The sequence below is a fragment of the Peromyscus eremicus genome, chromosome 8b, assembly GCF_949786415.1.
Source record: "Peromyscus eremicus chromosome 8b, PerEre_H2_v1, whole genome shotgun sequence".
Classification (NCBI taxonomy): domain Eukaryota; kingdom Metazoa; phylum Chordata; class Mammalia; order Rodentia; family Cricetidae; genus Peromyscus; species Peromyscus eremicus.
The window spans coordinates 2,093,026-3,246,458 of NC_081424.1; the positions used below are offsets into that span (position 1 = coordinate 2,093,026).

The window sequence follows — 1,153,433 nt, forward strand, 5'->3', positions numbered from 1 at the left end:
CAGTGCTTCTGTGCCCCGTTGGAAGGCAGTCCCATTTTTGCCACATTCTGAACAAGCCACTCCTTTTCCTGTCAGGTTGGAATTTACTATGTGTAAAATGGATATGATGATTCAAAATACACCTAAGATTTCTGCATTCAAGTTAACTGAGCCAGGTTGAAACAAAACAAGCAAACAACAACAAAGTAAATCCCAATAGTGAGCTCCTTGAGTAGTCAAAAAGGGTTTAGGGGGGTTTCCTGTAGCCAACTCAGGGACTGGTTGATCTTTTCAAATGTGGAAGATGCCCTTGGGGTGACTGAGGATATAGATTTTTATGGTTTCCAGAATGAAAGTAGACTCTAAATCCTTAGATGTTTAACTCATGTATTATGGAATATTAGTTAAGGATGTGTTACATTCTTTTACATTGTGAAATATTTGTTTAATGATACAAAGATGTGTTGCATTCTTTTATGTTGCATTTGTTACTCTGTGAAGCTGTGTTACTTTGCCTGTCTGAAACACAGGATTGATCCAATAAAGAGCTGAATGGCCAATAACTAGACAGGAGTGATAAATGGGTAGGGGTAGCATGCAGAGAGACTAAATAGAAGAGAAGAAAGAAGAGAGAGGAAGAAAAGATATACAGAAATGAAGAAGGGTAAAAGCCAGAGGCAAAAGGTAGACAGGATAATTAGTTAAGAAAAGCTGGGGGGCTGGAGAGATGGCTCAGAGGTTAAGAGCACTGACTGCTCTTCCAGAGGTCCTGAGTTCAATTCCCAGCAACCACATGGTGGCTCACAACCATCCGTAATGAGATCTGCTGCCCTCTTCTGGCCTACAGACATAACACTGTATACATAATAAATAAATAAATCTTTAAAAAAAAAAAAAAAACTTTGGAGTTTTATAAAAAAAAAAAAAGAAAAGCTGGATAGAAATAAACCAAGCTAAGGCTGGGCATTCATAAGAAAGAATAAGTCTCCATGTATTTATTTGGGAGCTGGGTGGCAGGTCCCCAAAGAGCAAAGAATAAAAAAAAAAACAAAACCTCAACTACACTCATAGATTTTAAAATAAATTCTAAGAAATGTCTCTGTAGTATTAGATAGGGTTTAGAAGGCTTCAATGAATGTGTGCACTATAATGTTCTTTTGTCATTCTCCATTTTCTTTAGAATCTAGACATTTTGCTTTTGAGGAAATAAAATTGTCACATGCATAATTTTGATTTGTTCTGTTCTTCTCTAAGCTCTTTCCCCTTCTCCCTGGCCATAGCCTGTTGTATAGTTCTTTGGAAGTGTGAACTGTTTGTCCTGGAAAAGAAATCCATAACTGGATTCTAAGTTTACACATCCACTAAAAGAGATTATTCCATAAGCCTTCCCTCCCCAAACATAATATGGACCAGAGGACATCAGTGGGGCAAGTTCTTCCCAGAACTTTCATGCCAGCCTGTCTGTTGAACACTTAAAGCAAAATAAGACACAGCCCCTGCTCCACAGGCTCAGAACTACCACCAAGCAAGCAGCTGGATGCCTTTCACCTAGTGATTTCCATTGGATCTACTGGCAGGTGTTTTGCCTCCCTCCCTGAAAGGGGGTTTGTGGGTATTAAGATGACATGGAGAGTGTCTTTGGCTAGTAGACAAGTTGTCTTCATTACTCTCATCAGGCAATAAGACTGAATGGAGCATTTTTTTCCTGAGCCTGGCCCAAACTGTGCTGTGCTTGGAGGGCCTATTAGGCTGCAGGTCACAGCAGCTGGAGCCCAGGCGCCTGGAGCCGGTCACGCGTCTGTGCTGTCCGGTCCAGGATGCACAATGGAGTCATTGACTATTTATTTTCTTCATACAACAAGGCTGCTGTTGCCTTAATTACAGGAACCTTCTACCCATCCCCTGGATCTTTAAACCACAAATGGACTCTCCATGACACTAACTCATCTCTCTCTGTCTAACTTAAGCCCTAGTCTCCTACAGGCAGCTAAGCACAGTAGGTGTGTGTGTGTGTGTGTGTGTGTGTGTGTGTGTGTGTGTGTGTGCGCGCGCGCGCGCGCATGTGTGTGGGGGCTAGAGAGCCTGGGATGTTGAACAAAGTAGGAAGCAGAGACTTAGGATTTTGGTAGGACTGAGTCATCTGCTAGCCCACGGTGTGAGGGGTGACAATAAGGACACAGGTCAGGAAATGGTTCTACTCAGTTTGATTTTCAGGAGTTGCAATGACTGCAGGTCAAAAAACACAGCAAAAGGACAAATGCTCCTCTGCAGCCTGTTGGACTGCTCTAGGGTGAACCTGAGCTGCTCTGCTTCCAGACCTTCAGAATTAGACTGGAGTGCCACAGGGACTACAGCTGCCTCCAGGCTCCCTCCGCAGAGCCTAGGAATTCCACCTGGCCTCCTTCCTAGAACAGTCGCTTTGAAATCTGTCTCCTGGGCCAGTGTGCAGAGCCTGTTCAAGCTTGGCCTCGCTTAAACCTCCTGGAGACTAGTCGCTCACCAATGTACTCTGGGGGAACTACTAAGTCTCCACTCTAGTTAATATTGTAAGGCTGAGGATAAAGTAGCAACGGTATTGAATAGATGTTGACTTTTCTGACCCAGAGGAGAGCAAATCCCGGATTGTTTGCAGAAGCTAATCGCTCCCCGGGAGAAGCAGCAGGAGACTGGTGTGCTCCTTGCTTCCTGCCCCCACCCCTGACTCCTGGAAGCAAGCATAGGAAAGACCCCAGCACTCAGGCATCCCTTCCCACTGCCCTTTAAAAACCTCTCTCAATATCTTGTATGTAAATACTTATATATGCTCATTTCCCCAATAGTGGAGAAGAGGACCCCAGGTTCTGTGTCTGCCAAGTCTCAAATTCCCTCAGCATTCAAGGATCTACTGGGGAGAGCAGCAGCAGGTATTAAGGGGTTAGACCTGTGCAGAGATGGCCTGCCAGCTCCTTCATACTGGAAGTCCCTTTCCGTGCTAACAGCAACCAGGAGCCCCGAAAACTCATTTACCCTGAGAACCGGGACAGGAGTAGGAACGTAGATTAAGATGATCCCCACAAACCTCAAAGGGAAATGCAGTAGTTGAACCAAAAGGGTCACTTTGGAGACAATCAGCTGCTCTCCAGATGCTGGCAACGGAGAAGTCTTTTTGCCGTTGCCATGGTTTCGGAGCAGTATAAAAGCCGCCACCTAGAAGCAGACAGGTTAAGATTCCTTATACCCGATGTAGCTTCTCAGAGCCAAGCAATTTTCTTGGCTGTTTTGCCTTACCCACTATCTTTCAGAGCATCTCGGTGCCAGTTCCCCTATCCTTGGATGTGAATGTACTGGCAGGGGACGATATCTGGGCTGAGTGTTCGGGAAGCACTAGATGGTCAGCACCCGGAATTCTCTCACAGGAGGTCTTGAAATACGGAGTGTGCGTTGCTCCGGGGTGGGCTTGCGAGCCCTGGAGCTAGTACCAGCTGGGGGAAAGAAGCGCGGCTCCTTTAAAGCAGGAGGCGAGGAACCCCCGCCAGGAGGCGTGTCTGTCTCCAGCGCCACCGCTGCGGCTCCGCGGTCGCGGTCTCCTCCGCCGCCGTCACTCGCGCTCGCGCTGGCGGCTGCGTGGCTGAGGCTCGGAGCCGAGGACTTCCCGCTGGACCTCCTCCCGCCGTGGCTCCGCGGGGACTGCTCCAGTCCCTCCCCGCCCTCTTCACCCCAGCTCCAGGTAAGCACTCGCTGGCGGTGGACCCTAACCCGGAGTTCATTCCCAAGGTGTTGGCTCTGGGTATGGAGGAGCCGAGGACCGCGGAGGAGCGCTGGCAGCCGCGAGGAAAGGAAGAAGCCAAAGGCAGCTCGGCGGAGTCGGTGCGCTCCAGGCACCTGCTGGATGCAGTCGCTTGGAGGGCTTTGTCCCACTCGCTGCAGCCAGTCTCCGGCAAGGATGCAAGTGGCTCATTTGACTGCAGGCGCGCTTGTATTCTCCACATAAAATATTTTAATAAGTGTATGTGTCAGGAAGTGGCCTCAACTACTGGGACTCATGCTCAAGGCGAAGAGAAGCACAGGCAAGAAGCTGTGTATCTTTGTGTCATAGCAACTCTCATCCTTCTTTCGTTCACCAATCCTTGGATCGCCCTGATCCATATCTCTGGACTGAGAAAGTAGAGATTATTTTAACTGAGGACAGTATTAAAAGCTTCTGAAAAAAAAAAAAAAGAAAAGAAAGAAAAAGAAAAAAAAAATAACCGAAACTCTCAGGGCATCCCGTAGGGGTTAGGACTGGCTGCATCACCAAGGCGGATCATAAATGTTCAGAACTTTTAACCAACCACATTCCTTCGTATTTTTATCTTCAGGTGCATAGGAAGGAGTTGGGGGGGGGGGTGGGAGAGACAGAGAGAGAGAGAGAGAGAGAGAGAGAGAGAGAGAGAGAATATCAAATAGGACTGGAGCTACTAAGATAAAGATTTGGATTTAGAGGTTGGAGAGTATTAGAAACTACCTTCTGATAAGGAAAGGAACAGATTACCTTATCATTTCTCCATCTTCACACTGTAAGTATTCCGTCATCAAAATTACCTATGGATTGATTCTTTTCATCTCATGAGATATGAGTACTTCATTTGAATAAGTCTGCAGTTTAGTTGCTAGAAGATGTGCAATTATATTTCAATTTGTACTTGTTTTAGTTCCTTGCTTTATAACTTTGTAGAACACATTCCCTCAGCAATCAAGTCAGCTAATCAAATCCCAGTGACCTTAGAAACTTACATGTTAAAGAAATTGAAGTATACAGGGGAAGGTAAGACAGAAATAATGAAAGGCTGAACACATATGTCTTTCCTTTTAAATTTAAATCCACTGAAGATTGTACATGCTGAATTTTAAAAAAGATCTTGACAGACATAAATTGATTTGCTTCATTTCCTAATCAAGATACATTTTCAGCATCTAAATATTAATTAAAAGTATAAGTATCATTAGCTACCAACATAGCAGAATGCTAGCAGAACAGTTGATAATGGGTTTAGAATCCCAAAGAATAGCATAGTGATCATAGTTAGGATAGACTGCTGATGTGCAACAGTGTGGTTTCAACTGATCTCTGTCTCAGACTTTATTCTGTGGCCCCTTTAATGTCATGATTGAGCAAGCTGTTTATTTTAACTAAAACTGAACACAATAGGCCACTTGCATGGAAAAATGCCTTGGGTGTTACTAGAAGATGTGGTTTCTCAAATGTCCCATAACAACCAGCCGGCAATGTGAGGTCCAGTAGAAGCCTGTCACTTGTGTGAGAAAATTTAAAAGCACTACACATATGACATGGAAGAGCCTTTGAGATAGCTTTGAAATTTAGATTGTTCTAGAATATACATTCGCTGTTTCTAGCCAAAGGTATAGGAATTGTCTTTTAAAGGTTCTGCTATAAGGATTATTACACATTTGCTCATGCCCCAGCAGGTGGCAGCTAACTAGAATATGATTCATTTTCACCAGGAGACTAGGAAACTAAAATTGCTTCTCAAGTAATAGTGCCCAAGAATAAGAGGTCATTAGTGTCAGGTAATACCAAACGCAGTGAAAGATGAAGCTAGTGCCTTTTGTCATTCTCTTGTGGTTGTTGTAGGAACAAGCTTTGCACGAACGTGATATACATTTTCTACCTTTATTATTCACCATAGGCTTGGTAGTTTTTCATGACAGCCTTCGTTGGTATTTTAAGGCTTTCTTCTAGACACAGCTTCTCTCTGTGTGAGCATATATGTGTGTGCTGGCAGTTTTTCCTCTCTGTTTTGACCTTGGAACCCTCACAGCTTTAGCTCCTAGCAATAAAGATTGCCATGTGGTTGAAATAACTGCACAGCAAGTGAATCTATAGGACAAAGCACACAATTTTCACTACTTTTAAATATAAATGTTCACTGGAACCCTAAATAAAGTATTTCTTTTTCATTTTCTATTAAGAAATAAGCAAATATAGAACCGGCACAAATTTAAGCTAATTAAATGTGATCAGTAAAATACTTAATAACCATTAACACTCAGAACTTTAATTATAGTGTCAGTATTAGGGAGTTCTTGCAATAACTTCAAAATATTGATATAACAAATCATCATTTTATTGTGTTTGAAAGGTAAATTACTGATTTGTTGCTCTTGGTCTGAAGAGTGAAGCTTAATAAGGGAAGGATGGAATTAATCTGTTTTCCCTCCTAACAGATGGAAATCTGGAAGTGGGCAATTAAATGTGATAACTAATTGTACATTTCAGAAATGTCTTACGCCACTGAATATTGACAGCATGTTTCAGCATTCAAAATTTTTCCATGCTAATTTTTTGTATGAGGAAACAAATTCTTTAGTCCTCTGGAGGGGCCTCACAGTGAGTTTTAGTGGCTTTTGTAGTAGCACTGGAAAGCAATCACTGTTTGTATATCTCAGGTATGTTAAACAACCCATTACTCACATTGAAAAATACACTCAACACAGTTCACAAAATTGATCTCTTGACTGTGTGTTCTTCAATGATTCAAACTACTCGTCTCTGTAATAGAAATGTGCATACTGTCATTTTATATGGCATATGTTATCCATTCATTTTACCATTTTCAGTATCAGACTAAATCCATGTCCAAAGCGCTGTCCGAGGTCCTGAAAAAGGGTTGTCCCTGGTATTCAAGAAGTCCAGTTGGACAGGTGGAATTGCTGTTATGTTAAAGCTTTTCAACTTAGTTGTTGGATGTAAATGAAACAATTAAAGATGTGTGCAAAGCTGGTTCTTTGGAGACCACTTAGTAGTAAAGAAAATTTGTTAGATCTTACTTTTTTTTTTCACAGTTTATTTTGTGTGAATTTTTATGAACCCAAAGCTTTTCTTTCGCTTTCCCATTAGACATCCAACAATGATGCCACATAAGCAGTTGAGAATGCTAGGTGTAAGTAGAAAGATGACAAATGCTATGAAAAATACTGTTATGCTAAAGGAATTTGTGAACAAGAAATTGTGGTACAGTGTGTTTACTCTGGTTCCACGAAACGCCAGCTACATTGCAAAAATTGCAGAAATTTGATTAGTCACAACAGAACATGCTATTTTCAGGTAGTTGATATCAATTATATTGGGAAATGAAAACAACCAAGAATATGTGTTTTTCCCTGGCTCTCATTATTTTCTCTACGAGGGTGAAGAAGAAGAAAAATGAACAAATAGAATGGAATAAATGAGACAGCAATACAAGACAGGACATGTTGGTCTTTAACATATTTTATAAGTGATGTTTCAAACATGGACTGAAGGAGTCGCTAGATACCCTTGGTTTCAGCACTAGATGTTCCTTTTAAAGTGCTCAAATAGTGGAATTGTTTGACGGGATTGCCTGCTAGATTGCCGAACTAGCTATTCATGATACTTATTTTTATCACTGCAGTTATGCCTCCATCTTAAAAAAAATCAATGTCTCTTAGTACATTTGAAAATGTAGAGTTTTTCAATCAGCATTTTATAATAATATCTTAAGAAAATATAGATAGTAAAAAATCACTATGATGTAATGACTATATTGTGGTATCTTCTTGCTACTTAGAAACAGCATAACCATAGTAATTTAAGAACTTAAACAGTACTCATACCACTCCATTAAAATTAGGTAGCCTTCAATATGATGCAATAATGTAACTTTTATAAGGTCTAACTTATGCCCTATTTGTTGATAATGAATAGAGATTAATAGTAAAACACGAGTTCAACAATTTGCCCTTTGCACTTCTTAATAAGGTGTCAATGTCATGGATGGTGTCATTATTGCTTTTCTTATTATCTTTTCCTACTAATGTAAACGGCAGTAGTGGATCTGGGGATAACCATATTCCTTGTGAAGTATATTGCCCATTTCAACAAAATTTTTATATTAACAGTGTACATTTCTGTACTTTTAACTTGAATAAATTTCTACTTGTGAAAGTCCAAAGAAAAGATGAGTTTAAATATTGCCATCAGAAAAATAGCTGGTGACAAGATTTTTTAGACAAAACTATGATCCGTATTACATTTTAGAAGGAAAAATAATTTTCAAAAAAGATAAAATGTGGACATAAAGCCTCTGGAATCTGTTGCTGCAGCTCAAAGACCGTTGTCTTTGTGTAGGATTATTTCAGGTGTGATAAATGAGTTGGAAAAATGATTCCTTCATTTCCCCCGAAAATCCACCTGAAGAAATATCTCTTTACTAATCAAAGAGTATGTCACTCCAGTTTTTAAAGAGTACATCCAGCTCTCCAATTGCATCGCACTGTGTATTTATTCTTTTCTACTCAGATTTAAAGCTATAAGACTCCCTCAGCTTACCATAAATTAGATTGACACCACAGTTCGCTGTTTTAGAGCATTTCCTTTTTAAAAATACAACTCCTAGACAAAGTGACTTTGACTTAGCTAGTCAATTATTAAAATTCATCAGCTGATTGTAAGAGGTGTGCTTGCATACACCAGGCTCTTTCTGCAGCTTCTTACTGAAAATCAAAGCAATTTTCATCGCATCACGTAAATAAATCTTCCTTTTTTGCTACTCAAGGCGAGCTATCAGAACGGTTGCATAATATATATTGGGAAGCTCAGTGGCAGGAAGCAGCTATCTCAATTTTTCTCACTTTATCTTGGCTTAGCGTCAGAAGCTGCGCAGCAGTGCAGTGGAATAAGGGCCTGGCCAAACCCTTGCCAGCAAAGCGCCCTTTGTGTTGGGACTGTGGCTGGCTTTCGACACCTAGTCGTTGCAGGGCTGGACTTCCTATTGATTTTCCTCTTCTTGTACTCTCCCAGGCTCGCGTGGCCGGACATTGTGCTTGCTGGATTTCTCCCGGATGCTCCCAGACTAACATGGATGTCCCACCATCCCTTGCAGTGGAAGCTTGCTCCTTGGTGCAGTGAGTGAAGAACATGCAGCGACTGCTAATGGGTTTGGGAAGCGGAGACTCCTTCCTCTTTCTGTGACCATGCCGTGATTGTGTCTGCGGCCACTACTCACACATCCTCCTTCTCGTGCAAGCCCGGAGCCTAACGCTAGATCGGGGAAGTGGGTGCCGCGCGCGCAGGCACAGAAACATCATGAAGATTATTTCCCCGCTTCTAAGTAATCTAGTCATCAGTCGCTCCATTAAAGTCCTGCTCTGCTTACTGTGGATCGGATATTCGCAAGGAACCACACATGTGTTAAGATTCGGTAAGATTCCCGGCATCTCACCACCGCCAGTGTGGGCTCCGAGGCGCCGGATGTAAACAGGCAGTTGCTCTGCTTGGCGTGGGCTTGCCGCTTCCAGACCTGCTCCCTCCCGGGTTTTAAAGACCGCCCCCTGCTTTCATTTATCCTCTCTATTTATCTTCATTTTATTTTGGGCCCCGAGAGGGTGAAGGAGGTGCTAGTTCCTGGTACTACTGGCCGATATACCGTCTCACTGTAGCCCGCCCCGGGGACAGCGGAGATGGGGGCATGGCAAGCCTAGGATGCTTTGGTCTCCCCAGGAACCTTCCAGCTGTCTGGGTGGCTCGGTCTGAGCCAAAGTGAGCGCTAGGGCGGGCAAAACTGCCGCTAGTGTTACTGATGAGTTAATGTCTAGTAACTCTTTCATGAGTTGCATCTGTCCGCTTCTGCCCAGACCTGCCTAGGTCCTCACTTGCAAACCTAAGGCACCAGCCCTTCTGATTTCTTCTGTAAGAGAAGCTTATTGGTCAATTTAATCTTTTTTTCTTTCCTTGGTGCTCTTTCTCATATGCAGAGCTTTAGGAAATAGTGCTGTATAATTGAAAGCTTCATTTACTAGTAGGAAGATGTCACTCAGTGCAGCGAAACAGCGATCCTGCCAGGCTAATTGTTTTGTTTTTTAACTTGCTGAATTTTTTTACAGCTTTACCCCTCTGTCCCCTTGCACAGAACCCCATCCTAATAAATAAGGCATGGTGGTAACTGGAAGCAAGGGCGGAGGGAGGAGGGAAGTTGAATGTGGGGTTCTGAGTGCATCTTTGTTTCACTCTGACATGGATAAAAGATCCTAGGTAGTTACACTTGAGAAGGATTTATAGTTTTCCCAAGAATCTAGGCTTCTTTCTTGAAGGAAAAATCTAAATGTGGGCTTCCAGTACAGTCACTAGTCAGGAAGTCTGCTTGAAGGAAATGAAGTGTAGGAAATGCCCAGCTGCTCTGGATGACCAACGGGGATGTTTTAGTGAGCTCAGAACTCATCAAGGAAAGTTCCCTGAAGAAGGACATTGCAAAAGAGGAAAAAGTGAACAGGGCTTGAGCGCCCACTCTCTGTCAGCTCAAAGGGGATTTTAACCAGAGAGGGTAGGGAACATAAATACAGGACATGTATCTTTGAAATAAAAGTAGACACATTAGGTTTTCTGTCTGATATACAGCAGAGGTTGCCTGTCTCTTCTGTAGCACTAGCAGCATTTCATTTTTTTTCCCAAGTGATCTTTCTCTAGTGCTAAAATTCACTGTCTTCCCCAAGCTTTTTTGAAATAAAGTAGAAATGCTTTTAAATATATTTGAAAAGGTAGCCCCCTCCCCATATACCATTTAGAGTCAAGAAGACTGGTAATAAATAGCATGAGACAATAGAGTATAGCTAGATCTGGCTTGAGTATTTTCCTGCTTTCTTCAGTCTTTAGATGGTACTTAAGCATGTTGCTCTTAGCAACAAGCATCACCGGTATGCCTGCTTCTTTAGACAGGATTAAAGAAGTCCCTATATTCCTGGGAACTGTGTGTGAAAATATGCATGATATGTGTGTCATAACAATTTGTTCACTAGCATGGGAAGTGCTATACTATGGAATCCCCCCCCAATTTTTTTTTTTTAATTCCAAGTACTTAAACGGTCTTGTACATCTTCTCATGTGTTTGTGAATGAGTATGCTTTGGTAAGAATGTACATGACTGGGGGAAGGATGAATTGGGGCCTGAAAACTGCCACTAATACTCTCAAGACTTAATTATTGCTGCTCTGGTCTTGCAGCACAATATTTGCTGAATCATTAGATTGTTACATTTGCTGATCATTTCATATCTTCATATTAAAAATCTTGATGTCTGTGGCAGTGTAGCAGCTTTCCAAAAGAGCACAAACACAAGAGCCTAGATTCTTGTGAAAGCTATTAATCCTTCTAAAATGTAACACACACACACACACACACACACACACACACACACACACAGTTTTCCTAGACAAACTCTAAAACTGTCCTTAAGAAATAGGGCACTAGGTGAAGATCTCCAAACCTGTCCCTTCACACCCTAGACCAACATCCTACTTTGTAGATAATCTGTGTTTTTCTTCTACATTAGCATCAAATGTCTTCTACCTGGAGACACATGTTCTCTAAATCTGACCTCACCCACCAGGAAGGATTAGGTATAGTTGTAATCATTGGAACATTTCCCTGTTGAGACTATTTTGATGCAGTGGTGGGAGTTTTATTTTCTTTCGGGGCAAAAAGTACTGAGTGGATTGGATGGTTAGTTAAGTACTTATGCATACCTCTTGAAAATGTTTATTTTAAACTTTGGCTCTAAAGTTAAATCATCGCTGGCCTCCTGCCCTGGGAGGAAAGGGTTGGAATTGTTGTTGGGCAGCTGTCCTTGGGCAGTGGCAGACAGTTAGGTGTGGGTGAAAGCCACCTCCTTGCCTCAGGTCTATTGCAGGAGGCAGCTTAGAGTGAGGCTACACAGTGTGTCCTGGAGAATGGCTTCTGGCTGCTCGCTTCTGCTTGGAGCTATGACAACCTTGAAGCTGGCTTGAGGCCACCCTAGATCCTCTTTCCCCAATTGATGATGAAAATTCACCCTAATAAGCTCTGTGCTGTTCTCCCTGCTCCCAATAGATTTGACCCTTCCTCTTCCTATCACCTCCTAGAAAGTCAGGCTTCCCCACAGCTCAAGGTGTCTTGACCCTGGAGCAACTTCCTTTCCCTGCCTATCAATTTCTGCCCTCTTTATGCCAACATCTCCCTCATGCTTTTCTCTCCCCGCCCCCAAACCATAGAGCTGCAATGGCGTGCTAGGGCTTGGGGTGGGGGTTGCGCTGTTGCTATCTCCAACTTTGCCACAGCGACTTTCTAGAACCGAAGAAAACTTTGCAGCTGCACCCAGGAGCACCCCTATATTCCAGGCCAGGCCGGGCTTTGGGCACTTTGCACTGTGTTAGTAGCTGCTAGGCAAATCACTCTGCAGCGCTGATCCCTAGGCACTTTCCCAAAACTGTAAGGCCATATGAGGTAGTGAGGGAGGGGACCCAAGTGTTGGCTAGGTGTTACCTATTGGCCAGTGGGGCTGAGAGACCCGGCCATAGCGGTCTTTTATCTTGTGTCCTGGCTGTTTCATTACCTCGGGAGCCTGAGACGCAACTTGGCTTCTTTAGAGAGTGTTCCCCCCGCCCCTCGAGGGGGCGTGTTTTCAGGGGTAAATTGTGTTACTGAAAGTTGGACCCAGGGCCCAGGTCAGGTCAGATATCTGCAGCTTGCTGGTTTGGACAGAAAGCCCACCACTACCCCCAGACTTTTCCCCAGACCTTGCAACAGCGGCTACCCTTTAGTGCCCAGCCATATGGAAATGAGATACCTTTGTTCTTAAGCATCTGCATCTGAGAGTGGGCCATCCGGATGCTCAAGTGGGTGTGGTCCTCGGAGTGAGGTGCTGGAGCTACATACAGTCCTGCTTAAGATGTTTCTTCCATTACTTAAGTGGGTCCTTCTCTTCGGGCTGCTTCTGATCTGCTCTGTCCCCAGTGCCCAGAGAGGCAGCTGTGAACTGGCTTCATTTCTGCCCTGGTTGACCTCTCTGGGTTCTGGCTTGTTTACGTATACTTTTTATCGTCACCACATCCCAAACTGCTACTCTCTCTCTGAACTTGGGGTCCCATTATTCATTCTTGACCCGAATTGCCATTTAGGACGCTGAGAGCACAGACATCAACCAAAACTTTGAAACACAGCCCTTTCCAATAAGCTGAGCAAATGGTCTGTCACTTCTTACTACGTGACTCTTTTGACTAAATTTTTCTTTCTTTCTTAAGCCAGTTCGCGAAGCGTTTTTGTTCAAAAGTTTCCGAGTTTAGGTCTTCCTTCCTAGATGCGCTGTGTTTTTTCTTGGCACTACATGTCAGCCAGCCGCCATCCACTGCCCCAGTTTCGCATACCTGGTGCCTAAGCCCTAGGTGAAGGCACAGCCAGGAGCAGGCCACTAGATAAAAATCCACACCTTGGAGGGAATGAAACTGGTTCTTGTGGAAATTTTCCTGTACTCCCAGAGACAAGGCTTCCTGGCAGATGCACTACACCATCCAGGAACTGAGTGCAGTGACTGAGAGCTGGGAGGCTGCCACTCTCCACAAGTTCTTTGAAAGAAATTTTTCTTCCTTTGGGAGGTAAAGTGGGAGGGAAGGAGGAGTGGCCTTATGTCTAGGAGCTTGAAAACTGACTCTTGAGAGAGGGGATGGGAGTGATTGCAGCCAGTATCTCTGAAAAAGATAAAACTTGCTCACCTGAGCTCTGGATGGCAGGAGAGGGAAATCTGCTACAATCGCCAAGTAGGGTGCATTTTATAAAGATCCGTTTTTCTGATAAGTCCTAGCTTAGTTTTAAAGCGTCAAAGAATAACTTGATGTGATCCATCAAGGGAGGCACAATCATTTCAGAAAATGACTTTGAAAAATGATCTTTCTGTCCTCTGGAAATAGTTCTCCACCCAGTCACATGGAACTCAATGGTGTTTTCTGTCTTTGCAAAGTTGTCTTTCAGAAGTGAACAGGGTTTATACATCAATGGACATTTCTTCAGCAAAGTTTGGCTTCTGGTTCAATTTAAGTGATCAGTAAAGTGTGTTCATTCCCCGATTCTGTAATGACACTTTTTCAACATTTACTTTGCAAGGGAAGTTAATGTAAATTGCTTTCACACAAAGGGTAAAAATACTATAGATTGGTGGCTCTCAAACTTCGACCCTTTAATATAGTTCCTCATGCTGTGATGACCCCCAACCATAAAATTATTTTTGTTGCTACTTCATAAGTGTAATTTTGCTACTGTTATGAAATAATATTTTGCTACTGTTATGAAATAATATTTTTGGAGATAGAGGTTTGCCAAAGGGGTCATGACCCACAGGGTGAGAACTACTACTATAGATGAATGCTGATACAGTATTGATTATCAGAACTTTTCAAATCTATTCCCCAGATTATAAAATGTTGTCTGTGATAAAAATGACATAATCTCTTGTGGTATTTAGTTATCATAATTTCTGATAAACAAAATGCTTTTCTCGTTTGTGGTACAATTTAATATTTATGTGGATAAGTGAATTCCTGTGTTTAGGATTTTACTCTACTACTGTAGCCTCAATTCTACATATTTCTTGAAAATCTTAACACCCATTTTTTACACATACAGTCAAATATAGTCTAGTGTCTTTCAAATGTATAGTCCTATAAATTATTATATGCTGCATGCATAGTACTTGGGGTGTACAGATCTTTTTCCTAAAGTGGCGCCATGTGTTGGGAGGCAGGTATTGCATGATTGTTTTGAGTGGTCAAGATTTATCTTCTAAGGACTTTCATTTTGTAGTCCACTTATCGAAGTATTAAAAGTGCTCTGAATGAATCTTAAATTCTAAATCTTAGCATGAAAGGGAAAGTCAAAAGTCCCCCTGAAAGGAAGGCAGTAGGTGCAAACCGTCATTATTGATGAGTTTAGATTCAACACTGGAGAGGTAGACTTCCATCTGATAACGTCATAGGGCTTCCTGTTTTTCTTTGCTGCTTCTGCTGACAATTGTGTAAGGTAATTAAATTGGCTGATTGAAGTCACAGTGGTCATGGGGCGATAAAGACCATTTGGATTTAATGGAATTTAAAACAACAGAGCACTGAACACAACTCTTACCGAACAAGAATTTTAATGGCCCATTCAGGGTGCTGACTAAATAGAAAACCCTTAACAAGTTTAATTGAAAGGGCAAGGCAGATTAGCACTATATAGTCTTTATGGTTGAAGATTGGGGAATTAAAATTATCCCTTTAAAAGACTCATTAATGCATTATCAAGATTTAATGTAGGTTAAATAAGTCTTCCTTAGACCTTCATCATGTACTGTGAACCTAGGTTTAGGACCAAGTTTCAATAAAGAAATATTTTTAAGATGACTTAATAAATGGAATTACAGGTCTCTCTCATCTCAAAAGCTAAGAACATTTTAATATTTTGGAGTATATAGAGCATGTAAAGACTAAGTTTCTAGAATAAATCTTTCATTTGTTGTAACTGTAAAACAAAACAAAGCAAGCAAACCAGAGTGATTTCTCCTTGTAAGTTTTGATGTGGTCATTTTTTTCCCCTTAGAAACAAAGCTAGAGCTAGCAAAGGAAGCTTTTCTTTCTGCGGTTTCTCCACAGTGACAATAACAGATAATGGTTCCTCTTGTTTTGTCTTTGAAATACTGACATTTGTCTTAAGGAAGCATTTGCACTATGTTTAACACTTTAGTCACTAAAGTGTTTAGTTTAGTGTCTTTGTATGCTTCCTCCTACCCCAGTTCCAAAGGAACAGTTTCTCACTTTGGAAAATTTCAGGTGTGGTCAGATTCAAGATTAAATCAAGATTCTGTCTTTGGGCCTCTTGTGGGCTTATTCATTCCTCTTGTCTTATGTTACCTAGAATTGCCTACTCAAGGTTGCCAATCCCTTTGATATTTCCAGAGAAACGTAAAAATCTCAAATTTCATGTGAAAGGATCCAAAATTTTAATTGTACACGTTTGGAAATTGTTTTGAAAATCTGAATTGGACAAATCCCAACCATGTAGCAGATAGGATAGGTCCCCAAAGTCACCTGCTTTCATTCCCAGCCTATCCCATATTATTCAGGTTCTCTAAGGCTCACCTGATTTTCTCAATGATATATAAGTAGAGAATCGTATCTACCTTTTGGCTTACATCTGTAACAGCAAACAATAGCTACTCTGATGAAAAAAAATCAATCTTAGTAATGTGAGTAGGTGGTGAAAGAAGACCTACTGAACCTTCCTCCCAGATTTTTATTTTTTAAATTTTGCACTTGAGTACTGAAGATTTTGTTCAATGATGGTAGTGCTCAAACTTAATTTTGTTCTTAGGCTTATTTTTATTGATCGATTTAAGCCATTTATTCTTCAATTAAAAATTGAACAGTTGCTCTATATTTTATAGAGAGCCAGGTTACTCTAGCCAGCAAGACCATGTGTGAAAATCTGAAAAAACTATCCGAGAAGATTTTATCTTTCACACAGTTTCCCTCCTGATACATATAATTTGATTAGTCCTTTTTGACTAAGCATTTGCTGTCTCATATGGCCTCATTTTAACAGAAGTATATTCTGGAAGAGAAGGTACATAGTCCCAAGACTGTGGCGTTAGGGTGAGTTTATTAGATCAACTGATCCAGTGTGTGGCAGAGATGCTCAGACACCAGGAATCCTGGGTGCCTAGGGGAGGAGCACTAACAGGAATTGGAGGCTGAGAAAGGACAGCACTAAATTACATGATTTCTGGATTCACTAAATGACATCATTTCTGGATTCACTACCACATACCTTAGAGTTTTGCAAATTTATTTTTTTAGTTTTTTTAGTCCAAATCTTTGAGCATATGTAATTATCTTAAATACGGTGTCAATGATACACATATTTTCTTCAAATCATGAAAAAAAAAAAACCTTTAATGCTTTCCACCTTTAAAAAAATCAGCCAGTTTAGCTTCCACCATTGAATTAAGTGAGTATTTGGAAGGTATTGCTTCTAGTTTTCATTTCTTTTTTTTTTCTTTTTTTTATTTTCTGAGCTTTTATTTTATTTTATTTTTTTAATTTTATAATTTGATTTAATTTTACATATCAGCAATGGATTCCCCTGTCCTTGCTCCTCCCGCCCCCCCCCCCTGCTCTCCCTAGTTTTCATTTCTAACTTTAGCTCACTTTTCTTCTATGCTCTGGGGACAAAACTTATTTTAAATGTTAAACTAAACAAAGCAGATATTAAAGAAAGCTTCTACTGTTGAAGTTCCAGCATATTCATAGATATTTGGTTTCTGGGATGTTGGCTTTTTTGATCTTTCTTTTTAGTTACTAAAGTCTCTGCACCTGTACGAACGATGTAGCAGCTCCTCATATGTTCAAGCCCTTCCTTCTCTAGAGTGAAGAAATGAAAGGTGAACTCTCAAGATGAATGAAAGCTATAGGACCCCAAGTTATCTGAAGCAAGCAGACTTTAGAGATCAAATCTAGTGTTCTAAGTTTAGAGATGAATCCACAGAACAGTTAAGCAGCCTGTTCATGGTCTGTCAGGCTTTTGAGCAGGCTGGTGATGCTTTCCCTGAATTGTGCCATTTTCCTAGTGTAATTAATCTCTGTCTCCCCCTGATTTGCACCAGTTGGAGGGAAATCATCGGATTGCATTAGCTCCCTAGACATTTGTATACCTAGTTGCCCACCGTTTTCTCACAGAACATTCTAATAGGTTATTAACTATAATTTTGTAGCTTTTTGCATATCTGCTTTTGTCCTCCTTTTCCCAGTGTTTAAAGCTTTTGTCACATCTATTCATTCAACAAACAGTGTTAGGCGATTAAGAAATAGGATTTGAAGAATGGGGTTCTAACTTCAAGGATTTGTTACTGTACAATTAAAAAGTATGTGAATATGATATACCATTACCACAATGCATATATTAGAATATCCTTATAAGGAAGTTATTATGTACTTGAATTTTTATAGTAGTTGAGACTTCTGTTGGGGCCTAACAGACATATATAGAAAAGAGGATTGGAAAAGTGAGGAAGAATTCCCATGAGAGACAGAACTTAAGTATGAATTAAAAGGTAAGCTGTATGAGTTAATGGACAGGCTCTATGGTGACATAAATATGATACTGATTTGTGGAGCTTTAGTGTCTGGGTTAAAGGATTTGAGCACATGTGTAGGGCCTGGAAAGCCACTATAACTGAGGCAACAAGCTGTCAAGTGATTTCTTTTGTATTTCGGCCTGTTCCTAGCCAAGATAAAAAACTAGTGGGTTTCCTTTGACTATATGGCTGAAATGGATGCAAGGACCAACACTTGTCCTTTATTGTTGGAATCTTTAAGAAACTATGTGATTGGGGTATGTTTCAGTGGTAGATTGCCTACCTAGCGTATGCAAGGGAATGAAACTCCAGTACTGGTGGAAAAAGTTCTTGATCTGAAATTGCAGATTTCGTTAGTCATGATCTCCAGATAAGCAGGAGCCACTTAGGGAGGGTGATCTGTTTTCCCTATTAGTCAAATGTGAACTTCATCACAAGGCATCTTAAGAGTCACACCCAGAATGTTTGACCAAATGCCTGGTAAGCTGCAGTCCAATCAAATGAGGACATAAAAGAACCCAACAGGATAGGAAGTAAGGGCCGTTTCATTAGCAGGTGACCGGAACAGGTGGGATAGCCAGGAAGTGTATCAGTTAATCTGGAGGAAAGTGCATCAAAAGACAATTTAAAAGTATTATTTACTTCTTTGAAAGATGTAATAAATTGTCTGCAGGGAATCTCAGTATTTTATACCTTGTTCTAAGACAGCTCTACTACTTTAAATATTCAAGTTATGTCTGTGTATATAATTATATGCATCATTATGTGCATAGTTTGTGCTAATCCACAGTATTTTAGGTGAGAATTTAAGATAATATTAAAATATTTCAGTGGAATAGGTTATTAATATATTATACTTATACATGAACTCAAGAACCTGGACTATGAGTTTAGTAGTCTAAGTTTTACTCTTATGGCAGTCATAAATTAGGAAAGATAATTAAATCTCCTTTCTGGAGAATGCTTATTACTTTCCATCTGTTAAACTTCAAGTGTGTATGAATTAATAGGGAAATGCATAGAGCTTCACATTTCTTGTCTGTAAAGGTTTTACTTTAATTGAAATTATATTAGTGATTTAGTATATACATGTGAAATAAAGTACTATTTGTTATCACTCATGAAGTTTTTGCTCAATTTCTTAAAACTGTGATTAAACCTTTAGGGTAATATAATTTTCTAAATTAATCTTGGTAATCCTTCTTTAAATGCACTAGAATCTATTACAAACAACCAGAAAATGCTTTCTTGAGCAACAGAATACATTTCTTTCTGGTTGATTAGTTTTATGGAAGGGAAGGTCCATAGCTCCTCTTCCATTTTTTTCGTATCAGCACTTTAACTGCTCTTCTCAAATATTCAGAAAGTAAGTATGAAGCAAAGCAAACTAATAATCAAAGAGATTATGCTGAGTCAGGTAGCTCAAGGCTTTTTACTTCTTTGCAAGAGTATGCACATACAAACCATTTTGGAAAGGCCATGCTTGCTTTAACCCATGCTTTATTTTTCACTTTGGTATGTAACAAAGTAGTTTTACTTAGTGTTCAAAAGTGTGCTAGTGACTGTGTTTGGGCTGTTTATGATGATTCAGTAAGGTTTCAAACATTCTGATGTGCTACAATTGTTTGCGTAAGATGACCTGTTCTATGGTTACACTGACTGATTCAAGAAGGAGCTGTCCTGGGCAATATTTCAGGACTCCACCTTTTTTTTTTTTTTTTTTTTTTTTTGGTGAACAGAGTGTGGTGTTGCCCTACACAACTAGCCTCTCCATTGTTTCCTAGGACTATTCTGAGACACTATATTTTATCTTTTAAAAGATCTATTCTGAGACACTATATTTTTTATCTTTTAAAAGATCTAATCTAGAGTTGAGGAATGAGCATGGAAGAGGATAGGGACAAATGAGTGATGAGCAATCCAAGTCCCCTCGACAAATGTTACATTATCAAGAATCATTAAACCGTTTGGAAAATAAAATGCAAATGAATTACTTATGATATATATAGAAAATTTTATTTTTATTTAAAGCATTTATAACATGATTTTGATTAGAAAAACTTCTAGCTGTTAAGGATATTGAGATTTTATTTTTTAATTTATTTGTTTTATGTTTGTCTGTGGGCTTGCTTTCTTTTGTCCTTTCTTTCTTTCTTTCTTTCTTTCTTTCTTTTTTTTTTTTTTTTTTTGAGACATGGTCTCACTAAATCTCCAGACTGGCTGACTTGGATCAGGCTGATCTCTAACTCTTGGAGATCCATCAGCCTCTGCCTCCTTAGGATTAAAGGCACATGCCACCATGATACAGCAAACATTGAGTTTTTAAATGATTAGTTTGCAAAAATGTTAGAGGCAGTCTTGAGTGTTTTTTTTTTTAAGTTAAAGTGGAAATAGACTGGTTTAGTATTATAAAATACAATTAATTTTAAGCGTACATCTAGGTTTTCTTTTTAAGTTGTTTCATTAATCTTTGGATCTTCTAGATTTATGTGTCTTTCTTTAATTCCACATATCAACTACATGTAAAGATTTGAGCTAAGTTTTATTTTCTTCAAAAGGTAGATTTTTAAACAGGTGTTGTGCCATGTAAACTCAAGCATCGATTAGACAGTTCTTTGGCTGAATAGTTCTCAAACTTTTTTTTTTCAACATTACAAGTGAAGAGGCTTTAAATAATTTAAATTCTCAATTCCCAAAGTTGAAGATTCTGTGGTTGAAAATGATTCACTTTTTCATGGACTTGGGACATTTTTCTATTTTTTCTTTAGTTTCTTTCAATAGTATTTTATAGTTTGCAGTGTTAAAATTCTTTACATTTTTGGTTATATTTATTTCTCATTATTTTATGAGAATTTCATGGTTTTATGATGTAGGTCATTCCTTCTTTCTTTCCTCGCTTCCTCTATGTAACAGAACAAAATAAAACTTCTCCAGGAAGGTTGAGAATAATTTTCTGAATTGGATGGTCCTGGGTTTTATAATGTTTAACTTACTTCCTCTGCATTTATAGTGGACAGGATTTGGATTGACAGTTGATAGTTATATCTAAATTATGCAAAATAATGAGTCAGCTTGGTAGATAACGGCTGGGGATTGGATATTATTTCACTCACAGAAGACAGTGCTGTGCTGTCAGCAGGCTTCTGAAGGGACGACTCATTCTTTAAATCTGAGCACATGGAATATTCATACATACTAACATCACAGCCCACAGGGATATTAAACAGGTGTTGTTTTATAAATATTGTCTAAGATGATGTATGGTTGTGGGACCTTTTTCTTTTCAATTTTCCACTAAAGAAGCCTGTAATAAGTACTTGCTAACTTTTACCTTAGAAAACTTACTTTGGGTTTAGGCTAGTTGAACAATATGTATTTATATTTGGAGATGTTTATTCTTTAATATTTAGAAATTATACCATTATATATTTATACCTATGATTTCATGTCTGAGTTTGTTCAAGCAATCACTATTCCAACTTAGGTTTTATTTTTTTTAATTTGCAATTATTCATTTAAAAACATTTGGTTAATTTTGCAGTGCCAGACACCACACAGGGGCAGCCCCCTGCTTGTCATGTTGACTTTTGCCTTCCCCCCACACCTCACCCCTCCACCTCTCCTTGACAGAAGTTTGGTGTCTCCAGCATCCATTGCATATTCAGCTTTACTCCAATAGCTCTGTCCGTTGCCCTCCTAGAAGGTGCATATTTTATGAACTGACCCTGCTACCCCCCCAGGGCTTTTCCTTGCAGTCTGAATGGAAACCTTCATGATCTCTTAACTCTTACACTCTATATGTTTCCAAAGTCAGCATTACATAGATAATTATAAGGTCTCCATTGCTAGTTCTCAAGATGACTGCCCCCATTTGCACAAATGACTACAGTAACTGTGGGAGCCCACAGTGGCTCCAGCTTGTGGCTTGATTCCATGTTGACTTAAGATCAGAGAGTTCAAGCTTGTTATTGCTCCTCAAGGCCAAATAACAGGATGTTTGGTCAAAGGCCCAGTTACTAGATGTTTTGAGAATTAAGGAGGTATTTACACTTGTTTGTTCCTTGAACCATGGTAAGGAAGTCTTTTGCCCCCCTTGCACTGAGTATAAAAAGGCTATGAGAAATAAATTCGGGCCTGCTGCAGTATTCACTGAGAGTCCTCCCAAATCTATCCTATGTCTCTGTCTTTTATGTCTCTGTCTTTTCTTTCTTTCTTTTTCTTTTTCTTTTTTTTTTTCAAGACAGGGTTTCTCTGTATAGCTTTGAGCCTTTCCTGGAACTCACTTGGTAGCCCAGGCTGGCCTTGAACTCACTGAGATCCACCTGGCTCTGCCTCCCGAGTACTGGGATTAAAGGCGTGCACCACCACCACCCAGTGTCTCTGTCTTTTCTTAATCCTCACTCTCCTATTCAGGTACTGTTTGACAGGTCAGCAGGTCCCTGACAAGAAACTCTGGCCAGCTGAGCATGGTGAATTAATCCTGCGGGAGGTTACTCCAGTGACCTCTTCTAAGAGTTTTTCAAATGTGCCTACACTTTCACACAATTGGTGTTGTGATGGGTTGATCCTTGATTCTTGGGGTGTTACCAGACCATCTTTACTATTTTCCCACAACAAAGTATTCCAGTGCTTGGCTATTTGCAGTTGCTCTATTTCTTGATCAATGGTATTGTCCTTTGTCACAACTTTACACTGGGCAATTTAATCACACTGGGAAATTTAATCACACTGCCAGGTTTTGTCTTTCTGATATGCTTTTGGCTCTCTGTTCTCACCGAGCCTGATAAAAGTAGCTTGTAATAACTATGTAACAACCCGAATGATGGATTTCCATGAAATTTTCTTTGCCAAATTAATTAATCCATTACCTTCTAGTTTATTCTCTCATTAAGTCTTAGGAGATAAACAAAGTGTAGATAGCTTATTTGACAGGTTATTACATACATGGTCTCTAGTACAAAGGTCCTATACTGTCTTCATTCCTCTCTGAAACTTCATGAGCACAGTGCTCACCATCTGTGACAGGTACCAAAATTGTCAACTTGGCAAGATCTAGAATCACTTAGGAGATGAGCCTGTGAACATGCCTGTGGAGGCTTGTCTTGATTACATTAACTGAGGTGGAAGAACCCTCCATTCCCCAGCTGACATCATAGAGTATATAAGTGGAGATGGGGAGCTGTGCTGCGTTCACATATTCATTGCTCTCTATTCCTTATTGTGGATTTGGTGTTATGTTTCTCAAGCTCCTGCCACTGTGAGTTCCCGTCTGTGATGAACTGTAACAGAGAACTGTGAGCCAAGAGTAAATCCTTGCTCCCTTAAGTAACTTTTGTTGGGTATCTTTTTTTTTTTTTATCATAGCAACAGGAAGAAAAACTAAAAAACTATCCATATCCTTGGTTTCCTCTCCCCACTTCTCCAAACTTTCCCTAATCTATCCCACAAGCTGTTTCTAAATGCTTTGGAATCATATTGACAGGAATAGTAACTTTGTTGCCACACTCCTGGTATACTTTCTCTGTGTTAGTCTATTCTTTATTGCTGTGAGAAATACCTGAGAGAAACAATTTAAAGAAATTTTAAGAAGTTATTTGGCTTGTAGTTGCAGAAGTTTTGGTCCAAGGTCATCTGGCCCCATTTCTTTGTGCCTGTAGAGAGGAAAGATATCATGGCAAACTGGCCATAGTAAAGCAAATGCTCACATTATGGCTTCAGAGTAAAGCTGCAGGAGAGAGAGAGAGAGAGAGAGAGAGAGAGAGAGAGAGAGAGAGAGAGAGAGAGAGAGAGAGAGAGAGAGAGAGAGAGAGAGAGAGAGAGAGCGAGCACAAAGACCCACATCTTCCGGATAAATCTCACTTTCTTATCTTCACATCTCAGTGATGTCACAAAGTCATGAAACTCCCAAGAGATTAATCCAATGATACACCTGAGCTGTCAGGATACAGCCACTTTCCAAAAGCCCCTGTGGTGACAATCAAACCCTAAACTAATGAATCATGCGGTCATCTCAGATATCAAGAGACAAGGCTTTATTTACATGAGGACATAAAGAGTGACATATAGGCATCTGAGTCTCTCCACCACTGTAGGAGAGATAGGACTTTTTGAGGCAGAAAGGACAATGTCTGTAATTACGAAGTGTATGCCAGGCTGGCCCTTTGAAGTATAGCCTCCTTGTCCATGTTGCTCAGTGTTGGCTTTCACATGATGGGACAAGGAATGGTATAGTGCTGTGAACACGATTTGCGCAGCAAATTCCACATCTCACTTGCTAATCACACTGTTATCTTTGATGCTTAATTATTTTCTGTAGGGAAATAGAGTTGTTTGAGGCTTTCAGGAAATTAAATTGAACTTCAAAAGCCAGCTCCATACAACAATTAACATTTTGAAATAGATAATTCCTCAGGGTTTCTTGCTAGGTGAGTTTACTCAGTTCTTTTTCCTCCCTCCTGTAGGAATTCTTTTAAATAGTGAATTTATTTGTTCAATTAAATTGAGATTATATTTTTAAAAGTTGGAAATATTATAGCTTCACAGGTATCTAGTTAAAATTTTATAAAATGTATGGCAAGAACTTTTGATATAGACCAGTACTGTCCATTGTGGATAGGAAATTGAAATTGATTTCCTTGTGTCCCCTGTTTAGAAGAAGACTGCAGCTAAGCTCTCAGTTTACTCAGAAAAGTGGGTTCAGTGTTAATATAGTAGAGCTGCCCAAGGGCGATCTGCTCATGTGTAAGAAGGTGACTTTCCATGTGGCTCCTGTAGAATCAACCTCAACACAAATGCCTTTTTTCCCATTTCAATAAGCCAGGAGTTCTAGTGATTCTGTGTGTTCCCACACACACTGTGCCCTTCTAAATGGCCCTCCTTTTTAAAATTAGGAATTCTTAATCCTTTCAGTTTTTTCTCAAGCTTAGTATTTCCTGATGTGCTTGCACAAAGATAGAGGCAATTTAAACACTGCATCTTCCTCTAAATCATAGGATCACAAAATTCTCCTTTGAATATTGCCGTGTTTTAGCTGTTGAAAAGCATGTTTAAATTATGAAAACCATAACTGTTAATAATATACTTTTGTCAGAAGTTATTAGACTATTCTAGAAGAGCCATGGAAAATGTAAATAGAAAACATTTTGATTCTAGGACCACTTCTGAGACAAGTTACTCAAACTTTGAGCTTCAGTTCTTTCTTGAGAAATAAGATTTTTCACTTCTGGCTTGTGTGTTTGTTCTAGGATGATATGAAATAAAGTCTGCTTTTTGGAAAAAATCCAACCCACCCCTCTTTTTGCCCTCCTGAAAATTTGGGGTTGGAAGAGCTTTTGAACAGTAAGTAGCTCTGTATTCTGCAAGAGCTTGCCTGTCAGGTTCTGTTCTCTGTGTTTATTGACTACTAGCTGCAGCTTCTGTGAAGCCGAGATACAAATTCAGCCTTGGGCTTTTATCCACAGATCTGAAAGGATGAAGGCAGGCAGGCACCTGTAATTATAGTGGCAGTGATGAGCTGCAGCTGAATTGCATAGTGTGTTAGGAATTTTCTGTCACTTGGCTTGGGTATTGCTGTAGTAATTCTGAAGGTAATAGGCAATATTTTATAACGTGTTTGTCTTTCTATTATTGTCCTAACATAAGCCTAGAATCTCCACAGATATGCAGGGGTGCTTCTGTTGTAGATAAAATGATCCATTTATACAAACTGATATGTGCAGAGTATAACAGCCTTTTTATGTATGCTACTAGATTGTACATGGAGGGGTGGGGTGAGGGTTTCATTTTCCACTAACATTGGCAAAGTCTTAGATTCAAATTTTCATGATTAAAAACATTACTCTGTAGAATCCCAAGACTCTACGCTTTGCAAATGGTTGTCTCCTTTCTTCAGTTCCTGTCTTCAGGTTTGACCATGATGGTATCTGTCCACTTGGTCTATCTGAGAGATTCTTTGGGGATGGTTGGACTTTCTTTGAGATTGATAATTGTACAGGTGAAGGAAACTAGGTACAAGGACCAGTTTGTTCCCAATGAGAATCCATTTTCATCAATTGATCTGTTTGTTCCTGCTTCCCTAACCAAAAAAAAACCAAAAAACAAAAAACAAAAAAAACCCCAAAATACTTTCCAGAACTTTTTAAGAATGCTGTTTATTTGTTTGCTTTAACATTATCATGCCCACATGACTTCCCTAAAGTTTAGGTTCAAAGGTGAATATGAGGTAGTCATATACAGGACAGGAAAGATGAGATTGTGTATTTTACACTGTTTCTATTTAGTTTGCCTTTTCTGATTCATTCTGGTGGACACATGTTGCCTTGTTTTTTTCTTCTTTCTCAAGGTAGGCACTTGACCTATCTGCATCTCTTCCTAGCATCCCTTCACCTTTTGGCAACCTGCTTCTCACCTACTTGTGTTCATCATTATCCTTTCTCAGGGTTGCTCTTTCTATCTTTGCATAGTCACTAGCTTAATTCTTCCATGGTATACAGGCTAGTGCAGATGCCAGGGAGGATACTTCGACACTGATCATATACAAGTATGGCTGAGGCAGCTACAGTGACCATATTTTAGGCTCTAAATCAACACACAGATATGACTGGTTAGGTGGATTCGTGGGACAATAGAATAGTGTTATTGCCTCATATGCTGCCTTATTGTATAATTAAATAATATTTGTGTAGTTGTACACACAGTATTTATTTTCTCTATTATAACTGTGCAAAATAGTTTCTATTACCTTTGTTTTACATGAAAGGAAATAGAAGTTGAGAAAGGATAAGTAACTTTCTCCAAATGTCCAAAATATTGAGGCCTTGGAAGTTGGTTTAGACTTTTAATATTGTCCTATGCTCTTTTCATTTCAACAGGTTTTATTTGAACTTAGTTGCATTTCACTACTGTTTGGTTGTGAGATTCCCCTAGCTTCTGTGCTTAATCAGAGTGGACGTTGTCTACAGTAGCAATAATATTTTCCTTAGTATGAAGAGCCAAGGTCCTTTTAAAGCAACTCTCAAGAAAATATGGTTTCTTGCCAAATATACTTTGCTTCTTATATGCAGAAAACACATATCTGGTCTCTAGAGAGTAGCTCAGTATCAACATGATACTAACGATAAATGTAATGATAGTGATAGTTTTACTCTCTCAAGTATCTCATATGCCAGATACTGTGGAGGAGTTTTAAAATACTATTTCATCTAACATTCTAAGTGATTGCTTCTTTTCCAATTTAGAGAATGGGGAAACTAAGGATCTAGGAAGGTAAGTGAATCACCTTAGTCTTCAACTCCTAAACTCAGAATTTCAGTAGTTTTCTCTGGCTACAGAGCCACTGTTTTTTGGTCTTCTCTATGAACTTATTCTAGCTTTTGGGTGAAATAAAGTGCTAAGGGGTTAGTGACATCAAATACAGACTTGTTTTTCCCTCCTTTCTGGTTCCTCATTCTATTTCTGTTGGGTGCTCTGTTCACATTGTGGACATGCTGGAATAGCAAAGGGGAAATAAGTCCATGTCTAAGAACACAAGAATTAGGTAAGGCTTGGTCAGCGTCTACCACATGGTTGGACCAGCTACTCAATTGCTGCTACTTTCTGCACCAATGAACTCCATTTGTTTGGCATATGACAAGGATTCAGAAGCGATTTCAATCTAGGACTTTCTTCATTTGGTCATTTGTTCAGTATGGATTGGATGCTGATGCTGCTTTTTCAGAGCCCAGAGGTTAGAGTTGAGTTTAGTGTCCTTGATAGAAGATGCAGCAACAGGGGTCTATGGTTAAGAAGGTCAGGGTGCAGTATTCTCTTTGCTGAGGTTTTGTGCCCTTTAACACATGTTCATTACTCCTTTATCACTCCCAAAGGGAGAAAATGAGATATTCCTAATCCTCTTCCATTCACCAAAGCATATAATTCTTGAAGATTTAAAGAACTCTAAGTATCATTTTGAAGTCATAATTATCTTTGGTTAATGTTTTTAAATTCTCACTAGACAATCTTTCTAGTGCTTAAACATTTAAGCACAAGTCCTGTAGCTTGAACAAAGCCTAGCTTTTCTGAAATTATCACTGAATCACTGTCTCCAAAAGGAAAAAAATCTTTTGTTAAATGGCCTCTTGAAAACAGAAATAAAAAAATTCAAGTAAATGAGTACTGAATCTGGTTTGAATATCCTCCCTTCTACTGGGTAGCAAGATAGGAAACCAACAGACTATTTATGGCGGCATCAAACTTGGAACATGTAACAATTTATGTTTTAAGTACAGATGTCACTTTTTATGACATTAAAAATATTACCCATATTATTAATAGTTAATTTGAATTACAATCCCAAGTGTAATTCTGGCCTTGCTTCAGGAGAAGTGACTCTCACATACAAATAGCAGCAGTTGTATACTTAGTAAAAGGCAACTCAAATGCATATCAGGGATTAGGAGTGGATGCCTCACTTCTGAGAATTCAGTAGAGTGTTCAAATAATCAGCACAGGCTCATATTCCAGTGATTGAATTAGAGTTTCCCTGCTTTAATGTGGAGGGGAATTTCTAAAGGTTATGAAATCAATGCAGGCTGCCCTTGGATGGTATTATTCGCTTGAATTCAGGATCTAGATTCTTCTCATCATCTGAAAGACAAATCATATTTTTTTTTCTCCTGGAGTCCTTCAGAAATTCCCAGAGTATGCTCAAGTATTACATGAATAATTCATTTTACTCAGTACACATTACAGCACTTAACAAAGGCTGAGGCCAGAATCCCCTCCTTAGGGAAGCTAATTTGAGCATCATTACAGCTGTGATTCTACAATGTTGAGCAGTTTTATGACCCACCTGATGAAGTCCTCCCTTCTTGTTCAGACCTTTTAGAAAAATACTTCAAGTTAAAAATTTCACTGAGTATATTCTTGGAAGGAGACTCTTGTAGACTTTCCTGTTTACTCCATTCCCACACTTGAGTAAAAGAAGTCATTTTTTAAATACAAATTTAATCCCCTCCTCACTAATATTTTCTTAATATTAAAAATCAAATGGTGTCATTTTGATGCCATATAAATATTTTTCCCAAGTTACTTAATATTTTAAGTCATACTCAACCAGGAACAGCAATTATGAGAAAATATGTGTAGATACCACTTAGAATTCTCTATGGAGTCTTTTGTGCATGTTTTTTAGTGTGAAGTTTTTTGTGCATTTCTCATAGTAATTCACATGGACTTTCACATTACCATATACCTTAGTGTTCTCTCATTTACAAGTTGTTGCCATGTGAGATTGTGGAGTGTGTCTTACCACAGACTGGACTGGTCTGTGCACTCTAGCATGCTAATGCATGGACATTTTAATGTGATCCTGATTTCCACCATCTTCTCCAGTGAACTCCAGTCTGAGTTTTATTCCTTCTTTGTCAGTTCAGAACACATAAAACAATCTATTCAATAGATTGTGCACTCTTCTCTGTGTGTAAAATACTCTTGTATTCTCTAGTTTTGACTTCTGTTTTTCAATGACTACTACACAGCTGAATATATATTTTTTTAATCATTTGGATTTGAGTACCCAAATGAACCCCTTTTTACTCAGATGGGTTAAGTGGATATAAGGTTATTCTTATAGCACTTGTTTTAGATTTTGATGGGCTATCCATACATTTCCCTTCCTAGACGTGCCATTTTACAAGGCAGCAATAGTATATAATCATTCCAATTATGATTTAAAAACACTTTAAAATAATAATCTGCCATGTGTGAGGTAGCATCTCATTGTAGTTTTAATTTGCATTTCCTTATTGATAGATAATGTTGATTATGTTTCCATGTGTCTGTTGGCCATTTGTATGTATTCTTTGGAGAACTGTTTGTTCGTTGGCTATGTTAGAATGTTAAAATAAGATTATTATTATTCCTGTTGTGTTGTAGGAGTTCCTTATATATGTTGGATCTTAACGTAATAGCCAATCTTGTCTCTGCTATATCGAAATCAGAATGTCTAAGGGCTATTTACATTCTCATGTTCATTGCAGTATTGTTTCAAATAGCCAAAAATTGGAAATAAACGGGTGATAAAGAAAATATAGTATGTATACACAGTAGAATATTGTTCAGTTTAAAAACTGGAAAGTCCTGTTGGTCAGACTTTATGTGTGTAGCTTCTGATATTACTAGGAGATACAACCTCAAAGCACATGCCCTGATTCTCTGGCTCTTGCAATCTTTCTGCCTCCTCTTCCACAATGTTACCTGAGCCTTAGGTACAGCAGTGTTTTATAGACATATCTATTAGGACTGGCCTCCACAACTCTCCATTTTGATTGGTTGGGGTTTTCTGTATTTGTCTCTGTATGTTACAAAGAGAAGTTTCCTTGATGAAGGCTTCAGACTGCACTTATCTGTGGATATAAGGCCAAATTTTTACAGATTTTTGTTAGGTGTGATTTTGGTTTAGTACATTAGTGGTTGTAAATTCCCTTCCAGTAACCATGACTATACTAGCACTGATTAGTTTTGATAAGTTTCCAGTACCAGGCACGAGCATCCTCTTATTTTTTAAATTTAATTTTTTTTTTCATTTTACATACCATCACCTTTTCCATCTCCCTCCCCTTCTCCCATTCCCCCCAATCTCTCTCTACCCACCCCCATCCCCTCCTCATAGGGGGTAAGGTCTCCCTTGGGTAGTCAACACAGGCTGGCATATCAAGCTGGGGCAGGACCAAGCCCATTCCCCTTGCATCATGGCTGAGTTAGGCATCACACCATAGGGAATAGGCCCTACAAAGCCAGTTCATGTACCTGGGATAGGTCCTGGTCCCATTGCCAGGGGCCCCACAAACAGATCAAGCCACATAACTATTACCCATGTTCAGAGGGCCTTAGTGCAGTCCCGTGGAGGCTCCTCAGCTGTCAGTCCAGAGTCTGTGAGCTCTCACTAGCTTGGGTCAGCTATCTCTGTGGTTTCTCCTATCATAATCCTGACCCTTCTTGCTCCTATAATCCCTCTTCAACTGAACTCCAGGAAGTTGGCCAAGTACTTGGCTGTGGGTCTTTGAATCTGCTTCCATCAGTCATTGGATGTAGGTTCTATGTTGACACTAATTAGGATAGACACTAATCTGAGCACAGGGGAAGGCTAGTTCAAGCACTCTTTCCACCATTGCTATGAGACTTAGCTGGGGATATCCTTGTGAGTTCCTGTGGATTTCCCTAGCTCCAGATTTCTCCCTAACTCCTTCCTTGATGGTTCACTCTGTCAAGATATCTCTTTCATTGCTCTTCTCTTGGTTCTTCCCTCAACTCAGCCATCTTGAATGCACATGTTTTCACCACTCTCTACATCCCCTCCCCTCTACTCCCTGCTCCCAGTTTACCCAGGATGTCTTAACCCTTTCCCCTCCCTGGGGCAATCCATGGGTGTCTCTCTTAGAGTCCTCCTCTTTACCTAGCTTCTCTGGGTTTGTGGATTGTAGTCTGGAACAAAATGGCAAACTACAGAATGGGAAAAGACCTTTACCAACCCCACATTTGACAGAGGGCTGATCTCCAAAATATATAAGGAACTCAAGAATCTAGACATCAAAATATCAAATAATCCAATTAAAAAAATGGGGTGAAGATCTAAACAGAGAATTCTCAACAGAAGAATCTAAAATGTCTGAAAGATATTTAAGGAAGTATTCAACATCCTTAGCCATCAGGGAAATGCAAATTAAAATGACTCTAAGATACCATCTTATGCCTGTCAGAATGTCCAAGATTAAAAACACTGATGACAGCTTATGTTGGACAGGATATGGAGCAAGGGGAACACTCCTACACTGTTGGTGGGAATGCAATCTTGTACAGCCACTCTGGAAGTCAGTATGGCGGTATCTCAGAAAACTGGGACTCAACCTACCTCAAGACCCATCCATGCTACTCTTGGGTGTATACCCAAAAGGTGATCTTCCTCTTATTGAGCAGGTCTTAAGTCCAATTAGCTGATGGTTACCACCAAGGTATGTATACCACTACAGTACCCTTAGGGTTATCATGCCATGCTGTTCAAAATTGAGCTGAACAAGGATGACACCAATGAACACTCTGAACTGGACAGAGAAAAGCCCACAAGGCCACAACCCTACATAAAGAACGATAGGCAACTAAGGAAGCTTGGAAAGGTGTGCTTTCTCAGGGAAGAACACAGCAATTAGTTGCCTAGTGCCAAACAGTCAACCTGAAAAAACATACATGCATGTAGTATTATATAGAGTGAACAAGTTGTATTTAAGAAATATATGTATACACATATATGTATGCAATAACATTTAATGAAAAAAAAGGCCATGAAGTTAAAGGAGAGTGGGGAATGGTATATAGTAGGATTTGGAGGGAGTAAAGGGAAGGGAGAAATGTACTTATTATAGTCTCAAAAAAAGTGGACACATTTAAATGTGACAACTTGGATGGTCTTGAGGAAATTATGTTAAATCATAGGATATATGCTGCATAATTACATTTACATAAGCAACCTAGAAGAGTATAACTCATAGAGCTGAGAATAAAACAAGTCTGGAGACTTGAATGAAAAGAAATAGTTTCTGTTTAACAGCTACACCCTCTTGCTGAATGACTTCATTCTAGAGATCTACTGTATAAATACTATAGTCAAAGTTAACAATGTTCTAGTGTTTACTTGCTTAAGAATTTGACTAGAAGGTAAACAGTGAGTTAAAAGTTGTTATTAATGCCATTAAGAAAAGGAAAAAAAAATGAATAAACCTTAGGAGGGCATTCTCTAAAGACAGAAAAGAAATGAATTTTCTTCATTTCACAGCACTTGGTCAATGTGCATATGAAAAGATCTGTAGAATTTCCTAGCAGCCAGAGAAATGCAATTGAAAACAAGTGATATATCATTTCACACTCATTAGCCTGGATGAAATAGAAGAGAGCGATTGCATCCATTACTGTCTGCAGACTGGGGTGAAAGAGTGCTTTCAGATACCATGGGTGGAAATATGAAGCAACATAGGCTCTTTGGGAAGCAATCTGGCAGTATCTATCAAAATTAATTATAGACACACAAGCAATATACTTACTAGGTCCTATCTCATGGAAATAGAAGTACTATCTGTGAAAATGTAAGTGAATGTATATTTGTTTCCATGTTGTTTGTTGTGGCAAAAAATAAACTTTTGTTAAGAAGATATAGAATGAATAAATTATGATAAATTTACAAAATATATCATATTAAAATGAAAATATTAGAATTACACCAAATAGGTTGAAAGAATTTCCAAAGCAATTATCCATTGAGATAAGTGGGAAATAAAATATAAATAATATAATCTTTCTTCAATTTTCTTTTGTTCAACAGTCATAAAACCCCTTGTGTTCTATGTTCTTGTATAATGTGTGCTATGGTGTTTTATATCTAAGCATTAGTAAATATAAATGTGTATAAGATTATCCAGACATAGATAACAACCCCACTGACTGGATATTTGGGGGGAAGAGGACATAGATACATGTAGAAAATACCGATGTCAGGAAAAAAAAGAGAAGAGTGAAATAGAAAAGAAAAAAGGAGGGAGCAAAGAATCAGCACGATCATTCTTATGCACATATGTGGCTTAATGTATATGCTATGAATATTATGTATATACATATCTACATGTGTCATATGTATGTATGAGAAATATATACAATTACAAGCATGAGTGAATATGTGCAAAGAGAGAGAAAATAGAAATGCAAATATTGCTAGGATTCTTTATTGGTCACTACTTAGTTATTTAAGCCAATTACTTTTTTCTATATTGACAGAGGTCAGAGGAATGGTAAGAGGGATGCTTAGGCACAGGGCATTGGGAGACAATGAGAGCAGGTCAGTGGGTGTGGAGTGATGAGCTTGTACAGCCCAAAGAGACTGTGCTGTTGGAAAGCAAACCCCTTTGCAGTTTCTGACATTCAGCTGAGATGTGTCCCAGTAGGAGCAGAGGTGAGCTAGGGCCAAACTGAACTGAACAAATTCTACTGATACAGCTCATTATCCATATTTCTGTAGAGTAGATCACAAGCCTATGGGTGCAATGGTTCTTGGCATACGTTGAGAATTAGGTTCTTTCTTACAAACTGGGGCAGCTTTTTCATTTTTAATGAAGTATTCATTAAAACGCTGACATTTTGGACAGTGTAGATCCCTTCCTCTGCAAAGTTTTCCCAAATCTGGAGAGCAGGGAGCTGAGGAAGGAGAAATGTCCAGAGTCACAGGAAGGAGCATAATGGCAGCTTGCTTCCTCCTGTGAAAACTGTGTGTAGCATGTGTGGTTACTACTTTTGAAAAGAAATGGGAAGTCAGTCTTCAATAGAATGTCTTTTGTAGACAGAAAGCACTGCAGATCTTACTGTCATCCAAACTTTTGGGACAAAATAAAAATTAGTGGAAATGTTTAGTACAATTAAGACTGTAGAAAAGTTAGTTATATTAATATTGTGCAGTTCTATTGTGTGCCCATTCAAAGGTTTTTTATTAGGTCTTTGAGAATTTCATTTAATATGTAATATATTTTGATAATATTCATCTTACATCCATCAACTCTTTCTAGATCCTTACCCACTTTCCTCCTCACGTGTGTGTGTGTGTGTGTGTGTGTGTGTGTGTGTGTGTGTGTGTGTGTGTGTTTGAGTGTGTGTGTATCCCCTTACAATTTCAACACAATTCTTAACAGATCTTGAAAGGACAGTTTTCAGCTTTATGTGGAAACACAAAAAAACAAGGATAGCTGAAACAATCCTGGAGGTGTCATCATCCCTGATTTCAAGCCATACTACAAAGCTATAGTAATAAAAGCAGCATGGTTTAGAATAAAACAGACACATTGATCAATGGAATCAAATTGAAGACCCAGACATAAGTCCATACACCTATGGACACACACACACACACACACACACACACACACACACACTCATCAATTCACTTTTTGCTTCCCACATACTTATAGATGGATGTGTGTCCTTCCACTGGCATCTGACTGACATGCTACGGGCTACACCCTTAAAGAAAACTGACTCTCTCTCTCCCAGAAGCTATTAATTGGCATTAGCTGCTTGGGTCGATGGCAGGACTTCATGCCCATCTCTCCTCTCTGTGTTAGGGATTAGTCTAACATGGTCTTGCACAGGTCTTGTGCAAGATATCCTCACTGCTGTGAATTCATATATGCAGTGCTCTTCTGTGTCAAGAAGACACTGTTTTCTTGTAGTTGTCCACAGCTTCTGCCTCTTACACTCTTCCTGCTCTGCTTCTTCACACTTCCACTTGCCTCGTTCGGTCCTTCTCTGAACCTTAAGTAAATGATTCCGGTAACTGCAGCCATGCTCTCTGCATGGCCAGCACGCCTCCAATACCTGGTAACATCCTTCTGATCAATCTTGAAGATGCCAGCTCCATCTTCTCATTATTTGGACCTTCTCCAGAATCTGAGGAACATATGAATAGCCGGTTTCCTTGGCCCTGAGGTCATCACCATTCCCAAATTAGCTTACCCTGTGAACTTTAGTGTTTGTTCTTGCTCTTGCATTCTCCCTTCTTCCAGACTTGAAAGCTGGGAAGTGCTTTGATTTTTCCATGCTCTGCGTCTCTGTGTCCATTTAGGGATGCCACACTATGAACTCTTTCCTCCAGTGTTCCAATTCCTAAGTCTAATTTTCTTTATTTTCCTCACTGAGGTTATGGTGTTTGCTCTCCTGGGGGAGCATCCCCTCTGGCATGTGCTGGCTGTGTGATCTTGAACAAGTCTCTGATCTATAGAACGGAGAATACAACTGCTCACAGTATCAAATACATAGTAGAAAATCAAAATGTGACTGTCATATTTGATTCCTTTCTTTCCTTCTGTAATCTATCCTGTGTACTGACAAACTGATTTTCTTAAAATGGAATTTTGCTGGTATGCATGCATTCCTTGAATTTTGTTTCTTATCAGCTTCCAACTTGTCATCACTAAATGAAACCCAGACTCCTCAGATTGGCATGTCAAGTACTGTGTAATCAGATTTCAGGACCTGTTTCCAGTATTTGCCTGTTGTGCAGACAATGGCATGCTGTTTTTCTTAAAACTCCCAGTTTAAAGGTAAATTGTAATGCATATAGTATCTTGTCACAGGCGCAGACCTGGATCAGAGTCTTAGGAAAGTAGGCACCAAAATTTTAGCTCCTTTGTTGTGGCAAGCCCCATGAAAGAGGCTTATACAGCTGAGATAGGGGGTCACCCTGTGGAACACTAGGGCAGATGCCAGTTACTGCCTGGTATATGTGAAAGTATCTCAGTGTCCTTTAACATCTTATATGGATGAACTGAGGCATACTGACTAAAAATCAGGCCAGAGAAGATACCCATCTCACGGCATTTTTGTTCATAGAACACTCTTTGTAATATCCACATATTTACGAACACTCTTTGTAATATCCACATATTTACGAAGAGCTAGATGAATGTGGCTTCCCTGTTCATTGCTCTAACTTTCTGAAATTCCAAAGCCTTTTAAACAGTTCTTCTTTAGTAGTTACATATTTGCCTCTCTGTTGTTACTTTGTTCTACATGAACACACATGATTGACAGATAATTGGGAACCTGGCTAAAGGCAGGAGTTGTACATATCTCCTCTGTGTACTTGCGGTCTGGAGCTCTTCAAATGGTCAGCCGGGCAGTCTTTGCTGAGGGAATCACTGAACTAGCACAGTTCTATACTACCTTTGTATTTGTTGCCGTTGAATGTTCTTGGGCTTACTGGTGTTTTTGAACATGGAATAACAATGACCAGATTTGGATTGTGATGATATTTTGCATCTGAACATTTTCAATGGATATTCAAATCTGAATTAAATGACTCATTCAGGTGAACAGGTCATTCACCCATTCCATCACTGGGTCATTCTGTCCTTGGTCAGGCTGTTGCTCACTTTGTATACTGTTAATCCATTCACTTTCTCCTTTCTTTAATGAGTGCTAATGATTCACAACTAAAGGGTGGTTATTGTTTCTGTGCTATTAAGAAGTCCCTGAAGTGATCTGGTTGGCTCAGAGACAACTTTATTAAGGCAAAGTTGCAATTGGTTTTCTTACTTCTAACTTAGAAGGTAGTTCTAGAGACATACATGTCTTGCTTACCATACTTTACAACTAGGCACTACTGTCTGTGTTGAGGCAACAGTCCATATTTTATCATCTATATAAAAACATCAGCGATTTCTTTCATATGAACCAGGCTAACAGTGTCTTCAGATTCTTCAACACAACTCTGATTTGTTAACACATAGCTTTTATTTTTACTGCCATTCACATCAGAATTAGAGAAATGCATTTCTGCTAATGGTAGCTATATTTTGTAGCATTAAGTAAAAAGAACAAAAATGAGCATGTTGTCCACATAGAAGAAAAAGCTGAAAGCTTCCAGCATTTAAAAAAAATCTAAACTTTGTGATATAATTTAAAAAAATCTCTGTAGGATATTTCTCATTTGATGTTTAAAAGACTCGTGTAAACTATGATAAACCATGAGGAAAACAATACTGAAATCATGAAAGAAATTATGTAAGGGGATTGTCAATATTTTGAAGATGTCTGTTTTAATAAACAAATAAGCATAAATGAAAATCTGTGCTGTTATAAACAACCCCTTCCCATCAATGCAAATATAGTGGTCTATGAAGAAATCTGAAGACTGGCATCAGGGAATAAGAATTTGAAAGGAATTTAAAAGACTAACAGTGCATTGAAGCTTCAGTGAAGAAGCTCAGGCCAGGGAGCAGGAAGAGCACAGAGCTGGAAAGTGAAGAAACATTGGATTGGGCACTGGGAGACAATTGACAGTAAGTTAATCCCCTCTCTTCTTGTCCATGTTCCCTTTGTCCATTTTCTTTCCTTCTGTTCTTCCTTCTCTTCTTTTCCTCTCCTGACTTCCTCCTTTCCTCTCTTGGTTCCCATTTCCTTCACTTCTCTGTGCTAGGAATTAAACTTGGCCCATCCCACATACTAGGCACTTAGGTTTCTTTAAAAATTTGAAAAATAACTTGTTTTTATTTTTAATTGTGTGTGTGTGTGTGTGTGTGTGTGTGTGTGTGTGTGTGTGTGTGTCTGTCTGTCTGTCTGTCTGTCTCTGTGTGTGGATCTCTGCACATGAGTGCAGGTGCCTGTGGAGGACAGAGGTATCTGATCCCCTGGAACTGGATTTACTGGGGGTTGTGTTATGGGTGCTAGTAATGGAACTTGAGTCCTTGAAAGAGCAGTAAGTTCTTTTAATTGCTGAGTGCCCCTCTCTTTAGGATAATTTCTTAAAAACTACTAAATGGAATTCTAAAGCAAAACCTTCCTGAGAAAATTAATGGCTTCTAATTTAATTTATATTATTATTGTTTTTCTTATTAATCAATTAATATTTTTTCTTAAGCACCACTTTTAAGCACTGATGATTAAATCTCAACCCTAGTGAAAACTATAGTGCTAGTGGTACATGCTTTTAATCCCAGCACTCAGGGATCTAATGCAGGAAGATAAAAAACTGTTGGCCATCCTGGGCTAAATACTGAGTTCCAGGACACCTTAGGACATGCAGCACAGCCTCATCTCAAAACATCAAAACAAAAACAGAAATATAAAACCCAACAAGTAAATACAGACTATTAATTGTTTTTGTGTAGCCATTTTATTGTAAGTTCCCCTGAGAATGACAAGAGTCCATGGCTTAGTCTCCAGCATCTACTGGGAGGGCACCTGTGAATGGGGCTAGATCATGAGGCAGATGACTCCACGAGTAGCAGTTTTGCTTGCATTTCTAATTGAAGCACCACAAGAACTGTGACTTTTCAGTGTTTTAAGAGGAGCATCACTAGCAGATGAATTAAAACCTTCACAAAGGAAGAGAGAGACCCTTATCACTCATCTGTTTCATTAACTCATAGTTAGAGAAGTGGTAGTTTTGCATTGTCCTTCTTTTGAATTTTGAGCAGAATAATTTATAGCTGTGAGTCACAATTATAGCATAAGGGCTTCAGAGCCTTGGATAACAGACCAAGAAATAAGTTGGCAAAGAAATGAAGAGCAGTTAGTACTGAGAGCCTGAAAAGAAAGTGCTAACTAGCTAATTAACATCGCACTCAGTGACAACCTGGAAAAGTTCTTGGTCTGGAGCCATACAGAAGTCTCAAGCCTTATAAATTGGGAGAAACAGCGACAACAACAACAACAAAAAGAACAACAACAACAATAAAACAGACCTGTTCAAGAGAGAGGTTTTAATTTAGATATGAGTGTGTGCTGTGAGTATGTTCAAAGGGAGGGGAGGAAGATCAAAGCAGAGCTAGCTGTTCTCACTTCAGATATCAGTTTGACCATTTGAAAACAGAGAGTTTAGTAGAGTAGGTGTGGTGATACAGGCTTGCAATCCCAGCTACATGAATACCTTATAACTGTTGAATGAATATTCTTTGCGGAAGGAGCATTTTTAAACCCTGGATAATTAATTTAAAGGCAAAAACTTCCTGCACAGTACATCACTGTTTAGTGTAGTCATGAGTAATTTTCTTCAGATGTGAATGAATGACAAGGAGAATCACATAATTCTCAGTGAGTTCTTTTCCACAAGAAAACCCCTCATTGGAAAGTTGTGTCTTCATTTTCTTCTACCATCCATAGAGCAGATTTTGAGGAAATTAAAACCCCTACACATAATTAGGAATCCTGGGGCTGTTTAACAGGTGTTCTCCTCTCATTAGATCTCATCTCTCGCTTCCCCAGATAGCAAGTTTTTGTCAGCTTGACGTAAATCTAGATGTACCTGGTGTCATAGTTAGGTTACTTTTACTGTGATGAATACGTTATTAAAAGTAATTGGAGGCAGCCGGGCGGTGGTGGCGCACACCTTTAATCCCAGAACTCGGGAGGCAGAGCCAGGCGAAGCTCTGTGAGTTTGAGGCCAGCCTGGGCTACCAAGTGAGTTCCAGGAAAGGGGAAAAGCTACACAGAGAAACCCTGTCTCGAAAAACCAAAAAAACAAACAAACAAAAAAAGTAATTGGAGGAGAAAACAGTTTATCTGACTTGCACATCCTGGATCACCGTCCACTGAGTAAAGCTAAAGCAAAACTTGCACCTGGCAGGAATCTGGAGGCAGGAGCTGATGCAGAGCCATGGAGGAGTGCTGCTTACTGGCTTTCTCACCCTGCTTTCCTAATTGGGTTGTTGTAGTTTCCCATTGACATTAAGCACAGGACTTGGTAACATCGAGCCCTAAAGGATCTTCTGCATTCCAGACATGATCTTCCTTTAGAACCCAGGAGTACCATCCTTGGTTGGTACCACTAACAATGGGCTAGACCCTTTCATATCAATCACTAATTAAGAAAATGTCCTTCAAGCTTGCTTAGATCCTAATCTTATAGAGGTATTTTCTCAATTGAAGTTTCCTTCTCTCGGAATTGGTCTCTTCTCATATTTTACTGTATGTTAGATTTTTCTTTCTGCTTCTCCTTGAAGAGTCCTTTACTAAGTTATTCATTCAACTCATATTTAGTAGAGACTGTGCTGCTCCTGACCCTGCCTTGTGCGCTTACTAGAAAGACATGTCTTTTTTTTGTTTTTGTTTTTTGTTTCAGATTCTTATTTATTTATATTATTAAGACATTTTCTATTCATTTTACATACCAACCACAGATTTTCCCCCTCCTCCCTCTTCCCACCGCCAACCTCCCCCACCAACCTACCTTCCATTCCCACCTCCTCCAAGTCAAGGTCTCCTATTGGGAGTCAGCAGAGACTGGTACATTCAGTTGAGGCAGGTCCAAGCCCCTCCCCACTGCACCAAGGCTGTGTAAGATGTCACACCTTAGGCACTGGGCTCCAAAAAGCCCACTCATGTACCAGGGACAGATCCCGATTCCTCTGCCTAGGGGCCCCCAAATAGTTCAAGCTAAACAACTGTCTCATGTATCCAAAGGGCTTAGTCCAGTCCCATGGAGGCTCCACAGGTATGGATCCACAGTTCATGGGTTCCACTTGTTTGGCTGGTTGGAAAGACATGTCTTTACTCTTCTAAATTTTATACTTTGGGAACCTAATATTTTGAACTGGTTTTGAAATAGTTGTTCTAATAAGTGAATTTGTCTGTGGTTTGTCTATGGTATCAGTCTCTGAAATGTTATATATGAAAATGATATATATATTTTACTGATAACAGTTAACAAAAGTCTACACAGTAAACATTTCTTGAGCATCTGACTTAAGGCATTTGTGAAGCAGCCTGTGAGATTCTAGCAGGTTGGGGTGACCTGTGGCAGAAGCTTCAGGCCTGGGGGATCCCACATGAGCTTTCCTGTAAATTGGAGGAAACAATAATCACACTTGTGAGCGCCGTGACAAACCTACACTATACAAAGTGCCCAATAGTGATTCTGGGAAGGCTTGTGAAGTACAGGTAAACTCCATGAGTCTTCTGGTTGGTGTATAGTGTGTCTGAATGAATTCTTCAAGCTTGAAAAGACTGTCTGCCTTGCTGCTTTTATAGTTATGTGACCTTGAACAAATTGCTTAACTCCTTTGATCCTTAAAGTCTTCATCTATTAAATGAAGATAATATTAGTACCCACTTTGTATGATGCTTGTGAGGACATAACACAAGTAATGGTTATGTAATATAAGTCTAGTACCTTATACTTGGTAGAAATTCAATACATTCTTATTATTGTATTTGAGGATAGAAGTTTATATTTTTCCTTTTTTTCTGTGTTATTTGTCCAAAAATTGCCTATGATTTTTCTTCATTAAAAGGCACCCATCTTGGATAATTGACTTTCTCCTATTGATCCAATTTTATCTTCTGTATTTTGAAAAGCAAGGTATATTTTAAAATTTCACAATAGAGTAATTGGCCAAGGAATGCAAGAACACCTTACTGTGTCTAGAAGTGAGCAGTTTGATTAAAAGAGAAAAGTCTACCTTTATTTATTCCCTATTTACTTGCATTTGCAGTCACCCAAATTAATAGTCACCAGTTACCTATGCAAATTACTCCTAGGAGTGTTTTAATGAACACTTTATGAGTCTTACAGACATGGAATAGGTCTTAAAATAGCTACTAGTGATGTGAAGTCTTTCCTTAGAACCTTAGAATAAACAGTGCATGACCAGCCACAGAAACTCAGTAGCCCTGAATTTCTCTGTAGCCCTCTGACGTAGAGTAATAGAGAGGAATTGAAGGTTGCTATTGAATATATAAAAACATCTGGCCATGGCTTATTTTACATGCTGGAAAGAAACAGTCCAGAGACTGGCTTCTGTACTTGCTTTTACTCCTATGGTGGGACAGGGTCCCTTGAGTAGCTTTGACTGGAAGAAAGGAAGAGATGAGCAATGGAGCACAAGTCCTGGCACCATTTATGAGTAAGGACCCCTTAAATAAAATATCAGGCAGAGTCTAGCTCACCACTTCAGGGAAGGTTCTCCTAAATGTCTCTTTATCTTTGGATAAACTTCACAAAATCTGGGCAGGATCTTGAATAATGAACCTCCAGCTAAATGTTACTGTGCTTTGTAGGTTTCCAATTCAGTGAGAAGAACCTGCGGCATGTGGACATTTCTTATTAATTTAAATTTTTTGGTTTTTTTTATTAGAGGCGATAAGAATAAGACCAGTCATTTGTACATTTTCCCTATGAGAACTATATGACAAAACTATTTATACTTATTGCATTTAAAGGTTTAAATAAGAATTCTCTCATCCTACCACTTTCTGGAAGGAGATAAAAACTTTTAAAGGGGAGGGTGTTTTACTCAGCTTTTTCATGACTGTCTACTCTAATGCACTCCGTTCCTTGTGGTGAGCTGCTCTTTCATCTCAAGATCAGGAATGTCAGCAGAGGCACACTATAAATAGGACACTTCTCTCCTCAATGGGCAACTGGTATTCCTGGATAAGAAACAAGAATTGGCACTGACATTCTTTTATTGTCTTGGATTTTGTTTCTGACTTTCTTCTTTCTTTCTTGTGCATTGTTTTTAAACTTGGAAGTACTTCCCACTGCCAAGGTTCCTGGATCTAGAATGCCTTCAGACAGAAAGCAGACATGCATAGCTTTTGAGATGGATGATTGTAGTTGCCTCCAAATTGTCTCTTTATCTTCATTTTTATTTTAAAAACTGTTTATTAAAATGTTGAAATTTGTACATATATACTTTCTGGTGACCTGCTTATTAATTACAAAATTAGATCTAAGGGTCTCTAAACACAATCTTCCCCATTGAATTTTTTCCCCATTGAATTTTTAAGACTATTTTGTTAATAAACCTCTTACCTAGTCAAAGTAAAATTTCAGAAATAACACTTCATGAAATATTAATATAGTAATGTTTTATTAATTTCTGTCATAAGTAGCCAATGAGTTTAAGCAGTTTTAGAAGTTTGTATGCATTGTATTCCTGGAGTATTCTTTTTTGAGTATCTCGGAACAGTACAAAACAGAACACTTCACTCAAATGTTCATGATTTGTTTGGAACAGTACAAAACAGAAAGCTTCACTCACATGCTGATGATTTGTTTTTCTAACTGAACTCTTGATAACATTGTTAAATTTTTTTCAGCTACAAGGCTATGTACTGAGGCATTTAGCATTTGCCCCATGAGCAAAATGTTCTGTGGCCAAACTTGAATATAGGGGTGTGTGTGATAGATAATTTTTCTATATTTAGATACTTTAATTCATGTTACACTTGCTTTTACTGTAGCAAGATTTTTATGTGGGAGCAAGTACTATTGTGGATGAAAATGAAGTAATTTGGGAAGTTTGTATCTTCTGCAGAATTTTAGATTCCTTTCAGCTGATTTTATGTATATGTTTTCCTAGAATCAAATAACCAGATTTTTGATCTTAGGGCTGTCCTTTGTTCTTTCATAATTAGAAGTTGTTTGGGTCCTTAAAAATTATTAATAATTGATTGAAGAAACTCTTAGGTGTTTAAAATTAGTAGTACATACCTCATAAAGATTAGAAATGACTTTCATTAGTGTTTTAAATGGATTTTGACAAGGTTATAATTATTTAATACACTGTATAAATTGTTAAACAAATTTAGATTTACATGAACATATATATCAACATATATGTTGTATTTTGTAAGTGAGTTAACATAAAAAAACAGAGACAACTTTATCCTTATGATAAATAACAACAAAAGACCCAAATTTACCAAGGGTTAAGGGGGAGAACTAAAATTCCTGTCACTTGGTGATGACAGGCAACCAAACAAGGCACATTTCTGGCTTATTTTTGTATTTGGAAAAATACATTCAGTTTTCTGTTTTCTCAAATGAAAAGATATGAACAGAAGTGTCCGTTGCATTGCCTTCATGAGAACTATTTATTCAATGGAAATCTTAGTGTGTCCTTTTTCATTTTATTGGTAATGATCTGGCTGCATCATAGACACTAACGTTGTGAGTGTCTGATGTACCTCATACCTGCCAACAGCAGTGCTGATTATTTCCAGTTGTTTCAAAGACCTCACTAATATTTTCAGTTGCCATAGTGTAAATATTATTATTTAAATCTTCCTACCCTATTTCTCCATTATTATGTTTGGCAAACCATATAAGTTCATAGGATTTATAGACAATGTTATAAATAAATGTGGGCATGTTCACAACATTTTAGGGAGTGGGAAGGAGAGTAGCATATTGATTTTCCTGTAGTCCATAGCTTACAATACTATTTCTTTTTCCATAGTGACCAAACTGTCTGATTTGTCATCTAAGTGGCCTTGAGCACTGAACATAATCTCCCAGGCTCTGCTCCTCACTGTAAAATAGGGGTATACAGGATTAATATGGTAAGTGGAAGAAATGGAGTATAAAAGACATCTTTAGTCGAGTACCTTATTCTTTCCCTTGTGGACATTTTCCAGATCACCTCTAATATTCCATTCTTCTCTTAATCAGCTAGTGGAATTATTGTGAGAAACAAACATATTCATAAAAGAACAAGGAAATAAAATATAAAGCAATAAATAAAGAGTGCAATAAAAAAAACTGGAAAGAAGTCCACATCTCCATATACACTATATTTCTAACAAGTCTGATTTTATCATGAACAGCCATAAGATCTTTGTTTGATCACAAGGTCATTCTGTGTCTCCATTTTATTCTTCAGCTAAAGGATTAGCTGGGCATTTCTTGATTAAGTGCCAAATGTGTTATACAGAGAGGAAGGCTTGCTACCATTTTCAGGAACTCTGAGTGATCCTTGTGGATTGAAATAAGTTATTACAGAAGACGTGGAAGATGTGGGTACATAGAGTAGATTTGAGAAGATGATTAGGATTTTTCTTGCTGAAGGACTGACTTTTAAAAAAATGTTTGATCTGAGTCAAGCAATGCTTTAATTTTTCACAGAATGACATAATTGACCAGAACAATTTGTTATGAAGTGATACTGCCCATTAATTTAATTGCCTTAATTCTTTAGATAAATTTTATTTGGGAGATTTAAATTACAAAGGACAATGCATCTTGTGAATAGCTTCAGTATGCACTTATCAGTAAGTGTTTATGTGGAATTTCTGAGTGGCTCATAGATCATGTCTGGTTTCTGGAAACAGGGTCCACATGATATCCTAATCAACAAGTATCTTCTTCTTCTCTCTTTTTCCCTTTTATTGAAATGGATTCTTTTCTCACATAATATGTCCTAATTATAGTTCCCCTCCCTCTACTTCTCCTAGTTCCTCCTCTCTCCTCCAGATCCACTCCCTGATGTCTGTCATTAGGAAAGAACGGGCTTCTAAGAGGGAGTACTAAAATATAACAAATAAAATAAAACATCGAAGTAGGACAAGACAAATAGAAGAAGAAGAGCCCAAGAGAAGGGACATGAATCAGAGACCCGCTGTTTTCACATTAACACACTAAACTGGAAGCCATAATATGTACTCAGAAGGTCTGGTGCAGACCCGTGCAGGCCCTGTGCTTGCTGCCTCAGTCTCTGTGAGTTCCTATGAGATCTGCTCATGTTGATTTAGAGGATCTTGTTTTCTTGGTGTCCTCCAGCCCCTCTAGCTCTTACACGTTTTCTGCCTGGGGTTCCTTAAGCTCTGAGGAGAGGGATTTGATGGAGATCTACCATTTAGGGCTGAGTGTTCCAAGGCCTCTCATTCTCAGCATAGTGTGTGGCTGTAGATCTCTGTATTTGTTCACATCTACTGCAGGAGGAAGCATCTCTGATGAGATGATAGCAAACAAGGCACTGATCTGAATATAGCAGAATACCATTAGGGGTAGTTTTATCACTACCTTTTTGATTGTTTTTTATTTTTTATTTTTTATTTTATACCAGTAGTATTTACCCTAGGTCCCTGGGCTATCTAGCTTCAAGAACATGTAAAAGTGACATGTCAAATGTGGTTAGTATTTTCTGAGTAAACTAATAAGGAACAATTTGCATTAAAAGAAAGTTACAAACAAGGGAATTTTGAGAATCATCAGCATGCAAATAGCAGTTTAATTTCTGGAGCAGATTCTCTTGACTAGGGAGGACAGATCTATATTGACAAGACAGCATATGCTTCCCTGCATTGTAGTGATTAAAACAAAAATTATAACCTTTTCTATTTTATTTTATTTTATTTTATTTTATTTTATTTTATTTTATTTTATTTTATTTTATTTTATTTTATTTTATTTTATTTTATTTTATTTTATTTTATAGCATGCCTACATGTATATCTGTGCACCACTTGAATGCCTGGTGCCAATTGAGCCTAGAAGAGGGCATTGGACTTCCTGGGAATGGAGTTAGATGGTTGTGAGCTACAACATGAGTGCTGAGAATCTAATATGTGTTCTCTGAAAGAGCAGTCAGTTCTTTTAACCACTGAACCATCTCTCCAGCCCTTGTAATGATTTTTTATAAAAAATAAAATAAAGGTATAGAATGAATGAGTTCAATATATTTAGTTGATCTTGGTTTCAGAGACCTGAATCCCAATTTTCTTTTAGATTTTCTAAGCCTGAGGAATTAAACAGGTTACACAGATAAGGAGTTAATGGCTCAGTTAATTTCAGCTGATAGCTAGAGCTTATTAAGTACCCGTCTGGTGCACTCAGAATTCTTGACCCTAAAAATTGGCTTCATTGTACATATGCATTTCTATCATGTGGATTACCACTATTGTTCATTTTTCGTGGAATCCATCTCAGAGATAAGTTGACTTAGCTGTGTCTGTTAGTTGGGCATCGATCTCTTGTCTAGTTAACACTGTCCTAGGAAGCAAGAATGGTTTGGAGGCTGCCTCAAACTTTTGGCAGAAAGTGTTTTGGTGTCTTAGCCACTGAACACAGACATAATTTTGGTAGCTCTGTAGTACCTCGTGGGCCCTAGTCTTTCAATGTCATATCACAGAAATTTATAAAAAAATTATGGAATTAGGCATTGAAGCCAGTGTTTTTAGACTCTAAATATATGAAGTTTTATATGATATTGACTCCAATAAATAATCTTTTCAACCGTCTTGAGTAAAGTTGATTTTATACTGGAATATGTATAATGAACATTAACTTTAAAATATATATGCCATGTGCTGAAATAACAAAAGCAAGAGAAAAACCTTTATATTTTACAGTGAACCCAGGCAGTTAGTTTACCTAATAGATCATAAAATTTAGATGGAATTCTGGTTTTTGCTCTGTGCCACAGAGATGGACTTAGGTAAAGACCTTGAAGAGACCCTGAAGAGAATTCATCTTGGTGAAAATCTGAGTTTAAATCCTGCCACTATGAAACAATGTTTTTATTGACAGATGACCACTTTAATGTTATGAAAATACTTATAAGCAAATGTTAAAAGTACTAGTAGAAAAAATAATTTAATTTCCAAGAAGCATACTTAAGATCATACATATGCAGTTATAGAAAAATGATAAATAAAAATCATTTTCATGGAAAAGTATTTGAAAGGGAATTTATAAAATAATGTAATATCAAGAAATCTAATCTCCAATTATATAGACAAACTTTCAAGAAGATTAGGTTTGAGACACAGCAAGAGCCAATATTATGTGACAAGAGTCAATTGATGTCAATAAAAACTGGAGAGAAATACTGGATTTGATAAAGAAATGAACAAAGTTGTAATTTAGCTCAGTTGTTTAACTTAATCAGTAATTATTATAATCCTGCTGAGGCACTTGAATCTCTATTTCTTTACCCAATGGGTTGGAACCACAAAAACCTTAGGACAAATGCATGCACAGTCGATCTGGTTAATCAGTCAATTCTAAGACCAGTCAACTTGGAAGGAAAATCATTTGAGGAAGAGTATTAAGCACAGCTGGAAGTAACTAGACTAAGGAACCAGAAGCTACAAACTACTGGAACCTGTACCCATGAAAACAGGCTAAGAACATACTATATTTCCCTAGTTTTTCCAGTTAATAATTGAAACTGATGTTCAGATTCTAATTGAGATCCACCTCATCCTTGGAACATACTCAGACTTTTTTTTTTTTTTTTTTTAACTTTGAGTTTAGGACCTAGAATGGATCAAAGCCTTTTGTACATGTATACAACATGGCATTTAATTACCTAATAGATCATAAAATTTAGATGCAATTCTGGTTTTTGCTCTATGTCGCAGAGATGAACTTAGTTAAAGACCTTGAAGAAGCCCTGAAGAGTATTCATCTTGGTGAAAATCTGAGTTTAAATCCTGCCACTATGAAACAATGTTTTTATTGACAGATGACCACTTTAATATTATGAAAATACTTATAAGCAAATGTTAAAAGTACTAGTAGAAAAAATAATTTAATTTCCAAGGAGCATACTTAAGATCATACATATGCAGTTGTAGAAAAATGATAAATAAAAATCATTTTCATGGAAAAGTCTGGAGAGTCTAGAAAGAAGAAAAAGCACCACTGTGAGACCAAATTTGCTGGTCGTCTAACTTTATAAATGAAGCTATATTGTTGGTATACACAAAACACATTTCTGGCATGTCTTTTAAGAGATTTGGAAGCAAACTGAGTAAGAACCAGGTTTCAGGACTCCTGAAACTTCAAATTTGGTCTCACAGTCATGCTTGTCTCACTGCCCTCCACAAATTTAGAGACCTAAAGACTATTATCCTCTTTGCCAAATTCCACAAGAAAGAAATGGTTTACAAAAATAAAATGCATTGAAGAATCATTGATAGAGAATGTTAGATTTCAGACTGGGGATTCTCTACTGGTATGTCTTTCATGTCCTTTCTGTGCTCAATCCTTTAAAAAGTCACCATCTGTTCCCTACTATGTGATACATTCTCAATAGTCTACTGTTGGTCTCCTAGTGTCCCTGCTTTTGAAGAGCTGGACCTTGCCAGACCAGGAGTAGATATTTGTGTATTCTAGTGAATAAAGTTCTATTTTCATACCACAGTGATAGAAAAAGAAAGAGTCATAGTTTCCTATTTTCCTAGAATAGATATCTATAAGTTGTTTTTCATGACTCTAGTGAGGGAACACATTTTTTCTGTGCTTATTTGGTTTAGTTTTACCACTGAGTATGTTTGTATGACCCAGAACATGGTGATGCCTACTTTAAGAGATGATTTATCTACTTGAGAGAATGAAAATCAACAATTTTGCCTTTCCTGGGCCTGAGAAATCCTAAGAAGTGTGGTATTTGTTTGGCCTTTTGTGTTGTTGGAGCAAAAAAAAAATTCCTTGTAGTAAAGTTTAGCTACCTGTCTTTTGACTAAAGAAAGTTATGGGCAGAGAGAATTTTTCCTACTCTTAGGATAGAGAATTTAGAGATAAGGCTGAGTGGAAGGTAGTTTTAAGAAGGAAGAAAGGTTCACTGAAATTCTAAGGTCTGCTGGCAAATGGTCAGTGTACACTCTTGGCTTTGGCTATAGAGGAGTCCTGAAACCTGGTTCTTACTCAGTTTGCTTCCAAATCTCTTGAAAGACATGCCAGAAATGTGTTTTGTGTATACCAACAATATAGCCTCATTTCTAAAATTAGATGACCAGCAAATTTGGTCTCACAGTGGTGCTTTTTCTTCTTTCTAGACTCTCCAGATACATAAATCAACATTTTTGCTTTGTCTTCTGTTATCAATACATGCTTTTAGCAATACATAGACAAGATAATTACTGTGCTTCATAACCAGCACAGGAAGCAGAAGACATACTCCCTGAGTTATTCCTTCTTTTCTTAAACTGCTCCCAATAGAATTCAGCATGAATAGTTTTGGTTTTATTGTTCCCCTTGTTTGCTTTCTATGATTGTATTTTCATCAGACTTCTCAAGGTAATAGAAGACACCCCAGAATGATCACCATGAAAGTGACTCATTCCTATTTGTAAATACCCAAAGTATAAAAGGGGTCTTCAAGAAACAGTGCCCAAGCTAAGAGTAACATGCAGTTTAGGAACAAGGGACACTAAAAGTATTCTATGTGCTGGTGAAAGAGTAAACAGCAGCATACTGCTTTTCTTTCCAAGAACAAAACAGCTCATATGTGATAGAATAAATGCCTTGGAAAATGCCTCCAAGTATTTATCATAAACTAAATCATTTAATTCCAATTTAACCCTGAAATACTATCATGTAGAAAAGCACTGTAAGATAACTGACAGAAAAAGCAGAATACATTAAACATCAAAAAAAGTATACGATGATACTATAATTATTCATTAGGGCAAAGAAATGGATATGTGTTTTTCAATTTTAGTCAGGGAATTCAATTTTGTTTGGCCATATGTTCTGAGGGAATAGGAAAGCTGATATAGGGCAAGTTTTAGATGCAAGGAAACATCATTAAAAATTGTTTTACATGTGCTTGTAATTGTTACATATAAATAGTAACCATTACTATGATTTCAGTTTGTATTATTACTTACAGTAATATAAGTATTTATATCTAAATATATATTACATATAGGTGTAGTGGGCTAGATATTTTGAATATGAGCATATGTGTAAACATTCCAAACCAAAGCCAAGTACTAGTTTTCTCTTCTTCTTGATTATGTACTCCTGAAATATGATTCTATATGAAACATTTATACAATTGCAGATATAATTAGCTGTATTTCATCTGAAATTGTATTCATTGTTAAATTATTTTCTGTCCTCTTAAGGAAGGACATTTCCATTTGCTGAAGTAAAGTCTTGAAGCTATATTTGCATTTATTCATATAATTGTTACTTTAATTATTTTAGAAATATTTTTATATTTATATTAACATAATGAGCTTGTTCAAATGTTTCAGCTCTAAGACTTTGCTATGTAACATTGTGATTTTTAAATGATATGATTTGGTAAATATATAAAGGATTTTGAATCAACAGAGGAAATATCCTTTTTTTCTAACATCTTTTGGTTACTATTGGAATATAATTTTCTTTTAAATGCCATAATGATCCAGATTCACAAAATCCCTTTAATTTAGATGAAAAGTTCATCTTGATTACATTTTGTTATAGGACCATAAGATTTATCCATTAGGTAATAATTTCCAATATGGCATAGTGGGTTTTTGCACTAATTCAGTATTTGTCCTTTGTTAGGATAAAAGACCAGGTGCTTACAGGCCCTGCAGGGTGGATGTACTAAAAGCTTCTCCATTAATTCTTTCGATCCACTCAGCTCTCTGGTTCTCTATTGAACCATGGGCATTACTCTGTGCATTAATGAAAAGCTCTTCTTTTTCCCTACCATATCATCTTGTTTTCTCATGCTTTGCCAACTCTGGCCTGCAGGCCCACAGAGCCACTCTGCCCCATGTGCCCCACTTTACTGCATGAATGTCTCATTCTATTGGGAGCAAGTTAATCATATGATTGAACATTTTCTTGGGTGTGTTTCTCTTTTCTTTTAAAATTACATTTATCTATTTGTTTTGGGTGGGTGGGCCTATGGGCACAGCCTACATATCCAATCAGAGGACAATTCGCAGGAGCTGGGCCTCTCCTTCCACCATGTGGGTCCTGGGATTAATGTCAAAGTTTTAGGCTTGATTGCAAGTACTTTTACTTTTTGCACCACTCAGTGGCGTGTCTTCTGCCTTCTTATGTCACCCAAGCTGTGACAACATCCTTGGAATTCCTGTCCGTGCCGGGCTGTTTCTCTATCGGTTTCCTGATAGCTTTGCATCTGTGAGAGTCCCCACTCATTCCCTTCTCTGTTTCCAGTAGCTGAGCTGTTTCAGTGGCGTTGTCTGCCATTGCATTTGGAGAGCCAGCATTCATACCTTTTGCTTCTCACTGTTTGTCCTCCAAAGGCCAATTTGCCTCATTCAGTCTCAGCCTGACTGAGCTCCCCATCACTGTGATGGTACTTTTGTAAGTTGCACGTATTCCATGTCTAAGGTTCTGACTCCTCCCAGTTTCTATGAACACTACATCCTACTCTCATAAAGAGCTTCTCGTTTATATCCTCCCCTGAGTCCTGTGTCCTTCTCATATGCCCTCTACATCTTATTCCTCTGGTTCATCTGCTTAAATGCTCAGCTTGTACCCTTGGGAAAGTCGTTTCAAAAGTACACTTGCATCCTCTTTAGAGTCTATTTATCCCTTTGATCTTCTCCCAATTTCTTTCATCTTTCCATGGCCCAGTGTATTCTCCTGTGCCATTTTCTTTTGAAAGGTGCCAACAAATTTTATTATCGTGGATTATAGAGCCAAATTAGTACTTCATGAAGATTTCTAGTGTAAATTCTTGAATCTAACAGGAACTGGGTCATAGCCCCATTTCCCATCTTCCATGGACAACAGTCCCTTCAGTTTTCAGAACTGGTGAGATATTTCCTCTTACCAACACCCTTAGAAACTGTTTCTGTATAACTGTTGACTGAGGTCCATGTACTGACTTTATTTATATTAGTGAGCATTTTAAGGACCTTGAAAGATGACATGTGTGAAAATGCAGGTTACAGTAATGCTGTATGTACAGTGTAACTGTCATTCCATTGGCTCATCTTACTCGCAGACGCTTTTGTGTTTTATTCATCTGGTATCTGCCCATGATAGCTTTGCCCAAACTTCAAGAGAGACCTTAAATACTATATTCTTCTTTCTTACTTCTTCAGACTCACCACTAACACATTCTTATTGATTTTGATGAATGTCTATCTTTGATAATCCTGCTCTAAAAGTCCTCATTCCTAGAACATTACCAGTTCAGTGTTCTGTTGAAGCTAGCTGAATGAACTTTTGCTGAACTAAATTAAATTGATTGATATCTTTTGTAAATTTAAAGACATGCTAGCAAATGTGTGACTGAGTGTGGATTATAGGACCTTGTGAATTCTCCTTCCTTTTATTTATACAGTTCATGGTTATGCTTAATTACAAAGAACAAATTTAACACCTAAAATGAAACCACAGAGATTTTGGTTATAACAAGTTTTCTGAATTCTTTTCTCCAGTGGTAATATCTCTTTCTTTTATATGATATTGATCTTATGGTCTTAATAGTATAAAATAGTCACCCTGTGAGAGAGCTTAGTCATGTCAGATCCTTAGGCTCATACATATAAGTCATACTTCTGAACAAGGTCTGAGGAAGGAAAGCAGATTGATAGATTACTTTTATTGTCTTCTTTTGAGGAAGAATAACTTCATTCAGCTGAACCATATATTTTCAAAATTGCCCTTAAAAATTCTGAACCTTGAAGGACAACTGGATTAAATGTCAAAACAATTTTACAAACAGTCTATACATATGGTGTTATTAGTATATTTGTGAGAAAATTTATGGAAACACCAGCATTGCTTCAGCAGAGTCATTTCTGTCATCATTTATCTTTGCTTTTGACTATGACACACTGACAGTGGAAAGGAATTTATGCATGCACTACAGATACACAAAGTTGTTCTTGACTGTTTGCTTTGCTAACGCATCCTTCAAGAAGAGCATCTCCCACAGATATTGCTTTGCCATCACAGTAGAAGGGTCATGGGGTGGTGGTGGTTCAGAACCTGGGAGACCTGTAGCGAATTGTTTGTGAAAGACCTCTACAGTTTGTAAACATGTCGTCAAAAAGGTGTCCGCTTTATACAAGTTTCAATGTGGATTTTGCATTGAATTTCCCTAGATATTTGAACAAAAATGACCTGATATTTCCTACAGAATATATGTTTTATCTTTTAACAATATATATTTCAAAACACAAGTTTATTAAATAACTCTGTACTTTCTTTCTTCATATTCTTGAAATAACTGGTTCCTCCAGCTTTTGATTATAAATCATTTAAGTGGATAATTGGGGAGCTATATTCATATGCTTGTTCATTTAGTCCAGTGATTGGTTATACAACGTACAAGATCTCTTTGAAGCACACATGGAAAATGGAAGTTATATAGATTTCTGTGGTTGTTCAGGAAAATGTCATGTGGTTCAGTTGTGCCATCTTTACAAATCTTCTCACAGTTAACTTTACTTCTAATACCATCTTGGTCACCTCTGTTGATAACATTGCTAACTTTGGAGCCTGATCCTTTGGGAGAAACTTACATTGTTGAAAAATCCCTTTTTAATCCCTGAATTTACATTTTGTCTAAATATTACCCAAGCCATTTATATTTGAACAACCATAGTTGCGATTTTTAAATTAAAATCATCGATAGCATCATTTCCAGATCTTTTTTGGCCATACTATTTTGTTTTTAAATATTTATCATTGTTCAGGTAAAGGAATAGATTTTAGATATGAACCCAATTATGGCATAGTCATGATATCCTACTTGGTGTTATAGTTTAGGCTTGAATTAATCTAAGGTAGTCAAAGCAAGAGTTTAAAGGTTAAAGGCTCATTTAATTTTGGTCAAATAAAGGTATGGATCATCCCAATATATGCTGTTCAAGAGTCTATCTAGTCCCAAGGATTTCACTCAAAGTAGAATGCTTGCCTTAGTACATGAGAGGCCTTGGATGCTATCTTAAGAAAAAAAAAGTGTATGTGTAGCTATTGTTAATCTATGTTGCTACTGTAATATTTTTCATAGGTTTGTTAAAAATTAACATGAATTTCTATACCACTCCTTTATTTTCAAATTCCATACTGTATACTTCATGTTGAACCATCCATGATATGTATATGAGCATAAATAGAATACCACCTATCTGTCATTAAACCTGAGATCTGAAGGACTTGGTGGAAAAGGAATTGAGTGGGTTCCACTTGCAGTTAATCAATATGTATGAACTAATCCATTTGCTGAATTTGTGCTAAAAATTAATAACCATAAAGTGATTGTGAAAACAATCAGTTCAATTATAAAATGCCTTGTAACTTACTCAAATGAATACATTCCATAAAATGTTCTTCAAATGTAAAAAGGTATCAATATATCTATCCTTGGCTATTATGAGGTGTGTAGTTTCTATGTGTTTTTGCCATAATGATTGCCTACTTTATGGGAAGTCCATAAACAGTGGATCCAGGGACTAAAACCTCTAATAACATGAGCCAAAGTAAATAATTCCTCCCTACAAGTTTTTTTTTGCATCAGGTGTTTTTTGTTATTTTGGGTTTTTTTATTTTTATTATTTTTTTTTTGTCAGAACAATCAAATTCTGACTAAATAAATTGGTGTCAGAGAATTAGGCTTATGCTCTCAGTGAACATGATAATGTAGTTCTTAAGCCTTTGGAACTGTTTAATGGGAGGAATTTGGAAAAGAAGTCTTGGGAAAGCCTAAAAGGTCATAGGCACAGGTCAGTGGATGCTTCTCATGGGATCGCAGGATGAAGATGAAATTGGAATGGAATGTTAGATTGCTCATGGAATTTCAGATGGAACTGTGCAACAGGCCATTTCTGTTATATGCTAACAAGGAATTTACTACATTTGTCCATGTCCTGATGATCTCAGGGAGGCTGAGTTAAATGGCAATGGACAAATTAACCTGTTAGAGACTATTTCAAAGAAGTTCAGGATTCAGACTGTGGCATGGTTGCAGTTAGCTGCTTTTAGGAAGGTTTGTACTGATAACTGGATACAAAAAGTGGAGTAGACTTTAAAAATATTGCAGTTAAGTCAGAGAAGCTGGTGTGAAGTTGGATTAAGGAAGGCATGATTGCTGAGGAGATTAGGACCTTTAAAATTATGCCACGTACTTTTCATTGGAACAGTAGGAAAGATCCTTTTAGAGCATGCATGCCAAGAATTGATCAAAACACCTGGAGTATGAAAGACTATGATCACTTAAAAGACTTTAAGAATAGATTGTGCATCTATAGAACCCTGCAAACACAGGTCTGCCTTGAAGTTGTTTCTGTGGATCCTTTACCTCCTTAGCTACCTCGCCACTTACAAGCCCTAGAGCCTGTGGTCTCACGGGTGTCTGTAGTGACTGAGGTGCTAGCAAACCTTGGCATAATTCAGGTGATGCTGGATTTAAAGACATGCATAAAACAGAGTTATGGGTCACTTGTGCTTCCAGTGATATTTAAAAGAAAAGCTTGAAAGACTAGGCAATACATGAGAGAGCCAGAGTTCTCGTAGGCCGCTACGGAGAAAGTGATGCATGAAACTCTTAGGGTGAATATTCAGTTGCAGGGGAAACCTGAGGGAGTTAAAGGTGTAAGGAATAAGGACCATCTGGCACAGGAAGCCATAGGAAATAAGTGTGCCTGCTTCGTGGGTGCGGGCTCCAACCAGTAAGGCTGGAGGAATGAACTGCTGACCTTTGGAGCTCACATCGTAACACCATTTCTCCCAAATGCTGGGGACAGAGGTACAGGATTTAGTGCTTGCTCTGTTAGATTTTGGTCTTGCTTTGGTCATACCCTTTCTTTCTAATCTTTTATATTTCCCATTTGCAATGGGAGTTCTTACTCTGTGATATGATATCCTAAAAGTAAGTCACTTTTATTTTGATTTTACAGAGCCTCATTCTAAACACCGAGTTTTCCTTGGACTTCAGAATAGACTTTTTCTTGAAAATTTAAACAATATTAAGATTTTTAAGAGTTTGGGGGTTCCTAGAAATGAACTAAGTGAATTTTGCATTGTGAGATGACTATAAGCCTTTAAGGCCTGGGATGAAATATTATGATTTGAATCTAAAATGTCCCCTACAGGCTCTTGTTTTGAAGGTTTGGTTCCAAATTGATGGTATTCTTTAGGAAGCTGGTACAACTTTAGGAAAGAGTGGTCTTGCTCGAAAGTTACACCCTGCCCTGGTTCTTTCACTACCCTATTTCCCTGCTGTCCGACTGTTGTGAAGTAAGCTGTTCTGCCCCCACATGCCCACCACACTAGGCAAACTTACACCAAGAGCAATATATCCTCCATCTTTTAAGCCATTTATAGCAGGTATTTGTTTTCTAACAAGAAAACAAGAGAAAAGTCATAAAGATTTATTTAATGTAAGGTTTATCTGATATAGGAAACTTTAAAAAAGAAGAAAGAAATGTGAAAATTTCTGTTTTTATGTTGATCTTTGATAAAAAGTAGGGAGTCATAGAAAAGCAAAATTAGACAAAAGTGTATGAACAAGGATAACAGGGGAATTTAGCAAGACATGTTTGCTTGCGTCCTTCACTGTGTCACAGCTTCAGAAATACAGAAGTTCCTTTTCACCAGGCTCAGAATGGCCTCTTCCCATTGTATGCGCTCCAGGGGAAGGTCAGGAAATTTCCCCTAGGTTTTATGATCTGCTCTGAGGAGGAAGAATAGTCCAGAGGCATCTTCCTGCTTCAGTAGTTTTCTAAAAGTAGAGGCCATGTTTTGTGCCTGCAAAATAGTAACAGCATAAATGAAGATTCATTCTTATATGACTATAATGGCCTTGCATAAGAACAGCACCAACAGGAGGGATATGGTCTTAGAAATGTCTTTATTGGGACAACTTTTGGTTTTTTTTTTAGATCTTTCATTGTAATAATTTAAGGAGTTAATAGTAGAATGTAATTCAGTTAGGCTTTTGTGGAGCAAAACTACTTACCTGACAAAATTATGCTAATTAATGAAAATGTGGCTGCCCTGTCCCTTTCACACATCAGTGGTGGGATCTGGATCTTGGACAAAGCCTGGGTAACAGTTAGTTTAAGAGAAAATCTGGTGAGGGTCTTGCATGCAGGTGTTCTGATACTGTGAGACCAATTTGCTTGAGTAGGAAGGAGAGGATTTAATTGTTATGATTATGAAAATGTTGAAATATTTGGTCTGATTTTACAGGATAAATTTGTATTCAATCTTACAGTGTATTTTCTAAGATAAAGTAAAAAGCTTATGTATATAGTAGATTTTACTTATAAAATACTCAAAGTTTATTAATATTTATTGCAAGATTAATGCCATAAAAGGTTTATTACACTTCTAAATATTTTATCATGATTTGTCGTAGTTAAATATTCTGATCTTATTGTTTATCTGATTGATGTTTAGTTTGCTCACTTTCAATACCAAAATTATGACATTTAATAATTATGTTATTGCTTGGTATTGATTGTAATATTTTTTTAATTTAGATTACATTTTAATCAATATTTTATAACTCTAAAAACTGTTCTCTTCAAAACACAATTAACCTATGAAATAACATCTTTTTCATTTAAAAACATTTTAAGTTTTATTCTTTGAGAATTTCACATAAGTAAACAATGTCTATATGCCCCCACCCCCTTGCTACCCCTGTCCTCCTCCCTACTTCTTGTCCTTTTTTATGAATTCACTGACTCTCACTGGTGCTGTCCATATCTGCATGAGTGTGGTGCCATGGAACAAGGGTGACCTATGAGGCACCATATTGCTGAAGAAAACTGACTTCATTTCCTCAGAAGCCACTAAATGCCAATAGCTCCTCAACAAAGGGTGGGGCTTTGTGAGCTCTTCCCAGTGTGGATCACACACTGAAATTTTAACTGTTTTGCTCTTGTGCAGGCAGCTGCAGTTGAATCTTGACTGCAATGACCCAGCCATGTCCAGAAGATACTGTTTTACAGCGTTCAGTCGCTGGCTCATGATTCTTTGTCTGTGATGTTCTCTGAGCTTTAGGAGGAGGGAATCCTCCTAAAAAAGTACATGTCCCATTTATTGTTGAGTACTCTATAGTCATTTATTATACGTATTTTGACCAGTTATGAGTCTCCATATTAACTATTGTTCATTGTAAAGAGAAGAGAAACTTTTCTGATTACAAGCTGAGAGCTGCACTAATCATGAGTATATGGCTAACATTCAGAACACAGTGTTCATTTAACACAACAACAGTAGTGTGTTCTCTCTAGGGCCTATGATCTCCCTAGCAATGGGTTTTGGGGACTGATTGATATTAGATGTGAGTTCTTTCCTGTGGCAGGGGCCTTAAATAGAAGCAAATAGTGGTTGGATTTTCCATGTTGCCAGTCTGGTCAACTTTTTTAGTTATTACGTGAAGTTATAATTATTTACATGAAGAGGCTTTTATAGTATTTCAGTCTAAACATTATATTGTTTATTGTCAATGGTAGATTAGTTTGAATATATCTATATATTTTTTTTTGTTTCTTTTTTTCATTTTTGATACTGGGATATTGATGTATTTAGGCCTTTGTACTTGCTAAGCAAATGCTCTAACAAATACTGCTCCAGACTTTGAAATTATGTGCTAATCAAATGATCCTTTCTTTCTTCAATAAATACATCAGCATATTACAAGAGAAATACACGAATTGTGTTGAAGTACAGAGCCTAACAAAATAAAGCTGTTGGTGGGGCTGGGAAATGGGAATATTTTCCAATTCATAAAAGTTGAAAAACAAAGAACATTCTGATTTATTTCTCCTCTGTAATACTTTTAGTTTCTATGCTTAACAAATAGTTTTTATAAATTGCTGTTTTGCCATTGAGAATAGCTTTCAGAATACCGCAAAGTCTATTGAAAGCCGTCCTGAAATTCAGGAAAACCAACAGTCCTGAAGACCATCAGTTGCCATCATCTAGTTACACAGCCAGAGTTGTTTAGGAAATCACTGATCACAGCATAATAGCTTGAAATGTAGCCTTAGTAATAAGACATCTAAGGAGTGATTAATAAATGAAAAAACCCGTCATAGGTTTTAGCTTAAGCAAATTTGCAGTAAGTTAGGAAATGAATTTTCTTAAAATATGGGATGTGTTATTGAAACACTGATTTCTTTGTTGCTAAATTGTTGATTCCCTAGGGTTTCAGTGATGTGGCAGATGGAAAGCCAGTAATGTACCAGAGATGTTGGAGTCTAAAGTCCTCATCAAGGATGTGGTTCTTAGCCAGGATCATTTTAGGACTAGCTTCAGATGTTCTGGTCCATAACCCAGCTGGCGTAGTATTTGGTAGACTCAACATAAAACGCTTATTTCCCTATTAATGAATGGCCCTTGTGAGTATGATCTAAACTGCTTCAGGGTTTCTCACGGCATGAGTAATTTAATTCAACTTCTTCCCATGCTATTTAACCTTCTTTGTCTACATTGCGGAAAAAATACCCTCCCAAAGGAAGAAAGCAAAGTGAAAGACAAAGGACAAAAATAAAACAAAAGTACAAAGAAGGGAAAAAACAAGGGAATAAGGAGGAGAAGAACAGTAGAAGAAAGAGCAGAGAGCCATTTTGAGCTTTGCTTCTGTTTGTCTCCCTCTGCTTAGCACTACAGTGTTGGTGATGGGCAAGGATGTCGGTCCACTTTCTCCTGGGCAAAATCAGATGTCCTGATGTGTTTGAGTGTGTCCTCATGGTTCTTTGATGTTGCTTCTTTGATGAGACCTAAACCTTTTTCTCACACTATTTTTTCACATATCCTGTGCTTTAACCTGATTAGACAACTTGTCCATCTCAACCACTCTCCCTCCTTTCTGACTAATTAATACACAGTCTTTGCATAGCTTGCAGCCTGCTAAAATTCCACTTACTTTCATAGCTGAATTCACTTTGTTTCATCACCAAAGCCTTCCTGATTCCTAATATTAAAAATAAGTTTTCCTGTAATCACCATAATATTCTTCTTATATTTTCAGCATTTAATGTTTTTGTAATTGTTCAACACGTTGTGCAACACTATTTTTAATGGTAGTTACCATTTGGTTATTATTCTTTTATTTAATGGAAAAATCTTTAGGATTTAGTAAATCAAAAAGGTATGATACAGTACACATTTTTAATAGAGTGTATCTGTAATAAATGTATGTTTTTCATTTGTAATACATATTTTAAAAGTTGTCTTCTTCCATATCTATTATAAGTCATTGACTCTAAAAGGCAGCCAGCCAATGGACTGAGCAGAGCTGAGTTGACTCTGGGATCTCTTTAAGATATTTGTCTCTGCTGTCATCTGACCCTGAGCTGTGCAAAGGCTCTCAATGGAGACATCGTGATAAGGTGGGAGAAGTAAAACAAAATCAGGATTTGCACTCCTTTAAACCTAAGCACTGTATTATTGTTTGAAACTTAAAATTACAGTGTCTTTATTTTTGAGCTGTGGTAAGGAAAGGGTTCCAGATTCTCAGTTTTATTTTAAGAATGTAAAATGATATGCATAATGTAACCGTTCTATAGGTCATGAACTTCAAATATCAGTTTTCTTTCCATTACTCTTTTAGTGAAAGTTAGAATCTTTGTCTTTTGTTTTGTCTTATGCTATTTCCTCCTTACCCTGAAGAGGCTCTTGATGTTTGATGTTGAGGCCATGACTCCTACTAATGTATAAACAAAGTATTTACTAATATCAAAACTAATATTCTATATTTTGTTCCAGTAAGTAGGTTGCTATAAAATTTAGCTTTATAATGTATTATCTTAGTTTTAAATTATAGCATCAGTGTATTAATCAATGCACAAAAGGGTGATATGCTTCTTATGAATAAAATACAAGACCAAAATCATATTTTGAATGACATACATAGACACAGACCGGATAGGTATTCAATAGAAGCATACTGATCTCCAAGTATTGTGTACTGTTTTCATGAAGCATCATTATAGTATTGATTGTCATCATAGTATAGTACTGTGACTTAAATCTAGCAACAGTGAAAGACCTAGTAGTATTTTAGGAAAGCATTACTTTTAAAACAATGTTTCTTAAGGTGGACTACTTGCCAAAATTACTGGAAGGAACTTTAAACTTTAGATACCTGATATTTCACTTAAAGATTTGCCACTTAGTTGATCTTAGTGTCAGCTCAGTTAGGATTTCCCCTTTTTTCAGTTTGCCCTCATGTAGCCAGAATTCTGAGCTACTATCAAGTAAGACACCTCTTTTAAGTTCCTCCAAAATGACTTGACACTGCATTTTTTCCCTAAAAGGTGGTGATGATAGTGTGAAAGATGTTTGCTTAACATTTAAGGCAGTTTTCAGCATCAAAAATTGAGGTGCCTTCAAGCAAATCCTAAATAATGCAAACTTCGGTTTTATTGGAGAGCAAGTTAAGATTCCATTTCAGTATGCTGTTTTATTCCTTTCTCATCTTAAGGAATAAAAAGCACTGGTTGCAATATAAACCCAAATGCAGTGAGGATGGTAGGTGAAGTGCTGACAGTGCTATTTGAATGCGATTCACGGGCATATCAACATCCGTTAGTCCCCACACCACAAGTGATCAATATTCTAGCTTTGTAATTAATGATCATAAATTGCAGTTTTGTTTTGGTTATAAGTTTGTCTCTTTCAGTTACTATAAAAATGTAGTGTCTGTAATGTGACCATGCTTAGAATGTTGCTTGTGAGTAGTGTCCATTCTACTCATTCATATTTCAAAATGGATATCACTTTGTACATTACAGTGACCTCCAAAAATAATGTTAATATTTAGAAATAAGAATAGAATAAGAAAGAGCAGCTTTAGATTTCTCACTCACCCTCTATATGTTTTTATTCTCGACCAAGTAATTTCCTTTAAAAAAATTGTATTCATATTTATCCATCCTTGGCAATTCCTAGCTAGAAGAAACAAATTAAGAAAAAAATTAATTGACTTTATTTGCTTTAATGCTGCCAGACCATATTATCTGCTTTCTTAAATGAGTTTGGAATTGCCAGCTTTGAGGGTATTATACTACATTCTGGGTTGCTGCCAGCATATCCTGAGCAAATATATTTAAATCAAAGCAAAGCTGCTTAAATATTCATGTTAAGCTCTTATTATGGTTTAGAGAAATATGAAAACATTTAAGATTACATGGCCAAAAATGTATTTGAACTGTCAGAAGTACAGTTTAAATTGATAGTTAACTTAGTTTAATATGGAAAAATTTCCTGTCTCATTAATTGTGATGCATCGCAATATATCACTTGTTTATGCTTTTCCAACCACAAGGACAATACAACTCTATTCTTTTCTTTTAAAATATGTTAGAATTGATACCTAGTATGGTTTAAGTGTTGTAGACAGTTTGATACCAAGTGCTGTGGGTCTGTTCTTTGATTGTGTAAGCCCCCTTTGTCTTAATATGCATTACATTTTATTATGATGTGAATTTTCGTTCCTTGCTTTACTCATTTGCTTCTTCAAAAATATAGGTATTTGGACCAAGAACATGAGTTGGGGGATATGGCCCCACCCTTCATCTACCATATGGCAGGAAGGACAGGGGAGTGATGCCATCCCTCTCACCCCTCTAAACCTGAGGCAGGTGAGAGAGCTGGCCCTGAGGTCCTAAGAGCAGGAGAGCTGCCCCTGCCCCTCACCAGTTGCAGCACTCAGGAGAGTGGCCCCTACACCTCACCTGGGCAGTACGGTAGAGCTGGTCCCATGTTGTATGGGAGAATAGAAGCTGAGGGTGTGAAAGCAGGAGAACTGGCCCCGCCCCTTGCTCATCCCTGCAAGGGTGAACTAGCAGGGGAATGCTGGAGAGCTCACCCTGGTGGTGAGGACTGGGGAGAGCTGGTGGCTGACTAACCTTGCAGGTACTCAGGCCCAGAGCCAGGGATATGCATTAGCCCACCCCAATATCCTCCCCATCCACGATGGGGCATGCGAATGGGCTGGTCCTGCAGATCTGAAGCTGCAGGATCTCCATGGCATAGGGCAACAACAGGCTATCCAAAAAGGGTCCCAGTGAGGGCCCACCACTGATAACGTAGCAGAAACCAGAGGCCTCAGACCAGACCCATGACTCTGCAATAAAATTTACTTTGCTTGCAAGTAAAGATATATGGATAAAAGGGTTTACTGCGTGACTCACTGCGTGTCACACTACAGTGTCCATGGGGGGATTTTCCCTATTATTTTCTTTTAAATTTTGTTTTATTTTATTTTGGCTGGGAAAGGGGGTGTGGTTGCAAGGGCAGAGGGTGGATACAAACGGACCGGAAATGAATGGGATCTAGATACACGAGGTGAAAGACACAAAGATAAATAGAAAGAAACTTTAAACAATATATAAGTATTGTTTGAGCATAGCTTAGGAGATATAAGCACTTGCTACTCAAGCATGAGGTCCTGAATTCAAATTCTCAGAACGCATGTAAAAAGCTAGGCACGATCATGCATGTACTGGCAACTCCACTACTGTTAGAGGGAGAGGCTTCCTGGCTGCCAGTCTTGCTCTGGGTTCATTGGGAGATTCTGTGAAAGGCTCATGTCCTTTGGCCTCTATGCCTATGTATGGATATACAAACCTGCACACAAACATACATATACATCGTGTAAATAAACCACACACACACACAATGTATGTTTTAAATTTCATGTAAAACATTCACTTACATTCCAACAACATGTTTTGGAGATTTTCATTCATTTAAGCAAAACATGACATGTAAGAAGAGCCAATCGATTAATACTAAAATGTAAAAAATCATTACATGACCTAGAATAAGCAAAGGAGAGGGTGGACTCATGTATGTGGGAGATTTCATTATCCTAACGTAGACTCAGGCCAGATGGTCTTTCTGTTGACTCCATACTCCTGGTTCCATTGTTTTTCCCTGTCTGTAGGCTTTTTTTTTTTTTTTCATGCAGCATAAATGGTTACGTACACAAAGCATCTGATTTGGTATAAAACGTTTATTCCTTCTACTTACTTTCTAGACAAAGAAAGTGTTCACAATATATAAGTCCCAGAATACCATGTTATATGTTTATAATTATAGCTTCTAATGATAATAGAATGAACAATGATTTATGAGTTGGAGCATTTTTAAAGCATTCTGAGAAACTTGATATAAATTCATGAGACACCAGTGAAAACCCCCATTGTCCCTTCTGTGGTTGTCACAGATGGGGTCAAATATGCTGGACTTTCTCAGCTGGGCAGTACCAGAGCTGTTTCAGGCCTTCTGGTTAAATGCTCTGATTTCAACCTAAGAGACTAACAGTGGTAGGATGTGACACCGTACCGAACTCTTTTTAAAATTCTTAAAACGAAGCATTTGAATGATATAATCCAACCAGTACTTCATACTGACTTCTACTTTATCTGTCATCATGTTAAAGACAAATTTGAATAAGTTTCTCTGTGTAGAAATTTACGTTTTGTGCCCGTGTGTGTGTCTGTAGGCCTGTGTGCGTGTGTTAGCTAGGCATAAACCCTTCTGGGGCAGGATATGGAAGGAAATCATAAGCAGTTTTAGCTAAGAAAAACTTATGACTATTTTAAGTTAATTTGATAATTTCTTGAGATACCAGGTTGAAAGTGGACATTAACCATAACAATGTTCAACATTTGCATGTATAAGTATGCTCATTTTAATAATACTATTTCTTTACTGCTATTTTTCATGAATTTCTGAATTTTACCAGGTGTTTGAAGTATGTTTTAAGATTCCATAATTCAGAAGAGTTTTCATAGTTAATTGTTTTCCCACTGGATTCAATGATTAAAAAAATAAAAATTACTATTTTGGGGAGTCTGTGCATGCTGGCCAATCAGGCACTTTGGATGCAATATGGCAGAGTACGCTACAGAGGAGAGCGGAGGTTGTCAATGACAACCGGAGATAATTTGCTTGGTTCTTTCAACTTATCTTGTTTTAAATATTTAAAATAAAATAAAAAAATGAAAATACACGGTGCATGTTGGAATATGTTTTCCTCTTTGGAAGTGATTTTTGTTGTAATGATTTTTAGTAGTACATTATATATGCTGATTCTGCTTTCCAAGAAAAATCTCACAATTCAAGATAATATCGATTACATGTCCAGAACAGGAGAAAGAAAATTTTTCTTAGTTTGGGGTTGGTAGTAGGATGCCATATTGTTTCAAAAACTTGTTTTTTAATTGCCTCTATGTTCTCTCCAGTTGTTCCCATATCACTCTTTCCAGAATACCATGGGCCAAGGAAGATGAATGTAGCACTGTTATGTTGTGTTATGCTACATAATAATTATACCTCTGCTGTATTTATGCTTAAGTTAATCTTAATAAAATGTGGATATTTGGGGGGATATATAAATTGAAAGTACAGCATTTTTTTTTTAGAATTTTTGTTCAGTGGTACATTACATTACCCAAAGAGATAATTTATTATGAAATCATCAAAAATAAAATCACATTGATCATAGACTTCTACTTAAATATTCCAAGCATTAACCAATGGGGACAGGAGAGAAATGAGTGCTGTTTGTTACTTGATGGATACCTTGTTTTCTGTGCCCATGTGATCTGATGTACTCTTGTACCTCTGAGGGCAACTGCCATCAGAAACTGTATCTTTACCAGCAGGTCTGCTCAACATAGAACTGAGTGGACAGCTCACACCGTATTCTGAATCAAGATAAAAAGTCACAAAGTGAGCATGAAATTAAACCAGAACTTAAAAGGGACTAGATATAAGGTCTTAAGGAGATTAAGAAACAGTTTTGGCCTAAATTGCAGGTATGTAAATGAAGGAATTTGGCTTCATGGTTTTGAAATTCACTCAAGATATAAATGGCCTTTAAATACAGGCTTGTCTTAGGGCCTGAAATTTCAACTATTGCAATGATCATGCAGTTTAAAGCATTGACTCCAGATTGTCCCCATTAACATGTAGTATATTACTGTGAAAAATAATCCATTATCCCAGTAGGACATGTTAACACATTACCTCAGCTTATCAGATAAACCTGCTATGTTCATTAGAGAAGATAACTCACAAGGGGACCCGATGATCCTGGGCCTGACCAAGACCAGGCTCCGTAAATACTCAAGTTATTTCCAAGGCACAATAACATGGCATATTTGATTAAAGAACTTGATTTGGAATGTGAGGTGTTTCTAATGGAGTGCCAGACTTAGAGGCCTTGGATACTTTAAGTGGCTGGAAAGTTGTAAGAATTGGTATACTTTTATATAGAAAAAGATACATGAAAATGATAATATACAAAACAAAATGCTAAAATTAAGATTATTTTTATTATACAAACATACTGTAATATAATATAGAAATAGCCACTGATTCATTTTAAGTTTGAGTCTGAATGTTTACTTTGTGATAATTTATACTTACTGTTGTTTAGGCTAGGTATTGTTTGTCACGGAAGCTTCTTAGGGGTAGGGAGTGGATGGTATAGAAACATAAAGTCTTTGTAGTTATAGTCCTCAAAATAAAATTTTGAGAAATAAAGTTTTGAGCCGGGCGGTGGTGGCCCAGCACTCAGGAGGGAGAGGCAGCCAGATCTCTGTGAGTTTGAGGCCAGCCTGGCCTACAGAGCAAGATCCAGGAAAGGCGCAAAGCTACACAGAGAAACCCTGTCTTGAAAAACAAAACAAAACAAACAAACAAAAAAGTACAAGTTTTGTCAAATATCAAGTAATTTTATGAAATAAATATTCTCCATGTCTACTGCAGTTGTGGAACGATTTATAGAACAGAAGAAATGGCTCATAAGTTTTGTTGAATGGAAATAATATTTTAATTGAGTTTAAAATATGTGCTTGTTACATGTATATACATACATTTATGTGAAAATGCAACCATAATTTAAAAAATATGATAGTTATGGAATATCGGCTATTTCCTATAGTACTTGATTTAATGAAAACTGAGCTCTTGAACTACTGTGTGGAAATTTTCATTTATACTTATCTATATCTTTAAATATGTTTTATTTACATACATTGTATTTTTAAATTTTATATGTATGAGTGTTTGCCTGCATGTGTGTATATACCGTATGTGTGCCTGAGGTCAGAAGACAGGTCCGAACCCCTGGAAATGGAGTTACAGATGGTTGTGAGCCTTCTTTCTAGCCCCCAATATTTTTATTTTTTAATCAAGAAAGAAAAAGTAAATTTCTTTCTTAGTTTAAAATGTATGTGGATAAAAATTGATACAGAATAAATCCAGGGTAGAGGTAATTTCCAAATTCTTTAAAAATTTCCCAAATGGAAAAATTTGTTGCCTGATTGAAGTAAACAGTGACAAAATGTGCCGTTTGATGCATTTGAGTTTTGACCTGATTACAAAACAGTCTGTAGGGAAGAAATGCAGCCTTTTGCATATTTTCTTTATATTATGTACACCAGGAAAAGTGGCATTCTTACTAATCTGAAGACAGGTAACAGTCAGTAATCAAGACATCATATAGGAGCTTTTGAGCAAACTCTGTGTCTGCTTCCCTTGCATACAATTTAAATATAAAACATTAATGTCATAAGCTAGGTAATTGAATAGAGTATTCTACACTTGATGATGTATAAGCATGTGGCAATTAACTAACACTTCTTGAGGTCACTTACTGATTACAAACAAAGCTTGTTACCTTTGATGTGTATTTTTAATAGAGTAAATGCTTGTAGAAATTGTAGCAGAGTGCACCAAATGGAGATTAACAGCACGGCAGTATGGCACTTAGCATAAGTGAGATGTCAACAACTCTCTGCATATCTGTATGCAATCTTATCAGTCACAATAGTCTGCTCATGTTTTGCTCTCATGAAATAATTTTTTCATTGCTAATCCTGCCTTAATCATCTATGAAGTTTAATGGGTCACTTGAAACTTCTTTTTCTATTTGAAGTAGAGTCTGACTCTATGTCCCAGGCTTCCCTAGTACTTACACTCTAGCCGAGGTTGTTCTCAGTCTTACCATCTTCCTGCCTCATTCTCCTGTATCGTTATTACAAGCATGTGTGAATGTTCAGCCTCATCTTCTTTTATTGAATTAGGAATTATAACTCCATTAAGATTTATGGCTTTGATACTTTAAAACATTATTTATTTAAATATTTTTGTGCATTTCATTGTAGTTGGAAGATTTCCTGTGTCCCGCCTGGTCCACAGCCACTCAGATCCAAATAAACACACAGAGGCTTATATTAATTATGAACTGTCTGACCATTAGCTCAGGCTTATTACTGACTAGCTCTAACACTTAAATTAACCCATAATTCTTATCTATGTTTAGCCATGTGGCTTGGTACCTTTTCTCAGTTCTGCCTTGTGATCTTGCTTCCTCTGTGTCTGGCTAGTGACTCCTGACTCTGCCCTTCCTCTTCCCAGAATTCTCCTTGTCTGTTTATCCCGCCTATACTTCCTGCCTGGCTACTGGCCAATCAGCATTTTATTTATCAACCAATTAGAGGAACACATATTCACAGCACACAGAACAACACTCCACAGCATTTCATATTTGATCTAGAATTATAATTTATAATAGCACCACGTTCCATTTAACAGCTCTGTGGATGACGTGGAGTCCTATGGCTCCATCCTGAAGACAAAGGCAAGGAACTATCCATAGGTTAGAAAAATCATTTCACAGAAATTTAAAACTGATAATTTTTCTATAATACTTTTATTTAAAATGGTGAAATACTTTTTAGACTTGAAACTAAATTACTTTGAAAAGCAAAAACATACTCAGACATTACTCTCTAAACATTCTTCTGAGGACAATTACATGCACTTGTGAAAAATATTCTGCTTCCTTAGAATATGGTAAAACACAGATTTCTGTCATTTAGATTGTCATTATGGTTATGCTTTCATATTACAATATTTTATTTTTGCATCACACACATACATATTAGATAAATCATATTGAAGCACAAAATGCATATTTAATGCATAATATATATGTATATATATGATATATGCAGTGTGTGTGTGTATGTGTGTGTATGTGTGTGTGTGTGTGTGTGTGTGTATGTGTGTGTGTTTAACCTCTTCAGAGAGGGCACCTAATATTTTCATAGAAAATTTCTGGAAGTCTTGACATCAATGAAAGAACTTTTACCACTGATGATCCTGTCATAACAAGGCTATAAGAAACTGCAAAATGTCTTTCTAGCTAGTTTGTTACACACTTTGTTGTTAATGATATTTAGTTCCTAAATTTAGTACTCTAGGTGTCCTTCATACATCAGCACATAGATTTTTATGCAATCAATGGAAGAATGCTAACAGATGGAAACTGCTGGCCTAGGTCTTTGGCTGCCAGCTTCATATGGTAGACCCCCAACGCTGTACCTGCTGAGATTCACTGATGTATCTGAGGCTATTGCTATTGGCTCAGTCTCTTTGAAGCACTAGTAGTACACAGCTCCATCAGGTACAGTCATCATCTGTGTCTTTCTAAATGTTCACAGGAAATCCCAGCTGCCTCTGGTCATAGAGCCTATAGTTCTGGGGTGTGGTTTCCTTAGCAGAAGGGGACACCTCCCAAAAAGGCTTATTTATTCCACCCAAAGTATTTATTACTATGCTCAATTTTAAAGCACAATATTTCTCTGTTTTGGAGGTCAGAGATTTGTCTTTTGAAGTGAGAATATGATTGGTATCAGCTAAAGATTCTAAACTTTAAAAAATCCTTTGTGTTTATGATCACAAAATTTTATGACTTTGTTGTTTAGAAAATTACAAAAGGTCAAAGCATCATTTTTTTTTGTCAAAGCAGGAACTGTAATGATGGGATATCCACTAGGGAGTGGATCAGCATCCCTGCCCCCATAGAAATGTGGTAGTCCCTTCCCCAGCAACCATCAATGGCACCATACTCCAATGCTGGAATTTTAACTGTTTTCATCTTGTTCAGATTTTGTGTAGGTGACCACAGCTGCTGTGAATTCATGTGTATGACACCTATGTCATGTTCAGAAGACAGCATTCCACATTACTACTCCACATTTTCTGGCTCTTACACTCTTGCCACCTCCTTTATCAGCCATGCTTCCTGAGACTTGGAATATGAGGATTAGTATATGTGGTCCTTCTGTGGCTGCTCACTCACTGTTGCTTATTCTCAGCACTTTGGATAATTATAAGACCTTGGATTAACCATAGCCTAGTGCTATGAGAAACTTCTCTGACTAATGTTAAGAAAGCACAAACCTATGTCTATAAACATACATATTTAGAATGTAGATTAAAAACATGACTATTAAGTAAAACAACATCAATATGTTCTCTCCTTGGATCTGTTACTTCCCTATCCATGAATTTTGACCGTGTTTATGTTATTAGGCATGAATTTTTACAATGGAGCAAGTTTACAATCAATCAAGAGAGCTATTGGTTAATTCCATGAAAAGACTTGCCACCACTGCAGCAGTGCGCACGTCTTGCCTGGGAGGTTTTTATTGTAGAATGCAGAGTCCAGCCCTGGGTAAGATTGTTGATGCCATTTCTTCTGCAGCAGCTTTCATAGCACCTTCCAGCCGACGAAAACTAAACATCAGGGAGAGTTTCCTGGTCTGTTCAAGACTGATTTCTCTGTGTCCTGAAACCAACAGACATGGTGTAATTAGTAACAAGGACTTCTAGTTACAACATCTAGTTATAGTGGGCAACCAAAGCAATAGCCATAGCCTGTATTGTTTTGTCTGCCTCTGAGGCCTCCCTGGCTAGAAGGAAGTAGCATGTACCTGGCATTAACATTTTTATGTAATAACCCTTGACATCTGGAAGCAGCATTGTTCATCCATGTGGGTATCTCTGTTGAAAATTTCTTTAAAATTATATGTTTTAATATAATTTAGCTTACAAACCAATGATGTTTCATAAGCCTTTTTCATATATCCTTAGTTTTGGTTATTTCATTTCTCCTATCCCTTCTGCCCTACCTCATTTAATCCATTACCAGCTAGTATTATCCCCTGTTCTTTCTTATCATGTGTATTCTACTATTCCCACTAATTGTATTTTTTGACCTGGGTTTGTTAGATTATGGATTTTATGTAGCTTTTTTCATGCTTACTTCCTTTTGGTTAACCCTTCCTCCACTCTCTTATTTCATTCTTTAAAGAAAGAATATGCATCTTGCCTGGACATAGTATTGATGATTCTTGGCAGTATAGGTGGATCATTCAAAGTGGCCAGTGAGCTAGTTCCCATAGTGAAAAATCCTTGGTGAAAGCGTTGTACATCCTTCTAATCTAATCTCTGGCTCTTTAATGTGGGCCATAGGAACTCTGTATCTTTGTTCTTACTCATACTATATCTTCAAAAGTCTTTCTCTACTTGTTTTTGTGTCTCCCTCATCTTATATCTTCAATTTTCCAGATGTGTCACGACAACCACAGCCACAGTTGACTGTCACCTCTTCTCTGAAGTGTTTGCTGGCTTCTGTCCAGCTTCATGTCCCTTGAGTCCCTCAAATTTTGTTGCACTGTATTTTCTCTGAGGCCATTTAGGCACATTTATACTCGCACAAATATTGAAAAGAATAAAATCATCCCTGTAGAGGAGCGGTTCTCAACCTTCCTAAAGCTGTGACCCTTTAACACAGTTCCTCATTTTGTGTGACTGCCATCATAAAATTATTTTGATTGCTACTTCATAACTGTGATTTTGCTACTGTTATGAATTATAATGCAAATATCTGGTATGCAGGATGGTCTTAGGTGCCCTGTATGAAGGTGTCATTCAACTCCCAAAGGGTTGCAACCCACAGGTTGAGAACTGCTGCTCTAGAGTATCAACTTTATTTACTGTAGCATGCAGAAAAGCCTTTACAGAACACTCTGATGAAATGATGGGGGTGTTGATTCTTGACTGGCAGCTTGTTCCTACTTAAATAGAAGGGTAGTTCTTAAAATAAACTTACTACATTAGTGTATAATGTAAGTTTATAATCTAATTTGTATAAGTATGCATTCTTAACAATGATAGGAACTGTTGCAAATAAGCTAGAATAGTGTTTGGAGTTTGGATTACTTTCCAATATAGTAAGACTGATACAGCACATTATCACATTACAAGTTGGTTCATTTTGTGTAGATAGAGAGGATATTTGCAGCTTCATCCTGGAGAAATTTGCATTTATTTTTTGAACAGCAGAGGCTTATCTCCATGTACAGATTCTTCAATTTTCACTATGCAGTTTCTTAATTTTCTCTGGAAGGATACCTGGAGAACTAGACACAAGATTACTAACATCAAATTTTGTCCTTAGATGCCTGAGGGAAGGCGGAAGGGCACTAGGGACAGTCATTTTTTTCCTTTGATGAAAAGTCATCTGTCTTTTTTATTTTGGCTTAAATACAAATTGACTCCTTGTAATGAAATTTATGTAGGTACTCATTCTATGATGAGTGTTAGAGGTGACACAGAACTATTTTAAACAACAAAACTGTTTGTAGCAGTGTGTGTACCCAATATATATGACATTCTATACATCACCAGAGAGAAGAAGGTAATAAGAAGAGGTTCTGTGGAGATAAAGTGAGAGTTCCTTTCTATTCTTTGGCAAATAAAAGAATGAGCTAGCTTCCCATTTCCCAGTGATCAGGGATAAAGCCATATTAGACATTTAGAAAACTGATCGTAGTTTCTTATATTAGATTTGTTTATTGCTGATATGGCAAATTACTACCAACATAGTGGATTAAAATAACACAAATTTGTTATGTCATTGTTCTATATGTGCAAGTCAACTGCAGTTCTTACGGGAATAAACCCATAGTTTAGATATAGCTATTTTCTGTCTCAATGATCCAGGATAAACAATATTTCCTGTTTGTACTAGTTTCTACTAATATACTGTTCCCTGTGATTGTAGTACTGAAATTCTGTTTTATTTATTACCTGCTCTCTTGCATTTGTCCTAGATGACAGCACATTCCCTGTCTCATGGATCTTCAAAAACCATAGATGAACTTGGAGAGCTCTATGTTAAGTGAAATAAACTAGACAATAGGCACATGCAATGTGACCTGACCTATATATGGAATCTAAAATTGTTACATATTTAAATAGACCAGAGAGTAGCAAACACCAGAGACATGAGTGGTTGGAGGAAAGAGGGACAATTAATGCAATGGTGAGCAAAATCTATGCAATTATAGTTTCTTCAAAAAAATGTACAGTATAGGCAAATAAATACAGTAAGAAAATGGATAAGAGTCTGCTATGACAGAGAGTAAGTAGTGTATGTGAGACTAGGGAAGGGCAGAGTGAAACTGGGAGTAACTACTGATGGACTTTTTTGGACAATGGTAAAAATATTCTGAAATTGGTTGATGATTGCCATTCTGAACAAATTAAGAAACACATACTTTCAGTGGGGGAATTTTATGATAATTTCATATTAATAAAACTTTAAAAATCCTCCAAAACAGTAAGAGCCAGTCGAGTTCTCATACAATTTTTATGACCCACACAGACATTTTCTGTTTTTAATGACTCCTATGATAAGACCGGACCCTCCTGGATATCATGTGATAATAACATTTCAGGCTTGTATACATGCTAAAAGGTAACTTTTTTTGTACCACAAACAAAAGAAAGTAATTTTATCCTTCTCAGTTCTATTAAGCATTTAGAATCTGGATTTACTATGAGATTATCAGTTTGGGGCAAGTTGTGCCAAAAAAGAAAACATTTACGTACACTTAGTTTTTTTAAATTTCAAGCCCCCATACTTCTGGCATTTAATAATTTAGCCATGGAATCAGCATGTTAGAATGCAATATCCCCTGACATTATTAGCTATTCTTACAACACATAAAGCTGAGCACTGCTTCAGAGGATGTCTGATGTTGACCTCAGGACTGAGTTACGTGGTTTTAAACTTCAGAATCATCTTTGGTGTTTATGTCATTCATCTGTGCTTAACTTTGCCCAGGAAAAGCAGAGGAACAACTGAATTCTTTTTCAGGATGGTAGCTGTTGTTAGATTAAAGCGTGTTCAGTTAGAAAAGCCAGGTCACACGACTGTAAAGCAGTTATACATGGTTATTATAGAGCCAAATATAGCTATTACATACCTCCATTGCCCCCAATTTACATTTTTTTTTCTGATATAGTAGTGTGTGTCATCTGATATTGGAGCCAAATATTTTTAAAAGTTGTGACTGATTGAAGAATGGATGGTATCAGAAACTATTGTTTCAAAGCTGGACAAAGAGTTCATGTTTCCTAGACAAGGTTGAATTTACCTTTGAGTTCTCTTTATTTTTTAAAAAAGGTCACCATACATTTTCCTTTCAGAAAAAAATAAAATCAGGGTATAGTTCTAAATTAGGGATTTTTCAATATCTTGAAGATTTTTTTCTTTACGGTAAAATCTGTTTTAAAATATATTTATTTGATCTTCTTGGAAAATGGCTATTCAGTGGAACAGCTGCAAACCTTGCCTGTAGTCATGGGTCATTGCATTGTACTTCATTGAAATTTTTACCACATCTCCTTATAAAAAGGCTTCAGTAAAGTCTTCAAGGTAGAATAACACAGGCTTTTGAAAGGATTTATACCTAGCAGAGATGGAATCTATCAGGGAATTAGATCAATAGATTTTATAAGCCAGTTGACAACCGAGCTCCTATATTCTTCCTCCACTATCCTTTTGGTAGTCTAGAAATGCAGTGTGGCCAAGTAGGTCATTGATTTGAGAACAAGTCAATCTTGACTTTCCTTGGAGAACTCATTATAAAAGTGTATTGTCAGACCCTAGATTTAGAGAAGCTGACTTAGTAGATCTACAGTGGGATTCAGGGATCTCTATTTTTGATGAGTTTCCCAGTTGGGGTCTAGGGTATGAGGCCCAGGGACCACTGTGATGAAAACTTATGTCCTGAAAATTTATGGCTGCAAAAAATTGCTCTGTGTCTAGAGAACATCAAACAGGATATTCATGTTATTTAAATTAAGAAAATTCACATATATTAAAATGCCAGTCATGTCATGTGTTTAGCAACATTTTCAGAAAGAAAATTATCCCTAATTTGGAGAATAAGATTAAATTAGTTCAAGTCATGTCAGGGTTGAGCGCTGTTTTGACTAGAGAGTGGCTATATAAAAAGCATGAGGTAATGTGATCTTCCAAAATAAGCTAAAAAAACAAGAACATCAGTAAATCAAAAACGGGTTTATTTAAATTCTGGCCTCCAGTCAATGCTGTGGTCATTCACACTTAATGCTGTTATGATCCTTATGTACTCAGTTCTTTATAAAATATTTCATGTTGTCATTACCAGTGTTCTTAATTTGTCAAAGTGGTTCTTTCTAGGCCATGGTACCATCATCTTGAAACTTAAAATTCATCCACCATTAAAGCTAAACTGTTGTGTTATTGATTCTGTTAGCTTCAAAAAAGTACAGTTGTACTTTATGTGTTGTGTTTTTAATATAATTTTCATGAACTGATTCTATTTTATTTTTTACTTAATATATAACTTATAGATGCCAATGTGTGATTTGTGGTCTTTATCCCTAAACTTGTATAAAATACTACTATCAGCAGTGCTTCAATGCATTAAACAGCCAGGAAGCAGAACAATGAGCAGAGTGCTGCAGTTTGTGGCACTCATGTGGCCAGGAAAGCGGGTTCTGCATGACTTTGAGATGCTAGTTGCAAAGTCTGGCACTCACTGAAAAACTGATTCTGTCCTCTAGCCTGTGACGTGGCATTTGTTTTCTTTCATTAATGCTTTCTCTAAGACATAAGTAATTTTCTTGAGATGTTGATTTTTGCTCAGTGGACAGTGCACAGTGCACAATAATTTCTATTTAAAAGCTCTGTTGTAACTAAAAAAATTAATATCTTATTTTAGGAAGTTTACCAAGAAATTCTTGTGGGAATAAAGGTAGAATCTAGAAATGTTTGTTGTTGTCTATAAAATAGGGAACTAGAAACAGTTTAGTTGATTTTCAAAGGATGGATGAGTTTTGAAGGTGTTTATTCATTGCCTTCAAATAACATAAAAATAGTTTCTTTTGATATTTGACCTACATACCTGCTATTAACACAGGCAGAAGGAAGTGGAAACATCTATTCTTTTCATTTCTGGTTTGGCAAGTTGCATGTCACAAAAACACATTTTAAATTTATCTTTTCACCATTGCATATATGACTGCTGTTGTTATATAATTTTCTCTCTTCTCCCTCCAATTCCTCTCAAGCCACTCTCCCAACTCTTTCTCAAATCTATGGCCTCTTGTTCTTTAATGATTATTAGAGGTATCAGGCTAGAATTGACAAGAAAGAATCTTTTCTGAAGACTAGTTCACACACACACACACACACACACACACACACACACACACACACACACACCTGGCATGAATCCCCTCTTATTGAGCATGGCTGACATGCGGACAGCTGTGGGTTACCCCCAGGATGTGCCGCTACTGTGCCTTTCGGACATCTTGCCATTCTGGTCATTCTTGAGGTCCACGGACGTTACAGCAGAGTAGGACTATCGTTTGCACTACTCCCTTGCCTATTTCCATCGCTCATTCCAGTGCTATGAGAGCTAGTCTCCACAGAAGAGCCTTCCTGGTCAATTCGAGCGTGAATCCTCCAAGTTCTTTGTCTGAAGTGATGCATAACAATACACATTATATAGCCTTTTCTAGCTCTAGAAATATAATTTTATAGTATAGTTTAAAACCATTTTCTTTGTAAAATTCTTTAAAAATAGGATATTTTAAAACTACATTGTTTCTGTACATAAGAAGCCATATGAATGGGAAATACATATAAATAATTGAAACGTGAATAAGAGAAAAAGCCAAGAACTCATTTGCAGTTTTGAATAAAGCCAAATTTCATTTAATTATACAGTAGAGGGCTTCAAACACATATTTTTAGTCAAGTCTGTAAAACTGCCAGGTGCTAAAGTAACATTGATAGTCCAATTATGGACCATGCTTCGTAGTCAGATTTTATACAAGATAAAAAGCTTTCAAGATTTGGATCTGAGACAAGGATTTCAATGCCTCTGTTTAGTTTGGTAAAAAATGTACAATGATTCAAACATAGAATAGGGAAAGTTAAGAATTATTCAGGTAATAAATGTGGGGCTCTTGCTCCCATTATTCAATACTGTTCTTACTTGCTAGAATGAGGAGCAAAGGAGGTAAGACCCTAGGAGGGCACTTCTCAGGACATGTTAACACCGTGACTTTTATTAGTTAAAAATTCCTGAGTATCCTTCCTTCATTCAGTTACCGTACATGTCTCTTTACTGTGGGCTTTCTCTTTTGTGTGCATTCCAAAATTTAGCTACTAGCCAGGGGAATTACATTGGAAATTTGAAGGAAATCCTGGAAAAATTTTATTTTGATTTAAAAAGTTGAAAATGCTGTTTTAGGAGAGACTTGAAAAGTTCAGATGATAACTACTTGTAGTTTTGGTTTGAAGTAAGTTCAAATAGCCTTCCCCTGGGCACTGGGTAAGATGCATGTGTTTTACTTACTCCAGCTTGCTTTACGGAACTTTGTATAACTGAACTATAGGTGGGTAAGGTAGTCATATTTTGTAAGTAGAATCTTGGGACCTTTCCTGGCATCATGATGCACATCAAACCATGGAATTAGTTAATATACTTTTCTAAATGTGATTGAGATGTAGAAGAAATCTGTTGTATTTTCCACATCCCTTCATACAAGCTCCTCTTCCTGCCCTCTCCCCCAACAAAAGTCAATTGTGCTTATTTTGTTAGGTGGTAGTGAGTTCAGATTCATGGGCTGGGGGGTAAGTAAGACAGGTCTGGGGTGCTGCTCCCACTTCAGCAGCTCAGTGGTCATCAGAGTTTGAGTGTCCATCTTTCAGAAATCTAAAGGGAAGATTCTTACTATGTGTTCTATGACAATCCCTCAACTAGATGATCCCCTGACTACAACTCCATAATTGAGAAAATGAGGTGATTTGTTCAAAGTTATTGGAATTTTATGTTTTCAGATTAACTTATCTGCATCAATGATCTACAGTATTATAATCTATGGAATGTGATTTATTGTTTTAATGCTGTTGAAAGATCATGCCGACGAAAAAAGGAGAAAAAATTACTGACATGCAAAATAAGAAACTACATTTTTCATAGTCTTTAGTTGAAGACCCAACTACTACTCAGAGAAATCCTGTCTAGAAAAAAACAAAACAAAACAAAAAGCAAGCAAATCAGAAGACCCATACTAATTGAAACACATATTTAAAGTGTTTTCTTCTCTTATTTCTGGGAGACGTTACTGCACAGGGACTGTTAGGTTAACAGAATTTCCAAATGGAATTTTAGTTACTATTTATGAAAAACTATATTGTTGGCCTCATTGAGTAAAGACACTGTCGCCAGACCTGAACAGTTGACTTCAAGAGAACCCACACTGTTGAGGGGTCCTCTGAACTCACACACGCACATGCACACACACACACACACACACACACACACACACACACATGCACACACGCACATGTACACGCATATGCACACACACGTGCATACACATGCACATACACAAATATAAAATTTAAACATGAATATGATTATTAAATAACATTTATAGGCTATTAAATGTTTACCATCAACAATGAACTAAACATTTGCAAGGGAAGGTTTTTTTTTTTTAACTCTGAATTCAGTTGATAGTGGGATACAAGATATTTAGTGGGCTTGTTGAACAATGAATATGTTAACCACACTCTCTTGAGTATTTCTTTTCCATTCTTTAGCACTAACTTGAAAAAAGTCCATTATTTTATAATTGTTTTAATTCTGAAGAGGTGGACCAGTTTTGTAGCTGACTTTCATTTAATTTTGTGCAGGCCAGAGTGAGGAATGGGTTCTTGGAGTGACACTTGTATTCTGCATGTATTCTACACCCAGACAGTCCTCTTCCTCACTCCACCCCCACTCCTGCCTGACCCTCTGCTAATGGCTGTTCCAGTACACAGAGGGACCAATGCCAGAGGAAGAAGCACTCTTCCCTCCTGTAGCTACTGCTTTCATTCCTACCACCAAGAATAAGAGGTTTGCTGCATAACATAATCTCATATGGCCAGCACAGGGGTACATTCGCATTCATCAGTGGCTCTGAGGCACCTTCCCACTTAGCCATTTGACAAAGGAGATCTGTTTTTATTTCACTTTATCTCTGTCTCAAACAGCTTTTCAGTTCCTGTGATTGACATGTCTTTAATGGTCCCTCTTGGGTGGAGTCCTAGGAGGAGTACTTAAAAAAGACCCCTTCTGTTGACCAATTGGGTAAACTTTTGTCCCTGCTCTCACACTGAGTGGGGATGAAACCTACTTTATTGTATCCATTTTTTATTTATAATTTTTTATTTAAAATTTTTTCTTTCCTTTTACATACCAACCCCTGTTCCCTCTCCCTCCTTTTCTCCCACCTCCCCACACTTATCCCTACACCATCCTCATCCCTCCTCATAGAGGGTAAAGCCTTCCCTGAGGAGTCAACAAAGGCTAGCATACCAAGCTGGGCCCAGACCTAGCCCCTACTCCCTGCATCAAGGCTGAGTGAGGCATAGCACCATAGCGAAGGGACTCTTAAAAGACAGTCCTGGTTCCACTTCCAGGGGACCCACAAACACATCAAGCCACGTAATTTTAACCCACATTCAGAGGTCCTAGTTTGGCCCCATGCAGACTCCCCAGCTGTCAGTCCAGAATCCATAAACTCCCATTAGCTTGGGTCAGCTAGTTCTTTGTTTTTTTCCCATCATGATTCTGACGCCCCTTGTTCTTATAATCCTTCCTCCCTCTCTTCAACTGAACTCCAGGATCTTGGCCAAGTGCTTTGCTGTGGGTCTCTGCATCTGCTTCCATCAGGCACTGGACGTAAGATTTATGATGACAATTAGGGTAGACACCAATCTGAGTGCAGGGAAGGTTAGTTCAAGCACCCTCTCCACCATTGCTATGAGTCTTAGCTGGGGCAATCTTGTGAGTTCCTGGAGTTTTCTCTAGCTGCAGATTTCTCCCCATTCTTGTATCCCTTTTCTTAATCATTTAATAGGGACAAAAATTTAAAGAGACAACCAGGGAACTTATCATTGAAGTAGATCTTTAAAAGAGGAGAATAATGACAATTTTCCATTTTTGGTGAAGTCTCCAATTTTTAAGGGTCATTCTTTCCAAAGCATCTGGCACACATAGGGAAGCACTGCATGTTTGGGGCATTCATATTCTGGAGACGGGGGAAGGGTAGGTGATGTTGTCTTGGAACAGTGACTTCATTGCTTACCAGAGGATCATTTTCTTCAGATTTAGTGAGCCTTTGCCCCTAGTCTGAAAGCTTACTCACCAGTTTCTGAGAAACAGGAAATAGCCTGTCACTGTCCTCCCACACATGAATATTAAGCTGTATAAGGGAAGTATGAAGAAAACAACTGACAAAAGATTCTTAGTTAATGTTTTAGAGTGGAGTAGCAAGTGTTCCTCATCTCTGCCTGTCATTGTGTATTGTGCTTATGAAAGCATGTAGTTGACCAATACCACAGAGTTATAAATAGCAGTATGGATTTGGGAACAAGTTTTAAAGTGAATCCAGTAGTGTCAATAAGAAGTTGACCTCATTATCCTTTTCATGCCATTATAAGCAATAATAGTTGTGGTTTTATCAATTCTATATTTTCATGTTGCCTTCTGAATATGTAACCAGCATTTTCAACTCCTGAATGTACCACCTTGTGACTATGTTCAAATCTAGATTCTTTGTGACCATGTTGCTAGGTGATAGTAAACAGTTCTCAAACCTTCCATGGTTTTTCTCTACAGCTTCATGTTAACACTTCAGAAATTTATTCAGTCTCTTGCCTCATTCTGAAAATGAATGCCCATCTTAAGGAAATTATATTAAATTAATAATTTAATGTGTTTGGTCAATGTAGCTGGAGAAGGTCAATGTATGTCATTTGATATTTCTCAGTTTCCAACAGCCTGATTGATAACTTTAGAGCAACCTTTTCAAAGTAGACCATCAAATGTCTTTGAGTTAAGCTAATGATTTTGGTTACTGCCATCTAGCAATTTAGAAACAATGTTATGGGCATACCTTATAGGTAAATACTAGAAGTAAAAAAGATTTCGAAAATATTAGTAGAAGGCAACATCAAACTGAGTTGATTTGATTAGAATGAATTATTTTTTCATAATTTTATGCCTTATAGAAGTCATTACTTAGAAAGTATATACATATGATATATTCCACTAAAATATTTAAATTCCAAATTCTTTAAATAGATGGATTAAACTTCTGAAAATTTTGTGATGCATCTATGCAAAGGATCAGTATCTATTAATTACCAATAATCTGGAAGAATCCTTTCTCTTTAGCATGCTTCTTTCATTAGTAGCAATGGCTCAGTTCACCCTTGAATGGAAGGGAGGGAGGTCAGCACGTGCTCAATATGGACTCTGCATCCCATGTACGTTATTATGTTAAGGGAGTTTTCTTCAGTAAGGCATTCTTTCTGCCTACCATACCATATTTAATAAAATATTTTCCTCAGAAGGATGCCATTGTTGGATTTGTACTGCTAAGCATTTTGTGGCTATTTAGCCAAGATCATTTAATCACAGTGTTTGTTTGTCATAAAGCAATCACCTTTTCTAAAGAAAATGAAGCCTCCTACATTGATTGTCTCTTTTTTTCCTTCTGATGCTGTTTTTGTTTGTAGGTATTTGAATTTCTTTAAAGCTTCTCTCTTGGGATTGCTTTCCTTATGGAAATTTTAATACCAAAAGTCTGCTTTGGAAGTATATTCTTTCCTTTACACATTAGCTTTTGTTTGAATTTATTTTTACTTAGAGATATAATACTATTTAGAAATGGTGATATTGAAGATTACGTTTTGTTCTGGCATTTTTCGAAATACCCAGGGTTATTATTTTGACTACAGCATTCAATGGGGAATCCAAGGAGATACATTATGGATTCCTCACACTGTATATATGCATTTAAAACAAATAATCTAAAACATATTTATAGAAACAGAAATGTACCACCATTTTCTTTTAAAAATCAGTAGTCTCTATGTCTTGACAGTGGTAATAAGCAGCCCAAGGACTACTCAAAATTCATGAAGTGTGTACAAACCAAAATTTATTTTTAAGTGTTTGAATAAGAAACAATTTCCATTTCAGGTTCTTTTTGAGTCTGCACAATGCATAATTATAATTAGCTGATTGGCAGTGATTCCTTCTAGTGATTTAAAGTCATTATGCACTTTGTTTCACTGTCCGCTTTCAAAGTTCTTTGATTGCTAATTTTAAAGACTTATACTCATTTCAAAATGAGAAATGTTATATATTCAGAATTTGGAGATGAAAATTGTATTCATTTTCAATTTTTTACTTTAATAGAAACTTTAGAATAGATGAGAGGAGACAAGGAAAGGCAGCTTGATAACTAAAATCTAGACTTTTTAACAGAGCATATCTCCTTGTGTTGAGTCAGCGCATTTCAAAGAAATTCTTTCATTTCCTGAGTTTTAAAAAAATGTGTATAAGGAAACATTCACAACATAAGAAAACGGATACCAGTTTTCCTAAATTTCTGTGTGTAAATTAATCAATTTATTTCAGACGTCAGGATCCATTTAACTTATTTTCCTTTTAAGAATTTTAGGGTTGTACCATCTCAATATTTATTTGTGTTTAACCATTTAACATGTAGATTTGGTAAATATTAAAGTGCTATTGTTTGTTTGAATCACATAAATAATAACCATGCAAATCTCCTGTTGGACTGAAATTCTCATGCTTGCACTTTGTGCTTTATTGTCCTGACATCCTCAACACAGAAAAAAAAAACATAATCGAGAACCAAAGATTTCCAGCGACTGATTTTGATGGACTGCAACTACCCAGTATTGAGATAACTTGTGTAGTTTTTGTTCTGGAACGAAATAACAACCAATTGGTTCCATTACTAGTTAGTTATTTGTCTACATTTTCAACATACTAAATGCCTTGGGGCTTATAATGTATTTTACTTATGTGCTGTGTCACAAAGAAAACAGTCATGCTCTTTGAGGAAGAGATCTGGTGACAGATCACAGAAAGGAAAGCACGCGCGCGCGCACACACACACACACACACACACACACACACACACACACACACGAGTAGCAACTGCTACCTTTTCTTGCTTTGTTTTACATGTCACAAATTAAAATGCAAAATTAGGTTTAAATATTGGTCAGTGCATGCTCTCCCTAATCTATGGCTAAAGAGTCTTAGTACCTAATTGTCTTCTTAGCCACCTGGCTAATTGTCAAGTCCATGGCTAACCTCTCTGACATAGCATACATCTATGGCACATACTGTGCTGGTGCTCTAAAGACAGTGACTGGTGTGGTGTAAGGTAAGGAACCAGCAAAGCAGTAAGACTTTCCCTTCTGGGCTGATGACCATTGGGATAAAAGCAAATGTTACCATTAGTTTTTCTAACGAAAACACTTTAGTTTTGGCAAAGCAATGCTTAAAATACACACAATACAGACCTTAAAATGCCCTAATTAACTGAATTAAAGACTTAAGTGGCAGAACTTGATTTCTTTTTTTTTTTTTTTAATTTTTATTTTGCAATACAATTCAGTTCTACATATCAGCCACAGATTCCCTTGTTCTCCCCCCTCCCCCCCTCACCTTCCCCCCAGCCTGCCCCCCATTCCAATCTCCTCCAGGGCAAAGCCTTCCCCACAGACTGAGATCAACCTGGTGGACTCAGTCCAGGTAGGTCCAGTCCCCTCCTCCCAGGCCGAGCCAAGGGACCCTGCATAGGCCCCAGGTTTCAAACAGCCGACTCATGCAGTGAGCACAGGACCCGGTGCCACTGCCTGGATGCCTCCCAAACAGATCAGGCCAATCAACTGTCTCACCCACTCAGAGGGCCTGATCCAGTTGGTGACCCCTCAGCCATTGGTTCATATTTCATGTGTTTCCGTTTGTTTGGCTATTTGTCTCTGTGCTTTATCCGACCTTGGTCTCAACAATTCTCGCTCATATAAACCCTCCTCATTCTCGTTAATTGGACTCCCAGAGATCCACCTGGGGCCTAGTCATGGATCTCTGCATCCAGATCCCTCAGTAGTTGGATGAGGTTTCTAGCACGACAATTAGGGTGTTTGGCCATCCCATCACCAGAGTAGGTCAGTTCGGACTGTCTCTCGACCATTGCCAGCAGTCTGTTGTGGGGGTATCTTTGTGGATTTCTGTGGGCCTCTCTAGCACTTTGTTTCTTCCTATTCTCATGTGGTCTTCATTTACCATGGTCTCCTATTCCTTGCAGAACTTGATTTCTTAAGCCACAGATAGTATTAAAGATTGTGCTTGTCTGCAGGTGGCAGAGATGGTCAGAATCTGAGGAAAAGTTTTAATGCTTATTTCTTTCTTAATAGTGGCATTATTTGCTTTTAATGTCATGAATTTCCATAAATAATGTAAAAACTTGACTATATTATGGTTATTAAAAAAGAAGACAAAACAAAACACCCCCCAATCAGCTGCCTCTCACATGTGTAGTCTAATGGTGAAAATCCCATGTGAACACCTTTACATCAGTAGTTCCCTTTTCACTCTTGCAGCTGACAGATTTTTCTTCTTCCCACTGTCCCATGAAAGCAAACACTTGAGTGCTTCATTACATGGATCATTTGTGCTTCCTAGATAACCAGAAGGTGTGACTCTTGTGTTGATCAATTATAGGAGACTTCCCCTGAGGCCTTAGAAAATGAATTCTTGAACGACATTTCTATCTGCTTCCCCTGACTCTCTGTCTGATGACTGATAACATGTCTACAGGCTAATATGTGTTAGGAGCAGACACAAGTTTGGGAGAGGGTAGTGTACCCGGGAGAGCTGATGTTTTCCTTCACTGACTAGAATTCTATTGCCTTCAGTATCTAGTCAATTTAGCAATGTAAACCTGGTAAGCAAACACATCACAAAATTGGTATTTTTCACATCACAAATTATGCATATGTCAGAGTTCATCAGAATGATGGGAAAGAACATATATTAACATTATGTATGAAATGTGTTACAGAGAATGTAGTTAAGAAGCATTAGGATAAGAAAAATTGTATGGTAGAGTCTAAAGTTAAGTTTAAAGTTTGGATTTAATTTAAGAAGTGGTTAGTTTTTATAACTTCAAATTTTTCTAATTTAAATGCTTTTTCAGTTTTCGTTTTATCTATCAGGTTTTGTGCTATACTTTTTGAAGAGTTCAGTTCAGTGCTCTGGCCTGTCATAAGCAAGGGAGGAAAAGACTTCCTCCACCTCACTGTGGTTAGAAGCACTTTTTGATAGCTTATGAAAGATATTAATGATGCAAAATGTGTCTAGTTCTAGAATTTAAACACAAAAATGGCAGTGGCTATGACGTTCACTATAGTAAGGATATAGAACAAAAATTAGTATTTGTTCAATACAGGCTAGAAATGTGGGTGAGTGGTTCAGGGCTTGCCAAGCATATGCAAGGCCTTGGGTTTGATCCTCAACAGTATAAACAAACCTGTAGCTAGAGAGTTTCTCTCCAGGGCCGCCAAACCCCCACAGTCCTTCAGCCCACTTATAAAATAATAACTCAGAAGCTTATATTACTTATAAACTGTATGCCCATGGCAGGCTTCTTGCTATCTAGTGTTTATATCTTAAATTAACCCATTTCTATTAATCTATATGTTGCCACGTGGCTTGTGGCTTACTGGTATCTTAACATCTTCTCATCATGGTTGCTGGCAGCATCTCCTGACTCAGCCTTCCTTCTCTCAGAATTCTCCTCTCTCTGTCACGCCTATACTTCCTGCCTGGCTACTGGCCAATCAGCACTTTATTTGTTAACCAATCAAAGCAATACATTCACAGCGTAGAGAACATCCCACAGCACAAACTACCTAGTCAAATGAACTAGACTCTTACAATTTACACACATTAAATACAGATGAGTAGTTGTATATTAAAATTGCATATCAAAGAACATAAACTTTTAGATGTATAATGAATACATCAAAAAGAATTATGTACATATCACAGTAGTTGATTGGCTTAAAGGAGGCATATATATATATATATATATATATATATATATATATGCATGTTAAAAACAAACAATTTACTTTGTTTCAATCTTCATTTTTTTTTTGTTTTTGTTAACTATTGAAAATAAATTTAACTTGGTTATGCCATCTTTTCCTTTCGGTGGTTAAAAAACCAAACCAAAAAATACACCACTTGATTAATTTAGAATATAACTGATAATGGGCTCAATCAACTACATGTTGACTTATGAAGAAAATTGAACTATTGGAGAATTAGTTGCTTGTGTTATGGAGTTGTCTTAGTCCACCCTCCATAAAAATATTTATTTCAGGAATTTGTGGTCGTTTGCTCACAAATCTGTTATTTTTAGTTTTATTGTTGTTCCTTTTAGGTAAATATGAAGTAGAAAAATAAAAATACTCTTAGGAGAAGGATCCGGCTCTTAGAGAGTTAACTACAAGAATCCTCTTTTCTTGACCACTGCTTGAACAAGTTGGTAGACAATATACTGTGGTAACTAAAGGGAAAGACTCCAGGGCCCAGAAGACTGACTGCATACTGTGCCTCCTTAACTTTTGATGTAGAAAGTGGGATGCTTATTTTAGTGAATTGTTTGGAAACCATGTACATGACGAGCTTAAAACATAGAATATTTACTGACTAATGTTGCCTTTTTGGTAATTATATAGTGGTTGGGAAAAAAGGATGGAGATTATAGTTTGCTCTTAAACTTCTCTCATGGGAATGTTTACTAATTAAAGAATCTCATTTTGAAAACCTAGAAAATGCTGTTCTCCCTCATCTGGTGAAAGATCTGGTCATTTTCTGTGGTCACCTTATGTTTATACCATGTTCAAACTAAGCACCATTAGGTAAACTTTATGAATGATAATTTTCTGCAGTATTCTAGGAAGCTATGGTCATAAGTTCTTAAAATACCACACCAGTAATATGGTCAATGTAAAAGAACATACCATATTCAAATATCAAACAATAATTTGCCACAAGAATCTGGACTCATTTAAAGGTCATTGTATAGAATTAAAATATCCATAGCCTAAAGAACTTATAAGATTCTACACAGTTATCATTGTGTACATATATTTAAAGACATTATAAATTATTTTAAAACTACAGTTTCACAAGTCTGTATTCTTTAAAGGGACTGCATATAATATTTAAAATTATACCATATGTCAAGAGTGAGGAACACGAACAGAGGAGCAGTTTAGGGGAAAGAAAGGAAAAGAAAGCATGATCCTACTTTGTGGTGTTTGTTGAGGAGAAAGAGGATGAGAAGGTTGATACTGGAGAGAAAAGGGTAATTTATCACAAGAATGTTGGGAAACTTTGAAAAGTAAATGTTTCATTATTTTAGAAATTATCCATGTTTGTAAAACTTAGTTTACTGAACAGTTCATTAAATTATGTTTTTCTTTCATTACAATCTTGCTTCCTCTGTAGCTGTTATTAAACTTTGTAGCTATGATGAGGCATGGGATTTGAGGCAAGACTTAAGCAGGTTGGCTACATTTCAGGCCATTCTATTGAAAATATGTGGACTTTGACCATATGGTAAATCAGGGCATTTACACTCATTCTAGAGGTTTATTCATATTTGCCTGCTGCAAGAAATTAGCACTGTTCACACTTGTTTAGCCTTAATCAAAATCTTCTTAGCTGAAGTGAGGGGTAAGGTCACCATCTGCCACACAGGAATGCCAATATCAAATGAAATGCCAATATCAAATGAGCACCAGGACTGAGTTGTGCTTCATTCTTCTAGACTTTCAAGAAGAACTTCTTATGAATTAAGTATAAATCAGTTTCCAGTCTCATCAGTTTAGATCACAATTTACGTTTTGTATTGCCAGCTTCATAATAACAGCTGTGAAATCAAGTGTATACTGCTTTGGTATCTCTAGAGAGAGCACTGTGGTAGCTTTTAGACATTCACATTTCTTTAAGATCCAACATGCTGTTTGGGCCAGATACCACTAGATACTTCAGCTGAGAACCTGAGAAGGCACCTATGAATTTTTTAGGAAATATCTCAGATTGTGAATTCTCTTGACTAAAAAGTGAATTTTTTACTGCAGCTTTAATGTAAATGGAATTTTATATGGAATAGATTCATTGACAACTAGTAAAAGCTACTAAATGCATGTATAAATGCCATATTTTTATATGAATGAGTCCTTGGGAATTACTAAGTACTTATAAAATCTAAGCTTACAATTTCTCTTGTGAGGTGGCATATAAAATACTCACATTTTGGCTACATCTTTGAATGTTGTATATTATAGTGACTTTAATTTGTTTATTTTATCTGTAAAAATTCACAGTTGTCAATAGACATATATGTATAATGATTATGCTTTTTACATTTATGTACTTATGCTCATATGTGTGTGTATATGTGGGAGCTCATGTGCCACTGTGCACAGGAGTGGATTATGGTCATCTGAATCAAACTCTGATCCTTCAGTTTGTCAAGAGCTTTACCACACTGAACTACCTTGTAAAACCAGGTAATGAAGTTTTTAAAGATATGAGAATGCAAACTAATGAGCTTATTCTTTGATTAAACATTTTATAACACCTTTTTTTTAAAGTAATGCTAAAATTGAAGTCTGTATCTAATGTTAATATATATTTTTGTTTTGATCCACCATGTTTGGTCATATTTCCAAGTTGGTGTAATATTTATATCAATGCATTTTAAAATTTCAAACACATATCAGTGTGTCTTCACTGAAATAGATTTTTCAGATAAGATGAAAATGCAGTGAGCAACAGAAAAAAAAATGAACCAGATAATTGGTGAAATATTTTTATTTTATTTTTATTTTAAAGCCAATCTTACAAAATGATACAAATAAGACACGAAATGTCTAGACAGGTCCAACTCTCCTTTCCATTGTGACAGCTACTAATCTCATTTCTTTGACCTCATTTTTCTCGGTAACCTTTACATCTTCACAGTCTGTACCATTTATACTAACTTCGTTAGCAATGATCATGGGAATGCCTGTTTTAAAGATGCTGGGAGATGCTTTTTTTCTGGACTTTCTATTGTTTTGGATGGTTACATCATATATATAATCCCTTCTCAGTAAGGGAGAATTTTTTCTTATATAAAATGTGAAAGTGATTTGTTCACCTTCTAATATTAAAAAAAAGTCCAGGACGTCATCATTGTGTCTATTTTCTTTGTGTGTTCATTTATAAAATTTCATGTGGATGAGGAGACAAAAATGTGTATGAGAGGAGGTAGAGGAGGTATTTGGAGACATTTAATCTAAATACATTATATACATGTATGAATTTACCAAAGACTACATTTTATTAATTTAAAATAAATTCTTTTCTCATACAATATATCCTGATTATAGTTATGTCTCTCAGTCCTCTCGGTTCCTTCCTACTTTCCCTTCCCTCTGGGTCCACTCTCTTTCTGTCTCTCGTTGGAAAATAACAGGATTCTAAGAGATAACAACCAAAATGACAAAATAAAATATAATAACGATGAAGCAAAAACTGTCATGTCCAAGTCAGACATGACAAGCCACAAGAAGGAGAGTCCCACGAGCAGACAGAAGAGTCAGAGACCCACTCATTCTCAAAGTCAGGAGTCCATGAAATACTAAACCAATAACTACAATATATACATAAAGACCCTGGTGTAGACTCATGCAGGCCCTGTGCATGCTGCTTCAATCTCTGAGCTCATATGTGCAATGCTTAGTTGATTTAGTGGGCCATCCCTAAGTCCCTGGTGTCCTCCCTCCCCTCTGGCTCTTACAGTCTTCTCAACCCCTCCTCCATGGGATTCCCTGAGCTCTGAGGGGAGGGATTTGGTGGAGACCTCCAATTTAGACTTTCTCTCTACATAATGTCTGGCTGGGGGGTGGGGTGTCTCTGCACCTCTTCCCATATGCTGACAGAAGCCTCTCGGTTGATAACTAGATTAAACACTGACTGATCTATGAGTACAGCAGAATATCATCAAGGGTTGTTTTATTGATTTCTTTTTTTTTTTAGACCAGTAGTGTTTGGTTTTACCTTAGTTCTTTGAGCATCTAGTCTCTGGGCTTTGGTTACCAAAGCAGTACTAGACATGGGTTACTTCTTGTGGAGTGGACTTTAAGTCAAATTAAAAATTGGTTGGTTACTCCCGTAAGTTCTGTGCCACCATTGCCTTGGCGTATTTGCAGGCAGGACAGATTATAGGTCTGGCTATTATGAATAAAGCCTTAATGAACATTGCTGAGTGAGAGTACTAATGGTAGGATTGAGTGTCATTTGGGTATATGCTCAAGAGTGGTGTAGCTGGGTTTTCAGGTAAATCAATTCCCAACTATCTGAGGAATCACCATATTGATTTCTATAGTGGCTGTACATGTCTGCACTCCCACCAGCAATGAGGGAGTATTTCCCTTGCTTCACATCCTCACTTGCATGAGCTGTCACTTGTGTTATTGATCTTAGTCATTACGAAACGTGTAAGATAGAATCTCAAAGTAGTTTCAATTTGTATTTCCCTGATAGTTAAGGATGTTGAACACTTCTTTGTTTTTCAGCCAGTTGAGAATCCTCTATTGAGAACTCTGCTTAGATCTGTGCCCCATTTTAAAATTGGATTATTTTGGTTTTTTTTGGTATCTAGTTTCTTGAGTTCTTTGTAATTTTGGATACTAGTCCTTTGTCAGATGTGGAGTTGGTAAAACTTTTTCCTTTATCTAGGCTGCCACTTTGTCCAATTGACAGTATCTGTTGCCCTACAGAAGCTTTTCTGTTTCATGAGGTATTATTATTATTATTATTATTATTATTATTATTATTTTGATCTAGTGCTTGTGCTATAGCTATTATGTTCAGAAAATATGTCCTGTGCCTATTAATTCAAAGCTAATCCCCAGTTTCTCTTTTATCAGGTTCAATATGTCTGGTTTTTGTTGAGTTCTTTGATCTACTTTTACTTGAGTATTGTGCAGAGTGATGAATATGGATCTATTTGCATTCTTCTACATGGAATGATCCAATTTGACCAAGTCCATTTGTTGCTGTCTTTTTTCAAGTGTGTATTTTTGGGATCTTTAACAAAACTCAGTTGTCTATAAGTATATGGATTTATGTCTGGGTCTTCAACTTAATTCGGTTGATCAATGTGTCTGTTTTTATGGCAATACGATGCAGTTTTTATTAAATAGCTCTGTAGTACATCTTAAATTGAGAAATCCAGAAGTTCTTTTATTGTTCAGGATTGTTTTAGTTATCCTGAGCTTTTTAATTGTTTCATATGAAGCTTATAATTGTCTTTTCATGGTCTGTAAAGAATTGGGCTGGAATTTTGATGAGGATTGCACTTAATGTGTAGATTGCTTTCGGTAGGATGGCCATTTTTACTTTGTTAATCCTACTGATTTATGAACATGAGAGAGCTTTTCCTCTTCTGACATATTCTTCAATTTCAAAGACTATATTTTTAAAAAAATATGATTTGAAGCCTACAAAACAATTTAAATTAAAAAATTAGTTGTGAAAATTAGCATAATAATTTGAGTTATTAATAACTTTTCATGATAGAATTATTGTTTGTTAAAATTCCATCATGTTTCTTCATTGGCTTATTACTTATTGAAGCAAGTTACTAACATGATCATGCAATTACTTATGTGATGGAACAGGTTTTGCTGTTGGTAGTTTATACACACAGTTACATGTTAGTATTTGTATGTCTTTCAAATTTATACTTTCAGAAACCATCATGCATTGCTTTTGTAAATTAAACTCAACACTGGTCAATGGGTATTTATCTGTTAGATGATTATATATAGTCAATAGTTTTAATTGTATATTCTGACATTGATTGTGAATATTCTCATTCTGATGTGCAGACATCATATGATATTTAATAGGGAGAAGGTAGAAGCTGTCAACTCCGATGTCCTTATAAAACAACTCAGATGTCAGTAGAAGATATAAATAACATTGGCTTTAATCTCACTAACCAACCTGTATACAGTCATATCCTTTCCAGAGACTTCTGAAAATTTACAAAAGGACTTTTAAAGACATTCTGCCAAAGAATTTTTACTGGCTCTAGATATGTTTCTATAATACATTGCATAAACTCAGGGTCGAAACCAAACCTCTTCATCAATGCCCACAAAACAGATTTATACCACTTGATGTCAAGAGCAATAAACTGCTGATGATTTTTGAAGAAAACTGAAGGGCCTTATCATATCAATTCTAATTACTTTAAACTAGAACTTACTCAACTCTGCTATTTTGTTATCTGTGGAGTTTAGTTGACTCCCACATCAATGCTTCCCAGTTTTCCTTCTTGGCCTTTCTCCTGTTTAATTCTTCTTCTCTCTCTGTAGGATAAAAACAAATCCAATTGTACTCTACTGAAATCTTCATTTTCCTGGTTCCTATAAGCCTTATTGTGGCTGTGATTGGCACCTTGACCAAAACATTTCCTTCTATGGGTTCATAAGACATTTACCTACATAAAGAAGTTTCCTGATATAGTGTCTTAAAGCAACATTGGAATAGAAATATATTGAGATTGTTACCAAGGTTTACTTTGTAGAATACCTAAGTATTAGGTGCTTTAAAACTGTGATAAATGCAAATTTTACTTCCTTTACTTTTAAATTTTCTTTTAGTTTTGAAAATATTATTAGCTTATTTAGAAAGAGAATAAATCTTTTAAAATCATATATATTGACAGAAAATAGAACAAACTGTTTATATTATGAAATAATGAAGATCTGAGCAAGAAGTACTCATATAATATAAGAAAAGAGGCCTGAATAGTGGGGCTGCCAAACAGGAATGGTGTGCGTACAGAAACATGTATATTATGCATTTTTCTTATCAATGTGGCAAAATGCCTTACAGAAACAACTTGAAAGAAGAAATAATTATTTTGGCTCATGGTTCCAAAAGGTTTAGTCAGTGGTTTCTTAATTTCATGTATTCCTACAGAACAGCCCCAGATAGCAATACTGTGTGGTGACAGAGAGCTGTTCACTTCCTAGTTGACCAGGCAGCAGCAAGTGAAGCCTGTACTCTGTTAGAGTTTTCTTTATTTTTCCCATCCAGGCCTGAAGCACAAATGGTCTTTCTCTCTCAGTTAATCTACTCTGAAAACACCAGCATGGGCAAACCTAGAAATGTGCTCTCTACTCTCCCTGGTAGATCCAGTCAGCATCACAGTGACGAACAATCATTAAAAGTCATCTTTTGCTGTTCTATAGAAGTTCTCCTGTGAACACAGGGATTATTTTGAGTTTCAAATAACTCTGCACATGGTTGATCTTATTCTGAATTTCATGTAATTAAATGGCATCATTAATGACAGATTGGAATTGATAATCTTTTGCATAAATGAGGAAATATGTGGTTCTGATATCTCTTGGGGCATGTGAAAAATAGGTTTAGAATACTATTATTCTGAAACTTGTTTTTATAAATGACATTTATTAACTTGTTTTTTGAATTTAGAATTAATGCAAGTTATTTTATTCTAGTGGATGCATTGTAAATACAAAAGGAATACTCATATTTTATTCCTGATGAAATGGTAGTTATTAGCTAATAATAAATTAATTCTTACCACACAATAGATCCCTGGAGAATAAGACACTTAAGAAACAGCAAGAATTACTAACAGGACAGTATTTGTAAAACATGCATGTTTATATTTTTAAAATATTCTGGTCACTTAGTGTTTGTACTTATTTGTATCAATCTATAAGGAAAATCCAGGTTATTTTTCAGTATTAATTGTGTTAAATTGAAACATTTTCAAGGAAAACAATTTTCTTTCTTTAAATTACAAATAACGAAGGTTAACCTAAAAATACAGTTTGTCATGTGGAAGTCCTTGGTTCTGAATTTAGTCAGTGAACAAATTTAGTTGTCAAACTTTTTTTTTTTTGAGATAGGGTTTCTCAGTGTAGCTTTGGAGCCTTTCCTGGAACTCACTCTGTAGCCCAGGCTGGCCTCGAACTCAACAGAGATCCACCTGCCTCTGCCTCCAGTATGCTGGGATTAAAGGTGTGCACCACCACCGCCCGGCTAGTTTTTACACGTTTGTGAAATGAAAATCTAACACTTGTATTCTTTTGAATTCAGATAATGTTTCCTATATATTAATGAATTCAATATACCTTTATTTGGACACTAGCATTTTTAGACCTCCATTCACAGTGGAAAAGACCAATGAATCGTGCTCTGTATAGAATCAAATGATACCCATTTCATCAGTAGTCAAGACACTGATTACCAGTGATAGCTGCTTCTGTAAGTGAAATTGTTACAGAAGGTGGAGACCCAAAATAGTCTGAGAGGATCCAAACATCTGGTGATGATAAATGAGCATTAGAGGCTATGTTATCATATAATGGTTCTAGGGATTTTTTTTTTACACTTCAAAGAAAAGGCTGCATATGAGACACTACCCTGTGGTGTTAAGCCACACCAAGTAATTCCTTCTGCTACAGAGAAGAGGATGCATGAAGTCAGAGCTGCAGATGTTACAGAGATAGGCATGCATGAGACAAGAAAAATGTTGTGATTCAAGATAAAGCCTGTGAACCATAGCTTTTGAAACAAGAAATAGCATCAGATCTATACTTTAGGGATATCACTCCAGGAACTAGGGTTTTTAGATAGATTTGAGGCAGAGACAGAGATATATAGAGAGATGCATTATTAAATAAGGCAGGTAAGAAATAGAAGGCCTAGATTAAGGTGGCAGGAATGAGAGCAGAGAAGTAAAGTAATGTATGGGTGAATGGCATGAAGGACCCAGACTAACTTAGGATCTACTAGAAATAAACAATTGAAAGCAGGATTTGTAAAAGATCTTGTCCATCATCCACCTCTTAAATACAGCTAACTTTCAATGTGTATGAAGTGTGGTTCTACTTTTATTTTAATTATTTTATGGTTCATAATTTTAATAAGAATTTTATTTGTGTCTAATGTGTAACTCATGCATTAGCTGTGTGTTGTTCAGATATTTAAGTAAAATTAGTTACAAGTGTATTGCACAGTTCATAGGTTATCTCTCTAATCTTTCAAAAGCAGAAGTCATATTTTAAAAATAATTCTTTGTAGTTTTGAAATGATGCAGATACTCTTACTTGTTCATATTGTTTTGTTTTGTGACATGTAGGGAGGAGGGGTTTGATGGCATGGGAGGGATATAAGAGAAGGCAGAGGTAAGAGTAACTATAATGCTTTCTATACATGTATGGAATTAGCAAAGCAAAAGTTCATTTAATAAAAATGCTACAGAGCTTATAGTAAGACAGCCAACCATTTATGAAGGTTTTTAATTTTTATTTTACATTTATTATTATTTTCAGAGTTTTATAAAATATGGTTTGTTCATTTACCCCCTACCCAAACTCTTCCCAGTTTCATTCACCTTGCCTATCCACACAACTTTGTGTCCTCTTAAAACCTTCGAGACTAATTTTGCTACTAAAGTATTCTTGGATGTGCGGTCTTCCACTGGTGAGTGGTCCATTTATCAGGCCTACACTCCTAGAAAAACTGTACCTTCCTCTTGTAGCAGCTAACAATTGCTAGTAGCTCCACAGCTAGGGGTGAGATTGAGTGCCTAGCTCCCCTCTCCAGGATGGATTTTGTCGGGCTTTGGCTTTTGCAGGTTTTTTCATGCTTTCCTAACTCCTGTGAGTTCATGTATGCAGCTGCCCTGCTGTGTCTAGAGGTTACCTTGTAGTCATCCACTGCCTCTGGCTCTACATTCTTTCCACCCCCTTTTCATTATGGCATGCTATGCTGGGCAATAGACTATTGTTGAAATTATTAAGGCCACTCCACATAGTTAATAGGGAGGTTTATTTTGTGGGGTAACTTACAAGTGAAGGGACTGGTTACAGGGTCTGAGAAAGGTGTAGCACAGTCCTGCGGTGTTCTCTGGAGAACTCTGCTCGGTCTACCCTCCAACGTCCAGGGTCCAGGAACCAAGAGAGCCAGCGCATCCGGATCTCTGGTCTTCAGGGTCCTCTCTCAGCCCTGCCTTGTAGGTGTGACAGTTACCAGAGCCTCAATGGAGGTTGGAACTTCCAGATCAAAGCTGGAATGGCTACCCACTACAATAGACAATGATGCTCTCACAATGATGTTTTACTATTAAAGAGCACTTATTGAGTAAGTCCCTTTCTTCCACTCCATTTGAATCATTTTCAGTATTATAATTGTGCTAACAAAATGCTACATCTTAATTTCTTGAATTTATGATTGTATAGATGTTTATCTATGCTTGTCTTTTTTAAGTAGAATGTGTAATATCCTTCCATTCCTATATACTTTAGATTGTATACACATTGGAAACATTCCTATAACTATTCTTCTGGTTCTCTGTAGCAATTTTTTTGATTTACTTTCCCTTTCTCCTCAAAGAGTTAAACTATAATTTAGTATAGATAAGTTACCAACACATGACAAGAGATTGGACACCTGTCATCATGCTTTACAGATATTTATTATATGTAGAGAAATGTGTCAGCACTGGCTTGTGACTTTGCTTTATGTTTTATTTTTAGAATGTTTTAGTCAATCCTGTTTTCATTTACCCTAAATATTAATTTCACTGATTGCAATAGACACCAAGAACAAAGTGAGAATTTTAGTAGAGAAGAGTCTCAGTTGTTCAGCTCCTTTGATAGCACACATAAATTATTCACCATTCATATCTAATAACATGTGTTTTATTTCTTAGTACATCTATAACAATCTCATTCCAGAGGGAAAACTACCCTGCTGCTTGTGATTTGTTTATTTAGTTTCTCAATGAAAGTTGAAGAGAGCTTTGGGTATTTCCTCCAAGGAATGCTACAGCCTGTATACTAAATTTCATTACATTACTGCCTTTCTAAAAAGATTTCTTGGAATTTCTACTGATTTAAGAAATATATTAGAGTTTGAAATAATTTTAATTGACTCATACTGTATTTCTGTAATACTTAAAATATCTATACACAATTATACATTTATATATCTATGCTGTATTCTAAATTGGTATTGATGTTTGTCATGAGGAAAAATCTGCTTTTAAAGTGTTAAGATGAGATGTAAATAACTGTCCCAAAGAATAGGGAGAATTTTAAGCATATTATTACTATTGTGTATTTATTATTGTGTTTTATTAGACTGTTCTGAACATTAGAGAAACTATAATAAATATATACGTATTTCTTTAATCTGTAAAATATACTATTGTTTTTTCTCGACAATTCCTGTTTTATCTCAATGTGTATGTAGATAATCTATTTTTTTAGGAAAGTGTAAAATTATTGGTTTAGAATTTATGAGGTCAAAATGCTCCTTCTATCATTGACAAATAAGTTAATCACTGGAAACATTTATCACTTTTATTGGCATGGCTGACAGACGGCAGACTGCTCTTGTCTTGAAGGAATAAGGCTGCAGAAACCCGTCATAACTCAACTGAAAGACATTTGTCCTATCAGGAAAATGAAAGAGCTTGACTTTTCCTAGTTTGGCAACATCTACTTTGACTAAACACAGAAAGTTTGCTTCAGCAAAGGGATAGGCTTAAATATCAATACAATAAACTCTCGATGTCAATCCAAATTATATAAACTGCTTTCATTGGTTACTTTTCTGCTTTATGTGACCAAACACTCTTCAGAAACAACATGCTGGGAACAGGCTCATTTTGGCCCCTGGTTTTGAGAGATTCTGGTCATAGTCACTTGACCCCATGTGCTTGGGTTGGACACATGGTGTAAGGTCGATTTCTTCATTAATGAGGATAGGAGAGGGGAATAGACTGCTTTCCTAGTGTGACCTTCAAGGCACAATCTCAGCCATCTACCTCCTACAGTTAGGCCATACCTTCTGAAGTTTTTACAACTTCCTCAAACAGTGCTAGGTTCTGGAGATCAAGCATTCAAAACATGAGTCTATGGAGAACTTTTCATATTCAAACATGACACTAGTTATAGATTTGGAATCACATATTGTGAAGGGACTTGTGCAAAGACTTATTCAATTTCTTAATTTTATAGATGAGGACATCTAAGTTCCATAGAGGTTAAACAGTCTTTGTAAGATTAAGCAGCTTAGTGGCTGAGTATAGATGTAGTATGTGACTCATGACTCTAGTCCAATCCAATATTCTTTGTGCATGAATTAAACTTAATTATCTTTAGAAGTAATAAGCTAATTTGAATGATTAATACTTTTATCTTTATGAGAATTTTGTGTTTTTTAAGTAACAAAAATTAATCAGTAGATAGAAATATACTTGTAACATTTTTGGGGGAACTTACTCTGTGATGTCTATATAAAACAGTGATAAACTTGTATGTTCATAATTTGTTTTAGTCATTAATTCTGGAAAGTAATTCTCACAGAATTTAGAGAAGGATTTAGCCCGTAAATATTAGTGATTTGATTACACCAGTCAGGGAGGCTTTATAGGGAAAAGGGCAATTACATTGAAATATACTTGGATGATAAAACATGAATATAAAATGAAAGTCTTTAATATCAATATTTGTTTAAGAAAAATAACATAATTAAAGCTACATTTCTGCACAATAGTCAAAGAGAAGCCATAGTTCTTTTGAGCTATAATGTGTGATTCAAGGGAGTTTTTTATTTCTCATTTATGCTGGCATTTTTCTGGTTGGTAGAAAATGTAATTAGCTGGTACTGTTGTTTAATTCTATATTTAATAAAATAAATTTACTTGTCTTTAAGGGACATCTGGAAGTATACATTTATTTATTTTAATGTGATATGGCACCTATGGATTTTAGATATTCTGTTTTACGACCATGTAAACTTTCTTCTGTCAACTTTTTAGGAATGAGATTGGTAAAAATTGCTGAGTTTATTCTCAAATTAGATTTTTTTTTGCTGGGAAATGTATAGCACTTGAGGGAATCTGCACCCTAATGATTTTAGTCTCTTTTGGTCTAGATTTTTTCTTTAACCTTTTTTTTTTTTTCCCAGTAGTGGTGATTGAACCCACAGCTTTGCCCATGTAAAACAGATGCACTAACCACTGCAGAGGAGCTACATCCACAGTTCCTTCCTTCCTTCCTCCCTCCTTTCATCTTTCTTTCTTTCCTTCCTTCCTCACTTCTTTCCTCTTTCTCTCCTTTCTTCCTTCCTCCTTCCTATTTTTTCTTTTTCTTTTTCTTTTTTTATTTTTTCTGAGACAGAATCTTACTGTGTATACTCCGTGTATACCCCTGGCTGACTTCAAATTTGAAATCTTTCTGCCTTAGCTCAAGTGCTCAGATTACAAATTGGCACCATGCTGAGATTGTCTAGAAATTTTGTCAAGTAAAACGTATGAGGATTTGTCAGAGAGCTTTCTTGGTAAAGCACTTGTCTTGCAGTCAGAATCCCCAGAATACATGTCACAGCCAGGGGTACAGCCAACCTTTGACCCAAGGGCATGGTATGAATGAGGAGATAAAGATGGGTCCCTTTTGTTTGTTGACAGCTAGTATAGTCAATTATTAGTGAGAAACATATTACAAAAAAAAAAAAAAAGTGGAGAGCTATGGGAAAAGGCATCTGTTGACCTCTGGCTTCAAGTGGTCACACATGAAACATGTACACATGTTTTGGTAAATTCATATAATATGAACATACTAATAACTATAATGTAAAGTTTAATATTTACTACTATTTTGTTCCAGTGGAGCTAAAATCCTCTAAGTCATCATTTTCATAACAACATGGGGAGGGGACCTATAATGTTTTATGGGAATAAACACAGGATTAAAATGTCATGACCATTTTAGGACCAACATTCTAAGTGTACACAAATCCCCCTACCTGATAAACCTCTGTTCTTCATTTAGAGCCTGGAGGTAGTGGCTTCAACACTACAATTTACCCATAAGAACTAACACAATGCGATTTGACTTACCTGCAAAAAAAATTACAATGTAACTTGTAATCAGGAATCATTTCATAAGTCATATATATATTAGCCCTTCTGTTGTTTTTTATCAATCACATAATCACTTGATATTTATTAATTTGTTAAGATCATCAATACTTTTAATATTTTATAGTTTCATTTCACTTTCTGTTAAAAATCATCCTGCCTTGTATTTATCCATGCTATTCTGGATTATTTAATTGTTGATATAGAATAGAGAGTATTTCTGAGATTTAATTACCCTATCCAATAGCAGAAGTATAGACTCAATAGGACATGACATTCAAAGCTATATGCTACTGTAGGTATTGAAGTTATAGAATTTAAGTAGAACAGAAGAAAGAGCTTGTTATCACAGGTCCTTATTTGTGGTGTGAGAATATCAGAATTAGAAGTATATTTTATTTCCCCCAGAATCTCAAAGAAAATGACACACAAATCCTAAATAAATCTAATGATTTTACTTATTTATTTATTTATTTATTTATTTATTTATTTATTTATTTATTTATTTATATTTAGTGAAAACACTACCTATTAAAGAAAGGTGTGTACTTTATTTTAATTAACAAGAGATATGTGGTCACTCCAGTTTCATCAAAGTTAAAAAATGAGACCTCTATTCTTTCTGATTTGGTGATAAAATTGTGTTCAGATGAATGTCTCATAATGGTTTGAGTCATCATTTTGTCTTCTATTTAGACTGCACTCAGGAAAAAAAATATGTGGAATCTCTAAATAGACATGAGCTGGTCTGAAAATATTTCAGACATCATCAATACTTTTAATATTTTATAGTTTCATCTGTCTTCCTGTTAAAAATCATCTTACCCTGTATTTATCCATGTTATTCTGGATTATTTAATTGTTCATATATAATATAGAGTGTTTCTGAGAAGACTTAAATACTCTGCCCAATAGCAGAGGTATAAATTCACTAGGACATGGCATTCAAAGCAGGCCACAAAAGAAAACCATGTGAGGGAAGTCGGGGGTTGTGACTTTTTCATTTCATAATGTGGTAAATATCAGAAGAAAATATTTCTTAAAGCATGAACTTTTTGTGTGAAGATTGTCAAACAAGAGGCAGAGATGAATTTGATGTAAGGTCATCTGAGAGGTTATTGGAGAGAAATAACATTTTCACTTTGGAGACTGTTTCCTGTTAATTTACCAATGGAAGGATGAATGAATGAATGAATGAATGAATGAATGAATAGATGCATGGACGGATGAATTGTTGGATATATGTGTTCAATGTTATCCCATTAATCTTCAGGGAACTTGTGTCTTAACACATGTGAGGAGCTATTTTTATTCTCTGTGTTTATCTAAAAAGTAACTAGGTTAAACAATGTCCAATTATTTTATTTATGATTTTAAATTTACAAATGCAAATATATTATTTTTTGATACATGCACACATATAAATATAAATATAAATATAAATATAAATATAATATGCTGACACCTTTAGTGTTACTCATTTTATATATATACATATATATGTATATGAATGACCACTTGGTATTGGATAACTGTCCTAGTTAGGGTTATTATTGCTATGATGAAACACCATGACCAAAAGCAAGTTGGGGAGGAAAGGGTCTATGTGACTTCCACATTGTAATTTATCACTGAAGGAAGTCAGGGTAGGATCTCAAGGATCCTAGAGTCAGGAGCTGATGAAGAGGCCATGGAGGGGTGCTGTTTACTGACTTGCTCATTGTGGTTTTCTCAGCCTGCTTTTTTTATAGAACCCAGGAGAACCCAAGACCACCAGCCCAGGGATGGCACCACCCACAACAGGCTGGTCCCTCCCCATCAATCACTAATTAAATAAATGCTCTACAGCCAGATCTTATGGAGGTATTTTCTCAACTGAGGGTCTTTCCTTTCAGATGACTCTAACTTGTGTTAAGTTGACATAAAACTAGCCAGCAATATAGCCAATTACGGGTGTAATCCATATTGAAGACTGATTCTCCCTTTCTCCACAGTCATTAATTGCCTGTAGCCCTTCACCTAGACAAGGGGCTTTGTGAGATTTCCCACATTCTCGTTGGCACATGTGGTGGTTTGAATATGAATAGCTCCCTATACTCGTATGTTTGAATGGTTGATCATGAGGGGGCAGCACTATTGGAAAGGATCAAAAGGCATAGCCTTTTTGGAGGAAGTGTGTCATCTGGGTTGTAGTTGGTTGTTTTTTACTCTTTGGTTCTTTGGGGGACCCACCACCCAGCTCCCAGCTCCCCAGCTCCCAAATAAATCACATGGAGTCTTTCTCCTTTTTTTTTTCCTTTGAAGTTTTTTTGAGACAGGGTTTCTCCACGTAGTTTTGGTGCCTGTCCTAGATCTGACTCTGTAGACCAGGCTGGCTTCTAACTCACAGATATCCACCTGGCTCTGCCTCCCAAAATCTGGGATTAAAGGTGTGTGCCACCGCTGCCCAGCTAGTCTTTTTTATTTATTTATTTATTTATTTATTTTTATGAATGCCTGGCCTTAGCTTGGCTTGTTTCTAGTGAGCTTTTCTTAAATTAGTCCATCTGCCTTCTGCCTCTGGAGTTTTACCCTTATTTCTGTATATCTTTTATTTACTTCTTACTCTCCTTCTGGTTGTGTGGCTGGGTGGCTGGTCCTCGTACTCTCTCCTTCTTTCTCATTCCTTGATCTTCTCTTTCCAGATTTCTCCTCCTATTTATTCTCTCTGCCTACCAGCCCCACCTATCCTTTCTCCTGCCTGCTTTTTGACTGTTCAGCTCTTTTTGGACCAGTCAAGTATTTCAGACAGGCAAAGTAACACAGCTTCACAGAGTTAAACAAATGCAACATAAAAGAATGAAACATATCTCTGTATGATTAAACACATGTTCCACAGTATAAACAAATGCAGTACATATTCAAATAATATTCCACAACAGGGGGGCTTTGAGGTTCCAGAGGCCCAGTCTCTCTCTCCCTGTTGCTTGTGGATCCAGATATAGAACTTCCAGATGCTTCTCTTGCACCATGTCTGTCTGTGTGCCATCATGCTTCCTGCCATAACAATAATGGACTGAAGCTCTGAAACTGCTTCATTTCCTAAGAGTTGCCTTGACCATGGTGTCTCTTCACAGCAATAGCACAGTGACTATGACAGCACACCATCTGTTGTCATTATTTGAAACTTGTTTCAGTTACAACATTGTAAATTTCATGGGTGCAGCCTCCCTGTGCTATATGGAAGACAAGCTCAGCAATATCCTGATCCTCTGACTCCTCAAATATTCCTGCCCCCTCTTCTCTTAGCCTTAGAGAAAGGCGCTGGTGGGTCGGCTGAAGAGTCATGGCCACGGTAGAACCCAATATTAGTTTTTAGAGCTTTAATGGAGGGGAGGGGAGGAGCCAGGCCTGGTGGAGAGGAAACACAGGAAGAGAGGTGCAGAGAGAAAGCGTGGGGGTCCGTGTGTGGCCTTTTAAGGCACAGATTGTGTGACGCCCTGATGACATAAGATAGGAGTAGATGTTGTGTTATAGGTGTTTCAGTTTGGGCTGAGCACCCCACAGTTATGGGCATTTTACCAGTTGTGACTTTCTGTAATGCTCTCCATCTACTGCAGTGGTTCTCAACTTTTCTACTTCTATGACCCTATAATACAACTCTACACGTTATGGTGACCCACAATCATAAAATTGCTATCATTACTACTTCATAACTATACTTGTGCTATTGTTATGAATCATAATGTAAATATCTGCTATGCAGGATGGTTTTAGGCAACCCCTGCTAAAGAGACATTCAATACCCAATAAACAAAAGGTGACCCACAGGTTGAGAACCACTGATCTACTGTGAAATGAAATTTATATGATGAGGGCTGAGAGCTATCTTTGTCTGTGGATACTTAAGGATAAGTATTTAGAATGCAGTTAGGAACGTTAGTGGCTAAGGAAAGTGATAAATGCAGGTTCTCCTCTATGTTCCACGCCTTCACCAGCTATGGGCAGTTGACTAGGTTTACAAAACCAGGCACGAATTACCTCCTACACAGGGGCCTTAAGTCCAATTAGAAAACTGTTGATTACTGCCAAGAGATAAATGCCACTAGAACCTTTGGGGATATCTTACCTTGTTTATCATTATTGTGTGGCACACCTGGGTGGGACTATTGGTTATTTTTCTCTCCTGGCAGCTTGCATAGCACCTTCAGATCCTACTAGAGCTAGTCCTTAGTGGCAAAGCTTCCAGGTTGATTTGAACTTGCTTCCTCCAAGTCCTGTGTCTAAAGTGTGTGATCTCTTCAGTAATAGGGACTTACCTTCAAATTCTGGGAGGCAGCCAAGGGCAATGGCAATAGCCTTTGTTCCTTGAGAGGTCTCTTGGATTCACCTGACCAGCAACATGAAAGGAAGTTTCTCATGCCTTACCCTATTTTTCTTTTTTAAATTAAATATAGATACAAATTCACTATAATGCTTTGTTGAAGCAGTATCACTTGAAGTAGCATAACTTTGTTTAATTTTATACACAATACTAACACATGTATTTTGTATATTATATATAATTTTAGGTGAATATAAAATAAAATAAAATAAACTGATTCCTTACATTTTTTTCTACCATGCTTTGCATTATTTATCCTTCCTCCCACCCTCTTTGTCTGCATTTCTCTTCCTTCCCTCTCCTTAGTGAAAGACCCCCCACACCTTGTTTTTCCAATATTATCTTCATAGCTCCTATATCATGCTATATCATAATAAGCCCTCTAAAGCTCCCTTTCCTCTGCCATTACTTTTTGCATTCCTGATTTCTGTGCTCACTCCTGGTGACAAACTCACATCTAAAGATTCAGAACTAGTGTCCACAATAAGAACAAACCTCACATAATACATTTTCTAATTCTATCAGTTCATCTTCAAATTTCACAGTTTCTTTTTCTTTACAAGCTGAATAGAATTCCATTATCACATGGATCATATTTTCATTACGCACTCATCAGTTGAAGGTCATTTAGGTTGTTTCCATTTCCTGGACACTAAATAGAGTGACAATGATCACAGCTGAAGATGAATCTGTAGGGCAGGATACAGACTTCTTTGGGCACATGCCAGTGCGTGATACAACTGGGGCACATGGTAGATACAATTTTAGTTTTTAATAATTCTACACAGATGTGGGTCTCCCTCCTCCTCAAGGAATGTTGGCCATTGGTCTGCAAGGAAAGAGGGAGCAGAAGCCAGGAAATAGTGTTCAGATGGTTTGTGAGTAAGACGGAAATAGCTGTCCAAGAGACTGCTTCAGTGTTACAGATCAGCTTTATTCTACAGTAAGGGAGATATATAGGATGGGAACAGCAGCTGGAGCATCACACAATTTGCATTTGGCAGCACCATATACCATATACCTGGGAGCATCAAACCTAATTGTCATATGGACCGCAAGGGAGAACATCAGCAGGGATCTGTGTCAGTGGTTACTCTTGAGATAGGTCAGGCATTCAGGACAGTTCCCAGATAAGATCAGGCCCCAGAGTCTAGAGACACTATTCAGGTAGTGAGGGAGCCCTGCTGGAAAGGAACTCCCCTTTTGTGTGCTGAGATCAGAGAGCTGTCTAGACATGGTGGACTGCAACTTTAAGTGCAGGGTAGTCCAACTCGCAGATTTCCAGAATCCTACCAATAGTGAAGGGTAGTTCCCTTTCCCCAAACGCTGACGAGCGTTGGTTGTCAGTTTCCTCTTGATCTTAGCCCTTCTGATTGGAACAAGGGGAAATATCAAAGTAGTTTTAATTTGCATGTCCTTAGTTGCTAAAGATGTTGAACAGTATATAACTTTTGTTAATCCTTCTGTTTATTTTTCAAAAGGATATGCTTGATGGCTCATTCCTGATAATAAGTAAATTTTTTCTTATGGATGGGATGTTTATAAATTTATGTTTATAGAAAGCTTGCCCATATGGTCATTGGTGTTTGTTTTATGACGTGAAGAGTTTGAGAAATATTTGGTGAGATAAAAGAAAGAGAACCTGAATAATCTTTCTAGAGGAAATTCATTTTTTTTTTGAAAACAAGTTCAGTTTTGGTTAAGCTACATCTCTCTGAAATACAGTAAACTATCTGTATTTTAGTGTAAAAATTGAAATGTTTTTCAAACACTATATCACTATATTTAAAATTTCAAGAACATAAACCTACTTGTATAATGCCCCTGTTGTTCAAATGACAGATCTTAACATGCCACAGAAAATCAGGGAAGACTTTTTTCCTTTTGCATAAGGAGATGGTACGTGGTTTGCTTAGTTTCAGAGTAAAAATCAAATCATCTCAGGCAGACAGTTCTATTAAGTGACTTGGTAGTACTCATTTGAAGTGAAAATGAGGCCATGTTTTCCATGAGAACTCTCTAAAAAGAGCCGTGGAAGTGCCTGTACGGTGTATATAATGTTACTGTGAAAACTTACTCAACACCAGGGAGTCCTTGGTACTTTTCCCCCTCAACACTCATCCTTGAGAATGGTCATACTTTTACGTTCATCTTCCAAAGCTAGATTATGAAAGACATAGCTTGCCAACATGATGACAATGTTTGATGTTCTTTGCAAACTTACCAGTTTATTCTGTTTTATAAGCAATTTGTGAAGTCAAACAAGTGTGAGACACTGTATGAAGGACTAGTCATATTTCTCCCAGGAGGAATGGTCTGTAATCTTTTCATTCACTGAGGACATGGTATGATTTAAGAAATGGCAAATAAGCTCATGCATCTGGCAGTTCTCCAGCAGATGATTATAATTATGAATCCCATCATTTGAGTGTTTGTTCTCAAGGTTACGCAAGTACTTGCTTAGCTTGCTTTAAAATAAATAAAATACATTTACTAAAATATATTTTGTCAATTCTCAATTGTAATAGTTTGAATGACAATGGCCCCCATAGGATCATATATGTGAACACTAGGTCCCTAGTTGGTGGAACTGTTTGGGAAGGGTTAGGATGTATGGCCTTGTTGGAGGAAGTGAATCCCTGGTTGTATGCTTTGAGGTTTCAAATGCCCATACTGGGCCAAGTGTCTCTCTTTGCTTCTAACTTGTGAGTCAGAATATAAACTCTTATCTATGACTCCAGTGTTATGACTGCCTGTCTGCTGCTGTGCTACCTATCATTATGATCACTGACTCACTCTCTGAAACTATAAGCAAGCCCCCAATTAAGTGCCTTCCTTAATAAATTACATTGGTCATGGTATGTCTTCACAATGATAGAAAAATAACTAAGACATAAATATCATATTTTCTATTGGAATGACAAGACCTCATGTCTGACATTATAATATTATTAGAGAAATGAAAGTGTCAAAAGGGGTGAAATTCTTAAATATCTTTGTATGTTATACGAATATAAAAACTTCTTTAAGTTCTAGAAATACTATAGTCCCATCTGAAGTATGACACAGCATGCATCATAATCATTATTTTCCAGACCCTTCTACTATACATGGGAGGATGAAGCACAGACATAATAGAAGCTAGTACTGAATAACAAGGTATTTAAATCATGCTATATGCTACCCAAAAGACCGTTTTGGGCCTAACTTGGGAATTAATAAAGTCATATACAGTGGGATTGTTAACATCAATTTGTGTATGAGACAGACAACTTAGAAAACCTTTCCAAAGCCAAAGGACACACATACATTGATGAGACTGTCACATCTTGGCTACAGTTGAGTCTCTTAACTAACCTCCATGCAAGCCCGCACCTACCAAGAGGCACAGTCCTGACAATATTTACTCTTTGTTTTCATAAGAAGCATGGGTGTTAAAAGATGGAGTCATCTATGATGATATTTGAAATATATATTTTAAGGACAATGAAGGCAAGGATTGTTTTGGAGAGACCATTACTGTAAGACTGATTTTGATAAAGGAGATTCTCGTTATTTGTATAAGACATTTTGCTTATTGGATGACTAGATGTGTCCCTTTTTGTTGATTTGGCTTCCTCTATTATATAGTTCTCTCAACAAGGAGAAAAATGAATATAGTACAGTAACCTTACAGAAGTAATGATAATAGCAACAGCCAAAATACAACACAATCTGCATGTTAAGGTCCTTCTAGTATACATTGCACAACTTCTTCTTGAATCTTTATTTTTATTTATGAGATAAATGATGGAAGAAGTATACACATACACACACACACACATACACACATACACACACACACACACACACACAGAGAGAGAGAGAGAGAGAGAGAGAGAGAGAGAGAGAGAGAGAGAGAGAGAGAGATGCATTCGTCCTAAATTTACATCAGTTTAAAAGCAAAACTGATATTCTGAGAACTAAGATGAGTCTTCAAAGATCAGAAACAGGGTGAGTGATGATGCTGAAGATGTTTATACAGTGACCCTAAGATTCCAGAAGACATACATATCATGCACAGAACATGTTGTTTTGGCAAAAAACAGTTGGATAGAAAATATCTTCTATAAATCTGGAACCTCCAACAGGCTAAATTCTTAGTAAATCTACAAGAAAAAATAGAAAAACAACAAAAAGCCCTGTTGGCTTGAATACAGATATGTACCTCTTTGTCATTCTAAATCTTGTTTCCAGATAAAGAAGAAAAATAAAGTAATTGTAGTAATTAAAAACCCTCAAATCCATTTGATGATGACATTAATTTGTGTGAGGAGTATGAGTAGTTTTCTAATACTTCAAGTCAAAAATATGGTCATATCATCTTGAATTGCAATCTAGGTACTTGAAAAGAAATGAATAGAGTCCTGCTTTATATAGAGAATTTTAACTAGTATTATAGTTATGAAAGATAAAATGTAAGTACCAAAATAATAATATCATGAACCACCATAACCCATAAAACTTAGTCTTAAAACTTGTGTTGTTTCTGTCTCATCTCCATCTCTGTATTTTTATATTATTATTTATGCATGAAAAGTTCCAAATCCATAACATCTCACACACAAATATTTCAGAATATATCGCCAGAGAAATCTTAATGTATACCATACTTTTAAACAACTCATTTTAAACTTTATTATAAAAACATTTCAGCCGGGCAGTGGTGGCGCACGCCTTTAATCCCAGCACTCGGGAGGCAGAGCCAGGCGGATCTCTGTGAGTTCGAGGCCAGCCTGGGCTACCAAGTGAGTCCCAGGAAAGGCGCAAAGCTACACAGAGAAACCCTGTCTCGGAAAGAAAAAAAAAAATAAAAATAAAAATAAAAAAAATAAAAACATTTCAAATTTTAAAAATCACACACTGAAATTAATCAGACCTAAAGACCTAAAGAATTAAATGAAATTCTGTATAGTTCTAACAGCCATTTGAAATGGAAACTTTGAAACTTCACAGTGGATTATATGTTTTCACTATTGAACATATTTTATGCATGTATCCACCACCAAAACTGAAAAATCCATGACAGTGTTAGAATTAGAAAAAGAATTAGTTACATATCCTCTTTCATAACTCATGTTCATTGTCTCCATTTTGTCCTTTCTCATCCCCTAATGTTTAGCCTTTCTTGTTCTCTTCCTACATGTTACACTGTACTGACATGTATGTTTTCTTACATGTAAACATACTGTATGTGCTAGGAATATATAAAACATAACTTACATTAATTATATGTAGGATAATTCACAACAGTACTGTCTATATTTGGATTTCTACAACTTGTGCTACCACCATTCATAGTAATTGCTTCCCTAACTGTTCTAGTCTAGTTTACCCTTATATTCACATATGTAACAAACATATGTACATATTAAAGTCAGTTCTAAAAATGTATTTGGTATAATTTGAAATTTTGGCATTAATTGATTCTTTATGAATTTCACTTTGCATCTAACTTGCAGTACATAGACTATGACACCACTGTGTTAGTAATCCTAAGGTTAGTCAGTTAAAGTAGTTACCCTGACCTGATTCTTTTGTAAACATCTTATTTTGCTTTTGTTACTAGACATGTTTCATTATTTCTAGTTGAATAATTATTATCAAAAGCCACTCATTATTTATAACATTGTATGTGTATTCATTATCTTATTGAGAGTTGATATATGCTAAATGATATTTAACAACTGTTCAGTGGTATTTATCTACAGTGATAACTTTTGTTCATCTTCTGGGAGTGGACTGTTCCCCTTCCACTAAGGAAAACTGATGTTTTCCTAAGTTGTCAGTTTTCAGAGAAGGTTATTAACACACAGTCCATTCCCAGGAAACACAAATAAATGACTCCTCCCACTGCTCCTTGTTGTTGAGCATGACTGTGGAGTCTCTTTTCAGAAACTTATTCTGTGAGTTTTAGTAAGTTACTACTATTATCACTTCAGAGGCCAAACCACACTGTTAACAATCAGATTTGGTATGTCTTTATTTGATACTGAAATATTCCTTTCGTGTAGCATGTGTTATGGAATAAACCTGTTCCTTCCCTGCTCCAGGCCTGGAATATTTTACATAACCAGGCAGTCAAACTCAATTATTTTTTGAAGATGAATATTCTTATGGATAGCTTTACTAGTAAAATGTGATCATAACAAAAATTCAAAAGAAAAGTTTTATGATTATCACCGGAGACAACAGAAACAGTTTCTCAAATCAGACGTTTAAATATTTAATATAAAAACTACATTCAGAAACAAACATTTGTTATGTTCCTGGATTTGTTAATATTGATATATTAGTAAAGTAACAAGAAAAAGATAATACAAATAACCTTGTAGATTAGAACTTCTTGAAAGAAAAACAAGACAAAACAACAACAGCAACATAAAACCACAAGAGACAAACTTCTTGATTTGGCCTTGATAATGGCTTCTTATCTAGCAAACAAAATGATCAGGCTGCAAAAGCAAAGATAAATCAGTAGGACTAGACCTAGCCAGAATACTTTTGTACAGTGACAAAAGCAGCCAGCAAACTGAAAGGGTCATTTTTAATTTGGAAAAAGCATTTGCAAACTACGATCAGATAAGTTGATAGTGTCTGTGATTGACAAGGAACCCACACAGCACAACAGAAAGCAAATTTATAGCCCAATTAAAAATGGTTCGAGACTTCAATAAACATTTCTTCAATGATGACACGAAATATGTCATGTGAATGAAAGGAGGCTCAACATCAGTGATTACCAAATTACCAAGGCAAAACAAATCACACACACACTCCTATAAAATTCTCCTTCACAAATATTAGGGTAACTGTTACAAAAAAGATAAGATACAGATGTTGCTTAGTGAGGGAGTAGAGAAAATAATACTACTATACCCTTTTGGGAGGAATGTAGACCAGAACAGCCATTATGCAAAATAGAATTAAGTAAACAAATTAAAAACAGAATCAATTTATGCTGTGTAAAAATATATCTCAGTACTTAATTTTGTAAATCCATAGCAATAAAGACAAAAAAGAGAAGACTCAAACAAGTAATGAGAAGGCTCCTAGAAATACAGCAAGCATGAATTCTAATGTTTATGAAATCCAACAAGAGAGTACACACCAGATACATTACCGTGAAAGTGCAGAAAAACAAGGACAAAAATCACAGTGGTAACTGGGTAAAGTCCAGCCCAGGCCGAGCTCCAGGAGTCCAAACGGGAGAGAGAAGAGGGATTCTATGAGCCAGGGGCATCAAGATCATAATGGGGAAAACTAGAGACAACCAAACCAAACTAGTGGGAACTCATGAAATTTAGACCAACACCTGACTGGACTAGGCACTCTGCATAAACAAAAAAGTTGTGTAGCTTGATCTGCTTAAGAGGCCCCTGGCAGTAGGATCAGGATCCATCCCTGGTGCATGAGTGGGCTTTTTGGAGCCCATTACCTATGGTGGGACACCTCGCACAGCCTTGATGCAAGAGGAGGGGCTTGGACCTGCCTCTACTGAATGTACCAGGCTCTGCTGACTCCCCATGGGAAGCCTTACCTTCTTGTGGGAGAGAATGTGTAGTGGGTTGTGGGGAGCGAAGGCTGGAGTGGTGGGAGAAGTGAAGAGGGGGATCTGTGATTGGTATGTAAAATGAATTTAAAAATTTCTTCTTAATTATAAAAAAAGAAAGTACGGCTTATCACTAATGGCTGTCTCCTGGATAAAAACAGTGAGACCCAGAAGTTAATAAAATATTATCTTCATATTCCTGAGATGCAGAAAGTGGCAGGGCAGAAGTATATGTTCACAATAAAGAAAATGTGGTACATTTACACAACAGAATACTACTCCACCATTTAAAAACTGAAATAATGAAATTCACAGGTAAATGACTATACAAAAATCACTCTGAGTTAGGCAACCCAGGCTCAGAAAAACAATATAGTATGTATTTGCTTATATGTGGATATTAGCTGTTAAGTCAATGATAACCAGGCTACAGTCTGTAGAATCAGAGAGGTTAGGTGTAGAGTAAGAAACTAGATGGATCTTCCTAGGAAGGGGGATATAATAGACAGTTGTGAGTAGACTGGGGGTTGGAGATGGAATGGGAGGATCAAATGAGGAGAGGGAAGAAAGAGGGGGAAAGGGAGGTAATACAGGAAGACACAGATAAAATTCAGGATCATTTCTAGGGTTGCACGGGAATCTAATACAGTAGGTGATCTAAATAAAATTGCCAAAAACAAAACAAAACAAAACAAAACAAAACAAAACAAAACAAAACAAAACAGGGGAGACAAAGCCCCAGCTGGACATCTCTCATCACCAAATAAAGCTTTAATACTGGGAATGGGTTACATCTAATACAGCTGTTGGCCAAGAAGTCCCAAACAATGCAGGCTATTGCCAAGACTACAGCTTGCTCTCTGAAAACTGTTGATAAGACCCTGTTGCTGAAAATAAAACCTACACAACTCATTGAATATGAATGTTGAGTTGGTGCCTACGTAGAACCTTCACCCCTACTGGCTTTTTTCATGGTACTGCACACTACCAAAAGAGAAAGGTAAACACCAACCTTCAATCTAAAATGGTGTCCTGTCAGCAAGATATGCTCGTGCAATGGTGACATAAAGCTTGTGGGAGGAACCAACCAATATCAGATTTGATTTAAGGCTCACTCCATGAGATGAAAACCGTATTTTATACTGCTTGGCTGACTGAATTTGAGACTAGGTTGTCCAGTGGTCTAGTAGAAAATCATGTACTAGTGATCTATATTAAAAAAATAGCAATAAAATAGCTCCTAATGATATTCTGCTATACTATATCAGTGTAACGCTCAGCATCATCAGAAAAGCCCCCTCCTGCATCAGATGGGAACAAGTCCAGAGACCCACAACTAGATATTATGCAGAGAGTTAAGCAACATCAGAACACTCAAACCTAAATGGGATGTCTCCATCAAATCCCTCCCCTCAGGCTCAGGGAACTCTACAGAGAGGAGGCAGAAAGAGTATAAAAGTTGGAGGTGGATATAGGACACCAAGGAAACAAGGCCTTTAAACACAGAAGGACCGAACGAAGCTCCTATAAGTCAGAGACTGGGGCAGCATATACACAGGTTGAACAGGTGTCCCATGTTGTGTCCCACAGCTGAAAAGACAGGTGAACACATGCTTAACCCAGCAGCAACCTTCAACTGAATTGATAACTACTTGCTAATGAAAAATTAGTTTTTTTCCTAATGGAGTCTCACTGGGAAGTAAACCACTCTTTTCAAGGGTAGGCTGAATGGTAGATGGCCAGAAGAAAACAAACTCAATAGCATATTTGGATGTTGACTCATAATGGCAAATCAGGGCTTTAATTTAATTTAATTTTTATTTTTACATTTATTTATTTTAATCCAACAGGTTTAACATATGTATTATGACTCTGGTTTGGGATTTTTATGGGATTCTTGAGTATGTGAATGAGTGTGTCTCTGTATCTATATCTGTTTCTTGTTCTTTTTCTTGGATCTTTTCTTCTGTTTGTTTTTATTGTCTTATTCCGATTTGTTTTTTATTTTTGTTTTATCTTATTAAATTTCATTTTATTATTATCCCTTTAGAAATCTGTTTATTTATCAACCAGAGACAGGAAGGAGGTGGATCTAGGTGGAAGGGTGGAAAATTGCTTTGAGGACTAAAGGGAATGGAAAGTGTAATCAGAATATAGTACACGAAAAAAATCTATTTTCAATAAAAAAAAATAACATTTCAAAACCCACCCTGTAAGCTGTCAGGACTCTTCTCTTTCTTTTTATGGGTTGAAACTACAGGTACTGGGTGGATGAGTGTCCCATTCCAAGAAAATTGTGGTGTGTTAAGAAATAAAAGCCTTTTATGCAAAAAGTATGTATTTAGCAGAGTAAATTTCTTAAACTGGATAAAATAAAAACCTTCTCAGACCACAAAATTTGGGAAATGTATACTAGGCTACAAATCATCATTGAGTCAAAGTTTAATGAATATAATTTAGAAAAAAGAAAGAACAGCCTTGATACCAGGTCAGGAAACCTAAAGAAACCACCAAAGAAAATATTAGCAAGTATACATACAAAACTTCTTGAGTACATAAACCAATAAGGATGTCTTGTCTGCAAAGCTGCAACCATTCAGCCCAAATTGGAAAGTCTTTACCAAGCCTCTCCCTTTAAGGCTCTGGGATCTACTTGGAAGAGGAGGCAGAAATAAGAGCAAGAGGTGGTGAATGACTCTAAGGAAACAGTGACACAATAAGGCCTATGCACACTTTAACAGTCTGTAACAGCACACGAGAGAAGGACAAGTTCAAATCAGAAGGGGAAGTGACAACAAGTCCCATTCCTCACAAAGAAACTGTTTGTGATTGATAGCTGCTCTGAAAGGGAAAAGCAGGTTTTGCCAATGGTTAATACTGGGTGTATTAACCATACCACACAGAGCAAGCCACATGGCCAGAAGTAATTGGCCAACACAAAATGAACTCCATGTTTTTTTTTTGGTATTTTTTGCCTTATTGGTGTTTTTGTTTGTTTTTATTTCTTTTTGCAACTTGAGAGTGTAGATGTAACCAACCGTCTTATTAAATAAGAAACACAGAACCAATGCAAAGAAGAAAGCCAAGAGATCAGAGCTAAGAGCCTTACCCATCTGCTGCAGCTAGCCTCTTCAGCCAAGAGAGACCTACTTCCTGAGTGTTTGTCTTTATATAGACTTTCTGTTCTGCCTTCTCATTGGTTGTAAACCCAACCACATGACCACCTCATCACTGCCTGTTTGTACAGACCTCCAGATCTTCTATGGTTAGTATTGAGATTAAAGGCATGTTTCTCCAATGCTGGCTGTATCCTTGACCACACAGAGATCTACCTAGCTCTGCCTACCAGGTGCTGGGATTAAAGGCGTGCACCATGAACATCCAGCTTTGCTACGGCTTGCTATTAGCTCTGACCCCCAGGCAACTTTATTTATTAACATACAAATAAAATCACATTTCAGTACAAATAAAATATCACCATATGAGAAAAAGAAAGAGAAAGAAAGAACATGAAGTCAGGTGGGGAGGGAGGGACAAGGACCTAAAAAAACTGCGGTGGGGGAAAGAACATGATTAAAATTAAATAGATATTTATGTTTCATGCTGACACAATAAGAACAAATACCATCTGTAGAACATATACTTACAAGGACAGTTAGAGGAATTAGAATGATTATTATCTCTGTATCCTTGATTCTTTGAACTGAATTTTGCTAACCTGTATGATATAATTTGTAGGGCAACATCAACAATAACAAAAATAAGTATACAGTTTCCATACCTATAGAGGGCAATCTACAGATAGAGGGAAATGTAGTGGTCCTGTCTAGGAGCTTGGGTAGATTATAAGTTCTTGTCTATATAGAAATGTGAATTTAAAAGCAATATAGAATAGAAACAACCTTTGAAATTTAAAGGTGAAAATTAATGATTGACCTGATTTTTGTATAACCAATAAATATTCATCATAAATTTGATCTATATAATTATATAGTTTATAATAAGAATCATACAAGTTCATAGATTTAAAAATACATACACAAAAAATAAAATTATGATTTATTCACATAAAGATTATCTTTATTTTGAAGTATATTAAATCTTTTTCTGCTGTTATTTATGGTATTTTGCTTTTTAAATGTATTTGTATTATTCATGTATTGATTGATTGTCTACTCCACTGCATATTGACTTAAGGCCCCATCTAAGCTTGGTTTCCATTTGCTGAGAGTCCATAGGCTTTTCAGAAATGATTGGGAGTTCTTGGTTCTCCGTGCACAGCTGGTTATCTTCTGTTGTTGTTGTTGTTGTTGTTGTTGTTTTAATTAGAAACTGTTTGGCCCATGCCTTAGGCTCAATACTAACTAGCTTCTACAACTTAATTCAACCCATTCCTATTAATACTTGTTTTGCCATGTGGCTTTGTGGCCTTACCTGTTCTTTCACATCTTGCTTCTCCTGGCAGCGGGTCACAGCATCTCCCCTGACTCTGCCTTCTTCTTCTCTCTCTGCTTGGGTTCCCTGCCTGGCTCTATTCTGCCTTATCATAGGCCATAGCAGCTTCTTTATTAACCAATGGTGGCAACACATATTTACAGCATACAGAAAGACCATCCCACAGCACTTCGTCTGTTCTGTCTAATCAAAAAAGAAGGTTTTCATTTTAATATAGTAAAATTACATGTAACAAAACAGTTATCAAGCAAGAATTATAGTTACAATATCTAGTCTATTTGTATTTAGCAAAATTTAAGAAAATACCCTATCATCTATCCTATTTTTGTGAGTGTAGTTTCATATCTAATTTACCTTTTATCATGACTAAGGAAAACTATAATTGTAACTATCTAGTCTTCAACTCCATGAAAGACCCAGAAGGATGTAATATTACCTAAGTAAACATGAAGTTCATTGTAAGCAAATTACAAAATTCTAGAAAAAAACCAAGACATCTGGCTGCCTGGACAGTTACCCAAAGTTCCTCTGCAATGTTAGGGCATCCATCTTCAGTCTACAAGCCTAGAATCTCTGGCAGGTTATCTTACTAGAAATACAGTGTGAAATGATTGCATAAATGGTTAGGTGTTTTAAAACTTAAAATAGTTCAGCTATTCAAATTGCATACTGTTTTGTACATACATACCTTTTCTCATGAGATTTTTCTACATGAACATTTAATTAATTTTCCTTTCCTTACCATAAAAAGACAGAGTGAATAAAACAGAAAGTGTGCTGGTATTTTCCTGATGTTGTACATTTCTGGCATTTTTTTAAAAAAAGAAAAATAAACTAGCATAGTGTCTTCATACTTAAAAATATCCAACCTGAAAATAAAGCCTTTTATGGAGCAGTGGTGTGACACAATGGCTGTGATTTACTTTGGAGTTATGCCCATAACTCCCATTAGTAATAATGAAAGCTAATGACATGTCTTATGGGATCAGACAATGTCTTCAATATTTGGAAGTGCTTTCTGGGGTAGAAGCTATTTAATGTTGTCAGTGGGTATCAGTTTGTAATTACAAATTGTACAAACACTATGCACGGTACGTATTTTGCCAACAAGGATTAACTTGGCATCTGAAAAATGCTTCATTTTTAGCATCCACAGAAAGCAGAATCTGTGCCTTTTAAAGTAACAAGGTTTGTAGAGCAGCTAGGCAGCCATGAAATAAGATTTATTGCTTTCACCTTTAATGGATAAGAATGTGTCCATGGATGTTTTAAAGTTTAAATAATCATTTACTAAGATCAGACTCAAATAAGGAGATAATGTGGACTCAGTTAAAAGATCTGTAGTTACTTTGAGCTTGAAATGTCACTAACTTTAGATTTTTGTACAGCTCACTTAATTTAGCAATTAATTCTATAGCTCAAAAATTTAGGGATTAAATAAAGCTGTGAAATGTGTCCAACATGGTTTGAGAAATGACTTTGTTTTTTAATGGATTCCTGTTTCCTATTAAAAAGAAGTAAATCAGGTGCAGAGTAATTTAATGAAAAGTATGTCTTCAAGAACCTAAACAGAAATTCACCTGGCCTCCCCTTCTCTTCCTGGTCATTATTCTCGGCTACTCTCAACCCTCACTGCATTTCTTCTAACTTCAGATCTTCTTATTGGTGTTCCTTTTCATTTTATAATAATCAACAATCAACAAGCCAGTTTAAGAAAGTATACTCTTTATCTTCACACATAGTTTTAACACCACCTAGAATTCTGTATTCATTTTTCCGTTTCATTATTCATCCTATGTCCGGTGCATTTGGATGAAAAAAAAACAAAACAAAACCCTGTTTCTGTAGACCTTCTCAACCTTCAGTCATCTTTTTCCCACATGAGTGATGATGCTAAGCATATAGAAGCTGCTCAATAAATACTTTGTTGCCTTAATGTTAAAAAAAAGCCATCAAATAATTAAACCAGGAACTTGTACCTTTTAAAAAAAATCTCTATTTGGGGGATTAACAATTTTCATGTGTTATTGCACTTTGTTTAAATATGATGTTTTCTATTTTTGACTTCTAAATTTTTTAAATAAAGTAATATCATTTTATTCCACCACATTGAAGTATAAAGCTGAAAAACTGATCAACAACCTGTGTATTTTATTGTTTTTTATATCTAATATAACAAAATTTCATACTAGGCACCAGTGATTTACTCCTTATCTAAAAAAATACCATATGCTCACCCCACAACAAATTTAAAGTTAACTTCCTATTATGCATTTTGATAGTGTTATCACATTTTACTTTAAAAGAAGTAGATTTATTTTTAAATTGTTTTAAAATATGCTGATTTAATATTCTGATTTAAATGTTAAGCATTTAAAATCTTATTAATAAATAGTGCCAAAATATCATAGGAATGGAATACTTTTAAAGATACCTTGCTATATGGTGATGAAGTTTCACTGAAGAAAAGTTGATAGTATTTAAATTAGTAATACTGTTTAATTTCCTTACCAAGTACATGTCTTTGTTTATCTAAAAGAAAACACTGGTCAAATTTCAACTTTTTTTGACAGTCAGCCAAAAGTTTTGGTGGTTGAAAGGGTGGGTAGGAACCTTACACCTTTTCTACATTTTTGTCTTAACCCAAATTTCTTATGTTCTCTGATACTCTTCCTTGTTTGTAGTTAGTGAAAGTTTGGCTTTCCTACTGTCTGTTCTTTCAACAAAGCTCTATCCCTCCTTCAGGTATACTCAACGAGCAGGGAAACATCAGGAAAGTCTGTACAGAGAGTATGGGCTGATCTAGAAACAGCGAGTGGAGGACAGCTGGATCAAAGCAGGAATACCACAAAGCAAGGAGGTTTAGTCTGCACACTTACCTGCACAGTTTACAAAACTAAGTACTTCTAAATAACATTCCCTTAATTATATATATATATATATATATATAGTAATGTTATGTGCATATATAATATATACATATAAATTAAAAAGATCATTTTCTAAATTGTACATATCCATGGTTATATTTAAGTTATTGTATTGAAACAAGCAAACAGTATTTTGTACTTTTTCTTGAGACCGAGATAAAGCATATTTGAAAGTGTTCATAGGTCTTCCAATAATATTGTACTAAATTTATAGCTATAAATCATGTTGCCAGATCAGTGAACTATATTTCTACATTATTAGTTTTTAATTTATTACATGACTATAGAAAATTTTGACATAAGAAAAATACATATTATATTCCAGATGTGATCATGATAAATTTTTTAGTAATTTTCCCTTTAATATTTCTTTCCATTTGAAGTAACTTAAAAATAGAATGGCTACTTGGTAAAATACTTGCAATAAAACTATAAGAACCTGAGTTTAGAACCCTGACATCCAATAAAAATTTGGGCATGATGTGCACCTATAATCCCACTGCTGATGAGGCAGAGGCAGGAGGATATCTGTGGCTTGCTGGTCAACTAGGCTTGCTAAATCAGCGAGTTCCAAGTTGAGTGAGAAGTTTTGTCTCAAGAAGTAACATGGAGAAGCAATTGAGGAAGACACTCAGTATGGACTTACGACCTCGACACACATGCACATCAACATCTACACACACCCATAAACATGTGCTCACATATACAACCCCCTACAAAAGTTAAAAGAAAAATTATCTAACCTATGTTAGGTTACTTATGGACAAGAAATAAACACAAATTATGCTAGGATAATAATATATACATTGTATATATTACAAGCCTCATATGCTACCTGAACTATATTACATGCCATATATGTGTCAGCACAGCAAAGTACAGATGGCTGCATTTAATAATGGAATGTTTAAACACATATTAAAGGAAAAGTAATGTTTTATTGTATATTCCCTACCATGTTCTTTATAATCCACTGTGGAGTTTGTGAGTTCATACATGAAGAAATAAAGGTAAAATTTTATTCATGAAAGAAATTGCCTACAAACTTTATACTTGAGGATAGCTCCACGTGATTGTGTTGTGTGCTCCATGTGATTGTGTTGTGTGTAGAGATGATGTTTCCTTGACTCAATCCTAGTTAGTTGCAGAGATGATGAGAAAGTTTTAGATTAGTTGATTAGTTTTAGAAATCCAAATATCATACTTACTGTTCATTTGGTATTGTATGAAATGGCTATACTAAAAATATCATCTTTGTGTTTTTGTTTAAAGAATAGCCTTATTTGATAAAGTATGTCTGAGGTACTTGGCATTATCCTTTAAAAATATTGTTTATTTAGGATTTGGTGAATTTAATGCCTTAAATAACTGAGGATTGACATTTTATCACTCACACATCTCAATTAACATATATTTGTATGTTTTATTTCATGTATTTCCATGCTTTATTTCCTCTATGAGTTTTCTATTGTTCTGCTTTCATGCCTTATATGATTTGGGAGTTCTTTTGTTGCTGTGTTTGAAACATTGCTCATGCTGATGCCCTTTGCTAAGAACCTTATGAAGTGGACCCACATTAAAGTTGGGTTGGTATTTCTACAGAAGAGTATTTTATATCCTAACTCTGCTTACCCACTCCTCTTTCATGCTTCAGTTATCTGTGATTTCTCTAATATTCTGCAGTTAAGTGAAAATGTGATTGGCTGTTGTAGCATACATTAGAGAATAACATAAGGAGAAACATAGAGTTCCCTACAATGTTAGTTGAGCATCACAGGGTACAAAGTATTGGTGGTAGTTCTCTACAATGTTAGTTGAGCATCACAGAGTACAAAGTATTGGTGGTAGTTCCCTACAATGTTAGTTGAGCATCACAGGGTACAAAGTATTGGTGGTAGTCCCCTACAATGTTAGCTTAGTGTCACAGAGTACAAAAAGTATTTGTGGTTAAGAACTCAAATGAATGTGAGAAGAAATAAAGAGGAGTGAGATCTATCAAGTCACTTACCTATAAGATAAGATTCCAAGGATGAGACAGTGTCCTGCATACCTAACAACTTCTTGGAAAAGAATCAGAAGACACTCACTTTTTCATTTGAAAGGAACAGAATGAAAGGGTAGCAGTCCATAATTATTTCCTCGAAAAGTACATTTGATAATACCAAATTATACTAAAAATCAAATTCTAGAATGTAAAATGATTTCAAATTAGGATGGAATATATTATTAGACATCTGAGCACACATGGAAAAGTAATAATGAAAATATAAATCTTAACTAAGTACTCACTGATTTGCATACTAGATTATAGATTGTAGTTACTTGTAGTTACTTTCATTTTATAGAGAAGGAATTCATGCATCCTATAATCCACTTCTTGTCCATAGTCATACAATTGGGAAGTGACAGAGATGCAAACCCAGGGAGAGTGGCTTTAACTCCCACAGCCTGCACCCTTCCCTGTACAGTCAGTCAGTCAGGACTTGTTAAAGTGTTCTATGCATTTAAAATATCAATTATATTTCAAAAGGTTTTCAATTAAATATATGAATGTTTCTAAATGTTTGGTTTTCCAAGGTTGAAGTTTTCCACTTCAACTCAGGCTTTGAACTCTGACTATACCTAGTGAATATGCACACTCTGAAATACCAGCGTTTTCATGAAATGGTTATTAAAATTGTTACTTGCAGGTGCTTGCTTTCTCTTTTGACTGTGTAGCCTAGTAAATGATAGGATCAATAGAGCTTTCCTTTCTAATATTGGAAACAGCTGCTGATATTGGAAGCCCATAATCCATTTTAAATGACTGATAGCTTTATATTTTCAAAGACTTCAAACCATAACCTTAAGTGCATATTTTGTAAATAACATGTATGGGACAAAGAGTTAAGGTGGAATTTGCAGAAACAAAGTCTAACATCAAGTATGATTTAGATTTTCATATAATATAAACCATTCAATATTTGAAATTTATCTAAATCAAGTTACAATTACTCACCAATGGATAAGGTAGGCTTATTTAAATGTAAGTGTTAGATATTTTAATTTTTATGGACTTGTAAACTTTGTAATTGATTTGAGTGCTTTAGATATCTTGTTGTGTTATACTCGCAGTCTTATTCAGTCTAGTTTGCAGAAAACATTATTTTTGGATTGGAGAATCTGTCTTTGCAAGGTGTGTTTATATAAAAATACATACATCTACTTTAATATAGATAATCGGTAATTCTGGTACAAAAAAAACCAGAAAATTTAATTTGCTTCAAAGAGATGATTTGTGTTTGAAAATGCCCATAGGTAAATCTATTTGTTGTTTCTATGGCCAAACACATACTATTATTGTTTTCTTATGTTATATATTTTTCAACCATTGGGTTTTATCTTTAAAATATTTCCTTTGGGATTAAGACCAAGTTTCTCCTGAAATGTCCAAAATTGAAAATTTGCATTTATAAATCCCCCAAATTACAAGAGGTAAAATTATATTATAAATTTATATAATAGAATATTATTTATTAGGCATTGATATGATATCATTGCGACTTAAAGAAAGATGTATTGCAGAACCAAAAGTGGAAAGAAAAACACAAATCATAGAAACAGCACAGGACACCATTCCAATATAATAAAGCTCACTTAGACTTAAACTCTAACTTTGTCTTGTTCATCAATATTCAAATATATGATGAATCTAGTTCTAAAAAGACAGAAAGGTAAACACAAACCTCAAGATGATGCCCTTATGAGGAGGTAAGCTATGTGGGGTGAGTGGGTGATAGGGAGCTCTAGGATTAAGTCAATAATTAGGTGGTAAGAGTTTTATTATGATGTACCATGGCTTACATCAACATTTATTATTTTTGATCATATAGCACAGGGAGGTAGAAGACAGCAGTAATTTTCTGCATGTTTTTCTTTGTATATGCTTTAGAAGAAGTGAAACATTTAGGTGATTAGGTGGTGCACATTAACAATACCGACCTTTCTAATAATTTTGAAGGACTGAATAACAGTGTTTCAAAGGTATTATGTTTTAGTTTTCACTTCAAGGGTGAGACCACTTTAGAACCAATTGTATAAAAGAAAATTAAATGTAACAAATGCTTATTGATTACACTGGTTGCCTGTCAGGTCAGGTGTTGGCTGCTGCTGACTCAGTGAGTGAGATAAATTACTGCTCTTTTGGACCTTGGAATTCAGTGGGAAAAAGAGGATAAATGTTTCTACCATTCAAATTCCTACAGATTCTAAAAGCACAAAGTGTTAGGTAAATTTAAATGAAGGAAGTTTTGAGAGTATGTTTTCTTTTAATATATTATAAGAAAGCATAAATAAAGCAAAGCTTTATATAGCACCTTATGTAAACACAATTATAATTGTTATTAATTTGATCAACTGTTTTCTTTGCTTCATTCATAAAATTATATATCATCATACCTTTAGGTATTTTTTTCAGGATTAATAATTAAAGTAAATGTATCAATTACATAAAATAATAGCAGTATTTGTTTTTTCTAAAAACATGTTTAAGATGATGCTAGAATCCTTTTCCATGGTTTGTATTATGACTTATTCAAACTTAATAAGTCCTTCTCCTTAGGTGGAAATGAGTTTAGTATATTAACATGTTCATTCCAACTTTATAGTTTTAAATATATTGTTTACTTGAATTTCTCCCGTCCACAAAATGGAGTTAGTTCATAGTATTATTTCCTAGACAAAGCTGTGACTATCAAATTCTACTGAGTGTCTAAATTACCCTGACCATGGAACTCTGTCGGATAGAATTTAAACCACTAAAAAAATAATTCTTCTGTATGTACAAATTTGATGTGTTTTAATCCACTAACTCCTGGAACATTGAATTCACTTTGGCTGAACTTGTAAATAAATCATTTATGACGAGCTGAAGGTCAAAGATTTTGGAAGATACCTTTCTAGTTTAATTATTAGGATATGTATAGTATATGCTGAAGAAAATGGCCAGTTATCTCTCTGTCCTGAACTAAAAGTTTAGGAGGAAATTATTGAGATAATCAGAAAATGTTTTCTTTCTGTAGACTTGGAGAAGGACACACAGACAGTAAATGATCCAAAGAGAAGATGAAAAATGCAGGGAAGTTCCCGTCTGTTTCCCAGTTTGGTATTAATGTTGGCTTTGTTAGTCAGATCAGTGTCCTGGCTGTAAGTTCTCAAATACCAATGGAAATTATACTCAAATAGGAGGCAGCACATGCATTCCAAATGCATTCCAAATGATATCTAGATTATTTGCAATTTGGTATTTTCTACATCATGCCTTAGCTCTCTTAGACAAACTGTGGAACTGACTATAGAAATGCCATCATTGTGTGCAGAACATAGTGCAAAGTGTGTAGTTTACATTTCAGTCTCCCCCTTCTCTCTGTTCTGTTCAGTCCTTTCTAAAAAGAAAACCAAACAGAGAGTCACTTTCAATTTATATAGTTTTGTGTTTTGTTATTTATTTAAGAAATATGTATGGATTTTTGAAGTACATTTTTTCATTATAATCTGTTTGCTACATTTTCTGTCATTGCTTAATATTTAGAAATATAGATGTAATTCATCTAAAACAGTGGTTCTCAACATGTGGCTCTCAATCCTTTTGCCAAAGCTCTATTTTTTTTAAAATATTACATTAAAATTCATAACAGTAGCAAAATTATAGTTATAAAGTAGCAATGAAATCAATTTTATGGTTGGGGTCACCACAACATAAGGAACAGTTGTAGCATTAGGAAGGTGGAGAAGCACTGATCACAGTTTAAGAGAATTATAGATAAATACTTCAATGAAATTAAAGTGAACATCAGTTTATAATTTCATAAATAATCTACATCCATGCTCTAGAAATTCAAACCATGTAAATCTACTTTGAATCTATTATAGTAGATAGAGATGTTTATAGTAAATTTACCTTTCAAAAGCACTTTGAAATCATAGAGTCTTCACCCCTACTGGATAGCATCTTTGGTACATGCTACAGAAGGGACAGGTAAACACCAATCTACCCAAAAACCATTGATGTAAAATAGTGTCCTATTTTCAAGATGTGTTAGTGCAATGGTGGTACAGAATGTGTGAGAGTAACCAACCAATATCTCATTTGACTTAAGGCTACTCCATGAGACCAACACCCAACACTGCTTGGGTGATCAAGACCATGAGACTCGATAGCCTAGGGACCTAGGTGAAAACAAAATAGTAATGTTCTACAAAAGAAACACAGCAATAAAATGACTTCTAATGACATTCTGCTATATTCAAAGATTAGTGCCTTGCTCAGCTGTAATCAGAGAAGTTTCCTCCTGCACCAGATAGGAACAAATACAAAGACCCATGGTTAGACCATATGCACAGAGTGAGAGAAATCAGGATACCAAGGAAACAAGGCCTTCTGTTAATGACAGATATATGAAGTCACATAGTCTGAGGCAGCCTGCACACGATCTGCATGGGTCTGTATTGGGTGGGTCCTAGAATTGAGAGAAATGAATGCAAGCCTCTATCCCTAACCCAGAAGTTACCTCCAATTGGTAACCATTTACAAATGAAAAATTAGTTCCACTCAAAGGAGTCCCCCTGAGGAAACAAACTACTCTAAGGGTGGGCTGCATGCCCGACAGTTAGTAGATCACCAACAGAAAATGAACTCAAGGGCATCTTGGAGATTTCATGTCTTACAGTCTTGTCAGAGCTTTTTTTTGTTTGTCTTTTTTTTTTTTTTTTTTACCTTACAGCACCTTTACATATACATTATGGCCTTCAGTTTAGTATTTTTATGGGATTTCTGAGTGTACATATGAGTACGTCTCTAATCAATGAAGTGCACTAAACTCTCCTGCAATAACCAACTCTATTCAGAGCCTCAGATAATTTATACTTTGAGTTAAGAGTTACATGAGTAAGGTGTACAATCAATCACAGGAACAAGCCACACATGAAAAAAAAACCTTGTTTTTCCATAGAGGTATATAAACAAGTAACAACAGCCAGTTTTAATGAATAATCTGAAGTAAATCCACTCCTACCTGCTACACCTGGGAGGGACACAAAGCACATTCCAAGATCAATTCCTTGTTTTGAAGAAACTAAGGTCATCAAGACCCTTGTCTTGTTTTCTTGGAGTTTTCTCATAAGCATTCTCCTCATAGGACTCCATTCTTGGACTGTTGTCTGACATGTTAATTTTGATTTTACCTAATTTCATATTTTTAGTATCCCTTAGAAGTTTCTTTGCTTTCTAATGAGACATGGAAGGAGGGTGATTACTGAGGGGAGAGAAGGTGGGAGAAACTAGGTGGAGTAGAGGGAAGGGAAACTGTAATCAGGATATATTATGTGAAGGAAAAAAATAAAAGGAGAAGAATTAACATTTAAAAAATACAATAAAAATAAAAAATACATAGAGATAGCATTATATGGATTATACAGGTTATATTCAGAAATATATATATATGTGTGTGTGTGTGTGTGTGTGTGTATACATATATGCATGTGGTAACAATTATCAAAAATAGAGGCCATGGATTTGAAGAACAGGGAGGGGATATATGGAGGGATTTGGAAGGAGGAGAGGGAAGGGAGGAAAGGGAGACATGTAACAAAATTATGATTTATTTATCTATTTATTTATTTACTTTTTGTTTTTTGTTTTTCGAGACAGGGTTTCTCTGTGTAGCTTTGTGCCTTTCCTGGAACTCGCTTTGGAGACCAGGATGGCCTCAAACTCACAGAGACCCGCCTGGCTCTGCCTCCCGAGTGCTGGGATCAAAGGCGTGTGCCACCACCGCCCGGTCAATAACTTAAAAAAGAAAATAAACAGGCAGGTTATAGAGAGAAGTAATGTTAAGTACAGTTCATAACTGGCACATCTTGTTTGTGGCAGTGCAGTGCTTTGCTTCCCTGACAGCGGAAGTATCCCAAAGATGTTTAGTCAAATCCAAGCATCACAAAGCAGGCCATCTGGAAAGAAAGACCTCAACACATTATAGGAACACTGATGGAAGACAAGATTTAAATGAAAGGAAATGATTCTGAAGCTCCCCAGAACTGAACCACATGAGCAACAATAAACTCTCAAGCTATGTTACTTTATCTTTACACTTTTAACATATTTTATGGAAGCAAGGAATGAGTTGGTTTATGATTAAGTTATAGAACACAGGATTGTTTCTATGTTCTTGTATACTTTAGTTTAATTTCAGAAATTTTCATAAATCTTATTTCTCCATAAAGACAATATAGCAATATAGTACAGATTTATGTGGCTCCTTTGAGAGTCACAGTTTGAATTTATTTTTCTCTTGTACCTTTTGTAGGTTATTTAAATTGTCTTTAGAAGATTACATTTAGATATCAAAAAGAGATCCAAGTCTATAGATTTATGCAAGTGGGGAAGAAAATATTTCTTGGAGATTAGTTTTCAAAGTATTTCTGAGATCAATGTATGTATTAATAAACTGATATTTATTATAAAGTATTCTTTTTCAAGAAGATCTAGGCTTTTGTAATTAGGAGGAAGGAAATAGTTTAACTTTAGATACTAAATACAATTTTGACAGTGAAGTTCCTTGAAGCATAATTATTACAAATATTAAACAATTATATACATATAAATTATATTAATCACATATAAACCATTACTATGTGCTGTGTACATTTTTAAATGACAGATTGTATAATAAAACATACTAATTTATTTAAAATTGCAGATTGTTAAATTTTAAAAACAGAAAATAAACTAGATAAAAAAGCAACAGTAATTCCACAAATATCATTCGAGATTTAAAACTATAGTTGGGCACTTATTTGTATTGGGCTCTTTTATTCTAATTAAAGTGAAAGTATATTTAGATTTATTGATGAAACAGTGCGTACAGAGAATGGAAGGTTGATGCAGGTGGTGTAAGCATTGGGACTCTTCCATATTTTGCTCAATTTTGTCATTAAGGAGAAAGATAGTGTCATAATATATGGAAGAAAGAAAAATCTTGCCTTTAAGTAGAGATGTGGAAATGATTAACATACATGGCATGCTAAAGCTGCTATGATTTCATGTGACTCACAAGACAGAAACCTCAAGAGGAAAGGTGCTGTCCAGGATTCTGACTTAGGTGGAGATAGGGGGTGGGTAGACATTAGAATATAGTAGGGTGGGTGTGAAAAACAGTCACCTAAGGCCACTGGAGGTCATTGTTTGGATATATGCTGCTACACTTCCAGTCTTTACATCTTAAGATATTCTTCAGCTGTGTTTTCACATTATCATCCTAAGTACCAAAGCATCTTACTATCCTTCATTATGTCCTGAGTGTTGAGAAGGAGACTTTAAAAAACAATGATTGCTTTTACCAAAAGAAAGTACAGTGAATGACAGGCAGGCAACAGATGATATGCATCTACTAGAGTAAGCTTTATTTAAAAAAGAGACTCAAAAGAACTTTCTGTAAGTCACAAGGAGGATTTATCAAATCAAGTATTACACTAATTAGAAACATTACAGGAAACATACACTTTCATAAACATTCAGTTACCTGGGTGTTGAGGTTATCACCTGGGACTGGGAATATTCCTTACAATTGTATTACCACTAAGGAAGTTCTGTAAGAATTTACCAGAAACTTTCTGTCCCAATAGCAAGTAGTTGTAATTTTGTTTGTTGGCAAGTCTCAGCCATTTGCACAGAGCAGTGGGGGAGTACTAGATGGTGATTGTGTTACTTTTTAAACACACATTTATTCTTATAAAATATCTAATAAAAATTTCTTTAATAGTTAAAAATAAAAATCAAAGTGATAACATATATTTACTATTTGAGACATGTTAGAGATACAGGTGTTTAGAGGTAGATGTTTGGAAAGCTCTAACAGAGAAATAGCAGGAGTTTACAATGGATCGAGATGAGAGTGCAATGTTAAATCATGCCTCCAACAAAGACATGAAATTGTGCAAAACTTATGCTTTTTATGTGTTTTTTCCTCGAGAATAGAGTGAGGCATCTTTTTATATAGATTATAAAAATATTGACATTATGAAATGACCTGTGTGACTTTTGGAGATATCTTTATATCTTTAGTTGTCAAGAATTGTAGATTAGGGAATATTGTGTTAATAGTGCAGCAACCCTTACAGGTTAAATAACCTGAAAGAAAAGTGCCTACATTTTATACAGTATTCATTTACATGCACATAGCACATTAAAATATACACTTAGATTCAGCTGGAAATTTGGCTGCCTTCCCAGTAAATGACAACTATATAAAAACTGAACGTATTCCAATGTGAAACAAGTTGGCCTATTTGTGTGTGTGTGTGTGTGTGTGTGTGTGTGTGTGTGTGTGTGTGTGTGTGCATGTGTGTGTTTGTGTGTGTGTGTGTGTGTGTGTGTGTGTGTGTGTGAGAGAGAGAGAGAGAGAGAGAGAGAGAGAGAGAGAGAGAGAGAGAGAGAGAGAATATCTCTTCTTCGATTGTGGCTATTTTCATTATGTAAGTTTACATTTGAAGTAAATTGGATAAATTCTCATGTCAGTATATAATTAATAGTCCATTGTCTCTTTTCTAGAGTACATATCAAGTCTCCTATACCTTCTTTTTTGGGGGGGAGGGTGGCAGTTTTGAGACAGGGTTTCTCTGTGTAGCTTTGGAGCCCTTCCTGGAACTCACTCTGTAGCCCAGGCTGGCCTTGAACTCACAGAGATCCACCTGCCTCTGCCCCCCAAGTGCTGGGATTAAAGGTGTGTGCCACCACTGCCTGGCTTCTCCTAGATCTTCTTATTGGATACATTAAATTAATATACTCATTGGATGATTTTTGTTAAAATGTGCATATCTAGGCCAGGCGGTGGTGGCGCACGCCTTTAATCCCAGCACTCGGGAGGCAGAGCCAGGTGGATCTCTGTGAGTTCGAGGCCAGCTTGGACTACCAAGTGAGTTCCAGGAAAGGCGCAAAACTACACAGAGAAACCCTGTCTCGAAAAACAAAACAAAACAAAAAAAACATGCATATCTAATAGGATTGTTGCAGTATTAAACGGGAAAGTTTTAAGAGCTTATGCATTTGTGGAAGATAGCCAGTATGCTGTAGAAGGCAGACAGCCTTTTAACTACACACAGCTTGGAATCAAACCTGTGAACTTCAGTTACATTGCTTGCTTTTTACAGGTCTCAGTGCTTACATCTCAGAAGGGAGGTCAATTGCAGATGGTGATAGTGCAAAGGATCCTCAACAGTAAAGGATCACTAGGTTTTATGTTCATCTTTTTGTTACAGAATGTAGAATTTGAACCGCTTTATTTGTAATTTGGTTTTTGTTGGTTTGTTTTTTACTTTTAACATTGCTAACAAGTTTTCCACCTCTGAATGTACTTTAAAACCAGCAGTTATCGTGGATATTTATACGTGAGACATAAGATTAAGTGGTAAAACATAGTTTTGACTTGTAAGCCTCTGGTTTAATTGTTGGATATATATACTTTTTTAAGCAGATATTGGATATGCTTAATGTCTTTCTCAAAAACATTACATATCATACTTGTGACTTTGTCCAATATGTTTCTGATACTCAAACAATTGTTCAAATTATTTTTATCTGTTAACATATTTTATTAACAGATTAAAGGTACTTTAAAAAGTTTGAGTATGGAGACAGTAAATGTTCTTGTTAGTACTAGTACATACAAGCTGTCTTTTTTAAAAAGAATTTTATTTTATAGAAAAAGATATAAATATATTGTTTCTTTCATTCCCTTTCCTCTCTCCAACCCTTCCCTTGTTTCCTCTCCTCACCCTGCATCCCTCTCAATTCATGGCCGTTCTTGTCATTCTTACATATATAAATGCATAAATAAATAAACACAAACCTTTGGATCCATTTAGTGTTGCTTGTATGGATATGATTTCAGGGATATCTACTTGTTATTGTATAATCAGTTAAGGGACTCATCTCTGGAGAGGAATATTTCTCTATGACCGTCTTTAGTTGCCTTTAGTTCTTTATCTAGTGGTGGGGTCTTCCGAGACTTCTTCCTTAAACCTTAGTATGTCTATTAGTGTTATCCTAGCTTGGTTTGGTAGCCATATTGCTAACGTGTACTGTGTTTTCTTTACATTTCTCCTACTTAGGAACTGACTCTGCTGTTTCTGTTATTCACTACGAAGTTATGTGACTATTTTAGGCTATAGCCCTTCATCTTGCAGTTAATCTTTTTCAAATGTGAAAAAATAATTTTACTTTTTATAAATAGGGCCATTATGAATGTTTCAAGCCCCTAAGTGTTTTGAGTTATTAAAATTGTAAAATAAAGCATTTATTGGAATGTGCCTTGTTGTTAAGACAAATATGTTGGCCATACACTTAAAATGTGCTATTGCAAGTGTTTGCTTAATTGTAGTGGCAAGAAAACTGTCACTGTTAATGTACAACAGCTTTTAATGGCACTTCTATGTGTGATAAAAGCAAAAAGTACTTTCATTAGTGAAAAAGATGGGTCTAGATTTGGTAATGCTTATATAGTAACATCACATGCTCACACACTGAATTTTTAGCATATGTACTCTTCTCTTCTTAAACATTTTTTATATAGCCAGCAAGGAAGGACTGACTGTGTACCTTTGTTGCAGTATATTGTGCTAGTTCAGAACACAAAGATTTTAAGACAAGCTAAGTTGCACTGCACCACCACATTGGAAGGACAATAAATTTTCTGCATTAAACAGCAAAGCCAGCTGATGTGTGAATAAGTGAGGAATCTAGAGTCACTGAGCAGCTTTTTCTGAAACATTACATGAAACACTACTTCCGAGAAATGTGCCAGGGGAAGATTGTGTGGCAAAATGAGCTTGGAAGATGTGGCTCAATGTATATTCCTTGGAGATATTTGCAGCAAACTCTTACAAATTAGAGAGTCTTAAAATGCCTGCCATAAAGAAGCCTATAAAAAATTTTTGACTACCAACATACTAAGTTGGTTTGTCCATGACTTGAATCTCTTTTTTTTATCTACAGAACAGCATAAGGAATATTGCTAGATTAAGAATTCAGCTAAATACATTATCAGTTTATTTTATATATATATGTGAACACACATACATATGCATACACACTATATATGTATACACACACACACACACACACACACACACACACACACATATATATATATAATGAAAAAAAAGGCCATGAATTTGAAAGATTACAAGAAGGAGTATTTGGTTGGAGAGTTTGGTTGGAGGAATGAGAAGGGAGGAAATGATATAATAATCCCAAAATAAAAGAAGAAAATTAAAGAATCAATTTAATTTAACAGAACATGCTCCTTAAGATATAATTAAATACTTTTTAATAGTAAATATTGATTTTAAAACAATTTTTCTTTGAAAGATGCATTATTGAGGCCATTAGAAATTGTTATGATTTGGGGAGAACTTATAAAGATGTAAATGGGCTTTGGCTTCAAATTCAGGCTCGTAGAAATTTACACATGTTAATGTATAAGCCTGCCTTCTGAACCTAGAGCAATTTCATCAGCATGCTACTTGATAACTTACAGATGTCTCTAATATCCCTAGCAATGCCAACTCACACAGTACATGCTACCAACATTAAGAGCATAGACACATTTACAGAGGCGGCCATGGTTACGGAAAAATTAATAGAACAAGCAGAAACCTTATTAGGTGTGGTTTGTGAGCAATATTTTGATGCATGACATCAGTATGAACTTTATTTTAAATTCCAAGTCCAAAGCAACCAATTAAAACATTATGGAATTAATAAGGGGTTTGTCAAATTGTAGTGGTTGCACTAATATAAGTGCTACCATATCTAGGTTCATAGGAAGCCAAGGATCATATTGCTTCAGTCCACACACTGAGGTTTCATGTAACCTCCCTGCAGCCATGCTGCTTATTACTACTGGAGATTGGTTTCGCCCTTTGAAACCTGAATAACCTTGCTTATTAGTATGTGAGTGTCAGGTAGGTCCCAGAATACAAAGTATGTTATTGTTACTGTAAATATTCTCAAGGAAAAATGGGCTTTCTTTCCAACTGTACTGAGATTCTTTCTCTGTTATTGGGTTACTAATGGGTTACTAATTTTTGGTTCAAAAATCCTCAAAACTATTAAAAGCAGCAAATAGGCCAGAACCTTCTTGTTTAAGTAGTACCGACATTTATTTGTCACCTTTTATAACTCCTTCCTGATAATAATGAAAATTATCTTTTACATTCAACAGTCTGAAAAACAATTTTTATGATGCAAACAAAAGTGAAATAATTCGAATAAAATGTAGTATTCCAAAATATTATCTACAATTCAATACCATGCAATGCGAAATCACATCATTCCCTGAAATAAGGCAAAGCAGTGTCTGGAGAACTAAAAAAAAAAACCAAAAACCAAAAACCAAAAAACGCTCAATTTTGCATATGATTATTTTCTGAGAAAACACATAGAACATTATTTGGAGAATTCTAGATACTATTGCATATATGCCATGGGATGACAAATCTATATACACAAGAAGTTTAATTTCTAGTAAAGCACTTCCCTAAACTCAACTGGAAGTTAATCAAGTAAAAGGAGCAAATAAGTAGTGTTTGACTTGTTTTGTTTCTTTACATACTTACATATATGGCTTTTTAGGAAAATGGGGCTTTCAGTTTAAAATGATTACAATGATTTTCTATAATTAGTTTCTCTAAATAAATAAAAATATAAAAATACAATTCTAAAGATTAATGTTAATTTTAATTCCTAGTAACTAGAGTTTTCATGTCTATTCTTGTTGTAAAACAAAATTACTTTATAAGTTAATTTCACCCAGCTTTAAAAGAATTTCTACTGTTTTAATATTAGATTAGAAATTTATTAAAAATAAGACTATTGAGACAACATCTATAAGATTTTCCTATATATTTTAATAGGTATTATTTCCTGGAATGTTAGTCCCAGAGGTTAGCCATGCAAAAATTCTTTGACACTTATTTATAATTTATTTGATATTTCTATTTTCAAATCTTGTTATTTGGAAACATAAAGCTATATTTCATCATGGTTAAGTGTATAAATTACTGTTTTTCTAGATTTTAAAAATTCCAAAAGGAAAAAATAATCTTTCTTTTGCCAAATCTGGTGGCACAAGCCTGTAGTGTCTCTGTGGAGGCCGGAACACAACTCGTGGGAGTCATTTTCCCCCTTCCAAAATGTAGGTTCTGAAAACAGAACTGAGATCATCATGTTTGGTTTCAGGTTCCCTTACCATCTTGCCAAGTCTGGGTTTACTGTGAACAAGTCATGTCAGCTTAGTTTTAAAAAGTATGCCGTCACTCATTCAGCATCATGTGGACTAGAAATACTCAGACTGGTGAGGTGGATATTTTATTCTGCCTTTAGAAACCTGCTGCTCTTAGGACATAGACTCTCTCTTGGGGCTGGAGAGATGTCTCAGAGGTTAAGAGCACTGGCTTTTCTTCCAGAGGACCTGAGTTCAATTCCCAGCACCCACATGGTGGCTCACAACCATCTATAATGAGATCTGATGCCTTCTTCTGGCCTGCAGACATATGTGCAGGCAGACCACTGTATACATAATAAATAAACAAATTAAAAAAAAGACATAGACTCATTGGAGGAATAATAAATTTATATAATAGTGTGTTACAAAAAGAACAGCAGATCACCTGAAATTGGATTACAGAGAATTTTAATCTGTCATGTGGGTGCTGGGAACTGAATCTGGGTCCTCCACAAGAGCAACAAGTGCTTTTGACTATGTGCTGAGCATTCTCTCCATCCCCAGAAAGAAGTGATTGATTGGTCCTTTTCTATGTGTTCCTTCATGGAAGTGACTGTCTCCATTAATGTTGGATGTACATTATAAGTAGGGTAAACATTAACACTGGAAGCTAATGTTTATTATCAGCTCTGGAGACTGAGGTAGCCAAATAAGCTATAAATTCTGAGCTTTCAATATCCTGTTCTTATGGTGAACATGTGAAACTTCTTGGAGACAACAACAATTTAAAATATTTTAACTTTCTATAATGTCAAAAATCCATTTTCAGTGAATGCCAGCAGTAAATATAGAGAAAAATGTGTCTGATACAGAAACATAAAAGATCCAAGTCAAAGTTCTTTCCTTATTTTTCAAACATCTAATAGATTTACTGATTTATTTTCTTGCTTATTGACTCATATTTATTTGCAATGTCTCAGTATGTAGGGTAGAGTAGCCTCAAATTTGTGATCCTCTTGAGTTTTAAGATTTATAGGCTTTCTCTGACAGTGGCTTAAATTTTCTACATTTATGATGTCTTTTTGTTTGATAAAATTTACACCACCCCAGTGTTTTGGCACATAAAATAGCATGTAAATCAAACATTTCTTGACAATTAAATAATAATTTATTTAAAAACAATTCTTTTTATATGTGTAGTTTTACTAATTTTTAAAGATCAAGGTGGATTGCTTAGTTCTTGTTATATAAAGAATTAAATCTTAGACAAATATATGATAGTGCAGGATACGTAGTCAACACTTTTTTTCAAAATTGGTTGGCATTTGATAATTTCAATACAGAGAACACAATTTTATATAAATATAATAGTAAAAAATGGCAGATGTATGTTTAGGGCCATTTCAACTATTGGAATTGCCTTCCTAATCCCAAGTAGCAACTCGTTTAATGATTTTTTATGAAACTTGAGTCACTAACTTTTAAAATTAAACATTGTAACACAATACAAGCTAACTATATACTAATTTGGTGCATGCTGTGGAAAGTGGTAGGAAAAATTTTAAAAGACTTGTTTGGTAATCTTTATTTTCCCATAAAAGCAGAAACTTTGTATGTACGGTAAAAACATTACACTTCATAGCAACCTGCCATCTTGAATCTGAGACAAGATGTGTCAGGAGTGTCAGTTGGCCTTATGCGGCATGATGACAGGTGCAGAGTATGCTCAGCACCTGCAGAGAAATAGCAGAATGCCTCATGCAAATGTGGGTAAGCACTGCTTAGAACCCCACCATGTTTATTACACGTTGGATTCCGAATTGATTTCCAGAAACCTTTACTGTTGACATTTGTATGTGTATGTCCCTCCCACAAGCCACAGTTTCTGAAACTAGGATTCAAAGAACCAACTCTGAAATCAAACTGTTGAAATAACTTATGTACCTTCACACTCCCTTTTTAATAGCTTTATCTTTTAGGATGAGCCATGCTTTCCTGTGTTTAGAACCACTTTATAAAATATGAGAAGTACATTGTCAGATTCAAATAAAAGCCATGTTAATAACTTTATGAAAATACTCTGTGTTGGATAATTACTGTCATGTGAAGGAGGACTATCAAATTTTCATATTAACCCAGCACACAATTTCCACTCTCCTCCTCTATTACTGCTACAATTTCAAGGACTATATAGTATGGTGAATAAAAAGGAAGAAAACAAAACAACAGTGAACAAGAACAGCAACAACAAAAACTGCCTGTATTGTAGGAAATAGGATGTGATGAAGAAAGAAGGAGGAAAAAAAAGTACAGCAAGGTACATTAAGACTACAAAGGTTAGTGTGGAGAACCAGAACAGGTGGTAGCTGTACTAAGGATGTGTGCTGGGGAGCTGTGTGTCTAACAGGCTGATCACTAAATGTGTGTGCTGGGGAACTGTGTGTCTAACAGCCTGATCACAAAATGTGTGTGCTGGAAAACTGTGTGTCTAAAAGCCTGATTATTAAATGTGTGTGTTGGGGAACTGTTCATAGGAGACATCACCTTTCTTAGAAGAATTTAATTGTATTTTCTGGTGTTCTTATCTAAAACCTGACTCTACCACACATGATACATATGTTTCTGAGAATGGGAACACACCCATGAAAAAGTTTCTTATGGATACCTCTCTAATTCTTAGAATACACTCTCATAAGGTAGTCTTATTGTGCTGTATGAGAGACATTATTTGTAAAAGATATCTATATGTATCAAGCCGGGCGGCAGTGGCGCACGCCTTTAATCCCAGCACTTGGGAGGCAGAGCCAGGCGGATCTCTGTGAGTTCGAGGCCAGCCTGGTCTCCAAAGCGAGTTCCAGGAAAGGCGCAAAGCTACACAGAGAAACCCTGTCTCGAAAAACCAAAAAAAAAAAAAAAAAAAAAAAGATATCTATATGTATCAAATCATAGAGGTGCCTTGTTTTTGCCCATTATATATTCTGAAGGGTTTCAGGGATGATCTCATGCCCAGAGTCAGGGATCACCTACAAAGTTTCTGTGTTTAGTTTTCAGGTCCCATGTCTGTGCACTTACTGCCATCAGGTAGTAATAATACCTGTGTGCAATATGGGGTTTTGTGAAGTTTGATTTCAAGGTTCTAAGTAAAAGAAATACTAAATCATCACTTAACTATCTGTGTTGAAAAATCCCAGCTCATTTTTGTCTCCTCCCTTGACTCTCTGTATTTATTGGTACTTCAAACTCGTAGTATTCTTCTGCTTATTGGATTATTTCATTTCATTTTATTATTAGTTTTTAGATGTCTGCTTGTATTTTAAGTAGAAAAAGAAAGAAGGATTGTGAATTTGGGTGAGTGGAGACATAAGGAGGATCTGGGAAGAGTTGAAGGATGGGGACATTGTAATCAGAATATATTGTATGAAAAAAAACGTTTTCAATTAAAAAAATTTTTAAAAGAGAAATTTAGACAAAGTGAGAAATAGATAATTTGGGTGAGAAAAGCAAATTTACTAAAGTATAAAGTCAAGTGATATTGTGGCTTAGTCTGAAAATATCGTCTCTTAAGGGCAAAATCCATGGCTTACCTTCTGTCTGGTTATTGGTCCAGAAGGAGTATTTGGCTCCTTCTGAATACTGATGAGTATTCTTTTTTCATCAGTGAAAAGCAGTGCCTAAGAGCCCCAAGCTGGCTAATATTAAACATTCATTATTATTCGTTTACATTATGTCTTTCTAATCTCAAGTTTCTTCTGTGGGGTCTGCTGATGACAGCAAAACTCAAAGTACAGTCCATTTTCTACTCGTGTGTCTCCTGTTTCAGCTACCCTTTAAACAGCTGAGCACAATCAGTAAACTAACTTGGTAGGATTTTGCTTGACATTTATAGAAATGATGGCTAAATGAATGTATTCATACCCAATAATTCCATTTAATCTCCAGGGCTCTCCACTCATTAATTGCTTTTCTAATTGCTCCGTGAGAAATTACTGTTTGATAGTTTTTTCTCCTTTTTCCCTGTACTGTCATTGACAGTTACTAATTTACTGACTAGATAATTTAGAATAAGTTACATAATTTCTTTGAGCATTTACAAATAATTTCAAAATGCTGAATTCTGAAATGCCCTTGTGATATAATGTTCTCTTCTGATCTATTTTTTGACATTCATTAATTCAACAATTTATTCCACAAGCAAACAAGTTTTGAATGTTTATAATGTGCAAAACATTGATCCAACTACTGTGGAAATTTTTTTTTTTTTTTTTTTTTGGTTTTTCGAGACAGGGTTTCTCTGTGTAGCTTTGCTCCTTTCCTGGAACTCACTTGGTAGCCCAGGCTGGCCTCGAACTCACAGAGATCCGCCTGGCTTTGCCTCCCGAGTGCTGGGATTAAAGGCGTGCGCCACCACCGCCCGGCTACTGTGGAAATTTTTAAAAGAAGTATACACTTTATTTTGAAAAGAAAGAATAAAACAATCAGAGTTCCGTGTTAAAGTTTTCAAAGTGCTGACTATAGCAGCCTGAATAAGGATCTTTTGGGGATTCGGGGAAAAGCTGGAGAGCACCTGTGGCTGAAACTTTTGAAAATGATTGTATGGAGTACATTTCCCGTAGCAGTATAATGAAAGAAAAGTCTGTGGTTAAGTATGCTTCGTGCTGTTCTGGAGGACCTGAGTTCAATTTCTACCATTCACGTTAAGTGGCTTATAAGTGTCTATAGCTCCAGCTTCTAGGGAGTCACTCCCTTCTTCTGATTTGCTCTGGCACTGTGTGTATGCACACACACACACACACACACACACACACACACACACACAAGTACATCACACATATAAACAAACAAACAAATAAATAATTATGCCAAAAATAATTGAGAAATATTTTGATTGCTAGTGGTTAGTTATGAGAAATAATAAGCCAGAATTATAGCACTATTTGTGCATGTATTAAAATGTTGTAGTTTATAGGACCAGAAATGGAATGAAAATAAAATGGATGAGTATAATAAAAGGTATTTCTAAAATCAGTTGTTGAAACATCCCAGAAAACAATTAGGGGCATAAATTTGGCTTTATATATGTGCAGATGTGAAGAAGATATTTGTAGTTTTGGAGCAAGATGATCACTAACAATGCCCGGTGTGCAAAGCACTCTTTAAGAAGGGTTTTGCTACTGAGACTGCAATTACAAAAGCTGTTAAAATTATCAGCAATATTAGACAAGGAGGCATCAAGGGTATGGTGTTTAGTTAGTGGCAAGAGAAATATAACAAAACATAGATGTCAAAAGTGTAATGGACAGAATTTATAGTCCAGCAAGTAATGAAGAAAAATCACACAGAAAAACCACTGACACAGACATTCAGAAGAACAACAGATTCATGAAAAATGTTTGGATAAATTAGATAATGCTAGGCCTATCTGGGATTGGGAATACATAAAGAAATAAAAAACAGAGAGAGTGACTTACCAAACTTTGTGTAAAGTTTCACTTGGCTATGTAAATACTAAGTTTTAAGTGTCATAGAGTATTTTAGGATACTTCATAAGTCCACTAGGAACATATGTCAAAAAATCTGTAGCCCAATATTTTCTCCTAACCAAAGTATATGATACCTTTATGATCCCACATAATTATATACACTCCCAATATAGCATTTATTGAACTTTAGCTCATCAATTTGTATTATTAGATTCCTATATAAAATATATAAAAAATATGAAATATATAATATATATAGAAGGATACAGGGAATGTTATATCTATATATTTCTATTTTATATGTATATATTTTATAAACACATTCTACAAACTATATGTAATATACACGAATAAAAGAAAAAGTGATAAGGAACATATACATGAGAAACATCTTGGAAATTTTAATAGAAGCTTTTAGGTTTATAGTCCCCAAGGGAGTATACATATTTTCAAAAGAGCTTCCTCTCTGTTCTTGATCCCATCTACCCATCAGTTTGTGTGTATGAATCTACTCTTGGTTTACTGAAAACTCTAATTGTATATGTACAACTCTGATGTCTTTCCTGCATTGCAGTTAAATCAACATTCTGTAAAACTCCCTTAACATCTAGAAGATGGTACTGAAGGTGTATCACCATGCCTATTCTGGTCCAGCCTGCTTGTTCTAAGCTTGATCTTAATCAATAGCCCCACTATCCAGTGTATCAAGAACATGGAAGTTGACATTTCTTTGTATCTCAAATTTAATTATTGTTTTATGAGATGTACTTTCTGAGTATCTCAAATTATACACTTTCTCTTCCAACATCATTCTGCTGCTACTGATCAACTGGAACACTGTAATAATCTCTTGATTTGTTTCTTTGTGCCCAGATTTACCCAGAGCCCATTAGAGAACAAGATCACCTTTAAAATATAGCTATAATTTTTACTTTTCCGAAAATAATCCAATAGATTTCAGTTACTTAGAGTACAAACCACACTATTAGGTGTGATGGGTGGCATCTATGTTTTAGTCTGTCTACCATTGATTACATTTCTGTTACATATTTGCTGCTTCAACAATCTAGACCGTACCATAGCTCCTAAAATTCCACATGGTTTTTAAAAATATTTTGTTAATTCTTTACTCTGAAGTGCTTTTTCCTCTGTTGTGAAGAACCTCTGTTCATCTTTAGATTGAGTTCAATTACCAGCTCATTAGAGTAGTACTTGAGAAGTCCTTCTCTTAAGTCCTGAGTGTGTCTTTTGCAATACTCAACTTCTGTATCTGGAGTTTTCTCCAGTCCTGACTGGCCCACAGTCAGGACAAATCTCTCTCACCCACCAGTCCCACAGCTGCTCAGACCCAACCAAGTAAACACATAGATACTTATATTGCTTATAAACTGCATGGCCATGGCAGGCTTCTTGCTATCTAGTTCTTATATCTTAAATTAACCCATATCTATTAGTCTATAAGTTACCACGTGGCTCATGGCTTACCGGTACCTTACATCTTGCTTGTCATGGCAGTGGCTGGCAGCGTCTCTCTGACTCAGCCTTCCTATTCCCAGATTTCTCTTCTCTGCTTGTCCGGCCTATACTTCCTGCCTGGCTACTTGCCAATCAGCATTTTATTTATACAGAGAGATATCCACAGAAAACTTCTATTTTGTATTATTGCATTCTTACGCCTATGAAGTGTGGTGTTATACTGTAAATTCCAAGAGACTTTATGTTTACTCTGGCACTATTGTCAGATATAAAATATTCAATCATTGTCTACCAACCTTCATCAAACATAAGTAAAAATACTCTTTGCTGTCGAAGTAATTTTAGGAAATAGTAGGGATAGGAACAAGTTCACAACATGAAGGTATAATAGAATGATGGGTCAGATTCAGTCACTGGATATCTGTATATGAAAGCCAACATTTTCAGAACTCTAAGGGATTTTTACATAGGAAGACCTAAAACAAATTCTGGGGTGCTAGAAAAGAGCCAGCACAGCAAGACACATGTGTGTAAGGGAGGTGCTCCAGTGTCACGGCAACTAAAGGTGAGGGTGAAGAGATAAATTTTCCCGTGAGTCTTTTGTGTTTGTTTCTTTGCGTGTATTTCCTTTTATTTACATGGAGCTGTGGGGAAAGAGTTAAGTATCAATGTAAATGTGAGGAAAAGAACAATGGAAAGGAAAAGCGAAGAAAGGTTAATGCCTAAGAAAGACTAAGTAATTAGGCAGATGCATATAGCCTCCTTTACCATGAAAATTTTAACATAGTCTGCCCTCACCCTTATCTTGTAGCAATGTTCATTGGTAACCATATTGGAAAATTAACTTGAGGCCACATTAAAGAGGACTTTGTATATTATACTGAGCATTTTACTGAGGTGTTTTTTTAAGGTAGGTCCTTCTCAGAAAATAAAATTTCCTTTTGAAAGGGATGCTTTACTTGGATTATGTGTGCCTGGCTATAAAAAGTGAGAACATCTCCAAGAAAATAATTATGACATAATAAAAATATTAGAACACAAGCAACAGTGTAGGAACCAACCTTTCCGTGAGTCCAGAAAGAAGTATTCAGGCTCTATCTATCAGAAGGCAGCAATTGGAAATCAGTTACATGGAGGCCATAAGAGAAGGGTCATTCAAATTGGAAAGAAAGACTATTTCTCTTTCTTAGAATGCTATCTATGCTACTACTCAAGGTAGTATAAAGCATATGAAATGATTTTTGATTCCCATAACTGTTCAGAGAAGGTAAGCCTTCTTGAAGTTTATAAATGGTTTTCTTAAATATCTGAGGAGTACAGTGAGACTATCCTACCTTGTATCCTGATTGTGCTGATAGGCATTCGTGTTGGTAGGTCACTATAAAGACAATTTTGGAGATGCTCTGGATTTGAGGGTGATTACATAACTGTAAGAGTTTAGTGATTTTACTACATGACAGCTATGGCACCATTTATTTTCATTATGAAGAAGTTAAAATTTGCCTGCATGGTAAATTCAGTCTCTGAATCTCCAATTGTCTGTTCCACTGGAATTTACCATTGCTTTCTGGTATTTCTGGGTTTATTTTGCATTTCTCCTCCCTTTCTCCTTTGAAGATCTCATTTTTACTCTTTGTCCTCTTTCCTTTCATACTTTCTTTTCTTATGGCCATGAAGAGAAAAGAATTTCCAGATAAAAGATTCAGTTCTTACTAAAATACTACATCTTGGCCCAAGATGGCTCCCTCATTTTCTAAAAGGGTGATGGTGAGCTAGTAATAGAAGCTGTTGGAGAAAACTGATTTCCCCGTTCCAACCAGGTATGAATTACAAGTAGTTTCTTGGTTAGTGGTAGGACTTTGTGACTACTTCCCCTTCTCAATACTGAGATTTTGTCTGGTTTGAACTTGCACAGGTCTTATGCATGCTGTCTACTCTCTGTACATGCCGTCACAGTCTCTATGAATTCACATGTTCATGAGCCCTGCTGTGTCTAGAAGATGCTGTCTCCTTGGAGTCATCCACCATCTTTGGTTCTTACAAACTTTCCGCATAGATCTCTAAGCCTTGGGGTGGGAGTGGGATTGATAAAAACATCCCATTTAGGGCTGAATGCTCCAGTTTCTCACTCTGCATGTCATATAGCTGTGGGTCTCTTTGTTGGTCAGTTTTTTTTTTCCAATGGAAAATCACTAACTCTATCAACCACACTCCAGGGCAGACCAGGAGTGGTTGGCCAATACAAATCAGACTACATGCTTTATAGGGAACTTTTTGTTTTGGAATTTACTGTCAACATATTTGTGATTTTTTTGGCTTGGCTATTTTCATTTTTTTTTATTGTTTTGTCTTTATTTTTAAAGAGGGCTATAACATGAAGTTGGGGGTAGTTAAGGAGGTAGAGATGATCTAGGAGTCGTTGGGAAAGGCGAAAGGGGAAAGGATAAGATCAAAATATATGATAAAGTTTAAGTAAAAATTTGAAAATGTTCTTAGACTAAAACAATTGATGCTGTGATGGCCATAGAGTTTGAAGTTTTTACTGAGGTACTTTTCAAAATTTAGCAATATTTCTGGTATTGGAAAACAATCTGAATAACAAGGTTTTCAGTTTTGTATTTCTTACTATTTATGATTTATATTGTTTATATTCAGGAGCTCTATTGAATATAATCTGTGTATGCTTCTAAAAGAGAAATTCTTTGGCTAATTTGTAGCCTGATGTCTGAGGATGCAATTTGTATCATAAAGCAGCCTGTTTCTCTTGTACAGTAGTTTTTTTTTAACTTTCCTTAAGATAATAAATTACTTTTTTGATATGGTGTTAAGTGGTTTTGAAGTCAACCCAGATGAGCCTATCCATGTGTGCAAGAAATGTTATTTTATTTTATTTTTTGCCATCTTTGTTGTAAGTAAGATGCACTCCTACTACGATGTCGTTAAGTGTTGACACAGACACAGACTTTATGTGCAGAGACTTCCATTTACTGGCTTTACTTGGAAGGATTTTTGTTTTTTAATAAAGTCTGAGAAAGCCTGTCTCTATTTGTGTATAAATCTTTTGAAACAAATTATTATATGAACCGTAGAATATGGTTGTGTATCTTTGAGCTACTAAACAATTACTCTAAATGCATTAAGAACAAAACAAAACAATTCACCAACTAAAAATCATCAACAGAATCTCAGTATTTTCCTCTGAGGAAGAACAAAAGATCACTACCATATTGATTCTTTCCAAGGCTTTTGATGAAAATTTCTTTTTATTCTTACTTCAAACCAGCACATAGATTTATAAGCCATGTACTCGAACAGCAAAATCATTTGCCATTTGGTGAAATTGGCTGACATTTCATTTTTTCTGGGCAGATTGCAGATTACTTTGACATTATTTTGCTGGGCTCTGAGCTGCATCATTAACATATTGCTTATTACTAAAAGCAAAGTAGTTTCATTTTGTGGCATAACACCCCACATTTTCTACAAGTAGTAAAGAGTATGATTTCTCTGAAAATAACTAGGTATTGCTTCAGCCTTGCAGAAAAAGAAATTCGTAGAAGTCTATTAATGTAACAAAATGCATCACTAAAATGGTGTGTCAGAGGGGAAGGAAACCTCCATAAAAGCATGATGTGTTTACTGTTGATATCTCTAAATCTTGGCTAGAAATGAGAAACATTCATGAAATATTGGGCTTAAGCTGAGATTACATCAGTATGGAAGCAATATCATACTTGTCAACAAGCAGAATAGAACTGCCTGGTTGTACCACATGAAAATAAAAATTCACTTTTCAATCTAAGATATAATTCTTATTCTGTCCATGTCATACAATTTTTGTTTTTAATGTAAAGAGAATGAGGACCCTGCAATTGTACTACAAGTTTCCTTGTTTGGTAAGTAAGGAGGTAAACAAATGGCTGATCATTTTTTAATTAAAATGCTGATCAAATTGTAAGTAGTACTCACCTTGTTGTCCTTGTTCCTTTTTCTTACATCCTGTCCTTCCTACATTAAATGAAGTCCAGTGCATACTGTAAGCATGGCCACGTTATACAATCATGGGATTCTTTTTTTCTAACGAGGCAGTTGTTATAATTATATCCAATATGAATGAGCTATAGTGAACAATTCACATACTGTGTTTTCCCTTCCTCTCACCATGTTGACATATTTTATGAAGACAGACTATCTCATTGCAGAGAGCTACTTTTACCGATAGTAAGCACCTAAATGAAGTATTATGACAATGTTTTGGTCACACACACTTTAGTGCTTAAGCAAAATATAATACTAATTAGCAACCCAGGATTGAGAGATAAAAATATATAATTAGCTAGCAGATCTAAATGTACTTTTTCCCCAAGTTTTTTCACCTTCTTCCTAGCATGTGGCAGCAAAGGTAAAATTATAATTTAATGTTCATCTTAAATAAATATTATACTAATTACCTATATTAACTCCATTTACCATTTTCACTAACATTTCAAAAGGCAAAACAGTTTGTTTACTGTGAAGTTGCTTTTAAACCTTCCATTGTTTCTTTCACAATAATAAGTGGTCAGAATGATAAACGTTTCTTCAGCTTACTCCATTCATATTGTGCATCAGAAATGACATGGTTTCTATAATTCCTTAGAAAGAATGCTATTAAGCTAGAGAAAAAAAGATATTCAATTTCTAAGAGTCATCTCCAGTCTATAAGGCATATTTTCTCTTTGTTCTGACATGCCCATCTTCTTCTAATTCAGGCTATATATTAGGTTCAATGAGAAGGAAACCTGTATATTCAGTTCTCCTTAAATATAAAAATCCATCACATATGGAGTGGAGAGAGGAATAGCACACAAAGAAACAAGGGAAAAGATTTACAAATGGTATGCATAAACATTACAGTCCTTTGATTCTGCCTTCTCACTACTAGGCTTTCTTCATTTGTTTTCATTTTCCTTTAGTAGAGGGACATGGCTTAAGTTGTTATAAGATTTCCATGAACCATCACAAGCTTGTTTTTCTTCTGGTGTCAGATTTATGTTTGATAGTGTTAAATAGTTATTTACCATCTGTTTTAGATTATAACCACATTATTATAGTCATAAAATTTTTCTTTGGGTGAATTTGTTCACATGTACTTTCGATTATTCCAATGAGTATTTATTGATAATTAAAGGTAATTTCTTCTAGATTAGTAATTGATATATAATTTTAAAATTTTATTTTGAATACATTTTTAATTGAAAAAGTATATTACTTTCAATCAGTTCCTTCTTCCATTACCTCCCAGTTAGCCTCTCTCTATATTAGTGCAATATTAATGAACTTCCCATTATCATAAATTAGCATTTTCATTTTCATATTAAGAGAACAAAAAAATCTAAATATATTGGTTTTGAAGTGAGTGGTATGCTGTTGATCTGTTTTGGAAAGGGTTTGAAATACACTTGTCTCAACATGCTGACTCATTGGGGTCTCTGTGGCTATGCCTTGGTATATTCTTCTAAACAGCCAGGATTATATTCAATAGGCCGAGGAGTCAATGTATTTCTGAAGTGATCCATTCATTGCCGTGTAACACTTTTGGTTCTCCACAATGGCTCCTTGTTATTTGTAATTCATATTTTCAATATGAATGAAAAAGAAATGTATTTTAATTGAATATTATTGAGACAGCGACTGGGATAGCTTCATTTTGTTTACTGAAAATTGTTACCCTCCATAGTTCTTCCATTACTATTTCTTCAGGAGCTAATTTATGTGTAAGTAGTATTTCAATAAATTATTTTATATCCACAAATATTAAAAGAAGGAGACAGAGCCAGGATGGGAGGAAGGAAGAAGGGAGAGAGAGAGAAGAAGGAATATGAATGGATATATTTCAGGGGCTCATGAGATGATGGAAATGTAAACCATGAGCCTGAGCTGTGGCTTTACCTGTGTTCCAGTCTTTACCAGAAGCTCCTGTGTTCTACAAAGGTAGGATTACAGTGTTGCCAAAGTGGAATGGAATGAGAAGGTTTAAGACTTTCTGTGCATTCCCAGGTGGTAGTGATCCATGCCTTTAATCCCAGCACTGGGGAGAAAGAGGGGGGCAAATCTTTGAGTTCCATGCTAGCCTAGTGTACAGAGTGAGTTCCAGGACAGTCATGGCTGTACAGAGAAATGCTGTCTGAAAACAACAAAAATAAATAAATAAAATAAAAGACTTTCTGTGCGCTCATAAGAACCATCAATGGTTCTATAGTTTGCTACTTAATTAAAGAAACATGACTGGAAATAATAGTATGTGACTCTCACAAGATAAGGATACAGCTGGGAGGAAATCTAAGATGCTTATTTTCAGGCATATTGATTTACATAGGCTATCAAACAAAAATACTCAACAGTGCTTGAGGGAATGCCTTATTGTAAGCAGGCATTTTTTAACATATGCCTATCACAATATTTTCCTAACTGATTTGCATAGTGTTATTTGCATAAAACACTCTGAAATATAAAAGATATGAAATATTCAGGTTTAGATTGACTGCAATAAAACTTCAATAAAGGAGCTATGCATTACCATAGAAATAAGAATACATACACAGTGACAACTGAAACAAAAAGAGCCTTGGTAACAATACATCACAAGGTAACATCTTTTGCCTGCAGGGTAATTTTGATTCTGCTCTTTTGTCAAGTACACTTGTGACTTATGCTTACAGGACAAAGAGTCTTAATATGGTTTTAAGACTCAAGATACAATGTAACTTAATTAAGTTGTTCAGCATATGAAATCCCTCAGTATAAGAATAGTGATGACAACTGATCTTGATGGTATTCAGCTAATTTTAAAGTGATGCATAAGTCATAAAACTTATACTGGTATATTTTCTTGTGGTTTTGCATATAACCAACATTGCTAGGAAACATGTTCTTTAGCATAATTTCACATGTAACCAGAATTACCCTTTAAAAACTAGTAATTTTAAACATTTTAATTATTCATGTAAAAGTTTTATTTTTGGTAGTATATTCTCACTTCACTTTATGTATGTTACATATTTAATTAAAATATTAAATAAAATGCATTAGACATTTAATTTTTCTCAGATTTTGGGTTCATAATTAGCCTATTGATGATGTTTTTCTGTGGCCCACAAATGTTTCCAGGACCATTTGTGTGTGTGTGTGTGTGTGTGTGTGTGTGTGTGTGTGTGTGTGTCTGTGTCTGTGTCTGTGTATTTTGTGCCTACGGGGTCCTGCCCCACCAGGAACTTAGGTCACCTCTGAAGAGGTGGCCTGGAACCAAAGAAAGGTAAGTGGGCCTCTTGCCTGCCCATTTCCCAGCTTCCCTCTTACCTGGAGACAATCAGACGCAGTGGGGAGTCAAGTCAAGCAAGAACTCGTTTATTGTTAGGCAGTAAACCTCTTTTATAGCAAAAAACCTCAGAACCCTAGGAGGGGGTGGAAGGAAGCAACCAATCGTTTTAAAGGTCACCCTATACTCATTTCCTTGCTTACCAGCTATTTATACACTGACATCATCTCCTGATCTTTGTAAACAACTTGAGCTAACTTCCTCTCAGCACCATTTGTATCTAATCTCTGTGTAGACAGCTTAGGCTAACTTCCTCTCAGCGCCATCTTTGTAGCTCATGTATGCCCTACATGTGCCCTTACTGTATTTGCTACAAATGGAACTGTTCTGTCTCAGTGTGCCCTTCCTGTGAACAGCAGTCAGTGCTATCCATGCACCCTCTCCATATAGCATGTTTAATTATCATTTCATGGCTCTATAAATGGGTGAGAAGTCAGTTTTTCAGAACAAACAGGTTCTGAAAAATTCACACAAAATATTTTGTATGAATAATTATATGTGTCATAAAGAAAATTTAAAAAGTTTATTGGTAGAACTCCCTTATAAGTTCCATGTGGTTGAAAATATTAGAAGGCTAAATCATTGACAAGCAGGGTCATTATTATTCTCTTAAAGTACGAGAAGCATTATTGTCCGAAGAAAAAAGCGGGCAAGCAGGAAAATAAAGAGAATTCATGGTTCACCTAGAAAGTCAATTAAACAATATTGAATCAATCAACAATTAATCATTACTTAGAGGCAAAGAAATTGAACTGTCACTTTGTGCCATAGGTTATATAATGATTAACAGGCTTTTGAAATTAAAAATACTAGAGCAGCTGAAGGGCAATTCACTTTTGTTCTAGACAGTATATTGGATTTACTGGTCCTATTGCTCTGAAAAAATCATAGCTACCAAATCGTAGTGGTGACCATACATAGCAAGAAGACAAATATTTTGTGAAAAAAAAAAAGCCTGCCTAGTAGGGTCATACAGTAAATTATTATGTAAACCTCAACCTCAAGTCACAGATCGTTAAATTCTTGGAAGTGAAAGAAAGGAGCCAGACTGAGTATTAAAATCTTTTAAAAATCTTAAATTTTAAAAAATCTTAAATGATAAAAATCATAAAATTGAATTTTTAAAATGACTGTACCTTATCTTCTCAGATTAACTGCCTCTAATTTTAAGTTAATTTTGGGAATTTTGCAATAGTTATCAGCTTATGAGGGGCATAATGAGCAACAAATGATCTTCATCTCTCAATGTGAGTTCCTGGTGGACATCCCATTTATTTTTCTGGTATGATAACTGTAAAAGACAGACTCATTAAAATGTTTTCATTTATTTTTTGATAATTTCATACAACATATTTTGATGAGATCCTTTTCTGTCTTCTAGCTTCTGCCTGGTACTCTCCATCTTCCTAATTACCCAACTTCATGTTCTCTTTCTTAAAGAATTCTAAGCCAAACCAAAAAAACTGATTTATATTGGCTAGCTGCTCCTGAGCTTAAAGTCTGTGCTGGAGTGCTGCTGATATACTCAGTGTTACCTCACTGAAGTCAACTGATTTTCCCTATTAATTGCAAATACCCTCCTGCTAGGGATGCAAATTTAGGCCACAACTCAGTGCTGGGATTTTGTCGGATTGATTTTGTGCTGGTTTTGTGGCTGTTGTCACAATCTCTGTGAGTTCCTCTTTGTGTCCACACTGTTGTGCCTAGAAAATATGAGAACACTAAACTTTTTATCCTATATTCTCATTATAGGTGACTGAGTCCTAAGAAACCCTGTTCTCAGAGTCCTAAGTCTTGTTAGTACAAGTAATGTTTTACTTTATTTATTAGCTTAAAGTTTTGTCATGTGTTAAAGTATCAGACATTTTATCTTGGGAGCTCTGAGTTTTCAACGCAGTTGACAATTTTGTTTTGAAATTCGCAGTTAATTCCTATGTGTAGGTCTCTATGTAGGAAAAATGTTAAGGTTTTTGCCAGCATTAGCTGAAAGTTCATCTTGGTGCTAAGATTTACTGAATTAAATTTAAAAATCGAGAATGAGTGTGCATCTTTGATATTTGGCTTTTAAGTCTGGTTACCTGCCAAGAAATATTCATGTAGGTGGCAGCTTGTCATGGATGGTCAGCAATTCCTGGTATTGTTTTCACTTTATCTTTGATGGCCACTCAAGCATGGCCATTTTCCTTTGGACAAGGTTGTGTTGGGCGAAGATGCATATTCTATTGCCAATCCACTTTTTAAGAGATGGAATTTATTCTGACCGCATAAGAAGACTAGTTATTAGTGTAGCTGTGAAATTACATTTAGACTTTTGTAGAAAATGACCAACAACGTATTTTGTTCATTGAACAGTTAGAAGATAAAGATGTATGAGGTAACAAACCTTCATTAAGTGCCAGTTCTTTCTGGCAACTAGAAGCATCATCGACAGACTTTCTCCTGTGGTGTGAACTCCCTATAAGCCTATTAAAAGGATTTACACAAACAGTGATATGGTTCGGAATAAAGGAGAGACTTCACTAATGCAGCTTGTCCTAGGACTTGGACTTCTGATGGCTGCACTCAGTTGTCACTCTGGCACAGGGATGTTAGATTAATCCAACAAGAAATGTCCCTCATGGAGTCATATTGATTTTTTGCCTGCATTAGTATCTTCCGAGTACTTACAGCATTGATCTCCAGGTGAGCAGAAAATCTATAATTTTCCGAGTTTCTCCCTTTTTTTTTGTTTGCTTATTTTTTTAATGGTGTTGAAATTACCAATTTTAAACATGCATTTAAAAAGTAAAGTTAGGAAAGAATCCAGCTTTTGTTTTGTTTTGTTTTTTTATAAAGTTCAGTGGTTGCCTGAGTGGCTTAACACAGAGAAAATTCTCCATCAATAGAATAATAATTTCAATGACTCTTTGTACTTGCCCTCTCTGACAATAAATGCTTGGGGCAAATCTAAAAATGTCCTCAAGTCCAATAGCCACTGATGGCATCCTAAATACATAACAGGATCATAGTTATGCAGTATTTTTGACATAAATGGATTTTTATTTTATGAACAGACACCAGTTTTTCATAGTTTAGTTAATTTTTTATTTTAGCTGTGAATCATTTACACTGTCACAGTAACTATGTAATAACAGAGCTACAAAAATGCCATAAATGCTTAATGGTTTTGCCATACAGCTATTTGTATGTAGAGTTTAAAAGCTGCTGACTTGTGAATATTTTAACTTACATATAGTACTTGAAATAGTGCAACACATTATCTTTTATGTATATTTGCTAACATAAAAAACATTTTAAAGGAAAATGCTACTACTAGATTTTGTGCATCAGCCATATTCTTGCTGTAGTGACCATTTTTAGATGTGTATGTTATTGAAAACATTTTATACATTACGTGCTGGAAAAATGCAAAGAGGCCTGAGGTACTGATGATCTTTATTTAAATGTAGGTCCAATGAATATGATATGCATGCCATTTGTTTTTAAGTTAGTCATTTAAGAATTTATCCAGGCTGCAATGGCACAAATCTTTAATCCCAGCACTCCAGAGGTAAAGGCAGTCAGATTTCTATGAGTTCAAGGACAGCCTGGTCTACAGATCTAGCTCCAGGACAGCCAGGGATATTACACAGAGAAAGCCTGTCTGGAAAAACCAAATTAGATAGATAGATAGATAGATAGATAGATAGATAGATGATAGATAGATAGATAAAAATTTAACAATTTCAATCTCATTAAAAATTTAAAAGTCTTGGAATCCTCTTATGAGCCTGCATTTTTTTCTTTGAATTTATAAGAAAAAAATCTTTCAAATCTGATTATAAACTATGATTGCATCTACTTTTGAAGTAGATTTTATCAAAGAAAGAATCAGTGGAGAGACTTCATTATTACTTTTCTTAAAAATAATGAAAACAGTAGACTCCACGACATTTTGGCAGCCAAAGTTAAGGCCTGTTTGCAGTGTGTTTGTGTCAGGTGATTATAGGAACACAAACAGAATGACTCATCAACTACGCTTTGTTAATCAAAGAAATACGTTTTATTGTCTTATGGCTTATAAGCACATAGCATATATTAAAATAAGAATAAGCAGGTCAAGGGAAGGATGGGAAGGAGAAGTGAGAGAGGAAGAAGGAAGAAAGAGGCAGAAGCGTGAAGATTCAAAGACGAAGTTTGTTTCCCCTCAGTATACACTGTCTGGTGTGGGTTGTAAAAGGCTCTGGAGGTCAAGGGCCAATAGCTTGATTACAATCATCCTTCATTTGTATTGAAGTATTTTGGCCAGTAAACTTCCAACCTATGTTACTTAAATTCATTTAATGCTTATTCAGTTGAGATTTTCTTTAAGTATTTACTGCACAGATCTAATAAGTACCAAAGACTGCAGGAAACAGTGAAGATTTCACAGTGAGCAACATATAATCCTTGATATCAAGGAATTTAGAGGACTCTGAGGAGACAGAAATAGATTATAAAATAGCCAGGTTGTGGTAGTGCACACCTTTAATCTGAGCACTTGGAAGGCAGAGGTGAGTGGATCTCTGTGAGTTGGAGGCCAGTCTGGTCTACAGAGTGAGTTCCAGGACAGCCAGGACTACATGGAGAAACCCAGTCTCAAAAAACAAAACAAAACAACAACAACAAAACCCACAGAAAACAAAACAAAACCAAAATGAAAAAGTACTGATAATGTTATATGACTTGCAATCTTTTCCACCTCCTTCCTATGATTTTGGTAAGAGCTTTATTTTTTTTTTTTTCCATGAAATTCCCAATCAATCCCTGCTTCAAGCCTTGCCTCCTCAGCCGTTACTCTTGGCAGTCCTTGATTCTGATAGGCTGTAGAATCAGCACCAAAGTTTTCTTATTCAACCAATTTCCTTTTCCACCTCCTGGTTGGCCAAACCAGTAAGAAGACTTCCTTCCCATCTGTTTTCCTTGAAATACGGAAACTGAATATGTATACAAGTTTTAGAAAGTTTTAATACTGAACCATTAACTGAGTCTACATATTCTAAGCTGAGATTCAAAGCTGCCAGTGACTGTACTCTGCTATGAGGCCCAATGCCCTATTTTTTTTTTCAATTGTGAAATTATATGTGGCTGCCCAAGTGATCTGTTTGTTTGTTTGTTTGTTTTTGCTTAACTGCTAAAATTGGTGTTGAAAGCCTTGCTGATTTATGGTTATAAGCTATCACTGTGAAGCAGGAGACTTAGTCCATTCATTAGTCCAGAGACACAAGGCATATGAGGCCAATTCTTCAAGTAAACCTTACTGAATGAAGCAACATTCCAAGTGTCATATATTTATGCTTTATATTTGGAACTCATAGAAACTGGAAGTTACGAGGAATTTTATGGCAAGATTACCATCGGGTCTCTCACCCACTATTACCTATGCTTATGAATAAAAACCTTCCAATTCTAAAGCAACAAACTAGCAATAAGTTTGACCAGTAACACATATCAAATAAGCCGTAGGAAAGTGAACACTCATTGTATTTCTGTATAATATTAAATCACTAGATCCATCCTGAAGGACTATGTAAAGGCACAAACTCCTCTGACTGGGTTCCAACTCCTGTGACTGGGTTCCAACTCCTGTGACTGGGTTCCAGCTCCAGCTGCTCTTTAGCTGTGTGGCTTTAACAAAGTGTTGACACCTGTCAGCCTGGATTTTCCCATTGGAACATGGAAATAGTCATCCTTTGCTCTTAGAATAATGAGGATTAATAGTTGTTTACAAAGTGTTTAAATAATGACTGGTATGTGTACAATGTTTCATACTATAAGAAATAAAAATACAATTTAAACAATAAATTAACCAATTGCAAAATAATGCGTAGCCAAAATTCTGGTTTTCATTTGCAACATAAAATGATGTCCAGTAATTAAGAATAATTGAGCAAGCATAGTAAAATGTAACACAAAAAGTGCTGTGATCTCGGTAGGACACTAGTTGAACATATGTCAAGAATGCAGGGTTGTAATTATATAAAATAAACAGGCACTGGGTTTTCCTGATAGAAGAATATCAAAACAGTGCTATTCTTTTGTCTCAGTATTTTTATCCCTTTTACCATATGTTTCTTTTGTACCCTCCTACTACTCTGTCTTTACTACTTTTATTTAAAAAAAAAAAACAAAAAAAAAAAAAACCAAAGAAAATGATTATCCAGGGGAACAGAGCCACAGCATTTGTCAATATTGAAATACACTCAAAAATTTATTTAAGAAAAAATATACTGAAAAAACTTAATAGAAGTTGTATTGGTAAGTTTACTGTGTAAGCCATTTCATGCTCTGGATGGAATTTCCTGTGATACTATTCCATGCTGTCATTTAACACACAACAGGGTATTCTCTCTCTTCTGGGCTCATTAAATCCACATGGGGGTTATTTTCTACTGCAGTATTTGTATTCCAGAGTCTGAAAACTGGGCTTTGGCTCTGTGTGACAAACTGATTAGGTCTATAAGTTTCTGCCCCCTATAAGACACGTCATGTTGACTAAGCCATCAGGGGGATGCTTATCTCTACTGCTTCTCCTCTTTTTATTATATCTGGGCTCCTATGACTTTAATATACTTTTTTTATGCTATAGGTGAGTTTTGTTTTTAATTTAACTTCTCTTCTTTCTGTGTCTCTTTGGTACTCTTCTGTATTTCAGATGTGATCCTCACCACAACTCTTGGATACAGGAAGCACTCAGTTTATCATATATTTGTGTAAATAGATTTAGAAAAATACATTAACTTTCCCAAGCCCATAAATCAAATACTGCACCTCTTACTACTAATATCAGAAATTTCTTCTAACCTTGAGTTGAGTTGTGCTCAAGAAATAAATACGGAGAAGCATCTTCCAGCATAGAATTTTCTTTGACGACGCAGCCTCAGAAGTTTTCTGTTTTCCCATGTAGTATATTTAAACAGAGCAAACATTGATCTCTGTCTGGCTTTCTAGCTTTTGGTTCATGTTTCCCATCCCTTGTGCTTTTTAAGACAATCCTCAAATTGCTTCTCATTTTGGGTTATCCTTATATTTTCTTAATATTTCTATAGAGGTATTTATGAGAATCACTGGGGAGAAGCCCACAGAGGGTCAGGCATTTTCCTGCCTGCCTCAGAGGGTAAGTGCCTCTCTGATATTCAACTTGACATGGTGCAGGAAACTAATGTCTATTCCAAATGACAAAACCAAGAAGTTCCTGGGTTTTCTCTTCTAAAAGTCACTGAAGGTGTAGGACTAGGTTTTTATTATTTGTTTGTTTGTTTATCTGTTTATTTGTTTATTTTACGTGCATTGGTATTTCGCTATCAGTGTCAGGTCCCCTGGAACTGGAATTACAGGCGTGTGGGTGCTGGGAATTGAACTTGTGTCCTCTGGAAGAGCATTCAGTGCTGCTAACCACAGAGCCATGCACTCACTCATACGTGGATATTAGCTGTAAAGGATAACCAGAATACAATCCCCAGACCCAGAGAGGCTAGGCAATAAGGAGGGCCGGAAGAGGGACACATGGATTTCCCTGGGAAGGGGAAATAGAAGAGATCTCCTAGGCAAACTGGGGGTGGGGGAGTGGGGATGGGGGGAAACGAAGGGGAGCGTGGAGGGTGGGGGTGTAGGTGTGGGGGTGGGGGTTGGGATGGGGGGAAACGAAGGGAGAGGTGGAGGGGGGTGGAGGGGTGGGGGGTGGGGGCGGTTTGGGAACGAGAAACCTGGTGCCAGGGAAACTCCCAGGAATGCACAAGGATGACCCCAGCTAAGACTCGGCAATAATGGAAAGGGTGCCCGAACTGACTTTCTCCTACAGATTGATGGCTGCCCTAATTGTCATCAGAGAGCATTCATCCAGTTACTGATGGAAGAAGCAGATTCAGAGATCCACAGCCAAGCACTGAGCACAGCTCCTGGAGTCCTGTTGAAGAGAGGGAGGAGGGAGTGTACCAGTCAGAGGGATCAAGGTCAAGACAGCAGAACCCACAGAGCCAGCTCACTGAGCTCATGGCAGTCCACGGACTTTGGACAACAGTTAGGGAGTGGCATGGGATCGACCTAAGCCCTTTGCAGTTGTGTAGATTGGTCTGTTTGTGGGGCTCCTAGCAATGGGATCAGGGCTTTTCCCTGACACTTGAGCTGGCTTTTAGGAACCTATTCCCTATGGTTGGTTTTCCTGCCTAGCCTTGATGCAGGGGAAGAAGCTTGGTTCTGCCTCAACTTAATGTGCCATGCTTTGTTAACTCCCATGGGAGGTCTTACCCTTTCTGAATGGAGACAGAAGAGGAGTGGACGGGGTGTGGGGGGCGATGTAGATGGGAGATGGGGGAAGGAAATGAGGTTAGAGGAGGAAGGGAAACTGTGGTAGATATGTAAAATAAATGAAAATTTTTAATTAAAAAAAGTCTAGGACTAGGACCACATGCAGCTTTTCCACTTGAGTAGCCCCAAAATGGCTTATTCTCGGGGAATGTTTTTGTAGTTTTCTCCTCTAACTTATGCATTTTCTTCTGTGATAGATTTGTTGAAATACAAATCAAAAAATATTTTTCAGATTTTCAGGAAATCTAGCCAGAGTCTCCTTCTTTGTTTACCTTGGGGAGTTATGCACAGCATAGAACTGCACTTCCTTGACAAAACATGCGAGAAAAACAAGAAAGGAAGAAAGCATCTACTTCGGGTCATGGTTACAGCGGTTTGTTCTCTGGCCAGCTGGATCCACTTACCTAGTCTTGTGATGAGGGAAGAAGAGAGTGGAGGAAGCTGCCCACACGATGCAGCAGAAGTGGAATCTGAGACAGGAAGGGGCTGGAGATTTAGCACACCCCAAGTGCAAGTGCTCCATCTTCCCAAGCTAGGCCACACCTCCAGTTACTGCCTGATAATGCTTTCATATGGTTTCATCAAGGGATTAATTCATGATTAGGTTAGCTCTCAGGATCCAAGCTCTCCCCATCCAGTGCCCAGCATTGTATATGTGAGCTTAACTTCAGGGACCATTTCAGAGTGAAATCATAACACTCTACAGAGGACTCCAAGCTGAAGAAAATTGTTTTTTGTAGGACCCATCAAAACTGAATTATAGAAATATTTCTGAGACTACATTACACTGTATAGCAATAGAACAGAGAAGTGAATGTATGTTCTTTCACTGACACAACTTGATTTTGGAGAACATGAAATATATACCATGACCAGAGTAGTAAACAAATATAATGCAGATATAGATGCCTCCTTTCATCATGAACAGGTCTCAACTTAGTGAAGCTTTTCATTTGAGTTAATGTAACATGTTAGATGTGTAAACATATCATCCAGGTCTTAAACTACAAACTTGAAAGTCTTTCTTACAGCAATTTCCTAAAACTCTTTGGATAAACATACAAATTATTGGATTAATCAGGCTTCCCTTTCATAATTGGTATTATTCCACATCTTATTTTTTATTCTTTCATTTAACTTTACTTTTAGAATTTTTATGAAATCTACATTTTTTTTCCTATTTGCACAACCTATTAGTTCTCAGTACTTTTCTTGAGCAATTTTTTCTGTTGTTTCCTTTTTTCTGACCCAGTGTCCTGCCTGTTTCTCCCATTCCAGAGGCCAATAAAGTCTTTACTCCACTTCTAACTACGCTGCACAAACTTTTCATGGTTGTTGTGCTTACTATCACAAACACAAAAGTAACATTGAAATGTGAAAGCAAACAATAAACTTGAGAGAACACTTTTTCTAGACTTAACATCTTTAGTGTTGAAAGAGAAATTGATTATTTACAGTTCTCCTAAAAGTGATTTCAGCCAAATTGATGAAAGCTTCTGTCCTGGGTCTGAATCTTTTCACTTAAACATTGCACAGTAGCATTCTGGAGTGAATAGCCTGATGCCCTGATGCTGGTTCTGTGAATGTGCTCCACAGTTCTTCTCAACTTTGTCTACTAAGTGTTAAAGTTGTCAGGGTGTGTCTTCTGCTTCACATTATGAAGACACTGCAATGGAGCAGATAAAAGGGAAGACTAGACACAAATTCTAGGTGTGAAATTCCTTTCTATTTTTTCTATTTTTCTATTTCTTTCCCTTTTTTTAAAAGCCACATTACAACAATGAGATTTTGAGCAAAGTACCTCTTAGTGTTTCTGTATTCTAGTTCAGAGCATAATAAGAGATCTTATCACACAGAATTGTTTGAGTACTGTGTGAATTAAATTAGTAAAATATATTAGGCTATTTTTATTATCATGTTAATTATATAAGTAATGACATTTCATATGTTTTAATAAATACAAATGACCTATATGCTGTGATTATTGTGTAAGTATTCATTACTATTTCTTGAAATTGCTCAATAATTACATAGATTTTGGGCCTCTTACATTCTGCTTTTCTATTTTCCTGTAACTCTCATCGGTTTTAGCTTCTTTATCTCAGTATCATTCTGAAGTGGATTACTTCTGTGTACACTACTGTATTTGACTATTTTTCTACAACATATAAAACTGGTAAAAGCAGAGAAATTTTCTAAAGATCCTTCTCTAAATTATAAACATGGTAGTTGCAGCATGGTATCAGCTGTGTTGTCTATTGCTTTCACCATAGTCATCTGAGTCATATCCAGGATTATCCTTTGAGCATGTCCAACAGTTAGGGACTATTTAGGACTTGTCAGAAACTCATTTAAGCACTTTACATTTACTAAACCAATTACTCTTCCTAAAAGTCATATAAAGTATGTCACATCATTATCCTGTTATAGACAAAGAAATGCAAGAATGTCAATGTTATCACTCCTCTCAGTTCATCATGACCTTTTCATTGTCTCAGAAAAGCCTTGTGGCTGCACTGTTTCCTTAAACAATTCACCATTCCTTCCTTAATTTGATCCACATTTGAAAACGGTCAATGAGTAGATGATAAACCTAATGTCCATCACTTCCTTCGGGACAGCTCTGAGGATGGAGTTTGGGGAATATTAAATATGCTCAATGCTTGAATCCATGGATCAGTCTGTGGTTTTGGCAAGTGCTGAATGAGGCAGAAGCACGTACAGCATCCATTGTGGCAGGAAATGAGAGTGAGTTTCTGTGCGGGGACTCACTGAATACCTCCTGGGACAATCAAATGTAGGAGGCCCAGCTACAATGAATCACAAAGATGATGGCCTTTAGAACTGCTCTGTGTGGAAGGGGCCAGCTGGGTGGTGTGGGGGAGGAGGCTTGGCACTTCCAAGAGACAGATGCTAGAATGGATTTTGCAGGTGGTTTTATGCTCCTCCATGGTGGGCTCATTGGCAGATCTTTCCCTTGGCTCTTTTAGTTCAAACCAAGCTGGAGGTGACACTATCTCTCTGCTGGTAATGACCTTGCTCACCTCGCCAAGACTTTCCCAGTACACATTAGAAAAAATACTTTTATTTGATTTTCATTTGATTTCAGTGGAACAATGTCTTTCCTTTTACATTTTAGTAAGTCATTTTATGGGTGGGACTTCTAAGTCTGCTATTATGATTTTCAATCATGTAAATGCTAAGACAATGATGTGTATTTAGATCGTTGTTCTTGTTTGCATCTATGTGAAACACTTGCAAATGTGTAATATTTTAAACCAAATAGTAAGAGCTAGAACTTACTGGGTGGTCTCCATGTGTCAGTGTTTCAGACACTTTGCATAGATCCTTATGTTTAATTCTGTTAATGGTCCAATGAATGAGGGAACTATAGTTACTTCCAATTTACCAAAAAAATTTTTTTTTAAAAGACAGAATGATTAGCTTACCCAAGACTACAGAAATTGTAGCCAAGTAAGGACTTGTACCAAGGCCTCTATTTCCAGAACTCCTTCTCTTAATCACGACACCACCTCCTTTTGTGGGTGAGAGTTGTCTCTCCCCCAATGCTTTATTGCACATACTATTTTTTTCTGTAGTTGTCAACAAAAAATGCATAAAAAGCTCTTTTGACAAGACATAAAATTATAGCTGGCCGTGTGTGTGTGTGTGTGTGTGTGTGTGTGTGTGTGTGTCCACCGTGTGCGCGCATGCACGCGCGCTCTGCTTTTTTACTGGCTTGAGGGTAGGAGACCTGAGGTTTGTTTTAATTAGGAACATTGAAGTACATGAAATAGAATCCTTGGCAGCAGCTGTGTGTTCTCACTCTGACTTGAAAACTACATCCATTGATATCTTTTTAGTCTTTGGAAAGAACTCTATTGTCCTTTATAGCTGCTGCTGCTCTGAACCCTTTCGATAATTGTTCGTGCAAGAGCCTGTTCTGTTTTCTCTGGGAAATAATAACGGCATATTGTACATCACAGGTGCAAAAATGAAATGATTTGCTCTATCATTTTGCTTGCTTAATTTACATCTTTCTGTGTTTAATTATGCCTATTGTTCATAGATTGGATATTGAGGATCCAACAAAGATGGTATTTTGAATCAGCTTTGTAATGTCATTGAGTAGGTCTTACATTGCAGGATACTTAAATCTTTTCTTCAATTGTGACAGTTTGGATATCCTCAGGGGTTCCAAGCTGTCTTCAATTATGCCAGCTGTCTGAATGTGGAATATAAAAGTACTATTACAGTGGAAAATTAAATATTATTTGGCCCAATTTTACTTTTTCAGTCAACAGTGACTAGTTTCTGTATAGTCCATATATATATGAATATGGACAATTTTATATATATATATATATATATATATATATATATATATATATATATATGGAGAGAGAGAGAGAGAGAGAGAGAGAGAGAGAGAGAGAGAGAGAGAGAGGATAATAACAGTAAGTGCAAAAGTGAAGGCATGCTGTGGGTATAGTTTTCTGTCACTAGTAGGTTGAGTACCATGGATGTGTGTCTCTACATCTCTGGTTTTCATTTTCTTAATTATAAAACTAAATGGTTATTATATGTGTTTTGGAAGGTGAGCTAGAATCATGTAAGTTTTATGATCTTTTTGTGTTATTTCTCCATTCCTCTTTTTCTGATGGGTGTTGAAAATCTTGGGTCTGCACAAATATGGCTCATTTCATGGTACTACACTGTCCCCATGGATGGAAAGCTTTATCTGACTTGCTGTGGTCTCAAATTCTCCCTGCCACAGCATTCTGTAAGATGTGTCTGATACATTATCCAAAATCCATTCAGAATGAAATTTAAAAGGAGAGGATTTCTCTTTTAAGAAATGGTTTTGGCTATTTTAAGTATGATACTTATTTGGAAGTGCTTTCAATGACATTTGAAAATTGGTGACTTGGGTGATATCTTTGCTCTAGATGACTGGAGGTGATCACTTTTTGAGCCCATAAGAAGTAGTTCATTTTTGAATGCCACTACTTTGAAAGTACTAGTTTACAGTTGCATGCCAGATTAAGGATATGTCATAATATAAAATATGCTTAACCATTATATACAAACATGTAGTTAGTTTTTTGATTCATTTAACAAACAAGAGTTTATGTTTTCAGAAAGTATCAGACATTGGTTTTAGGTCCTAGAACAGAGGTGAAGAAAACCAACTTGGCCTCTGGCTCCATTAGACTTGATGCTGTAGGTGTATATAGACTTTCTGCCTATTCATGCTGTGCTCCTATTAGCTTTGCTCTATTCTTTGTTGGAATACTATCTTCCCACAAAAGCCAAATAGATACTACTAGGAAATAGCAATGTATTATAATAGCTGACACAATGTGATTATAATTAACTCTCACTTTCTAATAATATGGCAAGGTTTGTAAGTTGGGAAGGTTAGTATGAAACTCTGACATCAAACACAATGCTGACCTGAGGTAATAAGCTAAGAAACGAAAAGTACTGGATTTTAATTGGTTCTGTGAGAAGACTTAGCTGTACAGGGAGTGGCTGGGAGGGGCCAGGCTTGTGTGTCTGTTCATATACTGTAGGTAGAAGATAGAAAATGACCATCTTTAATATTGTAGAAAAGAGGACACCATGCAAGTGTAGCTCATATGTACATTGCCAAAATTAACTCATACATTCTTGTCATTTGGCAGTTGAGGAAATTTGAGTTGAAAGATCTCAAATGACATGTTAGAATTATACAGGAAATTCCTGAACAGTTTATTGGTGCTAGAAGAATGAAATGGTGGGTTTTTCATCTTATAACTCTTAAGCTGTCAATCCTAAACTTTAACCAGAGGATCTCCATTCCTTGTTTTCTTTCCCTCTGGCAGTATTTTATGGGGCTTATTGATTAATTTACTGCTTATGCTTTCCTTGGAGGGGTGTGTGTGTGTGTGTGTGTGTGTGTGTGTGTGTGTGTGTGTGTGTGTGTTTATTCAAGTGTTTATACACATGTGTGCATATAGAGGCCAGAGGTCAATGACACATGTCTCTCTTCAACTTGTTTTTGGAGGCAGGGTATATCACCTGGACCTGAAGGTCATTGATTCACCTAGACTGGCTGGCCAGCAAGGTGTAGGGATTCTTCTGTCTCTGCTCCATCAACACAAGAATTACAGGCATATGCTAGCATACTTGTCTTTATATGAATGCACTAAGGATCGACCTCAACAAGTGCTTGCCTAACAAGCACTTTTCTGAGTCATCTCTCCCTGTCTTCTCTTGGGAGTTATTTAGGATGAATCTTATACATTCCTTCTTACCCATGCATTGTCTTATAAAGGCAACAATTCTGTGGTTAGAGAAAATAATCATCAGAGCTTTTTGAAGGTTGATTTTTCCTTAATCAAGTTTTCACCCTGCCTATCATGGTATTATGTATGGGAAGGAAATTTTTATGTGAAGTGAGCTTTTTAGATTTTGTGATGCTTTGCTGTACACAATGTTCTGCTTAGCACAGATGTGTCTAAACCAATGCTCCTATGCCTGTTGTTTGAAGCTCCATAGTTCAGCAAATTGTGGTGATATTATTTCTCTAGATGCTTCAAAAGCAGCCAATGAGGATATCTCAATCACCTGAGGCTCATGATGTTCATGGCTGATCAATAGTAAGTAATCTCAAATACTGTACCTGAAGTTAAATTACTAGACTCTCATAAGTTTGGCTAGTTCTCCACAAGAAAGTGCTTCTAAACTTTAAATTATAATAGTTTTGAAAATGAGCATAAGTACATTATTTTGTATCAAAGCTATATGATTGACTATTTCACTCTCACTTACTCAAGCATCAAGACCAGTATGGGTTATGTAAAAAAATCCTCAAGAAATCCAATTTGGGAAAGGAGTCAGATAAAAGAAGCAATTGAAATACAGCACCTTAAACACTCTAAGAACTTTATGAAGTGAGTGTTATAGATGTAATGAGACAAAAAATGATGTTCATATGATTATAGTTTTATCATGAAGTACCTAAATCATTCCAGCATTCTTGTTAGGTTTTGAATATGAAATGGTTAATTAGTTCATGTGCTGAATGCTTGGTTCTCTGCTGGTCCTACTTTTGTGGGATGTGGATAGAAATTTTCAGAGGTGGTACCTAATTAGAGAGAGTATATGAGTAGGAACATGACCATGAAGACTCTTCATTATTCTGAGACTCTTCTTTCCTCTCTGCTCTCTGTCCCTCAGGATGTGAGCAGTCTCACCTTCCTTCTCTTCTTACTGACCTGGTGTATAGAAGTCTTCTGAATAGGGTAAATTGCCAGCTGATGTGCTTTGGAAAGTGATTGACTTCTGAGAGTTATGATCTAATCAATAGATAAATCCTTTGATAGATTTGAAATATGATGGTGTTATTGGTAGGTGTTGAATTGTAGAATGTAGGATCTAGCTGGTGAAAGTATCACTGGGGTCTTCACCTTGTGCTGGGTCATGCCCTGTCCCTTTGATGTATGCCCTTTCTCTGATTTCTGTCTGCTAATGATAAAGAATTGTCTCTTAAATACACTCCCACTATCACAAGATTCTGCATCTGCTGATGACATCAAACAATCATGGACTACCCTCTGAAACCTTGAGTTAAAGTTAAAATTTTTCCCTTAACTTTTTTTTTTTAATGTCAGAAATTCTGTCTCAGTGACAAGAAAGCTGACTATGGACTGAGCCCTCTGAAACCATGAGTCATACTCAACCTTTCTCCCTTAAAGAGTTCATTTCAGGGATTTGAGTCACAATAATGAGAAAAGTGAAGAACAAAATTTTCAAAGGTTTAATTATGTCTAGTTCACCATAGAAATAGTTATTTAAATTATATAATGCAAAGGGTGTATTTTAGTTTCTGGCATCATCTTATTTTAAGTACCCTATTTTTCCAGAATTTCTAGTTACTAGAGAACTGCTTTGTTTGTTCTCTGCTATAACTTCACAATCCACAACAGCTTCTGTAAGACTGTGTTAATATATAATAACAAATAAATTGTCCCTTATATTAAACAGTACAATCAAAGTTGGGCATGACTTTTTCTCTAGTCTGTGTATGCATGTCCTGTTCTCCTTTCCAGAACTGTGAGACATGCTTAATGTTCAAATGTTGTTTTCTCATATGTACCTAACTATCTCCACTGAGTCAGAAAGGTTCCCAGGGTTGGGAGTTGTAGTTAGTTAGTTAAATTTCTCAGATAAGAGATTTAAGAAACATTACCACCTGCTGAATCGTAGGGCAAAATATTGAAAAGGAACAGAATTTCTAGGGAAAATTACAACTGTTGCATGTGTGACTGACAAAGTAAAACTAAAAATCACTCAAAGAATCACCAATATAATGAAAGAGAATAGAGTCTGCGAGCTGCATGAATTTTGCAAAATCCTACAATGTCCCATATACTGGTCCTTGCCAAGTGAGAGTCCATTTTCACAGGTACCTTGCCCTGAGGAAACCCACTGGACAGGTAGTCGTACGCTGATCAGACACTAGGCTTCATCGCTCCTAATATCTACCAAAACTCTATCTGATGAGATCTCCTTTCAAACAAAGCAAATAAAACAAAAAGTATTGTCATAAGAATTTGATTGAAGTGATGGGTACACACCTGAAATACCAGAGTTCAGTAGGCTGAGGCAAGAGGCTTACAGCAAGTTTAATGCCAGTCCTAGGCTACATAGTGGGTTTCAGAACATCTTGGGCCACAAAATGAGACTAAATCAAAATCAATGAACAAAACCAAAGAATTTGATTGTAAAGTCACACAGAAATAATCACAAAGAGTTTAAACACAGCTGTATTTTGTCAACTAGACATGGGAACTGACTTATGTTGTATGCTTACTGAACTGAAAGGCCAAGGTTAAAATTTCATTCCTTCCATGAGCAATTTAAAAATTTTGTTATGAAAAGAATCAGGGAAACAATATTTATGTGCCCATTGTAGTGCCAAAAATGTCTGATTCTAAGTACATACCTGATGCTTACAGGTAAAATAATTGTATCTATACACAGAAAGGGAGCTCTTACTAGATATACTTACTTAAATATTGAAAAATTTCCCAAGCAGAATCTGCTGGACATAGATCAAATTTTAGAGAAGTAAAAGGAGCTTTATAGTTCTAGAAATTAAATAAAAACAAAGGCCAACTCAGGAAAGAGCAAGAGGTAACTTAAGTCTTGTCAGGGAAACCTGACATGTCTTGTTAGCTCATGCTTGCCTGCTCAAATGAAACTGTCCAAAGGAACTGTCTTTACTGACAGGCGTGGCATCTTCCAGGAGTGGGTATTGTTGGGACCACTTCTTTGTCTGCATATGGACAAATCCTGGTGGATTCAGAACCCAAGGACAGTCAGCCCATTCTTCTGTGACTCATCTGGCATTAGAATTTGAGCGGTGTCTGCAGGTAAACAGAAAAATTATAAACTGGAGAGGTTCATTAAGAAACTTCAGACTGAAGGCATGAAAGTAGATCAATCAGAAGAAAATGAGTAGATTGCTATGCAGGAACAATGGAGATCCATCACAAAGGACAACAGTGCCCACAAGATGGACACAGGTTTGCTGATACTTCTGAAATCTGTCTTAGTGCGTAGGTCCTTGGAATTGTCCTTACTTTCCCCCTACTTTTTTTTTTTAACATAAAGAAGACTTTTGTTAATACTTTTAGAGATAATTCATGTGAATTTTTCTTCTTTCTAACATAAAGAGCCAGTTAAAATGTTTACAAGTAGTAGCTTGATGTTATTATAGATTTATTTGGAATCAATTAAGGGGTCCTAGCAGTAAGAAGGGGAAGTAGACTGGGGACCCAATCCCTAACCAAGAAGTTATCTGCTACTGCTACCCACTGGCAAAGGGAAACTTACTTTTCTCCAGTAGAGTCTCACTAGGCATATTAACCACATAGGCCCCATGCCCAGGAGCAGTTGACCAATACAACACGAACTCAATATATTTTTAATAGACTTTGTCTCATTATGCTTTGTTTGGGTGCTTTTTGTCTTATTGGTCTTTTGCTTTTTTGGTTCCATTTTTGTGTTTTGTGGAAAATTTTTTGTGTGTCTTTCTTGTCTTATGTTTGTTTGTTTCTAAAGAGGAAAAGAGAAAAAAAGAACATTAAGTTGAGAGAGTAGGGAAGTAGAGAGGATTGGGGAAGAATGGTGGGAGGAGAAAACATGATCAAAATATATTGTATTAAAATAAGTTTTTCAATAAGGATTTTTAAAAACTTAAAAAAGCTCAAATGACCAAATCATAGTCATCAATAATAATACTATATTTAATAATGAAGAAAATTTTCATTATAATATACAAGAAAATTTTACAAGAGACTCTTGGGCCACAATAATTTCACAATAATATTTGGAAGAAATCAATTTAAGTTGCTTTTCCCATCTCTCCTATGCCCGGCTAACTCAGTCAGTATAGCATGAGATTCTTAATCTCAGGGTTATGAGTTCAAGCCCCATGTTGAGTGCCATTTGTAGTTGAGGATTTTTCCAGTTCTGCCCTGCCAAACGCACCCTGCAGCCGCTTATAAAATAATCACTCGGAAGCTTATATTAATTATAACTGCATGGCCATGGATCAACCTTTTGCTAGCTAGCTCTTTTATCTTAAATTAGCCCATAACTATTCATCTCTGCATCACCACATGTTCCATGGCTTTACCTGTTTGTCATTACATGCTGCTCCCTGGATGGTGGGCTGTCGCTGCCTATACTTCCTGCCTGGCTACTAGCCAATCAGTGTTTTATTTATCAACCAATCAGAGCAACACACATTCATAGCATACAGACCATCCCACAGCACCCATATCCTCTTGGTTCTGTGTCCAGTATCATTACAGCGCTGTCTCTCAGACTGTCATGGGAACCTGCAGGGCTTTGAAATTTGCTCTTTGTGAGATTCTAGTCTGCATCTCTTCTAGAGGGAGTCTTCTAACAGGGAGGCTGTACATTTTTTATTCTTCCTTTTATATTGTCCAGAATAGTGCCCCCTAAAGGCTGGCATTGAGGTCATTCCTCATGATTATTTATTGAGGAAGTAATTAGAATTGTACATGGAAAGGATATTCTTTGTTATTAAATGTCCTGTTTTAAATGCTGTTCCCTGCACATCAGCCATATTTATTCTTAACCATTCAGAAACAAGCAAGTGATATTTAAAGGCTACGGAATAGCTAAATGATAGCTTATAGTTTGTTAGAAAAGACAAGCAAAACTGTAATAATGTGTTGGGACTAAATTCAATTTCCATGTGATTTCCTGTCCACCTTTTAGTATTTCTAGTTGAAATCAGGATTGGGAGAAATTTCAACAAAGCCGAAAGTAAGTTGATTGTTCAAACTCCTTTTTCCAATCGCTCATTGTTTTTTTTTCAGTTTCCCTCCACAACAAGCCTTGAGATTAAGGTTTTACTGCTGCAGTCTTAGTAAAGTAACCCTTCTCTTTTTATGCTAGTGACTGGAAATAACAGTCCTATTAGACCTCTAAGTAAGGGAGTGTTTCCCACAGTGGTTTGGCTTGTAGCATCCCACTTCCCCACCACTAATCTGCTATCTTTCCAGGTGCCTATAGAAGATGTGTAAAGAGCACCCCCTTCTGACACACAGTGCACCCCTGATTCCTCCCTTGACTTTGAGAAAACATCTGGCTCAGTGCTCTTGGCTCTTCTTTTCAATGTCAAGTTTGACATATTTGCATATGAGACAGTAGATATTTTAGAATAACTCGTACATCCAAAAGGATAGGCACCTCAAGGTTAGTCAGGACAAAGGAAGATCCAGAATGATAACTTTTTATTTTAAATATTACACAATAGTCCTTCTTCTGGGAAAGCTCTTCCCCTGACAAAGAGCAGGGAATGTTTTTGTTTGTTTGTTTTTGGGGGTGGGGAAGGTGAAAGCACTGGCCTTGTAAACTGTAACCACTGCCTTTCTTCCTGAACTATGAACTTCAGTCTCAGAAACATCATTTTAAACTCATGGATTTACTTGGAGGCATTTTTCTTTAAATCATTATATATGAATTCTTTCACTAAATGTTGCTGTTTCAATTACATTTTCACAATTCAATAATCTGTATGTTAAAAACAAATGCTATATACTTGGTCATTATGATTTCATTACTTAGTGCAATTTTTATCAGTTCTTATTGAGGCAAATCTGAATAAAGGCATTAAAAATGAAAGAATTTTGGACAAAATATCCCGTGTGTAAGGTAAAATCTAACTAACCTTGAAACACTGTATATAATATGAAAAAGAAAATCAAAATAATGAGTAATGAAGTTGAAGAAGAACAAGGAAATCCAGTTTATGGATGGAGCATTTCATACTGAAGTTCAGTAATTGATTGCAATCTTCCACATTAGCATTTCATCAGTAAGGATTTGAATAAAGACATTGTTATTTTTAATGATATGTATATTCCATATATATCTCCAAGTTGCAAATATTGATAGATCTTTGTAAACACTGATCATAAAGACATGACACTTTTGGAAATATTCAAAAGATATTTTGTGAAAAATATTTTAGTAAAAAATGTATCATTTCTCATTCAATTTTCCCTCTTGTAGTAGAAGATTTAGCAATGCATCATAGGTATTCTCATCTGTTTTGTCAGGAAATACCATATAGATATGTAACATGTTGGTAATGTTTTTTTAAATGTTTCAAAAATTAGCAAGTACCTTTTTATATTGCAGTTGTTCATTAAAACTTTTTTCGGTTATTGAAAAAACCTGTAGATATAAAATCATGAGTTATAGAAGATCATCATTGAAATTAACAGCCACCGTTTCCTAAAATTTTATTTTATCCTCCGTGTATTATTGATTTTTTACTCAGTAGGCAATTTTACTCTCACAAAAACTCTTGAGCTATTGATGTTCATTTTTTTCTCCACTTCACAAAAGAGGTAGCAGGTGTGGACATTGAAGTTTTATTGCCAAGATCACTTAGCTAGTAAGTGGCAGATTGAGTATTCAAACAGACTTGCTCTATGCCAACACTCAGGCTCTTAACCACTTTACTGTATTTTAGTAAACTGCTTGATTATGATAGTTTGAGGAAAATAAATGATACGATTAACTTGAGGTGTTTTACAGTGGGTTAAAATAACAAAAATATTTATGTCACTCAAATTGTAAACTATTTCTGTATGTTATCTAAATTATTTTTGGCTTTATATAAGTGTTTATATTTTAAACTATTCTGTAATCTGTACTTTAATCAAGAAAGACAGTTTTAGGAGTTTAAAAAGTTTTCTCTGTTAATATATTCTAATGTTTTAAAACAAATTGATTCTGATTGTAATGTTATCAGCTTAGACTTAATAAGACTGTATTTTAAGGTTATAAAATTGTAAACTTACATTCATACTGTAACACCATTAATTATTATCATCTGGATTGTTGCTGACTTGAATATCTTGATTTATATTTAGACTGCTTAGTGCTGTGAAATCCTGGTAATCCCTAATCTAAAACAGATCAAGGTCCTAAAGGTTTATACATTACAAATTTAAAATTTCTTTACCCTTGTTGTTGGGAACAGATTAAAATAGTTCTGTGGTGATTACATCAGTTCCTGACTTACATAATTCCTCATTAATTCTGGCATTTTAAAGTAATTTTTCTTATGTAAAATGGAGATGTTAATATTTGTTATTTTGCTACTTAGCTACAGGACTTTTATATGTTTATTTTTCAGTTTTATTATATGAGGAGTTGATTTGTTTTCCTAATTTTTTAGTCATGTAGTCTTCCTTTTTCCTCCATTCCAGTTTTTTGGTTTTTATTACTAACATCCTATGATAATTCAACAAAACAATAGAAACTTAGTTACAGGAGTCACTCAGCCAATGTAAAGGTATCTTAGATTTTCCATCTGTTGTTGTTTGAAAGAAAATGACCCCCAAAGAGAGTGGCGCTGTTAGGAGCCATGGCCTCGTTGGAAGAAGTGTGTCTGTGTGGGGTGGTCTTTGAGGTCTCTCTTGCTCAAGCTTCCCTCAGTGTGATGGTCGGTTTTCTTCCTGTTGCCTGCAAGATGTAGACTTTCAGGTCCTCCAGCATCACATCTTCCTGCATGCTACCGTGCTCCCTGTCAGATGATAATGAACTGAACCTCTTAAACTGTAAGCAAGCCCCAATTAAATATTTTCTTTATAAGAGTTGTGGTGGTCATTGTGTCTTTTCACAGCAATAAAAACCCCAAATAAGATGCCACCTAAGTACATGTTTCTGTCCTAATACCTCCTACTCTTTGCCTTTCCATCTCTGAAAACACTGTCCTCTGTCCTTTTAGTTTGCCTTTCCTATAACTTTCTGGGTCACACAATTGTACCTACTATTTCATATCCTCAGTGTTTTCTCTCAGCTGATGAATTTTCTCAACATTTACTTTACCTTTAATTTTACCTTGTACTTTGGTTGTGTTTTCTTAAAGTCCCTGTCTCATCTCTCAGCTGTTCTTCAGTAGCTAACTGTGCACAGAAAATCTGCAGATTTTCTGTCTAATTACCACCCACTCCTCTCTTAATCCTTTATTTTTTTGGCTACTGCCCACAGCACCACAATAAAATTGTTCTTGCAAAGGTCATCACTTCATTCTAAATAGCCAAACCAGGCGTCATATTCTCTGTGCTCATAATTCAGCACAAGGAACACATTGTAGAGCAGAGAGTGGAGGAGATTCCACAGAAGAAATGGTATTGAGAGAATTCATGGTATTTGCAATAATTAGGACAGATTAAACAGTACCAGAGGACAGAGAATTGGGAACAAGTGCATAATGGTTTCAAAATAGGAAGTATGGTTTAACCTTGCAGCCCCTCTTAAGGGGTGTGTGTGATGGCAGGAAGTTGGAAAGAGTTCAGGGCTGGATTGTACATTTTAAGAACTTTTCTCTATTACCTCTTGTGCTTGCTTGTCTTTGTTGCCATTTCTAGTGCCAATTCCCAGTTTTTTTTTTAATCTGTCCTCAGAATGAAGTCTTTTCTCAAATGACATAGTTCTGTGGTTTGTCCTGTGTCTCATTGTATACTTCATGTCTTCAGCCATTGCTCTGCATATGGTGCTTTACAGAGGTTTATAACATGTTGTTTCTGACTTCTGAATGTGAATTTTCATCTCCTGGTCTATTTAAGTTCATCTCAAATCATAATATATTAAATTTTAACAATTTTTATTTCTGAATTCTTTGCTTTATTCAGTGATTGCCATCATCTTAAGAGTTTCCAAGGGTAGGTGAGACCATTAATGTTAATTGTCAACTTGAAAGAATCTAAAAATCATATAGGTGATAGGACTCTGAGGTTTCCTGTGAGAGATTATCTTGATTATATTAACTGAAATGGGAAGGTGAGTTCCTGTGTGTGACACACTTCCTTACACAAGGTTTTCCAGACTATGTGAGAGTGGAGACAGTGACCTGAACAGTAGCATGCATTCATTCACAACTTTCTTCTTCTAAGTGGGTGTGTTAAGTGATGAGAGCCTCAGGTCCCAGATGCCTTCACTATTCTGTTGTGGTGGACTATAACTTATAACTGTAAGCAAAAATAAACACATTCATCCTTTAGTTGTTTTGACAGGATATTTAATCACAACTACAAACCACTTAAAATAACAAGTATTGTTTGATTTTTGTTTCTTCTATATAATCCCCAACCTCCAAACAGATATTCTTGTAGTTGATTGGGCTCTTGGCTCTTTGGGGGCCCACTACCCCACTCTCCAATAAATACACAGAGGCTTATGCTTACTTATAAATGTCTGGACTTAGCTTGGTTATTTTTAACTATCTTTTCTTTACTTAAATTATCCTGTCTACCTTTTGCCTCTAGGCTTCTATCTTTCTCAATTGGATATACTTTTCTTTACTTCTTACTCAGTGGCTTGCTGTGTAGTTGGGTAGCTGGCTCCCAGAGTCCTCTTTTCCTTCTCCTTTCACTCCCCAATATTCTCTTCCCAGATTTCTCCTCCTATTTATTCTCTCTTCCTGACATCTCCGCCTATTCTTTTTCATGCTTTGCTATTGGTTATTCAGCTCTTTATTAGACCAATCATGTGTTTTAGACAGGCAAAGTAGCACAGCTTCATGGAGTTAAATAAATGCAACAGAAAAGAATACAATACATCTTTGCATCATTAAACAGTATTCCACCACATAAACACATGTAACACATCTTAAAATAATATTCTACAACATACTCTACTAAAATATTTACCATCTTCTAAACACTTTTCCTCATGCCTTCTAATTCTAAGTCCAATTCAGAAACTGCATCAAGATACAAGGTAGAGAGCAATTAACCTGTGGTTTAATTAACCTGTGGTTTCCAAACCACCTTCACAGATATGCATGCATATCTGCACATATTCCTGTGCCCACACTCAAATGAATTTGCATACATGCTGACAAACCATATACAAACACTTAAGGGAAAAATCAAAGAGCACATATATTGTTTTCAGTGTAGATGCCATATTTTCTTGGTTTTGGCAACTTTTATTCAAATCTTGCATCTTATGGCTCAGCTTAATTATTATTTGGATACACATTGTAGATAAATATGAACTGATTATGTCAGAATGTACTTGGTGAGAAATAATCCAATAAACTTTTATAAATTAAACAGACTGTTGGCAATTAACTTAGATATCATTTAACTGTAATATAAATAATTTAGACATCTGTGAATTCTGTGAAATAACTTGATGCCTTTTGAAAGAGTAAAATGTTACTTTTCTCAAAGCAATAGAAAAATATTCATATGCTATAAATAGAAAATTACCTTATGAAATATTTCTATTTATAAAAATTTATTTTAATCAATATTGTTTTGCTAAGATCTTTAATTCATTTTTATTTATTACTTTCATCATTATACAAGTAATTTGGAAACAGAATTAATTTGAAGGAGAAACAGAGACAAATGTCTGTATTCAGCGGATTTTTTAAAAGCAAGTCATATCTTTATTTATTTATTTTTAATTTTATTTCACAATATAATTTAGTTCTACATATCAGCCACGGATTCCCTTTTCTCCCCCCTCCCGCACCCCTCACCTTCCCCCCCAGCGTACCCTCCATTCCCACTTCCTCCAGGGCAAAGCATCCCCCGAAGATTGATATCAACCTGCTAGACTCAGTCCAGGCAGGTCCAGTTCCCTCCTCCCAGGCTGAGCCAATCATCCCTGCATAAGTCCCAGGTTTCAAACAGCCATCTCATGCACTGAGCACAGGACCCGGTCCCACTGCCTGGATGCCTCCCAAACAGATCAAGCCAATCAACTGTCTCACCTATTCAGAGAGCCTGATCCAGTTGGGGGCCTCTCAGCCATTGGTTCATACTTCATGTGTTTCCATTCGTTTGGCTATTTGTCCCTGTGCTTTATCCAACCTTGGTCTCAACAATTCTCACTCATATAAACCCTCCTCTTTCTCGCTAATTGGACTCCCGGAGCTCTACCCGGGGCCTAGCCGTGGATCTCTGCATCCAGTTCCCTCAGTCATTTGATGGGGTTTCTAGCACGACAACTAGGGTGTTTGACCATCCTATCACCAGAGTAGGTCAGTTTGGGCTGTCTCTCGACTATTGCCAGCAGTCTATTGTGGGGGTATCTTTGTGGATTTCTGTGGACCTCTCTAGCACTTTGCTTCTTCCTATTCTGAAGTGGTCTTCATTTACCATGGTCTCCTATTCCTTGTTCTCCCTCTCTGTTATTGATCCAGCTGGGATCTCCCGCTCCCCCAAGCTCTCTTTCCCTCGACCCTCGCCCTTCATTACCCCCACTCATGTCCAGGCTGTTCATGTAGATCTCTTCCATTTCTCCGTCATTGGACGATCCCCATGTCTTTCTTGGGGTCCTTTTTTCCAGATAGCCTCCCTGGTGATGTGAGTAGCAGTCCAGTCATCCTTGTTCCACATCTAGTATCCTCCTATGAGTGAGTACATACCATGTTTGTCTTTCTGAGTCTGGGTTACCTCACTCAGGATGATTTTTTTCTAGATCCATCCATTTGCCTGCAAACCTCATGATGTCATTGTTTTTTCTTTGCTGAGTAGTATTCCATTGTGTATATGTACCACATTTATTTATCCATTCTTCAGTTGAAAGGCATCTAGGTTGTTTCCAGGTTCTGGCTATTACAAACAATGCTGATACGAACATAGCTGAACAAGTGCCCTTGTGGTATGATTGAGCATTCCTTGGGTATATGCCCAAGAGTGGTATAGCTGGATCTTGGGGGAGATTGATTCCCAATTTTCTAAGAAAGCGCCATATTGATTTCCAAAGTGGTTGTACAAGCTTGCATTCCCACCAGCAGTGGAGGAGAGTTCCCCTAGCTCCACATCCTCTCCAGCATAAGGTGTCTTCAGTGTTTTTGATCTTAGCCACTCTGACAGGCGTAAGGTAGTATCTCAGAGTTGTTTTGATTTGCATTTCCCTGATAATTAGGGATGTTGAGCAATCCCTTAAGTTTCTTTCAGCCATTTGAGTTTCCTCTGTTGAGAATTCTCTGTTTAGTTCTATAGCCCATTTCTTAATTGGACTGTTGGGCATTTTGATGTCTAATTTCTTGAGTTCCTTATATATTCTGGATATCAGTCCTCTGTCAGATGTGAGGTTGGTGAAGACCTTTTCCCATTCTGGAGGCTGTCGCTTTGCCTTGTTGACAGTATCCTTTGCTCTACAAAAGCTTCTCAGTTTCAAGAGGTCCCATTGATTGATTGTTTCTCTCAGTGTCTGTGCTACTGGTGTTCTATTTAGGAAGTGGTCTCCTATGCCAATGCGTTCAAGACTACTTCCTACTTTCTCTTCTAGCACGTTCAGAGTAGCTGGATTTATGTTGAGGTCTTTGATCCACTTGGACTTAAGTTTTGTGCACGGTGATAGATATGGATCTATTTGCAGCCTTCTGCATATTGATATCCAGTTATGCCAGCACCATTTGTTGAAGATGCTTTCTTTTTTCCATTGTGCACTTTTGGCTTCTTTGTCAAAAATTATATGTTCATAGGTGTGTGGATTAATGTCAGGGTCTTCAATTCGATTCCATTGGTCCACATGTCAGTTTTTATGCCAGTACCAAGCTGTTTTTATTACTGTAGCTCTATAGTAGAGCTTGAGTTCAGGGATCATGATGCCTCCAGAGGTTGTTTTATTGTACAGGATTCTTTTGGCTATCCTCGGTTTTTTGTTTTTCCATATGAAGTTGAGTATTATTCTTTCCAGGTCTGTGAAGAATTGTGTTGGTATTTTGATGGGGATTGCATTGAATCTGTAGATTGCATTTGGTGAAATTGCCATTTTTACTATGTTAGTCCTGCCTATCCATGAGCATGGCAGATCTTTCCATTTTCTGACATCTTCAATTCTTTTTTTCAGGGACTTAAAGTTCTTGTCATATAGGTCCTTCACTTGCTTGGTTAGTGTTACCCCAAGGTATTTTATGTCATTTGTGGCTATAGTAAAGGGTGATGTAGCTCTGATTTCCTTCTCCGCTTCTTTATCCATTGTATATAGGAAGGCTACTGATTTTTTTTGAGTTGATCTTGTATCCTGCTATGTTGCTGAAGGTGTTTATAAGTTGTATCAGTTACTTGGTTGAATCTTTGGGGTCACTCAAGTATACTATCATGTCATCTGCAAATAGGGAAAGCTTGACTTCTTCCTTTCCAATTTGTATCCCCTTAATTTCCTTATGTTGTCTTATTGCTCTGGCTAGAACTTCAAGTACTATATTGAATAAGTATGGGGAGAGCAGATAGCTTTGCCTCGTTCCTAATTTTAGTGGAATCGCTTTGAGTTTCTCTCCATTTAATTTGATGTTGGCTGTTGGCTTGCTGTAAATTGCCTTTATTATGTTTAGGTATGTTCCCTGTATTCCTGATCACTCCAAGACCTTTATCATGAAGGGGTGTTGGATTTTGTCAAATGCCTTTTCTGCATCTAGTGAGATGATCATGTGGTTTTTTTTCTTTGAGTTTGTTTATATGGTGTATTACATTGATGGACTTTCGTATGTTGAACCACCCTTGCATCCTTGGGATGAAGCCTACTTTATCATGGTGGATAATTTTTATTGAGTATTTTTGCATCAATGTTCATGAGGGAGATCGGTCTGTAGTTCTCTTTCTTTGTTGTATCCTTGTTTGGTTTAGGAATCAGGGTAATTGTAGCCTCATAGAAGGAGTTTGGAAATGTTCCTTCTGTTTCTATTGTGTGGAACAATTTAGAGAATATTGGTATTAACTCTTCTTTGAAGATCTGGTAGAATTCTATGCTGAAACAATCTGGTCCTGGGCTTTTTTGGTTGGGAGACTTTTAATGACTGATTCTATTTCTTTAGGGGTTATTGGACTATTTAAATAGTTTATCTGGTCTTGATTTAACTTAGATATGTGGTACCTATCCAGAAAATTATCCATTTCTTTTAGATTTTCCAGTTTTGTGGAGTAGAGGTTTTGAAGTATAACCTGATGATTCTCTGGATTTCCTCAATGTCTGCTGTTATGTCCCCCTTTTCATTTCTGATTTTGTTAATTTGGATGTTCTCGCTCTGTCTTTTGGTTAGTTTGGATAAAGGCTTGTCTATCTTGTTGATTTTCTCAAAGAACTAACTCTTTGTTTCATTAATTTTTTGTATTGTTCTCTTTGTTTCTATTTTATTGATTTCAGCTCTCACTTTGATAATTTCCTGTCATCTATTCTTCCTGGGAGACTTTGCTTCTTCTTGTTCTAGAGCTTTCAGGTGTGCTGTTAAGTCACTAGTGTGAGATTTCTCCAACTTCTTTATGTGGGTATTTAGTGCTATGAATTTCCCTCTTAGCACTGCTTTCATAGTGTCCCATAAGTTTGGGTATGTGGTGTCTTCATTTTCATTGTTCTCTAGGAAGTCTTTAATTTCTTTCTTTATTTCTTCCTTAACCCATTGGTGATTCAGTTGAGCATTGTTCAGTTTCCATGAGATTGTAGGTTTTCTGTAGTTTTTGTTGTTGTTGAAATCTAACTTTAAACCATGGTGGTCTGATAGAACACAGGAGGTTATTCCAATTGTTTTGTATCTGTTGAGATTTGCTTTGTGGCCAAGTATGTGGTTGATTTTAGAGAAGGTTCCATGGGGTGCATGAAGAAGGTATATTTTTTTTTGTTAAGATGGAATGTTCTGTAGATATTGATTAAGTCCATTTGAGTCATGACATCAATTAAGTCCTTTATTTCTCTGTTAAGTTTCGATTTGGGAGATCTGTCCAGTGGTGAAAGTGGGATGTTGACATCTCCTACTATTAATGTGTGGGGTTTTATATGTGATTTAAGCTTTAGTAATGTTTATTTTACATATGTGGGTGCCCTTGTGTTTGGGGCATAAATGTTCCGAATTGAAACTTCATCTTGGTGGATCTTTCCTGTGATGAGTATGTAATACCCTTCTTGATCTCTTTTGATTGATTTTAGTTTGAAGTCTATTTTGCTGGATATCAGGATGGCTACACCCACTTGTTTCTTAAGACCATTTGATTGAAAAGTCTTTTCCCAGCCTTTTATTCTTAGGTAGTGTCTATCTTTGAATTTGAGATGTGTTTCTTGTACGCAGCAGAAAGATGGGTCCTGCTTTCATATCCATTCTGTAAGCCTATGACTTTTTATAGGTAAATTAATTCCATTGATATTAAGGGATATTAATGACCAGTGATTGTTCATTCCTGTTATTTTTTGGTGGTAGTGTGTGTGTACTTCTCTTCTTTGGGGTTTACTGCTGTGACATTATCTATTGCCTGTGTTTTCGTGGGTGAATCTGACTTCCTTAGGTTGGAATTTTCCTTCTAGTGCTTTCTGTAGGGCTGGGTTTGTGGATTTAAGTATTGTTTAAATCTGGCTTTGTCTTGGAATGTCTTGTTCACTCTCTCTATGACGATTGAAAGTTTTGCTGGTTATATTAGTCTAGGCTGGCATCCATGGTCTCTTAGTGTCTGCATTACATCTGTCCAGGGCCTTCTGGCTTTCAAAGTCTCCATTGAGAAATCGGGTGTTATTCTGATGGGTTTGCCTTTATAAGTCACTTGGCCTTTTTCCTTAGCTGCTCTTAATATTCTTTCTTTATTCTGTACATTTAGTTGTTTAATTATTATGTGGCAAAGGGATTTTTTGGGGGTCTAATCTGTTTGGCTTCTTGTATCTTCATAGGCATTTCCTTCTTTAAGTTGGGAAAGTTTTCTTCTATGATCTTGTTGAATATATTTTCTGTGCCTTTGAGTTGGTATTCTCCTTCTTCTATCCCTATTATTCATAGGTTTGGTCTTTTCATGGTGTCCCAAATTTCTTGGACATTTTGGGTAATGACTTTGTTGGCTTTAGTGTTTTCTTTGACTGATGAATCTATTTCTTCTACTGTATCTTCAACGCCAGAGATCCTCTCTTCCATCTTTTGCATTCTGTTGGTTATACTTGCATCTGAAGTTCCTGATCCTCGTTTACTCAGATTTTCTATTTCCAGCATTCCCTCTGTTTGTGTCTTCTTCATTTTTTCTATTTCCCTTTTCAGGTCTTGGACTGTTTCCTTCATTTGTTTCATTGCTTTTTCATGATTTTCTTTGAGGGCTTTATTGTTTTCTTCTACTTTATTTGTCCTTTCCTCTAGTTTTTTTTATAGTGTTCTTCCCATTTTTTGTTTGTCTTTTCCTGTATATAAGCCTCTACCTTCTTTGTGATGTTATTCATAAGGCTGTTTTCTTCTGCTTCTTCCAATTTTTGATGTTCAGGTCTAGATGTTGGAGGAGGGCTATGTTCTAGTGATGCTGTATTGCTCTTCATTTTGTTGTATGTACTTCTGCCTTGACGTCTGCTCATCTCCTTGTGGTTCATTCTTGGTCTTATCAGCACACTTGGTCCAGACAGAGCTGACAGATTCAGGAAGTCTCTCTCTCTTGTCCAGATGGGAGCTCTCTTGTCCAGATGGGAAGTCCGGGGCAGGATGGGAGCTCTTGTCCAGATGGGGAGTCCGGGGCAGGATGGGAGCTCTTGTCCAGAAGGGAAGTCCGGGGCAGGATCCAATTTATTTTTTATTCCCATCTCACTTTCCATTGCGGCGGCTGCCAGCATTGCAAATCATATCTTAAGAAAGTACTTTTTTGTAAAATTATTAAAGATGTTTGCAAAAATAGTCATCATAGTGTATGTTATAAAGAATGTCGTCTCGGGGAAGAAAATATTAATGCCAATATATACTTCTATTACATATGCCTTTATTTTTTATTCACTGATGTCTATAACTATGTACCAGGCACTGAGGTAACTGATCAACAAAAATGTGTTGAACATGGAATATGAAACCATATTATTCTTATTCAATTTTTGTAAAGTTTAGGATATTCTTTTGCTGATGAATATGAAGTCCTTCAGAATGTAGTTGGGAGGATATTCATGGTATCTTTTCCCTGGAAGAAAGTAGTTTGCAAGAGGTATTCATCCTCCTGGTCTTGATATATGAATAGAACTTGTGATAGAATCAAAAAGATTTTAGTCCAAGAGAAATTATGAAGACATTCCCAGGATCATGAGTGATTGGCATTTTAGAAGACTTCAAGGTCATTAGTATGGCCGGGACTAAGCATGTACACAAAGTGAAGGAGAAAAGAATGGAGACCTTGACAAAGGAAAGATGGAGTGTGGTCTCTGTGCTTTTTGTTGAATAATTAAGGTCTCATTTGAAATACCAATAGAAAGACATTAAATACTGTAAAACTGAATGCCAAGGTAAATTTATGAAATATCACTCTGATAAGCATAGAGAAGATAAAAAACAATGATAACATGGTTCAGAAAAATTGTTTGGGAAGCCCAGATTGTTGTATAGACAAGTAATATTTATGAAAATTATCAGAGTAAAGGTTATGATAATACAAGAGGAATGGCAGGTGTGCTGGCATCATCTCATAGCTCAGGTTTCTCAGGAGGAGAAGGCAAGAGGAGGACAAGTTCATGTCCTGCATGGGTCACAAAGTAAGTTCAATAAAATTCAGTATAACTTAATGTGTCTTTGTGTCAAAATAATGATTGGACTGTGAATATGGATCAGTGACAGAGCACTTCCCTGATATGTGTTTGTTCCTGGATTCAATCCCCAGTGCTGGGTCAAATAAAAGTAGGAAATAATGTGTCTTCAAATATATCAGAAGAAAAATACATTGAGCATTGGGAATGTTTGGGTCTTGGGTAATAATCATTGTCATGTTTTACAATATAAGAAATTCCTAGAATGTTTTTGGATGAAAGCAACAGATGAATCTTTGAGGTTCCATGTTTCCACTTTGCCACTGGGGTAGTAGATGGAAATTTAAAGTAGCCTGGTAGACAGTAAAAGATAATGTGTGCTAGAATTGCCTCTGGGGAAGAGAAATATTTGTGAGCCATAATCGTATTCGAATAGTGTGGTTATTTGAAAGAAAATGGCCCCCAAAGTGGCAATATTAAGAGTTGTTACGTCGTTGGAGGAAGTGTGTCACTGTGGGGGTGTGCTTTGAGTTCTCTTATGCCCAAACTCCTCCCAGTGTCACAGTCAACTTCCTGTTGCCTGCATATTAACATGTAGCAGCTACCTCTCCAGCACCATGTCTGCCTGCATACCACCGTGCCCACCATGATGATAATGAACTGAACCTCTGAACTGTAAGAGAGCCACCCCAATTAAGTATCCGTTATAAGTGTTGTTGTGCTCATGGTGTCTGTCCCTTCACAGCAATAGAAGCCATAACTAAAACAAATACTCAATGTCAGCAACTTGAAATATGGAAAGAAAATGTTTTTTCTTGAAATTAATGTAAACCCCAGGAAACATGAAAATTCAATCACATTGTTTGGTAATTATTGTTTTTTTTTTTATTTCTATTCAGTGTTTTTCTATAATGAGGCAGGGTATTGTATTCCCCAATGTTTGGTTTTGTTTGTTTGTTTTTTGTTGTTGTCCTTGTTTTTGTTTTTAGTTTTGTGTTAGAAATGGTAGACAAAAGTAATTTAGATCTGCTATTATTCTAAAGATCGCTGGAAGATTGCTTTGATTTGCTTCGTATTAACTTATGTGTGACAACAGATGACAGCTCAGCCATGACAGGGAATGTCGCTCTGCTCATGTGCCTAGCAGCTGTGTTTTTGGCATGCGTTTCTGCTCTGTGTGCATCTTCTCATCTGTTACATGATTGGGAGAAATAATACATGTAAAGATAGGAAAGCAGGGCTGGAGACATGGCCCAGCAGATAAAGGCACTTGCCATCAAATATAATAACCTGAGTTGGATCACTAGGACCCATAAGATGGAACGGAGAGTATACTACACAAAACAAGTTGTAATAGCAAGTACAAACAAATAAAACCTAACTTGGTGTGTATATATACATATATACAAAATAAATTATATTTTATATATTATATATTACATATATGTAACAAATTAAAATGTTCAGGCAGCATTAGAGAAGTAACTCGGTGACAAAGCCCTTGCGTTGTATGTACAGGGCCTTGGGCTTGATACAGAGGACATAAAATTTCATATAAATAAATAAATAAATATTCAATGCCATTTGTAGAGATAGAGTTACTTAATGGTAGCTTCATGCAAGTTATATAATTTCTTAAGGGGAAATGAAGTACTGTTAGTGTTTACTATTATTCCAATATATTGAATCAGCTTCTAGACTTCAGTATACAGAGAGAAACATACATGGCACTGATCTATGAAAACAGCAATGTCGTTAGGAGTCATTTTATTGCTGTTTCTTCAGCAGAATAATAGTACTAGGTTTTCCCTAGAGTCCATGATCTATCTAGTCTCATATTCTAGGCCACTTTTAAACTATCAGGTATGAGGTCCATCTCATGAAGTAGGTCTTAAATCAATTATAAAAGTGTTTGGTTACTCCCATAATATTTATGCCACTATTACACTAATTTATCTTGCAAGCAGGTTGCTATTTATTAAATCTTTCTTTTGAAGGCTCAGGCATCTATGTGGAAGCAGAAACAGAAAGATTGTAAGAGTCAGAGGTGATGTATCGCAAGAAGATATAAGGCATCTTCTAGACACAACAGAGTAAGAGTTGATTCACGTATGCTCTTACACAGATTATGACAATATGCACAATATCTGCACATGTTCAAACTAGACAAATCCCAGCATGGAGAAGGGGAAGTAAATACAAAATTTCACCTCTAACCAAGAAGCCTTTTGCAATTGATGCCTGCGGGGAAGGGGAAAGTCAGTTTTCTCCAATTGGACTCTCACAGGGTATATCAATCACACCCTATGGCCAGGAGTAGTCGGCCAACATAAAACAGACTCTGTGTGTGTGTGTGTGTGTGTGTGTGTGTGTGTGTGTGTGTGTAGTTTGGTTTTTTTTTTTTTATTCTCGCCTTATTGAGTTGTTTGTATTGACATTTGCTTTCTATTTTATAGTTTATTTGATGTTTTTTTTAGAGAGAGAGGGAGTGTAAAGTTGCCTCTATAGGGCTGTGGGGAGATTTAGCAGGAGTTGAGGGAGGGAAAATAATATGAAAAAATATATTCTATTTAAAATATTTTATTTTAAATAAAGATACATAATAAATTATAGCTATTTATATGAAATATTTAATTTTTAAATTAACTCAAAATCTAAAGTAGCAAAGACGAGTTTTAATTCAACCTGCAGTATGAAATGGCTGCCAAATATGTGTATTTTTCTGTACAGCCAGGATTAAGTAGTTCTGTTTCTTAAGAAGGCAAAACAAACATGAAGTGCAGCAGCTTTAAAGTATTTTTTGATTACTATAATATAAATGGCAGAAGAGTGCAGATCTGCCAAGCAGTCTATTTACAGTTTTGTGTTTGTCTAGGTATTCATAGTCCTTAGCTCTGTGACTTAGGACTGCATAACAACACAAATGTTTAGGGCTGTAAAGACATGCATGTATCCTCATTGTAATGCCTTATAATACCTGGTTTCTTAGATGTTTCACTGAATAAATGATGAATATAGAACAAACTTCAAGCTAAATTAATGTTTCAATATAATGTATACAATAATGAGATTATTATGATAAGTATTTTTTTCAGAAATTGACAGTGGAATTTATATTAGGCTTTCAATTCAAGATTATATTTGTTATAATACACGATTCTTTTTTTCATTATATTTGTATAACCTTTTCACTTTCTCCAAGAAATGCATTTTCAACCCACTCATTGCATTGGTTACTTTGATTCCAAAATCAGAAAAATGAAGCAGTAGTGCTGATTTTCATTGATAAATATGTTTTGGTTTTTTTTTTGCGGGGGGGGGCAGAGGATGAAAACATGAAGGAATCTCTTTAAAATTGTGACAAAGTAGATTCAGATATTTGATCTTGATAGTATCATTACGCTAGAAGCTGTTTAACTTTCTCTTAACTATGTGATATAAAAGAAGAAAACTGAACAAGTCATTTTGTACTTTGAAAAAAATACTATTGCTTCTGTCATTAATGTCTCAAAAGGAATATTTATTGGTAGAATCTACTAAAGCTGAGAAATTCTGACTGATTTTGAAGAAGTTCATTTCCAAGAAAAATGTATGTAGTGTCTACATCCATAAAACTATAAGGCAACAATGGCATAATTCATGATAGCCTCCAAATGTGAGCAACCCAAATTCCCACTTGTAGTAGAAATGGATATGTAGATTGTGCAGTGTTCTGACAGACAAAAGAGAATAGATTGCCAAAGCCAGATAACCAGTTAGTACACAATTCTTATATTCATATAGGTAAAGTGATATTCATCATAATATGCTTGGTAAATTATATTGAAATAAATACTTTGATAATCTTATTAATATCTACTTTTTCAAATGCAAGTATGTTGCATTTGTTGTAGAACAAATCTTAAACGTTCTTATTAATAAAAACAAACCTGGAGCCAGGTATTGGGGTAAATGTTGGAAGATCAGAGAAGCAGAACAAGCCACAGCTTCCTCACCTTGCCAATTCCTCAGCTGATCCTGTTTCCTCAGACTACAAGTCTCTGAGTCCTCATTCAGAATGATTCTCAGCTGAACTGCTACTCAAAAGCCATAAAAGCTTATCCAGCTCTAGTTCCTTGTCCTCACGCCTTATATACCTTTCTGCTTTCTGCCATCACTTCCTGGGATTAAAGGCATGAGTCACCATGCCTGGCTGTTTCCAGTGTGGCTTTGAAGTCACAGAGATGGATCTCTGCCTCTGGAATGCTAGGATTAAAGGCATGTGCTACTACTGCCTAACCTCTATGTTTAATATTATGGCTGTTCTGTTTTCTGACCTCCAGATAAGTTTATTGGGGTGGGTGGTATATCAACCACAATTTGTTATTAATATTGTAATACCTTTTGTTTATACTTTAATGTTATTGCATTTTGCCTACAATGCATGCTACTTGGTTTTATTGATTTCCAAAGACAGGGGATAAAGGATAATAAAACATTCCCCAAATTCCAAACAATTAAATTTATCAATTATCTATCCTAACATTGTAGAAAGATAGTATTAGGTAATTTTTGTAGTACTTCAAATATGCAATTACTGAATATTTTATAGTAAACAGAGATTTTAATTCAATATAGATAACAAAGTAAATATTCCAATAATTGCCTAATTAAATACTACCTGAGAAAAAATAAATGCATGTAATTTGTAAATATATAATTACTTACACATAAATCTTATTCACAATATTTGGAAGATTTTAGGGGTATTTAGCCCACATTATTAGTAGAAATGTATTTTATTTTATCAGTTTTCTGAAACTCAACATACCAGATGTTGGTCTTCTGCATAATGAGTGTCTGTTTCCTTTTTTAGTTAAACCATGATTTCATTGTGTGCTGTTCTTTTATTTAATTCTATTAGTTGAATAAATTCTGGAGACAGATCCAAGGGAATAGCAAATTTCTTTCTATTTTTTATTAAAAGCACTATGCTTCAGCACTACATTCTTCTGTGATCTGCTGATGTTCATTTCTTACACTAAACTCTTTTAACTTAGTTTCCTCAGGCTGGTCTGCATGTACACTGGTCATTATCTCCTTATTCCATCTTAGGCTCGCTGGATTTCTTTTCCTGGATTATGTTTAATTTCTATTCCAAGATTCTTTCCATGGATTATATTCAATTTCTATTAATAAAATTCTACCCAGTCCACCAGTTTTTGAAAATTTACTTTTTAAAGCACATATTCATTGTATAGTATGAGTTTCTGTATGACATTTTCATGTTTATATTTCATTGTATTTTGATCATATTTATCATCATCTACCCTCTTATATTGCCTCACTACACTGGAATCTATCCTCTTTGCAAATAGACTCCAATTCTTTTTTATATCTCCCACCCCATTTGTATGTTCTGCATAATAGAAAATGTGAGATATTTGCTTTTAAAATCGGGGTGTTTCACTTAGTATGATGATTGTTCATTTTCTTGAAAACTGCTTGATTTTGTTTTTCTGTGTGGCTATGCAAAACCTTTCTGGGTATATGTACCGTGCTTCCATTGTCTGTGTTCCATTTGGACTGATCTTGTGCATAGTATTACCATAAGTATAGATGTGCAGGTATTTATGTTGCTTACTGATTTAGATTCCTTCAGGAATATTCACAGGAGAGGTGCACTAGATCAAATGATAATTGTAGTTTTAGTATTTTGAGTAAACTCCTATTTATATAGTAGCTACACCAATGTACATTCTCAACAACAGTCTATAATGGTTCTTTTGAGTCCACCATTCTCATCTATTTTCACAGCTGAGATTATTCCTTAAAGGCTAGCGGGTAAATAAGTGTCATTAATTAAACTTGTTAGTTGTTTGTGTCAAAATTTGCGTCAGGTTATTGATAAGGAAGAAAAACATCTCAGCTCTGCACATTCAGCATACGCTAGTGAAGATCACAGAGGAGACACTAATTCTCGGTCGGAGACACTTGGAACCAGAATTCTTGCCTCAACATTTATTGAGCTTGAAGGAAATTTGACAATCTACAAAACAGTTTCAGTTACTTCAGGGTGATGTTTTATGATTTTTATACAGCATTAAACACAACACTTATGATACCTAAACCTGATATTCATCTAGGACAAGTGTAAGTTATAATATAAATGAAATCACATCTTTTTCTCCTTTTTGTCCAGAGGAAATTATTTTTTATTTTGAATAATAATTTACAACCCGTTTTTTTTTTATTCAGGAAACTGACATGCTCCCTAAGATTTTTTATATGAATATTCAAGATAATGTACATAAAGTCACGTGAATGGAGGTGAATTTCCATATCAGTATCTAATGCTATTAACATTTTTTTGTTATTTTTGTCTCATGGAATAAAAACATTTAGGAATTTCTTTTAAGAAAAATGACACTTTGATCTCTAAAGGCATAATACTTTCCTGTACAAATGGAGAGAAAATTCTGAGACATGTAAGTTTCCTGAACACAGACATTTTGTAGTAATGACCTGTCATTAAATGTTGTTATATCAGTGTTTTGTTATAGAAACTACTATGGAATAACAAATATAAGTATTTCAGTACAGAAAAATGTCCTTGTGACATATACAGCCATATTCTATAAATACATAATAAAAATGATTTACTTTTCTAATCTGTCATGCTAATCACCTTGTCTTTAGAAGTCAATGATGGCAATTTCAACCTCGCTTAAGAAAAACAACTGTGTGGCAGTACACATGTTAATTAGCTACATTTAGCCATTCCATATCATATATATGTACATATATACTCTAAAATACCATGTGGATCATAAACATATACAATTTTAACTGTTAATTCAAAAGTGAATAAAATATGCTTCAACACAAGTGCAAAAATATTGTACATGATAAATGCATACAATCTTACCTGTGAACTTAAAATAAAATAAGAAAGTTAATGAGAAATTGATGCTTGAATACCTGAACCTAGATATTTTCATGGTGTCATTATATACCATGTACTATATTATTAGGCCTGGTTTTCTTATTTGAATGTTGGGTTACAGATAGTTGCACATAGGCATTATCTTAATATCATTATTAATCAAAAACATGTTACTTCATGAGTTATTAAATTTATTCTCCTTGGTGGGATAAAGTAGTTAATAAAATATTGGATCTCATGACATTGGCTGAGTGTTAGTGAGTCAATACAATCTTTTCCTCCTGTGAACATAGCCTTGAGAAGGAGGGATAACAAGAAAGATACCACTAATCTGATAGCTGGGCAAAGAGGTTCTGTGTTTCTGGGAAAGGAGGAAGTGTCATCAGGAAGAAATAGAAAGCAAGTGATGGTACCTGTAAAAAGGTTGCTTTCTTGACCCCAAATCTGGCTTGCTGTATGCATCTAATGTCCCACCCATGCAGTGTGGGTGGATAACATTTCAATCATTTGTTCTTCACCCTAGATTCTTGGTACCTTGAGGTCTTAATCTAGGCACAATACTCCAGTAGCCTGGGCTGTTTATATATATCCAACAGTGTGTTTCATAGGTGATGGTGCACATGTTTACATAGTGGCAAAATAATCTCCTTTCCCTGTTTCTTTGGATAATATAAAAATGTGCCTAATTTGTGAGAAACATGCTGAAGTACCAAGGGGAAGCTAAAAAATGTCACCATTTTATTACTGACAGTCTCCCAGGAGCCTCTCTACAACTCTAGGAGAAAGCTGAATTCTGACTACATATATTTCCTGTATTGTTGAATGAAATTGGAAGATCAGAATCATGTTGGCACTAAACCGACATTTCATTTTGTTTCAGTCTCTGCTCCAATTTATTACAGAATACCACAGCCAGAAAGCAAGTGTCTAGATTAGTATGTGTGTTGGTGCCAGGAGAACTAATCAGAGTCCAGCATATGCGGTATTTGAACAAGGAAATGGATGTTAACTACCTGGTTGTACATTTGGACTGCTTCAGATGCATTTGGGTTTTGCTTGGTAACTAGAGAGGTAGTCACTGGGGTATGAGCAGCTGTGGCCACTCTACCTATAAGTGGCCCAGATTGTACCCTTTGGCATTCTTCTACACCTGAAAATTCCTCTTGCACTCCATGGATGTTTCTCTGAAAAGCCCAGGAAATCCTTCATGAAGGATTACTTCATGATTTGAGAGTGAAAGTCATGCTGATATCCTACAGTCACATTCAGTGAACATCTGTGGAATTTCTTGCATGCCTCAGACAAGATATGAATTATATTCCTTGAGATGCAAAATAAAACAGTAATGAAGAGCAATTGTGAAGCCAGAACTCACAGGTTGCATCACAGTCCCTGTGATTTTTCCAGTGTGTGACTGTTGATATTTAACTTCCTCTGCTTGATTTTCCTCATCAGTGAAATGGGGATTGTACTCAAGGTCAGCATATTAATGCTAAATGAATAAGCACACATGCATGTATACCTAGACCAGTTCTAGACACATTAAAAGTATGTTATTACACATACACCAATCCACTAAACAAAATATTCCAGTTATATAGGCAGTATTGCTTTTCTGTTAGTGGGAGAACATGAGAGAGAGAGAGAGAGAGAGAGAGAGAGAGAGAGAGAGAGAGAGAGAGAGAGAGAGAGAGATTATATTAACTGGATATTTTGTGATCATGAAGTAAGGAAGAAAGAGTTAAGATTAAAAACCAAGTTTTGAATACTTTGTGATTGGTTTTCTGTCTTTTTATAATTCCACTATTACTTTCATGTGTTTTGTTTTTTATCCTGGACATTATCTCAAAACAACTTTTCTAACAATAGCTTCACTCCACTGTTTCTTTTTTCTCTTTCTTTTTGGTTATTCTGTGTGTCTTTTACATCATGTATTTTGATCCCATTCATTTCCCCATCCCTTCCCATTCATACTCGGCCCTTGTATCCCTCCCAATAAAGCAAAATTTAAGAGAAAAAAGGGAGAAGAAGAAAGAAAAAAACAAGCAAACAAAAACTAATAAAAAGAAAAAAATTAAAAAAACTCATCATGGAAGCTGCAGTGTGACATGGTGAATCATACAATAGACCCCTTTGTCCATAAATCTTTACTTGCAAGTGTTCATTGCAAAGAGTCATTGGTCTGGATCAAGGCCTCTACTTTCTACTACACTATCGATGCTGGGCCCTCACTAGGACTCCTCTTGAATATCCTGTTGTTGCCCTGTGTCTTGGAGATCCTGCAGCTTTGGGTGTACAGGACGGGCCCCTTCACATGCTCCAGTAGATCATAGATGGGGTGGATGTTGGAGCAGGCCAAGTCATAAAACTGGTTTTGGCCCTGGGCAACTGCAAGGCTGGTCCAACCACCAGTTCTCCCCAGTCTTCACCACCAGGGTGAGTTCTCCATCATTGTCTGGGTAAATTCACCTCTTGCAACAATGTGTGAGGGGTGGGGGCAGTTCTTCCGCTTTCCTGCCCACAGGGTCAGCTTTCCCCCACCTACACCATCAGGGCCAGCTCTATTGTGCTGCCCAGGATAGGTACAGGACCCACTCTCCTGAGTGCTGCAGCTGGTGAGGGGCAGGGACAGCCTTCCTGCTCTTATGATCCCAGGGTCAGCTCCTCCACCTGTCTCAGGCATTGATGGGTGGGGGGAGGGCATCTCTCCTCCACCCATGCCACTACATGTCAGATGAACTCTCCCTTGCTTACATCATTGGGGCTGGGTCACCCTTACCTCTGACCACCAATCCATCTTAACTGTGCTTTCTAGATGAGGAGTGGGGCCTGCTTCCCTGAGTGCTGCTGCTGGTAAGGATCAGCTCTCTTGTCTATTGTAGGCAGTAAGGGGTGAGGGGTAAGGCAGGGTGTCTCTTCCCCCTCCTACACTGCTGCACGATAGACCAGTAGTAGGAACAGTTCTTTTACACTTAGAACTTTGTTACTGGCTCACCCATACCTCCTCCAACAAGGTTGGCTCTATTATGTTACCCAGGTGAGGTGCAGGGCCTGCTCTCCCAAGGGTTGCCTCTGGTGGGGGGCAGGGACATACCTGCCTCAGGCATTGGTGGGTGGGAGGCAGAGGGTGTCTCTCCTCTGCCCATGTTACAATAAAACAGATGAATAATGGGGATAGATAGCTCTCCCATGTTCACAATTTTGAGGCTGGATCACCCACACCTTTGATAGCAGAGTTGGCTCTATTGTGTTGCCCTGGTCAGGTACAGGGCCTGCTATCCCAAGTGTTGCAGCTGGTGAGCATCAGGGAGAGCTCTCCTGCTCTTATGACCACAGAGCCAGCTTTCCCACCTGCCTCAGGCATTGGTGGGCAGGGGGCCATATCTCTCCCACCCATGCAGCCTCAAGACAATGAGTAATGAGGATAGCTCTCCCTTGCCTCACTACTTCGGGGCTAGAAACTCACACGTCCACCGTCCACCGACAGCATTGGCTCTATTGTGTTGCCCAGGGAAGTTGCAGGGCCTGATCTCCCTAGTGTTGCTCTATTGCTGCCCTGTAATCAATGTCTTAGTACCTTCTACATATTGAAAACTCTGTATCTACTACCCTCTCTTCCAAACAGGATACTCTCTGGGCTGCTGGGACCCACTCTATTCCAGCTCATTTCAATCACAAGTGCTGTTTCTTGGTCACCACTGAGGTTTTGTGAATCTCTTTCCTACATTTGTTAAGCTCCCCAACTCCCAGTTCTTGAATTTTTCATGTCTATTCCTGTAATTTCTTTTGTTTTTGTTGTTTTCTTGGTATTTTTATGCAATCCTTATGAATTTAAGTCTTGTCCATAGTCTGATGGCTTTCAAATTTGTATCTTAATCCTAGCCCTCTATTCCTATATGACATCTCAATCCTAATTTGTTTCAGTATATTGGCTTTTTAAAATATCTTCTGTGAATTAACAATCAGCTGCTCCACCCTCTCAGATACAAAGGTCTTTAAAGCCGGGCGGTGGTGGCGCACGCCTTTAATCCCAGCACTCGGGAGGCAGAGCCAGGCGGATCTCTGTGAGTTCGAGGCCAGCCTGGGCTACCAAGTGAGTTCCAGGAAAGGCGCAAAACTACACAGAGAAACCCTGTCTCGAAAAACAAAAAAAAAAAAACAAAAAAAAACAAAACAAAACAAAACAAAAAAAACCCAAAAAAACCAAAAAAACAAAGGTCTTTAAAATGGGGGATTCACTTTTGGTAATTTTTTTTCTCTCCCCTACTCTCCACCTGACATCTGTCACTGAAACTGTGAGCTTTATCTTCAGATTGTATGCAGAATCTGAGCACTTCTCACATTCACCCTGAGCCTCTTAGGACAGTCACCAACATCTCTTATCTACATACTACAGAAGTCTCCTGCAAAGTCTGTTGGTGCTGCCATTTCTTTTCTTGGGGACATAACAACCAAAGTGTTTCTTTTTCTAAAGTAGAAAAAGAATCATGGAGCTCTATTGCAAAGATGCAAAGTCCTTATAACTGCCTCTGATGCCCTAGCAGACTCCCCACCCACCCCATCTCTCTGCTCTGAGCCTTCGTGTTATTTTTCTCCCTCATCCTGTAAGACTTCCTTACTGTTTCTTGGACGTAACAGGCACACTCCCACCTCTGTCACTTTGCTGTTCCCTTTCCCAGGAGCTCTCTGGCAGATCTGCAAATCTCACTGCCTGTTATCTTCACTCAGGATTTATCCTTGAGGGTTCCTATGATTTCTCCAATAAAATTACTGACTACTCAGCTTATAGCACTGCCATTTTTTCTTCTATGTATTTTCTTTATAAAAATAACTCTTTTCACTAATGCAGATCCCAGCATGTACAATCCTGTCTGGAACATATAAGGTATTCAATAAATATTAAGGAGTAATTAAATTAATGTCTTCAGTAAATATGTATTGAACACTAAATAAATTTCATTAGCTGATGTGGTGCTTGGGACAGAGGAAAAGGGAAAATACTCCATACTTTTAAGAAATATTAAGCTGGAGTTTAGGAAATAAAACACAGATATTTAGTATATAACATAGAGAATGAGTTGCATAAAGCACTAAAATATCTTAGAGAAGATGTAGGATTATTTGACAACCTGGTATTAAAAAATGGAACTTTCTGAGTCTGGGTTACCTCACTCAGGATGATTTTTTCTAGATCCATCCATTTGCCTGCAAACCTCATGATGCCATTGTTTTTCTCTGCTGAGTAGCATTCCATTGTGTATATGTACCACATTTTGTTTATCCATTCTTCAGTTGAAGGGAATCTAGGTTGTTTCCAGGTTCTGGCTATTACAAACAAGCCTATATGAACATAGCTGAGCAAGTGCCCTTGTGGTATGATTGAGCATTCCTTGGGTATATGCCCAAGAGTGGTATAGCTGGATCTCTGTGCTCATTGCATTAGTTGGCTGTTTGAAACTTGGGGCTTATGCAGGGATGCTTGGCTCAGCCTGGGAGGAGGGGACTGGACCTGCCTGGACTGAGTCTACCAGGTTGATCTCAGTCCTCAGGGCTTTGCCTTGGAGGAGGTGGGAATGGGGGGTGGGCTGGGGGAAGGGGAGGGGGCGGGACGGGGGGAGAACAAAGGAATCTGTGGCTGATATGTAGAACTGAATTGTATTGTAAAGTAAAATAAAAAAAAAATGGAACTTGAGTGAGTGGTATAGGTAAATGGTCAGAATTATAGATGGGCAAAAAAAAAAATGGAGCAAATCTATAAAGGTGTGAGAAGACAGGCTATATAGAGAAAGTAGAATGCACTGAAATTTGAGAGGAACATGTGGGCAGTGGGAGATTCCACTTACATGTAAGGGATGTTGGTTTACATGTAATTTTTTACAAAGGGAGACTTCTCTGTGGCTGTTCCCTGGCCAAACAGAATCACACAGTTTCTGTGGTACCTTCCTACTTTCCTAACCTGTTGTTAGCTTTAATTGTCAGTGTAACAAAGTCTATAACCACCTGAGAATGGAGTCTCAATTGAGGGATTTTCTAGAACAAATTGGCCTTTAGGCATGTCTGTGCTGGGTTGTCTTGATTGTTAATTGATGTAGGCTGTTCTGGGCCACTATGGATAGTGCTATTACTTGAGCAGATAATTCTGGGCAATATAAGAAGGCTAGCTAAGCCAGAAACTGCCAACAAACTAGCAAGCAGTATCCCTCCACAGTGTCTGCTTCAAACTCCTGCATGAGTTTCTGTGCTGACTTCCCTCAATTATAAACTGCAACCTGAAAGGGTAAGTTAGATAAATCCTGTTTTCTACTAAGATGCTTTTGTAGAATTATTGTTAAAGATTATTTATTATTAATTATGTGTATTGTTCAGATTTTAGTGAGTTTATGTGCACCAGGCATGTGTAGATGCCTCCAGAGGTCAGGTGACATCAAATTCCCTGGAACTGGAGTCATAGGCAGTTGTGAGACACCAGGTATTTTTTTCTGGGAACTAAAACAGGGTCCTCTACAAGAGCAGCAAGTGCTCTTAACTTCTGAGCCATCTTTCCATCCTATTGATCAGCATGATTAATCCTAGCAACAAAATAAAATTAGGATGTGCCTCCTTTGTCTATAGCCAATATAATTAATAGTGTACAAAGACCTGTGAAGAACCTTGCATGGAAAACCCTGTTCTCTCCATCAGAAGTGATTACTCAAAACAAAGTTACTTCTTGGAGAGTTCAATTATAAATTAAAGACTAAAAAATTGAACTGTTACACAGGCAGGAGCAAAGAACGTGCAACAGAAGGGTCAGGAGGCAAAGAAGAACCAGAGGAAGCACTAGGAAGTAGAAGTCCTGGGTATATGTAAAGAAGCTGCAATTTGTGAAGCCTGAAATGAGGCTGACTAACATGAGAAAGTGATATATACCATGAAGAGCACACCGATAGTAGAAGGAAAATCATACACAAAGACACACTGAGAGAAGCTGGTTGTTGGTGAGCTCCTAAACCACGCTAATGAAGTACACTGAATGTGAAGAGACACAGAAACTGCAGCTCGTTCAACTGTTGGAGAAATAGCATGAGTGTAATCGCTCCAAAAGACACAAGTCAATTCCCAGGAGTCTTTCTGCCTTGTTGCCTGTTTCAACGTGTCAAATGTCCCACGATTTAAGATTGTCTCCATTATTAATACTCACAGTTTGATGATATTAGTAACGTATGATGCTCCAGATGAAGTCAATCTAGATGGTTTTCAGTTTTGCATAGAACAGCTTATTCTATTGAATGACCAGTTGCATATTTTGCATCTGAGATTCCATGATCACAAAGCCTGTTGTTGTAGTTTTGACAGCTGGGAAAATAGAAAAATGTTTAATGAAAACTTACATGAGCAGCCCTTTTCTTCTTCTTCCATTGTGTTTGGTGCTTTTGTTTGATGCTGTGTGTCTTATCCTTGGAAGATGCCACCATCCCGGAAAAATGGGAGTTTAATTGCTCTCATCAAACATACTGTCTAATAATTTGCTTATTCTGACAGAGAAAATTCAGAAGTAGCATTAATATGGCAAGAGCCTTTTTAATATGACATATTTCATGCAATGTGGATGTATATAATGAGGTTTCTTCATATCATGTACCATCTGTCATTGAATGGTGGCATGATGGCTGCTGTAGTTGTTATGCGCTTAACTAAAATGATAAATGAATGTTTTCTGCCATATACTTACTGTTTTCTAATTATTCTATTAAAGAAAAACAATAAAATATGACTGGAATATCATACCACAGTTTAGAATGTAGGAAAATGACTAATTCTATTTCTTTTAAAATCAATTTCAAAATTAATTTAAAAAATTCTCCTCATTTAATGTCCCCTTCTGCTCAAACATAATTTAAGCTACATTCTGCATTACTACAATTTGGATTATTGTCCTCTGAAGAAATATATTTTTCATATAGTACCTCATGTTTCTTAATTTTAAAAGAAAAATGGTTATTTAATATAATTTCATAGAACCTATTAGTTTGTTTTCACAAATCTAATAAAGTCCACTTCTTTATTCTCCATCAGGAAATATTTCCTTAACATCCAGAAACAGTGGCAAAATGGAGAGTTTTTAAATAACACAAGAAATCCAAATGCAGGGCGAAAACACACCACAAATCTGGAGAAGCAGGATCAAAAAGAAAGGTTTGCTTCTCTCTGTCAATTCAGTCATCCTCAAAACTATTGTTAATTGCTGCCACACTGCTTTATTGTTTCAGTTTTTATGTCTTTTGTTAGAGTACACAAAAGTTATAAGAATGCTACCTAGATGGCACACCAGAAAAGAGAAATTCTTAATGAATTAAATGTGGCAGGCCTGTCTTACTGACTAATGCAATGTATACTGAAAATTATTCATTAGCACTTATTTAAATACATGCATATGTCAAAAGTTGCAAAAGTATAAGACAGTAGAGCAAGAATTCCAGGTACATGACAAATGTCCAGAGGGCGGGGTGGTGTTAACTGAAGTTAGTCATCCAGCATTCTTTGATTGCTTATCTTTAATAAACTAGCCTTTCATACTTGAACATCAAAAAAGTGAAATCTAGTACAATTTCTTAATCCTTGCCTATATAAATAATTGATCAAACTGTTAATATGTTGCCAGTCCTCCAGCATGATTACAATATACAAAAACTAAGAACTTTTGCTACAAAAAATGAGAATGTATTCTAAAAACAGTCAATGTTAATAAATTAGTAAGACAGAAATTTACCCAACTATTATAATTAAATTTGAAATTATTTGTTGATTCTTGAACTATGCACTTATTTAAACACTAAAATATATTTTCATGAAACTAACTTTAAGATTTATGAAATTAGAAGTTCCAATTTAAATTTTTAAATGAAATTCCATATTGTTTTTTAATTTGGCTATATTTAAATCAAATTTCTAACTTAAAATGATGGGTTGTCTTTTTTCATATCCTTACCAATACATGTTACCTCCAGTCTTCTAATTAGTAACCATTGTATATAACCGTTAGTTTATAATGATATTAAATGTGTCTAACCTTGGTTGAAGCTTATGAGTCTACTTTTTGTTTATGATAAAAAACAATTCTTGAAAAACCAAAATAAAAAAGCAATTCTCATTCATATTTAATCACTCAGTCATCCAACAACAGAATCTACATTTTACTAGGTACCCTTTTGCCATACATTTCACCATACATAACTTACCATACAAATTATTAAAGAGGACTAGGGGGGTCCAGCCCTTTGATAGTCTTCTTTCAGGGTCTGGGAAAAATCTACAACCAGCTGATAATTTAATCTTTGAGAATAAGAAATGAATCTACGTACACGAATCTCCTTATCCCATACTCTTTATTATTCTGTGTCAGTTCTCTCTCTACAAGCTTCTATTCTGCTCTCATGCCTAGCTCCTTTCTTCCCTGATTTCTCTCTCCATTTATCTGCTGTCCCCTCTAGGTTCTATCTTAGTTTCTTCATCTTAATTCTGCCCCATCTAGATTCTCATCCATCTAGTTCCTTCCCATCTCAGCTCCTCTTTCATCTCCTTCTTTCTCATCTTATTCTTCCTTATCTTGTTCTTCCCCATCTGGCTCTTCCTCATCTTTCATCTTGTTCCTCTGGTACTCTCTTTTAGCTCTTCAATCTAGTTCTTCCCATCTAGTTCGTTCCTCTCTAGTTCTTACCCATCTAGTTCTTCTGTTCTCTTTTCTCTGTCTTGTCCTCATGTTCTCTAGTCAAAATCCTCCTTCTCCCTCTCACTCCCTCTGACTCTCTCAGTTCTCTCTAAGTCTCTCAGGAATCCAGTTATAAAACCAAGCAGTAGCAATCCTCTCACAGAGCGAGGTCACGAGGCTTGAATTCTTATGGAGTCACAAAGGCAGGTAAGAATTTTCCTAAGGCAGTGACTGTCAGGCTTTCTTTTACAACCCAAAAGGGGAGTGGTAAAGGAGAAGGTCAATAGAGTGCTAATGATTGGTTAGTTGATGAAGAAGGGAATTTATGTGCTCAATCTACATTCCTAGAAGTGGATAGGTAAGAAATTAGGAGTCTATTAATAAGGTTGGAAGGAAGAAGGGTCTCACCCTAAATTGCACAAGAAATAAAGCTACCCTCCTGACATAGGAGACAGGTGTTTCATTTGGCTTTGGATGCTTAAGTCTGTTCTTAGAGAATACAGAGGTATCTTTGATAAGGTACTTTCATCCTTCTGGGGATGGTCCTGACTAGATGCTGCCAATGACAATAATTACAGGGAGGCTTGAACTAGGGTTCTGGCTGTGCACAGTTATAAGCACAGAAGGTTATCTGAATATTCCTTTAGTAGAGGGGAAATGGTGCCCAATAAATGATGGAAAAGCTACAATAGCACACAAGAAACTCATAGCAGGAAACGGCTGGTTATCAAAAGCCAAATATCACCATGGCTTCTTGAGCCTCAGCTTGACTTCTGGAAGGCCCTCAGCTTCTTCCAGGTATTAGCTTTGTCATAATTAGCTGAAATCCTACTTTATAGGTTTTTGCCGCTTGTAGCAAGTTATATACCCCAATCTCAATTCATAAACAAAAGTGTATACAAAAATGAAGAGATAAAAATAATATAATGCAAAGATAAGGGGACTCATAGAACTGTGAATGCATGCATATGGTGTCTGATGGCCAGGACTTAGTGACTGTGGTTCCCAGACATATCTGGCTAGTTTTAGTTACATGCTGGACCAAGTTAACACAAAAATTTGCATCCTGGATACAAGCAATACAAATAATTTTCAAATATGAAGGGACAGAACATTTTAAGATAATTCTTGAAATATGAAAGCACAAAGAGAATAAAAGAATGAGTTTAAAGTAAAATACTGTAATAATAAACTTCTGGGATCTGGTAAGTAGTCCAGAGCGAGAGTTCCGCAATTAAAAAAGCAGGGCTTACTGTCTTACTTAAGAACAGGAAACAACTGTGTGATGGTTTGTTTCTGAAATCCCTTCAGTGGTTCAGATGGTGATGGTAGTCTGCAGGGCCCCAGTGTTCCAAGATGAGGCCAGTGAGCAAATTACAAAATAATAAGTCAATTTATATAGTATGAAGAGATAATTGTAGTCAATAGGACCTCATAGTTTTCAAGAAAGATGAATGGCAGCAAATAGTGGAACTTCTAACTTCAAAGTGCTGAGTAGAAATAATTGTTATAGTAGGGTTGCTAAATTAATTAAGAAAACTGAGGCTTGAGCCAGGATGATGCCTCAGCCATGGAAGTGTTTGTTGTGCAAGCAGAAAGGCCTTAGTTTGATTCTTGAATCCTGTGTTCAGCTAGCTGGCATGATGGTGTTCTGGAGAATTTGATACAAGTGGTTCCCTAGGCCTTTCTGAGTTGAGCCAACATGGACACCCAAGCCAATGGAAGAGCCAGTCTCAGCAAATGAGGTGGACAACTCCTGAGGAATAATACCTGAGGTTGACCTTTGGTCTCCAAATGCATGAGCACACACATAGAGGAACAAAAAGAAAAAAAGAAAAAGAAAACAGACTGACATGAAGATGTTTTTAGGCAAAAACTGAGAAGATCTATGCCTAGATGTTCTCTGAACTAGTAAATCCTGTTTTCGAGAAGAATTTGAAACTAGGTGGTAACATATGGCATTATCAGCAATGGACAAAGACTTGGTGAGTACATAGGCAAATATAAATAATTGCCAGCTCTATACACAACTTTGGAGCAGATAAAGTGAGAAGGAACTATGGAAGAGAAGAAAAGTTTGTCATGAGAGGGAAGATCTGAATACTAATATTACCATGTCTGTGTTGCTGAAGAAAGTGGAAACTTTCACTTCTCTTATGTTTTATTCAGCTGCACTATTTTAATTTTAATTATTTCTTCCATTTTTGAGATTAGAATATAATTGCCTCATTTTCTCTCTCTCGTCTCTCCTCCAAACCCTCTCATATATCCCTTTTTGCTCTCTTCAAAGTTCATGGCTTCTTATTTCATTAATTATAGTTATATACACATATGTATATGTGTATGGATATATGTTCCTAAATATATATAAATACAACTTGCTCTGTCTATACAATCTTAATTATATGTATGTTTTCCAGGATGAGCATTTGGCATATGATAACCAATTCCTTTACGCTCCCACTGTGAGCACTCCTTAATAGCCTGTAGGTTCTTTTTATAGGGTTTAGGCCTCTTGGACTTGCCACTGTTCACAATTTAAATAAAATTTATGAGTTACAAATATGTGAATAGATGTACTCATAGGCTAATAGAAAAAATGAGAAAAATAAATATTGATCAAGTCACATAAGAAAAATATGAGTGAAAAGCAAACAAGCTCATCTAAATACAGAAAGACATACCTGTACAAACTGGAATCTAGGAAGAGTGGTCACAGTCAGAACTGCAGGAAGTTCAAATGGCTAGACAGGGACTAGACTGATTTCTGCAGGGGGAGCAAGATTCGGGGCAATATGAGGAGCCTAGAGATGTGACCAAGAGCTGTGTAACTCTTCATACTTCATCTAAAAAGCTGAGAAATGGTTTTGTTTTTAATGAAGTGTCCTGGTTAATACAGTTGGAGTATTGTTCCAACTGAGGTGGACCCCACACAAGGATAGCTGAGGGCAAGGATAGCAGTCATGTATATATATCCATTACGTGCTGATGTGACAAAATGACTTAAAGAATCAAAGGTGAAAAGATTTGCTTTGTCTCCCAGGTAGAGGGTTCAGTCACTCACGGTGGGAAAGTCAGCACCTGGAGCTTGAGGCTGCTGCTCATATTGTATCCATAGTCAGGGCACAGACGGTTGATAATGTTAGTGCTCAATTCTCCTCCTCCTTTTCACTGAGCATAATCTGGAGAATAATTTAGATGGTAGTCTAGATGGATAACAGAGTGAAATGGTCTCTTATCCACTGAGATATAGGAAGGGCAGGGATGCTTTCAATGGTTATTAAATGGTCAAAGCTTTGAAATAGGCTATTATGAAATAAATTACACCACATAAATTGGTCTGGCTCATGTTAAGATTCTATTTTCTCAATATTTTTATTATAATAAATAATTTTTCCCAGCCTGATCACTGGTTCTCATCCCCCCTCTTCTAAGTCCCTCCCCCAAACCTCTCCCCCCATCCACTCCTCCTTTCTCTTCAGAAAATGGCAGGCCTGACATGTATATCAGCCAGCCATGGCAGATCAAGTTGCAGTAAGACTAGGCACCTCCTCTCTTATTGAGATGAGGCACTCTAATATGAGGGAAAGGGTCCCAAACAGACAAAAGAGTCAGAGACAGCCCCTGTTTCCACTGTTAGGAGTCCCACAGTAACATCAAGAAACACAACTGTAACATATGTGCAGAGGACCTAGGTCAGTCCCATGCAGGCTTGCTGGTTGTTAGGTCAGTCTCTTTGAGCCCCTATGGGCCCAGGTTAGTTGATTCTGTAGGTTTTCTTGTGGTGTCCTTGTTCCCTCTGGCTCCCACAATCCTTCCTCTCCTTCTTCTGCAGGATTCCCCAAACTCTGCCTAATGTTTGGTTGTTGGTCTCTGCATCTGTTTCCCATCAGCTGTGGGGCAAAGCCTCTCTGATGACCACTGGGCTAGGCATCAATCTGTGAGTAAAGCAGAATATGGTTAGGAATCATTTCCTTGATGTTCCCCACCCCCCAGTCCTGCTTGATTCTTTCCTAGGTCTCTGGGCTATGATTCTTTCAGGGCCATATTCTCTTCCAGCTTTGTATTCTCTCACCTCATTCAGGTTTTCTTCTACTTCTTTACCTCTGTCTACCAAATGCTATTATCTCAAGATTTATCTCAAGTTTGGCTTAAAGGACTTTATGATGACTGTAATTAAATATTTAGCCTCTCTAAGGGGAAACTTTTTTCTCATATACTTTAAAAATGTACTGAAACATTTAATACTCAGTAAAAAATACAACAGTGGATAAACATAGGTGTCCATTGTTAAATCTACTTTTAACATTAAAATAGACAGTGAAGCATGGAATAGTCAGATGATTATAAATGAAGTGAATGTGTGTAGGTCAAAGAACAATTTAAAAGAGTTGACTATTTCCCTTCATAATGTACATTTTAGGGATTGAATTCAGATTGTCATACTTGGAGGCAAACACCTGTGCCCTCTAAGTCATCATACTGCCCTGATAATTATTTTTTTTTACTCACTATTAAGTAGAATTAAGAAATTCTGGTGGATAAATGAGAAAAAGAAAGATGATGCACTTTGTGCTTATTTCATGTTTTCAGTGAAATGGACATTAGTGGCAGGAATTTTGTAGAAGAAAGGGGCATAACAAGATTTGGCGAGTGGACAAACAGAAGAGTCACATGTGGGATCAACTATGTACTTGGGTGACTCTAAGCTGAGGTAGCATTTAGAGTTGTCACAGTTGGAATGATGGAGCTGATACTTGTGACCTGGCATTGATCAACCAGTGGATAAGAACTGTCCTGGAAAGGAGATGAGCTTTGGGATGAGATAATGAAGGATGCATTATTGCCAGTTCCTGAGAGCATTTGACAGCCTCTTAGCACCTGAGGAAATATGTCTTTCAGTATTGAAAGGGGATATGTGAGGAACAGGGCAGAACTGCTAATATTTTGTATATTTTTATTGTTGTATTTCATAGACAACTGTCTATCATCACAAATAGGGAAGAATGTGCTTGGCAGAATTTTTCATATATCCTTTTTATATATAAAATTGAAGTAAAATCATATTCATGAGCCAGAAAGTGGGTATGGCTAGAAGGTTAAAGTGTGGCACATTTATAATGGCTCTTGGTCTGACTGGGACAGTGTACAAAGAAAATGAAAGTATGAATAACAGTGATGAAAAAGCAGAACAGATGCCATGAGGAATTACATACTATACCACATGATTAATTGCCAAATGAGCCACATTAAGTCTTTGCTGGAACAAATAAAAACAAATTACCAAATTAATGATAGAAGCAGTTGTTCTTAAGGAGTTTAGTTGAGGGGAAAGTTAGAGAAACTGAACAGTTGGAGACAAGGCTGAAATACATCAAAGTAAGAAATATAGTTGCATCTCCCAGGACCCTGAGCATGCTGGTTTAGGAAGATTGTAGATTATATAGTAAGACCTTGGCCTTGTGGTTAGTTGCACAATAAGTTAGCTTAGGAGTGATTGGGTCTGCTAGGCAACTGGTAGGTAATTTTCCAAGACTTAATATGTGGTGACAGAGGTGATGATAGGAACAGAAATAGCTTCTGTCATAGAGAATTCACTAACTCAGCTCCAACTCTGTTCCTCCCCCTCTATTCTCCCACAGGCCTCAGTATTTTTTATATAGTTTGATCATCTACAATTTGCTGTCATGAGATGACCATAATAGCAATTGGAGTTTTCATAGATATCTGTATTTTGCAGGATGCTTTCCCTGCCTGTCTGACTTCTCTAGACACAACTGGAAGTTTTATCTCCACATATAGATATGGACACTTAACCTAACTGCTTTGTTTTAATTCCCTTATTCACAATACAATTTTGTAAATTAAATAGTTTATTTCCAGCCTTAGAGAATCTAGAATAAGAAGTTAGTGAGCAAATTTTAGCAAGATGAGTTGAAGCTCACAAAATTAGGTGTTATAGGTGTTAATGCCTGAAAGATGATGCCTAGTTATGTGAAAGGTGACTCGCTTTCATTTTGTTTCAAAATAATCAAGGTGTAATTTCTGACCCAAGTCAGCTTTATATGTTATTCGGGGTTGAATATCATACTGGGGTTTAGGCAACAATTTTTTATCCTTAATGTCATTTATAAATTTCCAGAACTTTCAGATAGATTGTGCTATGACTATTTCCTCAAATAAATATGCCCCTAATGGAAACTAGATATATATCTGCACACCCTTTTGTGACCAAAAATCTCAGAAAACATGCATCTAAAGCATAATACTACGAATTGTTTTCCATGAGGTGTTATATTTAAGCAAACATAATTCCCATAATTTTTCTGTAACTAATTAGCTAACATTTTCTTAATTTATCAAGACATTCATTTTATTATGAGATCTTGAAAAAGGGAAAAATTACAGAAAATTTTAGTAATGCAAGTGAGGTAGTTTGCAAAGATAGATACAAATATTTGGATAGCCTGTAGTGTTCTGGTTTCATTACTTATTAGGTAAAAATGAGAAAAATCCCAAATAAATTGAAATAGATGGCCACTAGGTTTTCTTTCAGCTATAATAACATTTATTCAACTATATTTAGCATTGGATATGGAATGGAGGCCGAGACACAACAATTTGAAAAGCATTTGCCTGTCTTCTTAGGCCTTATTCAGTAGGTATGTGGTATTTAATGTTGTACCAGAACATAGTAGAACAGGTGGTATGAAGTAGATAGGGCTTATGTCATACAAAAAGAGCAAAACTTATTGTTAAAAGTACAATGGCAAAACCATTCAAAAACAAGAAATATAGCATATGTTTTATCTCAACACTAATTTTTAGTTTCAGAAACTAAGAGAGAACAAGTTTCAACTATGATACAACAAAACCTGTTACTGAAGAGATTTTAATGAAGAAGAAAATAGACAGTTGCTGCAGAGTTTTTTCTTCATTGTGTCTAAGCAAGAATTCAGTGTTCTGTCAAGGAAAAGCCACACAGGATGAAGTCACATGGTGAGGATGTGGTAATGATGCAGTGACAGATAACCTATGTGTAAAGAAGATTTGTAGCTTAAAAGGCAGGGAACTACAGGGACTTTCATGGAGCTTTCATGGGAGAATAGACTTTTTATATAAATAAGAACAAGGAAGTGATTTTGGCAAGATGATAAATTCTGGAAGCTACTTGATCAGGTCAGTGGTAGGTAGGTGAGCTTTGGGGAACATAAATATGCAGTAAAGCTGGAAAAAAGTACAGAGAAACCTCAAGTGAGATACTTAATTAAGTATTTCAATAAACTTGAAAATCCTGAAGTTTTGAGTAACCAGTTTTGAAAATGATTGGAGTAAAAAGCGAGATAACAAAGAGGAAAACAAGAAGTAAGTGGGGAGGATAGATGGAGGAGAAGATAAAGAGAGACAAGAAGCAGGAGAAAGGAATCAGAACAGGGTCAGCAAACATTTTCTGTGAAGATAGTGAAATCTCAGAATTTCAGAATCATTCTATCTGTGGCAACTGTTGTTAGATTCCTAATCACACAGAAGCCTTTGGTATATGGGTGTCATTGTGTTCCAGCAAAACGTCATGGAAATGCTTAACTACTCACACTTTTCCAAGAACTAATTTACTGGCACTTCATGATCTCTGACTCTCTCTGGCTAGAAACAACATTGTATGGTTTTATTATTTTCTTGAATTTAAGAGTAAAGATTATGCATCTGTCTACATAAACACACATATATTTTAATACTAATTTACATGCATGTCTACAAATTTTCATATACACTTCAGAAGTCATTTCAGCTCTCTACCTTCTCAAGACAAATTAGGTCAATGTGACACACTCTGCAATGTGAAGACCTTTTATCCTCTTGATCATCTCTGTTGTTTGCTTTCTTTGCTGTCTCTGCAACCCAATGGGTTGAACCTCTTTCCTTCCTCTGCCTGGAGTTAGGTATGATTTGTATTTCTTATCCTTGCTCACTTGTTCCTCAACTGCAACTCCCCGAGGGAAGGATTTAGTGTTGAACATTATTTCTGTCTCATTAAAAGTCATATGGGTGGAGCTAATGGTCCTTGTATTATGCATCACAAAGCAAATAACTTCAATTTTTCAATTGATTTTAGATATTTATTTTCACAAAGCCTTTCAGTTATTATGCAACCAAGGGATTCCAACTGACCTATTACCTATACATAACTGCTTATTGAAAAGATATTTTTCTTGTTGTCTCCACTTTCTTGTCAGCCTCAGAAAAAATAAATGAATGAATGGTGTCACTGAGAAGTCAGCTGACATTTCATTGTTCTACATACAACCACCTTCCAGAAATCCATCCTTTTACAAAAAAGTTTAATCTGTCTTTTGAAAAAATTTCTTAAGCTAGCATTTTAGCATTTCTAGGTGATCTAATATTTGTCACCTCTGTGATCATATCAACCCCGTATAGTATTGTTAAAAATGGAAAAATTTGCAGCATCATTATTCCAAATCATAAGCAGTTATGATCAAAATGAAAGTTGATGGGAATGTAAACATCATGAGCCGAGGGGTTTTTGTCTAATTTTCTCTAGCACAAATTAATTCCTGGGTAGTAATTTACTGAATTAAATAATTTAGATCATCCTTACTTTTAAAATGAAATTAAGGACTTACCTTATACCTCTAGGTGTAACTGAAGGCAATAGCAAAAGCCTGTATGTTTTGGGGGTTTCTTGAAAAGGCTCAGCCAAACTCTCGAAAGAGGGCTTCTCATGTCTAGAAAACTACTACCTAACTACTCAGTGCTAGTGCGTCATGGATATTGAAAGAGAACCTACACCCGCAGCTTTACTAAAACAGCACCGTCCCTAACAGTAATCCAGCATTTGTTCTCATGTCCACAGGTAAGTTTAGTCTCCACCGCTCACTAAGGAAGCTTCTCTGTGTAACAGACAGGGACCACTACAAAAAACAACCATCAATCAAAATGAGTAATTGTGGAGCCACTCCCAATGTATACATTCAGAAAACACTCCTACAACAGAGGCTCAGCGAATGTTGCAGAAGAAGAGGCAGAAAGATTGTAAGAGCCAGAGGGTAAAGGAGTTTGCTAAGATTGTGTTTCCTAGTAACATTAGAAGCTAAACCCATAAAGTTTCACCAAGGACTAAAGAGGCAGAGGCAGGTGGATCTCTGTGGGTTCTAGGCTAGCCTGGTCTCCTTAGTGAGTTCCAGAACAGCCAGAGCTACATCGTAAGACCTTGGAAAAAAAAAACACCCTAAAAAGAAAAAAAATAATTTGAAATTATAAGGAATTTTCTTACTCAAAAGTTGTTTGAAACATCAGGTAGTAGAACCTTATAATGTAAGCAAGAATTATTTTTATCACCTTAAAAGTTTATAATAAAATATGGGTCATATTGATAGCTGCTTTTTTTGCAAAGCAGCATATAAAAAAATCACATAAAAAGTCAACAGTTTTATGATATACAACCAAAAGCATGGTAACAAAGAATGCAGAAATGACTGTCATTTATAATTAATATCAAGAATAAAATAGGTAGAAATAAACCTAACCACATGTATAAAAATCCCCTGACTCTTAGAATCTTTCCACCCCTTCTTCCACAAAGATCACTGAGCCTGAGGAAGGGGTGCAAAATATAGGTCCCAATGAGAGAAGCACTCCACAATATTTTATTCTCTGCATATTAACCAGTTGTGGGACCTCTGTGTTAATTGTCATCCACTGTGAGAAGAAGCTACTTGTAATGAAGACTGGAAGATGCTCTGATTTATTGGTATGGCAATAAGTCATTAAGAATCATTTGAACACTGACTATTTATAGGAGTAATAGCATCTTGTTCTTCCCTTGGCCTATTATATACGTAGCCACAGATTCTCAGTATGTATATATATATATATATATATATATATATATATATATATATATATATATACATACACACACACATATATATATATATATGTAAAAGTTAAACATAAAAGAATAAGTAATCCATACAATCTATGGGCAAATGAAATGAAAAAAAAAAAACACTTTTCAAAAGAAAAAAGAATAGAAAAAGCCAGTGGACACTTGTAGCAAATGCTATAAATCTTTAGCCATCAGGAAAATCTCCCAAGGTAAAGTATTTTCTCCAATTAGATTCATCCTTCATTTGAGTGTCGGAGTGACTTCCATCACATTGGTCTAAGTCTTAATCAAGGAAACACGTTTAAATTTAGATTGCTGTCTATTTCCCCTATATCTTTTATTTCTTCATAATCAATCGAATGTTCAAATTGCTTACTGAGTATATCCTAATGTTGCCACCATTTGTCTAGTGTCCCGATTGTCACTTCAACTTGATCTTGGCAGGCATAATGCCAAAAGATGCAATGTCTTAAGTGAATGATCTTGTAACATAAGCAAATAGAGTACGTGTAGGAATAAAAAGCAGGCGGATGAACATATACAGCAGCAGTTTCTACTGCACAGAATAGAATTCACAATGTAGCCAAAGCAAGTAAGTAGTTGATTTTACTGGTTCAATCACAGGCATCACACACAGAAGTGGCATTGTGTTAGAGGTCTGAAGGAAAAGGTTGGAAGTCTGGTGCCGAGGATGCAATGAAGTCTGGTAGATCATTGCAAGAGAGAAGACCATCACTAAACTTTTTTGTAAACAGGATTTATGCTTGTTATACTGAAATCCATGTTATGAAAAATAAAAGTTGTTTGATTTCAGGGACAGAGTAATCTTGAGAATAAAACTGTGAAGAAGCTTTAAGTTCACACTCGACAAAATCTAGGGATAATACAATGACTTAATGTGCTCTGCTTTTACTCTCTTTTGGTAAAGACCCTCTTTCATAAACTAAAAATAACCCAGCAATGAATTATAAGCAGTGCCTTTTCATGTTTGAGAAGCTCCATGAATTTGTAATGAATTCTATGCTTTGTAGTCTCTGTTTCACTGATGAAAGGGTCAGAAGCCCAATTTATAGGTTAAATTATATTAGGGAGCTATGCATTATATGACATATTCTATTAAAGCCAAAGCAATGACCTGGGATTTAACAACCAGGAATTTCATACATTTGACCAACAATTTTGTCATTAATTACTTTTTATAATTGCAAAGAATAAGGGAAAATTGTACTTTTTTTCAAGTTCTACAATTGGAATTTCTATTCAGAATGAACTTTAGGTGTGAGCAGATACTGTTGTGTAAAAATATAAATATAAAGTATAATAATTATTTTATAATATTTACATATGATAAATATAAGGATATAAAATACAAATATAAAGTTTATCTATACTGTTGAAAAATATGTAGTAGCTAAAATTGAAATTGAAATCCTATTGAGAATTTATTTCTCTAAGGAGTAGAGAAAGTTACACATTCTTTAAGAAATTTAAAAAGCAGATTTAATATCTTGTTTCTATTTTAAAAGTTAATACCATTTCAAAACACTTCTTCAAGTATTTCAAAATAAAAGCTTGCTATAGAACGCTGTTCAGTGTTTTATGGCTGTTAGAAGATAAGTTTGGTAGTTTAAGAAGCCACATAATGATAGTTTAAGAAGCCAATAATTTATTTAATATATAATGACCTATTTTAAAATGAATATCTTTTTTTTGTTTTTTGGTTTTTTTTTTGCTAAGCAAGGTATGATAGTTTCTACATGGCAATATGTAATTTTTAAAACATAATATTAAATAGCTTCCATTTTTAGGTACAATTAAATGTTCCAAATCTACAAACCAGTGTGGGTGGCCTGAACCTTGAAAGTAGAAAGTAGATCTAAAAAACTGGAGAGATAGCATGAACAATATGTAAATGTAAATGGGAAGGGCTCACAATTTCAAATGAATTTTGCAACATTAGTACAAGATGAAACAGTTTTATTGATTTCTGACTCTAACTTTTGACAAATTCACAGAACAGGCAGATTCTATAAGAGAGTCCATGAATAATAATGTTTTCATTTTTAGTTGAATTCCTAAATTTCACTACATCTCAACTCTGTCTATATAGCTAGATGTTTATATTTATATTACATATATGTATATAATATACATATACACACACAAACATATATATATATATATATATATATATATATATATATACTCTATCTTGTGTGTTTGTAGATATGCTAAAATACAGTAGAGTTGTTGGATACTTGTAATTAGAAGAATTGGAGTTCAGTTTTCTCACTTCTTTACTGTGTGCTTTTGAACAAGGCTGTTTTGCTTGCCATGAAAATAAACTACAGAATGTCACAAACAGTCTTGACTAACAAGGATCTTACAGCCCCTCTGAATGATCCCCTCCTTCATTTTCATCATAGTTTAATAAATGTCTTCTATGTGTGTGTGCATTTTGCTGGATCCTGGAGTCAGACAGATAAAGAATCAAAGATCTCTTCTTCCCTTGGTTCTCCAATCTCCTCTGCTCACTATTAGGTAAACTCCAGCAAAAGACACCTAACTGACAAGCTTAAAGTTCAGTTAATTGTTGTCACAAATGGAATCAGAATCTTGGCCTCAGGTTGAAGAGATGGCTCAGCAGTTTAGAATGTGCCTACTGCACTTGCAGAGGACCAGGTTTAGTTCAGAGCTGCAGTTCCCGGCTTTTGTGAACTGCCACCTTGGTTATCTGATGCCTCTGTCATTTGTGGGTACCAGCACTCATATATATATCATATATATATATATATATATATATATATATATATGATATATATCCCCACTGATACATGTAAGTGCACATAATTAAAATTTTTAAAAATATATTTTAAAATAAATCTTAATGTTTTTTAATTTTATCCTTCAAATTCCCATATTATTAAAATGATATACATAGTATCTATTGGTATCATCGGTATATCCATTTCTATCAAGAGATACTTGATAAAAATCAGATGGATGAAGACGTAGGTAGTGTGTATAACAGCTCAAACATCCTTACTGCTTTAGAGGGAAAATAGCTTTGTTTCCGTTTGTACAGTTTTGTGCATGTCTTCATTCTGTGAATGTGCCTGTAAATAACCTTCTCTCGGCTTTCCTCTACTGTGTACATTGTGCCATATTTTCTGTGGCACAAATAGGTATGTGAGAAGAAAAACAAATGACACTTTCACTCAGATTAGGAATATGGTTTATTTGTTGTCCTTTGAAAAAAAGTGACATACATATTCATGGCATCCTATAAATGTAGTACAAATTTCTCCTATGCCTCTAGGCAGCCTTCAACTAGGTCACACTAAGCAGATAAGGATGTATGTTGCTTCTCATATGTCTATTGGGAGGAATCCATTTATGAAGATTGGGTTAGAAAGGAATTTTAGTTGTTGCTTATGTATATTTATAAGGATTACATTTACTCTTCCTCTCTTAGTTCCCCAGTATGAAGCCTTGTATCAGTTCATTCTGACAGTATTGGATGAGGCACATGTTTTAACCTCTTTTCTTTTGTAATTATATAAACATGTACACTGTAGATGGTGACCAGGGAATGATAATCAGAACATCTGTTACGATAAATGAAACAGAGAATGGGAGTTGAGTTTTGAATTGTAAAGCACTAAATGTCTCTCTTCTGATCTGTGGCTTTATGCAAATGGGAATACCAGAAAGTGTTGCTTAAACCTGTCAGTTTTCAGCTCATCAGCAGAGGAACCCTTGGTTGCTCTTCAGTCTTCTCACAGGGGTGTTGCTTTGCGAGGGAGTCGTTTGTCTTTGTTGAAATCAATTAAGTTATCCTTTACAGTAATTTGTGTAGCAGTGTAAGAATATAGAGAAGATAGGAGAGTAATGTCCTAAGGAACTAATAATGTCTAGAAGACCTTCACCTGGTGGAGTTCTCTAGCTTCAATCTGCACACCCCTGATGCATTTTTGGTCTGAAGAGCAAGAGCTGTCAGGTAAAACTTAATAAAATAAATAAATAAATCTAAATAAATAATACTTCCTAATCAATGTTTCCCTTTAAATGAAGTATTTGTTGAAGACTAAGCAGAGGGGCAGTCACCAGTCTCATGTTAAAAGAAAATTGTCAGTTTTTTCTGATTCTCTGCAACCCTCCCTTCACCACATCTAGAGAGCCTATCTCAGGAGAATTACCAGCTAGAAACCTTCTCCTCTAGCAGCTTGCCTGCACAGAAAGCAACTTTTGAAATGACTTTAAAATTAATTTCATGTACTTGTTTTGTACTGATTTCTAAATATAAGTGTTTCCAATAAAAACTGACTTTTTTTTAATTTAAATAGTTTGATTGTGAATCACTAAGCACATATGAAACCTAGGAGAAAGTTTCAGTGAACAAGTAATTCCCATACTCTGTTAAGAAGAAAAGTGCTTTGCTGGGGGATGGAAAGGGGACATTACATTTGCCTGCCTGCAAGTGCCTCTCTAAAGGATTATCTTTGTGTTTAACCTTCAAGGGCATTGTTTTATAAAATGGATGTAATTAATTCCTATAATGAATATTTGAATCAATATTTGAGTATTTCTTCTGATTAAAAATATTCTTCCTTTTGCTTCCATCCAAGTATTTTCCCTGCAGAGGGTATTGGGTAGCCCTAACTGGCCTGGAACCCCTCCCAGGCTTCCTGCTCCCACATCCTGAGTGCTGGGGTTATAACCATGAGCCACACCCAGCTTCTCTCTCTCCAATTTTAAGAATACATAACTTAATAATATTATACCACAAGTTTTTCTATCATGAAAAGTTTTAGCTATAATATGATATCAGGAAGAGGAAATTTAGTTTATTCCCCAAAATCTAGAGAATAGTATTACTTATTAGACATAAGTATTATTCATATTATTTAGGGAACACTTCTATTCATGTTTATTCATTTCATTTTTATATAAAAGTAAATATATTGGCATAATTAAAATGGAATAAATACAATTTAATGAAATCATGATTTGTTGTTGTTTGAAGAATTTAAATGTTTTATCGTATGAAGACAGCTCTCAGTGATTCCAATAACAGCATTTTCCCCAGAACTAAACAAAATAGACAAAATTAAGTAATTTCCCAGGACTGTGAACAACATGTCTAAGCTAGACTATGAGCAGAGCAGAATAACTCTAAGGCCTTATTATTTCATCATACTGTGTCATCCATACCCTGTTTTATTAATAATATATTCTGAACATTTTCTATAACAGTAAATATCCATCTAAGCATTTTAATTGATACATATTGTTCTTTGGTAGCTTATGATGTTATACAGAACCAATGCAGAGATATATGTACATTTAGATTGGGATTTATTTCAGTTTTTAAAATAATTCTATAATGATCATATTTGTACACAGGTAATGTTTGATACTACTTGCATTAACCTTTCTTCCAGTGGAATTTTGATTCATATAGTTTCTTCCTCAAAGCCTATATGTTGATTGTGCAAGTCAACAAAATTATGTTAGTGTAAGAAATATTATTTAAGTATCTACTATATGATACTCAGCAAAGAGCTGTGGTTTTAACACATAACCCAACGGTTTAGGTTCTGGCAAATATGTTACATGAGTTTGTTAAATGAAATGTTTAGAAAAGCTCACTTGAGGAGTTAGAGAGATGGCTCAGGAGTTGAGAGCATTGGCTATTAAAGAGTACTGGGTTCCATCCGTAGGACCCATATGGTGGCTAACAACCACCTGTCACTCCAGTTCCAAGGGATCCCACACCCTTTTCTGGCCGACACAGACACTGGGCACACTAGTGGTATACAGACATACATACATGCGGACCAAGCACCCATATACACAAACATTTTTAAATTCACTTTATTATAACTTACAGTTTAATTCTCTTGGGAAGTTTGGAGTATTGTAGTTTTGACTAAAAATATGCTTTTGGGGTGTGTGTGTGTGTATGTGTGTCTGTGTCCATGTTTATGTGTGTGCACATGTATTTGTATGTGTGGTCTCATTATCCATGATGAACCCACAAGGCTCCACAGTAATTTCATTTGATTGTAAGATACTCCCTTTATCTATACAAAGTCAATAGAAATACTTTATCAAGGCGTACTGCTTTCTTTTAAAAGTGTAGACCTTTAGTTTCCTTACTTTGTCTCTGACTTGACTAGATATTTATACTTTCTTCAGACTCTGATTTGCATGAAAGATTATGCCTAAGCATTAATTTTTTTGGCAGATTCACATATATGTACACTATTTCTGTGTTCAATCTCTACTGCTCATCCTCATTATCTGCAGTTAGTATTCCTGTAAAACAGGAACTCTGTGAGTTCGAGGCCAGCCTGGTCTACAAAGTGAGTTCCAAGACAGACTCCAAAGCTACAGAGAAACCCTATCTTGAACCCCTGCTCCCCCCCACAAATAAATAAAAGAAGAAGAAAAAGAAATTTAGTATTCTATTCTATAGAGTCTTCATTATAAGCATCAACTATTAACATTGCAATTTACAAAGTGCTTCGGCGGATTGTGTTCTAGATTTTTCATGCTACAATAATAGGATCCACAGGAGTCTCCTATTTGCCATTTAATACATGTATACAGTATTTCTTTTAAGTTACTTTATTTATAGCTATAAAATTCTCTCTATTTTGTTGATATTTTGAACACTGTTGTGATTTTTGGATAGAACTTCCAACACACACACACACACACACAAAAAAAAAAAAAAAATTGTATTTGCATAAGCTTTGATTTGTTGATTTTTAGAACCAGAAAAATCCCCCAAGTATTTTCCTTTCACAAGTCGCAGTAATAGCCGGACAGTGTCTCACCCTTAGTGCCACACTCTCCTTATTCCATTTCTACTTATCTGTTTCAACACAAACCTTGGCTCCAACTTTAAATTTCCTGGTCTTCCCTACCTCCTCAAATTGTTGTACATTTTGTACTGGCGGGATCTTCCTCTTGTTAAGCAAAGTGACTGAGGCCAGACAAGTGGCAGCAGAGTCCTTGTTTGGAGGCCCTGAGAGACCACTGTGTAAATATGAGAAAGTGAAACCTGGATTGCAATGGAGACCCCAGGATGTTGAAAGTGTCAGAGCCATGGGATATCTGCCAGGGAGAGGTGCATACTGGGAATGGAATCAGGCCAAGAGAGGATTGTGTGTCAGTCAGAAAGCTTAGAAGGATGCAGCAACTTAAGCCCTCTGACATCTGACACTGAGGTACAGGATTTGGAGTTTGTCCTGATGAATTTCAGTCTTGCTTTGGTTCAGTATTTGCTTACTCTGACAGTTTGACTCCTTCCATTTTTGAATGGTAATGTATATTCTGTGTGATAGTATGTTGGAAACATTGTAACACGAATCTTAAATGGTCTTATTAATAAAAAACCTGGGGCCAGATATTCAGCCAGGGTGATAGCTGAAAGATCAGAGAAGCAGAACAAGCCACAGCCAACCTCACCTCTCCAGCTCCTCAGGCCATCCTGTTTCCTCAGACTGAAAGCCTCTGAGTCCTCATCCGAATGGATCTCAGCTGAACTGCTTAAAAGCCTCTAGTTCCTGGTCTTCACGCCTTATATACCTTTCTGCTTCCTGCCGTCGCTTTCTGGGATTAAAGACCTGTGGCCCTCCTGAGCAAAGACATGAGATCTAGAGTGCTGGGATTAAAGGGATGTGCTACCATACCTGGCTCTCAGTGTGGCCTTGAACTCACAGAGATCCAGATAGATCTCTGCCTCCCAAGTGATTAGGATTAAAGGTGTGTGCCACCACTTCCTGGCCTCCATGTCTAATTTAGGGGCTGGCTCTGTTCTCTGATCCCCAAATAAGTTTATTAGGGTGCACAATATATTAGGGGACAAAATATATCATCACAAAACATATAATTTGATTTTTATTTTACAGGAGTAACAATTAAGAGATTGCCTTGAGTTTCAGAAGAAATTTTGGATGTTGGATATTTAAACTATATGGGGACTATGACAGACTATGGGGACTTTTAGACTTGTAATAAATACATTTTGTATTATAATATGGCCAAAAGCCAAAGGGATCAAGGGAGTAGAATGTGGTGGTTTGGATAAGAACGGCCCACATGAGCTCATGTTTTGAATGTTTGGTCCACAGACTTGTTTGAGGAGGAGAACTACTTGAGGAGGATTGAAAAGTATGGCCTTCTGGGAGGAAGTATGTCACTGGGGGCGGGCTTTGAGATTTCAAAAGCCCATGCCCTTCCCAGTGAAGTTTCTCTGCCTCATGCTGGTGGATCCGATGTAAACTCATAGGTTCTGATCTAGCTCATTGCAGTCTGCCTGAAGCCATGCTCCCTGCTATGATGATTGTAGATTCATTCTCTGAACCTGTAATCCTCAATACATCTCTGTAAATTGTCATGATGTCTTATCACAGAAATTTAAAAGTAACTAAGTTATAATTTAAGTATTATAACAATGTCTGATATGTAGTCTGATCTCAATAAATGTTGATGGTGAGAAACTTTCATCCTTCAATCAGAGTGGACCCATACACAAACTTATTTTATAGTGACTTAACATTCTTAAGCATTAAATAGCAAGAAAGAGTATGAATTAAAATGTTTAAATGGATCTGGAATTATGAGAACATAAAACTAAGACATAGATTGCTAGAGGTGGCTTCCACTGCAGATTGTGAGAGGGAGAGGACCACCCTTTCCTTGAGCTCATAATGCATTATAAAAACACTGCAAATTTGTGTGTGTGTGCCTGTGTATACAGGCAGTGACTTGGTTCCTGAGCAGAGAAGTGCCATTTGCCAAGAAACAGAGGCATTGGATTCTGTTTCACTAAGGGTTTATGGTTTGATAAACTATTAGCAGGAGTAATGTATGTTAGCTAGTGTTCTATGGCTGTGAAGAGACATTATGATCACAGCAGCTCTTTTATAAAAGAAAGCAGTTAACTGGGGCTTGCTTACAGTTTCAGAGGCTTAGTCAGTCCATTTTCATCATGGCAGGGAGCATGGTGGCACTCAGGCAGGTTAGATGCTGTAGAGTAGCTGGGAATTCTATATCCATGTCCACAGGCAACGGACAGAGAGACACTGGGACTGACTTACTTGAGCTTCTGAAACCTCTAAGCTCACCACCAGTGATGCAATTCTGCCAACAAGGCCACTTCTCTTAACAGTGTCACTCACTGTTTAACCAGATTCTGTGGGAACCATTGTTATTCAAGTTTAGAATAGCAACAATAGATATGCTAAGGTGAAAGGGGAAAGCCCAGGAGGTCTCAACTCCACAGAAAAGCCTATAGGCAATTAAGGAACTCTGAAAGCAGGAGAAACAGTCTTTCCCAAGGAAGAACACACCAATTGGTTAGCCAATACCAAATGATCAGTCCTGAAAATACACATATGAGTAATATTATACAGACTGAGACTGTTCTTATATTTAGGAATAACTATGTAACTTATATTTAGATATAAGTTACAATTTAATGAAAAAATAGGCTACGAGTTTAAAAAAACATAGGTAATATATGAGAGAATTTGGGGGAAAGAGAAGGGAAAATGATGTAATTTTATTATAATTTCAAAAAATTGTATCTATGATTTAAAAGCATACTGTATAAAAATTAAAGGCAGTTAACAATTTTTTATCTTTTGAATAGTTACTTCTACAAAATTACAAGTGAGGAGATAGATGCTTGTTCAACTGTGCTGAGGTACATGGAAAATAATTTTAGTAAAACAATTTACTCAGAAAACAAGTACATATTCTGGGAGAACAATGGGTGATTTGTCATTCAGAACATTGACTTTCATATTAAATTAAAAGTCTATAGTGCAGTGATTTTACCCACTCTAAGATGAGATCTCATGAAAGTCTCAGGGTTAGAGGTTTTTTTGGTTGTCATATTCATCATAAGTTTATGAGTCATACAGTCCTTTGTAGTAGTTAATATTGATCTACAGAAGAAAAGTATGGCAAGGTTTCAGCAACTGACTGATAAGTATTTCATTTCATTATTGGGCAGTGATGTTTGTTTGTGAGTCAGAGACTGATGGGAAAGTTTTGGCATCATTGGCATCTGTGGAAGCCTCTTACCATTTAGTCTCCGTCTACAAAACAGCAGTGAAACTCTGTCATTCTTCCTCCAGTCTCCACTCCTTCCTCTAGCAAGCCTGTGATAGAATGCTGCAGTGACTTTATTATTTAATATTTTAAATAATAAATAGAAGAAATATAACACCCTTCTTTGAATTCACAGAAACAAACCCGCCAAAAAATAATTAGATTAGATTATATTTTTCCATGTGAGAAATAAAAAGGTAAGCATGGAAAGGCAGTAAAAATTGTCTGGATCCTTGCTGTAAAGAGTAAAGTATTTGGAAACAAGTGTCCCTTGAATCCCAAAAATTTCAAACTGGATTAACGTTAGTATAAGTCCACCATGAACACACTTATAGATTACTAACATGCTACTTCAATATAGATCATGAGGTCTATATATTTATCACTCTAGAATTTACCCACCAAATATGATTTGTGAACTATTCAAGCAATCCTCTTTTATTATTATTGACTTAGTATCCTTGTATAGCCCTGACTGTCCTGGAATTCTATAGGTCAGGTTAGTGTCACATTCACAGAAAAAAACTGTCTGCTTCTGCCTCCTGTATATTGAGATTAGTGTGTGCACCTAGACAAGGCCTAGAACATTATTCTTAAAGGTTTCTCTAGAAAACAGATAATGACATTCACAGAATACAGGGTTTGGTCCCCCGCCCCTTTAGTTGGGTACCAACAGGGAAACAGATCTTTCTGTTTTCACAGTTACAAATCAGTAATGCACTTTCATAGCTCACTATGTTTAGTCACACAGAACATGAGAAATGGAGTGCATTGGTGAGCAAGTCTTGTTTAGAGAGGCTGAGAAGATCATTCAGCACCATCACTGTATCTTCCTCTAGTTCTCAGGCAGTTGTTGGTCTTCATTCTTACCATGACCTGAATCAAAAGTATGTTTATGTGTGCATGATTTCTCCTGTGCTATAACTAGCCCTGATTATATGTGTTAGTAGATCTCCCGGAGTACTCATTCAGCTCAGTTTTCAGATTTCCAAATAAGACCCTTTAACACAACCCAGTTCTGTGAATACTTTAGTAGAGAAATCAAGAACAGCCAATCATGACAGTCTCACTGCAACATCTCTGCACTTTTGACATAGCTGCAGAGTCCATCTGTTTGTCTATCTTCTGAAATGAAAAAAAGCATTCATGAGCTGATTTTTAAAAAGTTCCATGCTTTCTAGCTGAACAAAAATGGGCAGTTAATGTTCAAATGTAAATGTGGAACCAAGCCTGTCTGTATATCTGGTAGCTCTTTGCTGTATTTTTCCTGGCCTGTATTCCATCTAACATTGGTTTTGTGATAGTAATATTGCCTAGCAAGCACATCTGTCATTGCACAGATAGTACATCAAAAGAAGAAGCAGGTGTTGATATCCTAGATTTGTATACATCTTTTAAACAGTTTTAGTTTTACCTTACATGAAATAATCAGGAAAAGTGTAACAATCAAATGTGAAAAAGAATTCGTCAGTTACATGACCAAAATCAAGTCCCTTTAATATTTCTTTGGTGGAAGCATGTTGGAGACACATTTCTACAATTTTTCTATTTTCATGCAACATTATTTACAAAAGATATTTGAGTCTCATATATTGAAATAAGATGAACATTAAAGTGCCTATTGCATCTATTCTTGTCCTATTATGACTAAAATGGAGCTTCTTTCCATCCTACCATTAAATATAAAGGTCTGTTCATGGTTCCATCTTAAGAAAATATCACTATTTCTTTGTTTTCTGATTTTCTAAAATCAACAAGCAAATTCCTCAAGTATTTTTATAACATCTATTATAGTGATTTTTTTCTATTGTGACATTAATGTGTTATAAGTTAACCTTTTCGTGTTTAAATAAATAGAGTTTAAGCCCTACCTGCATATAAACTCCTAGATTTGTGCCATCATCCAAGTTCTCTTTTAAGTAGGTTTTTAATAGAATTTGGGGGGGGGAGTCTTTCCTACTGAAACCTGTCCTGAACATGTCAGAGTGCTTAGTTGTTGTTATATCTCCAGTTAATAATATTGGGTCCCTCTTTCTTAAAGAAGATATTTTGCCTTAATGTTTTGTTTTGTTTTTAATAGATAAAAAATTAGAATCTAAGATTAAATCAATTAAAATTGTTCATTTTATTTAATTAAGTTAGAGAATGAGTTATCCCAAACAATTTGAAAGATTTCTTTACATATTCAAAGCAGTGCTGAAACATGTGTGTGTAATGTTTCTTCTGAATTATTTATGACCAGGAGTAAGGATAAGAAGGTTTGAAGTCACTGTCATCAAATATTGACCATTTCAGTATATCACACAGAAATAACAATTTTTTATCTTATTTTGGAATTTGTAAACTACTCCATGTTTCCAATTTCTTAGTGACTTTTTATTCATAATAAACTTTCAAAGTTTGGATAGATACAAGCCTTTTTTTACTTCTATGTGCAAATTCTTCAATATCTCATTACATCTTATTGGAGCCATCATGCCACACAGCACAGGAAATTCTGTGTGTTTCGCCTGGTGAACTTTTGAAGATTCTTTGTGGAATAGGCAACATGATGAAGTGAGGTGTGGACACATTATAACCTTGGCTCTGTGACATTTTAGCTCATGGTTTGTGGTAACAGAGCTCGTTCTTGTTAGATTTTCCTACATCACATTACTTTGAAGACTTAGTGAGTTTCACACTTGCTGAATGCCTGTTTTTTCAGTACTTTGTATAAGCTAACATTTCATCTTCAAAACAACTCCACTTAACAGAATTTCTTATCATCCTCCCACCTCAAAAAATAAACAAAAATGAAAACAAAACAAACAGATTGAGGTTTTAAACAACTGTCCAGTTGACAAAGTGGCAAGTGCTGAGCCACAAGGTAAATCTATTCTGAATTTACAGATCCTCTTCATACCACTCTTGCCTTTGACATTTGCAAGGCATGTGGTTTGGTTATGAATAACCATTGGAAATGTAAATTACTCATTATTCTTCTGCTTAACATAACCAGTGAACAATTTTATATATGTTAAAATTCTATTTTTCAAGTTGATTGCTTTAGTAACTACAACATCAATTTGGTTATTTTAAGCCAGTATGACATCAAATTATAATTTTTCTTATTCTTCTTGAATATCAATTTTTCTTATACCTGTTTTCTGAGTTCTAATTCTTCATAGTTAGAGGAGGTGTTACAATAGCATACTTCTTATTAAACTTCAGTAAGTGCTTTGCTATCCACAGTGGAAGGTGACATTCAGGCATTAAAGTAACTTTTGCAGGGTATGAGTTGCCAACTTAGAAACTGATACATTTAGGGAAGTTTAATTTGTGTATGATTGTCCTGAAAGTACATGGTGTGGATTTTAAAGGGTGAAAGAGAAGTATTTTTCATCTTTGTAGCACTCATTTCTCAGGGACAGAGGTTACAGAGAGTTCATGTGTATGTCCCCTTTCATTCTATTCCCCAAGCTGACAATAAGAAAAAGATTCTATGAAGGTTAGACATCTCAGTTCCATATGAAGAGAGCGTAATGATGCCAGAGAGGAGGAAGGCTGGGACAAGAGTGAAGAAGTGGGGCTGGGCCACTCACACTGAATTACTTAACAGTTCTTTAAATCAGGTAAGAGAGGAGCTTTGTTTTGGAGAAACAGCATTCATGACTGCCATGGCTTCTGAAGGAGATGGCATAGCAAAATGCTAATTTGTCTAAATTTTATTTTATTTTATTTTATTTTATTGGTTTTTTGAGACAGGGTTTCTCCGTGTAGCTTTGCGCCTTTTTCCTGGAACTCACTCTGTAGCCCAGGCTGGCCTCGAACTCACATAGATCCACCTGCCTCTCCCTCCTGAGTGCTGGGATTAAAGGCGTGTTTCACCATCGCCTGGCTGTCTAAATTTTATATAGGAAAAAATACTAAAATTTATAATTTTCTATACTTTTATGTGTTTTTATTTATGTAAATATTTAACTTATTATTTATTTATTTTTATGTAATTTCATACATGAGTACAGTCGAAACTGTGTAACTTATCTGGGAATCTTAGTCTTGAAGAAAACTGTCTTTCCTTCCCTCAACAGCCTTTGACTGCCTGTAATTCTTCATCTAGGAATGGGGTCTTATAAAATTTCCCCAACAAAATTGACATGTCAACTGGCATTGCCATTATGCAGGTCTTGTTCAAGCAACCATGTTGTTGAGATGTTATGGGTATGGGATCCCTGTCAAGTCTTGTAGACACTATCTAGTAATGAACATCTGGATCCTCTAGCTCTTATACTCTTTCTACTCTTTCTTCTACAATGTTCCCTGAGTCAGGTATGGGGTTGTGTTGTGGATGTACCAACCGGGGTAGTGCACCCTGCAGTCATATACTGTCTGCATTTTGATCACTTATGGAGCTCTGTAGCAGCCTCTGCTACAAAAAGAAGCCTATTTTTTGAGGAGTGGGAGTTATAGTTACTTTGTACATAAGTATAAGCATTTTTAATACAGCTAAATATTACATTGGTTTAGGAAAATAAGAAATAGTAGGTTCTCCTCTAGGGACTATGACCACTCTAGCCACAGAGAGTTGGCTATATTTCTAGGATCTGTCATGAATTTTCAAATATTGAGTAGGCTTTAAGTCCAATTAGATATTTGTTGGCTACCCCAATATTTAAATGCTGCTCTTGTACCATTATGGATATTTTGCCAAGAAGTCATCATAAATATAAAGAATGGGCTAAAGAATTGTGATGTCTTACATAATGAAGAAAATTTTAATTCAGTCTTCCCAACAATAAGCATTATAGTTTGGCATTATTCAGTATTGACAATTCTAGGTTATAGTATAAAAACTGAGCATATAATTTTCAGCTTATGTTTGTTGCCTTAAAATAAGTAATTATAAAATACAAAGGAAAAAGTACCTTTAAACAATGATAAATTAGGCAAAAATTCTGAAGCTTTTTTATAGTATGTAATATCTAAAAGTTCATAGAAAAAGTAAATACAAATCCCATTGTGAAACAGATCATCTCTCTCTCACACATACTCATACACACACACACACACACACACACACACACACACACACACTCACTCCCTCACTCCCTCACTCACTTATACATATATGGAAGTTTCAAAACATTCAGACAATTTAACACCTCTATAATTGTCCTCTTGCTTTGCTAGGTGGTATTTTTGAATATGTGGAGTCTGGCCCAATGGGAGCTGAGGAACTTGCATTCAGATTTGCTGTGAACACAATCAACAGGAACAGGACTCTGCTGCCCAACACCACTTTAACTTATGATACCCAGAAGATCAACCTCTATGATAGTTTTGAAGCATCTAAGAAAGGTAATTAATAGCTATATACTATGGTTTCTAGAATTCAGATTTCGAGGTGTACTTAAGAGAGTTCTTGATTCCCTAATATAGTTAATTAATTATTAAGAACATTTATATGGAAGGATTTGTCTTTAATATCTGCATGCATTTTATTAGAGAAAATGTTGATGTAGTTAGCATTTACAAAAGAAAAAGAAAAACGCTTTTAAGTGAAATTAAATTTTTGGTGGACAAACTATTCTTCCCTACTGATCTCCATTCACTGTTATTAAAGTGTTTAAAAACTAACTAAAGTAAATGATAAAAGAATTCTTCCCAGGGACCCAGGTTAAATTCTCAGCACCTGAATGGCAATGAACAACTACCTGTAACTCTAGTTCCAGGGGACATGACTCCCTCTTCTGGCTTCTGATGGCACTGCAAATATACAAACTTACATGTGGTGTACAGACTAACATGTGGACCAAAAACAACACAAATTAAATAAAATCATTAAAGCAATTTTTTGAAAAAGAACCATTACCCAGGCATATATTATGCAAACGGCAGTATCAGTAGTGAATCTGTTTGATGGGTACATATTTACATATTGTCACATAGGTGATCATTGCTTATATACATAGATAATATTATAGGAAGGCAGGTCCTATCTTTGGCACAGTTAGAATTCCTGTAATAGACATTGCCAGAATGGACTAACATAGCTTTTGTTATCACAATATACTTTAAAACAATGTTTACCTTTCTATAATGCTAATATTGTTTTACTAGCTACCTTACATTGATGGAAACATATATAATTATTTGTAATTCTAATTTGATGAAGTGTTCTTCCAAGCTTATTAATATTAATGACAGTTGATAAGATACAATGCTGCTCAAGATGAAATTCTCTATCTTTTCCCCAGATGCTAACTTGTGTTTTCCAAAGCCTTATGCTGCTTGCCCTTTGAATTCATATCTTTGTGAATACAAATTAGTTTCCACATTTCAGATCCATGTTATGGTGATAAAAGGTTTAAAAGACTGGAGGGAAAAGGTTAGAGTTGACTGTGAAATGCTCTGTTTGTCACAACAAATGCAAACTAAGTCATTAATTGTAAGACAAATACATTTTATTAGTAATGTAACTCATGATCACTTCCATTAAGGAAGAAGAAACTCTGATGTTAATGAAAACATTCAGACTAAATCATATGGAGTAAGAAAAATATAAATAAAATAATAATAGATTTCTTAATGGTGACTTCAAAGGGTCAGTGTAAAAATATTGTCTCAAATTTTCCTGACAATAAACAGAATATTATTGGGAAATGCCTTAGCACAATTCTTAAGTAATGAAGTCACCTGGTTTATAAAATATTATAAGAAATTTACCAGATTATACAACCATTAAAAACTCATTTGGAATCTGGCCTAGAGCTAGGAAAACTCAAATAAGTAACTTTCTTTGCCATATGTAAAAAGGGTGAATGCTATCTTTTGCATGTTGTTTAAATGTGTACAAGAAGAGTGATCTAAAGTATCGTCTAGAGTCTCTACAAATGTACACAATGATCATGACACTGATGATCAATTTTAAAAGAGTAACCAACTGAGATATTTAAAAGTATTTTTAATCATTTTTGTCTGAAAAGAAATTAGATGTTAAATTTTGGAACTTTTTTCTGATGCTTGTTTTCTTCTATATTTCATAGATTATATACTTTACTCCACCAATGAATACTTTGATGTTTTATAATTGAATTATTAATTGATTCATACAATACTTTTAGTCTCTTATTAGCTAGGGAGGTGACACAATTCTACTATCCTGTCTAACTCTGCTGGAGGCAGGAGATCTTTGCGGATGAGGCCAGCCTGGGCAACAGAGGAAAACCTGTTCTCAAAACCCAAACAAATTAAAACAAACAAACAAACAAATGCTCCTGTGTTGTTTACATGTACAGGATGATTTCAAGTGTTTTCAGCTTTTCTTGGATTTTGATTTGTCAAAAAACAAGTGAAGGAAGGCCATCAGTCTCAAAGTATATGAATGATTCTTTTTGAGTATGATTTCAGAATTGGTCTTTCACTGATTTAGAGTTCTTATAATTATTTGGAAAATAGTCATCAGTATGTTCAAAATCAATTTTTTGTATCATATAAAATTCTTAAAGGAAGCATAAGCAAGTGGTTTTTACAACTTAATTTTACCTGATTTTAAATTGTCTATGCTTAGGTATTCATGCATCACATATTTTATGCTGAGAATATTCCTTTTTTTTTTTTTTTGCAACCCTCCCTTGACATTATTCATAGAATTATTTCAAGTTTGGTTTCCGTGAATTTGGCTGAATAAACTTTCTTTTAATAAACTGAAAGTACTCAGTCGTAAGTTCATGAGACCTCAGTCCTAGACAATGACCTGTCTACAGTCAACTGGGGAAGGCTGAGAGCGGCAGGAAGTCTCCCTGGGGCCAGCACACCAATTGGCTACCCAATATCAAATGGTCAGCTTAGGACCATTTGCATACATAAAGGTAACATTATATGGACCGAGCAGGTTTTATTTGTGTATTTAGGAACACACACACACACACACACACACACACACACACCAATTAAAAAAAAGAGGCCATGAATTTGAAAACGAAGGAGAGGAGGGGAACATGGGAGAAGGTTTGGAGGGAGAAAGGGAAGAGAGGAATGACGTAATTATAATCATATATATATATATATATATATATGAGATTTACATATGTAAAATTAATGAAATGCAAATTTATAGATTTCTACTAAAGAAGAAAGATCTTTACCAGGAAGAAATCTTTGGGATTTAAGCAGTTCACGCCTTCCTTCCCTCTCGTTATTAATAGACTCCTTTCTCCTCTTCAGCTTGTGATCAGCTGTCACTTGGGGTGGCTGCTATCTTTGGGCCTTCCCACAGCTCGTCAGCAAACGCAGTACAGTCCATCTGCAATGCCCTGGGGGTTCCTCACATACAGACCCGCTGGAAGCACCAGGTGTCAGACAACAAGGACTCCTTCTACGTCAGCCTCTACCCGGACTTCTCTTCCCTTAGCCGTGCCATCTTGGATCTGGTGCAGTTCTTCAAGTGGAAAACCGTCACAGTTGTGTACGACGACAGCACGGGTAAGAGCGGCGGCCTCCTTTTCTGGCGTGCATCCCGGGTTCTTTCTGTTCTTCTGCGGGTTGTTTTCTTTGCTTAGTTTAATTTTGTTGTTGCTTGTTAATTTATCATTATTGTTGTTGTTGTTTTTATGCAAAAGAACTAAAAGATATATGTAGCCAAGTATCAACACTTGTTCCAGAAAAGTAACAACCAAATCACATACATTTTCTTTGTATTTATGAAATAAGCATCAGGAGTTTGAACCATACTTTGAAAACAGAGATAATATGGGTATTGTGTTAATATATTATACAAATAATTGCAGTTAGATTGAGTGGTTTTCTACAGGAAAGTTTCATGATACACAGTCAACATCAAGAAATTTACAGTTTTGACATAGATTTTCTTGTTTTATGAAAATGATGTATATAGTAAGTAATAAAGTCCACATCTTCAAGTAGTGTACCGAAATTTAAACTTTTGTTTTTCTAAAATGTTGAACAAATGATAGCATTGAAATACTTAAAATTTTGGGGACTGCTTTTGTGTAGACACAATTAAAAACTTAAAAATTAGAACTATACATAGAATTTAATGAACTACTATTCATGCCACTGCCTAAGAATAGTTTAATAAATGTTTCTCTACAGTAGTTGTCTGTGTTATGTTGTTTTAATGGATATTAATGATGGTTGATTGTTATCTTTAATTGTTAATTTAAAATAAATCTCAGAAAACATAAGAAATTAACAATAAAATCAAATGTGTAGTTTTGTGCTGATAGTTATTTTGACAAAGTAGCTGTTATGTTTATCATAGTAATTGATTCATTTCAGGATATTTTTCAGTATTCTAAATATTGCTTTAAATAAGAATGCAAAACATTTTATTTTAGGCCTTTTCACTATGCCTTCAAATTTACATTGAGATTGAAATTCATTTAAATTTAAATTCTCTCCAAATATGGCAGGAACATGCTTTGTTCCATTTACTTTGTATTCTTGCCATGAACAAAACTTTGTGTAGAAATTTATCCATTTTATAATGAAATTATCAATGCAAATGGACAGAGAGAAACTCTTCTAATAGAACAAAGAGTTTCAAGGTTGGAAAAACAATGAAAATAGTTTTAAACCTATTTCACTGAACTAAGAAAGAGCTAGCCTTATTAGAAGTTAATAATCTTATTCATGTTGTTGAAAAATAAAAAAATTGTTAATTTTAGCTTATACATTTATCAATAAAATCTTTAAAAATCAAAAACAGTTTTAATGGGTCTTTTAACTTAAATTAGACTTATTAAGCTTATTATGTTTTTTCCCTTCAAATAATTTTCTTCATGTAATTGCTTAAGTTCTCTTAACAGACTATGTATTAACAGTTCTCCTGGGTTTGCATATGGGGAATGCCTGGGAATCTTCACATGTATAGAAAGTAGATGAGGTTATTTCTCTATTCTCTCTTGATAAATTTGAGTATATGTTGCCTAAACAGCATATATACTTAATTTTACATGTAGAAACATTTATATATACATATGCATAATTGCATGCTCTATTTTGTATTATTTTCATACTGTTTATAATTAGAAAGGAATTGGCAAAAGATTGAAGTGTGAAAAGGTGTAACATGAATCTGAAAAGCTCATATAATAAAAAACCCAGAGCCAGATATTGGGGTGAAAAATCAGAGATACAGAGCAAGCCACAGCCAACCTCACCTTACCAACTCCTCAGCCAATCCTGTTTCCTCAACTGAAAGCCTCTGTCAGAGTCCTCATCTGAAAGGGTCTCAGCTGAACTGCTTTAGTTCCTGTTTCCTCACACCTTATATACCATTCTCTGCCCTGCTGCCACTTCCTGGGATTAAAGGTGTGAGTGCTTCCCAGTACTGGGATTAAAGGTGTGTGCCACCGCTGCCTGGCTCTGTTTCCAGTGTGACCTTGAACTCACAGAGATCCAGATGGATCTCTGCTTCCTGAGTGACAGGATTAAAAGTGTGTGCCACCACTGTCTGGCCTCTATGTCTAATCTAGTGGCTGGCTCTGTCCTCTGATCCTCAGGCAAGCTTTATTGGGGTATACAATATATCACCACAAAAAGCCATACCATGTCTATTTATGTGGAAATGTTCATCTTGAGGAAGTGAACAAATAAACAACAGAATTTGTAATCAGTTAATATCTATAATTGGTAAAGATTCACATGCAATTACTTTTTCTAATCTAGAAATAATATTCTAAATATTTCCATCCCTAGTATAAATTTAAATAAACAAATATATATATATATATATATGTATAGTCAATAGCATTTACATAATTGTAGAGACCTTGACCTCAAATAAAGTTTATTAAAAACATTTCAAATTCCTGTTTAAAGCTTTACATTTAGGCATGGTACTGTCTCTTGGCTGTAATCCAAACATATGTATGGGTAATATTGCCACTAGTTTGAGGTCAGCCTGGACTACACAGCAAGTTCAAGTATAGCCTATGATACAGAATAAAACCTTGTCTCTAAATCCACCTATTCTCCCTAAAAGAAGATGCCTTGTCACCTAATTATTTTGAAAATTACATAGATATTTCAGAAGTATTTAATTTTATAAATAATATATATTAATATTAAAGAAATTATAGGTTTATAGAATAAGTGTGTCTATAAAGCCTCAAGATAAAAAATTATGGATTTTCTATTTTATGCAACAACTAATTCACATGTGTTGATTTGGTACCTGCTGCTTAGTAATCATAGTTATAGGTATGATCCTAGGCCAGTTGAGGGGACAAAGATTTCACTCTCATACTCCTATGCTAATTTATGGACATTTGATTATTCAAACTTTTGTGCTATTTTTGATTACCTAACTACGTTGGTAAAGGAATATATTATTAATCTTTTTGAAGTTTAAAATTTTACTTTTGAGAACTTGGTTTTTATTGTATTATATAATAGAAATAATTTGTGGGTAAAGTCTTTTCCTGAGTATATAAAATTTTGTTGCATGTAATTTGATCTCTAAAATTACTACTGATAGAATTTTTAAAAAATGTGAATTGCCCAAATAGAGTAGAATACAATTTGAAGTTGTGGAAGAAATGCAATTATAGTCAGGACTGTGGATGGAAAGGGGCCTCATTTGTCACACTGGTCAAGATAAATAGTATTGACTTTATTGTGGACTGATGTATCAATTGCTTACTGAAGGATATAAATGTGCTGTTTTTATTTACATGTTCCTTTTTCCAGACCTATTTATTGCATATGCTATCTCCTATTTATGTTCATTTCCACTTGGTTGTATTGTCCAGTTTGATACATGATAATTTCATCCAGTTCTTGCTCCCACACCCCAAACAGATGGATGATAGATGAAATATATTTCTTGACTAGGAGGACTTCCTAAAATGGTGTTAGCAGGGCTATTTATTTTTTTATGATAATTAGCATTTGTTGTTGTCCTGGATGAATGCTTTTAAACACCATGAAAGTCTGTTATAACTCTGAATGGTGTCCAAAAATGATGGAAATGAATTGGCTTCAGAAACAAAGCTGTGTTTCTGTCAGTCATTTTGGAACATATGATTCATTTTAAATATAAACTAAAAATAAATTGGATAGCTGTCAGCTTGTAAGCAATTCCAGGATAAGTTGTGAATATTTGCTTTAAAATTCCTATGTTTCATCTTTGTTTATAGATCAGCAGTCCATTAACAAAGAACTCTGGGCTGGTAAGCAGAAGCCTAGGATTCTATCCCAGCTTGCTGCTAAATTGCTGGAAAACATTGAGAAAGAAAATAAGGGGATAGGAATGACTACAGATGAGCTATCATGCATCAGATATTATGTAAATTCTGTCATAAATTATTTTTCTCAATCTTCAAAAACAATTCTGTGAGTCCCGAAGGAAACAAGTTATCATTTCATCTGGCCAGCTTCCTAGCTGGGCCTCCTGCCCAGCAGCAGCCTTACAAACATGAATATCTTCCTCAATTCCTTCCTTACTTGGGGTCCACAATCAAGTCTCAGTTGCCAGTCTTTACTGCTCTGTTCTCTCATATCTATTGTCTCCTTGTCGAGCTACTTTTAGGTCAAAAGAGGCATCATCTCTCATGGTGTTTGTTACTTATCTAATCAATTTTGTGTTGATAATCTAGTCTCAACACTTCACTTAGGATAATTTAATAATGAAATTCTGGTTGATTCTCCCCTTACTAACTTCTTGACTCCAAAATGCAGCTGTTTAGGTGGAAGCCCAACCGACAACCATATATACCCAAAAAGGTTGGGCTGTTGGTGATCTCCAACTCTGGGACCCGATTCTGCACTCTTCTCACACCTCCCATTTTAACCCCACATCCTCAGTGTGCTAAGCAGCAGCCTTTCCCTCCAGCTGCCCCTGAGAAGCCCACCAAACAGCATCTCCACCCCTGAAGGGTCTTTAATGTTTGGCCCAAGACTTCCACTCGTGTTTTTCCCTCATGTCTTCTCCTTCTCCTCTGGGACCATCCAGGAATGCTCCGCTCACATTAAACTTGGATTTACTAACTTGGCCTGATCTGACTTATTACATAGGCAGCATTACTCACTACTGGGGGATTTTTTTTCCCATCAGCAGCCAAAACATTTAAAGAGGTTCTGTAAGTGATCTTGATTCTGAATTTCTTTCCTTACATTTGAATTTAAATACTCAACTCAACTTTTGTAAGTTAAATTTACAATGGAACCAATAAACTTCTTTCCACTGCTAACCATATTATTCTGCTTATATGGAAAGCACTGATTCTGGTCAAATCCTGACCATGGGATAAACATACCAGTGTGTTCACATTTTCACAAACTATCTAGCTTTAATTTCCTCAAAAAAAAAAAAAAAAAAAGGCTTCTCTGGTCTTTCTGATGTCTGAAAAAATTCTCCCAATTTATACTAAAAGCACATAGTAACTCTCACTGTGTGTTGGTTTTCCTGACTCTATTTCTCCTGGATAAATCTTCATCTAAATAGAATAGACTCTGAGACTGTTTATTTTATCATAAGTTTCTAAAATAGCTCAACTCACAAAAGTAACTTAGTGATAACTTATGGTATGAAGACATGAAGATGTTCTTGTGTAAATTGCTTAGAAAAAAGTGAACTTCACTGGGCAATGGTGACACATGCCTTTAATCCCAGCACTTGGGAGGCAAAACCAGGTGGATCTCTGTGAGTTCAAAGCCAGCCTGGTATACAGATCAAGATCCAGGACAGGCACCAAAACTACACAGAGAAACTCTGTGTCAACAAAACAAAAAAAAAACCAAAAAAACAAAAAACAAAAAAGAGAGAACTTCAGTGAGTTAGGTAATCTGTCTAAAGTTAATATAGTTAGTAACTTTGAAATATCTATTGAATATTAATAGATTCAGCAAATGTTTTGAGGTACACACAGTTTTCTTCCATTATTTCAAAAGAAAACTAATGTGAATTGCATTTATATACGTTTTAATTATAATCAAATATGTGTTTATTTATTCAAACAATCTTAGATAGATGTTCTATAAATCACCTGGGGTGGAAGGCACAGATTATGAATAAAACTTTGCCTCTGTGAGCTGAGGCAAAAGGAAGGGAGGAGATTCAATGACCACAGAACTCTTTTAGTGCAACAAGCTCAGAGAAAGGCGAGAAAACCTCGTATGTGTGAGTGCTCAGTAGAGGAGCTCAGAGCACCTTGGGAAGGGCAGAGGAAGTTCTGCAATGCTGGTTGATTTCTCCCTCACTAATGGAGTAGGCGAAATAGAAGCATCTCGACTGGAGAACAAGGTGTCATGCAAATGTACAGATGCCCCAGGAAGCCAGGTTGTTAGGGACTGGAGGCACTTCAGTGTAAGAGGTTTAGGGGGAAGAATGATGAGGGGAAATTTATACAAAAGGCTAAGGGAGATAGATCACCAAGAGCATCTCACATTCTCTTCTACTTATCCTTACCCCACTTCCCTGTCCTACACCTTCTGCATGGGTATAGCAGTGTCTGTGATGTTCGTATGATATGAGCCTACCTTCCAAACCACAACTGAGCATTTTATAGATGACAATTTAATTTCTGATCATGCACCAAGAAGTGGAGAAAGGGAGCTAGAGCAGAAGGATCTAGCTAGGAACAGAGAATTGTTGGTCTGACTGACAGGTATTGCGGAGGCAGGACCAGTCCAGCCTGTCTCTCCCTGGGGCTGAACGGGATGATGAGTGTCAGATTCCCCCATTCCACCAGAAGCACATTGGACCTGGAGTCTTGTCAAAGCAGGAACTCACTTTATTGCATCAGGAGTGGACTTATATACATCAGGGCGATGGGTGGGGGTGGGGGAGTGAGGATAGTGGGCCAATGAGATGATGCCATCTCAGCAGTTACTAGGCAGAGGTGATGCAATTCTAGGTCTAGGTTGGGTAATGCTGAGTCACTGGTATGCGAAAGTCACGTCCCAGGACAGGTTGCCAAACTCGAACTAGGTTTGGGAAGTTACATGGGGCCTCACGGCCAGGCCTTATAAGGGCCCAAAAGAGAATGATACGGGTGCTATGATCTTTGGTTTCATAAAATTCTGCATAAAAATCTGCACTGCTCTGTAGTCGTCAGTAAGTTACTTACTTGCCTTTTTGTTGTGCCCAGATCATGACCCCCAGAGAGACCACCAAAGACGAGCAAGCCAGAATGCAAAAGCAAGGTTTAATTCTGGATATCCAAAAGCAATACAAGCCTAGGCAGGGACTTCATCCAATACATCCAATGCAGTGGAGGCTGCAGGAAGTGCCCGCCTGTCTGCAAGCTCAGTTTTTAAAGGAAAAAATCACAAGGATACATCATTTAGGGGAGCTAGTACGGGTACTGTTCTGATTGGCTCACTTCTAGGGGCTTTCTAGAAATCATGGCTTAATCTTACTTCTAAGGGAGTGGTTGCCCACCACCATTTCTCATTGGCTGCCCTCAGGTGGGGGCATTTTTTATGGTCAGTTACCCTGGAAAACAGCGAGAGGACATTCCATAGTTTGGCAGGCATTACCTCGTGACTACCTTGTGATTCTGTACTTTTACACTTCCTGGTTTCTGGAATCTGAACTGACTTGTTTCAGTAACTATTGGCCTATTCCTAAAAGGAGAAATATTAAGCCTTAGTTTTTGGGTGAAAGCATTTTGGTCTTATTTCTAAGATGGCTCATTTTGGTCTCACACTTTTGAAATCATGAGTCTAGATTGGAAAGATGGCTCAGAGGTTAAGAGCACCGACAGTTCTTCCAGAGGTCCTGAGTTCAATTCCCGGCAACCACATGGTGGCTCATAACCATCTGTAATGAGATCTGGCACCCTCTTCTGTATACATAATAAATAAATAAATCTTAAAAAAAAAGAAATCATGAGTCTGGGGATTTTTAAGCTGAAGACATATATACTCCATAGGATTGTTGACACAATTCATAAAATTATTAAGTGCTTCACTGAACACACATAGTAGATGCTTATAAACTTGTAGCAACGAGAAGGTTTGTGTTACACTGTATGAAGAGGAAAGTGTTACTGCTACTGTTCTTGTTATAGAAAGTCTATATGCAGTAATTTGGCAAGTTACAGAAGAAGATAGATCTTGGTTTTAGACCTAATCAGTCAGTTCTAGAACTCAGAACAAGCTCTGTTGAATAATGTTATACCACGAAATTTGAATTTATTTTTGTTTACTTTTTAAATTCATTTTGCCATTATTTTTAGTAAGGCTATGATGTGATCAGAACCATCTGTAATAAAGATTTTCTAGTTGCATTGTGGAGAATGCATTAGGAATACTGAGTTATAGATGGGAATGGGTTGAAAACAAATAAAAATAATTTCTGATTGGAAAAAGGGAAGTGTTTCATTTAAAATGGAGTTTATAGTAAGGCAACAGAGAGATTTCTAATACTTAAAGCATACAAACTCAAAAATTACTGAGCAGATTGGGGAAGAAAGGATGAAGAAGTATTAATGCAATAACTGTGTCTGGCTAAAACAGTAGAAAATTAAATTAATGGGGGAAAAAGGCAAAAAAAGAGGCTTAAGAGAAGCAGTGTTAAGTACTCTTAAGGCTTTTTATGAAATGGCCTCCTGTATCATAAAGATATCCTGCATAGTATCTTTAAAAGAAAGAATTACTGTGAGCACACAACTCCCATTGGCATCTACCCTACTTTTCATATGGATGTCTTATAGTATGAGCAAATAACAACAATCACTATTCAAAGTGGGGTGGATTCACAGTACAAGAGAGACCAGAGTTCTGCTAGTGAGTGGGCAGTCATGGAAAAGAAGTACAATGAGAATGACTAAAAAGAATATAAATTTGTGTAGTTAGGGACTGAAAGTCCATTCCTATTTTAGGATTTCAAATACTTAACTTTAATTCGTTTCTATGATACAATCATCACAAAGAAGCCCTAGAACTTTGTCTTAAGCAAAAGCCAATGTTTTAGTACTAATTTGGGTGGAGTATATACATTGCATTCTAGATATATCTTAAGGTATTTTAAGGTTAGTTTCATAAAATAAAAGTCAATTAATACAGGACAATGATTTTTGTTTTATCTAAACCTTACATTTAAGTGGGATACAATACAATAAAGGGGTTCAATAGAGTAAGTTAATTTTAAAATATATATTCCTAGAAGATACTAATTTGAATAATATAGCAATTTTTGTATTGTGTAACATAGAACCAAATAATTTTATGGAGTGGGGTAATTTAGGTCTAAGATGATTATATGTTGTACATTTTAAGCACAAAGCTATAATTGCTGTATTCTATAATTCCAAATTCAAATACAATTAGCAGTTACAAGTTAAACCTAATTATTTGGATATAGTTGATTATATAGTCTGACATAGTACAGTTTCCATAGTTGGTTATGTTTGAACTTGGATTTCTTTTTAATCCCAATTTTCAAAGCACAGAATTACTTATAATATTATTTCCTAGGGTCTGATTACATGGTATTATTTTAGATATATTTATAGGAAAAATTCTTTAAATTTTTCAATATTTTTAAAACATGTCACATTATAAGACAAAGAAAAATCTCTTATCTATAATAAACATACTTTGGTCCAAAAAAATATAAAGAGGTTTTATAGAAGCCTTAGGGATGAGTAATTTTTACCTTAGTTGTAGAAGACAAAGATACCATGAATGATAACAATTCCAGCAGTGACAGAAAGACAATGACTGTTCCCTTAAACCTAGGTTTTCCTGTATTTAAACATACTGAAAAGGACAAATTGTGTTTCCTTCCCCTTCCCTCTTGTCCTGGTTTGTTTCTGTCTCTGTGCAGCCCAGTGGGAAGAAAAGGACTTGAATGATCTCAGTGATGTACCTGACAGGTTCTTTAGATCGTTGAGTATGAAAATGAGACTCTCCAGCTTGGTCTGGGAGACTTCACTCTCTCCTCCTTGTGTCTCATTCTCAGTCATTCATACTCATTTTCATGTTCTTTTTGTCTGTTTTCTCAGAAAAACCTATTTTATTGCTAAAGCTCTGACATAAACTCTTGTGGGTACCAATAGTCACCCACTACACCATATTGTTTGTGCATCAAGTAGTTTAGCCTAGCCATCAGCAGAGAAGAGCACTGGGATTACTTTGCCTTGATATTCATATATAGTGATGATTTCCTCCAAGTCCCAAACCTTGAGTCTGGAGTATACAGCAGAAGAGAGCCAATAGAATCTGGGACTGCAGCATAGGACCTGGATCACATACACCTACTATCTGCTGGTTGTCAGAGGTGAAGACCACACTCAGTATTTCCTTAATATGGTCCACAAATTGGTTCTAAGATGAGATCCAAGAGCTGCAGATTCCACTCCAGGATTTTGAATGGAAAATGCTCATCTTGGGAGATGACATCACTAACAAAATGGAAATGATCCCTATAGAACATGCTGTGGTATGCCAGAAGTTGTCTTATTGGTTGGCTTCTACATGATGGTGGACTTGTCTCAAGAAGGACAGTGTCATACCCAGGAACTATGACATCATAGTGACTCAAGCTAACCAAATATTGTAATTTTCGCTAAGGTCATCTACTCAGTCATGAAGGTGACTGGTGTGGGTATTGTCTTAGCCATGAGGATAGCATTGATAGCTCAGAGTGAAGTCCCTCAGTCTTTACTGCTGTGCCTTGATGAGAAAAAAACATTCTTATACCCTTAAACTGTATACTTTTGTTCTTTAAATGCCCATGCTCTTTGAGGGTTTATTTCTAGTCTTCTTTATTTCTCACCTGCTTCCTTCCTCTCCATAAAATATCTTGTGTAATCCTTGCCTCCTTCCATATACATGATACACACTCACAAATCTATCTCTGATGCCAAAGGTCTAGGCAGCCAGTTCTCCATTTTCAATAACCCACAGACATGTGTAAGCCAACATATAAACCTAGTCACTCAACACACAAAACTTGTATATTCCTTTGAGTTTCCCTATTTATCAAGTTGTCTCAATCCTTAGTGATAATTCAAGATTATTATTTTATCTCTAATTGGTCATCAGTAATTGTTACTTCTTCTCATTTGCCTCTGGTTATTTTCAGAATTACTTCTTTTCTTCAACTCCATTTCCTGTTGTGGATAATGATCGCTTATTACTTGAGTCAGGCCTTGCCTGCCACCTGATGTTACTGCCCAACTCAAAGCTTATTTACATCTTAGAAATGAGTTCTTCAGCATGGCTTTTTCAACCTGCATCATTCCCTCCCTCTAATTTTACTTCTCTGGTGTTCCTTCTCTCCACACTACATTGTGGCATTATTGGAAATAATTTTCCTTCATTACCCATTGTGCTCTTTTCCTTCATTCTCTTTCCAATAGTCTTTTCCTGTTTTGTTACCTATACTTACTTTCATGATTCACTTCCCAATAATCTTGAGAAGCAATATTCCCTTGCTGCTCCAGATGTGCTCATGTGAGCTGGCATCTCTTTTTGTGGTTTGTATCATACAAGGTTATTAGTGATAAAAGTTTATTGTTCATAGTCATGTAGCCCACTGATCAGATATGAGGCCATGTCCACTTCCCAGACTTGGGAGTTCTGATTATGCTGTAATTTACTCACCAATTATGTGTTTCTTCCTTTGTTTATTTTTGGTTACTACACAAATAACTATACAGTGTCTATTTGGTGTCAGCATTGTTCTCAGTTGAGAAGACAGAAAATAAAACAACAAACAAAAATATAAACAAACCTGCCACATGGAGTCGAGTGTCTAACACACACACAGACACACAAAAACACACATTTAACTGGGTGGCAGTGGTGCACGCCTTTAATCCCAGCACTCAGGAGGCAGAGCCAGGCGGATCTCTGTGAGTTCGAGGCCAGCCTGGTCTACAGAGCAAGATCCAGGACAGGTGCCAAAACTACACGGAGAAACCCTCACTCAATGCCCCACCAAAAAAACCTCACATTTATATATAATATATGTGTGTATACATATATGTGTATATACATATATATGTATGTTTTATATTGACAGACACATACACACACACACACACACACACACACACACACATATATATATATATATATATATATATATATATATAGAGAGAGAGAGAGAGAGAGTATACAACATGTATTTTACACTACTCACCGTGATATGTGCTATAATAATGAGGAGAGTAAAGGCATACAGGGAATGAAAGGAAAATGTCTCTTGAGACACTAGAAAGGTGATATGTGAACTAAGACTTAAACTCTGGATATTTATTCTAGAATAAACATGAGGATGTCAGAAGGTAGAACCTTCAAAAAATAGCAGTGAATGAAACATGAGGAGGAAAGAGACTGACAGTTTTTAGATGAAGCATTTATTTCATATAGGAAGAGGACGTTTGGAAAACTCTAACCTCTATGGGGTATTCAGGACATGAATCATTCTTTTTAATTGAAATTAGATTCTTCCCTCATAGGATACATCCAGACCACAGTCTCCCTTCCCACAGATCCACTCCTCCCTGATTGCCCTTGCTTCTCTGTCTCCCTGGTCTGCTTCCCCTTCCCCTGCTGACTGTTTCCCTTCAGAAAAAAGCAGGCACCCAAGAGACAACAGCCAAAGACAGAACAAGGTAACAATAAAGACAAGGCAAAAGCCCTCGTATTGAGGTTGGACAAGGCAACTCAATAGGAGGAAAAGAGTCCCAAGAGCAGGCAAAATAGTTAGAGATGTATCCAGTCCCACTGTTAGTGATCTCACAAACACACTAAGCTGAGAGCTATGATAAATACACGGACCTCATATAGACCCATGCAGGCCTGAGCTTGATCATGCAAGCCCTGCTTAGTTGATTCTCTGGGCCATCTTCCACTCTCAGTTTCTGAAACCACCATCTATCTCTGTCTCCCACCCTAGGTTTTTGATAACCACCTTCTCACTCTTTTTATGAGAGCAGCTTCCTTAACATCCACACATGATCCCACTCTAAGAGACATCATGTGTTACTTGTCTCTCCATGCCTGGCTTTGTTTACTTATATATATTCTGCATACTTGCTCATGTCACACATGACAGGATTTAGTTCTTCTGCTGGATTATTCCTATACATATACAAAGATAAATATAAGGTAAACACACATGTATCACACTTTAAAACATTCATTCTTTGAGGACTTCATATATTGTAATTCAATCATATTAATTTTCTTCTCCATCTCAAAGATCTATCTCTCAATTCAATACTTACCCAACTTTCTGTCTCCCTATTTTAAAATACCTACTGTGTCCAATTGGTTCTGTCTATATGCTCTAAGGTATGTGACCATCTCCTGGAGTGTGTTAGGCCTACCAGGGGCCACATATTAAAGAAAGTGAACTCTCTTGTTGTAGAATATTATTTTAAGGTGTGTTACTTTTGTTTATGCTGCATTTAACTCTGTGAAGCTGTGTTACTGTGCCTGTCTAAAACAACTGATGATCTAATAAGGAACTTGATGGTCAATAGCAAGGCAGGAAACAAGATAGGCAGGGCTGGCAGGCAGAGAGAATATATAAAGGAGAAAAGAGATGGAGAATTGAAAAGGAAGGAGCCAGAGAAAGAGGAGTACTTCAGGGGCCAGCTACCCAGCTACCCAGCAAGCCACGGAATAAGAAACAAAGAAAGGTATACAGAAATAGACAGGGGAAAGGCCCGAGGCAAAAAATAGATGGGTTAATTTAAAGTTAAGTAAAGCTGGCTAGAAATAAGCCAAGCTTTCATAATTAAGCCCAGCATTCATAATTAAAAATAAGCCTCCTTGTGTGATATACTTGGGAGCTGGGTGGCAGGTCCTCCAAAAGAGCAAAAACAACACCACCTTCTCTCCCCTGTAAGCTATCAGTAATTAATAACTCCTCATCAGGGGTAGTATTTGTCTGCGTGAGCTTGCACAAGTCTTGTGAATGCTGGCACAGCCTCTGTATCACACTTTCTTGGCTATTGATGTACATTTAAGCTACACTCACATTTTGGCTGTTGTGAACTGTACAAAACTAAGCATGACAGTTCAGTTGTCTATTTGGCAAATACTCATTAATGATATTGTTGCAGCACATAGTAGTTCCATTTTTTTCATTTTTGGCTTTACTTTTGATATTATAACACAATTTCTTTTGGAGAATTTTAAGAAGATAATATAATTCCTCCTGTACTCCCCCCCCCCATCCTTTAGTATACGACTTGCTCTCTCAAATTCATGGCCTGTCTTTCATTAATTGTTTTCATATGCATATATGATATACATGTTATTGGATACATAGATATATATACATATATCATACATGTATGTATATATTTTGCAACAGGTTCTTGTTATGACAGTTCAGGTTAACTTGGAAAGATTATTCCATCTCAGCCTACAAAGTACCAGGACACTAGGAGTATGCCATGACTCCCAGCTTTTAACTCTATTTTTAGATTTTTGAGGTTCAGAAACTTCCACATTGTTTTTTTTTTTTTTTTTTTTTTGTGTGTGTGTGTGTGTATGTGTGTGTGTGTGTGTATACCAACTTATATTCTCAGGAACAGTGTATAAAAGTTGCTTCCTCACATTTGTTAGTATTTGTAGTAGGTATTCTAACTGGGGTAGGATAAGATCTCATCATGTCCTTATTTGTATTTTGCTCATGATAAGTGATGGTGATTAAGCTTTTCATATAACTGCTGGATATTTGTTTGTCCTCTGAGAAATGCCTACTCATATCAATGACATTTATTTTAGTTTAGTTAATTTGTATTTTGGTTTTGGTGTTTAGTTGTAGATGTTTATTAGTTTATGAGGTTATTCAGTTGTAGAGCTAGATTAGTGAGCACCCAGTATATCATGTATTTCTTTGTTTGTTTGTGGGAAAGCTGTAACTCATGTTTTAGGTCAAAGGATAACTTGTAGAAGTTAGTTATTTCCTTTGATCCTGTGGATTCTTGGTATTGAACTCAATTCATCAAGCTTAGTGACATCTTTACCTGCTGAGACACTTTTCCAGTCCTGAGATAGAATTTCAGTAATAAAAGCAAATCATGAAATAATTTTTGTGTGAACGCATTAAGTGCATAAAAAACTATTGTGTTATAAACAAATGCTGATTAACCCTAGATGTTAATAAAAATACAAAGTCCAATAGTCACCTCTTTGCATTGCTGTATCACAGTCTGAATCCTTATTCTACTATTCATCAATAATTGCAGTCTGTAAGCCTAACAGTCATCATTTTGATTAAATAAAATGTATTATTTAACATATAATGAAATTATAATCCAAAGCACTGGTTCTTAAGTTTAATTGATACTACTGAATGAAATTATCATTTCATGAACTACTGAACTACTGTTAAAACTAGGACCTTGGGTTGACCCACTCTAGCATCTACCCCATGTAGGACCAGCTGGAGCTAGTAAAGGGACTGGTCCTGGAGAATTCTATGAGTCTCTGAGACTTGTGGCAGCCACAGGATATACCAGAGGAATTCCCGTGAGGATCCAGTGATGATGGTGTACCAGAAACCAGAGGCCTTGAACCAGACCACTGACTCGTTGCAATAAACATTTGCCAGTAAAACTGATGGGTCAAAGAGGTATACTATATGTCAGACTAAAGCCTCCATTGCCACCAAAACAAATGAAGATGTCTTGGAGAAGCAGGAAAGAAGAAGAAGTAAAGATTTTTCTGTTGAAGTGGCTTGTAACTAGAGTTTTCCTGTCTTGCCTACAGTCAGGACAAATCTCTGTCACCCGCCAGTCCCACAGCCGCTCAGACCCAACCAAGTAAACACAGAGATTTATATTGCTTACAAACTGTATGGCCGTGGCAGGCTTCTTGCTAACTGTTCTTATAGCTTAAATTAATCCATTTCCATAAATCTATACCTTGCCACGTGGCTCGTGGCTTACCAGCATCTTCACATGCTGCTTGTTATGGCGGCGGCCAGCAGTGACTCCCTCCCCCTTCCTGTTCTCTCAATTCTCCTCTCTGTTAGTCCCGCCGATACTTCCTGCCTGGCCACTGGCCAATCAGTGTTTTATTTATTGACCAATCAGAGCAATTTAACATACAGACCATCCCACAGCAGTGGCTTTTATTTTTTTTGTTGTTGTTGTTAGTTTTTTGTTTCTGTTTTTATTTTTTGCTTTTGCTTTTGTTTGCTTTCTTGCATACTTTGATTTGTTTCCTTATGTGGGTAGGCGTGGCAGGGATGAGGAGAGGATATGGGGAACTGGGAGGTGAACAGAATTTGGGTGCATGATGTGAAACTCCCAAAGACTCAATAAAGAAGTAAAAACAAACAAACAAAAACAAAAACAAAACTAGGGTTTTCCCATTTAACCTTTATAAATTAGTAACTGTAGGTTTAAATATATGTAAATAAGGGTTTACATTTGCAACAGGAAATATAAATAAGTAGTGTAGATATTGCCAATGCTTCCAAATATCTGGTTATCTCTATTTCTAAACTGTACTGTGTTGCACTTCTTTAATGTATAAATTAAGTATGGCTAAGTAAACATCTTTAGTCAATGAAATGTGATGATGATGTTGTAAGTATCTGCCTGGAAGCATGTAATTGCTTGGCCTTTATATCTCCAGATTATTCATTCTTGGTCACAACAATGATGATAAAAGTTCAAAGCATTCCAAAATATTTAGACAAAATAATGAAGCCTGCATTTCTAAAGAATTGTCCAGTCTTGCATCAGTCCTTGCTCTTTGAGACATAACATGTCCTATTAAACTACTATATTTGTGGAATGGTTGACTTTTGACAGTGTTTTTCTTATTTCAGCCTGTAACAAAATCATTAGAAAGGCTTAATTAAAACAAAGCTTTTTAGATTTACTTCTATTTTGTAGTTTGGCAGGCAAGAGGTATGGAATGGCAAGTTTTTTTTTCCAAGGACTTGGGTGATTGAGTAACTTAAATTAATTTGATCTATAAGATCTTGCCAATCATACATTTTCACATTTTTAGAAATAATTGATATTAAGATAATCCTATCAATATATCACACAATGGTATCATTTGTTAAGCCAGCTATGAATTTTTGCCAAACTTAGAATGGTTTTATTTGTTTATTTAATTCTTTTTTTATTTAAAAGTTTTTTTTCCATTTTACATAACAACCAAAGTTTCTCCTCCCTCTCCCTCCTCAAGCTCACCCTCTACCTTTCCCCTACCCCTATTCTCATCCACTCCTCCCATGGGGTAACACCTCCCATGGTGAGTCAACAAAGTCTGGCATATCAAGTTGAGGTAGGACCAAGGCCCTCCTCCCTGTATCCAGGCTGAGCAAGGTATCCCATTATAGGGAATGGGCTTCAAAAAGCCAGTTCATGCACTAGGGATAAATCCTGGTCCAACTGCCAGTGGCTCCATAAACTGACCAACCCACATTCACTGGACCTAGTTTGGTCCCATGAAGGTTCCCCAGCTGTCAGTCCAGAGTCAGTGAGTGCCAACTAGCTCGGGTCAGCTGTCTCAGTGGTTTTCCCCATCATGATCTAGTCTCCTTTGCTCATATAATCCCTCCTTCCTCTCTTCAACTGGACTCTAGGAACTCCACCCAGTGCTTAGCTGTGGATCTCTGCATCTGCTTCCATCAGTTACTGGATGAAGGTTCTATGATGACAATTAAGGTATTTATCAATCTGGTTACAGGGGATGGCCAGTTCAGGGACCTTCTCCACTATTGCTTGGAGTCTTAGCTGGGGTCATTCTTATGGGTTCCTGTGAGTTTCCCTAGCACCAGGTTTCACCCTAGCCCCATAATGGCTCCCTCTATCAAGATGTTTCTATTCTTGCTCTCCCTCTCTGTCCCTCCCCCAACTCAACCATGCCATTCCCTCATGTTCTCTTGCTACCTCCCCTTACCTCCTCCCCCTCTCCCCATGCTCCCAATTTACTCAGGAGATCTTATCTATTTCCCCTTACTTGGAGGATCCATGCATGTCTCTCTTAGGGTCCTCCTTATTACCTAGATTCCCTGGGGTTGTGGATTGTAGCCTGGTTATCCTGTGCTTTACATCTACTATCCACTTATGAGTGAGTATATATCATGTTTGTCTTTCTGAGTCTGGATTACTTCACTCAGGATGATTTTTTTCTATTCCATCCTTTTGCCTACAAATTTCATGATGTCATTGTTTTTTACAGCTGAGTAGTATTCCATTGTGTAAATATACCACATTTTCTTTATCCTTTCTTCAGTTGAGGGGCACCTAGGTTGTTTCCAGGTTCTGTCTATTACAAATAATACTGCTATGAACGGAGTTGAGCAAATGTCCTGGGGTATGAATGTGCATCCTTTGGGTATATGCCCAAGAGTGGTATTGCTGGATCATGAGGTAGATTGATTCCCAGTTTTCTGAGAAATAACCATACTGATTTCCAAAGTGGCTGTACAAGTTTGCACTCCCACCAGCAATGGAGGAGTGTTCCCCTTACTCCACATCCTCTCCAGCATAGGCTATTATCAATGTTTTTTTTTTTTTTTTTTTTTTGGTTTTTCGAGACAGGGTTTCTCTGTGTAGCTTTGCGCCTTTCCTGGAACTCACTTGGTAGCCCAGGCTGGCCTCGAACTCACAGAGATCCGCCTGGCTCTGCCTCCCGAGTGCTGGGATTAAAGGCGTGCGCCACCACCGCCCAGCTATCAATGTTTTTTATCTTAGCCATTCTGACAGATGTAAGATGGTATCTCTGAGTCATTTTGATTTGCATTTCTCTGATGACTAAAGATGTTGAGCAATTTTTTTATAATCTTTTTATTTCATAAAAAATTTTCTTTCGTTTTATGTACCAACCCCTGTTCCCCCCCCACCTCTTCTCCTGCTCCCCCCACCTACCTCCATCCCACCCCAACCCCTCTTCATAGAGAGTAAGGCCTCCCTTGAGGAGTGAACACAGGTTGGCATATCAAGTTGGGGCTGGACCTAGCCCCTCCCACCTGCATGAAGGCTGAATAAGGCATCACACCATAGGGAATGGGCTCTAAAAAGCCAGTTCTTATACCTAAGATAAGGCCTGGTACCATTGCCAGGGGACCCACAAACACATCAAGCCTCACATCTTTCACCCACATTCAGAGGACTTAGTTTAGTCCCATGCAGCCTCCCCAGCTGTCAGTCCAGATTCTATGAGCTCTCACTAGCTTGGGTCAGCTATTTCTGTGGTTTTTCACATCATGATTCTGACCCTCCACCACTCCTTGCTCTTATAATCCTTCCTTCCTCTGTTCAGCTGAACTCCAGGACCTTGGCCAAGTGCTTGGCTGTGGGTCTCTGCAACTGCTTCCATCAGTCACTGGATATAGGTTCTGTAAATGTCTTTCAGCCATTCGAGATTCTTCTGTTGAGAATTCTCTGTTTAGATCTGTACCCCATTTTTTAAATTGGATTTTTTAGTATTTTGATGTCTTGTTTATTGAGTTATTTATATATTTTGGAGATCAGCTCTCTGCCAGATGTAGGATTGGTGAAGATCTTTTTCCATTCTGTAGGCTGCCATTTTGTCTTATTGACCATGTCCTTTGCCTTAAAGAAGCTTCTCCATTTTAGGAGGTCCCATTTACTAATTGTTGCTTTCAGTGTCTGTGCTACTGGTGTTATATTTAGGAAGTGGTCTCCTATGCCAATGTGTTCTAGGCTACTTCCCACTTTCTCTTCTAACAGGCTCAGTGTAACTGGATTTATGTTGAGGTCTTTGATCTACTTGGACTTGAGTTTTATGCAGGGTAATAGATATGGATCTATTTGCATTCTTCTATATGCTGCTATCGAGTTATGCCAACACCATTTGTTGAAGATGCTTTTTTCCCATTGTACAGTTTTGGCTTCCTTGTCAAAAATCAGGTATTCATGAGATGTGTGGATTAATGTCAGGGTCTTTGATTTGATTCCATTGATACACATGTTTGTGTTTATGCCAATAGAATGGTTGATTATATAATGATTTGACATTGGCAGAATTATCAGTCACTTTTGTAGAATACTTATCAGTATAAACTTCCATACTAAATAACTTCAATTCTGTTAAATATTCTTGCCTTTGAATTATTTAAAACAAAGTGTATGGGTTGTGAGATGGCTCAGTGGGTAAAGACACTTTCTAAGAAACCTGACAACATGAGTTCCAGACCAAGAAGTCATGTGGTAGAGGAAAAGAACTAACTGCCTATTGTTGTGTAACCTCTGCATGTGCCACTACATCCCCAGATAAATAAATCATTTTTTATTAATTTTATGTGTAAGGAAATGTTATTCAGCTTATGTGTAGCAGAAATTATTAAATGTAAATTCAAAAGACTTAGAACTCCTATATATTGAAATAATTCTTTATAACTTTTTGTCAAACATTATATATAAATTTTATTTAATTTCTTGATAATTTTTCTAAAGTGCAAATTGTAATTTGTTAATCAAACATTCAAAAAATCTTCCTTTCAATCTTCACAGTGAACTTTTTATCCAGTTGAGCTAATTGAGTTGGCATTAAGCAGAAAATTAAGTCAGCACTTGAAATCTTAACAGAGCCTATTAATTACTCTATTAATTATACAGTAATAAATGACAAACTCTAATTCTCTTTCTCATAATATGAACAAAGGTCAGAGAGCTACCTGACTGGCATACCAAGGAACCAAAAATGACAAATGATGCCAATTTAGAAAATGCCATGAGATACTATTGGAAACACAAGTAAGGATCACTGATGCATGAATCTTTAAGCATACTTTAAGAAGTGTATTATTCAACATGCAAAGAATAAGAGACTGTAGCGTGCTCAGCTCTAAATGAGATGTCTATATTATTCCTCCTGTCCCCAGAAACTCAGAGGTCATCATGATAGAGGAGGATTACAGAATGTAGGAGCCAGATGAAGTAGATGTCTAAATCTAAATATCATTTTGGTCATAGTTGCACACATGGACTCACTGGGGCAGGGACTCATGCACAAAAATTTCACAAGACTAAGCCAGCTAATATGCCAGCATGGATGAAGAAGGGTCTCATGAAGTCCCATCCTATTAAAGGAGCTATTAGAAACTGATGGCTGCTGGGGGAGGGGAATTAGATTTCTTCAAGGATACAGACACCAAGAGGCTACCCATGCTCCAGTAGGTGATCCCACACTAATGCACATACAGAAAATAGTGGGTTTTAAAGATATCAAGAGAGCTCATGAGGTTAGGAGGGAACGTGTTGAAAGGAATGGGATGAATTAGAGTGCTGGGGATGCTGGAGGATTTTGATCAAGATACAGTATATGCACATATGAATGTTAAGTAAAATGTTAAAACAAGTCTAAACTCAAAGAGAACCAATCTTACATGATGTATTAAGAAATAAGGAGGCAAAGATACTCCTCTTTATGTACAAAAAAGACAGACAATGTAAGGGTTGTGTAATACTGCTCATGTGTTGACAAAAGCCCTGAGACCACAGCAAAGAGCAAACCACATTCACACAGATTGAAGGCTAAACAGAGATCAGTGGGCAGACTGGATTTCTTTGCCGTTAAACAAATCCTTCTTCCTCCTCCTGTCTTCCATTCCCTCATTACATCTTCCCCATCGCTGCCTTTCTTTTTCTCCATCTCTCTGCTGAATTAGACAGCATGACAGCATAAATTTTATATGTTGATTGTTGTGTTTTTGAACTTATCAGTGATATATTTTCTTTAGTGATATTTATATTCTAAATGGTTTATTCCCTGAGTAAATATAATAGTCCTGGTTGTTAGTTTAGGGACGGAAAATGTTTATTCAAAACATCTTTATTATTATCTTCAAACATGTATAGAAACAGAATTTCTAAGTCAGTATAGTTTGATTATTAGTATTATGTTCTCATGCATAAAGCAAAAATCCATTATCTTATTCCCTGGAGCTAGTTAATTCCATGTGATTTTCATTGGCAAATAATATAAATCATCATGGTGAATCAGTTTATTTTGTACACTAATGATAACCATCACATCCTTCCCTCTATACTTTGATGATGGGTAGTGGTGATGAGAGCATATGTCCAGATGCAGTTTCTGGAAAACCTACAATGTGTAGACTTATCCTACCAGTTGATGTTAGATGAACAATTAGAAAGAAACAAAAGTCTTAATGTTCTTTAGTCCCTGAAATGGGTAAATGACAGTTTTACCAAAACCATAAAAATATCTTGATTTTTACCTCGTTCAATATATAGAAGTTTAATTCATCATATTGCTTGTTAATTTAATTGTGTTAGCTGACCACTATGTATTCTCTCTCCCTCTACTTCTTTACTCCATCTTCTCTCTGCCAACTCTCCCTTCTACTCTGTCCCCTGGAGTTTTTTCTCTCCTATAGTAGTTGCTGTGTTGTGATCCAGCTTGCAATCATAAGATTGTAGCTGTAGGCTTTCTGATGTGTCTGCTGGTTATCATTGATTTTTATTTTCCGTAGGGAAATATGATCCTCAAAATACTTTGAACAGTCATTAGGTTGGTATGCAAAGTAAGTGGTGTCTTATAAGATAAACAGTACATGCTAAATAATTTGTTTTGTATTTTAAATATTATTTATGGAAAGTTTAATTTTTGGGGGGACAAGGTTCAAGAAAGGGTTTCTCCATGTAGTTTTGGTGCCTATCCTGGATCTCGCTCTGTAGACCAGGCTGGCCTTGAACTCACAGAGATCCACCTGGCTCTGCTTCCTGAGTGCTAGGATTAAAGGCATGTGCCACTGGGGGCTGGAGTTAAATTTTTGTGTCACCTTTAAGATCTAAAACTTTTATTCAATGAAATTGTGGCATAATGCAAAAACCCATTGCAACTAAATGCATTGTTGTTCTGTAAAGGTGTATGAGCTTATTTGACTAGTTGAAAATTTTCCTTCAAAGAACATTATAAGCTGATACTTTGATGAATTATTACTTAATTATTACTTATTTATTGTTAAACAAAATTTGCTGAGTGAACTACTGAGTATAAGTTTTCAATTCTGAGTCCAAAGCTGAAATTCTGATGCAATTATAACCCTTTCTGAGATTTTAAGAGAAAAGCTCTGGTTCTCTTCTTGGTGATTTAATCATAATGCTTCACATGTATGAGACAGTGTATGATTTGATTGTATTAATCCAAATATGCTTTATTCATACAACCTGATCTTCTTAAGAGTAGGCATGATTATAAGGGACAAGAGGAATCCTTGACCTTGTGATGGAAATGGTTATTGTGTTGATTAGGAAGATGATTTCATCATGTCAACACTAATCAAACTTTTATACTTCAGATACAATACATTAACAAAAAGTCAGAACAAAATCAAATTCTAGTATCTTGAAACTGCAATTTTTTATAATGTCCATCTTCTACTTTCAATATTTGCTGAAGATTTCACCACAAGAATTTGAGATTGGATTATAATTTTTATCATTGCAGTACATTACGTTTCTTCAGAGACAGAGAAATTAACAACATTATATTTCTACCTTAGTTGGAAAATTCTGACAAATTAAAATCAACATAAAACATTCAACTTTCAACAAGGATTAGATGGAAAGGGATAAGAATAAAAATATTTTAGAGAGAAATTATCCAAAGGTATTGAGAGGAAAGAAATAATACTTGAGAGATAAATGTCAATAATGGCCATAACAAAAGCTTTTAAAATTACTATGGGCTAGCTATTGCCTGAGCAGTTAGCATGTATGTTCTTCATTTTCATCCTTTCATTGACAACTCTTACACTGACCTCATATAGGCAAATGTGAAATATTGAGTCATCATGACATTAAGAAACTGAGAAGAAAATGCTAACACATATCACAATTAGGATTCAAACTGAAAGTGGTGATTCCAGTGTTCACATTCTTTGGGATAACTCTGTCCTTACAACAGATAAAGATAAGGAAGAAATCAAAGATAATAACAAATAAATAAGTGTCTATATATAGACAACTGATGTTATACAAGAGCCTATCAATGCCTATCTCTGCAAAAGGGAGCTGTATTATAACTAATTGACTTGAGATAGCAAAATGATAAGGCAGTCAGAATGCGTTAATTGGAGGTAATACTTTGATGTGCTTACTCTTGCAAACTTTTGTACAGCATTCATTTTTGATGACCCATACTTTTCTTGATTACTATAAGAAATGTATTTTCAGACAAGTTTTATTTTATGAGACATAGGAAACTATAACCAGGAAAAAATAAGAAATAGGCAGAGATGAGTAAATGGTGTATATCATCTCTAGTTTTACAGAGGATAAAGATTATATCTGAAGCATCCTACTATCAATATGAAGAAGATGCTTCATGCACATTATGCAACCCATTCAGCAGTTTTTGAGCAAAGAATGAATAGTCCCTGGCGTACTACAAAAGGACAAGCAAAGCAAAGTTCAGCCATAAAATATATATATAAGTGTATAGGCTAGATATCTTAGGAAGTAGCCCATGAATCATCCAGCATGAAAAACAGCATTACATAAGACAGTGATGTGCAAAGTGCATCACAGATATCTGTGCCTTAGGCCACAGATTCTCAGCATTGCTGCATAGTTTTACCAAGTCAAGTGATTATTGGGCTGTGGGGACTGGTGTGTATATTACAGGATGTTTAACAGCATTTCTTGCATCTACCCGCTAGATGTTATTTGTGACTTTACTAAATAACTCCTGAGGTATCATCACTAATGGAGACTGACAAGCTTGCTGGAGTTTGTTCCTGACAATTTTGTTGATTAAATGAGCATGTATAGATTACAATAAAGAAAGCTTATAGATTTATGTGTATCTGTCTTAGAAATCTTAGCTTGGACACTAAGAAAATTTGAGTCAGAGCCACTGGTATTGGAATAAGTGTGACTATATTACTGATAATATAAACATCTGTTAGGCACTTAATAAATACCTCTCACTCTCCCAGGTTCTCATGGACACAAAAGTAAACAACTCCTATGAAACTAGAGATTCCCTGAAGAGTACATTAATACACATTCTCCAGAGCATCACAAACTATGTTAGATCATTGGAAACCCTAGATAGTGACCCCAGTTCCTTAATAACTCTGTTAAAAATATGTTGCTTATTTTTGATTTTCATGAGAAATGCTTGTAATTGCTACTAGAGAATAGTAGTTTTTCTTAGTTTTCTTAAGAGATACAAGTCAAGTACCATACACCATGACATTCATCATTTTTGATGGAAAGAAGGATGAATTGGTGAATTAACTTGATAAATTGAAGTTATAAATATTGTTTACTGACCTATAATCTCATATATTTACTGTTTGAGATAGAAATTCTGTTTTGTAAAAATATTAATAATGTTAGGTAATTGTTGAAGATATTAACTGTTACAAGTAATTCCTATAATCATTCCCAGTTTTTTTCCTTTTTCCCCTAACTCTTCCTTCTAAGAATGAAGTTCAGGAACTTAGATTAAAAACAAGGAAGGAAGGAAGGAAGTGGCCAGACAGGGGTGTCTGATCGCTAGACCTGAGCAGGTGACCATGCATTTGCACTTCAGATGAGGCCAGAAGATCTCTTTTGCAGCTCCTCGATCTGCCAAGAACCTTTCATGAAGTAGAAGCTGATTCAGCACTCTTCTGTTAGGCTTTCTGGGAGAGCTAAACAACTTGAGGTTTCCTGTGATGAACGCAACCTGAAAGCAAGTTAGGGCATGTGGTGGTTTGAATGAGAATTGCCTCAATAGGCTCATACGTTCAAATGTTTGGTTTCCAGTTGGTGGAATATTTAGGAAGGATTAGGAGATATGGCCTTGTTTCAGTAGTTTTGGGAGTAGGCTTGAGGTTTCAAAAGTCCAAAGCAGGACTAGCGTCTCTCTGCCTACTGCCTGAGGAACAGATGTGAGATCTTAGCTACTGCTGCGGTACCATGCCTGCCTGCCATGTCTCCCACCATCATGGTCATGAATTAACCTTTTGTAACTGTAAGCAAGTGTCCAATAAAATTCTGTCTATTATAAGTTGCCTAGCTCATGGTGTCTCTTCACCACAATAGAACATTAACTAGGATAGGGCCCATATAAAATCAACTCTGAAACCTAAATGCACTTTCCAGAATACAAGTTTTCTGACAATAACTGAACAGCCATGGTAGAAAATACTAGTAATCCCAAGAGAGGAATTATACTAGCAAGTGATCAGTACATTTCTCTGTCTAAATGACCAGACTCATCTTTTGCTGTTTGGGTGGGTAAGGAAAATCATGCTTCCTGAAGTATATAAGGGAGGCATAGGGAAGGATTTGTGGACAACTGTATAATGTATCCATTTCTAATTCAGTTTAGCACAATTGCCCCATCAAAACATTCTTAGCTTAGCTGTGCCCCCATGGGAGAACTTACCCTGTTGGAGGAGGGTATGAAGGATTGGGGGGAGGAGCGGGAGGAGGAACAATGAGAGGGGGATCTGTGGTTGGTATGTAAAATGAATTTAAAAAGAACTTAAAAAGAAATTCTTACTGAAGAGAAGCTAAAGAAAAACAGTGAACTCATAATCAACTGTGCCAGCATTAGCTGATGGAGAAGGTAAGATGTATTAGCAGAAAGTCAGTCCAAGCAACAAGATACAGTGACAGTTGGCAAGCCCAGGGCCTCTTTGGGAAGACTCCTGCCTGTGTCTCTGAGCGCCTGCTTCCCCTTTTTGCTCCATTATAAATAATCACTGCTAAGTGGCCCATCATCAGTGCCAGTGTGGCTTTTTTTCACATTTGCTAAAAGCTTTTCCCTTGGCCCACTTTTTTTTTTCTTTTGTTTCTAAGTAACTATTTCAGTTTCCTCCCCCTCCCCTTATTTTGCTTTTTCTGACTAGAAAAAAAAAATCGCATCTGAAATGGGGCTTTCAGATGAGTTTCCTCTATCTCCCTGGATAGCAGCCCTCCCCAGACCTGGTAACATATGCCACATATGCATTAACCAGTAGACCTATTAGTTGGACATTGTTTTGTACTCGACAAAGAAGAAAGAAAACTCCAGTTGGAATAAACTCGATATATATGCAACAAATAGCTTCCCCTTAAATCACAATATAAAATGTCATTGAGGCCTTAAATTGCTGTCATCTAAAATGTTTTACTCCCATCTTTACTTCCCTAGATTATGATCAATTTTCTCTTGGAACAAATTATTCAAATTGAGCCTAGTCTTCTGAATCCTTAGGGGGAAAAAAAGACAATGCCTGAGCACTTTGGGTCTGTTCTCCTCAGTTATCATTTGGCACAGTCCGTCTCATGCTGGCAGAAATTCTGTTTTTTTCCACATATAATTCATTTTCCAAAGTGGATTGCAAGCTTCTCAAGATTAAAGATCATGCCGTGCCATTCATTCATTTAACAAATGTATTTGAACATCTTTCAAAATTTAATCAGGCACAAGTCTCTCCCTGTATGGAGTTTACATTCTAGTGGGGGGGGGGTATAGAGATTAAAAATTAGTGTTACAAATATAGAAATATAAAATACTTTGTAAAAACTTTAAAAAGTGGTTAGTACAGCAGAATAAACAGCAATATATGAGGAATCTGAAGTATAAAATGAGAGGTCTTCAATTTTCAGTAGAATAGCTGTCGTGCATGAGAGAGCATGGTTATAAAAGAAGAGCAGTCTAGATAAAATGCATACTTACTTCAAGATAGGAGCCTACAGAGTAGCCATTAACTAACTCATAAGGCAGATAGGAACAGGAACAGCTCAGGTTTGGAAATATGTTAAATCTGAAGATCCTGGCAGCATTCTAGTGTGATGGATTAAATCAATGGATATAGGTGTCTTAGATCCAGCAAGGTCTGGGCTGGAGTATTTATGTGAGAGTAGTACAGAGCCATGTACTGAGCTAGTTAACCACAGAAGGGAGTGTAAACAAAGAAACCTGGGAGATAAGAAGATAATGCAGCCACTAGAACAAGGGCCCTCCTGAAGGCAAATGAGTAGATCGTATCAAACTAGTAATAGTATTGTTGATATGTCAAGAGAAATGAAAGCTGAAATTTAACTACAGAACTTATCAACCTACAATATTGTTGGTAATCTCAATAAGGGCAGTTTCAGTGATGTGATGGAGACAGAATGCTGCATGCAATAAAATTAAATGAGAGTATGAGGTGTAGTGGGGTGAATGTGTGTCCTCTATATTATACATTGAAACAGTTGTCCAAATGTGATCATTTTTGAAAGTGTGGTCACTGAAATCCAACAGAACACAGTTGATAATATTTCACTCTTTATGTCACACCTTCCCTCACCCTTGAGCATATTCAAATTCAACGGTAGCCTACATTAAAACTAATTGTTTTATTTGGCTATAGGATGCTGTTGGAGTAGAGGGCCTATGCTGCTACTACAGTCTTTTTCTGCTTTCACTATGCTGCTACTTTCAACTTACTAGATTTATGCGTATTCAAAGTATCAACATATCTCATGGCTGAGTCTTAGTTTTGGATGTAGTAGAGCCTCTGGACCAGTTTTCTGATACTGACTCTGCCATTATTTCTGCTTTTTGAACGATTTTATATACCCAACCTATCTCCTATCCACCTCTGTTCTGAGATATTTCCTGTTCTCATTCTTCACCTTGCTAAGTTTTCATTATGTTGATAATTTTGTATTTTAAACTTTAGGTTTATATTTTATCAGAAGTAGAAAAGAAGATGGCATTTTTATGACAGGTGATTGAGTGACTTGGCATTACCATATTTGAATCTCGAATACTATGAAAGCTATATTTAAGGAACTTTGAGTGACAAACAGGTTATTTTTAATCCAACTTCTTGATTTCCCGTGACTAGTAAACAGTTCTTTACAATCTCACAGTACCTCTGATTCTAAAGCTCTAATTGAATGTTTTCAGTTTTACTCAGTCGTGGGTGCTTAGGTTCTCTGTAACTGTAAATGTGGATGTAAACATATCCATACAGCACAAGTGCCAGAAATATTTTCTAATGGAAATTTATATTAGAATAGAATGTATTAGAATAGAATGTTGTAAGAACTTAATTCATCAATTCTGAAGTTGACTTCTTTTAGAAGAACACTTTGATAATTTGTTAGGCATGGCAAAACAAAACATCAATAAAACGCCAGCTCATTTTAATTTAATGTCTTCACCTATTAAAATAAAGACAATATTTGTCCAAAATGTTTAATGGAAAATTCTTAACTTTTACTTCCAATTAACCAGTGACAATTTTAGATACATTGTATAATGTATAAATGATAAATACATTGCATGTTGGATTTGGAGAAACCATATATGACCTGCCACTTAAAAGCCATTATCTTAAGCTTATCTGAATATGAAGGATAGAAATACTACTTCTTTGAATAGTTCTTGTATGTAAAATACCAGCCTTAATTAAGTATTAGTTACCTATGGTTAGCTATGATCATTTCATTTATTAATCTAATTGTTTGTTCTGGTGATAAACTAATTATCAAGGAACCTTCAGGTTATGATGATGTGGTTCCTTGTATAACTGGAGATATACATCTACCTCAAGTATTTCCATGCATGCAATTATAAACCAATAGATTGGATTTCTAGTGCTATATGTTGATACACCAGTCTGAATTGACATGAGCTTAGTATGTTCACCATGCTGCATGTGTTTTGGAGTAGCTAAAAAGACTTTTGAACTAATGTCAAGATATAAAACTCAAAGTCACATTGGTTTAGTTACAAAGAAGACTAAATTATACTTCATAGGAGATGTCACCTCCACAGAAACAATAGCAAGTCCTTCTGTATGGTAAGAGAGCTTCAAATCTGAGATGAAGGGGACATATCGAGAGCGCTCTCTGCTATTCTCTTATTTCAACTGATGAAAAACAAAGATGACCATCTTTTAATTAATACCTTATATGTGTTTCCTAGATCATCACATAAAAATTCTTTCATGAAAATATAACCCATATTATTTAATTTAATTTAATTCCTTCAATTTTCATTGTGAACTATGAGATACATGCAACTGACAGAAAACCCTAACAAGGTTCATACCTTATGGACTATATAGTTCATTAGACTAAGGATGGACCTACTGAGGGTAACTTGATGTTCTCTTAGAGGAATCTGAAATTGGGATAAAGAAATGTTTTTGCTGAGAACTGTGACAAGGAAACTCTCTGATGATAGCCCTGTGTTCTATCTGAACAATATGTAGAGAAAGCTATTCTTGTTAGAAAAGATAGGGACGACTCACAAGTCTGAACAGAAGTAAAAGCAGCCTGTACCTATCTCCTGTTTCTGAGGAAAGACTGAGTTTCCACAATTGGGTTTTATGAAGCCTCTTGAATTTTCTAAGTTCTCCTTTTTCCGCATATTCAAGCCACATTTCTTTATAAAACAACCACAATAGTTCTTTCATAAAGTACAATCTAAACTAAGGCCCTTATTAAGTGGTTTTACTTGATACTGACCCACCATTATCGATCTATTCCTAGAGAACAGTATATACTTGGATCTCCAACAGCATCAACCAAACAATTCACAAGTGTTTGTGAACATATCTATCTATCTATCTATCTATCTATCTATCTATCTATCTATCTATCTAATCTATCATCTGTATAATAATACTGCTTTTCAAAATTGTTTCTTTTTTCACCAGTTCATTCTTCCTGATTCACTAACTAAATGGTCAGTAGTTTAGATATTATTTCTTACCAGTCTATTACATTTTAGAGATGTCCCCATTATTGTTCATAATTCACTGTAGACAGTATATTGGTACATCTATTTCATCACTATCCTATAATCTCATAAATGACAGATATCTACTGTTCATACTTTTGTATTTGTTTTTACACTATAGTTCAAATCATGGAGTCCATGCTACCATGTGTTCCTGATGCATTCACATTTTCAAGCAATCATAATGTAAGTTACATCTTCAATGAGCACAGTTACTGAAAGCTTTGAGGTTAATGGGGTTTTCTTCTGGAACAATGAAAGATAAGATAAAATCTGAATTTCTAAAGAGTCATCTTCTATTCCTCATTTTCTTCAACACATAGTAGTTCTGATAACTATTGTCAACCATAGGTATAACCACATAAAGCTTCTTAAGCTGTTCTGTCAATGTCAACTTTAAATCATATTTGATGTATTAAGTGGAAGGATAAAACCAATAACAGCAGCATCCTGGGACACAGCCAACATTAGAGCTGTGAAGGATCATTTGCTGCTTCATAACTGTGCTGACCTGGACACAAGTGGGGATAAGAGGACAGCAGGCTATCTAATCAGCCACTGTCTGGAGAGCTTGCGCTGGGTTATCACAAGCTGAGAGGGCAGTGAGAGTGACAGAGGGACAGGTGTATGTCGGAGCCAGTTGGCAGGAGACAAAGGAGTCTGCAATGCAGCTATCAAAATTGAACAATGAGGTATGTCAGTCCCACTGGGGGAGGGACAGTTGCATAGCCAGAACAGCAGGTGATAGATTATGTGAAAGGAAATATAATAAATTATGCTAAGAAAGAAGAGGAGCAGTATACAGAGCTCTTAGTTTATCCAGGATGTTGTTGGTTTAAGCGTGGCATCCTTAATAATTGCACTTACCTGTATTACTCTTAAAAGGTTTCCATTCTGTTTAAAAATACCAGTGTCTTTATAAACAATCATAGAATCAAATTACCAAATGCCAGTAAAAAAATCTATACAGTGATCATGTTCATTGAGTTCCTAAAATATTGTTGTTTTGTGGTGTTGCTTTGTATTTATTTAATTTATTTGACTAGAGTCTCTCTGTGGAAGTTATTGGTATAAACCATTCAGGAGAGGGTCATTTTCTTCCCACCACTTTGGATGCTGCAGGCATAAGCATCAAACTTCAATACTTCCTTCCCTACAAACAACCCAGCCTAGGCAATATTTAGTCCTTCTTCAGATCTTGACAGAAACCTCATAAGTTTCCTATCATTGCTATGAGATTCTGTTGGTCATATGCTGTACCAGGCTTTTTCTTCTAGTTTGCCACCAAGCTCCCAAGTCATGTCACAGAGACTTATTAGTTATGAATGCTTGGCCTAGCTTAGGCTTGTTTCTGACTAGCTTTTCTAACTTAAATTAACTTGTTTCTCTTTATCTACTTTTTGCCTCAGGGCTTTTTTTATCTCTTCTTTCTGTACATCCTACTTTTCCTACTGGCTGGGGCTGCCTGGCTGGCTAGCCCCAGGCATCTCCCTCTTTCTCCCTTGTTTTCTCCTTCTTCTTCCACTTCTTCTCCTATTTATTCTCTCTGTCTGCCAGCCTCAACTATCTTCTTCTGCCTAGCTGACCTTGTGTTCACCTTTTTATTAGACCTATCAAGTGCCTTAGGCAAGGTGAAACAGCAACACATCTTTTCATAATTAAACAAATGCAGCGTAAACAAATGTAACAATCCTTACATTGTTAAACAAATGCAGCAGAAAAAAATGTAACACACATTTACACAATTAAAGTAATATTCCACATCATAAACAAGTGTAACACATTTTATATAGCTAAATATTCCACAGCAATATGTCAGTAATTGCAAGAGGTTAAGTAGGAATGGAATCATCTTGATAGAAGAACGTATCACAAATACAGAATTCCTGGTTTCATCCTGACATTCATTTTCAGTGTGGGAGAAAGTTTGTGTCTTTCTGGTTCAGTTAGTTTGAATTGCATCTGCAGACAATTATTAGCAAGACAGTCCTGACAAAAATTTCTACTATCAATTATTAATTAAAATAATCACTTTTTTATCTTCTTTATTTTATTGCAATAAACATCAGCTCATGTGTAGCAGCTACCTGATTGTGACAGAGGAACTTTAGATAAAAGACAGACAAAGCTAACAGTGTACCCACAAAGTATAATGACTACAGTGCCCCTAGTGAGCAGTACATTTAAATCAAACACTAATGCCATGTTTGTGAATTAAGCAAATTCATGAGGAAAAAATTCAAGTTGCAACATCCATTTTGTTGGCTTTACAGAAACTGAAGCATTCTGAATAAAATTAAACCCTTGTACACCCTGAACTCAGGCACTGACTCAACAAGCCAGAGGTTTTATCTGTGGGCATGGTAAAAAAAACCAAAAAACAAAAACCACAAAAAAACCCACAATATATTTTTTAAATAGTGTTATAATTACTTGAAAGAAAAAAGCACAAGGTCAGTATATTCTGGTATTGACTTTAGGTGTAACAGTCAGCCTTGCACACTCTGCTTTCCTTGGAATTTTCCTGCTAGAAACTCAAGTGTAGTTCTCATATCACCTCAATTCCATTTTTTTTCTGAGCAATCATCTACTGCTTTCAGGTAATATTCAGATCATCTTTTATCCTGAGCCAAGTTTCAGCCATAACAGCTGGGAAATCTGTCCACTTAATGCCTGGTGATCCTGTAGATTTTCCATGAAACCAAGACAGAGGTGATAGGCTTGAGATCCTAGCCAATAAGACTACATCCTGTTCTCAGCAGTGTTTTTGAATCAACTTACTTTAGATGGACAAGTTACCTGGGTCCACACTGACTGCCTTCAGTAGGCCTTCAGAGTAACAAGACATATCATGTGTCTACTGCACCTTACACTGGGATTCTTTGTGTATTGAATCAAATCTAAAACTTCATATACTCTTGGACACTCAGGATGGCTCCATCTAGCTACTCTCACGATATCCAGTTTTGCACCAGAACTCTGTGTATGCCTTCCTCATTTCCAACTTCTTGCTCCAAAAGAATCTCCGATTCCCACAGGCTTTTGCTATATGGGCACACATATAAGGTTTATTTAAAAGGCTTTTATAATAAATAACCCATATAAGACATAATGTGTGTCTCAAGAATGCCATTTCCAGTCATTTTCTGGGAATATTTAAAATAACCCTGAAGGGATTTGCTAGAAAGCTAGAAATGGCATGTTTCAGAAATAGAGTAATTAGAGAAGACACGATTGTCTTTTATTTGTAGTTATAAAGGTTGTATTTCTCATTATCCTGCTTAGAAGCAAGCATAAGAGAAAAAAACAGCTTTAGGGAGCAGACAGTTGAAATGCCAGTTTAGTTTTATATCTAGAGCATCTACCAGATATCAGAGTGAGATATTACATTGTTCTGGAGTTCAAAATCCTTTCCTAACCCTCTCATTTACAGCAGATACAAAGTTCAGGGTCCTCCATGATGACTCTGATTTCTACCACAACTTGAATTTCAAGTATGGTGAAGATCATCCTCAAGTTTGGTATGACTCACAGAATTCATTGAAAGCTGTTACACTTGCTGTTACAATTCATGACAACTAAAACAGACTAAAATTATTCCTGAGCAGAGGCACCTATAGCAAATTCTAAAAGAAGATAAAACTCCAAGCTCCCAGTTTCCACTCAGTGTTTGTGGATAATGCTCATGTTTCTATGTAATCACCTGTAAAAGTATTCATGTGGTATGCCAACCAGGAAAACTAACATGTGCTTTTACATAAACACCAAATAGTTTTTATTGGGCATTGACTTTGTAGATATGAATGACAGCCCTCTGCTCTGACATGGTCTTCAACCACTCTGGGGCCTGAGCTAATTAATATTAAATGACACAAAGCACCCATCTCCAATTCATCATTATATCCTTCCGTGTTGGCTCAAGGCATCTACTTAAGTAAAATACTCTTTCAAAGAAGAGCATTCTGGAGTCTTAGATATTACCTCAGGAGCCAGTAGAAAAAGCCACAGATTCCAACAATAAAAGTGAAATCAGAGGTCTGTGGTTTGGGGAAACAGTCTGGCGAAACCTCTCCATTTGGAAATTAGGAACTTACAGAAAGTGTGTTAGTTATTTCCTGTTAACATAAATACTTCACTCCAAGGAAAGGATGGTTTATTGATTTTATATATATATATATATATATATATAGTTATAAATAAATATAAATATAAATATAAGTAAATAAATATAATATAAATAAAATATATATAGTTATAAATTATTTTCATAACTGGATATCTTGCTTATTTTTATAGCAGTAACGTATGTTAAAATATACCTTATGGGTATACATATATTACTCAGTTTGTTTTGAAACACCAATATAGTCTAAAATTTTCTATTAAAAAAGGCTCATCAAAATAATGTGCTTTGGCTCCTCATGTATTGTTTTCTTTTCTTAGCTTAAACAAGGAGGTGATGGTGAAACACGGAATCCAGAGTTTGCTAATTTTAAAATGCATTTGGTAGGAGTCTAACTTAGCTTGCACAGAGACCATATTAACCAACCTGATAAATGGGCCTGGATATTCAGCCAGGTGGCAAAACTCTAGCTCATTTGGCTGTTAAAATGGATACCTGGGTGTAGGAGGAAGCTGGGGACTCCCTTCCTGGGGCTAGGGAAGCATGAGCCTACATGAGTTGTGGTTGTGATTGATCTCTGTAGAGGAGGATGCCAACTGGAGTGTGTATAAATGGCTCCTTCTGGATTCTCTGTAAAAGCTAAATTGATGGCAATGTCTGAAAAGAGCAGTTCAGACCTTTGTCCCTAAATCAAGGAAAAAGAAATCCTTGATTTCAGCCACTGCTGGAATAAAGGAGAGTATAAAAAGGTTAAAAATCAACAACAACAATCATGTAGTGGTGGATTCAGAGGTAACAGGATTTTCCTCATCTACCAAATAAGGAGGTAATTGGAGGGAGTGCTTTTTGTTAGATTTTAGAAACCCATCTTGTGGTGTTTCTTTTTATTGTCATTGTATAAACTAATTTCATTAGGCGAAAGAAAGGGGATATTTAATTAAAAGTCTGTTTTAAAGGTTACAATTCTATTCTGCCATTAAATAATTGGTTGTCAAATTTGTTGAGTAAACAATATTCTGAAATGTTGTTTGCCAAGTATTTGTATGAAGCATATTTTTAGCAAAATGTTTGTGCCCCTTATTAAATCTAATATATGTGTTACTGAATTTCTCCATTATCACCAAGTCAATATAAAACAGGACTATGTGTAAGTCATGTCAACTGCTTGAAAGATTTTTCTCCTAGACAAAGAAAAAGATGATCTTATAATTCTTATAGGTCTTATAGATTCCTTATATTTGTCTGCATATGGTAGGTTTGTGTAAGAACATCTTTTCAGAAAAAAATATAGCATGTTACCATGTCATAAGCTGAAAATGGAAGGACATTTGGGTTAGGTAGCATGGTATATAACAATACAGAGAAGAAACACAGCTAATTTGTAATTATACATTTTCTAAGGTTTGTGCTCATTTCCCTTTGGATGAAATCTCTGTCCTACCTTGAGGGTAGAGTAACATGGTATTGGGTAGGATAGTTTGAGGTACAATTTATGTTTGTATGGATAGGCCTTAGTAACATATACTATGGAAACATACAAAAAAATGAAATAAACTAGTTGATGTGCTCTTCCCTGAAGAAGACTTTTCCACCCACAGCATTCATTAATTGGCTACAATTAGCATGCCTACATTTGTTGTCCTTGCTCACCTTACGTATATTTATAATTATGTATTTAGGAAAAAATATATATATATATTTAGGTATATATATAGGAATATATATAAAATATATATATATAATATATAATATATAACAGCAATTAATGAAAAAAGAGTATATGAATTTGAAATGAGAAAAGAGTATATGAATTTGAAAGACACAAAAAGGGGTATTGAGGGAGACCAGCTCCCTCTTATTCCTCCAGGGAACTCTTAAGCAAATGAGAAATGAGGAATTTGTAGATCGAAGTATATATAGAGAGAGACAGTTAGAAAACATAGGATAGCCTTGGGAAGGTCTGAGGTCAAACCCACCAGCCCCTTCTGTCTCTACTAAAGGGCTTTTTAATGGAATGCCAAGGGGTGGAGCAAAAGACCTCCCCCCAGCACAGCCAAGTGCAGACCATCCCAGAAACCTGGTGACCATGCAAGTGGTCAAGCCATGCCTTAATGCAACCCTGCTGAGTAAAGAAAGCTCAGATCTCACTAGAAAAGCTTTGTGGTCTCCCACAAGGTATGTGGGAGGGTTTGGAGGGAGGAAAGGAAAGGGGGAAATTATGTAATCATATTATCTCAAATAATAAATAATTAAAAATAAAAAGATACACTAGAGTAAAAGTTTATCCTACTAAGTATATTAGTGGGGTGCTATCAAATATTTCACATACAATAAATAGGGAAATATTCATTCTCTTGATGTCTTAAATGCATTAGAAACTATTTTGTTAGCCCTCTCCCTTTTATCCAAAATATTCTCAATACTAAAATTTAGAGAGGAATTTTTGTTAAAATATTAGGAAAGGGGAAGGCTAGAAAAAAGAGGATATATGGGAAGATGAGAAATTGTATCATATAATAAAGCAATTGAAGGCTTAGAATCCACAAGAGAACTCCAGCCATCTGATGCAGAAGATGACTGAAAGCAAGGATATAAAGCCATGATTCCACTTGACTTCAAACTGCTCTCCAGAGTCTTCCTTTCTTATGGAAATACTGGGACATTTTTTATTCAAGTACTTAAGGGTGAAAAGCCAATGGAAACTACATTTGTATAATAATGCTTTCGTCACCTCTATTAATTGCAGTTAAAGACTAGATAAAAATGTTTATTCCAATGATTATCTATGAAACAGTGCCTTCCATACAGAAGTTATGCACAAAACACCTGTCAGAGGAATTACTGAAGACAACATTTCACTCAAATTCTCATGTAAGAGATGGCAGCTCCTACTAGCAACAGTGATTTATTTTTTTTCACTCTTCAATATCATTCTCCAGGGAAACTAGCAAACTGAAATCTGTTCCATTAATGCCAGCAGGGATGTATATGTGTGAAGAGAATAAGTAAACATTTATTGTACCTGATGGCTCAATGAACTATCCACATGAGCTTTTAAAAGACTTGAAAATACTTGCCAGGCTGTATATTTAGGATGAGCTCTGCAAACACCATTCTTCTGAAAATGTCTATTTCTAAGTCAGTTGAATTTTTTCAATCCAAACTGTTGAGTTAATCTGTGACTTGATAGCTCCCTTTTTCCTTTGTTAATGCATGAATCTCCCAAAATATTCTTTAAAGTTTTTGAGATTAGGCTTTTCCTCTCTAAATCAGTGACAAAAGTATTCCAAGAATGGATTTAAAAATATATGATATTTTTCCATATTGGCCAATACCAAAACAATGGCAAATTGTCACTTATTGATGGTCAACTTAGGCAAGTTTCTTTCTGTGTTTTATATGTTAATCCATAGACAGTGTTTTGCTATTAGAACTCAGAGCTTTGCGCAAAGCTACACAAATCATTGAACACAATTTTTGAACCCAGAACAAAACCCAAAACCCAAGCTAGAGTAGACTTTGGTTAATTACAAAATAATCTTTTAAAATAAGTAAGCTGAATAGCATTCTTATTTTTATCCAGTCAAGGTTAGCATCTATTTTGTTTGCATTTATGTATTGTGAGGAGGGTAAACATTTAGATTAAAAAAACCTAAGATCTTTTAAATGAATGATTCTTAGAAGTTTTTCTTTATTATTACCTTATGTTTTTAGTACTTGTTTGGATCTCCAACAACATTCATAATATTGTTTATGGTGGTACTACATTGATAACTAAAATAAAAATATTTAAAAACATTTATGATTAGTTAAGAATAACAAATTGTGTTTTTATTCTCATGATCTGGCAGGCTCCTTGAATACACAGTGGATTTTCAATTGTGGAGTTTGTTTCCATCCTTGTTACCAAATATAATTAGGTAACATGCACATATACATAGAGAAAGGAGAGAGAAAAGGGGGAACATTCATTATTTACAAATCTTTCTTTTTACTACTATGGTAATAATTTTCAACAAAGTAGTTCTTCATAGAAAGTAGTGTAACATGAATTGCTAAATGGTATTTTATATATATATATATATATATATATATATATATATATATATATATATATATAAAACCTCAGTGCCAGCTATTGGGGTAAATTCTGAAAGATCAGAGAGACAGAACAAGCCACAGCTAACCTCACCTCGCCAACTTCTCAGCTGATCTTGTTCCTTCAAACTGGAAGCCTCTGAGTCCTCATCCGAATGGATCTCAGTTGAACTGCTGCTACAAGCCTAAAAGCTTAAAAGCCTGTAGTTCCTGATTATCAGGCCTTATATACCTTTCTGCTTCCTGCCATCACTTCCAGGGATGTGTGTGTCTTTCTCAAGCAAGACGTGAGATCTCAAGTGCTGGGATTAAAGGGGTGAGTCACCATACCTGGCTGTTTCCAGTATGGCCTTGAACTCACAGAGATCCACATGGATCTCTGCCTCCAGAATGCTAGGATTAAAGGCATGTGCTACCACTGCCTAACCTCTAATTTTAATGTAGTGGCTGTTCTGTTCTCTGATCCCCAGATAAGTTTATTGGGGTGCACAATATATCAACCACAAAGTAGAAAGACAGTGAAAGAAATATACAACTGTTTTTACAGATGTAAGAATGAAGAGTAGGAGGAGACAGGACATTTTTTCACTTGATCCAAATCACAATTCAGTGACACATTTTAACTATGTGCTCTTTTTTGAGTATCAGGGTTTATGTATCAAATGTTAAATGGGTTTAAGTACTTGAAAATTATTTATATCACTAAATAACAATAATATTTAAAAATGATTTATGATCGCCTGAAGTAGATTAGTGGTTTGATATATTTTGAGCCATAATTGAAAGATGTTTGTCTAGGAGAGTGCACATTTCTTTAGTATCTGAAGTTTTATATATATATATATATATATATATATATATATATATGTATGTATGTATATTTATCTGACAAAGTTATACAAAACTCAGGAGGATGGTGCAAAAAGATCACTTGGAATTCATGGCTATCTTGTACTACATAATCAGTTTCAGGCCATACTGACAAAATTAAACACTGCTTAAAACAAACAAACAAACAAACAAACAAACAAACAAAAAAGGAATTCCAAGACTGGTGCCATGACCTGTACCAAAGTACCTATATGTGACCAAGATAATCACACTTCAGACTTGCATTTCATTATTCTATGATCTATTCTGATTGGCTTCTACAATTTTTTTTATTAAAGGTCTCATTCGCTTGCAAGAACTCATCAAAGCTCCATCAAGATACAATCTTCGACTTAAAATCCGTCAGCTGCCAGCTGATACAAGGGATGCAAAGCCTTTGCTGAAAGAAATGAAAAGAGGCAAAGAGTTCCATGTGATCTTCGACTGCAGCCATGAAATGGCAGCAGGCATTTTAAAGCAGGTAAACTTTAAGTTACTTAAATTCTTAGTTTTCTGATACAATTTTCTTTACTTTACATTTTAAAGGCAATGACTTAGTGTTACATCATTAAAAAGTCACAGAACTCATTTTAACATGACTTTATAATAGAAAATTTGACAATTACTTTCAGTTAATTTGTTTTAGGAAAAATGTAATAAGAATATTGCAGGTCTTCAAAACATTGCGATTTTGAAGCTAATTTCAATTGACTGTTGATTAATGTGGCAGATTTTTTTTTCAGAATGAGAGAAAAAAAAGAGTCCATGAATAACATATCCAACCAGTAGTATAAAACAGATAAAGATGAGACAGATTCATCCTCTATCTAGTATCTAATGCTTTACATATGTGCTCTTTTTCCACCATCCCCACAAACAAAGGAAACTGGGCTATCTCAGTCTAATCTCAGAGAGACTGAGTGACTTGAACAGCATGCACTAGCAAGGAAAGTGCAGAGAAGTCAGCACCCAACCAAGTGATGTTCTCAGTATTCATTCCACAATAAAGCCTTGCCTTCCTAAGAGGAAACTTCAAACAGCAACAAGTACAATAACATTACATTAACACTATGTAATCCTAACTGCAATCTAGAGGGTAGAAATTATTTAGAAGTCTCTCTTATAAATGAGGGGTTGGTGCTGAAGACTAAATGCAGAACATCATGTACTTATTGAGTCATAAAATGTGGATTTGAACTCACATCTTTGTTTTTGTCTTTTAATCTTATAAAATATTGGGCTAACATTATGGTAGTTGGGGTAAATTAGTGAGTTGTGCTTTAAGCCTTTGAATATAGGATAAAATACCTGTAGTGGAGAGTGGTGAAAATTCAGATGTCAAATTATATTCCATTAAATATAACTACCAGTAACAAATGCTTGCTATAACATGGTTGTTTTATTAAGCATGTATTTGTCCAATATTCCAGTATGAATGTTGGTTTTACTGCAGTGAAATATTTCATTGATTTGGATATTGCTCTAGCTTTATATGTAGGTGATAAAGTGTATAAGGGATTATGCTTGGCTTTGTTTTTTAATTTGTTTCAGTATGGTTATAATAATGGAATAAACACTAAAAGCAAAAGTGAAGATTTTTCACATGCTTTCCAAACAACACCTGATCACATTTAGAAAAACAGTCTTCTCTTTACTCCTGACAGCGAATGAGCTTGCACCTGTTGTCTGGGCCTTCAACAAGCAATAGATCAGGTTTTTCTTTTCAGATCTAACTGATTTGTGCTTGCTGTCTGGAAGATGAGAAAACCTCCAATAACAGAGTGCATTCTTCCTCCTATTAGGTGTATCCATTATTTTATATCTTTCCTTAGATAAACCCTGCTCTATTTGAAAATGAAGACAAACCCCAAGCAATATTTAAATATACTCAGTGAGGATATTGTCTTCATCAGATTGGCCTGTGTGGCATTTTCTTGATTTTCAATTGATGGGAACAGGGCTCAGCCCACTGTGGGTGGTGCCATTCCTGGGCAGGTGGTCCTGGGTTCTATATGAATGCTAGCTGGAAGTAAGCCAGAGACCACGATAATCACTGTTCCTTTATGGTCTCTGTTTCAATTCCTGCCTCCAGCTCCTGCCCTGACTTCCCTGAATGATGGAATATGACTCCAGGACAGTGATTCTCAACCTTCCTAATGCTGACTCCCTTTAATGCAGTTTGCCATGTTGTGGAGACCACCAAACATAAAATTACTTTGTTGCTAATTCATAACTGTAATTTGCTATTGTTATTAATCATAATGTAAATATCTGTGTTTTCCAATGATCTTCGGTGATTCCTGTAAAAGGGTCATTCAACCTCTCAAAGGAGTTACAACCCACAGGCTGAGAATACTGCTCCAAATCAAAAGCCAAATAAACCCTTTCCTCCCCCACATTGTGTTAGATCATGGTGTTTATCACAACCATGGGAATCAAACTAAGCACAGGATGTAGTGTGATGTGATGTATGTGTGTTTCTGAGATTATTCGACACTGGCTGATGTAGGACTACCAAAGATATACATTCAGAGCTGAACAGCAAAAGTAGATGAGCTTTCAGAAAGAGTGCTCCATCTAAGAACTATTAGGAAAAGTAAAAAATGATAGCCTTAGTCAGCTTAATTTTGTTGTTTTCCAAAAAAAATATATATATATTTTCAAACTAACTGCATTTTTTGCCTTAGACCTTTGAGAGTGAAGCTCGGGGCTTACTAAGTTTCCTTAGAGGCACGTTTCATGCATTAATCGATGGCCATGCCTTAGAAGCAGATAATTCCCTCTCTATTCAAATTTCTGACAGAGGATTCCCTAGGGCAAAACCAAGATGCTCTGAAGTAAAACCACAGGAGGACATTCTATCACATAGGAAAAACATAACCAAGGACTTCAAAGTTGAGATCACAGAATATGAAATAAAAACCTTCATCTAGGAAAAAAATGTAAAAGCTAATACAAATATACCCCACAACAGCATGTTATAAAATAAAATTAATATTTGATACGTATTTTCTCCCTGACCTTCACTTTTGTTACAATATTATTGTGAACAATATTATTACTAAATCTAACTGGTAGAGTAAATACCTTGCACGTTATATGCCTGGATGACAAAGTAGCTTCATAGTTCAGATCCCTAATTTATCTTAAATAAATTAATCTTTGGTCTTCTTGAAAATATGATGTATTTTACAATGTATTTCTTTTGAGGCTTCTCAAGTAATATACTCAAGAAGGTGCAGATATATTTTCTTTATGTAGTTTGAGGTTTGGGAAGACACATTGATGTATAGTTAAAGAAAAAAAACAGAGCAAGTGGCTATTAAACTAATCTTTGAGATAATAGTCCTCTTTTTCTGAGGTTACCAGATGAGTACTTATATTTTTAGATCATATATTATAGTTTATGGTTAATTCTTGGTTTCAAAATCAAAGTTTGGAAAAATGTTAAATAAAGCCATAAACCATCTCAGTTTATATTATAGACTTCTCTTCAAGGTAATGAAGAAGAAACCTGTGGCTCCAGTAGAACACTCATGTCAGAAGCAAGCCTACCCCACTTGCTTACCATGGCTCAGCTCCCATCCCCAGGGCCCCAGCACAGTTTCACATGCTGGCCTGTAATGTACAAATGCACAAAGTTACAAATTATTGAGGAAAGGGGAGGACTTTTTAGAATTCATATATTTTTAGAATTCTCATAATTTTGAGAATATATAACATGTACTTTTTGTCTTGTAGAGAAACATTCCCTTCTGACAGCAACGGTCATAATTTCCAGACCAGGCATGTAGTTGCCATTCTCCCTTCAGGCTAACCCTATAAATATACTCTTGTAGTATGAAAATCTATGTGCATTTAGCCTAGACAGTTCTCATACATTTTACCTGGTGCTCATTGACTTGAGGAACTTTATTCTTACATTTCGTGTCTCCAAATGTCTTTTAGTCAGTTCTAGACTCCAAATACTAAAGATGAATTCATCTTTACTCTGTTGGGCAATTTATTTATCTTTGTTGTGGCCTAGTTTCCTGTCAGTGCATATAATAGTTGAACCTGCGTTATAACATTTTTATAGTTTAAATATTCAGTATACTTATTTAACTTTTGATATATTTTAGTAATATTAATGATATTTTATTTGTAGTACTTATTCTTTATCCATTTCTGCGCATTTTGAGCTAATGATTTTAGAAACAAAGATACCATTGACCTGCCATTGATTGATTGTGGAGAAGAGCAGGCTTCTGCACCTTTTGTTGGCAGCAAACATTCTCTACCATAAGAGATAATGTAAATGTTTAATGAGGAAAATATCCCTTTATTTTTCTTATGGTTACTTGACCAGAGGCTATAGAATTGTTATTAATTCAAGAAAAAGAAATCTGTGACTTTTTACCCTAAATAATTTTTCTGTTTTTAAGTCTTTGATTTGCCAAGCATTAATTAATTATTACAAATGTTTTATTTTTTGAAGTGGCTATTCTTTTTCACTGAATGACTCATGTTAAAAATTATAATTTCTATTCTACTTAATTGGTGAATGCCTACCGATGCCTATGAAGCTTACCTGTTCATTGCACACAGGTTGTAGCTGAGAAAGCTACTTAGCAAATGATTTTTGCATCTTTAATAGTGTCGGGGAGACTCTTAGATGAGAATACTTGCTTCCAACTAGGAGCTCTTCCTTCAGCTAAAACAACGCATGGGTTTTCAGTTCTCACTGTCAGTTATTATTCAGTTCCCTCTTTTTTAGAGGTGAAAAGACAGGTATATTTCTCATCACTGCAAATTTTAATACAAAACGTACTTGATCTAAGATCATTGACAGTCCAAAATTGGTAAGAGCTGTAGAAAAGGGAAACAAAAACAGTAATTTTCATCTGGTCTTTGAATACAGCCAAATGATTCGGTTAATTATCCATATTTTTCACAAGTTATGATTAACATTTCCTTCATTAATGTTAAGGTCATGTCTCAGGTGCTGAGAAAAGGTACTATTTTACATTGTTCTTTGCAGCTCTTTTTGCTAATATCTCAAAAAAGCAAATCAAATAAAAGTATGCCTCTCACTAGGATATCTGTAGTGAGTATATTGCAAACACAAGGAACAGACATGTGCTGATATCAAGTTTTACATCAGTTTTAATGCTGTCACAATGTAATACCATCAGCCTTTGCAAACATTTAAGGAATAGCTTTGCTGTCAGAAGAATGGGTTCAAACATCTTTTTAATAACAACTAATTTTTTTACTACTGGGAAAATTCAATATGGTCCAATTTTATGTACCATGAGTAACTGAGGTTAATTATTCATCAATTATTTATCATTACCTGTCACTGAAATAATATATTTCATATTATGTATACCTTCAATGTTAATATTTTTGTTTCTTTTAATTCTTTACCTCTTAGGCATTAGCTATGGGAATGATGACAGAATACTATCATTATATATTTACTACTCTGGTAAGTAAGTTATTAAAACATAAAATATAATGCTGTAGATTTTATTACCATGACTCATAAAAAGAGTGGAAAATGTGGTTTTGAGTGAGAAGAAATAATGTAATGAATAGCAAATTTCTACTTTATATTATTTTGATACAACCTGTAAGGAATCATGAGACAGAACTAATAACTCTTGAGGGGATGCTGATGGTTTTGAAATAATATCATTTCAGTTATCAGTCGAAAGTGTTGTGTCTGTTTATGTGGCTCCAGAGACTTTAAAGGAATAGAGGGATTTAAAATAACAAAAAATGATCTGTTAGACAGCCATAACGTCTTATGTTATTATCTCTGCTCTGTCTTGTTTGTTGTTTGTTTGTTTATTGGCTGGATTTGGGTGTGTTTTGCAAATCAGGCTTTTCTAATTGCCCTTTCAGTTGATTAAATGTCCATGTTTAGTAACTTTTTAGGTCAATATGATTTAATTGACAATAATTAAATTGTATGTTACCTTCATATTCGTCTTTAAATACCCATGACATTTTCTTTATTACACATGAAGAATTGTCTTTGCCGCTTTATGAATGGTTGTTGACTGCCCTCCCTTCCGACCCCTCCCTCCTCTCTCACTCCCTTCCTTCTTTCCCTCTGTTGTAGTGCAGCGCAGGCCAGGATGTCTTTGAACTTGCAATCCTGCCTGTGTCTTGTGATTGCTGGGATTATATGTGTGCTTCTCCAGGCCATGCTTCACTTGTATTTCTTTCTCCATGTAGTTTACGGTTCTGATTTCTACTGTAAAGTAACTTTCTATCTCTTTCACTAATCCTTTCTTTCTCATTTTCAGCCTGCATCCTGTTTTCCTTTTGCCTTAAGATTTTCATATCTTCAATGATCAGTTATCACCTTTGCTTAGATAATGACTAAATGCATGTGTATAATTTTCATGGTTATTATAATTCAATTCTAAATATGTGGTATTGATATAAATTTTAAAAATTAAATATTAATTTATTTTCCCCAAATCAATTCCTTTTTTATTTCATTCAAAACTTTAAGTATTATTGATTCTTATATCATTCATAAAATTCCACTTTTCTCTATAGTTTCCCTAGCAGAATTTTTTCTATTTCATTGGTGAACAGTACAGACATGTTCTTGCTATTTATTTTAAAATGTTGAAGTTACTTTCCTTGCTTTTACGGTTATTAAAGTCCAGTTGTTCTCAGTAGCTTTCTGAGAAACAACGATACCTCCAGGCAGGACTCTTTGCACACAAGCACCAGGGCTGGGTCTGCTGTGTTGCTGCATCACCTCTTCCTTGATGGCTTTTACAGTTTATCAGAAGCTTGGTAGTAGGGTGGAGAAGATGGTGTGATCACTTTTCCTTATCACATGTTTCCGCATAATGCTATTGCAACTTGATTCCACATAACTGTAAAATTTTGAAAAAAATCGTATCTCATAGTTAAGATTAGAATAAAACATGTATTCTAGGATAGTCATAACAAATTAGCCTGTAACTAAAGGTATGGACTCCTTTAACTATAACCCAAACTTTCCACTTTCTTTGCTCTGAATCTGTTTGATGAAGTCTCTTTTTCAATCAAATTGATTTCAGTCAATCTTGTCATAGGAGTCACACTTTGTATTTTCTCACTATTATTTCTACTTATATGTTGAATGCCCTTGGCTTTATCAATATCCTGGTCATTCTTTAAAGACAGATGTATGTGAGGTGATGTGGGACAGATTTCTTTATCTTCCAAAGTACATGGTTGAGACCCATCTGAGCAAAGGACAGAGTAACTGGACAAAAATATTTATGTTCTTTGCTAAGCTGTTGTTACTGACATGGTGGTCACAGGGAGAGTGAGCTCTCTGTGTTTATGTTGTGGTTTGCTGAAGAGTTGATAGCTGTTTGTAAATAAGATTAGATAAAAATGGTATCATCTAGGTAAATTAGGTGAAATAGAGAAATCTGTTTATTCAGATTCTCTTAGAACTGAGAAACTTTCAAATACTAGCCAGCAATCTTCTGGAAAGAAAGACTTCCCTCCATATTTTTTTTTTTTTATTAAATTTGTTCTGTGAAAAATCCACAAATGTTTATAGTGTATTCTGTTTATTCTCACCACCACCTTCTCTTATTTCCTTCCCACCTCTGTCATGCCCTGTCCTCCTCTATGCAGGTCTCTTTTCCATGTTTGTGTCTTTTTGCTTAGTTTGTGACCTATGGACTTTAATTAGGACCATATGAGTGTCAGTGAGGGAAACCCCCACTGGGACCTCGTAAGCTCACTGTTTGGTACACAATTAAAAAAAACAATGACTATTTATCCCTCAGAATCTATCATAACTGATGGATCAGCAGGAAGGGTAGGGCCCCGTAGTCCATGTTTATGATTGGTTGCTGACAGCTTGAATCTTATGCAGGCCCAGTGTAGGCAAGACAGTTGCTGAGATCATGTTGGCAATGACTGTGCCATGCCTTGAAGTTAACATTTTTACAACCCATCACTCTATCTCCACACTCTGTTCTTTCTGCTTTCTCTTCCTTTATGTTCCATGAGACTTAGAGAAAATGTTATAAATGTCCTGTTTATCACTAAACCCTCAGCAATCACCTGTTCTAGGACCTTGAGCAGCCATGAGTCTGCATTTTACACCGCTCACTGTCTGGGATTGCTGCTCCAACAGTGAGATACTATGTGATAGAGACAAAAGAGGCTTGTATAACCTATTTTTAAAGGATGTAGACTAAAGGAATTCTTTTATGGCCCCACTCTGGGAGAGAAAGTTGAGAGAAGGTCAGAGAGTAAACTTTTTGCTTCTATACTTTTCTGTTTCCTTTATCTTAAAATACTCAGGATGCTAAGCCTCCATATTCTGTGTAAAGTGGTTTGAGCCACATTACAACTCAGATCCTGTTATGTGAAATGTCATTCACAATAAAAATCACCAGTGGCTTATTTGTTTTTAACTTCAAATTTCCTTATCATTTTAAATATTTTCCCTCTTGATATATATTGCCATATATTAATTGTTTCTTTCTTGAGTAAAGTATATCTCTTCTCTTTGGATAGATCATATAAATTGAATACTAAAATTGTAAAGATTCCTCTGCAAGGAAGTGAACAACACAGGACAATGCCAGTTGCTTTCTTCTGTATTTATTTATTTATTTATTTATTTATTTATTTATTTATTTATTTGGTTTTTTTCGAGACAGGGTTTCTCTGTGTAGCTTTGCGCCTTTCCTGGATCTCGCTCTGTAGACCAGGCTGGCCTCGAACTCACAGAGATCCGCCTGCCTCTGCCTCCCGAGTGCTAGGATTAAAGGCGTGCGCCACCACCGCCCGGCTTTTCCTCTGTATTTTATGCCTGCCCCCTAAAAGGTACAGTAGAGTAGGAAGCAAGATATATACAGGATCAGTGACATTCCTGTGCCTTGGGTTTCAGTGCGCCTGGGAAGAGCTTTCCTTCTGGAAGTTAGAAAGTGGAAGCAAGGTATATACAGGATCAGTGACATTCCTGTGCCTTGGGTTTCAGTGCGCCTGGGAAGAGCTTTCCTTCTGGAAGTTAGAAAGTGGAAGAAGTCTCTAACTCTGTGTGTCCATATGACGGCCAACTTCATTGACAACTTTGGCTTCATGTCTCCCAGGAAAACTAACAGGCAAAACAAAGGTTTTCATGGTGTACACATTGTAGAGGTCAACAGAAACAATGTACATTATGGTGAGGCTCCAGCTGGGCCTTTGTAACAAAGGAAGTACAAATTTCCTACAGCCAAAAAGATGAGTAATGTTAACAACTATTTCTCATCTTCATATAGTTATTATTAATTAGAGCATTATTTCATATTTGGCTTATACAAAGTAAAAGAAAAAAAACAAAAAACAAAACCAACCAAACAAACAAACAAAAAGCAACCCAGACAAAAACAAAACTAAAATGTGACTAATTGGTTAAGAGGCAGGGCAAAGGAAAAAAATACTTCTGTTAAAATATAAGGCCAAACTATCTTTAACAAAAAGAAAGGTTATAAAAATAGTAAATGTATGTTAGAGAAAGAATGTATGTTATTCTGTTGCTTAAATTATAATGCAGTCAATAGATTTGTGTTCATGTGCAGAGTATACATATTTGCCTTGCTAAACATGAGGGTAGTTGACTTGGATCTAATTGATTTTTAATGCTTGACATCACTTGAGATGCACTGCTGTAAGTTTCCTGAGGAAGGTAAGAAGTGATGATTTCAGCACTGCAAGTTTGTGAATAAAATCTGCTTTTGGTAACACAAGGAAATTTCTCTTTCAGGATCTCTTTGCTCTTGATGTGGAGCCCTACAGATACAGTGGCGTAAATATGACAGGGTTCAGAATACTAAATACAGAGAATACCCAAGTCTCTTCCATCATTGAAAAGTGGTCTATGGAACGGTTGCAGGCACCCCCAAAACCCGACTCAGGTTTGCTGGATGGATTTATGACGGTATGAATACCTATTTAAAAATCAGTGTGTTTTAAGTAGTATTGCATAAATCATTAAATCCCCTGGGTGTAAACAGTAGTTTGATGTTTTGACAGAAAAGTTATAATAGCAGAGGAATGATTGCAAATAATTCTATTAGCTTTACATTATTAATGCTCTAGAGGTGGTGGGACATGGGAGAATGGAGCTGATAAATGAGGTGAACTAAAGTCTCATTCAATAGCCAAGTTTATTCAATTCCTCAGACAGTTTGTACTCTGAGGGTTAAGAGTTGTCATATGAGGAAAGTTCCTATGATTTCAAGTTGAATACAATCACAAGGACAAGCCACACATGGCAAAAACATTTTTCCCTAGAGACATATGAAGGATAGTTTAAATATTTAATTGAATAACAACAGCAAGCAATAATGAATAATCTGAAGTGAACTCACTCCTATCCACTGCACCAGGGAGGGGCACAAAAGCACATTCCAAGAACAATTCTGTGTTTTGAAGAAACTGAGGTCACAAGGCTTTTTTCTTGTTTCTTGTAATTTTGGTACAAGCACTCAAAATTCCCCTTCATGACTCCATTCCTGGACTGTGTTCTGACATGTCCCCCTTTTTAAAACTTTTTAATAGTAGGCTATTTAGAGTTGTTTTGATTTGAGATATTATAGATAAATCTAATTGTCATTTGATGCATGAGTATCCTATAAGCAAGAAAATTATAAACACAATGATAATATTAGACTAGTGAAAACATTATGTGTTATACTCTAACAAAGATCCATACTACATCCAGTACTATTATTTACGTTATGATATTGATCAGAAAAAATCTAGAGAATAGTTTGAAAAGTGACCCATATGATTATTAGTTCTATTATCTTGTAGAAAGTAAGTACACATTTATCTGTAATAGGAATACAAATGTTATAAGGTCCTGTGCAAATGCCAAGAGATTCAAATCCCTAGGAAAACTTAGAATCAGTCTGTCCTTCAGATGAATGAATCAGTGTACTATGGTCCAAGGTCTAGTCATTAGTGAAGTGACTTAACTTGACCCCAGCTGGGCAGACTTGACTTTTGATGATATGACTGACTGCCCATTAGCTGTAGATTTGCTCTTTTTCTAGTGATTTCTGCTATCTTTCCTATTGTCTCCTTGCCCTCTTCTTTTGTTCTTGATGGCCTGAGGTTTGCAGAGCTAAAGCAGAATCGTAGTGTATCAGTGTGTCCATCTGCAATGGTGGATGCTGAAGTGCACACAGGCCTGTTTGAAAGCAATTCAGAATGTTCTCTGGAGCTCTCAAACATATCACCTTGAGAAAATTTTTAAAAATTAAGAGTAAATAAAGTGCAAGAAGATCCCTTGGTGCTGACCTTTTAAATTTTTTAAAATAATTGTTATTTTAATGTTCTATGTGCTTTTTCAATTATGTCCTGGCCTTGAGAATAATAAGGAATGACTGTAGTATGATTAATATTCCATTCTTTACAAAAGTTCTTAATTTTTTTACTACTATAGGCTGGTCCATTGTCCATTTTTATAGAAGTAGGTACTTCTGTAACAGCAAAAGTTTGTATAAGAAAAAAGTATACTGCAGAGGAATTCTCTGAGTAGTTAGTGTTAGGTTCAGTCCAAAGAAATTTAGAATATGTATCAATGCAAAAATGCAGGTATGGCATCCAAGGCACAAAACCAAAGGTAGTAACATCCGTTTGCCAGAATTCATTAGTAATTTTACCTCTGCGATTAACTACACCTAACGGACCATGACAGAATAAGGGAGCACAGATAGAATATTCCTGCACAATTTGTCTCTCTTGTCCAAGCAGGATGTGGTATTGTACATGAAATCTGTTAGTGTGTAGATGTTCTTATTGATGTTTCCATTAGGGCAGGTTAATACATCAGCTTGATTATTTCCTTCTGCAATAAAATAAGGGAGGTTAGTGTGTGTACACGTATGAGTAATAAACAAAGGATGTATGTTAGTTTTAACCAGATGTTGTACTTTCTGTAGCAATGGGAGCAAAATAGAATGAAAAGATAAAATTAAAGCAGTTTCTATTGCTGAAAATAATCCTACAACATAAGCAGAATTTGAAATAATATTTAAGCATTTATAAATTAACCATCATAGATGAACCAAAATAGCCATTCCACACATTGGACTGAGGAAAAATAAGTATTAATAAAGTGATGAATTTCTAGACCATAAATCTCTCCTGTACTCTTAGATGAGCCATCAATAAAATAAGTATCTGTCTGTGGAATGGGTGAAGGATGAACAATTTTTGAAATCACAAATTCGGTTCATATGAGAAAATCCTATAGATTATCAGCTGGATAATGATTTCCTATCCTTCCATGGTAATCTGAAAATGAAATTTGAGTTCATAGAGTCCTATAATGATCTTAAAAACTATTGTTAGTTAAAAAAATGTGGTACCACATGGATCAAATCCATATAATTGTTGACATCTGGTTTTCCCTTGATTTACTAATTGAGCAAGAACAATAAGCTAAGAAGTTAGTATTTTATGGCCTTGTGCAGTAAATAAATTCATTCCAAAGGTTTATCCTATTGTGCTATAATATATGTAGGAGACAATTTAGTGGGAAAAATAAGTAAATGTAAAGGAAGTGAAGGATTCAGAGGATGCACAAATGCCTTGTTTAGTCTGAATTTAAATAGCTGCAGTTCTTCCTTTACCTGTCAAGATCATATGCAAGGACTATACGACACCTCTTCTTCTAGAGTTTTAAGTGGATTGGTTAGTAGACAATTAGGTATTTCCAAAGTGGGACATAGCCAATTAATGTTCCCTAGTAATTTCTGAAAGTCATTGTTTTTAAGTTGTCTTGCCAAATGGACATTTTGGGGGGTGTGGCTTAGCTGTTGTTCTAGTAACTAGTTGTCCCAAATATTACACAGTTTCTGATCTTTGTCTTTCAGGTGCAATAATATGCCCATTTTTATGTAGCATACCCTGAGTCTTCTTGTATATGGACTATTGCTCTTTCTCTTAGGAAGTGGCTAATATATAATATCATTCATACAATGAATAATATAAGCCGAGGGATAGCCTGCCTCATAGGTTCTAGAATTTTTCCTATATAGTATTGACTCATAATAGAGCAATTTTTCATGCCTTGAGGTTGTGTGGTCCATTGATATCAAAGCTGAGGTTATTTATGATCTAGTAAGAGGATAGAAAAGGCAAAATGCACCTTATCATCAGGATGAATGTGTATAGTATAAAAGCAATCTTTTAAATACAAAATTATTAAAGGCCAATCTTTAAGAATAACTGTGGGCATAGGTAAACCAGACTGTAAAGTTTCCATTGACCACATGGTGGCATTAACATTCTGGAAGTCAATCAACAATCTCCATTTAAAATATTTCTTTTTAATTACAAAAGCAGGAGAGTTTCAGGGAGAAAAGGAGGGTCCCTTGTGTCTGTTCTCCATTTGTTCTCTGGCTAACTGGTGAAGATCCTGCAACTTTTCTTTAGGAAAGGGACATTGAGGTGTCCAAGCAGGCTCACTAGATTTTTGTATAATTTTTATAGGTGGTATTTTTCAATAGCCCTTATGAAAAACCCAATCCCTGTTTATGATTTTTGTCCTTGTGTGAATGTAGGTTCAACAATCCCTTGTAGTTCTTCCGAGTCTGATCCCTTTTTGATATCCCACTCTTTTCATTAGCCAATGATCTTGTAAAGAATAGATAGCATTAGAAATGGGAATGTGGATCTCTGCCTTAGTTTGTTTTAGAAAGTCTCTCTCCCAAATGTACTAATATAATGGAACATTAATAACATATGGATGTAGGACTGCCATTATGCCTACTGGACCTATATATTGTAATTTTGTTTAACTTTATTTCCTTAGAGCTTATAGGTCCCTAGTTAGGGTTGAATTTACCTTCTTAACAGGCCATTTGGAGGACCATTCTATGGTTATAATAGAGACATTAGTTCCAGAATTAATTAATCCTGTACAAGTTTTCCCTTTAGTTTTGAATCTAGTAATGGTTTATCATTTTCTTCAATAGAGTGCTTAAAGCTACAGTTTTATCTGTACTATCAATCCTCTCTCACAAAGCGCAGTTTTTTCATGAAAGGCAATCCTGCTTTAAATTGCCAGTCAGTGGACACTATGCTCATGACTGCAATTTCCCCTCTGTAATCTTCATTAGTGACTCCTGTGTTAACTATGATTCCTTTCATGGATAACCACTGGGACTCAATAAAATCCAGCTGTTCCAGGAAGCATAGGTTTCCCAATACCCTATGTATAACTTAAAAGGATATTGAAGAGGAGAACTGGCAGTATCTTTAGGGCAAGGAATATCAATAGCAGCACCTTGTAACAAAAGAATAGATTTACAATCTGAAGCTGGCACAAATGTTGTTGTTCTGGGCTTTCAACCATCTAATTTTACAGGAACTGAGGGGGGCCCTCAATCCATTATCCCATTGTTGACTTGTATTGTTATTGTTGCTAGGCAATGTACTGCCCCTTCTTACCATATTTAGATGGGCATTCCTTAGCCCAATGTTTCCCTTTCTTTCATTTAGGGCATAAGCCAGGATCTCATTGATTTTGAACATTCATTTGTTTTAGGAACAATTTACATTGTTTCTTTAAGTGGCCAGGTGGGCTGCAATTGAAACATTTGCTGACATCTGTCTTTGAACTGCATAGGATTCTAAAGCAGCTAATTTCACTCTATGTATTTATGTCCTCATATTTCTACTAACTTCAGAAAGTCCACAACATTTCCTCTCTTTCTTTCTGAGGTCTGATTACTCCTTGACAATCTTCATTCATATTATCAAAGCCAGCTGCTTTAATAGTAATTCCTGAGTTCGTTCCCCTTTTACTTCTTTCTCAAAAGCATATTTGAGTGTCCCTATGAAATCAGCATAAAGCTCAGAGGGACCTTGTATAATATTTACATAGGTATACTCGAAGTCAGATAACCACAACAGTTTTCATCCAAGTAGACATAGCTACATACCTAACATGTGGGAGAGCTGCAGGTGGTATATTATGTAAGGTATATTAGTTAGTCTATTGATGCCCATCTACCAGTGCCTGTCAGAACTTCATATGTGACATTTCCAAGGTCACTCCTTAGTCCTAGTTGTTGAACTTTTCCATAGGTTTTATCTGCAAACCACATTTATCATTGAAGAAATTGGGAAGGGCTACAAACCATTTTAGCAATAACATGAAAATAATATGGCAACCATTGTGCATCATTGCCCCAATCCAAATGATACTCATAACAATATGGAACATTAGGCCTATAGAAAGCAGAAGTCTTTTTAGAATCATTCATTATATACACATCTAGTCTCTGATAAACACTTTGATTTTGTTAAAATTGTACTAGAAATATCAAGCACAGCTCATGAGGCCAGGGAGGAATTGATAAATGAATTTACTTTTCCCTGTCTTGCCTTAGCTTGTCTAGGTTGTAAACTTAGCATTTTCATAGGCTCTTCTAAATCTTCATTGGGAAGTGAAGGGAATTCAAGATAAGATTGATTATTATATCCCTCATCCCATTCTTCAGGATCATCTTCAGGCAATGGAGAATATGTATCTAAATGCAGCTCCAGTACCTGACTGAGGAAAATCTTCTTTTTGTCTCTTTTACCAATTTTAAGGTTGGATCATCCAGTTTATATTTATTCAATGAATTAGTCATATCTTCCTAATTTTTGATATCCTTCTTATGTTCCTTAAGTATCTTGGTAATACTCCAAATCAATGCCCAAGTGACCCAAAATTGAGTGGGGATCTTCACCTTGTTTATATGCCTTCTCAATATTCTTTGACACTCTGTCCCATACTCCTTAATCTAAAGTTTCTTCTTCTGGAAATCAGGGATTATAATCATAAATAATTTACAAGCAATATAATAATTGTGATTTTAATACTTGTCTCCTCCTTTCTTTAAAAAATGACACACAAGCTCAACATAAAGCAAAGTTCTCCCTGGCTTCTGCCCCATTATTTTTATGTCCACTCTTTTATCCCATAGTTGACTTTAGGTCCCTCTTTGGGTACCACTTGGTACCACTGTAGAGGTGGTGGGATCTGGAAGAATGTAGCTGATAAATGAGGCAGACTGAAGTCTCATAGAATAGCCAAATTTATTCAGTGCCTCAGATAATTTATATTCTGATGATTAATAAAGATCACATGGGTAAAGTTCTCATGAGTTCAAGCTGTATGCAATCACAAGGACAAGTCACATGTGGCAAAACCATGTTTTTCCATTGAGATATATAAAGGATAGTTTCAACATTTAATTGAATAACAACAGCAAGCAATAATGAGTAACTGGAAGTAAACTCACTCCTATCCACTACACCTATGGGGGGGGTGAGCATAAAAACACATTCTAAGAACAACTCTGTGTTTTGAAGAACCTTAAGTCACAACACTCTTGTCTTTTTTCTTGGAGTATTCTCACAGGCATTCAGAATTCTCCTCACACAACTCCATTTCTGCATCATGTTCCAAAATTAAGTGACACATTTACAGTCTCATCCAACGAAGACCAATGGCATGAGAAGAATCACTATGACACTAGTGATTTGTGGGGACATCTTTATATCTAGTTAGTACCATAAGTAGAACAAATGAGAGACTGATAAATAATATAATCAGATGGTAGGCACTTATCAATGCTACAAATATCATTTCTTTTTATCTTGATAGTTTTTAATATTGTATGTTATATGAATATTTATATAACAAAAAACTAATGCAGGACTTGGGATGTTTGGCTCAGGCAATATTTATTAAAGGATGAAATCAGTTAGACACACTCACAACACAGAAGAAGGTAGATGCTGCTGCTGATCCAGCTGTCCTTTTCCTGAGTTTGCCCATGGGCAATGGGAAACAAACTGCAAGCCATGTTTCTCCGCCACTCACTGCCTGTTCCAACCAGCCCAAGAGAGAGAGTGACCCCCGCTTCACAAATTCTTGAAAGGTCATGTATCCTCAGAGAAAACCATGCCCATTGGGCCAAACCATTCCCATTGGTCATTGGTCTGAATAGCAGCATTTCCCCTTTTTTAAATCTAAAATAAAAAGGAAGGCTCTAATTCTAACATAATAAAAACTGTACACAATAAGAACTATTAATATGCTAGGTCCAGAGGAACAGAAAGGTAATAATCTTAACAAAATTTGAAACTACATATGACAAAATTATCAAATAAGAAATAAATTGTAGACCTCCAGACCGTAGGTAGTAGACAGTTTTTAAGAGTTTTTAAGAGATTACTCTAATATTTATCCTTTCCTGAAGAATCTAAGCTTTATACCTAATATGTCCTAAGCTAAGACTCAGGAGGATTGTAACCATAACTATCTAGTCTTCAACCACATCAAAGACCTGAGAAGGAAAATAATATTAGCTGAGTAATCAGGAAGTGCAAGCAAGCAACTTCTGAAAAATGCAAGGGATGACAGAAAATGGCTGCCTGGAGGGTCACCCGAGGTTTCTTTGTAACATTGGGGCATTCAACTTTGGCTTGGAGGCCGAGAATATCTGCCAGACCTTTTTCAGAAGCAGGAAATTTTTAAAGACTGTCCTACTTTGTCTTGACAAAGTTCAGCAGTCACTTTTCTTTGTGTCCTGCCTGTCCAGATTAGACATCACACTTACTGTCAGCCCTGGATGCAAGTGTAGTTACTTGACAAACAGGCCAGTTTTGCCAAAGGAGAACAAACTCCATATGGAGTGTTTTTGGTGCTCAACATTCCCTAGGGAGTAGATTGGTGGTATCAGGAGCAAACATGTCTCACATCAAAAGAATTAAATTATTAAAACATTTTAAATGCCATATTCTATAGGTCTTTGAAGTGTTTGAAGATCACACATCTATTTGGGAACATATCTATGCATGCCTAGAAAACCTATCTAATATGACTTAAAGTTTGACAAACATGGGTGACTGTTAACCTCTAATTCTTATTAACCTTTATACCTTAAGGACTAAAGCTCCACATTCTATAAATAAACAAGCTGTAGAGGTAATACCTTATGCGAAATAGAAACAAATGTACAGTATAAGGACAATAACCTCCAAATAGTGACAAGATACAAAAATATCTAACCAAAGGTAGAAATGTATAATACAATATGACCAAATAACCTTAATTTGTATCAATATACAAAAATATCCTAAGCAGAAGTAGAAACATACAGTATAACAAAAATAATTTTATATTTGTATCAATATACAAAAATATCTTAAACAGAAGGAACATATATATAACAAAAATAATTTTGAATTTGTATCAATATACAAAAGTATCTTAGACAGAAATAGAAACATATATACAGTATACATATATACAGTATAACAAAAATAACTTTAATTATCAACATATAAGAACCCATAGCAATGTAATTATTTAAAACCAGTAGTCTACCCTTTAATCCTATCATTCCTATCCCCCTTTTATCTATTCCAAAAGAGATCCCTGAGTTTAATCTCTGTTGTTCTGCCCCTAGCCCTATAACAACTTATTACCAAGCCCCTACAGATGACCATTATCTGTAGCCCTGAGGAAAACCCAAAAAACCACCCACCCTACCTATAGGAAAAGTGAGTGGCCTGTTCTTATAATTACTTCCTACTGTCTTTGAGGGGGTGGTCACAGTGTCTCTATGGGATCCTTTAATGTTTGAAAAAACGGTTAAGTCTTAGCAGAACTAGTTGCAACATTTGTAACCAGTCTCTGAGTAATGGGTAAAACTTATCTGAAGTTCTGGCTGGAGTGGTGCAAGAGGGTGGACCATGTCAGCTAGCTGCTTTAGAATTGTCTTGAGCAATTTGTAGTCCAAAACCAACCTGTAGGTGGTATCTATCAGCTTAAAGGCATTATAGTGATCCAGGTAGAATCATTGTTGTGGGGGCCCCATCATCCTCTTGGAGAGTTCAGAGATTGCTGTTAGAAAAATTTATCATTCACTATGGAAAACTTGAACATCATTAATACCAAAATGGAAAGTTTAGTTTTAAAATAGTAATATACCTAAAGAAAAAATTTAAAGAGTCAAATTAAATTTGAGGAGAAAGAGATTTGTGTCAATAGTCCTTAGATTTTGGTTTCTGTTCCATACCAGCTAGCTCTGCTGATATGAGACAGAGACTCTGAATTTTCTTTTATCAACATGCTTGGGTTTACAGAAGGAGAGAGCCACACTCCAACTCCAAAGCCAGCTTTAGTTTTTAATTGCATCAGGACAAATAGTATTTTGAGAGGTAAAGAGATTTTACCCTGTAGAAGTCATTATACCATCTTGCCAGAGTGTTTCTTTTCTTTTCTTTTTTTTTTGGTAAATTTTTCTGGACAGTTCTCCCTCTTTCTTTAGATGTCTATCTGTCCAAAGGTTCTTGACATCCTTATTATGGATATTTTTATTCTCCTATAAATACAAAAACAGAAAAACAGAATGCTGCCTTGACCCTAATTTGGTGAGTTTTTCCCTTCAACGTGTTGAATCGCCACACCAGTTGATGAACAATCACTTGTAATCATGAGGTTCCTCCTGTTTGAATAGAATCTTTGTTAATTTTGATGGTATCCATAGCTTTTCTACTCCCGTGGAAACAAAAGCAAACCTCTTCCCCAACATAACACATATTCTGGTTTCCACTCTGAGGTCACTGGGTTCAACCCCTTTGTTGGGCACCAGATAATGTGGGACTCAGGATTCTTGGCTCAGGCAAGATTTATTAAAGAATGAAATCAGTTAGGCACACTTACAACAGAACATCGTAGGCACTGCTGCTGACTCAGCTGTCATTTTCCAACCTTTCCATCCAAGGGCAATGGGAACCAAACTGCAAGCCTTGCTTCTTTGACTGCCACCACACGCTCTGACTAGTACAAGAGAGAGAGAGTGACCCCTGCCTCCATGGATTCTTAAAGGGACATGTATCCTCAGAGAAGACCACTCTCATAGGGTCAAACCATTCCCATTGGTCATTGGTCAAAAAAAAAAAAAAAACCTACCTCAAACTCACTCATTCTATAAAGTCCTGACTAGACATATTCAAATTTTCAAGTCCTAGAAAATATAATATGCATAAATTTTGAGAGAGTCTAACCTGATGCAAATTTATTTGTTGATGCTGAAGCTATAATGAAAATCTAATAGAAGGTATATAATCACTTTAAAATTTGTAATTGCAATGTTAAACAGTCCATACCACACAAAGATAGGTTTTAAAACGTCAGTGTTGATTTGTGTTATTTACACAACTGTATCAAAGATACTGTTCTTTCACTTTGTCAAGAGTATACAATATACACAGATATTTGTCCTTCTTTTTCTTTCTATTGTCTTTTGTAAACTGATATGTACTTGACATCACACATTAAATCAGATTGGTTAAAATTTTAGTCACTTTTTTCTTAGCAGCCAAATATGGCTCTGGCTTTCTGTTGGCTATGTGGGATTTTGTCTAATATTTATAGGAGTTATGAATGCCTGGTGTATTCTCTTTAAATACATTTCTATAGATCAAATTATTGCTATAATGTAAGAAATAGCTCAACAGTTGGGTAATAACTACATTTCATAGTTCATTACCACATTCTTTTTCATGAGGTGCGGAATTTATAAACATCTTCTATCCCTACATCTGTAAAATCACTTGATATTATGATTGTATTTTTCCATTAATTGCTTCAATGCCTTTAAAACATGTTTGCAAGCTGAAACAAAACAAAGAGAAATCGGACTCCCCTGACTTAAGATATTTAGTAAACTGAGAGCTTGCACAGAGTGAGGTAAATAAAATTGTCACTTAGTGTGTATGTCACCAGTAATTGAAAAATTACTCTTTCATTCTAATCATAAAAATAACTTCTAGAACTTAAAAATACCATTATCTAATTTTGAGGAAATACTGTGTGTGGATTTTTACTCATTTAAACATAAAAGAACAGTTGAGTGGTTCTAGCCATTTGACTTTGCTATAAAATATACTTGAGACTGTTTATCAGTAAAAAATGCTTAAATAATTTAAGATGAAAATATTTCTCTCCAAAGTATTGCCAGATTTCAAATGAACTTTAACGTAGAAAAAAATCATAAATGTTTTATTTTACTATCATTTTGAAGATGGTAAGTAAAAATTTGAGACTTAAGGTAATTTTATTTTAGTAATTAAACTGTCAGCCACTTCAAGTAGTTATTGTAATAATTTATGTATTTTTTATATATTCTGGATATTTTTAATTCTTTAATTTCAAAATGGATTTTGAACATTTATGTTAGAAATATACTGTTGAATTATTTTTGAAAAGATGCTCAGTTGACCTCCTTACAGTGATAATACTGTTTCACTCTGAGAATTCTGTTCACAGTTTCACAATTAGCAAATCTATTTCTATATAAAAATCACAAACAGTACCCAAGATTATCAGGTAATCCCTGGAGCATAGTGTTTCTACATGCGGTACCTGAAATGAGGGTTTTAATGACTTGTAGCAACTTATATGAATGATTGCCAAACAGATAAATAAAAGGGAAAGTGTATTGATTTCTCATTAGAGAGACAGAGTTGCTTGGAAGGACTTAATCTCCAGAATGTGGAAAAGGAATGTTGAGAAGAACATATGCTTGCATTCTCTCTTTATCCTGAGTCCCTCATCCCTCTGTCTGATCTTTTAAATTTGCAAGTGACTCTGTGGGAATGAGTACATAGTAGAATTGAAATGGACTACTAAGAAAATATCTCAGTTACCAAAAATTCTAGGTATTATTTGAATTTGAAAAAAAATCATTAATCAATTTTCCTTTTGTAGAATGCTGAGATGCCTTTCAAGTGGCATATTAAATTAAGAGAATATGTAAAGTTCTTCTGCATGATACACAGCTACCTCTTTACCCATGTGTTTTATTTGAGTTCCTGATAACTGTAAAGATTGATGAGTCATATAACATTTTTGCGGTAAGCATTATATCCTCAGAATACTTTGGAAGCAGACATAAAGTTTACAATAAAAGGTTTTTACCAAGATGGATCCTGTCTAGATTTTTCCAATCTTCCTGTTGAAAAAATGAATAAATATTAACCTACACAACTGTCACTCACATGCAGAGGACCTAGGTCAGTCCCATGCAGGGTCCTTAGCTGTCAGTCCAGAGTCTGTAAGACCCCACTAGTTCAGGTCAGCTGTTTGTGGGGCAGTGGGATTAGGACCTGTCCCTGGTGCATGAGCTGGCTTTTGGAACCTATTCCCCATGCTGAGATGCCTTGCCCAGCCTTGATGCAGGTGGAGGAGCTTGGTCCTGCCACAACTTGATATGCCATGCTTTGTTGACTCCCATGGAAGATCTGCCCCTTTCTAAATGGAGGAGGAGTGGATGGGGGTGGGGACAGGAGGTAGGGGGAAGAAATGGGAAGAGAGGAGGGAGGAGAAAACATGGTTGGTATGTAAAATAAATGAAAAAAAAAATATAAATATTTTAAAGTATTTTAATTATAATAATAAAAGAAAATACAAAATTGAGGGATGTTGAGGATTATGCCCAGTACCTTGAGGCTACTAGACAAGTACTCCCTTATATCCCCAGCTCAAAATATTTTTTATTATACAATAGTAATTATTCATATAAAATACATTTGATTTTTACAAACAAACCTATATTAGATATAGATTAAAATATCGGAATATGGATGCCTTGTACAAATACTTTTTCTCTGAAGCATGTTTGTAGTTAATCATTATACGTGTAGGAAAGGGAAGCAGTAGCCAATTTTGTCAGAATGAACAGAGCCAGGAAACGAAGATATAAGTCAGAAAAGTCAAAGAATTACAGGCTGACAGTATGGCACTGGCAACTCTCTCATGAGACCACAGTGTTTGTGTATTTCTTGTTCTTTCTTCCCATGAGCCCATGAAAATAGAATTATCAGCAAAGTCCTTAGTCCTTGGAGCAAGGCCTGTCATTATCAGTATCACAGTCATTTACCACGGCATCGGATCATGATGTTTAGAGTTCTACATTCTTCATGTCAGTACTATAAAAGGAAAAAACAAATTGGATTCATACATTTTTTTCTCTGGGCGAGTTAGCATCTTAATTGTCAGCCTAGGGTAACTATTAATTATCTGAGTATTAAAAGCAAGACAACTCCTGCAGTTGTAGTTTCTTCCAGTGTGAGCACTGGTCTTATGAATAGGTACGGCCGCATATTATAATCCAGCTGATGTTCTCAGCTTCCTAGACATGGCTCTTATTGAAATACTCTGTTTCTATTCCTCATTCTCTGTTGAAGGATTGCTTCTACATATGTGGGAGTCCCTCTCTGCAAAATTATCACTGTCCTTCACTGTACAATCTGCTGTCATTTCCCTCAGTGTTCTGTACAGATACATTCTGCAATCAATGAACAATTACCCTTGATTGAAGATTCAGTTTGAGTAGTTACTATAGGTTGGAAATACAGAGAGTTATTATGGTTTTATTATTTATTTGTTGAGTTTACAGTGATACTGCTCAAGAGAACTAAATCAGGTACAAACAATTTGTTTAAATTTTGAGTAGTCTAGATACAATTTAGAAAACATTCCTAATAATCCCAGTTTGTCTATGCATACTAGTGAAAATGTACTCACTGCTCATTCAGTGACAAAATGATGGTCAATAGTATATTTTTCTTTTGCCCTTAGTGTAAATTTCAAAACACTCTCCTACCCTATAATAAATTTCAGATGATCTAGTTGCCCTTTTTTTTTTGATTACTTGAATCCTCTAGATAACTTGTAAGTATGTTTCTTCATTTATGTACTTTACATATGATTTCATATTCAAATTTAACTATAATACTTGTTTGTTTTCATACTTTTCCCCAATAGATTAAGGGTTCTACTTTATGAGGGCAGGAATTAGTGTCAACTTTGAGGCCCTGGTATTTAGTTCATTTGGAGCAGAAACTTCATTTGTGAATGTTGAGGAGAGAGGTTAGTCTCTATGAGTTCAAATTCCAATGGATTCTAAAAACTATTTCTTCAGGAACAAGCCAAGATATTTTAAATTTTCTTTCATTATTTAATTGTCTTAAATTAAAAATAAGTATTTCCTCTACATGACTTATAACATGAAATTATTTCCAGGAGCTAAGGGCCACTCTGTCGGTATACTGACATATTTTTGAGAAAGTAAGTAGAGACAGAAGAAAAAGAAAAAGAAACAAACAAAACCAACAAAACAACAACAACAAAAACAAAGCATGAGAGAACAAGTTTCATTTTGACTAGGACTGCCACCTGCCTCTGCCGCCGCTGTCTACTCAATTTTAATTAGATGTAGCTGTCTTTCTTTAATACAAAGAGAATTAAGATTAAAATTCCCAGTTAAACTTAGACTATGTTCAAGGATTTGCTGTGGAATAGACCAAACTAAGTGACTATTTTGTAATCATTTAAGGCATTTTGAAAAAGTTGATTAATGTCACATGCACATGTACATGCACCCGCGTGCGCGCACACACACACACACACACACACCCCAGAAAATAAGTGTTATAAGTAGCAACATTATGAATTAAATCTACTTTCCTTGAACAATTTTATGCTATGTTAGACATTAATACTGGTGATTGAACAGCCAGGCACTTGGGACTTGATTAGGAAGATAATATTGGTACTAATGTGCAAAACTAATGACTTGAAATAGTAGAAGATGACATCTCACCTCTTTGTTGTTACATTTTAACTTTGATTGTTAACAGTCTCCCAATTTTGTATTTTTTTTTACTTCATTCCCCTTTCTTCCAACAGTTTATTTTATAGAAATGTATTGTTTCTGATGATATTAAAAACAAGGGACAATGAAGGTTAACAAAAATATCATAACAATTTAATATAGAATTAATCGGCTTTTTATTTGGAATTCATTAGCAAGAGCAGCTTCTATTCTACAAAATCTGGCAACAGCAAAGCTGTAGACCTGTGAAGGGGAAACAGGGAACGCAATGGAAAACCACAGCTCTGACTAGTTACCGTCAGGTGTCTTAGGGTTTCTATTGCTGGAACACCATGACTAATAGGCAAGTTGGGGATGAAAGGACTTATTTGGCTTACACTTCCATGTCACTGTCCTTCATCTACGGAAGTCAGGACAGGAACAGAGCAGGAACATAGAGGCAGGAACTGATACAGGGGCCATGGAGACTTACTGCTTACTGACTTGCTCCCATGGTTTGCTCAGCCTGCTTTCTTTTTTGTGTTTTTTTTTTGTTTTCTTCTTTTATTAAGAAAATTTTTATTTATTTTACATACCAATGACAGATCCTCCTCTCTTCCCTCCTCCCGACCCTCCCTCACCTTTACCTCCCCCAATCCAGCCCCCAATCCCTCCTCTGGAAAGGTAAGGGAGTCAGCAGAGCCTGGTACATTCAGCTGAGGCAGGTCCAGGTCCCTTCCCAGGCATCAAGGCTGTGCAAGGTGTCCTACCATAGGTAGTGAGCTCCAAAAAGCCAGCTCATACACCGGGAAAGGATCCTGATCCTACTGCCAGGGGCCCGTTAAGCAGATCAATCAGCCTGCTTTCTTATAGAACCCAGAACCACCAGCCCATCGATGGCACCAGAAAAATGGACTGTGCCCTCCCTCATCAATGTCTAATTAAGAAAATGTCTCTGGCTTGATCTCATGGAGGCATATTCTCGATTGAGGTTCCCGCCTTTCAGTTAACTCTAGTTTGTGTCGAGTTGACATAAGACCAGTCATTTTGGTCTGACTTGTGCACTGAGTCCTATTGGAAGATCTCATTTCAAATGATGCCCATAAACTTTACATTGGTGAATTAGTAAGTTTCCTTCAAGGTATTTTCTGTAACTTCTTAGTCATTTGTTAGAAACATTATGTTTTTAAGATTTATTAACATAAATTTCATAACTGTTGGTTTTATTATTGTCACTATGACAAAAAAGGATCTTGAAGTCAACAATACACCAAACATGACAGAAAATTTGTATGAGAAATTTTATAGTGTGTAATGAATTGATCAGCACAGCATTCCTTCATTATTCTTATATATGATTGATTTACTGAACAGTAAAAACATGAAATATGTAGCATGAAGAAAGAGTAGCAATATGTCTTCATTTTACAACTTACTTATCTCTCAGATGGACCAAGCTCCAAGTTAAATCTGAATATGCGACATTGAGATGACCTAAAAACCCACATTGTTTCACTAATACTGATTATTCCCTCTACTTGCCTTTCTTTAGATGGACTTTCTGTTTTAAGTGATTGTTCCTTACCTAAAAAGTAACAGTTGCAATGATTCATTGTTGCAATGGTCTGTTGCTTTTTTAGCAGCAATTTTTTAAATTTTTAAACGCTTTTCACTTGTAAAAAGAAAGGCTGAATCAAGACAATGTTCTACTCCAACACAGAAGAAAAAAATTAACTTGCAAGTATTGATATAAGATTCTGTAATCCAGACTGGCAAGTATAAATACATCCTGCTTGGAATTTTCTCCAGCCTTTTCAGTTGCTCTTTGTCTATTTAAAAGTACCATTTAAAAGAAAAGTTTTTTTCCTACCCATTTTTGGGATCCTTGACTGGAATCTTATCCTTTGATTGATTAAAAAAAAAAAAAAAAACTAACAAAACAGTTTATCCGTGAGCATAGTACACATACATTCTAGAGAACTCAGTGATGAATGGATTAGTCAAAGGATTGGTGATTTTGGTGCTTGAATTAAGAACAGTAATTTGTAGAAAATAACAGGAAAAGAATTTCATTTTACAGAATGTGAAGTTAGAGTATCAAATTGTGAGGTGGCAACTATTAGCAGATGGAGGAAGTTACTAGGTTTGTTATGTAGCTTCCTCTCTGCGGCTTATAGTTTACTTTAAAAAATTCTTCACTTTCCTTCCCATATAGCTTAAAATCACAAAGAGAGGATAAATCAAGATGGAAGTCCTATTTCCAAATATCATTATATTGTTACTTTAGATAATTTAGCTTCTTGAGACTCACTTGTCAAATAGAAGCTACATATTTTGTGATTGTCCTAAAAATAAAAATAATTATTTAACATGTGAAATATTGGAAAGTCACTTGGTTTTTTAATTATATTGTTATTGCTTCTTTTTATCCAGTATTTACTTATAGCACAAATTTGGACACAATGCACTATAGTTCATCAATTTGTTCTTTATTTTCTTCTATATGCAACAACACTGTTGTCACTCTGTGTGTGTTTATCGGATTGTTAATTGACAGATAACTCTTATCAATATTTCAAACATAATGTACATCAAATTTGAATCTAGTACTCTCAAAACCAAGTACAACTACAATCATTGGAAGTTATTATTAGAATGATATAACTGTGTAATAGATAATTCGGTCTATTTGTAAGTTTGTGAGAATGTATGTGGTATTTCTTTTTGTCAGGGTTAGGTCACTTCTTATTGAACACAAGGCTAAAGCATAGAGTTTCACTCAGATTTTCTAAGCCTATTGTATGACTGGAAAATATATTCTACTTTTAGCTTAGAGAGAGCTCTGTCATCAGAATCTGGCCATATAAACCAAGGTCTGCCATTATATTTTCTCTAAACTTCCATTAACTTCTTAATATTGCAAAGCCTCAGTCACTTCATCTATTCAATGGAAATGTGATGCCTGGATCATACTGTAAATCTCAAGATCAAGTGTAAACATATTTATACAGCTCAAAGATGGTGTCTGCACATAGTGGCTTCTCCATAAATGGCATCTATTACAAGCCAAAAGCTCATCAGTGTGCTATTCCTGCTAGAGTGGACTTCATTTTTCCCAGAGTCTTGATACCCTGTTCATACAATATTACAAATGAATATGAATGTAAATGCATAGATTCTACTTAAAAAAAAATACTCAGCATACATAGTTGTATGCTTCAAGGCTCCAGTAATAAATGAGTAAATAAACATGAATGATAGATGGGGTTAGCATCAAATTGTTTTGTTCCTTTTATGATACTGCTATCTAAATAAGTATTTATATCAGAAGTCTAATTTTTAAAGAGTATAGTCTGTGCATTTTTGTGATATAAAGGTTTAAGAAATGGAGAAGGACCTGCTTTGATGCTTTAATTTCCAAACTCTGCTCAGACCAATACTCTTTAAATCCACATTAATAAATCAAAAGAATATTTCAGACAAAATGAAATGAGGAGTTTTAGGGTGAATTTGCCTAAGGGATATTAGGAATTCTTTTGCTTTATTATGCAGAGAGGAAATATTATGTTGATCTTTCATTTGCCTTTCTAAAAGAACTCATAAATATTTTATTCATTAATCTTCGGAATACCCTGTGACCAAATTGAGCCAGAAGAGGAAAGTAAAGTTTTAAACAGGCCCAGATATTGAAATGGTACCAAGTCAATCCTTTATGAAAAATTTTCTGTGAATTGTTATTCATTCACTTATTCTGTAAATATTTTTGAACATTATATGCAATGTGTGGTAGTAGATTTTGTGGAGAATTAAAAAGAAAAAGAGCACACACATGCATACACACACACACACACACACACACACACACACACACACACACACATGCATTAGTGCCTGAAAAATTAACAGTTTAGTAAAACAAGTGACACATTAGATACAATCAGTTTTAAAAAATCACATACAAATAGTGCATTTATATGAATCTACCCATCCTTAAGTGTAGATTCTAGTTTAGCTCCATATGAAATCAGAGCTTGAGTCTATGGAATGGCAAAATATGAAGAAAACATTTGTCTTCCTTTGTAGTTCTCTTGCTGGTTCTGTTTAAAAGCCCACTTCCTCATAGTGAGTTCAAGAAACTCAAAAACAGAATCCCATTGATCAGGCCACACTAAGGCACCACGGTGTTGAACTCTGAAGTATTCTAATAATGGAGATTTTCACAGATAATAAAAGATTTGGAGAAATCCAGAAAACACAGATAAAGGCCTATATCCCAACATTTTTACTGAAAATATATCAAGATGTTCCATACCTGGTACTGGAAGTTTTGTTTAGTAACCACGGCTTCTGGGAGGAATGTTACCTACCTGTGCAGAGTGACACAGGTTCAAGAAGAGGAAATAGTCTTTAGAGTGAAAATATGTTCCTGGAAAGTGGGGAGGTGAGTGTTCTACAGACACACAGGACATTTTCTGGGTAGATGGCCCACTGGACATTTGGACAGTAAGTGTTAAGTGAGATTTGCTGTCACTATCCTGCTACCTAGAAAAGGGTAGTGAGTCCAAGGACACATGCTCAACTATGTTCATAGCAGCACTATTTGTAATAGCCAGAACCTGGGAACAACCTTGATGCCCCTCAACTGAAGAATGGATAAAGAAAATGTGGCACATATACACAGTGGAGTACATTGAAAAATGTATGACACCATGAGGTTTGTAGGCAAATGAAGGGAACTAGAAAATATCATCCTGAGTGAGGTAACCCAGACTCGGAAAGACAAACATGGTATGTACTCACTCAGAAGTGGATTCTAGATATAAAGCAAAGGATGACCAGACTGCAAACCACAGCTCCAGGGAGACTAGCTTGTAAGTAGGACCCTAGGAAGGACACATGGATCTCCCAGTGATGGAGAAATGGATGAAATCTACATGAGCAAACTGGGGGTGAGGGGGGTAATGGAGGGCAAGGGTCGGGGGAATGGGAACTTGGGGGAGCGGGAGGTCCCAGCTGGATCAGGTACAGAGTGGGAGAACAATCAAAGAGATACCATGATAAATGAAGACACCATGTGACTAGGGAGAAGCAGAGTGCTAGGGAGGTCCCCAGGAATCCACAAGGATGACTCCATCATAGACTGCTGACAATGGTCAAGAGGGTGCCTGAGCTGACTTACTCTGGTGATTGGATGGTTGAGTACCCTAACTGATATCATAGAATCCTCATCCAGTTACTGACGGAAGCAGATGCAGAGATCCACGACCAGGTCTGAGAAGGAGCTCCAGGAGTCCAGTCGACTAGAGAGAGAAGGGATGCTATGAGCAAGAGATATCGAGACCATGATTGGAGAAAGTACAGAGACAACTAGCCAAGCTAGTAGAAATGCATGAACTGTGAACCAATAGCTGAGGAGCTCCCATGGCACTGGACTGGGCCCTTTGGATAAGAGAGACAGTTGTTTGGCTTCAACTGTTTAGGGGGCCCCCAGGCAGAGGGACGGGGACCTGTCCATGGTGCATGAGCCGGCTTTTGGAACCTGGTGCCTATGGTGAGACACTTTGTGCAGCCTTGGTGCTAGGGAGGAGGAGTTTGGACCTGCCTCAACTGAATGTACCAGGCTCTGTTGACTCCCTGTGGGAGACCTTGCCTTGGAGAAGGTGGGAATGGAGGGTGGGTTGGGAGGGCACTGGGGGTAGGAGGAGGGAGGACATGGGAATCTGTGGTTGATATGTAAAATGAGTAGAAAATCTCGTAATTAAAAAAGAAAAAAGAAAAGGGCAGTGAGTCAACATACAGTGGCATTGATTTTCCCTAAGAGAAAAGATAGAGAGTATTAACAAAAGCAGGCTGATTTAGGAAGCTGCGTTGCTGTGGCCTAGTAAGCTACTGAAGTAAGGGTGGGAATTCTGGGAAGTTACAGTATCTCATTGAAGAACTAGTTGTTCTGTTTCCTTAGCATGACTTAAGGTGAATCTACCTCCCTAAGGGTGATTCACTGGCAAATTCAGTGACTTGACCCAACTAGAATGTTACGTCTAACTCAGGCCAAAGATTCTGTTCTCTTAACCAGGAATTTTTTCTCTATTCTAACACTATTAAAATCCAAAAGAAAAATAAAAGCAATGGCTAATGTGTATTTAAAGTACATTAGGCTCATTATATAAAATGTAAGTAATTATTACATCATCTGTGCATGTATGCTTTTATATGTAATTGTCCTAAAATCATGTTACCTTAGTCCTTTTATTTCATTTTCTACAGGCACTATGAGGAAACATGTTTTGAAATTGAAGGAATGGAAGTTTCCTCTGAATAACTAGGTGGCTAAGCATGTGTTATCCTCCCAGCTGAATAACTAGGCTTTGCAAAATCTAAGTATTTAAGCTGATGGCTGTGGTAGTGACTGGATTGCAAAATTCAAACTTATGCTTCTGACCCTTGCCAAGCCTCTTATCACTTAGCTTCAGGTTTTGGCTTCGATTTAGGATGGCACACAATCATCTGCTCTTTGTCACGGAAGGCAGAGAATTCTTGCCATTCTTTTCTCATAGGGGCTTTAATAAAATGATGAACTATACAGTGGTTGTTGTGGTTGAGAAAGAGTGTTCTGGCAGTGTCAGTGCAAGAAAGATTTTCTTAGCCCCTGGGGATTATATCACGAGAAGCAAAAGTTCATACAAAACACTTAAATGTACTGCCATTGTGAGATATATTGGCTCTTGGGTTGATTTGATCAGAATGGCATTTACTATACCACAAATAAGAAAAGAGCCCACTGATGGATCTTAATTAGGAAGTCTGTCCAGGAACAATGCATTGAACATGGCTTCTTCTGGAGGAACCAGAAAGCAGCATTTAGTCTGGTTATGTAGAATGGGAGAGCGTAACTTCATGGAGAGCATTTACTACTTGTGGGCCTTAGGATACAGATGTGACCTTCTGTTATTTCATCAGTCAAACAGGTCCAAAAATTACAACTCAAAGTATGACAGTGAAGATAAAATATGACTATACTTATACTAATATTTGGGAATACTAGTGTTGCATATATGAAAAATCTTTCTACTCTAGCATCACTAGCTTATGTCAAGAGCCACAGTACTCTGTGACCTTTACTATATCATTATACTATTGGGTATCTTTGAGGAGTATTTAAAATTAGACATCAAAATAAAACAACTATATAATAACTAAAGCTGTAGAATAAATAAAAGGAGATCCCTTGCTCACAGATGGGGGCCAGACTCACCCAGTTTTCCAGTACTGAGGACATCTCACTTTACATGCAGGTCCACTCTTGGGGTCCTAGACTTCCTTGTCAAGCACAGTCTTCTGGCTGTTAGGGAGCCTGTGCTCCCTGATGTATTATGTGTTCTCCAAAGGATGGTTTTGGTAACTAGCAGTCCTGAGAAGGCAATCTGATTCAAACATTGGAAACATCAAAAGGGTAAAATGCCCTTAATATACTCCTTAACTGGGCTTCTGCCTATAGATATCCCGAATATTGATGGACAGCTTGATGTGATGCTTCAAGCAATAATACATAGCTTTTTCAATCTAATGGTAAATGAGGGAGAAAAAAAATGAGTCATGCCCTTACACTCAGAGGCCTTGCTTATGAAGATTAAGGGTTTTGGTGAATTGTGAATAAATGCAATGGTTAGAAAATTTGTGAAAGATTCTTCCAAAAAATTCCTGATACATGAGTATACTGCCCTAACAATTACAGAATCTCTCAGTCGTTACTTCTTAGAAAAAGATCATAGATACTTTCTATTTTCCTGGCCTAAAAACTATTTGTTATATTTCAGAAGACTCACAATTTCCTTACATGAGCTGTGTATATTTTAATAATAAATAAACTTTTCTATAATTTTACATCTTTTTTCAATACAAGAGAGTTACCATCTCTTGACTCAAATATTTAAAAATATTTCTTTCCTTCCATTGATAGTGTATCTGGACATCATTCCTCTTCCCGTGTCTCCACATCCACACTTGCTGCTCTGTCTAATTTCTCAAATCTTTTCTCATCTAGAGAATCACTGGTCCTCAGGCATTCTGTTTGAATCATCCCTTTGTCTTTTGTTTTACTATCTCACAGCCTTTTTGTTTGTGTGTTTATTGACTACAGGTTCTCTTTTCTACTGAAGAACTGGAAAGACAGGGATCTCAAGAGACATTCTCACCACAGCAGCCCAGAACTAAATCATTTAATTAATTAGATAATGGTTTCAGTTTTATCACATGAAAACTCTAGAGATTTTGTCTACTTCTTTGTTGTTGTTTTTTTTTTTAAATAAGTGTGTGGAACATTAGACACAAATGTTAGTAATACTCTTCAATATTTCTTAGTAACTGTTGCTGATAGAAATATGGACTTGAATTACGTTTTCAAAGTAGAAATGCAGAAGAAAATAGAGCACCTAAGCTAAAATGTTGCTCTATTTTCTGGGAGAGGTGAGGTTATTAGAGAGAGATCTGGGGCTGGTCTTGAATTTCTGATCTCCCTGCTTTTACTACCAAGAGCTTTGGTAGCAGATGTTATGTCATCACATCCCACTTTTCAAATGCTTTATCTATGTGTGTTTTGTTTCTTAGCCTTGGCTTAGTCATCACATAGAGCTGTTATTTCACTGTTTCTGTTACTTGGCTTTGGTGCCCAACGGAGGGTGTTTATTGATAGCCCTGATGTTCCTGGTCAGTGGATAGAACATTACCAGTGTCACTTTTGAAAATTTCTAAGAATATTTTATCTTTGATGAGTGTCAGAGTCCTCAGAATTTTCTGGAGTAACAGAATCCACAAGGGAAAGTCATGCTTTGTTATGTTTTCTTTTGTAATCATACCTACAAACACAGTTAATACTTATTATTTTGCATACAGACAGATTGAAAAATTTCAGAATGTAAACTCTGAGTATTTAGAATAATTTAACAACATTCTTCAAAACATATTCAATACAATCATGGAATCCACTCACTATATAGTAAATCCTTTGCCAAAGATAGAGAAATTCCTATAAAAAATATTTAAAAACCATCCCAAACTTATGGTGTGTCCATCTGTGTGTTGAATTTGTTTCCATGATTTAAGATTAAAAAATTCATAATTTTTTTAATATGAAATTTGAAGAGTAACATTCATTGCCATATGCTTATGTGTGTCTTTCCTTATTGTGTATTCATAATATTAATAAAGTGTATAATGCAATAATTTGCTTTAGAAGAAATGGTTGTATTTAAATAACTTTGTCCTTATCTATATCTGATTTCTCTGGAGAACAAATGATGAATCGTTCTGAAGCCAGTTATCAAGGAGAGTTTTGTTTATACTCTGATAATTTAATTATCAATATATGCTATTGACTTAATATAAGTTCATAAAAAAGAAAGTATATATAAGTATTTCAAGTGAAGTAACATGCTTTGGGATTTAAAGCTAATATATGATAGGTTGTTTTTAAAAGAAAAGAACTCAAAGTTAAGTGGATAGTGAAAGGGAGTTGGGAGGACTTGGCAGATGGGGTGAATGCAATAGAAATACATTGTAGGACATTTTTAAAATACAAGTTTTTAAAAGGAAGTTTGTCGTGGAAGATAAAAGCAGCAGAGAATTCTCACTGTCTGATTATGAAAAATCATGACTGAAAACATAATTGTATTTCATGTACTCTGAACTTATAAATTAGTAACCATCAACCAAAGCATTAAAAATAAGACTTTTCTCTCAAAAATATTAGAATGTAGCATGAAGAGTATTTATCATAGTTGTTTCTTTATACTTCTGTTGCAATTAATACTATAATGATATTTACCTTATGTTTCAAATTTACTTCAATTGCTAAATGATAAACACAAATGACCTTAGGTTGTTCAAATTGTCTCCAGATGACTAAGCAAACTTGTAGGTAAGCAAAAACTTGAATCTAGAAATTTTATTAAAATGGAATGAAGACAATCACAGAAAAATTAAAATTAGCTCCTCAGCACATGAAAGTCCTTCTGTTTGTCTAAGTGGTTACAATTCATTGCGATCAAGCAAAGCCTCTGTAGTACATGTGTGTTCATCTACCCAGATGCATCAACATTGATGCAGAAATATAGAACCTCAGGTGCAAATCTAGTCTACTTTATAACATGATGCTCAGTGATTGATAGATATGTTGAAGTGGAAAAGCCATTGATTTAAAATATCACTATATGCTTGTTTATATTACCTCACATTTAATTACTTACCTATTACTTATATACATTAATTACTTACCAAAGTAGGCTAAAGTAAAACTGATAATTTTCTCATAAAATATCAAATATCTACTTGGTTGTCTATACATTTCCAGATTGAAAAACCTAAGGATTTATTTTCTCAAAGTGTGAGTTTCTTTGATATGTATCTTATTTTCTATTGGCTGGACAATGTAGTTGCTAGTGAGATTTGAAAGTATTCACAAGGTTCATGGAGGTGGCATACTGTCTTATCCCCAGGAAGATATACAATAGTCTCACTTTAAAGCAATGTTACTAACTGTTTACTTAACTGTTTACTTAACTCAGTCTTCAGCAGCACACTGGAATTTATTTATAGTTTCCAACTTGACTTTAGACAAAGGACTGTTATGTGTTTTTAAATGCACAATGTTTTAAAAAGATACAAACATATAATTACAACTCGACCTCAAAACATTGAAATGCTTCTGTATATAAAAGAGTTCTTCAAATAACTAGTCCTCTCTATTCCAATGTTTGTTAGATTCCTAAGCAAAAAGCATGTCACTAAGATATTTGATAAAATTCAGAGAAAAAAAATAAAACCAGCCTTCCTATTTTCCCTTTTTATGCTGGAAAAGGTTAAAGAATAAGGGAGAGATTGAAGACAGCCCCTCTTCTAAGTGCGGGAAGGCAGAACTGTGGCAAAGGCCAAAGCTACTGTCTTTCAGGTTGTGAGAACAGGGTATGTTAAAAAGAAAAATTATACCATTAGTCCACTTAAGAGGCATGATGTCTGTCATCATTACTGATTTGTATGCATGAAAAAACCTCCTGACCTTTCTTCTCTAAGTTTTATAACTCCTGTGAATGCAGCTTTCTTAAAGCCTGATTAAATTATGCTTTTGCTTCTTGACAACACTATGTTCTAATTTCCATCAGATGATGGGTTCATTGCGAACCAAGTCCAAGGGATTCTCTGTTTGCAAATATGTAAGTATGTAACTTCTCAAGCCTGTTTCATTAAACAGAGGAAATTCTTCAAAGTATTTTGAAGTTTGACAAAAGAAAGAAAGGAGAGGGCTTTGTCATCCTCCACAAGGTTTGTGTGAGATGCTGCAAATCAGACTCTTCTCCTTAAGGCTGCTATGACATCTCTGTCCCTGTTCTTCCTCAGTCCAACTCTGTACAACCAGTAACTTTTGAACTAACTTCTTCACCAGTACAAAACTGTCCTTTTCACAAACTATATTTCCTATAATGATCATGGTTAAAAATAAACATAGCTAAATCAATGATGAATTTGACTTTCTAAACCTTGTCTTTCAAAATATTTCTCTGGTGTCAAACCTACACAAAGAACTACAAGCAACTAAGGAATGCTGAGGGTAGGCGAAATCAATCGTCTTCAGGCAAGAACATACCATGCCGTAACAGTTGATTTTCAAAGGGGACCATGAAGTGAACATGAGTAATGACAGTCAGAAGGAAGGAATAGGGAGGAAGAAATAATGTAGTTGTATTTTATTTTCAAAAACAAAGAAAAAAACATTTTTGTGTCCTGAAACAAAGCAAAGGACTCAGCTGCTTCTTGCCTCTTCATTGTCTACACTGGGAAAGCTGAGGCAAGAAAGTGTCCATGTGCAATGACAGAAACCCTGCCTTGGCTTAACTTTGTTTTCTTTCCTTTATTTTAAAATAAGCTAAACTTAGAAACTTTTAACCTTCAAATGAGAATTCTATCTTTAAATATAAAAATTCTTGATAGACAAGCACATATTCTTCCCTTCTTTATATTATTGAGATACAAAATAATCATCAAGCACATTAGAGTCATTTTCTTATTTGGTGTTTTAGGAGCCACTGAATGAAGATTCATTGCAAGAGTCTTTCTCTGCAATGGTTAAAAGAATGTAGCATTGTCTGCACACAGATATTTCTCAATCAATGGAAAGTTGTTAAGCTGTCCTAATAGTAGAAAAAGCGCCCCCCCATTGTACCAGTGGAATTAAAATGTGAATCATACTTTCATATTAAAATTAAAATGAATTAACTCATGAAAATTACATCGATTGAAAATAATTTCCATGAGGATCTTGCGAGTTGTGTAAGATTGGTCATTACTAAACAAGAGCGAATGTGCTGGTTTGTGCTCTGACTCATGTGGTTCATCAGCAACCATATTTGTGTTCTAGCATTCTCTCTTGCTCCTACCCCTAACCTCTCTATTTAAGAAGATTGTTCTATTGGCATTTGAGAACTTAAGATATAAAAATACTTTAATTATTCTTGGCTATTCTATGAAAATGCCATTTGATGCCCACTTTTGATTATTTTTATTTTTTTACATTTTAAACTTAAAATTATATCATTTCCCCCTTCTTTTTCCTCCCTCCAACTCTTCCTATACCCACCCCCTTGCTCTCTCTCTCTCTTAGCCACTTGCCATCTCCCCAGCCCCCTTACTGTCTCTTGATCTCATGACTTATCATTTTTTAATTGTTGGCATATAATTTCAGGACTGACAACTTTGCACTGGATATTCTTCGGAGAGGACTAATTCTCCCTCTCTCAGCATTTCTTGGTTGCATAAAGTTCTTTGTTCATGGTTGAGATCCCACGAGATTCTGTCTTTGTGCTTGTTGTCTTCTGAATTATCCTTCGGACTTTCTTCCAGAGTCCCCTTTAGAGATTATCACCCAAAGTTGTGCCTTTGTTTTTGAGACAGCATTTGCTCTCCTGTTCGTGTTTTATCAAAGTCAAATTTCACTTCTAATATTTCACATTGTAATTTTTTTTTTGCTTTGTGACTTTTGTTTTTTATCTTCAATGTGGATTACTTGTGCACTTAAACTCTTAGAGATGTTTGTTTCTAATATCCAATAAGAAAAACTTATTTGAAAATAATCTCATATAGAGTGAAAAGTTGTTGGACATAAGAGCATACTCCTATAATTCTAATACTTAGGAGGTAGAGGCAGGAAGATCATAACAAATTCAAGGTTGGTTTGATTTAATTTAATGAGATGTGGACTTACATGAAAATCTGTCTAAAGTAAAAAATCAAACAAATTGCTATGATATTAAATATGGTAAAGTTGTCTGAAGTGTTTCCCAAGATTAAATGGCAATTATTGTCTAAACAAATACACTGAAATAATATATGAAGCATATAAGTAAAAGTTTATAATAAGATGAAGATTAAGTGGCTACAATATTTACTATAACTTTATTTTTAAATCTTATTAAATTAGTTTACAGGATCAGAAAGTATTTTACATAAAATGAATTTAGAAAATAACAATAATAATTAAGAAAGCTGTTTTTATTTGGGTGAAATTCTTAAGTGTTTCATAAACATTTGAAAATTCTTTTTCAACATCTAATTATCTTGAAAGACATGAATATTTTTATATTGTTTTGCATTTTTGGTAAGCATATAATTTATAAAGATAAAATAATGGAGTATATTTCCAGATAGCCTAGACCAGACTAAATAAATGTCACTAGGGTTGCCAAATGCTTGTCTAGAAGGAATATGTGATTGGAAGAGACAGTCTAAAAACTGGTTTGATGTAAAGGAGGCCCACACAAAAGGCTGGAGTCTCAACTGAGAACTGGAGCCCTCATCCAAGGCATGGGTGTTGCAGATGTGTGCAAGTTCTAGTGATGCATAATACACAAATACTTTGAAAACTACCAGTAGATTAGTTTACTTTATGTCTATTATGAACCTACCATTCAAACTGCTGCCATAGTTAATTCAAGAATATAATACAATCTAAACAACTGTCCATAAAATTATAAGGTACATGGATATTTTCATGTGATCTTTTTTATTCTACATTATAAAAGAAAGTTATGCCTAATATGATCAACAGACTTGCAGCAGAGGAAATAATGGGGAAGAAGACTAGGAAAAACAAAATGATGAAGATTTACTAAATAGTATGTCTACCCTGATACTCTCTTTCTAACTCCAGTCTATAAACTACAAAGAGAAGTTATCATTGTCATTAAATTTCTTAAACATCAATAAGAGCTCTGTGTTTTTATGTGTGATAACAAAACAGTTGTTAAATCAGAGATAAAAAATAGATTGTCTGATGGGACTGCTTGAAAGGAGTCTCGAAATCCAATCCCTATGATTCTACATTTTACTCAAGCCTCTTTGGCTTCCCAGTCCCTGTACAGAAACTCCTCCTCTTAACCAGCCTTACAGCCTTGCACTTTATCTTTCCTGCCAGATCCAGATTGTAGACAATAAAAGGCAAAGTACAACAATTTGAAAGTCAATTTCCCTGTTATTTCCTGGTATTTTTAAACTGTATTTTTTCCTTACGTTAAAAGTGGTTAATAATAACCTAGTTGATAATGGACAGAATAGAGGTAATGGGGGGGAGGGTACACTGTACTAAGGAATACACTTGGAGTCAGTTAAATGCTTTTCCTTCAGTACAAGTAAGACTTACTGAAGAGGGAAATAGCTGGAGGAGGCTATAGATGGGTTAGCTAGTGGGTTAGCTAGTGGGTTAGCTGACTGACGAGAAGAGTCACAGGACACAATGAAATCTGGTACTAAAGTAGTAATCTAGGTCTAGAGAGATGGAAGTGGTTAAAATTACTCACCATAATATGATAAGGACCAAATTTGCATCTCAGATTCCTGTGTACCCTAAAATTGCTTGGAGGTGACAGAGGCAGGATGAACTATTTCTGGGCCTTGCTGGCTTCTGGCCTGGCCAAGAAAACACAAATTCTAGGTTGAAGAAGTAACTCCGCATCCTGGAACAGGCAGAAAGTGATGGAAGAGGACCCTTCTTCTGGCATCTATTCATTTTCTCTCTCTCTGTCTCTCTCTCTCTCTCTCTCTCTCTCTCTCTCACACACACACACACACACACACACACACTTGTGCACAGATGTGTGCCCATGTGCGCACACACACGAGCGCACACATGCGCGCACACATACACATTTTAGAAATAGTAATTGTAGTTTCTGTTTCTTGGTATATATTTGCTTGATATTTTAAATAGTTTGAACATGTTGAGATTTCTCTTGCACCTTAGGAGTAAATATATTATTACTCTTTATAGTGAAATTGTAAGTGGGGGGGGAGTGTGTTAAAATAGTTTCTTTTTTGTTTACTTATTCATTTTTGTTTTGTTTTAACATCCTGACTGCAGTTTCCCTTTCCTCCTTCCTCCCTAGTCTCTCTTCCACCCACCCACTTCCCTCCTCCACCCACCCACTTCCCTCCTCCACCCACCCACTTCCCTCCTCCACCCACCCACTTCCCTCCTCCACCCACCCACTGCTCCTCTTGACTTCACTGACCTAGAATGACTTTGTATTGGACCATTAAGAATTTAAGGTCCTCAGGCTGGGCGGTGGTGGCGCACGCCTTTAATCCCAGCACTGGGGAGGCAGAGGCAGGAGGATCTTTGTGAGTTCGAGGACAGCCTGGTTTACAGAGCGAGATCCAGGAAAGGCGCAAAACTACACAGAAAGAAACCCTGTCTCAAAAAACCAAAAAAAAAAAAAAAAAAAAATTAAGGTCCTGTGAATTGAACTGCATGAAAAAAAATTTCTTACTATGACCGATTTGCAGTAAGCACAATTATTCCCATTTCTTTGGCTAATAAGTTGAGATTTCCAAGGCTGAAAGGTGCAACTTGCAGACCCCTGGCTTCTTTGCTGTGCTTCCTTTGCCTTCCTGGCAGCCTTCACAAGCTCCACAGGAACCACTTTCTGATCCATCAGCTTTCAAAGGCTTGTTGATTGCTCCCTAATTATAAATACTTGGAGGAAAGTGTGTAAATTGATATGCAAATGATCTTTTCCCCTTAGCAAATTAGCACTTTCCTTCCATCTAATTAAGTAGCTTTGTGAAGAAAATGGATTTTTGAAAGAAGAATGGAAAGTGTTGGATTTTGGATTTTTTTCTAGGTTTTTTTTTTTTTTTGGTCTTTTTTAGAAAGTCTAGTGAAAGAGGTTTAGAAAAAAGAGCCAGGAGTGAGACAAGTGAAAAGGAAGCCAAGGCTAGCAAGGACAAGAGAACCCAGGTGCAGAGGCTCTGGGACCTGCATAGGAAATGAATCTTCTGCATTTCAGCTTTTATCATTCACTCATGATAACTCTTAAAACACACACACACACAGAAAGAAAAAAGTTGTTTCTTCTCATGTTTTAGAAATTTCAGATATTACATTAATTAGAAATGAATATACTCAAGCTTAAATACCTAATATTGATGAATTGTTCCATTTAAATTTACGGGTTATACTTTTAATTGGGATGAAATTAATTGCATCAATATATGACAACATTTCTTCTTAGAAATGACCTGTGATGCGAATTAGTGGGCTAAAGCTCCCTCTCATTAAATGTCAAATTATATTAAATATATATAATATAATCATATATAATGAAATATTAGGAGCAAAAGATATAGTAGCTCATTTTCATGATAGAAGTACAGAAGTTGTCTGAATGTCATATCTAATATATGACATTAATGAATTTAGTGTATGTATATTGAACATGAAAATATGAACACACATAATGCCAATTTAAAATTATCATTGAAACTGAAGTAAATCAAGTTCACAATAATATCTCATTACACCTTAATTATTTAAAATCATGTTGATAACTTTAATAAGTGTTTATAAGCTATAAATAAATACTTTTTTTGTATATGTTTGGGGAAGCCTTTTAGTCACTTCTGAACATTTCCATTCAGCCTCATTAAGCACTATTTCTTATAAGTCACACAATGCCATATTAAATTGTATTAGCCATTCACCTCAAGTATATAAACACATTTATTAATAAGATCTCATTTACCCTCTTGCTCATGCTATTTTACTAGGCATCGTTATCTTCTCCATGCCACAAAATTACCTTTTAATTCACATTATTTATTACTAAGTTTTATTTATCAGAGTAAAATAAAAATGCTATATACTAATCAATTGAGAAGTCCAGCAAGACTTATTGCTGCTCTTGGCAAACCCACTTATCTTACTCTAGGTGTCCTTAAAGAAAATAAAGAACAATTATATTTGCTAGATTCTAGATTGCAGTATATTGGGCACATTTATGTCATAAAACTGGTAAAAAAAATGCCAGGTATAAAATTATGGTAAAAAAAATCTAAGAACCATTTTATTATTAGCATTTCTGTGAAAATATTGACAAATAACCCATACAAAAGGAAAGGTCAGGCATTCGATTTTTTCTGTTACTGAATACTAATATTCCACAAGCAACTGAATATAATAAACAAGTGCTGTAACTTGCATTACTTTTTACAGGAGAAGTAATGATGCAGTTCCGAACCCACACTTGTCCAGCCCTCCCTCTTCTAGGCTGTGCCCTTTCTAGCATGTTATGTGAAGCTCCTGTGAGATGAGTTCTTATGACGTTGATGAGTCTACTCTTTAGCACAGGCAGTGAAATTAGGAAGATGAACTAATTGTCTTTATTATTAGGTAAACAGGCACAGAGCAAGGTTTTTAGAATCCTGTTCCTGTTTTTCCTAGAAATGAAAACTTAATGTGGCATTTGTTTTGTGATCTTCACTAAAGACAGAGTTTAAATCCTGCTGTAGTACTAGTCCATTTCTGTTTTGATAACAAAATACCAAGGATTTTTACTTAATAAAGTAATGACATTTATATGACTCATTTTTCTAGTTGATAGAGGGACCAAACTGTTGGAGAGGTCCCACTAGCTGCATCACACCACAGAGAAGTGGAATATCTGTGAAGAGAAGAAACAGATCATCTGACAAAACAGGAAGGCAGATTTAGGAGTAAGACATTCTCCTTTTGTGACAATGTCCTCTCATGGGGACTTGTAACAAGTTCTTGGAAAACAGAATCTCTTTCAAGTGTAGCATTTGAGAACCTAAACTCTGAGCCTATTTCTTAAAGGTTAAACCTACGGAACACCATCACACTGGAGACAAATTGCTAACACAAGAATAGTTAGGGAAACACTCATGTCATCTGCAAATATATTCCATTGGTTCTTTATGCTTAGATTACAGTGATCACTCAATTCTGTTATTTATGCAATAAGATAATTATATCACCCACTTGATGAAGTTTCTACAATTATTTAACATGTGCTGTGTAAGCTTCATGATGTGTTAGGTGTGTTCTTCCTTCAATAATTTTATCGTATTACTCAACCAATATTTTTTCACTCTGTTTTCCAAGAACAATCCCTCTGTTTTTTTTTTTTCAATTCAAATGTCATCTAAAGAAGCCATATAGATGCATTTTCTGAATGTGCAACATGCTTCAAGGCCTTTCTTTTCATGACTACACAATTGTCCTAAGCATTTTTAATTTGTTGCATGGCAGATTTCCTAAATCCAGTAGCAGCTGTTCTGGGAAACTATTAAGACGACTCTCTTCAGGCCCACTGGTTACTGTTTTGTTTCATACCTGTATCATTAACTACAAAGCAGCAAAAGCAGAGGACTTGTTAACAAAAGATATTTTCATTTCCAGCCAAACAGCATACATAACCTATTGCTAATATGTGAATTTACAGTACCTGCTCCTGTCTTACATTTTATACCAAAGCACTACCACCTGGTTGCAAGGAAAGAAAAATATAAGTGTTGGGGGAAGGTTAACTAAGTGACTGTGAGTCATCAAACAGGCCTCAATTTAAAAAAAAAAAATTTAAGAAGCCTTCAATAAGCTAAAGTCGAAAGCCATTACGTATTTGGAGTTCAGTGAGCAGTTAAATGTACTAATGGCAGTGCCGGGCTGGAAGAACATAGATTTTAGTGGGATCTTTGTGAGGAGGTGATTGAAAATTATGATATGAATAGCTGTACTAAATGTGTGGTGGTTTTCTGCCAGCACAGGAAGTGATTAAGGCCCCTTCTACCAGATGAAGACTCTCTGGGGAAATGCAATGGTGGTAAAGTGAAATCTGAGAACAGATGATTTCCCATTTAATAGTCCATTGACTCTGCTCCTAGAGCTACCCTGGTAAGGCATTCCTCTATGTTTTCATTTCACAAAGAGGCACAGGATGTTTTCAGAAAGAAAGACGGGATATGGAAACAACACGAAGTTTGGCAGTAAACATAAATGGAATTGATTCAATTATCCATTTCAAGAGATTTTTGCTTTTGTTCTTGTTGGGGATGAATTTCTCTTTTCTTGCCTTTTTCCATTTAATTCCTCCTCGAGGGAGCTACATCACAGTTACAGAAATGGACTCTGTGTCATTAATAAATCCCTAGTGTGATGACTAGACCCCATCTTTGCAACTCAAACGTTAATTAGTTTACCATTTGAAACAATTCTTACCAATTATTTCCTTGCCTTTGTGTGTTTTACGTTCTAATACTGCACATGCCAAATATACTTTAATACCTTAAGTCATTAGTTGTTTACGCATAACAGTTATTTGTCTCTTCCTTGTTTTGTTTGGGGTAGTGTCATGTTTCTTAGGATAGCCTCAACTCCTTCTGTAGCTAAGAATGACCTGGAACTTCTATCCCTACCTATCCTTAGTGCTTGGTTTATAGGTGTTGTGGGGGACCAGCCTCCATACTTATTTACCCCAGGAACTCTTGAGGAATGAGGGATAAGAGACTTAGTTAGAAATAGAACAGAGAGAAAAACAGGATAGACTCGGGTGGACCTGGAACCTTATCCAACTTCCCAGAACTTTATTCCAAAGGTCTATTTATAACAATGCCAAGGGGTGGAACAAAAGACCTCCCCTTTGCTAGTTACAGTCACCTGGTACCCAGGCCAATGGTCCAATCAACCTCTTATGCAGTCCTGCTGGGTACAGCCACTAGGAAACCTACTGGGATACAGCAAGGTGTGTGCCACAATTCCTGGTTTTCTGATGTACTGGGAATCAAGCTCAGGCCCTGTTGATGCTACACGCATTCTACCAACTGAACTACATTCTAAGCTCATTTTTATCTCTTCTTAAACAAACATCCTATTCATCGATACAACTACACTTGGTTAAGAGTATTAAAAAAATGCAACTATGATATCATTGATTAATAATCGCTAGTATTTCTGCCATAATCTTGAAAGCTCTGTCACCGTGGTACTGGTATTTCTTTCTTGAAGCATTCTAATCTAGACTGCATTTGTTTACTAACATCACATGGTCTCTTAGAACATCTCATATATGTGCTTTTAAAAATAGGCCCACAAATAATACTTCGCTCATTTGAGATCTGCTTAGATAGGAAGTGTCCATTTTCATATAGCCTTATAGAAAGCACTGAAACAAACTCCTAAGATTCCAAGAAAAAGGGGGTTTGAAATAAATCCATTTACACACTAATAAAATATAATTAAAATCTAGCTGCATTTCCTCCTTTATTTTGTGGATGGATGAATTGATTTCATATTAAGAATTTCAAAATATAAATCCACATCCTTGAAACAAGAAAATTAACACTTGTATTGTTGTATTAGTGCTTTTTATGACTAGAATCCTTTTCCTTAAAAATACTGATTTGTCAAGGTTTTTAACTGAGTAAGAAGGTAATAGAGCAATTTCTCAGTCTACTGAAAAAACAAAATGCCTAGATTTAAGCCTTTAGATATGGTGACCATGACTGTCAATACCTCATTGCTTTTCAGGGTGATAGATTTTTAATAATTTGCTGCTCTTTGAATTAGGCAACTTTTTCTAATGTACAGGTAATTGGGAAGTTTTGGTTTATTGACTGTTGCTTCACTTTTTATGTCAAAGTCTATAAATATCTCTTTATTTTGAAGTCTAGTATTTACAGCAATGAACAGTTTCTTCTTTATGCAAAAAGTTGTTCGACATCGATCTTTCTTTATCCTCTCTTTTTCTCCATCCCTTCCACAATATGGTTTTGTTTCTAAATTTAATTAACCAGCTAAGGAATTCTGGACATTTTATATTGTGTATTGTTATGCCCAGATCACGACCCCAAAGAGACCACCGAAGACCTTAGATGTCCAGAATGCAACAGCAAGGTTTATTCTATAGATACAAGTCTAGACAGGAAACTCATTCCTACACCCAATACAGTGAAGCAGGGAGGAGTTGCTCTTTCTTTATGAGGCTAGCTATTTAAAGGCAAAAACCACAAGCCCTTCAAGGTGGTTGCAGGGTGGGGTGGGGGGGTGGGGTGGGGGGAGTTCGGGGTTTTGCATGGATGCAACTCAGATTGGTCTATTTTTATTTTTGAAGATCTCTGTTCTCTTTTAATTGGTTGAGAGTATGTAACCTTTGAATTTACTGGTTGGGAGTTACAATTATCATTTTGGGGGCAGTCTGGCACAAGTCCCAGGCTTTGTCCTTGAGCTGCCATGGGAACTGGCTGGCCTAGCACGTACTGACTGTGGTGGCTGGCTCAGTGGTCCAGGCTCTGTCCTTGACTCATGCGCATAACTCTAAGTTGGTGAGGAGTCCCAGAGAGTAAACATCTGGCTGAACTTTGAGCAGTCAGAGTACGTGCAGAAAGGGAGCTACTGCAAGGACTATGTCTTTTGTTCACAGCCCTCCCAGAGACTGCTTGCTCAGTCTCAGGAAACTGAAATTGAGACCTGATCTCTGAGAGAAGACTGAGCAGCCTGTTACGGCATCTGCTTGGTCCTTTCATGTATGTTATCTAAAACACAGAGCATATTCTTTTGGGCTGCAAGAATATATTATAGAGATTCAGCTGTGTATTAAAGCTAAACTTTGACTGGTGTTATCCACTTTTTAATATTCCTGCTGTCTTCTGCTATGAAATCCTTGGGTGCCCAGACCAATTGGCAAAAAGTTCAGCTCCCCAGACCTACTGAACTAACTACTAAGTTACTAACTCCCCTGTTGAGCTTAGGAGACAAGCTGGCTGGTGAGGCATAGCGTTGTTTCTTGTACTAATGAAGCTCAGACCATCCCCTCACCTTTAGAAGGCCTAGTGGTTCTCCAGAGCAATTGACTGAGAACAAAAGAGTTTTTTTCATATCAAGGTGGGAAGTAAAACAACATTCCTGAGGAGGCAGAGAACTACGTGCCAAGGGAAAAAAAGGGCAGGCATTTTCTTTAGAAAGAGACAGAATGGCATGGCAAGAGAGAAGAGAGGATGACAGAGGTTCCATAGAGGGTAAGCAGATCTCACTCAGAGTTTTCTGAGTGCCAGGAATAGAGAGTAGCAGAGATGGAGAAAGAGGACACAGAGGACGAAGATGAGGCTGGAAGCATAGGAGTTTAGTCCTTAGCAGGGCTATTAGCTAGGAAACGATAGAACTGAAGCTATGGAAACAGGATTTCATCCCAAAGAAATAAAGTAGACAGATACAGAGTTTGGTATGTCTAAAGTTATTCCTGCTTTGAATGTCTGGTGGAGCTATAGCTGAATTGATAGAATTCTGTCTTAGAGGAGTAAAGTTAATAGACCTAAGAACACAGTGTAGGTAGATTTCTTCCCTCAGATCCCACGCCTCATGCAGCTGAGCCACGGGACCCCATCCCATAGCATATGTGCCACCTATGATATTTGATTTAAAGAAATGACTTCCAGGGGCTAGAAAATGGCTCCGTGGTTAAAAGGACTGGTTGCCTTTTGCCAAAGATCTGGCTTAGATTTCCTGCACCCACAGGACAGTTTACAATTTCATAAACCTCTGGTTTCCAATGATCTGATGCTCTTCACTGGCAACTGTGAGCATCATGGGCACATGGTATACCTATACATGCAGACAAAACACTCATATACATAAATAAAAATAAATAAATCTTTAAGAGTTAGAAACTCCCAAATTCTTATTAAATCTATGAATTTAAAAGAACTAAATATTTCAGTCATATGCTTCCTTAGCTTTATTTCTTCCTAGAAAGACTTTAAATCTACATAAACAGTAGAAATACAGTTGAAACACACCTGTGTCTCAGTATCTTCATTAGCCATGGTGGGTAATCAAACAATCTTAATAATTTATTAAATGTGCTTAGATTAAATATTGTGGGTAAGTAGGTTAACTGTGGTTATAATGATTACTTACATCTACATCTTAGTTACATCCTTTTTAATTGATTTTTTTTATACAGGTAGTCACTAAGTAGCTTAGTCCAGGAGTAATCTCAGACATGCTCCTGCCTCATCCTCCTCAGTACTGAGATTGCAGGTGTGAGCTGCCATGCCTGAGTATCTGGAGATGTTATTCTTTATTCACAGCAGAAGTAGATCAGAATCTGTATCTATTTCTGTATAATCTATATCTATATTCCATCCTAAAAGCTACCTGCAATTTGGTCTTATTCTAAAATATGCATACATTGAAGTATGTTCTTTACAGTTCATTTATTTGACTTTTGATTTTCATATATGCTTAACATTTGACTATATATGTGATCTAATTTTATTTCTGTTGACACTTTATAACTTCTTTTCTACTAAAGCTGTTTATATAAATGAACAAATTTAATGAGAAATCATACCTATAGAATGTATAATGTCAATGAATACAACAGCATTGGTTCAGATTATATTTCTAGCTCGATTATGTAGGATCTCACCACCTCTCAGCCGGGTAGTCCACTTGTGATATGTTTTATGAGGATAGATTCTAGCCTTGAAAACTAGATTAGAATTTATTGATATTAAAAAATTGGTAATTGAAGAATGAAATGGTGTGCAATGGTGAGGAGGGGAAAAAGTCCTATGTTCCAATCTGAGGAAATAAATAAGATAGTGCCAGAGTTAAATATTGAGCACCTGATGTCAAAGTTGACAGATGAGGAAAAAAATGCAAGATGTAAGAACCAGTGAATTAAGAGGTTGTTTATGGAGAATGATTTGCAATGAGGATGTCACCTTGACTGCCAGCACTTTTAAATTGCCAACACTGACATGGATTCATCTTCCTGCTTTGGAGGCATTGTGTTCTGAAACTGCATCTTGATACTAGTCATTTAGCAAGTTGTATTTAAAAATATTTAGACATAGGAAAGGCAGGCAGGGTGTGAAGTCCAGGGCTCCTTTATTAAAATGAACACAGTGTGTGCACTACTCTAAGTAGCCTACCTAGATCTTCAAATATGAAGGACAACCACTGATTGCAAAACCAGCTGATGGAGAACATATGGGAAACATTCCTGTTATTACCACGTTTATAATTCCAGAGAAACTGATTGCATAAGTAGTTTTCATACAGAGACAAGTACAAAAGTGTGTATCATTCTATTAAAGGCATCATAGAACTCAGTTATGAGTCATGTTGACAAAATGACAAATTTATTCATTACAACACTTATGACAAAAATACTTCAGAAATATTAGAAACACAAATAGATTGCAAAATCATTAGCATTGTGTTTTCTAACAAACCAGTTGCTAGAGACCTGAAAATGTGTTGATCACAGAAATATCTTACAACTGCCTGAATTATAAAATGTACCATAGCCATTGGTGCATTTGAGGCATGTTGCAGTAACCTGAACTCAGAGAATTGGCAGTCACCTCAGGAGTAGTTGGTTTAGTTCTTTCTGACTAGAGTTGAGAAGTCCAACACCAACTAGTGAAGTCAATAAATAATAAATAGAATACAAAAGCATTCAGAAAACGTAACAGCTCTTATGTAATAAAGAATAAACAAGAATATAAATTCAACCATGACATACTGCTGCACAGTGAGAATAAATAAGTATTACATTTCTGCTTTTCTGGCTGAATGCAAAATCTCAAGGGAAAATTTTCCATGGGTTAATGTATGCTGTCTAGACGTTATGACATTTAATTCTTACTTTTTCTTACTTCACATTGTATAGAGATTTGAATCATACCTGAGCATCACTGACATATTTTAACTGATTTCTGAAATTACTCTTTCAACTGTATTCCTTAAAAGAAAATCACTGTTTTAAACATAAGGAGGAAACTCTTTATTTTTGTCAAAAAACACTGGCAGTCCCTGTTACAATGCCCTTTCTTCATTGAGAATTTCATATATTTTGAACGCATTCACCCCATACACAGCTCCTTTCCTCATCACCCTCTATGTTTTTCCATCCCTTTCCTTTGCACTTTGAGATGACTTCTTTCAAGTTCTTTCGTTCTTGTTCTTTCTCCATGAAGTCTAGTCTGTGTTTCCCAGCTAGTTTTGAGACTGGCCATGTTCTGGTATCTGCTGAGCCTAGCTGGGCTCACATCTTTAAAGCAAAAGAAAACCAACAAAAAAAGAAAACTACTAAACCTCATTTCCCCAATAGCTATCAAGTGCCTCAGCTAGTGATAGGGTTGCTGGGCCCATCTTGTCTTCTATATGCTGGGATTTTTCTGGTAGGAATTTTCATATCAACACAAATAAGAAAAGAAAACCACTTGAAAAACAAAACTCCCAAGATATAAGTTGGTGTGACACATTGAAGCATATCATTCAAAGTATTTAGAAACGTTTTGTGAAACAGTGAGTTTATTAAGAGATTGCCATTAAATTTTAAGCACTATAGTTCAGAAAAAAAAAAAAAAAGGAGAGATACTCAGAAGAAAGTTGCACCAGAGATAGGGGTGTGTTTCTGAAAGAAGAGTTGCCACATTTTCATTTTAAATATCAAAGTCAAAACTCTTAAGGGAATAGTAGAAAATTGGTATGGTTTGAAAAAAAATGCTAATGATGAAACTAAAAGGAGAAAGCTAAATTAGTTTAAGCAGGGAATATTAAATTTATAGTTAATATTTTAAGTTATTCTCTAAAATATCTTTCAGAATTATATATCATATACTTATCTTTAACTTTTTATTGGTCTTAAAGTAATTTGAATCTAGTCTTTGCATTAATTTTTTTAAAAAAGCATTCATTCAATTTTTTATTAGCTATTTATTTATTTATTTTTATGTGTATGCACTTTTTCCTGTACATATGTCTGGACAGCACATTCGTGCTTGGTGCCCTCAGAGGGCAGAAGATGATGTTGGGTTCCCTGGAACTGGAGTTACAGACAGTTGTGAGCTACAATGAGAGTGCTAGGAATTGAACCTGTGTCTTCTGGAAGAGCATCCAGTGCTGTTAACCACTGACCTATCTTTCCAGCTCCCTGTTACTAGCCTTTTCAAAATTACTTTTTATTCTTTTTTTTTGATTGCCCATCATCTCAAATACTTATTTTTTTTAATTTTTTTCCATTTTTCTTTATTAAGACATTTTCTACTCACTCTACATACCACCCACAGCTCCCACCTCCTCCCTCCTCCCATCTCCCAACATTCCCTCCCAAGCCACCCCACATCCCCACATCCCCCAAATCAAGGTCTCCCATAGGGAGTCAGCAGAGCCCGGCACATCGAGCCTAGGCAGGTCCAAGCCCCTTCTTATTGTACCAAGGCTGCACAAGGTGCCACATCACAGGCACTGGATTCCCAAAAACCTGCCCATGCACCAGGGATGGATCCCGATCCCCCTGCCTGGGTACTCCCCAAACAGTTGGAGCCAAACAACCATCTTCCGTATCCAGATGGCCTAGTCCAGTCCTGTGGGGGCTCCACAGCCACCAGTCCACAGTTCATGGGCTTCCACTAGTGTGGCCAGTCATCTCTGCACTTCTTCTGTCATGATCTCTACATTCCCTGCCTGCAGAATCCCTCCTCTCTCTCATCAATTGGATTTCCGGAGCTCAGCCTGGCGCCTGGCCGTGAATCTCTGCATCTGCCTCCATCAGTCACTGGGCACTTGTCCTGAGTGAGGTAACCCAGATTCAGAAGAACAAACATAGTATGTACTCACTCATAAGTGGATTCCAGATGTGAGGGAAGGGATGGCCAGACTACAACCCACAGCTCCAGAGAGGCTAGCTAACAGGGAAAGACCCTAAAAGGGACACATGAATGACCCTGTGAAGGAGAAGTGGATGAGATCTACATGAGTACACTGGGTGTGGGGGGATGGCAGAGGGTGAGGAGTGGGGCATGAGAACATAGGGAAATGGAAGGGTCAAGCTGGAACAGGGACAGAGTGGGAGGGCAGGGAGGGAGATACCATGATAGATGAGGACATCATGGGAAAAGGAAGAGGCAGGGTGCTAAGGAGGCTCTCAGGAACCCACAAGGATGACACCACCTTGGACTGCTGGCAGTGGTCCAGAGGGTGCCTGGACTGGTCTACTTTGGTGACCGGTCTAGTGAACACCCTAACTATCATCACAGAGCCTTTGTCCAGTGACTGATGGAGGCAGATACTTTTTATTCTTGATATTATGATATAATTACTTTTTCCCTTCTCTTTTATCCCTCTAAATCTTCTCAAATATCCCTTGTTTAACTCCTTCAAATTCATGTCCTCTTTTTACACTATTTTTTATTCCATGCATATATGGATATACATATATATTCCAAAATATAACCTGTTCAGTTCATGTAACGCTACCTGCACTGGGCAACCAATATGTATGCTTTCCTCCAAGGAAGACTGTCTCTCCTACACTTGGCTTTCCTCAGGTGCCTATACGTCTTTGTGTAGGGTTAAGGCATTGTAGGCTTTCCCAGTCCAGTTTTGTTTTATGTTGGTGTCATTCTTTTTCAGCTCATGTTTGGGCAGTCATGTTGGTGAGACTTTATGGGTGTAGCTTCTGATATTACTAGGAGACACAGTCTCACAGCAAATTCCCTAATCCTCTGCTCCCATCCCCTCTTCTGCAATGTTTCTTGATTCTTAGGTGAGTGTGTATGGTGGCGGGGGGGGGGGGCAAGCAGCATAATCCATAACAATTTATAAACACTGGCCTTATACTGACAGATTTCCCCCTCACCAAGGAAACTTCTCTTTGCAACAGACGAGACCACTACAGAAAAACAAAACCAATCATACCTCAGAGTGGTGGAGTTCAGTAGCAATGTTACTAATTAATCACTCTTTTATTGCTGTGAAGAGCCTCCATGAACTAAGTGACTCATAAAAGAAAACATTTAATTGGGGCTTGCTTACTGTTACAGAGAGTAACCCATTATCATCATGTCAGGGAACATGGCCACATACAGGAAGGCAGGCAGCAGATTGGAACAATACCTGAGGACTACATCTTAACCTGCAGGCTGGAGGGAGGGAGGGAGGGAGGGAGAGAGGGAGGGAGGGAGGGAGGGAGAGAGAGAGAGAGAGAGAGAGAGAGAGAGAAAGAGAGAGAGAGAGAGAGAGAGAGAGAGAGATTGGGTATGGTTCTGACATGGGCTTTTGAAACCTCAAAGTCCACTCCCAGTTACATACTTCTTCCAAAAAGGGCACACCTACTACTACTTCTAATCTTTCTCAAACAGTTCCATTCCCTGATGATTAAGCTTTCAAATATATGGAAGTCAATGGGGACCATTCTCATTCAAACCATCATATTAACCATTTATTTTATTTTCACTAGATGTTGTAGACTTGACATATCTGTGAGAAACTACAGCAGTTGCAGAGATCATTCTCTCTCTCTCTCTCTCTCTCTCTCTCTCTCTCTCTCTCTCTCTCTCTCTCTCTGTGTGTGTGTGTGTGTGTGTGTGTGTGTGTGTGTGTGTGTGTGTGTGTTTAGGTATGCCAAAAACACAATTTGATCCTTTTTGGAGAATCTAAGGCTGAACCAGTGCCAACCTTTAAAAAATTGGAATCTCTAAAGTGTAGATTGTGAATTTTTTTTTTTTTTTTTTACTGTGTAACATGATTTAGGGGTTAGAAAATCCATGCTATGTCTAAAACATTAAAAGATGCGTTAAGTAAGGTAAAATTTCCTGTCATGGAATGATCATATTACTACTGAAATTGAGGTGATATGGAATGGTTCCTTCCTTAAAAAGCAGAAGAAATTCAAAGCATATGCATTCTGCAGATACATCTGTAACTTTTGTCCTTTGGTCCCCCCCCTTTTTTTTAAATGTTGGATAAACTTGTATTGTGGCTACAGTTTTCCTTAGGAGGTGGGTTGTATATTTTGTTTTGCCCTGCATGTTCTTAATTTCTTTATAGTGTAATAGTTAATAAGACCCTCACCTATTCTGAAAAGTTTCTTAGTCTTGATAACATATATAGTCAGCCTTCCTACTGGCATTGTATTTATTCACAATTCAAAATGGTTTTGTGTAGCAAATAAAATGTACCTGTGAGAATATGGTTGAAATGATGAGCTTTGCTCTATTTCTCTTCACTCCATCTAAAATTTCCTTAACCCTTACGCCCTGAAGGACTCAAGAAAACTAGACATGCTTTTTCTTTCTTTGTTTCTTCCTCCCTTCCTTCCTTCCTCCCTCCCTCCCTCCCTCCCTCCCCCTCTCTCTCTCTTTCTTTCTTTCTTTCTTTTTTTCTTTCTTTTTATTCTACTGTGAGTGTATATGCATCTTTGTTATATACCACAATCTCCAACACTATCTTCTATAAGTACTTTCCTTTTCTGTGTATATTTAATCTTGGAGATGCTTTACGACAATGATCAGGTTTATGGCTTTCCACAGGTATCAGTCATTCACAGATCAAAGAGCCATCCCTTCATGTAGCTAATGTGTTCCTTCACAATAAATCTTGACAATGATTGATTTCTTTTCTTAGTTGTTAGAGCTTTTCTCCACAGTAGAGTTTCAGAAGTAAACTTGTCAAGAAATTGAATAGTTGATTTCACCATATTTTGGAGGTTATGTGACTTTAGTTTTATGGTATTATACAAGTAAGCTGTAGTCATTACTATTATAATTTCTGAAATATTGTCTCCAATTATCTCTACTGAAAATATAATGCTATCACCTTATAGTTTTGGAAAATATTTCTCAAGCAGTGAAAATTTAAGTATTTCTATTTGTCTTGATATTTTGTGACAACAGGTCTGAATATATATATACAGACTTTTTATGTTCATAGATATATTACTCAGAAAACATGGAATATTTATATTGCTTTATAGACAACTGACTGGTAACTACTTATTGTTTAAGTACATTGTTACCTTAGCTATATCATCATTCCTTAAACTGTATAACTTTAGTCTTCCATGTTTATAAACCTTTAGATGTCTAGACACAATCCAAAGAAATATCATTTCACTGGTGATAGACAGTCAAAAGATTGATTTGACTTTGATGTTTTATCTTTGTATATTGTATTCATCCTGGAAAAGAAAAAAATGTGGACTTATTCAATATATGCTTAAAATAAATGGTATTTTATTTGCTTTTCACAGTGGAAGTGTATAGTGAATTTTTTTACAGAACCCATTTTTCTTAGAAATTAACAAAAGATGAAACTTTAAAGTCAACCTGTTAATTTAGTAAACTTATTACTGCATTTTTTGGAAATGAGAGAATGCAGTAATATATGGCAATACTAGGCTAGCCTCTGATAATTTTTGTAATTTTTCTTTCCATAGGAAATTTGAAAAATAATCCTCAGATATTGGATAACCTCTTATGCAAACAGTGTCCAGAGAAAATATGTAATCTACATTAAAAATGGCTATACTTGATTAGTCTGTATGAATAATAGAAAAATCAAGCCTTTCTAGTGTAGATAGAATCTGTTGACTCAAAAGATTACAGCAGAGGATTCCCACAAGCTAAGAAGAGTTCCCATAATGAATTGTAATCTAACTTGGGCAATTTTTTAATGCTCACAGAAAACTTGAATGCATAATGTCCTCCTTAGCTGGTCAGAGTCCTGTTTAGATAAGAAGCAAATAGACATACAAACAGAAATGAATTGTGATAGCAAAGAGCTCCAACACTTGTGACTTTGATAGGAGCTAAATCTGTGACGCATACAGTAGTCTGAAGTGCCCAAAAATTAAGAAAGACATTTATATAGTTAGAAATCAGGGTATACATACATTGTAACATACTGTTAAACTAAGCAATAATGACTGCATGTGTGAAGAATGCACAGGAAATATCAGTGAATTTATGCTATCATTTTTAGGATTTTATACATGTGATTGTCTTTTACTTGGTGAAATGTATTATATACATTAAAAACCAAAATAAATATAAATGACAAGAGACTATGAGTATATGTGTATTGAAATGAAAACTTGTCCTTCTTAATAATTTTTCTTTTTATTTATCCACAACCTAGGAAACAGGTCACAAAGGCAGAAAAGTAGCATTGTACTTGACATTGTTATGCATGTGGTTTGAATTAATCTGGACATAACTTATTACCTACTTAACACTGTCACAGATTATAATTTTAAACAATAATTTTTATTTGAACTATCTCTCCATCTTACTACCAACCCTTTTGTATTTCTCAGATTGTTACCTTGTGGTAAAATTACACATCACTTTTATGGACTCATTCTCTTATATTCACAGCTGCTTTAATATTAACTGACTAGTAGAATTAAGCTTAGTTTCAGATTTGAACACATGAGTTTCTCCAATACATGCCCATAAACATGAGATGAACAGCTCAGATTTATATGCTCTCGGTTTTGATAATGTTCTGATAGGAAAAATCTGAGAAAGATAGATAGTAACTGAACCTAGGTAACACCGGACTAAGAAAACAGAACATGGCTTTGATAAGAAAATTTCTCTTACTGAACAAAGCCCCAGTGTGGTTATGTCTGATCATCTTGGCCTGCATAAAACCCAATGAACACAGGACATGTGAAGGGTTCATGCGGGCAGCTAGGCCCACTTCTGGCTCCTTGCCTCCCTCTGCTTGCAGGCAATGTACAATAGACACCTCTTTTGTCATTCATTCCTTTCAACCTCTTATGACTTTAAATGCATTTCTGTCTGATTTCTACTTTTCTTGGTAGTAAAGTAGAGTTATTTAAAACTGTGGTTTCAGAAGATTTCCTCTGCTATGATGAGTGCCTGATACACTTTCCCCAGAACTGTGCACAGGACACAAAATATAACACTCAAGAGAAGGTGAGAATGTGAAGTAAGAATCGGGATGGGGATTTGGCTTTGAGACGTGAACCCTTGAACACATAACAAAAAATTAGAGACTGTTAGTATTGGGCAATTCTGTATTTGTACTTGAAACTTTGTGCAAGGAAGTAAGCACTAAACACAATCTAATATATCAAGGCCTAATAAAAAATGAACCATATGCATATAGTTGTGAATAAATTACCACATGTTGCCTGCTCACATGAAGAAACATATTTAAAAACAGATTTCCTGTCTACATGTTTAGGATCACTGTCCTTGGTAGATAGAGGCATCAGGTTAAAGGCCAGCCTAGAGTACATAGTGAGAGCCTATCTCTAAAAACAATAAGCAAGTCTATTATTTCATTGAATTGCTAAGAAGTTTCTAAGTTGAAAACCAACAATATTTAAAATTAATTTTATTAGCTCATTATAGATACCATAGACATAAAAAAATTAAGTAATTTATAAACTGTCAACAACTAATTAAAAATAATAGCTAAGACTATGTACTGCCACTAGACATTTTTGACATCTTCATTTAATTATATAAATAGCACAGCACTGCACATTTTTGAAAAGGGTGGTTGCAGAGGCAAACCCACTTGCCTGAATCACAAAGTACAATGACATATTTGTACCCATATTTCTGATACAAAGCTATTGTTTTCAAAAAGTAGGAAAGAAGTTAAGGAAAATATCAATGAAGAGAACACAGGCTTTAAAGTAAACTAGACTTGACTTAACATTCTGATAGCCAGTTGGGTACAGTAGCTGTGTGGGCTTGCACAAATTGCTTACCTCATCTCAGGCTGCATTTCCTCATTTATAACATGGGAGTAAAAATGCATATAGTAAGCAGCCACATGGATTGTGGTCTTGCTGCTGATTGAGTCATCCATATATATAACTGTCGATGTTCATCCAAATATTTGAAGGGAGGTTGAATATGACATCAAACCAGAACAGCATAATAGCAATCTAACTGAACTCTTTGTTGTGACCCCAAATAGTAAAGGCCTAAATAAAGTGAGTCACTTATCATTTTTTTATGCTCATCCCATGTTGACATAGGTGCCTTGTGAATATTGCTTGATAATATTGCTAATGTAATGCGGATGCATTAAAAGCAACTCTTTTGACAACCATGTATTAGCACTGTGCAACTAAATATATCAGCAAGGCTTGTTTTGCACATTCTTCCAACCACAGAGCACTGAAGATGTATATGTTATAATTACAATTATCCTTTCTCTTCATTGTCCTGCTGAGGAATACACTGTAATTCTGGCAGCCAGAATACAGAGTCGGCTTGCTTTCCTTGGATTGCAGATGTCTAATTGCAGGCAACCATTTCTTTTAAAATGGCTCATTAAAGTAGAAACTATTAAGCAACACTAACATGGATCAGTATCCATGATTATGCATTTAATTAGGGAAGTATGTGGTTCCCACATTTCTATTTTATTCTACCCATCTATGTATGTATGTATGTATGTATTATGTATTATCTAATTTATGTATCTATCTTCACATATATACATAGGCACTCTCATTCAGATTTACACAGAATCTTTCTTAGACATTCATTTTACTACCTTGAAATAGTTGAAATTCTTTGGCTGCTTGTTCCATGAAGTACATAAAGAAAGTACTAATTATGAAATTCTAGGATATGTTTGACTTACTATAAGTAGGTTGGATATTTATATATGAATAAATTTTTGTTATATAGTACCTCTAGATATATTTCAGCTTGTGTCTCTATTAGCTGAATGAAACATTGCTTGTTAATTATCTTTTCATAGAATTGTCAAACCCTGAACTAACTAGTTGTAGTACAGACAAAAAGAATATAAAACTTTACTTTTATATCATGAGAGTTTAACCAACATTCTTATAACAAAAGGTAGGTAGGAAAAAAGAAAAATATATTCTGTTTAATGAATATTTTATATGATCTGGGAGCATTCAGAAAGGAAAACTAGAAGACAGAGGAAGAGAGTTTTTATATTTAGATTAGATGGGAATCTGCAGTCCCACAAAACGGTGACATCACAAAGGGTGTATTCTTAAGAATCATGGCAAAATGCAGGAAGGGATTGTCTATCTGGACTTCTTGGTCCTTGAAATATTTCTTCCCCCTAAGAATGAGGAAGGACTCTTCTGAAGTGACTGTTTTCAAGGGTCCAGAGAGAAAGTGACCTATTTAGTTTGGCTTTGTGGACTTTTTGAAAAAGAGTGATCCTAGTTTCTATGACCTCCCTGAAGAAAGTGAATTGTGGTTTCCTCTAAAACACTCAGGGTGGGGAAAGTGGGCTGCTGTAGACAGCAGGGCAAGAGAAGTCAGAGGATGGAAGCTGGTCCTGAGACAGGCCATCTCCTGGCCTTCAGTTTAAAGCCCTTGACATAACAAAGGGCCAAGAGGAATGTGGAGATTTTCTGTCTTCAGTAGAGTTTGGTAGTCACTGAAATAGAACAGCAGAGAAAAGAGAACAGGATGGAGGGAGGGAAAGAAGGAGGGAGAAGGGAGAGAAGAAAATGGATTGGGAAATAAAGAGAGAAACATTACTATTTCTCATTCTCATACTTGAAATACAAATCACAGAATGGTATGTGCTGTTTCTTGCATTGCTTATCTGAAAATGTTTATGCAGAAACAGAATATATGTATATTTTTGTCATTTCACTTTTAATGATGATATTAAAAAACACAATTGGAGAAGAGGATGTTTTCTATGCGATGGTTTGAGGCAACAGTGATGCATTTTTATGAACTACAATTATTTGACAATTGAGTTTATGCTCACATAATTATTTGTAAACAGTTTTAAGTTTCTTATACCTATGAATTCCAATAAATGAAATGTCATTTAGAGTGTTTTATAGTAATAACTAAGGATAAACTAGGTGATCTCTTATTAGAGTGTCTTTTCATTAGACAAAACCAGTACTTGATTCTGCAGAATCCAGATCTGCTGATGTTCTGTCTCATGTGTGTCTAAGAACTGCAGTAGAGGTGAAGAACTCTTGAGAACTTTGAGTGCCTAATGTGCAGACTAGGACGGGGTTACAGCTTAGTGGTTAAGTATTTGTTTCACAGGTTTGCATCCTTAGACTCATCTCCAGTAAGGCAAGATAAATTGAATAACAAATCAGTAGTGTGCAGCACACAAATAAAGACCCTATGTTAGAATGCATGTGTGTACTTGCGCTTCTATGAGAATGCTACTCACAATGGTGTATGAATTGAGAACACATGTTTAATCCAGGTCTGGTAGTACAAGCCTAGAATCTCAGGTACTCAGAACAGAGGTTTCAGCAAAAGAAGCACAAGGTGAAAGCCATTTTGGGATACAAACTGAGTTCAAAGCTTGTCCAAATAGTGTAATAATACTCTTTCTCAAAAAACGAAAAGCTGTTGCTTGAGGTATTTGAGAGGGTTTGAAGGGAGGTAAAATAAGAAAGAATTGCTATAATTAAAGTATAATCTCAAAAAAAGATGAAAAGATGGCTAGGTAAAATATAATATAGTAGTAGAGGACTTGCCTAACACCTTTGATGCCCTGAGCCTAATATCCAGTAACACACACATACACACACACACACACACACACACACACACACACACACACACACACACACAAATGACTTTATAAAGCTTAGTCTGGTGGTAGCTGCAAGGGAGGCAGAGGGTTGCCATATGAGTGCAAAGTGATTGGATATCTATGAGGCTTTATCAACTTTATTATTGTCTAGTAAATAGAATTATTTCTTTTCCCAAATAACTACTGAAATGAAGAAAAAAGTGCTGATGGAAGTTCTGACAGATATGCTCTACTGTCCCTAAATCATGAATTAATTATTAGTTCTTTAATTTACTAGTTTATTTTTAACTTTTTGCTAGCTTACAAAAATTAGGTTTCAGGCCTGGAGAGATGGCTCAGGGGTTAAGAGCACTGGCTGCTCTTCCAGAGGTCGAGAGTTCAATTCCCAACAAACACATGGTGGCTCACAACCATCTGCAATGCGATCTGGTGCCCTCTTCTGGCATGCAGGGATACTATACATGATAAATAAATATTTGAAAATATTAGGTTTCATTTTGTGATTTTAAATAAATTCTTTTGTTACTTCTTTATTTCTTTCCCTCTCTCATACTCCCCCATTCAGTTAACCTGCTTTCCACCTCCATGTCATGGGTAACATTTGCCCTGGGCCCCCAACACTGCAGTTCCCCCATTGTAGCCTCCTATCTAGTTTTGTAGTCTATAACTGCTCTCCCTACTGACTATTAGCATACATAAAACATTAAAATTTATCCCTGCATCTGAAAGAGACCATTCTATGTTTGTCTTTCTGAGACTATGTCACTCAATTTAATATAATTATAAGTTCCTTGCATTTTTCTGCAAGTTTTATCTCTCTTTACAGCTGGATGAAATTCCACTGTATATGCTGCCACATTTTTATTACCTATTTTTCTGTTAATGGATATCAAGGTTGGCTCTATTTCCTTGTCTTTGTGCATAATATAGCAATAGTCATGGATATACAAATCTCTATAGTAGGGTGTAGAATTCTTCAGATATATATCTAGAGTGATATAGCTGGGTTGGCAGTACCATTTTTAATTTTTGGAAAATGTCCATATTCATTTTTGCTGTGGATTATGCTCATTGTTAATGAAATGCTGATTGACTGATAGCTGGGCATGAAAAGACTGAGCTCAAGAGCCAGACTAGGAGAATTCTGGGAAGAGAAAGGGCAGAGTCAGAGGCATTGCTGTCAAAATTCATAGGAGCAAGATGAGAACACCATACTGAGAAAATTTACCAAGCTACATGGCTAAACATAGATAGGAAATGTGGGTTAATTTAAGTGTAAGAGTTAGCTAGTAACAAGCTCAAGCTATCAGCTGAGTATTTATAATTAATATAGGCCTCTGTGAGTTAATTTGAGAGGTGGCTGCCAGGTGTTTAAGAACAGGCAGTTGGGACAGGAAACATTTCCATAGAGACTGCACTAGTTAGAATGTGCACCAGCAGTGCGTAAGTGTTCCTCTTTCCCTGTATTCTCACCAGTATTTATTGATAGGTCTTTCACTAATCATTTTATGCCCTTGAAAGAATTAGATAGTACATTAGTACTAAAGAGGAAGGGGTTTGGGGAAGAGCTCTGAGTTGGAAATGATAGAAAATCCTGCTCTTCACCTACTGCAATTTACTTAAATGTTTTTCAAAGTGTTATCAGATCTTATCACTGATTTGAAATGCAAAATATATGATTGGCTGTCATTCATAGTTCTCCAGCTCTCTAGGACTTTCATCACTTTTGCAAACAGTCTTATGAAGTATGTATGCATGGAACAGTGCATCTCACCTTAAGAACGATAAAAGCCAAACTGTGACTCAGTGATCAATGGGCAATTTTAGAAAACATGGAGCCAAATATAGGGGTGAAAGCCTTAGAGATCAGGGAAATTGGAGCAGCCAGCAGCCAACCTTACCTCACCAGCTCTGCAGCTTCCAAATGCAAGCTACTTCCTGTTTTACCCACGCCTTTATTGCTTTGCTGTTCTACCCTCTCATTGGCTATCTTAGCCCAGCTACCTCACTTCCTTGTCACTGTCTGTCTGTATAGACCTCCAGGTCTCTATGGTTGGTACTGGGATTAAAGGCATGTGTCACCACGCTTGGCTCTGTTCCCTAGTATGGCCTTGAACACCCAGAGACCCTGCCTGATAAGTGATCATATTAAGGGTGTGTGCTGCCTGACTTCTTGTTTACTTAAAATGGCTGGCCTTTTCCTGGATCTCTAGGTAAGCTTTATTAAAGCACAAATAAAATATCACCACATACCAGTATCCTCTAAGTAGGAAAATAAACAAATAAGTAACATAGGTAATCTGCTATAAAAGAGCCTAATATTTAGAAGCTAGATGGGCACTGGAAGCAGTGTCATTCATTGATGTATTTGAATATATCAGTGCTCAAACAATATCTCCCAAATATCCTTGTGCAGAAGAAAGATTGTACTGAATTCATGACTTAATTGGATCTCTAGACTTGGGCTACAGTGTATGAGATTGAGAGTTCCATCTTTGTTCTGTTTATGTTGATTTTTGTGTCTGTAAACAAAACACTTTCTCACAGACTCTACCTCACCTTTGGCTAGAGATGTGGATGTGGATCAATGGTTGTGGAAGAAGAGGTTGTTCAAAAATCAAACCATGCCCAAATGCACTAAAAATCAATGTATTTTCCCACCAGGATATTTAGGATGCTAGTAGTAAAATAAGCCCTGGGAAAGAAAGGAAACATTTACCTACAGATGTGTGTTCTCTGAAGATAGAGATGTACTTGTTGGGTTTTTTTCCTTCTTTTTCCTAGTGAGAATACACAACTCCTCTGTGTAACTTAGAAATAAATTGTAGGGCTGGAGAGATGGCTCATCCTTTAAAGCCTGGGCTCACAATAAAAAATATAAGAATTAAATTGTTGTGACAAAGACCTGGGAAATTATAACAGCATTATAGGTTAAATGTTATAAATGATACTAAAATCATCTCACATTTTAATTATATTCACAATTAGTTTTAAATTATTAAAATACCAAGACATTGATAATACATCGCCAAGTTTTACTATCTTGGGATATGTGCTTAGAGATGATAGTGGAATTTTCAACAGTGTTCTTTTTCCTGAGAATTGCTTTAGTGTTCTTACTTGACCTGTCTTAACAGATATTGAGCATCTGCTCTTTGTTCTGACACTGACACCATCCGCCCATTCATATGTGGCTGAAAGTTATCCAGTGGGATAGAGAGTGTCTGTTTTCAAATTTCATTATGGAGCAAGGTTACTCAGCCTTGGCACTATTTATATCTGGGGATGGATAATCCATGTGGTGATGTGCCTTCCTATGCAACATACAATGCAAAGAGCAGCTCTGGCTTCTACCTGCCAGGTACTGCTAGCACTCAAAGAATTGTCCCTAGATATTACCAAACGCCAAAAAAAAAAAAAAAAAAAAAAAGGAAAATTCTACCCTGCAGAGAATTACAGTTCTAGAGTTAGGAGGCAGATGGCAAATATATATGATACAACATAACACTGGTGGTGACAAATGCTATTGAGGAGTGGAAATGGGGTGTGGTAGGAGAAGACAAGGTAGAAAGCTTTGTCAATGAAAGCCTTCCGCATGTTATAAAGATGTGAGAAGCCCCATTTCCCTTTGCACAGATGCTTATCATTCACTGCAAGACGGTCTGTGAATTTACCATTTAAAGCAGCAACCTGACATATTATTTACATGATTAAATTATTTCTGGCTCTTGACTATTTACAAAATGCCACAGTCACAGTAAGATGTTTTTGAATATGTCAAGCATCTCAATTGAATAGAGTATTTATAACTCCAAATGGACTATTGAGGTGCTATTGATTTCACTGTCCTGTTTCTGCCACTGGGAAACACAAGAATCAATAAGTCACACAAGCCCTCTGTTGGTGATTGGAGGGTATATTCACTTAAAACCATCTGTTAATTTCTGTTTATCACATTATTTAATCTATCGTGACACGTGTCTCTATTTTTTTGGACTTTAGAAGTGTCTGGACTCTGAATAGGAGACACTGACATGACAAATGAAAAGGCATTGGAGTGTAACAGCTGGATGTGGGCTCTGTATTGACTGACTTGCAGGACACTTGGCCAGTCACTTCACACATCAGACTACTATACTTTCTTTACTTACTTTCCAATTTTTAGTGAAGAAATGATATACTAAATTTAGGATCATCTTGAATTTTTTTAGTGAGTTTTTTTTTGTTGTTTGTTTTTAGAAGCATTAGAAAAACATGTGGACGAAAGTATGCATTCCCCAGGTTCTCTTAAAGCTTAATAAATACTTAACCGGTACTTTGGTTGTTTGACATTTGTTTTCATCTAATCTGCTTGAGAACTTAGGTGTCATAGCAGTGCTAGTAAACCTAATGTGGTTTCCCAACATGTCTCATGCTTGGCCAAAAGCATAACAGAGTTCTCTGTGGCTTACAGCCTATCAGAAGAGAAAGTATCCTGAGACTGTAACTGCATACAATAGGTTGGCACTGTGATGAGAGCAAAGATAAAAAGAACAGGCAAGAAGTAAAGAGAGAAGAAAGTTATTGCCCAAAGTGATGAAGAAGAATTCTAAAGTTACTTGCAAAGCAATTATCTCTCTAAGCTAAGGAAATAAGGGTATTTAACTAAGGGATACTATGCCTGATCATGTTCTAAGGCATGAAACATTCCTGTAGTAAAGGTGTGTAGAGTTCTGAGCATTTATAGCTTAAAGACAGATCACATTCAGTAAGGAAATATGACAGACAAAACACTTCTCGGTATGCACATGTCAGTGTAATAGTGATGTTTACCCTAGGTCACCTAAAAGCATGAGTTGGAATGACTTGGTGACTGTCACGGTTTTTCCCTAAGTTTCTCCCAAAAGTTTTAGCTGAATAAAGTTAATATAGGAGTTTGTTGGCATAGTGGCTTAAAAAACAAACAAACAAACATTTGTTCTTGATCAATGACTCTTTTATGCTTAGTATCAATTCCTTGACCCTCAAGGACTCCTTTTTAAAAAAGTGATTATTTTTCTAATAATTCAATGTCTAATGGCACAGGTTTGTACTTTCCCAACCAGTGTGACTCTGTGAGTGGACTGAATGGATTAAGTACTCAACTCTCTTTTGTCTCATTTCCTGTTTGAGAATGCACATTTTATCATTTCTACATTCAATATAGTTTGAGTCTACTATGTGTGCTGTGGAAAAAGATATTCACTTAACAGAATCTGCCTTCAAAAATCCAGCCTTCCAAGCTGCCTTATCCTTCTCAAATTACAGAAAGACCTGAAGAGAGTTGGCTTAAAAAAAAAAAACGAAATGAAAAAAAAAAACAAAACAGCATGGTTCTGTTGGCTGTTCTTGGTTTGTTGGGAGAATTAATTGAGGTAACACATTCTCTTAGTGTCCATGGCCAATGATAAGCACCAAATTATGCCCATTATAATTGTTACATAATACTTGCCACAAAAAGAAAGAAATGAAAAAGGAAGTGAAGGGAAGAGAAGCCAAAACTAATGCTACCTTTTTTATCATTGTGCTCTATAATTTAGTAATGGTTATATTAATTTTGTTTCTAAACTAAATATGCAGAACTTAGTGTTTGCATGTATTTTCTTCTGTATTATTAGTTTGATCCTGTGTTTAAGCTCATTATCTGCTGTTTTAATTGGGCTCAATGGTTTTCATTTTCAGGTAAAATAATGAACAGACAAACAAAAACTGAAATGGTAAAAACTACACCTAATTTTAGGAGTCATGAAATGTGCACATGTTCTAGGACATAGGGGAAATTTCCTTCCTTTGCACCAAGTTCTATCTTAATTGTGTTCTCTGTCCTAGAATGTGACCTAAATTAAATGCTGGAATACTTTTAAATAAACATCTAGTGACAATAATTGGTAGCTGGGTCAAGCAACAGTACACAGTCAGATAATGAAAATCCACTTGAGTAGATCATATATCACTAGAGTTTTCACAGTTAGCTCATGGAAATCCAGGTACAACTACCTCCAAATTCCAACTGATAGGTGGCAACTTCTCCTCTGCTCTATTAGGCTTAAAATCTTAGGGACCTTGCGTTAAGGGACTGATTATCAGGAGAAAAGATAAATTTTAGTTACATATGCATGTGAGCTTATGCTGTGGTATGCTGTGGTAAATAACTGGCTGATAGGGATAAAGATACAAGTATCATTTTAAGAAAAAAACATTTTCTATCTCAGGCTCCATGTGAAAACTTTTAAGGTGGATCAAGCATTTTGATACTAATGAGAATAGGCAGTCTGTCTTCACACAGCAAGTTCACAGGAAAATCCCATGAAGAGGGTTAATGGCAGCTGTTTTTTGAGGACATTCTGTCATAGTCAGATAAGCAAAGTTCACATACTATTTATTTTTCATCTGAAGCTCAAATGTTTTCATTTAAAGATGTCTTCATGTCAAACTGTAATGCCTTTGCATTTCATGATTCTGAAAACCAGAGATACATAAAATGAACCAAAACTGCTTCAAAACATTATTAGTGCAGCAGAGTTGAGTGTTTACTATGTTCCAGTTTTGTTTAGTCAGTCAGTTCAGATAATTTGGTCAACAGTTAAACAGTACAACAACCAAAATGAAAACCAGGATGACATGACTCCAGATCAGTGCTACTCCATTCTGTTAAAAAAGAAATGCTGTGTGAGTGTACGTGCATAGGAGGAAATGAGTGCTTGTTCCCACGAACCAGAGGTGTCCATTTTCCCTGGAACTAGGTTTACATAGGACATGGATGTTGGGAACGAACTCAGATCTCAAGCAAAAGCTGTGGACCCCCTTAAACTCCGTGGCATTTGTCTTGCTCCTCCATACTGTTTGAACATACTAATGTGCACTGTGTCCTAGAGTCCACCTATGATTTATAAGCTAAAAGCTGAATCTGGTTTGGTTGGGTTGGTTTGTTTGTGTCTTTGTTTTTTTTTTTTTTTGTTGTTGTTGTTTTATATGTGTGTGTGTACGTGTTTGTGTGTGTTTATATGTGTGTGTGTGCATGTGTATGTATGTGTATGTGTTTGTGTGTGTGCATATGTGTGTGAATGTGTGTAATGACTATCTGAACATATCTACAACTTAAGGCAAAAATCACATGTATGACTCTGATTCTTATGATCTTAAGTGGGCCTTATTGTTTTATGAAAATTTCTCAGTACAATGGAAAGCATTTCCCTTGAAAAGGAAGCTCACTGGGAAGCTTATTTCAAGGAGCTAATAGAGTCTCCACCCCTTTCAAGCTAAATGTTCTCTTTTTCACATTGGGAAAACAAATAGGAAGAAAACTGGAATTCAGTTCATTCCTATTCTGCTTGTGGTATCTGATTCAACCCTGAACTTCATTTGTGCTAGCAAATGTTCTTGTATGGTAGGTCCTATCACATCTACATTTTTTTTCTTACTGAAAATTGAAAGTCTTTAAAAGGAGGGATCACTGAGAAAAATGTTAGGAATTCCCTACATTTGCTTCATCTGAACACTATTTAATTCTAAGCCCTCTTTTAAATCTGAATGCTATTGAATTTTGTACACTCTTTACACAATTCAGAAAAGATATGTTTTATGCTCTAGGAGATAGATGTTAAGGTTTACTTATAAAGGAAACCTAAAACTATGATTCTTCTTCTTCTTCTTCTTCTTCTTTTTTTTTTTTTTTGTATTAGAGTCTTGCTATGTTTCCCTGCTTAAGCCTCCTAAGCAGCTGGGACTACAGGACCATAACAATTTTCTTGGTCTGGTTCTAACTTTACCTTAGGGATTGTTTTCATAGCTACTTTGAACAGAAGTTGTTGACATCATGTCAACTTGTTTTGTCAGGATTGGTAGCAAGAGAATATTCTAAATTGGAAGTACACATTAAGAGATGAAAAGTTAGATTTATGTAACTTAAGGAGAATTATCAGAGTGAATTGAAATCATACCAAGCCACCTTCAAGCATCAGTCATGGAAGTTAGAGTTTGGATTATACGGTACAAACAAGCAGTTGGTACCCACGCCTGTCGTTCTTCTGGGCACCCATAGGGTGTGTGGGAAAGCACCTGGAAAAGGTACACATATTAAAGAGGCCTGATGTTCCAAAAGCTGACTGTTTGGAACGTATTCCCTATGATGGGATGACTTGTTTAGCGTTGATGCAGGGGGAGGAGCTTGGTCCTGCTGCAACTTGATATGCCATGATCTTTTGACTCCCAAGCAAAAACCTTACCTCATCTGAAAGGAGGAAGAGTGGAGGAGGGGAGGAAAAGGAGGTAGGGGGGAGGAGATGGGAGGAGAAAGGGGAAACTGTGGTTGGTATGTAAAATAAAATAAAGAAAAAATTAAGCATACAGCATATGTTGGAGCAGAAAAAAAGACTGGGTGATGTTCATTTGGGAAAAGATATAAATATACAACAATTTATAAACAGATTTTCAATATGAAATTATAAGATAAAATTTAGTTTTGTTTGGATGAATCTTGAAGTTTCAGGTTTCTTACAAAACCTAAAATAAAGAAGGAAATGAGCCGGGCGGTGGTGGCGCACGCCTTTAATCCCAGCACTCGGGAGGCAGAGCCAGGCGGATCTCAGTGAGTTCGAGGCTAGCCTGGTCTCCAAAGCGAGTTCCAGGAAAGGCGCAAAGCTACACAGAGAAACCCTGTCTCGAAAAACCAAAAAAAAAAAAAAAAAAAAAAAAAAGAAGGAAATGTAGGAATAATTTCACACCCCTATCCTTTTATGGTTTTCCCAAATGTTTTTAGAAAGTATAGTCACTCAATATATAGCCGATTCAGAAATATTTCTCATGTTTCTTAATTTTCTTCCTTATTGGAAACATTTATGATTGTAGTATTTCAATTTTGATTTTTGAGAAAAAAACTATTTTAGTCATCACTGGAGTTTATTATGTGACATTATTCCTTGGAAAAATATCAACAAATGCCCTGGGAAATGCTCCTTAATGCTTCTCTTTCATAATTACCTTTCCATAATCCTATTATTTGTTATTACCACCCTATAAGTTTATTTTAAAAGCATCTGAATTAGATCAATGGTTCATTAGAGAAATAGCACTCTTCCCTGTCACAGGTGACTCTAGGCCAATGATTTCCATTTGAGAATCCAAAACCACAATTATTCCACTACCTATGTAGCCAGCTGCCAAGTATTTATTTTATTCATTAATCACATATTGAATAAGCAGTAGAGTTTTAAACAACACCCTGGTGCCAAGAGCCCTTTTACTTTCTGTATATGGCATTGTGACTTCTGAAAAGGGTTTGCACTTGTTATCATGGCATCACTAATATGAGCACTTATCAGCAAGTATGGAAAAATTTGGCAATTGGTCTGCCATGTCATGGTAACTTTCTCCAGAAATAATACTCTGTTTGCAATGTTGATTTTATATACAATTCATTCTTCTTTGATGAGTGACAGACATTATTCAGTTAGGTGACTAAATCTTTTTTTAGAAATGGAAGATTTCCATGTGACTCATTAAGTTTTGTTCTGTTGGGATCTTCTAGAATTTCTGTGCTCTATATATGAAGAATTCAATTTACATATATATACAAATTTACTGTCAATATGAATATCTTTCTAAAATAATCTTAAGATTTTAACAATATTTTGTAATAACAACATAGACACTAATATTGGGAGACTCATTGTTTATCATTAATGAGATTATTGAAAGGCTACCTGATTACCAATTAAATTTACATGGAAATAAAGATAAATTCTGTCCTTGTGCTATGCAATTTTAAGAACATAACTCATCAGGAGCTGTCATTATATTGCCGTATATTATTAAATGACAATCATATACTTCTTTGTTCTGTGGCTGGCAGGCATATGCTATGGAGGGAAGGAGCCAGAGTCTCTGTAGGAGGTTTCTAGACACTGCCAAGTCAAAAATAGAGAGCAGCCAAGAAACCTGGCATTGAGATTGCTAGAATTGCTCCTAAAATATACTAATGAAATGCAAATACTGGTTGGGTTAACAAGTGGCTGGATGGTGTGAACTCACGAGGTGTAGAGGGAAAGCTCTTCATGCAAACAAAATAAGTAACAACTCTGAAGTTATCAACTTATTATTTTAAAGTTTGTTAGGAATAAAATGACTAAGATGAATTCTTTGTGTGTAGTTGTAAACTACAGTCATAACTTTACTTTATTATTCTATGATCAGTGGAATACGAAAAGACAATTAAATGAAAATTACCTAGTAGTGATAAAAATTTATATTCTAGGAGTTGACTATTATTGTTCAAGTAAAGAGTAGATGAATGTTAATCTCTGGTGCAGCTAAATGATATTAAGATAGATTTATAATTAACGTTTAACTATGTAAAATTTCCGTTTCATAAGTGAGATGAGTTGATATCTACAATTTCATATGGCACAGCCTCAATAGTATTTAATGTATCATTTATATCATAAATATTTATGTGAATTTATTTCTACCAGGTTATGAGTTTCAATAGAACAGGGTTACTGATACTTTTATCTGCAGGATGTAGAGCAATACCAGCAGGTGTTAAAAATGGGAATTATTTGCATGAAAGCCTGAGATTTTGCCCTTGGTGAGTTGCATCCAGTATGTTGAGTGACTCAGACTATGTATATATATGTATATTTATTTAATTACAAGTTATGTTCTACTTCATTACAATGGTCATATAATCATAAAACTTATATGTCTTTTTGAAACTTTAAAAGGTGATGTTTTAATCTGAAAGATAATAGCTCAGAAAAATTCTACAACTTTGGCTTGAAAATTTGTAACAAGTACTTTAAAGGAAATGTGACCTATTTTAATCTGGAATTTTCACTTTTATTATTAAACAAAAATAAGAAACTTGAAAAAGGCAAAGGAAGGAATTATTCATTATTAAGTTCAGAGAACAAGGAGGATAAGCTTGCACGTACTACTAAATTTACACATTGCAGAAGTTTAATTATGGGTGCTAAAGGATCTTAAAGTTGAAATCTGAGGAGTTGGATGAGCTATGTGAAGCCATTAAGCAGTTCCTGATTCCAGGGCTTTCTGTGAAGCAAACCTGACATGTGGCTTCCTTCAATTAGAGATTTCCCAGTGTTGCTTCATGGTAGTCCACCAAGGAATATCAAAGCCTGGACTTATTTCATGTAATAATTATTTTATTTCTATGTAAACTGTATGGAGAAAGCTTGCTTTTCCTTCATGCCAAACAGGCAAGATTACTAAATCAAGGCAATTACTTAACGTTTCTTAGTGTGTCGATTTTATTAAATTGTAATAAGAGCAGTACAAGAAAACCATCTCCCACTAGACGTGTATACTGACTTCTGAAGTATGTTATCATACACTGTCCCCATGTAACCTTCATAATTATGGAATTGAGGAATTTCAATTCCATTTTGCTATTGCTTGATGAGATCAATTTACCCAGTGTCTGTAAATAATTGATCTTGACATGGGTGTGTGGGTTCACAGGGGTCCGTGGAATAAAGACTCAGAAGCACCTTAAGAATGAATATAGCCTTTCTTGGCTGCAGGGGGGTCCAGCCTCAACGGACTGCGGCACTATCCCTTTGCCTAGGGCATATTTATTTACTCCTTTGCAGTTTAGCTAGTTACTCTCCATACCTTCAAAGCAATCTAAAAGGAGCTCCCAGAGACCAAATGCCAAGTGCAAATTACTTGATTTATCAGGTACCTTGGTTTTCCGGGTTTCCTCGACCAAGTTTTGCATAGTCCTTTGATCCTTGGGGGACTCCCTGATCCTTGACTCAGACAAGATTTACATAGGGCGATAAGAGAAACAAACAAAAGGTGTGGTAAACAAAGGCAGGATTAGGGCTAGGTGCTGCTGTCTGGAACCAGGCCAGGAGCTCAACAGGAAGGCACTACAAGTGTCACCCAGTGGGGAAATGGCAGTGCTGCTATTTGAACATGTTTCACAGAATCAGAAGCTTATATTTCATAATCATAATAAATTCTTCTGCCAGATTTTGTGATATATCTGTGATGCTTCCTTTTTTTTTTTTTTTTTTGTTTCTTTATATTCAGCCAAAAGAGACCTGGATAATGTGTTTAAAATCACCCAGTCACATTTATTGGGTAGTGTATAAAAAAGAAAACTGTTAAGTCTTGTAGAGAAACCTTTTTTTCTCTCAAAGGCACAGACAATATTTCTTCCATGGGCAACTGATTAGCACTACACAAAGCTGCAGGACTATTATATCTATCTATCTATCTATCTATCTATCTATCTATCTATCTATCTATCTATCTATCTATAGAGAGAGAAAGAACAGGCTATAATAACAAGATTCATCAGTGTCTCAAAGACAGGACAAGAAAAATGCAAATACTGTGGGTTTGGTTTTGTTTGTTTGTTGTTTTTCTTCCTAGTTTACAAGTTAGGGAATGTTATCAACTGAAATTAAGAGTTGTGGCTATAAAGATCTAGATCTAGGCAGAGCCTTAGGGATTAGTTACAGAAGCTGGTATACTTCTTATGCTGTTTTCACCGAGTTCCACTGGCTTTTTTTTTTCCATTTATTTTTCATGTGTTTTCTATATTCAGTATGGCAAATCATTTGTAAATATTTTCCTAAAGAACTACCACTGAACATCTTTACCTCACCTTCCTGTGTTATTTTGTTGGAAAAAAATAGAATAGCAACCTAGATTTGGAGGGGACCATTGAGATTCTGTCCTGCATGTTCCATTGTAGGCTGATAAGGCCATTCTTCCTTTCTAAACTTCCTATATTGCAAGTATGTATAAAATTACATATACAAGTAAAAGTTAACTTGCATACCTTTTACCTGGAACAAATGTGGTTGACTCTCACTGTGAACTCATTTCTTCTCTGTCCAATTTTATATCAGAATGATACTATTCTATTATAAAATAATTATATCATTTTTATAAATACAATATTGGATATTACTAAAAATAAGAACTCTTAAAATCACATATAATCACATATATTTTCTTATAAATACTATATTAGATATTACTAAAAAATAAGAACTCTTAAAATCACATAATCAAAATACCAGTAATACAGTACCTAAAAAATTAATTAAGAATTATTTGACTTCATGAACTATACAGTGTTATAATTGAAAATTGCCTCATAAATTTCATATTTTCCCCTTATAGTAGATTTATATTTAAAATCCAAATAAGACCCATTGGTTATGGTGAGTTGCTATTTAATGACCCTCTTGTCAGTATTAATTACTTAATCTTAAAGACATTCATGGTGTTTTTGTTTGCTTGTTTGTTTTGAGACAGTGGTTGAGTCATAATTACAATGGGTCTTGTGTTTGCATAAGGGTAAAGTAGTAATGTATCACATTTTCTTTTTCCCACAATCACTCACAAAGACTCTAAGGGCACAAGTAACAGGCACTATTATGTGTTGTAATAATAATAAATATCATGTAATGATACATGAACAATAGTAAAATATATGGAAAAATACTCTATGAATACCACTGTGCTTTTAGGTATAACCATGACTATAATTTGGAATTATTTCTATACATCTCCATAGAGAGGAAAATGTTAATCCTATAATGCAAATTGAAAGAAAAACTTATATTGTTAGGCAGACTTAGAATTGTTCATCTGAAACATTGCAAAATTGAATACTTTAAATCAAGATAGGCAATTATAAGGATATTATTCTCTTCCAAATTCCAAACTACTTGTTTTGTTGTATTCTTTTTATAACTTTTATTAAATTTATTATTTGACAAATTCATACATGTAGAAAGCATTAAGATGCTCACCTCCACCTGCTTTTACTTCCCTCCCACTCCAGTCAACCCAGCTCCTTCCTACAAGACCCCTATCCACATTCACATTTGTTACTTTCACTTTGTGACCTCCTGAGCTGGAATAGAGCCACCTGTATAACCATGGGTTTGGAGCCGTGGGGACTTCACCAGTGGCTACTCAACTTACAACTGGCCATTCCTCAGAAGAAATCAGAAGTGAACTCATCCACACGATGGGGCAAACATCCTGTGAGCCCCTTCCTGATCTGATGGAGAGATGAGTCTTGTGCAGACCAGTGCCGTCAAATGCAGCTTCTGTGGGACGTTTTATCGATGCTGTGTCGTACCTGGAAGATGGCCTTCTCTGCCCTTCTCGTTATCTTCTGCCTGACACATTTCTTTTTCTGTCCAAAGCCACTTTGTTCTTCTTTGACAACTTTAATACAATTTGATATGTCCTTTATATAAATTTACAAATGAACACAAGTCACTGTGGGGAAAAATGAACCTGATCTATCATGAAAAGAAGCTACAAAAGCTGAGTATTAGTTTCTGGATACGGCACTTCAACATCCTTTTTATGTTTCACTTTTAAAAATACTTTGACCATTAGTATTTACAACTGAGTAGGTTTTGTGACTAAGGCAAAGAAACAAAAGGAGCAGGACCGTGGGGAAAATGTCTGATATTTGTGCTGAATATAACAGGTAGTTTCCTGACATTCTAAAAAGGCGTTGCTTTTGCTTTCTACTGAGGAAGGTAATATAGATTATTGATATGTAGAATATAGTAAAATAATAGTAGCATTATTAAATTTTCGTTAAACTAAATCAATTAAAATAGTCTTATAATATTGGTTGTAGTCATCTGTTAATTAAAACTTTATTAATTAAAAATTTATATACATACTGTCCATTTAAGTTTCAATGATTTTAGTTATGCATAAAAGTTATTAATGTTAAAATTGAATTAATTTAGCAATTATATAAAAATATGATACTTTAATTTTGTTTTTATTGCGGGAGAACAAATGTCACATCAGTTTCTTTCTCCATAAAGTCTCCTCTATCTATTAAAAAATCATATTGATTATATCAAGTGTATTCTTGTATATGATTGGTTTACTTTCTTCTTTTTTCATTTTTAGAATTTAGGATTTAATTATAAAACTTTTCCACTCTTTTACCACTATTATTCACATTGGATAACATTGTCCAAAATGGATATTAGACATAATCATATTTTTTTCATTTAAAATTTATTCCTTTATATTTTGAGATTATAATTATATTTTTCTACTTTCCTTTCCTCCGTCTAAACCCTCCCATAGCTTCTCTTTGCTCTTTTTCAGATTCACAGCCTCTTTGTTCCCTAAATGTTGTTACATACATATATGTATGTACATGTATTTTCCTAAAAAATACGATTTGTTTTCAGTCTGTGTAATGTTACTTGTATGTATGTTTTCAAGGCTGACCATGTAACATTAGATAACCAACTGGTGAAGCACAATTATACTTTAAAGTATTTTTCCACAGACAAATATTACATTGTATTATAATTCCAAACGGTTCCTTAATTTGTATCAAAGTCAATATTTTGAAAGATGAATAGCTACTTAACTTACACTGACATCCTTAAGGAAACAAAGTTACTGTGCAGAGAAGTGGCAAACGAGTTAGGAAACAAACATTGTTCTGATGTAGACTTTGTTCGGTTTAGTTCTGTGCTGTAAGACCTTCCAATATGAAAACTAGAGAGGTACCCAGGAGCTGTGATCCTTCTGCTCACGGCACGTGAGTCTCTGGAAGGCCTCTGGCGAAGGCAGTTTCGTTCATGAAATGTGATGAGCAGCTGTGTAAAGGCAGAATGGGTGTGCCAGGGAACACATACAAACACATCCAGGAGATGAGTGCCGAGGAAACAGAAAACTAGACTGTGAAGAGCAAGGGAGAGTGTTGTAGGGACAAGAGGAGCAAAGATTCAGAGGTAAGATGGCATGGCTACTTTGTGGCTGAATTATGCAGATAAAAGGGTAAAGGATTTTGAGACACTAAAAGGGACTAATGAAAAGAGATTAGACTTCATAGGCCTTTTTTCAAAGACCACAATGTGAAATCATGGCCTTGAACTTATCCGTACTAAGATAACTTTGGAGAATATTCTGAAGTATGGGTTTTAGCAGCAACAAGAAGTAGGGACAAGACAGGAAATCTAGCCTTTTCAAGTCACCATAGTTTATGACAGGTTAGCATAAGTTGCCTCTTAAATCATTCTTAATGTTCCTAATTGATTTTCTTTTTTTACATTTATTTCTTGATTTTAAATGGACAGATATAATTGTGTATACTGACAGTATAAAACGTACTGCTATGAAATTCATATATATCATGTGATAGCTAAACTTAGTTTATTTGCATATGGTAATAACAATAAAGTCATCTTCCTCATAGCCTGACACCCACTCAGCAGTTTTTCAGTGATATACTGCATTATAAACTATAGTCACCATTCTCTATACAAGCTCTTTTGAACTTTGTCCTAACTGTCATTGTGTATTCTTTGTCCACAAGCCACACCTACTCCTTTCAACTGTCATTCTACACTTGATTTCTATTGGATAAACATTTTTGGACTCCACACACCAGTGGGATCTTATTTGTCTTTCAGTTTCTGACTTATTTCAAACACTATAATTCAGACTGATCTACAAGGACACAGTGAAGGTTTCACTATGTAGACTGCTCCAAGAGAGTGTTTAAAAGTTTTCTTCTGTTGCAGGAGTGATGGAAGGAAATAAGGCCTATCTCCCCACCCCACTCCCACCTCCCCTCCAAAAACCACTGCACTGTCTGCCCTAGGATAGGCAAAATCAGGGGAAAATGATTTCTCACTCTTTGGACCAGTGCAGTGTGTGGTGCAGCACCATAAGGACAAGGTGAAACATGGCCAAACAGTTAACTACTGTGAGGAACACTATTCTCTCAGAGCTATGTCTAGCCTATTGGCCAAACTGATTTACGTGATTCATTTCATCCTAGGAAAGCAATTTATGAAACATTTCTATAATAGTATTTATATTTCTTCAATTAATTGTTAAACACCAAGACTTTAATCCTAGGGAGAATGTATATAAAGAAAAGTGTCTGCTGAGAGTAAGTAGGCATTTAATTTGAAAAATTTGATACTGAAGGACTTTTCCAGGAGATGTAGAACTTTCTTTTCCTGACATCGTGTTCTATAATAACATCGGAGACCAGTACAATGCCATCCCTTGTTAGCATGGACGGATGCTGCACATTACAGAAGAGGCCAGGGAAAGAGGTAAGTTTCCCTAAGGGAGAAGTTAGAAAATTAATTAAACTGAGGGAGGCACTGGGATATTTAGAAAACAAATTAGAATCAAGATCAAACATAAACAAGAACAAAAAAAAGCAATGTGCTCCCAGTGTGAACATAATTTATTACATGGTCTCTCCTCTACATTTCTAAAAGAAATTTGGATAATTTTTCTTTTGAAAATAACCTTTTACAGCAGTCTGTATTTGTAAAAAATATATATTTATACAATATAAATATTTTACTCCAACATTTTAAAGGATTCTGTTACTTCATAGGTTTTGTGTTATACTTGAATCTCATGATGACAGTTTTTATGAGTTCCAGCAAAAGAAATCTGAGAATAGCTTGATCTGGCAGTAGAGAGAGCCCAGTCTGGAAATAACTTTTCCAAAATATAAAAACCAGTAATTTAAAAATCCTGGATTTCAAGTATGATAGCTTATTAGACCAGTAGTTTTAATTGATTTTCTGATTTACAGCATAGAGTTGATCTGCCTAACAATAAATAGTCATGAACTTGTAGGTTTACTGAAAGACAGATTAATCAATCTTTATTGTTCAACACATGTATATGGGAAATAGAATAATTTAGTGAAGATCAGTTCTATGAGGAACATATGATAGTACAGAAGGAAAGTCAGTATAAATATATTATTTCAATGTTGAAATTTACATTTAATTTAAATACTGAGGTAAACTTTCTTATTTTATTTATATATACATATATGTATATACATACATATATATGTACATATATATATTTGTGTGTGTGTGTGTGTGTGTGTGTGTGTGTGTGTGTGTGTGTGTGTGGTATCACCAAATGCTCTGTGTGCATTATATCATTTTAGTTTCCAAAGTGGGACTAAATTTTGCTCATTTCACAAAATCAAGTTGAAGTAAACACAATCATTATTCTGTGTCATTAGTATGCTGAGTTCAAAGAGGATGAGGAAATTTTCAAAGCACACATCATCCTTAGTCAATTAATCCTGCCTTCTTACCTGTCTTAAGCCTTGACTTCTTATGCACTGCCTGCTATAAAATGGAAAAGGTATTCTAGAGCACATTAGTAGAAATCATATTCTCCAAGGTGTGGTATTAAAATTTTCTATAGATTTCTGCAAATGGAAAACAGTAGGGCCTTATTGTGTAGCTAGCCTGGCCTCAAACACAGGACCCCGCCTCCAGCTTCTTGACTACCAAAAGAACAAGTGTATAGCGCCATGCCATTTTACACTATATTATTAAAAGTATCTGTTTATAATTTCCATATGAATTAAAAGTGCTAGTTTTATTTCTAACATTAAGATGTAAATGCATTATCTGATTGTGACAATGTGTGTATGTTTCTATGTAACCTGTGTCTATATGGAGTGCCTTTGAAGATGTTCATGTATCATCTGTGCTGTAGCTGCATGTCTATTGTCTCTTCTCTAGGTCATAACTTGTGACATGAAGATTATTACTCACCCAGTGCTTTCTCCATAGTGTATGTAGTTGAAGGCTGGCATAGATTATTGAGAGCACGCTGTGGTAACTAACGGACTTACTGGTGCTCATCTATTGCTCCCACTTGGAAGATAATTTGGTGGTGAAAATCAACCTTTGTTGTGTCTTTAATTGTGCTCCAGGGTAGCAAGAAAATATTTCTAAGAGATGGAACACTAGGTCTGATAAGAATACAACACAATTTAACAGTTCATAAAACAGAGAAATTTAATCCTGGGCTGAGAAATTTATTAAATTTCACTGAGTAAAAATAGAGTATGGGATATAGGGACAAGTGAGAATTAAGTGAAATTATTTCAGGGGTAATAGATTTTATTACCCGATAAAGTGGGGAGTTAGCTGTTTTTTAAAAGCTATTTATTTTTAATTCCTTCTTTGGAAATGATTGTCTCACATACAAAAGCCTTTTGGAAACAAAATAAAATCTAGAAACAAAACAAAGTTTTTATTTGTATAACTTCAAAACAATAAACTTATCTAACTAAAATCTTAATGTAATTATGACTAAAATGTTAAACTCTGTATTTATTTTATATTCTGAGAGAACTGACCTTTTCTCCACTAAATAATTTATAACAACAAGATGTGTTTGTATGATTTTATTTTTTCATTTCACATCAGACAGTAAATCAAACACATCTTAGACATTTTTATCTTTTTTTTTTGTTCTTTATTTTTAATTAAGTTTTAAATTTTATAAACAGAAAGCCACATTGTTTATATATAGACATATTTTATGGGCTGTATTCTACAGATAAGAGAGAAAATATGTGGTTTTTTTCTTTCTTAGATTCATATGGCCTCACTTAATGTTATACATTCTAAGTCCATCCATTTTCTTTCAATTTTCACCTTCAATTTTAGAGCTGAACCATGTGTACCTATCTACATATATCCATATCAAATATTCATTATCTGTTCATTGTTGATAGACAATTAGGCTGATTCCAAATCTTCGCTATAATGATGAAAGCAACAGTAAGCAAGTCTCTCTGTTTTGTAGAGATGTAGCTCTGTGCACATAAGCTCCAAAGTGAAACAGACATGCCACACGGTAATTACATTTTCAATGTTTTGAGCAATACCCAAACTGATTTCTCCTGTACTAATGTACACCCCTGTCAACAGTGGGTTCTTCCTCCGCACAGCTTCTCCAGCACTGCTGTCAGGTTTGTTGATGATAGCCATGCTGAGTAGAGTATAATATTCTGAAAGTAGCTTTAATTCACAACTTTCCTGATGATAGCCATGCTGAGTAGGGTATGATACTCTGAAAGTAGTAGTTTTAATTCACAACTTTCCTCATGAATAGGGATATTGAATACTTTTAAAATAGTCATTGGCCATTTTCATTTCATGTATTATGGAGAAGTATATATTCAGTTTGTTTGCCTATTTGTTGATTGGCAGTTTTATTTCCTTGGTATTTAATTTCGACATCTATTTGTAAATTTTGGATATTAACTCTTTGTCTGAAATATAACTGGAAAATATTTTGTCCCATTCTATGGACTGTTTGTAAACTTTGCTGATTCTTTCTCCTTTTTTTGTATAGAAAGTTCATTTTCATGCAGTCTCATCTGTTGATACTTGAGGTTAGTGTCTGTGCTGTTGATGTTCTATTTAAAAAGTGCTTGCTGACCCCAACATCTTGGAGGGTATCTCCTTTGCTTCTAACAGTTTCAATATTTTTTAAAAATTATTTTTAATAATTTAATTATAATTAATATAATTATACCACTCTCTTTTTTCTTCCCCTTATTCTCTTCAACCCCTTCCATGTACACCCCTTGCTCTCTCTCAAATTCACAGCTTCAATTTCTTTAGTTTTTACTGTTTCTCTCTTTCCCTCTCTATCTGTTTCTCTCTCTCTCTCCTCCCTAAACATATAAATACAAACTACTCGGTATGTATGATGTTAGTTTTATGGAACTGAATAACCAACTGGAGGTTTTTTAGTTGCTTCTATATATAAATATATAAATACAAACTACTCAGTCTGTACAAAGTTAGTTTTATGGAACTGGATAACCAACTGGAGGTTCTTTCACTAGGTAGATCATTTCTCATTCTCAGAATTTCTTTGAGATATTTTTGATTGATTTGTATACAAGTTGAAAGATATAAATCTTATTCTATTTTTCTGTAGGTAGTTCATACATTTTCCTGTGAATTTATTAATTGTGTTAAACTCTATATTTATTTGTACTTTAAGAGAATTGAACATTTTTTCCCACAAAATGATGTACAACAATATGGAAGAGATTTCATTTATGTACATCAAGTAGTAAATTAAACACATTTTGGTCTTCTTTATTTATTAAATTTATTTATTTATTTTACATCCTGACCCCAGTTTCCCCTCCCTCCTCTCTTCCCATTCCCTTCCCCTTCCTCCCTCTGCCCCACCCCATCAACATGTACTGATCAACTACATGTCCTGTGGTAAATTAACACCACTCACAGACTCATTTTCCCCAGCTATAAAACAGAAGCAATAATCCCTGTCCTACTTCCCGAACCAACTTAAAATAGGAAGATACAGTGTATGTCAGGAATTCTACTCACTCATAAATTATTCTCATTTTACTGTGTAAATAAAGATAATTTTAGCTTTGCATAGTATGACTTTTAAAATCAAAATGTTTTTCCAACTCCTCCTTCGTTTCTGTTCAGAAAGTTGCAAGCCTCCCATGGGTGTCATCAAAACATCATGGCATATCAAGTCTCAACTAAGGACTAAGCTCCTCTCCTGGTATTAAGGCTGGAAAAGGTAACCCAGTATGAGGAACAGGTTTCCAAAAGACAACCAAAGTGTTAGGGACAGACCTTGTTCCCTCTGTTAGGAGTCTCGCAGTAGACCAAGCTACACAACTGTCACATACATGTAGAAGGCCTACATCAGTCATGCAGGTTCACTGAATGTGGGTTCAGATTCTGTAAGCTTTTTTATTGGCACCTATAATAAGGGATACAATTGAAGCTTTATTTAAAATAGGTTATGTTTTTATTTTAAGTTTCTGTTTTCCCTAACTTTTTTATTGTTTAAAGAAGTATAAATAATTTGAATATGCTATTGAAAAAATGTCACATTTATAAAAAATTTAAATTTAAGGTGTGAAATTATTTTTTTCTTGGGGTTGGAAAAGCATTTTGATTTTAAAAGTCATACTATGCAAAGCTAAAATTATCTTTATTTACACAGTAAAATGATAGTAATTTATGGGTGAGTAGAGTTCCTGATGTACACTGTATCTTCCTATTTTAAGTTGGTTCAGGAAGTAGGACAGGGATTATTGCTTCTGTTTTATAGCTGGGGAAAATGGGTCTGTGAGTGGTGTTAATTTACCACAGGACATACAGTTGATCAGTACAGAAAGAATCAAGCTAGTCATTTGTGTTCTAGTCATAAAATGCCTACAAGGTTTTTGTTCTATATTAGTCAAATAACATTTAATAACAGTGGTTTTTAGATTTTATAGAATTTTACTTCAGAGTTAAAATTGTATTTGTAATACTTAAATATCCAGCAACAGTTCTAGAAATGGTCTGTTTTATTAAAATGAACTGTACCTTTCATTACTTGAATTATCTACAACATTTTATCGTTAACAAAAATAATTAACCTGTTTAATATCACTGACTGATGATACATATGTGAAAGATTTTTTTATTACTTCTTTCGATTTTCAAGATTATAATATAATTACAGCATTTCTCCCTTTTCTTTCCTCCCTCCATACACTCTCCCGTACCCTTCCTTGTTCTTTCAAATTTCTGGTCTTTTTTTCCATTAATTGTTGTTACATGCATACATGTATACAGCCAGTCTCAGTGTTCTTTAGCTGCCTCTAGACCTTTGTGTAATATACTGTCAAGGTCTCAAAGTCTTTCCCATGTCCACTTCAGCATGTCTATACATGCTACCTAAATGTGATAATTAAATGAGTAAGGAGTATCAGCATTAACATAAGCTGTCTTGCTTCTGTTATGTACTGTTTTGTTGTGAGGTATCTGTATATAGAGTGTAATTGAGGAAAACTTAGCATAATTCACAAAATCAATTTTCTATCTTCATGAAACATACACGTTTTTTTTTATCATCTATACAACAACTATCTCGTATTTAGACACTTAAAATGTGATTAAGCAAAAGTTAAATGTCAACTGCTTGCTGATAGTTGGCTTGACAGCAGTGATACTTCAGTAGATCAACTGAGTGACACTGGAAAAATTTAAAAAAAAAATTTAAGTGTTCCAGGAACTCATAGTTCCAGTGTCTGCTTCTGACTCAACTTAGAAGATAGGACACTCAGGGATAGAGGTCTGCTGGTCACATATTATTCCTGTCAATCATACCTGCACACAGACTGCTCTTGGTGCTTCAATGTTATATCACCTGGCTACAAAATGAAACAGTGTGGATTCTTGGGTAGTGGTTTGGGTTATGTCTCTGGACATTGGAAACGTGAACAAAGAGAAGCTGCTTCATTTAGGGCTGTGGTACTCCAGTGATTTCATCTTTCATTGCTTTTTTGATTCAAGCAGCTACTATTTGTGTTACAACAGGCTCTCTAGAGGCAAATACAACAAGCCTACTATGAAATGGGTTGAGAAGAAAGATGTGTTCGAAGTGTGGTCATTTTACCTCTCAGTTTATGACATGACACTTGTCTGCCTCTGCTGTTAATGGTTCTGAACTTTCTCACCATTTTCCAAAATTACTTTCTGATTATAAAATCTGCCAAACTCCGTGGCAATAAATTTGTCTATTTTCAATTATACTTTCAGCATATGTTATATACACATATTTTCAAACTCATAGTAAAAACATCCCTTATCAGGATATTTCACAGTTATATTTATAGTAAAACCAGATGTAAAAATCGTCTTAATACATGTTTTAATACCCCTATTCAAAAATAGGTCTTCCTAATAGAACTAAGAATGTGTGGTAATGGACTTAATCTCTTATTTGCTACTGACCTGGGTATGCAGAGTGATGAGAAGGATTCCCTTTGCTTGGGTTCATAAAAGACTTTTAGTGTAAAATTTTATTATTATGTATATGATTCAACCAACAGGGCTGGACATTTGATCAAATTCAAGATATTAAATTATAGCTTTCTTTTTTAGTTAACATTTAATCAAAAAGTGCGTTTGTCAGGTGGGTCAGTTTTAGATACCTGTAAAATTAATCTAGATGGGATCTAAAGTAACCATCAAGCAGTAATGTTATCAATACATTTTATATCATTTTTTGATCATGTAATTATTTAGCTGGGCAACTTCTTTTTGCCGGACTGATTACCTCTAAAGAGCTAGATTTTACTTCACATCCTTTCGAATGAGACTAGGTAGCCTCAACAGCAGGTGGAGATCCCAAGGCTGTCTCCCAGGCCTGCAGAGCCAGGACAAATCATGCTGCGCATTCCTTGGAGATGTTCATGGACAAATGAAATAATGTTTCAGAGAACATCAAAGGCAACCTCCAGAGAAGCAAGGGATGACAAAAGGACAATGTACTGATCTAGGGCTTTGGCAGAAAAATCACAGGGGCTGTCCCTCTTGCTTTGATTCAGTGACAATGTGGTAAGAACACTAGTGTAGCCGGATTTGTTTTTAACAACTCAGTGATTCCCTTGACACCAAAGCTCTGAACTGGTGTAATTGTCCTAATTCACTCAGCCCTGAAAATGGCTTGGTATCTGAAGTTTCTAGAAACAGAATATTGATTTTATTTATTACCTCTCTGTTATTGGTTAGTCTCTGATAAAACAACACCAACTAACTGGCAGATTGAGTGTACTATAAAAGTTTATGTAGCTTAGAAAATACACATTTCTTCTCCAAATTTTCCTTAATGTAAAGACATTAGTGTCTTACTATCATATTAAATCTACTCGACCAATTAAAGTTTCTTTGAAGGAATGATCAGCATCTAATTCTATGAATGTTATGTGACAAAAGTTTTCCTGGGATGACGCTACACATCTACTCATTCCAGAGATAGCGAGGCCATGACAGACCAAAGTACGGATACAAATGAAGTCCAGTTTGGTGAACCATGAGTTTTATTGGGGTTACTTACAAGTACATGGGTGAGCGGCTACTTACAGGAGCAAAAATGATTCAAAGACAGCTGCATCTCTAAACCCCACACAGCATGGGCGGCAGTGAACAAGCCCTGGCGCCTGGAGCATACTGCACAGTCTGCGGGCAGCTAGCAGGTCCTAGAGTGTCCCTTCCAAGTGACTCAGTTGTTCTGAACCTCTCCAGGCAGCAGGGACTTTCAGAAACTATTGTGAGTTGTTTACTTCCATGTTTACAGAGCTTCCCTGTGAGATGGAATATTTAAATCTCCAAGGAAAGTGCCACACTGAAACTACATGACACTTGTGGATTTTGTCTTCCTTTGCTGTGTGTCTGTTTTAATCACAAAAGATTTTTGAAATGTAGACAAATAAAACAGGGTAAATCGTTGGTACAAATTAGAACCTTCTTGTCTTAGTTATCTAAGCTTGACTGAAACTTAAAAAATTATTCCCAGGGCTCACTTCATGGATGTGTGACCTGAATAGTTATTGGGGACCTTTTTAACAAGTAATGTTTGACTAGGGAGCCATGCCTTTGTTTTTCACCAGAACCTGTAAATTAAAAAGCCACGTATTTTGTTGGCAGAATTTAAATACAGTCAGAGTTTGCACAGTTGACAAATTTAAACCTAAAAGCAACTTGAAATTTGTTGTCTGATTTGGTAAAGAGAAAAATATTTGCCTTGCAGTAGAAGAAGCAATATTAAGAAAAGCACATAAATTATAGTTTCTATACTTGGCTTCCCCAAAACTATTCTCCTGTTTCTTGTCTTCACCACTACATTTCATACCCTCTGTCCTTTATCAGCTTTTATATCACTGACTTTTATGTCAGATTGCTTTCTCCAATTCCACATGATTTCTCGAGTACTATTGGCTCAGTTCTGTACCAGTTTATGATGTCCAAGTTTTTGCATCAGGTCTTTTCTGTCTACTAATCCATGAGTTCAAGCACCTAATCTACTTGCTGGTCACTACTACTTGAAAAGTTTGGAGAAAAGTTAAACATAACAATGTTCTCCCTGCTAACTCCCAGTCTATAAATATGGATACAACAATTGGTCACATTTGGACATTCCTAAAATAGAGAAAACATTGTGTAGATGTGTGATCGCAGAAGAAAAATTTAAGAAGTGAGGAGATAAAGAGCAACAGTGAGGATACACCTATGATATCTTTATCATTTAACCTTATTTAATCTCTGTGAATTTTATAGTCTACTGACCCTAACTACAAACCTAGGCATTAATCAAACTTCTTCACTGTTCACTGTTACTTATTTCAATAGCACTCCAGTGAATAATCCATAATCACTCCTACTTCCAAACACATCTAGAATTTACCCATTTATCTCTCTGCAATTATTTTAGAGTTTATTAAAGTTTCCTCTCCCTTTGATTTTGCATTTTGGTCATTTTCTCTTCATTTGGAAACATTTGAGCATATTTCCCCTGTCAATACTTTAGTGGTTTCCTAACCTCCAGATAAAATTGGATGAAGCCTTCATTTTTCTGATTTTGGTTCACTGTTCCAGTATTATCCATAATTATAACGGTGAACCCCCACCTTAAGAGGTGCTACTGTCCTCAACTTCTGAGTGCTTGTATATTCTTCTCCTTTAAACCTCTTCCTTCCTCCTGGTGTCAACATCACCATTTTGTCTTCTGTGTATCCTTCCACTTTCATTTGGGTTTTGAGTGCATGCTTGTTATAGTATCTTTCATTGTTTTTCTATTTAGTATTCAGCATACTTTCTTTCACTGAATAATGAATTGCTTAACATTTTTTTAAGCAATGAGCTTCACAAGGGCATGTGTTACCTCTGCTCTGCCTATGTCTGTGTCTCCTGCATTAGCACAGTATCTAGTATAGAGCAGCTGGGTGCTGAATGCGTATGCACTATTTGTCTTTTGTATTTATTTCCTTTTGAATCTAAATGCTATTGTGAATATGGTAATGGAATACTATCGAGATATAATGCTTATAGGACACATTGTACAGGGTTTTTTATAGCTGACACATTTCTGTGAATAATGGTGTAATGATTTAATTATTTCAAATTGCAGTTTCATTTACATGCTGCATTTATGTTTCTGTTTACAAAAGTTATCTGGCTTACTGTATTAATTTTCTCATTTAATATTTATCTGTCTCCCCCAGAAACATAAACCAGACATGCTCAATAGAAATATCATGGACACAGAGTCATTATTGTTTGATATTAACCTCATGTTCTCCCTCTCCATGTAGTGGAACTTACTCTTGTACTCTATCTTCTTTCAAGTCTTGAAATTGGGTTAATCAAGATGCATACTGGTATGTAACCCTTTATTTAGCGATCAGAAAAGCAAATGACAAATTTACATTTCTTTATATATTTATTGAAACTTAATTTCTCAAAAAGTGCCATGGATGGTTGATTTTTGTGGAAATTAGTTTTTGTGTATATGGAAAGAATGACTCAACTTCAAAATGTTAGAAGAGTTTACTTTCATTGAAGTGCAAGCAATCCTTTCCAAGTGATTTTCAAGTTTGCTACTAGATATACAGTCAAAAGACATGAAATCAACACGCCTTACAGAAGCCTTTCAGTTTCATGAGGTCCTATTTATTAATTAATGATCTTAGTGTCTGTGCTACTGGAGTTCCATCCAGGAAGTTGTCTTCTGTGCCAATGCATTCAAGTCCAATTTTCACTTTCTATCAGGTTCAGAGTAACTGGATTTATGCTGAGGTTTTTTTTTTATCCACTTGGACTTGAGTTTTGTACAGGGTAATAAATATGGATCAATTTGTATTCTTCTCCATGCTGACCTCCAGTTAATCCGGCTCCATTTGTTGATGCACCTATCTGTTTTTATGCCAATACCATGCTGTTTTTATTACTATAGCTCTGTAGTAAAGTGTTGGGGCCACAGAGGTTTCCTAGTGAGATCCCATCTTGCTTTACACAGCAGGACCTCATTAGGGGATAGTTTGACCATGAGTGTGGTTACCAGGTGTTTGGGATGGTCTGTACTTGGCTGTGCTAGGGGGAGGTCTTTTGCTCCACCCCTTGGAATTCCTTTAAAAGACCTTTAGAAGAGACAGAAGGGGCTGGTGGGTTTTGACCCAGGCCCTCCCGAGGCTATCCTGTGTTTCTATCTTTCTCACACCTCTATATTTCTATCTAAATATATCTCGGTTCTCCCTGTTCAAGAGTATCCTGGTGGAAAAAGTGGGGGCAGGCCCCACACAGTAAAGCTTGAAATCAAGAATGATCATACCTCCAGAGTTCTTTTATGGTATAGGAATATTTTAACTATCCTTGCTTTTTTTTGTTTTTGTTTTTCTGTTTGAAGGTGAGTATTGTTCTTTCAAGGTCTATAAAGAATTGTGGTGTAATTTTGATTGGGATTTCATTGAATCCATAGATTGCTTTTGTTAACATAGCCATTTTTACTATGTTAAGTCTATGGATCCATGTATATGGGAGATCTTTCCATCTTTTGATATCTTCTCCAATTTCTTTCTTCACAGACTTGAAGTTCTTGTCATACAAGTCTTTCACTTGCTTGGTTAGAGTTACTCCCAAGATATTTTTATATTATTTGTTGCTATTGTGAAGGGTGTTGTTTCCCTGATTTCTTTCTCAGTACATTTATCATTTGTATATGAGAGGGCTACTGATTTTTTTTTTTTTTTTTTGGTTAATCTTGTATCCAGCCACTTCACTAAAAGTGTTTATCAGCTGTAGGAGTTCTTTGGTAGAATTTTTGGGTCACTTATGTATACTATATCATCTGCAAATAATAGAAGTTTGACTTCTTCCTTTCTAATTTGTAGTCCCTTGATCTCCTTTTATTGTCTTATTGCTTTAGCTAGAACTTCAAGAACTATATTGAATAGATAAATAGAAAGTGGATAGCCTTGTCTTGTTCCTTATTTTAGTGGAATTACTTTGAGTTTCTCTCCATTTAATTTGATGTTGGCTGTTGGCTTGCTTTTATTGTGTTTAGATGTGTTTCTTTATCATGACTCTCATTGTGAAGGGGTGTTGGATTTGTCAAAGGCCTTTTCAGCATCTAATGAGATGATCATGTTTTTTTTTTTCTTTCAGTTTGTTTATATAGTGGATTACATTGACAGATTTTCATATGTTGACCCATCCCTGCATCTCTGGGATAGATCCTACTCAGTCATGGTGGATGATCCTTTTGATGTATTCCTGGATCCGATTTATAAGGATTTTATTGAGTACTTTTGCATCAATATTCATGAGGGAAATTGGTCTGTAATTCTATTTCTTGACTCCTTGTGTGGTTTTGGTATTTCTATTTTGTGGAATAATTTGAGGAGTATTGGTATTAGCACTTCTTTGAAAGTCTGGTAGAATTCTCAGAAAAAGAATTTGGTGATGTTCCTTCTGTTTCTATTTTGTGGAATAATTTGAGGAGTATTGGAATTAACACTTCTTTGAAAGTCTGGTAGAATTCTCTGCTGAAACCATTTGGCCCTTGGCTTTTCTTTGGTTGGGAAACTTTTAATGAACGGTTCAATTTCCTTAGCAGTTATAGGTCTATTTAAATCATTTATCTGATCTTGATTTTATTTTTATAAGTGGGATCTATGAAGAACTCTGTTTCTTTTATATTTTCCAATTTGTGAAGTACAGGTTATTAAAGTATATAGGCATGCCCTTTTATTTGGTGCATAGATGTTTAGAATTAAGACATCTTGGTGGATTTTTCCTTTAATGAGTGTGAAATGTCCTTCTCCATCTCTTTTGATTAATTTTGGTTTGAAGTCTATTTTATTAGGTATTAGGATAGCTACACCAACTTGCTTCTTAGGTCCGTTTGATTGGAAAATCTTTTTCCAACCCTTTATTTTGAGGTAATATCTGTCTTTGATGTCGAGGTGTGTTTCTTGTATGCAGCAGAAGGATGGATCCTGGTTTTGCATTAATTCTGTTAACCTGTGTCTTTTTATTGGAAAATTGACTCCATTTGTATTGAGAGATATTAATGACCAGTGATTGTTAATTCCTGTTATTGTTGTTGTTGTTAGTAGTGTGTGTGTGTGTGTTGCTTTGGGTTTTGCTGGTGGGAGATTATCTATTGCCTTTGTTTTTGTAGATATAGCTAACTTCTTTGGGTTGGAGTTTTCCTGGGGTCCCTAGAACCTGTCTGGCTTCCTGTAAAGCTGCTGGGGCTGTGAGAAAGTGGGAGGGCCATGGAATGTGCCCTGGTGATCAGATTCTGGGGAGTGGGGAAGCTCAGCTGGGAGACAGGTCACCCACCTCCTCATCTGACTGGTGTGGACTGTACCTGAGCCTATGGAGTCAGTAAGAGTAGTGGGGAAGTGCTGGTCAGGGGAGCAGGATGAGGTGGGTGGTTTGGGTGGTGGAATGGGTCTTGGTTGAACAGAGTTCAGCACAGCAGTCCAGCTGCCAGGCAGGTCCCTCACGCACTCCCTAGTGGACTAGTGAGGACTGCAGACCACAGCAGTGAAATTCCACTGGAGTGGGGGCAGGATCCAGCAGTGGTGCTGGCGCTGAGATTATAGGGTGAGGGTCAAGGGATGTGCTCTGGGCATCAGAGTCTGGGGACTAGGGCAGCTCAGCTGGAAGACAAGTTATTCACCTGTTCTTCCACTGGTTTCATTGTACCTGGGCCTATCAATCTAACACATTTTGGTTTTTGTTTGTTTGTTTTGTTTTTTTGAAGCAGGATTTCTCTGTGTAGCTTTAGAGCCTTTCATGGAACTCACTTTGTAGACCAGGCTGGCCTCAAACTCACAGGGATCTACCTGCCTCTGCCTCCCAAGTGCTGGGATTAGAGGTGTGTGCTACCACCGCTTGGCATAATCTAATACAATTTAAAAGATTTTATTTATGAAGATCATATTTATTTTGAGAAGATGCTTAACAGACTAGAATCATATTCAATTCATATATCTTGTATGCATACCCCATCTATGTTTATCATAAATTCCATGCACATTAAGCCTCTTGTTTTAGAACAATCAGAAGAAATCAGCCTTAACAATTTTTAAAAGTGGATAGCCATATCATTAAGTTTATTTTACCAATAATTACCAATTCAGATAACTTTTAAGGTAAGGTCTCACTGTGCAACCCTGGCTGATCTGAAAGTCACTATAGAGAAGCAACTAGCCTTGAACTCATAACCATCTGCTTGCTTCTGCCTCCTGAGTACTGCTAAGATTTGTGCCTGGCCCTCCCTTTAAACTTTAGGAGCAGCTTGTGGTTGAAAAGCTAAAAGTAACATATTAAAAGGTGCCATGAGCATTTTAGGCCTCAAAGTCATGTACTATATAAATGAACATTTTGAAATTATGTATTATCCAACTGGGAGAATAATATCAACCATGCCAACTACAAATTAATTTTTAATGCTAACGTTGAGTATAAATAAATTCATAAACAACTATATTTGTTTTGAACATAGAAAGGTCACATATAGTTGTCAAACCATCTTAGGTAACTAGAGCATATCTTCAAGGCCAAGTGTCTAATGAGAGTATTGCTCTCTAGACTTTAGCCAGCTCCAGGCAAGTCAGTTCCAGACAGGAGGAAAATGAATTAAAACACTTCCGAAGGAGCCATGTTCTCAGCAAATGGTGCTGTAATTTTATTTAATCATGGATTCATTTGCAGGAAATAAGACACCTTGTTAATTAACTTAACAATGCTTTGGAAAAACTTTAATATATTGATTAATTGCTCCTTTTGCTGCTCATATTTAGAAAATAATTATGTCTCCTGATACAGTAGATGCCATAGCTAGTTGTCTGTGTCTGTCCATGGAACTATCTTTAGACTGATGTGTTACCTAAATAATTTTTTTAAAATGTAAGTTGGTAGTCTAGACATTTCTGGTTTGGTTTACGTATATATTTTAACCAAGAAATTGAAAGCAACACAGGCAAACTATGAATACTTTCTAGAATTCAAAAGAAACACTTCACTTTGAAATGTAATTTTTATTTGCATTTGATCCATTAATTCTGAATTTGTATAGGCACAATGCTTTTGTATAAAGAAGAGAGGTAAACGTTAAACTTTTAAATACTATCAATATTATGAATATTTTGGATTTATCATAATCTTTTTCTTGTATATTTGCAAAGATAGATGGATACAGATATATTAATTAGTGTGATGTTTTAAACTACATTTCATTTCAAACATGCTATATGTTTTCAGAATATTTATAAACTCAATTTAGTTATTAAATATAATGAGTGCTATTTAAAAAAGATACATATTTTAATTAACTTTGAATTTTTTATTCTATTTTACTTTTTAATTAAGGGTTTAAAAATGAACGTAGTATGTGTTATATGTTTTCACAAATAAATGGTGTTGACTGTAATTTTAAGAAAAATTAGAAAAACTGATGACATGCTCTAAAATATTTATGGGGTATAATTCATTATAATTCAGTATAGTGGAAATCCGCTACACACACACACACACAAACACACATACACACACACACACACACACACACACACACACACACACACACATATATATATATATATATATATATATATATATGTAACCATCTATCCTTCCATATCTGTAAGTATAGCTTCAGATAATAATTGTAATAATGATATAATATTTAATTATAAATGTAATTTGTTTAATCTTAGGAACATCTAGGATGTTATACTTTGGAAAACATATAAACCACATTGTAATACACACAGGTACTTAGTATTTTTTTTTTCATAAACTGTTCTCCAAGTTACATCATAATGCTTCAATTGGTGCTTGACATGTTTCCAGAATATTCTCTAGCATAGTATTCTCACATTTTTTTCTAGCTCCCAATTATGGGCACTAGTATGTCATCATTCAGCTATGTCTGGTGAGAACATTGCTTTCTCTCAACTAGAAATATTACGGCTTGCCTCTTGCCTCTAGACCACAAAAGTGAGATAATATGATGATAGCTATGTTAAGTAAATTTTGTTTTATAAATGACATTGTATTATTAACATGAGACAAGCTAGTTTCTATTTGATATTTTAAGCACACTGTTTTATACATACATAGTTGTGATTTTTATGTCTTTATGATCATGCGTTAGCAGGAAACAAACAAACAAGTGAATAGGATCCTGGAAATCAGTAGGCCTGGGCTTAATGTTGGTTTGACTCCTATATTTTCATGGTCCACATTTCATAACTTTACTTATTCAGAAAATTAAATTAATAATGCTTCAAAAGTACAGGACATAGTAATTCAAAGAAACAAATGTTAAAGGGAGCAGTATTATAATAAATGAACTTTTCTATGTGAAATATCTAGGATTATCTTTCTTGATTTTACCCATCTTTAATTTTCCTGATATCATCTTCTAGGTTACATAGTTAAAAACTTACCTGACATTAAGCTAATATTGCATATTCTATGCTTATTATTCTCACAGTAAATTACATTAAAATTTTGGTCATCGGTACTCTGTGGTTCAACTAATTCCAAAAATATGAAGACATAAAGGTAGACTTTATGCTCCTTTGTATGAAAGATAAATACAATCTTTTGCTTAAGTAAAAATGGATTTAATTTTACTCAACATTTGTCATAGGACAGCTGTTATATTTTCAACAGTTTATTATTAAAAATCCAGGAGAATGAATGTGTATCCTGTGAGTAGGGTTAAAAGGTTGGAAGAAAGAGAAGACATTGAAGAATAGCTGTGGGGAAAAGAAATCAAGGTATTTGTGGGAAGGAAGCCAAGATGAAGGATGATAACCTGAGTCACGACACTCTGAAAATGGTCCAAAGACCATTGCATCCATTAAGACAACACATTATGATTAGAATTGGTTCACGTGTTTATAGAACTGTACTCTAAGACTTGAAACTCATTGGCTGGATAAAGTTGCACAAATTCTGAATAATTTTGTTGAATTGTTTTAAAATAAATTTATCAAATTTGTTTCAATTAACAAGCACATTTAATGCAGTCATCTATTTTATTCTGACTTCTTTTTAGAGCATTTCCTTGTTTCTTTTGGGTGGGGGGATTCTCACACCACTTATAGCATTTCTCTATCATCCTGGCTCAATTTTCTGTATACTGCTATTACTTCTGGTTCTCCTTAGATTTATCTTGTATATCGCACCCTCTTTAGTTGTTGCTGTTCAGTTAAAAAGTCAAGCAATTGAGATGTATGGCGTCATTCATTTATCCCACCAAGCGAAGTGCCTTTACCTCCTGCTCCTCATTTACTTCAAGTTAATTTTCTCAATGGCATAAGATATTGGACAAAAATACCTGTAATGAAAGCCTTTCTGTTTTGGTTTGTAATTTATGACTTTCTCAGCAAGTATAAAACCCTAGTGAGTAAATATCAAGAGTTATTTAGTATACCTAGTTGATTATTGCCATTTGATGTATTTTTAAAAATATACTGTATAAAAGGACACTGTGGTATGTTAATTTTCATTTGATTTGGAAATGTTCTATGAATTCTTTTTTAATGTTCACAGAAATATAGCATGAAAAATTTTCTCATTTACCTTAAGATCACTAAAATCAAAGACTGCAATATATGAACGAATGAATGAATGTAATCTTTATTAATATTAAAGTTATGCTTTGACATTTATCTAACTTTGCCATTCTTTCTAGCTTTGGTTTTATTAGTTATTATTTCTTTTATTTTCTGAAGTTACTGATGTTAATAGAAAAATCTTTCAAACAACTATTCTTTAACTCTGGTAGATATTAGCTTAAATGAAATTAGATATTCTTGTTTTAATTTGCATGTGGTATCATATGAAAAATAGTTTGTTGCAGTTATGTATTTAAATCATCCTTGGTATCTCTGTTTAATTACACAGTGCATTATTATATTTGTTGTCAACAACACACTAATAACATGGGTATTGTTAGAGTGAATCAAGCAGTCAGAACAGACCATAGAGACGATGGAGAAATGTCAAGAAAATTTAAATTAAATTTAGTAAAGTTCTAAAGAAACCTTTGAATAAGCAAGCCCAGGACATTTTTCTGTGACATTAAAACAATAGGTAATCTATATATTTTTCAGACTATGTACTAATTGAAGGCCTCACACATATTAGGCAATTCTTAAACCATTGAAGTATATACTAGTTAGCATTTTATTCCTTAAATACTGCTATATCATTAGGCTGATATTATTCATTGTCAACATCCTTGTGCTTTCAGTAAGTTTCATAATTGTGATCTACTGATAAATATCTGCCTATCTGGCAAGAATTCTTTGAGGAAGACCTCTAGTTTTGAAAGATGAAAAAGATCACAAACATTAAGAGATTTAAAAGTTAGTCTTTATTCATAAGCTGATTATGAAATTTTTATATTTTCGTTTTTTAATGAGAAGTTGCTATATAGAGAAATAAGCAAGTAATAAACATAACACAACCAGAACAAGAAAGCATAATATTATATTTTTACATATAACATTTTTCAGAAACTTACTCCTTCAATAGGTCTTAACATTAATTTTAGCTTTGCTATGGATAAACTATCAATCTTTGTGAATATTTGAAATTAGTTCTTTTATTGTGTTTTAAGAATATGTACTCACACAACAGGTTTATTTTGGTTGTTGAATACTCCCAGAAATCAACTTACAAAGTATCAGTCTGTTAACACAAGAAAAATCAATTTTCATTCGTGATACTGAAAATATTAAATATCAACAATATTGGTGAATATATTTTTTTTTAATGTAAGAAGCTAATTTGAGCTGCAAACAAAAGATAATTGAATGTATTGAAGATCAACAGGTACTGCTGAGAATACTTCCCCTTGATATTGACTCTTTTTTAGATCAGTAGCAGTTCACATGTAGTAAAAATCAGAAAAGATTTAACAGGATCTATATTATTAAGTATATAGTTGCTGGAGAGTTCATTAATAACCCCATTGATATATTAAGGTTCATGGGCATTGGTAAGAGCTTCATGGAACATTTTAAAACAGAAAAAGATATCTAAATAGATTGATTTTAGTGGGAAAAATTAATTAGGTAGTAATAATTACACTAGTTTAATGGAACTTTTAATTAAAAATCTGGTGGCATTTTCTAACCTGATTCACAGCCATCCCTTAATCATAAATACCTTGAAAGTAAAGTATTTTTCTACATGGTATTTGAAAACCATCTAAATAGCTTGGAATATTTAAAAGTATTTAGAAATTATGGCAAAACTAAACAAACAGATAGGATCTTCTGCTTCAGAATGGTAAATTTAAAAATATGACAGGAAAAATTACATTGACAATATTCATAATTCTTAGAAATAATTCAAAAGTGTCACCTTCAAAATTTTAATGCTTATAAGTTTAAACCACATGCACTGCATTTCATTACTTACAAAATTCTAAAAGCTACCTAAAATAATGATATTTCCAAAATTATGTTATGTCTTGTTAAGGATAGTGATATTCAGCACGTGTTTCAGAAAGATTGAAAACTCCAAAATGTAGAAGCAGAAATGACCATGCAAAAAATTCTTTCTTTCTTTCTTTCTTTCTTTCTTTCTTTCTTTCTTTCTTTCTTCTTCTTCTTCTTCTTCTTCTTCTTCTTCTTCTTCTTCTTCTTCTTCTTTTTTCTTCTCCTTCTTCTACTTCATTATTATTATTATTATCATAATTATTGTATTGTATATATGTATATATTATATCCTTATTCAACTAGTAGAAATCATATTTACCATTTATTCAGAACAAGCTAGTTAGCATTCATTGTTTTTGATAGATTGTAGTTTGAATAAGAAATCATTGGTTTACAGAGTTACTCAAATTCATGAATCCACAGGACCACCAATGAAGTGGATCAGTTATTAGTTATTCATAGAATTAATTTAGGCTCAGATAATTTCTCATATGGAATTCAGCAAGCACTACCATGCAGGCCCATCCTTCCCACATGATCTTCAGGTCTTGGCTGAATCTGAATTTTCTTTTTAAATCATCGATATGGCCATGTGACTGAATTCATTCTATTCTTTGCCTCTTTTCATTTTTTTGTTTTCTTGTCTTGCCTCTTGTCCATTTTAGGCCTCATGGATACCAAATGCTGTAGGAGTAAAGAAAAAATATATATGTTTATTTCAAAGGTCATTTTTTCCTATAATTACTGGAATATCTTTTAATTCTGCATGTCTTCAATACAGAGATCTCATTGGTTAGATAAAAAACAAGAAGTATAGACATATTCATCACAATGTGTAAGAGGATGTAAAATACTGAGATACTAGGAAATGGGTAGTAAACAACAGATACCACTTTTATCTCTCAGAATATCAGGGGCTAGAAGAGTTTTGATGTGGGCAAGAAGTTTAGTAGTGAAAAATGAAAAATAGGAAATCACAACACACATAGAACATGTTTTGTTGGTAGAGGATGGATTGAAAAGAATGTGTGTATAGACATGGAAGAAGAAAAATGATCCTTACCTTCCCTAATTTCTAAATATTTATGAAATATTGATATGAAAGATTGTTAAATAGGAACATGATAATAGGTATGGTGTGACAAAAGGTCTCTACCTTCCACATGTGTAGCTTTACTACAAACATGGGTGCAACCTGAAATTGAAAGATGGATAAACCCTCTCATACCTAAATTGCTTTTTCTCACAGTATTTTATCACAGCAAAAGAAAATGAAACTAGAACAGACACCTTTAGTCAACCTATCAGACTAAATCAATTCCCTATCAGACAACATTGTACTGAGTCACACTTGACTAGAGTCCCATTGCTGGTGTGAAGTTATCTGCCCAACAATGGTCTGTTAGTGTATATAGTAATATATATGTATATCAGGCAGTATGATAGTTTATTGTGTATCTTTATTCTTAATTTCTAAACTTGTCAGTGAACTGTGCATTTTGAGGATTTTTTTAGCTCTAATTTCAGTTGAATTATACCGTCAGAGACATACTTCATTATATAAGAATAAAATTTCTATGAAAATGCCTCCCTGCTCCTCCCTTTCCAGACCCTGACCTGTTCTCTTGAACAGCATCTGCCTACATCCCGTTTAGACCTCTGGCGTGTGCAGGAGAGTTGCAACATTGTACTTTCTAAACAGGCTCCTGATTTGGGCTAGTGTCCACCTTGAAGCGATTACCAGCCTTCTGGTGATCAACAACAGGATTGGATGACACCTGCTGTATGCCATTTGCCAGAAACTATGGAAACTGCTTTAATGTATTACCTCATGCAGCCTGTGTGGTCCACGCAGCTGCTGGTGAAGAACTCTTTTCAGAGTGGGACAAAGAGCTGGCAGCAGAGCACACACAATGGCAGCTGCAGGGTTACTGGGAGAATTGTCTCACAATTGGTTCCTGATTGGTTCTGAGGGCAGTTCTTCAGCACTCGCTCCCTTCAGTTAGCAGGCATCATGTACTTTCATTGTGAAGGACAGAGAGCTGGGCGCAGCATGCCAGCTGAGAGCACCGGCCTGCCCTTCCTGTGCGCACTCTTCTGTTGTCAGAGAGGTGCATATTTCTCAGTCTTGTTTCAAATTCTGCTGACTGTGCACAGGAGCACCCAAGGACAATATCCTCCTCTTTACCCATCACACTTAATATCCATCTCTTCTAATTGAACAATCAACACTTGCAATTACTTTTCAACTGCAACTATCTAGTTTTTTTTTCCACCTCGTACAACTGTCTAGTTTTTAAAGTGATTACTTTTCTCCCACAAAGAAGTGCTTTTTTTAAATTTCTAAGTAAAAAACACGGAAAAAAGGCAAATGAAATTACTTTAAACTTTGATTGTTTCAGTTAAGAGGTCAAGTCAATGAATGAATCAGAATCCATAGACTTATCTTCCGTTTACTGGAGGAAGCAGCTCTTTGTGTATGCATTTTACCTCAGATGAGATTTCAGAAATGAGCAAAATCTGAAACGTAGGAGTTCCAGAATGGGTCTGCCACCTGCCAGCTAGCTTCAGATCTCAGAGGGGACCTGCCTGTACTTATTTAATGGAAAGATAAATGTGTTCACAGAACTGTTACTATAAATTCTATTGGAATCGGGACAGAGGCTGCACTCCCGTTCCCCCCAGGCTGGAGCTGCTGGCAGATTTGGTTCACGGTACCTTTGGGAGGCAATGCATTCTAGAGAGATGGCAGAGTGTGACTGTTATTCAGAGTGCCCCAAGACCTATTTCTTTTACTGTTAAAGCAAACTTTGGCAGAACTTATATATTTATTCTTAATAATACTATTATACACTTACTATTTTCAAGGCAGCATATGGAATAACATGTGTGACACTACAAAGTTGGTGCTGTAATTGTCCAGAAGTGCCTGTTATCTAGAAAGTAAGCTAAGAAGAAGAGAGTAATGTAAATAAAACATGTAGAACATTGAGTGAGTTTTAGTGTTTCAGCCCAGACCAAGAGCATTAATGTGAACACACACACACACACACACACACACACACTGTCAAAACTTACTGAATTATAACTTAAAAATTATTTTAAAAAATACACCTCTTTAAAAAAAGATTGTGCCTCAGTTTTGTGGTTGTTATTGTTATGTGTTTGTTTATTTGAGAGTGGTTTTCACATAGCCTTGGTCTGTTGGAACTCACCATGGAGATCAGGCTGATCTGGAACTCGTAGAGATCTTCCTGCCTCTGCCTCTTAGTGCTGGCATTAAAAGTGTATGTCACCAGATCCTGCCTTCATTTTTCTCTGCTAAAATTTAATAGAGATATCCCAAGGTCATTATTATTTCAAGGGCACAGATTTTTTAAAAAATGCCCAACCACCAGAATCAAAAATAGCATTGATGCACTTTTGCTAAAAGAAATCTTTGGAATATTTTAGAATTTCTTTCAGTGTTCTTTTCATGAATGTAGGTCAGAATTGTTTGACTCCACTTAATTTTAATTCCAAACAAATCTGTATTTAATTTTTTTTTTTTTTTTTTTTTTTTTGGTTTTTCGAGACAGGGTTTCTCTGTGTAGCTTTGCGCCTTTCCTGCAACTCTCTTGGTAGCCCAGGCTGGCCTCGAACTCACAGAGATCCGCCTGACTCTGCCTCCCGAGTGCTGGGATTAGAGGCGTGCGCCGCCGCCGCCGCCGCCGCCGCCGCCGCCGCCGCCGCCACCACCACCCGGCTTGTATTTAATTTTTTTGTGGGGGGGGGCATAACTATCTGAGTGTCTATCTCAGAATTTATAAGATTTTATTCTGGTTGATAAAATGACTTGTCAATCAAACACAGACATGCTTAGTACTTATGGCTTAGTAAAGGGCTCTTTCTATAAATAAAATCCAAGTTTACATAAATATTTTAAAAGTTCAATACATTCTTTATTATGTTTTTATGTTTTAATATAAATGAATAGTAAGAATATTATACAGTAACATAGTATGAACATTTTATACAGACTCCAAAGCTGACTATAGTCTAACGTAGGCCTTCAGGGTAGATCCCACTCTGGTGGAGAGATACTTGAACTAGCAGTGATGCATGGGCCTCTCCTTTGACTTATTGGGATTGAAATTTAACTTCATAATCTTCCCTTTCTTCTTCTGATATGAAATCTGCAGTGAACACTGTTTTTCCTTCTTGGATTCCAAAGTGAAGAGGTGTTTTGGTTTTCAAATAAATGTGACACACACATACTTGTACACAACTGTATGTGATTGTACTTGAATGTTCAGGCCACAAATAACTCTGAATTTTTCTAACTAAATTATTTGGATTTAGTAAGTAAACAGTTTTGTAAGAAAGTAGTTCATATGCTCAATTGTAGTGTAATTTTGAATATTATCTTTTGTATTTAACTCTAAAATACTCTTTAGAGTTGATATGACATAATGAAAATTAAATTAGGAAAAGAATTATATTTAATTTAAATTCCACCTCAGAGATTTACCTTCACAAATCAGAGTTGTAAGTGTTTGTTTCTCATTGGAACTCCCCAAAATATGAAGGACTGCTGGATCAAATCATGGCTCTATATTTAACCGTGTGCAACCTTCTTTCTGCTTTTCATAGTGTTATGTAAATTTAAACATCATCAATAGTGAACAAGGCCTTTGCTTTCGTGTTGTCTTTGCCAGCACCTGGTGTCTTTTGTCTTTGGACTGTACCAACTCTTACTGAAATGGGTGACTGTAGCACAAATTCTAATTGGTCTTAATAATAAAAACCTGGAGTCAGATATCAGGCCAAAAGCTAAAAGACCAGAGAAGCAGAGCAGCCAGCCACTAGAAAGACTTCGTACCTCTGGGAATCCTCAAACACCCTGCCTTATCACTTCCTGTTTGCTCCTTGCAAGTGCTAGGATTAAAGTGTGTGCCACCACTGCCTGGCCTCCAGTGGCTAGTTCTGCACTCTGATCTCCAGGCAAGCTTTATTTGTTAGAGCACAAACAAAATAGCATATGTGACTGTCACTCTGATTTCGGTTTCTCTCGTTTTTAAGAAAATCAAGAAACTTTTCATGTATCTGTTGAGCATTTATCTCGCTTTTGACAAATGTCTGCTTAGCTTTCTTCTCAATCTTTAAACCATATTGCTAGCGTTTCTGCCCAATATTAAGTGTTGGATGTCCTCATACTTATCCTTATAGATGCATTGTTTGTAATTATCTTCTTCCTATCTAGATTGCACCGTTGTTTCCTTTGCTGTAAAGAAGTGTTACTAGTTTCCTTCACTGAACATTTTATTTTTATGTAATTCCATTTGTGCATTTTCACATTTATCTCTTGCTCTTTTTTTCTTTTTTTTAATGTTATTCATGCTAATGGAATTTCCATTGCTCCTTCTCTTAGTAGTTTAATGTGTTACTAAGTTGTAACCAGTGAGAGCAGGGCTTCCATTCTCACTTTATGAATGGCTCTCCATTTTGCTAGCCCATTTGTGAAAGTGTTCACCCTTTCTTCATTGCCTATGGAGTCACCTTAGTCAATACTCAGTAGTCTGCAATGCCTGGTTTCCCCCCTTTATTTTTTCCTATTGGGTGGTATGGCTATTTTCCTCTAAGTGTTGTGCTATGTTCATAGTATGTTTTTATTCAGGTAGATTAAGACATCTTGCTGTATTCTTTGGCCCAGATTTATTTGGCCATTCAGGTTCTTTTATAGTCCTTACACACTTTAGTCTTTAGTTTTCTACTTCTGTGAAGGAAGTCATTGCTATTTTAACAGGAATGGTCTGGAATCTATCATTTTAGGTCTTATGGAAATTTTCACAATATTAGCTATTCTAATCCTTGAACATTTGCTCCTGTCTTTTTCAACTTATTCTAGCATGTTCTATAGCTATATTGTAGAAAACATTCCCCTGTTTGCTTAAATATAGTTGAACATATTTTATTTTATTTTTGTGGCTGCTTTAAGTAGGACTGCTTTGCTGATTTTCAACTCAGACAAGTCACTATTGCTATAAAGCAAAGCAATTTATTTTGATGTTGATTTTATATCCTGCTGCTTTGCTGAATTAGTTTATTAATTCTAATAGTGTTTTGGTGGTGTGTTTAGTGTTCTTATATATAAGATTATGTCATCTGGCCATAGTGACAATTTGACATTTTTTTTTCTTTCCAAGTTAGATGCCATTTATTTCATGATTTGCCTAATTGCTCTGGGTAGAACTTCCAGTATCATCATGGATAAAAGTGACAATGGGGGGCATCTTGGCTTGCTGCACCTTAATGCATCACTGCCAGTTTTCCAGCATTCAATATGTTGTGAGCTTTTGCCTTGTTATAAATAGACTTTATCAGACTGGACTCTGTTACTCCTAAGTTAAATCATTTTATCTGGTATGAGTTCTACGTCTGTTGAAATGATCATATGGCTTTGGTCATTCCTTCTCTTGGTGTCTTGTATCAAGGCATCATGTTTATTGACCAATGTGCATTCAGCCATCTTTGCAAATACTTGAAATTCTGAGGCAAATTCATCTTGATTGAGTTGAATAAATGTGTGTGTGTATGTGTGTGTGTGTGTGTGTGTGTGTGTGTGTGTGTGTGTGTGTGTGTGTGTTATACATGTTCATTGGATGTATGCTTGTATGTACAGAGGCCAAAGATCAATATTATCTTCTTCCACTATGGTTTATCTTCTTCTTAAGACAAGGTAATTCTCTGAACTTGAGACTCATCGTCAATAATTCTTTTAGGGTACTGTTTACACTAAAAATTCTCTTTAGTAGTATTTTCTTGAGGCTTTCTTTGTCTATGTTCATCAACAATATTGGCTTTTAACTCTCTTTAAGTTACAATCTAATCTCAATCAGCCATGTAATTTCTGTGGTATCAGTAAATCTTTGGTTTTACTTAAGCCTTCTTTTTCATTTTATAATTATTCTATATAAAGATTTATTATATGTATTTATTATATATATTATATATATTCTTATAAAGATTTATTAGTTTTATTCTTTTAAACATCTTTTCTTTTAGATATGTTATATATTAATTTCTAACTGAGCTTCTTTGTCTTTGATTAGAAAATGACTGAAATATCCAATAAAATGTCCAATTCAACTGGGTCTGCTCAGTCATCTATTTCAATATTTTCAAAAAATGAGTAATACTAAAAAGCAGAGAAAAAGTATTTGATAAGGCACAATGGGAAGAGGAAGAAATAAAAAGGTCCAGTGATTTCAAGTCAATTCTATGTAGTGACATGAGTCTTAGGTTTAAATAGGGAAAGAACTGGGAAAGGGGGTCACAGAGTATTTATATATATCCATTCCTGGCCAAGGTGCTGTCTGGGTCTGCGTATGATTTATCTTTACTCTAATTTTGTTTCTGTGAGATGTCTGAAGAAGGTGTTATTGGTGCCATTTCTGGTTACTTCTGCTCCAAATTACAGCTTTGCTACCACAGGCAATTGTCCTCATTTCGGGGGCTGTTGGTCCTGTGAGGCTTTGGTTTCAGTTCTTGTAACCCAAGGTGATTGGAGCTGAAGAAAATAGCTCTTGTTTTTGTAGTTTCAGACCCAAAGGGGCACAAGGTGTGTTTGGTAGTCAGATATTCTTCGAGTAATTATGGAATATGAAAAGTGATTGAGACAGAAACAAAATGAGGGCAGAAAGGACAGCCTACTGTCTCATTTAGTATATTTTGAGCCCATGTAAGGACACACTATTTTCTAGAAACAGCAGTTTCAAGTGCTATTTTCTTTTCTGGCTCTATATTTTGCTTATTTCCACTCTAATATTTATTATGTCTTTCTTCCAATTAATTTGTTATTTGGTTGGTTACTGTGTTTTCTTTCCTTGAGGTACAGCACTAGGTTGTTTATATGCAAATTATTTATGGTTTTTAAAAATAGTAATTGGTTGCTATAAATGCTCCTGTTAGTACTCAATAGCTATTGGTGAAATTATTAAGGCCACTCCACGTAGTTAAAAGCAGGATTTATTTTGTGAGGTAACTTACAAGTGAAGGGATAGGTTGCAGGGTCTGGGAAAGGTGTAGTTCAGTCTAGTGGTGTTCTCTGGAGAACTCTGCTCAGTCCACCTTCAGTGTCCTGGGTCCAGGAACCAAGAGAGCTGGCCCATCCAAATCTGGGTCTTCAGGGTCCTCTCTTGGCCCCACCTTGTAGGCGTGACAGTTACCGAAGCCTCAGTGGGGTTTGGAACTTCCAGATCAAAGCTGGAATGGCTACCCACTACAAATAGCTTTTTTAAAAAAATCTTATTTCTCTATTTGTATTTCTCTTAAGATATTTTTTATGCACTTTATATCTGTCTTCATCGACTGTTTGTTCAGGAATGAGTTATTTCCCCTATATTTGTATGGTTTCCAAAGACTTTGTTGTTATTCACTTCCAGTTTTATGGTATTAGAGCCTGAAAAGTTACTTAATAGAATTCCAATTTAAAATATCTGTAAAATTAGTGTTAATAGTTTTTGTTCTTATTTGTGATTTTGTCCTTTAAGCCAGACTCTGATAAATTAGTTTCTTTTCCCATTGCTACAACAAAGTTCTTGACAAAAGTTACTTAAGGGAGGAAGAGTACATTTCAGTTCACAGTTACAGTGTACAGTCTTGTGGCTAGAGAGGTAGCAGGGGTGTGAGACAGCTGGTTGTGGGTGGCCCTCTCTTGTCATTCATTCATTCATGTATTTGTTTACTTATTTATTGCCCAGGATGCTAGCCTGTGGGATGGTTAGTTCTTCATTCCCCAGTTAAGCTTCTGGAGAAATGGCTTCTTCCCAGAGTCCTGCCTTCTAGGTGACTCTAAGGCAGTCAAGTTGACAAGACTGACCAGCACATCAGGACATGGAATTTGAATTAAGAAAGAAAATGGATGCTTTAAGGTGTTTTTCTGTAGTGATGCTATGAAACTGGCCTGTCAATAATACTTGAAAGATTTTATCTCTGCCTAACTTTCTCAGACAGTTATATGGTATAAAATTTCATTACATTTTGGGAAAAATACATTTTTCAAATTTGGAAATTACATTTAGGACTAGCAATGTGATATACTAGATGGATTTTTCAGATATTCACCCAGATCCAAACCAAATATTGTAATTGTAAGGCTTGTACTGGATTTCTGTATCGTATTCACTCCTCTAGGTACCATCTTACAGCTAATAGGATAAGTGAAATTAGCCATCTGTTATTTGGAAAGTGAAGTTAGAGAATGTAAAGGACAAAATGATACTCCTGTGTTCTGCCTTTGCTGTGTGCTGTTTAGCCTTCTTCCACTTCTTGTGGTGAAGCTCTTAGGATGCATTTGAATGGAAAAATACAGTCTCCTCATTTTGTCCTGTATTGTGGCATACAGTGTGATCTACAGGGTTCCTATTCAGTTTGGAATTCATTTCACAGCCCACTAATTATGTGAATGAGAAAGGGAAATACATGCTTTTATTGTAAAGCATGCCAAGCAGATGGCTCAAAGTTCACTGCTACCATCTCTGCCAGTGCGGCCCTCTCCTGCAGGTATGAAATCTGGCACGGATCCCAATAGCATGGTGAGAGGGTCTTCTTAATTCATCTCTTCACAGTCACCCAGCCTTGTGTTTCTTACGAATTACAAACATTGTTTTTTATCATCAACTCACAAAGTGGCTGATTCCTTGAGCAGGTGCAGAACAGTAGAATTCATATTCATTTTACTTGAGAAGCCAAATGAACTTTTATTGATATGGAAATTTTGAGTGAAGAAAGCAGCACAGGAGATTAAGCTTAGGTTCTTGAAAAGGGATTAACACGTACCCTGAGATTCAGTCTGTGGAATGATGCATCATGACTGAGAATGGATATTTGAAAATACAGCTGAAGACAAGGTCTGGGCTTATATCTTTAAGATTTTTTGAGTAAACCTCTTTAAAGTCTCTTTTATTCCTCTTGTACAGGGGAACTGTTTACTTACTTCTATGGATAATGTGTGAGCTACATAATCATTCTAAATGTGACAATTTCATCCAATTGTATGTGATGTGTGGTGAGACAGAATAAGATGGACCCAGGGGGAGAGAGAGAGAGAGAGAGAGAGAGAGAGAGAGAGAGAGAGAGAGAGAGAGAGAGAGAGAGAGAAGAGAAGAGAAGAGAAATAAATAGCATGCTCATATATTTCCAGGTACAAAGGGGAAACCAGGGCACTGTATAACACAGTCTTTATTGCTTTCCAAAAGAAAGGCCGGGTGGTCAACTGTTCTTAATGTGTTGTAGTAATGTGGTCACATTGTCTTAGCTCAGAGAACCACAAAATGCAGAAGAAATTGCTTTTTCCCCCTAATATAAAGGAACACTGGAAACTTATGTTTTCCTTACCCCATTCTTCCATTGATGCTGCCTGCCCTGTTGCACACTTTTGTGAACATGTGTGTCTTTCCTCTGGCTTTCAGACGGATGCTGCTCTGATGTATGATGCGGTACATGTCGTGTCCGTGGCCGTACAACAGTTTCCACAGATGACTGTCAGTTCCTTGCAGTGTAATCGACACAAACCCTGGCGCTTCGGGACCCGCTTTATGAGCCTAATTAAAGAGGTAAGAAGAGACAGGACTCTGAATGAGCTCAGTACAGTTCACCTAGCACTCAAAACAAAACAAACACACAAACTGAAACGTCTTTTCTTCCCTTAGAGAGGTAAAAATCACCTTTTCTTTCTGTCTAATTTTTACTGAAAATATGTTCTTCTCTTGTACAATGTATTCCTCCCTCTGCTCCTCCTAACTATTCCCTCTCCCCAGATCCACTCCCCGTTTCCTCTTCAGAAAAGAGCAGGCTTCTATAAGACAGCAACGAAACTGGATAAAACAAGATACAATAAAACAAAGCAAAAGCCCTTATATTGAGGCTGTACAATAAAATAAAACTGTTATTTTACAAATAAATCAATACAATATCTATCAGCATGCCTATGATGACCTAAACATATGAAACCTATGACCTATTGAAAACTTGGTTGATGATAACAGCCTTATTTTTGAAAATCTGTCTCTGCTTTTTATTTAGGTATAGATGCAAAAGTCTAAAGAATAGTATTTTAGGCAATAAAATATCAACTGTATTTTTATAATATTGTCATTTAGCGTGCATAAAAGTTAAAATAATACGTGAGGCATAACTATTTTCATCTATAGAACTTTCTGAAATAAAATGTAAAACTATTTTATTTGAATTAACTATTCATATTAAAAATAAATATATCAGGTCTTGGAATGTAGTTCAATGGTAAATTGCTTGCCTAGCATATATGAGGCCTAAATTCAGTCCCTATCACTTTGAAACACAAAAACAAAAATAATATATGGATTCACAAAGTGCAACATTTACTTCACACTGTGTAGTGGAGTCATGTTTGTGACCATGTATCGTTTCCCTTTGATTTTGACCAAGCCCGACGCAAGAAAAAACAGGTGGAAAATTTCTCATTTACACCTATGTGCACACCCACTTTTTTTTTTCTTTTCCATGTTTCTCTTCTTTCTATGAAGGGAAGTCCTTTGTTTGCTTAGCACACTTTTCTTTTTTTTTTTTTTTTTTTTTTTTTTTTTTGGTTTTTTTTCGAGACAGGGTTTCTCTGTGTAGCTTTGCGCCTTTCCTGGGACTCACTTGGTAGTCCAGGCTGGCCTCGAACTCACAGAGATCCACCTGGCTCTGCCTCCCGAGTGCTGGGATTAAAGGCGTGCGCCACCACCGCCCGGCCTAGCACACTTTTCTTGAATGAAAATTTAAATGGACATTTATCTTAGCTATGAAAACAATCACAGACATTGGTACACTTAAAATTTTTCATCATTGCCTTAAAATTAACAATCAATTCATTTTGTAATGAATTGTTCATCGTGGAACAAAAATACAAAGAAGATACTGAATAGGAACCTCACTATATTGGTAAACAATTTCCATGCATTTTCATGGTCCACTTTGCATTGAACTCAGCTAGGAGTCCTGATTTTCCCCTGAAGAACATGGTCTTTATTAGTAACTTCACACTCTACTCTACATTCACTTTTGGTTTAAAATACTCTGCATTCTCAGAGCTCTCTATTTGTAGATCACAGGTCTCAGTGGTTAAAGAATTGATTTTTCTGAACTCAGCATTTGAGCATTGTGACTGTGATAGGTGTCTGCTGGCCCTGAAAAAAAAAAAAAAAAAAAAAAAACAGCTATATGACATCCCCCACTGTATTTATTGTAGGGTGTAATTGAGAGCCTTGTCCACTAAATCACAGTATTCCCTGTAAGAGGACCAACAGGAAAAATTTCTTTCGGGTCTCAGTACCAGGAAAGCTATTTATTCCAAGTAGCTGGAATGCCTCCAAATATGAAGAGTGCATATTACAATTTCATCATCTTTTCTTTTCTGCTTTGGTTGCTAGGAAGTTGAAAATTGAGTATGTTAGAGAATTTTTATTACTTGCCTAGTTTTGCCTGTTATATTTTTACTGTTCTCTACCTAGTTCCATTTTGCTCTTTTCTACATATGTTCTGGCACTTTCTGATCCTTTTGTCTGTTGTTACATTATTAGAATTTTTTATCATCTGAATATTTTTTCTTTTTAAGACATTGGGTAAATAATTTTTTTCTACTGGAGACATATTGTAATATGAAACAGGTAATTACCACATTTTCTGTTTCATTTATAATTTATTAGCTGAAAATCATTTTGAAATATGTGTATACTAGCACTAGTATCTGAGAAACAAGTATGGTGTCTAAGAAATGATGTAGAGATGATATTCATTTACATTCACTACTAAAATATTAAACATAGTATTTTAAGCACCATGTCTTTGGGCTCATAGTGTACGTTTTTTCAAACTATATAATTGTATACTTACACTGCATCATTCAAAATTTTCAGGTAATTACTTTTCCAAGCTATTTCTAGATGTCATATAATGGAAAACATATAATTTTGGTTAAATAACAGTTGAAATAGGAAAAAATGTATTTAAAATACAATCCATCCATATGGTGATATATTGTGTCCCCCAATATATTGTGCATCCTAATAAACTTATTTGGGGTCAGAGGACAGAACAGCCACTAGATAGACATAGAGGCCAGAAAATGGTGGCACACACACCTTTAATCCCAGCATTCCGGAGGCAGTTATCCATCTGAATCTCTGTGAGTTCAAAGCCACACTGGGAACAGCCAGACATGGTGACACATGCCTTTAATCCCAGGGAGTGATGGCAGGAAGCAGAAAGGTATATAAGGCATGAGAAGCAGGAACTAGAGCCTGGTTAAGCTTTTAGGCTTTTGAGCAGCAGTTCAGCTGAGATCCATTTGGATGAGGACTGAGAGGCTTCCAGTTTGAGGAACAGGATCAGTTGAGGAATTGGCAAGGTGAGAGGGCTATGGCTTGTTCTGCTTCTCTGATCTTCCAGCTTTAACCCCAATACCTGGCCCCGGGTTTGATTTTATTAATAAGACCTTTTAAGATTTGTGCTACACATCCATTTACTCACCTTGGAGTGATTATATTCCTACCTCATTTTTCACTGGAAACATCTTTTATAGGAATTATAATCTGATATAAAATAATTACAATATATTTTCCCCTGTCTTCTTCAGGGAAATGTGACATTGATTATTATAAAGGAAACATGTTAACTGAATTAGTACAACAGACTTTTCTGTACTCAATTTTTTTCAAAGTAATATATTTCTTGCTGTTATGAATTTAGGGAGTTAGTCCTTCATATTTTTTTAGTTATACCAAGTGATATATTCAATATCTTATCTCATATAATGTACTTTGCTAATTTTTCTAAGGAAAAAAGCTTATACCTATAAACATTGATAATATAAGCTGAACATTTATATATCCTACAGAACTTAGGAAGTTATTGAGGCAAAAGCTCTTTCATTTCCTGAGAAGTAAAGTAGCTTGTAAACACAGAATGCCATCATACGGGAGCTCGGATTACCTGTGATCACAGGACACCATCTTGTCTCCTGTCTCTTGCCTATTAATGTAAAGCAGCTCAGGTTACCAGTGACCACAGGATTCCATTTTACCTCCTGTCTCTTGCCTGTTAATTGTGGGCGTTTGTTTTTCAGGCTCACTGGGAAGGCCTCACAGGCAGAATAACTTTCAACAAAACCAATGGCTTAAGGACAGATTTTGATTTGGATGTGATCAGTCTCAAGGAGGAAGGATTGGAGAAGGTACGTAAGTCCTTAGTTTTGAATATTTAATCATCAAATGAAACATGATAATGAAAAAAGAAACACAGCTTTGTTAAAGTCACAATTCATGTTTCTTTAGCTTTATTAAACAATTTCCGTATAATTCTCCAATATGTTATATTAAGTGCAATAATTGACAACAAAAATTTAAGACTAAAGGATTTTTATAATTTAAAAAACATTATTTATTTTATTTTTATGTGTATGAGTATTTTTCCTTGCATTGTTATTTGTGTATCACTATCAAGCTTGGTGCCTATGAGAGTCAGGAGCTGGAGTTACAGATGACTGTGGCTGCCATTTTGCTCGTAGGAATCACTTCTAATTGTTTCCTACTTGTAAAATGGCCTTAAATGATTTTTTTTAAGGAAAAAAAAACATTTTCATGCTGTGTCATTTTAAAGTAAAGCATCTAAATTAATATACAAAAAGTAAATTATGTGGGTACATGAGTGGAAAGGATAACACTGCCTCAGATTACATGATTCTGCATCTAGGGTTCAGAGGCTTACTCTAAATATAATGTAGAATACTGTAGTATGTTAGTATTTCTAATGTATCAATTTAGAATTTTCTTATAGTTCATTGAAGACCTGAGATGATCAGATATTTTGATACTGAAATAATTTTGCCTTAAAGACAGTAAAGCAGATTTCATCCAGCAATTGCATATGGAGTTGAGTTGGGATAGCGGTTTCCCCAGGCTGACATATACCAACATATTTGAAAGCTAGCTCAAGCTACCCAAGAGAGAAGAAAAGTACATATTTCTTTTATAATGTCATGAAACAAACGTGCATACATAATGACCATTTGATGACCTGGGTGATAGAACAATTACTTTTGCCCACTGAGATTTTCAGATTGTACCACTTGTTGAAACAATGTAAAGTGAAGAATGCAGTATAAGAAACTGGAATACAGCCGGGTGGTGATGGCACACGCCTTTTATCCCAGCACTTGGAAGGCAGAGCCTGGCAGATCTCTGTGAGTTCGAGGCCAGCCTGGTCTACAGAGCAAGATCCAGGACAGGCACCAAAACTACACAAAGAAACCCTACCTCAAAACAAACAAACAAACAAAAGAAAGAAAAGAAAAAGAAAGAAAAGAAAAAGAAACTGGAATACAAATCATGACACAGTGACTTCCGAACTATCTTGCTTTTAGAATGTAAACATTTCTTGGATCTAAGTCTGGATTTGATAATAGACTTTTATCTAGCAGCCTTCTGGGATGTGATTACATTACATTTTGGAAATATCTAAGTCACTAGTATGATTTCTGATAATAATGATGCTCTTAATATTGACAATGATCCAGTTTTCTTTGACTCAAAAATTAAGACAAGTACAGAACATTCTCCTGGATTCCAATGGGCTCACAGAAAGACCTATATATAAAATGGTTTCCATGTATCTGGGATAATTCTCCAATGCAAGAAAACTGAAACAGTGTAACTTATAGATATTACATGACACCTCAAAGTGGCTTGTGTGCACTCCTGAAACATATTTGTTTTAAACATTGATATATATATATATATATATATATATATATATATATATATATATATATATATATATATATATATATATAAATTCTCCTCAATGTTATTTGGTTCAAAATCCTCAAAGAAAGCATACACACAATAGATGAATATTTCTGAAAAAACTGAAGAATAACAGTAGATGAAGTTCTTAGAATTAGCCTTTGAATAATGGGAAAATGTTGAGTCAAATTTTTTCTTATTATGTTTACTTTTATCTTTTTTGGAATGAAAAGTTTGTTTTGTGTGATTGTATAATTACAGCCATGCAGCTCATTTGTTATTTTATAGGGGCTCATAGTTAAAAGATTTCCTTGAGTTTCAGAAGAATCATAAGAAACTTGAACCATGTTGGAACTGTTTAATGTTATGGAGACTTTTAGAAATGAGCTGAATGAATTTTGTTTTCTTTTGAGACAGACGTCGTGTATGGTAGACTGGCCTCAATCCCCACTATGTACCAGAAAATTATGCTGAACTTCTGAGCTTCCTGCCTTTCTCTCCTGAGTGCTTAAAATCATGCATCATCATGCCATATATATGTTTTGGATCAAACTTAACACCTTATGCATGTTAGTCAAGCATCCTCCCAAATGAGTCATATCCCCAACCCAGAAAGCCTTTCATGTTATGAGATTCTCAGTGTAAACATTTGATGGTTAATTTGTCAGCTTGGCAGGGTCTAGAATCATCTTTGGAAAAACCATCTGATAATGCCTCTTAGGGCATTATCAAAACCCCAGGAGGGTTTTGATGAGGTAAGAAGACTCAACATAAAATTAGGCATCACTGTACCTTGGGCTAGAGTCCTAGCCTAAATAAAAGTATAAACAGACTGAAAATATAGCCACTCTGTTTGCTATGGATGCAGTGTGACCAGGTGTCTCATGCTCCTGTTGCCAAGAGCTCCCAACGTGATGGACTGAACCTCAAACTGTGAGCTACCATTAACCATTGATTCCGTAAGCTGCTTATTGTCTGTTATTGATAAAAGGATGAGCAAAGTAACTAAGACATTTTAATAACTACTGAAATATGAGCATAATTAGAATATTGATAGAAAAACACTCTCACACTTCTTATTATTACAACTATGTAGAAGAAAATCAAGAAATAACAAATAGGTTCCTATTATTGAGAGAGAGAGAGAGGAGTGTGATATCCTCAGGGCACTGAGCCTGGAATTGTGTTACAATTAACCTTTCTATTTCAGTAACAACTACAGATCAAAATACACTCTTCTCATTCATATTGGCAAGGGCTTTGACTCTCCAGTACACATCTCTTAAAACATCTTTAGATAGTGCCTTCTTTCAAGCAGAGCAGGGGTCATTGGGTACCATTCCAGACTTTATCTATGTTAGGCAATAAGACAGATGAATTTCTTGCTGAAGAGCCTTCTATTCAGTGCACAAGATTAAGAAAATGAAAAATAATACTTCTCAACACTTAAATAATTTTCATTGGAACAAAGTCATATTGTCTATTGTGCATTCAAAATGCACTTAAAGTATTGCCACATCCATTGCTGGAACAAACCAGGACATGTATTACCATATAGCTATGATGCCGTCCTCAGAATCATCTTAGTTCTATTATCCTTAGATTCCATTCATCAGACCATAACATCCAGACAGGTGTTCCCTAAAACAAGTTGGCTGTAGCTCTGTTTAGACCCTTCTGTGGCTTCCCACTTTGTTCTTCCCCAAAATCCAAATATGACCTGGAAAGCACTGCTCACCATCCTCTCAGTGCTGTTTATGATTTATCAATACACATCATGTTAGCTAGAAAAATACCTCATACTTTCAACTATTTAATGTAGCCATGCCTTGGAAAAGTATCTAGCACCAAGTACGTCTTCAGGAGATTTTTATCAGCCTTTGAAAGAATGAAGGGGCACTATGAAAATCCCAAGACATAATTCACACAGACTACTTACTCTAATATCTGAGGGAGAGTTATTTTTCACAACAGCATTGGGAACAGAGAATGGCAATAGCCATGTTCCAGATGCCCAATACTCTGTAGCATTTTCAAGGAATTGGAGGATTTTATAGTGCAGGTGAGATGACAGTAATGTTTATAGTGACAAGAGTGTGTATAACACAAGTATAAAATGTGACCCTCTAATGAAAAAGTTTCAAAACATTGAAGGTATAGAAATATCATTGTCTCATTTATAGATTTTTTCTTTGTGGAAATGAACAAAAGCCCCATAAACATAAGCTTGTTATTTGGAGCTACCTCTAGGGAAACACCAGCTTCTGTTCTTAAGCTGACACTCAGAGGAAGACGGGGGGTCGGAAGTTTCATATTGGGAGGGATGAATGTCTCAATCATGCCCTGACTGGAGATTGCTAACATGGAAACAAGAAGAGATATAACTAGGAATGAGCATCTTGAATGTTGTTTACAAGGTATATTAGACATTTCCTTGGTTCATTCAAAATTTGCAAGGCTGTCACCACATAAGAGTGCTGTCATTTGTGGAGTGGATACTGTCTATTCTCTGCAGACCATTGCAGATGTTATTTGGCTTCTATAGTTCTTGCCTCAGAGGTCCTGAGTCAAAGTATAATACACATTTTGGCATTATCTATTTGCATGTTCAGTGTGTAAATGGAATTCTTGAAGTCATTCAGAGGGAGGAAAAAATAGTACTAAGGGATCAAAAAGTTGATTAATGAAGAAATATCAAAATGTCTTAAAAATCAACAGTATAATGATGTCTATCATTGGTGAATATGCGTTCAAAATATGACATACAACTGGAAATAGTTTAGTGTCACTCCCTGAACTGTTGTTGTGAAATTGGGAAAGACCAGCTTCAGATGAGACAAGCACATGTTTATTGTGATAAGATATAAATTCATTTAAAATGAATTTAGAATATTATTTGAAAGGATTGCATTTATAGCAAAAAGAATTGGAAAGCTTTGCAAAAACAAATTTTGGCAGAGTTGATGATACCAAAGGCAAATGTCATTCCTTTGCAAACTGAACAAACTAGTTACACCTTTTAGGAAAATAATCATTTACACCTAAAACAAAATCTATTGTCAGAAACTATAATCAAATAATAATGTCAGTCCCACCATATGACTGTTTTTTTAATAGTATGTCATATCTTATATGATCACAACATCATGCATTTTCTAAAGGCAAAAAGTCAGTCATTTCTTATTATACATTATTTGCTGTTCAGAAAGATTATTATTGTACAGGAGATATTTGCCTTTAATTTGTGGTGCAAATTACATTTCAGCTCCATTCTTCCTAAAGTGTCAAATTTTGTATCTGGATACCCTCATGGTTTTGATATCTAAATTAAAATATATGACAAAATAAAAGACCTCCCTACCTCTCCAACTGAAATATATTTATTATTAAAATAGACTAGATCTTTTTAAATATATCTCTCTGAAATTAAATTTGTATACTAATACTATGCTGATTTTGAAAAGTAAAAGTTGCAAGCAAGACATTTATTTGGCCAGTTATAGTATGTCAGGGTGTGGAACTGTTAGGCAGTATGAAAAATTACAATGCTAATCATAGTTTCATAATAAAATCAATTTCTAACTTTCTTGTTCTGCAGGAAGGTCTTAAAAATGTGATAGATATAGAATAGAGGTTTTCCAAAGTTTATAAAAGTCAGAATTTATAAATTATTATTTATCATATAGACACACACTTTTAATAAATTTATAATAATATAAATATAGTAAAATATATAGATTAAATATTCATAAGTAAACCACTTTAAAATTTAAAATATTTGTAGGGAGTAAAAGAAAGGGGGAAATGATATAAGTATATTATAATCTAAAAAATAAGAGAAGTAATCAAAAATTAAGTTTGTCACATTAAACTTACAAGTAGTTTATTTTTATTTTTATTCATGTGTATGAATATGTCAGAAAGGCTTTCACATAGCTTTGAGCTATAGTTACAGGTGGTTGTAAGCTGTGTGTGCTGGTGCCAAGGTCCTCTGGAAGAACAGCAAGTGCTCTTAAGCATTGAATCATTTCTCCAGCCATCCTTGTGCTTGACATTGAATTGAAGCTTTATTTCAACATGAACGTTCTTTAGTTTCTCAGTAGCTACCATTTGTATCTGTACCCACAAGAACACATATACTTGTAATTCACGAACCTGTGATTGGAGCTCTGGGGTTCTGTAATACATAGACAAGATATCAGCAGCAGTGAAACGCTGCTTTCCTAAGTCTGCAGGTGTGTATGTTTGATGTTGTCTTAGTTTGTGTTTTCTATTGCTGTGAAAAGACAACATGACTACAGCAACTCTTATAAGGAAAATATTTAACTGAATTTGTGGCTTACAGTTTTGACATTCAGTCCATTATGATCATGGCAGGGAGCATTGTAGTGTGCATTCAGATGGGGTGTTGGAGCTGAGTCCTTACCACTTCATTGGCAGAAATCAGGAAGTCTAGTGACTGTTATACTAAGGGAAGCTTGAACAAAAGAGACTTCAAAGCCCGCCCTCACAGTAACACACTTCCTCCCACAAAGCCACACCTCCTAATAGTGCTAATGCTTTTGTGAACCATTTTCTTTCAAATCACTGCATTCCACTTCCAGGCCCCCAAAGGCTTATAGCCATATCATAATGCAAAAAAATGCATTCAATCCAACTTCAGAAGTTCCCATAGACTATGACAGTTTCAAATTCCAAAGTCTTCTGAGAAGAAAGGCAATTTCTTAACTGTAATCCCCTGTAAAAATCAAAATAAAAAAGCAAATCACATACTTCCAACATATAATGGCAAAAGATATAAATTACCATTCCATAATGCAGGCAAGGGAAAATAGCAAGGAAGTACTGGACAAATGCAAGACCAGAAACTGGCTGGGCACACTCCAATTTCTACATCTCTATGTCTGGTGTCAAAATGTTCTTCAGGTCTCCAATTCCATTCTGCTTTTTTTATGACTGAAACATACTTCTTTCTCTTGGGCTGGTTCCAATCCCTGTTAGTAGCTATCCTCAGCAGTTATCCCAGGACTCTGGCATTTCTAACATCTTGGGTTCTTCAAGATAATCCAGGCTTCAACTTCACAGCTTTACCCAATGGCCTCTCTGCTACGCTTCTATTCAGGGACATCCCTGGCACATGCTTGGCCTCAGCTGCTTTATTCCATAATACCTTTCTTCTATCCTTAACTCTAAAGTCAGAACCATGTGGCTGAAGATGCCCAATTCTGCTGCTTGCTGGAGCTGGAAGATGGCCCTCTTTTTCAATTACATCTTTGCCAGCTTTCTTTATTTCACAGCCTAAGCTTGGATGTCCCGAAACTTGCACTGTAGACCAGGCTGACCTCAGTCTCAGAGATCTGCCAGCCTCTGCCTTCCCAGTGCTGGCATTAAGGACATGCACTGCCTCACCCAGCTCTAAATTTTTCTTTAGTTACTTTATACAAATTGGAAATTTAGCTGGGTGGTATCTTGCCCTGAGGTCACCACTCCCTTTATTCTATTTCTTAATCTGTTTATTTTCTTGAACAAACAATTAAGCTCCATTCCTTTTTTTGGTGCTCTTATTCTCCTCAAATATTTTTCCTTCCTGAGCTTGCTCCTTTTCTTTATAAATCTTCATTATAATTAAAACTAATATCCACATGACAGAGTCTATACTAGGCTGTTTGGAGATTTCTTCTGCCAATGGAATTAATCTAAGACTCCTCACTTTAACCTCACGCAGACTCCTCAGACACGGGCAAAAGGCAGCTACTTGCTTCACCAAAACATCATAAGAGCAATTTCTAAGCAACATACTAAAATTCATCTCTGAAACCTTTTGAGCCAGCTTCTGGAATTTCAATTCATTACCAGCACCATTGTTGTCTATGCTCCTACTAATATGCCCCATTAAGCAGGGCTTAAAGCAACCTACTGCTTTTCTAACCCAATGTACCATGTCCATATTACTTCAAACAAAAGCATGGTCAGGCCAATCACAGCAAAACCCCAGTCCCTGGTACCAATTTCTGTCTTAATTTGGGTTTCCTATTGCTATACAAAGACATCGTGACCACAGCAACTCTTATAAGGAAAACATTTGAGTTTGTGGCTTACAGTTTCATAGATTCAGTCCATTATCCTCATGGTGGGGAGCATGGCAGAGTGCAGGCAGACATGGTGCTGGAGCTGAGAGTCCTTACATCTTCATTGGCAGGCCACAAGAAGTCTAGTTACTGTCACACTGAGGGAAGCTTAAGCAAAAGCTCGTCCCCACATGGCACACTTCCTCTAACAAGGCCACACCTCCTAATAGTGCCACTCCTTTTGAGGGCAATTTTTTTTTTCCAACTACCTCAGAAGTTCACTGTAATTTCCAACTGTTCGTGAAGAACTTTAATAGGCTTTACTTCTCTTATGAAAAGTGGTATTTTCTATAGGAATCTTCACTGTTGAACTTCTACTGGCCTGTAGAATCCTGATCCTATTAATGGCCTAAATAAAAGACATCTAAATACATTTACAGTTTTCAAAGTTTATCTACACTTGAGTCTCCATATCAGACAAATGAGAATTATTTCTTTAATAGAATTCTAGATATATGATGCACAGAAGTTATCTTTCATGCTTGATAGTATTTGGTACATACATCCTGGTCCCTATGGTAGCAATGAACTGAACTTTCTCAACAACTGATTTCTATTGCCTCCCAATAGGAAGCCATTGTCAATGACAACATTGTCCAGTGATCTTAAAGATACTCAGAACCGTGTTTGCCTTCTAGGCTACATTAAGATGAATGTATTTGTTTGCAAATGATTACCATTTAATTTGTCTCTTATTTAGAATTAATCATATTCCTTGACTCAGAACCATGTGGATATTTCCATGTTGCCTTATTTATAGTTGTTACTTTCTTTGACAATTTTTAATCTTCTGTTTGGTAGAGTATTTTTAAAAAACATTTTTGGATGATGTTTTTGCTTAAAAGTCAGTAAGATTTCTTCATTTCTGGGCAGACAATTTCTTGCTTCAACCCACAAATTTCTTATTTGTCCCATCAGGTAACAAATATAATTTGAAGTTTTCTTTCTTGATGAATTTTAACTAAATTCATTTTAAATTTTATCTAAATTTTAACTGAATTTTAAATACTAGGCAGGAGATTTCAAATCCAACCAAATCTGAAGTGCATATATCCTTGGAAAATGACATTGTTGAGAACACTTAATTCACCAATCCAAATTTCACTTAAAAAATGTAAACCCCCTTGGACGTGCGTCAACTGAATGTACCAGGCTCTGCTGACTCCCCATGAGGAGGCCTTACCTTTTCAGAGGAGTAAATGGGGGGGGGGTTGGGGGAGAGAGGCTGGGGGTAGGTGGGAGGAGGAAGGAAGAGAGGGGGATCTCTGGTTGCTATGTAAAATGAATAAAAACTCTCTTAATAAAAAAATGTAATCTCACCACCAAGCTCTTAAATTTGTAATTAAACAAAAGATTACATTTATCCTAGACAAAAATGAAAACCTAAATGTGAAAAATAAAAGTTCATAATACTAATCCTTTTTTTACAAGGAAATTTTACATTTAATGAGTTACTGTTCTCAACGTGCACTATAGTTCTCAAATGGTGAGTTAATAGGATTTTCTTTACACTGTGCTTACATGCAAATTAACATATATGAATGTAGCCTGTTCCCTTTCATGCTGAGTACTTGCTAGTAGACAGCACAGGCCTTATATAAAATGATTTCTGTCTGTCTTTGTGAAATCAGGTGCTAGATAGATATTATTTTTGTCTTAGTTCATACTCCAATGGAAACACACAACTACCAAATATTGACATCAATGATCATTGGAAAATTTTCAACTATATCATATTTTTTAATATTTAAGGATTGAGAGGGGTAACAATGTATAAATTCTTACCAACACTTAATAATACAACTCTTGTTTTGGAAAAAAATCCCCATATCCATTTTTATGTACCATATTGACTTGGGAAACCTTGCAAGTTTTTCAGAAAAATTTAATAGAGAAGTAGGCATTTCACCAATTTATATTCAAGCAAATTATAAGAATAGCCATCTTTTAACTGCATGTCAGTGCATTTTGTAAACTAATCCTTCAGCTTTTTACTTTTCAATTCTCTCAGAAGTACAATGAAAAATTCCCTTTCCTATGGATGAATAGTTATTATACACAAGACAAACTATTCTCCTGGATCATTGGGTTGGACATCGTTTATTACTATTGATAGCTGAGACTGAAACCGAACACCTGGGATGGTTTCTCATTACAAGGTCAGCCTTGGAGAACTATTGCCGTAATTTTGTTCAAGTCTGACACGTTTGTCTCATACTATGTAAAACTATGCATATAATAAAGATGATAGTTTTATTTGGATATGTATTTGTGTGTGTGCTCATGTGTGCATGTAAGTCCTGAGGTTTGAAATCAGGGCCAAGGACATACTGCAAGCTGGGCAAGGTACTATCATATCCTTACACTTCAACTCATTAGTTTCAGAATAAAAACAATGATGATATTTTAAAATTTGTAAATATCCAATTGGTTTTCTGCTAAAAGAGTTCAATATCATGATATAAAGAAAATTTTGATAGAATTCCACTGTGTCATTTAAGTGAGTAGTTTAATTGAAAATGTTTCTCATGTTTAAATAAGCTTTTACAACTAATATTTCCAGGCATAGCTGGGAAGAGTCATTTTATTCCTATTCAAGGATGTTGCTGGTATTCTTGCCAAGCATCTGATTACTAAAATTTCAGAGAGAAGAAAACACATGCCCAGTAATTCTGCTTAAAACAGAGCTGACATATACCTTTAAAAGAAATGATACACTCCTCTTGCTGATAAGAAGAACAATTATGCAGACTTTAAGAACTGGAAGTATTCTTTGGAAATAAAGCATTAATGTGAGTTACTAACCAAAGGGACATTATTCTAAGAAAGCTGTCAACACATAAAACTAAATAGTCTACTCATTGAAACAAAACACTTTAAAATAATTATGAACACCAATTTATGTACAAAGACAAACAAGACAGATACTAAAAACAATACAATTACTGAAAATTATATTAAGAATTTGAAGATTTCTGAGAATTTTAAATCAAACATAAAATATTTACCCAGAATACTTATACACTCTAAGATATCTATCAAATATAGCAGATTGAATCGGTGTGTGTGTGTGTGTGTGTGTGTGTGTGTGTGTGTGTGTGTGTGTGTCTGTGTGTGTGTGTGTGCATGCATGTAATAATAACAATTAAAAATAATAGAAGTCATTAATTTGAGAATTAAGTTGGGATGGAAGAAGTCAGGGGACAGTGGCAGGGATGGACATGATATTGAAATCATGTGTATACCTCACACATGTAGAAAATTCTTAAAAATATAAGTTAAAGAAATAAAACAGAAACCAAAGGTAGCTTAGGAGAATAGCAAGTATATGGTAAAGACAATAATCAGGTAAATATCTTGAACAAAATAATACATGGAGATAAAAGAACATAGGAAAACCTCTGTCCTCTGGACTTCCTTAGCCTCTGGGTAGCTGATATTACCAATCTCTATCACCAGGCTCAGTTATGAATATATTAGTGAAATACTAAATAGCCAAAATTTAAGCTTCTTCATGATGAATTTCTATCATTAATTCATTCACATACAAATTATTTAGCATGTATTATACATGCTTGAGACTATGTCTCTCTCATTATTTGGAGACATCCTTAGGATTGCCTTTATATACTTTAGGAAGATTTCACTGAATTTGTTTACCATACCACACCTCAAATGCTCCTCTGTTCTAGCTGTCTCTCCACTAAGTCCCTCCCTCAATCCCATCTTCATTCCCCCATTCCACCTAATTCTCCTGTTCCTGTCCCTGATCCTGTCTGCAGTTTACCAATAAAATCTGTAGTTGGTTGTTTTTATTCTTTGGTTCTTTGCTCTTTTGGGGCCCTCTACCCAGCTCCCAAATAAATATACAGAGGCTTATTCTTTCTTATGAATACCCAGCCTTAGCTTGGCTTGTTTCTCGCCAGCTTTTCTTAACTTAAATTATCCCCCTGGGCCTTTATCTTTCTCTCTTTCTGTATACCTTGCTTTATTTCTTACTTTGTGGCTTGCTGTGTAGCTGGGTGGCTGGTCCTTGGAGTCTTCCTCTCTTCTTTCTCTGGTTCCTTGATCCTCTCCTCCCAGATTTCTTCTCCTGTTTATTCTCTTCCTGCCTCTCCTCGCATCCTTTCTCCTGTCTTTCTATTGGCCATTTAGACCAATTGAAGACAGGCAAAGTAACACAGCTTGCCAGAGGTAAACAAATACAACATAAAAGAATGCAACACATCTTCACATCATTAAAAAAATATTCCACAGCATAAACGAATGCAACAAATTTTCAACTAATATTTTACAACAAAAACTACTCCATTTCATCACAGGGAGATCCATGAGTCCCTCCAGTGCCTTCCTATAATCCTAATCATATTGGGTCTATACATTGTAGCTTTGTTATAATTTATTTAATGGCTAATATCCACATATAAAGTAATAAGACAACATTTTTCTTTCTGGGTCTATGTTACCTCACTCAGGGTGAGTTTTTCTAATTCCATTTGGCTGCAGATTTCGTGATGTCATTTTTTGAAGTACTGAATAACACTTGATTTTGATAAATGTACCGCATTTTCTTTATCCATTCTTCTGTTGAAGGAAACCTAGTTTATTTCAAATTTCAGTCTAATATGAATAGAGCAACAATTAATATGGTTGTGCATGGTTGTGGTAGAGTGAAGTAATCTTTGGGTACGTGAGCAAGAGTTGCAATAGCTGGTCTTATGTAAGCTGATTCCTATCCTTCTGAGGAATTTCCATACTGATTTCTATAGAGTCTGTTCAAGTTTGTACTCCTTCTAGCAATGGATGAGTGCTTTCTTTGTTCCACATACTTGCCAGCATACACTGTCACTTGTGTTATGGATCTTATCCATTCTGACAGGTGTAAAATGAAATCTCGAAGTAATTTTTATTTGTATTTACCTAATGGCTAAGGCTGTTGAACATTTAAGTGTTTTTCAGCTATTTAGTTTCCTCTAGTTACCTATTTAGATCTGGACCCCATTTTTAATTGGATTATTTGCCATTTTGATATCTAGTTTCTTGAGTTCTTCGTATAGTTTAGCTATTACTTTTCTATGGGATGTGTAGTTGGTAAATATTATCTTACTCTGTAGGCTGCTGCTTTGTCCAAATGACAGTGTCATTTGCCTTTCAGAAGACCTTCAGTTTCATGAGGTCCCATTTCTTAATTGTTGATCTTAGTACCTGCGCTATTGGTGTTCTATTCAGAAAGTCTTCTCCTGTGCCAATGCATTTAAGGCAGTTCCTCACTTTACCTTCTACAGGTCCAGTGTATCTGGTTTTATGTTGAGGTTTTTGATCCATTTGGAGCTGAGTTTTTGTCAGTGTTGTAAGTGTAGATCTATTTGTATTCTTCTACACACTGATGTCCAGTTAGACCAGCACTCTTTGTTGAAGATGCTTTCTTTCTCTTTTCCAGTGTGTATTTCTGGCTTCTTTATCAAAAATCAGGTGTTCATAGGAGTTTGGATTTATGTCTGGGTCTTCAGTTTAACTCCTTGGATCAATGTGTTTATTTTTATGCTAATATTTATGCTAATATCATGCAGTTTTTTATTACTAGAACTTTGAAGTTCAACTTTAAATCAGGAATGATGACAAGCTTGTGTTGTTCCTGATTTTAGTGGAATTTCTCTCCATATAAGTTGATGTGGTTTGCTGTAAATTATCTTTATTATATTTAGGTTTGTCTCTTGCATCCTTAATCCCTTCAGGACTTTTATCATGATAGGATGTTGGGTTTTGTCAAAACAGTTTTCTGAATCTAATGAGATGATTATGTGTTTTTTTTCTTTCAGTTTGTTTATATGGTTGATTACATTTATTGATTTTTGTATTTTCAACAATTCCTACATCTCTAGGATGAAGTTTACTTGATCTTGGTGGATGATAACTTTGATGTGTCCTTGGATTCAGTTTGCAAGTATTCTACTGAGTATATTTAAATCTTTGTTCATAACAGATTGATCTGTTATTCTCTATTTGTGGTGGATCTGTATGTAGTTTGGGTATCAGGGCAACTCTAGACTCATAAAATGAATTGGACAGTGTTCATTTTGTTTCTATTTTGTGGAATAATTAGAAAAGTATCAGTGCTAACTCTTCTTTGAAAGTCTAATAGAATTCTGAACTATTATCTTGTGCCCCTGGGCTTTTATTGGTTGTGAGACTTATAATGACTGCTTCAATTTTACCAGGAATTTTAAGTCTGTTTAAATTGCACATACGATTTTGATTTAAATTTGGTAAGTGATACCTAGTGATCACATTATCCATTTCTTTTAGATTTTCCAATTTGGTGGAGTGCATGTTTTTAAAGTATGTCCTTATGATTCTCTGGATTTCTTCAGTGTCTGTTGTTATGAATCACTTTCATAAATTATTTTCTTAATTGATAATATTCTTCTACTGTGTATGTGAAAATACCATATTTTCATTACCCATCAGTTGATAAACATAAAGGCTATTTCATATTCCTTGCAATTGTGAGTGATGAATATTGATGAATACAGAACAGTTATGAACATAGATGAATAGATATGTCTAAAGTATGGTACAGAGTACTTGCTATAAACCTACATTTGATACAGCTGGATTATATGGAAGATATGTTTTAAGTTATTTATGAGGAAGCTCCCTACTGATTTCTAAGTAGTTGCATCCATTTGCATTTACAATAGCAGTGAATATGTGTTCTTTCCTCTACATATATGCCAACATTTGTCATTATTTGTTTTTAATCTCAACCACTTTGACAGGTGTAAGATGAAATCTAAAAACAGTTTTAATTTTCATTTCCTTGATGGCTAAAAATGTTGAAAAAGTTTTAATAGTGTTTCTCAGCTGTTTGAATATTATTTCTTGAGAATTTTTTATTTAGTGTAATGCCCCATATGTAGTTCTGGCTGGCCTAAACTTTGTAGAGCTAGTCTCTATCTTACAGAGATCCTATTGACTCTTATGACACAGTTTTGATAGCAAAGGCATGTGCTACTACACCCAGTTATGAATGCAATTGATTTGTGGGGAATTTTTACATTTATTTTTATGAGGGAAATATATCTGTAATTTTCTGTTTTTATTGTGTGTTTATCTGGTCTGATATCCAAGTGCTACTGACTTTACAAAAAAAGTTTCTAACCTTTTCATCTAACATGATTAATTTTATTAAAATTATGTATGTGGGTGTGTGTCTGGGGGTGGGGTGTGCACATGCATGTAGAGGCCAGAAGACAGCATGAGGTCCCAAAGAGCTGGAGTTACAGGTGGTTGTGAACTGCCTGCATATTATTAGACTAAGGTCTTCTGCTGCAGTGTGGGTGCACCTAGCTACTGACCTATCTCTCCCCTACCAGCCAAATTGTTTTTTGATTTTTGACTTACTGTAGTGTGGTATTGAGTGAATTAAGGATCTTTTCATCAGTAACTTTGAGGGTGATGTTAGGTGGGCAGTGGTGGGCAAATCATGACTGTTACTTTGATTAATAGAATTATAGCATTTAAAATCTGGCTATTTTGTCAATGATAGAAAAGAAATACTATCTAAGTGAGTAAATAAGTGATAAGTATTGATTATAAACCACAGATAGAAAAGTGGTGGTCACTATGAGATACCATTGAGACACATCCCTTGTTTAGCCTATGGAGCACTTTTAATGATTTTTATATTTGAATGACTTCAGTAAATCAGCAGTCATTATAATTTTATGCTCTTCTATCCACTGTGCCTAGGCACCTGGCACATCCTCCATTTTTATGACTTAATACTAGTCATGATTCATGATCTGACATGATATATAATTGCCAGCAAGTAAGTTATTTTGAAAATGAAATAGGAAAAAAATTTTTGGATGTCCTTTCTCCTGCTGAATTATTTACTATTTTTCACTTATTGAAACAAATATTATTAATGAAAATATATAGTTATTGATATAATGAAAAATTAATTAAATGTGAGGTAAGTGTGAAGAGCTGTTTAAGATATTCCTAAAAATGGTGAATATAAACCTCTTATTTTTTAACTATAATGTTGAAACAATATAATGAAATTTATATTTATATACAACTATCAGAATCTGTATCTACCATTCTTTCATTTAACAGAAAATAGTTATACTTTTGCATTTCTTCAATTAAAAAAGAAAATAGAAGTTTAAAAGTTTACTAAGAAAATCATAATAAATTAGTGTATATGATAAAATACAAGGGAAATAAAGGGATCTTAATCAAGTTACAAGATCTTTAATAGAATATTTATGTATACAGCAAGAATAATGCCTGCTAAGTCAATGTCACTTTAAACATAATTTTGTTTATATACAGAAGTTGATTTTAAAGAGAATTTGTTGCTCTCCTTTGATGAAAATAAGTTAGATAATTGGCTAGGGTAATATGGAACACAAATTTTGTTTCTGATGATCCTCAGGATTAGGAGGGTAGGGATAGAGAATTACTGTATCCACAGCTCTTGTTATGTTCTAATTCACTGAAGATGAACACATGTAGGGCAATGCTGTAGTGTAGTTACCATGAAACACCCACCCTGTGCCTTCTGTGAGGTCTTGTGTTTGTATGTCCCTTCCATAGAGATTCCCTTTGTCATCCATCCACTGTGTTCACTGGCATAAAATGTCTATACACAAAGAGTACACAATACAGCCTCACCTATAAGAAGGCATTGGTTAGTAAATCTGTTTAAATAGGGGCACAAGGAAGCACTGGGGTAGTTTATCTAGGTGAGATTGTGCTAAAAATCTCCTTTCCAGAAGTATTTTTAACACTACAGAAGATTATTTTAAAAGCCCTAAAGACTTCTTGGTGTAGATTTACTCTACTAGAGGTTAGGCCGAATAGAAGTCAGTCCCTTCTATAAGCCCATCTATACTTGTTAATTTATCCCGGATCCTGGGTTTCCCCTGTCTTTTAGCTTGGTCTGTGATATGGACTACTCTCTTTATAAGGAGAGAATGAAATAGAGCCATTACCCTATTCATCAGTTTCTAGTAGCTACCAACGTATCATCAAATGTGGTTTACTTTGGAGAATGAACATTTTAATGGAAAATGAAGGTCCCACACGGACGGTGGCAGTATGGCGAATTATTTTCTTCTTTAATGTCACACTTCGCTGGACACACTTCACAGAACAGTGAATCAAGCTTAAAACAAGCAGCCTATGCTTTATGACAGCACATAATGCTGCAGAGGACAGTGATGCCAGTCTTAACTTTCCCTTGCAGCCCCCTCACGGGTGCCAGACGGACAATTCACAAAGTACATTTGCTGTTTTATAGATTGGAACGTGGGATCCAGCCAGTGGCCTGAATATGACAGAAAGTCAGAAAGGAAAGCCAGCAAATATCACAGACTCCCTGTCTAATCGTTCTTTGATTGTTACCACCATTTTGGTAAGTGTTTGTTTTTCGATTATTTTAGAAAAATGTAGATATCATGGATGTAGATAGAAAAGGACATTTAAATGGGAATACTAATGAACAGAATGCAATGTGTTTTATACTCATTTAGCAATTACTGTAAAACAGAAAAGTCAATGTTAATTCAATTCATATTTTATATTGTTAATCTTCAGTGATACAAGCTATATGAATATTTTAGGTGTCTATATTGAAAAAAGCTTCATGTATTATTGAAAATCTTTACATTTGCACAGAATTTGCCACTATTGATGCATTGCCTGTGTCCGGATTTGAAAAACATATAGACATGCAGATGCATATAATTAAATGAATAGCCAAACATAAACTCTTCTTTTACTGAAAATGTATTTTCAAGTATATAGCAATTATTTTTCAATATTTTCTATAATAATTACACTTTAACCTTGTTTTCAATTTCATTGTTTCCAGCTGGACTAATAGCTCTCATTTAACTAATTTCCTTTATGAAATATAATGGAAAGTAATTTTAAAAACCAGAAACATTTTCACTGCCACCATAATTAAATCAATGCTGATAAGTTGGATATTTTAGCAGTGTCATAATTACATGTTTTAATTAGATTGCCAGTAATGGTCACTTATGCCATTTGCAAAGGAGAATCTTATTTTTAGTATAAGTAGAGGCTTTTAGATTATTTAGTCAGTATTTCCTATCATGATAGTTTACTAGTGCCCTTTCTAGGTCTCCTTTGACCAGAGGAAACAAAGCTAGAGTCTCAGAAAACACCTGTAAATACTTAGCAGAATAATCTCTGAATTTGAGTACAGTGACAAATCAGCCCATGAGGAAATCATATTTTGGGATCTTAGTAGCAAATATGGATGTCAAAACTGGAGGCATGTCAAGATGGAATACTTTGGATTAAAAACTTTTGATAATGAAGCAATGCTGGCAACCATGACCTAAGAGCTTTGGGGTGGTGAGGCTTTTCACTCTCCAGCTGAGGACTTCAGACACTTCTATATAATATCTAAAACCTTTAAGGCCCTCTTCAACCCGATTTAGATCTCCCCCTGCTTTTTCAAGCATTGACTTCTGTGTGCACCAAACAGAACAATTCTTCAGCCCAAACTTCACTACAGGCAATCACACACCTGACGTCTTATGCATCAAACCATTTGTCTTTGATGTTACAACTTCCTATTAGGACTGTTTCAGTAGATAGGCGCTTATCCTTCTGCTGATAGCCAGCCTCTTCTCCTGTGCTTTTTATTTTAATTACATAATGATATTATTACTTGTAAGATTTCCTGCTATTACAAAATTTTAAATAATTCACAATACTCAGTAAAACATAAAAATATTTCATCCTTGACATTCAAGTCTGTACAGTCTTAACTCTTGCCACACTTTATCTTCATTTCCTCATCAGGAAATCGGTTCTGATTGAACTGGGATAACCAGGTACGTTCCTTCTATTGTGATTGCTTAAGCCTTGCTCTCTTTACTTTGCATATGTTCTTCTCCAATTGTGACATTATTGCATTTTTCACTCACATACAATTCAGAATTAATAGTATACATTTTTTGTTTTATATGCACATCATCTTCAAAAACATTATTAAGGAGCATAACTTGACTGTGTCTCTCTTCTCTACAACACGTATCCCACAAATCTCACAGAGTAAAGACCATGCCTGAGACATCGGCAACCTATGAGATCCTGTGTTCTCCCAACCAAACTTCCAAATGTGTCCTCTACTTTATGACTACAAACATTTACTCAGTTCTTTATTTTCTCCTTATAGTTCACATATCAATTCATCATTCTAGCTTCAGCTCTTAAGTGCCCATGCCATGAAGGGTTATAATCATTCTGCTTAGTTAGGTATGTGCTGAGGTGGGAGGCTGTGTGCTTTACACTCACAATATTCTACCAAACCATTTGCCATGCATCAAGAAGGAATTTTCAATTTGTGCATATCTCTGTCTCCCTTTATTGTGAAATCACACAATGCCAGTAATCAAACTTTGTATGCTTTTGGTTTCTTACTGCCAGAGTTGAGTGCCATTTACATAACACTCAATAAATATTTATCAATATTCATAAAACAAATGATATTTTATTAACTTTAAAATTATGGAAAATAATACTTTTTAAATGATTATATTTAAATATTTTTAAATGTTCAGGTTATTACATTTGTCTAATAAATGAAAGAAAGTAACTCATATCACATATTTTTTTAATATCCCTTAATTACTTAGGGCTTCTTTAAAAAAGAAAATTATATTTTTTCAATCATAAACAATTTTGCATTTATTAATATAGAAGTACCATTTAATTACAGATTTTGTCTGTTTATTTGTTTTGTGGCCCTAGGGGATGAGCCTTGGTTATTGCATATCCTAGGAAAGTGTGCCAGCTTGTTTTAAGACAGGGTCTGTCTCGCTGAGTGCCAAAGCCAGCCTTGATCTAGAGTTATAGCTCAGGCTATCTTGTACTTTGTGATCGGCTCAGCAGCCCTTGTAGTTGGGGATATAAACGTGCATTAGCAAGGCGAGGTAATTGACGTTTACATCATAGCCAGCTATAATATTACTATACAATGCTCAAAGCAAGCCTGAGGCATTTGAGATAATGTTTCTGTGTTTCAGGCTTGGTTATTTTTATTTATAAGAGTTCCATAGATAGTAGTGATTTGTAGTGATACTTGACAACTACTGGTTAGTACTGCATTCCTTATACCTAATGTGATTATCAAATACGTATGATGCTTAGATTTTATAAGTGTACTATTTATATTTTAGAGTATTTCAATAGGCTAGTTTTTAAAAGATTCTATCATGTCCTAAAAGGAAAAAGTAAGTGATCTTTTCTTCATATCTCCTAATGGTTTTTTTTTTGTGTTTGTTTGTTTTGTTGTTTTGTGTTTGTTTTTGCTTAATACTCTTGTCATCAAGAATATATAATAAAAAACAGATAAATTCAAAGAAATTATTCACCATGTTTTATCCTGAACCTTTGCAATATCTTGCCATGTAATTCATAGGTGTGACGTCTGGAGAGGATTGTTAATTGTTTCCTGCCCTTGGCAGCTTGCATAGTATTTCTGGTACCATGGAAGCCAGACAGAAAGAAAGGGACTTTTAGGGTACATCCAGCTCACATCATCCAGGTCCTGTGTTCTAAGTGTGCAGCGTCTGCAGCAGGAGGGACTTCAGCTCTGAGAGGCAACTGAGGGCAACAGTCTATATTACTTGATGAATTGCCTGCATTACTAACCATTTGAAAGGAGCTTCCATATGCCTGGTGCTGGTCCTTTGTTAGTCTATGGGTTTCGTGTAGATCATTGTCAGCCCAAGTGGCTTAAGCTCTTTAAGCTGTATGTTTGCACACGTGCACGTGCACGCACACACACACACACACGTATGCATACACTTACATATATTGTGTATAATCTTAAGTAAATATAAAATAGTATGATTCCATGAGGCTTTAATCCTACAACTTTGATGTTATTTGTTCTTTGTACTTCCTCTTTCTGTACTCACCTTCTTCTCTACTTCCAAGTTGGAGCCCCATTTTTCTGTTTCATAACATTTGTATCCTGCTATACTAAACACATTTATTGAGTAATGAGAATATACTCACAATTTTGTGCTAATATCTGTATTTGATGGATTAGAATATATTTATAGGTTTGAGTTTCTACACCTTAGGAATTACAATGATCCATACAGGAAACTACATACCTGCACATACATCCACATACATGTACCACCTGTGTAAAGAAAAAAAAGTAGAATGTTTGATGCTTTAGTTATAGATTTATTCTGAGGCCATGAGTGGAAAAAATGTCAAACTAAGACTCATTAAAAATTGACAGCTATGGATTGTTGTTATGGATTATACTGTTTTAGTAAATTAGAGGTTGTCAATTTTCCTCCAATAACTATGGTGTCACTAGCATGGAGTAGTTAGCTGGGATTCCAGTACCAGGCATTGCTTCCCTCTTGTTTATCTGATCTGAAGTCCAATTAGAGACCTGTTGGTTACTGCCAAGGTATGTGTGCCACTGCTGTACCTCAGTGTTATGCTGGTCAGATACATCTAAAACACTCCTGCACCCGAGGTTCAGGGAACACTGTAGAAGAGGAGGCAGAAAGACTGTAAGAGCCAGAGGATCAGAGTTTGATATGAGACTGTGGTTTCCCAGTAAAATTAGAAGCTACACCATAATGTCTCACCAACATGTAATCTTCCCCCAGGGAAGCACACATCAATTGATTTTCCAGTGTCAAATGGTTAACCCTGAAAACATACATACAGGTAACATTGCACAGATGGAACAGATTACATTTAAGAATATATGTATATACATATACATGTAAACATGATACAACAATTAGTTAGAAAAAATAGGTCCAAGATTTTAAACAGAGTAGGGAGGGGTATATGAGAGGATTTTCAGGAATGAAAAGGAAGGGACAAATATAATTTTTATCTATAAATACAGTTAGAGTTTCATTTTGTTGATGAACTCCATGACCAAAAGCAACTTAGGGAGGAAAGACTTTATTTCATTTACAATTCCAGGAAATATTCCATTCCTTGAGGGAGGTTAGGGCAGAGATTCAAGCAGGGCAGAAACCTGGAAGCAGTAACTGAAGCAGAAACCGGGGAGGACTGCTGTTTATTGGCTTGCTCCTCATGGCTTGCTCAACTTACTTGCTGTCCTCATCTAGTCTGCCATCACCCTCAGCAGAGAAGCCTTTTCATGTCAATCATTAGTCAAGAAAATTCCCTACAGACTTGCCTGGAGGCCAATCTTAAAGAAATGTTTTCTTAATTAAGATTTCCACTTCCCAGATATGTCTAGGTTTGTGCCAAGTTGACAAAAGACACCCAGCACAGCAGCTGAAACCCACAGTCCAAGAAGTACTCAGCAAGAGGTGAGAATAGTATATGCAAAGTCCCTAACACTAAAAAGATTTCAGATATTTTTTAAGATGACCATGAGGACTGTGATTGGCACACTGGTTTGTTTCTCAACTTTATGTGACTAGAATATGTGCATATGGTCAATTGTAATATACAATAGCAGACACTTGTAGCATGCTTCCTCAGTGCCAGGAATTGATCAAAGCAGTTGCCACACATTTTAGCTTTCACAATAATCTTCTTTAAAATAAGGCCATGTACCACTACATCATGCAATTTACATTCTTTTTTATTCTGCTCTGTTATTTATGTACTTTATGTTTAGGAGTATTTTGCCTACATGTATGTCTATCCACCATGTACATGCCTGGTACCCGTTAAGGGCAGAAAAGGGAAATCTCATATCCTGGAATTGTAGTTATAGATGGTTTTGAGCTACTATATGGTTGATGAGAGCTGATTTCGGGTCTTTTGGAAGATCAGTAAATGTTCTTTACCACTAAACCACTTCTCAATTCCCAAATTTTCATAATCTTTTGAAGTAGATGCCATGATTCACAGTTTTATAAGTGAGGAAAATAATATATAGAATGCCTACAAAGTATACATTTCATACACCTCTCATTGCTACTCACCTGGAAAGTGAAGTAGTAGGATTTCCTGCAAATTATCCAGCCAGCATAAACTACTGATACTACAACATAAGATTTGTAGATTTTTAGTGATCTACTATGAGAAAGGGAAAAGAGAAACTATGGCTATGAACAAAGTTGCAGCTTGACTCAGAACAATTTATCTGAAACTGTACTCACCATTATAAGGTCCCATACAGTACAGAGCAGCGTTATCTTTACTGCACATCCTTAGGTACCTAGTCTTTCTCCTTTATAGAAGACCTACTTGGGCACCATGTCTTGAATATTTTGGGCTTATAGTTTCTATACTTATATAAGATAGCACAGTTTTCTTTCAGCCTCATTGGATAATAGTCTCATCTTTCCCTAGGCAAATAAAATAGCACCAGGGCTCATCACAGTTTCCTCTGTTAAACTGAGATTCAAAATCCAGGCTATTTACCAATATTGTTAGACTCTCCTCTCAACAACAGGAGCTTGACCCAATATACTACGTAGTGTAAAATGTACATTTATACTATGGAGGAAGTTCATTTTAGAAAGCATTAAATATTTTTAAGTGCTTATCTCTAACATTTGAAATATGAGAAATGATATTACAAGTCTGGAGATGCATGGATCTAAAGTTGTCCACCTCAATCTCGGGTCCTCCTACGTTTCACCTTTGTACTGTGCTTCCCCACAATACTTTGGACTTCAGATTTCAAGTATAATTATTGTTGAAACTCTCCTTCTGTTTTCAGTTTTAGGCTCCTGTTTCACTTATAATGCTTTATGTAAGTTTGTATGGAGAGTGTCTGTTTTTCCCTCTGGGTTCTTTATTTTCAATACTTTGCCTCCTATCTAAATATGTTGAGTGCTTCCCACTGCTGTGCTTTGTTTAAGAACTGATTTTTGTCCATTGAAGGATTGCTTGCCCTTACATGACGCTGTACACTTACTTTCCTTCCTCACTATGAACACTAGTATACAAACGACAGCCTTGGCACTCTGCAGACTTCTCAGGAAAGCGTTTGCTGTCTGGAAAGCTCTTGCAATTGTTCAAGGTTTAACAAGGGTGTGTGCCCCTATAACTTAGTCTTTCTCCTTCAGTACGCTGGAAGGTTGTGTAGTGCAATGTTCAGGTTACTTGCTTAGGCATCTAAACTTTTTTTCATGACCTTTAGACACAGACTTACCTAGTAAAAGAAACCCGAATGACAATAGTAGTGCTCAGGATAGAAAAGAAAGAAGTGACCAAGACATAGCCTAAAGAGTTTTTCAGCTTTTCCTGTAATATCAACAAAAGCAGGTTTCTAGAACTGCTGTCAATGGCTTTTCCCTCAGATCCTTCCCTTTCTATTATCAGAGGAGGACTACCAAGTGTAAGTCTTCTCAGAGAGTTGCATTACATTCAGGCTTGGAAATCCAGACACTGCAGCTTCACCAAGAAAAAGACTTTATCCTTACAATCTATATATAATTTCTTAGTAGCTTTACCCACATATTGAAGAAAAACTAAGATCATAATAATTTAAGGAATATAGATGATGTAAAACCCGTAAATATTTAACATGTGAGATGACAGAGACTCATTCCAATTTAATTTCCTTATACCTGTTCACTCACTCAACCTACTTCTTCAAAGGAGCATAACTTTCCACACTGTATTTTTGATATATTTCGGGGACTGTGTTTGTTTCACAGTTGCCCCCTTCCCATTCCTGCTTTTTTAGTCTAGCATATTTTATTCTAATAACTTTATGTCATTTTCTCACTTAGATGACTGTATATGGTGGTATAATTAGTACACTAGAGGATCAGGGATAAAATCAAGGAAGAGGTAGTGGAAATATTACAAACCAGAGGACCAGAAGCAAACGGATGGATAGTGTTCTCCAGACATGACATGAAAACGGTCCCCTTTAAGAATCAGCAGTATGGTTGCCTAAATGAATCCTGAATAATAACACCACCAGTTAACATGCCAATGTTGACAGGAGAAATTCCACAGTGTTCCACCTTTGATGAAGAACTGGTAATCAATGTTTGCTGAGAGAGGGAGAATCTTTTCTTCAGGGATACTCTTCCACATAGGCTGACCAGTCCCAAGTTGTTAGCTGTGGATACATATACATATAACAAAGCTAAATAGACTTAGATTTGTTTTGTTGTTGTTTGTTTGTTTTTGATGTATGTGTGTGTATGACTAATAATTAAAGAGAAAGTTATGAATTGGAAAGGAGTAAGGAGTTCTTAAGTTTTAGGGGTAGGAGTGATATAGATGCTATGCTCATATACAAAGTGCTCAAAAAGCAAATTAAATAAAAAAAAAGATTGGAAACTACAAGACAATGTTGAAATTTTTAAATTTTAAAAATTCTATTGCTTTATTTTTTAAAGCTTTATAAATGACCAATACATGGAAACAAATACCCATGTATATTCTTGGCATTTTTTTCTTAAATTTTCTACTAGGATGAAGATTATTAAATATTTTAATTTTGTCCTACATTATTTACTGTATTATATAATAACAATTATCCAATTTTTGGCATAGATTAGAAAGGCTGCATCTGTGTATTTCCTATTTCTATTGGCTTGAAATAGCTTTCTCTACCCAAAGTTGGTATCATTCTTTGATAGTGAAGTGTGTTTCATGGAAGCAGTCATTAATGGATCCTGTTTTTTGATGGATTTCATATCTTTTGGTGAAGAATTGAGACCATTAATGTTCAGAGTTATTGGTGAATGATGTGCATTAATCTCTGTCACTTCATTGTATCTGTTATATTTTCTTAGACCTCCTAGTATTAGTTTTCCAGATATTGTTTTGATCCCCTCTGATATCTGATATATTCCTTTTGATAGTCTTATTTGATCTGGTTTTTGTGGTCATAAATCCTTTAGTCTGTTTGTATCAAGAAAAGTTTTTATTTTTCTTTTAATTCCAGTAGATATTTTGCTTGGTATAATAGTACAGGTTAGCAGTTATGGTCTTTTAGAACTTGTAATACATTTTCCCAAGCCCTGCTTGGCTTTACAATTTTTTTCATATTTTTTATGTACTTGAATTCACACATGGCTTTATCCTATTCTCTTGAAGTTTTTATGTCATCTCTTTCATGATTTTGGTGTTTTAACCATATGCCTTTGGGAGTTTCTTTTTTGAGTATGTCTATTTGTTGTTATGTAGGCTTTTTGTACTCTGGTGGGCATCTCTTTCTCCATGTTTGGGGTATGTTCTTTTATGGTGTTATTAAAAATATTTTTATGACTTGGATGTGGGTATTTCTTTGTCTCTATCCACCACTCAAAGAAAAAAAACTGATCTTTTCATGGTGTCCCAAAGTTCTCCTGTTTTCCATCCCATATATGTAAACTTATCCTTGACATTTTCAAAATGATTGAGTTCCTCTTGCCTCTTCTAATCCTTGATACACTGTCTCCATGTTCTATGCTTTTGGTGACCCTCTCTGCTGAGTTTTTTATTTAGCTTATTGAGTTTTTCATTTCAGTTTAGTTTTTTTCAGCAATTCCATGTACTTTTTGAATGCTATTTATATATTTTTAATTGAACTCTTAATTTCATTCAGCTCTTTTTTGTTTTGTTTTCTTTAAATACATTGCTATCTGCTTTGAGTTCTTCGATTATAGTTGTAATTATTATTTAGAAGTTTTTGTTTTGAAGTTCTTCCAAATTATTCCTAATGTAGACCACTAATATGGAAGTAGTAATTTTTGGAGTAGACATACCTTACTTTTCTGTGTTATTTATGCTTGGACTTGTACATCTAGAGTTATACATTTGGTTGAGGCATATTTTCTTTCTTCCTCCCTTCCTTCCTTTCTTTCTTTTTTCTTTTGTTTTAAATTCACTTCACCATTCCTTCAGTAGAGGCGTTTGCTATGCTCAAGGGAGGTTGTCTTAGGACTGAAGAGTCATTTTCCTCGGGACCTGGGGCCTCTATTCCTTATCTTCTGAGAGTCAGCTTCTACATGCAGCCCTAGTCATTTTATTAGTTTTAACACTCCCCTGTCCTGACACCTTTTCCTCTGACTTCTAGTGTGGCTTTCTGCCCAGAAGCCCTACTCTGGTCAGCTTAGCCTTGTTCCTTCTTCAGTAGCCTTTCAGGTCTCTGTGTGACTCTACCTCAGGCACCTTCCTTGGGCCAACTCCAATCTCCTCTCTGCTTCCACAGATCCTGCCCAACTGTTATGGGACCTGTGTTTCACCTTACCCTGGTTCAGCTCTGTCCTTATCTCTGGGTCTAAAGTGTCTGTTCAGTGTTGTGATCCTCATGCTTCTGCGTCAGCTTCTGGCCCTTCCATGGCTCCACAGCTTCTGATAGCATTGTGGAATTCCCCATACACCATTCAACTCCCCCTTCTTCCCTGGTTTCTCAGCTTCTGCTGCAAGTTCTGAAACTCCTGGTGTCTGGGCAGCTCATCTGTGGGTCCCTACACCTGCGTTCCTTACCTCTTCAGCTTCAGTCTCTTTTCTGCTTTATTTTCGACTTGAGATTCTAGTATCTTTCTATTCAGCTATGCCAAAGGCCTTTGTTGTTGTTTTGTTTTGTGGATATTTTAGTCATTCTAAAACCTATATTTATAATTTTGGCAATTAAACTACAAAATGTTTATTCTATGAATGCCCTACAAAAATGTGTCAATTAACAATTGTTTAACAAATGATGTATGTGGTTTGTACATGGGTTTTACTAAATAGAACATTATTAGATGAGTCTACTTAGAGTGGTAATGTATGAGGTATGGTAGGAAAGAGATGGCAACATTCAAGAATCAGATATGGAGTTTCTTGGGGACAGATGAAATGGAGCAAAAATCTACTGAGAAAAATTGTTTTGATTTAGGGGTAAAAACCTGGGGGGCAGGATACTATAATTATTGGAGAACATGGTGAAAATATTGGAGAAGAGATGGGAGCTTTATTGATTCATGTAAAAATGGAGGTGTTGACAATAAATTTTGTGCCATCAAATCTTGATAATAAATTAGGGTCAGTGATGAAATGCAGCTGAGAAGATAACTAATAGGTGCAGTCTCCTTTCCCATTGAACCTTTTACTGGATAACAATGAAATGGTACCTGTGATTGATTTGAACATCCTTTGCTCTCCTTCTCTTATTAATTAAGTTAATGAAGAATTTAATGGCTAATGTACAAAATATTAGCAGAAAGACAATACATGCAAAGATCTCTCATTAATACTGATAATCAAGTAAAAACTAGTGGTCTACCAAGTTTAATAAAAAGGCCAGTGTTTTCTTTATGCATTCTAATCACCATGTCAATTTCTCCTTTAAACATTTGTTTTCTGGCATGGGCACTTTACTAAAATATGAGTGAATAGTACACTAGCAAGGCCTTTGTTCTACAAAAGCTATTTCAGGTATATCACACAGCCCTTACCTCTCTAGGATATAGTGTTTCGCTGAATAAACACTGCTTTCTGTAACACAGACATGCCTATCCCATCTAAGATTCTGGTCGATTTTCTGTAGTCATAAGAGCAAAACCAAAAATATTTTCCAGGATGGTAATTATGACCAACAAAGACTTAGGTATATTTAATTTGTGTCTCTTCCAAACTCCCCAAAATTATTTTTTTTTGCAAGGGAATAAACATAGGCTGTAACTAAAAATGTGATTGTGCCTACAGAGTTTACTGATGTATTTTAATGTGTGCTTGTAAATTTATAATGTAAAATAATACCTTTGAGTGTCATGGTAACCACAAACAACCAACAAATATCTAAAGTTTTTAGATTGCCTCAGAATGTCTACTAAAAAATAAAGAAAAAAACTAATATAGATTTCCCATTGACAATGTATTGAGTTTGTTAATGATAAATAATACTAAATCATGATGTTGTTGTTAAAACCTAAGCATCAGATTATAGGAGCTGGTCACTTCTCCCATGCCAAAATTACCATTTAATAGTATTGAGATTAATTACAAGATATACAAAATATCTTGAGATAGGAGTTTTCCTGACAAGAGAAAAGTTTATGAGCCCATGTGGGGACTCTTCATCAGTTTTTTTTTTAATTATTTTATTTTATTTTATTTTTTCTATTGTCAGCTTGATACAGTAAAAATTCTTATCCTAATAGTGAAATGTTTCACTGAAGTTTGCCCAGTGATTGAGTAAAACCAAAACTTATTCTAAGCCACAGTCATCCTGGGGTCCCCTCTGCTATGTAGCCTCCCTGGTTCTGTGGGTTGCAGTCTGATTGTTCTTTGCTTTACATGTTGTATCCACTTATGAGTGAGTACATGCCATGTTTGTCCTTCTTAGTCTGGGTTACCTCACTCAGGATGATATTTTCTAGTTCCATCCATTTGCCTGCAAATTCCATGCTGTCATTGTTTTTCTCTGCTGAGTAGTACTCCATTGTGTATATGTATCACATTTTATTTATCCATTCTTCAGTTGAAGGGCATCTAGGTTCTTTCCAGGTTCTAGCTATGACAAATAATGCTGCTATGAACATAGTTGAGCATGTATCTTTGTGATATGATTGATCATTCCTTGGGTATATGCCCAAGAGTGGTATGGCTGGGTTTTGAGATAGATTGATTCCCAATTTTCTGAGAAACTGCCATACTGATTTCCACAGTGGTTGTACAAGTTTATACTCCCACCAACAGTGGAAGAGTGTTCCCTTGCTACACATCCTCTCCAACATAGACTGTCATTAGTGTTTTTGATCATTGCCATTCTGATAGGTGTGAGGTGGTATCTCAGCATCCTTTTGATTTGCATTTCTCTGATGACTAAGGATAATGAGCATTTCCTTAAATGTCTTTCAGCCGTTTGAGATTCTTCTTTTGAGAATTCTCTGTTTAGCTCGTTAGCTCATTTTTAAATTGGATTGTTCAGTATTTCAATGTCTAGTTTCTTGAGTTTGTCATCAGTTTTTGATTCTCACAATTTTATGGTCTTTTGGTCTTGTTAAGTTTCCTCAAGGTAGCTGCAAGGGTTTTCCACTTTTCTCCTGGCACTCTACCTCCCATTGTGATAACCTGTAGTGCACCCTGGGTTTCTGATATAAGTGCTAATTAGCTATGACAGAATTCAGACTTTAAGAGTCACTGGGAATAAAAGGCAATTGAAAGACCAGATTCAGCAATGGCAAGCCATAGATCCTAACTATACAAGTAAAAGCGCATGAGTTGAGAATGACAGAGGCTGAATAAAAGTAGTAAGTAGTGATATCTGGTCAATGAAGCAGTGGCCATCACACCGTTCTCATATAGATGACTTGTGCTGCCTGTGGCTTCTTTCTGTGTCCGGGTTTGGGAAATTTACTTTACCCTTGCATGATTTGGTATCTGAGTTCTTTTTATCCTGCAGCATTATGGGATTATGAAACATTGAGAGGCAATGAAACTACTTCCCAGTTAAACTTATTGTCAATTAATTTCCTCAGATCACTTTCTGTTTTTGAGATCAAAGTTTTGCTGTTTCTTTATGAAACGTCCTTAATTTTGTTTTGGGAAAAGTGATTGAAGATCAGTTTAGAATGGTAAAATGTAATTTAGACCAGTGGTGGTAATTATTATGAGAACTGAATTGAAATTATAAGTACAAAACTATCTATATCCCCTATACAAGGTAATAAAACAAGTAATTGCTTTTTGCTAACAATGGCAGTATTGGACTCATTAAAATTTTTTCGTTTTGATTACTAAGTGACATGAATACATGCCTCAGAAGTAAATTATATATGTATAATGTAACTAGTTTTTTGCTCCAATTCTTTTGAAAGATGTCAAAAAGTTTACTTGACTAATAAACAGTTAATTATTATGTTTCCTAACATGGATAAATACAAGATATTTTTTGAAATCATCTACCAATTATGAGACCCCTTCTAGCCAGGAATAGTAATCAAATATTGCTTAAGAATGAAAATTATTATTTCTCACCATCATGTTTCTTAATGAAATGTTCTTAAAAAAATAGCAGGTATTTAAAAGCTCCTTGTGATAAACATTTTTTGAAGAAGCAAGTGTACATTGTTAATAGTTAGGACATGAAATTCTTGCTCTACATTCTGTTCAAAGGAGTTTGATCATGGCTTGGTGCCCGGCTGACAGATGGTTGCCCTCCCATGCCAGCTGTCCCATTGACGAGGAGGGCTGGGCAGTAACTTTAGAATAGGTACTTAGGATATCCCCAAGTTGGACCTGAAGGAAGGCAGGAGCTGAAGCGATAAAGTACATCATTTCCCTTTCTGAAAAGCCTGGTCCTTCGTTATATGTGCCCCTCATATGCTTCATTTGCAGTTCATCATTTCAGGCTTGATACACCTCTTTAGAAAGTCTTGTACTGGTTTAAAGGTAAAGACACTTAGCTGAACAAAATATTTGCTATGATGGTGATGGTGAACAGTGCCATCATTAATCTTGTTAAATATCAGCATCAAAAATACATAATATAGGATAAAATATACAGGTCAGTAACCACAAGAGACATCGTAACAGGTTTTACAGTTATCTTTACAGGGAAAATGCTGTGTTATTTTTATTTTCAAACAAAATCTAATCTCATGATAAATAGACTGTGAATGTACAGCAAAAGTTCAGAAAGCAGTTCCTTGGCTTCATTGACATATGCATGGCTGTGGGGCCATCCATGGAACACAGGAAATCTCCCAGTGTTGATACCCTCTAAAAATAATAATTATCCCTCCCCAGTATCTATCAATTTCCGGTATCTTCTAAGTAAGAGGTGAAACCTTGAGAGCACCTGGAATTCTGACTGGCTTAATCTTGTGCAGGTTTTATGCAAGTTAAACAGCTGCCATGAATTCATGATTGTAGTGGCCATATCATGTCTGGAAGCACTTCTAAATGTCCTCTGGCTCTTATACTCTTCCATCCTCATATTCTGAGATATTCTCTGAGCCTTGACTTGTGGGAAATCTGATAAAGATGTTCCATTACAGATGAACACTTATTCTCATGTTCTTAGCCCTTTGAATAATTATGCATCTCTCTGGTGGCTGCCTTCCCATTTATTATTAAAAATATTTTTATGCAATATGTTTTTAACATGTTTTCCCTCCCCCATTCTCTCCTAGAAACTACTTATTTTCTTCTTGTTCAACATAGGTTTTCTTTCTTTGTCTCTTTCTCTTTCAGAAATAAACCCCCAAACACAGAGACAAAAATCAAAAGAAACAAACAAAAAGACAAAATTATTAAATTAAACTAAATGAAACAAATAGCCTCCCTCTCCTCATACTCTTAGAATCCATGAAATTTGTTTGATGTTGGGCAACTACTCCTGGGCATAGAGTCTGTCCTAGAGTGTGGTTCATATAACCAATGATTCTTCTTAACATGTGTGTTTAGCTTGGCTTGATATACAAATATAAATCCAGTACTGACAAGGGAGATGAAAAGATTTTGACATAGGAAACAATAAGTAGGCTGTCCTTGAATTTTGATAATGTGATATTTTAATAAGTCCATTGTTAAGGGGATTATGAGGTGGCTAGAAAATGTGAGTTGTTGATATTACCCCATGACACTGAAAATTGTCATCCTGTATATTGCTGTGCCAGGAAAAAAACAAAAACAAAAACAAACTAAATTCGAAAGAAAGGCTTGCTGGGTGAGCCTTGCTTTTGCACTGTTTCAGCTTCCACATGGTAAATTGAAACCCCATTAAGAAAAGTACTAGCACTGCCTCTAAATTTTGGAAGTCCCTATATGTATGAGGAATTTTTTTTTTTTGTAACTTTACAATCACAATGCATTTAAGACTATGTCAGATCCTTCCAGCTTAACTTTTCTCTCTGATAGATATCTAATTCTTAAGCCCTGATCTCCTGTATTTAAGTATAATCTGATTATCTGACATTGATTCCTAATTGATTATTTTTGCATGAGTCTTCTGTGGCATTCTCAATGACAGACTATACTTTTATTCTAAATTAAGCTTCCACAATGAGCCAAGGAGAGAGGTGCAGACTGTTTCCCCCAAATGGGAAGCTCTTAGTTAGCTTCATTGAGATCACTAAATTGAGTGCTTTTTGCTCATAAATCTAGAATAATGATGTTTATAAGTCATTACTTATCAGTTATTTTATTAGTTGTATTTCTATTGAATTACAGTATACAGTGTTATTAATTAATGCCTGAAATCAACAAATGTAGTTGGAAATTTCTCCAGTCTCTCTGGGGCCCACAGCCACTCAGACCCAAGCAAACACACAGAGATTTATATTACTTATAAACTGTATGGACATGGCAGGCTTCCTGCTATCTAATTTTTATATCTTAAATTAACCCATTTCTATTCGTCTATAAGTTGACATGTGGCTTGTGGCTTACCGGTACTTTACATCTTGCTTCTCATGGCAGCAGCAGCTGGCAGCATCTCCTGACTCAGCCTTCCACTTCCCACAATCCTTCTCTTTGCTTATCCCACTTATACTATACTTCCTGCCTGGCTACTGGCCGATCAGCATTTTATTTATCAATCAATCAGAGCAACACATTCACAGCATACAGAAAGACATCCCCAGCAGACAAATATTCTTAACAACTTTAATTTCATAAATTATGTGTTCTGATATCTCTATATCAATTCTATATGTTGTTGCTAATAAAAATAATCTCATGATTTATTTTTACCACCTTTTTAGAATGAACTTACATTGACCATTTTTGGGTTTATTTGTGTTTTATTGGTTTTTTTTTCCTGTTTTACCAAAGAATAAATAGAATTCAGTGATATTTTAAAAATGGTGTTTGGAAAACATTTTACATTACATGAAAAATAATTTTTTCTTTACTTATCTGTAATTAGAAACAAAGATAATAAAATGTATAATTTCATATATGTCTCATTTTTGTTCTACTTAGTTTGTATTTGCTGTTTTGAACTTTTAAGATGCATATTGTTTAGACAGTAAAACCCTCTCTGATCTTGAACAGAAGCAAAACGGAAGTTTCATAGCACAACATTAATTTTCTGTGTCCCATAACTATAGCATCTGTGTTTATTGTTGACTTCTGAATATTTGGATACTCTCCATAGTTTTGTAGTTAAGTTAATGAGAACATCCTAAGATGCTTTTTATGGATAAATAAAGTTTAGACATATAAAGTTAAACAAAGTTCACTAGTGTCTTTGTCACTGTTGTATTGCTGTGAAGAGACACTATGACCAAGGCACCTCTTATAAGAGAAAGCATTTCATTGGGGGATTGTTTACATTTTCACAGATTTGTCCATTATCATCAAGGCAGGGAGCATTGACTGTATGTATGCAGGTGCTGGAGCAGTAGCTCAGAGTTATAATCTGATCCCCTGAACTGTAGGGAGAGAGGGAGAGAGAGAGAGAGAGAGAGAGAGAGAGAGAGAGAGAGAGAGAGAGACTCAGTATGGTGTGTGCTTTTGAAACTTCAAAGCCCACCCCCAGTTACACACTTCTTCCAAGAAGACCATGATGCCTACTCCCAACAAGGCCACATTTCCTAATCATTTTAGGAATAGGACTCAAATAGTCCCATTCCCTGGTGACTAAGCATTCAAACACATGAGTGTACGAGGGCTGTTCTTATTGAAACTATCACAACTAGATTCTTTTATCAATGACTCTTGAATAAGATGGTGCTTATTGTATACACTTCAAAGAATTTCCAAATATTTTAAAATGTATTTTCTTGAAAGCATAGTTTGAAGCATGTTTTGCCAGAACGCAGTCAAGAAAACTACATTAGCCTACAAAAGACTTGACGTTCTTACTAATAATTATGACCAAATTTATTTAAATATGCATATATATGAATAAATATTAACCTCTTCTATAATTACATCATACATAGTATCTGAATTGAATATCGATCTTAATAAAGGCCTTTGAGTTAGGTCTTCAAGTCGAAAGGACAATAGGAAATGAGAAAGCTTAGATGTGAATCATGAACCTGTCACTAGGAATATTTTTCCTTTGATTAAGTTTCTTCAATTAAAAAACGGGGGTTAAAATAATGTGTAAATTGAAATTTCTTTGTATCGCAGATAAAAATTTGGAAAATATAGCACAGCTCTTTGTAGAAATTTTTCAATAAATAATAACTTAATAGATATAAAGTAATATAAAAATGGAATGTAACAAGCAATGCAATCGTTTGCTGCTTTCTCCATGCCCTTGATGTGTGCCTTAACACTTTTTTTTTTCACTGGGCAAACTTCAAATTTAAGATTATGGGATGAATGTTTGTCAAGGACTTTAAATGCATGCTCTGTTCAGCTTTTTCTCACATGTAACAAGATGCATCTGTGTCTGCTGTATGAAGCAGGTAAACCTGCACAGATATATGATTTCAGATATGTGCTAATTTAAATATGCACTCTGGATATCGTTTTCCTTTATCCTTGCAGCAGAAGGAAGGAGAGAAAACAGGCATTAAATACATCGCAGTACTTAAGAGCTAAATAGGACGAATGAATCTTTCATCATACGTAAACAATTTAAACTCTTCAAAATACAAAGATGTATACTTCAACATGAACTCTAAATTTGCAATTGTTTCTCAATTTCATAAGCATACCTAAAACCAAAGGGAATCCCTCCTTCCAATGTCTTTTGATATGATAGGAGTTCACAAGTATAGAATTTTAATATTTAAACAAGCAACCCCATGTCCAAGTACAATACCACAGCTGTTACAGGTATGACCTTACAACTACCATATGTACTATATATGAAATTAAGCTAGCAATAAATATGCTTCCACAATTATGCTGTGAATTATAGAACTGATGACGTTAGTGAAAAAACACTATCTTAGCTCAAAAAGATTAAGAGGAGGACAAGCAGACAGGGGTATTCTCTAATAGGAAAGGTCATTTTTGACAGAAACACAGAAAGCACTCTTTTTCCACTATGTGGGAATGCTATGGAACATTAATTTGAAACAGTGACAATGGCAGAACTAGATATTCTAACTCCACTGTAACACTTAAAAAATAATACAAACAAAGATCGCCCCTGCAGCACAGTGTAAGATTTCAATGCAGCTTACACAAGGTCAAACAAAACCGAGGACTTGCTGCTGCTCTGTCCAACACTTCAGTCCTACCCAAGTCAGATCCAAATATTGGTGGTCCCAAGAAATTCACTGAAATAGATCATTGTGAAATAAAACATTTAAAAAAAAAGACAAATCAAGATGCTTCAGTAACCACATGTCCAAGTCAATCAACTTAAATGGGTTTTATTTGCTTCCCACTAACAAATCTTTATTTCCATTCATGAGAGCAGTAAGTTGACCATATACAGCTTCCTTGTCCAGTAATTCAGAGGAAAAACCCAAAAAGATTAGTAAAGAAAAATGTAGGAATTAACACCCCCTAAATTTTTTAAAAATGTTTAAGTTTGAAGAGTGTTTTAGGTTTGTACTTCCTAGTAGGAAAATGTTATCTGAATGAAGACCCTAATGTCAAACCACTGTAAAATGCTTCAGCCGCAGGTGATGCAGAAGGGTAGGGAGAATCTTCGAAGCACCCCATCTCTCCCGATGAGGACAGAGGTACACTGGTTTGTATTATTGCAACATCCAGTAAGTGAGCTCAGCTGCTCTTCACTCAGCAAGGGCTCTGTTTAACATTATGCTTGACCTCCAAACTTGGCTGACAATTTACTGATGAGATTCACAACCTTTGGGTTGCTCTGATATTTTGACATATTTGCTGGGTTCTGGGCCACATCCTGGAAAGCCACCATGACTTCTGGATCCTGCATGGCTGCAAGAACCTCTGGATCACTGAGGATTTCATTGAGTCCAGGCATTCTTGCCATTCCAGGAATTCCTCCAGGGAAATTACCAGGCATTCCCCCAGGAAAACCACCTGGAAAAGAGCCATGTTGAGCTCCGGACTGTCTTGGCTTCTTCCCTCTGGGCTCTCTCATGCTCTTCTCAAGCCTTCTTCACCCTTTCTATCCTTTCTTTTATCTCTCGCTCTTCACACTTTTGGTCATATTTTCTCCGATGTTCAGCAGGTTTTTGAGCCCAAGGTTGAACCTCTTTCAGCATTACACTGGCATCCTATTCATAATCCAGTTTACAGGCAAGGGCAAGATCGTGAGCTGCTTCTTCCCAATGACCCAGAAGTCTGTGTGCTTTCCCTCGCCATTTGTATGGCTGAGCTGCATCGGGGTTTATTTCAATGGCTCTTTCACAGTCTCGGATGGCAGCGTTTGGCTTCTGTAACTTGATGAACACACTGGCTCTCTTGGCATATAGGATTGCCAAGCGAGGATTTAGCTTGACGGCATCAGTGAAGAAGTCAATGGCTTTCTGCAGCTCACCGTCGTTTAGGGCCTCAATGGCAGCCCCCTTCTTTCCGTTTGCTTGATCCATCATCTCCTCAGTGATCTCTGCATTATCATCTCCCATCTCTTGAGGGGCATCAGTGTCTGGCTCAATTACACTCTCACAGTCAATTTCTAGATCACTCTCCTCACTTGACAGTTCGTCCGTCTTTACGTTTTCCTCTGTCTTAATATCTCTTTTTTCTTCCTTGGTATTTTCTTCTGTCTTAGTTTTATGAGTAGCAGGTGGTACTTTACCCCCCCCCCCCCCCATGCAATCCACCCACTCCCTCAGGAAATGCATTTCCTCCGTGTGCAGGACGCTCGGATCCTGCTTCCACATCTTCACGAATGCCCGAAGCTCGCTCACTTTGCGGGGATCCATGGTCGGGAGACGGGAGGCGGTGGGCGGCGGTGGAGACCCGAGGCCAGTCCCGGGCGTGGCTCAATGTGACCGAGTAGAAGGGGGCGGCTGCTGCAAGGCAGAACCGCATTAACACTTTTCTCCTGGGAGATACCATGTCATCTTCAGCGTGTGCTGGTGCAGTTTTCCTTATGCCCCATCTCAGTGGACACATTGCTTGAATGTTTTCTCCATTTTCCTGACTGGTAGTCATTGCCCAATCCTCTTTTCTAACGGCATTTTCTGTGGGATAATTTATGTAATTACCCTTTTCTGTGAAAATTTACTTTTCACAACCAGATATAAAGTGGCTGGATAAGAGCAGCTCTGGCAAAAAGCAGAGTATTGTCTTTGGAATTTGTAAAAGTAACTGAGTCCTGAGTGGACAGTCCTAAACACATATACAAGTGGACAACGTTAAGTGGACTCAGCAGGCTGTAATTATATATGCATATGTTTGTAGGTATATATATGTGTGTGTGTATATATGTGTGTGTGTATAAAAATAATAATTATAGAAAGGGTCATGAAGTTTAGAGGGAGTTTGGGAGACATGCCAGAATTTGGAAGGAAAAGACTGGGTAGAAATGATAAAAATACAGTACTCATGACTAAAATTCTAAAAAAAATTAATAAAATAAATGTGACGCTAGTTTGAATGATCTCCAGGGACAGTGGCTTAAAGTTACTTCATGTAGCATATAGAAAAGGCCTCTCGGTTTCTGAATGTCTAGTGAGCATCATGCTGCTGTCTTTCCCTATAAGCTCAGGAACATGGCAGAGTTTACATGACTCAAGTTCTCAGAGGGATGAGGGCAACTAGCATTTAGTTTTTCTCTAATATTTTCTCTAGTTACTACATGCCACTGTTTGGCCATGTAAAGCCAGAAGAAAGACAGTGTTACAACCTCCTTTTTTAAAAGCAGAAAGCCTTCAAACTCAAATTATTCCACTGGGCAAAATAATTTAAAAATATTAATTAGTTGTTAAAAAGCAAGATAGTAATCCCATTTTATCTCTGTCTTTGGGGGCCTAAGCAGGGAATAACATATTTGAGGCCAGTCTGTGTCTAAAAACAAAATAAAAAAATAAGCCCTAGTAACTTGATGATCAAACTCTCTTCCAAATGTTTGGCAACGACCCCTTTCTACATTCTTCATATGTTCTATCTTTAAATCTACATTTAAAATCTAAATTATAAATGGTGAGAACAATAACTTTAAAAATAGCACAGAAAAAAGCAGATTTTAACCTCCCATATATTTTGGCTCCAGATTTCCCCACTTGTCACTTGTCAGCCACAGGTGTATAACTCAGAATTTTTATGTTCTGACAGCTTTGGGCTCACTACTGTTTCTTCATCCTCACTGTAAAATAAAGATGGAAAAGATCCTAAATTTAAAAAATATTAAGAATTTCACAAGGAGGGCAACAGAGCATGAGAGCAAGCTGCAGTGTCTTGTGGCTGGTGCCTGTGTTCTTCTGCAGGCTCCTTCACACTAACTGGCACCCACTCCTCAATAGCTCAGCTAAAGATTATATTTTATGTAACAGTGAAAACCCCACTATTAAAACTCCAATTCATAGATCAGCGTCTCTGGGGATACATCGAAGGCCTCCATTTATAACTTCAGCTATGAAAATTGGGATAAATTTTTTTATGTATGGTGGCAGCTAGGACCTGACTCATAGGCCATTTCCTTGTGACATCATTGTACTGACATCTCCCACCCCTACCCCGCCTCTTTTCAGGCTCTCCTGCTCCTTTGTCAAAGATAATGTGTCTGCCTTTTCATCTCCATAACACCGTGAGACCAATTTCTGTTACATTTGTGGTATCTATTAAATGATTTTCAATGAATGAATATTTTATTAGAGAGATACTAACATGATTAACTAATGGAGAATAATGGTAGAAAAAAGAAAGTAAAGACAAATATCTTGGATAAGAATTTGAAAATAAAAACATTATTAGAAGAAGATACAATAAGTTAAATAGGATAATTGAGATATGATAACTGAATATGTTATTTTTATTGGTAGTAATTTAGCCACACAATAGACACAATAATTCTGTCCTTATGAGGAAATTCATTTTGTTATTTATAGTAAACTTTCCGTGCTAAGAAAGAATAAGAGAAAAATAAACATGGCAGGATGTTTAGACAGAATTATGAGAACAACGTTTTCCTATCACAGTGGATTTCCCTGGGAGTAAATTGTAGTGGAGAACGCTTCTGGAAGTACTACACAACTGCAGATGGTATGAGAATATAGGCAGGGTTTTCCTGTAATAAATAATGAAATGTAATTTTCCTAAGTGTCAAGAAGACCATAGTCTCACACACTAGTTAGTATTAAATAGTCAGATTCACATTGTTAATATAGCATATCAACAGTTTTCTAAAATTAGTATCCCCAAAGCCTGTACCCAATATAAATACTGTATATATAAGTAGCTCTTATTTATATTGTGTGCATAATATGCCACATTAATTTGGGGCGCGGCATGAGTTATTATTTGCAGCTTTGCTTTTGAAAAGTTTTCCCTAAAACTAAGTCCAGAAGACCAGATACATGCTTTAAAGTTGGTTTAATGTGTTTTTCTTTCTTTCTTTCTTTCTTTCTTTCTTTCTTTCTTTCTTTCTTTCTTTCTTTCTTTCTTTCTTTCTTTTTTTTTTTTTACAAATTATTATATCAGCCACGGATTCCCTTGTTCTTCCCCCTCCCGCCCCCCCTTCCTCCCAGCCCACCCCCCATTCCCGTCTCCTCCAGGGCAAAGACTCCCCTGAGAATTGAGTTCAACTTGGTAGATTCAGTCCAGGCAGGTCCAGTCCCCTTCTCCCAGGCTGAGCCAAGTGTCCCTACATAGGCCCCAGGTTCCAAACAGCCAGCACATGTACTGAGGACATGTCCCAGTCCCACTGCCTGGATGCCTCCCAAACAGATCAAGCCAATCAACTGTCTCACCCATTCAGAGGGCCTGATCCAGTTGGGGGCCCCTCAGCCATTGGTTCATAGTTCATGTGTTTCCATTCGTTTGGCTATTTGTCCCTGTGCTTTATCCAACCTTGATCTCAACAATTCTCGCTCATACAAACCTCCCTCTTTCTCGCCAACTGGACTCCTGGAGCTCCACCCGGGACCTAGCCGTGGATCTCTGCATCCAGTTCCCTCAGTCATTAGATGAGGTTTCTAGCACGACATCTAGGGTGTTTGATCATCCTATCACCAGAGTCGTTTTGATTTGCATTTCCCTGGTGATTAGGGATGTTGAGCAATTCCTTAAATGTCTTTCAGCCATTTGAGTTTCCTCTGTTGAGAATTCTCTGTTTAGTTCTATAGCCCATTTCTTAATTGAACTGTTGGGCATTTTGATGTCTAATTTCTTGAGTTCCTTATATATTCTGGATATCAGCCCTCTGTCAGATGTGGGGTTGGTGAAGACCTTTTCCCATTCTGTAGGCTGTCACTTTGCCTTGTTGAGGAACAGATAAAATGATAAAGTGAATCTACATATATATATATATATTCATTATATATATATAGATAGATAGATTCATTCATTTTATACACACACATACACACACACACACACACACACACATGAAAGGGATGTATTAGAATGGTTCATAGGCTATAGCGCAGGTAGTCCAACCAATGAAAGGTTCAAGAATCCCAGAGTTAGCCGGGCAGTGGTGGCACATGCCTTTAATCCCAGCACTTGGGAGGCAGAGCCAGGTGAATCTCTGTGAGTTCGAGGCCAGCCTCGTCTACAGAGCAAGATCCAGGACAGGCACCAACACTACACAGAGAAACTCTGTCTCAAAAAAACCAATAATAATAATAGTTCAGGAGTTGTTCAGCTGATGTGGTTGGATATTTTAGCTGGTCTACAGTATACACAGGAATCCCAAAGAGTAGGCTCTAATGCCAGTGAAGGAATGAACTTGCTAGCTAGAGTAAGTGCAAGAAGCAAACAGAACAAACTTCCTTCTTCCATATCCTTATAATAGCCTGTCAGCATAAGTTGTGACCCAGATTATAGGTGTATCTTCCCACCTGGAAGGATCTGGATTAAAGTGGGTCTTCCTACTTCAAATGACTTAAGAAAAATTCTGTCAGAGAAGTTAAAATATTTTTATTTATTTTTCATCATGGGGTTTTTTAATTCATATACCCACATGCATGTATCAAAACTTGAAATTGCATGCTTTAGAATGTGGTAATTTAGTTATCATCCTTGGCAATTTTTATGTTACTATCTGTTATAAGCTAGATGATTGTGCTTATTTAAATCACAAAGATGTCAAATATAAACATATCTTACTATGCAGATTTTTTATAGTTTCACTTTTAGATATATCATACTTGAAGAGTTCTAACGAGACTTAAAATTTTGCCCATTATTTCAGTGGGTCAGGTAGTGATGATATAGCTATGTTTCTTATTAAACAGAAATACATCTCTGTTAGAAATCGTCTTCTATGCTACCTGCTTTTCTTCATGAGGATTCACAAGATTTGTTTTGTGGATTTTATCATTTTAAAAAAGTTTTGCCTATAATAAAATTAGACATCCATAAACATTTGCTTTGGAAATAAGCTTAGTTCAGTTGCCTGCTGTTCCTGCTTTTTAATTATACATATATATATATATATATATATATATATATATATATATATGATGTATTTTATCTGTTGTATATATATGATAGGTGGCTGTAGACCATGAAACCTAGAATAGAGAACATGAGCAGGAAAATAGATCTGAAAGAAATTGGACAGAGGAAGCAGACTAGAACACGGAAGGGAATTACTGTAGGGAGGGATGTGAGAGAGCAGGGTCAAAAAAGGCAAAGTGCATACATACTATAATGAAGTCCATTATTTTGTATGCTAACAAAAATGAAAATAGTATGAAGCAGAGCTTAAAAGCATGATAGGAAAGCAAATACCCCTTGCTTACTTATATTGCAAAGTAGAAGAGAGTTTTAAATACTTAGTCTGAGAACTTGGGCATGGGTGGACAGAGAGAATCTGGGAAAATGAACATTAATAAAAGTCTTCTTGGCATCCTAACCTTCCTTGTAGAAATGTGATCCTACACTTGCATTGTTTTGAGGACCCATGGGGAAATACTTCTTCAGTTTTATCAGGTGATGCATATCAGTCCCAGAGCTGACTCAGCAGCACCATTGCCCCCCCACCCCCCAGCTCTGTGCTTCCCAGTCATCTCCTGCTGCTTTTTGTACTTTACACCTTGTAACGTGGGTTTTCACACTCTCAAAAATGTAGTTTCCTCTCCTATTATTTATGACAGTATTTTCTGTGTGAGAAAAGTTGTAGAATGTAAAGATGGAAGATATAAAGCTTAGAAGTGGGATAGATATAGCCAGGCAGTGGTGGCACATGCCTTTAATCCCAGCACTCAGGAGGCAGAGGCAGGCAGATCTCTGTGAGTTCAAGGCCAGCCTGGTCTTCAAAGTGAGTTCCAGGGGGGAAAAAAAAGAAGTGGGATAGATATAAGTGATTTTAAGGAAAGTATAAACGGTTAACCTCTATCTTAACACATAAAACATTATCATTATTATTAGATTTTTTTTCCCATTTGCTCCATGGAGATGCCATGTTGTTTTAGAGTTTTCTCAGTCTTACTGAAATGTCATGCACCATCAATGAATCATTCAGAGTGTTTTGATACTTATGTGCAAGTAGGTTCTCAGTTGGTTGCCACTACTCAGATTAAAAATATTTTGGTTATAAGATAAATTCAGACATACTAGGCTACATGAATATTACTCCTTATTTTCCAAAGTACGTGATATATAGGGCAGAAAATTATGTGTGCTGAGGTTCGTCACAATTCTCTAAATGTGTCCAGTGCTTTCTCTCAAGAAATGTACTTTATGGAAACACTCCATTTCTGATGATTAATGAAGCAACGTGGGCATGTAAATAATACTGATGTTATAAATAAGAATTTAAAATCCCTCACTGGTCTATATCTTTATAAGGACATATTTTTCTGCATTATTTTCTTTCCTAGGCAATAGAGGAATACTTAAAGTGCATATGCATTCAATGCATCTTGAATTAAATATGTTAACTAGTTTAGTATTACCAAGTATTATACACATATCCTATCAAAATTAATTTTCATTTTTATTTCCCCTAGTTTTGAATAGCATGGCATGACAACTATTTCACAGGGCCAACATTTGGAAAAGAATTTGAACCCAAGATAAGAGCTGAGGAACATATAAATTATAGATTTTTAAATTATTAGAAGTTTTTATTATATTTAAATAAAACATTTTGTTCCATTCAGCCTTAAACATATTTCACTTCCAGGAACTCATTTTATTTTCATTCTGTACCACCTCCCAATCTAATGCAGATAAAAATGTATGAGCTATTGGTGGGTTCCTTAAAATTGGTCTTGACAGTGGAAATGCTGAAAAATCCTTATTACCCATGCCAGCAGAATGGAATGCTTTTACTTCTAGCAAATGCTGATGTGCAGATTTGAGAGCACATGAGAAATTGGTAAACTTGCCCAGGAGAGTTTTATCATATTATTCACTGGACTTGGTGTGTGATACAGTAATTGCTTCTGGTACCATTTTTCTTTCTTTTACACGAAGTTATTATTTATCCATACGTCATGTGAAACAGAGAAAGAGAGTGTAAAGGAGAGTCATAACTTGATGTAAAACTATCATTGACACAGTATAGCTGGAGATAGAAACCACAGCTGGAAAACTGTGTCTTACTTTTCAGAATTACATTGGGAACAGCAACGTTTGACATTGTGGAAAACCACAAACACTAACAATATGCATGTGGCCTAAACTTTTCTCTAGTTGTGTGCAAAGGTATTTAAAAATTTTTAATCACCTAGGAATAAATAAATTTATTTCTCTATGACATTAGTTTTCTTATTGTCTTATAGATAGAATAAATTAATAGGTAGAATGGCCAATTGTACAATTGGATGGATGAGATTAAGTGGCTTAAAACTTTTGGTTATTTAGCCGGGCGGTGGTGGAGCATGCCTTTAATTCCAGCACTTGGGAGGCAGAGCCAGGCGGATCTCTGTGAGTTCAAGGCCAGCCTGGGCTACCAAGTGAGTGCCAGGAGAGGCGCAAAGCTACACAGAGAAACCCTGTCTCGAAAAACCAAAAAAAAAAAAAAAAAAAAACTTTTGGTTATTTAGCTATTTTAATTTCTTACATATATCCTTTATATACCTTACACACTCCATGTTTATCATTAATTATTATCATATTTTCTAGTATATCCAAAATATTCATTTTCTTTTAAAAACATACCATTAATATTTTAGAACAAAAATTTAAAATTGTCCCAATTATGACTTAATTATGTCCCAATTATGACTTAATTATAACAGTGGAAAATAGTAGAAATAACATGTATTGATTGCTACCTCAACCTGATAAATAAATTGTGCTGTTTTCACAAATTCTTAAAATACTTTTATGATTAAAAAAGATACGCTCTTATTTAGGAAAGGGTGTTAATTTATCATCTAGAAAATTAATTTTCTGTATTATATATTTATTCCTTACTCTCTTCTGTAATGAAGTCTTGATTATACTGTTCAATAAATAATACCATTTTGCATATAGTATAACCCCATGTCTAATCCCGGTTGATTAAAAAATCATAAAGCAATACAACATGTATTCAGTCATATAATGAGTTATGCATAATTATGTGTTCACATGAAGTTTGGAAATGATTACTAAAGAAAAATTAATAGGGAGGCTTATGCTGATGAGTTCCAGGAATATGAATAACTGTGTATATGCTGGCTGCTGGTCTTTGGCAGAAATAAAAAAAAAATTCTTAGCATCTTCCCTTTCAGTTTGCTTTCTGTAAAATGGAAATTATATCGCCACTGATATTATGTACTCATTATAAGAAATAAATAATTAAAGTATTTAGGGCAGGGCCAAGCAATAAGCAAGTGCTTGGGAAAATGTCAGCCAGCATTATTGCTTAGTTCATAGAACTTAACAAGATACCTAATCTTTTGAATAAAAACAACTAAACATCATTTATTTATATGCAAATCATATAACGATTAAAATCAGAGTATGAAGTTTATAGAATTAATTATCTATGCTTACATGATTCTTTTGACTATTATTCTAACTATATTTTCCCCCCTAGATGTTTAACTTTTTAATATTTTTTAGGGTTTTTTTTTGTTGTTTTTAATTAACAAAAAATTTTTACTCATTTTACATACCAAAGATCCCCCTCTTCCCTCCTTCTGTCCCTCCAGCCTCCCCCTCTGGACTCCCCATCATTCCCTCCTACAAGAAGATAAGGCCTCCCGTGGGGAGGCATTTAGTAGAGGCAGGTCCAAGCCTGTCCCCCTGCCTCAAGGCTGTGAGAGGTGTCCCATCATAGATGTGGGCTCTAAAAGGCCCGCTCATGCACAAGGAATGGATTCTAATCACACTACCAGGGGACCTCTTAAGCAGATCAAGCTACACAACTGTCTTGCTATGCAGAGGGCCTAGTCCAGTCCCATGCAGGCTCCACACCTGTTGATCTAAATTTCATGAGTTCCCATTAGTTTGGTTTGATTGTCTCTGTAGGTTTCTCCATCATGATCTTGATGCCCCTTGCTCATAGAATGTTTCTTTCCTCTCTTCGACTGGATTCCCAGAGCTTGTCCTGGTATTTGGCTGTGGATCTCTGTATCTGCTTTCATCAGTTACTGGATGAGACTCTATGATGACAGTTAGGGTATTCACCAATCTGATTACTGGGTTAAGCCAGTTCAGGCATCCTCTCCACTATTGCTAGTAGTCTAAGCTGGGGTCATCCTTGTGGATTCCTGGGAACTTCCCTAGCATTCTGTTTCTCCCTATCCCCATGATGTCTCACTCTATCATGGTATCTCTTTCATTGCTCTCCCACTCCATACCTGTTCCAGTTCAACCTTCCTGTTCCCTTACATTCTCATCCCCCATCCCCTACCCTCCATTTCCAAACCCCTTATTCTTAGTTTACTCATGGAGATCTCATCTATATCCCCTTCCCAAGGCAATACATTCATCCCTCTTTGAATCCTCCTTATTAGCTAGGTTCTCTAGAGCTGTAGGTTGTAGTCTGGTTATCCTTTGCTTTACATTTAGTATCCACTTATGAGTGAGTACATACCATGTTTCTCCTTCTGAGTCTGGGTTACCTCACTTAGGATGATATTTTCTAGTTCCATCCATTTGTCTGCAAATTTCATGTTGTCATTGTTTTCACTGCTGAGTAGTATTCCATTGTATATATGTACCATATTTTCTTTATCCATTCTCTGGTTGAATACATCTACATTGTTTCTAGGTTCTGGCTATTATGAATAATGCTGCTGTGAACATAGTTGAGCATGTGTCCTTGTGGTATGATTGAGCATTCCTTGGGTATATGCCCAAGAGTGGTATAGCTGGGTCTTGAGGAAGATTGATTCCCAATTTTCTAAGAAACTGCCATATTGATTTCCAATGTGGCTGTATAAGTTTGCATTCCCACCAACAGTGGAGGAGTGTTTCCCTTGCCCCACATCCTCTCCAACATAACCTGTCTTCTGTGTTTTTGATGTTAGCCATTCTGACAGGTGTAAGATGGTATCTCAGAGTCGTTTCGATTTGCATTTCCCTGATGACTAAGGATGTTGAGCAGTTCCTTAAATGTCTTTCAGTCATTTGAGATTCTTCTGTTGAGAATTCTCTGTTTAGCTCTGTAGTCCATTTCTTAATTGGATTGTTCAATATTTTCATGTCTAGTTTCTTGTATTCTTTATATATTTTGGAGATCAGCCCTGTGTCAGACGTGGGGTTGGTGAAGATCTTTTCCCATTCTGTAGGCTGTCGTTTTGTCCTATTGACTTGTCCTTTGCCTTACAGAAACTTCTCAGTTTCAGGAGGTCCCATTTATTAATTGTCGCTCTCAGTGTCTGTGCTACTATGATATATTTAGGAAGTGTTTTTTTTCTCCCCTAAATGTTTAACTTTTTAATATTTTATATGGATTCAAGAACCATGGATTTGTTAGTACCACAATGTAACCAAGTAGAGGCACTTACATATCTCAGAAGTTTTTAATACTTGTTTTCTTCAGGTTCAGGAACCCTAGCTTCTGTTACTGACTCAAGTGTTGATTACCTTAGTCCACTGCAGTAGTTATTTTACCTGTAAACCTCTTATCTCTCTGGCAGTGTTTGGTTCTTTTGATACAGAGTTGACTGTCTTGCCATGTAAATTTTCCATATGTAGTGTATATTGATATTTTTGTGTATAGACTAAATACATATGCATCACTTCCCAATATAAAACATGTTTAAACAATATTTAAAGGAAATGGGAGGGCCTGGAAAAGATACAATTAAATATGGCTAGAATAGGAATACACAGTGGAAAAAATGGTATTAACATTTGGCTGCTTCACATTCTGAAGCATGGCAGTCACATAGAGAGAATGGATTCTTCAGAACTGTGTTTTCTACTATATGGGACTGGAAGCCCAAGGAAGGAAGGGAAGCATCCTTTGATAGGAAGGTATATACACATTTGTCATACTTGTAGTGATCTATTTGCTCATACAGAATAAATTGAAAACGTGATTGTATGATATATGTAAACTTATCTGTATTATAGCAACTTATAGTAATCACAAGCATCTAGTTTACCTTAGAATAAACACAAATATTTAGCTCTGAGCATACTTACAGAATAACATCTGATTCCTATATGTTTTAACTAATGTCACATAGAAACATATCAATTATAGTTTCTTTCAAATAATCTAGTGTTGTTCAAAGCAACATAGAAAACTTGGGAAAATAATTTTCACAAAATTAAAAATAACAAAACAGTAACAGAACAGGTCCAAAGTCCTTTGACTGTTTTCAGCTGTTCACAGATTTTAGCTTTGAAACTCAAGAAACGTATTTAACCTCACCAGACATTTAAGTGATAACTCTAAATCTGTCATGATAGAACACTATTGAAGTTTTTGAAAACATGTTCAACATCATAGATCACCATGGAATTCCAAATAGAAACAACAGTGAGATGTCACCACTACCCATTAATAATGTTCAAAAGTACACACCATTGAACATGGTACGTATTGTCAAGGACTAGAACAACAAGACCCAGAATGCTCCTATTGCTTTGAAATACTGACTATTGTGAACATGGCATTCACTTACCAAAGATATAGCATCCATTTTCTTTGGTATTTACCCAAATAAATTGCAAAGTTATGTGTTGATATCAGATCTGGAATGTATGTATATATGGCAGTTTTGTAGGACTTTCCAAAAATTTTAATTTCTATAGCAATTTAAATGGACAAATAGCTTAGGTACAATACAATATTACTGAGTCCTAAAGGAAATGAACTACCAAACCTAAAAAGGAATTGATAGAATCAAAACAGCACACTACCAAATGATGTAAAACAAATCTGAAAACTTATATACTGTATTTTTTCATTTATTTATATAAAATTCTGGTAAAGGCAAACTTTGGACATACTAATATCTTTAATGGGTAATATGAGTAAAGAGCAATAGTATGACCTGTGCTAATACTATATTCTGTCTGCTACTCAAAATATATCATGGTCTGAATTCTATTTGTTCTTATCAAGATTGAATACATTCAATGTGGGTTAGTCTCACACACACACACACACACACACACACACACACACACACACACACGCACAGTCATTCTGATTGCTGTGCTAGAGAATCACAGCTATTGAGCTTGACTCCTTTTATTTCTCATTTCAGTCTGTTCAACACTCCTCCCTCCCTGCATTGGATGTCACTTTAAACACAAGGATAGTTGTTCTTTTCGTTAGCATTCCTCTGTCATGTTGATCTTCATGCCTTCACCTGAAGTACATTTTTAAATCCATTGTCTCCTTTTCCTAATGTAGGATGTATCTTTGTTGTACCTCCTTAGTAAAGGCTTTGAGAGACCTAAGTCAATTTTGTTTTGTGTCTTACCAGGTACCTTGAAGGTTTTCTTGGTGCTATTGTCCCATTTTATGTCTCTTTATAATTAACTTTCATCTGAAGTTCTGTGTTCTGTCTATTTATGCTTTTAATGTCTGCTACAAGATTAATGCCTTGTCTCAATGATTTCTCTTTCTTGTAGAAGTGGAGTTGGCTCACAATAGTAACACAAAATGATATAAAGTGAATATGCATCAAACTATTGAGCATCAGACTGTCTTTCTGTGTTTTAAGGGAGGCACTCTTTTTTCTTCTAAAATTTATTGTAGCACTTGTAACTCATGATTTTATGAAAAATGCAGTAATATGAGTTATTAATGTTCTCCCCAATTATACACATTAAACAAGAACTCAGAATTTTCTTTTATTTATAGATCTGCTTGAAACAATATACTAGGTATCATATAAGTAGTGCAATTCTAATTTGGTTATCTTAATCATGGTTTCATATATATGTTATATATGTATATATTATCATGTATGTATAGTATATGCCATGTGTCACAAATTATAGTATTAGGCATTGCATATTTATAGTTACACATGGTGAGGTTTTTTATAGTTAAATATTTTCTTGTAAGGCAGAAATATTCCTTAAGAAACATCAATATCTACTTTCTTAATATTTCAAGCTATGTTAAAAAGAATCAGAGGAAAATTAAATTGACTGTTGTCCTAAATTAATGAAATATTTTCTGTCTTCCAAGAAATATGATTCTTCTGATGCTGTTTCCTGGTTGACTGATCTGTCATTGTTTCATGGCTAATGTTCCAGGAAGAACCCTATGTCCTATTTAAGAAGTCTGACAAACCTCTCTATGGGAATGATCGATTTGAGGGCTACTGTATTGATCTCCTACGAGAGTTATCTACAATCCTTGGCTTTACATATGAAATCAGGCTTGTGGAGGACGGGAAATATGGAGCCCAGGATGATGTGAATGGACAGTGGAATGGAATGGTTCGTGAACTAATTGATCATGTGAGTATGCTTTCCCACTTCTTGTCACTTTTGGATGATTGTTATGTATTTTGAGTCATTTTAATCAAAGCATATATTTTTGTCACTAAAAGTAAACAAATTCAAGAAGATTCTATATCCGTCTTTGAGAAAGATGTCTGCACTAAATTATCTTGAATTAAGAGGTTTGATATTTGCTGATAGTTGATAGTAATTTTTCTATCATGATGTGATTTCCCCAAAGTGAATTCATTTCCACAGTGCTAACTTCTTCTTCTTTTTTTTTTTTTTTTTTTTTTTTTTTTTTTCGAGACAGGGTTTCTCTGTGTAGATTTGCGCCTTTCCTGGAACTCACTTGGTAGTCCAGGCTGGCCTCGAACTCACAGAGATCCGCCTGGCTCTGCCTCCCGAGTGCTGGGATTAAAGGCATGTGCCACCACCGCCCGACCAGTGCTAACTTCTTAATCAGCAGAGAATAAGTAATGCAAATTCTAAATTTCCTATTATAGGATATAATACTCTGAAATAAGGCCATTGTATCTGTATTAAAAGAAACAGAATGAAATAATGTCTGAAAACAAGAACAGAAGCAATTTAATCATAAGAATAGACTTTTTGTTTTCTGTCTTGTCTTAAATATTCAGCAATTGACTTGCTTTTGTTGACAAAAGTACATGTTCTTTATTAGCCAGAAAAGTACAGTTTCAGAATTCCTCAGTTGACAGTTTTTAATGAATTAATTTATTTGAAATATGTTCTTATATGTTATAACATGATATAGCATTTTATTTTTTTGTGTGTATTGTGATATTTGTTCATTTGAGAATTTTCATAGTAATAGGCTTAATACAACTAATATTAAATAATAGTATTATTACTAAGATAAGAATTATAAAAAATAATGAAAATAATTCTCTTTGAAAGTTATTGTGTTGCTAAGTCTGATAGTGCAAGGGTATATTCCCACTTACTTGGGAGGATGTGGCAGGAGAATCCCAAGTTCAAAACTAACTTAGGCAGCTTAGTGGGATTCTGCTTTAAAATAAAAAGCAAAAGGAAGTATTGAAAGAAGTGTGGTGGAAGATTCCTTGCCTAGCATCTGAAAGCTTTATGTTTAATTACAATATTGAAAAAATAACATTATAAACTGTTGTCTCAGTAAAGCTCCTACCAATGCAAATAGAAACTGTAGACATTTTGCTTATCATTATTTTTATTTCAAATTTTACTTTATTTTGTTTTTATTCTTTGAGAATTTCGTACATGTATATAATGAGCTTTAGCCATATTCTTTCCCTATTCTCCTCTTATATCATCCTTTATTACATCTTACATTACAATTTCCTGTGGAAATTCTTCTTTCCAAGCCCCCTCCATTCTTTCCATGTTTGCTTTTCTTTTCTTTTTTTTTTTTTGTTTGAGCCACTGAGTCTAATCTGAGTTGTTTTCACAAGCATGGATTGAAGGTTATTTATTGGAGCATGAGCAACTTATCTGTGGCTACACCATTGAAGTAGATGAAACTTCCCTAGCATTCAATAACTGCTCATAGACATTCCGGGGGAGGCAGAGCCTCATGGACACCTCTACTAACCATGATAACACAGATACTCCATCACTTACTATCAACATTTTTCCTGTTACGGGTTTCTGCATTACCCACTGCCCACTTACTTGCACATTATTTGTTAACATCTCTTTGCTGATGTTTATTTACTATCACATAAGAATTCTTTCCAGAAGCAGGGTAGAGAGTGAATTTGGCTTTGATTCAAAACTGAATAACAATACAAATAAATGATTAATTTCTTTTCACATCTTTCATATTTCTTTTATTTGTTTAGAACTTACTAAATTATATCCCAAGTTCTATACTTTATCAGTTATTTTTCAAATGTTTTGCATAAATAGGACATTTATTTTAATTTTGCATAGTTTTATAGAGTCTAATAAAATATTAGATTATTTACTTGTATCGGAGCCAAATGTAAAATATTGAACTGTACTGGTACTATTCATTTAATATTTATTATTACTATCAATTATTAATTGTATTGGGTGGCTTATTAGTGATTTAACTGAGACTATTTAAGCAAAAATGGTAATTTATTGGTTTTCATCTTTGTAAAGTCAGAGATAGCAAATGGACCTGGCGTGGTTCTTTCTATGGTATCATAATTTGGTGTGTGGCTTTTGTCTTCCTGTTTGTTTCCCTGAATATGCCATTTGCAAGTCTAGATTATCTGGGCAGAAATACAATAACTTTACCCTGACAGATTGGTAAAAGATGGCAAATTGTGTTTATTGTGCTGGCCTAGTTCATAAACTAAATTCAGAGACAAGTACTCAGTGAAGGAAAAAGTGGCATTATGAGTAGTTGGGGTGTGTATGAAATATTTAACTCAAGTAAGAGCCTATGATACAGTGCCAGTTCCAGTAATGTCATGTAAATTTTCTGTGTAAAAGGGTGTTTTCAAACAGAAATCAAGATGTTTATTCCTGAAAATATGTTCAGCAACAGCTCCAATCTTTATAATATGTATACTCTAGAAACCTGTGAGAAATTACTTCATCAGGACATAGGAATTTTAGCTCACAGTCATATTATTATATAAGTTCTCCATATATATGTGATTAATACTTTTATAATTGGACTTTATGGGATTGAGTTGTGAAAATGTTACAATTAGTTTTCTATAATTTGTTCCTTTATAGATTATCTGTGTATATTTCTTCAAGGACGTTTAATAGTGACTAGGAAATAATGTGTTAGAACCATAGAAAATGGCATACCAAATAACAGCCATGGGACTCACAGCTTTAGCTCAGTGGTGTGATTTCTGACCAGTATGCACAAAGATATTGAGCTCACACCAGCAGATACAGCACACACACACACACACACACACACACACACACACACACACACACTAAGGAAGAAGTGTCTGCCATCATTTATATTTATTTTTCAAAAGGTTTTTTTTTAATATTGAGACCATTGGTATATATTCAGACAGTTCATTCATTTTATTTTCTCTTTTTGTCCCTAACAAGACAACAGTCTACTCTTACAAACTCTTTTCTATGACTCCCTCATGTTTTTGTTTCCTCTAAAGCCTTGATTCTCAAAAATTAGTGGTCGTATTAAACTAAGATGATTATAATCAACATAAGTTTTCATTCTAAAACCTCATCATAGTTTTCATATTTGTGAATATGCACATTTCTACCTAATTTAGTAGTTTATACTGGTAACCAGACCAGCACCATGAACCTCCAATTGCTTACTTTTCTTGTCTCTGTGGGCCTGGTTGCCACTTTTATACCACTTTTACACACTTTTCACCATTACATGTCTTCAGCTCTAAGTTTTACATGTATCTTACTCCACCTGGTGTGTTTTCTTCATAAATATCTCACAAGTACTTCAAAGGCAACATGTCCCAAACAGAATCTGTCATTTATCTTTCCTGAGCTTAGTCCCTGAAGGCTTCTCCCTGCCTGTACGTATTATAACAATTTAATACATTTTCCAACCCAAAATTTAGTAATCGTTTTTTAATGACTCATAGCTTATTCAGTCCCTCATAGCTTATTCAACATGCTTCTTAAGTAACTCAGGAAGCTGCCCAACTCTATCAATGTTAATATTTCAACATAATGATATTTTCTTCTAATCCATCATCTATATTGTATTCTCTTAATCAGGTTACAGAAAGAGAATTTTTATTATGTCTACCCTTGCTTCAGGTTTGTCAGGAATTTGTAATGCTCTGTAGATATATGGCCACAATAATACATTTGCAAGCTCTGAAAAAAACAAATTACAGTTTATTTCTAAAACATTCTCTTAAGTCATTCTCAATCTGCTCTCAAGCTTTGCCATTACCTGTGTGTTAGGAGGTTATTCTGCAGGGACTGAGTCAGTAAGGCTCAGCTGGGTCCATGGAGGAAGGAAAATGAGGACATAGTTTTATTTCTCTCCTTTCTTCTTGAGATGCTGCCTTAGGATGTTTTGTTGATACATCAAATGCCACAGATCCTAGTACTGATACCTGCTATATACAAGATTCTTTCTAATTGTGTCTTCTGCCCTGTTCCCTACAGTCTTTGTTAGATTGTTACTGTACTAGCTTCAACTGTATCCGGTGTTTTCTTTGTCAGTGGTTCTCAAGCTATGACCACCAGTCTTTCTGACTGGACACACTTATATACTTGATAGAAATTCATTTCTGTCTCTGCCTGCTTCTGAATTTGGAACTCCAGACCAAGACTGGAGAGCTGTTTTGGCTATTTCATTCAGTGAGTGCCTGAGGTGTTCACTGATGTGCCAGAGCCCGAGTGTTGCCATCTGCTCTGGTTGTTCAACGTGTTACTAGTCCCAGGGTAGATAAATCCTTCTCAGTTACTTCTGCTTGAATGTATCCTCTGTGCCTCTTGAGATCGAACCATGCTGTCTCTGCATTTCCTTCTATTCGCCTTTCTCTTCTTACTATCTCTCTTGGATTTTCCCACCTGGTTCCATCCTGCCCTGCCATAGGCCAATGCAGCTTTATTTATTAACCAATCAGAGCAACACATATTCACAGCATATAGAAAGATATCTCACAGCAGATTTATTTATTAGGCATTGCCTATGTACATGAGCAAAAATGATCCATAGCTACTCTAGAATATTGGTTATTAACTACAGGCCAATATATGACTTTTTCTTGGATCATGTGAAAAAGTTCAGCGAGTTTTGCTGTTTCTGAATTCAACATGCTCTTAAACATCTAACCAGATAGCCCTTTATAGAGCAAAACTATCTAGAGGAAATATCCATGCTGAAGTAGACACTCTAGGTTAACCTGGTTCTTTCAGTCACCATTTAGAAAGACAAAGATCCCCTCCACACATTTTAAGCAAAATCACAGTGTGAATAATAGTGGATGAATCACTTGACCCACTTTAGAATATGTGCCTACTTCAGAGCTAATCCACTGTCTGGGTTTGGGAGGAAAGAGTCTGAGTAACTGTCCCATGTCTGGAACCATGAGGTCAGGCCATTTATGTCACACTTAGTGCAATTTTATGTGAGCTTTAGTGCACAGGCAATAAATACTTACTTCACACAAGATTCTTTTTTCAACTCCTAAAGCATATTACTACATTTTGGCAGGGGAAGTTTACCTAAAATGGACATTAAGAAAAACTAAAAGGAAAAATAAAAGATTGGAGAAGCCTCAAACTTGTAAGTATGGAAAACATGTAATTAAAAGGAAGAAAACTATCCAAAAGGTCCACTTATGTACCCTGTATTGTAGAAATATAATTTAATATAAATTCATCTATTCGTTAAAAAAATCAATTTAATTATTGGATAGGCATTAAAGAAATGTGATGACAGTCACTATCTGGTAGATAAGTGATTTCAAAGACAGAACATCTCCAGTCTTTCATAGATCCAAGCAGTGCTGTGTTGATTTGAATGATGACTGTCTCCCAGAGGATAATGTATTTAAATAAAAGGTTAGGAAAATCTGGGACATGGAGCCTTACTGGGGAAATACACCTTGGCCTTGAGAGTTTAGAGCTTCAACAGCATTTGCAGTCTGTGCTCTGCTTTGTGCTTGTTGTGAATATATGATCTCTCAGGTTCCTCATTTAGCTTCCCTCTGCCATTCCTCCCTACTATGATGAATTTTCTCTCTGGAACAGTAGGTCAAAATAAACTTTTTCATAAGTCACTTTTGGTCATTGTGTTTTATCACAACAAAAGTGAAGTAACTAATAGAGATGTGTTGCCGATATGGTGTCAGAATAAGCTTTGTATTTATTGTTCTCTGTGTGAGTACATTTGTAAAAAGGAGTTGTTCTAAATTTACTCAGTAACCGTCTCTGTTAAATATCTGATTTTATCCAAAGAGAAAACACATTATAAATTTTATGGCAAGAAATAGTTTTGCAACTTGGAGTCAGGTTATTTGGAAGTTAAAATCTTACCTTCAACAGATCTTTAAATATTAGGTCCTTGTCTTTATTCAAAATAATATTTAAAGGACATGCTTCAATCTCTATGATAAAGACCATTGCTCATCTTAAAGTTCTCTAGATACTCAAATACTGCACAGATATAGCACGCACATGTGCACACACGCGCGCACGCGCGCGCACACACACACACACACACACACATACACGCACACACACACACTCACACTTCAAAGAGAGAAGACTTGACCATTTATCAAAACAACAGCAATTAGTTTCAAGAACCAATGATCTCAAAAACATTGGCTTTGAGTAGGTTTATAATACCAAACATAAAATCCCTTGTGTAAAGTGAACTTTATATTCAATCAAAACATTTTATTTCTCCCCTTAACTGTCATACTGCTGTGCACCAATGAACACATCTTGCCAGCAGGTCAGTACTAGAGAATGCAGGATCCAATGCACTAGAGAATGCAGGATCCAATGCTGGACATGATCATTGCTGACTTTTCTCTCCCCAAATCTGACTGTCACCTCTAAGCCAATGTAAGATTACCATCTTAGGGAGGTTTCCTGGTCAGTTCTAGGTTGGTTTCTCTGTGACCTTCATCTAAAGTGAGTAATGACTTCAGGAATACTGTCTTAATGTACAGTTACAGAAGTCAACAAAGATTTAAAACAGTAGTTGTGCTGTTTGGGGGTATTGAGAGCTCCCTGACCAATCATTGATAGGAATGCATACCATGTATTACAATGAGATCTTCAATTAATAACCTAAACAGGGTACCTCTGTTCAAACTCCATATAACATGTTGAATTTTTTTTAAGTAGGCTTACAAACTAATGGATTTTGTAAGGCTTCTTGATGTGGTTTTAGTTTTTACTGACCACCCCTATACCTTTGCCTCTCCCCAATTCCCTTATTACCACTTAAATGTAATCCTAAATATGTCATCCATTTCCATTAAGGACACGTACTCTCCTCTGTAAATGAATGTTTTGATTCCAGGTGTCCATAGTTTTTCCATGTGTTCTTTTTTTTTTTTTGATAAAGCCGTCCATCAACACCTCATTTTGTATCACCCAACATCCATTGTTGAACCTTTCCTGCCTTAATATTCTCCTATATTTTATATTTTAATTAAAATTTTCCATACAATATATTTCAATCTTATTCTTCCCCTCCCAAACTCCTCCCTGATCCTCCCCGTCCTTCTACTCACATAACTTCATGCTCTCTCTAAAGTAAGAGAAAACAAACAAACACTCTGAAATAAAAGATGAAGAATATCAAGAAAAAAGAACATAAAAAGTCCACAACAACACATGGAGTCTATTATACATTGGCTAACTCCTCCTGAGTATGGGCCCTGTCTTAGAATATATATGATATTCCAATTACACTCCATTAAAAAAAAACACATTTCCCTTTTCTAGCAAATCAATTGCAGAGAGCTTCTTTATTAAGGGTGGGGCTTTGAGTCCATTCCCCACCTCAGTTGTAGGATTTTTAAACCCTAAAACTTTTGCAATGCACCTTCCTTTGAGATGTCAACCATCGATGGTCTTTTTCTAGTTTTCTGATTTCCAAATGCACTCCAGGTTAAGATAAATAAAGATTTGAAGTTAGGGAGCACATATGAAAAAGAAAAATGCAGCATTTGTCTTACTGGGTCAGGGTGAACCTCCCACCACCCGCAGCTGTGGTAGTGTCACAGAACAGGGATGGAAAGACATCAAATGGAGAGGAAAGCTTCAAAGTGCTGGTTTCTGAACATGACATGGTTGCTGTATACCTCAGCTCACAGCGACTGGGATTACATGCACGAAACCTGCATAAAACCAAACTGGTCAATATACCATAAGAATGAAGAAGCTCCGACCCCAACCCCTGTTATTGGAGTTATAGGCGGTTGGTTGTTCTTTAAGGAGAGAAAGTCACTCTCCTGTATGGCAACCAGTAGATTGCTCATGCCCCAGTGGATGGACAAGCACCCAGGAGCATGTAGATAACACTAACAGTGAATTACTAATAAAATTTTTTTGTTTTGTTTTGTTTTGTTTTGTTTTCGAGACAGGGTTTCTCTGTGTAGCTTTGTGTCTTTCCTGAAGCTCACTTGGTAGCCCAGGCTGGCCTCGAACTCACAGAGATCCGCCTGGCTCTGCCTACTGAGTGCTGGGATTAAAGGCGTGCACCACCACCACCCGGCTTAATAAAATTTTTAAAAAAAGGCATAAACATCAATAGGCAGATGGGTTGGGGGCCTTAAGTGAAGTGGGAGAGGGGTATATATGGATAGTTCTGATCATGATAATTTGTATAAATGTATAAAACTTTCAAAGAAGAAAAATATTTTATTTTAATAAAACATATTTTTGGTTATCAATTTAAATAAATATAGAATTAACTAAAACACAAATGGCTGGGTACACCTTCAAAGAATTTTCCTTTCTTTTCTATTTTTCTTTTTGTAGAAGAATCCTAATTGGTCTAAATAATAAAAATCAAGAGCCAGTTATCAGCATGAAAGCTGAAAGATCAGAGAAGCAGAGCAGCCAGACACTAGAAAGACTTCTTACCTCTACTGAATCCTCAGACCAAAAGGGCAGAGCTCCTGTCTCCACCCTGCCTTATCACTTCCTCTCTCCACCCAGTGATATCACTTTCTGTTTCCTCCTCTCAAGTGCTGGGATTAAAGTTGTATGCCACCACTGCCTGGCCTCTAGTGGCTAACTTCACATTCTGATCTTCAGGCAAGCTTTATTTGTGAGAGCACAAACAAAACATTACCACATTTCCCCTTTTTTGTCTAAAATTAAAAAATGTTATAACTAATATAAGAAAAACCATATATAATAAATATAATAACTATATAAAATATAGACAAGCAATAATTATATTTACAATATCTAGTCCATCAATAATTGATAAATTCAGAGAAAATACTTCATATCTATCCTATCTTGGTGAGTCCAAAATGTTGTGCCTAATTCACTTTCTATCCTATCTTATATTACCAAAACTATCTTTTATGTCTCTCAACCTTATATACTTTATACTTCTTTAGTGAATTTCTTTTCTGAATCTGGTAGCAAGGAAGACTATAACTATAACTACAACTATAACTATAACTATAACAACTATAACTATAAGATCTTCAGCTCCTTCAGACACTTGAGAAGGAAACAATATTACCTGAGTAAGCAGGAAGTGCAAGCAAGCAACTTCTAAAATATGTGAAAAACGACAGAAACAGCTGACTGCCTGAACCCAAGGTTCCTTTGCAACGTTGGAATATCTATCTTCAGCCCACAGGCCTAGCATATATAACAGACTTTTCTGTGAAGTACGATAATTGAAGGGCTGTCCAACATTGTCTTGGCAAAGCTTGGCAGTCCTTTCTTTTATGCCCTGCTTGTCCCATTTGGACAGCATACAGTGAGAATTCAAAGCAAGGGCATTTTCTTGTCTAGTAGCTAACTTTTGCTACAAAGAAAGTAAACTCCATATGGAGATTCTTCAATTCCCGTCACTTCTCCAAAGTGGATTTGGTGCTGCCAGGAGCAGACATGTCTTATTGTCATAAAAAAAAAGAACCTATACTATTAAACATCTTAAATACCATATTCTGTAGATCTCTGAAGTATTTGAAGACAACATATCTATTTAAAATATGTCTGTTTGATCTTGGAAACATACCTGATATAACTACAAGTTCAATTGTAATAGGTGAATAATTATTAACTCGCATTTCCTTATTATCTTAAATAGTTGTTATTTATAACTTTCAAGGACCAGCAATTTGTACTACATTGTTAAATGAGATATATAGGTACAATGCTTTGAACTAGATTAGAAATATATGTACAGTGCATTCTAAAAATTATTCTCAACTGTGTATCAATATAAAAAAACTATATCAAAGTAAAATATTTAAAACTATTAGTTGCTTTTTAAAAGTAAATTCATTGTTTTTCTCTGCTAAGTAGTACTTCATTGTGTATATGTACCACATTTTATTTATCCATTCTTCAGTAGTAGAGCATCCAGGTTGTTTCCAGGTTCTGACTATTACAAATAATGCTGCTATGAACATAGCTGAGCATGTGTCCTTGTGGTATGATTTAGCATTCTTTGGGATTATGCCCAAGAGTGGTATAGCTGGGTCTTGGGGAGATTGAGTCCCAATTTTCTAAGAAAGCGCCATATTGATTTCCAAAGTGGCTGTACAAGCTTGCATTCCCACCAACAGTAGAGGAGAGTTCCCCTAGCTCCACATCCTCTCTAGCATAAGCTGTCTTCAGTATTTTTGATCGTAGCCATTCTGACAGGTGTAACGTGATATCTCAGAGTCATTTTGATTTGCATTTCCCTGATGATTAGGGATGTTGAGCAATTCCTTAAATGTCTTTCAACCATTTGAGCTTCCTCTGTTGAGAATTCTCTGTTTAGTTCTATAGCCCATTTCTTAATTGGACTGCTGGGCATTTTGATGTCTAATTTCTCATGAGATTTGCAGACAAATGGATGGATCTAGAAAAAAATCATCCTGAGTGAGGTAACCCAGACTCAGAAAGACAAACATGGTATGTACTCACTCATAGGAAAATACTAGATGTAAAACAAAGGATAACTAGACTGCTACTCACAACTCCAGGGAGACTACCTAGAAAACAGGACCCCAAGAAAGACACAGGGATTGCCCAATGACAGAGAAATGGATGAGATCTACATGAGCAAACCGGACATGGGGGATAATGAAGGGCAAGGGTCGAGGGAAAGAGAGATTAGGGGAGCGGGAGATCCCAGTTGGATCAAGAACAGACAGGGAGAACAAGGAAAAAGAGACCATGGTAAATGAAGACCCCATGGGAATAGAAAGAAGCAAAGTACTAGAGAGGTCCACAGAAATCCACAAAGATACCTCCATAATTGACTACTGGCAATGGCCCGAACTGACCTACTCTGGTGATCGGAGGGCCAAACACCCTAACTGTCATGCTAGAACTCTCATCCAATGACTGATGGAATCGGATGCAGAGTTCCATGGCCAGGCCCCAGGTGGAGCTCTGAGAGTCCAACTGGCAAGAAAGAGGGGAGTTTGTTTGAGTGAGAATTGTTGAGACCAAGGTTGGAAAAAGCACAGGGACAAATAGCCAAGCTAGTGGAAACACATGAACTATGAACCAATACCTAAGGAGCCTCCAGATGGATCAGGCCCTCTGGATAAGCGAGACAGTTGATTAACTTGAACAGTTTGAGAGGCCCCCAGGCAATGGGACCAGAACCTGTCCTTAGTGCATGAGCTGGCTGTTTGGAACCTGGGGCCTATGCAAGGACACTTTACTCAGCCTGGGAGAAGGGAGAAGGGAACTGGACCTGTGTTGATTGAATCTACCAGGCTGGGCTGAATCCCCAGGGGAGTCCTTGCCCTGGAGGAGATGGGAATGGGGGATGGGCTGGGGGGATGGCGGGGGTGGGGCACGGAGGAGGGAGGACAGGGGAATCCGTGGCTGATACGTAAAATTAAATTAAATTATAAAATAAATTTAAAAAAAAGTAAATTCAATAATCTATACTTCTATCCTATCTATATTCCCCATTTTTCTTTTTAGAGTCAATTCAATAATCTAGTGGGACTGGAGAAAACTCCTTTTCAAAACAAAAACCCTGAATCTAAACTCCTTTGTTTAGCTTTTTTTTTTTTCTGATCATTCCCATTAAAAACTTGTAACCAATGCCCCCCTCAAATGGCAAATATTCATATCCCATTGAACAGCTAACAACCACCCACCCCACCTCTTGGAAATGTGGGCATCATGTTTTTAAATTTATTTTCTGCTATCTGGATGCAACAACATCTTTAGGGAATACTGAAAAGAAAAATTTGGGTTAATTGTCAAGTCCTGGGACAGGTAGCTATATAATTTGTTATCTGTTCTCTGCATAATGGCAAAGTACAGGGCTTGTCTCAAATCCTTATTAGAGTAGTCTGTGGCACTGAAACATCTCAGCTAGCCACCTCGAAATTGTCCTGAGCAGTTTGTGGTCCAAAGCTGATCTTTAGGTGGTATTTTTCACCTTAGTGGTGTTATTATAGTCCATGTTTAATCATTGTTTTGGGGCTGCATACTCCTTTTGGAGACTTCAAACATCACTGTTATGCATCATGGTTCATTAAAAAAAAACTAAAACATTTTAAATGTCACATGCAGAAGATCTCAAAGAGGTTAAAGGATCAATATTTGTTATGTACATCCAGAGCACAAAAGCTTAATTCCAAGTTACGTGATAGAAACTTAAATCTGAAATCATGTACAGGAAGCTAGATGAAGCTTTTTTTATTTTTTATTTTTTATTTATTTATTTGTTTGTTTGTTTAATGTTGAATGCCATTTATTGAAGAAGGGAGGAGGTCTTAAATACAGGCTTACAGCACAATGGGAGAACCCCAGAGGGCAGAAGTTTGCTACCAATGTTTTACAATCTTGCATCTAAGCTGTTAACGCCCATCATGCAGGATACACAGACAAGGAACTTCCCTTAAGCATTTAGGAGGGTGGAACCCGGCAGGGAATTAGCATAGGGAGGATATCAAGGTCAAGGTCAGCAAGCAAGGCAACAGTTACCCAAAATGGGGGCCAGGGCCCTACAGGTCCCCCTTTTACTAATAAATGAGCTTCTGACTTAGGTTGTATGGGACGTCAGCAGGTCACTTTACCCATCATGGAGATGCCTGCCCAGGCCATACAGGCGCTCTGTCTTAGGTTGGTGAGCGCCCCCCAGACATTACCCATCTTTGAATACTCATTATCATACAGGCTCAACTGTGTGTGAGCTGCAGAGTTAACTGCTGCCAAAGATCTCAAAGTGGCGCTGGGCTTGTAATCTGTGTGTTTGACACAGAAAAGACCAACAGAAGCCTTTTTTTTAGAAAGCTATATGACCATTAATAATATCATGACAAAATTTATATATATATATATCTTATAAGTTTTTGGATAATATTTATACTTTAAGAAATGCTTGAGCTGGGTGGCGGTGATACACACCTTTAATCCCAGCATTAGGGAGGCAGAGCCAGGTGCATCTCTGTGAGTTTGAGACTAGCCTGGTCTACGGAGTGAGATTCAGAACAGGCACCACAACTACACAGAGAAATCCTGTCTCAAAAAAAAAAGAAGCAAAGAAAAGAAAAACTCTAAAGAGTTAACGATTATGAGATTAGTAGGAATAGAATAGCCCCTAATTTTGATTTTTCTTTTGTCCCATATCAGATGGCTCTTCTGACATAAGACAGAGATTTTGGACTTTACTTTAATAAACATGCTTGGGTTTAGAGAAGGAAAGAGCCACACTTCAACTCCAAAGCCAGTTTTAATTTTTAATTGGAATAGGACTATAAAAAGACCATTTGCTTGATGTGTCTATAGAAAACAGCAGAAACAAACATTTAGGAAGATTTATGAAATTTTAGCATGTTGAAAATGTAAATTTATTCTTTTTCTTGGGACATTTTTCTGAATAATTTGTCCTTTTTCTTCACATGTCTCATTTGTCTAGTGATCTAAAGATTCCTTACATGGATGCCTTTATTTTCCTGGGAAGACAATAACAAAACCCTGCCCCATTTCTAACTTTGGGGAGGTTCCCTTTTGGCAAGTTATATCTGATCAAATGAAGAGCATTTGTTAGTCACATAAGTTAGTTTAGATTGAATGATCACACTGGTTGATGGACTATTATCTCTTCTAATTAAAAGGTCTCCCTTGTTCAAATAGAACCTTTATCAATTTTGATGATATCCATAGCTTTTCTTCTACTGAGGAAACAAAAGCAAAACCTCTTCCCGAACATGACACATATCCTGGTTTCCATTCTGAGGTCAACACATCTTTAAAGTGTATAGGCTGATTTAATTCTGTAGTTTTTTTTTTATATTATCCAATGTCTCTCTGTAGCTGTTATTCCTTTCTCATTAGCACTGAGAAGATTCAAAGTTAATAAAGCATTATGCAATCGGTTTCTGGAGGTCTTTATTACCCCTCTCTGTTTATTTAGCATATTATTTAGAGTTGGATTTGATCTTTCTATAATTGCTTGCCCTGTAGGATTATGTGGTATACCTGTAATATGCTTTATATTATAGTAAGCAAAAAACTCTTTTCTTTTACCAGAGACATATGCCAGAGCATTGTCAGTCTTAATTTGTACAGGTACACCCATGATGGCCATAACTTCTAGCAAATGTGTGATTACAGAGTTAGCCTTTTCAGAACTCAAGAAGTTGCCCATTGAAATCTGGAATAGGTATCAGTAGTGTGGTAAACATATTCTAATTTTCCAAATTATACAAAATGAAACACATCCATCTGCTATGCAGGTAGTAGAGTTTGGTTGTATAAAGAACATATAGGACATTTCCTTATAATTTCCTTGGCTTGTTGCCAATTGATGGAAAAATTCTTTTTCAAATCTTTGCTATTGACATTGTACTTTTAGGAAACTCTGTGGCCTCCAGCACATTTTTTTGGTTGTATAAAGAACATATAGCACATTTCCTTATAATTTCCTTGGCTTGTTGCCAATTGATGGAAAAATTCTTTTTCAAATCTTTGCTATTGACATTGTACTTTTAGGAAACTCTGTGGCCTCCAGCACATTTCCCATCAATAGTTGATCAATTTCCTCATTACCTTGTGCTATAGGGCCAGAAGACCCATATGGGATCAGATATCTGTTATATATAAGGGATCATTCCCCTCCCTGATTATTTCTTGTAACTTAAAAATAATGAAGTTAATTCTGACTCATCAGGAATAAATTCAGCAGTCTCAATGTGTAAAACAACTCTTTCTGCATACTGAGAGTCAATAACTATGTTAAGAGGTTCTGTAAAATTTATTAATACCATTAGAATAGCATATAATTCTGAATTTTGGATAGAATCATAATGGCTTTGAGCGACTTTCCTTAAATTTTCTGATTTGTAACCTGCCTTTTCTGACTTATTTACATCAGTATGGAATGTGGAGGCTTCAGATATTGATATTCCCCATACAATATGAGGAATGATCCAGTTAGTCCTCTTTATAAATTGAGTTTTCTTGCTTTTGAGATATTTGTTGTTAATCTCTCTCTAAAAATTACCGCAAGCTCTTTGCCAAGGTTCACTTTCTGTCAATAATTTGTCAGTTTCATCATTACTAGAAGATACTACAATTTCTGCTGGATCTATTCCTGATAATTGATGAAGTCTCAATTTTCCTTTTAGAATCAACTCAGAGACCTTTTTCACATAAGTTTTTAATTTTTTACTCTGCCTATGTGCTAAAAAGATCCATTCTAAGATAACATATTCCCTCTACATTAAAATTCCTGTAGGAGAATGCTTAGAGTTAAAATAACTAGAATGCAATCAAGCTCTGGATCCAAATGATCCACCTGGGCATCCTGTAATTTTTTTCCACCAAAGCCAATTCTCTCTCAGATTCAGCTGATAATTCTCTTAGACTGTTTAATTACGTGTCACCATTTAAGGTTTTGAACAAATTTATCTGTTCTTGGTTCTCTATTCTAATAGAGGGCCATAGATGGCAAACGTCTCCTAGCAATCTTAGAAAGTCATTGAGATTCTGCAATCAATCTCTCCTAATTTGCACTTTAGGGGTCTAATTTTTTGTAGAACCCATTTTATATCCTAAATAATTAATAGAATCTCCTCTTTGTACTTTTTCAGGAGCAACTTGTAATCTCAAAAATGAAAATTTTTCTTTACTTCTTCAAACATTTTTTTTCTAAAGTATCTACATTTGAATCAGCTAGTAAGATGTCATCCATGGAATGGTAAATTATAGATTGAGGAAATTGCTTGTGTATCATTTCCAATGACAGTTGTACAAAATATTGCCACAGGGTGGGGCTATTTAACATTTCCTGTGGGACAACTTTTCATTAATATCTCTTAACAGGCAGAAAATTATTACAAGTAGGCACCATGAAAGCAAATTTTTCTCTTTCTTTTTCTTGTAAAGGTATGGTGAAGAAACAGTCTTTTAAATCAATAACTATAAGAGGTTGTTCTTTTGGTAACATAGAATACACAGAAATTCCAGGCTGTAGAGAGCCCATTGTCTGAATCACCTTATGACCAGCTCTTAGATCTGTTATCATTCTCCATTTTCCAGATTTCTTTGTAATAAAAAATACAGGAGAATTCCAAGGGCTGGTTGATTCTTCAATATGCTGAGTATTTAGTTGTTCCTGTACTAGCTATTCTAAAGCCTGCAGTTTCTCTGATGTTAAAGGCCATTTCTCAACCCATCTAAATTTGCCCATTAACCATTTTAAAGGTAGAGCTGTTGGTGCCTTTGAGAAATCAGTGGCTGTTGTGTTCTATTCTTATACATCTTGAATGATTGGTAACTGTTCTTTATAATACCTTCTAATATTTTTTTCCAGAAAAAATACATATTTATGGTTTGTTTCTGAGATTGCAGGAATATTAATCTGGGTATTCCATTGCTGTAACAAATCATGTCCTCATAAAATCATTGCTATATTAGCCACATATGGCTTTAATTTTCCTCTCTGTCATTCTTGCCCTCTACATTTGATTCATCTCACTTTGTTTTACCTGAGATAAGATTCCAATCCCTAAAAGCTGAACATTTATCTCTTGAAGCGGCCAAGATTCTGGTGCAATTTTTGTTACATCCACACCTGTATCTACAAGACCTTCAATGAAAATATCATTTATTTATATTTTTAATTTTGGTATTTGTTCACTTATACACATTTGCCAAAATATTCTCTTTGTGATTTCTCCTGAATCTTTTATTCTCTCTTCTATAGCTGTTCTATCATCTAGAGCAGAAATGTTTCTTACGACAGGCATTAGGTTCTTTAATTGCTCTAGGAAAGTTTTCTCCATGATGACAGGAAATGACTGAACCGAATTTGACATGAATTCCTGCAAGAGGCCCTCCAAGGTGTTTTTCAAAGGCAAAACATTACCTCCTCTGTCCCTTGTTGATCTATATTCATTAATCCAATGCCTGCCTTTTCCAAACTTTCTGCATACTCCAGAAGGGAGGGTAGTTCTGTTGGGTTTATTTTTAGAAAAGTCATTATTTCTAGCAATACCCTGTTTACATTTCCTTCTTAGGTGACCTTGTTTACTGTAATTGAAACACCTGACATTTTGATTTTTCTTCAAACCTCTGGAAATCACCTCTCCTATACAAGCATCATCATTGTTATAGGATGTAATATTGATTGTATCTTGGATCCATTTCTCTAAAGGTGCCAATCTCACCTTTAATGACCTAATTACCTTTTTGTGTTGTGCATTAGCATTTTCAAAAGTCAGAAATTCAATTGTTTTCTGTTCAGCTTCTGAATTAGGTATCATTTTATTTACTGCTGAGGTCAATCTTTGTAAGAAATCAGTAAAGGTTTCTTTTGGGCCCTGCATAACTTTAGTAAATAACTCAGTTTTCTTCCCTACTTCTTCAGTTCTGTCCCATACATTTAAGGCTGCTGCACATCATCAAGCCAGGGTATGGTCATCGCATACAGATTGCCTTTCTACATTAGCATCATCTCCATCTCCAAGAAGTTGGTCTTTGAAGATTTCCATACCTCTAACCATACTTCATTGTTCAGTGGTCTTAGCCTAATATTTCCATCAGGTTCTCCATCGTAATTGAGGACCAACCTCCAAGACTGCTGTAACCAAATTTCTCTAGTTTTGAAGAATAATTCTATTACAAGTTGACCATGAGTTTAACATCTGCTTCACAAAAGGTGAATGTATATCATATAAGACTATCAGTTCCTTGAATTTCCTCAAATCTAACATTTGGACAGGAATCCATTCAGCTCATACACAGCCTTGATGATGTCTATCATTTGGCAGTTCCTGTAAGGTTACTGGATAAATTAAGGTTGGATGTTTGAAAACCTTAGGCTGTTTTTCTGTAGCCTTATAATGCAATACTAAGATTGGTTCTCCTTTAAATTTCTCTATCTGGGTCTGAATATCTCTATGATCTGTTTTAATAAGTTTTCCTAAAACATTTCTCTTGGCACTCATATTAACCAACTTTTTCAATGATAAAACATAAATGATCAAACAGATAATATTTATAATTGACATTATGTAAACCCCTTTTAAATTAATTATTTTCTCATTAAATTGCTCCATTTTCAAGCCATCCAGCTTATTATCATACAGAGACCTAACTCCCTCCATTGTAATACTGTTTCCCATTTTTTAACATTGGAGAAAACCTCTTTTTTTTTTTAACCTAATTACCCCCTTTAAGAATTCCCAATTGTGCTGACTGCTTTTGTGTAGAACAGAAGAAGCCTTAGTGTTTTTCAAGGCAGCTACCTAGTGTGGTAGCAGCCTGAGGAGGGGGCCCTGGGAGAGCCCACAACCCACTGGGATGGAAGAAGCCAAAGAGCCGAACATCTGCATGGGGAAACATTTGAAAGCAGCTAACTCTTGCAGGTTTTTGAGCCCAAATCCTATGGAGTTTGCTGCACATAGGCTGCAACAGAAATTTAGCCAGAAGGGTAGTGACTCTGACCACACGCAGCAGCAGCCTGTGCTGGTGACTCCAAAACCACAGATAAGTGGCTTTTTCCTGAATTTGTGCTCCACAAGTTGGATACCAAATGTAGTACAAATTCTAATTAGTCTTATAATAAAACCTGGGAGTCAGAAAAGCTGAAAGATCAAAAAAGTACAGCATCCAGCCATTAGAAAGACTTCTTACCTCTACTGAATCCTCAGACCAAAATGGCCAAGGTCCTGTCTCCGCAATGCCTTATCACTTTCTCTTTCCTTCCAGCCATATCACTTCCAGTTTCCTCCACCCAAGTGCTGGGATTAAAGGTGTGTACCACCACTGCCTGGCCTCTAGTGGCTAGCTCCACACTCTGATCTCCAGGCAAACTTTGTTTGTGAGAGCACAAACAAAATACCACCACAATTTATTTTGTCCTTATAATTGTGGTTTCTATTTCTTTTATTTCTTTTTTCTTTTTAATTTATTCTTCTCTCATATATGACATCCTGAGAGCAACTTCTTTTCTTTTTCATCTTCTCTCAGACCCTTCTGCCACTTCTCTTCTTCTTCATATCAACTCCTCCTCTGTTTCTCTTCAGAAGAAAAACAGGCTTCCCAGAGATATCAACCAAACATAGCATAACAAATTATGGTAAGTCTAGGCATATACCCTCATATCCAGGCTGGAGGAAGCAACTGAGTATAAGCATAAATGTCCCAAAAGCAGGTTAAAGAGTCAGAGATAGCCTTTCTCCCACCGTTAGAAGTCCCACAATAAAACCAAGCTGCACAATCATAACATATATGCAGGAGACCTAGGTCAGACCTATACAGGTTCCCTGATTGTCAGTTTAGTCTCTGTGAGCCCCTGTGAGTCCTGGTTAGTTGAATCTCATGTTCATGTGGTGTCATTGACCCCTCTGCTCCTACAATCCTTCCTCTTCTGCAGGATTACCTAAATTCCTCCTAATGTTTGGCTGTGGGTCTCTGCATCTGTTCCTATCAGTTGCTGGATGCAACCTGTGTGAGTAAGATTATGTTAGGCACTAGATTGTTTTCAATTTCTGACTTTTATAAAAAGAACTATAATATATTTGAGTGAGTGTTTCTGTGGAAGTTTGAAGCATTCTTTGGGTATAACCAAGAGTAATGTACCTGAATCTTGAGGTAGATCAATTCTTATCTCTCTGATGAACTGCTACACCGATTTCCACGGTGCTGTACAAGTTTATATTCCTACCAGCAATGGATGCATATCTCTTTATTCTGCATCCTTGCCAGGATTAGCTGTCGTTGGTGTTATTGATCTTAGCCATTCTAACAGGTGTAAGATGGACTCTCAAAAGAGTTTTAATTTGCATTTCCTTAATGGCTAAGGATGTTTAACTTTTATTTAATTTTTTCTCAGACATTTGAGTTTCCCCTTTTGAGAAATTTCTGTTTAGTACTGTACTCTATTTTTCAATTGAGATATTTGTTTTCTTGATATTTAGTTTCTTGAGTTCTTTATGTATTTTGAATATTAGCCCTCTATCATATATGTGGTTGTTAAAACCTTTTTTCATTCTGCAGGTTGCAGCTTTGTCCAAATGGCTCCTTCCTTTTGCCATGCCAAAGCTTCTCCGTTTCATGAGGTCCCATTTATTAATTGTTAATCTTAGTACCTACACTATTGCTGTTCTGTTTAGAAAGTCATCTCCTTTGACAAGGAGTTCTATGAGTGCAAGGGTATTCTCTGCTCTTTTCTACCAGGTTCAGTGTGTCTCGTTTTATGTTGAGGTCTTTGATCCATTTGGAGTTGAGTCTTTAGCAGGATGACAAGTAAGGTTTGTTTGGATTACTTCTACACACAGCCACCTATTTTGAGCAGCACCATTTATTGAAGATAATATCTTTTTCCCACTGTGTATTTCTGGCTTCTTTATAAAAAATCAGGTGTCAATATGCATGTAATTTATATCTGGATTTTTTATTTAATTCTATTCATCAAGTCAGTTTTGAGCCATGACCATGCTGTTTCTGCTACTATAATTTGGTAGTACAATTTGAGGTCTGGAAGAGTGATATCCTCCATTATTTTGGATTGTTTTAACTTTCTTGAATTTTTTTTGTGTGTGTGTGTGTTTGCTGAAAATTGTCCATGGTGGATGATCTTTTTGATGTATTCTTGGATTCTATTTGCAAATATTTTATTGAGAATTCTTGCATCTATGTTCCTAAGGGAAATTTATCTCTAATTCTCTTCCTTGTGGGATCTTTATGTTCTTTGTGAAGCATGGTGACTTTGGCCTCATAAAATGAATTGGTTAATGTTCCTTCTGTTTCTATTTTGTAAATTAATTGAAGAATGTTGGTGTTAATTCTTTCTTCTTTGAAAGTCTAGTAGAATTCTATGTTAAAACTATCTGATCATGGACTTTTTATTAGTTATTTATTTACTTTGTTTGGGAGACTTTTAACAACTGCTTCTATTTCACTAGGGTTATAGGTCTGTTAAAATTGCTAATCTGATCTTGCTTTAACTTTCAGAAGTGGTATATACTGATAAAACTATACATAAAATTCTTTTAGATGTGCAGTACAGTAGAGTACAGGTTTTAAAGTATACCCTTATGATTATCTGGATTTCCTTGGTGTCTGTTGTTTTGCTCCCATTTTCATTGCTAACTTTCTTAGTTTGTGTATTCTCTCTCCGTCTCTTAGTTAATTTAAATAGGGGTTGGTAAAGCTTATTGATTTTCTCAAAAATTACCTCTTTGGTTCAGTGTTTCTTTGTATCATTTATTTTTGTGTCTATTTTATTATCAATCCTGAGTTTGATGACACTTTGCCATCTACTCATTTTGGGTATAATTTCTTCTTTTTGTTCTAGAGCTTTCATGTGTACTGTTAAGTTACTATTATGAAATCTCTCCAATTGTAAACACTTTGTGCTGTGAACTTTACCCTTAGAACCCTCTTCATTGACTCCAGTAAGTTTGGGTATGTTGTTTATTGATTTTCATTCAGTTCTACAAAGTCTTTAATTTCTGTCTTGACCTATTTTACATTAAGTAGTAAACTGTACAGTTTCCATGAGTTTGCAAGCTTTCTGTTGTTTCTGATGTTATTGATATCCACCTTTAATCACTGGTGGTCTGATAGGATGCAGGGTCTTATTTCAATTTTTGTGTATCTCTTAACACTTGCTTTGTGTCTGAATATGTGGTAAATTTTGGAAAAAGTTCCACAAGGTGCTGAGAAGGAAGTATATTCTTTTGTGTTTGGGTGAAATGTTGTATAAATATCTGTTTGGTCCATTTGGTTTATTACATCATTTAACGATAGCAATTATTTGTTTAGTTTTGGCTAGATGACCTGTTTATTGGCAAGAGTAGGGTACTGAAGTCTCCCACTACCCATGTGTGTGAGCCAATATGTAATTTAAGTTGTTGTTTTTTTTTTAATGAACTTGGGTGCCCATTTGTTTAGTACATAGATATTAAGAATTGCAATGTCCTCTTGATGGATTTTTACTTTAATGAGTATGAAGTATTTTTCCTTATCTCTTCTCACTAATTCAGGTTTGAAGTCTATTTTGTCAGGTATTATATAGCAACAACAGCTTGCTTCTAAGGTCAATTACTTAGAATATTTTTTTCATCCTTTTACCCTGAGCTTATGTTTATTCTTGATGGTAAGCTGTATTTCCTGGATGCAGCAGAAGGATAGATACTGTTTTCACATCCATTCTCTTAGTCTGTGTATTTTTATTGGGCAGCTGGGACCACTGATGTTGACAGATATCAATGAGCAGTATTTTTTGGTTTCTGTTATTTTGTTGTTGTGTTGTTGTGGTGGTGGTGGTGGTGGTGTGTGCATATGTTTACCCTCTTTTGATTTACTCGTCTGGGATTATTACTTATTCCTTGTGTGTCCTTGCATGTGTTAACTTATGTTGGAATTTTCCTTTAAGTGCCTTCTCTTAGGGCTGAATTTGTAGATAGATATTGCTTAAATTTGGTTTCATCATGAAATGTCTTATTTTCTCCATCAGTTATGATTGAATATTTTGCTGGGTATAGTATTGGGATAACATCTATCCAGCCCTGTCTGGCTTTTGTAAGTCTCCATTGAGAAGTCTAGGCTTACCTTTATATGTTACCTGGTCTATTTCCCTTGATGCTTTTTTTTAACATACTTTCTTTGTTCTGTACATTTAGTGTCTTGACTATTTATTATATGCTGAGAGGACTTTATTTTCTGGTCCAGTCTATTTGGTGTTTTTTGCTTCTGGTACTTTGATAGGTATCTCCTTACTTAGGTCAGGGAAATTTTTTCTATGATTTTGTTAAAAATACTTTCTGTGCCTCTTACCTGGGTTTCTTCTTCTTCCACTAACCCTATAATTAACAGATTTATTCTTCCCAGATTTCCTAGAGATTTTCTGCCAGATTTTTATCAATTTGACATTTTCTTTGACCAAAGTATCCATTTCTTCTATCTTCAGTGTCTGAGATTCTCCCATCTCTTGTATTCTGTTTGTAAGGCTGGCTTCTGAGGTTCCTTTTTGAGTTCCTAAAATTTTTCTTCCCAGATTTTCCTCAGTTTGGGTTCTTTATTTGTTCTATTTCCACTTTCAGGTCTTGAAGTGTTTTATTTACTTCCTTTCAGCATTTGTGTTTTATTCATCTATTCTTTAAGGATCTCTTTTATATTCATTAAACTATTCTAAAGTCTTTGTCTTATTCTTCAGCTATATTGCAGTTTTCAGAGCCTACTCTGGTGGAGCTACTGAGCTCCAGTGGGTACATATTATCTTGGCTGTTATTGACTGTGTTTTTAAACTTGTGTCTAGGTACCTTGGCTTGGGAAGATTATTTTGCTTTTTTGAGACAAAGAGTTTCTTTGGGTAGTCCTAGCTGGCCTGGAACTTACTGTAGACCAGGCTGGCCTCATAGAGCTCTTCCTGTGCCTCAAGGCATGCACCACCACCCCCAGCTGCATTGATATTATACCTGCATGTATGTCTGTGTGAGGGTGTCGGGGTGTTAGGTCTCCTAGAACTGAAGTTACATAGAGCTGCTCCCTTCTGCTCCCCTCTGCCCCACAGCTTTCTCCCTTCCAACTGGGCTCAGCCTGCTGAGTACTTCAGTCCTAGCTGCCCGCCATGTTAACCTGAGGAAAACCCCAGCAGCTAAACCTCAATGCATTTAACTCTGGGTCAAGCCTGACCTGGCTTTTTATTTAGACAAAAGGGGACCCAGTGCTTTCCCTAACCACGCAGGTACTTCTCCCTTCCTCTCGGATTCCCCCGCCCACCCCAGGTCAAGCGCATCTATCCCCTATTTGAGCTATTGCCAGGGTTGGTGGGTTTCCCGGGAATGTCTGCTAGAGCTGACAAATGGGATAACAGGATGAGTGGTAGAAAGGTTAGAAGATTTGTGTGATCTGTTTCAAATGGGAGCAGAGAGGAGGAGGAGGTTGTGGCAGGAGGACTACTAGAGAGACAGAGTGATTCAAGGAGACTGGGTTTAGAGAAGAAGAGAGAGAGATGGAGAATTGCCTTTACCCTACCTGCTTCCCTAGCCAGAGGCTAAACACATTGGTTTGTTTATCTTTTTTGTTTTGATTTGTTTTCTTTTTTATTTTTATTTATACTTCTCTCATACAAACCATCCTGACCACAGCCTCCCCTTCCTACACTCTTCCCAGCATCCCTCCCCACCATGTCTCCCCGCCAGACCCACTGCTCCTGTTTCCCTTCAGAAAAAAAGGCTTCCTAGTGATATCAATTGAACATGGCATAAAAAGATGCAATAAGACTAGGCAAAAACACTCATATCAAGGCTGGATGAGGCAACACAGCAGTAGGAGAAGAACTGCAAGAGCAGACAAAAGAGTCAGAGACACCCCCACTTCCACTATTAGGAGTCCCATAAAAAGCCCAAGCTAAACAATCACAGTATGTATGAAGAGGACCTAGCACAGACACATTTAGGCTCTGTGATTTCTGCTTCAGTCTCTGTAAGCCCCTACTAAATACTTGGTTTTAATATTCTTTTCATGTGTTCATGGAGGAGGCATGTCAAATATATTCTTTGGAGATAAAAATGGATTGTTGTATGCAAATCTTTTCCTAGCCAGATGACTTGAGTTTTGTGGATGACAAGTTTATATTGCACTAAATTAAACACAGGGAAGTGTTAATTCAACTAGTAATATGTAAGAAAGTTAATATTTATTCTTCAAGGGACAAAGTAAAAATTTTGGGGATACTAGGAAACAAGGAACAGTTATTTTTCTTAAAATTATTTGATATTTTTAAACCCATAGTAGTTATTATTAGAAAAATATTTCATGTTTGATTACAATTAATCATGCAAATTTGAGGTTCTTAAGAAAAAGTTCTAAATGGAGGGAGAGTTGGAGAGGGAGAAAGTGGAAGGTGGAAGGCTAACCTTCCAGTGGGAGAGAGAGAGAGAGAGAGAGAGAGAGGACAGCAAGAGAGTGAGAGACACAGAGAAACAGAAAAAGGAAAGAGAGACAGAGACTGAGACAGAAATGCTATAGGACAGCAATGTTATGGGGATACCCATAGGTCCCAAGTAACCTTGTGACTTCCTGTAAAAATATAACGGCTTCCTTTTTGTTCACCTTTTTGTTCACGTTTGCAGATTATTTAAAAATCTACACTGGGGGCTGGAGAGATGGCTCAGAGGTTAAGAGCACTGACTGCTCTTCCAGAGGTCCTGAGTTCAATTCCCAGCAACCACATGGTGGCTCACAACCATCTGTAATGAGATCTGGCGCCCTCTTCTGGCCTGAAGTCACATATGCTGTATACATAATAAATAAATTAAAAAAATAATAAAATAAAATAAAAATGAATCAAACAAACAAACAAAAAATCTACACTGGTTTAAAAGCCAGAGAGACCTGATCTTCTGAAGATTTGTACAACATATCAAGATGGCAAAAATCCCATCATGGGTAGATGAGGGACTCACAAAACCTAACTTACGAAGGAGCTTTGGGCAGTTTAAGGCTGTTGTGGGAGGTTCAGTCAGTTTTCCTTAATGCAGTCTGTTCTAGGCTTTCCATACTCCAGTAGATGGTTCTATTCCCGTGCTTGTACTGGCAGAACTAAGTGGACTTGAAAGGGCAAAAAAGAATTATATGAAGTTGGGAGGGGAATGTGGTGTTGGAGTGTACTTATTTGTAAGAGGAGATGGAGAGGATGGATTAAGGAGTGAATTTGACCAAAACACATTATATTCGTGTACAAAATTCTTAAACAATAAAATAAAAGTTTTACAAAAGCAGGTAGAATTGGAAGAAGCATGGGAAAAGTTGGACATGTGGTACAAATTATACTTACCTGGAAGAAATCTATTCTGGTAGTATTGTGATTATTCTTAAGATAGCTAGAAGAGTGAATTTTAAATGCATATATCTTAAAGACATGGTAACAAGTTAAACTTATGTGTGTACTAACTACCCTGATTTGATCACAGTCACACACATCCATAAGTTCTAGTTAGCTTACTGTTGCTGTGATAAACACCATGGGCAAAAATCAACCTGGGGAAGAAGGGTTTATCTTGTTATTATAACTCCTGGGTCACATCATTGCAAGAAATTAGAACAGAACTCATGGCAAGGGATTGGGGCAGGATCTGAAGCAGAGACAACAGAGGGCCACTGATTATTGGCTTGCTTTTCTAGGCTTATTCAGCTAGTCTGTTATCTCTCACAGTGAAATGTACTCATAGACATGCCCATAGACCAATCTGATGGAAGCAAATTCTCCATGGAGTTTCCTTCTTTTAAGATGACTCTAGTGTGTATCCACTTTACAAAATCTAACCAACATAATTTATACATATTATGCATTCATAAAAAATGCAATTAATATAAATTATGCTAATTAAGCTGGAGTATATCTGAATTAATACAATTTACTTCTATAACTGAACTCTCCAAGCATCTTCACATCAGTTTAGGGAAGCTGACTCTAATTTAGAACATGAATGCAGTATGGAAGCCTTACTATACCACATGCAAGAATGAAATATTCAAGGCAACTGCTATCATTTTCACAGTCATTTCTCTGATAATGTTTATCACATAATTCTTTATATTTTCTATTAAAATCCATGTACCTATCTACAGCACTGCTGTTAAACTAGATTACACTTAGAACTAGTTCATTGATCAATGCTTTCTTTAAAATAAGATCCTTTGTTACTTCAGTTGTTATTTGTGGTTTAAATGAGAACACTTTAATACTTAACAGCATTTTTTACAAAAAGCAGACTGAGGAAGAAAATCTATTTCAGCACATAAACAGCTATGATAGAATCAGAAGTCTGTTGTGACCTAATTCACATACATTTTATATCTTTTTTTTAGAAGCCCCACAATGCCCCGGTGGTCCAGCTGTCTGCATGCTTCTCAGCATGCAGCCATAGCATTGCAGTTGGTGTTTAACATTATCAAGCCTTTTATGACTCATGAATGAGCCTTAGAGGACCTCAGTGCACTGTGTACTGCCTCCTGATTGCTCTTTTATTATACATCAGGAAGGAAATCAAATATTGGGTTTCAGGAAACTTAAAAAGGCTCTGGGTATTATCACAAAAATGGAAAAAATGAAATTGAAAACTAATTTCTTTGAAGAGGTGGTAGATTAGGCCTGTATTGCTTCAAATTGTGATAGCATGCCCTTAGATTTTCTAGCCTAGCTTAGTAATGAGTGAGCAAACAAGGAAAAACACTACCAAAAACCAAAAACACGATTTTTAAAACAGGTAAGATTTTTATTAATTAATTTCAGGAAAATTAACTGAAAAATAGATGTGTGAGTTTATTCATCATTTCTTATTATCCTAAGTTGACAATGGTTAATGAGTTTATTACAGTCACTGGAGGCATCCCTTTTAACTGTAAACATATGTAGTATTACAGATACAGTTTAAGGGCATTAGTTTCTAAAGTTGGTTGGTTTTGTAATTTTTCAAGTCAATCATAAAGATTCAATTATATTCCCCATATCCCTTTGCAGATATAACTAGTCTTAAGATTGACCTTGTCCTACTGACTTGATCTCTAGTACTTTGTAATAGAAGAGCGTCACTGGATTGTGGAGTATTAGAAATCAGTCCTGCCAATTACAGAAGTGTGCTAGGACAGAGCACTGCTGGAGAGTTCTCCTGCTGTCTCCTAGAGGACTTGGAAGAGCTTCTTTAAGGGTCTATACAACAAGGAGTTGTTGAACATCAAGTGTGTACTTTCAGGTGTATTAAATGTTGAGGTGTTTGTTCTCCAGATTGTTTTAGTATTTAGCATCTGATGAGTGATTGTTTCTCTCTAATATCATTTATAATTTGAATTTCTGAATAATTAAATTTGTTTCATATGGTGGTGACAAATGGAATCATACTGTATTAATTTTTCAGTATCATGATAACTTGTTCCTCATTTCTATAAATTTGGTATTTTTTGAATTAGGAAAAACATGGCATTATTTAAAAAATGAAGAGTAACTATTTTTGAAGACACCATGCACTTTAAACTCAAGACTCAGAGATACTGTGGGATGGTCTTTCTGTATGCTGTGAATGTATGTTGCTACCACTGGTTAATAAATAAGCTGCTTTGAGCTATGGCAAGACAGGAGACAGGTGTGAAATCCAAGGAAAGATACAGGGAGAAAAAGGGCATAAAATGAAAATAGAAATATATATTAAGGCCAAAGATTTCCTCAAAAAAGTTGCCTATAAAGCATGTGCAGAACACTAGCACTATTTTAATCAAAAGCCAAATGTGTGTACTTGATTCTGAGAATAAGTTTACCGTGGCACCACTGGACAAGTGGGCTGGAAATTTTTCTGTAGCGTTGAGAACATTTACCTGTTCTTAAATAGTAAATGCTGATGAGCATCTGTTATTAGCAGAGAACTAGATGAAATGGGACTTTTAAAACAGACACAAACATACTCACTCATAGGAAGATACTAGATGTGGAACAAGGCTGACTGGATTGCTATTCACATCACCAGGGAGGCTACCTGGAAAACAGGAACCCAAGAAAGACACAGGGATCGCCAAATGACTGAGAAATGGATAAGATCTACATGAACAATCTGGACATGAGTGGGGGTAATGAAGGGCGAGGGTCGAGGGAAAGAGAGCTTGGGGGAGTGAGAGATCCCAGATGGATCAACAACAGAGAGGGAGAACAAGGAATAGGAGACCATGGTAAATGAAGATCACATGAGAATAGGAAGAAGCAAAGTGCTAGAGAGGCCCACAGAAATCCACAAAGATACCCCCACAACAGACTGCTGGCAATGGTCGAAAGACAGCCCGAACTGATCTACTCTGGTGATAGGATGGCCAAACACACTAATTGTCATGCTAGAAACCCCATCCAATGACTGAGGGAACTGGATGCAGAGATCCACGGCTAGGCCCCGGGTGGAGCTCCAGGAGTCCAATTAGCGAGAAAGAAGAGGGTTTATATGAGCAAGAATTGTTGAGATCAAGGTTGGATAAAGCACAAGGACAAATAGCCAAACGAATAGAAACACATGAACTATGAACCAATGGCTGAGGGACCCCCAACTGGATCAGGCCCTCTGAATGGGTGAGACAGTTGATTGACTTGATCTGTTTGGGAGGCATCCAGGCAGTGGGACCAGGTCCTGTGCTCATTGCATGAGTTGGCTGTTTGAAACCTGGGGCCTATGCAGGGTCCCTTGGCTCGCTCGGCCTGGGAGGAGGGGACTGGACCTGCCTGGACTGAGTCTACCAGGTTGATGTCAGTCCTCAGGGGAGGCTTTGCCCTGGAGTAGGTGGGAATAGGGGGTAGACTGGGGAGAAGGGGAGGGGGGGTGGGAGGGGGGAGAACAAAGAAATCTGTGGCTGACATGTAGAACTGAATTGTATTGTAAAATAAAATTAAATTAAATTAAGAAATAAAAAAACAGATACAAACACAGCATTTCACGAGGGCCTATTCTTTAGAACACAGAAAAATCTAAACAGAAAACAAGCAAAGAAAGCCTAAAACAAAAGATATATTAGTGTTTTTATTGAGAGAATAATGATATCTGAGTCTTTCTTAATAGAAAAAAGTTATTTCTTTGTTATTGAGACTGGATTTTTCATTTCATATGAATATTTGTCAAAGTACTTTTGATAAATGGAAATACAATCATTATAATAATACGTTCTTCATGGTCATACTAAATAGAGGTATAATTTAGTATTATTAATTCAGCATTTTTGTGTCAATCATGGTTTTAGGCACAGAAGATTTAAAACTATGCCTGAATTGTAGATAAGATAGGCAGTATTTTCTTATGATTTACATAGCACAATAATGGAGATATACTGAGGATATGTCAGAAAACTGGGGGTATATATAATCTCGTTTGCAAGTACCATGGCCAGGGAAGGTGCCATTCTTCAGCTGTAATGAAGTGACAGATGCTTGTATCAATCCAGTGTTTTCAGAGATGCAGTTAATTTCAGCATACACTTGCACCTGAGGAGCATCGTTACATACTGTCATGCGTGAGGGAAGCAGTGAACTGTGATTTGCTTAGGTTCATTTCAGTGTGTTGAAGAAAAACTCGGTTTATGACAAACTTTGATCTGCTTCATAAAAATTTAAAGTGAAGAATGCATAAAACTTTCTTTGCCTCTTTCTTAAATACCAAGACTTTCATTCTACCTTTTTAATTATAAACTGCCCATGGAAACTGCCCTTCCCTGGTTAGTCTAAAGATTAGCACTGTTGTTCCATGTCAAAATCATAAATCTTCATACATACAATCTCTATATCAATTCTAATTCAATTTTATGTGTTCTGGCCACTTTTAGCCATTCAGTATGGTTATATTGCAGCCAACGTAATGAAGTTTCTTTTTACATATTAATTAAATATATAAAAAGAAGGATGATTTTCATAGGGTCAATTTTTTTTTGAATTTTTTTTCTTTATTAAGAAATTTTCTACTCACTCCACATACCATCCACAGATCCCCCCTCCTCCTTCCCCCACCCCTATCCCTCTTTCCTGAGCCACCCTGCATCCGCACATCCCCCAAATCGAGGTCAACCATGGGGAGTCAGTGGAGTCCAGCACACTGAGCCTAGGCAGGTCCAAGCCCCTTCCCACTGCACCAAGGCTGTGCAAGGCATCACACCACAGGCACCGAATTCCAGAAGCCTGCCCATGTACCATGGACAGATCCCAATCCCCCTGCCCCCCAACAGCTGGAGCCAAACAACTCATAGGGTCAATTTTTAAGAAAGCATTTTCTGATTTAGATTATTGGGAGAGCGGAAGGATGGTTTGTGAGGCTTATTAATTTATAAATTATTTTTCTTATATTTTATTTACCTATATTTTATTTTCTTACATTTTGTTTAATATTTAATCCTATTAAATAGTTGTTTATGTCCTTTAACTTTTTGAAATTTATTTTTATTAAAGCATATGTGAAGAGTGTCTGTTTTAATCCCATGTAAGTGTGAGTATCTCTGGAGTCCAGAAGACATAGTTGGATCCCCTGTAGCTGGAGTTACCTGCAGCTACCCAACATGGGTGCTAAACACTAGTCCTTTCTCTAGACTCTGTGTCCTTTAACCTTACGTACACTAAAATCTCTGTTCAATATAGATTTACCATTTTTTTCTAAAATTTACATTAAAAATCTATCTAATGTCTTTCTAATGTACATCTCTGCTTTTTAATACATGATTTTCTGGGTTCTTTCTCAGTTTATATATTAGTTTTGAGAAGGCAGAAACTATAGCTGTACAAGTTACATCATAGCCTAAGACTTAGTGGGCAGTAATAGTTTTTTACTGTATATAGCCTATGCTTTTATACTAGGAAAATTATATATAAATAGGTCTACACCTCATACCAGTTTTCTAATTTGTATTTCAGATATTAATGTTTAAATGTTTTGTTTTCTATCTGTAAGTGTCAGTGTTGTGACTGAGGCAGACATGATTTCACCTTCTTGCATCCCTCCAAGGATATTTATTACTGGGCCTCTCTCTTGGCAGAGATAGTCAACAAATAATTATATAATACATGAATAGATATAAATTTCCCTTTAACCTCTTTTTTTCCACACTGAGAGATAGCAATGAATGTTTTTTTGTATCTGTGTTAACTTTAAATTAAATTATGTAAAAATAGAATTGTTAAACATTGTTGACCTGGTTGACCCCTGCTGACCTTTACCATTATTATATGTCTAACCTGATTTTTTTTAACATTAAAAATCACATGCTAATACTATTATTTTATGTAACCCTTATTTTATCACAGACTTTTTTCTGTTGAATATCATTTGTTTTCCAGAAACACACAGCCCCACAAAAACATAGGCCACACAATGTATGAATCTCTAACTTTGAATCAACAACATAAATAATAATGTCATTTGAGGCACAAATACGGTTTTTGGGCAATATTTGATAAGCAAAATTAAGAAGGGAATTTTTTTTTTTACTTTAAACTTTGTTATTTATGTGGATAGGTGGAGGTATCACACTGTCACTTTTTTTAGTTAAAAGAAAATACAGTATCAAGAACTTGATATGATCCAATGTATACATTTTCTCCCTTTTGTCATTAAAATGTTCAAACATATCTTTTTAACTTAAAATGAAGATGTTAAATTACTTTATTTAGATTAAAATGTGGCAAATATTCATTTATTTTATATACTTCTAGAGAATCAGTTCTAATTAATACAAAAATAATTCCAAATTATTAAGATGTGCTTTCCTGCAACACCAAACAACAACAACAACAAAAAAAAAACAATAGACACACACAAATCTCATCTCTGCAGCCTTGTTCAGTACCCATCTAATTCTGAAAGTGCCAGAGCCCTGTCACTGTTGTTTAAGCCCTGGCAAAGTTCAAAGAGAGCTCATCAATGCACAGTGAGAATTAATGTGAAATCCTCATTACCCTGTGGAGTCCCTTTGTTAAGGCAGTCAATTCCTTGCTGTTTGTAAGATTGTGCAGTTGTAATCCTTGGATGATTGCCAGGAACAGTCCTAGTAACAAAATGCCTGCTGTCCTCCTGTTTTCAAATTAATCTGTCATCATGGTGTAAAATATTTTTTGAAGTATGATAAATCTTTCTGTCAGCCAGTAATCTTAAGTCATTATATCACCCTGAATGAACAATATTAACTACTATGTATGCATTATTGTCAATATACTCATTTCCATCATTTCTCTACCCAAATTATTTAGAATTTATCTTCCTAACAGCTCAGGTTGAATAGCTAATTAAGTAAAATATATCATAATTTAGAAATATTATCCATCATGCTACATTTTAAAACAATCAAACCTGACCTCATTTTTTAAAGTAAAATTTTATAGCATGTTACACACGACAAGTATGTTCTTATATGTTTACATTTGCACAGAGAAATTCTATGCAGATGTGTACTATACCCATGAATATTTATGTTTATGCCACATATATTGGTCAATATGTAGATAAATATTAGTAAAATAAAAATATCTGAGAAGAAACCAAGAATTTATATAGATAAAAAATTTCTATGTTTTTAAGAACAATGACTCTTTGTAAATGTCAATATGGAAGTTGAATAATTTGGCAAAGTCTTAACATATATATTTTTATTTTCCCCTCTGAAATTCATTTCCAGTTCACTATTTGTCAATACATTTTTTTCAGTTGAATAATACCAATCTTTTTTTGTTTTGTTTTGTTTTTTTTTTTTTTGTTTTTCGAGACAGGGTTTTTCTGTGTAGCTTTGCGCCTTTTCCTGGAACTCACTTGGTAGCCCAGGCTGGCCTCGAACTCACAGAGATCCGCCTGGCTCTGCCTCCCGAGTGCTGGGATTAAAGGCGTGCGCCACCACCGCCCGACCGAATAATACCAATCTTTCAAATACATTTTGGTTTAAAATAGATTGACGAATTATATCCTGTTTGATGCTACTGGATCAGCCAGTTTCTACACCCTTCTTCACTCTTTATTGGAAATATGATCTTAAGCAATTTTATGAAAGTTTCTGAGACTCAAGTATCTGTGCTAAGGCAGTATGAATATGAAAGCATGCATGTCACAGTAAACATTATACACCATGGAAAGAATGAAGCTCATCAAATAGAGCTAAGTGTATTACAAATATTCAGTGAGCCACGCTATCCTTGTACAAGCATGAAAATGCACTGAAATGGATGAGAACACAAATACCATATACATAAAAGAGAATAACATATTTAAAAATAAGATCTTTTGGTTTTGTTTGCGAATCTAGCTTTTAATGGCTGAGCCATCTCAGAAGCCAGAAATACATACTAGAAAAAAGACAGCATCTTGAACAAATGGAGCTGGTCAAAATGAATGTCTGCTTGTAGAAGAATGCAAATGGATCTATATCTATAACCCTGCACAAATTCAAGTCCAAGTGGATCAAAGACGTCAACATAAAACCAAATACAATGAATATGATAGAAGAGAAAATGAGGAATAGCCTTGAACACAGAAGCATTGCACAAAAGATGGCTTTCTGAACAGAACACTGACTGATATAATAGGCACTAACATCAACAATTAATAAATGGGACCTAATAGAACTGAAAATCTTCTGTAAGGCAAAGGACACCATCAATCAGACAAAGATGCAGCCTGCAATGGGAAAAGACATTTACCAGCTCTACATAGATAGAGGACTAATATCCAAAATGTATAGAGAACTGAAGAAACTAGATATAAAAAAATTAAATTTAAAAATGGGGTATAAGTCCAAACAAAGAATTCTCAATAAAGGAATCTCAAATAACCGAGGAACACTTAAAGAAATGTTAAACATCCTTAGCCATCAGGGAACTGCAAATCTAAACTATTTTGAGATTCCCTCTTATATCTGTCAGAATGGATACAATCAATAACACAAGTGATAGCTTATTCTGGCAAGGAGGTAGAGCAATGGGAACATTCTTCCACTGCTGATGGGAGTACACACTTGTACAGCCACTATAGAAATCAATGTGGAGGTTCCTTCGAAAACTGAGAATCAATCTACCTCAAGATTCAGCTATACTACTCTTAGGCATACACCTAAAGTATGCTCCATCCTACCATAATGACACTTGCTTAATCATGTTCATTGTGGCTTTATTCATAATAGTAAAAAACTGGAAACAACCTAGATATTCCTCAACAGAAGAATTAATAAACAAAATGTGGTACATTTACACAAAGGACTATTACTCAGCTGTTAAAAAATTGATAATGTGAAATTTGTAGACAAATGGATGGAAGTAGAAAAAAATCTTCTTGAGTAAAGTAATCTAGACCCAGTAAGACAAATATGGCATATATTCACTTATAAGTAGATATTAGCCATTAAATAAATGATACCCCAACTACAGTCTGTAGACCCATGGAGGTTAGGTGAAGAGGAGGGGTGTAGGTGGAACACGTGGATCTCTCTGGGAAGGGGAAATAGATAGGGAGAGGAGTGGGAAGGATTAGAAATAGAGAAGATGGAATAGAATGAGAGAGTTTAGGTAAACACAATTGGAACTGGGGGCCTTTGGAGGGTGGTGTGGAAACATAGTGCAGTGCAAACTTCCTGCAATTTATGAAGGTGATCCTAAATAGAACTCCTAGTAATAGGATTCATGGAGTTTCCACTGGCCATCTCCTGTAGCCAGGCGAGGCCTCCAGTGGTGGAACTGGCTTGCATTCAATTGAGTTGTTGAACAAGGGATTCCCATGAAAATTCCCAAATAATCCAGGCTATGCTAAGACAAAGTTTGCTCTCTGCAAACTGATAGTGGGGACCCCACTGGTGAGGACAATGTCCACACAACTCATTGAACATGGAGAAGTCAAGCTGGTACCTACATGGAACCATCACCCCTAGAGTCTAGTCTCTGGATGTGGAAAGATACTCTGCAGGTTACCAAAAGAGAAATGTAGACACAAACCCACAAAGTATACTAGAGTAATGGTGGCACAGAACTTGTGGGAGTAGTCAACCAATGTCTGATTTGACTTAAGGTACGTCCACAAGAAGGAACCCATACCCGAAACTGCTTCAGTAACCAAGAATCAGGGATTAGATAGCCCAGAGACCTAGTATAAACCCATACATACGTGGTCAAAACATCAAGAAAATGATTTCTAATGATATTGTGCTGTACTCATAGATTGGTACCTTATCCAGTCATTATCAGAGAGGCTCCCTCCAGCAACAGATGAGAGGAGATTCAGAGATACACAGCCAGACATTATATAGAGAGAGTCTCCACAAATTGGAGGTCTCCATCAATCTCCACTCCCACCCCCAGAGCTCAGGACACACCACAGAAGATGATGCAGAAAGAATGTAGAAGCCAGAGGGGATGGAGGACCCAAGAACAAAGCCGTCTGAATCATATATGCAAGCCACATAAGAGCTCACAAGGCCTACATGGGTCTGCACCGGGTCCTCTGCGTCTATATTACAGCTGTCAACTTAGTATTTCTTTATGGCCTCCTGACTATCAGAAAGAATGAGTCTCTGACTCTTTTGCTTGCTCTTAGGATTCTTCCTCCTGATGCATTTCTGTGTCCAACTTCTATATAAAAGTTTTTACTTCATCTTATTGTATTGTATTTTGTCATGAAAAGAAAGATATTTTCCAGGAAAATCTTTTTCAGTTGTCATGTACTTGGCAAAAGCAAATCGTATTATTGAGTAAAATTTGAAGGGTATAATACAGAACAGTCTTCTGTGTCCTCTGAAACGGCCACCCTGAGAATGGCTCAGGGACTCTAATGCACCCGACCATTTCCGGTTTTCTTAACTCTAATTCTCAATGGCTTTAAATCCCAGGAAAACAATGCTCCTTTAAGGCTTATTCCGCTGTGTATACCATTCTTCTCCTTATTGTGTTCTAACCTACACACTTTTACAATTACTAATGTACTGTTAAGCTTGGTGGCTGACTCAGCCTTTCTCTTGAAGATAGTCAATTTAATTGTTCTTGGTGAATTCAGTGTTCTTATAAAGGATCATCGATCACTCTGAACATTAAAGCTTCTTGAATTCATGTCTAAATACCTCTCAACTGCTTTTCCTACAGTTGTATCATAATTACTGTCACGTCTGAATCACACTACTTTTAAAATTAGTACTACATAAATTCAACACTGCCTCCTACTTATTCAGTAACTCTACCTTTTTATACCAATTTTGACTTCATCAATATACAGTTGATTGGATATGAGGCTTGTTCCTCTTATTTCTCCTTATCCAGTGTACTTTTGTGACTATTACTACTACATCTAAGGCTGAATTAATATTTCATCTGTTGGTTCATAACTTACCATTCTAGAAATCTGACACTGTCTTTCTGTTGTAAACTAAAACTGAGAATGATAATGAGATGGGAAAAATAAAATCTGTATAAAATACACTCTTAGATCCCAAGTGCTTCAGAAAGCTCCCCACAGAGTCACTGTAGCCACCACCCTCTATTTGATGTGGCCATGCTGTTCTAAACTTCTCCCCTCCCTTCTCCCTTTGCGGAGCTGGTGATAGGAAAACGTCTCCTTGAAATGTAAAAGCTATTCTCACGTTCTGGAGAGAATGGTAGCTGTATCAAAATATCCTTCCTTGGTCTTTTGCCACCAAATGGACAAACAGTGCTTTATTATCAGGTGTTTACACCTCTTCACTGCTTGATGTGATCAAGAAGTTGGCCATTCTTTACATGGTAAACCATTTTAATCTTTGGATTCTGTTTTGATTTTTATGTGCAGAAATTTTGTGCACCTTATCTCCTTTCTTTAGACACTATCCCTTTATCTACTGATCCATTTTTATTATTTTTTAAATGATTAGGTTTTAATAAAAAAAATAGAATTTCTCTTTCTCTGTCACCTAGTTTTTTAGTTGCCTCTTTGTGGTAATTATTTTTGCCCCATTGGATTCACTGTCTATTACTGTGAATTGTTACTTCACCTAAAAATTCTCATCTCATGTTGCTTTAAAAATTATTCCTATTAATATTTTCAAATTGCTATTAAAGTAGATGTTTTTAGCTTTATTTAGCTTCACTTGTAAGAATCTACCTAAGTATCTTCATATGTATGCATGTGTGCACATATGTATGTATATTATATCTTTCTACCTCAATCTATCAGGTTATCATTTTTCTATCTATCTATCTATCTATCTATCTATCTATCTATCTATCTATCTATCTATCTAAGTCTCTGCCTCTCTCTTTCTCTCTGGTCTCTTTCAATTTCTCTTTATATTTTCTTTGGTATTGGGAGATCTGGGTCTTAAGTTATTTCAAGGTTACATACCCAATACAGTGAAAAGACACATATTAGCCATTTAGCTAGAAATTTCTGTAAGATTCTTAATTGTTTTGAGACTAAATAAGAAATTCTACCAATAAAAATTAACTTGTGAGCCACAACTCATCTTTAAATAATACAGCTGAGAGTTGGAATAGTAGAGAATACCCAGTGGAAGAAAAACAGATCCAGTAGAAAAGGGCATGTCAAGATATGTGAAGAGAGTTGAAAAATAAAAGAGAGGAAAAACTCACAATAAACAAATATGTTAAAAACAAATGAAGTTATCTTTGATATAAAACATAACTATTAAAATTTACAATCTGAAAATATATGCAATCATAATAAATATATTTTATTGTAATATCTGACAAATAATTTTAAAGAAAGTGCTAAATACAATAATATTTTAAAGTCTACATTCTTTTTTTAAAAGAATAATAAATTCCACAACAAAATAAATATAAAACAATGAGGCAAATAATTTAACAATGGAGACTTAAGTAAGTTACGTGTGAACATAAAAACCAGCTCTCTAAAAGATATTTAACACAGTGAATTAGTTAAATGAAGGAAATATTCATTAATTAATCAGCAGACACTGAAGAGGGACTAAAATAGGGTCATTGAACAAACTAAGAGACATAGGGGACATGTCAGTGTATCCAGTATTTATTGAGGAAGAAGAAAACAGACTTATAGGAGAACACATTTACCACTGAAATCAAAATTTGATTCTAAAAAAGAAATAGAATATATAAAAATATATATCCATTACACAGTGAAAGACAGAGAGAGAGAGAGAGAGAGAGAGAGAGAGAGAGAGAGAAGTAAAAACAACATTAAAAAGCATCAGACAAATTTCTAGTATACTTGTTGATGAAAGATGTTAAATATACACATGATAGCAAATTTTAATATTCTGCACTGAGACAGGCAACCCCTTGGAGAGCTACCGAAAGTAAGATTCAATAGATCCATTTCTGGGGCAATCAAACATAGGAACAAATTATGGCTGTAGAGTTTGAGTCACAAGACAGTTCAGAATCCATGTTTATTAACTACAATATTGCTTTTCTTGCTCAGAGTTTATATCAAGTAAGTCTTCTCCCAACCACTCCATTGATTTCTTCTTCATCTGATTGATTGTGATGTTAGATTTCCTCTGTTTATTGGCTTCAAGAAGCCTTATATGAGCACTGAAAGGAACACATCTGAATGTGCATTAGACTCTTCCTAGTCTATTACTAAATACTGATTAATAGATCTGTCATAGTTTTTCATTGTTGAGAAAATAGAAACATTTCCCAATTCTCTATGGATTATATATGAATTTTTAATTCAATTAAGAAATTATATTTAATTTATGAAATAATGGACATTCAATACCTTTATATTTACTTTTATAATTGTACTGAACTCCAGGTCTCATTATTACACATACACAAATAGATAATCTGGTTGATTTTTATTCCTTCTTGTGTCAAAACTAAATGAGCAGAACTCATATGAAGTATAAGAATTGATACTCTCCAAAAATAGTCACAGACATTTGACCAAACAGAGTATTACATATTTTTTTCGGAGATTCCATTTAAACTGTTCTGTTTAAAGTAAATGAAAAGAATGCTCATTTACCTTTATCTTCAAAATATAAACTAGCCACTAAGACTCGTAGCAATAGTGGATAGGTAGCCAGAAATGACCGTCTCCTGTAAGAGCCTTTATCCAGTGATAGATAAACAGATGTGGAGATCCACAGCCAAGCACTAGGCCCAGCTCCAGGAATCTTGTTGAAGAAAGAGATTTAATGTCATCGTGAAGGAACTCACAGAAACAACTGACCTGGGTTCATAAGAGCTCACAGAGTCTGGACCAACATCCAAGGAGCCTGTGTGGGACCAACCTAGACCCTCTACATATGTGTGACAGGTGTATAGCTTGATCTACTTGTGAGACACAGTGATGGGAGCAGATGCTGTCCCTAATGCTTTGACTGACTTCTAGGAACCTATTCCTTGTACTGGGTTGCCTTTCCCAGCCTTAATTCAAGGGGAGAACCTTAGTCCTAACTCAACCTGATGTGCCACACTTTGTTGACACCCATGGGAGGCCTGCCCTTTTCTAAATAGAAACTGAGAAGTAGATTGGGGAGGGGGCAGGGAGCAGGTCAGAGGAGGGAATGGGAAGAAAGAAGGAAGGAGAAACTGTGGTTAGGATATAAAATAAATGAATAAATTTAATAAGAAAAAAGAATAAAGTTAATTTTTTTTTTACTAATTTTATGATTTAGTAGTTGACTTATTTTCTTAAAAAGAATTGTTTTGTAGTGGTTAATCTACAAACTTTGGAAAAATAAAACTGTATATTTTCTCTCTCTCTTTTTTATCATATATATCCATACATATACATAAGTTTGAATAAGAATACATATATACCATCTCACATATATATATATATATATATATACATACACACACGTGTATACACACACACACACACACACACACACACACACACATACACACATCACACTCCTAAATAAGATGACCTTAAGTATTCTGGATGTGCTTCCATTATTATGTATTCTCATTTATAAAGGTTTTAAAGGTAGAAGATATGCATTTTTGGGCATAGTATGTATTGTATTTACTTGTGGAATTAGACAATGAATTTTCATTGGAAAAAATATGACCATCTCAATTTTAGGCCATTAAGTTCAGCATTATTAACCTTTTGATTTCTCTTATTGCTTATATGTTTATTCAACATTAGATTATATAGAATTTCAAGCATATGGAAACAGTAAAGGACAGTTCCCTGAATCTATTCCCAAGGTTCAAGGATTATACATTATGGCCCATCATATGTCATCACTGTCTAAGCCAATATCATTTCCACTGTTGTTTGAAGCAGAATCTAGACTTCATCTCAGGCCATAAATACACACTTTAGTACTTCGCACTAGAGGCACTGTAGTTTTCAAACTAGAAAGTAGATTTTTAGGACATTAAGTATCCTACAAGGATTACCATCCATGTTTTGATTACCTTACAGTATTTTTCATATACCCATTATTATTTTATTGTTCAAATTTCATATCTTCAGTTTGTGATTGGCAAATATATTATTCAAGACCCATTTAACCTAAAGATTTCTCATTGTACTGTTTTGATTTAGTTAGATTAATGTTGGAAATTGTATATTTCTGTATTTAATCAAGCATTATTAAGGCTCTTTCATTGCATAAGAAAAATCAGAAGATATGGTTTCACAGTACATGTATACTTTCTCTTATATTCTGGCTTAATTGATCATTTTGAAGCAGATAACAAATGATGTTGATGGAAAATTTTGTCTATCAACTTGTTTCTGAAAGTAAGTACTTGAAATCATTTCTGAAAATTCTCCATGCGGCATTCTGTAGTTGAGCACTATGAGAATATCCAGGCTCCTATCGGCTGATCTAGTTACACGGCTCATTGTTCATTTTTTCTCAGCACTGATGAGTGCTCATAAATTGTTCCACACATTTTTAAAATGTCTAATCTTCCATTTACTAAAAATAAAGTGTTTGGTTTTTAGAACAAATAAGAGAATGACAAGGAAGAAGTAGGAAGCAAAAGAGAATGGGAAGAACATAAAGGAGGAAGAATGGAGATCAAAATGAAAAATTACTAAAAATATACATTCTTATATACCTCATTCTTGTTAGTTGTTCCTTCTTTTCTAATCAATTGTAAAAATTATATTTCACCTATAGAAATTAATGTTAGAAACTTTGATTTTTTTTATTTAATCTTTACATTCAATTTTGTCTATGAGTTACTACAGAATTTTTACATAAATGCTGTTAATAAAATAAAAAATCCTGTTATGAACATGATCATGATTTTTATGAACAAAATTAGAAGTGGTTACATCTCAACCATTATACTATAACAATTATAAAAGTAAATACTGTGAAAGGAAGGAGCTGTTTTTTCAATATTTACTAAAATATAAAAAAGTTGTTACTTTTGATCAAAGGCAGATTATTTTTTAGGGGAAAAGGTGTGAAAGACATAGGTGAGACAAGAAAAGGTCATGTCACATGTCAGGAAACTGTACAATGTGGCTAGTCATCCTTGCATTGTATTATTAAATGTATAATGCTTAGTCACACACTATGGGTATAATGCTGTTATCAAGTATTTAATGTCTAGCATGCATTTTCATCAATTCTAGTACAAATAGTTTTCTTGCACTAAAATTTGGAAATATAATTGATAGAGACCACATTTATAAGTCAAAGAGGATAAACCCAAGCTATAACATTTTAATAGGAAAATGGTGAGAGGTTGAAATGAGAGGTGTATGACATTTTTATCTTCTAAATTCTCCTATTCAAATGTTGTGTTCTTTCTAGGGAAGATTATCACCCACATACACTGACAAATAACACTATACAGACTGAGCTGTTGCATTTATGTATTTTGGAATATATGTGCATATACATATATTTATATAACAATAATCAATCAAAAGGAGGACAAATATTTGAAAGAGAGCAAGGTAGGGTATTTGGAAGGTTTGGAGAGAGGAAGGGGAATGGGAAAATAATGCAATTATATTATTTTTTCCCATTTTTCTTTATTAAGAAATATTCTACTCACTCCACATACTATCCACAGACCCCCCTCCTTCCTCCTCCCACCCCCCAGCCCTCTTTCCCAAGCCACCCCGCAAACCCAAATTCCCCAAATCGAGGTCTCCCATGGGGAGTCAGCAGAGCCCAGCACACTGAGACTAGGCAGGTCCAAGGCCCTTCCCATGGCACCAAGACTGTGCAAGGTGTCACACCACAGGCACCAGATTCCAGAAGCCTGCCCATAGACCAGGGACAGATCCCGATCCCCCTGCCTTGGTGACCCCCAAACAGTTTGAGCCAAACAACCGTCTTCCATATCCAGAGGGCCTAGTCCAGTCTCATGGGGGTTCCAAAGCCACCAGTCCACAGTTCATGGGCTTCCACTAGTGTGGCCAGTCATCTCTGCATGTCCTCCCATCATGATCTCGATGTCCCTTGCCTGCAGTATCTCTCCTCTCTCTCATCAGTTGGAATCCCAGAGCTCAGCCTGGTGCCTGTCCGTGGATCTCTGCATCTGCCTCCATCTGGCACAGGACAAAGGCTCTATGATGACAGCTAGGTTATTTACTAGGCTGGTCACCAGAGTAGACCAGTCCAGGCACCCTCTGGACCACTGCCAGCAGACCAAGGTGGAGTCAACCTTGTGGATTCCTGAGAGCCTCCCCAGCACCCTGCCTCTTCCTATTCCCATGATGTCCTCATCTATCATGGTATCTTCCTCCCTGCCTTCCCACTCTGTCCCTGTTCCAGCTTGACCCTCGCATTTCCCTATGTTCTCTTCCCCCACTCCTTGCCCTCTGCCACCCCCCCACACCCAGTTCACTCATGTAGATCTAATCTACTTCTTCACAGGATCATCTATGTGTCCTTCCTAGGGTCTTTTCCTGTTAGCTAGCCTCTCTGGAGTTGTGGGTTGCAGTCTGGCCATCACTCCCTCCCATTTAGTATCCACTTATGAGTGAGTACATACTATGTTTGTCGTTCTGAGTCTGGCTTAACTCACTCAAGATGATATTTTTTAGATCCATCCATTTGCCTGCAAATTTCATGATATCATTGTTCTTTATTGCTGAATAGTACTCCATCGTGTATATGTGCCATATTTTCTTTATCCATTCTTCACTTGAGGGGCATCTAGGTTGTTTCCAGGTTCTTGCTATTATGAATAATGCTGATATGAACATAGCTGAGCATGTGTCATTGTCGTAAGATTGAGCATTCCTTGGGTATATGCCCAAGAGTGGTATAACTGGGTCTTCAGGAAGACTTACTCCCAATTTTCTGAGAAACCGCCATACTGATTTCCAGAGTGGCTGTACAAGTTTGCATTCCCACCAACAGTGGAGGAGTGTTCCCCTTTCTCCACATCCTCTCCAACATAAGCTGTCTTCAGTGTTTTTGATTTTAGCCATTCTGACAGGTAGATGTAAGATGGTATCTAAGAGTTGTTTTGATTTGCATTTTCCTGATGACTAAGGATGTTGAGCAATTCCTTAAATGCCTTTCAGCCATTTGAGATTCTTCTGCTGAGAATTCTCTGTTAACCTCTGTAGCCCATATTTTAATTGGATTGTTCAGTATTTTGATGTCTAGCTTTTTGAGTTCTTTATATATTTTGGAGATCAGCCCTTTGTCAGATGTGGGGTTGGTGAAGATCTTTTCCCATTCTGTAGGCTGTCATTTGGTCTTACAGACCATGTCCTTTGCTCTACAAAAGCTTCTCAGTTTCAGGAGGTCCCATTTATTAATTGTTGCTCTCAGTGTCTGTGCTACTGGTGTTCTATTTAGGAAGTGGTCTCCTGTGACAATTTGTTCCAGACTACTTCCTGCTTTCTCTTCTATCAAGTTCAGTGTAACTGGATTTATGTGGAGGTCTTTGATCCACTTGGACTTGAGTTTGGTTGCATGGCGACAGATATGGATCTATTTGCAATCTTCTGCATGTTGACATCCAGTTATGCCAGCACAATTTGTTGAAGATGCTTCTTTTTTCCATGGTACAGTTTTGGCTTCTTTGTCGAAAATCATATGTTCATAGGTGTGTGAATTAATGTCAGGGTCTTCAATTTGATTCCATTGGTCCTCATGTCAGTTTTTATGCCAGTACGAAGCTGTTTTTATTACTATAGCTCTATAGTAGAGCTTAAGATCAGGGATCATGATGCCTCTGGAGGTTGCTTTATTATACAGGATTCTTTTAGCTACCCTAGGTTTTTTGTTTTTCCATACAAATTTAAGTATTGTTTTTTCCAAGTCTGTGAAGAATTGTGTTGGTATTTTGATGGGTATTGCATTGAATCTGTAGATTGCTTTTGGTAAGATTGCCATTTTTACTATGTTGATTCTACCTATCCATGAGCATGGGAGATCTTTCCATTTTCTGATATCTTCTTCAATTTCTTTCTTCAGAGACTTAAAGTTCTTATCATACAAGTCTTTCACTTGCTTAGTTACAGTTACCGTGAGGTATTTTATATTATTTGTGGCTATTGTAAAGTGTGAAGTTTCTCTGATTTCTTTCTCATCCCCTTTTTTATTTGTATATAAGAGGGCTACTGATTTTTTGAGTTAATCTTGTATCCTGCCACTTTACTGAAGGAGTTTATCAGCTGTAGGAGTTCCCTGGTAGAATTTTTGGGGTTAGTTATGTATACTATTATATCATCTGCAAATAATGAAAGTTTGACTTCTTCCTTTCCAATTTGTATCCCCTTGATCTCCTTTTGATGTCTTATTGCTCTAGCTAGAACTTCAAGTACTATATTGGATAAGTATGGGGAGAGTGGACAGCCTTGTCTTGTTCCTGATTTTAGTGGAATTATTTTGAGTTTCTCTCCATTTAATTTGATGTTGGCTGTTGGCTTGCCTTGCTGTAAATTGCCTTTATTATGTTTAGTATGTTTCTTGTATTCCTGACCTCTCTAGAACCTTTATCACGAAGGGGTGTTGGATTTTGTCAAAGGCTTTTTCAGCATCCAATGAGACAATCATGTGGCTTTTTTCTTTCAGTTTGTTTATATGTTGTATTACATTGACTGATTTGCGTATGTTGAACCATCCTTGCATCCCTGGGATGAAGCCTACTTGGTCATGGTGAATAATTTTTTTGATGTGTTCTTGGATTCGGTTAGCCAGTATTTTATTATTTTTGCATCAATGTTCATGAGGGAGATTGGTCTGTAATTCTCTTTCTTTGTTGCATCTTTGTGTGGTTTGGATATCAGGGTAACTGTAGCCTCTTGAAAAGAATTTGGTACTGTTCTTTCTGTTTCTGTAGTGTGGAACAATTTGAAGAGTATTGGTATTAGCTCTTCTTTGAAAATCTGGTGGAATTCTGTGCTGAAACCATCTTGTCCTGGGCTTTCTTGGGTTGGGAGACTTTTAATGACTGTTTCTATTTCCTTAGGGGTTATTGGTCTATTTAAATAGTTTATCTGGTCTTGATTTAACTTAGGTATGGAGTACCTATCCAGAAAATCATCCATTTCTTTCAGATTTTCCAGTTTTGTGGAGTACAGGCTTTTGAAGTATGACCTGATGATTCTCTAGATTTCCTCATTGTCTGTTATGTCCCCCTTTTCATTTCTGATTTTGTTAATTTGGATGCTCTCTCTCTGCTTTTTGGTTAATTTGGATAAGGGCTTATTTATCTTGTTGATTTTCTCAGAGAACCAACTCTTTGTTTCATTGATTCTTTGTATTGTTCTCTTTGTTTCTATTTCATTGATTTCAGCCCTCAATTTGATTATTTCCTGGTGTCTTTCTCTCTTGGGTGAGTTTGCTTCTTCTTGTTCTAAAGCTTTCAGTTGTGCTGTTAAGTCATTAGTGTGAGATTTTTCCAACTTCTTTATGTGGGCATTTAGAGCTATGAATTTTCCTCTTAGCACTGCTTTCATGGTGTCCCATAAGTTTGGGTATGTTGTACATTTGTTTTCATTGAATTCTAGGAAATCTTTAATTTCTTTCTTTATTTCTTCCTTGACCCATTGGTCATTCAATTGGGCATTATTCAGTTTCCATGAGATTGTAGGCTTTCTGTAATTTTTGTTGTTGTTGAAGTCTAACTTTAAGCCATGATGGTCTGATAAAACACAAGAGGTTATTTCAATTTTTTTGTATCTGTTGAGATTTGCTTTGTGACCAATAATGTGGCCGATTTTGGAGAAGGTTCCATGGGGTGCTGAAAAGAAGGTATATTCTTTTGTGTTAGGGTGGAATATTCTGTAGATATCTATTAAGTCTATTTGAGTCATAATTTCTGTTAGTTCCCTTAATTCTCTGTTAAGTTTCTGTCTGGCATGCCTGTCCATTGGTGAGAGTGGGGTGTTGAAGTCTCCCACTAGTACTGTATGGGGTTTGATGTTTGATTTGAGCTTTAGTAATGTTTCTTTTATTAATGTCGGTGCCCTTGTATTTGGGGCATAAATATTCAGAATTGAGACTTCATCTTGTCGGATTTTCCCTGTAGTGTCCTTCCCGATCTCTTTCAATTGATTTTAGTTTCAAGTCTATTTTATTAGATATTAGGATAGCTATACCAGCTTGCTTCTTAAATCCATTTGATTGGAATATCTTTTCCCAGCCTTTTATTCTGAGGTAGTGTCTGTTTTTGAAGTTCAGGTGTTTTTCTTGTATGCTGCAAAATGGATGGATCTTGTTTTCATATCCATTCTGTTAGCCTGTGTCTTTTTATAGGTGAATTGAGACCATTGATATTGATGGATATTAATGACCAGTTATTGTTAATTCCTGTTATTTTTTGGTGGTAGTGTTGTATGTTTCCCTTCTTTGGTATTTTTTAATATGGGACTATCAATTGCCTGTGTTTTCATGGATGTATCTAACTTCCTTAGGTTGGATTTTTCCTTTGAGTGCTTTCTGTAGGGCTGGATTTGTGGAGAGATATTGTTTAAATCTGGTTTTGTCTTGGAATGTCTTATTTACTCCGTCGATGTTGATTGGGAGTTTTGCAGGGTATAATAATCTGGGTTGGCATCCATGGTCTCTCAGTATCTGCATAACATCTGTCCAGGACCTTCTGGCTTTTAGAGTCTCCATTGAGAAGTCAGGTGTTATTCTTATGGGTCTGCCTTTATATGTTACTTGTCCTTTTTCCTTTGTAGCTCTTAATATTTTTTCTTTATTCTGTATGTTCAGTGGTTTGATTATTATGTGGCAAGGGGACATTATTTTGGATCTGGTCTATTTGGTGTTCTGTAACCTTCTTGTATTTTTATAGGCATTTCCTTCTTTAGGTTGGGAAAGTTTTCTTCTATGATCTTGTTGAATATGTTTTCTGTGCCTTTGAGTTGGTATTCTTCTCCTTCTTCTATCCCTATTATTCTTAGGTTTGGTCTTTTCATGGTGTTCCAAATTTCCTGGACATTTTGGATCATGACTTTGTTGGTTTTAGTGTTTTCTTTGACTGACGAATCTATTTCTTCTACCGTATCTTCAATGCCAGAGATCTGCTCTTCCATTTCTTGCATTCTGTTGGTCATAGTTGCATCTGTAGTTCCTGTTCATTTACTCAGATTTTCTATTTCCAGCATTACCTCAGTTTGTGTCTTCTTTATTGACTCCATTTCAGTTTTGAAATCTTGAACTGTTTCCCTCACTTGTTTAATTGCTTTCTCTTGTCTTTCAAGGGATTTACTGATTTCTTCCCATTTTTCGTTTGACTTTTCCTCGATTTCTTTAAGGGAATTTTTCATTTCCTCTTTTAAAATCTCTAATATCTTTTTAAAGTCATTTTTATGGTAGATATCTTCTGTTTCTTCTGTGTTGGGATGTTCAGGTCTTGCTGATGTAGGTTCTGATGGAGCCATGTTGGTTTTTATGTTATTGACTGTATTTTTGCACTGGCGTGAGGCTGATGAACTTTTTGCCGTAAGGAGCAGCTCTTAGTCCAACTGGCGCTAGTGGGCTCTGTCTCAGGGAGTAGCTACAGTCTTACCGTGTGGTAGATGGTGGTAGTCTGTCCTGTCTGCAGGATGTCTGCCTGCCAACTGGCCTCTTAGTCCAGTTGGGTGCTGGCAGGCTCTGTCTCAAGGAACACTTGCAGTCTCAGAGGGTGGGTGGGATTTGGGAAAGGTAGGACTTGGGTTACAGGGTCTGATGGGGGATGGTGGTGGTCTATCCTGTGTGCAGGAGGTCTGCTTGCCAACTGGCCTGAAACTGGAACTGCAATGGGTGGGGGTGTAGGGGCGCAGGGTTGTGTCCCTGGGCCCAAAGCCTAGGGGCTGGGTTGTTCGGGTATGAGGATAAAGACTCACCTCTTAGTCCAGTCGGGTGCTGGCAGGCTCTGTCTCTATGCAATTATATTATAATCTCAAAAAAAAAAAAAAAAAAAAAGAAATCAGTCTTCTTCATGGTTGCTTCCTATGTGGCAGTCTCATGACTCTGTGATTTCTGGGAAGATTATCAGGATATTGAAGTAAATGGAAATAGAATTAATATTTCCCTTCTCTTCTAAAGGATGCAACACGCTAATATTTCACAGCCCTTGTAGCCCAGTGTGTTCTCCATCAGGAATGATCTGCCTAGACCCTTATAGAGCTTTATTCTGCTCAGCTCAACTTGAGACTCAGTTGTGAGACCTGAGAGAGGTTTATTCTGTCCATATTTAACAGAATAAGTTAAGCTGATACACATTAGTTCAGCTTCTTTTCTTCTATTACAATCTGATCTACCTAAAATCACCTTGCTTTGCATCTGTTGCTTTACTTTGATGGTTCTTTATCCGTATTATGAGAATATATTCAGATTTTTGCAGTTTTATTAATTGTGGTTGTTTAAATGATAATGGCCCCCACACGCTCATATGTTTGAATCCTTGGCCTTCAGTAGTCTCATTTAGGAAGAACTAGGAGGTGTGAGGATGGTCTTTGAGTTTTCAAATCCATCACCAGTCCAGTGTTTCTTACTCTACCTGCCTGTTTGTGGATTAGACCTATTCCCACCTGCATTTCCATTCTGGAAATGGACTAACCCTCTGAAACTGTTAGCAGGCCCAAAATTAAATGCTTTATTTTACAAGAGTTGCCTTGATCGTGGTGTCTTTTCACAGCATTAGAATAGTAACTAAGATATGAGTCCTTTAAGAATTTCATATAATTTATTTTAATTATATTTACTCTTACTCCCCAGTCCTTTCCAGATCCCTACTTACTCAACTTGTTATCTTGCTTTAAAAAAAAATGAAGTCCAATTATTGCTGCTCTTACATTCACAGATGTGTGGCCTTCCACTGGGGCATGGTTAATCTAGCATAATCCAAAGACTTAAAGTAAACTGACTCTTCCCTTCTCAACAATAAATTGCCAGTACCTCCTCATTTGGGTGTGGGAATTTTTGCCACCTTCACTTTCCATGTTGACATGTTGTGAGGCTTGAGCTTGCACAGGTCTTTTGAATGCTGCTACAACCTATGTAAGCTCATGTACTATCCTACTGTGTCGTGAAAACAGGGTTTCCATGTTGTCATCCATGGCCTCTCGATATTGCAGTCCTTTTGTTCTTGAAGTGTCCCCTGAGCTTGAGGATGATGAAATATTTTATAGTCAGGGTCTCATGAAACTGAACTAGTCTGGCATCAAATTGACCATGACCTCTGACTTCTGGTAATCCTGCCTCCATCTTTCAAGTGTGCTGCCATAAATTTTTTGCACAGTGCTGGGAATAAAACTCAAGACTTCCTGCATGCTAAGCAAGTATAAACTGAACTATACACTCAAACCCCATATTATGAACATCTAGAAATACTACTATAATTTTTATCACAAAGCAATTCAATTATACATATTTATTTAATAAGTCAGTGAGTTGTTTTGCACTAAATTGATGAATAAATTAGTGAATTAATGACTTGAAATAGGTGGGGAAATTTCATGTTATCTCATATTTCAACAATTCTAAATATTGGACAATAATATAGTTATATGTAAACCTTTCAAAACAAATTTTATTAATTTCATGAAATTTCACTGGTGACTAGAGAAAGATAAAATACTTGTTGCTAGAATATTAATTGTAAAAATAATTACATGTAGTACCAGTAATTGCCAACTGTTTAAATATATAGGTAACAATTTGATTACACATTTCTTTTTCTGACAGATACTATTTTAACATACTATTTGTTGTTAAGCAACTATTAGAATAAATTCTGATATGTACTTTGTGTTTATTGTAAACGTAGCTATATATTACAGATTTGGATACTAGAGTTTACATTTTGTATATAATATATTCCATACATTCTAATGGAAAGAACTTGGCAAAAGGTAATGCATATCATGATTAAAATAAAAAAAATATAATAGGGAGACAAAGAGTATCAAAACTGGTGGTTACAAAGGATCCTTTGAATAGTGATATCACTCAGTTAAGGGACTCACATATTAAGAATCATTCTTCATGACCCATTATTAATATTAATGATGAAACTGTAACTAATCAATACAATTCTTTAAACTATAACTGAGGGTATTGTAAAAAAATAATAGCCTGATGCAAAGGTAAGATAATTTAAGTTATAAAGAAACTTAAATTTATCAAGACGTTGTTCAAAAAGCTTTGTTTTTAAATACCATGCCTCAATACTACAAATGTACTCTACAAATAAATTTTTCTCTTATAAACATCTTCCACTAGAACATTATTTTTTTTTAATTAAGGAACATTATTGCTACATTTATTAGTAGCTAAACTATCAAATCAATGTCCAGTATTCTGTGAATGCTTTCTGAGATGATGTGATCATCACCTGAGGAAAAATATTCTCTCTGTCATAGAAACTGGTAACTGTGTATGGATTCTTGAGGAAGGGTGGTCTCATAAGCCTCTTCCACAGAAATTGTCTGTAAAGCCTGTGGCATGAGCCTGATGAGACCCTCTAGGATTGATTAACTGTACACATCCTGGGAATTGCACCTTACTACACTCCTTCCTTTTCTCTGGTTCATTCATTGTTTTTAGCTTCTCATCTATGTTCTCAAAGCCTTGAGTGATATAGGTTCCCATTTATAACTGAGATAGATTCAACAGTCACTTATTCTCAGAACTTTGACTGCTGTGTCTCTCCTGGCCATTGCATAAATAAGTTTGTAAGTCCAGAGCTGATAATAGCAATAATTCATGGATCTAAAAATAAATATTTACAAGGCAAGTTAGCATTCACATCTTGTTGACTTAGCAAAATAACATTAGCAGTAGCTTCTTTGTTAGGGCCTATGACATTCACAGCCACAGGAATTTGACCAGGTTCACCGTACCAGACATGAGTTTCATATGTGGAATATTCCTCGATTCAAATCAGAAAGTAGTTTTGACGTAACATTTGTGCTACTCCTGGACAATCAGGCATATCTTACCTGTTACGTTGCTTGAACAGTATGCAGGATACAGAGCTGTGTAGAAGATTTGGTGACAGTTCTGTCAGTGACATCACTGTGCTTTTCAGCATTGTGAAAACTAGAGAGCAGGGAATAAGTTTCCAACTCAGTTCCATCTTTATTTCTTCATGTCCTAAAACAAGTCAGAAGGGTCTTCAGCCAGGAAATCAGTATCTAACTTTGATGGGCAATCAAGAACAATATGATATTAATTTAGGGACCTCAAGGAGCTCTCTGACCAATAACTCATAATGAGATATCTGACCCTATATAACTGATATTTTTATTTAATAATTTATTACCTCCTGAGGATGGCCTTTTCCACCCAGTTTTCACTTCAATTAACCCAGCCCAAGTTAGGTGAAAATACTATTGCATTGGTTATTCTCAACCCTATTCTATACATTAATATTTGTAAAATTCTGTCTTTATAACTATCATTTCTCCTGTGCATTCCTTACTTTCTGCTGCTATGATAAAATGTCATAAGGCAATTTATGGAACAACGAATGTATTTGGGTTTATGATTCTAGAGTTAGAATTACAACCCTAGTTGTAACTCCAGGGTTAGAGTCTATAATTTTGGGAAGCAAGGCAATGAGCATCACACATGGCAACTAGAGCAGGACGATAAACCACAAGTGTGAAGCAGGGAATGAGTACTGGGAACAGTGTCAGGCGCTGAAACCCCCAGTAATATACTTCATCCAACAAGGCTGCAACCTCCTAGATCTCTGCAAAAAGTGTCTCTAATCAGAGATCAAGTGTTAAAACAGCAGAGCTTACGGGGGACATTCTTTCATTCAAATCACTGCACCAGGGGCATACATACATAATATTGAGCTAAGTGAGGCCCTTGATGGGAACAGTGCTTGCTGACTACTTGAGTGCAAATGTTTGCAAGAGTCCTATAACAATGTTCACAAGGTGATGTGTATTTACATCCCTCACTTTCAAGCACAGACCCTGAATAAGCTACTTGCCAATCTTCTACAGCACAGACTGTTTGTGTACTTGCCCCATTATTATCCATCCATCGTGGGCCATAATCAATAACCGGCCTTACATATTCAGACACTTTGAAAAGTATCAGAATATGTCATTGGAATACGGTTAACCTGAGCTGTCCTACAGCCCATTTTTGCTCTCCTGTTTCCAGAATTTATATGAACCCATTGATAGCTCCTAGGAATAGCTCAATGGATGTGATCTGTATTGTAGTAAGGGCATCCAATAATTTCCTTAACACATAAAAAAACAAACAAAGGAAAAAAACCCTATCAGAGGTTGTAATTCATTTGAACTTCTTTTTATTTATTTCTTTATATATCTGTTGTCCCCAAAGTAGCTTACCCAGTGCTTTCCAGTTTTCTATTTTTATTCAACCATTCATAAAGTAAGGGCTTCAAATACAGCCAATCAGTACAGTGTCATAAGAAAGTCTGTAAGTTGGAACTGTTTTTTGTATTTTTTCCTTCTAACTCCAGACAGAAGGTAAACACGGTCATTTGTATTGCTGTATTGTATGCCTGTTTGTTACACTTGCCTATGTCATCAGTGTGCTGTCCATTTACAAGGACGGGCAGTCTCTTGTCAGTTTTGGCTGTTCCTTCAGTTTCAGAGGAGGGCTCAGTGGCTGGAAAGGACAGAGCTCTCAACACAGTCTAAATGGCATTAATGGCAGTACTTGTGAATCCTACAATTTATAAAGCCTCGTGTTATTTTGCAGTCTGATTTTGTATTGTTTCAGAAAAAAAGAAAAAGCTTAGCTAAAGGGCCTTTGATCAAGTTCTTAATTGTATGATGTTTTTATTGTTAATGAAGTGGAGCCACTGGTGGATTCTTCCTGCTGCAATGCCTAAGCTGCAGCTAGCAGCTGCTGTTGTGTTGTACACTGAACTTTCCCCCACTAAGGGCTGGAACTAAAACACTACTGGATTGTTGGAACTGTTTGCTCAGAGTTTGTATCTTTCTGTTTTCCCATAGACTCCAGCTGTAGTAGTCTGAGACTGAATGACTTGTAACATGCAGGGAAACTGAGGTTTTAGCTTGTTCTGAATGTTTCTTAGTGTGCTCAAAAGCCTCATTGCCTTTTTAATTCAGTCCTACATGGCATACATTGTATCTAGTTACACAAAGGATGGATACCTTGAGAAATGTGAGGAATGAACAGTCAACAATAGCCTGAAATCACTTGCAGCTGATTTAGGATCATAGGCTGTGCAATATGTCTGAGAATTTTTCAGTTGTGTCAGGCCATGCTAACTTATGTGAACTGATGCTACATCCTTATTTATCTGAACTATAAGTCTTTTGGATGCTTTTCTTAACCCATGAAACACTGAAATCAGCCTTCTGTTGCTTATATGACAATATCATTTTAGTGAAGGTGAGCAACATAAGAAGGCAAGGTCCCAGGCCCGCATTCCATGACAAATAGTCAGGGAGTGAATTACCTCCTTGGAGGAATGTCATGAAAATCTGCTGCTATCCATGATAGGAGAATACAAATTGGTCTTAACATGAAACAGAAGAAGGAATTTGTCAATGTCCAATGCATCATGGAAGAATCCATTCACACATATCAATTTTTCTTTTTAAGACAACGATACTGGGCACAGTGGCATGGATAGCGGTATTAGTGTACTTGGCTCTCTGTAATACACTTACATTGTCTTTGAGTTCTCAGGCTATTTCATAGACCACACTGGGTTTTAGGCTAGAACAGTCTATATGCTTTCTTACTTCTCAGTGTTTTCTGTAATTTCATAATACCTCCTAGGTTGTCTGTACTATTTTCTCACTCATGGCTTTACCTGGATGTGGTGATATTGTGTCTCCCAATATATTGTGCACCCTAATAAACTTACCTGGGGTCAGAGAACAGAACAGCCACTAGACATAGAGGCAAGAAAATGGTGGCACACATGCTTTTAATCCTAGCATTCTGGAGGCAGAGATCCATTTGGATCTCTGTGAGTTCAAAGCTATACTGGAAACAGCCAGGCATGGTGACACAAGCCTTTAATCATAGGAAGTGATGGCAGGAAGCAGAAAGATATATAAGGTGTGAGGACCAGGAACTAGAATCTGTTCATGTTTTAGGCTTTTTAGCAGCAGTTCACCTGAGATCCATTTGGATGAGGACACAAAGGCTTCCAGTTTGAGGAAACGAGATCAGCAGAGGAATTGGTGAGGTGAGGTTAGCTGTGGCTGGTTCTGTTTCTGTGCTCTTTCAGCATTCACCCCAATATCTGCCCCCGGGTTTGTTTTTATGAATAAGACCTTTTAAGATTCATGTTACACCTGCAGTACACAACTTTATAGGCTCCAGTTGTTTCTAAACATACACAGTCTTCATTCTCGGGGGAACTCCTCAGTTGTTTATATACTCCAGTACATGTACACCTGCAATGTTCTCTTGCAGTGGAGAAATACATACAATGTTCTACTGGGGGCATGGCTAGTTATCCATGCCTAGAACAGCTTAGCTCTTTTTACCTTCACAGTCCTATATCCATACATGTTCACTGATGCCCATTACAACTGGTTCTTTATGGTTTGCCTCAAATTAAGGTATACTTGGCCACACTATCCAATAAAACTCTTGTATTATACACATCAAATGGCGACCAAAAATTCTCTATTCAACATGTGGTCTCAGATAACTATGTGTGGCCCACACTTTCAAGTACCTTGACTACCCTGTCAAAAGAGCAGCTGGGGTAGTTCCTACCCCCAAGACATTTCATCCTTCAAAGTAGGGAATGTTCTTTCTTTCAGTCTCTTAGCAAATTCTGACAAGGCTTTAAAGCCTTCATAAACACACAGCACAACATTTGGTTTTACATCTAATTTTTTTTTCTTTAGGATCTCCAACTTGACACAAATCTTGACATATTTGCTTCTGAGTATCCTAGACATGACCCATAATATGCTTTTGTTCCATTGCCAAAGTGTTCTAGCACCTTATTAAGTGTATCACATCTACTGAAGCTTAGCCTACTTCTTCAAGACCATGTACTTCATGTGGCTCAGCAATTCTGGTGAATTGACTTACCAGTCATGAGGATGTTGTGAATTTACTTCTTTCTTACTTTCTGTGAACATGATCCTCTCTGACACAGTGAAATATGCATCATACAGGGCCTCCGTTATGTCCAACTTCATCAGTAATACCTTTCTTTCTTCTATCATTCAATCCTTGCTATTTATGAGGTCCTCAGCTGGTGCAAACCAATTGTCATTAATGATATTTATGAGCCAGTCCAGTGGACTCTGATTTCCTCAGAATGCCTCAGGTTATATAGCATTTTTATTAAAGAAAGATGGGATGTTACATTACTCAGTTTCTCCACAGATACTCATACTGATCTATTGTTTCACAACATCATGAGCCAGGTTGTAGTTCAGTTGCAGAGCATTTAAGGCCCCCATCTGCTTTCTGAATGATGAATGTTCCCTTCCTCTCTATTACAGGTAAGCTCAGAGGAGCATCTCCCACCCTTTCTACCAATTTCTATCCCTCTTCATCTTTCAATTCTCCCATTGAGCACTGTCCCCAACACTGACTTACTTTGTCTTCTCTTTTTCCTTATACCTCTCCAGCTATAGGAAAAGGAAAGCTAACAACTCCATTGCATCATCCATTTTCCCACTTTTCCTGCTAATTCAGAGTCTTGTGTTAAAGATTGTCCAAATGCCTTTTTTTTTTTCATTGTAATTCCTCCTGTAAGCAGGCAGGTATTTTTTTCTGAACAGAAACCTCAAGCTAGATGGTATGTCTTACTGCTAAGAGTAGAGCCACAGAGCCAACACCATAGACTGCTTGTGCTCTTGACACATAGGAGCTAACTTTAGGAATTGTAATATGTTTTCTCATCATCAGCCTTTTGGGGCAGTTCCTCATATTCATGTGGCAGAACTTATTAGTCTAGGATGCATGTCACTTTATACCACATAAAGGGAGAAGACTCTAACCTAAGATTCTTCCTTTGAATGCTCCACCTTCAGTCAAAGTGTCTTAGTAGCATGTCCCTTTACCAAGAACGGGACAATGCAATTGACACCACATGAAGATGTGAGGCCCTATCTTGATTATCTTTGTGGATAGTGTACCCTCAGGAAGCATTTATTATGTAATTTTTTGTATGTTTTGCTCTTTTATATTTTGGAATCAAATACTAAGTAAATTTAAATGTACATGAAGTCAATTCTTGTAATATATGCCTACAGAATAGGTATTTTTGAATAATATAGTAGTTCTGTTGTCATATTGTTCTTAGCATGAATGAAAGATTTGTGGAGATAATATATAAAATAAGTTAATAAGGCTAGATTTAGTCACTCTACCCATATACGTAAACATCATGTCATACTCTCAAAAATACATGCAGTTTTATTTACAAACATACAAATGTTAACTACTTTAAAGCATCTTGAATTGTACACTTTATAATCAATAAAAGCTGACTTTTCATTAGCCTAGGAAGCGGTAGATCAGTGAATTAGTACATAAAGTGAAACAAGCCAGGAGATTCCCGAGTCTACTTGTTTTACCTGTACCCTCTTTTTCTTAAATTATTACTCATTTTCTTTAACAGTGTTGCTATCATGCTCTTTCATACTTTATTTCCTTTTCTTTGTCATTCACATATAAGAACTTCCTTTATCCAACCTCTTAATTTCCACAAACTGGGATCTCCCACTTCTCCAAACTCTTGGAAATGGATGAATGAATGTGTGAGTGAGTGTGTGAATGAGTAAGTATGTGAGAGTAAGTGAGTGAGTGAGTGAGTGCCAGCTGATGCTTCTGTGATTTCTTTGCTGGTTTCCTAGGAACGAGGCATTGTTATGTCCTTAGGAGTAGGTTCCAAATGATTATGTGTGTAGCCTGATCTATTGCTGGGTTCACCCTATAGGAATATTTCCATGTTATGAAGATTCATTTTCCTTTCTCAGAAAAAAAAAATAGTGGATTTGTGTGAGGATTAAATGTGATAATTCCTATGAATTTCCTAATATAATACCTGAGCTACAGACAAATAGTTAAAGAACACAGCAATGATTATTCTAAAGTTGGTAGTTTCCTAATTTATGAACATGAAATATGATCATAACCTTACAGGGTTACACATTTCATTTCCTCAGTTTTTGGAGAAGCTACTCTCAGAACAAGTGAATGTTCCCCAGTCCCCATATCCATCAGCATACAAAAGCCCACAGAATAATAATGTCAATAAACAATACTTTGGAGAAGCTAACTATATTTTTTATATAATTGTTTCTTGTGTTCTCTAAAATGAACAATTTTTGCTTCTGAAAGATCTTCATGTTTATCAAAATAAAATGGGTGCAACAATATTCCTTCTTAGCATTGATGCCTTTGTCACATTAGAATATTATGACTCCTTGCAATGCATTAGAATGTAATAATGACCTCCTGCAATGTGTTACAATATTACAATGACTCGGGAATATATTAGAATATTACAATGACTTCCTGCAATGTGTTAGAATATCATAATGATTCAGGCATGGGAGCAATGCTCGTACCTGCAGAGCTGTCCCATTAGTCCAGAAAATGGTTTTTGATTGCAAGGTAAAGGATTTGACATAGTTATCACTGTGTTTGCAATTCTATCAATACATGTAGGCAAATATAATAGACAAAAATGAATTTTTAAAATTTACAGTAAAAGCAGTTATGAAAAGTTTCATTATGAATAATTTCATTTACTGTATTATAGTAGTTTTTTTTAAATTTTTATCCAACAATTTTATTTCCTTTTTCTAACTAGTTAAGGTCAAGGCTGACGTAGTAATCTGGAAGCACATGAAATGGTAGCTTATTAAATATTAAATCATCTCTTTAAAGAACACTGTCGATCTTAACATAATCATTACAGAAATTCTCATGTGCAAAATCTTAAGTTATTGTTATTTTACTTGTGACTTAGAACCAATTTTTTAAATATATTTTTTTCATTTTTGTTTCTCTCTACAGAAAGCTGACCTCGCAGTGGCTCCACTGGCTATTACCTATGTTCGAGAGAAGGTCATCGACTTTTCCAAGCCGTTTATGACACTTGGAATAAGTATTTTGTACCGCAAGCCCAACGGTACAAACCCGGGCGTCTTCTCCTTCCTGAATCCTCTCTCCCCTGATATCTGGATGTATATTCTGCTGGCTTACTTGGGTGTCAGTTGTGTGCTCTTTGTCATAGCCAGGTAACATGCTCACTTTTGTGATTTTTTTGGCAATTGTTACCTCTTTTTCTAACTAATAATTGTCAAAAGTCACAATCTACTTCTTGGCTTTCTCTTGGGGTGCTGTAGATTTATAAACTTCTCAGAGTCACATACACTTACTCCATGGACTGTGCTGCCGTTTGGGGCAGAAAGCATGCTGGTTGTGTCAGTAAGCTACAAGAGAGATAGGTAGAGGTTTGTCTTTTTAATCAGAATCTGAAAGCGTCCAAATTATTGGAACTTAGCTTTCTTCTGCTTCAGTTAAGGTTATAATTGAGCCTCATTATTCAGAATTCTACTGTTACCATAAGGACACTGAAGTCCACTATGTTTTTGAGTTTTTATGCTTTGTGACAAAGAGTATTAAAATTTAGATGTAGATTTCTATGTTAATAAAAATTCTCATAATCTATTACTATATGCTTTTATGTGCCCCATAGTCAAAATTATGAATTTTTAAAAATTTTGTCACAAAGATTTTTTGAAAATATATTTGTCCTTTCTTGAAATTCTCTTGTAAAGTCATGTACTTTTCTAGTAGTAGGACAATAAGTTTTTTATTTAGAAAAAGAATAAAATAAATTATATACACAGCATAAGTTTTTAAATATTTATATTTTGATAAATTTATACATAATTATCTTTTCAATTTACCATGTTACTTAACTGGTTAAGTAGACTTAAGACTACTACAGTTTGCATTCACTAGTACCAAGCAGCCATACAACAAAGGAAACTATGTAGCAGGGCTTCTTAAATATTTTTTCCATAGTTTTTTATTCTTCCTCAAAATTAGAATTTAGAGTGTGAAGTTCATATCCCTTAGCTTCTGCTTTTCCATGATCTACAAAATGAAAACAAGACATTTGTAGTGTCTTTGGATCAATAACATTTGCTTAGTCACCAACACAAGCCACACTACTTTATATTATGTAGAGAAATGAGTCCAAATGTTTTTGCAGAATTAGTTTAAGTCTAGAATACTTTCTAACCAGCACACACAACAGAGAGAAGCTACTCCATATGAACAAAACCTTCCTTTGTGTCTGCACATGTACCTTCTCTGCAGAGGTGAAGGCTGGAAGGACTGTCCTGAGGAAGATGTCAGGCTTTAGCATGGCTGATGGAACTTCTCTGCAGCTCTTGAACTGGACTCTTGACCTTGTTTTCCAGCTTCAGATATATTAACTGACAAAAGACATGTGGTGTTGATATAAATTTATCTAACAGTTCAAAATACTTCTTTTACTCTCATTTTTTTTTGTCATAATGAGATGTTATGTTGAGGTATTACCTGTATTGGTTAAATAGACAATAAGGTAACTCCCATTGAAAGAAATTTTTTTGTTCACTTAGAAAATATAAGGTCAGGTAGTATGCCATATTCTATTACTTTTATGTTTAAGAGGGATACTGACTGTATTTATCATTAGTTATTTAATAAGTGGATTTGAATTATCCTGCTCTAGCATATTACTCAAATATGGGAAAATAATCTTCAAATATCTAAAAAGTAAAAAAACTTAATTAATGTGTAATAACTTATTAAATAATAAAGGAAATTTAATAGTCTTTATAAAGAGTTTAAGGCTATGTGTAAGTTCTCAGAATACGTCTGCTCATCAGTAGTAATGAAGACTTCTTTAAAGTATCTCTAGTTGTTAAAAATAAATACTTAACATTAAGATGAGCAGAAGAATGTCTAGGTTCAGGTTAATTTCTAAAGTGAGCCCCCAATTCAAATGACTTTGTATAAAATCATTTCTTCCTACCATGAAAGCAACTTACGAAATACAATCCCAGAAGAAATGGATCAGTCTGCTGGTAGGAGTTAATTGCCCTTCTAAAACAATAGGAAGTATAATTTTCATTTTGAATTTAAAATGAATATAATATTTTGGTTTTACTTATGAGTTAAAATTATATCATACAAAGAGCCATAATGAATCACTGACACTAATGAAGTCAAGTATACATGGTATTTTTTATACTTATGTATATAGTACATATTTTATCTCCATTAACATTATAGAAAAGAAAAAGGAAAAACCATCTAGTAGTGATGTAGCTCAGTGGCAGGGAGCATGGCTAACCTTTGCAAAGCCCAGGGTTTGGAGCCTAGTGTGGAAAAACAAACAAACAAACAAACAAAACTGCTAAGTGTATCTCTTAGTTTCCATTAATATTGCCATGATAATATACTGTAGTCGTTACATACTGTGAAAGCATTAAAAGAGAAATGGTCTGTTTTTAGCTCACATTAGAGGCCACAACCATCATGGCAAGACATTGAGTCAGCAGAGCATAAAGCAGCTGGTCACACTATATCTACACATAAAAGAGAACAATGGATATCTATGTGTAGCTTATTCTCTCTGCTTTAATCTGGTCCAGGATAACAGGCCAGGAAAATTATCTGATGTCTACAATTAGGGTAGGTCTTCCCACTTCTATTAATGCAATCACTACACTTCCCTACAGGCATAGGTCAGTGTAGTTGAGCATCCCCTTATTGAAACTCCTCTCCCATCTTACTGCAGGTTCTGTCAAATTGACAGTTAATACTAACCATAACAATATGTGTCATCTTCATGGTAAATCATAGGCACTGATGTCTAAACTAACCACTGTCTCTACAATAGAATTCCTACATTTACATTATTGAGATACATCATATTGAAATTTTAAAAATCATACCACACGTAATGAGGAAAGAAAACAATTATTTATATTATTAAATATAATGTGTTAATATTGTCAGTATTTATAATTTATTATTTTTGATGTGTTAAAAATTCAATATTATTCCTACTCTTATTGAAATTATTTCTCTTCAATAGTTTCTACCTTCACAGACACACTTCCAATTTTTTTGGTGTTCACTCTACTTATTTCATTAATCAATCTCTCAATTAGTAAAATATTTACTCTCAATTAGTAAAATATTTACTCTCTTTAGAATCACACTTACTAGAATTTCATAAAACACTAAAACTTTCCTACTATCTGTCCACTTGTTTATTTAACACACACTCACATGTACACACACACAGGCACACATGCATACCCATGCAGACACACACATGTATGTATTACATATTATATGATAGATATATATAAAATACACACATGAATGTGTATATATGTACATATGCTTTCAGCAAATTAATAAAAATATATAATAATTATCCTAAATCTAAATTTTTAAGTATTATATTTTTGAAACATATTCACAAAATGACATATTCAAACATATATAAAGTCAAATATAACAAACTAAGGCATTAGGCAGATTTTCAGCAGTCCTCCCAATATCTACTGGATGCATGCTCTATTATTATGTTAACACCATTAGTCCTATGAAAAATTTAAACTCAGTATGAGTTGATAATATCCGTGCTTTAAAGTTAAATTTTAAAGTATATAAGGTTTTTAGTCATTACAATAATCTGCCCCCATTCTTAGTTTACAAAGAAACACACTTAAAGACACTTAACAAATTTTCAAACTACATTTAATGGTTACCAAGAAAAAAAAATTCTCAAGTAACTTTTTGTGTTGATTTACTCTGCCGTATGGCCTTTATAGACCTGTGATTTATTATTTTGTAGCATAATGACACAATCAGCATCCTTCTCTGAATTAGTAGAGAACTTGTTTAGGAGTAGACATAAGGCTGGGATATTGCATTCTAGACAACAAAAGTCCCTGACCCAAATATCTTAGCAGGTATTCCTGACTGACAGAAAGAGGTCTTGTTTGTAACAGGATTCACTTCTTCATAGTATTTCTCAATATTAATCCCTCTCTTCCTTTTTCATTTACTTTAATCTAGTTATATTATTAGTGAGATAATAGTAAGTCATATGAAAAGACTGGTTAGGGCACCCCACTCTATGCATAAGATGTGTTTTTCACCTTGCTTCAAATATTTCCCATGTTAAACAACATAGACTACCAACAAGTTATTTACAAAATGGGTTAATTTAAATTCACATTAATTTAAATTCCCATAGATAGTACAGAATCTTTCTTTCAACCATAGATATCTCAAGGGCAATTAGAACTCCTTAAATTCCATAACCAAGTTTTGTTTTGGAGTTTTATAATTTGTAATACAGAGACACATAATGGATGCTAACACACAAATGAAGGGAATAGTGGTACACGCATTTCCCCCCAACAGGATCGATGTCACCTGAACAATTACACACAAAGCTGTTGGTCAGAACATCAGAAAATGAAACGTAAACAAACTTAAAAGAAATACAATTCCTACACAAAATTTTATAAGAATCTTGATACACAACTATACACATTTCTACAGCAGGATAGCAAACTAAAGAATATTTTGACGTGTTGAATGTATAATATTTTATTTTCTAAGTAAAAACAATATAGATTTTTATGTTGTTTACTTTTTACGATTTTTAGAATATTAGATTAATTATTGTTGCTTTATAGAGTAAAGCAGTGAAGAAAGAATGGCCTCAACATCTACTTAAATGTTTACAATTACAATTACCTCTGGCAGTGTCTTGCATTATGTTTTAGCTAACATGGCTTGTGGTCACAAAATAACAAGCCAGTGTCTCACTTGGAGTCTTATACTTTAAAAGCAAACCTGTATTTCTTTTGGAACTCAGTGATTTTAAACATAGTGTCTTTGATGGTTTACTGACTTTAAAAGCTCATGTCCAAAGCATTCACATTAACAGCTTTGGCCATATTTCCTGAGCAGTATGTAATAGCTCTTATATTCTTGTCACAATGATGAGTGACAGCTCATGTACAGTGAAGGGCAAATATGGATTATTATGTACTTAGAAAAGGATAACTGTTTTGGTAGATGTTAAATGATAAAGAAATTGGCTGTTAGAAAGACGGTTGTCACTTTAAAATGAAACAACAATTTTGCTATGTGCTTGTCCACCAGCTTTCCAACCTCCTACTCAGAAAACCGTTTACATTTTACCATTATCTAACATTGCTTTGGGTAATTTTTTGTTTTTATTTTTAATGGAATTTTTAAGAGAAGTAAACTTTAGGGAAACCTATTTGCTATTTCATTTCCCATGTGGCAAACATCCTAAAATATTCTTAAAAGTTGGTTTTTAGCAAAAGTGCTATTCTAATATGCCTCTTACACAAATGAGGAAGATCATTAAAAATGATTATGTGTTAAGATTTTTCTGAATAATATACTTAATGATCAGCACAGATTCAATCTAAAGACACTTTAAAACTACAGACTGAAATGGTTTTATAAGTTATGAGGTTTATAAGACCACAGGGAACATATCTTCATATCCCCACAGTTACTAGCTAACATCACTATAAAACAGCACATCCCTTTAATTGACATGGTTACAAACGGCCATTGTAAAGTAGATGTTGTGTTTTCATGTTTTTTTTTTTTCAGAAGAACCAAACCTTTTTGACTGAGTAAAATCACCTATGATGATGATGTCTAGCTAATGCAGGCAACAGAGATCTAGACTGAAATCATAGGACTATGAGAAGGAGGTGAATCCTAATCCATAGAGATAGAAATAAACATATTTTTAAACTCTCAATTTTATAATTTCAGGACAGTAAAAGAACAGGAATTAGAACAAAATTAATTAAGCAATACAAAGGCAATATAAGATTAAAGTGATTATTTTCAGCAACCTTCTGTAATAAAATACCTGTTGGTATTTTGTTTTATTTCCCCAATAAAGTGAAATTATTTTTTTAGTCTTTGTTTTCTTCTACTTGCATTATAGCCCTTTGTGTTAAACCCAAGGCCTCACATATGCTGGGCAAATGCTCAGCCTCTTATATATAGCCCAGCTCCCAAATTCCTTCTTTTCTTTATGTTAAAACAAAACAAAATATAAATGCTTGAGAAGACATTTAATAGCCCAGTTTTTCTAACACTGCAGATACATAATAGGCCTTTGTTGTCTATTCTTGACCCAACGACACCATTGAGAACAGAGGCCCCAGAACAGTGGCTGCCATCTCTGGGTCACGGTTCAGTGTGCACATTTCACAAATGTTATGACAAAGAGCTTCTGAGAACATTGTACGGCCTGTAATGACTTGCTTCCATTAAGGAGATACACAATAGCAAACTCAGAAAATTAATACATTTTTAAACAATAAATACAATATTTTTAACATATTGAAGTTTAATGTTTATTAAGTTGTTGTATTTAAAAATTCAGGATATAGGGTGCAGTACTGTCCTTGGTGGTTGCCACTGCGTGCTCTTATCTCTCATTAGTTAACTCAAGCTGAGCTGTTAGCAAATCAAGAGCAATACCACTAAAGGTGTGTTTCTTTCCCTTTTCATGTCTTCTAGTCATTCCACTCCATTCTGTTCCCTTCCACTCTGCTTCCTTTTGTTTCGTTCTGTTCCGTTCTGTCCAACTCTTACCCAACTTCTATTCCTATTATACTCTATGTAAAATTATTCCATTTCCCTTTTTTGACTTTGGGAAGTAATCCCTATGGCGAGTCTATTAAGATCCAACATGCAAAGGAAAATGAAGCACAGTTTCCACAAGTCACATGTTTCTTAGTTTCCAAGCAGCTCTGTGTCCTCAGCAGAAGGTTCTGTGAAAGGCTGTTCAGAAGCTTCCTCCAAACATGGCTTGTTCTATCAGCTTTGAAAACAGTGCTTCTGTTTTCCCACAGACACTGGAAAAACTTTTGACAGGGGGAGGGAGGGAAGTTTCTCAGTCACACTAATAAAGATTCTTAATTTACTGGCCTACTGAAGACAGTGTCTTTTTTATGTATGCAATACGGAACAGTTTAATCTGCAGTGTCTATCCAAGGAGGCCAGGACTATTCTATGCAGCTCTACTTTGGAACAACAGAGTCTGTGTGGGAGGACTAGGGAAACACCAAAGGAACATACACATTAGTATTTCTGTTTTCTCTTTTGTGTATTTTACTATAACAAAAATAGCGGACTCCTAAAAGACATTTTTTTTTCAAAAGTGTAAAAACATAGTGTAGGTATTTTTAATGGTAAATGTGACTTTTAATTATGTTTCAAAGCTGTTGTTTTACTGTCATTACTTTATGTCATGAGTTTTCCCAGCTACACACTCCCCTGTGTAGAAAGCCTTGTTTCTAAGCCACGTGGAGGAAAGTCTTGAGAGAGAAGAAAAGTTGTCCAATAGTATACAAACAATGACTACTTTACACTGAGAACCACAGAGACAATCACTTATTTCTCTATTTTAATCAACTGTGTATTTGTAGAATAAAATCACATACACCAGACCCTGTTACCCATCCCTGGCACAAAGGAATTTAAAAGTGTTTTTTCTCTTTTTAAAGTTCTGGCTTGTTGTTACAGAAAGAAAAGTTTTTCTAAAGAAAGTGCATTTAGAAAACTTACTGAAAATACATTAAAAAGGAAATTGTATTATGTTGTTTTGCTTAGAATGTTAAATTCATCTTCTGATTTACCTTAAACTTAAAACTTTCACTACAATTTAAGTATTCAAACAGTGTTTTATCACTTTCTTTTCCATAATACCTGTATATGCTTATAAAAACCATAATTTCTTGAAATAACTTATTAGCTACAGGTAAAAAATTTAACATTTTCTTACTAACCTTACAAAAAAGACAGGTTAAAATATATTTGCAGAATGTTCAGCATCTATGCAGAGACATCAGCAGATCCTTATTTGCCTGTTCTCTGGATGTCCTATCTTTCTCCCCTATAAAATCATTGATTTCACTTAGTAAAAGAATAGCAAGTCTTTGTGCAACTCTGGGGAGAATCAAATACATTTCATGTTGTTTTTATCTCCCTCATAATTTATATACATGAGAGACGTTTCATCAATATTAAATGAAAACAAAAAGAAAAAATTAGTGGTGATTTATGACTTTATTTCTTCATGTTAAATGAAATAATGCACTCTCTCCAAATTATTAATGAGTAGGAGATACAGCATCATCAGCCAGTACAACTTCATTCATTAGAGCATGCCATAGCACTTTAATTGCTATAATTTTTTACATTCCATTACATAATTACATCATTCAAATTAAATTGTTTTCATATCAATCCTGTTGAGTATGTATATATGAAAGTACAGAAAGTAAACTTTTATTTTTTATGATAAAATAAAAACCTTGCTAATGAAGTAATTTCATACATCCACATTTTAAACTAGAATGAATATATTTTACCTAATATACATTGAATTCAGACTTTTATTTCTAATCCTTTATAATTTGCATAAAGCATATATATATATATATATATATATATATATATATATATATATATATATATATGTTTTTCAGCCTGGATGTCACAGTTCTTTGTCATTTTTAGGAAAGATATATAACCCTAAATTAATTATTGAAAAAAAAATTCTATTTCATTCTGTTCTACTCCAAGATGATAAAATGAGATAAATGGGCTTAAAGCAGATTTTCATATTAATAAATTCATTTAATATTTGAAGCAAAGGTGAAATGGTAGGTTTTCAATGTTACTGGCATGATAAATATTATAAACAGTTGGGCTACAACTGTCATCTAAGTTGGTTCAGAATATGCACCTGAATATTATTTTAACCTAATAAAATTAGGTAAGTGTTCCTGGCTTCCCTTACTATATTATTTGTGTTCAAATCGGGTTGGTGGGTGGCTTGCTTCAATACACGTTTATTCAATTGCTAAACTGAGATATGATTTGGAAACAATAAATAAAACCTGAATTTTGTTTATTAATGGATATATACAAAAGAGAGATCCACTCCCAGAAATATGTACATTGTAAAATGTTCATATTACTTTTTCAGTTTTAATTAGGGCTTGAAATCATTTGAATCAGAAAGATTTGAAAGCTATATTTCAAATCTACTTGTGGAGAATTTAAAAATATTCATTTTGGTAGTTCTTAATTTGTATAATAGAGACAAAAATAAAATAATTGATTTCCAAACATACTTCAGTTGTCTTAAGAACTATGTGGTATACACATTGTAAGTACATATATTAAAATACTTTATTTGTTGATATAATACACTATATTTCAAGATATTTCTGACCTCTTAGATTGAAAGACAGAAAGTCCACAAATGAAAAAAAAATTGTGAAAGTTCTTACAAAAATAAACTTTATAGTTAAAATATTAGTAAGAAAAGAAATTATGTTCCTTGCATGCTTATGTCTGCTGATGATTAATATTTCCTGTGATCCTGATAACATCAGTTAAATCATTTTAAATACTTAAATGAAGCATTTATATCAGACATTTTCTCTCTTTTGAGTGCTAGTTTTTTGTTTTGTTTTTTTATAAACAGATATAGTCTGTTTCACGTTTCAGTATTAGACACCTCATGACCAGCTAGCTGTCTGTAGGCAGCCAGCCTTGCGGCATTTAGCCCTGGAATTGCTGCAGTACAAACGTTAGAGTGTGTACTGCAGGCTAAACACTTGCCTCTGATCTGTAAGTCTAAAAGAAACATTTTAAATGAAACTTTGGTGATTTTCATTTAAAAGTAGCACCTTTGATGTTTAGTATGTTATTTTCAAAAAATAGTTAACTGGGTAAGAAATAATTTGAAGGATAAACTTAACTTTTACAATGCAGCATTGAAGTCTGAGCCATTTTCCTGCTAATTCTCAATTTAAAGCCACTCTTACATGAATGTAATTGTCCACTTGAGTTGCTGGTAGCCACCTACTGGGGTGGCGTGAAAACCATTGTATAATTTCAAAAGTAGATTCTAGTTTTAAGAATAAAATTAATTTTTCTTTTATGTTGAAATCTGTAAAAAAGACTTAATGGCAACAAATATTACTCTCCAAAAATTTTCATAATATATAGATGATTATAATAAATATTTTTAAATCTACAAAATCAAAAGCAATTTTAGGCAAATTCAATAAGTAATATATTACTATATAGTTTAATCAACTTTAAATATATTGACATATTAATCGGTTCATTATAATCAGTTTATTGTTGAAGTTAATTTTCTACAAATATTATTCTTAAGTCAGAGTCTTCAGAAAGGCCTACATTTCAAGGATGCTCATTGTTTTTTTGTTTCTTCCTTATTCATAATACAAATTTGTTTTCATCAATACATTGTAAATCAGTGAGTATTATCATTCTTAACATTTCATTAAGCTCTTTTGATCCATTTATAGATCCCAAATAATATGTTCTATAGCACATTATTACAATGTTTTTGTAAAGTAATCCTGGCACTTCATACCTATAAATAATGACTTAATGGTGTTAAAGGTAGCAATTGATGTCAATGTTAAATAACAAAATTTTATTCAATTGTTTTAGTTTTAACTTTCGTATTTTCTCAAGAATATTGTAAGTTTTTTTAGAAATATACAAATAACTTATAAATAGCCTGTGTCAATGAAGGAGTACTTGTTTCATATCACTAGCTAATTTTCATGGTTTAATATCCCAGCTGCAGTCCACATCAAGGTAGTCCAAGGTGTCTCTGAACACAGCATTTGGGAAGCCAAGTCTCTGTAATTCAGGGTGAGGAGACTTCACCTGCCACTCAACTACATTTCCAGGGGGAGGGAAAGAACAAGTCACAGGGGATTGCAGCTGTCTAGGCAGAAATATTATGCATTGCTGTGCTGACCCTGTAAGAAGTATATTTAGAAAACAATGGGGAAGGCTAGAGCCTAGAAACATGGCAGAGCAATTTAATTTTATCAAGTTACAGGAAGCATTTCAAAACTCAAACACCAATTAATCCTATCATCATGAGAATAATTTGATAGCTAAAGAAGTATCAAAGTGTTTTTTAAAGATAAATATGAAAATGTCTGTGAAGAGAAGAAAATTTGTCATAAATAATTCAGTTATTTGATGATTTCATTGTGATCAATCACTGTGCATGTTGATAGTTTACTAATCATTGAGATCTTTTCACAGATGAAGTGATTCTTTACTGGATAATTTTAAATCTTGACATATTCTCCCTAGTTATAATTTTAATAAATTATTCTAAGAGTAATATATTTTTCTAAGATAGTAACCTTATCAAAAAGTGATAGTTGCTCTCTGAAAGCTCAGTAGGAGGTTCAGAACCTGTTTTAGTAAAAATAGATTCATTGTGGTTAATAGGAAACCTAACCAAATAGTTATTTATGTGTGTGTGTGTGTGTGCATGTGTGCACATGCATGCATATATGTGTGTGCATGTGTTTGATTGTTGTGAATAAGGGAAGATTAAAAGAACCCATTTTAAGGCTTCTGGGATGTGTTACTGGCAGCACTATTCTTACAGGGAGGGTTTCAGCTTCCTATTTACAAGATGTCTACTGGAATACCAGATATCATCCACATCCCACACCTAAAAAGGGAACAAAAAAATCACGTCACAGAAGACAGAATAGGGTATTAGATGTGGGGTTACAGAGGGCTGTGAACCACCTTGTGGATAATGAATTCAAACCAGTGTCCTCTGTTAGAGCATCCAGTGCTCTCAACCACTGAGCAATCTTTTGAGCCCAAGCTATTGTTTTGTTATGTTTTATTTTTTAATTTGGAAGAAATCCTTTATTTATGTCTTAACATCTAGAATTATTTAGCATCTAGAATTATCTAGGGCATATTGTGACCTCAAGATTTTTGTGGGTCAGAAAACTGATAATACCATGGGGTATGTTTTTGGCAGTGACTGCCACAGGGGTTTACTGAACAGCAAAGTAGTTTTTATACAGTTGCCCAGTCTGGCTGTGAATTTACCTGTAGCACAGTCTTTCCTCAAACTTATAGAAATCTTCCTGCATCAAACTCCCAAGTCCCAAGATTATAGCATAAATTAAAGGTTATATGCTTAGATGGGAATTTATCAAGTTTGTTTCAAGTAAGTTTCACTCTAATATCTTAAATAATGCTATAAAAATCACCAGTATAATATGGAATATTCTGAGACAGCAATATTTTCCAACTTTTTTTAAGTCATGAAGAAAAAAATTGCTAAACTTAGTACCATTTCTACTTATTAATGCATTATGACATATAACAGAACAACTTTTACAAACAGTAGATGTCAAATAATTTCCTATGACTCTGTGGCCGATTAAGGTCAGACATTCTATGTGTTCATTCTCCTGAGATTCACGATTGACAACTTAATGTCATAAAATAGAGAAATCAGTTAATTTATTCAAACTTTTCCTAATATTTCCATACAAGAATTTTTTCCATAAATCTAAGATTTCTATGACCAGTCAAAATAATTGCAAATGTAATGACTCCATTTATGGACTAAGAAGTTGATGAGAGTGCTAAGTATGATTCTAAAAAACAATGAGAAAATGAATATCAGCAAATAGATAATATACTAAGGGGCATAAATCAGTAACATAATATTCAACCACATTTTTGAAATATGGCTATGTTGTTTAATAATACAAAGACTTAAACTTTTGCAAAACCTTCAAGCAGAAAATCAGGATCAGTAGAATGACAAGCATGGTCTGTAAATAAGATCTAAATGCAGTGTGACATTTAGGAAAACTTACTTATATGTCAAAACAAGTCATTTATTACTTCTAAAACAATATACTCTGAGTTTCTAGATTCTTGACTAATGAACAGTGTTAAATATATAATTAATAATGTTAAATACATATATTTATATAAATATATAAAAACAAGTTCTAAGAAATCTAACAACCCAACTGAAGTCATGAAATCACAGGACTGAAGCTAGACTAATGACAACACGGCACACGAAACAAGAGTTAGCCAGCAGGGACTTGCCTTCTACAGTAAGAAGTAAGATTATAGCCCAGAGTCTCAAACTACAGGAAGGACTGTAGCATACCTGACATGTGGTCCATTTTCAGACCACTAAATAGATAAAACATGATAGTCAAGGCCATTTGAATTCCTTTGTTTTCTCACTCTGAGACCAATATGAAGCACGGTTTCTAAATTTCTGTTATCCTGCTACCCACACTTTGACCATTTTTCTTAGTGCTTCATTTTTTTGACTGCTATTTGGTATATATCTGTTTAGAAATCTGACAGTTTCAAAATTTTGTATTGTCTTACATTGTCCAGAAATAACATATGAAGAAATGCTACATTGAATAAGCAATTTTCTGTGATCTTATGTGCACTTTTACAAACCTGTTTATAAAATTTGCTATTTATTATCTTTCCTAGATCCTGGTAGTTATGATAATGCACTTGTCTAAATTACTATAAATAAAATAAAACTATTCCATTAATTTACCTGTTTCTAGATAAAATTATGATTAATATTACTATTGTTGTTACCTGCTGGGTGGCGGTGGCGTACGCCTTTAATCCTAGCACTCGGGAAGCAAAGCCAGGTGGATCTCTGTGATTTCAACGCCAGCCTCATGTACAGAGCGAGATTCAGGACAGGCATCAAAAGTACACAGAGAAACCCTGTCTCGAAAAACCAAAAAAAAAAAAATAATTGTTACCAAAAATATTATTAATTGAAAAAATTCAGGAATTATAAGTCCATGTTACCACAGAAAGAGTCAGCAGAAGGCAAAGAGAAACATAAATAATAAGATTAAGGAAAACTAGTAAATATTTTTGTAAAATAATATGTATTCATTTATTGAATTCAAGGTAGTTAATTAACAGAGTATAGTGTTCACAGGGTGAGTGTGTTCGATCCTATGAAAGTAATTCTCTAAAAAGACAATAAGAGATAAAGTATGGACTGCGACATAAATGAAGAAGCAGAGATACCGTAGCTAAGAAGACGGTCCCTCTGCATATGAGACGGTTGTGTAGCTTGGTCTGATTGTGGGACTCCTGGCGGTGGGAGCAGGGCTGTCCCTGGTGCTTTGACTGGCCTTGGGAACCTATTCCTCAAGCTGGATTGCCTTGCCCAGACTGAACACAGAAGGAGGTGTTTGGTCATACAGCAGCTTGATATGACTATGACATGCTTTGCTCATGCCCATGGGGGTCCTGCACCTTTCTGAGCAAATACAGAGGAGAGGAGGATTGGGATGGAGGGTGGGGAGAGAGGGAGGAGGGGGTAGGAGGAGAAGAGGGAGAGGAGGCTGTTGGAATATAAAATAAATTAATTAATTAACTAAAAAAAGAATGTCAGACACACATATAAAAGCCTTTGCAATTTTTTAAATAGAGATTTTATGTCATGTAACTGACTGTACACATGTGAAACTGAGGCTCACAGGGGAAACACTTTTCTGGGCTTATGTCGTCAGGGCAGAACAGCCCTAGCACAGACCTCTTGCTTGACACAGGAATAGCAGTTATGAAAAGTTGTAGTAAAAACAGCCTCATCAACATTTTGTTAAATAATTACCAGGAATTCCACAATATGTAAGAAAAGCCATTTATTAGAATCCATGTGCACGGCTACTACACCAGTGTAGAAGGAATTTCTATGGTAAATGTTTTTGAAAACTCTATTTAAATATCATAAACTATAGAAAAGCTCACTGTAAATACAATTATTAATATAATGTTTCAGAAATTTCTGTAAAGAAGTACAGGAAGGGTTAATTTGAATTCCTTAAAATATACTAAGAGATTTGTAGGGAAGATTTCTTTAAAGGCAGAAGATAGGTGTTTTTTTTTTTTTTTTTTATAAGATCTTTCGTAATTCAGGAAACAAATCTGTTAGAACATGTTGAAGCAGTCTAGTTGTTTTATGAAACAGATAGTCAATCTATTGCAGAAAATATTTTGAGAAATTAAAGGACTGATAATAGAGAAATGAACAGCCACAGATGGCCTCTTTGGCCTGATTTCATGAGCATGGTTCCTGTTTTACTGGCTGGGGAGAAGTAAAGCCTTTTTTAACATGAATGAAAAAATAAGAAAAACACTCTTGTCGAAATGTATAGTGCACCTCCACTGACTTTTAGAAATACAGATAGTAGTAATGTGTTTATACGTGTGTACATGCACTCAGGTATAGAAAATAACTGCATGTGCAGGTGAACATAGAGTTTACACACACACAACTGGAAGTGTTGCTGTGAAAGCGCATGATTTTTCATTTACAAAGAAAAAACTATTATTTCTTGCAAGAAATATTAATAAAATATTCACAATCACAAAACTTAATATAAAGAAACACTGATAAAAATCATATTGACTATAATTGGAAATTTTTACAATTTGAAAGCTCATAAACCCATAAATAATACTATGTTTAAAATAATTTATTTAATAATTCTCAAGCCCATATTCTAAAACTTTTTAATATATTATTATAGAATCTGAGTACTTAAAAGTCATGTAAATATTGCCTTTATTATTTTCACAGATTAAGAGACACATTTATTGTGTATTATTAGCAGTTTCTTATCTATATTCGAGAACACAAGATGTGTGATTACAGCCTAATGTATAAATATGCTGCATATGCTAATTTGCACCCAATTTCTACCCCAAACGCTTACTTGCAAGTATGTAGATAAATAAACTGTATCAGAGCAAATCCTAAAATATTTGCAAAAAATAATAATTTACAGCGTATTTCGTTATTGTATTAATTAATATAATTAAGAAGTTTGTCTCAATAAATACATGCAAGTTTTATAAAATACTAAATTCAATATTTTTTGCGAAGGAGACAAAGAGAGACAGACAGGCCGAGACAGACAGACAGAGAGACAGAGAGACAGAGACAAAGAGCTGCAGCCCCATAGACAAGACTTTGGGATCCATTCTCAGGACAACTGTTAGCTGCAGTTTTCTTTAGGCATCGAGTTGAATTTTATAGGCACTTAGAAGCACATTGAACTGGAAAATGCCAGGCAGAGGTAACCTTCTGCTGTGTTATCGGAGAAAGAGCAGAATTCTTTTATTATTATTTTCAGAACAGGGAAAATACAATGCACCTTTTAAACAGCCTTTTCTGCTCCCAGTACTTAACATTCCTGAGTGTGAAAAGGATTCCCAGTCAGTCCTACATTCCTGTGAGCCCTCAGTGTTTACATGCTCTGCTTCCCTTCATGCTCAAGGATTATGTTATCAACAATGATTACCAGCGGTGGGAGAGCTGTGGCTGAAAGAACAGAATAATGGCTTAGACTCTCCTCTCTCTATGCACAGCAGCTGTGCTTTCATTCTTAGCCAAGATTCTGCTAATGGGTGGGTATTACTGTCCACACTCCGCAGTCTCCTGAAGAGATTGGTTGTTTCTTACTCCTTCTGAACCACTGCCACTACTTTCAGAAATTTTTGTTTTTCTTGTGCTGTTAGAAAATATTTTGTGGTCCCCTAGTTATTTTATGTTGTTTACAGTGAGTCCAGGATCAAGTACATGTCTAAGGTTAATATTTTTCTCTCCTATACATTGAAAATACATCTTGTGGTGGAAATTCTAACTGATTTCACCAGTCACTTCAGCATATTGGTAGTCCAGGCATTTGATTTATTGTTTAGAGAAAAAAAATTTAACTGGATACAATAGAAAAATGGTATGATACTCAACGTATTTTATTATCTGTGAATGTAAGACAATACGATTTATGCTCTCAATACTTGAAGAAAATACTCTACCTTGGAAAAAGATCACAGATAGACAGGCAGAGAATTTAAAGTTTTGAATATCAAATACCTAATTGTACCAATTTTTGCAATTGCTTAGAAAAATTAAACAAGAACAGATAAATAATTTCATCATTTGATATGGCCCATATTTCCATATTATACCTAAGAAACTTCCTGTATTGTTTATTGGGAAGCACTCTTGTAATTATTTACTAAGAATGCAACTCTGCTCTGAGTTTTCCGTGTTTGGATGTGCCACATCCTCTAAGTAACACTGAATGAAGTGGTATAGGATATTATTTTTTAGTATATAGAGACTAAATAACGTAGCATTATTTATTAAACATTTAATCATTTCCAGTATTACTCTAATGTTGTAAGAGATACAAAATTACACTGGTAAGCATACCCCTTTCCTTTAAAGGGTCTATTATCAAAATATGTAAATTAGTCATTAGCAAATAAGAAAATGCTATTAAATATACAATAATAGAAAGAGCATTTCAAATGGTGGAGTCTGATATAAACATAGCATATTTTTCCAGTTAAAGGGCTAATCATCCAATAGATAAATATCCTTAAAGTGTAAACAGGATATTAATTAATTGACTGTAATACAAAAACATTTCAGTTGGAAGGAAGAAAAATCAACCAAAGTATGGAGGTGTTATTATGAATATCATGTAACTGGTTAGTATGATTGTAAATTATGAGTTATTTACCAGTTTGCTTGGAGAAGTCATAGAATTAATAATCACAACCATGACAGCTTTTACAGCCTTGAAATTTATGAAAAGGTTATAGACTTAAAAGATAAAACTTATTTTCTGTAGGTTTTTAATTAAATAATGAAAGAATAATAGAGTATGGGAACATTTTCCTAATATCCATATGTAGAGTAGAACATAAGGGACTCAAAAGTAATTTGAGTAGAAGATGTCCAATGCCCAAAATAAAATTGCAGAAATAAATGAATTATGAAATAAGACCAAAAAAAAAAAAAAACCCCAAGTTACTCTGAAGAACAAACGTGGGAAAGTTTGGTGACTGACTGAATACAAAATAATGACGAAGGTAGACAAGTGATTGAGAATTCAAACTTGAACTGTTGGAAGATGTTTGGATTAACTGTAAAACTTATTTTCTACGCAGAGAACCATTGTTTATTCTAGAAATAGCAATAAGCTTATTATGGGAAGCCTGGGTGTGAGGTCTGGAAGGTCATTAAAGTTGAGATATCTCACAGTAAGGTAGAACTTTTAAAAAAACTAAAGTACAGGTTATTTTTAGCATTACGTTCTATTTAATCCCAAATCAATAAACATCTGCACTGAAAAAGAGAAAAAGGGTCAGGTACACAATGCCATGAGTTATAATGACTGCATGAAAACTTAACAGTACTTAAAGTGTGGAAGTTGAGTTCTGAGTGGGAATTAAGACACCTTACTTGTAACAGGGATATTTTAATATAGAGCTAATATGTTAAAATAGTGTCTATTTGTTCTTGCAAATAGTATAATGGGTGTATAAATAACAGTTAATTTTTATGCTTTGAGGTCTATTTTATTGGATAAAATATAGTTACATTAACTTGTGTTTATTTCATGGAAAATTATCTACTTTATAAATTGGTGTGTTATTATTTCCTAGATTACATAATGTTTCTTAATTTTTTCCTGTCACTCTTTCTTAATCATAATCTAACTTCATCTTCAACCTCGTCATATCATTTTTTCCATAATGAAACCTTCTGCATCTTAGTATAGAAGACATAGAATAGCCTTAACTAATACTCTGCTCATTAATGATTTGGAAAGCACTTGCAGTAAATCGTAGCTAGGGAATTATTTTTCTCAGAAACTTCTTTTTCGGTGCTAGGAATTGAACTGAAAGCTGTGTGCGTGTTGCCCAGCAAAGAAGAAAATTCTTAGATTGCCTTAGATATAGACAAGTTAAAAATTCTATATAGGCTTCTGCATCTCATATTCAACTTCATACACAATTAATGCATACAAATTTAGTTCCTATTACAACTGAATGCATTTGAGGTATTTTTCATATAATAAGAATTTTGGATAGGTAATTTCAGCTGATCTCAAATACTGACCATCCTTATTTCTGAAAATTAAATTATTTAAGAACATATAAATTATATAAACTATTAACTAAAAGTTGAATATAATATAAATTTTATGGCTAGTAAGTGTTCAGAATTAAGGAAATCAATAAAAGAAGAAAATATAAAAGAAACAGCAAAACATACATATAAAATAACACTTGCTACATAAAAGCTGTTTATATCCATGAAGCAATTATGCAGAATCAGTTTTAGTGTAACAGTTTGCTAAAGAAAATCAATTATTTTGTTTAAAATGTAGCAACCACTATTCCAGAAAATTGGCTCTATTGTTTTTAATCCAATAGTAAAGTAATAAAAGTTAACTGTAAAGACTTAACCTGAGGGAGGCATGGGTATTTTCACAGAGGCTCATGTGATGGTGTTTTGGGTGTGTGTACCAGCAGCTCATGTGATTGACTATGCTTGTGGCCTGTGTACCAGCGGCTCATGTGGCTGTGCTGTGGCCTGTGTACCAGCGGCTCATGTGGCTGTGCTGTGGCCTGTATACCAGCGGCTCATGTGGCTGTGCTGTGGCCTGTATACCAGCGGCTCATGTGGCTGTGCTGTGGCATGGGCACCAGCGGCTCATGTGGCTGTGCTGTGGCCTGTATATCAGCGGCTCATGTGGCTGTGCTGTGGCATGGGCACCAGCGGCTCATGTGGCTGAGCTGTGGCCTGTATACCAGCGGCTCATGTGGCTGTGCTGTGGCATGGGCACCAGCGGCTCATGTGGCTGTGCTGTAGCATGGGCACCAGCGGCTCATGTGGCTGAGCTGTGGCCTATGTACCAGTGGCTCATGTGGCTGAGCTGTGGCCTGTATACCAGCAATTTTGGCAGATATATATTTGATATGGTGCTTTCCCTAGAAATGTTTGATGTTATTATTGATAATTTGCTATAGCAGAAACAAAACATTTAATATTAATTCATATTTTCTTTTTTTGTGGGAAGTTATTTACAAAAGATTTTGCCAAATCACCAGCCTACCCTAAAGATTATTTTTTAGTTTAAAAATTTGTTAATTCCTTTAATATGCTTTATTTTCTCACTGAAGATATGATGATTCCCTAACATTTAATACTTTACCAATTCTTAATGAATTCAAAAGATGACTTTTACTGAGCATATAAAGAACAAATACTCAATCTCATGTGCAACATTGTTATAATTCAGAAAAAAATAATAAAATAGAGAACAAAATACTACTAAAATAATTTTAGTGTTCAGATGAAAATTAATATCCCCTAAAGAATTCATGGCCAGGGAGCTACCCTAGTGGACAAAGGCATTCTCTACCAAACCTGAGTTTGATCCCTGGGTGTCACATGGTAGTGGAGGAAAAGTACTCTCGTATATTCTCCTCCAACTTTCATACAAATGATATGGCACACTTGTGTCCATACACACACACACACACACACACACACACACGCACGTACACTAAATAAATCAATATCAAAATTAAATATTTTAAATGTATGCATAATTATTTAATTTTAAGATTTGAACATTTGCATTATTAGGTCACTTATGACAGTAAATGAAAAATAAACATTTGTTTTAGGATTTTTTAAAAGAAATTGGATGTCATCTAATATACTTACTAATTTAAACACAGTATTTTCACAAATGTTTGGGAATTTTTGTGTGTACTGATAACATATTAGATGTTATCAAAATTATTAATTTGTGGAAGATTTGGCTCCACAAAATACAGGATGCAAATGCACTAAAAGGTGTCTTCTGTTGTAACTGAAAATGGAAAAGGTCCACATTTTGAAGATGGTTGGAAAACTAGAAAAAATATTCCTCCATTAATGGAGTCTTAATTCGACCATAAGAATTTGCTTTTGTTTTCCTTTGGGGGAATGATAAAGACTGTCATGCTGGCTGAAATGGATTCCTTTTGAGGTACCTGGCGCCAGCCTTCTGTGCATTCTTGGGGACCAGAATCTATTGACACTCCTTCTGTATACTAATGATAATAGCATTCTTAGATTATGTGTAGCCATTCAGATGAGCTCACACAACTCAGTGGCTTATAATTGGCATGGGTGATGCAACATAAAGCGGCAATCATTTCTCATTTTTTAGAGCTCATTATTTAAATTTAACTAGTCTGGAGCCATCCTAATTTAACATGCCTTGTGTTAAAACTATGACTTTAGGTGGAAGGCATGCTTTCTTTTCAGTGGGTGGAAAAACTCTCATTTTACATCTGTTCCTTCCTGGGAGATCATTAAAACAGCATAGTTTGAATAGGGCTAATCAAAGATGTGGTCGGATTTTTCTATGACTTGGGAAACCATTTTCCTTCTTTTATGGATTTCAATCTGCTTTTCTGTCCACTGTGACACTTCATATGTCCCTAAGCTTAATGATAGCTTGCTTCCCTATAACTAAAGGTGCTCCTGTGCCTCTAGTCCACTAGGTTTTTTTGTAGAGAAATAGTACTTTCTTTGTGGCTGCTTGCCGAGGTAGAACCTCTATGAAATTCTCTCCGCTGCTTTGCCTCTTAAGTAAATGCTAAGTGATAAAACCATCAGGGGTCCATGATGGTCTTGTTGGCACAAACATGGTTGAACCATCTGTGTTGGAAAAGGACATGGCTTAACTGAGTAGCAGTGACCTTTAAAAATAAATAAACTATAAACAAAAGTGCAGCTGAAGACATGGCATCCAGTCACCATAAACATCTGTCATAGTGTATAATGACTTCAAAAGACAAAAGTATCATCAAAAAAGGGTGCATCAACAGCCATCTGATTATTTAAAAATATTCTAGCATGAATATTCTTTTTATGATTCACAACCCTGTCAAGTTCATTAGAAACATAGTTAGTTTTCTTCCCTAAAAAATAATGTTATTACCTCAAGTATAACAATAATGGGTGATACAATGTTTTATTAATCTTATTTTCTTTCAAGAAATTCTTGAGATTTTTTTTAAAAAGTAAACAAATCCTTACTCAATAATTATCATCATCCCAAAGTAAGACTGTATTTACAAACAATAGAAATATGAATAGAAAATTTAAATACCAGATTTGGAGGCTTTTTTTTTTTTTACTTACTTGGAATCTCAGTTGAAACATAGTGTAAGATCAGTTGTTCTCAAATCCTCAGTTTAATTATAGGATCACAAAAGAAAAAACATAATCCCAGTAATTAAGCAGAGTGAGGCTGAATAAAAACTCAGAACAGCACAGTGACCACAATCAAATCTTTAAGATTTTCATTGGATTTGGTTATATCATAATTCAGTTGAAGGTTTTTATCTATTATTTGGTAATGATAATGATGAAGTAACTAATATGAATTAAAATTATAAAATAGGGTAGTCATTTCAGCTTAAAGTTACTGTTGGGGAAAGGTATTTAAATGTGTGGTGGTAAGAAACTTTGCTCAAACTAATATGTAATATTATAAAACAATTTTGTACTCTCCATTAAGTGAAATATAATTTCCCTTTTAATATAATAAAGTTCTTAAGTTAATGTTGAATTTAAAGATTAAGGAAATGATAAAAAGTATTCTTCTAATTACTCAGTGGATAGTAGAAACTGGTTTATTTTTAAAGGGAGAAGGGGAATGATTCATAATTTAGTGTAAGAATCATTTTACAAATAAAATGTTCAACATGTACAACCTAAGAAATGACAGAAGTCACCTGATTTGAGAATAAGATCAAAGTGTAAGGGAAGCTGATGTAATCTACCACAGAAGCAGTTCACAAAACATGAATATGCCTCTAGTGTAGCTTATGTTTAAGAAGGAAAGAGAGCAAAAGAAAATGGGAATAAACTTAAGAACTCAGAAAAATGGTTATCTGTTTAAATTGGAAGAAATTAGAAAAGAGAACTAGTGTTCTAGAAGTCATTGGGTTCGTTTTAAACACTTTCAGTATGAAGTAATGGTAGCCATCTAGGCAATGATTCATAGAAATAGAATACACTCAGGGAGAACCTGTGGCTTCAAGCTGAGAATTTTGAAATCACTAGCATATTGTTTAAAAGCCATGAGAGTAATCATTGATTAAAAATGAAATGGGGATATGCGAGCTGTGGCCAAACCATGAGCAATGTAAAGAAAGAAACATCCAGTTATTAAAAGAGGTGACAGTGTTAATAATAGTGTTGTTAGAGGTTAAACTAGTTGAAATTGGGTTGAGGGAAAACATGATCACTAAGATTTTAGAGACAGGTGCTCAGGGTTGAGGAGAAAATAGGTATAGATAAGCATGACTGTCCACAGGTGAGATGTTTGGCCAAACACGAATAAAAAATAAACTAAGAGGAACACTAGAGTTATTGAAATTATTTTAAATGCCTGCTATGTTTAAAAACGTGTTTTAGAAATTTCAGGCTGGGCAGTGGTGGCGCATGCCTTTAATCCTAGCACTTGGGAGGCAGAGGCAGGCAGATCTCTCTGAGTTTGAGGCCAGCCTGGAAAAACAAAAAACAAAAAACAAAAAAAAAAACAAAAACAAAACAACAACAACAACAACAAAACAAATTTCAAACACACAAAGTTAAATCAGCAAGGCATGGCATGCATTACTTTACAGTGTAATAGCAAAGGAGACGTGTGCATTGGTTTATATTGAAAGAATTAAATAATGTTAAGTGTGTACTAATGTTCTTAATGCCACAGATATGGAAAAGAGAAAAAAATAGTTGTTTGTAAACCTCTCTAATGGATATAGCCCAAACAGAGACTCTAAAGAGACAGGAATGCTTTCTTATTCAGTAAAAGCCTGACACGGAGGCTCTGTTATCCTCATCATGGAACCTATAATACTTTTTTTTCTACTCATCACCTTTCCTAATGCAAGGAGGAAAACACAGTTCATGACAAAAATTCTTAAAACTAAATATTAAGATATATTCAGCCCATTTTCCAAACTCAAAGCAGGTGCATAGCAAGGAAGGTAGGTGGCATTCAGTTAGGTGGCATTACTCAAAACTTTTTCAGGGATGGAGATAGAAAAGGAGAGTGATCCACCAGTCTCTATCATCATAATCCCCCAAGGAAGACAGAGAATCAGAAAAGCTATACCTATGCAGTGGAACTTGAAGACGAGAATTGGATATGAACAGCTGTGAAGTGCTATGGAAATTACAGGATAAGTTACATGAGAGAAAAAGAATTGATAAGAATAAATAGAAAGATTTTTTTTTCAAATAAGGTTTTTATTTTTAAGGAGTCAGTAACCCAATATGTGTTAGATCACAGTTTGCAAGGTAGAATGGACAGCATTAATTCTGGAATGCTATTTTGGAACACAATACAAACAATCTTGAATTGTATGCCTAGAGACCACTTTTTTTTTTTTCCTTCTTAATGAAGACTTTAGGCATGATTGAAGACTTTTCTTACACGTGGCTGTGATAGCACAGGAATTATTCTACACTAAAACTGATCAGGAACAGTATCTAGAAAGGAGGAAACATTTCGGATAAACATGTGCAGTCTCCTTATAAACCTATTGCTGCGCATTGTGGTATCCTTAGCTGACATAGCACTCTATAGAAATGGTCAAGAAGAGACGGTGGTCCACGGGTGTTAATGTACATTGACAAATGTTTGTAGTTTATGTTGTAGTGGTAATGGAATGTAAAGAAAGGAAAATGACTCAAAGCATGTAGAGCCTCAGTGAGCAAAGGGTTAGCAGACTGCGGTTCGTGTAAAGACGCCATAAAGTGATGTACGGACGGAGATTGAGTGGATAATCAACAGGGAGGATGGATGACCACTGTGAGTTAATATTGGACAAGCATGAAATATGAACAGTTAAAGAATTAAATAATTCTGTGTGTAGAAATATAAATTTGGAGGCGAATCATGAGTCTGAAGGAATTGGAAGGTATACATAGATGTTGATGGAAGCAAAATCTTTTGGAAATGCAGAGGATAGAGGTAAGTGGAAGACAGAAGAAATTTACCTTAGGGAAAATTAACTAGAGACAGAATTAGAGCTGCTGATAAATGCAGAGGGGACAAAAATATAGACATGGAAATCAGTGGAGTCTATGAGGGGCAAATGTTACCTGGAAGCAAGATGTGAAAAGAAGCGGCGTGACTTACGCAGTCACTGCTAGATGATCACATATCTGCAGGCACAGAAACTAGCTAGGTTTGCGTTTTCAGGCACATAGTCCTTCAGTATTTTTTTTTTTAAGCAGAAAATAATCTTGTGAAATATGTACAGTATTTTAGTTAAAGTGTCTGTTTACCCTACATTTATTACTCTCTTTAATTTAAATTATGGGACTCCTTCACCACGGAGGCAGGGTGTCCCTTCCCTCTTTCCTCCTTGCCTTCTGTTCTCCTTTCTTTGTTCACTCTGCACCCCCTCATTCTTTCCTTCCTTCCTTCCTTCCTTCCTTCCTTCCTTCCTTCCTTCCTTCCTTCCTTCCTTCCTTCCTTCCTTCCTTCCTTCCTTCCTTCCTTCCACATAACTGCTCTCTACAGGGGAGGAGCAGCAGGGCCCTTTATATTTATACTTCCACTTCTCTGGCCTTACCACACCATCTCTTTCCACTCAACTTATAACATCCTTAGAGTTGTCTTGTCCAGTTCAAGGCTCCTACATCTCAAGAACTTAGTGACTATACACAGACAATTTTGTGACAATCTGTGGTTGTGTTTCTCAGATCTTCAATTTGTAAAAAATAAATATAGCTCCACAAAAAAGCTTTATGTTTATAGTTAACAGACTTTCAAGAATAGGAAAGGAATATTTTAATTTCCAACACTGATGTGTCAATTAAAAATACAGCTTAGGTGAAATCATAATATTCAATAATATTTACATAATGTTTTTTTTGTACCAAATTACTGAGCAATCCTATCTACTACAATAATGCTAACATTCCTTTTATCATTCTGGGGAGTTAAGTCTTCCTACTCATTTTACTTTTTTAAGTATAGAAATTGGGTGTTGGTCTTCTAGCTGCAGAACCCTCCTCTAACCAGGTCACACTGCCTCTCTTAGGAAAGGAGGTTTGCAATTCTTCACAATCATAATATCTTTAGAGTTAAAGCTTATATAAAGATGATTGCCAATACTCTGGAGCTCAGAAATACGTTTTAAATAGCACAGACTCTTCTCACTAGTTTAAAAGAAATAAGAGGATTTAAATAAAATCAATGTCTACCACCAAAGCCAGTTCTATTGTAGTGAAACACCCAGCAAATCACATCAGAATGTTTAATTACTATTCAATCAACCTTTCTGTTCAGTGTGTCAGTTCAACTTAGAGAACCAAACAAAGCATTTTTTGTTTATCAAGCAGAGACTATTAAAACAAGGACGTTCTAAAACTGCATTCAAAAGATGAAAATGCTTCATTTAATCTTTTGAATTTTAATGTCAGAAGATTATTGTGAAGAAAATTAGGCTCTCTGCAATGGCAAATATTTTATTCGAACAACCTTGATTAAATGTATGATTTGTAAAATACTTTCCTGAAAGATACATATACAAATTTAGTTTCTAAAAGAGTGGCTTTAAAATTTGAGATATTGGGGAAAATATTTTGTTAGCATAATACTTAAACAAAATGCACTTAATTATAAGGATGTGTTTTGGATAGTCTCTTAATTGATAACTGTTTCTGGATTATAACTAGCATAAATCAATTTATGCATATAGATGACAATCTTTGAAAGTTAAGTGTTTATTAAAGATTACTAAAAATACTTCTAAAAATCATCAGTAATTGGCTTTAAGATACAAATATGCTTTACTTTTAAAATAATGATTGAAGCGAATTACAAATTTGCAAATACATAATTAGAAAATAGGCAGCCTCAATATGCCTTTCTGTTTCTAACATTCACTGATATCATATATATTGGAATGTTATCTGACATCTACAGGCATGCCAGGAACTTATGAAAGTGTAAGAGTTTCTGACTTTGACGGTCAGAGTTGAGTTCATTTCACAAAGCTGTAAACACACAATACTATTCTTTACATACTTAAATATGCATTGATTATTTTGATGTCTGTCAGCTTGGTGGTGCCTATTAAATAATAACTTTTTTATGTTTTTTATCCTCTCAAAATTATTACAGTTTTTAAAATGCTCAATTTTATAACAATTTTTAATTCTTTGACGATTTTCTAGGTTTTAAAAGTGATTTTGACATGTATAGAAGCTTATATTAAAATATGCTTAGTTGACTGATACACAGACTTTCTTCTTACAAGTACAATACAGTGAAGAATGCCACTGCTTACATTAGTGTGGAAATGAACTATAAGGCAAGGAATACTGAAATTCACACTGTTGTCATATGTATGAAATTCTGTGATAAAAATGCCTTATTTCTGGTTTTGTTTAATCTTACCTATTTTTTTTGTTTCTTTTGCAGCAAGAATGTTGGATAGAATCTTCTCACTGCTATTTAAATATATTCTTTTTTCTGTCAATTACCACAGGTTTAGTCCCTATGAGTGGTATAATCCACACCCTTGCAATCCTGACTCAGACGTGGTGGAAAACAATTTTACCTTGCTTAATAGTTTCTGGTTTGGAGTTGGAGCTCTCATGCAGCAAGGTATACGATTCAGCCTGCTATTTCCCTTGGGCACCATGTCCCACTCTTTGCTGGGGGTGACAGCTCACACTGGCACAAGTCGCTTGCATGGGTAGCCTCTGTGCATGTAACCATAATCCAGCTTCTCCATCTACTTAATGCATTTAGGCCTTCTCAAATCCCATTTGAGAGAGATTCTGAGAAAACAGCTCTGCAAATCCACATAGAATCTAACCATCTAATATTTTTTATTAACCCACAGCAGGTACATTACTCCATAGACAAGCAAGCTAACCTGATTCATTAGCCAGAAGCTGCACTGAGAGCAATACTAAAGTTACATCTTCTTGAGGCAAGATCCATTCTGTAATTCCTGTTTCCTGTCTCAATTTGATGTAAAATGTTCTCCTCTTTCATATTAACTCTTGATTAGATGCATCTGTGTTGCATGATTACTAAATTAATTGCATATAAATTTGTAAATTTAAATATTGATCCATTTAAAGCTATGTTTTTAGATAAAATATTAGCTATACTTGATAACTTATAAGACTATAAAATACTGCATGCCTAGGAGTGAATGCAAAAATATAATAGTTAATTAAATTATTAAAAATTCACAATATAAAGGTTAAAAGTAAAGGCTATAGATTAGAAAAATGATAGAGTACATGTAATAATATGTCTATATGGTTTGCATTATTTATTCATTATTGGCATTCCCAAGTAGAATTTTTATTTTTGATGGCATGGTTTACTTTGTTAATATTATGACAGTCAAATAAAATTCCAAAAATTATCATAAACACATACTACTTACAATAAAATGATTTTCTGGCCAAAGGTATACTATATATTTCAAATGTAATTTTTTAAGTTTACAGTTATTAAATAGAGCAAAATATCAAAAGTTTCAACAATTGATGATAAGTGAAATAAGAAGAAAAATGTATTTTATATATTTAGTATTCACTTTGAAGAAACTCATTTAATGATGATGGCATTAAGATAGGGAGAGTGACTATTTTCTGTTTAATTATAAAATGACTATTTAAAAAGTATTATGCCATTGCATGTTTAATATTCTGTATAAACCCATTGTCACAACTATTCCATTTATAATCTATTTCCTAAAGTGAGAATAGTTGCTAAAAGAAAAAAATGTTAAGTTGCCAATAAATAATATTTAATACATAAAATCCTGCTAAGTTGAAATAACCCTTTCCCTGCAAAGTTATCGATATGTATTATGAGCTGATCTACATTTGTGGCATCTCTTTTTAAATACCGATGAAGAGTCAAAAGTTGCATTTCCCTTTCCCTCATTTTGGGTCCAAGGTAAGGGTATCTTTCCTCATTATTAGGCTGACAAACTGAAGCTCTCCCATGTCGTTAGTTGTAGAGTGGAATGGTATAATCTACATAGGCAATCAGCTAACAGTTAACCTCGGGTGTCTACAGTAACTAATCCTCACAATCAAGGTCGGACCGAAAGAGCATGGTTCTTTTTAAATTTTGATACCAATATGAAAATTAAAATATTCTTTCTTGAAATTTATATTTCCTAAAAGTTTTGGAAATCTTTGAAAGTCGGTCCACTTACAAGATGAACTTAATTATTAGTGATAGCAATTAAAACTAAGTCTATCTGCACTGTCTATAAAGATAAGTAATCAAAACAATCGGAAATTCAGAAATGCATTTGCTTGGCCATGTCCTCACCTCACGGCTGGTGGATACATGAAAGAGGAACCCATCCTATCTGGCTGATGCCCCGATCCCCAGGAATTAGTGGGATATAGTGCTGGACATGACGTTGCCTTGAGTACATGACAGTCAGCCCCTAACCAGGCTCTGATTCACAAGTCTAGGAGGTGTCTGGCGAATTTCAGTCTGTGGGTAAGATACAAACTTGTGGTAATTGGGACAGTTTTGTCAAATGTCTCTATCCACTATGCTTTTATTTAATAGCCTCTTTTGACTTTATTGTTTTTTGTTTTTGTTTTTGTTTTTAATAAACAAACAGTAAACATGCAGCCAAAGCTGCTGGTCGTCTTGGGTGTGTTAGTGTTTCAGTGTCCAAGTGTGTGTCTGGCAGGGCCTAGGAGCAACTACAACAGAAAGGTACCATTCTGTTCTGTTCTGTTTTGTTTTGCTTTTCTTCCCTTACAGAGTGGTAGACAAGAGTCTGGAGCTGGAGTTGGCTGTCATGTCCAAGTCTGTCTGCTTTTAATATTTTGTATATTCAAAATTGCTAGGGTAAGATGAACAGAGTGTAAGATGGGCCATTTTCTATAGGATGCTCGTGATAGCACATATTTTAATGTTAGCATAAATAATTTGTTTTCTTTTCATTAACTCTAAAATAGTACTTCCTTGCTGCACAGGTGATTACATTAAAGATAAGACTGTAAAACACATCAGCAAAATGAGTCCATCTTTGCTTTGTAACATTTTACTCAAGTCCTATAAAATATTAAGTACTTCATAGTTATGCTTTTCTGATTTTAGATCCAAAATGACTAAAAGTGGATGACAATATATTATATATATATTGATGAGCTTAGTATATACTTTAAACAAGAATACTACATTATGATATAAAGATACAATTAATTAAAATTTAAATAAGAGACAAGATTTTACATTTTAACATTTTCTTTTATAAACTAAATAACCGAAAATTAATAATAAAGCAAACTAAAATATATTTCTTAGATCCCATTCTCAGTAAAATCATGGGCAGGCAACTCCAGCCATGTAATTGTGATATATTGATGTAATATTACATATGTATAAAGATAAATTTGTGTTTCTTTACTCAATTACCTTAATGGAAGCTAAGCTTCATAATGGGAGATATTTGCTTAATGGCAAGTAAATAATTTGTTACTTTATTTTAAAATGAGCACAGGCTTAATACCTTACACCTTCGTAAGGTATGTGATTAAATTAAATATTTTAATACCATACAACATTGCTATTTTCAATGGTAAGGTATTGTTTCTTTGCCATTTGTCTAAGATCAAATATAAATAATGAAACAGACATATTTGAGCTATCTATCATTAAAAAGAACCTTTCACAAACATATTAAGAAAATGAATCTGAATCTGCGTTCAGTAATTACTTCTGAAAAACACTTAAATAGTAAAAATAGGAACAAATTTGAATGTAGTTTATAAACTGGAGAGATTTATACTCCTCCCTTCTAATGTTACTTTTCTAAGACTTTTTCGGTGTTACTGTTTTAATTGTCACATGGAGCCATCTCAGGTAAGGCCAGTCTCCTGTCACTATGCTTGATACAGTGTTTCCAGAAGTGGCATAGAACTAAAATTGGCCTCTGCTCTCCCAAACGCTGTTGCTTGTTTACTGAAGCAGTGTGTCAATCTTTGACTTAAACTTTTATTACACAGTGATCCCATTCTTCCACTGTGACCAAACATGTCTGACAGCTGATCGAATTGTCTGTATTCGTTTCACCTTTCCCCCACTCTCTGTTAGGTTCTGAGCTCATGCCCAAAGCGCTCTCCACCAGGATAGTGGGAGGCATTTGGTGGTTTTTCACACTTATCATCATTTCTTCGTACACTGCTAACCTAGCCGCCTTTCTGACCGTGGAACGCATGGAATCTCCTATTGACTCCGCTGATGATTTAGCTAAGCAAACCAAGATAGAGTATGGAGCAGTAGAGGATGGTGCAACCATGACATTTTTCAAGGTAAGTCTTACTTGCTACTGAAGCATAACCACAAACTCACAAGCAATCCTTTCTATTTATAAATGTAATGATGTAGTTATACAATTATGTTTGCCAAAGAAATAATAGCATGGCACTTGGGGAGATATTTTGTACAACTAAAAATATGCCCATCCTGTCTCATCTTATTAATACTTGGAACTGTGAGATGTATAAATGCTCTGATGTTGTTTATTGCATATTTAGAAAGACTAATATGGAAAATTAAAAATTTAGTGTATTTTCTAATTGATAGTAAATAAAATTCTTTCCAAAGGTAATGTTTTTTAATGAGATTTTATCTTTGAGTGATAATGTGATATCTTTATTAAACACTGAATAACAACAGATTCCAATCCTATACATATTCTAGGATGAAATACTTGCATGTAAGAATGTTTCACCCTAGAGGACAGGGTGAGGTGCACAACCAGGTAACCTTCTGGAGTGGCCTGGAGGGAAGGTGTGCCTGGGTGGTGCAGGCATTGTGAGCAGGGAACATACTGACCCTCAGAGGGTGTGAGTCCTTAGTGAAAGCATGGGTATTCAGACCTGTGTTGCTGAAGGTCTTGGACTAGGTGAGTGCTACCTCTTAATGCAACCTTGCAGAAGGACAAGGGAAAGAAACTTAAGGAGCTGACGAAGATCAATGTGCACTTGGTGTCTTACAGGAATGGCAGCTGGGTGGCTTAGACCAGCTGCTGGTTGACCTCTGTTTCAAGGTGACTTGAACTTGGGGTAGGGGGTGAGAATGGGGAGGCACCACACACCTACCATTCATTCTCCTGCTGCCAGCCAGTCTTTTCCACAAGAAACAGACTCACCATTTCCCAAAGGCAAATCTGTGTCACCCTAGAGCTCCTATACCAGCCACACAGTCCTGTCAGCCTCTCCCCAAACTTCAGGCCTCTTGCTTAAACCTGCCTGGATATGCCCATTCTCAGGAATGCTTTAACTCCATCTGCTTCTTTGCCTGGCAAACTCCTTATCAGCAAGATGTTCTCCAAAGTCACCATCCCTGTGAGCCTGCCTTAAAAAAAAAAAAAAAAAAAAAAAAAAAAGAATGTTTCACATGCGTGCATTTGTTTCAGTTAAAATAAAGCAGACTGCAATAACTGAAGGAAGAGTCAGTTCTTACAATCTGTAGATTTAGCCAGTCTAAAGTTAGGCTAAATCATTACTTTCACAGAGGTCTCTAGAGGAACAACCTGTGCAACATTTCTGTGAACAGGGCAATGGTGTGGTCTTCCTAACACAGAGTGCCTTGGAGTCCTCTTCCTTTTCTCCTCATCCTTCAATTCTTGCTCCTTTTACTGGAAAATAATAAGCACATAGGGGATTTCCTAGTGTCTGTGACCTTTATGCTTGCTTTTGTAGGCATCAAGCCCTTGTTTTATAGATTAGTATTCTTTTAAAGTGATGGCAAATGCTTTCGTTGTTTATTCAAATACAGTTGAACTAATGTTTGTTAAAAAATTGTCTCACATTATTAAATTATTTCATCAGACATGCTTTAACAGCCTACCTAGTACCACAAATAACCCTCCACATTGTCTGGACCACTGCAGGAACTACAATCTAGTAATTGCTTCCACAGACAGAAGTTTGGTTACAGATAGAAGAATAAATTCACAATGACATAATTATTATTTAAACCACAAGCACTCAAAGTATGCATGTTTTTGTGAAAATTCTTATAAAACTGTACTAGCTTTGAACAATAGAAATCTAAAGGAAATCAAATTTCCAAATACTAACTAGATTTCATTTACCTAGCTACATGTCATTTTTAATTATTTTTGAACTAAACTTATTATCTTATGGCTAGTGTAAAGATTAGATTTTTTTAGTGTTTAATTAAAATCATTACTATTTAGTAAGATTTATTAATTATATATCACTTAAACATTTAAATCAATATGCACTCTTTGGCTACATCAAATACAATTGATCAATTTCCCCTAATTATATGGAATTATTAAAGAGTGTTTTATTATAAAATAATTTTTTTAATTTTAGATATTTTCCTACAAACATCACTTGTAGAAATGGCTAAATGTATGTCGTCAATATGAAGTACTTAGTGGTAGTACATCTAAATTATTCCTGTGCACAAGGACCTTCTGGAGCTGAACTTCTTTAGCTATACAGATCAAGTATTCAACACAATGATTTGACACTAGAAATGATTATTTCTGTGCCCTATGGGTTTCATGATTTTAATTTCACTTTTATCTTCTAGAACACTCATGTATCTTGTTACAAACTGAGTCATTATCCGTGTAGCTCATGTTGAAGAACATGAAACTATTCAAACTATAATTCACTTTTTCTTCTATATGTTGTTTCTCTTGTTTAAACTTCTTCACTTTCCTGGCTATCTTTACAGTCCTCCAGGGCTTCTCGTCTCCTTGTTTTCTACTGTGGCAGACTGTCTACCCTCTCACCTCCTTGTTTTCTACTGTGGCAGACTGTCTACCCTCACTCCTCCTTGGTTTCTACTGTGGCAGACTGTCTACCCTCTCACCTCCTTGTTTTCTACTGTGGCAGACTGTCTACCCTCACTCCTCCTTGGTTTCTACTGTGGCAGACTGTCTACCCTCACTCCTCCTTGGTTTCTACTGTGGCAGACTGTCTACCCTCACTCCTCCTTGGTTTCTACTGTGGCAGACTGTCTACCCTCTCACCCCCTTGTTTTCTACTGTGGCAGACTGTCTACCCTCTCACCCCCTTGTTTTCTACTGTGGCAGACTGTCTACCCTCACTCCTCCTTGGTTTCTACTGTGGCAGACTGTCTACCCTCACTCCTCCTTGGTTTCTACTGGGGCAGACTGTCTACCCTCACTCCTCCTTGGTTTCTACTGTGGCAGACTGTCTACCCTCACTCCTCCTTGGTTTCTACTGTGGCACGCCTGTCAGTCACCCTCACTCTTCCATGCCGCTGGCTTTGCTTCCTACTCTTTCACCTGGTATTTTTCTGATTTTCACACAAGGGTGCCTCTTGCACATGGAGAAATCAACATAAAGCAACTTCTGTTTCCAACAACATAGACTTCCTTTAGAGCTGAAAACTTATGGAATGTACACTGGTTACAATAACAATCATACAGGGATAATTACTGAGCGAACAATTACCTTATGCTGCTTGATTGCATCACATGCTGAATTCTTAATGTTGAAATCAGAAAAAAAAAATAGAAAAGCCTATGGGAGACATGAATTGTAGATTTTTCTTTAGATATATTTTTAAAAATGCTTTAAGTATTCTAATTTCAACTTCATGTTTTAGCTTCTTAAATGATCAATATACTACACAGGGTATGCTATTTAAAAAATATAGCAACAGAGAAATCAGACAAGTGCATCATCCTTTGGATTTCTACAATCAATGTTGTACTGTTGAAGTGTGGGCTATCTATATCTGGTACTATTTTTGATTTTTTAAAATTAAAAATTTTGCATATGAAAAAAGCACATCTTATTCTATCTTATTTAGAAGCATTGATTTCTGAAGGAATGTCAATCATAATTTTCCTAATTTAACAAGTTCTTGCTGTTGTCTGATTGTGCTGAATTGCTAAGTTCCAGAAAATTCTTTTAAAATATTGTAGTTTTGTTAGCTCAAGCAATAAGAGACATCAAGACATCTAGTTTTAAGAAGTTCTTGATCTGTGGAGACACAGGCAGTTAGTGTCCTCCACAGCGTTGCTTAATTCCATTTCCAAAGGATGCTTTTGATCACTGAGTTCATGTGCATATTGGCTGAAGAACCTTTCCTTGTTCTTTTTTTCCACATCCATTGAACAGCACACACCTTTTCTCCAGAGAGAACTGAGGTAAAACCAAATCACAGCAACAGCAGCAAATCCATGAGCATGAGCAATAACTTAGTAGTACTAAGTTAACAAAGTAGAATTGAGGAAACATCAAAAATGAAATCAAATCTTTCTCAAAAGATGATAATTTGTATATTAGAATTAAAACCTCATCCCAGGGGTAAATATTGTACGTATAAAATGTTACCAAGGGATAGTGCACTCTTTTCTCTCTGAAGTATAAAGATTAAGAGAATGAGTTTATGTTAGAGGATTAAAAATACCTTAGCTACAGTCTGGAGGTTCTCTAGTCTCTTTGGAGAGTTCCTTTATTTATTTTTCTCATTTTTTTTTTTTAAGATTTTGCTGCTTTCATAAAGCTGTTTGGAATAGCATTGTTTCTATGCAACCCATGACTCAGGGTTCCAACATTCACAGAATATTTAAGTTCCACCTTTCTGCATTTCTGACTTAGCCACATTTACTACTATAATATGTGCACCTAAAAATAATGATGCCAAAAGGAAGTTGTATTCTTTGTGTATTTAAAAATCAAAATTCTGTCGCATAGTTTTTTATAGTACTATAAGTGATAGCAATTACATTTCAGTAGTTGTTATTAATAGAAGTAAGAGTAGACAAATATATACAAGTATAGAATCAGAGAGACTGAATTCAGTTCCTGATTCGAGCACCTACTTGCTATGCATCTACTATCTGACTCTTCCATGGCCTGGTTGAAATGACAAACAGGTCAGTTCTCACTACGTAAATTTTAACTATTGACTAAAATCTTTACATGTCATAGTTAATGTTTCGTAACAGTCTCAGAGATACTGTATGTTAGCACTACGAGATTGTAAGGAGAACTTTAAAGTTCAGGATTTAAAATGATCCTACATATGTCTTGGGATTCCAGTCTTCACAGATTCCTTAAGTTTGGCCTTTCTGCAATTTCTCACTTTGCCGCATTTTCTAATAGAATATGTCAAACTATTTATGACCAACAATTAAGCATTGTTTAAGTATTGTAAAAAGTATTATGTCATATTTGCCTGATGAGTTCCTCATTCTTCTGATTTTTAGTGGATGACAAAGGACAAATTATATGAGTGAAACAAAAGAAAATCTGTAGATAATTTTCTTACAATCTTCTAGATGTCTAGGTTAGTGTACTTTGAAATCATGCTTCATCGAGGTGTAACTAAGAGCTATTTGGGGAGCTTTTTTCTAAATTTCTGATAAGAGAAAGTTAAAATTACTTACTATAAATTTTTTTATATTAATATTTAATAAAATAATTATTGTGATGCAATGTGTCAGTTAGTATCACTATGCACCTTATGTTATCAATTAGGATATAGACATTCTGTTATAAAAAATTATGTTTTCATTCAATGAATATTTACTGAACTACTCTTCTGTGTCCAGAATTGTATTTATTCAGTCTCAATAGGTGTTATACACCTCTCAGTCCTCTCCAGAGTCTGCCCCTTCTACTTGCTATGCCTCAAGTTTCTCACTGCTTTGACAGTGGAACCAGTATCATCTCTGAACTACGTTTTACAGTTACTATCTAAATGCTCAGTTCCAAGTTTTATCCCTAGTATTCTCTCCAATGTTACTGAAGTGACTTCAAGTTCTTTAAATGACTCCCCCACCCCCATGTGTATTCGCATAAGAACTTAGCAACCTGCTTGGTTTACAAAGTACTGTGAAGTCTGGTTCCTTACTTTCTATTCATTCTTCTGACACTGTAACATCTACACTCTTACACATTTCTCCAGTGTTTACTAAGCTGTCTTTCATATCCTTCTTCCTTAGCAACCCAGTTTAACTGATGTCCTTATTCCCTAAACCCTTATTCAATTTTTGCTGAGAAAATTTATCAGCTTTAGACTCAAATTCCCCTGGACTGGAGAAGGTGTGCTTCTGTTTCTGATTCTGCTTTCTCTTTCTCTTCATCTTCCCCTTCTTCATCATCTTCTTCTTCTTCTTCCTCTTCTTTCCCCCTCTTCTCTTTTTCCTTCTTTTCCTCCTCCTTTTTTTTTGGGGGGTGGCGTTAAATCAATATGCATAAATTATTACTTAATTTTAACTGTCTGAGTCCAGGTTTAGAAATACTTAAAAAGTTCCATTGACTAAAGATACAAAAACTTAGAAATTCTTTTGCTAACCAAACATCCAGGATTATTCCCTTTGCATCTTCTGTCAATTATTCTTACAAAACAGTCAGTTTCTGTTTGTCCCCATCTCTCCTACTTCCATGCTGTAGATATTATTATATATTATATTTCAGTATTTTTTTTTTTTTTTTTTTTTGGTTTTTCGAGACAGGGTTTCTCTGTGTAGCTTTGCGCCTTTCCTGGGACTCACTTGGTAGCCCAGGCTGGCCTTGAACTCACAGAGATCCGCCTGGCTCTGCCTCCCGAGTGCTGGGATTAAAGGCATGCGCCACCACCGCCCGGCATATTTCAGTATTTTATGTCTTACCATCTGTAGCTATAGCTAATCATCAGCAGTTTGAATATTTTGATATTTTATTTGTCAATATATTTGACTAGATCCAAAAGACTTTTCATACATTTTTCATCTGCCAATTTACTTTGAGGCATTCTTTTAAAATTTTATCTCTAGGCTGGGAAAGAAGTTCACTGGATACGAGCACTTGCTGGACTAACAGGAGAACATCAGTTCAAACCCCCAGCACCCTCATAAATTGTAAAGTATGTCTTTGGTGCTTTTAACCCCAAATAAAACCGAAAGTAAAATAGAAAGACACTTAGTATACTATTCTGTATTTTTTATTCCCATGGGTGTAGACACACACACACACACACACACACACACACACACACACACACACTATGAAATATTTCCCTTGTTTGCATGGACTTCCATAGTTTTCAGCCTCCTCTAATGAGTTCTTTCTTCTCTGCTTTCTATGTTTAATACAATAATTCTGTACAGTTATCCATGAGTGAAATGAAATAAATGTAACCACTGATGGGATACCTGTAACAAATAGTTTAGTTAGATGCAGTTTTAAAATTAATTTTGTCATTTAATATTTTCTTGTCTTGCTCTTCTGTATATTTATGGATATAATTTTTCCCCAAATGTCTGGTATCCTATAACATTCCTATTTTGAAAATCAATTTATTTGAAAGTGTACATAGAGGACTTAAGAGTTTAAGCTGGTTGAGTAAACTTTCTGGAGCAAAACATTATAACATTTGGTATCTACCAACAGTAGTCTTCTTCCTCCTCCTCCTCCTCCTCCTCCTCCTCCTCCTCCTCCTCCTCCTCCTCCTCCTCTGTTTCTTCCATTCTCTCTCCCCTTCTTCCCTTTCTTCCTCCCTGCCTTCCTCTTTATTTTTCTCTGTAGGGGAACTCAAATATACAGTCTAAGTTCCTATTTATTAATCTTTACAGATTTTTAGAAATTATCATCAGGATTATTTAAAAAGGAAAAAACCTGGAATATAGAGAGGGTATCATTAATTATGAAACAGCAATCAAAGTCTTATAGAATCATAGTAACAGTGGTAACAATGGTGTCCTAACCATCATCACTTATGATATTTTATCTAATCTCAACTCCTGTTCTGCATCTCTAGTGCTGCAGTACACCCATGTGCCCCCTAGTACCACATGTCTGGTCATTTTATCTTAATTTTAAAGTTTTTTACTACATTTATTTGTTTGTTTGTTTCTGCAAATGTGTATGTGTGTGTATAATTAGTCAAATGGGCTGCCATACATGTATAAGAGGGTTGATGAATCAGTTGGTGGGAATTTGGTTCTCTCTTTTAATTTTGTGGGTCCCAGATAACCAACTCTGCTGTTTGATCAAACTGGTTTTCTAAATATTCACTTTATACCATTGAGTCATATATAGCCCATCACATCTCCTTTATCATCTGTGACCTATCCCATCTTATCAGTTCAGTGATCTCCACAAACTAAATCACACTGGGGTTATTAAACCTGAGTAGCTTGCATATTTTTGCAGTGATTATTTGAGTGTATGAGTGATATTCTTTCTTAAAGTCTATAGGGGTGTAAATAAATTTCAAATTGAGAGATAAGACATAAAATAGTTTTAGCTGACAGCATGTTCTTAATTAATAGATTTATTAAAAAGCAAACACTGTATCTCTAGTCATAATCCTTTTGTATTCTCAAATAATGCTTCCTTTGTTTATCTTATTGCAAGACCTGAGATGGTAGGTACAAAAACAGCATGTTTACTATAACAGACCCAACAGCTGTGTATCAGCTTGTGAACAGAAACTGGGTCATGCCTTCTGGTATGCACATAGTTGCTACTATTACCCAGGTTCTCATCATATCCTGCCTTTGTGCATTATTAGAAATTCTTTATGGTACTTCAGTAAGTGCAGAGATGATTTTTGTCAACAAATGATGCTGATTTACATGACAGCAGCCTTATTGATTTAGGTGCTTTAATCTGTGGCATTCTTTGTTCATTTCATTCTCATTCATTAATAGCCATTTTAAGCTGAGTAATTAAGTTCACTTTTTTTAATCAGTACACAAGGAAAAGAAATTTATCACATGAGCAACACTGCACGTTTACCTAGAAATCTAAATAAAGTTGGAGATGCATTAGGGACAATGGGGTCCAGAGGGAGTTGGAGAGAGGGATTGGAAGGATGAATATGAGCTAGATGCAGTGTACATGTCTGGACTTAACCAAAGAATACATTTTTGAAAAAAAAAAGGTCATGTCATTTGCAGGAAAATGTAAGGAAAGACAATTATTAAAATTAAAGAGGTGGCATTAATTCACATGTGGGTTTATAGGAAGACAGATCTTGAATGAGAGATTTCAGATCCAGACTTGTGCAAAGTTCTCACTGTGCTTATTACACTGCACTTGTTCAAGGAAACGACTTTGACTCCTTCCTCTGTTGTAGGAAAATGAGACTGTAACTCTTTTTAGATTTAAGCAGTTTGGTAGTTTGAATAAAAATGGCCCCATAGGCTCATAGGGAGTGGCACTATGAGTCGGTGTGGCCTTTTTGGAGTGGGTGTGGCCTTGTTGGAGTAAGTGTGGTATTGTTGGAGTGGGTGTGGCCTTATTGGAGTATGTGTGGTATTGTTGGAGTGGGTGTGGCCTTGTTGGAGTGGGTGTGGTATTGTTGGAGTAGGTGTGGTATTGTTGGAGTGGGTGTGGCCTTGTTGGAGTGGGTGTGGTATTGTTGGAGTGGGTGTGCCTTCTGCCTTTGGAACAAGATAGAACTCCCAGCTACCTCTTCAGCACCATATCTGCCTGTGTGCTACCATGCTTCTTGCCATGACAATAGTGAACTAAACCTTTGAAACTGTAAACCAGCCACAATTAAATGTTTTCCTTCAAAGAAGTTGCCATGCTCACGGTCTCTTTTCACAGCAATAGAAACCCTAGCTAAGACAAGCAAATTGCCGGGTGCTGGTGGTGCACACCTTTAATCCCAGCACTCATGAGGCAGAGGCAGGCAGATCTCTGTGAGTTCAAGGCCAGCCTGGGCTACAGAGTGAGTTCCTGGACAGGCTCCAAAGCTACACAGAGAAGCCCTGTCTCGAAAAACAAAAAACGAAACAAAAAAAAGACAAGCAAATTTCGTGTCAAACAAATTCTCTTCCTACTTGCACAATGAAAAGCCTAGTGTACTTAGGCTTCAAAACTCCAAACTTCTCTTGACAATTTCTTGAAAGTGATAAATTCATAAATAATTATATATTTAGAATTTGTATAAATGTTATTTTTATTTTTACATACTTAAATGAAACAATTTAAATGTTTTATGTGTTTGAACACTAATTTGTCTGAATAGTCGTGTTAGCTTATCAGTATTGAAAATGAAATATTGAAATTTTGATATTGATTTTTTTCTTTTCATTTTTTAAAAAATTCTTTTAACTTTCATTGATTCTTTGTGTATTTCACACCACACATCCCAATCACACTTATCTCCCAATCACACTTATCTCCTTGTCCGCTCCCATCCACTCTCTGCTTTTGCAACCTCCCCACAAAACAAAACAAAATTTAAAAGAAAAACCAAAAGCCAAACACAAAAAGAACAGACAAAACAAAAGAATCTTGTTGTAGAAGCTGTAGTTATCTTTACTTGCAAATGTTCATTGCTATGAGTCATTGATCTTGTTTAAGGACTCTGGTTCTGCTTCCCCATCAATAATGCGCTCTCACTGGGGCTCCACTTAGATATCCTGATATCCTGAGTCATGTAAATCCTGCAATTTTGGGGCTGTAGGTTCGTTCCTTTCACATGCTCAAACATTTCATAGATGAGGTGGATGTTGGTGTTGTTAACTCACACCCTTGGTTCTGGGCCTGTGTGGTAGGTAGCTGGATTGGTCAGCCCCTAAGCTTCCCCTCAGGGTCACTGCCCAGGGAGCTCTGCAGCACTGCCTTAGCTAGCTCACAGAATGCAGCTGAGAGCAAGGAGTGAGGACACTTCTGCTCTCAGTAGCTCAGATCAGGCTCTCTGGCACTCACACCACCCGGGCCAGCTCTACTGGTTTGTGTTTTTCATTTTCAATAAGAAATATCCTGATTGAAGACTTTTGTAGTCACAGATTTCTCTAACCTTCTCAAGTCATTTTCACTTTGTACAGAAATATTGGTAATAGGCAATGCATTAAAGGTAACATTAAGTTAAGAGGCAATGACTTAATTAAAAAAAAAGGCAATATTTTTAAATAATGTTACAGTCTTGTTTAGTAATGTCTACTACAGTTTTGATTTAAGTTAGTTCTCCTTGAAACAACATTAAAACTAATTCTTTACTAGGCATTTTTTTTGTATTTGCATAAAAAGGAGTTTTTTTAAACCCAAGGAGAATGTCTCACTCCCTCTTTTCTCTTCTAACACACAACTTATTGTATGTGAGCCCGATCCTATGTTTATTACAGGGATTTACTATGTTCCCATTGCAAGAAATAAAATGGTGCCTTTGAGTAAAGCAGCTTCATCAGACACCAGTTTAGCATGCCAAGTTAAAGCCATCAATGGAGAAGCGGCAGATGTGAAGGCTACTTGGCATCAAAGCATATGAGTCAAAGACTTTCCTATGGGAAAGAAAGTGCTTCATTACACTTTATCTGCAGTGAGAACATTGGTTCTATCAAGCTGTCTGGAATCAGAATATGATGGGTTTTATTGCGCTAGCTCTGCCAGAGAGAATTCAATAGTTAAAAAGAAAGTGATAACACCATTTTGGGAATTATAAGAAGTGATTAGAGTGTTAGTGTATTTAAACTTGGAAAAGCAGCTACTTTTATCTTAGAAAGTAGCTTCTCCTAAATATCTGGGGGACAGAAGTTTAATCCCTTTCTAATTGTTACATTTGCAATATGTACTAATGCAGCTTTGGGACACTTTAATTGAAGAAAAAAGTTATGTCTTCGACTGAAGTGTAAAATCTGTTAAACAGTGTTTTAATTGGCTTGGAAGGCAAGTGTCTAAACTGGCTGTAATTCTGGAAAGCAGTGTGGTTCTCTTCCTCCCAGCATCCCCTCCTCCACTCAGGGCAAAGCTCATCCTTGCTCTTGGTAAAGTTAGGAGGGCAGCTCAAACAGGGTGTCACACCTCATCAATCTTAGGAACAAAGGCCACAGGGACTGAGAAAATTCTAAATTTGGTTTATATAGTTATATTGAGCTGAAATGTCAAGTGCTAGATAATGTATAATAGTTGTCATTATAAGAGCTTACAACCAATGGCCAGAGAGTGTTTTGAAAGAAGAACAAAAGGACATAAAGATTTTTGGGAAAAAAAGATAAATTGAGATAAATATTATTCCAAAATGTCTTGCAATTTAAAAACTAAAATGTTCATTTTTTAAGATAAAAAAATAGGTAAAACATCAGTTCTTCATGTTATAAAAATTTATGAAAAAAACACAGTGTTTAAAAAAATTCAAACAAAGAACCTAAATACAAGTTTGTTAACAGTTTGAAGAAATTGCACTTATTGCCACTGTGATTGGTCACTTTGATTTTTCTTTTCCTTCCTTCCTTCCTTCCTTCCTCCCTTCCTCCCTCCCTCCCTTCCTCCTTCCCTCCCTCCCTCCTTCCCTCCCTCCTTCCCTCCCTCCTTCCCTCCCTCTCTCCCTTCCTCCCTCCATGTCTCTCTCTCTCTCTCTTTCATTTTTTTTTCAGGAGTGAGTTGCAACATTAGAGTACCTGAGAAACACAGCTTCCATACTCTTCTGGTAGTCCATTAATTATAAGATGAATTTCCTGAAATTATCCTTAATTCATAATCTTGACGGTTACTTCTCTGGTATTCGAGGCATTTTTGCTTTCTGAGAGGGAAAGCTATTTTGTACATATGCATATATTGAAAATAATTTTCATATTTGGCCAACTGAATTTTTTTCTGAATAAGACATGTGTTTTCAGGTATGTATGGCTGTGTGTGTGTGTGTGTGTGTGTGTGTGTGTGTGTGTGTGTGTAAGAAGGAGAGAGAGAGAGAGAAAGAGAGACAGAGAGCATATAGAGTCCAAAGCTAGATATCAGGTGTCATCTGCATTTTTTCTCCACTTTATTTTTTGAAACAAGATACTTCTTTCATCCTGGAGCTCATATATTTAGCTAAGATGGCCAAGGAGCTCCAGGGATATGTCTGTCCCTCATCCCTGGCATTGGGTTTACAGATGTCTACAGATTCAGGTAGCTTCTCACATGCATACTGGGGTCCCAAACAAACTGCTTTTCATGCCTTCACAGAAGGCACTTAACAAACTGATACAACCCTTCAGCCCCTAAATTCTCTTTAATAGGATTTCCTATTTTTTCCCAAAGGTAAATTAGCAGTAACATTAATTTGTTCTGTCTTAGGAAGAGCTGATTGAAGACTCTAAACACAAGTTAAGAATTTGCTTCTCTGTAGATGTAACCGTCTTATTAAAATAGAAACACAGAGCCAAATACAGAGTTAATAGCCTAAGAGGTCAGAGCAGTAGCTGAGAGCTGAGACTTAAAACCGCCTTTCTTACCCTTCACTGACGCTGTTGCTGTTGTCCTTCCCCTCAGAAAGAGGCCTACTTCCTGTGTGTCTGTCTTTTTATTGACTTTCTGTTCTGCCTTCTCATTCATTGTAAACCCAACCACATGACCTCTTCCTCATTGCCAGTCTATACAGACCTCCAGATCTTCCATGGTTGGTATTGAGATTAAAGGCATGTATCTCCATGCTGGCTATATTCTTGAACACACAGAGATCTGCATAGCTCTGCCTCCCAAGTGCTGGGATTAAAGGCGGGCGCCACCATGGCTGGGCTTCTGTTATGGCTTGCTATTAGCTCTGACCCCCAGGCAACTTTATTTATTAACATACAAATAAAATCACATTTCAGTACAAATAAAATATTACCATACTTCTCAACTCATAAAATGAAGGTAGAATATAGATTTTTTTTTACTTGCTCTCATCTTCAAAGCTTAGATTTTTTTTTTTTAGACAGGATTTCTCTGTGTAGTTTTGGTGTCTGTCCTAGATCTCTCTCTGTAGACCAGGCTGGCCTCAGACTTACAGAGATCCACCTGACTTTGCTTCCTGAGTGCTGGGATTAAAGGCTTGTGCCACCACTCCCCAGAGCAAAGCCAAGGTTTTTATTTAAACACAATGCAGTACAGTTTCTTTCTTAAGTGGAGCAGGATGTTGAGTCATGTCCCTGTCTTATGCTTACTGACAACACCTTTTATGCATATTCATAAGGAGAAAACACAGTTGGTTCACTAACTGTACCTATGTTTCCATATGCTTCATTTGGAATCCTAGCTTAGTTAAATCTCTGTTTAGACTAAAATAACAGTGCTTTAAAAATAAAAACAGTTAAATATTAAGATGGAAAATGCTTTGTCCTTGAAATTGTCAGATTGTAAAAAGAAGTGAAGCTTCATCATGCTGTGATATTAGCAGCTATTCTAGTACTTAGAGCTATTTGTCTAACGTATAGTTGTGAACCTGATATATTCAGAGAAGTCCTTGGTTAACATCATAAATAGCAAAATTTCTAAATGACTGAGTGTGTCAGAATGTGTTTGTGTTCATGTATGTGAGTGAGTGTGCTATAAGATGAAGACATGCCACCTTAAAAGGAGATAAGTATGGATGACATATTATTTAGTTCTTACACTAAGATCCATAATGAATCTATTTTTGAGGAAGAAGAGTTAAAGGTTGGCAATTATTCTTTAACACTTCCTGACATCATTTGAATAGAATACTTCCACACCAGTGGAGTTCAGTGAAAAGATTTGATATCTTTAGATGTAGGTGTTTCATTTATTAAATATTGTAATTATCACTGATTGGAAGGTACACAATAAATTAGTTTGCTTTGTTGGTCCCTTAGCTGTTTTCAGAACTCCCTGAGATTTTGCTTCATTTTAATTTATTACAGAACAATCAAATAAGCCAAAGGGTAGGAAGCAGCATTGATGGATATAAATAATTTCTTATTCAATATAATAGTCTAGTATTATAATTACATACATAGACTAGGTGCTGAGTAAATCCTTATACTTCCATTATTCAGGATATATTTGACTTCTCTCAGCTTCTGTTTTTTTATACATAAATGGAGGAGTATAATTATATGCCTTGTCAATTGCTCATATAAGAAGCACTAAATATATAACAACTTCATAGTACCTACTTTCAGGCTATTTGTATTATGCATTATTGTACAGAGCATTTTCGTTGACTTTTTAAATTTCTACAGAAGGTTAAATCTTTTTACTCCTTATGTACAGTTGTGCTCCTAGAAATACAACCAATAAACCTTAGCATGGAGATCTAATACCCCATTGTATTATTATTTCATTGATAGTTTGCACTAAGATGTACATGACTAATAGACATTGTTTGTTCTCTGATAAAGTAGAAATAAAATACATCAAGAAGCCCTTTCATCTATACTATACACACACACACACCCACACACACACACACACACACACATATATATATATATATATATATATATATATATATATATATATATATATATATATAGTCTCTTTTTTATAGATGATTGTTTTAGAGTAGTTCAAGTGTGATTTCAAACTGGATAGACACACAGAAATTTTCTGCACAGTCCCTGTTTGAATACATGGATACCCTCTTCCATTGTTGACAGCTCTCACCACAATTATAGTTCATGAATCAAGATCTATGCACCATTACCCAGAGTACATTATATACATTAGGGATCATTCTTAGTATTAAATTTTCTAATGGTTTGGCCAATTTTATAAATTCTCTGTTAACAGTGCACTGTGCTATGATGTCCTATATGGCACTATATGTTAAATATGATACAGTGGATAGAGGAGATAATTGGTATGATATATATGTATTAAAGTAATAGTTCTTATATGTGTTCATAGGATTGGTTTTCAGAAGGTTAAGAGGGGGAGTTTGGTTGTAAAAATTTTTCTAGAATGTGTAAGCTGCCTTGTGTCTAAGCATTAAAAAATGTAGCTGAAATGATAAATAATCAATGTTCTGAATCCATGCTCCAATAGTAAAAAAAAAGTCAATTTTTAATGTTATTCCTCTTTGAAAATAGCAACCATTGTTATTTTAAGCAGGATGCTTTTTTAATAAGTAAATAGTGAATTCTCGTGAACTATATGATTTTAGAAAAAACAAGGGAAAATACTGAAGTCAAATTTGCAAAGATGATATCTAATATCCTGAGAGAAACCCCCAGGATTTTCTCTATAATTATATATTATCTCATTGTTTTTCTCCTGTTTCAGTGGTAAAGACTTCCAGCCTCAATGTACCTAGACAAATTCTTCTATTGTTTTTTCACTGACAACTGATAATAATGCCGTATTTAGGAATATACTCCAAACTTTTGGCCTGGAACAGCTTGCCCCAGCTGAGAAAGCCCCATTCTTGCCTCCCAAACCCATCCTCTCTGAACTGCCAAATGGCAGTTCCATCCAGTTTGTGGAGGATGCTCATTGCCCTGTGCTCCAAGCTCGTCCTCTTCTCCCCCTCCAAACCCTGCCCTCTCAGAGAAACTGCCTAAAGCCCAGCTCCATGGTTGTGGGGAGCCATAGGAATATGAAATAGAAGTCCAGCTGTATACAATAAGCTATACCTTGACCAGGCCAAGGGTCAGTCAAGTGGGAATCCATCTAGCATGGACTATTTGGTGTTACACAACTTTACTATTCAGTTGCGTCTTGCTATGAATTCCTTGTGCTTACAATTTTCCCAGAATGTGTGTATGTATGTGAACCTCTGACTGACTTGGGCATTATGTTCAAAGTGCTTGGATAAAGTCACGTAGGCAGAACTTTCTGGCCCCGAGCTCCCAACTCCCCTTTTTAGCATTTGAATTGGTTATCTGCCTTTTGCAATTTTTTTTTTTTTTTTTTTAGCCCTATCCAAAGATAGGGCGAAATCCAAACAAAGCATTAAAAGACATGAGAGGAACAGAATGGCTACCAGACCACCTGCTGGGGGCCTGAAGCCCCTAAAATAGGTAAAACATTCTTTTGTCCTTTTGAAGACAACCAGGCTCCTAGGCCAAGTGCCTGGCTTCCTAGGTATTGTTTCTTGTGCAAATCAAGTTCAGATCTTCCACTGCCCCAGAGCAACTTCTTAGATCAAAGGGGTTTCCTCCCACCAGGTGCTTCAAGCTGAGATGCAGATTGTCTAGCTATCAGTGCTCCTCCCCCGCCCTGTCAGAAAACTGGTAGCAGAGAAAAATATTGGCAGTTTTATTTTTAGTGACTTATAGATTTCTTTACCCTATCACCTGTAAGTTTATAGTTTGAGCATTTATGATGGATTCAATGTTTTCACCTAACCACAGTAAGGATAGATTCCTAGCACATAAATTCCTTCTCTGATTTATTCCAGGTCCTATCTAACTCCACCTGTATTCTCTTTACCCTTTTTGGGTTAAAAAGAAGTTGCCAGGAAGCTTCTGGTGGGGACCTTGCAATTCTTATGTTGTATTTTACACAGGAAGGTGTTGCTGTCTTGGGAAAGATATAGACCAGTCCCATAGAAGCGGGAAGAATTAGGACCGAATGATGGTGGTGGACAGAATAAATGCACGAAAGAGCTCCGTGTATCTAGACTCATTCCCACACCTCTGGTAGTGTCTCTTCTGGCTCCCCAGGGATAGTATAATATTAAGGCTGGTCCTATAATATTATACAAAACATGGTGGAGGAGACCCAAGACACGCCCAAAGCTTACCATAGCATGAACCCACCTTGGGGCACAGAGCGATGATATATTTAAGCCACCCCAACTTTAGAATGGCCATGTGATTTCTCTCCTACTCCCTTCCTGGGAGTGTTTTGCTCATATTAAACCTGATCCTTTCAGCTCGATTTGGCATACTGAATGTAGAAACCTACTATGAGGGTACAAAAAAACCTATCACAAACATTCATTATTATCCAGCTAGAATTGTAAAACTACTTCTATAAGTTGCCTGTGTGGTCCCTTGAGATGAAATCAAAGCAGATAGAATTTTTAATAATTTCTAAACACATACCAAACTTGTCACTATAAAATAGCAGTTTGCTCATATGTAAATATATATGGAAACATACATTTTCAGAACAGAAGTTACATGTAACTATCCAAAGAGGGGTTCTTATTACATCAGAAACAAGAAATACAAACTGTTTAAAATACTCAATTTAACAAATATTTTAAGTCAAATCTTAAAATAAAAAGGCATAAATTTGATACAAAGGTAATTTGCTAATGATTTCTAGTACTTTTAAGTAGAGGAGGAAAACATTCTGTAAAAGAAATGTCTTGGACTAATTATGGATTTTCAGTTATTAAATTATACATATTTATAAAAATGATCATAAAATATTTTGTTTATATATCCGGTCCAGTTTACTGAGCCTTTAAACATCTCCACCCAGATTTATTAAGGCATAATTTGATAATTAAAAGTGTGTATATTAAAAGCATATAATGATATTTTGATACATAGATAATTTATTACATATTTGTCAGTCAGGCTAACTAACATATCCATCACCTACAATTGTTTTAGATAAAGATACATATATTTACCAAATTTCAAGTACACAATAATTTCCCGCAAGACAGGCTGTATCTGTGTAGTTCCGGCTGCCCTGAAACTCACTCTGTAGATCAGGCTGGCCTCAAACTCAGACCTCCTGCCTTTGCCTCCCGAGTGCGGGGATTAAAGGTGTGTGCCACCACTGCCCAACTTAGTTCACATCCTTTAAATTTGTTTTTTAATAAAATCTTATTATTTGTAAATGCTGGTTTTGAACTTGTGATTTCAAGGATCCTCCTTCTCCAGGCCCTCGCTTAATTTGATTTGGTTAGACTTTTCTTTCAGCACCAGAAACTAAGCTCTAGCTTGATTCTAACCAAGTCATGGGAGGGAAAAGAAACAATTGGGTAGTTATGACTGAGATGACAAACGTAGTTAAATAATAGCTACAAACATTTCTTAGCATCTGCCTTGCATGTTTTAATATTTAGGTTGATGTTTCATAGTAGATTCCAAAACTGATGTTGGAGGTAACTTAACTTAAGTTATTATGATTGTGTCATAAAATCCCTTGATACATGGAGGCAGCACTGGAACTATTTATGTCTTGAAAAAAGAAATAGAAATACATTTAATATAATTGCAAGGCTCTTTTCTTAAGAAGTCAAATTAAATGGCATTAACAAATGAAACTTCATATATAAAATAAAATCCTTAGACCCCAATAAAATGTGTTGCTAAAGTGTCCTCATGTGTCTTCAGGCTTGTCAGTGGCCAGTAGGAGCTGTAGTTTCACACTCAGGCCAAATGTGCTCTCCCCGCCCCCCATACACACACCCACTGTGTCCTAATGACAAGGCCACCATGATTTGCTTTTATGAACTGTTAGTACTCTTCTAAAATTCTACTCTCACCCATTAGATTTTTTCCTTTTGCCGATTTTTTTTTTGATTGGAGGATATTTTGAATATTGTTCAAACTTGTATGCTACAAAACTTATTAAAGAAGTATTATATTTTGGACTAAGAAATAAAATATATTTATTTATTGTTATGCAGAGAAAATGTGAGTGCTACAACTGAGGAAGAAAAGTGCCAGCTTAACATATTTAAAAGCAATTAGCAACTTGTAAATTTGTCAGAAGTTGTGTAAGGCATTGGTCCATTACACTCAAAATTAAATTTTAGTTTACTCTTGCTATATATAAGTTGTATTGTAGAACATGTGATCTCTTCAGAAGTCCTTTACAGTGTAGTCCATAAATACACCCGTCCTCTAGTCAGTGGCAATGAATTTCTTTAGTCCAAATGATTTGTTCTTCATGTTCAGGTACCATAAGCTGCTTATCTGAATTTTTATGTAAATAGCATAAGTTATAGAGAAAACTATTTGACTATATCTGATAATAATATTGAAATATATACTATCAATATAAACTGATTAAAAATAAATTATTTGTTCTTGAAAGAAAAGAATTGAAGGATGAATTTTCCAACTTAAAATGCAAATATAATTAATTAGCTACAGTTAAGTATATAATAAGTCTGGAATCCTATTGAATGAAATAGTGGCTAGAGATTAAGTTTGCTTTTTTCAAAAGACTAGAAAGAATGATTTTCAATGTATTAAAATAAGTGCTAAATGACTGAAAAGATAAACATGTTCAGCCTGCTTTAAACATCATGGGAGCTGTATGTGTATCAAAATATCATGTGGTGCTTTTTAAACATGCATAACTTTATTTATGCTCCTCATTCCCTTGTCTTTGAATAGTGTCTCACTGTTAGCTCAACCTGCCCTGTAACTCATCTTCATACTTCAGTTTCATTAGTTTTGAGATGGCAGATTCGTTTCAACTCTACCAAAAAAATTGTCGTAAATTCTTTTGTCATTTAAATAGATTTTCATTATAATATTTAATGCTATGGTTAAAATGGATCAAGTTTTTAAAATTATTTCTGTTAATATATTTAATTTAAAAATCTAAAAGATGTATGTTACTAAAGTCAAGTAAGTATAAACTGCTACTTACTGCAGCTATAAAGAGTAAAAGCTGAATGCAAATTTAATAGCAATTTTATACTAGTAGCAATTACAAATAAACTTCACAGAAAACTTTGGTGATCCAAAAATGTTTGACATCTGACCATATTTTTAAGATTAAAATAAAATTATACAATATGACATGCTACCTAGTTTGTAATTTGGGCATGTTTTTCTCATGAAAGCCCAAATTTTGAATGAAATGTCAATTTTTGAACTTAAAAATAGGAAGAAAGGGCGGCAAAGGAACTTTTTTCTGTCTTTCATGGCTATAAAAAAGAATTTCATATAGAGTAAAAATTTATTTTAGTTTACTATAGTAGTGATGGTTGATACTCCAGATTTTGTTAGCTAAGTCAGCTTATATATGTTAGAACTTTCAAACAAAATGGTTATTTTTTTCTCCTTGTAAACGCAAAAATCATGCCTGGTTAGTTTCCCCAAACCTAGTCTGATAGGGAACATGAGTAGAACTCATGATATTGTGTGCTTTCCATGTGCGCGACTCTCTCAGTGGTAGATTGACTACCAAAGGTTACAGATGCTTGGTTTTGTGGGGCATTTTGCCTTTAACTACAGTTATTTTTGTTTTGTTTTGTTTTTGTTTTTGTCATTATTATTTGTCAAAATGCTTTTATGTTTGAGTCAAAGATATTATACAAAGAATAAATACTATTTATTAATACTATTTATTGCAACTCAAAATTTTCATGAAATCATGAAAAGAATTTGAAATACTAAATAATCAAATTTCAAATAACAGTATCTATTTTACTACTAATATCACACAATTATAAAACAAACTAAGCTTAAATATCCAGTAAAATAAAAATTAATTTTTCTAAGTATAGTGTTATAATTACTTAAATTGTCATGAAAATATTGTATAAATATATTGAAATGATTTTTGCACATTTTTCTAGAGGAGTTGTAGTAGTGTTTAGGACCATCACCAAGCTTTCTGCTCTCTGCATGGCAGAGGTGGGCTAACAATTTGGGGCAGAAACCTGATGAACCTGAAATTCTGTCCCAGAGAATATGGGGCACTATTTTCTCAGAGGAGTAAAGTACAAAGAAATGTCTCTGAAATTCATGAGAAAGTACTGCTAAAGATAATTTGCACATCTAAATGTAGAGTAGAAATTTATAATTAATTGCAAGAGGTCTATGGTAAGTCCTCAAAAAGTAAGGGGGTTAGGGGCTTTGACTCAGAAAGAGTGTGCTTAAATCACCTGACCTATATAACCCTTGGGAGATAATGAAGCAGTTTGTCATACTAATGATGCAAAATGTTCTTTCTTCCAATGATTACTCTAGTGTAAATTAAAAACAAGAATATCAACAATTTTAAATAAGTAAATACTGTGCCTTTGATGCCATTGTCTTCCATTTTTTAAAGTAACCGAGAATATTTTTTAGCCATTATACAAATTGGTAACCTAAAACCAAGAAAATAATTATAATTTTCTAATCATTAAAGGAAACAGCAGAGTGAGAAGTAAACTCCTGAAATAGAAGAAGCCATTTGTATCTGTGATATCTAGTATTTAAAACCCAAGTATATAAAGAAGTTGAACAACCATACATCCATACATCAGTAACAAATATAACCTGGTTCAAAAATGAAAAAGAGAATTTAAATAGACGTCTCTCATAAATGAACATATACTATATGGGAACCATTGAGATAGCTCATCAGGTAAAGGCACTTGCCTGCAACGTTGATAACCTGAGTTTGTTCCCTGGGACTCACATGATGGAAAATGACAATCCTCGTGCATGTGAGATGGTGTCTACGGTCTTGACATTTAAATATGCATTTCTTTATCATTCATACCCTTTGCTATTTTGTAATAGCCATTTTGGTACTTTCTTCATTTGCTTTCATGTTTTATGAAGATAAAATAACATGATTTTCTGGTGTGACTGGCAATACTATAGTTTTATGCCTTTGAATAAATGACAGCTTTTTATATTACTTTGTGCACGACAGAATTTATATGAACACAAAGTTTTCAAGATCATAATACAACATCTAAAAAGTTTTAAAGCAAAACAAGCAACTATCTTCATAACACAAACGAGTAAAGGGACATACAATGGACACTCTGTGACAAACCCAGGACAAATTTAATTTGCACCTGGGTTCATTTACAGATCCTTGCTTTTGTAGTTATAGGAGGTGCATTTAATGTACAGTGTCCTCCAGTTATCACCCCTTGCTGTTTAAAGCTGTGTTCCAAATAAATAAGCCCAGCATTTAAAAGAATTATTTAGTCACATTAAATGTTCACTCCTACTGATTAAGAACGTCTTGCCAATTTAATGTAATGCTGAGGATAGTGTGTGAGGTTTGGAAGATGCATGTGGCTCTCAGTGTGGAAAGACTGAGGGCACCTGGTGCAGGTCAGCTAGTTAGAGGCAAGGGTGCTTCTTTGCTTACATTGGATTACATTTGTGGCAATGCATTGTTTGTGCATTGTTTGGCAGATAGATGCTATAGTTTTTCAATTGTTCCAGTAAACTAACAGAATTGAATTGAACTAAAATTATAAAGAAATATTTATAGCAATTAAAATGTCTCTTTTAGTCTAATCATGTTTTATTTGTGTCAGAGTCTAACAGCACCTGTAGTAGTATACCTTTTTCAAATGTTTAGTAGTTTACCCATTTAGGAGAGATATTTTAATATTCTTTTATTTTCATCCTATGTATTTCCTTCAACCTAAATTTATTTTCTTTGGTTTTATTTTTATCCTGTATTTAGATTGTATTTCCTAACATTTCAACATCCAATATTATTATTAATGAAGTTACATGTTTTAATAAAATTGTAAAATAAATAAATAAATAAAAGAAATGAAGTAGCTATTTTGAGATATCTTTAATAATAAACATAAAAAGGAAAATATGTAAAGGATCTACAGTAAACTAGTAGATCACTAGGAAGTTAAGACTAAGGCAGGAGAGATGACCCAGAAGTAAGCATGAAGACCTGAGTTCAATCCCAAGACCCAGGTTTTAAAAATTCTTAGCAATGAAAAAATGAATCTGTGAAATATCTTTCACTATGTTTGTGTTCTCTCTGTTATTTTTATCTGTGTGTCTTTGTGTCTCTGTCTCTCTCTCTCTTTCCTTGTGTGTGTGTATGTGTGTGTTTGTCTCTCCTTTTGTCATTCTGTCTTTCTTTCTCTGTCATATCTCTGTTTTCTCCTTCCCTCCTGATAAACAAACCCAGAACGTTTGCTCTGAGTAAAGAAAGTTAATGCTTACTTTTACAAGAAATAAAGAAGCAAGAGAGAAGACACACCTGTATGACAACATTACATTGTATATATTAAAGTATGTACTATATTTTAAAATAATTTATTTATTTTTATTTTATGTGTAAGAGTGTTTTCCTTGCATATGGTGTGCACCACTTCGATGCAGTATCTGCAGAGGTCAGGATCCATAGGGACTGGATTTACAGATGATATGAACCACTCTGTGGATGTTGAGCCTTAAACCCAGGTCTCTGGAAGAACAGCTAGTGCTCTTAGCTCCTGAACCATCTATCCAGCCCTCATGCACATCTTATTAAAAAGTATTTTATAAGTTGTATCCACAATAAACTGTAGGGGAAAAATCAAGGAAGTTTAAAATATTTCATTTAGAGGTATACAAATACATGTACTATTCATGTGAAAAATATGTTGCTTAGTTAGTTGGAAGGATGTTTCCAGTCTTAGAGGAAAATAGCACTTATATGGTTGTCATTTAGTTAATAAATGTTGAGGTTGAAAAAATTATACCAATTAAAAGTGGTTGGTTTTAGAAAAAAAATACTATTAAAAATTTCATAAAACTAAGAGAACCTTCCTTTTAAATCATAAAGCTTCAGGGGCCAGAGAGGTGTCTCTGTGGTTAAGAACACATCAAGGTCTTCCAGAATATGCTAGAAGTAGTTTCTAGCACCCACATCAGGAATCTTACAATAGTCTGTAACTCCAGCTCAGGCAATCTTATGCACTCTTTGGACCTCCTGGGCACCTGTACTTGTATGTACATACCCAAATATACACACACAATAAAAAACAAATATATTTTAACAATTACTCCCAGAATGGGTTACAGTATAGGAGAGAAATGGCTGCTTAACAAACTTGTCTTCTTCCCACCTATTCATGGCTATTATTGATTCCTGCTATGCCTTAAAATCCCTAATACAGGGTAAGAAACAAACACACAACAAAGAAAAACAAAACAGAAAGCCAAGATCAAGCAGAACCCAATCTGTAGGAGCCAAGAGCAGCTTATATTTATATACCTTTTATGTATCAATTACCCTGAAAACATACAGGCATTAAAAGCAGCTGTCATAAGATAGAGTTAATTTCTATTTAAAAACAACTGTGGGGCTGGGAGGTGGGTCATAATTGGGGGTCCTATCTCTATCATCTTTATCATCTATCTATCTATCTATCTATCTATCTATCTATCTATCTATCTATCTACCTATCTATCTACCTATCTATATCTATGCCGTATCCTGAGTTCTAGCCCAGCAGAAATGGGGAATGACAACACTTGCCTGTCATCTCACTACTCAAGAGAGAGGAGAAGAGTCAAAATTTTAAGGCCATCTTAGCTATTTATGTCCAAGAACTGCGTGGGATACATGAGACCTGGGTTAAATAAATAAATAAATAGAATTCTACTTTTAAATTGCAAATGATGTTAAAGAAAAGATTTACTTTTTAAAATACATGAAAGTCTAAATTACTTTTGTAAAAATAAAAATGCATGTTTAAAATTTAGAAAAATATGCACCAGTAATTTTATCCTATTAACAAGAAAATCAGAATGTAAAAATTATTTGCTAATAGGTTATAAATTAGTTGATTTCTACAATTAAATAAGGTCTTGTATGTTATTATAGAACCAGCCTTAATAATATACTTCCCAGTGGCTCAGAAGAGAAACTACGAACAGCAAGATTTATTTTCGGGAAGTGAATCTAAGTACACCAAGCTCTTTGTCTGTCTACTTTATTCCTCTGGGATAAAATCCTATTTACACAGCTACAGTTCTGTACTCAAGTCCGTAGCTAGAGTTTTCCTGCCTGACCCACAGTCAGGACAAATCTCTCTCACCTGCCAGTCCCACAGCTGCTCAGACCCAACCAAGTAAACACAGAGACTTATATTGGTTACAAACTGTATGGCCGTGGCAGGCTTCTTGCTAACTGTTCTTACAGCTTAAATTAATCCATTTCCATAAATCTATACCTTGCCACATGGCTCGTGGCTTACCAGTATCTTCACATGCTGCTTGTCATGGTGGCGGCTGGCAGTGTCTCTCTGACTCAGCCTTCCACTTCCCAGCTTTATTCTCCTCCTTGTCCCACCTACACTTCCTGCCTAGCCAATGGCCAATCAGTGTTTTATTTATTGACTAATTAGCAACACATTTGCCATACAGAACATCCCACAGCACTTCCCCTTTTTTTTTTTTTTCAAAAAGGAAGGTTTTAATCTTAACAAAGTAAAATTACATATAATTTGGGAATTTGGGCGTAGCTTCTCTTACTACTTCCTGCTGGAGGGGGGCACTGTATCTTATGGGGAAACAAAGAAAATTTTAGAATTATGGAATAGTCCATGAGGCTGTATCGTCTGAGCCAGATGCCTTCAAACCATTCTGGATGTTGGATCATCTGGGCCATGGTGTCATCAGAGACCTTTCAGGGGGTCTTGGCTGGTCAAACCTGATGTATCTTAATCTGGAACAAATCCATAGCCTTTGGCTTTCTGTGGGAACAAAAGCAGAATCTCCTTTCCAAAGCAACACATCCTTACATCCAAATTTTGAAGTCAAGGTATCTTTAAAATATACATTTTGGCATAACTCAACAGCTTTTACAATCAAATGTTTTTCTGCAGTTAAAAATCCCAAAGATAACACAATCCAGATTCTCTGTGTAATATTCATCTTTACGTGGCTTATTTTTTATATTAATTTTACTGTCTCTTTAAAGACTTTATTTTTTAAAACTATGTATTTGTTTATATAACTGTATATATCACCTTTTTTGTCTCTTTCAAGCCTACGTATATTTTACACACATTGTAAACTATTACATCTGAATCTGTCTTATTGTGAATCTATTGCTTTAAACTGCAGCAGCTGTGGCTGCTGGCTCCACCCACCTCAGCTTCCCAACATGGCTATGTTTACCACCAGCTCTGGGAGCTATCTTGGGTCTATGCTTTTATCCAAGCAGCGTGTAGTCCAGAAACTTCTTTTTTTTTTTTTTGTTGTTTTTTTTTGTTTTATACTAGCAAAGGCTAAATCCACCATGCAGTTTAATGTGCCACTTGCAGAGGCCTCATTCCTGCCAAAGGGCAGGTCGAGTGCACATGCTAGGAACCCACCAGTAGCTCAAACCGGCAGCTCAAACCGGCAGCTGCCGCTCATTTGAGAGAGACAATTAGGAACGGTTTTTAGCTCCGTTTTAGAATCTTTTTTCTCAGGTTTTAGGTGGAAACTCTTGCCACCACGTTGGACGCCATTTGTAGCTTGAGTTTTTCTGCCTGACCCACAGTCAGGACAAATCTCTCTCACCTGCTAGTCCCACAGCTGCTCAGACCCAACCAAGTAAACACAGAGACTTATATTGGTTACAAACTGTATGGCCATAGCAGGCTTCTTGCTAACTGTTCTTACAGCTTAAATTAATCCATTTCCATAAATCTATACCTTGCCACATGGCTCGTGGCTTACCAGTATCTTCACATGCTGCTTGTTATGGTGACAGCTGGCAGTGTCTCTCTGACTCAGCCTTCCACTTCCCAGCTTTATTCTCCTCCTTGTCCCGACCACACTTCCTGCCTAGCCAATGGCCAATCAGTGTTTTATTTGTTGACTAATTAGCAACACATTTGCCATACAGAACATCCCACAGCACAAGTCTAGTTCCTTTCTTGCGTGATTTGTCCCTACCTTTATCTGCTATCCCCTCTAAGTTCTATCTTAATTCTCTCATCTTAGTTCTGCCTCATCTAGGTCCTACTCATCTTGTTCTTACACATCCAGTACTTTCCCATCTGACTCTTCTACATCTTCCATCCTGACCTCCAGTTCTCTAGTCAGAAATCCTCTCCAGCCAAAATCCTCAATATTCTCTCTTCATTCTCCTTAGACCTCCGTTCCCCTCAGTCTTTGAGGTGTTCAGTTATAAACCCAAGCCATAGTGATCCTCTGGCAGAGCAAGGTCACCAGACTTGAATTCTTACAGAGTCATAAACGCAGGTAAAAATTTTCCTCAGGCAGTGGTCATCAGGCTTTCTTTGACAACCCAAATGAGTGCTAATGTTTAGTTAGTAAAGAAGGGAATTTATGTGCTCAATCTACATTCTTAGAAGTGGTTAGGTAAGAAGTTAGGAATCTATTAGTAAGGCTATAAGAAAGGAGGGTCTCATTCAAAATTGGACAAGAAATAAAGCTATCTTCCTGACCTAGGAGACAGGTGTTGTTTCATTTGGCCTTGGGTGCTTGATAGGTATTTTAGATAAATATACTGTTAGGAGTTCTTGGAAGCATGCATAGCATTACAAGAACATCACTTTAGGAACCTGCTAATTTATATACAAAAGCTAAAATATCACCAAGACTTCTTAAGCCATGACTTCACCTTTGGAAAGGTCTTTGACTTTTCCAAGTAGTAGTCTTTGCGATTGTAGCTGAATTCCATTACATTTTCCTGCAACTTGGAGCAATAAGGCACATGTATATACCTTTCTGTGGTATCTTAGTTTTATTGCAAATATACATAGTTAATTTATATTTCTCAGGACAAAATATGCTTCCATCATTGTCAGTTTATCATAAGATAATGTGTGACCTAATTGTTTAACTAGGGTAGAGTCTGTACATATTCTCAAGCAATCAGATAATCCCTCAATAATCTATTTGATGATAACTTGAACTCCATAAGGAGTACCCACAACTACTTTTATCCAAGTTCCTTTTCTTAGGACGTATTTGCTGATTGTTTACTCCACTGCAATGCTTTACAATTTCTGATAATTATTATTTTGGTCAAACAAAAACTGGTCTCATTAGGTTAGGGCTGGTTTTACTGTGAAGGCTTTGCTGAGGTTTTTGTTGTTTTTTTTCTTTTTCCTTTCTTTTTTTCTTGCACATCTAGAGACATACACTGTTTCCTAGCCACAGATTTCTAGATGTGGGAGTTGTTATATGTAGTCTTATGAACATATTTAAAAGGCTGTCCCTAACCAATATAAGGAAAAATTTCCCAATCCTTTTACCATTAACCTTTTTCTATTTAGGGGAATTTCTCTGTTCTTGAGATTCCAAAGTCTAGATGTCCTGAAATAATTGAATATTTCCTTGACCCAAATCCAGGCAACTTGTTGCAGGATGTAATTGTAGCTACTGGTTATACAGAGGAAGCCGGCCATTGATTTTAATAATAATTTTACCATTCCAGGTTGAATGATAATTATGTTTGTGGCCCTTTTAGCAAGATTGTGATTGCAAAGTTCAATTACATCTTAGTAAAAAGAAGTGATATTCATTTTTCAGAACCTATAAAAATCTTCTGTTACCATAAATATAATGGGACTAGAATTCTGAACTTTTGGGATGAGTTGGAATTAGTTGCTATGTAAACACATTCATTACCCATTACAAGAAATCTATAGAAATAATGTGTGACAAAACTTTTCCTGGGGAGACTGTATGCACATATCTACCTACCCTAGATAGAGAGCCCATGACTGATGAAAATGCACATATCACAAAAGCTGAACTTGGTGAAAAAATGAGTTTTCCTGGGGTTACTTATAGGAGAAGAAAGGACTCAAAGACAGCAGCCCACTCCAACATGAGTGACAGTTCACCAAAGCTGGGAACCTAGAGCATACTGCATAGCCTACACACAGCTTAACAGGCTGGAGAATGTACCTTCCAAATGACTCAGTTGATCTTTACCTATTCTAAGAAGCTCCGCAGTTTTATGATTCTTCCGGGTAGCTGCTCTAGCCTCAGGGTCTTGTTTGCTGCTTTACTTGACTGAGTCTTATAGCTTAATTTGTCTAAGAGAGGCTCTCAGGAGTCTTCATTTGCTTATTCTATCAGGGAGGAGCCTAGAGAATCTAGTTAGTTTCAGGGACTTCCTGAAGCTAACTTTCTTGTTCGAAGTGCTTCCCAGCAGAATGGAATGTTTCAGTGTCAGAGGAAACTGTTACAAAGCAAACAAAAAAGTTTAAATGTTTCCTTATAATGTTACAAAAAGTAAAGTATGAATCAATATATTGACAATCTAGGGACCAAATACTTGGTTAAATTGCTCACAATAATTCATTTTTCATTGATCAATTCTCATTCCTTTTGATTATGGAATAGAAACAGTCTACCTTTATGTAACATGTCTGTCTTTGAAAGGAAGAACCTGAAAATCCTGGCTCAGTCAATTGACACAACTGGGGAATTTTCTCATTAATGTGACTACATGTAAGGTTATATATAATATCTTAAATATGAAGATGACAAAGCACACTGTGATACCTTACCTTGAGGATCTGAAATACCTTTGTAAAAGATCAAAAATCTCTCCTAAGCATGAAGTAGAGTTTTCATGTTAATTTGTTTCAGCAACAATTTAAAACTGAAGAGCTATAATACTCTGTATTAAGGTGTGATACATAACTACATTATAAAAGCTTAATACATTCTTTTGTAAATGGAGTTTCTCTATCCCGTCCTGTCTCACAGCCAGTTTAAATAATCACTCAGAGGCTTAATATTAATTACAGAATGTTTTGCCTATACTTCAGGCTAATTACTAACTATCCCTTACAATTTAACCCATATTTCTTATCTATGGCTTTGCCACATGGCCTGGTACCATTTCTCAGCACAGCATGTCCATCTTGTTTTTCCTGTGTCCTCTGGTGACATCTCTCTCTCTCTCTCTCTCTGCCCTTTCTCCTCCCTGTCTCTCCATTTGGCTTTCCCTCCAAGCCTATTCTGCCTGGCTATAGACCAAGTCAGCTTTTGTTATCAATCAATGAGAGTAATGTACATCCACGGCATACAGAAGTGTCCTCCCAAAGCATTTCCTAAAGATAAAAATAGGGAAAAGACAATGAGGTTAGTGTCAATTCTGGAGGCCTCTTTGATACTTACACAAACAGGATTTAACATGTTCCACATATTCTGATGAAGAATGAGCATCTATTGAATGCTTGACAACTCTTCACAGTTAGCTCAGGCCAAAGTAATTTGGAAATACTGTTTACCAAAGCAAAGCTCATTATCTTTGTTACTTTTAAAGGGATGTTTAAGACAAAGGATATCTTATTTTCTAGGCAGCTTTTAGGTTCTAAGGCAATGTGTCTTATAGGATAATTTTTTAAATTATTGGTTTATTTTGAAGTATACAATACTTTCCCATTCAAACAAAATCAAAGTTTATCAGAAGAGATATTAGCCTTTGGTAAAGATGGGATCACCATGGTTCCTAGATAAGTGTGTGTGTGTGTGTGTGTGTGTGTGTGTGTGTGTGTGTATGTGTGTATGTGTGTGTGTGTGTGTGTGTGTGTGTGTGTGTGTAGTATGCAACAACACTGAAAAATGGCCATGAATTTAAAAAAGAGAAAGACACTTATATGGGAGTATTTAGAGGGATGAAAAGGATAGGGGAATAATATAATTTTTATGATCTCAAAAATAAAAGAAATAATTTCAAAAGTAGAAGAAATATTTTCATTGAATACAAAGAAGTAATGCATTTCTTAACTTTTAATTTTTTAAATAAAAATCACTTTATTGTAAAGAACAAGCAAATAACATCATGCAGATAGATTAATGTATCCACTAAAACAACTTCTTACACAGAATCAAAGTCTATGCATTTCAATGAAATTTTCTGTACAGTTAGAATATCCATTCTGATATTATTGGCCTTCACTTTGGATTTTTCAATATTTCTATCAATTACATTTTTATTGACTTACCCACCACAAAAACCAACAATCTACCACAGAGTTATGAATAAATCAATTAGCTTTACATTCTCTTTTGTGATACATTTTTCCCTTTCCCACATTCCATTCTTCAGATCAGCTAATATTATCCTTTTTTTTGTCTCCTTTTTACATGAAATTTAAAAATTCTGCTCAGCAAATGGAACTACCAGAAGTTCATACAGACAACCTACAGAACAATTGGAAAGCTTTCCCAGCAGTACTTCAGACAACGGGCTAATGTCCAGAATTTACAAAGAACAGAAATTAAATACCACAGAAATAAAATTGCCAATCAACAATAGGGCAATTTTCAAAGAGAGAAACATAAATGGACAATAACTATTTTAAAAGATGTTTAATATCCCTAGTCATCCAGGAGATGGAAACTAAGAGTCCTTTGAGAGCCCACATCACCCCAGTCAGAATGTCAGAATGGCTATCATCACGAAATCTGACAACAAATATCAGATAGGATGTGGAGAAAGAGGAACCCATGGACACTGTTGTTGGGTCCACAGTAATATAATCATCATGGAATAATTATAAAACAGAAATACAGTTTGACTCAAATATTCACACCCACGGCATTCCATATCCCATCACAGAGATGATTTACCATTGTTCATTGCTATTCTTTCACTATAGCAAGAATGTAGAACAAACCTAGTCCACCAACACATGAATGGGTAATGAAACCATGACGCATATAGAAAATGGAATCCTATTTAGTTTTGAATAAAAATGAAATGACAAACCTATGCAGGAAAATGGATTGACTTAGAATGTATAATAATAAAATGTATCACCCAATATCAGAAAAAAAAACATGCTCCTCTTCACATGTGTAGCCTAGACTATAATATACATGTATATATGTGTAAATAAATGCATATAAGATAAATTATTTTTTAAAAGAGCTTTAAATAATATGTATAAATTACTATAGGTTCAGAAACATATTGTTAAACACATAGCTTCTCTATTTAGGTGGATATACAATTTAAGAATAATGTATTATAATCATTTATTATGAATAGAAAAGCAAATTTTATAATATAACTATTAACAGTATTATTTTTATTTTTTAGACAAAGTTTATTAAAGTTGTTAAATGCACAACAAATGACAATTCCCATTTTACAGATTTTGTTTGTTATACACAGCAACACAAATCTGTTCCATCAAGTAACCCTATTTTAAGTATATCCCTCCATGTCTCACTACCTTCTCTCATGTCTTCCCAATAAGTCTGCATTTTAAAAAATTTTATTTTTTGTATTTGTATGTTTGGCCAAATTTTCCGCATGTTCCCCACATGTGTACAGTGACTGTGCAGACTAGGAGAAGGTTTTGGATCCCCTAAAACTACATTTATGGACGGTTGTGAGTCACCTGTGTAGGATGGAACTCAAACCACATCTGGATGCTGTTCTTAACAGCTGAGCCATATCTTCAGTCTTCAGTTTTCTAATTTAAATAATTATGATTAGGTTTCATAGACAGAGGAAACATAAAAAGACATTAAATAAAATTTCAGAAATCTAAATTAAATAGACTTTAATGAGATATCAAACCCAAAAGTTATAAAAATGAAATGTGCACATTTATATTATTCAATATACATTATGGTTATACATATGTTTCCCCTTTTAAATCATAAATGGAATTTCTGAAGCATCTTTCACAGGTTATCCTAATCCATACATAAGATTAAAAACAAAACAAAACGTTCTAGTCTTTTAAGAATATTCAGCTGGAGAGATAGCTCAGCTTTTAAGAGCACTGACTACTCTTACAAAAGACTGGATTTCAGTTGCCAACACCCACATAGCGGCTCACAACTCTCTGTAGCCCATATTCCAGGGTTCTTCTTCTGACCTTCTCAAGCACCAGACATTCATGTAGTATACAGACATACATGCTGGCAAACCACACATAAGCATAAAGTAAAACAAACAAATCATTTCAAAAAAGTTGTTAGAAGAAAAATATTCAATTTGTATGAGTGATTTTTAGAACAGGGACATGGATGATTTGTTTAAGGTTAAGCAACAATATCATTCTCTAGAGAATGGCAGTCAAGAAGCTCTTTCCCCGATGCAGACAAAGGACCACAGTCTCAGAGGAAGCTGAGCTACAGGCTTACCTCTTTGTCTGGAGGTCGTGTAACCAGAGGAAAAACTCTCTTAAAACAGATATTAAATCTTATCTTTACAGAATGCATGAGGTATTTTCTTGATTGGTTTAAGGTCTCACCAAACAGACAAACAAAATAACTTAGAAAGTAGATTTTGAGTCATTTTTCTTCAAAATAGAAGAGATCTTCATCATTCATGTGACAGAGATCACAAATGGTCAGAAAGACAAACCAAATACTCACTCATTGTTGTCACTAATAAGGAATAGTGCACGAGTCATACAAAAACAGCATAAAAATCACAGGAAAAAAATAGAGACAGACAGAAAAACAGACTGGAGGTCAATGTTTAGAGAGTTCTCTTGAGACTGAGAGTCTCTCTGGTAGAGAAGAGAGAATGCACCTTGGCATAAATAGCCCCAGGGGAACATTTATTTGTCAAAGAGTATAGTTTGTTGGGTTCTATCGGGTGAATTCAGTTGAGTTCCTCAGTAAGTAACAAAAATGCAAAAATAAAACTTATAAACCTAAATCTTGTACAAATGAGACGCAAGGGCTTGTCAACACAGTGGGTCCAACACAGACATGAACTCACAGAGACTGAAGCAGCACTGACATTGCAAGCCCGTGTGTGCACCAGATGGGCCATAGGGAGAAGAGCCTCGGATGCAGGCCTCCATCCCTTCCCAAGGAGCTATCTCCAATTCATAACCACTCGCAAATGAAAAATAAATTCTAACAAAGTATCACTGGGGATGAGCAGGTCCTATGTCCAGCAGCAGATGGCTAACACAGAAATAACTTGATAGCATATTTGGAGGTTCTTTGTCTCAAAATGTTTTGTCAGTGTAACATGAATCTTAAAAAGGTCTTATAATAAAAATCCCAGAGCTGGATATTGGGGTGAAAGCTGAAAAATCAGAGAAGCAGACCCAGCCACAGCCAAGCTCTCCTCACTAACTCCTCAGCCTATCCTGTCTCCTCAGACTGAAAGCCTGAGTCCTCACCTAAAAGGGTCTCAGTGAACTGTTTTAATTCCTTTTCCTCACGCCTTATATACCTTTCTCTGCCCTGCCATCACTTCCTGGGATTAAAGTCTTGTGTGCTTCCCAGTACTGGGATTAAAGGTGTGTGCCACCACTGCCTGGCTCTGTTTCCACTGTGGCCTTGAACTCACAGAGATCCAGATCTCTGCCTCTGGAGTGATAGGATTAAGGGTGAGTGTTACCACTGTCTGGCCACTATGTCTAATCTAGTGGCAGGCTCTGTCCTCTGATCCTCAGACAAGCTTTATTAGGGTACACAATATGTCACCACATGTCAGAGCATTTTTTTCCTTAACTTCTCAAGTCCTTTGAGTACGTGTTATGGCTTCTGGTTCTGTGTGTTTGTGGGATTCCTGTGTATAGGAATAGGTGTCTCTGTATCTGTGTTTATCTTGCTTTTCCTTTGGCTCTTTTACTTGTTTATTTGTTTTGTCATTTTACCAGCAACGTCAAATATGTAAAAGTAATATGATTATTTAAAAATGGAACTATATAAAATTTAAATAGAAAAAATACAATTTATATTTTAGAATATATGATTATAGGTTTCATGTTCTCTTTGTATTCTATAGAAAGAATATAATTGATGAGATGTAACATATTTTTTAATGTTGATAATTATTTTTTATAATTTATATTAAGTCACTTATTTATCTAATAATAACATTTTTATTTATATAGCTTCAAAATATTTGCTATTTATACTGTATTTTAATTTATATGTTTCTTCTCCAAGTCATATTTATGACATGTTCATTTTCTCCCTAGTAGTTTGCTACTATAATTATAAACAAAGACCAATTAGAATATGAACAATGACTTCAAGTAATTTATTAGTGAATGAAACTGTTAAAGGCCAAGGAGGGGATAAAACTGTGGCAATTGCCAATCTCTAAAACTTATTTCAGAGCCCATGGTCACTTGAGTGACATAAAAATTAATGTCCACTACAGAATATTTAATTTTGATCACTTTTGGAATTCTCTTTTTGTGAATACACTGTAGTTTTGGTACTGCTGTTTAGTATTTGATATTCCACATTTGTGGAACTTTAATGAATGAACCTACAAAAGCATGTCTCCCATCAATTATGTACAGAGTAGAGCAATGGAAAAAGCAAGCGAAAGGAATTGGCTAGTGCTGCTTCCTGTTCAAATAGTTTAAGAGGGCCGGTACCTGTGGCTCAGTGTTTAAACACTATTTACTCAGCCCCTTTGATTTTTCTCTTCACTTTATTTGTCTTGCGTGGGAAGTGGATCGTACATGCTTGATGGCACTGGTTCTTCCTTTCTGTTTGTTGGTTGGTGTTTTGTTGTTTTTTGTTTTTGGTAGTTCTCAGCACATCTGTCTCAGTTTTGTCACTAGTTTCTCTGGTCCCTTTTGAAGCAGTGTTCTGTGTTTAATTTTATATGTATAGCATTTTATGTACCCAATTTCTGTTTGAAATCTTACGTTTTAAGCATATTAATAAAATACTTGTTGAATAAATGAATAAGCCTGTCAGATCTGATGACAGTTAAGTGGGATAGAATAGTGCTTTCTTTTCTGTTGTCTTTGTGCCTCCTCAATATGTGCCTATCAGAAGCAGTTTTAGCATTTGAAGTTTAAGTTGAAATAAATAATTTTGCTGAACTAAGAAACCCAAGTGTCCCATATGTCAGTCATTGCGAATTATCATTTCCCTATTTAAAAGCACACATGCATAAGATTTAAAAAACAAAAAACACCGATGAGCTCACCTGCCTCTCTCCCTTGAGTGCCATGGTGTTACTGTATTACTGGATTGGTTTTCTTAACGGCTGCTCACTATCATCTTGGTTGTTCATGTTTTTGTTTTTTATTTGGGGGGTAAGCATGTGAGTTATGGTATTTGAGGTGTTTTTAGATGTAGATGTATGATCTTGTCTTTCTTGGGTAGGTGTTCCATTTTTTGTTTCCCAATATGGGTCCTATCCATGTGTCCCATCTGTGGGGTCCCAGAGTCCCAGCCAAGTCTGGTAGAGAGCTGTTCTTCATGTTGTCAAAGAGTCACAAAGGATAGATAGACAGATAAATATATAGATAGATTTAAAGGAATCGCTTCACATGACTGCTTGGGTCTTGGAGGTCTTAAACCTGTAGGCAAGACATTGATTTGTCTTTTGAAGGAGAGCTGATGTCATAGCCTTTCCAGTTGTGTTCTTTGAGAAGCTTCAGTGTTTCTTTTCATGGCTTCAATGCATGAAGTTTAATCACTTTTGCATAAAATGATAAAATTTATAAAATATTGCAAAGCACATCTTAATTAGTTTTAGATTAAATTATAGGATCTTGTTTCCTAGCAGGTTGCCAATTAAAACTACCCATAACAGTAATAGAAAATATTATTTATACAAAATTGCTAGCCAACCATAAACTGTGATAATTATGGGAGGTTTTCATTAAAGACAGAATTTAGAAAGATGGAAACTGGACATGGTGGTACAAACCTGCAACCCTAGCAATCCACCTAGCTGAAACTGGAGTCTGAGAAGAACCTGAATTTTAGTTAGTCTCTGTTCCACAAAAAATTAAAGAGAAAATGAGTTAGTTAAGTAAAAGTTCAGGGTGAACTGTAATATTATAAAAATAAAGAATTGCTTACATGAAATGGTTGTGTATGTAAAAGTCATGGATAATTTATTTGTTCTTTATAGAAAGTTGAAAAACCCCAACAGTGGAGAATAGTGCAATTTCAGGTATGGGTCTCATAATATCAAAACTCTCATGAGGCGCCTGTGTGACAATGTCTAGTAAGAATATAAGGGAATGTAACAAGAATGGTCATATTTGATAGTTATTGACAGCTGTGATTAAAATCTCAGAAATGAGTGCAGAATATAGTGGTATAGGATGCAAAGGCAGGTGTTTAGACAGTGACACAATTCTTGGAATAGGAGACACTTGAAGAAAATGGTCAGGAGCAGAGGAGGAAGGAAGGAGGAAAGAGATAGAGATAATAAAAGAGAGTGAAAGACAGAAACAAATAGATAGGGAAAGAGACAGAGATACTTCACTATACAAAGTTAGAGATATCTTGAGAAGTGCTATCCCGAGAAAAGCACAGATCATGGAAGTTCAGTGAGGTGAGACTGTCAGACAAGACAATGTGTCCATTACACTGGGACTCAGAGCCCATTGAAAAATAAGGGGAAGATGATGAACGAAACTCAGGTGATGGGAACACATCACTCTAGGAAAATACTATGTAAAGCAATATTAAAAAAAATGCTGTAATTCACTGAAGTGCAAGGAGAACAGGTACAATCAGGTAGTTTTTTGATCATTTCATATTTAATAAATGTTCTGTAATTCTATGTATCCATGAATTTATTCTTCAACACAATGATCCATGATATACCTACTCTGTTTTTTTTTTGTTTGTTTGTTTTTGATGAAAGAGAAAACAGAACAGATCCTGATGAAATATTATATAAGGGAAAATTCATATCATAAAGTATTTAAAAGTAAACTGAATATGATTTTTAGAACAGAAATTAATGACTTTATTTTGAGTGGAGGGAAGTATTCAGATGGTTTTCAGCAGTCAGAGAGGAAGAGAAGGAATTTAAGGTAAGACAGAAGGCAAAGGACACAACATATAATGGAAATTGTGTTCATTTCCACACTGGAGACGAGAGAACTGGGTGAGTGACAGGAAAATTTCAGAGCAGGTTTGAACATGTAGAGGGAATTTTTGAATACCAAAGATACTTGTCATCTTCAGTTCTGTGACACATTTTTTCAATGGAATTGAACAGTTTAAACATGTTCATGTAATAAAGGTATAAATGTTGGGTAGCTTTAGTAAGATAGTAAAGCATGGGAACTTAATCTACTAAAAAAAGCCATTGAAAATCTGTGGACAAACATGCAAGTAATAGTACGTGTGTCAACAGTATGTATTTCAGGGTATATATGGGCACACAAACATACATATGTATGCAGTGACAATTAGTGCAAAAAGAGACGAGTTAGAAGGAAAGGGAGGAGGAGTATATGGGAGATTTTGGAGTGCGAGAAGGGAAGGGAGAACCATTGTAGTTAAATTTCAATCTCAAAATAAACAACAACAAAAATATCTGAACCTTGAATAAGGTCAGTGAGATTAGAAAATAGGGAAATATATACTGAAAATAAAGCACAAGTCACAGAAATTCTGCTCTCCAATATATGAATCATAATAGAAGAAGAACTCAACAGGTAAGAGGATGTGTGTCTGCAAGTCTACAGTAGAATGGATTGCTGAAGAGCTGGGATTGCTGTGGAAAAGTTGAGATTTTCAAAATATGCAGAAGCCTTTCTCTGGGTTTTTATATGCTCATAAATTTGTCACTGCATCACATAAAAAATTAGAGTGGTGAATGTTATAGCACAGATGCAAGTGATAGATTAGTGCAAGAGAGATTGGAAAGTAGGCAGTCATGAGCTGTAAACATCCTTCTGTAGTTGTACAGTGTAAACTACATGAGAGGAGCTCTTTAGTAATGTACACCAGAGAATATGTGCAATATACTTGGTAACTATTGGGGAACGGGAGTTGTGAATGAGTTTGTGATCTTGGTGAATTAGATGCCTACATGGACTTGGGAATGGTAAGATTTATTGGGAAATAACTACGAACAGTTGAAGAAAAATGAGAGAGCATTACTCAGAGAATGTCTTTTTCAGATCACAATTCCAACTTGATATATGTGAACAAAGATGAGGAAAGGCAGAGTATTGGGTAAAATTAAAGAGCAAACAACTGTTCTGCAACAGGCTAAAACAGACCTTATATTTAATCATTGACCATGAGCAATGTAAGCATGGAACTGTACAATGAAACCAAGGTGTTCTCAGAGATACCTTCTGAGGTACACGTTTGGAGACTGCCAGTGTTTCCTGAAGAGAGATCTTAGAGGATGATCATGTCTTACATACTTTGTTCTCTCAGGTGTCTCACCCCTCTTGCAACATTATAATGCCTTTTCTCAAGACACTTACGTCATTTCATTTACTTTGTTTTCTCTGGCGATCTTCTATTAGGAAAATAGGCACAAATCTTAGAGAAACTTCAGGAGGTAGAATATGTGTCAAACATAATGTGGATCAGACAAATTTATATTTTGGATTAGATAGAGTAATCTATTTTATTAGCAGTAGAAAACCAAAGAGGTTTGAATTCCATTCTGGATGTAAAATTATAAAATATAACAGGATCAGGTGCATTCCTGCATACCCCATATCTTTCTGAGTCACGAGTATTTGTGTTGTCAGAGACTAAGCCCCGAGGCTTAGAGAGCAATTGGATGCGGATCTTCATGCAGAGCAGACTTTGATTGTCAGTGTTTCTTTTTGGATCAAAACTGGTGAGTTAAAAATGTGTGCATCACGGATGCTTCAAGACTAAAGTCATGGGAGAGTTTCTTTTGTCAGGGAACTGACAGTTGTATGCAGTTGATTATACAGTTTAATCTTTAATTATGAGTTTAAGAATAATGTACCCACAATCTTTCACACATGATTTGAATGTTTAAAATGACATTTATTATGAAGTGATGGGTAATAGAAATACACATTTCTATAAACTTCTCTTTTTCTTGGCTGTCATGTGGAAACATCATTGTGTGTTTAATTCTTTCGGTATTAGTCACTTAATACTCATTATATCATCACCGTCTTGTGTCATAGACTTTAAATTACCTGAAAGTTCCTAACAACATATATATTTACTTTTCTTCCTTCTAGTAGAATTGTTTCTATGTCTTTAGCTATATAAACATGCAAAGGTAGTGGAATTAAATGATTTCCTTGATGTATGTGTACTTATGTTTAAACTATTCCTTCTAACTTATGGAAATATATACCTGAAGGTTAAAATTCTTTGCCTATGATAGTTTTTTTCTAGTATTATAAAAGTTTTTTTCTTACTGTAAATTATCATATTTATTTTTCAAAATTAGCAGAAACCTTTGAATCTCTCATTTTACTTAATGGTAAAATCAGGACTATTTCTGAAAGACTATTTTGTTTCTTCTTTTTTATGTAAAGCAATAACATTGCCCTAAACTCAAGTTGGCATGAAACCAAAAAAGAAGGTTTGGTGGAATGATTGTTGGGAATGTAAAAGATAATGTGGGATGGGAAAAATCTAAGAGACTGGTATGTTTTAATAATGATCATATTTAGAAACTGACTGATGACATTAGATTCAGATGTTTTATAATCTCCATGCTGAGGTAGTGACTGACAACCTTAGATTTATATGTTTTAATCACATCAATGTTTATAGGATGACTGACAATCTTAGATTTTGAAGTGATTAAAAAAATAAACGTAATAGAAAGGAAGAGTAATAGAAAAAGTGCATTCCAATCACTAGGTGGTTCAGGCTGATGGAAAAAGACAAAACAAATCTGCTACCTCTAGAGATGGTTACTGTCAGCAAGGTGATGGAAGCACTATTTTTAGGAAGCAACTACTCAATCAAGGTGATCGGGTTGTTCATGGAATAGCTTAGTATGGAGAGACATTTGCCAGAGCACATCCTGAATATCTGTGAGAATTAGGTGTGATAAGAGATTGGCAACATGAAGTGATTCCCTCTTCTTCACTTTTTAATAGAAGTGAGGTCACCCACTACTACTTCTAGTTGATACAACTGAGGGAGTATCTTACAAAGTGCCCTGCAAAGTCTCTTGTTATATCTCAGGCACACCCTCACTTCACCTTTGTGAAGTGTAATTACAAAGTGTAACTGAGTTAGACCTCTACTGTGGCCTTGGCTCAAGGCCATTTGGCACCTCCTTATTTGCTGGTAAATATTGACTCAGTATCTACTGTACCTAAAGTGTGCCATGAAGAGGTTGTGTCTTTCGACGTGTAGGTGAAGTTGTGCCACACATGACACTACGGCTAGTGAATTGTAGAGAGTGCTCCTGTCAGTGAACCATGAAGCTGGAGCTAAGTGTGTTTGAGTGTTCATGGACTTTAAGCAGGTGAGCTTAATGTTTTCAAAGGGATACCTGTGAGGAGCTAAGGAAGTATATGGAGTTTAGCCTGCCCAATGCGATTCATGGATGAGAAACTGAGACTACTCCAGCTTTGGCCTTTCATGCATTCTGCACTTTGTCCCTTAATTCCTTGTGTGAGCCATACCATCTCAGCACATGACTACTCCAAATTTTCAAATAGAGCAAAATCTTTTGAAAGTAAAACTGATTTTTTTCCAGCAGGATAAAAAAAAAAAAAAAAAAAAAAACAACAACAACAACAACAAAAAAAAAACAAGTTTCAACATCGCTCATACTCACCCAGCTGCTTTTCTTAAATATTCCTTCTGAGGAAAATCATCTCAGAAGACCTTAAATAGAACTAGATTGCAAGATTTTGAGAGTGAATTTTTATGATATTTTAAAAGAATTTGAATAGCAAAGGAGGACTAGAAGAACAATAGTATAGGCTACTTGAAGTCTTTGAAAAGTTATCTATTGTTCCTATTTTAGTTATAGACAGTACAGTAAAGCTTCTCAAGCCAATAATATTGGAAATGTTTATGGATATCTACCATGTTCCAATTGCTTTCGATAATACTTGTTAAGTGTATAATGCATATATTTATATAACATCAGGGCTGAAGACCCAACTTGTATGTATTTATACCTTTATAAATAAAATTATTACTGTCTCTAATATAGTTTACTAATATTTATTATCAGAAAAATTATATCACACATAGCAATTTAAAAGGTATGAATTCATCCCAAGAAAGTTAATTAAACAGAATATGTAGTAAGTAAAAGAAAGTAATTTTATTTGGAAAATAAATGAATTGAAATATCAATTTCATTACTCACTCAGTTTTTTTGTCTTTTTTTGGATCATTATTTCTTTTTTTTTCTCTTCTTTTTTACTAAGAAATTTTCTATTCATTTTACATACCAACCACAGATCCCCTCCTCTCTCTCCTCCCACCCCCATCCCAACCCCCACTCCCACCTCCTCCATTGTGTATATGTGACACATTTTCATTATCCATTCTTCAGTTGTAGGGCGTGTAGGTTGTTTCCAGGTTCTGGCTATTACGAACAATGCTGCTATGAACATAGTTGAGCAAGTGTCCTTGTGGTATGATTGAGCATGCCTTGGGATCCTCACAGGTTTTTGTTGCTGTTTATGATTTTTTTTCAGATGGGTCCAGTCACATAGCCTAGTTTAAGCCTGAACTCAAAATCCTCCTGCTTCATCTTTCTCCTACTGATATTAAAGACATGACCCACCATACTGTGCTGATTTTGCATATTTTTTTAAATTTAAATAAGCAATGAATGCTTTTCAAATAAAGTAACATTTAGCCACTATCTATGGGATATCCATGGTGAGTTCTTCACTGTCCAATGAAGATGACATTGTTATTGTAACAAAATATTAGACAAAAGAAAGGAAGAAAGAAGGGATGGAGGAAAGAAAGGCTGAAGGAGGGAATGAGAAGGAGTTTTGTTTGATTAACAGTTTGAGAGTCCATCCTGGTGTGGAAAGATGGTGAGCTGTGACAGCAGAAACATGAGGTGACTTGTCTATTGCATCTCATGATCAGGACGCTGGTATTGAACTCACTTATCACTTTTGTTTGATTAGTAATTCCATCCCACGGGCAGTGGATCTTCCTCTCAGTTAAAACTCCTTGGACATATCTTCACACATAGACTCAGAGATCTTCTAATTGATTCTAAACCCCATCAAGATGATAATCAAATTACCTGTCTTCGTCTGTGGAAACTACAGAAATTTCTGTGTTAACCAATGCCTTCACTGCACACAGTGGAACACTTGTTGCTTTGAACTGAATATCAACAGAGAATGGTCAGATATCACAGACATGAAGTGCATTTTGTCGTTATCAACTACTGGTAGGTAGTTGGAATGCATCTGAGACTCCTCTCTTGTTCACAAAGCTCTCAAAGTTAGTGAGAAAAGAAACTCCCATAAGCTGTAGTTTATACTATAATATACATTTATGAAGTGTTCCAGATGATACACAGTGCTAGAAGGAGCATTTTGATTTATTGGTTGTCAAAAAGACCATCATCCCTTTAATTTTCAGTCTCATTAATATAATGAATTCATAGCTTCTTCTTGCAGTCCAAAGAACTGCAGAGGTGATCTGTAAATAATGGACATCTTTACCAGAAAACTAAAAGACTATCATTCTGGGTAGTCTTAAGACTTTAATAATAGAAATCAACTTTTAATCTTCAATTGGAAGAAATAGCGCAATTTAGTAAAGAAGACAGTTACAAGAATAGGTACATACCCCACGAACTGTAATAGAAAGATAAGGAAGAGAAAAATGTCATTATGAAACAGAGAGAACCAACATATGAATGTCAGCTAAAGATATGCATTAGTTGGGAAGAAAATTTATAGAGATGTATATATTGGTAGTATTTTTGCTTTGGTATAAATTACCTCATATATTTTCTGTAAAAGGAAAAAGTATAATATGAATTTTATTGCAAGTTTTAGCTGCATGCCATTAAATATTTCTCATAAAGTTCATGCCATATTCATTTTACATTACAAAGAACAGCATTTGAATACAAGTTTATGCAGTTATGTATCATTGTCTGAATTTCATACTCTAGTAAATTACCAATTAAATTGAACTAAATGTGTTTATATGCTTTAAATGCCATTTGAATTTTTTCAAAGTCTCATAAATATGTTTTTATTTTAGTAAACTGCAATTGTAAATCCCCAAATGAAAATATTTTCTTTTTCTTTAGATCACAAAGGAGCACATTATTTAAGAATATGAAAAAGAGAAACTTATCATTAAATTACTCATTTAGTCTAAATTCATTTTGTTCAATGTATGTGTGAAAGTTTTGTCTTGTACTGAAAATGAGAAAGTCATTCACCAGGTAATGAATGTAGTACTAACTTTGACTAAGTGCCTTCCCTGAGCTGACCATGAATTTTTGTTTTCATTGCTCCTTTTGCATAGTTTGCCCTTGGTAGTTGTCTTGTCATTGAATGAACACTGACACTTATTGGCAGTGACAGCACTGGCAGTGATGTCATGAGGGACTTGAAAGTTTAATTGCTTTTTCTCTTTGGCATGCTTTAGGAAAAAATAACACGTTTTCTTAAGTTTGTTTTGTACTTTACTTCTTGCACAAATGGAGGATGCAGTGGAAAATATTGTCAAGATCTGTTTAGCCCATTGTGCTAGATAATAAAGAATTATTCTGTCACAATTAATACTGAAAATGTGCATCACAGTCATTGACTGAAAGAGTGAATCTTCCAAAATGACAGACTATTATATAGATGAAATAATTTCAAAATGTCTCTTAGCTTAGGAACAGGTATGATGTCACTTCATGAGAGGTGGATTAGTATTCAAGTTATATTAATTCCCTGGAACACTTCTACATTGTCAGCCATTATTGAAGGCATAGGAGTATCTACATTTTATATTGTTATTTAAAATCGTTGCAAATAAGTGATAATATTATGTGATAAAAGATAATCCCGTATATTCCCATAATTAGGTGTATAATTTTACTTTAATAAACATATCATTCCTAAATTTTAAGCACAATACAAATAAATGTTTGATAATGTTTAATACAACAGCAAACGTGTTTTGTGTGTAAGTAATGAACACTTAATTTTCCATCAAATACTCAAATTAGGAGTTTGATAGTGTAAGATTGAGTGTGGTAAGCTTGTTAGTGAATTCTTCATTAATATCAATAGTTTCTGAATTAAAATTAGATTTTTATTAATTATTAAGATAAGGGAACATAAAAGTAATTATATATAGTTCTATATAATTATTTAAATGTTTTGATTTATATTTATAGGTTTATAATACATATTATAATTTTCTTAAAATCTACTAAATAAAGATTTGTTATATATAATGTCCATATATAAACAACCTAAATACACTTCCTGAAATTCTTTTTTCTTGTTTTCCACAGTTTTAGTTTCCTTCTGGTTGTATTTGCATTCATGATTGTAAAATAGTATCATTAATTTCCCTTTCTTCTAGAGCTTAGACCCTTCTGTACTCCCATTTTCAGATACATAACATTTACCTTAGAAATTCTAAAGGCATCTTCTCTTTACTACTTGTTTTCATGACATCACAAGACAGATTTATATTTCCTAGATTTACTGCTTCAAATAACTCGGGACTGTGAGAATGAATCAATTCTTTGATATCTAGCATTAGGTTTATGTATGTAGGTGTGTGTTTATATTGTGGATGATTATTAATTATAATAATCTTGCACATTGATTTACAGTTACCTAAAAAGTGGGTGTTGAAATAAATTCTTTCATGAATATTCTAGCATTTGAAACTTCATTGCATGGTATTGTATAAGATAAACATAATATTGTAATAAATATAAAATGTAAAAATATCAGAAGTTCTTCTTACTGATATATTCTAATAGAGAGACATATGCTGAAAAAGTTATAGTTTCAGGGTTCTTGTGTTGCTTTTGCCTAAATTGGTCCTGTTTCTACCACGTATTAGTTGGATTTTAGACTTGCTACTTCAAGCTCTATAACTTTAGATATTTGTTGGGCTGAAACTTGTCTTTCTTTTCAATATTAATAGTACACATAGAAATTACTGTACTTTTAGTTATATGTGATTCCCAAATATGGGTTTCTTCTTTTTTGAAAGAAAGAATTTTACTTTGACATGCCTATGATTGGAGAACGCCTACCTACTTAAATTTACCAGGCCCCATGTTACTCATTTTATGTGCATTTTGTCTAATAGTTCTTACAAATTATTCATGATGAGTACTGTAATAGCCAAATCCCAATTCATCCCAATGTCTATTAATAGATGAAGGGATATAAAACATGTGATTTTAATACACAATATGGCTTTATCCAGAAATCAAACTTAGGTGGAATTGTGGAACCTCGTAATCAGCATGGCAAAGGTCACATATATCTTCTCAAGGAATCTAGAATGAAAGTGTTTGCACAAATGTGTGTGTGCGCATGAATGTGTGTGTTTGTGTGTGCATGTGCTTGTGGAAGTGTGTGTGTGTGTGTATGTATGTGTGTGTGTGTGTGTGTGTGAGAGAGAGAGAGAGAGAGAGAGAGAGAGAGAGAGAGAGAGAGAGAGGGAGAGAGAGAGAGAGAGAGAGAGAGAGAGAGAGAGAGAGAGAGAGAGAGGAGAGAGAGAGAGATGACAATAGATTATTTAGGAAAAGGAAATAGCTGTGAGTAGAGTAGACAGAGAGGCCAAGGGAAGTTACCTAGAGAACAAGTGTGAACAAAACATGCAGTTCATATGTTTAGAAATGCCATAAAGAAATCATTATTTTGTACAATTATTATATCCTAATAAAATCAATTTCAAGTAATAAATGAATAAAATTGTCAAGTTTATAAGATTTAAGAACTTGCTTAAAATATACCAGACAAAGTCCATCTTTAGAACCAGTAAACCAAACTGCTCTGCAACCAATTTCTGTTAATTTTCTGACTTTAACTTCTGATTTATATTTGTCTTCCTCTGAAAACAATCGTGTTAGGACTGGAGAGATCGTTCAGTGGTTAGACACTGAATAATCTTCCAGAGGACTTGGATTTGATTCCCAGCACTCAAATTTGGCTCATAACCTTCTGTAACTCCATTCTCAGGGAATTTGAGTCCTCTTCTGGCTTCTGTGAGTATTGCAATGCACATAGTGCACAGACATACTCAGACACATAAAAACAGATAAAATATCAAAAAATTATAAAAAATATTATTATCAATTATACATAAATAGAGACATAAGTCACAGCCTAAGATTTCTTAGAAAGTAAATAGAAATTTAGCCCATGGAAAGGCACAACACATGTAAGCATGTGCTGAACATTTATGAACATGCAATCATATCATGTTAGACAGATAGCTTCATGAGCAGAAATGCCCTCAGAACTCATTATAATTAAAGAGTGGTTAAAAAAGGATTTTAAAGACTGGTCACATATTTTCAGGTGGGAGTTTTGTGTCTTGTTTTATAAACACTACTCTGTCTTCCTCAAGCAGATGAGTCTGTGAATGCTAACAAATAACAAATGGACATCAATAAGTAATGAATGAGTGAGAGTCATAAAGATACTTATTTTATCAGAAGGCATGTCTTGTTTTTTTCTGAATCTCAGTAATTAATATTCCATAAAATGGAATATTCTAATTATGCAATGTTGTTTTCTTTGGTAGAAACTATGCACAATAATAAATGCCTTATTATCAGTAAATAATACATAAAAGTAATTATTTACCATAACATGTTTCAAGGAAGATTCTGTAGGTATAAGGTGCACATGTTAAGGTGTACATCAGCATTTGGCGACCTCCTAGAACAATTGCTGACTGACATTTTCCTCTGTGAAGAGCTAGATTATAGCACTTACGCTAGGGGCCTTACCCACTCTGTGCTCGGTCTTGCCTCTATGCCCCGTGTTCATCTAAGATTCTCACAACAGAATCTTGGTTTAATTCTTTACTCTCCTTTAACAGAACAGGAGGATGAGGCTCACAGAACTTGCTTTGTGATTTTAAACTTGTAAACAAGAGGCTGAAGCTCAATATCTTGTTGTCCATGCTTTGCTACAGCCCATTCTCTTCTTTTATAAGTAATGTCACATTGTAAAATTTAAAATAATAATAATAATAATGTGTTTCAGGCTAATATGGCATAGAACATTTTCTCAAGGAAATTCAGAAAATTATAGTAAATTCCCACTAAGCTACCCATGGGCTTTCCATCCCAACCGAAATCTCTGTGAAAAAACAAACAAACAAACAAAAAAACTATGCATATGCAGGTTTCAGCATTTGGTAGCAAAAATAATGAGGAAATGTGGATCTGAGGGTGTCAGTGTTTTCTTTCGGAGTGCACAGTCTCACAAACCTGGACGAGAAACTTGAAACCTCTTTGTCCTTCTTTTGTTTTTTTTCACCAAACAAATCAGTGTGGGTTTGGAAAAGTAGAGACACCAAGTTTTATCATGTACAAGGACCTAACTAATACTATCGTGGCATTCTTTGCGGAACTATGTAATTACATAAGGTACTCACCGTGTATGTCATGGAGAATAAATTTAAATACACACATATGTTTATGAACAGAATTTATGCTGTCAGTGGGCTGGTAAAATAGTGTAATTACTTTCTTTGAATGCCATTTGTAATTTTAATGACTGGAGATTTTTTTCTGCAGCTGTCCTTTACTTCATTAGTGTTAATATTTACAATAACTACAAATGAAGGGCTCAGTCAGCTACAGAAGTGAGCTAGACAAACAGATTTTCTACAGAGGTTCAGGATTTAACCTCAAGTAAAGACACAGAGACATGACCTCCACTTAGTCTTTCCTTATTATTTGATTTTTCTGAATAAATAAATTGCACTGTGTTCTCAAGGTAAAAAGGTTGATGCATGCTAATATTGCTGCCGCATCTTAAATGACACAGATAAAAGCCTGTTTAGCAGGGCATAAGATCACCAGAAACCTCTTGTCAGTTTCTACTGAGTGGAGACATATCAAAGGGGACTTGAAGACAAATAACAAAGAGGAAAGTTAACGAGCCATCAAAGCAAATGCTTATTGGCTTATTGCAGCTGCACTTTGATATTAATCAGACCTCTTGTGAGTGAGAGCTAAATGAATGAGGTCAATAGACAGGATTTGGGTTAAGGAAAAAAGAAAAACTAAGCTGGTAACTTCAGACAGATTGAAATTTCAAAAGTAAAACGCCAAGGTCAGAAAGTCAGTTTCCATTTTCAGAGGCCCCTTCGGTAAGCCTTGAATCATGGCAAAGCTTAGGTTTTAGGTGGAAACTTCAGCCACTGGACACCATTTGTTGCTGGTTAGTTTCTCTCCGGGTCCTCCCAAGCCCCCACAGTCCCGCAGCCCACGTTTAAAATAATCACTCAGATGCTTATATTACTTAAAATTTCTCAGCCATTAGCTCAGGCTAACTATTGACTAGCTCTTACATCTTAAATTAACCCATTTCTATAAATCTATGCCTTGCCACATGGCTTGTGGCTTACTGGTATCTTACATGTTGCTTTTCATGGTGGTGGCTGGCAGTATCTCCCTCTGCCTCAGCCTTTCACTTCCCAGAATTCTCCTCTCTCCTTGTTCCACCTATACTTCCTGCCTAGCTACTGGCCAATCAGCATTTTATTTATCAATCAATCATCCACAGCAAGATTTGGGTTAAGGAAAAAAGAAAAACTAAGGGGTTAACTTTAGATAGATTGAAATTTCAACAGTAAAACACAAGGTCAGAAAGTCAGTTTCCATTTTCAGAGGCCCCTTCGGTGAGCCTTGAATCCATGCCAAGCTTCAGAAGAGCAGCCCAGTGTACACTTCTAGAAAAACTAAGCTTTGTTGTTCATGATTGTTTGTTTTTATCAATGGGAAAATATAATATTCTGAAGATTAAATAAAAATCTGATCTTATTAAGAAATTTCACTACTTTGGTGATTATAAAGTAACCTTTTCTAAAGAGGACTTAAATGTGTGTAGTTTTATATTCAATATTTATATATCATATATGAATATTAATGTATTCAATTATATAATATATATATTATTGAAAATAAATTATTCTCTCATACAATATATCCCATTCACAGTTTCCCCTCCATCCATGCCTTTCAGTTCCCCCCTAACTCCCCTCTTCCAGGGACCCACACCCTGTCTGTCTCCTATCAGAAAAGAGCAGGCCTCCTAGAGACAACAATCAAACATGAGAAAACAAAATACAATAAGGCAAAGAAAGAGCCTCACACAGGATCTGGACAAGGCAAACCAACAGGAGGGAAGGAGGCCTAAGAGCAGGCAAAGGAGTAAGAGACACACCCACTCCAACAGTGTGGAATCCCACAAAAACAACAAGCTACAACCTATGCACAGAACCTGGTGCAAACCCATGCAATCCCAATGCTTGCCACCTGCCACATGATAGAGGAGCACATGAATGTAGATGTGTATATATAATTTTAAGATACTTTCTATTATTAACTTAGCTTCCTTTAATATTTATGAGGCTTTACAATTATTTCTACATCAGGTGTTCTGAGAACTTTCTAATTCCCTTTCTGTACATGCTTAGTGAGGAGAACTTCTATTTCTCCATCAATATATAGCATACTGAGTTTAGAAAGAGCAGTGGGAAGAAGAAGAGGAAGAGGTGATGGAAGGAAACAGGAGCAGGAACATAATGTTTTTTCACATGTGATGCAAATATTTGCTTGCTTATCAGTTTGCATAATAGGTGTTAAAGACATTATGCTGTTTTAAAATATTTTTCAAATATTTACTCTTGTTTAATTGGATTTATGGAAAGTTTACATAGTTAGACATCTTCCAAGGATGATAAAAGACTCATATATTATAAACTAAATGGTAAAAAAAATACGGTCTTTGACTCAGAGACATTCCACCATAATAGAACTTTCCTAAACAGCCACAAATTGGAACTTCTTGGTTATTTAGAATAAGTTCATATTTCATATGAAGTTAAGTTAAAAATTAATAACATATTTCTGGGTTGAAAATTTTACAGTTCTCTCTCTTGATATTTCTATCTGTGCATAGAAAACATTCCTTGAAATATATTCAAACTTATTATACTAGCACACACACAAATACACACACACACCTCCATGCACACACCCATGGAGAGAGACAGAGAGAGAAAGCACACACACACATACAGAGAGAGAGAGAGAGAGAGAGAGAGAGAGAGAGAGAGAGAGAAAAGAGAGAGAAAAGCACAGAGATAAAGAGAGAAGCCTAATTCTATATTAATGTTGTAATCTATCCATTCATAATTCCATGGTTCACCACTGTAATTTTCCATGTTCTAACTAAAATCATTCCAAATCTCTGGGACTTTAAACTTAACAACTTATATACTCAGCTATATTTTTATCTTCATTTAACTTCCTTGTATATCCTAGTACAAATTGCTGTATAATAAGTTGATGAAATAATTGATAAAGATTGAGAGGATAAATATTTCAAGCACATATGCAATTTTCAAATAATGATAACAAAAGATTCATTTTGCTCATATTCAAAAATTATATAAAATTATGCTGAAATAAATTTCTTAAATATATTTTTTATTGCAGTACTGAAATTACCTAAATATGTATTAAACCATATATTTTTATTAAATACTATAGATTAAATTTAAATTATTAATTTATAGTTTATCTGCATATTATACACAATAGAGCCTGCTCTTTACTTTACTGTGAGAGAATTTTTACAGTGGCACACAGAGCTGTCCAGAGTTTCCCATTGTAATTGGTATGCTGGCCCCACAATCTGTAACTTCTGGATCTGAGTGTTTGTCTTCTTTTCTGAAGCTTGGAATGAACACACACCCCAGCAGTTCAGGGAAATTCTGCTTAACTACCTGTATTCTCAATTGAAAATCAGTTTTCTCTTTTCATTCTTTATAGTATTCTTACTTAAAAAATAAACCACAAGGTTACCTTATCTCCATCTCACAGTAAGAAATAAGAAAAAAAAAAGAAAAGAAATATAAACTTTACCAAAGGTAATTTATTTTGATGCTAATTATGATTACATCATATTAATTTACTTCTAATAATGACACAACAATGTTTAATTAACTTACAGGACATAAAAATTCACATATAAGGATTTTTGTTGTTTTGGAATATATCATTATCTCATATCTTGTCAGTTAATTAAACTCCTGACTAATCAAAATGCATATGAAATAGAGTTCAAATGGACACAGGTCTAAGCTCCCTTCATAAAGTTACAACTGGTAGTGTAAGAACTGTTCTTTACTTCATAAGCTTACATTTGTGTGTGTGTGTGTGTGTGTGTGTGTGTGCACGTGTGTGTATGTGTTGTTTCTCTATACGTCTGTATATTTTTGAGTTGTGACTCTTATATATGTATGTATGTGTTCTGTATGTGCTGTTTTGTGTTGTCTGTGTCTCTGTGTGTTATTTCTGTGTGTTAAAGATATCTAACCCTTTTAAATGAATAACCTAGATAAAATTCCTCTAGCTTTCCTATTATAAGAAAAAGATGGAAGAAATTATAAGTCTATGGCAATGTCTATGTAAAAATAACTTGAATATCTATTTTTTAAAAAAGTACTGATATGACTGTATTTTGTTTAATCTTAGATAACTATTTTGGCTTAAAATTTCTACAAGTGTATTGAGATAACTTCAGAGTACGTTACACTTGAAGGTAGTTCAGAGAGAATGTGAAACTGAAATTTTGGCAATGTGCTTGAGAGTGGTTGCATCGAAAGGCAGTAATAGTGCACTGCTTTAATCCCAGGAGTCAGGGGGGATCTCTGTGAATTCAAGGCCGCCTGTTCCCTGTCTCAAAAAATACAAAACTAATAAAAAAGTGTGTGTGTGTGTGTGTGTGTGTGTGTGTGTGTGTGTGTGTGTGTGTAGTTTTCATTGAAAAGCTGCACTGAATCATCTGGATAATACGTTACAGCTTTTGTTTCATCACCTGTTACTCTAAATTCTAAAGCACATAATGCTACAGTTTTACTTGAATAGCTATATTCTTAAAACAGTTTTAGAAATCTCACTGTACTGATGTTCAAGTCTGATATAATGTATGACACAGACACGGAAAAAATAGTAAATAGTGTTTATCCTCTTTTCCTTTTCCTTTTATTTACATTAAGATTTTCTATCAAAATGATATTATAGTTTGTGGAAAATTTTCACCAGAGAGTAGGTGAGTTTATGTTTCAAAAACAGAAGAAATCCTCTTGTAAACTTTGCAGTTAGGCTACCTACTCTGTTATTATATTTCATGGTCATGGCTGGGCTCTGCAGATATCCAAAGATTAAGAAAGAAATCTGTCCTGTTGCTACCACAGTCTCTTCGCAAAATGTTCTTTACATTTAGGATAGACATAAAGCCATTCCACTTGCTTAAAATGCTAACTCGATGAAGATTTAGAATTTCCATTGGCTTTTTTATCTTTGCAAATAGAAAAATTACTTTTCCTTTTTTTCTCTGTGTAGAACTATCATGAGTTAATCTCATTTCTTATTGCCTTATTATTGTCACTAGTTTATGCAAGGTTCTATTTCATTCTACTATTTTCAAATAAAAAAAACAAACAGAACACCTTTGTTTCTGGAAGAGCCACTGAACCACAAAAGCTGTTCCAATTCTACCTTTCCAATAAGGAGTTGTGAAAATGCATATGATGTACATCTTTAACTATAACTGTATCTTTAGAACAATTGAGACAGTATTCCAATACAAATATTTTAAATTCATGTTTATGTAAATGGTTATTTATAGTGATTTTTAGGAATTATTAATGATTCTAACTGGACAAAATTTTGTAGAATATGTGTCTGTCAAGTTTTATTTATTCATCCTGCAGTGGTGGAAGATATGGGGATTTTAACCTCCTGATACTACAAATTATTTTTCAGGAACAATCACTATATACTGAAAATATATCTGTAACTCAGTGTGGTACCAGTGATATCATGCCAAAATATCCATTTGCTTATCTATATGTACTTGCCTATCTGACATCTACCTATCTCTTTAATCTTTCTATAATCTCTATAATATTTATAATTTCTATTTTGTTTGAAAGCCTTAATTGCACTCAAACTTTTCTGTATTTTTACTTGTGTACATGAGAAATATATATTAAATGATTGACATGGTTAGTAATTTCCTCTTCCCTCTGATTTCTCAAAATCAATCTCTCTATAGGAGTTTGCTTTGACATACACTATATTGAAAAGCTTTATTCTAATATATATATCTACATATAATATGTGTATATTTGTATCTGTGATAGAGTTTTACTGTATACTTTCAATTGGCTTTGAACTCACTGTGTAGCCTAGGATGGAATTGAACACATGGTGATCCTCCTGTTTCTGCCTCATAAGTGCTGGGACAACAAACTTGGTCCACTGCACTTGTCCTTATACACAAATTTTGAAATAAATCTTTTAAGTAAATGTGAAAAAAAACCACTTTAACTTAGCTTCAGTAAGCTATCAAATTAAAATGAAAAACTGATTATTTTTACACTTGTACACACGAGAAGAAAATATCATAATCAATTGGAGTTGAGGATAGGAAGGCAGGGTAGAGGATGGAATATTAAGGGGAGTAAGAGACACTAAAAGCCTTTAGAAAAAATATATTGAAGCCTACTACTGTAGACACTAAAGTACTAAAGCAAGTACATATGCATGTACATTTGCATATGTGAATGTGCATACATGGAGAGAGAGACAGAGAGAGAGAAGGGAGGGAGAGAGAAAGAGAGAGAGAGAGACAGAAAGAGACACAGAGAGAGAGACAGAGAGAGAGGAGGGAGGGAGAGAGATTTTAAATGGAGTTACTCTATGATGTGAGTACAATACTCCAGTTGGATACCATATGCTAACAAATAAAAAAACCGGTACTTAGAATTAGGTTACCTCTTCTTGAATTGTTGGGTAGTGGAGTCCCATGGACCCCCCTCAACAAACATGATAGACTATTGGCATTGTTTCTGTCTATCCTCCAGAACTTAATAAGACCTTATTGCTGAAGACACCATGTACATGAGTCATAGAACATGAAGAAATCCACCTGGTACTACCTGAAAGCTTCATTCCTACTGGTTAGCTTCCATAGTCTGGAAGGTGCTATGCATGTTACCATAGGAGAAGAGAATCGGTCTCACCTCTCTGTGAGACTCCCTGTAATGACTCCCTGACAAGCTATGCTCAGTAGTGCATTAGTGCCATGAATGCTACTGAAGCAAACAACCACTTTCTGGTTATCTTTACACGGATAAAAATACTTTTGTGTTTCTCCTTTGGTTCTCCTTCGTACCTTCATTGATTATAAATACTAAGTGAAATTTATATTAAATTATGAATAATTGTATAAATTTATTTAATTTTACAATAATAAAATTACCTTAACATTTATACAACACTTGGCAAAATAACAATATATGTTTCATTTAAAAAAGAAAAAAGAAATTAATTTTATTGTGGATTTTCACAGAACCATAATAATTTGAAATTTTAAGTATTTTAACATGCTGGGAAATTAATATTTTCATAAAATTAATATATCATATATCTATCTATCTATCTATTTAACAATGATAGATAGATAGATATAATTGAATGCTTTGGATGATACAAATGTGAGTGAAATTTATTTCTAGATTTACAGACAACTGTTTCTGATAAAACTTATGTGCCTGTTTGGATATGAAAGATCTTTCAAAGGGTGTTAAAGCACATAGAATTTGTTTGTAAATTCTGATGATTTGATGAAAGTCTTATATTTGTTTTGGGCAGTGGGGGAGATGGGGGAAATGCATGTTTAAAATTTATTGAAAGGAAAATAGATTGGAGGAGAAAATTAATTTAAGAATTTATTGTGCAACTTTGTGTGAGAAAAGATTCATTACTATAATAGAGTAAATTGTGAAAAGCAGAGATAAAAATTAAATATTGAAGAATTTAAGGCCACTCACTGAAATGTCCTTCCTATATCTTATCTTGAGACATTTGTACATCCTTCTTGGTGTGATCAATAATTTTCTACTTATCTTTTGGTCCTCTATTAAAGTATATGTTCTATTTAAGACAAAAATACTTCTATATTTTTTGTTTCTATGTGCAAAATCCATAAGAACAAATATTTCTAAACATCAGTTTTAGAGAACTAGACTGTATTGAAACAGATGGAATCCACAATTTCTATTTATAATTACTGTAGCTGGTAATGGAGGAGGGAAATGAAAAGAACTAATATCATGTAAGCAAAATTTGATAGAAAAAAAACTCAATTTTCAAAAGCTACTAAATTCCATATAGATCAGGTCAAGTTTAAGAGGTTGTAGTTAGAAGTGGAGGATTGCATTGAATAGTTTATTTTATGTTTTGATGTCTGCCAGAATGATATGACAAGGAATTTACTGAATATGAGTACCAGTAAGGAAAAAATACAACCATTATAGTTTGGAAGAAAACACACAAAAATAACTTTAGGAAACTCTACAGCTAGAAAGAATGAAGAAAGAAAATGATTAGGAAAAAGAAAGAAAACAAAGGTGGACTGACAATGTAGATCTGGAAAATCAAGTGCATTATGTCATAAAGAAAAATTAATTTGTTAAAAAGTCAAAAGGTCTTGGATCAGTGGGTTCTTTAGTTCCTTGTTGAAATAATCAGCATCTTCTTGCCTATGGCTCGCTGTCTGCCATTGACTTATAAACACATAACTATGTAGCTGTAAGTCTGCTGGGCATGTGCCACAAAAACATACAGGAAAAGTGTTCTTTGCTATTTGAGGGAAGAAATAATATCCCTGTGTGTTTGATGACTAGTTAAAATATATATACACAACCATTTAGCTAAAGTTATTTTTAATGTAAGGTAAAACATATGTCTGCATGAATGCTTTCTAGTCTTGAGTGCAGTAAAAATGACTGAACCCTTAGAAAATCAAGCAATATCTATGTGTGTGGGCATACATAATTGTATGTATGTATATAGTTACTTTTAAATAAATGTTTAAGAACATAGCAATATTGACCAGAAAGTAATAGAATGTTCACAAGACCTATGCAGAGGCCCTCCCATTAAAACTAGTGTAGTACAACAATAATAGTATGTTGGTTTAGTAAATTAAGTTAAAATTGGTATATCACTATTTTCTAAAGTTTTTCATTCTCACTTGCTTTGTGTATTCCTGTGAGTGTTGACAAATGTATAATGTCACATGTATTATACACAATGCAGAGTGATTCACTGCCCTCGCTCAGTCATCTGTGCATTGTCTCTTTGTTTCTCTCCTCCCATGATCCTCAGTTTTATACTGTGTCATCTCTAGAGCATCATATAGTTGAAATTCATTTGAATTTGTATGTATGCATGTAGGTTCCTTCCACGATTTTTCTTTCTTGGCTTTACAACTCATTTTTTAGCACGGAATCATTCCATCAAATGGGAGTACACAGTTTATTTATCAAGTCCTTTAGTGAAGGACATTATTTGTTTATAAGTTTTGACAAATTTTAATAAAACTGCTATGAGCATTCATGTATTACTTTTTTCTGGACATATGTATCGTTTTGGAAAATATCAAGTACTGTTACTGCTGTGTTATGATAAGAATATACTTAGTTTATTGCCACTAGTGTTGAGTAAGAGCACCCACTATTCCTAACCCCCACCATAGTTACGGGTGTTTGAAATTTTTCACATTCTAATACATATTCATTGTTTTAAAAAGGATATCAACTGGCCGGGCGGTGGTGGCGCACGCCTTTAATCCCAGCACTCGGGAGGCAGAGCCAGGTGGATCTCTGTGAGTTCGAGGCCAGCCTGGGCTACCAAGTGAGTTCCAGGAAAGGCGCAAAGCTGCACAGAGAAACCCTGTCTCGAAAAACCAAAAAAAAAAAAAAAAAAAAAAAAAAAAAAAAAAAAAGGATATCAACTACCTATCTTGTATGGTTGTTTGTACAGCTAGAGACTGAACTCTAGGCCTCACAAATACTATGCAAACATTCTACCCCTGAGACATATCTCCAGTCTACAATGGTGAGTCATTTACTTTCTCTTTGTGTGATTGTACAGAGCACAACATACACTAAAAATGAATTGAGGCCTAATTTACATAACATACCACTTCAAATGTTGTGACCATTTCTTAAAACAGCAGTTCTCAAATGTTCTGATGCTTTGACCTTTAATACAGTTTCTCATGTTGTGGAGACCCCAGACCACTAAATTATCTGATTGCTACTTCATAACTGTAATTTTGCTACTGTTAGGAATCATAATGTAAATATCTGAGATGCAGGATATCTGATATGCAACTGCCAAAAGAGTCTCAACCAAAACCAACCTTAAAAAACAAGTATTTCTTATTTACCAACTTATCCTTTTATTTGTACACAAAGCACACAGAATGTGCATTATGATTTTAACAAACTTATTTATTAGATCAATTAGGAATAATGAAGTTGGTGTTTTTTCCAGTTCTGCCCAGCCCCACAGGCCCTGCAACCGCTTATAAAATAATCACTCAGAAGCTTGTATTAATTAAACTGCCCGGCCATTAGCTCAGGCCTACCACTGACTAGCTCTTACACTTAAACTCAGCCCATTTCTGTTAATCTACATGTCGCCACGTGTTCTGTGGCTTTACCTGTTGCCTTTACATGCTGCTCCCTGGACGGCAGCCTGGTAAATACAATTAGACTAGATATTATAAATAGACTAGATATTTTAACTGTAATTCTTGCTTGATAATTGTTCTGTTATATATAATTTTACTATTTTAAAGTTAAAACCTTCCTTTTTGAAAAAAAAGAAATGGGGAAGTACTGTGGATATCTGTATGCTGTAAATGTGTTGCTCTGATTGATTAATAAATAAAGTGCTGATTGGCCAGTAGCCATAGAGGAAGTATAGGCGGGACAAAGAGAGAGGAGAATTCTGGGAACAGGAGGTCTGAGTCAGGAGATGCTGCCAGCTGCTGCTGCCATGCAAGCAAGATGTGAAGGCAGAACTGGGAAAATGTACCAAGCCATGTGGCTAAACATAAATAAGAAATATGGATTAATTTAAGTATAAGAGCTAGTCAGTAATAAGCTTAAGCTAATGGCCATACAGTTTATAAATAATATAAACCTCTGAGTGTTTACTTGGGTCCGAGCAGCTGTGGGACTGGTGGTTGAGAGGGATTTGTCCTGACCACTGGCAGACTGGGACATGGAAAAACTTCAGCTACAGAGTAAGAACCATGGGAAAATTGTTTTACCTTCATGTGTTCTTTCTTAGGTGTTATTATTGCTTAGTGAGTCTGAGTTTCTCAGCTATTGTTTCCTTTACATCTTGCAGCTCTAATACTTCTTTCAATGTGTTTGTACTGTCTATATGCTTCCTTCAGTTTGCTCTGTTTCTAACTAAGAATATTTCTACGTGGCATAAAATTCTAAGTTGGCATTTGTACATTTACTCTTCGTTTGTCTTTCTCAACACTGTAAATGCTCCACTCTGCTAACACTTTGAACACTGCTCTTGTTTCATGGGGTGTTAGGAGGCAGATGAGATTTCTGTTCCTCTGGAGGCCGGAGAGTTTTACCCTCTGCCTTAACTTCAAGAATTTCATGCTATTTTTGGAAGATTTTTCCTTTTTTCTTCTTATCCTAGTTTATGCTTCTGTCCATGCCTGCAGTTGTAGTTTTATCTCTGACACAATGCGTGGGCATGAGAGCATTCTCTGCCTCGCTTTGTGCTCTGGTTCTGTTTTGTTCTGCTTTTTCCCCCCCTATTTTGCTGTCATTGCAAATGTCAGACAATTCTCCAGCAACTCTTGGACATTCAATTATTTTATTGCTCTTGTTTTTTTCCATTTTTGATTTATCTCTTTGGGCACTGTCTGTTAGCACATCCTCCAGTTCAGCATGTATATAGCTTAGCTATATATAGTCTGTCATTGTGATAAGCGGTCTTTCATCATAGATAAGGTGATCTGTATCTCTAGCATATACTTAAATATTTCTTAAATTTTTCATATTTTTCTCACCCTTGCATTTTCATCTGGTTTGTTCATTAAATTTCTCGCAAAGGAATCACACATTAAAATTATTGGCATGATAATAGTAACATGGATATGATATGTAACTCTAGTTACCCACACTCTTCGTCTTTCTAAACTCTTTTTTTTTTTTTTTTTTACCTTTTACTAGTCTTAGTATTTTTTGAAAGATACGTTATTAAGTAGAAGGAGTTTCATCATTTAGTTCTTTAGTAATGTAGCAAGCAGGTATGAAAGAAACAGAACATTTTGTGTTTTTTTACATTTTATTTAAAGTATGTAGGCGGGGTTTTCTGTCCCACTAGCCCACTCCAAAATAGCCACACAGAGACATTATTAATTATAAATTCTTGGCTGATAGCTTAGGCTTCTACTAACTAGCCCTTACAACTGAAATTAATCTATATTTGTTATCTATGTACTACCATGTGGCAGAACATCGTCCTTCCCTCCCTCTCAACCTTCTTCTTTCTCTCCTACTTGCAGTAGGTAATTTACCTCTAGCTCTTCAACGAGTAGTGGAGCCCCATGAGATTTCTCTTCTCTACGTTGGGGTTATCTGTTGTTGAAACTGTCCAGATCTTCTTTTGATAGCTATGTTTTTGAGATTTCATGGATGTAGGTTCCCTGTCATAGCTAAAAGGGATAATTTCATTGCAGGCTTCTCAGACTTTTGTCTCATACAACTTTTCGTCTTTCTAAGGGAAGATCCTGAGCCTTGGGTATGAAAGTTGTGTTTTATGTATATAAAACTCCCAACTGGAGTTGGGAACCCCATGGTCAATTTGTTCTCTGTATTTTGAATAGTTTTAGCTTTCCTTAATGATCTCTTTCTGCTGGAAAAAGAAGCTTCTTTGATGAGATATGAGAGCTACACTTATCTGTGGTATAAAGATAAAAATTTAGAATCCAGTTAAGAATGATAGATTTTGTAAAGGAGCAGTAATAAGTTCTACTCCAAGGTTGATGGCCTCACTAACTACATGTTATTTGGTAATTTTATAGTACCAGGAATGTTTTCTCTCCTGTTTAGTAGGTCTTGACTCCAATTAGAAAGCTGCTGGTTTCCACCAGGTGTAAGTGTCACTATGCACCTTCAGGAATAGCTTGTCTTAGTGGTGATCGTTGTGGTTTATAGTCTTAACTGATGGGTATGACGATTGATTTCTATTCTCCATCAATATCTTTTACTCCTGTCATGAAGTTTTAGCTGAACCTATGCTATGGATGTACATAATCAGTTCTCTGTAGTCTTCAGTATCTTCAAAGATACACCAGCAGAAGGAAAGAGGGAATTTATATTCTGTATGCCTTTTCTCTCAGATTAGGCTTATCTGTATCTCTGTCAAGTAGAGTTATGATTAAATTATTTATTTTGAGAAGCCCTTAATAAGAGCTTGATACTCAGAGAAATTAAAAATTGTTCTTTACTTTTTTCCTAGTTCCACATCAAATTCTATCGATGTCAATGCTATTGTGTTACTCAGAGTTCTATGAGCTTTGGATTCTAGACCAAGGTTCTAGCACAAACTGTGTGGGAAAGACCTAGCTTCCTGGCTTGGCCATGACCCCTTTTTAGTTTTTTCCTTTCCTGGTGGTCCCTGACTACTTCTAACACTCAGGTCTGTTATTCCAAACTACCAGCAATTCATTTACAAGACTTCAGCTTTTGAAATACTGGTACCCAAGTAGATTTTACACTGTGAGTTTCAACTTGAGTAAGTCGAGATTCTCTATAAGTGCTTGTTTTCCTTTACAAGATCGAGGGTTGTAGTGTTCCCTATGAACTATTTTCTTAGTTGGTTTCCAGCTTCTTGGTCACTTTACTTGTTAGGAGAGGATGAAGACTTCTAAATTTCTTACCTGCAGATTTCTTCAGTGTCCTTGAAGAGTCTTATCAAATAATGAATCACTTTATTAATTATATAGTTTTACAATTCTGAAGTGTAAGAAATACACATACTTTTTTATAAGGCATTTTTAACTGCATTTTGTTTGAAATAATTTTTCAAGGACTCTTTGATTTAGAATGTGAATAAATGATTTTGTACTATGACCTTTGCTGCCTACACAACAGCTTTTATATAGTGACAAATTTTCATTGACTCCATCTAAGTAGATATTTCATTACTAGTATTTGACTGGCAAATCATGGAGTTACTCTAACATTTCTGCTTACTTTCATCAAGTGAGAAAGATAGATCAGCTGAAATATAGGGCTGGATCAGTCAAACTGCCATCTTTACCATCTGGCTTTATGCCTTCTTGACATACTTCTTTCTGATGTTGCATGAAGTTCACCATGTCAGCAAAGGCAGAACTCGTAGATACCTGCAGCTTTCTTCAAATTAACAAAAGCATTTGATGAAGTTGCTTTGACATCTACCACAGCAGGTGCTGAGTCTATGCTAACTACAAAATATATTTTCTATTTCCATTTTAACTTCTCCACTGGGAAACTTGTTGTCACAATGGCCCCAAAGACTTACATCCTTAGCCACATGCATGGACCATATCCCAGGGACACAATTGCCTCCTGACAGTCCTCAAAAGGAATGCAGTTACTTGTCATATGCAGACATTGCCTATTTAACTTCCCCCTCCCTTAAGTATATCAGTTAGTTCTTTGTGTTGACAGGTAGTTGTGTTGATTTCTTTAATTAGTACAACCCAAGCAGGAAGTATGAAGTATATACAAACACTGTGATGTTTTTATTTGTTTTGTTTTTAACAACTTGACATGGGTCAATGTTATTTGGGAAGAGGGAATGTCAATTAAAAATATGTCTCCATCAAACTGGCCAATAGATGAATCTGTGGGCATTTTTTAAATTAATGGCTGATTTGGGTAGGCCTATCCTACTGTATGCAGTACTACACCTGAGCAGGTGGTCTTGGGTCAATGGTACAAGACTATAAGAAAGCAGGGTGAGCAAGCTGTGGGAGCAAGCCTTACTTGGGAGCAGCGTTCTTCCATGGCCTCTGCTTCAGTTTCTGCCACCAGGTTCCTGCCCTGCTTGAGTTCCCAGGTGATTTTCCTTAATGATGGACATGTAAACTAAATAATTTTTCTTCTAAAGATGTTTTTGGTCACAGTGTTTAACACAGCAATAAGAAAATCAACCTACATACATACTCATGTTAGCACTCATTAAAATGAAGCATAGTTTTCCCTAGTCTTTAAAACATCCCATCTTATTCTACTTCACCACACTTTAAGTGTTGTTGTGGACCAAATGTCTAATAGCTTCTAGATCCCTTACTGTGTAATGTTCTCATGGTTGACTTTCACATTTTACATAATGTGTTAGATCTTTAATTTCTTGGTTCCTCAACTGAAATATCCAATTTAACTGTATATTACCCATATAAATGTCACAGGCTTTAAAGAGATACGTCCTTCATTTTTATATAAAATAAATTGTCTGATATATAAATATATTTGTAAGGAAAAGCCACACAGATTAAAAAGATACTAGAGGAAAAATACTGTAGAATTGTCACTGAGAATGAACATATCATACAGAAGAAACTTTATAAGAGGCTGCTTTTGATGCTGTAACCACTAAAAAAATATTAAATCTTCCATTTTGGAATTGTTTTTAGAACAGATTAGCCTATGATGCCAATAACTAGCTGCTCTTTGGTTTTAATGGAAAAGTATTCCAACACATGAATAATAATTAGATAAACATATGCAGAAAAGAGCCTATCTGAATGTCTTTGTTAGACTAGTTTTATTTCAGATAGTATTTATATATTTAGTTCAATTCTCTCTAGTGTTACTCATTGGCTTTCAATAAGAAATTGCTAATTACGCATTCAATGACTTTTTTATACTCATTAACAGTAGTCAAGATAATACTCTAGAATCTAACTGCTCTTTTCTTTAGATATTGATTGACATTTTTATTAAAACTACTAAATGGGCTTAATTTTTATTTTGCACTGTATTTTCAGTTGATATCTCTTTTATTTAAATAAATTCATCCATATCTAATTCTCATGCATTTTCAGTCACAGCCCAGTACTTCTGCCTATGTATTATGAAGGTTGTATTATGGTTATAATTTCTTTAGAGTGTCCTTGAAACTTCAATCCGCTCTGAAATGAATTTTGAATTTTAACAACTTAGGGTAGTGACTAGGATTTAGCTGAGTTTTAAATCATAGCACATACTTCCCTCCTTTGTTTTCAGTACAGCATGGCCAAGCTGATGCCAATACACATAAAGATAAATGTTCTCCATGTAAACATGTCAAAACATTATTGAAAATTATGAGTATTTTGATAGATATTAATTCAAGTAATTTTATTGTTCTTAATGGTAATTTGCAGTGTCCACTGCAATTCTTACTAGTTATTAGAATTTATTTTCTTTCTTAAGGTAAGTCTTTTTTTTATATAACTTGACAAACTAGGAAAGTGTAGTTAACTAGCTAACATTTCAAAATTAATTGCATAAACAATGATACAACGTATTATTTGAAGTTGTTAAATTAATAAGGGAAAGATACATTTCTCAGTTAAATAGTTTTTCTTGTCCATAAACAGGACAGTTGTGTGACTACATATTTAAACTCTGACTTATTTGTTAACTTGATATTTAATTGCTTTTTATATTTTAAAAAGTCAACCTAAATATATGAAAAGTTCTAGTACATGTTTGTTTTAAAGCACAGATAAAATCATGAGCTTTTTTTTTTCTAAACTGCTCAGGAGATTTAAATTTAGTTAGAGGTATAAGTGGGGTTGAACAAACTGTCATATCACACACACACACATACACACACACACACACACACACACACACACACGCCTCAACTCTTTTACCATTTTTGAAGGGGAAATCATTGCTAAATGAGTGTATGTGTGTCTGTTCCAGTATGTATAAATGAAGGTGAAATCTCAAAGACAACCTTGGTTCTCATCCCAGTATTACTGTGCACCTCCTTCAATACAGTTTCTTATTTTTCTGGAGATGACCAGTTCTTTGTACAGGCTGGCCAGCAAGACCCAGGGTTCCTCATATCTCTGCCTCCCCGTGCTGGAGTTACAGATATATGCCACATTACTGCCATTTTTACCTGGGTTCTGGGGATCAATTTCAGGTCAACTGAGTCACCATATCTGATCCATTTTTTTTTTTACCATTTCTGATGATTACCAAGAGCTATGAAAACTATAAATCACCTAGAATATAAACATTACTTATTTTCTTTTCTTGTTGCTATTATAAAACACCTCAATAAAAGGGTTTATTTTGTCTCACAGTTCTAGGTTAATGTTACGTAAGTAGTTGCAATGACCACACAACATCCATAATCAGGAAGAGAGATGTGTGAATTCATACTTGCTGCTCATCCTTTTTTTTTGTTGTTTTTTTTTTTTTCAATTATATAGTACAGGATGTTCATGGAATGATACCACTCACCATGGACATGTTTTCCCACTACAATTAAGGCTATCAAAATAGTCTCCTACAGGTACCCAGAAATCAGTTTCTCCCAGGTGATTCTAAATTTTGTAATAATACTAAGAATCACTAATATGCAATTAAAGACTATAAGGGTGACTAAAATGCACTGTTAGAATTTGTGTAATGGTCTTATCATGAAATTTGTGAATACATCATTTGTACTCATTTGAGTACATAGGGTACCTTTCTTTAATAATTTAAAGAAAGAAGAGAAATACACATTCTCTTAGACAGAATAAAAGCAAAGAATGGGTTTACAGCTAGATCCACCTGCTGGAGCTTTGTATTCAATCGTTATTTCTTTTATCCCAAGAGTAACCATGAGCCATGTGTTTTTATTATATTAGTAATGTGGAGTCATAAATAAAGCAAAATGATAAAAATGTAGGTTGATAAGATCATACTTGAGTTCCATAATAACTGTGCCAGCTCAGTACCAAGAGGGTCTGGAAAGTACAGTGGTCAAGATGGTCACTCTCAGGTAAGTTTCTCAAGGATTTTAAAGTTTGTGAGGCATGTCATGCTGAATATTGGACAAGTCAACTGAATTTTAAGTAATACTTTAGTAAAAATGTGGAGTTCATTGGTTGGTTTACTCAGTTTAATTTCAATAAACCAGGGATGGGAAGATATATAGAAACAACACAGAATTAAGAGAACACAAATGGAATAATGAACACAATCTGATTTTATTACGATGGGGGAGGAAGGAAATACAGCCATGGCATTGGGATGCACATTAACCAACAAAAGAAACTGAGCACCAGACTAAGGCATCTGTGTGGGACGTCAGGTCAGGAAAAGTGACAGGAGAAAACGGTGGAGAGAGCTCCTGGAGACTGCGGGCTGCCTTGGAATACAAAGGCCAGCATGAAGGACTCACTGCAGGGGGATTACACAAAAGGTGAGGAGGTTTTGATGTGAGGAGATTTTTGATGTATGAAAAACTTGGATTTGAGTCTTTGAAAATTCAAAATGTCTGTGTATAGAGAAGACCAAGAGTGAATGAGTTCATGGAAGATTTGGAGTTTCAGAAAAAAGATAATTTGAAATAGAACAGAGTAGAAGAAGTGAATGTGGATTTCAGCGTCTCACTCTCTTCAGCATCTGTGAGGACATTGTAGTTGTGTTCATTTGGGATTAGTGTTAGTTTACCTGGTAAAAAGAGAAAGCTCTGAAGGAAGCTTTGGCAGTGCACTGAGAAGCAAAATTATGGACATACACATGAATAAATTAGAAATTAAAATCATCATCTAATAATTGTTAATGATCATGTTGCAAAACATGAGCAGTAAAAAAATATTTAATAAGTAAGGTCAGAATAGAAAAGTTCATGTGCAATGATTTTGAAAGTGAGCTGTGTTGCTGCAAGATTATTGGAGGTGTTCATGGAGCTTCTAAGAGGCTCAGGGCTTAGGCAAAGAGGCAGTAGCATGTTCTGGAGCTGCTTGTACTGTTTTCCATGAGCTTTATAAGTTCAATGTCATTAGTATTATAGGTCAAAATCAGTGGTAGTTGGAATAAAGTCCACAAATACTATATATATTATTCTAAGTCTACAAACTCAATATGACTAACAGAACAATTCTTCCTTATCCAGAGAACCAGTGATTAAACAGTTACTAATACATTACCAAGAAGAAGGAAAAATATAGGTACAATTATGACATAGTGTGTAACTAAATGCCATCCTTGACATAGTATGATGGGATCTGCATGAACTCCTAGGAAAGTTCAGAGACCTTAAGCAAGATGAAGGTTGACAGTCAACTCATAGCTCTTTTCAAATATACAGGTGTTTATCTTCCTTGTAATTTCCATCTGTGTGTAATTCAGCCCCTTGGTTGCAGAAATTTAAGAGTTTTGGCTATGTTGTTTCTGATAATAGAGGCTAGAAGTTCTCTCTGCTGACGTTATCACTTCACCCATCATCTGTCTGGGTTACATCCCATTTGTCATTTGTCCTAACATCACAAGATCCTCCTAAGATTCTTTGTTTACTTGCTATGCATTGTGAGATCTTTTAAACCATGCCAGGACAGGGCCCACGCTTTGTTTTTTTAATTAATCTCTCACATGCAGTTCCTGGCATTCTCCCTCATCTTGTCTGGGTGCCAAGCATCTATTAGGATATAGAACAAATGAAGAATGAGTAAGTAAGAGAACTACTGAATGAAATGTACTGAACTTTCCAGTTAAAGTATTGTGCCTCTGAGCTCCTCACTTGGAACAGCAGGCATTACAGGACAGAGTAGCTAGAAATGCACTCTCCACAGCAAGAATGCAACTCCAGCTGCTTTAACTAGTCTTGCACAGCAATGTATTCAGCTCACAAAATGGTTGGATGTAGTAGCATGTTTTCATGTTCCTGCAAGGTTATTTTAAAGAAAAGGGTGAAGCATAAGAATGCATTGAGCATATGAGATGTTTATTTTTGATTACATAAATCATGCTTGAAGATATTCTGATATCTAGAAATCTTTATGACTTGTCAAAAAGCACTTAGGATGAACATACTCATTTATTCCTCATGAAGTTTCTATAATAGTGATAAGAAAGCTTTCTGTTAGACATGGCTGAGTAATTGTGTCTTACGCAAGGTCTTGAATAGACACAGTGTTATCAGATTTCCTAACTTTATTGCTGCCCCTCTACCAGGCAGTAAGATATATTTTTGATGAGAAATTACATAGGAAAAGTTAGACACTAAATTTAAGAATAAAATTCAATGGCCGGAAAGCTCTGTGAAGGATAAAATGAGCTATCTAATAAACTGTTTTCAAATACCTAAACATAGCATCCTGTCTTCCGATGTTTTGAACCTGCTGCCTCCCTTACATGTCCAGAAATACAGCTTTCTTCCTTTTCTCTCTCTATTAACTCAGTGTAACACAGAGCAATTCTCTCTGCTTCAGTGCCCTTCCTTTCAAATATGTTGTTTAAGAGGTTGCAGATGCTTTGGGAAAAGAGTAGTACAGTTATTCCAAGGACTGACAATTTTGCTCACAGCCAAGGCCGTTCACATTGCTGCACTAGAGTCAGATCCACCTCTGATACGAAGCACATATGGCATCGTCCTGTTCCCCTGAATTAACTCTAATTTTCTAGTGACCAAGGTCAGATGAGTCCAGACAGGGCTCAGCTGTTCCTACCTAGCACATATGTTCCAGTGTGGTTGGTAATTTATTTACTGTAATAAAAAATTAAAATGCAAATCTCAGCCAAACACTCCTTCCCCTTGCTATGAGCTTTTCTCAAGGAATACGTTTGAAACTGTTACATGTGACTTGCTCAGCATTAAATAAAAGGTGCTACTCACAGAGAAATATTTCACATTAGAAAGAAAATTTATCACATGAAATGTTTTTTCTTTTTTTATTAAGAAAATTTTTCCATTCATTTTACATATCAAAGATCCCCTTCTTCCCTCCTTTTGCCGCCCCAGCCTCCCCCTCCTAACCCTCCCTACTCCCGCCCTCCCCCCACTCCCGCCCCCCCCCCCCATTCCCGCCCTCCCCCCTCCCCACAAGAAGGCAAGGCCTCCAATGAAGAGGCGCATCCATTAGCGGCAGGTCCAAGCCCTTCCTGCTGCCTCAAGGCTGCACGAGGTGTTCCATCATAGGTAGTGGGCTCCAAAAAGCCTGCTCATGCACCAGGGATGGATTCAGATTCTACTGACAGGGGGCCTCCTAAGCAGATCAAGCTACACAACTGTCTTACCATGCAAAGGGCCCAGCCCAGTCCCATGCAGACTCCACAGCCGTTGATCCAACTTTCATGGGTTCCCACTAGTTTGGTTCGGTCATCTCTGCAGGTTTCCTCATAATGATCTTGATGCCCTTGCTCTCCCTGACTGGACTCCTGGAGCTCTGCCTGGTGCCTGGCTGTGGATCTCTGCATCTGCTTCCATCAGTCACTGGAGAAAAGCTCTGTGATGACAGTTATGGTATTCACCAATCTGATCTTTGGGACAAGCCAGTTTAGTTCAGGTACCCTTACACTATTTCTAATAGTTCAGGTTGGGGTCATCCCTGGGGATTCCTGGGAACTTCCCTAGCACCTGGTTTCTCTCTATCCCTCTATCATGGTACCTATTTTACTGCTATCCCCTTCTATACCTGTTCCAGCTCGACCATCCCAACCACATATCATATGAAATTTTTTAAGTGGAATAATTGAAGGGCTAGATACTGCAAAATTTGCTTAATTATGGAAAATGACCAGAAGTTCTTTCATTTTATTAATTTGTCAATATTTACTTTTACACCAAAATTTATCTAATTCTGCCAAGCTTATGATATAGAAGATAAATACTTACTTGTATATTCTTGCTTTTTAAGTAAAATAAATTTATTTGTTTTCATAGAAAATGCTTTTCAAAATTTGCTTCAAAATGCTGTGGGTATTTCAACACCTAATTAACTTTTTAAAGACTGATAAGAAGGTCACCATTTCATTTTGTTTTTTCTTCCTTCATTGAATTTTTTCTCATATACTATATCCTGGTTAAGGTTTCTCATCCTTTTATCCTCCCAGTCACTTACCACCAAAATATGGATCCATTCCCTTTCTGTCTCTCTGTACCACCATTGTCTTAGCATATCTTGCAGGCAGGGCACCTTGTCAATTAAAGCACATGTAGATGGATTGATGTTTCTCTCTTGGTAGCTTGCAAGTACCTTCCTATAATAACGATGCTAAGACAAAGGCCCTACGTAGGCACCAGCTGGACTTCTCCTTGTTCGATGAGTTTTGTGAGTGTTGTGTCCAGCAATGGGACCTTGCTTCAGAGCAACCTATATCATTGACAACAGCCTAGGTTGTTTGGGGATTTCCATGGGACCCCTTTTGCTAGCCACTCAATTAGATGAAACTCAATCCCAGGACTGGAAGCTTCATTTGGGTATAAGAGATGTACAGTTGTGCCCAGTCTCCCCCATTATTTGGTGAGTTCATTTAGATTGCCTTGATATATGTATATATTCAGGAAGTAACCATTTAGGCTTAATTTTAGCTGTTTCTCCCCATAGTCTCTCCCTAATCTTCCTCTGTCTTCCCACTCTCCACATAATTCTCTTATTCCAGTCTCTCCCTTATCTATCCATAACTCTACTATTTCTCTTTCCTAACAAGGTCTATCTGTATCCCAGTCACTGACTCTACATCTAACCTCTGTGGTTCTACATATTGTAGCTTTGTTTAAACATTTAAAATCCACATATAAGCAAATAATTACCATATTTGTTTCTGGCTCTGGGTTACAACAATCAGGATGAGTTTTTCTAGTTCCATCTATTTCCCTATGACTTTCAGGATTTCTTTATTTAAAAAGCTGAGTAATGCTCTACTGTGTAAATGCATTACATTTTCTTTTCTTTTCTATTCTTCTCTCACATATTACAACCTAACCTCAATTTCCCCTCTCTCAACTCCTCCCAGTCCTCTCAAACATATCTTCCCTCTTCCCCAGACCTACTCCTTTTCTGTTTCCCTTCAGAAAAAGGAGCAGGCCTCCCAGGGATATCAACCTGACATGGCATAGCAAGTTACATTAAGACAAGGCACAAACCTTCATATCAAGGCTGGGCAAGGTAACCCAGTAAGAGGAAATGAGTCCCGGGAGCAGGCAAAAAAGTCAGAGTCACAACCTTTCGCGTCCGCCTCGACCAGCAAGGAAGACGCAACACCAGGCTCTTCTCCAAGCAGTTTATTCAGGAACCTTGAACAATCTTCTGACCCCCGGGGAGAGCCAACCCACAACGTAAATAGCCTCTGGGTAGCCTACCCCAGTCTGCCACGTGGGTACTGCGGATAGGTCCAGGTGCACGGAAGCAAGCCAGATCCTAGCCTTAGCCAAATAAGGAGTTGTTTATCACAGAGAGCACTCACTGTCGGGAGGGTGGAAGGTGGAAGCCAGCGCCATCTTTAAGGCGCGGCTGTACGCAGCTCTCTACAACAACCCACTCCCACTGTTAGGACTCTCTCAAGAACACCCAGCTATATAACCATAACTTATATGCAGAGGATTGTCCCTTCAGTCTCTGTGATCTTCTATGAGCCATGATTAGTTGATTCTGAGGGCTGTGTTCTCATGGTATTCTTGAGGCCTCTGGTTCCTACAACCCTCCCTCCTCCTCTTCTGTGGGATTCCTCTGTATCTGCTAGTGTTTGGCTGTAGGACTTTGTATCTGCTACTATCATTTGCTGAATGAAAATTGGACTAGCCACTGATCTATGAATATAGCAGAATACCATTAGTGATCCCTTCATTGTTTCTTTTCTTTTTTATTAAGAAATTTTCTATTCACTTTACATAGCAACTACAGATCCCCTCCCCTCTCTCTTCCCACCTCCGCCAAGGCAAGACTTCCCTTAGGGAGTCAGCAGAGCCTGATACACTCAGTTAAGGCAGGTCTAAGCTCCTACCCATGGACCAAGGCTGTGTTAGATGTCCCACCATAGGCAGTGAGCTTCAAAAAGCCCTCTCATACCCTAGGGATGGATCCTGATCCCACTGCTAGGGAGTCCCTTAAGCAGATCAAGCTACATAACTGTCTTGCCTATGCGAAGGGCCTAGTCCAGTCCCCTGGAGTCTCACAGCTATTGGTCCACAGTTCATGAGATCTCACTAGTTTGGTTTGGTTGTTTCTGTACATTTCCCCATCATGATCTTGATGCCCCTTGCTCATAAAAATCCCTCTTCTCTCTCTTTGACTGGACTCCTGGAGCTCAGCCTAATGCTTGGCTGTAGATTTCTGCATCTGATTCACTGACTTTTTCTTCCAGTTGTATTTGGTTTTATTCCTGGTCTCTGGGCTGTCCAGCCTCTGGTTCCTGGCAATTCATGCAGTGTCAGATGTAGGATCCCTGTCATGGGGTGGGGCTCAAGTTGCACCAGTCCTTGGTTGGACACCACCCCAGCACATCTTGCAGGCTCGTCAGATTGTACATTAATGGTTTTGTTGCTCGGTTGGTGTCTCAGTCCCACTGCTGAAAGCCTTGCCTGGTTATAAAAGACTGCTGTTTCAGAGTCCATATCCCTATTACTAGGGGTCTTTACTAGGGTCACTCTTGTAGATTCCAGGGAGTTTTCATTGTACTAGGTTTCCCCATCACTAACCCCACACTCCCTGAAGGCCTCCAATTCCAGTCTTCTTGTCCAGTACTCTCTCATAGAATAGAATTTGTGGGTAGACTTGGAGAGGGTGGAGATGGAAACAGGAGGGATCAGGCACAACATTTTCATCACCCATTGTTCTATTGAGGGGCATCTAGACTGTTTGCAATTTCTGGTTATTATAAATAGAGCAGCAAATGAACATGATTGAGCAAGTATCCTTCTGGTAGGATGACATATCCTTTGGGAATATGGGATTGTGAGATAAATCAATTCCCATCTTCCTGAGGGACTCCCACACTGATTTCTGTATTGGCTGTACAATTTTCAGTCTGACCTGTAATGGTAGTATGCTCCCCTTTCTTCCACATCCTTGTCAGCATGAGCTGTCACTTGTTTTATTGATCTTAGCCATTCTTAGGGAGGTCAACATTTCTAAAACTATAAGTAATAAAACATTAAAGTAGGTTCAAGTTTTCTTTTTACCCATGTGTTGTGTGCATAGAATTGAAAACAAACTTTATGTAGTAGCATTTCCATTTAATTAATGGAGACATAGCACATTACAAAAGTTAATTCAAAATCTTATTATTAAATATTGACCTGGGGAGTGTCTTGTCATTTCTGAACAGTGTGAGAGAGTTGTAAGATTGGAACCAGTGAGCAAAAGACACTTTCTAACTTTTTATAAAATTTTTATTTATTTATTCAAAAAATTTAATTTGTAATAATTTGATAGTAAACATGACAATTTCAAATGTGTATTTAAATCAAAGATATTTTAAAGCTGAAAACATCGATTAAAGGGAAATATAAATTATGAGACTAGAGCTCACATGCTGCCTCATAGAATTTGAAACCCCATTTTTGGGGTATTTCCAACAGCCTTTTCTGACTTCCACGACCACTGCAAACATGTGGTTCACTTACATAAATACAGGTAAATAAAAAATAAATGAATAAACTTAAACAAAAAGCTTCACAACACACATTAAGTAAGAATAAATGAAAATCAATCTTAAATAAGTTATTTTTAAATATATTGTTTCAGTGTAACAAAAAATCTATGCAATCATATGAGTAATCTAGTTTTACAGAGTATTATAGAAAAGATAGAAATAAATTTCAAAACATGTTTATATGAATATTTTATAAATTTTTTATATTCTGTGCTAAAACATTCAAGAAAATTGATCTATATCCCTCAGTCTTTTGAGACTTCAGAGGAACCAGTTTTCATATAACAATCTTTAACAGAAACTAGTATATCATTACTTTATAAATCACTAGCTATGTGTTTAAAAATTTTAGTATTTATCATGCATGTTCTATGTAAGCAAAATGTATTTTGGCCACTTGAGTTAACTAGTGTTATATGTCTTGTTTTTCAATGTTTACTATTGCCAATAATCTTTCTTTTCTGTTTTTCTTGATGTTTCATAATCCACAAAACTGCTTTTATAAGCAGGCAGTGCCTTCGGAACCTTCTTTATTGGTTTATGCTGATCTAGCAAAAGTCAAATCAGCTGACATTCATCGACCCCCCCCAAAACCATTTAAAGTAGCACAGAGCTGCCATTAGTGTGTGCAGATCTGAGAAAGGGATAGATAAAACTGTAATCTGTTCTAATAATCACAGAGGGAGATAAGATTATTTTATTTATAAAGCTTAAAATTCTTCCACACAACTGGAGAGATGGCTCAGAAGTTTAGAGAACTGGCTGCTATTCCCTGGGACCCCATGTTGGCCAAGAACTGGCTGTAACTCCATTTCCAGGGAATCAGATGCCCTCTTCTGATCGCTGTGGGCACCAGACTAACATATGGTACATAGATATGTATATATAAAACACCCACACACATAAAATAAAATAATTAAAACTATTTTTCCTTGTATTACTGTGTTTTATGTTTTTTTTCCCCCAATATTCCTGAGGTTAGGATTTAAATTAACTTCTGGCTTTCTCTGTCTGATGAATCATTTACTGTAAGGATAAGTCTTAGGAATGTTTTGCATTTTGTTTAAAGTAGTTACAATCTACTTATGCTATTAAAATTCTTCTATAAAAATCATGTCATGGATTTCTATCTGTGTTCAGTGGTCACTCTTTCCTTAACCAGCAACCCCATTTCCTCATTCTCAAAGGAAAGGAGCAGTGCATGGTGCACGGTTTCCTCCTCACTGACTCAGTCTTTTAGACGGCCACGCTTGACTGTGTAGTTTCCCTGTGCAGTATTTAGTGTATCCTCAGTGGTCTCATTACAGACAATTATTTTTATGGTGTTTTTAGCTTACTGCCTGCCTTTGTTTTTTAATTATGGATGTTTCTCCACATGTAGCCCTGGTTGTCCTGGAATGCTTGATGAAGATCCCACGTCCCTGCCTCTGCCTCCTGGTGCTAGGATTGAAAGTGTTAGCCATTGTGAACACCTTAACCTTTCTTTTTGACAATGTAGTGTTATCAATGACCAGGACAGTCTGAGACTTCATTCCAGGATCTCTCTTGGCATACTGCACGCCTCCTTGTCTTCCACTTCCCTGTAGTCAGAAGTGTTAAAGAGCAGTGGACGTTTGGCTCAGCCACAGTCTCTACTTCTTCCTTCCTGCTTTACTCCCCATCTTTCTCTCATACAGCTTAATCAAGTCTGTGGGATACAATGCTTCATTGAATTAAACTAACCACAGTCACGAGAAATCAACCATCGTTCAGCATGCCTGTGTATTTCCACCTAAAATGTTCAGTCCATGCGTCAAGTTGATGTGTCTTTTATCAAGGCCTGTGTACACATTACATTGACATTTCACATACAAATATTTGCTTGCTAATTTCATTATAGTTACTCACTCACTGACTTTACAGTTTATTTGTAATTTTAATATGTCATAATTTCATCTGTTGACTTCCTCTTCAAGGTTTCAAATTCTTCTTATTTTAAGAATGTTTAACGACTTTCTACCTTATTAAAAGTAAATATTTACAATGCATCTCATTGCCTCCAATGACAGGTGTTACATGTCAATTATAGTTTCATCTATGTTTCATATAAATATTATGAAATCAGAGGTTGTCAATTGAATGTTGAAAGTTTTCATTCATTCAACTTGAAATCAACATTATTCAATAAGCTCTGAAAATTGTATTATTTATTCTAGCTGTCTTGAAGTAAAATTGACAAAATTGCATACATTTATATAATATATTATGGTAGTTTCATATATATACATTAGAAATGATTACCATAATCAAGCTAACTAGCATATGCTTCATTTCACACTTCTTTCATTGCAAGAACATTTCAGACCTATTTAGAAAAGTTCAAGTATATAATATAACTAATTGTAGATGCCATGCTGAGTGGCAAATGCCAAGGACATAAGGACAAATGGTACAGGATCAAATTATACATGGAATCAAAAGAGTGAGCTCTCAGAATCAAAAAGTGGGAAAGTGATTGCCAGAAAAGTGGTTGTGGAGAAAACGCAAAGTCAGGCAAAGGCTTTGTGTTATTGATTATTCTTCCTTTGACTTATTAAACCATTTTCTTTCTTTTGAAATCACCCCCTGGTATTTAAACATGCTCAAATCTCATCAGTCTTTGATAATCTTACTTAGACTATTTTTTCTCTCTATCAGCCTTGATCCCTTCTTCTTCACTATCAGGTTTTAATTTATTTTTCACTCATTGCCACCTGTACACTCTTCCTGAATCCTGCCTAATCCACTTCAAAAGCCTCACTGTCCTCAGTTAATCAAGAACACCTCTAGTGTCAACTCAAAGGAAGTTTTTCAGTGTTTTTAAGTTTCTAGTGAAATCAGCACAAATATTCACTACCTCACAAAATGTAACTTTTAGAATGTACTCTTGCTTTCAATTTCTGAAATATTGAAGTTCTCAAATATCCTTCCTTCATTTTTGGCCATTCTTTGTATCTAATTTAAAAAGAACCTTGGCTGTCTGTGCAAGCCACTAAAATTAAAAATTCTAGAACCCTTGACCATAGTACTTTTTATTCTTTTTAAAATATCTCTCATGTATCTACTACTTTGTCATGTTTGTCAGAGATAACTAAAATAACACTTTTAGTTCACACTCTTGCACTGAACTTCAGATTGGTATATCCAGATTGACACAACAAAACCTGTGTACGCCAAAAGGCATTTCCAACTTACCACTTTTGATTTTTTGTCCTCAAATTTTACACCTTTTCAGTGTTTTCTCCCTTAGTAAAGGTCATATTTAAATCAGCAACCATGCTCATTCATTCTCAGCTCCTTAAGTTTGGCTTTTGTGATTGTGTATCTTTGTACATATCTTTCCATCTTCAATGATGCTTTCTATGCAAAAATTCTTCCCTACTGATGGTACATGGTCTTTAAGGGTACATCACACCCACATTCATAATCCCTTTCCCACACTGCAGCCTTAGTGAGTGCTTCAAAATTGTTTTTTAATTTTATTGTCCCTTTCCAACCAGCTTCTCGCCTATTTTCTTTTTACTGCTCCTTTCATTACCAGACATGCTTATTGTGTTCCTCCATGTTACCTACTTGTGATGGCCAGTTAACTACAGATCTTGGCCAGTGGTCAGGTCTTATGCCTAGATAATCAAAGTAGAGCAATAAATACATTTTAAAGAAAAGAACGTCTTGACTCTATGGCAGTTAAAGTTGCATTGAGGAAAGTTCAACTTCAATACTGAGGAGGGCTCATTTAAAGATTATTCCAGTAAGGAAAGAGCACCCAAGTCTGTTGAAATATAGGTTGATTTTAAGACCAGAATGAGTTTTGAGGGGTGAGACCATTTATAAGAGCTAATGAAACTGAGGAATAGTAACAGTATATTCATAGTTACTGCTTTTATTAAAAAGTAATAGACTTTCTCCTAACTTCTTGATTGAGGAAGTTTTCTGACTTAAGTAAAACCACCAGCTAAAGGAAGGAATAGAAGATAGGATAGAGACACTTTATTCCATAGTGGTTTACACTTCAGTAAGATTACATGCCTGAGCTCTGGAAACAGGCGCTCCTTTTCGAAAGTGCTTAGAAGGTTTGGAGATTTGCATCTCAAAGAGATTAAGGAATATTTGTATGTCTTATACGTTTGGATTTGTACATCTAAAATAAGTAATTTAAGAAAAGGAAAGGGGAACACCATGCTGAAGGCCCTCGCGATTGTGCAGTGGCTAGGATGAGGTTGGGCTCTGGGACCTGTAGCTGAAAACAGCATGTGGAAACAGGAAACAGGATGCTTTACCACCCTACCCACTTTGCCATCATTCTCTAGCCTCATGTCTGATTTTGATGCTTGTTGGTGACCCCGCACATTAATTCATGCCGGCACCATGCCTGACTTTTGACAGCGTGTGGTAACCTCACACCGTAATAGTGCCAGCACAATGTCTGGCTTTTGCTGTTCTTTGGTTACCCTACACATCTAGTTCCGGCCACAGGAGCACTCTTACTTGCTGAAGGTTACTCAGTCTAGAACATTTTTATTCTCAGTGTGTATTACTGACTCATCCTTTAGATATTAATTCATTTATTTTCCTTCATAATAGGCTTTTCTTTTTATTAGGCCTTTAATTTTAAACCATTTTAAAGGCAAATTTCTTGTCTGCCTTCAACATTTCGCTTGAGACTTTAAATTTGGATAACAATTTTTAAATATTTTTCTTAATGTCTTTTTAAATATATCTCTATCCTTCTTCAGAAAGTTTATGTCATTTCATTGGTCTTCAGCTTCATGCGTAAGTCTATCCTCAAATATTTACTCATTCATGACTAAAAATATTTAACAGTACTTAACAGATTTTAGAAAGCATTATTTCCAGTTGTGGGAGTCATCTCACTGTCAAAATGCTGCAAGTTTCACTGTAGGGTACATAATGGAAGTAGCTAGAAAATACATTATACATGTGTCTTTAGATGGAGTTATTATAGTATAATGACTGAGAAACTAAACCTGCAGATAAAACAAGTCCAACTTTTATTTCTATTTTGTAAATGTGTGTTTTAAAAAATTATTAACATCTCTGTGTACTTTTTTAATTTTTAAAATAGGGATCAAAATACCTATCCAATAGAGTTCTTTCAAAAGTAAACTGATTTAGCATGTGTAAATAATTAACAGTTGTCTATTAAATTATGAACCATATTTTTGTTAGTTATTATCATTATCACCATAAATCTGGAAATGTTCTGCTTTGCAGAAAATGAAATGACCCAGAATATAAAAAAATCCTAAACAACAATAATGCAGCTGGAGGCATCACTCTTCCAGAACTCAAGTTATGTGACAGAGCTATAGCAATGAGCGTATCTTGGTACTGGTACAAAAACAGGCTCAGTGATCAGTAGAATAGAATTGAGGACCCACATAGAAATGCACACACCTTTAGCCACCTCATTTTAGATAAAGAGGCCAACAATACCCAATGGAGTTAAGACAGTATCTTCAACAAATGGTATTGTTTAACTGGATAATCTACATGCAGAAGAATGAAACTCAATCCTTACCTTTCACCCAGGATTAACTCAACTCTGAGTGCATAGTAGACCTCAACTGGTTTCCCGCATTTGATAGAGGAAAAGGTACGAAATAGATTTGAATTCATTGGCACAAGAAAGGACTTTCCCAACAGTGCTCCAGTAGCACAGGTGTTTATATCAACACTTAATAAATACATGCCCATGAAAATAAAAAGGTTTTGTACAGCAAAGAATTCTATCCCTTGAGTGAAGATGCACCCTGTGGTAAGGGTGGATGAGGGGATAACTTTACCAGCTGTACACCAGACAGAGGGTTAATATCTAATATAAAAAGGACTCAAAACTTAAACACCAAGAAAACAAACATGGTGACTGGACTAAATAGAGAATTATCAAATGATGAAATACAAACAACTAAGAAACACTTCTGAACATTTTCAAGATCCTCAGCCATGAGAGAAACACAAAGTAAAGGAAATTTGAGATATAGTCTCTCCCCAGTCAGGATAGCTATGATCTCAAAAATGAATGAGAACATATGCTGGTATGGATATGGAGAAAGGAAAACATTTATTCACAGGTAATAGAATTGCAAACTGGTACAGTCACTATGGAAGTCAGTATGGAGGCTATTATCCTACTATTAGGATTGGTAAGAAATGAGATGGATAATCAGGGTGGCTGGTCTTTATCCTTGGTGGCTGTCTTCAGTATGTTTTTTCTGGATTTATTGTGTCCTGGCTCTACTGTATGTAGTACATTCTCACTTCCCTTCCAAAGAACAGACTTAGGTCTTTTGCAGGTAGAATGAAGCAATCACTTGCTTTGAGGTTTAACTGATCAAAGTGAATTTCAGCATATAATAATTTGAGAGGAAGATGTATAATTTACCAATCTCCAGAGTGTGCTTTGTGTGCTAGGGTGGATTCTAAATCAGTTCACTAAAATCCACTTACTTTGAACTTTCCATTTTCCCTTTCTTTATTTCCTCTTTGTTCACAGTAATAAATGATATCTACACAACACTTAATATTACTTGCCTCTTAATATCACTTGCCTTATTTTAAAAATCAAGGAAAATCCCTACTATTATATAATGTGTCCCATATACATGGTGTCCCATTTCATCTTCAGAATAACGCTGTGAATCTGTGTGGAAGTTAGAAAGAAAATGGCCCAAAGGGAGTGGCACTATTAGGAGTTGTGGCCTTGTTGGACTAGGTCTGGTCTTGTTGGAGGAAGTGTGTCATTGTGGAAGTGGTCTTTGAGGTCTCATATATGCTTAAACCACACCAAGTGTTACAGTTCACTTTCTGTTAACTGCAAGATGTGGAGTTCTCTTTTTTTTTTTGTTTTTGTTTTTGTGCTGTGGGATGTTCTGTATGGCAAATGTGTTGCTGATTGGTCAATAATATATCACTGATTGGCCAGTGGCCAGGCAGGAAGTATAGGTGGGACAAGGAGGAGAATAAAGCTGGGAAGTGGAAGGCTGAGTCAGAGACACTGGCAGCCGCCACGATGACAAACAGCATGTGAAGATGCTGGTAAGCCCCCAGCCACGTGGCAAGGTATAGATTTATAGAAATGGATTGATTTAAGCTGTAAGAACAGTTAGCAAGAAGCCTGCCATGGCCATACAGTTTGTAACCAATATAAGTTTCTGTGCTTACTTGGTCGGGTCTGAGCGGCTGTGGGACTGGCAGGTGAGAGAGATTTGTCCTGACTGTGGGCCAGGCAGGAAAACTCTAGCTACATTTTTGTTTTTGTTTTTTGAGACAGGGTTTCTCTGTGTAGCTTTGCACCTTTCTTTGAACTCGCTTTGGAGACCAAGCTGGCCTCGAACTCACAGAGATCCTCCTGACTCTGCCTCCCGAGTGCTGGAATTAAAGGCATGCGCCACCACCGCCCGGCAGAGTTCTCAGATCCTTCTTCAACATTGTGTCTCCCTGCACACCTCCATGCCCTTTGATGACAATAAAGGACTAAATCTCTGAACTGTAAGCCACCCAATTGAATACTTTGTTTTATAAGAGTTGCCATGGTCATGGTTTCTCTTCATAAAAATAGAAACCCTAACTGAGACAGTTTGGAAAAATATATTTGATTATGTAAACTGAAAGTGAGAGAGATTAAGCAGCTTCACATTAACTAACAAGATGGAAGTAGTGATCTTTGTATCAGACCAACAAAGTCTCTTTTGAATTTCTATGTAAGTTACTTAAAGTAATCAATTGTTCAAGAGTGATCATATTAATAGCAATAGGAGCAGCTTCATATTCAGCCTAACAGTTTGAATAAATTACTTTTCCAGTAGTCTGTAAGTCTCCTTTAAATGTCAGACCTCAGTTAAACTCATGTCTGATTCTTGTTTCTAAACCAACAATACCATGTTTGTCATTAATAATAATAGAAATAATAGAATACTCAAAAGATGTTCAGAATTAATGATTCCTTACATGTGTGTATGGAAGTAAGTACAAGTTGATGAACTTCATAGGCTATAATTTTACAAATTTGGCTTGATTCATATGAAGTTTCTGGGAAAGATAATACAGGGGAGATTAAATGAATAGGCAAGTAGTAGATGACCACAAGTCAGAGAAGAGCCATCCTTGAAATTGTAAAATGTCCTCTTTCTTGGATCTTGTATTGATGTATAGTGTCCTAGAATAGCTGAGCAATTTTCAAACACACATATGTACACATGCACATAGATAAAAACACAGGCACATACAAGAGTCTATAAAGACAGTGATGGCTACTATCCATAACTCCTCATATATTTTTCTGCATATAGCATTTTATATCTAAAATAGTGATATTTAAGGGTGATGCCTTAGACAGTATGATCAAACAAGAGAAAAAAATAAGAAGATCCCGAAGAAACATTGTTAAATGTTTGACCTCCTCTAATCTGTACCTAGCTGTGAACAGAGATATCTATAACTTTTAAAATTGGGATTTTACATTTATTATAAGAATTAAAATAATTAAAATGACCCTTTTGCCCAACTTATTTATTAGAATAGCAGAAGTATGTAGAGCTGTGTAGAGCTGGAAACATGGTTCGGTGTTTAAGAGCACTGGCTGTTCTTCCAGAGGACCTGGATTTGATTCCCATCACCCACGTGGTGACTTACAACCACGCTTGTAACTCCTGTCCTTGGGAATCTGTTGTCCTCTCCTGGCACCACAGACACTGCATGTATGTGCATAGTATACATGCAGGAAAAACACCCTTACACAAAGAAGTAAATTAAATAATTGAAATTACTTTAAAAAATAATAGAAATGTTAATGTGTTATTTTACAGGAAGAATGAGGAATAGCTACACAAAGAAGTATGCACAATATATGTTAAAAACAAGTAGTCAACAGTGAAAGATATTAGATGACAATAGGAAATTATCAGTTTAATAGAAACTTTAGAAAGTGCTAAGAGAAGGAAAATCTGGCATCAAAAATATTTCAGGTATTTTAAGTGAAGAAGTACTTCATAAAATAGATATTTTTTTATCCAGATAAAGGTTAGAAGAGTTTTGACAGAGGTCAGAAGAGGACATTAAACTCCTTGGAACTAGAGTAAAAGGTGGTTATGAGACACTACACAAGTGCTTGGAATCAAACCCTGGTCCTCTGAAAGAGCAAAGTTTTCTAAACTACTGAGCCATCTCTATATTTCCTCTTTATTCTTTAACGAAATTACTCAGTCTGTTTTCAGACACCAAATCTACACTTTATGAAAACTCAGTACAGTACACTATGGAATTTTGTTTTCGTGTTTTATGTCAGATTCACTAAACAAAAGTGATGCCAATTTTATTTCTTTATACAAAATTCCTTCCATCTGCAGATGAACTCTAGTTTTCATTTTATTCAGGTTTAGGTGGCAAACAAAATATTAGAAACAAAAATTTTCAAGATAGAAAGAAAACAACTGTGTTCCTGCTCTCCTCACTCGAATAGCTATCTAGGGAACAGATGCATGCGGTCTCATGGTTGATTTCATGACCTCATAAAAATTTCGGCATAATCTTAAATATTCTTTTCATTTTCTGCTTTTAACCCCACAAATTTACACTTTTTCTTGAAAATAAAAGTGTTAGGTGTGACATAAAGCCGGAGGTTTTCTAGGGACATTGAACAGCAGGTGAGAAAGCCTGTTAGTCTTTATGCTCTATTTGGGCCTCTAACCAAAACTCATTTCTTTCCTTTAAAATGAAATTCTAGTAAAGCTCTATTGAGAATTTGCAGTCGCTCGTAAATCTATTCAATTGAGTGATCCAAGGGTTTCTAGTTAGTCAGAAACCTGGAATGACAGATTTCTACTTGTATTTGTGTAGACTCAGGGGGCATCTGTGGTGACTGTATCATGTCTCAATGGAAATACTGCTATTTTTATTTGTAGTTTCCTTATCTACAATAAATTATCACCATCTCTTCAACTATAGATTTATAACCTAAGGAGTTGATTTGATGTCTGTGATAGACTCACCAAATTGGTGAAATTAAAAAAAAAATGTTGTTACTTGACAATGTCAGTCTGTGTCTAATATTTGTCATTTCTTAATTTGATGTTAGGTCATATCAAAAGGAAATGATACCCAAAGGAAAATTATGTACCCAGCAATCAGAAGACTCATTATTAAGCTCATTTGCTTTTCTAATTTTTGCTATTTTCTACAATTTACTAGTTTGAATTTTTAAACTGAGACCCATTCAATGTATTTGATAAATTGTAGTTTACCCAGATATGTGATGAATTACTAGGTACATGTTGTATAAATCTTGATTTTTGTTGTACATGAGACAACTATAGAATGTCCTGAGAAAAACTGAGTGTAGTCTATTGTATTTAAATGTTGTAAGATTCTGTAAAACCTAAGATATTATTTTTATTAGACTTCAAACTTTTCTTACTTTCCTCCAGAAATCAAAAATCTCAACGTATGATAAAATGTGGGCGTTTATGAGCAGCAGGAGACAGTCTGTGCTTGTCAAAAGCAACGAAGAAGGGATCCAGCGAGTTCTCACCTCGGATTACGCTTTCTTAATGGAATCAACAACCATCGAGTTTGTTACCCAGCGGAACTGTAACCTCACACAGATTGGTGGCCTTATCGACTCCAAAGGTTACGGCGTTGGCACTCCCATGGGTAGGTTACCTGGTAGCCACTCCCGTGTTTATTCATTAATCTTAGTAGCTGTGCTAAGAGGGGAGAGGAAGGACATACACAGTCTACAGACAATTCTTTATCTATTACATCTGACCAATGATTTTTAATTTGTAAGTGAAAGTTAAAAGTTTGGACATGAGACAAGGAGTCAGGGAAGAGAAAAGAATATAGTCAAAATATTTTAACAAATTGGACATATATTTTCAAATGAACATGTCAAAAGAAAAATTAATTTCTATCAGATATCTAAGCAGCTATTTTTACTATACCTAGGTTGAAACATCCACAACATGTTCATCTTAGAACTATTCAATTCTCAAACTTATAATAATACTTATCATTGTTATTTTGTTTTTTTTGAGACAGGGTCCGCCCAGGCTTACCTTAAACTTACTGTGTAAGACATACAGATTTCAAATTTATATGCCACCCTCCTGTCTCAGCCTCCCAAATGAACTAATGAGGAATATATTAGTCGCAATATAAAATGTTGCAAATATGTCAAAATTCATTGTGCCTGGCTTCAAACTTTTTTATTTTTTAATTTTAGGAATGGATTAAATATTGAAAAATTTTTTTTTAATTTGAAGCTTATGAATATTACTAAGTTATCTAAAAATATGACAATTTGTTCCTATAAATATTGTTTTACTCCAAAGAAAGTATTAGTAGCAGAATAGTTGACAGTGACATATCTGGGATATTGACACCCAGGATTAGAGCCTTTAACATTTCTCCAATTATATGTTTTGAAATTATTTTTAGTCACAATAATGAAGTAATATAAAAGTAATTTAAGAGGATATTATATTGTACACTTGTAGTTCTAAGCATTCCTGAGGCTGAATGGAGGATTGCTTGAGTCAAGCCTGGAAAAGTCTGCACGACAAACCTAAAAATGAAGATGATAATGATAACTATAATATCAATAATCATTTCCAGGAAAAAAAATCAATGAGAATTTTATAATGTATGTGCCCATACTTATAAGTTTGTATGAATTTATTCTTTAAATAAATAATTGCATTAAAGGATATATCATAACCTAGGTGTACATGTAGTAAACAGAAAAAAGTGTTCCCATAAGAGACTCATTCTTGGATCTTTAGAGCCTATGAATGAGTATCTTAGACAAAGTTACTCTGCAGATGCAATTAAATTCAAGTTATTGAAATGGAAATATTAGCCTGATTAATCACATTGGTCTAAATATAATCTTAGTGCTGTTAGGAGAGGCAGATGGGGGCTGGAATCATTGCAGAGATATAAAATAAAAGAGGGAAAAGATGCAGAAAATGGAGAAGGGAGCAGACAGGACACAAAGTATCACCTGCTGGTGCTAAAAATGGACAAAATGACCTTTAGAAGTTGTGAAAGTTGGGAAAACAAACTTATACAGAATGCACAGCTCTTTGGACAAGTCTGTTGTAGCACTCTGATCTTGAGAACTGTGAAGTAATAAATTGGGTTTGAGGTCAAGCCACTGATTTTTTGACAATTTGTCATAGTTGAGACAGGAAGCTCATAAGAAGGACATACAATTAGCATAAATTAATTAAATTATTTTAGAAACAAAACAGGGAACACCCACTTATTGACTTATCACATTAATAAATAAATAAGTTATTTAAAAACAATTTCAGAAGAATCAGCTCTGAGGAAGGGCTGTAAAGTTTTTGTACTCAAACAATGAACAATTTTTGTCTCTACCTTGTAAAATATTTTAATTTATTTTACTAAAGAAAACATAAAGCAATGTAAATTTGATGAACAGACAATACTATGTAATCTCACATATCAAGTTAGAGCAAATACTGTCTGCCGACAATGTATGGTACTTCTATTTCTTCAATTTTGTGCTGATCTCTATCTTAGTTACTTTTCTATTGCTGTGATAAAGACCAGGACCAAAAGCAACTTAGGGAGGAGAGGGTTTACTTCTACTTACAGCTCTGCACCACAGTCTGTCTCTGAGGGAAATTGGGGCACAAAACTAGTGGCAAAAGGCATGTAGTCCTGTAGGAGTGGCACCTACTAAACTGCTCTTCAAGGATCACACAGCCTGCTTTTTACAGCACCCACGGTCATGCTGAGTTTGATCTGGGCCCTGCCTTCATAGATCAATATGGTGGGGGTATTCTCTCAACAGAGGTTCTCACTTCCAAAGTGATCATTGCATCAAGTTGACATAAAACTACATACATACAAACAAAGTAAGAGAACAAAACAAATTTTGACTACAAATCTGAAGTGTAATCTTTCCCTTTTTATAGCCTGTTGAACTTTTGGTTGATCAGATCAACTCCTGCCATTCTGGAAAAGGCTTAGGTGTCATAGAATAGCTTTATTAATACATACAAGGCCATGTGTCTGAGCAATTTATGGAAATTGATTTAGATTACATGTCTCAGAAAAAGAATTTTGGTTATTTAAGATCAGGCAAGAATTTACAAAATATTTCCACGTTTGATAGTTATGCTTCTGTAATTTTAGTGAAAGGATATATGAATCACAAGTACTACAAAAATTTTTAGCACATTATTCTTTTTTATCATTAAATAATGTAGAGATTTATTGAAATATCTTATTACTTCTGAATTATATTAAATTAACTTAATAAATATTTGTCTCATTCTGAATGAAGCAAATTTAGGATGAGTAATATAAGTGCATATGACACTTTGCATTGAACTATATTTATATCTTTAATATATATTTTGTTTCTCTTTTATTCAATACAAGTGAGTTCTTAACTTTAGTGAGTTCTAATTTGTTCTAAACAAAGAAGAATATCAAAATGTTTTTCAAGCTCGGCATATCAGGAATGAGTTTCAATTCTCTCATAAACTTCATCAGAGAAATTTGATGTATGAACAGGTAGTTCACACTTGCCTCTTAAACACGTCACTCTGTGGGAGAATATTCCAGGCAGGAATTTATGACTTCCTATTTCACACCTCATCTAGAAGTAAGGTTTCATGAATTATTTATAGTTTTTCAGTTATTAATAAACACAATGACACACAATTACACTTGAATGAAATAAGCTCTTATGCAGAACCACATCCAAAGTTTTCACATTGTTAGCATTTGGTTCCTTGTCATGATCAATCAAACTGGAGACTATCATTACTGTATTTACTTAGTTTAAAATCTTATTTACCCATAAGCTAACAGAAGAAAAAATTTAAAGGAATATATTAAGGCATGACAAAAATGATATTTTGGGTTTTTCTTTTTTCTCCAGAGAGTTAGAGAGAGATAAATCCACAAAAAAGAATATAATAGAGGCTTAAGTTTTGGAAAATTTAGAGCACCTACAGGGATTCCCTAGGAGTCTGACTTTATATCTTTAGCAGCTACAATCTTCAATAACAACATTGTATTCTAGTGTGGACAGAGGAAGGAGCTTCATTCTCACTTTCATCCAGTTATGTTTTTGCTTTTTTTATTACTTGGATTTTTCAACATTCTCCTGGAGTTTTATGTGTATGGGAAGTAAATTAACAAATAAAGCAGTATAATTTTTTGATATGGGAAATTAGAAATAAGTCTGAGAAATTAGACTCTGCCTGCTCCCTGAATTTGTTTCTGTGTTTTACAGAGATGCTAGCCTGCCAGGCTCCTCCTGCATGCTTCACTGGGGCCTGCTGCTCCATTCATCACTCTTAGTGTGATGATTACTGCCCAAAGTGTGCTGCGAACGTGCTGAGTGGCTGGGAGAGAAGCTATTTAATTAGGGCAGCTCTGTGTACACAAATACCTCAGTAGTGGCAACGTGAAGGCCAATGCTAAACAAGCACAAGCTGGTTTAATTAAGTGTGTGGTGGTGTTAAATCCCTTCCAGTTTTCCTGATAGCAGCAATATTATTTTAATGTGACATTTACTGTGTAGTAGAAGTTGGAAGCTGTGGATGTTTTTACACATAATATGTTGACTGAATTTCCTAGTTCACTTGAAATAATATTTCAGAAATGCTCTGGGAGTGGTAAAATTCAAAGGCAAATCACAGCAGTTTCCATAAGGAATATTTAGGACTTGTGAGCGCCATAATCTTTCCTCTTAATACACCATAGGTGATAATGTGCTTAAAAAAGCAGGGAGAATTTCTCTTTAATGGAACTTTTTTGCACTGTACTAGAAGCTTTTTGGTTTCTCTTTTGGAAGATTGAGTGCATATTACACTTTAAGGACCAGGCTTGCAAGCTGGTAGGAATGCAGTAGGTAGGGGGGAAAAAATCACTAGATTTTTAGAATTATTATGTTTTGCTTTGCTCAATTTGGTTTGGTAGAAATATTGTAGACAGACTAGAGGGTCTCATTACTGTTACTTTTTATAGCAATGGGGTAGTGACATGTTCCTTCCCTTTGCATCTTTCCTCACAACTTCCGTTGTATGTGAAATGTAAGGCCCTGGGAAGAACATGTGTGAAAATAGGCTTAGGCTGTGCATGCCATGTTCATGATGTCAGGAGTCTCTGTGACCGGGGTGGTTCCCCTTTTATGTGCAGATTTAAATTCTAAATAATTATTGAATAACTGCTTCACAGTTAATAGAAAGTATGTCTGTGAATACTAAACTAGTTGTGATATCAAGGGAAACATAGAAGACACAGGACCACACTCACTGCAGTAGTTGAAGACTTCAACTAATGTTCATTGACTCAGGGTAAACCAAGATTTATAATTTCAAGGCAGAAAAGAATTTCAAGATTAGATTCTATGAAGTAGAGATGAGCATGAATCAACATATTTTAATATATTTTTTAAATTTGCATGCAATATATTTTGGTTGTATTCTTCCCACTGTCCCATCTTCTCTCAGACTCCTCCTCCCCGCAACTTCATGTTCTTTCTCTCTTAAAAAAAAAAGAAAAAAGCACACACACCACACAAAGGAAAATCACAAAGTCCATTTTGTGTTAGCCACTTGTTCTTGAGCATGCATCCTGCCCTGTCACTCCAGTGAAGAAACCTGATTTTCCCTTTCAAGAGCTGTCAACTACAGATAGCTAACTGGTGAAGGCTATGGGGAGGGATTCGTACCCACTTTTCTTTCGGTGTTCTGTGTCTTTGTCTCGCTTTATTTGTGCAGGTCTAGTACATACTGTGCAGGTTTGTACATACTGTCACATATAGAACTGAGCATGAGGTAAAAGAAGGAAAGAAGCTCTTGGGAGGAAAGTAAGATATTGCAGAGACCAAGAGTGTAGACTTCTCTGAGATGGCAGTTCAGTCTATGAGTCATATACAGGAGTGTTGCCCATGCTTTCAATTTCAGCACTTAGGTGTCAGAGGCAGAGGGATCAAAAGCAACTCCAGAATTCCTAGGTAGATTTGTATGCCAAGGCTACACAGTGAGATTCTGTCTCAGAAAACAAACAATAAAGATAACAAACAACAACAAAAATAAACAAATACCATCAGAAACAAAAAGAGTTATATGTAGGTTTTGAATCTATTATCTTTGAAGAGTTGTTGGGAAATCTAAAGGAGATAGGGTGGTTACTGAGTGTCACCTGACAAGATTACAATTGATAATATCACATGGATGTGCAGGATAGCAAAACAAAGTCCATTATTGAAGGAAGTGACAGCTGGCGCTTGCCTAGGGCATGAACCTAGAGGCAAGAGCTGATGCAGAAGCAGAGGCCATGGAGGAGTGCTGCTCACTGACTTGTTACTCTGTGTTGCTCATCCTGCTTTCTTATAGAACCCCAGGCCACCAACCAAAAGGGGGACCCACCCATAATGGATTTGGCCCTCCCACGTCAATCACTAATTAAGAAAATGTCCTACAGGGTTGCCTATAGCTCTATTTTATGGAGGCACTGCCCCAGTTGAGGCTTACTCCTCCCTGATACTCTAGCTTGCATGAAATTGTTGTAAACTTAGCCAGCACACTACCCAAGGTCACATTCACAGAAGGTTGATTTGTAGCCACTTTAACTTACTTACACATGAAAGGAACATTGTCAGCAAATGTTGTTATTAAGTTGGAGCTCTTGTTTCTGAGCTATCTCAGACCAAACTACAGGGTAAGAGCTCCCACCCTTTTCCAAGGCCCTGTAATTGTTGCTGTCTTTATATTTTGACTTAACATCACAATTAAAAACTACTGAATTTATATGTAATAAATTCAAAGATGAAGTAGCCATATTTATTTATTTATTTATTTATTTATTTATTTATTTATTTATTTATTTATTTATTTTGTTTTTCGAGACAGGGTTTCTCTGTGTAGCTTTGCGCCTTTCCTGGATCTCGCTCTGTAGACCAGGCTGGCCTCGAACTCACAAAGATCCGCCTGGCTCTGCCTCCCGAGTGCTGGGATTAAAGGCGTGCACCACCACCGCCCGCGGAGTAGCCATATTTATAACACCCCAAAAGAGAGTATGAAGAAAGTTTGAAGTTAAATTTGAAGAGAGTTTTTACTGTATATGCAGCTGTTAAATATGCTTCATCATTATCATATTTAATAATTTAGCTATAAATTTTACTCCTGTAAAATATTTTATATTATGAATGAAAAATATTTATATTAGTACTTCTTGAACAAGTTTTAACTTATCTGTACCCTATCAGCCTACATGCCACTATGAATTATGTCATTAAGTTTTATTACGGCAATACTCTACTCTTACATGTGAAGAATATGGATTCTTTTGTTTTGTTTCAACATTTAGTGTTAAGTGAGATCTACTGCTTCTTTATTTCTCATTATTTAATGAGTAGGATATATGTAATTGGTACCAAAGGAGGCACATTGTTTGAGACAGACTTCAATGTTTATAAAAATAGACATCAGTATGAGAAGCATGTTTTCTCCTGGTTCTACTCATCATCCATTTCTATAATTCCCAATTCATCATATAATAAGTACTGTAATATTCATCATTATAGATGCATGAAATTGCTGGCCTTCAGGTTTTCAGCTTTACTGAAATAAATGAATACATTTGTCTTTATTAGTTTAACATAATGCACAAAATTTGACGCAAATTATTCATCTTTCTGCAGGTCAACTCTCCCATTAAAATGCATTCTATTTTTCTTTGCATAAAGCAACATAATTTTAATATTACTAAAGTGATTGTGTAAGAGACAATTGGAATATAATAATTTTCAGAAACTGAACTATGCAAAAAGAAGTGAAATTACACCTGTAGGTTCTATGTATTCTGGACATACTTCTTTATGTTTAGATTACATGTCACTAAAAACCGATGAGAACTCAATAAATTTTGCCTGTTCTGCAGATACTGACAGTCTCTGCATGCTGGAACCTAGAAAGCTTCCAGAGTAGATATATGGAATAGGGAGCAACAGTGTGAGCAGCCTTCATTAATATTGTAAATCATGACCAAGTGTACCCAAACTATGTAGAAATGCATAATTCTCACAGAAACAGAGCAACTTTTAATAGATTTTGTATACAAAGTCAGGATCACTGAATTCCTTTAGTGTTCTGTGTAGATCAGCCCAAGAACATGAATTCAAATTCTATTTTAAATTACTTTGTCACAGTGAACATGCCAAACAATCACCTTAGGGTTGCTGGGCTGACTATAATCATCCCTCCTATAAAAAAACAAATTAGTTGAAGGGTTAAACATATGAAAAGGAAAAGTCAAAGAAATGGCTTGTATTTACTATTCTAATGTGATAGGAACATCCTTAGCAGGCTGCATGGTACTCAAAGCCATCATACTCAAACTTACTCATATTCTAGTCTCATGAATATGTCCCAGGTGTACTAGGGAGTGCTGTGTTTATGAATACTTTTTATTTACCTCACACAAACATCCTTTTTGATCATTAAATATCTAAATATTATTTGAATATTTCTTCAAATAGACTGTATTATTTTATGCAGAGGTTGTATAGGGATTATTGTTTGAGATCTCCTACAGATAAATACAATTTCCATCCAAAACATTCTACTTATTGATATGTAATACAGATATTTAACTTTGAATTTTATTATACATTTACTATTGTCAAGTAATTTATTTACCTCATTTTAACAATGTATTATTAGAATATTATTATATATCAGAATAGCATTTAGTATACAGACAAGTTGATTGGATGATGTACAGTTCTTACATGCCCTCTACCCCCATATATGCACAGCTTTCCTTATAATCACATACTTTGCCAGAACAGTGTATTTATTAGTTTACAGACCTATATTGACATATCAACACACAGGGTCTCTAGTTTACATTAGGATTGACTCAGTGTTGTCCAGTAATGGATTTGAATGGATATATCACCACAGATGCTCTTCATTGTAGTATCACTGGGTAGCTTCATAGCCCTGAACACGTGTATTTTGTCTATAAATTTCTTCTTTCCCTTGAATTTCTTGGCAATCATTGATAATTTTACTGGCTACAAAGTTTCTCCAGAATTCCATGTGCTTGTAAGCAGGCCTTTTCTGGTTAACTATTTTTCATGTGGTAGTATGTGCTTAAGCTTTACAGACTTTATATCTAATTTCTTCAGAGTTCTGAGCACTGTCTGTTTCCTGATTGTACCACAGTTTATTATCACACCTATCTTCCAGATGATATCTTGCTTGCTTCTAATACTTTTACATTGTTCATAAAACTCTGTACACATCCATGAACAGACTTTTGTTTAAATATAAAATTTCAACATCTTTAGGAAAATACAAAAGGTCATAATTGCCGAATGACATGGTAAGAAAATGCTTGGAATAGAAAGATGAGCGTAGTGTGATTTGCTTTTGGAACTGGATATTTGTCCTGCAGCTCTAAAGCACTATGCAAAATTTTAAGCGAAATCTGATGTTCATTGATTTGCACCTACCAAGTAAGTGACATGATTACTGTTATAGGCAGCATGAAGGATGTCCCAATGCCCCCAACGGATTGGCATTCTATGATGATAATATAATAAACTGATAAATCAATTTTCAATATGAAATTACTCTTTCATGTTTCATTCCTAAGAATTTCTTATATTCTTATTATATTAAAGAGTTTTAATGGCTTATAAGATACAAAGAGTGAAGAGCAAATCAACACCCATTTTGTTGTCATGTAAGTATAGTTAGAAATGAGCTCATGCAATGTGTCATGGCCACATACAGTAAATCTTGCATTTCAATGTATAATATTAAGATGATCACATCTAATTAGTAAATGTGTTAGATAATATGATTTAATATACGTATTCCTTGTTCATAATCTTAAGTATGTAAATTGTTGAAGGTAAAATAATAAGCAAATGTTATTTAATGTCTGAATGCATTTAACACATTCTATATGCTTATTTTGTGCCAGGAACACTGTAAGCAAAACAGATAAAGTGTCTATAATTACATAATTTGTACTCTATTGGAGTAGATAGTTATTAATCAAATATTCACAGATTTCTACTTTTAAAAATAAACAGACCAATTCTATATAATAAGAAAACAAAATTATTATGTTTTCAAACACCATAGTAATACAATGACATTGAATGTAATTAAATTTAAATAATTTAGTAGTACATCTGCATTAATATTTCAAGGGGATCATCAGGACCTCAGAGGTCACAAGATTCTGCACCACTGAGGAATCATGGTGTGATTCTAAACTTAGAACCTTTCACCATGGAGAGACTAGCTTGAAAATAAGATTTTAGGATGCTCAAAAATTGTTATGCTTATATTTATCAAGTACACACATTACCATAGTAATTAGAGGGTCCATTTATAAAAATGAATATAGCCAAGGAAAGCTGTCAAGTATAAAAGTTGATAATTCGGGCTCCTCCACCACCACTTTTTTTTTTTTTTTTTTTTTTTTTTTTGGCTAGAAGAGCTTTTAATTATCAAGGAACAGACCAAGAAAACTCTGATTATTAAAAGAAGTACAGGAATTTATAATTACATCTACCATCATAGTGCTGAATTAAATTAATGAGAACTGGATAGGATTCATATGGAATCTTCTCCTGCTTACTGCCAAGCATGACAACCTTAGTTAGATCTTGAGGACCCATGTGGCTCTTAAAACTCATCTTGTGATCTCCATACACATACTGCACCATACTCTAATCTATACATGCAAATTCATGCATGCATTCACAGAAAATAAATATGTTTAGAAGAAATAAAGCAAATAATATGTAATTGTTTACCTTCCTAGCACTCACAGAGTCTAATCATATGCTAACTTAAAGGAATTCACGATTGGGGGTTATTTTTTTAAAACAGTTGGTAGACTGACATCTTTCAGAAAGGAAGAATAATTACAACACAATTAAAACTCTTTGATAGGAGTATGTAGAATTCTTTATGCTAAAAATCAAGGCATAGTCACCTACCAGTATGTACAAACTGGTAGAGTACATAAATGCACAGTATTTGAGTAATCAAAATTAACATTAATACTTTAATTCATGAAAATATTCTTCTGAAACCAGAAAGAGCAACTAGTACCTAGATGTTATCTAAATTTGAATCATGGCCAGCAGAGCATATAGCCATGATAGCTAGATAAATACCAATATAAAGTAAAGGAAACCAAAGTCTTTCAGGAAGTGATTAGAAATTGCTTGTCATGAAAATGAGCAACGCCCAACATTCCCCTTAGACACTTAAAAAATGTCAAAAGACTTTAAGTGTTGCTGTAGGAAAAAAGCTATAGATTTGGGTTTTCTTTCACACATTGGTTTAGTTAATCTTACTATATTTCTTGTTGCTCCAACAGTTTTGCACAATTTAGTTTTAGGCATGGAGACCTCAGTGGCACTGAAGTACACACTGGACGATGATTCATAAACGTGTGGGACAACAGATAGTAATGGGCATGGTGACTGAAGTCCCATGAGCTCCACATACAGAGGCAGGAGCGTAATGCTGATGGAGACAGGCACAGCGATCTCAGAAGGAAGAGCACATTTTTGACAGAGGGGAAAGATGTAATAGCATTAGTAATTATTGTTACTGAAGGCTTTATTATAAATAAATACTAATTATTCTTTTTTCAAGGCAGTAAAAATTGAGCTCAATAGAAAAGATATAGCTGATTTTTTTCTTTGTCCCACCTGGTCCTTAGCTGCTCAGACCCAAGGCTTATATTAATTAAAACTTTAGGCCATTAGCTCAGGCTTTCTATTGACTAGCTTAAACTCAGCCCTTTTAGTTAATCTATATGTTGCCACATGTTCCATGGCTTTACCTATGTGCCATTACATGCTACTTCCTGGATGGCAGGCTGGTGTCTCCTAACTCAGCCTTTCTCTTTCAAGAATTCTCCTTGTCTGTTTATCCCACCTATACTTCCTGCCTGGCTACTGGCCAATCAGCATTTTATTTATTTATTTGTTTATTTATTTATTTATTTATTTATTTATTTTCGAGACAGGGTTTCTCTGTGTAGCTTTGTGCCTTTTATGGATCTCACTCTGTATACCAGGCTGGCCTTGAACTCATAAAGACCTGCTTGCCTCGGCCTCCTGAGTGCTGGGGTTAAAGGTGTGCACCCACCACCCGGCCTCAGCAATTTATTTATTAACCAATCAGAGCAACATTCACAGCATACAGAACATCCCATAGCAAAAAAAGACTTTTCAGAAATATTAATAGATATGAAGGAAAATTTCTTCACTGAGTGTTGTTTTTTTGTTTATCTTATTATATTTATTAAGAAAAAGAAAAGATGTACATGATAATAGAATTCTGCTACCACAGCTGGATGAATTAGGTCCCAGTCCCACTGTTAGACCTTAAAGAAAATAAGTTGAGAGCTCTCATGGACATATAGCGATATAATCTTGTGTCACACTCCAATGAACTTTGACTCTGAATAAGATAACAATAAATATCCATAGAACTGATGATATCAAATGACAACCTTCATTAAGAGAAAGAGAATAACAAAGAAAAAGCCATATATATTACAAATATTTTTTTCTGTTTGCTCTTTAATACATAGCTAGAACCCTTTATTTTGCTAACTCTTACTGTGAATTAATAAATGATATTTCCACAGTAATCAAAACTCTTTCATTCACAAATTACTTAAAAATGAAATATAAATCATATTTCAAAAAAAGGTATGAGTCAAGATTCAGTTTGGGAAATACCATTTTGAGTTCTAAAAAAAAATACTTATTGTAGCCAGAAGTTTTCTCCAGTCCCACCCAGCCCTGTGGTGGGGACAAAACTCTCTCACCCACGGCCCCGCAGCCACTTATAAAATAATCCTGAGAGGCTTAATATTATTTACAAACTGTATGGCCTATGTCAGGCCTCTTGCTAGCTAACTCTTATATCTTAAATTAACCCATTTCTATTCATCTATCTTTTGCCACATGTTCCGTGGCTTTACCAGTTGAGTGACAGGCTGGCATCTCCTTTGCCTCTGTCTCTCTTCTCCCCGTCTCTCTCTTAAATTTCCTGCCTGGCTGTATCCTGACTCACCATAGGCCAGAGCAGCTTCTTTATTAACCAATCATAGCAGTGCATATTCACAGCGTACAGAACGGCATCTCCCAGCAATTTATGGAAAAGCTTACCTCATTTCTGATCTTTTTAATTAGTCAATTAATATCCAATTCTAATTTGAAAGTAAAGAAAAATGAAAAAGAGTGATGACATATGTCTGTGATCTGGCAATTTGGGAGACAGACAAAGGCTGGAGAGTTATGAGTTAGAGGCCAACCTGGACTACATAATGAATAAAGAAACATTTAGTTGGGAGATGCACTAATGTGGCTTTTTTTCTTAAAACACAGTAGCTATTAGAAGGTGTCATGAAGAAAGCCTACCTTCTTATTGGTATGCCTCTGCCAGCATTAAAGTCATATAAAGTCCATTTATCTCAGTTACTGTATCATTAAGATGCACTGAAAGAGTATAAGGAGAAATGTACAGAGAATTAGAGGGCCTTGTTATAGTAAGTAATGCAATGGATTATGTCCTGCGGGCTTATACTTTGGAATAGATTATGCATGCTGTGAGTTATGCACAGATAAGGCAGAGAGGACAGTACAAAGGAAGATACAGGGGCAAGAACAAAAGGAAAAGATGATTGGAAAAGATAGATGTGAAGACCAGTGAAGGGAAGAGAAGGTACAGTGAAGAAAAGAAACAAAGGAAACTAAGGAAAGGGCAGGTACAGCTGAAAGGAATGGGCAGGTAGGAGGAAGGACGAGAGGAAGGAAGAGAGAAAGAAAGGAATTGTTTCTCATAATAAACTCATACATTAGCTCAAGACATAATTTGTAATCTGTTTACTCATTTTTTTTAAAGATTTATTTATTTATTATGTATACAGCATGTATGTCTGCAGGCCAGAAGAGGGCACCAGATCTCATTACAGATGGTTGTGAGCCATCATGTGGTTGCTGGGAATTGAACTCAGGACCTCTGGAAGAGCAGTCAGTGCTCTTAACCTCTGAGCCATCTCTCCAGCCCTGTTTACTCATTTTTAAAAAGCTTTACTATAGTATTTGAAGATATTTCAATGAAGTAATAAGCTTACATAAAGTTATTTCATATGATTTAATAGTTGAGATATTATGAATAACTTTGTAGCTGAATAAATGCTAAATTGCTATTATGCAATTTTTCTGTGTGCATACATTCATTGTCATTGCATTTAGGGTAGTCCACCATCCATGTCCTGACCAGGCACAACCCTTCTCTTCTTAGCTCAGATAAGCTCAGGTGTGCTTAGGGTGGTCTGGTCACAGACTGAAATGACCTCTATACCTTCTGTGAGGGTTCATTTTTGTAGTTCAAATCTTAAATATCTGATAGTTCAAAACACTTCCATGGAGTAAATGTACACATATGCTTTCTTCCTCCTGACTATTGGATTGTCCCTCTCTCTCTTCCCTCTTATGTAAGCTAAGTAAAAAGCATATATTTTGTTAACTTGAAAGGAGATAATTTCAAAACTACAATGTTCCTTTCAGGCTGTAGAATATGTATGGTAACTAAGGAATGTCCCAAGAGAGGAAGAACAGAAAAACAAACAAACAAATAACAAACAAACAAAACTAATGACCAGAATTTTCATCATGAAGATTCAGAGATTAATTTTGGCTTCAAGAAGTATTTGTTTTCTTCTAAAGGAAAAGGCTTGATGTATCTACCCACATCTCACAATGATGAGAGTATCTGACAGTTTAAATGAATCTGGAACTAAAGACAACTGTTACTGTAGACACTGAAGCATCCCATACACTTGTCTGTGTCTTGTTTCATTCATGTGTGGTTATCTGCTCTTTCTGCATTGGTGGTTTCTCTTTCAGATGTGAGAGAATTTGCTATGGTAGACACATTCATGGTTTACTGTAAATAAAATGTAAAGAAACTTTTGAAAATTACACCGCTTGGTGGACATGGTGTACTTGGGAGGTAGAGCCAGATTGATCTCTGTGTTTTCAGTACTTGAGAGGCAGAGGCAACTGGATCTCTATGATTTGAGGTCAATCTGGTCTACATAAATGATTTCTGGGTTCCAGTCAGGGTTGCAAAGTGAGAACTTGAGAACTTGCTAATTTTGTGTAAGAAACTTTGTAGTAATGTGACTCCTCGTGTCCTTAAGCTTAAATTCAACATCATCAGCTCCTTACTTGCCTGGTCCCGTGCGGGCAAGGTTATTTGATGAGACCCGAGGAGGCACCTCCTAAAAGATCAATGGGGGCGAGAGAGAAAGGAGACCAGGCGCGTAAAGGAAGACAGAGTCAGTCTGAGTCGCGTCGAGATCTCATTTATTGACTGGGTGTTGAGGCTTATAAACAGGGCTTCAGGCAGGGTGGGGGAGCAGGGGAAGCACGGAGAGAAGAATGGAAAATTCCTAAGGGAGGGTGAGGTCGCTTTGGTCCCAGGCCCCTGCAGCTGGCTGATTAGCACGTACTCCAGGAAGTTGTACAGCCCGAGGTTAGGCCAGGAACTTCCTGCTTTTGTAAAGCTTGATAAAATTCAGGACACAGCTGTCCGGAGTCGGTCCCCAACACTTACTTTCAAGTTATAGGCTGAGCTAGCCTGTGTTTTAGTAGATTTCCCCATTACTTTGACAAAAGAAAGTTAGAAAGAAAAGGTTTATTTTAGCTGACAGTTCAAAGTATAGTCTGTCACCATGGTGGGGCAATCAAGGTGGCAGGAGCACCAGGTCATACCACACCCACAGTAAGAAAACTAATAAACACAAAAGCCCATCTTTCTCCATCTTTACAGTCCAGGATCCCCACTCAGGGAAGGATGCCACCCACAGAAGATGTGTCTTCCCACATTAACACAACCAGTATAGTAGACTACAGGCAGACTCAACAGCCCAGCTCTCAAGTGATTCTATATCTCTCAAGCTAATAATTGACACTAACCGTCATACTTGGTAACTGGTTCTTGAACTAAGCTTGTGACTACTTTTCTACTGCTATGACAAAACACCCTTACCAAGACAGCTTATTGAAGAAAATGTTTAGTTTGAGGATCATGGTTGCAGAGGGACACAGTCCATGACTATTATGGCAGGGAGCAAGGCAACAGGCAAGCAGGCATAACACTCATGCAGGATCTTAGAGGTTACATCTTTAAAAAAAATTAAAGTATAACGTCTTTTTAAATTTTTGTTTATTTTTCCAGTTATCTATCTATCTATCTATCTATCTATCTATCTATCTATCTATCTATCTATCTGTGGCTTTTTGAAGTAGACTTTCTCTGTGTAGCCCTGTTTGTCCTGGAACTCACTTGTAGACCAGGCTGGCTCATTCAGAGATCTGGCTGCCTTTGCCACCAGGTGCTGGGATTAAAAGCATGCACCCTCACATCCAGCTCTTTTTATTTTGAGATTATAATATAATTACAACATTTCTCTTTTCCTTTTTCTCCCTAAAAATCATCCTGCAAATTCCCCCTTGTTCTCTTTCAAATTCATGACTTCCTTATCTAAGAATATATTTACATCATACAGACTGAGAAAGTTATATTTAGTAATATACACATATATGCATGTAATAACAATTAATGAAAGAGAAGTCTTACAACTTGATCAACAAGCATGAGCAGAGAGAGCTAACTGGAAATAGCATGGGCTTTTGAAGTGTCAAAGCGAACTCTCAGTGACACACCTCCTCCAACAAAGCCACACCTCCTAATTCTTTGTAGGTAGTTCTACTAAGTGGAAACCGAGTATTCAAATTTATGAGCCTATGGAGACCATTCTCATTTAGACCAGCACATTACTCTCCCTTTAAAAGTACTTAAACTAAGTGACAGTTAATAAGTTAATTTCTGTTATTCACTATCATTGATTACATTCCTTTCTCATTTCTATCTATATTTCTAAATATTCAAAGGGAGTGTTCTATGACATAAATATGTGGTACTTTTTAGCAGTAATGCCTTATTGTCAACTTGTGGTGGGTAACCCACTACATTGAAAATAGCCTGTGATATTAGTGGTGGCCTATGGGAACCTTACAGCCAATAACTTGAAAAGTTGAGGCCAACTGCTGGTACTAAGAGTTTTATTTGATAGCATATAATGTTTAGTTGGGGTGCTGCCACATGATAAGATAATAACTTTTTATAATCCATATGAACTTTTTATAAACCATATAAACCTTTTTAGGTATGTTTGTTGTTCCTCCCTGTACTCTCCTCTCTACCCTGACCTCCCATCTCTCTCCCCATCAATCCTCATCTTCTAATTTCTCATTTATGCCTTTAAAACACTGTATTGTCTTTCATCTTCCTTGGAAGATTTCTTCCCTCATCCTCACTCCTAAATGATTACATACCATCTGTAGGTATTTTAAATGAAACACACATATCTATAGCAGAAAATATGCAGTGTTTATCTTCCTGGATCTAGCATAGTGATTTCAGACAAAGTGTCACAAAACTCAGGCTGGCCCTGAAATTACTTTGTAGCCAGAGATGATCATGATTCCTGATCTGCCTGTCTCTTCTTCCCAAGTGCTGGGAGCACAGTACACCTCTTTGTCCAACTCTATCCATCATTTTCAACAGGATATTACTGGATCATTACTAAGATTTTCCCTTATTTTACTAAAAGATCTATAAGTAGTAACATATTTACATAAATCATCATTCACAGCACTGACTTAAAATGTAAAGGTTTAACTCTTTTTCTGTTAGGTAGAAAAGCATTATAGGGGAATTTGTGCCCCTACCCAAAGAACATAAAATATAGTGTTCTTGGAAGAAACTTTGGAAACAAGGCTTCTGAGTAGGAATAAACAGGACCAGTCTTTTGTGGCAGATGTTGTAGGGTGCAGATGTTTTGATATTTCTTTCTATGCTCTGGGCATCCTATTAACAAGATTGTACTTACCATGCAGTTGCTAATATATGTATATACTCATAATACAAATATAAATTTTGTTTATATTCTAGTCTCTCCTGAAAGGAATACAACCAAAAACTTAAGATTATTGATAACAATTAAGACCTATTAACACTATTAGGTCATGGGTTCCTGAAATTATAAATGACATTGCCATAATGATTTTTATAACCCAAGTCTAAGCAAGCAGTGACATTTTATTGACAACAGCAAAAAACAAACAAACAAACAAACAAAACAAAACAACAACAACAACAAAAAAACCCCGAATGTCCTATGTCCACACAGCAGGGAATACCATTGACACTTGCCTGCTAATCATAGGAGACTTAGCCTACTGCTTTATGTACAGAGATAAAATTCTCCACAGCTCTCCTAGATTTCCAGCCTCAGTGTGGAATTGTTTCCTGATAGGAACTAAACACTTTTCTATTCGATTCATTTCCATTAGTCACTTCCTCTTTACTATTTTATTGATTATCCAGTACTCCAGGTCTGTCTTTCAGATGGAGTCGATTTCTGTCATACAAAAAAAAAATATCATCAGACTTTATAATCTAAATTTCCATCAATCTGTACAAAGAATATACACTAACGAAAAGTCTAGAAAGCTGACTTGCTTTAGCTATCCTATTAAGGTTTTGATTATTGTGTTTTTCTGTGTTGTTTTCACTACTAAACGTGAATGTGGATGCTTAGAAGCATTTGTAAAATCCCTGTTCTCCACTTGGGATCGTAATTGTAGAACTCTGTTTTCCTTGCAGTAGTTAAACGTGCGTTCTTCTTGCCCAGGTTCTCCATATCGAGACAAAGTCACCATAGCGATTCTTCAGCTGCAGGAAGAGGGCAAGCTGCACATGATGAAGGAGAAGTGGTGGAGGGGCAACGGGTGCCCGGAGGAGGAGAGCAAGGAGGCCAGTGCCCTCGGGGTCCAGAATATTGGTGGGATCTTCATTGTCCTGGCGGCCGGCTTGGTGCTCTCAGTGTTTGTGGCAGTGGGAGAGTTTTTATACAAATCCAAAAAAAACGCTCAATTGGAAAAGGTAAATGTCACATTTTTGCGATTTAAAACACTTATTTTTCTTATGATAAAACACAAATGACAATTTTTCTTCTATTTCTAACCATGAGAAATGCTTTGAGCTGTGGCTGTTGTCTCATATCATTCATTCTATAACTAAAATATATATTTTGTGAAATATATTCATATATTTCATAAAAACTCATGATCATCCTCATGTCTTCAAATTTATTGATAAAATGTTTACTTGTCAGTGTGCAGGACACATAGATATATCTATCTTATTTAGAACTAAATAAGGAGAATTTTTTTTTTGCTTGAAATTCATTGCTGTTATATTAATGGAGGGATACAGTTACTGAGGGAAGAAAAATCAGAAACTGTATTAGAAAACTAAAAATATTTTGTCAAAAACAATCCCAGATAGTAATTTGAAGATGCATAGTAAATAAATTTGACTTCAGTAGAATTACTCTAGTAATTTTTATTAGCACATCTTAGCTTGCATTAGAAATAGCATTGCTAATTTTCTGAATTAGTAAATATATACAAATATTATGGTTTTGCCATTGCATATTTTTCTTAATGAGTCTTTTACTTACTCTAATCAAAGTCTTTATGAAATATGTACAACCACAAAAGTGTTAATTTAATTTTTCTTTGTACCTTAATATATTTAGTCACTTGTAGAGATACTTTTTTATTCTAGTTGAAAAATTTGTGATCATTTAGCTTCTATATTTCTAGTTCTATACTTTGTTTCTATAAATATTAAAAAAATCATGAAAATCACAAAGATAGCACACATCACCTCTGTATGTATGTTTATAATTTTAAAAATGAACTGAGCAACATTTTTTCTATCTTCCTGTGCTTTATTTATTTTTCTGTAAATAATAATCTTGGTTTTTTTGTTTTTAATAGAAATATATATTTTTTAGGTCTTTAGTAAGTGCATGAGTGATGTTTTATTCTTCTTAGTATTGGTAAAGTTTATGAAGTTTATTGTTAAAATTCAAAGATCAGAAAAAGTGGTATTTAAAAATATAATATCAAACAGTAAAATATGTAAAATTCGTTCTGATAATATTCTTTGAATACATATAACAGAAACTATTTTTGTAAAATTATAGTTGACAAATATCTTCCCTTGGCTTGAATGATTTATGTTACAATTGTTGATCCACTCTTAAACCAGAAATTTGAATACATGTTAAAGATTTTCCTTGATTATAGTATGTGACAACTTTTAGTCCTCTTTTACAATGAATATTTTGATAGCCCTATTCTATCTGACATAACAATGCATAAATTTTGAAATTTTTAGACATTCAAACAGCTTATTTCCTAACAACAACAAGGTTGGCTATTTCTGGTTACATGGCTAAGCCAAATTCTGTTATGTTAATTTGAGTTGGTTACTTACAAGTCCACTCTTGATACTGTGATTCTTTCGGTGATGTGAAAACGGCTTTGAAAGCAAATATAAAGGACTGACCAATGGACAATCTCATCAAGGCATTAATTAACATTTTTCAATAATTTGCCAATAACTGATATTTGGTTACTTTAAAATAAATCCTATATTTATGAAAGGATATTGGGTTTTCTAGTGAGACTGTCTAACCATCCATATGTAATGATTCTCGTAAGTCTATCTTAATATTAAAATAAAACAAATTGAATCTAGACACTATTGGTATTGTATTGTCATTATCTCTAGATGTTTCCTCATTTGATTTACCTGAGCTTTGTCCTTAATAATTAAAAAATATCATTTCTTTTCATTAAATCTCAAGGGGTGTGGTTATTTAATTTTGAAAATAAATCTAGTTGGTTGTTATCACCTCTAACTGAGTCAGTCAAACTCTTCAGATATTCAACCTCTGCAATCTGTGGCCTTAACACGACTTTTAAAAATTATTAAATAAATTAATGTGTATTGAGAGTAGTTGGGGCTGCGATTGTCCTGATAGTAGATGAACATTTGGCCACATTCACTGATTCTCACACAGACTCTAAATTGCCTCTAAATGAACATAAGAGCCTGTAGCACGTGTCCCTGGCCATAGCTGCAGCATTCCACTTTCTCTCCAGTTTGCACATTCCTCCAACCACATTAAATTATTCGTGGGTTCCCAGGGTTATTATTCCTTTCTTTTTGACTGGAGTGATCATTGTCCTTTGTTCTTCTTTGAATAATCCTATCAATCATTTTAGGGCAGGCAGTTAGAGTACACATAAATTGTCCAGAAAGGTACCCTCATTGTAGGGTATAATGTGTCTGGTCACTTGGCATAAGTTTGTTTCTGTAAGATACAGATGTGTTTCAATACCTATATTAATGAAAAAGAATGTAACTTGCATATTATTTTATGCTTAGTTAGCTGTACATTACATCATTTAAAATATTCTTCCACATATCATGACAGATGGAAGGTGATTTACTTATATTAAAACATGCTCAAATATTAAGCCTGACTATCTTTTATAGTTACCTCTCTTATACTTCTTAACATATTATTTCATTTATATTTCTTGGTGTCTTATTTCCAATTATACTTTTCTCTCCTTTAGGAGAAAAATTTAATTCACACTACCCCTTTAAAATCTTCAGGACCTTAAGCAATATCTCATGGCAAAAATCTCTCTCTCTCTCTCTGTCTCTCTGTCTCTCTCTCTCTCTCTCTCTCTCTCTCTCTCATCTAGATAGATAGATCCTTAATCTATCATATATCTATATTTCCATTTATCAGTGTATTATCTATCTATCTGTCTGTATATCATCTACCTAATTATCATGTATCATCTGTTTTTCCATCTACACTTCTCTTAATCTGATCTGTCTAATGTAGCTATCATCTCTCTATCACTAAATCAATAATAAAACTAATTGTAACTATTTGTAAATATATACAATAGGGAATATCACTGTTTCTAGGTAATTCAATATGTTAGACTAAACAATTATTGATTTATTAACATCAACACATCCTATTTATTGTGGTAATGTAGGTAGGTTTCATTTCTCCATTTTTCTTGAAAAATGTCACTGGCTAGATGATGAAGCAGTTAATCTTAACTGAGCATATTTCTGGATTTTACTGTGAACTCTATCTATCTATCTATCTATCTATCTATCTATCTATCTATCTATCTATCATCTATCTATATATATACATAAACCCATACTTTAATTTTTTTTGGATTTATCATTTCTTTAGCTTATATTTTGTTAATAATATTAAAAGAAAAGTAAATACTTGTGAAGCTTCCCAATTAATATTTATTAAGAAAACATATCTGCAATGAATTGTTTTGCGTGTTAAAGAAGAGCAAAAAGCTGCCATTCAATAACCCAGCCCCTGAGGCTCCATTGTCAGTTTCCTCTTCTTCTGTCATCTTCAAGTCAACAGGATTTTACAAAGGAAAAAATGTGTTTATCTGAATGAGCTGTAATAAACAAGATACACAAACCCTATCTGAATTCAAATTTTATAGTTGAAATTTATGAGCAAGTGATAGACTCTCTAAATTTTCATCTCTAATGATAATAATGAAATGATAATAGTACATATCATTTAAATGTTGTAATAAAATGTCTTTGAGATCTCCTCTTCTAAAATATAATTTAAAACCAAAGTTCTTGAATGTTTTATCTTTTCTTATATTTCTGATATGTTTTATAGTTAAACAAAAGGCAGGCTAGATAAAAATGAAAAATGAAGCTGAAAAATTTGTATTTTAATGATTTTAAAATTACAAATTTTATTTTCAGATAACTACTCATTGGTGTAGTAATTTTCAAATTAACAATTGAATATTGCTATAAATAGTAATGCATAAAGATAAATTGTATTTATGTTAATTTTTGTGAGAAATAAATATTTTCTTCACTTTCCTATATTTTACATGACAACTTGAAATTATATAAAGATGTTTTACTTGTCTGAGTAAATAATTTATAAGCAGGTATATTTAAATTTTGGATTATATTTTCTTTGGCTTTATAAATGCTGTCTAAGAATTCAGTAACAATTGAATTTAAATAAACACTCAAAGAAATGTTTGCCCACCTCAGACACTTTCCATTTGCTTTAGGGCCATGGATCTCTCTTCTCAAAGTTCCTTATAACTGAAGGAAGCTGCTTAGCAAAGAATTTTGGTTCTCAGAGCTGAAAAGACATTGCAGTAGTTAAAAACACTTGTTGCTCTTGCAGAGGACCTGGGTTCAGTTCTAGGCACCTACATGGTGACTCAGGACTATCTTTAACTCCAGTTCTAGGAGGGCCAAAATCCTCTTCTGTTCTTCATGGGCACCAAGCATTAAATACACAGACATACAGAGAGAATACTAAGACATATAAAAATAAATACATAAACAAACATTTAAAAGAATTTTGATTCTCTATTAACTATGATGATTGGTTTTGTGAACATATTTCTAAGAAGTTGAATTTTTATAAAATTATTTCTTATATAATAATTCATCCATAAAATCACTTTTTAACTATTTTGAGTTTGCCTTTCTTTAAATGGTAGACATAATTCTGTACCATTTTGTTTTCCAGCAAGAATAATAGCATAACAGTTTGATATTTCTTTCTTTTTTTTTTTTTTTGTTTGTTTGTTTGGTTTTTTTTTTTTTTGGTTTTTCGAGACAGGGTTTCTCTGTGTAGCTTTGCGCCTCTCCTGGAACTCACTTGGTAGCCCAGGCTGGCCTCGAACTCACAGAGATCCACCTGGCTCTGTCTCCCGAGTGCTGGGATTAAAGGCGTGCGCCACCACCGCCCGGCCCAGTTTGATATTTCTTATTTGTTTTATTTGTAGGAATATTTCCTTCATTCTGTAATTAAAATGAATTTTCCCATACACATTGTTTTTATTGAATAACTTGTATATAAATTACAGAGTTCCTTCACATGAAAATACAAAATGATGCTCCAAATGTTTACTTATTATTTTAACCATAAAGTAAATATAGTTAATATGTCTGAAATCTATAATAAATATAGTAGATAAGTGTAAATATAAGGAGTAGAGGCACAAGAAAATTCAACTGCTCATTTTGACTTCTGGTAAGATGAAATCAGACTTATTTAGTTTAAATATTCAGGACAAAAGATCTTGAGTTTTTAAAAGAAAGCCACATTTCAAGCTGGGTGAATTTCATTTCATAGAAACCCCAAAATTAAAACAGACTGTTCTCATAGCCTTCTATTTAAATTACTTTTTGAGTTTTGAAGAATTGGTGTAACAGAAGCCTGCTTTTTATAACAATTTATGTGTTGATAAAAGTCCAGCAATACAAAGTCTAAGAAATTATACACGACTATTTTATTCCAACATTTACATTTTACAAGTTATGCCTAAATAAAATACAAATATCTACACTTTTAATCGGCTGTTTTCAGTGGAAGCAGTTCAACTGCATTTTAGTTTTCAAAAGTTAGAAGTTCTAGGATGATGTTCAATGGAAGACACTTCAGGTGGAAAGTGTACACTTATTTAGAACTCAAGCTAAAATTGTGAGTAAAACCAAGTAAGTAGTCCCTTTGGAGTCGTTTTTATGTCACCGTCTAGAAGCCTGGTGTTCTGTTTCCTGTGATTGTGACTTTTAAACATGTCTTTTATGTGTGTGTCAACTACATCAAAACAGGATGTTTGTCTTCACGTTCTTCTCTGATCTTCCAAAACAGCTAATCGATTCCTGTTATTTGGTAATAATAGCTCATCCTCTTTATCACCATGAACTGTCTTTTAAGATTAAGGCTGAGCTTTGACAAATAATTATTCTATCTCTTTTTAGTAAGTGGTTTTACAGGTTTTAAAACCTAGTTCCTCCTTTAGGTTAAAGAAAGAGGAAGATCCCAAGACCTTGAATTTACTATTGGTAGAAAAGAAGACGCATCTCCAGAGTTAGTTATGCTTTCCACAAACAGAGACACTAACCAGTACTGTTGAAACAACTTCATGTTGTAGAAAATGCACTGAGAAATTTAGTTTACTTTTTGTTTCATTTATTTTAGTTTTTTTTCTTTCATTTTTGAGATTATAAATTAAGTATAACATTTCTCCCTTTCCTCTCCCTGCTCTAAACTCTCCCATATTCCCCTCCTTACTTTCTTCAAATTCATGGCCTCTTTTTTCATTAGTTGTTATTACATAAATATAAGTATTTAACTGGTTCTTTCTTTCTTCTTTTTCTTCTTCTTTTTTTTTTATCCGAGACAGGGTTTCTCTGTGTAGCCTTGGAGCCTGTCCTGGAACTCACTCTGTAGACCAGGCTGGCCTCTCAGAGCTCTGTCTCCTGAGTGCACTACCACTGCCCAGCTTAACTGTTTCTTTTAAAAATATTTTTCTTTAATATTATTCATGTCTCTGTGTGTGGGGGTCTGTGAATATTAGTGCAGGTACCTATGGAGGTCACAGGTTAGATGTCCTGGGGCCACCTGATGTGGGTCCTGCAGACTAAATTCTGCAGGGAGCACTCTGAGCAGCAGAGTCACCTCTCCAGATTATGGTTACATGTTTCTTGATTGTTTCTTTCCCTGTGAATTTATATTGAAAGCATATGTACATTAGAATGTTAAGTTGCATAAGCAGATTGAAGCCTTTGATCATACTCACTTTTTAATTATTTCAGTCACCAATGTTTGAAGAACTGGTTTTAAAATTTAAAAGATGTAGAAATACAGCACACCTTTGTGTCACCGAGTTTACGACCTCAGGTTTTCTTAAAAAAAATGACTCAATATTCAGACTTGTGAATTTATAATTAAAATACTTTAAAAGTTGTGATATGAGAGCCTGTCATTTCTTATATGTATGCAAACAGTAACCCTTGTTTTAAGAATGATCTCACTAGCATGTAGAAGCTGTCACTATTGCTTAGATAGAGGCTAAGAGCAGAACTGCAGTTTCTAGAAGCTGGGGCAGCAGAGGATAGGGAAGGGGAGGAGTGATTAACCAGCAGGTATCAGGTTATTCTTAGTCAACTACAACCAAGTTCTGGTTTGAGCCAACTTTTATATACAATTGTTAACGTTATTAAAATGTTCAAGCTTTTAAATTAAAAAAGATCATAATGAATAAGAATCAAGATTTTTCATGTAACTGTAATATGAAAATCATTTGTTATTTTAATATCACTATTAAAATGATAAAGTTGGTACATGTAGCTGCTTCGACTTAACAGTTTCCTGAGCCTGCATCTTAGTTGTGTGGATGAGACTATTAGCAGGAATGTGATGATCAACACCTTATTAAAAAGCGTCCATTTCTGCACTGATGGAAAAGCTCCTGAAGCCTGCGCCCTTCTTTATTGGTTTTCTAGTTGAAGTAAGGAAAATATAAAAATGTGGAGGGGAGCTCTGCTTTTCTCCATCTCACTGTACTTGAAAACTGTTAATATAAAATATTGGGTAAATTTTGCTTAAAGTCAAGGTTTCTGAGAATACTTTATATTTTGTATATATATTGTACTTATTAATATGTTTATTATTATAAAACACCCCAGGCTGAGTGTAGCATGCTTCGAGTTTAATGCTCTGACTGATACTTTTTCATTTTTGTATACCTTTTCTGTTTGAGTTATAACTTCGGTAACCAAGCACTAAAGATGACTGAGAAGAAAATCTAGGCAAATGCTCAGTTGGCAATGGACTCAGGACAATGGAGGCTGGTACTATAGCACAACATTCAGAGAGGGAAAGCTAAATAACAAAGTTCCTGCTTCCGCTCTGATACTATTGGTGTATAAACCTGAGAATTACAATTTGTATTTTCAAGGCTAAGCTTTATTTTCTAAAATTACAGCAATTAAGCAAATTTATCTCTCAAAATCTAATGTGTAAATTTTCCTTTGAGAAGACTTTTGTAAATATCCTTACTATTTCAAGAAAACTGCAATAACACTGAATATTAAGATCAAAATTACTATAATGTTTGAGCATCGGTATTTTAGCTAGTCATTTACTTAATTCATGGCTTCTCTGTTATATTCATTAGGTCAATTCACATTTGTAATATATAATGTGTTAGGTGTTTGATATTTCTTTAAAAGCTTCCAGTTTCAATCAGATAAGTCAGGGGTAAAGTTTTATTTGGTCATATTAAATTATATTTTTTAATATACTAATATTTTTATAAATATTATATGACATTTACATGTTTTATACACTTTAGTTATTTTATTACATATTATTTAATGTGATTTCCTGTGACTGATCTCAACGACTGTTTTGGTTTTCCCCACTGTATGTGCTTCACAGTTCTTGAATAAATGACTAATAAATCTTTCCATAGATATTCAGTCCCTCTAGGCAAAAAATGATTGTAAATACTTTTCGATGAAAAGTAGAATAATGTTTACTTTTTTTTTTTTACTTTTAAGGAATAGAACCACAGGTCACATAAAATATAGTTTGATAGTAAAACTATAAAAGTATCTTATGCTTTTTTCTTCAGGTGGCAAATAGATTTATTTAACATAGGGCTAATAAGCTTAAGTTGGAAAACAAAGCATCTAGTTCTTTTTCATCAGCTGCTGGTTTTAACATAAAGTAAGCTTCAAATATGTCAGAGCATATTTACAGGTGGATTTCTTATATTAAACCATTCTGTGCTGTCCCAGTTCGTCCACATTGTGAATCATATATCTATAGGTTAGGAAGTTAAGTTACTAAGAAAAAATAATTCTGGAAAACCAACAATGGTAATTTTAAATCATTTATGTACTGACTATGTTTTTACTTATAATAAAAATATAGCATAGGGCTTTTCAAATGAGGCATATAAAAGAATTCAAAACCTTCATTTCCAGGATGTGTAAATAACAGGTTGTTTCATTCAATGTAGTAAATTTTATGAAGAGTTTTACTTATTTTAATGCAATTATCCATGCTAACAGCTGAAAGATTTAAATTTTCATTTTCAGGAATCTTCTATTTGGTTAGTGCCACCATACCATCCAGACACTGTTTAGTAAACTTTTGAAACTTTCTAAAAGAGGTTTTTAATGATGGTTAGTATCCTTGTCCCTTTCTTTTCCTTTGTGTAGTCTGTTACCTTAATGTGGAGAAACATTCACTGTTGTTTTCCCTGTAAGGAGCACCCCACACTGAAGGACACAACACCCGGTTTCACCCCCAACCCAAGGGTTTGCAGGCAATTCCTGCCACCCTTGCTCCCTTGGTCCTCTTCTCTGCCTTCCTTCCCCTCTGCTGTCCATCTCCTTTCATCTTGCTCTTTCCTGTCATTCTTTCCCCCTCCTGTTTCCTAATGACAGTCTAGGAAAGTCATATTAAGTGCACATGAGTATTTTAAAGACATTTCAAAGGTAAATAAATAAAAATCCCAATCCATATTTAGAACTAAGAAAAGTAATTGGTCTCTCTTGAATGATATGAAATTAAAGCTATATTTAAACATTGTAGTAAATTTTTGGCAGCACAAACTAAAAGAATAAAGGCTCATGAAAAACTCTGTGTGATTTTTCTGGAGACACATAACACATATCTATTTGGGAATTTACAATTCAGACCTGAGGTAGATAAAGAGGGTAACATGTTAAGAAATGAATAAAAAATTAATCAGAACTCTACTTCAGATAAGGTTATCAAATTTATTTGGAGGTCGGAATGAGAAAAAAGAGGAGAAAACCTGTTGTCTTGTAATGATTTTATTCATAAACAAAACCGTTTTTTGGTAATGGCACACTGATCGGTGAAGAAACTACTAGAAATTTCAGCTCATTCAGAGAGAAAATTAACAAAATTGGTATTTTAAAATTGTGTGCCAAAGACTCTGATAAAAGTTTTTTCTATTTTTTACTTGCTTGGGAAATGAGGTTACAATTTACTGTTTATTTTAAGAAATAAAAATGACTGGATATTTAGCTTAAGCAAGATTTTATCTATGCTTTATATTAACATTATAAATTTGATTCTATATGACATTAATTAAGTTAAAACTTTTCATACACATCCACGTATAGTCTGAAGGAAGCGCCAAATACCAAGAACTCAATACCTTATTATAAATGAGACAGAATCTTTCCTAATAGAGTATGTATGCACATTGATGTTTTTCCCATGAAAACAAGCAACCTAGCCTATTCCTTTAGCACAAAAAAAAATAATGTTTACATTTTGTTTTGTTTTGAAACCTATACAATCAAATAGTCTGAGGTTAAGATTGAAAAAGATGTTAAACATTAGCTGATATTTGAAAACTATATTAAGTAAAGCCATCTTTCAAATTATTTACAGTCACATCTCATATCAGTTTTAAATGTCAATGGGATCAAGCTTTATCTTTGTTATATTAACTATATTATGTTAATCAATTCTTCTATTAAATGTTTCAACAGAGAGTCAAGACTATCTTACCTCAAGACAATGTATTCCTCCCCCTTTTGGAGTCAGATTTTTCCATTTCTACCGTGTTGTCATCATCACCATCTTCATCATCATTGTCATCATGTTGTTAATAAATACATCTAATAGAAGGTATTAAGCAATAAGCAACAGCGTTCCAATGTACCAGCTGGCAGTGGCATATAGAGCCTTAAATTAAAATGTCATGAACGTCAAAAGCTATAATTTCACACACAATACATAATTTCTAGGCAACAATTTTGTAATCCATGGGGAATTGATGGCCACCATCTAATCTTCACCCATTACAAGTGCTAATACATTAATTGTTTTACTATTTCAAAGTTACTCAAGTCTTAAAGATTTTCAATCTGTTTTATGAAGCTTCTAAGATGCAAACAAACCTTATGCAATGCATTTGGAGGTACCTTAAAATAAAAATAAAACACTGGAGTCATGCACAGCTACAGTTAATTGGGTTGCTGTTTGAACAGCATATATGGTCATAAGCAACAAGAACTCAATCTCTTTGTACTTCATCAAGAGTGGAACACTGAAAACTCAGAGGCTAGAGATAAAAAAATGACAGGGTAGTACACTGAGGGAATAAAACTAAATTGAATGAAGATAAAGTAGGCTGTAGAAGAAGTTTCTGAATAAAACTTTAGTTGTACACTGAAGCAATAAATAGAGTCACACTAAGCTTTAAAGGGCTCAGCACAGCAAGTATCAGGACAAAAAGTCAGAGAGGATGAGGATGAACACCAAAGCAGATGTGAAGCAAAGAGAAAGAATGTGGAAAGGTAGTAGGAATATAGGTAATGACAAGGGGGCTGATTCCAAGAGGTTTTGGTGGGAGAAAACAGGAGATACAGATTTGATGTGTTTCTTATATGTTGATAAACATATCTTCTTCTACTAACTTCACCTCCAGTGATTCAACAACAACAATAAAAAAACCCCAGGTTTAAAGAACCTTTTAGAAAAGATGAGAATATACCATGAAGTAATAAAAAGACATTAGAGCTATGTCAAAATCACAGAACTGTAGACAGGCTATTTTACTGTGTGTGAGCAGTTGCAAGTCACTTTTTCTCTGAGTGCTTTGCACAGACACAGTGAGGCCTAAATAATTTGTAGTGCCATTTTGGTTGACACAAAAGATTATACATGCAAAATGTTTTTAAAACATCAAATACATATGCTATAATTTTTTATCCTGTATTCTAAGATGATAAACTCCAAAGCAACAATGGCTATCTCAATAGTATATCTCAAAATATCTACTATTATCTCATCATGTTTCATATCATCTTTTAAAATCTTGTGATTTTTCATGAGTGTATACATTTGTATCTTTTGTACATTTTGATTTTTGCCCAGAAGATCCTAATTTCATTCTCAGATCACTTAAATTTCAACTATTGAATTAAGTCGGTTCAGGGATCTGTCCTCTGTGTGTCTTAATCAAGTGAGAAAAGAGATTAACAAAATTTTATTTCACAATAATAACTCTAATATGAATAGCCAGAAGCTGCACTAATGAGCCCTCAATATTCATGCAGAATTAGTGGAAAATTTATTGCCAGTAAGATGAAAATCATAGTTATCCTTTTCTCCTGGGGTAAACTATTTTCGGCTTTCTGTTATGAAGGCATTGATAACGAATTACAGATTATGTTTGTTTGGGTGTTAAAAATTTGACAATTTTTCATTTCATGATTGTATCATGTATGTTTCTAGTCACTGTCAATGTTGTATAGGTATAATAATAGCAAAGCCTGTAATTAAATTCCAGAAATTTTATTTATGTTTTATGTTTGTGTGAGTGCAATTTTTGTTGTTTTGAGTTAAACAGTGGAGAAACAATGTTTAGAGAAAATTTGTGTATATCACCTTGTAACCCAAAAAGTTCATTTTCTATTATATTTAATTAGAAAACACTATTGAGTATCAGGTAGAGATTGGTTTGTGTTTAAATTCTAAGGTAGATATCAACTTAATACTAATCAACTTTACATAGTATCATAAGAATATCTAATTCCATCTATTTTAATAACAGAAATTATTAATGGAAAGATTATTTTACTATCAGGTGGCAAATTTCTTTAAACTAGCCAAATGATGTAATACTCTCATTCTATGTGTCTTCTATTAAAATGTAAAAATTTGTTTTAATCATCATGAAGTGATCTAAATGTTTTAGGCTGGCAGGCTGGCCAGTCTGTGAGAATGACTGTAATATTATGTCCATCTGTCACTTTTATAATGTCCAATCTCTCTGTGTTCTTCTGTAGAGGTCCTTCTGTAGTGCTATGGTGGAAGAACTGAGAATGTCCCTGAAGTGCCAGCGTCGGCTAAAACATAAGCCACAGGCCCCAGTCATTGTGAAAACAGAAGAAGTTATCAACATGCACACGTTTAACGACAGAAGGTTGCCAGGTAAAGAAACCATGGCATGAAGCTGGGAGACCAGCCACCCAAGCACAAACTGTCGTCTTTTTTTTTTCCAAACAATTTAGCGAGAATGTTTCCTGTGGAAATATGCAACCTGTGCAAAATAAAATGAGTTACCTCATGCCGCTGTGTCTATGAACTAGAGACTCTGTGATCTGAGCAGTTGCAGTGATCAGACTTGACTTACAAGCACCATGGATCAACCAAGTTACACGGGGTTACACTGTTTATCATGGGTTCCTCCCTTCTTTTGAGTGAATGTTACATGCAAATGTTGTGGCTGGTTTCAAATGCAGTCCAGGGAGAAACTGCAGGTTCCTTCTGAAGTTCAGCTGTTGCCAGGAGACGGAATGTCGGTGCCCAAAAGGGTAACCAATAAAAATGTTATAATAATAAAAATGTGTGGAATCAGCAAAAATTGTAGTGTTGCAAAAAACAATACAGTTCCCTGGTCACCAAGACAATAGAAGCGATAATGTCACTAGCCCCCAGTACTCAGTATAATCATCATCCGGATAGACAACATGTGCTTACAGAGTATGAAAGAGTGTAGTGCTAAACACAACAGAATTCCATAGATGTGGAACAGAAAGTAGACAGACCACCATCCGTTACTTCTCTTTCTTTCTTTCTTTTTCTTTTTTAATAGTCTGTGTCATGAATTGAGATATAAATGGCAATTATGAAGGCAATAATGTTTTCTTTTCTTGAAATATTCACAGCAAGTACTTTAACAGGTGACCCAATCGGATTCCCACCTATCCCCCCAAAACCCATACCCTAAACTATACCAGAAATAAAGAAGCAATGGTTGGTTCAGAGATTCTGAGTTAAAGGATGATGTTTTGCAATCCTAATCATATATTGTAAAACAGGGCTCAGTGTTGCTGGTGATGTGGAAGACTGAAGATTTCATTCTGACATTCTGTATTGCCATTTGAAACTCTCATTCCTGATATAAAGACCTTGATGGAGCCTGGGCAGACTTCACTGATAAAGAATGGGGATATGTCACCTATAGAAAAGTACTGATAGAACTTTGAGGTGGACTGCATTTAACAATAGTCACAATGTTAAAAGAACAAAATTCTTGAGCAGTTTTTTTTTTTTTCAAAAAATGTTCAGGTTTATTTGTGGAAATGCAAGATTTCTATGAAAATAGTTTTTGTATGGAAATTTTTGTAATACTTTTTATCAACAAAATAAGAACATGTGTTCCTGTCAGGGGTGTGATGTCAAGCATGAATGGTAGTGCGTGTGCACCACCAACGTTTGGTGAAAACTATTTTTATCACGAAAAAGGAATCATAGAAGAGAAATATTTTCAAGTTAGATAATATAAAAGCTAGGTGCACTACCACCACTGCTTACCATGCCACACCCCTGATTCCCACAAGGCGGATAACATATTGTAACGAACAATTGTGTGTAAAATGGTAAAAAGACACAGATCTCTTGACAACATTGTGAAAACAGTTGAGTGCACACAGTTTGCTGTTTGAATCCAATGCACAAAAATTTTAAAAAATCCATTAAAATTATGTCCATTTTACTTTCAGCTTTGGCTTTGATTTTCTCTTGCATGTGTAAATGGATGTAACATATGCTTTTGTATAGGAAGTGTACATCAGGAATTCTTAGGGTCTCAAAGTTAGTATCTTCTCAACTTCCCACAAAAAGGAAATGGCCAGCCTGAAGTTGCTGCCTGCTCTCTCTCTCTCTCTCTCTCTCTCTCTCTCTCTCTCTCTCTCTCTCTCTCTCTCTCTCTCTCTCTCACACACACACACACACACACACACACACACACAAACACACACACTGTTTTTAGACTTAGGGTAACTGGAATGAGAAAAACCATGGTTGTGGAGACACAACCTTGTCCATTTTTAATTGGAAATTGACTACATTAATTGTTCTGCATTGTGCTTTGTAATGATCACTTACCTATTTGAAGTTCCACTCATATCTAATTTATAAATTTATTATGCATTGACTATTCAATAAAGTTCATGAGAGGAACAAAGAGAGACAGTTTCAGTATTAATATTAGTAATTAATTTTATATCTTAACACATTAGTAGAAACTGTAAAACACAAAGTATAACAGATTTATGCTTTGAAAAACAAATCTGTAAGATTAAATTGATTTCCCTGATTAATTAATTCTAAACATGAAATTATAATCTGAGTCTCTGACAGAAAACCATTGGCAAAATTTCATGAAATGTTTCTTAAAATACTCATAGTTACATAATCAAATTGCCACAATTTAATTAAAATGTATGCATGTGAGTGCTTTAAATATTTTCATACTAAGATTATTATCATACTTCACTTACTATTTTGTTCATTTTACAATTTTAGAGTTATACAAATCACTGCTAAAAATTTCAGTACTGGTATGTTTATGGATAAACAAGTTCAAATAACATAAACAAAAGTATTTTTAAAAAACAAATTTTAATTCTTTTGAAAATGTTAATTTTTACAGTAAAAATACCTTCAATATTAATATCATAGGGAAATTCCATGAATATATTGAATTTGACATGTAGAATTAAGAACGTTTCTTAAACATGTTTTAAAGAAATAATTCTAAACATTTTTGATAATCTCATATATGTGGATAATGCTAATTTTTAAGAAGATTTTAATTTGATTTTAAAGTACTTTATAAACTTCAACTTATCACTATGTTTACTAATCTTAAACATTGGGCATAAAATTAAAACTTTATTGTTAAGTAGTCAGAAGATAATGACTTTGATGTCCAGTAAATTTGATAATGACTTTATTAAAATATTAAATTAAAGAGTTTTTAAATATGTAGCAAGCTTACAGTATTTTAACTTTAAAAATAATTTTGGATATTTATAGTATATATCCTTTACAATTCTAATTCCTAAGGGATGTCTACATAATGGCCAGATATTTTCCTATATTAGGTGCTATATTAAGTACATATATGAGATATTAATTTTGGTTGTAATAAATGAAATTCCTAATTACTTTCAAACCTAATATCAAACAATGAAGTGAAATTCTCTGAGAAGAAAGCCTATGAGAGTCACCATCATTTTCTAGAGGAAAAGTTTTAGAAATCCAAGGAAACACCTGCTCTACTCATCATCATAACTTGTGACTTGAGAGGATGAATGGAGGCACATGGACTACAGCTATAGAAATCCAGCAGGATGAAGACACTAGAGATTTAAACTCACGTATACTGCAACTGAATAACCTGAGTCTCTGAGGGAACACCAAAGAAACGCACACAATTACTACTGAACAACCCTAACCTTTACTGGAACACAAGGGGAATAGAGTCTAGTTTATAAATGTATAAAATGGAGAAGGATAGTTTATTGATGACAATGTTTCAGATATTTTGTTGCTCATTTATATGTATATAAGTGCATAGGTAATAAAAGTACAAATTCCATGGCACCATTATTGAGTGTTATGTGTACTAAACACTACTAATTTCAAAGTATTTTAGGATCCTGAACACTTTTGATGTCTGTTTATTATGAAACATATTATACTTGGAGAAAAGTACATAGATACACAGAATTCTGGATTGTCATTTTAGTGCTATCCACAGTTGTTGTGCCATTGAGTCCAGGCTCACTGAAAGTACTCTAGTTTGCTGATATAGGCAGAGAAGATGCAGCAATGTAAGATCATAAAAAATATAATAAACCCGTCTGTGTTGGACTATGTCAATAGAGTGTGCACAATATTGTAGAGAGACTGTCTTGCGATTTAGTGTCACCTTTTAAAGGTAGAACAATAACAATGAAGATCTGGGTTATGTCTGTCCTTAATGTATGTAAAATTTGAGTCACTCTTCTCCACTGTGAGCTAAAAAGTAACGAGATCTTCTGCATGTGATTGTGAAGTCTTCTTTACCTTGTCTTCTGGTGATGCTATTTGCCTCATTGATGTAATGATTCTCTCCTTTCCCATAACCTATATCATTTATTTATTGATATTATTGATTAATTCTTAAGTTTTGGTAGCTTTTATAGGAATGCTGAATATGCCCATTGGTTTTAGATGCTTTATGTATAAAAACACTTTTATTCTACCATTATTCATAATAATTTGGCTATGCTTTGATTCTTATGAAGACATTTGTTTTCTATTCCCTTATCTTCATCCCCTTCTATCTCTTCTTTTCTACTTCTCAGCCTCATTTATGGACTTGATTTTTCTTATCTGTTCCTTCAATGTTTAGACTATTGTGGAAAACCTGAAGTCATGGACATTCAGTCACAGTTTTTGGAAATCTGTTCTTCCTCCTCCTCCTCCGCCTCCTCCTCTTCCTCCTCCTCCTCCTCCTCCTCCTCCTCCTCCTCCTCCTCCTTCTCCTCCTCTTCCTCCCTCTCTCTGTCTTCTCTATCTCTCTGTGTGTCTGTCTATGTCTGTCTGTCTCTCTCTTATCCTAGATGTGTATCTACTGTTCTAGCCCTTGCTAGACTTTTCAATGTAGCTACTTTTTTCAATTTCATGAAAAAAAAACCCTTGAAATAATTCTCTATTCTCTTCTCTTTATCCTTTTCTTTGTTCTCTCTACACTTGTTCTTGTGACTTGCAGTTTATCAACTTAGAAGCTTCAGTGTATTTGCTTTGCTATTTCTCCCTATCTCTTTTCTAAGTCTCTGTTCTAAACATTTCTTGAGTTTCTCCCATCTGTGAAACTGTTTTAGTTTTGTGAGTTCCTGTTTAGTGCCTCTGCAAAAGACATTTTCTACCTAAGCTTTTTTCAATTGTCTTGTTTGGGTTGGGGTATTATTGAGAAATTAGTTAATGATTTGTCCTTCCCTCTATTCCTCCCGTTCCTCCCCCAATCTCCCCTACCATCTTCCTGTCTCTCTCATTCAAAAAGAACAGACTTCTAAGAGATGAAAATGAAACATAACAAAATAAAATATGAGATTAAACAAAATCCATCACATGGAAATTGGACAAGGGAATCAGCAGGAGGAAAGGAGCCCAAGAGAAGGTACAAAAGTCAGAGACCCACTCATTCACTTTGCTTAATTGATTTCTCAGTGGTTCTCAATCTGTGGGTCACAACCCCTTCTAGAATTTACAAGGGTTGCCTGAGACATTTGGAAAACACAGATATTTATATTACAGTTAATAACAGTACCGAAATTACAGTTATGAAGTAGCAACAAAAATAATGTTATGGTTTATTGTATTAAAGAGTTCCAGCATTAAGACGGTTGAGAATCACTAAATTTTACAGGGTCTTGTTCTCCTGTTGTCCTTCATATCCTCTGGCTCTTTTGCTCTTCCAACCTCATCCTCCACAGGGTTTCTCTGAGCTCTGAGGGGAGGGATTTTTTGGAGACAAGGTCTCGAATTTTGTGAAATGTCATTAGTTAACTCTTATGTCATCTTTATGATGATGTAAAGTAGAATAAACATCACACCAGAAACTTTGTTTTAATATATTGTGAGAGAATGCTTATCTAACTTGAGTGATACTGTAGCTGAATATATGTGGGCTATTTATTGAGAAATAGTTCAAAATACCTCTGTTCCTCCCATGAACCTCGGACATAATAGATTTCCCTAAGAGGTGTCTTTTAATTTTGTTATTAAAGTCTAAAAGTCCTGACCATCAATATTTCAGCCATCAGAGAGTAAAGAGATCGAGACCCCAAATTCTGCCCTGTCAGTGAATAAACCAACTTTTTTTGCCCCATTTGTGCTCAAATTTTATCTATTAGTTATGTCTGGTATGTTCCACACTGGAGTGTGTATTTTTCTCTTTTAAAAATATTTGAAAATAAACACATACAGTTTTTATGTGCTAGATTAAAAAATAAGAAAAGCTACAGTTGTCTAATTTTGTTGAAAGACTCCTTGTTTTTTGTTTTCTTTTGTAATATTATTAAATTGATTCTGTGTAGCTATTTCCCATTCCTTTGTGGTTTTTCTGACATAACTGAGTGACCTCAGACTTTCTCTCAGCCCATTTTGCACTGTATCAGCACAGTTCTGCATCTGTACATTGGTGTATCACTTGTCGACATGGCCATTGGCTTCCAACTCCTCATTGCCTTTTCTCCTCATTGTTCTTGATATTTTATGCTAAAAACTTTCTCACTATTAGAATTTTATTGTTGCATACAGAACAAAATTTGATGCGTGTAATTATCATTTACTCTTGTCTGGAAAAAGAACTCTTTCTTTAGCAATCATTACTCAGGAATCTAGTTTTGAAGCAAATTAAATGTGTAACGACTGTGTTCATATTAAGTGTGTACAGAATAGGATTAGTTCTTAAAATTAAAAAGAATATGTCTCTGTTACTGTTTTCTTCTTATCAAATGTTTTATAACTCTGTGTAAGAAAAATGCGTTTACAATTCAAATGAGTTTTACTTTCATGGAAATACTGCACCCAAATGGAATGTAAGAACATTTCTGATAAACAATTATTTCTATTTTAGTATTTGTTAAATAGTGCTAAATTTGGAATCTACTTGATATATATCTCGAGGGCATATCTCTAATTCAAATCATTACAATTTTGATCTAATAAAACTTAAAAAAAACATGATAAAATGTAGATTAGAAAACTTTCTTTGAGAACCACCTCAGACTGCAAGGTTTAAGAACCCTAGTTAATATATTTCCTCACACTGTCTTCCATTCACATTTATTATGAGCTCAATTTAAAAGCAACATTAAACAATACATCTTTGGCTCTTCCTAAAAATAGTCACTACTTCCTAAATTTTAATGGAGATTCCCACATATATACTATAGTATATACTGACAGTTGCCAATATTTAGATGTAAGATTAATTTCTATCACTTAATATCTAACTAAATATATTTATTTTTGGTTTTCAAGACATGTGTAACAACTCTGTCTAACAACTCTGGGTGTCCTGGAACTTGCTTTGTAGACTGGCTGGACTAAAACTCACATAGATTCACCTTCCTCTACCTCCCAAATGCTGAGATTAAAGGTGTGTACCACCACTGCTCAGCACTAATAAAATATCATTAACTTATTGAAAAAAATTATATCTTTTCATTTTAGACAAAAGAAGTAAAATATTAAATAAAACATACATTTTGCTCATCATTTTAAACTATTTTTATAATTTACCATGTGTTTTGGTGTCTTTTTAAATATTTATGCAGTTTAAGGTAAACATTCTGGCTCCAGACATGGCATGTATAGGTGTGTGTACATGCGTGTTTGTGTGTCATGTGTGTATATATGTATGTGTGCATATATATATGTATGTATAATTGCTAGAAGAAATATATGGGTGTGTCATGTGTATATACAAGCATGAGTATGTGTGTTTGTACATATGTATGTATGTATATCTGCTAGAAAGAAGTACTGAAGGAAAGAATATGATTTTTTTTCCCATAAGGGTATTTCTCACACATTATATATTCAACCATTCAGAAATTAGTTAAGTAGCACCTTCTTATAAGGGAAGCTGGGGAATGTAGACATTAATTCAAGCAGAAATATGCTAGATAAAGTCAAAGGCTTTGCCACTGAAGGTAATTCGGAAATAGAGGAAAGTGTTTGTGATCTTGGTTGTCCTGGTATTTCTGGGATCTCATTCCTGTTTGCATACTCTGCCTTGTTTTGCTGGCCACTTTCTTTGCTTAATTATAGTAGCTTTGATGATTACTCTTCTTCATTTAATCAGTTCTTTCTAATCTTAATGGTTTGCTTCACATTTTCTATAGCTCTTTTTCTAACACAGTGGTTCTCAGTCTGCTTAGACTGTTTAATACAGTTCCTTATGCTGTGGTGACCCCAACCACAGAATTATTTTCATTGCTACTTCATAGCTATAATTTTGATACTGATATGAATATTACTGTAAATATTTTTGGAAAAAGAGGTTTGTCAAAGGGGTCGTAACCCACAGGTTGAGAACACCTGCAGAAAGCTGAATTTTCTTATATGGCACTCTTGAAATTTAGAAAGAAAACACTTGATAGGTTCTCTGGGTATCTTTTATTTAGTTATTTATAATGTCAATTTTATGTAAGCAATTCTTCTACTTCCAAGAAATTCTTTTCTATTCTTTGACAACATAGTAACCATGATGAAAGTTGACATTTGTCAAGGCTATGAAAACTTATATCCTTATTGGTTTATATTGAACATCCCAGCATGGAGAGAGGAGTTCCCAAGGCCCCACCGTGAGTTCAAGAGATATTGGCAGTTAGTTTCCTGAGGGAGAGTCACATTTTTTAGGGATGTAGCCACTGGCAAGTTGCTAATGCAGAAATGGATGACACCGTACACAAAAGTGGAGCCCCCAAGAAGCTGGAGAGGGGGGGGAGGGGATAGGTGTGCTCAAATTACATTGTATGCATCTGTAAATTTCTCAAAGAATTAAAAGTAATAAATCAGTTAACATACATTGAAAATCAGAACTTGTAATACTAATGATGATTAAAATGAGTCTTGATGCCTCCTGTCATGGTATCAGAGGCGACAGACCTTAATAAAATATGCTAATAACTGTATAAACAAAACCTGAAAAGTGCTTTTACAAGAAGAGCTCCCTTTAGTCAGACTCTGTTGTCTGATGATATGTCCTTCACTATCTAACCAAACTGGTCAATTTGATAATTAAAAATATAAAAACTTTGTATTTATAAGGATAAATAAGGTATTGACATAATGCCATTCCTAACAAGAATACCTAGTTTCTGTTACCTTTATTGCTGATTATATGCTCTTTGCTATAATGGTATATGGTATATTATTAGTTACTGATATTATGTTACCCATCTCAGCAATTTCTTATTATGTGCAAAGTAGGAATCCCTGATTTACCTGTTTTCTATGCATCAAGTACGCACCAGGGACAGATATCCTGATCCCACTGCCAGGGGGCCCCTCAAACGGACCAAGCTACACAACTGTCTCCCTATGTAGAGGGCCCAGTCTAGTTCCATGGAGGTGCCACAGATGTTGATCCAAAGTTCATGAGTTCCCACTAGCTTGCTTTGATTGTCTCTGTAGGTTTCTCCATCATGATCTTGATGCCCCTTGCTCATAGAATCCCTCTTCCCTCTTTTCAACTGGACTCCTAGAGCTTGGCCTGGTTCTTGGCTGTAAATCTCTGCATCTGATTTCATCAGTTACTGGATGAAGGCTCTATGATGACAGTTGGGGTATTCACCAATTGGATTACTGGGGTAAGCCAGCTCAGGTACTCTCTCCACTATTGTTAGTAGTCTAAGCTGGGGTCATCCTTATGGATCCATGGGAACTTCCCTAGCACCAGGTTTCTCCCTATCCCCATGTCTACCTCTATCAAGGTATCTCTTTCATTGCTCTTCCCCTCTGTCCTGTTCCAGCTCAACCACCCTGTTTCCTTATGTTCTCATCCCCCATCCCGTACCCTCTATTGCCTGCCGTTACCCCCAGTTTACTTATGGAGATCTCATCTATTTCCCCTTCTCAGGATGATCCATGGGTACCTCTTAGGGCCCTCCTTGTTAGCTAGCTTCTCGGGAGCTGTGGTTTATAGTCTGATTATCCTTTGCTTTCTATCTAGTATCTACTTGTGAGTGATACCATGTTTGTCTTTCTGAGTCTGGGTTAACTCACTCAGGATGATATTTTCTAGTTCTACTAATTTGCCTGCAAATTTCATGATGTCATTGTTTTTTACAGTTGAGTAGTACTCCATTATGCATATACACCACATTTTCTTTATTCATTCTTCGGTTGAGGGGCATCTAGGTTGTTTCCAGGTTCTAGCTATTATGAATTATGTGGCTACGAATATAGTTGAGCATACCTCAGGTATATGTCCAAGAGTGGTATCATTGGGTTTTGAGGTAGATTGATTCCCAATTTTCTGAGAAAACACCATACTGATTTCCAAAGTGGCTGTACAAGTTTGCACTCCCATAACAGTGGAGGAGTGTTCCCCTTGCTCTACATCCTATCCAACATAAATTGTCTTCAGTGTTTTTGATGTTAGCCATTCTGACAGGTATGAAATGGTATCTCAGAGACATTTTGATTTGCATTATCCTGATGACTAAGAATGTTGAGCAGTTCCTTAAATATCTTTCAGCCATTTGAGATTCTTCCATTGAGAATTTTCTGTTTAGCTCTATACCCCATTTTTTAATTAGATTGTTTGGTATTTTGGTGTCTAGTTTCTTGAGTTCTTCATATATTTTGAAGATCAACCATTGAGTTTTTCATATATTTTGACGATCAACCATCTGTCAGACGTGGGGATGGTGAAGATATTTTCCCATTCTGTATACTGTTCTTTTTTTTTTTTTTTTTTTAATTTACCTTGTCTTTTGCCTTACAGAAGCTTCTCAGTTTCAGGAGGTCCCATTTATTGATTGTTGCTCAGTGTCTGTGCTACTGGTGTTATATTTAAGAAGTAGTCTCTCATGCCAATGCATTCAAGGATACTTGCTACTTTCTCTTCTATGAGGTTCAGTATAACTGGGTTTATATTGAAGTCTTTGATCCACTTGGACTTGAGTTTTGTGCATGGTGATAGATGTGAATCTATTTGCACATACAGGTTGACATCCAGTTATGCAAGCACCATTTGTTGAAGATGCTTTTTTTCCATTTACAGATTTGGCTTCTTTGCCCAAAATCAGGTGTTCATAGGCATGTGGGTTAATTCAGGGTCTTCAATTCAATTCCATTGGTCCATATGTCAGTTTTTAATGCCAATACCAAACTATTTTTATTACTATAGCTCTATAGTAGAGTTTGAGGTCAAGGATGGTAATGACTCTAGAAGATGCTTTATTGTACAGGATTATTTTAGCTATCCGGTTATTTTGTTTTTGTTTTTGTTTTTTTTTCCCATATGAAGTTGAGTATTGTTCTTTCCAGGTCTGTGAAGAATATTGTTGGGTTTTGATGGGGATTGCATTGAATCTGTAGATTGCTTTTTAATAAGATTGTTATTTTTTACTATGTTAATCCTACCAATCAATGGGCATGGGAGATCTTTCCATTTCTGATATCTTCTTCAGTTTCTTTCTTCAGAGACTTAAAGTTCTTGTCATACAGGTCTTTTACTTGCTGATTTAGTGCCATAAATAACTCTTTATGTTCAACATACTTGAAGTTGAAGACCTTAGGGTTCATTACTGTGGGAACATAAAAGTCCACTACCTCTAACTACCAGAAGAAAACCCATGCCTTTTATGATATAAATTTTATTTATTTATGTTATAAATATGAAGTATCTGAAACAGGCATCTGGTGGTAGTTTGGACTATAGCTAGAATAGCAATACATCAGTGTTCTTTCTTCCTGGAAGATCTACCTGACTCCTACTTTAAAGATGGTTAGTTGTTTAACTCTTCAAACTTTACCCTAAAGTAGAAAAACAGGGTTCTGGGTCCATCCTTTCCATCACTGCTTTAAACAATACAAATCCAAAAAATACTTGGACCTTGCCATAGTGTACAAATGCAATAAATGTGAGGGGAATGAGGGAGACACCAGCCTGCCATCCAGGGAGCAGCATGTAATGGTACACAGGTAAAGCCACGGAACATGTGGCAACATATAGATTAACAGAAGTGGGCTGAGTTTAAGTGTCAAATCTAGTCAGTAATATGCCTGAGCTAATGGCCAAGCAATTTTATTAATTTAAGCCTCTGTGTGATTATTTTATAAAAGGCTGCAAGACTGTGGTGAGACATTTGTCCTGACCTTGGGCCAGGTGGGACACAGAAAAACTTCTGGCTACACACAAACTGCAAAATCTACTTATGGGTCTCACACACTTAGTGCTGACCTAGAAAAATTGAGGAATATCAAATCCTGTGATGAGATATCTAATATTTGCATGTGTTTTATTTTCTAGGAAAAGTCTACTTGAAAGTTTCATCCATTTAAAGTGTTATTTAATGTTTTAAAGGACCCAAAGAGCCTAAATATGATTGATTTTGTATGATCTGTGATTTGATCATATTTTCTATAAGTACCTTTTACCAGTGTGTTATTTACATTTTACTTTGTTTAAAGTGTATTCTGATGAACAGAGGTTTGCTAATTTTAACGTCCAAATTATCGTTCTGCTGATTTGTTGTCAGAATCTTTAAGCTATTTTAAAATTCTGCTTTTGTTTAGTTATACTTTATTAAATTAAGTTTTATCTTTGCCAATTTCATGCATGTAGACAAGGCATTCTAGTACTGTCCTTCTTCTGTCTTCCCTTATGTCCCTCTATCCCCACTACCATGGCTTTGTAGTTTGCAGCTGTAGACAATCATTCCTCCTCTCCCAGAATATTTCATAACCCACGAGTTCAGCCAGCAATGATTGTGGTCTATGAGGTCTTCCTTCCCTAATCCATGACTGACAGTTGACAGGGCTAGTTTTGTTCTGTGTGCTCATAACAAGGACAGCTGTGCCATGCCTTGAAGATGGGATATTATAGCCATCCTCCCTATGTTCTGGCTCTTACATTCTTTCTGCCTCCTTTTCCACAATGTTCCATGAGACTTGGTGTATAATTTTTAAACATATTTTTTATAATTTTATTTCTTTGATAACATCATACATAAACACTATTTCACTCCTACATATCCCTCTCCACTTCCAAGTCCTCACATAGTTCCCTTTAATTTTATGATCTAGTCTTTAATTTTTATTGATATACTATGTATATATACATACATATATATGCTTTTATAGTCAGCTATTAAGATTAAGATTCATATTAAAAGCCATCTATTTTCTGAGCTTCCTTCCAAGAGACTTTCTTATCATCTTTTAGTAGCTACCATAGTTACCTACAGACACAACTGCATTGTATTTTGTTATGTACTTATGTACTTGGCAAATGTTTACTAGACTCATTTATATTTCAGTGCCTATGATAACCATCAAGTTACAAAGATGAACATAAAACATGGCCTTTCCCCCAAAGACTAACAGTATAAAGAATCATAAAAGAAAACAAAGAACTTTAAATATTTCATGTCCCATGATCCTCAAAATATACAGCTTACTTTAATCATAAACCTTTCTCTTAGCTTTCTTTCTCCTAATTTCTTGATTCTTAATTGACTCTTCAAACTGCCAACAGACCTATTCAGAAAATATAATTTGATAATTTTATAATAGTAAATAGTATTTGTTTCAATGTTATGAAAGAATGAAATTTTGGAATTGATAAATTGGAATTGAACTAGAACAGGACTTCTTAGCAATTCTGGCCTCTCTCACAAATTTTTGTATGTTTTGGGAATATATATGTGTGTGTATACATATATATGTTACATATATGTGTATATATATATGTATATATGTATGTGTGTGTATAAAATGAATGCACATTTTCTCATAATATATTATAGAAACTATAATCTTAATACAGTTCTTTAATTTACATAAAATTGTAGTTTAATAAAGATGATAAAAACTATTTTGCAAAGAGCTTTTTGTGCTCATTTATTTTTACTTAAGGAATTAATTTTTGCTTAATATTTGATACTGTTGAAGATATAAAGAGTATCTTTAATGGTTTTTCAGGATTGTTTGCCATTTTTATTCTCAAATCATCAATACTAAAATGAAGTCTCACATAAATATATACCACAGATTATAAGAATACATTCAGGGTCATTCTATCAATTGTTAGACATTCTGTCCTAATCTCAAGTCAAAATTTATTTAACAATGTTTTATGAAATTTATTTCAACAAATTTAAACAGTTATATTTAAAATTAAACATTTCAGTGTGAAACAAATCAAATATATGCTAACATGATTCTTCCATGCTGAGTAATAATAGAAAAATTTTAATGTTTTCTTTTGCACAATTAAACAGGTATATTTCTATAAGAGCCAAAAGCTTTTTATGTGCAGGAAGAGGACATTGCACTTTGCAATTACCTCAAGCCAAAGTGTTCCACACACTGTCTGTTAGCATTATTAGGCATGTCAGCATGTGCACAGCAGAGTGTGCACACTGTGTGTTCAGAAGGAAGGCTGCAGTGATGTCACACAATACTGCACAAGTGAGCCTGCCAGAAACAGGATGAGTTCAGCAATTGATTTGGAATCAGTTATTGTTCATTTCTAATTCAGTAATCTTTTCTTTTTGCTGACATTTATGTGACCCTACACTAAGTTAAATGACCCAAAGTGTAAGAAAAAGTAGATTAAAACTTAGAGAGGAATGGGACTTGCAAGTAACTGCAAATTGGAGGTCAGAGAGGTAGGTAGGTTGCATTATGCATCCAGAACAAACTTAATGAGGTAAATGTGATAGAAGATGTCAATTGTTAACTATCATCTGGATTGTTAATAATCTTGACATTCATCTAATCAATTCAATGTCTTTCCTAATGCAGAAAGAATACTTGAAAGTGAAGCTATTTGTACTACTTTCAGTCTTAAAATTCAATTTTTAAATTGTTTCATTATAAAGTATCAAATATCCACTAAAAGCATTTCATATGCTTTATATTTGAAGAAAATGTTTCAGTGACTGACTCTACGTCAAGAAAGGTGTGCTGATGATTTTGCTGCTTTATGCAAAAACTTTGTGTTTTAGCTTATGAGGAGGAATCTTTCTCACCTGTGCAACAGTATCCTATTCTTGATGAAATTTCTATGGTGTCTGTGGTACTAGTTTGTGACTTACATATAGTAAAACTTACTACTCTCACCCTCTCTTACACATATCTCACTGTTGTCAACTCCTCCTCTTCTCTCTTTCTTGTGTTAATGTAACTGGGTTTAAACAGCACTGTCTGGGTGACCATAAATATACAACTATCTGGTGAAACCTGAATGATTCACAGTGGATAGTATTCAAAGATAATGACTCTAGTGCCTCCAGAGCCCATTAGTGGTCAATAGTTTGGGAGGGAGTAGCAGACCCCCTTAAGTTTCACTCTATCCTTGACTGCTTGTTGACAGGCACAACTTTGTGCAGGCAAATTCATCTGCTGTGTGTTGGTGACTGCAGTAGCTGTGTCATGCCCAGAAGATGCATTTCATCACTCTTCTCACTACTGTGGTTGGTTGTTTTTCACTCTTTGACTCGTAGATTCTTTGGCTCTTTTGGGGGCCCACCAACCAGCTTCCAAATAAACACACATGATGACTTATTCTTATTTATAAATGCCTGACCTTAGCTTGGCTTATTTCTAGCCAGCTTTTCTTAAATTATCCCATCTACCTTTTGCCTTCGGACATTTTCCTTTCCTTACTTCTGTAAATCTTACTTTCACTCTTACTTTGTGGCTGACTATGTGGCTGGATGGCTGGCCACTACCAACCTCCTCTCCTTTTCTATTTCTTTTTTCCCCCAGATTTTTCCTTCTATTTATTCTCTGTATGCTAGCCCTGCCTACCATTTCTCTTGACTTGCTATTGGCTGTTCAGCTCTTTTTTAGACCAATCAGGTGTTTTAGACAGGCAAAGTAACACAGTTTTACAGTTATACAAATGCAACATAAAAGAATGCAACAAATCTTTGCATCATTAAATGAATGTTTCACAACATAAACAAATGTAACACATCATAAAACTCCACAATATTTCCCCCTTTTGTTTAAATAAAAATTAAAGATCTTAACTTTAACATAGTAAAGCTACATACAACAAAAATAGTTATCAAGTAAGAATTACATTTACAATATTTAGTCGATTTGCATTTAGCAAATTCAAAGAAAATACTCAATTATCTATCTTTTATTAGTGATTCTTAAATTTTATACCTAATTTACTTTCTGTCATAACTAAGAAAAACTACAACTATAACTATTTAGTCTTAAACTCCATCCAAGACCCAAGAAGGATATACTATTAGTTTAGTAAACCAGAAGGGCATTGCACGCAACTTCCATAATGCTAGAAATGACAGAAACATTTGACTGCCTGCATAGTCACCCAAAGTTCCTCTGCAACTTTGGGGCATCTGTCCTCAGTTTAAAGGCCCAGAATATCTGTCAGACTTTTCAGTGAAGCAGGAAATTTGAAAGACTGTCCTGTCTTCTATTGGCAAAGCTCAGCAGTCACTTTTCTCTGTGTCCTGCAGAGTATCTGGCAGACTCTTCTGTGTAGCAGGAATCACAAAGGACTTTCCAGAATTTTTTTTGACAAAGTTCAGCAGTCACTTTCCTGTGGGTCCTGTGTGCCCAGTCAACACAGCACACAGTCAAGCAGTCAAAGCAAAAGCAGTTTCTTGCCCAAATGGCTGTTCTTACCACACTGAAAGCAAGCTCCTATGGAGCTTTTTTATCTCCATCATCCTTTTATGAAGTAAATTGGTGCTGCTAGAAGCAGATGCATCTCATTGTCTGAAAAGCCTTAAGTGAAAAAAAAAAACTTTTAAATGCCATATTCCATAGGTTTTTGAAGGGTTTGAAGACCATTTATCTATCAAAAACATACCTATTTAATGTAGAAAATTTACCTAATATAACTTCAAGTTTGATTATTATATATTAATTATTAACCTCATTTTTTTTTTTTTTTTTTGGTTTTTCAAGACAGGGTTTCTCTGTGTAGCTTTGCGCCTTTCCTGGAACTCACTTGGTAGCCCAGGCTGGCCTTGAACTCACAGAGTAACCTCATTTTTTATACATTGCATTTATAAATGAACTGCATAAGCACAATACCCCAAACAAGAGTAGAAACATATGTACAATATAACAAAATTAACTGTAAATTTATATCAATATCTCAAAATCCCTGCCAATTTAAAATATCTGAGATTAATAGTTGTCTTTTTACCCTATATTCCTATATTCCCTTAAGTGTAACAAATATCTATAACCCATCAAATAGACAAAAGCCTCCCACAAACCAAATAAAAGTCACTAGTTGCTTTAATAAACAAAAATTAGTTGTATGGTTTTGGAAAAGACTACACAGGGGATTAGGAGACATGATTAGGAGACATGAAAAAACTTCACGAAAAATAGTTTAAAATATTAAACAAATGTATTATTAAAATGTCATTAACATCACTAAATCAGAACAATGACCATATAGAAATATGAAAGAAAGTTTAGGTTAAGTTATCTTTTACTTTAAACTTTATAATACAACTGTTCTTAACCTGTGGGTCTAGACTCTCTGAATAGAATGACCCATTCACTGGGGTTGTGTATTAGATATCCTGTACATCAGATGTTTACATAACAATTCATAATAGTCACAAGATTACAGTTATAAAGTAGCAATGATAATAATTTTATGGTTGGGGTCAATACAACATGAGGAATTGTATTAAAGAGTCATAGCATTAGCAAGGTTTAGAGCCACTGTATAGTGGATGACATTAATAAATCATGCCAACCTTACTCCTTCCATCACAAGGGATCCCACAGAAACAACTAACCTGTGCTCATTGGAGCTCACAGACTCTAGACCAATAGCCAGGGAGACACATGGGACAAACCTAGGCCCTCTACATATGTGTGACAGTTTTGTAGCTTGGCTTACTTATGAGACTCCTTGAATGGTCATTGAAGAGGTCAGCAGGAAATAATTTGACTGTATTCACAATTTGGAAAAATATCAATTCTGTATGTGGCCTGGTAAGGGTTTGAGGTAATATTTATATCAAGAAAAATACCTAAATGAGAAATGGGATCTCTGCAAGTAACATCAAAGCAAAATAACATGTAAACGCAAATGAAAAGATGAAAAAACTTGGCCAAACTGAAAAACTACCACCTCCAATTAAAGGCCTTAAAGGGTAGAGGATATGATTGCTTCTGACATGAAGCTATAGGAAGCATCAAAGACAACTTCAGGTGTTTGACACCATAGGGGTTTATGTTTTACAATCAGGAAAAATGTGATGTAACAAATTGATGAGGTTTATAATTTGCAGCTTTCCCACGTTGACCCTAGTGTCATTATTGTGTTTATTTTCCTTGAAGGTATTTTTGAATACACACTCATAAGTACAGACAGACAGACACATACACACACGCGCACACACACACACACACACATACACAAACACACAATCGATCAATCTTCTTTTTCTTACTTCCATCCTGCTCTAATTTAGACATCATAAATTAGATTCTTTTCTCTGTAATCCCAACACTCAGGAAGCTGATGCAGGAGGATTTTAAGCCAGCCTGTAATAGATGAGACCCTGTCTCAAAAATTCATGCAAACAAACAAACAAAATAATCATGTATATCCAGTGTAATAACAATGGCAATGCACACTGGAATATTCTTTACATAAATAACTCTAACTATGTGCCTTTGGGCTATAGGGTTCTTGAATCAAAGATCAGTTACATTTGTATTTCCATCTCCTACCATGTTCCTCAGTGAGAAATTATTGCACACAGTATTCTTTGGATTAGGAAATAAATGAAAAAGTCCATGGTTGACTACCAGAAATCTCTGTTTATTTTACAGTTTCAAAGAGGAACGGCAACCACCTGGTTTCCTGTTTTCAAAATACCTGGGTGTTGTTATCAAAGTAAAAGGTTGAGCCACAAGTTCTGAAGACACAGAAATGTTACTTCAATTGTGTTATGAATCATTGTCATTGGTATCCTTAGACCTATGGCTTTGGAACCTGTGTCTTTTATCTTGGTTCTATGTTCATGCAAATACCTATTGCTGTACTTTCCGAGTTTTTATTCCATCATCCTGTGAGATCACTGTCTGTGAGGAGAACCCTGTGATGGTGGAAAAACTCAGCCTGTGCTATACAGTTAAGAAGCCATATGACACACATGACTTTAAGGACTGTGTCATGACTAGTATAAGTGATAAAGAAAAATTATTATTTAATTTTAACTGCTTTAAATTTAAATGTAGCTGGTGGTTTCACTCCGGGTCCTGCCAAGCCCCGGCAGTCCCACAGCCCACTTATAAAATAAACACACAGATGCTTATATTATTTAAACTGGCCTAATGGCTCAGGCTTCTAACTAGCTGTTCTTATATCTTAAATTAACTCATTTCTATTAATCTATAAGTTGCCTCGTGGCTCATGGCTTACCAGTATCTTAACATCTTCTCATAGTGGCTGACAACATCTCTTCTGTCCCAGGCTTCCACTTGCTCCTTCTCTTCTCTCTTTGTCCTGCCTATACTTCCTGCCTGGCTACTGGCCAGTCAGTGCTTTACTTATCAATCTATAATCCTCATCACTTCCCCTTTTTGTCTTTTTTCAAAAAGGAAGGTTTCAACTTCGACATAGTAAAATTACATACAACAAAACAATTATCAAGCAAGAATCACAGCTACAACATCTAGTCTATTTGTATTTGGCAAAATTAAAGAAGATCTCCTATCTGTCTTATATTTGTGAGTCTAAGGTTTTATATCTAATTTATCTTTTATCATAACTAAGGAAATTATAACTATCTAGTTTTCAACTACATCAAAGATCTCAGAAGGATATAATATTACCTGAGGAATGGGAGAAGGATGCAAGCAACTTTCAGGAGTCTTGGGAGAGTAGACAGAGACAGCTGGCAGCCTGGACAGTCATTCAAAGTTCTCTTGTAAAGTTGGGGCATCTGTCTTCAGCCCACAGGCCTAGAGTCTCTCAGTCATTTCTCTCTGTGTCCTGTAGAATGTCTGGCAGTTTCCTCTGTGAAGCAAGAACCTGAAGGACCATTTCACCAAGCAAAGTTCTGTGGTCAGCTTCTTATGGGTCTTGCATGTCCAGTTGATCAAGCAGTCTAGGCAAGAGCAGTTTTTTGCCCAAATGACTATTTTTGCCATGAAGAAGATAAACTCCTTATATAGTGTCTTCGATGCCCATCCTCCTCTCTGAAGTAAATCAGTGCTGCCAGGAGCAGACATGTCTCACTATCCAGAGAGTCTAAATTTTTTAAAACATTTTAAATGCCATATTCTTTAGGTCTTTGAAGTGTTTGAAGACCATCTATCTGTCTGAAATGTAACTATATATACCTAGAAAACTAAACTAACATGACTATAAGTTTGATTATCATAGAAGACTAATTATAATTATCCATTACAATTTAAATGAGTTATATAAACATAATACCTCCAATAAGAGTAGAAATATATATTCAGTATAACAAAATCAACTCAAATTTTGTATCAATAAACTAAAATCTATAGCAATGTAAAACATTTCTAAACAAGTTGTTCTTTAAAAGTAGGTTCATTAATCTACCCTTTCATCCTATCATATTTATATAATATCCCATTTTCTTCTTTAGAAAGAGGTTGTATTTATAATCAACCTGTTTTAAATAAAAATATTGGTTTTTCTCTGTCCCACACCAGAAGGCTCTTTTGATGTGTGACACAGGAATCTCTTAACCTTTTTTTTTTTTTTTTTTTTTTTAAGTAATATGTTTGGGTTTAGAGAAGGAGTGAGCCAATTTTATCTCTAAAGCCAGCTTGGTATATTTGGAAATTTGGGTGTAGCTTCTCTTACTACTTTCTGTTGGATGGGGACGCTGTATCTTATGGGGACACAAAGAAATTTTTAGGCTTATGGGGTAGTCTTTGAGGGTGTATTATCTGAACCAGTTGCCTTGAAACTGTTCTAGATGTTGGATCATCTGGGCCATGGTGTCATCAGTGACCTTTTGGGGGGTCTTGGCTGGTCAAACCTGATGTATCTTAATCTGGAACAAATCCATAGCCTCTGGCTTTCTGTGAAAACAAAAGCAGAGCCTCCTTTCCAAAGCAACATATCCTTAGATCAAATTTTGAAGTCAAGGTATCTTTAAAATATACATATTGGCTTAACATCTTTTACAATTAAATGTTTTTCTGTAGTTAAGAATCTCAAAGACAACACAATCTCGATTTTCTGTGTAATAGCCATCTTTACGTGGCTTATTTTTTATACTACGTTTATTGTCTCTTTAAAGACTTTATTTTTAAAAAACTATCTCTTTGTTTATATAACTGTATATATTCCTTTTCCCCTCTCTTTTAAGCCTATGTATGTTTTTTACACACATTCTAAACCATTTAAAGTCTTGTTTTATCTGAATCTGTCTTATTGTGTAACTATTGCTTTAAACTGTAGCAGTTAGTACTAAAGCAGAAGTCTTGACTGTTAGCTCTGCCCAATTTAGTTTTTTAACATGGTGGAGATAATTTACTGCTAGCTCTGGGAGCCATAGTGGTTCTATGCTTTTATCCAAGCAGCGTGTAGTCCAAAAACCTATTTTTTTTTTTAGACTAGCAAAGACTAAATCCACCACACAGCAGCAGCATAATGTGAGGCCTGGAGATGCCTCCTTCCCACCATACTGTAGGCACACGCCATGAACCCGCCATAGTAGCTCAAACCTGCATGTTGCTGCTAACATGAAAGAGATAAATAGGAAGCTGTTTTTAGCTCTTTTTTACAATCTTGTTTCTCAGGTTTTAGGTGGAAACTCTTGCCCCATGTTTGGCGCCATTTGTTGCTAGTGGTTTCTCTCTGGGTCCTGCCAAGCCCCCATAGTCCCATAGCCCACTTATAAAATAAACACACAGATGCTTATATTATTTAAACTGTTTGGCCTAATGGCTCAGGCTTCTAGCTAGCTGTTCTTATATCTTAAATGAACACATTTCTATTGATCTAAAAGTTGCCACATGGCTCGTGGCTTACTGGTATCTTAACATTTTCTCATGGTGGCAGCTGGCATCATCTCCTCTGTCCCAGCCATCTACTTGCCCCTTCTCTTCTCTCTTTGTCCTGCCTATACTTCCTGCCTGACTACTGGCCAATCAGCACTTTACTTATCAGTCAATCATCCACAGCATTTAAGAGTAAATACTAACATATCTAGAGATGCCATCTTTATTATACAAATTAGCTCTTAGCTAATGAATAATTATTTCGCTCCAACTCGTTTATGTATTTATTCTTGATAGACAATAGTAAACAATACTTGACTCACTTGGGGGTTTTATATTTTAGTCCAAGTTGTGTTGAATATTAACTTGCCATTTTAGACTGGACATAATAAACCTATCACAGATTCCCCTTTCAGCCCCATTCTTAGCCTTAGAGACACTCTATGCCTCACCGAGTGAAATCCTGTTATGACTGTCTACTCTGGCATGCTACCTTCAGTAGTTAGGCCATTTTCAGATGCAGATCTAGATTGCAGGAGTCAACACAAACAAGCAAAAGCAACATGTTTATGGTCTAACAAAAAAACCCAGTGTGTTACTAAACTGCATAATAATTGTATGATACTTTGTCAGGTATGTTTTACCATTTAAGAAAACCTACACAGAGTTTAATGTTTACTGATGTTATAAGGCTTGAAGGTGACACAAATTCAGACAATGGTTAGTTGGTTTAATGACTTTAAGCAGTATGAATAATCAGGGTGCCTTTTGACTGATGGTATCACAGGTATTGAATGTGTATGCTTGTACCACAAGGCAAATAAATGTCCTACCTACATATTGTGTTTTAAGAGGGTGTCTATTTATACACTCTACAGTTTTAGAAAATTTGTTATATCTGAAATTGATTAGACTCATGTTTTTATACTTTTTCCTTCAAAGACAAACAATTCATTTTCACTTCTTTGTAGTGAAAAATCTTACTCTTTCTTTCCTGACACAAGATGTATTTGCTGATAACTCCAAGTTCTTAGCTTTTCCAACGTGTTGTTCATGTCTATACTATACAATCTCCCAAATATTTTCAAATTAAGTCATTAATCAAATAAAAAAATTGTTGCTTTCAGTTATGACCTGTTGAGTAATCTTGAGCAATTTAAACAATGTTTAGGAAGAAACATTATAAACTGAGCCTCATCTGTCAAAAGCTTTCAAAGACTGTTAACATTCCAATTCTACTTTTATGTGCTGGATCAAATAAATAAGCTGACTGATGGTTTGTATGTTACAAATTTTGACAAATTTTTTTTAAGTAATGCATCTATACTTAAGTATAATTAACATTGAACTGGTCATTTAATGGTAAACAGTGTTATGAATTTAAAAATAATAGGATTAAGAAGAAATTATTGAGCAAGAAACATGAATTTATATTTATAAAACATAGTAATAATAATAATGTTCTACTTAGAAATATATTATGAGCAAGTTCCAAATTTCAGATTTTCTGAAGGAAGGAGAAATAAAGATAACATAAACACACAAATATGTGAATGTAAGTTTATTAGACTATTACTGTATATAGGAACTGATGTATCTGTGATCATGGATGAATAAATCATGAACCACATTTGAACTACTACATATAAACCCTGCAGCTTGCCTGATAACAAATATTTTGAATTAGAGATTCAAATTAAAAAAAAGTATCTGATATATATATAAGTATAAGATACACATATATAAGTATGTGTGTGTGAGTGTGGTACATACATACCACAGCATGGTGGAGATCAGAAGACAACCTTGGGTGTTAGTTTTGTCTTCTATCTTGTTTGACACAAGATCACTTTGTGGTCCACAGTTACAAATGTAGAGATAGCTGGCCTATGAACTTACAATGTGCTCTTGTCTCCACCTCTTATCTTGCCAAAGAAGAAAAAGGATTACCGACATTGGCCAATACATCCAGCTTTCCAAGAATTTTGGAGACTGAAACTCAGTACATGCTTTGCTCATTGAATCTTCACATTAGCCCATGAATTATAACAATCTAAAGAACTAAATAATAAATGTATCCCACAAACAGGCAAAATAACCTTGAGAAAAATGAGAAAACCCCCAATATTTAGTTAAAAAGAAATAGAAAATAGATTTATATCTGTTCTCTAATATATTAGAAGGGAATTACGGTAGTGGGTGAACATGGACTTAATACTTGGGATCAGTAACAAATATTATTTAATCATTTGAAGTATTTTTGTTTATAAAGTTGTATTCCAAATAATTATAATAAAATGGTCCCAGAATAGCACTACACAGAGAATCTTTTTTCAGTACCTATATGCAAAATTACTTATTTCCCATCCTTTATAAGCATTCTACCGTATAAGGGACTTCAAAGTCGAATGCTCATGATTTGAATTCAACGTATTAATTGTATGATTTTTGCCAGCTTAAAAACCCCAATATTTTCTTCTGTAATTCATAAATTTAGATTTATACAAGCTGCAAAAATATATAAAGTAGGATTTCAGCTGATTATGACAAAGCTAATACCTGGAAGAAGCTGAGGACCTTCCAGAGGTCAAGTTGAGGCTCAAGGAGCTTTGGTGATATTTGGCTTTTGATTATTAGCCATTTCCTGCTATGAGTTTCTCACATGCTGTTGTAGCTTTTTCATCATTTATTGGGCACAATTGCCCCTCTACTAATGGAATATTCAGATAATCTTCTGCGCTGACAGCTATGCTCAGCCACAACCCTGGTTCAAGCCTCTCTGTAATTATTGTCGTTAGCAGCATCTGGCCAGGACCATCCCCAGAGGAATGAAAGTATCTTATCAGAGATACCTCTGTACTCTCTAAGAACAGACTTAAGTATCCAAGGCCAAATGAAACAACACCTGTCTCCTAGGTCAGGAGGATAGCTTTATTTCTTGTGCAATTTAGGGTGAGACCCTCCTTTCTCATACAACCTTACTAATAGACTCCTACTTCTTACCAAACCACCTCTAGGAATGTCGACTGAGCACACAGATCCCCTTCTTGATATACTGACTGATATTAGCTGTCCGTTGACCTCCTCCTTTTACCACTCCATGTTCAGGCTTTAAAAGGAAGCCTGATGGTCACTGCCTGAGGAGAATTCTACCTGTCTTTTTGACCCCATAAGAATTCAAGCCTGGTGATCTTGCTTTGGCAGAGGATCACTATTTCTTGGGTTTATAACTAAACACCTCAGAGACTTGAGAGGATTTAGAGCTATAAGGAGACGAAGAGGAAGATAAGGGTGAAAAACTTGAGAATGGGATGAAAGATTGAAGAAGAGACAGATGGGGAAGTACTAGATGGGTAAGTATGAGATGAGAAGGACCTAGATGAGGCAAACTTAAGGTGAGAGAATTAAGATAGAACTTAGAGGGGATAGCAGATAAAGGTAGAGACAAATCAGGCAAGAAAGGAACTAGGCTTGAGTACAGAGCTATAGCTACGTAGATAGGATTTTATTCCAGAGGAATAAAGTAGACAGACAAAGAGCATGGTATGCTGAGATTCTTTTCCCAAAAACAGTTCTCAAAATCTGTAGTTTCTCTTCTGATCTCCTGGGAAGTATATTATTAAGGCTGGAACTATAATAATATACAAGAGTAGATGGATTTCAAGAATCTGTGCTACCCATCAGGACATCCTTACTTCTTATATGGGGGAAGAGGTATATTTTTATCTTCTAGCTTTAGTTTAATTGCAGAAACACTTCAAAACAATATCTCACAAAAAAGACTTATTAACTACTGTGTTAAAAAACTGTGAAACCTGGAGGTCTGTAATAAAACTATGATGGAGAGAAGAAGAATTATAGTTAAAGAGACAGATCTCAACATGAAGTGTCTTCTATGGAGATGGCATTGTATGCTTGTGAGAGAAGTTAGACACAAAGTATGCAGGTGCTGATCAAGCAAATCCATTTTGTGACATCCATAATTCTAAAACTGTATATTGGCACTCACTGAAATTCAGTTCTTGGTACTACCCACTAGTTCATAATGCGTTTAACAACACATTCTTAAAGGTTTGTTTACTAGAGGAATATATTTAGAAAACTTATCTACAGTTCATCTGTATTCATGTTATTTAATGTAGCTTCAAATAGTTTTAAATACATAACATTTATTATTCTCATTGTATTATATTTATTTTATCTTCTTTGGTAAGTGGCCAGAAAGTAATTTGATACAATATCATCAAGGAAATAAATATAGCCTTAAAATAAACCATTGCAGCAATGTTGTAAATAAATCAATGAAGGAAATACAGAATGAAATCTGTACTTATTTGTAAATGTATAGATAAATCCCTGAATGTGAGGACTTGTGCTCTGCTACCTAGAAACAATGTGCAAATAATAATATGAATGAACATGTTTGAGAATTTGATTCTGAATTTGGGGTATACTTGGCATTTTTTATTTCCTATTACTATTGTTTTGATTACAAAATAATTTTTATTATATAATAAAGCCATAAAGCATTTTATTTCAACTTTCAAAAGTATGATAACACATGACAGCAGGAAATTCAAATGTACAAACACAAATATTTTTCAAATTAAAGATAAAATAATACTCTTACAAATTATAATATGATTTTTTTCTTTAAAGGCAGAAAGTATAAAGAGATGTAATTCCAACTTCTACCGTTTACAGAAAAGTAAGTGGACAAACACATTACAGTTTTGCCATAATTATAAGACTAATTATGTCAGCAGCCCAGCCAATGGAAACAAAGGATCCTGTCAATATAATTCTGACAGTCTTATGTTAATATTTTTGTGATCATAATATCAATGAAAATGTACAGAGGACTTCCATCTCTCTCATAGGTCCCAAATATTTGTACTTTATAATTGGTTTAAATTATCTCATGTTTATATTACGATTTAAATATGAAAATATTTTCAATTTTTTTTTTTTTTTTTTTGGTTTTTCGAGACAGGGTTTCTCTGTGTAGGTGTAGCTTTGCGCCTCTCCTGGAATTCACTTGGTAGCCCAGGCTGGCCTCGAACTCACAGAAATCCGCCTGGCTCTGCCTCCCGAGTGCTGGGATTAAAGGCGTGCACCACCACCGCCCGGCCAAATCTTTTTTTTTTTTTTTTGGTTTCAATTCTTATATAAGGCAAAATGATTTATGACACTCAACAGAGAAAAATTATAACACATGGGAATAGATATTTCTGTTCATTAAAGTTTTGTAAATCACACTCTATATATGAAAATAAAATTTTGAGTAGATGTTAATACAATATGTATGTTTCCATATCGAAAAAAAGAATTTATAAATATCAACACAAAGAATTTAGTTGATGTTCAAAACTGTCTCTGATGTTCTGATAGCATATGACATATTACTTGGATTCTTGGTGATGTGGCAAGTTCTTCCTAAAACTGTGACTTCAGACTGCATAAGACTACTAGAGCTCAAGAATTTTCAAAAGTAAGTGTGAAATATATTTGGCAAATTGAGGTTGTCAAAGCAACATAAAAACAGATCTCATGGATTCGACTCATGATAAATATCAAGGCTAGTTGAAAATAAAAGATGAGAATATAATATAAGGAATGTGTGACTACACATACATATATGTATTTATACACACATGCACATGCACACATAGTTATTCAATTTATATCCACACATGCATATCTCCAGGTTAAAAAAAAACTAATAATGTGTGCAGTATATTCTCAGATGCAGTAGAATTTAAAAATAGGGAATGCATTAAAAGCAAAGAGGAATGCTTGATAATATTTAAAAAATAAATTATTAATAAGTAATGAAATTAAGTGTGTATGATATAAAATGTATAACAAAACTTCTCAAATAATGGAAAAAATATAGAAATCCAAACCCATATTCATAAATATAATCATAGCTAAATGATTGATTAATCATAATAGGTTACTTATTTTAATGTGATATGGCAATTAAGGAAAAAGTAGACAATTCATTAAGGACAGAGAAATATTTTTATGTGTGTGCATGCACGTGTGTGTATGTACACATGTGATATACAGTTTATGTATGTACATTTTTGCTCATATGTGTATTTCAGTGGGCATGTGAGTGCTCATAAATAAAGGTGTACGGATGCCAGAGGCTGATGTTAGCTGCCATTTTTAGTTCTTTTTCACTCTATATTTTGAGACAAGTTTTCTAAAGAGCTTGGGATACATCCAGTCCATAAAACTGGCTGGTCACCAGGTACCAAGGATCCTCCTGTTTTCTCCTCCCCACAGAGCTGCAGGTTGTATCTCTCTGTCCAGCTGTTAAGTGAGTACCTTGGGTCTGATCTATGATGATCATGATTACACAAAAGCACTTGGCCAACTGAGTCATCTACACAACCACTGAAAGACAGAACCTGAATAAGGCACTTAATCTGTTTGCTCTGCCTGAGGTTGAGGCCCCCTGTATGTGAGAGTTGTAGAATTCACATTGTTTCCAATGTAGACAAGTAATATTTACTGAATAAGCATTCTTACCTAGTTCTGGAAAAAAAAACTACCAACATAAAGAAAAATGATACAATATGATCATAAAGGTATAAATTAACTTATATAGCCAAAGGCAAAGAGGAAACCTTCAAAAGAAAGATACTCCGCATAATACAGACAAATGTATGTAAATGCCAATGTTGGATGAGTGAACACCATGCAAAAAGAATTCTAGATATTTCAAACAAATCCTATCTGAGTACTCAACTGAAGACTAATCAACGTACAGTTTGAGGAGACTAAGAAAGGATAAAGAAGCACTCAGAAGAATTATAGGAAACAGGGAGTTCATGCCAAGAAATGAAAAACCCTCATTTCTAACAGCTGAGCTAGAAACATTGTAATTCAGGGGTATGTTTGGACCTGACTTTGACAACTGCCTGTTAGTAAAGTGTGACCTATGGCATATTTTGGTGTAAACTTTGAGGTTAAAAAAAATTGTACATATTAAAGTGTTATAAAAATAATAATTGAATGCATAGAAACAAAGTTGAATATGTGTCAGCAGTCATATGCAACCTTCCAAATATAAATATATGTTTTTTAAATAGAGTCCATTTAATTAGTAGAAGTCTATTAGCTATGTACTAATAAGGAGTTTGCTTTTTACTAAAAGTGAATAAAAATTAGACCTAGATAATGAAGCTATCTTCTGTCATAAAACAAAACAAAGAAACAAAGTTTGAAAGAAAGATTCAAGGGAAACAAGCCTGGCATGGTGGCTCACACTTGCCATTTCAAAAACATCCTGAGTCGGAAGCCATTCTGGACTACAGAGTAAGTCAAACATCAGCCTAGGCTATTCAGTGAGACTATCCCAAAATATCAAAATCAACTAACAACAACAGAAAATAAATACTAAAATGTAACACAATATTTTCAAATATCTTAAGTGTATCTTATACAAAGAAGTGTCAGCAAAAATATCAAACTAAAAAAATAAAATTCACATCTGTAATCATTTAGTTTCTGTTGCTGTGACAAAACAGAAACCCAAGCAGGAAAGCGTTAATTCCAGTTTTTAATTGACAGCTAATCATGGATGGATCCAGAAAAGGAGCTTGAGGCTGGCACCTGGAAGCAAGAACTGAGCAGAGACCACAAAGGAATGCTATTTGTAGGCTTGCTTTTCCTGTGCTCCTCAGCTACATTACTTATATAATTTAGATCCAACTGCCCAGAGATGGGAACTGCACAGGAGGCTGGGCCTTCCTACATCAATTCACAAATAACAAAGTGCCCCATAGATGTGGCAAAATTTCTAAATTGAGATCCCTTATTCAAAGTTTTTGTACCAATCATACTTTTTGTATAATTATATAGGGTCAAAATATATAGCTAAGTGACATTTGCATATTATAGTGTAGGCACCCTTAAAACAATGAACTGGAACATTTCCTATACAACATAAAAATCAATGTTTTACACAATATAATTATTCATTAATAGAATTAAATATTATTGCACTTCATGCACTGAAAATAATTGTTGCAAATTATCACCTACTGAGTTTCAAATGCTATATTAATATTCTTGTTGAATCTAAGAATGTGCAGTTTTATTCAAAGTTAACACAAGCTTTATTCATAAGAGCTAGAAACTGGAAACAACCCTAAGCATCACTCAACAGCATTCTTCTACAGTTTATGCTTCAGTACCTACCTTCAATTCCTGCCTTGGATTCCCTTGATGATAAATTGTGATCAGGATGTGTAAGCCAAATACAGACCCCACTCCTGACACTTCCTGGAGCACCAGGACTCAAAGGCTGGATGCCCCAGACACCAAGGATAGAACTAAACATGAGGGTAAAAAAGTTGTCAAGGTAATGATGCCTAATGATATTCTGCTATACTCAAAGATTGGTACCTATCCCAATAGTCACTAGAGAGGCTTCATCAAGTAACTGGTGGAAACAGATATGGAGACCGACAGTCAAATACTAGGCCAAGCTAGGGAAACTCAGCTGAAGAGAGAGAGGGAACCCACAGAAACAAAACATCTTAGCAGAGGAGAGGGTGGAGGGGAGAGACTAGGAGGATAGGAGAGAGGAGAAACTGCAGTCTAGATGTAAAATAAATAAATAATATAAGCAAAGTAATTTTAGGCATAAAATTTCAAGTGTTTGAGAATCTAATTGCAACATATATATCCTGCCTTATCTTTATAATAAAAATGTGAGGCAAAATCAAATCAAGAATGACTATGCTATTAAAATAATTAAAGTACTAAAAGGACCAAGCAGATGCATAACAGGCTGCTCAGTCTTCTCTCAGAGATCAGGCCTCAATTTCAGTTTCCTGAGGCTGAGCAAGCAGTCTTTGGGAGGGCCATGAACAAAAGACATAGTCCTTGCAGTAGCTCCCTTTCTGCACGAACTCTGACTGCTCAAAGTTCAGCCAGATATTTACTATCTGCGACCCCTCACCAACTTAGAGCTATGTGCATGAGTCAAGGACAGAGCCTGGACCACTGAGGCAGCCCCCACAGTCAGTATGTGCTAGGCCAGCCAGCACCCATGGCAGCTCAAGGACAAAGCCTGGGACTTGTGCCAGACTGCCCCCAAAATGATAATTGTAACCCCCAACCAGTAAATTCAAAGGTTACATACTCTCACCCAATTAAAAGAGAACAGAGACCTTCAAAAATAAAAATAAACCAATCCAAGTTGCACCCATGCCAACCGCCCCCCCCCCAACCACCTGGAAGGGCTTGTGGGTTTTGCCTTTAAAAAGCTAGCCTAACAAAGAAAGAGCAACTCCTCCCTGCCTCACTGTATTGGGTGTAGGAACAAGTTCCCTGTCTAGACTTGTATCTATAGAATAAACCTTGCTGTTTCATTCTGGACATCCACGGTCTTCAGTGGTCTCTTTGGGGCCACAATCTGGGCATAACAGTACATTAAAGACATATTTTATAAAATTTAAAAAGAAATGGTGATAAGCATAATTGCATGGCTCCATGACTTTCATGACTTCAAAACACAAAACTTCATAAAGGAAAAGACATTTAAGAAGTCCTGGACAAATCAATTGTGTGTGTGTGTGTGTGTGTGTGTGTGTGTATGTGTGTGAACAAGTTTTTAAATAAACGATTGGGTTTTGTTCTCAAAACCAAAGAAGTGCCTTTACCTCTTTTCTTCACTATTTTTGTGACATTTTCAGTTTATTAAGAGACAGTTTTTATCCTGAATATACATCAAGGCTAATTTTTAAGAAGCCTCAAATACACAGAGGAATTTTACTGAAAACTTTATTTATACTATGATAGATATGTGAGTGTCCAACCTCATTTCAATTCCATTTATCACATCATGAGGCTAATAAATCTAAGTGTTTTACATGGCCACCACATGGAACTGTATTTTTCTGGGAATGAAGACAACTAAACAGTAGTGGTTCTGTGATTGACATCAATATTGACTTTAGCACTGAACTGTGACTGAGGTGGTTTGCTCTCAAATCACATGCACTGCTAATGAGTCCCCTGTCTACAGAAGTCGTAGACTTTCATTGAGAACTTCTAAGAGTTATTGAATTATATGATACCTTTATATGTTTTTATAACTTTTATTATCAAAGGCTTTATGCTATGAGCTTTTAAAATTAACATATTTTATAATTTTGAAGTTGATCCTTCATAATCTTTGAAACTTTACTCACAATAAAAAAACAGGCCAGTATTTCTCTACTCAGTGACCAAAACATATTTTCCCAAATGGTATCCTTGGGGTTGGCCAGAAATCACTTTTTTCAGTCAAATTTTAACAAACACATTGACTAAAATATCCTGACATTATTTGAGAGAAAAACAACAACAACAACAACAACAACAACAACAACAACTGTAGAATAGAAGACATAGTACAGTGGCATATATCTGAGATTCCAATCCCAAAGAGACTGAGGCAAAAGGGTTAAGAATTTGAGGCCATAATCCAGCCTACACCACATAAGAAAAATTTGGCATTTTTTTTCCTCTTTCTTTTTGTTATTTTTCAGCTAGTCACATACTAATTGCATCATCATAGAAATTCAAAAATAAAAAGTTAAAAGTTGTGCTTTTACCTAGATCTTTCACCAATAAACTAATTTTTTTTTGGTATGGTATGTAACATTGATATAGGAAGACTACTAAAAGTAAAAAGAAAAAATGAGTCACATCAATTCTAGTATCAAGGTCCAAGAAACAGGACATGGCTCTGTCTCCTTCCTTTCATTTTGCTTTGGATGAGCCAATGAAAAATGAATTGCTAAACAGTCTTATTAATAGAAAACCCAAAGCCAGATGTTGGGGTAAAAGCTGAAAGATCAGGGAAGCAGAGCAAGCCAGCCACAAGTTCTCACCTCTACGAAATCCTCGTCTAAAGAGAGAGAGAGAGTTCCTATTTCCTCACGCCTTATATACCTTCTGTGTCCTGCCATATTACTTCCTGGGATTAAAGGTGTGTGTCACCACTGCTTGATTCTATTCCTCTCATGTAGCCCAGTGTGGCCTTGAACTCACAGAGATCCAGATGGATCTCTGCCTCCCGAGTGATAGGATTAAAGGTGTGAGTGCCACCACTGCCTGACCTCTATGTCTAATATAGTGTCTGGGTTTGTCCTGTGATCCCCAGGCAAGCTTTATTGAGGTACACAATGTGTCACCACAAGCCAGCATCTGAAAACCTCCAGTGGATGGTAACGAGAAACTGCTTGAAAGCTCAAATGAAAGCTTGATTGCAGAAAGCAAAAGTCTAGGAAAGCAGAAGCTGAACAAGCTCCCATATGTTTGGACTATTTCCTCCGCTGGACTCAAACACCTGTCCTACTAGATAAGGCACGTGAAGAGCCTCCTGCCTGTTGGGGATGAGCAATGTCTCCCATACTGATGCCAGCAGCAGAGAGAATGATTCATGCACTTGTAGGGATGACCAGTCCATGATGTCCCAGGGTTTGGACTTCTACCCCCATCTGGAAAATGTACGTAAATTGTCCCTTTTTTTTGTTTTTGTTTTTGTTTTTGTTTTTGGGGTGGTGATTGAGGCCTGTTGGAGAGGAAGGACCTTAAGTGAACAGTGGAAACAAACACCTCATCAGCAGGGCATCAGTGGAGAGTAGGAACTCATTCACTCTGAGTAGTTTGGAGCAGTACTGCTTGTTGTGCCCTGGGGGTTATTGATGCCCAAAGAGGTTGATTGATAACCTTGGCCTTCTTTCTCAAGTTGGTGTTATCCTTTATTCATCTTAACCTTTTGACATCACTATTGGAAAGTTTGCTCTCTACTCATTCACATTACACACTGATTGAGAAGCTGCCATGTGCCATTCTATGATGGCATGAGAGAGACTAAGCAAGGACAAATGGTTTATCATTCTGTTCTTATCTTACCATCTTCTCTAGGTATAGCTGTGAAAAAAAAATTCAATTAAAATAAGATTAAGATAAACTCATAAGTTCTTAATGTTAGACAAAGTCAACCATGCTTCCATCAAAAATCGCTTGTCTTATGTCACAAACTAAACAAAAATGCTAATATTTGCTATGTTGACAGTTAATAAAATTTTGTCAGCTAAAACATGAAAACAGTCATGAAAACTAATTCAATGAAAATTATAAGTATGCTTGAAACAAAAAAAGAAAACTTCACTAAGGCAATGGGGAGGCAGTGAGGAGGACCATGGGAAAATGGTAGTGGGGAGGACCATGGGAAAAGGGTAGTGGAGAGGACCATGGGGAAAGATTAGTGGGGAGGACCATGGGAGAGCAGTGGAAGTGGGCAGTTAGGGAGGGCAGGGGGAGGACCATGGGGTGAGCAGTGGGAAGGACAGTGGAGGAGGAGTCACAAAATGAAACCTCAGCAAGGAAATCACAGAATTAAAAAACCACATTTTATGAACAGAAAAAAAAATGAAATAAAAATAGCAACTGAATATAATATAGCAGATGTGTTCAGAGTTGCAATGAAAGATGCAGAGCACATTGATGGGATAGAAGGTGGAACAACAGAAATCTCATACACTGAACTAAACAGAAATAATCATTCTCAAATCCAATCCTTTAAGGAGGAGGAAATAAACAAAACCCATTTTCTCTAAAATTATTTTCATCACTATATTTAAAAGCTCACATAAATATTAAAATTACTTAAAATTATTACTGTCTTAATTTATTGCTCAAGATTTCTCTTATTAAGAAAAAAATTAAGAATGGGCAACAGTTATAATAAGTAAAGGGATCAGGTAGAACCTTCTAGAGGTTGTTGGTAGATTCCTGGCCCATTTTATGATGGTGATTATACACATGCGCTAATAATGTCAACTCATCAAATTTTAAACCTTAAGTATGTATAACTTTTTTGTAATTGCAATCATATCATAATAAAGAGGTTTAAAGTAAAAGAACACCATTGCACATGAATAACCCGGCAGCACTTCTGCACTTTAATATAAACCAGGAACATTCCAATTGTGCTCCTCTTCTAAATTCTTAAAAGATAAGGTAGATTTGTTAATCACTTTAGTTCCTTCATCCCAGAGTAAAGCCTATAGGATATGTACATCTAAAATAATATGTTGACATTTCTGCAAAATTGCAAATAAACTCCCATGCCATAAATGTTAAATTTATAGACATAAAACTAAATATTAAAATTCTTACCATTTTGTACTTTCTTTCCCATCATTCTCAACACATCATCCCACAATATGCTAATTATTCTGCTTTCATGAGCATCCCTACAACAATCTCCTCTGGCAAGTTTCAAATAGTCTCAGAGTCTGGGCCTTGAGGATAAATTGGAATAAAATTGGCAAACTGGACCGGGTGGTGGCGGTGCACACCTTTAATCCCAGCACTCGAGAGGCAGAGCCAGGCGATTTCTGTGAGTTTGAGGCCAGCCTGGTCTACAGATTGAGATCCAGGACAGGCACAAAAACTACACAGAGAAACCCTGTCTCTAAAAACAAAAAACAAAAAACAAAACAAAACAAACAAACAAACAAAAAAGATTGGCAGACTGGGTGTACTAGCTAGTTTTATGTCAACTTAACAGAAAATAGGGTCATTTGAGAAGAGGGAATCTCAGTAGTGGAAATGTATGAATCAGATTGGCCTGAGAAAAAGCCTGTGGTGAATTTTATTAAGTGATGATGGGTGTGGGAGGGCCCAGATCAATGTGGAGTGTGCCACTCCTGGGATGACAATCCTGGGTACGGTGGGAAGGCAGGTTGAGCAAGCCCATAGGACAAAGGCAGTAAGTGACATTCCTCTATGGCCTCTGCATTAGTTCCTGCCTCTAGCTTCTTGCTGGAAGTTCCTGCAGTCAGGGGCTCTGATGTGGAACTATAAGCTGAAAGAAACCCTATTTTCCCAAGTTCCATTTGGTCATGTTGTATCAGAGCAATAGAAAAGTAACTAAAATAGAAATAGTAGTGGAGTATTTCTGTGACAGACCTGGCTGTATGCTTTTGGGAGGATTGTGGGAGGACTTTGGATTTTGAGCTAGAAAAGTTATAGAATTACCAGAGGTCAATATGTGTGAAATTTTAGGAAAATTGTGATAGAGGCCTGGCTTGTGACCTTTTAGAAGGAAGCACACAGAGTCTCTCAGGGATAACTATGCAATATCTTGAATTAAGATTTTATGTATCTGGTCAGCTGGAATTTAAGATTAGAAGAGACAAGAAGCACTAAAATGAAACCTTTGCTAGTCTGGGACAATCAAAATATTCAGGGAGGTTGTTTCCTCAGAGTCAGCACACAAAATGTGATGGTCTGGAGTGAGCTAAGGCTTCATCTCATGCTGGCAGCCAAACCTGGAAAAATAAGAGTCACTCTTATTATTGGTTTTGAAGATATGAAGAGTCACAGAGAACAGCTGAGTTGGCCCTGTGAAAGGTCAAAGCAGTCATTAGGGAAGACACAGGTTCAGTTTCATAAGAGGCACAGATTGAAGGGATCATGGAGAGAAGTTGAGGCTTGGTACCATATGGCAAGGTAACAGCCCCCAAAGAGACCAAGGAGAGGCTACTGGTGAAAATGAAGTCCAGTTGCAGAAGAGACCCTACACATTGAAGACTCCAGCACCGTGCAACCAACAATGGTAGCAGCAACTGTGGACTGGATTCTAGGTAAGTCTACAAGATGCATTCCATGAGCTGTGGCAAACTCTTTGGAGCATAGAGGACAGTGAGCCCCAGAGTCTGAACCTGAATTTCTCACTGTTGAACTACATTTCTTTGATTATATTGTGACCGTGCTCTTCTTTTTTGTTTCTTGGCATATGAAACCATTTAACTTATTTTTGATTTTACAGGAGCCCAAAGTTGAAAGACTAAACTTTTAAAGAGACTTTTGATATTTTAGAGAATCTTTGCAATCTTAGAGACTTGATTTTTAGAGAGATTTTCGAATATTTCAAAGAGACACTTTTAAGTGATTGAACTTTTAGAGACTGGAGCCTTGAAAAGTTGGAGGGCCCAAGATATGGCTCATTGGTTAAAAATGTTTGTTACCCAAGTTTAGTTCCCAGTATCAGACAGCTCACAGTTGCTTGTAACGGCAGTTCCAGGAGATCTGGTGCCCTTTTGTGTCCTCAGTGGGGCACTCATGCTTACACAGACACACACATACCTATTAATAAATCTTTTTAAAGATAAAATGTCTTAAATTGTGATATTAATATCATTGTGGTATGTTTTGGATGAGCAAGAAAGAGAAGGTTATGGCTTAGCATTGATGTATTTATTTGTCAAGTTGAGAAGTGGTTAGTTTTGCTAGCAAATTTTATGTCAACTTGACACAATCTAGAATCATGGAACAGGAACCCCACTTGAGAAAATGTCCCCATCTAACTGGACTAATAACAAGATTGTGCTGTATTTCCTTAAATGATGATTGATGTCTGGGGGACCAACACACTGTGGGAAGTGTCACCCCTGGGCTGGTGGTTCTAAGTGCTATCAGAAATCATGATGAGCAAGCCATGATATACAAGGCAGTGAACAGTGCCCCTCCATGGTATCTGCATCAATTCCTGACTCCTTCTTACTTCCTTGAGCTCCTGTGCTGACTTCCTTGGATGATGGACTACATGCTGTATGATTAGTCAAATTTTTTCCTTCCCAAGTTGTTTGTGGTCAGGTGTTTTTTTCACAGCAATAAAAATTGTAAGAAGACACTGGGTATCTGGAATATAAAACTGTATTTTTCTATTCTTTATTCAGAGAAAATTGAACTAACAACCACATTCTGCATATATAATATATATTATATAAAATTTTTCTCTATATATGCTATATAGTCCTTTGTGTGTGTTTTCTACCTACAGAAAAATTTTTATTATCAAACTCTTCTATATACCAATTTTTCTTTCAAAATGAATGTATATTTGAGACTGACAACTCTCCATTGTACCCCTGTATATACTCACTTTGGCACATTACAGCCAAGAGCAAGTTTACTGCAAATCAATGAAGACTAAGCTACCCAACTTTAAGTAGTACTTAAATAAATGAAATGATGACAAAGAAAATACAAGGACTTTAAACAGTTCATTAGTTTTGACTGGTAGACATACTGGCTTCTGCTCTACTTGTTTTTCTGCTCAGCTGGCCTACCAAGATAGGTAGGTTTTAGCCGACTTTCTACAACCCTAGCAGCTGGTGTGTGTATGTGTGAAATGTTCTCTTTATTCATTGATACCTTTCCAGACACTTACCTTGATTACATAATCTGGATCTTTCAAATAGTGCTATGATCAGCCAGGCATACTTGTATCTTGACTTTATGCTAGCTTTAATTTTGTCAGGAACATACTGAGTGGGGGCATAACTTCAGTACAAGTAGTTTCTATTATTTCTAAGATTTTAGCACCATCCATACTGATTTCCCATTGCTTACACACATCTTATTCTTGAAATATCCTCATTTTATTGTTTCTGTGTCTTTCTTCCAATACTTTTTTGTTTTCAGATTTATCAACCATCTACAGTAATTAGTATGCTGTCTGTTATCATTCTTACACTATAATAATACTCCCGTGTATACAATTTTTTGATCCTGCCCTTGTTCCACAGCTTTGAGCTTCAGTGAAATGCAATGTTTTTGTTGTTCTTTACCTGAGTGCAAGCACAGCTGACAAAAACTATATATATTTATAAATTCTGAGTTTCTGGATTTATTATTAGGAACCCAACAAAACCTTTTCAGTTAGCTTTCAAAATCAGGCATGGGTTCAACTATATAATTTTTATTTTACTTTTGCTGATTCTCAATCTCCATTGTCCTCCCATATCCTCTCACCTGTTCCTGTGGCTTCCTTTTACCTCAATAATTGAGTCTGCTTTAATTTCACATGGGATCTATTGCTCTTTTTGTCTTTGCTCTAAAATCTCTGCCACCTCTTACGGTTCATTTTCTCATTTCCGGACTTATACCTTCACCCTAACACACACACACACACACACACACACACACACACACACACACACACACACACACACACGAACACACACACACACATAAAATTGGGATATGTATGAGGAGAAATATACTTTTTCTATTTATCGTCATGATTTCATTTTTCTTTATACTCAAATAAAATTCTATTGTGAATATGAGCCACATTTAGCTAAGTAATTCTCTGTCTCTGTCTCTGTCTCTCTCTCTGTGTGTGTGTGTGTGTGTGTGTGAGTGTGTCATCTATTCATCTGTTGATGATCATCTAGGCTTATTGCAATTCTTTGCTATGATGAATAGAAGAGGAGTGAAGATAGATGTGAAATTTCCTCTAGGATTTAAACTCATTTGGGTAGGTGGAGAAATGGTGGAGTTTGACACGCCATAGTTCTGTTTTAATTTTGGGAGAATGCTCCATACATATTTCCATGTACAACTTTACACTCCCATCAACAGTAGAAAAACACTCCTCTCCAAAATCTACATGAGTAATTGCTGATGCTTGTTTTCTAAGTGCTAGCCAATCTAAGACAAAATGGAGTAACAAGGCAGACTTAATTTGAATATCCCCAATAGCTAAATATGTTGAAGAGATTTTTAAAAATATTGATCATTTGTGTTTCTCTTGAGAACAATCTGTTCAGTTCACTAGTTCATATGCTAAATAGAAGATCTGTTATTGCTAATGTTTAACTTTTGCAAAATTTAAAACTACTTCCCCTTTACTCACAGAACTCTTGATAACTTTAAACCATAGCTCATGTAGAAAGTTGTGTAGATTATATCAACAGTATTGCTCAGACTTTCAATCTATTTAGACTTGTTAAGATTACCCATGAAGCATTGGAGGGAAATAGGAAGAATGAAAACAGAATTACTTTTTTTTTTTTTTTGAATCTCCCCTTAAGTTTATCTTGATGTGTCATTCTGAGGATTTTTTCCCCTCTGAGTATGGTTGATGCATTTTATGTAATCTCATCCTGTGGAAGTCATTCTACTATCCTAGTAACTTTGCTTTCTCATTTTTATAACTCTCCCAAGTTATAGTTAGTAACTTCTAGTAGCTCATTTATGTATCACTTTCAGGATAAGAGTGAATTTCTGACAGTAACTCTGCCTTATTGCATTAATCACTACAGTCCATCTATCTCTCTATGCATGGACACTTTGTATATTATTACTCTTTGGATTCTTATTTTTAAGGGTGACAAAGATTCTTCATGTTGTTTGATAATAATGCTTTCTTTCAATTCTCCTATATTACTGGCCTGTTTTTCCAATTTTCTCAAATGACTCCTCTTCATTTCTATTATTCATGATCTCCGAAAAAAAAATCCAAGAAAAATCTCAATAAATGTTCATGATTTCTCCTTCCATAGATATTAACCTCAAATACTCCAATCAATACAACTTACTCTATATTTTCAATCTAACATTATAGCTGGTTAAAATTTTAAATGTGATAAAGTAAAGGTGAGGAAATTAGAGCTCACTAGCCATGCCTACTCCCTCCAACACAATACTGTGTGGTAGACATTGTATGAGATTGTGAAGTACTTTACCCATCAATCTTAAAATAGCAACCATCAAATATTAGATTAGTTAATTGCTTTTTGCAGTAACAGTACCAAATCTTGACAGCAAAACAAATGCATAGGTATTTGTTTGGGTATATAATTTAATTTAAACATTTCTGGTTACCTAGTACTTGAACATGTATTTTTAAAACTCTGTGTTTTTGGTTTGAAAAGATATAAAAATTTTCAAGTCTTTGTATAATAATACAAACAGAGTATATAGAAACAGAAAATACAATATTTCTCTTCTAGTATATTAGCATTTATACCTGTAGAGTAAATCGTAGAATTTTAAGACAGAGTAGTTGGTAATTAATATCAATACTGATACTGACATTCAATATAGGATACTCACAATTGACTTGTATTTAGAATTTCATCAGTATCAGTTGATATGGACAAAGTGTTTTAATCATATTTATCTTCCAGGTCCAGAGAAGATTCTGGGCATAATAGAGCAATAAAAATTTGTGTGCTTAAAAAATAAGACTTAAAACACCCACATGGGCTGAAGACATTTTACACAAATTTTGTTACCCATTTAAAATATTACTAGCTCCCTTAATATCTTATTCATAATTTTTCTTTAAAATCCAGCTAGTGTGATAAACACATGAGGAAATCCATAAAGGTAGAAAATCCCTTGATTTTAGATTATGGAATTTTCCTCACATTTGATGAGTTCTGTAAAAGTCTAAACTCAAGAAATATACTTATAGTCCTGGAAGGAAAGAGACTTCAAACTGAAAATCAACATATACTACAAGATGAAAGTGAATTTTCTTCATTTGCTTAATGAAACTTTTATACCTCTCTCTCTTTTGAAAACTTGGATGCTTAAAACAGAATTATGTATTTATTAAAAAAAAATCATGGGCAAGATTAGATTAGATATATGTACCAAAGTATTCTCAGGGTATTAACAGTAATTTAAATGTTACACATATGGGTAAAAAATTAATTATATTAATTATAGCTTTCTGCAAAGTTCTAGACCACACAAGCCTTGAATGTGTCATTTTGGGATACAAAGATGGAAAGTTACGAAAATCTATGTAGGTCTGGTGGACAAAAATGCCGCTTATAGAGTGGGAAGAGATTTTAACCAACTCCACATCTGACAGATGTTTAATTTCATAAATATGTAAAGAACTTAAAAAAAAACTAGTTATCAACAAACCAAATAACTCAATTAAAATGGGGTATAGATCCAAACAGAAAATTCTCAACAGAGGAATCTCAAATGGCCAAGAAGCACCTGAAGAAATATTCAACATCCTTATCCATCAGAGAAATGCAAATCAAAACTAGTTTGAGATTCATTGCTACACCTGTCGGAATGGTTAAGATAAAAACAAACAAAAAAAATGTGACAGCTCATGATGGTGAGGATGTGAAACAAGGGGAACACTCTTCCATTGTTGTTTGGAGTGCAAACTTTTACAGCTACTTTGGAAATCAGTATGGCAGTTTCTCAAAAAACTGGACTTTTGTCTACTCTAAGACCCAGCTATACCATTCCTGGGTATATACCCAAACAATGCTACCACATGGACACTTGCTCAAATATGGTCACAGCAGTTTTATTTGAAATAGACAGAAACTGGAAATAATCTAGATGCCTCTCAGTCAAAGAATGAATAAAGAAAATGTGTTACATTTACACAGTGGAGTATTACTCAGCAGTTAAAAAGAAATACCAACATAAAATTTGCAAGCAAATGTCAGGAACTAGGAAAAAGTCATTCTGAGTGAGGTAACCCAGAAACAGAAAGACAAACATGGTATGTACTAACTTATAAGTGAATAGTAGGTGTTCAGTAAAGGATAGTCACAATACAATTCACAGACCCAGAGAGGCTAAGTAACAAAGAGGGCTCTAAGGGAGATTCATGAAATTTCTTGTAAAGGGGAAATAGAATAGATATTTTGGATAGATTGGGGGCATTTGAGACAGGAATGGAAGGAATCAGGGCAGGGGAGGATAAAGGGAGAGAGTACTAAGAGGGACAACTGGAAATGAGAGACATCTCAGAGACAAGCTAGGAACCTAGTACAACGGAAACTTCCAGGAAGTTTGTGTGACCCAAAATAAGTTACCTAGCAATGGGGGATAAAGGGCCTGAATGGGCCACCTCCTGTGCCCAGGTAACCCTTCCAGTGGAGAGACTGAGACACCAATCTAGCCACAAACCCTACAATTTGTCCTTCCTGCAAGATGTAATGGGATAAAGGTGGTGCAGAAATTGTGGGAGTGGCCAACCAATGACTGGTCAAGCTTGAGACCCATGCCAGGAGAGGAAGCTCGCCTCTGACGCTGCTGAGAGGGTCGGGAACCAGAGGCAGGATACCCTGAAAACCTAGGACAGAAACAAACAAACAAAAATATCAATGAAATGACTCCTAATGAATAATTCCTGTTATGTTTGTACACAGGGGCCTAGCATAATTGTCATCAAAGAGTCTTCATGCAGCAACAGATGGAAATACATGCAGAGTCCCACAGCCAAACCTTAGGAGGAGCTGGGGAATCCTGTGGAAGAGGGAGAGAAATAATCCAGAAGGGTCAAAGAAGCCATGAGAAAACCCACAGAACCAAGTAACTCACAGGGACTCACAGAGATTGAATGGGCAATCAGGGTGCTTTCAAGGGTCTGACCTGTTCCCTCTGCATATATGTTACAGTTTTACAGCTTGGTTTTCTTGTGGGACTTCTAACAGTGGGAATGTTAGAAGTGACCTTAACTCTTTTGCCTTCTTTTGGGCTTCTTTTCCTCTTACTGGGTTGCCTTGTCTAATTTTAATACAAGGTGAAGTTGCCTATTATTACTGCAATTTGATATGCCATATTTGGTTGATACCCCTGGAAAGCCTGCTATTTCTGAAAGGAAAGCAGGAAGCATGGAATGAAGGTGGGTACAGATGGGAAGGTGAAGAAGGAGGGAAAACTAAGGTTGGGATATAAGATGTGAGAGAATTAAAAAAAAAAAAAAAAACAGAAATCAGTGGGTGGTTCCGTGGGATCCTGTAAAATGATAATATGCAAAAAGTGGTGCAGGTTATAGAGACCTAGCTTTTAAATTTTCAGAGGGAAGCACAATCCACTAAAATTAAAAACCACTAAAACGAAACAATTGCTTTGCTAGGATAATTGATACTGGCAACAGCTGTGATGAAGAAAAGAAAAAATGTCACCGAAGCAAAATACTCTGGAAAGTTTACCCATAAGGTCAGCGTGCAGAAGCTATTGTCCAGAGGGGGCCAAGGATGTACCTCATGCTGGCAGCCAAACTTGTTATGTGTCAGAGTTTCCCAGCTTGCTATGATTTTAAAAATACGATAGGGTTGTGGAAATCACTGAGGCTTAGTGTTTTAGAAAGCAAGAAGAAAAATTGGTGAAGATGCAGCTTCAATTTCAATAGAAGCTCCAGGACTGAAGCTATTCTGAGAAAAGTTGAGGCTTGGAACCTGAAGAGAGCCCAGGAAAAGCTATTACTGATGGTGCAGTCCAGTTTCGGTGGTGACCCTAACATCTTGGACATTCTAGTACTATGGGATGTCCACCAAGGACAGCAGCAGCTGTGGAGTGGAGCTGATATACACCTGTGAGATGAGATATTTGTTCTGTACCTGTAGAAGCTGGAGTAGTGGACCCACTCAAGGCCTTTGACACTATGAAGGTTGTGAGTCTCAGAAGACTGACACCGATGTTTACACGGTGGAGCTTTACTTCTGCTTTGATTTGATGTAACTATCTTGTTCTTCCTTCCCCAAATTAGAAATTATTTAACTTTTTGTTTTGTTTTGTTGTTATAGAGCCTGAAGCTTGGAGAGAGACTTTGGGTGATTTAAAGGGTCTGAATTATATTGAGCCATTGATATTAATATAAGACCTTGAGGACAAACAAAAAATAATATAATTAAATAGTGTTTTAAAAAAAGGCAACTATTCTCCTATATTACTCTATTGACTGGAGGTATCTAGAAGTTTCTCTTCAGCAAATGAAATGATACATTCTATTCCAAACTATTTCTGTTTTGTTTCCATCATTTTTAGGTTTAGTAGTGCCTACATTAGAAATAAAAAAAAGACCTAAAAGGCTTAAAAATATTAGTGAATTACTAAATGTAATACATAGAAATTATTATGTAATATGTAAGAATACATACTAAAACTGAAAGGCATTAATGCTAAATAAAATGAGTATTTACTATTAGAGACAAAATGGCTAAGAGAAATAGCAATCTCTGAAAACATTTCACAAGATTCTGTCAGCTTTTGAGACATTTAACGACACTCAAAAGAGGAGAGACTATAAGGTCTGCCAGTCGACACTGTAAACCTGGACTCTTTTTCTATATGAATATGTAAGATACTTTGCCTTTCCAAGTCACAACTAATAGCTTTTTTAGATTTCTAGCACTGTCTTAACAAATCAGTACAAGTCACATGACTTAAAACACAAGTTTATTATCTCTTATTCTCCATGGGTCTCAAATCTGGGCATATGCTCCTTGTCAGTCAAGATTTCAAAAGGCAAAAGTTAATGGCCCTGATTACTTTTTAAAACATGGATTATCTTTGAATCACATGTGGTTGCTGGCAGAATTATTTTCTTGTAGCCATAGTACAAACAGATGTCCCTATTATTGCCTGGCATTTATCCATGGACTGATTTCAGATTCTTAATTCCCAGAATATTTCCCTGTGTGTGTGGTGTTCATGGTAAAATATATATTACCTACAGATATTATATATTTCTGTTATATCAGAGTACCTTTTTGATGACCTTGTATATGGTGCCATTAAATCTAAGAACTGAAAGGAGGATTAACATGATAAGTTTAGGATTAATCAAATCATGAATAACTTTATTAGCTGAAAAGCATCCAGTTGGAACCATCACATGGAAGTATAATCTCATTATAGGCAGAGGTTTGGGCAATAAAAAGGATGGTGAACACAGCAGGTAGTGATTTCTGTACTGTCTTATCACACATGTGCACACAGACACAGACACAGACATATACACACACAGAAACACACACATGGAGGGAGGGAGGGAAGGAGGGAGGGAGAGAGGGAGACAGAGAGAGATTTCTTGTTTGGATCTAATGTGTCATAATTTCTTTTATACTTTCTACTTAAAAATAAATCATGGTACTTATTTTCCTACTGTATAGAACCATGAAAATTGCCAATAAATAATCAAAGGGTTCTATGAAACTTATGCCTCAAATTTTACAAAATAATGTGAAATGTTACATCCTGGGTAAGTTATTTGAAGATATTTAAACTCTCTTTCTAACATTTTTCCAATGTGAAGTAAAATTATCCATAGGATCTACTAGTGTGAAATTGAAAAAAATTAAAGACTTTGGATCCTGTTATGTTAGTAGCACATTGACTAAAGTCTCACTCTGTGATAATTTCTGTCTAAGATGCCAAGATTTCTTCCACTTTACCCTCACATCATTCTGTGGGAGCAAAGAGTCTATATTACAGATATAGGAAGTGACAAATTCACACCACTCCTAAGTGTCTAAGGGACACAAGTGTCTTCTGCATGCCTACTCTACAAAAAGTATTATTCTAAATCACTTTTTCACAGACATCCATGAGCTCAGCACCCTTCGGGATGATAAGGTACCACAGAAATGATGAATGGCAGGGCAAGTGAGGTTGTCTTCATAGATATGTTAATTTTGAGTGACAGTTATTCCTAGGGATAAAGTACATATTACCTAGGGATAGTGTATCTCTGCTTAAATTACTCATACAGTATATACCAATACCAGAATAGCATTTAGATAATGTAATGTGAATCTCTATTTATAGAAAAATTGTAATAGGTGAGACTCTCCTATGTATACTCTAACCAGAAGCACCATATATGAATATTTTGCTCCATTTATTATGCCAAATGTCTTCATATATGCACATATACATGAATATAATTACATATATAGCGGTTTTGTGATCAGAAGTATCTTGAAGCTACTGTACAGTTTACATTTGAAGTCGAATATTTCATGTCTCTTTAAAAGTATTGACACTCAAAAGGCAAATTTTCATCTCTGGTTCTAAGTCTGCTTACTATGACCATACAAAGTAAAGAAAATTCTTCCACAAATAACCTTTTTAATTCATAAAATGTTCAAACTTATAGACATACACATGGTCTTACTACTTGGTGATTAAGAGTGAAGATATCAATCCCTCCTGCTGAGGAAGTGGGTTGTTATTTTTCATTCTGTTCTTAGAATTTGTGTTTACCGTGCAAGTGTACATAATAAGTATACTGCTTCTTCCTGTTCTGAACACTTAACAACACATTTTGAGTATTGTAAAGCTCTTAAGCTATAAAAGACTCTCTCATTCCAGCTCCAACATGCATTTCCTGATATTCGGACATCATTATTTATGCTTATTATTAATTGATTTCTTTTTTGATCAAAAATGATGTTTCACATCAATTTTTCAGTTTTCTACTAGACTAGATAAAAATTATCCATGTATTACTTATTTGCACTTTTCCTTTACATCAGTAGATCTGTTATACCTCTGATGAAAACTATTATCCTGACTGATATGCTGGGAATCTCTCTGATTACTTTGCAAAGAGTGTATTAAGATCAATAAATTTTATATTAAATGTGATTTCATGCATCACTTATTCTAGCATAATCTGGTTGTGTTCTTTATAAATTGAAAAAATTTCTGTCTTCACAGTTATGAATATATTTTTTTCATCGTTTTGAAGTATTTTAGGAACTGTGCTTCACACTTTCACTCAAATTTAAATTGACATCAAAAGTTCTTAAAAAATAATATATACTTTTCTTGTTTTGATTAGTTTATTAGGTAAAAATCACTTTTATTTGAAATTTTTTCTGGAACATCTTTTAACATTTTATTTTTTTTCACTGTAGTAAGAATGCTTTGTTCCTATATGCTAATGGACAGTAGTAAATGATAAAACATGATTAAAATACTTTATATGCTTGTATGGAAATAGCACAATTAAAATTTCATTATGTATAATTTCTATTTACTGGTGAAAATAAAATTTATGCCTGTTAGATATTACATTTCATATATGTAAATAAAATAATATGTATAAATTGATTTTTTAAACTTTAGAGATTGTAGTCTGTGTAGCACACAATAGACAAAAATATAGAACCTTCCTGTGGTGATATGTTGTGTACCCCAATATATTATATACCCCTAATAAACTTGTCTGGGGATCAGAGGACAAAGCCAGCCTATAAATTAGACATAGAGGCCAGACATGGTGGTACACACCTTTAATCCTATCACTCAGGAGGCAGAGATCCATCTGTCTGGATCTCTGTGAGTTCAAGGCCACACTGGGAACAGAGCCAAGCATAGTGGCACACACTTTTAATTCCAGCACTTAATTCATGCCTTTGCTTAGAAAGCACACATGTCTTTAATCCCAGGAAGTGACAACTGAGTGGAGAATGGTATATAAGGCATGAGGAGACAGCAGTTCAACTGAGATCCATTTGGGTGAGGACTCAGAGGTTTTCAGTCTGAGGAGTTGGCAAGGTGAAGTTAGCTGTGGCTTATTCTGTTTCTCTGATCTTTCAGCTTTCACCCCAATATCTAGTTCCTTTTTTTTTTTTTATTAGTGAGACCTTGTAAAATTCGTGTTACATTTGGTGCCCAATGTTTGTGGCATGAATTCATGAAAAAGCTGTTTGCCTGTGGCCTTGGAGTCCCCAGCTGAGGCCTTGCTGAAGGAGGCAGAGGCAGGAGGATCCAGATTTCAAGGCCAGCCTGGGAGGCTTGCTGAGGAGAAGCTCTGGCCAGAGCCTGGCCATGGCAAAAATGGAGGCAGCAGCTACTGCTATGGTGATATTTTATTTGTACTGAAATGTGATTTTATTTGTATGTTAATAAATAAAGTTGCCTGGGGGTCAGAGTTAATAGCAAGCCATAGCAAGAGCCGGGCGGTGGTGGTGCATACCTTTAATCCCGATCACATGACAGGCAGATCTCTGTGTGTTCAAGGATACAGCCAGCATGGAGACACATGCCTTTAATCTCAATACCAACCACAGAAGACCTGGAGGTCTGTATAGGCAGGCAGTGATGAGGTCATGTGGTTGGGTTTACAACCAATGAGAAGGCAGAACAGAAAGTCAATAAAAAGACAGATATACAGGAAGTAGGTCTCTTGCTGAGGGGAAGAACGGCAGCAGCAGGAAAAGTAAGAAGGCAGTTTTAAGTCTCAGATCTTAGCTACTGCTCTGACCTCTTGGGCTTTTAACTCTGCATTTGGCTCTGTGTTTCTTATTTAATAAGACTGTTACATCTACATGCTGCTCCATGTTGCTGGCAGCTTCTTATCATGTTGGTGGCTGCAGGGACTCTGCTACCAGGGATGAAGGGTTTACTGCTGCTTCATAGAACAATTGCCAGGACCAGCGTGTTACAAGAAAGCATCGGCAAAGGTCAGTTTGGAGAACTTTGGCGAGGCAAGCGGCAGGAAGAAGAAGTTGCTATGAAGATTTTCTCTTCTAGGAAAAAATGTTTGTGGTTCGGAGAGACAGAGATTTACCAGATTGTGATGTTATACCATGAAAACATCTTAGGATTTATAGCAACAGACAACAACAACAAAAGAAAATGGCACATGACCTTACCTGTGGCTGGTGTTGGATTACCATGAGCATGGATCCCCTTTTCATTACTTGAAAAGGTACACTGTCACTGTGGAGGGCATGATCAAACTTGCTCTGTCCATGGCAAGCAGTCTTGCCCATCTTCACATGGAGACTGTTGATACTCAAGGAAAGCCAGCTATTGCTCACAGAGGTTTGAAATCAAAGAATATCTTGATGAAGAAGAATGGAACCTGTTGTATTGGGACTGGCTGTGGGACACAATTCTGCCACAGACACAATCGATATTGCCCAAACCACAGAGTAGGCACTAAAAATTTTTTGCAATGAACCATGGCCATGCTTAACTGTAGCTGGAGAATTTCTCTCCAGCTCCCATCACCAAGTCCCGCCAGTCTCAGAGCTCATTTATAAAATAAACATATAGATTCTTACATTATTTAAACTGCTTGGCCATTAGCTCAGGCCTGTTATTGTCTAGCTCTTACTCTTATATTTAGCCCATTTCTATTAATCTTTACTTTGCCATATGGCTCATGGCTTACTGGTACCTTATATCTTCCTTGTCCTGATGGCGGCTGGCAGTGTCTCTCTGACTCAGCCTTCCACTTCCCAGAATTCTTTTTCTTATCCCGCCTATACTTCCTGCCTAGCCAATGGCCAATCAGTGATTTATTTACTGACCAATCAGCAACACACTTGACATACAGACCATCCCACAGCACTTAACAGCGACTTTGAAGACTGTAAAAAGATGGTGGAGCCCCAAAATGATGACAAATACCGTCAAAAAATTGGCTTTGGATTACAAGCTGCACAGGACAATTTCAACATGGCTAACTGAGATGATACAGCCTCACAGACTAAACAAGCAAGGACTTGAGACAAGCCCTGCACTTTCCCACTATGCAGAGACTGGACAACAAATGATACAGCTACCTTTTTCCAGAGCTTGACAATTAACCCCAAAATTTTCTTTTCAGGATCCTCTAAAGATACCTTTGCCCCCAGACAGCAGGAAGTAATTTTAAGAACACAGTATCCACATTCCCAAGAGGTGCGGTGGGTGGTTTTTGGTCATTCAATGGATTATGGATAATTGTCATTGTTTAGGATGTTTGGTTACAAGTTGTTAACTGATAATGGTCAGGAAAAAGTTAAACAAAGGAGATTAGATTCAGGGTTCTTGTTTGAAAGAAGAAAATAAGAAAAAGAAGAAAAAGGATATAGATAAGAGGTAGATTATTGAATCTACTCTAAAAATACAGAAATGATAGGATAAAACAGTATAGATTATTAAATCTACTCTGACAAAATAAGATATAGATATGATAAAAGATAGATTATTGAATCTACTCTAAAAAGAAAAATAGAGAATATGGATATGATAAGACAAAAAGGTAGATTATTGAATCTACTTTTAAAAAGCAACTACTAGTTTTAAACATTTTAAATTGCATTGGACTTTTGTATATTGTATACAAATTTTGTATATTGCAACAAATTTGAGATTAATTTTGTTAGAAAATACTGTACGTATATTTCTACTCTTGTTCAAGGTATTGTACCTATACAGGTCATTTAACAATGTAATGCAAATTGCTAGTCCTTAAAAGTTATAGTTACCACCTAATTAGGATATTATTAATGCATGTTAATAGTCATTACAATCAAACTTATAGTCATATTAGGTATGTTTTCAAGGTCAAAGAGAGATATATCTTAGATGTACAGGTCATCTTCAAACAATTCAGAGATCTACAGAATATGGCATTTAAGATATTTTAATAACAGATTTTTTTATGACATGAGACATATCTGCTCCTGGCAGCACCAATCTACTTCAAAGAAGATGATGGGCATTGAAGAAACTCCATATGGAGTTTACATTTATTGTTGCAAAAGTTAGCCACGGGGCAAGAAAGTGCCCTTATATCGACTGTTGTCAGTATGCTGTGCAAAATGGACAAGCAGGACACAAATGAAAGGATTGCCAATCCTTGCCAAGACAAGATAAGAAGGCCCTTTAGAAAATCTTGCTTCACAGAGAAGTCAGTCAGGTATGCTAGGCCTGTAGGCCAAAGACAGATGCCCCAATGTTGCAGAGAAATTCTGTCATTTCTCATATCTTTTGGAAGTTGCTTGTTTGCACTTTCTGTTTACTTAGGTAATGTTATTTCCTTTTCAGGTCTCTGAGGGTGTTAAAGACTTTATAGTTATAGTTTTCCCTGTTAACAAATTCAGAAAAGAAACTTACTAAGAGGTGTAAAGTGTATAAGTTTGAATGACATCAAAAGATAGTTTTGGGTTGGTAATGCAAATTAGAATAGAAGGTGAATTAGATACAATCCTTTTGATTCACAAAGATAGGATAGATAATGGAGTTTTTTGTTTGAATTTGTCAGATGTTAATGAACTGGAAATTGTTGATGTATTTATTGCATGTATATGTTGTATATACTTTTTCTTAAATTAGTTATAACCGTCTTTTATTAGTTTAGACAAAAAAGGGAAAATATGGTGATATATTGTTTACCCCAATATATTGTATACCCTAATAAACTTTCTAGGGATCAGAGGACAGAGCCAGCCACTAGATTAGACACAGAGGCCAGACAGTGGTGGCACACACATTTAATCCTATCACTCGGGAGGCAGAGATCAGTCTAGATCTCTGTGAGTTCAAGACCACACTGGGAACAGAGTCAGGTGTGGTGGCACACACGTTTAAGCCCAGCATTTGATACCTCATGCCTTTGCTTAGAAAGTACACACACCTTTAATCCCAGGAAGTGACATGGCTGAGTGGAGAATGGTACATAAGACATGAGGACACAGGAATTAAGCAACAGTTCAACTGAAACTCTCAGGGGTGAGGACTCAGAGGCTTTCATTCTGAGGAAACAAGATCAACTGAGGAGTTGGCGAGGTGAGGTTGACTGTGACTTGCTCTGTTTCTCTGATCTTTCAGCTTTCACCCCAATATCTGGCTCTGGGTTTTTCATTTACAAGACCTTTGATTCATGTTACACCTTCTTCCACAGTCAGATTGTAAATAGCTCTAATCCATAGGAGACCAGGAAAAGTCAGAAACAATCCTGACTCTGTACTAGTGAATAAATGTCCTCAGACTGAGTACCATTTTGGAATTGAAAAGCAACAATTGAGAAGATAAAATTAGTCCAAGTAACTTAATCATGAGAATGAATACAGTACTATTAAAGGCATTTAGAAATATCCAATACCCCCAAACTAAAAGTTATGTCTAGCTCAAATAAAAACTTACAGATTACTTGAAAATCAGAAAAATGTGACACAAGACAGAAGGAAAAGTCAGTCATTCAAAACTAATTCCAATATCTCCTGTCAGCCTATTTTCAGCTCATATGTGTCACATTTTCCTGCAAAGAAGATATGTTGCAAATATATAATTTTATGCTTATCATATATTATACTATACATACATACTATATATGCATGCTATATATAGATGCATACTCAGTCTCTCTCTCTCTCTCTCTCTCTCTCTCTCTCTCTCTCTCTCTCTCTCTCGTGTGTGTGTGTGTGTGTGTGTGTGTGTGTGTGTGTGTGTGTATAGTAAATCTCTGAAAGTCAGTGTAGGATAGATAGAAAACCAATAAAAATGACCTTCAGGTTGGATTTGAAAATTTCTGAGACTGTTAGTACACCACCTTCATGAAAAAAGATGTGCAGATGGCAAATATGCAAATGAAAAGATGCTCGACACCATTAGTGATTAGAAAACTGAATATTAAAACCAAAATGAAATGCCAGTATGGCAAGTATCAAAATGGCTGAAATTAAAAGGTATGACTATAAGAGTATTGGCAAGGTTGTAGAGGAGCTAAGCTTGATTCCCTGCCACTGGGACTATGAAATGCCACAACCACTCTAGTTTACAGCCAGTATTTCCCTGATGTTTAATACACTCCTGGTACATAACACGGCTATTCTGTACCTAAGCACACATTTAAGAAATAGCCAAGCATGTTTTTAAACAAAAATCCATCCATTAATGTTCATTGCAGATTTGTTTGTAACTGCCACAACCATTTAGGCTTATTTAGTAATGATGAATAAACTACAAATTGTATTATATTCTTACAAAAGGATATTACTTAGCAATAGAAGAGTGAGCTACTGAAATGCAATTTGATATTTTGGATGTCAAAGTAATCAGACTTACTGAAATTATCACATACAAAAATACACACTGTGTGTTTCATGTACACAAAACTTTAGAAAATGCGGATTGTAATAGAAGAATACTGCTGTTCTTGCTTCCAGAAGAGAGTGTGGGAAGGAAATTGCCAAGGAAATTATTTTAGATTAATATATTCATTTATTATATTGAGTGTGGTGAGATATTTATCACATAGATTTTTCAAAAAGATCTTAAATTATACATTCCAAATATATATAGTTTATTATCCCTTAACCAGAGGTCAACAATGGTTTCAATTCCCAACAGGCTGGACGTTTGAAAAATATGTTTACTGTTTTTTAATTGAAACACATTAGTGAAGTTTTAAAATCCTTGTTTGTTTTTTATTGAAACTCATTAATTAATCTTTCCATCCCTTTGGAAACCACCTCTGTGCTAAATAATTCCTCTATAACTCAGTTTTGTTCAGCAGAAAAATGTTAAATCAGACTGAAGTAGAGAAAGCCTAAAGTTTTTTTTCCAACTATTACACTTAAACATTAGAATGTTCTGTTTGATTCCCACTTAACTGAAGTGCTCATTTCCTATCCTCTGTAAAAATTTACCTAGCAGTATCTCTTGTTTGATGCTTCAACACATTAGTCCTGGTAAATACAAAGAACCCAAATGATAAATACTTTCAGGATGTCCTATTTGCTGAGAACCTCTAGAGGCTTGGAAGTAGTGATGCTAAATCATGTTTCACAATTTGTGAATACTTTATTCTTCAACTTCTCCGCATATATTTCCTTATAAAATATTTATCTTATTTTCTTAATGTTCATTGCCAAGAATAAATTTACACGTGCACGCGCACGCGCGCACAGACACGCATTCAACTTTTTCAACTTAATTAATCGGGATTCAATATCATGATTGACCATAACCTCATCATTCATACTTATTGGCAGTCAATTTTCTTTTGAAATGCATTATACTTGGTAAGACATTTTCAATTTTAAATGAGCAATTGTTGTTTCAGGACTAGCTAGGTGGTTATTTTATTATTTATTTATTAGAATGAATCAGCTCAGTGTTTAACCATTTCACTTATTCCAAACAACATTTTGATATGAAAATCTCTTAAATTTTCCATTGGATATTATGTAGTTAAAAACGTTCATGTTACATGACTCAGGGACATTACTAAAATTATGACCCTGATGAATAAAAATTACATACACTTCATCACTTGGGGCAATTCATTTTATCATATGACTAATTCAAATTTCCTGAGAAGACTTTTGTGATTAAAGACAGATTGTGTCCAGGATTAATTATATTCCCCTTTTCTTTTCTTCCTAGTTTGCCGATTTTGACTTTACCTTTGTTCATACGTAGACTTACATGTTATGGATATAATTTATGAAATTCTTCATAGTGCTTTTGCATTTCCTGTCTAAGGAAGTTTATTAAATAAAACAAGCCATCCAGAAGAAAAAAAAAAAAACATACAGCGTCTTTTGCTATTTTGTAAAAAGAGTTTTAATGCTTAGCTCAAGGAAGAGATCATATCTGCATTTAAATTTAATAACAGTAACTTCAAAGATACACAAAAATTCATTTGCATATGTTAAAACTGGAAGAATTTATGTGTTTAGTTCACAGATATTAAAATTAATTGTAAAATGCTCCTAAAGGAATTTATTTATCTTTTGATGTTTTCTGTAGGGATAATTTATGTTTTGAGTTTAAACACTCACAAAAAAAAGAAAACTGAATATAATGTGTTTCAATACTCTGATTCATTGGTAGGACACAAATATATCTAAATATAGTAAATGAGTGTTTTCTTTATTTTCCAATTTAATAGCTTTATTTCTGCATCTTAACATAAGCTCTATCCATATTTTTAAAATTGAAAAGATATAGTCACTTTTTTTCAGGAAACAATGTGTGCCATGTCATATTCCATAAACTTTTCTCTTGAGCATTTCAGCAAATATTTAAACATTTACTGCATTACCTGCCTTCATTGAAAATATATTATTTTATCACTGAGTATATTCTGATTACAGTTTCCCCTCCCTCTACTTCTTCCAGTTTCCTCCTATCTCTCCTCATATGCAGAGCTAGTCCTTCTCTGTTTCTGATTAGAAAAGAACAGGATTCTTTTTTTTTTTTTTAATTTTATGTACCATCTCCAGTTACCTCCCTTTCTCCTGCTTCCTCTTTCCCCAGTCCCACCATTATCTACTCCTCAGAGGGGGTAAGGCCTCCCTTGGATAGTCAACAAAGTCTGATATACCAAGTGGAGGCAGAGCCTAGCGCCTTTTCCCTGCATCAAGGTACCCCTCCATAGAGAATGGGCTCTAAAAAGCCTGAAGAACAGGTTTCTATGAGATATCATCCAAGAATTACAAAATAAAATATAATAAGATTAAAAAAAAAAACCCATCACATCAAAGTTGGAAAAAGCAAACCAACAGAAGAAAAAGAGCCCAAGAAAAGGCACAAGAATCAGAGACTCACTCGTTCACACACTCAGGAGTCTCTTAAAAGTACTAAAGAAACAGCTAAAATATATATGCAGAGGATGTGGTGCAGACCCATGTAGGCCGTGTGCATGCTGCTTCAGACCCATGTGGGCCGTGTGCATGCTGCTTCAGAGTTCATATGTGCTCTTTCCACCTCTTCTTCAACAGGGTTCCTTGAGCTCTAAGGGGAGAGATTTGATGGAGACATCTCATTTATAACATGAGCTCCAATATGCTGTGTGTGTGTGTGTGTGTGTGTGTGTGTGTGTGTGTGTGTGTGCATGTGTCTGTGTGTAAGATGTATGACTATGGATCTCTGTATTTGTTCCCATCTGCTGCAGTAGTTTCTAGTATCACTGTTTAGATATACTCAAAGAACACATGTTCAATACCTTAAGAAGAGTTCAATTTCTCTTCATAATCAATAATGTTGTGTTGGCCAACCATTGGCTCTAAAACAAATAATGGCAATATGCAAATATTATGCAAGTATTTACTGGTACTTTATCATATAAGGTTTTTAAAGCCTTTTAATAAGTGGTATTTATTATGGAACTTAATACAAATGCCTCATGAATTGCATTTTACATGAAATGATCTTCCTTATGTCACAAAACAGAAAACAGAAACAACATTGGTATCTTTTTCTAGAATCATCCCATTCTTTTTCATAATTAAGTTTTCAAGTAATTCTTAGACCTTAGTATTACTCTGAGTCTTAATACTCTTCAGAGAGGTTTCCTAGTGAGATCTGAGCTTGCTTTACCTAGTAGGGCTACATAAGGGGATGGCATGACCATGTGCGTAGTCACCAGGTGTTTAGAAGGGTCTGCACTTGGCTATGTGGTATGCTTTGATCTAGCAAGGGAGAAGTTTTTTTTATTATTATTTTATTTTATTTTATTTTACAATATAATTTAGTTCTACATATCAGCCACGGATTCCCTTGTTCTCCCCCCTCCTACCCCCTTCACCATCCCCCCAGCCGCCCCCCCCCATTCCCACCTCCTCCAGGGCAAAGCCTCCCCCGAGGATTGAGACCAACCTGGTAGACTCAGTCCAGGCAGGTCCAGTCCCCTCCTCCCAGGCCAAGCCCAGTGACTCTGCATAAGCCCCAGGTTTCAAACAGCCAGCTCATGCACTGAGCACAGGACCTGGTCCCACTGTCTGGATGCCTCCCAAACAGATCAAGCCAATCAACTGTCTCACCCATTCAGAGGGCTTGATCCAGTTGGGGGCCCCTCAGCCATTGGTTCATAGTTCATGTGTTTCCATTCGCTTGGCTATTTGTCCCTGTGCTTTGTCCAACCTTGGTCTCAACAGTTCTCGCTCATATAAATCCTCCTCTTTCTCGCTAATTGGACTCCCGGAGCTCCACCCGGGGCCTAGCCATGGATCTCTGCATCCAGTTAAGGGAGAAATTTTTTGCCCTGCACCTTGGCTTTGTTAAAAAAGTCCCTTTGAAGAGACAGAAAGGGCAATTGAGTATTGACACAGGTCCTCCCAAAACTATCCTGTATTTCTGTCTGTCTCAACTCCACTATCTTTCTATCTACAAGTTTCTCATCCCTTTGTCCTCAAGAGTGGGTAAAAGTGGGAGCTTGCCTCCCACATCTATCTTAATTCATTCCTACATTTAGCAACCTCTTTTCTGAAGATTTTTTAATGATTGGAAAATCCTATCAATGCATGACTGGTCACTTGTTTTTGGAATGTTCTCATCTTTTTTTGGCACTAAAGCAGTCACACTGAAATATGCTGAGAGCACAGGCAATGATTTTATTGCTGAGGAGTTGCCTTAGCAAACAAATAATGGAGAATTGAGATTATTATTATTTTTTTTTTTACCAAAGGCAACATTGAATAGTTGAGCAAAGGGAAAAAGCAGACTACATGAGGACCGAATGTAGGGCAAACCTGCTTCATACTTACAACCTGGTCTCTAACTGTAGAGGAATATTGGGATGCCTTTCCTGTGTTGAGAAGCTGGCAGCTGGCCAACTTGATGGTCATCACAGCCACCTTCAGTCAGTAGCTTTGAATTATTGTCTTGGAAAGTCAAATAATGAAATCCATGGACCGCAGAAGGTGAATATTTTAAATAAGCTCATTATATATCCACATCAGGGAGATTAATACAGAGTGAGCCATGCCATTTGAGTCAGGCATGTAGACCAGCCTTGTGGTGCACAAACAAGTACATGAACCAAAAGGGCAGGGGGTAATTCAGAGAAAAAGTAAGGAAGCTCAGAATACCAGAGAAGGTATACTTGAGTTCTGGCCAGCGCCCAAAAAGGAGAGAAAGGAGGGGAAAGTGGGAAACTTTGCTCCTTTATGATTAGGACTCAGCAAAGTGAGCAGACCCAACAGAACCCTACAAAGCTTATATACAGCAACTGTACAAGCTGTTTGTGTGTGTGCACTAACAAGACTTTTAAAGGCCTGCCTTAAAGCCTTCTTTTAGAGTTTAAAGAGATTCTACAATAAGTGGGGGAAAAACTAATATCTGAGGGTGAAAGAATGAATCTGCTCACACTATACTTTGTTGCATGTCTGTCTTTGTTCTTCCCTGAGTCTCTAAAGTTTGCAGTTTTTATACACATACAATGAGCAATTCTCTGGCCAAAGGTTACAAGGCTTGAATTCTTTCAGGGTCATAAAAGCAGATAAGAACTGCACCAGTCAGTGACTGTCAGGCTTTCTTTATGACTTAAGGTAGAAGTGACTCATAAAAGCCTCAGTGAACTCTTAAAAGGAATGGGGACAAATGAGAGGGAGAGGGACCTTAGATCAAACAGAAAATCTAAGGAGGGGGAAGGGGAATTCGTGCATAATACTACATTCCTAAGTTTGGTTAGATAATAAGTTAACCAATAAACTGAGGTGAAAGTAGGTACAAAGAGTTAAGAATTTGTTTAAAATTAGCTGGAGGTTGGCAATTCCCTTATCTGCTGGCAGAATGAATCCAGGGCACTCTACTCTTCCTATCTCTGAGGGCTAACAAACTCAGAAGTGTCGTGATATTGTCCTTGGGTCTGTCTTGTAAAGGCTCCAATTGTGATCCATTTGTATAGATACTTTTTCTGACCAAACGTCCTGCCATAAAGATAATTGCAGAGGGCAGACTTCTAAGTTTATAATGGGAAATGGAACAATGATCTGTTTATGCAGAACAAAGGTTTTGACTATGTGACTACTTTCACACATAGCTGGGGAAAATCATCCAAATGTACCGATGCATAGGGGAAACTGTGCCCAATAAATGATCCATACACTGCGAAGCCATAGGAATAAATCCCAAAGTTGTAATAGGAGAGAAGGAGCTATGGCTTCACACAAGAAATCTGCAATAAGAAACAGCCAATTCATTCAAAAGGCAAGAACTCCAACACACCTTGCATGTTGGTTTAATCCTCCATCAAAATGTCCATGTTTCTGTTGGGTTGACCTTCTAAATGAAGTTGAAAGCTTACTGCATAATCATGCAGCACACAACATTGAAGTGTTGGTGGTGGGGCAGTTACAGAAAGGAAAAGTATGTTATCTCATTAAAGAAATAATTATTCCCTCAACTCTTTAGCATGTAAGTTGGGTTGATATTTTTGAGGAGTCATCACATAGCCAGGCTATTGACCCTCCCATCTGGGTCCAACTGAACTAATTCTTTTTATGTTTTTGGTATCTTGGACTATTAGGTCTTCATTCAGGCCAGAGAAAGGGTTTTTCCTAATGAGCCTTCTCAGAATCCTGATCAAGGTTACTGTCATAGTATGTAGTAGTGATTCCATCCATATGTAAAACATATCCTAATATAAAATAAAATATTATTCTATTATAGTCTAGTTAGCACCAAGTGACACCACATCCTCAGACAGGCACTTCCTTCTCTCCTGATGATCTTATAAGGTTTTCAAGAAAGTAGTATGGATTTTCGAAATATAAATACAGTATTTTTCCATCTTCTCCATATAAAACTAATAAGCAGTCACTAGACTGGGGTTATTAATTTATATATAGGAAGAAGGAATGAAAGAGTTAATTCAGCTAATCACTGATTAATTCAGCTAACTACTAATAAAAAGTAGTTGTTTAGTTTTCTTTATCTGTTACCAGAAAATAATAGGTGATGCAAATGTTATATAATCTCCATATGAGGTACCTTAAGGAGAATCTCATTCAGGGTTCAGAGGTTTCTCTTGACCTAGGTCACATAAGCAGATTGATATTGGCCAAGTATCATTATGGGCTATGGGAAACTGACTTACAACATTGTACACTTGTTGAGTAATTCATTTAACAAATATTTAATAAAATGATTCATTTAGTAGTGGGAGGTACTAAGCAAAAAAGGTTTTGTACCACAGTGAAGATTATAATTCATCACTACTGAATACATGCACATGTAATCATTGTTACTTCATCATTTTAGGAAACTAAAGTCTATGTAAGCAATCGAGTATAAGAATAAAGTTAGAACATACTATAATACTTTCTTTCCAATTCTACCATGTCCATTTTAATCCAAACATGGTAAATCTAAGAAAGGCTTCTGGGAAGTCCCTATCTTCACTACTTCACCTTGTTTCTATTTCCTTCACTGCTCCCCCTTGGCACCATGATGTCTCCATCATTTTCTCAAGTTTTATTCTGACCCTCAAATGCCAGTTGTCCTAGAGAGAGATACAGATAAATCCTGCCTTATGATTGTAAACTCTTACTCTGTACTGACAAATTGTGACCATGGATTTGTTGTTTTAAAAGGAATCTTTTAAAGTCAATACAATGTCTAGCTATTTCTTGCTAATATTGAGTGATTTTTATACCAACACTCAATTGATATTTAATTAATTAATTTTGTTTCCTTGAATCTGTTTTGTAGAGGTTAAAGCTAGATATAAAGAGGGGGAGAAAGGAAAGATTTAAGAAAAAACACATTTTAAAGGTATCCACTGCAAACAGCTTTTAGGAGAAAATGTAAAAGTGAATTTACTAGTAGTAGAGCAAGTCTAGAATATGTGGAACACTAAACAATGTCAAATGAGAAAGTGATCGAGTGCCTAGTGAAGTTAATCCTCAGACTTCTTGCAACAGTATGGAGGTTTGCACACCAGTGTTTGCTAGTGAAAGGTAAATAGGGTGAGTTTGTTATGCTGACATTCCATACTACCTCTCTCAAATATTTAATCAAATACTACCAATTATGGAAAAGGAAGGGAGGCAGAGGGAATCCAGAGATGGACCAAATATATAATAAGGAAAGTTAACACATTGGATTACATGGTATACATGATAACAAAAAATAAACGCAATGTATTACATAGTTAATATATCCCAATTAAACCACACTGAAAAACAGTACTTAGGTATTACTATGAATAAATTAGTCAGATTCGTAATCCAAGACTTTAAATGACTTTAAGTAAGAGAAATATCTTGAGTAATCCCTGAGGTCTGCTGCTGGTTGCAAAGCCTTAAGGCAGAGATGAAGCTTCATAGTGTGAGGGACAGTGATGAAAACAGACACGGAGGTGGAAATTGAGGAGATGAAAGAAAACAAAATTCTTCTGAGATGCCCACTGAGTTTATTCCTGCTCATGATCTCTTCCTCACTTCTGCCTGTGGAATTTACTACTTTCTTGCCAGACACATTCCTCAAAATAACATGGTTTACATACACACACTCCAAAAGGTAGGTTTTTCCTGTTTGTTCGCTTTTATGCTATACATAAACATTCTATGGCTGAATATTTATGTGCATAAATGTGTTTTATGCTATATGTACATTCTATAAGTTTTGCTTCTCTGATGGAATGCATCTGGTTATACCTTCTAAATGTGAAAGTAATATCTGTGCTTCATTTACCTCTTAACCAATTACTGCAGATAGAAACTAAGAACTACAGAGATAAGATTTAGATTAACTAAAGAAGAATTAAACTGTACTTTTAAAACTGTCTACATAACTATATTTTAATTTGAAAATCTTAGATTGCTTACTTAATTGTAGACTATTATAGAATAAATAAGCCTACGTTTTGCTTGAGGTATTATGAGTCACTGGGTCCCTTTTTATAAGACAAAAGCTTGTTTTTTACCATTGTTACAGGACAACACTTCTAATGAATAAAAATATCATTTCAGGAAGGATTTGGACATTTATGCATTTAGTCAACTAGACCATAAAGATGAAGCAAGGTATGTTCATATGAATATGTTCAAGTTTATCACTTAACAGCTACCAGTCATGGTGTCTTTAAATAGGAGGCCAGAATACTGCCAATATGAAAAGCAAAGAATTCTCAAAGGAGCTTACCTAGAAGTGACTGTATAATCTTAGTGACAAACAGTTTTAAAAGCTGGTAGTCTTCTGGGCCAGGTCAAACTCTGACCCTGTCATTGTATGAAACTTGAGTGAGTCTCTTAGAACTTCAGTTCTTTACTCTCAGAAGGAAGTACTAATTTATATTTAGAAAATTCTGGTTTTACATGTTGCTTTTTCTTTTAGAGATAAGAGAAGTAGGTGTATTCATTTTGTTATAGTCATAATTATTGCTAAATGAAAACATTTCATGCTAAATAACAACATATAAATGGATAATAACAACCTCAAAATGGACTTGGTAAAAATGACTTACTCTAAGAAATGGCACATAAACCTTACTTAATATAAATAACTAGTATCAAGTACGGTCTGATAGAGCCCAAGTAGTTTTACTTTTCCTGGATGCAAAAGTGGGAAATGAACTCTTACTTAGAATGTTTCAGAACCCACTAACCATTCAACTTCACTACAGCTTTACTTTTGAAACTGTTCTTAATAAACTCAATTTTGTTAATTAATTTGCTCAAGATTTCAATGCAAATATATTTTAAAAACCATCTGTCCTAGAAAAGTCAAGGAAGGTAGCACATACAACATCCGTATAAAACATCACAGAATTTCTTAATTTCCCCAACACTTTTCCATTACTCTGTATTTTGCTTCCTCTAATAATATTCATCTTGGTCAAGATTAAATTTGGTGTGATTCAGACAAAGAAACACTTCTAGTTAAGTCATGTGACCTTTCTCTGACAATAACACAATTACTAGAGTGTAGTCTGCTGCTTTATTGACAGTTGTGTGATGTTTATATTCTATTGGGGATTAATTTTTTATTGTCTGTGTATATTTGAAGCATTCAGGTATAAGATGAATTGCTAAACAGTCTTATTAATACAAAACCCAGAGCCAGATATTGAGGAGAAACTGAGAGGTCAGAGAAGCAGAAAGAAGCCAGCCACATTCTTACTACCTGGAAATCCTCAGCCGAAGAGAGACCTACTTCCTGTATTCCCAAGCTATATGCCTTTCTATCCCTGCCCTCTCTTTGCCCAGCTACATCTCTTCCTGTCTGTCTGTACAGACCTCCAGACTTTCATGCTTAGTGCTGAGATTAAAGGCATGTGCCACCATGCCTGGCTCTGTTCTCAGTGTGGCCTTGAAATCACAGAGATCTGGATGGATCTCTGCCTCCTGAATGCTAGGATTAAAGGCATGTGCTACCACTGCCTGACTTCTATGTCTAATATAGTGGCTGGCTTTTTCCTCTGATCTTCACGTAAGCTTTATTAGAGTGCACAAATGAAATATCACCACAGTTCCCCCTTTTTGTCTAAAATAAAAAAGTTGTAACTAAAATAAGAAGCACTATACACAATAAGTACAATAATGATATAATATGTACAGGCAATAAATACATCAACAATGTCTAGTCTATTTGCATTTGACAAATTCAGTGAAAATATTTCGTTATCTATCCTATTTTAGTGAGTCCAAAATGTACCTAATTCACTTTCTGTCCTAACTTGTATTACCAACCAAAAGCTCTCTTTTATATCTTTCAAACTTATACATGTCACACCTCTTTAGTGAGTTTCTTTTCTGAAATTGTTAACAAAGAAAACTAGAACTATAACTATCTAATCTTAAACTCCCTCAGAGACTCGAGAAGGAAATAATAATACATAGTAAAATAGGAAGTGTAAACAAGTGACTTCCAAAAAAATGTGAGTTATGACAGAAACAGGCAGCTACCTGGACAGTAACCTGAAGTTTCTCTGCAATGTTGGGGCACTCATCTTTGGCCTATAGGCTTAGCATATCTGACAGACTTATCTGTGAAGCAGGATTTTCTAAAGGGCCTTCCTATCTTGTTTTGGCAAGGATCAGCAGTCCTTTGTTTTGTGTCCTGCTTGTCCATTTTAGGCAGCATATTGTCAGCAGTCAAGGTGAGGGAACTTTCTTGCCCAGTGGCTAACTTGTACCACAGAGAAAGTAAACTCCATATGGAGTTTCTTCAATGCCCATCATCTTCTTTGAAGTAGATTGGTGCTACCAGGAGCTGACATGTCCCATAGTCATTAAAAAAAAAAAAAAAAAAGAAAAAAATCTATGTTATTAAAACATCTTAAATGCCATATTCTGTAGATCTCTGAAGTGTTTTATGACCTGTCTATCTAAAATATATCTCTGCTTGACCTTGAAATTATACCTAATATGACTACAAGTTCGATTGTAATGACTAACTACTAACTTTCATTTCTTTATATCCTACATAGTTGGTAATAACTTTCAAGGATTAGCAATTTGCACTACATTGTTAAATGAACTGTATAGGTACAATACCTTGAACAAGATTAGAAATATATGCACAGTATTTTCTAACAAAATCAAACTCTTGTAGCAATATACAAAATTTGTATACAATACACAAAAATCCAATCCAATGCAAAATATTTAAAACTAGTAGTTGCTTTCTAAAAGTAGATTCAATAATCTACCTTTTTATCTTATCACTCAGGCCTTCTCTGTTAAAATCTGAATTACAGAGTCACATGTTAAGAAATAGCATGCTGATGTGAAGCTGCAGCTTTATATAAATTTCCTTAGGTAGACTCTTGGGTGTTGGAATAGTATTTTTGGTCTATAATATACAAAATATAGTAAATAGTCACTTTAAGAATGATTGTCTGGCATGTGGACCAATGGAATCGAATTGAAGACCCTGACATTAATCCACACACCTATGAACAAATAATTTTTGACAAAGAAGCCAAAAGTGCACAATGGAAAAAAGAAAGCATCTTCAACAAATGGTGCTGGCAAAACTGGATATCAACATGTAGAAGGCTGCAAATAGATCCATATCTATCACCGTGCACAAAACTTAAGTCCAAGTGGATCAAGGACCTCAACATAAATCCAGCTACTCTGAACCTGCTAGAAGAGAAAGTAGGAAGTAGTCTTGAACGCATTGGCATAGAAGACCACTTTCTAAATAGAACACCAGTAGCACAGACACTGAGAGAAACAATCAATCAATGGGACCTCTTGAAACTGAGAAGCTTTTGTAGGGCAAAGGATACGGTCAACAAAGCAAAGCGACAGCCTACAGAATGGGAAAAGATCTTCACCAATCCCACATCTGACAGAGGACTGATATCCAGAATATATAAGGAACTCAAGAAATTAGACATCAAAATGCCCAACAGTCCAATTAAGAAATGGGCTATAGAACTAAACAGAGAATTCTCAACAGAGGAAACTCAAATGTCTGAAAGACATTTAAGGAATTGCTCAACATCCCTAATCATCAGGGAAATGCAAATCAAAACAACTCTGAGATACCACCTTACGCCTGTCAGAATGGCTAAGATCAAAAACACTGAAGACACCTTATGCTGGAGAGGATGTGGAGCTAGGGGAACTTTCCTCCACTGCTGGTGGGAATGCAAGCTTGTACAAACACTTTGGAAATCAATATGGCGATTTCTTAGAAAATTGGGAATCCATCTCCCCCAAGATCCAGCTATACCACTCTTGGGCATATACCCAAGGAATGCTCAATCACACCACAAGAGCACTTGTTCAGCTATGTTCATATCAGCATTGTTTGTAATAGCCAGAACATGGAAACAACCTAGATGCCCTTCAAATGAAGAATGGATAAACAAAATGTGGTACATATACACAATGGAATACTACTCAGCAGAGAAAAACAATGACATCATGAGGTTTGCAGACAAATGGATGGATCTAGAAAAAATCATCCTGAGTGAGGTATCCCAGACTCAGAAAGACAAACATGGTATGTACTCACTCATAACAGGATACTAGATGTGGAACAAGGATGACTGGACTGCTACTCACATCACCAGGCAGACTACCTGGAAAACAGGACCCCAAGAAAGACACAGGGATCGCCCAATGACAGAGAAGTGGAATGAGATCTACATGAACAGCCTGGACATGAGTGGGGGTAGTGAAGGGCGAGGGTCGAGGGAAAGAGAGCTTGGGTGAGTGGGAGAGATCCCAGCTGGATCAACAACAGAGAGGGAGAACAAGGAATAGGAGACCATGGTAAATGAAGACCACATGAGAATAGGAAGAAACAAAGTGCTAGAGAGGCCCACAGAAATCCACAAAGATACCCCCACAACAGACTGCTGGCAATGGTCGAGAGCCAGTCCGAACTGACCTACTCTGGTGATGGGATGGCCAAACACCCTAATTGTCGTGCTAGAAACCTCATCCAACTACTGAGGGATCTGGATGCAGAGATCCATGACTAGGCCCCAGGTGGAGCTCTGGGAGTCCAATTAGCGAGAATGAGGAGGGTTTATATGAGTGAGAATTGTTGAGACCAAGGTCGGATAAAGCAGAGAGACAAATAGCCAAACAAACGGAAACACATGAAATATGAACCAATGGTTGAGGGGTCACCAACTGGATCAGGCCCTCTGAGTGGGTGAGACAGTTGATTGGCTTGATCTGTTTGGGAGGCATCCAGGCAGTGGGACCGGGTCCTGTGCTCATTGCATGAGTTGGCTGTTTGAAACCTGGGGCCTATGCAGGGTCCCTTGGCTCGGCCTGGGAGGAGGGGACTGGACCTACCTGGACTGAGTCCACCAGGTTGATCTCAGTCTGTGGGGAAGGCTTTGCCCTGGAGGAGATTGGAATGGGGGGCGGGCTGGGGGGAAGGTGAGGGGGGCTGGAGGGGGGAGAACAAGGGAATCTGTGGCTGATATGTAGAACTGAATTGTATTGCAAAATAAAAATTTAAAAAAAAAAGAATGTCTGGTATGTTTCTTATTTTTATACACTTACAATATTACATATAAGTGAGACATTTTCTTACACACTTTTCAGAAGGACCTCTATGTTTTTTTTATTACTTTTACAATAACTAAAATACAACAAAACAATATGAATTGCTATGAAAAAGCACTTGTTGTCACTTGCATCATGAAAGTCTGTGTGGTTTTCCCAAGTCTGTGCTGCTAAGAGACTTTCTGGTATAAGAAGAATGCACCCGTCTTGAGGATATCACTATTCTTTGATCAGTATCTGACATGTAGTCTGTATATCAAGGGTGAATTAAGTACTAACTATACAAATCCTGAGGTAATATAGGTTGGGTTCTATTATTACCTACTAGCTTATGACCATATGATGTCCTACAACCATAAAATTCCATATTTCCAAAGTAAGTTTATATGAGATCTCAATACCCTATTCACATTTTTCATTTATTGCAAGTAACACAGACCCCCACATTGTTCAAATGAGGTGCACAACAGTTTTCCCTAGGTTAGTCATATTCTTCATTTAGCCACTAATTTCATAAACTCAAGTTATTATCTGTCTTTACCCTATCTACCCAGATGTCTGTTTTTATATCATCTATCTGTCATTGAAGATTTCTTCCTTATACTGTGTAATATGAGCCAATTATATTAATGATTTTGTGGCAGTAGTGTTAATAAACATTAGAGTAAAAACCTTCTCAGAGAACCTTAAAGCTTTTACACTGTAACTCATTAGCACTTCCTTCAGTTACCTTTGCTTTTCAAGAGAAGAAATAGTACACTATTCTTTACAAGTAATTTTAGTTAAAATTTTAGCTATCCAAACACGCCTGCTACTGTCTTTTATTTATATTGTTTTACATGTTTTTTGAGATTATTACATTATTATATCATATCCACTCTCTTTTCCTCCCTCCAAATATTCATATGCACCTCCCCCTTTTCTCTTTCAAATTCATTTTTGTTTTTTATTGTTGATGGTGGTGGTGATGTTTGTGTGTGTCTATTTCTAAGTACAAATATTTACACTTCTCAGTCCACATCATGATAAATTTTCATTAAGAGTCTTCAGAAACATAATAAAAATTTAAATTCTCCTGTCACTAAAAATTTAAATTCTCCTGTCACTATACATATAAGATTCAATGGCATTTAGAATGTATTTTTCACTAATTACAAGTCTGATAGGCTTGTAATGTAACAATAAAAATCTGCTTAAATATGAATCAGACTAGCATACAACAAAAAAAATGTGGCAGTTCTGTGTTCTGAAAGCCAGTGAAATGTGAATCTCCTTCTTGTACGTGTTTACTATTGGCTCATAATAAATAAATAAAAATAGGTATGACCCCAAATATTTCATAACATTTCTGTGGTATATATGTATATACAAATATTTTATATATATGTATATATGTTGATTTATTTTTAATGACTTAGAGTACATTTTCTCACACTAACTTTATTTTCCCCATTGGTGTAGTTCTGTAATTTTTAGAAATAACAAATTACAAAAGTCAAGAAACCATAATGCATCATGGAATAGAATACTTTTTTAAATATTTAAAGTTGTTTTGCATTTGTTTGTGTTGCAGAATAATTGTTTAACTATGTAAAGACATGTTATTTTTGTTTGTCTTGCAGAATAATTGTTTCACTATGTAAAGATGTGTTGTGTTTGTTTATATTGCATTTGTTTAACTCTGTAAAGATCTGTTGGTGTTTCACCTTGCCTGCTTAAGGCACCTGATTGTTCTAATAAAAAGCTGAATGATCAATAGCTAGGGAGAGGAAGGATAGGCATGACTGGTGGGCAGAGAAAAAAGGGGAGCCAGTCGTCCAGGCAGAAGGCAGCCATCAAGGAGCCTGCCATCCAGGGGCCAGACAGACAGACAAAGATGAAGCAAGAAATCAGGATGAGTAGTATATAGATAAGGTAAATGAGCCTTGGAACAGCACATATATTAATAGAAATGGGCTAATTTAATTTAAAAAAAAAAAGCTAGCTATCAACAAGCCCAAGCTAAAATCAACCATTCATAATTAATAATAAGTCTTCATGTCATGATTCGGGGATTGGCAGTCCAAGAAAAAGCTTGCTATATTTGGTGTCCAATGTGGGACACATATTTTTATGTAGGCTCTGAGAGAGATGGGGGGGGGGAAGCATTACACAGCTTCCTAATAGCCTGGTTCTCATAGTATACAGAGGCATGGCTCTGCCATACAGTGAGCACTTGAGCAGCTCACACATTAAGTAGGTGCAGCAAGCTAAGTAAAAATGCTTGCCACAGTGAGGACACCAACTTCTTAGAGCTGAGGCAGTTAAACGCAGCTCCTAGTTAAATGTAGCCCTTGGCTAGGCCCACAAGGAATAAAGCTCACTCTCATGGACCCCAGTGGGGCAGAGCCACGCACTGAGTTTAAGTTTTGACTCATGCATCAAAGAACACTGTAAGTGTGCATCTGAAGATGCTCAGTAAGACAGGTCCAGATGAAAAAAACAATTCCAAACAGGTTACAGTGTGCTAAAAAAATTAATGTAGGTGCTTAAGAAAATGGGTATAGACACTCATCGGAAAAAAATAAATAGTTTAAAAGTCATAAAGTAGTCTTTAAAGAGAGTAAAGTAATATAAAGGAAAAAAAACAATGTAAAGATGTGAAATTCAAAGGGAATCTGTTTCTTATATGGTGTGCTGAATTTGAATTTTTTGAATGCTGATTAGTGAAGAATAGCAGACAATAGACACTGGGTTGTAAAAGGGACTGCTGAATTAAACCAGCCTGGATACTTCAGGGATATCTTAACTTTAAAATAGAATTGAGAAAATGCATTGCACTGGTGGAGAGGTTATGATTTTGTTTCCACAGGAACTGAAAGGCTGTGGATACCTTCAAGTTTAAAAGAGCTTTGATTAGGGGAGACATCCTGAATCTTGGTTACAGACATAAAGAAATAAACCAAGAAAAAATACAACTGTTCCCTCTGCATGGGAACAATTCTGAGACTGTACAAAAAATGTTACAACTAGTTTTCCCAGAACTTGACTATTATCTCAGTTTTCTCAGGGTTCCCTTGGCATATCATTGCCCCCAGACAACAGGACGCAGTCTAAAGAACACAATGCCCACATTCCCAAAGGGTAAAGTGGATGATTTTTGGTCATTTGGTGGGTTATGAATGTTTGTCAACATTTAGTGGAGTTATGGAAATACAGAATAAAAAGACAGCTATTTATTTCAAATATTTTACATTGGTATAGATTTTTTTATATTGATATAAATTTAAGGTTATTTTTGTTATATCATATACATATTTCTACTATTGTTTCAGGTATTGTACCTATGAAGCTCATTCAAAAATTTAATATAAAGTTCTAGTCCTTGAAAGCTATTATTATAAACTGTTTAGGATAATTAAGAAACACAGGTTAGTAGTTTATCATCATAATAATCAAGCTTGTAGTCATTTCAGGTATTTTCAAGGTTAAACAGATATGTTTAACATCTTCAAACACTACAGAATATGGCATTTATGATGTTTAATAACTTAAGTCTTTTCATGACAGTGAGACACATCTGCTACATCTGCTCATGGCAGCCCCAATCTACTTCATAAAAGGATGATGGTCATCAAAGAACCTCCATATAGAGTTTGCTTTCACTGTGGCAAAGCTAGCCATTTGGGCAAAAACTGCCCTTGCCCTGACTGCTGACAGAATGCTGCACAAACTGGACAAGCAGGACACAGAGGAAAAAGATTGCTGAACTTTTCCTAGACAAGGTGGAACAGTCCTTCAAAATTCCTGGTTCATAAAAAATTCTTCAAATACTCTAGGCCTGTAAGGCAAAGATGGATGCCACAACATTGCAGAGGAACCTTAGGGTGACTATCCAGACAGCACGATGTCTCTGTTATTTCTGTAGTTTTAGAAGTAGCTTGCACTGCACTTCTTGTTTACACAGGTAATATTATATGCTTGTGGGTCTTTGATGGCATTGAAGACAGGATAGTGATAGTTACAATTTTCTTACTTATGACAGAAGGTAAATTAGGTACAAAACTTTGGAGTCACCAAAATAGGATATTTAATAGAATATTTTCTCTGAATCTGCCAAATACAAATGTACTGGATATTGTAAATGTTAACTCTTACTTGATAATTGCTTTTATTGTATATTGTTTTACTATGTTAATGTTAAAACCTTTCATTTTTATTTAGACAAAAAAGGGGAATGATGTATGGATGAAGGGGAACTGACTGGCATGGTCTGAGAGCATGTCACTTCTTTACATTGGTAGTATAAGCCATTATTCTAACACAGGCTTTACAGAAATCAGGAAAATCTAAATAATGATATATTATATATTTAACATTATTTTTTTTTATTTTTCTCTTATAAGTATTTTTCAAAGTTGTGGAACTAGGTTTGTGTTATAGGGAAAGGAAGGTAAACAATAACCAATGCTGTTGTACATTTTCCTATGTGCTATATGCTATTCTAAATAGTTGATGTCCCTAAGTCAGTTGTTTCTCATAACAGCCAATGAAGGAGTTGTTACTATTATCATTTTCAAATAGATGATTAAGTCATTAAGGTAACTTCTAGATTAAATATTTAGTATATGGTATAACTTTTGACTCAAGGATTGGTTTCAAATTTTATACCCTTTACTACTCTGTAATATTAAAATGATTTTGATATAAAAGTATTCACTGGACAAAAGGCATCAAGCTCAGACATGTGCTTTTCAACTTGATTATAGCTGTGACTGTGAAGTAGTTTTGATCCCTCTTTTAGTTTATAATGTTTCCCAATAAGTAGATCAAGTGGAATATGAATTTACAAAGTATCCAGCCAAACATACTGAACAAAATATATGCAAATACAATCTTGAAGACTTAATCTAGAATCAGTGAGTTCTCTGGAAGACTAAGGATTAACATTAATATTAACATTAACATCCCCCAAATATTCACAAAGTTCATGTCAAAATAGAACCAAGGATATAAAATGTTTAGTATGGAAAAATATCAAACCAGTAGATGAATATTAAGTAAATATAGTGATGAGTAAACAATACTTAAAAAACAAACTTTGAAGGTAAATTTCTTAGAGACTAGGACTGTAATTTCATTTACTTCAAGAGAGTTGCTTGCTTGTTAAGCATGAGAATCTGTAGTGAAATAAGTTCTTCAAGACTACTGAAGAATCAATGAGTGATCAATAGGAGGCTGGTTGAAGACATAGTCATGTGATCTGTGAATTATGCACACTCCAGGAAGGGTGATATAGAAGTAAGCACTAGAAGCATGATTGTAGAAAATAGCAGTGAAGTAAATAGTCTCAGTGTATGGCAAACAAAGGCAATTACAGTAGCTCACATTCACATACAATAAAAATGACTAAAATATGCCCTAAAATACATCCTAGTACAGAAAACTTCCTAAGTACAATGAACAGAAATATAAATGTCATGAACAAAAATATAAATATCTCTATCCAATGAAAATCAGTATGAACATATCACATGCATATTTACATTTCTCATTACTTTACATAAATATTTAACTGAAAATATTTAAATTACTTGATATATAAGTATGTTTAATATGTTTAAAATTCTATATTTAGGCACTCTTCATTTAATGAATGTGGTGCTTTTAGTGAATGACCCCCATAGTCTCATATATTTGAATAGTTGGTCTGTAGTTTGTAGAAATATTTGAGAAGAATTAGAAAGTGTGACTGTTAGGATTCAGCTGCAGAACCAATGTTAGAATTTAGCAGCAGAGCGTTTAGAGTCTAGGCCATGATCACACCACACAAAAGTTCTCATGTGAAGGTTTACTGGGAGCAGAGAGAAGCAAAAAGCCTTCTTGGAGTGGGGACATGAGAAAAAGACAAAGAGAGATAAACAGAGAGTGGAAGACAAAGAGAAAGAGCAAGAGAGACAGATCTGTGATGTGAGGAGGGACATTTTAAAGGGCTAGCTTGTGGAATAGGGAAATGTGCCACATCTGTTGGTGGTGGGAGATGATGTGTCTGAGAGTTCATGGGAGAGAGCACCTGACTTTTAATGGTGACTCTGCTGAAGGAAGTGCGCCACTGAGGGTGAGCAGGTGCCATTCCCACTATCTCTGCCTCACGGTTGAAAATCAAAAGAAAAAGTCTCAGTTGTTCCTGCCATCATGCCTTTCCTTTGCTGTCACGGATGATAAACTTCAGAAACCATTAGCCCTATTAATCATTTTCTTTTGTAGTTGTCTTGGTCATGGTGTCTTATCACAGCAATAACAAGTATCTGAGACAGAAGTTGGTATCTAGTAGTGGTCTATTGATAGAAGAGTCCAGACCGTGTGGGTTTTTGTGGAATGTGGAAGACTATGGGACCTTGAGCAAGGTAAACAGTTGAATGCTGTAAGTGAGGTTTAACAGGCCAGGGAGGAATTTGGAAGACAATAGTGCATAGAGCAATGTGAACAATGGGGGTCCAGCCCAAGAAGTTACATAAGGAAACAATATTATCAACTGTGCTAAAAACTGCTCTTCTGATATTGTGACAAGAAATGTCCTTACTTACTGCCCTTTTCCTAAAAATCTGCCTGAGGCTAAACTGAAAAATATTGCATTAATTTTCTTTTGGACGAGGTTTCAAGAAAGCCCAACATTAGCACTGTCTTGTGGTTAATAGTAATCAGTCTTATGCAGGTCTACAATGTAAAAAAGTAAGCAGAGCAGGAGGAAACACAAAAGGTACAGTTAGATGAGAAAAGGAGGCAGGAGGAAACACAAAAGGTACAGTTAGATGAGAAAAGGAGCGCCAGGAAGTGTGTCAAAGCCCGTGCTTGTACTAAACCAATGAGAAGATTAGGGTGAGAGCTGATTGGAAATAAGATAAAGGGAACTGTGCTCTCAGGAAAAGACTCCCACCCAGCTACCTCCAACTTGTGAAAATAAAAGGCTTAAGGGATGTTCTGCTCATAAAAAAACCAACAACAAAAGAAAGCTGCTGCAAATGTTATTCAAGAGAGACAGTGCTTCATCCCAAGCAGGTGGTTGAACTTGGCAGTGTCATCTACATAGTGCTGATTCTAGTGTCAAGAAGGAAACACCAATAAAGGTGTCAAGACATCTTTTTTCCATGGTAATGGAGAGTCGCTGAGGCTGGACATATGGCTGGGAAGCCCTTGCACAGAGGCCCTGAGAGACCACTGTGTGAAGCTATGAACATAAAGCCTGGGTTGAGTGGAGAATCCAAGGTGTTGGAGATGCCATAGCAATGAGGCATCTGCAAGGTGAAGAACCTAGGAATATGAAAAATTGTATGCCTACTGTCTGATAATGGCCTTAAAACAAGCTACCTGACCCTTCACCCTACATTCTCCCAGATATGGGAAAGGAGTTAGAACAGACCCAGGCTACATAATCATCTTCAAATAACGTCCTGTAATTAGAGGTTGTAAATCATGAAACCAAGGGTGCACTCCATAGGAGATATAGAACCTAACCCCAGGAATGCATTTCCAAGAGACTTAAATCCTGATATGTACTCTCTGCCCTATGTATATATAACCTTTGCCTATAAAAAGATGACTGTAGCCTCTCCTTGGGATCACAGCACTACTCTGTGGCCCTAGGTTTTATGTTTCCCAGAGTGTTTTTCAATAAAGTTGCTTCTAGTTAATAGACTTTGGTGGCTGCTCCCTGTTGTTTGCGCAATTCCAGGATCCAGCACAAAGGAGAGCTAGAGACAGGGAGTGGAACCAGAGTAAGAGAAAAACGTGTTACATCCAACAAAGATGGAATGGCAGAGGGCAGAAGTTAGGTCTCAAACACTGAAAAAATGGCTAGCTGAGATGTCTGTGTAATATGTCAAAGCAGACTTGGCTGCCAGGTTCTCCTAGCATTCCTCAGTTCCTGGTATAGGGTCCTTATTGCTGGTATAACCCACCCCCTACCCTAAACTTCTCTAGCCTAGGGGCTGGACTGCCTCTCCCCTAGCTGTTCTCCCCTGTATAATCCAGCCATTTTGGTTATCTGGTCTCTTTCTTGGTCTACTCTTGACCCTCCTGGCCTCTTAGACTGACTTCTTCCCTTTGCCCTCCTCCCTGTCCTCACAGGGCCTGGCTCAGGGTCATGTTGACTCTGGCCTCTCCAAGTTGTCCCTGCCTCTGGCTGTGCTCTCTATTTATCTGCAATGAATTGGCCTCCACCAAACCTAGAGGCAGTCATATCCTTATTTATTTATTTATTTATTTATTTATTTATTTAATTTTATTTTTTCCATTCAGCAGAGCAGAGTTATCAGACATGGAGCTGTGGAGCTACTGGATGTTGAGTTTGCCCTATTGAGTTTTGTTCTTGCGTTGGTCCAGTGTTTCCTTACTCTTACCATGCTCCCATTCTTTCCTTTTGCAATGGTAATGTTTATTCTGTTACATTGCGTGTTGAAATGTATATCAGTTGATTTTTGATTTTATATGGGTATGCAGTTAAGAGACTATCTTGAGTCTCAAAAGAGACATTGGATTTTTAAAACATAATGAGACTGTGAAGGACTATGGAGACTTTGAAGTTGGATAAAATACATTTTTCATTATAATATAGACATAAGCCTATGGAGGCCCAAGAGTGGAGTATAATGGTTTGATCTCCACAAGCTCATATGTTTGAGTACTTGATCCTCAGTTGGAGGAACTGTTTGGGAATGATTAGGAAGTATTCCTTGTTAAGAAGGTGTGTACTCTGAATGTAAGTGATAGTTGTGTGACTTCATCTGTTTGTGGGATCCCTGGCAGCGGGACCAGGACTGTCTTTAGGAGCCCATTCCCTATAGTGGGATACTTTGCTCAGCCTTGATACAGAGGGAGGGGCTAGGTCCTGCTTCAATTTGGTAAGCCAGACTTTGTTGACTTCCCAAGGGAGACCTTACCCCCTCTGGAGTGGACAGGGGTGGGATGCGGGGGGGGGGGGGGGGGGTGTGTGGTGTGGTGTGGTGTGGTGGTGGAGTTTGGTGGCGTGTGGTGTGCGGCAGGGGTGGGGGGGAGATGAGGGGATCAGGAACTGGGGTTGGTATGTAAAATGAAAAAAATTTAAATAAAAAAGGTATGTAAATGGGAGTGGCCTTTGAGATTTCAAAAAGTCTGTATCATTATAAGTGGTTGTAAATTAAGTTGTAACTTCTCAGTTGTGATTGCCATCATCCCTTTATTCCACCATCATGACCTTTAGCATTCTGAAAATATAAATCCAAATTAAGCACTTTCTGTTATAAGTAGCTTTTGTAATGGTGTCAACATAGCAATGGAAAAGAAACAAAGGCAGTGAATATTCCAATTTTCTTTTACAGAGAAGGATAATATAAACAACTGTACTAATATTGCTTATGCCCAGAAGTCTAACAGTAAACTAAAGATTAAAATTGCTGGTATTATATTACTTATGAATTTTTTACATTAATCTTAAATATAGTGAAAGATTTTAATGAACTGTTTTTATTAACATACAGTTTTTATGAAGAAAGATACATGTCAATGTAATTACCATATTTTGTTGGTGGTTTTTAAGGAGAGAATTTTGGGATTTAGGTTGAAGGTAATTACGGTCACCTTACTTTATTTGTCATTTCATAGTTGGTATAATCAATTCCTGTAATATATAATATTTGACTTCATTTTTATCTTCCATAAATATTCCATATATCTTTGTCAAATATTACTTAATCAGACAAAAGTATGTGTTTCTGACAAGCAATGGTTAGAAAGACATGCCATGCCCTTAATCCCAGAACTCAGTAGACAGAGGCAGGTATATCTCTGTGATTTTGAGGATAGCTTTATCTAGAGTGAGCTTTAAATCAGCCAGAACTACAAGGTGAAACTTTGATTCAAACACACAAAAAGTGTTCTTCTGTACATTATGCATCCAGGAATGATTTTGCAGCATGTGTCTAAACCCTGGAATATTAATAAATCTTCTGTATAGTCACTATCTGGGTATCGTTGATGAAAGTATTACTTAGAACATGGAAATTTGGTCATTTATTTATATGCTTTGTTTCTAGAATGAAAAATAGCTTTGGACATTAATGAATATATTAAATATACTTTTTTCACTTAACTTCATAAGATTTTAAAAACTATTATGTCATATACCCCATGTCACTGCATAAGACTACATAATCAAAATGTAGCACAGCCAGGTTTGATGTCTCATGCTTTTAATCACAGCAGTTCAGAAACAGAGGCAAGTTAATCTCTGTGCAAGATGAGTATCATCTACAAAAGAAGTTCCAGGACAGCCCTGGCCACAGAGGCTCTTTTGAAGAAAAAAAAGAATACAAAATGTATAGAGAAAAGTGTTCACTGTGCAAGGAAAACATGCATGTAACATTTTGCATGGCATGGGACAGCATGTGCTATGCTGCTTTTTGCTTTCTTTATACATAATGTGCATCACCCTAGTTTAAAAGTGTTTAACACACACACACAAATGCCCTCTCATAAATGCTATCTCTGTAAATATACTTTACAAAACTTAGTTTCACTTTTTTTTTTTTTTTTTTTTATAAGGTGGGCAAGAGGCCACAATCACAATCTCTTTTTTTTTTTTTTTTTTTTTTTTTTTAAAGATTTATTTATTTATTACGTATACAGAAGAGGGCGCCAGATCTCATTACAAATGGTTGTGAGCCACCATGTGGTTGCTGGGAATTGAACTCAGGACCTCTGGAAGAGCAGTCAGTGTTCTTAACCTCTGAGCCATCTCTCCAGCCCTAGTTTCACTTTTTATTACTTTTCTATAAAAACAAGCATGATTTTTTTTTTTATTCTTGTCAACTAGGAGTCATTACTATAACCACTTGTAACTTAATTCACTCTTGGTTGTTAGTAGATAACTGAATATTATTTTATGTAAATAATAACTTCATATATTAAAGATTTATAACAATGAAACTCTGTCTTACAGTTTCTTGCTACTCCAAAGAGAGTTGACCTACTCACACAGAAAAATTACATGTATATTTTAGTTAGAGGGAGATGGGAACAAGTGAACTTTGTACCTAATCTGATTATAGTCCTTTAACAAGTAGAGTATGTAATTATAATTAAAAATATAGGGGAGGAAACAACAACAACAAAAACAACATATTTAAATCTCTGTGTTTATTTTTAGATGACTGTGGTATTTAGGAATAAATAGTAGAACAGAACAAAGTTAAGACTTTTGCATTGCTTTAACTTGGGAATATTTTTTAAAAATGTTTAATTTTCAAGCATGTCAGTTCCTTTACAATGCCTACTAAAAAGGTTACTAATTAGAAATGTCAAGAATGAGGAAATTTCATTTTCATTTTCTAATAGGCAATGTGACTTTAGAATCTCAAGCCCATGGGATATGATTCTCTTCTGTAAAATTTCAACTTAAAATCCAAAGTTTATGAAATCATTGAAGAAACTCCAAGTTCTTAAATATACATAATGTTAAATTAAGAAAAATAGTATTTCTTAAGAGTTGTGAAAATTTATAAGTACTTAAATAGTCATCAAAGATGTGGCCAAATTCCTGACAAGCCAACTTGGGTATGTTTTCTCATTAACCTAAATTAAAATGCAATTGCATCTCAAACAGCCTTATATGTGTGTGGCTCCTGCCAACATGCACTTGGATCTCTTTCGCACAGCTGTCTATAACCTCCACAGAGACGAGAGAATACTGTTATCAAATTAGAAGTTTAGAAAATGGCATCCTTAAAGCACAGTGAATACATTATGATGACTCTAGAGGAGAATCTTCATGTGTGAGCACAGACCACAGCCACAGTATGAATTTCCACATTGGCACAAGCACAGCTTTGAGGATTTTTAAAGACTGAAATTTCAATTTCATAATGCATAGTTCTATTTTATTTTTCATATGTACACTAGTTTTGTCATTGGTGGGCAATTTTATTAAAATTTGAGATTAAAAGAAATATAGGTTGTGAAGTCTGGAAAAGCAGAATTTTTAGTTTGGTTCTTTCATTGTGGCTATTTAGTATATAAATTCACTGAGTTTTGTTACCCTCTGTGTAAATACAATGACAGTCTCTACGTAAACCCTTCTGCAGCACTTGGATTCTTTGGTATCTGCTTACTTCTACGCTGTGCATTTTTAAATGATATATATAAGTCGTTCTTATATGTTGTAAATTATAAGGATCATTTGACATTATTAATGGAATCAAGTTGGCAAATGCAGAGAAGGAAAATGATTTAGGGAAACAGAACTAGAAGCTGAAGCAGGTGAAATATTTAAATGTTTACTTCAAATGTCAGACAGGAACAACACAGACATTATCTGCTTCACTAAAACACATTAAACATTTTTGTTTTCATCACAAGTGTATATCTGAATTGTTTGGTATTTTGAAGTCTAGTTTCTTGAGTTCTTTATATATTCTGGATATCATCCCTCTGTCAGATGTGGGGTTGGTGAAGATCTTTTTCCATTCTGTATGCTGTCGTTTTATCTTAGTGAGTGTGTCCTTTGCCCTACAAAAGCTTCTCAGTTTTACTAATTGTTGCTCTCAGTGTCTATGCTACTGGTGTTATATTTAGGAAGTGGTGTCCTATGCCAAAGACTACTTCCTTCCTTCTCTTCTGTCAAGTTCAGTTTAACTGGATTTTTTTGAGGTCTTTGATTCATTTGGACTTGAGTTTTGTGCATGGCAACAGATATAGATCTACTTGCATTCTGCTACAGGTTGACATCCAGTTATGCCAGCACCATTTGCTGAAGATACTTTCTTTTTTCCATTGTACAGATTTGGCTTCTTTGCCAAAATCAGGTGTTCATAGGTGTGCAAATTAACGTCAGGGTCTTCAATTCGATTCCATTGGTCCACATGTCAGTTTTTATGCCAGTACAAAGCTGTTTTTATTACTATAGCTCTATAGTAGAGCTTGAGGTAAGGGATGGTGATGCCTCCAGAGGTTGCTTTATTGTACAGGATTCTTTTAGCTATGAGAGAGAAGAAGGATTCTATGAGCAAGGGACATCAAGATCATGATGGGGAAATGTACTGAGACAATCAAGCCAAACTAGTAGGAATTCATGCACTGTGGACCAAGAGCTGTAGAGTTTCCATGGGACTGGACTAGGATCTCTGCATAGGCAAGACAGTTGTTTAGCTTGAACTGTTTAAGGGGTCCCCTGGCAGTGGGATCAGGATCCATCCCTAATGCATGATCAAGCTTTTTGGAGCCCAGTGCCTATGGTGGGATACCTTAGACAGCCTTGGTGCAGGGGAGGGGCTTGGACCTGTCTCAGGTGAATGTACCAGGCTCTGCTGACTCCCCATGGGAGGCCTTGCCTTGGAAGAGGTGGGAATTAGGGGTAGGTTGAGGAGGGAGGATAGAGGGGTGGGAGGAGGGAGGAGATTGGTATGTAAAATGAATAGAAAATTTCTTAATAATAATAAAAAAATTTCTTTTCCCTATTTAAAAAACAGAACAAGTGTATCTGAAGTGTGTACTCATCTCAGCTATTTAAATGGAGAGTTGGAAGCACCCATAATTGTTAATTGCAAAGACTATAGGAACTGGCAGCAAGAATTTAGCTGGTAGGCATTAGTAAAAACATGAAATAACTGGTACTTAAAATTCAAACTAACATGTACAAAAACTGAGCTTTTAAACAAAGTTGTGAGATGTATTGTCCTACCTTTCACAACCTGAAGGTTATGTTCAGAGACAATGATGAAGAAACAGGCTGGAAGATGTTCAAAACAAAAGAAATGCTTTGTTTAGTTCCTCGAATGAAGCATAAAGAGGCAGAAAAGGTTGAATGTGAGTATATGGTGCAGGTGCCTGTTTGTTTTCTGACACCAGTGGAAAGCAAGGTACAGAGTGTGAGTTGTTTATCTTGGCCTGTACTGAGTAGGCATAAGTAATTCTAGATGTCCAATGCAGTATGGTCACTGGAGGAACACAGTAATAAATATGATAATTTTTAAATGAAAATTGTTACACTTCTATTACTATTTTGCTATGAAGGATTATTATGAGTTATAATAGAATGTGGATTTAAGATGAAATGAACTTGAAAACTTGCACTAAATTTCAGTATAGCTTGACCTAATGTACTTGTCTTCTTCCCACACACATTCTACCCAAGTACCTTATAGCCAGCCTAAGTCACTTAGTGACTGACCTTTCTTATGGGAAGGAAAAGTAATTTTAAGCAATAGACTATGACTAATATTCCTCTAAGATGTTAAATATTAAAAATAAAATAAAGTCAGGTTTAAGGATTTTCTTCCAAACATGATTCACTTGTCAGATTTATTGCTATATAAATTCAAGAGTTGATTTTAACACTTTGTATGCTCTGAAGTCAATCAGGCTTTCTCTCAATCCTCAAACTTCTAGTAAAGTGCATTTATAGCATTCTGTGATGTGTATTCTATAGCTAGATATGTCTAGATATCCTTCATGACAAGGAATTTGTCTCAGTGGTTAACTGAGTAATGAAATACAGATACTGATGGACTTATTGATGGATAATTTAAAAATGAATACTCCTATTTGGAGGAACCAAAGATTAAAGAAATAGATATATGGAATGAGTATAGTAGTACATAAAAAATAAGTTACAAAACCAGAATTTTTTTAAACCAAGGCAAGTGTATCATAGGCTATATGTCAAAATCTGCAAATGTTTTCTAAACATATTGATATATAAATGTTTCTCTATTTGAGTGGTAACACAACTAGCCCAGAGTTAGATGATATTGCCATACTTCAGGGTTTGATTGAACATGCTTGGATTTCTAGGTTCTCGTTTATTAGAACAAGGAATTGGACAGAGGCATGATTAGTAGCAGCAGCAGAGACATATTACTTACAAAAAACACATTTCCAAATCATGAATTGACCTGGACTGAACTGAAGATAAGAAACTCGACATCCCTATGTATAGAAGATTAGAACTTTTAATGGTCATTTGCAGAGTGTATGCTTTCTTAGGCATGCTCTATCTGTTGCTTGTGGACCTTTGGAGAAAGGACAGTCCAGCCTTCCTCTCTGCCAACTGTTTTCTTTAATTTCCTAACTCTGCTGCCTCTGTGTAAGGCCTTTTGAACCTCCCTCTCTGCCCTATTCCCCTGATTTGATAAGCCTCTTTGTGGCTCCAGAAATCTTGATCTTCCTGATGTTGAGCAATATGTTCCATGACTAAGAGGAAACACCAATTTTTAGTTAAATATCCGTTAACTGGAGAGGAGTCTCTGGAGCTCCCGAAGTAGGATTTGTGTGGAGTCCTTGAATCATATGTTTAATCTAAAAGTGCTTCACCCTAGAAGACAAATTTATAAGATGGTTAATAATGGAAGGTCCTATTTATGGTAACACAATTGTAACCAAATTCAGTTCCCAAATTCCAACAACCAGGAGATACAGGACATGATTGCTTCGAAAGACTCATCCTTGTATAGTTTGCTCATAGGAATGAGATGCTTTGTTAGTGTCTCAATGTTCTTATGAATTTAAGAGTGTGATTCCTCAGGCTGTAGAAAAACAAGTTAAAACAAAGAACAACAAAAAAAAGCAAAGAAACAAAAAGTACGGAATAAAACATACTGAAGTTATATCTTCAGAATGTGGTAAAACATAAATAAACAATTTTTAAGAAGGAATTGACTGATGGAATACATTAAAAGAAAAATAATGAGATTTTAATCCTTATGTATACATTACACCAAAACTGTCAAAGGGAAAAATAATGGAGAATGTCAAAACATAAAAAAGATTAGAACTTCCAATGTAGTTATAACAGGACTTATATTTATATTAAATAAATAAAGGCATTATTTTTTCTTTGAAGAAAATCTTAGGTCTTTTTATCTTTCAGCAGATTACAAGTGTAAGGAATGCTGGCTTCACAATGCTCTTTATATGGTGGAGAAGCATAACGGAGAAGTTTTATTGTATAGAATAACAATTTCATGAGTTGTTCCAGTTTGGTAGGATAGGAGTCTTTCTACCCCAGAAGATGTCAGGAAATGTTGGAACATATTTACGTTTTTAATAAACTTCTTCTATCAGCACGGTGTTGGCCACTATAGTATATTAGCCTCATAGGCATCCATATGCGGTAGATTGTAGCTGGAGAAGTAAGCTTTCGGACCTGAAATTTCTCTTAGATTTTATGTGAGGACTGCCCATGTGCAGACGTGTTAAGAATAAAGTGATTCCCAATATTATAGCTGAGAAAAAAATGATTTTGCTGGCTCTGGGTATTATCATCAACACATGTCAGAACAAACATATATAGTCCTGGTATTATTGATTAAGGCATACCACAAATCCCCAATATTGGAAAGAAAAATTAATATTTTTACCTATTCTGTCAAGAGAGGAACTTTACCAGAGAAACTAGGGAGCTTCAGTCTTTTATGGCACCTTTTGTTGAAGCAGAAGGCAAATCCTCTCTTTAGAGAGTAAGACATCATTCCTTTAAATGAACTATCTCTTTATAGAGATGGCAAAGCTCTGTTGCTTAAAATCTACTAAGAACAACTCTTGTCTAGTGTTCACTTTCCTATAGCTGTGGAAAGCAATGTCCCTTTATAATATATTGTTTTCTGCTTGGGATTTTTCTGAGATAGCAGGTAATTACATTCATGTGAAAATGTATCCATGGTTAAAGTTATCTGTCAAGTTGCTTCTTTTATCATAAACATTTTCTCTATTTCTTTAGTACAGCGTAAGTTCTGTTTTGTTGTTGAAAAACCCGGAAGCCTAATTTAAAGTTAATTCAAAAGTATCCAGTATCCTCCTGCTGCCTAATGTCTGTGGTAGCTCTAGTGATGAAACAAATTCCCAGCAACAGCTGAATTTAGCTTCTAATAACATTTAATTCTCATAGCTTACTCATGTTATCTTTATTTTTTTTTCCTTTAGAAATATTTTGTGACTTAATTGGACCTTCTCCAATGTGTTTAGATCTTTGGTTTTGTTCTCATTTTTTTCTTTCTATTTTAACAATACTTTAGGACAAAATTGTGACTTAAAATTCTTCAAAATTTTGAGGGCTTCCAACATGATCCAGGCTTCCATTCTTCCAGGCTTTATGCAGTGTTCTCTTAAGGTATCTATCTGGTATCAGTAACACTCAGAAACTGTTGTAGAAGAATTAGGACTCCTTCAGTCTTGCATCATTCATACAACTAAAGTCAGCACCATGCGAATAACAATGCCAATTTCAGCTGTCAGTTCAGGGTGATCTCTTGAATCACATTAATAGCAGCTTTTGTTTGCAGTTACTCTCTAGGAGCAGAAGTTTCCTTAGATCTTTTCCTTTCACAAACTTGAAGTTTAGTAGGATGACGCCTTGCCTGAGAACACCCCCTGCTGCTTCAGTGCAGAGCAGGATCCCTGTCCTCAATGACATTAATTTCCTTATCCTTTTCAGCACAAGTCTTGGCTGCAGCATTTCTTTTTCAACAGTATGCCTTCTTTTCCTTTCTGATCCATTTGTTCTTTTCACTGCAGAGCTGTACAGCAATCATTAACAATAATCACACAACAGATTCAGTATTATGCCGTCCTCAACTGCCAAAGAAATCAGGTCATTACTTTTAAATTTAACCTCAGAAAAGTTCTTAGAACAAGAGCAGAAGGCAGCCAGACTTTCCCCCCACAAAAAATATCAGAGGAAATGCCTCTAACTCAGTTGCTGTTAAAGTCTTACAGAAGCAAGTGTGACGCTTCTTGAGTCAGGACTCTACATCTGTCTTTCCCTCATCATCGTCTTCAAGCTTCTGCTATGACAACCCATTACACTCTTCTTATGACAGTCAGCATCTTCTCTAATCCAAAACTCCAGAGTCCTTCACATTTCTCAGAAGCAGTACGATCTGGTTCTTCATTGCAACATCCCATTTCTGGTTCTGACTTTTGTATTAGTGACTTTTCTCTTGCTGTAATCAAACAAAATGACCATAGAAACTTAGTGAAGATGGAGGGTATTTGGAATCAATGTTTCAGAGGGATAAGAGTTCACCATTGCTTTAAATACATGGTATTCACGTACAAAATTACCAATGAGTATACAGTTAAAAATGCAATAGAAAAAAGTACAAATGGGTGGTTTTATATATATATTAACCCAAATTCAAGGAAATGTTTTCTTACCCAGGAGGATAAATTCACATCCTGAGAATGAGACTGTCTGAGGTGAGGAAAAGGACATGGAGGCAGCAATCATGTGACAGACTGGAAGGAAACAAAGCATGAAAATATAAGAGGGCAATATGCAAGTGCAAAGCAAAGTAAAAGAAGGGAGGCAAAAAGGTTAAGATGAGGGTTGAAAAAGGCACTGGGCCAGCAAAATGCAGGGAGCAAGGTAAAGCCCATGGAAGTGGAAATGGGAGACATAAGAGAAACTGGTACTCAGATAAGCCAGGGACTTCAGGGTCCAGCAGCATAGCCACTGCTGGCATGGTAGAAGTCCGGAGTCAGTAATTTTCCTGCAGACCTGGTTCTTGTGGGGTGTCAATGTCCAACTTGTGCCTGTAATTTGGAATATATCCTATCAAGTGCCTGTAGAATAAGCAGAAACACTGGTGTGTTAGAAACATAAATCTTACTCCCTGTGTGACTGACTTACCAACGGATGCTTCTGAAGGCTGGGGTTCATTAAGAATAGCAAGCATTTCCATGTTCTTATGTTATGAAACAAAAAATTGGACAGAGAAACATAATAATGGTAGTTTATTAAGGAACAGAGAGGTAGATCAGAAATCCAATAGTCCCAGGGAGGAAGGCTCAGGAAATTTTGTTAGGCTATTTGCATAGATGAGCTTTCTTGCAGGGGATTTCCAATATTCCATAGACAATAGATTTTTTCCCATGATAATTTTGTACCTATTATGTAAGACCTTTCAGATCTTAATCTCTGCTCTATTTTTCTGTTCCATATCCACATGGGTATCACCTGACAACCCATTAGAAATGAAGATATTTAAGATAGAAATAGTAGAGCAGGACCTTTAAGACTGATCTTCAGAAACCTGTTATATGAATCCCTGTGGGTGATTCTGATGCAAAATCTCAAGACTTTGTGAGAATCTATCACAGCAGTCTGGACTATAACTGGAGCATCTGGATGTTTTCTATAGCTTATGGGTATTTCTAGTACTGAAGCAGAGTTATAATCTCTTTACAGTATAGGATAGAAAGAAAATGCATACATGTGTAAGTGTGTGTGTGTGTGTGTGTGTGTGTGTGTGTGTGTGTGTGAAAATTAAAGAGTAAGAAGAGAAAGATGAAAAAGTGAAGGTAGAGTATGTACACGTACAATGCTGACTGAAGATTTTATTTGTTTTAACTATTTTGGGAAGAGAAATACATTATACTAGAAAGTACTTTTAGAGTATGTGTTTAGGATTAATTGAATTAATATATAATATTTGGTGCTAGTTATTGATCTTAAATCAGAAAACAGTCAAAAAGTACTTTACCCTCAAATCATTATTTGCACACATGTTTGTAACTATATATCAGACTCTACCTTATTAATCTTCAAACAGTCCTAAGAGAGAAAACCATTATTGTTTCTTACTTTGAAAACATGTAAGTTTAAACTAGAGAATCTAATGACCTGGCCAATAATTCAACAAGAAGGACAACTGGGGTTGGAACTCATCTGAATTCACTTTCAGTGTGCCACCATTTCTCATAAGGTAGAATTTGAAGCATTAATAATATTAACTATGCATGAGAAACAATATTCTAAAGGTTCAACTGAACTCTGCTATGAAATTTTGTTTCTCTGGTTGTGAGTGGATTTATAAGTTATGTGGGATGTAATAGAGAGGACACGAAGGGAATATTGCACTTTAATGCCAAAGAAGGAGGAATACTTAGAATCCATGAACACATTCACTCTTTAAGAGTCCAAATTTTAAGTGTTATAATAATTATCATCAAGAAAATTTTTGGCAGGAAAAGTTAATGGTGATTAAGCCACACAGTGAGCATCATTGGATGCACAGTCCACACTCAGCTCAGACTGATCACCAGACAATTTAGTTAATCTCATCCTCAGAGGGACACACTGCTCTTTTCAACATTTAGGAAGAAAAGAAGTAAGAGAGTATTTCCTAAATCCCCATGAGACTCAAGGGAGTGACAAAAACTTGGGTGGAACAAAGTAAGAATACAGCGTAACTAACAGGAATAGGAGAGTACTGCTCTCCTATTGTTAATTTAAACATGCATAGTTGGCCATTCTTTTTTTTTTTTTTTTTTGGTTTTTCGAGACAGGGTTTCTCTGTGTAGCTTTGCGCCTTTCCTGGAACTCACTTGGTAGTCTGTAGCTAGAGTTTTCCTGCCTGGCCCACCTCAGGACAAATCTCTGTCACCCGCCAGTCCCACAGCCATTCAGACCCAACCAAGTAAACACAGAGACTTATATTGGTTACAAACTGTATGGCCGTGGCAGGCTTCTTGCTAACTGTTCTTACAGCTTAAATTAATCCATTTCTATTAATCTATACCTTGCCACATGGCTCGTGGCTTACTGGCATCTTCACATGCGGCTTGTCATGGTGGCGGCTGGCAGTGTCTCCCTCTCAGCCTTCCACTTCCCAGAATTTTTCTCTTTGTCCCACCTATACTTCCTGCCTAGCCAATGGCCAATCAGTGATTTATTTACTGAACAATCAGCAACACACTTGACATACAGACCATCCCACAGCAGTAGTCCAGGCTGGCCTCAAACTCACAGAGATCTGCCTGGCTCTGCCTCCCGAGATTAAAGGCATGCGCCACCACCGCCCGGCTTGGCCATTCTTAAAATGACAGATTTTCCTAAAATTGAAGTGAATCTAAGCAATATCTTTGCAATAGGAAAACAACCTTTGAAAACTAAAGTGATCATTGCCTGTGAAGATGTTAAATATTATGACATAGAACACCATGGAAAAAATAATAAGAAAACATGTCGTGAAGTCATTCGACTGATTCCACACAGAGGAGAATGATTGCATTGCTTAAGTAGAAGCTATTAGGAAGAAGAAGGAGAGAGCAGCAACACCTGGTTGCTTTACAGATGAAACTGACACACAATTACTGTTTAGGAATGAACTTTACTAGGAGAGAGCATATCGAACATGGGGCCAGTATCAGGGCTTGAGGAGAGAGAGCGATTAAATGATATATTATGTGCTACATGACATGGCAGCACTTTAAAGGGAAAGAGGGTCTTCCCTTTAAAATCTGGGCAGGAGATTCACTAAGCAGGATTAAAGTAGAAATGAGATAGCTACCATGGAGAGGATGCCAGGCAAAAGGGACAGAGGAGACCCTTCAGAGAAATTCCCCAAGCAAAGGAAAATCATTAACTCTATTTAAAAGCAATTTAGAAACCTGCAGACAGTGAGATTTAGTCTAGGATGACCTCAGAGATAAGAAGCATGGTGGAGCCAGGCACAGGGTAGGACCATAAATTACAGGTTGTGACTCCATCAGCATAGATGACTCCTTAACATGTGTCAGAGAAGCACAGACTGATTTCTTTGCACTATGAGATCTGACCACGTAGAGTGACCAGCTCTAAAAAAGGAAACCTATGACCTGTTATGGTGATATTTTATTTGTACTGAAATGTGATTTTATTTGTGTTAATAATAAAGTTGCCTGGGGGTCAGAGCTAATAGCAAGCCATCATAGAAGCTGGGCCATGGTGGTGGTTCATGCATTTAATCCCAGCTCTTGGGAAGCAGAGCTAGGCGGATCTCTGTGTGTTCAATGATACAGCCAGCATGGAGACACACACCTTTAATCTCAATACCAACCATAGAAGACCTGGAGGTCTGTACAGATAAGGCGGTCATGTGGTTGGGTTTACAACTGATGAGAAGGCAGAACAGAAACTCTATAAAAAAGACAGACACAGGAATTAGATCTCTTTTGGAGAGTTACAACAACAGAGACAGTGAAGAGTAAGGTTTTTAGCTCTTACCTATTGCTCTGATCTCTTGGCTTTTATCTCTGTATTTGCTCTGTGTTTCTTATTTAATAAGACGGTTGGTTACACCTACAACCTGTCATAACAAAGCAAAAACAAAACTACAGGAAAGACAATGAGCAAGTACTACATAGATGTTAACATAGTGGAGGTTTGATTTGTTCACAAGATTGGCAAAATATTAAATAAGTAAATAAATTAACAAAAGTAAGAAAAATAAATAATAAAGAAAGCAGGTCAAATATTCTAATTGTGTAATGCAATCTGGAGTTCAGGAATTTGATGTGACCTTTTGAAATGTTTTTATACAAAGAAGTCTCTGAAATGAACATTTGGGCCTTCCATGACCTAACAAAGGAGTACACAGATCTAAGTAAGAGATTTTAGATATCAGATAGGGAATCCAGAGACACTGTTTTTAAGTGCCACCACCTACATTGGATGACTTAAAACTGCCTGTAAGTACAGCATTGGGAAAATTTTTCCTGCCTCCATGGACACCTACAAGGGGTGCTTATATCTACCCACTCTGCCGTACATATTTACAAATTAATAGACCATTTGGACTAATTTAAAATTTTTGAACTAAGCACTTTTAAATAAACCTATTTTTGTTCACCCAATAATAATAAACAAATGACTCATTTCATGGGGTAATTTTAATGGAAGTGCTTGGGGGAAGGGTTTTTGTCTTTGTCTTTCAGGAGAATGAAGGCTAAGGAATCAGAAGAACAATGGACAAATGAGACATCTGAAGAAAAAGGACAAATCATCTAGTAAAAATGTCCCAAGAAAAAGAGTAAATTGGCCTATTGGTATATCACATATAAAATTTCATAAATCTTCCTAAATGTTTGTTTCTGCTCTTCTCTACAGACTCTTAACACAAGTGGTCTTTTTTAGTCCCAGTTCAATTAAAAATTAAAGCTGGCTTTGGAGTTGAGGAATGGCTCTCTCCTTCTTTAAACCCAAGCATGTTGTTAAAAGGAAAATGCAAAATTTCTGTGTCATGACAGAAGAAAGAGCCATCTTCTGATATGGAGCAGAAGAAAACCAAAAATTTAAGGGACTATTCTATTGCCACTAATCTCAATTTATTGGTTCTATTTTGATTCTTTAAACTTTTCTTAAGGTATGAATTTTATATCAAAATGTATAAGATTTATATATATATATATATATTAAACTTTTGTTATGATATTAATGGTCATATAGAGTACTAAGTAATTATAGAAAAAAAAGGCTTCATTTAGCTGCCTATATATGCTTTTGTGTTGGAGTCTTTATCAGTTTTCTGCAGGGAATCATGACCAGGTCTAACAGTAAATTTAAAGTTTCCAGAAAGATGATGGGACCCCACAATGACGATTCCACATGGACAATAATAATTCCACTAAGCTGACAAACATCTCCAAAAGATCAGGTTTGGACTACAAACTGCTCAAGACAATTTCGAGATGGCTAACTGAAATGATCCAGCTTCAAAGAACAAGGACTTGAGATATGCCCTGCATTCAGAGACTGGACAACAAGTGGTACAGCTACCTTTCCTAGGACTTGACTATTTACTCAAAATGTTTCTTTTCAGGAACCCCTAAAGATGCCTTCACCCACAAACAGAAAGAAGTAATTTTAAGAACACAACGTCCATATTCCCAAGAGGTGGGGTGGGTGACTTTTGGTCTTTCAATGGGTTTTGGGTTTGAGATAGTTGTCTTTGTTTAGGAGGGTTGGTTACAAAATGTTGTTGTAAATGGTTAGGAAAAGGGCTAAACCAAGGAGATTAGATTTAAGGTTCTTGTTTGGAAAAAAAAGAGGATATAGATAAGAGGTAGATTATTCAATCTACTCTGAAAAAAAAGATATATAGAAATGATACAATAAAGGGCAGATTATTGAATCTACTTTTAAAAGACAATAAATAGTTTTAAATACTTTACATTAGATTGGATTTTTATATATTATATAAAATTATATATATTGAGACTAATATTGTTAGAACAATGCTGTACATGTATTTCTAATCTTGTTAAGTATATTATACCTATACAGTTCATTTAACAATGTAATGCAATTTGCTAATCCTTGAATGTTATTATTACCAACTATTAGGATATAAAGAAATGAAAGTTAGTAGTTAGCCATTACAATCAAACTTGTAGTCACACTAGATAAGTTTTCAAGGTCAAGCAGAGATATATTTTAGACAAGTCATCAAACACTTCAGAGATCTACAGAATATGGCATTTAAAATGTTTTAATAACTTAGATTTTTTTCTTTTTTTAAAATCACTGTGAGACACATCTGCTACAGGCAGCACCAATCTACTTCAGAGAAGATATAGGCATTGAAGAAACTGCAAATAGAGTTAACTTTTACTGTGGCAAAAGTAGAGCTACTGGGCAAGAAAATGCCCTTGAATCCACTACTGACATATGCTAGCCAAAATGGACAAGCAGGACACAAAACAAAGAACTACCGATCCTTGCCTAGACAAGACTGGTTGCGGCTTTAGCAACAGGCATCCTCTGAGGCCAGGACAATATTGCACCATTGCTGAAGTGGCTTTGCAGTCTGGAAGAGGGGCAGTGCCCCTTTCTTCAATGGCAGTGGACTGATGGCTTCTGGTGTGCAGTGGAACAGTAGCTGAAACAGTTATTCTTGAAGGAGCAGTTAGGCTGCCAGAGTTTAACATCTCAATAGTAGACTGGCATTTAATAAAGGAGATGAAGCCACCCACAAGCCGAGAAGAATGGGATGCCAAATTCCAAATCACCAGCAATTTCCAGAATTTAAAATCCTGAATCATGACAGGACACTGGTGGAATTCAGGTTCATCTAGTACATGGAATACTCGCACCGAATGTGAGGTCAAGCTGTAGGTCTTGTGTACATCCTACTTCACAAGTGAGTCTGTCAGATACACTAAGCCTGTAGGCCAAAGATGACGCCCCAGTGTGCAGAGAAACCTCGAGTGACTGTCCAGGCAGCTGGCTGTTTCTGTCATAACTTATATTTTTTTGGAAGTCACTTGTTTGTACTTCCTGTTTTACTAGGTAATATTATTTCCTTCTCAGGTTTCTGAAGGAGTTGAAGATTAGATTGTTGTAGTTACAGTTTTCCTTGTTAAAAAATTCAGAAAAGAAACTCACTAAGAGGTGTTAAAGTGTATAATTTTGAAAGACATCATAAGATAGTTTTCTGTTGATAATATAAGTTAAGATAGAAAGTGAATTAGGTACATTTTAGACTCACCAAAATAGAATAGATAATGAAATTTTCCCTGAAGTTGTCAAATGTAAATGGACTAGACATTGGTGATGTATTTATTGCTTGTATATATTGTATATAGTTACTGTACTTATTGTATACAGTTTTTTCTTACATTATTTATAACTTTTTAAAATTTTTTATTTTTATTAGATAAAAAAGGGAAATGTGGTGATATTTTATTTGTGCTGAAATGTGGTGATATTGTATTTGTGCTTTCATAAATAAAGCTTGATGGAGATCAAGGGGGAAAGGCTAGCCATTTTAAGTAAACAAAGTCAGGCAGCACATGCCCTTAATCCAATCACTTAGCAGGTAGGGTCTCTGTGTGTTCACTGTCATACTAGGGAACAGAGCCAAGCATGATGACACATGATTTTAATCCCAGTACCAACCATAGGGATCTGGAGGTCTGTACAGACAGACAGTGACAAGGAAGTGAGGTAGCTAGGTTAAGAGCCAATGAGAGGGCTGGAGAGATGGCTCAGCGGTTAAAAGCACTGGCTGTTCTTCCGGAGGTCCTGAGTTCAATTCCCAGCAACCACATGGTGGCTCACAACCATCTGTAATGAGATCTGGTGCCCTCTTCTGGCCTGCAGGCATACATGCAGGCAGAACATTGTATACATAATAAATAAATAAATCCTTAAAAAAAAAAAAGAGCCAATGAGAGGGCAGAAAAGCAAGGCATATAAAGGCGTGGGTAAACAGGAAGTAGTTCATGTTTGGAAGCTGCAGAGTTGGTGAGGCAAGGTTGGCTGGTAGCTTTTTCTATTTCCCTGATCTCTCTAAGGCTTTCACCCCTATATTTGGCTCTGTGTTTTTTATTTAATAAGACCATTTAGAAATTCATCTACAGAAGTGCTTTTCTTAGGCCATTTAAACAAAATCTTCAGTCATATTTCCCAAGATGGCACAACACAGAACAGCCCCAGGAAATTTTTATTTTAGTTGATATTGCTATGCCTATTCTGTACTTGGCAGTTAATGAACTACAATGAAATGCTCGTTTCTCTGTCTTACTCCTTTGCAGTTTTCTCAAGGACACTTTAAAAGTACAAAGAACTGGTATTGGAACATGGGTATTAGATCATTAAAATATGGTCCTCTATGAATCTCAACAGGCCATGAACATTATCAAGTGTCCTTGAATCAGTCATCTCACACAAATGAATTTCAAAGTAATGTGCCACTACTCCTCCAATTAGTATAGATAATCAAGAATTGATTGCAAATTTATGAGAACAGAAATCTAGTTTTTCTTTGGATCACTGTGAGCAGTTTTTATTTTAAAGTTCTGCTCCTGAATAGGATCATGGCTTTTCTATGTATTTTTTTTCTGTAGTATGCAGTTAACCTTTGCTATCTCTACCTGCTATTGATATATGTCCCAAAACAAAGCAAGAAATAGAAGCAAAAGATGCATTATTGAAAAGACATTGAACTGTAAATTTCTCCTATCATCTGAAAGAAACCTCTTTCGTCGTGAAACTAACTTTTCCACCCAATAAAATTTCTGTTATAAAGTCCCTTAAAAAAACAAAAACCAAAAAAATTTCAAAGCAATTAGTGGATAACAGGTATGAATTTGCTGTGATGTAAAACAGAAAACTAATATTTCATTAAATTTTATTATTGCTTTGACATTCTTAAAATAATAAACATTTGATTTTTAAGAGTTTACAGTGATGATCTCCTGAGAACCTACCAACTGCACTAGGTAGGGAGCAGGTAGCCTAACTGTTGATCTCCACCTCTCTTTCACCCCGTCTCTGTAGTATACTGCCTTCTGAGGTCTCCCATCCTCTATGTCCCTATCTCCTCCTCACAGAGCTTCTCCTCCAGCTTGTTCCATACTCATCCTCTTATTCCAGACGGTATTCCCTGGAAACCTTGCAGCCAAGCCTGACAGAGAAGAAAGTTCACCAGTGAAACTGGGAGGAGAACTTCAAATCTTCACTCTTCTTCCGCTTTTCCACATCCAGTCAACAAGTCTCAGGCCCAGATCTGTAGCAGAATGTCTGACGTGGCCTCTCCTTACTCTCCGGCCTCTCCTTACTCTCCAGCCTCTCCTTACTCTCTGGTCTCTCCTTACTCTCTGGCTTCTCCTTACACTCTGACCTCTCCTTACTCTCTGGCCTCATACTCAGGACACTAAGCAGACCCCGGGAGAACAGCGCGCTTTTCTCCACCCTGTGCGACTAATAACCCCCCACCCATTAGGCCATCCAAATTCCTAACTCCCAATGCTTAGAAACGTATTTTATCCCAAAACCCAGTAGCCACACATAGGAAGATCCCAGAAGAAATTCCTACAAGACAATACACAGTGACAAAACATTTGTAAGAACCATGCAGGGCAACAGAAAGTGAGGAGCAAAACACCCACTCTATAAGATAAAACCAGATATAGACACCTAAAATTATAATTTTCCCAAACCCAGGTGCCTAGGTGTCAGCATAAAAACACACTTAATAATAACCAGGACAATATATCTCCCTCCACTAGAGCCCAGCAACCCTACCACAGAAGTTTCTGAATTCGAACATAGGTGAAAAATAAGAATAAGCCCCTAAAAGAGCCTTTATGGATATGATAAAGACCCATAAAGAGGAAATTAGTAAATTTTTAAAGGAAATCTATGAAAACAAAAACATAGAAATGGACAAATAGAAGGAATGAATAAAAGAGTTCTAGACCCAAAAGTGGCAATTGAATAAATAAAGAAAACATGAATGGAGGGAATTCTGAAAATGAAATATTTAGGAATTCAAACAGGAAGCTCATAGGAAAGCCTCATCAACAGAATACAAGAGATAGAAGATAGAATTTCAGGCATTGAAGACACCATAGAAGTAATATGTCACAGTCAAAGAAAATGTTAAACCTAAAAAGAATCCTGGCACAAAACATCCAGGAAATTTGGAACATTATGAAAAGACCAAATCTAAGAATAGAGGAAGGAGAAGAAACCCGGTTAAAAGGCACACAAATTATCAATAAAATTATATCAATAAAATTATCAATAAAATCATTAAAGAAAACTTCCTAACTTAAAGAAAGAGATGTGTAAAAAGGTACAAGAAGCATATAAAAACCATATAGATGTGACTGTAAAATAAAGTTCCTTTGACAGATAATAAACAAGGAAAAAATATTAAAAGCTACAAGGGGGAAAGAACAAGTAACATACAAAGGCAGACCTACTGGAATAGCATCTAGATCCTCAATGGAGTCTCTACAAGCCATAAGGCCCTGGAAAGATGTTCTGTCGACTTTAAGAGATCAGAAATGAGAGCCAAGAATATGATACTCAGCAAAACTTTCAATCACAATAGAAAGAAGAGTAGTTGGAGAAAATGAGACATTACATGATAAAACCAAATTTAAGTCACATCTATCTACAAATACAGGTCTATAGAAGGCACTGGAAGAAAAACGCCAACCTGAAGGGATTAATCACAGCTAAGAAACCACATGGAATAAATAATCTAAGGCAGCAAATCAAAAGAGAAGAAATGAACACACACACACACACACACACACACACACACACACACACACACACACACCAGCAGCAGCAGCAGCAGCAGCAAAATAAAAGGAATCAAGAAACACTGAACATTAATGATCTCAATTCTCCATTAAAAAAGACACAGATGAGGCTGGGCGGCAGTGGCACATGCCTTTAATCCTAGCACTTGGGAAGCAGAGACAGGAGGATCTCTGTGAGTTCGATCCAGCCTGGGCTACAGAGTGAGTTCCAGGAAAGGCAAAAAACTGCACAGAGAAACCCTGTCTCGAAAAAACAAACAAAACAAAACAAACAAACAAAAAAGACACAGATGAACAGAATAGATGCAAAAGAAGAATCTATTCTTCTGGAATCAAGAAACACACCCTAATATCAAGGATGGACACCATCTCAGGGTAAAAAGTTGAAAAAGGATATTCTCAGCAAGTAGACCCAAGAAGAAAGTGAGTATAGCAGTTTTAATATTTGCAAAATAGACTTCAAAGCAAAACTAATCAGAAGAGATAGGGAAATATGGTACATACTTATCGATAAATAGGTATAAATAAACAAACAACAAAGAAAAATCAATACAAAGAATCAATGGGGCGGTGGTGGCGCACGCCTTTAATCCCAGCACTCGGGAGGCAAAGCCAGGAGGATCTCTGTGAGTTCGAGGCCAGCCTGGGCTACCAAGTGAGTTCCAGGAGAGGCACAAAGCTACACAGAGAAACCCTGTCTCGAAAAACCAAAAAAAAAAAAAAAAATAAAAAATAAAAAAAAGGATAAATGAAAAGAAGAGTTGGTTCTTTGTGAAAATTGTTAAGACTGACAAGCGCTTATCCAAATTAACTAAAAGATGGAGAGAGAATATACAAATTAACAAAATTAGAGATGAAAGGAGGGAAAACAGACACTAAATAATTTCAGAAAATTATATTGGCATATTTTAAAACTCTGTACTCCTCCAAATTGGAAAATCTAAAAGAAATGTGTAACATTTTTGATACATACTATCTATCAAAGTTAAGTCAACATCAAATAAGCAATTTAAATGACCTATAGCCCTTAATGAAATAGAAACAGCAATTAAAAGTCTCCCACCAGCAACAAAAAAGTTCCATGGCTAGATGATTTCAGCACAGAATTCTACTGGATTTCAAATTAGAATTACTGTCAATACCTCTCAAATTATTCCACAAAATAGAAACAGAAGGTGCATTGTCCAATTCATTTCATAAGGCTATAGTTACCATGATACCTACACATAAAGACCCAACAGATAAAGAGAATTGCAATCAGTTTCTCTCATAAACATGCAGGCAAAAATTCTCAATAAAATACTTCAAAACCTAAAAGAATTCAGAACACATGAAAAAGATCATCTTCAATGATCAAATCAGCAGAGCTGCAGGGATGATTCAACATATATAAGTCAATTGGTGTAATCCATCATATACCTAAACAAACTGAAGATTAAAAACCCAACTTATTGGATGCAGAAAAGGCCTTTGAAAAAAGCCAACACCCCTTCATGGTAAAAGTCCTGCAGAAATTAGGGATACAAGGGATAGGTATCATAATAATAAAGAATGTTTACTGCAAGCCCAGGACCAACATCATCTAAAATGGAAATTAAAATAATTCCATTAAAATCTGGAAAAAGAGAAGGTTGTCCTTTCTTTCCATACTATTCATTATAGTACTTGATGTCTTAGCTAGAACAGTTTTACAACTGAAAAAGATAAATAGGACATAAATTTGAAGGGTGGAAAGAATAGTATTTTTATTTGTAGATGATATGATGGTATACATAAGTGGCCATAAAAAGTTCAGTTGGAAAATCTTACATCTGATAAATACCTTCAGCAAAATGGCTGGATACAAGATAAACTCAGAAAAATCAGTAGCCTTTCTAAATGCAAATGACAAGTGGATTGAGAAAAAAATCAGCAAAACAACACCTTTTCCAATAGCCTGACATAATATAAATTATTTTTTGGTAACTTTAATCAAGTAAGTGAAAGACTTATGTAGTAAATATTTAAGATATTGAAGAAATAAATTGAAGAAGCTGTCAGAAGATGGAAAGACCACTCATGCACATGAATAGTAGGGTTAATATAGCAAAAATGGTTATTATGTCAGAAGCAATATGCAGATTAATTGCAATACCCATTAAAATTCTAACACAAGTCTTCATAGGCATAAAAAGGACAATTTTCTTCTTTCATAGGAGAATACAAAATCCTAGACTAGCTAAAATTACCCTGAATAATAATAAAATTGCTGGAGGTATCACCATTAGGAGCTTTAAATTCTACTACAGAGCTCTAGTAATAACAGCATGGAATTGGCACCAAAGCAGACACATTGACCAACTGAATTAAACCAAAGATATACACATAAATCCATATACCAATGGACACCTGAATTTTGGTAAAGAAGCCAGGAATACATACTGAAAAAAAAAAAAACTTCAACAAATGGTGCTGGTCAAACTGAGCTGTTATGTGCAGAAGAATCCAAATACTTCAATACTTGTAACCCTGCAGAAAATTCAACAGCAAATAGATCAAAGACATCAACTTAAATCAGATATCCTGAACCCGATGGAAGATAGAATAGGATAGTTTCAACCTTATTGGCACAGGTGGAGCCTTTCTGAACAGAACACTGTTAGCATAGTTACTAAGATCAATAATTAATAAATAGTACCTCATTGAACTGAAAAGCTTCTGCATGCCAAAGGACACCCCACTCATAAGATGGGAAAACAGTTTTACCAACTTCTTATCCAACAGAGGGCTAATATCCACTATATATAAAGGACTTTAAACACTAGCTATCAGGAAAACAACTAACACAATTTTAAACATGGGGTACATATAGATATAAACAGGAAATTCTCAATAGAGAAAACTCAAATGGCTGAGAAACACTTAAAGAAATGTTTACTCCTGTCAGAATGTCTAAGATCAGTAATGCAAGTGACAGCTCATTCTGGCTAGAATGTAGAATAAGAGAAATATTCCTCTATTGCTGGTATAATTGAAAATTGTACAGCCACTATCAGTGTGGCAGTTCTTTAGGGAGATGAGATTGGAGCTACCTCGAGATCCAGCTATTCCAATCTTGGTCTTATACCCAAAGAACACTTAATTCTCTCATAGAGACACCTTCTTAACCTTGTTAATTACTGCTCTCTTCAGAATAGACAGGAATTGGAAGCAGCATAGATGTCTGTCAACAAAAGAACGGATGAAAAAAATTGTACATTTGCACAATTGGTTATTATTTAGCCATTAAAAAATGAAATCATGAAAAGCACAGTTAAGTGGATGGAACTTAAAAAAAAGTTATCCTGAATGAGTTAATGACCCAGAAAAACAAATATGGCTTGTATTCACTTATATGTGGATATTAGCTATTAAGTCAATAATAACAAAGATGTGATCCATAGAACTACAAAATGTAGTATAAAGTAAGGGACTCAGGGTAAGGAGACAGATTGATCACCCTAAGAAAAAGGAATAAAATAGGTAGTTATTGACAGATGGGGGGACTGGAATGGAAGAATCAAGAAACTGGGGGAAGGAAAATAGAGGATGAGATAGGGTAGATGTGGAGAGACAGCTAAAATGAAGGGCCATTAGAGGGCTAATAAGAAAACCTAATACAGTAGAAGCTTCCTAGAATATATACATGTACTGAGGCAATCTAAAAGAAATAGCCAAATAAAGGGGAAGACTGAGCACCAGCTAGCCATTTCTTGTTACCAAATGAAGCTTCCTGTACTGGGATTTGGTTATATCTGAGTTGTTGACTGAATAGTTCCTATGGGAGTCCTAAACAACTCAGGGTGTTCCAAGATTATAGGTTGCTCACCACAAACTAACAGCAAGGCCTCATTAGTAAAAACAACACTTAAGTAACACGTTGAACATTGACAAGCTGAGCTAGTGCCTACATAGATCCTACATCCACAGGTGTTAGTGTCTTTTGTACAGGAAGGACCTCTCACACAACCAAAGCATATGCCAATCTAGCCCCAACCCCAGTGATCTACAATGATTTCTTGCCTGCAGAATATGCTAGTGCAATGATGACACAAAGCTTGTGGTAGTAACCAATGTCTGATTGACTTAAAGCACACTATACAGTATAAAATCAGTTTCTGACACTTCTGTGGTAAGCAAGAACCAGATACTAGATAGCCCTGGTATGTAGGATAAAATCAAATAACACTGTTCTAAGGAAATTAATAATAATGTAGCAATAAGTGACCCCTGAGGACATTCTGCTATATTAATAGATCATGTCATCCTTAGACATCATCAGAGAATCTTCTTCTTGAAGCAGATAGGAACACATACAGAGACTCACAGTGGGACATTATGCAAAGAAAGAGACCATGGAACACTCAAGCTTAAAGGGATGTCTCCATCACATTTCTCTCTTCAGGGCTCAGGAAATCCCAGAGAAGATGCAGTGGGAAAAGTGTAAGACCCAGAGGAGATGGAGGATAATAAGAAAACCAGGCCCTCTAAATCAACATGATCAAACCTCATGTGAATTCACAGATACTGTGGCAGCATGCACAGAGCTTGCATGTGTTTGCACCAGATGAGGTCCTAGAATTGAAAGGAGAGGTGGACAAATACCTCCATTCCTATCCCAGGAGCTATCTAGAATTCAAAACCACTTGCAAATGACTCAGTGGGGAAACAAATAATTCTTAAGGGTAGGCTGCATGCTGAGCAGTAGATGGTCAACAGAAAACAAAGTCAGTGGCTTCTTTGGGCATTCCTTGGATGATAATGTCATGTCGTAGCTTTCTTTTTCTCAGTTATGTTATTTATTTTTATATTTATTTTTCTTTTAGTTCATTTTATTTATGTGTATTTTCTCTTTTTACCCTACAGGATCTTTGCATATATTTTATGCCTTCCATTTTATATTTGTAATGGGAATCCAGAGTGTGTGAACTAGAGGTCTTGGCACCTATATCTGTTTCTTTTGCATTTTATTGGGCTCATTTCCTTTGCTTTTGGTCTGTTTGGTTGAGGTTTTTTTTTGTTGTTGTTTTGTTTTTTCTTTTTGGTCCTATTCTCATACATTAGTTTTGTTTTTGTTTTATTATCCATTAGAAGCTTATTTGTTTTCTAGTGAGAGACAGAAAGATTTGAGGATCCAGATTTGAGGATCCAGCAAGAAGATGTAGAACTAGAAGGAGTAGAGGGAGGGGAAATTATAATTAGGATATATTATGTGAGAAAAAAGATACTTTCTATAAATGAAAAGAAAATGTTTGCAATGAAATACCCAGTTTGTGTGAACCACGATCACTATATACTAAAGTCCCTCCTCCTTTGATGAAACTCATGGAAAGTATTGAATCAATGAGTTTATTAAGCCAGACTTCTGTAACTGTAACCTAACTGATTTCTATGTATTGCTTTTTCTCTTTATGACAAATGACAGCAGACTGAGTGCAAGCCTCGTGAATTCTTATCCTACTGTTCATGTTTTGGAACATGAAAGTAAAGTGAACATCTAACAAAATTGACAGGATTCTTTAGGATTTAATCCTGGTGTCTTCTTAAATATTTGTTAGATATGTCACTCATTATTTCTTTACATTCTGCTCTTGCATAATCATAACTTCGTACTGTTGCAGAATTTTGGAGGAGGATATTACTTTGCTTGGCCTAATTGCTCTTGCCTTGGAGTCTAAGGTGCCAGACACTTAATGATCACCAAAGGGCAACCTCAGATACTATCACAGAGTTTGTTTTTTCTGTCAGTGAAAAATAAGCATGCAACTTCTGTTGGAGTATGCAAATCAAAAGCAACTTTTAATGATAAGAATTATAGAAAAGTCAGAAATTAAAAAGTGAGAAACCATTTTCCAAGAGAGAAAAAATTCCCTTGAACTCCTTTGTTGATGGTTTTTTATAGGAGAAAGGCAGAAAATGGAAAAAAGTTGATGTAACCAGTGAGCTAATCATGCATTATTCACTGCACATCCAGTTAGTAGCATTTGAAGCATCACTCTGTGTATCTTAGACTCTAGCATGGTTCGTAACTGGAGTTAATTGTGTGCTAGCTGTTAGTCACTTGGCCAGCATTACTACCCTTTGGTATTGAAGGTATCTTAAGTGTTGTTAATCATACCAAGCTGTGATTTTTTCCATTTGTATGATTACCTTGTGGTTCTACATAGGCACATTTGGTCTTCTGAAGTGTCCTGCTAGGTGGACACATTCCTAGAAGCTATTGCAATTTAAAAATTGGTCTTATATAGTTAATTGCATTAGAAACAAAATACAGAAATGGACAAAAATATAGAAGATATAAAAATATAGTGCCTTTCATTAGTATCATTTTGGAAAACAGAAAACTTTGGAAGAACAGAGAGGCAGGTCAACTGCCATTATTGGCACACAAACCTGTCTCTCCTTTTCTTGTATTGGTACTTTTTGGTTGATTTGATAAAATACCATGATTGTGGTGCTTTGAATGACAATATATTCTTCATAGGCTCAGATGTTTGAATATTTGGTCTCCAGTTAGTAGCATTGTTTTGGCAGGTTTAGGAAGTGTGGCCTTGCTAGAAGAAATATGTCAGTGGGATAGATTTTTGAGGTTTGAACATCATGTAACATTCCCAGTTTGCAGTCTATCTGATTCTTGCTTCTAGTTCAAGATGTGAGCTCTCAGCTGTTCCTTCCATCATAACTGCTGCCTATTGTCATGGTTCCCCGCTATGATGGAGTCTTATACCTCTGGTACCTAAACTCAAACCAACTATTCATTGCCTTGGTCATAGTGTTTTATGGCAGCAATATAAACTATAACTAATAAAATGATCATGAGAACTTATAGAAGGAAGAGTTTATTTCCACTTACATTTTCAGATAAGAATCTAACTTTACTGGGAGGCCTGGCCATAGGCAGGCATGGCAGCCAGAGAAGAAAGCTGAAAGATCACATATTCAACCAAAAATACAAGGCAGAGAGTGAATGTGGGATAGACTGAGACATTAAGTTCTCAAAGCCTGTCCCCAGGGATATACTTCCCAGAGCAAGGCTGTACCTCCTAAGCCTCCCCAAATAGTACCACCAATAGCAACCAACTGTTCAAATTTATGATCTGATGGCAGCCATTTCTCATTGAAAGCCACACACTCCTCATAACTGTTGTCTAATGTTGGTTATCTAATACTCACTACTTATCCTTTTATTCACCTTCCTCAGTGTTTCATACTGTAATGTGTGAATCTTTAAGTTTCCTTTTTCATCAGTCTCTGTTCTCATTGCACATGTTTGAGCAATTTCCAGTATCACCCTGTTTATTAGTCAGGGTCCTTAGGAGTAAATGGACTTATAGATATGGATTTATATAAACACATCAACAATGTCTAGTCCATTTGCATTGGACAAATTCAGAGAAAATATTCCAATTTCTATCCTGTTTTGGTGAGTCCAAAATTTACCTAATTTACTTTCTATCCTCTTTTGTATTACCAACAGAAAACTATCTTATAATGTCTTTTAAACTTATACACTATACATTTCCTCAGTGAGTTTCTTTTCTGAGTTTCTTAACAAGGAAAATTGTTACTACAACCATCTAATCTACTCCCTCAGAGACCCAAGAAGGAAATAATATTACCTAGCAAAACAGGAAGTGCAAACAAGAGACTTCTAAAAAATGAATTATAACAGAAACAGCTTCCTGGACAGCCATCTGAGGTTTCTCTGTAATGTTGGGGCATCATCTTCAGGCTACAGGCTTAGCATATCTGTCAGACTCATTTGTGAAGCAGGATGTATGCAAGACCTACAGCTCAACCTCACTTTCAGTGCAAATATTCTCTGAAGCAGAAAAACTTGAATTCTGCCAGTGTCCTATCATGATTCAGGATTTTAAATTCTGGAATTTGCTGATGATTTGGAATTCAGCTTCCCATTTTTCTTGGCTTGTGGATGGCTTCATCTTCTTTATGAAATGCCAGTCTACCACTGAGAGGTTAAACTGTCAGCCTAGTTACTCCTTCAAGAATAACTGTTTCAACTACTGTTCCACTGCACACCAGAAGCCATCGGTCCACTGCCATTGAAGAAAGGGGCACTGCACCTTTTCCAGACTGCAAAGCCACTTCAGCAATGGTGCAATATTGTCCTGGCCTCAGAGGATGCCTGTTGCTAAAGCTGCAACCAGTCTTGTCTAGGCAAGGATCGGTAGTTCTTCGTTTTGTGTCCTGCTTGTCTATTTTGGCTAGCATACTGTCAGCAGTGGATTCAAGGGCATTTTCTTGCCCAGTAGCTCTACTTTTGCCACAGTAAAAGTTAACTCCATATGCAGTTTCTTCAATGCCTATATCTTCTCTGAAGTAGATTGGTACTACCAGGGGCAGACATGTTTCATAGTCATAAAAAATAAAAAAAAAATCTAAGTTATTAAAACATTTTAAATGCCATATTTTGTAGGTCTCTGAAAAATATGAAGATGACCTGTCTATCTAAAATATAACTCTGCTTGACCTTGAAAACTTATCTAGTGTGACTACAAGTTTGATTGTAATGGCTAACTACTAACTTTCATTTCTTTATATCTTAATAGTTGGTAATAATAACATTCAAGGATTAGTAAATTACATTACATTGTTAAATGAACTTTATAGGTACGATATCTGGAACAAGATTAGAAATACACATTCAGCATTTTCTAACAAAATCAATCTCAAATTCGTACATATATATATAATTTGTATATAATATACAGAGATCATATCCAATGTAAAATATTTAAAACTAGTAGTTGCTTTTTAAAAGTAGATTCAATAATCTACCTCTTATTTGTAGCCTCTTTTTAACTTTTTTTTCAAAAAAGAACCTTAAATCAAATTTCCTTTGTTTAGTTTCTTTTTTGACCATTAACAATAACGACTTGTAACCAACCATGCTAAACAATGACAATTATACAGTGCCCCTTTCTTGTACAATTTGGATGGCTGGTGACTGTTCTTTATAATAATATCTCCTAATATTTCTCTCAGAAACATGTGTTAGTTTATGGTTTGTTTCTGAGGTCAGAGGGATGTTAATCTAAGTATTCCATTATTGTAATAGATTACTGCGCCAATAAGTTCATAGCTATATTAGCCACATATGGCTTTAATTTTCCTTTCTGTCCTTCTGGACCTATACATTCGAGCCATCTTGCACTCTGTTTCACTGGAGATAATGTTCCAGTCCCTAACAGCTGAACATTTACCTCCTGAAGAGACCAATTGGGATGTCAAAATTCTGGTGCAATTATTGTGAGATCAGCACCTGTTTCTACCAAACCTTCCAAGAGAACATCATTTATTCATAATTTTAATTTTGGTCTTTGTTCATTTATAGAAGTTTGCCAAAAAATTGCTTTATGGATTCTGCTGAATTTCCTGTTCTCTCTGCTACAGCTGTTCTATCACTCTGAGCAGCCTGGTTTATTCCAATAGACATTTGGTTATTTAATTGCTCTGAGAATGGTTTCTTCTACAATGGCAGGAAAAGTCTGAACTGAATTTGCCATGGAGGCCTGTGTGAGGTCCCTCTGGGAGTTTCCCAATTGCAAAGACAGAGGATTACCTTGTCTGTCAGTTGTTGATCTACATTCATTGGTCCAATGTTTACCTTTACCATGTCTTCTACATAATCTAGAAGGGAGGGGCATTCTGGTGCCATTGTTCCTTGAATAAACATTCTTTCTAGGAATGCCCTGTTTACACTCCCTTTTCAAATTACCTTGTTTACTGCAACTAAAACATCTGACATAATTTTTCCTCAAAGCTTTTGATATTACCTCTCCTATGCACATATCATGGTCATGAGACTCAGTATTAATTGTGTCCCTGATTCAATCCACCAAGGGTGCTGATCTTGCTTTTAATGTCCTGATTATTCTTTTGCATCCTGCATCAGCATTCTCAAAAGTTAAGGATTCAATTATTATCTGTCTAGCTTCTGAATTTGGTATCATTCTATTTACTGCTGAAGACAGTCTATGTAAGAAATCCATGAAGGATTCTTTTGGGCCTTGTATAACTTTCATAAATGATTCAATTTTCTTCCCTGCTTCCTTAATTCTGTCTGATGCATTCATGGCTGCCATGTGGTGTAGAATTAAGGTTTGGTTACCATATAAACATTGTCTTTGTATATCAGCATAATCGCTTTCTCCAAGAAGCTGATCCTGGGAAATTTCTACATCTGTAGTCCTACTTTGTTGTTCTATATTTTAGCTTCCTCTTTAAACCTAGTTTTCCACTGTAATTGTGCTCTGGCCTCTAACACAGCTGTAATTAATTCTTTCCAGTACTGAGGGATAACTCTATTACAAGTTGACCACAAGTTTAACATCTGCTTTACAAATGTAGAACACATGCCATATGATACTATAGCTTCTTTAAACTGCATTAAATCTAACTTTTCCACTGGAGTCCAATTAGCTTTTACACACCCTTGAGCAGCTAGTTCCTGTAAGGCTACTGGATAGATTAAGTTTGGTTGTTTGAAAACAGGCTGTCTCTCTCTAACTGTATAATTCAATTCTGATATAATTTCACCTTTAAATTCTTCTATCTGGGTCTGAATTTCTCTATAATTCATTTTAACAGGTTTTTCTAAAGCTTTTATCTTGGCACTTAAATTGACCAATGTTTATAACACTAAAATAAAAATGATCAAACAAATAATATGAATAATTGATATTACGTACATCCCATCAGTATTAATTATTCTCTCATTTAATTGTTCCATTTTCAGACTACCTAATGTGTTATCAAACAGAGAACAAATTCCTTACATGGTAAAAATGTTTCCCATTTTTTTAACGTGGGAAAAAATTCTCCTCTAACTAATTTCACCCTTTAAGATATCTTAATTGACTTACCAAGTCTGTCGACTGCGTAGAACAGTAGAAGTCCAAGGGAATTTCAAAGCAGCTACCTAGTGTGGTGGCAGTCTGAGATGGGAATCCAGAGATAGAGAACACCCTATCCACCAGGAGAAAGAACACCAAAGAGACTCCAGCCACCTTCTCTGGCCTGAGCCTTGCAACTGGGCCTGAGACAAGGTCCTGTAAGCCCACAAGCAGTTTTTTAATGAATTCTTGCCATGTTCATTGGAACCCAATTGTAGACAAATTTCTAAATGGTCTCATTAAATAAAAAAAAAACATAGAGCCAAATATAGGGGTAAAAGCCTTAGAAAGATCAGGGAAATAGGGAAAGCCACCAGCCAAACTTACCTCACCAACTCTGTAGCTTCCAATTGAGTGATTTCCTGTTTACCCATGCTTATATGCCTTACTGTTCTGCCATCTGATTGGCTCTGTGTCTAGCTATGTTACTTTCTCTTTTTGGCCAGCTCTGTCACTTCCTATCTATACAGGCCTCCAGAACTCTATGGTTGGTACTGGGATTAAAGGCATGTGTCACCACACTTGGCTCTGTTTCCTAGTGTGGCCTTGAACACACAAAGACCCTGCCTGATAGGATTAAGGGCATGTGCTACTGCTGCCTGACTTCTTTGTTTACTTAAAATGGCTTGCTATTTCCTCTGATCTCCGGGCAAATTTTATTTATTAAAGCACAAATAAAATATCACCACATTTCAGCACAAATATAATATCATCACAAAAAGTGATCTGATCAGAGCAATTGGAAAATGTGGTGATCCTTAGGAAAAGGAGGGGGGTGAATATAAAAGAATGAGCAAGTAGGAAACATTGTGGAGGCCCACAAAGGTTTCCTAGTGATATCTGAGCTTGTTTTACCCAGCAGAGCTGCATTAGAGGATTGCTTGACCACATGCATGGTTAGTAGGTGACTGGAAAGTATTTATACTTGGCTGTGCTGGGGGGAGGTCTTTTACTCCACCCCTTGACATTTCCATAAATAGCCTGTTAGAAGAGACAGAAGGGGCTGGTGAATAAGGATCCATGCCCTCCTGAGGCTATCCTGTGTTTCTGTCTCTCTCCCCTCTCTCCATCTATCTAAATCTCCTATCCTTCACTCTTCAAGAATACCCTGGGTTAAAATGTGGGAGCCAATCACCTAGCTGGCATCCCCCCCAAAATGACAATAAAATGTATGAAAAAACCACAAGGAATCACACAATTAACAATGTACCAAAAAGCTATAATACACATAACTCTGCATATAAATATAGATGCATAATGACCGTTGCTCGTCTGGGCTGGTGGTGCTCTAAGAACCGAGGCCACCTAACATGACTCTCAATACCAGACATGAGGAGTCCTCTTTTGAGTTGTTGGCAGTGGTGTCCAAAGATTCCCAAAACAAACAGCCTGTTGCTGTTTCTCTTGAGAAATACCCACCTCACAGGTATAAAGTTAGTCCCTGTTGCCGAAGATGCTACACATTTTAGAAACAGGGCCCAGAGACCTGTAATTGACCTAAATGTTTCCTCCCTAAAAACTAGCTTTCCAGAAGGTGCTAGGCAAGCTTCCAATGGAGGGAAGTAACCATTGGCTTTATCCAGCTAAGACTCCTATAAAACCACATCAAGGACCAGCATGGCACAATGACCCCAAGTGTACAGTAGTGGCACCTTGGTGGTAATCTATGGCTCTCTAATTGTACTTAAGACCATTCAACGAGAGAAAGGTTATGCCTGATACTGCAAAAAATGGTAACTACTTAGTGCTAGTGAAATCATGGTTATTAGAGGAGAATCTACATCCTCTGATTTATTAAACCAGTGTAATCTTCAACAACAATCTATAAATGTTTGTCCTTATGTCTACAAAGAAGTGTAGTCTTCACCCCTCACTAAGGAAACTTCTTTTTGCAACAAATAGAAACCATTACAGAAACCCACAACCAATCAAAATGTATGTAGAACCCATTCCTATAGATACATAGAGAAAACACTCCCACAAATGTTATCTGTGGGAAGAAGAAAACTTCCCACAAGGCACAGGGAACATTATGGAAAAGAGAGCAGAAAGATTGAAAGAGCCAAAGGATCAGGGAATTTGCCTAGAAACTATGTCTCCTAGTAGTACCAGATGCCACACTATGGTGATATGTTGCTTGTGTTCTAACAAATAAAGCTTGCCTGGAGATAAGAGCTCAGAGATAATCACTAGTTAACCATAGAGGCCAGGTAGTGGTGGCACATACCTTTAATTCGGCACTAGGGAGGTGGAGAAAGGAAGTGATATAGCTGGGTGGAGGAAGGAATGTAAGGCTGAAGGAGACAGGAGCTTACCTCCGTTCAGACGGAGGAGTTGGCGAGGGAAGAAATGGCTGTGGTTTGCTACTTTGTCTTCTCTGATCTTTCGGCTTTCACCCTTGGTATCTGACTCTGGGTTTTTATTATTAAGATCAATTAGAATTCATGCTACATCTGTCATCCAACTTGTGGGTCACAGATTCAGGAAAAAGCCTCCTGCCTGTTGCTACCCTGCTGCTTAAGGTTTTCCTTTCTTTTTCTTGCCTTTGAGCGAACTGGGATTTTTCTGTTGCAGCCTATCTGCAACAAACTCCATAGGCTTTTGGGTTCCAAAAACTTCAGTAGTTAACAGCTTTTGCACATTTCTCCATGCAGACTGCTGGCTTTTTGGCTTCTTCTCTCCTGGTGGGCTGTGAGATTTTCCTGGCCCCCCTCCTTGGGCTGCTGTCACACTATGTAGCTGTCTTGAAAATCACTCAGGCTTTTACTGTTCTACACAGAAGCAGTCAGACCAACACTTTGCTGTCATCTGAATAGTCATCATTGGCAGATTTGGTGAGACAATTTGGAATTCTTAAAGGGAGGAATTAGTTAGAAGAGAGAGTTTTTCCCACATTAAAAAATGAAGAACACTATTACAATGGAGGGAGTTAGGTCTCTGTATGATAATACACTGGACAGTTTGAAAATGGAACAATTAAATGAGAGGATAACTAATTTAGATGAGATTTATGTATTGTCAATCATAAACATTATTGTTTTATCATTTTTTATTTTATCACTAAAATGTTGGTTAATATGAGTGCTAAGATACAAATTTTAGAAAAACTTTTTAAAATAGATCCTAGAGATATTCAGACCTACACAGAGGAATTTAAAGGAGAAACCAATCTCAATGTTACATTACAAGGTTAAAGAGGAACACGTTTAAGGTTTTCAAACAGCCAAACTTAATTTATCCAGTAAACTTACAGGAATTGCCAAATGATACATATCCTCAAAGCTGTGTAACAGCTGAATGGACTCCCATGGAAATGTTAGATTCAAGGAGATTCAAGGAAGGGATAATTTCATTTGGCATGAATTTACCTTTCATGAAGCAGATGTTAAACTCTTGGTTAACTTGTGATAAAATTATCCCTCAAGACTGGAGAGACTTGGTTACAGCAGTCTTGGAGCCTGGTCCTCAATTACAGTGGAGGACCTGGTGGAAAAATGAAGCTAGGACCACTGAACAACAAAGTAGGGCTAGAGGTATTGAAATCTTCCAAGACCAACTTCTTGGAGTGGGAGATTATGCTAAAGTAGAAAGGCAATCTCTATATGATGACCACACTGTGGCTTTATGCTGTGTAGCAACCTTGAATGCTTGGGACAGAATTGAAGAAGTAGAAAAGAGGCCGGGTGGTGGTGGTGCACGCCTTTAATCCCAGCACTTGGGAGGCAGAGCCAGGCGGATCTCTATGAGTTTGAGGCCAGCCTGGTCTCCAAAGCGAGTTCCAGGAAAGGCGCAAAGCTACACAGAGAAACCCTGTCTCGAAAAACCAAAAAAAAAAAAAAAAAAAAAAAGAAGAAGTAGGAAAGAAAACTATGTCTTTTACTAAAGTTATACAGGGCCCATAAGAAACCTTCACTGATTTCTTACAGAAATTGACTTCAGCAGTAAATAAAATGATACCAAATTCAGAAGCTAGGAAAATAATAATTGAATCTCTCACTTTTGAAAATACTAATGCATGATGCAAAAAAGTAATTAGGTCATTAAAGGCAAGATCAGCACCCTTGGAGGTGTGGATCTGAGATATAATCAATATTGAATCTCATAACCATGATGATGCTTGGATAGGAAAGGTGATTTTCAGAGGTTTAAAGAAAATTCAAAATGTCAAGTGTTTCAATTGCAGTAAACAAGCTCACCTAAAAAGTAATTACAAAGAGGGTGTTCCTAGAACCAAATTTTACTTAAGAATAATCCGAAAAGAAGGCCCCTCCCTTCTGGATTATGCAGAAGGTTTGGCAAAGGCAGGTATTGGACTAGTGAATGTAGATCAACAAGGGACAGTGAAGGTAACCCTTTGCCATCGGGAAATGCTTTGAGGGGCCTCTCACAGGGCCTCATGTCAAATTCTGTTCAGCCATTTCCTGTCATCATGGAGGAAACTCCTTCCCAGAGCAATTAAAGAATGTAATGTGTGTTATAAAAAATCCATACTGGTCTGGATGATAGAACAGCTATAGAAAATAAGACAATATTTTAAAGGAAACCATGAATCAAAATCGATAAGGATTAGAATTGAACAAGAGAAACCTCTTGATTAGAAGAGGTGGTAGTTCATCAAACAGCATGACCATCCAACCTGAACTAACATATGACTAAGAAATGCTTCCCATTTGATGAAACATAACTTGCCAAAAGGGAACTTCCCCAAAATTAGTGTTTGGAAAGGGTTTTGTTTTTGTCTTTTCAGGAGAATAAAGGCATCCAGCTAAAAGACCTGAAATCACTGGACAAATGAGACATCAGAAGAAAAAGAATAAATCATCCAGAAAAAATATTCCAAGAAAAAGAATAAACTGATCTATTTGTATATCACATTTCTAATAGGATAAAATTTCATAAATCTTCCCAAATATTTGTTTCTGCTGTTCTCCACAGACATATAAAGCAGTCTTTTTTAGTCCCAGTTCAATTGAAAATTAAGGCAGGGTTTGGAGTTGGAGTGTGGTTCTCTCCTTCTCTAAACCTAAGCATCTTTGTTAAAGTAAAATCTAGTTCCATCCATTTGCCTACACATTTCACGATGTCATTGTCTTTTACAGTTGAGTAATACTCCATTGTGTATATGTACCACATTTTCTTTATCTGTTCTTCAATTAAGGGTCATCTAGGTTGCTTCCAGGTTCTAGCTATTATAAATAATGTTTCTAGTAACATAGTTGAATAAGTGTCCTTGTATGATTGAGCATCCCTTGGGTATATGCCCAAGAGTGGCATCATTGGGCCTTAAGGTAAATTGATTCCCAAATTTCTGAGAAGCTGCCATACTGATTTTCAAAGTGACACTCCCACCAACATCATCCTGAGTGAGATAACCCAGACTCAGAAAAAAAAATCATGGTATGTACTCATTCATAAGTGAATACTAGATATGAAGCAAAGGATAAGCAGACTACAACCTACAGCTCCATAGAAGTTAGGAAATAAAGAAGACCCTAACAGGGACATACAGATAACCTTGGGAAGGAGAAACAGAGGAGAACTCCATGAGCTATCTGGGGATGGAAGGCATTAGTATCTGACGGAAGTAGATTTAGAGAGCCACAACCAAGTACCAGGCTGAGCTCTGGGAATCCATTTGCAGAAAGAGAAGAGGGATTATATGAGCAAGGGAAATCAAGATCATGATGTGGAAATCTACAGAGACAATTGAACCAAGCTCATAGGAACTCTCAAACATTAGACTGACAGTTGTGGAACCTGCATGGGATTGGACTAGACCCTCTACATATGGGAGAGAGATGGCTTGTTCTACTTCTCTGATCTTCCAGCATTCACATCAATAACTGGCATCAAGTTTGTTTTTATTAATAAGACCTTCTAACAATTTGTACTATGCTTGAGAGCTCACTCTGGTGGTGAGGAAAGGTGAGATCTGGTGGACTGACCAACCCTGCAGCTACCTAGGCCCAGATAGATCCAAGGTTATGAGTTGACCCACCCCAACATCCACCCCATCTATGAACTGCTGGAGTATGTGAAGGGGCAGATCCTGTAGACTCAAAGCTGCAGGATGTCTATAACACAGGGCAACAACAGGATATTCAACAGAAATCCTAGTGAGGGCATGGCATTGATAGTGTGCAAAACTAGAGGCTTTGAACCAGCCCAATGACTCTTTACAGTGAATACTTACACATTAAAAAATATATGGATAAAAGGACTTACTGTATGACTCACTCTGCCACAGTACAGCTTCCATGATGAGATTTTTCCTTTTTTTCTCTTAAATTTTATTTTGGTAGGGAGGTTACAAGGGCAGAGGGGTGGATATGAAGGGATAGGAAATGAATAGGATTGAAATGCATGATATGAAAGACACAAAGAATAAATAACAAGGAAGTTTAAAAAATTATAATCCCAAACCAGACAAACACGAAAAGGAAGTCATGGCAATAGGTTAGACACACAAGGAGAAATATTATGTAATTTGATTCTCACATTGAATCTAAAAAATTCAGATTCAAAGAAGGAAAATATATTGATGGTTCTGAGAAGTTTCAGAGACACAAAGTCAGGAAAGGATACAAGTTTTCACTTATATGGAACAGTAGGTTTCAGACTTCTGCACAGTGGGGCCATGCTGTTGTGTTTGATTTTGTCTTTAAAGTTTTAAATTTTGTACTTATTCATTCATCTCTCTCCCTCTCTCTCTCCCTCTCTCTCTCTCTCTCTCTCTCCCTGCCTCCCTCTCTCTCTCTCTCCCTGCCTCCCTCTCTCTCTCTCTCCCTCCTTCCCTCTGTCTCTCTCTCTCTCTCTCTCTCTCTCTCTCTCTCTCTCTCTCTCTCTCTCTCTCTCTCTCTCTCTCTCTCTCTGTGTGTGTGTATGTCCACATATGATATGGGAAACACGTGACACATGTGAAGGTCAGAGGATTCTGTCCTATCATGAATGTCCCAGGGATCTCAAGCTTGGAGGTAAGTATCTTAATTCCTGAGATAACTATCTTACTGAACCACAAGTAGTTAAAGCTTATGATTATTTTTGATTTCAATATTGCTAAAATAGTAGAATTACAACATTCTTTTATATTTATTTATTTATTGAAAAAGATTTTTCTCTCATACTATACATCCTGACGACAGTTTCAATTCCATCCATTCTTCCAGCTACCCGCAACCTCTCCTCTCCCTCTGATCCACTCCCCTCCCCATTTCCATGTTTTCCTGGTGTCCTTCATCCCTTCTGACTCCTAGAAATCTTCCCCCTCTTTTGCTTGATTCCCAAGCTACAAGGGGAGGAACCCAATGGAGACCTCCAATTTACATTCTCTCTGCATAATGTCTGGCTGTGGGTCTCTGCATCGTTCTCATTTGCTGCCAAAGGAAACCTCTCTGATAATAAATGGACAAGGCACAGGTCCTAGGTCTCTGGGCTATCAAGTTTCTGGTTCTTGGCCATCCAAGCACTATTTGGCATGAGCTCCTGTCATGGAGTGGGCCTCATGTTAAATCAGACATTGGAAGCCACTCCCACAAATTCTGTGCCACCAATTCCCCAGCATATTTTGCAGGCTAGGGAGATTGTTGGTCAAAAGTTTTGTGGTTGGGTTGGAGTCTACGTTTCTCTTTCAGTAGCCTGCAGAGTACCTTCTCACACCAAAGAGACAACACTGTAGGGGTGAAGGCTCCATAAAGGCACAAGCTCAACATTCCACATTCGACAAGCTGAGTGGATGCTGTCCTCAGCAATGACACCCTGATGTCGGTTTACAGAGAGCAACTCTCTGTCCGAGCATCAGCTAGGGTTGCTTGGGGATCATCATGTGACCCCCTTGGCCAAAAACTCAACGAATACAACCCAGTCCCACCAGTGGAAGCCTTGCCTGGCTACAAAAGATGACCAGGTGAGACTCAATATTACTAGGCTCACCTTCATAGTTCCAGAAGTTTCCATTGTACTAAGTTTCCACACTGCCCCGCCCCCCAAATTAGGAAAAGAGATAACTCCAGCAGTTCTTTTATTGTTCAAGATTGTTTTAGCTATCCTGTTTTTTTTTTTTTTTTTTTTTTTTTTTTTTTTTTTTTTTTTTTATCTTTTTCCATATGAAGCAGAGAATGGTCCTTTAAAGGTCTACAAAGAATTGTATTGGAATTTTGATGGGGATTACATTGAATATGTAGATTGCTTTTGGTAGGATGGCTATTTTTACTGTGTTATTACTACTGATTCATAAGCCGGGGAGATCTTTCTACCTTCTGATATATTCTTCAATTTCTTTCTTCAAAGATTTAAAGTTTTTGTCTTCCAAGTCTTACACTTCCTTGGATAGATTTACCCAAAGATAGTTTCTATTATTTGAAGTTATTATAAAGAGCATTGTTTTCCTGATTTCTTTCTCAGTACATTTGTCATTTGTTTTATTGAGGACTACTGACTTTTTTGAGTAAAACTTGTATACAATTATTTGGCTAAAAATGTTGATCAGCTGTAGAAGTTTTTTTCCAGCTGTAAATAATGATACTTTGACTTCTTCCTTTCCAATTTGTATCCCCTTGACCTCCTTCGGTTATCTTATTGCTCTAGCTAAAACTTCAAGTATTATACTCAATAGACATGGAGAGAATGGACAACTTTGTCTTGTTCCTATTTTCTTAGAATTGTCTTGAGTTTCTCTTCTTTTAATTTGGCATTGCCTCTGGGCTTGCTGTGAATTTACTTAATATGTTCACATATATCTCTTGTACTTCTAATCTCCCCAGGAAACAGTGTTGGATATTTTAAGGCATGTTTTTGGCATCCAATGAGATGATCTTGTGAATTTTTTCTTTCATTTTATTTATATGGTGGATTATATTCACTTATTTTTGTATGTTCAACTACATCTGAGGGATAGGTATAATGGATCATGGTGGATAATCTTTCAACTATATTCTTGAATTTGGTTTGCTAGTATTTTATTGAGTATTTTTGCATCTATTTTTATGAGAGAAATTGTTATGTAAGTCTCTTTGTTGTATATTTTGTGATTATTTCCTCATAAAAATGAAATGGTCAATGTTCCTTCTGTTTCTACTTTATGGGATAATTTGGTCAGTGTTTGCCTTAATTCTTCTTTGAAAATCTGATAGAATTCTCAACCAAAACTGTCTAGTCCTGGGCTTTTTAAATGACTGCTTCAGTTTTAGTGGTGCTTATGGGTCTATTTAAATTTTTTATCAGATCTTGGTTAACTTTGGCAAATGGTACCTATCAAGAAAATTACCCATTTCTTTTAGACATTCCCATTTTTCAGTGTACAGGTTTTTAAATTATGTTCTTTTGATTCTCTCTCTCTCTCTCCCTCTCCCCCCCCCTCTGCCTTTTAGCCAGGATAAGGATTTTCTATCTTGTTCATTTTCCTCAAAAAACCAGCACTTTATTTTGTTGATTCTTTGTGTTGTTCTCTTTGTTCTTATTTTATTGATTTCAGCTGTCGGTTTGATTATTTCTTGCTGTCTACTCCTCTTGGGTATGATTACTTCTTTTTGTACTACAGCTTTCAGGTGTTCTATTCAGTTGGTAGTATGAAATCTCTCCCGCTTCTTTCTTTCTTTCTTTTTTTAATTTAGGCTCTTTGTACTATGAACTTGCATCTTACCACAGCTTTCATTGTGTCCCCTAAATTTGGATATACTGTGTATTCATTTTCGCTGAATTCTAGAAAGGTTTTAATTTCTTTTATTCCTGATTTGGTCCAGTTTTCACTCAGTATAGAGTTGTTAAATTTCCACCAGTTCGTAAGCTTTCTGTTGTTTCTGTTTTGGTTGATATCCAGCTTTAATCCATGCTGGTCTGACAGAATTTAGGGAGTTATTTAAATTTTCTTGTATCTTTTAAGCTTGCTTTGTGTCTGAGTATGTGGCCAATTTTGGAGAAAGTTCCATGAGATGCAGAGAAAGAGAAATATTCTTTGGTCTTTGGGTGAAATGTTCTCTAATGTTTGTTATGTTCTTTTGGTTTATTGTATCTGTTAGCTCCAGTATTTCTCTGTTTAGTTTTTTTTCTTTTTTTTCTGGATGATGTGTACAATTTTGTGAGAGTATTGAAGTCTCCCGATATCAGTATATTGGGATCAATATATGATTTAATAGTAGTGTTTCCATTACAACAGTTGGTGCCCTTGCATTTAGGGCATAGATGTTAACAATTGAAATGCCGTTATTGTCCATTTTTCCTTTGATGAATAGGTAGTATCTTTCTCCATCTCTTTTGATTTGTCTTGGTTCAAAGCCTATTTTGTTCTGTATTAAAATGGCTACACAAGCTTACTTCTTATGCCTATTTGCTTGGAAGTTCTTTTCCAACCTTTTACTATGAGGTAATATCTATCTTTGATGTTGATGTGTTTTTCTTGTATGCCACATCCATTCTGTTAGTCTGTATCTTTTTATTGGGGAACTGAGACCACTGACATTGAGAGATATCAGTGAAAAATGACTGTTGATTCCTGTTATTATGTTGTTGTTTGTGATGGTAGTGGTGTGTATGTGCTTCCCTTCTTTTGATTTTGCTGGTGTGAGATTATTTATTTCTTATATTTTCATGAGTGTAGTTAGCCTCCTTTGGATGGAGTTTTCCTTCTTAAACATTCTCTAGGGCTGGGTTTGTAGATAGATATTGCTTCAATTTTACTTTATCATGAAACATCTTATTTTCTTCATCTATGATCACTGCAAGTTTTTCTGCATATAGCAGTCTGTGCTGGCACATGTGGTTTCACAGAGTCATCTGTCTAGGCCCTTCTGGCTTTTAGAGTCTTAATTGAGAAGTTAGGTGTAATTTTCATAGGTCTGCCATTATATGTTACTTGTCTTTTTCCCTTGCAGCAATTAATATTCTTTCTTCTTTGTTCTGTATGGTTAGTGTTTTGATTACTATATGGAAAGAGGCCTTTCTTATTTTGGTGTAATTTATTTTGTGTTCTGTATGCTGATTGGACTACTGGCGTCTCCTTCTTTAGGTTAGGACAATTCTCTTCAATTGAAAATATTTTCTGGATTTCGAGTTCTGATTCTTCTTCTTCCTCTTATACTATTATTTGTAGGTTCTGGTCTTTTCATAGTGTTCCAGATTTCCTGTATGTTTTGTGTCAGAAATTGTTTAGATTTAACATTTTTTGACAGATTTGTCTATTTCTTCTATTGTATCTGCAATGCCTGAGATTTCTTCTTCCATCTCTTGTATTCTGTTGGTGAGGCATATCTCTATATTTTTTGTTCACATTTGTAAATTTTCAGTTCCAGAATTCTCTCAGTTTCTGTTTTCATTATTGCTTCTATTTCCATTTTTGGGTTGTGAACAATTTTATTTATTTCCTTTGTTTTTTCATGGCTTTCTTTGAGGGATATATTTATTAAATCTACTTGTTTATGTATTTCTAGCTTCCTTTAAGGGATTTATTCATTTCCTCCAATTCTTTCTTTGTGTTTTCCTGAGTTTCTTTAAAGAGCTTATTCTTTTTATTTTTAAAGACCTCTACCACCTTCATACAGTTTGTTTCAAGGTCTTTTTCTTGGGACACTCAGAGCTTGCTGTGGTAAGACAGCTGGAATCTAAGGGAGGCACATTGTCCTGGAAGCTATTGTTTTCTTATGCTGGTGTCTAAACATCTGGGTTTGGGTTGATTACAGGTCTTGGTGCGCATTTCTGGGTTTGTCTTTGTCGGGCCAATGTTTTGTTCCTTAGTTTCTGTTTCCTCTGTGGATTTGCAGAGTATTTTCTGTGTGTTGCCTGTCTTCTGACTTGCCTGGCTTGCGTCCTCATAGAGAATGCTTGCTACTGTTGGAGGCTGGGTGAAGGGGAAGCCAGCAGGAGAGATGGTCTGTTGTAGCACTAGGCTGACTGTGAAGGTTGGGTTTGGGGAAAACAGAGAGAGTGGAGACGTTCTTCAGGCAGTCTACCTTGTCTTCTGGCAGGAATGACCTGGTGTTGAGCAGGAAATATATGCCCCAGTTGGAGGCTGTGACACAGTGATGGGCAGGGTGATGCCAGTGGAAATGGTCTGTGAGATCCACAAGAGGTAGAGAGCAGGGAGGGGAGGCTGTAGCTGGTGTTCTATTACAATGTTAGGTGACCCTGAGGGTTGGGTCTGTTCAAACAGAGAGAGTGGAGGAGGTCTGCATGCACCCTACCTGGTCTTATAATATTCTTTACAGAGGGGCAACTAGGTAATCTAATGAGTATGCTTGATTTTGCCATTTTTTAGTATACTCATGTGGCAAAATATCATGTTTTACCCATAAATATATCAAATCTTTCTCAAGTAAATCTAAATTAAAATATAATGGATTTTGAATTTCCCCAGAAGATATTCTCTATGATTTATGATATGCTTGCATTTACAAACTGTCTAAGAGATTTTCTGTTATTCCTTTTATTTTCTAGTATTACTCTAAATGAAGTAGACTCCTTAAATAATGTGGGAATTTTTTTTTTTTTTTTGCTGTTGTAGAAAATTCCTGTCTTCCTGAAATTCCATGTCACAATTACAAGTTGAACATTGTTTGTGACTGGTGTCACTATACTCAGCATTTGAAATCTTCATGCCTTTGCCTTGGGCTTCATAGCTTCATCCTGTGGGGACTTTTATCTGTTTCTTTTACTTCAGTCCAGTGACATTATTTGGCAAATCTTGTCTTACCCATAGGAAGCTTTAATCAACCATGGAAATAATTTACATCAACTTTAATTCTTTGAAAAATTACTTTTGGTGTCATTTTATGTCTATTGAAATAGATTTTAGTCAATATTAGGAATTTTATGAATGTATAAGTAAAAAATTTTAGTGAATCTTTTGTTTCAATGCATAATAACTTAACTCTGTTAGTTCTAATAGGTAGAGATTTTTGTTTGTTGGGCAAATACATTTAGATACACTATGTCATTCTGAATCTGTATTAGTTACACATCTAATATATTTTCACTGAATGAAATATGACATTTTTTGTGCATTTACAAAAATAGTATGGAACTCCTATATGCATATATTATCTCTGCAGATTTGATTGTATTTTTTTTTAAATTTTATTTTACAATACAATTCAGTTCTACATATCAGCCACGGATTCCTTTGTTCTTCTGCCTCCTGCTCCCCTCCCCTTCCCCCTCATTCCCACCTCCTCCAGGGCAAAGCCTCCCCTGAGGACTGACATCAACCTGGTAGACTCAGTCTAGGCAGGTCCAGTCCCCTCCTCCCAGGCCAAGCAAAGTGACCCTGCATAGGCCCCAGGTTTCAAACAGCCAACTCATGCAATGAGAACAGGACCCAGTCCCACTGCCTGGATGCCTCCCAAACAGATCAAGCCAATCAACTGTCTCACCCATTCAGAGGGCCTGATCCAGTTGGGGGCCCCTCAGCCATTGGTTCATAGTTCAGGTGTTTCCATTTGTTTGGATATTTGTCCCTGTGCTTTATCCAACCTTGATCTCAACAATTCTTGGTCATATAAACCCTCCTCTTTCTCGCTAATTGGACTCCGGAGCTCCACCCGGGGCCTAGCCATGGATCTCTGCATCCAGATCCCTCAGTCATTGGATGGGGTTTCTAGCATGACAGTTAGGGTGTTTGGCCATCCCATCACCAGAGTAGGTCAGTTTGGGCTGTCTCTTGACCATTGCCAGCAGTCTATTGTGGGGGTATCTTTGTGGATTTCTGTGGGCCTCTCTAGCACTTTGCTTCTTCCTATTCTCATGTGATCTTCATTTACCATGGTCTCCTATTCCTTGTTCTCCCTCTCTGTTGTTGATCCAGCTGGGATCTCCCACTCCCCCAAGCTCTCTTTCCCTTGACCCTTGCCCTTCATTACCCCCACTCATGTACAGATTGTTTATCTTATCCATTTCTCCATCAATGGGTGATCCCCGTGTCTTTCTTGGGGTCCTGTTTTTCAGGTAGCCTCCCTGGTGATGTGAGTAGCAGTCCGGTCATCCTTGTTCCACATCTAGTATCCTCCTATGAATGAGCAAGTGAAGGACCTGTATGACAAGAATTTTAAGTCCCTGAAAAAAGGAATTGAAGATGTCAGAAAATGGAAAGATCTCCCATGCTCATGGATAGGCAGGACTAACATAGTAAAATTGGCAATTTTACCGAAAGCAATCTACAGATTCAATGCAATCCCCATCAAAATACCAATATAATTCTTCACAGACCTGGAAACTTCATATGGAAAAACAAAAAACCCAGGATAGCCAAAAGAATTCTGTACAATAAAACAACCTCTGGAGGCATCACGATCCCTGAGTTCAAGTTCTACTATAGAGCTACAGTAATAAAAACAGTTTGGTACTGGCATAAAAACTGACATGTGGACCAATGGAATCGAATAGAAGACCCTGACATTAATCCGCACACCTATGAACATATAATTTTTGACAAAGAAGCCAAAAGTGTACAATGTAAAAAAGAAAGCATCTTCAACAAATGGTGCTGGCATAACTGGATATCAACATGTAGAAGGCTGCAAATAGATCCATTTCTATCACCGTGCACAAAACTTAAGTCCAAGTGGATCAAGGACCTCAACATAAATCCAGCTACTCTGAACCGGCTAGAAGAGAAAGTAGGAAGTAGTCTTGAAAGCACTGGCATAGGAGATCACTTCCTAAATATAACACCAGTAGCACAGACACTGAGAGAAACAATCAATCAATGGGACCTCTTGAAACTGAGAAGCTTTTGTAGAGCAAAGGATACAGTCAACAAGGCAAAGCGACAGCCTCCAGAATGGGAAAAGGTCTTCACCAACCCCACATCTGACAGAGGACTGATATCCAGAATATATAAGGAACTCAAGAAATTAGACATCAAAATGCCCAACAGTCCAATGAAGAAATGGGCTATAGAACTAAACAGAGAAATTCTCAACAGAGGAAACTCAAATGGCTGAGAGACATTTAAGCAATTGCTCAACATCCCTAATTATTAGGGAAATGCAAACCTTACGCCTGTCAGAATGGCTAAGATCAAAAACACTGAAGACACCTTATGCTGGAGAGGATGTGGAGCTAGGGGAACTCTCCTACACTGCTGGTGGGAATGCAAGTTTGTACAACCACTTTGGAAATCAATATGGTGAGCTTTCTTAGAAAATTGGAAATCCATTTCCGCCAAGATCCAGTTATACCACTCTTGGGCATATACCCAAGGAATGCCCAATCATACCACAAGAGCACTTGCTCAGCTATGTTCATAGCAGCATTGTTTGTAATAGCCAGAACATGGAAACAACCTAGATGCCCTTCAACTGAAGAATGGATAAATAAAATGTGGTACATATACACAATGGAATACTACTCAGCAGAGAAAAACAATGACATCATGAGGTTTGCAGGCAAATGGATGGATCTTGATTGTATTTTTATATGTCTCTGAGTTTATAAGTTTGTGATTACCAGTGCACATATGTGTATGTCCATCTCTGTGTATCTGTGCATCTGCCAATGGGAGTAGTATATATGTGTTAATATCTCTGTATGAGTGTGTATGTGCATACACACGTACATATATTCATGTGTGTGTGTGTGTGAAAATATATGTGTGTATGGATCTCTGCATGTGATATCTTTGTGTGTGTGTGTGTGTGTGTGTACCTTAGAAACTTAGTACTTTAAGTGTGTATATGTGTACATTCATACTCTTTTTTTGTGTCCATCTCTATATGTGCTTCTGTACGTGTGAATCTCTGCATTTGTGTATCTCTGCATGTGTAAATCACACACACACACACATACATATATACGTGTGTGTGTGTGTGTGTGTGCATATCTGTGTATCTCTGTGTGTCATTGTTTGTACACTCTGTATATTCAACTCAATGTGTACCTCCCCATTTATCTTCTTGTATCTTTGAACCTCTGTATACAGATATTTCTGAATTTTGCTGTGCATTCACCTTTTTTGTGTCTCTGTGTTAATATTTCTTTTTGTTTGCGTCTCTGTGTGTACCCTCATGAGTTGAAATAGATGTTTGTGTTTATTTTTATGCATGCTCATATCTGTAAGAGTATATATTAATATATGTTTGCACGTGTATTTTTCAGTGGGAAGACTGTGAACTTGCTTTTTTTCTCTTATTTTCATTCTTCTTAGAATGTCTGTAAGTATTCCTAGCTCAAAACATATGTTCAACACCATCTGGAATATGTATTATTTATTGTTCCAGTAAAATTAATTGTTTTAAAGATTCTATAAGTTCCCTTTCACTTTTGAACTCAGAGTTTTCCTTGATTATTTCTCCTGATTTTACTCCATTCCTCTCTCGTTCTTGTTTGTTGTATGTTCTCCTTTCAACAGAATGGCAGGCAAACTGTCTAATAAATCTGACTACATAGTAGAAAGTACAGAAACTGATTTTTACTTAAAAAATAAAAATTCTATTAAATGAAGGAAATGATGCATGAGCAAGGACATCTTTATCATCAGCTTTTGCCTACCCTGATTTAAGTAGCTAGCTGGTAATAGCAATATGTTAATAATCTACTTTGATATCAAACTTTGAGAGAAGAGCTCAGAAAATCTGATCTCATTAAAATGGGATTTGACTTTACTCAGAATGTCAAGTGCATAGATTCAGGCTTGCTGTAAATCTGAGACCTTGTCAGTTGTAGTATCTATGTGTTTTCTGGACTTTATTTTCTAACTTTACTGTCCTTATTTTATTGTGACTTTGCATATTCTTTAATCTCCCAAATAAATAAATAAATATTAATAATTTTATTAAAGCTTTCAATAAATGCTTTTCCATAGAATAAGCAACCATTCAAAAATATAAACCATATCTCTTAGTGTCATAATTTTTAGTAGTTAAAAGTTTATTGATTAGTTGCTTCAATTTAAGAAGTTTCAAATTCTTGTGACCAAATTCATCCAGCGATGAGGACTCACATTATTTATTTGGCATCAAAATTTTACTGTTTATTTATGGTAGGACTGACACTTAGGCTTTCTAACCATAAGAAACTTGTCATTTGTTTCCTTTCAACGATATAGCATCATAAGACTTAGAACATATCTATAAATGTATCTAGTAAACATGGCAGTACAGATGTTTTTCAATAATATGATCATTTTTATTTTGATTCCTGTGATTGCTAATCTAGATTGTTGACTTGACTAAATCTGGAATATCTAAAAGCCATGCATTTGGGCACATTTGTAAGGGGTTATTTTTGACTGGATTATTTGAGGTGGAAAGAACCACCTTAAAATTTGTGCCATGCCTTCTGGTGGCAGCCTACAGAAGAGGACAAGGAAGAAGGAAACTTTTGCTGTTTTCCTGTTTGTCCTCACTTTCTCTCGTAAGTACATCTATCGTGATACATTGCTTCAATGGTGTTAGAGCCTAATTCTGATTTGGAATTCCGATGTACACTGAAGACCAGATAAGGCATCCAGCCTTGTGGACTAAACAAATACTGGATTCTTGTCCTCTATGTTGGGAGACAGCCATTGTTGGACTAGCTGGACCATAGCCTTTATAGCACTCTAATATGTTCCCTCTTAGTATATATAGATTTATTTGAACAGTTCTGTTCCTGTAGAGATTCCTAATTAATATAACTATGTGGCCATGAGTAGGATTTTTATAGTACATAACATAATTTTACTTATAATTTTTTGGGAGGATGATAGTACCCTTTTTCATAATACCCTTATTAATTTATATTCCCAAAAGCAATGTGCAGGGGTTTTCTCCACATCAACACCAGAATTCTTATTACTCTTTTTGTTGATATTCTCCAATTCTATAACATTTTTCCCTTTCATGATTTTTTTATAGCTAATAAAATTCCATTGCATATATATTTGTTTTTCTTACCATTCATCTGGTAAAGGACATCATGACTGTTTTGATTTCTTAGCCAGTGTGAATAGTAAAACAATTGACATGGACATGCAATTATCTCTGGGATATGCAAAGTTAGAGTCTCTTGATTATAACTTGGCGTAGTATATCTGGATCATATGGAAATTTTGTTTTAATGTTTGGAGGACTCCCACACTAACTTATAGTGTCTGCATAACTATGCAGCAGCAGTGTGTAAAAGTGATTCTTTACATCCTTGCCCGCATCGCTTCTCAATTGCTTTCCTTCTTTTGTATTCTTTTACAAAACTCTGGCTTCATAATGAAGCATTTTACTCACTCTACCACAAAGTTCCCTCTGGCTTTCTTGTGTTTGTACGGCTCTGTAGCACACTCTGAGGACAGGTACCAGGGTGTCTTCTGCATTGTTCCTTCTGTTTAGGATTGCTTGGACTGGTGGGGGCCTTTGAAACTTCCTTACAAATTTTTCTAGTTTGTCAATGGATTTTTATTAGGTTACTTTAAATCTATAGATTGCTCTTGGTACTGTAGTCATTTTTTCAAGATTAATTTTTTCCAGTCTATGAACATGAAAGATTGTTCCATCCTCAAGGGTTCTTTCCCAACTTCTTTGTTCTGTTGAAGTTTCATTTGTGCTGCTCCTTCATCCACTTGTGTTAATTTGTAAACATTTACAGAAGGGTTTAATTTATTTAATTTTTTTCATGCAATGTATTTTTGTCCACAAAATGTGGTCTGTTCTATAGGTTTATGTGGAAAATATATATTTCATATTTACTGGGTAAGTTATTCTGTAGCTATCTATTATACATCATTTTATCTATGGCTTAATTTAACTCTGAAAGTTTTTTTGTTTAATTTTGATAATGGACAGTCTTTCTAATGATGTGAGTAGGTTAGTGAATTTATCCACCATTTTTTTTAATTTTTTTTTTTTATTTTGCAATACAATTCAGTTCTACATATCAGCCACGGATTCCCTTGTTCTCCCCCCTCCTGCCCCTCTCATCTTCCCCCCAGTCCACCCCCCATTCCCACCTCCTCCAGGGCAAAGCCTCCCCCGAGGACTGAGATCAACCTGGTAGACTCAGTCCAGGCAGGTCCAGTCCCCTCCTCCCAGGCCGAGCCAAGCGACCCTGCATAGGCCCCAGGTTTCAAACAGCCAACTCATGCAATGAGCACAGGACCCGGTCCCACTGCCTGGATGCCTCCCAAACAGATCTAGCCAATCAACTGTCTCACCCATTCAGAGGGCCTGATCCAGTTGGGGACCCCTTAGCCACTGGTTCATAGTTCATGTGTTTCCATTCGTTTGGCTATTTGTCCCTGTGCTTTATCCAACCTTGGTCTCAACAATTCTCGCTTATATATACCCTCCTCTTTCTCGCTAATTGGACTCCCAGAGTTCCACCTGGGGCCTAGCCATGGATCTCTGCATCCAGATCCCTCAGTTGTTGGATGGGGTTTCTAGCATGACAGTTAGGGTGTTTGGCCATCCCATCACCAGAGTAGGTCAGTTTGGGCTGTCTCTTGACCATTGCCAGCAGTCTATTGTGGGGGTATCTTTGTGGATTTCTGTGGGCCTCTCTAGCACTTTGCTTCTTCCTATTCTCATGTGATCTTCATTTACCATGGTCTCCTATTCCTTGTTCTCCCTCTCTGTTGTTGATCCAGCTGGGATCTCCTGCTATTTTTTATCAGAACATATTTTCTCCTTGAAATCCATTAATGGGTAGTTGTTTTTTTTTTTTTTTTTTTTTTTTGTGTGTGTGTGTGTGTGTGTGTACTGAGTGTGGTAGATGTGTACGTGTGTGTGCAGGAGCACATTCCCATGCATGTACAGAAGCCAGGAAAGTGTGCCAGGTATCACTCTGTGATTTATTTTTTGAAGCAGATTATTTCCCTAAATCTGAAACTTGTGTTTTTCTGGCAAAGAGCAAACCAGAGTTGTCTTCTTGTCTCTGATAACCACACTAATGGAATTAAAGGTGAATGTGGAATGATGCCTGGCTTGTTATGTGAGTGCTTGGCCTCAGATATTAGTTCCTAATGTTTACAAAGTAGATTGCTCTCTTCAGTGACCCATTGTTCCAGTCCATGGGTTTGCTTTATGAAATTAGTAATCCAAACACTTGTCACATGTATACTTGCAACCATTATATCGTCTTTATGAATTATTGACTTTATTAAAATATAATTAGTTGCATTTCTTGTGTCTTCTAACTGCTTGTGAAGCTTACTGCATTAGATATCAGAATAACTACACCAAATATGTTTTCAACTTCTGTCAATCCAGAGTTTATGTAGTTTACAGGAAAATAGACAGAACTGGAGGTCATGGATCGAAGGAAATAATATGTTGTGGAATATTGTTTTTAAGTGTGTTGCGTTATTCCTATTGCTTTTCTTAACAATTCAAAGATGTGTTTGATTAAATAAAATTAACCTGGGAGCAGGAGGCTGAGTCAGCAAGTAGCTGACAGGAAGTGGTAAGGAGGAACCACATGTAGCAAGGATTTTTTTAATTGGGGTTTGAGAGAAGGATGCTGGGTTTTTTTGGAAGATGCCAGTAAAGGGTGAGGGTTAGCTAAGCTATTCAGCTTCTCTGAGTGAGCAGAATTCCACCTAAACCATTCAATCATGAGTTCTTTAGATTTAGATAGTTTCCCTTAGTAGCTTTGAAAGAGTTGGTGCCTGAGGGAACAGAATTCCCTCAGGCTGTGGCCTTTGCTGCTGAAGCTGTTGCTTAAGGGGTAACCACTGTAGATAATAAAAGTTAGCAACAATAATCCAGTCTTGCAAAGTTTACCAGCTTTTCTACCAGTTGCTCTAATAAAATACTGGGGCTAAAGCACCTTAAGAGAGAAAGGGTTTATTTTCACTCAGAGTTCAAGGTACAGAGAATTCTAGGGATTTCGAGCTTGAAGCAACTGGTCATATCACATCCACAATCAGGAAAAAGAGTGATTTACATCTGTGTGGGTTTGAACATCCTCTCCTGGCACTAATGTCTGTTTTGTGTCTTTTCTTGTTGCTGTGATACAATATTGTGATAACATCAAATTAATGGTGAAAAGTCTTATTGTCACTTGTAGTTCAGGGTACAGTCCTCCATAATGATAAAGTAAAGCAACAGAGTCTTGAAGCAGTTGATAACATTGTGTCTACCATTAAAAAGAAAAGAAAAAAAAATCTCACTCTCTCTATTTTAGACATTCCAGTTTCCCTTGCCCAGGGAATGATCAAGAATGGTATTTCCACATAAACTAACATAAAAAAGATAATCTGTCACATCTGTATCTAGAATCAATCTTCCACATGATTCTAGAGTCAGTCAAGTAGACAATTAGTGTTAAGCATCATACAAAACAAATAGCATATGCTTTCTCTGATATATGGACTCTGGTAGGAGGCATGGCAAAAAGGATACATAAGTACAAGGAATACAGTACATGGATGATAAAAACAGGAAGTTTGCTAAGAATGAATATTAACAAAGTTTATAATATTCATGTGTAAAGAGTTCATAGCAAACTCAAAATTCTACACATTTATTTTCTTAAATAGTAATATGTTTACAAATAGTACTGTACATAAACAAAATTATTTCATCATAGTTTCAATGACTATTTTTATTTGAATTTGATTCTCTTTAATGAATCAGTGATTTCTGTCATTTTTAGATCACCCAAATTCTCAAACTGTAGAAAAAAAGTGGAAAAAAAAAAGAAATAAAATGGAAAAGACATGACTGGTCCTATGTTTTACCTCCAGATGATTGAAAAAAAAAAAGAAATAAAGATGAAAAGAAAAGGACATCACTGGTCCTCAGTTTTGGTATCAGATGAATAAAAATAAAAAAAGTAAGGAACATGATAGGTCCAAGGTATGGTAGAAGAGAAATTTCACTATAGATATGTGGGAGAGCACACCCAGAGGCAGGGATATCTGGGAGAGTTCAAAATGGACATGACGCTGAGCCATGTAAGGAGACAGGGAGGGGAAGGGAGATCAGAAAGAGGGAGACCAAGCACCCCAAAGAGTAGACAAAACAAAACAAAACAAACCCCAAAAACTAGGTAAGTAAAATGATTGGATTATACAGGGAACAACAGCTGGGGGAAGGTGAGCCAAGTTCCTGGGCTATAGAAGTTTAGGGTAGGTTTGGGGTATACCAGCCAGGTGGGCCCTGTAACAGGTAGAAACTAAATGATGCAGGAAGAACCTGCAGGCCAGTGTCTGCTTTGATATGTTAAATAGGCAAATCAGCCATTTGTCCTGGAGTTTGAAGCTTAACAGAAGCAGTGATACAAAGGATAAAATAAAAATGAACCCAGTTGTCACTGAGAAATAGAAAACAGTGGTATAAGAAAATATTTGAAACTATTCAAGCTTCTGGCTATAGATACTGTGGGAGTACAGATGCATTGCTAGATTTAGATTTCATCTAGAACCCTTGTTAAAATTTTGTAGACTGATTCGGAAGGATAATAGTGATTTATGCCATTCCAGAAAAGAGAATTTTGATTTAATATTACATAGGATAAAACAAAAGTTCTACTTGATAATTTGTTCCCTGAGTTCTATGGATTAAGAATTCTGAAGACTTTGTTTTTGTATAGGGTATGTAACAACAATTCATTTAAAAAAAGTAGGCCATGAATTGAAAAAGAATAAGGAGGGGTACATGGGAGAGTTTGGAGGAAGGAAAGGAAAGAGAGAAAAATTAATTATATTATTACCTCAAAACATAAAGCAACAATTAAAAATTACTCTCTTGTCATATACCAAGACTGAACAAATAAGTAAGTATATTGTAGATAATGAATGAAATGCATTTTTTAACCCTCTTACAAATCAGATGCAATTGAGAAAAGAGGAAAGGTAAAATATACACTGTGCCTAACATGGATGGAAAGTATAAAATTGTAGAGGGTCTTTGCAAACATCACAGCTAGCTGAGTGTTGATTCACTTGAGACAAAAATGAAGTCTAGCGCAACATGATTCAGTAGCCAATATTGGTTCAAACATCTAGAGTCTGACACCAGGCAGTTTATTTTAGGTATATTTAAGTACAGCACAATTTATAAAATGTTTCCTTGTGATAAATAACTCAATCCTATGTGTAGAATGAAGTTTAGGCATGATTACATCAAAAACTCTTGTAAAGTACAAGTAACATCTTCCATAAAGATAATGTGATGAATATTCTTGGTTGTCAAACTCACTACATCTGGAGTGAAAACCCAAATATTTAAGACATACCTGTGAGAGACTTTTTGCTTAATTTGAGTTAGGAAGATTCACTTCTAATCTGGAGTATTTTAATTAAGGTTTCTATTGCTGCAACAAAACACCATGACCAATGAGCAAGTTTGGGTAATGGAAAGGGCTTATTTGGTTTACACTTCAGCATTGCTGTTCATCACTGAAGGAAGTTGGGACAGGAACTCAAACAGTGCAAGATCCCAGAGGCAGGAGCTAATGCAGAGGACATGAAGAAGGGGAGCTGCTTACTGGCTTGCTTTTCAAGATTTGCTCAATCCACCTTCTTTTTTTTTTTTGTTTTTTGTTTGTTTGTTTGTTTGTTTTTTCAAGACAGGGTTTCTCCATGTAGCTTTGTGCATCTCCTAGAACTCACTTTGTAGACCAGGCTGGCCTTGAACTCACAAAGATCCACCTGCCTCTGCCTCTGCCTCCTAAGTGCTGGGATTAAAGGTGTGTGCCACCACTGCCCGGCTCAGCCCATCTTCTTATAGAACCCAGGACCAGCAGTCCAGGGATGGTACCACTCACCATTGGCTGGGCCATCCATCATTGATCATTAATTGAGAAAATGCCTTACAGCTGAATCTCAAGAAGGCATTTTGTAGATGTAACCAACCGTCTTATTAAATAAGAAACACAGAACCAATGCAAAGAAGAAAGCCAAGAGATCAGAGCTAAGAGCCTTACCCTGCAGCTAGCCTCTTAAGCCAAGAGACCTCTCCGAAAGAGAGCTACTTCCTGTGTGTTTGTCTTTATATAGTCTTTCTGTTCTGCCTTCTCATTGGTTGTAAACCCAAACACATGACTGCCTCGTCACTGCATCTCTGTAGAGACTTCCAGGTCTTCTGTGGTTGGGATTGAGATTAAAGGCGTGTGTCTCCAATGCTGGCTGGATCCTTAAACACACAGAGATCTACCTAGCTCTGTCTACCAAGTGCTAGGATTAAAGATGTGTGCCACCACCACCACACTCTTGCTAGGGCTCTAATAGCTCTGACCCCTGGCAACTTTATTTATTAACATACAATTAAAATCACATTTCAGTACAAATAAAATACCACCATAGCATTTCCTCAGCTTAAGCATGTTTCTCTGATGACTCTATAGCTTGTGTCAAGTTGACACACAAAACCACCCAGTACATAGAGTTAGGAAGACATATGACTTTAACCCAAATCTTTCAAGCTAGAAAAAGACATGTTTCTAAACCAGATCTTGAGGCAGGGCGATAAAACTTATTTCTGGGCCACACCTTCTGCTAGAAGTCTATATAAGAACATAGAATAAGGAAACTTTTGCTCTTTGACTGCTTGATCACACCTTGCTAGGACATTTATTCCTTTACTGTCTTTAGAGCCTACTACTTTGGGATTGCAGTGTATACTGAAGACCTGCTGATACATTCAGCTATGTGAACTGCTTTCCTGGACTTTCTATTCACAGCCAGCCATTGTTGGATTAGCTAGAATACAGCCTGTAATGGATTCTAATGAAACACACACACACACACACACACACACGCACGCACACACGCACACACGCACGCACACATGCACACACATACATTTATATATATATATATGACAGAGAGACACAAAGAGATTCATTTGATAAGTTCTATTATTCTATGGAAGTCTGACTAATACAGATTTGTTTTACAGATCAACTGAGAAAACAGCCTCAATGTAAACAATACTCCTGTGAAGGGTCTCAGGGTAGATAACTCTGTAGGTTAATTGAAATAAACATAAAGGTGTGTGTGTTGGGGGTAACAGTGTGGCCTGGCCATACAAGTAGTTACCAAGGTATTAATCAACTCCTGGACAAAAAAAATATTCATCTGTAGTGGGTAGCTGTTTTAGCTATGACCTTGAAGTATCATCCCTACAGAGGCAGCAGGTGACTGTTACACCAGCCTTGAAGTATATACCCCTAGGGCATGGCTGCTCTGGACCCTTAGGACCTGGGATACATGTACATGGTGCTCTCTTTGATCCCTCATGGTTTGGATGATGGGACTGACCAGGCAGAGCTTGGACCAGGCAGAAGATCAGCATAGGACATAGCTAAGCTTTCCAAGACCTTAAGATAAATCTCTCCTGCTGTAGGGAATTATCCATTACTAAATTCCTTTTCTTATTAAATAGCATCTGTGGATTTTTTGCTTATCTGGTGCCCAACATGCGACATGAACCCAAGATCTGAGATTAGGAGTCACATGCTTTACTGTATATTTGTTTGCAGACTATTTGACTTTTATGTGAAACCTTAGTCCTTAGGTTATTTAGGTAGATAAGACTTGCAGATTTATAGTTACCATGCTTGTCATTTCTATGGTTATGTTAGTTAGGTTGTCCAAATTTACAGGTACATAGGTCAGATGGGATAGGTAATCTTCAAACACTTCAGAGACCTGGAGAATATTGCATTTAAATGTTGTGATAACTTAGAATTCTGTTGACATGAGACATGATTGCTCTTGGCAGCACCCATTTGGTCCTGAGAGAAGATTGGCTTTCTAAGACACTCTGTTTGGATGTTTGTCTTCTTTTTGGCACAAAATGGCCTGTTGGACAAAGAACTGCTCTTACCTTGACTGCTGACAGTACAAATGCTGTCCTTTCCGGACAAGCAGGACACAAGGAAAAGTGACTTTTGAACTCTGCCAAGACCCAGTAAGATGGTCTTTCAAAATTCCTTCTGAAAATGGTCTGTCAGATATTCTAGGCCTGTAGTCAAATTGGATGCTCCAATGGTGCTGAGAAACTTTAGGTGACTGTCCAGGCTGGCAGCTGTTTCTGTCTATTCTCGCAAGATTTCTGAAAGTTGTTTGTGTGCATCTCCCATTTTCTCAAGTACTATTGTATTTCTTCTCAGGTCTTTGATGGTGTTGAGGACTAATAGTTACAGTTATGATCTTCTTGTATCTTAGCAAGAACATCTTAAGATTCAGATTGCTCAGGATAGGACAGCTTTTGTAATAATCTCTGAAACTACATTTGCCTACATTCTGTACATCTCTGGATTTCAGTATGTGTCTCTTGTTTGATGTTGTTCTTGTTGGTTGTAGTTCCATTTTTGTTTATGTCATTATCCTTTATATCTCGTGGACTATGCTTGATAATCATTCCTCTTGTATATAGTTTTGTATTAGGTTAGAACTTTCTTATTTAGACAAAAAGGGGAGATGTAGTGGGTAGCTGTTCTAGTTATGACTTGAAGCACTGCCCCCAGAGAGGCAGCACATGACTGAAGTATATACCCCTGGGGCATGGCTGCTCAGGACCTTTAAGACCTAGGGTGCACATACAAGGTGCTCTCTTTGCTTGTGGTTTAGATTCTGAGACTGACCAGGCAGAGCTTGGACAAAGTGGAAGATCAGCATGGGACATAGCTCAGCTTTCCAAGACCTTTATGATAAATCTCTGGTGCTGTAGTGAGTTACCCCTAATCAATTTCTTTGCTCATATTTAATGACTCCATGGATTTCTTTGCTTTATACATCTCTCTCCTTGAAGAGACAATCCTTCATGTTTAATATTCCTGGTTCCCCTAGTGCTTATCTGTGAGCACCAATATTCTGCATGCTTCCTACATGAGATAAATTCATTTTTGAAAGATCAGTAGATTAGATGGTTAGATAATGGACATACAAAAGTCCCTATGTCTATGTGTGAGTATGGCTCTGTGTCCTGAGGTGCCAGCAGTAGTTAGCAGTGCAGTAGCAATGAGCATATCTAAGGATTAGAGTTTAATTTCTAAGTACTGTTTTACATGAAAAAAGAATCTGGGCATGAACAACTTTGAAAACCAGGTGCAAAAACTATAACAGAATTTTGGAGAATCTTATGATATGTGAATTTAGAGAAATACGTTTTTCTGTTTGTTTGTTTAAACCAGCTGTGTTCTTTTGTTTGTTTGTTTATTTTGTTTTCTTTATGTGGCTGGTAATATCAAAAGGTTATAGGAGCCTTTTTAAAACAGCTTACAAATCAAAGTTGAAAAGCCTTGAACAATAATGATTTTAATTAATTATAATCTCCCAAATAAAGTTAAAATTTAAATGACCTATCTGACAGTTAAAAAAAAATCAGTAAACCAAGGTGGATAGAATATATCGTTTTCTGTAGAAGCATTCCAAATTTTAATGTGAATAGAAAAGGAGGAAGTAAGGAGGGTGGTGGGGAGAAAAGTAGAAAGAGGGAGGAAAATAACAATTCATTCCTGGTGCTGAAACTAATGAACAAAACTTAAATGGAAATAAGATAATTTAGGTGAAAACAGCAACCATGTGTAATGTCTATGGCAGGATCTAGTAAATGACCATTTGCAAAATGATAGAAGTTAACACTAATGATACACAAGGAAGTTTACACAAATGATAGAACAAGGTCCCTCCTTACCTGTGCAGTGACAAAGGCATAGTGGGTCTCTTCCATAACCATGAGAAAGTATCAGACAGATCCAGGTATAGGGGCACTAAAAAGTAATTGCTCACTCCTTTTGAAAAATGTCATGGTTATAAAAATCATAATGCCTAAAGCAGTCTACTAGGTTATAGAAAAGTAAGAATAAGTGACAACAAATGCAATGTAGAACCCTGCGGAGATCCTGGAACACAAGGCCACTGGTAGGTAGACAAGCACTGATTAAACTCATTTAAAATCTACAGTTAGGGCCAATGGTTCAATGAGTTAAAGAATTTGCCACCAATGCTGATGACCCAAGTTTAACCCCAGGAACTAAAAGATGGGGATAGAGAACTGATTCCCTTAGACAAAGGTGTCGTGGTGTTTGCACTCCCCAAACACACACACACACACACACACACACACACACACGAGAAAGACAGAGACAGAGACAGAGACAGAGAGATATTTACAAATCTGCTTTTGTTTAGTGTGGTTGTATATTAGTTTCTTTATTTTTAATATTGCATGGTTTCATAGGTTGTTAACATAAAGAAAAATCTGATATGACTTTTGTAACACTTCCGTGAGTCTAAAATTATCACAATGCATAAACCTTTAAAAATATTGCTGTTTGTGTCCTTCTTATATTTACTTTTACCTGAAAGGGCCTCAAGAGCACTGAAGGGGTGAGTTTTTCCATGTTGTCTGATTGCATAAGGAGAGAATGGGAAAAGAATAACCCAGTTAATGCAAAAGATGCTTCCTAAGCTTTCTGACACTTTCTATTCCCTTCAGGAGCAGCCACAGCCTAAAGACAGGAATGAACACAAGGAAAGAGTCAGCAAGGCTTATCTTCTCTGCATGCCCAGAAGGGAAAGGAAAGCGTTCTAACACTTAGAAGCCAGAGCAGGGAAACTGAATATATGTATTATTCTCACACACTTCATTCTTTTAAGTAATCATTATTTTATTCCCAAGGAATATTATTCAAACAATAAAATCTAGGCATTGTATTAAATAGCAATTCAAACCAGAAGTTCAACATACTTATCATTTTATGCTTGTTCCTCATAGATGTTTAAATAGAATAAAAGCAAATGTCAGTCCTATCCCCTTATGTACAAGGAGATGATTGGAAAAACTGCATATAACATTAATTAATGAAAGCTAAAATTCCAAAGAATAAATATACTTTGGCTTTTAAGTGATCATATTGGAACAAGTTTTTAATTTATACCCATATTTTGGTGTAAAAATTATTCATAATTTTTTGACTTCACCATTTTTAAAGAAAAATCAGGAAGAATTGTAGTGGGTGTGCAGGCACAGAAATCTACCTGTATTATAATACATCACTATTATCAATAGGTAGTCTAAGCAAAAGCAAATTTTGCTCAGTTACATAGCAGTGAAGGGCAGATTACCACTTAAATGACTGGTTACCTAAGAGAACTTCCCTTTTTCTAAGTACTAAAGCAAGGGCAGAAAGTTCAGAAAGACATGGACAAAGGGATAAAAGAGTTATTGACCAGGAATAGATAAGACTTCTCCTCTACAAATCACCCCCAAATGAATAAGTTATTACTTACCTTGCAGGACAGTAGACCTCATTGTCTTTTGTTTTCTCTTTCAAGAGAAAGCACAACTCAAATGTTTTTACATAAAATCTCACCACCCTTTGCTTGTCTCCCCTACTTGATGTTTGTGCAGTACTATGTTCCTCAGAATGGCGGAAGGGGCAGAATACTGCCCAAGAGAGTACAGGAAGGGGATGAGTGGGTACTGGTTCCTAGTATCACACTTGATGGATTTTTAAAAATCTTCATTCAAGTATAAATGTGTAAAAAAGGTCTAAGGAAGGTTTTCGTTATTGAACACCTTAAGGATAATTTTTAGAAGTTAATATATACACAGTCATGGTTAGAGACCATTATGAATTTTTTTTAGACTTTCTAAAGTTTAAAAATACATTTTGTAATTTGGAAAATATTAAAATGGCATGCAAGAAGTTTAAGGACCTTAGTTCAGAAGCCCAGAACAAAATAAACACACTTGTCCACACAGCAAGAATCTGAAACACCAGCACTGTGAGAGGATCAGCTATAGGTGGATCAGGGCAGCTAACTGGAAAGCTAATGGAGCCAGTTGGTTAGTTCAAGGTTCAATGAGAGATGCTGTCTCAAAATTTAATTTGGAAGAGTAATTAAAGAAGACACTGACAATCTACCTCTGGTCTTCACTGGCACATAACCCCCTCCCCCAACACACAAACTACACACACATAAAAAATACATGAAAATGTAGATGAATTGCTAAATAGTCTTATTAATAAAAACACAGAGCCAGAAATTGGGGTTAAAGCTGAGAGATCAGAGGAATAGGACAAGCCACAAGCCAACCTCACCTCACCAACCTTCAGTCTCCAAAGAGACCTACTTCCCGTATACTCACACCTATATTCTTTTCTGTTCTGCTAACTCATTTCCTCTCTCCACCCAGCTATATCACTTCTTCTTCTTAACCAGCTCTGTCACTTCCTGTCTGTCAGTACAGACCTCCAGACCTTTATGGTTAACTAGTGTTGGATTTTAAGGCATGTGCCACTATGCTTGGCTCTGTTCCCAGTGTGGCCTTGAACTCACAGAGATCCAGATAGATCTCTGCCTCCTGAGTGACAGGATTAAAGGCATGTGCTACCACTTCCTGACTTCTATGTTTACTATAGTGGCTGGCTTTTTCCTCTGATCCTCAGATAAACTTTATTGGGGGCACAAATAAAACTTCCCTTTTTTGTCTAAATAATATCATCATAACTAAGAAAAACTATATACAACACCTATATACAATATATACAAGCAATAAATATATCAACAGTGTCTAGTCCATTTGCATTTGACAAATTCAGCAAAAAATTCATTATCTATCATATTTTGTTGAGTCCAAAATATACATAATTCACTTTCTATCCTCTCTTGTATTACCAACAGAAAACTATCTTATGATGAATTTCAAATTTATACACTTTCCACCTCTTTAGTGAGTTTCTTAACAATGAAAACTATAATTATAACTATCTAATCTTCAATTTCCTCAGACACCTGAGAAGAAAATAATATTACTTAGTAAAACAGGAAGTTCAAACAAGCAACTTCCAAAAAAATGTGAGTTATGACAGAGACAGCCAGCTTCCAAGACAGTTACCCAAGGTTTCTCTGCACACTGGGGCATCATATTTGGCCTACAGGCTTAGTATATCTAACAGACTCATTTGTGAAGCAGGATATATGCAAGGCCAACAGCTCAACTCTAAATTCAATGTGAGTATTCCATGTACCAGATAAACTTGAATTCTGCCACTTGTCATGACATGATTCAGGATTTTAAATTCTGGAAATTGCTGGTATTTTTAAAATTTAGCTTCCCATTCTTATTGTCTTGTGGGTGGCTACATTTCCTTTATTAAATGGCAGTCTACCATCGAAAGGCCAGACACTATCAGCCTAGTTACTCCTCCAAGAATAACTGCTCCAGCTACTGTTCCACTGCACATCAGGAGCCATCAGCCCACTCCCTGCTCAGCTGCCTTGGAAGGAAGGGGTACTGTACCTTTTCTGGATTGCAAAGCCACTTCACTGATGGTGTCATATTGTCCTGGCCTCAGAGGACGTCTGTTGCCAAAGCTACAACTACACTTGTCTTAGGAAGTATCTGCAGCCCTTTGTTGTGTGTCCTGCTTGTCCATTTTGGATAGTATACTGTCAGCAGTCAATGTGAAGGCACTTTCTTGCCCAGTGGTTAACTTTTGCCACAGTGAAAGTTAATTCCATGTGGAGGTTTTTCAATGGCCATATCTTCTCTGAAGTGGATTGGGGCTGCCAGGAGCAGACATGTCTCATAGTCATAAAAAAAGAAAAAAAATCTATGTTGTTAGAACATCTTAAACACCATATTCTGTAGATCTCTGAAGTGTTTGATGACCTGTCTATCTAAAATATTTCTTTGCTTGACCTTGAAAACACACCTAATATGACTGCAAGTTTGATTGTATGGCTAACTACTAACTTTCATTTCTTTATATTCTAATAGCTTGTAATAATAACTGTCAAAGATTAGCAATTTGCACTATAATGCTAAATGAACTGTATAGGTACAATATCTTGAATAGGAATAGAAATATATGTACAATATATTCTAACAAAATCCATCTCAAATTGGTATCAATATGCATAATTTGTATACAATATACAAAAATCCAATCCAATGTAAAATATTAAAACTAGTAGTGACCTTCTAAAAGTAGATTCAATAATCTACCTTTTTATCTATATCATATCTATATCCTCTCCTTTCTTTTCAGAGTAGATTCAATAATCTACCCATTATTCTGTCATCTCTATGTCTTTTTATTTTTTTCAGAATAGATTCAATAATCTACCTCTTATCTATATCTTCTTTTTTCTTTTTTTTCAAAAAAATCCTTAAATATAATCTCTTTTGTTTAGCCTTTTTCCTGATCATTAACAATAACAACTTGTAACCAACCATCCTAAACAATAACAATTATCCAAAATCCATTGAAAGACCAAAAATCACCCACCCAACCTCTTGGCAATGTGGCCATTGTGTTCTTAAAATTGCATCCTGCTGTTTGGAGGTGAAAGCATCTTTAGGAGATCCTGAAAAGAAAAAAAAATAGTTAATTGTCAAGTCCTGGGACTTGTCCAGTCTCTGCATAATGCAAAAGTGTAGGACTTAACTCAAGTCCTTGTTTGAGTAGTCTGTGAGGCTGGATCAACTCAGCTAGTCATCTTCAAATTGTCCTGAGCAGTTTGTAGTCCAAAGCTGATCTTTGGATGATGTTTGTCAGCTTAGTGGTATTTTATTGTCCATGTGGAATTGGAGATGTGGGGCCCCATCATCTTTCTGGAGACTTCAAATTTACTGTTAGGCCTAGGAATGATTCCCTGCAGATAAGTGACAGAGACTCAAACACAAAAAATATGTACAGAAGACTAGATGAAGCCTTTTTTCTAGAATTAGTTAGTACTCTATATGACCATTAATATCATAATAAAAGTTTAATATATATTAATCTTATAAATTTTGATATAAAATCCATACCTTAAGAAAAATGTAAAGAATCAAAATAGAACCAAAGAATTATGAGATGAATGGCAATAGAATAGTCACTTAATTTTGGTTTTCTTCTGTCCCATATCACATGGCTCTTCTGACATGATACAGAGATTTTGCATTTTCTTTTAATAAGCATGCTTGGGTTTAGAGAAAGAGAGAGCCATGCTCCAACTCCATAGCCAGCTTTAGTTTTTAATTGAACTGGGACTACATAGAGACCATTTGTGTTATTTGTCTGTGGAGAAGAGAAGGAAACAAACATTTAGGAAGACTTATGAAATTTTATATGTGATAAATCAATAGACTAATTTACTCTTTTTCTTGGAACATTTTTTTTTTTCTGGATGATTTGTGCTTTTTCTTCAGTTGTCTCATTTGTCCAGTGTTCTTCAGAATTTTTAGCCTTCATTGTCCTGAAAGACAAAAACAAAAACCTTCCCCAAGCCTAACTTTGAGGAGGTTCTCTTATGACAAGTTATATCTGATTAAATGAAAAGCATTTGTTAGTGGTATAAGTTAATTTAAATTGGATGGTCATGATGTCTGATGAGTTATCACCTCTTCTATTTAAGAGGTGTCTCTTGTTCAAATTGAACCTTTATCAATTTTGATGATATCCATTGCTTTTCTTCTGTAGAAAAAAAAAGCAAAACCTCGTTCCCCAGGTAACATATCCTGGTTTTCATTCTGAGGTCAGCACATCCTTAAAGTATATAGGCTGATTTAATTCTGTAGGTTTTTCTATCACCCAATGTCTCTCTGCAGCTGTTGTTTCTTTCTCATTAGCACTGAGAAAATCAAAGTTAATAGAGCATTTTGTAATCTATTTCTGGGGGTGTTGTTGCCCCTTTTCATTTGTTTAGCATATCCTTTGGAGTTCAATTTGATCGGTGTATAACTGCTTGGCCTGTATGATTGTGTGGTATACCTGTAATATGCTTTATATTGTAATAAGCAAAAAAATTGTTCCATTTTACCGGAGACATATGCTGGAGCATTATCAGTTTTAATTTCTTCAGGTATGACCATGATGGCCATAACTTCTAGCAAATGCACAATTAAAGAATCAGCTTTTTCAGAACTCAGAGCAGTGGCCCATTGAAATTCTGATTAGGTGTCAATGGTAAGGTATACTACTTTAATCTTCCAAATTCTGCAAATTGAAACACATCCATCTGTCAAATTTCATTCCTCTGAGTACCCTTTGGGTTATATCCTGCCAGTAGTGGAATCTGAATGTAAAAAGAGCAAGTAGGACACTTTCTTATAATTTCCTTAGCTTGTTGCCAGGTTATGGAAAAATTCTTCTTTAAACCTTATTATTGACAAGATATTTTTTAATGAAATTCTGAGGCATCCAGCACATTTCCTGCCTGGCTATTGGCCAAACACTGATAGACCAGTAGCCAGGCAGGAAGTATAAGTGGTATAAACAGACAAGGAGAATTCTGGGGACAAAAAAGGCTTAGTCAGGAGATGCCAGCCTGCCCTCCAGGGAGCAGCATGTAATGACACACAGGTAAAGCCACAGAACATGTGGCAATGTATAGATTAAGAGAAATGGGTTGAGTTTAAGTATGGGAGCTAGTCAGTATTTAGCCTGAGCTAATGGTCCAGCAGTTTTAAATAATATTAAGCCTCTGTGTGATTACTGTATAAAAGACTGTGGGACTGGCAGGTCAGAGAGACTTGTCTTGACTATGGTCCAGATGGGACACAGAAAAACTTTAAGCAACATTTCCTATTAATAGTTTATTATTCTCATCATTACCTTGTGCTAGAGAGCCTGGCACACCCCTATGGGATTGGATGTGAGTTATATATAAGGGATGCTTCCTGTTCTTGATTTTATCTTGTAATTGAGTAAATTAAAAAGTTAATTCTGATTCATCAGGTATAAATTCTGTGATCTCAATATGTAAGACCACTCAGCATACTGAGAGTCAGTAACTATGTTGAGAGGTTCTGAAAAATCCATCAAATCATCAGAATAGCATATAATTCTGATTTGGAACTGAATTATAAGGACTTTGACCCACTTTCTAAAAATTTTGTGATTTGTAACCTGCCTTTCCTTGTTTATTTGCATCTGTATAAAATGTGAGGGCTCCAGATATTGGTGTTTCCCATACAGTGTGAGGCAGAATCCAATCAGCTCTCTTTATAAGTTGAATTCTGTCACTTTTGGTATATTTGCTGTTAAACTCTCCCAAAAAAATTACTGCAAGCTCTTTACCAAGGTTCACTTTCTGCTCATAATTTGTTAATGTCACCCTTAGTTAAAGGTACTACAATTTCTGCTGGGTCTATTCTTGCTAATTGATGAAGTCTCAATTTCCTTTTCAAAATCAACTCAGAGATCTTTTCCACATAAGTTTTTAATTTTTTATTATGTGTATTAGGTAGTAATATCCATTCCAATACAATATCTTCCCTCTGTGTTAAAATTCCTGTAGTAGAATGCTTAGAGGATAAAATAACCAAAATGCAATCAAGCTTTGGATCCACATGATCCACATGGACATCCTGTACTTTCTTTTCTATCATGGCCAATTCTTTCTCAGATTCAGCTGATATCCTCTTGGACTATTTAAGCCATTGTCACCTTCTAAGATTTTGAACAAATTACTCAATTCATCATTTTTTTACCCTTACAATAGTCCATATACAGGAAATGTCTCTGAATAATTTCTGATAGTCATTAAGAATCTGTAATCAATCCTTTCTAATTTGCACCTTTTGGGGTCTAATTTTTGTAGACCTATTTTATATTCTAAATAATTAATAGAATCTCCTCTTTGTATCTTTTCAGGAACAATTTGTAATCCCCAATAAAGCAACATATTCTCTACTTCTTCAAACATTCTTTCTAATGTATCTGAATTTGAATCATCTAGTAAAATATCATCCATATAATGATACATTATAGATTTAGGAAATTGGTTACATATTATTTTCAATGGCTGTCATACAAAATATTGTCACAGGGTTAGGCTATTTAACATTCCCTGTGGCAGAACCCTCCATTGATAGTTCTTTATTGGCTGAGAATTATTATAAGTAGGCACCAAGAAGGCAAATCTTTCTCTGTCTTTTTATTGTAAGGGTATTGAGAAAAAAAAACAGTCTTTTAAATCAATAAGTATGAGGCCATCTTTTATGTAACAGAGTGGCAAATGATTTACTTATTATAGAGAGCCCATTCATTGAGTTACCTTGTTAATTGCTCTTAGGTCTGTTACAATTCTCCATTTATCAGATTTCTTTTTAACAACAAATAAAGGAGAATTCCAAGCACTGGTTGATTCTTCAATATGTTTAGTATTTAATTGCTCTTGTACCAGCTCTTTCAAAGTTTCTCTGTTGTTAAAGGCCATTGCTGAACCCATGGAGGCTTGTCTGTTAATCATTTTAAAGGTAGAGATGTTGGTGTCTTTGGAAGATCATCAGTTGTTGTGCCCTGTTCTTGTACAATCTGGATGGCCAGTGACTGCTCTTTATAATACCTCTTAATAATTCTATCAGAAACATGTTTTAGTTTATGGTTTGTTTCTAAGTTTGGAGGAATATTAATCTGGGTATTCCATTGTTGTAATAGATTTGCATCCCATAAGTTCATAGCTATATTAGCCACATATAGCTTTAATTTTCCTTTCTGTCCTTCTGGACCTATACATTTGAGCCATCTTGCACTCTGTTTCACTTGAGATAATGTTCTGATCACTAACAGCTGAACATTTACCTCTTAAAAAGGCCAATTTGGATGTCAAAATTCTGCAGCAATTATTGTAACATCTGCACCTGTGTCTAATAAACCTTCCAAGAGACTGTCATTTATTCATAATTTTAATTTTTCACTTTATAGTCTCCTGAATTTCCTATTCTCTCTGCTACAGCTGTTCTATCACCCTGAGCAGCCTGGTTTATTCCAATAGGTATTTGGTTATTTAATTGCTCTGAGAAGGTGTTTTTTCTGTGATGACAGGAAAAGTCTGAACTGAATTTGCTGTGGGGGCCTATATGAGGCCCCTCTGGGAGTTTCCTGAGAGCATGGCAAAGGATTACCTTGTCTGTCCCTTGTTGATCTACACTTGTTGGTCCAATATTTACCCTTACAATACAGAGAGAAGTGAATGAGGGACTCTAGGCCTGTGGGCTGTAGACAGATTCCCCAACTTTACACAGGAACTATAGATGACTGTCCAGTCTGCCAGCTGTCTCTGTCTACTCTCACAAGACTCCCAAAAGTTGCTTACATCCTTCTCCCATTTCTCAGGTAATATTATATCCTTCTGAGGTTTTTGTGTAGTTGAAGACTAGATAGTTATAATTTCCTTAGTTATGGTAAAAGATGAGTTAGATATAAAACTTTAGACTCATAAATATAGGATAGATAGGATTCCTTTTTTAGTTTTGCCAAATATAAATAGAGTAGATAGTCTAACTATAATTCTTGCTTGATAATTGTTTTGTTGTATGTAATTTTACTATGTAAAAGTTAAAACCTTATTTTTTTGAAAGAAAAAGGAAAGGGTAGAATTCTGTGCTGAAACCATCAGGTCCTGGGCTTTTTTTGCTTGGGAGACTTTTAATGACTGTTTCCAATTCCTTAGGGGTTATTGTTGAGACCAAGGTCGGATAAAGCACAGGGACAAATAGCCAAATGAATGGAAACACATGAACTATGAACCAATGGCTGAGGGGCCCCCAACTGGATCAGGCCCTCTGAATGGGTGAGACAGTTGATTGGCTTGATCTGTTTGGGAGACATCCAGGCAGTGGGATTGAGTCCTGTGCTCCTTGCATGAGTTGGTTGTTTGAAACCTGGGGCTTATGCAGGGTTGCTTGGCTCGGCCTGTGAGGAGAGGACTGGACCTGCCTGGACTGAGTCTACCAGGTTGATCTCAGTCCTCGGGGGAGGCTTTGCCCTGGAGGAGGTGGGAATGGGGGATGAGCTTGAGGGAAGGGGAAGGTGTGGGAGGGGGGAGAACAAAGGAATCCGTGGCTGATATGTAGAACTGAATTGTATTGTAAAATAAAATAAAATAAAAAAAGAAAAGGGGAAGTGCTGTTGATATTGCCCTGTATGCTGTGAATGTGTTGCTCTGTTTGGTTAATAATTAAAATGCTGATTGGCTAGTAGCCAGGCAGGAAGTATAGGTGGGGCAAGCAGAGAAGAGAATTCTGCAAAGAGTGAGGATTCTCCAGCCACACACAGAGGAAGCAAGGTGTGAAGGAAGAACTGAGAAAAGGTACCAAGCTATGTGGCTAAACATAAATAAGAATTATGGGTTAATTTAAGTGTAACAGCTAGTCAATACTTAGCCTGAGCTAATGGCTGAGCAGTTTTAATTAATATAATTCTCTCTGTGTTTACTTGGGACTGGCAGGTGAGAGAGATTTGTCCTGACCATGGGCCAGGTGGAACAGAGGAAAATTTCAACTACATTTATTTATATTTATTGCAAACTTACGTTCAAAAGGAAATTCTATAGAACTATTTTACAAACATATCTAGAAGAATCTCTTAATAGAACTAACTTACATTCAAAAGCAAACTCTATTGGGCTACTTTACAAACTTTAGAAAATATCTAGAAAAGGTTTCTTAACAGAACTATTATATTTTTTTTCAAAAAAAGAGCATAAACAAATCATGAGTTACCATAGTAAAAATTATTGGTGAACTCAACAGTGCTTTATTTCTGAAAGTTTGGAGTTCATGGTCAGTTTTGATATTATTCAGAAAGTTTAACTTACAGTTTGAAGTCTGAGCCTCCCTGTTCCACACAATGTGACAAGCGCTAAGTCAGCCATAAAGCTTCTGAGGGTACAATTTCCCCCTTCTTAATTTTTTGAAGCTTCATTTTAAGACGGCCATGATGCCAATGTTTCTCTCTTACATTTCAAGCATAACCCGACTTTTTTTTTTTTTGTATATGTCCATAAGTTTTTTTACATACCTAAAGCAGTTTCCCAATGTATGGACTACTTTCTCTTGCTTTCTTAAGGGTTTCAAAGTAACTTGAGAAGTGTCATTAGCATCTTAATTGCCTCCTGACAGGAATCACCTGTTTTTCATTTTCAGGAGGGAAGGCTAACAAGGCTTTTGGAAAAGTGGCATTTTAAACTCCTTCAGCTGTTTAAAATGAATTAAAACATGCATTTGCTAAGTATTTCTCTTGGGTGTCTTTCTACTCTGTAATGGACTATATTTCCCAAGCTGCCTTTTTCTACATCATCATGCTGTTATGAACAAACTACATTTCCCATGCTGCCTTTCTGAGTCCAGGAGAAAATTTCCATTCACACAGTTTGTGTTTGTAATCAAAATCAAGATCAAGTGAGCTTTTTTGCTATGGGAAGTTTCTGTTTTTCCATGAGCTGGTATACTTCCTTCACCTGACATTTTTCCCAGAGGAAGCTATACCTGCCTGTGAGCACTTATGGATTGGTGCTTGTTTTCTGCCTGACCAGGTCAGTGAAAGAAAATAAAGGTACTTGAAATAAAAGCTTTTTCAGAAAGATTTTTTTCTCCAGATAGATCCTCTGCTTGTCCCCTCCCCCAAGATGCAGAGTCCCTGACACCCTAGCTGAGGCTCAGTTCCTCTGCTAACAGCTTTCTGTTCTGGGGGTAGGGGTTTGAGTCCTCAATTTAGGAACTTAGACCCTGCATCCCTCATTCCAGGGAAGATTTCAAAGCCTTCATTGCTGCCTTCACACCAGCAGCCTGAGTCCCGAGCCACTTCTGTTGTGGCTCCACCCTGGGAGAAGCTGTCCCTGCCCAGCTTTCTATTTTCACTTTCACAGGTGTAGACTCTGGCTGAAGAGGATTCTGGCTGCTGATTTTTTAATACTGGCTTGAAGGAGAAACAGAACTAGCAGAGAGGATTTGACATATTCCAGGGGTTTTTTTGTTTTTTCTAGGGCAATTACAAGTGATTTTCTCATTCTGATACATTTTTCCAGATGAGTTTAATTTTTTCCCTTTCAGGAAGAAAAATATCTGAGAAGGAAAGACCCGAAAAGCTTTAGTTTTTAGAGAATGATTACTAAGTTTTCTCCAAGACTTCTGTTCCCTAAACTTTGGCTTCATGGCCAAGAGGAAACTAAATCTGATAGTATGATGTTTTCATACAGTGGTGATGCCAGCAGAGTGAAGAGTTTCATTTCATCCACATCTGTCTCAGGGAAAATTCTTTCCCTGCTGCTCAGTGCTTAGATCTAAGCTGTCCACAGGCCAAAAGCTTTCACAGGAATCTTTTTCTATTTATTTTCTTTTATAGTATTTTTTCATGGTTCTGATTCTTGCCAGTTTGTGTTTATAGTCCTGTAGCTGGAGAATCAAGGACATAGGTCCCTTGTCATGTTGCTTATTTTATTCTACCTTACCCTAAGTTTCTTTGTACCCAATATTACTAATTCTACTCTAATTCTAATTTTTTCTTACACTATATTCCTATATTCTATCTTACATGCTTTTCTTAATTTTTGTAGATAGAAATTAAGAGAGAGAGAGAAAAAAAGAAACTTAGATAGAGATTATTGCTACAGCCTCACTTTTAACTTTAGCATTCAGCCACCTTATTTTCACTCCCAAGAAAAAAATACCATCACCTTTATTTTTAATTCATTATTGGACATGGCCCTTTACACTCATGACACCGCTAACCCTCCTTTCACCAAGTCTCTGTCCCTGTTCCTAGTGCCATTTGTGGGAGCCCAGCTAGGAGACCAGCTCCCACATTTACAACAAGGTACTCTTGAAGAGGGATAGGAGACATTAGATAGAATGATAGAGGTAAGAGAAACAGAGGTTAGCAGTAGGAGAGTCTGGATCATTATCCATCAGCCCCTCTGTCTCTTCTAAAAGGCTATTTATAGGAATGCCAAGGGGTGGATCAAAATACCTCTCCCTAGCTCAGCTAAGTGTAGACCCTTCCAATCACCTAGTAATCATGCTTATGGTCAAAAAAATCCTATAATGCAGCTCTGTTGGGTAAAGGAAGCTCAGATCTCATTAGGAAACCTTTGTGGGCCTCCCCAGCAATTGAGGATGGTGATATCTCTCCCTGTTTTTTTATTATTTGGGATAATTTTAGCTATCCTTGTTTTGTTTTGTTTCTTTGTGTGTGTGCATGTGTGTGTGTGTGTGTGTGTGTGTGTGTGTGTGTGTGTGTCAGTATGAAGCTGAAAATTTTCCTTTTAATATCTATGAAGACTTGTGTTGGAAGTTAGATGGGGATTGTATTGAATCCCCAGACTGCTTACAGTATGATCATTTTTACTGTATTATTCCTATTGATTCAGGGGCATGGGAGACTTCTTCCATGTTCTGATATTTTCTTCAATTTCTGTCTTTAATATTTTAAAGTTTGTATCATACAAGTCTTTCACTTGCTTGGTTAGGTTTAACACAGGTAGCTGATATTATTTGAAGCCTTCTTGAAAAGTGTTTCTCTGATTTCTTTCTCACTCCATTTGCCGTTTGTATATAATAGTGTTACTGATTTTATTGAGTTATTTTTTTCCCAGCTATTTTGCTAAATGTAGTTTTTATCAGTTGCAGGAGTTTCCTGGTGGAATATTTAGTGTCATTTACTATCATATTATCTGGTAAGAAACATACTTTGATCTTTTTTGCTTTATAATAGTAGCTCCTTGATCTCCTTCAGTTGTCTTATTGCTGGAATAAAGCCATGTGTGGAACAAAGGAAGAAAGTATGGAGAAGATCTCTGTGATCTACTGGAGAAGAGGCATAGAGGAAGAAGAAGCTGTAGCAGGTGATATGTTGCATTGCTGGGGTTGAGACTGGGGATTTGGTGGAATGGAGGGAGAGGTGAAGATCTACAGTTAGCCTTCCTACCTCCTAGGTCTGAGTGGCCTGAGATCCCCCAGGAAGTGTATGTTGGAGTTGACAGCTGGAATAAAGCAATGCCTGTGTAGGAGAAAGTTAGGAGGGGAAGTTCTGTGTGACCCACAGCAGATGGGAGAAGGGAGGAAAGGGAGAGCTCTGCAGGTGGTTGGCTACAGAGCTGCGAATATGATGGAAGGATTGTATTTTAAGGAGAGGAGGGGTCTGTTTCCCTGGTCAGAGTGTCTGTGATTCCCAGGGAATCTTGTAGCTGGAGTTTTCTCCCCGGGTCCCACCAAACACCGGCAGTCCGACAGCCCACTTATAAAATAAACACACAGAAGCTTATATTATTTACAAACTGTATGGCTGTGGCAGGCTTCTTGCTAACTGTTCTTATATCTTAAATTAAGCCATTTCTATAAATCTACACCTTGCCACGTGGCTCGTGGCTTACCGGTATCTTCACATGCTGTTTGTCATCTTGGCGACTGGCAGTGTCTCCCTGCCTCAGGCTTCCTGTTCTCTCAATTCTCCTCTCTGTTAGTCCTGCCTATACATTATTACTGGCCACTGGCCAATCAGTGTTTTATTTGTTGACCAGAGTACACAGACCATTCCACAGCAGAGTCTAAAATCATTCTTGCTAAAGTTTAACTATTTGTTTTCTCTACTGTCCCTTTGAGCCTCACTTATGTTTCCTTCTACACAAGGAGGAATGGTTATAGTTGTTTCAGAAGGAAGCTGTAGGGCAGCTCGTATGGGCAATATCCACATTACATTTAGATTTCAATTCTTTTACTTTTGTACCACATTTATTTTACTGTAAAGATACTTTTACCACAACTAGCACAATAATAAAACCTCTTTATTATGTTATTTAATAGACTGCCACAGAAAATTAAATAGTGCCCACATTTAGATTTACTTTAAAATCATCTTCCTATTTTAGCATACCTAATATTTGACTGACCTTGATAACCGCCAAAATATTTTCTCTGTTCATAAATTAAACAAAATGTAAACCCCATGACCCTGCCAACCTGATTCAGTGAAATCAAATTACCAGCTCCAGAAAATAAGCCTAAGTGACTGCCTCTGTCCAGAAAAGAGTTTTGATGAATGACATACTTACTAAAAGATAGAAGGGCTTCCTACCTTATGTTTCAACTAAGCTTTAAGAGCTGAAAACATGACTTGTTACCACTTCAATTTTAGATTTTTCTCACTAAATAACTGCATTATTATACCCAGACATGGTAGTTAACACAATTCCCACACTGGGGAGGCTGAGGCAGAAAGATTGCTGTGACTTTTCAAGGCTAGCCTGGGCTACACAATTAGACACAGTTTCTAAAACTGTGAGACAAAATTAACTGTTATATACAAAAAGTGCTTAATTTTATTACATTTATTTATTGTCTTGAGGACAGAGTACATTGCATACCACATGTAGAGTTAAGAGGACAACTTGTGAGAATCAGTTCTTTCATTCAACTAAATGAATCTCAGGAATCAAATTCTAGTTATCAGACTTGGTGGCAAGTGCCCTTCCCCACTGAGGCATCCCTCCAGAGTATAACACAGAAGGAACTATTATAAAAATGTTCAACATGATCTTTTGATTTGAGTCAACCCTGATATTGTAGAAATACATATAAGATAGGAGGACATGGTATGTATACTGACATTTGTCTCCAGAATTAAATAGGGCATTTCAGAGAGGACTGCTTTAAATATTATTTAAAATGAGTTTGAGTAATTAACTAAGGAAGGTCTTTCAGAATATATATACATATGTATATATACACACACCCCTATTATATATATATATATATATATATATATATATATATATATATATATATGTTTAAATTATGTGCTTTGGGAAGTCAAATATATCATATAAATATATAAAGTATGTATAATCCATTTTATACACATGTTATACACCAAATGTACATATACATGCTGGCTACGCAAGTATTTTGGTTTTTTTGTAAATGTCTATCAAACCAACTAATAAATAATTTTTTTTAACCAAGGCAGTCTATTGCTTATTTAGAGTTGTGGGGACAGATTATGTTTGATCAGTGATGACCTATTTGTTCTGCATCTCTCAATTATGTCAATGGCATTTGCAGATGGGTGCTGGTTTCTCCATGTGACTGTTTAGAATCCTTCTGATTGATGCAAAGACTATGTGTCCCCATGAAGGTGGATGCAGCAGTGAAATCTAAATGAAATTTTTGGTTTGAAGCTTGGGTATTGCTGCTACTTTGAGACAAGGAGAGCTGGGATACATAAGGTGGTAGAGATCAGAAATATGGGGAACTTTGTTAGTATAAATCATGCTGACTAGTTAGCTTTCACTCAAAAGCTGAACATATGTATTTTAGTTTTCAGACTACTATGAATATATTTGGTTTATAATTAGTTTGCTTATAAGTACAAGTATGAGAAGGGTACAGTGGAGTAAGGAGGTTGGTCATAAATTCTCCATTTTTTCCTGACACTTGAGCATTAGAAATAAATTATGAGATTAGAGTCAGGAAGAGAAGGGGCAGGCTAGGAAGAGAGATTCACACCTGTGAATAAAGGTGATAGGAGCTGATGATGTAGGAGAACTGTGGCAAACATTGAAAACAGGCCTTACGAAAAATGAAGGTAACACTGGAAAGACAATTTATTTACTATGGATACTGAGTGTGAAGATGGATGAGGAGTTTTGGAAGTTTCATGATATTTGATGAGTAAATGTATATTTGTTTACACAGAGAGGGTCTAAAAATACAATCATACAAATTATTCTCAATGGCAAGTTAGAAGGGATTTATTTTTTAAAGAAAAGAGGTATATAAGGAATAGAATAGCGTATATCTAAGTATTAGGATAAATTATGTATAGAGCTTTATTTAAATGCTAATTGTTAATTGGCAATTCTTAAATTTTCAATAACCTACCCAGGAAATGAGAGTCTATTTCTATATAGAATGTTATTTTAAATATTTTGTAAAATTTAATATAGTGCCTGAAATTAAATGCCTAGAATTGTTTTGAGTTCTTAGATTTTCTCAACTGAAAGACTGCTGTTGAACTTTTCTCAATTTTTCTTAACCACCTCCTTCTGAGTATTGCATTTTTTGGGGAAAAGGAAACATCATACATAATCTGTTACATGTCACAAAATCTCCTGGCAGTTCAAGTGGCATTCATTTCCCTGTGACCACATTCAGAGTAACCTCTATGTTCTTGGATTGCTGGAGGAGGAAGCTATTTAATACCAGAGGACACTGTACGAACAGGATATCTCAGTGGTACTTTCTCAAAGGAAAGTCTTTCAGATATATTTTCTTCTTTACTCATTTGACTCAGAGATGCATGGTGTGTAACCAATGTCTAAGATGTCCTTGAAACAATTTTCCTACTGTTCTGGGGTAGAGTAAGTGGCTTCTTTTCAGTGGAGGTGCTACTTTCTGGAAAAATAATGCATTCCTTATTTTCAAGTATGTAATAGATTTTCTAAAAATATTGCAGGCATTTCAATTTTGCTCCTAAGTCTCACTATGAATCTAATTAAAATTAGTCATCAGTAGCCATGCTCTGCCCCCAAATTTTCTTTTGGGACAATGACTTAATCAGATATTTTAGAAGCAGAGCTGTACTGTTGTACATATGGCACTGAACCTCATGTGGACTGAGCTATCATTAAAATCTGACCAAATCATGAAGTCGAAACAAAGCGTTTCTACAATCAATCTGAACAGCCTGGATGCACAGCTTCCCAAACCTGCCCCCACACTTCTTAGCTCTCTAGTTAGATCCAACAACTTCTCAGTCCTGGCTCTGTATTCTACAATTCATGGCCTCAACTTACCTGGACTGGACGAAGGAGAAGCTAGGTCCTCAACCTAGTGCCTGAATTGGGCCAGGTGAGTCATTGGAAAGAAATTCCATTTTATCCCATACATGTACTCTTGCTTGTTACTGGTTTTCACATGAAGATATGCTTTTTTTTCCTTATCTTTTCACATTTAGTATATGCTGTAGCTAGAGCTTTTTTCTAGTCCTGCCTGGCCCATGGTAAAGACAAATCTCTCTCGCTCACTGGTCCTGCAGCCACTCAGACCCAAATAAACACACAGAGACTTATATTACTTATAAACTGTATGGCCGTGGCAGGCTTCTTGCTAGCTAGATCTTACATTTTAAATTAACCCATTTCCATAACTCTGTACCTTGCCACGTGGCTCGTGGCTTACCGGTACTTTACATCTTACTTCGCATGGCGGCAGTGGCTGGCAGAGTCTCCTGACTCAGCCTTCCACTTCCCAGAATTCTCCTCTCTCCTTATTCTACCTATGCTATACTTCCCACCTGGCTACTGGCCAATCAGCATTTTATTTATCAATCAATCAGAGCAACATTTCAAAACATACAGGTATACACAGCAATATGCCTTAGTTAATGTTCTATTTCTGTGAAGAGATACCATGACCACAGCAACTTTTATAACGGAAAGAATTGAATTGGAGCTTGCTTATGTTTCAGAGGTTTATACTATTATCATCATGGTGGGGAGCATGGCAGCATGTATAACTTTATCCCATGTCCTCCTCTCTTTCTCTGATTCATTTGTGTGGATGAAAATGTGATCATGGGTTTTCTACTTCCAAAACTCCTCCTGTTGTCATGATTTTTCTGAATGATAACCTGTATTCTTTTCGAACTATAAATCAAAATGAGCCTTTTTGTCCCTAAGGTTGCTTCTGGTCATTATATACATGTATTGTATCATAGCAACTTAAGAGTAAATAATACTGATGGGCAAACCAGCAATATATAAATAATATATAAATACTATACTAACTACATGGAATGTACATAAAAACACAAAATAAAGAAAAAGTATTGAAAGCTGCAAGAGAGAAAGATCAATCCAGATAAAGAAAGGCAGGTCTTGATTATTCATTAGATACTTTAATTAATTAATTAGTTTCTTTGTTTGTTTGGTTTTTTTGAGACATGATTTCTTGGTGTAACCCTGACTATCCTAGAACTCATTCTGTAGATCAGGTAGGCCTTGAACTCAGAGATCTGCATTCCTCTAGTTAAAGGTGTGTGCCACCACTGGTATTGAAAGCTGGAAGAGGAATAGATCAATTCTGATAAATAAAGGCAGGTTTTGATTATTTAATAGGAACAGTTAAAGAAAGAAGTGATTAATGATGTATCTCAAGTTTTGCAAGACCAGATACCACAAATACCAAGTAAAAATATTAGAACTGAAAATGAAATAAAACATTTTCATGCCAAAATGGGATTAGAAGAATCTATGATCAATAAGGAAGCTCTACAGAGAACACAAAGAGGAACCTATCCATTTGAAGAGAAAGATAAACACTAAGAGATCACAAAAAATAAACACTAGAACAGTTCATCAGAAGAGGTCTAGGAAAATACCACAAAGTCAACATAATTACCATAATTAATACAATTTTCTATAATACATCTGAATATTAATGATCTCGATTTCCTAATTTAAAAAAAAACAGAGTAGCAAATTGAATTAGAAAACAGGATTCATCATTTTTCTGCCTACAAAGTCTTTGCCAATTCCTTCTTCCTAAGGTGTTGTCTATCCTTGATTATGATGCATTGATTTTTATAGGCAAATGTTAGAATATTAAATAAGTTTCCACAAATATAGGATTATTACAATAACATCTTGTATTCTATCTGATTGCAGTAGAATAGAGCTATTATATATTGAGACAGTAAAAAAATGATTATAAACTCGTGGGGACTAAACAACACATTGTGAATGATAAACAAATCACTGAAGAAATCAAGAAATAGAAAATTTCTAGACTTTAATGAAATTGAAAACACAACATACCAAGATCCATGGGACACAAGGAAGGCAGTACAAAGAGGAAAGTTTGTAGCACAGAGTTGAGAGATCTCAAATTAATGACTTTGTGGTACACCTTGAAACCCTGGAAAATCAAGAACAAACCAAACCGTAAAGGAGTAGACAAGGAGCACTCAGACTAGGAAAAAAAAATCACAAACAAAACAGAAGCAAAATGACACAACAATGATGAAAGATAACCTCACAATACTAAGAACCAATGAAAGAACCAATATTAAGAACAAATTCTTGAAAAAAGTGAACACGATTGATGAAAACTTTTATTTTATTTTATTTTTTTGAGTAGTGATTGCTCTTGAGCAATGGCTTCTTTCCTGCTGTTTCTAAAACTGCCCCTTTGTCTTTTCATAATTCACTTCAAAAGTATCCTTTGTGTTTCTTTCCCTGTGTCTTAAATTTCTTGGCTAAATTCTGAGCCTTAAATTTTGGGATATATTATATCAGCTTTCAGAAAATTTCAGACATTATTGATTCCAATATTCATTATCTTTTTTTCTCCTTTCTCATTTTTTTTCCTTTTTGGGATTCCCACAGTGTATAATTTGATCTCTCCTCTCTCTCTCTCTCTCTCTCTCTCTCTCTCTCTCTCTCTCTCTCTCTCTCTCTCTCTCTGTCTCTCTCTCTCTCTCTCTGTCTCACTGTGGGATATTCTGTATGTTAAATGTGTTGCTCTGATTGATTAATAAATAAAACACTGGCCAGAAGCCAGGCAGGAAGTATAGGCGGGAAAAGGAGAGGAGAATTCTGGGAGTGGAAGGCTGAGGCAGGGAGATGCTGTCAGCTACCGCCATGACAAGCAACATGTAAAAGATACCGGTAAGCCACCAGTCATGTGGCAAATTATACATTAACAGAAATGGGTTAATTTAAGATATAAGAACTAGAAAACAAGAAGACTGCTGTGGCCATACAGTTTATAAACAATATAAACTGTATGTCTCTGTGTGTTTACTTAGTTGAGTCTGAGCAGCTGTGGGACTGGCAAGTGAGAGAGATTTGTCCTGACTTTGGGCCAGGCAGGACTGGAAAACTCTAGCTACACTCTCTCTTACTTTTGTTTATTCTTTCTCATACAATACATGCCAACTGAAGTTTCCCCTCTCTTCACTCCTTCTTGTAACCACCCTTCTCCACATTCCCTCTCCTCCAGATCCACCCCTCCTCCATTTCCCTTCAGAAAAGAGTAAGCCTCCCAGGGATATCAAGCAAACATGACATAGCAATATAGAATAATAGTAGATACTAACCCTCATATCAAGGCTGGATGAGGGAACCCACAGAAGGAAAATTGTGCCAAATGTAAGTGAAAGAATCAGAGACACACCCACTCCCACTGTTAGGAATCGCACAAAAACTCCACACTAAACAATCACAGTGTAGTTGCAGAGGATCTAGTGCATATCCATGCAGGCACCAATCTGTGAATATAGCAGAATATCATTAGGAATAATTTCATTGACTTTTTTCTTTTTAATCAGTCATGTTTGGTTTTACATAGGTCTCTGGACTATCCAGCTTCTGTTTATTGACCATTCAGGTATAGGTTTTCTCTCTGGAATTAGGCCTCAAGTTAGAACAGTCATTGGTTGGCCACTTCAACAGGTTCTGAGCCACCATTGCCTCAGCACATTTTGCAAAAAGAACAGATTGTAGGTCAAAGTTTATGGCTATGTTGATGTCCCAATTTCACCACTAGAAGCCTTGCCTGGTTATAAAAGGTGGCTGGTTTAGGTTCAGTATCCCCATTAGTAGGAGTCCTTGCTAGGGTCACCTTCATAGACTCCAGGAAATTTCCACTGCATTAGGTTTCTATATCACCCCCACATGTCCCCCTATTCCAGTCAGTTCTCTGGTACTTTCTCCTTCCATCCCTTTCCATGCTGGATCCCTCGCAGTCCCATCCTAACAACCCCCCAGTCCATGTGCAAAATCTATTCTATTTTTCCTTTAGTTTCATTTCTTTAATGATCACATTTCCCTTAAATTGAATTTCCTTTCCCTTAATCCTGTGATTTTCAATCTTCCTAATGCTGTGGCCATTTAATACAGTTGCTCATGTTGTGGTGACCCCAACCATACAATTAATTTTGTGGAAAATTTGTAACTTTAATTTTGCTACCCTTCATGAATCATAGTGTAAATATTTATGTTTTCCAATGGTCTTAGATAATCCATGTGAAAGGGTCATTCTACGCCCCCAAAATGTCACAAACCACAGTTTGAGAATCACTGCTTTAATCATTTTTCTTTCTCTTCTTTGGTTTAATAGCTTAATTGTTCCATTTCTGTTTCACATTGTCACTCTTTTGTGCTGGAAGCTGTCTTTGAATTTCCCTTTTCAGTTATTCACTTTTGGACAACTGTACTATTCTGTCCTCATAGAGAAGTCTCACCATAGAAGACAGGCTCCTAATTTCACAAAGGTGTGGATGTGTGCACCAGCTACTTGGATTTGAGCACCTGTTTTCCTGGAAGACTTTCCTGTTCTGATACTGGCATAGGTGTGTGTAGATGTAATTCTAAACCATCTTATTAAATAAGAAACACAGAACCAAATAAAGAGATCAGAGCAGTAGCCAAGGGCTGACCACCTTATCTTATCACTTGCTGCCTTCCTTCCCCTGAGAGAGAGATTTTCTCCTGTGTGACCTGTCTTTTTATTGCCTTTCTATTCTACCTTCTCATTGGCTCTAAACCCAACCACATGATTTCCTCATAATTGCCTGTCTATACAGACCTCCAGGTCTCTATGGTTCTTACTGAGATTAAAGATTTTGATCACTGCTTGGCTCTGTCCTTGAACACACACAGACTCTGCCTGCCATGTGATCAGATTAAGGGCATGTGCCACCACCACTGGACTTCTGCTAAATGGCTTGCTTTAGCTCTGATCCCCAGGCAACTTTATATATTAACATACAAACAAAATCACATTTCAGCACAAATAAAATATCACCATAGATGTGAGCACTTCCAGTGTGCTTCTAGTACTCCCAACGATGTGCTTGCCCAGTCATGGATAATACAGTGTCTCCATGTGTAGAACAAGACTTTTTGTTTCCTAGTCCAACATCTTGGCAATGCTGCTCTTTTATTAGAGTATTAAGATTTCCTGTGCTTCTGCCATTATTTTCCAGAGTGTGTATTTTCATTTTCTTTGCTTTAATTTTGGGGTATTGACATCAGTCTTCAGGTTACTTACAAAAAATTAGTTTAAGGATATTTCAAGGAGTTGATGTGTGAAAGATTGATGTTGCTAATTATTTTTATGTTTTTCATTCATTTCCATATTTTAGTCTTTGGATGTATACACATCACACCTAGAGTTTGGCATTTCTAGGTATTCCCAGTTTTTTTAAGGCATTAGAAAGCCTAATTTCAGGCTTCCTGAAATTACAGGCTCAAGTTCTCAGGACATATTACTACTAATAATTGTTCTTTCATTCAATATCAAATTGCTAATAATTAAATAACATTATTTTAGTTAGAGTTCTACTGCTCTGAAGAGATACCATGACTAAGGCAACTCTTATAAAAGAAAGCATTCAGCTGGTTGCTTGCTTACATATTCAGAGGGTTATTCCATTACTATCTTGGAGGGAAGCAGACAGGCATGGTGCTGGAGCAGTATGTCAGAACTCTACATCCTGATCCATAGGTAGCAGAAAGAGAAGGGAGAGAGGGACACTGGGTCTGAAATGAACTTGTGAAGCAACAAAGCCCACACTCAACTCCACACCTCATCTGACAAGAACACACCTCCTAATTCTTCCAAATAGTTCATTAACCTAGAACCAAGCATTAGAATATGTGAACCTAGGAAGATAATTCTCATTCAAACCGCCTGTGAAGAAGAAACCTCCTGTTAAGTAAGACTTGTCCCCATTGGCCCATGTATTTGAATGCTTGGTCATTAGGGAGTGGCCCAATTTGACTGGGATTAGGAGGTGTGGCCTTGTTGTTATAAACGTGACCTTGTTGAGGAAAGTGTTTCACTAGGAGTAGGCTTTGGGTTTCAAATGCCCCAACCAAGTCCATGTCTCTATCTTTTTGCTGCCTTGACAACCTAGATATAGAAATCTCAGCTACTTCTCTAGCACCATACTTGTCCATGTACCACCATGCTTCCTGCCATGATGATAATAACCTAAATCTCTGAACTATAAACCAATTCCAATTAAATGTTTTCCTTTGTAATAGTAGCCATGGTGTCTCTTCACAGCAATAGACACTTCCTAAGACACCATCACAGTTATGTATCTACTATAGACCATTTTCAGTTCCCATTTATTGATTTTATACTTAATCATCATTGTTCTTACTATAGTCCACACCTGCGTATTAGAACACATTAGACAGTTAATCTACCACTGAGACATAGTCACAATCCTTCAATCATCTGATTTTAGTGGAATTGTAGGAAGAATAAATGGACATGTTTTCGCTCAATTTACCAACTGTAATTTAGATTTTTTTTATTTTTGAGCACTTTGACATAATTATAAATACTATCAAATATTTATTAAACATTTTATGATTGACAAACTGAGCTAAATATTTTAAATGAAAATTATTTGAATTCAAACAATGTTATATAACATAAGCTCAAAATAATTTGAGCAATTATTAATTTAGTAAAAGCAGAGACATAAACAAGTATGATAATTTATTACCTTGGGTATTGACTGTATATTGAGTATTTAAAGGTAGATTATATTTGTAATCACTTAAGTTGCATACTGATGAAAAAATATATAGGCATATATACTCACAATTATTTTAGAGAGATTCATTTATCCCATATATAATATTTTCTTGCCAACATGATCAATAACTCCTAGGTTTAAAGACATTAAACTAAATATTTCATTTTCTTATTCTAGAAACACTATATTTTTGGAAGATTTACTGTAAGCCAACATTATTTCATGTGTGTAGGTGATGGAGGCTGATACAGTTTTCAATGAAATAGACATGCTTTTATTAAAATTTCCAGTGTAGGGAACATGATATATTATGCTACACAACATAATGAACTGAGAATAATGCATTACTAGAGAAAGCTTTAAATAGACTGTCTAGGGAAAACAAAACTACTTAAATATTAGCACAGACACGAATAAATATGATAGCTAGTTTCATGTGTGTTGAAGCAGAATGTACCAAGTGAGAGTACTATGGCATATCTAGAAAATAAAATACCTCTGCTGGAGCAAGGTGCATGTGTGGCTTGTACAGAATGAGAAAAGGAGATTGTGGAATATGTGCTGTCTTTGGAATTTTGCTTTAGTGAATTGTGAAGAAAATGGACAGCTTGGCTAATTTTCTAAAGCTAACAGATCCAGTTTTTTTTAAATCTCCTTTAAAATATATATACATTATATTTTAGAAAGTCATTTTACTGTTGTCCACAGCAAAATTTTGTAACTGTTTAATGAAGGCAATCTACCTTGAAGGTGGAATACAGTCACACAGTATCAGAACATGCTAAATGAGTCAATCTGGCAGAGAAAATTCTCAGGATACAGAACATTGCAAAGACTGAGAAAAGTAACTTATATTTTATCCTTTATTTTTATCTTGTTTAAAACTCTCTGCTCATAAAACAAGTATTCCTCAGAAAAATCCACCAAGATATAATTTTGCTAAGGGAAGAACTTTCAATTTTCTGATTAGAAAAGAAATTACAGAACTTGTTCCACCACTGGCAAATAAAACCTTTAGTCTTATATCTTATGTATATATTTGAAATTTCAGTGAAATTTTTGATATATACATCTTTATATACTGAGAAATGTATAAACAAATACACACATGCTTTATGCCATGTATGTTTTTTATATATCATTTTTATATGTTTATAAATGCTACTAATAAACATGCTGATCATCAGGATGAAGGGTGGAGCCATAGTTACAGAGATATAATAATATTTATTAATATTTGATTTTTAGTTCTTTATTCACTACATTATATTTTTATACTACATGTTATTTTGAAATAAAATTAGACATCAAGTTAAAATGTGTTACTAACTCTTTAATTGAAATATAGTTTTTTCAAAAGGGCTCTGGGTGCTGTGAGACATGAAGGATTATATGGGAACCTCTTGTTTGTGGCTCAGCAGCATCCCCATGTTCAATATAACAAACAGGTCATAAAAATCATTTATAGGTGAGAGTTCACAAGGGCAGAGCTCAGCATCTGCCTCTCTGCTCTTTCTACTTTTAGAGATGATCAGTGTCTAGGGAACTGCTCTCCTCTTTTGTTTACTCAGCTTCAGGGTCTGTATTGAAAACAGCTGTATTTGGCCATGCTTCTTTCTGAAACATCCTTCTTTATTGTGCATCACTAGATGAGTTAGGTACCAATCCTCAGGATCTGTTTCTATTTACTGCACAAGTTACTGTTTTTATTTTAAAAAGTAATGCGACGAATGCACCTGTTTTGTGGTAGCATTTGATAAAAGCACTTTGTCCTTTGGGACCTGGGCATCTTTACCTCTAGGTATTCTAACTCTACACATTTTGTTTTGATTTTCTTCTAGCAAAGGGATATAGTGTGATTGTACTTTTTAAAGCCTTGCTTCAGGCACATTCATCACTTTATGAACTGTTCTAAGAGACGGATCCACTAGAAAGGTGCTTGCCACCACAGGCTTTGAAGATGTGTCTGTTTCTTTCTGCTTTGTACTGTCCTGTCAGTACAGCAGTGTTGGAAGGTAGAGCTTTGCACTGTCCTGTCAGTACAGCAGTGTTGGAAGGTAGAGTCAGTCAAAACAAGACCCAGCATGACTCTTTCCTCCACTGAAGAAGCTTTTTTTTCTGGATGCTATGTACTTCATTCATCTCATTGTCATTCACATTGGTTGTGTGTGTGGTGTACTTTGGTGTCCATTTTGTGGCCTGGGAAATTGGGGATCCATAGGCCAACTTGCATCACTCTCTTGGTATGTGAAAATTACGTATATTCTTACAGTCATATATATGTGCAAAACCAATAAAAACTACTTTTTTAAGCAATATTTTAACTGAAACAGAATTATATCATTCCTTCCTACCTTTTCTTTCTCCAGATGCTCCCATTACCCACCCTGGAACTCCCCATATCCCACCACCCACTTTCACAGAAAGCTTTTTCTTAAGCCACATGTAAAACATCTCACCTATACACTATTTGCATAAATCTGAATTATTTCCTAATAATTTAAAATCACAGTATTTTATATTTTAAAACATCTATGCTATCCTGTTCATAGTTATTTTCACTTGATCTTTTATTCATTTATGTTACTTCCAAGTGAGGTTGAGTATTGGATTTATGACTGTCCATGTGGAGAGATTAATCTAGCTCTTATAAAATGGAGAATATTATTTAATTAAATTTGTTAAATTACTTAATGTTCAGTGAGACCTATAAAGACAACCAATTCCCACAAAACAAGGATATATAAACCTACCAGTGCCTCTAAACAGAATGGACATTTGCAGAAAACCTTACTGTTGTGGAGTAAACTTTTTGTACACTGTAAAGACGGGTCTCTGCCTAAGGCATCTTTGTATTGGTTTAATAAAGAGCAGAAAGGCCAATGACTAGGAAGGAGAGAATAGGTGGGACTTCTGGGGATAGAGAACAACTCGGAGCTATCATCTAGGTACTCAAGAAATGCCAGGGAGACACTGAGGAAGTCAGACATACATTATGGTGGATAAATAACTAGCCTATAGATTAATAGAAACAGGTTAATTTAAGGTATAAGAACTAATTGGGAATAGCCTAAGCTAAAGGCCAAGCTTTCAAAATTAATAATGTCTCCATGTCATTACATGGGGGCTGGCCATCCAAAGAAAGTCCTATAACTCATAAGTGTAGCTAGAGTTTTCCTGCCTGGCCCACAGTCAAGACAAATCTCTCTCACCTGCTAGTCCCACAGCCGCTCAGACCCAACCAAGTAAACACAGAGACTTATATTGCTTACAAACTGTATGGCTGTACCAGGCTTCTTGCTAACTGTTCTTACAGCTTAAATTAATCCATTTCTATAAATCTATACCTTGCCATGTGGCTCATGGCTTACCGGCATCTTCACATGCTGTTTGTCATCGTGGCGGCTGGCAGTGTCTCTGACTCAGCCTTCCACTTCCCAGCCTATACTTCCTCCTGCCTGACTACTGGCCAATCAGTGTTTTATTTACCAACCAATTAGAGCAACACATTTGTCATACAGAACATCCCACAGCACATAAGCTTTCAAAATACTTTTTTTGTTCCTGCCCCAAACTAGAATAAACTCACAGATCCTCAAAATCAGACAGCAAATTGCTACTGTGATAATGTTATTCTCATTGCCTCAATTTATGATGATTAGCAACCTTAGATGGCATTCGTGGAGAAAGAGCTGGAAATGTCATTCTGGAGCCAGGTATAGTGTATAGTGTATAGTGGTACCTGAGAGGTTGAGGCAGGACGATTGTGAGTTGAAGGCAACAATAACTACAAGTGAATTCTAAACTAGCTGGAGCTACATGAGACCCTATTTCAAAATAAAGAAATCAAGCAAACAAACAACACCAACAATCACAATCACATTGGATGAATACAGTTATGAAATGGTGAACATAATGTGGTAAGAGAGTATCAAACAAGCTGTTTTGCACTATTCAGAGATAGTCTCATACTACCCATTCTATTAAAACATTTTTGAGTGAAAGCCATCCCTTTAACATATAGAATGTTTCAGTTTTACTTCCTAATATTGTTCTTAATGTTTATTATATTTTCAAAAGATTTTTTTCAGAAATTGTTACCTCGAGATTATGATTAACAGTAAAAATATATTACAACGAGACTTTAGAATTACCAAAGCTTAATCATTTTTTCATTTTTTTATTTCCTCACTTTTTTTGAAAAAATGATTCTTATTCATTTTACATACCAACCACAGATCCCCCCCACCCCTCCTCCTGCTCCCCTTTAGCCTCCCCCTGCCCCACTCCCAGAGATATCTTGATAGAGGGAGACATTATGAAGCAAGGGGTGCTAGGGAAGTTCCCAGGAATCCACAAGGATGAACCCAGATTAGACTACTAGTAATAGTGGAGAGGATGCCTGAAGTGGTCTATCCTGGTAATCAGATTGGTGAATACCTAACTGTCATCATAGAGCCTTCATCCAGTTACTGATGGAAGCAGATGCAGAAATCTACAACCAAACACCAGGCCAAGCTCCAGGAGTTCAGTCAAAGAGAGGGAAGAGGGATCATATGAGAAGGAGGTGTCAAAATCATGATGGGGAAACCTACACAGGCAGTGGAACCAAGCTCGTAGAAACACATGAACTTTAGACTTACAGCTGTGGAACCTGCATGAGGCCGGACTAGACATAATCAGTTTTAAATACTTTCATCACAGTTGCTGACATACAACTTGAAGGCATTGTACAGGCCAGAAACAGTCATTGATAAGACATTCCAAACTGTTTGACAGAGGTTTTGGACACAGAGGTAGAAGTAGTTGTGGCATTTTTTAATTACATAAAATTTGAAATGCTGTGCTACTTCATGTTACCATACACATTTTTATAGAACAAAAATGTGTTTACCATGTCTTCTTTACATTCTACCATTAAATTTCTGTTAAACAGATTTTAGGTTTCCACATATATTTTCTTGTTAAGTATGTTTTTAATTAATAATGGTACATTTGTAATTGCTTTACCATTTAGATAGCTGTTGCTTTGTGATCTCTTTAGATAATTGCCTGAATGTAGTCTTACATTTTTGGTGCAGTAATTTATCCAACTATTTATAAAGTTCAACATTGCTCAGGATAGTTTGATCAGAGAGACTTTATTTCTTCATTGTTTGTTGTCTGTACCAAGAAGATAATTTTCCTCAAAGAAAGGTTTCGGCTTTGAGCATGACTTTTGACCTCTTTCTTCCCTTTGAATCTTATATATCTTTGTGGTGTCCTACTTTCTGCTATGTCATGAAAAGCCCCAAATACTTTTTCATCACTTACTCCTAGTTCTTCCACATACAATTGATTGTCAATGTTTTCCTATTCAACTGGTTAGAAAGTTTTGGGCCTATGTTGTGAGCATTAGTCTATTAGTAGTGTTTTTATGGCCTGTTGTTAATCCATGATTTCAACCCAATGTGATCTAAATAGGAAATATTAGTGAAATCCTATCATTATATACTGCTCTTCCAAGGAGAACAACCTCATCTCAAAGAAAGAAAAAGCTTATATTCTCGACTGCAGTCCTACCTATATTGTAAAAGTAAATATTTAAATATCTCTTTAGCTTGATCATTTGTTGTGTCTGTCTTCATATGGTCATATCTATACACATGTGTGATGCACTCATGATGAGATGAATCTTAAAGTATTATATTTATTTAACATATTATATGTATGTAACACTCTGGTAACATGACATTTCCTTCAAAATGTGTAAATTTGTAAAATCTGACTTGTAGTGGAACTATATTTGTTATCTCCTTCCCATGCACATGTTTTACTTCAGTTTATACAATAGACAAGTATCTTTCTACTTTTTATTAGTCATTTTGTGTTACAAACAAAAAAAAAACAAAGACTTAAGCTTATCTTTGATACATGTCTGCACTTAACAGCTCATATGATTCATTGTGAAATTTGTTTCACATTGTAAATGCCATGAACATTTCAAGTACATCTACATCTTCCATCATGCTATCATTGTGAAGACAGGCCTTTTGAAATCTCTCTTATACTGACACAAGAAAATGAAAAGTTAATAGAAGAAAAGCCACAGGATTTTTAGAACACAATTTAGAGAATATATATTTGTATTTTTGGTTTCAGATAAAGAGAGAAGGGGAAAAGGCATAGAAAATGTGTTTAGTGGAATAATAGTTGGAAAATTCAAAAAATGAGAAAAGCAAAAGACATCTAGGTCTAGGAAGCTTGAATTAACCCCACTAGGTTTACAAAATATTCTACTTCAGGTCACATTATAGTTAAGCAAGAAAAGCCTCAGGTAGAGAAAACATGCTAAAATTGGTAAGAGGAATTATCAGAGCACAGAGAAAGGAATAGTGATTATACTAACAACATATTCCTCAGCACAACCCCTATAGAATAAATAATGGTATTTATTCAAAGTCAAATGCATTAAAAAATACAAATGCCAACAAGAACTCTTACAACTTCAAATTTATCAAGAACCGGAAAAGATCCTAAATGGTCAAATTAATTTTAAGTAAAAATAATAAAGCTGTAAACATCACAAAACCTAAGCTCAAAGTATATTATAAGGCTGTAGCAAAAAATACAGTGTATTACTGGCACAAAATCTGGTGTTCAGATGCATAGATCATAATACAGGATTCAGGAGTGAATAAATAAATACACAATGATGGGAATTAAGAAGCCATATGCAGAGGAAATAAACTAGGCCTCTTTCTCTGAATACATACAAAATTCAAATAGAAATAGATTAAACATCTAAATCAAAGAATGAGTGGGATGAAACCCCTAGAAGAAAAGAGATTAAATTCAATGGCAATAAATTTTGAAAGGGAAATTTGAAACAATGAGGAAATAAACACAAAAGTATAGGCGAATAGGATCATCAAATCTGATTGATTTTCTCCACATCAAAACACAAGCAGGATTGAAGAAATAATGTTAGAGGAAAAAACAATGTAGCACTAGAAAGTGGGAATAACAACAGTTAGAAAATCACAACTATACATGCTAAGTTCACCAACTTAATGATGCATGGCTGTATTACTAGGGGTTTGAGAGACTGAATCATAAAGTTCACACACTCAGTACCAGAATGGAAAATGTAGTGGGTTTGAGGCAACCCTGGCTTACAAAGAGAGCATCTGTCTCAAAACAAGGCAAAATGAAGCAAAAAAGATATATTAGTTTTCTGAGCATACGTTTTCCAAAGGAGGATAGAAAAGTACTCAATAGGTGTATGAAAAAGTGCTAAATTTCCCTATGTACCAAATAAAAGTAAAAAGTCAAAACTACAATGAAATATCTCAGTCAAAATAGCTATTTAAAAAAAGGATAAGGGAAAAAGAAAAAAAAATGTTTCTAAGGATTTAAACAGAGGCAAACACATGCTGCATATGCTGTTGGTGGTACTATAAATGTATATGGCTATTACAAACAAGAGTATATATATATATATATATATATATATATATATATATATGTGTGTGTGTGTGTGTGTGTGTGTGTGTGTGTGTGTGAATACATATATGTGTATATGTGTCCCAGTTCCAGTACTACACACACACACATACACACACACGTGTCCCAGTTCCAGTACTACACACACACACATACACACACACACACACAATGGAATGGAAGAAAAATGTCCATGAGATTACTTGTAATCCTGGGCTCGTTGTGGACAGCATGGTCAAGATATAATGTTAACTGATAAATGTCAATTAATGAATAAAAACATGACAAAAGATAGATTATGAGATGTAGCTGGAGTTTTCTCCTGTCCTATTCGGGCCTGCAGCCACTCAAACCCAAATAAACAGACAGAGACTTATATTACTTATAAACTGTATGGCCATAGCAGGCTTCTTGTTATCTAGTTCTTATATCTTAAATTAACTCATTTCTATTAATCTATAAGTTGCCACATGGCTTGTGGCTTACCGGTATCTTAACATCTGCTTCTCATGGCAGTGGCAGCTGGCAGTGTCTCCTGACTTAGCCTTTCACTTCCCAGCATTCTCTTCTCTCTTTGTCCCACCTATACTTCCTGCCTGGCTACTGGCCAATCAGTGTTTTATATATCATTCAATCAGAGGAACACATTCACAGCATACAAAAAGACATCCCTAGCAATGAGAAACTATTAAAACATAAAACAGTAAACTCTATCTTGTATGACACTCTGGATCTTACTGGAAACCATTAAGCAGATTAAGGCATAGAAAGACAAATGCTGACTCTTCTCACTTGCATGTGGAAGGTGAAGTGCCTGATTCACAGAGGTAGGACTCCACTAAGGGTTTCTGGCATTCAGAAAGCAGAGGAAGGGAAGGTTTAGGGCCTTCTTATTTTTTAATGGAATGTAATTATATGAGAAGAAGAAATTCTACGTTCTGTATGAAAATAAATTGCATAGACTTGATAACTTATCATGAATTTCAAAATATCTAAGAAAATTTCATTATTTTCAAACCAAAAATTTTTAGAGCTAATTTATGAGTTTTCCATCTATTTTAATCACATATTGTAAACCTATCTTGAAATATAATTTTTATTTATAAACTGTATAATTAATCATGTGTCATTTGAAAAAGATAAAAATAAGACATCAGATATGAAAACTGTGAATACCAAAAACTTAATACTGAAATATTCTGCATTTTACTTTGTAAATAATTTAGAGGAGTGATATCCTTCGTTTAACTGAAGCTTCTGGTCAGGGAAATGCTACTCAGACCTGAGTTATATCTCTAGTCTTTTCTAGCTTCCTGAATGATATCCTTAGAGCTCTTTGTATCACATGTATATATTGTCCTTGTGCACAGAATACGATACTACTTTTGTTTAAGGGTAAAGTAGTGGAATTTAACATTTTTTCATTGTATTTTAGTAAAACATTAAACTAAAGTGCACTTTCTTTGAAAACAGCCTTTAAATGTTGGTATGAAAATAAAGTAAAAGGCTAGAATTATCTGTGCATTGATATAGAGGTTAAGGAAGAAAAGCTTAAACTGTTTGCTCTGGTTGAAGCAAAGCTATGCAGTCGTATTACATTCCACATTCAGGCATGTGTCTTTTCCAACATCAGAAAATACTATTTTCACATTTATATTAAAATATTTATATATGTGAACTTATGTAGCAAATACAGAAAATAATGTTTACATGAATAAACAATGCTTTTCTGTTTTCTGTGCAACTGTCACAATTCTACAAGTTCTATGAACTATACCATCTTTAAGTGACCAATAATCTCTAATTAATTTATCTTTATTATCAATATTAGCTAAAATATTACAAATAGTTTGTTCTAAACAGTGACACCAATAAAATAACTTTTGAAATCTTATTTTAGTCCATATTATTTTTACTTAACATAATAACATGTTTTATCATTGTATCTTTAAAATACCATCTCCATAATTGATTGCTACTTTCTCTAATTACTTTGAGCAAAACAGCACAAAGAGATGTCCTTCTTTTTAAATCCATTTCTATTTATCTAATTATTTATTAATCTAATCTATTAGAAGAAGGTGTTTGGCATTTGTCTCAGTGTTTGCTCTGATATATTTCCCAAAGAATTTTTTAGTCAGTATTTTCAATATCTTTTCACCTATTTTCTTTCTTCTCTATAATCAGCTGCTTTTCCTCTCCTTTCTCTTCCTTACAAAGTAACACAGAGAGGAAAATACCTTGCTTCCTTTTATGTGTAGATTTTCTGACTGGTACTTTACCTTTCAGGTAAAAGCCCTAACATTCAGTTGAGATCTTAAGAACTTTCCTCAAATGGTTATATGAGATCAGTGAGAGGAACATAAAAGCTAGAACACAACAGAATTTCCAGACACAGGAAAATCACATGAGTAAAGGCATAAGTTGACCACATGAATGTATTCATAACTGGCCTGCATTGTATATTGTTGAAGCAAAGGTGAGTACAAAAATATATTCTCAGACTCTGTTGTGAAGAGCCTGCCAATTAGAGTTACTGACTACAACAAAGTTGTTTTTCAGAGGAAAAATGTTAAAATATGCATATTGTATAAGAATTAATAGGCTTAAACCTGGCACAGTAACTGGAAGCATGTGTAGGGAACTTGAAGGTCAGCTCAAGATACCCCAAGACCAAGTTCTCAGCATAAAGATTTACTGGCCCCAGAGGGACACAGTGCAGGGATAAGGGACAAAGACGGGAGACAGATGACGAGGGAGAAGGGGAAGGGAACAAGGAGAGGGGAGAAAAGGTGGAAGGGAGAACAGCACATGGTATTTATCCTGGGGTGGGGTTGGTGGTGAGACAAAGGACTGCCTGTTGATAGAGAGGAGACAGACATTGACTATAAAAAAATGGATATTCATCAAGGTAAAAGGGGAAAGCCCATGTTAGGTTGAGGAGTTTAATTTTAGTTGGGCATGTTAATTAGGTGAGCCAAAGGGAGGTTTTGGTTGTTAGACTTCAATAATTTGATAGCTGGACCATGATAGTCAGCCTTAGGAAGAGGAAGTGGACAAATAATAAAATAGACCTTGTGTGCTAGCTTCAGGAATGCAATCTAATGGATTTAACAAGGCATAGGGAATGGGTAGAAGAGCAAGGCCTGCCAGAACCATGTTGGCCAAGCTCTGGCAGGCTAGAGTCCCTTCAGTATGTATACTATCCATTAAGAGGATGAGTATGTTCACAGAGACATAAACACATGTAACTTGTTCAATATCCTTGAGTTGAAACATAGAATAAATATATTGCAATCTTTGGTTTACTGAGCTGAATGAGAAATTGGTCCCAACCCAATGACTACTGCAAAAATATCCATAATAAGCACACTTTTTTATTGTTGTTAGTTTAATTTTCATTTCTGTTTGCTTATTGTTTTGGTTGTTCCTGTTTCCTGAACTTTTCTCTGTTCTCCATAATCTGATGAATTTCCAGGTCATGTATTTCCACAGTAGAAGAAAGAATCATTGCCAGGCTGTGTGTGAAGCTGTGATGTCTGTTAATTTTTTTGCTTGGTACTAATATACTATCATCTACCTGCATGCCACTGACTAAGGCAAATCATATTGATGTGTCTAACAATTGGGTGGGAGTTAACTGTTTTCCCAGCTAATCTTACTATTTAATGTTGAAAAGAAGAGAAATTATAATTAAAGAAATTAATTCCAAGTCATTTCTGGACTTACCTGCATCTTGTAACCAGATCCCTCTTCCTAATCATCCACTGAGCTTGGATTCATCAATGACTGATTCATTAATGAAGTTAGAATGTTCATGAGCCAAGCCTCTTGTTGCCATTAGATTTTGACAGCTGAGAAAGACACTTTCAACATAGGTCCTTTGCCAAATTACAACAAAGAATGCACATTTTCATTATCAAATTAACAAATGAACATCTGTATAAAAGATAGACCTTAAGAAAAACTAATAAGCAAACCACTTTAACCAAACATTTCATTTTCATTATCTTTTTATTTTCTGCTTCAGAAATAAAACAAAAGAAATATTTAAGTGTGATTTGACATCGGTATATTTATTTTAATTATGCCTTGAAATAAATCTAGCTCTTAAATTTCTGTAATTACTTTTGAAATATGGAAGCACATGGAAATCTAGGTAATATTTTACTTTGTATGTTTCAATTCCAGCCCCATCTCTATCACCTGTATCCATAGTTTCCATGTAAAAATAAAGGAGTGGGGCACATACACTTACAGTGTCTATAGATTTGACAATCTCTACGACAACGTTTAACGTATGTGTTTCCTCACATGCATTGGAAAAGAAACATTAACTTCTCAATGGCTTCAGATTCCAGGCTAGAATGCTTGTTAAAATATAAGAACAATTATTCTTGACCCATTTTTATATTTATATCTTACCATGATCTTTAGTAGATATCTCTACAGATATTTTATTTTCTAATAAAAATGAAAGGCTTTTTTTTAAAACTGAGTTTACATTTAAGACTGTAATGTGATGCCAGTTTTACCTTACTGTTATTACAAAAATGTCTGAGGTAATCGGCCTTTTGTTTGTTTTTTCTATTTTCTTCTTTCCTTTTTCCCTTTAGAGGATAGTTCTCATAAAAAGAGTCAGATTAAACTCAGACATTTAGTCCTCCTGCCTCAGGTTCTTACAGCTGAGGATGCAATGCTATAACTCATAAACTAATAGAATTTTAAAGAGAAAAAAAAGCTCATAGTCATTTGATTATGTTGCTTTGAACCTCCATGGCACAATACATCATGGTTGGACTGCATGGTAAGGGAGTCTTTTCATGACACTTGTTAAATGATAGAGCCAGAAAAGATTGAGGGTCCCATCATCCCTCTGAGGACATGACCTCAATGGTCTCAGTTACTTTTGTTGTAAAGTACTTCTCACATGATCTTCAATAGTGTCATAGTTTGGGGTCAAAGCTTACAATAAACACAACTTTATTTGCATTTAAATTTCAAAAGTATAGCAGATTCATTTTCCTTTGAACATTTAATAACATATACATGCAGGGTTTGACATTACTATGTTTGCTATCAAAACTAGTCTTTTTTTTTAAATTTTTTTTTCCAGACAAGATTTCTCTGTGTAGTCTTGGTGCCTTACCTGGAATTCACTCACAGAGATCCGCCTACCTCTGCCTCCTGAATGCTGGGATTAAAGGCGTGTGCCACCTGGTCTCAGCTGGTATACAGATCTCTCCCATCATGCTGGTTTACTAAAAATACATGTATGAAGTGAAATATATAAAAATAAACAAAGGTCCACAGGATCTTTCCAAATATAAGTAGTAGCATGATTATATACGTGGATGACCAGGCATCATAAACTTTCCAAAATTCACACCCACCAAAAAATTTTTGAGTCAACTGAAAACAAATAGCTCTGAAATCCTCCTGTAGCTAGAGTTTTTTGGGTCCTGCCTGGCCCAAGGTCAGGACAAATCTCTCTCACCTGCCAGACCTGCAGGTGCTCAGACCCAACCAAGTAAATACACAGAGACTTGTATTGCTTACAAACTGTATGGCCATGGCAGGCTTCTTGTTATGTAGTTCTTCTATCTTAAATTAACCCATTTCTATTAGTCTATACTTTGTGGTATCTTACATCTCACTTGTCATGGCGCCAGCTGGCAGTGTCTCTCTGACTCAGCCTTCCACTTCCCAGAATTCTCCTCACTCCTTGTCCCACCTATACTTCCTGCCTGGCTGCTGGCCAATCAGTGTTTTAGTTATTAACCAATCAGATCAACACGTTTAGCATACAGAATATCCCACAGCATCCTGCTAATCTGTGTGTGTGTGTGTTTGGATTATGCATGTGTGAGATTATTTATTACCTGTGATTTTGTGTGGGTAGTTTACCTCCCTGTATGGTGGTATTTTATTTGTACTGAAATGTGATTTTAATTGTATGTTAATAAATAAAGTTGCCTGGGGGTCAGAGCTATTAGAGCCATAGCAAAAGCTGTGCAGTGGTGGCACACGACTTTTATCCCAGCACTTGGTAGACAGAGCTAGGTAGATCTCTGTGTGTTCAAGGATACAGCCAGCATTGGAGACACACACCTTTAATCTCAATACCAACCATAGAAGACCTGGAAGTCTCTACAGACAGGAAGTGACGAGGCAGTCCATATGTTTGGGTTTACAACCAATGAGAAGGCAGAACAGAAAGACTATATAAAGACAAACACACAGGAAGTAGGTCCCCTTTCGGAGAGCTCTCTTGGCTGAAGAGGATCGCTGAAGCAGTAAGGGTAAGGCTCTTAGCTCTGACCCCTTGGCTTTCTTCTCTGAATCAGCTCTGTGTTTCTTATTTAATAAGACAGTTGGTTACATCTACATCCCAGAGTTGGAGTTTTCCTTCTAGTACCTTCTGTAGGGCTAGATTTGTGGATAGATATAATTTAAATTTGACTTTATCATGGAATATCTTGTTTTCTCTATCTGTGTTGTCTGAAAATTTTTCTGGGTTTAGTAGTCTGGACTGACATCTTGTGGTCTTTTAAAGTCTTCAAGACATCTGTTTAGGCCCTTCTGGCTTTTAGAATCTCCATTGAAAAGTCTGGTGTAATTCTGTTAGGTCTGCCTTTGTACGTTACTTGGCCTTTTCCCCATGCAGCTTTTAATATTCTTTCTTTGTTCTGTATGATTAATGTTTTGATTATTATGTGATGTGGGGACTTTCTTTTCTAGTCCAGTCTATTTGGTGTTCTGGAAGCTTTTTGTACCTTTATAGGCATGCCCTTCTTTGTGTTAAAACTATTTTCTTCCATGATTTTGTTAAAAACATTTTCTGGATTTTTTCAGCTGTGATTCTTCTCTTTCTTCTCTCTCTCTCTTTTTGTTTGTTTCAAGACAGGGTTTCTCTGTGTAGCCTTGGACCTTTCCTGGAACTCACTCTGTAGCCCTTAAACTCACAGAGATCTGCCTGCCTCTGTAGATGTAACCAACCATCTTTTTGAATAAGAAACACAGAACCAATGCAAAGAAGAAAGCCAAGAGGTCAGAGCTAAGAGCTAAAACATTACCCTTCCTCCTGCGGTGGTCCTATCTCTCCGAACCAGAGCTACTTTCTGTGTTAAAGTCTTTATATAGAGTTTCTGTTCTGCCTTCTCATTGGTTGTAAACCCAACCACATGACTGCCTCGTCACAGCCTGTCTGTATAGGCCTCTAGGTTTTCTATGATTGGTATTGAGATTAAAGGCATGTGTATCCAATACTGGCTGTATCCCTGAAGACACAGAGACTTACCTAGCTCTGCCTACCAAGTGCTGGGATTACAAGCATATGCCACCACTGTCCTGCTTTCCTATGGCTTGCTAATAGCTCTGACCCCAGGCAACTTTATTTATTAACATACAAATAACATTTTAATACAAATAAAATATCACCATATGCCTCTGCCTCCTGAGTGCTGGGATTAAAGTTGTGCACCACCACTGCCTGGCTACTTCTCTTTCTTAAATTACTGTTATTCTTAGATTGGTCTTTCCATATTGTCCCAGATTTCCCGGATGTTTTTTTTCAGGAATTTTTTAGATTCAATTTTTTTTTGAGCAATGTATCTATTTCTTCTATCATGTCCTAAATATCTGAGATTCTTTCTTCCATCTCTTGTATTCTGTTAGTGATGTGTAGGTGGAATTTTTCTATCCTGATTACCTGGTCCCAAACAAACAAACAGAGGCTTATATTAATTACAGATGCCTGTCCAATAGCTCAGGCTTATTACTAACTAGCTCTTACATTTAAATTAATCCATTTCTATTAATCTATGTATTGATGGCTCATGGCTTTACCTGTCTGTCCTCCAGCATATCTTGTTTCCTGGTTCACATCTCTCTGACTCCAACCTTCTTCCCCCCCCCCCAGCATTTTTAGTTTGGCTTTCCCACCTATCCTTATTCTGCCTCACTATAAGCCAATTGCCGTTTTTATTAACCAATGAGAGTAATACATATTCAGAGTGTACAAAAGGATTATTCCACAGTCATGATGCCTGCATTTGTAGTTCATGTTCATGTATGTAGATTTTTCCTTTTCTAGAATTCCCTCAACTTATGATTTCTTTATTGCTTCTATTTCTATTTTCAGGAATGAAAATTTTTAATCATTTAAGTCAACTTTTATTGTTTTTCTTGACATTCTTTAAGAGATTTATTGATTTCCTCCCATTTTTTAAATTTTTTTCCAAGATTTCTTTAAGGGATTTATTTATTTCCTCCTTAAGGACCTCTATCATCATCATAAAGTTAGTTTTAAGGTCCTTTTCTTGTGCTTCCACTGTGTTGGAATGTTCAGGGCTTGCGTAGTGGGATGTCTGAGCTCTAGTTGTGACAGATTGTCCTGGCTATTGTTTACAAGTTGGCATCTGGATTCAGAATACTTATAGGTACAGCTATCAATTTCTGGATTTATCTTTGTTGGATGGGTGTTCTTTTTATTATTAAGAAATTTTCTACTCATTTTACATACCAACCACAGATTCCTCTCTCCTCCTTCCTCCTGCTCCCCAGCTTTTCACCCAAGGCACCACCCCATTCCCACCTCCTCCAAGGAATGGCCTCCCATGGGGAGTCAGCAGAGCCTGGTACATTCAGTTGAGGCAGGTCCAAGCCCTCCCTCTGCACCAAGGCTGTGTAAGGTGTCCCACCGCAGGCACTAGGCTCCAAAAAGCCTGCTCATGCACCAGGGATGGATCCTGATCCCACTGCCAGAAGGCCCCTTAAGCAGGTCAACCTAAACAACTGTCTCGTCTATGCAGAGGGCCTAATCTAGATTGGTAAATACCCTAACTGTCATCATAGAGTCTTCATCCAGTAACTAATGGAAGCAGATACAGAGATGCACAGCCAAGCACCAGGCTGAGCTCCCAGAGTCCAGTCGAAGATAGAGAAGAGAGATTCTATGATCAAGGGGCATCAAGATCATGATGAGGTGTTCTTTTTTTTTAGTTTTTGTTTCCTCTCTGGTCTTCTGGCTGAAGTAGCCTTTGGTTGATTAGAGGGGCTCCATCCAAGTCTGGGGCTAGACTTCTGATGGGCTGGATAGCCTGTGATCCAACAGTGTATTGGTGCTGAGGTTTGTGGCTGGAGTTCTGGTTATGTATGTGGTCTCTGATCTGGCCAGGGGTCCTCTGGGATTCAGATGCTGGTCTAGCTTCTGATGGGGTAAAAGGCTTCTGTCATAGGTGTGGGCCAGGATATGGGATGAGGAGAGGAGGGGAATGGGCATTACGTTGGGTGTGTATGGGGAGGAATGGGGGACAGTTTTCCCTGGGGTTCGATGCTGGCCTGGCCTCTGGTTGAGTAGGAGGCTTTTGCCACAGGTATTGTGGTCTGGAATAAGGTGACAAGGAGAGGAGGGGCAGTTGGGGTTATGTTAGGTGGGCACAGTCAGGAAAGGGAGATAGGATCACTTACTTGGTTTTCAGGGTGCTGGCTTGGCCTCTGATGAATGGAATTCTTCTGCCAGAGGTGTGGTGAGGGATATGATGATGAGGAAAGTAGAGGAAGTTGAAGTTATGCTGGGTGAGTGCTGGTGGGGTAAGGGACAGTCATACCTGGGGTTCAGGATGCTGGCCTGGATTCTGGTGATATAGGAGGCTTCTGCCAGAGGTGTGGGCTGGGATAAGGTGCTACATTTTTCTGTTTCGTAACCTTACAATTAATTTTACAGTGCAGGCTCCTAGTAACACATCTGCTCCTATTTTGATTCATGTTTTCATCTTAGGCAAGTTAGATTTCAAAGAAAAATAATATATGCTGTGTGTGTATGTGTGTGTGTTTGTGTGTGTGTGTGTGTATGTAAAAGAGAGGGAAAGAGACAGAGAGAGAGAGAGAGAGAGAGAGAGAGAGAGAGAGAGAGAGAGAGAGAGAAGAGGAGAGGAAAGAGGAGGGAGGGAGAGAATGCTTGTGGTATATATGTGTGAAAATCTGGTCTCTAGCTATGTTGAACATGGATAGGTGTATGCAGGTGTATGTACACAGAGAAGGTCATTGTGTCTTCTTCTATTACTCTCTGCTTATTCCTTTGAAACAAGTTCTCCACCTGAACCCATAGCTTATATTTTATTGGCTAGGCTAGCAGGCAGCAAGCCTCAGAAATCCTCTTGTCTCTGCCACATTCAATTCAGGGAATACAGGTATGCATGGGATTCTAGACTATGTGTGAGTGCTGGGCTCCAAACTCAAGTCATTATGCTTAAGAAGCAAGTGCTCTTTACCCCTAAGCCATCTCTTCAGCCACACAAAGTTTACTTTTATACATATTTGAGTTTATGCACAAATTAATATCTGATTTTTTTCTTTTAAAAATATTTTATTATATGTATATTTTTATTATTATTCTGTGTGTGTGTGTGTGTGTGTGTGTGTGTGTGTGTCCACCTGTGCACATTATGATGAGTGTGTTTATGTCAGAGGACAACTTAAGGGATTTGGGGGAATCAACTCAAATCATTAGATATAGTGACAAGTGCCTTCTAGTAGATTAATCATATTTCTTAGTAGAGTTTATTAAAAACAAATCCCTGCTATATATCAGATACCTGAAAAATTTCTCCATAAACATGTTTTGTAGTTTTGGCCTATTGATAATGAACTATTTTTATTGGTTTGATATCAATAATAATAGTTTAATACTACTTATTGATACTTGAAATTTATGCTGAAAAGTATACTTCATGTAGTTGGTCTATGGTCAAGTTAAAGGAATTCTGGGGGACCACATAATTTATTATTGTTGTATGATACTTTCTTAGTGTTCTGACAAATACAGCTTGCCCAGAGATCAGAGGGCAAAGCTAGCCACTAGTTAACAATGGAGGCCAAGCAGTGGTTGCACACACCTTTAATCCCAGCACTAGGGAGGATTATATCTTTGATCCCAGCTCATGTGAGGTTCATGTCTTTAATCCCAGCACTAGAGAGGTGGAGACAGGAATATAAGGCAGGGGGAGAAAGGATCTGGCCCCCATTCAGTCTGAGGATTCATAGAGACAGATCTCCCCCATTCAGTCTGAGATTTCATAGAGGTAAGAAGTTTCTATTGGCTGCTGTTCTGCTTCTATGATCTTTCAGCTTTCATCTTTGATATCTGACTCTGGGTTTTTATTAAGACTAATTAGGATCATGCTTCAGTTATCACTTCAAACCAATATTTTTCAATGTATTCTCAGAAGGAACGATTATAAGAGTTACTTGCAATCCTTTTTGCTCTATTTCCTGAGGTTGGGTGATCCTCAAAGTAGATAGAAGGCATGCTATACTTGTGAGAAATTTTTGAGAACACAGTAATACCAGATGTTCTGGCAAGCAAACTAATGAAATGTTCCCGCAAGGGAGCTTTATAAGAGAATAATACATGCTTCTGTCAGTATATGAACACAGGATGTCTCTGGTGGATGGATGCCTATGATAAACAAGCTATAATTTGTATAATGATGGGGGAATGCCTTGAAAATATTATAAAGCTATACATCAATTGGAATAAAAAGCAAAGACAGTTGATAACTGACTTGGCTCCTAATTATTGAAATGAGAAGAATACATGCTTTCCTAACTTGAGATCTAAACTAATCACACAAGAGGTTGCACTCAGGGAAGGAGGAAAGGCACAGGGAAAATACTTTATACCCAATTCTTCACCTACTACTCATAAACAATTGACTCTTGAAATTCTTAATACAATATAAACTCCATAAAAACATGGAACAGTGTGTTGATTTGACTCTTATCCTGTCTCCTCATTTATATTTACTAAGTGCCTGGTAGTACTCTGATAACATTTTTTCTTACTTTTATAATTTCTTTAATTCATATCATATAGCTTTTATTGTTGATGTGTCATTTACTTTGCTAATTAATTTCCTGAAACTTTTTACAACTATGGTATTGAATTAAAATTTTCTTCTTCATCAAATTCACATTTGTGTATGGAAAGGTTACTGTTTATGTGTTGATATTTTATCCTGCTACATTATAAGTTCTAATATTTTCTTTTTATTAATATATATTAGATGTAAAATATTGTGTGTTTCATTGTGATATTTTTACAGATGGGCACAATATAATTCTTGAGGAAGTGCTTAAGTCTTTCTATATACATAATTATGTTATCTACCTATACAAACAATTTGCTTTCTTTACAAACTTGTAAGACATTTTTATATTTGTCATGGTTAATCAATATTGGAAATATTTCCATTAATTTTTAAGTAAGGATGGCAAAGGTAGATAGATGCTCTTATTTTGTCTTGTAAAAACCAGTCCTTGAGGAAACACTGTCATATTTCCACAGTAATTATAATGCCCACGACTTTCTCCTTTTTAGCCTTTTCTACTTTGAGGGCTGTTGTTACTATCCTTTATTTGTGAAGGGATTTATTATGAATAGCTGCTGGTTGTCTATGAAATGAATTTTCTGCAATCATTTAAATGATTTTTTTGTTTCTACAGTTAACACACTACATTATATTTATTGATTTGTGTAATGTAGAGACCTGAGAAGAATCTCATCTTGTCATGGTATATTATATTTCTGTATGCTATTGAAATTAATTTGATAATATTTTATAGATAATTTTCCATCTATGTTCATCAAAAATATGTTTACCACAAACTATAGTGTAGTTGCTTCAAGACTTTGTAGTTATCAGTGCTTTTTAGACTGGATGACAGAGGCACAGAGATCAAAAAATGTGACATAGACAAGTGGAATTATTTCAAATTGGGAAATTTCTGCACAGAAAATTTAATAATCAACAGAATTTGGAGACAATCTACAGATAGGAGAAAATATTTACAGGTGGCATGTCTGGTGAGACTGACATCTAGAATATATAAGAAAATAAAAGTATAAATTTCAAAATTCCATTTAAAATTATGTTAAAGTATTTAATATACAATTCTAAAAGGATGCTATACAGATAGCTACTGAATATATAAAAATATGCTGACTCAATAATCAGAGAAGTGGCAATCTCAACTACAATAGAATGTCATTTAATCATAGCTAGACTGGCTGCCTTAAAAGAATAAGAAATGACAAATAATGGTGAGAACACAAAGAAAAGAGAAGTTTTAAACAATGTTTGGAAGTTCACATTAGCCCAAACATTATGGAAAATAATGATCCAAGCCAGTAGACATGGACTGATCACATGATCTAGTGAATCTATAATTGGGGATTTACACAAGGGAGATGAAATATTTGTATCAGAAAGACATAGACACCCACCTTCATGTTTGTTTCACCACTGTTTAAAACTGTTCAAATGTGGACTAAACCAACTGCCCTTTTCGAGAAGGATATATAAAGAAAATTGGTATTTTATATAGGGGAATATCAGTCAGACATAAAAAGAATTAAATTGTGTCATCTGAGGCAAAATGTATGAAATTGTAGAAAATTCTCTTGAATAAAACAATGCAGAACCAAAAGACAAATAACATATGTGCTCATTTATTTAAAGAAACCATAATACAAGCTTTTAGAAGTACAGAGAAAAGTGATCAGGAAAGCAGGAAACGAAGCAACGCTGTGGGACTGGAAGTGTACGTGAGTAGGACAAAGTCAGAGAAGAAAATGGATGGATAGACAGGATTTCTAATATTAGCTTTATGAACACATCTGTGTATCGTGTGTACTGTGTTGGGGCTTGTGCATGTGAGTGCAGTGCTTGCAGTACCCAAAAGAGGGTGTGGATTGCTGGAGCTGGATTCCAGGGATTTGCATCACCTTACCTGCATTAGGGAAATAAACTCAGGTCTTTTACAAGCACAACATTTGCTCTTAAACATTGAGCAATGTCTTCAGTCACTATTTTTTAAATTAGTTTTGAAAATTAAAGTAAAAGATAATAGATGTTAGGTATTTTCATTCACAATTTGTCTTATTTGTCCTTCTCTTCCAGTGGGTTTTCAGTCTACTTTCTCTCCATTCCTAGTACTCTTCTTTTCCTACTGTCTTACTTTCTCTATATGTGCATGTGTGCATGAGAGTTTACGTGTGTGTATGTGTGTGTGTGTGTGTGTGTGTGTGTGTGTGTGTTTGTGTGTGCGCGAGCGCACATGGGTACATAGGCATGCATGAGAATATGCAAATACAAGACACAAGCTGAGGTCACAATACCTTCAATCCTCTCCACCTTAATTTTGGAGATAGGGTGTCTCACCTAAGCCAAGGCTCAGTGATTCTGTTCAACTGGAGAGACAGGAAACCTTAGATATCCCTCTGATCCTATTTTCTCCTTCTGGGTCTGGCTGTTTGAATACTTGATAGTTCTGATTCAAATTTTCTTCCTCTTAATATAGGCAATGTAGATGTGTTTGATGGCTAGATTTCTGGGAATAGTTATGTGGAAATGGCTCAGTGTTGTCCAAGAGTTCTGCTTATGGAGGACATGGAGCTACTTACCATCCAACTTAGCAGCAATATCTACAAAATGTCTAATGAATATTCTATTCAAGTGATAAAAAGTGAGGGTTTTTCCGTGTTGCCCCTACCTCTGTCAGTACGAATACCTCACATCATTTGTATAGTTCTACCTTTAGGTTTTCTAACCATTTTTTCCCTGAGAAATTCTTTCTATTTTTTTTTTTTTTTGGATTTTTTTTTTTTTTTGAGACAGAGTTTCTCTGTATAGCTTTGGCTGTCTTAGAACACTCTTTGTAGGTCAGGCTGGCCACAAACTCACAGAGATTGACTGCCTCTGCCTGCTGCATTCTGGGACTAGGGATGTGTGCCACCATCACCTGACCAGGAAGTATTTCTTAATATATTGTGCAAAGAACTAGCTACCAAACAAGGACAGTATATCTGGGATGGATTTTGAAATTCTTGCATATTAAAACTGTTTGTTTATCTTTGTCATTAAAAGATACATCTGGACAGAAGCTATTCCTTTTAGTAATTGTTGTTATTCAACTTTCCTCAGTACATTTCCTAGAAATTATAACAAATCATGCTTTTGCATCATCTGCCATCTTTCAAGTCTGATTTCTAAATGTAAGCAATCATACCTGTGGACTTCCTCCCAGAACTGGCTCAACTGTGCTACAGATGTTCTGGCAAGTTATGCTGTGATTTTCATTTGATTTTTGGATTTTTAAAATTTTCCCATTGTATATTTCACTGTTTATTCAAAAATGATCTGTTCTGTCACCATGCTTCTGCAATTGATTAAATTTCTATTGCTTATTTTTAGCTTTCTTTTCTGATGATTTAATAAGAACATGAACAATTTCAAGATGTTCATATTTTTAATGGTGGCTTTCTGTCCTATATGTAATTGATTTTTGAAATTTCCATAAACCACAAAGAAGCATATATTTTCTGAATATACTAGATGGATTATATTTAGTGTTGAACTACAGTACAATGTAATTATGATGTTTCTTTGCTAATTTTTGAAAAATCTACCTGTAAATGAGAGAGTGGTATTGGACTGTCCAGAAACTATTATCTTTTGACACATCTGATGTTTCTTGCCTTCCAGTGTCCATTTAATGAAATTTTGAACTTTAAGATTCAGTGCACACACATACATGAATGAGTTTTTTCCTGGTGGTGAACTGATCATTTAATAATATGTGATGTCCTTCATTTCCTTTGAGCAGGTTTAGATTGATGTCCATCTTATCATACATGAGAATATGAGAAGCTCTCTGTTAGCTTTATTAAGACTTCCATCTTATTGGTAAGTTTATTTGCAACCCTTGAAAATTAGTCTGTGTCTATCTTTACATATTGGGGTATGTTTTCTGGAGAGAAAATATAGTTTGATCTTGCATTATAACCAGCCACTTTACATCCTTTAAAGAGAGAATTGAGATAATTTTGTTTAAAGTTCTTACTGATTGGTTTTTGCTGTCTCTTGTGATTTTTTTGGATTATTGCTAGTTACATTTTCCTTCCTCTCTTTGTATTAGAGATTTTCTGATTTAAGTGTTGGACTTGATAGACTCCATCCAGCCTTCTCCTCTCCTATCATTTAGTCTTCCAGTGCCCTCATGAAAGTACAGTATTCATTTTCTTCCTTCTAATATTTCTTTAAGTATTTTATTTAATGCTTCCTTTATTATCACACATTACCTTAATTTAAAAAAACTTTGTACATGTTTTGGAGCATAGTGTGGTAATTCACCTTATGCAAAATAAAATCATGATGATTGGCATCTCTATAGCCTTATTTCTTTATGTTTTCAGTCTTAAGTTCTGCTTATTCATTTTTATTATTTTCATCACTTTTAAAATTTAATTCATGGTACAGTGATTATAGTTGGATTTTATTTACCTTTCAACATTGAAATTCATTGTTCCATACTTCTCTAGCCTCAGTGTTTCTCATGGGCATCTTGAAGTCATTCTGATTGGTTTCTGTTGAAGATAAATTGGTGGTTTATTCATTACAGCTTTTAGGATTGTTTCTTCCTTTTTATTCTTGCCATCTGATTATTATTTGTCATGGAAAGGGGTTATTTTTTATTCATATTTGTGGGTTTTAAATTTCTCTTTGATTTGGTTGTCCTTTCCTTTGTTTAGCTTTGTAATTTTTTTCTGCTAATGCTTCATTTAATAAATTTTCTACACTTTTAGATGATCACAATTCTTTCCTATTTTCCTTTGCATTTTTAGTTTGAGATTTTGAACAAATTCAACAGTGTTTGCAAGTTTTGGTCATACTCTACTATTTCTGGCATTATTTATTATTGTTTTGAATTTGTCCCACATTTCTGAATATTTTCTTCGTGTGTGTGTGTGCATGTTTGTGTGTGGGTACCCATTCTGTACATGTGTATGTTTAAAGATCAAGGTTGATTCTTTTTCTCAGTCATTCTCCATTTTATTTTATTTTTTTACATAGGGTCTTGAACTGCTTCCCAAACACCAACACCAGCAGGCATTACCTGTGAACACATCAGCCATGGAGGTCAGCAAAACAAGCAACAAATACCCAACACAATCTCTAAAAATCAAGAGAGGAAACAAAAACCAAGTAAAAAAACACCTACCCAACAAGTTAAAACCTAGAAATCAACAACTAGATCTGTAATTATCCAAAACTCAGATATCTAGATACCAGTATGAAAACACAGTCAACAACAGCCAGGAAAATAAGCATCCACTACAGCCAAGCTACCTTACCACAGGAAGCCCTGAATATTCCAACAATGGTAAGTCACAAAAAAATACCTAAAACCCAACTATTTGAAGATGATAAAGGCCCTTAAAGAGAAAATGAATGATTATCTTAACATAATCAATTAAAGCAAAAACAATTGGAGAAAATGAATTATTCCCACAAGGAAAGACAGGAAAAAACAAACAAACAAACAAACAAACAAAGAGTTGAAGACAGCGAGGGTATTCAAGACCTGAAAATGGAAACAAAAGCCGTAAAGAAAATAGAACTAAGGTAATTCTAGAAATCAAACATTTAGGAATGCTAGCAGAAACTACAGAGGCATGCTTCACCAACATATTATAAGTAAAGCAAGAGAGAATCTTGGGTATTGACGATATGATAGAAGAATTATATCAATCAATCAATGTGTATATATGTGTATATATATATATTCAATCTAAAAGATTTCCTGACACAAAACATAGAAGAAATCTGGAAACTATGAAAAGACCAAACCTAAGAATAATAGTAATAGAATAATAATAATTCCAGGTAAAAAGGCTCATAATATATTATCAACAAAATCATAGAAAAAAATTTCCCTGACCTAAAGGAGATGCCTCTAAAGTTACAACAAACATTCAGAACACAAAATAGATTGAACTAAACAAGAAAGTCTCCAAGGGACATAATAATCAAAACAGTAAACACAGAAAACAAAGGAACAATATTACAGATGCCAAGTAATGTATAAAGGCAGACCTATTAGAATTAAATCCAATTTCTCAATGGAGATTCTAAATGCAGAAAGAGGCCTGGAGAGATGTCCTGAAAAGTATAAGAGAGCTCAGATGCCAGACTAGACTAGTACGCCCACCAAATTTCAATCACAAATTTAAACAATATCTATCAATTAATCCAGACTTACAGAATGTGCTAGAAGGAAAACTTCAACCTAAGGAGTTAATCACACCCATGAAAACACAGGAAATAAATAATCTCACACTAGCAAAATCAAAATAAAGGAAACACACACACACACACACACACACACACACCACCACCACCACCACCACCACCATAAACAACAATAACAACAATGCTATAACCACCCCCAACAAAAAATAAAAGGAATCAACAAACACAGCTCATGGATATTTCTCAACATGAATGCTTTCAATTTCCCAATAAAAAGACATAGACTAACAAAATGGGTTTGTGTTGCTAACTGGAGGGCCAGCCTCCAGTCAGTACCAGGGTAGTAAAAAAAAAAAAATCTACAAATTCAGGGAGAGCTAGACTCTTCTATCTGAAGAGAAAATAAGGAAACATGCATGCTTTCTGATAGCAACTTTCTCTTTTAATTCATCTTTAAAAAAATCCTCTCTGTGATAATCTCTCTGTCTCCACACAGCTACATTCTTTATGTACAGCTATCTCTCTCTCACTATACATTTCTATTTACACACATCTCTCTCCTACATGGTTCTTTTCTATACACACTTCTTTTCTCCACTCTACTACATTTCTTCACTCATAACTTGCATATTTCACGTTCAGTCACTCTCTCATTCCCTCATTCTCTCACTCATTAACTCTCCTTTACACACACATTTCTGCCTTACATACACATCTCTCTCTTGCAAGCCATATATTTCTATATACAATTATATCATGTTTCTATACAGCTTCATCTTGTCTCCACCCAGGTACAAATCTCCACATCTTCTCCGCCCACACCTATCTTCTGCATGCAACTACATCTCTCTTTCAACACACACACACACACACACACATGCGCACACACACACACACACACACACACATACACACACATATCCCTCAGCCCTACTTCTCTCTCTCACAGCCAAGCTCTATATAATTACATGCTACAATTTTATGGTCTGACCCATTATCTGATATGGAAATATAGGATATAGATATGATAGGATAAAAGGGTGGATTATTGAACATACTTTTTTATTATTATTATTTTATTTTATTTTACAATGTAATTTAGTTCTACATATTAGCCATGGATTCCCTTGTTCTCCCCCTCCCACCCCCCTCACCTTCCCCCCAGCCCACTCCCCATTCCCACTTCCTCCAGGGCAAAGCCTCAAAGAGCAACTTGTTTAAAATATTTTACATTGCTATAGATTTTAGTTTATTGATACAAATTTAGAGTTGATTTTGTTCTACTATATATATATTTCTACTCTTGTTTAAGGTATTATGTTTATGTAACTCATTTAGATTGTAATGGATAATTAGGAAATACAGATTAATAATTAGTCTTCTATGATAATCAAACTTATAGTCATGTTAATTTAGTTATATATATATTATATATAACTAAATATATTTCAGACAGATTGGTAGTCTTCAGACACTTCAAAGACCTACAAAATATGGCATTTAAAATGTTTTAAAAAATTTAGACTTTCTGCACAGTGAGACATGTCTGCTCCTGGCAGCAGTGATTTACTTCAGAGAGGAGGATGGACATCGAAGCAATTCTATATGGATTTATTTACTTCTTGACAAAAATAGCCATTTGGGCAAGAAACTGTTCTTGCCTGGACTGCTTGATTGCCTGAACATGCAGCACCCATAGAAAGGTGACCAGTGAACTTTGTTTGGCAAAATGGTCATTCAGGTTCCTGCTTCACAGGGAAAACTGCCAGACATTCTACAGGACACAAAAAGAAGTGACTGAGAGACTCTAGGCCTGTGGGCTAAAGACAGATGCCCCAACTTTACAGAGAAACTTTGGATGACTGTCTAGGCTGCCAGCTGTCTACTCTCACAAGACTCCCAAAAGTTGCTTGCATCCTTCTTCCATTTCTCAGGTAATATTATATACTTCTGAGGTCTTTGATGTAGTTGAAGAATAGATAGTTATAATTTCATTAGTTATGATAAAAGATAAGTTAGATATGAAACCTTAGACTCACAAATGTAGGGTAGATAGGATATCTTCTTTAATTTTGACAATTACAAATAGACTAGATATTACAAATAAACTAATTATTGTAACTGTAATTCTTGCTTGATATTTGTTTTGTTATATGTAATTTTACTATGTTAAAGTTAAATCATTCCTTTTTGAAAAAAAAAGAAAAGGGGAAGTGTTGTGGATATCACTCTGAATAAATAAAATTCTGATTGGCCAGTAGCCAATATGTGGGACAAGCAGAGAAGAGAATTCTGGGAATAGGAAGGTTGAGTCAGGAGATACCAACCTGCCATCCAGAAAGCAACATGTAAAGGCAACAGGTAAAGCCATGGAACACATAGTGACATGTAGATGAACAGAAATGGGCTGAGTTTGTGTATAAGAGCTAGTCCGTGGTAGGTCTGAGCTAATGGCTGAGCAGTTTAATTAATATAAGCTTCTGAGGGATTATTTTATAACTGGTTGCGGGGTCTGTGGCACTGGGTAGGACTTGAGAAAACTTCAGCTACAATTATCATAACACATGATAAGTCACACAGTTTTTCTCAGGCTGGGAGGTCACACTGATCAGCTAGTGAGTAATGCTTGGCCATGCATGCAGCTTTTCCCCAGACAGAAAGTGACATCGAAATTCAGTACTTAACAATAACAGTTAGTTGGCTGAACCCTGAGTCCTGTAACAAAACCTGAAGCTGAGAGTATGTGCAGAAAGTCAATTATTTCAGAGGGATATGTCTATGAAAGTTGTTTCAAGTCTGACCTTGAATCATCAACAAACATCTAGGGATTTGTCTGCTGTGGGATGTCTTTCTGTACACTGTGAATATGTGTTGCTCTGATTGGTTGATAAATATAGCTGCATTGGACTATGGCAAGGCAGCTTAGAGGCAGGCAGAAATCCAAGCAGATAGACACAAAGAAAAAGGAGAGGCAGGGAGAGGCAGAGAGATGCCATCCTGCCATCCAGGGAGCAGCATGTAATGGCACAAAGTTAAAGCCATGGGACACACGGTGACATATAGATTAATAGAAATGGGCTGAGTTTAGTTACAAGAGCTAGCTAACAAGAAGCTTGAGCCATAAAGTTTATAATTAATATAAGCCTCTTTGTGTTTATTTGGGTCTCAGCAGCTGCAGGACTGGGCAGGACACAGCAAAACTTCCAGTTACATTTGTCCTTGTGTATTCTCTGCAGGGACAACTAGTCTGTTTTGAATTTGTTTAAAAGTCTAAAATTAGCTGTCTTTGTAACTGAGAGTACTGTTACTTCCCTGTGTAAGTTATGAAAAATATTTGAATATTATTTCTATTCAACAGAATTACACAGATTAAGCAGATATTACCTTTCTGACCATCTACAGCTATATCCATGCCCAAAGATGGAATATTTTCATGAGATAAACATATGAGCAGTGGAGAGAATACCCATAGCTGTTATTAGGGAAGAAAGATACTACATATAAATCAAAGGATAACCAGACTACAACCCACAGCTCCAGAGAAGCTAGCTAACAAGAAGAACCCTAAGATGGATACATAGGTAGCCTGGTGAAGGAGAAATAGATGAGATCTACATGAGCAAACTGGGGGTAGGGGTAATAGAGGGCAAGAAATGGGGGATGAGAACATCAGGAAATGGGAGGTTTAAGCTGGAACGGGGACAGAGTGGGAGAGCAAGGAAGGAGATACCATGATAAATGAAGATATTATGGAAATAGGAAGACACAGGGTGCTAGGAAATCCCAGGAATCCACAAGGGTGACCCCACATTAGACTACTTGCAATAGTCAAGAAGGTGCCTGAACTGGTCTACTTTGGTAACCAGAGTAGTGAATTCCCTAACTGTCATCATAAAGCCTTCATCTAATGACTGATGGAAACAGATGCAGAGATCCACGGCTGAGCACCAGGCTGAGTACCAGGAATCCAATTGATGAGAGAAATGAGGGATTCTATAAGCAAAGGACATTGAGATAATGGTGGGAAAACATACAGAGATGACGAGGCACTCTAGTGGGAACCCATGAACTGTGGACCAATAGCTGTGGAGCCCCCATGGTATTGGATTAGGTCCTATGGTTATGTGAGATAGTTGTTTAGCTTGAATTGTTTGAGGGGCCCCCAGGCAGGGGGATCAGGATTTATCCCTGGTGCATGAGGTAGCTTTTTGGAGCCCAGTGTCTAAGGTATGACACCTTGTGCTGCCTTGGTGCAGAGGGGAGGAGCTGGGACCTGCCTCAACTGAATGTACCAGGCTCTGCTGATTCCCCACGGAAGACCTTGACTTGGAGGAGGTGGGAATGGGGATGGGTTGGGGGGAAGGCTGGGGGAAGGGAAGAGGGAAGAGGGGGAAATCTGTTGTTGGTATGTAAAATGAATGGAAAATTTCTGAATAATAATAATAATAATAATAATAATAATAATAATAATAACAACTTATATAGACTTATAAGCCAAAGTGAAATAGAAGCAGTCCTTAAAATCTCTCCAACAGCTGGGCAGTGGTGGCCCATGCCTTTAATCCCAGCACTTAGGAGGCAGAGGCAGGCAGATCTCTGTGAGTTCGAGGCCAGCCTGGGCTACCAAGTGAGTTCCAGGAAAAGCACAAAGCTACACAGAGAAACCCTGTCTCGAAAAACCAAAAAAAAAAAAAAAAAAATCTCTCCAACAACAAGACCCTAGAAACAAAGAATTAAAGCACAGAATTTTATCAGAATTTCAAAAAAGAGTGAATTCCAATGTTCCTCAAGTTGTCCCACAAAATAGAAAGAGAAAGAACATTGCCCAATTTATTTCATGAGGCTACAGTTACCCAAATAACCAAACCACATAAACACTAACAACAACAACAAAAGAGAATTATAGACCAAGTTTTTTTTATGAACATTGATTTAAAAATATTCAACAAAATACTTACAAACCAAATCTAGGAATACACACACACACACACACACACACATACACACACACACACAATCATCCACCGTTATCAAGCAGGCTTCATCATAAAGACGCAGAGATAGTTGGTTCAATATATGAAAATGAATAAATGGAATCCACCACATAAACAAACTAAAAAGGAAATCAGAAAAATAACACCTTTCACAATAGCATCAAATAATAACAAAAAATTTTGGGGTAACTTTAGCCAAAGAATTGAAAGACTTATATAACAAAATTTCAAGTATTTGAAGAAGGAATATGAAGAAGCTATCAGAAATTGGGAAGATGTCCCATGCTTATGGATTGGTAAGATTGACATAGTAATAATGGGCATCCTATGAAAAGCATTCTACAGATTCATTGCAATCCCCTTCCAGTGTCCATAGATGTATGGATTTATATCAGGGTCTTGATTCAATTCTATTGATTAACCTGTTTTTATGCCCCATGTAGCTTGTATTGCTACAGCTCTGGAGTACAGCTTGAACTCATGTGATAATTTCAGAAGTTCTTCTATTGTACAAAATTGTCTTATCTATCCTTTGTTTTTTCATATGGGCTTGAGAATTGTCCTTTGCACACCTGTGAATAATTGTGTTGAAATTTTGATGAGGATTGCCTTGAATCTGTAGATTGCTTTTGTTTCAAGGGTCATTTTTACTATATTAATGCAACCAATCCATGAGCATGGGAATTCTTTCCATTCTTTTCATCATCTTCAATGATTTGAAGTTCTTTTCACACAAGTCTTTCACTAGCTTGTTTAGAGTTACCTCAAGATATTGTACATTATTTGTGGCTATAGTGAAGGGTGTTGTTTCCCTGATTACTTTCTCAGCCCATTTATCATTTGTATATAGGAAGACTACTGATTTGTTTTGTGGGGTGGTTAATCTTGTATACTCCAACTTCACTGAATGTGTTTATCTGCTGTAAGAGTTAACTGGTAGAATTTTTGGCATTACTTATGTATATAATCATATTATTTGAAAATAACAATAACTTCCTTATTTCCAATGTTTTATCTTTTTGATATTTTTAAATTTTCTTATTGCTCTAGCTGAACTTCTAGTTCTGTTTTGAATAAATATGGAGAGAGTGGACAGCTTTGTCTTGCTCCTGATTTTAGTAGAATGGTTTTGAATTTCTCTCTATTTAATTTGACGTTGGTTATAGGCTTGGTGTAAATTGCCTTTATTATGTTTAGTTATGTTCCTTATGTCCCTGAGCTCTCTAAGACTTTTATCATTAAGGGGTGATATGTTTTGTCTATTTTTGGCATCTAATGAGATGTTTTGTCTATTTTTGGCATCTAATGAGATGATCATGTGTTTTTTGTTGTTTTTGTTTTGTTTTGGTTCAATTTGCTTATATAGGAGATTACTTTGACAAATTTTTATATATTGATCCATCACTGCATCTCCAGGTTGAAGCCTATTTCATCATGGTAGGTGATCTTCTTGATGTGTTTTTTAATTTAGTTTCCAAGTATTTTATTGAGTATTTTTGCATCAATGTTCATGAAGGATATTTATCTGTAATTTTCTTTCTTTTTTGAATATTTGTGTCACTTGACTATCAGAATATCTGCAACCTCATAAAATGAATTTGGTGATTTCTCTCTGTTTCTATTTTGTTAAATAACTTGAATAGTATTGGCATTAGGTCTTCTTTGAAAGTGAGGTAAAATTCTGTACTAAAACCATCTGGTCCTGAGTTTTGTTTTGCTTTTTGGTTAGGAAACTTTTTTGTTTTTGGTGTTTCAGAAACAGGGTTTGTCCATGTAGTTTTGGTACCTGTCTCGCTCTGTAGACCAGGCTGGCTTCAAAATCACAGAGATCTTCCTGGCTCTGCCTTTCGAGTGCTGGAATTAAAGGCATGTGCCACCACAGCCCAGCCGGTTAGGAAACTTTTAATAACTACTTCTATTTCTGTATGGGTTATAAGTTTATCTGAACAGGTATGTCATCTTTATTTAACTTTGGTAAATGATATCTATTGAGAAAATTGCTTGTTTCACTTATATTTTTCAATTTTGTGGAGTATAGGCTTTAGAAGTATGACCCAATGAGTCTGTGGATTTCCTTGGTGTCTGTTATTATGTCCCCCTCTTTGTTTCTAATTTTGTTAAATTGTATATTCTCTGTGTCTTTTAGTTAGTTTGGATATGTATTATCTGTTTTGTTGATTTCTCAAAGAGCCAACTCTTTGATTCACTGATTGTTTCTGTTTTATTGATTTCAACCCTCAGTTGATTATTTTTTGCTGTCTACTTCTCTTGAGTATATTTGCTTCTTTTTGCACTAGAGATTTCAGGTTTGCTGTTAAGTTGCTAGTATGAAAACTCTACAATTTCTTCTTCTTCTCCTTCTCCTTCTCCTTCTCCTTCTCCTTCTCCTTCTCCTCCTTCTCCTTCTCCTTCTCCTTCTCCTCCTCCTCCTCCTCCTCTTCCTCCTCCTCCTCCTCCTTCTCTTTCTCCTCTTCCTCGTCCTCCTCCTTCCTCTTCTTTTTGAGACAGAGTTTCTCTGTGTAGCTTTTGAGCCTTTCTTGGAACTCACTTTGTAGCCTAGGCTGGCCTCGAACACACAGAGACCCATTTGCCTGTGCCTTCCAAGAGCTGGGATTAAAGGCATGCGCCACCACTGCCTGGCTTACAGTTTCTTTATGAAGACACTTAGTGCTATGAATATTTATTCTTAGCATTGCTTTCATTGTGACCCACAAGTTTGGGTATGTTGTGCATTCATTTTTATTGAATTCCATAAAGGCATTAATTTCTTTCTTTATTCCTGCCTTGAAACAGTAGTCATTTGGTTAAGAGTTAAGCAGTTTTCATGAGTTTGTAGGATTTCCATTGTTTCTATTGTTGAAATCCAGCTTTAATCCATGGTAGTCTAATAGAATGCAGAAGATTATTTTAGTTTTCTTGCATCTGTTGAGACTTGCGTTGTGACCAAGTATGTGGTCAGTTTTTGAGAATTTTACATGAGATACTGAGGAGAAGCTATTTTCTATTTTTTTGTGTAAAGTGTTCTGTATCTCTCTCTTAATTCCATTTGATTTATAATACCTCTTAGTGCCATTATTTTTTTGTTTAGTATTTGTCTTGATGAACCATTCTTTGATGAGAGTGGGGTATTGAATTCTGCCACTATTAATGTCTGATGTTTGATATGTGATTTAAGCTTCAGTAATGTTTCTTTTACAGATGTGTATACCCTTTGCACCTAGGACATAGATATTAATTGAAATGTCATTTTGGTGGACTTTTCCTTAGATGAGTTTGAATTTTCCTTCTCCATCCTTTTTGATAAATTTTTATTTGAAGCCTATTTTCTTACATATTACAATAGCTACACCTGCTTTATTTTTATGTCCATTTACTTGCAAAATTTTTTTCCAACCCTTTACTCTGAGATAATGTTTATCTTTAATGTTGGGGTATGTTTCTTGCATGCAGAAGAAGGATGGATCCTGTTTTCATATCCCTTTTGGTACTCTGTGAATTTTTATTGGGGAATTGACTTCATTGATAGTAAGAGATGTCAATGACCAATTATTATTAATTCCTGTTATTTTATTGTAGTTGTTGACGGTGGTTGTGTGTGTGTGTGTGTGTGTGTGTTTGAGTTTCTTCTTTGTGTTGTGCTGATATAAGATTATTGTTTCCTATGTGTAGTTAACCTCCTGGGTAGAAGATTTCGTTCTATGCCCTTCTGTAGGGCTGGATTTGTGGCTAGATATTGTTTAAATTTAAATTTATCATGGGATGTCATGTTTTCTCTATGGTGACTGAAAAATTTGTTTTGTATAGTAGTCTGGGATGGCATGCATGGTCTCTTAGAGTCTGCAAGACATCTGCTCAGGCCCTTCTGACGTTTAGAGTTTCCACTGAGAATTTGGGTTTACTTCTACTAGGCCTGCCTTTATCTGTTACTTGGTCTATTCCTTATCACATTTAATATTCTTTCTTTGTTCTGTGTTTTAACTTTTTGACTATTATGTGTTTTGGGGACTTTATTTTCAGATCCAATCTATTTGGTGTCCTATAAGCCTCTTGTACATTTATAGGCATCTCCTTTAGGTTAGGAAAGTTTTATTCTTTGACTTTGTTACATATATTTCCTGGATTTTTGAGCGTGCATTCTTCTTTTTCTTTCGATTATTCTTAGGTTTGATCTTTCCTTAAGGTCCCAGATTTACTGGATGTTTTGTGCTAAAGAAATTTTTAGATTTAACATTTTCTTTGACTGATCAATCCTTTTCTTCTATCATATCTTCAACACCTGAGACTCTCTCTTCCATTTTTCATATTCTTATTGTGGTGCTTATGTCTGTAGTTACTGTTCACCTACCTAGAATTGTAATTTTCCATATTACCTCAGTTTATGTATTTTTATTGCTTCTATTTCAATTTTCAGGTGTGGAATTGTTTCATGTAGCTGTTTGTTTTTTCTTAGCTTTCTTGACATTCTTTAAGAGATTTATTGAATTCCTCCATTTTTTTGGTTGTCATTTTCTCGATTTCTTTAAGGTACCTTTTCATTTCCTCTTTCAGAATCTTCATTATCTTCATAAAGTTGTTTGTAAGGTTGCTTTCTTGTGTTTCAGCTGGGTTAGAATATTCAGGTCTTGCTGTTGTAGAATAGCTGGCTGGGCTGTGGTGTCATCATATTGTCTTGATTGTATTCTTACACTGGTGTTTAGGCATCTGAGTTTGAGTTTTGATGATTATAGATCTAGGTACTGATTTCTGGGGTTTGTTGTTGCATGGGTGTTTTATTCCTTAGCTTCTGTTTCCTCTTTAGTCTTCTGATCTTTCTGGCCTATATTTCTGGTGGTTGGCATGCCCTCTGATTTAGTAGTGACATCTCTGCCCAAGTTGGGGCCTGCATTCTAGCAGCTAGCTTGGCCTTTGGTGGAGCAGGGACTCTCTTCTCTTGGCTCTGTGACCTCTACCTGTTCTTTTGACTGGTATGGCTTGTACCTGAACAGTGGAAGTCTGCTGTGTTTGGGGTACCAATGATTACTGATTCCTGTTATTTTGTTGTTGTTGTTGGTAGTGGTGGTAGCAGTGGTGGTGGTGGTAGTGGTGGTGTCAATGTATGTGTGTGGTGGGGGAGGCTTCTCTTTTTTGAGTTTGCTTGTCTAAGATTATCTATATCCTATATTTTCATGGGTGTTGTTAATCTCCTTAGGTTGAAGTTTTACTTCTAGCACTTTCTGTAGCGCTTGAATTGAGGAGAAATATTATTTAAATTTGGATTTATCAAGACTAACTTATTTCTCCTTCTATGGTGATTGAAATTGTTGCTGGGTATAAGAGTATGGGGTGGCATCGGTGGTCTCTTATGTCTCTAGCATAGTCTGTGACTATTTGGCATGTAAGGTCTCTGAGATTTCAGGTATAATTCATATAAATCTGCCTTTATTTGATATGCAGTCTTTTTCCCTTCCAGATTTTATTTTTTCATTGTTCTATATGTTCATTATTTTTATCATTATGTGACAATATATTTGGTGTTCTGTGTGATCCTTGTACTTTCATAGGTTTCTCCTTCTTTAGATTGAGAATTTTTTAATATGATTTTATTAAAAATAATTTCTGGGATTTGAGCTGGGTTACTTCTCCATTGTCTATGAATATTATTCTTAGGTTTCATCTTTTTATAACATTCAAAATTTCCTGAATGCTTTGTGTCAGGAGTTTTTTGGAATTAACCTTTCTTTGACTGATGTATCCATTTGTCTTGTATTTTCCTTGCTTTAGATTTTCTTTTCCATCTCTTGTATTTTGTTTGTGAATTTCTGTAGTTCCTGTTCAAATTGCTATATTTTCATTTCCAGAATTCCCTCAGTTTGAGTTTTCTTTATTGATTCTGTTTTCATTTCATGAATTGTTTTATTCATTTTCTTGCTACTTTTATGTGTGTTTATCTGAATTTCATTAAGGTATTTATTCATTTCCACTTTAAAGACATCTATCATCTTTGTATAGGCAGTTTTAAGGTCTTTTTCTTGTGCTTCAAGTATGTTAGCATATCAAGGCCTCCTGTTGTAGGATAACTTAGCTCTGGTAGAGACATATTGCTTTGGTTATTATTGATTATTTTTTTGTATGGTGTCCATGCAACTTGGATTGAGTTGATTGTATGCCTAGGTGCTGATTATTTTATTTATCCAATTGGGGTTGGTGTTTTGTTCTGTGGTTTCTGTTTCTGCTCTTGAATTTTGAGGATTGCAGTACCTGAGTATTGCGTGGTAGGACATTTTCTTTGGACTGCACAGTTGTGGCCACTGAGATTTCCAAGTAAAATGTGTTTCTGGGTATTGGGTGTTGACACTTTGAAAAGGGGGTCTGCTATAGCCCTGCAGATGAAAATAAGATTTTGGGTTTAAAGGAACAGAAAGAGAGTAGAATATCTACAGACAGCCTTCATGCTTTCTTGGCAGGAGTGATGTGTGGATTAGTGGGTATAGCCTGCTGGAGTTGGGGTATGGGATGAAGCAATAAGTGTGGAGAGAAAGGTTAGGAGGGGAAGTTCTGCAACATCCACAGGAGATGTGGGCAGATGGGGAGGAAAAGCTGCAGCTGGTGTTCTGTTGCAGAGCTGGGGATGATACTGGGGGTTGGGTCTGGGGAACAGAGGGAGAAGAGAGGAGCAGCAGATAGCCTACCTGATTTTCTGGCAAGCATGGCCTGTAGCTTGTCAGGGACACAGTTGGGAGCTGGAATAAAGTGATAGTTGGGGGAGGGAATTCACTTGTGGCAACATATCTTAAACAAAAATTCGTGTAAATAGCCCAGGTACAGGAATATAAATGTTGCATTATCTCATAAATCAAATAGAAGCAGAATAGAAAAGTGGTTATCAGGAAAGGACAGTGAAAATTCAGGGACTTGTGAACAGACAGAACAAAGAATTACATAAAAGATGTGTGGAAGTTATACTATTATTTTAGGATGTTTAGATTTCATAATTTACTATAATTCTCTCTTGAAATGAGAATTTCAAGTTTTCTAAACACAAAGAATAAACATTTGTGCTTATGTGTATACTAATTACTCTAAATAAACAGATATGTACTGAGTGCATATATCAAACAATGACATTGTAGCTACACACACATATATGTAAATATACATATGGACATTTCTATGTCTATATCTCTATATATAGATATATATGTAGATAGATATATAACCAATGCCTTCTAATTACAAAATAGTTTAAAAAAAAAAGAACAAAACAACCGATCCCTTATGTAGGCATTAATTTACAGTTACAGGGACTTTTCCAGGTTTTGTGTCTATGTTATCTTGTGCAATTTTCCAAGCAATTTCCCTCTCATCATTTTCTTGACATTTCAGTCATTTTCTCAAAAAAAAAAAGGGAAGGGGAATCACTTTGCTAGATAAAAGCTGTTTTTTTCTGACTTAAATAAAATAAAATCCCTTCCTAAAAGGAGACAGTTTTAAAATCTGAACAATTGTAGAATATATTTTAAAATATAAATACAATATGGTTCTCTATGATATAACTTGCTTGTCTTAACTGTGACCTTGAGGAAATCACATCTGTGTCATTTTTAATTGCAAAAGTGGAAAATTTGCATATTTTCAGTTACTAGATTACATTAAGAATGAATATAATATTCATGTTTTTCCAATCTGTTACTAATAGTACATGCGTTTTTCTATAATTTGGATTATTTCAGTGTGAATATTACATAAACAAGTGTTATATATTAGATTTTTAAGTTGCTCAAATAGAATGGATTTATAAATAAAACATAATTGCACAGAAATTAAGGGATAAAGGCTAGATGTATAGCTCATTTGGTAGAGCACCTTCCTAGTATGAAGCCTTGAGTTCACTCTCTAGCAAAGCCTAAACTAGGCACAGTGGTTTCACATCTGCACATGTGAGGTAGAGAAAAGAAGATCTGAGGCTTAGTTACATGGCAATTTTGGAATTTTTACCATTGATGGATTGAATAGCATGTCCAAATTTATATACAATTAGTAGGCTACTGTTGAGACAAATCAGTTAAATAAGGAGGCAGTTATGAATGTGAGAGATTGAAGCTTAACCTTTATTTAACTTTTATAAAATGTATTGAGAAGTCGAATAGATACAGTTAAGTATAAACTAGACATAGTAGGGTGATAATAAGATAGTTTTTTGGGTAAAATGTTTGCCTTGCAAGGATAAGGGACAGATCCCCAGAACACACATAAAAGCTTAGTTGTAACTGCTAACATGTAAACTCAGCTTAAAAGAAGAGACATGGACTCTCTAGACATGGACTAGACAGAAATGCAAAATCTGGGTCTAGCAAAGTATAAGGTGAAAGAGATCAAAGAATACACTTGATAATATCCTCAAACAAATCCCCCACCCACACATGCACACTTATGTGCACCAAATACAAATGTGCCCACATGCAGACATGGGAACACAAGGTTGAACATATGAGCATGCACATCACATATACATGAATTTTCAAAAGAAATATATGCGATGTAAATATAGAAGGTCTGTTCCAGAATCTGTGTTTGAAGACAGTGTGATAACATCAAGGAAATAACCTCAACCTGTGTGGCTAGAGTAGATACCACTTTAAGACTGTGGTCAGTAAGTCAAACAGGCAAAAACTTGTCATTATATAAAGGTTATACAAATATTGGAGACAATTATGTGTTTAGTAATGTATAGATATGGGACATACAATTCTGAAATTAAAGATATGCTCATGAAAATTAAGACTATTTGGATTATATTAAGTTTTGTTTTCATACCAAATATGATTCTCAGAAACTTTCTAACTTGAAATTTAGGAATTATTCAGGGTGTAGAGATGAAGTAGATTTATACTCCACCAGCCTTACTGTGTTTTTCAGATATGACATAGACAATATTTGGATGTTATGGCAACAGTCAAGGCAGAATGGAAGGATTTTGGTTGATAAGGAGAAGTAGATGACTCAATATATATGTAGACATGAAAGTCTGTAAGAAATTTAAAAGATCCGTGTTTCTCAGGATTTTCAACACACATTGATTTACAATTCACATAGGCAATTGTTAAAATCTGGAAAACTTCATTTAGGATAAAAAGAAGACTGATTCAGTTATTCCTGGAATCAAAAGAGATTTTCAGACATCTAGAAGTTCTAAATTATATTAGTCTAGTCAGTAGCCACCTGTTATTTGTCTATACTTAAGTGAGAAATTCCACTCACCAGTCCCAATAATTGTTTGACATATTTTGTAGCCTTGAAAGACATTAACTACTGTTTTTCCAAGTCCAGATACAAAAAATACTTCAATTCAGAAAATTATTATGTTAAGTGGCTTAATTTGAATAAAACTCAATTTGTAATCTTTATTTCTATTCAAAAATATATACAGAGATGTTATTGAAAAAGTAACAGGCTTGTGCTGAAATTTCAGTCCATCCTTTAGAGAAGGCAGATGTGATCACAAAGATAACTTTTACTAGGAAAAGCTTATAGCCTTCAATTCAAAGAGTTGGAAACTTCAAAATATATGAAATGGGTGAACAGCTTTGAGTACTGTTGGGAAACTAAGAGAAGCGAGTTTTTTTTAAACATGTACTTGTTGCCTTAATAGAATGATGAATAAAAATAATGAAAACCCTCCCTTTTCGAAAAGTAGTTCAAATAATTCAGAAAGGCCTAATTTCAAGTACTAATGAGAATCTGGAGAGTAAGTAAAATATTATGAATAATTCCTTGCATGCACTATTGAATAAAGAAATAAACAAACAAAAGCAGTAGCTATAGGACCACATTGGTCAAGCAGGAGATCTAGCTACACACACTATACTCACACACACCCTGACACATCTATTCAATGGTTTTATTTTCTTCAGGGGATGACAAAGATGTGCAGAACATGATGCATGAGTATGAAATAAGGATTTATGGTGTGTGATCTGTGAAGACAGGTAACATAAAGCAGGAAGAAGAACAGGGAGGAGAAGGTGAGGAGAGTGGAGCAGGCTGGCAAGAAGAAGAAGGGTAAGAAGGAGATGGAGTGGAGAAGGACAAAGATAAGAAATACTATGATAAAACTTTTGTAGTTTGTCAGGGTTCCTCAGATTAAAGCACTCACATTATGCTATCATTTTTTTTAAAACTTCTTCATTTTGCTCTCTTGGGTAAAATCTAAACATCTAACTTTCTTGTTCTTTTACAATATATTTTATTCATAGCTAGTTTTATTTTTATGCTGGAATACTGTTAATGTTTACCCTTCCATGTAATTTCAACTTAATGAAGCAATCAAGTTCAGTTAATCATACAGGACTCCTACATTTCTCCCATGTGGTAGCCACTTTTCACATTTAAACACCCTTCCCTCTCTAGGGAATGAAACATCATTAGAGATTCAGATGCAATAATTGTATGGTTAGATTGATATTTTATATTTGTTTAAGTAGAGAATATATTTAAAACAAGGGGTGATCAGATGTAGTTAAAGCAAAGAGAAACAGTTGATTATAGTGAGCCAGGAGAAATAACAAAATCCAGGGTTACCAGGGGAGCCAATGAGAAGAACTCAGGACAAGTAGCAAAAATAAGAGGAACAGACTCGTGTGCACAGTGATTTGAAATAGAGTGGATTGCAACATCTTTCTAGGAGTGGGTTACTTTTAATCTCTTGGTATATTGCAATGTATTATTATGACAATTTTATCTACATACATGACTATATATTGAAGATTGTGTATCAATGCCTATGCACATATAGCACACTCACATTAAAGTTATATCTGTATCAAACTACACAAAGTTTCCATTTGATGAAGGTTAGACTTCCAAATTATTTTTGTCTTTATATAGCTTCTATTTTATTCAGATGTATTTAGAGAACATGGAACAAGTTCAGAGTTTTCAGCTAAATGTAAGTATTTTTGTCTGAAACTGGGTATAGTGAGTCCAGGTCCATAGTCCTGTTAAAGACAAAATTTAATGCTTGGACTTTTTATACTTAGAATACACTCAAATACAATTGGTAGACAATAATAGAAAACAGTACACTGAAATAACCAGATTTTATTTATGAATAATTTGAAAGGTACACATGGAGTTCCTTTCTTTTTCTTAAAGTGGGAACTGATCTCTTTCTTGGATTTTCATATTTGTCCATGGGATGTTAAGACATGTTATTTGCTTTTATGTGTTTTCAGTTGCAAAGGTTATTTTCCTCCTTTTTGTAACTTTGAATTTTCACACTAAGCTAAATATCTTCATTTAAATACATTTGTATTGAACATCAGGAGATTCTTCTTTTAGTGTCACAAATAAAATGATCGATCATTTTTACAGAAAACATTTTTACAAAAAACATTCTTCCTATCCACCAATTATTTTTACAATTGCTGTCAGGATGAATCAAATTATCAATCCAGAAACTGGGGAGTTCTAATGTCTTCAATCTAATTGCTTAAGCAGAGGTACTAGTTCTTTACAGAGTCATAATTGTGTTTCACTACTGTCTAGTTGCTAATGTTCCTGTAAGAACAAAGCAAAAATAAATTTCTAAGTTTAGTTCAATGGCTACATAAAATGTATTCAATATTTTACCTATCACTAATCATTGTTTCAAAAACATTCATTTTTATATTTCTTATACATGTATATGTATGTGTATTTGTGTGCATGTCATGTGGTACAGGTCATACAGAGGCCATAAAACAATAGAGGATTAACTAAACCTGGAGTAGGGGGTGTTTATGGGTTTCTTAATGTGGGTTCTGAGAATTGAACTCAGGTCCTCTGGAAGAACAGCAAGATCTCTTAACAACTAGGCCATTGCTCCTTTTCAGCAATCAATATTCTTAGCTATGCAGTTCATAAAGCTTCTACAATACCCAACATATTTTGGAAACCACTGCTTGGGAATGGAGTCTGTCACATGCTCCATTTCAAATTTGGGTGTACTCTTTCATGCTATTTTGAGAAGCTAAAATAGATGTGATGATTTTGCAATTTTTCACAGAAAAATGGCTCCTACTTGCTTCTGAGCTAAAATTGTGCCAGCATTGCACAGACCCTGCCTATATTCACTGGCTTCAAATTTTGACTTTTTAAAAATAACTATCCCGTGCTTTAATGGCACTGTGTTTAGCCTTTATTGATTTATTTAAAGACTGAACTATGAGTCTCAAGAAAGTTTTTGCTCAAAAATATGTCACATGTTTTAAAGTCTTCAGTTGTTAATATTATCTCCAAGTTATACATTTTTAGCAATTATGTTAATCAAAACTTTAATTTATATTTGAAAGCAGGAAGGAAAATGATGCTTTTCTTTTTGAAAAAAAAATTTAGAAAAATTACCAGCTTATTTTCCACAAGCTTCATAAAGTGAGTAGAAGTGTGAAGTGAGTTACTCTTATCATTTGTGGAATAATATTTAGCTATGTGTGTTGAAAAATCTCGCAAACTGGATTATAAATAACATATCACCACCAGCTAAGTAGATGTTCTTAAGGAAACAATAGTGGAATTATCATATTCACTTATGCCAGGATACATTTTAAACACATTGATTATGTAAAAATAAGATTTACTTGTCCAAGATAGGTTCACTGAAGTTTGATCATTCTTCCATGCACCCACTGTGGAGTGCTGAAGCAAACAACCTGGGATGGGACTCTAGGTCAAGATATGCTACACAGGTTTCAAACCTAGCCTTGAGCCCATGCAATGATGCTTACTTACCTTTGTCTTTGACCTCAACTTTAGATTGTGAGCTGGGAAATTCATTCTGGATAAAGATCAGAGGACTGATGAATTCTACCTAATCTACAGTGAATGAAGATGACATCCATTTTTTTCAACTTTGCATTATTTTTTAATTCAAAGTAAATTATTATCCCATACTGTACCAAACAACCACAATTTCCCCCCTTTACTCATCCCAGTTCCCCCTACCTTCCTTCTCCACCAGATCCATTACCCCTCAGTCTCCTTTCAGAAAACAGCAGGCCTTCAAGAGACAACAAACAAACACAAAAACTCAAAATAAAATAAGACAATAACCCTTGCACCAAGTCTGGAACATGCAACTCAACAGGAGAAAAAGAGTCCCAAGAGCAGAAAAAAGAGTCAAGGACACTCTTAGGAAAAACACGTAAAACACAATCTAACAGTCGCACCAAATATGCGGAGAACCCGGTGCAGACCCATGAAGACCTATATGTGCCATGCTTAGTTGATTCAGTGGGCCAGGTTCTCTTGGTGTCCTCCATCCCCTCTGACTCCTAGAATCTATTTCTGCCCCTTCCTCCCTTGGATTCCCCTAGGTCAGAATGGAGAGAACTGATGGTGAACTCCAACTTAGACTCTTCCTGTATAATGTCTGGCTGTGGTTCTCTGGATCCATTTACATCTGCTGCAAGAGAAAGTCTTTCTAATGATGACTGGACAAAAACCTATCTTTGAGTATAGCAGAATATTATTAGGGACCATCTCATTTGTTTATATTCTATTTAGACCAGTTGTGTTTTGTTCTACTCTAGGCCTCTGGATATCTATTCTCCAGGTCCTCCTCATTCAAGCAGTGGAGGACATGGGCTCCCTCTCCTGGCATGAGCTTCTACCTAAGTCAGACATTGGTTTGTAGTTCCGACAAGTCTACACTGTCATTGTCCCAGCACACTTTGAAGGCAGGAAAGATTATACACCAAAGTTTTTGTGGATAGGTTGGTGGCCTGGTTTCACTTTCTGTAGCAAGCAGAGTACCTTTCTGTACAAAAGTAATTGGAACTAGGGGTGAAGACTTCATAAAAGAACTAGATGACCTCCCCACATCCAAAGAGCTGTGCAGGCTTTGTCCTCAGCAGTGAGGATGAATGGGCAGATTGAGGAGAGCAACCCTATGCACTAGAATTAGCATGAGTTCTTTAGGGAAATCCACAAGAGACCCTGGATCAACAACTTAACTGAATGTAACCCAGTACCACCACTGGGAGTCTTGCCTGGCTAAAAGTGATGGCCAGTTCAGATTCCTTATTCCCCATTACTAGGACTTCTCTCTAGGAAGACCATCACAGATTCCCAGGAACTTTCCACTGCATTAAATTTACACTCACCCCAAGTCCTCCCTAGTTCCAGCATTCTCTACCTGCACTCTCTCTATCCATCTCATCTTCCCCATGCCTGATCCCCCTGCTCCAGTCTCTACCTGCCCCTCATCTACCCACAAAATCTATCCTATTTCCCCATCCAAGGGAGATCCATGAGTCTCCAGTGGAGACCTCCACTTTACTTACCCTCTTTGGGTCTATGGATTATAGCTTGATTATCATTTACTCAACAGTTAATATCCACTTATAAGTAAATAAATACCATGTATGTTTTTCTGAGTCTGTGTTACCTCACTTAGTATAATTTTTCTAGTTCTATCCATTTGTGTGCAAATTTCATAACTGTATTTCTTTTAAATAGGCTCAATAAAACTCCATTGTGTAAATGTACCATATTTTTCTTACCCATTCTTCAGTTGAGGGACATTTAGCTTGTTTCCAGTTTCTGGCTATTATGAATAAAATTACAATTAACATAGTTGAGTGTTGTAGAATATTGTTTATGGTGTGTTCTTTTGCATTGTTTTACTCTGTGAAGCTGTGTTACTGTGCCTGTCTAAAACACCTGATGGTCTAATAAAAAGCTGAACCTGACCGTGGGCCAGGCAGAACTGGAGAAAACTCCAGCGACAGTTTGGTTTTAAGAAGAACAAATAGGACATTTCCTTCTAATTTCCTTGGCTTGTTGCTAAGTGATTCAAAAATCTTTCTTCACACCTTCACTTTTAACATGGTGTTTCTTATGAAATTCTGGGGTTTCTAGTGCATTTCCTACCAATAGCTGATCAATTTCATCATTACTTGGTGCTAGAGGGCATAGTAGGCCTGTGTGGCATCAGGTATGTATTACATACAAGGGATGATTTCTATTTCTGAATATTTCTTGTAATTGAATAAATAGCAAACTTAATTCTGAATCATCTGGAATAAGTTCAGCTGTTTCAATATGTAAAACAACTCTTTCTGCATAGTGAGAGTCAGCAAATATATTGAGAGGCTCTGGAAAATCGAATAACACAAAGAGAATAGCATATAATTGTGACTTTTGAATGGAATCAGAAGGGCATTGAGCCACTTTATTTATTTTCCAAAACTTCTTAATATAACCTGAAATTAATTATTTAATTGCATTAGTAGAAATGTAAGGGCTCCAGAAATTTTTGTTCTTTGTACCATGTGAGGAAAGATCCAATTAATTCTATTATGAATTGAAGTCTCTTGACTTTGGGATATTTGTTGCTAATATCTCCCCCCCCAAAAAATTAATGCAAGCTCTTTGCCAGTGTTCATTTTCTGCCCATAATGAGGAAATTTCAGTATTAGTAAAAGGTAACACAGTCTCTGCCAAGTCTACTCTTATTAATTGATGAAGTCTCAATTTTCTTTTCAGAATCAATTCATAAATGTTTTCAACACAAGCCTTTAATTTTTCATCCAGTTTGTGTGGCAGAAATATCCATTATAAAACATTATCTTCTGTTAGTTTGAGAATTCCTGTGGAAGAATGCTGAGAAGGCAGAATAATCAGAACACTATCAAGTTCTAGATCCACATGTGCATCCTGTAATTTCTTTTCTACCAAAATCATTTCTCTCTCTGCTTCAGCTGATAATATCTTGAACTATTTAATTCTTTATCACCTCATAAGGTTTGAAATAAATTACTTAGTTCTTGAGTTGTTAATCCATTTTTGGAGTGTAGCCAGTTATTATGTCTCAGCAAATTTTTAAAAATCATTAAGAGCTCATAATTGAACTCTCCTGATTCATACTTTCTGTGGTTGAATTTTTTGTAAACCTATCTTATATCCTAGGTAATCAATAGAATCTCCTCTGTGTATTTTTTCAAGAGCAATTTGTAACCCACAACAAGACAAAATTTTCTTTACTTTTTTTAACATTTTTTTTCTAAGATAATAGTCTGAATCAGCTAGGAAGATATCATCCATACAATGGTAAATTATAGAATGAGGGAACTGTTTATGAATTATTTCTGATGGCTGTTTTATAAAATATTGACACAAGGTGAGGCTGTTTATCATTCCTTATGGAAGAAATTTCCACTGATACCTTTAAATGGGCTGAGAATTATCATAACTAATCACTGTGAAGGCAAAAATTTCTCTATCTTGTTCTTGTAAAGGTATAGTAAAAAAGCAATTTTTAAGTCAACCACCTTAATAGACCATCCTTTTGGTAATAGAGAAGGCAGGGAGATCCAGGCTGTAAAGAGTCCATTAGCTGGATAACCTTGTTAATAGCTCTTAGATCTGTTACCATTCTCCATTTTCCAGATTTATTTTTAATGAAAAAACAGGAGAATTCCAAGGACTGTTTAATTCTTCAATATGTTGAACATTTATCTCCTTCTGTACCAGCTGTTCTAATACCTATAATTTTCTGATCTCAAGGGTGATTGTTCCATCCAGACAGGTTTGTCAATTAACCATTTCAAAGGTAGGGCTATTGGTACCTTTGAAGGATCACCAGCTGTTGTGACCTGCATATGTACAACCTGAATGGTTGGTGACTATTCTTGATAATACCTTTTGATATTTCTCTCAGTAGCATTTTTTTATTTTGAGGTTTGTTTCTGAGATTGAAGAAATGTTAATTAGTGTTTTCCATTGCTGTAAAAAATCATTTACCCATAAATTCATTGCTATGTTAACCACATATGACTTTAATTTACCTACCTGTCCTTCTGGCCCTATACAAACACATCCACCTTACACTTTGGTTTACCTGAGATAAAGTTCCAAATTCTAAAAGTTGAATATTTATCTCCTGAAGAAACCAATCTTGATGCTAATATTTGGAGAAATTTTTGTTATATCTGTGTCTGTGTCTAGCAAAACTTAATTACAATGATATTTATTTGTATTTTTAGCTTTGGTATTTGATCATTTGTAAAAGTTTGCCACAATACTTGTTTCATTGTCTCTCCTGAAAATTTTGTTTTGTTTACTGAAGCTTTTCTGAAATTTCTAGAAATTATTTCTCCTATCAAAGCAGTACCATAAATGTGATATCCAATATCAGTCATATTTCTAATCTATTCATCTATTGGTGTTGATCTTGCACTTAAGGCCTAATTACCCATTTACTTTGTACTAATTACCCATTTACTTTCTGTCTTAGCAATTCAAAAGCCAATGATTCAATTAGTATTAGTCTGACTTCTAGATCTGGTACTATTCAGTTTACAGCTGAAGTCAATCTTTGTAAGAAATTAGAGAAAGCTTCTTTCGGGCCTTGTATAATTTTAATAAATGATTCAAACTTTGCTCCTGATTATTCAACCTTGTCCCAAAAACTAATGTTTAGAAATGGGTAGGAGAAATCTGTTCTGTTGGGGCACAGCATGGGAGGGGATGCAGGAGCCTGCTGTGAGTGGTCCAGTGTGGCTGCCCTGGGAGTGCAAGGAAACTACTGCTGACTGTTGCTGCTTCTGGGCAGAGAACACAGGTGGTGCATGGCTGGCTGGATGGGCTGCCACCATAAGCTGCAAAGAGAAAAGCTCTCAACTCATTTGGAGGGTCTGGTGTACTGGGAGGAAAGCTGGTTATAGCTCTCACTCTTTGGTATGATCTAAGGCCCCACATTGAATGACAGATATTGTGTCTTCTTTTGTTGTTTTAGTAAAAAAAATAAATAAATAAAGCTCTGGAGTTATATATCAGGGAATAAACCTGATAGATCCATGGAGCAATGGGTATATGATCACCTGACATTCTTCTCTTCCTTCCCAGATCAAAAAATACCCTTGTATCTCTTTAAACCCCTTCTTGTTTCTCTCTGTGTCCTTCTATCTCCCTCCAAGTCAGCCGGAAAACTTTATGGTACACTCCAGGCAGCTGAACATGGACTCTGCCCTTCAAACCAAGGTCCAATTCCAATGGCAGTCTCTGAATTAAAACACAAACAAATCTCCCACATTGGAGTACAGATCAAAGCAGAGAATTCTCAATAGAGGAAAACCAAATGGCTGAGAAATAAATAAAGAAATATTAAAACCTCATGGACCTCCCTAGGAAGGGGAAATAGATTAGATCTCCATGAGTGAACTGGGGATTAGGGGTGGGCAATGGAAGGTAGGGGATAGGGGATTAGAGCATAAGGGAACAGGATGGTTGAACTGGAACAGGGAGGGATGAGGAATGCAATGAAAGAGATACCATGATAGAAAGAAACATCATGGGATTAGAGAGAAACCCAGAGCTAGAGAAATTGCCAGGAATCCCAAGCATTGCCCCAGCCTGTGCTAATAGCAATAGTGGAGAGGGTAACTGGAACTGAACTGGCTTTTCCCAGATATCAGACCAGTAAATACCCTAACTATCATCACAGATCTTTTCTCCAATGACTGATGGAGCAGATGCAGAGATAAACACTTGACAGAGCTCTAGGAGTCCAGCCAAAGAAAGAGAAAAGGGATTCTATGAGCAAGTCCACCAGAATCATGATGGGGAAACATGCAGGGACAACGAAACCAAGCTAGGGGGAATTCATGAAAGTTGGATCCATGGCTGTGGAGCCTACATGGGACTGGACTAGGCCCTTTGCATGGTGAGACAGTTGTATAGCTTGATCTACTTGGGAGGTGGTAGGATCAGAATCCATTTCTGGTACATGCATGGGCTTTGTGGAGTCCACTACCTATGATGGCACACTTCATGCAGCCTTGAGGCAGGGGTTCCCTTGCTTGGACTTGCCTCTGTTGAATGTGCTTACTCATGGGAGGCCTTGCCTTCTTGTGGGTGGGAGTGGGTGGGGGTGGATTGGGAGGGGGACACTGGGAGGGGTGGGAGGAGGGAAGAGGGGGATCTTTGATTGGTGTGTAAAATGAATGAAATTGTTTCTAAAAAAAAATATTAAAACTCTTTTCTGGCGCATTCTCAAATGATGCTTCACCCTGCCACAAGTAAACTTGCTCAAATATTTTCATTTCTGCTCTATTCATAATAGACTAAAATTGGAAATACCCTAAAAGTCCCTTAACAGGTGAATGAATAAAGAAAATGTACATTTATACAGTGGAGTATTACTCAGCTCTTTAAAAATGGCCTCATGAAATTTACAGGCAAATGGATATAACTAAAAAAATTCATCCTGAATGAGGTAACCCAAATCTATAAAGTTAAGTATGGTATGTGTTCACTTTTATGTGTATGTTATTTTTTAATTAAATGATAACCAAGGTATAATCCATAGACTCAGAAAGGTTAAATGTATAAGAAGGGACTAGGGAGACACATGGATCTCCCTGAAAGGTGGAAATGGAGTAGATTTTATGGGTAGACTAGGGATGGGACAGGATGAAAATTGAGAGGATAAAGTGGGGAAGGGGAGGGGATATGGTGCTGAGAGAGGAATGCAGAAGAGACAGTTAAAATTGAGAGGCATTTGAAGCATCATATCAAAACCATTTTTTTTGTGGAAACACTTTAAAATATATGAAGGTTATGCTAATGAACTCTCCTAACAATGGAGTGACAGAGTTCAAACTGGCCATCTCTTGTTACCATTGAGTCTTCTAGTGCTGTGACTGGATTGCATTCAACTGGATTTTCAGTCCAAGACATCCCTCAGAAATCCCTAAATAACCCTGCCTGTTGCTGAGACAATGGACTGCTCTCTGGAAACTTTGCTGAGGAAAACACCTACACAACTCATTGAACATATTAGGAGCCTTCACCTCCTAGTGTATTTGGTACAGGAAGATACTCTGTGGGCTACCAAAAGAGAAAGAACAAACCTACAAGAACTTGACCTCCAATATATCCTGCCTGCAAGATATGCAAGAATCTAGCAGCTAGAGCAATGGTAGCACAGAACTACTGGGAGTAACCAAGAAATTTCTGATTTGACTTAAGGCCCACTTAAATTGAACCCATACCTGACACTATTTGGGTGACCAACAACCAGAGAGTAGATAGCCTAGAGACCTAAGGTGAAAACCACATTAAAAATACTACTGGTCTAAAAACAAGTTACCAATAGACTCCTACTGATATACCACTATTCTCATAGATCAGTGCCTTATTCTGCCATCATCAGAGAGGCTTCTGATGTATAACAGTATACATCAGAAGTATAACAAATACAGAGACCCACAATCAAACTTCATGCAGAGAAAGAGATAGATAGATAGATAGATAGATAGATAGATAGATAGATAGATAGAGCTTGGAATATACTGCTTCTAATGATATTTCTCCATCAAGTCCCTATGCTCAGAGCTCAGGGAACCCTATGTAAGAGGCAGTGAAAATAATGCAAGAGCCACATGAGATTGAAGACACAAGGAGAACAAGGCCCTTTGAATCAATTGAGCAAGGCTCATGAATTCACAGAAAGTGAAGCAGCAAAAATAGAGCTTACAAAGGTCTGCATGAAGTCCTCTACATGTATATTATAACTATCAGCTTAGTGTTTTATGGGACTTCTGAGTGTTTGAATGAGTGGGTCTCTGACTCTTGTACCTGCTCTTGGGGCACTTTTCCTCTGTTGGGTTGTCTCGTCCAAACCTCAATGTGATTGCTTTTGTTTTTATCTTATTTTTTTCATATTTGGTTATTACCTAATAGAAGCATGTTCTTTTTTAATGAGAGACAGAAAAGGAGTGGTTCTGGAAGGGAAGAGAGGAGGAGGGAATAGAAAGAGTAGAGGGATGGGGAAATGTAATCTAAATGTATTCTGTGAGAAAAGAAAGTATTTTCAATGAGTAAAAAATATTTAAAGAAAAGATAAAAAGAAAAATATAGAAAAAAAAATTTCATTTGTGTAAATTCCATGTTGCTTTCGAAAAGATTGGTTATAAGCATATTGCTTATAAAATACTGTTTGTTGAACTAGACTTAAACTAATATTGTAAATCATAAGAAGATATCCCGAGGATACTAAAAGATCCCAAACTCTCAGAAATTCGATCTATGGATTTAAAAAGTGTAAATGAATTGTTAATCTTAAAAAAAACCTAGACATCTCTTCTGAAATAAAAGAAATATTAGTGTTTTAAAAGTTTTAAGATATTTAAATCACTTACAATTTGAAACCATTTTTTCTGTGGGCCAGGCAGGAAAACTCTAGCTACAATGTTAGAAGCATTTTGTTTTATGAAAAATGAATTTAGGCCTGATAATTTAAAGGAAAATCTGGTGTTGGTAGATTATGAGATGAGGCAAGTGTAGGCCATGATGTTTTTAAATTCACCATGTATCGAGGCTGACCTTGAATTGCTGATATTCCTGTGTTTAGATTCCAACTAATGAGATTACAGGCATGCATCACTACATCTAGAAGAATCCTGCTTCCAAGTGCATGATAAATATGGTTACCAAAATGGTGCAGCTAAACCTTGTTGATTTAAAAAATTTATATGCCATAAAACATAGTATCTTTAGCAACCTTTTCACTGAATATTTTAGAATAGTGTATGAAGAAATAAATTTAAAATTATGAGGGTACACTTTTCATATATTAACATCTCAAATAATATCAAATGAAACTATTATTAATTGATAACTATGAAAAAATTAATAGTTTTCTCTTTTTAAAAAAATTATTGATTCCTTTTGGATTTCACAACATACGTCCCAATGCCATTTACCTCCCCATCCGTTTGCTTCTGGCCTTGAAACCTTTTGCCCTGAAATAAAATAAATTTTAAAAGAAAATCTCAAAACAAAACCAAAAGAAAACAAAACACAAAAAACCCACAAAATCTCAGAGTGAAAGCTGTAGTGCGGCCCAGTGGGTCACATAACATACATTTGAGTCCATACATCTTTGTAAGTGTTCATTGAAATGAATCATTGGTCTGGTTCAAGGCCTCTGACCTCTGCTACACTGTCAGTCCTGGGCCCTCACTGGGACTCCTCTTGGATATCCTGTTGTTGTTTTGTGTCATAGATGAGGTGGATATTGGCATGGGGTAACTCACAGCCCTGGGTCTGATCCTGGATAGTAGCTGGGTTGGTCTGCCAGCCAGCTTTCCATCATTGTCACCAACCAGACAAGCTCTGTAGCACTGCCTCAGCTAACTCACCCAATACAACAGGCTGTAAGGAGCAAGGTCAGTTCTTCTCTCATGCACTTGAAGCTGGCTCATCCATACCAAAACCACCAGGGCCAGCTCCACTGTATTTCCCAGGTGAGGTACAGGGCCTGCACTCCCAAAAGTGCTGCAGTTTGTGACAGCAGGGCCAGTTCTCCCGTGCTCATGCTCCTGAGGCCAACTCTCCCACCTGCGACTGACTCTTTAGGGGCATGGAAGAGAATATTCCCTTGCCTCCTCTACCATATGGCAGATGAGTTGTGGAGTCAGATCTCACCTGTGCCACCACATGACATACAAAGGGGGTGGAGTGTCAATTTTCCTGTTCTCAGGCCCTCGGTGCCAGTTCACCTGTGTCCCCACAAACATCATCAGCTGTAATGTGCTGTCCAGGTAAAATGCAGGGCTTATTGTTTTGAATGCTGCAGTTGGTGAGAAGCAGGGTCAGTTGTCCTTAGCACTGCAGCCAGTGAGGGTCAGGGAAAACGCTGTGTAGCCCTATCCTCATTGTCTTTTGTGGTAACAGGAGGCACAGACATCAATACAGATCCTGATATGGCCTTTGGTACAGCTCATCACCAGGATGATACCATGGTCCCAGGTGGCAGTTCATGTCATTCAGATCTGTATGAGTCCAGCAGAAGCATGGCCCTCGGACAATAACATGGTCCTAGGTGGCAGACCAGACCACTGATATCCGTGTGGTCTTTGGTAGGAACACAGGCATGTTTATCAACACAGACCCTGGCTGTGGCAGGGCTGTGGACCCAAACAAGGCTCCTGGCCAAAGTTCAGATCTGGAGATCTCCATGGCTCTGGGTGGCAGCACAGGCCACCCAGATCTACATAACTCCAATGGCAGCTACATACTCAAAGACCAACATGGATTCAGGAGTTGGCCCAGACTATGGGCCTCTGCACTGCCCTCAGTGACAAAAGGACCCACAGGCCTGGCTACAGCTGTACCATGGACCAAGACAAGGCCCTTACCAGCAGTCCAGGCCCAGATATCACCATGGTCTCAGATGGCAACACAGGCCTATTTGCTCAGCATGGCCTCTGTAGGGTCACATCCCTTGAACATCAACATGGCTGCTGTGGGATGGTCTGTATGTCAAAACTGTTGCTCTGATTGGTCAATAAATAAAACACTGATTGGCCAGGCAGGAAGTATAGGCAAGACTAACAGAGAGGAGAATTGAGAGAACAGGAAGGCAGAAGGAGACACTGCCTGCAGCCACCACAATGACAAGCAGCATGTGAAGATGCCGGTAAGCCACAAGCCACGTGGCAAGGTATAGATTTATAGAAATGGATTAATTTAAGATATAAGAACTAGATAGCTAGAAGCCTGAGCCATTAGGCCAAACAGTTTAAATAATATAAGCATCTGTGTGTTTATTTTATAAGTGGGCTCTGGGATTGGCAGGGCTTGGTGGGAGCTGCAGAGAAATTCTCCAGCTACACATGGCCATAGGTGGTAGCCTAGACTTTGGCAGTACAGGTCCCTGGATGGTTAACAGGAGCCATGCATATCAGTACACACCACCACTGCTCCATCAGGGCCACTGTTCAAGATATGGCCCTAGGCAGCAGACCAGGCCCAGACATCACCATGCCCTTGGGTGACAACCAGGCCATCCACTTGAGTGCCTTCCTCAACATCCTCACCTCTTCAGATTGATCTTTCTCACCAGCACATAAACTCTTCTGCCTCTCTCTGTGTCTCTCTCCATCTCTCTGTCTTTCTGTCTGTCACTCTCTCTCTCCCATTTTATTATGCTGTACTTGCATATCATAATGGTTCCTGACACCCTGGTGCCATAGATATTGATTTCTGCCCAGGCTGATTTATCTCAGTAGTTTCCTTTTAGATTAACCATTGTATATTGATATACTTTGATAAGATGAAAAAAAAACTTTTCATTTCTTTTTACTTTTCTCATTTTATCTTGAATTTTTTTTCATCTAACATATATGTGTATATTGACACAGATTTTATCTATCTTGGAGTTACTTTTAGAATGTAGAAAGATATACTGTAGAGGTAACAGTCTTATTAAACAAGAAACACAGAGCCAACATGTATATCAGAAGAGCCCTCTGGTATGGGACAGAAAAAAAAACAATATTTTTATTTAAATGCAATCTCTTTCTAAAGAAAAAAAGGGGATATGATATAGATATGATAGAATGAAAGGGTAGATTAATGAACCTACTTTTAAAGAGCAACAACTTGTTTGAAATGTTTTACATTGTTATATATTTTAGTTTATTGATACAAATTTAAAGTTAATTTTTTTAGACCGTGTGTATATTTCTACTCTTGTTTAAGGTAATATGTTTGTACAACTCATTTAAAATTGTAATGGATAATTAAGAAATAGATTAATAATTAGTCATCTATGATAATCATACTTGTAGCCATGTTAGTTAAGTCTTCTAGGTATACATAGCTATATTTCAGATAGATAGGTAATCTTCAAACACTTCAAAGACCTACAGAATATGGCATTTAAAATGTTTTAAAAATTTAGATTTTCTGGACAGTGAGACATGTCTGCTCCTGGCAGCACTGGATTTACTTCAGAGAGGATGGGCTTTGAAGACACTCTATATAGAGTTTATCTTCACCTTGGCAAAATAGCCATTTGTGCAAGAAACTGTTCTTGCCTGGACTGCTTGATTGACTAGACATGCAGGACCCATGGGAAGGTGACCACTGAACTTTACTTGGTGAAATGGTCCTTCAGGTTCCTGTTTTATGGAGGAAACTGCCAGACATTCTACATGACATAGAGAAAAGTGACTGAAAGATTCTAGGCCTGTGGGCTGAAGACAGATGCCCCAACTTTACAAAAGAATATTAGGTGACTAATATTAGGTTACCAGCTATCTCTGTCTACTCTTGTAAGATTGCTGAAAGTTGCTTGCATCCTTCTCCCATTTCTCAGGTATTATTATATCCTTCTGAGGTCTTTGATGCAGTTGACGACTAGATAGTTACAATTTCCTTAGTTATGATAAAAGATAAGTTAGATATAAAATCTTAGATTCACAAATATAGGATAGATAGGCTATCTTCTTTAATTTTGCCAAATACAAATAGACTAGATGTTGTAGCTTTGATTCTTGCTTGATAATTGTTTTGTTGTATGTAATTTTACTATGGGGAAGTTGAAACCTTCCTTTTTGAAAAAAGACAAAAAGGGAAGTGCTGTGGATGATTGACTGATAAATAAAACACTGATTGGTCAGTAGACAGGCAGAAAGTATAGGCAGGACTAGGAGAGGGGAGAATTAGGGAAACAGGAAGGCAGAGAGGGAGACGCTGCCAGCCACTGCCATGAGTAGCAACATGTAAGATACTGGTAAGCCACAAGCCATGTGGCAAGATATGGATTTATAGAAATGGGTTAATTTAAGATAGAAGAACTTGATAACAAGAAGTCTGCCATGGCTGTACAGTTTGTAAGCAATATAAGGCTCTGTGTATTTACTTGGTTGGGTCTGAGTGGCTGCGGGATTGGGGGGTGAAAGAGATTTGTCCTGACCATGGGCCAGGCAGGACCAAGAAATATCTAACCACAACATACATGCTTTCATTTCAAAATACTGATCAGATTATTATTACAACACTAAAGAATATTTTCCAATATACTAAATATAAAATGACACATTAACTGCAAACTAAAACCATATATGCATGTATGTATGCACATACATATGTATATTAAATATATATACATGTAATAATCTACTTGTATACCTGATGTAATATATATATATATATATATATATATATATATATGTTCAAGTGTGTGCTTCTCAGAAATAAAGAATAGTTGCACAATTAACACCAGAAGCTGCAGTTAGACTGTTTACTTCCCTATGCCATAGTACTATGTGGCTTTATATAAGTTACATCTTCTCCATAATTTCCATTTCTAAATTGAGAAACTGAAAAAAAATTCTTTTAGAAAGTTGTCATAAACATAAAGCTAATTGTAATATTTACAATACTCATCCCACATAGTATTATGTTTTCATGCTCATTTGTGTAAAACAAAGTTTCTATTTTAAAATATTTTCTTTTTATTGAATTATATAATGGGATCCATTGGAATCTATTGGAATTTTTTTATATTACATTATTACATTAAATTTTAGTAAATAGATTATTTCACAGCTAATTCTTAAAGTTATACTTCTATGGCATATTAATTAAAACTATTCTTATATTATTTGATTAGAGAAAGGTTGTAATGTATTAACATGGAATTTTTCCATCTATGCAAGGGAAAAATATCTGGATAAGTATACTGGACTTGTGTTTTCTATCACATACATGATATAGTTATAATGGTATATTGGTCGTAAACATGTAGATTGATCAAAATGTGTTTCATATTTTAATATCTTTGCCTTGCTATTTTATTTACTTTTTAATAACATACAATTAAAAGTTTCCTTAAGATTGACTCTATCATCCACACCTCCCCTCTTCTGCCTAATCTCGCTGAACCTTATCTGTCTTTATTCCCCTCCCACTTTCCAATCATGTTTCTATGGTGATATTTTATTTGTACTGAAATGTGATTTTATTTGTATGTTAATAAATAAAGTGCCCAGAGGTCAGAGCTATTAGATCCATAGCAAAAGCTGGGCGGTGGTGGTGTATGCCTTTAATCCCAGCACTTGGTAGGCAGAACTAGGTAGATCTCTGTGTGTTCAAGGATACAGCCAGCATTGGTGACACATGCCTTTAATCTCAATATCAACCATAGAAGACTTGGAGGTCTGTACAGACAGGTAGTGACAAGGCAGTCATGTGGTTGGGTTTACAACCAATGAGAAGGCAGAACAGGAAGTCTGTATAAAGACAAACAGACAGGAAGTAGGTCTCTTTCGGAGAGGTCTTTTGCAGAGAGGTAAGACAGCAGCGGCAGGAAGGGTAAGGTTTTTAATTTCAGCCCTTAGCTATCGCTCTGACCTCTTGGCTTTCATCTCTTAATCGGTTCTGTGTTTCTTAATTAATAAGAAGGTTGGTTACATCTACATGTTTCCTCCTTTTTTTTCTCAGTACCCTCCCCAAGAAACATCTTCCCCTTTTCTCTGGGACCATTTCTAATTTCTTAGCATTTGTAAACATAAATATGGTAATTTGGATCTGGAATCTGCACACAATGATATAGAGTTGCCTCACTTGACATAGTACTGTTCTATCAATTTTTCTTAAAATTCTCATAATTTTATTTTATATGAATGAGAAATTTTCTACTATATATATACCAAATTTTTATTAATCTTTACAAAATCTAGAGATAGAACACAATAGAAGATCCAGAGATAAACTCAAACATCTAGACAAATGGTTTTGATACAATGTCAAACACATATACTTGAAAGGCAATCTGCCTATTCAATAAATGGTGTTGGAAAAACTTTACATTTACCACACAAAAATAAAATTAGATTAATTACTTTCAACTTGCACAAAACAAATTCAAAGTGAATTAAAGACCTTAACTTAAACTTTGAAACATTGAAATATTTAAAAAATCAAAACAAAACGAAACAAGGTAAAAAACACTTCAGGCTATAGGCACAAAAACCTTTCTGAACAACACAAAAATAGCACTAGACTTAAAAAATAAAGTTACAAAAAATTAAAAAGCTCCATGCAACAGAAAAAAATGGTCAACATTATCATCAGACAGATTACAGAAAAAATGATTCTTTGATAGCTGTATTTCATGAGCAAGCTTTGTTCTAAAAAGTATAAAGAACTGAAATTTTAAACACAAACACAAAACAAGTAAAAAGAAAACAACAAAGATAAAAAATCCCACAAACTGTCAATCAATAAAAACATACAGTCCTGGAGACACGGCTCAACAGTTAAGAATATTTGCTATTCTTTCAGAGGCTCCACATTCAATTCCTAGAATTTGCATGACTGCTCACCATATTCTTTAACACTAGTTCCTTGTGTTCTGATACTCTCTTCTACTCCCTGCTTAGGCACCAGGCATGCAGTTAGTACAAAGACATACATACAGCCAAAACATTCATAGATTTAAAATTAAATTATTTAAAGAAGAAATAGAAATGTTTAAGCCAAAAGAACCCTGAGCTGAAACTGACCTGAATGTTTCATGGTTGAAATTAATATTCAGGGTACCAGGAAGCATCATACAAGCTCTCAAAGAAAGGAAGCAAGCATCAGTCTTACCCCGCAAGGAAACCTATGAACAATGACAACAACCCTAAGGATACAATAGTGGCACTGGTATGCTTATCTTAGCTGTAACTGAGAGCTCTCTCTAATTGGACTCTAGAAGAGGGAAACCAGACCTAGTACAGGAAACATAGCTTAGCACTCAGAGAAAGTAAAATTATGGTTGTTGGAGGAAACTCTACAATGTCTAGTATAGCAAACATGCACAATCCATAACAACAATCTATAAACATTTGTCAGTATAACCACAGATAATTGTAGTCATCACCCCTCAACAAGAAAACTTCTCTTTGCAACTGAGCTAAACAATTACAAAAAAACATAAATAATGAAAATTGTTTGAGTTGTGTAACCCAGTCCCAGTGCATACATCTATAAAACACTCCAACGTCTAAGATTTGGGGAATACTGAGGAAGAGTATGCTGAAATATTTGAAGAGCCAGAGGAGACTAGGAGACTGTGTTTCCTAACAACGTGCAAAGCTACACCCATAAAATCTCAAGAACATGAATTTCCAAATGTGAACTGAACAAGGACGACACCAACATACATGCCAAATGGCACAGGGAAAAATGGCACAAGGCATCAACTCTACACTTCCCCAAGGAAGACCACAACAGTTGGTTGTACAATGCTAAACAGTCAGCCCAGAAAACACAGAAACATTATGTGCACTGAAAAGGTCATATTTAGAAATATATATGTATATAAATAAACATAAATGCGTGTAATAACTATTAGTGAAAAAAGAGGTCCTGATTCTGAAGGGGATTGGGGAGGGGAACATGGGAATGTTTGTAGAAAAGGAGAAATGTTTCTTTCTGAACTAATAGTTAGTTATTTTTCATTTCTGTAGTCTACTTGTAGTTCAAATTTCTTTTCATCCAGAGCCTAACCCAGACAATTGTAAGACACTAAAAAAAATTGGCAATGTCATTTCAATTTACCTTCAACATATTAGTAAATAAATTACAGGACCTATGAAAAATTTCTCTATACTCTCCAACAATACTATTCTGATTTGATTGTAAAAATACTATTCTGATTTGCTACACTGGTTTAAAACAAAACAAACAACAAAAGAATCCAGAATTTTCCTCATGCTTTTTTATGCTAAAGACTCAGCACATGAAAGGTAAAGTATATAATAGAGTGCATTTCAATATGTCATGTGCATAAAAACTGTTTTGTCTCTCTCAGAAGAGAAGAAAGTATCATTGACACAAGTGACAGGTCATAACATATTTTGTCATTAGTTAATTCTTATAAAACTCTTTAGCAGTTCTTAATAACATAAGCTGTAGGCATTTACACTTTAATACCCTAAACCCTACAAAATTTCATCTAAGATGATTTTCTGTTCAGGCTATACTTCACTGGTTCTCAGAGCTATCCAATCATAGTCTCTTTTCAGTGACTGACCTACATGTATTTCCCTTAAAAGGAGTGAGTCTGAAGAACGAGGCCTTAGGGATATGGCAATACTTAAGTTGTTCACTCTGTGTCAAGGAAAACATAAATACATTTTACCCCAGGTATCAGGTTTTGTGAGGTACTGTAAATTGTTTTGTGATAGATGAACTTCAGTGAAACACATAGACTCTGTTGGAACAATCAAAGAAATAGATTTGAGTAAAGAAATATACCTTAGGGTACACAAAGACATTATGTTATGAAACTTTGGGTGATGACCTTTATGTCTATGGCAAAACTGAGAACATAGTTTAAATGCTATGTATAAAGCCATACCACCTGGAAAAAACAAATCCTATCTGCAGTGAAATGAAAGAGAGCAGAGTTGATCACATGTCCCAAAGTCTGTAGCATAACAGAGTCATTTAAAATATAAGGTAGTCTTTTAAAATTGTTTATATCTACTTCTGATGGTGCATCAAAATGATCTATTTTGTCACCTATCTGCCATTTACTACAAATTTCACATTTTGTATTGGGTGTTTATAACATTCATCACACCTAATGTAAGAAAAGAAAATAAATATTTCACTGTAGTTTTTTATTGTCACTTTAATCATTTACTTTGACATGGAATTGACTTGTTTTCTTTGTGAAATTATTAGTTAAGTTGTATGATATGCTAGTCAATGCTAGTGATTCTGAATAATAAAATAAAAGTGGAATGCCAGACATTTATATATAGCAATGAAATAATATATGTAAATATACAATTATATACTAATTGAAATCAAATAGAGAATAAGTAAATATATTAATATGTATTATTGGAAAGTATGAAAATATATAACTAAATGGTATTTATGATGATACTACCACTGTATTTTAAAAAATTATTTACCTTTTGAGAATATAATTATATTTTTCCACATTTCTCACCCCCTAAATCCTCCTTCCTACCCTTTTTGATATTTTTCAAATTCATACCCTATTTTACTATTAATTGTTGTTATGTACATATATGTATATGCACATATATTTATAAGTACTTTTCTGAGCTTTCACAGTAAAAGGATGAGATGCAGACAGGTTATCAATAGCTATATACTGCTAGTATGATGTATCTGGTCACTCAGTAATCTAGATAGTAAAATTTGACTTAATTTTGTGGACATACATACTAATTGATGTGTTTCATGACAATAAAAATAATTATTAACTAATCAAAAGAATCATTGAGATGAAAATAGATATTTAACCCATAAATGCAAATCATGCATACATATACAAACATAAATATAATGTCAAATGAAAGAGAACTTATATATAAGTTCACAGATTTTTTAATAATCAAAATTAACCTTAAAATGACACAGTGATGGATTTGAGTCTACAGCAACGCACTCCTGTGGAAACAGAAGCCACACAAAATAAAGACTTATGATAACTTACTGATGTTTACTACAAATATCAAAAATATTAGTAATCTTCATGAGTAAAATTTTTATATCAACCAGAAAAAGGATTATAAATAGATTTACCCAATAAAATAAGTAAAAAAAAAAAAACCTCAAAGGTAACCAATCTTCTTATTAAATAAGAAACACAGAACCAATGCAAAGAAGAAAGCCAAGAGGTCAGAGCTAAGAGCTAAAATTTTACCCTTCCTCCTGCAGTGGTCCTACCTCTCCGAACCAGAACTACCCCTGTGTTAAAGTCTTTATATAGAGTTCCTGTTCTTCCTTCTCATTGGTTGTAAACCCAACCACATGACTGCCTCGTCATGGCCTGTCTGTATAGGCCTCCAGGTTTTCCATGATTGGTATTGAGATTAAAAGCATGTGTATCCAATAATGGCTGTATCCCTGAACACACAGAGACTTACCCAGCTCTGCCTACCAAGTGCTGGGATTACAAGTGTACGCCACCACTGCCCTGCTTTCCTATGGCTTGCTAATAGCTCTGACCCCCAGGCAACTTTATTTATTAACATACAAATAACATTTTAATACAAGTAAAATATCACCATATTTCCCCTTTTCTATTTTAATAAAAAGGAAAAAAAAGAAAAAGCTTATAACTAACATAAGAAAAACTATATACAAAAGTACAATAACTATATACAATATATACAAGTAATAAATACCTAAACAATGTCTAGTTCATTTGTATTTGACAAATTCAGAGAAAATAATTCCATTATCTATTCTATTGTATCTAATTCACTTTCTATCCTAATTAATCTTCAACTATAACTAACTAATCTTCAACTCCCTCAGAGACCCAAGAAGGAAATAATATTAGCTAACAAAAAAATAAAAACAGGAAGTATATGCAAGCAATTTCCAAAAAATTGTGAGTTGACAGAAACAGCCAGCTGCCTGGACAATCATCTGAGGTTTCTCCGCAGTGTTGGGGCATCATCTTCAGCCTATAGGCTTAGCGTATCTGACAGACTCATTTGTGAAGTAGGATGTACACAAGGTCAACAGTTCAACCTCACATTGGGTGAGAGCAGTCTATATACCAGAAACACCTGAATTCCACTAGTGTCATGTCATGATTCAGGATTTTAAATTCTGGAAATTGTTGAAGTTTTTTGAATTCAGCTGTCCATTCTTCTTGGCTATGTGTGTATGTGGCTTCATTTCAGCATCCTGTTCTCCACATCCCTCTATTAAATGTCATTCTACTGTTGAGAGGAGTGAGCTTAATTACTCTTCAAGAATAACTGTTTCAACTACCTTCCCATTGCACATCAGAAGCCATCGGCCCACTGTCTGTTAAGCTGCCTTTGAAGAAAAGGGCACTGTACCTTTCCCGGATTGTGAAGGCCACTTCAGGGATGGTGCCATATTGTCCTGGCCTCAGAAGATGCCTTTTGATAAAGCCATAATCACACTTGTTGTGACAAGAATCAGTAGTCCTTTGTTTTGTGTCCTGTCTGTCCTGTTTGTCAGCAGTTGATTCGAGGATACTTTGTTGTCCAGTGGCTAACTTTTGCACAATGAAAGTTAACTCCAATTGCAGTTTTTTCAATGCCCATATTTTCTCTGAAGTAGCTTGGTACTGCCAGGAGCTGATATGTCTCATAGTCATAACAAAAAAGAAAAATTTTCTAAGTTATTAAAACATTTTAAATGCCATATTCTGTAGATCTCTGAAGAGTTTAAAGATAACCTGTCTATCTAAAATGTATCTACTCAATCTTGAAAACATACCTAATATAACTACAAGTTCTATTATAATGTTTAACTACTAGCTTTCATTTCTTTATATCCTAATAGTTGGTAATAACAACATTCAAGGATCAGAAAATTGCATTACATTGTTAAATGAACGGTACAATTAGAAATATACATATAGCATTTTCTAACACAAAGGAAATCAAAACAGCAGAGCACGGTTGTCCATACCTACAATCCTAGCACTGAAGTCCAAGGCAGAGTGATTTTATTTGAGTCCAGCCTATGCTGCACAAAATGACCATGTCTCAAAATGAAACAAAAAAAAAAATTTAAAAATTTAAGTCACAAATATCCTCAGTTCCTCAGCATTCTCTCCTTCATTTCCTGCTCTGGATTAAATCCAGTCCCTGATACAAGCTAATCACATCCCCTTCCACTGTGCTACAACCTAAACCTCAATTCTGTCCCCTGTCCCCTCTCTTAGCTACAAAGTGAGTATTTCATCTATCTCCTAAGTACTTCAAACTTAGTACAATAGAAAAAATGGCAAAATAAGAAATAAAACCCATTGAAATTAAATTTGTTAGGACCAAACAAGAAAAAAATGTGTTCCAAAATATCAGTTCAACTTCAAAATAATGACCATTGTAAATTAACAAGTAAGTTTCAAAGTTTGTCACAGCCCTACAAACTCTCGACTATACTTCAAGAAGTGCAGGTGGTAGGAACTGGTAACAAAAAAAAAAAAAAAAGGCTGGAGACAAGGCTCAGTGATTAAGAGGTTTAAGAGGATTGGCTGTCCTTAGTAAACAGAGCCCTGGTTCAATTCCCACCCACACATGTTCATAACTGTCTGTAACTGCAGTACCAAGGAACCTAAATTCTCCTCTAACCTCTGTGGGCATTGCATTCATATGCTACACAGACATGCCAGTAGACAAAATATTCATACACTTAATTTTTTAAATTAATAATAAAAAATTAGAAGAAAATTAAAGCATTTAGAGAAAAAATTCAAAACCAGGTCATGGCAGGAAATGCATAGCAAAGAAAAAACAGTTGGAGAAGCTATTACTCCCTAGAAATGGACAATGTAGATTGATAATATAAGTTGCTAGTGTTTTACAAATGGAACACTGATGGAGTTTACAGTAGCAATTTAAAATATAATATGTAAGAATTTTTATTAAATGAAGAAATAATAAATAGCATATTGTGTTAAGTGAAAGTTTATCTTTTTATCCAATTCAATAAATACACCCAAAATTTTGTCTATTAGAAACATCACTGAAGAAAATCAAGTCTATAAAAGAGTCAGCTGTCTTAATATTATGCATATACTTACATATATATATGTAAGATGAATGGAGTAGCATTTTTATTTCATTTATTTTTTAGAGTTTTATTCACACACACTCACACACACATACATGCATATGATTACTGTACTTATATCATTCTCCCTTTTTCCTCCCCTCTCATATAGCTTCCTGACTCTTCAAATTTATGGACTCTTATTCTTTAATTATTATTGTTTGATATATATATATATGTATGTATACACACATATAATATATATTAAAATATAAGTTTATAAACACAATCTGCTAAATTTATTTAGTGCTGCTCATTTGTTTATATGTTTGAATCTGACCACTTTGGCTTGGAATATTCATCACAAAATTTTTCTCTGGAACAAAGTGATTCATTATCTCTCTCGGGGTTCCTTAATTTCCTGTAGCTCTTCACTTAAGTCTGGGACCTTGTGAGATTTTTCCCACCCACAATGTATTGTCAATTTTTGGTGTCATTTTTCAAGTCTTCTTTAGGCAACTATACTATTGAGATTTAACAGGTGCAACTTCCCTGTCATATATAGGATACATTATCTCTCAGAAGATATCAACTTCTGGATCTTAGAATCCTTTCACCTCAATATTGCCAATTCCTTTGTTCCAGCCATATTCTATATACTTCCCAGAAATTAGCATAGCCCTTATCTATCATCAAAGAAGCTTTTTCATACATGTAGACCCCAACAGAAAGGTGCATCCATTTAAAATCCAGAGAATAATGGATTGTGAAGTGCCAATCCCAGTTGGTACATCTACACCACAAGTTCTAACAAGTTCTACAGTGAAGGCTCAAAGAAGATTCATAAAGTAATAAGGATATTTAGTGCACCAATCACCAAGCATGCCTTTCACTGAAAAAGACAGCAGTCTTCAGTCACAGCTCATCACATTTCTCTTCAGCTTCTTTTTGTGCCCTTGAATCTCCTTTTTATCTTTTGTTTTATGCTTGAATTCATTGTCCGAGGAAAAGAAGGTCAAGTTAAATGATCTTGGAATGGGAAATGGATGGAAAAAGAAAAGGAGATCCCAAACAACTACTGTTGCAAAACACTTGCAAATATGAATTGTCTGTCCATTACCAGTTAAGATCCAGTCAGAAGAAAAAACCATCAGTTTAAACAGGCAACATTTAATATAAATCCATTAAGCATAAAACATATAATACTGAATATACTACTGAGTGGTATAAAATATATCTAAAATGAACAGTATTAACAAAGACTGAGATTTCCCCAGATACTATTTCTGTTCCTAGGGCTAAGGTACAATTGCAGAAAAAGAAATAACATGGGAGAGTCACTACCTCTCACAGGTATATCCTGAAGCTGGATGCCATTCTCTACTGGGAGACTATAGAGCTGTCACATGCACTGGTCAAGTTATTAACTCAAGATCAGCTTGCTTTAGGTACCAAAGAAAAGAAAATAACTACTTGGATGCTAGAAATCCTTGAGTCAACCTTGTTGAGAATTGTAAAGGAAAACTAACAGCCTTTGGGTTTGGTTTGCATCATCTATTTTCAGTATCACAAAGTAGAATAAAAATAGCTGACTTGGAAGGAAGAGTTGGTAAATTGACACCTGAAAATTGAAACTTATTTCTTATATCTGATTTTCTTTGGTAAGAAATCAGAACTCAAGAATGTATCCTAAATAGATGTATCATCACCTAAACTCAAACTCTAAAAATAGTACAACCTCTATGAATATTTTCAATTTTCACTAAGAGTTGAATAGAAGTCCAAACAGTTTTGCTTTTTACAATAATAATTGCTTCACCACTCTGTCATGAGCAAGCATTTCCAGGGTTGTTTCTTTCTCTATGTTTTTCCATTTATTTCATTCTCTTTACATCTAATGGATTAGCATTCTTAGTTTTCAGTCTTATTTTTGTAACATTGCCAGTATGTTCCTTAAGGAATATAGAAATGAATATTTCCTTATGTTCTTAAATAGATGAAGTCTATTTTTTGAGATCACTTAAAGTTATCCTTTACCATCTTCCAACATGTTTTAAATTGAAAAGATTTACATATTGTTGAGTTGCTATCAGAAGGACATCAAACATATTCCTTCCCAGAAAACTCTGGATCCAGTATGATATTAACAGTAGAGAAAAAATAAACAAACTTGTAATCTACTGATTATATTTGATTATTAGAAATGAAGCACTTCAAGATATTAATTTATCATTAACATAGAAGTTATAGGTCAATACATTTTTAATAACAACAATTTGTCTTTTATATTACTATCCCTATATCCTAAAGCAATGCAAATAATATTTCATATTTAATTTTGATACTCTGAGTAAATGAATATTAATTTCATGTATTCCATTTCCTGTCATGTACCTTTCCAGTCTTTTATCAGCTTAAAAGTTATTCCAGTTAACTTTAACTATCAAACTATCAACTTGACACGTATAAAGTCATCTAAAGGACTCTTACTTAGGGGATTACCCAGATCAGATTGGTCCATGACCATTGCCTGTGAAAGATTAATTGATAATTGATGTGTGAGGGCTCAGACCATTGTGTGCAGCACTATGCCTAGGCAGATGGGATTGAGCCCTATAAGAAAGGTAACAGAGTATGGAAACAAACAGGGTCTATGTGGAAGTTCTTCCTGAGAATCATCTATTCCTCAGGCTTCTTTTGTTTGCCTAACATAATAATTTGTTTCATTCTACAAGTTCTAAATATTTATTGACTTAATTCCCAAAATATCTGATGACTTAAAACTGAGCATCTTAAAAAAAAAATGATCAAATATTAGCCTTATCTCATCAATATCGTAATATACTTTTGACATAATGAAGTGAAAACATGTCTTAAAATTATTTATGTATGTGCTTATTTAAAAAATGAACCCAAATTTATATTTAAATTAATATAATTTTCATATTTGAATAGTGTATAAAATACACATAATAAAGTGCATGTAATAGTTATATAGTAACTATTAAAATTTAAATCTATGTAATTTGTATTTCATGACCAGGTGGATTTATTATTAGTTCAAATTTAGTTCAATATTTTGAACCAACTGTACTGGGTGGTTTTGTGTGTCATTCTGAAACAACCTAAAGTCATTAGAGAGGAAGGAGTCTCAGCTGAGGAAATACCTCCTTGAGTTCTACCTGTAAGACATTTTCTCATTTAGTGATCAGTGCAGGAAGGCCCAGCCCATAGTGGGCTGGTGCCATCCCTGGGCTGGTGGTCCTGGGTTCTATAAAAAAGCAGGCTGAGCAAGACTTTAGAAGCAAGCCAGTAAGCAGCATTACTCCATAGCCTCAGCATCAGTTCCTGCCTCCAGGGTCCTGCTGTGTTTGAATTCCTGTCATGACTTCTTTCAGTGATGAACATCAATGTAAGAAACTGAAATGTGAGCTAAATATACCCTTACCTTCCCACCTTGCGTTTTGGTCATGACAATTAGTCACAGCAATAGAAACCCTAAGATGCCAACTAATAAAGTAAACAATATAAATTGTATTAAAATTCATTTTTATGCAGAACATGTGTAACAATATTAAATAATTTTTGCACTAAAATTATTTCTATAAAATGACAAAAACAAGTTGAAAATATATATTTTATAATATATGTTAGGAATTACATTGTTATAAATGAAATATATGTATTTTAGTAGAAACAGTAGTATGGTGATATTTTAATTGTACTGAAATGTGATTTTATTTGTATGTTAATAAATAAAGTTTCCTGGGGGTCAGAGCTATAGCAAGCCATAGCAGAAGCTGGGCATTGGTGGTACATGACCTTTAATTCCAGCTCTTGGGAGGCAGAGCTAGGTGGATCTCTATGTGTTCAAGGATACAGCCAGCATAGGGACACATGCCTTTAATCTCAATACCAACCATAGAAGACTCAGAGGTCTGTACAGACGGGCAGTGACAAGGAGGTAATGTGGTTAGGTTTACAACCAATGAGAAGGCAGAACAGAAGGTCTATATAAAGACAAACACACAAGAAGTAGTTCTCTTGGCTGAAGAGGATTGCTGAAGCAGGAAGGGTAAGGCTCTTAGCTCTGACCTCTTGGGCTTTCATCTTTGCATTGGCTTTGTGTTTCTTATTTAATTAGACGGTTACTTCTACACCCTAGGAACTTAATTAATTAGGAAATGATAATGTTGGGGAAAAGGTAAGGATGTTCATTTTCTTCAGAGTTGCCTAGTATATTGTGGAGAGATTAGCTAATGTCATTTGACTCAGCAAAATCTAGAAGCATAACAATTTTAATTGGAACTGTGTAATTGTGTGAGGAAAATCTAAAAAATTTAAGAAAGAGCTATTACTAAATATAAGACAGTTAACAATGTTATTGAAAGTTTGTTGAAGATAGTACAACCTAAGTTTAGAAGTGGTTATGGCTTGAATATAAATAGCAGAAAAGAGAATTTAGAAACAAAACAGAGTAAAACCGGAATATCAAAAATTTTTAAAAGGGGGAAGTTTTATATGATTCTTATGATAAAATATTTTTGATGACAAAGAGGAGCAAATATAATGCTGATTGTGTTCCTGATAGGAAGTCTAATTTGTGTAGATAGTGAAGATAAAATTTTTAAATTTATGCATTTAATATCATCCTAATGAAAGTGCCATTAGAAATTCTATTAGGATAGATCAATAAATTACAGTTTCCACTTAGAATATGGAACAATAACAATAAGAAAAACATAAAAAGTGGATTAATATAGATCAGTGTGTCATCATGTCTGTGAACATGCAGATTCCACTCATACGAATGAAGACCTTTTAAAGATTCCAGGTGTTAGTCTTATAATATTCTTTGAAACCAGCTATCCCTACATTGCACCTGATCAAATTCCTGACCCACAGAACTCATGAGCAAAAATTAATGCATTTTACCTGCTCCCCCATGTCCACGTTGCTCACGTAGATCTCTTCCATTTCTCTGTCATTGGGTGATCCCTGTGTCTTTCTTATGGTCCTCTTTACTCGGTAACCTCCCTGGAGTTGTGAGTTGCAGTCTGGTTATCTTTTGCTTTATATCTAATATCCACTTATGAGTGAGTACATACCATGTTCATCTTTCTGAGTTTGGGTTACCTCACACAAGATGATTTTTTCTATTTCCATCCATTTGCCTGCAAACTTCATGATGTCATTGTTTTTCTTTGCTGAGTAGTACTCCTTTGTGTATAGGTACCACATTTTATTTATCCATTCTTCAGTTGAAGGGCATCTAGGTTGTTTCCAGGTTCTGGCTATTATAAATAACACTGCTGTGAACATAGTTGAGCATGTGTTCTTGTAGTATGTTTGAGCATTCCTTGGGTATATACCCAAGAGTGGTATAGCTGGGTCTTGAGGGACGTTGATTCCCAATTTTCTAAGAAAGCACCATATTGATTTCCAAAGTGGTTGTACAAGCTTGCATTCCCACCAGCAGTGGAGGAGAGTTCCCCTTGTTCAACATCCTCTTCAGCATAAGCTGTCTTCAGTGTTTTTGATCTTAGCCATTCTGACAGAAGTAAGATGGTATCTCAGAGTCATTTTGATTTGCATTTCCCTGATGATTAAGGATGTTGAGCAATTCCTTAAATGTCTTTCAGCATTTGAGATTCTTCTGTTGAGAATTCTCTGTTTAGCTCTATAACCCATTTTTTAATGGGATTGTTTGGTATTTTGATGTCTAGTTTTTTAATTATTTATATATTTTGGAGATCAGCTCTCTGTCAGATGTGGGGTTGGTGAAGATCTTTTTCCATTCTGTAGGCTGTCGTTTTGTCTTGTTGACAGTGTCCTTTGCCCTACAAGAGCTTCTGAGTTTCAAGAGGTCCCATTAATAAAGACCTCATGGGAACAGGAAGAAGCAAAGTGCTAGAGAAGTCCCCAGAAATCCACAAAGATACCTCCACAATAGACTACTGACAATGGTCAAGAGAAAGCCTGAGCTGACCTACTCTTGTGATCTGATGGCCAAACACCCTAACTGTCATGATAGAACTCTCATCCACTGACTGATGGAAGCAGATGCAGAGATCCATGGCCAAGCCCCAGGTGGAGCTCCAGAAGTCCAATCAGTGAGAGAGAGGAGGGATTATATGAGCAAGAGATATTGAGAGCATGGTTGGAAAAAGCACAGGAGCAAACAGCCAAACTAATGGAAACACATGAACTATGAACCAATAGCTAAGGAGCCCCCATGGAACTGGACCAGGCCCTCTGGATAAGTAAAACAGTTGATTAGCTTGAACTATTTAGGAGGCCCCCAGGCAGTGGGACCAGGACGTGTCCTTAGTGCATGAGCTGGCTTTCTGGAACCTAGGGCCTATGCTGAGACATTTGGGCACCTAGGGAGGAGTGGACTGGACCTGCCTCAACTAAATCTACAGGCTGAGCTGTATTCCCAGCGGTGACCTTGCCTTGGAGGAGGTGGGAATGGGGGGAATATTGGGGGGGAAGCCTGGGAGGGTGGGAGGAGGGAGGACAGGGGAATCCATGGCTGATATGTAAAATTAATTTAATTATAAAATAAAAATCGAAAAAAAGTGATTTATGCTTATTTATTTATGTTTTAATATAACTAACTTTATATCAGTGTCTATTGTGTATGTGGGACCTTGAACATATTAAAGTATCCATCTTAGGCCATTTCTCAAAGAGCTCACTCAGCTGGCAAGAAGTGTCTCAACTATCTTAGATTCTTAGTTTACTAGAGCTAAACCAATCAGCTAATGAGGGGAAGTTTTAAAAAGCAAAAAACAAAATTAATGCATTTTATTCAACCATGATTTGGGAGAACTGAACTACTGACAATAAAATTGGAGCATTATTTCAGACCTGGAATTGGAGTGATATTCTAAGAATAATCCAGAGTGTAGATAAGGCTGAGAGATGAGTTGGAAGTACCATGAGGACTTCAGTAGAACTAAAGTAGTAGCTCCTGAGGAAGCTGCCATGAAGGATTAAGTGGAAGTGTGGAAAATGAACTTGAAAGCCAAAGGCAGGAGATGCAGTTTAGGATATAGAAAAAAACTTAGCAATACTCTCTATGATAATGCCAAGCTTTTAAAATGGTCCCAGTGAACAATATTATGTCACAAAGCTGTTAATATACTTCTTAGTGTAATTTCTAGATGAACAATAAAAATTCATGTAAATCCTTTTCCAAAATAATTTTATGAGAATGAAAAGTATGTCTCAACGTAAAGTGTTCATTTAAATGATTAAGTAATGGAAGTAAATGTGACTAGTTATGACATTGAAGATTCCCTAACATGTGTATATATACATGTACTATGTATTCATAAAAAAAGTATCCATTAGTCTAAAGAAACATTTCCACCATAGTGAAATATTATGTTGGGTATAGCTTTCATTTCACAATATATTTTATGTCCTTTAGGAGTGTGGTTTTTATTCAAACTTCTTGTAAATGTTTACTTCTTAGAATTTCTCAGGCATACAGAAACACTGTTCTACCAGATTTTGTATATAACTCTGGTGAATAGCTGACAAACATTAATTTTTGCTATCAGCCATATTGTATTCCAGTAGTATACCATTTGAGATATTAATTTTCAACAGTCTTTGTTTGTGAGTAAACCTATTGCCATCCAGAACAAAAATATGTCATGAACAAAAGTTAACTCTGGCCGGGCAGTGGTGGCACAAGCCTTTAAAGGATTAATCCCAGCACTTGGGAGGCAGAGCCAGGTGTATCCTTGTGAGTTCGAGGCCAGTCTGGTCTAGAGAGTGAGATCCAGGACAGGCACCAATGCTACACAGTGAAACCCCGTCTTGAAAAAATGGAAAAAAAATTAACTCTGTTAACTAAAGCCACTAGGCTTTTAGAGAACTTACATTCTGGGAACATAAGTAATATTATTATTAAGATAGGAGTCAATGAAAACTTCAAATAAATAAAAAAAAACCAGATGTAAATTTAATATAAAATGGCAATAATTATTCTTAAAATATGTGCAAAAAAATTGTAGAGCTTCATATTGGGGTTATATACATTATGTAGGTAGACAGAAATACCTGTGATTGTGAATATATATGCATTCACACAAATATGTGCATTTTTTTAAATATACAAATCATATTTATTGCATCATATATTGTGGTATATATGCACTAATTATAAAATTGCATAACACCTCTTATTATATGTGAACATTTAATAAATTACTATAGAACATGGTTTTCAACATGTGTGTCATGATGCCTTCAACAAACTCTGTCTCCAAAATATTTACGTTATGACTCATAATAGTAGCACAATTATAGTTATGAAGTATCAATGAAAATAATTTTATGGTTGGGGATCACCACAGCATGAGGAACTGTTTTAAAGGGTTGCATCATTAGGAAAGTTGAGAACCACTGCTATAGAGGGTATATAAGGCAACGTAAGTTAATAATAATTAAGAAGTCAATTTATGAGTAAAAATTAGGCTCAAACCACCAAAATTAACAAAAGCCTATTAAAAATGATAGCCTGTTCTTACCTGTGAATTTACATGTGTAGCAGAAATTAATGACTTCATTAAATATTGTAATAAATGTAAAAGTAAAATATTTAATTAATAACAAAATATTGATCTAATTCCAAAATTATAAAAGTTAATTGGAACATGGCTTTCTGACAAGTTTATGTAACTGAGAATGGAGTAGATCAATTTTCTTCAAATTAACAGCAAAAGTAGAGAACACAAGTGTTCAAAACATACTTATACAGTGGTATAGGTCAAAAGATTGTGAAAACAGTAAAAGGAACTCTATCAATCTACCTTTTCACAATAACCAAAACTATAGAGAACAAATAAAAATTACTTTGATGAATGAAATGATGTTAAAAAATATTAATTACTGCAGTTAGTGACACATGATTTCAACATGCTATTTCTGGCTTCTGAGAATATAATTTACCATTTCAATAACTTAAAAACAATTAGATTTATCTTCAATACCTGAGATTCTCTCTTCCATCTTCTGTGTTGTTTTTGTGAGGCTTGAATTTGCAGTTCCTGTTCAGATTTGTAAATTTTGCATAAATACCCTCAATTTTTGCTTTCTTTATTGCTTCTGTTTCCATATTCAGGTCCTGAATATTTTTATTCATTTTCTTCAACTGTTTGATTTTTTTCTTGGTTTTCTTTAAGGAATATATTTATTTTATCCACTGTAGCTAGAGTTTTCCTGCCTGGCCCACAGTCAGAACAAATCTCTCTCACCCGCCAGTCCCACAGCCATTCAGACCCAACCAAGTAAACACAGAGACTTATATTGCTTACAAACTGTATGGATGTACCAGGCTTCTTGCTAACTGTTCTTATATCTTAAATTAATCCATTTCTATAAATCTATACCTTGTCAGTGGCTCATGGTTTACCGGCATCTTCACATGCTGTTTGTCATGGCGGTGACTGGCAGTATCTCTCTGACTCAGCCTTCCACTTCCCAGAATTCTCCTCTCTCCTTGTCCCACCTATACTTCCTGGCCAATCAATGTTTTATTTATACAGAACTATATCCATAGCAATCTACTTTTTTGGGTACTCCTGGCTTTTTTTCTAAAAGAATTCACTCATTTCCTCCAATTCTTGTTTGTATTTCCTGGCTTTCTTTAAGAGGTTTATTAATTTCATCTTTAAGAAACTTGATCCTCTTCATAGAGTTGGTTTTAAGGAGTTTTTCTTCTACTGAAGCTATGTTGGGATATTCAGGACTTGCTGTGGTAGGGTAGCTGGGCTCTAATGGAGATTCATGGCCCTGGGTATTATTGTGTTTTTATGTTGGTGTCAAGCATCTGGATTTGGAGCAATTATAGGTCTAGTTGCTGATTTCTGGGTTTTTCTTTGTTGTGTGGGTATTTTGTTCTTTGGCTTCTGTTCCCTCTGTGGATTTTCAGAATCTGTGTGTTTCATGCTTTACTAGCCTGGTAGGCTGGTTTGTTCACCAGTAATGCTTGCTGGTACTGAAAGCTGGAGAAAGGAGAGGCTGGGGAGTGATCTTTTGCAGTGTTAGGGATAACCCTGAGAATTGGATGTGGGGAACAGAAAGAGTGGAGAAGGTCCACAGGCAGCATGCCTGGTCATCTGTCAGACTTGGACAATGGTTGAACAGGGTAAGTCTGCCCATGTTGGGGACTTGGACATAGTGATGTGGTAATGAAGGAAGGCCAGCTGGTCATGCATGGTCTATGGGATCCACACGAGGAGTGGACAGAAGCTGCAGCTGGTATTCTGTTGCAATGCCAGCAATGATGCTAAGTTTAAATAGCCAATGTAAATATATGAAGAAAAATAATTTAAAATGTTAATAGATACTGGATGTAGGCAAACAAGAAAGAAATATTTTAAATAGATACGAAGTTACTTTACATCCCACCAAACTTACTGCTTTTTTTGTTTGTTTGTTTGTTTGTTTGTTTTGTTTTTTGTTTTTTCGAGACAGGGTTTCTCTGTGTAGCTTTGCGCCTTTCCTGGAACTCACTTGGTAGCCCAGGCTGGCCTCGAACTCACAGAGATCCGCCTGGCTCTGCCTTCCGAGTGCTGGAATTAAAGGCGTGCGCCACCACCACCCAGCACTTACTGCTTTTTTAGACATAAGACATTGATAAAGAAGAATACCCCTTTTCACCTCCCTTTTAGGATGTGTATGTGCTACTTTTTTGTGTTCTATGCATTGTTAATAATGATTTTAACAGATTTTGAGGATATTTTAATAGGGCTTTATGTAAAAATGGTCAGTTTTCTTAGTCTATGATGTGCCTTTATTATGAGAATGAAATATAACATATATATATGACAAATTAAAAGCTAATTTTTCCTACTGCACCTTAGACCTTCAAACATTTTCCATTCATTAGAAGACCAAATAAAGGTTAGAGAAAACTCATCATTTAAAATGATTCTGATAAGAGAATTGTAGACTACTACAAAACAATACTTATAAAACTTGTTAAAAGCTTATATTCTTCACATGGATATAAAATGCTCCATTAGTAAATATCTGCAAAGTAAACTGACACTTTGGAAAAGAAGTCCAAAGTGAAAGCCTTTTAAATTATTGAATGATTATGGAAACACATATTTATTTTTAATTACTTTATACTGACTAACAAATACATAGTAATATATGTACAATAAATTATTCATATGTACTAATGCATATATACAATTATTTGTTCATAGTGCCATTATGAAACAGCAATACCTATATAAACAAATAATACATATACATGTATACAGAACTCAGCTTTTCCCCAAGGTAGATTCCACTTTTACAGGTATTTAGGAATCTGGTTGTATTTTTGCATCTTGTGAAATGGACTGAATGAGGTAAATAGCATCATTTTCTACTTATTTTGTGAGATATCCAGGACTTCCGACGATAGTCTGCTGAAGTTTACAGTTGGCGAGTCTCACAGCAGAGTCTAGAAACACTGTCATTTGCATTGTTCTCCTTGGTTCAAGTTCAGATATTTAAGCGTCAGAAATAAAATAAGGGTGGAGCACAAAAGACATGAATGACATGATACATGTTCTTCAACTACTACAAATTTCAAAATGTATTATGAATGCCTACTGTAAACAAGAAAGAAGGAGATAATGTCTGAAGCTTTGTAAACTAATGGACCACACAGAAATTACTAAATTTTTATTAGTAATGCATTTTAATAATAATGCATAATAAATTATAATATTTTGGGGAGTTTTTTTTTTACATGTCTCTATTAAATGAACACCAATAAAGTTATATAATCAGAGTATTTTATTCTATGACATGAAGAAACATATTTAGTTTTAAAACTGAAGTTGAGGTTTTCTCTGCATATTTATGTTTGTTATTTATAGGGAAAAAAAACTAACCATAAAAGTAAATCAACATTTGCAAAGAGGCTCTTACCTCTGACTTTGCTTCCACTTACATTTTCTCTAATTCTTATTTATGCTGTTTTCATTTTATTCCAAACCTAATTGTTCATCAGAATGACTTCTGATTTGGATTTGGTAGCATGGATGCCTTTGATGAATGTTTTTTTAGACTCTTCTGGTATTTGATTTGTATTTAGCAGCTGACAGTTTAAACATCCTCCTCCTTAATACATGTTCTTTGGTATTCAGGTCCCTTACAGAAATGTAACTTACTCACAACTCCCATGCACTTAAAATTACCTCTAGACACATTCTAATAACATTCTAATGCAATGTTAGTACTAGGTAACTAGTTGCAATACTATATTGTCTAAAAGTAATAGTGCAAAAAAGATTCTGTATGTTTGGAAAAGACAATTTATAACATTTTTGATCAGCAGTTGTTTGACTTGGCAAATCTGGACCTTTAGATAGTATGAAAGGGATGATTGTAGTTTTGCAAAATTTTCAGGGTAATTCTCTTCTGACAAAACTGTGATTCCACATTGTTGTTCCACTAAAAAATTAATCTAAAACATATCACAATATGATAAAAATATATTAACAACCAACAAACTATAACCAGCTGAATTCCTTGCTCTGAATTTAAAATCATATATTTTGGTATACTATGGTAGAATAAATTATAAATATAATTCACAAGAAGATATATAGATTTTTGTTTGATTTTATTGTATTCATGATATGAATATATTTTCAATACTAAAAAGGAAATGAACTGTTGAGAACAATTTGAGAGATGTTGGTAAGATTTTATTATGGTTATAATGTGACACCTACAATGCATATGTTAAAGTCATTATCTCCAGTATCTCAAAATACAATTGTAATTATCAATAGAGTACTTAAAATGATATATTTAAATGAGTTAATTATGATGGACATTAAGCCAATAGAATTGATGATGAAAGAAAAAAGTTGTACCCAGATATATACAGAAAACTATGATGGGGAAACCTGCAGAGACAACCGAACCAAACTAGTGGGGACTCATGAAAGTTGGATTAATGGCTGTGGAGCCTGCATGGGACTGGACTAGGCCCTCTGCATGGTGAGACAGTGTGTAGCTTGATCTGCTTGGGGGGCCCCCTGACGGTAGGATCAGAATCCATATCTGGTGCATGTGCAGGCTTTTTGGAGCCCACTACCTATGATGGAACACTTCCTGCAGCCTTGAGGCAGGGGGAAGGGCTTGGACTTGCCTCTACTGGATGTGCTTTTCCATGGGAGGCTTTGCCTTCTTGTGGTTGGGTGTGGGGGTGGGCAGGGAGGGGGAAGCTGGGGGATGGGAGAAAGGAAGAGGGGGACTTTTGATTGGTGTGTAAAACAAATGGAAAATTTTTCTTATTAAATTTTTTTAAAATTATTTTTAAAGAATATAAAAAAAGAAAAACATTTCAAATCCCCATTATTAGGGCAAAAAGAGAGTTTTCAGAAGAAATTAAGTTTGTGGATGTGCCAATCTTTAGAGTATAACAATAAATGAGAAGCCATAGTAAGCTATTACAGTCATAGAGCTACAGTAAGCTAATATAGATGATATTGATTTGGAAATTCTGTTTTTCTTTTTTAGTTGCAAATTACTCTTGTCAAGGGGTTTTAAGAATTGTACACAATTGTGGTATATTTGTTGTGTTATAATTTGAATCTAAGATGTCATCTAAGTTAATATTCATATTCAAGGCTGAGTCAATGTGCTTAAAATGTATCTATGTCCTGAATGAATGGATGGATTCATATCATGATGATGTTATGCAATTAATGAAAGGTGTATAAAGTAGGAGATGGTGCTTTTTTGGAGGCAGAAAGGAAATTACTGGGTTAATTCCCTGGAAAGATACATAATGTCATTAATTCCTGTCTCCCCACCCCCACTCTTTTCTTCTTGAACACCTCAAAGTAAGCAATTCAACCTCCCATGAGCCCAGAAACAATAACAAGGAGGGGTTCAGTGAAACCTCTTAATTTGTGAGTTAAAATAAATATTTATTTATTCTAATGTTCTTATTTAATGTTACTTTTGCCATAGTAAACAATATCTAACAGCCCCTATACAAAATTAGAAAATATAACATATCTGGAGAAATCAAGATGAAGTCCAAAAAGAAGCTTTACTCCCACTAACATTTATAGTGCTGAAAGGAGCTATGTATTAGGAGAAAAGTTATTCTCTATTTCTACCAGGTACAAAAGCACACAGATATACAACCACAACTTACCCACAAGATATGCTGATACCATACAGTGGCACAACTGCTACAGGAGTATCAAAGTACCTTTGAAAATTGGATTTAAGGTCAATTACCTGAGGTGGAATCCACACCTGACACCATTAATGAGACTAGTCATAGTCCCAATACAAAAACTTACAACTTTTATTCTACTAAAGAAAATACTTAGATATTATGGAGAGAGAGAGAGAGAGAGAGAGAGAGAGAGAGAGAGAGAGAGAGACCTTATAACACATCTCTAAATGGGATATCTCCATGAAATCTGTCTGCATAGAGATGAGAGAACCCATAGAAGAGGGAAGCAGAAAAAGTTTAAGAGCCAGGGAAGACACCAGGAGAAAAAAGCCTTCTAAATCAACTAAGCAAAGGTCATATGAACTCACAAAACGGAAGCAGCTAGCACAGAGCCAAAATGGGACTATACCATGTCCTCTGTATATGTATTATAACTTTAAGTTTAGTGTTTTTATGTGACTTGTGAGTATCTAAATAAGTGGGTCTCTGATTTGGGTGATTCTTCTTGGATATCTTTATCTTCTATGGATTTGCCTTATCCAAATTCAATGTGATGGTTTTTGCTTTATTTCATTTTGTTATTTTTGTTTATCTTGTAGAAGCCTCTTCTTTTCTTGTTGTTTGTTTGTTTGTTTTCGAGACAGGGTTTCTCTGTGTAGTTTTGCACCTTTCCTGGAACTCACTTGGTAGCCCAGGCTGGCCTCAAACTCACAGATATCCGCCTGGCTCTGCCTCCAGAGTGCTGGGATTAAAGGCGTGCACCACCACCGCCCGGCATGCCTCTTCTTTTCTAATAAGAATTAGAAAGAGAGTGGATCCAGAGAGGAGGGGAAATTGGGAAGAACTGGGAGTAGAGAAAAAACTGTAATTAAGATATATTATGTGATAAAAATCTAATTTTAATAAAAGTGGAAAAATTAAAATTAAAATAGCATTAAACTGACTCCTAATCATATATTGCTATACCTATAGATTATGCACCATTCAGCCATCTTTTGAAAAAGGCATTTAAGCATTCATCCCTAAATTGTAAGTCTATATTAAAACTCTTCATTAAAGGCTCATGAATCTATTCAAAAAAGAAGGCAGAAAAATTATAAAGATGATAAATAATAGATGAGTTCAAAGAAAGAGCATCTTCCATTAACAACAGGGCTGGTGCACATATGAACCCACAGTTACTGTGACAACATGCTTAAGACCTATGCAAATTCAAAACAGACAAAATCCCACCATGGATGAGAGGAAATCAATAAAAAGTCTCACCCTTAACTAAGAAGCTATTTGCCATTGACATCTTTTGGGAAAGGGAAAATAAGTTTTCTCCAATGGAGTGACACTGTATATTAATCACACTCCAAAGCCGGCCTCATGTTCAGGAGTAATTGACCAGCATAAAACAGACTTCATGTTTTTATATGTGGTGTTTTTTAAGTGATGTTTTTGTTGTTTTATAATGTTATTTTATCCTCTTGGTTTGTTTCTATTCTGAGAAAAATGATAAAGGATAAAATTGATTGGGTAGGGAGGTGAGATTAATCTACTAGGATTGAGAGGAGAGAAAAGAATATGATCAAAATTGTGGTGATATTTTGTAGCTGAAGTTTTCCTTTGTCCTACTTGGCACATGGTCAGGACAAACCTCTCTCACCCACCAGTCCTGCAGCTTCTTGGACTCAAGTAAACACACAGAGCTTATATTAATTAAAACTGCTTGGCCATTAGCTCAGGCCTACCACTGACTAGCTCTTACATTTAAACTAACCCATAATTCTTATTTATGTTTAACCATGTGGATTGGTACCTTTTCTCAGTTCTGCCTTTACATCTTGCTTCCTCTGTGTCTGGCTGGTGACTCCTGACTCAGCCTTCCTGTTTCCAGAATTCTCCTCTCTGCTTATCCCACCTATAATATACTTCCTGCCTGGTTACTGGGCAATCAGAGTTTTATTTATCAACAAAATCAAAGCAACACACATTCACAGCATATAGAAAGACATCCTCAGCAATATTTTATTTGTGCTGAAATGTGGTGATACTTTATTTGTGCTTTAATAAGGTTTGCCTGGAGATCAGAGGAAATAGCAAGCCTTTTACGTAAACAAAGTCAGGCAGCACATGCCCTTAATTGAACACTTAGCAGGCAGGGTCTCTGTGTGTTCAAGGCCACACTAGGAAACAGAGCCAAGCGTGGTGACACACACCTTAATCCCAGTCCCAACCGTAGAGACCTGGAGGTCTGTACAGACATTCAATGACAAGGAAGTGAGGTAGCTGGGCTAAGATAGCCAATGAGAGGGCAGAACAACAAGGCAATAAAGGCATGAGTAAGACAGGAAGTAGCTTGCATTTACAAGCTACAGGGCTGGTGAGGTAAGGTTGGCTGGTGGCTATTCATATTTCCCTGAACTCTAAGGCTTTCACCCCTATATTTGGCACCATGTTTTCTATCTAATAAGACCATTTAGAAATTTGTCTACATTTAGCACCCAACCGGGGGCAGGAATTCACAAAAAAGCCACTTGCCTGTGGCTTTGCGGACCCCAGCTCCACTGGAGCTGAACGCTGCAATCAGCTGGAGCTACATACATGTGGCCAGACTGCTTGTGACTCAGGCTGGAGCATGTGGCCGGAATCTCTTTGATGTTCTCTCTCCTAGTGGGTGGTGGCCTCCCTCTCTCTTTCTCTGTCTCTCTCTCTGTGTCTCTGTCTCTGTCTCTGTCTCTCTCTGGATTTCCATCTTGGACTGCCACCACACTAGGTAGCTGCTTTGAAATTCCCTCTGACTTCTACTGTTCTATGCAGACTTACTTAGTCAATTAAGATATCTTAAAGGGAAAAACTAGTTAAAAGAGAATTTTTCCCACAATAAAAAATGGGAAACATTTTTACAGTGGAAGGAATTGGTCTTTGTTTGATAACACATTAGGTAGTCTAAAATTGGAACAATTAAATGAGAGGATCAATTATGAATATTATTTGTTTAAGAATTATTATTTTAGTATTAAAAAGGTTGGTTAATTTAAGTGCCAAGATAAAAGCTTTAGAAAAACCTGTTAAAATGACCTATAGAGAAATTCAGACCCAGGCAGAAGATTTTAAAGTGAAATTATCTCAGAATTGAATGATATGGTTACAGAGAGACAACCAAACTTAATCTATCCAGTAACCTTACAGGAACTACCTGCTCAAGAGCATGTACAAGCTAATTGTACTCCAGTGGAAATGTTAGATTTAGGAGATTTAAGGAAGCTATATTATCATATGGTATGCATTCTTGATTTGTAAAGCAAATATTAAAGTCATGGTCAACTTGTAATAGGATTATTCCTCAGGATTGGAAAGAACTGGTAACAGCTGTCCTGGAGACCAGGGCACAATTACAGTGAAGAACATGGTTTAAGGAGGAGGCTAAGGCAATAGAACAACAGTGTAGAACTAGAGGTTCAGCTGCTTCGAGAAGACAAATATGCTGTAATACAAAGACAATGTTCATATGATAACGAACATTAATTCTATAATGTATGCCAGCCATGAATACATGGGACAGAATTGAGGAAGCAGGAAAAAAATTGAATCATTCATAAAAGTTATACAGGACCCCAGCACACAGCTCTGCTGGTGGTTGGCAAAGGGAGGTAAAAGCTGGTGCCATGGTGGAGAAGGAAGAGGCTAGTGGTGGCGGCACCAGCAAGGAGGAGTCAGCACAGTATGACTGGCAGATCTGCCTGTGGGAACTGGAGGCCCAGAAGCAGCTTTGAGCTTCCTGGGTGCTGATTGTTGGCATGAAAGGACTTGGGGCTGAAATTCCCAAGAATCTTATCCTGGCAGGAGTGAAAGGACTGACCATGCTGGCACTTGAACAGCAACTTGATGTGAAGAAGATGGGACACTGAGATGAAGCCATCCACAAGCCGAGAAGAACAGGCAGCTGAATTCCAAAAACACCAGCAATTTCCAGAATTTAAAATCCTGAATCATGACAGGACACTGGCAGAGTTCAGGTTTATCTGTTACATGGAATACTCAAACTGAATGTGAGGTTGAGCTGTACATCCTACTTCACAAATGAGTCTGTCAGATATGCTAAGCCTGTGGGCAAAAAAGATGATGCACCAATGTGCAGAGGAACCTCATGATTATCCAGGCATCCAGCTGTCTCTGTCATTCTAGATTTTTGGAATTTACTTATGATGCACTTCCTGTTTATTTAGGTAATATATCCTTCTAAGGTCTTTGATGTAGTTGAACACTAGATAGTTATAATTTTCCTTAGTTATTATAAAAGATAAGTTAGATATGAAAACTTAGACTCACAAATATAGGGTAAATACAGTATTTTCTTTGAATTTGCCAAATATAAGTAGACTGGATATTGTAACTGTAATTTTTGCTTGATAACTGTTTTGTTATATATAATTTTACTATGTTAAAGTTAAAACTTGCCTTTTTAATTAAACAGAAAAAGGTAAATGCTGTGAAATAGTGCTTTTGTACACTGGTTTGATAAAATGCCAATTGGCCAGTAGCCAGGCAGGAAGTATAGGCAGGATAAGCAGACAAGGAGAATTCTGGGAAGAGGAAGGCTGAGTCAGGAGATGCCAGCCTGCCATCCAGGGAGCAGCATGTAATGACACACAGGTAAAGCCACAGAACATGTGGCAACATATAGATGAACAGAAATGGGCTGAGTTTATGTGTAAGAGCTAGTCAGTAGGAAGCCTGAGCTAACGGCCAAGCAGTTTTAATTAATGTAAGCCTCTGTGTGTTTACTTGGGTCTGAGCAGCTGCGGACTGAGTGGGACACAGGAAAACTTTCAGCTACACAAAACGTATACCTTTAAAATGCATTTATTGAATATTCTTTCAAACAATATACTCTAATCATGGTTTTTGCTTCTCTGATTCCTTTCAGATCATTTACATCTCCCTACCCAACAAACTCAATACTCTTTTTTTAAATTGTCTTTTTAGAAAGCAAACAGGCAAAATAAAATTAGAGTGAAAATAAAAACAGAGAATTACATAAAAAATCACACACATACATACATACACACACACATACACACACACCATTACACACACATACACACACACACACACACACACACACACACACACACACACCAGAAAATCAAAAACCAGAAACATAATATACAAGCAAAAGAGCAGTAAGACAAAAAATTCCCAAGCAAAGCAATATGAGACAAAAAGTCTGAAAAACACCTTTGACAGTCTAATTCTGGGCTTGGGGCCTGCCCTAGCATGTAGTCAATATAACCAGTGAGACTCCATTGGGGAAAACTAAATTTCCAATACAAGCAAGTGATGACTGAAGAGAGCTTCTTGATTAGGAATGGGAATTTTCCTTCTCTCAGTGCTGGGATCTCATCTGGCTTGATTCTGGGCAGACCTTATGCACATTAGCATTGTCTCTGTGAGTTCCTATGTGCATCAGTCCTCTTGTATCTGGAAGACACTGTTTCCTTGAAGTAATTCATGCTTTCTGGCTCTTACAATCTTCTGCCCCTTCTTCTTCATAGCTCTCTGAGCACAGCAAGGAAACGTTTGATGAAGACATACCATTTATGACTGAATATTCAAAAATCTCTCAGTCTATGCACATTGCCCAGTTGTAGTCTCCCAGTTCATCTATTGTAAAAGGAAGGTCTTCTGATAATGGCTGTTTGGCACTCATATATGGCTACAGCAGAATGTCATTAGGAGTCATTTTATTGGTATCTTCTTTTAGCAAAACAATAGTATTTGGCTTTCTATTAGTCCCATGTCCTTTCTAGTCTCAGGTTCTTTATCACCTGAGCCATGTAATGTGTCTAAGGGAATGAGCATTAAATCTGATCAGAGTGGTTATTTTCTCCCACAATGTTTGTGCCACTATTGCAATAGCTTATCATTCAAGCGTATCACCTTTGTAGATCACAGGATTTGTAGCTCAGTTTGTAGTTACCTTTTTCTTTTGTAACATGCAGAATACTTTCCAGTACTGTAAACACAGTAGATGTGAAGCCTCTATTTAGGCACTTCTCAGTGTTTGATGAAATATGTAGGTGTTATCTCCAGCAATAGAGGCTTACCATCAGTTTGTCAAGGGCAACCAATACACTTGGCAATAGCTTGATATATTTGGAAGGTTTCCAGGGCTTCTTTGGTCAATGATTCAACAAAATGTAACCCATTCCTGGAATTGGCAGTTGCACTTGGTGGTAAAAGATGGCTAGTTGGTTATTTTCCTAATCCATTTTAATTTGTTTCATATATATGGAAACTTCTAAAGTAGTACATTCCCATATGACTCCTCAAATGGCCCTATTGTTAGCCATCCCTTCCCATATTTCCCTCTTATCCCTCTCATCCAAACACCCCTACCAATTTCATACTATCAATTAAATCTCCCTGTCTATCTATAACTATGTATTTAATTTCTTTACTCTTGGGGGAATCTTAACTTTACCCCTAGTCTCTTGTTTTATAATCTCTGTGGTTATGCATGGTTATATCTAAAGTTTAAAAACTAACATTCATGTACTCACTCATAAGGGGATACTAGATGTAAAGCAAAGGATAACCAGAATGCAACACACAGCTCCAGAAAAGCTAGCTAACAAGGAGAACCCAAAGAGGGATGCATGGATCACCCTGGGGAGGGGAAATAGATGAGATCTCCATGAGTAAACTGGGGATGGGGGAGCAATGAAAGGTAGGGGATAGAGGATGAGAACATAAAGGAATGGGATGGTAGAGCTGGAATAGGGATGGAGTGGGAAACCAATGAGAAAGACAGGTTGATAGAGGGAGACTTCATGGGGATGGGGAGAAACTGGGTGCTAGGGAAGTTCCCAGGAATCCACAAGGATTACCCCAGCTTAGACTACTAGCAATAGTGGAGAAAGTGCCTGAACTGGCTTACCCCAGTAATCAGATCAGTGAATACCCTAACTGTCATCATAGAGCCTTTCTCCAGTAACTGATGGAAGCAGATGAAGAGATCTACAACCAAGCACCATGAGCTCCAGGAGTCCAGTTGAAGAGAGAAAAGAGGGATTCTATGAGCAAGGGGCATCAAGATCATGATGGGGAAACCCACAGAGACAACCAAACTAAACCAGTGGAAACTCATGTAATTTAGACCAACACCTCTGGAGCCTCCACGGGACTGGACTAGGACCTTTGCGTAAGCAAGACAGTTTTGTAACTTGATCTGTTTAAGAGGCTCCCTGGCAGTAGGATCAGGATCCATCCCTGGTTCATAAGCTGGCTTTTTGGAGCCCACTGCCTATAGTGGAACACTTCACACAGCCTTGAGCCAGGGGGAGGGCCTTGGACCTGCCTCTACTGAATGTACCAGGCTCTGCTGACTTCTCATGGGCTTACCTTCTTGTAGGAGGGAATAGAGGGTGGGTTACAGGGGGTGGGGGAGGCTGGGGGCAGGAGGAATGTAAAATGAATAAAAAAATTTCTTAATAAAAAAAGAAATCTTTAATATTTTTCTTTCTTTGTTGGGGCTACCTCACTCAAGGAATTTTTCCAATACCATCAAATTTCACAACTTCCTTTTTTAAACAGCTGTTGGGATAATATTACATTGTGAAAAGGTATCACATCATCAGTTAATGCATATCTGTTCTGGTTCCATTTCCTAGCTGTTGTGAATAGTGAAAATATGAAAATCGGTGAGCAAGTCTCTATGTATTAGAATGTAGAGTCCTTGGGTATATGCCCAAGAATGTTATAGCTGGATCTTGGAAGTAGATCGATTTCCAGTTTCCTGAGAAACAGCCACAAAGATTTCTCTAATGGCTGTGCAAATTTGTACTCTCATCAGCAATGAATAAGTATTCTCCTTTCCCCATATACTAGCCAATATTAACTCATTTTTTTTGGGGGGGGATCTTGGTTTTTATGGCTGGTATAAGATGAAATCTCAAAATAGTTTTGATTTCCATTTCCCTGATGACTAAGCATGTTGAACATTTCTTTAACTATTTCTCTGCCATTTGTGTTTTTTAAAAATTAAAAAAACTAATGTGTCTGACAAAATTCATTTATAAAAATGTGAATTGTGTGAAATTGTGATTTTTTTATATTGATGTTAAAGTAATTTTTTAAATACTTTTCTCACTATGCAGCCCTGTATGGCCAGTGACTCTCTACATAGACTTATGTGGCAGTAAACTCACTAAGATCTCTGAATCTACCAAGTGCTGAGATTAAAAGTGCACATCAGCATGCCAACATTAAATTAATTCTTAAACATTATATTTTTCATCAGTATTTCCAATTGTTGTCTGAACCTACATACAAACAAAACAGAATTTTAGGAAAATATAATTTTATAGAGATACAAACTATCAGCATTCCTAGGACAACTAATCAAGCCGATGTTATTGATGTAACTTCTCCCAATGAATTCCTCTTTTTTTTCCTCTAATTATGTTCTAACTTGTAAAAATTATTTTTTTACTATTATTTTTTATTATTAAGAAATTTTCTATTCATTTTACATGCTAACCAGAGGTACCCCTCTCCTCCCTTCTCCCATCCCCCAGCCTTCTCTCCCCGACCCAGCCCCCACCTCCACCTCCTCCAAGGCAAGGACTCCCATGGGGAGTCAGCAGAGCCTGGTACATTCAGTTGAGGCAGGACCAAGCCCCTCCCCCTGACCCAAGGCTGTGTAAGGTGTCCCACCATAGGTACTGGACTCCAAACAGCCCACTCATGCAGCAGGGATGAATCCTGATCCCACTGCCAGGGGCCCTTCTTGTTTGTTCTTTGGATGTTTCTTTGTTAGAAAATCTGTAGCTATGCCAAGCAGTGTCTTTTCTCTGTGTTTAAGCTATGATTCTACTTCATCATTTGTACACCTTTTTAAATCAAGTGTGGGTCTTAAATATTTTTGGATGGATGGAGTTTGACATGCAGCGATGACATAAAATATGTACATCAAAAATGTTGCAGGGTAGCTCTTGCTGCTTTCATATATATGTACAAAATTATGTTGGTATAAATGGCAGAACCATCAAAAAGTTTGTATTATCTATATTGGTAAGCTGGATGGTACAATGAGCACATCCCTGAGTAGTGAATGAAATAAATGTTGCAAAATCTAGTGAATATAATTACATCAATATAAATATATTTTTATTAAAGTATTTTATATTGTGTTCATGGACCAATTCTCTGATTTCATACATAAGATGATCTCCAATATGTTTTAAAATTATCTAATTTCATTGTTCTTATTCCTTCCCAAATTTATTCTCATTTCCTATAAACTATCATACTATAGTGAACTTCCATGTTTTTACTTTATTGGATTCTGAGCAGGACTGTGCTACTTCTCTTAACCTACACTGTGAGCTATGTTGTCAGGCTTCATCACTTTGCCAAACTGAATGTGTTTTGCTTCTAAATGTTCATCTTTACTCATTTATTTACAGACCTATATTTTAAATGAAAGCAATGAACCAAAGATCATTTAATCTATACAACCTAGACAACGTGATCTGCATGATAATATTACATAATACTTAAAACAATGTAAAACATGGGAACAGGCACCAATGAATATTTTTATATTCAGAGTGTGGCACAGAAGCCATATTGAATGAGGCCTCATTTACTATCTTTAATTACAGTTTAACTGCAAGTTTGAAAGTCATTTTTAAATGGGTAGTCTTATGTATTCATATGCTCTCATAATACATTCTAAAAATTCAAATTCATTCTTGATTGAAGTCACAACATGAGGTTTAAATGTTATCTTGTGGGCACTAATTTCCTCCTCCATAACTAGTTGTGTGAGTCCACATTTCAATTCTAAAGCCCTTTCCTTTCCACTGTAATATGTCTTGGAAGGTTTAAATCACACATTCAAGAAATAATTGCCATTTTAAATTGAACTCAGAGCAGAACAAACCAATTACTGTAGGTGCATCAGTGTAAAGCATTTTGCTCTTCTGTGAGCTGCAGCAGCGTGCACATTCCCTCTATCACTATTATTATCACGTTACCATTTCCTCTGTATTCATGGCCTGAAGCAGACTAAAAAGCTTCTAAGGGGATGAACATCCTTGAAGTTCATATTGGAATTTAATGGTCATATTTGGCATAATTTAAAATATGAGAAATCTGTAGTTAAACTAATTTATATTCCCTCTCAAAATTTGAGTCTGCAGTCTGATAGTAGAACTAGTAAAAATAAAAATGTATACAGTTTATTATGTACTATAACTAGAGAGACTGAAATCTGTACATAATTAAAACTAGTGTTTAAGAAATGTATTTTAAGATGTAATGTTTTATCACATATCATAGTGACATATAATAGATTATCTGACTAAAAGGTTTCTATTATCATTTAAGATGCTTTTATATTTTAATTTAACTAATTTATTCACCTATTCGATACAGTAGCATATTTGGCCTCACAAATGATGTATTATTACCCCAGTTTCATTTTATTTGGGATTGTTAGAATGTGCCACTACACCTACCTTTTATTCTTAAAAATCAAATTTTGGGGTTATAATTTGCCTACAGTAAAATGTACCCTATTGTAAATGAATACAATGCGTCAAGATACAGGAGAGTTCCATCACATTTAGGAAAATATAAAACATATCCACTGTCTCCTTGCCACTTTGCAATCTGTCTCTCCTTCACTCTGAGTGTTGTGAAACATTGTTCCACTTCCTTTTGCGTTGGATTTCTTTTGAAGCTTTGAAATATTATAAAATGGAATTACACAGTACATAATCTTTTGACTTCTTCTCAGCATGTTGATCGTAATTCATTTATAGCGTCTTTACCAATATTTCAATTTTAACTATAAGAACTCTACGATTATCAATGTTCTGGATAGTTGAACCAATTTCAAATTTAAGCTTTTACATATTATAAACAGTTTTAAATACATATTGTAATGAAATTCTGGCCTTCAAAGTTCACTAAAAAGGAGCAATGTGGAAGTGTAGGGAGATTTCACTTTGATTTTAATATGCATTTCTCAGATGACTAATGTTTAGCATATTTATTTGTGTATATTGACCACTTAGAATGCTCTTGACAAACATGCCCTTTCTTTTTTATTTTGCAGACTTATTTTGATTATTTGTCTTTTTACTATTGAGCTATAAGATTTTGTTCCTCATAATAGATGTAAGTATCACATTGGTTGAGAAAGCAGTTGCCTGATTCTTAATAATCTCTATGCTGAAAGAAAGGTACGTGGAGATTACATATAGAGAGAATTGTTTCCTGTGGCTAGGAACAGATATTTGTAACAATTACCTTAGGCAATTATTGTAACCTGACAGGCAAAATCAGGACAGTGATGAGGGTATGGCCCACACGTTGTAGCTCCTATAGAGACTACACAGAAATGAGTAAAAGCTGAGAAAAATATAGCCTACTCATTTCTGAAAAAATAAACGAGCACAGAGCACCAATTAAAGAATTTCAAATATATTCACCTTTACTTTTTAAAAGTAATAATTATTCTCAAATCTGAACATTGTTTTCACTTTTATATTTTAAATCAGTGCTTGTACATAGATTACAATGGTTCATCATCTCTTCTGGGACCTAAAGCAGTAACATGTGATTTCCATTGTTGTGCTATATAAGTACATAAAGAATAAGTTTTTCAGGCATTTATTTTAAGAGACCCAAATAAAGAAATACAAATTAGATGAGTATTTAAATAAAGGTGAATACTGAGAGCAGACTTTCACACATATGTACACAAATATTCTTCCCCACCCATCTCTAACTATTGCTCTGATATATATTCCCTTGTATATGTGCAGGAATGTGACCCTGTGTGTATAGAGGATAGAGAAAGAGCATTGAGTGTCCTCTATGACTGTCTTATACTTTGAGGTGAGGTCCCTCAGTGAACATGGAACTCAGGATTTCGGTTAGATTCACAGTCAGGAAACTTCAGGAATAGTCTGTATCCCTATCAGTTTTAATCTTACAGATGTTTATAGGACCACAATTAGCTCTTTGGAAATGGGATCAGAGATCTAGTCCTCATGCTGTGTAGCAAGCACTATGTAGCCTTGAAGGTAAGGTTTTCTGTTTAATTTTACATAAGCACAAAACAGTAAAAATTAAGGACAAAATTGTCTACTTATTTACTGTAAACATAATCTTTAGTTGTTTTCAGATCTTTATTTTTGCTTTGTACAAAGGAAAAACTTAGAGATTAGTGGCGAGAGTAGAAAAACAGGAAGTAGGCAAAGTTATAGTGTTAGTCAAGGTTCTCCAGGAAAATATCGCCATTAAGATGTTTATTTTTTCACTCATTACACTGAATTACTTCATCCAATTATAAAGAGTAAGAATTGCCAATATTTACAGTGAGTATGATGGAGACTTGAGAGAGAATAATGCAGTTTTAAAAGTGAGAGCACAAGAGCCCAAAAGATCAGATGTTTCTGTCTTGAGTATGAAATCACAAAAAAAAAAAAAAAAAAAAAAAAAAAATCTCCTTTCAACTCCAGTGAGTGGCAGTCAGCTCTTTGATCCACTCAAGCCTTGAATTGCCTAAACAAGAATACCCACATTATAAAAGCCAGCCTTTCTTTTTCCTATCGACCCAAATGTTAATATCTAGAAATACCCCCATAAACACATCTAGAGCTATATATACCCAAATGTTCATATACTCTGGGTTCTAATCAAGTTTGTACATAAAATTAATCAACACAATAATATTTAAGTAGATCAATTCATTGAAGTTTCTTGTTATTCCACATTCATTCCATGTAACCATAACATATGTGAATAATATTAACACACATCTCCCTAAGAACAACTAAAACATGACATGACATGAGTATATTCATTTTTCTTGCTTTCTGTCTTTTCTCTTGCTCTTTGCTCAATCCTTTCACTGTTACAGTGTACTTGTGCTCTGCTGAACACTTTGAATCATTTTCTTCATGTTAAGTTTCCTGATATAAAAAATGATGATCAGTAAGCTTGCTGTGAGATTGTTGGGAGCTACATTCATAAAGTCTCACCAACATGATTTCCCATACGTGAATAGAACACGGACAACAACAATAGACATGTTAAAGCAGAGGGAGGAAAGCCCCTAGGCCTTATACTATACAAAGAATACAGGAAATTAAGGAATGATGAGAATGGGAGACGAAGTCTTCCTCTCAGAACAGCACACTGTTGGTTATACAATACGAAGTGGTCGGTACAGTGCACATCTGCTGAAGTAACAAGTAATATTACAGAGACTGAACAGGTGTATTTATGTATTTAGGACATACATAAATATATGTATCCTAAATGCATAAATAATAATATATATATAAATTTGTGTATATCCTAAATATATAAATGCACACACACACACACACACACACACACACACACACACACACACACACACAGAAACTTAATGAAAAAGGACGTAAATCTCAAAGAAAGAAAGAATGGTATATATATGGTATAGAGGGATGAAATAGAAGGGGGAAGTGATATAATTATATTATAATATATCAAAACAGGAAATAATTTTTAAAGCATTTCAAAATGTGTATTAGTTATAAGAATCTACTGATTCTCTTAAAATATTTTCCAAAGTCTTCCTTTATGATATACCCTTTTATAGTTTGAATTACCACCAGTTTATAGTGTTCCTGGTAGACTATGGAACATTTAGGAGGTAGAATCTTGTGAAAATAAGTTACGTTATTGGGTGCATACCTTTGAACTGTCTATAAGAATAGTAGTTTCTTATTCCCTCCTCCCCCACCTCCCCTCTCTCCAATCTCATTCAAATCAGCATGGACAGGCTGCCCTGTGTACAAAATCAAAGCAGTTGTCCATTCAGGATTGTAGAGAAAGCATAATCACATAAAAATGAAAATGTAGAAATGGTGGAATCAAGGAAAATGACGCAGTGGTATGAGGCTGTAAAGACAATGAAGCTATTATAAAAAGATCGAGAACAGAACCCTCTGTAGTGTAGGCTCATAAATCGCACAATACTAATTAATTTTATAAGCAATAAAGCAGTATTTATTTTACTATTTTATTTTTGATCAGTTTTTTCAGTTGATAGTTGTGTTTTGTTGTAAATTCTTCTCTGTCCTACTCAGTGATGTTTAACCTCTAAGCAAAATTCTTGAAAGTGACATTCGCTATTGCACATTCTTAATATTTCTGTCCATGTGGATGCTAGACATACCTATTGTGGAATGTTATTCTATGAATTTTATTCAAATGTGTGTCATTGTCTTATTATCACTTTTTGCTCATTATTTTATGTCCCTAGCTTATAATGTACATTTTGTTATCTATAATAATATCCATCATAATAGCTTAAGGTAGAGCTTCATTTTACTACTTGGAAATATCAAGGCAAAAAAAGCATATATCTCTCAATGCTTATGAAACAGTGCTAAATAAACTGGTATGCAATTGCTTTAGTTTATGGGACAAAATTTATTTGCCCATATCATGTATTTTGATAGAATTAATTTGATATTTTACATACAATTTGATTTCTGATTAGTTTAATTCTAAAATATTAATTATAGTTTCATTCTAAAAGACTAGTATATATGGGGTAGTCACTAAAATATTCTACTTAGTGTCAATATTAATTCTGTTGTTTATATAACATCTATAAACAGTTTTCCTGCTATGTGAGCAAACTGTCCATTAAACAAATTCTATGACCCAAAGGAAAGGACAAGACTCCATCCTCTCTGAGTGCAAGCACTGGATAGCTGCAACCTGAAAGAAGCAGGCCCTTAGCAAAGGTCCAGCAGTAAATTAAGGGATGATCTGTGGAATCCACAAGTGATTCAGTTTCCCAGTTTGAATCTGAAGTCTATTCTGAATGTTCAGCCTTGCTTGCTCCAGAGCTGTGAGAAAGTCCTGAGTAGCCCATGAGAAGGAACATGGTGTCTAGCTAGATGCATACTGCTGATGCCAGTGGGAGATACATCATGATAGAAAATGAAACTGCCTGTTCCTTGACCCAAGGACAGGATAGACAGTGGTTGAATGCCTGCACTGTGCATTATTCTACTTCTGTCCTTCAAGTTTGTGTATAAGCTTGCTGTGAAATAAACACAGACACTGTCCAGCATTGACTGGCGGTTCTCTTGACTCTGTTCTGTCTTCTTCATTGTCTCTACATTCTGCACACCTCTACCCATCTACGTGGTCTATTTGTCGACTCACTCCGACAATGGTCTCTGTTGCTAATTAGATTACCATGTCTCCTAAATTAGCAGAGCCTTATCTTGATTTATTTATCACCTGATCCAGCCTTTGGGTATGTCTGAGACTAGTCATCCTGTTCTCAGAATGGAAGTGCTGTTCTGTTGATTTATAGAATAAGGGGTTATGCTACCAAAAGCACATGAATGTCTTATCTGGGTTCTGTATTTGTTCTTCTCTGATTCTGTTGCATTAAGTAGCCTAAGATCTTCTGATTGTCAGGATAAATTACCCCTTAAATTATGGCGATTTTTTTTGATGCGTTAACTTTTTAAGGTGGAAGAATCTAAAGTATCCTGGTGGTTCCCATGACTTATTGTTCAGTGGGACACATGGGGTCATAACAAGAATTTGAGACAAATGTAGATAACTCTCTAGGCCTGCAAAGCTCAGTGCTACTGAGATTAGTATTGCCTACACATTTCACTGGAAGCAAAAAGAATGGAGACTACTTCTGGTTTCAACTTTTCAATGTTGTCTAATGTATTATTAACATTGGGTAGCAAAGTATCAATAGAAATCTCTTACTTGATGAATATCCAACATCTGGGTAGATGCTACTTTTATTTTATTCTTGGAAAATTACTTCCAAATTGTGATTGAGTGGGTTATCCCAAGGACCTGAATGAACTAACAAGATCTAAGCTCATAGCAACATGTGCCTCACAATAGATTCTGGAGCCAATTAAGATACATTTTTACCTGTGTGGATCAAGGAATATGAACATTTCCAGATAATGATGCTGCCTGAGGTTCTGAAGGCAGGAAAGTTGGGGATGCTCAGGGAAAGTATTTAATCTTATAAAGACCAACTTTTGGCCCTTCCAGAATAGATACTGCTCAAGATAAACAACTTGGCCTTATGTTTTATGGGGGTGTCAGCAAATAACACTTTATTAACATTTATTCAGAATTAATCTGTGTTGCTAATAGTTTGGGCACAAAAATACAGAGTAATTAGAATAGCTAATTTGGAGCTGCAAATATGAATATGTTTTTCTGTTTCCAATGTTCATAAAGCTCATTTATTTATCATATAATCTCTGGAGTGCTGTATTCTTTGTAGTAATTAAGTATGTGTCATTTTGTTTTTCAGATTTAAGAAGGAATTTTGGCATGTTCCCAAGTATAAGGCCTTAAATTCTCAATGAACTGGTATACTCCTGAAATGCTTAAAGTTTACCATGTATTATGTATCATTTTTATGATCTCCACAACACTGGCCTCCTTTTAAATGATCTGTTAAACCAACACATTGCCATCAATGTGACTAAACCAACGTGTAAATCATAAAACTACATGTGGCCTGATTCCCTCTGTCTACATCATAGTACAAGAAACCTCTCAGACAAATGGTAAATGGCTATTATTTTAGCACTCTAAATCAGTTGTTCTCAAGCTTCCTAACACTGTGACCCTTTAATACAGTTCCTCATATTGTGGTAACCCCAACTATTAAATTATTTTATTGCTACTTCATATCTGTAATTTTGCTACTGTTATGAGTTTTAATGTAAATAACTGATATGCAGGATATCTGATATGAGACCCCCAAAGGGGTCTTTATCCAGAGGTTGAGAATTGCTGTTTTAAGTTAATAAAATGTCTAATTTTTTTATATGTGAAATAGAAATCAGTATATTCCTTAAGCCCATGGCATAAATCATACTCTATACCTAGTGTGCTAAATGATCATCTCCAGCAATGATAATGTGTGGTACAGTGGTTTTAATCAGAGTTTCTACTTGGTTCAGCTTATTGGTGAACACAATGCTTCTCCAGGAATGACTCTCTTTCTGCAAAGGCCATAATTAACAATTGAACAATGCTATGGCACAGGCTTCTGTTCATGCATTTTTAAAAATTTAAAAATGTTGCTATTTTCTTCCATTGTCATGGACTGTAAGTGACTTTGAGTTAGTCTCTGAGTTTTTGACTGTGCCTTTCTCACTGAAATAACTTACTGAAAAGAAACAGTGTGGTTACTAGACTGCAAAGTACATAATTTCTAAATTTGCTGGGGAAATGGTCACAGTGAATTCATAGAACAAGTGAGTGCCTTTGGAATAAACTTTTGCAAAAATCTATTATCTGTTGCATATATATCTGCTCTCGGAGAAGTAGATCATGATGGAAGACTGTTCTCAGACTATCAAAATAACCTTAAAATTTCTGTATGTTCTTCCTTTCTTACTGTAAACTATCATCTATGGAGCCTTTTGGAAAAGGCCAGTGATACATTATTTTTAATAATTATATTGATGCCTTTTGCCTTAACTATCTTTTTATTATTTCAGTTAAATAATTTTGAATCTAAAAATTAGTTCATGTCTGGGAACTGATGAGAATAGTTAAGGCATTTTACTAGGATTTCTTAATCCCAGTGCCGTTTTCCATTCCCTCTTGGCTATGATATTAACAGAAATCAAGTTATGCTCCTCTAATTTGCTCCTAGGGAGAGCAAATTATATAAATCATGACAGAAAATTCTTCCAGGCTAAGCTGCTTTGGTCTTCTTCTCCACTTGTCATTTAGCCTTTGGAATATGGGGATAACATTCTCGTATGTGGCCTTTATCATATCAGGACATTGTCTTCTATCTGGACATTAAGGAACCAAGTTTGGTGACTACTTCACCTGCCATTATAGGAGAAGCCAGTGAAAGTTTTAGTGCATTTTGATTGTATATACTTCAAAATATCTATGATGATCTTTATGAGTGACATGAGCTCTTAGAAGTTACATAGAAGAGACCTCTTGGTATGTCTTTGGAATTGTAAAAATGGTTATGTAGCATTTTTACTTATTCATATTTCATCTTGTGCCATCTGCCAGGAAGCTGCTGCATTTCTATTTTGCTCAGCATTGATCATCAATCTCTTTGAGCTTCTAAGATAGAAGCATCCTACTGAGAAGCTTACATCATCCCTGGAGGTTCTTGCCAAAATGTTTAATTTCACATGGTGAGAAACTGCTTCCAAGTAGATTCCTATCTATTCACTCCTTCTCTCAGCCTACCACCCACAAAAGCCAATCTGAGACTTCTTTGATTCTGCTGCATATGCTGGCAACCAATTCTTAAAGTTCATATTTAGTATCATCTATGCTACCTAAGCAGGATATCTGAGCAGTACATTTATATATTCACATTCCCAATCTTTAATAAGTACATCCCAAATATATATTTCATCCTATAAAGTTCATTTTAAAGCCTTTGTCAAGAGACATATTGGTATATAGGTTCTACCAGGATGTATTAGCTTTTCTTATAATGGGCAAAACTAAGTTTTTTTTTTTCAATTACAAATTGCATGGCCATAGCCTATGGCTCAATTTTCTTGCTAGCTAGCTCTTATAACTGAAATTAACCCATTTCTATTAATCTATGTTTTGCCATGTGTTCCATGGCTTACTGGTCTGCTGGCATGTTGTTCCTTGGGTGGCAGGCTGGTGTCTCCCTGCCTCTCCTTTCTCTTTCTGTCTATCTCCCTTGGATTTTCCTACCTGGCTTCACCCTGCCTGGCATAGGCCAAACGGTTTTATTTATCAACCAATCAGAGCAACACATATTCACAGTGTATAGAAGAGGAACTTGGATGACTGTCCACGCAGGTAGCTGTCTCTGTCATTCTAGTTTTTTGGAAGTGGCTCACAATGATCTTCCTGTTTACTTAGGTAATATGATATACTTCTGAGGTCTCTGATGTACTTGAAGACTAGACAGTTATAATTATAATTTTCCTTGGTTATGATAAAAGATAAATTAGATATAAAACTTTAGACTCATAAATATGGGATAGATAGAATATTTTCTTTAATTTTGCCAAATAAAAATAGACTAGATATTGTAACTGTAATTCTTGCTTGATAACTGTTTTGTTATATATAATTTTACTATGTTAAAGTTAAAACCTTCCTTTTTGATTAGATAGAAAAAAGGGAAGTGCTGTAAGGTTGGTTATTAAAAAACAGATTAAGTGATTAGAAGAACATGTGATACGTTTTAGAGCAAAAATAAAATGAAGAAGAAAACGAAGAGCCATTAAGAAGCTAAGCAAGTAACCCAAGGTAGGAGAAAGGTGAGGAGGAAAGAAGCATAAAACTGGGAAGTGTTTAGACTCAATTTTAGACAGACTAGAAAATAAGTGGAGACCAGGGTGCTGAAAGCATCATGCATAGAAGATACCCTGAAGGCTTTATAAAGAGTGGTGTTTTGGAATGCGGAAGCTACCCTCCAGCAACATAAGGTGTACACAAGAGAAAAAAAGTAAAATGAGAACAATTGGCCAGTTAACAAAGAAATTTTCAGATCCTTCAAATGCTATTGGTGTAATTAACACAATATTTTACTCAGATTCTCATTTTTTTTTATTACAACTGTTATACAGTATCATATTTAGAAGGCCGGTCTCCTTAGAAATTTTTGTAACATGACAGATAAAATTATATGCATTTATCAGGTATAACATAGTGTTCTGAATGTGAATATATTATTTAGTGATAAAACCTGGGTAACTGACATATGTGCTATGCCATTTAGACATTATGTTGTAAGTCAAAACACTTAATATCCTCTTTCTCTTTAGCATCCTGTAAGAACATAGTGTAGTGTTAACTATTTTGTTTTGAATACCAAATGCCTGTCACAAGCTCATTTTATGGCTGCTTGATTAACAATTACCGGTACAGTCTTGGAAGATTGTGAAAGGTTTAGACATTTTTCATGGTACGTATTAACTACTATCATAATACAAAACAAATCTCCCGATATTATTCATTCTGTGCAATTTAAACCTTGTGTCCTTTGACCAACATCTCAATACACTCCACCCTCACTGCACAGCTCTCACTCTCTCTGATTGTCATTTTACTCTCCATTTCTAGAATATAAACGATTTTATTTTCTGTACTTTCAAAACACTTCAGTAATTCTGGCAAATGTGAGCACAGTGAACAATAGATCAGGATTATGCTTGTACCAATTCATAGCCATTTATGCAGAAATGAAAAGAGGAAAATGCAGAAATGAAGGAAAATGTGTATATTACATTGTCCTGCACGTGTGGTATAAATACAATATTACTGATTTCAAATTTTCCACACACTCAAAAAATTTCTGAACAGTCAGATTTGCTCTCAAGTTCTGAGTGGAATGGAGAGGTTATGCTTAAGTGTTCTTAATTTAAAGTGAGCAGAGATGAAGTAAGCCTTAGTGGTTTTCCATGTGTATTAGTCATTCTCTAATGAGTCATCCTCTATTACATGGTTTCTGAAACTCTAAATAACTCGAATCCACCACTTTTGGCAGGGAAAAACCAATGTATTCTGAGGTTTCAAATAAACTAATATTTTCATGGTAAATTAGTGCTTCCATTTTCACACTTAAAAAGGTTCTTCCATAGAAATGAATTTATCCAGGTGAAATGTTTGGACTTGTGGTTGCTGTCAGACAAGTCATCTGAAAAATAAAAATTTAAATATATAAAATTTTTAATTATTATTTTAAATGATATTTTATCACTTTAAAATATCTTTACTATATAAAAATGATCAAACTTATAGTAGAATCTGTTGTATGTATGTGGGTTTTCATGGCTTATTTACTTGGGATATAGATAATGAAATAAATATTTAAATTGTGTAGGATTCTTACTACATACAGATTTAGACAACAAAGCAGAAGTGCATTGTTTATTATTCAAGTTTGGTAAAGCAACTGAGCTTCATTATTAACTATCCTATGCATTAGATGAAGACTTGTCATCACTTTTTTAATGGAGCAAAATTATGTTTCTTATTCGACATTACGAAATTTCTTTGTGTAATTTACATTATAGATACAAAATACTTCACTGGATATTAGTATAAGATCTCATCTGATAACTACAAAATACAGCAAAAGTATACATACTTTCATGATTCAACTTGCTATTTTGGAAGTTTGTATACATCAAGATTATGGTACACGAAACCTAATGATGAGATAATAAATGAATTTCTTTTTACTTTTTCATCATATATTAAACTAGATTATGTTTCTCAGATTGTAATGTGGTAAATAAATGGTATTTTGATGTTTATGCATGTAGTAATATTTCTAGCTCAAAGGGAACATTATTTTTAAAACCTTGAGCAATAATTTCTTTTTTAAAATTTCTTTGCAATATTGTTGATGAAAGGTATACTTTTGTATTTTATCCTCTGAAATCTGTTATGATTCTGATTGTAATGTTAGTTAGCTAAAACTTCAACAAAAAAGCATTAATTTAATTTTATTTTCTTTCTTCCTCTTCACAAGTGTGTTTAAATATTGAAATAGTGTATTTTTTCTAACATTTTTATTCTAAGACTGAAAATGTTAGGTTATTTGCCTCTTCACAAATGGGAGTCACACATGAATGCTGAAAGAACATGATCCTGACATATCTATTTGGTGGGCAAGCAAATAGCTTGTATAAAATCTCCTCTAAATTCCAGTTATTATGACTTCCTACTATATGAACAACCCCTTTGCAATTTCTCCTAAGGAAAAAAAATGGTTTTCTACTTTTCTTTTTTGTGATTTCAAGTATTGTTTTACCCATTAGTATAATAACATGATTTACAATCTACCCTTAGAAATATACTCATTTTATATCCCCTTATTATCAGTTATGTTGTATTTTTTCCTGTTCAGAGTGTTTTCATAAATACAAGAAGATATTAACCATTAACTTAATGAAAAAAAAGTGTATTTGGTTTAATTTCCTTCAGTTGTTTCTAAAATAGGCAGTGTCTAAGCATGTAATACAATGTTAATTCCAGAAGTAACTAAGAGCATAGAAATGGAATAAGAGGATTCACACCTCACTATTGAAGTGAAAGTAAATTTCATTTTGATGATCGTGAAGGAAAGATAACTCTGAATTATGTCAGTATTGAAGAGTCAACTCACATAAATGAGATTAGTGTCACATGTTTAATATGTAATTTATTTTCTTTCATAAGATGTCGTCTTATGACAGCACAATTCTCTAGCCCCTAGGTCCTGTGGGGGGGCACATCTCATACTCTTCCTTCAAGCCATTGCAGCCCTAAAGACCCAGCAGCAGCCTGCTTCCTGGCTCCTTCACCAACCATCCCCTGTGGCTCCAGCGACCACCAAAGTAATACAAGCCCCCTGCACCCATTGGAAAGAGGTAAGGCCCTGAACTCCCCCACTGGACAGCTCAGTTTTCTAGCCCCTAGGCCCTGGGGCACATTCTGTGCCACTCACCCCCCCCCCAGCCATTGCAGAGCCGGAGTCTGGGCAGCAGCCTCCTCCCCTGCCCCTTGCCAACCATTCTCTGCCACACCAAGGACCACTGGACCCATATCCTTCCTACGCCTCCTTCCTGATTTCGAAGAAGAAGAACCACTGGAGCCACAAGCTCTACCTGCAGCAATCAGAAAAAGCGTGGCCTGGAGTTCCATCTGTATGGATTAAAGGAAGAAATGGGTAGGCAGCTGTGTAAGAATACATTCAACAACATAAAGAGCAAAATGGCACCACCAGAACCTAGTGATCCTGTAGTGGGTAGCTTTTTGAGCCATGCCCTGAAGCACCACCTCTAGTGAGGTAACAGGTAACTGTTACACTTGCCTATGATTTGGAGGCACAGGTCCCTGGGGTAGGGCCACTCTGGGACCCATAAGACCTGGGATGCATGTACGTGGCTCTGACTTCACTACCTTGTGGTTTTGGATGCTGGGATGGTCCAGGGCAGAGCTCTCCAGAGAACATTTTTGGACCTTGCCTCATCCTTCCAGGATTTTGTGACAAATTCCTTTATTCTGTCTTATGAGTTAACCCCCAAATAAATTCCTTTGATCATTAAGCAGACTCCGTGGATTGCTAACAATATAATCCCAATATGATCCTACAACAGCGAGACCTGAACATCCCAGTGCAGATGATCCAGAAGAAAACAACATTAAAAACAACATTATGAAGATTGTAGAGCCCCTAAAAGAGGAAATGAAAAATTCCCTTAAAGAAATGGAGGAAAAGACAAACAAAAATTAGAGGAAATTAGTAAATACAAAAAAAAAAAAAAAAAAAGCTAAGAAACCCAAGGAAAACAATCAAACAGGTGAAGGAAACAGTTCAAGACTTGAAAATTGAAATAGAGAAAATAAAGAAAACACAAACTGAGGGAATTCAGGAAAAGAAAAATCTGAGTAAACAAACAGAAACTACAGAGGTAAGCATAACCAACAGAATACAAGAGATGGAAGAGAGAATCTCAGGCATTGAGGATACCATAGAGGAAATAGAATCATCAGTCAAAGAAAATGCTAAATTCATCAAATTTTTAATGCACAACATCCAGGAAATCTGGAACACCATGAAAAGGCCAAACCTAACAATAATAAGGATAGAAGAAGTTCAAAGACACAGAAAATACATTCAACAAAATCATAGAAGAAAACTTTCCCAACCTAAAGAAAGTTATGCTTATGAAGGTACAAGAACCATACAGAACACCAAATATACTGAACCACAAAAAAGTCCCTTTACCACATAATAGTCATTCAAAATAAGGAAAGAATATTAACAGCAGCAAAGGAAATATGTCAAGTAACATATAATAGCAGACCCATCAGAGTAACACCCAACTTCTCAGTGGAAACTCTAAAAGCCAGAAGGTCCTTGACAGACATTCTGCAGATACAGAGACCACATATACCAGCCCATAATACTATACCCAGCAAAGCTTTCAATCATCATAGATAGAGAAACAAAATATTCCATGACAAAACCACATTTAAACATTACATATCCACAAATTCAGCCCTAGAGAAAGTATTAGAAGGAAAACTCAAACCCAAGAAAGTTAGCTGCAACCACCAAAACACAGGCAATAAATAACCTCATACCAGCAAATACCAAAGATGGGAAACACACACACACACACTACCACTGCCACCACCAAAACCAAAAAAAAAAAAAAAATTACAGGAATTAACAATCACTTGTCATTTATATCTCTTAATATCAATGGACTCAATTCACCTATAAAATAACACAGACTAACGGAATGATGTGAAATCAGGATCCATCCTTCTGCTGCACATAAGAAACACACTTCAATCATAAAGACAGACATTACCTCAGAGTAAAGGGTTCGGAAAAGATTTTCCAACTAAATGGACCTAAGAAACAAGCTGTTGTAGTTCTGCAAATATCTAACAAAATATACTTCAACCTCAAGTTAATCAAAAGAAATGGAGAAGGACATTTCATATTCATCACAGAAAAATCTATCAAGATCAAGTCTTAATTCTGAACATTTTTGCTTCAAATACAAGGGCACCTACTTTTGTAAAAGAAACATTACTAAAACTTAAATCACTAATAATGGGAGACTTCAGCACCTACTCTCACCACTGGACAGGTCTACTAGACAGAAACTTAACAGAGAAATAAGAGAACTAACAGATGCTATGACTCAAATGGACCTAACAGATATCTATAGAACACTTCACCCAAACACAAAAGAATATACATTCTTCTCAGCACCTCACGGAACCTTCTCCAAAATTTACCACATACTCAGAAACAAAACAAATCTTAATAGATACAAAAGAATTGGAATAAACCCCTGTACTGTATTGGACTACCATGGCTTAAAGCTAGAATTCAACAACCACACATACTGCGGAAAGCCAACAAACTCATGGAAACTGAACAATGTGTGACTGAACCATCACTGGGTCAAGGAAGAAATAAAGAAATTAGACTTCCTAGAAAGCACATCATACCCAAACTTATGGGACACTATGAAAGCAGTGCTAAGAGGAAAGTTCATAGCACTAAGTGCTAACATAAAAAAAAAAATTGGAGAAATCTCACTCTAGCAACTTAACAGCACATCTGAAAACTCTAGAACAAAAAGAAGCAAACTCATCTAGGAGAGTAGATGACAAGAAATAATCAAATTCAGGGCTGAAATCAATAAAATAGAAATGAAGAGAACAATAAAAAGAATCAATGAAGCAAAGAGTTGGTTTTTTGAGAAAATCAACAAGATAGACAAACTCTTATCCAATCTAACCAAAAAGCAGAGAGAGAATATCCAAATTAACAAAATCAGAAATGAAAGGGGGGAAATAACAACAGACACTGAGGAAATTCAGGGAATCATTAGGTCATACTTAAAAAACATGTGCTCCACAAAATTGGAAAATCCAAAAGAAATTGACAATTTTATGGATAGATACCATACAACAAAATTAAATGAAGATCAGATAAACAATTTAGATAGACCTGTAACCCCTAAGGAAATATAAGCAATCACTGAAAGTCTTTCAACCAAAAAAAAAAAAAAATCCCAGGAACAGATGGTTTCAGTGCAGAATTCTACCAGATTTTCAAGAAGAGCTAATACCATTACTCAAATTTGTTCCAAACCATAGAAACAAAAGTAACATTGCCAAACTCTTTACAAGGCTAATTTTACCCTGATACCCACAAAACACAAAGATTCAACCAAGAAAGAGAATTATAGACCAATCTGCCTCAGGAACATTGACACAAAAATATTCAATAAAATACTGGCAAATAAAATCCAAGAAGACGTGAAAAAAATTATCCACCATGATAAAGTAGGCTTCATCCCAGAGATGCAAGGATGGTTCAACATTCAAAAATCTGTCAATATAATCCACCATATAAACAACGAAAGAAAAACACAAACAAACAAACACATCATCTCTTTAGATGCTGAAAAAGCCTTTGACTAATCCAAAATCTTTTCATGATAAAGGTCTTGAGGAGACCAGGGATACAAGGAACATTCCTAAACATAATAAAGGCAATATACAGCAAGCCAACCGCCAACATCAAACTAAATGGCAAGGAACTCAAAGCAATTCCACTAAAATCAGGAACAAGAGAAGGCAAAATTATAGAATAGAAACAAGAAAGCATCTTCAACAAATGGTGGTGTCATAACTGGATGTTTACATGTAGAAGAATGCAGATTGATCCATATATATCACCAGGTATAAAACTCAGGTCTGAATGGGTCAAAGACCTGAACATAAATCCAGTTACACTAAACCTCATAGAAAAGAAAGTGGAAAGTAGCCTTGAACGCACTGGCACAGGAGCCCACTTCCTAAATATAACACTAGTAGCACAGACACTGAGAGCAACAATTAATAAATGGGACCTCTTGAAACTGAGAAACGTTTGTAAGCTGAAGGACACTGTCAATAAGACAAAATGGCAGCATAAAGAATGGGAAAAGATCTTTACCAATCCTACATTTGATAGAGGGCTGATCTCCAAAATATATAAAGAAGTCAAGAAACTAGACATCAAAATATCAAATAATCCAATTAAAAATGGGCTACAGATCTAAACAGAGAATTCTCAACAGAAGAATTTCAAATGGCCAAAAGACATTTAAGGAAGTATTGGGAAAGGCAAATCAAAATGACTCTGAGAATGGCTAATATCTAAAACACTGAAGTCAGCTTATGTTAAAGAAGATGTGGAGAAAGGGGAACACTCCTCCACTGCTGGTGGGAATGCAATCTTACACAGCCACTCTGTAAATCAGTATGGTGGTATCTCAGAAAATTGAGAATCAACCTACCTCAAGACTCAGCAATACCACTCTTGGGCATATACCCAAAAGATGCTCAACCACATCACAAGGACTTAGGTTCAACTTTGTTCATAGCAGCATGATTCACAATAGCCAGATCCTAGAAACAACCTAGATGCCCCTCAACCAAAAAATGGATAAAGAAAATGTGGTACATTTATACAATGGAGTACTACTCAGCCGAGAAAAACAATGACATCATGATGTTCACAGGCAAATGGATGGTTCCACAATCCCAGAGAAGCTGAGTAAAGAGGAGGACCCAAGAGGGACACACATGGATTGTCCTAGGAAGGAGAAAGGGTTAGGGTCTAATGGGTAAACTGGGAGGAGGGAGTAAAGGGAAGGGGAGGGGAGATGGAAACATGGGTGTTCAGATGGCTGAGTTGGGGGAGGGATGGAGAAGGAAAACAGACAGATGGAGCCATTAAGGGGTTAAGGGGAAATCTGGAATTAGAGAAATCCCCAAGAACTCACAAGGATTTCCACAGCTTCGACTCATTGCAGTGGTGGACAGGGTGATTGAATTAGCCTTCCACTGTACTCAGATTAGTATCTACCCTAATTGTCATCATAGGACCTACATCTAGTGACTGATGGAAGCAGATGCAGAGACCCACAGTCAAGCATTTGACCAAGCTCCTGGAATTCAGTTGAAGAGAGGAAGGAGGGACTATCAGAGCAAGGTGGGTCAGGATCATGATAGGAAAAAACACAGAGATAGATGATCCAAACTATTAGGAGCTCATAGACTCTGGACTGACAGCTGGGGAGCCTGTGTGGATCCTCACTAGGCCCTCTGTGGATGACAGTTGTGTGATTTTGTGTGTGTGGGTCCCTTGGCAAGAGACCAGGACTTATATCAGGTACATGAACTGTCTTCTTAGAGCCCATTCCCATGGTGCAACGCCTTACTCAGCCATGATGCAGAGGGGCAGAGTTTGGTCCTGCCCCAACTTGGTATGCCAGCCTGTATTGACTATCCAAAGGAGCCTTTACCCTTTATGAGGAGGGGATGGGGTGGGATTGGGGAGGAGGTGGAGGCAATGTGAGAAGGGAAGGGAGAGGGGACAGGTGTTAGTATGTAAAATGAAAAAATATTAAATAAAAAAGAGCTACAAAAAAGATGTAGTCAGGCACTATTAGGTAATTGTAGGATCATGTGATACCTGCAGTACTGTTTCAACTTTAAATGTTCCAATCTGGCAGTCCTCTACTATATTGATGGTCTGCAATGACAAGAACATTGCAAGCTTCTGACTTAGAGCACTGGGTATATTCTTTTTGAACAAAAATGTACTTTATATGCTTTAATTGTAAAAATAAAACTCACATGCATGTGTAACTTTAATATTTATTTGAAATTCTGTTTATAATTTTAAATATCCATGCAGCTGTGACAGGCAGCACATGCTGTCATATATCATTTATTTACTTACCCAAGTGTTCATATAATACAAAATTAGAGTACAACTTCAGAAAATATATACATAATGATGATATAGAGCAGTCAAAATTGTACACCTTTGAAGGTGTCTCTGTATTCACAAGAATGAATCAAATCATTTTAAATTTTTATGACATAATTTATCAGTTATCTGAAAACGGATATTAGATGATACATTCATAATTGCTACTATTTTAGCATCTTTTCCTGTTGCTGTGTTAAAATACTCTGACAATGGAAATATATGGTAGATAGGGTTTATTCAAGCTCCTGGTTGAAGGTTACAGTCCATCAGTCCACTGTGGCAGGGAGGTGAAGTCTACAGGAACTTGAAACAGCACCCATATTCAGGAAGCAAAGAGCACTGAATGTGTGCTGCTTCTGAGCTACATTTCCACTCACACAGTTCAGTTCCCATCCAGGAGTGGTGTCATCTACACTGTAAAGCTTTAACTAAGTTAATCATGAAAATCCCCACAGACACTCCCTGAGGCCAAGCTTCCAGCTGATTCTAGATTTTGTTAAGTTGACAACACAACTAATCACTTCATGGCTATTATATTAAACTTCTTCCGTCATTTGAATAATCAGTGTGGTACTGATTCCTGAATCCCAGAGTTTATACAGGCTATGAAACAACCTCTCACTGAACTATACACTTAGTCCTTGATTGGTATGTCTCTTTGAACAGCAGAAAACCAGAAAGTAATTTTTCCTGTTTGGGCATCCACAGAATTTCTGGTATATGGATAAATTAACCTGCTCAATTCAGGTCTTTCTTCTTACTCAAGTGTCATGAAAATTCCTGAATATGTATACTCTCAGTAGTTATCTCTTCACTGACTACTCAACTCCTTTCCTATTAATCATTTCCCACAAATTATTTTGTTGATGTCTTATTTTCCCCATGTGAATAAGCTCATCTTTTGGTTAAAATTCACTAGTTTAATGATAACTTGCTCATCATGTTCACTGTATTCCCATGTCCATATAAAGTGTTGAGAATACAATGATGATTGAGCTGAAAACAAAAATTTAAGTCTGTTCACTAAGTAGTAAAGAGAAGGAATAATCAAGAGGTAAGTAGTACTGTGGAACTATCTCTTCTGGGCATGACAGGGCCTTTTCTCTCTACAGTTGTCAGTAGCTGGGTATCCTGAGGACACCAGTACAAGATTGGACCAAAGAACTGTCTGTAGTTAGGACCTGGGGGAGGGCTCAAAAGACCACATACTTCCCATGGATGTATAGACAGTTATCCATTTTGGGAACAGGAGTTTTTAACTTAAATTTTTACTTTTTGAGATTTTCACACAAGTATTCTATTCACATTATTTCTAGCCCTCACTCCCTCCAACTTCTTTCTGTCACCTCACCATCACTCCACTACCTGAAGTCTTCTTCTATGTATATATGTGTATGTGTGTGTGTGTACATACACACACATATACATACATACAAATGTATATGTATGCATATAACAGTCAATGCATTTAATGTTGTTTATATTTACATGTGTTTAGGGCTGACTAGTCACCTATTAGAGACATTTTATTTGTTCAATTTTTTTTTTAAATACTTCATCTGTTACTTGAGGATTTTATGTAATGTATTTTAATCACATTCACAAACAACTGCTTTGGGATCCATCCCTACCTCCTTACCTACACAACTTTGTGTTACTTTTTAAATCCACAGAGTTCTTTTGTATTAGCTAAATACTTTTGAATATGGTCCCTTCTCTGAGGTGTAACACAGCAGGATTCACACACACCCTAAATAAAACTGAATTTTCCTTTCGTAGCTGTAACTTGAGTTTTCCTACCTGGACCATAGTCAGGACAAATCTTTGTCACCACAAATCTCTCTCACCCGCCAGTCCCACAGCCGCTCAGGCCCAACCAAGTAAACACAGAGACTTACATTGCTTACAAACTGTATGGCCGTGGCAGGCTTCTTGCTAACTGTTCTTATATCTTAAATTAATCCATTTCTATAAATCTATACTTTGCCATGTGGCTCATGGCTTACCGGCATCTTCATATGCTGCTTGTTATGGTGGCGGCTGGCAGTGTCTCTCCCCCACCTTCTTGTTCTCTCAATCCTCCTCTCTGTTAGTCCCACCTATACTTCCTGCCTGGCCACTGGTCAATTGATGTTTTATTTATTGACCAATCAGAGCAACAGATTTGACATACAGACCATCCCACAGCACCTAGCAGTTACTAGTTGATAGTAGTTCCTCATCTAGTGTGGGACTTCATGTGTACTTCTCCACTCCATAGAGCAACGTTGTCTGCTCAAACTTACACAGTTTTTGTGTGTGTTGTCAAAAGCACTGTGGGTTGTTATGTGCAACTACCTGTTGTGCCACAGAAACAGTTTTCTTATGCTCACCCACCGCCTCTGCTCTTAAAATCTTTCCACTCCCTCTTCCATGAAGATGCCTGAGCATTCGTGGAAGTAGCACGATATGTACATCTCATTTAAGGCTGACCATTCTATAGTTTCTTACTCTCTGCATGTTGGACAGTTGTGCGTTCTCTGTTAATTGTAATTTATTGCAAGAAGAAGCTTCTTTTATAAGGTAGAGCCATGCACTGATTATGAGTTATAGCAATACGTTATTAAGAGTTGGTTTAATACTATCTCCATTTAGCAAAATAATAGTAGTTTCTTGCCTAGGGCTTATGACCTACCTAGCCATAGCTACTTGGCCTTGACAATGGTACCAGTTATCTGTTCCATTTTTGGGAATATAACTCAAATTGGAAAGCGGCTGGTTAGTATCACGTTAGTAATGCTTCCTGGTTGGCACCTGATACCCACTTAATTTCTCCATTTTTTTTTTCAGTCAAGTTGTTATTTTGTTAACAATAGGGTTTTTAAATCAAGTTCTGGAGAGTAAACAATAATAATGATGGTAGCCTATCAGAGATATTTTTCTTCAGTAGTATAGTTGATTCAAGGTGGCCCTGTAAATAACCCCAATTAAACTTACTGTTTCATCAACTGTATGCATGTGGGATTAGATTTTTATTTCTGTTGTTAGTTTTTTATATGGAGTGAGGACATATTTAGCCATATATCCTCAAAAAGAAGTTCATACAATTTGTAGCAATGAATTGTTCAAAAGCATGCAACAGAAACGTGAAGAAAATGTTGTATTTGACTAATTTTGACTTATTAACTATTGATATTCATGATGCTAAGGGCTACATCAAGACATTTTTTCACTAAAAGATTCCAGATTGACTTTAACCCATCCAAGGCAAATATAATAGAAGAAATCCAAATATCATATAGCCAATTATCAGATCCATTAAGAAATTCTACAACACCTATGCTTTTATGAAATCTATTCATATCTCCTCTTGAGGTTTCTGCCTAATATTCTGAGAAATAAAATATATTTCAATGCCTTTATCTTGAGTTAACATCACTAAGGGAAAAACTACTGAGAAGCAAAGCATTTGCTCTAAAAGATTAGAAATATTCTTTTTCAAGCTTAAGAATATTTTTATTTTTATCTTAGTGTATGGTTGTTTTGTCTTTGTGTATGTCTGAACCACTTGTACTCTAGCTGTCCTAAGATGCCAGAGAGGAAACTGGATCTTGCTGGGACTGAAGTTACACACACGTCTAATGCTACCATGGAATGCTGGGAATTTCACCTAGGTCCTCTGGGAAAACAACAATGTGCTTAAACACTGAACCACCCCTCCAGCCATCAATATACTTGAGAAGATGTAATGCAATAAGCCTTCCAAGTCCAATCCAATGATATTCATTACAAAAGCCAAATACAGCTTTATTTGTATGCTGGACTGTGGGTTATAGAGTTTTAGAACTCATTGAGAATTATATGCAAAATAATCATATTTAATCATTTTATATGACCCCTTCAGTAAGTTGTATTTGCTCTTACTTTTTCCTTTTTGATTTTTTTATTTGAAAAATTGGAGTTTGGAATTGTATTATTTAATTTGCCCTAACTTTAAACTCTCTGGCTTTTCCATCATGGATGGATTTATAGCACCAGTTTATTAGCTGAAAAACACATTTGATGTTTTTTAAATTTCTTAAGTTTTTTGAGATTTGTTTTGTGACCTAACTCACAATCTTTTCTAGAGAAGGTTCCATTTTCAGTTGCATATAAAATGATTCTAGTGAGGACTGCTTTGCATATATCATGAAGTTTGCTTGGGCTGTAGTTTCAACTCTCCCATTTCCTTACTGATGCTCTGTCTGAACGTTCTAGTGGTCTTTGAAATCAAGGAAGCTAAAGTGTTCTAACAATTCCATAGTGGTTTTTTTTATCTTGAATTCTGTCATTGTTTGCTATATTTATAGTAAGTTTATATTTTACATTTCCATAATATACACACAAATATATAGTATCTGTCTTTATTAGTGTATATATGTGTCCATTTACAAATATTATATATACTTAATAAATTATTCTCCAATATAATAGATTTTGTCACTTGAGAGTAATTTTTGATAATTTACTTTGTCTAATGAAATACTGTACTTATCCTTTCTTTGGGTTAACAATAGCATGAATATTTTCTTTTTCCTTCATCTTCAATATGCTCATAGAATATTAGTGGGGTATTGGTATGTATTTGTGTATGGGTGAGATAGAGAGAGATAGAGAGAGACAGAGAGAGAGAGAGAGAGAGAGAGAGAGAGAGAGAGAGAGAGAGAGAAGATATAGTTGTTCAATGTGTTATGAAGAATTTAATACATTTACATTTAAAACAATGTATTTATTGATTGTAATTTTATTAATTATTTCCAATATATTTTGTAGCTATTTTTCCTCTTCTGTCTTTTGTCTCACTATTTATGTTGTATTTTAGTAGTAATATATTTTGATTATTTGTCTTTAGTCTTAGAGTACTCTTATGTACAATTTTGATTATTACTACACAGGCATATAACATATACAGAGTATATTTTAAATTGATAACTCTAATCACATGCAAGAACCGTATACATTTCCTCTCTATCACTTTGTTACTAATGTTGCAATGTGCATGCTCTGTATGTGTATTTAGTAACAAATTTTATAATTATCATTATTCTTGTGATTTTCATCCAATATAATGAAACAAAAGTTATTTACACATTACAATTAGGCTGTTTATATATTTACATTCAACTATGTGCTAGATAGTTTTATGTCAACTTGATACAAGCTGAAGTCATCTGAGATGAGGGAATCTTAATTAAGAAAATGTCTCCATGAGATTGGGCTTCAAGTAAGCCTTTAGACTCTAAAGTTCAGAACATTTTCTTAGTTACCAAATTACAGGAAGAGCCCAAACCATTATTGGTGATGACACCCCTAGGCTGATAGTCCTGGGTTGTATAAGAAAGCAAGCTAAGCAAGCCATGGAGAACAGGCCAGTAAGCAGCAACCTTCCATGCTCTCTACTTCAGCTCCTACCTCCAGGTTCCTGTCCTGTTTCAGTTCCTGTCTTGTTTCAGTTCCTGTCCTGGTTTCCTTGATGAAAAACACTGCTGTGGGAGTACAACACAAATAAACTCATTCCTCCCCAAGTTGCTTTGGTCAGCGTTTTTTGTCTAAGCAATAGAAATTCTAAGTACGACAAGTTGGTACCAGAAGTGGGGTATTCCTCTGACAAACCTGATCACGTTTCAGGAGGGTTGCTGAAGCACTTTGGAACTTTGGGTTAGATTAGCCATTGAGTGTTGAGAACTCAGTGGGATGTTCTATAGGAGCTTGGGAGAAAAGAATGTCAAGAGCAATGCAGAAGGAGGAGGGCTGGCTTGGGAAGTATCAGAGGAATGTTTAAGGTCTCTATTTGGGAGCATTTGCTACTTTGAATTAAGATGCTGTGGTTCTGGATATCTGCAGTTGAAGACTTAGTCATGATTAACAAGATACCAGTACCATTGTTTTGAAAGCTTTGCTTTAGTGGGGCAACTGATACTGGCTGACTGGACCTGAGGAATTACTGGTGATTAAGAAAAGATCAGCATCAATGAGGTAAAATCTTCTGAGGAGACTTTCACGAGACACAGAACATAGAAGCTTTTCTCCAAATGCAGCCAAGGCTGTACCTCATGCTAATAGCTGAACTTGGTAGTTTAAGAGTAACCCAGGTGGTACTGGTTTTGAAGGCATGAAGGAGTCATGAGAGAGCTGAGAGATGGCACTGTGAGAGGCCAGGAGAGGCTACTGGTAACTCAGTTGCAGTTGAAAGCCCAGAACTGAAGGGGTCTTGCAAAAAAGTTGTGGCTTGACACCATGAAGAGAGCCTGTGAGAGCTAAAAGTGCAGCTCAGTTGCAGTAGAAGGACACAGGAATTTGGAGATGCCAGTACCGTGGTACATCTACCAAGAAACAGAAATGTGTACTTCAGAAGGCTGAGCGGGAGAAGTGACCCAAGCCCTTTGGAGGAGCACAGAAGATTGTGAATGAATCTCAGATGTTGAATATTGCATTTTTTACACTATTAAGAGTTTCATTTTGCTTTAATCTGATGGCAACCACAACCTGCTTCTTTCCTCTTGAAATAAGAAAGTATTTAAATTAATTTTGATTTTTACAAGAGCCCACTGTTGAGAGCTTTTGAACTTTTAAAGGTGATTTTGGAATTTTTAAAGAGATGGAATATTTTAAAGAGATTTAACTTTTGATGTGTTTGAATTTGTTAAGACTGTGGGACTTTTAAAGTTTTTTTTAAATATTTTTTATGTGAGGTCTTAGGGATGAATGAAAAAGGTTGTGGCTTAACGGTAATGTGTTTGTGTGTCAAGGTGACAAGTGGTCAATTGTGCAGGATAGTTTTATGTCAACTTGACACAAGTTAAAATCATCTGAGAGAGGGGAACCTTAACTAAGAAAATGTCTTCATAATATCAGGCTTCAAATGTATAGGCCATTTTCCTAATTAGTGATTGAGGAGGAGGTTTCAGACCATTGTTGGTGGTGCCATCCCTGTGCTGGTGATCCTGGGTTCTATAAAAAAGCGTGCTGAGCAAGCCACAGGGCACAAGCCAGTAAACAGCATCCCTCCATATAATCTGCATCAGCTCCTGCCTCTTGTTTCCTGCCCTGTTTCCTGTCTTAACTTGATGTACTGTGATAGGGAAGTGTAAGTCCAATAAACTCTTTCATTCTCAAGTTGCTTCGGTTATGATGTTTTGTCTTAGCATTAGAAACCCTTATTAAAACAAACTATGCATTTTCCATTATCAGAAAATTTTATATTTGACATATTTGTGTGTCTCTATTGTTAAATAAGTATAAGCTCCTTAAAATGACAATAGCAATTCTTGTTCTATGCTTACAGAAACATGTATGGTTACAACTTTCACGCTAAGTTGTGAGGTATTTTCTGGCTTTATGAATTAATTTATCATTATCACTTGAACAATTATTAACTTATAAATTGATTATAATAAGTTGTTGGCAAAGTCATATTTAATACTTTTATATTTGTTACAGAGGTTCACTGTTCTTATTCTTCATTTCATTTTTTCATTACTCCAAAATCTCTCAATTTAGGAGCTGTCCTTTAGTTTCATCCAGAAACTATGTCTTAATTGCTACAAAATTTATCAAATACTTGTTATCAGTATTTAGAGAAAACACTACACTTTCACTCAAATACCTTACACGTTAAGTAAATGCAGACTGTGTAATAAGTCTCATCTATATGATGGTAGGATGCTTCTTTTTGCAACATTTTCACATATTTTAAATAGAAGAGGAATATCATGAAATTCAGAATTGATATTTTGGTATTTTAAAAACTTAGTCTATATCTAAATTGTTTTCTGAATGTCTTAATTTAGATTATCTTCTAAAAAAAGAACAAGAATATGATACTTTGAATCATTTGCTTTTGAGCCAATTCTATAGGACAAGTGGGAATAACCAGATGGCTCCCTGAGTAGTAGAAGCCATGTTCTACACTTACCATCTTTCAGAAGTTTGTAATGAATACAGACACACAGTCTATATTTATATACTTATAAATAAGATTTGTGTAATATGTAGTATATGAAATATATATGTACACATAGAGATAAACATATGCTTTTATTTGAATTTCATATTTATGCATATCAAGTAGTATATATACATGTTTTATATAAATTGCATTATAATCTATATGTACTTAGAAAATATTTATATATACTCATATTTATATAAATGTTCACATTCATTTCTACATATACACATTCATTCCTTTGCTTTTTTTTCTTAAACTTTTGTGTATTAAATAAAAGGTAATGTTTCAATTAAAAACCAGATCTCAGACTGAACAAGGGAAGGTAAATAAGATATCAAATCTAAGATACTAATTTTCAATTATGTCCCAGATGTGTCAGATGAAGTTAAATGGCATTAGAATTGGAAGAATATGAGGGAAGCGGGAAATGATGTAATTATACTACAATCTCAAAAAATAAGGGAACTGATAAAAAAAAAAAAGATGTGAAATGATTCAGTGTTCCCAAGCAAATGAATTGGGGGGGGTGAAAGTGGCATGCCCATACAAGTTATTATTCAGCCATGGAAAAACAAAATGCTGATATATGCATAACTCTATGCAATGAAATTGTATGGCAATGCAATTAAAATATAGTAAATATGGTAACTATTTTACCTTACCCAATATTTGTATCCCTTGGGATAAATCTCACTGGAAATATATTGCAATGAATTCAGTATGATACATAATTTTTGTACATTTTATTTATTTTGTGTTGTATTGTTATGTTTTGGGTATCTTGATCATAAGACTTCATAACAAAACCACAGAATTTTTCCCTTTTAATAGAGTCATTAATTGACATGAATATTAAACTTTGCATATTTGTTTGATCAGGCTCAAAGTCAAATTTGTGAGCATAATAATATTTTTTATGTAACTATCTTAAGTGCAATAACTTAAAAGTGCTGATTTACAGAGGTAACAACATTTTATAACTAAGAAATGTGTCTTATGGCTTTCCTTTTGTTTTATTATTTGCTGAAAACATGACAATAGATAGAACATACTAAATGAATTCACAGAATTCTTTTAGCTGTTCACAGCTTTGAAAATAGTGGCCTGCACTAGATATGTTGATGGTGTAGTGGAAGCCAGATCCTTCAACCAAACCAGCGACTCATCACAATTAAAGCCGAGAGGACACAAGGGTACTCTGTGTGAAACAACGCAGCCACCAACGTCGCTAACAAGAATGAAGAGGTGTTGGAGAGTTGGGGAAGACAGAGATAAGTGGGTTTTGATGTTGTTGTTTTGCTTTATTTTTAATTAATATTTTTTAAATTTTCTTTGGGGGGTGATATGAGGGTGAGTGACAGATACAGAAAGATGGGAAATGAGCAGGATGAGGTGCAGGATGTGAAATTTCAGAAGAATCAATAAAGTAAAAACAAAACTTACATCTGTACTGAAAAAAAAGAAACATAATTATTAAGATGACGATCATCTAATTATTTCATTTGCTAAGATTTAGAAATGATTTGGTGTTTTTGATTTGCATTAAATCTGTAAATATAAGGACTAAAATGAATGTTATGGAGACACTGTTTGGAAACTCAGCTGCCTTTGCTTCGGCAAGAAGCAGGAGTCTCTACTTCCTCATTGCTAAGGTGTTTTCCTGGATTCTGGAGATGACAAATCTCTGTACCTGATACAGTTATTTGATTCAGAATCCAATGGGGCCTGAAGACTGTCACCATAGGCAAGGCTGAACGCATGAGACGTATGTCTCATTTCTCACTTGCACTTCATGGCTGACAATTTTATTGTTCCTTCTCTTGAAATAGAATGTGCTATTTAGCTATTAGAGCATTACTTTCCCCACTACTATAATTAAAATTGCCTCAACACTTCTGCTGTAACCCCTATTTTACAAAGATCTTAAATTACACTATGAATATTTATAAATAGGTGTTCATTGTTCAAATGGTAACTGTACATTGTTTTATAAGTAAAATAGAAAACAATACTTGAGTAATTTGGAATAATGAATGAATTGTTTAAGAAAAATCATGGCGTTTTTGTGATTTCTGTGGCACTGAAGGTTTGACTTGTTTTTAAATGCAGCAGTGTGTAACTGATATACTGTGGAATATTCACAGGTATTAAGTACAAAAATATCTGTTCAATTCCAAATCTAGGTTTCAGTTGTAGTGGACAATAACAATGTATCTTATCCCTGTCCACTTTTATCATGGTGAGGTACTCACCAAGCATCTAGCTGAGATAATTACATGTCTGTTAGCCCACCCCAGTGATGAATTCATTCAGGCTGTGCCTGAGACTGTCAACACCTCTATAATCTACCATGACAATGTGCTCCCAAGGTTCTGGCTGAGAAAGTCAAACTACTGTCCTTCTCTTCCATGGCCGTGTGCTCAGTCAGCTTATCACTAATCTAGCCACATGAAGATTTAAGTCTTTGGGGAAAATTCTCAACATGCAGAGGCAAGATATAGCTGTATAGATTTTGGACTTGTTTCTCCTCAGCGAAGGAGTAAGACATCTGACTTCCTGGCCTTAGTCAGGGAAATTTGCCTAGTGTAGTATCCTCCTTCAGGGCTGCTTCTTAGCAGCTGGCTGAATTTGGTGCTCCACTGAGACTAGAAACATGCACCCTTTCATTTTCCTTCTGTGACTTTGCTTCTACTAATCATCTTCCAGTGAAATTTTGTATCAGTTCCTCTCACCAAATTACTGCATCTGATTTCATTGACATATCTACGTAATTATCAGTTTGTATGTTCCCACATAGATTCTATAACCTTTTGTTTTCAATGAAAGTTCATCTAATAACAGAAAAAACATTGTCAAATAGATGATAGTCCCATTTTCACTTACAGTTATAGATGTTTGGACATATACTATCTTTTTTACTATACACAGAACTTAATGTAACCGTGATGACCCTTTTTTAATTAATACCTTAATGAAAGAAAATGAGTAAAGTAAATAACCTATATGCTTCTATTTACGATTTCTTCTACTTTTGAGGTTGTATTATAATTAATCATTCCTCCCTTCATGCCCCTTCCTTCAAATCCTCCCATATATACCTTCTCATTCTCTTTAATATTCATGGACTCTTTTTTATTATATGCATATATATATATATATGTATATATACATATCATATAAACTCATGGATAAAGCATGACCTGTTTCATCTATACGATGTTACTTGTACTTAAGTTATCAGGACTGAACATTTGCTATTTTATAGCTTACTAGAGTGCTCTTTCCTGGGGAAGACTTTCTCATTAGTGTCCCTTTGTTTCTTGTAATACTTTGCATAAGGGTGAGGCATGGCTGTTGTTGTTGTCCTTGATTAGTTAACATTATACACTCAGTCATGCTAGTGAGACTTAATGGGTGTAGCTTCTGTTATTGCAAGGAGACACAATCCCACAATAAAGTGTCTGATCCTCTGTCTCATAAAATCAGTTTACCTTCCTTCTGTAACGTTCCCTGAGCCTCAGGTCCCAGGAGTATTCTATGGATGTATCCATTGGGACTGGGTTCCATAACTGCATTTTGATTGGTTTTCTATAATGTTCTCTATGTATTGGCAAGATATATTTCCTCAGTAAGGTGTAAGGATTATATTTATGTGTAGGTATAAGAACAGATATTTATAATGTAGTTAGAGATTACACTTGTTTAATAAAGTGGTGTTGTAGATTCTTCTCTAAGATCCATGGCTTACCTAGCTTTGAGTATTTGGTTATGTTTCTATTGCCAGCCATGATTTCTCTCTTGTTAAATGTGTCTTAAGTACAAATTAAATTGCTGTTGGTTACTGCCAAGGTAAGTGTGCCATTACTACATCACCATGGTTATTCTGCCATGTAGTTTCTTTATATGGTTTATCAGCATCATAGCTGGATAAGACTGATATTTAATTCCATCTTTTGTAAACTTTCATGGTAATTTTTGTTATCACAAAAAGCCAATCTTCAAGGAGGAAACATTCATGTTGGTACTAACTCAGGACCCTCTGGGCTCTGTGTCTGAAGCACATGATGTCTTCAGCAATAGGGACTTACCTTCCACCTATAGGGATAATAAAAGACAATAGTAATAATCTGTAATATTTTGGGAGCCCCCGTGAAAGCCTTAACCAGCAACTCAAACTGTTACTTCTCATGTATGGTGTTGAACTTTTTGTTAGATGGTTTGGGTTCTTAGAGGTACTATTTTCACACATAAACACATCAGTTTATGTTGAAGGTCCATCTCCTTTGTTGTACCTCATCTACCTCTCCTAACTTCTTGATCAGTGTGTCTGCTGGTACCCTCAGAACTTGCTCTAGTGTAATTTCATTTTTTTTCCAGAAAATTTTGACTTTCTTTTTTCACTAGGAGATGGGGCTACAATGTTTCAGTTTATTTGCTTTATGTCCAGCAATTTTCTCCACTCTAATACTTATTCCTGGGTGCTACCCTCCCCAAAGGGTGACATTGAAATCACTAATGGGTAATTTAGAGTTAACAATAAGACTATTCCATAGTCCTTACATGACTTCTGAAGAATCAAATGATCTGGATTAGCCTTTCTATCCTCTGTGAGAGAATTACAATAATGGGAGGTAACGGTGTGTGAATTTATTGAATCACTATGGTTGTTCAACCTATAATTAATGTGTATTCCAATGGCAAGCTGCTGTTGGCTTGCTATCTTGCCCTTAAAATTTTCCACAGTTTGAGAGACTGACACTATAGTAAAGTTATAGAACTGAAGAACATTCACAGATAAGCTTTACTTCCTTACCACACAGTGGAATCTACAGTGGAATACATCCTGGGATGCCACAGAGAAAGAAGGTTAGCAGAAATCCTAGGGGCAAATATAGTTACTGTGATCCAGTGTGTTCTTCCCTATAGTCATTTCTAAAAAGTTTCCGTTTAAGAAAGGGAACAAAAAGATCTTTATACAGCCACAAGTCTTGTTGGGTGAATGACAATTAAGGCATGACTAACAGCAATGACAACTAAAAAACTGTCAGCAGACATTTCATACATGCACAGATAAGCATCTACTCTCTGTTTACTGAGCACCTAATGTGCATTCTTTAGCTTTGGAAATAGTAACATTTGCAAACAATCTGTGCTATAAGACAGACAAAACTTACTGTTTGATAAATTCCATGCAATTGATAGAATTATCTGGGGACATGGAAAAGGGCAGAAAGCTTTTTACAATAACTGATATTTTGGCAGAATTATAAACAAGTTCTTTTTGCATCATATACTGAGTGGTTTTGTGTTAACTTGATACCAGCTAGAGTGACCAGAACAAGGAGCCTCAGTTGAGAAAATGCATTGATGAGATCCAGCTGTAAGGCATTTTCTCAATTAGTGATCAATGGGGAAGGTGCCAGCCCATGGTGCGTGGGACCATCCCTGGTGCTGGTCCTGGGTTCTGTAAGAATGTGGGATGAGCAAGCCACGGAGAGCAAGACAGTAAGCAGCACCCCTCCATGGCCTCTGCTTCAGATCCTACCTCTGGAATCCTGCCCTGTTTGAGTTCCTGTCCAGACATCTTTTAGTGATAATCAGCAATGGTGAAGTATAAGCCAAATAAACTCTTTCCTCCCCAACTTGCTTTTTAGTTGTGGTGTTTCTTCACAGCAATAGAAATTCTAAGACATATTTCTTTCTCATTCTTTGGAATAGCTATGTCACATGGCTCATGAGAAAGAGCACATTAGATGTGAACAGGAAGGGCAGAAGCAGAGCTTGTGATGGTTAAGTTAACTAGATCACAACTGACATAACTAGGGCTTTTAGTGAACATAAATAATACTCAGTCATTAGGATAATTTCCTCCAAGTTTCACTCTTTAAAAATGACATTGAGGATATCAAAATATAAAAGAATTAGAACTCTCAATTGAAATTGAAGGGTTGCCTTCTTCTTTATTTTTTTTTTTTACCTTTTAAAATTGTTTTATACTTACTATTAACTATGATCATAGCCCATCCTCTGTCTCTGAGCATGTTTTATGCTATATGCAGTTGAAATAATGATTTTTAAATATTTTTATAGGACATATTTGTGACTGATCCAAGCTTTAAGTGCTCTTAAGAAGCTATTATTTTTTCCAGAACAATTTCATTCTCTAACCCCTTGTCTTAGATATGGTTTCTGTTGTTTTGAAGAGATATCATGACCATAGCAACTATTATAAAGGAAAATATTAATAGGGGTAGCGTGCTTACAGATTCAAATGGTTAATTGATTATCCTCATGGAGGGAAGCAAGAAAGCATGCAGGCAGACATGGTGCTGGAGAAGGAGCTAAGAGTTCTTACACCTTGGTCAGCCGGTAACAGGAAGTGGTCTGAGGCACCAGGTGGTATCTTGAGCATAGGAGACCTCAAAGCCTGCCTCCACAGTGTTATACTTTGTCCAAAAAGACCACACCTACTTCAACAAGGCCACATCTCGAAATAGGGCCAGTTCCTTTGGGGGCCCTTTTCTTTCAAACCACACCTACTACTGTCTAGCTCCAATAAGCTTGTAACAATATCATAATGGAAGACACATTTATTCTACCTTCAAAAGTCCCCATAGTCTATAACAGTCTTAAACTTATTTAAACATATATAGTTCAAAGTCTCTTCTGAGATTTATGAAATCTTTTAATGGTAATCCCCAGTAAAATTAAAATCTAAAAGCAGATTGCATACTTCCAACATATAATGGCCCAGGATATGCATTGTCATTCCAAAACATAGGGAAGGGAGCGTAGTGAGGAAATATTGGGGAAAAGCAAATTCTGCATCTCCATGTCTGATGACAAAATGCTCTTCACATCTCCAATTCTGTTCAGCTTTGTTGACTGCAACATACTTCTTTCCCTTGGGCTGTTAGTAGCTTTCTTTGGCAAGCTTCCCACAACTCTGGCATCTCCAACATCTTGGAGTGTCCAAGGCGATCTAGGTTTCAACTTCACTACTTCACACAATGACCTCTCTAGGCTTCCGTTCCTGGACATCCCTCATACATGCCTGGACTCAGAGGATTTCCTTAGATACAGAGGCAAATTCCATAGACCCTTTGTTCTATCCTTAACTTTAGAACCATATGGCAAAAGCTACCAGGTTCTGCTGCTTGCTAGGGCTGGAACATGGTCCCCTCATTCAATTATATCTTTGCCAACTTTGTTTTTAATAGTTCCCTTCACTGACTAAGCTTGATGTACTACAACTGGATTTTTACATAAGGCTGTTCTCAAACTCAGAGATCTGTCAGCCCCTGCCTTCTGATTGCTGGGATTAAAGGCATGGACCACCACTCCTTTAAGCTTTAAGCTTTAGGCTTTAAGCTTTTCTTTAATTCCTTATTGCAATTTGGAAACTTAACTTGGTGGGATCTTGCCCTGAGGTCACCATTCCCTTTATTCCATTTCTTAGTCTGCTTATCTCCTTGAATAAAAGATTTAACTCTATTCCACTTTCTAGTGCTCTTTTTCTCCTCAAACATTTTACCTTACTCAGCTTGCTATTTTTCATTATATATCTTCATTAGAGTTAACACTAACAACCACACAACAGTCTATACTAGGCTGTTTTGAGATTTCCTCTCTCAAGAGAATTAATCCAAACTCTTCACTGTACCCTCATTCAAACTTTTCAGACAGGGGCAAATGGAGCCACATTCTTCAACAAAATATCCCAAGAATTATTTCTACACAACATACTAAAATTGTTCTCCTCTGAAACCTATTGAACCAGCTGACACAGTTCAAATCATTCCTAGCACCATTGTCTTCTATGCTCCTGCTAGTATGACCTTTAAGCAGCACTTAAAGCATTCCACAGTTTTTCTAACCCAAAGCACCAAAGTCCAAATTGCTCTAACCAAAAACATAGTCATGCCTATCACAGTAATATCCCATTCCATGTTATCAACTTTTGTCTGAGTAAGGGTTTCTATTACTGTGAATAGCCACATGACCACACAACCTCTTATTGGAAAGCATTAATTGGGGTGTTTTGCTTACAGTTTCAGAGGGTTAGTCCATTATCATCATGGAGGGAAACAAGGCAGCATGCAGGCAAAGATGATGCCAGAAAAGCAGCTGAGAGTTCTTATATCTTGACCAACTAGAAATAGAAAGTAGTCTGAAACACTGGACTACCATCTTGGGCATTGGAGACCTCAAAGTCTGCCTCCACAGATATGGACTACTCAGGGGTCCCGGAGTTTAGCTATGTCCAGCAAGGGATATCTGAGGGAAAAAAAATCTACATACACTATGTTCTTAAGTCTGTTAACTTTATTCCTCTAAGACAAAATTCTATCAAGCAATAGCTCCACCAGGCATTCAAGGCAGGGACAACTCTAGACATACCATGCTCTTTATCCATCTACTTTATTCCTCTGGGATGAAATCCTGTTTCTATAACTTTAGTTCTGTACAGTTCCCTAGCTCACAGTCCCGCTAAAACTTTACCCAAGATCTGTTTACCCTCTAAAGAATCTGTCTTCCTCTCTTCTCTCTTGCCAAGCCTTTCTGTCTGTTTCTACAGAAAATGCCTGCCCTTTCCCTGGGCACAAGGTTCTCTGCCTCCTCAGGAATGTTATTCTACCTCTTACCTTGATATGTAAAAACCTCTTTTGTTCTCAGTCAGTTGCTCTGGAGAGCCTCTAGGTCAAGGTGATGGTCTCAGCTTCATTTGCACAAGAAACAAAGCTATGCATCTCTTACCAGCTTGTCTTTGCTTATGTGACCTTATCCAGGTACTGGTTCCAGCAGAGAAGCTACCTAGAAGTTCAGCAGATCTGAAAATATTTGGCCATGCAAGAATTTCATAGTAGAAGACAGTTGGAATATTAAAGGCTGGATAGCACTAAACATTTGTAATAAATGGCTTGCCTCTTGACAGGACCCTTGGCTGGTCATGGTATAGCTTTAATACACAGCTGAATCTCTATAATATATTCTTGTGGCCCACAAGACACAAAAACACACTTCCTCCAACAAAATCACACCTGCTCCAATAAGGCCATGCCTCCTAATAGTGCCACTTCCTTTTAGGACCATTTTCTTTCAAACCATCACACGCCTCCTTCCTTTTTATAAACACCTCTGTCTGCTTCCAGGTTCACTTCATGATTTTCCATTCACTGGTGTCTACAGTAAATTTCTTGTAACTGGTGGGGTACAAAGGCCATGAAAGATAAACCTATACTTATTGCTGATTCATTTTTCATATTAGATAATATAAAGTTGTGGTTTGTAAAGCAACAGCTATTCATCTGAAGCCTTCAATGTTATTTTAAAGGATCAAACTATTCATATATTTTAAATAAAATGCAGCTTTAGGGCCATGGATTTGAAGGAGAGTGGGGAGAGGTTTATGGAAGAGTTTGGAGGGAAGAAAGAGAATAATCTCAAAAATACAAAGAAAAATGAGCTACAAAATCACAATACTCAATTATAATTCTCATTTAAAGTATATATTATGTATATAGAATTTTCAATATGACGAATAGACCTGTACCAGGCCCAAACTCTCATGCACAGGCTTCACTCATCTACCCCAGCGGGGGCCAAAGCACGCACCTCAATGTCCTCTTGGCCAGGCATGAAGATAAGGATGTCTCCAGGGGCCCCAGACAGGTGTACCTGCAAGGACTGTTTCACCGCGGTCTTCACGTAATCTTTATTTTTAATTGTTAGTTAAAAATATGATCTGTAATGTAGTAATAATTTAACTCATGGTCTAATTTAATACTTCACATTTTCCTTTACCATACTATATAGTTCCTAAAGTTGTAGTTATTCAAATACCTTGATCTACACAAGTTACTAAAGAATAGTTCACATTAGTTTCTTTTATCCTGAATATCTCTTCTCATAACTGTCTGATCTCTTCATATCATTATCTCACAATAGCATTTATTCATTCATAAATGATATTGGTGCTGAGCAAATTAATAGCAATGCTTGTGAGGAAAGATTTTAAGGCCAGATACAATGTCTCACACTTTTACTCTATGCTTCTTTGATAATCTACAAAGCATGTTCCAGGTGAGGACAGGCTACTTAGTTAGACTTTGTCTAAAAAAAAAAAATCTAAAAAGAATTCAAGAAGTAAAAACATTTTAACTGCTGTTTATAGACTAAATTACATTAACTTAATCCACTACTTTATTGAATATAAAATATTTTCAAATTCATTCAATAAATAATTTTTCATAAACTTATTTTAGACTCAAATTAATTAACTTCCATATTTTCCATTTATACCCAGAATTGTTTGTATCTCACACATTAAGTAAGTGACTACCTGTGAAATTTTAAAAATATCATTTTTTTTGTCAGTAAAAGTGCAATAATTTAAAGTTACCAAAACTAAACACTTTCAGGATTTGAGTAACACTATATTTTCACAGATGTTAAAAAATTCATCATAGAAAATTCCACACCCATACATATTACTTTATAATCTGACCTCACTTTCCTACCACAAAGTGAGACCATATTCTCTTCCTTGAGTTTTGGGTGAGTTGTGACATATGTATGACCTCTAAGACATAACAAAATTGATGTGCAGTTTCTTAGAACAGGAAACACAATGCAGTTTCCACCTTGTTCACTTGCTGAATCTCAGAGGCTCATGTCAAAATCTAACAAAATGCAATGTTTGGTTGCTCTGTCCAACAACATCAGCTAAATTTTCAGCACACATTTTGCTGGTAATCTGAGCAGCCCATGAAAGTAATTCAGGCCAGTGGAGCCTTTAGATGATCAAAACACCAGCTCACATGAGACTGTAAGTAAGAGCTCTTGTGTCAAAAACTGCTCACATCTATTCAATCTTTGAGCTATGAAACAATGAGAAGAATAAATTATTCTTTTGAGGTTTTAGTCCCAAAGAAGTTATAGCACTGAATGTAAAGCCACTGTAAGAAAAGCACCCCATAATAGAAATTTCTACAAAAACCAATACATGTGCTTTGGAATGAGGAATGGTAGTAGACCAAAAAAATGCTAGTGAATGCTGGAGAAAATGAAAAACAGAGGCTGCAGGCAGGAAGAAATCTACATTTTTCATCTGAAGGTAACTGTCATATGGAAATTTTGATGAAGATTATTCCTTCCTACTTTGCAATGAGTACTTGTATGAGGTTTGGGATAATTTAAATTCTCACTTATATTTATTAGTATGTACACTTCAATACATACTAAAAGACCTATTTATACTTTTATAGACAAATGTAAGGGTGGAGAAGTAAAGCATCTCTACAGAATGGCAAGAACATCCTACTCTTTATTTCTACTTTTTGTTGTTTTTGTTTTATTCAGATATTGGAATTTAAAGATGACTTGTTTAAGGTAATTTGTCTGAGTAATCCACACTTAATAAATGACAGATTTCTATACTCGGTTCATTTGGACAGTGAGTCTATGTTAAATCATGCTATGCCCTCACTGCCATAGCACAAATCCTAACCAACATTATCATGTTGCATCAATCTAAATGCCTGATAGAACAGGGAGGAAAGCCAGCTCTGCCCAGTGGTCTCTGTGGAGCAGGATTTGTAAATGCAAGCAATGTAGAGAAATAAGAAAAAATAACAGAAAAAAAAACCAATCTCAAATAAGGAAAATCTAATGAAAGTGTGTGTGTGTGTACACACACATGCCCTCACACAGAAGTATATGCACCCACAGGTACACACATACACTGCACCGCCACACACACAAGCAGAGACCTGCACACCAGGTGCTCACTATATTCAGCTATCCTATGTTCTATCAATTGTGTAGAAGTTTCCAGTTATGTTCCATGCAAATTACAAATATGCTTATGAAGAAATAAGGGTGGACATTACTGTTGAAGTGTGCAGAGCTGCTATTTGATAGAACTTGAAAAACAAGCAATGACGCTACCCTCTGGGAGAAAAAAGTTCACAATAGCCAGCTGTAAAATCTAAAATTGTAGCCACTGGGACATATGGTTTCTAGAAGTGTGTATCTGGAATATGAAGGAATGATCTTTCAATTAATGGCTTGCTTAACATTAAGAAATTACTTGACCCAAAAGGTCTCTCAGCACTAGTCTTAGCAAATACAAAATGAAATATGTATACATATTACTGGATCCTTTTTTACCAGCTCAATATGAAGGACTATAGCAAAGGTCACAGCATCACTGTTATTATTGAGTTTGAATCCATGAGGTTGTGACAGTGTAGCTTGGCTGCTATTCCTCAGTCCTGGAATAATGAGACCCGGCAGGAGGGAAATGCCTGGCTGCATTCTCATTTGTTTCTGTCTCCATTTGGAAAGCAATGTTTATTTATGGTGACCAATCATGAAATCCTGATAGCTAGTCTATAAAGGAGTGACGAGAGCCTAGGATTCTATTTGAATGTTTATTTAATCTAATAGTATCTATAATTTTAAGCATATTTCTTTGAGTATGAGGCATATTTCAGGAGAGAAATGTTATAATTTATTTCCTTTGTGGACTCATCATCAAAAGAGATACAGAAATATAAATCTGCTTGTAGTTCTCCTTGGCAGAATAGACTAAGACCTCAGAACAAATAGAAGCTATCTTAAGCCTTTTGTTTCTCTCCGGAGTTAAGGTATAAACAGTGAGCAAGTGCTGTGAGCTTGAAAAGCATTACAGAGCAGCCAGCACTCCATGCCCAGTCTAATACATATGGATGCACTGGCTTTTCTAGATGAGAGCAACTAGGCTATTGGTGTGGGAGAAAGAAGACATTGTCTAATTCTAGCTAAGGTCAGAAAGGTCAGCAAGAGGAAAGCACTTTCTTTCCCTTTGAGGGCTGGAATGGAGCAATTGTAGCTGCAAACGTAAGCTACAATCCAAGCATGACAGTAAAGATGTAAGAAAAACCAAATAAACACAAAACAGTGAAAACATAAAAGAAATCAATAGACTAAATGACGTATTTTTTTAAAATTTTACTTCTGTATATTAAAGGAATTGATTTGTCATCAAAGCCCTAGAATCTATGAAAGCTAATTAAATACAAACCTCTTAGTATGGAATTTTCTCACAAGTCTAGTGTAAGAATGCTGGTAATGGTAACAACTAATGAAAACAACACCAAGGAATCAATGACCCTCAGACAATCCACACTAAAGCTTAGATGAGCAGAATTTCTTCTGCTACTGAGGGACATTATCTCACACCTCAAACTTATCACATTGAAAGCGCTTCATGGGAAAAGAAACTCTTAAGAAATACTTTTGAGATATTTACTACTGTAGCATAAACATTTCTATGTTATTAAAAAGATTTAAAATCAGAAAACTTAAAATATCTCAGACTTTATCAAAATACATGGGTTGATTATCTCGTTATTAGTTATTAAACTGAATTCAGATATTTGTACTACTATATTAAAGCCTAAAAAGTCTTATTTTCAGTATGTAGTATGAAATAAACATTTAAATTTTTGACAGAACTTATTAATATGATATTTGATTTAGTACTATTTTTGTTTGAACTGATGTTAAAATAATAAATGATCAAATTCTCAAGAGAAATTTTAGATGTGATGGTCAAATTGAGCTTTAATTTTTAATACATGAGGTACAACATTTTTTCAGCCAGTTGAAAATTATCCTATATTGAATACTATAACATTTAATTTATAACTTCCTATAATCTACCTTATTATAGGCATAAAATACTGAATTCAGAATATATTAATAATTTCATTTTACAAAATACATTAAGGTTAAAAACCAATTTTTAAAATGCTAATAAAACTAAAATAGAATGTAATTGTGTAATTGTGGTAAGACAGTCGAGGATATAGTAAGCACACACAAATATATACACATACATTCTACCCTACACATCATATTCCATATACACACACATACAAAACATGCACCAGATGTACATGCACAACATCACAAAAAGGCAACAATCAGTTATGTGGAGTTAAATAAAGCTTCTCAGAAAGCTTTTTTTAACTTTAGCCTCGAGAAATTAAATTTTTTATCAAATCCTGGCTTTATTAAGGTACTACTGACAACAATGTAAAAAATGTATGAAGAATGAAAGAAAATGGAAGCATGGACATTTTGTTTTTAACAATATAAAATAAAATATTGAAAAATATAGACAAGTTGAGTGATTAGTTTAATGGGCATTCAAACCTCATCAACTAGGTTCAGATGTTGGTTGTATATTGTCATACCTGTCAGAGATAAGCATGAAGGAACCACTCAATGTGCTTCTAAAAATAAACTCTTAAAAATCACTACACTACTTAACTAAGAATAATTATTAGAATCTTACTAAAACTAAACAATAACCAACTCTTATTAGATTTTTCATAACTACATAAAAATGCTGTTTTAGCTTTTTCAGTGTGAACACATTGCCTAATGGGAATTTCTTTAGCATCCATCTTTGTAGACACAGATGACCGTTCCTTGTTTGTGAAAGAGCACGAGGACATCACTTTGTGGAGATTTGTCTGAGTATCTCATTTGTTTGAGATATTAAATAAATTTTTCAACTCTTGTGCTTCCAAGAAAGTAGAAATTAGGTTAAAGAATTGATTAAGTTCAAATAAACTAGCATTGCTTATTGATTTCACAGGTATTTGCCATCAAGAAACAGTAAGTCTTTGCAACTTCAATTGTTAACATTCATTGTATTTTTTAGATTTTATTTATTATGTATACAGTGCTCTGTCTGCATGTATCCCTGTAGGCCAGAAGAGGGCACCAGATCTCATTACAGATGGTTGTGAGCCACCATGTGGTTGCTGGGAATTGAACTCAGGACCTTTGGAAGAGCAGCCAGTGCTCTTAACCTCTGATTCATTGTACTTTGTTAAGATGCTGACAAACATAACTTTGGGAAAGGATACATCTTAGTTTGTGAATATAATAAAAATATTGTGTATCACTTTAGCACTATTTGAATAACATTTTCAAACTATAATTTTCAGAGACTGTAGGAGAAATGTTAAAAATTATCATTCTTTTTACATTAATTACTAGGTGAACTTTCAGTAGAAAGCATACCCAATTAACTGAGTGAGAAATTTAGATATTAAATTTTCCTTAAATGATGTGTTTTAGAACAAGAAGCTGATGTGCTAATCACAGTAAATACTACTAGATGAGATTCATTTTGCTTTACATTCACTGAGGCCTCAGAGATGTTTAACATATATCTACAGTGACCTTCTTACAGCTTAGTAGAATAAGATTTTGCACATTTGAGTCTCTTTGAACTGTATCTTACATGTGGTTTTATATATCTACCTTTTTAGTCTCTTGGTAAGCAGCTAATATAGCATGATCATCTTAAATAGCATACATGTCTCAGTTCACATAATCAGTTATTCTTAGGGAAGTTAGAATCCAAAATGTAGTCATTTCCCTACATCCTTACCAGCAATTGCCATTTATTTTCTTGATTTTGACCATTCTGAGTGGGGATAAGTTGGAATCTCAAAGTAATTTTAATTTTAAGTTCTCTACTGGCTTATATTGTTAACAATAAAAAAAATTTCTTAGCCATTTGTTTTGAAAGCTTTGTCCATGGATCTAAACCATTGTTTTTCACTCAAGTTTTGCTGTCTTGGAGGTTTTTGTAGTTGTTTTTGTGTACTATAGACACTAATTTTCTGTTAGATGCATATCTGGCAAATATTTTTCCCACTCTGTTGGCTTTGTCTTTACTTGTTTAGTGGATTGCTGTGCTGTTAAAGAAGCTTTTTATTTTCATGTGGTCCTCTTTGTGTATAGTTGGTCTAATTTCCTGAGTTACTGACATCCTATTTAGAATTGTCTTACCTTTGCAGATAACTTCAATGTGCTTCCCAGCTTTTCCTGTTTCAAGAAGGTTCAAGCTGCAGTTCTTGACTCAAATGGAGTGGAGTTTTGTGCAAAGTGAGAGAAAAAGACTTAGTTTCTTTCTTCTGCAGATAGATAACCCATGTTTCTAAGAACAGTGGTTGAATATACTGTATTTTTCTCAAAGGTGTGTTTTTGGCATTTTTTTTTTCTAAAATCACAAAGGAGTCTGTGCTTATATGTGAGTCTCCAGTTCTATCCCATTAATCAATTTATTGGTTTCTGTAACAATACCCTTTGGTTTTCATTATAAATCCTTGGTAATACAATTTTAATCAAGCATTACCTTCAGAATTCTTCATTATCTGTAAAAATTGTTTGTCTACTTGGGTTCTTTTGTATTTTTGTATGAATTTTTTTTCATTTCTGTTCAAATCATATAGAAATTTTGATGGATATTGCATTGAATATGTAGATTGCTTTTGCTAAAGTGCCGAATCCTAACTATTCATGAGAATGTCTCTAGTATCTTTTGCAATTTCATTCTTTGATGTTTTATAATTTTCATTGTACAGATTTTTAATTTCCATATTAGATTCATTACAAAATCTTTGAGGCTGTTGTGAAGCTTCTTTTTTCAGCAGGTACGTGCAGAGGATAACTATGGAGTTCCCAGACCTAAACGAGTTATCTACATTACATTCCCCCCCCCCAACACGATCAGACATCATTGTAAAAGAGGGACAGTAAGATTGCAAAATCCAGAAGTGGTGAGAGCTGCTGCCAAAGAGTGTGTCCTCATCACATCAGAGCTGTAACATTCATGAATTTATAGGGGCTCTGCGTGATTGCCTGCACAAGATCTTCACAAAGTCAATCCAGTCAAAACACCTCCTGAAGTTATACAAGCAAAAAACAGTATCTGGGAAAGGGAGTTATATTTGTGTGGTGGTTTGAATAAGACTAGGGTCCATACCTTCACATACTGGAATTATTTGTCACCAGTGAACAGAACTACTTGAAAGTATTAGAAAGATTAGGAGATGTGGCCTTGTTGAAGGAAGTGTGTGAATGGGCCTAGGTTTTGAGGTTTCCTCTCTCTATCTCTGTCTCCTTCTGTCTCTATCTATCCCTATATTTCAGCTACTGTTCCACCTGCCTGCAAGCTGCCATGCTTCCTATAATAATGATAATGGAGTAAACCTCTGAAACTGTAAACAAACCCCCAACTAAATGCTTTCTTTTATGAGAATTATCTTGATCATGGTATCTCTTCATGCAATAGAATAGTGGCTAAGACAATTAGTTACTTTCTTTTGACTGTGGTAATGTATCATGAGCAAGCAGAAGAGGAAGAATTTATGTTTTCTTAGGTTATAGAAAATTAAGTGCTCATGGTGGTAGAGCAGAGGTGTGTCAGTTGCACAAAGTGTGGCAGCTGGAGCAACAAGCTTAGAGTTTACATTTTGAAAGCAAGCACAAAGCAGAGAATGACCAGGAAGTAAGGTAAGGCCTTAAATCTGAAAACCTATGCCCAATGACATCTACCTCCAACAAGGCCACATTGGCTAAGCCTTCTCAAACAGCAACATGAATGGGGAATGTTTCTCACTGAAACCACCACAGGATATTTGCATGGAATAGTATATGTTACTTACATAATGGAAATTGGGGGATGTAGCTTTCTTGAGTCATCACCCATGCTTATCTGGCTTCTCTGTGATGTAGCTGCCTTTGAGTTACCTAGGCTCCTGTGCTCCCTAATAATATCATTGGTTTACCAAACTGTACCTGGGTGGGTCGTATTGTTACCTTGGTCTGACATTGTTTTCTGTACCTAGAGTGAATACAAATAGACACCCACCTCCAGAGAAGTCATATAATCCATTGCATAACCAGATCATTTGGTTTTATACACCATCACTCAAATATTATATTGAAGAGTTTTGAATGTCTTTCAAAGTGGTTGTATATATTGTTATTGAAATATATAGTGCTATTTAGGATTCTAGCCACTTGGAAGTATTTTACTTTACTACTTTAAAGTTTTCAGTTTTTGGGCTGGAGAGATGGTTCAGAGGTTAAGAACACTGGCTGTTCTTCCAGAGGTCCTGAGTTCAATTCCCAGCACCCACATGGTGGCTCACAACCATCTGTAAGGAGATCTGGCTCCCTCTTCTGGCCTGCAGGCATACATGCAAACAGAACACTGTATACATAATAAATAAATAAATCTTAAAAAAAAAAGTTTTCAGTTTTCATAATCTATTATCTTATATGTCAAAACTAAGCGGCTTTGCTCAATGCAATTTTAAGACACATCTATAATATAAGCCATCATTTATTTGTGAAAATTTTTTGGATTAACAATAAATTAATAGCACAGCTTGTTCAATCAGCAGCATAAGTAATTAGTAATTTTACTCAATATTATAGTTTTATTCTTGGGTGCTCCAATTTTTTGCATCTTAGGTATTTTGAACACCACATTCATTGACTTACACCTTCTAATTTTTTGCCTTATTTTTAATTAAATTTTTAATTAAAAGGTGGCATAACCATCTTTTTCTTCATTTATCTCCCAATTTGTTTTCTTGTCACTTTTATGTTTTATTACTGAATTATGCATGATCTTTTCATCTGGCATCTGTCCTGAGTTAAAAATTCTATGACTTCAGCATCTTGTTACTGTACTTGATTTCTCCTGTTCTGAATTTAGAGCTTTTATTCATTGTGTGATTTCCTATTCATATTTATTTATTTTGCTTATTTATGGTACACAGTCAAACGTTATTATGCTTTTGCTCATGGTGTACATGGTTTTTATTAGGCTGACTTGATTATTGTTGCTATGATTTGTTCAGGGGATCATATCAATGGTAGAATAGGTAGGAATAGGAAATATGTAGTTGTTGTTTTATGCCAGGCAATTTGAACTTATTTTTGGTAGATGAGTAAAATGAATAATAATTGGTTTAATAATTACACTTGCTTCCTTGTACATGTTTATGTGTACTAATATGGAAAACTACCATTAAGTTATAAAACATTTTAGAAGCTGTTCTTTATTTTAATTTAGCATTTTACAATGATGTTTCTGTTAATCAACTGCCTTACTGATTTAGTAGAGTTATTCATATATAGTCTAAATTATTTATATTTTTGCTGAGTGTATTTATCCAAATAATATCTACTTAAATAAGGAGGATTGGTATACTAGGCCCTAGTCTTCTAAGACTGAGAAGAAACGCACATAAGAATCAATCAGAGTCATGATCTCTTAACTCTTGTATGTATTGTATCCATGTTGTGAATATTCAATTCACAGATGACATTTATTAATATTTTGTTTTTCCATCACCCCCCACCCCGCCCAGGAAGGCATACAAGGTTATTGTCAGAAGTATAGTAGAGCTATAAGCAAACATGTTTCACTCTGAGCAAATGTAATTGCTTTTTTTAAAAAAATATGATTTGGCTTTAATATTTAAATTGGTGTCAAATCTAATGTAAATATAAATTGGGAAACTATTGAACTTTAAATGCTGACCGGGCTTAAGGTAATTCCTATAGTTCAGAATTATTTAAAAAATGAAAGTAATTTTGGTTTTATATGACTGTTTCATTTAATTTATGTAAAAAGTCCTTTTTCACTTGTTAATATAATCAAACTCTGGTGGGAAACTTATTACATTGTGAATACAATAGTTAAAAAAACTTCAGAGGTCACTAATCAAACAAGTGACAATTCGAAATTTAAAAAGGAGACTTCAGAATGTATAAAATTTAATTATAAAGCACTTGGTATAGTTTCTGTTACATACAAAGCAGTTAAGAAACACTGGGCTATAGTCTGATTATCCTTTACTTTATATCTAGTATCCACTTTTTAGTGAGTTCATACTGTATTTGTCTTTGTGAATTTGGTTTACCGCACTCAGGATGATGTTTTCTAGTTCCATCCATTTGCTGGCAAATTTCATGATGTCATTATTTTTTACTGCTGAGTAGTACTCCATTGTGCATATGTACCCCTACAGCCCACAGCTCCAGAGAAGCTAGATTACAAGGAGGACTCTAAGAGGGACACATGGATTGCCCTGAGAAAGGGAAATAGATGAGATCTCCATGAGTAAACTAGGAGTTGGGTGGGGGCAATAGAGGGTAGGGGAAGGGGGATGAGAACATGAGGGAAAGGGATAGTTGAGATGGAACAGGGATGGAATGGGAGAGCAATGAAAGAGATATCTTGATAGAGGAAGACAACATGGGGATAGGGAGAAACCTGGTGCTAGAGAAGTTCTCACGAATCCATAAGGATAACCCTAGCAATAGTTGAGAGGGTACCTGAACTGGCTTACCTCACCAATCAGATTGGTGAGTACCCTAGCTGTTATCATAGAGCCTTCATCCAGTTACTGATGGAAGCAGATGCAGAGATCCACAGCCAAGCACCAGGCTGAGCTCCAGGAGCCAGTTGAAGAGAGGGACTATGTGCAAGGGACATCAAGATCATGATGGGGAAATCTACAGAGACAACTGAATCAAGCTGGTGGGAACTCATGAACTTTAGAACAACAGCTGTGGAACCTGCATGGGACTGGACTAGGCCCTCTGAATAAGTGAGACACTTGTGTAGCTAGGTCTGTTTGAGGGGCCCCTGGCAGTGGGATCAAGATCTATCCCTGGTACATGAGCAGGCTTTTTGAAGCCCACTACCTGTAGTGGGACACCTTGCACAGTCTTGATGCTGGGGGAGGGGCTTGGACCTGTCTCAGCTGAATGTACCAGGTTTTGATGTCTCCCCATGGGAGGCCTTATCTTTTTTGAGGCGGGAATGCAGCTGGGGCAGGGGGAGTGGGAAGAGGGATGAGAGAGGATCTGTGGTTGGTTTGTAAAATGAATAAAAAAAATCTTTATCTATTTTGCTATAAAATTATTTCTTTTATATTCCATTACACCATTTATCTTAGGTTCCTTTGAAAAGATTTTAACTTTTCCAATATTTTTCTGAAAATCTGAAAAAACTCAGATTTTCTTATTTTTTAATTTGTGGTTTTATTCATGTTTTTCCATAGGTATAAATCTCTATTATTATTCCATTTAAAAGAGGAGGAAAACTTAGAAAGACTAATGAGGAAAAATGGGAAATCATGACTTGCAGTAACGAGCACAAGAAAATTTGGGGTAATGTATCATTTTGGTTTATAAATTAGTAATATTTCTGTGAAGCAGAACAAGTAATTTCTAGAAAATATTCATGCCATATGTAGTGGTAAATTTCAATGAGAAAAATACAATTATTTGAATGATAAAGCAGAAAATGGAGAATATTTAAATTGACCAACAGAGTAATATGTATGTACAAGAGTAAACATTAGTATTTTATTGTAGTTTAAACAAAATCGAATGGATTTTATATACTAAAGAATCTCTATATTTGTATATTACTTTAAAGTACAAAATATGTAGTTCAATTAAAATTCCATATTATGTCTGAAGTTATATGGAAATTGACATTTATGTGAGGTGCTTTGAACAACTAGATATAGCTGCCTAATTTCATATATGTCTTATCCATTCTGCAACTTTGAAATTATTATTATATAAGGCTATTCTTCCCCTGACAGATGTATTGATTCTTTACATTTTTAAGGCATGTTCTCTATTTTTTTCTGGAAAATCTCTATAGACATTGATTTTTTTAAAGAAAGAATAATAAATTTAGTTTTATCTTTTGTTATAATTAATAAAAACAATTGTTTACTTTGATTTGATATGAAAAATACTTTCAGATAAAGAATGCTCATGATTGATCAGATTTCTTCAAAGGAGAAATAAATTTAGAAATAATTTTAGTAAAGTTTGCTAGTATTTAACAATTAAATTAAAGGCAATGAAGATGTATGGATGACTATTAGTCTCTTTTTTAAAAGGCCTAAGATTTTGAATAATAATGAAAAAATAATACTTTAGAATTTGATAGGCACAATTGTTTTTAAAGCATTTTTTAAAATTGTAGTTTAATTACAACATTTCTCTTTTCTCTTCCTCTCTTTAAAACTTCCCATGTACCCCTTCCTGTTCTCTTTCAAATTCATAGACAAATTTTTCATTAATTGGTATTATATGTACATATGTATTTGTATGTACACATATATTCCTAAATATAACTTGTTGATTACATTTAGTTAATTTTCTGTATTTTTTCAGGCAAATTATGGTTTAAACTAGCTATATCTAAACATTATTTTTCCAGCCAATGTTATTCTTGAAAACAAACAGATAAAGTTTTATATTTTATTGCTGAGGAAATCTTAAAACAGAAAGTATAAGGAATTGTTAGTGTTATGTATGCTCTTATATAGTAGAATGTCTCATAATGATACCATGAAATACACACACACACACACACACACACACACACACACACACACACAAACACACACGCACACATACACACCATGAGACACAGTCACACACACACACACACACACAGACACACACAGTTTTGCCAAATGTACTTTATAAACATCTTAGTAGAAGCAGAAGGAAAGCTATAAGATAATTAAATATTGTAAATCCAGTTTCACCATAGAAATTAATCAGAGGAGGGCACACAGGTCACTTGAGTTTCTATTTAAACCCTTTTTTCAGGTACGTAGAGAAAGAAGTGATGTAATACATGGAGAGGAAAACCCCATTGCTCTGTACAGGGGCAAATGACAGTACAAAAAAAAAAAAAAAAAAAAACAGATGTGGAATTGCTTAAACTTTCCTCTTGGCCGCACTGCAGATTTTTTTGTTCTTCATCACAGTCTCTCAGGTGTCCCCCTATTACATCATTTTTATATTAATGCTACTACGTAGCTCTGTCTCTTTTAGTGTCAATTTCATTTTGTTCCATTGGTTAAAATGTCATTGTAACATGTGGGTTATTTTTATTGATTGTTTCTTCTATTTCTGTGCTGGGTGGTTTGTGTGTGTGTGTGCTTTGTTTGTTTGTTTGTTTGTTTTGGAGAGAGCGTTGGACTGGGACTTCCTATGTTGATGATGCTAGTCTTAAAATCACTGAGATCCCCTGCTTTTTACCTCCGCAGCACCCAGTCTCCCCTCTCATAGAGCATTTTCTAATTCAGACATTATATTTCATTAGTTGTCTTCCTTCTGATTTCTACATTCATTTTTTCTATAGGCTTTTCATGCCTACAGCCACGCTAGTGTGTAGTGCATTACCCCTGGTTAAAACACGGACTCTAGTTTCTTCTTTTCTATATGCTCATACTTACTATTTTATTGTGATTTTTTTGAGTGTCAATTTGAATTTATAAAGCTCACACCTGTGTTTAGCTGTGAAGGTGTTTCAGAGATGACTGGATGGTATAGGGGTCAGAACCTTGAGCAGGAGAAACATTCTCCTAGCCCTGAGTATCTCTTAATGGCTGTACCTGAAATGCTAGGTTCTGCTTGGGTGCCAGGTTCGGCTCAGGGTGAGTTCAGGACTTGTAGCATCAACAGATAATCCTCAAATCTTTACTACAAAATGATATAACATAAATTTGGTCCCCATTCAGTTCTTTACAATTCAGGAACGCCATATTAGAGTATTATTTGATAGTATAAACATTCCTTCCCTAGTTTTATGTAGTTACTTGAGAGGAAATAAGGATTTTACTCAATTTCTGCAAAACTACAAATTTCCTATACAGTCATTAAATAACAGTTTTAACAAGAATCTCTTCCCTTGATGGCATCTAGAAAAAAATATTTATGTATGCGAATGTGTGACTAACTAGTGGTTTCCAGTAAAAATCATATCAAAATGATTTATGATGAAATTACATTGAATATCATCCACTTTGTTTAAACAGAAAATTTATCAATATGAATTATTTTCTCTATCTTCATTTATTCACAAAGATTATTAAGTGCCTTGTCATGTGAGGGCTATAGTATGGAGTAGATTTAATATACTGGCAATAATCCAAAGAGAAACATCAACACATCTTCATATTGGTTCAATAATTATAAGACTCCATTTAAAACATTGATACACTTGACTAGTGCATATGCTTAATATGCTTAAAGGCAATTAGTTCACCTTACTAATTTTGATGCTTTTATCTTCTAAAAAGATCAGCAGGTTGTATTAATAGCGTTTGAATAAATTTTATAATTGTTTTAATTCATGCACACTAAAAGCAAAGGTACTGAGAAATATTATTCAGCAACATTGCTAGATGGAAGCCATGTCATATTTGGATGCTGATATGTATCTGTTGTTCATATATCTTTAAATACTCATCATGTATAGAGAATATATTTGGTGTTTTTCTTCTTAAACAATGTGAATGTTTGCAATTCTGCATTGCTGTTTTACTTTTAAATAAAATCTATAACCTCTACTAATTGCTTAAATAGTACCTTTGCCTACTAAACAATCTCATCAGCCCAACCTGAACTGCATTTAAACCTGAATTTTTATTTTGTTTCTTTTTCATATTAAAGTTTTAATTTATAGTAATGAATAGTATGACCATAATGCTAAAACAAGCTTTTAGCTGAAAGGATATTCTTTAATTTATTAACAAGTTTCAAATTTCCTAATAATAACACTTTTGAGGTTAACATGGCAGAGAGCTTTCAAGAAAGCAGAGATAGAAGACATCGAATAAATAGGGACCAGCTGGAGAGAAGGCTCAGTGGTTAAGAACACTTGATAGCATTGCTGAGAACCTGAATTTGATTCTAATTATTCTTTTGTGGCTTACAATCTTCTGAACTCTAGTTACAAGGGTCTGATGCCGTCATGGCACACTTATGATATACAGATGTGTGTGCAAGTAAAACACTCATACACATAAAATACAATAAATTAATTAATATAAGGGTAAAAGGAAATAATGGGACAGGAATGGTGGAAGAGTTAAATGTGGTGAGAAAACAGGAGAAAATAAAGGCATAATAAAACACACTAGTATAGAAGCTTCCTAAAATGTACACTTACACACATATAAAAAGATCTTTAAGTTGAATTACCCTATAACAGGCTAACTTTAGACCCAGGAATTGGTTATCTATATTGGAGTTCTCTGCGAGTGAGTTCTCACAGACTCTCAAACACTACAGATCTTCCAGAACTTAATTATAAGATCCTATTTCTAAATACACCTTATACTTAAATAAGGGAAGATCAAGTTGATAATGAATTGCCTTGACATTTAATCTCTTCTTTCACAGTTCTGGAAGGTGCTATGTCACCTACCAAAGGAGAAAACTAGTCACCAATCTCACTCAGTCATGAACATGGCAATCTAAAATAATCACTAGACTATCAAAACATGGGTATACTACTCAAGAGAACAACATTGATTGGATTCAAGCTTTAATCCAGAAGAGGAAAGACATTTGTGTCACTATTATGTGGACTAAGACCTGTGACTAGACTGGTCATAGGTGCTAGGAGAGAGTATATCACTATTATTTGGCTAATGGACACAGCATGAAAATTATTGCTAATGGAATTGTTTTTCCTAAAGACTATTGAATCATCATTTAACCCTCATAAGAGAAGCTTCTTTTTGCAGTCAATAGTGATTAACACAGAAACCTACAATTCATCAATGTGTATAGAATAAGAGATGGAGGGATGCTCAGTTCTAAATGGGTTGTCGGTATCACATTTCTTCCTCCAGTTGGTTGGTGATTGTTGAGGAAGAGAGAACAGAAGAAAATAGAAAAAAATGGAGCTGATGGCTAAATGTGAGGAAACAGAGTTTTTAAAAAATACAATAAAGTTGCAAATATGAACTCATAGTGATTGTGACATCATGCACATGACCTGTGTTAGCTCAATTCTCAAACCTGAAAAAAAAAATCCCGATGTAGATTTGGCAGACAAACATGAAGTACCACAAAGCTAAGGAGGCGTTGGAAACTGATTTTTGCAGAGATAGGAAGAGTCAGTGTTCTTTCAGAGTGTGATCCCTGACTCATTTACCACTTACCAGTACATAACCACTCACTCAAGAATGCAGGCAGCACCAATTGGATTTACTGGGTTAAAAGAACCAGGGATAGCCGGGCGGCAGTGGCACATGCCTTTAATTCCAGCACACGGGAGGCAGAGCCAAGCAGATCTCTCTGAGTTCAAGGCCAGTCTGGTCTACAGAGCGAGATCCAGGACAGGCACCAAAACTACACGGAGAAACCCTGTCTCAAAAAGACAAAAAAAAAAAAAAAAAAAAAAAAAAGGACCAGGGAAGGAGTCACAAAGTTGGGTAGGTAGAGAAGGAGGGGTGTTTCTCAAACTCATTTTGGAAAAAAAATGAATATTATCAAAGTACATTGCACGAAATTCTCAAATAACCAATACATTATTTAAAAGTAATATGTCTAATAGACTCATGGCAATTATTTTTAAATTAACTTGAAGACTAACTACTTACATAGAAACATTCTTTAATATGGATAAACCTATAAGCTCTGTCTTGCTTCACTTTTTCAGTTCTGTACTATAAACATCTATCATTTTAAATACACGTTAATAATAAAGTATATTTTAAAGAGGTTAGTAACCTTAAAACAAGGGAAATTATTTAATTGTCTTAATGTCTTTAAATAATTCATTATGAATTTCTAAAGTTTCTAGATTATCATCTCACATTCAATTCTTCTTTGATTTGTTTGTTACTATTCTGTTTTAATTTTAGAATTCATCCTTTCACTTCCTCGCTCCAAACTCTCTCAGATACCCCTCCCATTCTCCTTTCAATTCATGGCTTTTTTTTTAATCAATTGTCTTTGCATGCATACATGTATTTGTAGACACAATTTGTAGACATCTATATTTCCAATTATTTTCTTTTTCTTAATTTTTATTAAGAAAGTTTTTATTCGTTTTACATACCACCCACAGATTCCCATCTCATCCCTCCTCCCGCTCCCTTCCAGCCTCCGCCACCTCAACTCACACGTCATTCCCTGCTTTAAAAAGTAAGGCCTCCCATGGGGAGTCAGTAAAGCCTGATACGTTCAGGTGAGGCAAGGTCCAACCTATCGCTCCTTCATCAAGGCTGTGCAAGGTCTCCCACCATAGGTAATGGGCTCCAAAAAGCCAGCTCATGCACCAGGGATGGATCTGCCAGGGTCCCCACCTTTGCAGAGGCTCTAGTCCATCCCATGCAGGCTCCACAGCTGTTGGGCTAAAGTTCATGAGTTCCCACCAGCCTAAAGTTCAGGTTTCCCCATAATGATCTTGATGTCCCTTGCTCTTCCCTCTCTTCGACTGGTCTCCTGGAGCTCAGCCTGGTACTTGGCTGTGGATCTCTGCATCTGCTTCCATCAGTAACTGGATGAAGGCTCTATGATGACAGTTAGGGTATTCACCAATCTGATTATAGGGGTCGGCCAGTTCAGGTACCCTCTCCACTATTGCTAGTAGTCTAAGCTGGCACCCTTGTGGATTCCTGGGAACTTCCCTAGCACTCAGTTTCTACCTATTCCCATGTTGTCTTCCTCTATCAAGAGATCTCTTCATTGCTTTCTCACTCCATCCCTGTTCCAGCTTGCGTATAGTGGATGATTTTTTTTTTTTTTCGGTTTTTTGAGACAGGGTTTCTCTGTGTAGCTTTGCGCCTTTCCTGGAACTCACTTGGTAGTCCAGGCTGGCCTCGAACTCACAGAGATCCGCCTGGCTCTGCCTCCCGAGTGCTGGGATTAAAGGTGTGCGCCACCACCGCCCGGCGGTGGATGATTTTTTTATTTTGATGTGTTCTTGGATTCAGTTTGCCAGTATTTTATTGATTATTTTTACATCAATGTTTATGTGGGAGATTGGTTTGCAATTCTCTTCTTTGTTGCATCTTTGTGTGGTTTGGGTATCAGGGTAATCATTGTCTCATAGAAAGAGTTTGGCAATGTTTCTTCTGTTTCTGTTGTGTGGAACAATTTGAAGAGTATTGGTATTAGCTCTTCTTTGAAATTCTGATAGAATTCTGCACTAAAGTCATCTGGTCCTGGGCTTTTGTGTTTTTTTGTTGTTGTTATTGTTTTGTTTTGGTTTGGTTTGGAGGCTTTTAATGACTGTTTCTCTTTCCTTAGGGGTTATAGTTTTACTTAAATTGTTTATCTGGTCTTGATTTAATTTTAGTATATGGTACCTATCCAGAAAATTGTCCATTTCTTTTGGATTGTCCAATTTTGTGGAGTCCATGTTTTTGAAGTATGACCTGATGATTCTCTGGATTTCTTTGTTGTTTATTGTTACATCTCCCTTTTCATTTCTGATTTTGTTAATTTGGATATTCTCTCTCTGACTTTTGCTTAGTTTGGATAAGGATTTGTCTATCTTGTTGATTTTCTCAAAGAACCAACTTTTTGCTTCTTTGATTCTTTATATTGTTCTCTTTATTTCTATTTTATTGATTTCAGCCCTTAATTTGATTATTTCCTGCTGTCTCTTCCTCCTGGGTGAGTTTGCTTCTTTTTGTTCTAGAGCTTTCATGTGTGCTGTTAAGTTGCTAGTATGATATTTTTTTCAACTTCTTTATGTGGGCATTTAGTGCTATGAATTTTCCTCTTAGCACTACTTTCATAAGTTTGAGTATGTTGTACATTCATTTTCATTTAATTCTATGAAGTATTTAATTTATTTATTTCTTCCTTGACCCAGTGGTGGTTCGGTTGAGCATTATTCATTTCCCACGAGTTTGTAGGCTTTCTGTAATTTATGTTGTTGTTGAATTCTAATTTGAGGCTATGGTGGTCCGATAATATACAAGAGGTTATTCCAGTTATTTTGTATTTGTTGAGATTTGTTTTGTAATCGAGCATTTGGTCAGTTTTAGAGAAGGTTCCATGGGGTGCTGAGAAGAAGAAATATTATTTTGTGTTTGGGTCGAATGTTCTGTAGATCTCTATTAAGTCCATTGGAGTTATAACGTCTGTTAGATCCTTTATTTCTCTGTTGTTTCTGTCTGACAGACCTGTCCATCAATGAGAGTGAGGTGTTGAAATCTCCTACTATTAGTGTGTGAGATTCGGTGTGTAATTTAAGCTGTATTAATGTTTCTTTTACATATGTGGGTGCCCTTTTATTTGGGGCATAAATGTTCAGAATTGAGAGTACATCTTGATGAATTTTTCCTGTGATGAATATTCAATGTCCTTCTCAAACTCTTTTGATTATTTTAGTTTGAAGTTTATTTTGTTAGATTTTAGAATAGTTACACCAGCTTGCTTCTTAAGTCCGTTTGATTGGAAACTCTTTTCCTAACCTTTTACTCTGAGGTAATGTCTGTATTTGAAATTGAGGTATGTTTCTTGTATGCAACAGAAGGATGGATCCTGTTTTCATATCCATTCTGTTAGCCAGTGTCTTTTTATAGGTGAATTGATTTCATTGATATTAAGGGATATTGATGAGTAGCGAATGTTAGTTCCTGTTCTTTCTTGGTGGTTGTGTGTATTTTCCTTCTTTGAGATTTGCTGCTCTGGGATTATCTATTGCCCGTTTTTTTTTTTTTTTTTTTTTTTTTTTTTTTTTTGTGGGTGCATATAACTTCTTTAGGTTGGATTTTTCCTTCTAATGATTTCTGTAGGACTGGATTTGTGAATGGGTGTTTAAATATGGTTTTGTTTTGTAATATTTGTGTACTTCGTCTATGGTGATTGAAAGTTTTTCTGGGTTTAGTAGTCTGGGCTGGCATCCATTATCTCTTAGTGTCTGCATAACATCTCTCCAGGACCTTCTAGCTTTCAGAGTTTCCAATGAGAAGTCTATTGTTATTCTACGGATCTGCCTTTATAAGTCACTTGGCCTTTTTCCTTTGTTGCCCTTAATAATCTTTCTTTATTATGTATGTTTAGAGGTTTGATTATTATGTGGCAAGGGGATTTGGTGGGGTATAGTCTATTTAGTGTTCTGTATGCTTCTTGTATCTTCTTAGTCATTTTCTTCTTTAGATTGGGAAAATTTCCTTCTATGATTTTGTTGAATGTATTTTCTGTGCCATTGAGTTGGTATACTTCTTCCATCCCTGTTCTTAGGTTTGGCCTTTTCGTGGTGTCCCAGATTTCCTTACTATTTTGTGTTATGCCTTTTTTGGCTTTGGTGTTTTCTTTGACTGATGAATCTGTTTCTGCTATTGTGTCTTCCACAAGAGATATTCTCTCTTCTATCTCTCCTATTCTGTTGGTTATGCTTATATCTGTAGTTCCTGTTCATTTCCTCATATTTCCATTTCCAGCATTCCCTCGGTTTGTATCTTCTTCATTGCTTCTATTTCAGTTTTCAGGTCTTGAACTGTTTCCTTCACCTGTTTGATTGCTTTTTCTTGGTTTTCTTTAAGGGATTTATTGATTTCTTCCAATTTTTGGTTTGTCTTCCCTCAGTTTCTTTAAGTGAATTTTTCATTTCCTCTTTAAATGCTTCTATCATCTTCATAAAGTTATTTTTAAAGTCATTTTCTTCTGCTTCTTCTACATTGTGATTTTCAGGTCTTGCTAGTTTCTAGTGGTGCCATATTGCTCTTTATGTTGTTATATGTATTTTTGCACTGGTTTCTATGCATCTTTTCCTCAAATCAGTGCAAGAGGTATCTATGTATGGTTCAATCTGTGCTGATTGTGTCTGTGTCACAGGAGCCTAGTCTTGGTCCAATCAGTACTCTTGGTTTAATCAGAGCTCTTGGTCCAATGGAAGCTGGCAGATTCTGTGTTTCGGAGGCTGCTGATGTCGCAGAGAGATGGGTATGTTTGGGGAAGAGAGTGGGTCTTGTAGATTTCAAGGTCCAATGTGGGATGTTGGTGGGGAGGCCTGCCTGCAAGAGGCTTCCCTGCTGGCCTACACCTGGGCAGCAATGGTTGGGGCTGGGGGGCACGGATTGTGCCAGGGGTCCTAACTTCTAGAGACAGGTCCCTCTGGCTGGGACAAGAGAAACTAACCTCCTGTTTCAATCAGAGCTGACTGATTCTGCGTCTCAGGGACTTCTGAGGTGGTACAGAAATGGGTAGGTTTCAGGGAAGGAGTGGATTTTGTAGATTACAGTGTCTGATGGGGGTGTTGGTGAGGAGGCCTGCCCATAGGAGTCTTCCCTGATGGCCTGCACCTAGGTATGTAACTGTAATTGGAAAGATTTCTATTTGTCTAAGAACAAAGCCTTATATATAGATTACTTAACAACAGAGACTGAAAAACCCTTTACAAATGCTGATATGTACATGGTAACAAATTATTTTGATTAGTTATTAAAATATTTTAATGATGACTTCAATTCAGGTTTAAGTGAAAGAGAGGTATTTAAAGATAAAGTAAAACACAACAGAGGAAAAAAATGTGTGCCTCTCTAAAAGAGGCAGCTCACCAAATAACATTTTAAAGCCTGGTTTATCTGGGGGAAAAATCACTTCATTTACACTTTACATATGTCAAAATATTCAGTATACTTCATTTCCATTGACCAATTCTATTATTTAAATATGGTAAGTAAATATATTACATAAAGTCCTCTTCTTGTAAGCTGAATAGGAAGTAACTGAATGATACCTAGTCATGCAACTGTGACAGTCAAAAAGATCAGTATTTTCTATTTCATATGCAACTTTTAATACACAAATATTAAAAATGACTATAAAATATACACAAGTATGTATGTTTGTGTGGTGTGTGTGTGTGTGTGTGTGTGTGTGTGTGTGTGTGTGTGTACATGTGGCACCAGAGATCAATAGGGACATGTCTTACTCAACTGCTTTCTACTTTATTGTTTGGGACAGGATTTAGCACTGGACCAGGGCTCACCAGTTGGCTAGAACGGCTACTTTGTAAGCTCTCCAAACACATCTGTCTCTTTGCCTTCATTGCTAGTGCTGTTGGTATAAAATTTATGGTCAAAATTATTCTGGAAAGGACACCCTTTTCTAGTAAGGGAATAGAACATGAGAGAATGAGGAGAAGAAAACCTTGAAAAGAACAAGTTAAGAGAGGAGTCTGGAGTATGGCAAATATTTTACACCCTGAGCCATTTCCCCAGCATTACTTTTAAATTTTCACCATATTTTAGTACAAATTCTCCAGATCTTCTTCTGATGTTACCTTCCTTTCTCTCATACTCTCTTTATTTTCTGTTTTTCAGGTGCTAAAAGTTCTACATTTCAACCTTCCCCATCCATGATGCATATTTTTCTGCAACTTCTCTCCTTAACTGTTCATCTTACTTATTCAGAGTGAAATCCAACATCTATTTTACTCTACTTTAACTCTTATACATACTATTTTCAAAGTTGTTATCCATACCTGAAAATTATAAAACTGTAAAACATGTTGTGAATTCAACAATTATACAAAAATTGTCAGAATAATCATGTTTCTATTACCTCACACTTAGGTCTCCCTTTCATAATTATAAAATGAATGCACATCTCATTTCATTTTGTCAAGTGTAGTTTAGTCAACTCAGCTAACTTTTCATTCTGCTTACACATAGTCTGTAGTGAGATGAAAAATTGCCTCATTTAACTGTCCTCATCAGGAAGATTAGTGCTCTACTTTGTCCGATGATATCTAGTAACTGAGTCTAGTAATCAGAGAATAAATTGACTATAAGAAATCAACAACTTCATTTTATTCACATAGTTCTTTTAGAACAAAAGCAACCATTAAGTACTGTTTGTGGAAAAAAAACATTTCATTTCCACAGTAATTTTCTTCTGTGAACACATCCAATAATTAAAATGGAAAATGTATTAGCATAAGGGGAACTGCATGTGGCTCAAAATTAAAGATCTTAAATCAAAACCTCTATAGTGCTTTAAAGGAGTTTTTTTAATGGACTTTATATTTTTCATGCAAGCAATTCCTAAGTCTTTAACAAGTTAAGTGATGTCATCTTAATGAAAGAGATTATTAAAGATTAATTTAGAAAACAGAACACAGCTATAAATACTGAAAATGTTTACAGTTTACCTTTAACTGTGATAACATGGAAGTAGAATATGGTGACGCTCTGGTGAAATTGTGTCTGTTTGCCTCTGGTGAAGGTCCACCTCACATATAGCAGTGATAATAAAAGTCAGACTTTAAGGGAAAGAATACCAGTCTTCTAAAAGAAATAATAAATGGCTTTAAAGATGATGGGGGATTCTAGGAACTAAATGTATATCACAGTGGATGAACACCAGGATAGGGGATTCAAGACCAAGGTCTAACGGAAAAGGACAGTGATTGTCTCAGGAAAATAAATATGTATTTTATTTAAAATAAAAATAACTAGTTTTACTTCAAGAAAGTAATGTGGGAAATTTAATGCTTATGGTATTCACTTACTACAATTTTCAGTTCTGAAACATATTTTGATTTCTTTTTAAGTTTTATCTTTGTTAAGGTATGATTTACAAATAAACATTTTATGCGTTTAAGTTGAACAATGTAATATTTCAAGGTGCCCATTCATTATATCCCAATTACAAAAAATTATGCTGGTTAAACTATTAAACACTTTGTGTAGTTCCCTTCCAGGTTTGCATGGTGAGAAATTCGAGATCTACTTTGTTAGCAAACTTCAAACATAACAATGTTGTTAGCTGCTGTCACTCCACTGCTATTTTACTTACCAAACTAATTCAACTCAAACTGAGAGTTTTGTCCTAACGACACTGTCTCACAACCCAACCCACACTGGCAGTCACAATTAATCTCTGTTTGGGTTTAATTTTATACATTTCAAATTTACACAGTATTTGGTTTTGTGGACCTGTCTTATTTTGTAGCTAGAGTTTTCCTGGTCCTTCCTGTCCCACGGTCAGGACAAATCTCTCTTACCCACCAGTCCCACAGCTGCTTAGACCCAACCAAGTAAACACACAGAGACTTATATTGCTTACAAACTGTATGGTCGTGGCAGGCTTCTTGTTATCTAGTTCTTCTATCTTAAATTAACCCATTTCTATAAATCTATACCTTGCCACATGGCTCGTGGCTTACCAGTATCTTACATGTTGGTACTCAAGGCGGTCTTATTTCATTTAGTCAAGGAGACTAATTTTGTGTGCACCAATATAAATTTTAAATAATAGTGTAAAAATGTTCCATTTTATCCATAACTGTCAGTATTTTGATTTTATATATAATTTATCATATCTTGGGTAAAGTGACATGTAATTGTAATTTTGATTCATTATTCAAAGAATAAATGATATTGAACATTTTTCAAGTATTTATTGAATGCTTACACTCTTTTTTTTAAGTTTTGATATCGATGGTGTACTTAATTTTTTGATTAAGTTATAAATTCTATATATATTCTTGATATGAATCCTTTCTCAGTCTTTTTTTATTATTAAGAAAGTTTCTATTCGTTTTACATACCAACCACAGATCCCCCTCTCTTCCCTCCTCCCCCGCCCCCCAGCCTTCCCTGCCAACCTATCTCCAATTCCCACCTCCGTTAAGGCAAAGTCTCTCATGGGGAGTCAGCAGAGACTGGTACATTCAGCTGAGGCAGGTCCAAGCCCCTTCTCCTTGCACCAAGGCTGCACAAAATGTCCCACCATATGCACTGGGCTCCAAAAAGCCAGCTCATGCATCAGGGACGGTCCCGATCCCACTGCCTGGGGGCCCCCTAAACAGTTCAAGCTAAACAACTGTCTCTCCTATCCAGAGGACCTAGTCCTGTACCATGGGGGCTCCTTAGCTATTGTTCCACAGTTCATGTGTTTCCACTAGTTTGGCTAGTTGTCTCTGTAGTTTTTTTCAATCATGGTCTCGATATCTCTTGCTCATAGAATCCCTCCTCTCTCTCATCCATTTGATTCCTGGAACTTAGACTGGTGCCCGGCTGTGGATTTCTGCATCTGCTTGCATCAGTCACTGGATGAGGGCTCTATGAAGCCATCTGGCCATCTGGTCACCAGAGTAGGCCAGTTCAGGCACCAGAGTAGGCCAGTTCAGGCACCCTCTCAAATATTGCTGGGAGACTAAGGTGGAGTCATCCTTGTGGATTCCTAGGAATCTCTCTAGCACTCTGTTTCTGCCAATTTCCATGATGTCTTCATTTATCATAAAATCTCTATCCTTGCTCTCCCATGCTCAAAGTCTTATTAAAAAATATTTTGTTTTGAAATTTGTCTATTTAACCTTCTGATAGGTTATTCTTATATTTTGTTAGTTTTTGTTTATGTTTTGAGACAAGGTTTCTCTGTGTGACAGTCCTGGATGTCCTGAAACTTACTTTTGTAGACCAGGTTGGCCTTAGCCATGCAGAGATCCACCTGTCTCTGTCTCCCAAGTGCTGGGATTAAAGACACAAGTTGCCACCACCCTGTGAAATATTATATTTGATCAATATTATATTTTTCTATTTTTGGTTTTGTTTCCTGTGATTTTTGTAGTCTGTGCCTATGGTAAGTTGTTAATAAATGAGACCTCATGAAACTGAAAAGCTTCGGCACGGCAAATGACACCATCATTTGGGCAAAGTGGCAGCCCACAAAATCAGAAAAGATTATTGCCAACTACATGCCCAATAGGGGGCTAATATCCAAATTATGAATAACTAAAAATCTAGATATCAAGAACATTAATAACACAATTTAAATGGTGTACAGATATACAGAATTCTCAAACGAAGAAACTTGAATGGCTGAGAAACACTTAGAGAAATGTTTAACATCGTTAGCCATAAAGGAAAGGCAAATAAAAACTACTTTGAGATTTCATCATATATATGTCACAATGGCTAAGATCAATAACAAAAGTGACAGCTCTTGCTGGTGAGAATGTCGAGTAAGGAGAATACTCATCAACTGCTTGTGGGAGTGCAAACTTGTTCAGTCACTGTGGAAATCGGGTGGCAGTTTCTCAGGAAGATGGGAATCAATCTACCTCAATACCTATCTACACCACTCTTGGGCATATATCCAAAGAATGCTTTATTATACCACAGAGACACTTGTTCAATGATGCTCTATGCTGCTCCATTCCTAAAGGCCAGAACTTGGAAAAAACATACTTTTCCTCAGAAGAACAATGAAAAAATATGATACATTTACTCAGCTATTAAATGAAATCATGAAGTTCACAGGTAAATGGATGGAACTAGAACAAATCAATTTGAATGAGGAATCTTACACTCAGAAGGACAAATATGATTTGCATGCACTTATATTGGTTGTTAAGTCAATAAAAACCAAGCTACAGTCCACAGAACCACAGAGGTTTGGTATAGAGTAAGGGACGAGGGGAGACAGATTTCCACAGGAGAGTGAAATAGAATAGATAGCTATGTGTGGATGTGCTGGGAACTGGTAACCACTTTCAAATAAAAAAAATTTTTTTTTCTCCAAGAAGCTCTTACAAGAAAAAAAAAAAACTACTCTTTAGTGTAGGCAGATGTCAGCAGTAGATGGCCAACCAAAAATGAACTCAACAGTATCTTTGGAGGCTCCATGTCTTGTCATGTTAGCACATTTTAAAATTTAATCATATTCTTTAGGTTTTGTTTATGTATAGATTTCTCTCAATTTACCCTATGGGTCCTTTGCATATATATTGTAGTATTAAGTTTAGTGTTTTCATGGGATCCCTGAGTGTGCAAATAAGTGAGTTTCTTCATCTGTGTCAGTTTATTGTGCCTGGCCTTGGGCTATTGTCATTCTGCTTGTGTGTTTTGTCCTGTCCAGAAGTGTTCATTTTTGTTCTACATTATTGTATTTTATTTTAATACTATCCCTTAGAAGTCTGTTTTCATTTTTTGTATCATTAAAATTTTTCATTTATTTTACATATCGTGACCACAGTTTCCCCTCCCTTTTCTCCTCCCATTCCCTCCCCCACCTCCATCCACTCCTCCTCCTCCTTTATTTGAAATGGGCAGGGCTCTCATGTGAGTCAACAAAGCATGGCAAATAAAGCTGAGGTAGAACCAAGCTCCTCCCCCTGCATCAGGGCTGGGCTAGGCAACTCAGTGTGGGGAATAGTTCCCCAAAAGTCATTTCAAATGCAAGGTCATGTCAGGGGAAGCCACAGAGACAGTTGATCTGAGCTCCTAGGAGCTCACAGACTATGGGCTGACAGCTAGAGAGCCTGTGTGAGACCAACCTAGGCCCTCTGCATGTGTGTGACAGTTGTATAGATCGGTCTGTTTGTGGGGCTCCTAGCAGTGGGATCAGGGCCTCTTTGTTTTCTAAGGAGAGGCATAAAGAAGTGGATCTGGATAGGAGGAGAGGTGGGGAGGAACTGGAAGAAGTAGAGGGAGGGAAACCTTGATCAGAATATATTATATGAGAAAAATATCTATTTTCAATAATAGAATAGAAAAGACAGCCTTGAACACACACATAGAAATATATTCATTTATTTATTGATTTATATTTATTTCATAGTTTCCTAAGTTTTGAAATTAATATTTCACTGTTAGTTTATTTACATATTTACCTGAGTTTTTTTTAATATATATAATTTTTCATTGTTTGAAATTCCCCTTATACTTTTAAAAGGTTTTGGTGTTTGTTTTTAGTTTCTTTTTCTTCAAGAAAGATTTAATTTACACTTCTGTATTCCTCAATTGGATAAACTTCAGTTAGATGCTTCAAATTTAGAGTCTACATTTATATAATTTAAATTTATTTTGTTGATTTCTGGCTTCATTTTCATTACAATCAGAAACTATAGAAGTTATTAATTCACTTAACAATCATTTTTTTATTAATTTTGTGTTCTTATATGTTGTCTAATATGTGGAATATTGTAGAGCCAGTCCACATATTGTGATGGAAAAATGTATACTCTGTTAGTATTATCGTTACTGGTATAAGTTCATTCAGTCCATTTGACTTGTAGTGTATTATAAACCTTACAAAATTGACTTAAGTGAAGTGATAACTTAATTGGAACAACATATTGCTATACACATAGTGCACAGCATCAATCAATCTTCATCAGAACATCTTCTTCATGCAATAGCTAGGAATTGATGAATAGATCGAAATTGGACAATATGCAAAGAATGAGAGATATTGAAGCACTCAGCTCTAAATAGGATGTCTTCATCAAACCACTCCCCTCCAGTCTCATACATCACATGTGTCTATGCTGAAGAGGAGGCAGAAAGATTGTAAGAGCTGGGGTGACAGATGGCTCTAAAAAAGCTTTTTTTTTTTTCAGACACAGCTGGACAGACAGGCATATGAAATCACAGACATTGTGACAACATGGTCAAGACTTACACTGGTTCAAACCAAACAACAACAACAAACAAACAAACAAACAAACCAAAGCAAGTCCCTGAAATCTACAAGTGGGACTGGATGCCAAGTCCTACCCCTAACCAAGAAGTTAATTGCAATGCAATTGATACCTGCTAGAAAAGGAAAAGCAGTTTTCTCTGACAGTATCACTGGGTACATTAATCACACTCCAGGGCAGGCCCAATGTGCAGGAGTGGTTGGACAACTCATTGTTTGGTTTATTTGTCTGTTTTGATGTTCAATTTTTGTAGCTGTTTTTCCTGTTTCCATTGTTACCCCCCCTTTTTTGTCATTGCTTTTCATTTCCCTTTGAGAAAAAGAGAAAGCACACAAAGTTGGATGGGTAAGGATGTGGAGAGGATCTGGGAGGAGTTGGGGGAGAGAAGAAATAATATGATCAGATATCTTTCTTGGTAAACATTTTTCAATAAAATTAAACAAAACAAACAAGCAAAAATAACAGTTCAGAAGTGAGTAATGTTGTGGGGCTAATAGTGAAGCAGAGCATGGAGGTAGGCACCTATTAGGGAAATAAAGTACTTACATCATGAAAAAAAAAAGAAGCAGATAATGCAGAAGGGCTGATTTAGGAGTAACTCTAAAGTAAGACCCTAGGGTTCCACTTCTTCTACCTAAGCTCCATATCCTAAAGTTCCTTGACATCTGTGCTGTTAACTGGGAAATCAGTTATTCAGCACAAAAGCTGCTGGATGACTGAGCTGTATTTGTTGACTCTTTTGTCTTGATGATTGCTCCATGAGTAAAATATATTACTAAAATTCTCCATTGAGAATGTCTTTAAATGGCTATACTTTAACTTTTCTTTTATAGGAATGACAGTCAACTAACTATGTCCTGTGTAAGTGAAATGTGAAAGGTTAGGGAGATGGTTCAGTGGATAAGAACTCTTGTTCTGCAAACTTGAATATCTGAGTCCAAATCCCCAGTGGCCATTTAAAAGGCTAGGCATGGCTAAACATGCCTAACACCACAGGTTTTGGGGACCAAGACAATTGGATCCCAAGAGCACTCTGTCTAGCCAGTTTAGTCAAAATAGCATGTCTCCGATTCAGTGAGAGAAGCTCATTTCATGCGCTAAGGCCTGGAGCAATAAAAAAAAAAAAAAAAAAAAATCACTCAAAATCTTGTTTCCTTCTCTACTTAAGAGTTCATGGGTGCCACACTAATACTTACTTTCATTAATCACCCCAAACACTGAATTAAGAGATCTTCAATGATAGCTATGATTGACATGTAATATATTGGTCATATTTTTTTAAATAAATTTTGAGTGTTGAAGTATAAAAATATCATTTTTAAAAGTTTGCTTAATTTTGCTTTATTTACTTAATGTTACTTCTATAGTTTATCTAAGCACATTTTAGAGCCAGAAAAAGAATTGTGAGATTGAATGGACATTCAATGTGTTACACATTCATTTGTTATAGTGCACTACTAATGAACTGTTATCAAAAAATTTGTAATAATACAGCTATTGAAGTATTCAGAGAATGATCATGAATCACGAAAGTAAGAAAATTGTAGACTGTGTTTTTTGTTTTTGTATGGATGAGAGGACAATTTTTATTGTAGATATGAGGGAGAGTGCAGCCAGTGGGAGCAGAGAGAGAAAGGAGTAGACTAAACATGGCCAGTAGACTGAACTGAATCATGAGAGGAGAGAAAGGAGGGCAAAGCAAGAGAAGAGAAGAGCTAAGCAAGAGAGAGGGGACCAAGAGAGGAAGACAAAGGTAGAACAAGAGGGCATGTAGTGAAGGGCTGCCCATGAGGCTGACAAGCTTAGGGTGGGGAGTAGGGTGAAGAGGTGAGGGGAGTCAGGGTGCCTGCGTGGACTCTGTAACAGGCACTTGGGATGCTGAGAGAGCCTAGAGGCCAGTATGCACTTTGCTATGCTAATAAGCACCACAGTTAGTCATTTGTCCCCAGTTTCTTTTGAACCCAACATGTCAGCTCTTTTGTTAACAGCAAAGTTTTTTGATGTAGAGCTTCTTAGCTGAAATTAGGACATTTTTGTCAGGGCCCAGAAGACCTGGAATGCTGGGCAAATGCCAGGAGTGCGGAGAGAATTCAGGCAATGAGAGGATTCACTTGTTGTCCAGGTTATGAAGGACCACCTAGGACAAGCAGCTTTAAATGAAGTGAAAGCAACTTTTAGAGAAGCCAGTGGAAGTGCTTTTTGCATTTATGCCTTTACATACCTAGAATTACTTTCAAGCCAGGGCCACAGACTGGCAAGAAATTTCATCAAAAGCATCTAGTTTATATCAATTTTAAGCAAGTCCAGGGCTTGCTGGTTCCAGTTTGGAACAGTTTGTATTTTTCAGTTGATTGGAAACCTACTGTTACAGATGTAGATTAGGGACACAATGTAAAAATAAGGAGCTAAGGGGAAATTTTTATCTTGGGTGTACCCTTGAAACTTCCAGGTCCATGGTCCTGATAGCTGAGGGTGTGCAAGTAGTCTCAAACCTAGGATAATGAGAGAGAGTGTGGTGATATTGTGTCCCCCAATATATTGTGGACCCTAATAAACTTATCTGGGATCAGAGAACAGAACAGCCACTAGATAGACATAGAGGCCAGAAAATGTTGGCACACACACACCTTTAATCCTACCATTCCAGAGGCAGAGAGTTTGAGGGACTTCTAATAAGTATACTAATTTTAAAAAACTTTACTTGTTTTTAGTTACCTGCTTTAGGCACAACTTTGAAAGTATATACAGAAAGCTAAATAAAATCAACAATATTTGTAATAAGCATGACCTTGAGCATAGTTCTGAGCATATTAAAGAATTTGATCATTTATAAGGTGGTCATTATTGATATTAACTTGCATGTCTTTATTATATTTAACAATTTACAATAAATTAGTAACATGCATAAGACTAAGATTTTGTGGTTTTTATTCATGTTAAGGTTGAATATCCATGGAGTTTTTGTGTCCCAGCAGTCACTCCCAAATAACCATTATAAATGCTTGGCCAATAGTTCAGGCTTGTTACCAGTTCACTCTTACAACTTAAATTAACACATTTATATCAATCTAATTAGACCACATGGTGTTACCTCTCTTTCCTGCACCTCCTGTTTCCTTTGCATATCTTGATGTCAACTCCTCTGACTGCACCCTCCTTCTCAGTGTCCTTAGTCTGGTTTTCCCACCTAACCTTACTCTGTTCAGCTATTATCCAGTCTGCCTCTTCATCAAACCAGTCAGAGTGACATATATTTACACAGTATAAAGGGATATGCCGCCGGGCGGTGGTGGCGCACTCCTTTAATCCCAGCACTCGGGAGGCAGAGCCAGGCGGATCTCTGTGAGTTCGAGGCCAGCCTGGACTACCAAGTGAGTTCCAGTAAAGGCGCAAAGCTACACAGAGAAACCCTGCCTCGAAAAACCAAAAAAAAAAAAAAAAAAAAAAAAAAAAAAAAAAAAAAAGGGATATGCCACATTTCCTACTTTTTGTCTAATTAAGAAGGAAGGTTTTAACTTTAACATAGTAAAATTATATACAAAAAAATAACAAATTATCAAGTAAGAATTACTGTTATAATATCTAGTCCATTTATGTTTGGCAAAATTAGAGAAAATTCTGTATTGTCTATCTTACCTTTGTGATGTGAAAATTCTATAGCTAATTTAGTTATCATAACTATGGAAATCTATAGGTTTAATTATTTAGCCTTTAACTCCTTCAAAGTCCCCAGAAGGGTATAGTAGGAGCATGGAAGACAGTAGTGCTGAATGTGATTTGATGAACTTTGGAAATCAGGATGTTTCAGAATAGCAGAATGTTAGTGTGTGGCCTACAGACTGGTTTAGGGATATTTTGGTGAAGAAAGTGGCTGCCTTTTGCCCTTAACTGAAGTGTCTGCTTGAGGCTAAAGTGAAGAATTTTAGTTTAATTCCCTTGGCAGAGGAAATCTCAAAACAGCCTCATACAGACTCTGTCATGTGGATACTAGTGCTAACGCTAATGAAGATTTATAATGAGAAGGAGCACACCAAGCAGGGTAAATTACAAAATGTAAATTTGGAAAGAAAAAAAGCAAAAGGGAGGAGAATGAAGCTAAATCCTGTTTTAATGGAGATAATTGGATTAATAAATGGAATAACAAGAGTGGTAACCGTAGGGCAAGGTCCCACCCAGCTAATTTTCCAACTTATGGAAAGAAACTAAAGAAAAGTTTAGAGCTAGGTGTGGTGAGGCATGCCATTAATTACAGCACTGGAAAGGCAGAATCTGGCTGATCTCTGAGTTTGAGGCTAGCCTGGCCTATAGAGCAAATTTCAGGACAGCCAAGCTTAGGCAGTGAAAGACAGAAAGCTGGTGAAGTTATAATTGCATCATGGAGCCATATTCCAGCCCCAGCCAGCAGCAGAACTTAGCTGATTTGGAAATGAAGTTCTAGATTTAGAGTTAAGAATATAAAAAAGGAGTCATGGAATAAAGCCACTGTGTCAGAAATGTCCCTGAAAGGAGGCCTAGAGAGGCCATTGTGTGAAGCTGTGAAGTTGAAAACTGGATTGTGTTATGGAATAATCTTTTTGTACACTGCGAAGATGTGTCTTTGCCAAGGTACCTTCTGAATGGTTTATTACAATATCAAATGGGCTGGTAGCTAGGCAAGGAAGTATAGGCAGGAAAGCAACACACAAAAAATGCTGGGAAGAAGACAGTCTCAGGAGTCAGGAGAGACACAGAAAGAAGTAAGATGGAAGTGTCATGTTAAAAGAAGGTACAGCCATGTGGCAGGGGGTAGATAAAAATATGGGTTAATTTAAAAATATGGGTTAACTAGTAAGAAGCCTGAGCTATCAGCTGAATATTTATAATTAATAATAATCCTCCGAGTGGTTATTGGGAAATATCTGGTAGAACAGAGCTGATCCTGGTCCTGATGAAAAACTCTCCCTACAAATGACCTTCTAACATGGGGCCAGACTTTCCACATAAGACCTACAAAGTTTAAAAGAAGATTCTAAGCACATAAAAATGGAGCCCGACACAGCTTCCTGATAACCACCTTTTCCTGGATAAGTGCAAAAGCAGTGACAAAAAGAGGCACAGCCTCTTTAAGAGGCAACTTCCTTGGCTTGGCGTTAGTGACAAACACAAGCTTGGCTCTCTTACGAGGTCCTGCTACCAAACACTTAAATGGGGTTTATGAGCACCAGGCAGCATGCTACTGAGTGAGAGCATGGACCCAACAACTTCTAAAAGGTTGAGCAGTAAACATGGTTCCCTCTAGTACACCCACAATGATGCTAAGCTCTCAGGGAACCAAGCAGAGAGTAGCCAGCCACTGATGCCATGTACTAAGCCTGCCCATGCTGACAACTAATACAGCAGTTTAAGATTTGTCTCAAGTAATCAAAAAACAAAACAAATGCTTAGTAAAGACAGATCCAGACAAAAATAGCTTCTAAACGGTTTGCAATGTGTTTAAAAATGTGCAAAGGTTTGAGAAAAAAAAGAAAAATGGTATGGACAATTGTATGTAATATATAAATATATTATACATATTTATTTAAGATAATGAAGTCCTTAAAAAGAGAGAAAATAATATTTAAAAATCACCACATCAGGATGGAAAACACACAGAGAGTCTGGAACCTGTGTTATTGTTCTGTCTAAATATTTGGCTGCTAAGAGCCACTGGATTATAAAAGCTACAAGATTAAACCAAACTATATATTTTAAAAATGTCTTGAGTTCAAAATGGAAGTCAAAAGGTATGTTACTTTGGGGAACAAGTTATGCTTTTATTTCCACATGAAATGAGAAGCTGCAAATATTCTAGATTGACATAGATCAGGTTTGATTGGGGAAGAGCCATGAAAATCCCGAATACAAACATAAAAACGTAAACCTAGAAGAACTACAAGACACATAATGTATATTTTACCCACTCAAACATAAAACAATAAGATTATCTTTGTCTGATTTGTGTATAACACACAGTCTACAGTTGTACTCATGCATATATGCATTTTTACCTTTAAAAAGTTTATGTATTTTCAATGCAAGAGGACCAGACACTAATGAAAACAAATTGCCAGGTGATCCAGCATCTCAAAATTCCTTCATTGCAGTTTGTAAGTTCTTCAACCAGAACAATTTCAAGACTACTGCCTGAGATGGTCCAGCCTCACAAACTACTCCAGCCAAGACCTAACAATTACTCTGATTTTTTCAAGATTTCCTCAAAGATACCTGTGCCCACAAACAGCAGGGTGTAGTCTAAACAACAACACCCACATTCTCAAAAGATGGACTATGGAAGCTTATCATTTAATGGAGGTTGGTTACAAGTTGTTATTCACCTTAGTAGAAAGAAAGAAAGAAAGAAAGAAAGAAAGAAAGAAAGAAAGAAAGAAAGAAAGAAAGAAAAAGAAAGTGAACAAAATAGTTAAAATTCAAAGTTTCCTTTCTAAAGAAAAAAAGGGGGATATGATATAGGAATGACAGAAAAAAAGGATAGATTATTGAATCCATTTCCAAAAACAACTGTTATAATAAAAATATTTTACATTGGTACGGATTTTGGTTTATTGATACAAGTATAAGGTTAATTTTGTTATACTGTATGTATCTTTCTATTCTTGTTTGGGGTATTATGCTTATGCATTTCATTTAATAATATAATGTGTAATTAAGAAATACAGCTTAGTAGTTAGTCATCTATAGTAATCACCTTGTAGTCATATTAGGCATGTTTTCAAGGACAAACATATGTTTAGATAGAGAGATGGTCTCCAAACACTTAGAAGAACTACAGAATATGGCATTTACAAGGTTTTAATGACATAAGACTTTTCTTGGCAGTGAGGCATGTCTGATCCTGGCAGCATCAATTTAATTCAGAGGAGATAATGAGCATTGAAGAACCTCCGCATGGAGTTTGCTTTCTTTATGGCAAAAAGTAGTCATTTGGGCAAAGATCTGCCCTTGCCTCAATTGTTGACAGTACACTATGCAAACTGGACCAGCAGGATGAAAAAGAAAGCAAATGACAAACTTTGTCAAGACATGGTAGGAAAGCCCTTCAAAATTCCCTGCTTCTAAGAAAAGTCTGTCAGAAAATGCTAGGCCTGTAGACAAAAGATGGATGTCCTAATATTGGAGAATTTGGCTCACAGTCTAGGCAGCAAGATGTCCGTGTTGTTAATTAACATTTCATCCTTCTGTGGTCATTGACGGAGTTGAAGACTTGATAGTGGTATGAAAGTTTTCCTTAATTATGATAAAATGTATATTAGGTATAAAACTTGAGACTCACAAAGTAAGATAACTAATAGGGTATTTTCTCTAAGTTTGCCAAATATGAATGGGCTGGCTATTGTAACTGTAATTCTTACTTGATAACTTTATTTGTTGTGTGTAATTTTGTTATGTTAAATTTAAAATACTCCTTGTTAATGAGTCAAAAAGAGGAAACCTGGAATATTCCTTTACACTGTGTAATATATATTGCTGTGATTGGTTTGATAAAGACACAGACTGTCCAATAGCTGGACAACATAAGGTTTGGTGGGAAAACCAGACTAAGGACACTGGGAAGAAGGGTGGAGTCCGGGGGTTTGCTATCCAGACATGGAGAGAAAATAGGAGGTACAAGATGAAGAGAGAAAATGCCATGTGGCAGAATGTAGATTAAAATAAATGAGTTAATTTAAAATGTAAGAGTTAGCTAGTAGCAAGCCTGGGCTTTCAGCTGATCATTTATAATTCATAATAAGTTTCTGAATGGTTCTTTGGGAGTGACTGCCAAAACACAGAAAGACTCTGCCTACAGTTGAACCTTAAAAATTTGACTTGAAAATTTAACTGAAGACCCTATACCATCAAAATAGAACTTTAAACGATAAATTCAGTTCACAGAGAGACTGGAAATTTTAATTTCCTGATCGTTTCCTAGTGCATCATTATAGAATATGTTGTTTTTATGTAGACTTAGTTCATCCAAATAGCTAAAGCTTAACAAGGTTAGGAAAGATTTAGAAGTTAGACAAATATTGTCAAGTGAGTTTCTGCTAGCCTGAAGAGACCTTAGTAATTTATAAACCTTATTTGTAAAACATACCTTATTTATCAAACAGGTTGTTCTTTATTGAAGATTTTCTAGATACCTGTGTTGAACATAGTGGGTAAAGACAGAAGTGGTTAGATGTAAATCTCTAAGTCAGCTTTTGTTAATCTGAATAGAGCATTACAACTTTCATAATTTATAAAGCTCATTGACAAGACAATCATTATACATTAAACATGTTATTTTTTTCTAAAATTTTCTAGAAGCCAGTTATTGAATAGTTAGACATAAGTGGTTAGATATATATTTTAAAATCAGTTTCTGTTAACCTGAGTAGATCTTTATGACCTTAGAAATTCATCCTCATAAAAAAAAATTCATCTTAATCCAAAATACTGTGGAGACATGCTGTATCCAATGATGAGCAGTGGGCTTAGCAGAACTAATAAGTTTTATGATTATTGCCTTGTTTAATATCAAATGGTCATCTTAATCAAGATGGTGGTAAATTTACATCTACTCTTTTTTTATTAACCCGAGTGGCTGCCTGCTACATGTTGATTCCATCCTGTTGAGGTCATCAGCCAAGACAGAAGTAAACCACATAGTTCTTATTTAAAAACATCTATTTCCCATAACAAGAGTTGAATCTAAGTTATGTGTACAGTATGCTGTATTTATCTATTTTTCTAAACAAGAGTTAAATTACACATATAGTATGTTGTAGCAAATAAAGATGGCCAATTTATATATCTAAAAACTATTTTGTTACAAGTTTTATTTAAGCTAATTTTTTATTCAAATTTTACAAAATTTTTAACTGTACCTAATGAACTTAAAAATCCCAAGAAAAAGAGTTTACATGATAATCTTTTTCTTATCTTAAAATTTTTTTATTAATTTTGCATACCAACCACAGATCTCCCTCTCATCCCTCCTCCTGCTACTCCTCAGCCTTCCCCTATTGATGTATCACCCATCCTCTCCTCCAAAATAATAAGCTTTCCCATGGGGATTTAGCAAAGCTTGGTACATTCAGTTCAAATAGGACTAAGACCCTCCCCTTTGCATCAAGGGTAAGCAAGGCATCCCACCATACATAATGTGCACTAGAAAGTCAGTTCATGCATGAGGGTTAGTTTCTGATTCCACTGCCAGGGGCCCCTCAAACAGAGGAAGCTACACAACTGTCTCCTGTATGCAGAGGTCTGATCCCATCCTATTTGGAGAGCTGTTAGTCTAAAGTTTGTGAGTTCCTACAAGCTTGTTTCAGTTGTCTCTGCAGATTTCTTTCCCAGTCATGATCTTGACTCCTCTAACTCATATAATCCCTCTTCCTTCTTTTTGACTTGACTCCCTGAGCTCAGCTTGGTGCTTGGCAGGGGATCTCTGCATCTGCTTCCATCAGTTACTGGATAGAGGCTCTAGAATGAGAGTTAGGGTATTTACCAATCTGATTACCAAGGCAGGCCAGTTCAGGCACCCTCTACACCACTGCCAGTAGTCTAATCTGGGTTCGTTCTTGTGGGTTCCTGGGAATTTCCCTAGCATCAGGTTTCGCTCTTACCCCGTAATGTCTCCCACTATCAAGATACCTCTTTCACTGAACTCCAACTCCATTCCTCCCCCAGTTTGACTACCTCATTCCTTCATGTTCTCATCCTCCATTCCCTCTGCTCTATTGCCCCACTTCATCCCCAGTTTTGTCAAGGAGATCTCCTGTTTCCCATTCTCACTGTGATCCATGTGTCTCTCTTAAGGTCCTCCTTGTTTCCTAGCTTCTCTGGAGCTGTGGGTTGTAGTATGATTGTCCTTCGCTTTACATCTACTATCTACTTATGAGTGAGTACATACCATGTTTGTCTTTCTGAGTCTGAATTACCTCACTAAGAATATTTTCTAGTTCTATCCATTTGCCTGCAAATTTTATGATGCCATTGTATTTTTACCCCTGTGTAATACTCCGTTATATAAATTTACCACGTTTTCTTCAGTTGAGGTTCATCTAGGTTGTTTCCAGGTTATGGTTATTACAAATAATGCTGTTATAAACATAGCTCAGCAAGTGTTCTTGTGCTATGATTGAGCATGCCTTGGGTATATGCCCAATAGTAGTATCATTTGGTCTTGAGGGAGACTGATTCCTAACTTTCTGAGAAACCACCATACTGATTTCCAAAATGGCTGTACAAGTTTGTACTCCCACCAACAGTGGAGGAGTGTTCCCATTGCTCCACATTTTCTCCAACATAAGCTGTCTTCAGTGTTTTTGATCTTAGCCATTCTGATATGTATGAGATGGTATCTCAGAGTCAATTTGATTTGCATTTCCCTGATGACTAAAGATGTTGAGCAATTCCTTAAATGTCTTTTGGCCATTTGAAATTCTTCTGAGGAGAATTTTCTGTTTATTTCTGTAGCCCATTTTTAAATTGGATTTTTTTGGTATTTTAATGTATAGTTTCTTGTGTTCTTTATGTATTTTGAAGATCAGCCTTCTGTCAGATGTGGGGTTGGTGATGATCTTTTCACATTCTGTAAGATGTCAATTTACTATGTCCTTTGCCATACAGAAGCTTCTCAGTTTCAGGAGGTCCCATTTATTAATTGTTGCTCTCAGTGTCTGTGCTACTAGTGTTATATTTAGGAAGTGATCTCCTGTGCCAATGCATTCTAGGCTACTTCCTACTTTCTCTTCTAACAGGTTAAGTGTAGGTGGATTTATGTTGAGGTCTTTGATCCACTTGTTCTTGAGTTTTCTGCATGGTGGTAGATATGAAACTATTTCTATTCTTCTACATGTTGATATCCAGTTATGCCAGGATCATTTGTTGAAGATGCTTTCTTTTTTCCATTGTACAGTTTTGGCTTCTTTGTCAAAAATCAGATATTCATAGGTGTGTGGAATAATGTCAGGGTCTTCAATTCAATTCCATTGGTCCACATGTCAGCTTTTATGCCAATACCAACCTGTTTATTAAAATAGTTCTATAGTATTGCTTAAGGTCAGGGATAGTGATGCCTCCAGAAGTTTCTTTATTATAAAGGATTGTTTTAACTATCCTGGGTTTTTTTGTTTTCCATATGAAATTGATCATTGTTCTTTTGAGGTCTGTGAAGAATTGTGTTGAGATTTTGATGGGGATTGCATTGAATCTGTAGATTGCTTTTGGTAAGATTGCCATTTTTATTATGTTGTTTCTACCTATCCATGAGCATGAGAGATCTTTCCATTTTCTGATATCTTCTTCAATTTCTTTCATCACAGACATGAAGTAGCTATTGTAAAGGGTGTTGTTTCTCCGATTTCTTTCTCAGTCCTTTTTTCATTTGTGTATAGGAGGGCTACTGATTTTTTTTCATTTATCTTGTATCTTGTCCCATTACTGATGTTGTTTATCAGCTGAAGGAGTTCCCTGGAAGAAGTTTTGGGGTAACTTATGTATACTATCATGTCATCTGTAAATAGAAAGCTTGAGTTCTTCCTTTCCAATTTGTATCCGTTTGATGTCCTCTTGTTGTCTTACTGCTCTAGCTAGAACTTCAAGTACTACACTGAATAGATATAAAGAAAGTGGACAGCCTTGTCTTGTTTCTGATTTTAGTGTTAGCACTTTGAGTTTCTCTGCATTTAATTTGATGTCAGTTTTCAGCTTGCTGTAAATTGCCTTTATTATATTTAGGTATGTTCCTTGCATTCCTTATTTCCCCAAGACCTTTATCATGAAGAGGTCTTAGATTTTTCAGCATATAATGAGATGATTTTGTTTTTGTTTTCAGTTTGTTTATATGGTAAACTACATTGACAGGTTTTCATATGTTGAATGATCTCTACATCTCTGGAATGAAGCCATTATGGTGGATGATTTTTTTGTGTGTGTGTGTTGTGTTCTTGGATTCAGTTTACCAGTATTTTATTGAGTATTTTTGCATTAATGTTCCTGAGGAAGATTGATTTGTAATTCTCTGTTTTTGTTGCATCTTTGTGTGGTTTGGGTATCAGGATAATTGTAGCTTCATAGAAAGAGTTTGGCAATGTTTCTTCTGTTTCCTTTGTGTGGAATCATTTGAAAAGTATTGGTATTAGCTCTTCTTTGAAATTCTGGTAGAATTCTTCACTGAAACCACCTGGCTCTAGGCATTTTTTGTTGTTGTTGTTGGGAGAATTTTAATGACTACTTCTGTTTTCATAGGGGTTATCTGTCTATTTAAATTGTTTATCTTTCTTGATTTAATTTTCATAAATGGTACCTATACAGAAAATTTTCTATTTCTTTTAGATTTTCCAATTTTGTGGAGTACATGATTTTGAAATATGACCTGATTATTCTCTGGATTTTCTCCTTCCTTGCATATATATATATATATATATATATATATATATATATATATATATATATATATATATCCCTTTTTGTTTCTGCTTTTGTTAATTTGAATATTCTCTCTCTCTCTCTCTGCCTTTTGGTTTGTTTGGATAAGGGTTTGTCTGTCTTGTTGATTTTCTCAAAGAACCAACTCTTTGTTTCATTGATTCTTTGTATTGTTCTCTTTGTTTCTCTTTTATTGATCTCAGCCCTCAATTTGGTTATTTCCTGGCATCTACTCCTCCTGGATGAATTTGCTTCTTTTTGTTCTTGAGCTTTCAGGTGTGGTATTAAGTCACTATAGTGTGAGATTTATTCAACTTCTTTATGTAGGCATTTATAGCTATGAACGTCTCTCTTAATATTGCTTTCATAGTGTCCCATAAATTTGGCTATGTTGTTGTACAGCCATTTTCATTGAATTCTAGGAAATCTTTAATTTCTTTCTTTATTTCTTCCTTGATCCAGTGGTGATTCAATTGAGCATTATTCAGTTTCTATGAGTTTGTAGGCTTTCTGTAATTCATGTTGTTGTGGAATTCTTACTCTAAGCCTTGGTGGTCTGATACAACACAGAAAGTTATTTTAATTTTTTTGTCTCTGTTGAGATTTGCTTTGTGACCCAGTATGTGGTCAAATTAAGAGAAGGTTATATAGTGTGCTGAGAAGAAGATATTCTTTTGTGTTTGAGTTGAATGTTCTGTAGATATCTATTAAGTCCATTTGAGTTATAACATTGTTAGTTCCCTTGTTTCTCTGTTAAGTTTCTGTCTGGCAGATTTGTCCACTGGTGAGAGTGGTGTGTTGAAGTCTCTCACTATTGGTGTGTAGGCTTTGATGTGCAATTTAAGCTTTAGTAATGGTTCTTTTACATATGAAGGTGTCCTTGAATTTGGAGCATAAATGTTCAGAATTGAGACTTCATCTTGTTGGATTTTTCATGTGATGAATATATAATGTCTTCTCAATCTCTTTTGATTAATTTTACTAAGTCTATTTTGTTAGCTATTAGGATAGCTACATCAGCTTGCTTCTTAAGTCCATTTGATTGGAAAGTCTTCTCTCAACCTTTTACTCTGAGGCAGTGTCTGTCTTTGAAGTTGAATGTTTCTTGTATGCTGCAGAAGCATGAATCCTGTTTACAAATCTTTTCTGTTTACCTGTGTCTTTTTATAGGTGAATTGAGTCAATTGATATTAAGGGATATTAATGACCAGTGATTGTTAATTCCTGTTATTCTTTTGGTAGTATTGTGTGTGTATTTCATTTCTTTAGGATTTGTTTATGTGGGATTATCTATTGCCTGTGTTTTCATGGGTGCATCTAACTTCCTTATTGGATTTTTCCTTGTAATGCTTTCAGTAGGGCTAAATTTGTAGATAGCTATTGTTAAAATCTCTTTTTTCATGGAAGATCTTGTTTACTCTGTCTATGGTGATTGGGAGTTTTGCTGGGTATAATAGTCTGGGCTGGCATCCATGGTCTCTTAGTGACTATATAATATCTGTCCAGGACCTTCTGCCTTTCAGAGTCTCCATTGAGAAGTCAGGTGTTATTCTGATAGGTCTGCTTTTATATGTTATTTGGATTTTTTCCTTTGCAGCTCTTAGTATTCTTTTTATTATGTGGCAAGTGAACATTTTTCTTTATTTTGGTGTCCAATCTATTTGGTGTGCTTTAAGCTTCTTGTATCTTCATAGACATTTCCTTCTTTAGGTTGAGAAAGTTTTCTTTTATAGTTTTATTGAATATATATTTTTTTTTGTGTTTTTCAGCTGGTATTCTTCTTCTTTTCGTATTATTCTTAGGTTTGGTCTTTCATGGTGTCCCTAATTTCCTGGATGTTCTGTGTTATTATTTTGTTGCCTTTAATGTTTTCTTTGACCCATGAATCTATTTCCTCTATCATATCTTCAATGCCAAAGATTTTCTCTTCCATCTCCTACATTCGGTTGGTCATGCTTTCATATGTAGTTCCTGTTCAATTACTCAGATTTTCAATTTCCAGCATTATCTCAGATTTTGTCTTCTTTATTGCCTTTAATTTAATTTTCAAGTCTGGAACTGTTTTCTTCACCGTTTGATTGCTTTTTCTTGGTTGTCTTGATTTTATTTAAAGGATTTATTTATTTCTTCCAATTTTCTGTTTGTCTTTTCCTTGACTTCATTAAGGGAACTTTTCCTTTCCATTTAAAGGCCTCTATCATCTATATAAAGTCATTTTTAAGGTCATTTTCTTCTGCTTCTTCTATGCTGTGATGATCAGATCTTGCTGTAGAAGAACAACTAAGTTCTGGTGATGCCATATTGTTCTTTATGTTGTTGTATGTATTTTTGCACTGGCATCTACCCATATCTTGCTTCAATTGGTGCAAAAGGTATCTGTGTCTCAGGGAGCAATTCTTGATCCAAACAGCCCTGGTGGTGTTTGTGTCTCAGGGAGCTACTGGGGTGTCATGGGGGATGGCTGGTTTTAGGAACCAGAGTGCAAACTTGTAGATTGCAGGGTACAGTAGGGGTAATGGAAAAGCCTGCCCTCAGGACTCTTGCCTGCAACTGGGGCTGCAACGTGTGATGGTATGGGGACACAGTTGTGCCCCTGGGCCTAGGGCCTAGAGGCTTGGGTTACTGGCTGAGAGAACAGTAGCTCACCTCTTGGTTCAATCCGATCTGGCAGAGTCTGTGTCTTAGGGAACAGCTGCAGTCTCAGCAAATGGGTGGGTTTGAGGGAGAGAGTGGGGGTTTTAGATTACAAGGTCTGATTGGGGGGTGAGGGTCAGGCTTGCCTGCAGAGGCCTTGCCAGCTGGCCTGCGACTGGGGCTGTAATTGGTAAGGGAATGGGGCACACATTGTGCCCCTGGGTCTAAGTCCTACATGATAGAGCTACTTGATGGTCTTAAGAGAATGTTTTTTTTGAGAGCATAGAGCAACAAAACCATAGAGATAAAAGATTTTCAAGTGTGGGAACTATAACACGTTTAGCAATGTGATATATTGGTGTTATAGAACAGAGAAATTTAGATATAATAAATTTGGTGATCATATGTTTGTGCAGTGGCAGAAGTTTTTACCATATGAGAAAATTTGAAAACCAAGTGGGCCATCTTTAGACATTGAGCAAGGTGTTTGTAGTAAAACAGTGAGGCTTTAAGGAAAGGCTTTAATGTGTTTGAGGAGGGAACAAGAAAGGATTGCAAAGGGAACTCCAGAAGAAAAAGCATTCTAATAAGCTCCAAAAGGGAGGTGAGAGACAGAGGAAAACAAGGCCACAGTGAGAGACAAGGATCACAAGCAGGAATTCCAACAGAAGGAATATTATAATATCATAGTGACCTAGAAGCATATGGAAAGTCTTAGCAGGCAGCTCCTAGGGGAAGGAAGGAAACTCTATGAGGGACCTGAAGACATAAACAAGTGGGTACAACAATTAAAGGAGAAAGCAACTGAAGAAGCAGACTGGAGAGGTTTTTCAGGAAAAGGGGGGTTCAAATTAAGGGTGAGGGATAGCAGTGATGCCCACATGGTGGGTGTTCAGGATGACATAACAGGCTTCAGGGGCTAGAGAGACTGAGAAAAAACTTACCCAGTTGGAAAGCAGAGAGCAGGTAGAGGTAGAGACAGAGCCTTCTCATGTGACATACAATCAGAATGGTATAGCAGACTCCATGAGCCAGAGAGATGGAGAGATGCCCAGAATCAGAGTGGGTAAGCATAGTCAGTCAGAGGAAGAAGTGTTTGAAGAGACAGACTATAGAATTTGTAGTCAAATATTATGGGTCGTAGAAGCTAGCAGAAGCAATTGATCCATACATACCTTAGAACAGTCAAATTAGCAATCTGGTGTAGTTAGAAGGCAAAGTCCTTAGAAAAGTTTCCATGTATGCCCCATCTAGGAGGTTTTGGAACCAGATGTATAAAGTAACGACATCACTGCTCCAAGGTGTGGCTGAGGGGAAGTTTTTATTGTAGATTTAAGGGAGAGCACAAAAGGAGCAGGGAGAGAAAGTAGTGGATGTAACATGGCCAGTAGACTGACTTGGGCCATGAAGGGGAGGGACAAGAGAGGAAGAGATGACCAAGAGAGAGGAGCAAGGAAGAAGGGGCTAAGAGAAGAAAACAAAAGAAGACTAAGAGCACAGATTGTGATTTTTTATTTTAACCCTTAGACATTAAAATTCAAGTATTGATATTTTCATCATTACTAAACCAGAAAAGGGCAAAAATGTTCAACTTAATGCCAGTGTCTTAATCAGTATCGATTTACTGTTGATGCAATGGCTATTAAGTGTTACTTGAATGTAGTTTGTCAAGTTGAATTGGTTCAATTAGTCAAAAATTCAGTGCTCTATTAGTCATAAAGAAAATAAAAATGTTTGTACATGTTTAAGGAGAATGATATAAAACAAAGTTGAGCAATTGTATGAAATGTGATACATTTTTGAATTTTTCTTGAGATATATTACTAAGCTATTGTAGTGCAGGAATTTTGTTTTTTAAAATTATTTATGGAAAAACCTGTAATTAATATATAACCTGTAATTAATGGCAAATTTTGTCCTGTTGACTTTTGAGACTAAAATTATTTAATTTCTATTACAAGTAGGTAGCCAGTTTGTAGTGTTTCTGTGCTGTACATCTTCAGTGGGATTGATTTACTTAGGTACATAATTACTTTATGGCACTCTGAAATGTTAAAGCAAGCTACATGGCGGGGTTTGTCGGGACTGGAGATAAAACTCTCCACCTACAAATGGCGCCCAACGTGTTGGCAAGAGTTTCCACCTAAAACCTGGGTAAAAAGATTCTAAAACGGAGCTAAAAACAGTTCCTAGTTGTCTCTCTCAAGTTAGCGGCAGCCTGCATGTTTGAGCTACTATCTACTATGGGGGTTCCTGGTGTGCACGCTGGACCTGCAGTATGGCAGGAATGAGGCCTCTGCAAGTGGCACATTAAGCTGCATGGTGGATTTAGCCTTTGCTAGTACAAAACAAAAAGAGGTTTCTGGGCTACACACTGCTTTGATAGAAGCATAGACCCACTATTTCTGAGAGTTGATGGCTCCCAGAGCTGGCGGAAAATGTACCACCACCATGTTGGGAAGCTGAAGTGGGCAGAGCCAGCAGCCACAGTGCTGTTTCAGTCTTAGAATGCTGCAGTTTAAAGCAATAGGTTCACAATAAGACTGATTCAGATGGAATAGTTTATAATGTATGTAAAAATGTACGTAGGCTTGAGAGAGAGAGAAAAAGCAATATATTCAGTTATATAAACAAATAGATAGTTTTTAAAAATAAAGTCTTTAAAGAAATAGTAAAGGTAATAAGCCACGTAAAGATGGGTATCACACAGAGATTCTGGATTATGTTCTCTTTGATATTCTTAACTGAAAAAAACCATTTGATTGTAAAAGCTGTTGAGTTATGCCAAAATGTATATTTTAAAGGTACCTTGACTTCAAAATTTGGATGTAAGGATATGTTGCTTTGGAAAAGAGGCTCTGCTTTTGTTTCCACAGAAAGCCAGAGGCTATGGATTTGTTCCAGATTAAGATACATCAGGTTTGACCAGCCAAGACCCCCTGAAAGGTCTCTGATGACACCATGGCCCAGATGATCCAACAACCAGAATGGTTTCAGGCAACTGGCTTAGATGATACACTCTCACAGACTACTCCATAATCCTAAAATTTTCTTTTTGTCCCCATAAGATACAGCACCCCCCTCCAGCAGGAAGTAGTAAGAGAAGCTACACCCAAATTCTCAAATATACCAAGCTGGCTTTGGAGATGGAATCGGCTCATTCCCTCTCTAAACCCAGACATATTGCTAAAAAAAAAAAAAAAAAAAAAAAAGGTTAAGATATTCTTGTGTCCCAAATCAGAAGAACCCTCTGGTGTGGGACAGAAAAAAAAACAATATTTTTATGTAAAACAGATTGATTATAAATACAATTTATTTCTAAAGAAGAAAAGGGGATATGATATAGATATGATAGGATAAAAGGGTAAATTGCTGAACCTATTTTAAAGAATAACAACATGTTTAAAATGTTTTACATTAGTATAGATTTTAGTTTATTGATACAAATTTAAAGTTAATTTTGTTATACTGTGTGTATATTTCTACTCTTGTTTAAGGTATTATGTTTGTACAAATCATTTAAAATTGTAATGGATAATTAAGAAATAGATTAATAATTAGTCATCTATGATAATCATACTTGTAGCCATGTTAGTTAAGTCTTCCAGGTATACATAGATATATTTCAGATAGATAGGTAGTCTTCAAACACTTCAAAGACCTACAGAATATGGCATTTAAAATGTTTTAAAAATTTAGATTTTCTGGACAGTGAGACATGTCTGCTCCTGGCAGCACCAGATTTACTTCAGAGAGGAGGATGGGCATCGAAGACACTCCAAATGGAGTTGATCTTCTATGGTGATATTTTATTTGTACTGAAATGTGATTTTTTTTGTATATTAATAAATAAAGTTGCCCGGGGGTCAGAGCTATTAGAGCCATAGTAAAAGCTGGGCGATGGTGGTGCATACCTTTAATCCCAGCACTTGGGAGGCAGAGCTAGGTAGATCACTGTGTGGTCAAGGATACAGCCAGCATTGGAGACACATGCCTTTAATTTCAATACCAACCATAGAAGACCTGGAAGTTTGTACAGACAGGCAGTGATGAGGAGGTCATGTGTTTGAGTTTACAACCAATGAGAAGGCAGAACAGAAAGTCTATATAAAGACAAACCACAGGAAGTAGGTCTCTCTTGGCTAAAGAGGATCACTGAAGCAAGAAGGCTAAGGCTCTTAGCTCTGACCTCTCGGGCTTTTATCTTTACATTGGCTCTGTGTTTCTTATTTATAAGATGGTTGGTTACTTCTACAATCTTCTTCTTGACAAAAATAGCCACTTGGGCAAAAAACTGTTCTTGCCTAGACTGCTTGATCGACTGGACATGCAGGACCCATAAAAAGGTAACCACTGAACTTTGCTTGGCAAAATGGTCCTTCAGGTTCCTGCTTTGCAGAGAAAACTGCCAGACCTTCTACAGGACACTGAAAAAAATGACCGAGAGACTCTAGCCCTGTGGGCTGAAGACAGATGCCCCAACTTTACAAAGAAACATTAGGTGACTGTCCAGGCTGTCAGCTGTCTCTGTCTACCCTGCAAGACTCCCAAAAGTTGCTTGCATCCTTCTCCTGTTTCTCAGGTAATATTATATCCTTCTGAGGTCTTTGATGTAGTTGAAGCTAGATAGTTACAATTTTTCCTTAGTTATGATAAAAGATAAGTTAGATATAAAACCTTGAACTCACAAATATAAGATAGATAGGATATCTTCTTTAATATTGTAACTATAATTCTTGCTCGATAATTGTTTTGTTATATGTAAATTTACTATGTTAAAGTTAAAACCTTCCTTTTTGAAAAAGAAGAAAAGGGGAATCGCTTTTTATAAATAAAACACTGATTGGCCAGTAGCCAGACAGGAAGTATAGGCGGGACTAATAGAAAGGAGAATTGAGGGAACAGGAAGACGGAGGAGGAGATGGCCTGGAGCCGCTGCCAGGACAAAGAAGATGTAAGGTATCAGTAAGCCACAAGCCATGTGGCAAAGTATAGATTAATAGAAATGGGCTAAATATAAGAGTAAGAGCTAGACAATGATAGGCCTGAGCTAATGGCCCAGCAGTTTAAGTAATATAAGAGTTGGCATGTTTATTTTATAAGTGGGCTATGGGACTGCTGGGGTTTGGCGGGACCCAGAGAGAAAACTCTCCAGCTACAGCCACAGAAATGTGGAAAACTCTTAAAAGTGTTCTTTGGCATTCCACTTTTTTCAATTAGCATAAACAAATCCACAGACCACCTGGTGATAAATAGGCAACAGAGCTCTGCCACAGGAAGGGACTACTGGTTTCATATAGAGATGTTATTCTTTTGCTGTGACTCAGCATTTCAATAATGACAATACAAGCCTGTACTACTGTCCTTCTGCTTCTCAAAAATATGTCTCCATGTCTTCAAGAAAATACATTTATTCCTACATAGAGAGAATTTCTAATCTTCTAGTCTCTTGTTACAATCTCTATATCATTTTGCTAGATGCAGGCATAAGTACTTGATTTTCACATAACCTCCATAAGAGGTCTTCAGTCTCATTTGATTTAATGATTTAAATTTAGGATCCAGAATTTCTCAATTATTTTCTTATTATAACAAAGTTAATGAAAGGTATTGAAACATAGGCTGTCTGTCTCTAACTTTATCTTCCCTATTTCATTAAGCTAAACAATATTGGGAATAAAAAAGTATTCAGTAGGATTATTATCCTTAAAATGATTTCTACTCTAAGAAGACATCAGATATTCAAATATATTTTATAAGAAAATAAAGATATTTAATATGTTAAATAAAATTACAAATGGTATTGCTGAGAGTTATCAGTAGGATGTATTTTCCTTTATTGTTTTCACATTAAAGCATAAAATCTGTAGGGAAATTATTAAAAAAATCTTACTCTTGAGTACCAAATTGGATATTAAGATGAAATCTTAAAACACCAATGCAAACAAAATACAGAAATATGCCTGATACAAGATAAATGATGACTCTGTGGCTCTGAATAGGTCAATAACTACCATCTATTTATTGGTATAGCTTATTAATAATCAGGAACTTCCAAGTACTCCAAAATAAAGGGGCTGGCACTACAGTAAGATGTGGAGGCTTCTCTTCCAGTTTCGATAGGAACATGGGACTAAGAAAAAATGAAACCAGAAAGGATGTCAGAAGTGGACATTCACTAAGCAGAGAAGTGTTTCATCGAGTTGGCTGCATTTCTCCTAATTACCTGTGTGTGAGTGTTGAGAAACAAAGACATTCAGAAGTCACTTGATAAATTGTTTCATAGTTCAGCTAACACCTAGCCTGCACCATTCTAAGAATTCTGACTTGTAAAATGATGCTTTTATTTTTCACATTGAAAAGTGTGTGTCTTACCAGTAGGTAGCATACAAGATGTCTTTATATAAAAAATTTATAAATTGTTTTTAATTTCTTATAATTTTACAAAGCACACACATGTGAGTGTGTAGGTGAATGAGCTCTTTTTTCCATTTTATAGGTTAGGTTGGGGATAAGTCAAGTAATAATCTTTAGTATGTCTGGTCCTTAGAAAGGCTATGAGTTTGACTTTCACATTGAAAAACAGACAAATATAGCAAGTTTAGTGTAAGTACATGCAGTGAAATCATTGAATGAGACCACATTTTGGGTAGAAAAAAATTTTAATGGGAAAAAACTGCTGAGCTGTCTCAAGAAAGTAGAGAACAGCAGCAAGGCTGAGTTGAAAAAAATGAGTATCGCAGGATACTTTGGGTAGGAGATGGGAATGTTCATGATAACTGAAAGCAGTTTATATTAATGGGTATTAGATGTTCCTTTTCCTAGGGTTATATTAGTGGGTGTCAGATGTTCCTTTTTCTGAGGTGGCTATCCATTAGGGAAGAATGAGGAAGCTGTGGTCTTTTGATAATTTAAGTTCCAGAGTAATGAGGTTTCAGAGAAATTCTGGAGGCTAGGCTTCTGTTTCCTAGTGGAGGCATGCCAGGGCTTAGCTCCAGTAGCTGTTCTTGGGTATTGTCAGCAGTGCCACCATTTTAGTGGTCTGCTGGTGACCTTAAGCTTAGTTAACAAAAATAAGTACAATTTATTTTCTATGACAATATATTATTAGATTGGGGATATATATTAGTAAGAATTAACTACAAAGGATTCACATGTCTGAAAAAAATCTTTCAGAAAATTTTGGTAAACTCAAAGGTTTCAGATTACTTGCATATGTTTAAAAATTAAAATTAGTATTCAAAATAGTTTTGTATTTTTATTACATTAGCAATTATGATTATTTAACTTGATTTAAATTATTTTACATTATTTATTATATATGTGTGTGCCTATGTGTTCACACATGTGCATGCATTTTAAGTATGTTGATCAAATGACAACTTTCTGGAGTCAGTTATCCCCACCAGAGGGCTTAAATAGCTGTTCCTTACATTTCAGTACCTAATTTGATTCTGTCTTAGGTAGTGTTTTTATTAGTGTGATGAAACACTGAAACCAGTTTGGGAAGGAAAGGATTTATTTTAGCTTATAAGTCTCAGATTACAATATATCTCCAAGGGAAGTCAGGTCAAGAACTCAAGGCAGGAACCAAGAGGCAGGAACTGAGATAAACGCTGTGCAGGAATGGTGCTTACTGGCTTCCTTCTACCATTTTTCCTTGGTCTGCTTTGAGTGTCACCACCTACTGTGAACTGGATTCTCCCAAATCAATTATTAATCAAGAAAATCTGGTGGGAACATTTTCTCAGTTGATGTTCCATCTCCCAGATGAACCTAGCTTTTATCAAGTTGACATAAAAATATCCAGCACAGATACTGTTTAATCTTTATGACAATCAAAAAAAGTATAGAAATGTCAGATAAATGTGGTATCTGGGCCTTAAACTCTGGTGATCAAGTTTAGTGTTAAGTTCTTTTACCTGTGGAGCATCTGACTGGCTCTGACTTTTAAAACCAGATTACATATAGTAGTTAAAATTTCAACTATACCGTAACTCTTTTTCCTGTTGCATAGCCCCACATTAAAAGATTTTTATTTCATATTGAGGATTCATAGTCTGAACACTCCAGTATATCTGCTTTATGTTTAGAATTACTCTTTCACAAACTTAGAAGAAATAGTTCTTCCTAGCTATGACCTTGGAGGGAATTTGAGAATTAATATATAACATCTGTGAATCACTCTGAGTTCTTTGAAGGAGTTTTAATATCACAGAAATCTAAGAGATTGTGAAAGAGCAACGTATTAAAGACAGTTTATCCTTCAACAGATTAATCTTTGACAGAGCCTCAGGCAACTGCTAGGATGTTAGTATCACTGTCAATTATCCTCATGAAGAGACAGATGTAATAGTTACACACCACTTCTCTTGTTACTTTTTGTATCTTATGACTCCAACTGATAGAAAGAAAGAGAAATAGTTCAACAAATAAATCAAGAAATAATACGCTATCTTCTTAAGTCTTTTAAAATTCTTGGCCTTTTAAACTATGCAACAAAGTTTAAAAAAATGAAGCAAATATCTTAAAATGGAAAGTGATACATAAAATGGAAAATTCATGTGATGTTTTTAAACTTCTATATTTCATGTAAATGCATATGTATGACCCGATAAACCTCAAAATAAAGCTCCTACATAAGAGTATCGGAGGAGTTATGTTCATGTTTTGAAATATATTAAAAACCACAATTTCAGTGAACTTGAACTGGCTCTGAACACGTACTATAGTTTTGGGACTTTAGTTCTAAATCAGGGGCAGCTGTATTAAACATAGAATCCTAGCATTCGGGAGGCAGAGATTCATGAGGATCTCTGTGAGTTCAAGGCAACACTGGGAACAGAGCCAGGCATGGTAGCACATGCCTTAAATCCCAGTACTAATTAACCATAGAGGTCTGGATGTCTGTACAGACAGGAAGTGACAGATCTGGGTAGAAAAAGGAAGTGATGTACCTGGGTGGAGAGAGGAAGTGAGATGGCAGGGACTTTGGATATAGTCATGAGTATACAGTAAGTAGCTCTCTCTTGGGCTAAGAATTTCCTAGGGTAAGAACATGTGACTGTAGCTTGTTCTGTTCCACAGAGGACACTCCTCTATGTCCTTCCTCTGCATCAGTTCCTGCCTTCAGGTTCCTGACTTGAGTTCCTGTCCTGACTACCTTAAATGATAGACTATGAAGGTGAAATAAATTCTCTTCTTCTTGCTTTTCTTCATAGTGTTTTAGCACAGGAAAACCTAACTAAGAAACCTAATTAAGATAATTCTCAACAAAAAAGGTCTCTTTATACCAGATGTAGACCATTATAACAACCACAAGCAATAAAAATTATAAGGGTCAGAAGAACAGGATATCTGCTGTGAGGTTGTGTCTCATTGAGAAATCTACCCTCATGGCTGGCTAAATAGACCTGAACAATGACAACACCAGCAGATATATAACATTAAAGGGATATATTTCATGGTGTCCCAACCTTAGAATTTCCGGCAACAAAAAATGTGAGAAAAGGAGAATACAGTCTTCCCATAAAAGCCTTCCCCTACCAAACGTGTTTGTGTGTGTGTATGTGTGTGTGTGTGAAAGTTAAGGATAACTTATGGTATTTCATCATGAAGCTGTTAGTAAATATGTGAGAATCTGTGAGAAGTCTGGTTCATGTTGTTTTTTTCCAGACATTTGTTTGAGGTAGTAAATTTTTCTGACATAAATGCCTGCTCAATTATGACATGTTAAGGCAAATTCTCTGCTCTAAGCTGCATCTACTCTCTTTCATTAACATTGGGATTATTGTATCCAAAATGTCATAAAAATAAATCTGAAGTAACATAAATTCAGTGAAATTAAATTTATAAATTTTCATCCATATTTAAATTTGTAAAACATTGTGTTAATATTTTAGCAATATAAATTTATTAAACCACTAGTATTTTAAATAAATATTTTGTTAAATGAAAACACAGTTTTTGTGCTTAATGTTTCCCACCTACCAAAGACACAAAGTACTAAAGAGTATAGCAATATGAAATAGTAAAAGCAATCCAAGAGGCAAGGCTTCAGGTTCAGTGTGACAATTACTAAAGACTGAAAATAGAAAAAAAATCTTTTGAAGATTATATCAGATATAAGTTGTAAGTAAAAATGTGTCTCTAAAATTTTAAATGTAAAAGAACATGTGAAGGATATGACAGAAAACTTTTAAAAACCATACTAATTCTTGAAGTGAAATAACATTAGCATTTAATTAAATTGCAAATTGGTGTAATGTGGAATTAATCTTATCTGGAAAAAAGGAAAAATTTTCACTGAAATATTTTTGTACATTGTAATAAATGAAATGATTTGACGTTTTAAATAAAGTTCTTTTTATAAAGCTAAATTAATAGAATTACTTGGGCTAGTCCCATCCATTAGTCTTTCAAACTGGGTGTATTATTGTAACTTTTCAACACTTAAACATTTAAAAATCTATAGTAATATTTGTTTAAAAAACATTTTTATCATTTATTAGGCCTTCCCATAGGGAATGGAAGTCTTATTTTTGTTATAAACTTATTCAATCTTAATTTATTTCAAATAAGCATAGAAATAATTTATTAATTGAATGTGCCATAACCTTCATGAACAGTATTATCTTCAGTCTATGACATTCTTAGCATACTTTACAATTCTATAGAATATTGGATTCAACATGTCCCTTAAAAGTCTGAAACATCAAGAATATGTATAATTTTAGGAATTAAGCAGAGAGTGCAAGTGAGTCATTACTTTATGAAAACTAAGCTATCAAATAGCACTTAAAATGGTCTGACTTTATTTTACCCAAAACTCAGTCCAGTCTCTCTTTTTTCCTTTGGCTTTGTTTTCTATCATTTTCTTTGACCTTGCTAAATTTTATCAAAATGACTATTTTCAGTTGGACATTACACAGTACATGTTGTACTTTTATTATTTTATTTCTATTCTAGTTTTATGCTGAAATACTTGATCTTCTTTCCAATTTGCTTTGCTGTATTGTGATTCTCAAAAGATGGATCTCAAAAAAAAAACATTTTAAAATTTATGCTTTGCTGAGATTTTTAAAAATAAATATAAATAAGCAAAAATATTCTTTCTTTATTGGTCTGGAGTCACTACCAGATGGTACTTAGTTAGAAATCATGACTGGAGCCTCCATGGTCTACTTCTGTAGACCTAAATTAAAGCAGGAAGAATGCCAGCTTATCCTCTATAGTAAAACTCTGTCAGCATAAAAGAAAAATAAATAAATAAATAGTAAAATAAAATATAGAATAATGATGTGATTCAAAACAGGAGCACAAGATGGGATATGGAAAGATGAGGGAAGAAACCTAAGTGGAGAAGGGTAAGTTTGAGTCTTGTGAAGTCTTCCAGGGTAAAATTACCAAGAGAAATGGATGGCCATGAAGAGACTGACTAGTGTCTGCTTCCTACTGAAGGAAAGATCTGGGTGTTATGTAACGTTGAGTTTGAAGGCCAGCAACAGCAAATGAAATAGTTTGATGACAATTGTTCTAAAGTAGACAAGAACTAAAGGAAGGTGGAACAAGAGTGAATCTTATGAACTAAATTCACATAAATGTATCATTCAAAGAGAAAGGATTTGTAATAGGCCCTTTTTCACTTCTTTTGTTTTAATTAATTTTTTTAATTCATTTTACATACCAACCACAGATCCCCCTCTCATCCCTCCTCCCTCCCCCACCTACTCCCCCACCTTCTCCCCAAGCCCCCATCCCTTCCTCCTAAAAGGTAAGTCCTCCCATGGTGGGACAGCAAAGCCTGGTACATTCAGTTGCGGTAGGACAAAGCCCCTCCTCCTTACATCAAAGGTGATCAAGGTGTCCTACATAGGTAATGGGATCCAGAAAGCCAGCTCATGCACCAAGAATAGACCCTGATCACACAGCCAGGGGTCCCTCAAACAGACCAAGCTATACAAGTGTCTCCTGTATGTAGAGGGTCTAGTCTGGTCCTATGCAGGTTCCACCGTGTTCAGTTTAAAGTTCCTGAATTCCTATGAGTTTGGTTCAGTTGTCTCTGTAGATTTCCCAATCATGATCTTGACTCCCCTTGCTCATATAATCCCTCTTCCCTCTCTTCAACTGGGTTCTTAGAGCTTTGCCTGGTGCTTGGTTGTGGATCTTTGGATCTTCCTTCCATCATTTACTAGATATGGCAACTTCTCAGAACATTGGGAATAAATCTACCTCAAGACCCAATGATACTACTCTTGGGAATAAACCCAAGGGATGCTCAATCATAACACAAGTACTCAGCTGTAAAAAACAAGGACATCATAAAATTTGCAGGCAAATGGATGGAACTAGAAAATATCATCCCAAGTGAGGTAACCCAGAGTCAGAAAGACAAACATGGTATGTATTCACTCATAAGTGGATACTAGAAGTAAAGCAAAGGATAACCAGACAACAACCCATAGCTTCAGAGCCGCTAGTAAACAAGGCGGACCCTAAGAGGGATGCATGGATCACCTTGGGAAGGGGAAACAGAGGAGATCTCCATGAGTAAACTGTTGATAAGGGGGAGAAATAGAGAGGAGGGACTGGGGGATGAAAACATGAGGGAATAGGATGTTAGAGCTGGGGAAGGGATGCAGTGGGAGATCAGTGAAAGAGATATCTTGATAGAGGGCAACATTATGGGGTAAGGGAGAAACCTGGTGTTAGGGAAATTTCCAGAAATCCACAGGACCACCCCAGATTAGACTACCAGCAATAGGGGAGAGGCTACCTGAACTGGCCTACCCTGGTAATCAAATTGGTCTATACCCTAACTGTCGTCCTAGAGCCTTTTTGTTTTTAACAAGATTGATCCTCTTTTTTTAATAGTCCATAGAATATTGGAAATTTTCAATTTTTAAGTAATAAATCTGTATGAGCATGCTAGAATATGTTGTTAGTATTTCCACAGAAAATATCCCACACAGACTGAAAGAAAAAGTAAACAGGACTCACTACTGTTGCAATAGAAGAAAGGAATATGTTGTATGGTATTTTGTTTGTGTTCTGACAAATAAAGCTTGCCTGGAGATCAGAGGGTGGAGTTAGCCACTAGTTAACCATAGAGGCCAGGCAGTGGTGGCTTTTATTTGTAGCACTTAGGAGGAGGAAGCAGGCAGATCAGGAGTTCAAGGTCACCCTGGGCTGCAGGAGATTGAACCAGTCTAAAAGAGAAACAGATCCAGTCAGTGGTGGCATACACCTTATTCTCAGCACTTAAAAGGAGGAAGCAGGAAGATTAGGAGTTCAAATCCACCCTTGGCTACATGAGATTAAACTAGCCTAACAGAGAAAGAAGAGCCGGTGGCGATGGTTCACACCTTCAACCCCAGCACTAGGGAGGTGGAGACAGTACTATAAGACGGGTAGAGACAGGTTCTCGCCCCCCCCCCCCCATTCACTCTGAGGATTCATAGAGACAGGATACCCTACTTGGTCTGAGATTTCGAAGACATAAGAAGTCTCTAGTTGTTGGCTGCTCTGCTTCTCCGATCTTTCAGCTTTCACCTTGATATCTGACTCTGGGTTTTTATCTGAATAAGATTAATTAGATTCATATTTCAGGAATGATTCTATGGAATAGCCCTGGGATGCTAAACAGTAACTTGGTCAAAGGAATACAACTTTTTGTTATTTTTCCTTAATAAGTAAGTTTTGAATTGAGTCTGAAAAATAATGGCAGTATCTTTCTTTTAAATTTTGAATGTTGTATTTGAATATGTAAACCTGAAAATTGCCCATGAAAGTTTTTGTGTGCTTTTTATAATTAATATACTGCACAATACCTAAATTAGATTAAAAAATCACTACTTTCTCCTCACCATCAGTTTCTCTTGAGAACATTCAAAACAGTGCTTTATAAGTTGTTTCTCTTTGTTCTTATTCATTGTGTTTATTTAATTTAGTTCTCTGAGAATCTCACACCTGTACAAACATTCTGATAACCTTCTCTCCACTTACTGTTTCTTGTGCTCTCACTGCCCTTTCTACCCTCTCCTCCTCCTCACCAGTGCCTTCACCAGACTCGTTAATTTTGGCATTGGTTTTGGATTTTTCAAGACAGGGTTTCTCTGTGTAGCTTTGGAGCCAGTCCTGGAACTCACTCTGTAGACCAGGCTGGCCTCGAACTTTCAGAAATCTGCTTGCCTCTGCCTCCTGAGTGCTGGGATTAAAGGCGTGTGCCACCATCGCCCGGCTTGGTTTTATTTTATAACCCTTTATTTAACTTGTGCAGTGTGAGTGACCACTGGGTTGGAACTATCAATTATGGCGTAGTGAGTTCTGCTGTGGGTACACAACTGAAGGTAACGACTCCTTGTCTTCCCACGTCATTTAGTAGCAAATTGTTCTGTAATGAGGGATAAGGATGTTTGATTCCTCCCTCCACCCCTAGATTCTTGAGATCATTCCGGTGAAAACCTGGTGCAGGCATCCAAAGCTGCTGTGTTTATGACTGCAATGGCAGTATATTGCTCAAAGGGTGAAATTTTATGGCACTTTCCCTTTTTCCAGCTCTTACATTCTTTCTACTCACCCTTCCACAAGGTTCTCTAAGCCATAGAAACAATAGTGCAAATGTTCTCTTTAAAGATGATTGTAGCAGGAATCTTAAAAGTTCTTATTAATAAAATCAAACCCGGGGCCAGTTATTGGGGTGAAATGCTGGATGGTCAGAGAGACAGAACAAGCCACAGCTAACCTCACCTGGCCAACTTCTCAGCTGGTCTTTTTTCCTCAGACTGGAAGCCTCTGTGTCCTCATTCCAATGGCTCTCAGCTGAACTGCTGCTTGAAATCCTGAACGCTTAACCAGCCTAATGCTTAACCAGGCCAAAATGCTTCTAGTTTCTGGTCCTCATGCCTTATATATCTTTCTGCTTTCTGCCTCACTCCCTGGGATTAAAGGTGTGAGTCACCATGCTTGGCTGTATCCTTGAACACATGGATTTCTGCCTCTGGAATGCTAGAATTAAAGGCATGTGCTACCACTGCCTATCCTCTATGTTTAATATTGTGGCTTTCCTGTTCTCTGACCCCAGATAATTTATTAGGGTGCACAATATTTTGGGGAACACAATACCACCACAGATGAGCACTCATTTGTCACTTATTTTCAGCACCTGTGCAGCCATGAGTATCTCCTTCATTGTTTAGACTAGAAAGAAATGGTTGTCTTATTAAGACATTTGACTTTTAGTGTAAACACAAATATTTAGAAGGCAGTTTGATACTATGCCATCCTTGGGAAAAACAGCACTCAGTCTCCTGGCTCATAAGGTCTGTGACTTCCACTGTTATGGGATTTGAAAAAGTTTATAGTACAAGGGGCATACGTACATGGAACATGATTTAAATCCAGGTAGAAGGCAGTTGGTCACTCCATAGAAATAGTCCCACTATTTCACAGTTAGGCAAGTCTTCCTTGCAGACTGGTCTGGCAGTTCATAGAATTCATAGCTGAATACAACTTTTACCACAGAAAGCCTGCATAGTACATTCTGACACTGGGAAAGCTACCTCTCTTCCAGGTTTCTGCAAATTTCTTGACAATAGCAAATAATAAAAGATGCCAGAAAGAAAGGGAAGATTTTTAAATTGGTGTAAACTTCAGCATAATTCTTTATAAAGGAACAGATACCAGTAATTGTTGAGTATTTTATCAATTATATATGTAAACATGTCATGAATGTATACACAAATAATATAGACTAAAAGAAACAATGAAGAATCATTACTTGAGAATCTTAAGGAAGAGATCCTCCAAAAAGAGATTAGTTTTATGTAAAGGTAGGTGAGGGTTGAAAGTGAATGGAAACTGAGAATCTAGAGTAATTTTAATCCTAATGTTTACAAACAGATTTATTCAATATTTTTACTGAACGTCTCTTGTACATGTGAAACTGAACTTTGGAACACATGATGGAAAATAGTTTCCTATGTTTAGTGAAGTGTGATTTTTGTTGTTGTTGTTGTTGTACAGATAAAGCGGGGGAAGGAGAACTTGGCTCAGAGTCTGTATTCCAGAGGTGATAGGGTGAAGAGAACACTTTAGAATTCCCTCAGAAACACAGTAGCTGTTTACAATGCTGTGCAGATAGTGTCATGGCATTTGTGTTCTCTCCAATTGGGACTGTCAATCATGAGTTTATAACACAAAGAGGTACTTCTATTACTCTATATAAGGAGAACTAATCCCTTTGAACACCACAGCATTTGCAGGGCATAGTGTTCTGACCTGTGGCATAGAACAATGATCAAAAGCTGCAGGGTCGCAAACATACAAAGAAAAGCCACTGTAAAGCAAATTGGTAGTAAGTAAGTGGTTGGCTGTTTCATAGAGTATTTTGCAGGCCACCAATTTGCTTAGAGTTTGAAAAATGAAACTGTATTTGAAGTGTATTTTGGGGATGTTTATTAAGGGATATTAACAATACAGCTTATAAACAGAAGAAAAAATGTTGGAAGTGATGAATAAGGTATTGGAGAGCAGGGAATGGCGGGGTGGATCTGATCCAATCAAATTATATGTAAATATGAAGCTCTCAAACAACAAAAAGGAAGAAAAAAGCAAAAAAAAATCATAATTGCTATTTCAGTGCATGAATGAAATGTAGCTAGAGACCAGTGCTATGACAATATGAAACTAAAGAATTCTTTCTAGACATTAGACTTTTGGAATATGAATATACTATAATAAATGGAAAGTAGTTTTACGTGTGTGTTATATACATATATATATAAAACACATACATGTGTACATACATGTATGTATGTTTGCATGAATTTACTTAATTTTATGATATATATTTATATTTATTGATAGGTGCTCAGATTTTCCTTTCACAGTGCAGCTCTTAAGTAGTGGCCACTGTTCCACTGACTACATTTATGAGCCTAGCTTTCTCATGGCTAGCAACGTCCCATATAAGTAGCTCTTTTCAGTAGAGTGTGAATGAAAGTCTCAATTGTTATTTCAATCCCACTGCCTTGTTTACAAGACAGATGTGTTTCTTTCCTGTAGCTGCATGTAAATAATAACAGGGCCATGTAGCATAAAAGGCTGTGTGAAGAGAGAAGACTGAGCCATTAAAAAAACATGTGAGGGTGGAAAGATGACTCAGCAGGCAAAACCACTTACCACCACAAATGATTGCCTGAGCTCCCACCTTGAGAACCATATGGTAGTAGAGAACCAATTCTTGTGCATTGTCCTCTGACTGACACTCACACACACAAGTAAATGGATACATTTAAAATAATATATATTTTTGAAAAATATAGAAAAATAATACCCATTTATTAGCATAATCCAATAGGAACAGTAAACAGCAAAATACCCTTTATCTTTATAGCAATGTATCCATGCATATATGTCATATTCATATACCAACAGACATACATATGCACGCCCGTGCACACACACATACACATACACACACAGACACAGAGAGAGAGAGAGAGAGAGAGAGAGAGAGAGAGAGAGAGAGAGATCGATCTCATTATGTTTCCCAGCATTTCAGCTTACTGTTGAACTCTTGGATTATGTTCATATAACCATTCTACCTTAGCCTCCAAGTGTAGGGATTACAGGTATACAGGAGTGCACCACCATGCATACTGTTCAGTACAAAATTTAATTTACTCATTTCTAGTTAAACTAGTTTAACATAAGATTGTGACCAAATTTGAAAAGAGAGGAGTAATATTAAGTCTATCATATTATATAAAATATATTTTAAAATTTTTATTTTTGAAAATTTAATACAGTTATACAATAAAATATGATTACATCTATATCTGTTTCCTTCTTATATATCTCACTTATTCCTCTTGACATATCCTCCCTCTTATCTTTAAAATATTAACCTCAATTCAATTTTGGCATTCTTATTGCAACCATTTTTAGTAATATATCCTAACATATAGGAGTTCTTTTCAACTTATTTCATTGAAATATGAAAGATAGTACTGAAATAATTCAACTCAAACAAAGCTAATTGTACTTGTAGGATATCCAGGGAGATAGGCAGTAGAGTCTTCCATATTTCTCCTTCGACAAATAGGTAGTTGTTACAAGCAGTTTCTTTAGGAAATGACGGTATCTATATAAGCCTTCAATATAAATTCAAATGTAAGAAAGACAAAAGATACATTCAACATTTCATTTCCTCTAATATAACATGTATTTTAAGTAAAAATAAAAATAATGAATTTTTTGAAAGAGTAAAATACTATGGGATGTCATTCTGAATGCAGTGAATATGTGTTGTTCTGATTGGTTGATAAATAAAATGCTGATTGACCAGTAGCCAGGCAGGAAATATAGGTGGGGCAAGCAAAGAGGAGAATTCTGGAAGGAGGAAGGGCTGAGTTAGGAGTCACCAGCCAGACACAGAGAAAATAAGATGACAAGGTAGAACTGAGAAAAGGTACCAAGCCATGTGGCTAAACATAAATAAGAATTATGGGTTGATTTAAGTATAAGAGCTAGTCAGTAATAAGCCTGAGCTAATGGCTGAGCAGTTATAAATAATATTAAGCCTCTGTGTGATTATTTTATAAAAGGCTGCTGGACTGTGAGTGAGAGATTTGTCCTGACTGCAGGCCAGGTGAGACACAAGAAATCTTCCAACTACAGTAAAAAAAAAAAAACAAAAAAAACAAAAAAAAAAAAAACCTTTTCTATTTCCACTAAACAAATATCTATGATAAATTACCATTCTAGTTATTAAATAGATCATTCATACTTTATTTTATAATTGCTTGTTTTCTCATTTATCTCTTGTTTACCTGGCATTAAAGGTATTTATTATAAAAATATTTAATTTAGAGTAATAATCTATAAGCTAGTGAGAATTTACAAAGTTTCTAGTATATTTAATAATTTTAGGAATTTTTAATATGTTGCTATTATTAGATTAATCTCGTTATCTGTCTTCAGTAAAGTATCTACTAGCCAGCTGATTAAAAAAAAAAAACAGAACATGATATTCGATTGAACCTACAAATTCTGAACTCTAGGTTAAAACTTATGGTCTAGCCCCATTTCCAACTTAATCATTAGTGTATTAACTACTAAATACCTTAATTTCACCCTGAGGTTATTACTCAGAATATAATAAAATTGCTAGTAGTACATCATGTCATACCTAGGAATAAATTGACTGATAAATGAAACTTAATTTAGAAATGTAATTGAATCATAAAATATAATGTTTTTATGTATTCTCATTTAAAGTTCTAATATGATTGTGAATTTCTAATGTAAAAGAAACTATGTACATTTCCTTGAAATAATTTGATTATCTAGTGAACATATTCTCTGAATACTGATCTCATATAGTTTGTGGTAGTTTGAATAAAAACTTCCCCCATATGCTCATATATTTGAAAGCTTAGTCATAAGGGAGGGATTGGAAGGTGTGACATTGTTGGAGTAAGTATGGCCTTGTTGGGGGTGGGATTTGATGTTTCAGAAGCCAGGTCCTGGAGCTCTCTCTGCTGTCTGCCAAACTGTCTGTATAATTCTCAACTACCTCTTCAGCATTAAGTCTGCCTGTGTGCCTACATGATTTATGCCATGGTTTTAATGGACTAAAACTCTTTAACTGTAAGCAAGTCCCAATTAAATGTTTTCCTTTATAAGAGTTTCCATGATCATGGTTTCTCTTTCTTATTCTATATCTTCTAAACCTGTCTTGTATTATTTTATGTGTTTGGCTACAGGCATGTACATGTATCACTGACATGTATTGTCACCCTTGGACATCAGACAAGGGAGTCAAATGCCCTGCCCTAGAAGCAGTTACACATGACTGTATAATGCCATGCAGGTACTGGGAATTGAATCCAACTCCATTGCAAGAGTAGCCAGTGATCTTAACCAGTGAGCCATCTCTCTGCCCCTCTTGTTAGTATTTCTTTTTCCCTCTTTTTTTATTAATAATTTTTTATTCACTCCACATACCAACCAAAGTTCCCCCCTTTTTCCTTCTTCTGCTCCCTCTCCAGTGTTTCCCTATAGCCCACCCCCATTCCCTCCTCCAAAAAGATATGGCCTTATTAGCATTCTTATCATGCGCTATTTATTACATTTTTATTCTAAAAATATTTATGTTATGTTGCAACACGCATCATATTATTCTTCAATGTTTCTTTAAAATTGTAGAATGTGATATTTACAAGAAAAATGGCAGCTATGGAGCCTGTTAGATGTTATTTGGCTTTTATTAACATTCGATCACAGAGAGTAATCGGGAGATAGAGAGGTTTAGCAGAGAAAGCTAGCAATGTGGTTCCATGATTGTGACATGCTATATTTTAGTGAAGATTTCTAGCATATAATTAAGAAAAAATTCAGTGATTTACACTTGTGTCTAAAATATAACTAACACATATTTTTCACCACATTATTTTCCATGGGTCATATTTTTGATTTTGTATAGAAGGTAAACTTTAGTCACATACATATTTTTATATATCTATCATGTAATACCTTTTAAATTATGCAAATGATGATTGAACCCCTGTTACTTTATATGACAGGAAGTATGCCAAATTTTATATTTTAAGTGTAGTCTCTAAACATATGCTTTATCTAATTTTACAGCTTTTTAAAACATTATTCTTTAGTCAAAAAATGACAAATGTGACTAAATATAACCATAAGGAAAATGTTGAAATGAGTGTAACAAAGACAACAAGGATGTGAAATAAGTCAAATTCTAAGCATTTTACAATACATACTAAAAGAGAAGCTAAACATACAGAGGTATATAAAGAAGCATGATATTTCAAAACCATGGATATATCTTTGCTCTGATTTAGAACATCAGTTCTAAAGAGCAAACAAGATAAAAACAGTCAACTATCAAAAGCTTGCGAAAGGAAATGACTTTGATTCTCAATAATATCATTCTAAACCTAGTACACAGAATAAGACAGGAAGATTTATGAGAAGAGAGATCTGTAGTCCTATTTTCTATCCTGAGATCTGTGATCTTTGTCATTTGGTATAGGAACAAGCTAGGTAATTAGACAATGGTAAAACCTTAAAACATTTGAGAAGATATGAATTACATTGATGTAAACAAATTAATTTGCTTTACCTGGGAGGTAAATGAGGAGCAAAATAGGTCATGGAAGGAACAAAATAATAACAACACACACAAACACACACACACAAACACACACACACACACACACACACACACACACACCATACTGAGCAAACAAAACCTCATCAAAAATTAATCTCTTCCAAAGGCCTCTGGATTCAAATCCAAATCCAGGTTATATCTAACAAACAAAATCTTGAGATTTGCATCCCTGTCTACTTCTGAAGTCTACTTGGCTTTCTTATGTGTTGCTCAATGTTTCCCATCCTTATTTAAATGTCCTTTATAAATGAGATCTCTTACATTATTTTTAGATGTGCAGAAATCATTCAGGTATGTACAAATTCCTGCATATTTAATGATTTATAAAGAGTTTCATTTCACATCGATAATTATCTCTTCTACTTAGGGATCTGTTTTTACCTCTTTCCAAAAACACATTTTTTATGTTCATGTGTATGCACACAAGACATTTTTATTTTTTCTTAAACACTTTAAATATTGTAGTTATTACATACAAAACACAGATATTCCCTCAAAACATTGTAGTTTAAACATTGGTAAAATAATAGTGAATTTCCTGTAATTTTCTCTACTTATCTCTTTGTTTTTCTATGTTTCACATTGAGGTTCATGCTTTCTCTTACGCATAATAAGAACAATATAACCTTGTGTTATTTCTCTTTCTGGTTAATTATCTTATTTGACTGATTGATCAGTTGATCTTTACTTGAAATATAAATATGATATTTGGAAACCTTGGTTAATGTAATTGAATTAATGAAATCTAACACTGGCTTAATATTACATGATTTTGGTTGCTGAGTCCTCTTTTCTGGAAAGTCTTGGGATAGTAATTGAGTCAGACAACTTAGTTGTTCATCAAGAATTGAGAGATGGTAGTCAGTCACAACTGAACTATGCTTCAGTGAAGCAAAGATCAAGTAAAGTCATGCATGAGTACATTTCCTTGAAAGTGTCAGGCCTTGCATGTAAGATGCCAGAGAGGACATTGTCTACATGTGAAGAACCAAGTAAGAAGAAATGTCAGTATAAGACAGAGCAAAGAAAGAAGAGAAACCAGAATTCCACAGAGGCAGAGGTAGAATAGGTGAAAAGTGTTGGAATATATCAAGTCAAACACAGGTCCTTGCATCAATCAACCTGTTGTGTGATGGAGATGCGCAAGTCCCATTCAAATAAGATAGATAGCTCTGGGGACAAGAGACTGGCAATCTCACCCTCCAGAGAAGCCCACAGCCCTTGTAAAGACTGAAAATGATCTGAGGACTTGATTAATCCTCCAAAAAATAAATCCCATTTTGTTGACAAGTGTGTTTGATTGGACGGGGTTTGTCCTGGAACAATCTTGGGATAATATATATTTTTTTGAGACTGAGCTATGTTGAGTTACTGTGAACAGAGAACAATTACGTTTGAGGAGTGTAGCTTATTACAGCCCCATAGTAAGGATAGCAATGGAAAGCAGTTGTTGAGCACTTGGTTGTGTGCTGAACAAGTAAAAAGTGCAGCTGAAGGAATCGTGGCTCAGGTAGTGAAAAGTCAAAACTTTGCTTTCAGTCCCCAGAAACAGATTTTATCAGCTGAAGTGTGATAGTTCTAAGCTGGAGGTCAGCGGGTATATCAACCTCTGGAGCCACCTATCTGTTGTCGACTAGTATAGAGATAGTAAACCTTAAAGGATCTTTAAAGTATGGAGACATCAGTACATATCTTAGTGCTGGGGCTGACTTTCACACTCCCTGTGCGTCTGGGAGTCATGGTAATGTCAAATACTTAACCATTCCAGGATTATAAACTTGATAATCTCAGGAGAGTCAGAGAATCCACCCAGGCTAGAGAAAGCAGAGCTAAGAGTGGTAAACACAGCTGTGTGGCATAGAAAGAGAAGACTTTGTTAAAGTAAGGTGTCAAATATCCAGTGCAACCCCAAAAGCAGTTTAAACCGTGAAAAACCAAAGAAATGACATGTTTGACCATACTGCTCTCCAGCCCAGTGAATTATGCTAGCAGCTGAAGGAACCAAACAGAAGGTGCTCTGAATCTGAGAGCTCATAACATTTCGTCACTAGAGCTTTCCTCATTTTTAGTTAAAATTTTAGCAGCATTTTTATAATATTCCATTTAAATAATTTTAAAATTTATTCCCCTGCATATAGTCATTTAAATGTTTTTGGATAACTTTTTCATTATTAGGCATGGCAGCCCCCCCACCTCCCTTTTCCTTTGTTTTTCTGTTACACATTTAATTTTTATTCTCTATTATACTTACATTATAAAATACTAATGTTATATACCTTATTGTCTACACAAGTAAAGCCTGTATTCATTTTTGTTCCCCTTTTTATATGTATCTAATTTTGTTAGAACTGTCTCACTATTGGGATTGTTTTTATTTTTCCTTTTGTCTTTTAATCTTTTTATGTCTTATCTAAATTTTTGTCTTAGATACTGCATAACATTCTTCTCTACTCATTGTATTATCTTTTACCATGCTTTTGTGTTTTTCTAAACTCTGCCTTCTTTTACCTCATTCATTTGCTAGCTCCAAGTGTACCCTAAATAATTATAAATCCATAGCACATTCTAACATTACTCTTCTGGTATTTTCTTTTGTGATCACTGGTGATGTGTTAACAGGCTAGGATAGAATTTTATTGTATCTCTATATCTTAAATAGTTTGATATTTTAAGCCAGTTCTTTTTCTGAATGATATTGGATATTGAGCTCCAAAGGTAAGTTGCTGTGGGGATTTAAATGAGCATGGCAGGCTAATATATTTTAATGTTTCGTTCCCAGTGGTTGGACTAGTTAGGAAGAATCAGGAGGTGTGGCCTTTTTGGAGGAAGTTTCAAAAGCCCATGACAGTTCTAGTCTTGCCCACTTCCCCTGCTTCCTGAAGACTAGATGTGAGCTCTCAGCTACTGCTCCAAAGCCATTCCTCTGTGCTTCCATGTTCCCTACCATGATGCTAAGGGACTAACTTCTTGATACCGTAAGTATGCATCCAATTAAATGCTTACCTTTATGCGTTGCCTTGGTAATTGTTTCCTCAAGGTTAGAATAATAATAGAATACTAACAAGGCAGCTGCTCAATAAGAAAATCCCAAATGAAAGTAGAAGACATATACAGACAAAATACAGATAAGTTCCATTCAAAATGTCATATCTCAAAAACTACTAAGTTCAATGACACTGAAACAAGTGAAACCACAAACGAGCATTTTGAAAAATTATTTGTAAAAATGGCCAATAACCACAAGGAGAATAAATATACAATTTTAATTAAGCTTTGGAAGTCAGAAACACAGAAAAACTAGACAAGAAAAAGTAGATGAGTAGATTAGAAATAGGGATAAAAATGTTTAGAAGACTAAAGAAATCATCAGAAAGGCATTGACATGAGAAAAATAGAAATATTGAAAAGGTACAACTGCAGGAGAAATAATACGCAGATAGCATGAACATAAAAATAGGTTATAATTCCAAAGTCCAGGGTTATCTGAAACTGGAAAATATTTTCTCTGTAGAAAATAGTAAAAATATTTACATTTCCCAATAAGCCCTTTTAAGCCAAATAATAGCTGAATTATACATACAAATATTGATTAGATTGTGGGATACAGAAGAAATTTATCTTTATCTGGCCAGTGAGCTATGTTTTACTTAGGTTGTATAAGTGAGGTTCCTATTTACCTTCTCCTTCACTGTTTGATTTACAGGAGACATTTTTCTATAGGCTGATCCATAATCTAAAAAGAATTTAGCCTTCCCTCCTGAAAGTACAGCCAATGTATTCTTTCATCAACTTGTTACTATAGAATTGTATTACATAAAATATATAGAATGTACAAATTCATAGAGACAGAAAGATTAGACGTTATCTCAAGACAGAGAAGAAAGGAATATAGAGCAATGATTTCCTAAATACAAAGTTTCTGTTTTGTGTGATAGAAAAGCCCCCCAAAATGAACAGCAGTATCAAGACATAATATCATGAATGTAACAAATCAAGACAATTAATATAATTAATGAATATCATAAATATAGTTATTGAATGAAAACTGCAAATGTAATCAATGGATACCACAATGTAATTAATATCGTGAATATAATTAATGAATATCATGAGTGTAATTAATATCTTGAATGTAATTCATGCCACTGAATTGTGAACTTAACAATGGTTACAACTGAGAATATTATGTTCATTTAAAAAAATAAGGTGACATGTAATCACCATACATTATATGTGTGTGTGTAAAATTGAAGACAATGATTTTCTAAAATAAGAAAGTAGTGATGGTGTCATGGGCCTATGAGGATGCTGGACTAAAGTCTACTAAATTGTGCAAGTAGGCAAATTGTATACTATGTGAACTATTTGTCAATAAAGATTTTATAAAACATAAGAAAAAGAAATATTAAAAAAGAAAAATTCAATAAATGAAACAAAAGCCAGTGGAGGGAAAAAAAGGATGAATGACTTTACCTAGTGGGAGAAAGACCATCAAGTGTGGGAATGGAATGTCAAAGAAATTCAACATTCAAAGACCAATAATGAATATAAAGAGAATTCACAATGCAGAAATCTAGTAACACCAGCAAGAGTAATGATGAAATATCCTTGAGCCAAAAAAGGAGCAGGTATGGAAAAAGACAAAACAAACAGCATCTGTTCAGTGAAACAGATGAACAGTAATATCTCCACATCCAGAGAAAAAATTAGTATGTAAACAAAACAAGCATTTAGAACCATAAATGTATACAACCAGAGAAAAAGCATTTCATACTGTTTTATAGTCAAGATGTCAATAAATATAAAAAGGTGTATATGTATTTCAAAAGCTGTAGGTAGAAGGCAGAGAGCAGTTAAGAGTACTGTTACTCTTCCATTTGGCTGGAGTTTGGTTCCTCCTACCCATGTAAGTTAGCTCACAACTGTCCTTAAATACAGCTTCAAGTGAAATGATGCCCTCTTTTGTCTCTGTTGGCCCCACACATGTCATAAAGTCATGCAAGCACATACATATACATAAATAAAATAAAAATAAATAAAACTTTAAAATCTATAAAGTCAAAATGTCAGTTCACTTACTAAAGCAGAAATATCAGATAAACATCAGGTCTCTCACCAGCTTTATTTAATGCCGGGAGCACATATAATGATATATTTCAAACTTTGAAAAATAGGTAACTGTTGTACAATATTTCTGTTTCCAGAAATTTTATCTTTTAGAATTGACAGAGAAATTAAGATATTTCAAGAAAAGAACAAAACAACCCATGACAACCCATGCATGTAAAGAATAAATAAAGGGCGAAGAAAGAATATTGCAATCACAAGACTTAAGGAGACTCAAAATGTGTGCACAGGTCTTGTGTATTATAGTTTCTGGTTTTCTCTCTGTGGGATTTGTATATGCAAGTGTGTTTGTGTTCATTTTTTTAACTCTTTATGAACATAGAGAAGAAACTATGGAGGGAAGAGGAGAACTCAAAAGAAAAGGAAGGGCCATGGAATTCAAGTGACAAAAATAATAGAAGGCAAGACTATTTGGGAGAATGAGGGTCATCAGCAACAGGGGAACTAGGGCTGTTATATGTGTTTCTGTGTGGCCAAGAAAAATATACAATACCACGTGTGTAAAAATGATGTAATAAAACCTATCATTTCTATTCAAAGTTTAACATTTTAAATAAATAACAGAGGAAAATATTGTCAGTAAAACTGTCCCCTTTAATATTTTTATCTCCATAAAAAAATCTTAAACCCAAAGTAATGATAAATTTCATACAGAGAATGGTAATAGATTCTCTAGACAAGAATAGAAGGGAAAATAGGAAGGAAATGGAACTGATAAGCATGGCAAAATTTAAATAAACTACTTTCACCAAAAGTATTAGCGCTAACAAGAAAATAAGTATGTGTCAGTCAATATCATTAACTAGTGTTGGCCATGGGGTTAACTTAATCCCTCCCTTCTCTCTTTTAATACTACACATTAGAAAGTTAGCAACTCAGTTGAATAAGATTAAGACACAACACAATAAGATCAAAGTGGCAGAAGTAGTCATCTTGATGCTAGTGGGGTTTCTGCTGCTAGTTTTACTGTTATAATAGGGAAAGGCCAGTGAGAAGCTAAGACAAATATTCTGTAAGAATTGCTGTTGTCCTCAAATGTACACAATACTGTGATCTGGAAATAGAATGAGATCTATACAACATCGTTTAAATCTTTCTGATATGCAGCAATTTTACATACCTAAGACAAATGTAAGAGCTTGTGACAGCATATGCTTGCTATCTCAAGCTGGAGGCAACAATGATGACAATCTAGGAATATTAATATTCATATATTAGAAAATTTATTTTGTTGTAATATTTATACTTTAGATTAATAAATATAATGTCAAAAGATGACAAGCAAACTAAGGAAATAAGAGATATCATTTATAAAGACATAAATAAAAGAAATAAAATTTACTACTTATGTCTATTTCCTATTGTAGTAATGGTCAGTGGAATTGAAAGGATAGGTTTATCACATTGACACATTTACTAAAAGCTGTTTAAAAATGTTCTCTGAAGATGGTTTTATAACCTAAAAATATTTCTTTTTTTCTTCTCTTTAAAACTATACTGTAGCTGAAAGTTTTCCTGTGTCCCACCTTGTCAGCAGCTGCTCAGACCCAAGTAAACACACAGAGGCTTATATTAATTAAAACTGCTTGGCCATTAGCTCAGGATTACTATTGACTAGCTCTTGCACTTGAACACAGCCCATTTCTGCTAATCTATATGTTGCCACATGTTCCATGGCTTTACCTGTGTGCCATTACATGCTGCTCCCTGGATGGCGGGCTGGTGTCTCCTGACTCAGCCTTTCTCTTCCCAGAATTCTCCTTGTCTGCTTATCCTGCCTATACTTCCTGACTGGCTACTGGCCAATCAGCATTGTATTAAACGAGTGTACAAAAGCATTATCCCATAGCACTATATTATATTGTTCTGTTAATGTTGTTAATGTGTAAAGTGATATGATATATAAAATAGTTGTTAAAAATTCAAAATTTACATTTTCCTCAAAAAAATCACATTCCTGAAGTTTGGAAACTAGACTTTTAACAAGACATACACAGATATTTAAATGGGCATTTTCTATGGCTGTGGAGTTTTTAAATATTAACCATATTCCTAATAAATTAAAACTGCTTTGATTATATTCTAAATACAATGTGGTTGAAAAATCATACATTTTATTGCTTTCCTTTTATCTTTTAAATTCTATAATTCAGATCGTATTTACCATTTCCATTATTTTGCTTTAGCTCATTCATAATTCCACTATGACAACAGGATGCAGCAACCTGAGGCTGTCTGTGTGGCTGCATTACGCTTTGTCACACATACAGATGAGTAAGGAAAATGGCTGAATGAACTCCAAGTTGTTTTTTCATTTAATCTTCTGTGTGCTTCAGCCATAAAATACAGTTCATTTAAAGGCTTTTTGTTGTTTCACTTCATTTATTTGGCATAATAGCAATAAAGGTTCTATTTGTGTGTTTTGCAGTAGTGAAACAGCTCCCAGATCTACAATAAAACCAGAAGAACACTTGGCAACGGCTTCTTGGGCCTGTGAAACATTTACAGAGGGGTCATTATTTAACATATTAATACTTGATAATGTCACACTACCATTTTATACCGGGTTTCAAAATTTCACAACTTCACAATAGAACCTATAATGCTTTTATATATATCTTTATATCTGTAGTATAGAAATATGAATGCATAAATTATATACATATTATATACACTATATGTGCATGCATATACAATATGTATATAATTTACATAATTTTAGTAAATTCCCTTACCTTTGTAGATATAAGTGTTCAATGATATTCTTAATTTTAATTAATATGAATTCTTAATTTTGTGCATTCTATAAAATCAAGCTACAATATACTTTATCAGTTCATACTGGAAAGACTATTTTATTCCAGGAAAATGTCATTATGTATACATTCGTGCTTCAAATAACAGATGTAAATTTGGTGGTTAGAAAAAAATGTTTAAACACACACTGCACATACTGTTTTCTGATAAAGAAAATCCAAATATTTGAATAATTCCTTTTAAGAAATAAAGGTCATCATGAAAAAAATTATATATGTAGGAAGATTTATGCTGAAAAACTAGAGGGGAAATACATATTTTATATTTGAGAACATTTTTCAAAAATTGTATATCAGAAAATCTGGAATTTAATTGTAGCTTCTGAACTGATAGCTACAGAAAAAGTGTTCAAAAATAGACTATATCTAGTTTTGTTATCAATAGCCTATGATTACAAATAAGTTGAGAAAAGAATGTGCACATTCCAGAAAATGAACTGAATGAAGATTTTGGATTTCAGAAACCTAGGACTCCTCAAACACGAAAGATTCTATTGATTGGAGGTTTAACTTTCCACTTTAGACACATCAAGAAAGATTAAGGGGGATTCTTTGAATTTGAAGACAATTAATGCTCAGTAAAATTTAAAGCACATAAATATGAGTCAAGGCTGAAATTGCTTCAAAGGGGTGATATCTTTTAAATAATTGTAATTAAAGGAAGCATCTCAAGACAAAGCTTGGTTGCCATTTCTCACGAACTATCCATAATTTCAAGGTAAATGCACTTCAATTAAAAAAGAAAAAAAATCTCAGAAGAATAAGTTAAATATCAGGAAAACAAGATTTGAAAAGGAGTTTTGGGGGTTCAACCTGAGAAACATAAATGTCAGAAACCAACAGGAATAAACTACATGAAGTTTTCACAGGAGTTACACTTCTAGGTCATCACACATTTCTGATCATTAGGAAAGCTAATGTCTGGACTTTCAATGTTCCAATATTGTTTAGTAGAAGAGATATTTAAACATATAAATCACTCACAGAATACAGCTCTTCCTTTCATGTCAAATTTTAGAAATTAAGAGAAAAGTGAGTTCTTTCAGGAAAATCATGAACTGTTGAGGAAGTGCAAAGACCAGAAGCTGGCTGGGCTGAAGCCTTGCACAGTGTAGGGCATTCACATATTGTGCTAACACAAGGTTTTCAGGATGATTCTATCTTACACAAAACAAAGTGTTTTTTAATTCCCCAGTTCCTGTTTACTACCTTCAAATGAATGCATGGATACTGTTGTTCATAGTCTATGAAATAAAAATTTACTTTTTTTTTTTTTTTTTGGTTTTTCGACACAGGGTTTCTCTGTGTAGCTTTGCGCCTTTCCTGGGACTCACTTGGTAGGCCAGGCTGGCCTCGAACTCACACAGATCCGCCTGGCTCTGCCTCCCGAGTGCTGGGATTAAAGGTGTGCGCCACCACCGCCCGGCATAAAAATTTACCTTTTATCATGAAATGATCAGAACAAAAAAATTCTTTTTAATAAATTTGAAATCTTGAAAAAGTGATTCTGTAAGGAATTCTTTTATTATTTGAGAATTTCATAAATGGACATAATTGGTTTTGATTAAATCCATCCTTTTGGCTCTCTCCTTCAATTGCTTCCTTTATACTTCCAACATCACTTTTTCCTTCCAGTTTCTTATGCTCTTTGTTGTTTTTACCCCCCTAAGTCCACTTAGAATTACATGTATGTGCTTCGATGTGGTACTCTCTACCTGAGCATGGGTAGTGTCTCAGAGGCTGATTCCCCAAAGAAAATAGACTCTCCTTTCCCCATACCAATATATCAGCAGTAGCACTTCAGCTAGGGGTGGGATTTAATGAGCATTTCTCCTATTTATGTGAGAACAGCACTGACTTACACAGTAAATACTGCTTTGCTGCAGATGTCCAGTACCTCTGGGTTTCATAATTTTTCCATCCCTTCTTCTGACATGATGGTCCCTGAGACTGCACCTGACAAGATATGTAAGTGTTCCAGTTACAGATAGGCACTGTGCAATTTTATAATCTCTTTGCATGACTAATTGTTGGTATGCATATTAATCATCATCTTCTGTAGTAGAAGTTTCTCTAGTGAAGAAGAGTTGGGAGATTCACCTCTCACTGGGTATTAGATAAGAACTTAGGGGACAATATATTATTATTTTCATTTAGCAGAACAATAATACTGGGCTCAGTCCTAAAGCGTAACCTCTGTCTAGCCACATATACTTGGATCAGATAATAGTACAAGGCATGAGTTTTTGCTTGCTGAGTGGCCTTTAAATATAATGAGAAAGTGGATAGTTACTCATATAAACTTTGTGCCAGTAGTGTGCTTATCTTGACAAACGTGTAACTCACTGGGTTCAGAGATAATAAGACTGTTGTTGAGTTTTCTCTCTGAGTGAAATACATAGAACCTTCCAACACCGTGAAAGATATCGTGTTGGGATGGACATTCCATGTCAGAATCATCATGATTTCTCTATCTATTGGCATCTTCAGCAACGCAGTCTTAGAATACAGTTTTGGATATTAACCAAGAAATGGAAATATTCTGTAAGACTCAGCAGAGTATATGAAAAGTCATTGTTAAGTAAGAGCAGTAACCTCTATCTGACACTTGGATTTTCATTTTATTCCAAATTGTTCTAGGGGGTATTTTCCCCAGTATATATTAATGACATTTATCCCTCTTTTTGTTTTACTTTGTGAAGTTTTCACAGAAGTACGTTTTCATATCATATTTAGTATTAGTTATCTCTCCTCAGGCTTGCCCTGTCATCCCATTTACTGTAGTGGGTAGCTGTTCCAGCATTGACCTGAAAGTACTACCTCTAGTGAGGCTTCTGGTAACCGTCATGCCTACCTACGACCTGCCCCTGAGGTGGGGCTGAGATGGGAGCCCTTAACACTCGAGATCCTGGTGTGCCAGCTTTCTTGGTTCCTGGTGATCCTGGATGCTGGATGGTAGACCAAGCAGAGTTCTCCAGAGAACACCACTGGACTGCACTTCACCTCTCCCAGATCCTGTAACCTATCCCTTTACTTGTTGTAAGTTACCCCAAAATACACCTCCCTTTTAACTATATGGAGTTGCCTCAACAAATCCCCCATTAATTTACTATCTAATTTAACCATTCCTGTGCTATCATTGTCCTTCCCTATATCATGCCACCTGTGTTAATTATCTTCTTACCTTCAAATTCCTCCAATGCCCCTTACACGTTTTCTGCTATCTATGGGTACTTCTATTTAAATATGAAATACCAATTCAAAGCTAGAATCCATGTATGAGAAAGAATATACATCACTTACCTTTTGAGTCTAGGTTACATCACTCAGGATGATTATTTCAGCTCAATCCCCTTACCTGTGAATTCCAATTTTTGTTTATAGGTTGTTATATTGTATTGTGTTTATTAACCATATTTTCATTGTCCATTAGTCAACTGATGAACATGTATTGTTTCCTTTCCTTGCTCTTGTGGCTAAAGCAGCAGTAACATGGATGAGCAAATCTCTCCAGTAGGAAATAAAATTATTTTGGAATATGCTGAAAAGTAGTGTATCTATAAGAATTACACACCAATTTCACTCATGAACGTTGATGCAAAAATACTGAATAAAATCATGGCAAACTGAATCCAAAAACACATCAAAAAGGTCATCAATCCACCATGATCAAGTAGGCTTCATCCTAGAGATCCAGGAATGGGCCAACACACAAAAATCTAGAATCTAGCATGTAAACAAACCAAAAGAAAAAAAAAAAATCACATGATCAACTCATTAGTTGCTGAAAAAGCATTTGACAAAATCCAACACCCTTCATGATAAAAGTCTTGGAGAGATCAAGGATAAAAGGGACATACCTAAACAATATAAAAGCAACATACAGCAAGATGATTTCCAACATCAAATTAAATGTTGAGAAACTCAGGGCAATTCCACTAAAATCAGGAACAAGACAAGGTTATCCACTCCCTCCATACCTATTCAACATAGTACTTGAAGTCCTAGCTAAAGCAATAAGACAACTAAAGGAAATTAGGAGCGTACAAATTGGAAAGGAAGAACTCAAAGTATTCACAGATGATATGATAGTATACAAAAAAAAAACTTTACCAGGGAGCATCTACAGCTGATAAACACCTTTAGTCTAGTGGCTGAATATATTAACTAAAAAAAAAAAATATCAGTAGCCCTCCTACATACAAATGATAAATGGGCTGAGAAAGAAATCCTAGAATCAACACCCTTTACAATAGCCTCAAGTAATATAAAATATCTTAGTGCCACTCTAACCAAGCAAGTGAGGGACCTATATGACAAGTTTTTCTTCAAGTTTTTGAAGAAAGAAATTGAATAAGATATCATAAGATGGAAAGACCTCCTATACTTATGAATCAGTAGGATTAACCTAGTAAAAATGGCCATCTTAACAAAAACAATCTATGGATTCAATGCAATTCCCATTAAAATTCCAACACAATTCTTTACAGACCTTGAAAGAAGAATCCTCAACTTAAGTGTAAAAACATTTCCAGGATACCTAAAACAATCCTGTAAAATAAAAGAACTTCTGATGGTATCACTGTCCCTGATATTAAGCTCTACAGCAGAATTATAGTAATAAAAACTGCAGGGTATTGTTGTAAAAACAGACAAGTGGATCAAAGGAATTGAATTGAAGACACAGATATAAACTCACACACCTTTGGATACCTGATTTTCAACAAGCCAGAATTTTCCAATATACAATGGAAAAAAAAAAAAAAAAACAAAGCATCTTCAACAAATGGTGCTGGTCTAACTGGATTTCAGCACATAGAAAAACTGCCAATAGATTCATATTTGTCACCCTGCTCAAAACTCAAATCTAAATGTATCAAAAACCTCTACATAAATCCAGATACACTGAACCAGATAGAAGACAAAGTAGGATCTGTTCTTGAACTCATTTGCACAGGAGACAACTCCCTGACCAGAACACTGAGAGCACAGGCATAAAATCGGCAATTAAGAAATGGCACCTCATGATACTGAGAAGTTTCTGTAAGGCAAAGGACACTGTCAATAGGACAAAACAGCAGCTGATGGGATGGGAAAAGATCTTCATCAACTCCACATCTGACAGAGGGCTGATTTAAAAAATATATAAAGAATGCAAGATACTAGATATCAACAAACAGAATAATCAATTAAAAAATGGGGTGCAGATCTAAATACAGAATTCTCCACAGAAGAATCTCAAATGGTGGAGAAACACTTAAATGAGAAGTTCAACATCCTTAACCATCAGGGAAATGAAAATCAAAATGACTCTGATATCCATGTGTATCCATATCTAATACACATGTCAGAATGGCTAAAATCCCAATCACAAGGGATAGCTCATGCTGGAGAGAATGTGGAACAAGGGCAACACTCCTCCTTTGCTGGTAGGAGTGCAAACTTGTACAGGCACTTCAGAAGGCAGTATGGTGGTTCCTTAGAAAACTGGGAATCACCCTCCCAAAAGGTTCAGCTATACTGCTCTTGGGCATATCCCCAAATGGTGCTTCCATAAATGATTATCCCATAAGGACACTTGCTCAACTATGTTCATAGCAGCTTTATTTTCAATAGCCAGAAACTGGAAACATCTAGATGTCCCTCTAGTGGGGAATGGATAAATTGTGATACACTTACACAATGGAGTTTTCCTCAGCTGTTAAAAAACAAGCACATAAAGAAATTTGAAGGTAAGTGGATGGAACTAGAAGAAATCATCCTCAGTTAGGTAACCAGGGCCAATAAAGTCAAACATGGTATGTACTCACTCATCAGTGGATATTAGCTGAAAAATAAAGGACAACTATGCTACAATCCATAGACGCAGAGAGACTAGATAAAAAGGAGAGTTCATGTGGGAACATATAGATCTCCCTGGGATGATGAAATAGAAGAGATTTCATTTCATAAGTGGACTGAGGCAGGTGAAGATGGGAACATGAGCAATCAGGTTGGGGAGCATGATGGGGAATTGCGCTGCCTGTTCTAGAGAAACATTCAGGTTGGGCAGAAGCCTGGCCCAGGGGAAACGCCCAGGTGTCTATGGGGAGGATCCCAATTTAGACTGGTGGGAGTAGTGGATAAGTAGCCTGAACTGTTCGTCTCCTGGGACTACACTGGTTCCTTGCCCAATTGCTATCAGAAAGGCAACATCCAGCAACTGATTGAGACAGATGCAAAGGCCCACAGCCAAATATTAGGCAGAGTTTGGGAATCCTGTGGAGGAGGAGACAGAAGTGTAGGAGTCAGAGAGTAAAGGACAGTAAAGGACACCACAGAAAGTCTCACACGATCAATTAACCTGGGCTCATGGAGCCTCATAGAGACTGAACAGACAACCAGGGAGCCTGCATGAGACTGACCTTGGCACTCTGCATATATGTTACAGTTGTGTAGCTTTGTCCTCCTTTGGGACTCCTAACAGTGGGGATGGGACTGTCTCTGACTTTTTTACTGGCTTTTGGGACTGTACACCTCACACTGGGTCTCCTTGCCCAACCTTAATACACAGGGAGGTGCTTAGTCTTGTTGCGACTTAATATGCTGTGTTTTATTGCTACTCATAGGAGAGTGCCCTCCTTGATGGAGATGGAAGAGGAGGGGACTTGAGGGGAGGGAGAGAGGGGAATGAGGGAGAGGAACTGGGAAGAGGAACTGGGAGAAAAGGATGAAGGGAGGCTATGGCCAGGAGGTAAAATAAATAGATGAATAATAAAAAGTGAATATTTTGATGTTTTCCATTCATATGTGTGTATATTTTCCATATAAGTGTACAGGTTTATATTTATATGCATATATACTTCTTTGACTATTGGTCTAGCTAAGGTTATAGGATATACTGAACAGTATTAGAGATTGTGGACTTTATTTTCATGTTCTTAATTTTATTGAAAATATTTTGAGACTTTTCTCTTTAGCAATATCATGGTTTATTAAATTTTTGCCTTTATTATGTTGAGATATAGCACATGTATTGCTAATTCTCCATTTTATTATGAAGAGTTGTTGAGTTTTGTCCCTTGCCTGTTCTGTACCTCATGTGATTATCATATGTGTCCTTAAACCTACTTAACGGTGGATTACCTGTATTAATATGCATATAGAGAACCGTCCCTTCATCTCTGGGATGAAGTGGATTTGATCTTAGTGAGTCACTTATATAATGCTATTGTAAACTGAATTTTAAGTATTTTATGGAGAATTTTGGCAACTATATTCATTAAAGAGAATGGTTTGCAGTTAATTCTTTCCTATTCCCCACTCAGAGGTTCATCTCGTTTGGGTATCAGGGACAATCTGCTTTATAAAAAGAATTTTAAGGTTTTCCTTACGTTTTTGTTTTTTTCTTTTTTTTTTTTCAAGACAGGGTTTCTCTGTATAGCTTTGCGCCTGTCCTGGAACTCGCTTTGTAGCCCAGGCTGGTCTTGAACTCACAGAGATCCACCTGGCTCTATCTCCTGAGTGCTGGGGTTAAAGGCGTGTGACACCACCGCCCGGTTTTCCTTTCTTTTTTATGTTACAGAATAATTTGAGGAGTATTGGTGTTATTTCTTTGAGGATCTGAGAGAATTCTGTACTGATTCCACCTGGCTCTAGACTTATATGAGTTGGGAGGTATTTTAATTAATATTTCTATCTCATTGGTTTTATAGGTTTTTAATTTACATATTTCACTGTGGCTTAACTTTAATAGCTCATATGTGTCTAGACATACATCCATTTCTTTTACATTTTCCAGTTCAGTAGAATTCAAGATTTTAAATTATGTCATTATGAGTCTCTGACTATTTAGTGTCTGGTAATATATTCCTTTTTCTCTTATTTTATTGATCTGATGCTTGTTACTATTTCTTTTTGTTAATTTTACTAAGGTTGTCAATCTTGTTAATATTTTCAAAGAACCAAGTCTTTGTTTCATTAATTAAAAGTATTTTTGTATATGTTTGTATTTATTATTTCTATTTTATTAAGTCCTTAATTTTTATTTATTTCTTCCAGTCTATGATTTTTAGATCTTGTTTGTTTTTCCAGGACCTTCATTTGCATAATTAAGTTGTTAATTTGAAGTCATTCGTTTAAAAAAATATGTAGGCATTTAGCACTGTAACCTTTCCACTTAGGACTGTTTTCCTTGTGCCATGCAGATTCTGATATAGTGTGTTTCATGTTCATTCAAATTTGAGAATGTAGAAAATGTAGAATATCTACATTATTTTCTTATTTATTTTCATTGATCCAATTCTCATGCAGTTACGTATTTTTTAGTCTACATTAGTTAGTGTACTTTCTGTAGTTTATATTGTTCTGGGTATCTGGATTTATTTATTTCACTGTGATCTAACATAAGCCAGGATGTTTTTTTAATTTTCCAAAAATTCACTGAGACTTGTTTTATACTTTAATATGTGATCAATTTTTGAGAAATCTTCAAATACCACTGGAAAAAAATGTACATCCTTTACAATTTGAGTGAAATGTTATCTAGCTGGAGTATCATGTTTAGTGGACCAGTGTTTAGAAATGTATTTAGAAATGTATGGCCTTCTTGGTAGATTGTCCTTTTAATAATGAGTATGAATTGACTTTTCTTAACTCTTCTGTTTAGTTTTAGACTCAAGTCTATTTTTTGCAGATTAGAATAAATATGACTGTTTTTTTCATAATTCCACTGGCTTGGGATACCTTTTCCTATCCCTTTTTTCTAAGGTGATATCTATCCTTGATAGATGTGAAGTCTGCAGGAAAAAAAAAGAACCCTTTGTTAGTAAGATCTTTTAGTCTATCACTTCTTACTGGAGATTGATTCTTTTAATTCTAAGAGTTATTATTTAATGATATCTATAAATGTTTGTCATTTTATTAAGTTTGTAGTGATTTCCTAGTCATCTTCTGATTACTTTCCACAACATTGTTTATTTATTCTCTGAGATATCTTTAGTATATTTATTCTTCTCTTCAGGCTGAAGTATTTCATTAACCATCTTCTGTATAGGTATCTTAAAGACAGTAAATTCTTCAATATGTTTTAATAATGGAAAGAATTTATTTATCTTTCAATTTTAGTGAATATTTTCACTGAGCTTAAGAGTCTGAATTGATAGTATTATCCTTCAGAATTTGGAATACATTTCTCCAGACCCTTCCAGCTTTAAATTTGTGGTAAATAATGATGAATTATTCTGAAGGCTCTAACTTTATAAGTGACTTAGATTTTTCTCTTGGAACATTATATACACTGTCTTCAGTCTGTATTTTTAATCTTTTAACTTTTATATATGTTGCAGGTAATTTCTTTTATAGTACTGACTATTTGGTGTTTCTTGTACCCGGACAAAAATCTCTTTCATCATGTTTGGAAAATGTTCTTCTATTATTTTATTGAAAATACACTCCATGCCTTCACTATATATCTTTTTCCATTTTCATTCAAATTCATGGACTCCTTTTAACTAAATGGTATTCCCTGCATGCGTGTATATGTATTTACATATATGTTTCTGAATATAATCCATTTAGTCTATAAAATGTTACTTTTATGTATACTGTCAGGGATGTCTGTCTGGCATTAGACAATGTTCAACATTTTTGCTCATATTCATTAAAAGAAAATAATAATATGTGTTATGCATACCTTTAAATATGAAAACAACACATTTTATTTCATACTAAGAATATAATCTAACTTAAAAAATCTCAAAATCAAAGAAAAGTTCTTCCATCACAAACAATGGGAGGAGAGGTGCTGTCAAACCTGTTCACCTGACCATTAAAATGAACTAAGATTCCTTTGTTGTTGGAGTTTTATATGCTGAATAACCTGACTATTTAATAAAAATACATAATTGACTACAGATGTTAAAAATATGTTAGCTGAGATGGAGAGATGGCTCAGCAGTTAATATTACTGACTGCCATTACCAATGATCTGGGTTCTGTTCTCAGCATCTACATAGCAGCTAGCAACCATCTGTAACTTCAGTCCCAGATGAATGAAAACTTTTACTGGCCTCCATGGACACTGAAAGCATTTGTTGCACAGACACGCGCAGGGCAAATACCCATAATATAATAATATAAAATAAAGTCTCAATATATATATGTATATGTATGCTTGTGTGTGTGTGTAACAATTGTGAAGTAAAAAAAAATCAAATGGAAGTTTAATGAAAAAGAAAAAAATAATTCTAAAAAAAGGCTCATAAGAAATATATTTAAATGACAAACATTAACATCAAATACATCAATAAGTTTAATAAATATAAGAGCATGATGATTATAAAAATGACATGATTTATTATATATGTTCCACCCACAAATGGAGAGAAAAACTTGGTCACTGTGTTCTTAATGAGGGAGACATAGGTTTCCTCCATGACCAGTTCCTACATATGACCAATCTGAAAGGATCAGCCCCGGAGACGTACATATGAGTGAAGACAATTGGACTCAGTAAGTTACATATACATTCATGTATTAATACAAGAATTATAATTTAAGAATAGAATATAATTGTTGCCGGGCGGTGGTGGCGCACGCCTTTAGTCCCAGCACTTGGGAGGTAGAGGCAGGCGGATCTCAGTGAGTTCGAGGCCAGCCTGGTCTCCAAAGCGAGTTCCAGGAAAGGCGCAAAGCTACACAGAGAAACCCTGTCTTGAAAATCAAAACAAAACAAAACAAAACAAAACAAACAAACAAAAAAAAGAATATAATTGTTTTTGTTGTTTGTTTTTCGAGATAGGGTTTCTCTGTGTAGTTTTGGTGCGTGTCCTGGATCTAGCTCTGTAGACCAGGCTGACCTCGAACTTATAGAAATCCACCAGGCTCTGCCTCCTGACTGCTGGGATTAAAGGTAGAATATAAAATTTTGAGGGAGAAGAGGAAATGGGACAAACTGGAGGGAGGGAGAAGAGGGAAGAGTTTGTAGATAAAGTTCTCATGTATGAAGTCCTAAAAATTTAACACATTTTATTGAGTTGAGAAATAAAAATTATTTTACCAAATATATAAGAGAAAACTCTGAGATACCTGTAACAGTTCAAGTTAAAAAATGTGTATTCCATAGAAAACCTTTTTAAAAAAACTGAATAGTAATTTTGATAATTGCTATAAAAATAAAAATGTGATAAAATGAAAGTATTACTAAGCTGTTGTACTAGCTGTAATTGTGATATGATTTTAATACTTTCATTATGAAATATATCAAATAAACAAAAATAGATTCAGTGGATTGTTGTATTCCCAGCTACATGAAAAATTTTTTTCACAAACAGAGTTCATGTCTGTCCTTGGCTTGCCATATCCACGGTAGAGCTTTTGACCTACAAGATGAGGCGAGTTGATAAAATGGAACCCAAGCATATCAACTATATTTTCCCAAAATAAAATTTATAAAACACAGGGCTGGAAGAAGTCAGATATTCTAAGTGCCTCTTTAATAAGCATCATTTCCTTACAATAGGAATAATAAATAAAGTTGACTCATTTTTCCAGTCATCTCTGTAAGAGTGAAGCCACAATCCCATCCTACTGAGTATTCCAAATCAACTGAGGATTGTGTCAGATGAAATACATACAGAAAAATAGGAAATATTTTTACCATAAGAAAACACCAGTGTGTCTGTAGTTATGATAACAAGTATACATAGACAAATTCAAGTAAAGTAGGTAAGCCTGGTGTCTTAGAGAAATTTGGGTCTTATAAATGGTCAATATAGAATGACAAGTAAGGAAAAAATTCATTTTTCTACAGTCTTCCAATGCTGATAAATTTCACCCTAAGTGGATATCACAATAAGAGGAGAACTGTAGCTTGTGAGCATTAGATAGTAATTTATTTGAGTGAAAAAAAGTCCTTTTTGCCAGACTAAAATAGAACCACAAGGAAAATTTCTCATTTAATAACATTTTCTAGGTTCTTAATGAAATGTGGTTACAAGTCTTGTAGATAAGAGAGAAGAGCACATAAAGAACAGAGGCTCATCCTTAGTCAACAGGGCAAATCTGGCTTCAATGCAGTTTTTTGTTTTTGTTTTTTTTTTTTTTTTTTAGTAGAAACTTGGATAGATGTATTGTATCTTGCGTAGCCTTGACAGCTAATGACGGAAAGCATACCTACTCTCATGAGTTTACTACCATGCAACCTTCTTTTGTCTTCCTCTGCAGAGGAAACTGTTTCTTTCTACTTACCTTTCTAGTTATTAAATCTTTTATATTTTCTAATATACTGGTTTAACATACTTGCAATTGCTATATTACATACAAGTATCTGATATTTAGATATCAGCTCTGTTAAAAAGACACTCATAAATAATTCATTCAAAAAGTATCATAAATATTCAACCATAAGATCACTGTCTGGGTCTACCTATATATCTGAAAAGAATAAATCATATTTTGATATCCAGGCACAATACATGGTTTAACTTTTGATGTCTTTCACTAACATCAATGGCCATATCTCTATATTTGCATTTTTATCATATCTATTTGATCTCAGTATCATCTTGAGATAAATTAGGCATGCCACACATGGGAAGGTGTTAAGAATTATAATAAAGTTATTTACAGGATAGTGAGTTCTCTTTGTTACTGGGAAGTGCTGAATGTAGACCTTCAGTTGTTATGGCAACCTTCAGTTAATGGAAGTATCATCAAAGTCATCTTGCTAAAATATTTAATAAGTCATCCCCATCAAATATGATGAAGTGTACCTTTCTGACTCTAATGGCCTGGCTGAGGATACGAGTCTATCAGAAAAAATGAAAATTGATACAACCTCTATTGTTTAATGATGAAAAATCCATTAAAAGTACTCTTAAGATTATATTTCTGTAAAGATAGTTGAAGCTATGTTGCTAATAAAATATTAATAGTGTCTATAAATTTAGCCTTTTAAACAGATTTATAAATCATTATACATTTTTCACTAGTGTAATAGAAACACAGATGATGATGATGATGATGATGATGATGATGGATGATGATGATGGTGGTGATGATGGTGATACAGATAATTTTGATGATGGAATATTGGTTACCACTGACAAAAAATTAAGTTACTCAAATGTGTTGACACTTTTTATTAAGACCATTATGCCTATAGTTTCTTATATAGTTATAAACTTAGCCCAAAATGTTTAAAACAAAGATTAAACCAATGAATGTGCTTGAGAAATGAAACTTGAATTTAAAGTATATATTTTTCATAAATTAATGTTAATGCATTTTAAGTGTAAATGCACTGTGGTAGATTTTTGTATGTTGATAGATTTGGAGGTTATATATGTATGTGTGTGTGTGTGTGTGACTATGCTCAACATGACCGGCACATATGGAAAGCAGGTTTTTTAATTATTGTTTTCTAACATATGCTTTGAATAGGATGTCCTACTAAATTTGAATCTTGATATTTTGGTTAGATTGACGGGCCATTAATCCCAGAGATTCACTGTCTCTGCTTTATATGAATGCTGGGGATCTAAACTCAGGTCCTCACAGTTAGGCATCAAGCTGAACTATTTTCTAATTCTCCAAGTCCCATATTTATTAGTCACACTTTATAAAGTAGGAAAAATGAAATTTCAGAGTTAAAAGTTAAAGAAATATTTTAAGTATTATATAATATGTGGGAGAACAAGATTAGTGCAAATTCTAAGCAATGCCAAAAGCTGTCCTTCTGTTAGTCAAGGTTATGACCTTAGAAGTGTTCTAACATTTCTGTGTCTATAAACCACTGTAGTGAAAGTAGTCTTCATTTAATGATGTGTAATACAGTAAAATGAATATCTGAGTTTATTAACTGTAAGCTAACAGTGCTTCAGGTTTAATGCTTAATTCCTAAAAATCTCCTTGGAGCAAATCCCAGGATGATATAAAAAGTAACTAGAGCATGATTAGAAAGGAAAATACTCTCTGATTCAGTGATCAGCAATGTGAACCTTGGGAGGTAGCTAAAACTGCAGCTCGGAACAATAAGACAGTTTAGAGTCAACTGTTAAAATACTTCAGAAAGAATGTGTCTTACGTAAGTGAGCCTGTTTATTTCGCTTTATGTTCTCAAGGAGGCTGACCTAAAAGTGAAGACCTATGTTCTTCCGGCCACAGCTAGGAAATCTTAATCTGTTTTATTATATTTAAACCCTGAAAATATAAGAGCAGTCATGAAATAGACTGGGCTGGCCCAGTTGTTAAGAGCTGCGGCTGCTCTTTCAGGGGACCCAATATTGATTCCCACCTCCTACTAGGCAGCTCATAAACATCTCTAACTACAGTTCCAGAGTTTCTGAGAACCATCTTCTGGCTTCCATGAGCACTAGACATACATGTAGGCAAAACACACACACACACACACACACACACACACACACACACACATCATACACACACATGATTAAATGCTGAAGACTGTGGATCAAATAATTAAGGAGTGACAGTGATGATAAACAAAGTATCTTAACATGATGTTCAATCTTTTTCATTAAAATTTTTTTTCATTTTATATACCAGCCACAGTTCTCCCTCCCTATCTTTCTCCCACTCCTCTCCACCTCTCCTCCACCCCACCCCATCCACTTTTTATAGGGGGTAAGGCCTCCCTTGGGGAGTCAACACAGGCTGGCATAACAAGTTGGGGCAGGACCAAGTTCCTACCCTTGCATCAAGGCTGAGCAAGGCATCTCACCATAGGGAATGGGTACTGAAAAGCCAGTTCATGTACCCAGGATAAGTTCAGGTCCCACTACAAGGGGTCCCATAAACAGACCAAGCCACACAACTGTCACCTAACATAGTTGCACAGCAGAAGTATGCTGAGCCAATGATGTTCAGTCTTACAACCCTCTACTGTATGCCTCATTGGATCTCTTTCCAGGTATTGCATTGCATTTATTCTTAATGATGCTTTAAGCTACATATTATTACATCCATTCTATAAATAAATAAACCAAAGGAAAGTGTGCTTAGAAGTAAGCCAAATTCAAAACAAATATTTTATTGTTAAATACAAGTTTAAGTAAAAGTATATAAGTATAAAATCCTCTGCACAGGATTATCAGTGAAAAAAGCATAGTACAAAATGATGTCTTTTACCTTTAGAAGCTCTCAATATAGTGAAGAAATAGTCTCCAATGTACATGACATTCAGCCAAGAAAAATTCTGTTTAAAATTATCAATGATTAGATTAAAATTAATTATTCAAATAACTTCAAGGTATAAGGAAATTAAAATGATGAATATGATTACTTAATGATTGTTTGAAATTTCAAATGTATAAGAGGAGAGGAGAGAATTTTATTATGTTGTTATCTTGAATTTGAAATGTTTTAGTAAATTTATTTTTTGTAATAGTTTGTCTGAAATCCAGATTTTTAGCTGGAATAACAATAGCTGCATCAATTATTTTTCTCATTACTGTGTCCTAATACCTAACAAGAAGAAACTGAAAGAGGAAGGTTTTATTTCAGCCAGTAGTTTGAATGCTTTTATCACATAATGATTAGAAGACTGTGGCAAGAGCATGAGATAGCTAATCATATTAAAATGTAGTCAATGACAGCTTATGTTTGTTGCTTTGTCCTAAGAGCTCTTTTGGGGAGGTGGTGAAAAGGCAAGGCATCAATGACACAAACACTGGGAGTCAGTTAAAGGCAAATAGCAGACTTGTTTATTCAAAACTAAGAAGGCCTTATATACCTTCCTCCTAACATCGAGGCTATGTCTCAATCTAGTGACATTGCATGGTCATCCTTTGTTGGCTGGGCAACTTCAGGAACTCTGACAGTGCCTGTTGCTAGGTCTTCAGGCAGACTCTGCCTGATCAGGAACTCTGACAGTGATCAGGAACTCTGACAGCTCCTGTTGCTAGGCCCTCAGGCAGACTCCAGGTTGGCTCTTAAGGAATATGTTATGTGCATGCCTTGGCAACTGGTCTGAGCCAATTTCCTGGACCTTATGTGCCTGTCCTACTACCTATCCACTCATTTATTTTATTACATGGGCACTCAGTGGGAGTCGAAGTTCTTTGTTCCAGCCTTGTTGACCATGCCTCAGGGGGGCTCAGCAACTGAATTGTGCCTGTCTTAGATTGGCTTGCCAAACAAGTTCTTACCAGTCATTTGTCCATCCCTGGGGAGTCACCCCAGGTGGGGACAGTCAGGCAGTAGCCCTTTGAACTTCAGAAAACCAGGCATGCATAACCTACTGTGGAAGGCTATGAGTAGATGTCTAAGAGCCATTAACACCTGTAGAGTAGTCTTAGTGGTCACCCATAGGAGACACTTAATAGAAAAAATATTAAAAGCACCACCCTGCCAATCAAAACATAAGTGAAAATTCATGAGGGCTCAAATAGCCTTTTTATATCATATAGTGGAGAGGATATAGAGTAAGGGAAACACTCCACCACTGCTTGTGGGATTGCAAAATTGTACAACCACTCTGGAAATCAGTATTTCAAATTTATCAGAAAAGTTGGAATCAACCTACCTCAAGACACAGCAATAGAACTATTGGGAATATACCCAAAAGATGCTCAATCATACTACAAGGTTACTTGCTCAACCATGTGTATAGCAGCATTCTCCATAATAGCCAGAACCTGAAAACAATCTAGATGCCTTTCAGTCAAAAAATGGATAAGGAAAATGTGGTACATTTACACAATGGAGTATTATTCAGTAGTAAAAAACAATGGTATCATGAAATTTGTAGGCAAATAGGTGGAACTAGAAAGAATTGTCCTGAGTGAGGTAACCCAGACCCAGAAAGACAAACACAGTATATACTCGATCTTTAATGCATATTAGATGCAAAGGATAACCAGGCTACAATCCACAACCCCAGAGAAGCTAGGTAAAAAGGAGGCCCCTAAGAGAGAAACACATGGAAGCCCCAGGAAGGGAAAATAGATAAGATCTCCTTGGTAAACTGGGAGGGAGGTAGAAGGGAAGGGATAGGGATAGGAACAACAGGAACTGAGATGGCCAAGTGGAGAGAGGGACAGAGAGGAAGAGCAATGAAAGAGATATCTTGGTAGAGGGAACAATTTTAGGGGGCTGGGGAAAAACTTGGTGCTAGGAAAATCTCCAGAAATCCAAATGGATGACATCAGCTAAGATTCTTAGCAATAAGAGGGTGACTGAACTTACTTTCTCCTATAATTAGATTAGTGACTACCCTAATTGTCATCATAGAACTTACATCTAGTAACTGATGGAAACAGATGTAGTGATCCACTAAGCACTGGGCTGAAATTCTAGACTTCAGTTGAAGAGAGGGAGGATGAATCACAGGAGCAAGTGAGGTCAAGATCATGACAGGAAAATCCACAGCAACACCTGGCCCAGACTAGTGAGAGCTCATGGACTCTGGCTTGTCAGCTGGGAAACATGCATGGGACCAAACTAGGCCCTCTGAATGTGGGTGACATTTATGTGGCTAGATCTGCTTGGGGATCCTCGGCAGTCGGACTGCTGTGGAATATCATTCTGTGTGCTGTGAATATGTGTTGCTATGATTGGTTGATAAAATGCTGATTACCCAGCCTCCAGGTGGGAATTATAGGCAGGATAAACAGACAAAGAGAGTTCTGGGAAGAGGAAGGCTGAGTCAGGAATCACCAGCCAGACACAGAGGAAGCAAGATGACAAGGCAGAACTGAGAAAAGGTACCAAGCCATGTGGCTTAACATAGATAAGAATTATGGGTTAAATTAAGTGTAAGAGCTAGTCAGTAATAAGCCTGAGCAAATGGCCAGGCAGTTATAATTAATATAAGCCTCTGTGTGCTTACTTGGTGGACACAAGTGGGAGAGATTTGTCCAGATCACTGGCTGGCAGGACCCGGAGAAACTTTCAACTACATGGGACCAGGACTTATCCTGCGTACATGAAATGGCTTTGGGGAACACATTCTCTAGGATGGGATATATTGCTCAGCTTTGACACAGAGGGGAGTGGCTTGGTCCTGCCTCAACTTAGTATGCCAAACTTTGTTGACTCCCCAAGGGGGGCCTTACCCTCTCTGAGGAGTGAATGGAAGGTGAGATGGGGGGAGGTGAGGGTGGGAGAAGGAGAAGGAAGGGGAGCTGGGATTAGTATGTAAAATGGAAACTTTTTGAAATAAATAAATAAATGGAAACAAAATGTAGTCAGGAAGAAGAAAATAATGAAAGCAAGGCTCAGCTCTTTTATTTTTTTATTCAGCCTGAAACTTTAACCCATTAAATGCTGCACACGTTTAGGATGGGTATTGTCACACCAGTTAACCCAATCTGGAAACCCCACCACAAGAAGGCAAAGAAATACTGTTGCATGACTGATGCTAGATCCAGTCAAGTTGACAACAAAATGTAATGATCAAATAGCTAAAGTTGAATGGCTACTAAGTGACAGGTTTATATATCAACTTCTTTTCATCAATGAACACATTTAATTCCCATAATTCTTTGGCGTCAGTTGATTTTACTACTACTTTTTTAAAGAAAAATACGAGTTTATAAAAATCACTGAGTAACCTGCACAGGGACTCTCTAGAAATGTGTTAGAATTAAAAATTGGACCAGGACTGACTGCAAAGAAATTGTTCACCAGTCATGCTGAACTGCAGCTGGTCATCTCAGACAAAAGGGAACTAGATACTGTGTCCACTGAGAGACCTCCACAAAATCTCAAAGGAAGCTGAGACCTTGTTCAGAGTGTATGCAATTTTAACTTTGCATATCCTCCATAGTAATTTAAGCAATGGGTAAGCATGGAATCAACAAAATTCACAGAGTGAGCTGCAAATATGTAACCCCCTCTGATGCTAATCAGTGCTGATAAGTACAAACTCAAATGACCTAGATATAGTTGTTTATGAAAGATTAGTTGTTTTGGTGGGTGGTTTGGGTGAAGAAAACTGTGATCAAAGCAGGTACAGTTTGATTGATACCTAAATGGGTAGCTCAGAACAAAGTTCTGAAAATTATTAGGTTCTAATGCCTGGCAGTATCTCAGGACCTGAATAGGTAATGTAGATAAATCAGGTATGTTTAGGCTGCTTATAATAGATACATAGTTTGTAGCATCTGTAAATAAATTAGAATTTTATTTCCTTGTTCCTTTCCCCATGCAGCATAGTCTTTCAATATTGAAAGAGCAAAAGTAACAAATCAGAAGTTGGTCTTACCATAACATGGAGGACCAAAACATCAGTCCTGACATTGTGAAATCAGAAATTATTATTGGTTATTTTTTTTTATTAGAAAGAATATTAGTTAGATTTTTAGCTACAGAGGTACAGGGGTAAGCTATGTTCAGGTTCTAGCTTTCACTACCTTTTATCCACCAGGGTCCTGAGGGTGTGGGGAAACAAAGCAGGGAACACTGAGGTCGGAAAATAAAAAAAAATCTGCATTCTTGTGTTTCTCCTCTTTCTTTTTTTATCTGTCTGTGCCCTCAGCATAAGGGAAGGTACCAATCACATTCAAGGCTTGTCGCTTGCTTTGATTAGCCCTTCTGGAAATTCTCTCAAATACATCCAAGAATTCCTTGGTTCAATTCAGTGTCAAGTCATGCTTAACCATCATGGTAAATGGTGTATCATAAACTCAAGACTGCATTCTTCCCCTGGAATTCAATCACCAATTTCAGTAAAAGTGCATTCATAGTGGAGTTGGTCGGAAGTGATAGTATCATGAGTTACAAGCAAAGAGAAGCTCTTCTTCAGTCAGGAAAGGTTACCCTGCACCAAGAAGATACTAAAATAAATCCATAGTAAACACCTTGTGGAAATCCTAGATACTTTGTTTATTATTAAAACAACAACAAAGAGATTAACCCTGTTCACACATTTACAGTACTCTCAAATGTTGGCACCAGAGTGTAGAGAGGGCAAGATAGTTTTGTTTTCATTTGTACAATATGTGTGTTAAGTAAATTGTCCTACTGTCTATATCCCTTATTCTGTTGATAAGGTGATTTAAGTTAATTGTTTTTGAAAAAGGAATACATTAGCAGGATAATCTGTCCTCATTATCCCTCTTAGACAGACGATTTGGGTACACCAATGTACTATTGATGTTGTGTAACTCTTACTAAGGAAAAATGGTATGAGGGTAAAGCTGTATAAAGTTTTTTGGGAAGCATTTCCAGTCCACCTACTTTCTGGGACAGGACTTTACTGTTGCCGTTTAAACTTGGCTGACAGAACCTTTACACTACTTAGTCCTGAACTTTTCTCTGTCAGATTTTTTTCCCCTACTAGTTCTGTTTGGAAGCTCATTCCTTTATCTCTGTCTTATGCAGGAAGTTTGTGATTTTCAGTGAATGTGTCCACTGCTGCTAGTGATGTGGTAAATGAACTTGCATTATCCTGGAGAAAGCATTTATTATACCCATTTCCTCAAATTTTCAAGAATACATCAGTCTTCATTCCTTTATTAGTAGTGTGTGAATTCAGTGTTATTTTATGCTTTAGAGACATAGTATCTTTGTTTTCATTCTTTCTGAAGATTCAGCTTTGTGGGTTTTTTTTTTTTTACAAGTATTTCTTATTTTCAGAAGTTTTTTACTACTATTTCCTATTTTGGTATATCTGTCTAAAATGCAATTCATTTACATTTTCTTAGTCTTTTGATAAGACTTATAAGATAATGTAAAATTATACTTTAATTTTTCTAATATGACTGAACCCTATAATCCTAAAAACCTTTATTGAAGTAGTTTTAGCTGGATACTAGTTCTTTATGTTGTACCTCTGTTCACATTCCATTTAAACTATTTCAAACTATTATTCATGATTATTCTCTGACTGAAATGCATCTACATTTATGTCTAATTTTCTAAGGAAGGTATTGCGCTTGTAACTGCTGAACCACTTAATCTTATATTTTGTTGGAGTGCTGTGGCAAAAAAGTGGTCTATCTTGGTGACCTCATGTTCACTTGAAGAAAAGGTGTACTCTTCATTTGGAACTCTATAGTTTGTTAATGCTGCTCTCCATCTAAGACATTTTAAGTGAAAGCACTGTCAGTGGTTAGCTACAGTGATCCCAGGGGCCCTCAGAACAATACAGACCTTTATTCTTGGTTGCTCATCAAAACTAGACGGTAGAACCATTTTCCTGAAAACATCACACACTTTTGATACAAAGCCAGAAACATCCATTTGTAACTGAACTAGAAGCTTCTACCCTTTGGAGCTATACACAGAGCCTGAATATGTTATTCAGGCTAAGAGAAGGAAAGTGTCATCAATGGTGTTTCTAAGCTGTGAACATATATGGTACACCTCTGACTACCAGGCAAAATATGCCCTCTAGTCAAATAGTGGCAAAATATTGTGGTAGAGCTAACCAACTGCCTTCCTATTGGATTTGCATCCTGCTCCACAGGAAGGAATATATGCCTGGCACTTGAGACTAATCAAAACCTATAGTTGAGGTGGACATAGGCCATAGCAGAGAAGGTACTTCATGTTTTTCAATGGACATATATTAAAAACACATGAATATAAATCTTTATTCCCATAGTCTAATGATATTGTTTGCTTGAATAAGAGAAGCTTCATTTTGCAGAGAACAACAAGGAATTCAGGAATCATGTCTTGTCAAGGAGCAGAGAATAAGCAGCTAATGACTTCTCAGGCTGAACAGGGAATATATGAGAAGTCAGCAGTTGCTTATTCTCAACACTTTGACCAGCCATAATTCCTGCATCCCTTGTAGTTCTTTGCAAAATGAAGCTTTGCATAATCAGCCCTGAAAGAGCCAGATAACATCATAGAAAGGGAGCAAAATTATTTAAAGGAACAGAGGGTAAGTAGAGCTATGAGATGATATCTTCTAGATATGGCGTAATTATTACAATCATAATAATATAGAAACAATGTCTGCCTATACACAAAGAAAAAGGCATGAAAGTGGGAGACTAGATGAGAAGAGGAAGTTAGTGGGTATTTGAGGGGGATATAAGAATGATGGTGGATGAATATTATAAGAACACATTCATTACATATGAATAGCAAAAACCTTACTTAAAAATATTTAAAAATTTTATAAGTACACTTTCCAAATTCTTCAATTTAATTTCTGATGTTACTGTATGTATGTGTTTATATATTATAGTTAAACTAATCAATGTGATTATGAAATCCTTCTGTAGCATTGATTGTTTATGCTTCTATCCATTTTTCAATAATAAATGCTATTGAGTGTTATTTTGACACTTGGGGAATACATCTACATTCCTATCATTCTATTTTAAAATCCGAACTGTCTGATATTAACACGACCATCTACTCATTTTTAATTTTAGTGTTATGTGGTGCTTCCTCCCACTTTCAATTTATGATACCAACTTATCCATAAATGGAATGAAGTATGGTAGAGATAATATATAATTGATAATTTCTTTTATTTTGAATTACTAGAAAACTAATTTCAACTGAGAAATTATCAACAGAGAAAGATAAGTTAAAGCAGGAGTTTTACCATGCTGCTTCCCCTTATCCCACATTTCCATTATTTCTGAATTCCATGGCTGTTTGGACTGGATAGTCTTTTTTTTAGTATCTCCTGGGTTGGATTACTTCCACTGTTAGTTTTGCTTTCTCCTGTCTCTCAGGGTTATGATCCACATCACCTATATTCTGAATTCAAACAATAAGATGCTACATTATTTATATTATGAAAACCTTATAAGACTATACCCCAGTTTTCTCTTTCCTCTCATGCATCTTTCTGTAGTACACACTATAAAACTTCACACAATACACATTTGCTCATTTACACTTGAGAATCTGTTATCTTACAGTTATTTAAAATGATAAAAATATTTTTATGTTTACTAATTCTAAATGTATTTGTTTTTAATTTTTGATTATGCACATTTCCTGAAGGTGTTTTAATCCTTTTTTTTCTAGAAAATTTCTCTGGATTTTTTTCTTGTTACTGACATCTGGTCATAAATTCTCTTTATTTAGTCTCCTAAAAAGTTATTTCTTTATTCTTACTTCTTTTGGAAGATATATTTCTGTGTATAGGAATCCTAGGTTGACCTTTTTTCTCTTTGTACTTCAAAGTGATTGAAAGTTCAGTATGAAAGTCTTCTGTTCAGTGTTCTTTTGTGCATGGTGCTTCCATATCAATTGCATGTATTTGGTCAGTATGTGTCACAGTGAATGTAAAACTGTACTTTTCAATTTTTAATATTTTTATTAGTTCTTTGAGAATTTTGTACATTTTTACTGTATTCACCCTTCATTTTCCAATGCTGCCTAGATCCGCAACAATTTTCCTTCCAAATTTGTGGGTTTTTTTCCCTGCCATTAAATCTAATTTGTGTTGCCTAAATTCTTTTATAATTCCCCTTCCACTGGAGCATTATTGACTTATCAAGGGCTATACTCTCTGAAAAAATTGATCCTCACTCTCCCAAGAGCTAAGGATTGCCAACAGTTTCTTGGCTGTGGGTGCAAATTTGAAGCCATCCCCTCTCTCTGCTGAGACTTAATCTGGCTTGGGCTTCCATGGGTCTTAAAAAAAAACTGTTACATTCACTGAATTCCTACATGCAGTACTCCTGTTGTGTCCAGAAGATGCTATTTCCCTTTAGTTGTCAGAGCCAACATATATGGCTCTTATACTCTATCCTCTCTTCACAATGACCCTCGAACATTCAGAAGAGGAGTGTGAAATACATTGTACTGGCTATTCTTCCGTCAACTTGTCACACAAACCAAAATTGTCTGAAAAGGGAGAACCTCAATTGAGAAAATGACTCCAAAAGGTCTGGCTGTAAGGCATTTTCTTAATTAGTGATTGATGGAGGAGGGCCCAGCACATGGTGGGTGGTTTTTCTATTCTGGCATGGTGGTCTTGAGTTCTACAAGAAATCAGGCTAAACAAACCATGATGATCAAGACAGCAAGCAGCACCCCTCCATGAGATCTGTATCAGCTCCTACCTCTAGGTTTCCTCCCTGTTTGAGTTTCTGTCCTTAATTCTTTTGAGGATGGACAGTAATATGAAAGTGTAAGCCAAATAAGCATTTTCCTCTCCAACTTTCTTCTTTGTCATGGTGTTCCATTGCAAAAATAGAAAAGCTAATTAGAACAAGTTGGTACCAGGATTTGGATATTGATTTGCTGGACCTCACTATGATTTGGTGAAGGGAGAGGAGCTTTTGAAAGGACATTCAAACTTTGGGCTAGAAAAGCCATTGAATGTTGAGAGCTCAGTGGGATGTTCTGTAGGAGAGTGGAAGATAAGAATGTTGAAAGCAGTGAAGAGGATGAAGGCTTGGCTTGTGAAGTTTCAGAGGGAAATTTAAAGACTCTATCATGGCCATTTGCTATTTTGATTTAAGATTCTGTCATTCTGGTTGGGTGGGGCTGAAGAATAAGCTGTGATTATAGGATACTAGAACTACTAAATTAAAAGCTTTGCTTCTCTGGGGTACTTAATGCTGCTCATCTGGAGCTAAGAAATTAGCATTGATTAAGAAGAGACCATCATCATCATTGAGGTGAAGTCTTCTGGGAAGTGTTTCCTGAAAGTCAACATATAGAATCTATGATCCAGAGCCAACCTCAGTTCTACTTTCCATTTTAGCCAAACATGAGTGGAAGAGTCACCCAGGTTTTACCAGTTTTGCAGGCATCAAGAGTCATGAAGAGTAACTGAGGCTTGGAATTGTTGTAGTTGGACTTTCTTGTCAGACTTTCTTTGTACCACAGGCCCTCAAATCATGTCATGAAAATTAATTGTAAAAGCTTGGTCTTTAGCCTTGGCTTGTTTCAAGCTGAAAAGTTTCTGTATTCCAATATGCCTTTCTGCTGATTCAGCAATTCAAATCGGACCAAATCAAACTCATTTACAAAAAGTCCCAGTTTAACGGGTAAAGAATTCCCAAATAATTTTCTTCTCCCTCCAGAGAGAAGACGGGGAAGAGAGACTGAAAAACTACATGTCTATTTTCTGGGGTGCAGTTTAAATACCTTGTGGGAGTGGTCTTGGGAATCTCTGGGGAGGAGCCATGTTTGGCGGGACTTTCTGAGGCACAGGGTTCTGGGCAGAGAGGTGGGGCTTTCACCAGAACACAAGCTAGCTCTTATAATTTAAATTAACCTGTTTCTATTAATTTATGTTCTGACTCATGGCTTTTTACCTCTCTCCCATTCTGTATGCCCAACTTATTCCATATCTCCCTGGTGTCTCTCATGCCTAGATTCCTCCTGAGTTTCTCTCTATCCCCAGAAGTCTCACCTAACCTGTCTTTCATAGCTATTGGCTATTTAGATCTTTATTATCCAGTCAGGTTCCTTTGGTAGGCAAGTTTGCTCAAGTATCCTGCACTATTCTGTGAGAGGCCAGGAGAGGGCACTGGTGAAGGTGCCACCACAGGAGCAATCGAAGACCAAAGACAGAAGTGGTCATGCCGAGAAACTGAGGCTTAATTCACGATGAAGAGAGCCCATGAGAGGCTATTGGTGAAAGTGCAGCCCAGTTGTAGCAGAGGAGTCTGGCAGTTTTGGAGATGCCAGGGCCATGGAAAGACCAAGGACAGCAGCAGCATCAGACTGCAGCCAGCTGGAGCCTGGAAGACAAGCTGTGGGTGCTGTGGAGGGCAGAGCAGACGAAGTGACTCAAGCCTCTTGGAAGAGCACAGGAGATAGATAGTGAGTGGATCTCAGACATCGGACATCGTACTATTTTCACAGTTGGTGGAGTTTGGTTTTGCTTTGATTTGATTGCAACTGTGCCCTGGTTCTTCCCTCTTAAGAAAGAGATATTTAATTGAATTTTGGTTTTTGCAGAAGCCCACAGCCGAGCGATGTAGTTAAAGTTTTCCTGCCTGGCCCACAGTCAAGGCAAATCTCTCTCACCTGCCAGTCCCACAGCCACTCAGACCCGACCAAGTAAACACAGAGACTTGTATTGGTTACAAACTGTATGGCCGTGGCAGGCTTCTTGCTAACTGTTCTTACAGTTTAAATTAATTCATTTCCTTTAATCTATACCTTGCCACATGGCTTGTGGCTTACCGGATCTTCACATGCAGCTTGTCATGGTGGCGGCTGGCAGTGTCTCTCTGACTCAGCCTTCCACTTCCCAGCTTTATTCTCTTCCTTGCCCCGCCTATACTTCCTGCCTAGCCAACGGCCAATCAGTGTTTTATTGATTAATTAGCAACACATTTGCCATACATCACACAGCAGAGCGACTTTGAACTTTTAAAAGAGATTTTGTAGTTTTACAGAGATTGATATTTTAAAGAGATTGAAAATGCAATTTGTTTGAATTTGTAAAGACTGCCAGAATTTTAAAGTTACTTATGTGTGGTTGTTGTTGTGCCTGTCCTGGAACTCCCTTTTTAGATCCCATTGGCCTCAAATTCACAGAGATCTAACCTCTGCCTCCTAAGCGCTTGGATTAAAGGTGTGTGCCACCACACCCAGTGTTGTATATACCTTTTTTGTGAGATACTGGAGATGAATAAGAAAAGAAAGGTTGTGGCTTAATAGTGATGTATTTGTGTTTCAAGTCGACAAGGGGTCAGGTGTGCTGGCTAGAGTTATCTCAAAGGAGAGATGCTCATTTGAGAAAATTTCCTCATAAGATCTGGCTGTAAGGCATTTTCTTAATTAGTAATTTTTGGGGGATGATCCATCCCATTGTAGGTGGTTCCATCCCTGGGCTGGTGGTCCTGGGTTCTATAAGAAAGCAGGCTAAGCAAACCATGGTGACCAAGCCAGTTAGCAGCATCCCTCCATGCCTCTGCATAAGTTTCTACATCCAGGTTCTTGCCCTGTTTGATTTCCTGTCCTGACTTCTTTCAATGATGGATGGACAACAATATGAAAGTGTAAACCAAATAAACCATTTTCTCCTCTTCGGTCATGGTGATTTGTTGTATCAATAGAAAATCTAACTAAAACATATGTCCCATTATTTATTTTGTAGCCTCTAATTTGCACTTTGGCCAGTGTGTCTTTGGGTTAATCATCATTTAGTTCAAGTAGAAGCTTCTCAGATGAGGGCTGATAAATGGCTTTATGTGTGGGTATAATGATAGATCATAATGAATTGGTTTAATGGTGTATCAGTTCAGCATAATAATACTAATAGTTCTCTCCTAGGAACTACAATCTTTCTAGGTATAGGTACTTGGGATGATAACATTGCCGGATATGAACCAGACCTTAAATGTGATCAGAAATTTTTCAGTTACTCCTACAGTTTTCATTCCACTGTTGCACCAGGGAGCATGTCTCCCAAAGCTAGTCATTATTGTAGCTCACAGGGTTCATTGTTAGGTAAGATTGATGATTACTCTAAAGGTCATGTGTGTTATACCTTAAATCACTATGAAAGCGTGCCAGGAAGGTTGACGTTTCTGTGATTCCCATATATATGGTCCACTGTCATTAACTTTGATAACTTGTTGTAATTTTTTTCAAATAGTTACTCAGATGAATTATCTTAAAAATAAAAAGAATACTATAAACAACTTTGGTCACCTGATTTGGGACTTAACTATTTAGTATCTTTCTGTAGAAACTGTTACAATTTTCTTTATACTCTTCAGCTACTTGGCCTTCTTTTTTGTTCTTCCTTTTTTAAAAATTTGAATATTTTTCTCATTCTTAGATTATTTCTATCTTCTGATAAGCTCAGAATTAATTTATTTAATCTTTTGTATTGTGTTATTATAATTATAAGCCACTGTTCAACAAGATTCATCTCTATGGTAATATTTCTCATATTACCTTGAGTATTGTCCATTTTATTACTAAATACTTTAAGTATCATTTTCAGTATCTGAACAATCTATGTATGTGGGCATGTGGCTATTTTGTTTCTTTTTTTACTTTCCAGATTATTTTTTATTGTATTTCAATAATAATGAGATACAGATACTGAATTAAATTCTATTTTCACACTAAAATGTGTATACTTCTATTTTTCTCATCACTACTAGTTGTGGCCAGGACTGGTATTGACTCATATCTTTTCTTTGGTCTCAGCAATCTTTAGGAGCCTGCATCTGATTCTTTCAAAACTGTACTATTATGAGGCTGAGCTGATATTTCAGGCATAGATTCCAAAGAAATTTTTTATTGTTTCCAGTTTACTATAAATCCTTCCAGACTCTATAATGACTTGCCATAACCATATTCTGTTGTTTTATCTGATAGTCTAGGCTTATAAGGAGACATGGAAAATCCGCTGCTCTCCTTGACCCCCATCTCAGTCTTTGACAGTCAATATGTATCTGGTCCCCAGGTTGGACTTCCCCACAGTGCCTTATTATCCCCAATAAATGAGTAAGTTTGCTTCCTACTCAGTTGTAGTGGTATAGCTGTTTCCTCACTCTAGTTTTCCATTTGAAAACTGCTCTAACTGATACATTTAGGGATGTGGTGATTTGAAGAGGAATGGACCCCATAGACTCATGTGATTGAATGCTTGGCCCATAATGAGTGGCCTTTTTGGAGTATGTTTTGTTTTACTAGAGGAAGTATGTCACTAGGGATGGATTCTGAGGACTACCCAGTGTATAATTCTCTTCCTGCTGCCTGTGGATAGAGATTTAGAACTCTTGGCCACCTCCCTAGCACTTTATCTGCTTGCATGCCACCATACATCCTGCCATGAGGATAATGGACTAAATTTCTAAAACTGTAAACAGGACCAATTAAGTGTTTCCAGCTATAAGAGTTGTCATTATCGTGTTATCTCTTCACAATAAGAGGAATCCTAATTAAAGCAAAGAATATGGTTTTCTTTTCTCCTTCATGTTTATTACCTCAACCAATGCTAACATTACAATTAATCATGGCAAAGGAGCTCCTTAGGTTCTTTCTAATAGTGTAGAGTAGAGTTGGCCTCTAGAACCAGAGAATAAATGTCAGAAAAACAAAATGAACAAAATTGAACACAAAGAGAAAAATAGGGGAAATGTTTTGGAAATCCACATGTAAACATTAAAAAGATACTGGAAGAGAACAGAAACACAGTCAGGACAGATAAGCAATTTGGACATAGCCTCGGGTAAGCAAGTCTCTTGCCAGTAGCCTTTCAGTTTCCTGGCCAGTAGAAGAGATTCAGTAGCTGCATGCAAATCATCTCAGATCAAATCCAAATAGGCCTAACCTCAGAGAAAGCCTACAGCCAACTCAAGTACCTCAAATCCAATTGTGAGTTTTGGATATGAAATGATTCAAGTAGTCACTGTTGGAAAAACTCTGTTTTATTGTACTGCATGCCTTGAGACAAAGGCAGGATACCACCTTAAGAAAGAAGTTGTAGTTAAAAATTTAGTTACCTATAGGGGCCTGATGAAAGACTACAGCCACAGGGTAGGAAGGCTTGATTTGGCTGGTCACACTTCTGGGTGATAGATAGCCCATAAAGGCAGCAGTGGAGAATAAGGGATCGATAAGCTAAAGAGTGCAGACAACAGAGGCTGGTTCAGGCAGGATAGGAGAGTAGATAGGGAGAAACAGTCTTGCTCCTCATATCCACCACCAAAACCCATTAACTGGGAACTACCATGGAGTTTGATAACTCAAAGCCTGAAGCCAGTGGATAGATCACATTTTGAAGCAAGCAAACAGTCCTTCAGTGCTATGGATCCCAAGAACACTGAAATTGTATAGATGGACATGGTACCCACAGGAGCAACTTTTCCACAATTTGATTAAAACTCAGGGAGTCTTGAATGTACAAAGGTAGTTCCTCTGCATGTGCCAATATAATTATTGCAGTTTCTTTCCATGTTCTCAAATAATTTGGGAGACATATCTGAAACATTTTCCACTCGAAAGGATAGATTCTGGAATTATCTGAAAATTGAGTATGCCTAACCTAAAGAATAAAAAGCTAAGGTTACAAAAAGAGACCAAATCTACAAAAAAATGAAAATACACTGTGAAGAGCACAAACTACGGAAAGCCTGCAGACTCGTGGAAACTGAATTGCTCTCAACTGAATTACTGCTGTGGGATGGTCTGTATGTCAAGTGTGTTGCTGATTGGTCAGTAAATAAATCACTGATTGGCCATTGGCTAGGCAGGAAGTATAGGCGGAACAAGGAGAAGAATTCTGGGAAGTGGAAGCCTGAGAGAGAGACACTGCCAGCCACCACCATGACAAGCCGCATGGGAAGATCTCGGTAAGCCACGAGCCATGTGGCAAGGTATAGATTAATGGAAATGGATTAATTTAAGATATAAGAACAGTTAGCAAGAAGCCTGCCACGGTCATACAGTTTGTAACTAATATAAGTCTCTGTGTTTACTTGATCGGGTCTGAGTGGCTGTGGGACTGGCGGGTGAGAGAGATTTGCCCTGACCGTGGGCCAGGCAGGAAAACTCTAGCTACAAATTACCATTGGTTCAAGGAAGAAATAAAGAAAGAAATTAAAGACTTCTTAGAATTCAATGAAAATGAATAAGCAACATATCCAAACTTATGGGACACAACAAAAGCAGTGCAAAGAGTTCATAGCATAAAGTGCCTTCATAAAGGACTTGGAGAAATTACATATTAGTAACTTAACAGCACACCTAAAAGCTCTAGAACAAAAAGAAGCAAAACTACCCAATAAGAGTAGACAACAGGAATTAATCAAGCTGAGGGCTGAAATCAATTAAATAGAAACAAATACAATACAAAAAAAAAATTAAACCAAAAAGTTGTTTCTTTGAGAAAATCAACAAGATAGACAAATCCTTATCCAAACTAACTAAAGGCAGGGAGAGAATATTCAGTCAACAAAATGAGAAAAAAAAAAAGGGGTACATAACAACAGACACTGAGGAAATACAGACAATTATTACATCATACTTCAAAAAACCTGTACTCCACAAAAATGGATGACTTTCTTGATAGATACTACATACCAAAATTAAACCAATATGAGATAAACAATTTGAATAGACAGATAACTTCTAAGGAAATAGAAACAATCATTAAGTGTCCCAAGCAAGAAAACCCAGGATCAGATCGTTTCAACACAGAATTTGGCCAGACTTTGAAAGAACTTATACCAGTACTCCTCAAATTATTCCACAAATTAGAAAGAGAAAGAACACTATAAAATTCTTAATTATCCTGATACTCAAACCATACAAAGACTCAACAAAGAAAGAGAATTACAGACCAATTTCCCTCATGAACATTGAGGGAAAAAATACTCAATAAAATACTGGCAAACAGCATCCATCAACACAATAAAATGACCATCTACCATGGTCATGTGAACTCCATCCCAGAGGTGCAGGGATGTTACAACATATAAAATTTGTCAATGTAATCTATTATATAAACAAACTAAAATAAAAAAAAAAAAACATGATCAGCCGGGCGGTGGTGGTGCACGCCTTTAATCCCAGCACTCGGGAGGCAGAGCCAGGCGGATCTCTGTGAGTTCGAGGCCAGCCTGGGCTACCAAGTGAGTTCCAGGAAAGGCGCAAAGCTACACAGAGAAACCCTGTCTCAAAAAACCAAAAAAAAAAAAAAAAAAAACATGATCAACTGATTAGATGATTAAAAAAAAAGCATTTGACAAAATCCAACACCCTTTCAAAAAACAAACTCATTGATGAATCAAATCAAACTGAATACACAGATATAAATCCACATATTTATTGACACATGATTTTTGACAAAATAGCCAAAATTGTACAATGTAGACAAGAAAGTATCTTCAAAAATGGTGCTGGCAAAACTGGATTTCAGCATGTAAAACAATACAAATTGATCCATATTTATTACCCTGCACAGTTGCTCAAGACCAAGGATATCAAAGACCTTAACATAAATTCATTTACACTGAACCTGATTGAAGAAAGTGGGAAATAGCCGTGAACATGTTGGCATAGGAGACAACTTCCTGAATAGAACACCAGCAGTACCAACACTAAGATAAAAAAATTAATAAATGGGAATGCATGAAAATGAAAAGCTTATATAAGGCAAGGACACTGCCAATAAAACAACACAGCAGCCTATGTAATTGGAATATATTTTCACCAACCCCACATCTGACCTAGGGCTGATCTCCAAAATATATAAAGATCTCAAGAAACTAGATATCAAAAAATAATAATCTAATTAAAAATGGTATACCAACATAAACTGAATTCTCAACAGAATAATTTCAAATTTCAGAGAAACACTGAAATGTTCAACATCCTTAGCCATCAGCAAAAAACTAATCAAAATGACTGAGATTCAATCTTATATGAATCAGAATGACTTTAAGATCAAAACCACAAGTGATAGCTCATGCTGGTGAGGATGTAGAGCAAGAGAAACACTCCTCCATTTGTGATGGGAGTGTAAACTTGTACAGCTACTTGTAGCCAGAAGGTTTCTCCAGTACTTCCTGGCCCCTAGGTCCCTCAGTTGCTTATAAAATAATCATTCACAAGCTTAATATTATTTACAAACTATATAGCCTATGACAGGCCTCTTGCTAGCTAGCTGTTATATTTTAAATTAACCCATTTCTATTCATCTATGTTTTGCCACGTGTTCTGTGGTTTTACTGGTCTGCTGGAATGTTGCTCCTTGGATGGCAGACTGGCATCTCTCTAGACTCCACATTTTTCTTTCCTGCCTCTCTCCTTGGATTTCCCACCTGCCTCTAAGCTGTCTTGCCATAGACCAAAGCAGCTTATTTATTAATCAGTGGGAACAACATATATTCACAGTGTACGGAAGGACATCCCCCAGCACTTCTCCTTTTCTATCTAATCTAAAAGGAAAATCTTAGCTTTAATATAGTGAAATTATATATAACAAATAGTTATTAGGCAAAAATTACAGTTACAATATCTAGTCTATTTGTATTTGGCAAAATTAAAGAAAATATATTTGTTAGTCTAAAATTTCATATCTAATTTTTATTTTATCATAACCAACAAAAATTATAATTATCTAGTCTTCAACTACATCAAAGACCCCAGAAGAATATAATATTACCTAAGTAAACAGGAAGAGCATTGTAAGCATCTTCCAAAAATCTGGAATGACAGAGACAGCTGGCTGCCTGAACAGTCACCCAAAGTTCCTCTGCAATGTTGGGGCATCCATCTTCAGCCTATAGGCCTAGAGTTTCTCAGTTGCTTCTCCCTGTGTCCTGCACAATGTCTAGCAGTCTCTGTGAAGCAGGAACCTAAAGGACCATCTCACCTTGTTTTGGTAAAATTTAGTAGTCATTTTTCCGTGGGTCCTGCATTTTTAGTCAATACAACACTTTATTAAGCAGTCCAGGCAAGAGCAGTTTCTCGCCCAAATGGCTTACTTTTGCCATAAGGAAAGCAAACTACATATGGAGTTTCTTGGATGCCCATCATCTTCTTTGAAGTAAATCGGTGTTGCCAGGAGCAGACATGTCTCACTGTCTAAAAAGTCTCAGTTTTTAAAAACATTTTAAATGTCATATTCTTTAGGTCTTTGAAGTGTTTGAAGATTACCTACTTAATTGAAATATATCTATGTATACCTAGAAAACTTAACTAATATGAGTATAAGTTTGATTATCATAAATGACTAATTATTAATCTATATTTGCAACTATACATTACAATTTCAAATGAGCTGCACAAACATAATACCCCAAACAGGAGTAGAAATATATACAGTATTATAAAATCAACTTTAAATTTTTATCAATAAACTAAAATCCATAGCAATGCAAAACATTTCAAATAAACAATTTGCTGCTCTTTACAAGTAGATTCAATAATCTACCCTTTTATCTTATTATATCTATATCCTTTTTTCTTCTTTAGAAAGAGATTGCATTCATGATCAACCTCCTTTTAAATAAAAATAAACATTTATAAATGATATTTTGGGAATTTGGGTATAGCTTCTCATACTTCTTCCCACTGATTGGGGGCACTGGTCATCTTATGGGGATCCTGAGAAAATTAAGAATTATAGGTAAATCTTGGCTGTATTAGTCTGTGAGGATAGATCATCTCAGCCAGTTACTTTGAAGCTGATTTTGGATGTTGGATCATCTGTGCCATGGTGTCATCAGAGACCTTTCAGGGGGTCTTGGATGATCAAACCATGTTAGCCTGGAAGCAATCCACAGGTTCTCATCTTCTGTGGAAATAAAAGTGGAAATTTTTTTTCTGAAGCAATGTATCTTTAGACATAAATTTTGAAGTCAAGATACCTTTAAAATATACATATTGGTTTAACTTGATAGCCCCTACAATTGAATGTCTCTCTGCAGTTAAAAATCCCCAAAACACTATAATCCAGACTCTTTGTGTGATTTCCATCTTTATGTGACTTATTTTTTATATTACTTTTACTGTCTCTTAAAGACTATTTTTTTAAATTATCTATTTCTTTATATAACTGTCTATCCTCCTTTTCCTCTCTCTTCCAAGCCTATGTATTTTTACATATAATGTAAACCATTTTGAAGTTTATTCCATCTGAATCTCTCTTCTGTGTATCTATAATCCTTTTCTGATCATTGAAAACTGCAGCATGGCTAAGATTGAAGCAGCAGCCCTGGCTGCTGACTCCACCAACTTTAGCTTCCCAACATGATGGAAGTACCCAAGAGAGTCACATTTCCACCCAACTCTAGGGTCCATGCTGCCATCAAGTAGCATGCAGCTGCCTATAAATATTTTTTGTCTGTAGGAGTAAAGGATAATCTATCATGCAGCATTCTATGTAGCTTGGAGACACCTCTGTGGACCAAGACAGGAATATGCCATGTTGCTCTCAAGCCTGAATGTTGTGGCTTCTCAGAGCCCACATGAGATATGAAGTAGGAAGCTGTTTTGGGCTTCATTTTAAAATCCCTTATTAAGTTTTCTCAGGTTTTAGGTGGAAACTTGAGCCAACATATTGGACAGCCAAATGTAACTGGAAGGTTTCTCTGGTCCTGCCTAGCCCCAAGGTCCCTCAGCTGCTTATAAAATAACCAGTCAGAGGTTTAATATTATTTACAAATTGTATGGCTTATGGCAAGCCTCTTGCTAGCTAGCTTTAATATCTTAAATGAACGCATTTCTATTAATCTGTTTGGCCATGTGTTCCATAATTTTACCAGTCTGTAGGTATGTCACTACTTGGGTGCCAGGCTGGTGTCTCTCTAGAGTCTGCCTTTCTCTTTCCTGTCTCTCTCCTTAGATTTCCCACCTGCCTCTAAGCTGCTTTGCCATAGACCAAAGCAATTTATTTATTAAGCAATGGGAACAACATATATTAACAGCACACAAAAAGACATCCCCAGCAGCCACTTTTGAAGTCAATATGGCAGTTTCGCAGACAACTAGGAATCAATCTACTTCCAGACCCAGCGATACCACTCTTGGGTATATACCCAAAGGATGCTAAATCATACCACAAGGGCCCTTGCTCAACAATGTTCATATAAGCTTTATTTATAATAGATAGAACCTGGAAACAACCTAGATGCCTTTCAACCTAAGAATGAATAAAGAAAGTATTGCACATTTACAGACTGGAGTATTACTCAACTGTTAAAAACAATGACATCATTTGATTGATTGATTGATTGATTGATTGATTTTTCGAGACAGGGGTTCTCTGTGTAGTTTTGGTGCCTGTCCTGGATCTCACTCTATATACCAGGCTGGCCTTGAACTCATAGAGATCTGCCTGGCTCTGCCTCCCAAGTACTGGGATTAAAGGCATGCACCACCACTGCCCAGCTGACATCATTAAACTTGAAGACAAATGGAAAGAAATAGAAAAAAATCATCCTGAGTGAGCTAACAGAGATCTAGAAAGACAAACATGGTATGTACTTACCCATAAGAGAATATTAACTGTAAAGTAAAACATAACCATGCTAAAGTTCATTGTTCCAGAGAGACTAGTTAATAAGGAGGATTCAAGGGGGGATGCATGGATTTTCCTGGGAAGGGGAAATAGAGATTTCCTCGGTTGACTGGGGATGGATGGGAATGGGATCTTAAGGCATAGGTTGGGTGGGGGATGGAGGGGAAAGTATTGAAAGAGATGACTGAAAATGGGGGGCTTTTCATGGTCAGGTAGAAACATGATGTATTAGAAACTCCCAAAAATCTATAAGAATGACCCCAGGTAAGACTCCTAGCAACAGTGGATATGTAGCCTGAACTGACCATTTTCTGTGGTCAGATTGGTAACTATCCCAGTTGTCATCAGAAAGCCTTCATCCAGTAACAGATAGAAATAGATTCAGAGACTCACTTCCAAATATTAGGCAGAGCTTGGTGAATCATGCTAAAGAGAGGGAGGAAGGAGTGTAGAAGCTAGAGGGGTCAAGGGCATCACAAGAAAACACACAGAATAAAACTTATCTGGCTCATAGGACCTCCCAGAGTCTGAATCAACAACCAGAAAGCCTTCATGGGACAGACCTCATACCTCTAAATATATGTGACAGTTGTGTAGCTTGGTATATTTGTGGAACTCCTAACAATGGGAGCAGGGGTTGCTCCTAATGCTTTGGCAGGCTATTGGGAACCTAATACTCATACTGATTTGCCTTGCCAAACATATATACAAGGAGAAGTACTTGGTCATACTGCAACTTGGTATGCTATGCTTTGTGATACTCATAGGAGGCCTGCTCCTATCTTAACAGAAATAACAGAGGAATGGATTGGGATGGGAGAGAAAATAGGAAGACAGGATGGAGGGGAAACTGTGGTCATGATGTAAAAATAAATAAATGAAATAAAAAAAAATTTAACATCAGAAAAGACAAAGAGTAACAAAGTGGTTGGGAAAACAGTATCCACCCTTCTGCTGCATACAAAAAACTCACCTCAACATAAAAGATTGACTTTATATCAGAGTAGATGAAGAAAAGAATTTTTAAGTAAATTGATGAGGAAGGACTCTTGGACCTCCACAAAGGAAAAATTCATCAAGATGGCATTTCAATTCTTAACATCTATGCTTCTAACACAAGAGAAACCTCATTTGTAGAGGCATCATTAATAAAGTGTGTAACACACACTCACCCTTAAACATTGATAGTGTGGGACTTCAATATTTGACTCTCACTCACAAACAGGTCATCCAAACCAAGAGGAAATGGAAATTTTGGAGCTAAAAAATATTTACAGAACATTTTACCCGAATATAAAAGAATATAAAAGAATACTTCTTGAACCTCATGAAACTTTATTCGAAATTTACTACATACTCAATCACAAAGAAGTCTCAAAAGATAAAACAAATAACCTCTTGAAATCTAACAGAATACTATGGATTAAAAACTGGATTGTAACAACAGAAAAGACAGAACGCCTTCAAACTCATGAAAACTGAGTAACTTTACTGATTGATAATGAAGTCAAGACAGAAATAAAGAAAAAAATAATTGATGACTTTCTAGAATTTAATGAAAATGAATACACAACATACCAAAAGGTATGGAGCACAATGAAAGCAGTGCTGTGCAACAAGTTCATAGCACTAAAGTACCTACAAAAAATTGAAAGTATCTCATACTAGCAACTTAACAAAACACTGAAAAGCTCTATAATAAAAAGAATTAAACACACCCACAATGATTAGATGTTTCTGTTTTATTAGTAAAATGGAAACAAGGAGAATAATATCAAGAATTAATGAAATAAAGAGGGTTCTCTGAGAAAATCATCAAGATAAACAAACTCATATCAAATATAACTAAAAGTAAGAGAGAGAATATCAAAATTAACAAAATCAGAAGTGAAAAGGAGGACAAAACAACAGACAGTGAGGAAATTTAAAGACTCATTAGGTCATACTTTAAAACTATGTACTGTACAAAATCGGAACATCTTAAAGAGACAGATAAATTTCTCATTAGATGCTACTTACTAGTGTTAAATCAAGATCAGATAAACAATGTAAATAAACCTATAACCCCCTAAAGTAATAGAAGCAAACAGCATCATTTGGTCAAAAGGCTGTCTACAGAATGGGAAAAGATTTTCACTAACTCCAAATCCAATAGAGGGCTAATATCACAAAAAGATAACGAACTCAGGAAACTAGACATTAACAAACTAAATAATCCAATTAAAAAATAGAGTATGGTTGTAAGCAGATAATTCTCAAGAGGAATCTCAAGTGGCTGAGAAAGAGTTAAATGTTCAACATTTTTTGCCACCAGGAAAATGCAAATGATAACTTTGAGATTCTGTCTTTCACCTGTCAGAATGGATAAGATCAGCAACACAACTTGGAATTATGCTGGTGAGGATGTGGTACAAGGGGAATATTCTTCTACAGCTGGTAGTAGTGCAAACTTGTAGAACCCCTATGGAAATCAATATGGCCATTCCTCAGAAAGTTGGGAATTGATCAACCTCAAGACCCAGTTTTAGCACTCTTGTGCATATACCCAAAGAATGCTCTATCTTACCACAAGGACACTCGCTTGACTATGTTCACAGTGCCTCCATTCATAATAGCCAGAAACTGGAAACAAACTAGATGCCCATCAATAAGACAATGGATAAAGAAAATGTGGTACCTTTATACAATCAACTATTACCCAGCTCTTAATAAAAAATTAAAGTGGTATCATGAAATGTAGAGGCAAATGGATGAAACAATGAAAAAAAAAATCATCCTGAGTGAGGTAGCCCATACCCAGAAAGACAAATGTGGTATGTACTCACTTATAATTGAATGTTAGCTGTTAAATAAATATAAATAAATATAATCATGCTATATTCACAGACCAAGAGGGCACAGACAAGTAGGGCACTTGGGGCAACACACTGGTCTCCCTGGGAAGGGAAATAGAATAGATTTTATGGGTGACTGGGGTAGGTGGGGAACTGGAACTGGGTAGAATTCGGGGCATGATGTGGAAAGCTGGTCAAGCGGAGACTCCTGAGGATCTAAGAGGGTGACCCTATTGAAGACTTCTGGTAATTGGGGACATGAAGCCTGAACCAGCCATCTTCTGTAACCAGGCAGAGCTTCCAATGACAGGTCTGGGACACCAAACTAGCCACACAAACTTTGACCTAAAATTTATCCTGCCTGCAAAATGTGTTAGAGCAATGGTGGTCAACCAATGACTGGTCTAACTTGCAGCCCAAGCCAAGAGATGGAGCTCATGCTCTACACTGCCTTGATGGCCAGGAAGCAGACTCAGTATCCCAAAGACCTATGGGAGAATAAAATTTGACTGGTGTTTTAGTTAGAGTTTTTATTGCTGTGAAAAGACATCTTAATCATGAGTACTTTTACAAAGAAAACATTTAATGGAGGTGGCTTACCTACAGTTTGAGAGGTTCAGACCATCATAATCATGCTGGGAGGCATGGCAGCATGAGGCAAATGTGGTGCTGACTACATCTTGGTTTACAGGCAACAAGAAGTCGACTGACTCACTGGGAGGTATGCTGACCATAAAAAACCTCAAAGCCCACCCCAGAGTGAAAGACTTCCTCTAACAAGACCATACCCACTCCAAAAATGTCACACCTCCTAATAGTGCCACTCCCTATGAGACTACGAGGTTCAATTACATTCAAGGTACCACATTCCACTTCCTGGCCTCCATGAGCCCCGCATACCCTCATATGGTAATAACACCATAAATCAAACTGCATTTAGTCCAACTTTAAAAGTTCCCATAGTCTATAACAGTCTCAAACTTATTTAAAAGTCTAAAGTTCAAAGTTTCTTCAGAAATTCATGCAATCTCCTAACTGTAATCTCCTGTAAAACTAAAATAAAAAAAGCAAATCACATATTTCCAACATATAATGAATGGCACAGGATGTACATTACCATTCTAAAATGTAGGGAAGGAAGCATATTAAGGAAACACTGGACCAAAGCAATACTGAAAATAAGCTGGGCAAACTCCAAACTACACATCATCTCCATGTCTGTTCTCAAACACTCTTCACATCTCCAATTTCTTTCAGCTTTGTTGACTACAACACACTTCTTTCTCTTAGACTAGTTTCACTGCCTGTTAGCAGCTCTCCTCAGCAGGTAATCCACAACTCTGGCATCTCTAACATCTAACATCTTTGGTTCTCCAAGGCAATGGCCTCTTCGATAGGTCTCCATTAAGGGATACCCCTGACACAAGCCTGGTCTCATCAGCCTTATTTGGGAGTGCAGGTAAATTCCATAACCCGTTTTTTTTCTATCCTAAACTCTAAAGTCAGTACCATGTGGCCAAAGCTGCCAAATCCTGCTGCTTGCTGGGGCTGGAACATGGCCCCTTATTTATTTACATAGTCATCACCTTCCTGTCCTTCCCTGCCTAAGCTTGACTGTCCTAAAACTTGCTCTGTAAACCAGGCTGGACTCAAACTCAGAGGACTGCCAGGCTCTGCCTTCCCAGTACTGGGATTAAAGGTGTTCCACTCCATACCCATCTCTAAGCTTTTCTTTAGTTTCTTTTTACAAGTTGGAAACTTAGCTGTGTGTAATCTTGCTCTGAGGTCACCACTCCCTTTATTCCATTTCTTAATTAATTTATCTCCATGAACACAGGATTTAGCTCCATTCCACTAGCATTCCAGAGGCAGAAATCCATCTGTTCAAGGATACAGCCAAGCATGGTGACTCATGCCTTTCATCACAGAAAGCCAGCCTTCAATCCCAGGGAATGGTGGTAGAAGGCAGAAAGGTATATAAGGCATGAGGACCAGAAACTAGAAGCATTTGGCTGGTTAAGCATTGGGCTGGTTAAGCTTTCAGGCTTTTGAGCAGCAGTTCAGCTGAGATTCATTCTGGACAAGGACTCAGAGACATCCCGTCTGAAGAAAGATCACCTGAGGAATTGGTGAGGTGAGGAAGCTGTAGCCGGTTCTGCTTCTCTGATCATCCAGCATTCACCCCAATAATTGGCCTTGGGTTCGATTTCATAAATAAGAACTTTTAAGATTCCTGCTACAAGTTACCACTAATATCCACATGACAGAGTCTATACTAGGCTGTTTTGAAATTTCTTCTCTCAAAGGAATACATCCAAAACTCTTCACTTTAGCCTCAGGCAAACTCTTTGGACAAGGGTAAAGGCAGATCTGTATCAAAACACCTGCTAGAGTCACTCTTTTTTTTTCTATGGCCCTATCCCCCCAAAATCATGAAGGTCTCCTTCAATCTTCCTTCCCGGAGCTCCCCCCACCCCAGTATCCCAGTCTCAAACACCAGCAGGCATTTCCTGTTAACAGACCAACTGAGAAAGCCAGGGAAAAGGGTAAGCTAACCAAAGAACTTCACCACTTTCTCCTCTCCAACAAATCCAATACCTCAGTCTCATCCCTAGCTCAGCAACAGAATGCCTGCTATCATCTTCCTCCTCCATGCTGCCAACATCTTCTGTGGATCCCATAGACTTTACACTCTTATCCCTGCTCCCCTCCACTTGTCACTTTATCATAGCCTCCAGCTTCAGGAAGAACTCTCTGCTAAGGCATAGGCCAGTCTTGCTATGGAAGCAAGAAGGCTGAGAGTAGATATTCTCATCTCCTTCTGTTCTTCCAGATCTAATCCCTCCAGGGTCACCCCCAGCACTATAGCAAACCTTCTGTGGTGACCCCTGCATTGCCAGTCCAAGTTAGACTAAATAAGAGATGCTTGTGGAACACTGTTCTTTCCATCCTCCTCTGAACTCCATTACACCCTAGCATGTTCCCATCTCTAAATATAACCACAGTACACAGAAACACATTTTACCTGGAAGAATGAACACACACACCTATTAGGTCCACTGAAAATTTCATAAAAGGCAGCACACAGCCCCAACACTCTCCTAAAATCCAGAGAGAAAACAGTAACCAAGGAACAAAATATACACCCAACAAAGATAGGAATTATAATCTTCCCAATCCCTGGTACCTAGATGCCAATGTAAAAACACAATCAATAAGAGCCAGAACAATATGCCTCAACTAGAGACCATTAACTTTATCACAGCAAAGCCTGAATACTACAACATAGGTGAAATACAAGTAAAGACCTTGTGCCTGTATGAATATGATAGAAATACTTAAAGAGGAAATGAAATATGCCTTAAAGACATCCAGGATAACACAAAGAAAGAGTGGAAGGAAATGAATAAAACTGCTGAAAATCTGGAAATGTAAAAAGAAATTTTCATTTCATATAAATGAAAATCAAACTGAGGGAATTCTGAAAAGGGGAACTTTAGGAATTACAGTGGAAAGCTTCACTAATTTTTCTATGGAGGCTCTAAAAGCCATAAGGCCTTGTGCTTCAGACTCTAAGAGAAGAAATATGTCAACCAAGACTACTATACTCAGTAAAACTTTCAATCACCACTAATAGAGAAAATAAGATATTCCATGATAAAATCAAATTAAAGCAATATCTATCTACAAATCCAGGCCTACAGGAGGTTCTAGAAGGAAGAATCCAGCATAATGAGGTTAACTACAAACAGGAAACACTGGGAATAAATATTCATACTCAACAAAAATCAAAGGAAGGGAAGTACCACAACAACAAACACACATGCACATACACATACACACACAAACACACACAAACACACACACATACACACACAAACACACACACACAAACATACAATACACACACAAGCATACACACACAAACACACATACACACACACAAACACACACACGTACACACACGTACACACACACAAACACACATACACACATACACACACAAACACACACACAAACACACACATACACACACAAGCACACACACACACAAACACACAATACACACACAAGCATACACACACAAACACACATACACACACACAAACACACACACGTACACACACGTACACACACACAAACACACAAACACACATACACACACAAACACACACAAGCACACACACAAACACACACATACACACACAAGCATACACACACAAACACACACACGTACACACACAAACACACACACAAACACACAAACACACACACACATACACAAACACACACATACACACACAAACACACACATACACACACAAACACACACACATACACACACAAACACACACACACATACACACACAAACACACACATACACATACACACACATACACACACAAACACACACATACACACACAAACACACACACACATACACACACACATATACACACACACACATACACACATATACATACACACACACATACATACAAAAACACACACACACATATACACACAAACACACACACACACAAACACACACACACATACGCACACAAACACACACACACATACACACACAAACACATACATACACATACCACCACCACCACCTCCACCATGAACAACAAATTAACATGAATCAATAATCACTGGCCATTTATATCTTTCAATATCAATGGACTCAATTCCCCAATAATAAGACACAGGCTACATATGTGTCTTATTATTTTATAATGCATATAAAAACAGGAATCATTCATCTAATGCATACAAGAAACACACCTCAACATATTCTAGGCAAATGAACCTAAGAAGAAAGCAGATACAGCTATTTTAATATCTAGTAAAATAGACTTCATGCCAAAATGTGAAGAAATAGGAAAGAACACTCCATACTCATCACAGGAAAAATCCATGAAGATGACATTTCAATTCTTAACATCTCTGCCCCAAACAAAAGACCACCCGCAAGTATAAATGAAGCACTACTGTAGCTTAAATCACATATTAAACCTCACACAGTGATAGTTGGAGACTTCAATATTCCACATTCAGCAATGGAAAACTTTTCAAGACAAAACTAAATGGAATAATGCTATAACTACCAGACTATATCAACTAAATAGACCTAATAGATATTTACAGAATATTTCACACAAACAAAAAATACCTTCTTCTCTGCACCTCATGGAACTATCTACAAAAATGTGCCACATTCTCAGACATATAGCATATCTCAAGAAATATAAGAACATTGATATAACTTGCTACATACTACCAGAACACTACAGATTAAAGCTGAATATCAACAACAGAAACAAGAAAAACCTTGAAAACATAAGGAAACTCATACACAAGTATCTACTGAATGAAAAATGGGTCAAGACAGATCTTAATAATAAATTAAAGACTTTCTAGAATAGAATGAAAATAAACACAACTTACTCAGACTTATGGGACACAATGAAAGAGTTTTTAAGAGGCAACTTCATAACATTAAAAGCCTACATTTAAAAAAGGAGCAATCTCATACTAGCAACTTAACAGTACAAATGAAAGCTCTGGAAAAACAGCAAATCCTACCCCAAAGGAGTAGATTAGAAGAAATGAAGAAATATTCAAACTCATTGCTGAATCTGATAAAATAGAAACAAAGAGAACAAAGAATTGATGAAACAAGGAGTTGGTTCTTTTGGAAAATCAGTAAGATAGACAAATCCTTCTCCAAATTAACTAAAAGGCAGAGAAAGAATGACCTACTTAACACATTTCAGAAATGAAAAGTTGGATATAACAACAGCCATGAAGGAAGTCCACAGAATCAAAGGGTTAATTTTCTCAATAAGTACCACTTATTAGAGTTAAATCAAGATCAGATGAGCAGTTTAAACAGAACTTTAAATAGAAGCAGTCATTAAAAGTCTCCCAAACAAAAAAGCCAAGGATCTGATCATTTTACCAGAGATTTCTACCAGATGTTCAAAGAAGAATCAATGCCAACACTCCTCAAATTATTCCACAAAAGGGAAACAGAAGAAATATTGCCCAATTCATTTTACTAGGCCACAGTTACCCTGATACTCTAACCAAATAAAGTCCAATAAAAAATTTACACACCAATTTTCCTTATACACACAGATGGAAATATATTTTAAAAACACCACTTGAAAATAAAATCCATGAACACAACTCAAAGATCAAATACCATGATCAACCAAGTAGGCTTCATCTTAACGATGCTTGGATGGTTCTAAATAAAAACAACATGATGATTTAATTACATACAGAAAAGACCTTTAAAAATCCAAAACCATTTCATAATAAAATTCTTGTATATATTAAGGATACAAAGGATATACTTCTACATGATAAAGATAGTTTACAGAAAGCCTATCAACTTCAATGGGGAGACTCTTAAAGAAATTCTGCTAAAATCAGGAACAAGACAAGGATTTGAAATGTTTGCATACCAGTTCAAATAGAATGTATAGCTATGAATAGATGGAGGTTTCTGGAATGGAAAGATGAAGAGAGTAGGGAGTTTGGAAAGGTAGTCAACACAGAATACAGGGAGACACAGTTAAAATTAGGGGGCATTTGAGACATAGTATGAAAACCTGATACAGTAGAAACTTACTAAAATATACACATATATTAAAGTTATCTGAATTAAATTACCAAATAATGAGCAAGACACATTGCCAATGAACATCTTTTGTCACCAACGAAGCTTCCATAATAAGGATTCAATCATACATAAATCAGTTGTTAGCCAAAGGGGTCCCAGGGTAATCTCTAAAAACCCAACCGTTGTCAAGACTATAAGTGGTTCTCCACAAACTAACAGCATGTCATCATTGGTGCAGATAACACTCCAGAATTCATTGAAAATAGAAATGTTGAGGTGTCCCTCACTTAGACCTTTCACTCCTACAATCTAGCATCTTCGGTATGGGAACAATCTCTCTAAGCACTCAAAAGAGAAATAGAAACACCAAGCCAATCACAAACCCATATCTACTATTGTGTACTGCGTGCAAGATATGCTAGGGCAATGGTGGCATTGTCGTAAACCATAAACCAACCAATAACTGATGTGAGCTAAGGCCCAGTGCATTAGTTGGAACCTGTACTGTACTGACACTGCTTGGGTGACCAAGAACCTGTGACTAGGGAGCTAGGAGACCTAGGGTAAAACCAAATGCTACTAGTCTAAAAAAAAGAAAAAAAAAAGTAGTGATAAAATAACTCCTAATCATACTCTGCTATACTCCTATATTACTACCTTTTTTAGCTATCAACAGAGAAGCTTCCTCCTGCAGCAGATGGGAAAAATATAGAGACCCATGTCCAGACATTATAAAGAGAGTAGAGACCTAAGGACAATCAACCTTAAATGTGTTGTGTCCATCAAATCCTTCCCCTTAGAGCCCAGGAACTCTGAAGAAGAGGGGCAGAAAGAGCGTAAGGGCCAGAAAAGGTGGAGGACACCAAGGAAACAAGGTCCTCTAAATCAACATGAGCAAAGCTCATATGAACTCACAGAGTTCATCCTGAATTAGGATGCACAGGGCCTGCACCGATCTACATTAGGTTCTCTGAGTACATATTATGGCTTCCTGTTTAGTGTTTTTATGGGATTCCTGAGCATGTAAACAAGTGGTTCTGTGACTCTTGTGCCTTCTTTTGGGCTCTTTTCCTTTGGATGATTTGTCTTTTCCTCTGTCTTATTACATCTTATCTGTTATAGTTTGAAAACATATATATTAATATTTTATATTTGTTATATATTTTAACACAGTAATTAATTAATTAAAACATAGCCACTAGGGTAAGGGTTAACAACAGAACTGTCACTTATACCTCCTGGCCAAGGGAAGATCTGTTTTCTCCAATAGAGTGACATTGAGTATATCAATCACTCTAGGACAGGCCTCATATTTCAGAGTGGTTGACCAACATATGATTTAACTCCATAAGTTTTTTGCATGTATGCTTTTATTTGGTTAAAGTCTGGTGTTTTTATTTGGGTTTCATTTTTGCTTGCTTGTTTATTTGTTTTTGTTTGTTTTTTATTTTTGTTGTTGGTACATTTTAGACTTTTTAAATTTTGTTTTCTTGTTTTTGAGGTGTTTTTGTTTCTTTTTGAGAAAGAAGTTAAAGTTGGGTGTGTAGAGATGGGTAGAACATCTGGAGTGACACTTGGGAAGGAAAGAAAATGATCAGAACATATTTGAATTTGAAAATTGTTTTAGCCTGTAGTGGTGGCACATCTCTTTAATCCCAGCAATTAGGAGGCAGAGGCAGGTGGATTTCTGTGTTCAAGGACAGCCTGATCTACAAAGTGAGTTCTAGGGGGTTACACAGAGAAGCACCGTCTCACAAAAAGAAATCTAAAAAAAAAATCTAGAAAAAAAAATTTTAAATAATGATGAATATAATCATGATGATGGCCATGATGATAATGATGTTGAAAGAACTGTAGAAAACTAAATAAATCTGGGAGAAGTAGAAACAGTCTTCCCCAGGGAATAGCACATCAATTAGTTGTCTAGTTGGTCCTGAAATGATACATACAAGTAACATTGTACTGAATGAGTAGGTTCTATTTAGGAATACATTTGTATATACATATATGCAGTAGCAGTTAATGACAAGAGGCTATGCGTTTGAATGAAATCAGAAAGGAATATATTGGAGGGTTTGGAGGGATAAAAAGGAATGCATAAATGCTGTAATTATATTACAAAATCAAAAGATCTCAGATAAATAAAGATAGAATTCAATAACATAGAAAAAAAGAACAACTTGGACTTTAAAGCTGAAGATAGGAGGAAATAAAAAGATCAGGTCAGAAATTAATGAAACAGAGATGAAAATAATAATACACAAAAGTGATCAATGTGTTGTTCTTTGATAAATCCTTAACAAAATTAACCAACAATGAGAAAAGATTCAAATTAATGAAATTAGAGTTGGAGAAGGTATGAGCCTATAGATTTCAATGAAATGCAATTATTGCAGAGTACTTTGAATTTTATATTTCAAAAAAATAGAAAACAATACATTTCCAGACACTCCTCATTTTACCTTAGACTTCCCAAAATTAAGTCAATAAGAAAAAAAAAATACTTCTTGAACACAACCATATATCTCAACACGATTGTAGCATTAATAAAACATCTCCCAACAAAGAAAAGTATAGGACTAGATGGATTCCCTTCCAAATTCTACTAAGCTATTCACAAGAGCTAATATCAGAGCTCTTCAAATCATTCCATAAATTTAGAAGTTAATGAAACCAAACTCATCTATAAATCCAGAATTTCCTGTAATGTAAAAAAGTGGTTATGGACACAAAAAAGAATCTAAAGGGTTATAAAATAATTGCCACAGTCCTTGCTTGGAAACAATGTGTTTATCCATTGATGATAGTTAATCTTGATTTTCAACTCATCAAGATACAGAATCACCCAGTATACCAGCTTTTGGGCATGTCAGGCATGTGTGAGGTGAGGATTTACCTAGATTCCATTAGCTTCTGGACTGTCCGTGAGGAAATTTATAAATTAGGGTGACTTATGTGGGAAGACCTATCTTAACTCAGGCAGTGGCACCTCATGAGTTGGAGTCCTAGACTGCATATAAAGGAGAAGAAGAAAACACAAGCATTGGTTACCCTCTGTTTCCCGACAAAGGATGCAACGTGGCCACTGCCCCAGCTCTTGCTCGTACGCCTTCCCTTGTCTTAAAGGGCCGTGCCCTTGAACTGTGAGATTTTGCAAAGGTATTATATCACAGCAAAAGGAAGGTAACTAATATTCCATTTAGTTAGTAGTGTAATGCTTAAAATTATGTAAATATTATGGTCATATACTCTCATTTGCTAAAAACAACTTGAATTCTATTCATTTTGCTCTATTATGTTTAATAGCTCCTCATTTTACCCTCAACTGTATCCTGGTTGGGATACATAGTTTTATATGCTTCTGTACACAATTGAAAAATATCTACAGATGTTATTCAACATTGTATTTGTTAGGTTAGGTCATAAACATTTAAACTTAGTTGTTTTCTTATTTATAGATAATAAGCAGTTTGTCTTTAATATGAAACTTCCTACTGTTTACATAATTTATGTTGAATTAGAAAACCATTATTTAGTCTGTTATAGAAGCTTATGCTCACTGCCAAAAACACACTGAGAAGTAGGGAAATATGTAAATTTGGTATTTTAAACGCATTTTAAAAAGGACACTTAGAGTATAGTTTTCTGTTTAAAAATCTGAAAAAAAATTGTCAATTGGAGAAGGTCCACTAAACTACAACTATGTTAGAAGAATTTACTTGAAAATATTGCTACATCTAAACAATAATTTATAAAATAACATGGAAAAATACACTTGCCCATTGTAAATTCACATGATCTGAAGCAGTTTTACATATTCACAAAGAATACAAGAGATGTATCTTGTTCAGTTATTTTCCTATAGACATTTACTGTATAAACTTAATTGTATAAACTAAAATTTTAGGATGTGAGAGCAGCATGTCAGTTTCCTTAGTGACAGCATTAGCAAGGAAGGCTGGGAGAAGGAATGTTGCAAACCTCAACATGTTCATTTCAGGACTAGAAACTGTCAAGATCTGCCATAAGGATGTTCATCTATACAAGTGAACATGCAGAGTAGAAAGGCAGAGCAGGAAGACCTACTGCTTATCAACTTCGAGTGGAAACGAAGGGAATTGTTTGGAGACTAAGCAGCCCTTGATCCTATTGCTCACTGTGGGGTGTTACTTAAGAATGAAAGAAGAATTGGTTTTTATCTTTATTTGTGTTTTCCTGTGTTGTGCTGTTGCTGTGTGTTTTGTTTCTGTATTTCTGTCTCCTTTTTTTTTTTTACCTTTTGAGATTTGATCTCATATATCCTGAACTGGCATTGAAATTTCTTTGGGATTAGGATGTCCTTCAATTTGTGTGATCTTCCTACCTCCTAGAAGTTTGTACCATCACACACAGTTTCTGATTTCAATGTGTCGAGAAATATATATATGTGTGTGTGTGTATTCTAATAGATGTATTCATTCCAATAATTACATATATAATCTAATTATATATATTACATTAAAGTATAAGGGATAGTAGGGGAATTATTTGAGAAGAAGATAGGAACCAAAAAATATGGGAAGAGATGGTAATTATATTAATGACTGAATTACTTAATATGTGTGCATGAAAAATCACAGTGAAACCCATTATCTTGTATAATCTATGTACACTAATAAAACTTTCAATGCCTGAAAGAAAAATAAATAAATGAATATGTGAGGTTGTGCAATCATGTACCCTTAAAGCCTTCTTTAGAGAACTTCCCAGGTGTATTGATGAGAGGGCTTTAGCACAGAAAGCTCTTTCCTGTAATATCTATATATCTATACACTACATACTATACCACATATCTATGACTACACATAAAATATTTCAACTATATCTAGAAAACTTGATCTCTTTAGAATGATGAGTTTTATCAGCTGGAGAATAGAGGAGGCAAACAAAATTATTACTCATTAGACCATTCAAGTTATTAGAGAAAACAGGGTTAGGTTATCATACTGGCACTAATCCGTCTGTTAGAAGGCAGATGCATAAAGGAAGATCAGAAACAGTCAAGAAGCAGGTGTAGTTGGGCCTCTTTGTGAGCAGAAGAGAGAGGAACTATCAAAAGTATGAGAAAATAATGTGTATTTGCCTTTTGACCACAAGTACTATTCCTATGTCATTCAAATGGTTGAGGGATACCTCTGGTACATTTTTGTTTAGAACTGTAAACCGTGTGTGTGGTGTGTGTGTGTGTATGTGTATGTGTGTGTGTGTGTGTGTGTAATATATATATACATATACATATAATATATAATACATACAAACAATATATACATACTTATACCTCCAAAATTCTAAGAATTAGCCTATTTTCTAAATTCTAGTAAGAAGTAATTTAAACTACACAATTTTTTAAATTCAGACATAAAGTTGTTTACAATTATATAGCACAGAATGTTCAAAATAGTACACGTTGTGGAATGGTTAAAAAATCAGCATAATTTACAGTCACCATTATGTGTGAGAACACAACACTCACTTACACCACATTTTTCAAAATAGACTACATAATCCTTGGTAATTGACATGCTGCTGTTTTCGAGATCTCTTGAGTTTATTTCCCTATGTAACTGTAATTATTTTTCTTTTATTAATTGAAGTAGATTCTTCTCTCATACAATATATTCCAAACACAGTTTCCCTCCCTCCACTCCCATTAGCTCCCCATTCCTCTCTCCTGCAGATCTACTCCTACTCTATTTCCTCTTCAGAAAAGCACATGTCTCTAAGAGATGACAGCCAGACTAACACCTCCCCAACATCTTCTCCATCATTAGCACAGTAAGAAAATCTTGCCTACGGCAGAAGATTTAAAACATAGATGTACCAAAGATCTCTCATGTGCATTTGAATATATGCACATGGAGTACTTTAAAAACCAATTAAAAATTTGTCAAACCTTAACAACTTATCTTTAAATATGCAGTAGTTCTATTTTAAAATTTCTTTAATTTACCTACTTATATGTTATTACTTTAGAAGAGTGTCTTAGACAATTTCCCCTTAATTATTGTTTTTATTTCAATTTTCCAGACTGCTAAATTGGGCACCTTACACTTTCAGCAAGTTATGTTAATATGACAGATACTACCATCTGTCACTTACAGTTTTTACACTTTACTTTCAAACGTATAGTGCTAATAATAGTTCTAATCATTTAATTTTAAGTAAAACATTTTAAACAGTTGGTTATATAGGAAAAAATAGCTTATGGACTAATTTGCCAGGAATATGTCTGTCAGGTATAAAGAGTAATATTTATAATTTAGCCAAGTATTAATTTGATACATGTAATTAGATGCTAGTTAAATTTCTAACATCTAAATTAGAAATTTTACAACTGAGTTTTAGAACATTTATCAGTATAAACAGTCTCATTGATTATGAGGACTGCCCATATCCTGAATATAAAATGCCTGAACAACCTATCATGGACCCAGATGTACAAGTGCCTGAAGAAGTGAAATATTGTCAGACTATGTGTAACAATTCCAGTGGGGATAGATGAGACTCTACTCTTTTAAATTCAAATTTCAGCCAAATGTCTAGTTCTGTTGTCAAAAGATCACAACCCACTTTTTTCCCACTTCTGAGGATTGAAACTAGACCTTAGGCATGATGAGCAAGTGATCAATCACTACTCTACAATTCCCAGTGATAAGAGCCAAATTTTGATTTCTTTCTTTCTTTTCTTAATCTCTGTCCATGATACTTATCCTCTTATAAAATGGAAGAGGGGTATATAAAAGCACTATTTTTCTGAGTCTTTCTCTTTGTATCACAGCTTATCTTTGCCCTTGTGGGTTATATGGTTCTCAAGAAATGTCAGTATATATTGTTTATATTCTGCCAATAGGGATTTCAGTGACAATAGTTAGAGTCCAGCATTTGATTCAAATATGAAATCAAATATTTCCCAATTGTTTCACACAAGAGTTGAGGACTACTACTTTTTTAAACTATGAGTAAAATGATTGATGTTTACCAACCCCATACTTTCAATCTATCAATCCATATTTTTTTGGTGTAAAAGGATGCAAGAAAAAGTTGTTTAAAAGCATTTAAGTCTTTCTTAATTATATATATCAATGTCCTCTACAAAAAATAGGAAATACTTTAAATATACAATATCATTTTATCAATAGGATTTCTTTTCAGAACAAGGGACTGAACTCTAAGCCTTGTTCCCAATAGGCAAGTATACTATTTCTGATCTATATTTCCAGGCAAAAGCCCAAGCAAGGTATACAGTATTGATTAGATACTTACACCTAATAGAAAGCTCTGCACATTTTTAATTTCTGCTTTTTATCACTTATAGTCATACCTTCTAAAAAATGAATTCAAGATATTTAGTCTTTTTTTTTGTTGTTGTTGAGCAACTCAGACTGTAATTATACAAACCTGAATTTTACACTCTGTAGACATGGCCATACAGTTTATAAGTATTATAAGTCTCTGTGTGTTTACTTGGATCTGAGTGGCTGTGGGCCCAGGCAGGACTGGAGAAAAACTTCAGCTACAACATTATATATATATATATATACTTTTTCAGAACTATAGTCCATTATCATAGTAATTGACTAAATATATAAATGTTTATATGTTCTACATATATATGATATAGAAATGGCATAATAAAAATTCCAACAAAACAGGGATCAATGTTAAACGTTTACTGTAAATGGATTTTTTAGGCCTGGAGTTTGCTCTGAGTGAGTGGAGAGTAATGAGTGAATGTGAACGCCTAGACCATCATTTTACACTGCAGTAGACTGTGTAAACACCACAGATTCAGGCTATACTACATTTATCAAACAAAATAATTCTGCAAAAGTAAATTACAGCATTTTGTAAATTTTACTTTATATGATAGTGTTTTGAATATTTGATTTTCTAAAATATTTTTTGAGTTTTATTTAATTTTATGTGATGTCTGTGAGTGTTTTGCCTACATGTATATGTGCCTGGTGTGCACAAAGGACAGAAGAATGTTCTGGATCCAGTGAAACTGGTGTTACAGATGGGGCAGAGCCATGATGTGGGTTCTGGGAACCAAAATCAGGTCCCCTGAAAGATCAGCAAGTGCTCGTAACCACTTACTTAAAACACAACACAGTGTATGATTTCACACAGAAATATTTTCTATATGGATTTATTTTTAATCATTTTTGATAAGTTTTTAATTTCAAAACCACCCCATGAGTAACTAAAGCACAGCACACTTACATTGGCCTGCAGAGGATCACGCTCATCAATGTCTTTGTCTTCACACCCCATGTGTGCCTGAACAGAAGTTCTTCCAAAGCAGTAAGAGGATTCCATCCACTCTTTTCTGTAACAACGAGGGTTTTTTTCTGGAGACTGATTCACAGAATACTTTAAAACTGAATGAGTATATACTGAGATAATAATAAATGTATAATAATTTAAATGCATTGTGGTGGTTTGAATGAGAATGGCCCCCACGGGGTTATTTATTTCAATGCTTGATCACCAGGGAGTAGAACTGATTGAAAGTGCCATTGTTGGAGGAAGTATGTCACTGCAGATGTGCTTTAAGGTTTCAAAAGCCAGTCAGGTCCAGAGTCTATCTGTCTGTCTGTCTGTCTGTCTGTCTCTCTCTGCCTGAGAAACAGGGCAAAGCTCTGAGCTACTACTCTAGTGCCACACATGCTGCCATGCTCCCCATTATAATAGAATAAACTTCTGAAACTATAAGTAAGCCCCTATGAAATGCTTTCTAAGAGTTGCCTTAGTCATGGTTTCTCTTCAAAGAAATAAAACAGTACATAAGACATATATGAAGTAGGAACAGTGGTTTCTTAGCAGTATCAAGTATTCTGTGCAGTACACATTCTGTGTGGGAGACTTTACACAGTCAGTAGTGCTAGGGGATGTCTTTCTGTACACTGTGAATACATGTTGTTCCTATTGGTTAATAAATAAGCTGCTTTGGCCTATGGCAAGGCAGCCTAGAGGGAGGTGGGAAATACAAAGAGAGAGACAGGAAAGAGAAAGGCAGCGTCTGGAGAGATGCCAGCTACCGCCTCAGAAGGAGCAGCAAGATGCCAGCAAACCAGTAATGCCACAGCCACGTGACAAAACATAGATTAATAGAAATGGGTTAAGTTATAAGAGCTAGCAAGCAAGAAGCCTGCCATAGGCCATGCAATTGTTAATTAATAGTAAGCCTCTGAGTGATTATTTTATAAGCGACTGCGGGATCACGGGGCTGGGTGGGACTAGAAAAATCTTCCGGCTATACAGTAGTAGTATAATAGGCTTAATCACTTTACCACTACATGTGAATTCTCTATATCTACCATATCACCAGGTGAAGGGGCTTTTCAGTTTCATAGTAATCTATGGATGGAGAATTTTACATGTGTCTTGTCATTGACTTATCCTGTGATAGAATTTATGATTCCATTTCTTAACTGACTCTCTTCTCATCACCATTTTTATTTTATTATTATTCTCTCATATATGAAATCTTGACCTCAGTTTCTCTTCTCTCCCTTTCCCACAGTTTCTTACTCCTACCTCCCCTCTCCCCCGATTCACCCCCATCTGCCTCCCCTCAGCAGGCCTCCCAGAGACATGGGCCAAAAAAGCAATAACATGCTGCAATAAGTCTAGGCACATACCATCACATCAAGGCTGGATTACACAACCCAGTAGGAGGAAAGGGGTCCCAGAAGTAGGCAAAAGAGTCAGAGAGAGCCCCCACCTCATACTGTTAGGAATCACACAAGAACACCAAGCTACTCAGATTACATATATGCAGAGGACCTCGGTCCGACCCCTACAAGCTCTCTGATGTCTGTGAGCTGTGAAGAAATCTCATCAGTTGATTCTGTGGGCTCTCATCTTGTGGTGTCCCTGACCCCTATAAGCTCCATCCTCCCCATCCTCCACAGGACTCCTAGAGTTCCTGTAGCACAAATCTTAAAAGTTCTTATTAATAAAATCAAACCTGATGCCAGTTATTGGGGTGAATGCTGGAAGATCAGAGAAGCAGAACAAGCCACAGCTACCTCACCTTGCCAGTTCCTCAGCTGATCCTGTTTCCTCAGACTGGAAGCTTCTGAGTCCTCATCCAAAATGAATCTCAGCTGAACTGCTGCTCAAATCCTGAAAGCTTAACCAGCCAAAATGCTTCTAGTTTCTGGTCCTCACACCTTATGTACCTTTCTGCTTTCTACCATCACTTCCTTGGATTAAAGGCTCACTTTCTGGGATTAAAGGCGTGAGTCACCATGCTTGGCTGTATCCTTGAACACATGGATTTCTGCCTCTGGAATGCTAGGATTAAAGGCGTGTGCTACCACTGCCTAACCTCTATGTTTAATATTGTGGCTGTTCTGTCTCTGACCCCAGATAAGTCTACTAGGGTGCACAATATTTTGGGGAACACAATACCATTACAAACTCCCTCAAATTTTGGCTATGGGACTCTGTATCTCACTCCATCAATTGCTCGATGAAGTCCCTCTGGTCTCTTTGATGACGATTCTGCTAGGATCTGGTTCCACAACACTCTGGAGGCAGGACACACTGTAGGTCAAAGGTTTTGTGGCTGTGTTAGTGTCCCAGTCACTCTACATGTGGCCTTGCCTGCTTAAAGAAGATGATCTGGGTTGTGTTCCTTCTCCCCTATCACTAGGAGTCATTGCTAGGATTACTCTCATAGATTCCATGGAGTTTTCATTACACTAGGTATTCACCTAGCACCCAAAATGCCCCCAATTCCAGTCATTTCTCCTAGTATTTCCCCCACCCTCTCAACCATCCAATCCCTCCTGTTACTAACCATAACCATCCTCAGTCTGCCAGACAACTCCATACTATTTCCCCTCCCCAGGGAGACACTTGCACCTCCCCTTCAGCCTTCCTTGCCCCTTAGCCTCTCTGGGCATAGCAGCTGAAGGGGATAGTGGTGGGGTGGGGCAGGGGGTGGGCAATGGAATTAGTCTTTGGGAACTAAATCTAGGGAGTGGGGCAGTTTTGGGGGCAGGTAGATCACTACCTATTCTGCCTGGCAAGACCTGTACCTGAGTAGTGGAAGTCCACTGGAGTTGGTGGCAGGATCTTGACAGCAGAGCAGGCAGTGAGTTTAGGGTGGTAGAGGAATGGGGTCTTTGGGAACTGAATCTAGGGTGTGGGACCAGGGTCTGGTCAGCTGTCTTGGACCATTTCAGTGTCTGAGGACCATGTCACACACAAGGCCATGCTAATCTGGGTGGCTAGTGCTGGCAACTGGAGCCAAGGAGATGTCCAGACACAGGCCACTGCCTAGGGTCATGTTTCAATCCATGACCTTGCAAAAGCCAGGGTCTTGGGTGGTGTCTGTCGCTCCAGTTGCCACCAAGGGTTCTGTAGATGTCTGGGTTCAGGCCAGCCACTTGTGATTATGTTGATGCCTGGGACCATGTTGCTTCTGGGGATCCCACTGATCAGAGGGGTCTGTGCTGCCACCAGGGCCATAGCCCATGTTACCACAAGGCTCATTGGAACCATGCTGTGGTGAACCAGCCCTGCCCTTCACTGGTCCTGAGATGGCTGGTCTTGCCCCTCGCTGGATATTGCAGCAGGTAAGCTGTCCCTACTGCTCAAAGGAGAGCTCACTCCCCTACTACCCCTGACCCTGTACCTTGCACTTGGGAAAGATGGCCCCACCCATCACCATTGGCGTGTACCTCACCTGGGAAGCACACTAGAGCTGATCCTGTGGTCAAGATGCAGGTGAGTCAATCCTAAGCAGATGCAGGTGAGCTCATGGTGAGGGAAAGATGCCCTCCTCCCTCCCTCATTACCACATGCAGCATGTGATAGCGCTGGTGCTGGGGTTACTATTTTTTAAAAATGATAAGCGGTGCTAGTTACTGTGTGGAAAGGTCATGAGGCATGAGCCACGACAAAACCAGCATCAGAGCTTTATTGGGGGGGGGGGAGACGAAAGAACCGGGCCGGGGGAAGAAGCACATTCAGAGAACAGAGAGAGGGAGGGGGCAGGAGAGAACAGAGCAGAGAGGGGGGGGAGGAGTCTGTGCTGGCTTTTTAAGGCTTCCTGTGAACATGTGCAGGTGGGCTTACAGAGCTATGCCCTCAGGTATGCCTCACCTGCATCCCTGACAGCAGCATCAGCTCTAGTGTGCTGCTCAGACAGGAAGCCTAGGCTGCATTCTCATGTGATGTAGCTAGTGAGCGGTCAGGGCTAGCTCTCCCGCTGTTGTAACTTTTAGGATTCTGCCACCACTCCAGCTCTGTAATCCTCAGCACACACAGATGACATAAGACGCAAGACCCTTGGCTTAGCTCCTGAACTGCGCATGTGTAGTCATGGAGCCCAGAACCAGGGCTAGGAAGGAGTTGGCCCACCCCAACATCCACCAAATCTAGGAGCTATTAGAGCATGTGAAGGGAAGAATCTACAAATCCAAAGCAGCAAGATCTCCATGACCAAGAACAACAGGATATCTGAGACGAGTCCCAGTGAGGGCCCATTATCAGTGGTGTGGCAGAAACAAGAGGCCTGGAGTCACACCAATGACTCATGGCAATGAACGTCATTACATACAAGTAAAGATGAATGAATAAAAGGGTAAACTGTGTTTTAACTGGCCACACTATAGCTTCCACAATAAGAGTTTTCTCACTCTTTCTTTTAAGGTTTTTCTCACTCTTTCTTTCTTTTCTTTTCTTCTTTTTTTGGTGTTAGTTTTGGTTTGTTTTGTCTCTTTGTTTTGTTTTAGGTTTTTCTTTTAAATTTGGTTTTGCTTTTGTGGGGAGGTTGCAGGGCCAGAGCAAACAGGGAGATAAGTGAGATCAAAATGCAGTATGTGAAATCCACAAAGAATCACGAAAGTAAAAAGAAAAAGAAGTTACTTGTATTTTTCCTTAAAACCTTTTTCCACACAGAAGAGTAAAGTGATTTCTTTTCTTTATTTTTTATCAATGAAACTTTAATTTTCTTTTCCTTATTGTAAAATATACCCACTGAAGTAATTTTTCTCTAGCCCTTTTCTTATAAGAAGTATTTCTGCTAGTTTTAGCCAAAAATTCAACTATGACCACTGTATGATGGCATGGACTCACTCTGTACCCTAAGTTCTTTCTGACCACTGGCTTCTTTTTGCTTCCCTTTTCAGTCAGTTCTGAAGCCTTTCTGTGTTCATGGGCTCAGGTTCAGTCCATCCTCTCTGGGGCTGCACTCAGGCATTTCTCACTTCCTCTGCATTCAGCAGAGGCTCTTTCCTCATGGCTACCTTGCTTGAGTTGTTCTATGCTATTTCTTTGTTTTTGTTTTTTATTTTTTTGTTTTGTTTTTTGTTTGTTTGTTTGTTTTGGATTTTGGTTTTTTTGAGACAGGGTTTCTCTGTGTAGTTTTGGTGCCTGTCCTGGATCTTGCTCTGCAGACGAGGTTGGCGTCAAACTCACAGAGATCCACGTGGCTCTGCCTCCCGAGTGCTAGGATTAAAGGTGTGCATCACTGCTGCCCGGCTCCTACTCTATTTTTTGTACTGTGTTGCTCTCTACTTCAAGCATATAATCTTCATTGCAAAGTCCAATTCATATTTTAGACACAGTTGTCCTATCTTTGGAAGAATTCCATTAGACACACCTCAACTTTTTTTTCTTCAGAAACTCAGTATGTAGTTGAGGATGAAATAGGCCTCATTCTGCAGATCAAAATGGCCTCAAACTCACAGATCCACCTGCTTCTGTCCCATGAGTGATGAGATTAAAGGAATACACCACTACATCTGAATTTTTTCTTGTTGTGTTGAATTACAAATTGTGAAATTTTCTGTCTTGCCAAATATGTAAGAAGTGAAGTCTACAGTAAGCCTAGGCTTTATGAAATAGTACAGGTGCTACTTTGCATTTTCTTAGAATGTACCTCAAGATACAGAGATGTTCAGTATAGCATGGTGAAGGATCAAAAACTGAGTGGAGAAGAAAAAAAAGTGAACCCAAATTCTATCTCATGTAAGTCACTTGTTAGTAAGTACAAGCAGCATGTACAAAACCTCGAGCTTCACAAGCAACATAATCATAGGCATGTGATATATGTGTAGCTCCAGAGTATAGGCTTATACCAAGTTTCCTATTCACAGAGCTATGAACAAATTAAGAGATCAATTCGCTTTAGCCTGGGGCTTTTATAGTAGTCAGTGATAAATGGGGACTGGTGTCAGCTCATTTACCTTAACAGAACAAACCTAACACTTTACTTGAAGCAATATCAACTGCCAAAGTTCATGTAGACATTTCTAATTATTATAGACCTCTGACTGTTTTGTTTTTATTGAATTGGCATAACCTATAAATATACAGGTTGTAAATAATTATCATTTTAGAATTATTTCACAAATACAATCATTGCCTTCAAAGCTGTGAATCTTAGCTTTTACCAACAGACATCGTGAGAGTCATGTCACAGCACTAGGGCTCACAGTGATGGCAGACACAGTAATAGGCTATCATTTGTCAGTATTCCATAGTTTAATTCTACTAACTGTGTGGCACGAAAGCAACTATAACACTTAGAAACTGAGACACAGAGATGTTTATAACTTGTAAAAGCTCAAAGTAGAAGTGTCAATGGACAAGGCCATGCTTGATGAGACATCTGATGCGAGAAGTCGTGCTTTTGACTATTTCAGTAGGGTTTTCTCTATAAAACTGCTGTACAGCAAAGGTACTGCTTGTGGAGAAACATTTCATGCTCAGGACAATTGTTGACATCTTCTAAGTTTAAAGTCACATTTTCTTCCCACTGTTATACTGTCATGTGTTTGTACTGTAGCTCAGCCCTCAGATGTCTCAGTCAGTATTGCATTTCTAGAATTTCAAAGCTTATAGTCTTACCTATTAAACACAACATTGAACATAGACGGCTTAATCAGCCTTCTTCACATTCTATCATCTTGTCCACTAAATCAATGATAAATCTGTCTTTTCATTCATTTTTATTACTAATAAAGCCAAGAGAGCATCTCTCTAGGGCTATTGTCTTGTAGAAAAGGAGACTTTATTATTCATGTTACAACAGTATATATGTGTATACACACACACACACACACACACACACACACACACACACACACACTTAAAACAATGGCAGCTCTAATCATGACATCTACCTGCCCAAACTCTTTTTATATACTCCATTCACACAGAGTCCAGTCTCCCAAACCATCTAAGCTCAGAGAAACTCAGAAGTACCCATGTTGCCTGTAGTAGTGACAATCAGCTATGCAAAAATGAAATCCAGCTCACAAACCAGAACTTCACAGTCCTTAAATCTGTTTTTACAAGATTCTACAAATGTCACAACTTTCATCAATAACAAGGGAGACAGTATTTAAAGGAGAAATTAATTTAAACAAATAAACCCAAACTAAATTTCTTTCTTCATAGAAAAACGAAGTGAAAATCTCAGAGAAACACCCCCAAAAGTAAATACACAATAAACAAAAAATAATTTTACAAAAATGAAACATTTTCTTAATAAATATTTTATAGTCAATAACATTAAATTGTAAAATAAGAACAATATGTGTTTACTTGAATGCTATGGAATGCACTACAAAAATCAATTAAAAGCAAAATTTAAATATTGCAGACCTGAAGCAAAACAATAGGGAATGTGCAATGAAAACACATTATAGATCCACAAGGGAATATTATTCAGCTGTAAAGAGAAATGAGATCATGGAACTAGAAAACACTATCTTGATCTAAGTAACTCAGACCCAGAATGACAAAAGCCACATGCTCCCTCCTACCTAAGATTTCTAACTTCTAATTTTCAGATCTGATATATAGTAAATGCAGAAACAGGGATAATAAATGGGACCATACTGGGGGGGGGGCGGGAAGAAGCTCTAGGAAAGGGAAATGATAAGATACAGGTAATATAAAGGGCAAATGTGACAGGCAGGGCACTTTAACTGAGCAGGGGAAAGTAAGAGTCAGAGAGAGGAAGGATAAACAACACTAAGAATCTTTGAAAATTGATAAGCAATATTATCCAAAATGATCTGCAATGCAAGTAAAAAAAAATTAAATGAAGTTAGATAACTTGGGGGTGATAATACTCCCCCCTCAATAGCAATCTGACAGAAATTTTCACAGTAGGCATGAAAAACCTCCATTTGAGTTGTTTGTCAGGGTAATTCAAAAGGCTCTTCAAACAATATAGTCTACTCCAGTTCCCTTTGGTTGTCACTCAGAATTTGAAAGTAAGTTCCTGTTCCTGAATACACCACACATAGAGGATTTGAGCTGGATCTGATCCGAAAACTTCCTTGCCTAGGATTACCTTCCATAGTACTTGAAGGTGCAAAGGAAGGAGAGGACTCAACAATTTCTTTATCATACCCATGAACCACAAAAGGACAAGCAAAGCAAGATACCCAAAAAGTCAATAGTGACTCTTAGATCCTGGGGATAGCCAAGTGCTGTCTAATTTAACACAGGGCATGTTCAATGGGGGGAAATCATGCATACTACTGTAAAACTAGTCAACTACATGTAGCTAGTCAGGTCATAGTTCTTAAGGTAAGAACCTACTATTTACAATGTCCAAAACCAGTATAATTTCTAATGGCAATTTTAACAGTTATCCTACATATAAGTGTAGCTCTTATGCCTCAAAAAATGAAGCTCCTCCTTACCTGAAATATAGACCATTAGAGAAAGCCATCACCAACAAAAACGCAGAGCACATCTGACCATGGGGCCCCAGATGACACATCTACAACACAGCCCCTACAGTTAAGGCTCAGGGAATATAGCAGCAGAGAAGCACCTAAATTGTAAGAGCCAGAGAAGTAGGATGTCTGCTGTAGTGTTATATTTCTGTTTACAAGAGGGAAGTTGTACCTCACATAAACAAAATTTCAACGGCATATCTACGGAAACAATAATCAAACAATTCCGATACTAACTGACATCCCAGCCTAGATGGGGGAAGTCTCAAGATGCTGCACACCTAAGTGAAGTATTATAAGCAATTAACAACTGCTAAGAATCAGAGCATTTTCTTCCTGAGGGATGAGCCTTCTAATTAGTTATGAAACACTAAGTTGCCATATACATGTACATATACATATACATTCAAGTAACAATGGAGGAACTCAGCTGAGTCTGTTTATATGTTTATCCATCTATGTGCAACAACAATGGTTAAAGAAGAGCAGGCCAGCACTTGGGAGGCAGAGCCAGGCAGATCTCTGTGAGTTCGAGGCCAGCCTGGTTTACAGCGCGAGATCCGGGACAGGTACCAAAACTACACAGAGAAACCCAGTCTCAAAAAAAAAAAAAAAAAAAAAAAAAGAAGAGCAGGCCATAAATTTGGGAGGAAGTGGAAACATAGGTATGAAATAAAATGAGGGAGAAAACAGAGTAGACAAATGTTATAATTATATTTCTGTTAAATTGAGAAACTAAAGAAAAATACTGTTGAATAACTGGGAAAGTGAAAATTAATATTTTCATATTCAAACTTAGACATTATTTATCATTATTATGTTTTTATAGTAGTATTTGAAATAAACAGATCATTTGAGAAACATGGTTAATTGTGTATTTTACTTAGTATTCATACTTTAACAGTCATATTTATTTTTGAAAAAAAGAGTTAAAAGGTTTTCTTTATTTTAGTTTTATTTTAATTACAATTCTTATGAGAAGAATTTACTTAACAACTCCAGTGATGAGGGAGCATTCCAAGACAGATGTGTGATTAGTGTTTGTTTGTTTGTTTCTTTGTGATACAGCTAGGGTCATCTGGGGAAAGGTAACATCAGCTAAGAAAATACCTTCATCAGATTGGCCTGTAGGCAAGGCAATAAAGCACTTTAGTAATTAATAGTTGATGTGGGTGTGCCTGATGCACTTTGGTGGTAACAGCCCTTGGCAAGTGGTCCTTGGTTTTATAAAAATTCAGACTCAATAAACCATTAAACAGCACCGGAAAAAAAACATTAAGCACATTACTTCAAGGTCTCTGCTTCAGTTCCTGCCTCTAGGCAGGTTCCTGCCTTGGCTTATCCAGGTGGTGTAACCTTTAAGCCAAATAAACCATTTCCTCCACAAATTGCTTTTGATCAGAGTCTTTGCAATAGCTACAGAAGTCATAATAAAACAGAAATTGGTCCCAGAGGGATTAATGTGTTAAAATACCTGGCTATATTATGGGAAGATTGTGAAGAATTTTTGAAATATGGGTTGAAAAAAGCCTTTGAGTGTTCAGAGCTTAAGAACTTGTGGGAACTGGAAGATAATGTTGAGAGCAGTGAAGCTGATGGAACAAATCTTCAGAGGGAAGAAAAGACCATCAGAGTCATTTATGTGATATTTTCACTTACAAATAAGTGGTTTCTGATCAACGGGAGCTAAAGAATCTGCTATGATTAACAAGAGAACATAATTTTGCTTTAATGGGACATTTGATGCTGGTATGCTGGGGATGAAAAACCAGTTCAGACGAAGAAACTATCCAAAGTGTGGCAAAAATATTATGGGAAGTATTTCCTAAGTACCAGCACAAACCATCTGTAGTTCAGATAGTACCAAAGCTGTATCTTAAGCTGTGTCATCCAATTGATGAATGTCTAATCTCTCATCTGTTACTTGTTTTGGTAGCATAAAATCTGAGCATTTAGGGATCATGGATAGCAGCTAAGCTCTGGCACTGTAGGAGTCCAGGAGATGCCAATAGTGAAGATGTTCTCCCTCATTTGCTCTGGAAACCACAGGATTGAAGAGGTCACAGGCAGAGATTGAAGCTTGGGGCAATGTGGCCACAACAGAGTCTCTGAAGAGAACCAGGAGAAGATACAGGAACAGGAGACTCTCTAAAGAGAGTCAGAAGAGGGACAGCCAAAATATAGGAAAGACATCAAGATATTGAAAACACTAGGATCATGGGAGTATTTGCAAGAACAGAAGCAGTGGTGGGATGGAACTTGCCTGAGCTTCTAAGGCAAGCAAGAGAAGTAGAGCTGCCCAGGTCCTTGCAGCTCACATATTGTGAGTGGGTCTCAGAAGTCAGATTTATTATACTATTGAATTTTGATTTTTTTTATTGTGACTGTGCTCTGTTTCTTTTCCCTTGAAACAAGAATGAAACTTATTTTGGACTGTATAGGAGTCCACAGGCAAAATACTTTGGTCTTTGAAAGACACTGAGTTTTTAAAGAGGACTGAACTTTTTTTAAGAACTGAATTTTTAATGTGTTTGAATTCATAAAGACTGGGGAACATTTAAAAGTTGCAATGAGTATATGTAATAAAAAATAAAGAAATAGAGGCAGTGAAATTGAGAGAGCGAGGAAGGCAGTGGGAACTACTGGAAAGAAGAAAATGATGGATGAAAACAATGTAATTATTTTTTAAATTCAAAAATATAAAAACAAATTACAAAAAGAATTGGAAACATGATTTGTACAATGATATCAATATTAATATTTGGTTTGGGGATGAACAGTATATGAAAGGTTACTGGTTTAATAGTAGCATATTTTCACGTCGCGTTAACAAGGGCTCAATCATGCTGACTAGTTTTGGGTTTTCTGTCTGTTTGTTTTTGTGTCAGTGTAGCAGAGCTAATTTCAGTGGGGAAGATGGAACCTCAACTAAGAGAATATCTCTATCAGATTGTCCTTTAGGCAAGACTGTAGGCCATTATCTTGATTACAAATGGATGAGCTAGTGCCCATAGCACAGTGAGTAGTTCTACCACGTGCCAGTGGTCCTGGGTTCTATAAGAAAGCAGATTCAGCAAGCTATGTGGAGAAAGCCATTAACAAAAACTACTCTATGGCCTCTATCCCAGTTCCTGAGCCCAGGCCCTTGCCTTAAGTTTCTGTCTTGTCCTCCCTTCATGATGAACTGTAATCTCTAAATTCATACCTATTTTTATGAAATTGATTTTGGTCATGATCATTATCACAGCAATAGAAACCTACTTAAGATACCAGATCTATTTATACGATATACCCATCAATATCAAATCATCTGCTTGATGTCTCCACTTACTCACCACAATGATACTTCAATGTAAACACATTCAACTTGTGGCAGTTTTCATGTATTTGGCCCCTATAAACTCATAGGGAGTGGAATTAGGAGATATGGCATTGCTGGAGGTAGTGTGGTCTTGTTGAAAGAGGCTGGATGGCACATGCCTTTAATTCAGGCCTTCAGGCTGGAGGAAACACCTTCTGCTGGAAATGTGTCACTTTAGGGTGGTCTTTGGGGTCATTTTTTTAAAGATTGACATGGTATGATAGTCAGTCAACATCATGTTGCCTCTGAGGACTCTCAGCTCTAGCACCACATCTGCCTGCATGCAGCCGTGATCACTATCATTGATCATAAATTGATGGAATCTCTGAAATTGTAAGCTAGCCACTCTCAGTTAAATGCTGTCTTTGTAAGAGTTGCTGTGGTCATGGTGTCTCTTCACAGCAAGAAAAAACAAAAACAACAACAACGACAGACAAAATAAGACAGAAGTTGGTACCAGGAATGGGACATTGCTGTGAAAGGCCTGACCATGCTTTTGTTTGGAGTACTATGAACTTGGTACTTACGGTTCAGAAAGCAATGGGATCTTTAAGCACTGCTTAGTAGGGCACAATAGTAAAACCATGGAAGACAACAGTGTTAAAATGATTTTAACGGTGGGGAGCTGGCTCACAAGGTTTCACAGAAGGATGTTAATACGTTGCCTAGAAATCATTCTTGTGATACTTTGGTGAAGGAAGTGGCTGCCTTTTGCCCTTGTCTGAAGAGTCTGACTGATGCTAAAATGAAGAGTGTAGATTAATTCTGTTGGCAGAAGAAATCTCAAAACAGTCTAGTATAGACTCCCTCATGTGAATATTAGTGGTAACTCAAATGAAGATATATAATGAAAGGAGTAAGCTGAGTAAGGAAAAATATTTGAGGACAAAAAGGGCACCAGAAAGTGGAATGGAGCTAAATCCTCTGTTCAAGGCAATAAATAGATTAAGAAATGGAGTAAGGTAGTGGTGGCCTCAGGCGATGGTGGCACATGCCTTTAATACTAATACTCTTCAGGCAGAGGTGGTCAGAGGCAGGTAGTGTCAAACAGAGGCAGGCAGAGGCAGGCAGAGGCAGGCAGATCTCTGTGAGTTCAAGGCCACCCTGGTATACAGAGCAAGTTTCTGGACAGCCAAGCTTGGACAGTGAAAAACAGAAGGCTGGTGAAGACATAATTAAACAAGGGAGCCATGTTCCATCTCCAGCAAGCAACAAGACTTGGTAGCTTTGTCCACATAGTTCAGGTTTTAGAGTTGAGGATAGAAGAAAGGAGTTAACATCTCATAGGTTCTGGTTACCTGGACCTGAAGAATCAGCTGTGATTAACAGAACTACTAAAGCAAAATTTTGCTTTTCTGGTATATTTGATGCTGGACAGCTGTAACCAGGAAATTAGTGGTGATTAAGAAGAGACCAGCATCACTGAGGTGAAATCTTCTGGGAAGTAGTTCCTGAGAGCACAGAGAAGTTGTGTTCCAGAGACGGCCAGGGTTGTACCTCGTTCTGGCAGCTGGACTTAGCAATGTGTAAGCATCACCCAGGTGATACTGGTTTTGAAGGCATGAACGGGTCATTGAAAGCAGGTGAGGCCTGACACTGTGAGAGGCCAGGAAAGGCCTTTGGTGTAGATGCAGCCTCAAGTGGCAGTTGAAGGCCTAGGATTGAAGGGGTCATGAAAAGAATTTGAGGCCTGGCACCATGAGGAGAGCCTATGGTGAAAGTGCAGCCCAGTTGCAACAGAAAACCCCCATGTTTGGAGATGGCAGTACCGTGGTATGACTACCCAGAACAGCAGTGGCAGTTGAGAAGATCCAACCAGAGCCAAGAAAGTGAGCTGTGTGTAGTGTAGAGGACAGAGCTGGAGAAATGACCCAAGCCCTCTGGAGGAGTCCAGAAGATCATGAGTGGTTGTTTGGAATTTTGTAATTACCCAAGATGTTAGAGATGCCTGAGTCACGAGATACTGAGGAAAGCTGCTAACAGAGAGTGGAACAAAACCAAGAGAAAGAAATGAGTTGTAGCCAACAAAGCTGAACAGAATTGGAGACCTGAAGAGCATTTTGACATCAGACATGGAGATTCAGTTTGGAGTTTGCCCAGATGGTTTCTGTCTCACTTTAGCACAGTATTTCCTCACTATGCTCCCTTCGCTTTATTTTAAAATAGTAATGTATATCCTATGCCATTATATGTTGGAAGTATGTGATTTGCTTTTTGAATTGACTTACAAAGAGTTATAGTTAAGAGATTACATGAATCTCAGAAGAAACTTTAGACTTTTAAACATTGTTGAGACTATGATAGACTATGGAGACTTTGAAATTGGACTAAATGCATTTTGTGTTATGATATTGTTAAAGGCTTAAGGGGGTCAGGGTGTAGAATGTGGTAGTTTGAATGTATTTGGCCCACATAAGCTCATAGGGAGTGGCGCTATTAGAAGATTGGAGGGAGTGTGGCAATGATTGTGTTAAAAATATTTTAAGGCATACATATGACAAGATAACATAAAATCTTGCATAAGTTTATATATCTCAAATGATAATACTTTCTCTAAATAAACAAATTAAACACTGTGAGTATTTTACTGCATATTTTTGTTTCCCTTAAGCACTTGTATAAGATATAATACTATACAGACTTTGGAAATTTATTGCTGAAATTTATTTCACAATTGTAATGCAGTTATATCTTCCTAAGACACTCAACATTTCCATCCTGTGTGGTAGAGTGAATGAATAAATTATAAGTAAACCTTCCACTGTCAATTTATAGTTTATTTCCATGCTTTCATTTTATATATTGACACACAGATCTTTGTATTTGTCTTCATTTGCTACCTGTTTTTATGATAAAACACTAACCAAAGTGACTTGAGGAGTGATAATTTAACTCATCTTAATGGTTACTTTCCCATCACCTATCTTGGGAAAAAGTCAAGATAAAGGCCCAAAGCAGGAACCTGAAAGCATGGACTGAAGTTGAGGCCATGAAGAAACAGTGCTTACTGGATTGCTCTCCATGTCTCGGTCAGCTATATTTCATATACAACCCAGGCCTACCTGCCTAGGCCTGGGATTACCCAACTTGGGATTACCACTCTAACATCAATCAACAATCATGAAAATATCTCATAGATATGTTTATAGGCCAAATACAAAGGAGGCATTTCTCAACAGAAATGCCTTCTCTAGGCATGTCAAATTCACAATTGAAATTAACTAACTAACTAACTAATTATATATATATATATATATATATATATATATATATATATATATATATATATCAGTCTTGAGCACAACATCTAAGGACGTTGATTAAATAATATTACTTCATTTTTAATCTGCAATATTTTTATAAATGTCCTTAACTTCAATAATTTCAGTCATTTTATACAAAAGTGTAAGCATCCTAAAAGGACATAGGAATATATTCTCTATAAAATTAAAATTTCTAAATCTGCTAATACATGAAAAATCTTAATAATTATTATATTGTCTTAATGGAAGATACAATTTTGGTTATAATGTTAATATTTCATTTTTTATTACAATTTTATGGGTAGATCTGCAGTAAAATGTATAAAGATAAAATATTTAATTTTCATTTAGTAAGATATCTATGATTATTACTGTTGTCTACAAAGTATAATTGTAAGTAGGACCTGTGATGCTATGCTCCAGTACATTTTCAAATTGTTCTGATAGTTCATGGATGAGCTAGCACATATATTTAAAATGAATCTTTTCTAAATGAGTATGTATGAAGCATGCAAATGTATAAAATTTCAAAGGAAGCAAAATGATTTCTTTTCCAATCCTTGAAATATAGTCGTTGGTTTTTGCTGTAGCAACTGCAAAGTCAGGCATCTGGTACTGCCTGGTGTGGTGTTGAATTTCATGGTTTGTTAATTTTGCAGTTCTGTCTACAAAGCTAATACAAGTAGAATTGGCAAGCCTTTCAAACTGAAAAAAATCAGAATATCCCCTGGGTAATTTTTCCTTCACAGACTTCATTTCACATTTCCCTTTTAAGTGAATGTGATAAGTTTCTTGCTTTTTTAAGTCATCAAAAAATGTTATGGGTTACTCAATTTTAGACCCGTTAAAAATAATAAAACCATGGACACACATCATTAAATCTCCAATATTGGTTTTCAAGATTCTTCTACTATACACAAACAAGATAACATAAAAACATGCATAAAAGCCATCTCTACATTCTGCTAGTCCACATAGTTACTTTAATAACTTTTTATTATTTTCAAAATACATAATGCATAATAATTTTCACCTGTGTAAATAAATGTTCACTTAAACATATAAACATTTTTCTAAAAATGTAAGAGACTAAATATTTACTAGTGCCAGGAAGAAGTTGTACCATGTTGTAGACCATAGGTCCAAAGACAAAGGTCTCAGTAATTAAAGTGTGGGTCTGAAAGAAGGCACTCTATATGTTACTAATAGGAAATTTTATAAATCTATGGAGAAGAGAGGGAAAACACAATGAAAGCCTATTGATGGATATGCCATAAACTTTACATAGTCCAGTGACTAAATAGTACACGTAGAAAGGGACGACACTGCTTGAATTGCAAGTGGACAGTGGAATACAGCGAGTGAGAGGATTGCTCACCTATTGCAATTGTCAGATGCAGAAATTATCAAGGAAGACAGAAGTCATTGTAGTGGAACTGAATTTACTTGAAAACATCAAGAAGTTTTATAAGATTTTTCCAGAAGCTCTCTGTATGTAAAGAGCCTACAAAGAAGTTCTGTACTGGCAATGGAACCACTGACTCAGAGGGCTCTGCTATCAGGCATCCACCCAGTTTCCCAGCCAAAGAAAGAGCTTCCTATGGCCTTCACTAGAGCTGCTTTGAGCATGCTCTGTGCATAGAAGTATCTGGAGAATAGTGGCTTCCTTTTTTGCCTCTGTAATACTCTATCCGTGTCCTTCATTGTAAGACTCTAACCAAGAATAACAACAAAATGAAAGTTGAAAAAAATCGCAGTTCCTGACAGTAGATAATTTTAATATAAAATTGATAACTGAACACTATGGTGATATTTTATTTGTGTCCCCCAATAAAGTTTATCTGAGAATCAGAGGAAAAAGCATGCTACTATATTAAACATAGAAGTCAGGTAATGGTAGCACACACATTTAATCCTATCACTTGGGAGGCAGGGATCTGTCTGAATCTCTGTGAGTTCAAGGCCACACTGAGGAATAGAACCAGGCATGGTGATACATGCCTTTAAACCCAGCACTAACCATAAAGGTCTGAAGGTCTGTACAGACAGACAGGAAATGATGTAGCTGGGCAGAGAGAGGAAGTGAGAGGCAGAACAGAAAGGCATATAGGTGTAGGTATACAGGAAGTAGGTCTCTTTGGCGGAGGATCTCCAAGTGGTAAGATCTCTCAGCTTTTTACCCCAATATCTGGCTCTGGGTTTTTATTAATAAGACCGTTTAGCAATTCATTTACAGAAAACCACATGGATAGTCATTGTTTTTGAATTTTGTATTCACTAGTATAATATATGTAACAATATATTTGAATTATCATTTCTTAACTAAGAATTATGAATTAGGGTAAATATTAATGAATATATTGTAAGTTAATTTTAAATTAAGCAGTTCATCAAATGCAATGGTAATATATTCTAGTAATTCTAGAGAAATTAAATACAGCAATTGATTTGTTAGTATTTTATTTGTTTTGAAAGTTAAACCTACTTCCTCTTGCTCAGTTGGGCCCTCTAGATAAGTGTAGTTTTTTTATAAACATATCTAGAATAAATCCATTTGTTTTTATTTCCATTAATATGCTCCAGTCTTCAGTTACCTGCTGTATAATGTACTGTGTTAGCCTCCTAGCTGATATTTCTATGACCAATTGTTCCCACTACCTCCTTTCCATCTATTTTCACATTATAGTTAGAAGGATATTTACAACTTGTATACTCAATGATGTCACATTCAGTTATATCAACTACACTATTAAAGAGATACAAATGTTATTAGAAAAAAATTGAGGATCATTCAAAGTCCCTCCTCAAACATTTTTCTAATAATTAACTTGATTATGCATTCAAAATACCATAATTGACTTAAAAAAATTGTCGTAAAAAGTCCCCAAAAAAGTGAGGATTAAAGGTATAAACACTAATTCATTTCCTCAGAGATATTTACTCAGTAACTATTTTATTCTTATTTCTTATATGTGATAAAACACTTGAAATTAATGATAAAAATACTGTAAACTGAAAAAACAATATAAATATATTGTCACTATGCTTTTCCTTACTATTAGTCATACTGAAGTATACTTAACAGGCAATAAAATGCACATGGTTAAATTCAAAATTATTTTAGGTTTGGAAATGTGTTTCAGGAAACTCGTACCAAAATAAAAATATATGTTCTTATCATTCCTCCTGAAAAAGGACATATTCCTTACCCTCAAAGTGCTGAAATAATTCTCAATTTCTAGTACTACAGTCTTCTACATTTTTTTGTATAAATAATATTGTGTTGAAAATACTACCTTCTTTCATTTTATAAATTTTCACTGTTGTCAAAATAAAAAACAACTAATTATATTTGTGACCTTTGTTTTTCATTGTTGTTGGTTGTCTTTGTTTTCTTTTTACATTAGTATTCTTTCAGATATGTTGTTATTAATCACAGTCTTGTTCATCATAGCATTCATTCATTACACTCTGAGAACTATCTTCATGATTCAACTGTGATTTTCATCCTGAAAAATAGCTGAATAATCCGAACACATTTCCACAAAAGAAAACTGGGATTTTGTTTGCAAAGAAACAAAAATATATAGATGATTTTTTTTTTCTATATTTAATTAATGGCTTATTTGGTGAGGATATAGCTGGATATAGCTGCACGCACATGCTTTTACTTCTATTTATTTGGGCCATACTTTTGTTTTCAGGTGAAAATTACTGCACATATTTAATAATATTTATACTTTGAAATTTTACCTGATGATCTACTGGTGTTTTAAAATTAATTTATATTTTTTCTTTTACTGAAAATAGATTTTTTCTACTATAATATAGCCAATTATAGTTTCCTCACCTTTTACCCTTTCATCTAATTACATTCTCTATCAATCTTTCATTAGAAAATAAGTGTCTAAGGGGTAATAATAAAATATAAGACAAAATATGATAAGAAAAACAAAGGCTAATACATTGCAACTGGGAAAAAAACAGAAGGAAATAAGCCAAATAAAGGCACAGGAAACAGATACCAACTTGTTTGCAAATGTTAGTCTCAGGATTTTGATCACACAATCAACATCAGGTATGGGTTTCTGAGAAGTGGAATGGAAACCACCCTTCCTGTACTAAAGATGCTGGAAAAAAGAGGCGAAGGCTCCATTTAGGGAGCACTTGCCATCTTGATTTTTAATGAGTTATGTAGGTATTATCTTCAGCATTGAGTCTTGACATCAGTTTGTGGAGAACAGCCTACAGCCTGGGTTTTAGGGGATTCCCATGAGGACAATTTGGCCAGCACTCAATCAAATGTGACCAGTGTCGATATCGGATGCTTAATTTGATGACAAGAGATGGCTGGTTAGGACTCTCTGTCCACCATGAGTTGGCAACATTATTTAGGTTGCCTTTATATATGTATATATTTTAGGAAGCTTCTACTATATTATGTTTCCATACTACCTCTCAAATGGTCCAAAACTTTAGCTATTTCTCCCTGTATTTCCTCCCTTGTCCTCTTGTCCTCTCGCCCTCCACTGTTGATCCTCCCATTCCAGCCCCACCATCCATCCATAAATATCTATTCTATTTCCTTTTCCTAATTGACATATCTGTTCCCTACAGTCCATTTTTCTGTACCTAACTTGTGGTTTTAGGGATTGTAGCTGAATTATCACTGGTTAAACAGCTAATATCCACACTTTAGTGAAAACATACCATATTTCTCTTTCTGGGTCTGGCATACCTTGCTTAGGATGCTTTTCTTCTAGGTCCATCCATCTATTTACTTGTGGGCTCTGTGATTCCACTTTTTAAAGAGCTGAGCAGTACTCCATTGTGGAAATGTTCCACATTTTCTTTATCCATTTTTCTGTGGAAGGACAACTGGGTTGTTTCCAATTTCTGACTAATATTAACAGAGCAGCAATGAAGAAGTTTGAGAGAGTGTCTCTGTGGCAGGATTAACCATCCTTTGGGTATAATCCCACGGGAGGTACATGCAGATCTTAAGGTAGTTCAATTACCATCTTCTAGAGGAACACTGATTTATATAGATTATTATAGTAACTCTAGGGTAAACAGGCCAGCCAAGGGAACCCATCCTGACTCTAAAAACAAAGCCTGTGAAAGAAACCTACCCTGACCCTGAAACCAGAAACAATGGAAGAAACACACTTTGGCCCTGAAACTGAAAGACCCCCTCAAGGCAGTCTTCCCTCAGGAGAGACCCTCGCCCAAGGATCACACCGAGACCACGAATCAGATGCAAACAGCAAGAGGCTTTATTCGGTAACACGGGTACCCGGGGCGACACAGTCTCTAAAGAAGCTCAAGGGACTGGCACGCTCACGGGCTGGAGCAGAGGGTTTTTATAGGGTCGGGCAGCCGAAGCTCGGGTACAGAAGCAAGAAGCCTGGTTACAGGGTTTTGATTGGATGATTCAAATGAGGCCAGGTTCAAACCCAGGACAGTTCGTGGTTTCTCCCCGAACTCGCCACGCCTAGCTTTTGTCTAGGGTACAGGGTGTTTTTCTGACCTTTTAGTTCCTCGCTCTGGGGCCAGGTGGCTAACCACAAATGTTCTGTTTATTCCATGTCCGTTAACTGAACTCCTCAGTACCTCTCAGGCTTTATTCAAAAACAGCTGAGCTAAGCTATGTTAGGCGGGGAGGCTGGGGGTCTTTCAAAACCAGAGCCAAAGAAACACACTTGGGTCCTGGAACCAGAGCCAAAGAAACACACTTGGGTCCTGGAACCAGAGCCAGTGTAAGAAACACATCCTGGCCCTGAAACTAGAGTCAAAGTTTAAAAAGGGCCAGTGAAAGAAACACACTTTGGTCCTGAAACCAGAGCCAATTCTGCCCTTAAACAACTGAGCATGAATTCAACCAATTCCTGAGCAGGAAAACCAACCAATCCCTGAGCACAAAATCTAGCCAATCTGAGTTTATCCAAACTCAAGGGGATTGAAATTTGGCCAATTCCTACCCTGAAAATCATCTCCCTAGAAAAACTTCCTTCCCAAGAAGCCCTATAAAAGCCCTGTGTCTGTCCAGGGGGCAGCTACCCTTCTCCACCCTGGCAGAGGCAGCTACTTCCTGGATTCCTTCTTCCCAAATAAATCTCTTGAAAGAGTTTTAGTTGAAGTTTTTCTTTCTCGGGAGTAGAACAGAATCTCTGCTGGGAAACTCCCCAGTGGAGTGGAGCAGAGAAACATGTGATACCTCTGCTGGGAAATTCCCTTAGGAGAGCAGAGCAGAAGTAACAACCTTTTTCCAGAGCCATAGCAGATTGCTACATGTCTACCAGGGTTTCTCCCTTTGCAGAGTGAAGCAGAAATAACAACGTCGGTCAGAGTGGAGAAGAAACTTACCTCTCAATTGGGAAACTTCCTAGTGAAGCAGAGAAAAGAAGTAATGGATACTTTTTCTGGGAAACTCCCTTAAGAGCTCAGCTGAAGTAGCTCTCTCTTAGAGAGAAGCAGAATTGTCACATCCTGTGGGGAGATCACCCCCCACCAGAACCCAGCTTCAGGTACATCCTGACTTTCAGACAAGTCAGGATACCTTTCTTCTCACAGGTGTAGGTATGCAGGATACCTTCCCTTCGTAGCTGCAGGTATAGCCTGACTTTCAACAGTGAAATATCTTTCCCTCCAGAACTGTAACACTTGGAGTAACCATAAAAGTTCTCATTGACACCATTAATAGATGAGTGTTCCCATTTCTCCACATTCATGCCAGCATTAGCTGTCACTTGTGTTATAAATCTTACCCATTTGAACAGGTGTAAGAAGAAATCTCCAAGTAACGAATATTTGCATTTTATTGATGGATGAGGAGGTTGAATGTTTTTAGATGTTTCTCAGACATTTCATTTTGCTCTTTTCCTAATTCTTTTTTAACTTCTTCACCATTTTTTTAATTTGGGTTGTTTGTTTTCTTGAATTTAGTGTTGTTTTTTAAGTTCATTATATATTTTTATATTGGTCCTTTATTGTATGTGCAGCTAGTAAAATTATTCTCCCATTCTGCAGGCTGCAATTTGTCTGAATGGCAGTGTCCTGTGCCATGCAGAAGCTTTTCAGCTTCATGAGGTCATGTTTATTAATTGCTTAACTTAGTGCCTGTGCTAATGGTGTTCTCTTTAGAATGTCTTTCCCTGTGCCAATGATTTCAAGGATATTCATCACTTTCTTTTCTATTACGTTGAGGGGACCTGGATCTATTTTTTTAAGTCTTTGATCCATTTGAAGTTGAGATTTATCCAGAGTTATAACTTGGTATCTATTTCAGTTCTTCAACAAGCAGCTGTGCACTTTGAATAAACCATTGTCTGAAGATACTGTCTTATTTCTAGTGCGTATTTCTGACTTCTTTTTTAGAAACCAGGTGTCTATAGATGTGTGGATTTATGTACGTATGTTCAATGGGCTAGTATATGCTAACAGTATACTGTTCAGAAAATCTTTTCCTGTGCCAAAGGTTTTAAGACTATTCTCTAATTCTCATCTGTCAGATCCAGTGTATCTTTTTTGGTCTTTGATCTGTTTGGGGTTAATTTTTGTGCTAGGTGATAAATATGGATCTATTTTTATTCTTCTACATGCAGCCATCCAGTCTGAGTAGCACAACTTTTTGAAAATGCTGTCTCTTTCTGGTGTGTATTTTGGGCCTATTTATCAAAAGTCGTATGTCCATGGTTATGTGGATTAAGGTCTGGGTATTCAATTCAAGTCCATTTGTCAATGTATCTCTCTTTTTGCCAACTGCATGCTTTTATTTTATTAGCATAGCTTTGTAGTGCAACTTGAAATTAGGGATGATGACACTTTAAGCAGTTCTTTCCTGCTTAAAGTTCTTGTCCATCATGGTTTTAGCTATCCTGTTTCTATTTTGTGTATGTTCATTTATTTTTGTTTCCATATAAAACTGAACACATTCTTTCAAGATCTATGAAGAATTGTGTGGGAATTTTGAAGATTACATTTGCTTGTAGTGGCATCGACATTTTTACTGTACTAGTCATTGAACATGGGAGATCTTTCCATCTTCTGTATTCAATTTATTTATTCATTGAACTGAATTTTTATCATGTAAGTTTTTCATTTGCTTAGTTAGGAATAGCCCATGTCATTTTATATTATTTGAGAATATTGTGAAAAGTATTGTTTCCTTAATTTTTTTCTCAGCCCATTAATTATGTGTTTATAAGGAGGCTACTGATTTTTGTGAATTAATTTGTACTCAACTACTTAGCTGAATATCTACAAGATTTAAGAATGTCATGGTGGAATTTTTTGGGTCACATATGTAAACTATCATATATTATCTGCAAATAAAGATAGTTTGAATTTTTCTTTCTAATAATTATTCTTTTCATCTCCTTCAGCTCTATTGTTGGGATAGGTAAGATTTCAAGTACTTCATTGAATAGGTATGGATAAAATGAAAAATGTTTTCTTGTTCATGATTTTAGTGAAAGTGCTTTGAATTTCTCTCCATTTTAAGTTTATGCTGATTATCAGCTTGTGGTAAAGTGTATTTTCATATTGACATACTCACCTTGTATCAGTAATCTCTCCAGGAATTTTGTCATGATGTGGTGTTGGATTTTCGAAAAATTCTTTTTGGCATTTAGTGTGATAATCATGTCATATGGTATATTATATTGGTCAATATACCTATGCTGAACCTTTTCTGTGTTGCTGGGATTGAGCCTAATTATTATGGTGAATGATCTTTTTGATATGTACTTGGATTCAGTTTGTATGTATTTTATTGTGTATTTTTGCATCTATGTTTGTAAGAAAAATTGGGCTGTAAATTTTTTTTCTGCCCAAATCTCTACGTGTTGGGTGTTTATGTGGTTTGTGAATTAGGGTTACTATGACCTTGTAAAACAAATTGGGCAATGTTCCATTTCTTTCAATTTTGGAGAATAATTTTCTAACATAGATTATTTTTAATTGATTCTTTGGGAATTACATGTCATGCACTCTAATCCCACTGCCCTTCACCCATGTAGCATTCTGCACTCAGCAAAGGAAAACTTAAAATTAAATAATAAAATTAAAAAATACAAAAGAAAAACAAAAGCCAAAAAATAAAACAAAATGAACAAACAAATAACCCACTTCATTCCTCCATCTTCCCTACCTTTCATTTTAGTGGCATTGGGGGCTGTGGTGTATGATGCAGTATATTGTTTTTCAAACAGCTTTACTTGCAAATGTTTATTGTGTAGTGTGTTTTTGGTTAGGTTCAAAGCCTCTTGCTTCTGGTACACCATCAATACTAGACCCTCACCGAATTTCCTATTGTATGTCCTGCTGTTGCCCCAAGTCATGGATCCTGTGGCTCTGGTTCTACAAGGCCAGTCCTCTCTCTCACTCCAACAGCTCATAGATGGAGTAGATGTTGGGGGATGCCAATTCACAGTCCTGGATATGTGCCTGGGTAGTATCTGAGTTCACCAGTCTTGGATTTTGGTACTAGCCCCCTCAGGTGAGGGGTGGAGCCAATTCTCCCATGCCCATGGTGAGTGGTAGGGCCAGCTTTCCCAAGTCAGCGAGGGCAGCTTTCCTACTCGTGGTGGTACCATGGGAGTCAGGGTCAGCTCTTTGGGGAGAGAATGCCAGCTCTCCTATGGCCAGTGAGGAGCAAGACCAGCTTAGTACAGCCCTTTAACATATGGTTCAACACATGGTTTTTGCATAGGCCTCTGTGCTAACATGGGCAATGGACATCAACACAGACCCCAGCTACATCAGGACCGTGGACCTAGAGACAGCCAACAGAGGCAGCTTGGGTCTCATTGTCACTGTAGTCCCAGGTGGCTGTGCAGGCCTTTCAGATAAGAATGAGCCTAGCAGAAGTGTGGTCCCTTGTAGCTGCAGTTTTCCTGGTCCTGTCTGGCCCACAGTCAGGACAAATCTCTCACCTGCCAGTCCTGCAGTGGCTCAGACCCAACCAAGTAAACACACAGAGACTTAATATTGCCACAAACTGTATGGCCATGGTAGGCTTCTTGTTACCTACTTTTTCTATCTTAAATTAACCCATTTCTATTAATCTATAAGTTGCCACATGGCTTGTGGCTTACCATTACCTTATATCTTGCTTGTCATGGTGGCAGCTGGCAGTGTCTCTCTTCTCAGCCTTCCTGTTCCCCCAATTCTCCTCTCTGTTAGTCCCGCCTATACTTCCTGCCTGGCTACTGGCCAATCAGTTTTTATTTACTAACCAATCAGAGCAACACATTTTCCATACAGAACATCCCACAGCAGTCCCTGGAATCCAACATGGCCTCAAGTGGTGGCCCAGACCCTGGGCAGTCGCAATGCCTTCAACGGTAATAAGAGCCATGGACATTAACACGATCCTGGCTGCAGTAGGGCTGCACACCCAGACATGCCCCCTGGTCACAGTTTAGCCCAGACATCACTGTGGTCTCTGGAGGCATTGCAGGCCACTGAGATCTGTTTGGCCCTGGTAGCAGCCTGACCTTCAGGCACTAACATGGTCTCAGTTGTCAGCTCCAGTCCAGGCATCTGCACGGCCTTTGGTGGGAAAAGGAACCATGGACATTAGTACAAATCCTGACTGCAGTAGGGCCACAGGACCACAGACCCACAAGTGGCCCTCCAAAGTCGCTCAGGCTTGAACAATAACCTGGACTCAGATGCCTGAACAGGTTACTCAGATGGTCATGGCCCTCTCAGCAGCACATCCCTCTGACTCACATATAGCCAATGAGACAGCCCAGAACCCAGACATCCTTGTAGCTTTTGGTGGCAACATTGGTCATGGATATCAATATACACCTTGGCTGTGGTTAGACCATAGACCCAGACATAGCCCTTGGCAACAGTTGGGGCCCAGATGTCACCATGTCCCCAGGTAACAGTGCAAGTCACTCAGATAAGAATCACCCAGACTGCAGCGTGGCCCTTTGACACCACCAAGACCTCAGGTGATAGCCCAGCCCCCAGGCATCTGCACTACCCTTGATACCAACAAGCATAACAGATATAAACAGACTCTGACTATGGTAAGGCCTAGGGCTAACGATCCAGAAATGGGCTTGGCAGAAGCCCAGGCCTGAACATCACTGTGGTTGTGAATTGGCAAGCAGGCCTCCCACATCAGCCCATTCTTCACTGCCTTTAGCTCTTCAGATCTGCCTTTCTACACAGGACATGATGAGCCCTTCTGCCTCTTTCTTTCTCCCATACCCCACTATATATTGACTTACCTTAATGACTTCCAAACACCCTGCACTATGAGACACCAGACTGTACCACATTTTCTATTCCCCTCCCAGGACTAGTGACCTTGTGGGACAATTTGAGAAGTATTGGCATTAACTCTTCTTTAAAATTCTAACAGAATTCTGCACTGAAATCATTTGGTCCAGTGGTTTGTTTTGTTTTATTTTGATTGGAAGACTGTTAATTACCACTTCTGTTTCACTAGTGTAGTGCACTCCTGCTGAGTCCTTGGCCTGGTTCCAAAGAGTAGCACCTTGCCCTAATCCTTCCTTTGTTTAACCACCCCTTTTGTTTCTTTTATCTTTTGTTTCTGTTATTACCCTATGTGACTCTTGTCTGAGAGTCAAGGATCAGAGAGTCCTCCAAGGATTAAAGGACTATGCAAAACGTGGTCCAGGAAACCCGGAAAACAAAGGTACCTGATAAATCAAGTAATTTGCACTTGTCACTTGGTCTCCGGGAGTTCCTTTTAGGGTGCTTTGAAGGTACGGAAATTAACTAGCTAAACTGTAATAAAGAATAAATACATATGCCCAAGGTGAAGAGAAAAGGGATTTAGTCCTTCAAGGCTGGACACCCTCTGAAGCCATGAAAAGATATATTCATTCGTAAGATGCCTTTGAGTCTTCATTCCATGGACCCACATGAACCCACACACCCGTTTCACAACACACAGTTACATTTGGTGCCCAAAGAACGACTTGAAGAAGAAAAAGGGTCCACTGAAGGACAGAGGAACCGGTCATCTTAAGAACTGAGGGAAGACTCTCAGGGTAAGAGGACTCCAGGATCAGAGGGGTCATGGGAAATTTAAACTCCCCATCTCAGGAGCAACAAAGTGTACAGTTGCTAAAATGCTTGTCAAAATAAAAAATGGTAACTGCACAATTTTTAAAGATAGAAATACAATGGCTTCTGAGACAAGAAGTAAATAAAGGAAAAAAGACCTTTTTCAATAGAGAAAAGGAAAGAACAAGAAAATAAAAAAAGGAAATCTTCCCAATAAAGAAGAGTGAAGGAAAGGAGATAAAAAGAAATTTCCTGATAGAAAAGGGAGACATTTTTAATTAAGAAAAAAGGATTTTCCCAGTAAAAAGGGGAAAAATATTAAAACTAGGCCTAAAGATTATAAGGCCCTGTAAAAGAAAAATAAAGGAAAGAAAAAAGCCTCTCCCCAATAAAAATAGAGGAAGCTCTATTCTAAGAAATTTCAGGATAATACCCTGAGCTCTTTCTGCCTGCCAGCACAGAGCAGTGACATCTGAATTACAAAGAATCAACAGGCGGGCCTCACTGCTCCTGGGTGAACAAGCAAGCAAGCCCAGAGCTTAGAATTTTGTTGTCTGTTTGCTTAACCTTGGTTTAAATGTTTTTTTTTTTTTATTTTTCCCTCAGAGCAGGAATAACTCAATATTAAAGATTCCTTTGTAGGAAATGTTTTCTGTTTTTCCCTAATGATGGGAATAACTCATTATTAGTAGTCCCTTCATAGGAGAAGGATGAAGTTTAAATGGGCCCAACTTCTTGGTGAAGAAGGTTGTAGTCAGGACATGGAATGCTAAGTCGATGCGGTTTGAATTTCCAGAGATACTAATCATTCATTGTAAAGAAGATATGCTCTTCTTTTGATTATCTAATAAATGTTTGGATGAATGTTTGATTTCCATGGTAGATAAACTAAAGTAACAGGATTCATAATTTTAAACTACATGTTGGGTATGCTCTTATCTGTGGTACATTAATGAGAATTTGGCTCTGCTCTTTAAGTTGCTTTCTAAAAATTCTTGGTTAAGTTCTATAGAAATGTAACACCTGAAACAAAATTGGGTTGTTAGCTTATTAAATAATGTGATTGCTAGGATAAAAAACTCATAGAAAATAATCTGTTACTTAAAAAGAGGTTACAAAATTTTTTTCCAGTAAACAAAATACTAGTAAATTGTTTGGTCCACATTGTTAATAATTTGCAAGTTGCGATAATGTGTTACTTGTGATCTATAAAAAAGGAGCCATTTTTTAAGATTTTATAAAAATACTCCAGCATATTGCCTAAAGTTACCTCTTAAAATACTATAGAGATTGTATTTAATGCTTTTATAAATGGCATATGTAAAAAGGACCATAAAATTAGAAGCTGGTGATAGAATTGCTCAATTATTATTACTTCCATATCTTAAATGCAGAACGGTGCCTATATGTAGAACTGGAGGCTTTGGAAGTACAGAAAAAAAATGTTTTTTTAACAAACAGTTATCAATGATGAACGGCATAAATTAAAATAAAATGAAATGAAATTAAAGAATTATTGGATTCTGATGCTGGATGTATCTATAATTTCACAAGAATACTGGGATCCCTACTGGCCTTTACAAGAAGTTTCCACTCAACGTGTTGACATTGGAATCTTATCTAAAATAAACCAAAATATAAAATAGATGAAACGTATAGAGCCTAAAGAATAGATAGGATATTTGTTACAACAATGATGAGCTCAAATTAATATTCCTACAATATCAAAAACAGCTTGTAAATTGATATTTAAATTGGGATATATTCCTGAAAGAGGCCTTGGAAAAAATTATAAGGGAAGGACACAGGCTATTCGGGTTGTACAAAGACAAGATAGGACAGAATTTGGCTATTGAAATTTAGAGTAGGGGCCACTGTCCATAACCTAACTTTATATCAATATTTTGTAAATCAGCCACTAGAAGTGGTATGTAAACAATTTCCTTAGTCTGTTATCTATCATTCATTATATGGATGATATTTTACTGTCTGCTTCTGATACAGCTACCTTAGAAAAAATGATTAATACAGTACAGAAAAATTTAACCTGTTGGGGATAACAAGTATCTCCTGAAAAAGTGGATTTGGAATTAAATAATTTTTGACATGAGTGACAACATCACAAGAGTCTAATTTCATCAAAACCACATTTTAGAGATACTTCCTTGGGTCAGAGCTTCAAATAAATTATTATTCAAAATAAATAACTAGGGAGAAATCTTGAAAATATATAAGTTTTAGGGCAAACAAATGTAGGGGTAAATATTTCATGATAAAATGCTGATATAAAAATCACAGTCTTACTGCTAGTTTTTTTTCAGAAAACATATTCTTTTGTGTATGAAAAGCTGAGAAAAGTTGCATTCTTAGAGGAAACTTTAAAGAACATAATCTTTCAAGATTTGACAGAGTTATAGCAAATTTATAAAATATATCTGCAGCCTTCATGGCTATACTCTTCTATAAACTGAGAACTTGGGAGGCAGAGACAGGTGAATCTTTGTGGGTTGGAGGCCACTTTGCTCTGCAAAGTGAGTTTTAGGACAGCCATATTACATGGTGAGACCCTGTCTCCAAAATCAAACCAAACCAAACCACACCACACCAAACAAAATACATATATCAAAGACACTGAAGAAATGCTACTTTTTAGTGCATTCTTCCTCTTAGCAAGCTTGCAATAAAGACTCAATATCCTCGGCTGGAGAGATGCCTCAGCATTTAAGAGCACTGGCTGCTCTTCTAAAGGACCTGAGTTCAATTCCCAGCAACCACATGGTGGTTCACAACCTTCTGTAATGAGATCTGGTGCCCTCTTCTTGCCTGCAGGCATACATGCAGGCAGAACACTGTATACATAATAAATAATTTTTTTAAAAAAGACTCAATATCCTTTCATTTCAATTTTGTATAGTATAGCCATTATAAATGTAGATTTTTTTCTTGATAATTTAATGAAGTAACTTGGACCCGGTTAAGAAGATATTAAGTAGTTATAAAAATGAATTGATCCCAAATTAAGCTAAAATGATACTAGCAATTCTTTTTTTAAAGTACAGAATCTGTATCGATGATAATATAATATTAATATGTTGTTATTTTCAAAATTTTTTGTTATGAGTGCAATTTTTTACTTGAAGATAAATATTAATGATTCATTTTTCTTTCTAGCAGGAATCCACATGTGAGATCCCAATGTTTCCAGCTCTATCCACCTATCTGCAAATTTCACATCCATTTTATGTACAGTTCAGTAATATCAACTTTGTATGTGTTTCACATTTTCATTATCCATTACTCAGTTGGCTTCTTCCATTTCAAAGATACTTTGAGTAGAGCACCAATGAACATGGTTCTGTAGGCATTCTATTTAGGGGTAGATTCACTGTGTACATGCCCATGAGTGGTACAGATGGGACCAAATACATTTATTTGTATCAATTTTAAACCAAGGCGTTTTGTGCACAATTGCATGTTCAAATATTAACATGTGTACATGCACAGACACATATACATGAGACACAGGCATCCAAAGTAACAAAACCTAAAGCAATATTTTAACGAAATTATGCAAGAAAATTACAGAATGAAAAATAATGGCTTTCTTAGTTAAAATGCTTTCAGTGTTTTTGGTTCTCATTTTTAATAAAATATATCAAAGCATGCTAACATCAGTAATTTTTAAGATTTCATTTCTGAGTAAGAAGGTAAATTTTCAGCCTCCAGTTCTTCTCTACAGTAGCCAGATTATGACAATCTAAAGAGGTTTACCTAGCCACTGAGACTTAATTCTCTGCTTAACATTACTACTTGTTGACCTCTCACTGATTTCCAACTACATGCATTAAAGAGCTCTAATTTTACAATGAATGAAAAATCCTTCGATTAAAAAGAGAGAAAATTATTCAATTATTACTGTACTACAAGAATGACCAAAAAATAAAAGTAACAAAAATAAGCAACAATGTTGATTATAGCAGCTTCAGTATCAAATCATTTCAAACATTAAAAAATGACAGATGAAATACAAGGGAAGAACTGTCACAAATTGGAAAATAATGACATAATAAGAACATTAACTAATTAGAAATGTAGTTGATCAATAAAACAAACTTGGAATAATGAATCTTAATTTTGTAAAATAATCCACTGATTATGACAATATATTGGTATGTATGAATTCTCACTGGGAAGTTGTAGCTCCATCATATTGCAATGAGCAGACTGAGAGATTATCAATGTATACACACAGCTGAAAAGCACATCAATTCAGGTAAGAGCAAAGGAACCAACACACACAGAAACACAATTTAAACCAGGATATTTTTTGTTTCCAATTAAGCAATGCCAATTACTCACATGGAGGTAACTTCCCAAATTTGCAATTATGGTTTTAAAATTCACAATCTCTTAATGCTGGACTTAATAAACATAGTTACAGATTTTTTCCAAAGCCAGGGATTATCTAAAAGAAACATATTTTCCTTTGAAGGCAAACTAAAATTAAAATTCACACAGAGCTAAGTGGACTAATTTTGAATAAAAAAAATTATATAATTCATGTAAGTAATGCAGGTACCATATAAAAACTTTTTGAGCATTTTTTTTTTACTTTTCTTCAAACTGAGATTTCTTTCTTCCTCCAAATCCTTTCACATACCTTCACTTGTCCCACTTCATATTTATAGTCTCTTCTTTCATTAATTATTATTGTGTGCATATAAATTACTGCACATAACCTGCTCAATCTGTCCAATCTTATCTGTCTGTAAGGTTTTAGGGCCAACCATTGGGAAGACAATGTAGTTTCCATTCATATGCCCTCTTTTCCTTTATTTCTTCTTTCTCCTTCTCCTTCTCCTCCTTTTCCTTCTTCTCCTTCTCCTTCTCTGTCTCCATCCCCCTCTACTCCTTCTCCTTCTTCTTTTGATTTTAGTTAGCTTAATGAAAATATCTGAAGAAATAATGTACACCTATTATATTGTTGATACACACTATATTAACAAAACAATTACCAGTAAAATTATACAGTAAATTAGGGAAATTTCTAAAGATCAGAAAACCTTGAAACTCTGAGTAATATACATTAGCTAAGATATATTAGAGCAACTCTACATGGATTCTGGGGCAATTTTATATTTTTAAGCTTAATAAAGCAAACCACCCTCAGCCCTATGGGCTATGCTCTTTTAACCCTTGTAAGAAAAAAGGAATAAGATAAACATAAATGATCAGAAAATGAGCTATCTCAAAGATGGACAAGAAAGTAATACATAGATGTATATTAATGCAACTAAAATCTATAAAGAGAAGGGTATCAATCTAGACACAGAAAAAGAAAACATGAGTGATATATATATACATATATATAATACAGATATAAATTTATACATATAAAACCTAATTAAATATTACTATTGCCATATGAAAGTAAACGAAATAAACTTAAATCATATTTAACTTTTCTAAGAGAACACAACTAATATTCAAAAGCATGTTTGTAATCTAGATTAATATGTTTCTGTGCCCAAGGTTGTTTTTCTGTTAGGGTAGTAAGAATGCTGGGTCATAGTATAATTCTGTACATGCTTCCATTTGTTACATACTCATGGTCACAGGAAGCTTATGTAGAAGTGACTTAAGTATCCATTGGTGGACGATGGATGAATAAGCAAAGTATGATTGTTACATGCAATGACTTGCTAGTCAATCGTTTTAGGGAAAATAACTCTAGCATGTACTATAGCATAACCTTGAGCATATTATGATAAGAGAAATAAGCAAATCACAAAACAGATGTGATTATCCATATATAAGCTATCTGGAGTCTAAAAATTATAGGAACACAATGTTACTGAGCACTAGGGAATTTGGGCAGAGACGAGAGCATGGTTATTTTTTAAAGGACACAGGTTTCAGTTTCACAAGATTAAAGCAGCTACGGAACATGGATTGCACTGAAATATACTTAGTATGAATCATCTGAACACTTAAGAGAATTAGAATTATTATTTTATGTTTTATATATATATATATATACACACACACATATATATATTAACATACTTTAAAAACAAAATATAGACCACATCATGAAAGCCAAGGAAATACTCCAGTCTCTAGCACAGTCCATTGCTTTTGTTTTTTTTCTTCTGGTCCAGGATTGGAAGAGTTGGACCATTAGCCAAAGTCACTGATATGAAGATGACAACAGAGTTTAAGACACAGAATCCCTTTGTATAATGCTGCAGGCATAATCTTTCGATGATAACTGAGACATGTGATGCTCAATTTCTGTTGTGGAGAGCATCAAGATGTTGCCTGTGTCTACCTTTTTACTGTGTCTATAATGATACCTGTCTTTTTATAGATTTCTGTTACACTACAATAGTTTACAAAATGAAACTATTAAAAAAAAGGTTTCTTTAGGATTTTAAGGAAAACCTCAAGTTCCCTCTGAGAGAAACAAAATGTCACAGGTCTAAGTATTCCTGTGTTACTTTCTACTCAGTATCAGTTATGAATTGTCTTTTCCCTGTGCAGAAAACAGGAAGCTGAAGCTTGTGCCACAGAATGCATTTTTTAAAATAAAACTAATGAGCCTATGGCAAGTTCCAATATTTTCAATTCTTCACTTGTCTTTTCTTTTATAAACCCTTGGGTAGCTTACTCCAAAATTCAAAGAAACATACTGCCTTAGGTTTTCTATTTCTATGACAAAGCAGCAAGAATAGAAACAACTTGGGGAGGAAAGGATTTAATTTGGCTTACATTTCCACATTGCAATCCATGATTCAAGAAGTTAGCACAGGAACTCAAGGCAGGACAAAAACCTGAAGGCAGGGCTAATATAGAGGCAGTGGAAGAAGTCTGCTTACTTCTTGATTCCATTGTCTTGTTTTCATATAGAACACAAGACAACTTACCCAGAGACGAAACTGTCCACATTGAACATAGTCCTCACACTTCAATAATCAATGAAGAAAATGCTCCGCATATTTGCTATTCCTGTATAGTTATTTTCTCAACAAGGATTCCTTCTGCACAGGTGACCCTAGATTGTGCTATGTTTACATAAAAACTAGTCAATATATGAGACCAACATTTTTGGTCTCAAATGCCTTATTCACTAAACATATTCTTGAATTTATTTGAATGACCTAGATGCTGATCTCATTCAACATAGGTGATAACCTGCCAGGAACATAACCTTAAGCTTAAAAATGTTAAGCATGATTTATTTTATTATATTATCTACTTTTGTTTGTCATTTACTGTGAGCAGGATTATTATCAAATTATGTCCCCTTACTGTTTTATACTCAAAAGCAGTAGCAAAACAAGAGACAGATAGGCAGTAGCCTGAGGCTGACTGAGGTAGAGGTGTGCACATGGCCACATATCTCTAAATTTATGCCCAATGTTTCTACATGATGTTTACTGGAAACCTGCAATTATGAAAACATATAAAACATAGTACATCTCAAAAAATGTATGGTATGTAAACTTTATGATTCATTTTCTTGCTATTTTATTTTACCACAACCTAGAATTCATCCTTGTTTATTGTATATTAGACATTTGTATAACAAATATCTATTAAACTCTTTCTAAGTGGTATATATTTGCATTAGAAGTACCATATGTATGTAAAGGCCATGTTGCTGTGGAATAATCTTTCAGTACACTGTAAAAATGTGTTACTCTCATTGGTAATAAAGAAGCTGACTGGCCAATAGCTGGACAGGATAAGGTTAGGTAAAGAAACCAGACTAAGAACAGTTGGAAGAAGGGTGGAGTCAGAAGGGTCACCAGGAGGTGTAGAGGGAGCAGGGCATGCTTGAGGATAGGTAATGCCACAAGTAAATACCTAGCTTAATAAAAATGTATTAATTTAAGTTGTAAGAGCTGGTTAGTAACAAGCCTGAGCTATGGCCAATCATTTAAAGTTTATAATTAAGTCTTCATGTCATTATTTGGGAACTGGCAGATGACAAAGAAAAGTCCACCTATAACATACAATAAATTAGTGTAAATAAAATTTATACATTATTATAACACTGTAAAATAATAGATTTAGTTTAAGTGCTATACTGAGGGTTGATACAAAGAAAGGTGTTGTAGAATATTTGTACACTGTATAGAGATATATTGCAAGCCAGGCATTGGTGGCACACACCTTTAATCCCAGCACTTGGGAGGAAAAGACAGGCAAATCTCTGTGAGTTCAATGCCAGGAAAGGTGCAAAGCTACACAGAGAAATCCTGTCTTTAAAAAAAAAAACCATATTGTTGTTACTGATATAATAAAAAGCTGAAGGCCAAGAGCTGGGCCAGAGGTATAGGTGAGTTTTCTGGGAAAAGAGAGGAAGAGGAGGAGGAATCAAGGTGCACAGGAGATGCCAAGAAACACAGAGAATAAACAGGAATCACAAGATGGAAAAGAGTTAAAGTCACATGATAGAATGTAGATTAATGTAAATGGGATAATTTAAGTTATGAGAGCTAGTTAGTAACAAGCCTAAGCTATATGCTGAGCTTTCATAATTCATAAGAAGTCTCCATGTCATTATCGGGGAGCTGGCTAGGGGGACAAAAAAGGACTCATCACAGAAATAACTTCTTTTTGGATCATTATTGTAGATACAACCTTATTGTGGAGATTATTAGGGAAAAAAACATCACCAACTGCACAAGCTGAAGAAGTTATCAAACCAGAAACAAGTTTCCTGATAGTAACTGAATTTTTTTTTTTTTTTTTTTTTTGGTTTTTCGAGACAGGGTTTCTCTGTGTAGCTTTGTGCCTTTCCTGGAACTCACTTGGTAGCCCAGGCTGGCCTCGAACTCACAGAGATCCGCCTGGCTCTGCCTCCCGAGTGCTGGGATTAAAGGCGTGCGCCACCACCGCCCGACAGTAACTGAAATTTTATATAAACTTTACTTGGTTTATATAAACAGACTTTGTAAATAACAACAACTCATTGTTGGAATAAATACAGGTTTATTATAAAATATATTTTTACTAACTGTCAGTGAGCATATGTGTGGTTTTCTTTCTTCATTGGTTTTTATTGCTTGTTTTCTCTCTCTCTCTCTCTCTCTCCTGTCTCTCCTTTCATTTTCTCTCTTTTTTCTTTCTTTGTCTTTTAAGTTGGAAAGAAGTTAAATGAACAAAGGTCATTCTCAGACAGAAATAAAGAAAAAGAAAAATCAAAACCAAAACAAAGTATAGTTTATTTATTTAACGTTTTGCTAATCTAGCTTTCTTTATAAAAATACATTTTAAATACAGTAGAATTACATCACCTTGCTCTTCTTTTTTCTTCCTTTCAACCCCTCCTAGGCATACTCTTGCCACCCCCTGCCATGATCTCCCACTCTCAAACTGACATCCTCTTTTTCTTTGATTATTCTGTTGTGTACATATATATGCATTCACAAATTTTTAAATACAACCTGCTGATTTTATTTTTGTTGTTTTTTTTTTTTAATGTGTGTGTGGTTTCAGGTCTTACAACTTTGTATTGAATAACCAATGAAGGCTCTCACCCCTGGAAAATGTTATTTCTCCATTTCCCATCAGTCATTAGGTGCTTGTATAGGAACCCAGGGAAATTTCCCAAATTCCACTTTAGGGTGTCTGCTCATACTGTTGTCTGCCTTTTATGCACCATTTTCTAAGAGAGACTGTTTGACAGCAAACTTCCTTAATATTCTGGTTTTAATAATCTTTCTGCACATCATTCTGCAATGCTCTCTGAGACGCAGGTGCAGAAGGTGTGACAAAGTGTGAGAATATTTAAAAGGTGCCACCCTTGTCATATTGCAGGTAAGTTAAAGTTCTTTCTTGAATTTAACTTAAGCTAACATTCCTTTTAATAATGTCAAAGACCTTTAAACATTTCTAATTTGTTTCCTGTTTCTTGGTAGTCAAGAAAGGAAGTGGACCAGTGCTCTGACTCTTGGGATCCTAAGACAAGACGTCCTCCCCACTGAACGACAGGGAGTGGAAGCCGCACTTTCAGCTTCAACTGTATTTCTCCTTTGTTTCTCTTTAAATCATTTCTTTTATTTATGAGCTTATAATATAATTACAGTTATATCTTTCCCCCTTCCCTTTTGTCCCTCCATGTCCTCCCGTATAGCCTTCCTCTCTTTCAAATTCATGGCCTCTACTTTCATTAATTATTAATTCATGCACATATGTACACATTTATGCATATATATTCCTAAATATAACATGCTCAGTTAGTATAATATTACATTAATGTTTGTTTTCAGGGATGATCATTTGGTACTGAATAACCAATTGGTGTTATAATCCCTAGGTGTGGCAACTTTTATCATTTTCAGCTTTCCTTTTTCATTGTATTCTTCTGTGTAGGATTGAGGCCTCATGGACTCTCACATGACCAGATGAGCAAGATTAAAAAGTCAGTCATATACATTAATTCCCAAATATCTGTCCTCTTTTAGTCCATCAAAAATCTTGACAGCACTTAAGATAAAGAAATAAATGCATAAATAGAAATTTCTTCATTACAAAAGGTAAAACAATGTCTGCTGTGTTCAGCCTATCATGGAGAGATAAAGTTTGAAAAGAATATTCACATGTTCTGGTACTGATGATACCCTCAGGCCTATAATTAATAAAAATGACAAGCCCAATATCAAATGTTGAATACAAGTTTATCTCTTGAGTAAGAGAAACCCAGTCAACAGTATCAGTCAGATAAAAAGGGTTTCTTCTTCAAAGAAGATAGAATGTGCTTAATGTTAGTGAGTTAATTAAAGAATATTCATGCTTAGAAAAAGATCATAAAACTGAAAGCTTGTTTTAAAAAAACACACACATATAAATCTATAGGTGTCTCATGGAAATGTGACTGGCCTAATAATAACATACAAGAACACAGAATGGAGACTATTTAGAGCAAATGTAGAGGAATATATGAATTTATAAAAAGAATGGTAATGATCCCATATTGTATGTATTTCAAAAGTAATACAAGACTCAGAGTTTTAAACAAACAAAACAGGGAACTGAATAGATTTCAAATTTGGGATTTGGGAAGAGGAGCAAAAGTTGCAGGGATTTGACAAAACAATCAGCCTACTTCTCTCAACTATCCAGAAAAAATGGAATTTAGGTTTTGAAAATTCATTTTATTAAAATACTCTGAGTTTTAGGAAACATGAGATAGTTTTGCACTAAATCGTTAGACTAGAAAGTCTGCACCAATTAAAAGAAATTTTATGTTGGATTACTTTTGTGCTTTTTTTTTTTTTTAATTTTATTTTGCAATACAATTAAGTTCTACATACAGGCACAGATTCCCTTGTTCTCCCCCCTCCCGCCCCCCTCACCTTCCCCCCAGCCCGCCCCCCATTCCAATCTCCTCCAGGGCAAAGCCTTTCCCATAGACTGAGATCAACCTGGTGGACTCAGTCCAGGTGGGTCCAGTCCCCTCCTCCCAGGCCGAGCCAAGGGACCCTGCATAGGCCCCAGGTTTCAAACAGCCGACTCATGCAATGAGCACAGGACCCGGTGCCACTGCCTGGATGCTTCCCAAACAGATCAGGACAATCAACTGTCTCACCCAGTCAGAGGGCCTGATCCAGTTGGTGACCCCTCAGCCATTGGGTGAGTGGGAGATCCCAGCTGGATCAACAACAGAGAGGGAGAACAAGGAATAGGAGACCATGGTAAATGAAGACCATATGAGAATAGGAAGAAACAAAGTGCTAGAGAGGCCCACAGAAATCCACAAAGATACCCCCACAACAGACTGCTGGCAATGGTCGAGAGACAGCCCGAACTGACCTACTCTGGTAATGGGATGGCCAAACACCCTAATTGTCATGCTAGAAACCTCATCCAACTACTGAGGGATCTGGATGCAGAGATCCATGACTAGGCCCCAGGTGGATCTCTGGGAGTCCAATTAGCGAGAATGAGGAGGGTTTATATGAGAGAGAATTGTTGAGACCAAGGTCGGATAAAGCACAGAGACAAATAGCCAAACAAACGGAAACACATGAAATACTTTTGTGCTTTTAAGAATTTTATTTATATTACTCCTAAGACCCATTTGGGAATTATGACCACCTAACAAAAACAAATAAGGCCATGACTCATCTTTCCAGGAGCAAGCACTAACTTGGAAAATTAAAAATAAACAGATGATTTTCTTGACACATACTACTTACTAAACTTAAATAAAGATCTGATAAACAATTTAAATATATCTACAGCCCCTATAGCCCCTAGTGAAAAAGAAACAGTCTTTAAAAGAATGTCAACAACAACAACAACAAAAACATAGCAAAATACTTGCAAACAGAATCCAAGAACACTTCAAAAACGTCCTCCACCATGATAAAATAGGCTTCATCCTAGAGATGCAGGGATAGCTCAACATATAAAAGTAAATAAATTTAGTCCACCAAAATAAAAAACAGAAATATAAAAACCACATGATTATCTCATTAGATGCAAAAGAAGCCTTTGACAAAATCCAACAGCCCTTCATGAAAAAAGTCTTGGAGAGACTAGGAATGCAGGAGATACGCCTAAACATTAGGGCAACTTAAAGCAAGCCCTAGCCATTACTAAATTAAATGGAAAGCAAGAGAAAACTATTCCACTAAAATCAGAAACAAGGCAGGATTTTGACTTTCTAAATATCTACTCAATAGAGTACTTGACTTTCTAGCTAGAACACCAATACAACTGAAGGAGACCAAGGGAATACAAATTGTAAAGGAAAAGTCAAAGTATTGTTCTTATCAGATGATATGATGGTATTCATAAAGGACCCTAAAAATTCTACCAGGGAACTTATACAGCTGATAAGCACTTTGAGAAAAGTGGCTGGATATTGGATTAACTAAAAACAAAAACTAACCAAACAAAAAAAGAGTAGTCCTCCAGTCCTCCTACATATAAATGACAAGTAGACTGAGAAAGAAGTTATAAGAACACTACCTTTCACAATAGACACAGACAATATAAAATACCTTGGGATAACTCAATCAAAGCAATTGAAACTCTTGTGTGATGAAAACTTTAAATCTTAAAAGACATTAGAAGATGGAAAGATCTCTCATGTTCATGGATTGGTAGAATTAACATAATTAAAAATGGCCATCCTTCCAAAAGCAAACTAGAGTTTATGGCATTTCTTATCAAAATTACAACATAATTCTTTACAGAACTTGTAAGAACAATTACCTTTATATGAAAAAACCCAAAATAGCTAAAATAATCCTGTGCAATTTCAAGAGGTACCATCATCCCTGATTTTAATCTGTACTACAAAGCTATAGTAATAAAAACTACATGGTAGTGACATAAAACAACCAGGTTGATCAATGAAATTGAATCAAAGACACAGACATAAATTGAAACACCTATGGATATCTTATTTTTATAAAGGAGGCATAAAAACACAATGGGGATTTAAAAAAAGCATCTTCAACAAGTGGTACTGGTCTAACTGGATGTCTGCAGGTAGAAGAATGCAAATAGATCCCTATTTACTACCCTTCACAAAACTTAAGCCCAAGTGGATCAAAGACCTCAATATAAAACACAAACACTGAACCTGATAGAGAAGAAAGCATGGAATAGCTGTAATTACATTAGCAGAGGAGACAACTTCCTAGACAGAATGTCTGTAGTGAAGGCACTAAGATCAACAATTATTAAATGTGACTTCATGAATCTGAAAAACTTCTGTAAGGGAAAAGTTACCACCAGTAAGACAAAAAGGCAGCCTACAGCATGGAAAAAATACTTTTTCCAACCCCACATTGCTGTGGATATCGCTCTGTATAAATAAAATCCTGATTGGCCTGTAGCCAGGCAGGAAGTATAGATGGGACAAGCAGAGAAGAGAATTCTGGGAACAGGAAGGCTGAGTGAGGAGACGCTGCCAGCTGCCACCATGAGTACCAACATGTAAGATACTGGTAAGCCACAAGCCATGTGGCAAGGTATAGATTTATAGAAATGGGTTAATTTAAGATGTAAAAACTAGATAGCTAGAAGCCTGAGCCATTAGGCCAAACAGTTTAAATAATATAAGAGTCTGTGTGTTTATTTTGTAAGTGGGCTGCAGGACTGCTGGGGCTTGGTGGGAGCTGGAGAGAAACTATCCAGCTACACATCTGACAGAGAACTAATATCCAAAATATATAAAGAACTCAAGAAAGTAGACACAATAAACTAAATAATAAAATTTTAAAGTGAAGTCGAGTCCTAAACAGAGAATTCTAAATGGAGGAATCTCAAATAGCTAAAAACCACATTTAAAAAATATTCAACATCTTTAGTCATCAGAGAAACACAATCAAAACTTCTTTGAGATTTCATCTTATGCTTGTCAGAACGGCTAAGATGTCACATTAGTGACAGCTCCTGCTGGCCAGGAGTTAGAGCAAAGGTAACACTCCTCCATTGCTGGTAGGAGAGCAAACTTAGACAGTCACTATGGATATCAATGTGGAAGTTTCTTAAAAAAAAAAAAAAAAAAAAGAAAAAAAAAGAAAGAAAGAAAAAAACCCTGTTCTGTTGCCAAAAATAATTCTATCTTTATCTATTTACATTCCAATCCAAGTTTCCCCTCCTTCCCCTCTTCCCAGATCCTCCTTGTCCCCTCCCTCCCCTGGACATTCCTTTTTTTAATTTTTTAAAAAAATTTATTTTACATCCTGGCTATAGTTTCCCCTCCCTTCTATTCTTCTTTTCCCTCCCCCTGCCTCCCTTCTGACCCCCATCCATTCCTCCTCTGTTTCTGTTCAGAAAGGGGCAGGACTCCCATGGGTTTCAACACAGCATGGCATACCAATTTGAGATAGGATTAAGCTACACCCTTAATATTGAGGCTGGTTGAGGCAGCCCAGTATGAGGAACAGTTTCCCAAAATGCAGCCCAAGCATTGGGGACAGGTCTTGGTCCCACTGCTAGAAGTTTCACAAATAGACCAAAGCTACACAATTGTCACACATATGTGGAGGGCCTAGGTCAGTCCCATGAAGTCTCCCTAGCTCTAGTTCCAGAGTCTGTGAGCTCCTATGAGCCCAGGTTACTTGTTTCAGTGGGTTTCCTTACATTATTTTGACCCTTCTGGCTCATAAAATCCTTCCTCTCTCTTTTCAACAGGATTCCTAGAGGTTGGCCCAGTGCTTGGCTGTAGATCTCTGCATCTGTTTCCATCAGTTTCTAGATGAAGACTCTTTGATGACAATTAGGGTAGTCACTAATTTGATATAGGAGATGGCCAGTTCTGGTACCTTCTCCACTATTGCTAGGAGTCTTAGCTGGGAGCATCCTTGGTGATTCCAAAAAGTTTCCCTGGCATCAGGTTTCTCCCTGACCCAAAATGCCCCATGAAGACATCTCTTTCATTATCCACCCCTGTCTCACCCCCAATACACCTCACCTGATCCCTCATGTTCCCATCGCCCTCTTCATCCCCAGTTTACCCAGGAAATCTCTTCTATTTCCTCTTCCCAGGGAAATTCATGCATCCCTCTTTGAGCCCTCCTTATCTCACCTAGCATCTCTGGGGCTATGGATTGTAGCATGATTATTATTTACTTCACAGCTAATATCCACTGTGAGTGAGTACATACTATGTTTGTGTTTTGTTTTTTTTGTCTAGGTTACCTCATTCAGGATGATTTTTTTCTAGTTACATTTATTTGCCTACAAATTTCATGATGTCATTTTTTTTTAGCTGAATAATATACTTTGTGTAAATATACCTCATCATTTCTTTATCTAGTCTTTAGCTGAGGAGCATCTAGGTTGTTTACAGGTTCTGACTATTACAAATAAGACTACTATAAACATAGTTGATTAAATGTTCTTGTGGTATGATTGAACATACTTTGGGTATATGCCCAAGATTGGTGTAGCTAGGTCTCAAGGTAGATTCATTCCTGATTTTCTGAAAAACTGCCACATCAAATTTTAAATGTGACAATTTTAAAGTGGCTATACAAGAGAAAGAGGAATATATATATATATATATATATATATATATATATATATTTAATTTCAGATATATTTAATTTCAAAATTTAAAAAAATTCAGAAACAGGAGGAGAGGAGGGAGGGGAAACTATGGTTGGCATGTAAAATAAAATAAAAAAATAAAACAGTGATAAATAGTAAAAAAAATGATTAAGAAAAAAGATTTGAGTCAAAAAAAAAAAAGAAAAGAAAGAAAAAGATAATATTTTTTTGTTGTTGCCAAAGATATAACCTCACAAAATGGAACTCATAAAGCTTTGATTGGGCAAGAGTTTCATTTTGGTCTTTTCAGGAGAATAAAAGCATCTAACTAAAGAATCTGAAGAACACTGGACAAATGAGACATCTGAAGAAGGACAGATCACTCAGACAAAAATGTCCCAAGACATAGACTAAAACTGGTTTAATAGTATAGTACATTTCCAATAAATGTCATAAATCTTCCCAAATATTTGTTTTTGCTGCTTTCTACAAACATCAAAGGCAAATGGTCTTTTTGTGGTCTGAATTTGATTAAAAATCAAAGATGGCTCTGGAGTTGGAATGTGACTCTTGCCTTCTCTAAACCCAAGCATACCTGAAAAAGGAACATTTAAAAACTCTGTCTTATGTCAGAAGAGCCACCTGCTTTGAGACAAAAAAAAAAAAAAAAAAAAAAAAAATTAAGAGATCATTTTATTGTCACTAATCCCATAATCCTTTGGTTTTATTTTGACTGTTTCAAGCTTTTCCTAAGGTATAAATATTACCACTAAATTTATTTTATATATATATTTTTATATATATATTTATATTTATATATATTATATATATTTATAAATATATATATTTATATATATATATATATATTTCCATCATATTAATGGTCTTATGGAATACTACCTAATTCTAGAAAAAGGCTACATCTAGCTCCCTGTACTTATTTTTGGGCTTGAGTCTGAAGCAGCTAACTAGGAACTAAGCTTGTGTACCTGATATAATAGATAGCGGTCCTTTAACTTCTCTGAGATCTGCTGCATGTGACACTTAAAATGTTTAAATTTTCTGCAGTGAATTGTGGTCATTCCTATCAGTGACCTTTGAAGTTTCTCCAAGAATGATGTGACCTCACAATGAGGAGTGCACTGGGTTGTAGTAGTGCAGTTAAGCTAAAAACACCACCCAAAGATCAACTTTGAACTACAAACTTCTCAGGACAACTTCAAGGTGGTTAGCTGAAATGGTTCAGCCTCACAGAGTACTCTAGCCAGGACTTTAGATAAGCTTTACACTTTCTCATCACATGGAAATTTTTTTTTTGTTGTTTTTTTTGTTTTTTCGAGACAGGGTTTCTTTCCTGGAACTCACTTGGTAGCCCAGGCTGGCCTCGAACTCACAGAGATCTGCCTGGCTCTGCCTCCCGAGTGCTGGGATTAAAGGCGTGCGCCACCACCACCTGGCATCACATAGAAATTAAATAAAAAATAATATAGCTAGCTCTCCTGGGACTTGACCATTACCCCAATTTTCTCAGGGTGCCCTAAAGATGCCATCACCCTCAAACAATAGGTAGTAATTTTAAGAATACTGTACCCACATTCCAAAGAGGTGGTGTGCATGGTTCTTGGTCATTACATAGGTTATAAATATATGAATGTTTGTCATCATTTAGAGGGGTTGGTTGCAAATTGTTACTGGTCATGATAAGGAAGGAAACTGCAAGAGAGGTTGGATTCAAAGATCTCTTTCTGAAAAGAAAAAGGGGGTATGGAAAGGATAGAATAAAAGCAGATATTATTGAATCTAATTTAAACTGAAAACAACTACTAATCTCAAATATTTTACATTGGCATGGATTTTTGTATATTGATACAAATTTAAGGTTATTTTTATAATACTATATGTCTTAGGATTTACTATTGCTGTGAGGAGACACCATGATGACCACGGCAACTCTTACAAAGAAAACATTTATTTGAGGGTGCTTGCTTGCATTTCAGATGTTTGGTCAATCATGGTGAGAAGCATGGCAGCATGCAGGTAGGCATGGTGCTGGAGAAATAGTTGAGTGTCCTAAATCTTGCAGGCAAATTGACTCACTCACAGCTTGGTATCCTGAGTATATGAAACCTCAAAGCCCACCCCCAGAGTAACACACTTCCTCCAGAAGATGTGGCCCAGACTAAAGTTTTGCCTTCCAGCCTTCTCCAACAGGACCACACTTCTCCCAATAAGGCCACACTTCCTAATAGTGTCACTCTCTTTGAGCTTGTGGGGACCAAATGTATTCAAACCACCACACTGCATATGTGTTTCTACTCTTGTTTAAGGTATTGTACCTATGCAGCTCATTTAAAAATGTAGTGTATAATTAAGAAATACCGTCATTAATTAATTATCTATGATAATCAAACTTGTAGTCATTTTAGGTATGTTTCCAAGGTCATCCAGAGATATATTTTAAATAGAAAAATGGTCTTCAAACATGTAAGGGACCTACAGAATATGTCATTTAAGATGCTTTAATAACATAAGGCTTTTCATGACAGTGAGACACATCTGCTCCTGGCAGCACCAATCTACATCAATGAAGAATGATGGGCATTGAATAACCTCCATATGAAGTTTGCTTTCTTTGTGGTAAAGTTAGCTCTGGGCAAAGTAACTACCCTTGCCTTGACTGCTGACAGTAAGCTGTCAAAACTGGACAAGCAGGACACAAAAGGAGGTGACTGTTAAACTTTGCCAAGATAAGGTAGATCAGTCCGTCAAAATTACTGCTTCACAGACAGGTCTGTCAGATATTCTAGGCCATTAGGCTAAAGATGAATACCTCAACACTGCAGAGAAAACTTGGGTGACTGTCTAGTAGGCCCACTGCTTCTAACATTTCTATAGTTTTAGAAGATGTTTGCTCTGCACTTCCTGTTTACTAAGGTAATATTCCAACCTTCTCAGGTCTCTGATGGAATTGAAGATGTGTTAGTTATATGTACAGTTTTCTTTGTTACCAAGTTCAGAAAACAATCTCACAAAAGAAGTATGCAGTGTATAAGGTTGAGAGACATAAAATCTTAAATTGTTTATCTAAAACAGTGTCTTAGAAGTCTAAAAAGACAGTTTTGGCTTGGTAATACAAGTTAGGATAGAAAGTGAATTAGGTAACAAATTTTGGGTTCACCAAGATAAGATAGATAATAAGGTAGTTTCTCTGAATTTGCCTAAGACAAAAGGACTAGACAGTGTGAATATAATCCATACTTGAAAATCATTTTTCTTGTATATAGTTATACTGTATTAGAGTTAACCATTCATTTTTATTTAAATAAAAAGGGGGAAATGTTAGGGGGTATTTGATTACACTGATATCTGAGATATCATTTGCATTTATTAAATAAAATTAACCTTGGGTCTGGAGGCTGAGTGAGAAACTTGTTGGCAGAAAGTAATCTTATAGCAGCAGAGGGCATCTGGAAGAGACAGAGAGATACACCAGAAGTAATAGGGAAGGGTTTTGTGTGTAATGACCTCTTTTTGTCTTCGTGGAGAAGGAGGTGTTTCTTGGGAAACACCAGCAAGGCGAGAAGGCTAGCTAGTTGCTACCCAGCCTCTTTGAGCAAGCAGATTTTCACCCCATCCTCTGAATCTCAAGGCTTCTTTATAAAAAAAATTGTAGAAGTTTAGTTAAAGTTACCTTTAGTAGCAGCAACAGAGTCAGTATCTGCTAGAACAGAAATCCAAACAGACTGCAGCTTGAGTGGTGGGCCACTTTCAGAGAAGCAGGCTAGTAACTGTGGATTTGGAATTGCTGGCTTAAATAGCAGTAGATTAAGGCACAACTACTGTGCCAAAGATAAAATAAAAGTCTTCTAAGCCCTGAAGGGAGAGATTTAATGTAGATATTCCTTTTAGAGTAGAGTGCTCAAAGGTCTCTACTCTCTGCATTTTGTCAGGGATGTGGGTCTCTATATTTGTTCTCATCTGCAGCTGGAGGAATCTTCTCTGGAGATGGCTGATGAAGGTACTGATCTCTGAGTATAGCAGAATGCCTTCATGAGTCATTTTGTTGCCCTACTCCTTTAGTAGAACAGTAGTATTTCATTTTACCCTAGGTCCTTGGGATATCTAGCCTCAGGTTCTTGGTCACACAAACAATGTTGGGTATGGGTACCACCTTATGGACTGGGCCTTAAGTCATATCAGACAGTGACTGATTACTCCATGCTTTGTTCCACCACATCAGTAGCATATCTTGCAAGCAGGATACTATGTAAATTGAAATGTTTGAAGTTGTTTTGATGTTTGCATTTCTTTTTTTTTTTTTTTTATAGCATTCAGGGTATCTTCCAATACTAAGAACACTGGCCTGAATGGCCAAAGGCTCTAGGTTTGCACCACCTGCACTCCTCTGTGTTCAATGAGTTGTGTAGGTGTTGTCTTCAGCAATTTGGCTTTGCTGTCGGTTTGTGGAAAGCAACCTATATCCTTGACAATAGCCTGGGTTGTTTGATGGTACCCATGGGACACCTTTGGACAAAAATTCAATTAGATGAAACCCATTCCTGATACTGAAGATTCATTTGGTGACAAGAGATTTCTAGTTGGGGCTTCTTTCTCCCCTATTAATTGGTGATTTGATGTAGTGCATATTTTTGTATATATACATGCATTATATATTAATTATATATGTGATATAATTATATATGTGATCACATATAATTATATATGTGATCACATATATAATTACCCCTCCAATTGCTCTTAATTGTAGTTTTCATGTTTAAACCCCTGCCCCCCTCTTCCCTCCCTATCCCTGCTTGAATTTTCTATTCTAACCCCTAACCTCATCATTGCACAACTATCTCTTCTTTTTCCTATTTCTAGGAGTAGGGTGTTTAAAAACACAATGTTGCTACTAAGCATGGGATTCATGAAAACCTATGATTTTAAAACAAGACTATGAATAGGAAAACCTGGAAAGTGAATGATGAAATGAATTGAAAACACAGCATTAGTAATAGCAGCTAGCTAAGCACAGCATACACTTCAGTTTATACAATAACTTAACACCACCAAATGTGATAAAAGCAAAAAACATATAGCAGCAATAACTTTTAGTGAGTACAAGGAGAATGATATTAAAAAGTCAGCCTTTTTATGCATTTAAGTAAACAGTAGTTATAAGTCAGAGAACAGAGACAGAGGAAAGAAAAAGATAGATAGTAAAAAGCAGAAGTTAATGAACATTCCAAAGTACAGGATTTAGATTGCACCATGCCAAAGGAATAGGACAGAATAGGTCTGAAACAGACTAGATTCTTTTGGGAAAATGTTGATTAAGAAATGAGAAGATAAACCCACTATTGTTATTTTGCTAAACAGACATCATGTAAAAAGGATCTATAAATTCTTACCTTTACACCTATAGGTTATTTGGGCACTAAAACCCCTTTAAAAAAGTTTCTTTGTGCTATGAACTGTGGTTATTGCAGAGTATAAGCTCATGTGGATTTCTCAGCAAAAATGAGACATCTATGTATATTATACCCACCACTGTAAAGGACAAGGATCACTTGGAAAGAAAGGGCAGAAATACTGTAAGGACCAGAAGTCAAGGAGGATTGGAATGAAAAGGTGTCTTCTGTAGAAGATAGGGCACTGCCCTGCCCGGAGGAATTCCCAGGAGTAATAGTCACAAGATCTGCATAACATAAAGCCAGTCAATCTTCCCTCAGGGGTGGAGGAAGGAGCTCCTCAGGTGATGATGAGCTGGAGAAGCTACTGACAATTGATGCCTTTGGGAGAAAGAGACATTTTTAAAGGTATTCCCTTTGATACATGGACCATGCTCCTGTGAATAACCATTTATCCATGATTATATGGTAAACAAATAATGAGTTCAGTAATATTTATATGGTAGGGGTGGGAGAGTGGAGATAGAATAAATCTGAGAAGATCTGAGCTTCAGAAGTGGATGGTAAATAAGATCAAATACATTGGAGGAACATATTGGAAGAATTAATAAAATAATATGTTTCATAAGAAAACGAAATTTTGATTTTAGCATTTCTTTATTTGACTTTTGCGTTTTGATTTTGAGACAGGTTCTTAACTATGATGGACTTGACTTGAAAAAGCTGCATAAACAAAGCTGCTCTTGAACTCTTAATTATCCTGTGTTTAGACCTCAAATGCTGAGATTTCATGAATGTGCAACTATGCCTAGCTTGTTTCTGTCTATTTCAACAGTTATTCTAAAGCAAGTTATTTTAATATTTTCTATCATTCTCAGAACTTTTAGGATACTGAGATTGGCTTTGCTGTCATTTAAAGAGATACAGAAAGGCCTCTAGAAATATGTACATGGGTTTTAACATGATCACATTTTCTCTTTTTTGTCATATGCTTGAAAAATGTTTCTAAATACATTCAAAACTGAAAAGGTAGACACTTTAAGTATTTATGCAGAGATATTTGGTGTAAATAATTACTTTTGTATTTGAAAAAAATAATGTATCTAATAATATTTAAATCTCCTCATTCAGATCATCTGGCACGCATGTCCTTTGTCCATCTGTTAGGTTGTCATGGATCCACACTGAGGAAATGGTAAGCTAGTTTCAAGTAGACATAAATGCCAGTGAAGGATGAATTTAGCGGGAGAGATTGTGGAGTGCAAAAGTGACATCTCCTATAAGAGGAACCTCTTGACTAACGATGCCAAACTGGAGCCTGGTGTTGCATTGCATGTGAATGCATCTGTTGCCACTTGTAGGCCTAATGCCTTAAGAGAAAATTATTTTCTCTATGAAAGGTCCTTTGGAGAAAATTGGTAACAGAGGCAAATGCACAATTTGTGGAGGACCTACCTCACAGTTGCATATTGAATGAAATTGTTGAATTTAAGAAAAAAGTTTTGAGATAAATTATTATAGAATATTTCCCTAGAGATACCAGTTTTTCATGGAACTATTATAGACCACAACACAAAGCAAAGTATATAGTTAATGTTGTTTTAGATGAAAAGCTTATACATAACCTTATATATTCATATATGATGTGTTTAAAACATAGTTATTATGTCAACACCAAGTACAAAAGACATATTTAGAGAAAAAAAGATAACTACAGTGAACACAACTTCTGAAATGTTTACAATTATTTTGTATATTGAAAGATAATGGTATCTTTCCTTTTCAATACAGAACATCAAGTTTTTACAGAAATTTTGAGAACTAAATTAAAAAAAAAAACTCTCATATTTTCTTCAGATCAACCATGCTACAACTGTTATCACCAAGGTTTATCTCTTAATATATGGATTAACTGAGGGTGATGGAAGATTTTATAACTTGTTTAGGGTCTTTCATGTAATAAGAGGTTCAAAACAAGGCAATCTGTGTTCATTCTCTAAAACTAAATTCAATCTTTAATGATGTGAAACACAATTTTGTTAACAGGTTAAATGAAGTACAAAACAGATGGATTTGAATGTATTAATTAATTTGACTCAGAGGACAAAAGGGAGGCCCAAATCAAGATGAAAATGAAATCTATGAGAATGAATTACAGAAGGAGTAGACAAATGCCTACATTTGTTTGGTAGGCACGCTGAGTAGCTCAGGACTGCCTGTAACTTGAGCTCTAAGGGAATCATATGCCGTCTTCTTGCCTCTGAGAATACTCACCTATACATGTCATATACTCAGATAGAAACATACATATACACACAAATTCAGATAAAATAAATAACTAAAATGAAAAACCTAAATATATATAGCTACACACAGCTTTTTAAATTATACATTTATTATAAATTAAAATGTAGAAACATGTGCATAAGAAATTTTGATTGCATTGGAAAGTTATTCATATTGGTCACAAAATGGGGCTTTCTGTTCACTGTAGTTTAGATAACAGATACCCATTCTCTATGTCATTCATGAAGGATTATACTTTTTCCAGTAGCTATCTACCGAGAAAGCATGCTCATATTTTCAATTGGGATCTACTGAAAGCAAATCCCTAAATCTACCAGTGAGTCTAGTATTTGCATGCCTGCAAGGTTTTCTGGATGCAAGCATAAGTCCCCAAGAGCAAACTGATAAAATTCTAGACATCCAGTTAGTTACATTTTGAAAACAACACAAAGACAAAAATAAAAGACTGCCAGAAAACAAAAGATAACCATGTGCTTTGGGGAAAGTTGCTGGATTCTAATGGCTCCCTTGGGGCAGGGGGTGAGAAGGCAAGGTGTCAAGGACACAGACACCTGGAGTCAGTTGAAGGCAAACAACAAACTCAATTATTCAGTAATGGGGAAGGCCTTATATACCCTCCTCCTAGCAGCTGGTCTTTGTCCCAATCTGGTGTCATTGTGTGGACACCTCCAATTGACTGGGCATGATCAGGAACTCTGACAGAGACCAGGAACTATGATAGCACCTATTGTTAGGTGCTCAGGCAGACTTCAGTTTGGCTCATAAGGAAGAATAGTATGTGCATGCCTTGGCAACTGGTTTGAGCCAATTTCCTTGACCCTGTGGGCCTGTCCTACTACAAAGGAATATAAAAACATTTAATAAATTACATTTAAAAGAAAAATTAAATTTGGGAATGTACCCAATTGGTAATTTGTGTTCTTCAGCTTGATTAGGGCAAAGTCTCTAATTCCTGCCATATAAGGCAATAATACTTAAGTCTATTTTTTTTTTTTTAAGAAATGTGAGACACATTAATCCTGCAGTTCTCATATATACATAGAAAGTATGGAATTTGCAAAGCATTCCCATGGAATTAGATACACAAAGGCCTTGAAGAATCACCAATAACTAGTCAAGGGAAAAGAGCAAAATCAGATAAAGTATAATATGGGATATTTTCCTTCAAATTGTGATTTTCAATTCAGGACAACATACCAAGAAACCAAATTACATATAAAATACCTTTTCCTTGCTATAGATAGGAAAATGAGAGCTCATTATTTTTCAACATTAGGAGTTATACCTATAAAGCCTATTAACAGTTTGAGTTGAGATCTATAAAGTATAAAGCCCTAAATCTAAGTTCAGTCCCTGGTTCCCTTCAAAGGTTTTCTGTATACAAGTATAAAACCCAAAGAGAAAATTGATGCAGTCCTAGACATCTAGTTACATTTTGAAAATAAATACAATCAAAAAAATCACCACAAAACAAAGGGGGAATAATATAAAAGTAAATGTGAAGAGGCAGAAACCATCTCCATGATGAAGGGTGAGGTGAATGGAGGGGCAGGTGTTATCCAATCAAAAGTTCTTCTGGAAACAAGTTACTCACCATTTAGAAATGTTAGGAACAGCATGGAGACTCTGAATCCTCCTAAATTATCACTTCACAGTAAAGCCTAGTTCTTTAACATTTTCCTGAATTAAAAGGAAGAAAAGTGATAAAATATATATTATGTCCCCTATCTATGGAGTAGTATGTATAAAGCACATACTGTTATAATTCTGGAACACCATCAAAGTAGATCCAATTATTTTTTTTCCTATTTTTTTTCATTTAGGCACAAATGTAAAATTTGTATTCTTTTATAAGAATACCATGTAATGTTAGATATTATGATATAATTATACAATTCTTAATATTAAAGTCAAGTTAAATATATCATCTCAAGTATTTGTCATTTTAGAGAGAGCCTATCAAATCAGTTGATTCTATGTTTATGAAATATCCAGCACATTATTATTCATACTCTCAGAATTGTGCAAAAGTAATCAGAGCTTTTCCACATGTGAATGACTTCATGTGGTTCTTGTCCTTCAATACTTGATTTATTTTACTTAACAGAATAATTTCTAGTTTCATGCACATGATCATAACAATTCTTTCAGTCCTTTTCTTTTTTTTTTTACCTGAATATCTCTCATCCTACTGCATATATTTTTGTTTTGAGAGAGGAGGGATTGTATGAGTGAGAGATATTGAGACCATGATTGGAAAAAGCACAGGGACAAATATCCAAACTAGTGGAAACACATGAACTGTGAACCAATGGCGGAGGAGTCCCCATGGAACTGGAACAGGACCTCTGGATAAGTGAGACAGTTGATTAGCTTGAACTGTTTGGGAGGCTCCCAGGCAGTGGAGCCGGGACCTTTCCTTGGTTCATAGGTTGGCTTTTTGGAGCCTGGAGCCTATACTGGGACACTTTGCTCAGCCTTGGTGTAGGGAGGAGGGAACTGGACCTGCCTTAACTGAATCCACCAGGCTGGGCTGACTCCCCAGGGGAGACCTTGCCTTGGAGGAGGTGGGAATGGGGGGTGGATTGAGGGAGAGGGCTGGGGGGTGGGAGGAGGGAGAATAGGGGAATCTGTGGCTGATAAGTGAAATTAAGTTTGTTATAAAATAAAAACATTAAAAAAAAAAGAATGGTCCCCATAAGCTCATATATTTGAATGCTTAGTCATCAGAGAGTGGCAGTATTTAGAAAGTATTAGTGGTAGGGCCTTGTTCATCAGAAGGTCTTCCTTGCAATACAAGAGGGAGACATAAGATCTTTTGTGTCACTGATGGGTGGGCTTAGAAATTTTGAAAACCATGCCAGGACTGGCGTATCTCTCAATCTGAGGACCAGGATGTAGCTCTCAGTCATCAATCAAGTGCCATATATGCCATCATTGGATCTCCCATGACGATAATGGACTAATCCTTCATAAACATGTCCCAAATTAAATGCTTTCTCTTGTGAGAGTTGCTTTGGTAATGGTGTCCCTTCAGAACAATGGATCAGTAAATAGGATATTTAACTAGGCTTCTGTGTGAGCACTGGTATGAAATTGTCCAGTGGAAACTGTAGGGACAGTGCTCTACATAATGGTTCCCTTTCCTCAGGAATCTACCAGAAGCAAACATTTCATCTCAAGGTGACTCGTTATGATGATGATTAATCCTGTCTTGTTAGGGCACAATGAAGACAATAGTAGTTGTTGATTACAGTGGCTATATCATCCACAATTATTGCTCAGTGGCCACTCACTGCAGGATTCTCCATAGCCCTAGGCAGAGATATTATGCACGGTTCAGTCCTATTATCTGATGTCACACATATATCCATATAACCTGCCACACTGTGTCCCATCTTCATCATGCAGCCTACCCATCTGAGGTTATTCAGAATATATCTATGGTACAAGGAGGGCATGTATTTTACCATGATACTGGAGTTACTTCAGAGCCTCTATCCACTTATAAATCTAGAGATCAAGGTCTTTTGTTGACACAAGACCTCCCCTTTTTAGGCTTCACCCAAGTACTGGAAAATTCCAGAAAAAAAAATTTAGGCTTACTATTCTGCCCCACTCAGTAAATGGAGTAATAAATGGTCAGTGTTCTATTGCTTTGAAGAGATAAAATTACTATAACTCTTATGAAAGAAGGCATTTATGTAGGGCTTGCTTACAATTTCAGAGGTATATTCCCTTATCTGCAAGGTGGAATGCAGGGAGGCAAGGTGAGAGAAGTAGCTGAAGTTACATTCTGTTTCCCTGGGTTAGAGACTATGGGGCCTGGTATGGGCATTTGAAACATCAAAACCCACCCCCAGTGACACACCTCCTTTTCCTTTCAAATAATGTCACTCTGTATAGACCAAGTATTCTAATCTATGAACCTATGGGGGCTACAAATCTATGGGGGATATTTATATTCACACCACCATATGAATTAAGGTAAACCCCTGGATATTTTGGCTGATGCTAAATTGGGTTGGTAATTTCACTGCCCAAGCACTTGCACATTCTTAGATCAAGGCCTATGCATCCACTAGAGGTGATGAAGTGATAAAGTCCAATACGTTATTCTACCTCATTCAGACAGTCTTATTTGGTGCTAAGGAGTTTGAAATGCCCATTTAAATACAGTTTGAGGAAAATAATTGTGTGTGGGCACAGGTATATTGTTTTTATCTGTTTAGCCTTAAGAAACCCATACATTCATACAATGTATTTTGATCAAATCTACCATCCCCTCTATTTTCTCCCCTGCCATTCTGCCACTCTTCCTCTACTACTCTCCCCTTTTCTTTTAAAAACCATTGAGTGCTCTTAGTGCCTGATATATATGGGTTTAAAGTCGTCCACTGAGCATGACTAAACTTTCAGTACGACATTGCTGAAGAAATCTTACTATCCCTCCATTAACTCTATCAGTTGCCCCCAGCCTCTCAGCTAAGGTGGTATATCATAAACAAAGACTGTTGCTAATCTGAGTCATTCCCAATGAACGTACAGGGACCTGTACATTCTTGAGTGTGGGGTAGATGTTCCACAGGTCAAGTTTAGAACTGATATGGTTAAATCTCCAATGTGCTCTAGAGGCATTCAGGACTCTTATGCCAAAGCTCTCTTGGCAATTCAGGTGACCTGTTTCTCATAAAAAGAGCTTTCAAGATGCTTAATCTTACCATGATGAGATTAGTATTCTTCTCTAAGACCAAACTCTGTGTTAGATGTCATTCTCCGTTCCTCAACAACACGAAGTCCCCATGCTTGTGTTACTTCGTTGTTGGAGGAGGCACAATGGGGATACCCTCTTGCTTTTGTAACCGTCAGAATTCTGTCTCTTGGTATTGTTCTGCCATGGGGCTTACTGGGATTTGTGCAGCACTGGATCTTACTGGCATAAGCTTGATACTGTTGAGTAAAGTCTGGGCTCCACTTTCTCTCCCTCCTTCAGTTGTATGGCGCTATCTCTCCTGCACATGTGTGAGTGGAGAATGAATGAAACGGGAAGGTCTTTCCATTCTGCCTTCTTCACTGTAACTTTTCAGTGTTAGACCAAACCTAGGCTTTAAAGTAGCTCAGTCTGTTGGTTTAGTTGTTGTGCTGCTAATTTGGTGTGTCCCTGGCTGTTTACGTTGGTATGTGTGTGTGTGTGCGTGTGTGTGTGTGTGTGTGTGTGTGTAGAAAGAGATTGCTGCAGTTTACTTAGCCAACCTCTTTTTTTCTCTCTTAAGCCATAAGTTAACAATTTAAAAATACTGCACACACTTTATATTCATAAAGATTACATTTTAACATTGAATGGATTTCTTCCAATTTTCAGTATAGAAGTTTTAATTTCTCACAGCTTGTTCTCAATTTCTGAATTATGAGTAAGGGACTTGATATCTATTTCATATCTGTTACAGAAAGCATTAGGTAATAAGAAATCTTTTTTATAAAAAACAATTTGTGCTTATACTTCATATTCCAAGAAAATATTGACAAAATTAATGTTCATAAATCTATAAAATTTTCAATTTTAAATAAATTAGTTTTGCACAATTTATGGTTATCACCTGTAACTATGTAAGCCCTTTGAGGCTCACATGCAATTAGTTTATATTTTAGGTAATACTATGCTTTCAGCTGTTAAGCATATTGACGATCTATTGAAAACATGTTGAACTAGAAAAGATTTTGATTTATGTATAGATTTATACTTAGGTTATCCTATGGAAAAATTGTTAGCTAGTTAGTTTATTTTAAAATATATCTTTAGGAAGTTACAATAGCATTTTAGCATATAGACTTGATGTATAAAGTTTTTTGACTGGGGGTATGTCAAAACACTTATTAACATTTGAATAACAACTCTGAATATTTCACTATAGTTATTTGATACTTTGACATGAATTATCAATAAAATATTCTGCAAGTTTGGGTTCAAAAATATTTTAATTAAATTTAAGATGATAGGCTTTTTATTTAAGTTATTTATTTAAAATTCTTTAAAACTTTAAAAAAATTAAAGTATTTGTACTAAAAATAAATTGTTAATTTTTGCTGATAATATGTAGAATATACTAATTACACATGTTGAAATATAATGTATTATTATATTGTGACTTCTTTCATGTATATGTTTGTTTGTTTCTGTTAACAGGACTTTACTATCTAATCAATGCTGGCCTTAAGCTCACATTCCTGCTTCAGCATCAAAGCTTTGTGGATTTATAAATATATTTCCACATTCAGTGAATGTATTTATTATTACTTTAAGTGCAAGATTTTAATGGGTTATACTGCAGTGATTTAATAGCTACGTATACAGTGTAATGATCAAATCAAATTGATTAACATTTCTACATGTTTAATTACTCAAAGTTATTGATGTACATAATGTGATATATGTATGAGATCCAGTAAGATATTTAAACGTTATTACAGAATGTTGATCAAATTCAGGTGAATAACATTCCCAGATATTGTCATTATTTTATTTTTAGTGTTTTCAATTCCCTCCATTCTAGTTAGAGGTGTTTTTTTTACCTATAATAATACAGAGTGAAGTACTCTGCCATATAAAATATTACACATTATTGCATCTGTAACATTCTGTTTTGGTATTTACTATAATATTGAATAATAGATACATTTAAATTCTATTGTCCACATTTCTTTTAAAATATTTAGATTTCCTATTTCCAGGCATTCCAAAGCAGCACTTGAGAAATTAAATATGCAGCTTGTGATCCCATAAATTTCTTCCAAATAACAAGTTTTCAATCTGTTCTCCATTAAAAACAATGATCTGTTAATGAATCCAAATATCTTCCCTCAATAGTGACATATGGTGATGATACTAGAATCACAATGGGATTTATTTATGACAGAGATATTTGACCCAGTCCTGTAAGGGGGACTAATATATAGAACAAACATATAGTCATAAGGAAAAATTTTTGAGAAAATCCATAAAAATGTGGTTAATGTGCATAAGTATAAGGGATACCCATTCACTCACTCTACTCTTGCATACAAAGCAAGCAAGCAAACAGAAAGCTTGTAGAAATGTCAAATGCCAGGGGCCTAAGTGTTTCTGCCCTGAAAATATCGTTAAGGGGGAGCTGGTAAACTGTAGCTGAACAATCAACCATTATGACAGAAATGAAAGAGCATAAAGAATTAACAATGTTAACAGCTTTCACAAAAATTTTTGAGAGAACTATGATAAATTTAATATTTTCATTTCCCAGACTTTAGCCATAATAAATGTAATAAATTAAGTAATTTTTCCCAAAGCCGCAGGATTCTATTTTATGTTTTCGTATTTAGAGACAGGTTTTGATTCAAAATGGGTTCAGTCCTTAAACTTGTGTAACGCTTTTACTTCCATCTCACAGTTGCTGGGAAGTATGAGTCAATGTCATCCGTGACAAGGTTAAAGCTTAACTTACATCATCTGAGATGGAAAGGCCTTTGTGCTAGCTCCATAGTTAGCATGTGTTCATGTGACCATCTACTTGGTTTCTGGAGGAGCAAGATGCCAGTGTACAGGTTGTTTGCTACTCCCCAGAGCTCAAAAACACCAGATATATTTAAAATTTTAAAACTCATTAAAAGAATATGTACCAGAGAATGCTATTTGAAAACTAAGAACTTGTCACTAGTGCTTTTATTGTCACTGCATACCATTTCAGGATCTTCTTAGTGAAGCTCTTGTGAGATATGTGCTCTTAATTCCTTACTATTTCCACTTACTTGCTTATCAATTCTCTCCATATTGCCTGATACTTATGATGAAAACTCTCACTGTGCTTAGCAGGGCTCCTTAAATCCTTTTAAAGGAATTCCATGGCTACCTTGATCAAATTATTTCTGTTAAAAAAACAGTCTTCCTGCATGATAGATTAAAATACTTTAAACTGCATTGTTATGAGTATGTACATAGGTAAACATTGCCTCACTAGCTTATATGTACTCTTTTTAATGCACTTTTCTTATGGTTGCTTTCTACCAGGGGAATAAATTCAAGTAATGATTATTATACATTTGTTACAGAAAAGTAATTATCCAATAAAGCTGATTGTATTCATGTCTGCCTTCTCTAAGGACACTATATTAAAATTTTTTAAAATAATGTTATTATAATACACTTATGCAAAATATGTCAAAGTTTGATGGCTGTATACACTATTATACTGCTTTTAAAACTTACTTTCTTTTTAATTAAAATTGAATTACATCATTTCCCCTTCCCTCTCCTCCATCCAGTTTTCCCATGCTCCCTTCAAATTCATTGCCTCTTTTTCTTTTATTATTATTGTTGTATATATTAAATAAATGAATATATTGTTATGTGTTTAAATATTGCTACATATATGTGTATATAAATATATAAATAAATTGCTTATTCTGTTAAGTACTATGTATTTGAGACTTATCTCTCAGTAGTGAGTTGACATCTAGAGGGCTCATCTCAGGGGAAGATTAATTCTCCCAAGATTAATTCTCCCACTTTCAGCTGTCACGGATTGCCTGCACATGTTCATCTAGGGTTGCAGCCACATGAAGTTTCTTGTTGTCTTCCACAGCTGCACCTGAATCTTATGCCATTTCAGGCAGGAACTGTGGCTCTGCTGTTATCGGCCTGATTGTCAGGCAGGGCCCCAGTGTTATTTTATGTCCTGCCAGATCTGCCTCCCGCTGCCGGCACCAAGTGGAGTTTTTAACTATTCCTCCTTGTTCTATTTATCAGTAAGACTTGGGAGTCAGAGTCTCAGGTGAAAACCTGCAGGCTCAGAGAACATGAGGAGCAATTAGCTGAAATTCTCTCTTTATTGGCACTCAGAAAGAGAGTATCCTTCCACTCTGCCAAACCACAGAAGACCAACACACCCAAAGTATCTCCCTACTACTTCCTGGGCATCTCTCTATCCACCTTCCAGACTCCCTCTGACTCTCTATGACTATTTTCTGTCAATTTGTTGCTAGCTTTGCCTCCTGACCTATAGTTGATTTTATTTAATTAATGCAAATGCACACTTGGGTTCATAGTGTAATTTAATATCCTGCAACATTTCACTTTTTTGTATAGGTAAAAATTATAGGTTTTGACTCTAACACAGTAAACTATACAAAATAAGAAAAAAGAAGTATCAGGTAAGAATTACATCATCAATCTCCAGTGTATTTGTACTTGGCTACTCTGGGTAAATTATTCTATTATCTATCTTTTCTTAGTGAGTCAAAAGTTAAAAAAAAAAAGTCCTAAATCGCTAAATCACTTTCTGTCATAACTAGTATTACCTACCTTTAAGTAACTTTTTAGATCTTAAAACATATTCTTAGATATACAACTTAAGCTTTTATGTCTCTCAAACTTTATAAATTTTATATCTCCTTTGTGAGTTTCTTTTCTGAATTTGTTAAAAAGAAAAACTGTAAGACTATAACTATGTAGTCTTCAAACCCATCAGAGACCTAAAAAGGATAAAATATTCCCTGAGTAAACAGGAAGTACATAGCAAGCAACTTCTCTGGGTAGTGGAATTAAAGGCAGGTACTACCACCTCCTTTTGTACTATAACTCTATAATATAAAAAATTCTAATTTATAGAGATTCATCTGTTTGCTGTGATTAAAGGCATGGGCTATCATTGTCCTGCTCAAATATTATATCGCATCTACAAATCATTCCAACTCTTCAATACTTAGAAAATGAGCTTGAATGACAGTAATTCCTTGAATTAATTTAAAACATTTTAATCTCATAACTGAGATTTTAATGCCAAACAACAAAAATATATTTTTTTTTATTGAAGAAAAATATTCAAAAGCTGATATCCATCCAAGGTAGTGTGGGCCACATGTCAACCAATATTCTAATATTATAATATGGACATAAGATATGTGGTTTAAGAAGCCCCATTTTTCCTTTCATGCCAGTAACACAATTGTGCCTTTTGTAAATTATCGTTCAAGAATATCATTTTTCCTCTTTTTTCATATCTGATTAAATGAAAAGCATTTGTTAGTCTTATAAGTTAGTTTGTATTGAATGACCAAACTCTTTGATGAATTATCACCTCTCCTCATCAGTAAGACTCTAATGGTTCAAATCTAATTTTTATCAGTCTTGATGGTATCTATAGCTTTTCTTTTCATATGGAAATAAAAGCAAAATGTCTTCCCCAATGTAACACATATCCTGGTTTCCATTCTGAGGTGAACATGTCTTTAAAATAACATGCTGATTTAATTCAGCAGTTTTTTTTTTTCCTACTATCCAATGTCTCTCTGCAGCCATTGCTCCTTTTGTTTTGGAATTAAAAAAATTAAATTTAATAAAAAACTGTGTGATGTATTTCTGGTGTCTTTACTACCCCTTTCTTTTTTATTAAGCATGTTTTTTAAAGTGTAATTAGATCTATCTATGACTGTTTGGCATACCTGTAATATGCTTTATGTTGTACTATGCAAAAAAGTATTTCATTTTACTAGATATATGCTGGACTATTGACTAAATTTGTACTGGTATCCCCATAACTGGTAAACCCATCCCCATTTCATATGGCCATGACTTCTAATAAAGATGTAATTACATAATCAGCTTTTATAGAACTTAAAGCATTTGCCCATTGAAATCCTGAACAAGTGTCTATGCTTTGGTACATATATTTTAGTTCTCCAAACTCTGAAAAATGAAGTACATATATTTGCCAAATTTTATTCCTTTGAGAATTGGGTTACTTCCTGCAGGTAATGGAGTTGGATTACAGAACAAACAAGTAGGACATTTCCTTATAATTTCTTTGTCATGTTAACAGGTGATAAAAAATTTTTTTTTAAACCTTTGTAATTGACATATGAAATTATGAGGCTTCTAGTACATTCTTCCCAATAGCTGATCAATTTTATTATTATCTTGTGCCAGAGGGCCTGATAGACCCATATGGGATCTGACATTTGTTATATACAATAGATGATTTCTATTTTGCTTTTCTTGATGTAATTGAATAAATAACAAAGTTAATTCTGAACCATCTGGAATAAGTTCAGCAGTTTCAATATGTAAAAAAAAAAAACTTTTCTGAATATTGAGAGATATTAACTATATTAAGAGGGTCTGGAAAATTCTAATAATACAATGAGAATAGCATATAATTTTGATTATTGATTTGAATCATAAGGACTTGAAGCCACTTTTCTTATTCTATCTTGTAACTTGCTTTTTCTAATTTATTGGTGTCAGTATACAAAAAAGCAGTTCCAGAAATTGATGTTCATTTTATTATATAAGGAATAATTCAATTAGTGCTTTTTATAGACTGAAGTCTCTTGCTTTTGGAATATTTGTTTCTAATCTCTCCCAAAAAATTACTGCAAGCTTTTTGCCAATGGCCATCTTCTGCTCTTCTGCCCATAATGAGGCAATTTCAGCATTAGTAAAAGGAATGACAATTTCTTCTGGGTCTATTCATGAGAAATGATGAAGTCTCAATTTTCCATTCAGAATCAATTCAGAAACCTTTTCTACACAGGTCTTTAAATTTTTTTACTCTGTGTAATAAATTATCCATTTTAATATATTATCTTCTCTCTGTATAAGAATTCCTGTAGGAGAATGAGTAGATGGTAGGGTAACTAGGATGCTGTCGAGCTCTGGATCCAAGCGATCTGCATGTACATCCTGTAATTTCTTTTTATACCAAAGACAATTCTCTTTCAACCTTAGCTAATAACTTTTTTGGATTACTTAAGTCCTTATCACCTTATAAAATTTGAAATAAATTGCTTAGCTCATGAACAGTTAATTTAATTGTGGACCATAACTAGTTAATATCTTTCATCAATTTTTGAGAATTATTGAGAATTTTTATTTGACCTCTCCTGATTTGAACTTTCTGTAAATCTATTTTATATCCTAAATAATTAATAGAATCTTCTCTTGGTATTATTTTCAGGAGCAATTTGTTATTCCCAAAAGGCAAAATTCTCTTTACTTCATCAAACATTTTTTATAAGATAGCTGCTTCAAAATCAGCCAGTAAGATATTATCCATATAATGATAAATTTTTGATTAAGAAAACTGTTTATGAATTATTTTTAGTAATTGTTGTACAAAATATTGACACAAGGTAGGGCTATTTAACATTCCTAATGGGAGAACTTACCAATGGCACCTATTATCAGGCTGTCATTTATTATTAGCAGCACTTTGAAAGCAATTTTGCTCTATCCTGTTTTGCAAAGGTATAGTAAAAAAAGCGGTCTTTTAAATCAATCTCATCTAAGATACCTTTCACCTAAGATAAAGTTACAATCCCTAGAAGGTGAAGATTTATATTTTGGTGAAATTATTGTTACATCTGTTCCTCTGTCTACTAAACATTCAATTTCAATGCAATTTATTTGTATCTTTAGCCGTGGATTCTCATCATTTATAGTAATTTGTCAAAATACTTGTTTTCTGTTCTCTCCAGAAATTTTTATCTACTGATGCTGATCCTTGATCACATCCAGAGCAGTGTTATTTTTAGCAATAGGCATTACGTCTGTTAATTGTTATGTGTATGACTTTTCCAATGCTGACAGGTAATGACTGAAACAAATTTGATGTTGGGGCCTGTGGGAGGCCCCTTAAGTCACGTCACAATAGCAAAGACTTACCTTGATTGGCACTTGCTGATCTGTACTCATTAATTCAATGCTGACCTTTGCCACATCTGCACATTCCAGAAGTCTGGGGCATTATGTTTGCTTCTGTCTAGAAAAAAGCATTAATTCTAGGAATGCCTTGCCTATAATCTCTTTTGAAATGACCTGGTTTACCACAATTAAAACATCTAATATTTTGGTTTTCCTTAAAATTTCTAGAAATTATTTTTCCGATTAAAGCAGCATCATAAGTGTGAGATCCAGTATCATCTTTATGTTTAATCCATTCATTTGTTGGTGCTGACCTTGCCTTTAAAGGCCTAATCAATCTTTTACATTCTGAATTAGCATTTTCAAAAGCTAAAGATTGAATTAATATTCATCTGACTTCTGGATATGATACTATTCTATTAACAGCTGAAGTCAATCTTTGTAAATATCAGTAAAGGCTTCTTTTGGGCCTTGTATAATTTTCATAAATGACTCAGACCTGTTTCATGATTTGTCAACTTTGTTCCAAGCATTTAAGGCTGCTAAGTGATATATGGCCAAGGTGTGATCATCAAATTCAAACTGTCTTTGTAACTCAGTATATTGACCTAGGAGTTGATCTTGGTAAATAATATTGCCTGTAGCCCAGTTTCCTTATCCTATGACCCTAGCTTCCTCTCTTCTCTGTTTCACATTGTAACTGAGCACTAGCTTCTAATATTACTATAGCTATATTTTCAGTTCTGGAGGAAAATTCTATTCTGAGATTCCTATCAGTTTACCATCTGCTTCATATAGAGTGAGTCCATAACATATGAAATGACTGCTTCCTTAAATCTCTTCAAATTTAATATTTTTATAGGATCCCATTTAACTTCTGCAAAACCTTAGGGATGCCTATCATCTACTAGTCATTCTTGTATAACTGGAAAAACTAAAATTGTTTTATAATTACCTTGGTCTGCTCCTCTTCAGTTTCATGGTGCGTTGCTGTATTAAGCTCTTTTTTAAATTCCTGTTTAAATATTTTTCTCATTTCATTAGTATGTCTTTCTAAGGCTTGTATCTTATCAGTAGTAAATCTTTGTAAAGCTTGTTTCTTATCAATATTAAATCCTTCTAAGGCTTGTGTCTTACCAGTCAAATTTAGATATTTGGCACAGTTATCAAACCACTTTTTAAAGATAAAATATGAATTATCAAACTGATAGCAATTGTAGTCAATATTATGTCAATCTCAGCTAAGTCATTTATCCTCTCATTTATTTTTTCTATTTTCAAGCAATTCATGGTAGCACTATATGGAGGCCAAATTCCCTTCATTGTGATATTTCCCATTTTTCACGTGGGAAATTTCTTATTTTTTAATATTATTTAACTCTCTCCTATTGAACTTCCCAGGTTTCTCACCAAATCTGCTGACTTCTCAGATTGCAGCAGAAGCATTGTAGGCAAGCTCAGTCCAAAACTCCGAATTTTAGCAGTGGAAGTGGCAGTTGCAGCAGCTGGGTGGTTGTGCCAATGCATTCTGTCATCAATTTTTTTTCCTGTGGGCACAGGGTTTGCATCTGGTTCTATTGCTCTTTCAGCTAGTGCTTGTGCATCCACTATTACTGGCCCACTTCTCAGGCATCAGCTTGGCAGGACTTTTATGTCCCACTGGACTTACATCCTGCCACTGCCACCAAGTACCATTATTAACTTAATAATTATCATTCTATTTATTAATAAGGCTCAGAGTTAGAGGCTGAGGTGAAAACTCAATAGCTCAGAGAGGTTTAAAGCAACTAGCTGACCATCTCTCTTCTCTAATGTCTCAGAAAGAGAACATCCTTTTTGGTTTTTGCTCCACCAAACCAAAAGTGACTGCTACACTCAAAGGCCCTCCATACTACTTCCTGTGCTTCTGTCTATCTGTCTTCTAGACTCTGTACAATTACATTCTGTCAACTAGTTGCTGCTCCTGCCTCCTGACCCAAGGTTGATTTTATTTAATTAATGTAAATGCAAACTCAGGGTTCACAGTGTGATCAAATATCTCACAACATTTTCCTGCATCTATGTTGGCATGACAATGTGTAGGGAAATTATTGAGGCCTTCCTTGTATAAGAAGTCATATTGATAAGACTTCAACAATGTGGGTTCTCTGTCAGATGTAGAGGATACAATGATGTAGCTATTTCCTGGTCCTTTGGCTTTGATAATCTTCCTACTCTTCTTCTGAGTTCTCTGAGTCTTAGGTATATGAGTTGTTTTTTAAATGTGTAAATTAGGGCTTGACATCCTGTGATAATTTGTTCTTTGCTGTTTTAGTTTGACTTTCTCTAAGTGGTTCCATTTGCTGTTAAAAGGAGTGTTTTTGATGAGGCATGAGAGCTACACTTGTCTATAAATATAAAGATAAGTATGTAGAATGAAGTTTATAATCATAGTGTGTTAGTAAAGTGACAGTAGTAGATTCAACCATAAAATCTTTAACTTCAGTGGTTGTAGGTAGTTGTTTGGGTTTATTTCACCAGTTCTGATTTGCCTCCTATTATGCTATTCTTAAGTTCAATTAGATAGCTGTTGGTTACTTCCATGAAGAAAGTACTATTATTGCATCTTTAGAGATATCTTCCAATGATAGTTATCAGGTTGGTCCATAAGCATCATGGTTAGAAAGGAGTATTGATTGCTTTCCCACTTGGCAGATTTTATAGCAATTTAAAAGTACTGTGAAATCTGGTTATGAAGGAGGAAAGCATTGTGTAAGATTCAGTTTGATTCCTTGGAGTCTTCAGTGAAAAAAATGTGTCTTCAATAATAAGAACTTACTTTCAACTTCTGAAAGGCAATTGGGGAAAATAGCTATACTCAATATTGTTTGGAAGTCTTGGATTCCCCTTACCAATAAGTCAAAATGAAATTTCTCTTGTATGTTGTTGGACTTTTATTCATTTATCAATTTTGTAAGGACCAATCAATATACCCCAAGAGGCATAAATTAATTTAACATATATATATAAATATATACTTATATGTATTAATTGAATTATCTTAATTAAGGTAAATATAAAATAGTATGAATCTTATCAAATATTCTTACATACTATTCTTCCCTCTCTCTTACTGACCTTCTTTTTTTCCTTCTATAGAGTTTTTACCCTTCCTTGGTTCCATTTTGCTTTCATGTATTCTACAGTTAATTCAAGTTTTTCAGGCAAATCTAAAAATTTGAAGCTAGAAACCACAGACGAGAAAGAACATGAAGCATGTGTTTTTCTGGGTCTGTTTTATGAGTAATTGAATAATATTTTCTGTTCCATCTTTTCCCTGAACATTTCATGATTTTGGTAATCTTTATAGCTGAATAATATTCCATTATGTATATGCATCACATCTTCATTATCCAGTCATCAGTTAAAGGGTATTTAAATTGCGTCTATTCCCCAGACATTGTGAATAGATTATTAGAGAACAAGGTAATAGTTCTTTGTGGAGTGAGGTATAGTGTCTTTGGGGCATATGCCAAGGAGTGCTATAGCTGGATCAATATGGTAGATTTATTTTTAGCTTTTTTGAGGATTCTCCACACTGTTTTCCAGAGCATCTACATTAATTTTCAGTCCTACCAAATATGAACAGTTATTTTTGTTTTCCCACATCCTTGCCAGTATTTGTTCACTGTTATTTCGTTGTTCTTAGCCATTGTTACTTGGTACAAATGAAATTTCAAAGTTATTTTAATTTTTTGTTTGCCTAATTTTTAAGTATAATAGACAATTTTTGAGAAATTTCTTAGACATTTTTCTATTTCTTTTTTATTTCCTTGTTTTTAAAAAAATCTCTGTTTAGATTAATAACGCTCTGTTTTCTTGACTGTTATTTGAGTTCCTTATATACATTCTGGATAATAATCTCCTGTAATATATATATCTGGCAAAGATTCTCCCCCAGTATGAGGACTTCTTCTTATTCAGTTGACTATTTCTTTAGTTGTAAAGAAAAAATTTAGTTTTATGAACTTTCTTTAATAAACTTTTGACCTTAATTTCTAGGTAAATTGAATATTATTCAGATATTCTTTTTCTATACCTATATAATGCTGCCTATATATTATTCTAGATATTTCAGTGTTTTAGGCTTCACATTACAGTTTTTAAATTTATTTGTTTATAATTTTTTTCAGTCCATAGTAGACACAGGTGTAATTTCATTCTTCTGCATGTGAATATCTAGATTTTCCAATAACATTCTTAAAGATGCTATCTTTTTAATGGTATATGTTTTTTTTTATCATATTTGTCTAAAATATTAGATGACTATGAAATATGTATATGTTTTTGTGTCTTTTATTTTGATCCATTGATCTGCATGTCTGTTTTGTTCTAGTACCATATTGTTTTTCTTACTATAGCTCTGTAATATATTATAAAATGTAGAATGATTATCTCTCTAGCATTACTCTTTTAATTAAGGATTGTTTTGTTATATCTATGAAGAGTTTTGAAGGAATTTTGATAGAGAGTGCAATGAATTTTAAAATAAAAAACACAGATTAATTCCGAGTCAATACTAGTGAGTGATTTCAGTGGTCATCTTCTTCAATATAGAACATTACCTGGTTAAAAAAAATACAGCATATTGGGAAAATTCAATATTATAATCCATCAAATGTCTACAAAAACACAGGTTAACTCCAAAACAATACCAGTGGGTTTTCAGTTTTCCTATTATTCAAGAAAATTTTATGTGGTAAAAAAAAATAAATAAGTAAAATAGCAAAACCTGAGAATTCAATGAATTAATCTATCAAATGTCTACCCAAATTCCAAAGATGATACATACTATGCAGCAGAATATGGATGCATCACTGAAAGACTACAATTGGAATACAAAACAAATATAAATAAATTCAGAAACATTGAGACAACACTTTGTGTTCTATCTCAACATAATGCAATAATACTTAAAGTCTAAAGCTAATGAATCCCCAATAGGTACTCAGACCATCAGAAATTATTAGCACAATGATAAATTTCCCAAAAATGCATAAAAACCATTCCTAGAACTAACTGAAAATATAACACACATTAAAATCAGTTCTATGAGGGAAATTTATAGTCTTAAGATTTATAACAGTTTTTTAAAAAAATTAGAAAGAGCACAATTAAACAACTTGATTATTCAAATCAATAATTGGAAAAATAGTAACAAACTAAACCCAAAACAAGTAAAGTACTGGAATAAATTACAGAATAAATTGCAAAAAAAAAAAACCAAAGAAAACAACACAATGAATCAAGGAATCTAAGAGATGGTAATTTGAGAAGATAACAAGATCAACAGACACTTGGTCCAATTAACCTAAAGCAGAAAAGGACAATTAAAATGAACAGAATCATAAATGACCATTTATGATATTGCCATATTCACCAATGAAACTCAAACTCCTGTAAAGTAATATGTTAAAATGTATACTTCCTTACCTGAGAAAATCTTAAAGATTTATATTAATTCAAACCATCAAATTTAAACCAAGAAGAGACTAGCTACTATTATATAATTCTTATATTGCTGTTTCCTGTGCTATTTTGTTAATAGTCTCTCAAGTATCTGTTTATTTTTGTCAACTGTCTTTTTTATTCTTTTATAAAGGAGGGTTTTTGAGATTCAAGTATTTACTTTAAATCTTTGATTTATATTTTAACACAAATGACCATAACAGCTTTATGTATAATAGTCCCAACTAGAATAAGCCCAAGTTTCCATCATTGTGGGAATCGCTAATCAACTATCATACAATTCTATAAATGGAAAATGCATGAAAAGAAAGATTTGATACTTCATAATCCCTTTACTGTCATTATTTTGTGTTGGTTAATGTGCGCAATAGTGCATTTTGGCAGAGGCCAAGGTCAACGCTTATTGTTGTTCTTCAGTTGCTATCTGTTTTGATCATTAATACAAGGTCTAGAACTGACCTGAGGTTGACCAAATAGGCAAGGCTAATGTTACAATAAAATATGTTTTGCAGACACTTGAAATTCAGAGCTTCATATAGCCACACTTCTCTCTTCCCAGCATTGGGATTACATGCTTGAACTACTACACTGAATAGTTTCTTGTTTGTGTTTTTGTTTTTACATTTATTCTGAGTAGTCAACCCAGTTCCTCATGTTTGCATGCATTTGTTGTTTGTACCTGTACAACATGAAATGTGAGTTTCAACTTCATTCTTTTGTATATGGGTATCAAGTTTTTCCAAGATTTTTTGAAGAAGTTTTTTATTTCCATTTATATTCTTGATACCTTCACTGACAATTGCTTGACTATAACTAAGTTTATGTGGCTACATTTTATTGCTTTCCATCGATTATATTATGGGTCTTTATGTCAATATCTTAATGTTTAAATAATAGTGGTATCTTTCACCACACATTTTTATACCACAAAATCCTAGGAACCATCCAGAAGCAATTAGAGAAGGAAAAAAAAAACCAGCAAGTCCAAAACAGTAAAATTATCTCTTGTTTTAACTGAAAGTCTTCTAAAGATCTCACTGTCTTGGAGAGAGAGGGAAGAAAGGGAAGACAGAGAAAGAGAGAGAGAGAGGAGAGAGAGAGAGAGAGAGAGAGAGAGAGAGAGAAACAGACACAGAGACACAGAGACACAGAGACACAGAGGCAGAGAAATACAGAGAGACAGATAGACACAGAGAGAAAAAACATAAAAACTATTAGAATATATGAGCCACCAAAATACCTTCCTGATGCCACTCTGCTCAGGTGGGTGGAAGCCACCCACAGGCCAGCCTGGGTCCTCAAGGTCTGGGCTAGATGAAGACATTCACTGGCCCAACTGACACCAGAGTGTGCCCATATAATGAGCAATTGTGTTGTGGATAAATGGGAGAGAAAGAGAAGTGAAATGGTTCATGTACTGTGGAAAGAGGTAGAAGAGATGAAGTGAAGGCTGTGAGGAGCAGGATGAGGGAGTAGCCTGTTTGTCACCTGAGGCCATGGTGACATGCAAGTGCAGGCTGCTGCCAACGGCCATTTCTGAGTCCATGGTACTGTTACAGCCAGGGTCGGTCTGTGTTAACATCCACAGCCCGCTTTGCCATCAAAGGCCGCAAGGATGCCAGGTTATGGGCCACCACCTCTGGCCAAATTCATGTCTGAGGGCCATGGTGCTGCTGGGGCCATGCTAATCTGTGTGGCTTGTGCTGCCACCCCAGGCCCTGGTACATCTGGACCTGAGCTGCAGCTGAGGCCATATTTGGGCCAATGATGTTACATAGCAGCCAGGGTCTGTATTGATGTCAGTGGCTTCTGTTTCCATTGAAGGCCATATGGATGTTTGGGTTCTGGGCTGTCACATAGGGCCATGTTGGTATCTGAGGGCTGTTAGAGCCCCTCTGGGTTTCCTGGAGGCTTCACCCAGCAGGTCTGCATAAAGAGGAAGATTGGACCACAAGCCTGAGTATCAGGTGTTTGGAAGGTCTACACTTGGCTGTATTCAGCAAGGGGGAGGTCTTTTGCTCCTCCCCTTGGCATTGTGATAAAAAGCCCTTTGGAATAAAGTTCTGGGCTGGTCGGTTCAGACCCAGGCCCTCCCGAGGCTCTCCTGTGTTTTCTGTCTTTCCTCTCATCCTCTAGGTATCTCTTTCTAGCTAATATTTCTTACTTCTTATTCAAGAGTACTCTGGGTCATAAAAGTGGCAGCTGGTCTACCACAGAGGGCCATGGCTGCCACTAGGGCCGTATTGATCTGAGTGGCTTGTGCTTCCACCTGAGGCTGTGGTGATGTCCAGGCCCAGGTACTGCTGAGGACCACATCTGGGTCTGTGGTTCTACAGTAGTTGGGGTTTTTGTTGAAGTCCATGGCTCATGCTGCCACCAAAGGCCACACAGATTCCTGGGGTCTAGGCTGCAACTTGTCACCTTCTTGGTGATACCTAATGGCCATGCTGTCCCTGGAGTCATGCTGATGTGAGTGGCCTGCGCTGCAACATGGGACCATGGCATTGTCCAGGCCTGAGCTGCTGCCAAGGGCCATGTCTGGGTCCATATCCCTACAGTAGCCAGGGTCTGAGTTGTTGTCTGTGGCTCCTATTACCACCAAGTTCCATGCAGATTCCAGGGATCTGGTCAGCCACTTGAGAACATGTTGGTGTCCAAGAGCCATGCTGCTGCCAGAGCCATACTGATCTGGATGACCTGTGCTGCCACAGGGACTATGGTGACATCATGGCCTGAGCTGCTGCTGAGGGCCACATCTGGGTCTGTTGTCCTACTGCAGTTGAGGTCTATGTTAATGTCTGTGGCCTGTGTTAGTACAGGGGACCATAAGAATGGTGCATGATGAAATTCAATGGCAAGTCTGATTCTGCCCTGCCCTTTGCTGGCCCTGGGAAAGCTGACTCTACTCCTCACTGAACACTTGCAGCAAGAGAGCTGGCCTGGATCTTCATGGGAGAGCTGACCCCCTGCTTTCAGGAGAGCTGGCACCAACCTACACCTTGGGCATGGGAGAGCTGGCACTGATAGCCTATTCATAGGCAAGATGGCTCTACCTAGCTCCTGTGGGTGGTAGCTCCAGTGGCTGGGTCAGACCAACTCAACTACAACCCAGGCCTACATCCATGGCCTTGGCTTAGCCCACTGTAACATCTATCCCATCTATGACCTACCAGAACATGTGAAGAGACTGTTCGTACAGAATGATATCTCCATGATCTCTGTGATTCAGGTCCAGTGATGATGGTGTAACAGAAACCAGAGGCCTTGAAACAGATCAATGACTCATTGCAATGAAATTTTGCAAGTAAAGCTGATAGGATAAAACAGTACACTGCATGACACACTGTGACTCCCAATGCCTGTAAGATGAATAAAGATGTGTTGGAGAAGCTGGAAAGATGGAGGAGCAAAGTGGGTTTTGTTGTTGTTGTTATTTGTTTGCTTTGCTTTTTTTTTCTTTTTTGGGGGGAGTGCTGCTACAAGGTTGAAAGGCAGATATGGAAGGATTGGGAAAAGAGCATATTCAGGGAGCATGATGTGAAATTCTCAAAGAATCAATATAGACAATATGTTTAAAACAAACAACAAACAATAATAAAAACAAACATTCAAAAGCTCATTGTGTTTCTGGAGTGTGAGAGTTATCAAGAGAAAATTTTGCAAAAAATATCAGTCACTGAAGTAAAAAAAAATAATAAAAAAAGAAAAATAACAAGGTATGTTTATAATGAAATCTACAAAACATATTGAAATAAAGTAGATAAGATACAGATGAATCATCTTGCCCTTATTCATAGATTGGAAAAAGTAATAGTGTGAAAATTCTTTTGCTATCTAATTCAGTCCTCCTCATGAATGATTTAAAATTTTTCTTTACAAATGAATCATCTTGTCCTTATTCATAGATTGGATAAAGTAATAGTGTGAAAATTCTTTTGCTATCTAATTCAGTCCTCCTCATGAATGATTTAAAATTTTTTTTTAAACTTCCACTGTCCTCAGCATCTCACAATTCTCTAACCTACCAGCTTGAAAATTGTCTCCATTTCCTCTTCCATTAGTATGTATCAATTTTATATTGTTGTATATCACATATGAGAATGTTCTCACAGATACACATGACATATTGAGGAAATCCTCCATACTCCTTCCCTTCTTCTTTCTTTTTCCTGTTAGTTTCTTACATTTTAAATTTTTAAATTATTTGAATGATTGCTTCTGGTTTCCAGCTTACTTTGGGACATATTAGAGGCCCCTAGAAGTACAACAATTATCTATTTTTCAAATAAATTGTTCCATGTTTTATCATAATTCCAACTACTGCTTTTTGAAATACCTTTGTTGTATTTGAGGAAAATTTAAGAAAATACATCATTAAAAAATCTAATAATACATTATTATGAAGCAAAATTCCATTCAAATATATACAATTAAACTTGCTTTTTAAAATTTGTTAGCATACTTAATGGATGAAATAAGTTTCTTTATTTAAGCTCATTTCCTTTGCAGACTTTTGCAGAATTTACATAACTACATATAATCATACTAACTGTAAAGTAATTAGTGTCTTACAAAAGTAGAGCTGGACTTCCTGAAACTATATAAATCGGTACATTATTTTCTTAGTTTTACAAAATAACAATGGTATAATGTGTGTATTCTTGATCTTTCCTATTAAAACAATTTTAAATGAAGCGTGTATATTTAATTTTAGGAAAATTTCATTGGTGAACAACTATTTCATTTACGTGCTTATTGAGAGATGTTGAAATCTGTAAATTGTATAAGTCTTGAGAGGGTCACAATTTTATACAAATTTTTAATAGTTGAAGTTCTGGAATATGCTTACCATTCTAGACAGAATAGGTTGATTAATTAATCTATTGGTTTCAATGATAAAGAACATCTTAAAAATATGTACAAATGAAAGTGAATGAAAAAACCTGAACAACAAAGAGAAATTGTCTATTGTAATTTATTTTATATTTTAAGAAATAACAGAACTTCCTTTGGCCAGTGAGTCAGCAATGTGGATGATGTCACATAGCTCTCAAGATATCCATGGAAGAGAAATATATCTATTTTTAATAACTATGTACATTAAGGTATTGATTGATAAATTACAAAAATTGTATTATTGAAGAAGAAAGAGAAAATTTTTCATTGTTTTATATGTCAGTAATTTTATAATTTGCCAGATTGTTTCATATTTGTTAGTTCAATTTTTTTTTTTTGCTTTTTTATTTCCTAGTGATCATCATTCATTGTGGTTAGATTTTCTTATCTGTTAATTGTTCCTTTCTCTTTGTCATCAGGGCCAGAGTTCTCATTTATTTGGGGTACCAACTAATTGCCAGTGTATACTGCTTAGATCTTAGTCTAAAAAATACTGAATCATATTGACCACTCAAAATACTCAGGCTTTTCATTAAATAATTTGTCCATTAGGCTTGCTGAGGGATAATAAAGCATCATGCTTACAGACATTACTGTATTCCAAAAAGACTTGCATTATCTTTCCTCTGAATACTTGGGAACATATGTTATGCCATTTTGGTTTTTCAAAGGCCATTAACAAATCAACGCTTCATTAAAATGACTGAGAATGTCAGCAAAATATTAGAAACACAGAGAACTTAGAAGATAAAAAGTTAGCTGCATTTTAGTTTAGTAAGATGTATTGCTGTAGAACCAAACCCTGAACTTCAGTATTTTGATAAAGTAGGACCTCAGTTTTACGCAATTTACATGTCCTCTACCAAACTGTCTTTCCATGGACTAGAAGCTTTTATTCATGTGACTGTTTCATATTCAGAGCCTCCTACTCTTCTATATTATCTTTCATATTGAGAGAAAATATAAAAGACTAGGGATATCTTAGGGACCAAAAACAGAAATTACTTCAAGTCTTCTTGGCCAGCATTCAGGGACATGGTACTTGTTGACTTTAAGGGAGAATGGCAAATATTGTTTGGCTGTGTGTCTAAGTAGAAAAAAATACACTTTATGATCACTCCATGAGCTGTGCTACCATGTCCAAAATTATGCAATGATCCCATCAGACAGTGTATAATTGAGGTAAAATGAGAGCACAGTTAAAGAGAAGACAGAATAAAATGAATATAAACCGGAATATTGAGAGAGTGTAGACCTGGAGGAGATTCTGTATTCTAGCTTGAGCATCAGTATCTGTGATAAAGTCATTTGATGGTACTTTAGTACACAACTATGAATATCTGTCTCCAGGGAAGGGACAATTCCAGTTCTGCAAACTGAAGTTTTCAAAAAATATGTAGAGAATGTCAGATGTTTGTGTCCACAAGATTTCTTTGTAGATTTGATAGAGAATAGGGGAAATAATTGAGATTAGAGAATATAAGTTTAGGTTGAGAGAATAACATCCAATATCATATGAAGGAACATATGCTCGAGGTTACTTCTATCCTATGAAACACTAACCCACAAAAAGATGAAGATGGGGTATTCATTTACAGGATGTCAAATATGAGTCATTTGGTGAAAAAGTAATATATGGATAAACACTGGCACAGATATACCACAATCATCCATTCTTAGTGTTGTTAAACATATATTCACTGTAATAGGCTATGTAGTAAAAAAAAGTATATTATATATCAGAGGAGGTTTATAAAATTATGTATACATGTTTATGTTTTATTTTCTACTTACTGTCGCTTACTTCTTGTTATAAGACCCAGAGACTCCGTTTACTTAGGGCAGCAACTGCCAATATATAATGCTCAGACACTTCTTAAGAGAGTATTGGGCCAAAATGACCAACTTAAACTATGTATATGAACAGAGAGATGAAGTAAATAGAATATATTTCAATAAGATAAGCAAGATTCTGTCATATGAAAAGAATATACAAATGTTTGAAAAGTTTGAAATAACTGAAAAGCTAAAGGGTGAAAGTTGACAGTGGCATGCATAGTAATGGGAGAAAGGAAGCTAGCGAAAGTCTTAAAAATTTGATTTCAAGTGTTTTGATCTACATGGGGAATGAGGTTACTAAGAACAATACTTCTAAAAAGCCTGTTTTGTTAAAGTCATGGAAACATATCTTCCCTACCAACTTACAGTCATTGAACATTTCAGATAAGTTATGTTGGTTTTTCAAATATGTGTAAAATATTTCAACCAAGAATTTTCAGTATGGATTAAGTACAGAAAAAGAAATAAGTGTCTTAAACATGTCTAATGACCTTATTTCTCTGTGTTTTGTGTAGCAAATTCATCAAGGAAAAAAATGTTTGTAAAATGTTGTCCAACATATTTAAAAAATTCAAGTAGACAGCACAGAATGTATTTAGGCTTCCAAATATCAAATACTTTAAAAGTGATAAAACTTATTAAAATTTCACAGTTTGACCACACTTAACACTGATTAATTATCTCTCTTAGTCTGAACTTAATCTAGTTTCTTCACCTTTCTACTGCTCTTTAGTTTGTAAATTGAGTCAAAAGTGATTTTATTATGCCTTATTGGCATAATGTTGAAATGACTGATAATTGGACACATGAGGGAATCTTAACTGCTTTATGGAGAGAAAGTAAAATTAGTACAGCATGGGTCTGTAGGCTCCCATGGTTTAGTTGATATTTTCTTTGCTCTTACAATTTTTAAAAATTGTAAAGACTCCTTAATCTTGGAAACGTCATAGGATGACCTTCTGAGAAAAAGGATAAAACAAGAGGACAAGAGGGAGGTTTTCCTCCATTTAACTCATGAGCACACAGATGACCAGGCCTTGAGTAAGGCAGCCTCACTGCCTCTTTTCTCTTATATCTCCGTGAACTGGCAGTGAACTTAAAATTAGTCACTTTCAATATGACCAAGAGCCATGGTAACTCCTACTATTTTCAAAGTTATTCCTGATGAGGAGGACATGGAAAGTAAATCTGTACATCCTGTGGGACAGAGAAATGAAATGATAAAAGGTCTCGTCACATGCCAAGCTGACTGAACAGAGAAGCCCACAGTGTTCTCGTTAGGTTTTTGCCAACTTGACATAAGCTGCATTCAGTTGGAGAGAAAGAATATCAAATGAGAAAACGTATCCATAATATTGTCCTCTAGTCAAGTCTGTATGCGTGTACCCTGACATGTGGTTATATGAATCTGGAAAAGCCATGAAGCAGGCCAGTAACCAGCATTCCTCCACGGGCTTGGCTTCAGTTCCTGCTTCCATATTCTTGATTTGAGTTTATGCATGGTTTTCCCTCAGTGGTGGACTGTTATAAGTGTGTGTAAGCTAAATAAACTATTTTATTATCCAACAATTACTGGTCAGTGCTTTGTCACAATAACAAAAAAACCATTATAGTGCACATGGTGTCAAGTTTAATGAATGTACTTTCAGAAATGACTGTTAGACATAGAGATTGTTAAAAACTGAATCTTTTATTCAATGGTTTATTCATGTTTCTGTCAAATATTTATTCATTTTAAAGAATCAGTATTCTCATTTTATATTCAAGTATTATCCATTAATTTATATTGACAACCTAGAGGAGGCAATAAATACCAAACTGACATCATACTTTGCCTCAAATATGTTCCAATTTGTAAATTAATGCCACAGTATAGAAAAAGGAATATTAAGTGATTATTTTATTTTTATACATCATTTGAATTCAGAAACATTTTAAAAATCTATATTCTGACTGTGAGGAATTCATTCTTACTGGTTTAAACTTAAGGGTCAACTACATAATTTTGGAGCATAGGACACCTTTCCCATCTTCAGGTATAGAAATAATTTACTATTCTTTCTTATACTTAGCCAGCTCTATAAAGTTGTCCAGGCAGTTAATCAATTGCATACATGAAAAAATATACAACATCCTTCTAGGAATACTGTGGATACTTCCAGAGGTTTCTCTCCAACCTTGTTATTAATTTTTACTGACTTTTTATATTACTCTCTCAACTTAGTTTGGAGATGATAACAGTAATTTCAGGTTTATCAAAGGGAAAAGTAACTGTTACTTCTGTTGTCTTGGGTTATGAAGGTTAGAACATTTCTCCAGTGTTGTTGGTAAATTATATATTCTCCTGTGAGCTATAGAGTGTATTCAATGACTGAATCTGTGTGGCTCTATGGGTAATTCAGCTGAGACACATTGCAAAAATAATGCTTATTGGTATGAAATGCCAATAATAGTATTAGAAATTAAAGTAGGAAGTCATCATATAAACTCTTCAATATAAATCCATTGCAACTTTGATTAGATTCTAGTGAATCCAAAGGATCCCTTACTTTGTCAAGTATAGATATTACCCCTTCAATTATTTTGGATTCTGAAATTGTGTTCTAATATTCTGAAACCACAGAACTGTCTTCATATTTCAGATTGGCATTAGCATTTTTATGCATTTTCTGGTTAAAATACAACAGCAAAGTTTCACTAATTTTATAATAATGTACTATGGTGATATTTTATTTGTATTAAAATGTTATTTGTATGTTAATAAATAAAGTTGCCTGGGGGTCAGAGCTATTAGCAAGCCATAGGAAAGCAGGGCAGTGGTGGCGTACACTTGTAATCCCAGCACTTGGTAGGCAGAGCTGGGTAAGTCTCTGTGTGTTCAGGGATACAGACAGTATTGGACACACATGCCTTTAATCTCAATACGAAGCAAGGATAACGTGGAGGCCTATACAGACAGGCCGTGATGAGGCGGTCATATGGTTGGGTTTACAACCAATGAGAAGGCAGAACAGGAACACTATATAAAGACTTTAACACAGGGGTAGTTAGTTCGGAGAGGTAGGACAACTGCAGGAGGAAGGGTAAGGTTTTAGCTCTTAGCTCTGACCTCTTGGCTTTCTTCTTTGCATTGGTTCTGTGTTTCTTATTTAATAAGAAGGTTGGTTACATCTACATTTGGTGCCCAATGTGACAAGAATCCATTAGAAACCACTTGGCTTGGCTTGGCGGCAGGTCCGGTTTCCGGCCTGGGCAGCCCGGCTGCCTAGCTCGGGCCCAGGCCTGACTGACCCGCAGCTGGAGCTACTTGCAACTGCTACAAACAACTCAGGCCTGCCCTGCCAAATAGGGCCCCTGCCTGTAAAGCCAAGGCTTGAGCGGCTACGCTTTCTCTCTCTCTCTCTCTCTTTCTCTCTCTCTCTCTCTCTCTCTCTCTCTCTCTCTCTCTCTCTCTCTTTGGATTCACACCTCGAACACCAGGTGGCTGTTTTGAAATTCCCTGGGATTCTACTGTTCTACCCAGACTCGGTAAGTCAATTAAAATATCTATTTGAAAGAGAATTTTTTTCTACATTAAAAAAAATGGGCTTTATGTGTACATTGGAAGAAAATTGGACTTTGTTTGAAATTTTAGGCACTCTGACAATGGAACAACTATACGAAAAGGTTAATATTGATCGAATTATTCAGTTTATTACTTTTCTTATCCTCATTTTACTATTTAAAAAGATAGTCAATTTAAGTGCCAGGATAACAGTCTTAGAAAAACTTGTTAAACCAGTAAAAATGAATTATAGAGAAATTCAAATTCAGACAGAAGAAATAAACAGTGAAGTTGTTTCAAAATTGGATCATAAGGTTACAGAAAGAAAGCCAGTTTTCACACAATCACCCTTAATTTATCCGGTAGCAGTACAGCAGCTACCTGATGAGGAGAATGAACAAAATTCTTGGACTCCAGTTAAAATGTTAGACTTACGAAGATTTAAGGAGGCAATAGCATCTTATGGCATGCACTCCCCATATGTAAAGCAAATGTTAAACAACTGGTCAACTTGTAATAGGATTATACCAAAGGACTGGCGGGAATTGGCACAGGCTGTTCTTGAACCCGGACAACATCTCCAGTGGAAAATGTGGTTCAACACAATGTTTATATGATGTCCAAACCCTAGTTCTATGTCGAACAGCAGCTTTGAATGCGTGGGACAGAGTTGAAGAACCAGGAAAAAAAACTGAGTCATTTACAAAGGTTATACAGGGCCCAAAAGAATCTTTCACAGATTTCTTACAAAGATTGACTTCAGCAGTAGAGAAAATGGTCCAGAATTCAGAGGCTAGTCAGATAATAATTGAATCTTTGGCCTTTGAGAATGCAAATGCAGTATGCAAAAGAATAATCAGGCCGTTAAAGGAAAGATCTGCACCTTTGGAAGATTGGATTAGAGATACGGTTAATGTTGAGGCTTATGACCATGATGATATGTGCGTAGAAAAAGCAATTTCAAAAGGTTTGAGCAATGTTAGATGTTTTGGATGTGGAAAGCAAGGACATTTGAAAAGGGATTGTAAACAGGTCATTGCTAGAAATAATGTTTCTTCAAGGAACACTGGCAACAGAATGCCCCTTCCTTCTGGAGTATGCAGAAGATGTGGTAAGAGAAAACACTGGACCAACGAATGTAGATCAACAAGGGACAGACAGGGTAATCCTCTGCCTCAAGCTTCGGGAAACTCCCAGAGGGACCTCAGGCAGGCCCCCACAGTAAATCTAGTTCAAACCTTTCCTGCAGTTGTAGAGGAAACCCCTACTCAAAGCAACTAAATAACCAAATGTCTATTGGAATAAATCATGTTAGTCAAGATGATGAAACAGAGAAAATAGGGAATTCAGGAAAAAACATAAAGAAAATTTTTTGGCAAACTTCTATTAATGAACAAAGACCAAAACTAACAATAAAAATAAATGGTGTTTTGTTGTCTGGTCTGGTAGACACAGGTGCTGACATTACCATAATTGCACCAGAATTTTGGCATCCAACTTGGCCTCTTCAGGAGGTGAATGTTCAACTGTTAGGAATTGGGACATTATCTCGAGTGAAACAAAGTGCAAGATGGCTTAAATGTATAGGTCCAGAAGGACAGAAAGGAAAATTAAAACCATATATGGCTAACATAGCTATGAACCTGTGGGGTCGAGATTTGTTACAACAATGGAATATTCAGATTAATATCCCTCCAATCTCAGAAACAAATCATAAATTAGTACATGTTTCTGAGAGAAATATTAAAAGATATTATTCTAATGGGTGCTCACCAGCCATCCATGTCATACAAGAACAGGGCACAACTGATAATTTTCCAAAAACACCAACAGCTCTACCTTTAAAATGGTCAACAGATAAGCCTGTATGGGTTCAGCAATGGCCTTTAACAACAGAAAAACTCCAGGCTTTACAAAAGCTGGTGGAAGAACAGTTAAATGCTCATCATATTGAAGAATCAACCAGCCCTTGGAATTCTCCTGTATTTGTTATTAAAAAGAAATCTGGTAAATGGAGAATGGTAACAGACCTTAGAGCAATTAACAAAGTAATTCAGCCAATGGGCTCTTTACAATCTGGAATTCCTTTGCCTACTCTGTTACCAAAAGGATGGCCTCTCATAGTTATTGATTTAAAAGACTGTTTCTTTTCAATACAGTTACAAGAAAAAGACAAAGATTTGCTTTCACAGTGCCTACTTATAATAATTCTCAACCGGTTAAAAGATTTCAATGGAGGGTTCTCCCACAGGGAATGTTGAATAGCCCAACTTTGTGCCAATATTTTGTAAAACAGCCATTAGAAGTGGTACGTAAAAAATTTCCTAAATCTATAATTTATCATTATATGGATGATATTTTATTAGCTGACTCAAATGCAGATACTTTAGAAAGAATGTTTGAAGAAGTAAAGAAAATTTTGCCTTGCTGGGGATTACAAATTGCTCCTGAAAAGATACAAAGAGGAGATTTTATTAATTATTTAGGATATAAAATAGAACTTCAAAAAATTAGACCTCAAAAGGTGCAAATTAGGAGAGATAGACTATAGACTCTTAATGACTTTCAAAGATTATTTGGAGACATTTCTCATCTAAGAACTATTGTTGGGGTAAAAAATGATGAACTGAATAATTTGTTTAAAACCTTAGAAGGTGATAAGGACTTGAACAGTCCAAGAGAGTTATCACCTGAAGCTGAGAAAGAATTGGCCTTGGAAGAAAAGAAAGTACATGAAGGGCACGTAGATCGTATTGATCCAAAGCTGGATTGCATTTTGGTTATTTTACCTTCTAGACATTCTCCAACAGGAATATTAATGCAAAGGGAAGATATTATATTAGAATGGATATTTTTACCAAATAAACCAAATAAAAAATTAAAAACTTATGTGGAAAAAATCTCTGACTTGATTTGGAAAGGAAAATTGAGACTTCATCAATTAGCAGGAATAGACCCAGCAGAAATTGTTGTACCTTTAACTAAGGAGGACATTGAAAAATTATGGATAGAAAATGAAGCTTGGCAAAAAGCTTGTAGTAATTTTTTGGGATAAATTAACAGCAAATATCCCAAAAGCAATAGAATTGATCTTATAAAGAGAGCTGATTGGATCTTGCCTCGAATTGTGAGGAAAAAACCCATATCTGGAGTTTGTACATTTTATACAGATGCCAACAAACAAGGAAAGGCAGGTTACAAATCAGAAAATTTAAGTAAAGTGGTTCAAAGTTCTTATAATTCAGTTCAAAAATCAGAATTGTATGCTATTCTGTTGGTATTAATGGATTTTTCAGAACCTCTCAATGTAGTAACTGACTCTCAGTATGCTGAAAGAGTAGTATTACATATTGAGACTGCAGAATTTATCCACTATGCTTCAGAATTAACTTCATTATTTATTCAATTACAAGATACAATCAGAAAAAGGAGTCATCCTTTATATATAACTCACATCTGATCCCATACTGGTCTGCCAGGCCCTCTAGCACAAGGCAATGATGAGATTGATAAATTATTGATAGGAAATGTGCTGGAGGCCTCAGAATTTCATAAAAAACATCATGTAAATAGTAAAGTAAATAGTAAAATGTAAATAGTAAAAAACATCCCCAAAAAACCTTGGGGAAAGGTTTTTGTTTTTGTCTTTTAGGAGAATGAAGGTTAAGGAATTTGAAGAACACTGGACAAATGAGACAACTGAAGAAAAGGGACAAATCATCTATCCTAAGAAACAGAGTGAAATGGCAAATGGGTATGTTATCTAAAAATAAATAGTAAATAGTAAATAGTAAAGGTTTAAAAAAGGATTTTTCCATAACCTGGCAACAAGCCAAAGAAATAGTAAAGAAATGTCCCACTTGTTCCTTCTACAATCAAACGCCATTACCAGCAGGATGTAACCCAAAGGGTACTCAGAGGAATGAAATCTGGCAGATGGATATGTTTCACTTTGCAGAATTTGGAAAATTGAAATATTTTCGCCACACTATTGATACTTATTCAGGATTTCAATGGGCAACTGCTTTGAGTTCTGAAAAAGCTGATTCACTCATTTGCTAGAAGTTATGGCCATTATGGATATACCTGCACAAATCAAAACTGATAATGCTCCATCATATGTCTCTGTTAAAATGAAACAGTTTTTTGCTTATTATAATATAAACCATATTACAGGTATACCACATAATCCTACAGGTCAAGCAGTTATAGAAAGATCAAACAGAACTCTAAAGGATATGCTAAATAAACACAAAGGAGTAACAAAAACCCCCAGAAATAGACTACATAATGCTCTATTAACTTTGAATTTTCTCAATGCCAATGAGAAAGGAACAACAGCTGCAGAGAGACATTGGATAATAGAAAAAACTACAGAATTAAATCAACCTATATACTTTAGGGATGTGCTGACTTCAGAATGGAAACCAGGATATGTATTACATTGGGGATGAGGTTTTGCTTTTATTTCTACAGGAGAAGATAAGCTGTGGGTACCATCAAAATTGATAAAGGTTCGATTTGAACAAGAGAGACCTCTTAATTAGAGGAGGTGATAGTTCATCAACTATCATGAACATCCAATTTAAACTAACTTACACCAGTAACATATGCCTTTTCATTTAATCAGATAATAACTTGCCAAAAAAGGAACATCCCCAAAAAACCTTGGGGAAAGGTTTTTGTTTTTGTCTTTTAGGAGAATGAAGGTTAAGGAATTTGAAGAACACTGGACAAATGAGACAACTGAAGAAAAGGGACAAATCATCTATCCTAAGAAACAGAGTGAAATGGCAAATGGGTATGTTATCTAAAAAATTGTATGTCTTTCTAAATGTTTGTTTCTGCTTTTCTTTAAAGATTTAACACTATTTAAGTTCTAATAGTCCCAGTTCAATTAAAATTTAAAGCTGACTTTGGAGTTGGAGAATGGCTCTCTCCTTCTTTAAACTCAAGCATGTTGTTAAAAGGAAAATGCAGACTCCCTGTATCATGCCAGAGGAAATGAGCCATCTTCTGCTATGGGGCAGGAGAAAAGCCAAATTAATTAAGAGACTATTCTATTACTAATCTCAACTCTTTGATTCTATTCTGATTCTTTAAACTTTTCTTAAAGTATGAAATTTATATCAAAATTTACAAGATTAATACATATAGATATATATATATACATTTTAAACTTTGTTAAGATATAAATGGTCATATAGAATACTAACTAATTCTAAAAAGCCACATATATAGTCTTTGTGTTTGAGTCTCTTATCAGTTTTTTGCAGGAAATCACGGTCAGGCCTAACATCAACTGAAGTCTCCAGGAAGAAGATGGGGCCCCACAACAACAACAATTCCACGTGGACAATAATAACATCACTAAGCTGACAAACATCATCTACAGATCAGCTTTGAACTACAAAGTGCTCAGAGCAATTTTGAGAGAGCTAGCTGAGATGATCCAGTCTCAAAGACTACTTGAATAAGGATTTGAGATAAACCCTGAACTTTGGCATTATACACAGACTGGAAAATGAAGGATATAGTTATCTTTCCTAGAATTTGACAATTAACCTAAAATTTTTCTTTCAGGATAAAGATAACTTCGCCCATACCCAGCAGGAAGCAATTTCAAGAATACGACGTCCACATTCCTAAAGAGGTGGTGTGGGGCCGTTGGGTTTTTTGGTCTTTTAGGTCTTTTAATGGGTTTTGGGTCTGGGATAATTTTCATTGATTAGGGGGGTTGGTTACAAATTGTCGTCAAGGGTGAGGAAAAGGGCTAAGCAAAGGAGATTAGATTTAAGGTTCTTATTTAAAAAAAAAAGAAAGAAAGAAAAGAAAAATGTAAATACTTTACATTGGATTGGATTGTTTTATATTTTATACAAATTATATATATTGAAATTGATATTGTTAGAAAATGCTATATGTATATTTCTAATTGTACCGTTCATTTAACAATGTAATGCAATTTTCTAATCCTTGAATACTGTTATTACCAACTATTAGGATATAAAGAAATGAAAGTTAGTAGTTAGACATTATAATAGAACTTGTAGTTATATTAGGTATGTTTTCAAGATTGAGTAGATATATTTTAGATAGACAGGTTATCTTCAAACCATTCAGAGATCTACAGAATATGGCATTTAAAATGTTTTAATAACTTAGAAAATTTTTCTTTTTTGTTATGACTATGAGACATGTCGGCTCCTGACAGTACCAATCTACTTCAGAGAAAATATGGGCATTGAAAAAACTGCAAGTGGAGTTAACTTTCATTGTAGCAAAAGTTAGCCACTGGACAACAAAGTATCCTCGAATCAACTGCTGACAAACAGGACAGACAGGACATGAAACAAAGGACTACTGATTCTTGTCAAAACAAATGTGGTTATGGCTTTATCAAAAGGCATCTTCTGAAGCCAGGACAATATAGCACCATCCCTGAAGTGGCCTTCGCAATCCGGGAAAGGTACAGTGCCCTTTTCTTCGAAGGCAGCTGAACAGGCAGTGGGCCGATGGCTTCTGATATGCAATAGGGAGGTAGCTGAAACAGTTATTCTTGAAGAGTAATTAAACTCACACCTATCAACAGAAGAATGGCATTTAATAGAGGGATGTGGAGAAGAACGGGATGCTGAAATGAAGCCACATACACACATAGCCAAGAAGAATGGACAGCTGAATTAAAAAAACATCAACAATTTCCAGAATTTAAAATCCTGAATCATGACATGACACTAGTGGAATTCAGGTATTTCTGGTATATAGACTGCTCTCACCCAATGTGAGGTTGAACTGTTGACCTTGTGTACATTCTACTTCACAAATGAGTCTGTCAGATACGCTAAGCCTATAGGCTGAAGATGATGCCCCAACACGGTGGAGAAACCTCAGATGATTGTCCAGGCAGCTGGCTGTTTCTGTCAACTCACAATTTTTTGGAAGTTGCTTGCATATACTTCTTGTTTTTATTTCTTTTTGTTAGCTAATACTATTTCCTTCTTGGGTCTCTGAGGGAGTTGAAGATTAGTTAGTTATAGCTGACGATTAATTAGGATAGAAAGTGAATTAGATACAATAGAATAGATAATGGAATTATTTTCTCTGAATTTGTCAAATACAAATGAACTAGACATTGTTTAGGTATTTATTACTTGTATATATTGTATATAGTTATTGTACTTTTGTATATAGTTTTTCTTATGTTAGTTATAAGCTTTTTCTTTTTTCCTTTTTATTAAAATAGAAAAGGGGAAATATGGTGATATTTTATTTGTATTAAAATGTTATTTGTATGTTAATAAATAAAGTTGCCCGGGGGGTCAGAGCTATTAGCAAGCCATAGGAAAGCAGGGCAGTGGTGGCGTACACTTGTAATCCCAGCACTTGGTAGGCAGAGCTGGGTAAGTCTCTGTGTGTTCAGGGATACAGCCGTTATTGGACACACATGCCTTTAATCTCAATACCAAGCAAGGAAAACCTGGAGACCTATACAGACAAGCCGTGACGAGGCGGTCATGCGGTTGGGTTTACAACCAATGAGAAGGCAGAACAGGAACACTATATAAAGACTTTAACACAGGGGTAGTTAGTTCAGAGAGGTAGGACCACTGCAGGAGGAAGGGTAAGGTTTTAGCTCTTAGCTCTGACCTCTTGGCTTTCTTCTTTGCATTGGTTCTGTGTTTCTTATTTAATAAGAAGGTTGGTTACATCTACAATATACTATTATGTAGACATGGTTATTGAGCACTATGTAAATGAATTTTGCTAAGGGCTTTATGTTCAACAATTATATTCTATTATTAATGCGATTTCATAAAATTTGACTATGTGTTTGTGACAACTACTGAACCAAAACAAGCACTTCACTTTTCAAGAAAAAATACCTTCCTAAGAAGATGGATATCTGAGCAAAACGCCGAAGTCTGGAGCTTAAGAGAGATCAGTCTTACAGGGAATTTCAAACTACAAATATTATTCATCTTTTTATCATCATACCATCCCAAGAACAGCTGTAAAGCCTGCAACTTGGTAGCAAAGAATAGGGGAGAGGGGAGATTCTGAGAAACCAAAGGCATTAAAATTGTAAGAAACTTACAAGTGATTTCACTCCCCTACCATCCCTATTTTATTTTTAGGAAATGTAGAGTGATATTTAACATATTGTAAATAAAGTAGCCAGATGCCTTTTTCCTCCATAATCTGATAAGCTCTAGGAAGTTATTGGATAATGTTTAAATAAGATGTTATTTTGTGTCTAGGAAAGCAAGAGTTTTCTTTTTAAGATATTATTATAAAAGTATCCAATTATAAAACACTATATGCCGAAAATAAAAGACTCAGTGTCTATAGAACACCAAGAAATTAAGTATAAAGTAGCCATACTGAAGCCTTGAAGCTTAACATTAAATTTTACACTTTCCCTATCAAATATATTTTATGCATTTATCCATTAGAAAACAACAGCAACCATGATTGAGATACAACTAGCAAAACAACTAATTTTATATCATCTTTCATAACTCCAGTGCATTGCCCTCGTTCAGAACTTCCTCACAATTTATACTTATTTTCCTCATTACTTATTACTTTCCTTCATTTTTATTGTATCCACATGTTCAATTATTTACATATACACATATATTATGTTCTAAATTTCATATATGGAAGAGATTTTTTTTTCTTTCTGAGATTGTGACAATGCTTTTTATACATTAAAAGCACATCTACTTTCCTGCAAACTTTGTGATCACATTTTGCTTTAGGGCTGAATATTATGCCATATTAAATACATGACAAATCTCATTATCCATTTATCTTTTGATGAATTAGTTGATTCAAATTCCTTGCTCTATTGACCATAGTAGCCATAAACATATAGGATTCATATATTTCTATGTTAGGGTGGAGATTTGAGGTGCATGTTTAAGAAAGAAATAGCAGGTTTATATGAAAGGTCTCCCTCTCTCTCTCTGTCCCTCTGAGAAATCCCCCTAACAATGGTTGTATATATTCACATAGATGTAGCACAAATTTTAATTGGTCTTATTAATAAAAAGAGTCAGATATCATGGTGAAAGCTGAAAGATCAGAGAAACAGAGCAGCTAGCCACTAGATTTTTTTTTAAATTTTATTTTATAATTTAGTTTAATTTTACATATCAGCCACAGATTCCCTTGTTCTCCCCCCTCCCGCCCCCCTCCTTCCCCTCAGCCCATCCCCCATTCCCATCTCCTCCATGGCAAAGACTCCCCTGAAGATTGAGTTCAACTTGGTAGCTTAAGTCCAGGCAGGTCAAGTCCCCTCCTCCCAGGCTGAGCTAAGCATCCCTGTATAAGCCCCAGCTTCCAAACAGCCAGCTCATGCACTGAGGATAGGTCCCCGTCCCACTGCCTGGATGCCTCCAAAACAGATCAAGCTAATCAACTGTCTCACTTATCCAGAGGGCCTGATCCAGTTGGGGGCTCCTCAGCCATTGGTTCATAGTTCATGTGTTTCCATTCGTTTGGCTATTTGTCCTTGTGCTTTTTCCAACCTTGGTCTCAACAATTCTCGCTCATACAAACCCTCCTCTTTCTCGCCAATTGGACTCCCAGAGCTCTACCTGGGGCCTGGCCGTGGATCTCTGCATCCGGTTCCCTCAGTCATTGGATGAGGTTTCTAGTATGACAATTAATGTGTTTGGCTATCCTATCACCAGAGTAGGTCAGTTTGGGCTGTCTCTTGACCATTGCCAGTAGTCTATTGTGGAGGTATCCTTGTGGATTTCTGTGGACCTCTCTAGCACCGTACTTCTTCCTATTCTCATGTGGTCTCTATTTACCATGATCTCTTATCTCTTGTTCTCCCACTCTGTTCTTGACATGAGTGGGGGTAATGAAGGGCAAGGTTTGAGGAAAAGAGAGCTTGAGGGAGCGGGAGATCTCAGCTGGATCAGCCACTAGATCTTACCTCTACAAAATCCTCAGCCAAAAGGGTCTGAGCTCCTATCTCTTCACACTTATATTCCTCTCTCCACCCAGTCATATTACTTCATGTCTCTACCTCCCTAGTGCTGGGAAGAATGAGATTCCAAGTGCTGGGATCTAAAGTATGTGCCATCACTTCCTGACTCTATTTCTCCTTTGTACTGGATCAATCTTGTGTAGCCCAGGGTGGACTTGAACTCCTGATCTTCCTGCTTCCTCATTCCAAGTGCTGGGATTAAGGGTGTATGACACCACTGCCTGGTCTCTATGGTTATCTAATGACTGCCTTCACTCTCTGATCTTCAGGCAAGTTTTCTTTGTTAAAGCACAAACAAAATATCACCACATTCACCCTTTTTGTCTAAAAAAAAAGAACTTAATAATTAATATAAGAAAAACTCTATACAATAAGAACAATATCTAGCCTATTTTGGTGAGTCCAATATGTTGTACCTAATTCACTTTGTATCCTAACTTGCATTACCAATCTATCTTTTAATATCTTTCAACCTTACCCACTTTACACCTCTTTAGTGAATTTTTTTCTGAGTCTGGTAACAATGAAAACTATAACTACAAGGTCTTCAACTCCATTAGAGACCCAGAAGCAAATATTACCTGAGTAAGCAGGAAGTACATACAAGTGACTTCCACAAATGTGAGAAATGACATAAACAGCTGCTTCTGGACAGTCACCCAAGGTTCCTTTGCAGCGCTGGGGCATCTATATTTAGCCTTCAGGCTTAGAATTCTGACAGGCTTATCTGTGAAGCAGGATTTTCCGAAAGGCTGTCCTACCTTGTTTTGGCAAATTTTGGCAGTCCTTTCTTCTGTGTCCTGCTAGTTCTATTTTGACAGCGTACTGTCAGCAGTGGAGGCAAGGGCATTTTCTTGCCCAGTAGCTAATTTGCCACAGAGAAAGTAAACTTGATATGGAGCTTCTTTGATGCCCATGATCTTCTCTCAAATAGATTGGTGCTGCCAGGAACAAACATGTCTCATTGTCCTAAAAAAGAACCTATGTTATTAGAACATCTGAAAATGCCATGTTCTATAGATCTCTGAAGTGTTTGAAGATGACCTGTCTATCTAAAATACATCTGTTTGAACTTGAAAGCATGCCTAATATGACTACAAATTTGATTTTTAACATTTTACTCTGTTTATGTGATGAAAGATCCATTCTAAGATAATACTTTCCCTCTTAAGTAATATTTCTATAGCAGAATGAACAGAGGGTAAGATAACCAGAATGTAATCAAGCTCTGGATCCAATTGATCCACATGTGCATCCTATAATTTCTTTTCCACCAGATCCAATTCTCTTTCAGCTTCAGCTGATAGGTCTCTTGGACTATTTAAGTCCTTGTCACAATTCAAGGTTTTGAACAAATTAATCAGTTCTTAATTGTCTACTCCAATAGTGGGCCATAGATGGGAAATGTCTTCTAGTAATCTTTGAAAGTCATTAAGAGTCCACAATTGATATCTCCTAATATGCACCTTTTGGAGTCTAATATTTTGTAGACTTATTTTGTATCCTAAATAACTAATAAGATCTCCTCTTTGTATTTTTTCAGGAGCAATTCATAATCCCTAACAAGGCAAAATTTTCTTTACTTCTCAAACATTCTTTTTAAAGTATCTACATTTGAATGAGCTAGTAAGATGACATTGATGTAGTGGTATAGATTGAGGAAATTGCTTACATATCATTTCCAATGGCTGAATTACAAAATATTGGCACAAGGTCAGGCCATTTAACATTTCCTGTGGGAGAAACTTCCACTGATATCTCTTAACAGGCTGAGAATTATTCTAAGTAGGCAACATAAAGGTAAATTTTTTTTCTGTCTTTTTTTTGTAAAATAATAGTGAAGAAACAATATTTTAACTTGAATACTCTAAGAGGCTATTCTTTAGGTTACAGAGAAGGCAAAAGAATTCTAGACTGTAGAGAGTCCGTTGGCTGAATCACCTTGTAAACAGCTGTTACATCTGTCATTTTTCTCCATTTTTGATATTTCTTTTAAATAACAAATACAGGATAATTCCAAGGGGTGGTTGATTCTTCAATATTCTGAATATTTAGCTGCTCCTGTCCTAGCTGTTCTAAGATCTACAGTTTCTCTGATGTTAAAGGCCATTGCCCAACCCATACCGGTTTGTCTGTCAACCATTTTAAAGATAGTGCTGTTGGTGCCTTTGAAAGATCAGCAGCTCTTAGGCTCTTTTTTTGTACAACCTAAATTGTTGGTGACTGTTCTTTATAATACCTTCTCATATACTTCTCTGAAACATACATTAATTTATGGTTTGTTTCTCAGATTGGAAGGATGTTAATCTGAGTATTCCATTGCTAGAATAAACCATGTCCCCATAAATGCATTTCTATGTTAGCCACATATGGCTTTAATTTTCCTCTCTGTTCTTCTAGCCCTATATATTCAACCCATCTTATGCAGTTTAACTTGAAATAATGTTCCAATCCCTGAAAGCTGAACATTTACCTCCTGAAGAGGCCAATTTGGATGACTTGATTCTGGTACAATTATCTGCACCTGTGTCTACAAGACCTTCAATGATAATGTCATTTATTCATATTTTTTAATTTTGGTCTTTTTCATTTATAGAAATTTGCTAAAATATTTGCTTTATGGTTTCTCCTGAATTTTTTGTTCTCTCTTCTATAGCTGTTCTATCATCCAGAGTACTGTGGTTTCTTATAATAGACATTAGGCTGTTTAATTGCTCTGGGAAGGTTATTTTCTCTAAGGTGATAGGAAATGACTGAACTGAATTTGACATGGAGGCCTCAGAGAGTCCCATCAATGCATTTCCTGATGGCAAAGGTTTACCTTGACAGTCCCTTGTTGATCTACATTCATTAGTCCAAATTCTGCCTTTGGGACATTCTCTTGGTATTATTCTTAGAAAAAAACATTATTTCTTGGAATGCCCTGTTTACAGCCCCTTTTTAGGTAACCTTGTTTACCACAACTGAAACATTTGACATTACTGTTTTTCTTCAACCCTCTGGAAATCACCTCTCCTATCCAAGCATCATCAAGGTTAAGAAATTCAGGATTGATTGTGTCTCAGATCCATTCTTCTAAGGATGTTAGTGTTGCCTTTAGTGGCCTAATTACTATGTTGCATTGTGTGGTAATTTTCCACAGCCAGACATTCAATTATTATTATTATTATTATTATTATTATTATTATTATTATTATGGCTTCTGAATTTGGTATTATTCTATTTATTACTGAAGTCAATGTTTATAATAAATCAGTAATGGTTTCTTTTGGATCCTGAATAACTTTAGTAAATTACTCAGTTTTCTTTCCTATGTCTTCAATTCTGTCCTCAACATCCCAGGCTGCTGCACAGCATAAAGCCAGTATGTGGTCATCATATAAAGATTACTTTTCTACATTAGCATAATCTCCCTCTCTAAGAAGTTAGTCATGGTAGATTTCCCCACCTCTAGCCCTACTTCATTGTTCAATGGTCTTAGTCTCATCTTTCTGCCAGGTTCACCATTGTAATTGAGGGCTAGCTTCTATGTCTGCTGAAACCAAATCTCTCCAGTCTCATGGAATAATTCTATGGAAAGTTGACCATGAGTTTAACATCTCCTTCACAAAAGGTGAATACGTGCCATATGAGACCATTGCCTCCTTAAATTTCCTCAAATCTAACCTTTGCATAGGAGTCCATTCAGCTCTTACACAGCTTTAGGTATCTATCATTAGGCAGTTCCAGTAACGTTACTGGATAAATTAAGCTTGGCTGTTTGAAAGACTTAGGCTGTTCCTCTCTAACCTTATAATGCAATGTTGAGATTGGTTCTCCTTTAAGTTCCTTTTTCTGGATCTGAATATCTCTATGATCTGTTTTAATAAGTTTTTCTAAAGCTTTTATTTTGGCACTCATATTAACAAACTTTTAAAATAATACAACAAAAATGATCAAAGAGATATTTATAATTGACATTATATAAATCCCATCTAAATTAATTATCCTCTCATTTTTGCTCCATTTTCAAACTATCCCACCTATTATCATACAGAGACCTAACTCTGTCCATTGTAATAGTGCTTCCCATTTTTTAATGTGGGAAAAAAAAACTCTTTTAATTAATTCCTCCCTTTAAGAATTCCCAATTTTCTCACCATATCTGCTGATGATGAAGATGAAGATATGAAGCTGTTTGCTTCTGTGTAGAACAGTACAAGCCCGAGTTGGTTCCAAGGCAGCTACCTAGTATGGTAGCAGCCCAAGGAGGGGGTCCAGACAGAGCCCACAAGCCATCAGGAGAGAAAAAGCTGAAGAGCCAGCTGTCTGCATGGGGGAATGTGGTAAACCAGCTAATTCTTGTGGGTTTGGGATCCCAAAAGCTTATGGAGTTTGCTGCAGATTGGCTGCAACAGAAACTTAGCTGGTGGGGTAGGGAATCTAGCTGTTTGTAGCCCCAGCTTGTGCTGGTGGCTGCAAAGCCAAAAGCAAGTGGCCTTTTCATGAATTCCTACCCTAAAGTTGGGGTGACAGGTGTAGTAGGAATTCTAATTGCTCTTAATAATACAAACCATGAGTCAGATAGGTGAAAGCTAAAAGATCAGTGAAGTAGAATATCCAGCCACAAGAAAGACTTCTTACCTCTAGGATTTCTCAGGCTGAAAGGGGCCAAGTTCCTCTCTCCACCTCACCTTATCACTGACACTCTGCACGCAGCCACATCACTTGCTGTGTCCTCTTCCCAAGTGCTACCCTCTAGTGGGTAGCTCCACACTCTGGTCTTCAAGCAAGCTTTATTTATGAGAGCACAAACAAAATACAACAATCCACTCATTTTTTTCTACAGTGAATTATTATTATTAGAATTTTAAAATCTTAGATTTATTCTAGCTAACAGTAACTTTATCTTCCTTCCTGAATAATAATCCCTTCTTGTCATCCTGAATTCTTCTAGGTTACTCTTTCACCTCTTTGGCTACTTGTTAGTTGTTCTTATATAAATCTAAATCAACAAATACATGCTTGCAACTGAGCGGATAACTTTTAACTAATGTTGGTGTAAAGGAAAAACAAACAAAATTTCTGAGTTCCGTTACTTTGTTTTTTGTGTTAATGGCCAAGGAATTTGCTTACTAATAGTATCAGGGATCTGTTGCACTACAGATTACCAGCCTTAGTTAGAAGGAGTCTTTTCCTTCCTTCATTGCTACAAATTAGTATTCTTATGTATTTTCTTCTAAGTTCTCAGTTAGCATTTGCCCTGATCTACCCTTCTTTATCTCTGTTTTCAGTTTGATTGTACTCCCTAACTTTATTCTACCAGGCTATTGGCCAAAACAGCTTTATTTATCAAACAATGAGAGCAACACATATTTGTAGCACACAGAAAACCCTTCCCACAGCATTGCCCTATATACTTGGGGTTCTATAGTTTGCCAACATACTTAGATAAGTAACAAAGACATCAGAAACTATAGCTGTATGGAATTCTTGTTGAACAAGCCACTAAAGCAAAATGCATCTATATATTTTTAAAACAGGAAAACAGTGACAAAAAATTCTGATATAATTTGATCTCATATCTGGTAAGTTGGAGTCTTGGGATCTTCCCTGCACAGTCCAGGAAGCCCAATCCCCCCACTTTCTTTCTCTTTCCAAACACCATCCACTCAGTGTCTCAGAACAAAGGATAAGACACAAAAGTCCAATTCTGCATTTTAATGGCTATTGTAGCTTCCTCCTCTGATGTTGCCAGCCTCCCAATTTGCACCTAATCACTCAGCTTTTGATGATACTTGGTTACAATTGTAGCCTGTGGTGGACACATCATTACTCCTTGCCTACAATCTATAAGACCACCTTGTCTTAGCCTGGGCAAATGACTTCTGGCCTCAAATGCTGAGACCAGTAAAACTGCCCAGGGTTGCTTTGCTCAATAAACCTATTGCTATATGTTTTAAATTCAGCTTGATCTGGCTTACTGCATTGGTGGAGGAACTTATTATTGGGGGCAGAAAACCTATTAGTAACATAAAATTGAATTATTAAGGAAAAGAGTGATGAAAATATTTAAATTTCTTATACTTAGCTAAAACCATATGAAAAGATAATAGTCCTCAAATTTATCATGACATAAAGCTTGACATTAACTTTTCAAATCATATGAACATTTATATATATGTATTTTACTTTTTGTATGTAGAAGTTTTATTAATGTCTCATAAACAAGGTATTTTCTACTCAGGCTTCAGTTAATACCTTCATCAGATTGACCTTTAGGCACACCTTGGGGCTTTTTCTAGAATGCTAATTGACATGTGAGCCTAGCCCACTATGGATAATAAATTTTCAGGTGATTTAGGGCTGAGGTTATATAAGAAACTCAGTGGCAGCAAGCCAGTAAGCCATAGTCCCTCATGTCTTCTACTTCCATTTTTGCCTTCATGCCTTCATGTTCCTGCTTGAATCCTTGCCTTGAATTCCCTCCATGATAGACAGTAACCTATAAGCTTAAATAAATGCTTTCCTCTCCAAATTGATTTTGATCTCTGCTTTATTACAGCAACAGAGAAGCAAACAAATAAAGGGGAATTTTATTTTGCTTATTTCACTGATTTTTTTATTAAATTTTTTCTTTTATTTTACATTCCCACTAGTTTCCCCTCCCTCTACTCCTCCCATTCCCTCCCCCTAACTCCATCTAATCCCCCCATTCCATTCCTCCTCCATCTTCATTCAGAAAGGGGAAGGCCTCACTTGGGAGTTAACAAAGCATGGCCCATCAAGCTGAGGCAGAATGAAGCTCCATCCCCTGCATCAAGCCTAGGTAAGGCAACCCAGCATGGGGTATAGAGTCTCAAAAGCCAGCTCAAGCACCTGAGAGAGGTCCTGATCCCACTGTTAGGAGCCCCACAAAGAGGCCAAGCTACACAACTGTCACACACATTCCAAGGGCCTACATTGGTCCCATACAGGCTCCCTAGAGTCTGTGAGCTCCCGTGAGATCAGGTCAGCTATCTTTACTGATTACCCCACCATGACCTTGACCCATCTGGCTAGTATAATCCCTCCACCCTCTCTTTGACAGGCCTTCTGGAGCTTGACTCCTTTTTAAAATAATGAATATGAGATATCTACTTTAGTAAAAAGATCAAATATTTTCATGTGAAGAGGAAAATAAATTATAAAAATAAATCCACTAGCAGCCGAAGATGGGTCAACAGTTAAGAGTGCTCACTCCTCTTTGGAGAACCTGAATTAGAATCCCAGCCCTCACATCTATAAGCATACAATTGCATATAACTTGAGATCCAGGGATCCAATACTATTTTCTGGCTTAAACAGGCACAGACATACATAGATACACACACACACACACACACACACACACACACACACACACACACACACGAGACACATCCACAAACACAGATACATGCATACACACATATGCACACATCCCCATACACAAATGAATAAAATAAAGAAATACATCTTTTAAAGAGTCAAGAATCTACTTAGTGTTGTTTCACATCATTTTGTAGAGTTCTAAACGTGTGAAGTATAGAAATTAGTCTCATACTTATGGTTAAATTTTAATTTATTGTGTACAATTTATGAGACTAGAGTTATGATAATTAGATAATCTGTTTCTACACATGTATCATGTGCCAAAATATCTCAAGAAATATGATATTTGCCATATATGTAATATGACATTATTTTATGCTTTAATAGCTAACTGTTCCCTATGCATCTCTTCTATGCTTTAAATGTTAAAGTTATTGAGTTATTCTGTGTGTGCATTGACATTGTTATGTCCGGTAATCATTTATTCCTTGAAGTCATCTGCTACTTCTGGCTCTTAAAATCTTTCTGTTCACACTTCTGCAAAAAAATTCTGAGCCTTGTCAGGAGAGTGTGATACAGGCATCCTATTTGGGACTGAGCACTTCACAGTCATTCTTTTCATTTGACCAGCTACGAGATTCTGTATTAATTACCATCTACAACAAGAATTAGCTTCTCTGATGTTCTTTGAAAGATGCACTGACCTGTAGATAGAGCACTAAGTTTTTAGGAGTCTTTTTAATATTATATCCATTTAGCAAAATAATAGTTTAAAGTTGTCTCCTAGGGGTTATGGATTTTCTTGTCATAGGCTCTTGCCCTGAGTAACAGGCATGGGTTCCTATTATGAAGTGAGCTTGGATCTAATAAAAAAAAATGATTGGCTATTTCCATAATATTCATTCCACTGTTACACAAGTGAGCATTATATTTTCAGGCTAGTCAATAGTCTATTATTCAAGGTTCACAGTTGTGTTAGGTTGATGAGTACCCTTCTAGACCAGTAGCATGCACTGCACCTCCCAGCATTAAAATCTAACTATCAGGGATGAAGATTTTAGGTCAGTGCCTGCTTGATTTCTTGATGGTTTATTATTCAGGTATGTTCAGAAATAGAGTATTACTATAAAGCTTTGGAGAGTAAACAAGAAAAGTGGCAATAGATATTAATATTTTTGGGTTAATGGGATCCCACGGCCAACAACTCAAAAAAAAAAACCCACATAGTCCAATCACTTTACAAAGATTTTCATTTCTAGTATGTAGTGTCTTATTGAGGCATTGTCCTTCCTTATCATCTGATAACTCACTTTAATCTCTGTTTACACACACACACACACACACACAAACACATGCACACACACAGGAATTTTTCTAAATACTTGTATTGTTATTTAACTCTTCCTCCATTGCTTCTTATATGCTTAATTCCTATCCCCTATCCCATTTAATCCTTTTTATCACATTATCCTCTTTTCTCTCCAGATAGGTTTTCAAAACCTCAGAATAAATAATGAAAAATGAGGCCAAAAAAAATATATCAACATTGGTGCCCTGGCAGACCAAAGATGAAAAATTCCCCTCATATCTACAAATAACAATTGTGTCAAATTCAACAATTGGAAAAGCAGCTATACCTTGGTAATGTATTGTCCCTTTAAAGTCTACTGTATGAATATTTTTTATTTTATTTTTTAGCTTCTTCATAAATATTTTTATTTTTTAATGTTCTATGTATGTGAGTTTTTGCCTGCATGTATGTGTGAAACACATGTGTGTCTGGTACCTATGAAGGGCCTTATATTTCCTGGAATTGGAGTTAGAGATGGTTGTTAGCCACCAAGTGTATGCAGGAACTGAACCTGGATCCTTTGGAAGATCAGCCAATACTCGTAATTACGGAGCCATCATTCCAGCACCATATATTCTTGTTAATTTTTATAGAATACATTTTCAATTTGTAGATTATTTTATGCACTTATGCAATGAATTTTTATATGCTTACTACAAATTCCTCCCACTTCCTCCTGTCTGTTTCAATTTTTCCTATGTAAATGTCATGACATTCTTTCTGTTTTAAAAACTTATTTCTTTTAATTTGTATTGTCTCTTTACAAATGGATGTAGGGCTTTCTGCCATGGTAAGGGAAACCTACCAAGGATAACACTCCTGAAGATGACTTACTATCATTCCCCCAGTAGCCATCAACCCTCAAAAGCTCCACACCTTGGGTGGCAGTCTGTGAGCTCCTTTACCCTTCACGTTGGAATGTTGGGTGACTTGATCCTAGCCAAATATTTTGCATTATAACTGAGGGGAAACACATTTGAGTGTAAAAAACTGAAAAATATAAACTAGAATTCAAAAAAAAAAAACCTAAAAAAAAGTAACATAATTGATGCTATCAAAGGTTTTGCCTTAAGTGGAATATTGTTAAAGGCTTCTAGGCTACTAAAATTCACATCATTTGTAGACTGGAGAAATGCCTCAGTAGGTAAGAGTACTTAATACTTTTTGTGAGGACTGTGGGGGGCCATCCCACCCCTGCTTTTCTCCAGGGTACTCTTGAGCAGGAGCAGTAGGAAATATTAAATAGAAGTATATCTAGAGAGAGACAGACAGAAAACACGGGACAGCCTCAGGAGGGCCTACATCCTAATCCATTGGGCCCTGATTGTCTTGGCCAAAGGGCTTTTAAAGGAATGCCAAGCGGTGGAGCAAAAGACCTCTCCCAAGCACAGCCAAGTGCAGACCATCTCAGACACCTGGTGACCATGCACATGGTCAAGCCATCCTCTATAGCTGCCCTGCTGTGTAAAGCAAGTTCAGATCTAAATAGGAAAACTTTGCGGGCTCACACAGGTCCTTGAATTCTTGATTCAAACTGCATCCAATAAATTACATCCAACTTAAAGATTCCCTTAGCTTTTTTTTTTTTTTTTTTTTTTTTTTTTTTTTTTTTTTTTTTTTTTTTTACCAAATTCTGGCTTGTAGGCAAATTTCCAAATGCTCTTATTAAATAAATACATGGAGACAGATATAGGGGTGAAAACCTGAGAGATCAGGGAAATAGGGAAAGCCACTGCTAACTTTACCTCAGCAACTCCACAGCTTCCAAAAGCCAGCTACTTCCTGTCTACTCATGCCTATATGCCTTTCTATTCTGCCATTTTATTTGCTCTCTCTGTCCAGCTACATAACTTCCTCTTTTTGCCCAGCTCTGTCACTTCCTGTCTGTTTGTACAGACCTCCAGACCTCCATGGTTAACTAGTGTTGGAATTTAAGGTGTGTGTCGCCAGATCTGGCTCTGTTCCCAGTGTGGCCTTGAACTCACAGAGATCCAGACAGATCCCTACCTGCCACATGGGAATAGGAAGAAGCAAAGTGCTAGAGAGGCTCACAGAAATCCGCAAAGATACTCTCACAGTAGACTGCTGGCAATGGTCGAGAGAAAGCCCGAACTGACCTACTCTAGTGATGGGATGGCCAAACACCCTAATTGTCATGCTAGAAACCCCATCCAATGACTGAGGGAACTGGATGCAGAGATCCACAGCTAGATCCTGGGTGGAGCTCCTGGAGTCCAATTAGCGAGAAAGAGGAGGGTTTATATGAGCAAGAATTGTTGAGATCAAGGTTGGATAAAGCACAGGGACAAATAGTCAAACGAATGGAAACACATGAACTATGAACCAATGGCTGAGGGGCCCCCAACTGGATCAGGCCCTCTGAATGGGTGAGATAGTCTTTTGGCTTGATCTGTTTGGGAGGCATCCAGGCAGTGGGACCGGGTCCTGTGCTCATTGCATGAGTTGGCTGTTTGAAACCTGGGGCTTATACAGGGTCGCTTGGCTCGGCCTGGGAGGTGGAGACTGGACCTGCCTGGACTGAGTCTACCAGGTTGATCTCAGTCCTCAGAGGAGGCTTTGCCCTGGAGGAAGTGGAAATGGGGGTGGACTGGGGGGGAAGGGGAGGGGGGGCGGGAGGGGGGAGAACAAAGGAATCCCTGGCTGATATGTAGAACTGAATTGTATTGTAAAATAAAATTAAAATAATTTAAAAAAAAGAGTTATCTCAGTTTACAGCAAACTCAAACAGGAAGAAAAGAGATAAGAAAAAACTCCTAAGGAAAATTCTGTTTCTGAATTGCTTAGCTGGCAACTCCACAACAGTCAGGTTCCCATCAGGACAAGATAATTGTCTAAGCTGGAGTGGGGTTTCAGACCTGCAGCTTTCAGCAGGTTCCCCTGTGTACCAAAAAGATGGCTGAAACTTCATCCCAAACTTCTCAGCAGTCTGGAGGCCTCCTTACTCTCCTACTAACCCAAGACTGCAGGATGGAACCTCAATATTGGGAAAATTGGTTTAGCTGCCTCTAACTCCAGTTCCTCTAGAGGAGTGTCATTGGAGCTGGCATTCCTCTGTTTCACACTCATCCCCAAACTCTCAGACAATTTTCCCCCTTATTAATTTTTTTAAAGCTTTATTTGTTGTGAGTTCTTTTGTTAATGCTGATGTTTCTGATAGATTTTTAATAGCTCAGTAGTTCTGGCAATGTTATTTGTTCACCATAAGTGCTACTGTTGAAAGGCGTCAAGAATATAGATGCTGTTTCATAAAACACATCCTTCAATAGCTTCCTCTGAGGAAGAACATTTTCATGATTTAGTGCTTTCACCTCATTTATTGGCTTCTCAACCCCTGATGTTATTGTTATTAGCAGCTCTGATATACTCTGACCATGAGTTATTTGGCTCAGATTGTAGTTGTAGCTTTTTAACCTTTCGTATTTGGTACATTTTCCTATTCTTCACAAACATCAGTGTTTTCACTAAGCAAGCATTCTGATTTGGCATTGTTTTCTCATAGAGAACATTCAAGTGAAGTGACTATTTTGTGATATAGCTAGATTTTTTAGAGTTTGATCCCCATCTATAAAGCAGTCATTTCTTTTTGAATGTCTGTTTCCTTGTCTTCCTACTAGATTTGCACAGGAATCATTCATTGCAGGCTGTTTGTTTAAGAGGCAAAGAACTTTTTTATTTGTCCATAAGTTTTTTCATATCTAAAGCAATTTTCAGTTTATGAACTGCTTTCTTGTGCTATTTTAAGGATTTTAAAGTGGCTTGTTGACAAACTGTATTAGTATTTTAAATATCTCCTGAGAGACAAGCTTTTGATCACTTGTTTGTTTTTTTTTTTTTTTTTTTTTTTGGAGGTAAAGCCAAGCTTTTTAGCAGTGTTTGGAAGAAAGCAATGTTTTAAGCTGAGTTTAAAAGTTTTTGTTCCAGTTTATCTGCCTTTTCTCCATACCAGCTTGCTTATGCTGTCTTGCTTCTATGCACTACATTTCCTAGTGTGCCTTTCTCTATAACATCACTATGTTTCAGACTTCATTTCCCAAGCTGTTTTTCTCTATATTGGCATGCTACAACAATCTATCTTTCCAATGCCTCTATGGTTGGCCACTTCCATTTTTGCCTACACGGTTTGTCAAATTTCTGCTTTCAACACAGAAGGTTTGAACAAAGCCTTTTGCTTTTTCACCACGGGAGATTGGGAGACTGGGAAATGTTTGTTCTCCCTGAACTGGTATTGCGAGGTGTTTTTCTTTCCTGCTACTGTTCCCAGAGCTGAGTGTACCTGCCTGCTCTTGTGTATTCAGGGAGGCACTTTTGTGCCCACAGAGGACCACAGTTCAATCACTAGCACTTAATTTTCTTCTCATTCACAACTGTTTGAAACCACAGCATGGAGGACACATGTCCAAGGAGTATGATAGACTCTCTCATGACCTCCAAGAACACAAGGCATACAAGTGGTACGGAGTAACACATTCCCCGAAAAATCTATACACATGAAAAATTAAAAATAAAAATTATGCTTTTTGTCTATACTTTAATCACCTTACAATATATCAGAACCCAACTTTTCATAGTTTATGTCTGTCTACACTCTTGATTATATTACCATGGCAATATTATGCATTAGGAGTACTGTATTTTGCAGATTAATAATTAAACAATTTGAAGCTTGTTAGTAACTATGTACATTACTAATTTTGAGTCATTAAGATAAATGCTTAAAAAGAAAAAGTTACTACTTTTTATCAATATTAATTTACATTCACAGTTTATTCTTTTGGAAACTGTTGCTTTCACATTGTTTTACAGGTAATATTCTAGAGACAGAAAGGGTAATGTAGTCCACAGATAGGGAGTCCCTATCCCTGCCGGACAGCCTTTGAGATCATAGGTGATTTCATGAAATTGCAGAGACTTTCTCACATTATATTTTCACCCACACATACATACTTCTGCTAAAGTTTAGTTTATAAATAAACTGAGCAAGAGATTATCAGTAGTAATGAGTAGTAAAGGAAAAAAATTATAACCATCATAGTTTATTATTAAAAAGATTGCTAATGTGATCTTTCTCAAAAAAGTTATTGATTTTACCTTTGCTAAGTAAACTAAATTCATTTGAACTTTAGCACTGTGATCCATCAGGGCTCATTTCATAACTGAGATGGTTATTACTTGACCAATAAGTGGGTGAGATGAGGTACTAAGTGTGAAGTTGCTGGATAATACACAATTGATTTCATGTTCTAAGGTAGCAAGCTGGATAGCAGAAGATGGCATCATGGTACTTGGCATGGCTAACTATGCACATGCATGCATTATTCCTGAAGTATTCAATTTACTTTTTTGAGACTGTAATTGAAAACAGGTAACCGATACTTCAAAAAGCTGCAAATAATAAAGGGTTTTGATTTTTTAAACATGTGTATATAAATAAAGTTTTATATTGGAATGCAGATATGCTTATCATTATACCATCATCCCATTCTAAATTTATGCATTGAACAACAAAAATATAGATAACTCTTGAGGCAGAATTCAAATATGGTATAAAATTCCATAATATGAATCACATTTATTATCCTCAATTGCATGATTAGTTTAAAAGCTTTAAATGTCTGTCTCCTAATACTAACATGAATGATTTTTAAAATAATATAATATTCATGTTAATTCTTTGTAAAATTCATTTAATATATTGTGATCATATTCATTCCCTCTTCCTACCCCTAGTTCTTTTTTCCACCTCCTTGTACTGGATAGCTGTTTTCGCCATGCCCAGAAGCACCACTCCTAGTGAGATAGCAGGTAACTGTTACACCTGCCTATGACCTTGAAGTACATACCTCTGGGGAATGGCCCTTCAGGACCCTTAAGACCTGGGATGCACATGTACAGCGCTCTCTTCACTACCTTGTGGTTTTGGATGCTGGGACAGACCAAGGCAGATATCACCAGAGAACAGTGTTGGTCCATGCTTCACCCTTCCAGGATCCTGTGACAAATCTCTCTCTTTTTTCTTCTGAGTTTTTTTTTTCCCAAATAAATTTCTTTGCCCATTAAGTAGACTCCATGGATTTCTAATGATATAATCTCATTATCTGGCACCCAACATGGGGCATGAACCCACTACCCTGAGATTAAGAGTTTCATGCTCTACCAACTGAGCTAGCCACACATGAAAGGGAGAAGGGTCATGTGTTCCTTTTTCCTTTATATTTATTTATTTATCTTTTAACCTGGTGTGATTGAAGTCCAGACAACCTGGGAATTGAACCCGGTTACTCTGAAACATCAGTCAGTGCTCTTAACTGCTGAGCAACCTCTCTCCTATGGAATCAGATTGCTAGCAATCCATTGAGTCTGCTTAATGGGCAAAAGAAATTTATTTGAGAAAGGAGACTCACAAGACAATATAGAAGAATTTGTCACAGAATCCTGAAAGGGTGAGGAATAGTCCATTGCTGTTCTCTGGTGACATCTGCCTTAGTCTGTCCCAGGATCCAAAACTATGAGGTAGTGAAGAGAATGCAACATATGCGCATCCTAGGATTTAAGGGTCCTGAGCAGTCATGTCCCAAGGGCATGTACTTCAAGGTCATAGACAGGTATAACAGTTACCTGTTGCCTCACTAGGGTAGGTGTTTCAGGGCATGTGAGAACAGCTACCCACTACAACCCCTCTTTCAAGATGTTCCCTGAGACTTAAGTACAAATGTTATATTGTAAATATATTAATTGGGGGCAGGCATCTGACAGATATTTGACCTATGTAATTTGATCAATCTTACCTTTCTGATATGATCTCCATGAACTTGGAAAAGAAACTTCTTTCATAAGGGGTGAAAGCTACACTTATTTGTGTACATAATGGCAATTTATTTAAGGTATTTAAGACATAGATAGAATTATGCTAGTTTAGGAAATTTTAATCTAAGTGCTTTTAGATTGTTTTATGCACACATATATGTATTATTTATAGGTCAATATATAGGCATGTGTCCATTATTCAAATACATTATCATGTGGTGTGTGTGTGTGTGTGTGTGTGTGTGTGAGAGAGAGAGAGAGAGAGAGAGAGAGAGAGAGAGAGAGAGAGAGAGAGAGAAAGAGAGAGAGAGAGCTTGGTAAAATGCTAAAGCATCATGTCACCTAATTTTATCTATTATATTAAAGTAACAACATAATTTAAATATTTTTAACAAAAATATCCAAGCATTACTCAAAGTATAGAATTATCTTATCTGTACATTCCAGCCTCAGAAATAGCATAGATTCTTCCAATTGAACTTTATTAGTTTACATTTCCACAGCTGCTAGCAATTTGCTTAAATTTGAATGCAATTGCTGATGTAAAGTGAGATTCAAATGCAGTAAAATTCTAGAATATAGTAAATATTGAATAGAACCATAACATTGGATGTATGCTATTAGTATATTTTTGTTGACCTATTCTTCTAGTATATAGTCTTTGGGAATGATTTCAATTGGTGAAATGAAAGTTGCTGAATGTGAATGATTTATGATATTTGCTTTCAAACACTGGAAATTAAATACAGTTGTTTCTGTGGAAAATGCACACATTCCAGTAAGTCAGTATAAAGAAATGGATTGACTCATTTTTATAGTTCTTGAATGCTCCATATTGTGTTTTGGAAAGCAAGCTCTAAAGTTATATTTCATTTTTTTGTTTGCACCTTTTTCTCAAAAACCATTTCAATTTTTCTATCAATTCCCCAGCAAAATATCACTCATTATACTTCCCCTAACCTATTTTATTTTAACACTCTTTTTAAAATAAATTTTTCCATGATAATTAATTTCTGCATATTACTTGTCTTGTTTGGATACTCATCAATTCTATTTTCATCACTTTGGATTTTCTGGTATTACTAAAGTGATCTATGGAAGCTATGATTTCTGTCTTATTTGCCGGCTCCTCCTTATTTATGATATGCTGAATATAGACAATTTTCCTATGATATTATCATTATTCTGTATAAAATCTGTGGAAAATTTCATTTGCAAACTTATCTTCAGCTATTGTTTTTATTTGACAGACAATATGTCTTGCCTAATTAATATTTGCAAATCTACATCTGGATGTTCAAGAATACTTAAAACTATATAGATTTTTTTTTATTTAGAGTTTCTATTCCTCTTTTGCAATTTCTAATTTATAAATTACTTAACTGTCACTAACATCAATATAGGTACATTCTATATTGATCTAATACAAGTTTACATATGTCTTTTCTTTACTTATATCTTTATTGTTCATTATTCATGTTCTGTAGCATATTATCACTACTTTGGATGGTCTATCATGATTTCTCACTAACATTTTTGTGGCATTTTTTAAATTTATACTTCAAAGTCTTTGAGAATTATTTTACTGCAATGCAAATTATTCCATTTAATATTTTTACTGAAATAGTTTTTTATAAAACTTAAGTCTCTCAATTCATTCTAGAAGACTTCTATATACAATTCTCCCTTAAAGTAATTTAAAAATCTCCTCTTTCCAACACTGTTTTATCTACTGATAGAGATCAATTGTAGTTTTAATGCAGAGGCATGATTTTCCTAAGAGTATGCAGCTGTTGATGGTATATTGTTCTGTAGCTGGAGTTTTCCTGCCTGGCCCACAGTCAGGACAAATCTCTCTCACCTGCCAGTCCCACAGCTGCTCAGACCCAACCAAGTAAACACAGAGACTTATATTGCTTACAAACTGTATGGCCGTGGCAGGCTTCTTGCTAACTGTTCTTACAGCTTAAATTAATCCATTTCCATTAATCTATACCTTGCCACATGGCTTATGGCTTGTGGCTTACCGGCATCTTCACATGCTGTTAGTCATCGTGGCAGCTGGCAGTGTCTCTCTGACTCAGCCTTCCACTTCCCAGCTTTATTCTCCTCCTTGTCCCGCCTACACTTCCTGGCTGACCAGTGGCCAATCAGTGTTTTATTTATTGACTAATCAGCAACACATTTGCCATACAGAACATCCCACTTCCCAGTATTTGTTAAACTATACCACACATTCATTATTTACAGTGAAAATAAATGTCTCCACCTATTTAAGTATTTGATCTTTTTCTGAGTGGTACAGAACAAAGTTGGCTTATTCAATAAACACTCTGCTTTGTTGTTGGTTGTTTTGTTACTCTTTGTCTCTTTGGGGGCCCATCACCCAGCTCCAAAATAAATCACACACAGAGGCTTATACTTAATTATAAATGCCCAGCCTTAGCTTGGCTTATTTCTAGCCAGATTTTCTTAACTTCAATTATCCCATCTATCTTGGGACCCATGGTTTTTATTTTTCTGTGTTCCTGTATACCTTTTCTTTCCTTCTCATTTCATGTCTGGCTGTGTAGCTGGGTAGTTGGGGAGGGGCTGGCCCCTGAAGTCCTCCTCTTGTTTTATCTTGTTCCTTTTTACTTTCCTCCCAGCTTTCACTTTCTATATCTTCTCTCTGCCTGACAGCTCTGCCTGTCCTTTCTCCTGCCTTGCTATTGGCTGTTCAGTTCTTATTAGACCATCAGATGTTTTAGTCAGGCAAAGTAACACAGCTTCACAGAGTTAAACAAATGCAACATAAACAAAAGTAACACACCTTAAAATAATATTTCCCAACACTCCTTTGCTTTTCCTCAGCCTTCATATACTGTGGAGAGTAGTAATTCAAGTACCAACTAGTCTTGGTAAACTAAGCAGATAAACAGACGAAAGAAAAAAAAAGAAAAAAAAAGAACATATTGAATTTGAGAGATATCAAGAAAAATTAGGAGGTAGAGAAGACTTTTTTCTTTTTGTGTGTGTGTGCTATGAAGCAAGACACAAGATATTGTACCTAAAGCAGCATCAACAGCTAATTTCTGTCTAAAAAGAAAGAAGTAAAAACAAGTTATAGCATGGGTAAGATTCCAAGTAAATTCATCATCCAGTCACCATACAGGAAAATTTCTATTTGCAGGTAATACATCTTTAAATATATTTTAAATATATTTTTCTTTATTTATAAAGGGAGCTCATTCATCTTATTATATATTTGCAAGTTGTAATGTAATATATTTTGACAATTTATTTACTGGTGTGTTGATCCACTTTATTTTTGCAATGGCTGGAAAAAATATTTTAAATGTGAAACACTCTGCATTTGGAAAGTCATAAGGACAGCATGAATTTAAAAGATGTAACTATTCATGTACATTGACTATGTGACACAATAAATTAAATGTTTATTTTATTGTCTGAACTATTATTCCTCAAAGAGAATCACAAGTCATGACAAAAATTTTTTTATTCAATTTATGTAACTCTGAATATTCATTTGAGTTTATTTTCTATTGCTTCTCGAAAATAAACATCAAGACTCATTTACATAAGTAAGACATTTACTAATTAAATGTGTAAGTAACATAAAAACCTACATTATAAGTTGTAGCTGGAGTTTTCTGGTTGTGCCTGGCCCATGGTCAGGACAAATCCCTCTCACCCACCAGTCCCGCAGCTGTTCAGACCCAACCAAGTAAACACGTAGAGACTTGTATTGCTTACAAACTGTATGGCCGTGGCAGGCTTCTTGTTATCTAGCTCTTCCATCTTAAATTAACCCATTCCTATTAGTCTATACTTTGCCATGTGGCTCATGGCTTACCGGTACCTTACATCTCACTTGTCATGGCAGCTGGCAATGTCTCTCCGCCTCAGCCTTCCACCTCCCAGAATTCTCTTCTCTGCTTGTCCCACCTATACTTCCCGCCTGGCTACTGGCCAATCAGTGTTTTATTTATTAACCAATCAGAGCAGCACATTTAACATACAGAACATCCCACAGCAATAAGTACCTCCGTTAATATAGGCTATCAGGTATAGGATGCCAGACATCAGCAAGATTACTCAAGAGTAAAGACACCTACTGCCAAGCCTGAGTTTCAGCCCTCCTTTCGTAAAATGACTCCTGTAAGTTGTCTTTTATGTCCACATATACTTAAACACTTAATAGCAAAGTATAAAATATCTTGTATCACACTCAAGCTAATTCTTAATTTACTACACATTGTTCATTGTATTACTTAAAAAGAACACAGTTTATATTAAAATATAAATAGAAGATACTTGATATAAACATTGACTTTTATGAGTTCACTATATGTGAATTAAATTCCTGCATCTGCCCTTTAACCAATTTTTACTGTATTTCTTAACAATACAAACTTTATATTGTTTTCATATGAGATTAGATATGTACATGCTATTTAAAAATAGATCACTATATTTATTAATGCTTCTGGGTATAATTTACAAAGCAGTAAAGAATCTATATGAATCATTTGTAAATCTTATTTTACTATTTTTCTAGAAACTTTACATTATTTCAGTGATTCTTTTTCCTTATGATTAATCATAGATTCTTTACTCTTACAATATATTCTGAATACAGTTTACCCTCCCTCTACTCCTCCCAATCCCTCCTCAACTCCTCTCCCATCCAGATCTACTCCCTTTCTGTCACTTATTAGAAAAAAACAGGCAGCCAGCTGTGGTGGTACATGCTTTTAATTGCAGCACTTGGGAGGCAGAGGCAAGTGAATCTCTTGAGGGCAGCCTAGTTGACAAAGTGAGATCCAGGACAGGCCCCAAAGCTAAACAGAGAAACTCTGTCTCAAAAAGAAAACAAAATAAAAAAAGAAAAGAACAGACTTCAAAGATTAAAAAAAAAGGAAATCAAATAAAATATAAGAAGATAGAAACATCATATCAAATTTGAACAATTCAAGCCAACAGAAAAATAAAAAATTCCCAAGAGAAGGCATGAAGACTCAGAGACCCACATTCATTTGTATATTCAGGAATCCTGAAATTACTAATCTGAAAGCTATAGTCCATACTTAGAGGACTTGGTGCAGACCAATTAGGCCTATGATTGCTTCTTCAGTCTCTGTGAGTTCATGAATATCATTATAACCATCATCAGTTGGTTTCTACCACAAGGTTTGTGCCACCATTGCCTTACCAAACTTTGCATACACGACAGAGT

The 1,153,433-nt window shown here is 35.9% G+C and overlaps 1 protein-coding gene, 1 long non-coding RNA gene and 1 pseudogene across 4 annotated transcripts; 1 reads left to right on the forward strand and 2 right to left on the reverse strand.

The window, feature by feature from the left end:
• Positions 1-3,524: 3,524 nt before the first annotated feature.
• Grik2 (glutamate ionotropic receptor kainate type subunit 2) lies at positions 3,525-634,816 on the forward strand. Of its 3 annotated transcripts, none has more exons than XM_059272429.1 (18): positions 3,525-3,685; positions 8,780-9,179; positions 224,083-224,250; positions 227,119-227,376; positions 266,965-267,146; positions 272,082-272,135; positions 276,435-276,608; positions 373,640-373,783; positions 377,317-377,424; positions 394,436-394,549; positions 427,699-427,905; positions 486,835-487,058; positions 514,192-514,310; positions 517,797-518,014; positions 601,857-602,082; positions 620,245-620,495; positions 630,846-630,984; positions 633,150-634,816. In XM_059272429.1, the coding sequence occupies exons 2-17, from the start codon at positions 9,065-9,067 to the stop codon at positions 630,963-630,965; spliced, it is 2,682 nt and encodes an 893-aa protein (XP_059128412.1). In that variant the 5' UTR covers positions 3,525-3,685; positions 8,780-9,064; the 3' UTR covers positions 630,966-630,984; positions 633,150-634,816. The 3 variants fall into 3 exon arrangements, with proteins under 3 accessions (XP_059128412.1, XP_059128411.1, XP_059128413.1); XM_059272428.1 differs by lacking the exon at positions 3,525-3,685 and adding an exon at positions 4,402-4,514; XM_059272430.1 differs by lacking the exons at positions 3,525-3,685; positions 630,846-630,984 and adding an exon at positions 4,402-4,514.
• LOC131918352 (hsc70-interacting protein-like) lies at positions 413,658-414,845 on the reverse strand (annotated as a pseudogene).
• Positions 634,817-891,610: 256,794 nt separating the features above from the next.
• LOC131918892 (uncharacterized) lies at positions 891,611-991,650 on the reverse strand. The gene is made up of 3 exons (XR_009381121.1): positions 991,560-991,650; positions 953,600-953,645; positions 891,611-891,769 (listed from the first exon to the last, which is right to left on the reverse strand). It is a non-coding gene; the product is annotated as an uncharacterized LOC131918892 (long non-coding RNA).
• Between the last annotated feature and the right edge of the window lie 161,783 nt (positions 991,651-1,153,433).

What these genes read in the sequence shown, in the direction of transcription:
- Grik2 (XM_059272430.1), top strand. Translation starts at nt 9,065, where the DNA reads ATGAAGATTATTTCCCCGCTTCTAAGTAATCTAGTCATCAGTCGCTCC. An exon ending in ATTATATATTTACTACTCTG is followed by an intron (nt 272,136 to 276,434) that starts GTAAGTAAGTTA and finishes TTTCTCTTTCAG; the next exon opens with GATCTCTTTGCTCTTGATGT. An exon ending in TTCGTGAACTAATTGATCAT is followed by an intron (nt 427,906 to 486,834) that starts GTGAGTATGCTT and finishes TTCTCTCTACAG; the next exon opens with AAAGCTGACCTCGCAGTGGC.